At 47.8% G+C, this 1020508-nt stretch overlaps 70 protein-coding genes, 1 long non-coding RNA gene, 4 other non-coding genes and 6 pseudogenes across 89 annotated transcripts; 33 read left to right on the top strand and 48 right to left on the bottom strand.

The window, feature by feature from the left end:
• Nucleotides 1–8288: 8288 nt before the first annotated feature.
• Nucleotides 8289–18158, bottom strand: CNGA4 (cyclic nucleotide gated channel subunit alpha 4). The gene is given in 5 exon segments (XM_088669018.1): nt 8289–8683; nt 10395–11390; nt 13842–13948; nt 15040–15144; nt 18040–18158. Coding segments are annotated over 5 exon segments (1722 nt in total).
• A 2437-nt stretch (nt 18159–20595) lies between these two features.
• Nucleotides 20596–47171, top strand: FHIP1B (FHF complex subunit HOOK interacting protein 1B). Of its 4 annotated transcripts, none has more exons than XR_015949810.1 (14): nt 20614–20708; nt 21435–21479; nt 33313–33659; nt 34776–35408; nt 36518–36676; nt 37519–37605; nt 37951–38118; nt 38398–38477; nt 39163–39332; nt 39878–40783; nt 44177–44355; nt 44464–44626; nt 45466–45761; nt 46557–47171. XR_015949810.1 is itself a non-coding variant. In XM_060274087.2 (14 exons), the coding sequence occupies exons 3-14, from the start codon at nt 33516–33518 to the stop codon at nt 46557–46559; spliced, it is 2856 nt and encodes a 951-aa protein (XP_060130070.1). In that variant the 5' UTR covers nt 20614–20708; nt 21435–21479; nt 33313–33515; the 3' UTR covers nt 46560–47171. The 4 variants fall into 4 exon arrangements, 3 of the variants coding, with proteins under 3 accessions (XP_060130068.1, XP_060130070.1, XP_060130069.1); XM_060274087.2 differs by having other exon boundaries at nt 45598–45761; XM_060274085.2 differs by lacking the exon at nt 45466–45761 and having other exon boundaries at nt 20596–20708.
• An 843-nt stretch (nt 47172–48014) lies between these two features.
• On the bottom strand, nt 48015–51847 carry C4H11orf42 (chromosome 4 C11orf42 homolog). The gene is made up of 3 exons (XM_035115250.3): nt 51779–51847; nt 49047–49764; nt 48015–48142 (listed from the first exon to the last, which is right to left on the bottom strand). The coding sequence occupies exons 1-3, from the start codon at nt 51845–51847 to the stop codon at nt 48015–48017; spliced, it is 915 nt and encodes a 304-aa protein (XP_034971141.1).
• Nucleotides 51848–55701: 3854 nt separating this feature from the next.
• On the top strand, nt 55702–59349 carry LOC148686109 (uncharacterized). Its single transcript, XM_088669017.1, has 2 exons — nt 55702–55831; nt 57296–59349. Exon 2 carries the CDS (start codon nt 57322–57324, stop codon nt 59347–59349), a length of 2028 nt encoding a protein of 675 aa, XP_088525143.1. The 5' UTR covers nt 55702–55831; nt 57296–57321.
• A 2553-nt stretch (nt 59350–61902) lies between these two features.
• On the bottom strand, nt 61903–72760 carry LOC118085575 (uncharacterized). Its single transcript, XM_035116393.3, is given in 5 exon segments — nt 61903–66077; nt 67159–67224; nt 67227–67393; nt 70253–70752; nt 72628–72760. Coding segments are annotated over 4 exon segments (3591 nt in total). The 5' UTR covers nt 70645–70752; nt 72628–72760; the 3' UTR covers nt 61903–63111.
• Nucleotides 72761–78400: 5640 nt separating this feature from the next.
• Nucleotides 78401–79773, bottom strand: LOC118085601 (hemoglobin subunit beta-1). The gene is made up of 3 exons (XM_035116437.3): nt 79635–79773; nt 79215–79437; nt 78401–78654 (listed from the first exon to the last, which is right to left on the bottom strand). The coding sequence occupies exons 1-3, from the start codon at nt 79724–79726 to the stop codon at nt 78526–78528; spliced, it is 444 nt and encodes a 147-aa protein (XP_034972328.3). The 5' UTR covers nt 79727–79773; the 3' UTR covers nt 78401–78525.
• A 4507-nt stretch (nt 79774–84280) lies between these two features.
• On the bottom strand, nt 84281–87846 carry LOC118085603 (cystatin-A). The gene is made up of 3 exons (XM_035116439.2): nt 87693–87846; nt 86272–86373; nt 84281–84481 (listed from the first exon to the last, which is right to left on the bottom strand). Exons 1-3 carry the CDS (start codon nt 87756–87758, stop codon nt 84353–84355), a joined length of 297 nt encoding a protein of 98 aa, XP_034972330.1. The 5' UTR covers nt 87759–87846; the 3' UTR covers nt 84281–84352.
• A 9721-nt stretch (nt 87847–97567) lies between these two features.
• On the top strand, nt 97568–99846 carry LOC118085002 (olfactory receptor 52E4-like). Its single transcript, XM_035115249.2, has one exon. It carries the CDS (start codon nt 97705–97707, stop codon nt 98665–98667), a length of 963 nt encoding a protein of 320 aa, XP_034971140.1. The 5' UTR covers nt 97568–97704; the 3' UTR covers nt 98668–99846.
• A 7503-nt stretch (nt 99847–107349) lies between these two features.
• Nucleotides 107350–402482, bottom strand: LOC118078417 (uncharacterized). Of its 2 annotated transcripts, none has more exons than XM_088668903.1 (6): nt 402164–402482; nt 395385–395878; nt 395100–395181; nt 394732–394814; nt 154624–154750; nt 107350–109420 (listed from the first exon to the last, which is right to left on the bottom strand). In XM_088668903.1, the coding sequence occupies exons 2-6, from the start codon at nt 395811–395813 to the stop codon at nt 107769–107771; spliced, it is 2373 nt and encodes a 790-aa protein (XP_088525029.1). In that variant the 5' UTR covers nt 395814–395878; nt 402164–402482; the 3' UTR covers nt 107350–107768. The 2 variants fall into 2 exon arrangements, with proteins under 2 accessions (XP_088525029.1, XP_088525030.1); XM_088668904.1 differs by lacking the exons at nt 154624–154750; nt 394732–394814; nt 395100–395181; nt 395385–395878; nt 402164–402482 and adding exons at nt 128907–130492; nt 135970–136096; nt 136194–136276; nt 136999–137097; nt 144139–144279 and having other exon boundaries at nt 107350–109265.
• On the bottom strand, nt 150072–170729 carry LOC148686108 (uncharacterized; annotated as a pseudogene). The gene is made up of 3 exons (XR_015949816.1): nt 169790–170729; nt 166303–167533; nt 150072–151832 (listed from the first exon to the last, which is right to left on the bottom strand). The product of XR_015949816.1 is annotated as an uncharacterized LOC148686108 (transcript).
• Nucleotides 177866–758190, bottom strand: LOC148686099 (uncharacterized). 3 transcript variants are annotated; one of them, XM_088668900.1, is made up of 12 exons: nt 758144–758190; nt 753976–754384; nt 270703–270784; nt 237180–237262; nt 230258–230384; nt 225150–227049; nt 214146–214441; nt 195178–195182; nt 192214–192920; nt 186437–186648; nt 182062–182066; nt 177866–179495 (listed from the first exon to the last, which is right to left on the bottom strand). In XM_088668900.1, exons 1-12 carry the CDS (start codon nt 758149–758151, stop codon nt 178785–178787), a joined length of 4545 nt encoding a protein of 1514 aa, XP_088525026.1. In that variant the 5' UTR covers nt 758152–758190; the 3' UTR covers nt 177866–178784. The 3 variants fall into 3 exon arrangements, with proteins under 3 accessions (XP_088525026.1, XP_088525025.1, XP_088525024.1); XM_088668898.1 differs by lacking the exons at nt 177866–179495; nt 182062–182066; nt 186437–186648; ... (4 more) ...; nt 753976–754384; nt 758144–758190 and adding exons at nt 237551–237632; nt 237839–238331; nt 240117–240609 and having other exon boundaries at nt 221724–227049; XM_088668899.1 differs by lacking the exons at nt 182062–182066; nt 186437–186648; nt 192214–192920; ... (6 more) ...; nt 753976–754384; nt 758144–758190 and adding exons at nt 183565–183691; nt 185030–186281 and having other exon boundaries at nt 177866–180352.
• LOC148686107 (uncharacterized) lies at nt 185804–186268 on the bottom strand. Its single transcript, XM_088668967.1, has one exon. The coding sequence runs from the start codon at nt 186266–186268 to the stop codon at nt 185804–185806; it is 465 nt and encodes a 154-aa protein (XP_088525093.1).
• On the bottom strand, nt 197761–206715 carry LOC132592072 (zinc finger and SCAN domain-containing protein 12-like). The gene is made up of 5 exons (XM_060274159.2): nt 206301–206715; nt 204249–204741; nt 203961–204042; nt 203593–203675; nt 197761–200137 (listed from the first exon to the last, which is right to left on the bottom strand). Exons 2-5 carry the CDS (start codon nt 204648–204650, stop codon nt 200081–200083), a joined length of 624 nt encoding a protein of 207 aa, XP_060130142.1. The 5' UTR covers nt 204651–204741; nt 206301–206715; the 3' UTR covers nt 197761–200080.
• On the bottom strand, nt 244380–253638 carry LOC132592082 (uncharacterized). Its single transcript, XM_088668950.1, has 3 exons — nt 253273–253638; nt 252265–252391; nt 244380–248255 (listed from the first exon to the last, which is right to left on the bottom strand). Exons 2-3 carry the CDS (start codon nt 252296–252298, stop codon nt 247276–247278), a joined length of 1014 nt encoding a protein of 337 aa, XP_088525076.1. The 5' UTR covers nt 252299–252391; nt 253273–253638; the 3' UTR covers nt 244380–247275.
• On the bottom strand, nt 255049–272917 carry LOC132592071 (uncharacterized). Its single transcript, XM_088668930.1, is given in 5 exon segments — nt 255049–260031; nt 263245–263371; nt 270159–270241; nt 270984–271476; nt 272705–272917. Coding segments are annotated over 4 exon segments (1875 nt in total). The 5' UTR covers nt 271063–271476; nt 272705–272917; the 3' UTR covers nt 255049–258445.
• LOC118085591 (olfactory receptor 52L1-like) lies at nt 276265–277209 on the bottom strand. Its single transcript, XM_035116422.1, has one exon. The coding sequence runs from the start codon at nt 277207–277209 to the stop codon at nt 276265–276267; it is 945 nt and encodes a 314-aa protein (XP_034972313.1).
• Nucleotides 283864–288984, top strand: LOC118085008 (olfactory receptor 52P1-like). Its single transcript, XM_035115259.2, has 2 exons — nt 283864–284694; nt 288898–288984. Exons 1-2 carry the CDS (start codon nt 283879–283881, stop codon nt 288982–288984), a joined length of 903 nt encoding a protein of 300 aa, XP_034971150.2. The 5' UTR covers nt 283864–283878.
• On the bottom strand, nt 290957–299368 carry LOC148686106 (tapasin-like). Its single transcript, XM_088668943.1, has 8 exons — nt 299032–299368; nt 298010–298222; nt 295419–295727; nt 294545–294877; nt 293446–293772; nt 292961–293050; nt 292075–292115; nt 290957–291747 (listed from the first exon to the last, which is right to left on the bottom strand). The coding sequence occupies exons 1-8, from the start codon at nt 299096–299098 to the stop codon at nt 291745–291747; spliced, it is 1383 nt and encodes a 460-aa protein (XP_088525069.1). The 5' UTR covers nt 299099–299368; the 3' UTR covers nt 290957–291744.
• LOC118085007 (olfactory receptor 52P1-like) lies at nt 303734–304591 on the bottom strand. Its single transcript, XM_035115258.2, has one exon. The coding sequence runs from the start codon at nt 304589–304591 to the stop codon at nt 303734–303736; it is 858 nt and encodes a 285-aa protein (XP_034971149.2).
• LOC132592069 (uncharacterized) lies at nt 315113–324145 on the top strand. Its single transcript, XM_060274154.2, has 5 exons — nt 315113–315613; nt 315810–315891; nt 315987–316069; nt 317582–317708; nt 321574–324145. The coding sequence occupies exons 1-5, from the start codon at nt 315197–315199 to the stop codon at nt 322995–322997; spliced, it is 2133 nt and encodes a 710-aa protein (XP_060130137.2). The 5' UTR covers nt 315113–315196; the 3' UTR covers nt 322998–324145.
• On the top strand, nt 327394–408383 carry LOC132592076 (uncharacterized). The gene is made up of 10 exons (XM_088668974.1): nt 327394–327472; nt 329642–330124; nt 331673–331754; nt 333213–333295; nt 333390–333516; nt 335686–337325; nt 344985–344987; nt 348839–350851; nt 376817–377566; nt 407328–408383. Exons 2-10 carry the CDS (start codon nt 329723–329725, stop codon nt 408366–408368), a joined length of 6141 nt encoding a protein of 2046 aa, XP_088525100.1. The 5' UTR covers nt 327394–327472; nt 329642–329722; the 3' UTR covers nt 408369–408383.
• LOC118085807 (U6 spliceosomal RNA) lies at nt 360700–360808 on the bottom strand. The gene has a single exon (XR_004692684.1). It is a non-coding gene; the product is annotated as a U6 spliceosomal RNA (small nuclear RNA).
• LOC118085605 (zinc finger and SCAN domain-containing protein 31) lies at nt 363049–406239 on the top strand. 2 transcript variants are annotated; one of them, XM_088668968.1, is made up of 5 exons: nt 363049–363117; nt 364362–365124; nt 365331–365412; nt 365656–365744; nt 406118–406239. In XM_088668968.1, exons 2-4 carry the CDS (start codon nt 364753–364755, stop codon nt 365658–365660), a joined length of 459 nt encoding a protein of 152 aa, XP_088525094.1. In that variant the 5' UTR covers nt 363049–363117; nt 364362–364752; the 3' UTR covers nt 365661–365744; nt 406118–406239. The 2 variants fall into 2 exon arrangements, with proteins under 2 accessions (XP_088525094.1, XP_060130159.1); XM_060274176.2 differs by lacking the exons at nt 365656–365744; nt 406118–406239 and adding exons at nt 366793–366919; nt 374965–375174.
• On the bottom strand, nt 381826–385839 carry LOC148686105 (uncharacterized; the record flags this gene model as incomplete). The annotated part of the gene is made up of 1 exon (XM_088668513.1): nt 381826–385839. A coding segment is annotated over one exon (1089 nt), but the record flags the coding sequence as incomplete, so codon positions are not given.
• Nucleotides 388766–391155, bottom strand: LOC148686104 (uncharacterized; the record flags this gene model as incomplete). The annotated part of the gene is made up of 1 exon (XM_088668512.1): nt 388766–391155. A coding segment is annotated over one exon (861 nt), but the record flags the coding sequence as incomplete, so codon positions are not given.
• CDCA8 (cell division cycle associated 8) lies at nt 418436–431229 on the bottom strand. The gene is made up of 11 exons (XM_035102365.3): nt 430148–431229; nt 428424–428533; nt 426903–427031; nt 426165–426205; nt 425959–426034; nt 425697–425830; nt 423011–423072; nt 422493–422579; nt 420526–420652; nt 419987–420073; nt 418436–418955 (listed from the first exon to the last, which is right to left on the bottom strand). The coding sequence occupies exons 2-11, from the start codon at nt 428515–428517 to the stop codon at nt 418914–418916; spliced, it is 879 nt and encodes a 292-aa protein (XP_034958256.1). The 5' UTR covers nt 428518–428533; nt 430148–431229; the 3' UTR covers nt 418436–418913.
• LOC132592081 (hemoglobin subunit beta-1) lies at nt 435364–437010 on the top strand. Its single transcript, XM_060274177.2, has 3 exons — nt 435364–435502; nt 435608–435830; nt 436757–437010. Exons 1-3 carry the CDS (start codon nt 435411–435413, stop codon nt 436883–436885), a joined length of 444 nt encoding a protein of 147 aa, XP_060130160.1. The 5' UTR covers nt 435364–435410; the 3' UTR covers nt 436886–437010.
• LOC118078484 (hemoglobin subunit beta-2-like) lies at nt 441098–442548 on the bottom strand (annotated as a pseudogene). The gene is made up of 3 exons (XR_015949815.1): nt 442412–442548; nt 442121–442281; nt 441098–441348 (listed from the first exon to the last, which is right to left on the bottom strand). The product of XR_015949815.1 is annotated as a hemoglobin subunit beta-2-like (transcript).
• LOC118078305 (hemoglobin subunit beta-2-like) lies at nt 464901–466358 on the bottom strand (annotated as a pseudogene). Its single transcript, XR_015949814.1, has 3 exons — nt 466221–466358; nt 465942–466102; nt 464901–465153 (listed from the first exon to the last, which is right to left on the bottom strand). The product of XR_015949814.1 is annotated as a hemoglobin subunit beta-2-like (transcript).
• LOC148686103 (uncharacterized) lies at nt 497812–499867 on the top strand. Its single transcript, XR_015949821.1, has 3 exons — nt 497812–498070; nt 498190–498329; nt 499616–499867. It is a non-coding gene; the product is annotated as an uncharacterized LOC148686103 (long non-coding RNA).
• Nucleotides 506922–509438, top strand: LOC118079427 (hemoglobin subunit beta-1). Its single transcript, XM_060274178.2, has 3 exons — nt 506922–507060; nt 507192–507414; nt 509173–509438. The coding sequence occupies exons 1-3, from the start codon at nt 506969–506971 to the stop codon at nt 509299–509301; spliced, it is 444 nt and encodes a 147-aa protein (XP_060130161.1). The 5' UTR covers nt 506922–506968; the 3' UTR covers nt 509302–509438.
• On the top strand, nt 515336–516447 carry LOC118084900 (olfactory receptor 51I1-like). The gene has a single exon (XM_035115003.3). The coding sequence runs from the start codon at nt 515462–515464 to the stop codon at nt 516392–516394; it is 933 nt and encodes a 310-aa protein (XP_034970894.2). The 5' UTR covers nt 515336–515461; the 3' UTR covers nt 516395–516447.
• On the top strand, nt 517043–519147 carry LOC118085045 (olfactory receptor 51I1-like; annotated as a pseudogene).
• Nucleotides 522971–523918, top strand: LOC118085044 (olfactory receptor 51I2-like). The gene has a single exon (XM_035115305.3). The coding sequence runs from the start codon at nt 522971–522973 to the stop codon at nt 523916–523918; it is 948 nt and encodes a 315-aa protein (XP_034971196.3).
• LOC118084899 (olfactory receptor 51I2-like) lies at nt 528993–529940 on the top strand. Its single transcript, XM_035115002.2, has one exon. The coding sequence runs from the start codon at nt 528993–528995 to the stop codon at nt 529938–529940; it is 948 nt and encodes a 315-aa protein (XP_034970893.2).
• LOC118085043 (olfactory receptor 51I2-like) lies at nt 535052–535996 on the top strand. Its single transcript, XM_035115304.2, has one exon. The coding sequence runs from the start codon at nt 535052–535054 to the stop codon at nt 535994–535996; it is 945 nt and encodes a 314-aa protein (XP_034971195.2).
• On the bottom strand, nt 544810–546654 carry LOC118084889 (ubiquilin-1-like). Its single transcript, XM_035114981.2, has one exon. It carries the CDS (start codon nt 546652–546654, stop codon nt 544810–544812), a length of 1845 nt encoding a protein of 614 aa, XP_034970872.1.
• On the bottom strand, nt 553583–554980 carry LOC148686102 (ubiquilin-1-like). Its single transcript, XM_088668942.1, has one exon. The coding sequence runs from the start codon at nt 554978–554980 to the stop codon at nt 553583–553585; it is 1398 nt and encodes a 465-aa protein (XP_088525068.1).
• Nucleotides 557258–558211, bottom strand: LOC118085042 (olfactory receptor 52B2-like). Its single transcript, XM_035115303.2, has one exon. It carries the CDS (start codon nt 558209–558211, stop codon nt 557258–557260), a length of 954 nt encoding a protein of 317 aa, XP_034971194.2.
• LOC118084892 (ubiquilin-1-like) lies at nt 561999–563495 on the bottom strand. The gene has a single exon (XM_035114985.2). The coding sequence runs from the start codon at nt 563493–563495 to the stop codon at nt 561999–562001; it is 1497 nt and encodes a 498-aa protein (XP_034970876.2).
• Nucleotides 566701–568064, bottom strand: LOC118085041 (olfactory receptor 52B2-like). Its single transcript, XM_035115302.3, has one exon. The coding sequence runs from the start codon at nt 568062–568064 to the stop codon at nt 567105–567107; it is 960 nt and encodes a 319-aa protein (XP_034971193.1). The 3' UTR covers nt 566701–567104.
• LOC118085039 (olfactory receptor 52B2-like) lies at nt 572060–573013 on the bottom strand. Its single transcript, XM_035115295.2, has one exon. The coding sequence runs from the start codon at nt 573011–573013 to the stop codon at nt 572060–572062; it is 954 nt and encodes a 317-aa protein (XP_034971186.2).
• On the top strand, nt 576634–582553 carry LOC118084893 (olfactomedin-4-like). Its single transcript, XM_035114986.3, has 6 exons — nt 576634–576739; nt 577522–577596; nt 578052–578207; nt 579022–579234; nt 579533–579674; nt 581612–582553. Exons 1-6 carry the CDS (start codon nt 576644–576646, stop codon nt 582391–582393), a joined length of 1464 nt encoding a protein of 487 aa, XP_034970877.1. The 5' UTR covers nt 576634–576643; the 3' UTR covers nt 582394–582553.
• On the top strand, nt 584801–616134 carry LOC118078482 (uncharacterized). The gene is made up of 8 exons (XM_088668977.1): nt 584801–584900; nt 586633–587100; nt 587307–587388; nt 587641–587723; nt 589416–589542; nt 592035–592667; nt 598716–598732; nt 613363–616134. The coding sequence occupies exons 2-8, from the start codon at nt 586699–586701 to the stop codon at nt 614719–614721; spliced, it is 2703 nt and encodes a 900-aa protein (XP_088525103.1). The 5' UTR covers nt 584801–584900; nt 586633–586698; the 3' UTR covers nt 614722–616134.
• LOC118085038 (olfactory receptor 52D1-like) lies at nt 603302–604267 on the bottom strand. Its single transcript, XM_035115294.2, has one exon. The coding sequence runs from the start codon at nt 604148–604150 to the stop codon at nt 603302–603304; it is 849 nt and encodes a 282-aa protein (XP_034971185.1). The 5' UTR covers nt 604151–604267.
• LOC148686101 (zinc finger protein 202-like) lies at nt 607611–612045 on the top strand. Of its 2 annotated transcripts, none has more exons than XM_060274070.2 (5): nt 607611–607963; nt 609004–609483; nt 610375–610456; nt 610724–610806; nt 611769–612045. In XM_060274070.2, the coding sequence occupies exons 2-5, from the start codon at nt 609082–609084 to the stop codon at nt 612012–612014; spliced, it is 813 nt and encodes a 270-aa protein (XP_060130053.2). In that variant the 5' UTR covers nt 607611–607963; nt 609004–609081; the 3' UTR covers nt 612015–612045. The 2 variants fall into 2 exon arrangements, with proteins under 2 accessions (XP_060130053.2, XP_060130055.2); XM_060274072.2 differs by having other exon boundaries at nt 607678–607963; nt 609019–609483.
• On the top strand, nt 621464–917006 carry LOC132592062 (uncharacterized). The gene is given in 9 exon segments (XM_088668975.1): nt 621464–621722; nt 622821–623314; nt 898598–898689; nt 898939–899021; nt 899140–899266; nt 900652–901949; nt 901951–902039; nt 915248–916251; nt 916254–917006. Coding segments are annotated over 9 exon segments (3483 nt in total). The 5' UTR covers nt 621464–621590; the 3' UTR covers nt 916418–917006.
• Nucleotides 635410–647106, top strand: LOC132592059 (uncharacterized). Of its 3 annotated transcripts, none has more exons than XM_088668924.1 (7): nt 635414–635485; nt 637288–637743; nt 639723–640189; nt 640397–640472; nt 640756–640838; nt 644717–644843; nt 645610–647106. In XM_088668924.1, exons 2-7 carry the CDS (start codon nt 637497–637499, stop codon nt 646581–646583), a joined length of 1974 nt encoding a protein of 657 aa, XP_088525050.1. In that variant the 5' UTR covers nt 635414–635485; nt 637288–637496; the 3' UTR covers nt 646584–647106. The 3 variants fall into 3 exon arrangements, with proteins under 3 accessions (XP_060130113.1, XP_088525050.1, XP_088525049.1); XM_088668923.1 differs by having other exon boundaries at nt 640391–640472; XM_060274130.2 differs by lacking the exon at nt 637288–637743 and having other exon boundaries at nt 635410–635485; nt 640391–640472.
• Nucleotides 653164–654129, bottom strand: LOC118085035 (olfactory receptor 52P1-like). Its single transcript, XM_060274164.2, has one exon. It carries the CDS (start codon nt 654127–654129, stop codon nt 653164–653166), a length of 966 nt encoding a protein of 321 aa, XP_060130147.2.
• Nucleotides 662189–663286, top strand: LOC118085036 (olfactory receptor 51G2-like). Its single transcript, XM_060274163.2, has one exon. The coding sequence runs from the start codon at nt 662189–662191 to the stop codon at nt 663215–663217; it is 1029 nt and encodes a 342-aa protein (XP_060130146.2). The 3' UTR covers nt 663218–663286.
• LOC118085034 (olfactory receptor 52P1-like) lies at nt 670355–671418 on the top strand. Its single transcript, XM_035115291.3, has one exon. It carries the CDS (start codon nt 670386–670388, stop codon nt 671337–671339), a length of 954 nt encoding a protein of 317 aa, XP_034971182.3. The 5' UTR covers nt 670355–670385; the 3' UTR covers nt 671340–671418.
• Nucleotides 697676–715061, top strand: LOC132592055 (uncharacterized). The gene is made up of 5 exons (XM_060274103.2): nt 697676–698272; nt 698472–698553; nt 698837–698919; nt 707700–707826; nt 712178–715061. The coding sequence occupies exons 1-5, from the start codon at nt 697871–697873 to the stop codon at nt 713767–713769; spliced, it is 2286 nt and encodes a 761-aa protein (XP_060130086.1). The 5' UTR covers nt 697676–697870; the 3' UTR covers nt 713770–715061.
• Nucleotides 727672–739279, top strand: LOC148686100 (uncharacterized). Its single transcript, XM_060274131.2, has 5 exons — nt 727672–727731; nt 730824–730905; nt 731192–731274; nt 733716–733842; nt 735368–739279. Exons 2-5 carry the CDS (start codon nt 730845–730847, stop codon nt 736708–736710), a joined length of 1614 nt encoding a protein of 537 aa, XP_060130114.1. The 5' UTR covers nt 727672–727731; nt 730824–730844; the 3' UTR covers nt 736711–739279.
• Nucleotides 761388–772947, bottom strand: LOC148686098 (uncharacterized). Its single transcript, XM_088668510.1, has 2 exons — nt 772869–772947; nt 761388–764488 (listed from the first exon to the last, which is right to left on the bottom strand). Exons 1-2 carry the CDS (start codon nt 772945–772947, stop codon nt 763650–763652), a joined length of 918 nt encoding a protein of 305 aa, XP_088524636.1. The 3' UTR covers nt 761388–763649.
• Nucleotides 773076–774793, bottom strand: LOC148686097 (zinc finger and SCAN domain-containing protein 31-like; annotated as a pseudogene). Its single transcript, XR_015949813.1, has 2 exons — nt 774587–774793; nt 773076–773629 (listed from the first exon to the last, which is right to left on the bottom strand). The product of XR_015949813.1 is annotated as a zinc finger and SCAN domain-containing protein 31-like (transcript).
• On the top strand, nt 780980–781930 carry LOC118085596 (olfactory receptor 52P1-like). Its single transcript, XM_035116428.3, has one exon. The coding sequence runs from the start codon at nt 780980–780982 to the stop codon at nt 781928–781930; it is 951 nt and encodes a 316-aa protein (XP_034972319.3).
• On the top strand, nt 786896–787855 carry LOC118079023 (olfactory receptor 52P1-like). Its single transcript, XM_035115261.3, has one exon. It carries the CDS (start codon nt 786896–786898, stop codon nt 787853–787855), a length of 960 nt encoding a protein of 319 aa, XP_034971152.3.
• Nucleotides 794149–806392, bottom strand: LOC118085583 (uncharacterized). Its single transcript, XM_088668907.1, has 6 exons — nt 806261–806392; nt 804631–805123; nt 804346–804427; nt 803980–804062; nt 801370–801496; nt 794149–797388 (listed from the first exon to the last, which is right to left on the bottom strand). The coding sequence occupies exons 2-6, from the start codon at nt 805030–805032 to the stop codon at nt 795878–795880; spliced, it is 2205 nt and encodes a 734-aa protein (XP_088525033.1). The 5' UTR covers nt 805033–805123; nt 806261–806392; the 3' UTR covers nt 794149–795877.
• On the bottom strand, nt 810194–815224 carry RPS11 (ribosomal protein S11). The gene is made up of 5 exons (XM_035116434.3): nt 815189–815224; nt 813702–813833; nt 812732–812807; nt 811003–811132; nt 810194–810370 (listed from the first exon to the last, which is right to left on the bottom strand). Exons 1-5 carry the CDS (start codon nt 815201–815203, stop codon nt 810247–810249), a joined length of 477 nt encoding a protein of 158 aa, XP_034972325.1. The 5' UTR covers nt 815204–815224; the 3' UTR covers nt 810194–810246.
• LOC118085815 (small nucleolar RNA SNORD35) lies at nt 810646–810742 on the bottom strand. The gene has a single exon (XR_004692691.1). It is a non-coding gene; the product is annotated as a small nucleolar RNA SNORD35 (small nucleolar RNA).
• Nucleotides 811342–811434, bottom strand: LOC118085816 (small nucleolar RNA SNORD35). The gene has a single exon (XR_004692692.3). It is a non-coding gene; the product is annotated as a small nucleolar RNA SNORD35 (small nucleolar RNA).
• On the bottom strand, nt 813399–813489 carry LOC118085817 (small nucleolar RNA SNORD35). The gene has a single exon (XR_004692693.1). It is a non-coding gene; the product is annotated as a small nucleolar RNA SNORD35 (small nucleolar RNA).
• Nucleotides 820381–821340, bottom strand: LOC118085009 (olfactory receptor 52P1-like). Its single transcript, XM_035115260.3, has one exon. The coding sequence runs from the start codon at nt 821338–821340 to the stop codon at nt 820381–820383; it is 960 nt and encodes a 319-aa protein (XP_034971151.3).
• LOC148686096 (olfactory receptor 52P1-like) lies at nt 824499–825452 on the bottom strand. Its single transcript, XM_088668954.1, has one exon. The coding sequence runs from the start codon at nt 825450–825452 to the stop codon at nt 824499–824501; it is 954 nt and encodes a 317-aa protein (XP_088525080.1).
• Nucleotides 830864–831841, bottom strand: LOC118085011 (olfactory receptor 52R1-like). Its single transcript, XM_060274022.2, has one exon. The coding sequence runs from the start codon at nt 831839–831841 to the stop codon at nt 830864–830866; it is 978 nt and encodes a 325-aa protein (XP_060130005.2).
• Nucleotides 834640–835581, bottom strand: LOC118085592 (olfactory receptor 51G2-like). The gene has a single exon (XM_035116423.1). The coding sequence runs from the start codon at nt 835579–835581 to the stop codon at nt 834640–834642; it is 942 nt and encodes a 313-aa protein (XP_034972314.1).
• LOC118085594 (olfactory receptor 51G2-like) lies at nt 842807–843742 on the bottom strand. Its single transcript, XM_035116425.2, has one exon. It carries the CDS (start codon nt 843740–843742, stop codon nt 842807–842809), a length of 936 nt encoding a protein of 311 aa, XP_034972316.2.
• Nucleotides 847552–848511, bottom strand: LOC118085012 (olfactory receptor 51A4-like). Its single transcript, XM_035115264.1, has one exon. The coding sequence runs from the start codon at nt 848509–848511 to the stop codon at nt 847552–847554; it is 960 nt and encodes a 319-aa protein (XP_034971155.1).
• On the bottom strand, nt 855117–856073 carry LOC118085013 (olfactory receptor 51L1-like). The gene has a single exon (XM_035115265.2). It carries the CDS (start codon nt 856071–856073, stop codon nt 855117–855119), a length of 957 nt encoding a protein of 318 aa, XP_034971156.1.
• On the top strand, nt 865671–867001 carry LOC118085014 (olfactory receptor 51G2-like). The gene has a single exon (XM_035115266.3). It carries the CDS (start codon nt 865671–865673, stop codon nt 866667–866669), a length of 999 nt encoding a protein of 332 aa, XP_034971157.2. The 3' UTR covers nt 866670–867001.
• LOC118085015 (olfactory receptor 51G2-like) lies at nt 869921–871179 on the top strand. The gene has a single exon (XM_035115267.3). It carries the CDS (start codon nt 869921–869923, stop codon nt 870854–870856), a length of 936 nt encoding a protein of 311 aa, XP_034971158.2. The 3' UTR covers nt 870857–871179.
• On the top strand, nt 877295–882167 carry LOC132592047 (olfactory receptor 51A7-like). Its single transcript, XM_060274021.1, has 3 exons — nt 877295–877837; nt 880362–881326; nt 882101–882167. The coding sequence occupies exons 1-3, from the start codon at nt 877295–877297 to the stop codon at nt 882165–882167; spliced, it is 1575 nt and encodes a 524-aa protein (XP_060130004.1).
• On the top strand, nt 883916–884979 carry LOC118085018 (olfactory receptor 51G2-like). Its single transcript, XM_035115273.3, has one exon. The coding sequence runs from the start codon at nt 883963–883965 to the stop codon at nt 884977–884979; it is 1017 nt and encodes a 338-aa protein (XP_034971164.3). The 5' UTR covers nt 883916–883962.
• Nucleotides 888271–889211, bottom strand: LOC118085019 (olfactory receptor 52K2-like; annotated as a pseudogene).
• Nucleotides 917007–923678: 6672 nt separating the features above from the next.
• LOC118085569 (uncharacterized) lies at nt 923679–972850 on the top strand. The gene is made up of 14 exons (XM_088669016.1): nt 923679–924210; nt 924329–924455; nt 926696–927923; nt 940813–941037; nt 942553–942598; nt 944423–944524; nt 949016–949142; nt 954127–955451; nt 960982–961101; nt 962216–962707; nt 962869–962956; nt 963146–963228; nt 965138–965264; nt 970226–972850. Exons 1-14 carry the CDS (start codon nt 924124–924126, stop codon nt 971395–971397), a joined length of 5349 nt encoding a protein of 1782 aa, XP_088525142.1. The 5' UTR covers nt 923679–924123; the 3' UTR covers nt 971398–972850.
• On the top strand, nt 938869–939646 carry LOC148686095 (zinc finger and SCAN domain-containing protein 31-like). The gene is made up of 2 exons (XM_088668969.1): nt 938869–939361; nt 939565–939646. The coding sequence occupies exons 1-2, from the start codon at nt 938960–938962 to the stop codon at nt 939592–939594; spliced, it is 432 nt and encodes a 143-aa protein (XP_088525095.1). The 5' UTR covers nt 938869–938959; the 3' UTR covers nt 939595–939646.
• Nucleotides 972851–974198: 1348 nt separating the features above from the next.
• Nucleotides 974199–976382, bottom strand: LOC118085022 (olfactory receptor 51H1-like). The gene has a single exon (XM_035115277.3). The coding sequence runs from the start codon at nt 975484–975486 to the stop codon at nt 974527–974529; it is 960 nt and encodes a 319-aa protein (XP_034971168.3). The 5' UTR covers nt 975487–976382; the 3' UTR covers nt 974199–974526.
• Nucleotides 976383–988603: 12221 nt separating this feature from the next.
• Nucleotides 988604–997902, bottom strand: LOC148686094 (uncharacterized). Its single transcript, XM_088668934.1, has 6 exons — nt 997780–997902; nt 996083–996563; nt 995794–995875; nt 995496–995578; nt 992086–992212; nt 988604–990110 (listed from the first exon to the last, which is right to left on the bottom strand). Exons 1-6 carry the CDS (start codon nt 997785–997787, stop codon nt 989272–989274), a joined length of 1620 nt encoding a protein of 539 aa, XP_088525060.1. The 5' UTR covers nt 997788–997902; the 3' UTR covers nt 988604–989271.
• A 1372-nt stretch (nt 997903–999274) lies between these two features.
• LOC132592088 (uncharacterized) lies at nt 999275–1005803 on the bottom strand. The gene is made up of 6 exons (XM_088668935.1): nt 1005665–1005803; nt 1004046–1004538; nt 1003774–1003837; nt 1003215–1003297; nt 1002972–1003098; nt 999275–1001955 (listed from the first exon to the last, which is right to left on the bottom strand). The coding sequence occupies exons 2-6, from the start codon at nt 1004445–1004447 to the stop codon at nt 1001111–1001113; spliced, it is 1521 nt and encodes a 506-aa protein (XP_088525061.1). The 5' UTR covers nt 1004448–1004538; nt 1005665–1005803; the 3' UTR covers nt 999275–1001110.
• A 3577-nt stretch (nt 1005804–1009380) lies between these two features.
• On the bottom strand, nt 1009381–1010412 carry LOC118085023 (olfactory receptor 52E4-like). The gene has a single exon (XM_060274020.2). The coding sequence runs from the start codon at nt 1010410–1010412 to the stop codon at nt 1009381–1009383; it is 1032 nt and encodes a 343-aa protein (XP_060130003.2).
• Nucleotides 1010413–1017378: 6966 nt separating this feature from the next.
• Nucleotides 1017379–1018338, top strand: LOC118085024 (olfactory receptor 51G1-like). Its single transcript, XM_035115280.2, has one exon. It carries the CDS (start codon nt 1017379–1017381, stop codon nt 1018336–1018338), a length of 960 nt encoding a protein of 319 aa, XP_034971171.2.
• Nucleotides 1018339–1020508: the final 2170 nt, after the last annotated feature.

The following is a 1020508-nucleotide window of genomic DNA, read 5'->3' as shown; positions in this document are numbered from 1 at the left end:
ATAATTTATCATTTATACCCCGCCCATCTGGCTGGGTTTCCCCAGCCACTCTGGGCGGCTCCCAACAGAACACTAAAAACAGAATAAAACATAAAAAAACTTCCCTAAACTGGGCTGCCTTCAGATGTCTTCTGAAAGTCAGATAGTTGTTTCTTCCCTTGACATCTGATGGGAGGGCGTTCCACAGGGCGGGAGCCACTACCGAGAAGGCCCTCTGCCTGGTTCCCTGTAACCTCACTTCGCACAGTGAGGGATCTGCCATAATGCCCTCGGAGCTGGACCTCAGTGTCTGGGCAGAACAATGGGGGTGGAGACGCTCCTTCAGGGTATTCTGGGCTGAAGCTCTTTAGGGCTTTCAAGGTCAGTACCAATATTTTGAATTGTGCTCGGAAATGTGCTGGGAGTCAATGTTGGTCTTTCAGGACCGGTGTCATGTGGTCCTGGTGGACCATATAAGAGCGTGTTGCAGTAGTCCAAGCGGGAGATAACCAGAGCATGCACCACTCTGGCGAGACAGTCCGCAGGCAGGTAGGGGCTCATCCTAAATACCAGATGGAGCTGGTAGGCAGCTGCCCTGGACATAGAATTGACCTGCGCCTCCATGGACAGCTGTGAGTCCAAAATGACTCCCAGGCTGCACACCTGGTCCTTCAGGGGCACAGTTACCCCATTCAGGATCAGGGAGTCCCCCACACCTGTCTGTCCCGACAAAACAGGACGTCTGTCTTGTCAGGATTCAGCCTCAATCTGTCAGCCGCCATCCATAGCTCTTGATGATGGCATCATGGCCCTGGCAGTTTTCTGGTCAATTCCTTTGCTAAGAACCCCTAGCGTGGCATTTGCCTCTTTTGCAGCCGCCACATGCCAGCTCTTGACATCCTGATGCAGACAGGCAAGAGGCTGGCAGAGGCCCTTCTGGCACTCAGAGGTTCCTAAAGTGTTTCTGACATGGGCACCAGCGACCCTCAGAGGCCTCTGGAGGGTCAGCCCCACAGCTCATGGGCAAGGCGCCTGCTGAGCCGGCTCTGTCAGGGCCTCCAGGGGCAAAGGACATTCAGCCCAGGAGTGAGACACTGATGTGACAGGCCAGATCTCCTCTGACAGAGGCATTCCGGGCATCTGTATTTTAGAATTTCTGTTTTGTTGGAAGCCGCCCAGAGTGGCTGGGGGAACCCGGCCAGATGGGCGGGGTATAAATAATAAATTATTATTATTATTATTATTATTATTATTATTATTATTATTATATCTGCAGTTGGCACAAACAGGGAGCGAGTCATTCCCCCCCCGCCCCCCCCAGACAACAGCAGGAGCCAAGCTGGGGGTGGGGAGGGGCTGTCCCTGGTTCTGCTCACGCCCGCCCACTTTGTCCCCCTTTCGATGGCTTCATTGCTCCTGCTCCGGTGGGTCCCCTGTCCACGCATTGTCATCTTACAATGTCAATTTTCATGGCAACATAAATGAGTAATCGGCTTATGCCTAGTGCTTCAGGAAAGGAAGTGGAAGAACTCAGTCCTCTTATTTACAGGCAACTCTTTGAGGGCCTTGATCACAAAGTGTTTGGAGAGGGCTCCGATCCGCAGTCCCGGTTTGCCCCCATATTTAGAGCTGGAGGGAGAAAAGTTTCTCAGTCCTGATAAGGAAAAATTCCGGGGTGAGAGACAGACAACTTAACAGCCCAGCTTGCTGGGGTCCAAGCACAGTCAGTAAAAGAAGGAAGCTCCAGCCAAGTAATTTGGAGCAAAACAGTGTTCAGTAGACCAGGGTCTTTATTCTAGATACAGGTAGGCAGCCATGTTGGTCTGCCGTAGTTGAAACAATTTGTTTTAAAAAAATCCTTCCAGTAGCACCTTAAAGGTAAAGGGACCCCTGACCATTAGGTCCAGTCATGACCGACTCTGGGGTTGCGCGCTCATCTCACATTATTGGCCGAGGGAGCCAGCGTATAGCTTCCAGGTCATGTGGCCAGCATGACAAAGCTGCTTCTGGCAAACCAGAGCAGCACATGGAAACACCGTTTACCTTCCCGCTGTAGTGGTTCCTATTTATCTACCGTACTTGCATTTTGACGTGCTTTCGAACTGCTAGGTTGGCAGGAGCTGGGACCAAGCAACGGGAGCTCACCCCGTCACAGGGATTCGAACCGCCGACCTTCTGATCAGCAAGCCCTAGGCTCAGTGGTTTAACCACAGCGCCACCTGGGTCCTTTAGAGATGAACTAAGTTTGTCATTGGTATGAGCTTCCATGTGCATGCACACTTCTTCAGATACACTGAAACAGTGAAGAAGAAGTGTGCATGCACACGAAAGCTCATACCAATGACAAACTTAGTTGGTCTCTAAGGTGCTACTGGAAGGAATTTTTTATTTTGTTTCGATGATCTTTATTGATCTTTAAGAGCTGTTCGGCAGTGGAATTTGCTACCAAGGAGTGTGGTGGAGTCTCCTTCTTTGGAGGTCTTTAAGCAGAGGCTTGACAGGCATATGTCAGGAATGCTTTGATGGTGTTTCCCGCTTGGCAGGGGGTTGGACTGGATGGCCCTTGGGGTCTCTTCCAACTCTATGATTCTATGATTCTATTGTTGCGCAACAGCCGCCCCCCCCCCCCGAGTAATAACCCTGAACATAGGTGACATGCTCTTTTAAGACCTCCCCCTCGCCCATAATACCTTTTAAGAAGCATCACTGATACATCATCATGTCATAAAGAGGGAGGGGGATCTTGAGGTTTCCCAACCAGTGGTGAAGCTGCATGCTCTGCTACCAGGGGGGGGGGGGCAGAGAGCAGGAGGGGTATGATGTGTGTGCCCTGGAGGCATGGTACGCCACCCACAGGGTGTGGGGAGCGTTCTGGTGATGTGATGCGCTGCCTGTGGGGGGGTGCCGCCCGGTGCGCGGGGGTGCGCAGCGCATGTCGGGGGCCCCATCGCGATGGCACCCTACTGGAATAGTGGTGCCGGGGGTGGTCTGCTCCCTCCACACCCCCGTTCCTCCGCCAGTGTTCCCAAGTTCATCAACTGTTCAACAGAGGAACTTGCTGCCAAGGAGTGTGGTGGAGTCTCCTTCTTTGGAGGTCTTTAAGCAGAGGCTTGACAGCCATCTGTCAGGAATGCTTTGATGGTGTTTCCTGCTTGGCAGGGGGTTGGACTGGATGGCCCTCGTGCTCTCTTCCAACTCTATGAGTCTAGGATTCTAACTTGCTCTGCTTATCAGATTTAGTCCCAGGCACCTTAAGCACCCGCCACCCAAAGAACAATAAAACTACAGTGGTGCCTCGCTAGAGGAATTTAATTCGTTCCAGGACTCAATTCGCCCTATGAAAAATTCGTCTAGCGAGTCCCGGTTTCCCATAGGAATGCATTGAAACTTAATCAATGCCTTCCTATGGGCTCCGGGGGACTGGCGGTGGGGAAGGCAGGCAGGCAGGCAGGCAGGCAGGCAGGCAGGCGCTTGCTCTCTTGCCTGCCTGCCTGCCTTCCCCACCGCCTGTCACACGATGATCGATGGGCGCTGCTTGCCAGGGCTTGTCAACCCCGGCAAGCAGCGCCCGCTGATCTTCGGCTCTGGGAACACCCGCCCTCAGCAAACCCATCAGATGTCCATTGTTTCCCACAAGGGAGGGGTGCTGTGTATGGGATTGTATGCCTCAAGGATTATGGAGGCAGGGGGAGCTTGGGTTCCCCTCTTCCAGAGGAGTCATTAGCCCTTGGAACCAAGGAAATGGGTCAAACCATTGAATTATGGTGATTATTTGATTCTATATTGGATAGAGGAAACAGCACGATTCATTTTATCCACTTCTTGCTACAATTTCATAGACTGATTTTCTGAGCTTCCTTGCAGTTGTGGATGTCTGGTGCCTGAGTCAACGCTCATTGCCCTGGCCTTAGTTGGAGGCTGTGGTGGGGACTTGGGATTTGGGGGGAGTCGTTTAACTGCCCCCCCTTCCTGGTTTTAACAGTCCAGAGTGGTGTTTGGGGGGGGGGAAGAACAGCAAGAAGCCCCAGCCCCACATTTAGTGTGATTTATCCTTCATGCATGGCTTAGATCATGGGTAGGCAACCTAAGGATCCAGCCCAATTGTCTTCTCAATCCGGCCTGTGGATGGTCCGGGAATCAGAGTATTTTTACATGAGTAGACAGGGCCGTCTTTTCAGTTTGGCTGAGTGTTGCCCTTGCCAGGGCGCCCAGCAGCTGGAGTCCGGGAATAGCTACGCTGCTCGTGTTCGGGGTGGTGAGTAAAGCGCTGTCGAGCTTGCAGGGGGCGTGTCCTGGGCCCACATCATGCCACCCCGCCAGCCAAAAGGTCAACAACTCTGGGAAACGGGGCCGCCAGAGGGATCTTTGCACCATGGCGCAGGATATACTTAAGACAGCCCTGTGAGTAGAATGTGTCCTTTTATTTACAACTAGCTGGCCCGGCCACGTGTTGCTGTGGCTCATCCTGGTGACTCCCACCACCCTGTCCCGACCCATGACCTATCCCGGCCCCTCGGCCCAGTCTACAAAGCCGAGCTGAGATGCTGTGGAGAGGGAGGGTTTCCTAGCTGCAGTACCAGTGTAGCTGTCGCTAGAGGGTGCTGTTTTGCAACCTCTTCTGTGCTCCCAGTATCCCTGGCTGTCTGAGTTTTGTGTTCGGGAACAGTGGGTTTTACCTGCTTTACCTGCCATAGGTATGACATCTACCGGTATCTACGCAAGCTGTATATGGTCACTCGCATATTCGCTTGGGACATTGTGTCCAAATTTGGATGCAATCGGTCAAGCGGTTTTTGGTGAGAGGTGGAGACCAACACTCATGCCCCCTTTACATTGTTATATATATATATAGATGCATCTCTGGGTTATTTGTGGGGCCTGCCTGGTGTTTTTACAAGAGTAGAAAGTGTACTTTTATTTAAAATGCATCTCTGGGTTATTTGTGGGGCAACAACTTAGCTAGGCAACAACTTAAAGGAAATGACTAAAAGGGGGGAAAACAGGAAAAAAGCATTAAGCAACTAAGAAAAGCTCAGCTGACCACCCCAGGGCTAGCAGACAGGAAAGGTTTTCTCCCTCTCTCATAACACTAGAAGCCTCAGGAAGCTGAATGGGGGGAGATTCAGGATGAATAAAAGGTTCACGCAGCCCAGAGTTCCTGGAACTCCCTCCCAATGACAGCCACTTGGATGGCTTTAGAAGAGGATGAGTAGATGGAGTACTGGTGTCCAGTTCTGGGCACCACAATTCAAGAAGGATACTGACAAGCTGGAACGTGTCCAGAAGAGGGCAACCAAAATGGTCAAAGGCCTGGAAACGATGCCTTATGAGGAACGGCTTAGGGAGCTGGGTATGTTTAGCCTGGAGAAGAGAAGGTTAAGGGGTGATATGATAACCATGTTCAAATATATAAAAGGATGTCATATAGAGGAGGGAGAAAGGTTGTTTTCTGCTGCTCCAGAGAAGCGGACACGGAGCAATGGATTCAAGCTACAAGAAAGAAGATTTCACCTAAAGATTAGAAAGAACTTCCTGACAGCAAGAGCTGTTCGGCAGTGGAATTTGCTCCCAAGGAGTGTGGTGGAGTCTCCTTCTATGGAGGTCTTTAAGCAGAGGCTTGACAGCCATCTGTCAGGAATGCTTTGATGGTGTTTCCTGCTTGGCAGGGGGTTGGACTAGATGGCCCTTGTGGTCTCTTCCAACTCTACGATTCTATGAACTTCATGATGATGGAGGAGGAGGAGGAAGAGGAGGCTATCAAGGGCAGCCATGCTTCTGAATCCCAGTTGATGGAAACCGCAGGAGGGGGGAGGGATCTTGTGCTCAGATCCTGCTTGCATTGGGATCCATGGGGGCATCTGGTTGTCCACTGTGGGAGCAGGACCCTGGATTAGACGGGCCCCAGGCCTGACCCCGTAGCCTCTGCTTAATAGCAGGAGAAATACTAAGATCTGAGAATGACTCTACTTTCCGTTTCCCCCAAAGGACAGGGTGCACCATTAAAAGACTTATTGCATTTAAAAAAATGAATAGCAGTGATATTGACCCTAGCCAGGTGGTGGAAGAAGTTGAGAGGCAAGCAAATTAATGAATGGGAGCAACAAATTCAGACATGGAAAAATTAACCCAGCAGACGAAGGAAAATCTTTGCAAAATTCCAGGCAACTGAGTTCTGCTTTGCTCCATCTATAAGTACAGCCCAAAAGAACCTGTGTCCATTAATTGGATTCTGATGGGAAAATGTGCTATAGAGTCACTTGGAAAAAGGAAAAATAAAATTGATATCGGTGAAACATTGCAAACAAAACCATGACAAATCCCTAATAATGGAAGGTGATTAGTGCTCTTAATTTCCTTTTATAATAAGCTGTCAAGTGTTTTGGGAAAAATGGTTTTAGACATTAAGTACCAGCGGAGAGAGTCAGAGGGGTCAGATAGAATCACAGGATTGCAGAGTCGGGAGGGACCCCAGGGGTCATCTAGTCCAACCCCCTGTGAGGCAGGAACCACAGCAAGAGATTCCCTGGTGGATAGATGGCTCTAGGTGCCCCCATGGGACCTGATAGAGGAGCAGCATGTTCCGGGGTGCCTGGGGGGGGCATTTTGCCGTGCCCCTTCATCTGTGCTGCAACAGTAAATGAAAACACAGTGCCCCTAAAGACTTCAGCCTGGGTCAAGGCTGCAGCAAGAGCAGTTCTGGGTCTCCTAATATTTTGGAGCCCAGGGCCTCCACCGACACACCCCAGCCCAAATCTCAGCAAGGCTCTCGATTTGCACAGATATTCAACAGTTCGGCCGGGCAAGGGAAGAGTCAGGCTTGCAAGGCCCCCCAGGGACACATGTTTAGCCTGGAGAAGAGAAGGTTAAGGGGTGATAAGATAGCCATGTTCAAATATATGAAATGATGTCATATAGAGGAGGGAGAAAGGTTGTTTTCTGCTGCTCCAGAGAAGCGGACATGGAGCAATGGATTCAAACTACAAGAAAGAAGATTCCACCTCAACATTAGGAAGAACTTCCTGACAGTAAGAGCTGTTTGGCAGTGGAATTTGCTGCCAAGGAGTGTGGTGGAGTCTCCTTCTTTGGAGGTCTTTAAGCAGAGGCTTGACAGCCATATGTCAAGAATGCTTTGATGGTGTTTCCTGCTTGGCAGGGGGTTGGACTGGATGGCCCTTGTGCTCTCTTCCAACTCTATGATTCTATGGTTCTACATCCCCACTGCCCCCCAAGCCCACAGCAGACCTGTCAGGTCCCCGAGGGACCCCCACCAACCATCAGCAGAGCAGACAGAGAGGCAGGACAGGAAGATTGTGAAATTCAATTCCTGCCGGGGGTTGGACTAGATGGCCCTTTGGGTCCCTTCCAACTCTACAAGCCCATGGTTCTGTCCTGCTCAAGGAAGCTTGAAATCTGGCTCCCTCTGGGCTGCCTTCACCTGAAAAGCGCTTGCCCCCGCCTGGGCAAGGGGGAGCACAAAGAGAGCCAGTCTACTGCTCAAAGCTTTGCGTCATCTCCACACCCCAAAGCTGACAGGTCCCGATCCTGGGCTGGCAGAAACACCTGCATTTGCAACAGTCCTCAAGGGTGAATGGCAAGGGGTGGGGTAGGGAGCTGCAGGCAAGCTCTGGGTGAAACAGAGCTTGGGGTGGGGGACTTTCAGTCTGGACCACAGGGCCAGAGCTCGCCAATCATTGGCTGAGTGGGAGGAGGTTGCCTAGCAACGCCCATCACTGGTGCTTAGGAAGCAAAGGGGGAAAGAGCCCGTAACCCCCTCTTTGCCCTCCACCTGCCAGGAGGGAGGAATCAGCAGCTGCCTCTCAGTCTCCACTCAATGGGGGGGGGCTCTCCCCCTCCCCCTCTTCCTCCCCCTCTCCGCACCTCAAATGGCAGCATGCCAGGGATAAGTTGTGGCTAGACCTCTCCTTCCTGGCATCTGCCACGTGGGCAGAGATGGCTCTTAGGAGTGCATTAGTGAGTGGAGGCACACAGAATGATGGAACCGTCAGGTTGGAAGGGACTCCCCAAGGGTCATTCCTCCAGAATCCCTGATGGATGGCTGTCCAGCCTCGACCCTGAAGCAAATCCCAGAATTGTAGAGCTGGAAGGGACCCCCAAGGCTCATCTAGCCTGCAATGCAGGAATCCCACCCCCCATGCCAGCCCCCAGGCTGCACCAGAGGCCATGTGCAGGCTGGCCAGCCCCCCTGCACCTGATCGGAGGCCAGGGGACTCAGCCTGGCAGCTGTAACTGTGGGGTGGGCAACCTCCTGAGTGGCTCAGGTGGGGTGTGTGGGGTGTGTGTGTACATGGCTAAGGCTCGACCCCCTCCCTCTCCTCCTCCTCCTCCTCGGCCCCCCACTCCCGCATCTGCCACTCCAGGCGCTCCAGGCGCAGAGCCACCTTAAAGGCACTGGATTCGAGTCCCGCCAGGATTCTCGCCAGCTTGGTCTGCAGGGCGTCCAGACCCTCTTCCAGGGCGACCGTCCGGCGCTCCTCCTCCTGCAGCTGGGCGATCTCGGCCGCCTCGGCGTTGACGTCCAGCTTGTCCATCTTGAGCAGGATCTCCCGGCCCTTGGCCTCCAGCATGGCCTTGGCACTGGGGAACTCGGCCAGGACCTCCGTCAGGTCCTCCTTCGAGAGGCAGAAGAGGTCCGAGAAGCCGATGCTCTTGATGTTGGCAGTGCGGCGGTTCCCGGACTTGTTCCCTGGAGGGGGGGGAGAAGGGGGGCACTGGGGTCAGCGGGGGCACTGAGAGTGCTGCTTTGAGAACATAAGTGGGGCATGCAGGATCAGGCCCCTGGGGTGGGGGGAAAGAGGCCAAGAGGCAGAGAGGAGTCTGGATGGTGAAGAAGGCAGGGGGTCTCCCCCTCCTGAGACAAGCTCCCCTCCCCTCTTGTCTCCAGAAGAGGCATTAAAAGGGCAGAGGAGAGGTTGGGGGGACACAGGTGCCGTCTGGGATTCATTGGGAGAAACCTCGGAGAGGGGGCTGAGGCAGTGGGGGGGGGGAGACCTTCCGTCTCAGCAACTGTGTCACAGGGGCAAGACCCACTGGAGACGAGATGCTTGACTGGTGACTGGGAGCGGCTGCTGAGACGATATAACTCTGGTCCTGAAAGACCTACGTTGGCTCCCAGGATGTTTCTGAGCACAATTCTGAGTGTTGGTGCTGACCTTGAAAGGCCTAAACGGCCTCGGTCCGGTATACCTGAAGGAGCGTCTCCACCCCCATCGTTCAGCCTGGACACTCAGCTCTAAGGGCCTTCTGGCGGCTCCCTCCCTGCGAGAAGTGAGGTTACAGGGAACCAGGCAGAGGGCCTTCTCGGTGGTGGCACCATAGCTGCCAAGTTTTCCCTTTTCTCACGAGGAAGCCTATTCAGCATAAGGGAAAATCCCTGTAAAAAGGGATAACTTGGCAGCTATGGGTGGCACCCTCCCTGTGGAATGCCCTCCCATCAGATGTCAAGGAAATAAACAACTATCTGACTTTCAGAAGACATCTGAAGGCAGCCCTGTTTAGGAAAGTTTTTTATGTTTGATGTTTTATCATATTTAATATTCTGTTGGGAACTGCCTAGAGTGGTTGGGGAAACCCAGCCAGATGGGCAGGGTATAAATAATAATTATTATTTCTATTGTGGGGTCTCAGGAAAAGCCAGAAGCCTGTTCTTGTCCTGCTTTTTGATTTGCCTAACTGATGCCATTTTGCTTCTGTAAAAAACAACTGCCTGCTTTAGCATTTAGGAGGGTGAGCCACACTCATGTGAAGGAAGACCAGATACTGTGGCTAGGCGATTTTCAGGAAAACCTCCCTGTGCCAGGCAACTCTCCCCTTCAAGGTCTCCAGGCAGGGGGTCCTGTTTTGATCAGCGCAAGGAACCTTGAAGGGGAGATGCCTATAAAAAGTATGAACAAAGGCTATTTGGCGCTGAATAAATGAGTGATTATGGGAATCTCCTCTGTCTATGGCAGACATTCCCAAACTCGGCCCTCCAGACGTTTTGGGACTACAATTCCCATCATCCCTGACCACTGGTCCTGTTAGCTAAGGATGATGGGAGTTGTAATACAGAAATTTAAAACCGTTTAGCCATGGGAGGGGGGAGGGGAGAGACCCACTTCACTTTGTCGGCGCTGCAGCAGCAGCAGCCGGTTCCGGGCGCCAACCCGGCAGGCTGCCTACTCTTCCTCCTGCCGCAGCCGGCGTTGCTGCTGTGCCTATCACTATGTCTTATTTTCGGGGTATGGCTTATATTCCTTGAATGCTTAAAAATCCTGCTACGTCTTATTTTATGGCTACGTCTTATTTTCGGAGAAATATAATTGCCTCTGGTCTATTTTTGGGGAACTCTGCAATGTGTTTGAGTTTTTCCTCCACACACGACACCCCCATCTCCACTTCTCCCCCCCCCGGCTCACCTTTGATGTTGATGATGCTGATCTCCCCAAAGTAGAGCCCCTCTCCCAGCACGGCATACTGGGTGACCCCGTCGTCGGCCACCACGGCCAGCTTCCCCTCCCGGATGAAGTACATCTCCCGGCCCACGTCGCCCTTCTTGCAGACGTACTCCCCGGGGCTGTAGACCTGGGGCTTGAGCTTGAGGACCAGCTCCTCCAGCAGGCTCTGCTCGCAGCTCTGGAAGATCTGCACCTTGCGGAGCGTGGGCAGGTGGACGCTGACGGCCACCTCAGCCCGCAGGCGCTCGGGGAGGTGCTGGAGGATCTGCAGTTCGTTGGTCATCTTCTTCTCCATCTGGAGGTGCTGGTACCACTCCACCACGCGGTTCTGGAGGCGGCGGCTGGGGCAGTGGGTGCGCAGGTAGCCCTTGACCAGGTCCGAGTTGGGGACGAAGGCGTCGTCGGCCTGGTTCATGTTGGAGATGACCGAGGTCATGCTGCCCATGATGGTGGCAAAGCCCATGACGGCCAGCAGGAAGTCGGCCGCCATGAAGAGGAACTCCTCCTCGCGGTGGGGCATGGGCGTGTCGCCCACTGTGGTGAGGATGAGGGTGGAGAAGTAGAAGCTGTACAGGTATTGGCGCAGCAGGCGCTCGAAGCCGGGGATGCTGGTGTTGGGGTAGACCCACTCGTCCGCCCCATAGCCCACGTAGCCCGAGAGGGCGAAGTAGACACAGGCGTTCCAGTGAATGGTGATGAAGACGTAGAGCATCAGCTTGGAGATGCGGAAGGAGTTGGGGTGCGCTGTGCGCGTCTCGATGCGGTCAAAGGCCTCAAAGAGGCGGGGGCTGCGCAGGAAGCGGTTGGCCCGGACGGAAGGGGTGGCCAGGCCCAGGCGCAGGTAGAGGAGGTCGGTGGGCAGCACCGAGAGGAGGTCCAGCAGGAAGGCGGAGGAGCAGGTGTAGTGGCGCGAGATCTTGGAACGATCCTGGATCAGGATGCCTTGCTCCAGGAAGCCTGGTGTGGGGAGGGAGGGAGGGAGGAGCTGGGTCAGGGCCGCGGAGAGGAGGCCCTTGGCCCCCGGCAGGCATCTCCACTCCTCTCCCACAAACGGAACAACCGAAGAAGGGCCTGCTGGATCAGGCCAGAGGGTCCCATCTAGTCCCCTCACCCTTCAAAGGTGGGAAATGTAGGGATCAGAGAGACCCTCTTGATCAGGGATCAGCAAACTTTTTCAGCAGGGCCACATCCATCCTAAATCCAGCCCTGAACAGATCTTATGGTCAGAATCATGGAATCCTAGAGTTGGAAGAGACCACAAGGGCCACCCAGTCCAACCCCCTGCCAAGCAGGAAACACCATCAAAGCATTCTTGACATATGCCTGTCAAGCCTCTGCTTAAAGACCTCCAAAGAAGGAGACTCCACCACATTCCTTGGTAGCAAATTCCACTGCCGAACAGCTCTTACTGTCAGGAAGTTCTTCCTGATGTTTAGGTGGAATCTTCCTGATGTTTAGGTGGAAGTTTTCTAGTGTTTTTGTTCCCACATTATATATTTCTCTAATACTCTGTTCCAATTATTATCATGGAAGAAGGGTGGGAGGTCAACTTTTAAATGTGTACAGTCGTACCTTGGAAGTCTAACAGAATTCATTCCGGAAGCCCGTTCAACTTCCAAAACATTCGGAAACCAATCCACAGATTCTGATTGGCCGCAGGAAGCTCCCGACGGACGTTCGGCTTCCAAAAATAGTTTGCAAATCGGAACTGTCAATTCCGGATTTGTGGCATTTGGGAGCCGAAACGTCCGAGAACTAAGCTGTTGGAAAATCAAGGTACGAATGTATTAAATTTGATGTTAACTTGTTAAAAATGGGTGAAACTCCATAAAATTAAATTGAGAAATTAAAATGGAAACTCCAGGAGTGTTGGTGGTTTTTTTGGGAAAGTTAAACAGTCAGCAGGGGCGTAGCCAGGATCAAAATTAGGGGGGGCAAGAGACGGGGCCAAGGCACGGGGGAGGGGCCACAGTGGGGCAAGGAAAGCCATGGTCCTTTAGGGGCGAGGGGGCGCCAGGATCAGTCCGAAATCGGGCTGCTCCGATCCCCTCCTCCCCCTCCGCGATCGCCGGGGCAGGTGGAGGGAAAGCTGGCTTTCCCTCCACCCGCCCTACAGCCAGCCAGGGAGAAGGGAGACGGCACCGGGCGGCGGCGGGCAGCGGGGCAGGCTGGCCAGCGGCCCTGCTTCTGGGGGGGCAACTGCCCCCCTGCCTACGCCCATGACAGTCAGACTTTGTGGTTGGTGAGTTTCTGGCGGTGCCTTTGAGGGAGCGACAGAGTGACCACAGGACCCGCCGAAACCTGTTTTGGGAGGAACGAAGCCCCTCGTATCTCAGTGCCAGGCTGAGGTCTAGAAGTGGCAGACTAGATTCCCACCAAGATGTCTTTTAAGGGAAAATTTTGATGTTTGCGGTTTTATCCTGTTTCTAATATTCTGTTGGAAGCCACCCAGAGTGGCTGGGGAAACCCAGCCAGATGGGTGGGGTTTAAGTAACATTATTATTGTTGTTGTTGTTACTATATTATTATTATTATTATTATTATTATTATTATTATTATTATTATTACAAGAACCCCAGAATCCATCTTCTTGAGCCATCTTCTCTGGCCAGCCTTATCAGGGCCCAAAGCCGGGCAGCTCCTGCCCCCCAGTGTAATAACTCAAAACTGAAGGGCACAGAAGAGTCAGATTTGGGAGCCTGTGGGTCCACTCAGATCAGTATTGTCTGCACTGGCTGGCAGCAGCAAGAATCTCTCCCTGGAAGTGGCATAGCCGGGGGGGGGCAGGGGGTTCCAGGCACAGAATGTTGGGGGAGGGACCACACAGACTAGCCCCCCGCCCCCTGCAGAGATCCCCACAGAGACTCTTAGCATGCATATGGGCCCCCAGTGGGGGCTGAAACTGCCAGCAGAGGATGGACACATCCCAGCGGAAGAGCCCAGCCTAAGAGGCTACGGAGAGCCTGCAGGATCAGGCCAGGGGCCCATCTAGGCCAGCCTCAACTGTGGCCAACCAGATGCCCATTATGGGAAGCCTGCAAGCAGGATTCGCACGCAAGAGCCGCTCTCTTCCCTTCCTGCAGTTTCTAGCAACTCGGATCCAGAAGCTTTGCTGCCTCCCTCTGACTGTGGAGGCAGAAGAAAGACACCCTGGCCAGGAGCCCTTGAGATCTCTCCCTTTCTCCATGAATTGGTCTAATCTTCTCTAAAGCCATCTCTCCAGTGGGAGAGAGTTCCACAGTTGAACTGTGCATTGTGGGATGAAGGACTTTCTTCTCTCTATCCTGAATCTCCCAATGTTCAGCTTCATTGGATGAAGGGGGAGAAGCATTCGCCAGGTGGGGTGCGCAGGGGGGGGCACAAGGGGAGGGGTGAGGAGACAGGTCCCGAGGCGGAGAAGCCACTGACCCGTGTAGAAGTGGACCCCGATGTCCAGCAGGTACAGCAGGTCGCAGAGGTAGTCCAGGGCCAGCCAGAGGAAGAGGTATTTGCGCTGCAGGTCAGGGAAGCAGGACCTGCGCAGAAGGGAAGGGGGGAGAGAGAGAGAGAGAGAGGTGGGTGGCAGCATCTGAACCCACAACCTGCTCACTGCAGCGGCTGCCCCAAAGGCCAGGCAGCCCCCTCCTTGTTGCTCCTTGCTCCTTCCACCAGCAGCCCCCCCCATTCAGCTCTCTCCTTTCCCCAGGAATCTCCCCAAAATGTTCATGGGGCCCCCAGTTCGCTCTGAAACTCCCTCCCTCCCTCCCTCCCCAAAAGGACCCCCCCCAAAGAACTGCTTTCTTGTTTTGCCAGTAAGTGACCCTTCAGGACTTGAACCCATGGATTCAAGTGACAAGGAAGGGAATTCCAAGTAAACTTTAGGAAGAAGTTTCTGGCCCCAAGAGCCCTTTGCCAGTGGGGCAGAAGACCTTCAAAGGTGACATTGGAGGTTTGATGGCCACCTGTCAAGTACTCTTTACCTGGGATTCCTGAATTGGAGGGGGGGCGGGACTTGGAGTACAGAAGGGGTCCTTGGAGTAGGTTGGAATAGGGAAGTTTTTTATGTCTGCCACTTTATTATTGTTAATATTTTTCTGGTAGCCACCCAGAGTGGTTGGGGAAACCCAGCCAGACGGACGGGGTATAAATAATCAAATTATTGTTTTTATTATCCGATGACCCTCGGGGGTCCCTTCCACCCCTATGGTTCTGTTTCCATGGCTTCACCCAAATGTCTTCTTGCTGCATGTTTGCCCCCCCTGCCCCCCCATGGCTGGATTGTTGCTTCCCAGGCCTCTTGCTATTTACTATTTTTCTTTCTTTGGTCATCCCCTGGGCTTTCTCTCCTCTGCGTGGAAGGAGGAGACTGGCAGATGCAGAAGTGAAGCAAAGAAGGAAGGAAGGAAGGAAGGAAGGAAGGAAGGAAGGAAGGAAGGAAGGAAGGAAGGAAGGAAGGAAGGAAGGAAGGTGGGTGTTGGAATCCCAAAGGGGTTTCTGTCGCTTTCCTTCCCTCCCTCCTCCTTGGGCAACAGTCGTGCTTCTGATGCTGCCCCCAACCGGAGAGCCTTCCCTGGGCTCCCAGCCCCCTCCCCAGGGACGGATCCAGCCCAGGCCCCCCTTCGCCCACCTGCAGATGAGGATGATCCAGTTGTACATGATGGGGAAAACCATGGTGACCAGCCACCAGTAATAAGAGTCCCCCGATGGGTCCAGGATCCGTTTCCTCTCCTGGCTGAGGGCAAAGCAGAGCAGAGGATGGGTGGGAATGTACCTTGGCAAAGGCTTTCTGGGAAATGATACATAGCGAACTAAAGAAAATGTTTTAAAACACATTTGTTAAAAAACCAGAAGCCTTTTCGTTAGATATAACAGGTGAAGTGTTACCAAGAGAGGATAAAAGAATTTTTATGTATGCGACGAGTACGGCAGTGAGAATGCTACTACCCCAGAGATGGAAGGAAGGAGAAGCACCAACAGAAGAATGGCAGGCGAAACTGATGGAGTGTACAGAGATGGCGAGACTGGCGGGGAAGATCAGAAACCAGGAATATCAAGTATTTCTAAAAGAATCATAGAATCGTAGAGTTGGAAGAGACCACAAGGGCCATCCAGTCCACCCCCCTGCCAAGCAAGAAACACCATCAAAGCATTCCTGACATATGCCTGTCAAGCCTCTGCTTAAAGACCTCCAAAGAAGGAGACTCCACCACACTCCTTGGCAGCAAATTCCACTGCCGAACAGCTCTTACTGTCAGGAAGTTCCTCCTAATGTTTAGGTGGAATCTTCTTTCTTGTAGTTTGAATCCATTGCTCCGTGGAAGTAAAAGACTGGAGTAAATTTGTAGCTTATTTAAAAGACCACTGTAAATAGTTAAAATCACTCAGGGATGTAATGACACTTGTCATGTGGAATTATCTGTGGTAATTATGGATGTTTAACAGATGGATAAGGGTATAAGATGCAGCAAACTTAATCTGAAACATGGAACCCATGGAGGGAGGGAGGGAAGGAGGTCCAAAGGTTCAAAAGAACATTGTGCTTTAATGTTTGAAATGGCTATGTTAAAATGTATAAAATTGTGAATAAACCAATAATATATATATAGAGAGAGTGCGCACAGAGGAAGCCGGCTGGGTCAGAGAACATCGCAAGGAGCTGCAGGACTGAAGGAAGTCTCTCCCTCCTCGCCAGCCCCTAAGAACCTCCTAAAAGAAGAGCCTGCCAGACCAGGCCAGGCCGGGGGGGGGGGGGCCATCGAGTCCGGCATCCTCTTCTCACGGGGGCCAGCCAGATTAAAAACCCCTGCAAGCAGGATCCGAGTTCCAGAGCCCTCTCTGCTCCTGCAGCAACTGGGATTCAGGCATGGCTGCCTCCGAGGGTGGAGGGCAGGGCACGCCCGTTGGGGCCAGGAGCCTGTGGAAGGAGCCCTCTCCACCTCCACGGGATTTGTCTTATCCTCCGCTGAATCAGTGGCCATCCCTGTGGCAGGGAATTCCCTAGCTTTGGGCCTGCAAGACAGCTGTGTTTTGTGTGTGTGTGTGTGTGTGTGTGTGTGTGTGTGTGTGTGTGTGTGTGATGGGAGAACCTGGAAGCCCCAGGTGGGCAAAGCCTGGTTTAAGGCGTGTCCCCAAGACCGTGTGAGAGAGGGGCTGCAGGTCACACACATACAGCAGTCGGGGCCTCTGTCCAGTGGGGGTTCAGGGCATCCCCATTGAAGACGGATGTGGACAAGCTGGAACAGGGGCAGAGGAGGATGACCCAAGTGATCAAGGGTCTGGAAACAAAGCTTTATTTCTGAGGAACAGTTGAGGGAGTTGGGTTTGTTTAGCCTGGAAAAAGAGGAGACTCAGAGGAGATATGAGAGCCATCTTCCGATATCTCAAGGGCTACCACACAGGAGAGAGAGCAAACAAGCTTGTTTTCTGGGGGTCCAGATAGCAGGACCTGAGGCAAAACTGGAAAAACCCGAAACCAGCAAACTCAAGAATTCCAAAAGGACTGGAGTAAATTTATACGATATCTGAAAGATGATTGCAAGCAATTAACATCACCAGCAGGGTTGACTGAAGACTTGTCATGAGAAATTTTCTACCTTTCTATACTGTATTTATTTAAATTCTGAGTTCTTTTGTAGTGAGTGTAATTAGAATTGGAAAAGGTACAAAATGTGATGATATAAAGGTTAATTTTGAAAGCCACAAGGCAGGAGGGAAGGAAGTTGATAGGCCCTAAGGGGGGAAAAACCCCAAGATCATGGCCACTGGTCCCATCACCTCCTGGCAAATAGAAGGGGAAGAAATGGAGGCAGTGAGAGATTTTACTTTCATGGGCTCCTTGATCACTGCAGATGGTGACAGCAGTCACGAAATTAAAAGACGCCTGCTTCTTGGGAGAAAAGCAATGACAAACCTAGACAGCATCTTAAAAAGCAGAGACATCACCTTGCCGACAAAGGTCCGTATAGTTAAAGCTATGGTTTTCCCAGTAGTGATGTATGGAAGTAAGAGCTGGACCATCAAGAAGGCTGATCGCCAAAGAATTGATGCTTTTGAATTATGGTGCTGGAGGAGACTCTTGAGAGTCCCATGGACTGCAAGAAGATCAAACCTCTCCATTCTGAAGGAAATCAGCCCTGAGTGCTCCCTGGAAGGACAGATCGTGAAGCTGAGGCTCCAATACTTTGGCCACCTCATGAGAAGAGAAGAATCCTTGGAAAAGACCCTGATGTTGGGAAAGATGGAGGGCACTAGGAGAAGGGGACGACAGAGGACAAGATGGTTGGACAGTGTTCTCGAAGCTACGAACATGAGTTTGACCAAACTACGGGAGGCAGTGCAAGACAGGAGTGCCTGGCGTGCTATGGTCCATGGGGTCACGAAGAGTCGGACACGACTAAACGACTAAACAACAACAACAATGATGTGAATGTATATTATTAAACGGAAAATAAATAAAAAATTACACACACACACACAGACACACACATGTATAAGTATACCTCTCTTAGACGGTCAGCCCCACACCACCCCTTTGCCCAAGCTGTGCCCTGTGCAGTGCCTGCCATACCTGCTGCCATGGGGCCTCCCCTCCCTCCTCCCCCCCAATACTTGCCTGTACTCTCCCCACCCAGCGGCCCCCACTCACCGTGGTTTGGGGGCTGCTCCAGGGGTGCTCTCCTCCGTCTTGATGAGCTTGGCCTCCCCCTCCCTGTCCTTGGCTCGGAAGACCCTGGCCAGCCGATTCATCTTGGCACGTGCTGGCAGCTGCGGGCTCCTTCCTGGTCCAAGCGAGGCCACAGCCCCCTCTCTCTCTGCCCCACGGCAGAGCCTCTCTCCACTTCTCTGGCTGGCTCTCTGCATCCAGGCGCATGAGAGCCTAGCAACGCAGCAGGGCTCCCCCCTCCCGCCTGCTCCCTGGGGGGGCTCAGCCACACACCTGAGCCAGCAGGTGCAACCCTAAAGAGCCCAATCAGGGAGGGAGCAGCGCTGATGAGGACCCTGGGGAGACCAGGCGGGGCAGGGGGGCAGGGCGGCTGCCAGGCCAGGGCGAGGCAAGCAGGCCGGGGGGTGGGGGCCCCTGTGCGCCCATCTGCTCTAGGGCAGCCCAGACCCAGACCCTCCCACATTTATCCAGTGAAAATAGGGACATTCTCCTCCACATCGGGAAGCTTCTCCCGTGTTCAATCTCATGCACACACAGATATCACAGGCAGAGTCAGGGGGCCCTGCCGCCCCCCCCCCGGGCCAGCACCCTCTTTCCCCCAGGGGTCAGCCTGGTCCCCCAAACGGAACCAGCGAGAGAGAACCGAGGAAGAGGAAGAGGAAATTCTTTTTATACTCTCTGCCACTAGCCTTTATCACCCTGTAGATTAACCCGAATATATAGGCTTGGATCTGACCAGTGTGGGATTTATGTATAAGCTAGACAAGCTATAGCTTAGGGTCCCACTCTCTTGGGAGCCCCCCAAAAATTAAAGGGAAAAAACCTGGGTGTTCATTTCCAAAATATAAGATAAAAAACAAATACAGCAACAGTGTTCTGTGTTGTGTAGGCTCCTATGATGTAAGGAATGGGGACCCAAACATTTTAAGTTAGAGCTTAATAATTATTTCACTACTAATATACTTCTTCTTAATTGTATTTCAGTTCGTCAATTAATTTGATAAAATACATATTTTGTTATGTGCAAATGGCTGTTGTTTGCTGTTGTTGTTGTTTAGTCGTTTAGTCGTGTCCGACTCTTCGTGACCCCATGGACCAGAGCACGCCAGGCACTCCTGTCTTGCACTGCCTCCCGCAGTTTGGTCAGACTCATGTTGGTAGCTTCGAGAACACTGTCCAACCATCTTGTCCTCTGACGTCCCCTTCTCCTAGTGCCCTCAATCTTTCCCAACATCAAGGTCTTTTCCAAGGATTCTTCTCTTCTCATGAGGTGGCCAAAGTATTGGAGCCTCAGCTTCAGGATCTGTCCTTCCAGGGAGCACTCAGGGCTGATTTCCTTAAGAATGGATAGGTTTGATCTTCTTGCAGTCCATGGGACTCTCAAGAGTCTCCACCAGCACCATAATTCAAAAGCATCAATTCTTCGGCGATCAGCCTTCTTTATGGTCCAGCTCTCACTTCCATACATCACTACTGGGAAAACCATAGCTTAACTATACAGACCTTTGTCGGCAAGGTGATGTCTCTGCTTTTTAAGATGCTGTCTAGGTTTGTCATTGCTTTTCTCCCAAGAAGCAGGCGTCTTTTAATTTCGGGACTGCTGTCACCATCTGCAGTGATCAAGGAGCCCAAGAAAGTAAAATCTCTCACTGCCTCTATTTCTTCCCCAATAGGTCCATAAATAACCACATAGCATATATTTCAACACAAAAAGCAGTGACAATTTGTTGTTGACAAAGGACAGCTGGACATAGAAAGGGCCCCATTCCCTTCAGGAGCTGAGGGCAGCATCAAACCAAAATCTGGCCCTGGATCTGACCAAGGTGGACAGGCGGCTCCATTGAAGCAGGCGTCGTTTCTCTGGACTTGTCCCCAAGCCCAAATATTTTGGGAATCTGCAGAGACTGACATCTCAGGTATGTCAGAGTGAAGCAAACCTTTGGGACATAATGTAGTTTGACTCCAAGATGTTGTGCTGGAAAACCCTTGAGAAGCAGGGCCAAACTCGCAACCCCCCACAATATTATTATTATTATTATTGGCTTTTTTCTGGGGGTACACAGGGGTACGCATACCCCCAAAATATTTTGTGAATCTTTGCACTTTTGTCCATTTATTGTATTTATTTCCCCTGATTGGAACTACAAAATTGTGATTTTCTTGAGTCAAAATGAGAGTATCCCTAAACATTTTTAAGGGGGAAAAAACTGATTATTATTAATTATTGTTACAGTACTGTATTATTAATTAAATTTGTATATGGCCAGAGGTCTCACTGTGGTTGACAGCATCCCAGTAAGGAAGGCTAAGAATCAGGAGGAGGGAACGAAGAGCTCCTGCTGGATTTGAACCAACGGAACTACCCTGCTCTGCTCCTCGGCGCCCTCTGCCCATGCCTAGAGGCGCCCTGCCCTACTGGCCTCCCGGTGTCTCCCCGCGCATGCGCAGAGAGGCACCTCCGGCCGCACCTGGGAGGTGCCGGGGAGGCGGGGCTTGCAGGTGGGACGCGAGGAGGGGGCGGAGACTGCGGCGGGAGGGGACCCGCCCCGTGGGCGTGGCCTGGCCGGGCGGCGGCGGTGGCGGAGGAAGGAAAATGGCGGCTCGGCGGCGGCAGCGGAGGCGGCGACACTCAGGTGCCCGGCGGGGGGGGGGGGCGAGAGAAGAGAGAGAGGGTGGGGGGCATCTCCCGGGGAAGGGGGAGAAGGAGGGGGATCGGGCCGGAGCGAGGCAGGATCGGGGCCCCCGGGGGGAGGGGGGCTCCCTCTCCTGCCCCTCCTTGCAAGAGGAGGGGGGGCAGAGTCTGGTGCGTCTCTCTCTCTGTCCGTGGGGTCGGACCCCCCTCTCCCCCCTCCTGCCATGAGGCCCCACTGTGGGGAGCAGAGCCCCCTCCCCTCCCCCGGGTGTCCAGGGTCGCGCCTTGCCGGGGGGGGGTTGTCTATTTGTGGATCGCAGCCCCCTCCCCACCCCCCAGATGCGCAGGCGGAGGGAGAAGGATGCCTTCCATTTACCCCCCCCCCTCCCACAGGAGGGTCCAGGGGCAAAGCCCTCTCGCAGGTGGAGGGGATGCCCGACCTGCAGGGGGACACGCGGTGTGTGTGTGTGGGGGGGGTCCTTTCTAACCCCTCCCCCCACGCCTCCCTGGAAGGAAAGAGCAGGCTGGGCTGGCAGCCCCCCCCTCTGCAATCGGGGGGGCATCTCCATGCTGGCCTACCTGTGTTTGTGCAACTGGGTGCTGGGTGGGACCCCCCAGGGCAGAAGGGGGCTTCGGGTGGGGGAGCATCGCTGGAAGAGGATGGGGGGGTGGCGACAAGGGGGATGCCACCCTGACCCCCACCCGCCTGCCTGCCTTTCCCCCGCAGCTGCTGTGTGGATGGGACCCGAACCCTAGGAGCCTGCACTGCAAGGTGAGCGTCAGAGGGCTTTTCGGGGGGCGCATTTGTGGGTGGGGGTCACCGCAGAGGCCTCTTGGATTGTGAGGGGGAGCGGCCCTGCTTGGCGGCCCCCTGAAAATAAAGAAGGGGGTCAGGACCAGGAGGCCACCCCCCAGAAGACAGCTAAGGTGAGTTTTGTGGGGCCTGGTGATGTGGCAATTGGGGGGGGGCGAAGGGGGATGCAAACTGGATTAAGGGTGGGGTGGGGGTTTCAGGGCAGCTCATGACAGCGTGCCATAGTGGTTAGAGCATCACACTACTACGATCTGGGAGGGACCAGGGCTCCACACACCCCCACTTCCAACTCAGCCCTGAAGCTCATTGGAAGCCAGGCACGGGTTGTTGTTGCGGCGATTAAATGAGGACTAGCATCTTGTAGAGTAAGGTCCAAATCCCCACTTGGCCACGAAGCTCATTGGGTGGCTCTTTTGTCATATGCGAAAGAGGCTTTTCCTGGCAAAGGACTTGTGGAGTTTCTTGGCGGGGGGGGGGGCGGGGGGGCTGAAGATCCCCTGCGTTCTCCCTCTTCTGTTTGGGCTGGCGGGAGTGGGTGGGGTGGGCAGACCTCGATGGAGCCCATAAGTGTGGGGCTGTGAATCCTTGTGGGCTCATGGAACCTCTTTTCTGCGCCCCCCCCCGGGTGAGGGAGCCCTGTTTTCTTGCAGGTGCCCCGTGGGTGGGGGGAGCCTGGCTGCTCTGGGTTACCCAAAGAAGCCGATCAGGAGGAGAAGGTCCTCCTTCTCAAAGAAAGTCCTCCTCCTTGCAGCACAGATTAATCTGCGGAACTCCCTGCCACAGGAGGCAGAGATGGCCTGGAAAGAGGATTGGGCAGGTTCGTGGAGGGGGGGGGAGGAGGAGAGGGCTGGACGTGGCTCCTAGTTGGAGCCAAATACCAGTTGCATTCTGGGAGGGGAAGGGCCTCTGGGGCTCAGATCCTGCTCCTTGGCTCTGGGGCGCTGGGTGGGGAGTCCCTCCCTTTTCCCTGTCTCCTGTCAGCTATCTTGTGGGGAGGGGAAGGGGCCACTCCTGCCCTCCTCCTCCTCCTCCTTCTTCTTCTTCTCCTCCGCCTCCATCATTTTTTCCGAGGTTCCCTGGCAAGTGAGCTGAGCTGCCGGGGTCACCTTGGGACACGGCTGCCTCCACAACATGCCCAGACCGGGGGGGGGGATTCTTTGGGGAGGGGTCCGTCCTCTGAGGGGGCGCCTGCCTGAATGGGCATTTGTGCACACCTAGGCCAGCCCTGCCCTCTGAATTCCCAGCCATTGCCTTCTGAATATCTGTGGGCAGAACGGGCACCTGGCCATGTGCAGAGTGTTTTTCTCTCTCCCCCCCCCCGCATGGCAGCTTTCTGCCTTCCTAGGTCTCAGGGACAGAGCACTTGCTTGGAATGTAGAAGATTCAATTCCCAGGCTGGGTGGGAGAGAGACCCCTGTCTGAAACCCTGGACAGCTGCTGCCAGTTTGTGTGGGCAGGATGGAGCTCCTTCCCTCGGTGCTCCCTCTGGGGTGGCGCTTTCCTGCCCTGGCCCGCCCTGCCAGGCTGTTGTGATTCCTGCCTTGAGCTGGGTGACCCTCTGATTCTAGAGCTGTTCTCAAGGACATCCCTCCCCAAAGAGCCTCTTCCAAGCTAAATTTAGCCGCGAGGAGGAGAAGCAGGGCGAGAGGCAGCCTCCTGGAAGGCGGCCTGGCCTGGCACCGCCCGACTCCCTTGGCAGCTCCCTCCCTGGGCATGAGGCAGATGCCCACTGGGCAGGTTTAAGCAGGGCTTTGATCCCAAGGCCTCTTGGCTGCCCCTCCAAGTCACCCGGCGTGGGAGGCCCGCTTTGCCCTGCCAGGCACCCTCCTGCCGCCTTGCCCGCCTGGCTGGGGGCTGCTCTGGGACAGGCTCTTTCCTGCAGAGGTGCCCAGCACCAGAGCCCCTTCCCCACTTATCACGCAGGAGCCTTTTCCTCCTCCGTGAATTTGTGCAACCTTCTCTGAAAGGGCTGCCTGGATTGGTGGCTGTCACTGCCTCTTGTGGCAGGGAGTTCCCCAGTCCAGCTCTGCCTGAAGAAGCCCTTTCTTTTTCTCTGCCCTGAAACCTTCCAGCCCTGAGATTCATTGATTTATTTTGTAAGGTTTACACGCCACTTGATTGATAGAAATCAAAACCTCAAGGCTACCCAGACAGATGGGCAGGGTATGAAAATATTATTTGTTATGATTAAGTGGTTTACGAAAAGATAAGAAAATCCAGAAAGAATGGCAACCTTGCTTTCAAGCATGGAATGCTACCAAAAAGGATTAGAATTCCCTCCACTTCCTAAGCATCTATATGGGATTATGTAAACAGGAATGTTTTCAGGGGGCAACTGGTGCCCTTTGTGGGATGCCTCTGAGTTTGAGAGGTTCTCTGGCCTCCTCGGGGGGGGCAGGGAGGGGGGGTGTTCCTGGCAGAGACCCCCTGACCCTGCTCCCCTACTGGGCCCTGTTGGCCTGCCCCCAAAGGACTGGGCTCTCCCCCAAAGCGCTGTGCCCACACCAGGCTGGCAAATGCTGGGGGCAGGAGACCCCCAAAATTCCTTGCCTGCTGTGCCTCCCCCCACCCCACCCCGATGCCTTTAGGGGGGTGATGGACGGATCGATTGATCGCTGTGTTTACTAATCCTTCCCCACGGGGAGCTGTGCCCAAAGCGACTCACAGCAGACGCTCGAAACCTCGATCGCGCCCGGAAATTCAAAATGGGAAAAAAAACCCCACTTTTTGGCCAGCGTGGAATAAAGTCAATATTGCAAAAGAAGGGTGGTGGTCCTGGGCCAGGCTGAGCCCCCTCCCTCTTCCCTTCCCAGCATGCTTCTCCTCCTGCTGCAAACGGTTATTTCTGGCTGGCCTGACTCATGGCTGGGGGGGGGGAGTCGGGTGGCGCCTCTGAGATCCAAATACAGCATGATTTTTTTTGGGGGGGGGGAGATTCCTGCTGTTTCTCACTGGCCTCTGCTTAGCTCTGCCTCTGCCCACCCTGTGGCAGAAGGTTCGGGGGGGGGCGTCCTCTCAGGAAAGCCACCCTCTTCATCGTCCTCCCCCCTTGCTGTGTCTTCCTTCTGACCCCAAGGAAGGGTCCAGTTTGGACTAGATTTAGCGCCCCCCCCGCAGTGGGTGGCAGCCTTTTTAGGCTGCCTGCTGGGCCGGAGGACGGGGGAAGAAGTGCTGAGAAGGATATTTTTGGGGCGGGGGCTGCCTAAAGATGACGGAAGACTTGGCCGGTCTGCCCTGGTCCCTGAAGATGCCCCCCATAAGTAATTGACACCCCCAATTCTCAAGAAGCTGCCAGGGAGGAGGGGGTGCCTCTGCACGTGGGCAGAGTGCCCTCAGCTCTCCCCTGAGCCACTCCCCGCCTGTCTGGGCCAGAGGGCATGGCCCTCCCTCCCTCCCTCCCTCCCTCTCTATCTTCTCAAGGTTCCAGCCTGCCTCCCCACCCTCCCGCCACAGCCTCCTTGGCCCCCAGCCCAGCCCAGCCCAGCGCCCTGTGGAATGTGCCGGAATTCCTGTGGGCTGGGCAGGCTCAGCCTGTGTCAGAGTTCACCCTCGCCTCTTCTTGCGACTGAGGGGGGAGGGCTGCTTTGCTGGGACCCAGGAGTCCTGGCTTGCAATGCTCATGTCCCCCCCCCGCCCCCCGCTCTCCCAAGTGAAATCAGGACAAGGCGCCCCTGCCTGGAGTCGTTCCTAGACGTGTCGAGGGGGAAGCGTCTCCCAAGGGTCTCAGGGGCTCCGACTCCACCGCCCGAGGCAGCCCTGCTTCTGAAGAGCCACAGGAGGGGAGGGGGGGAGTCTTCCCCTTGGGTTCAATCCCTCTTGCAGGTTCCCTTCAGGCATCTGCCCAGGAGACTGGACTAGCTGGGCCCCTGGCCTCATCCAGCAGGCTCTTCGAGAAGGTTAAGGGGTGATAAGGGGTGATACGATAGCCATGTTCAAATATATGAAAGGATGTCATATGGAGGAGGGAGAAAGATTGTTTTCTGCTGCTCCAGAGAAGCGGACACGGAGCAATGGATTCAAACTACAAGAAAGAAGAGTCCACCTAAACATTAGGAAGAACTTCCTGACAGTAAGAGCTGTTCGGCAGTGGAATTTGCTACCAAGGAGTGTGGTGGAGTCTCCTTCTTTGGAGGTCTTTAAGCAGAGGCTTGACAGGCATATGTCAAGAATGCTTTGATGGTGTTTCCTGCTTGGCAGGGGGTTGGACTGGATGGCCCTTGGGGTCTCTTCCAACTCTAGGATTCTAGGATTCTATGATTCTGATGGAGCCTCCTGGCCCAGAGCCAGTCTATCTGGATTCCTGGCTTGATAGGGGCATTCGGCTGCTGTGAGAGCAGGAGGCTCGGCCTGATCCAGCAGCTCCTTCTGCTGTCCTCGTGAGTCTGGTGGAGGCCGGGGGGGGTGTTGTGTGGCTTGGAGAAGGTCACTGCCCCCCCTGCTTCTGTGCCTGTGGGGAGTCTTCTTGTCTGACACTTGGACCAGGAGCCTAGGAGAGGGGCCATGGGTCCTGCCCCCACAACATCCGATGGCTCCTTCCTGGGAGATGTTTCAGCAGAGGTGGGGTGGCCACCTGCCCTGGGGGTGGGCGAGATGACCCTGGGGGGCCCCTTCCGTCTCTACTGCCCCCCTGGGAGCCAGCGGTCGTGGGCACCCCGTCCGGTTTTAGAACCAGGTCCTGAAGGAGAGGAGGGGTCATTGGATCTCCTGCAGGAGGTTTCAGAGTTCAGAGCAGCTTGGGGGGGGGATGGAGGAACGGAAACCCGAGGAGCAGTGCTATGGGGTGGGTGTCTTCCCCCCCCTCTTCCTGATCTAGACCCTCCCAGTCCTAGAACTCTTGCTGCAAAGGGGGAAGCAGCCTGCCCTGCAAACCCGGTGGGACTGCTGATCCTGAGGGATCCGGTGCCTGGAGTAGATCTTAGCAACCTCTCTCCCCTCCCCTTGCAAAACACACTTGGCTTCTGGCAGAGTTAACTGGGGGGGGGAGAGATTCGGGTCCCCTGAGCCTCCCTTTGTGCCTCTCAAAGCCCAGCTTGCTCCTAATCAATATCCCCCAAAGAGGAGATGGAGGGCAGAGTTTGAAAAGGTTCGGAAACTGAGCCGGGGATGGAGCGACTGGGGAGAAAAGGCAAGGAAGAGGCGACACGGCAGAAGCGGATAAGATGATTTCTGGAAGATTCAGGGCAGGTAAAAGGAAGGGCTCGTCCTTCCCTCAGCAGACAGGTGAGCTCTTCCCACCTGCGGCCTCTGCTCCTGGGCAAGGTGCCTAGGCTTTCGCTGTTGCCTCGGCTCCTGTTCTTCCTGGAGGAAAGGCAGCAACACGATCCTCTTGGGTCTGGCTCCAGGCTGGCGGACGGGACGGGAACAGCCCTTCCTTCCTTCCACCTGCCCTGGATCCTCCAACCTTCAGCTTTGCTGGGTCTCCACGAGTTCTGGATTTAGGAGAGAGGGAGAGAAACTGTGGAGCCTGGCTAGTCGCCCTCGATGGCCCTCTCCTCCTCCCTGAGTTGGTTGGATGCTCTTTTAGAGCCATCTAGGCGGGGGGGGGGCTTCCTGTGGGAGGGAGTTCCACAGTTCGGCTTCCTTTGGTCCTGAGCCTCCCCACATTCAGCTGGAGGCCTGCGAGTTAGGAGAGAAGGAGGACAACTTTTCCCTATCCCCTTTCTCCTTGCCGTGAATAATTCCACAAGTGCCCCCCCTCTTGCCTCTCCTTTTCTCCAAGCTAAAGACTCCCAAAGGCCACACTCTTTCCTCGCTTTGATCACCTCGATTGCTATTTTCTGAACTGTTTCTGCTCTGCAATCTCCTTTTTGAACTGAGTCAGCGCAGTCGCCCCATAGATCCCTGGCTGTCTCCACGGCTGTGGGGTGTCTGGATGAGGCTGCCTCCTCCTGGCTTTGCCCTGCCCTGCCCTAAGAAGGGGCAGAGTCCACGCAGGGAGGGGGGGAGCGGCTGGACTGCTCTTCCGCCTTTGCTGCCTGCCTGCCTGCCTCCCTCCCTCCGTCTCTTGGGGCGCAGCCGGTGAGTCATGTCTCTGGGGAAGGGGCAGCTCTGCATTGGGGCTGGGGAGGGGGCTCCTCTTTCTCTGTGTGCCAGGTGTGTGCCATGGGGCTCTGAGCTGTGGGGAGCAGGCACGGAGGGCTGAGGTTCACCTGCCAAGCAGGGACTGTGACCTACCTGGGAATGCAGCCAGCCAGGAGATGGAGGAGCGGGCTGACAGGTAGCTGCTCTGCCTACCTCCCCTTCACCTGGGGCAGGATCCAGCTTGGTTGATGCTACAGGTCTTCTTCTGGGGGACTGACCCACCCGAGGCGGCAAAGTTGGAAACCCAGTACCTGTTCTTTGTGGAATTGCAAACCCCACTCTATAAAACACCAAAGCTTCTGAAAATAGCAGCAGTAAAATACAAGCCACGAGCAGAAACTGAGTTTTAAATAGCAGTTAACTCCGAAAGCAGCCAAAGTATTAAGGAACAGCTGTTTTGAACAGAAATGGCCTCTGGAGCCCTTGTGGGAAGGCGTGCTTGGAAAGAGGGTGGCAAGGATGTGGAGCCGCCCCCCAAAAGGTCCTGCCTCTGGCCCTCACCAGTTTAATGGGGCTGCCCTTTAAAGGAGGAATGTGTGGAGGGGCTCCTTCCAGGAACTTGCTCACAAAGCCGCCTTAAAGACAGGGACTGTCCAAGGAGACTCTTGGACCCTTGGATGACAGGGAAGACCAAGAAGGGCTAAAGGAGGAGAAGCAAATTGCAGAGAAGCCAAAGCAGTTCTGTGCATCTGTCCGAGAAACTGAGGCAGGCAGGGCGGAGGAGCGAGGAATTCGTGGCTGGTAGAGAAAGACTGAAAATTGTCCAGGTGGCATTCCTGCAAGATCTCAAAGAAACGGGAAATTGCTGATCGAACAAAAATAAGTGACTTTCCCCTTGGATCAGCCTCCATACCTGAGGCCTGGAAAGTAGCCAACGTAACACCAGTTTTTAAAAAGGGATCCTAGGAATTGCAGGCTGCTTAGCTTAATTTATGTCCTGGGAAAAGTGGTGGAAAGTATTGTTAAGGCTAAAATAAGCAAGCATATAGAAGAACAAGCCTTGCTGAAGCGGAGCCAGCATGGCTTCGGCAGGGACAAGTCACGTCTCACAAAGTTTATGGAGTTCTGTGAGAGTGTCAAGAACTATACGAATGCTTTCACTGAGATTCCTGCTTTGCAGGGGGTGGACTAGATGCCCCCAGGGGAGGCCAAAAGAGATTGCAAGGAGTTCCAGAAGGACCTCTCTCCAAATGCAGTGAGTGGGTCATAAAATAGCAAATGCCATTCCATTTGAGCAGATTCCATGCTAGGGATCATTCGGAAAGGAACGCTGCCAACTTTGTGGTGCTGTTGTACAAATCTATGTTGCGGCCACATTTGGAATACTGTGCTCAGTTCTGGTCGCCTCACCTCAAGAAGGATGTTGTAGGATTGGAAAAGGTTCAGAAAAGATCAGGGGGGTGCAGTGATTGCCCAAGGGCTTATAGCTCAGCAAAAGGCCGGGGAAGAGGGGGCAGGCTAGAAGCTTATAAAATGATGCCTGGGCTGGAGAAAGTAGCTAGAGGAGAATCCCGCCCCCCCTTCCCTTCCAATGCTAGAACTTTTGGGCATTCAATGCAGCCGGATGTCAGAAGATTTGGGTCAGAGAAAAGAAGATCCTTCTTTATGCAGAGTTGGAACTGTGGAACTCCCTGCCACAGGAGGCCATGAGGGCCACCGACTTGGATGACTTTAAAAGAGGAGCAGGCTAGCTCATGGAGGAGGAAAGGGCTATCCATGGCAAATAACAGGGCTGGGCGGTCTCTTGATATATCTTCCAAATCCATAATTTTGGACCTGGCAATATATCGTGAATAATGATGTGCGTTTGTGTGCTATGGAAAAATCACCATGCAGGGAAATTCGTGGAGCCAGCCGGTGCCTCTTCAGAGCTCCATCCTTATTTCAGACATTGTGATGAGATACTGGTATATTGCGATGTTTAGCTGGTGATCAATCACAATATTGGAAACGAGGTCTTCACACACACACGGTTTTTCTCTGCCTCCACGATGGGCACCTGCAATCCTTTGGAGCGCCAGTTGCTGAGCAGGGCAGGAGGGGGCTGGGCTGCTGCCTTGCCCATGTCCTTTTGGGGACACCCCAGGGGCACATCTGGCTGGCCCCTGTGAGAACAGGGGGCTGGGCTTGGGGGACCCCCTTGGCCTGATCCAGTCAGCTCTTCGTAGACCCTGCTACCTATGCCAGACCCGCCAGGCAGGAGCAGCCAGGATCTGTGCCTAGCTTGTTGCAACCCAGAGACGGGCCTGGCAGGGATCTCCGCCGCTGCCTCTCTTGCTCCCGCAGAAGGAGCAGCGGACTTTAGACTTTCCCTGGCCTGGAGGCGGAAGGAATTCCCCCCAGTTTCTTTCATCTGGGGAGGAAGGACGTGTTTGGGATACGTGGAAACGCCTTTCCTGAGCCTTGTAACTTGTGCCAAAGAGCCCCACCCTTGACAGCAGCGGGAGGGAGGGCTTGTGGGCGAGGGCAGGGCCTGATCCCGCTGCTGCCAAGGGCGGCAGCTGCTGCGGCTGCTTCTCCTCCTCGGTTGCCAAGAGGAACCCCCCCCGGGGGGGGGGGATGAACCAGGCTCCTCCGGCTTGTTTGTAAGGTGAGAACTTGGCTCAGCAGCCGGGAGAGGGCAGAGCGGTGGGTCGGCTGGCATTCTGCCTCACCCCCCCCCCCGCTCAGCCTCCCCTTGGCGGGGGAAGGAGATGCCAAGCAGAGGGACATGCGTTCAGATCCTGCTTGTCTGCATGTGGGGAAGCTTCCCTAGAAAGACACCCAGCACAGTAAGGAGAAATGCAATTAAAAGCAGCCCCTTGTTCCTCTTCTGGGACTGAAATAAACCACCAGAAGCAGAAGTGGCTTTAAAAAAAAAATGTGGGGGAAATTAAGTGTCTCCTGCGCTAAATCCTTGATCTCTAGGTGAAGGGGCTCAGAGAGAAGGCCAGGGGGAGGGCTGTGTCCCCCCAAAGACCCTTCCCCCTTGGGCTCAGCTGCTGGGTCTACATGATGCACGGCTTTGCATAATGCAACCATTTCCCTGGAAGACGCCAATGTTTCGCAATGGCCGTTGGCCGAGGGGCCTTCAGAGCAGAGCTAGCAAAATTCAGCATTCGTCCCCAACTTGGCCCCTGAACCCTTTCCCAAGAGGACCAGCAGGAAAAGAGGCTGAACACGAGGAGAACTCCCGGGAAGATTCAGGGGGGATAAAAGAAAGTCCTTTTTCATGTAACGGAGAGTTAAACTGTGGGACTCCCTGCTGCAGGAGGCGGGGATGGCCACCAACTCGAATGGCCTTGGAAGAGGAGGAGATGAATTCATGGAGGAAGATCTGTGGCTCCCACGTGTTACGTTTTTATCATTGATGATCTGTAACACATTTCTAATTGTTGTTGGATCTGATGTTTGATCTTTGGATAAAGGGAGGGGTATCAATAACGATAAATACTAGCTACAAAGGCTGATGATGATGATAATAATAATAATAATAATAATAATAATTATTATTATTATTATTATTATTTATACCTTGAGAGTCCCTGCTTCTGTGGTTGGAGGGAACAGTGATTCCGAAAGCCTGTTGTGGGCAACTGCTTGTCTTTGGGTCCAACTTTTGGGCTTCCTACAAGGAAGTTGGTCCCTGCGAGAAGCAGGTGCTGGGCCAGACGGGACCTGATCCTGCAGACTCTTCATGCTCTCCAGCGCCGGGGGGGGGGGGAACCACGAAGGCCGGGGGCAGCGCCTGTCTCCCTCCAGGCGGGCATCGCGGCCTACTGTGCTGCCAGGGGAGGCTAGGAAGCCTTGATTCCGCCTGCTGGTTGTGGTTGGCGCCACGAGGGATGGCATCGCCGCCTGCCTGCAGTTTCAAGGACCATAAGCGCAGCTTCTGGTGACACATAGAATCATAGAATAATAGAATCCTAGAGACCACAAGGGCCATCCAGTCCAACCCCCTGCCAAGCAGGAAACACCATCAAAGCATTATTGACAGATGGCTGTCAAGCCTCTGCTTAAAGACCTCCAAAGAAGGAGACTCCACCGCACTCCTTGGCAGCACATTCCACTGCCGAACAGCTCTTACTGTCAGGAAGTTCTTCCTAATGTTTAGGTGGAATTTTCTTTCTTGTAGTTTGAATCCATTGCTCCGTGTCCGCTTCTCTGGAGCAGCAGAAAACAATCTTTCTCCCTCCTCCATATGACATCCTTTCATATATTTGAACATGGCTATCATATCACCCCTTAACCTTCTCTTCTCCACGTGGCTTCAGGGACCTCGCTGCCATTTGCAAGGGGAGCCGTAAGCTTCAGCGACACCAGCAGCACCAAATGCAGTCGCAGAGGAAGATGAGCGTCAGAGGAACTGGCTGGATGAGGCCAAAGGGAGCCTGTCTAGCCCAGCCTCCTGGCGAACCCCCAGGCAGGATCCAAGCTCAAGAGCAGCCCTGCCCCCCCCCCGGTCTTCGTATTCGTCTTCGCCCCTGATTCTGGGCAAAGGGCAGCGGAAGCCGCTTCCGTCCAGCCACCCTCAACGTCTCTCAGCCCAGCAGCCAAGCCAGGAGAAAAGAGGCCCAGTGGAACTCCCTGCTGCAGGAGGCTGGGATGGCTTTAGGACTGGACAAGTTCCTGGAGGAAGAGAGGGCTCTCTGGGGCTCGGCTCTGCCCTCCGCAGTCAGAGGCAGCCTGCTGCTGAATCCCAGTTGCTGGAAAACTGCAGGAGCGGAGAGGGCTTTGGTACACAAATCCGCCATAAAGAATTATTTCTTTTATTGCATTTCTATCCCACCTCGCATGGTCCTCTCATTGAATCCCCACGACAACCACCTTGCAAAGTGGGCCAGGCTCTTGAGAGACCGGCCAGCTCACCCAAGGGAGTTTCATGGGTGCCGAGGGGGGATTTTAACCCTGGTTTCTCGCAGGTCCCTAGTCTGCCTCTCTAACCACTGGGCCATACAGTCTCATCTAAGTGGCGTTTAGGATCTTGGAATGGTGCCAGCCAGGAGGGATTTGCCCTGAATGTCTGAGAAACGGCTTCTGAAAAGGCGTCTTCAGTTGGATCTAGAGATTGGGGGTGGGGGTGGGGGGAGATGGTGACCTATCTCTGGGGCAGGCGCCTCAGACCTTTGTTGGTGGGGAGAGAAGGAAGGAGTGAGGTTTTCGTAGGAGATTGTATCTTGGCTTCGCACTCTCCAAAGAGCCAATTGCTTAATTTTACTTCCGCAGAGCCTTTCAGGGCAAGGAGGGAGCTATCGCTGGGCTGAGCAGGAGGTCAGATAATTGTAGGAGTCACAGCGAAAGAATCCCAGGCAGGCGGCCTTGCAACTCAGCTGGCTTGAAACAGCGGCAATGTCTGCCTGACTTTCTGTCCCAAGCAGAACTTCCTTCGCAGGCGCAGTCTACCAGTGGGAAAGGCTGGATAATGGGGTGCTTCAGAGCTAGCCTTTGCTGGAGGTGGCCCTGCCCATCATGTCTGGGGGGGTGGCAGTGGAGGGGGGGAACTGTTTCTTTTGTTTGAAATGTTGCATTGGAGGGGGGTGGACTGGATGACCCTTGGGGTCCCTTCCAGCTATATGATTCTATTATTCCTTAAGCAGAGTTTGGATGGCCGCCTGTCGGGGATTCCTTAGCGGGGCTTCCTGCATTGCCAGAGGTTGGGCTAGATGACTCATGGGGTCCCCAGTTCGAGGTCACAGCTCCCGCTCACTCTTCCCACATTCTGTTTCCGCAGGCCGGGGCTTCCTCTGGAGCAGCATGGCGCCCCCGCTGGCCAGAAGGACCTCCCACCCCCCCTCCTTGCCCGCCCCGCAGCTGTGCCCCACAGCTGCCCTCCCAGGAGTCAGTCCAGCGCAGAGCCGCCTGTGACCTCTGACTGCCCGCCACAGCCTCTCCCCCTTCCCACGACCCCCACCCCACGCAGCGCTGCCCTTCCCGATGGAGAGGATGAGCTGGCTGAGCAAGCTGAACCCCCGGGCGGGGGCCGGGGGGCACCGGGGAAGCCGTGGCGCCAGCCTGCAGAGCCCCATGGCAGCCGACCCTGAAACCTGCCTCATGGTCTTCAAGAATCACTGGGTTCAGGTGAGTGGGGGGGGGAGTAGGGGTGCTTGGCCCAGGAAGGGGGTGGGGGGAGAAGGGACGTTCCCCCCAAGAGAGGCTTCGGGGTGGGAAAATGAAGAATGGGGTGAGAGGGGACGTGCGCGCATGGACAGCTGTGGAACTCGCTGCCACTGGAGCCTGTGATGGCCGCTTTAAGAGGATCAGACGAATTCATGGAGGAGGAAAGGGCTATCGAGGGTTAGTAGCCGCAGTGGGTCTGCTCTGCCCCCCAAAGTCAGGGGCAGCAACGTTCTGCATCCCGGTAGCTGGGAACCACAGGAAGGGGAATGGTTTATTGTGTGTGTGTTTTTGTGCGTGTGTGTTTTCTCTACATATAATATCGAAAATATTTAAATTATACAGAATAGAGAGGGGGAAATACAACAAAAAGGGGGGGGAGAAAGAAAAAAACAAACACGAATTCTAAACATACGTGTCTAAGATAAAGGTATATAAATGAAATTGTGATTCCAATACTTAATACATTTCTTTACAACCTGCTGCAGAGCTTTCCCAGCTTTTCCAGTCGCTGACACACTTTTTAGACATGCATCATTTTGTGACACAGTAATTCCGTTTTACTGGTAAACCAAATGTTAAACTAACCCCTTTCCAGCCCTGGGAGGAGCGCAGAGAGTGTTTGTGCGACGCTCCTGCACATTGCAGCCGGCACATGAATGTGTCAAGACACACGGTTTGGAAAGCTCTGCCCTACGATGTACAGTGGTACCTCGGTTTTTAAACATCTTCGTTGAAGAACATTTCGGTTATCGAACACTGGTAAACCCGGAAGTCAATGCTTCGGTTTTCGAACATGCCATGCAGCTTCTGCTGAGTAAAAGATCTAGCTGTCGGCTATTGAGTTTTCGGTTTTCAAATGTTTCAGAAATCGAAGGGTCTTCTGGAACGGATTACATTTGAAAACCGAGGTACCACTGTATTTTAGAACAGACTCCCCAATGTCGCCCTATTTGTGCCCCTTGAGATGGACAGGAGGGGCGTCTGTGAGAGCAGAGGCTCCTCTTGCAGAGCCTCCAGCCCCAGAGGCAGTCTACATCGGTTTCTGTCTGACTCTTCCCCCCCACTCCCCCCCCACAGGTGCTGCGCATCCTGGAGAAGAGCCCGGCCTCGCGGGGGGCGCAGGGGGGCGCGGCGGACGACCTGAGCGCCGTGCGCAACCACACGCTACAATTGCTGACGCTGCTGGCGGAGGAGCGCCCTCGGGCAGAGGGCTCCCCGGGGCCCATCCTGGAGCTGGCGCTGGCCGAGAATGTCCTGGGCCGCCTGCTGGCCTGGCACCTTCGGCGGGGGGAGCTCCCTGAGGAGCGCAAGGCCGAGCTGCTCAAGCTCTACGAGATGCTCCTGGGCCAAGCGCACCAGCCCCTCCTGTGCCACCGGCCCGTGCTGGGCCCCCTCCTGCGCCTGCTGGGCCTGTGTGCTGGGCCGGCCTCCGCGGCCCTGGAGGGCAGCCTGGTCCTCCTGGTGCACCAGCTCTGTGTCTCGGCGGCCAGGGAGCCCCCCCTGCTGGAGCTCTTTTTCCACAGCCCCCCTGCGGCGGGCGAGCCGGGGCCCCCCACCAACCTGCTGGTCTTCTCCCTGCTGGTGCCCTTCATCCACCGCGAGGGGCTGGTGGGGCAGCAGGCCAGAGACGCCCTCCTCCTCCTCATGGCCCTGTCGGCCGGGAGCCACACGGTCGCCCGATACATCACCGACAACTCCTTCTTCTGCCCGGTAAGGAAGGGGGCAGGCAGCAAGGGGGAGCTTGGAGGTGGGGAGAGGTGGGGGGCAGAAGCCACCTGAAGGAGCGTCTCCACCCCCATCGTTCTTCCCGGACACTGAGGTCCAGCGCTGAGGGCCTTCTGGTGGTTCCCTCGCTGCGAGAAGCTAAGTTACAGGGAACCAGGCAGAGGGCCTTCTCGGTAGTGGCACCCGCCCTGTGGAACACCCTTCCACCAGATGTCAAAGAGAAAAACAACTACCAGACTTTTAAAAAGACATCTGAAGGCAACCCTCTTTAGGGAAGCTTTTAATGTTTAATAGATTATTGCATTTTGATATTCTGTTGGAAGCCGCCCAGAGTGGCTGGGGAAACCCAACCAGATGGGCGGGGTATAAATAAATTATTATTATTATTATTGCCCCGAATCAGCTGCGGTTCCTGCCTGGCAGGGGTTGGACTAGATGAGGCCCGGGGTTCCCCTCCCACTCTGTGAATGCCTGAGGCAGGAGCGCTCCGTGTGCCCCATCTGCTTTGCTCGTGGAGGGCGCTCTGGGCCCCGTGGGTGCCTTGGCCTGAGAAGTTATTCCAGGGCGCCACCCTGAGGACGAGGCACACGGAGCGACAATATGCAGGCGGCAAAAGATTTTGAAAACCCTGCAATCTGGAATCCTGCGTACCAGTTGTCCTGTTCCAGCCTCCCCTGATTCGGCCGTGCCCCAGATACCATCCTCTGTGGGTGCAGGAATGCAGAGTCCCCGACCCCCAGGCCTCTTCAAAGGATCAGAAGGGGACCCCCAACGGTCATTCAGCCCACCCCCCTGCAAAGCAGGAATCTCCACTCGGCCATGATGGACGACCCTCCAACCTCTGCTTAAAAGCCTCCTGGGAAGGAGAGTCCCACCTCCCACCCCACGTTCTTGATGGACGTCCCATGCTCTTTGCATAGCCCCTCATCCGGGGGGGGGGGAGGCTTCTCCTTCTCCCAGGAGGCCAGAGTTTATTTTCTGCTTCGGAAAGCCCCACGCCCTTTGAGAAGAGCCAGGCAGTTTTGGGCCTGATAAATCTCGAACCCCCTTTTACCCCAAACCCCTTCTTTCTCCCCGCCCGCCCCCCCCCCCAGGTGCTGGCTACTGGCCTGAGCGCCCTGTACTCCTCGCTGCCCCGCAAGCTGGAGGTCCGGGGGGACGACTGGCACTTCCTGCGGCGAGAGGACTGGGTGGGCGTTCCCTCGCTGGTCCTCTTCATGAACTCGCTGGAGTTCTGCAATGCCGTCATCCAGGTGGGTCCGCCTTCGGGGGGGAGGGGCGAAGGGGAAGGGGAGGGGAAAGGGGCTGGCCGGCCTCCCCCACCCGCAAGCCCAGCTCTTGCCCTGGGCCCTCTTGCCCTGCAGGCTGTCAGGTGTGGCGTTCCAGGTTTCAAAAATCCCAAGGTTGGGTGGGTGGGCTTTGGGGTCTCTTGGCAGCCCTTGGGCTTGTGGAGGCAGCACAGAGTTAACCGGTGGAACTCCCTCCTGCAGGACCAAGGGCAGCCCCCAACAAAGGATGGTTTTAAAAGAGAATTGGGCCAATCCCTGAAGGAGGAGAGGGCTGGCCATGTTCTGCCCGGACACTGAGATCCAGCACCGAGGGCCTTCTGGCGGTTCCCTCGTTGCGAGAAGCCAAGTTGCAGGGAACTAGGCAGAGGGCCTTCTCGGTGGTGGCGCCTGCCCTGTGGAACGCCCTCCCAACAGATGTCAAAGAGGAAAACAGCTACCAGACTTTTAGAAGACATCTGAAGGCAGCCCTGTTCAGGGATTATTGTGTTTTACTCTTCTGTTGGAAGCCGCCCAGAGTGGCTGGGGAGACCCGGCCAGATGGGCGGGGTATAAATAATAAATTATTATTACTTGTTAGCCAGTCAGAGGTGGCAATTTAACGACGATGACCCTGCGATGTCGGATAGGCTGGTAGAAGGCAGGCCCAGGAAGCCAGCAGAGGGGAGGGGAGCTCTCGCACTCAGGTCCCACTTGTGAGTTTCCCCGTGGGGCCTCTGAGAGCCCCTCTGAGAGCAGGATGCTGGCTTGGCTGGGCCCCTGCCCTGATCCTGGGGGCGCTTCTCACCTTCTCTCCCCCCCCCCACCAGGTGGCTCACCCGCTGGTCCAGAAGCAGCTGGTGGATTACATCCACAACGGGTTCTTGGTGCCGGTTCTGGGTCCCGCCTTGCACAAGGTCAGCTCACACCTGGGCTTTGGGGGTGTGTGTGGCCTGGCCAGGGAGGACCCCCCTACCCCAGCTTCCCGGAGCTGCCTTTGGTGCAGGTGGATAGCAAGCCTCCTCCCGCCGGATCAGTCCTGCCGCTGGAGCATGCCTGGCTCAGAACTGGCTTTGCCAGTGGGGAGCGAGGGCAGGGAGGGGCGAGCTCATGTGTGGGCCTGAAGCAGGGAAGAGGTGTGAGCCCCACCAGGACGGGTCTGGCTTCTGCACTGCAGCTCCTGGGGCTACCACCGAGCTTGGCAATTCTGGGGTGTGTGTGCAGCTCCTCTGATTCTCCCTGCCTGGCCCCCCCACCCCCAGACCTCCATTGAAGAGATGATTGCCAGCACAGCCTACCTGGACCTCTTCCTGCGCAGCATCAGCGAGGCTGCCCTCCTGAAGACCTTTCTGCGCTTCCTCCTCCTCCATCGCCACGACAACAGCACCATCCTTGACACGCTGGTCTCCCGCATCGCCAGCAACTCCCGGGTGTGTCTTGGGGGGGGGATGCGCACGTGCAGCCGGGTTGGAATCAGCCGTGTCCTACCTTGCAGGGCTGTTGTGGCTCCCAAAGGCCGCTCCTTGGGCTTTGAGGCCCTGTCCCACGCAAAGGGGTCCAGGGAGATCGGGCTGGGTGGACTCGTCCCTATCCCTATTCTGGGTGGGAGACCTTCAGCTTGGGGAGGGTTGCTGGTGGGGGATGGAGTGGGGGGAGCCTTCTGCCCCACTGCCCCCTTCATTCCTCTCTCTCTCTCCCCCCCCCCCCAGCTCTGCATGGTCTCGCTCAGCCTCTTCCGGACTCTGCTCAACCTGCACTGTGAAGACGTCTTGCTGCAGCTGGTGCTCAGGTAGCCCTCCCGGCCCCTTGGATCTCTGGCTCAGGGGATCGTCAGAAGGGACCCCCAGGGTCATCTAGTCCAGCCCCCTGCGAGGCAGGAACATGCCGCCCTCGGGGATTGAACCTGCAACCTTGGGTTCCTCCCATACTTGCCAACAGAGCCATGGGCTCCCTCTGTTGGGCGCAGCTGGGCAGGGCAGCCTGGTCCTGCTCCCAGAGACATCCCTAATGCAGGGGCTCCCCCTGGTGGCGCTATTGAAGAAGAAGAGTTTGGATTTGATATCCTGCTTTATCACTCCTCTTCAGGAGTCTCAAAGCGGCTAACAATCTCCTTTCCCCTCCTCCCCCGCAACAAACACTCTGTGAGGTGAGTGGGGCTGAGAGACTTCAGAGAAGTGGGACTGACTAGCCTAAGGTCACCCAGCAGCTGCATGTGGAGGAGCGAGGAAGTGAACCAGGTTCCCCAGATTACGAGTCTACCGCTCTTAACCACTACACCACACTGGCTTCACCCTCAGCCTCCTCTTTTGGGTTACCTCCCCACCCTTTTCGGGGCTTGGAGTAGATGACCCCGGGGTTCCTCCCAATGCTACGATTCTGTGATCGCCGTGGTTCTTCGGCTACGATTCCTGCCCTGCCGGGGTGGGCTGGATGGCCTTTGGGTTCCCCTCCACAGCTCTGTTTTCCCGCGGCAGGTACCTGATCCCCTGCAGCCACGTCATGCTGAGCCAGAAGAGGGCGGTGAAGGAGCTGGACCTCTACGGCAAGGCGGCCAGCAAGTTCCTCTCGCTCGTCCCCCAGTGCTGCCGCCCAGAGAGCCCGCCGCCCCCCGAGCGAGAGGAGGAGCATGCCACCTGGTCCAAGGGTGAGCCTCTCGCGGCCAGCGGGGGGGGGCACATGGAATGGGCAAGAGAGGCCTTGGCACTGGCGAGGGCTCCCTGCTGCATCTCTGGGGCTCCTCTCTGCCTCCTCCCAGTTTGCAGGCTGGGGGGGGGGCATTGCAATATCCTCGCTGGGGGTCTGGGGCAGTGGAGCCTGGAGGGCTTTGGCAGGGGGTGCTAGACCCACCCCTCTTTGGGAGCTGCTCCTCTGCCTGGGGTTGCAAAACCACCCTGTACAGAATGCGCATGTGTGAACCACAGAACTGCAGATTTTGACGGGATCCCCCAAAGTCATCTAGTCCACCCCCACAGATGGGATGGGTCTCTCTTGCAGGCCAGGCAAAGAGGGCAGGAAAAGGGCGGGTCTTCCAGGAACCCTGGCAGGTGGCACCAGGAATCATCTCAGGGATGTGGGTTCGAGTCCCACATTGGGGAAAAGATTCCCGCCTTGCAGAGGTTTGGACTAGATGACCCTTGGGGTCCCTTCCAACTCTACGAATCAGTGACCCCCCCGTCTCCCCTCCCACAGGTCACGGCAGCCCCAGTGTGGACTCCTCCTCGGTGGTGACGGTACCCAAGCCCTCCACGCCCTCTCGCCTCTCCTTCTTCATGCGCCAGCCCAGCTTTGGCCCCGATCCCGCTGGCCCCGCCTCCCCCCGCTCCCCGGGGACCCCTGTCGGCAGCCCCTCCCACCGGACCCCCCCTCGCTGGGAGGAGGCCTGCGAGTTGGAGAGCAACTACCTGGAGTACCTGCGTGATGCCCGCCTGAACGTCGACCGCTGCGTCTGGGCCTGCCGTGTTTGGTCGGCCCCCTACGATGGAGACCGGCCCCCTCCCGCTAGCCTGGACCCCTCCCTGCCCCGCCAGGCCGACCCCCTCGCCTACACCTCCTTCCAGCCTGGCGGGCACCCGGGGCCTGCCTCCCCCCGGACTAAGAAGCGGGGCCCTCCGCCTGAGGAGGGGGCCGCCCCCAAGGGGACCCCGGACCCTGGCACCTCGCCTCCTGCTGTCTCCCCCGGCTGTGAGGACCCGGGGCCCCTGCTGAACGGGGCGCACTCGGACCCTGCTGTCATCAAGAAGGTCCGGCGGTGCCCACAGGAGGGGGCCGTGGTGGAGAACGGGGGCCTTCCCGAGACCCCCGGCTCAGACGACTCACTGGCTCTGGCCGAGAACGGGGGCACCCATCCCGTGGAGAGGTTTGCGGCCGAGCTGCGGCGCCTGGAGGACGAGATGGCGAACGGGGGCCGGGAGGAGGAGGAGGAGGAAGAGCCCTCCCAGGCGGACCCCCTCAGCCCCGAGGAAGAGGAGGCCTATCGTAGCTTCGCCACTCCCCTCGAGGGCAGCTTGGGGCCGACCCGGCTGGCCGACCCACTGGCGCAGGTTGTCGGCAGCCCCCCACCCACCCCGGGGGCCCTCCCCAGCCAGCCTTTCACAGGTGAGCCGTTTGGGGCACCCCCCCCAATCCCCTCTCCCTTGGGGGTCTCTCTGCCCCTGCTGCTCCTGGAGGCCCCCCACCCTCCAGGGACCCTTGCCCCCCAAGGCTAAGTCTGCTGCGCATGGTGGGAGTTTCCCAAGAGGAACTTCTGGCTGGGATCAGAAGGGTCAGTCTTTGGCAGGAGATGGTTGAGGCCCAGTGGATGTGTGTGTGTGGGGGGGTACTTTCTCTGCTTCCGTTTTGGTCCGTCTCCTCCTCTGCTCCCCCCCTTTTGGTCCATTCCCCTCTTATTTATTCCTTTCCTTCTCCCTCTCCTTCCTTCCTTTCATCTTTCCTCCCCTCCCTCCTCCCTCCCTCCTGTTTTTAAGAACCCCCCCCCAACTGGGGATCCCCTGCCTGCTGCTCCTTTCCTGCGCCTGCCTTTCCTGTGCCTGCTGCCCCCTGCCCTTGTCCCCTACCGTCTCTGGCCTGGGTGAGGTGGGGCTCCCACCCCCAGGAGCCAGAGCCTGCCAAGGGGCAGCCCAGGTGTCGCCCGGGGACCTCTCCCCCTTTGGAGCGACCCTGTCCAAGAGGGGAGCCTTTCCCCTGCAGAGCAACACGGCTGATGTTGCCCCATCCCATCTCCGCCCATTGGGGCACCCAGCCCCCCCCCCAGTGTCCCTTGAGAGAGACGCCCTTCTTTCCCCATCACCAGCTGCCAACTCTGGTCCTTTTCTTGTGGGCTCACAGAATCACAGAACCTGCTTAAAAACCTGCAATGAAGGAGGAAATGTTTTAAAGTACTCCCCCCCCCAAAAAAAATAATAATCCCAGAGTCCTTTCTGTTAGGGGTAATTCAGACTGAAATTCCCAGGTTCTTTACGTTTGCCAATACTGCGGCACGTGTTCTGTTAGCCCATAAACGGAAAACGAGCGAGATGCCAACTTAAGGGGACGGAATATGCGCAGCTTGCAGACTTAACATAGAATAAGAACGAGAAGAACACACGGTTTTTTTTGGGGGGGGGGTTGTGTACAGCTGGAAATGCGGGCAGCATTAAGATCAATTCAACAGTGTAGACAAGTTTTGATGGATGCAATAAGGGAATATTGCCCGATTTACGTATAAGCTAAACAAGCTATAGCTTAGGGCCCCACTCTCTTAGGGCCCCCCCAAAATTTTTTTAAGGATGTACCTTTCCAAATTATAAGATAAACTACTTCTTAATTGTATTTCAGTTCAACGATTCCTTTGATAAAATACATCTTTTGTGATGTGCAAATGGCTTGAGATACCTCTTAGCTCCATCAATTACCATCTAGCATCTATTCAACACAAAAACCAGCGGCTATTTGTTGTTGACAAAGACAGCTGGACATAGAAAGGGCCCCATTCCCTTCAGGAGCTGAGGGCCGCATCAAACCGAAATCCGGCCCTGACTGAATGGTATCGTTTTTGTAAGAGATGCAGGGATTTGTGATTTTGTGCAAAATGAACCACGGAAAGAGAAGGAGGGAAGGCATTGCTATGCTAAGGCTGTATAAATTGGGATACTAGAAAACCTCTTGCAACACGTTGGCGAAAAATATTCACACAGTTATTACCAAAATGCTATACATTGTTTATCGATCTTATGGGACAAAGACAAAACCTAGCACAATGCCACAGAAACTCACAAACTGCACCAACTAAAATGAAGGCAGGGTGCCAGCAAATCAGTCTTTCAAGCTTAAGCCAAGAAATTGTATCCTCAGTGTTATAGACTATCAATAGACAGTGGTGCCTCGCTAGACGAATTTAATTCATTCCACGGGTCTTTTCTTATAATGAAAAATTCGTCTAGCGAATCCCATAGGAATGCGTTGAATTTTTTTTTGAAATTTTTTTTTTTGCCCATAGGAACGCATTAATTGAATTTCAATGCATTCCTATGGGAAACCGCGATTCGCTAGACAAATTTTTCATAAAACAAATTCGTCTAGCGAGGCAACCTCCGCTTGAAAAATCCTTTCGTTAAGCGGAAATTTTGTTAAGCAGGGCATTCGTTAAGCGAGGCACCACTGTACGTATCAAGCCATCAAGAATAGATCACTGAAGAAGTCCGAAACTACCAAGGGAGTGTGCTACTGTCTTTCCCCTTTTTTAAGACACCGTCTTACAACTTTTTTCCTCAAAATAACGCAGGGTGGCTTACTTTCGGTGGGATGTCTTTTTTTATTTATTACCGGTACGGTTTTTACAGCTCAGGGCGCTGCTGGGCTCTCTTGAGTGCTTGGCGCTGCAGCAGCCACCGGTTCCGGGGGGGGGCGGGCGCGGGGTGGCAGGCATCCTTGGCCGGGCCAGGCGGAGGCCGCTGGCTCAGGCGCTCCGCCCGCCACTGCAGGGCGCTCCAAGCTCCTTGGCCGGGCCAGGCAAGGAAGAAGCAGTCAGCCCAGCGGTGGCGGCAAGCACGGAAGCCAGCAAGGTGGGAGCGCGATCAGCTGTTAAGCGGAGCTCTTGGAGCGCTGCTTCACAGCTGATCGCGCTCCTGCAGTGCCAGCCGCATGGAGTGACTCTGTGAGTGGAGGGGCCTGTGGGGGTTGGTTTCCGCGGCGCGGAAGTCTGGCTTATTTTCGGGGTATGTCTTATATTTCTCAAATGCTTCAAAACCCTGCCATGGCTTACTTTATGACTACGTATTTAAAAGCCCCAGTAAAATGGTCCCCATCGCGGTCTCGTAATAACTTGGACTGCCAGGGCAAAACAGGGGCAGAATGCCGGCACCATAGCATCCCTCAGTCATTGTGAACAACGTCAAACTTACCTTCAATTGGAATCCTCATGAACTTACCTAAAGGTATGAAGAAAACAAAAAGCTGAGCCAAGCACTTGGGGAAACATAGTGAAACCAGATTTGATAGGTTCATTTGAGTTTAGGCGGTTCATAAGTTTCTGTGGCATTGTGTTAGGTTTTGTCTTTGTCTCATAAGATCAATAAACAATGTACAGTGGTGCCTCGCTTAAGGAATGCCCTGCTTAACGAAATTTCCGCTTAACGAAAGGATTTTTCGAGCAGAGGTTGCCTCGCTAGATGAATTCGTTTTATGAAAAATTCGTCTAGCGAATTGCGGTTTCCCATAGGAATGCATTGGAATTCAATTAATGCGGTCCTATGGGCAAAAAAAATATTCAAAAAAAGTCAATGCATTCCGATGGGATTCGCTAGACAAATTTTTCGTTATAAGAAAAGACCCGTGGAACGAAAAAAAATTCGTCTAGCAAGGCACCACTGTATATCCTTTTGGTATTGGGAAGCAGAAAATGGAATAAGAAATATTTTAGAGAGAAAGGAAACCGGATTCCCTTGGACGTGGCTCCGCTGGGGGAGGGACCTTCCTTCCCTGGGCTGACCCCCCCCCTGTCCTCCCTTGCAGGGCCCTTTGTGGCGGTGCTGCTGTCCAAGCTGGAGAACATGCTGCAGAACTCTCTCTACGTCAACTTCCTCCTGACGGGGCTCATTGCCCAGCTGGCCGCCCACCCTCAGCCGCTCCTGCGCTCTTTCCTCCTCAACACCAACATGGTCTTCCAGCCCAGCGTCAAGTCCCTCATCCAGGTAGACCCTCGCAGGAGGCCGGGGGGGGCAGGGGAGAGACCCTCCTGGGGGGAGCGGACCCCTTTCCTGCCAGCGCCCCTGACCCTCCGCCCTCCCCCTCCCTGGCAGGTCCTGGGCTCGGTCAAGAACAAGATTGAGAGCTTTGCCGCCTCCCAGGAGGACTTTCCCTCCCTCCTCTCCAAAGCCAAGAAGTACCTGGTGGCCCGAGGGAAGCTGGACTGGTCAGATGCCCAGAATGCTGCGCCTGCCCTGCGCCGCTCGGAGACTCTGGGTGAGGAGGACGGGCAGGGCGGGGGCTCCGGGAGGGGCCAGTCTGGGGGCTCGGGGTGGCTCAGGGTCAGAGAGAGGAGCCCATGCCCCCTGGGGTCCCCTGGGCACAAGAGTCTGTGGAAGCCTCGAATAATAATAATAATAATAATAATAATAATAATAATAATAATAATAATAATAATACAGTGGTTCCTTGGTTCTCAAACTTAATCCGTTCCAGAAGTCCGTTCCAAAACCAAGACATGGGAGCTGGGTATGTTTAGCCTGGAGAAGAGAAGGTTAAGGGGTGATATGATAGCCATGTTCAAATATATGAAAGGATGTCATATAGAAGAGGGTGAAAGATTGTTTTCTGCTGCTCCAGAGAAGTGGACACGGAGCAGTGGATTCAAACTACAAGAAAGAAGATTCCACCTAAACATTAGGAAGAACTTCCTGACAGTAAGAGCTGTTCGGCAGTGGAATTTGCTGCCAAGGAGTGTGGTGGAGTCTCCTTCTTTGAAGGTCTTTAAGCAGAGGCTTGACAGGCATATGTCAGGAATGCTTTGATGGTGTTTCCTGCTTGGCAGGGGGTTGGACTGGATGGCCCTTGTGGTCTCTTCCAACTCTATGATTCTATGATTCTACACTTTCCCCTAGAAAGTCATTCAAAACAGATTAACCCGTTCCAGACTTTTAAAAACAACCCCTAAAACAGCAATTCAACATGAATTTTTCTAACGGGACCATTGATCCATAAAATGAAAGCACTAATCAATGTATTGTAGATGATGAAAATTTCAATTATTATTATTTTCTTACCTGCACTGAGGAGAGTCCTGCTTTGATCCATTTCCGCAGTCACACAGTCAATCCATCAGTAGCTGAACTGGGTCCCACGTAGTCAGGAAAAGAAATGAACCCAAAAGGCCTCAGAAACAAAAACACAAAATAAATAGCAGAAACAAAAGCGCCAAACTTAATCCGTTCCAGAAGTCCGTTTGACCTCCGAAATGTTCGGAAACCAAGGCACGGCTTCTGATTGGTGCAGGCGCCACAGAAACAATAGCCGACAGCCGCGTCGGACGTTCAAGCTTCCGAAAAATGTTCAAGAACTGGAACACACACTTCCGGGATTTCAGCGTTTGAGAACTAAGGTACCACTGTAATAATAATAATAATAATAATAATAATAATAATAATAATAATAATAATATGCCACCCATCTGATTGGGTTCCCCCAGCCACTCTGGGCAGCTGATTATTGTGGTTCAGAGTGGGAAAGGAGACCGCAGGATCAAGCCCAGGGGGCCCCATCCAGCCCAGCATCCAGCTCTCATTGCAGTGGCCAAATGGCCCCAGCAGCCTAGGACTCCAGGTAGGCTGCTTCTGGGCCTGGAGGTTCCACAGGAAAATCCAAAGAGGTTGTTGGGTCAGGGGCCAAAGGGGGACCACCCAGCCCAGCCTCCTGTTCTCACAGCGGCTAACCAGATGCCCCAAGGGAAAACCCGCAAGCAGGATTTGAACACGGGACCCCTCGCCTCTCCCCCCCCCCCCGCCCCGGGTACCCAGAAGCATCTCTGCCTCTAACTATGGAGGGTGGAGCAGAACCTTCTCTCCCCCTCCATGAATTGCCCTGGTCTCCTTTGAGAGCCAACCAGGCCCCCACTGCCTCCTGTGGCAGGGAGTTCCGCAGTTTAACAAGGCACCCTGTGAGGAAGCCCTTCCTTGGATCTGCCTTGTTAATGTTGCCTTTTCCGTATTTTGGGAGTTTTGCAGCTGCCGTTTCGGGGCTTCTATTTCTTGAAATGCGTGAAGTGGAAAATCCGCTTTTGTGTTGTCACAAGGCGCAAAGCGGCCATGGCGGGGGGCGGGATTTTGCCAGGGGGCTCTCTTACTCCCCCAAACACTGCCTGGCGCTGACTCCCCCCCTTTGCTTCCCCCCCCCACAGTGAAGAGCCGCAAGCCGTCCATCGGGGAGCTGATCATGCGCCACACCAACAGCCCCACGCGGGCGCGGCAGGCAGCCCAGCTGGCGCTGCAGCACATGCGCGAGGGGCCGGTGATGCATGCGCTGGCGGGGGGCTCCCTCTTCCGCACCTCGGCCGAGAAGCAGAGCGAGGCGCTGCGGGTCAAGAACGCCGTCTACTGCGCCGTCATCTTCGCCGAGTTCCTCAAGGAGCTGGCGGCCATCGCCCAGGCGCACGCCGTCACCTCGCCCTTCCTGCTGGAGCCCCCCGAGGAGAAGGCCGAAGTGGGGGGGCAGGAGTGAGCGCGGCCGGCACCCACCTCCACTGCCCACCTGCGCCCCCCCACCAAACTCCACTCCACACACCCCGTCCGGGGCTCTTAACTGGAAACTCCCGACTCTCCCTCACCCCCCGGCTCAGCCCTGGCTGGGTCTGCACTAATCGGGGAGCCTGTGGGGGGCACCCCGTGGGGCGGGTGGGGGGCACCTTTTTAAAGAAAACTCCGTACCAGGACAAGGACCTTTTTAATTTATTGGGAATGAATGTTTTTTTTCTGGAGAATTCGTTGCAATATGTATAAAAGAAGCTCTCTCTCTCGCTGGATGTGTCATGGGTGATTTTGCATTGGGGGGGCGGAGAGGGCAGGGGGCGCCCGTCACTTGCCCTTTCTGCCTGCTGTGGAATTGCAGGGTTGGAAGGGACCTCCAGAGGTCCTCCAGCCCAGCCCTTTGCAAGGCAGGAATTGCAGCTGAAGTGTCCCTGGCAGTCGGGCACTCAACCCCAAAGCTCCCCTCTCTGCCTGTTTCCATTTTCCTTCCACCCCCAACCAAGGGCAGAGACTTGGTGGAGGTGAGAGGAGCCCAGCTGGATTAAGGGGGCCCCTCTGGTCCAGCTGCTTCTTCTCACAAGCAGGCCCCGAGTGCAAGAGCTGCTCTCCCTTCCTGCCGTTTCCAGGGACTGGCATTTGGACGCCCCAAACAGCCTAGTCGCCTTTGACAGCCCTCTCCTCCTCTTTGAGTTTGTCCAATCCCCTTTTAAAGCCATCCAAGTTGGTGACCGCCACTTCCTCCTGTGGCAGGGAGTTCCAGTGGTCGGCTCTGTGCTGTGCAAAGGGCTTTTATCTGTCCCGAATCCTTTAACGTTCAGCTTTTTGCTCCGTATGGGGCTTCACACAGACACAGCCCACCAGGCTCCCAGCTGCTCCAACCAATGGGTGGTGGTGGAAGGCGCCTCAGCCAAGTGTGTTCCTACTAGATGGCCTCTGGGTGCCCCCCCAGAGCATGAGGCGGCTCCTCCGGGACTTGCCCCCCCCCCCGCTGCAGGCTCTCTCCCTTGGCTTGCTGCCCCCCCCCCGCTTCCTGCGCCCGCCCTCCCCCTCCAATTGGGTCCACACGCCTGGCTCTGGGTGCAAAGGGCTCTTTATTGGCAGCGCCTCTTGGCTCACTCGGTGTCGCTCTCGGCCGTGGCGCTCTGCAGGAGGGGGAGCGACATGGAGTGCCTCTCGGCGTCAGCCAGGCTGGCGGTGGACGGGCCGGACTTGGGGCGGTGGCGCCGGAAGGGCCATTTCCCTGCGGGGGGCAGAAGAATCGCAGCGTAAGAGAGTGGGGAGGGGCTCCCCAAGGGCCGTCCAGTCCAGTCCCCTGTGAGGCAGGAGCCCCTGGCGGGTGGCTTCCTAGACCTTCCCAGAAGGTGCCGTGCTGCCTGCTGGGCAGCCCCAAACCACCACCTCTCCCCACATTTCAGGGGGAGAAGCCCAGCAGAGGCCTCTGTAGGGGCTAATGGGGGGGGCCTCTTGCCAGTGGGGGCCTGAACGGGAAGAGCCAAGCAATGGCACCCCACCCACAATTTGGGACCATCTAGTCGAATTCCCTGCAATGCAGGGAGCCAAGGGGCTGAAAGGGGGTGCCAGGCAGAATGCCGGCAGTGGGGTGGTGCCCTTGAGAAATGACAGCCGGGGGGGGGGGGGTCCAAGATGCCAGCAAATTGAGATGGAGGCATTTAGCTGCTAGGCGGCCGTGGAAATTTTAGATTCTTCTTCCCATGTGCTCTCTGAAACCATATTTTTACCCCACTTGAAGGTGCAGCTACGAACAGAAGAGGTTTCCATCTGGGTCAGAGGGGGCCACCTAGGCCAGCCTCCTGCTCATGATCGGAAATCCACAAGCAGGATTCGAACACAGGAGCAGCTCTCCTCTCCTGCTACTTCCAGCCCCTGGGACTCAGAAGCACGGCTTCCTCTAGCTGGGGGTGGGGTGGGGGAGAGCCACTCCTGGCAGCTTCCCAAAATGAAAGCACCAAACATTGAGCACTTCCTCCAGCTGTAGAGGCAGAGCCCAGCCTGAATCAGAATCGTGGAGTCGGAAGGGACCCCCCGGGGTCATCCAGTCCCACCCCTCAGCTCAAGCATCCCTGACCGCTGACCAGCCAAGTTGGCGGTCATCACGGTCTCCCGTGAAGAGCGAAATGCCTCACCTGCCAGGGTCCTCGTGGGCCTGCTAAGGGGTCTCCAGCGCTTGCGGGAAGCCTTGCCCTCCTCCTTGGGCAGGGGGCTCTCCAGGGGCGGCTTGGGGGCTGGGGTCCTGGGGGGCTCCAGTACTGCCATCCGGACCCAGGCGGCCCTGGCAGGCAAGTTGTGGCCCGTGGGTTTCTGGGAGCCCAGCACCCCTTTGGGGCCGAGGGCAAACTTGAGGCAGGAGAAGGCCACGGGCAGCGGCTGGTCGCGGTGGAAGAAGCTGTGCTCGGCGCCCTGCGTGACGGCCATCGTCAGGCTGGCGCAGTAGAAGACCTCGTAGACCACGTAGACGCTGCTCTGCGAGCGCAGCCAGGGCAGGTCCGGGCGCAGGGAGACGGTTCCGGGGCGCAGGACCAGGAAGGCCACCTTCTTGTGGACGCCCGACATGGTGAGGCGCACGTGGCGCAGGGCGCCCGCCACCAGCCGCGTCTCCTCGTAGCGCGACTCGCCCCGCACCCGGGCGTTGTACTCGCGCGTGCAGTGGGTCAGCTCCCTGGCAGGGGTGCCCTCCTGAAGCAGGTTTTCCAGGGGCCCCACGGGCACCAGGCAGCGCTGGCGGCGGAGGAGACCCTGCCCCAGGGGGGGCTTCTTGATCAGCACCGTCAGCAGGTCGTAGGAGGCGGCATCTTCCAGGAAGGGCACGGGAACCACCGTGGGGCCAAAGCGCTCCTCCACCACCTGCCCAGAGAGAGGGGGGGAGGTCAGGATGTCAGGGTGTGGGGAGGCACACCCAAGGGTCATCTAGGGCAACCCCCGAAATCACAGTTGGAGAGAGACTGAAGACAGAATCTGAATTCAAAATGACCTCATCAGATTGGAGAACCGGGTGCTAGCTAACTGTCGGGGTGTGTTGTGACTACTCTTGAGTAACGGCCTTCCACATGCTTGTCTTTCAGACGTTTTTATTGGTGCACATTATTTACAGTGTAACGGATTGCTCATTTCATGTCTACCCGCTCGAGTCAGATTCCTGCACTACCCCCTTCCGCGTTCGGGACCAGCATAAAAGCCTCGGAACTGAGAAGCGCCTCCCTTTCCTCCTCCTCCTCAATTCCGGCGTCAAGGGAACGGGTCTTCTGTCTGACCTATTCCTGTCCACTCTTTCCGCCTCCCTCTCTTCCTGCCTATGGAGCAGGGGCTCTTTGATGTTGCCAGAGCCCTGGCCCTCCCTCTCCGTTTCCTGACTCACCCCTTCAGACCCCTCGCTCTCATGACTGCTTGGAGACGGGCTGCTTCTGATGAGGGGGGAGGGTTCTCTATAATCCCTCCCCCTTACACTAACAAAATGAATTTCAGTAGGGACAAAAGTACGGTTGAACACTTAGGCAGGAAGAACCAGATGCACAAATATAAGATGGGGGACACCTGACTTACTAGCATGCTCTAGTTATCTCCCGCTTGGACTACTGCAATGCGCTCTATGTGGGGCTACCTTTGAAGGTGACCCGGAAACTACAACTAATCCAGAATGCGGCAGCTAGACTGGTGACTGGGAGCGGCCGCCGAGACCACATAACACCGGTCCTGAAAGACCTACATTGGCTCCCAGTACGTTTCCGAGCACAATCGAAAGTGTTGGTGTTGACCTTTAAAGCCCTAAATGGCCTCGGTCCGGTATACCTGAAGGAGCGTCTCCACCCCCATCGTTCTGCCCGGACACTGAGGTCCAGCTCCGAGGGCCTTCTGGCGGTTCCCTCACTACGAGAAGCCAAGTTACAGGGAACCAGGCAGAGGGCCTTCTTGGTAGTGGCACCCGCCCTGTGGAACGCCCTCCCACCAGATGTCAAAGAAAACAACTACTACCAGACTTTTAGAAGACATCTGAAGGCAGCCCTGTTTAGGGAATCTTTTAATGTTTAATAGATCATTGTATTTTAATATTCTGTTGGAAGCTGCCTAGAGTGGCCGGGGAAACCCAGCCAGAAGCCCACCGTGTGATGCAGCAGCAAAAAAGGCTAATGCTCTTCTAGGCTGCATCCACAGAAGTGTAGTGTCCAGATCAAGGGAAGTCAGAGTCCCTTGATAACCACCACAATTTAAGGAGGATGTTTGACAAGCTGGAAGCCAGTGTGGTGTAGTGGTTAAGAGCGGTAGACTCGTAATCTGGGGAACCGGGTTCGCGTCTCCGCTCCTCCACATGCAGCTGCTGGGTGACCTTGGGCTAGTCAAACTTCTCTGAAGTCTCTCAGCCCCACTCTCTTCACAGAGTGTTTGTTGTGGGGGAGGAGGGGAAAGGAGAATGTTAGCCGCTTTGAGACTCCTTCGGGTAGTGATAAAGCGGGATATCAAATCCAAACTCTTCTTCTTCTCCTCCTTAAACTGAGGACCCTTACAAGCCACGTCCCAAGGTGTCCCATGAGAGACCCCCCAGGTCAGGTTAGCTCTGCTGCCCCTCTCCAGGGAAGCACCTGCAGGATCAGGCCCATCTCCTGCTCTCACAGGGGCCAAACAGATGCCCCAATGGGAAACTCGAAAGCAGGACCTGAGCACCAGAGCCCCCCCCCCTTCCTGGCATCGAGAAGCATTGCTGCCTCCACTTGCGGAGCTGGAGCAGAGCCCCCTGATACCCAGCTGGGGGTCTTGGTGTGAGGGGCACCCAGGAAGCCCATGCTGCAGACTAGTCCCTCCTTCCCAGGGCCCCCCTCGCCAGGCCAGCTCCTCTCCTCCTCCTCCTCTTCTTCCTCCTCCTCACCTTGTCCCTGATCAGCTCCCAGTTGGCATCCGCCTCCCCAATCTGCAGGGTTTGGACCCCGCCGTCCATCTTGCAAGCAGCTGGACAAGGCCTAGAGGGGTCCAGGAGGGTGGCAAGAGAGCGTGGGCATGGGTCTGGGCAAGGCCAAGGGCATGGGGCTGGGCATGGAGGAGCTGTTCAGCGTCTGGGAAGATGTGCCCCCCCTCCCTGCAGGCTTGGAGCTGGGAGCAGCAGAAGGCAGGGCTGGCCTGTGAGGTCACAAAGGGCCCCCTGCCGCCATCACCCCAGGGGGCTGCCTCTGAGCACCACAGAGGGAGGGGGAGAGAGCCCTTCGAAGGCGGGCGGGTGGGCTTTGGTGCCGCCCTTGCAGGCGAGAAAGGAGGGTGAGTAGAGGAAAGATTTAAGCTGAATGTTGGAAGGTTCCGGACAGATAAGAGCAAGTCCTCCTTCACGCACCGCATAGTTAAACTCCAGAACTCCCTGCCACATGAGACAGCGATGGCCACCAGCTTGGGTGGCTTAAAAAGAGGATTAGACAAATTCATGGAGGAGGAGAGGGCTGTCGATGGCAGCAAGGCTTCCGGAGACCAATTTCTGGAAGCCGCAGGAGGGGAGAGTGGGGCTCTTTTGCTGGAATCATGCTTGGGGGGGGGGGTCCCATGTGGGCCTCTGGTTGGCCGCTGTGAGAACAGGGGGCTGGACTGGATGGTCACTCTTTGGCCTGACCCAGCACCTTCTTCTGATGCTCTTATGGCCAGCCTGGCTGCAAAAGCTGTTTCTTGGGCAACATATATTTGAGAAGGATCTAGAAAAGCACCGTACTGGGAGGCCCAAGACAACAACGACCCCCCCCCACCCGCCTGCTCTCATCAGGAAGTGGAGCAGCTGAGGAGGCCTGAGGTGAGTGGGGGGAGCAGCGGGCTGCAGCCCCCCACTTATCTAGTGGAATCTCAATTCAAAATAGCCCAAGAAATGGATGGGCAGAAGATGCAGACGCTAAGGGGGCAGGGCTGTCCCAGGACATGTCCCTGCCTGTTGGGGTGGGGACAAGATTTTGCCCCACACACCCAGGAGCCAATGGGCCTGGCATTAGAAAGAACTTGCTGACAGTAAGAGCTGTTTGGCAGTGGAATTTGCTGCCAAGGAGTGTGGTGGAGTCTCCTTCTTTGGAGGTCTTTAAGCAGAGGCTTGACAGGCATATGTCAAGAATGCTTTGATGGTGTTTCCTGCTTGGCAGGGGGTTGGACTGGATGGCCCTTGGGGTCTTCCAACTCTAGGATTCTATGGCCCTCCACCCCCATCTTCTGCCAGTTTAGGGGCTGCCACAGGGCCAGGAGGCCTGCCGCTCTCAGCTTTGGCCTCCAGGGGCAGCAGGAAGGAACTGCCAGGGGCTACTGCTGCCCTCCGTCCTGAGTCTCTCCTCCCCACCTATCCAAGGTCACTCTGCCAAGTAACAGAGCTGCCCCTCTAGGAGTTGGTACTTCGCCAAAAAAAGAAGACAAAATGCTTCATGGCAGTGGTTTTCAACCCATGTGCCATGGCACCCTGGGGTGCCTTGGATGATGCTCTGGGGTGCTGCAGACAACCCTGGCCTCGGTCCCTCTTTCTTTCCCTTCCTCCTCTGATGCCCTCTCACATCTCTCCCTCCCCAAGGCTTGCGTGGCTGTTTGTTGCAGCAGACCTGGCTATAAGCTCCCCAGATAAATTGTGCATCTGAGGTTGACCGGGGTGCTTGCCAGGCCCCTGTTTTCCCCAGACATGTCCTCTTTTTTTAGGGCAAAAAGCCCCCCATTCAGGTGGATTTTAAAATTTTGGCTAAATGTCTGGGTTCTTCATGAGAGCAAGAATTGTTACCAGGGCCTGTCTGGAGAGCGGAACCTTGAAACGCAGCTCTGGTTTCTAGCTGGCATAGGGGATGGACACAGCCAAGGCAGGGCAGGGGGACGGAGGAGGCTGGGGGCGGGTTCCCTTCTGCGATGTCCACTGGGACCTGCACCCAGTGCTACAGCTGGACAATGACTCCTTCCACCTGCTCCTGACTTGGGCCTGCCAGGCTGCCAAGGTGCCCGGTGAGCCACTGCTCACCAGGCACCTTGCAATGGAAGCGGACACGGAGCAATGGATTCAAACTTCAAGAAAGAAGATTCCACCTAAACATTAGGAAGAACTTCCTGACAGTAAGAGCTGTTTGACAGTGGAATCTGCTGCCAAGGAGTGTGGTGGAGTCTCCTTCTTTGGAGGTCTTTAAGCAGAGGCTTGACAGGCATATGTCAAGAATGCTTTGATGGTGTTTCCAACTCTATGATTCTATGATTCTGCTCCTTGGTGGTGCCTATTTATCTACTTGCACTGGTATGTTTTTGAACTGCTAGGCTGGCAGGAGCTGGGACAGAGCAGCGGGAGCTCACCCCGTCGTGTGGATTAGAACCACTGACCTTCCAATCAGCAAGCCCAAAAGGACCAGTGGTTTAGACCACAGCGCCACCCACCTAGATAAATAGGTACTGCTGCAGCGGGAAGGTAAATGGCGTTTCTGTGCACTCTGGTTTCCTTCACGGTGTCCCATTGCACGAGAAGCAGTTTAGTCCTGCTGGCCACATGACCCGGAAAGCTGTGGACAAACGCTTGCTCCCTCGGCCTGAAAGCGAGATGAGAGCCAGCCGCAACCCCAGAGTCGCCTTGGACTACTCAACCATTCAGGGCTCCTTTACCTTTACCTTTTTTGCCTTGGTGGCGCGCAGCCGCGGTCTCAGAGAGAGCTGAGGGGTGGGCAGGTTTCTGCAAAGGAAGGATCCGTGCCTTTTGTGCATGTAATACTCGGTGTTTAGGTCCGATTAATCAGCCCAGCAGAAGCCAGCCTGCTTCCCTCCAGATGCCTGTGACTGCCAGCCTCTGCAGAGCTGGAAGGGACCCCAAGGGTCATTTAGTCCAGCCCCTGCCAATGCAAGAATCTCAGCTAAACAAAGGTTCTTTTCTGCTGCTCCAGAGAAGCAGGCATGGAGCAATGGATTCAAACTACAAGAAAGAAGATTCCACCTAAACATTAGGAAGAACTTCCTGACAGTAAGAGCTGTTCGGCAGTGGAATTTGCTACCAAGGAGTGTGGTGGAGTCTCCTTCTTTGGAGGTCTTTAAGCAGAGGCTTGACAGGCATATGTCAAGAATGCTTTGATGGTGTTTCCTGCTTGGCAGGGGGTTGGACTGGATGCCCCTTGTGGTCTCTTCCAACTCTAGGATTCTATGATCCCTGAGGGGTGCCAACTTGAATAGAATATGGGAGGGGGGTCATGCAAGCCCCACCCCACATAATTGACGACATGTCACACAAGTGTGTTCTCTTTTTTGCTCTTCAGAATATGGCAACCCTCTTTATGGAATTTGAAGCTGCATCTCCATAAGGACATAGGAGAATTCCAACTGGATCCGGCCAAAGGCGGCCCACCTAGTCCAGCCTCCTTTCCTCACAGGGGTCAACCGGCTGCCCCAAACTGAAACCCACAAGCAGGATTCGAGCCCCAGAGCATTTCTCCCCTCCTGCATTTTCCAGCAACTGGCCTTCAGAATCACAGCTGCCTCCCGTCCTCTTGTAAAACCATCTAGGTGGGTGGCCACCCCTGCTTCTTGTGGGAGGGAGTTCCATAGTCACTTCACTGCGTGACTTTCTTTTTATACGTCCTGAATCTTCCCACATTCAGCTTGATCTCGCCACATTCTCCTGGGTGTAATCTTATCAGCTTCTATCCTGTCGCCTCTTCCCACCTTTTCTCTAAGCTAAAGTGTCCAGCCCAGGTACCTTTTTGAAGAGGATGGGGGGGCAGCCCATGCCCCCACCTGTCCCCACCCACCCCCTCCTGCTCTGAGCTTCCCTGCGGAGGCTGCCGACCCAGCCTGCCCCCAGCCGGAGCCTCCAGGATCACGTGACGCCTCTCTCTCTCCCCACCTGCCTCCACCTGCCTGCCACTTCCTCCCTCCTCTCAGTCTCCCTCTCACCTGGGCTGGGCTGAAGCCCCCTCACCCTCCCGGGACATCTTCCTGCTGCTGCTTCAGCGAGAAGGTGAGTTCCTCGTGGGGCCCTGGGGACCCGCAGGAGAGGGAGGGGAGGTCCCAGCCACCCCTTGGCACTTGGGGTCCTTTACCCTCACCCCAATAATTCTGTCTCCTGCATAGCTCCCCTACAATCTCTTTGCCAATTCCTTTCAGGCACCCACCCACCCCCTGTGGATCTGCCTGCCCCACAGAAATTGAGTGTCTAGCAGGCTGGCCTGGGAATGGGGCAGCCATGGGGAAAGAGACAGAGAGAGAGTCTGCCAGGGCCTCATGAGATATTCATGGCGCCACCTGAGACAGCAGCTGCCATGCTAGCCTCTCTCCCCCCCCCCCAAGATCCTGGCGGCCAGAGATGCAGTGGATGGACCACCTTAATTCCGTCCTTTGGAGTCTTTTCCAACTATTTTTAGTGCTTTGCAATATTGTACTTGCAGAAAAAGTTGGGTTTTAGTTGCTGCCACCTGCCCTGGGACCCCCAAGTAGTGGGCCAGTCTCACTGTAAATAGTGAAGTTGGAAGGGGTCCCAGCGGCCAACAACTCCAGCCCCCCCCCCAACAATGCAGGAATCCCCTCAAAAGCATCCCTGGCAGGTGGCCATAAAGTGCGATAAAGCAGTAATCAGAATAATGAAAGCAATCAGGATAATGTTCCCTGCCTCGCCAGTCTCTGAGAGGTGAGAGGTGCCAGGAGTTTCAGATCCATCTTTGGTTTCCTTGGGGAAAAGGTCAGCGGAGACAATGGTGTCTTTGGGCTATAGGATTTTATTTACACATATATACAACCTGAGTGAAGGAGGGAGGGGCTCCCAGCAGCAAGATCCCAGGAGATCTCGCGGCTGCAGGAGTCGCAGCTTTGTCTCCAGCGCAGAGAGAGAGCTGGTCTCTGGGTCTCCTGTCTCCTGGCTCAGCTCCCAGCCCAAAACTCTGCCTCTCGCTCTCCTACCTGGTGAGGTGAGGTGAGGTGGGGAAGACCCGTCTTGTGTGTCCTAGAGCACAAAGCAACTTCTTTGGAGATGCAAATTGCGACGTTTAACTGGCTAAGTCCAGCGCCCTGTTCTCACAGAGGCCAAATACTCCCAAGAACTCAGCAGTGCAGATAGACTGCATCTGCAGCTGGAGGTTCCACAAGGACATCCAAAGAGGCTCCAAATCAGGCCGGAGGGGGGACCATCCCGTCCAGCCTCCTGTCCTCACAGTTGACCAACCAAAAGCCTGTGGGAAACCCGCAAGCAGGATCTGAGCCCTTCTCTCTTCTGTGGTTTCCGGCAACTGGCATTTGGCAGCATCGCCACCTCTGACCGCGGAGGCAGGGCAGAGCCAAGCTGGTGGCCATCCATGCCTCCTGTGGGAGGGAGTTCCACAGCTGAACTGTGCCTTTGCTTCTCCCCACCAGGGAGCCTGTTTGCTGGTGAGGCTGATGCCACCCGTGACCACCTCTCCCTCCCTCCCTCCCTCCCTCTCTCTCTTCCCAGGTCTCAAGGCCCCCCACCCTAAGGAGATGGCGCAGGGCCCTGTGGACCACAAGGCCCTGGTGCTGGCGCTGAGTGGGGCCCAGGACTGGCTGAAGTCCCTGCAGCAGCGCCAGCTGGTGGGCCTGGCGGGGGCCCAGCGCTCCCTGGAGGAGGCCCTGGCAGCAGGGCTGCAGGAAGAGGAGCAGCTGTGGGCACGTGCCCGGGCAGAGCGCCTGCGGCTGCAAGGAGAGCTGGCCACCCTTCAGGACGCCAACGAGGAGGCGGCACGCGTGGGCGCGGCCAGGATCCAGGCCCTGCGGCAGCAGCTCAGCCACCTCCATACCTGCCTCCTGGCCACCCCAGAGGCAGCCCCCTCCGCCCAGAGGGCCCAGGAGGCCAGGGAGCTGCTTGCCCATGCCAGCGCTCTCTCCCTCCAGCTCACCTGGGCCCACTTCATGCCATCTCCACAGGGACGGCCGAGCTATGTCCTGGGGCAGCTCCAGCGGGAGGAGAGGGTCCTCAGCCTGGCCCCAAGCAAGATCCTGCCCAGGGGCAATGGAGAAGGGCACAGAGGAGACCCCGCCGTGCCCACGGAAGGGAGCAGCCAGGAGTGTAGCGACAAGGGGCAGGCAAGCGAGTGCTGCCCCTCGGAGCTGCCAGGGAGGGCCCCGTCTGCTGAGGCTGGGCTGGCATCCCGGGGGGAGATGTGCAGCTGGGCAGAGGGGATGGAGATGGGGGCTGTGGCAGAGGTTGCTGTGAGGGAGGCAGAGGGCAGCGAAGAAGCCCTGCCGGCAGTGGCGATGCCCACGGTCTCTGCAGGGGTGCCCCGGAGGTGCTTGCCAGGGGCTGAGGGAGTGGGTGGCACAGCAAGGCCAGGCCTGTCCCTTCCAGAAGGGTCCCTTGGCATGCCCCTGCCTTTGGAGCCTGCCACCCTCTTCCATGCCAGGGCGGTCTGGGTGCAAGAAGATGCCTCTGACAGCAGCAGCAGCGGGGAGACGGGGGGGTCAGGATCCTTCCGGGAGGTGGCCGTGCTGGGCAGCCGGGCGCCCTCAGCCAGGGGGCCCCTGCCCCGGTGGGCCTCAGCCGAGTCCCTGGGGCGGCTGTACAGAGCCAGGCGGGGAGCTGGGGGGCAGCTGGGGGGCAGTTGCCTGGAGCTGGCGGGGGCCGGAGCGGAGCGGGTCACCTTCCTCAAGGGGACCCGACTGGGGTGGGGTGAGCCCCCGAGCCCCCATTTAAAGTGCATCCCAGTCGTGCCCCACCACCTGGGACCCCCCAGCCCTCCCTGCAACCGGCTGGTGGGGCAGTGGGGGGCGTGGGGCAGCCAAGAGGGGCAGCTGTGCCTCCCGCATGGGCTGTGTGCCGCCCCCGCCGGCTCCCTCTTGGTGGTGGACTTCGGGAACCGCCGGCTGCAGGAAGTGGGGAGGGCTGGGGGGCGGGCCATGCCCTTGCCCGGGAAGGCCTACTTTGACGTGGCCCAGGGCAGGGGGGGCTGTGTGGCACTGACCAGCCCCTCTTGGCGCCGGGTGGAGCTGTATAGCTCCCGAGGCCGCCTCCTGCAAGCCCTGGCTGAGGGCTTCCAGAGCCCCCGGGGCATCGCCCTTGCCCCCCGGGGGGAGTTCCTGGTGGCTGACACGCGCCTGGGGGCGCTGCATGTCCTGGGGGTGTCCAGGGGCCGGCTGGTGCGGAGGGAGGCTGTGGGGGGCTTCGTCAAGCCCTACCTGGTGGCTACCAACAGCCGGGGGGAGGTGGCCGTCTCTGAGCGGGGGCTGGATGGGGGCTGTTGCGTTAAGGTGCTGGCCCCCACCTGGCACCTCCTGAGGGTGCTGGGTGGGCAGGGCCACCCCCCACTGCTCACCAACCCCTGGGGGGTCTCCCTGGACGAGGCCGGGCGGGTGGTGGTGGCCGACTGGGGGCGCCTCTCCCACGCCATCTTCTGCTACCCTCCACGAGGGCGGGGCTGGGCCGTGGCCACCGAGGGGTTAAGCAGCCCCCGGGGGGTTGCCCTTCTCGGCGAGCACCACCTAGTGGTGGCAGACAGCATGCACCACTGCCTGAAAACCTTCCAGTACTGTTAAAGGAGGGCTGGGGGGGGCAAGACGGGTTCCCCCACCCCACTCACTGTGGGGAGCAAGACCCCTTACTCCTGCTCCCCAAAACTGAGTAGGATGTTGTGCGGGTGCCCCACAATGTCTTATTACAGCAGGGAGAGAGAGCTGGGACCTCCCAGGACCGAGACACCTTTCTGCCTCCCCCCCCCACGGGACCCTTAAAAAGAGGCCCTAAGGAGTGGGTGCAGAGCTTGATTTCCTCTTGCTTGAGACTCTGGTGGCCTCAGTGGCCCAGGGGGGCTTCCATCAGCTTCAGCGGGTGGCCCAGCTATGCTTGTGTCTGGCCAGGGGGAACCTCTCTACTCTGGTAACCTCTACACTAGATTGCTGTTCTACGTGGGGCTGCCTTTGCAGATGGTTTGGGAAATTCAGTCGGTGCAAAATTCAGCAGTCAGCTTGCTCACTAAACTAGGGTCAGACAGGTTGAGCCTATAATGCCAATCCTGGCCCCATTGCCCTGGCCGCCCATTAGTTTCTGGGCCCAATTCAAAGTGCTGGTTTTGACCCATAAAGCCTCAGGGCCGCCTCTCTTCAAATGAACCGACCCGGAGTTCATCTTCCAAGGCCGTTTTTCATGTGCCTCCTCCTTGAGAGGTCTGGAGGGTGGCAACACAAAAACGGGGCCTTCTGTGCAGTGGCTCCCCGTCTGTGGGGTGCTCTCCCCAGGGAAGTTTGCCTGGCGCCTTCATTCTACACCTTTCCCCAGGTGACAGCGTTCCTCTTCTCCCAGGCCTTTGGCCAATTCGTATTCTGCAGCCCTTTAAATGTGTTTGTGTGAACTGTTATGATCATATTATTATTATGTCCTGCGTTATCATATACTGTATAAAGTACGTTCTAAATATTGTACCTTTGGATAAAGGGTGGTATATAAATTGAATGAATAAATAAATCCTTATTCTTGCTCTGTTTTTTGCATGTGGAACAATAGAATCATAGAATCATAGAGTTGGAAGAGACCACAAGGGCCATCCAGTCCAACCCCCTGCCAAGCAGGAAACACCATCAAAGCATTCTTGACATATGGCTGTCAAGCCTCTGCTTAAAGACCTCCAAAGAAGGAGACTCCACCACACTCCTTGCTAGCAAATTCCACTGCCGAACAGCTCTTACTGTCAGGAAGTTCTTCCTAATGTTTAAGTGGAATCTTCTTTCTTGTAGCTTGAATCCATTGCTTCGTGTCCGCTGCCTTTGAAAATGTCAGATTTGGCTTGATTTCTGTTGCATAGGATGAATTCTAACGCAGCCAGAATAGGAATAGACAAATCCGGGGGGGGGGGGGCGGTGGCGCTCTCAGTGGCTTCTGGCCCCGGCAGCTCAGCTCAGCTCTGCCTCCATGGTGGGAAGCAGCAACATGCCTCTGCACTTGGGATCCTGCTTCGGGGCTTCCTGTTGAGGCCTCTGGTTGGCCACTGAGCATTGCAATAGATCCGCGGCTAAACATCACAATACGTTAGATAGATCATGCTCGGGAGCGGCTGCCGAGACCACATAACACCGGTCTTGAAAGATCTACATTGGCTCCCAGTACGTTTCCGAGCACAATCCAAAGTGTTGGTGCTGACCTTTAAAGCCCTAAATGGCCTCGGTCCTGTATACCTGAAGGAGCGTCTCCACCTCCATCATTCTGCCCGGACACCGAGGTCCAGCACCGAGGGTCTTCTGGCGGTTCCCTCACTGCGAGAAGCCAAGTTGCAGGGAACTAGGAAGAGGGCCTTCTCAGTGGTGGCGCCTGCCCTGTGGAACGCCCTCCCAACAGATGTCAGAGGAAAACAACTACCAGACATTTAGAAGACATCTGAAGGCAGCCCTGTTCAGGGAGGCTTTTAATGTTTAATAGATTACTGTGTTTTATTCTTCTGTTGGAAGCCGCCCAGAGTGGCTGGGGAGACCCGGCCAGATGGGCAGGGTATAAATAATAAATTATTATTATTATTATTATTATTATTATTATTATTATTATTATTATTATTACTGACTCTGCTCCCCACCTTAGGGGAGGAAGAAGCAAGCAGCCGAGTTACATTGCCCGACCCGACAAAGCCTTGGCACGGCTCTGGCTAGTGTGAGAAGGGCACCAGGGCTTCATTCGACTGCTCGGCTGGGGGTCAGGAAGCCTCCTGCCCCCCAGCTGAGAAAGCCCAGATACCTCTCCAGGACACGTCAGCCGGAGGGGCGGGGCGGGGCAGGGGGGGGGGCTTCCTCAAAGGTTCAGGCAGGCAGGTGGAGCTTTTGAGGGTACTTGCCCAGGACCTTCTCAGGCTCTGTCCATCGGCCTGTGCCTTTGCCCTCCCCCAAAAGCCGGCAATTTGGAAGAGGTCTGGAACAGGTATTCTGACCCGAGTGCCACACCGGTTCCAGAGCATTGGTCACTATATCGCCCCCGGTTCTACCAAGGACAGTTGCTTTGCCCCGGGCCCTGGCAACCCTTGCTAGGCCACTCACTGCACGCGAGGACGTTCCCCCCCCCTTTGTGTCCTCCCCACACACCCCCTTCCAACAGATGCCAGGGCAAGAATGTTTCCAGAGTTGGACCTTTATTGATGGTGGGAGTTCTGCAAATCAAGGTGAGCCACAGGGATCCCTGGAGAAGCATCGAAGCACCGGGATCAGCATCTCAGCATCGGTGGCCCCAGCAAGGAGGAGATGCCCCCCCCCGTAGAATGGCTGGCTGGCTCCCAGAGGCAGGGAGGGGGTTTGGGGCAGGGAGGGGGCTATCCTGCAAGGGAAAGAGGGAGGGACCTCTCCCTCCCACCAGCCATTTTTGGTATCCAGTGGTTCCAAAGTCACTTGTGGCAAGTCATTCAAGAAATGGTCAAGAGACGAATGAAGGCAGCGCACGGTCACAGCACCAGGGGTGGGGGAGGGGCTGGCCCCCGTCAGGCACCCAAGGGCCACGGGGTCCAAAGGCAGGGCTTGAGCCAGGGACCCACGGAGAGGTGGGCTAGGTGTGTTTCTTGGGGTGGGCTTGCAGAGAAGTCCCCTGTGCTTTTTCTCCAAGGGCCACCAATAGCCCGCCTTGGCCTTGCATGGGGTTGGGCTAGATGACCCCCGTGGTCCCTCTCAACTCTACAAGTTCTGAAACACAACCATTGGGGCCCAGAAGGGAAAGAAGGCGAGAGCCTGCAATAGCCAGCCCCGCTCTGGAGAGCCAGAGGCCGCCTCCACTTCTGGTTGGGCCTAGAGGCAGCGGGGGGGGGGGGGTCCTACTGTTGCACAGGTGGAGCGCGACCCCTCTGGGGTGGCCTCCCACTGATATGGCCCCCTCAACTGCACCCCAGGGCGAAGCAAGCGCCACCTCCCAGTAAGGTGGTTAAGGCAAGCCTGGCATTGGACCTCAAGCCAGTAAAAGACACTCTGTACATGCCCAGCCTTCCTCTAGCCACAGAATTTGGCTCTTCTCCAACCCCAAACACAATTTCCGCAGCCCCAGAGTTCAAGTTCAGGAGCTGGTAACTCTCTTCATGTGTGTGCTCCTATTCTGTCCACCTTCCCAAACTGACAGCCATGGGAGAAGTGTCTCCTATCTTTGTGCTATGCAGCTGGCCTGGATTTCTGCCTTCCGGTCTCTGCCCCCAGACCACCAGCCTAACCCGCACCCCACAACCCGTTTCCTCACTAGTGCCATCCTGGGAGAGGCACCCCCAATTGGTGGCAGTGCCCGTCACCAAGGCCTTTGCGCATTAGCAGACCCGCTCATGAAAATGCCCCTGCCCCCCTCAGCGCCTGTCAGAGGGGCGTCTCCTGCTTGTAGTCGTAGCCGCAGGTGGGGCCCTCGAACTGCAGCTTGATGGCCGCCTTGAGGTGCAGGTGGGGGTCCAGGGTGTCGATAGAGAGGAGCAAGGGGCTCCCCACGGCCTCCCCGTTGTGCTTGTCCTGAGCCACTGTGGGTCGGGGCAGGGCGGCGAGGGCTACCTGGCGCCGGCGAGGCAGTGAGTGCTGTTGGATCTGCTGGGCGAAGCTGAGGGTGTCCACGGGGACCGTCTGCGCGGTGGCCAGCGAGTGGAAAGTGGAGGATGTGGCGGCGCCCGAGGAACAGAGGGAGGCCTGCGACTTGGGGTGCTCGCCTGCCGCTGAGTCCAGCGAGGCCGAGGGGGAGCTGCCCACGGAGCCCGGGGAGCCGGGCACAGCCCCATGCCCCTCCAGCAGCCGCAGGACTTCCCGGTGGCCCCGCTTGGCCGCCACACGCAGCGGGGTCCGGCCGGCTCTGTCAAGGACGCCAGGGCTGGCGCCATGCTCCAGCAGAACTTTTGCCACCGCTGCCTGCCCCTCCTGGGCGGCGATGCCCAGAGCCGTGGCCCCCTGGTTGCAGGCATGGTCAGGATGAGCCCCACCCTCCAGCAGCAGCCGGGCGATCTGGGCGTGGCCCCTCCAGGCGGCCAGGTGCAGGGCAGAACGCCGCTCCGTGTCCAAGGCGTCGATGTCGGCCCCGTAGCTCAGCAGCAGTTGGGCCGCCTCGGCGTGGCCCTGCCAGCAGGCCACGTGCAGGGCTGAGCGCCCCTGGGCATCCTTCCCCTCCAGCCCGGCCCCATTCTCCAGCAGCAGCTCCGCCATCTCCAGGCGCCCCTCGAGCACCAGCAGGTACAGCATGGGGCGCCCCTCGGCGTCCGAGAGGTTGACGTCGGCCCCCTTGCGCAGGAGCAGCTCGGCTGTGGCTCGGTGGCCCCCCAGCATGGCCAGCAAGAGGGCGGAGAGCCCGTCGTAGCCCTGGTGGTCGATGGGGGAGCCGCGGTCCAGCAGGAGCTGCACGGTGTCCGTGTGGCCCTCCTGGGCAGCCAGCATCAGGGGCACCCTCCCGTCCCGGTTCGTTTCTGCCACACGGGCCCCGGCCTCCAGGAGCGCGGCGCATGTCCTGGCATGGCCCTGCCAGGCAGCTAGGTGCAGCGGGGTCCAGCCCAGGGCGTCCCGGTGGTTCTCGTCCAGGCCTCTCTCCAGCAGCGCCCGAACCACCGCCTCGCTGCCCTGACCAGCGGCCACACCCAGCGCCGTGCGGCCCTCACCGTCCAGCCCGTCGACGGCCGCCCCCCAGAGCAGCAAGGTGTCCACCACGGCCCGGTGGCCCATGGAGGCGGCTGCCAGTAGAGGGGCACAGCCAGCCCCGTCGGCCTCGTCCACGTCCACCCCAGCCTCCAGCAGCAGCTCCACCACGTCGGCGTGGCCCTCGTAGGCGGCCACAAGCAAGGGGGTCATGCCATCCCGGTCCTTGTGCCCTGGGAACGCCCCGTAGTCCAGGAGGAGCTCCACCACCTTGGCGTAGCCGCGGCTGGCAGGCACACACAGGGCCGCCACTGACAGGGCCGTGCGCCCATCTACGTCGGCGTGGTCCACGTGGGCTCCGTGCGCCAGCAGCAGCCCCACAATCTCCCGGTGCCCCATGTAGGCCGCCGCAATGAGTGCCGTGCGCCCCTCGGTATCTGCCCGGTTGAGGTCAGCTCCGTGCTCCAGCAGGGTGGCCACAATCTCCTCGTGGCCTCCCCAGGCTGCCGCCCTCAGCGCCGTCCTGCCTTCTGCATCGGCACAGTCCACGTTGGCGCCGGCTCGTAGCAGGACCCCCACGGCTTCACTGTGGCCCCCCCAGGCGGCTGCCCGCAGCGCTGTCCAGCCCTCCCGGTCAGGGCGGTCCACTTGGGCGCCGTGCGCCAGCAAACAGAGCAGGACTTTGGTGTGGCCCTGGCGGGCGGCCAGGGTCATGGGCGTCTGCCCGTGCCGATCTGGGACCTCGGCCTGCGCCCCACGTGCCAGGAGGAGACCCGCCACCTCGTGGTTGCCGCTGTGAGCGGCGCTGGCCAGCAGGGTGCGCCCTGTGACGTCCCGCTGGTTGACGCTGGCGCCGTTTTCCAGGAGCAGTCGCACTGAGTCCTCCCTCTCGAGGGCTTGCTGAAGGGATGGTCCAGGCCCCTGCGAGCCCATTCGTGCCCCTGCCAGCACCAGAAGCTCCAGCACCATGGGGGCCAGGGGCAGAAGCAGTGCCTCCTCCGGCTCCAGGCAGCGCTCGACGGGCGCCCCGCACCACACCAACCACAGCGCCAGCTGCCAGGCCTCCATGCCCAGTTCGGCGTGCAGCAGGTGGTGCGCCAGCTCATGCACTTGCTCGGGCAGCAGCGCAGGCGCACGACACGAGGTGCTCATGGCGAGGGAGGCGTGCCCGCGGGCCGGGCAGCAGAGGTACCTCTGGGTGCAGTGCTTGACGTCGCAGAGCCACTCGGCGAAGCTGGCATGGAAGAGGATGCAGGTGCCACCGGGTCCCTGGTGGAGCAGCGGCGCTAGGGATGCCAGCCAGCCCTCAAATTCCTCCCGGGGCACCGGGCGGCGAGTCCACACCGCGGCGTACAGCTCCGTGGGGCGCAAGGGGCGCGGTGCGGCCAGGAGGGCCTCCAGCAGGGGGCGGACAAGGGCAAAGTCCTGGCCTGGGAAGAGACGCTGGCACAGCCAGAGGTAGAGGCCGTAGAGGGTGCCGGGGATGTGGCGCACCTCGCGCAGGGTGACCAGCTCTCCCGCCACGCCGTCCAGCACCCGCTCCAGGTACAGAAGGCACCCGTTGCTCTTGATGTGCAGCTGGCTCAGGGCCTCGGCCGTGTCGCGGGTCAGGTGGCGCCGCAGGGGCTCCTCCCGGTCCAGCCGCGCCAGGATGTACTGCTGGACGTCGCAGACCACCGGCTCCCGGCGAAGGTCGTCCAGGCAAAGGCGCCGGAACCCTGCGGGGTGGGGAGGGGAGAGGCGAGGGGTGAGAAGGGGCTGGGCCACCCCTGAAAGCCCCCCACAAAAATGTGAGCCCCCCCCCAAAAGTGGGGGTAGCATGCCAACAGTTGGCTGCACTTGGCACCCACTGGGGAACCCTGGAAGGTGCCACGAAATAGTAACAATATTCTTTATATGCCATCTTTTCCTCAGGGCTCACCAATTACTGTGCCAAAAGCTTTAAAAATACGAAATATTACGGTTACATTGTGGTTTTATTTTGTATTTTTATGCTGTGAACTGTCTCGGGATCATTATAGATCAGTGCTTCCGAAACTTGGGTCTCCAGCTGCTTTTTATAATTTTTATTAAACTTTCTGTTTTACAATTTAAAATACTCATTTTACATCCTTAAGATACCAGTGACTTCCCTTCTTCTCTTTCCATGGTTCATTTTACATATCACACATCCCTGCATATTTTACAAAAACTACTCCATTATTGCATCCACCAAAACTTCTTTACCCTGTTGAATTTATCTTAATCCTGCCAGCATTTCCAGCCGTACGCAATTATCTCCCATATATTCAACAGAAGTTTTCCAATTGGAGATTGGTTCTCCAGCTGTTTTTGGACGACAACTCCCATCATTCCAATCTATCAGGATGAGTGGTTAGGGAGGATGGGAACTGTAGTCCGGAAATAGCTGGAGACACAAGTTTGGGAAACACTGCTCTACATTATCATATTGTAAAACTGGAAGGTACCTTGAGGGTCATCCAGTCCAACCCCCTGCAATGCAAAATAATAATAATAATAATAATAATAATTATTATTATTATTATTTATTTATACCCCACATGCTCTACCAACTGAGCTATCCCAGATGAAGGGTGATAAGCAACTTTAATGGAGATTAATGTTAAAGAGAAATTAGCTGCAAATCAGGCATTTAAGGGGGTTGGACTAGAGGACCACTGGGGGTCCCTTCCTCTCTACAATTCTCTGAAGCCATTTCTGAAGAGCTGTCACGGTTTCAGAGGCCCAGGCGGAAACAAGTCCACATCCCCCTCCCCTCCAGCCGGGTCTCCCCCTCACCGTTGAAGAGGCGCAGCACCCCCTTGCTGTGGGAGCGAGCAGTGCAGACCAGGAGCAGCCAGGGGGCAGAAGCTGTAAGTGGCTCCCCAGGAGCTGGGCGATGGTCCGGCTGGGCCCCGGAGGGGGGGCTCGCTCCTCTTCACAGCACTCAGCCTGGCCGGCGTCCAGAGCGTCCACCACCAGCAGGAGGGGCTTTGTGGGGGGCGGCAGGTCCAGCAGAGGGAGGAGGATGGCCCTGTGGATTGAGGAAGGAAGGAAGGAAGGAAGGAAGGAAGGAAGGAAGGAAGGAAGGAAGGAAGGAAGGAAGGAAGGGAAAGAGGGGGGGCACACAATGTGAATATTGCAAATGGGGTACACCCAGAGACATTATTTCCTATGTGGTAGACTTGTAAAGGTTATGTGTGGTAGACTAGCAAAGTGATGCTTAAAATTCTACAAGGCAGGCTTAAGCAGTATGTGGACCGAGAACTCCCAGAAGTGCAAGCTGGATTTCGAAGGGGCAGAGGAACCAGAGACCAAATAGCAAACATGCGCTGGATTATGGAGAAAGCTAGAGAGTTCCAGAAAAACGTCTACTTCTGCTTCATTGACTATGCAAAAGCCTTTGACTGTGTCGACCACAGCAAACTATGGCAAGTTCTTAAAGAAATGGGAGTACCTGATCACCTCATCTGTCTCCTGAGAAAACTCTATGTGGGACAAGAAGCTACAGTTAGAACTGGATATGGAACAATTGATTGGGAAAGGAGTACTCCTTGGGAAAGGAGTACGACAAGGCTGTATATCAGGCAACCCCCAAACTTCGGCCCTCCAGATGTTTTGGACTACAATTCCCATCATCCCTGACCACTGGTCCTCTTAGCTAGGGATCATGGGAGTTGTAGGCCAATACATCTGGAGGACCGCAGTTTGGGGATGCCTGCTGTATATTGTCTCCCTGCTTATTTAACGTATATGCAGAATTCATCATGCGAAAGCTGGACTGGATTAATCCCAAAATGGAATTAAGATTGCCGGAAGAAATATCAACAACCTCAGATATGCAGATGACACAACCTTGATGGCAGAAAGTGAGGAGGAATTAAAGAACCTTTTAATGAGGGTGAAAGAGGAGAGCACAAAATATGGTCTGAAGCTCAACATCAAAAAACCAAGATCATGGCCACTGGTCCCATCACCTCCTGGCAAATAGAAGGGGAAGAAATGGAGGCAGTGAGAGATTTTCCTTTCTTGGGCTCCTTGATCACTGCAGATGGTGACAGCAGTCCCGAAATTAAAAGACGCCTGCTTCTTGGGAGAAAAGCAATGACAAACCTAGACAGCATCTTAAAAAGCAGAGACATCACCTTGCCGACAAAGGTCCGTATAGTTAAAGCTATGGTTTTCCCAGTAGTGATGTATGGAAGTGAGAGCTGGACCATAAAGAAGGCTGATCGCCGAAGAATTGATGCTTTTGAATTATGGTGCTGGAGGAGACTCTTGAGAGTCCCATGGACTGCAAGAAGATCAAACCTATCCATTCTTAAGGAAATCAGCCCTGAGTGCTCACTGGAAGGACAGATCCTGAAGCTGAGGCTCCAATACTTTGGCCACCTCATGAGAAGAGAAGAATCCTTGGAAAAGACCCTGATGTTGGGAAAGATTGAGGGCACTAGGAGAAGGGGATGACAGAGGACAAGATGGTTGGACAGTGTTCTCGAAGCTACGAACATGAGTTTGACCAAACTGCGGGAGGCAGTGCAAGACAGGAGTGCCTGGCGTGCTCTGGTCCATGGGGTCACGAAGAGTCGGACACGACTAAACAACTAGACAACAACAACAAATAATAATAATAATAATATTTTATTTATACCCCGCCCTCCCCAGCCAAGGCCAGGCTCAGGGCAACTACCACTAGATATAAAACAACTGATTAAAATACAACTTAAGAACAACATTAAATACATTAAAATTAAAATGCAGCCTCATATGGAAGGAAAAAGAAAAGGGGGAAATAATTTACAATGGAAATATAATGAATTGGAAAAAAATGTTTAAAAGTACTTTTCAAAAAAAATCCCAGAGTCCTTTCTTTTGGGGATAATTCAGACTGAAATTCCCAGGTTCTTTATGTTTGCCAATCCTGCGGCACGTGTTCTGTTAGCCCATAAACGGAAAACGAGCGAGATGCCAACTTAAGGGGACGGAATATGCGCAGCTTGCAGACTTAACATAGAACAAGGAGAACACACGTTTAGAGAAGAGTGGGAAATGTTTGTTGAAGATATGGGGGGGGGTTGTGTACAGCTAAAAATGTGGGCAGCATTAAGATCAATTCAACAGGGGTGTGTGGCGTGTTCGGGGCTTTTTAGTTTGGAGAAAAGGTGAGTTAAGTGGTGCCAGGATGGAGAGGGAGCCCTTGGGCTCAGAATGGGTATCTGCTTGGCCCCCGTGCAGAGTGGATTTGATTTAAACCTTCTTTTTTTTACAGAAAGACTCGTTCTTGCTGGTCTAAGCTCAATATTTACAATGAGATGAAGGTTTCATTTTTGGAATAATAAATTTCCAGAGTAGTTTTTACACTCATATCAAAAATTACTGATGTGGTTATACTATCAGAAATACATACACAGACAGATAATTATGAAATTACCCATTTCCTTAATAACAATTTATTTAACAAAAACAATAATGTTATAGCAAATGTATCCATGTTGGTTAACTGATGTGGTTAAACAAACAAACAAAAAACTGAGTCTTAGGACACATGAAAAACAAATCCTTATTTCCTAATGAAAAGCCTTTGGACTACAATGTAACTTAAATAGAAAACTATCTTTAGAATGATTTTTCCTCCAAAAGCATTCTATTTTAAAAATACAATTTAAATTTTTAAAAATCCATTTTTTTAAAATGATTGATTTTTATCCCCCCTGCCCCCTTGAGAGCCAGCCCTCTTCTGAGGCTTTTATGGAGCCTCCAGGTCTAGAGGCAGTCTACCTCAATTTCCCGGTATTCTGAGGCGAGAACCAGGCTTGATGGGCCTGATCCAGGAGGAGGGGATCCTGCCCTCTGGACAGTGGGGCAGGGTGGGGGGAGGCTCTCTCTCTCTCACCTGCGAAAGGCTTCGTCCGGGTCCTTCTTGCACTGCGCGTTCTCCAGGGTGCTCTGGGCATCCGCCCGGCTGAGACGCTCGCCGTACCCGGGCAGCAGTGGGCATTGCTGGATCTGCGCCACCAGCCGGAGAAGGAAGCCTCGGGGGGAGCAGGTGGTGCCATCATGGGGCTGGCAGAAGTGCCAGGCCAAGGCGCTCTCGCCCAGCCCCACCCGGCGCCCCACCTCGGAGGTGGGCCACAGCGCCTCAGTGCACAGGGCCGTCTTGCCGCTGCCAGGGCCCCCCGTCACCAGAACCCCCCCGCCCCCCTCCAGGCTGAGCGCCAGCCGGCCCAGCGCCCACTCCCGGCAGTAGAAGGGCTTGCCCTGAAGCAGGCTCCCAGAGGGCTCCATGCCAGGCCGGGGGCATGGCGGGGTCCGGGCGGTAGTGACACCGAGGGAGGGGTCAGGGTCGGTTCCACGGGCGAGATGGGGGGCTGGAAAGTAGGGTGGGGGAGAAGCCTAGGAGAGAAAGAGAGTGGGGGGGAGTTAGGCCAGGTGACTGTGGGGAAGGGCCACAAGGTCAGAACACCCGCTTGGCATGCAGAATGTCAATCCAGGCAGGGAGAAAGACCCCTGCGTCTGAAACCCCACTGCTGCCAGTCAGAGTAAGCAATGCTGAGTTTCCCCCAGGGCCTGACTCAGCAGGCAGCTTCCTCTGTTCTGTTACCAAGCAGCTTTTCCTAAAGAACTAGAAGGACTAACAGGAATGGGGGACTTGGAAGGGACCCCGAGGGTCATCTAGCCCAACCCGCTGCAATTCAGGGCCCTTTTGCCCAACCCGCGGCTTGAAGCCACCACCCTGAGGATCTCGCGCTCTGCTGAGCTTCATCTCAGAGGCAAGGGCTGGTAGCTGAGTGGGAAAGCAGAAGGTCCCCGGTACAACCCCCAATGGGCGGCATCGTTGGGAAGGCCGGGGAGGGGCTCCCTGCCCCAAATCCCAGAGAGAAGCTGCTGCACCGGATGGGCTGGGTGCCTAACTCAGCCTAGGGGAGCTTTCTGTGGCCCCAGGGCTGAAAGGAAAGGCTTTCCCTCAGGGGCAAAACACCTGCTTGGAATGCAGAAGGAGCTCTGGAGAGCAACTGGTGCCGGTCAGAGCAGGCTCCACGGAGCTCAATGGAGTCCAGGGTCTGAGTCTGACAGTCCCACCCATGGCACCCCTCCTCCCCCCCCGCCTCCAGGCCCCCTCCCCCCCTCCGGCTGACCTTTGCTGCCAGACTCTCCCCCTCCTGCTGCTGCCGGCCTCTTCCTTCTGCGGGCACCCAAGGGCCCCGGCCAGGCAGGGTGCTCAGGGCGGCTGCCTCAGCAGGAGCAGCGGATGCTGATTCATCCCCCCACCCCACCCCACCCCACCCCGAGCAGCCGGGCCAGTAACCCCCTCCTGCCCAAGGTGCTCTTGCTGTAGACGCCCGGCTTGGGGGGGGGGGCACCCAGCCAGCCAGGGAGGCGAGCAGGATGCCGACTCCCTCCCTCCCCCCTATCAGAGAGGAGATTCCCCCCCAAGCGAGGGAACCAGGATGTGCTTCCGCACCCCCAGCCCTGGAGCTTAACCCCCCCCCAAGTGTTCAGGAAGGAAAGGGGTGTTACATGCAGGGCGGGGGGGGGCGCACCATCCAGGCCGGGCCAGTCCCTCCCTCCCTCCGCTGCAGTCAGACATGCCCAGCCGCACCTTGTGCAATGGGGAGGCACTCCCTCTGCCCCCCCCCCACCGCGGTATTTACCGGTATAGGAAAGGAGGAGCAGGAAAGGGAGGGGGGGAGGCTGCCCAGGGCGAGTCTTGCATGGTCTTGCCCTGCACGGAGCAGGAAGCCCGGGGGGGGGGGGAGAGCGGGCTCCGCAAGCCGAGGAATGCAGGATCCTTCCGGGGAGGGGGGAGAGCAAGACGGCCTCGACTTTCCCTCGGAAGCTTTGAAATGGGGCCATTTCGCGGAACGGGGCCGGAGGGCTTGTAGGGTGGGTGAGTGGGTGGGGGTGCGGAAGGGGACACCCGGTGGGGTGGGGGTGGGGGGTGGGGGCTGGCAAGGCGAGACGAGGTGAGGACCGGCCAGCCCTGCAGGGAGGCGGAGCTCAGCAGAGGAATGGGGGGGGCTGAAGGGGGCAGGAAATAAAGACCCCCCATTCGCACTAGGGAGGGAGCAAAGAGCTCAAGGGAGGGGGAGAAGTGGACGCCTGTCTGTCGGGGGGGGCTGCAGAATGGGCAGCTTTTACGGGGGGGGCTCCTTTGCTGGGGGAGGGGCGCTGCAAGGTGGGCGCAGGGAGGGGTAGGGGCCAGATTTTATCTTTCTACCCCCCCCCCCCGGCAACGTGTCCTTCTCTCCCCGCCCCAATCCGGCTTACCTGCTCCTCCTCCTCCTCCTCCTTCTTCCTCGGCTGGCTGGGCAGCCGCCAAACTTCCGCTCGCTCCGGCCGGGAGACAGGAAGGGGGAGGCGGCCCCGCGGGGATCCCCCCTCCCCCCTCCCTCCATCTGTGCACGAGCGCAGGCGGACACGGCGGGGGCGAGGGCACCTCTGAGCGCGTGCGGAGCGCCGCGCCTCCTCACGCCGCCCAGAAGGAGGCTTCTGCAAAGGCCGGCGCGTTTCCTTGGGAGTAAATCCCCTGCCGGCCATGGGGCGCCCCAATGGCAACAGGACAGGACAGGACAGGACGGCGATGGTGGAGGTGCTGGTCTGGCAAGGGATTGGGACCTGGCTCTGCAAAGGGGTCCCCGGGTGGGGGGTGACAATGCCTGGATTGGCCCGAAATGGCTCTGGACTGCGCGCGGAGGTCAGGGTGGGGGGCTGCAAGATCACTAAATAAAAGTCAAAAAAGCCCCATCCTTTCCTCTCTCTTTTTATGATGATATATTCTTAAAATGTAAAGAATTATAATCTCGTTCCATTATTTACTTATTCCCTAAAATTTGCACACCGCTTGATTGTAAAAAAACAACAACCTCAAAGCGCTTTCCAAAAAAACATTTTAAAAACGCAATGAAATTACTGTATCCATTAGAAGAATGAGGAGCAAGAATGTAAGACTTTTGGAAAGCTGAAACAACAACAGGCTGGAAAAAACAGCTCCAGGCTGGCATTGACTTCGCAAGCGTGGGGGGGGGGGTCTTGTCTGCAGTAGAAGATGCTGGAAGAGTCCTGCAAAAGCGCCCTCTGGTGTCATGTGGCAGGGAGTTCCAAAGTGCAAGGATTGCCCACTGAAAAATGGAGTGCTTACAAAAGCACAAGGGGCATCATTCTGCCAGTCAAAGGGGTCGTGAGTAGCTGGCACGAGGTCACCCACTGAGCTTCAGGGCCAGGGGTGGGGTGGGGGTGGGATTTGAACCCTGGTCTCCCAAGTCCTGGTCCCACACTCTGATTGCTGCAACACACTAGCTAACCCCCCAGACTGGCATTTCAATGGTTACCAGGAGACCCAACCCAGAATCGCCTTTGCCACTTATTCCAGACCCTGAATGTGAGAATGAAACCAAGCTTTACCCAAGGAAATGAAATTCTAGAAAACACACTGGCTTCTGAACCTGCTTGTATTCCTGGCCATTTCCCCTTGAATCCAGTGGCAGTGAGTTCCACAGCTCTTGCGGCTTTTGTGGACCCTCCGCTCCTTTGCTTCTGTCTTCCTGCCTTTCTGCAGGGGCCTTGCAAGATCCTGTTTGTCCTGGTCAAGATGACGGCAGGCCCGGACTCTGGCTTTGGGCCAAAGTGGGTGGGACAACCCATCTGCTCAGTGATCCTGTCTGAAACCGGGATGCAGACGCTTTGTCCCGAGTCTCCGGGAAGGAAGCGGAGGCACAAAACAACCGGATATCCTCTGGAGAAGGGCCAGGGGGGCAGGAGAAGCAGGTCTCTGGGGGGGAAAGAGGCCCAGAGGGTGGGATTGGGGTGCTTTGAGGACACACCTCTCCCCGCTGCCGAATGTCGGGGGAAAGGGCTGTAGAGAATTGTAGAGCTGGAAGGGACCCAAGGGGTCATCTAGTCCAACCCTCTGCAACACTCACACGCAGGTGTCCAGGCTGGACCATTGGCACACAGGGAGGCCTGGGACCGCTTGTCACTTATCTCTCCCTAGCATCCTTTCACAGAGCACATTGTTAAACTGTGGAACTCCCTTCTGCAGGAGGCAGGGATGGTCAGCAACCCAGATGGCTTTAAAGTGGCCTGGGCAAGTTCATGGAGGAGGAGAGGGCTCCGTATTTTTATTCCCACCTTATACTTGCTGTTATGGAAAATTCCAGGTGCAAGGCTGCTCAGCCACCTTGCTTGCGGGCAGAGCCCACGGGTCCCTGCAGAACAAAGAAGGGAGTCCAGCCACCAACCAGAGCAAATTGCGTAGACCAGGCACCCCCAAACTCAGCCCTCCAGATGTTTTGGGACTACAATTACCATCTTCCCCGACCACTGGTCCTGCTAGCTAGGGATCATGGGAGTTGCAGGCCCAAAACATCTGGAGGGCCGCAGTTTGGGGGTGCCTGGCGTAGGCCAAAGTTTATTGCGCAACAGGTTCAAAGAGGAATTGAACCCAGAGCAAGGAGCGACATTGACTTTTAAAACTTCCCACCACATCCCAGGATACAGTTCACACAGCATCATTGATACATCATCTTTACATCACTGACGTGTCACCAAAGGGGAGGGGTAGACAGGGGCTACACTAGCAAACCTGTCCAGACAAGTCCTTGGTTCAAGATTAGCATAAGCCGACATGTCAGGGCCAGACCCAGGTAAAAGATTAGCATAGGCAAACACCTCTGAAGCAGCCATCCCCAAACTTCGGCCCTCCAGGTGTGTTGGACTACAATTCCCATCTTCCCTGACCACTGGTCCTGTTAGCTAGGGATCATGGAAGTTGTAGGCCAAAACATCTGGAGGGCCGCAGTTTGGGGGTGCCTGCTCTGAAGTTTCACCCCCTCCCCAAAAGACAATAGAATTTCCTTTGCATGTCTGGACCCCTTGGCAAGTCTGGTGATTGGCCAACAATCAGCTCAGCAATTGTCACCTCTGGGCACTTCCTGGAATCCCCTTTTCAAGGGCAAAATAGCATTGGAATGGAGGAAACTGGCAAAGGAGTTGATTTTATATGATTTTTAAAGCTAGGTAACTTCCCTCAGCTGTCAAGTCGAAAGGATACATTGATGCATAATATTTGTAACATTTAACAAATGTAAAGATGTGCCCCCCCTCTGATTTCTGTAACACTTCCTGTTTTATATGCCATACTTTAATACAATAAGCCTCTATTTCACTTATCATTGTTTTCATTCTGCTGCTCATAATTCGAACCCTGCCCATGTTTTCATTTGACCATAACAGTTCTTCAAATAGTCCCCAACGGATCTCTCCACTCTTCCAAGAACACTTTGTCTCTTTTGTTTCTTGTTTTTGCTCTCCATTTCCGCAAAGTCCATCAACTTTTGAATCCATTCCTCTTTAGTTGGGGCTTCGCCGCCTTCCTGTTTCTGTGCAAAGGGCCAGTTCAGTGCAAAGGGCCAGGGGGAGGACTTCCAGCGCACAAGGAGTTAACTGCTGGCAAGCTGCTCCTTCCCTGCCAAAGGAGGAGTCACTCTCTGCATGTCCAGGCAGCAGCTCCAGGCCCACCTGCCTGTGCATGTCTCCTCAGAAGTAAGCAAGCCCTGATGGACTTACTTCTACAGTAGACTGGTGACTGGGAGCGGCCGCCGAGACCACATAACACCAGTCTTGAAGGACTTACATTGGCTCCCAGTACGTTTCCCAGCACAGTTCAAAGTGTTGGTGCTGACCTTGAAAGCCCTAAATGGCCTCGGTCCAGTATACCTGAAGGAGCGTCTCCTCCCCCATCGTTCTGCCCGGACACCGAGGTCCAGCACCGAGGGCCTTCTGGCGGTTCCCTCGTTGCGAGAAGCCAAGTTGCAGGGAACTAGGCAGAGGGCCTTCTCAGTGGTGGCACCCGCCCCGTGGAACGCCCTCCCATCAGATGTCAAAGAGAAAAACAACTAGAAGACATCTGAAGGCAGCCCTGTTTAGGGAGGCTTTTAATGTTTAATAGATTATTGTATTTTAATATTCTGTTGGAAGCCGCCCAGAGTGGCCGAGGAAACCCAGTAATAAATGATAATGATAATAATAATAATAATAATAATAATAATAATAATAATAATTCAATCATTATTATATTCCAAATCTGTGACTATGAGAAATGCAGTTCCTTCCTCTGGAGAGAAACCAGTCAGTCTCTGCTGGGTCCTAAATGCCACTGGAACTGAGAAGATGGATACAACAAAGTGATGTCTTGTGAATTTCTAGAGTTTTCCCATTGAGCCTGTACATAGATACAGTTAACAGGGAATTGCTAGATTTGGTTCTGACCCTTCCCCTGTTTTCCTTTGTTGGAGACCTGGGGCTTAGAGGGGAGTCAGGGGCTCCTCCTGCAAACTGAGCTGAGCTTCCCTTGCAGATGCCTTTGCAGATAAAGGTCAAGGGACCCCTGACCATTAGGTCCAGTTGTGACCAACTCTGGGGTTGCGCGCTCATCTTGTGTTATTGGCCGAGGGAGCCACTGTACAGCTTCCAGGTCATGTGGCCAGCATGACAAAGCCGTTTCTGGCAAACCAGAGCAGCGCATGGAAACACCGTTTACCTTCCAGCTTGAAGCGGTATCTATTTATCTACTTGCACTTTGACGTGCTTTCGAACTGCTAGGTTGGCAGGAGCTGGGACCGAGCAATGGGAGCTCACTCCTCACGGGGATTCGAACCACTGACCTTCTGATCAGCAAGCCCTAGGCTCTGTGGTTTAACCCACAGCACCACCTTTGCAGAGGTTGCTGCTAATTTTCTGGACATTTGGGGCTGCTGTCAGGGATCTGGAGTTTCTGATAAAACAGGCACTTTGTGAATGGAGTCTTGAACCTGAACGAAGGAGGTTTGGGTGATGTGCAGCGTGGTGAGGCAAGACCCGGTGTGTGTGTGTGTGTGTGTGTGTGTGTGTGTGTGTCAGCCTCTCCCGTCTAATTTCCCTGTAACACCCTTTATTACCATTGGAACGGGATAAAAACTTGCATTTGGTTATTTCTGTTGAATTTCTGTGTCTTTCCCATTCACTGGAGGCTCAATCCAGCTCCTTTGCAGCCCAGCCTGCGATTTGTAAGGTTCAATGGGCCCTGACTGGCCAGCTGTCAAGCAGATGCCGGTGTCCAGTCCTTGCAGCGTAGCTGTCCAGCTCAGAAGGCCCTCGCTCCCGAGGGGTAGGGTGGGTGCCGCCTTGTGGGCGCACTTTGTGTCGAGTCCCTGGTGCGCTGGTTGGGTGCCCCCAGCAGGAGGGGGCTGAAGCCAGAGCAGGCAGCCACGCTACCCCCACCCCCACCCCGGTCTCCCCAGAAGGAGGAAGGCAACGGCCACTGGACCTCGGAGCATTGGAGGGAGCCTGCCAGGAGTGTCAAGGGGAAAGTGTCACAGTGCCCTGAAACCCCACCCCCACCGGAGAGCCCCCCACTTTCCCAGACTCCCACCAGCTAACAGGAGGCGTCCCCTCCCCCTCACACCCTCCCCTCCCGCCTGGTCTCTCTGTTGAGGCTTGTTTGCTCTGCAATACAGAAGCCACACCAAAGGGGGCAGACTTGGGTCAGCCTCCACATCTTGGTGGGCTAGGAGCAGCGGGCAGAGAGGAGAGAGAGAGACAGAGAGGGGGGGGGGACACCAGGGCAGGTGGCAGAGGGTGTCATTCATCAAGGGTGTGACTGGCAGAGCTGCCATCTCCCACTGAGTCTCTCAAGTCTCCCCAGGAGGTAAAAGAAGGAGGACAACTGGCCAGGAAAGGTGGGAAGGGGAACATGCCCTGCAGGGGTGGACTAGATGATTTCTTGGGGTCCCTCCTGACTCTGCAAGTGCCACAGCACCCTGAACCCCCCTGGTGTTCAATGGTTCCTCTTGAGTGACAGAGGAGAGAGAAGCCCCCCACTTTCCTAGCCCCCCACCAGCACCCTGAACCCCCCCCACTGGTGCTCAATGGTTCCTCTTGAGTGACAGTGGATAAAGAAGCCCCCCACTTTCCCAGCCCCCCTGCCAGCCAGCTTATCAAAGGCATCCCCCCCCCCCAGCCCTTCCCCTCCCTCCATCCCAAAGAAAGAGACACAGGAAACCAGTCAGATTGCAGAGGGAGAATTTATTAGAGGGTCAAGCGTCACATGGGGGCAGGAAGGGGTGGCCCCCACCCCACCCGGTGGGTGGCGAGACCAGCAGGAGGCTGCCGCTTCTCCCTGGGGGGGTCTCAGTGGTACCGGCGGGCCATTGCGTGAGCCACCACCCTGACCAGCTTGTGGAAGGCATGGTGGTAAGCAGGGGTGAATTCCTTCCCAAAGTGGGCGGCCAGGAGGGTGATGAGGACCTCGCCCAGCATCTGGAAGAGAAAACAAAAAGAGGGGGTGACTCCTTCTGCCAGGGGGGCTGTGTGCCTTCTCCCCACAACCCCCACCCCACACAGCCACAGCTGGCAGCTGTAGAGTCAAGCCCAAAGGCCATCTGGGTTGAATGAAGGGGTTTGGGGTCCCCTGGAAAGAGGCCGCTCCAGGAGGCAACAGGCAGAACCCAGTTGGCATTGCCATGCCAGGAGAGGTTTGGTGCCAAGAAGGAACCTGGCCCCTGCCAGGGACCTCCTGGGCTTGGCCTCTGCTAGGCGGACAGATCCTTGCTTGACCAGGGACAAGTCAGGAGGAGGAAGGGCAAAGGCCCACAAGCTGCATTTGAAAGGCCAGAAGGCAAGAGAGTCCGTCGAGGTAAAAAGGGTTGGCTTGCTCAGGGCGTGGCTGAAGGTGCCCACGGATGAGGGGCACCCACTCTGACTCGCCAGGAGATGAGACCACAAGGATTTTGAAAGATAGCCAGGACCTCTCCCCACCTGGAATCCATCCCCCCCCGGCCCTCCCCCCAGCAGCCCTTTGAGGTGGGGAGCAGCCTCACCAGGAAGTTGATGGGATCCACGTGGAGCTTGTCGCAGTGCAGTTCGCTCAGCTTGGCAAAGGTGTCCTTGACCTTGTCGGGGTTCTTGACGGCTTCTGAGAAGGTGGCCAGGACCTTGTGGCCGTGCGCCTTGACTTTGGCGTTGGCAGTGATGGCAGAAGGGCTGGAGACGTCCCCAAAGTGAGTGAATAACCTCCGGGTCCAGGGGAAGACGATCAACATGCTGCAGGGAGGGAAGGAAGGAAGGAAGGAAGGAAGGAAGGAAGGAAGGAAGGAAGGAAGGAAGGAAGGAAGGAAGGAAGGAAGGAAGGAAGGAAGGAAGGAAGGAAGGAGAAAGGGAGAGGCAGGGGTGGTTATTATCCCGGTGGAAAGAGGAGCCCCTGCCCCCCTGCCCAGAGAGGCGACCACCCCTGGCCTTACGTGGCAAGGGCCTCCGCCCCCATGGCGGCCACGTCCACTTTGCCCCAGGCAGTGGTGATGAGCTGCTTCTCTTCGGCGGTCCAGTGCACCATGATGGCTGGCTGTGGGCTGGGAGCTTCTCTGGGCTGCTGGAGAAAACCTTCTGGGCTGAACTGGAGCTCCTTCCAGGGCTGGAGCCTTTTATACCTTGGGCCAAATCTCCTCCTCCTCCTCTGGGGGCCCAGCTTGGTGGGGCTGGGGAGCAGGAGGGGGGAAGAGGCTGGCTATGGGGTGTGGCGCCCTGGGGCGAGCAGGAGGCCCCGATAGCTGCTTCTCTCGAGGAGGCATCAGGCCCCAGCTGCTCTCTTTATCAGCAGGACCAGGTCTGAGCACACAGCCCAGGAGACTCCCTGGAAGCTCACCATTTTGCAGGGGCAAAACACACCCCACAGACCTCATGTGGCATTTAGACCCATTGCACAGATGAAGGCGCAATGGGAGCCACAAGGGACATGTCCTGGATGACTCAAACCCAGAGCTTCCCTCAATGAGCCCCCAAGAGGGGATGTCTACGATTGGCAGGACGCTGGGGGGAGAGGGGCTGGAGTCTGGCTTGAAAGAGGGGGGCAGTGATTTGTGGGGAACTGGACCAGCCAGGAGTCAAGAGTCGGAGGCAGGGGAAGCTTCAGAGCTGGAGGAAGAGGAGGAAGAGGCAGGCCAGGCAAGGGAAGGGCCAGGGGTTTCCTCACCTTCTTCTGCCCCTCTGTCTCCCAGAACCAGGAGCGGACTGAAGAGGGAAGGGCAGAGGCAGCTTCCATGCAGGCTCAGTCTCTGGCTGTGAGGTGCATAAACGGAGGGAGGGAGAACTGCCCCTGTTGTTGCAGCGTCTCCATAGAGCGCAGACCTGGGAATAGCTGCATCCTAGCAAGGGTTATATTTGGCAAGAAAGAGCTAGCTCTCTGCCATGTGCCTTCCTTGGGCTGGGAAGCGCCCTTGATGCCCGCCATGCCAGCTCCATGGAAAGAAACAGAGCTGGGAGTGGATGGCTTCCAAGCACCTAGAGACTAGGCTCCAGAGCTGGAGAAGAACGCCTGTGAATGTTCACAGTTAGCTGTCTGCTGTGTGACTGTGAAGTGCCCTTGGAGCTTCATGGAGAGGCTAATAATAATAATATATTTATTATTATTATTTATACCCTGCCCATCTGGCTGGGTTTCCCCAGCCGCTCTGGGCGGCTTCCAACAAAATATTAAAATGCAATAGTCTGTCAAACATTAGAAGCTTCCCTAAACAGGGCTGCCTTCAGATGTCTTCTAAAAGATGCAGGGAGAGGATTTATTTATGACCCACCCTTCCCCGCAAGGTCCCAGGAGGGGCTGCGAGCTCAAAGCGCCTTCTCGGTGGTGGCTCCTGCCCTGTGGAATGCCCTCCCATCAGATGTCAAGGAAAGAAACAACTATCTGACTTTTAGAAGACATCTGAAGGGAGCCCTGTTCAGGGGCGTTTTTAATGTTTGATGTTTTATCGCTTTATTATTATTAATATTTTGTTGGAAGCCACCCAGAGTGGCTGGGGAAACCCAGCCAGATGGGCGGGATATAAATAAATAAATAAATAAATAAATAAATAAATAAATAATAATAATAATACAAAAGAAGAGTTTAAAGTAACTTGCGACTTCGTCTCTGTGGCCACGCGAAGCCTCCAGCTGCAGAGGCACTCCACCTGCCTTCTTCCCTGGGGAACCTGAGTGGGGAGAGGGCTGCAGAAGAGGCGCCTGGTTGGCCACTGCAGGGAAGAGGATGAGGCCCTTCTGGGGCCAGAATTCTCCCAAGGGAAAGCAGCAAGCAGGACCTGAGCCCAGGAAGGCTCCCCCCCCCTCCTGCACTTTCCAGCAACTGGGACCCAGAAGCGGAGCCACAGCGGAGCCCTCCCTCTCTTCCTCCAAGAATTTGTCCAATCTTCTTTTAGAGCCATCCAAGGTGGTGGCCACCACTGCCTCCTGTGGGAGGGAGTTCCACAGATCAACTCTGTGCTGCATGAAGAAGGACTTTGTAATCAGTCCTGAATCTCTTCCTGGCATGTCAGCAGTTCTAGTGTTAGGAGAGAGGGAGGAAAGCGTCTCTCTTCCACTCTTTCCAGGCCAGGCATCTGCCTGCCTTTTACTCTCCCCTTTTCTCTAAACTATAAAGGCCCCCAAACGGCAGCCTTTCCTCACAGGGGAGTCACTCCCTCCCTGGATCATTTTGGGGTGCCCTCCTCCCCCCTTTTCTGCCAGGAGGGCTCAGGAGAGTCTCCCCTTCCCTGGGCCACCCAGAGACTTCTGGGCCCCTGAGCATCCAGCTGGTCCTCTCTGACTGCCGCCTGGCCAGGCCCCACGGAGGCCCCACTGGGCCCCCCAGCACGGAGGAGCCCCTGGGCAGAGCCCTCTGCTGCATCTCCCCACAGACGCCAGCCTTCCTCCTCCTTGGCGCCCAAGATCTCTGAGGTCTGCTGGGGGCAAGTGGCATGCAGATGCTTGCCTCTGGTCCTCTAGAACAGGGGTCAGCAACCTTTTTCAGCCGTGGGCCGGTCCACCATCCCTCAGACCATGTGGTGGGCCGGACTACCGTATATTTGGGGGGGGGGAATATGAATGAATTCCTATGCCCCACAAATAACCCAGAGATGCATTTTAAATAAAAGCACACATTCTACTCATATAAAAACATGCCGATTCCCGGACCGTCCGTGGGCCAGATTGAGAAGGCGATTGGGCCGCATCCAGCCCACGGGCCTTAGGTTGCCTACCCCTGCTTTAGAAAAAGGATGCTTGTTGAGACAGAAGTTTCCCAGACTTGTGCAGCACCTCGACTGGACTTGGGGGTGTGTCCCAAGGTGGGGGAGCCCTGATGCTGATCCCAGGGCCGGGGGGGGGCATCTCTGGCCATGTTCCCAGAAGCCACCAGGGCTCTGCTCTGCTTCCACAGTCAGAGGCAGCGATGCTTCCGGACGCCAGTTGCTGGAAACCGAAGGAGGGGAGACTTGCTCTGGGGCTCGGATCCTGCTCTGGGGCTTCCCCTTGGGGCACCTGGTCAGCCACTGGGAGAACAGGAGGCTGGACTCAATGGGCCCCCTGTGGCCTGATCCAGCCTGCTCTTCTTATGTTGAAGAATCTGAAGAAGTGTGCATGCACACGAAAGCTCATACCAAAATATAAACTTAGTTGGTCTTTAAGGTGCTACTGAAGGAATTTTTTTATTTTTCTTATGTTGAGAAAGAGAGAGAAGTTGTTTGTTTGTCTGGACTCTTGTCTGGCTTGAGGAGTGCATGAGCCCCCCTTCCCCCCCCCTGCAGTTCTCCAGACTGTTTGGGGCCAGCCCTGTGGGGCAGGTCCAGGTGGGGCTCAGGCAAGAGGGGGGTGGAGGCCACGCTTCCCAACTCCTGGCAACCGGCTGACGGGCCCCTGGAGGACCTGGATGAGAACTTTGCCTGGGCTGCGGGTGCAGCAGGAGGGTGTGTGAGTGGAGCACCCATGGGTGCCTCTGAGGAGACCTGTTTGTGGGAGATTTGGGGGGTGTCGGGCAGGAGGCGCCTCCTGGCAGGCAGCTGATAAGGGCGGCCCCTCCCTCCCTCCCTCCCTCCCTCCTGATAGCTCCAGCCCAGGCTCCCTGGAGAGACCTCAGCCTCTGGCACCAGGAGCTTCGGGGGGGGGGGTGACACTCGCTGCCTAAGCAAAGGGAACGGGTGGCACCAGCCGCCTCCCTAGATGGCTTCCTGCTACTACTATTTTCAAAGAGCTTTTGTGTTTATGTTTTCAGCCATGTCTTCCTCCGAGTCTTTTTTAGCATCCTTTTCTGTCTGCTTGGACTTTTTTTACGGCCAAATTCTGCGTTCCAGTTAGCTTTTCATATTACATTGATGCTTTTGAATTATGGTGCTGGAGGAGACTCTTGAGAGTCCCATGGATTGCAAGAAGATCAAAACTATCCATTCTGAAGGAAATCAGCCCTGAGTGCTCACTGGAAGGACAGATCCTGAAGCTGAGGCTCCAATACTTTGGCCACCTCATGAGAAGAGAAGAATCCTTGGAAAAGACCCTGATGTTGGGAAAGATGGAGAGCACTAGGAGAAGGGGACGACAGAGGACAAGATGGTTGGACAGTGTTCTCGAAGCTACCAACATGAGTTTGACCAAACTGTGGGAGGCAGTGCAAGACAGGAGTGCCTGGCGTGCTATGGTCCATGGGGTCACGAAGAGTCGGACACGACTAAATGACTAAACAACAACAACAACAATTACATTTTTAAGAGTTTCAGAGTGATTTGCCCCTCTTGGTTTTGACTTTCCAACTTCCTTCTTACCAACTTTCCTCTTTGGAAATCAAATGCGCCCCTGATAACACTCTAAGACCAAACGCCCCACATCGCCCCTCTTGCCCCACCCAAAGGGAGAGCCTCTCTCACGGCTGCCCTCCCCAGGCGGGCATTTGCGGAAGGGGGGGCAGGGAAGGCGGCCTCCCAGCTGTTCCTTGCTGCACTTGCTCCCTCCCCCTCAATGCCGCCTTTGTCTCTCCCCCTTCCCCTTCCAGGGGCTGCTGGGGGGCTTCCTCTCCCCCCCACAGCTCATTCCCTCTCCCTCCCCTTGCAGCTTCTTCCCTCCCTGCATAACTTCTCAAAGGCAGCGACTCTTTCCAAGACCTCCTTTTTATTGAGGGAGTTTTATTGAATTCCTAAGGCTTCTGAGCTCTGCACTGCTGCTAGAAGGAAGTGATGGGGTCCGTCCTGGTGTGGTTCAGCTGGTAACCATGGAGCGTGAGGTTGCCCCCATCGTTTGAAAGGCTCTGGAACACGCGGAGGTGGGCATACTTGTCCTCTGCATACTGGACCTGGGAGGAGGAAGAGGAGGAGGAAGGAAGAACACAGAAAGGGTGTCACCAGCAGAAACCAACTGGCTTCTCTCCAGAGGAAGGAACTGTATTTCTCATAGAGTCACAGAGTTGGAATATAATAATAATAATAATAATAATAATAATAATAATAATAATAGCAATTTATTATTTATACCCCAGCCACTCTGGGAGGCTCCCAACAGAACATTAAAAACACGATAAAAAATAAAAATAAAAACATTAAAAAACTTCCCTAAACAGGGCTGCCTTCAGATGTCTTCTAAAAGTCAGATAGTTGTTTATTTCTTTAACATCTGATGGGAGGGTGCCACCACCAAGAAGGCCGTCTGCCTGGCTGCCTGTAACCTCCCTTCTCGCAGTGAGGGAACCGCCAGAAGGCCCTCAGCGCTGGACCTCAGTGTCTGAGCTGAACAATGAGGGAGGAGACTCTCCTTCAGAGTATACTGGGCCAAGGCCGTTGAGGGCGTTAAAGGTCAGCACCAACCAACACTTTGAATTGTGCTTGAAAATTTACTGGGAGCCAATGTAGGTCTTTTAAGACCAGTGTTATATGGCCACTCTCAGTCACCAGTCTAGCCACCGCATTCTGGATTAGTTGTAGTTTCTGGGTCACCTTCAAAGGTAGACCCACACAGAGTGCATTGCAGTAGTCTAAGTGGGAGATAACCAGAGCATGCACCACTCTGGCGAGGCAGTCCGTGGGCAGGGAGGGTCTCATCCTGCATACCAGATGGAGCTGGTAGACAGATGCCCTGGACACAGAATTGACCTGTGCCTCCATGGACAGCTGTGAGTCCAAAATGACTCCCAGGCTGCACGCCTGGTCTTTCTGGGGCACAGTTACCCCGTTCAGGAGTCCCCCACACCTGCCCGCCCTCTGTCCCCCCAAAACAGTGCTTCTGTCTTTGCCAGGATTCAGTCAGGATTCTATCCAACTGAACTGCCTGCCATGCACAAATCACAGCTCAAGGATCCCTGGCAGATGGTTCCTCTATTTATGTACACGACAACAGCAGCTAGAACTTTGTATGTACAGAAGTGGAAAGAGAAAGGGCAGCCAATGAAGGAGAAGTGGCTTGCGAAACAGATGGAATATGCTGAAATGGTGAGACTTTGTTCTGTGAAGCGCCCTGAGACCTCTGGGTATGGGGCAGGATATAAATCCAAGAAATAAAAATAATAAAATGACAAAGGGTTTAAGGAGGAATGGGAACCGCTGGTGGATTACCTATCAAATTATCACCCATTTATGAAGTCATGGGCAGGATTTGAAATATGAGCAGTGGATGAATAAAAGATTGAACGGCAGGGGGATTTAGATGGCAAAAATGTTTGTTATAAAACAGCTAATAAAAATGAGTAAAAAACAAACATCAGGCAAGGAGGGTTGGGAAGTCAACAAGAAACATTGTATATGATGATAAATGCTTTGAAATATTGTTGGAGACTTAATAAAATGTGTTGTGTTGTGTTGTGTTGTGTTGTGTTGTGTTGTGTATCCATCTGACATCTGTTTAAAAAACCTCCAGGGAAGGTGAGGCCATCACCTTTCATGGGAGCCTATTACTGTCAGACGTCTCCTCTTGCCCTCAGAAATTTCTTCTTAAGATTTACCACTCAGATTCTCGTTGGAGAATGTCTCGAAATGGCCTGGTGTCTCTAAGGAGGAGGATGAGAGGCATGCCTGCCACCTTGAGGTCCTTGGAGGAAAAGCTGATATAGAAATGCAATAAATAAACCAAACCAACCAGGAAAGGGCCCCTGACCTTGATGAAGTAGTTGGTGCCAGCTACCACCTGAGTCCTGAACTCAATAGCCTTAAAGAGGTTGAATGCCTGGTTCACTTTTGCTTCCAGCTGACATTTCACCTGCGAAAAGAAGGCAAAGGCTACTGGTTATGGCAGCAGGAAGCTGAAAGAGCCCTGAGGGTGGAAGGAGGCAGGCTTAGCTCACTCCTGGGGGCCAGAAGAGGCTGCTGGAGGTTCCCTGGGACAGGCGAGGGGAGAAAGCTTTGGGCAGCAGCCCCTCCCCATTGGGTGCCCTCCTGACAGTAAGAGCTGTTCGACAGTTGAATTTGCTGCCAAGGAGTGTGGTGGAGTCTCCTTCTTTGGAGGTCTTTAAGCAGAGGCTTGAAAGCCATCTGTCAGGAATGCTTTGATGGCGTTTCCTGCTTGGCAGGGGGTTGGACTGGTCGGTCCTTGTGGTCTCTTCCAACTCTAGGATTCTATGATTCTAGTGCTTTGGCCATCCTGGCTGGGGGCTGGTTGGAGTTGCACCCTTGGAGAGCACAAGGCCCTCAAATCATCGACTTGTAGAGTTGGAAAGGGGCCCCCTAGGGGCAGCTAGTCCAACCCCCTGCAATGCAGGGATCTCAGCTCAAGCATCCAGGACAGATGGCCATCCAACCTCTGCTTAAAGACCTCCAAGGAAGGAGAGTCCACCACCTCCCGAGGGAGACTGGTCCACCATCAAACGTCTCTTACTGTCAGAAAGTTTGTATTGGTGTTCAGTCACAATCTCCTTTCTGGTAGCTTGAAGCCATGGGTTCGAGTCCTAACTCCTAGAGCAGGAGAAAACAAGCATGCTCCCTCTTCTCTGTTACAGGCCTTAAGATATTGAAAAGATGGCTCTCCTATCTCCTCTCAGTCTCCTCTTTTCCAGGCTAAACATACTCTGCTCCATCAACTGCTCCTTGTAAGGCTTGGTTCCCAGACCCTTGATCATCTTGGTCACCCTCCTCTGCAGACCTTCCGGCTTCTCAACATCCTTCTTGAATTGGACACAATATTCTAGGTGTGGTCTGACCCAGGCAGAAGAGAGAGAGACTGTGACTTCCCTTGATCTGGACACTAGACTTCTGTGGACGCAGCCTAGAATAGCATTAGCCTTTTTTGCTGCTGCATCACACGGTGGGCTCAGGTTGAGCTTGTGGTCCACTAAGACCCCAAGATATTTTTCATTTGTACACCTAGCTTTGACATTGGAAACATTTGGACTTTAGAAACAGGGCTCAACATGGCAATCATTTCCCATGAGTTAAGAAAAGCCTCTTAGCGCAACGAGGCTGGAAGCCAGCTGCCGCCCCCCCGCCTCGCCCCATCTCCAGAAGAAGTAGAGCCCCAGAGCCTCTCTCTCCATGGTGGTAGGGGAGGGGGAGAGGAATCTGTGGGGAGAGGGGGCAGCTCACCTGGTCAGTGATTGCCTGAATCTCAGGAGTGGCCAATTTGACGGGGGATAACCCTCCAGGAGTCATGGTGGCTCTGAAGGAAGAGATGCAGCAGGTCTGGAGCAAGAGAGCGGAGGGAGAGATGGAGTCAGGGAGGGAGTCGGGGGACACACCTTTTTATTCTCTGGCAGCCACCATCTCTTCTTGGGCAACATCAGGTGCAGGGGTGGCTGACGTCTGTGGGAAGGAGCATTGCTCATCAAACTCTGGCATGAGGAGACACATCCCATCTCTGACAGAGGAGGGGGCTGCTGCTGGCAAGGAGCAGGGGGCTGCCTGGGTGCCTTCTCCCAAATTCCATCGCAACCCCTTGGGAAGCCATAGCAGACCTCAACGGTCGCATTCCCTGGGTGAAAAGGCGAAGAGGAGGGACTGGGAGTGGCTGCCGGGACCACATAACACCGGTCCTGAGAGATCTAGAATCAGAGAATCATAGAGTTGGAAGAGACCACAAGGGCCATCCAGTCCAACCCCCTGCCGAGCAGGAAACACCATCAAAGCATTATTGACATATGCCAGTCAAGCCTCTGCTTAAAGACCTCCAAAGAAGGAGACTCCACCACACTCCTTGGCAGCAAATTCCACTGCCGAACAGCTCTTACTGTCAGGAAGTTCTTCCTAATGTTTAGGTGGAATCTTCTTTCTTGTAGCTTGAATCCATTGCTCCGTGTCCGCTTCTCTGGAGCAGCAGAAAACAACCTTTCTCTCTCCTCTATATGGCATCCTTTTATATATTTGAACATGGCTATCATATCACCCCTTAACCTTCTCTTCTCCAGGCTAAACATACCCAGCTCCCTAAGCCGTTCCTCATAAGGCATTGTTTCCAGGCCTTTGACCATTTTGGTTGCCCTCTTCTGGACACGTTCCAGCTTGTCTGTATCCTTCTTGAACTGTGGTGCCCAGAACTGGACACAGTACTCCAGGTGAGGTCTGACCAGAGCAGAATACAGTGGTACTATTACTTCCCTAGATCTAGATGCTATACTCCTATTGATGCAGCCCAGAATTGCATTGGCTTTTTTAGCTGCTGCATCACAATGCTGACTCATGTCAAGTTTGTGGTCTACCAAGACTCCTAGGTCCTTTTCACATGTACTGCTCTCAAGCCAGGTGTCTCCCATCCTGTATTTGTGCCTTTCATTTTTTTTGCCCAAGTGTAGTACTTTACATTTCTCCTTGTTAAAATTCGTCTTGTTTGCTTTGGCCCAGTTGTCTAATCTGTTAAGGTCATTTTGAAGTGTGATCCTGTCCTCTGGGGTATTAGCCACCCCTCCCAATTTGGTGTCATCTGCAAACTTGCTCAGGATGCCATCTACACTGGCTCCCAGTACGTTTCCGAGCGCAATTCAAAGTGTTGGTACTTACCTTTAAAGCCCTAAATGGCCCCGGTCCAGTATACCTGAAGGAGCATCTCCACCTCCATCGTTCTGCCCGGACACTGAGGTCCAGCACCAAGGGCCTTCTGGCGGTTCCCTCATTGCGAGAAGTGAGGTTACAGGGAACCAGGCAGAGGGCCTTCTCAGTAGCAGTACCTGCCCTGTGGAACGCCCTCCCATCAGATGTCAAGGAAATAAGAAGTTATCCTATTTTTAAAAGACATCTGAAGGCAGCCCTGTTTAGGGAAGTTTTTAATATTTAATGCTGTATTGTTTTAATATTCGATTGGGAGCCGCCCAGAGTGGCTGGGGAGACTCAGCCAGATGGGCAGGGTATAAATATATTATTATTATTATTATTATTATTATTATAGAAGAGACAAAGGCACTCCTGAGATGCGCAAGGAAGGAAGAACCTGGGGAAATGCCCAGTTCCCCAAGGCTAAAGCCTGTCAGTCTCTGCCACCCGCCCCTGGCACACAGCCAGACTCACACACACCCTTTTCCAGGAACTCCCTTTTGAGGGAGGGAAAACCTTTGACTCAGCTCTGCTGCTCAACATTCCGGTTCTGCTCAGCCCAACTAGAAGGGGCATTAATTTAATGATGTGCATGTGATTTTTGTGCCCATTGTTGAGCATGCAAATTGTGTGGTACATGTGCATGCTCTGCTAAATGTTTGTGGGGGGCAGGAGGCGGGCAGGTGTGGAGGACTCCCTGGTCCTGAATGGGGTAACTGTGCCCCTGAAGGGCCAGGTGCGCAGCCTGGGAGCCATTTTGGAGGTGCAGGTCAATTTTGTGTCCAGGGCAGCTGTCTATCAGCTCCATCTGGTACGCAGGCTGAGACCCTACCTGCCCGCGGACTGCCTCGCCAGAGTGGTGCATGCTCTGGTTATCTCTCGCTTGGACTACTGCAATGCGCTCTATGTGGGGCTACCTTTGAAGGTGACCCAGAAACTACAACTAATCCAGAATGCGGCAGGCCACCTCCTCCTCCTGCCGACTCCCGGAGGCCCAGGGCGCTCCGCGCAGCGCTGCTGGGCACTTTGTCGGCGCTTCAGCAGCAGGGTCCCACTGGCTCGGGTCACTCGGCAGACTCGCTCCATGCGGCGCCGACCTGGCAAGCACCCTCCTCTTCCTGCCACAGCTCAGTGCCCGGAACTGGCTGCTGCTGAAGCGCCGACAAAGCACCTGAGCCCCGAGCCAGCGGGAGCCAGCAGCGCCCCCCGCTGAAGCGCCGACAAAGCGCCCAGCAGCGCCACGCCGAGCACCCCGAGCCACAGGAGGAGGAGGAGGATTCAAAGTGCTACAGAGCACTGCTGGGTCCCGTTGGCTCGGGGCGCTCTGCGTGGCGCTGCTGGGCGCTTTCTTGGCGCTTCAGCGGGGGGCGCTGCTGGGTCCCGTTGGCTCGGAGCTCCACGTGGTGCACACTGCTGGGTGTTTTGGCGGGGCTGCAGCAGTGGCAGCATCCGGTTCTGGGCCCCAACCCGACAGGCCTCTTCCTCTTCCTTGACGCCCTCCAGAACTGCACCTAGCCCTACGGCTTATTTTCGGGGTATGTCTTATATTTTTTCAACGCATGAAAATCCTGCCATGGCTTATTTTATAGGTACGTCTTATTTCATGAGAAACCGGGTACATGCAGCCACTGGGATAGATCATCAGGGGATTTGGGCTGGGTGTTCATCAGTATGCGGATGATACCCAGCTCTACTTCTCTTTCAAATCAGAACCAGTGAAGGCGGTGAAGGTCCTGTGTGAGTGCCTGGAGGCGGTTGGAGGATGGATGGCGGCTAACAGATGGAGGTTGAATCCTGACAAGACAGAAATACCCAAGTGAGAGCCCAGGGGTCTGAACACTCATTCCCCCACAGGAAGAACATCTGGGCCAGGCAGGCCTTCAGGCTGGTCTCCCTGGTGCCGAGCCAGAAGATGCCCAGCCACTAGGGCATGATGGAGGTGGAGAGGCTCAGGTGGGTCAGGGCCAGGATGGCAAAGAAGAGGAACATGGGCTGGTGGAGGCTGGGGAGACCCTCAAGGACCAGCAGGAGGGAGGTGTTCCCCAGCAAGGCTGTGAGGTTCACGCAGCCGTAAGGGATGGAGACTCAGACCTTAAGGGACTCCAGCCCTGGGATCCCGACCAGGAGGAAAGAGAAAGGCAGGTAAAGCTGGACAGGGAGGGAAAGGCGGACCACTGCCCAGGGTGGGGTGTAGCATCACTGAAAGAGTCAAATACAACATTTCCTGTTTTCCCAGAGTGGACACACAGGGGAATGTTGCTCCAGCCAGGAAGACTTCCTGTCACACCTGGTCTGGAGCATTCCCCCCCCTGCATGTGACCAGGTAGATGGGTGTGACATTAAATTGATGTTAATGATGGGGGGGGAGTAGTAGGAACACAGCTGAAGTTTTAGTTTATAACTATGGAAGAAAGGACAAACACAGGGTTTTTTTAGCAGGAAACTAGTCGATAGATTCGTTAGAGCCATATAAATTGAGCAGTCCAGTCTGGCTTGTCCAGATTGGATTGTTCCTGGTAAATTCCCCTTCTTAAAAACAACAATGACCCAACAGTCTTCTTTTAAAAGTAATGATAAGCTTTCCTTACATTCACTTCACAGTATGGTCCTGAAGGCAGGCCTGAGCTTTTTAGTTACAGTTCCAGAGAAAGGTGTGGCTTCATCCTCTTGGAGGAATGAGCCCATGTTTCCTTGGAAGGGGAAAGGCGGTGAATAATTGCAGCCTTGAGGGACAGGGCTCTGCCTGGGCCTCAGATTTCTGCCTGGCACCACACCTCTTTTCTGACATGATTCTGACATTTCCTATTATGCTTCTTGCAATGTAGTATGGAAAATCATGGGAACATTTGAAAGCAGGTGTAACCTTTTGTTCTGGGTTCTTCTGCTTTGCTTTGCTTTGCTTGGGAGTGGAAAATTAGTTGCAACAAATAAACCATCAGGCTTAATAGCCGCTGCTTGGCCTCTTTAACTGGGCTGTGGTCTCTTGCTTGAACCTGACCAATTTTGGACCCCAAGTTTTGATACTTCTTAGCACTCTTGGCCCTCAAGACCCCTCTCCTCCTCCCTGAATTTGTCCAATCCTCTTTCAAAGCCACCCAAGTTGGAGGCCATCCCTGCTTCCTGCAAGAAGGAGTCATGGGGAGCTCAAACGGCTGGTGACTTTTTGGATGGTTCTAATAAAAGGTGCTCTATTTCTTTGCATCCAAAATTGGTCAGGTTCAAGCAAGAGACCACAGAAAGTAAAATCTCTCACTGCCTCCATTTCTTCCCCTTCTATTTGCCAGGAGGTGATGGGACTAGTGGCCGTGATCGTGGTTTTTTTGAAGCTCAACATCAAAAAAACCAAGATCATGGCCACTGGTCCCATCACCTCCTGGCAAATAGAAGGGGAAGAAATGGAGGCAGTGAGAGATTTTACTTTCTTGGGCTCCTTGTTCACTGCAGATGGTGACAGCAGTCACGAAATTAAAAGACGCCTGCTTCTTGGGAGAAAAGCAATGACAAACCTAGACAGCATCTTAAAAAGCAGAGACATCACCTTGCCTACAAAGGTCCGTATAGTTAAAGCTATGGTTTTCCCAGTAGTGATGTATGGAAGTGAGAGCTGGACCATAAAGAAGGCTGATTGCCGAAGAATTGATGCTTTTGAATTATGGTGCTGGAGCAGACTCTTGAGAGTCCCATGGACTGCAAGAAGATCAAACCTATCCATTCTGAAGGAAATCAGCCCTGAGTGCTCATTGGAAGGACAGATCGTGAAGCTGAGGCTCCAGTACTTTGGCTACCTCATGAGAAGAGAAGACTCCCTGGAAAAGACCCTGATGTTGGGAAACATTGAGGGCACTAGGAGAAGGGGACGACAGAGGACAAGATGGTTGGACAGTGTTCTCGAAGCTACGAACATGAGTTTGACCAAACTTCGGGAGGCAGTGGAAGACAGGAGTGCCTGGCGTGCTATGGTCCATGGGGTCACAAAGAGTCGGACACGACTAAACGACTAAACAACAACATTTCTTTGCATTGCTCATTTAAGAAGACCCTCTTGTCTCTCCTTGCTATTTTTTTTGAAAATCTGCATTTAGTTTCCTGTATCTTTCACTATCTCCCTCACATTTTGCTTGCCTCCTCTCCCCCGCTATTTGTAAGGCCTCGTTGGACAGCCATTTTGCTTTCTTGCATTTCCTTTTCCTTGGGATGGTTTTCGTTGCTGCCTCCTGTATAATGTTACGAGCCTCCATCCATAGTTCTTCAGGCACTCTGTCCACCAAATCTAAATCCTTAAACCTGTTCCTCACTTCCACTGTGTATTCACAAGGGATTTGATTTAGATTGTATCTTACTGACCCAGTGGTTTTTCCTACTTTCTTCAGGTGCTACTCAGCTGAGGACTTCAGATTTCTTAAATTACTGGCTACTTCTTCTTTTTTCAAGTTTTTAACTTTATTAGTAATCTTACAAAGCATTACACATTTATAACACATCTCTCAAGGCAAAAAAAAACTCCAGCCATTTACACCGAAAACACTAAGACAAATAATGCAAAGATGTTTAAAAAAAAACCTGTGTTTGTCCTTTCTTGCATAGTTATAAACTAAAACTTCAGCTGTGTTCATACTGCTTTTTCCCTTATCATTAACATCAATTTATATTATAAAGAAAGAAAAAATTATTAACAGATATTGTCATACAGACTTCCTCTCAGTTCCCATTGTATAAATGAATTCTTGCATTGAATGTACCTAACCTCATTCCTCGATTCTCTGTATTTTCTCTAAAGCCTTTGCCCTGCTTCATTTTGAACTCCAAGGCCAAACTTGCCAAGAGAACAAGCTGGTCATCACAAACACTCTTTTCCAACAACACAAGAGATGACTCTACACATGGATATCACCAAATGGGCAACATCGAAATCAGATTGATTATATTCTCTGCAGCCAAAGATGGAGAAGCTCTATACAGTCAGCAAAAACAAGACCTGGAGCTGACTGTAACTCAGATCATCAGCTTCTTATAGCAAAATTCCAGCTTAAAATGAAGAAAGTAGGAAAAACCACTGGGCCAGTAAGATACAATCTGAATCAAATCCCTTATGAATACACAGTGGAAGTGAGGAACAGGTTTAAGGATTTAGATTTGGTGGACAGAGTGCCTGAAGAACTATGGATGGAGGCTCGTAACATTATACAGGAAGCATCCTTTTTCTTAAAATACAACATCTGCAGTGATCAAGGAGCCCAAGAAAGTAATATCTCTCACTGCCTCCATTTCTTCCCCTTCTATTTGCCAGGAGGTGATGGGACCAGTGGCCATGATCTTGGTTTTTTTGATGTTGAGCTTCAGACCATATCTTGCCCTCTCCTCTTTCACCCTCATTAAAAGGTTCTTTAATTCCTCCTCACTTTCTGCCTTCAAGGTTGTGTCATCAGCATATCTGAGGTTGTTGATATTTCTTCCGGCAATCTTATTTCTGGCTTGGGATTCATCTAGTCCAGCCTTTCGCTTGATGAATTCTGCATATAAATTAAATAAGCAGGGAGACAATATACCATAATAAAGTTTACCATAATAAAGGACAAAAGTGGAAAGGACCTAACAGAAGCAGAAGACATCAAGAAGAGGTGGCAAGAATACACAGAGGAATTATACCAGAAAGATATGGAGGTCTCATACTCCCCAGGTAGTGTGGTTGCTGACCTTGAGCCAGACATCCTGGAGAGTGAAGTCAAATGGGCCTTAGAAAGCACTGCTAATAACAAGGCCAGTGGAAGTGATGATATTCCAGCTGAACTATTTAAAATTTTAAAAGATGATGCTGTTAAGGTGCTACACCCAATATGCCAGCAAGTTTGGAAAACTCAGCAGTGGCCAGAGGATTGGAGAAGATCAGTCTACATCCCAATTCCAAAGAAGGGCAGTGCCAAAGAATGCTCCAACTACCACACAACTGCATTCATTTCATATGCTAGCAAGGTTGGAGAGCCCGAGGTTTCCCTCGCCGATTTCCAATGGTGCCAGACCGGAAATCCTGTTTGTTTGTTTGTTTGTTTGTTTGTATAAAACATACACTTCTCATTGCCCTCAAAGAAATGGGGGGGGGTGTTCCAGCCTCCCTGACCTAAAATTATATTACAAAGCATCCTGTTTCTCTTGGATAAAAGATTGGTGCCTCCTCAGCAATACAAATGTATTAGACATCAAAGGGCATGACAACCATTTCGGGTGGCATGCATATTTGCATTATGGAAAGACCAAAGTTCACAGAGGTTTCACTAATCATATAATAAATGCTTTATATATAGTGTGGGCAAAATATAGTATATTGATGGAACCTAATACCCCGCGATGGATCTCGCCAATAGAGGCAAAGACTGTTAAACGGAAAAATATGAAAGGAATATGGCTTACATATAACTCAATATTGATAGAAGATGAAGGCCAAATTAAACTTAGAAAACCAGCTTTCAAGCTGGCTGGAATACCACCAAATATATGAAACATTTAAACAAGACCAAGTGATCAGATTTGATAATGAGCCCTTGAAATTTGAAAAAGAACTATTAATGAATTAGAATCATAGAATCCTAGAATCATAGAGTTGGAAGAGACCACAAGGGTCATCCAGTCCAACCCCCTGCCGAGCAGGAAACACCATCAAAGCATTCTTGACATATGCCTGTCAAGCCTCTGCTTAAAGACCTCCAAAGGAGGAGACTCCACCACACTCCTTGGTAGCAAATTCCACTGCCGAACTACTCTTACTGTCAGGAAGTTCTTCCTAATGTTGAGGTGGAATCTTCTTTCTTGTAGTTTGAATCCATTGCTCCGTGTCCGCTTGTCTGGAGCAGCAGAAAACAATCTTTCTCCCTCCTCCATATGACATCCTTTCATATATTTGAACATGGCTATCATATCACCCCTTAACCTTCTCTTCTCCAGGCTAAACATACCCAGCTCCCTAAGCCGTTCCTCATAAGGCATTGTTTCCAAGCCTTTGACCATTTTGGTTGCCCTCCTCTGGACATGATCCATATATTGGGACTTCCCTCAGTCCCAAACAGCACAGCTCGTGGTCAAAGATGATGGGAGGTGGGTTGCATGGATACCTGGAGGGCCACAGATTCCCCAGCCCTGCGGTCATCAAATCCTGGGGGCAGCCCTGTGCTAGAGGGACTCAAGGATGAATGCTGCCCATCGTCCCCCGAGCCGGTGGCCTTGGAGAGATGCCCCACAGCTGGGCAGACCTTGGTGCAATGGACCTGTTTGGCATGGGAAATGTCTCCAAACAGCCCCTTGAGATGCCCCCTCCCTGGTTCTCCACAGAGACGCCATAAATGCTGCTTTCTGCTCAGCCAGGTGGCCTCAGAGCCGAGTGCTGCTCTGTGCAGGATGCAGCTGCCTGCAAAACTCCACCAGGAAGCTGAGGAGCAGAAGAAGCTGCCTTAGGCTGAGCTGAACGAGTCGACACCTTGACCTAGAGATGGAGCCCAGTGGCTGTGGTGGCTTTTCAGGGTTTCATGCAGGGAGTCTCTCCAGGAGTTGCTGAGGACCAGACCTGGGATCTTCTGCATGTGAAGCAGATGCCCTGATGGTGATTGACAGAGCTCCCCTTCAGCTCCCTTTGGCTCTGCAGGTGAGAGGGCTCGCTCTCGCCAGAATGGCTCTGCCCTGCCTCCACATTGAGAGGCTGCGGCACACCTGAATGCCAGTTGCTTGCGATGTAAAAACTTTGATATCTGATTAGATACTACTTTCCTGATACAGACATTGTTCTAACTCAGGCAACCCCAAACTTTGGCCCTCCAGATGTTTTGGACTACAATTCCCATCATCCCTGACCACTGGTCCTCTTAGCTAGGGATCATGGGAGTTGTAGGCCAAAACATAAGGAGGGCCGCAGTTTGGGGATGCCTGTTCTAACTGTTCCCATGCAAAGTGCATTTAATCTTCTTTTTTTAAAAAAGAGAGAATGTACCAATGAACGTTTTGATTCCTGGTTCCTGCGTGCCTGCCTTCTGCAGCTCTCGTGCCTTCCTCCTGCACTGCATGCCAGCCTTATCTGACCCTAGAAGGACTCAGGGTGTTTTGCTAGGATGTTTTGACAAGCCAGGGAGAAAGATGTGGGAAGGGATGCCAATAGTCCCTCACGGAATACTGCTTGCCAAAGCAACTGGTGGTTCTGTGCAAAAGCTGAGACCCGGACATTTTACACTCCTGGACCTGTAACCCTTTTCATGTACGCAATAATCATAGAATCAGAATTGTAGAGTTGGATGGTACCCCAGGGGTCATCTAGTCCAACCCCCTGCAATGGGGGTTAGAACTGTAGTGTTGGCTCTAGCTTCCTCCTCGTCCCTCTTGACTCCTACCCCCTTTCTACAGTTGCCCAACTTTCCCCATTTGCCTCCATGCTCCTCTTGACTCCTGAATGTGAGGCGGGTACCTTGGCTGCCATCATAGGGCGTCATGACCATCCTCAGGCATCTCTACTCGGCTCCAAATGGTTCTACCTGCTAGCCTGTTTCTTCTTTCTTGGCAGGGATGAAGTGACCCACACCTGGCCAGATCCAGGAGGAGAATGCCACCGTCTAATGCCACCCACTTTCATTCCCCCACGTGCGTCTTGCTGGGCGTCCCGGGGCTGGAAGCTCTCCACTCCTGGATCTCCATCCCCTTCTGCCTCGGCTATGTCGTCGCTCTCCTGGGCAACTGCACCATCCTCTTCATCATCAAAACGGAAGCCAGCCTCCACCAGCCCATGTTCTACTTCCTCTCTTTCCTCTCGACCATTGACCTGGGCCTCTCCACCTCCACCCTGCCCAAGATGCTGGCCATCTTCTGGTTTGGCCTCGGGGAGATGAGCTTCGGCTCCTGCCTCGCCCAGATGTTCTTCATCCACACCTTCACGGGGATGGAGTCTGTGGTGCTGCTAGCCATGGCCTTTGACAGGTACGTGGCCATCTGTGACCCCTTGAGGTACACCACCATCCTGACCAAGCCACGGATCGCCTGGATGTGTGCTGGCGTGGCTCTGAGACCCTCCATGCTGGTGCTGCCCATTGCCCTGTTGACTCTCCGCCTGCCCTTTTGCAGCGATCACATCATCGTTGCCCACACCTACTGCGAGCACATGGGCATTGCCAAGCTGGCCTGTGCCGACATCCGGGTCAATGCCATCTACGGCCTGTTCACCATTGCCTTCCTAATGCTAGATTTGGTCCTCATAATTCTGTCCTATGTGCTGATCTTGCAGTCTGTTTTCCGGCTCCCCTCCAAAGAGGCCCGGCTCAAATCCCTGGGCACTTGCGGTTCCCATGTGGCCGTGATTTGTGTCTTCTACACTCCTGCCTTCTTCTCCTTCCTCACCCATCGCTTTGGACGCAACATCCCCCATTATGCGCATATCCTCATTGCCAACCTCTACGTCATTTTGCCCCCGGTGCTCAACCCCGTCATTTACGGCATCCGGACCCGGGAGCTGCGCAGCAGGATCCTGAAGTTCTCGTTCTCCAAAAGGGGGCCTTTGTCCAATGTCTCCTGATTATCCTGCCTTGCAGGGGGTTGCATTAGTTGACCCCCAGGGTCCCTCCCCACTCGACGATTCTATTTTGCATTCCTACAATCTGCTGAATGGGAATTCAGATACGTAATCTGAGTGTTTTGTTCTGATCCTAAGAGATCCAATGTGGCAAAGGGACAGAGCTCAGCGGAAGGTCCTGCCTTCAGTCCCCACTGGCAGCCCCAGCTAAGGCTGGGAAGAAGAAGAAGAAGAAGAAGAAGAAGAAGAAGAAGAAGAAGAAGAAGAAGAAGAAGAAGAAGAAGAAGAAGAAGAAGAAGAAGGAGGAGGAGGAGAAGGAGAAGGAGAGTAGTAGTTTGGATTTGATATCCCGCTTTATCACTACCCGAAGGAGTCTCAAAGCGGCTAACATTCTCCTTTCCCTTCCTCCCCCACAACAAACCCTCTGTGAGGTGAGTGGGGCTGAGAGACTTCAGATAAGTGTGACTAGCCCAGGGTCACCCAGCAGCTGCATGTGGAGGAGCCTAGACGCGAACCTGGTTCCCCAGATTAGAGTCTACCGCTCTTAACCACTACACCACACTGGAAATCCCAGAGAGCTGTTGCTGCCAGTCAGTGTGGGATGCCCTGAGGTAGATGGACCGATGGTCTGATTCATAACTCTGTCATTCTGTGATAATTTTTTGACAATGTGCACCAGAATTGTTGTTGTTGTGGTGGTGGTTGTTGTTGTTGTTGTTGATGATGATGATATCCTGCCTTTCTCCCTGACAGAGACTCAAGGTGGCTTACACTTCAGATAGAAACAGCTAAACACATAGAAAAAGAGTAATAATTTAAGAAACAATTACATATTAATGGAATTAATAGAAATATTTGGTATATTGAAAGCATTTCGAACATTACCATAGAAGCAGCATGTCACCAGTGCTTTCATGCAAAGCCGTCACTTCCACAAAGCCTCTTGGGACAAGAAAGTCTTGACCTGCTGGACGAAAGATCCCAAGGAGGGAGCCGGGCTCATTTCTCCCAAAAGGGAAGTTCCAAAGAATGTTCATGTTAAACTGCAGTTGTTGTTCATAAAGCAAATATTCAAGGCTGTATGCAAATTGGGCCAATGTCATCTTCATGTCTGTTTCATCTTAATTTTGGGAAAGACACATCATTATACAGAGAAACTTGAGAATGCAATAAAAATGTAGAATAAATAGGATAGAATATTTTTGATTTTCCCTCTATATTTGTGTAATATTTTTAATGCACATTATAGTAATGCTTTTAATGAAGCAATAAATGGGAAGGAAAAAAACTTATCTTTTCAGACTGATTCATTGCAATGCTTTGGCTTTCTGCAATGTGTTCCCCTCTGGACGACAAATCCTATCAGCCACGTCCGTTCCCCCTGTCCCTGTCCAAAGATGATGCTGGGGCTGATGAGACCTGGAGGGCACCAGGTTGCAGAATGCTGTGATTAGGGCCAGGTGTTCATCTGGGGCAGATATGGGGGGGGGTGGGCAGGCAAGGAAATAAGCTTGGTGCCTGTGGCTGGTGCAGGGCAAAACAGGCAGAGCCCCTCTGCAGAAAATGGGATCTAGCCCTGCAGAAGATGGGATTCGGGATCTGCAGGATTCGCAGGGGAGCTGCGCTAGAGCCACGGGCAGACTCAAGGCACTTCTCTCTCACACACATCCCCACTCACTGCTGATGCAGCGACGAGGCTCCACGAGCGCAGCAAGTCTCTTCCTTCCCCGGCTGGTCCCCTCAACTCCTCACTGTTCTGTGAGGATTTTTTTGGGGGGGGGGTTGCCTAACCCTGGTAAACACGCCCACACCCAGAAAGCCCTGCAGCGATCATCTCTTACTCAGAACGATCTGCTCCTCGCCGCCATTTCCCTTTGCAAGCAAACCGGAAGTCCCTAATTTTTTTAGTGTTGTCCCTCTCCGATAGTCTTCTGAGAAATACTTACTGTATTTGCGTGTATATTCTTCCAGTAAAGTCCTGTGGGGATGGGGAACTGAGTTCATATTGGGAAAGACTTGACCAACTACTCGAAAGTATAGACTCTTTGTCGCCCAACCCTTGGTTTGTCGGGGGGGGGGACTTCAGTCCCCGGATTGGCCTTGTCTCCCCACAAAATACAATATTATCTGGACTAAGCTTGGAGGACGAACCCAAAATCTGCCAGAGGGCAGCAATGGACACCATCTCTAACCGCACTGGGAAATACCTCTGTGAACTTATAATTAAGTCTTTTGTTATGTAATGGGCACAGACAAGGGGACCAGGAGGGGTATTTTACTTTTATTTCCCCCAGTGGATTTACTAGCACCATAGATTATATCCTAGCAGCAAAAAATGTGCCAGTTAATCGAGACACCTTTAGGATAATCCCCAGAGCTGAAAGTGACCACTTTCCGCTTGTGTTATCTCTTGCACCATTTGTTTCTCCCGCTTCCCCTAAAATATTGGATGAAATGGAATATCTGATATTTGGAAATAGAAGGTTAAAATGGAATGCACAGGTCCAGGGAAAAAAATGATCCAGATCCTGGATTCTCACGAGTTTGCTTTATTAAAGGGGGAAATGTTGTTAGAAACAGGAAATGTAATCGGACTCTATGAGAATATAATTAACTGAATGCGCCCACTGATGACCGCACCTAGTGTGATAAAAAAAAAAAGTTCAAAAAACAGACATGGTTCGATAAGGAATGTCAGAATAGTAAAAAAAAAGAGTCTATCTAGGGAACTTAGAAAATTGAAGTTAAAACACAATCTTGCTCTATAAGCTGAGGTAGCTCAATTACGATACAATTATAAACTACTAGTGCCATTCAGCCCGTTTAATAAACGGGCGCTAGAATATTCGGCCTTTTTCGGTGGCAGCGGCGCGTGGGGGGCTTTTATTCCTTGTCTAATTTATTGTTCCCCCCTCCCTTTGATCCTTAATTTATCCCTAAATTTATCCCCCCCCCCGTTCCCAAACCCCAAGCCAAAGTCCCCCCCTTTTTTTACCTTTACAGCCCGGGCTCGGCTGGGGGTGCGGGGGGTATTTCTTCCTTTACCCCCTCCGAAGCTTGTGTTTGGAGTGCGGATCCCTCCCCACCCTGTTTTCGCGCACTTTTTGCGCCTGCCGTTTGGTTCCTAATTTTCCCCCGTCAATAGCGCTGCTGCTGCCAGGGCCCAGTAGCCGAATTCTGGCTCCTGGACAACCCAGGCGGCTGCTCCGGGGTGTACGCCCAGTTTTTCGGGGGGTGGGGGTGGCTCCCGCTACTTTTCTTGGCCTCCGCGGCTGTTTTTCAGTCACCTGCTGCGTCCGGGAGGGAGCTTTGCCGTCCGGGGGGCTTGCGCCCACCCCGGCGCTTTCTGAGGGTCCCGCGGTTGGCGCTGAGCATTCGGTGGCCTTCCCGTGCCTTTCCTGGCCGTTCTGGCCCAGCGGGGGTCTCCTGGTTGCTTGCGCTGTTTGGGCCTCAATTTTGGGCCTGTTAGTGAGAAGCCGGGGCCTCGATTTTTTGGTCGTCCCGGCTTCCTGCTCAGGCCCTTGGGCACGTTGAGAGAGGGCCTGCCCTGCTTAGGAGCCTTGCTGCCTGCTCCTGCCTTCCATCTGGTGTCCTCCGTTTTAACTGCTTATTGAGCCAGTGCAGGGCAGAGGGGTGGGGGTGGGGAGTGTGTGTGTGTGTGTGTGCAGTCTCTGCGTCCAATCCCTGTGTCCCTGGGGCACATGCTCAGTAGCGCGGAAAACGGGACACAGGGAATCTGGACGCAGGGACAACATGGACATTATTATATAGGATTACTTAAATGTAAGCAGAAGAAGAAGAGTTTGGATTTGATTTATCCTGCTTTATCACTACCCGAAGGAGTCTCAAAGCGGCTAACATTCTCCTTTCCCTTCCTCTCCCACAACAAGCACTCTGTGAGGTGGGTGGGGCTGAGAGACTTCAGAGAAGTGTGACTAGCCCAAGGTCACCCAGCAGCTGCATGTGGAGGAGCAGGGATGCAAACCCGGTTCCCCAGATTAGGAGTCTACCGCTCTTAACAACTACACCACACTGGTACAAATATATTACGAACAACAGTAGAAAGCACTGGGAGATGCAGCACTTCAAAAGGACTCGTGGAAATTTTGGCTAAAATGACGGGAAGAATCCGAAAACAGCGGGACCAGAAGTTCATCAAACAGTGGACTAAATTCGTAAATTATTTGAAAGACAATTGTAGTCAACTAAATACGTTGGTAGGACTGCAGGAAGCTTTGTAAGTAAAGATATAAAAATCATTGTAGAGATGAAATTTTAATGATATACCTTGGATGTTATAGTTTGAAAGCAATGGTTAAGTAGTGAAAATGCAGAAATTTGAAATGAAAAATAGAAAATCATAAGGAAGGTTTGAAGGAAGTCATGGCCTTAAAAAGCCAAAATGTATAATATAAGAGGAGAAATTCTAATGAAAAGTATTATGGTAAAATGAATAAAAATGATTTGGCAAAAAAAAAGGACTCACAGAAATTTTGGCATCTGGTTGCCCTAGGTACAAACGGGCTGGGCTACTAATTAGAAGCAACTGTTCAAGGAAAGGATTGGGTGACGTATTTTACAGGAATATATGCCCCTCGTTCTGACTCACCCTCACAAGTTTACCATACTCAGTTATTAGAACTGCCAGAATGGCCAGATGTCCTGCCCAATCAGATTAAGAGGCTAATCGCAAGTCAACTAGCCAATAAAGCTCCAGGAGAAGATATGATCCCAATGGAGAGTTATAAGAGGAGACCAAATTTCTGGTTACAGGTAGGTAGCCGTGTTGGTCTGGTATAGTTGAAACAAAATTTTAAAAAATCCTTCCGGTAGCACCTTAGAGACCAACTAAGTTTGTCATTGGTATGAGCTTTCGTGTGCATGCACACTTCTTCAGATACACTGAAACAGAAGTCACCAGATCCCCACTTATAGTGAGAGGGTGGGGAGGGCCTGGACTGTTTATTGCTGCATTTGGTCTTACAGGAAGAATTTACGACTGTTTACAATAAATTCTTCCTGTAAGACCAAATGCAGCAATAAACAAACCTTGGGTTACATAAATATACACTGGTACCTTGGTTTAAGTACACAATTGGTTAAGTCTGTACTTAACCTGAAGTGAACTGTCCCATGGAAAGTGGATTAATCCGTTCCAACTCTATGATTCTATGATCTCTCACCATCAAAGGAACGCAAGTGAACAGCAGAGAACCTACACAAGAGACGTTGACAAAAAAACCCCACACATTAAACAAAATAGAAATACCGACACCGACAATGGTATGATTTGTCAGCAATGTTGTTGTTGTTTAGTCGTTTAGTCGTGTCCAACTCTTCGTGACCCCCTGGACCAGAGCACGCCAGGCACTCCTGTCTTGCACTGCCTCCCGCAGTTTGGTCAAACTCATGTTCGTAGCTTCGAGAACACTGTCCAACCATCTTGTCCTCTGTCGTCCCCTTCTCCTAGTGCCCTCAATTGTCCTCTGTCGTCCCCTTCTCCTAGTGCCCTCAATAAATCAGCAATAAATCAGCAATAAATCAGCAATAAATCAGCGTTTCTCAACCGCTGTTCCGCAGCACACTAGTGTGCCGCGAGATGCTGGCTGGTGTGCCGCGACGTGCCGCTGCGAGAAGGGCGATTTGCTGCCTTGTCACGTGCCTAGTCACGTGCCGCGACGAGAAGGCTGCCGCCATTAGGGGGCGCTGGGCGCTGACCCGCCGTAAAGGAAGCCGGCCGGGGGACTTCCGGGTTGTCGCGGACCGCTCCAGACGCTCCCTGACGAAGCTCTGGGGAGCACTACTCTTTGTGGGGTGAAAACAGGTGGTTTTGAGGCTTAAAACCCCCGTGTGAGGAACAGGGGGGACTCCCTGCCTAAAGAGGGGTTCCCGCAACGGACTGCGAGGTCCAGAAGGGGATCACAGACGCTGGCTGCAGCTCTCTCCCTCCCGCACTGAAAAAGCCTGGCTGCTGAAGCGCACAAGCGGCAAAACCTCTGAAATAGGAAAGAACCGCGACCTGCATAAAAGGTTGGTGCAACTCTACCCTACTGCAACTCTTCAGAATTAAAGAGGCTATGTATCTGTAGAAGTGCAAAGAGATAAAAAAAGAGAGATACTTGAAAGGCATTCAGAAAGATACTTTTAAGAGGCGCTTAAAAGAAACATTCCAAACAGACTGAGAGAGGGCAGAAGGGAGCCTTGCTTGCCTTGGAAAGAGATTGCAAACAGCGGAGGAGTTTTAAGAAATAAAAATAAAGAGGGGGTCAACTCTGATGTATTTAGATAACTGCAATATAGGCACAGAGTTAATTTTTTAAAACTTTTTTAATGGTGGTGTGCCTCGTGATTTTTTTCATGGAACAAGTGTGCCTTTGCCCAAAAAAGGTTGAAAAACACTGCAATAAATGACAGATTCTGGGGCCTGCTAGGGAAGGATGTGAGGTTCAGGGAGCTGCCAAGATTAATGGAGGCTTTACTCTGCATTCCCCACAGCAATGCTAGTTCAGAAAGGGTCTTTAGTATGGTGAGAAAGAGAATAGGGTGTCATTAGACAACAGCACTGTTTCTGCTTTGCTTGCCTGTAAAATCAACCACTCTGGCCCAGCCTACAAATACACTCCTTCCAAAAGGGTTAAAGGCTGCAAAGCCTGTAACACATTTGTATAATAAGTCATTAATGGATGCCGGAGAAGAGCCAAAAGACTGAACCTAATCAATCGCCAAAGAATTGATGCTTTTGAATCAATTCGCCGAAGAATTCATGCTTTTGAATTATGGTGCTGGAGGAGACTCTTGAGACTCTTGTTATGTCTTGGGGGAACAATCTGAACCAGACTTTAGAAATTCCTATTAGAAGCTAGCTCTCTCTTATATGCCTGTTGTCTTTGGACCATAAAGAAGGCTGATCGCTGAAGAATTGATGCTTTTGAATTATGGTGCTGGAGGAGACTCTTGAGAGTCCCATGGACTGCAAGAAGATCAAACCTATCTATTCTGAAGGAAATCAGCCCTGAGTGCTCCCTGGAAGGACAGATCGTGAAGCTGAGGCTCCAATACTTTGGCCACCTCATGAGAAGAGAAGACTCCCTGGAAAAGACCCTGATGTTGGGAAAGATTGAGGGCACTAGGAGAAGGGGACGATAGAGGACAAGATGGTTGGACAGTGTTCTCGAGGCTACGAACATGAGTTTGACCAAACTGCGGGAGGCAGTGGAAGGCAGAATTACTGCGGCGTGGACTGTCCCTGAGAATTGTAGACTGCCCCCAGGACAGGTGAGGGTGCTGATCCTTTATTTTCAAATCCGAAACTTGACGGCTATGACAGAAAACCATAGATAATGTGAAACTACTGGAAGTTAACCATCTCCAAATAACACTCAACACATGCAAATGGACTAATGGCAGAGTACACATGATTTCCACGTCTCTCTTTTTTTTTAAAAAAAAACAATATTGCTTTTATTTTTATTTTAATGGTACAAAATATAATTTTAAAGAAAACAATGGTTACAACAGTAAACAACAAAGAGCTTGTCCTCATGTAATTGCAGTCACCTGTCAAGAATGCTTTGATGGTGTTTCCTGCTTGGCAGGGGGTTGGACTGGATGGCCCTTGTGGTCTCTTCCAACTCTAGGATTCTATGACATCCTGCCATGTGTTAAAGTTTGATTTAATTATTCTAAAAGATCACGCCACATTTTCCCATGAGTGCTGGATGGATTCCTGCAACACTCTTTAAAATTTATGTTGTTGTTGTTGTTTAGTCGTTTAGTCGTGTCCGACTCTTTGTGACCCCATGGACCATAGCACGCCAGGCACTCCTGTCTTGCACTGCCTCCCGCAATTTGGTCAAACTCATGTTCGTAGCTTCGAGAACACTGTCCAACCATCTTGTCCTCTGTCGTCCCCTTCTCCTAGTGCCCTCAATCTTTCCCAACATCAGGGTCTTTTCCAAGGATTCTTCTCTTCTCATGAGGTGGCCAAAGTATTGGAGCCTCAGCTTCACAAATATTGACCACGTGTCATAACAGGAATATGCATTATGTTCCCCCACCTTCGTGGTTTCCCCTGGCAAACAAAATTTAAGATACTTAAATTGTGGTGTCCAGAACTGAAAACAGTATTCTAGGTGGGGCCTGACCAAGGCATAATAAAATGATACTATTCCTGCCCTTGATCTGATTCTGCCTTCTGCCACATTGGTCTCCGCTCCCCGTTTGGTGTCATCTGCAAATGTGATGAGCATCCCCTCAATTCCGTCATCCAAGTCATTTATAAAGACGTTGAACAACAACGGGCCCAGGACAGAACCCTGCAGAACCCCTCTTGTCACTTTCCCCCAGGATGGTGAGGACCCATGAAGGAGTCCTCTTTGGGTTCGGTCAGTCTAATCCACCTGACAGTTACCTCATTCAGCCCACATTTTACCAGCTTCCTCACATAATTATTGCAGGGACTTTGTCAACAGCCTTACTGAAATCAAGATGCACTATTTCCACAGCAATCCCCTGATCAACAAACTTTGTAACTGCATCCAAAAAAGGGGAGGAGAGATTTCTCTGACTTTACTTGTTTTTGAGAAAGTCATGCTTTCATCCTGTGTGTATATGTTGTGATATCTTCAGATGAAGGGCACATAAATTTTAAAAAATGATAATAAATAAGGATATTGACAAGTTGGAACATGTGCAAAGGAAGGTGATTTATGTATTTATTTAATTTGTATACCACCTGACCCAATGGTGCCGACTTGAATAAAATATTGATGGGGGGCCAGGTAAGGCCCGCCTTGCACAATCAATCACATGATGCATGCACGCCATTGGAATGGAAATGCCTATCAACTGGGGGGTGTCCCCCTCAAATATTTTATGGGGGGGGCAAAGACCCCTCAGCCTCTAAGAGTTGGGTCCAATTCCCTAAATCCACAGGAATCAGGACAGTTACAACATAAAAACACAATATAAAAACACAAAATACACATCTGTAATTCCACTCCCAACATTTTAAAAGGTCATTAATGTCAATCAGCCAAAGGCCTGGTTTAAAAGGTGCGCATTTGCCTGGCTCCTAAAGCTATTTAATGAAAGGTGTTTTCGAACTATGTATGAATTCTCTGATGCCTAGTGAGATGGGAGCTCTGACTGAAGCTCTTTCCACATTCCCTGCACTGATAGGGTTTCTCCCCTGTATGAATTCTTTGATGGGAAGTGAGGCTGGCTTTTTGACTGAAGCTCTTTCCACATTCCACACACTGATAGGGTTTCTCCCCTTTATGAATTCTTTGATGGGAAGTGAGATGGGAGCTCTTTCTGAAGCTCTTTCCACATTCCACACACTGATAGGGTTTCTCCCCTGTATGAATTCTTTGATGGGAAGTGAGATGGGAGCTCTGACTGAAGCTCTTTCCACATTCCCTGCACTGATATGGTCTCTCCCCTGTATGAATTCTTTGATGGGAAGTTAGGGAGGAGTTCATACTGAAGCCCTTTCCACATGCCACACACTGATAGGGTTTCTCCCTTGTATGAATTCTGTGATGCTTAGTGAGACTGCGGCTATCGCTGAAGCTCTTTCCACATTCCCTGCACTGATAGGGTTTCTCCCCTGTATGAATTCTTTGATGGGTAATGAGAGAGTCACTCTGAATGAAGCTCTTTCCACATTCCACACACTGATAGGGTTTCTCCCCTGTATGAATTCTTTGATGGGAAGTGAGGTTGGCCTTTTGATTGAAGCTCTTTCCACATTCCACACATTGATAGGGTTTCTCCCCTGTATGAATTCTATGATGGAAAATGAGAGAGCCGCTCTGACTGAAGCTCTTTCCACATTCCATGCACTGATATGGTTTCTCCCCTGTATGAATTCTTTGATGGGAAGTGAGATCACCATTGTTACTGAAGCTCTTTCCACATTCCACACACTGATAGGGTTTCTCCCTTGTATGAAATCTGTGATGCTTAGTGAGACTGTGGCTATCGCTGAAGCTCTTTACACATTCCACGCACTGATAGGGTTTCTCACCCAAATGATTCCTTTGATGGAAAGTGAGAGAGGAGCTGTTACTGAAGCTCTTGCCACATTCCACACACCGATAGGGTTTCTCTCCTGTATGAATTCTTCGGTGGGAAGTGAGATGGGAGTTTTCAGTGAAGCTCTTTCCACATTCCACACACTGATAAGGTTTCTCCCCTGTGTGAATTCTTCGATGGGAAGTGAGGTTGGCCTTTTGAATGAACCTCTTTCCACATTCCTTGCACTGATAGGGTTTCTCCCCTGTATGAATTCTTTGATGGGAAGTGAGATCGGAACTATTAGTGAAGCTCTTTCCACATTCCATGCACTGATAGGGTTTCTCCCCTGTATGAATTAGTTGATGGGAAGTGAGATGGCCACTCTGACTGAAGCTCTTTCCACATTCCGCACACTGATAGGGTTTCTCCCCTGTATGAATTCTTTGATGGGAAGTGAGATGGGTGCTCCAACTGAAGCTCTTTCCACATTCCACACACTGATAGGGTTTCTCCCCTGTATGAATTCTTTGATGGGAAGTGAGGCTGGCTTTTTGACTGAAGCTCTTTCCACATTCCACGCACTGATAGGGTTTCTTTCCAATGAGAATTCTTTCCTGGGAAGTTGAATGGGAGCTCTGACTGCTGGTGTTTCCACACTCCAAATTTTTATGAGGCTTCTTCTCTCTGGGGATTTTGTCATGTTCACCCTTGTTCCTGATTTCCAATTCATCAATATCTGCAATGGAGACAAAAAAAATGATTAGAGAGCCTCAGGAACAAATGAAGACAAACTGAAGGGAGTTGCGTCTGTGTTCATTACCTTTGTGGTTTGTCATTAACCAACGTATTTTTTGTTAGATTCTGATGGGTTGTTGAATGTTGCTTTGTTTGATATACAGTAGTGGCCAAAAATGTGGACGACTTGCGGGGGGGGGGGGGAGAGTGTATTTCACAGGTTTTCTACTTCTTTTGGAGTAATATAATAAAATTATATACCAATGGAATTTAATCAATAATGTAAAGTAACAAAGTTTGTTCAGTTATCTGTATTCTATCAAATGTTATAGCATAACCAGAAAAAGGAAGCACAACTTGGTTAGGTTGACTTTTGTCCGTGTGTTATGTGACTTCTATCAAGTTGGTTGATGTTTTTTGTGTTCTTTCATTAGAGACTGTCTACGTGACAGAAGAAAATCACCTGGGTGTATACAAGATGACATGGTGACATGTAATGTGAAGTTGAGTGCAAGGACTGGTCTAAATGTTAGAATTTTAAGGGAAAGGGCATTGTTATCTCTCAAGCAAAGGTTGAAAAGATTAAACTGGGCTAAAACACATGTTAATGGGACAGCGGAACAATGGGACAGTGCTATTTGGAGTGATGAGACCCAAATCTCCTTGCTTGGTAGTAGTGATGGCATTAAATACACGAGGAGAAGAATCAGAGAAGATTTACATCCTACTTGCATTACACCGACCCTGAAACAGCCAGATACAGTAGTGTGATGATCTGGGGTTCTATGGCAGCAAAAGGTGTGGGCAGAATTTGTGTCATTAATGGGAATGCAAATGCCCCAAAATACATAAATGAAATACTTGAGCCCAAACTGAAGCATTCCGCAGATGATCTTTCCCCAGATACTAAAGCATTTATATATATTCTTATAAATATTTATTTATTTAATTATTTTATATTATAACAGGATTCAGCTCCATGTCATGTTGCTGCTGTGTGTAAAAAGTGGTTTCAAGATAATCCTATTCTACTGCTGGAATGGCGTGGGAACAGAGGAAATAATTCAATCTTGGTCTCACATTATTACAGCTGCAGAACTAAAAAACATGGTTACCAAACTAAGTATTAATTGACATGGTGAGAATTTCTGCATCTCTTTTCTATGTGTTTCACGTTTCTTCGTTATGACTGATGTTCTAATAAATACCCCTCCATAAACGTTATTGCATTACATTCTTCATTAAATTATCTTTCTATTGCTATATAATTTTATGGCATTACAGTGGTGCCTCGCTAGACGAAATTAATTCGTTCCAGGACTCAATTCGTCCTAAGAAAATTTCGTGTAGCGAGGCACCGTTTCCCACAGGAACGCATTAAAAGTCAATCAATGCGTTCCTATGGGCTCCGGGGTCTGGCGGCGACAGCGCTACTTGCTCTCTTGGCTCGGGGAAGGCAGGCAGGCGCTTGTTCTCTTGCCTGCCTGCCTTCCCCGAGCCAAGAGAGGTGTGTGCCACCGCCTCCCCCGACAGAGCCGGCATTTGACAGGGCTTCCGAACCCCCATCAGATGCGGGCTCTGTTGGGCGGGGGGGGGGGGAGGAACGAAGGAAGAGAAAGCAGCCCTTTCTCTTCCTTCCTTCCTCTCCCCCTGCCGCTGACAGCTTTCCCTCCACCCCGCCCGACACAGCGTGGATTGGAGAAGCTTCTCCTTCGATCCGCGCTGTGTCAGGCGGGGTGAAGGGAAAGCGGGGCTTTTCGCCGGCTGCCTTCCCCAAGCCAAGGGAAAGGCAGCCGGCGAAAGCAGCCGGCGAAATACTACCGGCGAAATACAATGAGCCTGATTCTTCTCTGGTAATGCATTTTGTTTGGCCCAGTCATGACATCACCTCCATCTCCAATGTCAGTTATCTCTTTGGTCAGCCCAAAACAAAACAGCAGCAAAAACAAAAACAGAAAACCTAACAGAAGCTACTTCTCTTTCCTAACAACTCTGAAGCTGACATTTAAGATGCCTGGGCAGTTCAGACAAGCCAAATCATGGTATAAAAAGGCAGAACTGGAGGAAGATTCTTCACAGAAGAAACTGTAATTTACTGTTTATTGTGGGGGGTGTTAGGTTCCCAGGTGTTGTAGGGGGCGCAGTTGAGCTCTGTGAAAATATATGAGGTTTATCACATAGAGGTATTTTGTTGAATTTCCAGGCAGATATTATGATCCCACAGGGAGCCTTACCAAGAGAGGCCACGATCCCACGATTCTCCTCCATGATGTCCTTATGCAGAGCTCTCTGGTCAGGATCCAGCAACGCCCACTCCTCGTCCGTGAAATGAACAGCGACATCTTCAAAGCACACTGGACCCTAAAAGAAAAAGGGAAATGTCCTCCTCTGAGAGAGCAGAAATATGATCTCCTACACAATGCTCTGTTGTTTTCTTCCTGTAAATTGTGGTGTTGTTTCAACAGAATTGCTTTGCTGCACATTTTATTTATGGATGCTTATTTTATTCTGTGTTTTAATTATGGTATTCCTCTGTGCAAATACGTGGTACTTCACCTTGTGGGTTTCAAGTCATTCTGCCTACGCAAGCATTCCAGTTTGCCTGATGGAAGGATCCACTTTCTCCTCTCCTCGTGAGCTGTTCTGGGGAGTTCCCTCCCAATGCCCTAGAGTCAAATTCAAGGGGTTCATGGGGGCATGGAGAGGGGAAGGAGTGGGGGGCAGGCCCCATTTTGCAGCGGACGGGGCTGGTTAGGTGAATCCTGGACACTATTTGTAATCGTCTGTCCACTGCTTAGAAGCCTATTTTAGGATTCAATGATCAATACTGTATAGTAATCAAAGAAGCCTAGTTTGGCTGGCCATCTGTCTTGGATGATCTACCTGAGATTCCTGCAATGCAGGGGGTTGGACTTGAAGACCCTTGGGGTCCCTTTCAACTCTAGGATTCCATGAAAACTGCAACTACAGATGAATCCTACTGGCGGCATTCAGGAGGCTGGTGTCACAGAGTTATATGAGCAGAAAATCCCACAGTTCACAGCTGGAGTTTACTCTTTCTTAGCAGGAACACAATATTCAGAGACTTGGCTGAGTTTCAGGCCTAATAAGAACAGCAGCTCATTCCCTGAGAGTCTGTCAGTTTGCACTGTCAATCAATTAATGGACTAGTTGTCTAGGTGGAAGTTTCTTTAGTGTGGAAATATATGTAAAGTGAAATTATGTAGTTTGTTTAAATGGTCTGGTACAGAGGTCCTCTGTTGAGTATTCTGTTAAAGAGGTTTGCTATGATGTTTTCAGGTCTTGGTTTATATATTTGAGTGGAGTTGATAAGATAAGGTAATGTTTATAGGATAGCTGTTTTGATGAGTGAGTTGTGTTTTGTCCTTAACTGTGTCAGCTATCATAGGTAGAGTTTTGTTTTATAATGTGAGGGACTACATTTAGTTTGAGAAAGTTGAGTTGGTTTTTTCTAGGAGTCAGGATGTTGTTCTGCTGCTCACAGAAGCATCTTGTCAGACTGAACTGCAGGTCTGCCAACCAAAGGCTAGGATTTATTCTTGTCGAAGGAAAGTGTACATGCAATGTTTTTCTATAGGTGTTTTACATGTTGTGAGGGACAGAAGCTACAGACAGCCTCCTCCCATCTTAAGCACAAGCTCTTCTCCCAGCGCCAATGGGTGCGGGGAGGGGGACGTCTCCAGCGGGGAATCAGGAAGTAGAGGGCATGGCTCAGGCAGAGTAGCAGAGCCACTGCTCCGCTTAGGAAAGGAAGGGGGAAGCAGGGAAAGCGCGGCAAAAAGACCGCTCCCGCCGGTCCCGGAATTGCGCAAGAAGCAACGGGGCGGAGATTCAGTATTCCCAGACTACTTTGCTGGAAAAAGACGCGCGAATCTCCATTCGGAGGTTCTGACCTAGACTGACAACATGTACATAGTACTGACTCTGCACTGTAAATAGTGTGCACTTAATAAAAGCATGAAAAGGCAACGTTGTGAGGAGTCGTTACTCTAGAGTAGCCGCTCCCGCTCCTGTGACACATATCAATACTTCCTGCACCTAATAAATGGGGGGATTGTCAGTTTGCATTTCTTAGTACAGAAAGTATTGATCTGATATTGATCTTTTCTATTATAATTAGTTCAAGATGGTTCCAAAAGCTTCTCTGCATCAAAGAAACAAGCAAACCCCACATATATCAAGTAAAACAAAAACATCATCACCCAATCCCACCCCCACCCACCTCATTCCCTGCTTTCTTTCCAATGTCTCAACAAATGAAACTGATTTTAAAAAATGATACATGTAAAAATATAAGAGAGAAACTGTTGGTATTAAAGGGTTAAGTTATACTAGTCGCTCTAAACACTGAGCAGCTGAACCTAATTAAACATCCGGGAATGTTTGACAGCCTGTATAAATAGTCAGTTCCTTGCAAGCGTTTTTTCTCTTAGGAGCGTTTTTTCTCTCAGTAGTGTTATCTCTTAGTTTTGGTTGCTGTGTGTAGGAGTGATGCCTGAAGTTTGTACACTGAGGCACAGTTTTGTTTAAGTTTTTTACTTGGCCAGAGATGAAGAATGTCTGCCTTATCTCCTGGCTACGTTTTGTAAATAAAGCCTTTTGAGTTTGCAACATGCTCCAGAGTTCCTGAATTAACTCTTGCTGACTCACCTTACTCTTTGCCGCTGTGCTACAAAGCTCTGCTGAAAGGGAAGATTTACGTCTGGAAGCGTGACTGGACCGGTAAATTTCTTTACTTAAACACAAGCTAATTAAAGCTTATGGACAGGTTATGGTCAGTGCGTGAAAAGAGTTAAGGATTGAAGTCCAGAGTGATTTATGAAAGGACTGGAGCAAAGCCAAGAAGAGGCTGCCAGCAAAGGGGAAAGCAGAAAAAAGCAGCCAAAAGAAAGCAGCTTGAGTCCTGCAATGTGCTGAAAGTTTTAAAGAGGCACTGTGCAGTTTTGAACTCGCTGGAAGACGCCTGCAGGAGCCACCTCATTAGCTGGGAAGCAAGCAAGCAGTCTACAAGTGTGTGAGTATTTTTTCCTAAACCCCAGGGAGGATGGCACAGCCCCAGGAAAGTTTTATAGTCCCCTTTGCAAGGCTGAATGGGAAAAATTGGCAGGACTGGAAGGCCAGGGTGAGGGTCTGGCTGCAAGCTAAAGAGTTATGGGACTGTACACAGGCATCTCCTGTGGAGGCTGCAGAAGACGCTTCAGCAGCAGACAGGGCGATAGCTGCAGCTGCAAAGAGACGTGATCGTAAAGCTCAAGGTCTTTTAACGTTAGCAGTGGGCGAGGAACAAATGCCTTATGTAGCTGAGTTACAATCTACGCATGAGGTCTGGACGACCCTGGAGCGGTTAAATTCCAGAAACACTGCTGGGGCCAAGATCCATGCCACGAGGACTCTGTTTGAGTTACGTCTGCAGCCGGGAGCATGTGTGAAAGAGCACATTGCCAAGGTGGTCTCTGTCTTTAACCAATTAAGACAGCTGAACATTCCTTTTACACAGGAGCAGCAGTCATATATTTTGTTGTCCTCTCTTGATAAAAGTTACCAGACTCTTGCTCTGACTCTGGAATGCATGAAAGCCAGTGACTTAACGCTGGACTATATTTCATCTAGACTTGCAGATGAACAGATGACAAGACAAAGGTCACATGGTGTTTTCCAATTAAGACAAAAGGGGATGCTGCTGAAACAGTTAAAAATTGGGTTCAAGCAGTAGAACTTGAATTTGGTACTAGAGTCCTTGCTTTTCAGTCGGACCGCGGTACGGAATTCACCGGGTCTGTGCTGCAAAATTTCTTTAAGAAAAAGGGAATTAAGCATCGTCTGTCCACCCCTTACTCACCCCAAGAAGGGGGCGTAGCCGAACGCAAAAACAGAGTTTTGCAGGAGTTGGCAAACTCTATGCTGTACGATGCGCAGCTACCTCAGAGTTATTGGGCGGAAGCTTGGACGACGGCCACTCATGTTTTGAACCGCGTTTATAATTCTGTTATAGACACCACGCCATATTTTGCTTTATATGGCAAGAAACCCAAAGTGAATTACTTTAGGGTGTTTGGATCTCCAGCCTATGTTCTCATTCCAAAAGCGTTAAGGAGAAAGGGAGGTCCAAGAGCAAAGAAACTCATTTTCTGTGGGTACGAACCGTGCTCTAAAGCTTGGAGGTTCGTGAATCCAGATGGGGATACTACCAAAGTGGTCATCAGCAGGAGCGCTGAATTTTGTGAGCAGTCCGGTTGGACTCGCTTGCATGGTAACCCCGATATTTTGAGGGATGATTTAGGAACTCACACTGGAGAGGAAAATCCAGAGGTTGGTGAACCAGAACAAGATGATGGTGCACAGGGTTCAGATGTAGACTCTGACCATGCACAAGGAACATCTCCTAAGGCAGAGAAGCCTGAGTCTAGGAGTGCTCCGACATCGCCCACAGGTAGACCTAGCAGGCAGAAAAAGCGCAGCAGGTCGCCAACAACGCCAAGCCCAAGGGAATTATCTAAACGAAGGTCTTTATCCCTAGAGGCGCATCCAGATTTAAAGTCTGAGAAAGGTTCTGACAGCCAACATTCAGAGGGGGAACAAGAGGTGGAATTGCGTAGGTCCAAACGCACCACAAAGGGCAAACCACCAGAGAGGTTTAAAGTGACAAGTGTATATGTAAATTTAGCCCAATGTGAGCCAGAAAGCTACACAGAGGTACAACAGCTTTCAAGCTCAGAAGCTGCAAAGTGGCAGGAAGCGATGGAGAAAGAGATGGCTTCTATGAAGTCTCTCGGTGTGTTTACATCCACTGAACTTCCTAAAGGCCAACAAGCAGTGGGATGTCGATGGGTATATCGTATAAAGCCCACAACCACTGGTGAGCTGCAATACAAAGCCCGACTAGTTGCCAAAGGGTTTTCGCAGCGCAAAGGCATACACTATTCCCAAATCTATGCCCCTACTGCGAGGTCAGAGACATTAAGAATGCTTTTAACTTCTTCAGCTAAGAAGGGAAACAAGCTATTTCATTTTGATGTCAATGTGGCTTATTTGAATGCAGATTTACAGGAGGAAGTGTATATGATGCCACCGCCAGGTTTTGAGGGAGACAAGCCAAACCAGGTCTGGCGTCTACACAAATCCATCTATGGGCTGAAACAATCTGCCCGCAACTGGAATGTCTGTTTATCTGATGCTCTAGAGAGCATGGGGTTCAAGAAGAGCATGGCAGATGCATGTCTGTACTTAAAAAGTGCTGGTTGTAAGCAAGAAGTGGTTCTGATATTTGTTGATGATCTATTGTACTGTGGAAAGGATGATAAATGTGCACAAAAGTTTGCCACAACACTTGGGAAAAGGTTTAAGCTAAAATCTCTAGGCACTGTATCCGTGTATCTAGGAGTTAAAATACAGCAAGATGAAAAAGGAAGTTATTGGCTCAGCCAAGAGGCTAAAATCCAACAATTACTAGAAAGATTTAAAATGGATAAATGTGCTGGTGTAAAAACCCCAATGGAACTAAGTTATGTAAAAGATGCTCAAGCCGAGCAACAAGCAGAGTTCAGTAACCCCGAGGTTTACCAGTCAGCAATAGGCAGTCTACTCCACATTGCACAGTGGACTCGGCCTGACATTACGTACGCTGTGAATATGTTATGTAGACAAGCTGAAAAACCATCCACTCATGCTTGGCAAGGAGTAAAAAGAGTGTTGCGATATCTCCAAACTACCAAAAGTCTTTGCCTAAAACTGTCAGCAGAGGGCAGCACAGAACTTGAATGCTGGGCTGATAGTAGTTGGGCAGATGCTGGACAAGATAGAAAATCAGTTTCAGGAATGGCTATAAAATTTGGAGATGCATTAATTGGTTGGAGATCGCGAAAGCAATCACTCTTAGCTTTAAGTTCCACTGAATCGGAATTCACTGCAGTGTCTGATGTTTGCAGAGAACTTGAGTTCTATAAACAACTGGTTCAGGAATTGTTTGGGAAATGTCCTCTACCCATCAGAATATGGGAAGATAATCAACCTTGCATTAGATTAGCTGAATCAGGACAATTCAAGGCACATACGAAACATCTTGACATCCGTTATCAAAACGTTTATCAAAGTGTAAAACAAGGTTTGGTAAAGCTACAGTACTGCCCGAGTAAAGATAATCTCGCAGATGGTTTTACAAAAGCATTAAGTTTGCAATCACATCAAGATTTCTGTTCAGGTCTGAATTTGAATTAAGTTTGTTACAGCTCAGTGTCACGAGCGAGAGGGGGTGTTGGTATTAAAGGGTTAAGTTATACTAGTCGCTCTAAACACTGAGCAGCTGAACCTAATTAAACATCCGGGAATGTTTGACAGCCTGTATAAATAGTCAGTTCCTTGCAAGCGTTTTTTCTCTTAGGAGCGTTTTTTCTCTCAGTAGTGTTATCTCTTAGTTTTGGTTGCTGTGTGTAGGAGTGATGCCTGAAGTTTGTACACTGAGGCACAGTTTTGTTTAAGTTTTTTACTTGGCCAGAGATGAAGAATGTCTGCCTTATCTCCTGGCTACGTTTTGTAAATAAAGCCTTTTGAGTTTGCAACATGCTCCAGAGTTCCTGAATTAACTCTTGCTGACTCACCTTACTCTTTGCCGCTGTGCTACAAAGCTCTGCTGAAAGGGAAGATTTACGTCTGGAAGCGTGACTGGACCGGTAAATTTCTTTACTTAAACACAAGCTAATTAAAGCTTATGGACAGAAACAATGCATATATTGTTAAAAGGTAAAGGGACCCCTGACCATTAGGTCCAGTCGTGACCGACTCTGGGGTTGCGCGCTCATCTCGCATTATTGGCCGAGGGAGCCGGCGTATAGCTTCCAGGTCATGTGGCCGGCATGACTAAGCCGCTTCTGGTGAACCAGAGCAGCGCATGGAAACGCCGTTCACCTTCCCGCTGTAGCAGTCCCTATTTATCTACTTGCACTTTGACGTGCTTTCGAACTGCTAGGTTGGCAGGAGCTGGGACCGAGCAACGGGAGCTCACCCCGTCACAGGGATTCGAACCGCTGACCTTCTGATCAGCAAGCCCTAGGCTCAGTGGTTTAACCCACAGCGGTTTTTGCAAAATGCATTCATGCAAAAAAGTCAGCTCTCCACTTCAAACAATTAACTCTCAGCAGAAAGCCAATGGCTGCTCTCTCTCTGCATGGTAACAAGAGCCTTGGTAACTGCTTTGTGATTGGGTAAGAAGTTCCTAAAAGATAAGCTGGCTTTTGTAACAGGTAGTTGTGAAAGAGAGAGAGAGACAGAGAGGAAAGGATTTGCTTTTATTTCTTTTGTGTTATGAAGTTTGTACATAGTAACTTCTGGATTCTGTTTGTCCAATAAATACTGTATACAGTTATTCTGTGTCCAGATGTCTACTCATTACACTACAGCCAGAAGCTTCCGGAAAACCTGCGCGAACTCTGCTGTGCCCAGGTTTACGTTATACCTGGCACTCTAAAACACCTTTGTAAATCAAGGTCATGCTAACTCTAAGAAGAGGCCAGAAGGAGCCTGGGCGTCACTTTCTCTTTCTATCTCTCTTCCTTCTGGGGTTCTGTATATAGTATGCTTAGTGTTAAGGTTTAGACTTATTATAAGTTTAAGTTAGGTCTCCTGCAACTGGACTTCCTATGGACAGGGCCAATCCTGAACGTTTTTGATTTGTGACATTCTGCTCATTTGTCTTCAGTAGCAGTAAAGCTCTGCTGGATAAAATACAATGGCCTCTGGTCTATTTTGGGGGGATCCTATAATGTGCTTAGGTTTTAATCTACTAACTATATATTGGAGTTCTGCTCTGGATCAATATTGAGCAGAATTCCATGTCAGGGTCTTCATTCACGAACTCAGCTGCTTAGAGTGAAGGCCCACAGCTCCCCACAGCTTTCTAAATCCCATCTTCTCTGGGTTTCCTAGCATACGATTGAACAGTGCGCCAGAGTGCAGCCTGCCTTTGCTCCTCCATTGTCAGACGTCTCCTGGCTCTGAGAAACGAGCAGGGAGAGTGGCTTCTGGCAGAAGGAGAGGGAGCCACCGGTGGATCCTCCTTCTCCTGACTCACCTCTACCTCTCCACCTCCCTCCTCCCACTCACCTCCTTCCTCTTCTGCCTCTGATTCTGGACTGCATTCTGCCAGAGTCTCCCAGATCACTAAGCCCTGTTACCCCTTCAGCTTCTGACACCTTCCCTTCTGACCTCTCATCCTTCTTCCACCTCCACTCCTTGGGCTCTAAGATGTCTTCCCTTCCTGGTTCCCCGGCTGTTTCCTTCCACCATTCCTCTGTGCCCAACCATTCCATGACATTGCTCCATCCCTCAGCCTCTGTCCCCACAAGGCAGCTTCCCCTGACCTGATCTGGTTCCACAGCCGCTGTTTCCCTTCTGCCCCCATGAAAAGGTGGATCAGGTAATCTAGTCGGCATCATTCTGTCACCTGCAAAAGACAAAAGGTAAGGGAGAAGCCCAGAGTGCCTGCTTCTGTCACAGGTGAAACTGGGCGTCTCTAACCACCGATGGACCTTTGAGAAAGCCTGACCTGCTGAGAGCATTTGGAGGTTTGTGCCCATTTCATCTGTTAGTTGTGCAGAAATACATCTCCCCTCCTCTGGACCCTTGTTCCCAACAGTCCCCCCCAAAAAAAAACAATATGAAAAGAACCCAGAGATGAGTTGGAAAAGCAACAGAATGAGACCAAACGGAGAATAGCCACCTTCCTCCTTACCCAGTAGCCTCTCTCTGGTGTCCGACGGAGGCCTCTCTGCCTCACAGGAATCCAGGTCCATTTCTGCAAAATGATCCTTTTTCTGAAAAAGAAACAAGTATTAAAAATAGAGATATGTGAGAAATATTAGAAAGAGAATGACAAAGACAGAAGCCTTAAGGATGTTAGATCTCACCCCCATGGATGCCTTCCCAGGAAAAGCAAGGGCCATCAGGGGAGCATTATGGGATGTTATCTGTCCTGTTTGGATCCCCTTGGGAGTATCCAGAGGAACGTCTCTCTCACCTGCTTTCTCTCCTCTGCCTGACTCAGGAGGAAACCTTCGGCCAGGGCCACCGCCTGGGAACTGGTCTCCGCTCCGCATTCCCTCACCCAGCTCTCCATCTCCGGGGGAAGGACAGCCAGGAACTGCTCCAAGATCACCAGGTCCAGCATCTCAGCTTTCGTGTGCCTTTCTGGCTTCAGCCACTGGTGGCAAAGGTGGTAGAGTCGGCTGCAAACCTCTCGGGGCCCTTTGGCCTCCTGGCAGCAGAACTGCCTCAACTTCTGGCTCTGCACCTCAGAGCGGAGGGTGTCCTCCTCACCCAGGATCTTCTGCACAGAGTTTTCCCAGAATCCCCCACTGCTCCCACTTTGGATGGCAGGGCCAGCTGAGTCTCGGTCATCCATGTGTGGTCTCAGGAAATCTCTGAGAGATCGGAAGACACCCTTTGGTCTTCTGCCAAGTTCTGTCCGTCTTAATGAGAAGCTCTAGCAAATCCTACAAAGCAAATACATTTTTCTGTTACAAAAGAAGAAGAAGGAACAGAATCCTGAGCAAGCATGGACAATTTTCGTCAGGAACCAGGGCTGGATGGCACCACAGCCCAAAACATGAGATAACTTTTTGAAAATAAAGAGAAGGAGGAAGAGGAGAAGAAGAAGTAAGTCTCTAGCCCTCTAGCAATGCAAAATGTGGAGGCAACGGAAGGGATTTCTGTGAGATGAACCAGCCTGGTTTCTCCTTCCTTCCAGTCAATGCAACTGACTGACAAGGGAGTCATTTCTATCTTGTGAAAAATGGATGCTTGGCTCTAGTGGGGGACCTCCCTTTAATCTCAGGTGGGTAATTTATTATTAATATTCTATTAGTTAGTGTTAGGGCAAAATTCTGGGTGCGAGAATGCTCAGCCACCCAGCTCATCAGGCAAGGGCCTGTGGTCGTTGCGGAGTATAAAAGGAAGGAGTCCAGCCATGATCCGGAGCAAACAGCAAGGTTTATTACTGCGCAGCAGGTTCAATGCCAGACTGAACACCGTGAACAGGGCTGCAAGAACTTTTAAAACTTCCCACCACCATCCCATAATGCACATCGAAAGCATCATACATACATCACTTGTGACAGGGTAAAACATCAGAAAAGGGGAAGGTGCAAGGGGCATTAGCATACAGGTAAACAGGAGGTAAGCAGGATTAGCATAAGGATGTCCCAGGACATTGTTAAGCAAGTACCAGTAAGTATCTGGGAAGGGATCCTTGAGTACCTGGTGGGGGAAAACAATGGGTCCAGTTGTGTGTATTGCCTCTGGCTTCGGAGGGTTGGGAATGGCAGGAGATGGTACCTGAATGGATTATGGATATGCAGAGGAGCACCACCCTGGCTACCTGACCTCTTGCTTAAGGGATTATGGCTGTTCCCTGCATCCCTGAGAGCCCTTGGCCAGAGTCGCAAAAAGGAGGTTTCATTTAGAAATAAAGATACACTGTATTCATTCATAAAGAAATATGGTTACATAGAGTCTCAGGCAACAGAGAAAGGGTAGGAAAGGGAGCCTTTATTACTCAGGGCTTGATCTTGAGGGGTTCGTGTTGGTGCGATACTAGAGTGGTGTTGTAGGATCAAATGGGGTCCCCTTGAGGGCATTAGTGCCAATCTTGATTCCCAAATGAAGCCTCGTTTGGGTGCCCCCCCCTATAAAATTCCCTAACAGTTAGCTTAACACACCCAGCCATGGATGCCAAGGTCCCTGGAGGCTCAGTGAGTAGCAGTGCCATTTTTCCAGCAACCATCCCTTTGGGACAGAGAGGATGTGGTCCTGGGATGCCATGCTCTGGGTGCGAGGGGATTGCTGCAGTGGCCTCCGTGTGGAGCTGCCCTTGGAGACGACGGGGAAACTGGTCCGCAATGCAGCAGCCAGACTATGGGCTGGGATCCCTCTCTTTCTTCCTGGCCTTTCTCTCCCACCCTTCCTCCCTCCCTCCTCCACGTGGGTCTTTTAATGGGGGGGGGGTTCCTAGTCCTCCTCCTCGTCCAGCCTTGGAAAACCATTTGCACATGTTCCCTCTGTTGTGCAATGACGCTGAGCGACGTCACACAGAGTTAAAGTCCTAGGGACTCCTTTGTTTGAAGAAGGGAGATTTCGGGGGAGTTTGGGATCCTCTGATCCCCAGGAAGGAGAGCCTTGCAGAGCTCGCCCCCCTCCTTGTCAGGACCCTCTCCTCCCTGACTTGGCTTGGTCCCCCCCCTCCCCTGCTGCAGCCCTGCGACCCCCACCGTACCCTCTGGGGGGGAGAGGGGGGGAGGAGACTCACCCGACCATCCCAGGAGTGAAGGGACAGCGATGCAGCCCTTGCAGGAGAGACACCAAAGCAGGAAAGGAGGACTGGGGAGGGAGGGAGGGAGGGGCCTTGGCTCTGGAGGACCTGCCCACGCCACCCTTGCTTCCTGTCCTCTCTAGGAAGGCAGCTCGCTTCTCTTTAACCCTTGCAAAGCCGAGTCCACCCAGCTCAGCCCTCTCTCCCTTTGCAGAACCTCAGCTTTTTATTTTCAGTGGATCTAGCGGGGCAGCTTCCTTCCCCCCTGACTATGCCTATGGAAAGGGATGCTTTTGGGGGGGGCGGGGCGGAATTTTGTCTCTTGGTTGGGCTGTGAGCATCTCCCTCCCTTGGCCAGAAAGTGGAGGAGAGAGAGATCCGTCCTTGGAGAGCTTTTCTTTCTGGGTCAGGATGGGGGGGGGAGGAGAGGGGAGGAGAGGGAGGGTCGCGTTGGGTCTTCCTGGGAAGCAGCAGGTGAAGCGCTCTCTCTCTCTCTCTCTTCCTGGCTGGCAGGCAGGAGGCTGGTGGGTGGGAAGCCAGGTGGCAAGGCATGGCATGGCGGGGGGGGGGGGGCATGGCTGGCTCTCTTCCATCCTGAAGTCTCTTGGCTCCATCCTGGGTCTCCATCGGACAGCAGGTCCGGAGGGCCACCCTCTGGCAGCCTGGAGACATACAAGTTCTGACTTCACTTTGTGGTTGCATCATTCCTTTCATAGGGCCTTTCTTTCTTCCAGAGACATTTGTGTAGGACAGTCTCATCTTTTACACCATTATTTCAGCTTCGAGGTCCTACATCACGGGTGTCAAACACAAGGCCCGGGGGCCAAATCCGGCCCGCCAGACCTCGTCATGTGGCCCGCCGAGCGCCCCAGCCAGCGGGACCCATCAGCGGGACCTTGCTGCTGAAGCGCCACGCCGACAAACAGCTGGGGCCTGGGGGGGGGGGTAGAAAGGCGGCTGGAGCAGCGCTGCGTGGAGCACCCCAAGCCACAGCAGCAGGAGGAGGCAGCTTGCCAGGTCAGCGCCCAGCAGCGCCGCACGGAGAGTCCCTTGCCTCAGCGACGCAGCAGTGCTCTGTAGCACTTTGAATCCTCTTCCTCCTCCTGCCACGGCTCGGCGCCTGGAAACGGCTGCTGCTGCTGAAGCACAGACACAGCACCCAGCAGCGCCACATGGAGGAGCAGGAGGATTCAAAGTGCAGCCAGCAGCAGCAATGCTCCCAGAGACTCGGGGCGCTCTGCGCACGCTGCTGGTTGCCGACCCAAGCCTCTGGGAGCCGGCAGGAGGAGGAGGAGGCTTGCCAGGTTGTCACCCAGCAGCGCGCGTGGAGCGCCCCGAGTCCCTGGAAGCGTTGCTGCTGCTGGCTGCCGGAGGCTATGGGCGCTCTGCGCGCGCTGCTGGGTGACGACCCAGCAAGCCTCCTCCTCCTCCTGCCGGCTTCCAGAGGCTTCGGGGCGCTCTGTGTACGCTGCTGGGTGACGACCCGGCAAGCCTCCTCCTCCTCCTGCCGGCTCCCAGGGGCTTGGGTCGACACCCAGCAGCGCATGCAGAGCACCCCGAGCCTCATTCAAACCAACTTTAAAGGAGAACACATTTTTTTAAAAAAAAAATCAGCAGTAACATGGTCATAAAACCACATCTAAACAGTCTGGGGTAATACAACGTTTTCACCTGGTACCAAAAAGAAGAAAAAAAGACTCAGGTCCAGATGAACCTCTGCGCGTGCTGCTGGAACCACTTACAGTAATAATAATAATAAGACACCCACCGAAAATAAGCCACCCTGTGTTTTTTTGAGGAAAAAAAGTTATAAGACGGTGTCTTAAAAAAGGGAAAACACGGTAGGATGCTGCTTTATACTTCTGGCCCTTAAACCCTGGAACCAGGAGAACAGCTCCAGTGAGTCAACCTCAGCCAGTCCCTTTGGTGAAGGGTGGTGGCTCACTGGCAGAACATCTGTCCTGCATGCAGAAGGACCCCAGCATCTCCAGGTACCAGTAGCTCTGCAAAGCTCCTGCATGAAACCCTAGCGAGCCTCCACCACCCAGTGCAGTTACCAAAAATCATTTTTCAATAAATTGTACAATAATTGTACATTTGAATATCTACTTGCCATTATTCTGACTATGTTAGTTATTACTTACATTATTACAAAAAACAGTAATAATTGAATGCAGTGACAATAATTTATGATAATAAAGAGTGGACACATAGTCCTACAGATACTACCGGCCCTTTGAGGGTGACCAAACTGCTGATGCGGCCCCCAATGAATTTGAGTTTGACACCCCTGTCCTACATGATTCCCTTAGTCTTCCGGCACACAATTTCTGTTATGTACTGAGCTGAATCCTAGAACAATGGGATCCAGAATGCAGCCGTCTGATTGGTCCGCAGGAGCCACCCAATCCAGCTCCAGGTGGAAGTGAATCAGCAACCTGATTGGCCTCCAGGTGCAACCCTGAAGTAGCCAATCACGCAAGGCCCATTGTGTAAATAATGTATATAAGCAGACATTTTGGGGGAAAGAGCCATTCTTCTCTTCTTCTCCTTTTGCTACTACAAGCTCAATAAAGAGTATGAAATTCACTCTCGACTCCGAGTACATTTCACTGGTGACGAAGGTGGGATCCTGCTGAGCTGACTGCCACCATGCACTGCAGCGGGTCCTGAGTTCTAGCCCTGCTGAAATAACCACACTAGCTACCAAGGAGGAACCAAGCAAAGTTCAAAATAAATAAATCATATTCTCAGCATAAATGAGGAATTCTTTCTGGTGCATGCTTTTATATGCTAATACACTGTATACCAAAGTATATAATTTCCGCTTACAGAAATGCTGAATTGCTAATTCAAGAGACACTGAAATCCCTGCAGAGATAACAGGACAGCTTTCCAGATTATTTAGCTGGGAGTGAGACAGTGGGCAGAGTGGCGTTGGGCTCGCTAAGATGCCAACTACTACAGGAATTGCTTTCTTGGGCCTTTTTGCACTGCAATACCATTGCAAGGGACCCAGGTGGCGCTGTGGTTAAACCACTGAGCCTAGGGCTTGCTGATCAGAAGGTCGGCGGTTCGAATCCCTGTGACGGGGTGAGCTCCCGTTGCTGGGTCCCAGCTCCTGCCAACCTAGCAGTTCGAAAGCACGTCAAAATGCAAGTAGATAAATAGGAACCGCTACAGCGGGAAGGTAAACGGCGTTTCCATGTGCTGCTCTGGTTCGCCAGAAGCGGCTTTGTCATGCTGGCCACATGACCTGGAAGCTATACGCCGGCTCCCTCGGCCAATAATGCAAGATGAGCGCGCAACCCCAGAGTCGGTCACGACTGGACCTAATGGTCAGGGGTCCCTTACCATTTTTAATTTTTCTTTTTTAAAAAATATTGATTTTTCAGTCATGGCAGTGTGTGAGCAAATACTCCAAGCTTTCAGGAGCAGGACTAAGGGCTGAAATGAAGCCCCTCAGATCCCCAAAGGTTGAGGGAAAGGGTCTATCTCTCTTCTTCCTTTTCATTATCAGTTATTCCCACCTAAGAAATGGGAAGAAAGCAGCTGCTCATGTTAAGCGCAGGGTTTGTTGGGGTGGAGATTGTCAGGAATGATATGTCAGGAATAAATATTATTTGTTCTTATCTGTAGGTGAAGTCACATTTGAAACAATACAGAAGCAGTCAAGGGGAATTTCCTAGTGTTTTATTCAGTCTCAACTGCAACCATGTGTGCTGAACACACAGAAACCCATAGATAATGTGAAATTACTGGGAGTTACGGTCTCCACATAACACTCAACACATGCAAGCATATTAAGAAAGAGTACACATGATTTCCCCCTCTTTTTTATTGCTTTATTTTCATGGTACAAAATATAATTTTAAAGAAAGCAATGGCTACAACAGTAAACAACAAATAACTTGTCCTTATGGAATTGCAGACTTTCATCCTGCTATGTGTTAAAGTTTGATTTGATTATTATAAAAAGGATGACACCAACTTTTCCCATGAGTGCTGGGTGGATTCCTGTAACAGTCTTAACAATTTATGTATTGAAATAAGGAGCTTGTAGATGAGGATTGAGTTATTATTGTATATTAAGATTTAGTTAAGTGTGTTATTGTATTGAGTATCAAGAATTAATTAGTTGTATTTTAAGATAGTAATAAGATTTATTATGTTACCTAGTTAATTAGAGTTCTAATATGTTCAGATAATTATTAAAAAGATTGGAATTAAAATATGGAAGTACTAACGAACTAATATAATGAAACACAACAGGGAAGGGATTGGAGGAAGTCAACAATGATAGATTTTATGAAAGAAGATTGCTTTGATATTCTTTATTGCAGTGTATGTAATTTGTTTGTGATCATGTTTTTTGTGTTTTCTTTGTTGTTTTTGGTTTGTCTTATTTTATTTTATATATACATACCGTGTGTGTGTGTGTGTGTATATATATATATATATATATATATATATATATATATATATATATATATACACACACATACAATTTATGTATTGAATAAACATTGGCCACATGTTATAAAAGGAATATGGATTGTGTTCCCCCATCTTCTTCATTTCCCCTAGCAAACAAGATTTAAGATACTGAATTTGTGGTGCCTAGAATTGAAAACAGTATTCTAGGTGGGGCCTGACTAAGGCAGAATGCAGTGGTACTATTCCTGCCCTTGATCTGACTCTGCCTTCTGCCACATTGGCCTCCACTCCCCGTTTAGTGTCATCTGCAAATGTGATGAGCATCCCCTCAGTTCCTTCATCCAAGTCATTTATAAAGACGTTGAACAACAACGGGCCCAGGACAGAACTCTGCAGCATCCCTCTTGTCACTTTCCCCCAGGATGATGAGGAACCACGAAGGAGTCCTCTTTGGGTTCGGTCAGTCAAGTCCACCTGACAGTTACCTCATTCAGCCCACATTTGACCAGCTTCCTCACATAAATGTCGCAGGGACTTTGTCAAAAGCTTTACTGAATTCAAGATGCAACATTAACACAGCAGTCCCGATGAACAAAGTTTGTAACTCCATCCAAAAAAGAGGAGGAGAAATTTATCTGGCTTTACTTGTTTTTGAGAAAGTCATGCTTCCAACCTGTATGTTTATGTTGTGAAATCTTCAGATGAAGGGCACATAAATTTTAAAATGATAACAACTAAGGCTATTGACAAACTGGAACATGCGCAAAGGAAGGCAATTCATGTATTTATTTAAATCAAGCGTCGGCAAAGTTTTCCAGCCGGGGGCCGGATCATTCCCACAGACGACCGTCCATAGGCCAGACATGCACTAGGCATGCGTAGAAGCGATTTCTGGAGCTGTGGACATTTTGGAAATGGGCAGCGCAGGAGCCGAAAATCACTTCTGTGCATGTCCAGAAGCTGAAAATCGCATCTGGACATGCGCAGAAACGATTTCCAGTGCCGTGCTGCCCATGTCCAAAATGTCCACAGCGCCAGAAATTGGTTTAGCACAGCGCGCGGCGGACTTGCCGAGCGAGCGGCTCGGTTCACGAGCAGTCCGTGGGCCTATGGGCAGGACGTTGCCGACCTATGATTTAAATTGTAACCAGCCCGACCCAATTCTGCCGAATTGAATAAAATACTGGTGGGGGGCCAGGTAAGACCTGCCTTGCACAATCAATCACATGATGCATGCACACCTTTGGAATGGCAATGCCTATCAACTGGGGGGTGCCCCACTCAAATATTTTATTGGGGGGCTCAAATTCCCTACACCAGGGGTAGGCAACCTTCACAAGCCTGGACTGGTTCATTCCCCAGAGATCTCTCCGCAGGCTGGATTGCTTGTGTGTGCATGCGCACATGCTATTTCCGGTGCGGAGGAGGCGTCCGCTCCCTCCTATTGGCTGTGGGCCCCAGGCTGTAGTTTGCCAAACGCTGCCCTACACCCACAGGTCTCAGGATGGTTACAACATAAAAGCAAGATATAAAAACACAAAATACACATCTGTAACTCCACTCCCCACCACATTTTAAAAGGGCATTAGATGTCAATCACCCAAAGGCCTGGTAAAAAAGGTGCGTATTTGACAGGCTCCTAAAGCTGTATAATGGTTTCTCCGACCATTGTATGGATTCTTTGGTGGGAAATGAAATGGGAGCCCTGACTGAAGTTCATTCCACACTCCACACGCTGATAGGGTTTCTCCCCTGTATGAATCTTTTGATGGGAATTGAGAGAGTTGCACCGAGTGAAGCTCTTTCCACATTGCATGCACTGATAGGGTTTCTCCCCTGTATGAATTCTATAATGGGAAGTGAGATCACCGCTCTGACTGAAGCTCTTTCCACATTCCATGCACTGATAGGGTTTCTCCCCTGTATGAATTCTCTGATGGGAAGTGAGATGGGAGTTACGAGTGAACCGCTTTCCACATTCCACACACTGATACGGCTTCTCCCCCGTATGAATTCTCTGATGGGAATTGAGATTGGAGCTATTAATGAAGCTCTTTCCACATTCCACACACTGATAGGGTTTCTCCTCTATATGAATTCTCTGGTGGGAAGTGAGATGGGAGCTCATACTGAAGCTGTTTCCACATACCATGCACTGATAGGGTTTCTCCCCTGTATGAATTCTCCGATGGGAAGTGAGATCACGACTCTGACTGAAGCTCTTTCCACATTCCACGCACCGATAGGGTTTCTCTCCTGTATGAATTCTTTGATGGGAAGTGAGATCACCACTCTTACTGAAGCTCTTTCCACATTCCACACACTGAAAGGGTTTCTCCCCTGTATGAATTCTCTGATGGGAAGTGAGATTGGAGCTATTAGTGAAGCTCTTTCCACATTCCACACACTGATAGGGTTTCTCCCCGGTATGAATTCTCTGATGGGAAGTGAGATTGGAGCTATTAGTGAAGCTCTTTCCACATTCCACACACTGGTAGGGTTTCTCCCCTGTATGAATTCTAAGATGGGAAGTGAGATGGGAGCTATTAGTGAAGCTCTTTCCACATTCCACACACTGATAGGGTTTCTCCTCTTTATGAATTCTCTGGTGGGAAGTGAGATGGGAGCTCATACTGAAGCTCTTTCCACATTCCATGCACTGATAGGGTTTCTCCCCTGTATGACTTCTCCGATGGGAAGTGAGATCACGACTCTGACTGAATCTTTTTCCACATTCCACGCACTGATAGGGTTTCTCCCCTGTATGAATTCTCCGATGGGAAGTGAGATCACCACTGTTACTGAAGCTCTTTCCACATTCCACACACTGGTAGGGTTTCTCCCCTGTATGAATTCTATAATGGGAAGTGAGATTGGAGCTATTAGTGAAGCTCTTTCCACATTCCACACACTGATAGGGTTTCTCCCCTGTATGAATTCTCCGATGGGAAGTTAGATTGGAGCTATTAGTGAAGCTCTTTCCACATTCCACACACTGATAGGGTTTCTCCCCTGTATGAATTCTCTGATGGGAAGTGAGATTCGAGCTATTAGTGAAGCCCTTTCCACATTCCACACACTGATAAGGTTTCTCCTCTTTATGAATTTTCTGATGGGAAGTGAGATTGGAGCTATTAGTGAAGCTCTTTCCACATTCCACACACTGATGGGGTTTCTCCCCTGTATGAATCATTTGATGGGAAGTGAGATTGGAGCTCTTTCTGAAGCTCTCTCCACACTCCAAATTTTTACGTGGATTCTCCTCTCTGGGGATTTTGCCATGGTCACTCTTGTTCTCAATTTCCAATTCCTCACAATCTGCAATGGCGACAAGAAGGGATTAGAGACTGTGGAACACATGGAGAAGAACTGAAGGGAGTTGGGTGTGTGTTTATTACCTTTGTTGTTTGTCATTAAGCAACATATTTATAATTAAGATTCTGATGGGTTGTTGAATGTTTCTTTGTTTGATATACAGTAGTGGCCAAAAAATGTGGAAGCCTTTTTGGGGGAAATGTATTTAACAGATTTGATGGCTCATAACACCACCTCTTTTGGAGTAATACCATAAAATTATATATCATTGGAAAGGTTATTTAATCAATAATTTAAAGCAACAAAGTTCGTTCAGTTATCTGTATTCTATCAAAACCTATAGCCAAATACAGTGGTACCTCTACTTACGAATGTTTCTACTTATGAACGGAGCTCCGCCCGCCATCTTGGATGCGGTTTAGATAGGATTTTTTCTACTTACGAATTTTTAGATAGGGTTGTTTTGACTTACGAATTTTTTCTCCCAATGCATTCCTGTGGGATTTGACTTACAATTTTTTTCGACTTTCCAATGTGCATTCGGAACACATTAAATTCGTAAGTAGAGGTACCAGCATAACTAGAAAAAGGAAGCACAACTTACTTAGGTGGACTTTTGTCAGTGTGTTATGTGATTGCTATCAAGTTGGTTTGTTTTTCATGTTCTTTCATTTAGTGAGTTTGTAAAAGATAACAAGTGGAACGCAGGTGGTGCTCTAGGGCTTGCCGATAAGAAGGTTGGTGGTTCGAATCCCTGTGATGGGGTGAGCTCCCATTGCTCAGTCCCAGCTCCTGCCAACCTAGCAGTTCGAAAGCACGTCAAAGTGCAAGTAGATAAATAGGTACCGCGTTCGTAAACAGAGGTACAACTGTACTCAAATTGAGAAAATTGGATGAAAATGCAATATAGGTATTATCTAACTCCTGCAAAATAGGCCAAATCAACAAAAACCATAATAATAAATGTTGAAAATGTAAACTACAGGTGGGAACCTTCTTTCATATGTGGTAAAGGTAAAGATAAAGGGACCCCTGACCATTAGGTCCAGTCGTCACCGACTCTGGGGTTGCGGCGCTCATCGTGCGTTATTGGCCAAGGGAGCCGGCGTACAGCTTTCAGGTCATGTGGCCAGCATGACAAAGCCGCTTCTGGCGACCTTCTGATCGGCAAGCCCTAGGCTCTGTGGTTTAACCCACAGCTCCACCCGCATCCCTTTCATATGTGGTGGTCATGCCCCAAAATAAAAAAATTATGGGACACGATCTACGCGAGGAAACGAAAAAATTACTAAAAATTACATTTCACAAAAAACAAATAAAAACCCAGAATCATTCCTTCTTGGGATTCTAACTGACAATATCCCAAAAGAAAGACTAAAATTATTTTTCTATGCAGTGACGGCGGCCAGGGTATTAACAGCTAAGCACTGCAAGGGAAGTCAAATAAAATAGCCCAGAAGGAATGGGAATGCCTAAATACCTACCTATCGAGTCAAGGTTCTACAACCAAGATTTGGTTGTTTTTAGAATAAATCCGTAAGTGGGAAAATGTCTCCTTATACCAAGATGAGGAATATATTGAAATACAGAGAAATTGTTCTGCCGTGTTTCTCCGAAAATAAGCCATACCCCGAAAATAAGCCGTAGTGATAGCAGTTTAACCTTGTAGGTTAAACTGTACTATACTTAATAAAAAAATAAGACATCCCCTGAAAATAAGCCACCGTGTGTTTTTTTGAGGAAAAATAAATATAAGACGGTGTCTTATTTTTGGAGAAACACAGTAGTTATAGGAAATGAACCACCGTGGTCAACAGAAGTCAAAAAAACCAAAAGTATAATAAAAAGAGATCTACCCCAGAAAGGTCAGCATCTCGGTAGAGAAATGACATTATGGGATGTCTATTATAGTTACCGTGGATCTCTGTATTTTAGAATTTCTGTTTTGTTGGAAGCCGCCCAGAGTGGCTGGGGGAACCCGGCCAGATGGGCGGGGTATAAATAATAAATTATTATTATTATTATGTATTATACTTATGTGTTTATACTTTTTGTGTTTGCTCTGTTTTCTTTTTCTTTGTCTTTTTCTGTTTCTTTACTCTTTTTTTCTTATTTTGTATTTGGTTGAAATGTTTGTTTTGTTGGTATTTGCATAATAATTCAATTTTTATATATAAAATTTGTGTCATTAATGGGAATGCAAATGCCCCAAAATACATAAATGAAATACTTGAGTCTAAACTGAACCATTCCGCATGTTATCTTTTCCCAGATACTGAAGCATTTAGATATATATATAAACACACACAAACACACACACACACAAATTATTCAAACAGGATTCAGCTCCATGTCATGTTTTGGCTGTGTGCAAAAGGTGGTTTGAAGATAATCTTATTCCACTGCTGGAATGGCCTGGGAATATCCCAGACCTTAACCCAATTGGAAATCTATGGAGCTGACTAAAGAAACTTGTTAGTCAGAAGCAACCCAGCAATTAATAGAGGGAATAATTCAATCTTGGTTTCACATGATTACAGCTGCAGAACTAAAAAACTTGGTTCATTCCATTGGAAGGTGTTGGAAGGCCGTAATTAAAGCTAAAGGGACGGAAACTGCCTTGGTCGCACTGGACGATGATCTCTGGCAGGCTAGGGACAAAGGGGAGAGCTGTTTCCTAGTCCTGCTGGATCTCTCAGCGGCTTTTGACACCATCGACCATAACATCCTTCTGGACCGTCTAGAGGGCTTGGGAGCTGGGGGCACTGTCATACAGTAATAATAATAATAATTTATTATTTATACCCCGCCCATCTGGCCGGGTTCCCCCAGCCACTCTGGGCGGCTTCCAACAAAACAGAAATTCTAAAATACAGAAATCCATCAAACATTAAAATACAGAAATCCATCAAACATTAAAAGCTTCCCTAAACAGGGCTGCCTTGAGATGCCTTCTAAAGGTCTGGTAATTGTTGTTCTCTTTGACCTCTAGTGGGAGGGCATTCCACAGGGTGGGTGCCACTACCGAGAAGGCCCTCTGCCTGGTTCCCTGTAACTTGGCTTCTCGTAGTGAGGGAACCGCCAGAAGGCCCTCGGAGCTGGACCTCAGTGTCCGGGCAGAACGATGGGGGTGGAGACGCTCCTTCAGGTATACCGGACCGAGGCCGTTTAGGGCTTTAAAGGTCAACACCAACACTTTGAATTGTGCTCGGAAACGTACTGGGAGCCAATGTAGGTCTTTCAGGACCGGTGTTATGTGGTCTCGGCGGCCGCTCCCAGTCACCAGTCTAGCTGCCGCATTCTGGATTAGTTGTAGTTTCCGGGTCACCTTCAAAGGTAGCCCCACGTAGAGCGCATTGCAGTAGTCCAAGCGAGAGATAACCAGAGCATGCACTACTCTGGTGAGACAGTCAGTGGATAGGTAGGGACTCAGCCTGCGTACCAGATGGAGTTGATAAACAGCTGCCTTGGACACAGAGTTGACCTGTGCCTCCATGGACAGCTGTGAGTCTAAAATGACTGCTCCTTCCTCCTGGGCCGTGTTCAGAAAGTGGTGGTGGGGGATGAGTGTTCAGACCCCTGGGCTCTCACTTGTGGGGTGCCTCAGGGTTCCATCCTCTCCCCTATGCTTTTTAACATCTACATGCAGCCGCTGGGAGAGATCATCAGGGGGTTTGGGCTGGGTGTTCATCAGTATGCGGATGATACCCAGCTCTACCTCTCTTTCAAATCAGAACCAGTGAAGGCGGTGAAGGTCCTGTGTGAGTGTCTGGAGGCGGTAGGAGGATGGATGGCGGCTAACAGATTGAGGTTGGATCCTGACAAGACAGAAGTACTGTTTGTGGGGGGCAGGAGGCGGGCAGGTGTGGAGGACTCCCTGGTCCTGAATGGGGTAACTGTGCCCCTGAAGGACCAGGTGCGCAGCCTGGGAGTCATTTTGGACCCACAGCTGTCCATGAAGACACAGGTTAATTCTGTGTCCAGGGCGGCTGTCTACCAGCTCCATCTGCGACGCAAACTGAGGCCCTACCTGCCCACAGACTGTCTCGCCAGAGTGGTGCATGCTCTAGTTCAGGGGTCCCCAGACTTACCGTGCGGCGGGCTGGAGGGCAGGGGAGTGCGCGCGCAGCGGGCCGGAGGGCGGGGGAGTGCGCGCCCGTGCGCATGCGCACACGCACACGGGCGGGGGGGGAAATAGCCAAAAATCGCTTGTGCGCATGCGTATGGGCCTCCCCCGACCCGGAAGTGCACCAGAAATGACCTCTTCCGGGTCGGGAGAGGCCCATACGCATGCGCACAAAGGATTTTTGGCGATTTTTTGGCGATTTTTTAGATCGTCGCTGCGCCGCGCGCCGTGAGAGCGGGCGGCGGCAGCGGGCGGTGGGGGTCGTCGCGGGCCGGATTGGAAGGCCGATTGGGCCGCATCCGGCCCGGGGGCCGTAGTTTGGGGACCCCTGCTCTAGTTATCTCCTGCTTGGACTACTGCAATGCGCTCTATGTTGGGCTCCCTTTGAAGGTGACCCGGAAACTGCAACTAAACCAGAATGTGGCAGCTAGACTGGTGACTGGGAGCGGCCGCCGACACCACATAACACCGGTCTTGAAAGATCTACATCCGAGCACAATTCAAAGTGTTGGTGCTGACCTTTAAAGCCCTAAATGGCCTCGGTCCAGTATACCTGAAGGAGCGTCTCCACCCCCATTGTTCTGCCCGGACACTGAGGTCCAGCTTTGAAGGCCTTCTGGTGGTTCCCTCACTTCGAGAAGCCAAGTTACAGGGAACCAGGCAGAGGGCCTTCTCGGTAGTGGCACCCGTCCTGTGGAACGCCCTCCCACCAGATGTCAAAGAGAAAAACAAATACCAGACTTATAGAAGACATTTGAAGGCAGCCCTATTTAGGGAAACTTTTAATGTTTAATATATTATTGTATTTTAATATGCTGTTGGAAGCTGCCCAAAGTGGCTGGGGAAACCCAGCCAGATGGGCAGGGTAATAATAATAATAATAATAATAATAATAATAATAATAATAATAATAATAATGGTTACCAAACAAAGTACCGGTATTAATTGACGGTGAGAATTTCTTTATATTTCATTTTTTTCTATGTGTTTCAGGTTTTTTCTTTATGACTGTTCTTCTAATAAATACGTCTTCATAAAAGATATTGCATTACATTCTTATTAAATTAAATTAAATATTTTTTTGGTACTAATCCCCAAGAAAGTGGTGTTTTGAGCCATCAAAACTCGGAAATACATTTGAGCAGTTCAGACCAGCCCAATCATGGTATAAAAACAGAACTGGAGGAAGACTTTCCACAGAAAAAAATGTACTTTACTGCTTATTGTGGGGGTGTTAGGTTCCCATGTGTTGTAGGGGGCGCTGTTGAGCTCTGTGGAAATATAGGAGGTTTGTCACATAGAGGTATTTTGTTGAATTTCCAGGCCGATAGGACAATCCCACAGGGAGCCTTACCAAGAGAGACCACGATCTCACAATCCTCCTCCATGACATCCTTATGCAGAGCTCTCTGGTCAGGATCCAGGAACACCCACTCTTCGTCTGTGAAAGGAACAGCGACATCTTCAAAGGACACTGGACCCTAAAAGAAAAAGGGAAATGTCCTCCTCTGTGCCCAACCAGTCCATGACATTGCTCCATCCCTCAGCCTCTGTCCCCACAAGGCAGCTTCCCCTGACCTGATCTGGTTCCACAGCCGCTGCTTCCCTTCTGCCCCCATGAAAAGACGGATCAGGAGGTCTTGCCAGCATCATTCTGTCACCTGCAAGAGAAATAAAAGGTAAGCAGGATGCCAGGAGTGTCTGCTTCTCTCACAGGTGAAAAAGGGCATCTCTAACTACAGATGGGCCTTTGAGAAAGCCTGACCTGCTGAGAGCATTTGGAGGTTTGTGCCCATTTCACATTTTTGTTGTGCAGAAATAATAATAATAATAATAATAATAATAATTTATTATTTATACCCCGCCCATCTGGCCGGGTTCCCCCAGCCACTCTGGGCGGCTTCCAAAAGAACAGAAATTCTAAAATACAGAAATCCATCAAACATTAAAAGCTTCCCTAAACAGGGCTGCCTTGAGATGCCTTCTAAAGGTCTGGTAATTGTTGTTCTCTTTGACATCTGGTGGGAGGGCATTCCACAGGGTGGGTGCCACTACCGAGAAGGCCCTCTGCCTGGTTCCCTGTAACTTGGCTTCTCGTAGTGAGGGAACCGCCAGAAGGCCCTCGGAGCTGGACCTCAGTGTCCGGGCAGAACGATGGGGGTGGAGACGCTCCTTCAGGTATACCGGACCGAGGCCGTTTAGGGCTTTAAAGGTCAACACCAACACTTTGAATTGTGCCCCGAAACGTACTGGGATACATCTCCCCTCCTCTGGACCCTTGGTCCCAAATATCCCCCCCAAAAAAACACACACAAAAAAACCAAAATGAAAACAACCCAGAGATTAGGTGGAAAAGCAACAGAACGAAACTCAGAAAAACCACCTTCCTCCTTACCCAGTGGCCTCTCTCTGGTGTCCAACGGAGGCCTCTCTGCCTCACAGGAATCCAAGTCCATTTCTGAAAATAGATCCTTCTCTTCTCCTGAAAAAGAAACAAGGATTCAAAATAGAGATATGTGAGAAATATTAGAAAGAGAATGACAAAGAGAAAAACTTTGAGGGTGTGAGATCTCATTCCATGGATGCTGCGACGATCGGCCTCTGCCTTTCGCCTCTCAAATCAAAAGAAGTACTAAGAGGGGTTTCTGAGGTAAAATAAAGAAAGCTCCCCCGCTTCCCTTTAGCCTTACAAAACACCCCTAGAACTCTTGGGCTTTGGGAATGATTGGAGAGCAGGATTTCCAGCCCGTACCTGGCCAGGTACCTTCATAATAATAATAATAATAATAATAAATTTTTATTCATACCCCGTCCTCCCCAGTCAAAAACCAGGCTCAGGGCGGCTCACACCAACAAAACCACAATAAAACATAAAAACAATTAATTAAAAGACAGTATTAAAATTTAAAAGGCAGCCTCATTTCAAGTAGTCCATAAATCCAGGCCATGAGGGAGGAAAACACAGGCGTCAGGCGAACCCAGGGCTAGAAGGGAGGCAGAACTAGAAAGTCCCCTCCTGGGAAGCTCTCCTCCTTCCTGAGGGAACTTGGCCCCAACCCAGAACCGGCCTCCTTCTAGTCCTGGAGGCTGTTTGGTCTTTTCCAAAGAGTCTTCCCACCAAATGAGTTTCAGGGGAAAATATCACAGACACTTCAACTGTGCCCATTTATTGTATTCTTTCTTGATGGTTCCTTTCAGGTTTTATTAGTACAAAGTGTGAGTTTCATTGGTATAGCTCCTAAGAAGCAAATATCAGAGAACCTCACAAATGCCACATCTACTCTCATCTCCCAAATCCCTCTCCCACTGACATATCGCGTTTCCCCTTTTTAAAGACACTGTCCTTTTTTATTTGATTTTTATTGCTTTTGTTAGACAAATATTCTAATACATGAATAAAGTTATTTCATGCAAAGAACATACAAAGAAGAAAAAAAGTGCTGTGAGCATTTCTTAAATAAAAATATTTACAAATAAGTGTTCCATCTCATACCTTATTGACCTTTCTTTCCTATATATTTTCCTTCTAGACTTGCTCTTCCGAACTTGACTTCCTCTTTCCTCTCACTTGGTTTTATTTTTCCAATTTTCAGGTTTCGGCGCTCTATTCTTTCTTGCCTGTCCTAATCCTACATCATTTTCACATATATCTTTATGACAACGGCTATATATATGTCCTTGTTGTATTTTCAAATAAGCCTACTGGTGGTTTCAAATTTTACAGTAATCTTTTAAATATTCTACAAATTTATTCCATTCTTTTTGGTACCTTTGCTCTTTTGGGTCTCTTATTCTTCCTGTCAGTCTTGCCAACTCTAAATATTCTGTCACTTTCTCCCTCCAATCCTCTATACTGTTGGGATTTCTGGTGTCTTCCACCTTTGGGCCAGTATAACTCTTGCCGCCGTGGTGGCGTACATAAAGAGTTTTTGGTCTTCCTTTTTAATTTCTCTACCCAATAACATTGCTTCCGCTTTTTTTGGGAAGCTATAGCGCAACAACCTCTTTAGTTCATTATATACTGATTCCCAGAAGACCTTTACCCTCTCGCACTGCCACCACATGTGGTAGAAATCCCCATCTTTCTGATTACACTTCCAACATTTTTTACTGTTTGTCTTATATATTTTTGCAAGTTTGACGGGCGTTAGATGCCACCTATGCATCATTTTCACGATGTTTTCTTTCAATATTGTGCATGCAGTGAATTTGATTTGATGGTTCCACAGATTATGCCATTGTTCAATGACAATATTATGGCCCAAATCCACTGCCCACTTTATCCTGCACTCTTTTGTCGCTCGTCTTTTGGGTTCCAATCTAGCAGTAGGTCATACATTTTAGTCATCAATTTTTCCTTGCCCTCCACTAGTTCTATTTGGAATTTAGATTTTTTATTTTCAAAGCCATGATTCTTTTTATCATGTTTGAACAGGTCCCTGATCTGATGGTACTGCAACCATCCTATTCCCTTTTCCCTTAATTGCTCATATGATTTGATTTTCCAACCTTCTTCTGATTCTATAAGAATGTCCTCATATAGCAACCAGTTCGACTCCTTTTTTTTTCTCTTGATAGTTAAAGCCTCTGTAGGCAACAGCCACCTTGGGGTTTTTCTTTCTAATAAATTTTTGTTTCTAGCTCAAACTTCATACAGCGGTTTTCTAAGACACTGTCTTATAACTTTTCCCCCTCAAAAAACTCACACGGTGTCTTATTTTCAGGGGATGTCTTATTTTTTTATTATGTTTTTATGGTACAGTGGTGCCTCGCTAGACGAATTTAATTCGTTCAACGGGTCTTTTCTGATAACGAAAAATTCGTCTAGCGAATCCCATAGGAATGCATTGAATTTTTTTTGAATTTTTTTTTTGCCCATAGGAACGCATTAATTGAATTGAATTAATGGGAAACCGTGATTCGCTAGACGAATTTTTCATAAAACGAATTCGTCTAGCGAGGCAACCTCTGCTCGAAAAATCCTTTCGTTAAGCGGAAATTTCGTTAAGCAGGGCATTCGTTAAGCGAGGCACCACTGTACCTTAAGGCCTCCTCGGCCGGGCCAAGAAGGGGATGAAAGGTAACCGAACCAAAGGGCAGATCCCCAAACCAAAGCGCAGTCGGATCAAACGCCTGCGCCTCCTTTTGCGCATCGCTTCCTCCCTCCGGCCCCGCAAGAGGGTTAAAGGCAATGGGGCAGCCCGATCCGATGCGGAGTGAACGTCCACCTGCCCGCGCTTCAGCGTGCGGCACCCGGGAGACGCTTCAGCTAGGAGACGAGGCGGCGGTGGCAAAGGGGAAGGAGGATGAAATCAGCTCAATACATAACAGAGGAGGTGGAGGTGGCTCCGGTTTTGCCTCCTTTCCTCCCTCGCAAGGCTCCTCAGCAGCCCTGGCGGAAGGCAGAACCTCAGGCCCAGGAGCCGCCGGCTGGCACTCACTGAAGGGAAAGGACCCAGCGTGCCGGCGACGTGTCTGGCGTGTCTGTCAGCTGCGGGGCTACTGCCCCCGTCACCTGGATTCACACCGCCTCCGCCTCTGCCATTTTCCTGGGGCACCGCACATGCCTGGCAGCAGCACTGGGGGCTTCCCTCTGCCTTCGCGTCCTCCTCTAACAGCCCCCTGGCAAGGGGACGGAGGGCATGGGCAGCGGCTCACCCACCGCCTCCGCCGCTACCACCATGCTGCGGACCCGGCTCGGAGGTTTCGGAAGAGGGAGCAGGGGGGAGGGCCCACTTCGGTGGAGATAAAAACTCTCCGAATGGGGCAGGCGCGCAAAAACTAAACTAACTAAAATAACAACAGGGGGACGAAGAGCGCACGGGGTAGCATCAGTAGCGGAGGTGGCGATAGCGAGGCTGGCCACCCTCAGGAGCTCTATCCAGGGCCGTCTTAAGGGAGGCTAGCCTCCACTCTTCCTTGGCGCCCTCCAAAACTGTGCCTATCAGTATGGCTTATTTTCCGGGTGTGGCTTATATTTCTCAAATGCTTGAAAATCCTGCTACGTCTTATATTATGGCTACGTATTAAAATAGGCGTGCTATGGTCCATGGGGTCATGAAGAGTCAGACACAACTAAACGACTAAACAACAACAACATTAAAATAGGAGAAACACGGTAACGGTTCTCCTTTCCATTTAAACCCCAGGCAGGACACGCCTCCCATGGAATGTTGCTGTCAGTTAACCAGGAGTCTGGGTTAACCCTTCGATAGGTCGGTTGCGAGAGAAAAATATAACAGAACAGTTTCAAATTAATCACGGATGCCTTCCCAGAAAACGGATGGGTTATCAGTAGAGCATTATGAGATGTTCTCCATCCTGTTTGGAGCCCCTTGGGAGTATCCAGAGGGAAGTCTCTATAACCTGCTGATCTGCCTGCTTTCTCTCCTCTGCCTGACTCAGGAGGAAGAGACTCCCTCCTCTATATGACATCCTTTTCTATATTTGAACATAAATAAAAAAATTCCTTCAGTAGCACCTTAAAGACCAACTAAGTTTTTATTTTGGTATGAGCTTTCGTGTGCATGCACACTTCTGAAGAAGTGTGCATGCACACGAAAGCTCATACCAAAATAAAAACTTAGTTGGTCTTTAAGGTGCTACTGAAGGAATTTTTTTATTTTACTTCGATCCAGACCAACACGGCTACCTACCTGTAACCTATATTTGAACATGGCTATCATATCACCCCTTAACCTTCTCTTCTCCAGGCTAAACATACCCCGTTCCCTAAGCCGTTCCTCATAAGGCATCGTTTCCAGGCCTTTGACCATTTTGGTTGCCCTCCTCTGGACACGTTCCAGCTTGTCAGTATCCTCCTTGAACTGTGGTGCCCAGAACTGGACACAGTATTCCAGGTGAAGTCTGACCAGAGCAGAATACAGTGGTACTATTACTTCCCTTGATCTAGCTGCTATACTCCTATTGATGCAGCCCAGAATTGCATTGGCTTTTTGAGCTGCTGCATCACATTGTTGACTCATGTCAAGTTTGTGGTCTACCAAGACTCCTAGATCCTTTTCACATGTACTGCTCTCAAGCCAGGTGTCTCCCACCCTGTATTTGTGTCTTTCCTTTTTTTTGCCCAAGTGTAATGCTTTACATTTCTCCTTGTTAAAATTCATCTTGTTTGCTTTGGCCCAGTTGTCTAATCTGTTAAGGTCATTTTGAAGTGTGATCCTGTCCTCTGGGGTATTAGCCACCCCTCCCAATTTGGTGTCATCAGCTGAATCTTGCTCATCCATCTGTACTCTCAGGAAGCCTCTCAGCAATCGGAAGAAACCCTTTGGCAGTGCCAAAAAATGCTCCAACTACCGCACAATTGCGCTCATTTCCCACGCTAGCAAGGTTATGCTTAGAATTCTACAAGGCAGGCTTAAGCAGTATGTGGACCGAGAACTCCCAGAAGTGCAAGCTGGATTTCAAAGAGGCAGAGGAACCAGAGACCAAATTGCAAACATGCGCTGGATTATGGAGAAAGCTAGAGAGTTCCAGAAAAATGTCTACTTCTGCTTCATTGACTATGCAAAAGCCTTTGACTGTGTCGACCACAGCAAACTATGGCAAGTTCTTAAAGAAATGGGAGTGCCTGATCACCTCATCTGTCTCCTGAGAAATCTCTATGTGGGACAAGAAGCTACAGTTAGAACTGGATATGGAACAACTGAGTGGTTCAAAATTGGGAAAGGAGTACGACAAGGTTGTATATTGTCTCCCTGCTTATTTAACTTATATGCAGAATTCATCATGCGAAAGGCTGGACTAGATGAATCCCAAGCCGGAATTAAGATTGCTGGAAGAAATATCAACAACCTCAGATATGCAGATGACACAACCTTGATGGCAGAAAGCGAGGAGGCATTAAAGAACCTTTTAATGAGGGTGAAAGAGGAGAGCGCAAAATATGGTCTGAAGCTCAACATCAAAAAAACCAAGATCATGGCCACTGGTCCCATCACCTCCTGGCAAATAGAAGGGGAAGAAATGGAGGCAGTGAGAGATTTCACCTTCTTGGGCTCCTTGATCACTGCAGATGGTGACAGCAGTCACGAAATTAAAAGACGCCTGCTTCTTGGGAGAAAAGCAATGACAAACCTAGACAGCATCTTAAAAAGCAGAGACATCACCTTGCCGACAAAGGTCCATATAGTTAAAGCTATGGTTTTCCTAGTAGTGATGTATGGAAGTGAGAGCTGGACCATCAAGAAGGCTGATCGCCGAAGAATTGATGCTTTTGAATTATGGTGCTGGAGGAGACTCTTGAGAGTCCCATGGACTGCAAGAAGATCAAACCTATCCATTCTTAAGGAAATCAGCCCTGAGTGCTCCCTGGAAGGACAGATCGTGAAGCTGAGGCTCCAATACTTTGGCCACCTCATGAAAAGAGAAGAATCCTTGGAAAAGACCCTGATGTTGGGAAAGATTGAGGGCGCTAGGAGAAGGGGACGACAGAGGACGAGATGGTTGGACAGTGTTCTCGAAGCTACGAACATGAGTTTGACCAAACTGTGGGAGGCAGTGCAAGACAGGAGTGCCTGACGTCCATGGGGTCGTGAAGAGTCAGACACGACTAAACGACTAAACAACAACAAATTATTATTGGATTCCTCATCCAGGAGTCCTCAGGAGTTGTTCTCATCCCACCCCCGCTTCAGGGAACATTTCTCCCCTGCTTCTGTCTCATTTTCTTGCAATTGGACTCTCTGTTGCTCTCAAGGCAGACTCCTGGGGTGGGGTCCCTTTTTCTTTGCTCTGAGGACCAGGAATGTATCTGACCAACCCCCTGAGGGCCAAGTGGGTGAGTCCAAAGACATCTCCCTTGAAATTTAGGCCGCCAATTTATTATTATTATTATTATTATTATTATTATTATTATTATTATTAACAACAACACAGCCATTGATGCCAAGGTCCCTGGAGGCTCAGTGAGTAGCAGCGCCCATTTCCAGCTGGTTTTCCAGCAACAATCCCTTTGGGACAGAGAGGATGTGGTCCTGGGATGCCATGCTCTGGGTGCGAGGGGATTGCTGCAGTGGCCTCCATGTGGAGCTGCCCTTGGAGACGGCTGGGAAACTGGTTTGCAATGCAGCAGCCAGACTATGGGCTGGGATCCCCCTCTTTATTCCTGGCCTTTCTCTCCCACCTTTCCTCCCTCCCTCCTCCTAGTGGGTCTTTTAATGGGGGGGGGTAGTCCTCCTCCTCGTCCAGCTTTGGAAAACCATTTGCACATGTTTCCTCTGTTGTGCAATGACGCTGAGCGACGTCACACAGAGTTAAACTCCCAGGGACTCCTTTGTTTGAAGAAGGGAGATTTCGGGGGAGTTTGGGATCCTCTGATCTCCAGGAAGGAGAGCCTTGCAGATCTCGCCCCCCCTCCCTGGCAGGACTCTCTCTTCCCTGACTTGGGGTCCCCCCCCCTGCATGAGCAGATCAGGCCCCCCCAGGCATCCTCCCCTGCTGCAGCCCTGGGACCCCCCCCCCGTCTCCCCACTGCACCCTCTGGGGGGGGGAGGAGACTCACCCGATCATCCCAGGAGGGAGGGGACAGCGATGCAGCCCTTGCAGGAGAGACAGGAAAGGAGGACTGGGGAGGGAGGGAGGGAGGGGCCTTGGCTCTGGAGGACCCGGACCCCCCCCCGATTCCTGTCCGCTCTAGGGAGGCAGCTCGCTTCCCTTTAACCCTCGCAAAGCCGCGTCCACCCAGTTCAACCCTCTCTCCCTTTGCAGAACCTGACCTGATCCCGGCTAGCGAGGGGTCTCCCTAATCGGCCTCCGTTGCTGAACTGCAGAAAGTGGGGGGAAGTGACCGAAGAGGGGAGCAACTCGGGAGGAGTGGGGCGCATGCGCAACCGCCTCCCGCCTCCCTCCTGGTTGGGCTGCCCGGGGGGGGGAGGGGGGCTTGTGCTCGGCCAGAGCAGCTCCTCTTCGGGGCCACGCCCCCTCTCCACACATTTGTTGTTGTTTAGTCGTTTAGTCGTGTCCGACTCTTCGTGACCCCATGGACCAGAGCATGCCAGGCACTCCTGTCTTCCACTGCCTCCCGCAGTTTGGTCAGACTCATGTTCGTAGCTCATGACATATTTATGGACATGTTTCAAAGCCCATATGCTCCTGGCGGGGGCCTTCCTCGCCACCCGCTAGATCCAGCCCTGATCCTGGGGTCATCTAGTCCCACCCCCTGCAATGCAGGAATCTCAGCTAAATCTTGGGTTACTTAAAAATATACTAGTTACAGGTAGGTAGCCTTGTTGGTCTGACTTAGTCGAAACAAAATAAAAAAATTCCTTCCAGTCTTTAAGGTGCTGCTGGAAGGAATTTTTTTTATTTTGTAAAAATATACTATACTAGCTGGCCCTGCCACGTGTTGCTGTGGCTTTTTGTGTTAAATGGACCTTTTCCTGTTAAATGGACCTTCAGAGTCCCCTCATCTTCAGAGTCCCCTGCCGCGCCAATAGGCTATCTACCTGGAGTCCCTGTAGGTCCTAAATGGGCCCCCAGAGTCCCCCATAGACCACCCCCATAAACATCATACCTACATCACAAAAAAGATGGTCTACAACAGAAATCGGAGTGCGTTGTTTATCTCCTGTCCGGCAAGTTACCTGATTGCATTCTCTGGGTTTTGGCCACTCTTTTCTTATTATAACTACTGAATTCCTGAATCTACATCACAGGTCACAGGCTCACACCCTGTTCATGTCTTGAATGTGCCCTTAAGACAGGATTTGTGAGGAAAGAGACAATGGGGAGAAATATTTGAGGTCTATTTGTTCAGGACCTTTTCTATCGGGCTTCAGACATGTGGTTTATATATACAGTTATGAATCTATATATATAAATATAAACTGGGCATGTTCCTTCCTCTCGAATGTTCAACAAAACCGCTTGACCGATAGCGTTAAAATTTTGACACAACATCACATGCGAATGCCCAAAGGACCTAAGAAACGTACCTAAGACAGATATCACACCTGGGCCACGTAAATCCCCCCAAACCCCCATGTTTCAGAACACACAGATCACATAAAAGTGCATGCTGGGAAATATAACAGAGAGTCTGTGTCTCCATTGGCTGCAGACAATCGGCGACATCACTAAATTCCACAGCAACAGACTGAAAACAGGCCTTGTGCCGGGAAAACTGAGTAGGCCGCAACAGAGCCCAGCTGACTAGGCCACAGGCAAGAATCAACTTTTATATATACTTTTATATATATATTGTTCATAAACATGTACATGAACTGACTGACACCATTTTGACTCTCTCTGACCAGAATCACACACACACACATTTCCACATGACTATCAACTTGGGAGCCAGAATCCTGTCAGCTGGAGGCTCTGCCAACTGGACATTTCCCCCTCAATGGGGCCAGACTGCTAGTCATCTCATTCACAATGGAAGACTCCTCTAAAGGAAAGATAGTGATCAACTTTTAGGAAACTGTTGATTTCTCTTTCTGTTTAGGAATTCACACCTGGGAGGGGTGAGAGGAGGACTAGGAGAGGTGTCAAAGGTGCTCAGATTTCTACCTTGAACCCTCCCTTTTTGTGAGGTATTGATTACCTAGCTGTGATGTAGGAATGATGTATTTTGGGGGTGTTTCTTGGTGATGGGAAAACTGATAAAAGTGGAGGTTCTTTTTTCTTCTAGGTTCCTTCCTTGATCTCCTGCGTGAGGGGAAGGACCCTGTTGCAACAGCAAATAAAGGCTTTACTTCTCAAAATTCTCTGGTTGGCCTCTGTTATATTCTCCGACCGATGGAGAACCCCATAAGGGAATAAGAGCAGATTTTTGCTTATAGCACAGTATATACTAGCTGACGCTGCCACGCTTTGCTGTGGCTTTTTGTGTTAAATGGACCTTTTCCTGTTAAATGGACCTTCAGAGTCTCCCTTCAGAGTCCCCTCATCTTCAGAGTCCCCTGCTGCACCAATAGGCTATCTACTGGAGCCTAGAAGCTCCGTTTAGAAGTCATGGAATCCTAGAATCATAGAGTTGGAAGAGACCACAAGGCCCATCCAGTCCAACCCCCTGCCAAGCAGGAAACACCATCAAAGCATTCCTTTGACAGGCAAATATGCCTGTCAAGTCTCTGCTTAAAGACCCCAAAGAAGGAGACTCCACCACACTCCTTGGCAGGAAATTCCACTGCTGAACAGCTCTTACTGTCAGGAAGTTCTTCCTAATGTTTAGGTGGAATCTTCTTTCTTGTAGTTTGAATTCATTGCTCCATGTCCGCTTCTCTGGAGCAGCAGAAAACAACCTTTCTCCCTCCACTATTTGACATCCTTTTATATATTTGAACATGGCTATCATATCACCCCTTAACCTTCTCTTCTCCAGGCTAAACATACCCAGCTCCCTAAGCCGTTCCTCATAAGGCATCGTTTCCAGGCCTTTGACCATTTTGGTTGCCCTCCTCTGGACACGTTCCAGCTTGTCAATATCCTTCTTGAACTGTGGTACCCAGAACTGGACACAGTATTCCAGGTGAAGTCTGACCAGAGCAGAATACAGTGGTACTATTACTTCCCTAGATCTAGATGCTATACTCCGATTGCAGCCCAGAATTGCATTGGCTTTTTTAGCTGCTGCATCACACTGTTGACTCATGTCAAGTTTGTGGTCTACCAAGACTCCTAGATCCTTTTCACATATACTGCTCTCAAGCCAGGTGTCTCCCACCCTGTATTTGTGCCTTTCATTTTTTTTGCCCAAGTGTAGTACTTTACATTTCTCCTTGTTAAAATTCATCTTGTTTGCTTTGGCTCAGTTGTCTAATCTGTTAAGGTCATTTTGAAGTGTGATCCTGTCCTCTGGGGTATTAGCCACCCCTCCCAATTTGGTGTCATCTGCAAACTTGCTCAGGATGCCCTCAAGCCCATCATCCAAGTCATTGATAAAGATGTTGAATAAGACTGGGCCCAAGACAGAACCCTGTGGCACCCCACTAGTCACTACTCTCCAGGATGAGGAGGAGCCATTGATGAGCACCCTTTGGCTTCGGTCAGTCAGCCAGTTACAAATCCACAGAATGGTAGCATTGTCTAGCCCGCATTTTACCAGCTTCTTTACAAGAATATCATGGGGCACCTTGTCAAAGGCCTTGCTGAAATCAAGATAGGCTACATCCACAGCGTTCCCTTCATTTACCAGGCTTGTAATTCTGTCAAAAAATGAGATCAGATTAGTCTGACATGACTTAATTTTTCAGAAACCCATGCTGACTTTTACCTTCTTTCTAGGTGCTCACAGACCGTTTGCTTAATGATCTGCTCTAGAATCTTTCCTGGTATTGATGTCAGGCTTACTGGGCGGTAATTGTTTGGGTCCTCTCTTTTCCCCTTTTTGAAAATAGGGACAACATTTGCCCTCCTCCAGTCTGCTGGAACTTCGCCTGTTCTCCAGGAATTATCAAAGATTATTGCCAGTGGTTCTGAAATCACCTCTGCCAGTTCTTTTAATACTCTTGGATGTAGTTCATCTGGCCCTGGAGACTTGAATACATCTAAACTAGCCAAGTGTTCTTGTACTACCTCCTTACTTATTCTGGGCTGTGTTTCCCCTGCTGAATCATCTGCTCCATATTCTTCAGGTCGGGCGTTTTCTTATTTGGAGAAGACTGAGGCAAAGAAGGCATTGAGGAGTTCTGCCCTTTCTCTGTCCCCTGTTTGCATTTCACCATCTTCTCCTCTAAGTGACCCCACTGTTTCCTTGTTCTTCCTTTTGCTACGGATATGCCCATAAAAGCCCTTTTTGTTGCTTTTAACCTCTCTAGCAAGCCTGAGTTCATTCTGTGCTTTAGCTTTTCTGACTCTACACGTGCTGGCTATATGTTTGAATTCCTCTCCGGTGGTTTCCCCCTTTTCCCATTTTTTGTGCATATCCCTTTTAAATCTTAACTCAGTTAAAAGTTCTTTAGATAGCCACCCTGGCTTCTTTAGGCACCTTCCATGTTTCCGTCTCATTGGTATTGCCTGAAGTTGTGCTTTTAATATCTCCCTTTTAACAAACTCCCTTCCCTTTTAGTATTTCTGTCCATGGGATTTCACCCAGCGTTTCCCTAAGTTTTCTGAAGTTGGCTTTCTTAAAGTCTAGGATTTGAGTCTTAGCATGCTTGGTTCCTCCTTTGGGTTCGGTCAGTCAAATCCACCTGAGAGTCACCTCATTCAGCCAACATTTTACCAGCTTCCTCACATAATTATTGCAGGGACTTTGTCAAAAGCCTTACTGAAATCAAGATGCACTATTTCCACAGCAGTCCCCTGATCAACAAAGTTTGTAACTCCATCCAAAAAAAGGGGAGGAGAGATTTCTCTAGCTTTACTTGTTTTTGAGAAAGTCATGTTTTCATCCTGTGTGTTTATGTCGTGAAATCTTCAGATGAAGGTCACATAAATTTTAAAAATGATAATGAATAAGGATATTGACAAATTGGAACATGTGCAAAGGAAGACGATTTATGTATTTAATACATAATGTATGAATGTATACCACCCGACCCAGTGGTGCTGACTTGAATAAAATATTGGTGGGGGGCCAAGTAAGGCCCACCTTGCAGAATCAATCACATGATGCATACACTGTGAGGAGTATCAGAGAAGCTAAAGGGTTAAGCTGTTAACAGGGAACTGCTGATTTATTGCTGTGTAAATAAAGGACAATTAGCTTAGAAGAAGCTGTTTCTGTGATTTATTTTTGTGTTGCCCTCTGTGGTCACACACAGCTTGCCACTGTGCAAGGGAAGCTCTGCAATTTTGCTGGAAGCATTGGACGCAGCACTCCAGGAAAGAAAGCATGCTGGACTTTCGGCAATATTTATGAGGCTTTATACCTTTATACCTCATAAAACTCCACATCCACACCATTGGAATGGCAATGCCTATCAACTGGGGGGTGGGTGGTCCCCTCAAACATTTTATTGGGGAGGCAAAGACCCCTTTGCCTCTAAGAGTTGGCTCCTATTCCCCACACCCACAGGTCTCAGGACGATTACAACATGAAAAGGCAATATAAAAACACAAAATACACATTTGTAACCCCCCTCCCCACCACATTTTAAAAGGGCATTTGATGTCAATCAGCCAAAGGCCTGGTTAAGAAGGTGGGTGTTTTCCTGGCTTGTAAAAGTATTTAATGAAAGGTTGTTCTGACCTTTGTATGAATTATTTGATGGGAAGTGAGATCGGAGCCGTGACTGAATCTCTTTCCGCATTCCCCGTACTGTTAGGATTTTTCTCCTCTCTCTCTGTGTGTGCGCACACACAATATTCTTGTTAAATTTCCATTTTAACAATCCAATAAAAACCACAACAAAACATTCTAAATTATAATACAATCAAAAGAACCAATTCTTCAATGCCAAATTATATATCCTTTGGGTGTCTTCCCATGCTCTGAAGTTTTGATCTAATGTCATACTGCATTTCTTAATTATTCCAAAGAAATCATTTCCGATGTTAATCCTTCATTTATTTTTTGTTTATTTTACCAGCCACTTTACCAGAACTTTCACTCGTATTCAAATAATCTTTCCATTAATTAGTAGTCCTTTATAATTCTGTATGAAATATTTTTAATTTTCTTCTCCCCCCCCCCCCCGTTGTTTTCCAAAGTCCTCAGCAATGTCACTTTTGGGTTCTGCACACAAGGGCAAATCTCAGTGTGTCACATCCAAGACAAAGGGAAGTTTAGCCTTCTGCCATTAGTCCTGGGCAGATATCCAAAATTCCCTTCTGTCATCTCATTACAGCTACTAACACAATAACTCCAGTCAAGAATTCTTTTTATCATTCCATTGAGGATCATTGCCAGAATCATAGTCAAAATTTCAAACAGATTAATTTAAAGTTAAACCATAACAATAAAAAAATACTGTTTAAATTCCGCTAACATATTTCAAACACTTAACCTTTTGGGGGAGATTTGATGAGTAAAACAACAAATGCAAAATATATCAAAATATATCAAGATCAAAAACTTGGCTAATTCAATTAGGACATAATTTTATCTTCCCTAGTTCAAAGCAGGTCGGTTAACTAAGTCCAAATTTGATATTTAAAAAAGGTGTCCTCTGCTCATGGTGACAACTTTGGAGTGTTGACTCCCCTGTATGAATTCTGTGGTGCTCAGTGAGATGGGAGCTCTTCCTGAAGCTCTTTCCACATTACACGCACTGATAGGGTTTCTCCCCTGTATGAATTCTCCGATGGGAAGTGAGAGAGGCGCTCGTACTGAAGCTCTTTCCACATTACACACACTGATAGGGTTTCTCCCCTGTATGAATTCTCCGATGGGAAGTGAGAGACGAGCTCTTCCTGAAGCTCTTTCCACATTCCACGCATGGATAGGGTTTCTCCCCTGTATGAATTCTCTGATGGGAAGTGAGATCGGAGCTCTTCCTGAAGCTTTTTCCACATTCCATGCACGGATAGGGTTTCTCCCCTGTATGAATTACTTGATGCTTAGTGAGATCGGAACTCGTACTGAACCTCTTTCCACATTCTACGCATGGATAGGGTTTCTCCCCTGTATGAATTCTCTGATGTGAAATGAGAGAGGAAATCTGACTGAAGCTCTTTCCACATTCCATGCACGGATAGGGTTTCTCCCCTGTATGAATTCTTTGATGCTTAGTGAGATCGGAGCTCGTACTGAAGCTCTTTCCACATTCCACACACTGATAGGGTTTATCCCCTGTATGAATTCTTTGATGCTTAGTGAGATCGGAGCTTGTACTGAAGCTCTTTCCACATTCCACACACTGATAGCGTTTCTCCCCTGTACGAATTTTCTGATGCTTAGTGAGATCGGAGCTCGTACTGAAGCTCTTTCCACATTCCATGCACTGATAGGGTTTCTCTCCTGTATGAATTCTTTGATGGGAAGTGAGATGTGAGCCCTGACTGAAGCTCTTTCCACATTCCACGCACAGATAGGGTTTCTCTCCTGTATGAATTCTCTGATGCTTAGTGAGATCAGAGCTCTTCCTGAAGCTTTTTCCACATTCCACGCACTGATAGGGTTTCTCTCCTGTATGAATTCTTTGGTGGAAAGTGAGACTGTGGCTGTGAATGAAGCTCTTTCCACATTCCACACACTGATACGGTTTCTCCCCTGTATGAATTCTTTGATGGGAAGTGAGAGAGGAGCTCTGACTGAAGCTCTTCCCACATTCCACGCACTGATAGGGTTTCTTTCCAACGAGAATTCTTTGTTGGGAAGTGGAATGGGATCTCTGACTGCCGCTCTCTTCAAACTCCAAATTTTTGCGTGGCCTCTCCTCTCTGGGGATTTTGTCATTTTCACCCTTGTTCTCGATTTCCAATTCATCAAAATCTGCAGTGGAGACAAAAAGGGATTAGAGCCTCAGGAACAAATGCAGAAGAACTGAAGGAAGTTGGGTGTGTGTTCATTAGAAGGCATCTTAAGGCAGCCCTGTTTAGGGAAGCTTTTAATGTTTGATGGATTTCTGTATTTTAGTATTTTGTTGGAAGCCACCCAGAGTGGCTGGGGGAACCCGGCCAGATGGGCGGGGTATAAATAATAAATTATTATTATTATTATTCATTAGCTTGTGGTTTGTCATTAACCAACATATTTATTATTAGATTCTGGTGGGTTGTTGAATGTTGCTTACTTTGATATACAGTAGTGGTCAAAATTGTGGAAGCATTTGGAAAAACAGTATATTTCAGAGGTTTGATGCCTCATAACACTACTTTTGGAGTAATATAAAATTATGTATCAATGGGAAAATAATTTAATCCAGAATGTAATTGGCTGTATTCTATGAAACATTATAGCCAAATAACTAGAAAAAGGAAGGACAACTTGCTTAGGTTTACTTTTGTCAGATTGTTATGTGATTGCTATCAAGTTGTTTGTTTGTTTGTTGGTCTTCTTTTGTTTCGTAAGGAGTTTGCTAACACAGCTGTTGCAGATTTTGCTGTGGTTAGTGGCTCGACACAGGTCTTGAAACCCGGAGTCTAGAGAAGGGTACAGGGTTTGTCCATGAGGGACGGAAAACCAAGCCCAAAGGCTGTAAGGGTAGACACTGTTCCCTTGTAGAAGGAAGCTGGACCAAGTCCAGAGGCCGTGTGGGCCAACACTGACTCAGACAGGAACGTGGCTAGGGTTTGAGTCCCAACAAAGCCAAGTGTGAGTTTTCCTGATAGTTGGAAGGGCTATGACGCCAAGACTAGTCAGAAGTGCAAGATGGCAAGGCCCAAGGCTAATCCAGTTGCAGGTAGTTCCAAGGGTGGAACAGGTGATACAGAGGTATACTGTGCGTATGACATTTGCATGGTTGTTGCAGTTACATTGAATGACTGCAGCACAGTTCATGAATCGGGAGAGGGTGTTGGGAGATTCATTCCCCGTGTGCAGTCATAGGTTTGTTGTCTGTCATATGACTGTATGTGTTTTCATTCCACAGAGTGGGAAGTGATGTAGACAGGATGTCTGTCTTACTGTGTTCCTGAAGTGGAACTGTTGTTCTTTGTTCTTTCTCTTTGCTGTCTGATGCTAGAGAGAGAGAGAGGAAGCCATGTTGAAGAGCTCCCTGTGTTTACATGTAAATAAACTAGCTTAGCTAAAATGCTGAGATGCTGTGGTCTGTTACGCAACTGTGCAAACCTCTGCGGATGCTAAGAGTGTGTTGATGTACTCTCACATCAATCACTATGATGTCCGGGGGCTGAGGAAGGCTAAAAAGCTCCTGAACAATCGTCCAGAAAACAGGGATCATGCCAGTCAGGCATGTGTCTCTGCCAGGGTCCTACTCGTAAGTAGGCCGTTTCCTGACAGGCGTTGTAAGGCCGTAATTAAAGCTAAAGGTTACCAAACTAAGTATTAATTGACATGGTGAGAATTTCTGTATATCTCATTTTTCCTATGTATTTGATATTTCTTCTTCATGATTACTGTTCTAATAAATACTACTTCATAAAAGTTATTGCATTACATTCTTCATTAAATTATCTTTCCATTGATATATACTTTTTTGGTATTACTCCCCCCCCCAAATGGTGCTATGAGCCATCAAACTTCAGAAATACACTTTCCCCAAAAGATTTCCACAATTGGGGCCACTACTGTATGTTGTTCATTTTAAAGTTAATGTACTTTTTACACGGGATCAGATTATTATTATTAATGTTTCATGTGTTGGCTGGCTGCAACCCAGCCAGATGAGCAGGGTATGAATAAAAATTATTACTATTACTACAGTATTATTATCACTGCTACTACTACCTAATATGGGACGCAGGTGGTGCTGTGGGTTAAACCACAGAGCCCAGGGCTTGCTGATCAGAAGGTCGGCGGTTCGAATCCCTACGACGGGGTGAGCTCCCATTGCTTGGTCCCAGCTCCTGCCAACATAGCAGTTTGAAAGCACGTCAAAGTGCAAGTAGATAAATAGGTACCGCTCCAAGCGGGAAGGTAAACGGCGTTTCCATGTGCTGCTCTGGTTCGCCAGAAATGGCTTTGTCATGCTGGCCACATGACCTGGAAGCTGTATGCTGGCAACCCCAGAGTCGGTCACTACTGGACCTAATGGTAAGGGGTCCCTTTACCTTTACCTTTACTACCTAATATTCAATAAGCCTGGCTCTTCTCTCGGATGGATTTTGTTTGGCCCAGTCATGGCATCCCCTAAATCTCCAATGTCAGGAATCTCTTTGGTCGACCCAAGACTGACAGCAGCAAAAACAAAAACAGAAAACCTGACAGAAGCTACTTCTCTTTCCTAACAACTCTGAAGCTGACATTTAAGATGCCTGGGCAGTTCAGACAAGCCAAATCATGGTATAAAAAGGCAGAACTGGAGGAAGATTCTTCACAGAAGAAACTGTAATTTACTGTTTATTGTGGGGGGTGTTAGGTTCCCAGGTGTTGTAGGGGGCGCTGTTGAGCTCTGTGGAAATATATGAGGTTTATCACATAGAGGTATTTTGTTGAATTTCCAGGCAGATATTATGATCCCACAGGGAGCCTTACCAAGAGAGGCCACGATCCCACGATTCTCCTCCATGACGTCCTTATGCAGAGCTCTCTGGTCAGGATCCAGCAACGCCCACTCCTCGTCTGTGAAACAAACAGCGACATCTTCAAAGGACACTGGACCCTAAAATAAAAAGGGAAATGTCCTCCTCTGAGACAGCAGAAATATGATCTGCTACACAATGCTCTGTTGTTTCCTTCCTCTTAATTGCTGTGTTATTTCAATAGGATTCCTTTGCTGCACATTTTAATTATGGGTGCTTATTTTAACGCTATAATGAAATTCTTTTATTCTGCGTTTTCATTATGGATGTTCGTCTTTGTGCAAATAGGTAGTACTCCACCTTGTGGTTTTCAAGTCATTCTATATACACAAAGTTCCAGAAAGACATCTACTTCTGCTTCATCGACTATGCAAAAGCCTTTGACTGTGTGGACCACAGCAAACTATGGCAAGTTCTTAAAGAAATGGGAGTGCCTGATCTCCTCATCTGTCTCCTGAGAAATCTCTATGTGGGACAAGAAGCTACAGTTAGAACTGGATATGGAACAACTGACTGGTTCAAAATTGGGAGAGGAGCATGACAAGGCTGTATATTGTCTCCCTGCTTATTTAACTTATATGCAGAATTCATCATGCGAAAGGCTGGACTAGATGAAACCCAAGCCATAATTAAGATTGCTGGAAGAAATATCAACAACCTCATATATGCTGATGACACAACATTGATGGCAGAAAGTGAGGAGGAATTAAAGAACCCATTAATGAGGGTGAAAGAGGAGAGCAAAAATGTGGTCTGAAGCTCAACATAAAAAAAACCAAGATCATGGCCACTGGTCCCATCACCTCCTGGCAAAGAGAAGGGGAAGAAATGGAGGCAGTGAGAGATTTTACTTTCTTGGGCTCCTTGATCACTGCAGATGGTGACAGCAGTCACGAAATTAAAAGACGCCTGCTTCTTGGGAGAAAAGCAATGACAAACCTAGACAGCATCTTAAAAAGCAGAGACATCACCTTGCCAACAAAGGTCAGTATAGTTAAAAGCTATGGTTTTCCCAGTAGTGATGTATGGAAGTGAGAGCTGGACCATAAAGAAGGCTGATCGCCGAAGAATTGATGCTTTTGAATTATGGTGCTGGAGGAGACTCTTGAGAGTCCCATGGACTGCAAGAAGATCAAACCTATCAATTCTGAAGGAAATCAGCCCTGAGTGCTCACTGGAAGGACAGATCATGAAGCTGAGGCTCCAAGACTTTGGCCACCTCATGAGAAGAGAAGACTCCCTGGAAAAGACCCTGATGTTGGGAAAGATTGAGGGCACTAGGAGAAGGGGACGACAGAGGACGAGATGGTTGGACAATGTTCTCGAAGCTACGAACATGAGTTTGACCAAACTGCGGGAGGCAGTGGAAGACAGGAGTGCCTGGCGTGCTCTGGTCCATGGGGTCACAAAGAGTCGGACACGACCAAACGACTAAACAACAACAACATATACACCAAGTATCAAATGTGGTAACAACAATAATAATAGGACTACAAAACAAAACAACAACACCACAAACTGGCTAGTAAATATAAAACCATATTTACTGGAGTAATAGCTAGAATAGAGATACGCTAGTAACCATTCAAACCATAAACATACTAAGGTGCCATGTGCAAGTCAAGACCTGGAAATACTGTAAACATGGAATGGATAAAAGTACAACTATATCTAAACAAATTACATGCACAATAAATGTTATACAGACTGGAACAATGAACCGTCCAACAAGTAGCGTGAGTCCAAACATGGAATGGCAACCCCGTGCTGCTACAAGGGAGCACATAGGAGAATGTAAAAAAATGTTCAAAGCCCTTATCAAGGCTGAACTAGATGAAATGTTATTCAATGGGTCTTGAGCTGGAGACACAAAATCGAGTAGTGGTACCTATGGTTAAGAACTTAATTTGTTCCGGGGGTCTGTTCTTAACCTGAAGCACCACTTTAGCTAATGCGGCCTCCCGCTGCTGCCGGAGCACGATTTCTGTTCTCATCCTGAAGCAAAGTTCTTAACCTGAGGTACTATTTTCTGGGTTAGCAGAGTTTGTAACCTGAAGCGTTTGTAACCCGAGGTGGCACTCTACATGGATCAATCATGGGAAGGCAAATCAAAGCCACCACATGAGAATAATGCAGTCGGGCAAAAGAAAGAAGACCTGTTTTCCAGATATACTACAGGTTTCGTTACACTCTTCTTCAGTCCAAAGAGCTGCATGGTACAAGTAACACTCCAATTACAATGTGTGGCAAGTCAAAGAAATTATGAAACATCTCTCTCATGCTACACCTTACCCAATCATACAGAAGACTTAACTCAGGATAAAGAAGATATTCACAGGCACAGCTAGTCTTCAAACTCCTATCAAGCAGTTAAATACAATGCAGGTGTATGGAATCAATCACCACATGGTTACCTGGTTAAAGGTACAGCATCACTTTTCTGTTACCACTAAACAATAGTATACCTACATATTGAACTAAAACATAGCATCCCAAAGCAAACCCGTTGGATACAAGGTTCCTAGTTGAAATATTAATTTATACTCCTTTTGTAACAAAACTCTTCGTATATCTACGGTTCTAAAAGGTTGTTTTTTTAAGAGTCCACAAAATGAAGAAACTCAGAGCATTCTCTGTATGGGCTGCTTGCTGGAAATGTTAGACTAGAGGGGCGTCTAAACATATATTACGTATTTCGGTCCTATGTTCAGAAATTCTGGTCCTAATTGCACGGGTGGTACCAGGGCCGTCTTATGCATATCTGGCGCCCTGGTGCGAAGATCCCTCCGTCCGTCCCCCCCGTTTCCCTGGCGGGGCGCGGCTGTGCGGGCTCAGCAGTGCGGCGCCCCCCCCAGGCGGCCCGGCGCCCTGCACCACCCAACCTTGCCGTAGGGCCTGCCCTGGGTGGTAATTGCCTACATATAATAGCCCACAAGCACAGCGGATACAATTTACACTATTTTTAGTAGAGCAATTTGTGAATTGTTGCAAGACAATCTTTTTTCCATTCATTGTATTAGAGAATGATTTTACTGGTAACGCAAATCTGCAACATGTGCAATGACCACATCTATAATGCCCTTTGACCGATGTATGAGGGTCCTCATGATGATATTCTAATGAATCAGTGTGTGTAAGAACGTCCCTGAATGATCAAGTCCGTCTTTTACCTAAAATTGGCAAATTTTCACAACCTGGAATGTGTGATGATATGCCAATGTTGTTTAATAACTCTATCAATAGAGGAGGATAAAAAATTATATTCTATGGAACAAAAAATCCTGTGTTGTTCATTCTTGGGTTTTGATACTAACAAACTCTGTCTAGAAGTTCTTTTAGCCCTGTCAAGGGCTGTCTGAATCATAATCTGTGGGTACCCTCTATACCTTAATGAAGAAGAAAGAGATGCTCACCTCTGCCTCTCGACCTCCCTCCTCCCACTCGCCTCCTTCCTCTTCTGCCTCTGATTCTAGACTGCATTCTGCCACAGAGTCTCCCAGCTCACTAAGCCCTGTTACGCCTTCAGCTTCTGACACCTCCTCTTCTGAGCCTTCTCCCTCTTACCGCTCATCCTTCTTCCACCTCCACTCCTTGGGCTCTAAGATTCCCCCGGCTGCCTCCTCCCACCATTCCTCTGTGCCCAACCAGTCCATGACATTGCTCCATCCCTCTGCCTCTGTCCCCACAAGGCAGCTTCCCCTGACCTGATCTGGTTCCACAGCCGCTGCTTCCCTTCTGCCCCCATGAAAAGACGGATCAGGAGGTCTTGCCAGCATCATTCTGTCACCTGCAAGAGAAATAAAAGGTAAGCAGGATGTCAGGAGTCCCTGCTTCTCTCACAGGTGAAACAGGGCATCTCTAACTACAGATGGGCCTTTGAGAAAGCCTTACCTGCTGAGAGCATTTGGAGGTTTGTGCCCATTTCATATGTTAGTTGTGTAAAAATACATCTCCCCTCCTCTGGACCCTTGTTCCCAACAGTCCCCCCCCCAAACAATATGAAAAGAACCCTCAGATGAGTTGGAAAAGCAACAGAATGAGACCAAACGGAGAAAAACAACCTTCCTCCTTACCCAGCTGCCTCTGTCTTGTGTCCAACGGAGACCTCTCTGCCTCACAGGAATCCAAGTCCATTTCTGCAAAATGATCATTTTCCTGAAAGAGCAGCAAGGATTAAAAAGAGAGAATGAATGGCGAGAAATATTAGAAAGAGAATTACAAATACAAAAAGTTTAAGGGTGTTAGATCTCATTCCATGGATGACTTCCCAGAAAAAGGATGGGTCATAAGTAGAGCATTATGGGATGTTCTCTGTCCTTTTTGGAGCCCCTTGGGAGTATCCAGAGGAAAGTCTCTCTCACCTGCTTTCTCTCCTCTGCCTGACTCAGGAGGAAACCTTCGGCCAGGGCCACCGCCTGAGAACTGGTCTCCGCTCCGCATTCCCTCACCCAGCTCTCCATCTCCGGGGGAAGGACAGCCAGGAACTGCTCCAAGATCACCAGGTCCAGCATCTCAGCTTTCGTGTGCCTTTCCGGCTTCAGCCATTGACGGTCAAGGTGGTAGATTTGGTTGCAAACCTCTCGCGGTCCTTTGGCCTCCAGGCAGCAGAACTGCCTCAACTGCTGGCTCTGCCCCTCTGAGCGGAGGGTGTCCTCCTCACCCAGCATCTTCTGCACAGAGTTTTCCCAGAATCCCCCACTGCTCCCAGTTTGGATGGCATGGCCTCTTCCTGCTCCAGGGCCAGCTGAGTCTCGGTCATCCATCTGTGGTCTCAGGAAGCCTCTGCGAGACTGGAAGGAAGCCTTTTGTCTTCTGCCAATTTCTGCCTGTGCTGATGAGAGGTGCTAGGAAACCCTATAAAGCAAATACATTGTTCTGTTACAGGATTTGTAGGTCAGGAGAAGAAAATGGTTCTCTGAAGAAGAATGGATGAATCTTGCTAGGAACCAGGGCTAGACTGGATCACAGCCCAAACCATGAAATATCTTCTTTAAGGAGGAGGAGGAGGAGGAGGAGGAGGAGGAGGAGGAGGAGGAGGAGAAGAAGAAGAAGAAGAAGAAGAAGAAGAAGAAGAAGAAGAAGAAGAAGAAGAAGAAGAAGAAGAAGAAGAAGAAGAAGAAGAAGAAAGCAGCCTCTAGCCCTCCTAGAAGGACCATTGCAACTGAAGGGATTTCTGTGAGGTGAATCAGCCTGGTTTCTCCCGCATTCCTGTCAATGCATGAAGTCAGAACTGACTGACAAGGGAGTCATTTGTATCTTGTGAAAAATGGATGCTTGGCTCTAGTGGGGGTCCTCACCCGGGGGTCCTTGGGAGTTGTTCTCCTCCCACCCCCACTTCAGGGCACATTTCTCCCCTGCTTCTGTCTCCTTCTCTTGCACTTGGACTCTCTGCTGCTCTCAAGACAGACTCCTAGGGTGGGGTCCCTTTTTCTTTGCTCTGAGGGCCAGGTATGTATCTGGCTAACCCTCTGAGGGCCAAGTGGGCAGAGCCAAACCCTTGAAATATAGGCAGGCAATTTATTGTTATTATTCTATTAGACTCTAGTGGGGGTCCTCACTTGGGGGTCCTCAGGAGGTGCTCCCCACCCCCACCCCACCCTCCTGCTTCTGTCTCCTTTTCTTGCACTTGGACTCTCTGCTGCTCTCAAGACAGACTCCTGGGGTGGGGTCCCTGTTTCTTAGGTCTGAGGGCCATTATGCATCTAGTCAACCCCCTGAGGGCCAAGTGGACGGGGCCAAAGACATCTCTCTTGAAATTTAGGCGGGTAACCATAGAATCATAGAGTTGGAAGAGACCATTATTATTCTATTAGATAGCTTAACACCCACCCACCCATGGATGCCAAGGTCCCTGGAGTCTCAGTGAGTAGCAGCGCCTATTTCCTGCTCGGCTGGTTTCCCAGCAAGAATCCCTTTGGGAGAGAGAGGATGTGGTCCTGGGATGCCATGCTCTGGGTGCGAGGGGATTGCTGCAGTGGCCTCCGTGTGGAGCTGCCCTTGGAGACGGCTGGGAAACTGGTTTGCAATGCAGCAGCCAGACTATGGGCTGGCATCCCTCTCCTTATTCCTGGCCTTTCTTTCCCACCTTTCCTCCCTCCCTCCTCCTAGTGGGTCTTTTAATGGGGGGGGGGGTTTCCTAGTCCCCCTCCTCGTCCAGTTTTGGAAAACCATTTGCACATGTTCCCTCTGTTGTGCAATGACGCTGAGCGACGTCACACAGAGTTAAAGTCCCAGGGACTCCTTTGTTTGAAGAAGGGAGATTTCGGGGGAGTTTGGGATCCTCTGATCTCCAGGAAGGAGAGCCTTGCAGACCTCGCCCCCCCTCCCTGGCAGGACCCTCTCCTCCCTGAATTGGCTTTGTCTCCCCCCCCCCCCAGACACCCCCTGCTGCAGCCCCCCTGGGACCCCTCCCGTCTCCCCACTGCAACCTCTGGGGAGAGAGGGGGGGGAGAGACTCACCCGACCATCCCAGGAGTGAAGGGACAGCGATGCAGCCCTTGCAGGAGAGACACCAAAGCAGGAAAGGAGGACTGGGGAGGGAGGGGCTTTGGCTTTGGAGGACCTGGGAATCCCCCTTGCTTCCTGTCCTCTCTAGGAAGGCAGCTCGCTTCCCTTTAACCCTTGCAAAGCCGAGTCCACCCAGCTCAGCCCTCTCTCGCTTGGCTGAAGCTCAGATTTTTATTATTTTTTATGGATTTTATGCCCAGATATCCTTTTGAGGGTGAGGCTCTTGGTTGGACTCTGAACATCTCTCTCCTTTGGCCAGAAACTGGAGGAACAGCTTGCAGGGGAAAGGGCTTTGCAGGAGGCAAGGAACCCCCTCCTCGAATTCAGGAGTGGAGAGATAGGAGGGGATCATCCCGGGGTCATCTAGAGGAGGAGGAGGAGGCCAGAGGGAAGCTTTGTATAACCTTCTGAGGGTGAGAGCGATTCAATAGTGGAGTGCCCTCCCCTGGGGGGGGGGTGGCGGCATCTCCTTCGCCTGAGGTTTTTAAGCAGGGGTTGGAAGGCCGTCTGTTGGGGAGTCTGCAGCTGCAATTTCTGCATGGCAGGGGGTTGGACTAGATGGTCCCTGGAGGCCCCTTCCAACTGTACAATTCTGTGGTTCTGCCTACACACAAACACACACAGTCTAGGGAAAAGGCAGGATAGAAGTAAGTTAAGCAGAAGCTCTCCAGGGTTGCCTCCGATGGGCTGACCCAAGCGGTTCTCCTGCAGCTGATCCTGATGGAGTTTGTTTTATTCTTTCGGCTGCCCTCTGCATCTTCTGGAGCTTTCCATTGATTTGTTTTCTTTTGCATTTCTTGTCCTTTTGCCAGTCCTGGAGCAAATTGCTGAGGCCATCAAGGTAGCAGCAAAACAATATTGTTCTCATGCAAAGCCCTGTTCCCCTCCAGGATTCAATCCCGCTCCAAAATCTCAGCCCCCCCATCCCTCCCCCTTGCCCTAAATTTGCTGGCCACAATGACATGTGTTGAAACGGTTCCTCCTTTTAGCTACTCCGCACAGGAGCCAGGTTTAATTAGTAAACCAGGCCTGAGAGGTCAGCCCTGGGCAGAATGTTGATGGGCCCATCAATAAGACTCTATGTGACGTCTCTTGACTTGCTCTCTCTTGGGTTCTGTCTTGGGCCCAGTCTTATTCAACATCTTTATAAACGACTTGGATGATGGGCTTGAGGGCATCCTGAGCAAGTTTGCAGATGACACCAAATTGGGAGGGGTGGCTAATACCCGAGAGGACAGGATCACACTTCAAAATGACCTTAACAGATTAGACAACTGGGCCAAAGCAAACAAGATGAATTTTAACAAGGAGAAATGTAAAGTACTACACTTGGGCAAAAAAAATGAAAGGCACAAATACAGGATGGGAGACACCTGGCTTGAGAGCAGTACATGTGAAAAGGATCTAGGAGTCCTGGTAGACCACAAACTTGACATGAGTCAACAGTGTGATGCAGCAGCTCAAAAAGCCAATGCAATTCTGGGCTGCATCAATAGGAGTATAGCATCTAGATCAAGGGAAGTAATAGTACCACTGTATTCTGCTCTGGTCAGACCTCACCTGGAGTACTGTGTCCAGTTCTGGGCACCACAGTTCAAGAAGGATACAGACAAGCTGGAACGTTTCCAGAGGAGGGCAACCAAAATGGTCAAAGGCCTGGAAACAATGCCTTATGAGGAATGGCTTAGGGAGCTGGGTATGTTTAGCCTGGAGAAGAGAAGGTTAAGGGGTGATAGGATAGCCATGTTCAAATATATCAAAGGATGTCATATAGAGGAGGGAGAAAGGTTGTTTTCTGCTGCTCCAGAGAAGCGGACACGAAGCAGTGGATTCAATCTACAAGGAAGAAGATTCCACCTGAACATTAGGAAGAACTTCCTGACTGTAAGAGCTGTTTGACAGTGGAATTTGCTGCCAAGGAGTGTGGTGGAGTCTCCTTTTTTGGAGGTCTTTAAGCAGAGTCTTGACAACCATCTGTCAGGAATGCTTTGATGGTGTTTCCTGCTTGGCAGGGGGTTGGACTGGATGGCCCTTGTGGTCTCTTCCAACTCTATGATTCTATGATGGTGTTTCCTGCTTGGCAGGGGGTTGGACTGGATGGCCCTTGTGGTCTCTTCCAACTCTATGTTTCTAGGACTCTAGCACTCGCCCGCCCCGCCCCTGTTTGTACGCCTGTTCAGCCCATGTCTTAAGCGCGCTAGGCGACTGGAGCACCTTCACCGACCTTCCGATCGCAGGAACAGAGACACAGCATTCCCAGAGAAGAGGTCCTGGTGCAGTGGACTCACATCTGCTCATTGTGAGCACCAAAACTCAGCAGAGTAAAACAGAAGCAAAGCTGTGGAGGTTTTGAAGCACACCTAATTTATTTCTAATCACTACAGACATGCATGAGAGGAGCAGCTCTCATACAGCCATCTTATCTGTACGGGGGAGGGCTTATAGGGAACAGCCCCCCCCCTCATGTCGAGTTCCTCTCAGAGCAGCAAGTCCAGTAGCAGATCAGATTACAGGAGTCAGGAAGCAGGGGAGGGGGGAGAGGCTCTGACAGCATGCGAGAGCTTCAACATCGAGTAGAGAAGGAAGCAGCTGGGAGGAAATGACGGGATTGGCCACGGGAGAGCAGTCAGTCCTTCCCCCCCCCCCAACGCCTGAATTGAGGCGCACGGCACCCTGTAGGGTGAGAGGGAGGTGCTTTGGGGTTCCCAAGCTGTTATGTTGGACGCAAAACAGAAAGAAGCCATTGCAAGGTTCTGACTCGGACTAAGCAGACATGTTTTCCAGACTCTTTGCACTGTAAATAGAATGCACAATAAAAATAAGACAAGCAGGTGTGGAGCGTCATTACTCAAGAGTAGCCGCAAGAACCTCTGACAATATCTCTACACAGATGAAAGCGAAAACCTTTTAGTACCAGAGATGGAAGAACCTACGAGCAGCTTCTGCCCCCTCCTTTCTCATAAGATGAAAGTTAAACAAAATATCAGGAGATTCTTGCAATAGGAGGGGTGAAAATGCCAACAGGCCCTCCTCCCAGGGGAAAGAGGAGTCTAGATTTTTCCGAAACAGAGCAACTTTATCTGCAAAAACTTTGCAAAATCACTGCAGGAGATCATGTGGCCCGTACCAGGCCCTGATGGAGCCGGTGGTTCCGTTAAATTGCGAACCACCTGAAAGAGTCTCCTGCTGCTGTTTTCTGGAGATGCAATAGAGGTGGTGAAGGTCTTCTTTGCCATCGCTATCGCCACTTGGTAGGCTCGATGTCATGGGATAAAACCACTCCTACCACTCTCTGGAAACCATTTGGATCCATTAAGTGGCAGGGGCAGACCATCCGAATCGGTCCCACCACCACCCTGCAGAGGGGAAGAGTCGCAATGAAGTCCAGTTGCACCAGGAAGTGATCTGACCATGGCACTGCGTTAGTTTGGCTTTTACTTAAGAGTCAGATCACCAACATCCATAGAAGTGAACATGAGGTCTGAGGCATGTCCGTGACTATGAGTTGGGCCAAACTTATTCAGGGACAGCCCCATGGAGGCCATGTTTCCACAAAGTACCAAGCGGCCCCTTGTAAAGTCGTATCGGAGTGGATGTTACAATCCTCCATGACAACAAAACTAGGTGCCTCCAGGAGAACATAAGCCACGACCTGAAGCAGCTCAGGCAGGGAATCCTTGGTGCAGCGGGGAGGTCGGTACACCAAAAGGAATCCTGTACTGCCCCTATTGCCCAACTTCCAGAACATGCACTCAGAGAACCGGGTCTTCCCAATAGGACGCCTGGTGCAAGCGAATGACTTCCTAAAAATCACTGCAACCCCCCTGCCTCCTCACATCACCCGAGTTGCTGTGTGCTAGAGAAACCTGGTGGACAAGCAGTGGCAAGGACAGGCCCATCTGCTTCATCCAACTGAGTCTCCGTTACACATGCCAGGTCAAGTCCTCCATCCACAATCAAGTTGTGGATGACAGCTGTCTTGTGAGTCATTGACCTGGCATTGTACTGCAGCACCTTCAGGTCATGTGGGTCTCCCTTGCTGATTCCAGTATCCATCCAGTCAAGACCAGACCCGGAGGCAGGGATAGTCCTCAAACAATGACTAAACCTGCCTCCTCGGGAATTACATGGTCTGGTCTTAGTGTAACTCCTCCTCCTACTCGTGATCAGATGTCCCAGTGCATCCCTCCCTGTGGAACCTGCCCCAGCCATTCTGTTGGATGGGACCCACTCCCAGGCAGCCCTGACCCCTCCCCTTAATCAGCTGCCCTTAAGAGGCCTGTCAGGTCCCTTCCTGGACCAGATGGAGAGAGGCAGGGATGGGACCTGCAAGCGATCACAGCAGGGGTTGCCTGCAAATGGGGTGAGCAGTTCCTTCATCCAAGTCATTTATAAAGACGTTGAACAGCAACGGGCTCAGGACAGAACTCTGCAGCATCCCTATTGTCACTTTCCCCCAGGATGATGAGGACCCATGAAGGAGTCCTCTTTGGGTTCGGTCAGTCTAATCCACCTAACAGTTACCTCATTCAGCCCACATTTTACCAGCTTACACACATAAATATTGCGGGGACAAGAGTATTTCTCTGGCTTGACTTGTGTTTGAGAAAGTCATGCTTTCATCCTGTGTGTTTATGTTGTAAAATCTTCGGATGAAGGGCACATAAATTTTAAAAATGATAAGAAGGATATTGATAAGCTGGATCATGTGCAATGGAAGGACATTTATGTATTTAATTTGCATACCACCCGACCCAGTGGTGCCGACTTGAATAAAATACTGTTGGGGGGCCAGGTAAGGACCACCTTGCACAATCAATCACATGATGCATGCCCCCCATTGGAATGACAATGCCTATCAACTGGGGGGGGGGCCCATCAAATATTTTGTTGGGGGGGGCAAAGACCCCTCAGCCTCTTACAGTTGGCTCCTATTCCCCACACCCACAGGTCTCCGGACGATTACAACATAAAACGGCTATATAAAAACACAAAATATACATCTGTAACCCCCCCCTCCCCACCACATTTTAAAAGGGCATTAGATGTCAATCAGCCAAAGGCCTGGTTAAAATGGTGCATATTGGCATGACGTCTAAAGCTATACTGAAGGGTTTTTCTGAACTATGTATGGATTCTCTGATGCCGAGTGAGATGGGAGCTCTGGCTGAAGCTCTTTCCACATTCCACACACTGATAGGGTTTCTCCCCTCTATGAATTATTTTATGCCTAGTGAGATGGGAGCTCGTACTGAAGCTCTTTCCACATTCTACACACTGATAGGGTTTCTCCCCTCTATGAATTATTTTATGCCTAGTGAGATGGGAGCTCGTACTGAAGCTCTTTCCACATTCCACACACTGATAGGGTTTCTCCCCTCTATGAATTATTTTATGCCTAGTGAGATGGGAGCTCGTACTGAAGCTCTTTCCACATTCCACACACTGATAGGGTTTCTCCCCTGTATGAATTATTTGATGGTTAGTGAGATGGGAGCTCATACTGAAGCTCTTTTCACATTCCATACACTGATAGGGTTTCTCCCCTGTATGAATTCTTTGATGGGAAGTTAGGGAGGAGCTCGTACTGAAGCTCTTTCCACATTCCATGCACTAATAGGGTTTCTCCCCTGTATGAATTCTTTGATGCTTAGTGAGATTGGAGCTCTTTCTGAAGCTCTTTCCAAATTCCACACACTGATAGGGTTTCTCCCCTGTATGAATTCTCTGATGCTTATTGAGATCGGACCTCGTACTGAAGCTCTTTCCACATTCCACACACTGATATAGTTTCTCGCCTCTGTGACCGCTTTGATGAGAAGTTAGGGAGGAGCTCGTACTGAAGCTCTTTCCACATTCCACACACTGATAGGGTTTCTCCCCTGTATGAATTCTCTGATGCTTAGTGAGATCGGACCTCGTACTGAAGCTCTTTCCACATTCCACACACTGATAGGGTTTCTCCCCTGTATGAATTCTTTGATGGGAAGTGAGAGAGGAGTTGTGACTGAAGCTCTTTCCACATTCCACACACTGATAGGGCTTCTCCCCTGTATGACTTATTTGATGGAAAATGAGAGAGTTGCTCTGACTGAAGCTCTTTCCACATTCCACACACTGATAGGGTTTCTCCCCAGTATGAATTATTTGATGCTTAGTGAGATTGGTGCTCGTACTGAAGCTCTTTCCACATTCCACACACTTATAGTGTTTCTTTCCAATGAGATTTCTTTTTGGGGATGTTGAATGGGAGTTCTGACTGCAGCTCTCTCCACACTCCAATTTTTTGTGTGGCTTCTCCTCTCTGGGGATTTGGTCATATTCACCCTTGTTCTCAATTTCCAATTCATCAGAATCTGCAATGGAGACAAAAAGGGATTAGAGTCTCAGGGACAAATGCAGAAGAACTGAAGGAAGTTGGGTGTGTGTTAATTACCTTTGTGATTTGTCATTAACCAACATATTTATTATTAGATTCTGATGGGTTGTTGTTGAATGTTGCTTAGTTTGTGCAAGGGGGTGGGCTTACAGGGAACAGCCACCCCTCATCAAATCCAGCTCTTCAAACGGCGGAGGGACAGGAGACAGGAAGGAGGAAGTGAGCGGAGTGGGCCAGGGCTCAGGTAGCATCCAAGAGTACCACCTGCAGCCTGTGATACCAGCGAGGAAGGAGGGGCCAGCGGAGAGGTCTAGCGGGGAAGCAACAGAGCGGCGTCCTTTCGAATTCACCCCGGAACGGAGGCGATCAGTGGCTCACAAATGCAGGGGGTGGAGATTTGGGGTCCCCAAACTACTCTGCTGGGGGAGGAGCCGAAAAGCGCCATTGGGAGAATCTGATAGCACTGAGTAGCCATGTTTTCATGAAGCTCTTGCACTGTAAATAACTTTCACAATAAAAGTATTAAAGACAAGATGGTTTGGAGTGTCATTGCTCGAGGGTAGCCAGCAACCTCCCTGACAGCTTGATATACAGTAGTGGCCAAAATTGTGGAAGCCTTTTGGAAACGTGTGTATTTCAGAAGTTTGTTGTCTCAAAATACCACTTCTTTTGGAGTAATACCATAAAATTATATACCAATGTAAAGGTAATTTAATCAATGATGTAAAGCAACATAGTTTGTTCAGTTATCTGTATTCTATCAAAACATATAGCCAAATAACCAGAAAAAAGGAAGCACAACTTGCTTAGGTGGACTTTTGTCAGTGTGTTATGTGATTGCTATCAAGTTGGTTGGTTTTTTTTGCGTTCTTTCATTTAGTGAGTTTGTAAAAGATAATAAAATTAAAGAAATGGCACAAAGAGTTGATTGGTCACCCAGAGAGCGATGTAAAATAGTACTATTAAGTGAACAAGGCTACAGTTATGAAGAAATTAGATGAAAGATTGGGAAAAACTAAACTGAAGTTGGCATTTCTATGTTTTTGAAGAGGTATAAGGAGACTCAGTCTCCACAAAATCAGACTGGTAAAGGCAGGAAAAGGTGCACAAAGGCAAGTGACAATTGAAGAATGGAGAGACTGTCCCTACATGACCAAAGAATATCATCTGGGTGTCTACAAGATGACATGGCACAATGTAATGTGAAGTTGAGTGCAAGGACTGGTCTAAATGCTAGAATTCTAAGGAAAAGCCATTGTTATCTCTCCAGCAAAGCTTTAAAAGCTTGAATCCATGTTAAGTGGACAGTGGAACAATGGGACAGTGTTATTTGGAGCAATGAGACCCAAATCTCCTTGCTTGGTAGTGATGGCATGAAATACGCGAGGAGAAGAATCGGATAAGATTTACATCCTACTTGCATTACACCGACCGTGAAACACCCAGATAGTGTGAAGATTTGGGGTTGTATGACAGCAAAAGGTGTGGGCAGAATTTGCATCATTAATGGGAATGTAAATGCCCCAAAATACATAAATGAAATACTTGAGCAAAAATTGAAGTGTTCTGCATGTGGTCTTTTCCCAGATACCAAAGCGTTTATATATAAAATTATAAATATTTGTGTCAGGGTGACTCCCTACAGGGAACCAGCCCCCATCATCCTGACGTCCACCTCGCCAAGCACAGGGAGCAGTGGCGGCTCTGAAGCAGCCAGAGGGGGAGGAAGAGACTTGGAGGGAGAGAGAAATCAGAGTGAGGAACAATGGGAAAGCTCGGGGGGGGGGCGAGAGATGCAGACGGGGGCTCAGGGATGTTGCAGAGCCAGGGCACCTACAGATCAGGGAGGAAACTGAGAGGGCATCGCTCCTTCCGGCGCAAGAAGTAAGGAGAGCGCCGTGATGCAGGTCAAGGGGGAGGCGTTTTGGGGTGCCCCGACTACATTGCTGGCGTAGGAACAGACGTACGCCATTGCTGGATTCTGATTCGGGATGAGAGGTCATGTTTTTAGCTGTCTCTACACTGTAAATAATTAGCACAATAAACATCTTTGAAGACAAACTGGTCTCTAGCGGAGTTACTCCGGAGTAGCCACGATGACCCTCTGACAACAATCCGGCAATCATTGTTTGTAGGGGGTGCTGTTGAGCTCTGTGAAAATATATGAGGTTTGTCACATAGAGGTATTTTTTGAATTTCCAGGCAGATATTATGATCCCACAGGGAGCCTTACCAAGAGAGGCCACGATCCCACAATTCTCTTCCATGACATCCTTATGCAGAGCTCTCTGGTCAGGATCCAGCAATGCCCACTCCTCCTCCGTGAAACAAACAGCGACATCTTCAAAGCACACTGGACCCTTTAAAAAAAAGGGAAATGTTCTCCTAAGACAGGATCAATATTAGCTGCTACACAATGCTCTGTTCTTTCCTTCCTGTTAATTGCTGTCTTGTTTCAATAGGATTCCTTTGCTGCATGTTTTAATTATGGATGCCTATTTTAATGTTTTAATGGAATTCTTTTATTCTGCGTTTTAATTATGGGTGTTCGTCTTTGTGCAAATAGGTGATACTCCTCCTTGTGTTTTTCAAGTCATTCTCCCTACGCAAGCATTCCAGTTTCCCCGATGGAAGGATCCACTTTCTCCTCTCCTCATGAACTGTTCTGGGGAGGTTCCCTCCCAAGCCCTAGAGCCAAATTCCAGGGGTTCATGAGGGCATGGAGAGGAGTGGGGGGAGGAAGGCCCCATTTTGCAAGTGGATGGGGCTGGTTAGGTGAATTCTGGCCACTATTTGATCTCGTTTGTCCACTGCTTAGAAGCCAATTTTAGCATTCAGTGATCAATCTAGAAATAGAAGAAGCCTAGTTTGGATGGCCATCTGTCTTGGATGATCTAGCTGAGATTCCTGCAATGCAGGGGGTTGGACTTGATGACCCTTGGGGTCCCTTTCAACTCTAGGATTCCATGAAAACTGCCACTACAAATGAATCCTACTGGCGACATTCAGAACAAAACTTAAGCCTAAATTGTTTATACAACAAGGAGTAGCTATGGGCTTCCAAATCCGCTCCAAGTGTGGCAAACGTTTTCATGAGAAGCTTTGATTGGAATCACATTCTAAATAATAACCCTTTTAAAGATTACATTTTGTTTTATGGACGTTATATAGACTCTCTCCTGCTGTGAGTGCCCACAGGCCCTGTCCCTACCTCTCTCCACCTGGTTTAGGGCGGGGCCTGGAAGGCCTCATAAAGGACTGCTGCCGCTGCTCTGCTGCTGGTGCTGCCCAGGGGAACTTGAAACAGCACAGAGTTCTTTTTAAAATGCTTTTCAAAGAATTTTTTATGTTTTTATCTTCTTTGGGGTGGTAGGTGGGAGGGATTTTTAGTTGGGTGTGGGAATCTGTTAAATTTTAGTGTATTTGTAATTTTTATTTTTTATTTTATTGTTTTATTGTGTTTGGGGTGGTAGGTGGGAGGGATTTTTAGTTGGGTGTGGGAATCTGTTAAATTTTAGTGTATTTGTAATTTTTATTGTTTTCGGTTTTATTGTTTTATTGTCTTTTTTGTGTTCTTCTTTTGTTGAGTTCTTTGCTGTTTTTTACAGAGCTTTTATTTTGTTTTTAAGGGGAGGGGTCAGGGCTGCCCGGGAGGGGGTCCCAGCAAGCAAAATGGCTGGGGCAGATTCCACAGGGGGGTGTGCACTGGAACAACCGATCTCAGTGGTCACGGGTAGGAGGAGGAGTTACGCTAAGACCAGACCATGTCATTACCGAGGAGGCAGACTTAGTCGTTGTCTGAGGACTATCCCTGCCTCCAGGTCTGGTCCTGACCGGACGGATATTGGAATAGGCAAGGGATACCCACATGACCTGAAGGTGCTGCTGTGCAATGCCAGGTCGATGATGAATAAGACCACCGCCATTCACGACCTGATTGTGGATGGAGGATTTGACCTGGCATGTGTGACAGAGACCTGGTTGGAGGAAGCCGATGGGCCCGTTCTTGGCCCTGCTTGCCCACCAGGTTTCTCTTATGCACAGCAACCCAGGCCATCTGGGCGGGGAGGGGGGGTTGCAGTGATTTTTAGGAAGTCATTAGTTTGCACCAGGCGTCCTATTGGGAAGACCCAGTTCTCTGAGTGCATGTTCTGGAAGTTGGGCAATAGAGGCAGTACAGGATTCCTTTTGGTGTACCGACCTCCCCGCTGCACCAAGGATTCCCTGCCCGAGCTGCTTCAGGTCGTGTCGGATGTGCTCCTGGAGACACCTAGCTTGGTTGTCTTAGGGGATTTTAACATCCATGCCGACACGACCTTACAAGGAGCCGCTCGGGACTTCGTGGAAAGCATGGCCACCATGGGGCTGTCCCTGAATAAGTCTGGCCCAACTCATAGCCGCGGACATGCCTTGGACTTGGTGTTTACCTCTATGGATGTTGGTGATCTGACATTAAGTAAAAGCGAAACAAAAGAAGTGCCATGGTCAGATCACTTTCTGGTGCAACTGGACTTCTCCGCAACCCTTCCCCTCTGCAGGGAGGTGGGACCGATTCGGATGGTCCGCCCCCGCTACTTAATGGATCCAATTGGCTTCCAAAGAGTGGTAGGGGATGTTTTATCCCATGTCGATGGCCTTTCAGCTGATTCCCTGGTGGCCCGCTGGAATGCGGAGTTAACCAGCGCTATTGACTGTCTGGCTCCGAAGCGCCCTCTCAGATTGCATGGAGCCCGGACAGCCCCGTGGTTTTCCCCGGCGCTGAGGGCAATGAAACAGTCGTTGAGACGGCTAGAGCGCCAGTGGCGGAAAACTCATTTTGAATCAGACCGGACACGGGCTAGAGCTCAACTTCGAGCCTACCAAGTGGCAATGGCGACGGCGAAGAGGACCTTCTTCACCATCTCCATCGCATCTGCAGAAAACAGCAGCAGGAGACTCTTCCAGGTGGTTCGCAATTTAGCGGAACCACCTGCTCCATCCGGGCCCAGTACGGGCCACATGATCTCCTGCAATGATTTTGCAAAGTTTTTTGCAGATAAAGTCGCTCAGATTCAGGAAGAGGTAGACTCCACCGTGGGAGCAGGGCCGGGGCGGAGGAGTGCTAGAGTCCTGTCTAGTCAAGTTTTGTGGGATCAATTTCAATCTGTTACCTCCGAGGATGTGGACAGGCTGCTTAGACGAATGAAACCAACCACCTGTCTCCTTGATCCTTGCCCATCCTGGCTTATAAAAGCTAGCCAGGAAGGGCTGGGCGATGGGCTTCGCGGGTTGGTAAATGCTTCTCTCCATGAGGGAGCCTTCCCAGACCCGCTGAAAGAGGCGGTTATTAAACCGCTTCTCAAAAAACCATCTTTAGATCCGGCCAATATGGCCAACTATCGCCCAGTCTCAAATCTTCCATTCTTGGGCAAGGTGATTGAGCGAGTGGTTGCGGAACAACTCCAGGCACGCCTGGAAGAAGCGGACCATTTGGATCCCTTCCAGTCAGGATTCAGGCCTCATCATGGGACTGAAACTGCCTTGGTCGCACTGGTCAATGATCTCCGGCGGGCTAGGGACAAAGGTAAGAGCTGTTTCCTTGTTCTGCTGGATCTCTCAGCGGCTTTTGACACCATCGACCATAACATCCTTCTGGACCGTCTAGAGGGCTTGGGAGCTGGGGGCACTGTCATGCAGTGGTTCCGCTCCTTCCTCCTGGGCCGTGTTCAGAAAGTGGTGGTGGGGGATGAGTGTTCAGACCCCTGGGCTCTCACTTGTGGGGTGCCTCAGGGTTCTGTCCTCTCCCCCATGCTTTTTAACATCTATATGCAGCCGCTGGGAGAGATCATCAGGGGGTTTGGGCTGGGTGTCCATCAGTATGCTGATGATACCCAGCTCTACCTCTCTTTTAAATCAGAACCAGTGAAGGCGGTGAAGGTCCTGTGTGAGTGCTTGGAGGCGGTTGGAGGATGGATGGCGGCTAACAGATTGAGATTGAATCCTGACAAGACAGAAGTACTGTTTGTGGGGGACAGGAGGCGGGCGGGTGTGGAGGACTCCCTGGTCCTGAATGGGGTAACTGTGCCCCTGAAAGACCAGGTGCGCAGCCTGGGAGTCATTTTAGACTCACAGCTGTCCATGGAGGCACAGGTCAACTCCGTGTCCAGGGCAGCTGTTTATCAACTCCATCTGGTACGCAGGCTGAGTCCCTACCTGCCCACTGACTGTCTCTCCAGAGTGGTGCATGCTCTAGTTATCTCTCGCTTGGACTACTGCAATGCGCTCTACGTGGGGCTACCTTTGAAGGTGACCCGGAAACTACAACTAATCCAGAATGCGGCAGCTAGACTGGTGACTGGGAGCGGCCGCCGAGACCACATAACACCGGTCCTAAAAGACCTACATTGGCTCCCAGTACGTTTCCGAGCACAATTCAAAGTGTTGGTGTTGACCTTTAAAGCCCTAAACGGCCTCGGTCCGGTATACCTGAAGGAGCGTATCCACCCCCATCGTTCTGCCCGGACACTGAGGTCCAGCTCCGAGGGCCTTCTGGCGGTTCCCTCATTACGAGAAGCCAAATTACAGGGAACCAGGCAGAGGGCCTTCTCGGTAGTGGCACCCACCCTGTGGAATGCCCTCCCACTAGAGGTCAAAGAGAACAATTACCAGACCTTTAGAAGGCATCTCAAGGCAGCCCTGTTTAGGGAAGCTTTTAATGTTTGATGGATTTCTGTATTTTAGAATTTCTGTTTTTTTGGAAGCCGCCCAGAGTGGCTGGGGGAACCCGGCCAGATGGGCGGGGTATAAATAATAAATTATTATTATTATTATTATTATTATTATTTTATTTTTTCCGAGAATATCTACGGTAGGTTTGATCAGTGGATTAATAATGTGAGTCCATACTTAACTTTCGAAGGGGCTTGTATTTCTCAGGAGACAGATGAGGTGATCAGGCACTCCCATTTCTTTAAGAACTTGCCATAGTTTGTTGTGGTCGACACAGTCAAAGGCTTTTGCATAGTCAATGAAGCAGAAGTAGACGTTTTTCTGGAACTCTCTAGCTTTCTCCATAATCCAGCGCATGAATCAAATCCCTTATGAATACACAGTGGAAGTGAGGAACAGGTTTAAGGATTTAGATTTGGTGGACAGAGTGCCTGAAGAACTATGGATGGAGGCTCGTAACATTATACAGGAGGCAGTAACGAAAACCATCCCAAGGAAAAGGAAATGCAAGAAAGCAAAATGGCTGTCCAACGAGGCCTTACAAATAGCAGAGGAGAGGAGGCAAACAAAATGCAAGGGAGATAGGGAAAGATACAGGAAACTGAATGCAGATTTCCAAAAAACAGCAAGGAGAGACAAGAGGGTCTTCTTAAATGAGCAATGCAAATAGCGGAAAACAATAGAATGGGGAAAACCAGAGATCTGTTCAAGAAAATTGGAAATATGAAAGGAACATTTCATACAAAGATTACCATAATAAAGGACAAAAGTGGTAAGGACCTAGCAGAAGCAGAAGACATCAAGAAGAGGTGGCAAGAATACACAGAGGAATTATACCAGAAAGATATGGAGGTCTCGTATACCCCAGGTAGTGTGGTTGCTGACCTTGAGCCAGACATCTTGGAGAGTGAAGTCAAATGGGCCTTAGAAAGCACTGCTAATAACAAGGCCAGTGGAAGTGATGATATTCCAGCTGAACTATTTAAAATTTTAAAAGATGATGCTGTTAAGGTGCTACACCCAATATGCCAGCAAGTTTGGAAAACTCAGCAATGGCCAGAGGATTGGAGAAGATCAGTCTACATCCCAATTCCAAAGAAGGGCAGTGCCAAAGAATGCTCCAACTACCGCACAATTGCGCTCATTTCACACGCTAGCAAGGTTATGCTTAAAATTCTACAAGGCAGGCTTAGGCAGTATGTGGACCGAGAACTCCCAGAAGTGCAAGCTGGATTTCGAAAGGGCAGAGGAACCAGAGACCAAATAGCAAACATGCGCTGGATTATGGAGAAAGCTAGAGAGTTCCAGAAAACTCTCCAGCCGCCAGCAAACGATTTCCATTCTCATTCTGGGGCAAAATTCTCAACTCGAGGTAACTCTTCCAGGTTAGCAGAGTTTGTAACCTGAAATGTTTGTAACCTGAGGCCTGAAAGGAATATGGATTGTGTTCCCCCAACTTCTTCGTTTTCCCTGGCAAACAAAATTTAAGATACTTAAATCGTGGTGCCCAGAATTGAACATAGTATTCTAGGTGGGGCCTGACCAAGGCAGAATAAAGTGGTCTGATTCTGCCTTCTGCCACACTGGTCTCTGCTCCCGTTTGGTGTTAATAATAATAATAATAATAATAATATATTATTTATACCCTGTCATCTCACTGGGTTCCCCCAGCCACTCGGGGCGGCTTCCAACAAAATATTAATACACAATAGTCCATCAAATATCAAAAGCTTCCCTAAACAGGGCTGCCTTCAGATGTCTTCTAGAAGTCTGATAGTTGTTTTTTTCTTTGACATCTGGTGGGAGGGCATTCCACAGGGCGGGCACCACCACCAAGAAGGCCCTCTGCCTGGTTCCCTGTAACCTCACTTCTTGCAGCGAGGGAATTGCCACAAGGCCCTTGGTGCTGGACCTCAGTGTCCAGGCAGAACGATGGGGGTGGAGATGCTCCTTCAGGTATACTGGACCAATGCTGTTTAGGGCTTTAAAGGTCAGCACCAACACTTTGAATTGTTCTCAGAAATGTCCTGGGAGCCAATGTAGGTCTTTCAAGACTGGTGTTATATGATCTCGGCGGCTGCTCCCAGTCACCAGTCTAGCTGCCGCATTCTGGATTAGTTGTAGTTTCCAGGTCACCTTCAAAGGTAGCCCCACATAGAGCACATTGCAGTAGTTCAAGCGGAAAATAACTAGAGCATGCACCACTCTGACGAGACAGTCCATCTTGGCTGATAAAAGCGAGCCGGGAAGGGCCGTCTTGTGAGTCATTGACCTGGCATTGTACTGCAGCACCTTCAGGTCATGTGGGTCTCCCTTGCTGATTCCAGTATCCATCCGGTCAAGACCAGACCCGGAGGCAGGGATAGTCCTCAAACAATGACTAAACCTGCCTCCTCGGGAATTACATGGTCTGGTCTTAGTGTAACTCCTCCTCCTACTCGTGATCAGATGTCCCAGTGCATCCCTCCCTGTGGAACCTGCCCCAGCCATTCTGTTGGATGGGACCCACTCCCAGGCAGCCCTGACCCCTCCCCTTAAAAACAAAATAAAAACTATACAAATAAACCCAATAAAACAACAGAAACCAAAAACAATAAAAGTTACAAACATACCAATATTAAACAAATTCCCAACCCCAACTAAATAGCCATCCTGCCCCCTACGCCAAAAAGAATTTTAAAAGATAAAAGAGCAATTTTAAATACATTTTAAGAAAGAAGTCTTTGCACTGTTCTGGGTTCTCCTGGGCAGCAACAGCAGCAGCGACAGATGTCCTCAAGAGGCCTGTCAGGTCCCATCCTGGACCAGATGGAGAGAGGCAGGGACGGGATCTGCAGGCACTCACAGCAGGGGTTGCCTGCAAATGGGGTGAGCAGTTCCTTCATCCAAGTCATTTATAAAGACGTTGAACAACAACGGGCCCAGGACAGAACTCTGCAGCATCCCTCTTGTCACTTTCCCCCAGGATGCGGAGGAACCATGAAGGAGTCCTCTTTGGGTTCGGTCAGTCAAGTCCACCTGACAGTTATCTCATTCAGCCCACATTTTACCAGCTTCCTCACATAAAACTTTGTCAAAAGCCTTCCTGAAATCAAGATGCACTATTTCCACAGCAGTCCCCTGATCAACGAAGTTTTAAACTCCATCCAAAAAAGGGGAGGAGAGATTTCTCTAGCTTCACTTGTTTTTCACAAAGTCATGCTTTCATCCTGTATGTTTATGTTTTGAAATCTTCAGACTAAGGGCACATAAATTTTAAAAATGATAATAAATAAGGATATTGATAAGCTGGAACATGTGCAATGGAAGGAGATTTAGGTATTTAATTTGTATACCACCTGACCCAGTGGTGCCGACTTGAAAAAAATATTGGTGGGGGGCCAGGTAAAACCCACCTTGCACCATCAATCGCATGATGCATGCACCCTATTGGAATGGCAATGCCTATCAATTGGGGGGGGGTTGAACCCTCTAATATTTTATTGGGGCAGCAAAGACCCCTCGGCCCCTAAGAGTTCTATTCCCTACACCCACAGGTCTCAGGATGGTTACAACATGAAAAGGCAATATAAAAACACAAAATACACATCTGTAACCCCTTCCCCACCACATTTTTATTTTTTATTTTTTAAATAATTTTTATTAAATTTTACAATAATTCGTATACATAAATCTATCCACAATTATCCCATCATAATTCTCTTAGCAACACAAAAAAGAAAAAAGATATTAAAAATAAAAATAAAGACAAACATTATAATAAAAAAGAAAAATACAGTAATTCATCACATTTTAAAAGAGGACTTCCTCGAGTCCCTCTTCTAGCGGCTCACTGCAAATCATTTTTGGCAAATTCTAAATCTTAATTTCCTTAACCTAATTACGTCTTCTATTTCTTAATCTATATCTCATTATATCATTCCACACCTAATTCAAAATAAATTTCACTTATTTTTCAAACCTGCAACTTCACAATTACTTATAATTCTCTTCCTACTTCAATTCTACAATGCTTTTTAAAACAAATTCTAAACTTCTTCCATTCCTCTTCCACCGTCTCTTCTCCCTGGTCACGTAGTCTCCCGGTCAGCTCGGCAAGCTCCATATAGTCCAACATCTTCATTTGCCATTCTTCAACCGTTGGTATCTTCTGTGTTTTCCAGTTCTTTGCTATCAATATTCTAGCTGCAGCTGTGGCATACAAAAATAGATTGACATATTTCTTAGGAATTTCTTTACCTATTATGCCCTGTAGAAAGGATTCTGGTTTCTTAATAAAAGTGTTCTTCAACCCTTTTTTCAACTCATTATAAATCTTTTCCCAGAATTCCTTAACTAATGGGCAGGTCCACCACATATGATAAAATGTCCCTTCCTCCTTCTTACATTTCCAGCATTTGTTGTCTTGGTTATCCCCACCACATTTTTAAAAGGGCATCAGATTTCAATGCGCCAAAGACCTGGTTAAAAAGATCCGTATTTGCGTGACGTCTAAACCTATACTAAAGGGTTTTTCCGAACTACGTATGAATTCTCTGATGCCTAGTGAGATGGGAGCTCTGACTGAAGCTCTTTCCACATTCCACACACTGATAGGGTTTTTCCCCTGTATGAATTCTTTGATGGGAAGTGAGAAGGGAGCTCGTATTGAAGCTCTTTCCACAGTCCGCACACTGATAGGGTTTCTCGCCAGTATGAATTCTTTCATGGGATGTGAGATGGCCACTCTGACTAAATCTCCTTCCACATCCCCTGCACTGATATGGTTTCTCCCCTGTATGAATTCTCTGATGGGAAGTGAGAGAGGAGCTGTTACTGAAGCTCTTTCCACATTCCACACACTGATAGGGTTTCTCCCCTGTGTGAATTCTTTGATGGGAAGTGAGATGGGAGCTCGTACTAAAGCTCTTCCCACATTCCATGCACTGATAGGGTTTCTCCCCTGTATGAATTCTATTATGCTTAGTGAGATGGGAGCTTGTACTGAAGCTCTTTCCACATTCCACACACTGATAAGGTTTCTCTCCTGTATGAATTCTCTGATGCTTAGTAAGATCGGAGCTCGTATTGAAGTTCTTTCCACATTCCACACATTGATACGGTTTCTCTCCTGTATGAATTCTTTGATGGGAAGTGAGATGGGAGCTGTGACTGAAGCTCTTTCCACATTCCACACACTGATATGGTTTCTCTCCTGTATGAATTCTTTGATGGGAAGTGAGATCAGAACTCTGACTGAAGCTCTTTCCACATTCCACACACTGATATGGTTTCTCCCCTGTATGAATTCTTTTATGGGACGTGAGAGAGGAGCTCGTACTGAAGCTCTTTCCACATTCCACACAATGATAGGGTTTCTCCCCTGTATGAATTCTTTGATGGAAAATGAGAGAGTTGCTCTGACTGAAGCTCTTTCCACATTCCATGCACTGATAGGGTTTCTTTCCAATGAGCATTCTTTGTTGGGAAATGGAATGGGAGCTCTGACTGCAGCTCTCTCCACATTCCCCGCTCTCATAAGGTTTGTCTCCTGTATGAATTCCTTGATGGGAAGTGAGATGGGAGCTCTGGCTGAAGCTCTTTCCACATTCAAAGCACTGAAAGGGTTTCACCCCTGTATGAATTCTCTGATGCTTAGTGAGAATGTCGCTGTGACTGAATCTCTTTCCACATTCCACACACTGATAGGGTTTCTCCCCTGTATGAATTCTTTTATGCTTAGTGAGATTGGAGCTCGTACTGAAGCTCTTTCCACATTCCACACACTGATATGGTTTCTCCCCTGTATGAATTCTCTGGTGCTCAGTGAGATGGGAGCTCTGACTGAAGTTCTTTCCACATTCAACACACTGATAGGGTTTCTCCCCTGTATGAATTCTCTGATGGGAATTGAGATCGCAGCTCTTCCTGAAGCTCTTTCCACATTCCACACACTGATAGGGTTTCTTTCCAATGAGAATTCTTTGTTGGGAAGTGGAATGTGAGCTCTGACTGCAGCTCTCTCCACACTCCAAATTTTTACGTGGCTTCTCCTCTCTGGGGATTTTGCCATGGTCACCCTTGTTCTCGATTTCCATTTCATCAAAATCTGCAACGGAGACAAAGAGGGATTTGAGCCTCAGGGACAAATGCAGAAGAACTGAAGGGAGTTGGGTGTGTGTTCATTACCTTTTTTGTTTGTCATTAACCAACATATTTATTATTACATTCTTATGGGTTGTTGAATGTTGCTTAGTTTGATATACGGTAGTGGTCTAAATTGTGCAAGGCTTTTGGGGAAAAAGTATATTTCAGAGGTTTGATGGCTCATAGCACCACTTCTTTTGGAGTAATATCGTATTATTATGTATCAATGGAAAGATAATTTAATCAAGAATGTAATTACCTGTATTCTATCAAAAGCTGTAGCCAAATAACTAGAAAAAGGAAGCACAACTTGCTTAGGTTGACTTTTGTCAGATTGTTATGTGATTGCTATCAAGTTGGTTGGTTGGTTTTTTTGTCTTCTTTTGTTTCATGAGTTTGAAAAACATAAAAAAATGACAGAAAAAGATGTGAGGAGAAGAATCAAAGAAGATTTACACCCTACTTGCATTACACCTACCGTGAAACACCCAGATAGTGTGATGATCTGGGGTTGTATGACAGCAAAAGGTGTGGGTAGCAAAGTTGGCACCTGGGTTTATTGCAGGCTCTGGTACCAGTGTCCATGTTAAGTCTGGTGGTGGCATTATTGTGGGTGAGGAGTTGTTTAAGATTGGGTGGCTGTCTGTAGGCAATGAAAGGTCTTTATGCTGCCACATACACCCGGACAACACCATCACTGGCCCCAACAACATCCAACATACCATTTCAGGACTATTTAATTGCTCATCTTCTAACATTGTGTATGCCATCAAATGCCGGCAATGCCCTTCAGCTCTCTATATTGGACAAACAGGCCAAACCCTACGCCAAAGGATAAATGGACATCAATCTGACATCAGGAATCACAAGACAGAGAAACCAGGAGGAGAACACTTTGATCTCCCAGGACATTCTATACAAGATCTCAAAGCAGCTGTTTTATTACAGAAAAATTTCAGGAACAGACTGGAAAGAGAAGTTGCTGAATTGCAACTCATTACCAAGCTTAAAACCATGGAGAGACCTGGTCTGAATAAGGACACTGGATTCTTATCTCATTATACATGATCAAGCTTTCTTTAGCGCCTCAGCTTTGTCCTGCAAGACCAATTGCAGTCATTAACAGTCATCAACAGGTTTACCACTCCTATCAGCCAATCACCCATTCCCACCCCCCTTCTGAGTAATACCCCTTCCCACCCTCTGACTATACATAGGGTCTGGTAACTTCTGTTTCAGTGTATCTGAAGAAATGTGCATGCACACGAAAGCTCATACCTATGACAAACTTAGTTGGTCTCTAAGGTGCTACTGGAAGGAATTTTTTATTTTGTTTTGACTGCGTCAGACCAACATGGCTACCTACCTGTAACGAGAAATAAACTCTTTCTCTAGACTCAACCCTCGGTGTCGTTTTAGACTTTTTTTCTCCCTGCCCGGGCGCAAAGCAAAGAACCCAGCTGAAGCCAATAAGGCAACAATAATATAACTCAAGAGTCGTTAGATATGCAAGCAGAAACGGTGCTGCTTTTTATTTTTATTTTTCGCTCCTCCTCCTGGTCTATTTGTGTGGCAACCCTCCGTTTAATGCTCTTCCCACTAAGAAAGGAGCAGAGTCTCCATTTAAATGCCACCCACACGCCCTACAAAATCTGCAAATGCCGACGCCACCCTGCCTTCTTTTCCCACACATCTGTCACTCCGCACATGGCTGCAGCTCCGTTGAGAACCGGAGATGTCGCGAGCAGCCTCACTTGCTCAGGACTGCCTGTGACCTCACCATCTGTCTCAACCAATAGCAGGTGGGGCCGTTGCATTTGAATGGAGAGATTAGGAGGCGCCACAGGAGGACGGGCTGTTGGTCGATCTCCTGAGGACAGGCGAGTCCCTGGACAGGGATCCTTCCTCCCCACCCTCCGCTCAGCTGTCTATTCCGCTATTCCATCACTGCAGCATCAAGGACCCCCTTCTCTGCTTCTGGGTGTTGCTGCCGCAGCCGGCACTAAGCAAGAGAAGGCCGTGCCAAGCAGGCAAAAGATGTCACTGTCGCTCCCTGGCTCCAACACATCTGCTTCTGCTGGGCTGAGCGAGGGAAGGCCGTGCCGACAAAACAGAAGTGCACCCCCGAATGGAGTACGTTCGCTTTCCAAAAAAATTACGCAAACCAGAACACTCATTCCAGTTTTGAAGTGTACGTAACCCCAAAAGATCGTTAACTAGGCTGTTCGGAACCCCAGGTACCACTGTAAAGCTCAATTAATAGAGGCAATAATTGCATCTTGGTATCACATTATTACAGCTGCAGAACTAAAAAGAAAAAAAATGGTTCACTCCATGAGAAGGCGTTGTAAGGCCGTAATTAAAGCTAAAGGTTACCAAACTAAGTATTAATTGACATGGTGAGAATTTCTGTATATCTCCTTTTTTCTATGTGTTTCACATTTTTTCTTCATGACCTCTGTTCTAATAAATACTCCTTCATTAAAGTTATTGCATTACATTCTTCATTAAATTTTCATTCCATTGCTATATAATTTCTTGATATTATTCCCCCCAACAAATGGTGCTATGAGCCATCATACCTCAGAAATACACTTTCCTGAAAAGGTTTCCACAATTTTGGCCACTACTGTATGTTGTTCATTTTAAAGTTAATGTACTTATCATACGGGATCAGATTTTTATTATTAATGTTTCATGTTTATATATGGGCAGGGAATGAATAAAAATTATTACGATTACTATTCTTATCACTGCTACCACTACCTAAGATTCAATAAGCCTGGCTCTTCTCTGGGATGGATGTTGTTTGGCCCAGTCATGGCCTCCCCTCCATCTCCAAGGTCAGGCATCTATTTGGTCAACCCAAGATTGACAGCAGCAAAAACAAAAACAGAAAACCTGACAGAAGCTACTTCTCTTTCCTAACAACTCTGAGGCTGACATTTAAGATGCCTGGGCAGTTCAGAACAGCCCAACCGTGGTATGAAGAGGAAGTACTGGAGGAAGATGGTTCACAGAAAAGACTGTAATTTACTTTTTATTGTGGGGGTGTTAGGTTCCCAGGTGTTATAGGGGGCGCTGTTGAGCTCTGTGAAAATATATGAGGTTTGTCACATAGAGGTATTTTTTTGAATTTCCAGGCAGATAAGACAATCCCACAGGGAGCCTTACCAAGAGAGGCCACGATCCCACAATTCTCCTCCATGACGTCCTTATGCAGAGCTCTCTGGTCAGGATCCAGCAACGCCCACTCCTCGTCCGTGAAACAAACAGCGACATCTTCAAAGCACACTGGACCCTGAAAGAAAAAGGGAAATGTCCTCCTCTGAGACAGCAGAAATATGATCTGCTACACAATGCTCTGTTCTTTCCTTCCTCTTAATTGCTGTCTTGTTTCAATAGGATTGCTTTGCTGCACATTTTTATTATGAATGCCTATTTTGATGTTTTTTTAAAAAATAATTTTTTATTGATTTCTTAAAATAACACAGAGAAAAAAGAAAGGAAAACAAAAGAAAAAGAAAACAGAGACATATCATACATATCCATCCACCTTCCCTCCCCCCCAAAGGTCCCCTTCTGCCACAAGAGAGTCCCCTGGACGGTGAGAGTCGAAGGCGGTCCATTTTATAGATGGGTTTGTCCTCGCCTCCCCCCCTTGCCCCTAAAGCCTCCCCCTGCCACCAAGAGGCCCCAGTATAACAAGGCGGGATAGGGGTTGGCAACCCCCCATCTATTTATTTATAATCCCATTGAATAAAATTTTAAAAAAATGAAAAAAGAACAAACAAAAATAAAAAAACAAAGAAAAAGAAAAACCTAGAAAAAGAATAAAAATTAAAATATCCATTTCCAAATTCTTAATTCATCAAACCTAATTCTGGTGGCTTCCTCAGATCCCTTCTTCCCAGTTTTCATGATTTCCTAGTAACAATTATAACGGATTTCTTACTCATAAATTCCATTCTTATTCTAAAGAAAATAACCCAACATTCCTCCTTCTTCATACCCCCTCCCCACAGGCCCCCTCCTGCCACTAGGTAGACCTATGAGAGGTGACAATCCAAAGGAGTTCTTTTTTACAGTTGAGTTTCCCTCCGCTCCGCTCACTCTCCCCTCCCCCAGAGCCCCCCCCCTGCCACCAGCGGCTCCAGGCTAATAGGGAGAGAAATAGGCAGATACCCACCCAACTGCCTATCTAAACATACTGTTTCAATTTACACTAATCAAAAAAAAATTCCCCCAGCCCTTTCCTACCTCCCCCCCAAGAAATATCAGATAATTATTCACATTTCTAACCTCTTCACCCCGGATTCTTTCCCCTAATCGGATCAGCATTTCCATTATCAAGCCAAGATTTCGCAACCATTTTTCGACTATCCTAAAAATAATTTTACCAATTTTTTCAACCCACGCCATATCTATCCCATTTTACAATCCCAGTCTTTGTCTTCCCCTCCCTCTGCTTTCCCAACATCCCAATACCCTCTCCTTGCTCAGTTGCATTTTCCCAAGCCTCCCCATTCCCTTCAAAAGTCATTGCCCATAATTGGTGATGCTGTCCCACTGTCATTAATTTCTCCATTATTTTTTTAGAGTTCTTATCTTCATATTGGACCTTTTCTTCTTCCTTTACCTTAATTTGTCGTGCATCGTTCACTATGATTAATTTCTCAATTATTTTTTTTAGAATTCTTCTCTTCATGTTGGACCTTTTCTTCTTCCTTTATCTTGATTTGTTGTGCATCCACCAAGTCTTGGTTTCTAAGATCCCTTTCATTTGCCAAAATATCATTTAAGTCCTGTCCATGTTCCACAAAGCTGGTTAACAGAGAGCTAAATTGTTGCTGTCCCTTTAAGAGATCTTGCAGTATTTCCAAATAACCCAACACAGTCTGTTGGAAGGCAGATGCTCCGGATGTTGACATTTTTTCACAGTCACAAGCAGAATGGAGATTAGAAGACAAAGACAATGGAATTTCCGTCTTCGCAAACAGTAGCATCCATCTTGGCAATCCCTTTTCATAGTCCAAACAATTCAATTTTTCAGATTTCCCACTAATATCACTCTCCAATTTTTCACCACATTTATTTTTGACAGCTGTCAAACTTCTTTCACGTTATTTCTTTGCTGGGCCTCGTGGGGTGCCGGCCCCAGGGCTGATAAGAGGTTTCCCCCAGAAATTTATTTAGGGTTTCCAGACACAGTCAGTTACTTATCGGCTTTGGAGCATTTTACCACTTCTTAGCTCCACCGTAGGAAGAGATCGACTCCCGTTTTTTTGAACCTCTTCCTATGTTTCCGATTCTAAATCTTAATCCCAATTGGAGATTTCACTTACTTAGTCTGAATTTTTCTTTTGGTAAGGAAAATCCGCCGCTTGCTGGTTGAAGACTCGGGGCTTCGCTTCTAGGAGGTGACGATGTTGCCCAAAATGGCTCCCGCGACTCCACTCCGCTGGCTCTCGGTCGCTCTACTGAACTGATAGGGTTTCTCCCCTGTATGAATTCTTTGATGGTTAGTGAGATGGGAGCTCGTACTGAAGCTCTTTTCACATTCCATACACTGATAGGGTTTCTCCCCTGTATGAATTCTTTGATGGGAAGTTAGGGAGGAGCTCGTACTGAAGCTCTTTCCACATTCCATGCACTGATAGGGTTTCTCCCCTGTATGAATTATTTGATGCTTAGTGAGATTGGAGCTCTTACTGAAGCTCTTTCCACATTCCACACACTGATAGGGTTTCTCCCCTCTATGAATTATTTTATGCCTAGTGAGATGGGAGCTCGTACTGAAGCTCTTTCCACATTCCACACACTGATAGGGTTTCTCCCCTGTATGAATTCTTTGATGTTTAGTGAGATGGGAGCTCATACTGAAGCTCTTTCCACATTCCAGACACTGATAGGGTTTCTCCCGTATGAATTCTTTGATGGTTAGTGAGATGGGAGCTCGTACTGAATCTCTTTTCACATTCCATACACTGATAGGGTTTCTCCCCTGTATGAATTCTTTGATGGTTAGTGAGATGGGAGCTCGTACTGAAGCTCTTTCCACATTCCATGCACTGATAGGGTTTCTCCCCTGTATGAATTCTTTGATGCTTAGTGAGATTGGAGCTCTTACTGAAGCTCTTTCCACATTCCACACACTGATAGGGTTTCTCCCCTGTATGAATTCTCTGATGCTTATTGAGATCGGACCTCGTACTGAAGCTATTTCCACATTCCAAGCACTGATATGGTTTCTCCCCTCTGTGACCTCTTTGATGGGAAGTTAGGGAGGAGCTCGTACTGAAGCTCTTTCCACATTCCACACACTGATAGGGTTTCTCCCGTATGAATTCTTTGATGGGAAGTGAGAGAGTTGCTCTGACTGAAGCTCTTTCCACATTCCACACACTGATAGGGTTTCTCCCCAGTATGAATTATTTGATGCTTAGTGAGATTGGTGCTCGTACTGAAGCTCTTTCCACATTCCACACACTTATAGTGTTTCTTTCCAATGAGATTTCTTTTTGGGGATGTTGAATGGGAGTTCTGACTGCAGCTCTCTCCACACTCCAATTTTTTGTGTGGCTTCTCCTCTCTGGGGATTCTGTCATATTCACCCTTGTTCTCAATTTCCAATTCATCAGAATCTGCAATGGAGACAAAAAGGGATTAGAGTCTCAGGGACAAATGCAGAAGAACTGAAGGAAGTTGGGTGTGTGTCAATTACCTTTGTGATTTGTCATTAACCAACATATTTATTATTAGATTCTGATGGGTTGTTGTTGAATGTTGCTTAGTTTGTGCAAGGGGGTGGGCTTACAGGGAACAGCCACCCCTCATCAAATCCAGCTCTTCAAACGGCGGAGGGACAGGAGACAGGAAGGAGGAAGTGAGCGGAGTGGGCCAGGGCTCAGGTAGCATCCAAGAGTACCACCTGCAGCCTGTGATACCAGCGAGGAAGGAGGGGCCAGCGGAGAGGTCTAGCGGGGAAGCAACAGAGCGGCGTCCTTTCGAATTCACCCCGGAACGGAGGCGATCAGTGGCTCACAAATGCAGGGGGTGGAGATTTGGGGTCCCCAAACTACTCTGCTGGGGGAGGAGCCGAAAAGCGCCATTGGGAGAATCTGATAGCACTGAGTAGCCATGTTTTCATGAAGCTCTTGCACTGTAAATAACTTTCACAATAAAAGTATTAAAGACAAGATGGTTTGGAGTGTCATTGCTCGAGGGTAGCCAGCAACCTCCCTGACAGCTTGATATACAGTAGTGGCCAAAATTGTGGAAGCCTTTTGGAAACGAGTGTATTTCAGAAGTTTTTTATCTCAAAATACCACTTCTTTTGGAGTAATACCATAAAATTATATACCAATGTAAAGGTAATTTAATCAATTATGTAAAGCAACATAGTTTGTTCAGTTATCTGTATTCTATCAAAACATATAGCCAAATAACCAGAAAAAGGAAGCACAACTTGCTTAGGTGGACTTTTGTCAGTGTGTTATGTGATTGCTATCAAGTTGGTTGGGTTTTTTTGCGTTCTTTCATTTAGTGAGTTTGTAAAAGATAATAAAATTAAAGAAATGGCACAAAGAGTTGATTGGTCACTCAGAGAGCGATGTAAAATAGTACTATTAAGTGAACAAGGCTACAGTTATGAAGAAATTAGATGAAAGATTGGGAAAAACTAAACTGAAGTTGGCATTTCTATGTTTTTGAAGAGGTATAAGGAGACTCAGCCACTACAAAATCAGACTGGTAAAGGCAGGAAAAGGTGCAGAAAGGCAAGTGATGATCGAAGAATGGAGAAACTGTCCCTACATGACCAAAGAATATCATCTGGGTGTCTACAAGATGACATGGCACAATGTAATGTGAAGTTGAGTGCAAGGACTGGTCTAAATGCTAGAATTCTAAGGAAAACCCATTGTTATCTCTCCATCAAAGCTTTAAAAGCTTGAATCCATGTTAAGTGGACAGTGGAACAATGGGACAGTGTTATTTGGAGCAATGAGACCCAAATCTCCTTGCTTGGTAGTGATGGCATGAAATACGCGAGGAGAAGAATCGGATAAGATTTACATCCTACTTGCATTACACCGACCGTGAAACACCCAGATAGTGTGAAGATTTGGGGTTGGAGCAGGACTAAGGGCTAAAATGAACCCCCCCCCCAGATCCCCAAAGGTTGAGGGAAAGGCTCTATCTCCCTTCCTCCTTTTCATTATCAGTTATTTCCACCTAAGAAATGGGAAGAAAGCAGTTGCTCATGTTCAGCGCAGGGTTTGTTGGGGTGGAGATTAATGAGCTGACGATGGTATGATTTGTCAGGAATGAATATTATTTGTTCTTATCTGTAAGTGAAGTCACATTTGAAACAATACAGAAGCAGTCAAAGGGAATGTCCTAGGAAGTGTTTTATTCAGTCTCACCCGCAATCATGTGTGCTGAACACACAGAAACACATAGAAAATGTGAAATTACTGGGAGTTACAGTCTCCAAATAACACTCAACAGATGCAAGCAGATTTATGGAATGATTTCCCCACCTCCTTTTAAAAAATTACTTCATGGTACAAAAGATAATTTCAAAGAAAGCAATGGTTACAAGAGTAAACAACAAATAGCTTGTCTTGATGGAATTGCAGACTTTCATCCTGCCATGTGTTAAAGTTTCATTTGATTACTCTAAAAGATTACGACACATTTTCCCATGAGTGCTGGGTGGATTCCTGAAAGGAATATGGATTGTGTTCCCCCAACTTCTTCGTTTTCCCTGGCAAACAAAATTTAAGATACTTAAATCGTGGTGCACAGAATTGAACATAGTATTCTAGGTGGGGCCTGACCAAGGCAGAATAAAGTGGTCTGATTCTGCCTTCTGCCACACTGGTCTCTGCTCCCGTTTGGTGTTAATAATAATAATAATAATATATTATTTATACCCTGTCATCTCATTGGGTTCCCCCAGCCACTCGGGGCGGCTTCCAACAAAATATTAAAACACAATAGTCCATCAAATATAAAAAGCTTCCCTAAACAGGGCTGCCTTCAGATGTCTTCTAGAAGTCTGATAGTTGTTTTTTTCTTTGACATCTGGTGGGAGGGCATTCCACAGGGCGGGCACCACCACCAAGAAGGCCCTCTGCCTGGTTCCCTGTAACCTCACTTCTTGCAGCGAGGGAATTGCCACAAGGCCCTTGGTGCTGGACCTCAGTGTCCAGGCAGAACAATGGGGGTGGAGATGCTGCTTCAGGTATACTGGACCAATGCTTTTTAGGGCTTTAAAGGTCAGCACCAACACTTTGAATTGTTCTCAGAAATGTCCTGGGAGCCAATGTAGGTCTTTCAAGACTGGTGTTATATGATCTCGGCGGCTGCTCCCAGTCACCAGTCTAGCTGCCGCATTCTGGATTAGTTGTAGTTTCCAGGTCACCTTCAAAGGTAGCCCCACATAGAGCACATTGCAGTAGTTCAAGCGGAAAATAACTAGAGCATGCACCACTCTGGCGAGACAGTCCATCTTGGCTGATAAAAGCGAGCCGGGAAGGGCCGTCTTGTGAGTCATTGACCTGGCATTGTACTGCAGCACCTTCAGGTCATGTGGGTCTCCCTTGCTGATTCCAGTATCCATCCGGTCAAGACCAGACCCGGAGGCAGGGATAGTCCTCAAACAATGACTAAACCTGCCTCCTCGGGAATTACATGGTCTGGTCTTAGTGTAACTCCTCCTCCTACTCGTGATCAGATGTCCCAGTGCATCCCTCCCTGTGGAATCTGCCCCAGCCATTCTGTTGGATGGGACCCACTCCCAGGCAGCCCTGACCCCTCCCCTTAAAAACAAAATACAAACTATACAAATAAACCCAATAAAACAACAGAAACCAAAAACAATAAAAGTTACAAACATACCAATATTAAACAAATTCCCAACCCCAACTAAATAGCCATCCTGCCCCCTACGCCAAAAAGAATTTTAAAAGATAAAAGAGCAATTTTAAATACATTTTAAGAAAGAAGTCTTTGCACTGTTCTGGGTTCTCCTGAGCAGCAACAGCAGCAGCGACAGATGTCCTCAAGAGGCCTGTCAGGTCCCATCCTGGACCAGATGGAGAGAGGCAGGGACGGGACCTGCAGGCACTCACAGCAGGGGTTGCCTGCAAATGGGGTGAGCAGTTCCTTCATCCAAGTCATTTATAAAGACGTTGAACAACAACGGGCCCAGGACAGAACTCTGCAGCATCCCTCTTGTCACTTTCCCCCAGGATGCGGAGGAACCATGAAGGAGTCCTCTTTGGGTTCGGTCAGTCAAGTCCACCTGACAGTTATCTCATTCAGCCCACATTTTACCAGCTTCCTCACATAAAACTTTGTCAAAAGCCTTCCTAAAATCAAGATGCACTATTTCCACAGCAGTCCCCTGATCAACGAAGTTTTAAACTCCATCCAAAAAAGGGGAGGAGAGATTTCTCTAGCTTCACTTGTTTTTCACAAAGTCATGCTTTCATCCTGTATGTTTATGTTTTGAAATCTTCAGACTAAGGGCACATAAATTTTAAAAATGATAATAAATAAGGATATTGATAAGCTGGAACATGTGCAATGGAAGGAGATTTAGGTATTTAATTTGTATACCACCTGACCCAGTGGTGCCGACTTGAAAAAAATATTGGTGGGGGGCCAGGTAAAACCCACCTTGCACCATCAATCGCATGATGCATGCACCCTATTGGAATGGCAATGCCTATCAACTGGGGGGGGGGGGTTGAACCCTCTAATATTTTATTGGGGCAGCAAAGACCCCTCGGCCCCTAAGAGTTCTATTCCCTACACCCTCAGGTCTCAGTGATGGTTACAACATGAAAAGGCAATATAAAAACACAAAATACACATCTGTAACCCCTTCCCCACCACATTTTTATTTTTTATTTTTTAAATAATTTTTATTAAATTTTACAATAATTCGTATACATAAATCTATCCACAATTATCCCATCATAATTCTCTTAGCAACACAAAAAAGAAAAAAGATATTAAAAATAAAAATAAAGACAAACATTATAATAAAAAAAGAAAAATACAGTAATTCATCACATTTTAAAAGAGGACTTCCTCGAGTCCCTCTTCTAGCGGCTCACTGCAAATCATTTTTGGCAAATTCTAAATCTTAATTTCCTTAACCTAATTACGTCTTCTATTTCTTAATCTATATCTCATTATATCATTCCACACCTAATTCAAAATAAATTTCACTTATTTTTCAAACCTGCAACTTCACAATTACTTATAATTCTCTTCCTACTTCAATTCTACAATGCTTTTTAAAACAAATTCTAAACTTCTTCCATTCCTCTTCCACCGTCTCTTCTCCCTGGTCACGTAGTCTCCTGGTCAGCTCGGCAAGCTCCATATAGTCCAACATCTTCATTTGCCATTCTTCCACCGTTGGTATCTTCTGTGTTTTCCAGTTCTTTGCTATCAATATTCTAGCTGCAGCTGTGGCATACAAAAATAGATTGACATATTTCTTAGGAATTTCTTTACCTATTATGCCCTGTAGAAAGGATTCTGGTTTCTTAATAAAAGTGTTCTTCAACACTTTTTTCAACTCATTATAAATCTTTTCCCAGAATTCCTTAACTAATGGGCAGGTCCACCACATATGATAAAATGTCCCTTCCTCCTTCTTACATTTCCAGCATTTGCTGTCTTGGTTATCCCCACCACATTTTTAAAAGGGCATCAGATTTCAATGCGCCAAAGACCTGGTTAAAAAGATCCGTATTTGCGTGACGTCTAAACCTATACTAAAGGGTTTTTCCGAACTACGTATGAATTCTCTGATGCCTAGTGAGATGGGAGCTCTGACTGAAGCTCTTTCCACATTCCACACACTGATAGGGTTTTTCCCCTGTATGAATTCTTTGATGGGAAGTGAGAAGGGAGCTCGTATTGAAGCTCTTTCCACAGTCCGCACACTGATAGGGTTTCTCGCCAGTATGAATTCTTTCATGGGATGTGAGATGGCCACTCTGACTAAATCTCCTTCCACATTCCCTGCACTGATATGGTTTCTCCCCTGTATGAATTCTCTGATGGGAAGTGAGAGAGGAGCTGTTACTGAAGCTCTTTCCACATTCCACACACTGATAGGGTTTCTCCCCTGTGTGAATTTTTTGATGGGAAGTGAGATGGGAGCTCGTACTAAAGCTCTTCCCACATTCCATGCACTGATAGGGTTTCTCCCCTGTATGAATTCTATTATGCTTAGTGAGATGGGAGCTTGTACTGAAGCTCTTTCCACATTCCACACACTGATAAGGTTTCTCTCCTGTATGAATTCTCTGATGCTTAGTAAGATCGGAGCTCGTATTGAAGTTCTTTCCACATTCCACACATTGATACGGTTTCTCTCCTGTATGAATTCTTTGATGGGAAGTGAGATGGGAGCTGTGACTGAAGCTCTTTCCACATTCCACACACTGATAGGGTTTCTCCCCTGTATGAATTCTCTGATGGGAATTGAGATCGCAGCTCTTCCTGAAGCTCTTTCCACATTCCACACACTGATAGGGTTTCTTTCCAATGAGAATTCTTTGTTGGGAAGTGGAATGTGAGCTCTGACTGCAGCTTTCTCCACACTGCAAATTTTTACGTGGCTTCTCCTCTCTGGGGATTTTGCCATGGTCACCCTTGTTCTCGATTTCCATTTCATCAAAATCTGCAACGGAGACAAAGAGGGATTTGAGCCTCAGGGACAAATGCAGAAGAACTGAAGGGAGTTGGGTGTGTGTTCATTACCTTTTTTGTTTGTCATTAACCAACATATTTATTATTACATTCTTATGGGTTGTTGAATGTTGCTTAGTTTGATATACGGTAGTGGTCTAAATTGTGCAAGGCTTTTGGGGAAAAAGTATATTTCAGAGGTTTGATGGCTCATAGCACCACTTCTTTTGGAGTAAAGGTAAAGGGACCCCTGACCATTAGGTCCAGTCGTGACCGACTCTGGGGTTGCGCGCTCATCTCGCATTATTGGCCGAGGGAGCCGGCGTATAGCTTCCAGGTCATGTGGCCAGCATGACAAAGCCGCTTCTGGCAAACCAGAGCAGCATATGGAAACGCCGTTTACCTTCCCGCTGTAGCGGTTCCTATTTATCTACTTGCACTTTGACGTGCTTTCGAACTGCTAGGTTGGCAGGAGCTGGGACCAAGCAACGGGAGCTCACCCCGTCACAGGGATTCGAACCGCCAACCTTCTGATCAGCAAGCCCTAGGCTCAGTGGTTTAACCACAGCGCCACCTGGGTCCCTTTCTTTTGGAGTAATATCGTATTATTATGTATCAATGGAAAGATAATTTAATCAAGAATGTAATTACCTGTATTCTATCAAAAGCTGTAGCCAAATAACTAGAAAAAGGAAGCACAACTTGCTTAGGTTGACTTTTGTCAGATTGTTATGTGATTGCTATCAAGTTGGTTGGTTGGTTTTTTTTGTCTTCTTTTGTTTCATGAGTTTGAAAAAAATAAAAAAATGACAGAAAAAGATGTGAGGAGAAGAATCGAAGAAGATTTACACCCTACTTGCATTACACCTACCGTGAAACACCCAGATAGTGTGATGATCTGGGGTTGTATGACAGCAAAAGGTGTGGGTAGCAAAGTTGGCACCTGGGTTTATTGCAGGCTCTGGTACCAGTGTCCATGTTAAGTCTGGTGGTGGCATTATTGTGGGTGAGGAGTTGTTTAAGATTGGGTGGCTGTCTGTAGGCAATGAAAGGTCTTTATGCTGCCACATACACCCGGACAACACCATCACTGGCCCCAACAACATCCAACATACCATTTCAGGACTATTTAATTGCTCATCTTCTAACATTGTGTATGCCATCAAATGCCAACAGTGCCCTTCAGCTCTCTATATTGGACAAACAGGCCAAACCCTACGCCAAAGGATAAATGGACATCAATCTGACATCAGGAATCACAAGACAGAGAAACCAGGAGGAGAACACTTTGATCTCCCAGGACATTCTATACAAGATCTCAAAGCAGCTGTTTTATTACAGAAAAATTTCAGGAACAGACTGGAAAGAGAAGTTGCTGAATTGCAACTCATTACCAAGCTTAAAACCATGGAGAGACCTGGTCTGAATAAGGACACTGGATTCTTATCTCATTATACATGATCAAGCTTTCTTTAGCGCCTCAGCTTTGTCCTGCAAGACCAATTGCAGTCATTAACAGTCATCAACAGGTTTACCACTCCTATCAGCCAATCACCCATTCCCACCCCCCTTCTGAGTAATACCCCTTCCCACCCTCTGACTATACATAGGGTCTGGTAACTTCTGTTTCAGTGTATCTGAAGAAATGTGCATGCACACGAAAGCTCATACCTATGACAAACTTAGTTGGTCTCTAAGGTGCTACTGGAAGGAATTTTTTATTTTGTTTTGACTGCGTCAGACCAACATGGCTACCTACCTGTAACGAGAAATAAACTCTTTCTCTAGACTCAACCCTCGGTGTCGTTTTAGACTTTTTTTCTCCCTGCCCGGGCGCAAAGCAAAGAACCCAGCTGAAGCCAATAAGGCAACAATAATATAACTCAAGAGTCGTTAGATATGCAAGCAGAAACGGTGCTGCTTTTTATTTTTATTTTTCGCTCCTCCTCCTGGTCTATTTGTGTGGCAACCCTCCGTTTAATGCTCTTCCCACTAAGAAAGGAGCAGAGTCTCCATTTAAATGCCACCCACACGCCCTACAAAATCTGCAAATGCCGACGCCACCCTGCCTTCTTTTCCCACACATCTGTCACTCCGCACATGGCTGCAGCTCCGTTGAGAACCGGAGATGTCGCGAGCAGCCTCACTTGCTCAGGACTGCCTGTGACCTCACCATCTGTCTCAACCAATAGCAGGTGGGGCCGTTGCATTTGAATGGAGAGATTAGGAGGCGCCACAGGAGGACGGGCTGTTGGTCGATCTCCTGAGGACAGGCGAGTCCCTGGACAGGGATCCTTCCTCCCCACCCTCCGCTCAGCTGTCTATTCCGCTATTCCATCACTGCAGCATCAAGGACCCCCTTCTCTGCTTCTGGGTGTTGCTGCCGCAGCCGGCACTAAGCAAGAGAAGGCCGTGCCAAGCAGGCAAAAGATGTCACTGTCGCTCCCTGGCTCCAACACATCTGCTTCTGCTGGGCTGAGCGAGGGAAGGCCGTGCCGACAAAACAGAAGTGCACCCCCGAATGGAGTACGTTCGCTTTCCAAAAAAATTACGCAAACCAGAACACTCATTCCAGTTTTGAAGTGTACGTAACCCCAAAAGATCGTTAACTAGGCTGTTCGGAACCCCAGGTACCACTGTAAAGCTCAATTAATAGAGGCAATAATTGCATCTTGGTATCACATTATTACAGCTGCAGAACTAAAAAGAAAAAAAATGGTTCACTCCATGAGAAGGCGTTGTAAGGCCGTAATTAAAGCTAAAGGTTACCAAACTAAGTATTAATTGACATGGTGAGAATTTCTGTATATCTCCTTTTTTCTATGTGTTTCACATTTTTTCTTCATGACCTCTGTTCTAATAAATACTCCTTCATTAAAGTTATTGCATTACATTCTTCATTAAATTTTCATTCCATTGCTATATAATTTCTTGATATTATTCCCCCCAACAAATGGTGCTATGAGCCATCATACCTCAGAAATACACTTTCCTGAAAAGGTTTCCACAATTTTGGCCACTACTGTATGTTGTTCATTTTAAAGTTAATGTACTTATCATACGGGAGCAGATTTTTATTATTAATGTTTCATGTTTATATATGGGCAGGGAATGAATAAAAATTATTACGATTACTATTCTTATCACTGCTACCACTACCTAAGATTCAATAAGCCTGGCTCTTCTCTGGGATGGATGTTGTTTGGCCCAGTCATGGCCTCCCCTCCATCTCCAAGGTCAGGCATCTATTTGGTCAACCCAAGATTGACAGCAGCAAAAACAAAAACAGAAAACCTGACAGAAGCTACTTCTCTTTCCTAACAACTCTGAGGCTGACATTTAAGATGCCTGGGCAGTTCAGAACAGCCCAACCGTGGTATGAAGAGGAAGTACTGGAGGAAGATGGTTCACAGAAAAGACTGTAATTTACTTTTTATTGTGGGGGTGTTAGGTTCCCAGGTGTTATAGGGGGCGCTGTTGAGCTCTGTGAAAATATATGAGGTTTGTCACATAGAGGTATTTTTTTGAATTTCCAGGCAGATAAGACAATCCCACAGGGAGCCTTACCAAGAGAGGCCACGATCCCACAATTCTCCTCCATGACGTCCTTATGCAGAGCTCTCTGGTCAGGATCCAGCAACGCCCACTCCTCGTCCGTGAAACAAACAGCGACATCTTCAAAGCACACTGGACCCTGAAAGAAAAAGGGAAATGTCCTCCTCTGAGACAGCAGAAATATGATCTGCTACACAATGCTCTGTTCTTTCCTTCCTCTTAATTGCTGTCTTGTTTCAATAGGATTGCTTTGCTGCACATTTTTATTATGAATGCCTATTTTGATGTTTTTTTAAAAAATAATTTTTTATTGATTTCTTAAAATAACACAGAGAAAAAAGAAAGGAAAACAAAAGAAAAAGAAAACAGAGACATATCATACATATCCATCCACCTTCCCTCCCCCCCAAAGGTCCCCTTCTGCCACAAGAGAGTCCCCTGGACGGTGAGAGTCGAAGGCGGTCCATTTTATAGATGGGTTTGTCCTCGCCTCCCCCCCTTGCCCCTAAAGCCTCCCCCTGCCACCAAGAGGCCCCAGTATAACAAGGCGGGATAGGGGTTGGCAACCCCCCATCTATTTATTTATAATCCCATTGAATAAAATTTTAAAAAATGAAAAAAGAAGAACAAACAAAAAGAAAAAAACAAAGAAAAAGAAAAACCTAGAAAAAGAATAAAAATTAAAATATCCATTTCCAAATTCTTAATTCATCAAACCTAATTCTGGTGGCTTCCTCAGATCCCTTCTTCCCAGTTTTCATGATTTCCTAGTAACAATTATAACGGATTTCTTACTCATAAATTCCATTCTTATTCTAAAGAAAATAACCCAACATTCCTCCTTCTTCATACCCCCTCCCCACAGGCCCCCTCCTGCCACTAGGTAGACCTATGAGAGGTGACAATCCAAAGGAGTTCTTTTTTACAGTTGAGTTTCCCTCCGCTCCGCTCACTCTCCCCTCCCCCAGAGCCCCCCCCCTGCCACCAGCGGCTCCAGGCTAATAGGGAGAGAAATAGGCAGATACCCACCCAACTGCCTATCTAAACACACTGTTTCAATTTACACTAATCAAAAAAAAATTCCCCCAGCCCTTTCCTACCTCCCCCCCAAGAAATATCAGATAATTATTCACATTTCTAACCTCTTCACCCCTGGATTCTTTCCCCTAATCGGATCAGCATTTCCATTATCAAGCCAAGATTTCACAACCATTTTTCGACTATCCTAAAAATAATTTTACCAATTTTTTCAACCCACGCCAGATCTATCCCATTTTACAATCCCAGTCTTTGTCTTCCCCTCCCTCTGCTTTCCCAACATCCCAATACCCTCTCCTTGCTCAGTTGCATTTTCCCAAGCCTCCCCATTCCCTTCAAAAGTCATTGCCCATAATTGGTGATGCTGTCCCACTGTCATTAATTTCTCCATTATTTTTTTAGAGTTCTTATCTTCATATTGGACCTTTTCTTCTTCCTTTACCTTAATTTGTCATGCATCGTTCACTATGATTAATTTCTCAATTATTTTTTTTAGAATTCTTCTCTTCATGTTGGACCTTTTCTTCTTCCTTTATCTTGATTTGTTGTGCATCCACCAAGTCTTGGTTTCTAAGATCCCTTTCATTTGCCAAAATATCATTTAAGTCCTGTCCATGTTCCACAAAGCTGGTTAACAGAGAGCTAAATTGTTGCTGTCCCTTTAAGAGATCTTGCAGTATTTCCAAATAACCCAACACAGTCTGTTGGAAGGCAGATGCTCCGGATGTTGACATTTTTTCACAGTCACAAGCAGAATGGAGATTAGAAGACAAAGACAATGGAATTTCCGTCTTCGCAAACAGTAGCATCCATCTTGGCAATCCCTTTTCATAGTCCAAACAATTCAATTTTTCAGATTTCCCACTAATATCACTCGCCAATTTTTCACCACATTTATTTTTTGACAGCTGTCAAACTTCTTTCACGTTATTTCTTTGCTGGGCCTCGTGGGGTGCCGGCCCCAGGGCTGATAAGAGGTTTCCCCCAGAAATTTATTTAGGGTTTCCAGACACAGTCAGTTACTTATCGGCTTTGGAGCATTTTACCACTTCTTAGCTCCACCGTAGGAAGAGATCGACTCCCGTTTTTTTGAACCTCTTCCTATGTTTCCGATTCTAAATCTTAATCCCAATTGGAGATTTCACTTACTTAGTCTGAATTTTTCTTTGGTAAGGAAAATCCGCCGCTTGCTGGTTGAAGACTCGGGGCTTCGCTTCTAGGAGGTGACGATGTTGCCCAAAATGGCTCCCGCGACTCCACTCCGCTGGCTCTCGGTCGCTCTACTGAGCTCCCGGGCAGCGGAGGAATCGCATCCGGAGCTCCGCCGGGCTGCTAAGCCACCGGAACGCTCTTTCCGGTGTTCTTATGGGGAGTCCGCGCGCCCCACGGACTTCCCCCCCCCTCCGCAATGGTTCTCTGCGTCCTCTTGCCAGCGCGGCAAACCGGAAGCCTCGCCTATTTTGATGTTTTAATTGAATTATTTTAATCAGCTTTAAATTATGGTTGTTTCTTTTGTGCAAATAGGTGGTACTCCTCCTTGTGGTTTTCAAGTCATTCTCCCTACGCAAGCATTCCAGTTTCCTTGATGTAAGGATCCACTTTCTCCTCTCCTCGTGAGCTGTTCTGGGGAGTTCCCTCCCAGTGCCCTAGAGCCAAATTCAAGGGGTTCATGGGGGCATGGAGAGGGGAAGGAATGGGGGGCAGGCCCCATTTTGCAGCAGACGGGGCTGGTTAGGTGAATCCTGGACACTATTTGTAATCGTCTGTCCACTGCTTAGCCTATTTTAGCATTCAATGATGAATATAGATAGTAAATAAGCCTAGTTTGAATGGCCACCTGCCTTGGATGATCTAGCTGAGATTCCCACAATGCAGGGGGTTCAACTTGATGACCCTTGGGGTCCCTTTCAAATCTAGGATTCCATGAAAACTGCAACTACAGATGAATCCTACTGGTGACATTCAGAAGGCTGGTGTCACAGAGTCATCTGGGCAGGAAATCCCACAGTTCACTGCTGGAGTTTACTCTTTCTTAGCAAGAAGACAATATTCACAGACTTGGCTGTGTTTAAGGCCTCATGACCCCTTCATGGATCAATGCCTTGTCGTGGCGAAGGGGCTTGAATAACTCAGAGAAGCTATGAGCTATGCCATGCAGGGCCACCCAAGATGGACAGGTCATAGTGGAGAGTTTTGACTAAACATGATCCACCTGGAGAAGGAACTGGCAAGCCACTCCAGTATCCCTGCCAAGAAAACTCCATGGACAAAGACAACAGGCATATAAAAGTTATGACGCTGGAAGATGAGCCCCTCAGGTCGTAAGGCGTCCAACATGCTACTGAGGAAGAGCGGAGGACAAGTACAAGTAGATTCAGAGCTGATGAAGCGGCTGGGCCAAAGCTGAAAGGACGCTCAGTTGCGGATATGCCTGCAAGCGAAAGGAAAGTCCGATGCTGTAAAGAAAAATATTGCATAGGAACCTGGAATGTAAGAACCATGAATGGAGGTAAGCTGGATGTGGTGAAAAATGAGATGACAAGAATAAATATCGACATCCTGGGCATCAGTGAACTAAAATGGAAGGGAATGGGCGAATTCAGTTCGGGTGACTATCATATCTACTACTGTGGGCAAGAATCCCGTAGTAGAAATGGAGTGGCCCTCATAGTCAACAAAAGAGTGGCAAAAGCTGTAATGGGATGCAATCTCAAAAATGACAGAATGATCTCGATACGAATCCAAGGCAGACCTTTTAACATCACAGTAATCCAAGTTTATGCACCAACTACCGGAGCTGAAGAAAGTGAAATTGACCAATTCTATGAAGACCTACAACACCTTCTAGAAATGACACCAAAGAAGGATGTTCTTCTCATTACAGGGGATTGGAATGCTAAAGTAGGGAATCAAGAGATAAAAGGAACAACTGGCAAGTTTGGCCTGGGAGTTCAAAATGAAGCAGGGCAAAGGCTAATAGAGTTCTGTCAAGAGAACAAGCTGGTCATCACAAACACTCTCTTCCAACAACACAAGAGACGACTCTACACATGGATATCACCAAATGGGCAGCATCGAAATCAGATTGATTATATTCTCTGCAGCCAAAGATGGAGAAGCTCTATACAGTCAGCAAAAACAAGACCTGGAGCTGACTGTAACTCAGATCATCAGCTTCTTATAGCAAAATTCCAGCTTAAACTGAAGAAAGTAGGAAAAACCACTGGGCCAGTAAGATACAATCTAAATCAAATCCCTTATGAATACACAGTGGAAGTGAGGAACAGGTTTAAGGATTTAGATTTGGTGGACAGAGTGCCTGAAGAACTATGGATGGAGGCTCGTAACATTATACAGGAGGCAGCAATGAAAACCATCCCAAGGAAAAGGAAATGCAAGAAAGCAAAATGGCTGTCCAACGAGGCCTTACAAATAGCGGAGGAGAGGAGGCAAGCAAAATGCAAGGGAGAAAGGGAAAGATACAGGAAACTGAATGCAGATTTCCAAAAAACAGCAAGGAGAGACAAGAGGGTCTTCTTAAATGAGCAATGCAAAGAAATAGAGGAAAACAATAGAATGGGGAAAACCAGAGATCTGTTCAAGAAAATTGGAGACATGAAAGGAACATTTCGTACAAAGATTACCATAATCAAGGACAAAAGTGGTAAGGACCTAACAGAAGCAGAAGACATCAAGAAGAGGTGGCAAGAATACACAGAGGAATTATACCAGAAAGATATGGAGGTCTCGTACACCCCAGGTAGTGTGGTTGCTGACCTTGAGCCAGACATCTTGGAGAGTGAAGTCAAATGGGCCTTAGAAAGCACTGCTAATAACAAGGCCAGTGGAAGTGATGATATTCCAGCTGAACTATTTAAAATTTTAAAAGATGATGCTGTTAAGGTGCTACACCCAATATGCCAGCAAGTTTGGAAAACTCAGCAATGGCCAGAGGATTGGAGAAGATCAGTCTACATCCCAATTCCAAAGAAGGGCAGTGCCAAAGAATGCTCCAACTACCGCACAATTGCGCTCATTTCACACGCTAGCAAGGTTATGCTTAAAATTCTACAAGGCAGGCTTAGGCAGTATGTGGACCGAGAACTCCCAGAAGTGCAAGCTGGATTTCGAAAGGGCAGAGGAACCAGAGACCAAATAGCAAACATGCGCTGGATTATGGAGAAAGCTAGAGAGTTCCAGAAAAACGTCTACTTCTGCTTCATTGACTAGGCAAAAGCCTTTGACTGTGTCGACCACAGCAAACTATGGCAAGTTCTTAAAGAAATGGGAGTGCCTGATCACCTCATCTGTCTCCTGAGAAATCTCTATGTGGGACAAGAAGCTACAGTTAGAACTGGATATGGAACAACTGAGTGGTTCAAAATTGGGAAAGGAGTACGACAAGGTTGTATATTGTCTCCCTGCTTATTTAACTTATATGCAGAATTCATCATGCGAAAGGCTGGACTAGATGAATCCCAAGCCGGAATTAAGATTGCCGGAAGAAATATCAACAACCTCAGGTATGCAGATGACACAACCTTGATGGCAGAAAGCGAGGAGGAATTAAAGAACCTTTTAATGAGGGTGAAAGAGGAGAGCGCAAAATATGGTCTGAAGCTCAACATCAAAAAAACCAAGATCATGGCCACTGGTCCCATCACCTCCTGGCAAATAGAAGGGGAAGAAATGGAGGCAGTGAGAGATATTACTTTCTTGGGCTCCTTGATCACTGCAGATGGTGACAATAGTCACGAAATTAAAAGACGCCTGCTTCTTGGGAGAAAAGCAATGACAAACCTAGACAGCATCTTAAAAAGCAGAGACATCACCTTGCCGACAAAGGTCCGTATAGTTAAAGCTATGGTTATCCCAGTAGTGATGTATGGAAGTGAGAGCTGGACTATAAAGAAGGCTGATCGCCGAAGAATTGATGCTTTTGAATTATGGTGCTGGAGGAGACTCTTGAGAGTCCCATGGACTGCAAGAAGATCAAACCTATCCATTCTTAAGGAAATCAGCCCTGAGTGCTCCCTGGAAGGACAGATCCTGAAGCTGAGGCTCCAATACTTTGGCCACCTCATGAGAAGAGAAGAATCCTTGGAAAAGACCTTGATGTTGGGAAAGATTGAGGGCACTAGGAGAAGGTGACGTCAGAGGACAAGATGGTTGGACAGTGTTCTCGAAGCTACGAACATGAGTTTGACCAAACTGCGGGAGGCAGTGCAAGACAGGAGTGCCTGGCGTGCTCTGGTCCATGGGGTCATGAAGAGTCGGACACGACTAAACGACTAAACAACAACAACAACAACAACATGGCCTCATGAGAACAGCATCTCATTCCCTGAGGGTCTGTCAGTTTGCATTGTCAATCAATTAATGGACTATGGTAGTTGTCTAGGTGGAAGTTTCTTTAGTGTGGAGGGATATGAAAAGTGAGATTATATAGTGCAAAGTTTGTTGAGAGTGAAGGTCTCTGGCTCCCCACAGCTTTCCAAGTCCCCTCCTCTCTGGGGTTTCTGGCAAGGGATCGAATAGTGCAGCCTGCCTTTGCTCCTCCATTGTCAGGCGTCTCCTGGCTCTGAGAGACAAGCAGGGAGGGTGGCTTCTGGCAGAAGAAGAAGGAGCCTCTGATTCTGGGCTGCATTCTGCCACACAGTCTCCCAGCTCACTAAGCCCTGTTACCCCTTCAGCTTCTGACACCTCCTCTTCCCAGGCTTCTCCCTCTTCTCGCTCATCCTTCTTCCACCTCCACTCCTTGGGCTCTGAGCCATCTTCCCTTCCCGGTTCCCCGGCTGCTTCCACCCACCATTCCTCTGTGCCCAACCAGTCCATGACATTCCTCCATCCCTCGGCCTCTGTCCCCACAAGGCAGCTTCCCCTGACCTGATCTGGTTCCACAGCCACTGATTCCCTTCTGCTCCCATGAAAAGGTGAATAAGGAGGTCTTGCCAGCATCATTCTGTCACCTGCAAGAGAAATAAAAGGTAAGCAGGATGCCAGGAGTGCCTGCTTCTCTCACAGGTGAATCAGGGCATCTCTAACCACAGATGGGCCTTTGAGAAAGCCTGACCTGCTGAGTGCAGTTGGAGGTTTGTGCCCATTTCATGTTTGTTATGCAGAAATACATCTCCCCTCCTCTGGACCCTTGTTCCCAACAGTCCCCCCCCCAAAACAATATGAAAAGAACCCTCAGATGAGTTGGAAAAGCAACAGAATGAGACCAAACGGAGAAAAACCACCTTCCTCCTTACCCAGCTGCCTCTGTCTTGTGTCCAACGGAGGCCTCTCTGCCTCACAGGAATCCAGGTCCATTTCTGCAAAATGATCATTTTCCTGAAAGAGCAGCAAGGATTAAAAAGAGAGAATGAATGGCGAGAAATATTAGAAAGAGAATTACAAATACAAAAAGTTTAAGGGTGTTAGATCTCATTCCATGGATGACTTCCCAGAAAAAGGATGGGTCATAAGTAGAGCATTATGGGATGTTCTCTGTCCTTTTTGGAGCCCCTTGGGAGTATCCAGAGGAAAGTCTCTCTCACCTGCTTTCTCTCCTCTGCCTGACTCAGGAGGAAACCTTCGGCCAGGGCCACCGCCTGAGAACTGGTCTCCGCTCCGCATTCCCTCACCCAGCTCTCCATCTCCGGGGGAAGGACAGCCAGGAACTGCTCCAAGATCACCAGGTCCAGCATCTCAGCTTTCGTGTGCCTTTCTGGCTTCAGCCATTGACGACAGAGGTGGTAGAGTCGGCTGCAAACCTCTCGGGGTCCTTTGGCCTCCTGGCAGCAGAACTGCCTCAACTTCTGGCTCTGCCCCTCTGAGCGGAGGGTGTCCTCCTCACCCAGCATCTTCTGCACAGAGTTTTCCCAGAATCCCCCACTGCTCCCAGTTTGGATGCCATGGCCTCTTCCTGCTCCAGGGCCAGCTGAGTCTCGGTCATCCATCTGTGGTCTCAGGAAGCCTCTGCGAGACTGGAAGGAAGCCTTTTGTCTTCTGCCAATTTCTGCCTGTGCTGATGAGAGGTGCTAGGAAACCCTATAAAGCAAATACATTGTTCTGTTACAGGATTTGTAGGTCAGGAGAAGAAAATGGTTCTCTGAAGAAGAATGGATGAGTCTTGCTAGGAACCAGGGCTAGACTGGACCACAGCCCAAACCATGAAATATCTTCTAGAAGAAGAAGAAGAAGAAGAAGAAGAAGAAGAAGAAGAAGAAGAAGAAGAAGAAGAAGAAGAAGAAGAAGAAGAAGAAGAAGAAGAAGAAAGCTGCCTCTAGCCCTCCTAGAAGGACCATTGCAACTGAAGGGATTTCTGTGAGGTGAATCAGCCTGGTTTCTCCCGCATTCCTGTCAATGCATGAAGTCAGAACTGACTGACAAGGGAGTCATTTGTATCTTGTGAAAAATGGATGCTTGGCTCTAGTGGGGGTCCTCACCCAGGGGTCCTCAGGAGTTGTTCTCATCCCACCCCCACTTCAGGGCACATTTCTCCCCCGTTTCTGTCTCCATTTTTGCACTTGGTCTCTCCTCCACTCTGAAGACAGACTCCTGGGGTAGGGTCCCTTTTTCTTTGCTCTGAGGGCCAGGTATGTATCTGGCTAACCCTCTGAGGGCCAAGTGGGCAGAGCCAAACCCTTGAAATATAGGCAGGCAATTTATTGTTATTATTCTATTAGACTCTAGTGGGGGTCCTCACTTGGGGGTCCTCAGGAGGTGCTCCCCACCCCCACCCCCACCCTCCTGCTTTTGTCTCCTTTTCTTGCACTTGGACTCTCTGCTGCTCTCAAGACAGACTCCTGGGGTGGGGTCCCTGTTTCTTAGGTCTGAGGGCCATTATGCATCTAGTCAACCCCCTGAGGGCCAAGTGCATGGGGCCAAAGACATCTCTCTTGAAATTTAGGCGGGTAACCATAGAATCATAGAGTTGGAAGAGACCATTATTATTCTATTAGATAGCCCAACACACACACAGCCGCCATTGATGCCAAGGTTCCTGGAGGCTCAGTGAGTAGCAGCGCCCGTTTCCTGCTCTGCTGGTTTTCCAGCAAGAATCCCTTTGGGACAGAGAGGATGTGGTCCTGGGATGCCATGCTCTGGGTGCGAGGGGATTGCTGCAGTGGCCTCCGTGTGGAGCTGCCCTTGGAGACGACTGGGAAACTGGTCTGCAATGCAGCAGCCAGACTATGGGCTGGGATCCCTCTCCTTATTCCTGGCCTTTCTCTTTCCCACCTTTCCTCCCTCCCTCCTCCTAGTGGGTCTTTTAATGGGGGGGGGTTCCTAGTCCCCCTCCTCGTCCAGTTTTGGAAAACCATTTGCACATGTTCCCTCTGTTGTGCAATGACGCTGAGCGACGTCACACAGAGTTAAAGTCCCAGGGACTCCTTTGTTTGAAGAAGGGAGATTTCGGGGGAGTTTGGGATCCTCTGATCTCCAGGAAGGAGAGCCTTGCAGACCTCGCCCCCCCCCCGGCAGGACCCTCTCCTCCCTGACTTGGCTTTGTCTCCCCCCCCCCCAGACACCCCCTGCTGCAGCCCCCCTGGGACCCCTCCCGTCTCCCCACTGCAACCTCTGGGGAGAGAGGGGGGGGGGAGACTCACCCGACCATCCCAGGAGTGAAGGGACAGCGATGCAGCCCTTGCAGGAGAGACACCAAAGCAGGAAAGGAGGACTGGGGAGGGAGGGGCTTTGGCTTTGGAGGACCTGGGAATCCCCCTTGCTTCCTGTCCTCTCTAGGAAGGCAGCTCGCTTCCCTTTAACCCTTGCAAAGCCGAGTCCACCCAGCTCAGCCCTCTCTCGCTTGGCTGAAGCTCAGATTTTTATTATTTTTTATGGATTTAATGCCCATATATCCTTTTGAGGGTGAGGCTCTTGGTTGGACTCTGAACATCTCTCTCCTTTGGCCAGAAACTGGAGGAACAGCTTGCAGGGGAAAGGGCTTTGCAGGAGGCAAGGAACCCCCTCCTCGAATTCAGGAGTGGAGAGATAGGAGGGGATCATCCCGGGGTCATCTAGAGGAGGAGGAGGAGGCCAGAGGGAAGCTTTGTATAACCTTCTGAGGGTGAGAGCGATTCAATAGTGGAGTGCCCTCCCCTGGGGGGGGGGTGGCGGCATCTCCTTCGCCTGAGGTTTTTAAGCAGGGGTTGGAAGGCCGTCTGTTGGGGAGTCTGCAGCTGCAATTTCTGCATGGCAGGGGGTTGGACTAGATGGTCCCTGGAGGCCCCTTCCAACTGTACAATTCTGTGGTTCTGCCTACACACAAACACACACAGTCTAGGGAAAAGGCAGGATAGAAGTAAGTTAAGCAGAAGCTCTCCAGGGTTGCCTCCGATGGGCTGACCCAAGCGGTTCTCCTGCAGCTGATCCTGATGGAGTTTGTTTTATTCTTTCGGCTGCCCTCTGCATCTTCTGGAGCTTTCCATTGATTTGTTTTCTTTTGCATTTCTTGTCCTTTTGCCAGTCCTGGAGCAAATTGCTGAGGCCATCAAGGTAGCAGCAAAACAATATTGTTCTCATGCAAAGCCCTGTTCCCCTCCAGGATTCAATCCCGCTCCAAAATCTCAGCCCCCCCATCCCTCCCCCTTGCCCTAAATTTGCTGGCCACAATGACATGTGTTGAAACGGTTCCTCCTTTTAGCTACTCCGCACAGGAGCCAAGTTTAATTAGTAAACCAGGCCTGAGAGGTCAGCCCTGGGCAGAATGTTGATGGGCCCATCAATCAGACTCTATGTGACGTCTCTTGACTTGCTGGCTCTCTCTTGGGTTCTGTCTTGGGCCCAGTCTTATTCAACATCTTTATCAATGACTTGGATGATGGGCTTGAGGGCATCCTGAGCAAGTTTGCAGACGACACCAAATTGGGAGGGGTGGCTAATACCCGAGAGGACTGGATCACACTTCAAAATGACCTTAACAGATTAGACAACTGGGCCAAAGCAAAGAAGATGAATTTTAACAAGGAGAAATGTAAAGTACTACACTTGGGCAAAAAAAAATGAAAGGCACAAATACAGGATGGGAGACACCTGGCTTGAGAGCAGTACATGTGAAAAGGATCTAGGAGTCTTGGTAGACCACAAACTTGACATGAGTCAACAGTGTGATGCAGCAGCTCAAAAAGCCAATGCAATTCTGGGCTGCATCAATAGGAGTATAGCATCTAGATCAAGGGAAGTAATAGTACCACTGTATTCTGCTCTGGTCAGACCTCACCTGGAGTACTGTGTCCAGTTCTGGGCACCACAGTTCAAGAAGGATACAGACAAGCTGGAACGTGTCCAGAGGAGGGCAACCAAAATGGTCAAAGGCCTGGAAACAATGCCTTATGAGGAATGGCTTAGGGAGCTGGGTATGTTTAGCCTGGAGAAGAGAAGGTTAAGGGGTGATAGGATTTGTTGTTGTTGTTTAGTCGTTTAGTCGTGTCCGACTCTTCGTGACCCCATGGACCATAGCACGCCAGGCACTCCTGTCTTGCACTGCCTCCCGCAGTTTGGTCAAACTCATGTTCGTAGCTTCGAGAACACTGTCCAACCATCTCATCCTCTGTCGTCCCCTTCTCCTAGTGGCCTCAATCTTTCCCAACATCAGGGTCTTTTCCAAGGATTCTTCTCTTCTCATGAGGTGGCCAAAGTATTGGAGCCTCAGCTTCACGATCTGTCCTTCCAGGGAGCACTCAGGGCTGATTTCCTTAAGAATGGATAGGTTTGATCTTCTTGCAGTCCATGGGACTCTCAAGAGTCTCCTCCAGCACCATAATTCAAAAGCATCAATTCTTCGGCGATCAGCCTTCTTTATGGTCCAGCTCTCACTTCCATACATCACTACTGGGAAAACCATAGCTTTAACTATACGGACCTTTGTCGGCAAGGTGATGTCTCTGCTTTTTAAGATGCTGTCTAGGTTTGTCATTGCTTTTCTCCCAAGAAGCAGGCGTCTTTTAATTTCGTGACTGCTGTCACCATCTGCAGTGATCAAGGAGCCCAAGAAAGTAAAATCTCTCACTGCCTCCATTTCTTCCCCTTCTATTTGCCAGGAGGTGATGGGACCAGTGGCCATGATCTTGGTTTTTTTGATGTTGAGCTTCAGACCATATTTTGCGCTCTCCTCTTTCACCCTCTTTAAAAGGTTCTTTAATTCCTCCTCGCTTTCTGCCATCAAGGTTGTGTCATCTGCATATCTGAGCTTGTTGATATTTCTTCCGGCAATCTTAATTCCGTCTTGGGATTCATCTAGTCCAGCCTTTCGCATGATGAATTCTGCATATAAGTTAAATAAGCAGGGAGACAATATACAACCTTGTCGTACTCCTTTCCCAATTTTGAACCAATCAGTTGTTCCATATCCAGTTCTAACTGTAGCTTCTTGTCCCACATAGAGATTTCTCAGGAGACAGATGAGGTGATCAGGCACTCCCATTTCTTTAAGAACTTGCCATAGTTTGCTGTGGTCGACACAGTCAAAGGCTTTTGCATAGTCAATGAAGCAGAAGTAGATGTTTTTCTGGAACTCTCTAGCTTTCTCCATAATCCAGCGCATGTTTGCTATTTGGTCTCTGGTTCCTCTGCCCTTTCGAAATCCAGCTTGCACTTCTGGGAGTTCTCGGTCCACATACTGCCTAAGCCTGCCTTGTAGAATTTTAAGCATAACCTTGCTAGCGTGTGAAATGAGCGCAATTGTGCGGTAGTTGGAGCATTCTTTGGCACTGCCCTTCTTTGGAATTGGGATGTAGACTGATCTTCTCCAATCCTCTGGCCATTGCTGAGTTTTCCAAACTTGCTGGCATATTGGGTGTAGCACCTTAACAGCATCATCTTTTAAAATTTTAAATAGTTCGGCTGGAATATCATCACTTCCACTGGCCTTGTTATTAGCAGTGCTTTCTAAGGCCCATTTGACTTCACTCTCCAAGATGTCTGGCTCAAGGTCAGCAACCACACTACCTGGGGTGTACGAGACCTCCATATCTTTCTGGTATAATTCCTCTGTGTATTCTTGCCACCTCTTCTTGATGTCTTCTGCTTCTGTTAGGTCCTTACCACTTTTGTCCTTGATTATGGTAATCTCTGTACGAAATGTTCCTTTCATATCTCCAATTTTCTTGAACAGATCTCTGGTTTTCCCCATTCTGTTGTTTTCCTCTATTTCTTTGCATTGCTCATTTAAGAAGACCCTCTTGTCTCTCCTTGCTGTTTTTTGGAAATCTGCATTCAGTTTCCTGTATCTTTCCCTATCTCCCTTGCATTTTGCTTGCCTCCTCTCCTCCGCTATTTGTAGGGCCTCGTTGGACAGCCATTTTGCTTTCTTGCATTTCCTTTTCCTTGGGATGGTTTTCGTTGCTGCCTCCTGTATAATGTTACGATGATGATAGGATAGCCATGTTCAAATATATAAAAGGATGTCATATAGAGGAGGGAGAAAGGTTGTTTTCTGCTGCTCCAGAGAAGCGGACACGAAGCAGTGGATTCAATCTACAAGGAAGAAGATTCCACCTGAACATTAGGAAGAACTTCCTGACAGTAAGAGCTGTTTGACAGTGGAATTTGCTGCCAAGGAGTGTGGTGGAGTCTCCTTTTTTGGAGGTCTTTAAGCAGAGTCTTGACAACCATCTGTCAGGAATGCTTTGATGGTGTTTCCTGCTTGGCAGGGGGTTGGACTGGATGGCCCTTGTGGTCTCTTCCAACTCTATGATTCTATGATGGTGTTTCCTGCTTGGCAGGGGGTTGGACTGGATGGCCCTTGTGGTCTCTTCCAACTCTATGTTTCTAGGACTCTAGCACTCGCCCGCCCCGCCCCTGTTTGTACGCCTGTTCAGCCCATGTCTTAAGCGCGCTAGGCGACTGGAGCACCTTCACCGACCTTCCGATCGCAGGAACAGAGACACAGCATTCCCGGAGAAGAGGTCCTGGTGCAGTGGACTCCCATCTGCTCATTGTGAGCACCAAAACTCAGCAGAGTAAAACAGAAGCAAAGCTGTGGAGGTTTTGAAGCACACCTAATTTATTTCTAATCACTACAGACATGCATGAGAGGAGCAGCTCTCATACAGCCATCTTATCTGTACGGGGGAGGGCTTATAGGGAACAGCCCCCCCCCTCATGTCGAGTTCCTCTCAGAGCAGCAAGTCCAGTAGCAGATCAGATTACAGGAGTCAGGAAGCAGGGGAGGGGGGAGAGGCTCTGACAGCATGCGAGAGCTTCAACATCGAGTAGAGAAGGAAGCAGCTGGGAGGAAATGACGGGATTGGCCACGGGAGAGCAGTCAGTCCTCCCCCCCCCAACGCCTGAATTGAGGCGCACGGCACCCTGTAGGGCGAGAGGGAGGTGCTTTGGGGTTCCCAAGCTGTTATGTTGGACGCAAAACAGAAAGAAGCCATTGCAAGGTTCTGACTCGGACTAAGCAGACATGTTTTCCAGACTCTTTGCACTGTAAATAGAATGCACAATAAAAATAAGACAAGCAGGTGTGGAGCGTCATTACTCAAGAGTAGCCGCAAGAACCTCTGACAATATCTCTACACAGATGAAAGCGAAAACCTTTTAGTACCAGAGATGGAAGAACCTACGAGCAGCTTCTGCCCCCTCCTTTCTCATAAGATGAAAGTTAAACAAAATATCAGGAGATTCTTGCAATAGGAGGGGTGAAAATGCCAACAGGCCCTCCTCCCAGGGGAAAGAGGAGTCTAGATTTTTCCGAAACAGAGCAACTTTATCTGCAAAAACTTTGCAAAATCACTGCAGGAGATCATGTGGCCCGTACCAGGCCCTGATGGAGCCGGTGGTTCCGTTAAATTGCGAACCACCTGAAAGAGTCTCCTGCTGCTGTTTTCTGGAGATGCAATAGAGGTGGTGAAGGTCTTCTTTGCCATCGCTATCGCCACTTGGTAGGCTCGATGTCATGGGATAAAACCACTCCTACCACTCTCTGGAAACCATTTGGATCCATTAAGTGGCAGGGGCAGACCATCCGAATCGGTCCCACCACCACCCTGCAGAGGGGAAGAGTCGCAATGAAGTCCAGTTGCACCAGGAAGTGATCTGACCATGGCACTGCGTTAGTTTGGCTTTTACTTAAGAGTCAGATCACCAACATCCATAGAAGTGAACATGAGGTCTGAGGCATGTCCGTGACTATGAGTTGGGCCAAACTTATTCAGGGACAGCCCCATGGAGGCCATGTTTCCACAAAGTACCAAGCGGCCCCTTGTAAAGTCGTATCGGAGTGGATGTTACAATCCTCCATGACAACAAACTAGGTGCCTCCAGGAGAACATCTGCCACGACCTGAAGCAGCTCAGGCAGGGAATCCTTGGTGCAGCGGGGAGGTCGGTACACCAAAAGGAATCCTGTACTGCCCCTATTGCCCAACTTCCAGAACATGCACTCAGAGAACCGTGTCTTCCCAATAGGACGCCTGGTGCAAGCGAATGACTTCCTAAAAATCACTGCAACCCCCCTGCCTCCTCACATCACCCGAGTTGCTGTGTGCTAGAGAAACCTGGTGGACAAGCAGTGGCAAGGACAGGCCCATCTGCTTCATCCAACTGAGTCTCCGTTACACATGCCAGGTCAAGTCCTCCATCCACGATCAAGTTGTAGATGACAGCCGTCTTGTGAGTCATTGACCTGGCATTGTACTGCAGCACCTTCAGGCCATGTGGGTCTCCCTTGCTGATTCCAGTATCCATCCGGTCAAGACCAGACCCGGAGGCAGGGATAGTCCTCAAACAATGACTAAACCTGCCTCCTCGGGAATTACATGGTCTGGTCTTAGTGTAACTCCTCCTCCTACTCGTGATCAGATGTCCCAGTGCATCCCTCCCTGTGGAACCTGCCCCAGCCATTCTGTTGGATGGGACCCACTCCCAGGCAGCCCTGACCCCTCCCCTTAATCAGCTGCCCTTAAGAGGCCTGTCAGGTCCCTTCCTGGACCAGATGGAGAGAGGCAGGGATGGGACTTACAAGCGATCACAGCAGGGGTTGCCTGCAAATGGGGTGAGCAGTTCCTTCATCCAAGTCATTTATAAAGACGTTGAACAACAACGGGCTCAGGACAGAACTCTGCAGCATCCCTATTGTCACTTTCCCCCAGGATGATGAGGACCCATGAAGGAGTCCTCTTTGGGTTCGGTCAGTCTAATCCACCTAACAGTTACCTCATTCAGCCCACATTTTACCAGCTTACGCACATAAATATTGCGGGGACAAGATGCACTATTTCCACAGCAGTCCCCTGAACAACAAAGTTTGTAACTCCATCCAAAAAAAGGGGAGTATTTCTCTGGCTTGACTTGTGTTTGAGAAAGTCATGCTTTCATCCTGTGTGTTTATGTTGTAAAATCTTCGGATGAAGGGCACATAAATTTTAAAAATGATAAGAAGGATATTGATAAGCTGGAACATGTCCAATGGAAGGACATTTATGTATTTAATTTGCATAACACACGACCCAGTGGTGCCGACTTGAATAAAATACTGTTGGGGGGCCAGGTAAGGACCACCTTGCACAATCAATCACATGATGCATGCCCCCCATTGGAATGATAATGCCTATCAACTGGGGGGTGGCCCCATCAAATATTTTGTTGGGGGGGGCAAAGACCCCTCGGCCTCTTACAGTTGGCTCCTATTCCCCACACCCACAGGTCTCAGGACGATTACAACATGAAAAGGCTATATAAAAACACAAAATATACATCTGTAACCCCCCCCTCCCCACCACATTTTAAAAGGGCATTAGATGTCAATCAACCAAAGGCCTGGTTAAAATGGTGCATATTGGCATGACGTCTAAAGCTATACTGAAGGGTTTTTCTGAACTATGTATGGATTCTCTGATGCCGAGTGAGATGGGAGCTCTGGCTGAAGCTCTTTCCACATTCCACGCACTGATAGGGTTTCTCTCCTGTATGAATTCTCCGATGGGAAGTGAGATAGGAGCTGGTACTGAAGCTCTTTCCACATTCCACAAACTGATAGGGTTTCTCCCCTGTATGAATTCTTTGATGTTTAGTGAGATGGGAGCTTATACTGCAGCTCTTTCCACATTCCAGACACTGATAGGGTTTCTCCCCTGTATGAATTCTTTGATGTTTAGTGAGATGGGAGCTTGTACTGCAGCTCTTTCCACATTCCAGACACTGATAGGGTTTCTCCCCTGTATGAATTCTTTGATGGTTAGTGAGATGGGAGCTCTGACTGAAGCTCTTTTCACATTCCATACACTGATAGGGTTTCTCCCCTGTATGAATTCTTTGATGGGAAGTTAGGGAGGAGCTCGTACTGAAGCTCTTTCCACATTCCATGGACTGATAGGGTTTCTCCCCTGTATGAATTCTTTGATGCTTAGTGAGATTGGAGCTCTTACTGAAGCTCTTTCCACATTCCACACACTGATAGGGTTTCTCCCCTCTGAATTATTTTATGCCTAGTGAGATGGGAGCTCGTACTGAAGCTCTTTCCACATTCCACACACTGATAGGGTTTCTCCCCTGTATGAATTCTTTGATGTTTAGTGAGATGGGAGCTCATACTGAAGCTCTTTCCACATTCCAGACACTGATAGGGTTTCTCCCCTGTATGAATTCTTTGATGGTTAGTGAGATGGGAGCTCGTACTGAAGCTCTTTCCACATTCCACACACTGATAGGGTTTCTCCCCTGTATGAATTCTCTGATGCTTATTGAGATCGGACCTCGTACTGAAGCTCTTTCCACATTCCAAGCACTGATATGGTTTCTCCCCTCTGTGACCTCTTTGATGGGAAGTTAGGGAGGAGCTCGTACTGAAGCTCTTTCCACATTCCACACACTGATAGGGTTTCTCCCCTGTATGAATTCTCTGATGCTTAGTGAGAGAGTTGCTCTGACTGAAGCTCTTTTCACATTCCACACACTTATAGGGTTTCTCCCCTGTATGAATTATTTGATGGGAAGTGAGAGAGTTGCTCTGACTGAAGCTCTTTCCACATTCCACACACTGATAGGGTTTCTCCCCAGTATGAATTATTTGATGCTTAGTGAGATTGGTGCTCGTACTGAAGCTCTTTCCACATTCCACACACTTATAGTGTTTCTTTCCAATGAGATTTCTTTTTGGGGATGTTGAATGGGAGTTCTGACTGCAGCTCTCTCCACACTCCAATTTTTTGTGTGGCTTCTCCTCTCTGGGGATTTTGTCATATTCACCCTTGTTCTCAATTTCCAATTCATCAGAATCTGCAATGGAGACAAAAAGGGATTAGAGTCTCAGGGACAAATGCAGAAGAACTGAAGGAAGTTGGGTGTGTGTTAATTACCTTTGTGATTTGTCATTAACCAACATATTTATTATTAGATTCTGATGCAGGGGTGTCAAACTCAAATTCATCGGGGGCGACATCAGCAGTTTGGTCACCCTCAAAGGGCTGGCTGTATTTGTAGGACTATGTGTCCACTCTTTATTATCATAAATTATTGTCACTGCATTCAATTATTACTGTTTTTTGTAATAATGTAAGTAATAACTAGCTCTGAAAGCAGAAACATAGTCAGAATAATGGCAAGTAGATATTCAAATGTACAATTATTGTACAATTTATGTATTTATGTATTGAAAAGATCTATTAGAAATACAGATAATAGCAACAATAAAAATACCACAGCGCTAGCCCTTTCCTCAAAACACAGTCAGTTCCCATCTGCCAGCAGGGAGGGAGCCCATCTAGCTTCCCTAGGCAGGGAGTTCCAAAGTTCTCTGGGAGGACTAGAGACCTTTTTTAAAAAATGAAAGCTCAGCGTCTGGGGTTGGGGAAGAGGTTGGGTTGGGGTAGCCATGGAAGGAGGCTCCTCTTCACGGGGGTCTGTCTGTGGCTGCTCAAGAGGGAGGCTTGGAGAGAGGGGATGTATTTGGACAGCAGGTTTCAGAGCTCCAGCAGGTGCCCCCAGCAAAAGGGTTGCCCTTTGGCTTGATGGGGGAGGGCTTTGTCTTGCAGGGGATGAAAGACCCACAAGGTGCACACACACACACACACACACACACACACACACACACACACACACACCTGCATCGGTCATCTAACCCAACACCCTGCAATGCAGGAATCCTGGCAGCTTTTCCCTGGCAGCAACTCCAGGCAGGGCTGAAAGCTGGAGAGCTGTTGCTGCCAACCAGTGTTGGCTGCACTGAGGGAGATGGACTGTCCCAGGATCTGGCAGGCTCCTCTGTGCCTCATCTTTGGGAACAGACATGGCATGTCCTCTCTGGCCAGCTGACACCTAGAGCCTGCCTGTGGCGCTCTGGATCGCCTCCCTGGGCTCTCAGCCAGGTAGGGGCTGAAGGGCTCCTTGGGGGGCTGAAGAGCTGAAGCAGGAGCCTTGGGGGTCCTGTTAGGGGCTGGGGTGGTGGGGCAAGTGTTTCCTTGCAAAGGTGGCCCTTCAAAGGTGCAGGGGAGAGGAGGGGCTGAGAGGGAAATAGAGAGAGGGGGGAGGGGGAAATAGCGAGCGAGAGGGAGGGAGGGAGGGAACTGTTAGCCAGCGGGGAAAGCAAACGGCAGGCACGCCCGATCAACTGCACAGGCACTTCACAGAAATTACTAGGAAGTCGCCCTCCTCCTGCACATGCTTGCTTGTCCTGAGGACATGGGGCTTCCTGAGTGTTGTCCCTGCACAAGTTGGCAGCGCCGAGCTCTGCCGCGGGACAAATAAAGGGGGTGAGAGGCTGTGCCTTCTCTGTCCTGAGCCCCAAAGCCAACCGCGAGGACCTCGCCCGCCCTTTGCCGCTTCCTGCTTGAGGCTAACAGTTCCAGTTCCTCTCTCTGCCCTTCCCTTAGTGCCGCCGCCGCCCCGCACTCCGAGCGGCTTACTCATGGCACTCACCTCCCGCTGCCTCAGAGCAAGGCTCAGAGCCGGCTCAGAGCCGGGCGTGCTTGCTAACGGCAGATTAGCAGCGCCACTAGCCAATGGGGCCTCAGATTCAACTTTGTGTCCCGCCCTTTCCTCCGGAAGCGGCGCCCAGGCCGCCCATGTGACCGCGCGGGCGAGCGGCCGCCCAACGGCGAGCGGCGGGCCACAGCACGAGGTCTGGCGGGCCGGATTAGGCCCCCGGGCCTTGTCTCTGACACCCGTTTTCTGATGGGTTGTTGTTGAATGTTGCTTAGTTTGTGCAAGGGGGTGGGCTTACAGGGAACAGCCACCCCTCATCAAATCCAGCTCTTCAAACGGCGGAGGGACAGGAGACAGGAAGGAGGAAGTGAGCGGAGTGGGCCAGGGCTCAGGTAGCATCCAAGAGTACCACCTGCAGCCTGTGATACCAGCGAGGAAGGAGGGGCCAGCGGAGAGGTCTAGCGGGGAAGCAACAGAGCGGCGTCCTTTCGAATTCACCCCGGAACGGAGGCGATCAGTGGCTCACAAATGCAGGGGGTGGAGATTTGGGGTCCCCAAACTACTCTGCTGGGGGAGGAGCCGAAAAGCGCCATTGGGAGAATCTGATAGCACTGAGTAGCCATGTTTTCATGAAGCTCTTGCACTGTAAATAACTTTCACAATAAAAGTATTAAAGACAAGATGGTTTGGAGTGTCATTGCTCGAGGGTAGCCAGCAACCTCCCTGACAGCTTGATATACAGTAGTGGCCAAAATTGTGGAAGCCTTTTGGAAACGAGTGTATTTCAGAAGTTTGTTGTCTCAAAATACCACTTCTTTTGGAGTAATACCATTAAATTATATACCAATGTAAAGGTAATTTAATCAATTATGTAAAGCAACATAGTTTGTTCAGTTATCTGTATTCTATCAAAACATATAGCCAAATAACCAGAAAAAGGAAGCACAACTTGCTTAGGTGGACTTTTGTCAGTGTGTTATGTGATTGCTATCAAGTTGGTTGGGTTTTTTTGCGTTCTTTCATTTAGTGAGTTTGTAAAAGATAATAAAATTAAAGAAATGGCACAAAGAGTTGATTGGTCACCCAGAGAGCGATGTAAAATAGTACTATTAAGTGAACAAGGCTACAGTTATGAAGAAATTAGATGAAAGATTGGGAAAAACTAAACTGAAGTTGGCATTTCTATGTTTTTGAAGAGGTATAAGGAGACTCAGCCACTACAAAATCAGACTGGTAAAGGCAGGAAAAGGTGCAGAAAGGCAAGTGATGATCGAAGAATGGAGAAACTGTCCCTACATGACCAAAGAATATCATCTGGGTGTCTACAAGATGACATGGCACAATGTAATGTGAAGTTGAGTGCAAGGACTGGTCTAAATGCTAGAATTCTAAGGAAAACCCATTGTTATCTCTCCATCAAAGCTTTAAAAGCTTGAATCCATGTTAAGTGGACAGTGGAACAATGGGACAGTGTTATTTGGAGCAATGAGACCCAAATCTCCTTGCTTGGTAGTGATGGCATGAAATACGCGAGGAGAAGAATCGGATAAGATTTACATCCTACTTGCATTACACCGACCGTGAAACACCCAGATAGTGTGAAGATTTGGGGTTGTATGACAGCAAAAGGTGTGGGCAGAATTTGCATCATTAATGGGAATGTAAATGTCCCAAAATACATAAATGAAATACTTGAGCAAAAATTGAAGTGTTCTGCATGTGGTCTTTTCCCAGATACCAAAGCGTTTATATATAAAATTATGAATATTTGTGTCAGGGGACTCCCTACAGGGAACCAGCCCCCATCATCCTGACGTCCACCTCGCCAAGCACAGGGAGCAGTGGCGGCTCTGAAGCAGCCAGAGGGGGAGGAAGAGACTTGGAGGGAGAGAGAAATCAGAGTGAGGAACAATGGGAAAGCTCGGGGGGGCGGGGCGGAGAGATGCAGACAGGGGCTCAGGGATGTTGCAGAGCCAGGGCACCTACAGATCAGGGAGGAAACTGAGAGGGCATCGCTCCTTCCGGCGCAAGAAGTAAGGAGAGCGCCGTGATGCAGGTCAAGGGGGAGGCGTTTTGGGGTGCCCCGACTACTTTGCTGGCGTAGGAACAGACGTACGCCATTGCTGGATTCTGATTCGGGATGAGAGGTCATGTTTTTAGCTGTCTCTACACTGTAAATAATTAGCACAATAAACATCTTTGAAGACAAACTGGTCTCTAGCGGAGTTACTCCGGAGTAGCCACGATGACCCTCTGACAACAATCCGGCAATCATTGTTTGTAGGGGGTGCTGTTGAGCTCTGTGAAAATATATGAGGTTTGTCACATAGAGGTATTTTTTGAATTTCCAGGCAGATATTATGATCCCACAGGGAGCCTTACCAAGAGAGGCCACGATCCCACAATTCTCTTCCATGACATCCTTATGCAGAGCTCTCTGGTCAGGATCCAGCAATGCCCACTCCTCCTCCGTGAAACAAACAGCGACATCTTCAAAGCACACTGGACCCTTTAAAAAAAAGGGAAATGTTCTCCTAAGACAGGATCAATATTAGCTGCTACACAATGCTCTGTTCTTTCTTTCCTGTTAATTGCTGTCTTGTTTCAATAGGATTCCTTTGCTGCATGTTTTAATTATGGATGCCTATTTTAATGTTTTAATGGAATTCTTTTATTCTGCGTTTTAATTATGGGTGTTTGTCTTTGTGCAAATAGGTGATACTCCTCCTTGTGTTTTTCAAGTCATTCTCCCTACGCAAGCATTCCAGTTTCCCCGATGGAAGGATCCACTTTCTCCTCTCCTCATGAACTGTTCTGGGGAGGTTCCCTCCCAAGCCCTAGAGCCAAATTCCAGGGGTTCATGGGGGCATGGAGGGGGAGGGGGGACAGGCCCCATTTTGCAGCAGACGGGGCTGGTTAGGTGAATTCTGGCCACTATTTGATCTCGTTTGTCCACTGCTTAGAAGCCAATTTTAGCATTCAGTGATCAATCTAGAAATAGAAGAAGCCTAGTTTGGATGGCCATCTGTCTTGGATGATCTAGCTGAGATTCCTGCAATGCAGGGGGTTGGACTTGATGACCCTTGGGGTCCCTTTCAACTCTAGGATTCCATGAAAACTGCCACTACAAATGAATCCTACTGGCGACATTCAGAACAAAACTTAAGCCTAAATTGTTTATACAACAAGGAGTAGCAATGGGCTTCCAAATCCACTCCAAGTGTGGCAAACGTTTTCATGAGAAGCTTTGATTGGAATCACATTCTAAATAATAACCCTTTTAAAGATTACATTTTGTTTTATGGACGTTATATAGACAATCTGGTTTTTATTTTTTCCGAGAATATCTACAGTAGGTTTGATCAGTGGATGAATAATGTGAGTCCATACTTAACTTTCGAAGGGGCTTGTATTTCTCAGGAGACAGATGAGGTGATCAGGCACTCCCATTTCTTTAAGAACTTGCCATAGTTTGTTGTGGTCGACACAGTCAAAGGCTTTTGCATAGTCAATGAAGCAGAAGTAGACGTTTTTCTGGAACTCTCTAGCTTTCTCCATAATCCAGCGCATGAATCAAATCCCTTATGAATACACAGTGGAAGTGAGGAACAGGTTTAAGGATTTAGATTTGGTGGACAGAGTGCCTGAAGAACTATGGATGGAGGCTCGTAACATTATACAGGAGGCAGCAATGAAAACCATCCCAAGGAAAAGGAAATGCAAGAAAGCAAAATGGCTGTCCAACGAGGCCTTACAAATAGCGGAGGAGAGGAGGCAAGCAAAATGCAAGGGAGAAAGGGAAAGATACAGGAAACTGAATGCAGATTTCCAAAAAACAGCAAGGAGAGACAAGAGGGTCTTCTTAAATGAGCAATGCAAAGAAACAGAGGAAAACAATAGAATGGGGAAAACCAGAGATCTGTTCAAGAAAATTGGAGATATGAAAGGAACATTTCGTACAAAGATTACCATAATCAAGGACAAAAGTGGTAAGGACCTAACAGAAGCAGAAGACATCAAGAAGAGGTGGCAAGAATACACAGAGGAATTATACCAGAAACATATGTAGGTCTCGTACACCCCAGGTAGTGTGGTTGCTGACCTTGAGCCAGACATATTGGAGAGTGAAGTCAAATGGGCCTTAGAAAGCACTGCTAATAACAAGGCCAGTGGAAGTGATGATATTCCAGCTGAACTATTTAAAATTTTAAAAGATGATGCTGTTAAGGTGCTACACCCAATATGCCAGCAAGTTTGGAAAACTCAGCAATGGCCAGAGGATTAGAGAAGCTCAGTCTACATCCCAATTCCAAAGAAGGGCAGTGCCAAAGAATGCTCCAACTACCGCACAATTGCGCTCATTTCACACGCTAGCAAGGTTATGCTTAAAATTCTACAAGGCAGGCTTAGGCAGTATGTGGACCGAGAACTCCCAGAAGTGCAAGCTGGATTTCGAAGGGGCAGAGGAACCAGAGACCAAATAGCAAACATGCGCTGGATTATGGAGAAAGCTAGAGAGTTCCAGAAAAACTCTCCAGCCGCCAGCAAACGATTTCTATTCTCATTCTGGGGCAAAATTCTCAACTCGAGGTAACTCTTCCAGGTTAGCGGAGTTTGTAACCTGAAATGTTTGTAACCTGAGGCCGTTCGTAAGTAGAGGTTCTACTGTATACAAAAGTATATCATTTCCTCTTCCAGAAATGCTTAATTGCTAATTCAAGGGACACTGAAGTCCTTGCAGAGATAACAGGGCGGCTTTCCAGATTAGTTACCTGGGAGGAAGACAGTGGGCAGAGTGGCATTGGGCTCGCAAAGATGCCAGCTACTACAGGAATTGCTTTCTTGAGCCTTTTTAGTACTGCGATACTATTTTTAATTTTTTTTAAAGAATGATTTTAAAGTCATGGCAGTGTGTGAGCAAATACTCCTCATCTGCCAAACTTTCAGGAGCAGGACTAAGGGCTAAAATGAACCCCCCCCCCCCAGATCCCCAAAGGTTGATTTCCACCTAAGAAATGGGAAGAAAGCAGTTGCTCATGTTCAGCGCAGGGTTTGTTGGGGTGGAGATTAATGAGCTGACGATGGTATGATTTGTCAGGAATGAATATTATTTGTTCTTATCTGTAAGTGAAGTCACATTTGAAACAATACAGAAGCAGTCAAAGGGAATGTCCTAGGAAGTGTTTTATTCAGTCTCACCCGCAATCATGTGTGCTGAACACACAGAAACACATAGAAAATGTGAAATTACTGGGAGTTACAGTCTCCAAATAACACTCAACAGATGCAAGCAGATTTATGGAATGATTTCCCCACCTCCTTTTAAAAAATTACTTCATGGTACAAAAGATAATTTCAAAGAAAGCAATGGTTACAAGAGTAAACAACAAATAGCTTTTCTTGATGGAATTGCAGACTTTCATCCTGCCATGTGTTAAAGTTTCATTTGATTACTCTAAAAGATTACGACACATTTTCCCATGAGTGCTGGGTGGATTCCTGAAAGGAATATGGATTGTGTTCCCCCAACTTCTTCGTTTTCCCTGGCAAACAAAATTTAAGATACTTAAATCGTGGTGCCCAGAATTGAACATAGTATTCTAGGTGGGGCCTGACCAAGGCAGAATAAAGTGGTCTGATTCTGCTTTCTGCCACACTGGTCTCTGCTCCCGTTTGGTGTTAATAATAATAATAATAATATATTATTTATACCCTGTCATCTCACTGGGTTCCCCCAGCCACTCGGGGCGGCTTCCAACAAAATATTAAAACACAATAGTCCATCAAATATCAAAAGCTTCCCTAAACAGGGCTGCCTTCAGATGTCTTCTAGAAGTCTGATAGTTGTTTTTTTCTTTGACATCTGGTGGGAGGGCATTCCACAGGGCGGGCACCACCACCAAGAAGGCCCTCTGCCTGGTTCCCTGTAACCTCACTTCTTGCAGCGAGGGAATTGCCACAAGGCCCTTGGTGCTGGACCTCAGTGTCCAGGCAGAACGATGGGGGTGGAGATGCTCCTTCAGGTATACTGGACCAATGCTGTTTAGGGCTTTAAAGGTCAGCACCAACACTTTGAATTGTTCTCAGAAATGTCCTGGGAGCCAATGTAGGTCTTTCAAGACTGGTGTTATATGATCTCGGCGGCTGCTCCCAGTCACCAGTCTAGCTGCCGCATTCTGGATTAGTTGTAGTTTCCAGGTCACCTTCAAAGGTAGCCCCACATAGAGCACATTGCAGTAGTTCAAGCGGAAAATAACTAGAGCATGCACCACTCTGGCGAAACAGTCCATCTTGGCTGATAAAAGCGAGCCGGGAAGGGCCGTCTTGTGAGTCATTGACCTGGCATTGTACTGCAGCACCTTCAGGTCATGTGGGTCTCCCTTGCTGATTCCAGTATCCATCCGGTCAAGACCAGACCCGGAGGCAGGGATAGTCCTCAAACAATGACTAAACCTGCCTCCTCGGGAATTACATGGTCTGGTCTTAGTGTAACTCCTCCTCCTACTCGTGATCAGATGTCCCAGTGCATCCCTCCCTGTGGAACCTGCCCCAGCCATTCTGTTGGATGGGACCCACTCCCAGGCAGCCCTGACCCCACCCTTAAAAACAAAATACAAACTATACAAATAAACCCAATAAAACAATAGAAACCAAAAACAATAAAAGTTACAAACATACCAAGATTAAACAAATTCCCAACCCCAACTAAATAGCCATCCTGCCCCCTACGCCAAAAAGAATTTTAAAAGATAAAAGAGCAATTTTAAATACATTTTAAGAAAGAAGTCTTTGTGCTGTTCTGGGTTCTCCTGGGCAGCAACAGCAGCAGCGACAGATGTCCTCAAGAGGCCTGTCAGGTCCCATCCTGGACCAGATGGAGAGAGGCAGGGACGGGATCTGCAGGCACTCACAGCAGGGGTTGCCTGCAAATGGGGTGAGCAGTTCCTTCATCCAAGTCATTTATAAAGACGTTGAACAACAACGGGCCCAGGACAGAACTCTGCAGCATCCCTCTTGTCACTTTCCCCCAGGATGCGGAGGAACCATGAAGGAGTCCTCTTTGGGTTCGGTCAGTCAAGTCCACCTGACAGTTATCTCATTCAGCCCACATTTTACCAGCTTCCTCACATAAAACTTTGTCAAAAGCCTTCCTGAAATCAAGATGCACTATTTCCACAGCAGTCCCCTGATCAACGAAGTTTTAAACTCCATCCAAAAAAGGGGAGGAGAGATTTCTCTAGCTTCACTTGTTTTTCACAAAGTCATGCTTTCATCCTGTATGTTTATGTTTTGAAATCTTCAGACTAAGGGCACATAAATTTTAAAAATGATAATAAATAAGGATATTGATAAGCTGGAACATGTGCAATGGAAGGAGATTTAGGTATTTAATTTGTATACCACCTGACCCAGTGGTGCCGACTTGAAAAAAATATTGGTGGGGGACCAGGTAAAACCCACCTTGCACCATCAATCACATGATGCATGCACCCTATTGGAATGGCAATGCCTATCAACTGGGGGGGGGTTGAACCCTCTAATATTTTATTGGGGCAGCAAAGACCCCTCGGCCCCTAAGAGTTCTATTCCCTACACCCTCAGGTCTCAGTGATGGTTACAACATGAAAAGGCAATATAAAAACACAAAATACACATCTGTAACCCCTTCCCCACCACATTTTTATTTTTTATTTTTTAAATAATTTTTATTAAATTTTACAATAATTCGCATACATAAATCTATCCACAATTATCCCATCATAATTCTCTTAGCAACACAAAAAAGAAAAAAGATATTAAAAATAAAAATAAAGACAAACATTATAATAAAAAAAGAAAAATACAGTAATTCATCACATTTTAAAAGAGGACTTCCTTGAGTCCCTCTTCTAGCGGCTCACTGCAAATCATTTTTGGCAAATTCTAAATCTTAATTTCCTTAACCTAATTACGTCTTCTATTTCTTAATCTATATCTCATTATATCATTCCACACCTAATTCAAAATAAATTTCACTTATTTTTCAAACCTGCAACTTCACAATTACTTATAATTCTCTTCCTACTTCAATTCTACAATGCTTTTTAAAACAAATTCTAAACTTCTTCCATTCCTCTTCCACCGTCTCTTCTCCCTGGTCACGTAGTCTCCCGGTCAGCTCGGCAAGCTCCATATAGTCCAACATCTTCATTTGCCATTCTTCCACCGTTGGTATCTTCTGTGTTTTCCAGTTCTTTGCCATCAATATTCTAGCTGCAGCTGTGGCATACAAAAATAGATTGACATATTTCTTAGGAATTTCTTTACCTATTATGCCCTGTAGAAAGGATTCTGGTTTCTTAATAAAAGTGTTCTTCAACACTTTTTTCAACTCATTATAAATCTTTTCCCAGAATTCCTTAACTAATGGCCAGGTCCACCACATATGATAAAATGTCCCTTCCTCCTTCTTACATTTCCAGCATTTGCTGTCTTGGTTATCCCCACCACATTTTTAAAAGGGCATCAGATTTCAATGCGCCAAAGACCTGGTTTAAAAGATGTGTATTTGCGTGACGTCTAAACCTATACTAAAGGGTTTTTCCGAACTACGTATGAATTCTCTGATGCCTACTGAGATGGGAGCTCTGACTGAAGCTCTTTCCACATTCCACGCACTGATAGGGTTTCTCTCCTGTATGAATTCTCCGATGGGAAGTGAGATAGGAGCTGGTACTGAAGCTCTTTCCACATTCCACACACTGATAGGGTTTCTCCCCTGTGTGAATTCTTTGATGGGAAGTGAGATTGCCCTCCTGAATGAAGCTCTTTCCACATTCCAGGCACTTATAGGGTTTCTCCCCTGTGTGAAATCTTTGATGGGAAGTGAGATGGGAGCTCGTACTAAAGCTCTTCCCACATTCCATGCACTGATAGGGTTTCTCCCCTGTATGAATTCTATTATGCTTAGTGAGATGGGAGCTTGTACTGAAGCTCTTTCCACATTCCACACACTGATAAGGTTTCTCTCCTGTATGAATTCTCTGATGCTTAGTAAGATCGGAGCTCGTATTGAAGTTCTTTCCACATTCCACACATTGATACGGTTTCTCTCCTGTATGAATTCTTTGATGGGAAGTGAGATGGGAGCTGTGACTGAAGCTCTTTCCACATTCCACACACTGATATGGTTTCTCTCCTGTATGAATTCTTTGATGGGAAGTGAGATCAGAACTCTGACTGAAGCTCTTTCCACATTCCTCACACGGATATGGTTTCTCCCCTGTATGAATTCTTTGATGGGAAGTGAGATGAGAGCACTTCCTGAAGCTCTTTCCACATTCCATGCACTCATAGGGTTTCTCCCCTGTATGAATTCTTTTATGGGACGTGAGAGAGGAGCTCGTACTGAAGCTCTTTCCACATTCCACACAATGATAGGGTTTCTCCCCTGTATGAATTCTTTGATGGAAAATGAGAGAGTTGCTCTGACTGAAGCTCTTTCCACATTCCATGCACTCATAGGGTTTCTCCCCTGCATGAATTCTTTGATGCTTAGTGAGATTGGAGCTAGTACTGAAGCTCTTTCCACATTCCACACACTGATAGGGTTTCTCTCCTGTATGAATTCTCCGGTGCTTAGTGAGATGGGAGCTCTGACTGAAGCTCTTTCCACATTCCATGCACTGATACGGTTTCTCCCCTGTATGAATTCTTTGATGGGAAGTGAGAGAGAAGCTGTTACTGAAGCTCTTTCTACATTCAAAGCACTGATAGGGTTTCTCCCCTGTATGAATTTTCTGATGAGAAGTGAGATGATAGCTCTGACTGAAGCTCTTTCCACATTCCATGCACTGATAGGGTTTCTTTCCAACGAGCATTCTTTGTTGGGAAATGGAATGGGAGCTCTGACTGCAGCTCTCTCCACATTCCCCGCTCTCATAGGGTTTGTCTCCTGTATGAATTCCTTGATGGGAAGTGAGATGGGAGCTCTGGCTGAAGCTCTTTCCACATTCAAAGCACTGAAAGGGTTTCACCCCTGTATGAATTCTCTGATGCTTAGTGAGAATGTCGCTGTGACTGAATCTCTTTCCACATTCCACACACTGATAGGGTTTCTCCCCTGTATGAATTCTTTTATGCTTAGTGAGATTGGAGCTCGTACTGAAGCTCTTTCCACATTCCACACACTGATATGGTTTCTCCCCTGTATGAATTCTCTGGTGCTCAGTGAGATGGGAGCTCTGACTGAAGTTCTTTCCACATTCAACACACTGATAGGGTTTCTCCCCTGCATGAATTCTCTGATGGGAATTGAGATCGCAGCTCTTCCTGAAGCTCTTTCCACATTCCACACACTGATAGGGTTTCTTTCCAATGAGAATTCTTTGTTGGGAAGTGGAACGTGAGCTCTGACTGCAGCTCTCTCCACACTCCAAATTTTCACGTGGCTTCTCCTCTCTGGGGATTTTGCCATGGTCACCCTTGTTCTCGATTTCCATTTCATCAAAATCTGCAACGGAGACAAAGAGGGATTTGAGCCTCAGGGACAAATGCAGAAGAACTGAAGGGAGTTGGGTGTGTGTTCATTACCTTTTTTGTTTGTCATTAACCAACATATTTATTATTACATTCTTATGGGTTGTTGAATGTTGCTTAGTTTGATATACGGTAGTGGTCTAAATTGTGCAAGGCTTTTGGGGAAAAAGTATATTTCAGAGGTTTGATGGCTAATAGCACCACTTCTTTTGGAGTAATATCGTATTATTATGTATCAATTGAAAGATAATTTAATCAAGAATGTAATTACCTGTATTCTATCAAAAGCTGTAGCCAAATAACTAGAAAAAGGAAGCACAACTTGCTTAGGTTGACTTTTGTCAGATTGTTATGTGATTGCTATCAAGTTGGTTGGTTGGTTTTTTTTGTCTTCTTTTGTTTCATGAGTTTGAAAAAAATAAAAAAATGACAGAAAAAGATGTGAGGAGAAGAATCGAAGAAGATTTACACCCTACTTGCATTACACTTGAAACACCCAGTTAGTGTGATGATCTGGGGTTGTATGACAGCAAAAGGTGTGGGTAGCAAAGTTGGCACCTGGGTTTATTGCAGGCTCTGGTACCAGTGTCCATGTTAAGTCTGGTGGTGGCATTATTGTGGGTGAGGAGTTGTTTAAGATTGGGTGGCTGTCTGTAGGCAATGAAAGGTCTTTATGCTGCCACATACACCCGGACAACACCATCACTGGCCCCAACAACATCCAACATACCATCTCAGGACTATTTAATTGCTCATCTTCTAACATTGTGTATGCCATCAAATGCCAACAGTGCCCTTCAGCTCTCTATATTGGACAAACAGGCCAAACCCTACGCCAAAGGATAAATGGACATCAATCTGACATCAGGAATCACAAGACAGAGAAACCAGGAGGAGAACACTTCGATCTCCCAGGACATTCTATACAAGATCTCAAAGCAGCTGTTTTATTACAGAAAAATTTCAGGAACAGACTGGAAAGAGAAGTTGCTGAATTGCAACTCATTACCAAGCTTAAAACCATGGAGAGACCTGGTCTGAATAAGGACACTGGATTCTTATCTCATTATACATGATCAAGCTTTCTTTAGCACCTCAGCTTTTTCCTGCAAGACCAATTGCAGTCATTAACAGTCATCAACAGGTTTACCACTCCTATCAGCCAATCACCCATTCCCACCCCCCTTCTGAGTAATACCCCATCCCACCCTCTGACTATACATAGGGTCTGGTAACTTCTGTTTCAGTGTATCTGAAGAAATGTGCATGCACACGAAAGCTCATACCTATGACAAACTTAGTTGGTCTCTAAGGTGCTACTGGAAGGATTTTTTTATTTTGTTTTGACTGCGTCAGACCAACACAGCTACCTACCTGTAACGAGAAATAAACTCTTTCTCTAGACTCAACCCTCGGTGTCGTTTTAGACTTTTTTTCTCCCTGCCCGGGCGCAAAGCAAAGAACCCAGCTGAAGCCAATAAGGCAACAATAATATAACTCAAGAGTCGTTAGATATGCAAGCAGAAACGGTGCTGCTTTTTATTTTTATTTTTCGCTCCTCCTCCTGGTCTATTTGTGTGGCAACCCTCCGTTTAATGCTCTTCCCACTAAGAAAGGAGCAGAGTCTCCATTTAAATGCCACCCACACACCCTACAAAATCTGCAAATGCCGACGCCACCCTGCCTTCTTCTCCCACACATCTGTCACTCCGCACATGGCTGCAGCTCCGTTGAGAACCGGAGATGTCGCGAGCAGCCTCACTTGCTCAGGACTGCCTGTGACCTCACCATCTGTCTCAACCAATAGCAGGTGGGGCCGTTGCATTTGAATGGAGAGATTAGGAGGCGCCACAGGAGGACGGGCTGTTGGTCGATCTCCTGAGGACAGGCGAGTCCCTGGACAGGGATCCTTCCTCCCCACCCTCCGCTCAGCTGTCTATTCCGCTATTCCATCACTGCAGCATCAAGGACCCCCTTCTCTGCTTCTGGGTGTTGCTGCCGCAGCCGGCACTAAGCAAGAGAAGGCCGTGCCAAGCAGGCAAAAGATGTCACTGTCGCTCCCTGGCTCCAACACATCTGCTTCTGCTGGGCTGAGCGAGGGAAGGCCGTGTCGACAAAACAGAAGTGCACCCCCGAATGGAGTACGTTCGCTTTCCAAAAAAATTACGCAAACCAGAACACTCATTCCAGTTTTGAAGTGTACGTAACCCCAAAAGATCGTTAACTAGGCTGTTCGGAACCCCAGGTACCACTGTAAAGCTCAATTAATAGAGGCAATAATTGCATCTTGGTATCACATTATTACAGCTGCAGAACTAAAAAGAAAAAAAATGGTTCACTCCATGAGAAGGCGTTGTAAGGCCGTAATTAAAGCTAAAGGTTACCAAACTAAGTATTAATTGACATGGTGAGAATTTCTGTATATCTCCTTTTTTCTATGTGTTTCACATTTTTTCTTCATGACCTCTGTTCTAATAAATACTCCTTCATTAAAGTTATTGCATTACATTCTTCATTAAATTTTCATTCCATTGCTATATAATTTCTTGATATTATTCCCCCCAACAAATGGTGCTATGAGCCATCATACCTCAGAAATACACTTTCCTGAAAAGGTTTCCACAATTTTGGCCACTACTGTATGTTGTTCATTTTAAAGTTAATGTACTTATCATACGGGATCAGATTTTTATTATTAATGTTTCATGTTTATATATGGGCAGGGAATGAATAAAAATTATTACGATTACTATTCTTATCACTGCTACCACTACCTAAGATTCAATAAGCCTGGCTCTTCTCTGGGATGGATGTTGTTTGGCCCAGTCATGGCCTCCCCTCCATCTCCAAGGTCAGGCATCTATTTGGTCAACCCAAGATTGACAGCAGCAAAAACAAAAACAGAAAACCTGACAGAAGCTACTTCTCTTTCCTAACAACTCTGAGGCTGACATTTAAGATGCCTGGGCAGTTCAGAACAGCCCAACCGTGGTATGAAGAGGAAGTACTGGAGGAAGATGGTTCACAGAAAAGACTGTAATTTACTTTTTATTGTGGGGGTGTTAGGTTCCCAGGTGTTATAGGGGGCGCTGTTGAGCTCTGTGAAAATATATGAGGTTTGTCACATAGAGGTATTTTTTTGAATTTCCAGGCAGATAAGACAATCCCACAGGGAGCCTTACCAAGAGAGGCCACGATCCCACAATTCTCCTCCATGACGTCCTTATGCAGAGCTCTCTGGTCAGGATCCAGCAACGCCCACTCCTCGTCCGTGAAACAAACAGCGACATCTTCAAAGCACACTGGACCCTGAAAGAAAAAGGGAAATGTCCTCCTCTGAGACAGCAGAAATATGATCTGCTACACAATGCTCTGTTCTTTCCTTCCTCTTAATTGCTGTCTTGTTTCAATAGCATTGCTTTGCTGCACATTTTTATTATGAATGCCTATTTTGATGTTTTTTTAAAAAATAATTTTTTATTGATTTCTTAAAATAACACAGAGAAAAAAGAAAGGAAAACAAAAGAAAAAGAAAACAGAGACATATCATACATATCCATCCACCTTCCCTCCCCCCCAAAGGTCCCCTTCTGCCACAAGAGAGTCCCCTGGACGGTGAGAGTCGAAGGCGGTCCATTTTATAGATGGGTTTGTCCTCGCCTCCCCCCCTTGCCCCTAAAGCCTCCCCCTGCCACCAAGAGGCCCCAGTATAACAAGGCGGGATAGGGGTTGGCAACCCCCCATCTATTTATTTATAATCCCATTGAATAAAATTTTAAAAAAATGAAAAAAGAAGAACAAACAAAAATAAAAAAACAAAGAAAAAGAAAAACCTAGAAAAAGAATAAAAATTAAAATATCCATTTCCAAATTCTTAATTCATCAAACCTAATTCTGGTGGCTTCCTCAGATCCCTTCTTCTCAGTTTTCATGATTTCCTAGTAACAATTATAACGGATTTCTTACTCATAAATTCCATTCTTATTCTAAAGAAAATAACCCAACATTCCTCCTTCTTCATACCCCCTCCCCAAAGGCCCCCTCCTGCCACTAGGTAGACCTATGAGAGGTGACAATCCAAAGGAGTTCTTTTTTACAGTTGAGTTTCCCTCCGCTCCGCTCACTCTCCCCTCCCCCAGAGCCCCCCCCCCTGCCACCAGCGGCTCCAGGCTAATAGGGAGAGAAATAGGCAGATACCCACCCAACTGCCTATCTAAACATACTGTTTCAATTTACACTAATCAAAAAAAAATTCCCCCAGCCCTTTCCTACCTCCCCCCCAAGAAATATCAGATAATTATTCACATTTCTAACCTCTTCACCCCGGATTCTTTCCCCTAATCGGATCAGCATTTCCATTATCAAGCCAAGATTTCGCAACCATTTTTCGACTATCCTAAAAACAATTTTACCAATTTTTGCAACCCACGCCATATCTATCCCATTTTACAATCCCAGTCTTTGTCTTCCCCTCCCTCTGCTTTCCCAACATCCCAATACCCTCTCCTTGCTCAGTTGCATTTTCCCAAGCCTCCCCATTCCCTTCAAAAGTCATTGCCCATAATTGGTGATGCTGTCCCACTGTCATTAATTTCTCCATTATTTTTTTAGAGTTCTTATCTTCATATTGGACCTTTTCTTCTTCCTTTACCTTAATTTGTTGTGCATCGTTCACTATGATTAATTTCTCAATTATTTTTTTTAGAATTCTTCTCTTCATGTTGGACCTTTTCTTCTTCCTTTATCTTGATTTGTTGTGCATCCACCAAGTCTTGGTTTCTAAGATCCCTTTCATTTGCCAAAATATCATTTAAGTCCTGTCCATGTTCCACAAAGCTGGTTAACAGAGAGCTAAATTGTTGCTGTCCCTTTAAGAGATCTTGCAGTATTTCCAAATAACCCAACACAGTCTGTTGGAAGGCAGATGCTCCGGATGTTGACATTTTTTCACAGTCACAAGCAGAATGGAGATTAGAAGACAAAGACAATAGAATTTCCGTCTTCGCAAACAGTAGCATCCATCTTGGCAATCCCTTTTCATAGTCCAAACAATTCAATTTTTCAGATTTCCCACTAATATCACTCTCCAATTTTTCACCACATTTATTTTTTGACAGCTGTCAAACTTCTTTCACGTTATTTCTTTGCTGGGCCTCGTGGGGTGCCGGCCCCAGGGCTGATAAGAGGTTTCCCCCAGAAATTTATTTAGGGTTTCCAGACACAGTCAGTTACTTATCGGCTTTGGAGCATTTTACCACTTCTTAGCTCCACCGTAGGAAGAGATCGACTCCCGTTTTTTTGAACCTCTTCCTATGTTTCCGATTCTAAATCTTAATCCCAATTGGAGATTTCACTTACTTAGTCTGAATTTTTCTTTTGGTAAGGAAAATCCGCCGCTTGCTGGTTGAAGACTCGGGGCTTCGCTTCTAGGAGGTGACGATGTTGCCCAAAATGGCTCCCGCGACTCCACTCCGCTGGCTCTCGGTCGCTCTACTGAGCTCCCGGGCAGCGGAGGAATCGCGTCCGGAGCTCCGCCGGGCTGCTAAGCCACCGGAACGCTCTTTCCGGTGTTCTTATGGGGAGTCCGCGCGCCCCACGGACTTCCCCCCCTCCGCGATGGGTCTCTGCGTCTCTGCGTCCTCTTGCCAACGCGGCAAACCGGAAGCCTCGCCTATTTTGATGTTTTAATTGAATTATTTTAATCAGCTTTAAATTATGGTTGTTTCTTTTGTGCAAATAGGTGGTACTCCTCCTTGTGGTTTTCAAGTCATTCTCCCTACGCAAGCATTCCAGTTTCCTTGATGTAAGGATCCACTTTCTCCTCTCCTCGTGAGCTGTTCTGGGGAGTTCCCTCCCAGTGCCCTAGAGCCAAATTCAAGGGGTTCATGGGGGCATGGAGAGGGGAAGGAATGGGGGGCAGGCCCCATTTTGCAGCAGACGGGGCTGGTTAGGTGAATCCTGGACACTATTTGTAATCGTCTGTCCACTGCTTAGCCTATTTTAGCATTCAATGATGAATATAGATAGTAAATAAGCCTAGTTTGAATGGCCACCTGCCTTGGATGATCTAGCTGAGATTCCCACAATGCAGGGGGTTCAACTTGATGACCCTTGGGGTCCCTTTCAAATCTAGGATTCCATGAAAACTGCAACTACAGATGAATCCTACTGGTGACATTCAGAAGGCTGGTGTCACAGAGTCATCTGGGCAGGAAATCCCACAGTTCACTGCTGGAGTTTACTCTTAGCAAGAAGACAATATTCACAGACTTGGCTGTGTTTAAGGCCTCATGACCCCTTCATGGATCAATGCCTTGTCGTGGCGAAGGGGCTTGAATAACTCAGAGAAGCTATGAGCTATGCCATGCAGGGCCACCCAAGATGGACAGGTCATAGTGGAGAGTTTTGACTAAACATGATCCACCTGGAGAAGGAACTGGCAAGCCACTCCAGTATCCCTGCCAAGAAAACTCCATGGACAAAGACAACAGGCATATAAAAGTTATGACGCTGGAAGATGAGCCCCTCAGGTCGTAAGGCGTCCAACATGCTACTGAGGAAGAGCGGAGGACAAGTACAAGTAGATTCAGAGCTGATGAAGCGGCTGGGCCAAAGCTGAAAGGACGCTCAGTTGCGGATATGCCTGCAAGCGAAAGGAAAGTCCGATGCTGTAAAGAAAAATATTGCATAGGAACCTGGAATGTAAGAACCATGAATGGAGGTAAGCTGGATGTGGTGAAAAATGAGATGACAAGAATAAATATCGACATCCTGGGCATCAGTGAACTAAAGTGGAAGGGAATGGGCGAATTCAGTTCGGGTGACTATCATATCTACTACTGTGGGCAAGAATCCCGTAGTAGAAATGGAGTGGCCCTCATAGTCAACAAAAGAGTGGCAAAAGCTGTAATGGGATGCAATCTCAAAAATGACAGAATGATCTCGATACGAATCCAAGGCAGACCTTTTAACATCACAGTAATCCAAGTTTATGCACCAACTACCGGAGCTGAAGAAAGTGAAATTGACCAATTCTATGAAGACCTACAACACCTTCTAGAAATGACACCAGAGAAGGACATTCTTCTCATTACAGGGGATTGGAATGCTAAAGTAGGGAATCAAGAGATAAAAGGAACAACTGGCAAGTTTGGCCTGGGAGTTCAAAATGAAGCAGGGCAAAGGCTAATAGAGTTCTGTCAAGAGAACAAGCTGGTCATCACAAACACTCTCTTCCAACAACACAAGAGACGACTCTACACATGGATATCACCAAATGGGCAGCATCGAAATCAGATTGATTATATTCTCTGCAGCCAAAGATGGAGAAGCTCTATACAGTCAGCAAAAACAAGACCTGGAGCTGACTGTAACTCAGATCATCAGCTTCTTATAGCAAAATTCCAGCTTAAACTGAAGAAAGTAGAAAAAACCACTGGGCCAGTAAGATACAATCTAAATCAAATCCCTTATGAATACACAGTGGAAGTGAGGAACAGGTTTAAGGATTTAGATTTGGTGGACAGAGTGCCTGAAGAACTATGGATGGAGGCTCGTAACATTATACAGGAGGCAGCAATGAAAACCATCCCAAGGAAAAGGAAATGCAAGAAAGCAAAATGGCTGTCCAACGAGGCCTTACAAATAGCGGAGGAGAGGAGGCAAGCAAAATGCAAGGGAGAAAGGGAAAGATACAGGAAACTGAATGCAGATTTCCAAAAAACAGCAAGGAGAGACAAGAGGGTCTTCTTAAATGAGCAATGCAAAGAAACAGAGGAAAACAATAGAATGGGGAAAACCAGAGATCTGTTCAAGAAAATTGGAGACATGAAAGGAACATTTCGTACAAAGATTACCATAATCAAGGACAAAAGTGGTAAGGACCTAACAGAAGCAGAAGACATCAAGAAGAGGTGGCAAGAATACACAGAGGAATTATACCAGAAAGATATGGAGGTCTCGTACACCCCAGGTAGTGTGGTTGCTGACCTTGAGCCAGACATCTTGGAGAGTGAAGTCAAATGGGCCTTAGAAAGCACTGCTAATAACAAGGCCAGTGGAAGTGATGATATTCCAGCTGAACTATTTAAAATTTTAAAAGATGATGCTGTTAAGGTGCTACACCCAATATGCCAGCAAGTTTGGAAAACTCAGCAATGGCCAGAGGATTGGAGAAGATCAGTCTACATCCCAATTCCAAAGAAGGGCAGTGCCAAAGAATGCTCCAACTACCGCACAATTGCGCTCATTTCACACGCTAGCAAGGTTATGCTTAAAATTCTACAAGGCAGGCTTAGGCAGTATGTGGACCGAGAACTCCCAGAAGTGCAAGCTGGATTTCGAAAGGGCAGAGGAACCAGAGACCAAATAGCAAACATGCGCTGGATTATGGAGAAAGCTAGAGAGTTCCAGAAAAACGTCTACTTCTGCTTCATTGACTAGGCAAAAGCCTTTGACTGTGTCGACCACAGCAAACTATGGCAAGTTCTTAAAGAAATGGGAGTGCCTGATCACCTCATCTGTCTCCTGAGAAATCTCTATGTGGGACAAGAAGCTACAGTTAGAACTGGATATGGAACAACTGAGTGGTTCAAAATTGGGAAAGGAGTACGACAAGGTTGTATATTGTCTCCCTGCTTATTTAACTTATATGCAGAATTCATCATGCGAAAGGCTGGACTAGATGAATCCCAAGCCGGAATTAAGATTGCCGGAAGAAATATCAACAACCTCAGATATGCAGATGACACAACCTTGATGGCAGAAAGCGAGGAGGAATTAAAGAACCTTTTAATGAGGGTGAAAGAGGAGAGCGCAAAATATGGTCTGAAGCTCAACATCAAAAAAACCAAGATCATGGCCACTGGTCCCATCACCTCCTGGCAAATAGAAGGGGAAGAAATGGAGGCAGTGAGAGATATTACTTTCTTGGGCTCCTTGATCACTGCAGATGGTGACAATAGTCACGAAATTAAAAGACGCCTGCTTCTTGGGAGAAAAGCAATGACAAACCTAGACAGCATCTTAAAAAGCAGAGACATCACCTTGCCGACAAAGGTCCGTATAGTTAAAGCTATGGTTTTCCCAGTAGTGATGTATGGAAGTGAGAGCTGGACCATAAAGAAGGCTGATCGCCGAAGAATTGATGCTTTTGAATTATGGTGCTGGAGGGGACTCTTGAGAGTCCCATGGACTGCAAGAAGATCAAACCTATCCATTCTTAAGGAAATCAGCCCTGAGTGCTCCCTGGAAGGACAGATCCTGAAGCTGAGGCTCCAATACTTTGGCCACCTCATGAGAAGAGAAGAATCCTTGGAAAAGACCTTGATGTTGGGAAAGATTGAGGGCACTAGGAGAAGGGGACGTCAGAGGACAAGATGGTTGGACAGTGTTCTCGAAGCTACGAACATGAGTTTGACCAAACTGCGGGAGGCAGTGCAAGACAGGAGTGCCTGGCGTGCTCTGGTCCATGGGGTCACGAAGAGTCGGACACGACTAAACGACTAAACAACAACAACAACAACATGGCCTCATGAGAACAGCATCTCATTCCCTGAGGGTCTGTCAGTTTGCATTGTCAATCAATTAATGGACTACGGTAGTTGTCTAGGTGGAAGTTTCTTTAGTGTGGAGGGATATGAAAAGTGAGATTATATAGTGCAAAGTTTGTTGAGAGTGAAGGTCTCTGGCTCCCCACAGCTTTCCAAGTCCCCTCCTCTCTGGGGTTTCTGGCAAGGGATCGAATAGTGCAGCCTGCCTTTGCTCCTCCATTGTCAGGCGTCTCCTGGCTCTGAGAGACAAGCAGGGAGGGTGGCTTCTGGCAGAAGGAGAAGGAGCCTCTGATTCTGGGCTGCATTCTGCCACACAGTCTCCCAGCTCACTAAGCCCTGTTACCCCTTCAGCTTCTGACACCTCCTCTTCCCAGGCTTCTCCCTCTTCTCCCTCTTCTCGCTCATCCTTCTTCCACCTCCACTCCTTGGGCTCTGAGCCATCTTCCCTTCCCGGTTCCCCGGCTGCTTCCACCCACCATTCCTCTGTGCCCAACCAGTCCATGACATTCCTCCATCCCTCGGCCTCTGTCCCCACAAGGCAGCTTCCCCTGACCTGATCTGGTTCCACAGCCACTGATTCCCTTCTGCTCCCATGAAAAGGTGAATAAGGAGGTCTTGCCAGCATCATTCTGTCACCTGCAAGAGAAATAAAAGGTAAGCAGGATGCCAGGAGTGCCTGCTTCTCTCACAGGTGAATCAGGGCATCTCTAACCACAGATGGGCCTTTGAGAAAGCCTGACCTGCTGAGAGCATTTGGAGGTTTGTGCCCATTTCATATGTTAGTTTGCAGAAATACATCTCCCCTCCTCTGGACCCTTGTTCCCAACAGTCCCCCCCAAAAAAAACAATATGAAAAGAACCCTCAGATGAGTTGGAAAAGCAACAGAATGAGACCAAACGGAGAAAAACAACCTTCCTCCTTACCCAGCTGCCTCTGTCTTGTGTCCAACGGAGGCCTCTCTGCCTCACAGGAATCCAGGTCCATTTCTGCAAAATGATCATTTTCCTGAAAGAGCAGCAAGGATTAAAAAGAGAGAATGAATGGCGAGAAATATTAGAAAGAGAATTACAAATACAAAAAGTTTAAGGGTGTTAGATCTCATTCCATGGATGACTTCCCAGAAAAAGGATGGGTCATAAGTAGAGCATTATGGGATGTTCACTGTCCTGTTTGGAGCCCCTTGGGAGTATCCAGAGGAAAGTCTCTCTCACCTGCTTTCTCTCCTCTGCCTGACTCAGGAGGAAACCTTCGGCCAGGGCCACCGCCTGGGAACTGGTCTCCGCTCCGCATTCCCTCACCCAGCTCTCCATCTCCGGGGGAAGGACAGCCAGGAACTGCTCCAAGATCACCAGGTCCAGCATCTCAGCTTTCGTGTGCCTTTCTGGCTTCAGCCATTGACGACAGAGGTGGTAGAGTCGGCTGCAAACCTCTCGGGGTCCTTTGGCCTCCTGGCAGCAGAACCGCCTCAACTGCTGGCTCTGCACCTCTGAGCGGAGGGTGTCCTCCTCACCCAGGATCTTCTGCACTGGGTTTTCCCATAACCCCCCACTGGTTCCAGTTTGGATGCCATGGCCTCTTCCTGCTCCAGGGCCAGCTGAGTCTCGGTCATCCATCTGTGGTCTCAGGAAGCCTCTGCGAGATCAGAAGGAACCCTTTGGTCTTCTGCCAAGTTTTGTCTGTCTTAATGAGAAGCTCTAGCAAATCCTAGGAAGCAAATACATTGTTTTGTTAGAAAATTTGTAGGTCAGGAGAGGAAAAAGGTTCCCTTAGCAAGCATGGATGAGTCTTGCTACAAACCAGGACTGGACGGCACAACAGCCCAAACCATGAGATCTTCTGAAGGAGAAGGGGGGGGGGAGCAGGAGAGGAAGAGGAAAGCAGCCTCTAGCCCTCTGAGAAGGAAGATTGCAATGCAAAATGTGGAGGCAACGGAAGGGATTTATTTGAGGTGAATCAGCCTAGTTTCTCCTCCTTTCCAGTCAATGCATGAAGTCAGAACTGACTGATAAGGGAGTCATTTGTATCTTGTGAAAGGATGCTTGGCTCTAGTGGGGGTCATCACCCGGGGGTCCTCAGGTGTTGCTCTCCCCCACCCCCACATCAGGGCACATTTCTCCCCTGCTTCTGTCTCCTTTTCTTGCACTTGGACTCTCTGCCACTCTCAAGACAGACTCCTGGGGTAGGGTCCCTTTTTCTTTGCTCTGAGGGCCAGGTATGTATCTGGCTAACCCTCTGAGGGCCACGTGGGCAGAGCCAAACCCTTGAAATATAGGCAGGCAATTTATTGTTATTATTCTGTTCCAGATGGGTCCACGGAGTACTTAAACTGAAAGTACTCAAACCAAAGTGTACTTAAACCGAGGCATGACTGTACTTGCATTGCAATTCTTCCACCATATCTTAACCTATATTTTTAGTAAACATTTTCATCTTGGCCTTATTAAGTTTAAGACCGGCTAGTTGCCCAAATTCTGATTTCTATTCTTGCACTTGGACTCTCTGCTGCTCTCAAGACTGACTCCTTGGGTGGGCTCCTTATTTCTTTGCTCTGAGGGCCAGGTATGTATCTGGCTAACCCCCTGAGGGCCAAGTGGGCAGAGCCAAACCCTTGAAATATAGGCAGGAAATTTATTGTTATTATTCTATTAGATTCTAGTGGGGGGCCTCACCCAGGGGTCCTCAGGAGGTACTCCCCACCCCCACCCCACTCCTGCTTCTGTCTCCTTTTCTTGCACTTGGACTCCTGGGGTGGGGTTCCTGTTTCTTAGGTCTGAGGGCCAGGTATGTATCTGACCAACCCCCTGAGGGCCAAGTGGACGGGGCCAAAGACATCTCCCTTGGAATTTAGGCAGGTAATTTAATATTATTATTCTGTTAGACAGCTTAACACACACACACAGCCATTGATGCCAAGGTCCCTGGAGGCTCAGTGAGTAGCAGTGCCCATTTCCAGCTGGTTTTCCAGCAATAATCCCTTTGGGACAGAGAGGATGTGGTCCTGGGATGCCATGCTCTGGGTGCGAGGGGATTGCTGCAGTGGCCTCCGTGTGGAGCTGCCCTTGGAGACGAATGGGAAACTGGTCCGCAATGTAGCAGCCAGACTATGGGCTGGGATCCCTCTCTTTATTCCTGGCCTTTCTCTCCCACCTTTTTTTTGGGGGGGGGGCTAGGCTAGTCCCCCTCCTCCTCCAGCTTTGGAAAACCATTTGCACATGTTCCCTCTGTTGTGCAATGACGCTGAGCGACGTCACACAGAGTTAAAGTCCTAGGGACTCCTTTGTTTGAAGAAGGGAGATTTCGGGGGAGTTTGGGATCCTCTGATCTCCAGGAAGGAGAGCCTTGCAGACCTCGCCCCCCCCCCGGCAGGACCCTCTCCTCCCTGACTTGGCTTTGTCTCCCCCCCCCCAGACACCCCCTGCTGCAGCCCCCCTGGGACCCCTCCCGTCTCCCCACTGCAACCTCTGGGGAGAGAGGGGGGGGGAGACTCACCCGACCATCCCAGGAGTGAAGGGACAGCGATGCAGCCCTTGCAGGAGAGACACCAAAGCAGGAAAGGAGGACTGGGGAGGGAGGGGCTTTGGCTTTGGAGGACCTGGGAATCCCCCTTGCTTCCTGTCCTCTCTAGGAAGGCAGCTCGCTTCCCTTTAACCCTTGCAAAGCCGAGTCCACCCAGCTCAGCCCTCTCTCGCTTGGCTGAAGCTCAGATTTTTATTATTTTTTATGGATTTAATGCCCATATATCCTTTTGAGGGTGAGGCTCTTGGTTGGACTCTGAACATCTCTCTCCTTTGGCCAGAAACTGGAGGAACAGCTTGCAGGGGAAAGGGCTTTGCAGGAGGCAAGGAACCCCCTCCTCGAATTCAGGAGTGGAGAGATAGGAGGGGATCATCCCGGGGTCATCTAGAGGAGGAGGAGGAGGCCAGAGGGAGGCTTTGTATAACCTTCCGAGGGTGAGAGCGATTCAATAGTGGAGTGCCCTCCCCTGGGGGGGGGGTGGCGGCATCTCCTTCGCCTGAGGTTTTTAAGCAGGGGTTGGAAGGCCGTCTGTTGGGGAGTCTGCAGCTGCAATTTCTGCATGGCATGGGGTTGGACTAGATGGTCCCTGGAGGCCCCTTCCAACTGTACAATTCTGTGGTTCTGCCTACACACAAACACACACAAGGCAGGATAGAAGTAAGTTAAGCAGAAGCTCTCCAGGGTTGCCTCCGATGGGCTGACCCAAGCGGTTCTCCTGCAGCTGATCCTGATGGAGTTTGTTTTATTCTTTCGGCTGCCCTCTGCATCTTCTGGAGCTTTCCATTGATTTGTTTTCTTTTGCATTTCTTGTCCTTTTGCCAGTCCTGGAGCAAATTGCTGAGGCCATCAAGGTAGCAGCAAAACAATATTGTTCTCATGCAAAGCCCTGTTCCCCTCCAGGATTCATTGCTGGCCACAATGACATGTGTTGAAACGGTTCCTCCTTTTAGCTACTCCGCACAGGAGCCAAGTTTAATTAGTAAACCAGGCCTGAGAGGTCAGCCCTGGGCAGAATGTTGATGGGCCCATCAATCAGACTCTATGTGACGTCTCTTGACTTGCTGGCTCTCTCTTGGGTTCTGTCTTGGGCCCAGTCTTATTCAACATCTTTATCAATGACTTGGATGATGGGCTTGAGGGCATCCTGAGCAAGTTTGCAGACGACACCAAATTGGGAGGGGTGGCTAATACCCGAGAGGACTGGATCACACTTCAAAATGACCTTAACAGATTAGACAACTGGGCCAAAGCAAAGAAGATGAATTTTAACAAGGAGAAATGTAAAGTACTACACTTGGGCAAAAAAAAATGAAAGGCACAAATACAGGATGGGAGACACCTGGCTTGAGAGCAGTACATGTGAAAAGGATCTAGGAGTCCTGGTAGACCACAAACTTGACATGAGTCAACAGTGTGATGCAGCAGCTCAAAAAGCCAATGCAATTCTGGGCTGCATCAAGAGGAGTATAGCATCTAGATCAAGGGAAGTAATAGTACCACTGTATTCTGCTCTGGTCAGACCTCACCTGGAGTACTGTGTCCAGTTCTGGGCACCACAGTTCAAGAAGGATACAGACAAGCTGGAACGTGTCCAGAGGAGGGCAACCAAAATGGTCAAAGGCCTGGAAACAATGCCTTATGAGGAATGGCTTAGGGAGCTGGGTATGTTTAGCCTGGAGAAGAGAAGGTTAAGGGGTGATAGGATTTGTTGTTGTTGTTTAGTCGTTTAGTCGTGTCCGACTCTTCGTGACCCCATGGTCCATAGCACGCCAGGCACTCCTGTCTTGCACTGCCTCCCGCAGTTTGGTCAAACTCATGTTCGTAGCTTCGAGAACACTGTCCAACCATCTCATCCTCTGTCGTCCCCTTCTCCTAGTGGCCTCAATCTTTCCCAACATCAGGGTCTTTTCCAAGGATTCTTCTCTTCTCATGAGGTGGCCAAAGTATTGGAGCCTCAGCTTCAGGATCTGTCCTTCCAGTGAGCACTCAGGGCTGATTTCCTTAAGAATGGATAGGTTTGATCTTCTTGCAGTCCATGGGACTCTCAAGAGTCTCCTCCAGCACCATAATTCAAAAGCATCAATTCTTCGGCGATCAGCCTTCTTTATGGTCCAGCTCTCACTTCCATACATCACTACTGGGAAAACCATAGCTTTAACTATACGGACCTTTGTCGGCAAGGTGATGTCTCTGCTTTTTAAGATGCTGTCTAGGTTTGTCATTGCTTTTCTCCCAAGAAGCAGGCGTCTTTTAATTTCGTGACTGCTGTCCCCATCTGCAGTGATCAAGGAGCCCAAGAAAGTAAAATCTCTCACTGCCTCCATTTCTTCCCCTTCTATTTGCCAGGAGGTGATGGGACCAGTGGCTATGATCTTGGTTTTTTTCATGTTGAGCTTCAGACCATATTTTGCGCTCTCCTCTTTCACCCTCTTTAAAAGGTTCTTTAATTCCTCCTCGCTTTCTGCCATCAAGGTTGTGTCATCTGCATATCTGAGCTTGTTGATATTTCTTCCGGCAATCTTAATTCCGTTTTGGGATTCATCTAGTCCAGCCTTTCGCATGATGAATTCTGCATATAAGTTAAATAAGCAGGGAGACAATATACAACCTTGTCGTACTCCTTTCCCAATTTTGAACCAATCAGTTGTTCCATATCCAGTTCTAACTGTAGCTTCTTGTCCCACATAGAGATTTCTCAGGAGACAGATGAGGTGATCAGGCACTCCCATTTCTTTAAGAACTTGCCATAGTTTGCTGTGGTCGACACAGTCAAAGGCTTTTGCATAGTCAATGAAGCAGAAGTAGATGTTTTTCTGGAACTCTCTAGCTTTCTCCATAATCCAGCGCATGTTTGCTATTTGGTCTCTGGTTCCTCTGCCCTTTCGAAATCCAGCTTGCACTTCTGGGAGTTCTCGGTCCACATACTGCCTAAGCCTGCCTTGTAGAATTTTAAGCATAACCTTGCTAGCGTGTGAAATGAGCGCAATTGTGCGGTAGTTGGAGCATTCTTTGGCACTGCCCTTCTTTGGAATTGGGATGTAGACTGATCTTCTCCAATCCTCTGGCCATTGCTGAGTTTTCCAAACTTGCTGGCATATTGGGTGTAGCACCTTAACAGCATCATCTTTTAAAATTTTAAATAGTTCGGCTGGAATATCATCACTTCCACTGGCCTTGTTATTAGCAGTGCTTTCTAAGGCCCATTTGACTTCACTCTCCAAGATGTCTGGCTCAAGGTCAGCAACCACACTACCTGGGGTGTACGAGACCTCCATATCTTTCTGGTATAATTCCTCTGTGTATTCTTGCCACCTCTTCTTGATGTCTTCTGCTTCTGTTAGGTCCTTACCACTTTTGTCCTTGATTATGGTAATCTCTGTACGAAATGTTCCTTTCATATCTCCAATTTTATTGAACAGATCTCTGGTTTTCCCCATTCTGTTGTTTTCCTCTATTTCTTTGCATTGCTCATTTAAGAAGACCCTCTTGTCTCTCCTTGCTGTTTTTTGGAAATCTGCATTCAGTTTCCTGTATCTTTCCCTTTCTCCCTTGCATTTTGCTTGCCTCCTCTCCTCCGCTATTTGTAGGGCCTCGTTGGACAGCCATTTTGCTTTCTTGCATTTCCTTTTCCTTGGGATGGTTTTCGTTGCTGCCTCCTGTATAATGTTACGATGATGATAGGATAGCCATGTTCAAATATATAAAAGGATGTCATATAGAGGAGGGAGAAAGGTTGTTTTCTGCTGCTCCAGAGAAGCGGACACGAAGCAGTGGATTCAATCTACAAGGAAGAAGATTCCACCTGAACATTAGGAAGAACTTCCTGACAGTAAGAGCTGTTTGACAGTGGAATTTGCTGCCAAGGAGTGTGGTGGAGTCTCCTTTTTTGGAGGTCTTTAAGCAGAGTCTTGACAACCATCTGTCAGGAATGCTTTGATGGTATTTCCTGCTTGGCAGGGGGTTGGACTGGATGGCCCTTGTGGTCTCTTCCAACTCTATGATTCTATGATGGTGTTTCCTGCTTGGCAGGGGGTTGGACTGGATGGCCCTTGTGGTCTCTTCCAACTCTATGTTTCTAGGACTCTAGCACTCGCCCGCCCCGCCCCTGTTTGTACGCCTGTTCAGCCCATGTCTTAAGCGCGCTAGGCGACTGGAGCACCTTCACCGACCTTCCGATCGCAGGAACAGAGACACAGCATTCCCGGAGAAGAGGTCCTGGTGCAGTGGACTCACATCTGCTCATTGTGAGCACCAAAACTCAGCAGAGTAAAACAGAAGCAAAGCTGTGGAGGTTTTGAAGCACACCTAATTTATTTCTAATCACTACAGACATGCATGAGAGGAGCAGCTCTCATACAGCCATCTTATCTGTACGGGGGAGGGCTTATAGGGAACAGCCCCCCCCCTCATGTCGAGTTCCTCTCAGAGCAGCAAGTCCAGTAGCAGATCAGATTACAGGAGTCAGGAAGCAGGGGAGGGGGGAGAGGCTCTGACAGCATGCGAGAGCTTCAACATCGAGTAGAGAAGGAAGCAGCTGGGAGGAAATGACGGGATTGGCCACGGGAGAGCAGTCAGTCCTTCCCCCCCCCCCAACGCCTGAATTGAGGCGCACGGCACCCTGTAGGGCGAGAGGGAGGTGCTTTGGGGTTCCCAAGCTGTTATGTTGGACGCAAAACAGAAAGAAGCCATTGCAAGGTTCTGACTCGGACTAAGCAGACATGTTTTCCAGACTCTTTGCACTGTAAATAGAATGCACAATAAAAATAAGACAAGCAGGTGTGGAGCGTCATTACTCAAGAGGAGCCGCAAGAACCTCTGACAATATCTCTACACAGATGAAAGCGAAAACCTTTTAGTACCAGAGATGGAAGAACCTACGAGCAGCTTCTGCCCCCTCCTTTCTCATAAGATGAAAGTTAAACAAAATATCAGGAGATTCTTGCAATAGGAGGGGTGAAAATGCCAACAGGCCCTCCTCCCAGGGGAAAGAGGAGTCTAGATTTTTCCGAAACAGAGCAACTTTATCTGCAAAAACTTTGCAAAATCACTGCAGGAGATCATGTGGCCCGTACCAGGCCCTGATGGAGCCGGTGGTTCCGTTAAATTGCGAACCACCTGAAAGAGTCTCCTGCTGCTGTTTTCTGGAGATGCAATAGAGGTGGTGAAGGTCTTCTTTGCCATCGCTATCGCCACTTGGTAGGCTCGATGTCATGGGATAAAACCACTCCTACCACTCTCTGGAAACCATTTGGATCCATTAAGTGGCAGGGGCAGACCATCCGAATCGGTCCCACCACCACCCTGCAGAGGGGAAGAGTCGCAATGAAGTCCAGTTGCACCAGGAAGTGATCTGACCATGGCACTGCGTTAGTTTGGCTTTTACTTAAGAGTCAGATCACCAACATCCATAGAAGTGAACATGAGGTCTGAGGCATGTCCGTGACTATGAGTTGGGCCAAACTTATTCAGGGACAGCCCCATGGAGGCCATGTTTCCACAAAGTACCAAGCGGCCCCTTGTAAAGTCGTATCGGAGTGGATGTTACAATCCTCCATGACAACAAACTAGGTGCCTCCAGGAGAACATCTGCCACGACCTGAAGCAGCTCAGGCAGGGAATCCTTGGTGCAGCGGGGAGGTCGGTACACCAAAAGGAATCCTGTACTGCCCCTATTGCCCACCTTCCAGAACATGCACTCAGAGAACCGTGTCTTCCCAATAGGACGCCTGGTGCAAGCGAATGACTTCCTAAAAATCACTGCAACCCCCCTGCCTCCTCACATCACCCGAGTTGCTGTGTGCTAGAGAAACCTGGTGGACAAGCAGTGGCAAGGACAGGCCCATCTGCTTCATCCAACTGAGTCTCCGTTACACATGCCAGGTCAAGTCCTCCATCCACGATCAAGTTGTAGATGACAGCCGTCTTGTGAGTCATTGACCTGGCATTGTACTGCAGCACCTTCAGGCCATGTGGGTCTCCCTTGCTGATTCCAGTATCCATCCGGTCAAGACCAGACCCGGAGGCAGGGATAGTCCTCAAACAATGACTAAACCTGCCTCCTCGGGAATTACATGGTCTGGTCTTAGTGTAACTCCTCCTCCTACTCGTGATCAGATGTCCCAGTGCATCCCTCCCTGTGGAACCTGCCCCAGCCATTCTGTTGGATGGGACCCACTCCCAGGCAGCCCTGACCCCTCCCCTTAATCAGCTGCCCTTAAGAGGCCTGTCAGGTCCCTTCCTGGACCAGATGGAGAGAGGCAGGGATGGGACTTACAAGCGATCACAGCAGGGGTTGCCTGCAAATGGGGTGAGCAGTTCCTTCATCCAAGTCATTTATAAAGACGTTGAACAACAACGGGCTCAGGACAGAACTCTGCAGCATCCCTATTGTCACTTTCCCCCAGGATGATGAGGACCCATGAAGGAGTCCTCTTTGGGTTCGGTCAGTCTAATCCACCTAACAGTTACCTCATTCAGCCCACATTTTACCAGCTTACGCACATAAATATTGCGGGGACAAGATGCACTATTTCCACAGCAGTCCCCTGAACAACAAAGTTTGTAACTCCATCCAAAAAAAAGGGGAGTATTTCTCTGGCTTGACTTGTGTTTGAGAAAGTCATGCTTTCATCCTGTGTGTTTATGTTGTAAAATCTTCGGATGAAGGGCACATAAATTTTAAAAATGATAAGAAGGATATTGATAAGCTGGAACATGTCCAATGGAAGGACATTTATGTATTTAATTTGCATAACACACGACCCAGTGGTGCCGACTTGAATAAAATACTGTTGGGGGGCCAGGTAAGGACCACCTTGCACAATCAATCACATGATGCATGCCCCCCATTGGAATGATAATGCCTATCAACTGGGGGGTGGCCCCATCAAATATTTTGTTGGGGGGGGGCAAAGACCCCTCGGCCTCTTACAGTTGGCTCCTATTCCCCACACCCACAGGTCTCAGGACGATTACAACATGAAAAGGCTATATAAAAACACAAAATATACATCTGTAACCCCCCCTCCCCACCACATTTTAAAAGGGCATTAGATGTCAATCAACCAAAGGCCTGGTTAAAATGGTGCATATTGGCATGACGTCTAAAGCTATACTGAAGGGTTTTTCTGAACTATGTATGGATTCTCTGATGCCGAGTGAGATGGGAGCTCTGGCTGAAGCTCTTTCCACATTCCACGCACTGATAGGGTTTCTCTCCTGTATGAATTCTCCGATGGGAAGTGAGATAGGAGCTGGTACTGAAGCTCTTTCCACATTCCACAAACTGATAGGGTTTCTCCCCTGTATGAATTCTTTGATGTTTAGTGAGATGGGAGCTTATACTGCAGCTCTTTCCACATTCCAGACACTGATAGGGTTTCTCCCCTGTATGAATTCTTTGATGGTTAGTGAGATGGGAGCTCTGACTGAAGCTCTTTTCACATTCCATACACTGATAGGGTTTCTCCCCTGTATGAATTCTCTGATGCTTATTGAGATCGGACCTCGTACTGAAGCTCTTTCCACATTCCATGCACTGATAGGGTTTCTCCCCTCTGTGACCTCTTTGATGGGAAGTTAGGGAGGAGCTCGTACTGAAGCTCTTTCCACATTCCACACACTGATAGGGTTTCTCCCCTGTATGAATTCTCTGATGCTTAGTGAGAGAGTTGCTCTGACTGAAGCTCTTTTCACATTCCACACACTGATAGGGTTTCTCCCCTGTATGAATTCTCTGATGCTTAGTGAGATCGGACCTCGTACTGAAGCTCTTTCCACATTCCACACACTGATAGGGTTTCTCCCCTGTATGAATTCTTTGATGGGAAGTGAGAGAGTTGCTCTGACTGAAGCTCTTTCCACATTCCACACACTGATAGGGTTTCTCCCCAGTATGAATTATTTGATGCTTAGTGAGATTGGTGCTCGTACTGAAGCTCTTTCCACATTCCACACACTTATAGTGTTTCTTTCCAATGAGATTTCTTTTTGGGGATGTTGAATGGGAGTTCTGACTGCAGCTCTCTCCACACTCCAATTTTTTGTGTGGCTTCTCCTCTCTGGGGATTTTGTCATATTCACCCTTGTTCTCAATTTCCAATTCATCAGAATCTGCAATGGAGACAAAAAGGGATTAGAGTCTCAGGGACAAATGCAGAAGAACTGAAGGAAGTTGGGTGTGTGTTAATTACCTTTGTGATTTGTCATTAACCAACATATTTATTATTAGATTCTGATGCAGGGGTGTCAAACTCAAATTCATCGGGGGCCGCATCAGCAGTTTGGTCGCCCTCAAAGGGCCGGCTGTATTTGTAGGACTATGTGTCCACTCTTTATTATCATAAATTATTGTCACTGCATTCAATTATTACTGTTTTTTGTAATAATGTAAGTAATAACTAGCTCTGAAAGCAGAAACATAGTCAGAATAATGGCAAGTAGATATTCAAATGTACAATTATTGTACAATTTATGTATTTATGTATTGAAAAGATCTATTAGAAATACAGATAATAGCAACAATCAAAATACCACAGCGCTAGCCCTTTCCTCAAAACACAGTCAGTTCCCATCTGCCAGCAGGGAGGGAGCCCATCTAGCTTCCCTAGGCAGGGAGTTCCAAAGTTCTCTGGGAGGACTAGAGACCTTTTTTAAAAAATGAAAGCTCAGCGTCTGGGGTTGGGGAAGAGGTTGGGTTGGGGCAGCCATGGAAGGAGGCTCCTCTTCACGGGGGTCTGTCTGTGGCTGCTCAAGAGGGAGGCTTGGAGAGAGGGGATGTATTTGGACAGCAGGTTTCAGAGCTCCAGCAGGTGCCCCCAGCAAAAGGGTTGCCCTTTGGCTTGATGGGGGAGGGCTTTGTCTTGCAGGGGATGAAAGACCCACAAGGTGCACACACACACACACACACACACACACACACACCTGCATCGGTCATCTAACCCAACACCCTGCAATGCAGGAATCCTGGCAGCTTTTCCCTGGCAGCAACTCCAGGCAGGGCTGAAAGCTGGAGAGCTGTTGCTGCCAACCAGTGTTGGCTGCACTGAGGGAGATGGACTGTCCCAGGATCTGGCAGGCTCCTCTGTGCCTCATCTTTGGGAACAGACATGGCATGTCCTCTCTGGCCAGCTGACACCTAGAGCCTGCCTGTGGCGCTCTGGATCGCCTCCCTGGGCTCTCAGCCAGGTAGGGGCTGAAGGGCTCCTTGGGGGGCTGAAGAGCTGAAGCAGGAGCCTTGGGGGTCCTGTTAGGGGCTGGGGTGGTGGGGCAAGTGTTTCCTTGCAAAGGTGGCCCTTCAAAGGTGCAGGGGAGAGGAGGGGCTGAGAGGGAAATAGAGAGAGGGGGGAGGGGGAAATAGCGAGCGAGAGGGAGGGAGGGAGGGAACTGTTAGCCAGCGGGGAAAGCAAACGGCAGGCACGCCCGATCAACTGCACAGGCACTTCACAGAAATTACTCGGAAGTCGCCCTCCTCCTGCACATGCTTGCTTGTCCTGAGGACATGGGGCTTCCTGAGTGTTGTCCCTGCACAAGTTGGCAGCGCCGAGCTCTGCCGCGGGACAAATAAAGGGGGTGAGAGGCTGTGCCTTCTCTGTCCTGAGCCCCAAAGCCAACCGCGAGGACCTCGCCCGCCCTTTGCCGCTTCCTTCTTGAGGCTAACAGTTCCAGTTCCTCTCTCTGCCCTTCCCTTAGTGCCGCCGCCGCCCCGCACTCCGAGCGGCTTACTCATGGCACTCACCTCCCGCAGCCTCAGAGCAAGGCTCAGAGCCGGCTCAGAGCCGGGCGTGCTTGCTAACGGCAGATTAGCAGCGCCACTAGCCAATGGGGCCTCAGATTCAACTTTGTGTCCCGCCCTTTCCTCCGGAAGCGGCGCCCAGGCCGCCCATGTGACCGCGCGGGCGAGCGGCCGCCCAACGGCGAGCGGCGGGCCACAGCACGAGGTCTGGCGGGCCGGATTAGGCCCCCGGGCCTTGTCTCTGACACCCATTTTCTGATGGGTTGTTGTTGAATGTTGCTTAGTTTGTGCAAGGGGGTGGGCTTACAGGGAACAGCCACCCCTCATCAAATCCAGCTCTTCAAACGGCGGAGGGACAGGAGACAGGAAGGAGGAAGTGAGCGGAGTGGGCCAGGGCTCAGGTAGCATCCAAGAGTACCACCTGCAGCCTGTGATACCAGCGAGGAAGGAGGGGCCAGCGGAGAGGTCTAGCGGGGAAGCAACAGAGCGGCGTCCTTTCGAATTCACCCCGGAACGGAGGCGATCAGTGGCTCACAAATGCAGGGGGTGGAGATTTGGGGTCCCCAAACTACTCTGCTGGGGGAGGAGCCGAAAAGCGCCATTGGGAGAATCTGATAGCACTGAGTAGACATGTTTTCATGAAGCTCTTGCACTGTAAATAACTTTCACAATAAAAGTATTAAAGACAAGATGGTTTGGAGTGTCATTGCTCGAGGGTAGCCAGCAACCTCCCTGACAGCTTGATATACAGTAGTGGCCAAAATTGTGGAAGCCTTTTGGAAACGAGTGTATTTCAGAAGTTTGTTGTCTCAAAATACCACTTCTTTTGGAGTAATACCATAAAATTATATACCAATGTAAAGGTAATTTAATCAATGATGTAAAGCAACATAGTTTGTTCAGTTATCTGTATTCTATCAAAACATATAGCCAAATAACCAGAAAAAAGGAAGCACAACTTGCTTAGGTGGACTTTTGTCAGTGTGTTATGTGATTGCTATCAAGTTGGTTGGGTTTTTTTGCGTTCTTTCATTTAGTGAGTTTGTAAAAGATAATAAAATTAAAGAAATGGCACAAAGAGTTGATTGGTCACCCAGAGAGCGATGTAAAATAGTACTATTAAGTGAACAAGGCTACAGTTATGAAGAAATTAGATGAAAGATTGGGAAAAACTAAACTGAAGTTGGCATTTCTATGTTTTTGAAGAGGTATAAGGAGACTCAGCCACTACAAAATCAGACTGGTAAAGGCAGGAAAAGGTGCAGAAAGGCAAGTGATGATCGAAGAATGGAGAAACTGTCCCTACATGACCAAAGAATATCATCTGGGTGTCTACAAGATGACATGGCACAATGTAATGTGAAGTTGAGTGCAAGGACTGGTCTAAATGCTAGAATTCTAAGGAAAACCCATTGTTATCTCTCCATCAAAGCTTTAAAAGCTTGAATCCATGTTAAGTGGACAGTGGAACAATGGGACAGTGTTATTTGCAGCAATGAAACCCAAATCTCCTTGCTTGGTAGTGATGGCATGAAATACGCGAGGAGAAGAATCGGATAAGATTTACATCCTACTTACATTACACCGACCGTGAAACACCCAGATAGTGTGAAGATTTGGGGTTGTATGACAGCAAAAGGTGTGGGCAGAATTTGCATCATTAATGGGAATGTAAATGTCCCAAAATACATAAATGAAATACTTGAGCAAAAATTGAAGTGTTCTGCATGTGGTCTTTTCCCAGATACCAAAGCGTTTATATATAAAATTATAAATATTTGTGTCAGGGGACTCCCTACAGGGAACCAGCCCCCATCATCCTGACGTCCACCTCGCCAAGCACAGGGAGCAGTGGCGGCTCTGAAGCAGCCAGAGGGGGAGGAAGAGACTTGGAGGGAGAGAGAAATCAGAGTGAGGAACAATGGGAAAGCTCGGGGGGGGGCGAGAGATGCAGACAGGGGCTCAGGGATGTTGCAGAGCCAGGGCACCTACAGATCAGGGAGGAAACTGAGAGGGCATCGCTCCTTCCGGCGCAAGAAGTAAGGAGAGCGCCGTGATGCAGGTCAAGGGGGAGGCGTTTTGGGGTGCCCCGACTACTTTGCTGGCGTAGGAACAGACGTACGCCATTGCTGGATTCTGATTCGGGATGAGAGGTCATGTTTTTAGCTGTCTCTACACTGTAAATAATTAGCACAATAAACATCTTTGAAGACAAACTGGTCTCTAGCGGAGTTACTCCGGAGTAGCCACGATGACCCTCTGACAACAATCCGGCAATCATTGTTTGTAGGGGGTGCTGTTGAGCTCTGTGAAAATATATGAGGTTTGTCACATAGAGGTATTTTTTGAATTTCCAGGCAGATATTATGATCCCACAGGGAGCCTTACCAAGAGAGGCCACGATCCCACAATTCTCTTCCATGACATCCTTATGCAGAGCTCTCTGGTCAGGATCCAGCAATGCCCACTCCTCCTCCGTGAAACAAACAGCGACATCTTCAAAGCACACTGGACCCTTTAAAAAAAAGGGAAATGTTCTCCTAAGACAGGATCAATATTAGCTGCTACACAATGCTCTGTTCTTTCTTTCCTGTTAATTGCTGTCTTGTTTCAATAGGATTCCTTTGCTGCATGTTTTAATTATGGATGCCTATTTTAATGTTTTAATGGAATTCTTTTATTCTGCGTTTTAATTATGGGTGTTTGTCTTTGTGCAAATAGGTGATACTCCTCCTTGTGTTTTTCAAGTCATTCTCCCTACGCAAGCATTCCAGTTTCCCCGATGGAAGGATCCACTTTCTCCTCTCCTCATGAACTGTTCTGGGGAGGTTCCCTCCCAAGCCCTAGAGCCAAATTCCAGGGGTTCATGGGGGCATGGAGAGGGAGGGGGGACAGGCCCCATTTTGCAGCAGACGGGGCTGGTTAGGTGAATTCTGGCCACTATTTGATCTCGTTTGTCCACTGCTTAGAAGCCAATTTTAGCATTCAGTGATCAATCTAGAAATAGAAGAAGCCTAGTTTGGATGGTCATCTGTCTTGGATGATCTAGCTGAGATTCCTGCAATGCAGGGGGTTGGACTTGATGACCCTTGGGGTCCCTTTCAACTCTAGGATTCCATGAAAACTGCCACTACAAATGAATCCTACTGGCGACATTCAGAACAAAACTTAAGCCTAAATTGTTTATACAACAAGGAGTAGCAATGGGCTTCCAAATCCGCTCCAAGTGTGGCAAACGTTTTCATGAGAAGCTTTGATTGGAATCACATTCTAAATAATAACCCTTTTAAAGATTACATTTTCTTTTATGGACGTTATATAGACAATCTGGTTTTTATTTTTTCCGAGAATATCTACGGTAGGTTTGATCAGTGGATTAATAATGTGAGTCCATACTTAACTTTCGAAGGGGCTTGTATTTCTCAGGAGACAGATGAGGTGATCAGGCACTCCCATTTCTTTAAGAACTTGCCATAGTTTGCTGTGGTCGACACAGTCAAAGGCTTTTGCATAGTCAATGAAGCAGAAGTAGACGTTTTTCTGGAACTCTCTAGCTTTCTCCATAATCCAGCGCATGAATCAAATCCCTTATGAATACACAGTGGAAGTGAGGAACAGGTTTAAGGATTTAGATTTGGTGGACAGAGTGCCTGAAGAACTATGGATGGAGGCTCGTAACATTATACAGGAGGCAGTAACGAAAACCATCCCAAGGAAAAGGAAATGCAAGAAAGCAAAATTGCTGTCCAACGAGGCCTTACAAATAGCAGAGGAGAGGAGGCAAACAAAATGCAAGGGAGAAAGGGAAAGATACAGGAAACTGAATGCAGATTTCCAAAAAACAGCAAGGAGAGACAAGAGGGTCTTCTTAAATGAGCAATGCAAAGAAATAGAGGAAAACAATAGAATGGGGAAAACCAGAGATCTGTTCAAGAAAATTGGAGATATGAAAGGAACATTTCGTACAAAGATTACCATAATCAAGGACAAAAGTGGTAAGGACCTAACAGAAGCAGAAGACATCAAGAAGAGGTGGCAAGAATACACAGAGGAATTATACCAGAAACATATGTAGGTCTCGTACACCCCAGGTAGTGTGGTTGCTGACCTTGAGCCAGACATATTGGAGAGTGAAGTCAAATGGGCCTTAGAAAGCACTGCTAATAACAAGGCCAGTGGAAGTGATGATATTCCAGCTGAACTATTTAAAATTTCAAAATATGATGCTGTTAAGGTGCTACACCCAATATGCCAGCAAGTTTGGAAAACTCAGCAATGGCCAGAGGATTGGAGAAGATCCGTCTACATCCCAATTCCAAAGAAGGGCAGTGCCAAAGAATGCTCCAACTACCGCACAATTGCGCTCATTTCACACGCTAGCAAGGTTATGCTTAAAATTCTACAAGGCAGGCTTAGGCAGTATGTGGACCGAGAACTCCCAGAAGTGCAAGCTGGATTTCGAAGGGGCAGAGGAACCAGAGACCAAATAGCAAACATGCGCTGGATTATGGAGAAAGCTAGAGAGTTCCAGAAAAACTCTCCAGCCGCCAGCAAACGATTTCCATTCTCATTCTGGGGCAAAATTCTCAACTCGAGGTAACTCTTCCAGGTTAGCGGAGTTTGTAACCTGAAATGTTTGTAACCTGAGGCCGTTCGTAAGTAGAGGTTCTACTGTATACAAAAGTATATCATTTCCTCTTCCAGAAATGCTTAATTGCTAATTCAAGGGACACTGAAGTCCTTGCAGAGATAACAGGGCGGCTTTCCAGATTAGTTACCTGGGAGGGAGACAGTGGGCAGAGTGGCATTGGGCTCGCAAAGATGCCAGCTACTACAGGAATTGCTTTCTTGAGCCTTTTTAGTACTGCGATACCATTTTTAATTTTTTTTAAAGAATGATTTTAAAGTCATGGCAGTGTGTGAGCAAATACTCCTCATCTGCCAAACTTTCAGGAGCAGGACTAAGGGCTAAAATGACCCCCCCCCCAGATCCCCAAAGGTTGATTTCCACCTAAGAAATGGGAAGAAAGCAGTTGCTCATGTTCAGCGCAGGGTTTGTTGGGGTGGAGATTAATGAGCTGACGATGGTATGATTTGTCAGGAATGAATATTATTTGTTCTTATCTGTCAGTGAAGTCACATTTGAAACAATACAGAAGCAGTCAAAGGGAATGTCCTAGGAAGTGTTTTATTCAGTCTCACCCGCAATCATGTGTGCTGAACACACAGAAACACATAGAAAATGTGAAATTACTGGGAGTTACAGTCTCCAAATAACACTCAACAGATGCAAGCAGATTTATGGAATGATTTCCCCACCTCCTTTTAAAAAATTACTTAATGGTACAAAAGATAATTTCAAAGAAAGCAATGGTTACAAGAGTAAACAACAAATAGCTTGTCTTGATGGAATTGCAGACTTTCATCCTGCCATGTGTTAAAGTTTCATTTGATTACTCTAAAAGATTACGACACATTTTCCCATGAGTGCTGGGTGGATTCCTGAAAGGAATATGGATTGTGTTCCCCCAACTTCTTCGTTTTCCCTGGCAAACAAAATTTAAGATACTTAAATCGTGGTGCCCAGAATTGAACATAGTATTCTAGGTGGGGCCTGACCAAGGCAGAATAAAGTGGTCTGATTCTGCTTTCTGCCACACTGGTCTCTGCTCCCGTTTGGTGTTAATAATAATAATAATAAATTATTATTTATACCCTGTCATCTCACTGGGTTCCCCCAGCCACTCGGGGCGGCTTCCAACAAAATATTAAAACACAATAGTCCATCAAATATAAAAAGCTTCCCTAAACAGGGCTGCCTTCAGATGTCTTCTAGAAGTCTGATAGTTGTTTTTTTCTTTGACATCTGGTGGGAGGGCATTCCACAGGGCGGGCACCACCACCAAGAAGGCCCTCTGCCTGGTTCCCTGTAACCTCACTTCTTGCAGCGAGGGAATTGCCACAAGGCCCTTGGTGCTGGACCTCAGTGTCCAGGCAGAACGATGGGGGTGGAGATGCTCCTTCAGGTATACTGGACCAATGCTGTTTAGGGCTTTAAAGGTCAGCACCAACACTTTGAATTGTTCTCAGAAATGTCCTGGGAGCCAATGTAGGTCTTTCAAGACTGGTGTTATATGATCTCGGCGGCTGCTCCCAGTCACCAGTCTAGCTGCCGCATTCTGGATTAGTTGTAGTTTCCAGGTCACCTTCAAAGGTAGCCCCACATAGAGCACATTGCAGTAGTTCAAGCGGAAAATAACTAGAGCATGCACCACTCTGGCGAGACAGTCCATCTTGGCTGATAAAAGCGAGCCAGGAAGGGCCGTCTTGTGAGTCATTGACCTGGCATTGTACTGCAGCACCTTCAGGTCATGTGGGTCTCCCTTGCTGATTCCAGTATCCATCCGGTCAAGACCAGACCCGGAGGCAGGGATAGTCCTCAAACAATGACTAAACCTGCCTCCTCGGGAATTACATGGTCTGGTCTTAGTGTAACTCCTCCTCCTACTCGTGATCAGATGTCCCAGTGCATCCCTCCCTGTGGAACCTGCCCCAGCCATTCTGTTGGATGGGACCCACTCCCAGGCAGCCCTGACCCCTCCCCTTAAAAACAAAATACAAACTATACAAATAAACCCAATAAAACAATAGAAACCAAAAACAATAAAAGTTACAAACATACCAATATTAAACAAATTCCCAACCCCAACTAAATAGCCATCCTGCCCCCTACGCCAAAAAGAATTTTAAAAGATAAAAGAGCAATTTTAAATACATTTTAAGAAAGAAGTCTTTGTGCTGTTCTGGGTTCTCCTGGGCAGCAATAGCAGCAGCGACAGATGTCCTCAAGAGGCCTGTCAGGTCCCATCCTGGACCAGATGGAGAGAGGCAGGGACGGGATCTGCAGGCACTCACAGCAGGGGTTGCCTGCAAATGGGGTGAGCAGTTCCTTCATCCAAGTCATTTATAAAGACGTTGAACAACAACGGGCCCAGGACAGAACTCTGCAGCATCCCTCTTGTCACTTTCCCCCAGGATGCGGAGGAACCATGAAGGAGTCCTCTTTGGGTTCGGTCAGTCAAGTCCACCTGACAGTTATCTCATTCAGCCCACATTTTACCAGCTTCCTCACATAAAACTTTGTCAAAAGCCTTCCTAAAATCAAGATGCACTATTTCCACAGCAGTCCCCTGATCAACGAAGTTTTAAACTCCATCCAAAAAAGGGGAGGAGAGATTTCTCTAGCTTCACTTGTTTTTCACAAAGTCATGCTTTCATCCTGTATGTTTATGTTTTGAAATCTTCAGACTAAGGGCACATAAATTTTAAAAATGATAATAAATAAGGATATTGATAAGCTGGAACATGTGCAATGGAAGGAGATTTAGGTATTTAATTTGTATACCACCTGACCCAGTGGTGCCGACTTGAAAAAAATATTGGTGGGGGGCCAGGTAAAACCCACCTTGCACCATCAATCACATGATGCATGCACCCTATTGGAATGGCAATGCCTATCAACTGGGGGGGGGTTGAACCCTCTAATATTTTATTGGGGCAGCAAAGACCCCTCGGCCCCTAAGAGTTCTATTCCCTACACCCTCAGGTCTCAGTGATGGTTACAACATGAAAAGGCAATATAAAAACACAAAATACACATCTGTAACCCCTTCCCCACCACATTTTTATTTTTTATTTTTTAAATAATTTTTATTAAATTTTACAATAATTCGTATACATAAATCTATCCACAATTATCCCATCATAATTCTCTTAGCAACACAAAAAAGAAAAAAGATATTAAAAATAAAAATAAAGACAAACATTATAATAAAAAAAGAAAAATACAGTAATTCATCACATTTTAAAAGAGGACTTCCTCGAGTCCCTCTTCTAGCGGCTCACTGCAAATCATTTTTGGCAAATTCTAAATCTTAATTTCCTTAACCTAATTACGTCTTCTATTTCTTAATCTATATCTCATTATATCATTCCACACCTAATTCAAAATAAATTTCACTTATTTTTCAAACCTGCAACTTCACAATTACTTATAATTCTCTTCCTACTTCAATTCTACAATGCTTTTTAAAACAAATTCTAAACTTCTTCCATTCCTCTTCCACCGTCTCTTCTCCCTGGTCACGTAGTCTCCTGGTCAGCTCGGCAAGCTCCATATAGTCCAACATCTTCATTTGCCATTCTTCCACCGTTGGTATCTTCTGTGTTTTCCAGTTCTTTGCTATCAATATTCTAGCTGCAGCTGTGGCATACAAAAATAGATTGACATATTTCTTAGGAATTTCTTTACCTATTATGCCCTGTAGAAAGGATTCTGGTTTCTTAATAAAAGTGTTCTTCAACACTTTTTTCAACTCATTATAAATCTTTTCCCAGAATTCCTTAACTAATGGTCCACCACATATGATAAAATGTCCCTTCCTCCTTCTTACATTTCCAGCATTTGCTGTCTTGGTTATCCCCACCACATTTTTAAAAGGGCATCAGATTTCAATGCGCCAAAGACCTGGTTTAAAAGATGTGTATTTGCGTGACGTCTAAACCTATACTAAAGGGTTTTTCCGAACTACGTATGAATTCTCTGATGCCTACTGAGATGGGAGCTCTGACTGAAGCTCTTTCCACATTCCACGCACTGATAGGGTTTCTCTCCTGTATGAATTCTCCGATGGGAAGTGAGATATGAGCTCTGACTGAAGCTCTTTCCACATTCCACGCACTGATAGGGTTTCTCTCCTGTATGAATTCTCCGATGGGAAGTGAGATATGAGCTCTGACTGAAGCTCTTTCCACATTCCACACACTGATAGGGTTTCTCCCCTGTGTGAATTCTTTGATGGGAAGTGAGATTGCCCTCCTGAATGAAGCTCTTTCCACATTCCATGCACTCATAGGGTTTCTCCCCTGTATGAATTCTTTGATGCTTGGTGAGATTGGAGCTAGTACTGAAGCTCTTTCCACATTCCACACACTGATAGGGTTTCTCTCCTGTATGAATTATTTGATGCTTAGTGAGATTGGAGCTAGTACTGAAGCTCTTTCCACATTCCACACAATGATAGGGTTTCTCCCCTGTATGAATTCTTTGATGGAAAATGAGAGAGTTGCTCTGACTGAAGCTCTTTCCACATTCCATGCACTCATAGGGTTTCTCCCCTGCATGAATTCTTTGATGCTTGGTGAGATTGGAGCTAGTACTGAAGCTCGTTCCACATTCCACACACTGATAGGGTTTCTCTCCTGTATGAATTATTTGATGCTTAGTGAGATTGGAGCTAGTACTGAAGCTCTTTCCACATTCCACACACTGATAGGGTTTCTCTCCTGTATGAATTCTCCGGTGCTTAGTGAGATGGGAGCTCTGACTGAAGCTCTTTCCACATTCCATGCACTGATACGGTTTCTCCCCTGTATGAATTCTTTGATGGGAAGTGAGAGAGAAGCTGTTACTGAAGCTCTTTCTACATTCAAAGCACTGATAGGGTTTCTCCCCTGTATGAATTTTCTGATGGGAAGTGAGATGGTAGCTCTGACTGAAGCTCTTTCCACATTCCATGCACTGATAGGGTTTCTTTCCAACGAGCATTCTTTGTTGGGAAATGGAATGGGAGCTCTGACTGCAGCTCTCTCCACATTCCCCGCTCTCATAGGGTTTGTCTCCTGTATGAATTCCGTGATGGGAAGTGAGATGGGAGCTCTGGCTGAAGCTCTTTCCACATTCAAAGCACTGAAAGGGTTTCACCCCTGTATGAATTCTCTGATGCTTAGTGAGAATGTCGCTGTGACTGAATCTCTTTCCACATTCCACACACTGATATGGTTTCTCCCCTGTATGAATTCTCTGGTGCTCAGTGAGATGGGAGCTCTGACTGAAGTTCTTTCCACATTCAACACACTGATAGGGTTTCTCCCCTGCATGAATTCTCTGATGGGAATTGAGATCGCAGCTCTTCCTGAAGCTCTTTCCACAATCCACACACTGATAGGGTTTCTTTCCAATGAGAATTCTTTGTTGGGAAGTGGAATGTGAGCTCTGACTGCAGCTTTCTCCACACTGCAAATTTTCACGTGGCTTCTCCTCTCTGGGGATTTTGCCATGGTCACCCTTGTTCTCGATTTCCATTTCATCAAAATCTGCAACGGAGACAAAGAGGGATTTGAGCCTCAGGGACAAATGCAGAAGAACTGAAGGGAGTTGGGTGTGTGTTCGTTACCTTTTTTGTTTGTCATTAACCAACATATTTATTATTACATTCTTATGGGTTGTTGAATGTTGCTTAGTTTGATATACGGTAGTGGTCTAAATTGTGCAAGGCTTTTGGGGAAAAAGTATATTTCAGAGGTTTGATGGCTCATAGCACCACTTCTTTTGGAGTAATATCGTATTATTATGTATCAATGGAAAGATAATTTAATCAAGAATGTAATTACCTGTATTCTATCAAAAGCTGTAGCCAAATAACTAGAAAAAGGAAGCACAACTTGCTTAGGTTGACTTTTGTCAGATTGTTATGTGATTGCTATCAAGTTGGTTGGTTGGTTTTTTTGTCTTCTTTTGTTTCATGAGTTTGAAAAACATAAAAAAATGACAGAAAAAGATGTGAGGAGAAGAATCGAAGAAGATTTACACCCTACTTGCATTACACCTACCGTGAAACACCCAGATAGTGTGATGATCTGGGGTTGTATGACAGCAAAAGGTGTGGGTAGCAAAGTTGGCACCTGGGTTTATTGCAGGCTCTGGTACCAGTGTCCATGTTAAGTCTGGTGGTGGCATTATTGTGGGTGAGGAGTTGTTTAAGATTGGGTGGCTGTCTGTAGGCAATGAAAGGTCTTTATGCTGCCACATACACCCGGACAACACCATCACTGGCCCCAACAACATCCAACATACCATTTCAGGACTATTTAATTGCTCATCTTCTAACATGGTGTATGCCATCAAATGCCAACAGTGCCCTTCAGCTCTCTATATTGGACAAACAGGCCAAACCCTACGCCAAAGGATAAATGGACATCAATCTGACATCAGGAATCACAAGACAGAGAAACCAGGAGGAGAACACTTCGATCTCCCAGGACATTCTATACAAGATCTCAAAGCAGCTGTTTTATTACAGAAAAATTTCAGGAACAGACTGGAAAGAGAAGTTGCTGAATTGCAACTCATTACCAAGCTTAAAACCATGGAGAGACCTGGTCTGAATAAGGACACTGGATTCTTATCTCATTATACATGATCAAGCTTTCTTTAGCACCTCAGCTTTTTCCTGCAAGACCAATTGCAGTCATTAACAGTCATCAACAGGTTTACCACTCCTATCAGCCAATCACCCATTCCCACCCCCCTTCTGAGTAATACCCCTTCCCACCCTCTGACTATACATAGGGTCTGGTAACTTCTGTTTCAGTGTATCTGAAGAAATGTGCATGCACACGAAAGCTCATACCTATGACAAACTTAGTTGGTCTCTAAGGTGCTACTGGAAGGATTTTTTTTATTTTGTTTTGACTGCGTCAGACCAACATGGCTACCTACCTGTAACGAGAAATAAACTCTTTCTCTAGACTCAACCCTCGGTGTCGTTTTAGACTTTTTTTCTCCCTGCCCGGGCGCAAAGCAAAGAACCCAGCTGAAGCCAATAAGGCAACAATAATATAACTCAAGAGTCATTAGATATGCAAGCAGAAACGGTGCTGCTTTTTATTTTTATTTTTCACTCCTCCTCCTGGTCTATTTGTGTGGCAACCCTCCGTTTAATGCTCTTCCCACTAAGAAAGGAGCGGAGTCTCCATTTAAATGCCACCCACACGCCCTGCAAAATCTGCAAATGCCGACGCCACCCTGCCTTCTTCTCCCACACATCTGTCACTCCGCACATGGCTGCAGCTCCGTTGAGAACCGGAGATGTCGCGAGCAGCCTCACTTGCTCAGGACTGCCTGTGACCTCACCATCTGTCTCAACCAATAGCAGGTGGGGCCGTTGCATTTGAATGGAGAGATTAGGAGGCGCCACAGGAGGACGGGCTGTTGGTCGATCTCCTGAGGACAGGCGAGTCCCTGGACAGGGATCCTTCCTCCCCACCCTCCGCTCAGCTGTCTATTCCGCTATTCCATCACTGCAGCATCAAGGACCCCCTTCTCTGCTTCTGGGTGTTGCTGCCGCAGCCGGCACTAAGCAAGAGAAGGCCGTGCCAAGCAGGCAAAAGATGTCACTGTCGCTCCCTGGCTCCAACACATCTGCTTCTGCTGGGCTGAGCGAGGGAAGGCCGTGTCGACAAAACAGAAGTGCACCCCCGAATGGAGTACGTTCGCTTTCCAAAAAAATTACGCAAACCAGAACACTCATTCCAGTTTTGAAGTGTACGTAACCCCAAAAGATCGTTAACTAGGCTGTTCGGAACCCCAGGTACCACTGTAAAGCTCAATTAATAGAGGCAATAATTGCATCTTGGTATCACATTATTACAGCTGCAGAACTAAAAAGAAAAAAAATGGTTCACTCCATGAGAAGGCGTTGTAAGGCCGTAATTAAAGCTAAAGGTTACCAAACTAAGTATTAATTGACATGGTGAGAATTTCTGTATATCTCCTTTTTTCTATGTGTTTCACATTTTTTCTTCATGACCTCTGTTCTAATAAATACTCCTTCATTAAAGTTATTGCATTACATTCTTCATTAAATTATCCTTCCATTGCTATATAATTTCTTGATATTATTCCCCCCAACAAATGGTGCTATGAGCCATAATACCTCAGAAATACACTTTCCCCAAAAGGTTTCCACAATTTTGGCCACTACTGTATGTTGTTCATTTTAAAGTTAATGTACTTATCATACGGGATCAGATTTTTATTATTAATGTTTCATGTTTATATATGGGCAGGGAATGAATAAAAATTATTACGATTACTATTCTTATCACTGCTACCACTACCTAAGATTCAATAAGCCTGGCTCTTCTCTGGGATGGATGTTGTTTGGCCCAGTCATGGCCTCCCCTCCATCTCCAAGGTCAGGCATCTATTTGGTCAACCCAAGATTGACAGCAGCAAAAACAAAAACAGAAAACCTGACAGAAGCTACTTCTCTTTCCTAACAACTCTGAGGCTGTCATTTAAGATGCCTGGGCAGTTCAGAACAGCCCAACCGTGGTATGAAGAGGAAGTACTGGAGGAAGATGGTTCACAGAAAAGACTGTAATTTACTTTTTATTGTGGGGGTGTTAGGTTCCCAGGTGTTATAGGGGGCGCTGTTGAGCTCTGTGAAAATATATGAGGTTTGTCACATAGAGGTATTTTTTTGAATTTCCAGGCAGATAGGACAATCCCACAGGGAGCCTTACCAAGAGAGGCCACGATCCCACGATTCTCCTCCATGACGTCCTTATGCAGAGCTCTCTGGTCAGGATCCAGCAACGCCCACTCCTCGTCCGTGAAACAAACAGCGACATCTTCAAAGCACACTGGACCCTGAAAGAAAAAGGGAAATGTCCTCCTCTGAGACAGCAGAAATATGATCTGCTACACAATGCTCTGTTCTTTCCTTCCTCTTAATTGCTGTCTTGTTTCAATAGGATTGCTTTGCTGCACATTTTTATTATGAATGCCTATTTTGATGTTTTTTTAAAAAATAATTTTTTATTGATTTCTTAAAATAACACAGAGAAAAAAGAAAGGAAAACAAAAGAAAAAGAAAACAGAGACATATCATACATATCCATCCACCTTCCCTCCCCCCCAAAGGTCCCCTTCTGCCACAAGAGAGTCCCCTGGACGGTGAGAGTCGAAGGCGGTCCATTTTATAGATGGGTTTGTCCTCGCCTCCCCCCCTTGCCCCTAAAGCCTCCCCCTGCCACCAAGAGGCCCCAGTATAACAAGGCGGGATAGGGGTTGGCAACCCCCCATCTATTTATTTATAATCCCATTGAATAAAATTTTAAAAAATGAAAAAAGAAGAACAAACAAAAATAAAAAAACAAAGAAAAAGAAAAACCTAGAAAAAGAATAAAAATTAAAATATCCATTTCCAAATTCTTAATTCATCAAACCTAATTCTGGTGGCTTCCTCAGATCCCTTCTTCCCAGTTTTCATGATTTCCTAGTAACAATTATAACGGATTTCTTACTCATAAATTCCATTCTTATTCTAAAGAAAATAACCCAACATTCCTCCTTCTTCATACCCCCTCCCCACAGGCCCCCTCCTGCCACTAGGTAGACCTATGAGAGGTGACAATCCAAAGGAGTTCTTTTTTACAGTTGAGTTTCCCTCCGCTCCGCTCACTCTCCCCTCCCCCAGAGCCCCCCCCCTGCCACCAGCGGCTCCAGGCTAATAAGGAGAGAAATAGGCAGATACCCACCCAACTGCCTATCTAAACACACTGTTTCAATTTACACTAATAAAAAAAAAATTCCCCCAGCCCTTTCCTACCTCCCCCCCCCAAGAAATATCAGATAATTATTCACATTTCTAACCTCTTCACCCCTGGATTCTTTCCCCTAATCGGATCAGCATTTCCATTATCAAGCCAAGATTTCACAACCATTTTTCGACTATCCTAAAAATAATTTTACCAATTTTTTCAACCCACGCCAGATCTATCCCATTTTACAATCCCAGTCTTTGTCTTCCCCTCCCTCTGCTTTCCCAACATCCCAATACCCTCTCCTTGCTCAGTTGCATTTTCCCAAGCCTCCCCATTCCCTTCAAAAGTCATTGCCCATAATTGGTGATGCTGTCCCACTGTCATTAATTTCTCCATTATTTTTTTAGAGTTCTTATCTTCATATTGGACCTTTTCTTCTTCCTTTACCTTAATTTGTCGTGCATCGTTCACTATGATTAATTTCTCAATTATTTTTTTTAGAATTCTTCTCTTCATGTTGGACCTTTTCTTCTTCCTTTATCTTGATTTGTTGTGCATCCACCAAGTCTTGGTTTCTAAGATCCCTTTCATTTGCCAAAATATCATTTAAGTCCTGTCCATGTTCCACAAAGCTGGTTAACAGAGAGCTAAATTGTTGCTGTCCCTTTAAGAGATCTTGCAGTATTTCCAAATAACCCAACACAGTCTGTTGGAAGGCACATGCTCCGGATGTTGACATTTTTTCACAGTCACAAGCAGAATGGAGATTAGAAGACAAAGACAATGGAATTTCCGTCTTCGCAAACAGTAGCATCCATCTTGGCAATCCCTTTTCATAGTCCAAACAATTCAATTTTTCAGATTTCCCACTAATATCACTCGCCAATTTTTCACCACACTTATTTTTTGACAGCTGTCAAACTTCATTCACGTTATTTCTTTGCTGGGCCTCGTGGGGTGCCGGCCCCAGGGCTGATAAGAGGTTTCCCCCAGAAATTTATTTAGGGTTTCCAGACACAGTCAGTTACTTATCGGCTTTGGAGCATTTTACCACTTCTTAGCTCCACCGTAGGAAGAGATCGACTCCCGTTTTTTTGAACCTCTTCCTATGTTTCCGATTCTAAATCTTAATCCCAATTGGAGATTTCACTTACTTAGTCTGAATTTTTCTTTTGGTAAGGAAAATCCGCCGCTTGCTGGTTGAAGACTCGGGGCTTCGCTTCTAGGAGGCGACGATGTTGCCCAAAATGGCTCCCGCGACTCCACTCCGCTGGCTCTCGGTCGCTCTACTGAGCTCCCGGGCAGCGGAGGAATCGCGTCCGGAGCTCCGCCGGGCTGCTAAGCCACCGGAACGCTCTTTCCGGTGTTCTTATGGGGAGTCCGCGCGCCCCACGGACTTCCCCCCCCCTCCGCGATGGGTCTCTGCGTCCTCTTGCCAACGCGGCAAACCGGAAGCCTCGCCTATTTTGATGTTTTAATTGAATTATTTTAATCAGCTTTAAATTATGGTTGTTTCTTTTGTGCAAATAGGTGGTACTCCTCCTTGTGGTTTTCAAGTCATTCTCCCTACGCAAGCATTCCAGTTTCCTTGATGTAAAGATCCACTTTCTCCTCTCCTCGTGAGCTGTTCTGGGGAGTTCCCTCCCAGTGCCCTAGAGCCAAATTCAAGGGGTTCATGGGGGCATGGAGAGGGGAAGGAATGGGGGGCAGGCCCCATTTTGCAGCAGACGGGGCTGGTTAGGTGAATCCTGGACACTATTTGTAATCGTCTGTCCACTGCTTAGCCTATTTTAGCATTCAATGATGAATATAGATAGTAAATAAGCCTAGTTTGAATGGCCACCTGCCTTGGATGATCTAGCTGAGATTCCCACAATGCAGGGGGTTCAACTTGATGACCCTTGGGGTCCCTTTCAAATCTAGGATTCCATGAAAACTGCAACTACAGATGAATCCTACTGGTGACATTCAGAAGGCTGGTGTCACAGAGTCATCTGGGCAGGAAATCCCACAGTTCACAGCTGGAGTTTACTCTTTCTTAGCAAGAAGACAATATTCACAGACTTGGCTGTGTTTAAGGCCTCATGACCCCTTCATGGATCAATGCCTTGTCGTGGCGAAGGGGCTTGAATAACTCAGAGAAGCTATGAGCTATGCCATGCAGGGCCACCCAAGATGGACAGGTCATAGTGGAGAGTTTTGACTAAACATGATCCACCTGGAGAAGGAACTGGCAAGCCACTCCAGTATCCCTGCCAAGAAAACTCCATGGACAAAGACAACAGGCATATAAAAGTTATGATGCTGGAAGATGAGCCCCTCAGGTCGTAAGGCGTCCAACATGCTACTGAGGAAGAGCGGAGGACAAGTACAAGTAGATTCAGAGCTGATGAAGCGGCTGGGCCAAAGCTGAAAGGACGCTCAGTTGCGGATATGCCTGCAAGCGAAAGGAAAGTCCGATGCTGTAAAGAAAAATATTGCATAGGAACCTGGACTGTAAGAACCATGAATGGAGGTAAGCTGGATGTGGTGAAAAATGAGATGACAAGAATAAATATCGACATCCTGGGCATCAGTGAACTAAAATGGAAGGGAATGGGCGAATTCAGTTCGGGTGACTATCATATCTACTACTGTGGGCAAGAATCCCGTAGTAGAAATGGAGTGGCCCTCATAGTCAACAAAAGAGTGGCAAAAGCTGTAATGGGATGCAATCTCAAAAATGACAGAATGATCTCGATACGAATCCAAGGCAGACCTTTTAACATCACAGTAATCCAAGTTTATGCACCAACTACCGGAGCTGAAGAAAGTGAAATTGACCAATTCTATGAAGACCTACAACACCTTCTAGAAATGACACCAAAGAAGGATGTTCTTCTCATTACAGGGGACTGGAATGCTAAAGTAGGGAATCAAGAGATAAAAGGAACAACTGGCAAGTTTGGCCTTGGAGTTCAAAATGAAGCAGGGCAAAGGCTAATAGAGTTCTGTCAAGAGAACAAGCTGGTCATCACAAACACTCTCTTCCAACAACACAAGAGACGACTCTACACATGGATATCACCAAATGGGCAGCATCGAAATCAGATTGATTATATTCTCTGCAGCCAAAGATGGAGAAGCTCTATACAGTCAGCAAAAACAAGACCTGGAGCTGACTGTAACTCAGATCATCAGCTTCTTATAGCAAAATTCCAGCTTAAACTGAAGAAAGTAGGAAAAACCACTGGGCCAGTAAGATACAATCTAAATCAAATCCCTTATGAATACACAGTGGAAGTGAGGAACAGGTTTAAGGATTTAGATTTGGTGGACAGAGTGCCTGAAGAACTATGGATGGAGGCTCGTAACATTATACAGGAGGCAGCAATGAAAACCATCCCAAGGAAAAGGAAATGCAAGAAAGCAAAATGGCTGTCCAACGAGGCCTTACAAATAGCGGAGGAGAGGAGGCAAGCAAAATGCAAGGGAGAAAGGGAAAGATACAGGAAACTGAATGCAGATTTCCAAAAAACAGCAAGGAGAGACAAGAGGGTCTTCTTAAATGAGCAATGCAAAGAAATAGAGGAAAACAATAGAATGGGGAAAACCAGAGATCTGTTCAAGAAAATTGGAGACATGAAAGGAACATTTCGTACAAAGATTACCATAATCAAGGACAAAAGTGGTAAGGACCTAACAGAAGCAGAAGACATCAAGAAGAGGTGGCAAGAATACACAGAGGAATTATACCAGAAAGATATGGAGGTCTCGTACACCCCAGGTAGTGTGGTTGCTGACCTTGAGCCAGACATCTTGGAGAGTGAAGTCAAATGGGCCTTAGAAAGCACTGCTAATAACAAGGCCAGTGGAAGTGATGATATTCCAGCTGAACTATTTAAAATTTTAAAAGATGATGCTGTTAAGGTGCTACACCCAATATGCCAGCAAGTTTGGAAAACTCAGCAATGGCCAGAGGATTGGAGAAGATCAGTCTACATCCCAATTCCAAAGAAGGGCAGTGCCAAAGAATGCTCCAACTACCGCACAATTGCGCTCATTTCACACGCTAGCAAGGTTATGCTTAAAATTCTACAAGGCAGGCTTAGGCAGTATGTGGACCGAGAACTCCCAGAAGTGCAAGCTGGATTTCGAAGGGGCAGAGGAACCAGAGACCAAATAGCAAACATGCGCTGGATTATGGAGAAAGCTAGAGAGTTCCAGAAAAATGTCTACTTCTGCTTCATTGACTATGCAAAAGCCTTTGACTGTGTCGACCACAGCAAACTATGGCAAGTTCTTAAAGAAATGGGAGTACCTGATCACCTCATCTGTCTCCTGAGAAATCTCTATGTGGGACAAGAAGCTACAGTTAGAACTGGATATGGAACAAATGATTGGTTCAAAATTGGGAAAGGAGTACGACAAGGTTGTATATTGTCTCCCTGCTTATTTAACTTATATGCAGAATTCATCATGCGAAAGGCTGGACTAGATGAATCCCAAGCAGGAATTAAGATTGCCGGAAGAAATATCAACAACCTCAGATATGCAGATGACACAACCTTGATGGCAGAAAGCGAGGAGGAATTAAAGAACCTTTTAATAAGGGTGAAAGAGGAGAGCGCAAAATATGGTCTGAAGCTCAACATCAAAAAAACCAAGATCATGGCCACTGGTCCCATCACCTCCTGGCAAATAGAAGGGGAAGAAATGGAGGCAGTGAGAGATTTCACCTTCTTGGGCTCCTTGATCACTGCAGATGGTGACAGCAGTCACGAAATTAAAAGACGCCTGCTTCTTGGGAGAAAAGCAATGACAAACCTAGACAGCATCTTAAAAAGCAGAGACATCACCTTGCCGACAAAGGTCCGTATAGTTAAAGCTATGGTTTTCCCAGTAGTGATGTATGGAAGTGAGAGCTGGACCATAAAGAAGGCTGATCGCCGAAGAATTGATGCTTTTGAATTGTGGTGCTGGAGGAGACTCTTGAGAGTCCCATGGACTGCAAGAAGATCAAACCTATCCATTCTGAAGGAAATCAGCCCTGAGTGCTCACTGTAAGGACAGATCCTGAAGCTGAGGCTCCAATACTTTGGCCACCTCATGAGAAGAGAAGAATCCTTGGAAAAGACCTTGATGTTGGGAAAGATTGAGGGCACTAGGAGAAGGGGACGTCAGAGGACAAGATGGTTGGACAGTGTTCTCGAAGCTACGAACATGAGTTTGACCAAACTGTGGGAGGCAGTGCAAGACAGGAGTGCCTGGCGTGCTATGGTCCATGGGGTCACGAAGAGTCGGACACGACTAAACAACAACAACAACAACAACAACAAGGCCTCATGAGAACAGCATCTCATTCCCTGAGGGTCTGTCAGTTTGCATTGTCAATCAATTAATGGACTAGTTGTCTAGGTGGAAGTTTCTTTAGTGTGGAGGGATATGAAAAGTGAGATTATATAGTGCAAAGTTTGTTGAGAGTGAAGGTCTCTGGCTCCCCATAGCTTTCCAAGTCCCCTCCTCTCTGGGGTTTCTGGCAAGGGATCGAACAGTGCAGCCTGCCTTTGCTCCTCCATTGTCAGGCGTCTCCTGGCTCTGAGAGACAAGCAGGGAGGGTGGCTTCTGGCAGAAGGAGAAGGAGCCTCTGATTCTGGGCTGCATTCTGCCACACAGTCTCCCAGCTCACTAAGCCCTGTTACCCCTTCAGCTTCTGACACCTCCTCTTCCCAGGCTTCTCCCTCTTCTCCCTCTTCTCGCTCATCCTTCTTCCACCTCCACTCCTTGGGCTCTGAGCCATCTTCCCTTCCCGGTTCCCCGGCTGCTTCCTTCCACCATTCCTCTGTGCCCAACCAGTCCATGACATTCCTCCATCCCTCGGCCTCTGTCCCCACAAGGCAGCTTCCCCTGACCTGATCTGGTTCCACAGCCACTGATTCCCTTCTGCTCCCATGAAAAGGTGAATAAGGAGGTCTTGCTGGCTTTGTTCTGTCACCTGCAAGAGAAAAAAGGTAAGCAGGATGCCAGGAGTGCCTGCTTCTCTCACAGGTGAAACTGGGCATCTCTAACCACAGATGGGCCTTTGAGAAAGCCTGACCTGCTGAGAGCATTTGGACGTTTGTGCCCATTTCACATGTTAGTTGTGCAGAAATAATAATAATAATAATAATAATAATAATAATAATAATAATAATAATTTATTATTTATACCCCGCCCATCTGGCCGGGTTCCCCCAGCCACTCTGGGCGGCTTCCAACAAAACAGAAATTCTAAAATACAGAAATCCATCAAACATTAAAATACAGAAATCCATCAAACATTAAAATACATCTCCCCTCCTCTGGACCCTTGTTCCCAACAGTCCCCCCCCCCCAAACAATATGAAAAGAACCCACAGATGAGTTGGAAAACCAACAGATTGAGTCCAAACTGAGAATAGCCACCACCCTCCTTACCCAGTGGCCTCTCTCTGGTGTCAAACGGAGGCCTCTCTGCCTCAAAGGTATCCAAGTCCATTTCTGCAAAGAGAATCTTTCCCTAAAAAAGAAACAAGGATTCAAAAAAGATAATGAATTACAAAAAATATTAGAAAGAGAATGAGAAAGCCTTAAGGATGTTAGATCTCACTCCATGGAAGCTTTCCCAGAAAAAGGATGGGCCATCAGGAGAGTATTTTTGGATGTTCTCTGTCCTGTTTGGAGCCCCTTGGGAGTATCCAGAGGAAAGTCTCTCTCACCTGCCTTTTCTCCTCTGCCTGACTCAGGAGGAAACCTTCGGCCAGGGCCACCGCCTGGGAACTGGTCTCCGCTCCGCATTCCCTCACCCAGCTCTCCATCTCTGGGGGAAGGACAGCCAGGAACTGCTCCAAGATCACCAGGTCCAGCATCTCAGCTTTCGTGTGCCTTTCTGGCTTCAGCCACTGGTGGCAAAAGTGGTAGAGTCGGCTGCAAACCTCTCGGGGCCCTTTGGCCTCCTGGCAGCAGAACTGCCTCAACTGCTGGCTCTGCCCCTCTGAGCGGAGGGTGTCCTCCTCACCCAGCATCTTCTGCACAGAGTTTTCCCAGAATCCCCCACTGTTCCCAGTTTGGATGGCATTGCCTCTTCCTGCTCCTGGGCCAGCTGAATCTCGCTTATCCATCTGTGCTCTCAGGAAGCCTCTGCAAGATTGGAAGGAACCCCTTGGTCTTCTGCCAAGTTCTGCCTGTGCTAATGAGAGGTGCTAGGAAATCCTACAAAGCAAATACAATGTTCTGTTACATATTTTGTAGTTCAGGAGAAGAAAATGGTTCTCTGAACAAGCATGGATGAGTCTTGCTAGGAACCAGGGCTAGACTGGACCACAGCCCAAACCATGAAATATTTTCTTAAGAAGAGGAGGAGGAGGAGATGAAGAAGAAGAAGAAGGAGAAGGAGGAGGAGGAGGAGGAGGAGGAGGTGGTAAGGAGGCAGCCTCTAGCCCTCCAGCAAGGAAGATTGCAATGCAAAATGTGGAGGCAGCGGAAGGGATTAATTTGAGGTGAATCAGCCTAGTTGCTCCTGCTTTCCTGTCAATGCATGAAGTCAGAACTGACTAACAAGAGAGTCATTTGTATCTTGTGAAAAATGGATGCTTGGCTCTAGTGGGGGTCCTCAACCGGGGGTCCTCAGGAGTTGCTCCCCACCCCCATGCTAACTCCCCATCTTCTGTCTCCTTTTCTTGCACTTGGACTCTCTGCTGCTGTCCAGACAGACTCCTAGGGTGGGGTCCCCTTTTCTTTATTCTGAGGGCCAGATATGTATCTGGGCAACCCGCTAAGGGCCAAGTGGGCAGGGCCAAAGACATCTCCCTTGAAATAATAATAATAATAATAATAATAATAGATAGCTTAACACACACAGAGCTATTGATGCCAAGGTCCCTGAAGTCTCAGTGAGTAGCAGTGCCCAATTCCGTCTCGGCTGGTTTTCCAGCAAGAATCCCTTTGGGACAGAGAGGATGTGGTCCTGGGATGCCATGCTCTGGGTGCGAGGGGATTGCTGCAGTGGCCTCCGTGTGGAGCTGCCCTTGGAGACGGCTGGGAAACTGGTTTGCAATGCAGCAGCCAGACTATGGGCTGGGATCCCTCTCTTTATTCCTGGCCTTTCTCTCCCACCTTTCCTCCCTCCCTCCCCCTAATGGGTATTTTAATTGGGGGGGGGAATAGCCCACCTCCTCGTCCAGCTTTGGAAACCCATTTGCAGATGTTTCCTCTGTTGTGCAATGACGCTGAGCGACGTCACACAGAGTTAAAGTCCCAGGGACTCCTTTGTTTGAAGAAGGGAGATTTCGGGTGAGTTTGGGATCCTCTGATTTCCAGGAAGGAGAGCCTTGCAGACCTCGCCCCCCCTCCCTGGCAGGACCCTCTCCTCCCTGCGGCCCTGGGACCCCCCCGTGTCTCCCCACTGCAACCTCTTGGGAGAGGGGGGGGGAAGACTCACCCGACCATCCCAGGAGTGAAGGGACAGCGATGCAGCCCTTGCAGGAGAGACACCAAAGCAGGAAAGGAGGACTGGGGAGGGAGGGAGGGGCCTTGGCTCTGGAGGACCTGGACCCCCCCTTGCTTCCTGTCCTCTCTAGGAAGGCAGCTCGCTTCCCTTTAACCCTTGCAAAGCCGAGTCCACCCAGCTCAGCCCTCTCTCTCTCTTGGCAGAACCTCAGATTTTTATTACGACTTTTATTTTTATTTTTTTGGCCTTACCATCTGCTTTTTATTCAATACTAGCTGGCCAGGCCACGCGTTGCTGTGGCTAATCCCTGCAATTGCCCCCACCCTGTCCCGATCCATTATCTATTCTGTTTGCCCCCTCCCCCCCCCTCGGCTTATTCCTGCGAATCACCCAGCTGGTAGGTGATCTCCTGGGCGGGCTTGGTTCCCTGGGGAGCGGCTTGCTCTCTGTTGGAGGCGTGGTCTCCAGGGAGTTAGGATTGTGGGAGTATGTTTGTCCCTTATTCATTGAGTGTCCACTGGAGGGCGCAATTTTTGGGACCACAAATCCAGGTTTATACCTGTCTTAGGTGTGCCAGATGGTCTGTATAAGTGCATGATGACCTGCTCACATGTGACCCCGAGGTTGTGGCCAAATTTCAGGACGATCGGGTAAGTGCTTGTGGGAGAAAAGTGGGGAATAACACGCATGCACCTTCTCCATTTATATATATATATATATAGATTTACCGATTTAGTTTGTGGGGTCACGAAGAGTCGGACACGACTAAACAACAACAAAAGATTTACAGAGAGAGGCTTGGAACACAGTCTCTTCGAATAATGGTGTTGTCCCGAATGACTCTCCAATGCCTTTTTTTCTTTTTTCCTTTTAAAAATAATTCTTTATTATTTCAAATAACGTTTTAACAAACATAAACATACATACACAAAAATAAACAATTGCAATGTGAATAAACCATAGTGAATACAAAGTTCTCCTATTATTTTAGCTATGCTTAATCTTCTGTCTTGAATACTTCCCCTCCTTCTTATTATACAATATTTTTCTTCTTTAGCTCCACAGGTTTGTATGTTATGTTACCTTTCCTTTCTTCCTATTTTAAAATCTTATCCTACTTATCTTTTGCAAACATTCAATTTCTGCTAGCAAAGAGTTACTTGGACAATATAGTTTTAAATATTCTTTGTGCATACCCCCTTCTCTTGATACCGTTTGTGTTGAGAAACCTCTTACTGAATCAGTCAATTTTGCCAGTTGCAAATACTCTAGCATTAATATTTGCCAATCTAATATTACTGGTGGATTACTGCAAAGTGCTCTACATGGGGCTACCTTTGAAGGTGACTCGGAAAGTACAATTAATCCAGAATGCGGCAGATAGACTGGTGACTGGGAGCGGCCACTGAGACCACATAACACCGGTCCTGAAAGACCTTCATTGGCTCCTAGTATGTTTCTGAGCACAGTTCAAAGTGTTGGTGCTTACCTTTAAATCCCTAAACGGCCCTGTATACCTGAAGGAGCATCTCCACCCCCATCATTCTGCCCGGACACTGAGGTCCAGCGCCGAGGGCCTTCTGGCGGTTCCCTCCCTGAGAGAAGTGAGATTACAGGGAATTAGGCAGAGGGCTTCTTGGTAGTGGAACACGCCCTGTGGAAATAAACATAGAATCATAGAGTTGGAAGAGAACACAAGGGCCATCCAGTCCAACCCCCTGCCAAGCAGGAAACACCATCAAAGCATTCCAGACAGATGGCTGTCAAGCCTCCGCTTAAAGACCTCCAAAACAAGGAGACTCCACCATACTCTTTGGCAGCAAATCCCACTGTCGAACAGCTCTTACTGTTGCCCTCTTATGGACACGTTCCAACTTGTCAGTATCCTTCTTGAACTGTGGTGCCCAGAACTGGACACAGTACTCCAGGTGAGGTCTGACCAGAGCGGAATACAGTGGTACTTCCCTTGATCTAGATGCTATACTCCTATTGATGCAGCCCAGAATTGCATTGGCTTTTTTAGCTGCTGCATCACACTGTTGACTCATGTCAAGTTTGTGGTCTACCAGGACTCCTAGATCCTTTTCACATGTACTGCTCTCAAGCAACTTCCTGAGTTTTATAAAACATCTGAAGGAGGCCACCCAGAGTGGAAGGCAGTGGCACCTTCTTCTGAGTTCCTGCACAAGAAGAAGAGTTTGGATTTGATATCCCTCTTTATCACTACCCTAAGGAGTCTCAAAGCGGCTAACATTCTCCTTTCCCTTCCTCCCCCACAACAAACACCCTGTGAGGTGAGTGGGGCTGAGAGACTTCAGAGAAGTGTGACTAGCCCAAGGTCACCCAGCAGCTGCAGGTGGAGGAGCGGAGACGCGAACCCGGTTCACCACATTACGAGTCCACTGCTCTTAACCACTACACCACACTTGGCTTGCCCATTCAGGCTGCAGCCCCTCTCCTGTTCTCCACACACACAAAGAGACACAGCAAGGAGTATTCAGAGGTACAACCCCCCCCCAAATATGGAATATCTCCATTTTATTTTTTAATTTATATTTTTTAATTTATTACCGTATATTGATATACCACCTTGATCTTCCAAGGATCTCAAGGTGGCTTACATGGTTTTCCTTCTCCCCATTTCCTCCTCACAACGACCCTGCGAGGGAGGTGAGGCTGACTCCAAGGGCACCCAGTGAGCTTCATGGCTGAGTGGGAATTCAAACCCAGGTCCTAGTCCAGCCATTGCACTGGCTCCTCCTCCTTGAATTGATCTCAAACCCTTTTGAGACCAGAGAGACCTTTGTCTAGTCCAAGAAGGATACTGAGCAGCTGGAAGGTGAGCAGAGGAGGGCGACCAGGAGGATCAAGGGTCTGGAGACCAAGCCTGATGATGAACGGTTGAGGCAGTTGGGTTTGTTTGGCCTGGAGAAGAGGAGGTTGGATGGCCACCTGCAAGGGATTATTCACCCATGACTCCTGCGTTGCAGGGGTTGGACTAGATGACCCTCGGGTCCCTTTCCAGCTCTACAATTCTAGGACTCTAGGAATCCATGCCTGGAAGTGCAACCTGGATCAGAAGGGACATCCTCCTCAGGCCGCATCCTGCTCTGACCCAGGCAAGGCAAAGGGCTCAGTCTGGAGAGCAAAGCTCTGGTGTTGCGTAGGCCTTTCAAAATCCTTATTTAATGGGAAATGAACAAGTCTTGCAAAGGTTTGTGGAAGTTCCAGGAGGTGGTCCTCCTTTGCCCAGCTGGAACAGTATCCCCCTTTCCCCCCCATTTTTGGAGGAATGACTGACCTCCTCTGAACTCTTTCCTCCTCTGCATTGCAGGTCACACAGTCCTTGTGTCAGATGCTCTCCAAGGACCAAAGCATCCTGACCAAGAAACTCTAACTTTTCCCGGGACACTAAGACTGAGAAAGTGCCTCTACCTGCCCTTTTCTGGAGGCTGTGGGGTCTTCTGAGCTAGTGTGGTTCAGGGGCAGCCTCCTTATGCTGTAAAGACTGTTTGGGGCAGGCCACCCTCCCGGATTGTTCCCCCCAGACCTCAAGCCCCCCTCCCGTAGAAGACCCTGGCCACCCTGCTTCGGATTGGCTTCGTTTTCACTCCGTACACGATGGGGTTGAGCATGGGCGGCACCAAGAGGTACAGGGTGGCCAGGAGGATGTGGACCTGGTGGGGGACCCTGTGGCCAAAGCGGTGGGTGAGGAAGGAGAAGAGCCCCGGGACGTAGAAGATGAGGATCACGCAGCTGTGGGAAGCGCAGGTGCTGAGGGCCTTCAGCCGCTCCTGAGTGGAGGGCAGGCGGAAGACGGCTCGCAGGATCAGGGCATAGGAGAGAGCGATGGAGAGGACATCCAGGCCCACCACAAAGAGGGCCACAAAGAGGCCATACATCCTGTTCACGGTGGTGTCTGCGCAGGCCAGCTTGACCACCGCCATGTGCTCGCAGTAGGCGTGGAGGATGACCCTGTGGCCGCAGAAAGGCAGCCTGCGGAGGAGCAGGCCAAAGGGAGCAACAAGGATCAGGCCCCGGAGGAAGATCAGCAGCACCGCCTTGGCCACGGTGGACGCCCGCAAGATGGCTGAGTGCCTCAGGGGAAGGCAGATGGCCACGTAGCGGTCCAGGGCCATGGCCACCAGGATGCCCGACTCCACCGAGGAGAAGGCATGGATGAGGAACATCTGGGCCAGGCAGGCATGGAAGCTGATGGTGCAGGGCCCCAGCCACAGGATGGCCAGCATCTGGGGAAGGGTGGTAGTGGAGAGGACCAGGTCAGTGACGGCCAAGGCAGCTAGGAAGAGGTACATGGGCTCGTGGAGGCTGGGCTCCAGCTTGATGACCCCCAGGAGCAAGGAGTTCCCCAGCAGAGCCAGGACATACATGGAGCAGAGAGGGATGGAGAGCCAGTGCTGGGAGGCCTCCAGCCCAGGGATGCCGGTCAGGAGGAAGGTGAGGGGCCGGAGGCTGATGTTGCCCACGGTCGTCATGGCAGCTCCAGACACCTGGGAGAAGCAAATGGGAGAATGGATGGTGAGAGAAGCTGGGAGAGGCTGCCAGATCAGGCCAAAGGGGACCCACTAGTCCACCATTGGATCCAAGCACAAGAACAACTCTCTCCTTCTGTGGCTTCCTGCTTGGAGTCATAGAAGAGCCATCATCCTGGCTAGCAGCTATCAAGAGTCCTGATTTGGGGGGTGGGCGGGCATGGGATTGAGATTCATGGCCATTGCCAGGGGGCAGGGGTGGCAGCTGCTCCCCCCTAAATCAAGTACAAAGGAGAAATTGTAGAAAGGTTTTGACAGGATTCTCTGAGCACTTGGGGCAAAAAGAAATCCATTTAAAACAACTGTTGTTGAGACATTTCCTTCTGAATCTGCTAGATGCAGCCAGACCGAGGATGATGGCAGGTGGGGGTCCTCTCCCCCTAACCTCCGTCCTGGCTACGCCCATGTTGAGATCTTGACGGTTTCAAGGGGGGTATCTTATTGTGCTTCCACCCTGCCCTGAGCTTGATTTCGTTGAAGGCTGAGGGCTCAGAAGTGTTTAGGTATTTTACTCCACCTGGAGTTCTGTGTCCAGTTTAAGGAAGATATTGAGCAACTACTGGAAGGTTTGTGGGAAGGGTGGTCAGGGGCCTGGAAACCAATCCTTGTGACGAAGGGAGGAGGGAGTTGGGGATGCCCAGAGAAGAGAAGATGAGGTGACCCGAGAGCCGTCTTCAGGTGTCTGAAGAGCCCTGGAAGGTGGAGCAAGCTTGTCTTCGGCTGCTCCAGAGGGGAGGACTCAAACTGATGGCTTCCGTCTACCAGAAAGGAGATTCTGGCTGAACATTACGCATCACTTTCTGAAGATAGGAACTGTTGGGTGGTGGAACAGACTCTCTCGGAAGGGGGTGGGCTTGGAGGCATTTAAGGGGAAGATGGGTGGTCACCAGCCAGGGAGCGTTTAGCTGCGATCGCTGCATGGCAGGGGCTGGTCTAGATGACCCTGGGGGTAGAAGGGAAGGAATGGGAAAGGGAACGGGTGGGGGGGAAATTGGATCGGAAGGCAAAAAAAGGACGATAGAGCAAAAGAGGGAAAGGCTAAGAGAGGCTAGAAATCAAAGCCGGGGGGGGGGGGACTTTGACTGCTCAGGACAGGCTAGCAGTTAAAGCCTGAAAGGATTAAGATCGGATATAAAGATAAGGAGTGAATAAGAGCGTGGGGGGGGGGAGAAGGAAGGAGGAGTGTGTGCCTTGTTGCAGGGGGGAAATATTAGCCTCCTTGTTTCATCACTTTATAACCATTTTATTTAAAAAATTGCTTCTAGGGGGGCAGCTGCCCCCCCTGCCCCTCACTGGGTACACCCATGCTGGGGGATCCCCTCCAGTTCTCCCATTCTGTGATTCTGTTCTTCTTTGGCCTCTTTCTCTGAGACGTGAGCCTGCCCCCCCAGGCCTTCCAGCCTCCCTCCTAGGCTTACCTGTTGCCCATAAGCCGCCACCACATCCCAGCCAGCTCTGAGGCTCCCGCTCAGTCTCTCCACCTTGGTCAGGCTGCCCGACTCTGCTGCTGGTGGTGGTGGTGATGCTGGGGTGACTTTAAGTGCCCGTGTGCCCTCTGCACTGGCATCTCCAAGGACGCCCTCCTCCCCTCTGCCAGCTGCTCTCCGCTGGAACTCCCTTGCGTGAGAGAGTTGTGTGAGGGATCAGGGATCACTCAGGGGATCGATGTCACTGGCCTGGGGGAAGGAGTCGCCTCAGAACAAAGCTGCAGAAGCTGGCAGATTTCGGAGGTGCAGGGGGGTCCGGGCCCCAGGAGAGATCCACCATCCAGGAGAGAGCACCACCATTCCTGAAGGCCTGAGCAGGAGGAGTCCCTCCTCCACAGAAACAGAGGATGGTAGAGTTGGAAGGGACCCCAAGGCTCATCTGGTGCAAAGCCCGGAGTTGAGGGGGAAGATCTATGGAGCCAGAGGAAGGAGCCTCACAGCTTAGTGAGGGAGACCATGTTGAGGGTCTGGAGAGAGTATTCAGATGGAAGTGAAACTGGAGGGAGAAGCTGTGGGAAGACGCTCTTCTCCTTCTGGGGTCTCCAAAATATTAAGCCGCAAAGGAAGCTGTGCAGTTTCAGCAGGAAACCTGATTTTAAGAAATTGTATTAATTTTATTTGGTTTGATTGTAATAATTTGGAAAATTAATAAAAATAATTTGGGGGGAAGGTGGGCAACCAAGGAAAAGGGTCCCCTCGCTCACGGACCAAAGTATGGAGCTGTGAAGGAAGCTGGGCTGTGTCAACAGTATTTCACTGTGATAACTAAGGAACGAGAGTGAAGTGACGGAAATGGAGCGAAGCTGTTTACCACCTATTCTAGAAACCTGAAGTGTAACATCTGACTTTTAGCAACTGAAGTTGAAGAGAAGCTGTGCCTGGATCTGCCATATTTAATTGAGGCCATTAGCAGGGAGAGTCCTTTCCTTGTGAATGGGTGGTTTGTGGTGGGATCTGCCCCAGGGATCTTTGCCTTGGCTGGAAGTGAGAAGGACCAAGACCAGAGCCGAGAGAGAGGCTCTGTGTCACTTTGTCCCTGGGGCTCAGCACCGTCCTCTACGCATCCGGACCCGGAACCTGCGCAGGTGGATCCCTATAGGTCTTGTTCTCCAAATGGGTGTTTCTGCGCAGCACCTTTTGATTCTCATTCCAAAAAGCAGCGCCAGAAATCCCTGTCACATTTTGAGGCTCACCTCTTTTATTGTTCGTAAAAGGTGCTGCATTGCACCCCTTTCCTCTCTTGGGCTCAATATTTTATGTAGCGGCAGGAAAAGAGACAGGTTTTGAAATAGTGCTTTTAAGATCCTGCCAAATCCGTTGGTGCCTGAGTGGAAAGGCAGGCATGAATTCCTGAAATGGAGCATTGTTGGGAGGTGGGCGTATGACCCCAAGAGGTTTAGGAACTTCTGCTGGAGTTAAACAGGCACACATGATGAAGAGGTGCTTATCCTGTACCTTTTGCGCCATACATTAAGTTACACGCACCAGGAATTAAAGGAAGGTTGGTTTATTACTTGAAACGAAAGCAGCAGAGTACAGGGAGGCTGTTTTCAGACAGCCAAGTTACAATGAAAGGGAGCAGCGAATCAGACAAGACAAACACGCCTTGATCTGATGGTGTAAAAAGTATCCTGGAGTGATCACAGTGCCGGATTTATGGATAGGCTAAGTAGGCTGAAGCCTAGGGCCTCTAAATCTAGGGGGGCTCTCAGCCCGCCTGCTCCCCAACAGGCAGTCTCCCCTCTCCCAAAATTGCAAACCCAAGTTGCAGGACATTTCATGATAATATAGCAAAACATTGTACCAATTTCACACATAGGAAAACAACAGTGAATATAACAATACACAACAAACCATGTTTCAATACTGTAAATATAACAAGAGCCAGTGCTTTTTCCTGGGGGGACGCAGGGGGGCGCATAGCCCTAAACATTTTGTGAATCTCTGCACTTTTGTCCATTTACTGTATTTCTTCTCCCCGATTTGAGCTAAACAATGGTGATTTTCTTGAGTCAAAATGAGAGTACCCCTACACATTTTTTTAAAGAAAAAAAGCACCGTCAAGAGTAGTTAAACAACATGCATGCCCAGTCCTGCCCCCTGGGGAAGAAAGGAAGCTGTGAGCTCTTTTGCTCCCCCCCCCTGTAGCGAATCCCACGAGGCCACGGCCGGGCTGTGGACCTGTAGGATCAGGTGGAGGGGGTAAGGAGGATGGGATATAAACGACATGCCTCTGGACCCTGCACACTTTTGCAAGAGGCAAAGAGCACCTGCAATGGGGAAGCTGTCCTCCTGCCTCCCCGGCTCCAACCCTGGGTAAGTCTGGGGGGCAGCACTGGTCACATCTTGCTATTGTGAGGAGGGGTCAAGAGCCTGGCAGGGACAGTGGCTGCAGAAATAACCTTGCGGGTTTGGAGGATGACCCAAGTCCCTGCTAATTCTTGGGGGTTCTGTAACCAGGGAGGGTCGGAATTGATCAGAGGATCCGCATGGCTGGACTGCTCAGACAAGTTTCTCGGTGAGACAAGGACCTTCTCTGGCCACTTGAGTGTCCTCCCCAGCACCCCCCAAGAATGAGCTGGGTTGCAAGAGCTGCAGCTAAGGGAAGGGGCAACCCAGGCTCTAGGGGGGTTGTCCCCCCCTCCCACCTCACCTGGCTGCTAGGTAGGAGAGCAAGAGCCCGAGAGAGAGTTGTGCATTAGCTGAGCTGGAAGCTGGAGACACAAGAGACTGGCTTCCTCTGTGCTGGAGCCAAAGCAGTGGGGTAGGAAGGCTGGAAATAAATATTGTCTGGCAACCAATATGCTCCTTTGGTTTCAGATACTAAATGGGTAGATGAGTCTAAAAAGCCCCAGGCACAAATTTCCAAGGCCGTCTAGCCACTATGGGGGCTCATTTTCCAGTTGTTATGTATTTAGCGTTAACTCTAGAAGAGTATACTCCATTCTGGCCAAACGAAGTCTCCTGATGGATGTTGTGTTCTGCGGGTGCTTATGTGGGTAGTGTTAAAATCAGAAAGGAGGGGGCAGTTAAACGACTCCCCCAAAATCCCAAGACCCCACCACAGCCTCCAACTAAGGCCAGGACAATGAGCGTTGACACAGGCACCAGTCACATACACAAGAGCAAAGAGGCTCAGAAAAGCAGCCTATAAAATTGTAGCAAGAAGGGGATTCCATGTATCTTGCTGACCATCCAATATAGAATCAAATAATCGCTAATGACTCCTCTGGAAGAGGGGAATCCTGGGCTCCCCCTGCCTCCATCATCCCTTCAGCATAAGGTCTCATACTCCTTGCCCCTCCACAAGGTGTGAACTTAGCCTCACAATAGGAGGCAGGAGGCGATCAAGGGCAGCACATACCCCAGGCAGAAACCCATCAGGATGGGGGATTGGATCCTGATCTTTTCAAAGGAGAAACACAGGGAAGCCCTGAAGCTAGGGCATGGGTAGGTAAGCTAAGGCTCAGGGGCCGGATCCGGCCCAATCGCCTTCTAAATCCGGCCCACGGACGGTACAGGAATCAGCATGTTTTTACATGAGTAGGATGTGTTCTTTTATTTAAAATGCATCTCTAGGTTATTTGTGGGGCATAAGAATTTCTTCACCCCCCAAAAAAAAACATATACTCTGGCCCCCCACAAGGTCTGAGGGACAGTGGACCAGCCCACGGCTGAAAAGGTTTGCTGACCGCTGAGCTAAGGGGATGTATAAATACTATCATTGGTCTTTGGGGAAGAGGGTAGTTAAAAGATGTCAGGAACTGGGGTTATAGAGAGGGGTGGGTGATGGGCTGATATTTCTGCTTGCCAAACACTCCTACTTTGTGACATACCAGTATTTGTGATGTATTGATGATGCTGTTGGAAGTGTATTATGATGGGGGGGGGGGAGTCTTAAAAGTTGACACAACCCCATGCTCGGGGTTCCTACTCTTTGTGTGTTTGAACCTTGTTGCAACAAATAAAGGTCAGGTCTACTGACTGCTGTTTGCTTCTTTAACTTGGCTGGGCACTCCTTCTTTTGCTGGCCAGGAGAGACCCGCAGGGCATGGCACCCCAACGAGCAAACCCTCACCCCAGGATTTTTCCTTACCAGTAGACAGCTGGGCTAGCTAAAGCCATTTTCTTGCAAAGAGACAGGTGGGAGCCATTCCTTAGGTTCCTTCTACTCGATTCTAAGCGCAGAGATACAAAGTCACAAACTTGGAAGGGACCCTCAGAGATCTTCCAGACCAGCCTCCCAATCCTCTAGCCGTATACTGTAATGGCATTAGGATATCAGACATTGTATTTCCCGTGACTTTCCTAAGGATTCCCAGAATGGAATTTGTCTTTTCCACATTTCCACCGAGCTCTCCCTATGACCCCAGGATCTTGCTCCTGGTCAGCCACTAGCGGTCCAGACCCTGCAAATCAGCTGCTGGGAATCATTTTGAATATGACTCTTTTCTTGCAGGATGGCAATTATTAACAAGCCGTCGTAGTATTTATGCATATCAAGTCCAATGCAATGCCTTTCTCTCCCTTGAGCCCAAGAGAGGGTCTTCTCGCTTCTTGCTTTCAAAACTCCTTTGCAGCAGCGCATAAGTTATCGGTTTGTCTGTCCTCACAAACTCCTCCAAGCAGTGTGTTCTTGGAGTCTCCACCCTCAGCAAAGCAACAGTGAAACAACCTCCAACTCCCCCCCCCCAAAAAAACCCCACTACTTAAGACACAGACATGCTCAATTTTAAAGGGAGCTAACAAGTCCACAAGGCAATGATTCAGTGTTTCTGTAACCTCAGTTGGAGTCACGAGATTTGCAAATGTTACATTACATTACATAGGTTTTCTTCCCCACCCACCCACTAAAATTTATTTTTTGTACAGTACATAGCCTAACAAATACGGTACAAATACTAGCAACACTCTCTAACCAGAGGCTGTCCTGTGCTTTGTTTCTCCGCAGAGTCTCCTCCTTGGCCGACCCAGCCGTGCCGCCCAAAGATGCCCCTGGCCCTGATCCATGATGCTGCCTGGCACTTCTCGCAATGCCACCGCCAGCGCTCCAGGCCCCTTTACCCTCCTGGGCATCCCAGGGCTGGAGTCCCGACAAGCCTGGCTCTCCATCCCCTTCTGCTCCATGTACCTCATGGCCTTGCTGGGGAACTTGTCCCTCCTCTTGATGGTCAAGAGGGAGCCCAGCCTGCATGAGCCCATGTACCTCTTCCTCTGCATGCTGTCCCTCACTGACCTGGTCCTCTCCTCCTCCGCCCTGCCCAAGCTGCTGGCCATCTTCTGGTTTGGCAGGCAGCCCATCAGCTTCAGCGCCTGCCTGGCCCAGATGTTCTTCATCCACTCCTTCACGGCCATGGAGTCTGGCTTCTTCCTGGCCATGGCCTATGACCGCTACGTAGCCATCTGCAACCCTCTGCGCCATGCCACCGTCCTCACCAATGCCGTGGTCGCCAAGATCGGGCTGGCTGTCGTGGTCCGGGGGGTGGTCCTCTTCTTCCCGCACCCCTTCCTGGTGGGCCGCCTGCCTTTCTGCAAGTCCAAGGTCATTGCCCACAGCTACTGCGAGTTCATGGCCCTGGTCAAGCTGGCTTGCATGGACACAGCGGCCAGCAGGGGCTACAGCCTGAGCCTGGCCTTCCTCATTGGGGGCTTTGACGTGTGCTTCATCAGCCTGTCCTACGCCCTGATCCTGCGCACAGTCTGCCGCCTGCCCTCCAAGGAGGCCGGTCTCAAGGCGCTGGGCACCTGCGGCTCCCACATCTGCGTCATCCTTGTCTTCTATACCACGGCCGTCTTCTCCTTCCTCACCCACCGCTTCGGCCACAATGTCCCTCACGCCGTGCACATCTTCATCGCCAACGTCTACCTGGTGGTGCCACCCACCCTGAACCCCATCATCTATGGGGTGCGGACGAAGAGGATCCGGGACCAGGTGCTGCAGGCTGTCCTGTGCAGGAGGAGGTGAGGATGGCGCCCAAGCAGCTCACAACTTAGTTGCGGTTCCTGCATTGCAGATGGTTGGACTAGTTGTCCCTTGGGGACCCCTTTGAATCCTACAATTCTATGAAGTCGCAGAGCAACTCTTGCAGGGGAAGAACAATACCAGGAAGGCATTGCTTTCCCATTTTCTACTGGGAGTGTCTTTGAAGGCTACTATGTTTTGTTTTGTTTTTTGTTTTTTAAAATAATTTTTATTAATTTTACACATTAAAAAACAAAACATACATAACATATTCTCCACCTTCTTCCAACCCCCCCTCCACAGGCCCCCTCCTGCCACGAGAGAGTCCCATGCAAGTAGACAGTTGAAGGTGGTCCATTTTATAGTTGGATTTGTCCCCTCCCCCCTCTCCTGCCACCAGAGAGCTCCAGAGTAACAAGGCAGAAAGAAGGAGAGTGTCCACCCAACTATTTATCCAAATACATTTTTTAACTTTATACTAAAAAAGGGAAAAAGAAAAGAAGAAAAAACGACAAAAAGAGAAACCCACCCAACCCCCCCCCCTAAAAAAGAAAAAAAAGGAAAAAAAGAAAAACTATTATGGTCATTCATTTTAAATAAACATTGTAAGGGCTTCCCCAACCTCCCCCCCTACCCTGATTTTCATTTCCAATTCTCATTTAACAGATTTCTTATCATTATTCCCATTCTATTTGTCAAATTTTTTAACCTTATTTTATATAAACTATCCCTTTTTAAATCCTCCTTCTCACATTATAAATTTAATTACAGGTAGGTAGCCGTGTTGGTCTGAGTCGAAGCAAAATAAAAAATTCCTTCAGTAGCACCTTAAAGACCAACTAAGTTTATATTTTGGTATGAGCTTTCGTGTGCATGCACACAAGGTATCTGAAGAAGTGTGCATGCACACGAAAGCTCATACCAAAATATAAACTTAGTTGGTCTTTAAGGTGCTACTGAAGGAATTTTTTTATTTTGCTATAAATTTAATGTTCTTATTTCCAAATCCTATCCTAATTCCATCTAATCATTCTTTTCTTCCCTTACCTAATTTTTCTCCTCCAAAGACCTCTGTTCCTTTTAGACCATTTGACCATTCCAAATTTTAATTTACTATATATCTATTTAATAATATACCTACTCCTCCCCTGGCCCCAGCCCACCCCCTTCAGTCCAGCAAGTTCCATAGTCATCAGTCCAGTTTTCAATCCTTTTAATCGATCCTAATAATAAATTGTCCATTCTTCCTTCATCCCACCCCCTTTTACAATCCAATCTTCCTTATGGTCCCCCTGAATTTTCCCACATCTTTGCACATCCATTTCCTTGCGCGTCTTCTGTAGTCCAAAAAGTTCCATCACTTTGGTCAGTCTGAGAATTTCCTGTCCTTCCCCCAGTATAGGAGGAATAAATTCCAAATCTTCTTGTTGAGCATGTTCTTCATTTCCTTCCTCTTTCCCTTCCTGTTGAACTTCATCTTGTTTTTCAATATCACTGTCATTTGATACATTGTATATACTGTCTTCCTCTGCTGTTACACTGTTCATGTCCTCCGACTGTAAAGATTGTCTCCATTCTTGCAATTGTAATTCCTCATGATACATTCCGATTCTCAGTTCCCACAAGCATCTCAAAACATTTTGCTGGAACGCAGATGGATATACTTTTGTTGACATTCTCAGGCGCTTTCAAGGTCACTTGTCTTGAGTGTCAGAAAATAGTTACTCCTTATTTCACCAACCACATTTTACAAAACTGGCTGCCATATTTGTCACAGTTCTATTGTCTTAAATTCTGTAAAAATGTTTAAGATATGAAACCCAAAAATCCATGCACTCTTTTCCTTCTTTTTCTTTTTAATAATACTGTCAGCTCGCTGGTCTGTCCGGGCTGCTGGCTCCAGGAAAAGAACAGACCTTTCCCAATTTAAATCTATCTCCTCGCAGGGAATTTTAATCACCACTGTCCGTCTCCCCTCTTACCCTGCTTCAAGGGGAGAATCTTTTTACCACAGTCTTTAGAGTTATCTTTATAAAAATATACTTCTTCTCCAGGTTTCAGGTTCTTTAATTTAACTGTTTCTTACATCAATCAGTGGGAGGAGATGGCTTCCGTATTTTCTCTCTCCCGTTTCCTAATTGTAATCCAATAAATTAATTTTGGAGTCCTACTCACTGTCCTTTTCCGAATTGTTCTTTGGAAGTATCCAGCGCTCTCCGCCTCCGGTTTCGGAGCTTCTCTCCACGAGGTAGCGATGTCGCTCAAAGATGGCCCCCGCGACTTCTACCCTTCTCACTCCGGCGCTCTTGCTGAGACAACCGGAGAGTTGGGGGAGTCAAATGGGGGACTGCTGAGCTATCTTCATCCCTGGGACGCTCGACCCGGGGCTCTAAGGGGTGCAGCGTCGCTCTCGCTGCCTTCCCCCCCCTCACGAAGACGGGCTGCCTCAGAGCTCAAGGCAAACCTCGCCGGACGGCGCTGGCGCTGGACCGGAAGGCTACTACATTTTGGGTGACATTTTGAAATCCTGAACACAGACTAGAACCCCACAAACTGATGATGATGCCGCCCAGGAGCTCACTGCCATCTTCAGATGGCACCAACGTGGTCTCTGTATCCATGCAGTGAGACTTGCTGGGCCTGGGGTGGGAGTGGGGGTAATTCAGCAACAATCTTCTGCCAGTGCCCTCCCCCCGCCCCACCCTTTGAGCCAGGATGAAACCCAAATTTTTGGTGGCCTTGACCCAGTCTGTCATGGATTGGCTGGATGCAGAGGAGGGCGGGCACCAGCTGGGGAGCCCCCAAGGGGAGAAGGCTCAATGCCCGGGGATCGGTGGTGGGACAATGATGAGTGGTCAAAGGGAGAAGGGGGAGGAGGCTGGGAGGAGGAGGAGGTGTGGGAAGCAGAAGAGGCAACAGGGTTTAGTGAGCAGAGAGAGGCTGCGGCAGAGAGCAGTCCAGAATCAGAGGCAGAAGCAGAGGCTGGAGAGGAGGAGGAGCCAAGAGGCAGAGATCAGCCAGGCTGGCAAGGAGAGGGATGAAGCAGGAGAAGCAAAGATGGACAATGCGGAGGAACCTGAGATTGCTTAGGAAGGGGGACTTAGGGAACTGTGGGAAGGTGGAGACCTCCAGTCCCCACAGCTGCCTCATGGGGCGAGAGCTACAGGGGTGAGTTGCTGTGCCCACTAGGCCTGTTCTCTTGAGCTGTCTTGTTCCTTTGAAGAAGTAGTTAACTCCACGGATGCCTTGTGAGTTATCGCTGCCCTGATCCTGACACAACCCCTGCCCTACAAGTCCATTTCTAAATTCCTGGTGGGATATTGGTGAGGTCCAGATGGAGAAGAAACTTAGAATCATAGAATCATAGAGTTGGAAGAGACCACAAGGGCCATCCAGTCCAACCCCCTGCCAAGCAGGAAACACCATCAAAGCATTCCTGACATATGCCTTGGAGAGGCTCTCTTACTGATGGAGAAATTGCCATGAGAATCCGTCCATTAAACTAAATTAATTTCAATTAAATAGACATCTGGTCATTCTGCTGGGGTGAGGGGGACTGGTGAATATTTACTATTGCTTCTTGAATAGGTAAGTGAAATCAACCTGAGGGAAATGATTACTGAGGAAAAAATGTGCTTTAAAACGACACTTTGATCCCTTCCTGATTTATTCCTTCACCCGTTCTCCGTCCATGAGACCAACCCACCCCCTGTGTTACAACTCTTGTTCACTGAAATATGGGGGTTTGCTCTTCCCCAGAACTCTCCCCTGACAGTCTTACATTTTCCATCTGTTGTGATGTGCTAAAACAAAATATTGCTTATCCTTAAACATGGTAGCTTTCAGAAAACCTGTTTACTGAGCATTCATGAAGGGTTGACATAAAATTTGCAGTGAGTCTGGACAACTTCAGCTGTATTTCTGTTGGTTTCCCTTGAGGTTATATGGTGTGGCCTCTACAAGTATTTCTCTCCCTTCTCCCCATTACTTTTCTTATCCCAAAGGTCTTATTCCTGGGGGGGGGGGGGCAGCAGCGAGGAGGCAGATTTGCAGCTCTGGAGCACCAAGCCATGTTCAGTGGCGCAACATGAACTTGCAGGTCTCAGACGGAGGGCTCATCTGCACACACCCCTTTGTCACATGATTTCTAGGGTCGGGTGAGAGGTGTTTTTTTTCTGATAGATGTTTCTTCCCGGAAGAAGTGACAGGACAAAAAGACAAAGAAAAAAAGGCGAATCTCCCCCAAATGACAAATGGAGGAAATCTTAGACCCCAAAGGAGTGCAGGTGAGCCCTGGCTGGTAGTCAAGGCTCTCCAGGTTTCAGACAGTGGGTCTCTCGCAGGCCTCCCTGGAGGGGTTGAACCAGGGCTGTCTTTAGCAGATGCGGCGCCAGGGTGCAAATATCCATCCAGCGCCCCCAAATTACCACGGATAGTGGGGGTGGGGGCGAAGCTGTGCACTGCCAGCCATCGGGGGGTGGGGTGGGGTGGCACAACTCTCCCCCATGCCGCTGCGGGAGAGCAATCCCCGCAGAGGCTTGGGAGGGAAGCTGTGCGCCCGGCAGCCGTATAGTAAGTGAAGTCACATTTGAAACAATACAGAAGCAGTCAAAGGGAATTTCCTAGGAAGTGTTTTATTCAGCCTCAACTGCAACCATGTGTGCTGAACACACAGAAACACATAGATAATGATAATGTGAAATTACTGGGAGTTACAGTCTCCAAATAACACTCAACACATGCAAGCAGATTAATGGAATAGGACACTGTTAGGAGTCATTCTGCAAAGAAACAGAAAAAGATGACTGTAACTTTAAGAACTGTTTCTGTGAGTTCTGGGTGTGAGTTCTAGGCGGATTAGGTACAGCTGGTGATGAGTACAAAATAAGGAGAAGTTGCAGTTTGAATTTGCCTGCAAAAGAGAACACCCATATGCTTTGTGTTTGTAAGGTTGTAAATAAAACTCTTGCTGGAGTATTTCACACCTGTCTTGTGGTTCTGGCATCTGCTGCCAGGAAGATACAGTTCCAACAGGTTATGTGCCCAGTCCTGAGTGGGCAGACTGAGCGTGGAAGAAAACCCAGGGGCTGGAACAGACTCAGCGTTTCTCAAAGAGCTGGCAGGAAGGAGTCGGCAGGGAGTGTCTGCTTGAGACCAGGAGCCGAACAATCTTTCAAGCCAGGTGTGAGCAAAGAAGGTGACCCGGAAACTACAACTAATCCAGAATGCGGCAGCTAGACTGGTGACTAGGAGCAGCCGCCGAGACCACATAACACCGGTCTTGAAAGACCTACATTGGCTCCCAGTACGTTTCCAAGCACAATTCAAAGTGTTGGTGCTGACCTTTAAAGCCCTAAACAGCCTCAGTCCTGTATACCTGAAGGAGCATCTCCTCCCGGCATCCTTCTGCCCAGACACTGAGGTCCAGCACCGAGGGCCTTCTGGCGGTTCCCTCATTGTGAGATGTAAGATTACAGGGAACCAGAGGGGTTTCTCAGTAGCGGCACCCGCCCTGTGGAACACCCTCCCAGCAGATGTCAAGGCAATAAGTAACTATTCTACTTTCAGAAGACAACTGAAGGCGGCCCTCTTAAGGGAGGTTTTTAATATTTAATGCTGTATTGTTTTAATATTTGATTGGGAGCCACCCAGAGTGGCTGGGGAGACTCAGCCAGATGGGTGGGGTATAAATAATAAATTTATTATTATTATTATTATTGAGTTCCGTTACACAACTGTGAAAACTCTGCGGATCCGTAAGTGTGCTGATGTCAGTTGGCATCAGTCACTGTGATGTTCAGGCTGGAGAAAGCTTTTGAAGCTCCCAAACGATCTACCAGGAGGGAGAGAACATGCTAGTCGGGCATGTGTCTCTGCCAGGGTCCTTCTTGCGAGTAAGACATCCTAACACCCTGCTCCCCTCCAATCGCTGCACGAGGGGGACTATCCCCGAAGTGAAGCGGCCCAGGAGGTGGTCCAAGAAGCTCCTCGTTCCACAACAACCCTGCCAGGTTGGCCACTTGCATTTCACCCCCTTCCCAGCAAGCAAAGCTACAGTGGCCACTCAGTTCCTGACTGTTGACCACCGAGGAACCTGAAAGGAGCCTTGAGGTTGGCAGAGAGGGGCCTCTCACCCCTTCCCAGACTTTTCCTCCAACCATTTATTACTACTGTTTATTCAACTTGGCCACCCTCACCTCTCCTTCAGCCCTGGAAGGAAAAAACAGACACACGGCATGCATTTCTTTTCAAAACATGTTTATTCTCCAAGTTGGCTCTGCCCCACGGGGCTTACAGTCTACAGCAGAATTGGCACAGGATGGGGAGGGGATGACTTTTGGGCTCTGGGGGAGGAAGGGGGGCAGGTCCTTGTTCATATCAAGAGAGAGGGCCGGGGGGGCCAAAAGCTGTTCTGCATGGCCGTCTCTGCAGGGATGTTGTGGGGAAACGGGCTCCTTTTGCACCCAGGTCTCTAAGAGGGGATAAACGGGTCTGGACTATACCACTTCAGATCCACTGGAGGGGGAGGTAAAGGGACACCCAATCACCCACATTCTGTAAGTGGAGGATCCCTGATTTATTTATTTTTTGGGGGGGAGGGATATGCCAATTTTGCTCAAGTCTGTCTCCCCTACTCCAACTATCCCAAAGACAAGGGTTGCTTTTGATGTGATTCCTGCCTTGCGGGGGGCTGGACTAGGGGTCCCTCCCAATTCTACACTTCTATCATTTCACAGCACGCAAGTGAGGAGGGGCAGGGACTGTCAGAAAGGGGGGCTTTTGCTATGCACAGCTCTGGCCCCCTCCTTAAAATCACAGTCGTGAATCTGCAGGATGTGAAGCCAAGCAGACCCTTGATCCCAAAAAGGCAGGGCAAGGGGGCTTTCCTTCCCACAAGGGACTGGTGGGACAAGACCAGTGAAAGAGGAGGGACCCAGGAGTCCGAGGGCCTATGATCCACTTCGCCCTGTCCACGGGATCCAGAGACAGGCAACAAACATAGTTGGGAGCTCAGTTGCCCAAAGTCCGTTACTGCAGAAAAAAGAGAAATCCGTGAGATTCCTACCCGATTCAGAGAGAAAACATTAGCTGGCTGGGGGTTGCAATTGCAGGAATTGCTGCACAACAACCCTGCGAAGTAGGCAGACTGGATCCCCCCCCTAGACCACCTTGCAAGCTTCATCATGGCCAGGGACTGGGGATTCGAACCCAGATCTTTCTGCCAGGGCCTAGTCTGGCACTCTCACCACTGCACCGCACTGCCTCTCAGTTAGTGGCATAGAGATATATATTTTAAAAGAATAAAAAACTAAGGAATCGAGAGAACTTGGTGGTCTTGGGAGCTTCTTGGCCACTGACCTCCGATTTGGGCTTCTCCAATTTGGGTTTTTCTTCAGAAGCTGAAAAGGAGGGAAATGAAGCAGGGAAAGGTTAATGACAAGAAAAGCCAGAAATCCCAGGGAAATGGACAATAGTACATGAAAGCATGCAGAAAGCTAAAACGGAGGTCAACATTTCTGAGCCTCTGGACAGGGATGTTTTTAGCAGGCGACCAAAGAGTCTGGCAAAGGCTCTTGCTTGGTATCAATAGGCAGGGAGTTCCAAAGGGTCTTGGAGCCAGAAGGGACCCCCAACGGCCATCTAGTCCAACCCCCCCACAAGGCAGGCAGCTTTTCCCCAAGGTGGGGCTTGAACCCACAACCCTGAAATCAAGAGTCTCAGGCTCTACCAGCTGAGCTTCTTGTACTGGCAAATGTGGGAAAGGGGAGTCAATTGGCCAGTGCCAGTTCCGACAATCAAATATGTCAAGTGGGGGGGGGTGATCAACTGCTTTTATTATCAATATTTGCATAGTCTTAATAGATTCTGAATTGTCTCCACCAGCGAAATAGGGTGGGATATAAATAAATATATTATTTCTATTTTTCATTATAATAATTATACTTGAGGGAGGCTGGGTTATTGGTTTGCTTTGGTTCTCGTTTTTATCATGTATGCTGCATTTTCATCCTGCATTTTTATGCCGCAAGCTGCCCTGAGATCCACGAAATGAGGGTGCTGTGCACGTTTATAGAATCCTAGAATTGTAGAATGGGAAGGGACCCAGAGGGTCATCTAGCCCAACCCCCTGCAAGGCAGGAACCTCAACTAAAGTATCCCCAAAAAACATTGACCTAATGATAAAATTTGACTATATTCATAACAAAAATAACAGTACAGAGGGGGGGGGTGAGGACAGCCTTACCCCATCTGAAGAGGGACCGCAAGACCCCCAGGAGCACAATGGCAACCAGGAACAAGCCGATGGCATCCTCCAGGGAGGGGCCCAAGGACCCTGGGTGGGGGGGAGAAGGGGCAGAGAAAAAAGGGGGGCATCAGTGAGGGAGAAGGGGGCGACATCAGACCCCAACCCCCACCCTGCCTTGGCCACCCATTGCAGGTCCCCAAGCTGCACCTTCGCCCCCCCATGTCCTCCACCCTACTTGATCAGTGCCAATTCACTGAGGGCACCCCAGCGGTCCTCTAGCCCAACCCCCTGCAAGGGAGGAATCCCAGCTAAATCACGCAGGACGGACGACCCCCCCCCTCCAACCTCCGCCTAAAAGCCTCCAGCAAAGGAGAGACAGGAAGCGCACCCAAAACCAGTCTTCTGGGCCTAGCTGCCCACCCCCCCCCGTGGACCCCGGCACAGACCCCCAAGTGCAGACTTGCACACGGATGCCCCCCCACCTGCCACATGGAGCACGGCCGCCTTCTTGACCCCCGCCTCGCCCAGCCCGGCGTGGCCCACGTGGCAGACGTAGGAGACCCCGTGGTCCTCGGTCGGGACGGGCAGCAGGCGGGCGAAGCTGGTGAAGCTGAAGGTGCCGTCGAGGGCCTGGCGGTGCCCAGAGTCCCCGATGTCCAGGAAGGCGTCCTGGGGGGCGGCGGACCCCCTCCGCTTCCAGCTGACTGAGGCCCCCAGGGGGTAGAAGCCGGAAACTTCGCAGGCCAACTCTGGGCGGGCGCCGGGGGGCACCGAGAGTGTCATTGGGCGCAGCGTCACCTGGGGGGGCTCTGCAGGGGGAGACGGGGAGAGGGCGTGAGCACAGCGCCCCCTGGTGACACCCAGGAGCGCTGCAGGTAGCAAAGGCTTCCAGCTCCCAGGAGAGGGTGGGTTTTGGATTCGAATCCTGACTGTGGGGGAGGGCATCTGATCACCCACTGGGGGACAGGAAGACAGGGCTTGGTCTAGTGGCCAGACTCTTCTTAAGGAGCCTCCCAGTCTCTGGATCACTTGGTTCTTAGAATCCTAGAACGAGAAAGGTGGAAGGGATCCCCAAGGGTCATCCAGCCAACCCCCCTGCAAGGCAGGTACAGTGGTGCCTCGCTAGACGAATTTAATTCGTTCCACGGGTCTTTTCTTATAACGAAAAATTCATCTAGCGAATCCCATAGGAATGCATTGAATTTTTTTTTTTGCCCATAGGAACGCATTAATTGAATTTCAATGCATTCCTATGGGAAACCGCGATTCGCTAGACGAATTTTTCGTAAAACTAATTCGTCTAGCGAGGCAACCTCCACTAGAAAAAACCTTTCGTTAAGCGGAAATTTCGTTAAGCAGGGCATTTGTTAAGTGAGGCACCACTGTATCTCAAGGCAATTTGGCCACTGCGAGGTTTAAGTACTCTCCCTATGTCCTTTTGGAGCCTCCAGGCTCAGGAGCAGTCTATCTGGATCCCTAGGTCCTTGACGGCATCTGGACCGTGAGAATACAAGATGCTGGCTCCATGGGGGTCCCCCTTTGGGCAGAGGACCCCCCTTTCCCCCCCCGTTGCTCACTCACCCACCACCTTGAACTCAAGAGCCTGCTGGGCATGGAGGTGGGGCAGGTAGACGGTGCAGATGTAGGTTCCCTCGTGGCGGACGGCCACGCTCCGCAGGCGCAGGGAGGCGCCTCCGCCCTCGGCGTCCAGCAGCAGCTCGGCCCCCTCCTCGGCCACCGACACCCCTTGCGAGGCTCCGTCATAGGCCAGCACCACCTTCCCGGCCCCCCGGAACTGATGGCGCCACTCCACCGAGAAGGCCGAGGCCGGCGCAGAGAAGCCGCAGTGCAGGACCGCTGGGCGCCCCAGGCGGGACTCCAGGCGCGGCGTCCGCGTGAAGACCGACAGCACCACTGCGCAAGGAGGGAGAGGTGAGCGGGAGAGGTCCCTAGCGGTCATCTAGACCAACCCCCTGGGCAAGGGAGGAATCCCAGAAGGGAACAACGCAAACTCAGCCTGCAAAAACAACAAACCCACAACCTCTTTGATTTAGTCATTCATTTTATTTGCAGGACCCTGTAAGATGAAAGCAAGATTTGCCAAATGACTCAAAATCCACTTAAAACTACTCCAAGGAGTTCAACTCAGCAGCTGCATTTTATCCAGGGATTCCCACTTTCCGTTTGCCCCACGGTGCCCCCTACCCCCTAAGAGGGTGGAACCGATGGCATGGGACACCCCTCTTTTAAATCATGGCCTTTCTGCCCCGCCTTCTCCTTCCAGGGGCTCAAGGCGGCCTCCCTCCCCTTCCTCTGCCATTCCCCCGCACCGACCCTGCCAGGTAGGCCAGGCTGAGAAGCAGCGGCTGGCCCTCATTCCCTCTCCCCCAGGCTGCTGGCGCAGGGCCCTAACCGCTAGGCCATGCTGCTCCCCTTCCGCCCGCCAGGGGGGTACCTTCGGTGTTGGTGATGCTGCTGACCCCATCCTGCTGCTTCCAAGGCCCCGGGGTCTCCTCGGTGTGCAGGATGCTGCTGACCCCGAACTTTGCGTCGGGGGCTTGGATGCTGGCTATGAGCCACTTGCCCCTCTCCAGGGCGCGGGGGCAGCTCCCTCCGCCCGCCAGCCCCTCCGCCCAGGGGACGTGGGACTCTTGCGGTGCGTAAGCGTTGATCTCGCAGGAGGATTCAGCCTCGCTGGCATCCGGACTCAGCCACGGCGGGGGGGTGGCCGAGGCATGCCCGCCCCACAGGGCCCCAGAGGGGTCTGCCGGGAGGATAAAATGGGGGGGAGGTGAACAAGTGTCTGGGGGGGGGATGACAAGCTTTGTCTCTCCACTGTTGCACCCCCCAAACCTGCATCGCAGGGGTTGGACTGGATGATCTTTGGGTTCCCCACTGTTTCAGAAAACTCTGAGGGTGTCAGCCAGTTAAGTTCAACTCATAGAATCACAGAATTGGAAGGTACCTCCAAGGGTCATCTAGTCCACCCCCGAGATGCCAGAATCTCAGCAAAAACACGTGGTGGTAAAACAAGATGCCCTCTAAGGAGTATTTATTTTGTCCCTTTAATGAGATTTAAATACCAGTTAATAAACCAAACCAACCAAGCAGTTTTGTACCTCTGAATAGTGTAAACGCTGAGGTTGGAAACCAATTTGAAGTAGATCCGAAATAAGCATAACTAGATTAAATTAATACAAAACAGCAGGACTCCTGAGTTCTGGAGATGACTTCTTTTGTCCAATTTGAGTTATAAAATGGTGATTTTCTTGAGGCAAAATGACAGTAACCCTAAACAATTTTTAGAAAAAAAAGCACTGTACCTATATACCAGACAAGCATGTATGGAACTGAAGTTATTTGCATTTAAAGTGATATATTGTAATATTGTAACCTTTTCCCCTTTTCATTTCTTTGTTCTTTATTCACTTTTTATTTCCTTTTTTATTATTCAAATATTCTCAATTTAAAGTGTGTGTGTGTGTGTGTGTGTGTTTGAGCCACAAAATAATTGTGTTGGCCCTCAAAATAACTTTACTTTTTCCTATCCGTGGGTCTCTCTCCCAGTAAAAGTCCGCTGGGGGCTCCCCTAGGCCTTGGGGGGCTCTGGCACCCGGCACAGTTATTTCAAATGACCTTAAACCCTAAGAGTTTAAAATAGAAAGGTTACCGAGAGACGTAGATGGTATATATATATAGATATTGAGAAGCTGCCAAATGCTGTTTGGGCCTGTGATGGACAGCAGAGCCAGGCCAGTCAGTGGATTTAGTCCCCCAGAAATAGAGTTGTAGAGTTGGAAGGCATTTATACCAAATAGAGTAGGTTGAGAATCAACATATATGTTTTTGGATAATAATATCACCTAGACCAGGGGTCAGCAAGGTTTTCCGACCGTGGGCTGGATCATTCCCACGGACGATTGTCCATGGGCAGGACATGCGCAGCGCGATACTGGAAATCGCGACTGCACATGCCCAGAAGCCGAAAATCGCGCCTGCGCATGCTCGGAAGCCGAAAATCGCACCTGCGCATGCCCAGAAGCCGAAAATCGCGCCTGCACATGCCCAGAAGCCGAAAATCGCGCCTGCACATGCTCGGAAGCCAAAAATCGCGTCTGCGCAGAAGCAATTTTTGGCATCTGGGCATGTGCAGATGCAGTTTCTGGTATCTGCGCATGCGCAGATGCCATTTCTGGCACCACTTGGCGGGTCCCCGCGCTACGCCGGTTTAGCGCAGCACACGGGAGACATGCCAAACAGGCGGCTTGGCAAGTGGGTGGCTCGTGGGCCGGTTAAACGGGCTACGTGGGCCGGATCTGGCCCATGGGCGGGAGGTTTCCGATGCCTGACCTAGACCAGGCACCCCCAGACTACTGGATACGGCCTGGATGACGCAGTTATCCGGCCCGCGACAACCCCCACAGCCCGCTCTTACCGGCACGGCATGGCACAGCTGCCCATTTCCAGCTCAAAGGAGCACTGGAAATAGCTTGCATGCATGCGCAAGCATAATTTCCAGCACACGTCCTGGTCGGAGGAGGCCCGTGCGCATGTGCACAAGCTATTTCCGGTGCTTCTGCGACCCGGACGTGTGCCAGAAATAGGTGTGTGCACGTGTATGGGCGCGCACTCTCCGCACAATCGGCGCTGCAGGCACCAGCCCGAAGCATGGTAAGTTTGGAGACCCCTGACCTAGACATTAGGTAAGTATATATGGAATTGTAGTTATTAACTCTTATAATGATATAGCGTATTATTATTATTATTATTATTATTAGGTGTTGTTCAATTACACTGATCTTTTAAAATGAAAAAATAGTTTAAAAATAATAGTTTAAAAAAATAGTTTAAAAAGGGGTGAAGTTTCCCAGCCTCAGTTGTTGCGCCTGTGAAATGGGTATATCACAGGGAGGCTGAAGTTAGAGTTGCTTCGAGTCCATCCAGGTGAATGAGAAGCAGGGCTGGGAAGGGGCCATGCTGGGCTTTGCAAAGGGTCTGGTTCTTATTTCAAGGGTGGGGGGGGTGTTATATCGGGGGTCTCCATACCCAGGACCTGGAAGGCCAGGCCGGCCTCCACCTCCGGGGGCAACTCAGACTCCAGGGCAGATTCTTCCAGGCGTCTCCCGGGTGGGGGCAGGAACAAAATGGCGGAGCGCTGCTTGAGGGCGCCGGGCATGACTGAGCCTCCGCCCCCAGCCTCCTCCATGAACCAGCAGCTCAGCTTGGCCGCCGGAGGCGAGGATCGGCCAAATGACACTCCTGCGAGGAGAAGAAGAAGAAGAAGAAGGGGGTGGACTAGATGGCCCCTGGGGGACCTCTAGGAGCGGAAGGACCTCAGGAGAGCCCCAAAACAGCAGCAGCAGAATCTGGGTCCAGACCAAGGGGACCCCTCCCACCTAGCCCAGCTGCCTGTCCTCACAGCAGCCGACCAGCCCCCCCCCCAAAATGGAAGAAGCCCCCCCCCGGCAAGCAGGAGTTGAAGAGCATTCCACTCTCTCCCGTCCCAAGGTAGACTGGCTCTGTCCAGGGAGGCTCCATTTGGACGCAGCAGCGAACAAAGCAGAGCCCAAGGGGACGCCCACCAGGTTCCCCCCCCCAAACGAAGATGCCCCCAACTTGGGGGGGGGGGGCGCAGAGGGCAGAAGCAGCGGTGCAATGGGCCTGATTCGGGACTCCCTCTTCCAGGAAACGGAAAGCGAAAGCGGAGGGACTTTCCCGGGCCAAATCCCCCCCCCTCTCCGGGCACCCGGCAGATCCTTCGTACCAACACCCCCCCACCCACCGGAGCAGTTTCCCCCCGCCAGCCCCTTCCTCTCCTTGCAAGGGAAGAAGCTGCACCGGCTGAGTTTCTGCCTCCCCCCCCCAGCCTCGCAAGGGGAGGGAATCCGACCAAGGGGGCGATCTCCCCCGACCCCCCCCCATCTCCTCTTGGACGCCACCTCCGCGCCGCGGTTCCTGCTCGACCCCCCCCCCTCGGAGGGGAGGGGAGGGGACCCAGGCGTCCGGGCCAGAGCTCTCCTCCTCCCGCGCCCCGCTGCGAGGGACCCAGGCGTCCTGCCTCCACCTACCCAGCAGCAGCGGGAGCAACAGCAGCGGGAGCCCCCTGGCGCGGAGCGGGTCGGATTCTGCAGCCATGAGGCTCCGCAGGGAGAGAGCCAGGCGAGAAGGCGAGCGGCAATGGCGGAGGCTCCGTCCGTCCTCCCGCGGTTCCCCTTTCGGTTTCGGAAGGAGGGCGGGGCAGAAGGGGGGGCCAGTTCCTCCAAAGGGACGGGCGTCTCTCTCTCTCAAATACCTTTCAGTCCGCTAGGGAGGGAGCAGGTGAAGAATCATCATCATCATCATCATCATCATCATCATCATCAACATAATGGCACGAGGCTGCTTTCTTGATGGCCTCTGAGCCGAGAATCACTCTGCACATGCCCTGGTGCAGGCATCCCCAACCTGCGGACCTCCAGATGTTTTGGACTACAATTCCCATCTTCCCCGACCACTGGTCCTGTTAGCTAGGGATCATGGGAGTTGTAGGCCAAAACATCTGGAGGGCTGCAGGTTGGGGGTGCCTGCGGGCCTGGACCATCCGGATTCTGGGAGGGAGGGAGGGAGAGCGGCCAGCTGGCTCTGCTCAGCTTAAAGGGAAAGGGAAAAGGGACCCCTGACCATTAGGTCCAGTTGTGACCGACTCTGGGGTTGCGCGCTCATCTCGCGTTATTGGTCGAGGGAGCTGGCGTACAGCTTCCAGGTCATGTGGCCAGCATGACAAAGCCGCTTCTGGCGAACCAGAGCAGCGCACGGAAACGCTGTTTACCTTCCCGCTGTAGCGGTTCCTATTTATCTACTTGCATTTTGAGGTGCTTTCGAACTGCTAGGTTGGCAGGAGCTGGGACTGAGGAACGGGAGCTCACCCCGTCGCGGGGATTCGAACCACCGACCTTCTGATTGGCAAGCCCTAGTCTCCCTTGCCGTTAGTCCGGATCAGATGTGGGCTCCTTGGGGCAGAGTCCTTGGCACAGATGGAGGAGGGGGGAGGGACGGAGGGCAGCCCCTAAGCCAGTGATGGACAACCTTTTGAGCTTGGTGTGTCAAAATTCGCCAAAAAAACCGAGCATAACTTGGGTGGTGTGTCACTTCAAGAACAAAACCATAATTTCATGATATTTATATCTTAAATAACAAAAATGTATAATTGTAATATATAACTGTATTTAATTACCAAAAACTAATTATTTAACCAAACCAAACCAAAAACCCCTTATTTATCACAAAGTGCCAGAGTTGTTGAGCTTTTTTTGGGGAGCTGCTGACCAAAGTTTGGGAGGTTTTTTGGGGGGGGGGGTTGCAAAAGTTGCTTTGCTTTTGGGGGGGGGGATGCCCCAAAGCTGCTGCGCTTTTTGTGGGGGAAAGAGAACAGAAATAAATGACGAATAATACCTTTGCTGGAACTAACACGCAGCACCGACATAGTCTGCCAAAGCACCAAAAAAACCCAGCACAGAACAGGTTAAAAAACGAACGCTGTTACACCCATAGTCTGCCAAAGTGCCAGGAAAAAAAACAGCACAGAAAGAGTTAAAAAAAACCAATCTCTGGCTACCAGCAACAACAACAACAACAACAAAGGATCCGGGTTTTAACAGCGGAGACAAGCTGTAGGAGGAGCGGGAGAACAAATTGGGGGTTGGGACACAACAACAACAGCGTGAATGGGCCGATGGGGCGTGTGCCAGCAGTGAGGGCTCTGCATGTCACGTCTGACACGCGTGTCATAGGTTCGCCATCACTGCCCTAAGCGCAGGTGCAGAAGCAGGGAAACTGCAGGAAGGGAGAGGAAGGGGGTGTCCTCGGCTTGCCAAGGGTTAAAAGGAGCAGACCTGGATTCCTAGAGAGGACAGGAAGTGTAGGGGAGGGGGGCAAGGTCCTCCATGGCAACCCCCCCCCCCGCCCTCCCCCATCCCTTCCTGCAGGCAGAGAGGAGGCTGCTTTCTTCTCTCTCCTTTGCAAAAGCAAAAGCTTCCTGGGTGAGTCTCTCTCTCCCCCCTGAGGGTGCAATGGGGAGAAAGAAGGGGGTCTCAGAGGTGCATGGGGGTCCCTGTTCAGATCATGCACGGTGGCGGAACTGCATTTGGATTATTCCAGTTACAGGTAGGTAGCCGTGTTGGTCTGAGTCGAAACAAAATAAAAAAATTCATTCAGTAGCACCTTAAAGACCAACTAAGTTTTTATTTTGGTATGAGCTTTCGTGTGCTTTTCTGACGAAGTGTGCATGCACACGAAAGCTCATACCAAAATAAAAACTTAGTTGGTCTTTAAGGTGCTACTGAAGGAATTTTTTTATTTGGATTATTCCGTTTTCTTTTAAGCCTACCGGTAGGGTCTAGCTCACCTGAAAAGGCCTGTGCCTGCCTGCCTACCTTTGAGGGTACAGGAGCTGCTTTTAGGGACTATGTAGCAAATGTCTGAAAAGAATAAAGAGGGAATTATATGCAGGAAAAGAGAATCATCCAAGCATGGCAATTGGGATTCATCTTGAATTGCATTTAGTGAATAGATATATTAGCCAAAGTCTTAAGAAAGAAAGACACTGAAAAGAGGTAGATGTCAAATGATTTTGGTTGGTTCAGGATGAAGACCTTGGGTTGCAGCATTGCTGCGATCCTTTGATTATGAATAGGAGTGAGGTGTAATTTGGAAGTGTGTTTTAAAAAGCATTTGGGGGATGTGGTTCTTTGCATGCTCATTTGTATTCCAATAAAGACCTATCTTTCCACTTGGAGGCTTCATCCTTTTCATTTGGGTTTCTATGGGTAACCTCCAGTTGAGAAACCTCTTTTTGTATGTCTGCTACGTATACATGACAGGGTTTTAAAAATAAATATAATTGAAACCGATTTATAATGAGACTGAAGCACTAAATATACCACTTCTATCAGTTTTAACAATCCATCTTTTGAGAATGTTTAGGCTGAGAGACAGTCTGTAGACATAAAGAGGAATGCCAGGACCAGCCAGTAGTAAACTTTCTGTTTCCTCCTGGGCTGGGACAAACTTCCTCTGCATGTGACTAGAGGTGGGCGGGACCTTACCTGCCCAGGTACAAAGGGGCAAGGCAGGTACTGTAAGGGTTTTCTGAAGAACTCCTTCGCCTTCCTTACATCTCCGCCAAAGAATAAGCTTCACCATCAATAAGGGGCCCCTGATCACTGATCATCTCTGCTCATCCTTTTCAGGAGGAATACTTGCCACTTCGAAGCCATTCCAGTCCTTGCTAGACGGTCACTAGACCAGTCACCGGTTTTCTATATTCCTGCCTTGCAATAGTTTAAATACAAGTCCGTTTCCTCCTTGAATGCAAATAAAATTGGTTTAAGAAGCACTAAAACTGGACCATGGAATTTGCAGCCTGCCAGCCCTGCCCTGTAGGAACCTCCAGCTTAAAACATGGATGTTTTGGTGTGGCAGCAAGTGTACTTTGGAACTCCCTGCCACTTGTCATCAGGCAGGAGGCTTCACAGCCCACTTTGAAGCATTCAACCTTGTTACCGCTGCTGAATTTGTGATAGCTACACATTGAGGAGAGAGAAGCCAATCTACTACGTATATCTGAATAAATTGAGAAAATCTGGTTTTCAGTAACAATGATTAACCTAACATTCCAAAAGAATGCATGTAAACCAGCCTAGCGGACTCATGGGGAAATGGGCATTTTGGGGGATGTTTTGAAACAGCAAGTTTTGTGATTATTTATTTATTTATTTCATGAAATTTATACATTGCTTGATTGCAAGGCAGTTTACAAAAAGATACATTGAAATCATGAAAAATGTACAGCAGTACTTTAAAATATGCAAAAAGTTAAAATGCTAATATTCACCTCAACTTCCTAAGCACCTGCACAGGCAGGTTTTTAACAGGTGCCCAGAAAGGGGGGAGGGGGGAGCCTGCTTGATCTCAAGAGGCAGGGAGTTCCAAAGGGTCTGTGCTGCCATATTAAACTATCGAGGTCTTGCGATTGTGGAACAGGTATTACGTGGCCCCTGTAGTTGAAGCGGTCGAGTGTCTGCCTGTGGGGTAAGGAGGGAATCTCACGGGGAATCTGGTCCCAAGCGGTGAAGGGCATTCTGTGTTAATGGAAATGCCTTGAACTGGTCCCGGTAGCCAATGGGCAACCAGTGAAGCCCTCTGAGGCAAAGAGTCATATGCCAAGAAGGCCCCGCTCCCGAGAGCAATTGTGCTGCAGCATTCTGCACCAGCTGCAGGTTCCGGATCAAGCGCAAGGAATGCCCCACATGGAGGGCACTGTGGTCATGCAGCCTTGAAGAAACGAAGGCGTGAGCTGCTGTGGCCAGGCTCTCCCGGTCCAGGAATTTCGAACCATCTGCAGTTGCTCAAAGGCACTTCCAGCAAGTCAGTCTGCCTGAATCTTGGCTGGATCCGGAAGCAGCCCAAAGCCCCACAAGGTTCACCTTTGTTGTTGTTGTTTAGTCGTTTAGTCGTGTCCGACTCTTCATGACCCCATGGACCATAGCACGCCAGGCACTCCTGTCTTGCACTGCCTCCCGCAGTTTGGTCAAACTCATGTTCGTAGCTTCAAGGTTCACCTTGGCTTACCTTATTTACTAATAAAAATAACTGGAAACAGACATGAGATAAATAAAATGAAAGCAAACATTTGTGGCCCCCTCTTGTGGTTTCTGCCAAAATGCCAGCATTGTGGGAGAGGCACCATGCCTGGCAGGGCCCGGCTTGGCACCCAGGAGGGTAAGGAGATGTCTAGTGGTTTGCAGGCCCCTTTCGCCCTTGGCCCAAAAGGCCAAGCACCCTCTGGCGGATCTGCTGGGTCTTCACCCCATAGACGAGGGGGTTCACCATGGGCGGCAGGAGGAGGTAGAGGCAGGCCAGCAGGATGTGGATATAGGGAGGCACATGGCGGCCAATCCGGTGGGTCAGGAAGGTGAAGAGGGCGGGCACATAGGAGACCAAGATGGTGCAGGTGTGGGCTGCACAGGTCCCTAGGGCCTTGGCGCGAGCATCCCTTGACGAGAGCCGGAAGACGGCCCGGAGGATCATGGTGTAGGAGGCGGCAATGAGCCCCAGGTCTAGCACCACCACCGAGAGGGCCACGCAGATCCCATAGACCCGGTTGACGGTCGTGTCGCTGCAGGCCTGCTTGACCACCGCCATGTGCTCGCAGTAGGTGTGCTGGATGACCGTTCGGAAGCCACCAGGCAGCCTCTGGAGGAGGAGGAGGGGGCAGGGCAGGACCAGGATCACGCCCCGGACAAACGCCGCCAGCCCCATCCTGGCCACCGCTGTGTTGCTGAGGATGGCCGCGTAGTGGAGAGGGTGGCAGATAGCGACGTAGCGATCAAAGGCCATGGCCAGCAAGATGGCCGACTCCACGATGGAGAAGGTGTGGATGAAGTACATCTGCGTCAGGCAGGCATGGAAGCCGATCTCCCTGGCGCCCGACCACATGATGGCCAGCATCTTGGGCAAGGTGGAGGTGCTGATGACCAGGTCGTTGGCAGCCAGCATGGAGAGGAAGAGGTACATGGGCTGGTGGAGGCTGGGCTCCGTCTTGATGACAACGAGGATGGTGACGTTCCCCAGCACAGTCAGGACGTACATGAGGAAGAGCGGGGTCCCAATCCAGGGGTGGAAGGCTTCCAGACCAGGGATGCCCACCAAGATGAAGGAGAAGTGGCCCAGGACGCCGGCCGTGCTGTTGAGGGCCTCCAGCGTTGCAGAAAGGAGCCGCGAGAGACCCACCCTGGCAGAGCTGCTCAGACCTGGAGAAAGTCACACGGCTGGCAGAGGGAGAGAGAAGGGTGGGCCCTGGAAGAAGGGCTGGGCTCACCTGGCTCCCTCCTGCACCCTTTCAGTAGCCCAGGAAGGATTATTATTGCCCCGCTGCTGCTAAAACCAAGGGCCCATCTAGCCCGGCCTCCTGTTCTCACAGTGGCTGATCAGGTGCGCAACAGGAAACCCACAAGCAGGATCCGAGCACAAGAGCCCTCTTCCCTCCCTCCCGCGGTTTCCAGCAACTGCTTTTCAGAAGCATGGCTGCCAATCCCTGTGGAGGCAGAGCAGAGTCCTCTCAATCCGCTCTCTACATGCCGTGCAGAAATTCATAAACACCTGTCATAGCATTCTCCCGCCGGACATTGGCAGGATTTCAAAGGTGGAATTGTCCAACAACTTTTGGGGTGTCCTGGTTTTTACTTTTTGAAATATGGCAGCCCTAGGGACTCAAGCTAACATGAGCCTTAAATTACTTTCTGGTCCATGAAGAACAACCACACCAATTTTCTGCAGTTCTTAATGATCTTCGGTGTGTGTGTGTACACAAATACACACACACCAACACACCTATCCACCCTCTAATTTCCCCCCTCTCTGGTCTTCTGTGGTCTCGCCTTGGCTCCCTCACCACTGCCCAACCCCTGAGGCCAAAATCATTCCTGTTCTCCCTGGATTGAATTCTGCCTCAGGGCAGCGACCTCTTCCTTTAACACTTTGCAAAATGCCAGCCATGCCAATGGTACAATGTAAAATAGCAGGAACGGTGGCTTTTACAATTCTCTTTTGTTTGTGTGCATAGCCGGGGGGGGGTGTTCAGGGGGCAGCTTCCCCCCTAAATCAAGTAAATAGATAGAAAACATTTAACTAACTGACTAATTGCATCGCAGTTCTGCCCCCCCACCCAACATAAAGTCTGCACCCCCCCCCAAAAAAATAAATAAATCCTGGCGATGTCCATGGTCCTGTGCCTGTTCTATTCCAAAACACTGACTTTTTGGGACTGTGCTGCAATTATTGCTCACCTTTTCCAGCCACCCGTCACATCACTGCCTTGGCTCCATCATGTTCCCATCAGACCCTCGCGATGCTGTGGCTTCCCTTGACCATGTCACTAAAGGGAGGAGGAGGAGGAGGAGAAAGAACTGTACAGCTGGAAAGGACCCCTGAGGGTCATTTGGCCCCTGGAGTGCAGGATGCACAGCTAGAGAATCCCTGACAGGTGCCTAAAGACCTCCAGCTGTTGTTGATGATAGAATTATAGAATGGGAAGGGGCCCCAAAGAGTCACCTAGCCCAACCCCTGCAATGCGTGAATCCCAGCTCCCTCCTCTCCTCTTGGGAGCCTATATTTCCCAGTCAGGACCGGGGCTGGAAGAGAAACTTCCAAGGCAGGCTGGGTGGGGCAGGAGAGGAGAGAGAATGTGTGAGGCTGCTGTTCAAATGCAGTTTCTTTGTGTTTTTGCTTACCTACAAAGACAACTCATTGCTTCAAGAACCTCAGCAGGAAGATTTTTTTATTCTGTGTACTGCACCACTGACAGGAAAAGGAAGCATTTTAACCCTCGCTTCATCCCCGGAAAGGTTCCAGAGCTGCCCGCAAAGAGCAGGAATAAGCCAGGACAGCCAGAACGTGGGTCCCCTTCATAGAATCACAGGATTGAGGACTTGGAGGGGACCCACAGAACCATCTAGCCCAACCCTCTAGAGTGCAGAGATCACTGACAAGGAATCTCCCTTGCAAATGCACAAGGCTCACTGGGGAGGTGGGAGAGGAGAGCCTTGGTTGGAGGAGGTGAGGAAGTGTGGGGCCAGGAGGATAGAAAGAAGTGGGGCAAGGCAGAGATGGAGGAGAAGGTTGGAAAGGAGGAAAAGGGAAGGGTGGAGAGGGAAGTCAGAGTCGTGAGAAGATACAAAGGAAGGATGGGCCAGAGGGAGCAAGGAAGGGACTGGAGCTCCGAAAGGGGAAAGGGAGGGGGCAGTGGAGGCAGATGGAGGAGGACTGGTGGGTGGGTGGAAAGAGGGATTAGCTGCCATCCTTGCACTGCAGCGACTTGGACTAGATGATCCTTGGGGGTCCCTTCCAACTCTATGATTCTATGACAGGCAGGAGGAGACGGAGGCTGTGCTCTGGCAGCCCCAGAAATGGCTCCCCTCCAACCTGCTGCTGCTGCTGGGCCTGGAATAAAGATCACTCTTGCCAGCGTTGTTCAGGCAACAAGGAGGGCAATTAGATCGTGGGTGTTTCCACAGGGAGGAACTCCGCTGCTGCCCCATTTTTCGTCCTCCACCCAACCCAACCAAAATTTCTCGGCTCCCTGCAGGGCCAAAATCCTCCAACACTTCTCTGATGAAAATAGGGATGTCTCAGGGAATACTGGGACATTCCAGGATAAAATCAGAATCCGGGACGGCTCCTGCAAATCCAGGAGTGTCCTTGGAAAAGAGGGTCTGCAAGAGCTGATCCAGTACACAAGCACGTGGAAGAGAAGCCTGCAGGTTCCAGGCAGGAGGAAAAAGAGAGAGAAGGGGGGGGGGTCCCCCAGGGTCACTTACTGGCATTGTGGCCTGGAGTGTCTGCCTGCCATACAGGTCCTTGCCATCGGCTGCTTGGAGCTCTTGGGGTCCCTCTGGCACCCCTTATATACTGGCCCAGATCCTCCCCAGGGGGTCTGTGCCGCTGGCGACGCCTCCTCCTCCCTTTTGTGCGTAATTGCAGTTTAAGTGTGTGGCTTCCTCAGGGAGGGGAGCAGCCTCTGGACCCACGAGCAGGTGCTGGATCCATCCTGCGACAAAGCTGGACATTGGCAGACTCTGGAGGGACAAATGAAAGCCCTTCTCCACACACCACAGAGCTAAACTGCCGAGCAATCTCCCCCCCCCCACCCGGCCCCGGCAGTGAATGGCTTCCAAAGAGGATCAGGCAGGTTCATGGAGGAGGAGATAAGGCAGGGGACCCCAAACTACGGCCCCCAGGCCGGATGCGGCCCAATTGGCCTCCCAATCCGGCCCGCGACGACCCCCGCTGCCCGCTGCCGCCGCCCACTCTTACGGCGTGCAGCGCGGCGGCGATCTTCAAAATCGGCAAAAAATCGCAGAAAATCCTTTGTGCGCATGCGTATGGGCCTCTCCCGACCCAGAAGAGGTCATTTCCGATGCACTTCCGGGTCGGGGGAGGCCCATATGCATGCGCACAAGCGATTTCGGCGATTTTTCCCCCGACCGTGTGCGTGTGCGCATGCGCACGGGCACGCACTCCCCCGCCCTCCGGCCCGCTGCGCGCGTACTCCCCTACCCTCCGGCCCGCTGCGCGGTAAGTCTGGGGACCCCTGAGATAAGGGCTCCCAAGGGCTCCCAGGCTTGGCTGCATTCCCAAACCTAGCTAGAATCATAGGAGCTTAGAGTTGGAAGGGACCCCAAGTGTCATCTAGTCCAACCGCCTGCAGTGCAGGAAACTCAACTCTGTGGCAGATGGCCAATAACCTCAGCTTAAGAACCTCCAAGGAAGGAGAGTCCACCACCTCTTGTGGGAGTCTGTCCCACTGTCACATGGCTCTTGCTGTCAGAAAGTTATTCCCAATGTTTAGAATCATAGAATCCTAGAGTTGGAAGAGACCCCAAGGGCCATCCAGTCCAACCCCCTGCCAAGCAGGAAACACCATCAAAGCATTCTTGACATATGCCTGTCAAGCCTCTGCTTAAAGACCTCCAAAGAAGGAGACTCCACCACACTCCTTGGCAGCAAATTCCACTGCCGAACAGCTCTTACTGTCAGGAAGTTCTTCCTAATGTTTAGGTGGAATCTTCTTTCTTGTAGTTTGAATCCATTGCTCCGTGTCCGCTTCTCTGGAGCAGCAGAAAACAACCTTTCTCGCTCCTCTATATGACATCCTTTGATATATTTGAACATGGCTATCATATCACCCCTTAACCTTCTCTTCTCCAGGCTAAACATACCCAGCTTCCTAAGCCGTTCCTCATAAGGCATCATTTCCAGGCCTTTGACCATTTTGGTTGCCCTCTTCTGGACATGTTCCAGCTTGTCAGTATCCTTCTTGAACTGTGGTGCCCAGAACTGGACACAGTACTCCAGGTGAGGTCTGACCAGAGCAGAATACAGTGGTACTATTACTTCCCTTGATCTAGATGCTATACTCCTATTGATGCAGCCCAGAATTGCATTGGCTTTTTTAGCTGCTGCATCACACTGCTGACTCATGTCAAGTTTGTGGTCTACCAAGACTCCTAGATCCTTTTCACATGTACTGCTCTCAAGCCAGGTGTCTCCCATCCTGTATTTGTGCCTTTCTTTCTTTCTTTTTGCCCAAGTGTAGTACTTTACATTTCTCCCTGTTAAAATTCATCTTGTTTGCTTTGGCCCAGTTGTCTAATCTGTTAAGGTCATTTTGAAGTGTGATCCTGTCCTCTGGGGTATTAGCCACCCCTCCCAATTTGGTGTCATCTGCAAACTTGCTCAGGATGCCCTCAAGCCCATCATCCAAGTAATTGATAAAGATGTTTAACCCTGTGGCACCCCACTAGTCACTTCTCTCCAGGATGAGGAGGAGTAATTGATGTGTTCGGTCAGTCAGCCAGTTACAAATCCACTGAATGGTAGCATTGTCTAGCCCACATTTTACCAGCTTCTTTACAAGAATATCATGGGGCACCTTGTCAAAGGCCTTGTTGAAATCAAGATAGGCTATATCCACAGCGTTCCCTTCATCTACCAGGCTTGTAATTCTGTCAAAAAATGAGATCAGATTAGTCTGACATGACTTATTTTTCGGAAACCCATGCTGACTTTTAGTGATCACAGCGTTCCTTTCTAGGTGCTCACAGACCGTTTGTTTAGTTGGAATCTCCTTTCCTATAACTTGAAGCCATTGGTACGAGTCCTACCCTCCAGAGCAGGGGGAAACAAGCTTGTTCCCTCTTCCACGTGATGGCGCTTGGGATATGTAAAGACGGATCTCTTTTCCCCAGGGTCCTTTTCCCCAGGCTAAACATACCCAGCTCCTTCAACCGTTCCTCATCAGGCTTGGTTTCCAGACCCTTGGTCCTCTTGGTCGCCTTCCTCTGCTCACCTTCCAGCTTGTCAACATCCTTCTTCAATTTTGGTGCCCAGAAGTGGATTCCAGATGGGATCTGACTAAGGCAAAATAGAGCGGGACTATGACTTCCCTTGATCTGGCTGAATAAAGTTATCTGCATTTGCCTGGGACCTTCAGGGGAGGAAGCCTCAAGCCCTTCGAATGGAGGAGGGCGCCTTTGGAGCTGAGGCCAATTAAAAAAAAATTAAAGAATTTTTTTATTCGTTTTATAATAACACAAAACAAACATAACACTACAATACAAATCCAACAAAAACACATAAAAATACATAAATTCTCATTTTCAAATATAATTTCCTAAATATTTTAGGGTCACTTCCTCAAATCCCCCCTATCTGAGTTTCATTATACCTCATCTTTAGCAGTTTTCTAAATCCTTATTTTAACCATATTATATATTTTATCCTTACCATAATTTTCTCTCATTAATTGCTTAATTCCATTACCATAAATTTCTTTAAATGCTAATCTCTACTTCTACACCTACAGCCTATAACAACAAATGCATTTCAAAATTTCAAATATTACAGTATTTTTTAAAATATATTTTAAATTTCTTCCAATCTTCTTCCACCGACTCTTCTCTCTGGTCACGCAGTCTCCCCGTCAGTTCAGCAAGTTCCATAAAGTCCATCATCTTCATTTGCCAGTCTTCCACTGTTGGTAATTCTTGTGTCTTCCAATTCTTCACTATCAGAATACAGAATACTTAAATAAAAATATAGAACCTGCTTTGGAAAACAAGGTTTATATAGTGCATAACAGATGTTGATTGGCACTTGAGCATTTGATTACGTTTGATGGATTTATTTGCTTCAGCACACAATGAATTTAATGGAGGGAAAGAGTAGCCTGGACAAGGCAGAGAAAAAGGAACGGCGTCATTTGCCTGCTTTTTATACATTCTATGTTTTAAACGTCCCTGAGATCTCTTGATGAAGGGCGGAAAATCAAGTTAATAAATATTAACAGCAACCACCATCCATTGTTAGTCCCTTGAATTAGCAATTCAGGATTTCTGGAAGGGGAAATGGCATACTTTTGTGTATAAGCATAAAAAGCATGCATTAAAAAGTATTGCTCATTCATGTTGAAAATATGAGCCATTTATTTTGAACTTTGCTTGGTTCCTCCTTGGTAGCCAGTGTGATTGTTTCAGCAGGGCTAGAACTCAGGACCCGCTGCCTTGAGGGGCATCTAAGAGCAGTTTGGCAGGAGAAAGGTCTCCCTTGGGAGGTGGTGGACTCTCCTTCCTTGGAGGTTTCTAAGCAGAGACCGCACGGCCATCTGCCATGGATGCTTGAGCTGAGATTCCTGCATTGCAGGGGGTTGGACTAGATGACCCTAGGAGCCCCTCTTATCCCTCCCACTCCTGAGGGTCCTTAATTCCTGCAAAGCCCTTTTCCCTGCAAGCTGCTCCTCTGGTTTCCGGCCAATAGAGGGAGATGCTCAGAGTCCAACCAAGAGCCTCACCCCCAAAAGGATATATGGGCATAAAATGCATAAAATGCATAAAATAATAATAATAATCTGAGCTTCAGCCAAGCGAGAGAGGGCTGAGCTGGGTATACTCGGCTTTGCAAGGGTTAAAGGGAACCGAGCTGCCTTCCTAGAGAGGACAGGAATCAAGGGGGGGGGTCCAGGTCCTCCAGAGCCAAGGCCCCTCCCTCCCTCCCTCCCTCCCCAGTCCTCCTTCCCTGCTTTGGTGTCTCTCCTGCAAGGGCTGCATCGCTGTCCCTTCACTCCTGGGATGGTCGGGTGAGTCTCCTCTCTCTCTCTCTCTCTCTCTCTCTCTCTCTCTCTCTCTCTCTCTCTCTCTCTCTCTCTCTCTCTCTCTCTCTCTCTCTCTCTCTCTCTCTCTCTCTCTCTCTCTCTCCAAAAGAGGGTGCAGTGGGGAGACGGGGGGGGTCCCAGGTGCCTGGGGGGGACAAGCCCAAGTCAGGGAGGAGAGGGTCCTGCGGGGGGGGGGTGCAGGTCTGCAAGGCTCTCCTTCCTGGAGATCAGAGGATCCCAAACTCCCCCCAAATCTCCCTTCTTCAAACAAAGGAGTCCCTAGGACTTTAACTCTGTGTGACGTCTCTCCGCGTCATTGCACAACAGAGGGAACATGTGCAAATGGTTTTCCAAAGCTGGACAAGGAGGGGGACTAGGACCCCCCCCATTAAAAGACCCACTAGGAGGAGGGAGGGAGGAAAGGTGGGAGAGAAAGGCCAGGAATGAAGAGAGGGATCCCAGCCCATAGTCTGGCTGCTGCATTGCAAACCAGTTTCCCCGTCGTCTCCAAGGGCAGCTCCACACGGAGGCCACTGCAGCAATCCCCTCGCACCCAGAGCATGGAATCCCAGACCACATCCTCTCTCTCCCAAAGGGATTCTTGCTGGGAAACCAGCCGAGCAGGAAATGGGCGCTGCTACTCACTGAGACTCCAGGGACCTTGGCATCAATGGCTGTGTGTGTGTTAAGCTATCTAATAGAATACAGTGGTGCCTCGCAAGACGAATTTAATTTGTTCCGCGAGTCAATTCGTTTTGCAAAAAATTCGTCTTGCAAATTGCGGTTTCCCATAGGAATGCATTGAAATTTCTTTTTTTGCCAATAGAAACGCATTAATGAAATTTCAATGCATTCCTATGGGAAACCGCGATTCTCAAGACGAATTTTTTGCAAAACGAATTCATCAGATCGCAAGACGCATTCGTCTTGCAAAAAATTCATCTTGCAGGGTATTCGTCTTGCGAGGTACCACTGTAATTATAATAAATTACCTGCCTAAATTTCAAGGGAGGTGTCTTTGGCCCCATCCACTCGGCCCTCAGGGGGTTGGCCAGATACATACCTGGCCCTCAGAGCAAAGAAAAAGGGACCCCACCCCAGGAGTCTGTCTGGGGAATGGCAGAGAGTCCAAGTGCTAGAAAATGAGACAGAAGCAGGGGAGTGGGGGTGGGTGGGGAGCAACTCCTGAGGTCCCCCGGGTGAGGACCCCCACTAGAGCCAAGCATCCCTCTTTCACAAGATACAAATGACTCCCTTGTCAGTTAGTACTGACTTCATGCATTGACTGGGAAGCAGGAGAAACCAGGCTGGTTCACCTCCCAGAAATCCTTTCAGTTGCCTCCACATTTTGCATTGCAATCTTCCTTCTAGGAGGGCTAGAGGCTGCTTTCTTCTTCTTCTTCTTCTTCTTCTTCTTCTTCTTCTTCTTCTTCTTCTTCTTCTTCTTCTTCTTCTTCTTCTTCTTCTTCTTCCCCTCCACCTCCTCCAGAAAGCTTATGGTTTGGGCTGTGCTTCAGTCTAGCCCTGGTTCTAATAATGATAACAACAACAACAACAATTTATTTATACCCTGCCCCTGTCTTGTAAAAGTCATGTAGCTCTTTATTTCCTTGACAACTGAAGAGGAGGGTGTTCCACAGGGTGAGCGCTACTACTGAGAAGGCCCTCTGCTTGGTTCCCTGTAACCTCATTTCTCGCAGTGAAGAAACTGCCAGAAGGCCCTCGGAGCTGGTCCATGCAGAACAATGGAAGTGGAGACAATTCTTCAGGTATACTGGGCCAAGGCTGTTGAGGGTTATCAAGGCCAACACAAACACTTTGAATTCTCCTTGGAATCGTACTGGGAGCTGCCTTCTTTCTTCTTTGGCAATCCCTCATAGCCGAGTAAGATTGTCTTCCACAAACACGGTTTTAACAATGAGTCCGTAAGTGACTGTGGAGGCCAATTCTGGATCCACACGTCCTTCTGCAGTGGGGACATTGGTTTCTGGGCGGGACTTGATCACGGTGTGGATTTGCCAAGCGTGCCTTCCTCCTCTTAGCACGTTTCTCCCTTGCGTCCTGAGATCGAGTGTCTTCAAAGCCCTGGACACCTTTGTGTCTCACTGCTGGGGGTGGGACTGAGCTGGTGAGTGAGGGGTGGTGATGCTGAAGAAACGGCCTCCTTTGCAAGTGTGGGCTGGTGCTTCCAGGTGTGGTGATCCCTGCCCAGGCCTGCAAGGCTGAACGGGGGTGGGGTGGGGTGGGGGTTGAAAGCCTCCGGCTGCTTCCTCAGTCTCCTTGCAAAGACCTTGCAGGATGAGGGGAGAGGGGAGAGAAGGAGCAGCCCTAGGACCAAAGGGAAGGAAGAATGGGGCGTGTGACCCACGCTCTCTCCGCAGCGAGGCATCTCTGTGGCGCAGAACCTTGCAGCCGGAAGCTCCTCCTGGGGCGGAAAATGGGACACAAAAGAAAGGACGGGAAACAAAGTTCAATAAAAGGTCATACATACATCACATCTGTGTCACAAACTGGGAGGGCCCTGTCCCTCCATTGACTTCCATCTTACACCCATTAAGTAAAACAAAGGAAAATATATACATGTTGCTGTTTGCCAGCCAAGTTGAGAAGCCCCTGTTGTCCTGGCCAAGTCCCCAGTCCTTGGAGGTTGGATCCACTCTTGTTCTTGAGATGGTGACCTGTCTGGCCCTCAGAGACCAGCAGTGATTATCACCCAGGCAGAAGGGTTGCTGTGTACGGGGTCTCCTGCTTCAGGGATTATGGCTAGCCATATCCCAAGTTCCTCCTCTGGTAACCAACTTCCTTCTGAGCAGAACAGCATTGGAACGGTGTCAATCCAATGTTGGATTGCTTTTTCATGAATATTTGAAGGTTTAACCACTGCAGGAGTAGGCAAGTGCTACGACCAAATTTCTTCTTTTTCTTCTTCTTCTTCTTCTTCTTCTTCTTCTTCTTCTTCTTCTTCTTCTTCTTCTTCCTCTTCCTCTTCCTCTTCCTCTTCCTCTTCCTCTTCCTCTTCCTCTTCTTCTTCTATCGCTCGTTGCCAAGTAAGATTGCCTTCCATGAACAGGGAGTTTTAACAGTGAGTCCATAAGTGACTGTGGAGGACAATTCTGGGCCCACATGTCCGTCCACAGTGGGGACATTGGTTTCCAGGCGGGAGTTGATCACAGTGTGGATTTGCCAAGCGTGCCTTCCTCTTAGCACATTTCTTCAAAGCCCAGGACACCTTTGGTCAAGGCTGTTCTCCAACTGGAGCACTCGCAGACCAGTTTCCCAGTTGTCAGTGTTTACCTCTTTTGTTGACTACCAGCATTACGCTTTCCATTTTAAGTTCGGAGCAGAATAGTTGCTTTGGAAGACGGTCCTCAAGCATCCGCACAACATGACCAGACAAACAAAACAAAAACAAGATACTAATAATAAAAACAATTCTGTAACAATGTATTCGCTTTCTAGGATTTGCTAGAGCTTCTCATTAAGACAGAGAACTTGGCAGAAGACAAAAGGATTCCTTCCAGTCTCGCAGAGGCTTCCTGAGACCACAGATGGATGACCGAGACTCAGCTGGCCCTGAAGCGGGAAGAGGCCATGCCATCCAAAGTGGGAACAGTGGGGGATTCTGGGAAAACTCTGTGCAGAAGATGCTGGGTGAGGAGGACACCCTCCGCTCAGAGGTGCAGAGCCAGCAGTTGAGGCAGTTCTGCTGCCTGGAGGCCAAAGGACCCCGAGAGGTTTGCAGCCGACTCTACCACTTTTGCCACCAGTGGCTGAAGCCAGAAAGGCACACAAAAGCTGAGATGCTGGACCGGGTGATCTTGGAGCAGTTCCTGGCTGTCCTTCCCCCAGAGATGGAGAGCTGGGTGAGGGAATGCGGAGCGGAGACCAGTTCCCAGGCGGTGGCCCTGGCCGAAGGTTTCCTCCTGAGTCAGGCAGAGGAGAGAAAGCAGAAACAGAGAAAGCAGGTGAGAGAGACTTTCCTCTGGATACTCCCAAGGGGCTCCAAAGAGGACAGAGAACATCCCACAATGCTCTCCTAATGGCCCATCCATTTTCTGGGAAAGCAGCCGTGGAATGAGAACTCACACCCTTCAAGTCTTTGACATTCTCTTTAAAATATTTCTCCCCATTCTCTGTTTTGAATCCTTGTTTCTTTTTCAGGAAAAGGATCTCTTTGCAGAAATGGACCTGGATTCCTGTGAGGCAGAGAGGCCTCCGTTGGACACCAGAGAGAGGCTACTGGGTAAGGAAGAAGGTGGTTTTTCTCCGTATTGTCTCATTCTGTTGCTTTTCCAACTCATCTGAGGGTTTTGTTCATCTTATTTTTTTCTCTTACAGGTGACAGAATGAAGCCAGCAAGACCTCCTTATTCACCTTTTCATGGGGGCAGAAGGGAAGCAGTGGCTGTGGAACCAGATCAGGTCAGGGGAAGCTGCCTTGTGGGGACAGAGGCTGAGGGATGGAGGAATGTCATGGACTGGTTGGGCACAGAGGAATGGTGGGAGGAGGCAGCCGGGGAACCAGGAAGGGAAGATGGCTCAGAGCCCAAGGAGTGGAGGTGGAAGAAGGATGAGCGGTCAGAGGGAGAAGAGGGAGAAGCCTGGGAAGAGGAGGTGTCAGAAGCTGAAGGCGTAACAGGGCTTAGTGAGCTGGGAGACTCTGTGGCAGAATGCAGCCCAGAATCAGAGGCAGAAGAGGAAGGAGGCAAGTGGGAGGAGGGAGGTTGAGAGGCAGAGGTGAGTCAGGAGAAGGAGGAGCCACCGGTGGCTCCCTCTCCTTCTGCCAGAAGCCACCCTCCCTGCTTGTCTCTCAGAGCCAGGAGGCGTCTGACAATGGAGGAGCAAAGGCAGGCTGCACTCTGGCGCACTGTTCAATCGCTTTCAAGAAACCCCAGAGAGGAGGGGACTTGGAAAGGTGTGGGGAGCTGGGGGCCTTCACTCTCAACAAACTGTACTATATAATCTCACTTTTCATATATTTCCACACTAAAGAAACTTCCACCTAGACAACTAGTCCATTGATTGATTGACAGTGCAAACTGACAGACCCTCCGGGAATGAGCTGCTGTTCTTATTAGGCCTGAAACTCAGACAAGTCTGTCCGTATTGTGTTCTTGCTAAGAAAGAAACAAAATAAAAAGCTTAGTTGGTCTTTAAGGTGCTGCTGGAAGGATTTTTTTTTTATTTTGTTTCGACTACGTCAGACCAACACGGCTACCTACCTGTTGCTAAGAAAGAGTTTACTCCAGCTGTGAACTGTGGGATTTTCTGAATCCCACAAGCCTTCTGAATGTCACCTGTAGGATTCATCTGTAGTTGCAGTTTTCATGGAATCCTAGAGTTGAAAGGGACCCCAAGGGTCATCAAGTCCAACCCCCTGCATTGCAGGAGTCTTAGCTAGATCAGCCAAGACAGATGGCCATCCAGACTAGGCTTATTTACTATCTTTATTAATCACTGAATACAAAAATTGGCTTCTAAGCTTTGGAGATACCATTACCAACAGTGTCCAGGATTCACCTAGCCAGCCCCATCTGCTGCAAAATGGGGCCTTCTCCCCACTCCTTCCCCTCTCCATGCCCCCATGAACCCCTGGAATTTGGCTCTAGGGCACTGGGAAGGATCCTCTTCAGAACAGGACCCAAGGAGAGGAGAAAGTGGATCCTTCCATCTGGGAAAGTGGAATGCTTACGTAGGGAGAATGACTTGAAAACCACAAGGAGGAGTACCACCTATTTGCATAAAGATGAATACCCATAATTAGAAGCTGAATAAAAGAATTAAAGCGTTGAAATAGGTACCCATAATTAAAATGTGCAGCAATGCAATCCTCTTGAAACAAGACAGCAATTTACAGGAAGGAAAAAGCAGAGCATTGTGTAGCAGATTATATTTCTGCTGTCTCAGAGAAGGACATTTCCCTTTTTCTTTTAGGGTCCAGTGTGCTTTGAAGATGTCGCTGTTTGTTTCACGGACGAGGAGTGGGCGTTGCTGGATCCTGACCAGAGAGCTCTGCATAAGGACGTCATGGAGGAGAATCGTGGGATCGTGGCCTCTCTTGGTAAGGCTCCCTGTGGGATCGTCCTATCTGGCTGGAAATTCAACAAATACCTCTGTGTGACAAACCTCATGTCAGGATCCTGCACTCCCTGCCCCTCGCCCCTTGTCCCTCCCTATCCAGACAGGAACTGTGCGAGAGGGGTTGGAATTCAGACACGTGTACGAAATACAGAAATCACGAAGGTAGTTCTGCCACCGCTTCTTCATGCCATAAGCGACCCTCGGGCGGGAGCCAAGGAGGTCCAATCCCACCTTTACCAGGTGCACTTAGCATTGCGTACTTTATCGTACCACAGAAATTCAACCGATAAGGTTTTTCAATTGCAAAACTCTGGCTCACTTTACTGTGGCACAGGCAGAAGTTCAATCAATAGGGTAGGTGACTAAGCAGCTGAGGAACTGTAATTAGCTTCCCCTCAGCAAAGTACCAAAGACTCAAAAAACAGAAGTCCTTTCCAAGATTTATTGCAAAAACGAGACAGCTTAAAACAGTGCACATTTCTTCTTCCAAAATGACAAAAAGAACGGCTTTTCCACAGAACTCTCGAGACTTGAAAAAGATTTGATTGAAACAAAAAATAAACCACTCTCTAAAATGTACAGGCTTCTCCTTGACTGGGAGGTCAAGGAGGAAGTAAAATCAGTAATGGTACAATGGGCCAGGGATTTTGGTTATAACATCCAAATGGAATCATGGGAGAGGCTATGGAGGCAGCATTTGAAATTCACTGCATGTTACGATTTAAAAGAGAATTGCACAAAAATGGTCTACAGGTGGTACTTAACAGCTGTAAAACTGGCCCAAATGTATAAATCTAGGTCAAACATTTGTTGGAAATGTAGGAATGCGCAGGGCACCATGATCCACATGTGGTGGAACTGCAAAAATATCAGGGAATTTTGGGAAACAATATACAACGAACTTTTTTTAAAAAAGTTTAAATGTTTCTTTTCTAAGAAGATGCGGTATATGTCAAGAATGCTTTGATGGTGTTTCCTGCTCGGCAGGGGGTTGGACTGGATGGCCCTTGTGGTCTCTTCTATTATTCTGATTCTATGAATACGCAGAATTAGCGAGATTATCAGCAAGATCCCGAGATGACACTGACCAAATATTTAATAGAGAATGGGACATATATAGAGTCTATCTAAAAGAACGTTGTAAAAATATAAATCCATTGGCAGGCCTGGATTGCCTTTCTGCATGAAATTAGAGAATTTTATTACATTAATATAACTGAAACAATTTAGGAAATACAAAGTTAAGTGTGTAGTTAATAAATGTTAACTTAGGAACCACATGGGGGTGGGCTGAAAGTCATGTGCAAATTAATTACAATTTTGTTAACTGTAACAAGAATCAATTTTGTTTTGTTTGTTTTTTAAAAATCATTTTATGAATACACACATAAAACAAATATAACAATCAGAAAATGGAAAAAGAAAAAAATATAGAAATAAAAATACTAAGAAAAACACAAAATATACCACATAACAACAAATTTAAAAACATACAAATACATAATGCTTATCATCTTCTTTGCTAGTCATTATCTTGTGGACTTCCCCGACCGATCCCTTACTGATTTTCAATTTAAAATATTCTTTAGCAGTTTTCATATCTCATATTTTTTACCATTTTTCAATAACCTAAACTCTATTTTAAATTCCTCATAAAATAAAATTCTATTTTAATTGCTCATATGTCTATGCTGTCCTCTTTCTTGTTATTTTTCCTTTAATTTTACTTCTCACCCCTCCCATCTCACCCATCCCTGGGCCTCCCCCTGCCACCAGGAGTCCCCAGGGTGAATACAGACAGATGGAAGTGGCCCTTTTTCCAGCTGGGCCTCTCCCCACCCATCCCACCTCTCCTATCCCAACCCCACCACCACCACCGAGAGGTTCCAAGACGGAAGAGACTAACAGAGGCGAAAGATCACCCAACTATCCAAAAATAACTGTACAGTGGTACCTTGCTAGACAAATGCCTCACAAGACGAAAAACTCACAAAACGAAAGCGTTTTGCAATTTCAATGGAGACTTGCAAGACAAAGTTTCCTATGGTGTGCTTCGCAAGATGATTTTTTTTTGTCCCATAGGGTGCCTCGCAAGACGAATTTCCCCCCGTCTTGCAAGGCACCCTATGGTAAACCGCACTTCAATGCGTTCCTATGGGAGCCGCTTCGCAAAACGAATTTTTTGCTATACGAAGCGACTCGCGGAACGAATTAAATTTGTCTAGCAAGGCACCACTGTACATCTTCCTTCTATAGCTATATCTAGTTTCACATAGAATACATTTGTCTTATACTAATCAAATATCTTATTTCAATCGAATTAATCTTATATTTCCTTCCCTAGCCAAAATTCACTTCCAAGAATCGCCACAGGCCTAAACATTTCATTTATTTTCCCCAAATAACTTTGATACTTTTAATTAACTATACTACGTCTTCTTCCCCCTGGTTTCGGGGTCTCCCATTTGGTTCAGCGAGTTCCATAATAACAGCCCAATTTCAAACAAAATTTATCCATACCATAAAAAAACAACACTTTACACCACTCCCAATCTGACATTTTAAAACCCAAAATTCCTTCTTTCCACCCTGCTGCCCCCCTAACTCCATCAAGTCTCTAGCTTGCCAATCTCTGATAATTGCCCCATCGCATCTTCTTTGTAGTCTCTGTTCTTTGCGGGGATCCTGTTCCATGAATAAGTCTTGTTCTCCCATCTCTGGGGGAACAATGTTCCATAGCAAGTAAGTCTTGGTAAAATTCATTTTCATTTTCTTCATGATAAACTTTCGCCTTATCCTTAATAACAAAGTCATCAGATTTCCACCTTTTTATTCCCTTTCCAAGGTTTCCTCACATATTTCCTTTCCCTGAAAAGTTTGTTTTATCCTTTCAATCTGTAAATTATTCTTTTTCATCCCACTTTCAAGTTCCCACAAAAGTTTTTAAACAGTCTCTTGAAAACCAGGTGCAAATTCTTCTGTTGGCATTTTTGCGCCTTCAAGGACACAGCAGAATGGAAAACAGGAAATGGTGCAACTTGTATCTCCAATCTCGTCTAGGCATTAATGTTGTATCCAGACTGGCTGCAAAATATCATCTTAAAGTCCTTTAGTTACTTTAAGTTCTTGTAACTTTTCATAAAGAGAACTGTTAAAGTTCCTAATGGTTAACTGTCAAACTTGTTTCAGATCTCCTTTCTGCAAAGCAGCTGAAAGCCTCTGGGAGGTAAACACATTCCTTTCAATTATGATGTCACAATAGTCTCACTGATCCGTCTGGGATGCCAATTCCAGCATCAAGAGAGGCATTTCCCAGTCTGATGTGCCGCGGCTCCTACCCCCTCGCTCTTGGGGGCTCAAAACAGCCTTGCCAGGGAGGGGGGAGCCTGCTTCTGGCGCCTGCCAGACAGCTTGCCCCCAAAATGCTCAATTTGGGGTTCTTCAAGGGGGTCCACTGTGCTGGAGCGGTTTTCCCCACCTTTGAAGCACCGAGGTCCGCCGACCTCCGACTGTGATGCTGTCACTATCAACTGGAAGTCCACAAGTATCAATTTTGGATTGATTTTTCTTTTCTTTTCTCTGTTGATTGCTTTGTGTTGTTATGTTTTTTAAAATCAATAAAGCAATATAATAATAATAATAGCAATCTGATCCAATATGAAAAGTACAATAACTTTAAAATAAACAACTTATATCAAACAAAGCAACATTCAAAAACCCATCAGAATCTAATAATAAATATGCTGGTTAATGGCAAAAAAGGGGGTAATGAACACACACCCAACTCTTTTCAGTTCTTCTCCATTTGTTCCTGAGGCTCTCATCCCTATTTGTCTCCATTTCAGATTCTGAAGAATTGGAAAACGAAAACAAGGGTGACCACGACAAAATCTGCAGAGTGGAGAAGTCATGTAAAAATTTGGTGTGTGGAGAGAGCAGCAGTCAGAGCTCCCATTCCACTTCCCAGCAAAGAATTCTCATTGGAAAGAAATCCTTTCAGTGTATGGAATGTGGAAAGAGCTTCACGGACAGCTACCACCTGACTTCCCATCAGAGAATTCACACAGGGGAAAAACCCTATCATTGTGTGGAATGTGGAAAGCGCTTCAGGGACAGCTCCAAACTCACTTCCCATCAGAGAATTCATACAGGGGAGAAACCATATCAGTGCAAGGAATGTGGAAAGAGCTTCAGTCAGAGCTTCTGTCTCACTTCCCATCAACGAATTCATACGGGAGAAAAACCCTATCAGTGCGTGGAATGTGGAAAGAGCTTCAGTCGCAGATTCTCTCTCACTTCTCATCAAAGATTTCATACAGGGGAGAAACCCTATCAGTGTGTGGAATGTGGAAAGAGCTTCACTACCAGCTCTTATCTCACATCCCATCAGAAAATTCATACAGGAGAGAAACCCTATCAGTGTGTGGAATGTGGAAAGAGCTTCCGTGACAAGAGGACTCTCTCTTCTCATCAACGAATTCATGCAAGGGAGAAAACTTATCAGTGTGTGGAATGTGGAAAGAGCTTTAGTACAAGCTCCCATCTCACAGACCATCGAAGAATTCATACAGGAGAGAAACCCTATGAGTGCATGGAATGTGGAAAGAGCTTCAGTAGGAGCTCCCATCTCACTTCCCATCAGAGAATTCATACAGGGGAGAAACCTTATCAGTGCATGGAATGTGGAAGGAGCTTCAGTATGAGCTCCTCTCTCACTTCCCATCACAGAATTCATACAGGGGAGAAACCCTATCAGTGCATGGAGTGTGGAAAGAGCTTCAGTACAATCTCCCATCTCAATACCCATCAAAGAATTCATACAGGGGAGAAACCCTATCAGTGCGTGGAATGTGGAAAGAGCTTCCGTCGGAGCACCGATCTCATTTTCCATCAAAGAATTCATACAGGGGAGAAATCATATCATTGCTTTGAATGTGGAAAGAGCTTCAGTAAAAGCTCCCATCTCAATACTCATCAAAGAATTCACAGAGGGGATAAACCATATCAGTGTGTGGAATGTGGAAAGAACTTCAGTCAGAGTGCCCATCTCACTTCCCATCAAAGAATTCATACAGGGGAGAAACCATATCAGTGCGTGAAATGTGGAAAGAGCTTCAGTAAGAGCTTCCATCTCAATACCCATCAACGAATTCATACAGGGGAGAAACCATATCAGTGCATGGATTGTGGGAAAAGCTTCTGTCAGAAGTCAAAGCTCACTTTTCATCAAAAAATTCACAGAATCGTGAATCACGGAATCACAGAATAATCGAATTGTGGAGTTGGAAGTGATCCCTGGTGTAATCTAGTCCACCCCATGCAAAGCAGGAATCACAACTAAAGCATCCATGATAGATGGCCATCCAACTTCTCTCGTAAAACCTCAAAGAATGGAGATTCCAGCACCTTCCAAGGGATTTCATTCCATTAACAGCTCTTGCTGTCAAAAACTTCTTCTTGATGTGTAGTATGAATCTCATTTCTGTTCACTTGAAGCCATTGGTTCGTGTCCTACCATTTGGAGTAGGAAAAAACAAGCTTGCTCCATCTCCTATTATTTTTGTTTTTATTATTATTTTGGGTATATATTATATTTATTTACTTTTCTGACAACATTCCACATCAACAAAGCATAAACAAAAACAATACAACAAAAAAAAATCTTTCCTTTCAAACATTTTAAATGACTGACAAAAAATCAGAAATCTCTTTTCCTGGTTCCTTTTAACTCTGATTTGTTCATTCTGATGCTCTGGAATCCCTCTCAGATGAAGCATTGTGTCATTTTGTTTTAATTCCAGAAGTGCAATATTATTTACTGTATCCTCCAGAATTTCTCTTACAGTGGCTATCTTTGTTTCCATTTTTTCTTGATCCCTTTTAATCTTTCGGTTCTCTTCTTTCTTTCTCTTAACTGCCTCCTCCAAAGCTTGGACTGTTTTTTCCAAATACTTTGGCCACCTCATGAGAAGAGAAGATTGATGTTGGGAAAGATGGAGGGCACAAGGAGAAGGGTACGACAGAGGACGAGATGGTTGGACAGTGATCTCGAAACTACGAACATGAGTTTGACCAAACTGCGGGAGGCAGTGGGAGACAGGAGTGCCTGGCGTGCTCTGGTCCATGGGGTCACGAAGACTCGGACACGACTAAACGACTAAACAACAACAAGTTTTCCTGGATAGTGTTTTGATTTCTATTTATTTCTCCTGTAGTAACCTATATTATCCATTATTTGAGAACAACTATATTGTTCTCCCTTTGCTATTTTTTCCTCTTTATCACAGTTTTGAACTCATACTTTGAAGGAGCAAGGTTTTAATTCCATGAAGTGAGGTAGCCCATCCTCTATTAACATACAGTCTTTTCATGTTTTTCCCCTATCTGTAAATTAAAGATTCACAGAGTCCTCTGTAACTGCTTGCTTTCTCTCCTCCTGGCAATTTTGCATCCTCTCAACTGGATATATAGTTCAGGGTAGGTATTTATCTCTAATTTTTTAATTGTAACAATTGTAACGATTTTGTTCTCCCTCCTCCGTGTTTTCTCCTCAATGTCTTCGCAAGATGTTATGCTTTACTTTGGCTTTTTCTGCCAGATTTTTTGCACATGCTTCTTTTCCCAGTTCTGGAGAGGACTTCCCTTTTTCTCTCCAGAACTTAGCCGAATTGGTTCTTCAATCTTTTCTTCCATTCTATCTTTTCTTTGGCTTTTCTCCTTTTTTGGAAAGCTTGCCACTCCAGCGAGGGTTACAAGGCTTTTTGCCGTTGAGGCAATATGACCCATTGCTGTGGCTCAACCTTCCGGTGCAGAGCTGCGAGTTGGGGGGCTAGAATGGCGTTCATTTCAGTTGGTCCTCTCTAGTCTCCCTGGCTTCCTCCAGGAGATTTGGGGACACAAAGCATCCACTGAGTGTCGGCATGCAGAGGGTTGAAATGCAGAGGGTTGAAAGGCCAGCTGGATAGCCCCCAGCTGGGTCGTCTCCTTCCAGCCGTCCCGCTGCATAGATACATCGGCCTCTGCTCCGACATGAATCAGTGACCCAGGTCTCCCAGACACTGGGCACACTTTATCAGCAGAGCAAACTGTGCAAACAGAATAGCCGCGAGGTTTGTGGAAGCATACTAACACTATGGATTTATTAATCATAAATCAGGACAAAGAAACATGTCGTCTCTCTCTTTGTCTTCTCAGCGAGAGAGTCTCAAAAACAAAAACAAAAGCTATACACAACAGAATTTCCCAGTAGACTGTGCTGGAATGTAAACAGACATGAGATGTAACAGTTCCATGTCTGCAACTAAAGGTGGAATGAAAATTTTCAAAATGGAGCCCCTCCAGTCTCTAAACACGGCAACAGCACTCCCTGAAGAAAGTCACCAGCTCCTTCTTCCCCTTCCTGGCAAACTGGAAGTCTGTATATTGTTTTTATATTGTGCTTGTATGTTGTGACCGCCCTGAAACTTGTGATTATGTAGCCTTATCAGCTACTAAGGGTCCTTTAAGTTGCGCCCAGGCAGGACAAAGATAGTCAATAATGACACCGGGGTTGAATTCAGAGAAAGAATTTAATTCTTATTAATAAGAGACTCAAGGTGATCAGCTCACGACAAGAGTAAAGAAACACAAATTGCAAAGCTTCTTATACACTTCTTTGGGCTCCTTTCCCCCTCCTTTCTAAATGTGCGTACGCAAGGGGGGGGTCACAAGTTCGTATAAGGATCTTCCTGTGTTCGGTCCTGTGCATAAAACACATGCTGACTCAACAAAGCCTTCAGCCTTCATGTTACAGGTAGGTAGCCGTGTTGGTCTGAGTCGAAGCAAAATAAAAAAATTCCTTCAGTAGCACCTTAAAGACCAACTAAGTTTATATTTTGGTATGAGCTTTCGTGTGCATGCACACTTCTTCAGATACACTAGAAACAGAAGTGTCAGACCCTATATATATATACAGAGGGTGGTGGGGGTGGGTGGGAATGGGTGGTGGGCTGATGAGAGTGGTAAACCTGGAGATGGCTGTTAATGGCTGCTGATGGCTGCAATTAGTCCTGGGCTGAGGTGCTAAAGAGAGCTTGATCATGCATAATGAGATAAGAATCCGATGTCTCTATTCATCCCAGGTGCTTCCATGGTTTTAAGCTTGGTAATGATTTCCAATTCAGCAACTTCTCTTTCCAGTCTGTTCCTGAAATTTCTCTGTAATAAAACAGCTGCTTTGAGATCTTGTATAGAAAGTCCTGGGAGATTGAAGTGTTCTCCTACTGGTTTTTCAGTCTTATGGTTCCTGATGTCAGATTTATTCCCACCCACCCCGACCACCCTCTGTATATATATAGGGTCTGACACTTCTGTTTCTAGTGTATCTGAAGAAGTGTGCATGCACACGAAAGCTCATACCAAAATATAAACTTAGTTGGTCTTTAAGGTGCTACTGAAGGAATTTTTTTATTTTCCTTCAGCCTTCAGTAAGCCTTCAGTTTACGCGTCAAGCTAGCAACTTCCAGCAGCCTTGAGTAAGACTATGCGTCAGGCATAGCAGCTGATAAGCCCTTCTGTGTTCCAGACAGGGCCAGCTCATCCGGCCTTGATTGCACTTTGACACACAGAGGCATAGAGGCAAAGAGGAAAGCATTTTAAGCAAGACATCCCAGGGCTTCAAAATGTGCCCTTCCCTGCATTTTGCAACACAGTTCCCCAGCTCAGCAATGTGTTCTGGGGTCAAGCAGCCATCATCAACATTGTCTATTACTTTAGTTCATAACATTCATACACTGCTTGATTTTAAAAGCAGCAACCACCCCAAAAAAGATCTAAACCAGAAGAGAGAACTGACGGGAGGTTGGCTGGCACATGGTGCATCTGGAGAAAGGCGGGGAAAACCCTTGCTCAAGTGCGAATCTTTCCATTAGCATAATTGAGTTGAATTACCACCCACTACTGTTTTATGGCATGGGACGTGGGGGGGGGCGGCGCTGTGGGTTAAACCACAGAGCCTAGAGCTTGCCGATCAGAAGGTCGGCATGACAGGGTGAGCTCCCATTGTTCAGTCCCAGCTCCTGCCCACCTATCAGTTCGAAAGCACATCAAAGTGCAAGTAGATAAATAGGTACCGCTCCAGCGGGAAGGTAAACGGCGTTTCCATGTGCTGCTCTGGTTTGCCAGAAGCGGCTTTGTCATGCTGGCCACATGACCCGGAAGCTGTACGCCGGCTCCCTCGGCCAATAATGCGAGATGAGCGCACAACCCCAGAGTCGGTCACGACTGGACCTAATGGTCAGGGGTCCCTTTACCTTTACCTGTGTGACAGAGACCTGGTTGGATGAAGCAGATGGGCCCATCCTTGCCACGGCTTGTCCACTAGGTTTCTCTTACGCACAGCAACCCAGGCCATCTGGGCGGGGAGGGGGGTTTGCAGCGATTTTTAGGAAGTCATTAGTTTGCACCAGGCATCCTATCGGGAAGACCCTCCAGTTTCTGGCCAAGGGAGGGAGCGGATCAGAGACCAACCAAGAGGGTCCCCTCCCTCCAAGAAAAGCATCTCTAGGATTGTGGAATGCACGAGAGAAAACGCAGAGAGGCCTGAGCAGGGGGGGGGACTCGGCTTTGCAAGGGTTAAAGGGAGCTGAGCTGCATTCCTAGAGAGGACAGGAAGTAAAAGGGGGGCCAGGTCCTCCAGAGGAAAAGCGGGGGGGGGGTGCTTTCCTCTCCTGCAAATGCGGCATTGCACTCCTGCACGGGGATCCGGTGAGTCTCTTCTTCCTGGGGGGTCCCAGGGCTGCAGCAGGGGAGGGGGGCTTATGCAGGGGAGGTGAGACCCCCCCCCCCGGAGCAGGGGGTCCTGCCAGTGAGGGGCGAGGTTGCTGAGGTTTGCAACTACAGTACTGTATAGTCTGCATTTGTATAAATGTGCTGCTTGCCCCTTTGGAGAGGCGTCTGTGGGTCAGGGAAAAAGGGGCACGCAAATAAACCCCCTTCAGATTTAGGAACCAGCCACGTCTCTTAGCACAGGCTGCAGCCAGACAGAAATGCTTGGCATAGACCAGGCACCCCCAAACTTTGGCCCTCCAGATGTTTTGGACTGCAGTTCCCATCTTCCCCGACCACTGGTCCTGTTAGCTAGGGATCATGGGAGTTGTAGGCCAAAACATCTGGAGAGCCGCAGTTTGGGGATGCAAGAAATGGAAAACAACAACAAGCCCGACCTCTGCAAGATAGATAGCCTTTTGGTAGAAGGAGATGCCGAGTTGAACTGTGGAACCCCCTCCTGCAGGAGGCAGGGATGGCCACCAAGCCGGGTGGCTTGAAAGAGGATGGGGCCAGTTCATGGAGGAGGAGGAGGAGGAGGAGGAGGAGGAGGAGGAGGAGGAGGAGGAGGAGAGGGCGATGGGTGGCTCCTGGCCAGGGTGGCTCTGCTCTCCCTCCGAGGCAGCCATGCTCCTGAATCCCTGTTGCTCGAAAATCCCAGGAGGAGAGCTTGGCTCTTGTGCTCCAGTCCTGCAGGTGCGCTGGGCAGGAGAGGCACCAGGTTTAGCCCTGTGGTAAGAGGAGGCTGGACACAAGAGGGTTCCTCTGGCCTGATCCTAGCTGGCACACTTGCGCCCATTCAGACATGCAAGCCCCCAGAGCATGTTTGGAGGCGGGAAGGAATGTCCTGTTGAGAAGCAGGGAAGGTCTCATCTTCATAGGACCCACTGGGAAAGAAGCAAACCTGAGCTGGGGTTGAAAGAGGCAGCCCCCCCCCCAGTGCTGAGAGTGGTTGGGAGACCCTCTCCCTCCACGCCCCCCCCCCCACTGAGCTCCCCTTCCTAGGGATCCCAGGGGGGGTGTCTCCTAGCAGCTCTCAGCATCCTTAGCAAAGGACAGCCTCAGGTGTTTGGGAGGAAGCCAGGACTCTTGGCAGTGGTCTGATCCTGCTGTGAAGATGCAGTGCCGGTTGGGGCCTGGGTGTGTTTTTGTTATCTTTCTATTCTCTTTCTGGAATAACTTTCTCCTGGGGTTTTGTATATCACAAAAATAGTGCAACAAATTTGCAGCAAGATCTGCAAGAAATGTTTCACTGCTAGTGGGCGGTGTATTGCTTCTTAGTTCGTGAGTTAGTTTAAACCAAAACAGAAAAAAATCAGAAAAGGGGGGAATATAAAAAAAATAAATAAACAAAAATTCCAGTAGCACCTTAGAGACCAACTAAGTTTGTTCTTGGTACAGGCTTTCTTGTGCATCCACACTTCTTCAGATACAGACCTGTGTGTATCTGAAGAAGTGCGCATGCACACGAAAGCTTGTACCAAGAACAAACTTAGTTGGTCTCTAAGGTGCTACTGGACATTTGTTTAAATTTTTTTTAATGTATTTAGACTGTGTCAGACCAATACGACTACCTACCTGAATCTAGAAAAGGGGGAAACAGAACATTCAGCATCCCACAGCCAAACGTCTACTCAAGAGCCCTTGTGGATGTGCTTGGGTTAAATTGGAGGAAGTCATTTTTCCTCTTAGGTGGCGAATGAAACTCGCTCATCTGTTGAGGAACTTGGGAGACGGGTTCAAATAGAATGAAATGATTTTTGTCTGAATTCGAATTTAGATCAACCAGATTGCATCAAATGATAATGGAGTGTGTGTGTGTGTATTTTATTGGGCCTTTCTTCTCCCCCCACGTGAGTCTTCAGGAAACATGTTGGATCCAGGAGTACCCCAAGATTACCAAGAAAAAGGGACCCCACCCCAGTAACCCCCCTCTCCCACCTCCAGTTGTCTGCAGAATTGGCATGGTACTTTCCTGGGCAGAGTCTGGGCTGTGGTACAATCCTACGCTGGTTGCTAGCAAGTCTCATGCACACTTGCTCAGGGAACCATTTTCCTTCTCCTTATGGTGTATCAGCATTATAACAGAACAATGTATTTGCTTTGTAGGATTTCCTAGCACCTCTCATTAGCACAGGCAGAACTTGGAAGAAGACCAAAGGGTTCCTTCCAATCTCTTAGAGGCCACAGATGGATGATCAAGACTCAGCTGGCCCTGAAGCAGGAGGAGGCCATGCCATCCAATCTGGGAGCAGTGGGCAATTCTGGGAAAACCCAGTGCCAAAGATCCTGGGTGAGGAGGACACCCTCCGCTCAGAGGTGCAGAGCCAGCAGTTGAGGCAGTTCTGCTGCCCGGAGGCTGAAGGACCCCGAGAGGTTTGCAGCCGACTCTACCACTTTGACCGTCAGTGGCTGAAGCCAGAGAGGCACACGAAAGCTGAGATGCTGGACCTGGTGATCTTGGAGCAGTTCCTGGCTGTCCTTCCCCCGGAGATGGAGAGCTGGGTGCGGGAATGTGGAGCGGAGACCAGTTCCCAGGCAGTGGCCCTGGCTGAAGGTTTCCTCCTGAGTCAGGCAGAGGAGAGAAAGCAGGTGAGAGAGACTTTCCTCTGGATACTCCCAAGGGGCTCCAAACAGGATGGAGAACATCCAAAAATGCTCTAGAATCATAGAATCATAGAGTTGGAAGAGACCACAAGGGCCATCCAGTCCAACCCCCTGCCAAGCAGGAAACACCATCAAAGCATTCTTGACATATGCCTGTCAAGCCTCTGCTTAAAGACCTCCAAAGAAGGAGACTCCACCACACTCCTTGGTAGCAAATTCCACTGTCCAACAGCTCTTACTGTCAGGAAGTTCTTCCTAATGTTTAGGTGGAATCTTCTTTCTTGAAGTTTGAATCCATTGCTCCGTGTCCACTTCTCTGGAGCAGCAGAAAACAATCTTTCTCCCTCCTCCATATGACATCCTTTCATATATTTGAACATGGTTATCATATCACCCCTTAGCCTTCTCTTCTCCAGGCTAAACATACCCAGCTCCCTAAGCCGTTCCTCATAAGGCATCGTTTCCAGGCCTTTGACCATTTTGGTTGCCCTCTTCTGGACACGTTCCAGTTTGTCAGTATCCTTCTTGAACTGCGGTGCCCAGAACTGGACACAGTACTCCAGGTGAGGTCTGACCAGAGCAGAATACAGTGGTACTATTACTTCCCTTGATCTAGATGCTATACTCCTATTGATGCAGCCCAGAATTGCATTGGCTTTTTTAGCTGCTACATCACACTGCTGACTCATGTTAAGTTTGTGGTCTACCAAGACTCCTAGATCCTTTTCACATGTACTGCTCTCAAGCCAGGTGTCACCCATCCTGTATTTGTGCCTTTCATTTTTTTTGCCCAAGTGTAGTACCTTACATTTCTCCTTGTTAAAATTCATCTTATTTGCTTTGGCCCAGTTGTCTAATCTGTTAAGGTCATTTTGAAGTGTGATCCTGTACTCTGGGGTATTAGCCACCGCTCCCAATTTGGGGTCATCTGCAAACTTGCTCAGGATGCCCTCAAGCCCATCATCCAAGTCATTGATAAAGATGTTGAATAAGACTGGGCCCAAGACAGAACCCTGTGGCACCCCACTAGTCACTACTCTCCAGGATGAAGAGGAGCCATTGATGAGCACCCTTTGGGTTCGGTCAGTCAGCCAGTTACAAATCCACTGAATGGTAGCATTGTCTAGCCCGCATTTTACCAGCTTCTTTACAAGAATATCATGGGGCACCTTGTCAAAGGCCTTGCTGAAATCAAGATAGGCTACATCCACAGCGTTCCCTTCATCTACCAGGCTTGTAATTCTGTCAAAAAATGAGATCAGATTAGTCTGACATGACTTATTTTTCAGAAACCCATGCTGACTTTTAGTGATCACAGAGTTTCTTTCTAGGTGCTCACAGACTGTTTGCTTAATGATCTGCTCTAGAATCTTTCCTGTTTGCTTAATGATCTGCTCTAGAATCTTTCCTGGTATTGATGTCTACTAATGGCCCATCCTTTTTCTGGGAAGGCACCCATGGAATTAGATCTAACACTCATAAACTTTTTGTATTTTTCATTCTCTCTCTTTTGAATCCTTGTTACTTTTTCAGGAAAATGATCATTTTGCAAAAATGGACCTGGATTCCTGTAAGGCGACGAGGCCTCCGTTGGACACCAGAGAGAGGCCACTAGGTGAGGAGGAAGGTGGTTTTTCTCCATTTGTTCGCATTCTGTTGGTTTTCCAACTAATCTGTGAGTTCTTCTCATCTTTTTTGTGGGCTGGCTGTTGGGGCCAGGGCTCCAGAGGAGGGGAGATGTATTTTTATGCAACTAACATATGAAATGGGCACAAACCTCCAAATGCTCTCAGCAGGTCAGGCTTTCTCCAAAGCCCATCTGTAGTTAGAGATGCCCTGTTTCACCTGTGAGAGAAGCAGGCACTCCTGGCATCCTACTTAATAATAATAATAATAATAATAATAATAATAATAATAATAATTTATTTATACCCAGCTCCCAATTGATTATTAAAACAATAATACAGCATTAAATAGTAAAAGCTGGGTATCATCTGCATACTGATGAACACCCAGCCCAAACCTCCTGATTATCTCTCCCAGCAGCTGCATGTAGATGTTAAAAAGCATGGGGGAGAGGACAGAACCCTGAGGCACCCCACAAGTGAGAGCCCAGGGGTCTGAACACTCATCCCCCCCCCACCACTTTCTGAACACGGCCCAGGAGGAAGGAGCGGAAGCACTGTATGACAGTGCCCCCAGCTCCCAACCCCTCTAGACGGTCCAGAAGGATGTTATGGTCGATGGTGTCAAAAGCCGCTGAGAAATCCAGCAGGACTAGGAAACAGCTCTCACCTTTGTCCCTAGCCTGCCGGAGATCATTGACCAGTGCGACCAAGGCAGTTTCAGTCCCATGATGAGGCCTGAATCCCGACTGGAAGGGATCCAAATGGTCCGCTTCTTCCAGGCATGTCTGGAGTTATTCAGCAACCACCCGCTCAATCATCTTGCCCAAGAATGGTAGATTTGAGACTGGGCGATAGTTGGCCATATTGTTTAATGACCGCCTCTTTCAACGGGTCTGGGAAGGCTCCCTCATAGAGGGAAACATTCACCACCCTGCAGAGCCCATCGCCCAGCCCTTCACGGCTCGCTTTTACTAGCCAGGATGGGCAAGGATCAACGGGACAGGTGGTCGGTTTCACTCGTCCAAGCAGCCTGTCCACATCCTCGGAGGTCACAGATTGAGATTGATTCCATGCAACTCGATCAGACAGAGCCCAAGCACTCTCCCGCCCCGGCCCTGCTCCCACGGTGGTGTCTACCCCTTCCGAATCTGAGCGACTTTATCTGCAAAAAACTTTGCAAAATCGTTGCAGGAGAGCTTGGGGTCTTTACAAGGCCCCGATGGTGAAGTGGTTCTGTTAAATTGTGAACCATCTGAAAGGGTCTCCTGCTACTATTTTCTGCAGATGCAATAGAGGCGATGAAGAAAGTCTTCTTTGCCGTCGCCATCGCCACTTGGTTGGCTCGACGTTGAGCTCTAGCCCGTGTCCGGTCTGATTCAGAGTGAGTTTTCCGCCACCAGCGCTCTAGCCGTCTCAGTGAGTCTTGCTTTTTTTCTCCCTTGCAGGTGGCATAATGATACTGGCTAGACCTCTTCATTCATCTTTTCATGGGGGCAGAAGGGAAGCAGCGGCTGTGGAACCAGATCAGGTCAGGGGAAACGGTTTTGTGGGGACAGAGGCCGAGGGGTGGAACTACAACAACACTTTTGTCTCAGAGGAGGACATTTCCCTTTTTCTTTTAGGGTCCAGTGTCCTTTGAAGATGTCGCTGTTTGTTTCACGGATGAGGAGTGGGCGTTGCTGGATCCTGACCAGAGAGCTCTACATAAAGAAGTCATGGAGGAGAATCGTGGGATCGTGGCCTCTCTTGGTAAGGCTGCTTGTGGGATCATAATATCTGTTTTAAAATTCAATACTGCTCTCTGTGACAAACCTCATATATTTTCCCCCTTAAAACACCTGGGATTACAATATTCCAACAATAAAACTTGAACAGTAATTTACCGGTGCTGTTTTTTTCCGTGAATGTTCTTTCTCCAGTTGCAGCTTCTTAAACAATTATCAGACTGGTCTGAATTGCCAGCCGATTTTAAATGTAAACCTCTGAGTTGTTAGGGAAGTTGAAGTAGCTCCTGTGGGGTTTTCTGTTTTTGTTTTGCTCCTGTCAGTCTTTGGTTGACCAAAGAGAAGACTGATATTGGAAATGGAGGGGATTCCATGATGGAGCCAAACAACATCCATTCACGAGAAGAGCCAGGCTTATTGAATCACAGGTTCATATAAGGATGTCAGTTGAGACTTCCAGTTTGCCGTAAAAATGGCAATGGGGTGTGAGCTCAGTTCTTAGGAATGGACTCTGCTCACCCCGAGTGGTCGGGGAAAAGCGAGAAGGTGACCCCCCAAAAGCTCAAGTGGGTTTCTTGAGCCTCCAAAGGGTCCAGCAGCACATTTCTAAGAGCTTTCCTGTCTGCCCACTGCTCTGAAAGGCATGGTGGGGGGTGAGATCCCCCAGAAGAAACCCCGAATTGAGCGTTTCGGGGATGTGGATCCTCGGACGCCAGAAGCGAGCTCCCCCCTCCCTTGGCTAGCCTATTTTTGGGCAGCGAGAGAGCAGGGGGTTTTGAGCTAACGCGACGCATCGGCGTATAGCTATCTCGGAGGCAAGAAGCTGCGATCCTGGCAGGCAACAGCAATCAGTTCTTCCTAAAAACTGAACAAAATTAAAGACATTGGATACCGTGAGTAAAAGGAGAAATTTAAGAATTTTTTCAGTAATTGGAATGAATTGGCCACGGGAGGAGATTCAAACAGGAAGTCGATCTCCCCCATTGAGAGGACTGTAATGCAGTTAACTTGCCTATAGCCGGAAAAGTGAAAGGAACCTTTTAATTATCAAGGATTTTTGTTTTGCTTTTTGTGATTCTGTATTAGGAAAAAGAATAAAAAATATTTGAAAAGAAAAGAAAAGGAAATGTTCAATAATTTATAGTTTTATGATCAACTTTGATTGATGAGGTGGTGAAACCTCAATAACGTGACCGGGAGACTAATTAGGCAATAATGGCCGCCCAGCACACTTCTGAAGTGTCCTGCTTTTCGTCTCCCTTCAGCAGAGAGCACAACAGTAGCACAGCGGCTGGTCTCAAGTAGGAATAAAACAGGACAGCATTGAGCTCCTTATCTTTGAGCTATATTTATTTACATTCCTAGGGATTGAGCTGACATGCTCTCCATAGAACAGAACACAAAGCAATTAGGAAGAACAGGAAGAGAACTCCCCTTTTCATACAGAGATAGTTATACAAGCTCATACATTCCCAGCATTCCCAGTGACAGAACGCAATATCCTGTGTACAATTTAACTCCTTCATACCAACAGGAAATGCAAGAAAGCAAAGTGGCTGTCCAATGAAGCCTTACAAATAGCGGGGGAAAGATGGCATGCAAAATGGGAGGGAGATAGTGAAAGATACAGGAAATTGAAATCAGATGTCCAAAAAATAGCAAGGAGAGACAAGAGGGCCTTCTTAAACGAGCAATACAGAGAAATAGAGGGAAGCAATAGAATGGGAAAAACCAGAGATCTGTTGAATAAAATTGGAGATATGAAAGAAATATTTTGTACAAAGATTGAAATCTTTACCAGGACTTAAATAACACTTGTAATGTAAAAAAGACTTGAGATACTATGGAAAAATGAAATAATAGAGAAAGATAAAATATGCAAAAGAAAAGGATACCGGTATATATGGAACCCAGGGAGGGGTGGTGGGAAGTCCAAGGGTTCAAGAGAATCCTATATTTCTTATTATTTATATTTGATTGTCTATGTAAACATTTAAATGAAAATCCAATAAAAAAATTAATTATATAACTGATGTCAGTTGATCTTCGTTAATATATGCATCCAACCCTGAAACCACCCATCTAGCCCACATGTTATTCCTCTACAGGTATTACCAGTGTTAACAAGTATTCTTCATGAATTGTGGGCTCTTCTTCTCCAATAGGCACTAATCCATTTCTCTCTTCATTGCAGACAGTGATGAACTGGAAATCAATAACAAGGGTGACCAGAACAAAATCCCCACAATGGAAAAACCTTATAAATATATTGAAAGTGGAAAAAGTTCCCATTCCACTTCCTGTCAAAGAAATCCCACTGGGAAGAAACCTTATCAGTGCATAGAATGTGGAAAGACCTTCAGTCATAGCTCCCATCTCACTTCCCATCAAATAATTCATACAGGGGAGAAACCCTATCAGTGCATGGAATGTGGAAAGAACTTCAGTGCGAGCTCCTCTCTGAGTTCCCATCAGAGAATTCATACAGGAGAGAAACCCTATAAATGTGTGGACTGTGGAAAGAGGTTTCGTAAGAGCCACCATCTCACGTCCCATCAAAGAATTCATACAGGGGAGAAACCCTATCAGTGCTTGGAATGCGGAAAGAGCTTCAGTATGAGCTCGAATCTCACTTCCCATCAAATAATTCATACAGGGGAGAAACCATATCAGTGTGTGGAATGTGGGAAGAGTTTCAGTCACAACTCCTCTTTCACTTCCCATCAAAGAATTCATACAGGGGAGAAACCTTATCAGTGTGCAGAATGTGGAAAGAGCTTCAGAAGGAGCTCCCACCTCACTGACCATCAAAGAATTCATACAGGGGAGAAACCCTTTCAGTGCATGGAATGTGGAAAGAGTTTCTGTCGGAGCACCGATCTTAGTTCCCATCAAAGAATCCATACAGGGGATAAAGCATACAATTGCCTGGAATGTGGAAAGAGCTTCTGTCACAACTCCTCTCTCACTTCCCATCAAAGAATTCATTTGGGGAAGAAACCCTATCAGTGCATGGAATGTGGAAGGAGATTCTGTCGGAGCACCGATCTCACTTCCCATCAAAGAATTCATACAGGGGAGAAACCCTATCAATGCGTGGAATGTGGAAAGAGATTCTCTCGGAGCACCGATCTCACTTTCCATCAAAGAATTCATACAGGGGAGAAACCATATAATTGCTTGGAATGTGGAAAAAACTTCAGTACCAGCTCTAATCTCACTTCTCATCAAAGAATTCATACAGGGGAGAAACCCTATAAGTGTGTGGAATGTGGAAAGAGCTTCAGTACGAGCTCTGATCTAACCAAGCATCAGAGAATTCATACAGGGCAGAAACCATATCAGTGTGTGGAATGTGGAAAGAGCTTCAGTCACAACTCCTCTCTCACTTCCCATCAAAGAATTCATACAGGGGAGAAACCCTATAAGTGTGTGGAATGTGGAAAGAGCTTCAGTAAGAGCTCCAACCTCATGACCCATCAAAGAATTCACAGAGGGGAGAAACCCTATCAGTGTTTGAAATGTGGAAAGAGCTTCATTACCAGCTTCTCTCTCACTTCCCATCAAAGAATTCATACAGGGGAGAAACCCTATCAGTGCTTGGAATGTGGAAAGAGCTTCAGCTGTAGCTCCGCTCTCAGTTGCCATCAAAGAATTCATACAGGGGAGAAACCATATCAGTGTGTGGAATGTGGAAAGAGCTTCAGGAAGAGCTCTGACCTCACTTCCCATCAAAGAATTCATACGGGGGAGAAACCGTATCAGTGCATGGAATGTGGAAAGAGCTTCAGTACAAGCTCCTATCTCGCTAAGCACCAGAGAATTCACAGAGGGGTGAAATCCTAGCAGGGCATGGAATGTTGAAAGTGCTTCAGTCACAGGCACAGTCTCATTTTCCATCAAAGAATTCATATGGAAGAAACCATATAATTGCTTCTGCTTTATCTCCTCTCCCAGTTCTCATCAAAGAATTCATATAAAGGGTGAAAAAACCCTTCATTATACAGCTTTAGGCTTCAGGGAAAAATACACCTCTTTACCCAACCCTTTGGCTGATTGATATCAAATGGCCTTTTAAAATGTGGTGAGTTGGGGTGTGGTTAAATTTTTTAAATTTTCTGTCTGGGATGGGTGAGGAGTTGTTTAACCCAATCTTAAACAACTCCTCACCCACAATAATACAACCATCAGACTTAACATGGACACGGGTACCAGAACCTGCCTGTTGTCTTTGTCCATGGAGTTTTCTTGGCAGGGATACTGGAGTGGCTTGCCAGTTCCTTCTCCAGGTGGATCACGTTTAGTCAAAACTCTCCACTATGACCTGTCCATCTTGGGTGGCCCTGCATGGCATAGCTCATAGCTTCTCTGAGTTATTCAAGCCCCTTCGCCACGACAAGGCATTGATCTAAGCGCAAAATATGGTCTGAAGCTCAACATCAAAAAACATCAAAAAACCCAAGATCATGGCCACTGGTCCCATCACCTCCTGGCAAATAGAAGGGGAAGAAATGGAGGCAGTGAGAGATTTTACTTTCTTGGGCTCCTTGATCACTGCAGATGGTGACAGCACTCACGAAATTAAAAGACGCCTGCTTCTTGGGAGAAAAGCAATGACAAACCTAGACAGCATCTTAAAAAGCAGAGACATCACCTTGCTGACAAAGGTCCGTATAGTTAAAGCTATGGTTTTCCCAGTAGTGGTGTATGGAAGTGAGAGCTGGACCATAAAGAAGGCTGATCGCCGAAGAATTGATGCTTTTGAATTATGGTGCTGGAGGAGACTCTTGAGAGTCCCATGGACTGCAAGAAGATCAAACCTATCCATTCTTAAGGAAATCAGCCCTGAGTGCTCCCTGGAAGGACAGATCGTGAAGCTGAGGCTCCAATACTTTGGCCACCTCATGAGAAGAGAAGAATCCTTGGAAAAGACCCTGATGTTGGGAAAGATTGAGGGCACAAGGAGAAGGGGACGACAGAGGACAAGATGGTTGGACAGTGTTCTCGAAGCTACGAATATGAGTTTGACCAAACTGCGGGAGGCAGTGCAAGACAGGAGTGCCTGGCGTGCTATGGTCCATGGGGTCACGAAGAGTCGGACACGACTAAACGACTAAACAACAACAACCAGAGCCTGCAATAAACCCAGATGCCAAATTGCTGCCACATACACCCGGACAACACCATTACTGGCCACAACGACATCCAACATACCATCTCAGGACTATTTAATTGCTCATCTTCTAACATTGTGTATGCCATCAAATGCCAACAGTGCCCTTCAGCTCTCTATATTGGACAAAAAGGCCAAACCCTACGCCAAAGGATAAATGGACATAAATCTGACATCAGGAACCATAAGACAGAGAAACCAGTAGGAGAACACGTCAGTCTCCCAGGACATTCTACACAAGATCTCAAAGCAGCTGTTTTATTACAGTAAAATTTCAGAAGCAGACTGGAAAGAGAAGTTCCTGAATTGGAACTCATTACCAAGCTTAAAACCATGGAGCCACCTGGGATGAACAAAGACATAGGATTCTTATCTCATTATGCATGATCAAGCTTTCTTTAGCGCCTCTGCCCTTGCTTCCCCCCCCTGCAGGTCCAATTGCAGTCATCAGCAGTTGTTAACAGCCATCAACAGGTTTACCACTCCTATCAGCCCATCACCCATTCCCACCCACCCACCACCCACCCTCTGAATATACATAAGGGTCTGGTTGCTTCTGTTTCAGTGTATCTGAAGAAGTGTGCATGCACACAAAAGCTCATACCAAAATAAAAACTTAGTTGGTTTTTAAGGTGCTACTGAATGAATTTTTTAATTTTCCTTCAATTAGCAATTCAGCATTTCTGGAAGGGGAAATGATATACCTTTGTATATTACCATAGAAAAAAACCATGCATGAAAAAGTATTACTCATTTATGATGAGAAAATGATTTTGTGTGAAGTTGGGGAAATCTTTGTGTGTGTTAAAAACTTTGGTTCAGAACGTGAGGCATTGTGGGACAAGGCAAACTACAGCATCCTGGGAATGTGCTTTTGTCTCCCCTTAAGATGAATTTCTCTCTGTCAGTTTATTCCTGTCTGTAAAGGCAGGAATAAATCCTTCTCTGATTTACATGCTCAAGAGAAACCTGCTGCCCTGGTGTGAAATTTGAGTGTGTGTATTTGAGCCAGGAGGTTATCAGCCTGAGTTGCTTACAGACTCCAGATTTGTCAGAAGAGCTTGAGAACTGCAAGGGAGTTTCCCCGTCCCAAGCCTTGAAGTTTCATAAGGGCCAGCTGCTCTGATCCTTGACAACTGGAAGATGAATGCTTATCACCTTGCCATTGGTCAATCCACATGTAATTGGATCTAATTGTAATCTAATTGGATAATGTCAATTGCTCTATGCCATTCTTCTTGGGGGAGAGGGATTGGGACTCTGTCTGTTTGTTTTTCCAGTTTGCTTATGTGAGTAGAAGAGTTTCAGCTTTGTAATGTCTTTGTTTTATTATCTGTAACTTTTATTGAGAACTGTGTAACCTTTTATATTAGTTGTTCCTTCCTCTAATAAATACGGAAAGGCCAGTTTATCTGTTTTGTGTCTCTAACTGCAAAGCTGAGCCAGTGTGACTGTTTGACTCTACCTCTTGAGTGGAAAAGTGGCCCAGGACCGCGCAATCTGGGCACAGCGGGGGTTTTTTTTGCTCCTTTATCCCCCCCCCCCCCGTCTCAGGGTTGCCAGTGGATAAAAGGAGTCGTGGCAGCGTTTTGCCTTACTTTTCTCACCCTGATCTGGCCACAGTGATCCATGCGACGGTCACCTCCAGGCTTGATTATTGTAACTCACTCTACGCGGGGCTGCCCTTGAAGCTGACCCAGAGACTCCAGAGGGTGCAGAATGCTGCGGCAAAGGCTCCTTACGGGGTCCCGGCCGCGGGACCACATTCATCCAGTGCTTTACCAGCTGCACTGGCTCCCGGAGGAGTACAGGATCAGGTTTAAGGTGCTGGTTTTGACCTTGCAAGCCCTATGCGGCTTGGGACCCTTATACCTATGGGACTGCAGGTGGAACAGACACATCCCAATGTCTCGACCTGATCCATGAACTGATCACAGTATGAACTGATCCACTGGGTCTTCTGCTTGTTTCCTTGAATTTCATGACTCATTTCTGTTGAAGTTTATATGATACAGTAATAGTATACTTTATTTTGCAAGAGTGCAGCCGGTTACACGTCTCGTGTGTTGATATAGTCTATTTTTACGTAACCCAAGGTTTGATGTTGTTCTGTTAGCGGAGATTCCTGCATTGCAGGGGGTGGGAGTAGATGACCCCAGGATCAGGGCTGGATCTAGCGGGTGGCGAGGAAGACCCCCCGCCAGGAGCATATTGGCTTTGAAACATGTCCAGAAATAATCAATCAATCAATCAATCTTGTATGTGTGGAGAGGGGGCGTGGCCCCGAAGGGAAGCTGCTCTGGCCGAGCACAAGCCCCCCTCCCCCCCTCTGGGCAGCCCAACGAGGAGGGAGGGGGAAGGAGGTTGCGCATGCGCCCCACTCCTCCCGAGTTGCTCCCCTCTTCGGTCACTTCCCCCCACTTTCTGCAGTTCAGCAACGGAGGCCGATTAGGGAGACCCCTCGCTGGCCGGGATCAGGTCAGGTTCTGCAAAGGGAGAGGGCTGAGCTGGGTGGACTCGGCTTTGCAAGGGTTAAAGGGAAGCGAGCTGCCTTCCTAGAGAGGACAGGAAGCAAGGGGGGTCCAGGTCCTCCAGAGCCAAGGCCCCTCCCTCCCTCCCCAGTCCTCCTTTCCTGCTTTGGTGTCTCTCCTGCAAGGGCTGCATCGCTGTCCCTTCACTCCGGGGATGATCGGGTGAGTCTCCTCTCTCTCCCCCCCCCCCAAAGAGGGTGCAGTTGGGAGACGGGGGGGGTCCCAGGGGGCTGCAGCAGGGGAGGGTGCCTGGGGGGGCAGGACCCTAAGTCAGGGAGGAGAGGGTCCTGCGGGGGGGGCAGGTCTGCAAGGCTCTCCTTCCTGGAGATCAGAGGATCCAAAACTCCCCCGAAATCTCCCTTCTTCAAGCAAAGGAGTCCCTAGGACTTTAACTCTGTGTGACGTCGCTCAGCGTCATTGCACAACAGAGGGACATGTGCAAATGGTTTTCCAAAGATGGACGAGGAGGTGGACTAGGAACCCCCCCCCCATTAAAAGACCCACTAGGAGGAGGGAGGGAGGAAAGGTGGGAAAGAGAAAGGCCAGGAGTAAAGAGAGGGATCCCAACCCATAGTCTGGCTGCTGCATTGCAAACCAGTTTCCCAGCCGTCTCCAAGGGCAGCTCCACACGGAGGCCACTGCAGCAATCCCCTCGCACCCAGAGCATGGCATCTCAGGACCACATCCTCTCTCTCCCAAAGGGATTCTTGCTGGAAAACCAGCCGAGCCGAAAATGGGCGCTGCTACTCACTGAGCCTCCAGGGACCTTGGCATCAATGGCTGTGTGAGTGTTAAGCTGTCTAACAGAATAATAATACTAAATTAGCTGCCTAAATTCCAAGGGAGATGTCTTTGATTGTGCCCACTTGGCCCTCAGGGGGTTGGCCAGATGCATACCTGGCCCTTAATGCAAAGGGGACCCCACCCCAGGAGTCTGCCTTGAGAGCAGCAGAGAGTCCAATTGCAAGAAAAGGAGATAGAAGAAGGGGAGTGGGGGTGGGGTGGGGAGCAATTCCTGAGGACCCCCGGGTGAGGACCCCCACTAGAGCCAAGCATCCATATTTCACAAGATACCAATGACTGACTTGCCAGTCAGTTTTTACTTCATGCATTGACTGGAAGGCAGGAGCAACTAGGCTGATTCACCTCCAATAAATCCCTTCCATTGCCTCCACATTTTGCATTGCAATCTTCCTTGCTGGAGGGCTAGAGGCTGCTTTCTTCTTCTTCTTCTTCTTCTTCTTCTTCTTCTTCTTCTTCTTCTTCTTCTTCCTCTTCCTCTTCCTCTTCCTCTTCCTCTTCCTCTTCTCCCCCTCTTCTTGAGAAGATATTTCATGGTTTGGGCTGTGCTGTCATCCAGTCCTGCCTCCTAGCAAGACTCATCCATGCTTGTTCAGAGAACCATTTTCCTCTCCTGAACTACAAATCCTGTAACAGAACAATGTATTTGCTTTGTAGGATTTGCTAGAGCTTCTCATTAGCACAGGCAGAACTTGGCAGAAGACAAAAGGCTTCCTTCCGGTCTCGCAGAGGCTTCCTGAGACCACAGATGGATGACCGAGACTCAGCTGGCCCTGGAGCAGGAAGAGGCCATGCCATCCAAACTGGGAGCAGTGGGGGATTCTGGGAAAACCCAGTGCAGAAGATCCTGGGTGAGGAGGACACCCTCCGCTCAGAGGTGCAGAGCCAGCAGTTGAGGCGGTTCTGCTGCCAGGAGGCCAAAGGACCCCGAGAGGTTTGCAGCCGACTCTACCACTTTTGCCACCAGTGGCTGAAGCCAGAAAGGCACACGAAAGCTGAGATGCTGGACCTGGTGATCTTGGAGCAGTTCCTGGCTGTCCTTCCCCCAGAGATGGAGAGCTGGGTGAGGGAATGCGGAGCGGAGACCAGTTCCCAGGCGGTGGCCCTGGCCGAAGGTTTCCTCCTGAGTCAGGCAGAGGAGAGAAAGCAGGTGAGAGAGACTTTCCTCTGGATATTCCCAAGGGGCTCCAAAAAGGATGGAGAGCATCCCATAATGCTCTACTGATGACCCATCCTTTTTCTGGGAAGTCATCCATGGAATGAGATCTAACACCCTTAAACTTTTTGTATTTGTAATTCTCTTTCTAATATTTCTCACCATTCATTCTCTCTTTTTAATCCTTGCTGCTCTTTCAGGAAAATGATCATTTTGCAGAAATGGACCTGGATTCCTGTGAGGCAGAGAGGCCTCCGTTGGACACAAGACAGAGGCAGCTGGGTAAGGAGGAAGGTTGTTTTTCTCCGTTTGGTCTCATTCTGTTGCCTTTCCAACTCATCTGAGGGTTATTTTCATATATTTTTTGGGGGGGGACGACTGTTGGGAACAAGGGTCCAGAGGAGGGGAGATGTATTTCTGCACAACTAACATATGAAATGGGCACAAACCTCCAACTGCTCTCAGCAGGTCAGGCTTTCTCAAAGGCCCATCTGTGTTTAGAGATGCCCTGATTCACCTGTGAGAGAAGCAGGCACTCCTGGCATCCTGCTTACCTTTTTTTCTCTTACAGGTGACAGAATGAAGACAGCAAGACCTCCTTATTCACATTTTCACGGGGGCAGAAAGGAAACAGCAGCTGTGGAACCAGATCAGGTCAGGGGAAGCTGCCTTGTGGGGACAGAGGCCAAGGGATGGAACTGTTGTTGTTTAGTCGTTTAGTCGTGTCCGAAGGGGTGGAACTACAACAACACTTTTGTCTCAGAGGAGGACATTTCCCTTTTTCTTTTAGGGTCCAGTGTCCTTTGAAGACGTCGCTGTTTGTTTCACGGATGAGGAGTGGGCGTTGCTGGATCCTGACCAGAGAGCCCTGCATAAAGAAGTCATGGAGGAGAATCGTGGGATCGTGGCCTCTCTTGGTAAGGCTCCGTGTGGGATCATATATCTGTTTTAAAATTCAATACTGCTCTCTGTGACGAACCTCATACTCCCTTTACCTTTTAATTATACTATCTTATATTTCTTGCTGCTTTTGAAACCTTTTACTAAGCTGTTCTGGCGAACCAGAGCAGCGCATGGAAACGCCATTCATCTTACCGCCGGAACAGTACCTATTTATCTACTTGCAGTTGACATGCATTCGAACTGCTAGGTTGGCAGGAGCAGGGACTGAGCAACTGGAACTCACCCCATTGCGGGGATTCGAAGTGCCAACCTTCTGGTCGGCAAGCAAAAGGTATAGCAGGCTAAAAATTTCATATTCCCTCTCCAAAGGTTCCCCCAATCACTCATCTGAATAGGGTGGCCAAAATCCTAGGCCCATTTAATCATTACCAACTTAACCTCCTCCTCCTTGACTTCCCAGTCAAGGAGGAAGAGGTACATTCTAGAACAGGGGTCTTCAAACTAAGGCCCGGGGGCCGGATGCGGCCCAATCACCTTCTAAATCCGGCCCGCGGACGGTTCGGGAATCAGCATGTTTTTACATGAGTAGAATGTGTCCTTTTATTTAAAATGCATCTCTGGATTATTTGTGGGGCATAGGAATTCGTTCATTTTTTTTTCAAAATGTAGTCCGGCCCCCCACAAGGTCTGAGGGACAGTGGACCTGCCCCCTGCTGAAAAAGTTTGCTGATCCCTGTTCTAGAACGTAGTTTAGTTTTGGTGTCTAACAAATTTTCCAGTTCTGAGGGTTCTGTGCCAAAACCTTTTTTTTAAAAAAAATCTTGCCTGAATGTCTCATTAAGTTGATGGTATTGGAGCTATCCTGCAAGGTATTACTTAATCTATATATCTCTATCTATCTATCTATAAATGTTCCCACTGTTCCCAAGGATGTAACACCCTTCCTCCGTAACGGCTGAACCGAAATGCCACAAATTAGGACAAAGCGTACCTTGCCCATCAGGTAGGGATCTGGCATAATTTTTTATTCCCCCCCCCCCATAAAAGCACACCTTTCATACCTAAAGTAATGATTAAACACAAAAAGTGGTGCGGAAATTAGACATCACCAGCAGAAGCTCTGAAGACTCCAATAGCATCCAATAGAAAGGCAGATCGTGTGCTGTCACCAGCAAAAGCTCTGAAGGGTGGCGCCAAATAATGATGTCATCAACCGGGCAACTGAAACCACCAAGGCAGCCATTACCAGACAACCCACAATGTCAGGCCGGGGCCAAGGAATCGAGATACAGGGCGGAGGCCTCGGCTCGCATTTAAATACTAGCCCAAGCCAAGCTGACAGAAGGCCTCACCTCTACTTTAAAGCCTAGAAACTAGGCCTCAGCTCTACTTTACAGCCCACAGACTAGGCCTCGCCTCTACTTTACAGCCTACAGACTAGGCCTCAGCTCCACTTTACAGACTAGGCCTCAGCTCTACAGCCCTTTAAATACTATCCCGAGTGGAGCCCTGGGTGGGGGGGGAGGGGCCCAAATAGGTCATGGGCTGACGTACAGGGATGAGACACAACCACGGGGGGGGGGGACACATAGTCCAGGGGGAAATGGACACACCCTCCCCCTTTCCTGAGAAACAAGGACCCTGAGTCAGGCACAGCAACGCGTCATGGATCGTCACAGGGTGGGGGCAGCCACAGGGATAACCCACAGCAACGCGTGGGAGGGTCAACTAGTGTCATAATAATTTTTAAGCTTTAGTTGATTCTCTTCCTCTTTCAACAACGATTTATATGTTAACCAGCCTCCACTCATGTTTTTTCTCTTAACCGCCTTTGCTTCGAAAGGTGAGTTCAACCAAGGTGCTTCAGGGTCAATTAGATCTTTATATTTACTCCACACCAAATACAACACTTTTCTTACAATGTGATTGAGGTAGCTTTGTGTACCTTGGTCTTATCATAATTGAGGTAGGCACGCCAACCGAATCGGTTGTCATGCCCCTCCAAATCCAACAAGTTCGTATTCAGGAGCAGGCACCACTCCCTGATCCACGTGAAACAGGCTGGTGCATAATAAAGTTTTAGATCAGGTAGACCAAATCCCCCCTTTGATGTTAATTAACAAGGTATGTTTTATTTGAGGTCTTCGTCCTTCCCAGATAAATTTGGATATGTCCTTTTGCCAATTTTTGGCAGTACAGTGGTGCCTCGCTTAACGAATGCCCTGCTTAACGAAATTTTCGCTTAACGAAAGGTTTTTTCTAGCGGAGGTTGCCTCGCTAGACGAATTCGTTTTTGTCTAGCGAATCGCGGTTTCCCATAGGATTGCATTGAAATTCAATTAATGCGTTCCTATGGGCAAAAAAAATTCAAAAAAATTCAGTGCATTCCTATGGGATTCGCTAGACGAAATTTTTCGTTATAAGAAAAAACCCATGGAACGAATTAAATTCGTCTAGCGAGGCACCACTGTATATTCATTTTAACTGTAGAGATCCATCCCCAAAAAGATAACTTCAATCTATCCCATATCTCCATGTTTCTCTTAATGTCCAACCTGGTCTTAATGTAATTGTCTTGGTGTTATCCAGATACCAAGATATTTCACCTTTGGGGAGGTTTTCAGGTTGGTTAATATTTCTAGTTGTTCTTTTTCTTGAACTGTAGGATTTTTACCCAAACGTTTTGTTTTGGTAAAAAAATACCTTCAGTAGCACCTTAAAGACCAACTAAGTTTTTATTTTGGTATGAGCTTTCGTGTGCATGCACACTTCGTTTTGGAGTTATTTAATTTAAAACCCGCTACTTTACCGTTATTTAGGATTATTTCCAATGATTTAATTAAACTTTCTTCTGGATTTTCAGATGTAATAATTAGATCATCTGCAAAAGCCTTGAGTTTATGTTTTGTCTCCCAGTGTTATACCTTTAATTTTTTTCCCTCTCTTATTTTCTTGTTTAGGACTTCCATCCATAACAAGTATAAATATTAAGGGAGACTGTTATTTCACAATGCTCTGTTTCATATACTGTATTTATAATTATTTTTGCCCTTTGGTTTGCATTGTTGTTGTTGTTTAGTCATTTAGTCGTGTCCAACTCTTCGTGACCCCATGGACCAGAGCACGCCAGGCACTCCTATCTTCCACTGCCTCCCGCAGTTTGGTCAAACTCATGTTCGTAGCTTCGAGAACACTGTCCAACCATCTCGTCCTCTGTCGTCCCCTTCTCCTAGTGCCCTCAATCTTTCCCAACATCAGGGTCTTTTCCAAGGATTCTTCTCTTCTCAGGAGGTGGCCAAGGTATTGGAGCCTCAGCTTCAGGATCTGTCCTTCCAGTGAGCACTCAGGGCTGATTTCCTTAAGAATGGATAGGTTTGATCTTCTTGCAGTCCATGGGACTCTCAAGAGTCTCCTCCAGCACCATAATTCAAAAGCATCAATCCTTCGGCGATCAGCCTTCTTTATGGTCCAGCTCTCACTTCCATACATCACTACTGGGAAAACCATAGCTTTAACTATACGGACCTTTGTCGGCAAGGTGATGTCTCTGCTTTTTAAGATGCTGTCTAGGTTTGTCATTGCTTTTCTCCCAAGAAGCAGGCGTCTTTTAATTTCGTGAGTGCTGTCACCATCTGCAGTGATCAAGGAGCCCAAGGAAGTAAAATCTCTCACTGCCTCCATTTCTTCCCCTTCTATTTGCCAGGAGGTGATGGGACCAGTGGCCATGATCTTGGTTTTTTTGATGTTGAGCTTCAGACCATATTTTGCGCTCTCTTTCACCCTCATTAAAAGGTTCTTTAATTCCTCCTCACTTTCTGCCATCAATTCCTAGGGATTGAGCTGACATGCTCTCCATAGAACAGAACACAAAGCAATTAGGAAGAACAGGAAGAGAACTCCCCTTTTCATACAGAGATATTTATACAAGCTCATGCATTCCCAGCATTCTCAGTGACAGAACACAATATCCTGTGTACAATTTAACTCCTTCATACTAACAGGAAATGCAAGAAAGCAAAGTGGCTGTCCAATGAAGCCTTACAAATAGCGGGGGGAAGAGGGCAAGCAAAATGGGAGGAAGATAGTGAAATATACAGCAAATTGAAAGGAGATTTCCAAAAAATAGCAAGGAGAGACAAGAGGGCCTTCTTAAACGAGCAATACAGAGAAATAGAGGGAAACAATAGAATGGGGAAAACTAGAGATCTGTTGAATAAAATTGGAGATATGAAAGAAATATTTTGTACAAAGATTCAAATCTTTACGAGGACTTAAATAACACTTGTAATGTAACAAGGACGTGAGATACTATGGGAAAATGAAATAACAGAGAAAGATAAAATATGCAAAAGAAAAGGATACCGGTAAATATGGAACCCAGGGAGGGATAGTGGGAAGTCCAAGGTTTCAAGAGAATCCTATATTTCTTATTATTTATATTTGATTGTCTATGTAAACATTTAAATGAAAATCCAATAAGAAAATTAATTATATAAATGATGTCAGTTGATCTTCGTTAATATATGCATCCAACTCTGAAACCACCCATCTAGCCCACATGTTATTCCTCTACAGGTATTACCAGTGTTAACAAGTATTCTTCATGAATTGTGGGCTCTTCTTCTCCAATAGGCACTAATCCATTTCTCTCTTCATTGCAGAACTGGAAATCAATAACAAGGGTGACCAGAACAAATTCCCCACAATGGAAAAGCCTTATAAATATATTGAAAGTGGAAAAAGTTCCCATTCCACTTCCCATCAAAGAAATCCCAATGGGAAGAAACCTTATCAGTGCATAGAATGTGGAAAGAGCTTCAGTCAAAAGGCCAGCCTCACTTCCCATCAAATAATTCATACAGGGGAGAAACCCTATCAGTGCATGGAATGTGGAAAGAGCTTCAGTCACAGCCATGGTCTCATTTCTCATCAAAGAATTCATACAGGGGAGAAACCCTATCAGTGTGTGGACTGTGGAAAGAGCTTCAGTAAGAGCGCCCATCTCACTCGGCATCAGAGAATTCATACAGGGGAGAAACCCTATCAGTGTGTGGAATGTGGAAAGAGCTTCAATCAGGGCCAAAGTCTCACTTCCCATCAAAGGATTCATACAGGGGACAAACCCCATCAGTGTGTGGAATGTGGAAAGAGCTTCAGTAGGAGCTTCTCTCTCACTTCTCATCAAAGAATTCATACAGGAGAGAAACCCTATCAGTGCAAGGAATGTGGAAAGAGCTTCACTAATAGGTCCGATCTCACTTCCCATCAAAGAATTCATACAGGGGAGAAACCCTACCAATGCGTGGAATGTGGAAAGAGATACTGCCGGAGCACGGATCTCACTTTCCATCAAAGAATTCATACAGGGGAGAAACCATATAATTGCTTGGAATGTGGAAAAAGCTTCAGTACCAGCTCTAATCTCACTTCCCATCAAAGAATTCATACAGGGGAGAAACCCTATCAGTGTGTGGAATGTGGAAAGAGCTTCAGTACGAGCTCTGATCTAACCAAGCATCAGAGAATTCATACAGGGCAGAAACCCTATCAGTGTGTGGAATGTGGAAAGAGCTTCAGTCACAACTCCTCTCTCACTTCCCATCAAAGAATTCATACAGGGGAGAAACCCTATAAGTGTGTGGAATGTGGAAAGAGCTTCAGTAAGAGCTCCAACCTCATGACCCATCAAAGAATTCACAGAGGGGAGAAACCCTATCAGTGTTTGAAATGTGGAAAGAGCTTCATTACCAGCTTCTCTCTCACTTCCCATCAAAGAATTCATACAGGAGATAAACCCTATCAATGCGTGGAATGTGGAAAGAGATTCTGCCGGAGTACGGATCTCACTTTCCATCAAAGAATTCATACAGGGGAGAAACCATATAATTGCTTGGAATGTGGAAAGAGCTTCAGGACGAGCTTCGAACTCACTTCCCATCAAAGAATTCATACAGGGGAGAAACCCTATAAGTGTGTGGAATGTGGAAAGAGCTTCAGTCACAACTCCTCTCTCACTTCCCATCAAAGAATTCATACAGGGGAGAAACCCTATCAATGTGTGGAATGTGGAAAGAGCTTCAGTAAGAGCTCCAACCTCATGACCCATCAAAGAATTCACAGAGGGGAGAAACCCTATCAGTGTTTGAAATGTGGAAAGAGCTTCATTACCAGCTTCTCTCTCACTTCCCATCAAATAATTCATACAGGGGATAAACCCTATCCGTGTGTGGAATGTGGAAAGAGCTTCAGCTGTAGTTCTGCTCTCAGTTGCCATCAAAGAATTCATACAGGGGAGAAACCATATCAGTGTGTGGAATGTGGAAAGAGCTTCAGGACGAGCTTCGAACTCACTTCCCATCAAAGAATTCATACAGGGGAGAAACCCTATCAGTGTGTGGAATGTGGAAAGAGCTTCAGTCACAACTCCTCTCTCACTTCCCATCAAAGAATTCATACAGGGGAGAAACCCTATCAGTGTGTGGAATGTGGAAAGAGCTTCATTAAGAGCTCCAACCTCATGACCCATCAGAGAATGCACAGAGGGGAGAAACCCTATCAGTGTGTGGAATGTGGAAAGAGCTTCAGTACGAGCTCCTATCTCACTGAGCACCAGAGAATTCATACAGGGGACAAACCCTATAAGTGTGTGGAATGTGGAAAGAGCTTCAGTAAGAGCTCCAACCTCATGACCCATCAGAGAATGCACAGAGGGGAGAAACCTTATCAGTGCGTGGAATGTGGAAAGAGCTTCAGTACGAGCTCCTATCTCGCTAAGCACCAGAGAATTCACAGAGGGGTGAAATCCTAGCAGTGCATGGAATGTGGAAAGTGCTTCAGTCACAGGCACAGTCTCATTTCCCATCAAAGAATTCATATGGAAGAAACCATATAATTGCTTTCGCTATATCTCCTCCCCCTGTTCTCATCAAATAATTCGTACAAAGGGCGAAAAAACCCTTCATTATACAGCTTTAGGCTTCAGGGAAAAACACACCTCTTTACCCAACCCTTTGGCTGATTGATATCAAATGGCCTTTTAAAATGTGGTGACTTGGGGGGTTTACAGTTTTTTAATTTTCTTTTTTATTTCTTGTACAGTGGTGCCTCGCTAGACGAATTTAATTCGTTCTGCGAGTCGCTTCGTATAGCGAAAAGTTTGTTTTGGGAAGCGGCTCCCATAGGAACGCATTGAAGTGCTGTTTCCCATAGGGTGCCTCGCAAGTCAGGAAAAAAATTTGTATTGCGAGGCACCGTATGGGACGAAAAAAATTGTCTTGCAAAGCGCACCATAGGAAACTTCGTCTTGCGAGTCTCCATTGAAATCACAAAATGAGTTTTTCGTATTGTGAGGCATTTGTCTAGTGAGGTACCACTGTATTGTGATTTAATGTTGAAACTGGCCATAGGGTATAGGAGGCAAGTCTTAGAAATGGAAAGATCTTTGCTCCCCCTAAAAAAATTGAGGGGCCACCCCCCCGGTTGATAGGCATTGCCATTCTAATGCCAGGCATGCAGCAGATCGTGTGGTTGATCACACAAGGCAGGGTGTCCCTGCCCCCCCCCCCCAGGTTGGCACCCCTGGTATAGGGCGGTATAGAAATTAAATAAATGCATAAACTAAGACAATCTTGGAACAGACTGGAAAGAGAAGTTGCTGAATTGGAACTCATTACCAAGCTTAAAACCATGGATCCACCTGGGATGAATAGAGACATCGGATTCTTATCTCATTATGCATGATCAAGCTTTCTTTAGCGCCTCAGCCCTTGCTCCCCCCCCCCAGGACTAATTGCAGCCATCAGCAGCCGTTAACAGCCATCCAGAGTTTTACCACTCCCATCAGACCATCACCCATTCCCACCCACCCCCACCACCCTCTGTATATACATAAGGGTCTGGCTTTTCTGTTTCAAGTGTATCTGAAGAGGTGTGCATGCACACGAAAGCTCATACCAAAATAAAAACTTAGTTGGTCTTTAAGGTGCTACTGAAGGATTTTTTTTATTTTGCTTCGACTCAGACCAACACGGATACCTACCTGTAACTAAGACAATCTTGGTTGTCTTCATTTGCATATGTTCCAGCTTGTCAATATCCTTTTTATTTATTACCATTTTTAAAATTCATGTGCCTTATATTTCACAATATAAACATAAAGGATGAAAGCATGATGTCAAGGGGTTCTTGCAACTACTCCAGAGTAACGACACTCCACATGCTTATCTTTCAACAGTGTTTTATTGGTGCACTCTATTTACAGTGAGCTAGGTGTAGAAAACGTGTCTCCTCATTCCGATGCAGAATCCGGCACTGCCCCTCCCGGTGATTTCCTCCAACATAAGAGTCTTGGAACAGTAAATCTCCTTCCCCTTTTTCTCCTGCGTAATTCTGGACCCGGAGGAAAGGGTCTACGCTCCATGCTTTCCTTCTCCCCCCCTTTCCCCCTCCGTCTCCCCCCTCCTGTGTAGCCGGGGCTCTGCCATGCTGCCAGAGCCCCGGCACTCTCCCTCCACTTCCTGACAGGTTTCCTCAGCGCCTTTGCTTCCATCACTGCTTGGGGAGGAGCTACTTCTGATGCAAGGGGGAGGTTCTCTATACTGTCTCCCATGGGCGTATCCAGGATCAAAACTAGGGGGGGGCAAGCCATGTTCAGTTCCCCGTTGGCCCGATGCAGTGGTGAACTTTCCACCTGGGTGGCAGCGGAGCCCCCTTCTTGCAGCACCCTCCCCACATTGGCACCCAGGACCATCTTAAGCATATCCGACGATCCCTCCGGTGCCTGCCGTTTCCCAGAGTTGTTGACCTTTTTTAAGGGGGGAACCCCAAGGTTGTTGACCTTTTTTATGAAAGGTTCCCCAGATTTGCTGACCTTTTTTAAGGGAGCTGACACCACCACGCTTACACTCTTAATCTCAGGGTTGCGGTTCCAAGCCCCATGTTGGGCAAAAGATTCCTGCATTGAAGGGAGTTGGACTAGATGATCCTGGTGGTTCCCTTCCAACTCTGCAAATGGTTCTGTTATTCTGTTGTATCTGAAGGCCTGTTCACAGGGAAGATGCAGCAAACTTGTTTTGTGAGAGATGCTTGTGGTGTGATTCCTGCACTGGAGGGGGTTGGTCTAGAGGACCCTTGGGGGTCCCAACCATCCAGTTCTGTGATACTATGATTAAAATACTCAGCAAAGGTGTGCAGAAGAGAGACAAATACATATTTCCATCTGAAAAGTTGGTATTGAGGCAAATGTGAAGAATAACCAACAGAAACAAAACCATGGTGTGTGCATTTTTATAACAAAATAAATCTACATTAGAGTTGTTGTTTTAGTTGCAGGATACACCCCCCCTTTTGTGGTTTTGAGTGATCTATATCCATACCTTTGAATTGATAAACATGTCTTTGCTTCAGAAAATTAAGTATTCACAGCTCCCCAAACCCATTTGGGAAACTTCTTAATACTGATGTTTATGTAGTCACAAGGTGCAGTTTAGATACATTGTGGGGGAGGGGGATTTGTTATCCAATTTCTCTATCTTCTTACTTCAGTGTCCCAGGGCTTTGTTTATTTATTCTTAAACAACAACCCTTTTTTGCTGTACAAATTTGATGAAAAGATGATCTACATGCAGCACTCTTCTCTGGTGCTCAGTGATGGAGGGGAGAAACACATGTTAACAAAGGGGGGGGAACACTTCTCAGTTAGCTCATAATGTCCCCTGCTGTTCAGTTGGGATCGTAAAGGGTATGCCTTAATGAAGGCAGGTGAGGTGGAAAAAAAACCTAATGAGCGTGTTCCTTCTGCATTGAAAAATCACTTAGGAGCTGCAAGAACTTTTGTGTTAGCAGAATGCACAAATTGGGTCTGAAATCATCACATGCACACCAAGATCACAAAGGCCTGACTCTTGGTGCAGCAATAACCAATTTTGCACCTTGTGTCTTTCCCCCCCCCCTTTTTCCTCAAGGTTTGAATTTATGGTGATCTAGTGAAAAGGGACCTAATTTTATTGTCCTTTTTTTGTTTTCTTAGTGCATAAGGAATGTGGGAGAGAAAGTGTTCTCTACTGCATGCTGTTTAAAGGAGTAGCTTTGACTAGCCAGTAGCCTGTGCAGTTTTTAAACTCCTGGAACAGTCCCCAGGGTGAGTCACACCATTTAAGATAGAACTTGTTGTTGTTTAGTCGTTTAGTCATGTCCGACTCTTCGTGACCCCCTGGACCAGAGCACACCAGGCACTCCTGTCTTGCACTGCCTCCCGCAGTTTGGTCAGACTCATGTTCGTAGCTTCGAGAACACTGTCCAACCATCTCATCCTCTGTCATGCACCCCATCTTTCCCAACATCAGGGTTTTTTCCAGGGAGTCTTCTCATGAGGTGGCCAAAGTATTGGAGCCTCAGCTTCACGATCTGTCCTTCCAGGGAGCACTCAGGGCTGATTTCCTTAAGAATGGATAGGTTTGATCTTCTTGCAGTCCATGGGACTCTCAAGAGTCTCCTCCAGCACCACAATTCAAAAGCATCAATTCTTCGGTGATCAGCCTTCTTTATGGTCCAGTTCTCACTTCCATACATCACTACTGGGAAAACCATAGCTTTAACTATACGGACCTTTGTAGGCAAGGTGATGTCTCTGCTTTTTAAGATGCTGTCTAGGTTTGTCATTGCTTTTCTCCCAAGAAGCAGGCGTCTCTTAATTTCGTGACTGCTGTCGCCATCTGCAGTGATCAAGGAGCCCAAGAAGGTGAAATCTCTCACTGCCTCCATTTCTTCCCCTTCTATTTGCCAGGAGGTGATGGGACCAGTGGCCATGATCTTGGTTTTTTTGATGTTGAGCTTCAGACCATATTTTGCGCTCTCCTCTTTCACCCTCATTAAAAGGTTCTTTAATTCCTCCTCGCTTTCTGCCATCAAGGTTGTGTCATCTGCATATCTGAGGTTGTTGATATTTCTTCCGGCAATCTTAATTCCGGCTTGGGATTCATCTAGTCCAGCATTTCGCATGATGAATTCTGCATATAAGTTAAATAAGCAGGGAGACAATATACAACCTTGTCGTACTCCTTTCCCAATTTTGAACCAATCAGTTGTTCCATATCCAGTTCTAACTGTAGCTTCTTGTCCCACATAGAGATTTCTCAGGAGACAGATGAGGTGATCAGGCACTCCCATTTCTTTAAGAACTTGCCATAGTTTGCTGTGGTCAACACAGTCAAAGGCTTTTGCATAGTCAATGAAGCAGAAGTAGATGTTTTTCTGGAACTCTCTAGCTTTCTCCATAATCCAGCGCATGTTTGCTATTTGGTCTCTGGTTCCTCTGCCCTTTCGAAATCCAGCTTGCACTTCTGGGAGTTCTCGGTCCACATACTGCTTAAGCCTGCCTTGTAGAATTTTAAGCATAACCTTGCTAGCGTGTGAAATGAGCGCAATTGTGCGGTAGTTGGAGCATTCTTTGGCACTGCCCTTCTTTGGAATTGGGATGTAGACTGATCTTCTCCAATCCTCTGGCCATTGCTGAGTTTTCCAAACTTGCTGGCATATTGGGTGTAGCACCTTAACAGCATCATCTTTTAAAATTTTAAATAGTTCAGCTGGAATATCATCACTTCCACTGGCCTTGTTATTAGCAGTGCTTTCTAAGGCCCATTTGACTTCACTCTCCAAGATGTCTGGCTCAAGGTCAGCAACCACACTACCTGGGGTGTACGAAACCTCCATGTCTTTCTGGTATAATTCCTCTGTGTATTCTTGCCACCTCTTCTTGATGTCTTCTGCTTCTGTTAGGTCCTTACCACTTTTGTCCTTGATTATGGTAATCTTTGTACGAAATGTTCCTTTCATGTCTCCAATTTTCTTGAACAGATCTCTGGTTTTCCCCATTCTATTGTTTTCCTCTATTTCTTTGCATTGCTCATTTAAGAAGACCCTCTTGTCTCTCCTTGCTGTTTTTTGGAAATCTGCATTCAGTTTCCTGGGTCTTTCCCTTTCTCCCTTGCATTTTGCTTGCCTCCTCTCCTCCGCTATTTGTAAGGCCTCGTTGGACAGCCATTTTGCTTTCTTGCATTTCCTTTTCCTTGGGATGGTTTTCGTTGCTGCCTCCTGTATAATGTTACGAGCCTCCATCCATAGTTCTTCAGGCACTCTGTCCACCAAATCTAAATCCTTAAACCTGTTCCTCACTTCCACTGTGTATTCATAAGGGATTTGATTCAGATTGTATCTTACTGGCCCAGTGGTTTTTTCCTACTTTCTTCAGTTTAAGCTGGAATTTTGCTATAAGAAGCTGATGATCTGAGTTACAGTCAGCTCCAGGTCTTGTTTTTGCTGACTATATATAGCTTCTCCATCTTTGGCTGCAGAGAATATAATCAATCTGATTTCGATGCTGCCCATTTGGTGATATCCATGTGTAGAGTCGTCTCTTGTGTTGTTGGAAGAGAGTGTTTGTGATGACCAGCTCTCTTGACAGAACTCTATTAGCCTTTGCCCTGCTTCATTTTGAACTCCAAGGCCAAACTTGCCAGTTGTTCCTTTTATCTCTTGATTCCCTACTTTAGCATTCCAATCCCCTGTAATGAGAAGAACATCCTTCTTTGGTGTCATTTCTAGAAGGTGTTGTAGGTCTTCATAGAATTGGTCTATTTCACTTTCTTCAGCTCCGGTAGTTGGTGCATAAACTTGGATTACTGTGATGTTAAAAGGTCTGCCTTGGATTCGTATCGAGATCATTCTGTCATTTTTGAGATTGCATCCCATTACAGCTTTTGCCACTCTTTTATTGGTATGAGGGCCACTCCATTTCTACTACGGGATTTTTGCCCACAGTAGTAGATATGATAGTCACCCGAACTGAATTCGCCCATTCCCTTCCATTTTAGTTCACTGATGCCCAGGATGTCGATATTTATTCTTTTCATCTCATTTTTTACCACATCCAGCTTACCTCCATTCATGGTTCTTACATTCCAGGTTCCTATGCAATATTTTTCTTTACAGCATCGGACTTTCCTTTCGCTTCCAGGCATATCCGCAACTGAGCGTCCTTTCGGCTTTGGCCCAGCCGCTTCATCAGCTCTGAATCTACTTGTACTTGTCCTCCGCTCTTCCTCAGTAGCATGTTGGATGCCTTCCGACCTGAGGGGCTCATCTTCCAGCGTCATAACTTTTATATGCCTGTTGTCTTTGTCCATGGAGTTTTCTTGGCAGGGATACTGGAGTGGCTTGCCAGTTCCTTCTCCAGGTGGATCACGTTTAGTCAAAACTCTCCACTATGACCTGTCCATCTTGGGTGGCCCTGCATGGCATAGCTCATAGCAGGCAAGATAAAGTTACAATAAAGCTAACTACTTGCCCCAACGAGCTAGGCTGACCTTCACTGGCCGAAGATGGGGGGGGGGAAGCCACACTCCCACAAAGACAAATAAAATAAAATAAAATAAAACAGCCGTGCAGCCGGGACATGCTTCCCTCAGCCACACACACGCCCCACAAAGATATGTTATTGTCACAGATGGGTGTTGGCTACTCCCAAGTAAGCACTCCACACATCCTCTGGATTTTCAGAGTTTTATTGTGCATGCTATATACAGTGGTGAGATGTCTCAAATCATGTCTGCTCTGCATGGGGCAGAAGCCCACAATGGCGTCTTGTGGGCTCTGACCCCTCTTTTAAGACTGGGCATCCAAACGCCCCTCCTCCTTGCTCTACGGGTCCTCCGTGGTCCCAAACCAGTCTCCTGAGGGGCCCTTCTACTTACTCCCTCCTTTCCAGCCCCTGCTGAAGCTAGCTCCTCCCCAGCTTCCCTTCTCCCAGCCTGGAGCTGAGCCTCCAGGACTCTGCAGAGCCCTGGACCCTTCTTAACCCTTCCTGTTCCTGGTTTTCCCTCCCAGACTTGCTGCTGCTCTCCCATCTGATGGAAGTAAGCAGAGTGGGCTGCTCTCTGCAAGCCCTCTCTCTTACAGTTATTAATCCCAACAGAGGCAAAGACGGGGAGTGAGGAGTAAGGGGGGAGGAGCCAAGCAGCAGCAGGAAGGGGAAAAACGCTCCCAGATGCAGGAAGGGAAAAACGCTCAGCCACACTCCCAGATGCCCCCCTCCCCACCAAAAGCCTTTGCTAAACTGTAAAGCAGTTAAAAGGCAGAACATTCCCAATTAAGAAGTAATCAGCAAAGAAAAAAGCCTCCGAAACAAGATCCCCCCCCCGCAGGTACAAGCCCTGATCCCCGAACGTTACCACTCCCAGGGAAAAGGAACCTATTCCGCTTCTGTGGACAAGCCAGGAAAAGCCGAAAGGGGCGAGCGGCGAGGTGCTGCCTGCTCAAAGCCCAAGGTAATCAGCTGAGCGAAGGAGGACTGGAGGCAATAAGGAAGGATGGCTCAGGGCTGCCGTCGGCTGTTTGAATGCAACTAAACCCCGCCCCCGAGCCAGCCCTATTGGCTGGGTGCAGTAGGCAGGGCGTGGCAGCTGGGACGGCTAAGGCAAGGAGCCGATAGCCCCCTTGCCAACACAGGGAACCGGCTCCCGCTCCCAACTCCTCCCCTTTGAGAGGCTTTGCCAGAGAGACAGCCAGGGAGGGAGCGGGGAGGAGGTCGGGGAGCCGCTTTTGCCACGCTTATTTTTAAGCTTATTTTTTGCTTCTAGAGGGGGGCAACGCCTCCCTGCCCCCCTGGCTATGCCCCTGAGGGAGGGGGAGGGGAGCCGCTTTTCAGGGAGCTGGCGGGAGTCGCCAGTAACCCAAAGGGAAGGACGGCTCTGGTCGGCGAGCTGCCGTGTCGGGTGTTTAATTTATTTTATTTTATTGCTTCTAGAGGGGGGCAGTGTCCCCCTGCCCCGTGCTGGGTACGCCCCTGCTGTCTCCCTCTTACACATGACTTTCTCAAAAAACAAGTCAAGCCAGATAAATCTCTCCTCACATTTTTTGGATTTCAGTAAGGCTTTTTATAAGGTCCCTGTGATATTTACGTGAGGAAGCTGGTAAAATGTGAGCTGTCAGATGGATTTGACTGACCAAAGCCAAAGGTTCCTCCTCATCCTGGGGGAAAGTGACAAGAGGGGTGCTGCAGGGTTCTCTCCTGGGCTCGTTCTTGTTCAACGTCTTTATAAATGACTTGGATGAAGGAACTGAGGGGATGCTCATCACATTTGCAGACGACACCAAACGGGGAGTGGAGGCCAATATCTCAGAAGGCAGAATCAGATCAAGGGAAGGAATAGTACCACTTTATTCTGCCTTGGTCAGAACCCACCTAGAATACTATGTTCAATTATGGGCACCACGATTTAAGTATCTTAAATTTTGTTTGCCAGGGAAAACGAAGAAGGTGGGGGAACACAATCCATATTCCTTTTATAACATGTGGCCAATGTTTATTGAATACATAAATTGTTAAGAATGCACCTAGCATAGACTTCCTCTTTCCGGCGATGGGAAATGGCTTCAGACCCCGGCCGTGCCAGGAATTCAGGGCTGATATGGGGGTAATTAGCCCTGGCAGACTCCCCAGGATGGGGGAAGACTGTCTCGAAGACCCGCAGATGCATTGTGCAAGCGGCAGGACACTGGGTCAAGAGCATAGCACTCTCTGAAGCCACTCCCACAGTCGGGAATATCTGCTTTCATAAAATAATCAGATTTGGACAATTAGCAGACATAGTCTGGATCGAAGGAAATGGGAAAAAACGCAGATTTTTACAGCCCCTGGCTTGGACTTCACAGCTCAATTTAAAGGAGACTCTCATCATGATATTCGGATCTACACAGTATGTGCTCTTGTTTTTATAATACTACAAAGGGCTTTTCCAAGCCAAGCCCCATTAAGAAACTTAATTTACTTTGAAGGGTACAGATGGACTTTCATTTATAATTGGATATTTAATTGCACAGCTTTATTCAACTCGAGAGACTTGATAAGGAAAAGGTTGGCCTCTAATAAATCAATTCCTGTGTATTCTAAAATGGCGCTGATGCAGCACAGTGTTTCTGGCTGATTTTGTATCTGAGCTGAGTTAATACGTTGGACAACATGCAGTGCAGCTCTGTTTGCAGGATTTATTCATTGGGTGCCAGAGAGAAGCTATCGGATGGCTAGCAGCCCCCGGAGATTGATTTGCCATGACTGAAAAATCATTCTTTTATAAAAAATGAAAAAATGGTATTGCAGTTCTAAAAAGGCTCAAGAAAGCAATTCCTGTAGTAGTTGGCATCTTAGCGAGCCCAATGCCACTCTGCCCACTGTCTCCCTCCCAGCTAACTAATCTGGAAAGCCGTCCTGTTATCTCTGCAAGGACTTCAGTGTCCCTTCAATTAGCAAAATAAAAAAAATCCTTCAGTAGCACCTTAAAGACCAACTAAGTTTTTATTTTGGTATGAGCTTTCGTGTGCATGCACACTTCATACCAAAATAAAAGCTCATACCAAAATAAAAACTTAGTTGGTCTTTAAGGTGCTACTGAAGGAATTTTTTTATTTTGCTTCGACTCAGACCAACACGGCTACCTACCCTTCAATTAGCAATTCAGCATTTCTGGAAGAGGAAATGATATACCTTTGTATATTAGCATAAAAAAATATGTATTACTCATTTTTTTTAATTTTTTGGAGCCCAAGATGCAATTTATTGCAAAATCCTTTTACAGATACCGGTGGGATAAAAATATGGAACGCTTCACGAATTTGCGTGTCATCCTTGCGCAGGGGCCATGCTAATCTTCTCTGTATCGTTCCAATTTTTTAGTATATGTGCTGCCGAAGCGAGCACTGTATTACTCATTTATGATGAGAATATGATTTTGTGTGAAGTTGGGGAAATCTTTGTGTGTGTTAAAAACTTTGGCATTCTGGGACAAGGCAAACTACAGCCTCCTGGGAATGTGCTTTTGTCTCCCCTTAAGATTAATGTCTCTCTGTCAGTTTATTCCTGTCTGTAAAGGCAGGAAGGAATCCTTCTCTGATTTACATGCCATAGCTGCCAAGTTATCCCTTTTTTAAAGGGATTTTCCCTTATGCTGAATAGGCTTCCTCGCGAGAAAAGGGAAAACTTGGCAGCTATGTTTACATGCTCAAGAGAAACCTGCTGCCCTGGTGGGAAAGGATGTGTATTTGAGCCAGGAGGTTATCAGCCTGAGTTGCTTATAGACTCCAGATGTGTCAGAAGAAGAAGAGGAGTTTGGATTTGATGTCCCGCTTTATCACTACCCGAAGGAGTCTCAAAGCGGCTAACAATCTCCTTTCCCTTCCTCCCCCCAAGCACTCTGTGAGGTGAGTGGGGCTGAGAGACTTCAGAGAAGTGTGACTAGCCCAAGGTCACCCACCAGCTGCATGTGGAGGAGCGGAGACGCGAACCCGGTTCCCCATATTACAAGGCTCCCGCTCTTAATCACTACACCACACTGGCTCCCAGTTCTCAAGAAAAGCTTGAGACCTGCAAGGGAGTTTCCCCCTCTCCCAAGCCTTGAAGTTTCATAAGGGCCAGCTGCTCTGATCCTTGACAACTGGAAGATGAATGCTTATCACCTTGCCATTGGTCAATCCACATGTAATTGGATTCTAATTGTAATCTAATTGGATAATGGGAGATTTTTGGATAAAGACCTGGGGATTCGAAATGTTAATTGCTCTATGCTATTCTTCTTGGGGGAGAGGGATCGGGACTCTGTTTGTTTTTCCAGTTTCCTTATGTGAGTAGAAGAGTTTCAGCTTTGTAATGTCTTTGTTTTATTATCTGTAACTTTTATTGAGAACTGTGTAACCTTTTATATTAGTTGTTCTTTCCTCTAATAAATACGGAAAGGACAGTTTGTCTGCTGGCTCTGAAGCTGAGCCAGTGTCTGACTGCTTGACTCTACCACTTGAGTTTCTGCCTGCGCCAGGGTAAAGTGGCTCAGGACTGCGCAATCTGGTCACAGGGGGGGGGGTTGCTCCTTTACCCCCATCTCAGGGTTGCCGGGGGATAAAAGGAGTGGTGGCAGCGTTTTGCCTTACCTTTCTCACCCTGATCTGGCCACAGTGATCCATGCGACGGTCACCTCCAGGCTTGATTATTGTAACTCACTCTACGCGGGGCTGCCCTTGAAGCTGACCCAGAGACTCCAGAGGGTGCAGAATGCTGCGGCAAAGGCTCCTTACGGGGTCCCGGCCGCGGGACCACATTCATCCAGTGCTTTACCAGCTGCACTGGCTCCCGGAGGAGTACAGGATCAGGTTTAAGGTGCTGGTTTTGACCTTGCAAGCCCTATGCGGCTTAGGACCCTTATACCTATGGGACTGCAGGTGGAACAGACACATCCCAATGTCTCGACCTGATCCATGAACTGATCACAGTATGAACTGATCCACTGGGTCTTCTGCTTGTTTCCTTGAATTTCATGACTCATTTCTGTTGAAGTTTATATGATACAGTAATAGTATACTTTATTTTGCAAGAGTGCAGCCGGTTACACGTCTCGTGTGTTGATATAGTCTATTTTTACGTAACCCAAGGTTTGATGTTGTTCTGTTAGCGGAGCATATTGGCTTTGAAACATGTCCAGAAATAATCAATCAATCGTGTATGTGTGGAGAGGGGGCGTGGCCCCGAAGAGAAGCTGCTCTGGCCGAGCACAAGCCCCCCTCCCCCCCTCTGGGCTGCCCAACCAGGAGGGAGGCGGGAGGCGGTTGCGCATGCGCACCACTCCTCCCGAGTTACTCCCCTCTTTGGTCACTTCCCCCCACTTTCTGCAGTTCAGCAACGGAGGCCGATTAGGGAGACCCCTCGCTGGCCGGGATCAGGTCAGGTTCTGTCATAGCTGCCAAGTTTTCCCTTTTCTTGCGAGGAAGCCTATTCAGCATAAGGGAAAATCCCTTAAAATAAGGGATAACTTGGCAGCTATGGGTTCTGCAAAGGGAGAGGGCTGAGCTGGGTGGACTCGGCTTTGCAAGGGTTAAAGGGAAGCGAGCTGCCTTCCTAGAGAGGACAGGAATGGGGGGGAGGTCCTCCAGAGCCAAGGCCCCTCCTTCCCTGTACTTTCCTGCTTTGGTGTCTCTCCTGCAAGGGCTGCATCGCTGTCCCTTCACTCCTGGGATGATCGGGTGAGTCTCCTCTCTCTCCCCCCCCCCAAAAAAGAGGGTGCAGTGGGGAGACGGTGGGGGTCCCAGGGGGGCTGCAGCAGGGGAGGGTGCCTGGGGGGGGGCAGGACCCTAAGTCAGGGAGGAGAGGGTCCTGCGAGGGAGGGGGGCGAGGTCTGCAAGGCTCTCCTTCCTGGAGATCAGAGGATCCCAAACTCCCACCAAAATCTCCCTTCTTCAAACAAAGGAGTCCCTGGGACTTTAACTCTGTGTGACGTCGCTCAGCGTCATTGCACAACAGAGGAAACAAGTGCAAATGGTTTTCCAAAGATGGACGAGGAGGTGGACTAGCCCCCCCATATAAAAACCCCACTGGGAGGAAGGAAGTTAAGGTGGGAGAGAAAGGCCAGGAATAAAGAGAGGGATCCCACCCCATAGTCTGGCTGCTGCATTGCGGACCAGTTTCCCGTCGTCTCCAAGGGCAGCTCCACACGGAGGCCACTGCAGCAATCCCCTCGCACCCAGAGCATGGCATCCCAGGACCACATCCTCTCTCTCCCAAAGGGATTGAGCCTCCAGGGACCCTGCCATCCATGGCTGTGTGTGTTAAGATATCTAATAATAATAATAATAATAATAATAATAATAATAATAATAATAATAAATTATCCACCTACATATCAAGGGAGATGTCTTTGGCCCCATCCACTTGGCCAGATAAATACCTGGATATCAGAGCAAAGAAAAAGGGAGTCTGTCTTGAGAGCGGCCTATTTTGAGGGGAGAAATATGCCCTGAAGTGGGGGTGGGGGGAGAGCAACTCCTGAGGACCCCCAGGTGAGGACCACCCACTAGAGCCAAGCATCCCTTTTTCACAAGATACAAATGACTCCCTTGTCAGTCAGTTCTGACTTCATGCATTGACTGGGAAGCAGGAGAAACCAGGCTGATTCATCTCAGAGAAATCCCTTCAGTTGCCTCCACATTTTGCATTTCAATGGTCCTTCTAGGAGGGCTAGAGGCTGCTTTCTTCTTCTTCTTCTTCTTCTTCTTCTTCTTCTTCTTCTTCTTCTTCTTCTTCTTCTTCTTCTTCTTCTTCTTCCTCTCCTCCTCCTCCTCCTCCTCCTTTTTAAAGAAGATATTTCATGGTTTGTGCTGTGGTCCAGTCTAGTCCTGGTTCCTAGCAAGATTCATCCATGCTTGTTCAGAGAACCATTTTCTTCTCCTGAACTGCAAATTCTGTAATAGAACAATGTATTGCTTTGTAGGATTTGCTAGACCTTCTCAATAAGACAGACAGACCTTGAAAAAGACCAAAGGGTACCTTCCAATCTCTCAGAGGCTTCCTGAGAGCACAGATGGATGAGCAAGACCAGGAGTCAGCAACCTTTTTCATCTGTGGGCCGGTCCACCATCCCTCAGACCATGTGGTTGGCCGAACTATATTTTGAAAAGAAAAAAGTACGAATTCCTATGCCCCACAAATAACCCAGAGATGCATTTTAAATAAAAGCACACATTCTACTCATGTAAAAACATGCTGATTCCCGGACCGTCCGCGGGCCGGATTGAGAAGGCGATTGGGCCGCATCCGGTCCACGGGCCTTAGGTTGCCTACCCCTGAGCACTACTCATCTGACCCTGAAGCAGGAAGAGGCCATGTCATCCAAACTGGGACCAGTGGGGGATTCTGGGAAAACTGTGCAGAAGATCCTGGGTGAGGAGGACACCCTCCGCTCAGAGGTGCAGAGTCAGCAGTTGAGGCAGTTCTGCTGCCAGGAGGCCAAAGGACCCCGAGAGGTTTGCAGCCGACTCTACCACCTTTGCCACCAGTGGCTGAAGCCAGAAAGGCACACGAAAGCTGAGATGCTGGACCTGGTGATCTTGGAGCAGTTCCTGGCTGTCCTTCCCCCGGAGATGGAGAGCTGGGTGAGGGAATGTGGAGCAGAGACCAGTTCCCAGGCGGTGGCCCTGGCCGAAGGTTTCCTCCTGAGTCAGGCAGAGGAGAGAAAGCAGGAAGAGAGAAAGCAGGTGAGAGAGACTTTCCTCTGGATACTCCCAAGGGGCTCCAAACAGGACAGAGAACATCCAAAAATGCTCTCCTGATGGCCCATCCTTTTTCTGGGAAAGCTTCCATGGAATGAGATCTAACATCCTTAAGGCTTCTGTCTTTCTCATTCTCTTTCTAATATTTTTTGTAATTCATTCTCTGTTTTGAATCCTTGTTTCTTTTTCAGGAAAAGGATCATTTAGCAGAAATGGACCTGGATTCCTGTGAGGCAGAGAGGCCTCCGTCGGACACCAGAGAGAGGCCACTGGGTAAGGAGGAAGGTGGTTTTTCTCTGTTTGATCTCATTCTGTTGCTTTTCCAACTCATCTGAGGGTTCTTTTCATATTGGTTTTTTTTTGGGGGGGGCTGTTGGGAACAAGGGTCCAGAGGAGGGGAGATGTATTTTTGGACAATTAACATAAACTGGGCACAAACCTCCAAATGCTCTCAGCAGGTAAGGCTTTCTCAAAGGCCCACCTGTAGTTAGAGATGCCCTGTTTCACCTGTGACAGAATGAAGTGACAGAATGAAGCCAGCAAGACCTCCTGATCCACCTTTTCATGGGGGCAGAAGGGAAACAGCAGCTGTGGAACCAGATCAGGTCAGGGGAAGCTGCCTTGTGGGGACAGAAGCCGAGGGATGGAGCAATGTCATGGACGGGTTGGGCACAGAGGAATGGTGGGAGGAAGCAGCCGGGGAACCAAGAAGGGAAGACATCTTAGAGGCCAAGGCATGGAGGTTGAGGTCAGAGGGAGAAGAGGAGAAGCCTGGGGAGAGGAGGTCTCAGAAGCTGAAAGGCTAACAGGGCTTAGTGAGCTGGGAGACTCTGTGGCAGAATGCAGTCCAGAATCAGAGGCAGAAGAGTAAGGAGGTGAGAGGGAGGAGGGAGGTGGAGAGGCAGAGGTGAGTCAGGAGAAGGAGGAACCACCGGTGGCTCCCTCTCCTTCTGCCATAAGCCACCCTCCTTGCTTGTCTCTCAGAGCCATGAGACATCTGACAACGGAGGAGCAAAGGCAGGCTGCACTGTTCGATCGCTTGCCAGAAACCCCAGAGCGGAGGGGACTTGGAAAGGTGTGGGGAGCTGGGGGCCTTCACTCTTGGCTACTGATTTCGTGGAGGAACACGCTCAGGGAATGAGCTGCTGTTCTTATTATGTCTGAAACTCAGCCAAGTCTGAGAATATCGTGTTCTTGCTAAGAAAGAGTAAACTCCAGCTGTGAACTATGAGATTTCCTGCCCATGTAACTGTCATGCCAGACTTCTGAATGTTTCCAGTAGGATTCATTTGTAGTTACTGCTTTATTTCTACATTGGCCATGGACTGCTAAAATAGGTTTCTACGCTTTGGAGAAACCATAACTTAACAGTTGCCAGGATTCACCTAACCAGCCCCATCAGCTGCACAAAGGGAACTGCCCCCCCTCCCCTTGAAGTTCCCTCCCCAGAACAGCGCATGGGGAGAGTAGGGGGGGGAATTGAATGCCTAATAAAATAATTCCTTCGTCAAAAGAAACTTCCATAATTAAAGGGGGAAGGAAAAGAATCACATTAAAACAACACAGCAATTAAGAGGAAGGAAAGAACAGAGCATTGTGTAGCAGATCATATTTCTGCTGTCTCAGAGGAGGACATTTCCCTTTTTCTTTTAGGGTCCAGTGTGCTTTGAAGATGTTGCTGTTCATTTCACGGAGCAGGAGTGGGCGTTGCTGGATCCTGACCAGAGAACTCTGCATAAGGACGTCATGGAGGAGAATTGTGGGATCGTGGCCTCTCTTGGTAAGGCTCCCTGTGGGATCGTCCTATCTGCCTGGAAATTCAAAAAATACCTCTATGTGACAAACCTCATATATTTTCACAGAGCTCAACAGCGCCCCCTATAACACCTGGGAACCTAACACCCCCACAATAAACCTTGAACAGCAAATTACAGTTTTTTCTGTGAACCATCATCCTCCAGTTCTGCCTTTTAATACCACGGTTGGGCTGGTCTGAAATGCCCAGGCATCTTCAATGTCAGCTTCAGAGTTGTTAGGAAAGAGAAGTAGCTTCTGTCAGGTTTTCTTGGGTTGACCAAAGAGACACCTGACCTTGGAGATGGAGGGGAGGCCATGACTGGGCCAAACAAAATCCATCCCAGAGAAGAGCCAGGCTAATTGAATCTCAGGTAGTAGTAGCAGTGATAATATTAGTGCAGTGGTATCTCTGGTTGCGAACGAGATCCATTCCGGAGGCCCTTTTTGCAACATTAAAAGGCCGCATCCTGAAGCGCTGCATCTGCACATGTGCATGATGCTATTCTGCGCATGCGCCCACGCCGAACCTGGAAGTAACCTGTTCCGGGACTTCTGGGTTCAGCGTGTCCGTAACCTGAAAAGATGTAACCCACAGCGAACATAACATGAGGTATGACTGTAATAGTAATAGTAATAGTAATGATTTTTATTCATACCCTGCCCATCTGGCTGGGTTGCACCCAGGCAACACATATACAGTGGTGCCTCGACTTACGAAGGCTATCCGTTCCGACGGCACCTTCATAAGTCGGAAAATTCGTAAGTCGAAGAAACCGCATCTAAAAATTCGTAAGTCGAGGAAAACCCATCTAAAGCCGTCCGCGGTTTCCCTTCGGATGTCGAAGAATTCGTTAGCGCGCAGCCATTTCTTTCCTTCAGATGTCGAAAATTTTGTAAGTCAAGTCATTCGTAAGTCGAGGTACCACTGTATAAACATGGGTTGCACCCATCCAACACATATATAAACATGAAACATTAATAAAAAATCTGATCCTGTACATTAACTTTAAAATGAACAACTTACAGTAGTGGCCAAAATTATGGAAACCTCTTGGGAAAACTATCTTTCCGAGGTTTGATGGCTCGAAACACCACTTTTTGGGGAGTAATGCCATAAAATTATATAGCAATGGGAAGATAATTTAATGAAGAATGTAATGCAATAACGTTTATGAAGGAGTATTTATTAGAACATCAGTCATAAAGAAGAAATGTGAAACACATAGAAAAAAGGAGATATGCAGAAATTCTCACCTTGTCAATTAATACTTAGCTTGGTAACCAAGTTTTTTAGTTCTGCAGCTGTAAGAATGTAAAACCAAGATTGAATTATTTCCTCTATTCCCACGCCATTCCAGCAGTAGAATAGGATTAGCTTGAAACCACATTTTACACACAGCAGCAACATGACATGGAGCTGAATCCTGTTATAATATAAAATATTTTTTTTTAAAAAAAATTTTTTATTAAATAATAGCTCACAAGAATTACAGGGGGGAAATACATTAAGATTTAAAAAGCAAAAGCGTTGCATCTTCCATTTCATTATTTGTTACAGATACATCAATTCTAGTCCAAATGCACACAAATAAATTAGATTTTTAAATTAGACTGTTGTAAGATACCGTAGTATAAAATTCTGCCCACACCTTTTGCTGCCATACAACCCCAGATCATCACACTACCTGGGTGTTTCACGGTAAGTGTAATGCAAGTAGGATGTAAATCTTCTCCGATTCTTCTCCTGATGTATTTCATGCCATCACTACCAAGCAAGGAGATTTGGGTCTCATCGCTCTAAATAACACTGTCCCATTATTCCGCTATCCTGTTGTTGTTGTTTAGTGGTTTAGTCGTGTCCGACTCTTCGTGACCCCATGGACCATAGCACGCCAGGCACTCCTGTCTTGCACTGCCTCCCGCAGTTTGGTCAAACTCATGTTCGTAGCTTCGAGAACACTGTCCAACCATCTTGTCCTCTGACGTCCCCTTCTCCTAGTGCCCTCAATCTTTCCCAACATCAAGGTCTTTTCCAAGGATTCTTCTCTTCTCATGAGGTGGCCAAAGTATTGGAGCCTCAGCTTCACGATCTGTCCTTCCAGGGAGCACTCAGGGCTGATTTCCTTCAGAATGGAGAGGTTTGATCTTCTTGCAGTCCATGGGACTCTCAAGAGTCTCCTCCAGCACCATAATTCAAAAGCATCAATTCTTCGGCGATCAGCCTTCTTTATGGTCCAGCTCTCACTTCCATACATCACTACTGGGAAAACCATAGCTTTAACTATACGGACCTTTGTCGGCAAGGTGATGTCTCTGCTTTTTAAGATGCTGTCTAGGTTTGTCATTGCTTTTCTCCCAAGAAGCAGGCGTCTTTTAATTTCGTGACTTCTGTCACCATCTGCAGTGATCAAGGAGCCCAAGAAGGTAAAATCTCTCACTGCCTCCATTTCTTCCCCTTCTATTTGCCAGGAGGTGATGGGACCAGTGGCCATGATCTTGGTTTTTTTGATGTTGAGCTTCAGACCATATTTTGCGCTCTCCTCTTTCACCCTCATTAAAAGGTTCTTTAATTCCTCCTCGCTTTCTGCCATCAAGGTTGTGTCATCTGCATATCTGAGGTTGTTGATATTTCTTCCGGCAATCTTAATTCCGGCTTGGGATTCATCTAGTCCAGCCTTTCGCATGATGAATTCTGCATATAAGTTAAATAAGCAGGAAGACAATATACAACCTTGTCGTACTCCTTTCCCAATTTTGAACCACTCAGTTGTTCCATATCCAGTTCTAACTGTAGCTTCTTGTCCCACATAGATTTCTCAGGAGACAGATGAGGTGATCAGGCACTCCCATTTCTTTAAGAACTTGCTATAGTTTGCTGTGGTCAACACAGTCAAAGGCTTTTGCATAGTCAATGAAGCAGAAGTAGACGTTTTTCTGGAACTCTCTAGCTTTCTCCATAATCCAGCGCATGTTTGCTATTTGGTCTCTGGTTCCTCTGCCCTTTCGAAATCCAGCTTGCACTTCTGGGAGTTCTCGGTCCACATACTGCCTAAGCCTGCCTTGTAGAATTTTAAGCATAACCTTGCTAGCGTGTGAAATGAGCGCAATTGTGCGGTAGTTGGAGCATTCTTTGGCACTGCCCTTCTTTGGAATTGGGATGTAGACTGATCTTCTCCAATCCTCTGGCCATTGCTGAGTTTTCCAAACTTGCTGGTATATTGGGTGTAGCACCTTAACAGCATCATCTTTTAAAATTTTAAATAGTTCAGCTGGAATATCATCACTTCCACTGGCCTTGTTATTAGCAGTGCTTTCTAAGGCCCATTTGACTTCACTCTCCAAGATGTCTGGCTCAAGGTCAGCAACCACACTACCTGGGGTGTACGAGACCTCCATATCTTTCTGGTATAATTCCTCTGTGTATTCTTGCCACCTCTTCTTGATGTCTTCTGCTTCTGTTAGGTCCTTACCACTTTTGTCCTTGATTATGGTAATCTTTGTACGAAATGTTCCTTTCATGTCTCCAATTTTCTTGAACAGATCTCTGGTTTTCCCCATTCTATTGTTTTCCTCTATTTCTTTGCATTGCTCATTTAAGAAGACCCTCTTGTCTCTCCTTGCTGTTTTTTGGAAATCTGCATTCAGTTTCCTGTATCTTTCCCTATCTCCCTTGCATTTTGCTTGCCTCCTCTCCTCCGCTATTTGTAAGGCCTCGTTGGACAGCCATTTTGCTTTCTTGCATTTCCTTTTCCTTGGGATGGTTTTCGTTGCTGCCTCCTGTATAATGTTACGAGCCTCCATCCATAGTTCTTCAGGCACTCTGTCCACTAAATCTAAATCCTTAAACCTGTTCCTCACTTCCACTGTGTATTCATAAGGGATTTGATTCAGATTGTATCTTACTGGCCCAGTGGTTTTTCCTACTTTCTTCAGTTTAAGCTGGAATTTTGCTATAAGAAGCTGATGATCTGAGTTACAGTCAGCTCCAGGTCTTGTTTTTGCTGATTGTATAGAGCTTCTCCATCTTTGGCTGCAGAGAATATAATCAATCTGATTTCGATGCTGCCCATTTGGTGATATCCATGTGTAGAGTCGTCTCTTGTGTTGTTGGAAGAGAGTGTTTGTGATGACCAGCTTGTTCTCTTGACAGAACTCTATTAGCCTTTGCCCTGCTTCATTTTGAACTCCAAGGCCAAACTTGCCAGTTGTTCCTTTTATCTCTTGATTCCCTACTTTAGCATTCCAATCCCCTGTAATGAGAAGAACATCCTTCTTTGGTGTCATTTCTAGAAGGTGTTGTAGGTCTTCATAGAATTGGTCTATTTCACTTTCTTCAGCTCCGGTAGTTGGTGCATAAACTTGGATTACTGTGATGTTAAAAGGTCTGCCTTGGATTCGTATCGAGATCATTCTGTCATTTTTGAGATTGCATCCCATTACAGCTTTTGCCACTCTTTTGTTGACTATGAGGGCCACTCCATTTCTACTACAGGATTCTTGCCCATAGTAGATATGATAGTCACCCGAACTGAATTCGCCCATTCCCTTCCATTTTAGTTCACTGATGCCCAGGATGTCGATATTTATTCTTGTCATCTCATTTTTGACCACATCCAGCTTACCTCCATTCATGGTTCTTACATTCCAGGTTCCTATGCAATATTTTTCTTTACAGCATCGGACTTTCCTTTCGCTTCCTGTTAACATGGGTTTAATCTTTTCAACCTTTGCTTGAGAGATAACTATGGCTTTTTCTTTGGAATTCTAGCATTTAGACCAGTCCTTGCACTCAACTTCACATTACACTGCGCCATGTCACCTTGTATACACCCAGGTGATTTTCTTCTGTCGTGTAGGGAGAGTCTCTCCATCCTTCGATCATCACTTGCCCTTGTGCACCTTTTCCTGCCTTGACCAGTCTGATTTTGTAGTGACTGAGTTTACTTATACCTCTTCAAAAATATAGAAAGGCCAGCTTTGGTTAAGTTTCCCCCAAATCTTTCTTCTAATTTCTTCATAACTGTAGCCTTGTTCACTTAATACTACAATTTTACATCGCTTCCTGGGTGACCAGTCAACTCTTTGTGCCACTTCTATAATTTTATTATGTTCTCAAACAGACTAAATGAAAGAACACAAAAACAACCAACCAACTTGATGCAATCACATAACACACTGACAAAAGTCAACCTAAGCAAGTTGTGCTTCCTTTTGCTGGTTATTTGGCTATAAGTTTTGATAGAATACAGATAACTCAACAAACTTTGTTACTTGATGTCAGGGGGCATCCACAGGGTCCGTGGGAGGAGGGAGGCAGCAGATCGGGTTACGCTGGGGTAGAAACCTTAAAGGGGCACTCCCAGATTCTGCTAGTGACTAAGGCAGTCATTAAACTGTTTGCTCTTCGCTGTACATAGTATGCACAATAAACCTGTAAATAACCAGGTTTGGAGTCCTGCGTGGTTACTCGTGAGCAACCACCCCACGATCCTTACACTTTACATTATTGATTAAATTACCTTTCCATTAGTATCAGGGGGCCTTCCTACAGGAGCCTCCTCCCTTCTTGCTGACCAGCACTACACCCAGTGAGAGCAGCAGTATTGGGTCAGGTGAGGGGAATCAGGAAGTGAGTGGGATGGAGGTCTCAAGGCTCAGCGATGTTGGAGAGCCCCTGCGCCGCCAGGACCAAAAGGTCAAGGGGGGCGGACTTCCGGTCTATCGCCAGCGCCAACCGGTAGGGTTTGCCTCGAGCTCTGAGGCAACCTGGCTCCTCAAGGGGGGGGGAGATCGCGAAAGTGTCGCGTCGCCCCGTTAGAGCCCCAGATAGTGCGTTCTGGGGACGAAGCAGCTCAGCGGTGTCCCGTTGCGCGATTTCCCGACTCGCCGGTAAGCTCTAATAAGAGTGCTGGAGGAGAAGGGTGGTAGTCGCAGGGGCCATTTTGAGCACCAGCGTTACCCTGGAGGAGCGAAGCTTCAAGCCGGAGGCGGAGAGCGATAGATTCTCCCAAAGTTAAAATTGGTGAAAATCTCGTCAGATTGTGAGTAATTGGATTTATTGATCTCTATTTGGTCAATTCAGACCACGGGAAGAGGTTTCAAAAACGGGAGTCGATCTCTTCCTACTGTCGGCTTAGGAAGCAGTAAAATGTCCTAAAGCCGAAAGAAAGTTGCGTAATATTAAAACCCCAAAGACCTTTATTCTACCCCTACAAGCAGGGTGTAGACTTCTCTATTAAAAAAAGGGAAAAGCCCTGCAAAAGAAGGAGATTTGAGGGGGGAAACCCCTTCTCAACCCTGGAGCCAGCACCCTATGAGGAGCAGTAAGGAAAAACCGAGAAGAAATTTTGACAGCTGTCAATAAAAGTTTGAAACTGAGGCTAAATGACATGTGAAAAAACTGAATTGGTTTAAGGATTATGGAAATGGTTTTAGCCAAGATGGATTCTACTGTTTTTGAGGATTGAAACTCCATTGTTCTTTGTCCTCTAATCTCCACTCTGCCCTTGAGTTGGAAAGAATGTCAACATCCGGAACATCTGCTTTCCAACAGACTGTGTTGAAATTACTGGGAGATCTCTTAAAGGGGCAGCAACAGATCAGTAGACTGTTTGCAAGTATTTCGGACCAAGTACAGGAATCAAATGACACTTTTTAAAATGAAAGTGAACCTGAAAAACAAGCTTCAGACGATGTCCAACAAAACAAAGAAAAAGAAGAAGAAAGACCTCAACATGAAGAGAAGAATTATCAAGAAACATTTGTGAAACTGATTATTGCAGAAATGGATCATCAAGAACGGGAACTGATTTTAGAGGGAAATTGGAAAGATTGGGAAAATGCAACTGGGCAAGGGAGTGAGATGGAGGGGTGGGAGAGACAGAAGCATAGCTGCCAAGTTATCCCTTTTTTTAAGGGATTTTCCATTATGCTGAATAGGCTTCCTCGCGAGAAAAGGGAAAACTTGGCAGCTATGGGCAAAAGGAGGGGAGGATAAAGACTTGGACTTTAAAACGGGAAAGAATGGGGGTGGGATGAGACAAATTCTAAAATTGTATTAAAAGCAGGTTGGAAAACGGTTTTGAAATCTTGGCCGGATAATGGAATTGCTGTACCGAATGGGGGAAAGAATCCAGGGGAGAGGAGGAGGTATTTAGAAAAAATAAGGTGAAGATATTTGAGTTTAGAGAGTTGAATAAGTATTTGATATTTCTTGTTGGGGAGGGGGGAAAATGGCTTGGGAATAGAAAACATGATTATTTTGTGGAATTAGACTTATGAAGTGTAAAAATGGTTTTTAGGTTAATAAAATAGAAATTGTATGTTTAGATAGGTGGTTGGGTGGACAACCACATCCACCTCTCCTTGTTATCCTGGAGCCTCCTGTGGCTGGGGGGGAGGGGGGGAGAAACTCAAAATGGACCACTTCTGGCTGCCCACCTCTCATGGGACTCTCTCATGGCAGGAGGAGGCCTGTGGAGGGTGGACAGGAGGAAAGTGGGAAATATGTAAAGACAGGAAAGAGATAAGTTTAGGCATTAGGCATAGATATTGGAATGTGTGCTTTAAGAATAAGAATTGAAATTGGAATGAAGAAATCTGCTATGATTAGTAAATAGAAATCACGAAAACCAGGAAGAGGGGATATGAGGAAGTCACTAAGATAATACTAAGGGATCTAAAATAAGAGCTATTTGTTTGCTTGTTTCTTTGCTTTTTTTCTTCTTTTTGCTTCTTTTCTTTTCTTTTCCTTTTTTTTCCTTTTTAGATTTTAATGTAATTATGGAAAACTAGCTGGGTGGACATCCGCCTTTACCTTTCCTTACCATCCTGGAGCCTCTGGTGGCAGGGGGGGAGGAGTGAGGTGGGGAGGAACTCAACTACAAAATGGACTACCTTCGACTGCTCACTTTTCATGAGACTCTCTTGTGGCAGAAGGAGGCTCGTGGAGGGAGGGAGAGAAGAAGGGAGAATATGTTCTGTATGTCTTTATTATGTAAAATTAATAAAAATTATTTTTTAAAAAAGGTAGAGGGGAGCAGGCAGCCCCTTCCGGCACCCGAATTAAGGCGCACCACCAAATGTAAGGTCGGGAGGAGGTGTTTCGGGGTGCCGAAACTCTTATGCTGGTCCCATAGCCGGAAACGTCCACTCCCGGATTCTGCGAGTGACTGAGAGGTCATGTTTTCTGCTATCTCTGCACTGTAAATACTATGCACAATAAAACTCTTAAAGACAGAGCAGACTTGGGCGTCTTTACTCAAGAGCAGCCTCAACAACACCCTTACAATTAGTATATAATTTTATGGTATTACTCCAAAAGATGTGGTAATTTGAGACAGCAAACCTGTGAAATACACTTTTTTCAAAAGACTTCCACAATTTTGGCCACTACTGTATATCAATAATAATAATTTATTATTTATACCCTGCCCATCTGGCCGGGTTCCCCCAGCCACTCTGGGTGGCTTCCAACAAAACACTAAAATACAGAAATCCATCAAACATTAAAGGCTTCCCTAAACAGGGCTGCCTTGAGATGCCTTCTAAAGGTCTGGTAATTGTTGTTCTCTTTGACCTCTAGTGGGACGGCATTCCACAGGGTGGGTGCCACTATCAAACAAAGCAGCATTCAACCATCCATCAGAATCTAATAATATGTTGTGGTTACAGGTAGGTAGCCGTGTTGGTCTGGATCGAAGTAAAATAAAAAAATTCCTTCAGTAGCACCTTAAAGACCAACTAAGTTTTTATTTTGGTATGAGCTTTCGTGTGCATGCACACTTCTTCAGATACAGTGAAATGGAAGTTTCCAGGCACTTATGTAGAGAAGGGGTGGGGAGGGGTGGGGATGGGGAGGGGGGATCACTCAGAAGGGTGGTGGAAATGGGTGATTGACTGACTGATAGCTGTTGATGACCGCAAACGACTGCAAATGGTTTTGCATGAAAAAGCAACATTGTGTATGCCATCAAATGCCAACAGTGCCCTTCAGCTCTCTATATTGGACAAACAGGCCAAACCCTACGCCAAAGGATAAATGGACATAAATCTGACATCAGGAACCAGAAGACAGAAAAACCAGTAGGAGAACACTTCAATCTCCCAGGACATTCTATACAAGATCTCAAAGTAGCTGTCTTACTACAAAAGAATTTCAGAAATAGACTGGAAAGAGAAGTTGCTGAATTGCAACTTATCACCAAGCTCAAAACCATGGAGGGACCTGGTTTGAACAGAGATATCGGGTTCTTATCTCATTATACATGATAAGCGATCTTCAGCCATCTCAACCCTTGCTTTTTCATGCAAAACCATTTGCAGTCGTTTGCGGTCATCAACAGCTATCAGTCAGTCAATCACCCATTTCCACCACCCTTCTGAGTGATCCCCCCTCCCCATCCCCACCCCTCCCCACCCCTTCTCTACATAAGTGCCTGGAAACTTCCATTTCACTGTATCTGAAGAAGTGTGCATGCACACGAAAGCTCATACCAAAATAAAAACTTAGTTGGTCTTTAAGGTGCTACTGAAGGAATTTTTTTATAATAATATGTTGGTTAATGACAAACAACAATGGTAATTAACACACGCCCAATTCCCTTCAGTTCCTCTGCATTTGTTCTTGAGGCTCTAATCCCTTTTTGTCTCCATTGCAGACTGCGATGAATTGGATATCGAGAACAAGGGTGAACATGACAAAATCCCCAGAGAGAAGCCACGCAAAAATTTGGAGAGTGGCGAGAGCAACAGTCAGGGCTCCCATTCCACTTCCCAACAAAGAATTCTCATTGGAAAGAAACCCTATCTGTGTGTGGAATGTGGAAAGAGCTTCCGTCAGATCTCCTCTCTCACTTCCCATCAAAGAATTCATACAGAGGAGAAACCTTATCAGTGCATGGAATGTGGAAAGAGCTTCAGTGACAGCCGAAATCTTACTTCCCATCAAAGAATTCATACAGGGGAGAAACCCTATCAGTGCATGGAATGTGGAAAGAGCTTCAGTCAGAGCCATGGTCTCATTTCTCATCAAAGAATTCATACAGGGGAGAAACCCTATCAGTGCGTGGAATGTGGAAAGAGCTTCAGTCAGAGCGCCAGTCTCACTTCCCATCAAAGAATTCATACAGGGGAGAAACCCTATCAGTGTGTGGAATGTGGAAAGAGCTTCAATCAGGGCCAAAGTCTCGCTTCCCATAAAAGAATTCATACAGGGGAGAAACCCCATCAGTGTGTGGAATGTGGAAAGAGCTTCACTAGGAGCTCCTCTCTCACTTCTCATCAAAGAATTCATACAGGAGAGAAACCCTATCAGTGCAAGGAATGTGGAAAGAGCTTCACTAATAGGTCCGATCTCACTGCCCATCAAAGAATTCATACAGGAGAGAAACCCTATCAGTGTGTGGAATGTGGAAAGAGCTTCACTAATAGCTCCCATCTCACTTCCCATCGAAGAATTCATACAGGAGAGAAACCCTATCAGTGTGTCGAATGTGGAAAGAGCTTCACTGAATACTCCAATCTCACTTCCCATCAAAGAATTCATACAGGAGAGAAACCCTATCAGTGTATGGAATGTGGAAAGAGCTTCGGTACGAGCCACAATCTCACTTCCCATCAAAGAATCCATATAGAGGTTGGAACAACCATTATACAGCTTTAGGAGCCAGGCAAATACCCACCTTTTTAACCAGGCGTTTGGCTGATTAACATCTAATGCCCTTTTAAAATGTGGTGAGGAGGTGGGTTACAAATGTGTATTTTGTGTTTTTATATTGAAACAGTTGTGAGACCTGTGGGTGTAGGGAATAGGAGCCAACTCTTAGAGGCTGAGGGATCTTTGTCCCCCCCAATAAAATATTTGAGGGAACCACCCCCTGTTGATAGGTATCGCCTTTTCAATGGCGTGCATGCATCATGTGATTGATTGTGCATGGTGGGAATTACCTGGCCCCCACCAATATTTTATTCAAGTCGGCACCACTGGCTCAGGTGGTAAACAAATTAAATAAATACATAAATTGCCTTCCTTTGCCCATGTTCCAGCTTGTCAATATCCTTATTTATTATCATTTTTTTAAATTTATGTGCCCTTCATCTGAAGATATCACAACATACAGGATGAAAGCATGGCTTTCTCAAAAACAAGCCAAGCCAGATAAATCTCCCCCCCCCTTTTTAATGGAGTTACAACCTTTGTTGATCGGGGACTGCTGTGGAAATAGTACATCTTGATTTCAGTAAGGCTTTTGACAAAGTCCCCCATAATATTTATGTGAGTAATCTGGTAAAATGTGGGCTGAATGAGGTAACTGTTAGGTGGATTTGACTGACCAAAGCCAAAGGTTCCTCCTCATCCTGGGGGAAAGTGACAAGAGGGGTGCTGCAGGGTTCTCTCCTGGGCTCGTTCTTGTTCAACGTCTTTATAAATGACTTGGATGAAGGAACTGAGGGGATGCTCATCACATTTGCAGATGACACTAAATGGGGAGCGGAGGCCAATGTGGCAGAAGGCAGGGTCAGATCAAGGGCAGGAATAGTACCACTTTATTCTGCCTTGGTCAGACCCCACCTAGAATACTTTGTTCAATTCTGGGCACCACAATTTAAGTATCTTAAATATTGTTTGCCTGGGGAAATCAAGAAGGTGGGGGAACACAATCCATATTCCTTTAATAACACGTGACCAATGTTTATTGAATACATAAATTGTTAAGACTGTTGCAGGAATCCACCCAGCACCCATGGGAAAAGGTGGCGTGATTTTTTTTCAGAATAATCAAATGAAACTATAACACATGGCAGGATGAAAGTCTGCAATTCCATTCAGCCTAGTCTGTAAAGGCTTCGGCCTAGGAGGAGGAGGAGGAAGAGGAGTGGGCGGGATTATGGCAATATTTTCCGTCTGTTCCTTTGATGTCCACTGGAGGGCGGTATACTTTGCCTTTTTTAAAGAGAAAATCACGTTTTAAGGTGTGTTGGGGGTGGGATCTTAACAATCTAAGGTTCTGCAAACAGTCTCGTATTGGCAAGGAATGCTGTATCCAAATTTGAGCAGAATCGGTCAAGCGGTTTGCAAGAAAAGTGGACTATAACAAACATGGCCCTTCTACATTTTTATATATATAGACTAGAGAGAGAGAGAGACCTTAAAATTCTTATAACACTTATGCATGCTTTTTATGAAATAATCGCACTGGCCATCAAGGAAGAACCAAGCAAGTGGTTTATATATACAGAGGAACCTCGGTTTACGAATGACTGTAACCCAGAAGTAAGTAACCCGAGGTGTCTGAGGCCTACGGAGGCCTCCGCAAAGGCCTGAAGACTGGGTCGCAGCTGCAGAGGCGCTCCCATGGCTCCATGAAGGCCCGGCCTCCACAGAGGCATCAGAGCGAAGGTCTGGCCTCTGTGAAGGCATCAGACCGTCTGTGACTGGGCCGCAGTTGCGGAAGCGCTCCCATGGCTCCGCGAAGGCCTGGGGCGAAGGCCCGGCCTCTGTGGAGCCATGGGAGCGCTTCTGCAACTGCGACCTAGTCGCGGACGCTCCAATGCCTCTGTGAAGGCCCAGGTCGAAGGCCTGGCCTCCGCGGAGGCATTGGAGCACTTTCATGGCTGCAGCCAAGTCGCGGACACTCTGATGCCTCCGTAAAGGCCTGTGGCGAAGGCCCAGCCTCCGCTGAGGCATCGGAGCGCTTCCGTGGCTGCGGCCCAGTCGCGGACGCTCCAATGCCTTCCGGGAGGCTGGGCCTTCGTGGAGGCATTGGAGCGTCCGCAACAGGGCTGCAGCCATGAAAGTGCTCCCATGGCTTTGTAAGCGCCCGGAGCAAAGGCCCGGCCTCTGGGAGGCATCGGAGCGAAGGCCTGGCCTCCTGGAAGGCATCGGAGCGTCCGCGACTGGGCCGCAGTCACGGAAGCGCTCCGATGTGGAAGAGGACCCTGAGCCCCCAGCCAAACCATAACTATCATCAGCCCAGGTGAGAAAAAAAAATCACATTTTCATTTTGTACTGTTTTATTGATTTCATTTTATGGATCAATGGCCTCATTAGACAGTAAATTTAATGTTAAATTGCTGTTTTAACTACAAATTTGAAAATGCAGTCTCTTTTTAAAGCCACTGGACAAAATTCAACACAACAATTCTTCCGTTAGTGGCAAAGATGTTGCTGCAGCAATAAAACTTCCCTTCTCTCCCCAATTCTGTTTCTAAGGACCGGGGGAACCAGCATTGTGGTGAGTCCTTCTATTGACAGCATTGCTTAGAACTGCACCGAGTACAACCCACTTCCTCCTCTCCCTGTGGCTCTTTCTGTTCCCCATCTCCACCATTCAGCTGCACTGCTCTTTCCAGGCTGCTTACCTATGTGCTCCCCTGGCTGCTGGATAAGACTGAAGGACTGTGCACACAGAAGTGGTTTGCAGGCAGAGTTCCTCCTCTGGCAAGAGATATTCCTACTAGCATGTGGCAATTCTCCCTTGCCCTCAAACCTATCAAAGCTGGACAGAAACATTTCTCACTCAGCACTCCTTTACTGAGAAATTGACTTTTGGTCCACCGGACCAAGACATTTGGGGGCTGTGAGCAAATCCATCTCTCTGAGCCTCAGCTTTCCTAAGGTCACAGACTGTGCCATATAAATATTTGCCTCACGGGAGTGTTTACCATAAAGACACTGGGTAAAATTGCAAAACATTTATTGGAGTGTATCATAAAAAATGTCTCTTCTAAAAAAAGGTATATCACAAATCATGGAAAAAGACAGAATTTAGCATGCATATCCATTATAAAGGGGGGAGATTGAAATGCAAAGGTTTATATCAGTTTCCTCCCAAAGGTGGGTGATGCCAACACCGTCTGCCACATTCGCTTCGAGCCTTTCCTGGTGCCCCACAGAGCAGTTGCAACCCTTGCCCTTGGCACGTGGGCTGGGAAGACAGAACCAAGAAAATCTACCTCTCTTATGCCTCCCCAGGCCACAGAAACAGACTGTTCACTCAGGGGGTACAAAGCAGGCCATTCTTCCTCTTACCTGGGAACTCCTGGACCTGCAGGTAAGGCAGCCCAGTAGCCCAGTGGCATTCCAAGGGAGGAAGCACACTGTAAAAAAGATGGTGGCAGTTCTGACTGAATCAAGCTCTCTCTTTAGAAAGTGTACTAAGGAACCAACACCATTAGAAAAAGAAAGGAAAATGAAAGGAGGAATAATTTGCAATCTATAAAAATAGTTTTGTCCTGGCCTTTTGAGTGTGAGCAGAAGGTGCCCTCCTTGCTGGAGCTCAGCACGTCTGGGTCTCATCAGGGCCTGGTGGGCGATTGGGAGCCAAGGACCCTTCCAGGCCAGAGCACAAGAATAGCCCCGCAGGATCAGACCGGTCACCTCCTTGCAAACTTGGTGCAAACAAATTCGGATGAAAGCTCTATTATTATTTAAAATATTTTTTATTAATTTCCCATTTAAACATATATAATCACATCATTATTATCCACTTTGCTTCTTTGGCTCTTGAGAGCCTGTCAACTTCCTTCCCTCCCACCTCTTGGCTTTCAAAACTAACCTTTATATCATAGCATTTTTATATATTTTCCAATTGTAATATAACTCATTACTAAGTACATCAAAATTTTAATATATATAGAAAGGTAAAAAAATTTTCTCATTACAAGTCTTCAGATAACCCTACTAGTGTTGTTATTTTCTTACAATGATCTTTCAAATATTGTATAAATTTACTTCAGTATTTTTGGATGTACTTGATCATGCTGGTTTCGGATTTATCCCATCAGCTTCACCAGTTCCACAAAGTTCATCATTTTCATATGCCCCTCTTCTTTCGTTAGTACTTCTTGTTATTTCCCATTTTTGGGCTAAGAGGATTCTTGCTGCTGCTATTGCATACATGAAGAGTCTTTTATCCTTTTTCGTATCTCTTCACCTACTATACCCAGTAAAAAGGCTTCTGGTTTTTTAACAACAGTGTTTTTAAACATTTTCTTTAATTCGTTATATATCATTTCCCAAAAAGCCTTTACCTCTTTACAAGTCCACCACATATGGTAAAAGATACCTTCCTTTTCTTTGCATTTCCAACACTTGTTAGACCTTGTCTTATACATTTTATCAAGTTTTGATGATGTTAAATACCATCTATACATCATTTTCATCACATTTTCTTTAAGTGCACTGCATGCAGTAAATACCTTCATTCCACAGCCCTCCCCAAGATTCTAACTTATTATATCCAAAATCAGATAAAAGCTCAATTTGCAGGTCATTGACCTGTTCTACCTCCATGGTCCGTTTTGGAAAGGATTTCCCATTTTTCTTTCTTTGTTCTTCCTGGTTCCTCTGTCCCTCCCACTCTGCTGCTCCACCTGCTGTTTTCCCCCCACTTTCTCCAAGAATCTCTCCTTTTCCTCCCCACATAATCCGTTTTCTTGGCTTTTCAGGCCTCCCAGCAGGGGCAGGGGGAGGCACAGTTCCTCCCTCCTTGACCTCTGCCTGTTCAGACAGGGAGGAAAGGGGAGCTTTAGCCCAGAAGGGGAGGAAGGGGAAGGTTGTAAACACTGTCCATCTCCCTGAGCAGCCCAACAGGCTGAAGATTGGACTGGATTGGAATGGATTGATTGTATTTCTATACTGCTTTTCATTCAAAGAAATCCCAAAGTGGCTTACAAACAATAGAACATAACATCACAAATGCAGCATAAGTCATATGAAATAATTAACAAGTCATCAATAAAATAAGCTGGATCCTCTGCAGCACCATGGCCTTGCCTACCCTAATCCACCCTTGTTTTAGTCAGCATGGGTTTCTGAAAAATAGGTCATGTCAGACTAATATGATCTCATTTTTTGACAGAGTCACAAGCCTGGTAGATGAAGGGAACGCTGTGGATGTAGCCTATCTTGATTTCAGCAAGGCCTTTGACAAGGTGCCCCATGATATTCTTGTAAAGAAGCTGGTAAAATGCGGGCTAGACAATGCTACCATTCAGTGGATTTGTAACTGGCTGACTGAACGAACCCAAAAGGTGCTCATCAATGGCTCCTCCTCATCCTGGAGAGTATTGACTAGTGGGGTGCCACAGGGTTCTGTATTGGGCCCAGTCTTATTCAACATCTTTATCAATGACTTGGATGATGGGCTTGAGGGCAGCCTGAGCAAGTTTGCAGACGACACCAAATTGGGGGGGGGGGTGGCTAATACCCCAGAGGACAGGATCACACTTCAAAATGACCTTAACAGATTGGAAAACTGGGCCAAAGCAAACAAGATGAATTTTAACAAAGAGAAATGTAAGGTACTACACTTGGGCAAAAAAAATGAAAGGCACAAATACAGGATGGGTGACACCTGGCTTGAGAGCAGTACATGTGAAAAGGACCTAGGAGTCTTGGTAGACCACAGACTTGACATGAGTCAGCAGTGTGATGCAGCAGCTAAAAAAGCCAATGCAATTCTGGGCTGCATCAATAGGAGTATAGCATCTAGATCTAGGGAAGTAATAGTACCACTGTATTCTGCTCTGGTCAGACCTCACCTGGAGTACTGTGTCCAATTCTGGGCACCACAATTCAAGAAGGATACTGACAAGCTGGAACGTGTCCAGAAGAGGGCAACCAAAATGGTCAAAGGCCTGGAAACGATGCCTTATGAGGAACGGCTTAGGGAGCTGGGTATGTTTAGCCTGGAGAAGAGAAGGTTAAGGGGTGATATGATAGCCATGTTCAAATATATCAAAGGATGTCATATAGAGGAGGGAGAAAGGTTGTTTTCTGCTGCTCCAGAGAAGCGGACACGGAGCAATGGATTCAAGCTACAAGAAAGAAGATTTCACCTAAACATTAGGAAGAACTTCCTGACAGTAAGAGAACCTCCCTTTACTCCAGCTGGCCAATGAGGGCATAGGTAGCAAATACTCAGGTCAAGAGCCCACGGATAAGCATAGCATCAAAGCCAATTTGCATATACATAGGTGAATTCATTACTTAAACAACAACCAAAACAACTACCACTATGGCATTTGCAGGCCTTCCAGAATTATCTCACCTTTGGTTCCACACTGGTTCCCATCCAATTCTACAATTCTGTGAATCTATGATTCTTCTATGAAAGAGGAGTGCAAAATATGATCTGAAGCTCAACATAAAAAAAAAACAAGATCATGGCCACTGGTCCCATCACCTCCTTGCAAATAGAAGGGGAAGAAATGGAGGCAGTGAGAGATTTTACTTTCTTGGGCTCCTTGATCACTGCAGATGGTGACAGCAGTCATAAAATTAAGACGCCTGCTTCTTTGGAGAAAAGCAATGACAAACCTAGACAGCATCTTAAAAAGCAGAGACATCACCTTGCCAACAAAGGTCCATATAGTTAAAGCTATGGTTTTCCTAGTAGTGATGTATGGAAGTGAGAGCTGGACCATCAAGAAGGCTGATTGCCGAAGAATTGATGCTTTTGAATTGTGGTGCTGGAGGAGACTCTTGAGAGTCCCATGGACTGCAAGAAGATCAAACCTATCCATTCTGAAGGAAATCAGCCCTGAGTGCTCACTGGAAGGACAGATCCTGAAGCTGAGGCTCCAATACTTTGGCCACCTCATGAGAAGAGAAGACTCCCTGGAAAAGACCCTGATGTTGGGAAAGATTGAGGGCACTAGGAGAAGGGGACGACAGAGGATGAGATGGTTGGACCGTGTTCTCGAAGCTACAAACATGAGTTTGACCAAACTGCGGGAGGCAGTGAAAGACAGGAGTGCCTGGCGTGCTCTGGTCCATGGGGTCACGAAGAGTCGGACACGACTAAACGACTAAACAACAACAACATGATTCTCCTCACTGTGAGTTCTTTGATGGGAAGTGAGATGGGAGTTCCGACTGAAGCTCTTTCCACATTCTGAGCACTGATATGGTTTCTCCCCTGTATGAATTTTTTGATGGGCCGTAAGATTGGCCCTTTTACTGAAGCTCTTTCCACATTCTGAGCACTGATATGGTTTCTCCCCTGTATGAATTCTTTGATGGGCTGTGAGATTGGCCCTCTGGTTGAAGCTCTTTCCACATTCCAAGCACGGATAGGGTTTCTCCCCTGTATGAATTATTTGATGAGAATTGAGACTTTCCTTATGGGTGAAGCTCCTTCCACATTCAAAGCACTGATATGGTTTCTCCCCTGTATGAATTCTTTGATGGGAAGTGAGATTTTCCTTTCGTCTAAAACTTTTTCCACACTCTTCACACTGAAATGGTTTCTCCCCACAGTGAATACTTTGATGTTGATGAAAGGTTTTGCTTGTATTAAAGCTCTTTCCACATTCCAAGCACTGATACGGTTTATTCCCTGTATGAATTCTTTGATGGGAAATGAAACTTTCCTTCCAGGTGAAGCTCTTTCCACATTCTAAGCACTGATATGGTTCCTCCCCACTGTGAATTCTCCGATGGGAAGTGAGGTGAGTGTTCTGACTGAATCTCTTTCCACATTCCAGGCACGTGTAGGGTTTCTCCCCACGGTGAATATTTTGATGTCTGTGGAAGCTTGTGCTTGTATTAAAGCTCTTCCCACATTCCAAGCACTGATATGGTTTCTCCCCAGTATGAATTCTTTGATGGGAAGCGAGATTTTCTTTCTGACTGAAGCTCTTTCCACATTCCAAGCACTGATATGGTTTCTCCCCAGTATGAATTCTCTGATGGGAAGTGAGATGGGAGTTGCGACTGAAGCTCTTTCCACATTCCAAGCACTGGAAAGGTTTCTTCCCAATAGGATTTCCATGATTGGAAATGGAATGAGAGCTCTGACTAAAACTCTCTCCACCCTCTGAATATTTTGATTGTCTCTCCACTGTGTCTCCCTTGTTCTTAATTTCCAAATCATCACCACCTGCAACAAACAGCAAAAGAGATTAAAGCCTCAGGAAGAAATGGAGCCTCAGAGTATTGAACAATGCTAATTAATGCGTGTGATAGAGGAAGACCTGGAGGGAGTTCACATCGGAGGTCTTACTACAACAGGCCATTGTTGATGGGCATTAACGGACGTATTTATGAGAATCTGAGATTTGAAAAACCTAGCTCATTCCTGGGATGGGTTTTATTTGGCCCATTCATGGAATCTGCTCCATCTCCAAAGGCAGCTGTCTCATTGTTCAACCAAAAATAGACAGAAGCTACTCCACAGTCCACATTTATCACTTCAGACCAGGGTGATCATGATTTTAAAAGGCCTAACTGGAGGAAGAATATTCGCAGACCAAACAGTAGACAGCCCTTCATTCAAGGCTGTGGAAGGGTTACAATCCCAGATGCTGTAGGTGGTGCTGTTGAGCTCCTTTAAGATATTGGAGGTTCATCACTTGGGGATATGTATTGAATTTCAAAACACATGCGATCCAACAGAGAGCCTTACCAAGCGAGTCCATGATCCCACAAACAGCTACTTCTTCAAAGGACAAGGGACCCTAAAAAACAAAGAAAAATGTCATTCTCTTAGCATAAACATTATCTCCAATACATTGCCTGTTGTTTGCTATGCTGATAGAATCATAGAATAACAGAGTTGGAAGAGACCACAAGGGCCATCCAGTCCAACCACCTGCTAAGCAGGAAACACAATCAAAGCATTCTTGACATATGCCTGTCAAGCCTCTGCTTAAAGACCTCCAAAGAAGGAGACCACCACACTCTTTGGGAGCAAATTCCACTGCCAAACAGCTCTTACTGTCAGGAAGTTCTTCCTAATGTTTAGGTGGAATCTTCTTTCTTGTACTGTAGTTTGAATCCATTGCTCCGTGTCCGCTTCTCTGGAGCAGCAGAAAACAACCTTTCTCCCTCCTCCATATGACATCCTTTCATATATTTGAACATGGCTATCATATCACCCCTTAACCTTCTCTTCTCCAGGCTAAACATATCCAGCTCCCTAAGCCGTTCCTCATAAGGCATTGTTTCCAGGCCTTGACCATTTTGGTTGCCCTCCTCTGGACACGTTCCAGCTTGTCAGTATCCTTCTTGAACTGTGGTGCCCAGAACTGGACACAGTACTCCAGGTGAGGTCTGACCAGAGCAGAATACAGTGGTACTATTACTTCCCTTGATCTAGATGCTATACTCCTATTAATGCAGCCCAGAATTGCATTGGCTGTTTTTAGTTGCTACATCACACCGTTGACTCATGTCAAGTTTGTGGTCTACCATGACTCCTAGATCCTTTTCACATGTACTGCTCTCAAGCCAGGTGTCTCCCATCCTGTATTTGTGCCTTTCATTTTTTTTTGCCCAAGTGTAGTACTTTACATTTCTCCTTGTTAAAATTCATCTTGTTTACTTTGGCCCAGTTGTCTAATCTGTTAAGGTCATTTTGAAGTGTGATCCTGTCCTCTGGGGTATTAGCCACCCCCCCCCCCAATTTGGTGTCATCTGCAAACTTGCTCAGGATGCCCTCAAGCCCATCATCCAAGTCATTGATAAAGATGTTGAATAAGACTGGGCCCAAGACAGAACCCTGTGGCACCCCACTAGTCAATACTCTCCAGGATGAGGAGGAACCATTGATGAGCACCCTTTGGGTTCGGTCAGTAAGCCAGTTACAAATCCACTGAATGGTAGCATTGCCTAGCCCACATTTTACCAGCTTCTTTACTAGAATATCATGGGGCACCTTGTCATAGGCCTTGCTGAAATCAAGATAGGCTACATCCACAGCATTCCCTTTATCTACCAGGCTTGTAATTCTGTCAAAAAATGAGATCAGATTAGTCTGACATGACTTATTTTTCAGAAACCCATGCTGGAAATGGACTCTGCAGATAACGTGTCCAGACTCTGAGAGCCTGGATCGTGTTACAGTTGGCTACCGGAGGGAGAAGACACCCTGCAGATGCTTACCGGGGGGGGGGGGCTTGGTGGCCCAGGTCTTCTGCGTGTATGCTAACAGTCCCTTCATCTGGACCATAGCTGCCAAGTTATCCCTTTTTTTAAGGGAAATTCCCTCATGCTGAATAGGCTTCCTCGCGAGAAAAGGGAAAATTTGGCAGCTATGATCTGGACATGATGGGCTTCTGTGGATGCAGCTGAGAAGAACATTTGCCTTTTTTGCTGCTGCATCACATGGTGGACTCATGTGGAGCTCGTGGTCCACCAAGACCCTGAAATCCTTTTCACGTGTCCTGCTAGTCAGTCCGGTGTCCCCTAGGCAGCAGAGTTTCCCTGATAACTGTACCAAATTAAATATAGGCGACCCACCTCAGGGTACACCAACTGAACATATGCCTGCGATTTACCACAGGCTACTTCGTGGGGCGTCTTTTGTGAGGGGAACTTCGATCCAAGGAGTCTCAGGCAGGAGATAAACAGACAAGGAAAGTTTTATTTACACAAGAGAGGATGGTGAAAGAATGTTGGGTCAGGAGATGTGTCATTTCAGGTAGAAGTTAACTTATTACTTATTGCTCTCAAATCACAGCCAGTTGTCCCTCCCTCCAACTCTCTCCTCATCCCCATCTTCTCTCAACCTTCCCTCTCTCCAATCTCAAATCCAGCCCTTTCTAAAAATCCCCTCAGAAACGGCTCCATTTATTCTCCCCCCAGAAGTGCTGGCTCCCCCCTTCTCTGGGTAGCCAATCAGAGAGAGGCCCCCGCCCTCTGGTGGAATTGTGAGGCACTGCACCCCCCCCAGCTCTGCTGTCCATCAAACCACCGTCTTATATTGGTGCAACTGGTTCTTCCTAAGTGCAAAACTTTACTTTTCTTCCTATTGAGATTCATTTTGTAAGCTTGGGCCCAGTTCTCCAATCCATTAAGGTCATTTTGAATCCCAATTCTGTCTTTTGTGGCATTAGCTGCCCCTCCCAGTTTGCATTCTGAAAATTTGATCAGCACTCCCTGAATCCCTTCATCCAATTCTTTTATAAAGAAGTAGAACAACAATGGGCCCAGGACAGAACCCTGCAGCTCCCAGTTGTCGCTTTGCCCCAGGATGATGAAGAACCATTACTGATATCTTTGGATGAAGGGCAGGACAATTTTTTAAATAAATAATAAGGATATTGACAAGCTGGAACATGTGACGAGGAATGCAACCTAGAATTTACTGAAGAGGAAGGCAACCTAGAATTTACTGATTTATTAACTGGTTGAATTTGTATTCCGCCCTATACCCACCGGTCTCAGGGCGGTCACAACATACAAACACACTATAAAAACACAAAATATGGACTTCCGGTTTCACGCAAAGGGGAAGAGGGAGCTGGTGACTTTCTTCAGGGAGTCTCTTTGCAGTGTTTGCAGTCAGGGGGGCTCCATGGATGCTTCGTGTTCCCCAACATCCTCGGAGGGAAGCCAGAGAGACCTGAGAGGAACCACTGTGCCTGAAGTGAGCTCCCCTTGGGTGCAAAAAGGCCCCCAAAGTGGCAGCTCTGCTCCGGGAGGTAAAGCATTGAGTCATATTGCCTCAAAGGCAGAAAGCCTCATAACCCTCGCTGGAGTGGGAAGCTTTCCCAAAAAAGGAGAAAAGCCAATAGAAAGGGGGAAACTGGGGGTGGGGTGGCCATGCTAAAATTTTATTTGGGGGGCCAAAGACCTCTCAGCCTAAGAGTTGTCTCCTATGCCTTATACCCTGAGGGCAGTTTCAACATAAAAATCACAACATTAAAAAAAAGTCGTAGGCGTCAGATCCGGCCCAATCTCCTTCTAAATGTGGCCTGCGGACGGTCCGGGGATGTGTGTTTTTACATGAGTAGAATGTGTCCTTTTATTTAAAATGCATCTCTGGGTTATTTGTGGGGTATAGTAATTCGTTCATCCCCCCCCCCCCAAAATACAGTGGTACCTCTACTTACGAATTTAATGCGTTCCGAACGCGCATTTGTAAGTCGAAAAAAGTAAGTCGAATCCCATAGGAATGCATTGGGAGAAAAAAATCGTAAGTAGAAGCAACCCTATCTAAAAATTCGTAAGTAGAAAAAATCCTATCTAAACCACATCGAAGATGGCGGACGGAGCTCCATTCGTAAGTAGAGTTATTCGTAAGTAGAGGTACCACTGTAGTCTGGCTCCCCACAAGGTCTGAGGGAAAGTGGACCGACCTTCTGCTGAAAAAGTTTGCTGACCCCAGGGCACATTCAACATGAAATCACAATATAGAGAAACCAAATAAACAATGAAAAAACAGTAACGCCCCCCCCCCCAATTTATAAGGGCATTAGATGTCAATCAGACAAAGGCCTGGTTAAAAAGGTGTGTTTTTCCCTGGAACCTAAAGCTGAATAATGGAGGGGTTTTCCGCCCTGCGTATGAATTCTTTGATGGGAACCAAGAGAGGAGCTCTTCCTGAAGCTTTATCCACATCCAATAAATTAAATGGCTTCTCCCGTATGAATTCTTCGATGGGAAGTGAGATGGTGATTCTTATGGAAGCTCTTTCCATATTCCACACACTGATAGGGTTTCTCCCCTGTATGAATTCTCCGATGGGAAGTGAGATTTTGGCTGTGACTGAAGCTCTTTCCACATTCCACACACTGATAGGGTTTCTCCCCTGTATGAATTCTCCGATGGGAAGTGAGATTGGAGCTCGTACTGAAGCTCTTTCCACATTCCACACACTGATAGGGTTTCTCCCCGCTATGAATTCTTTGATGGGAAGTGAGAAGGGAGCTCGTACTGAAGCTCTTTCCACATTCCACACACTGATAGGGTTTCTCGCCTGTATGAATTAGTTGATGGGAGGTGAGATGGGGTCTCTGACTGAAGCTCTTTCCACATTCCACACACTGATAGGGTTTCTCCCCGCTATGAATTCTTTGATGGGAAGTGAGAAGGGAGCTCGTACTGAAGCTCTTTCCACATCCCACACACTGATAGGGTTTCTCGCCTGTATGAATTAGTTGATGGGAGGTGAGATGGGGTCTCTGACTGAAGCTCTTTCCACATTCCACACACTGATAGGGTTTCTCCCCTGTATGAATTAGTTGATGGGAGGTGATGGGGTCTCTGACTGAAGCTCTTTCCACATTCCACACACTGATAGGGTTTCTCCCCTGTATGAATTCTCTGATGGGAAGTGAGATCACAGCTCTTCCTGAAGCTCTTTCCACATTCCAAACACTGATAGGGTTTCTCCCCTGTATGAATTCTCTGATGGGAAGTGAGAAGGGAGCTCGTACTGAAGCTCTTTCCACATTCCACACACTGATAGGGTTTCTTGCCTGTATGAATTAGTTGGTGGGACGTGAGATGGCCTCTCATCCTGAAGCTCTTTCCACATTCCACACACTGATAGGGTTTCTCCCCTGTATGAATTTTCTGATGGGAAGTGAGAAGGGAGCTCGTACTGAAGCTCTTTCCACATTCCACACACTGATAGGGTTTCTCTCCTGTATGAATTAGTTGGTGGGACGTGAGATGGCCTCTCATCCTAAAGGTCTTTCCACATTCCACACACTGATAGGGTTTCTCCCCTGTATGAACTCTTTGATGGGAAGTGAGATTGTTGCTGTGACTGAAGCTCTTTCCACATTCAACACACTGATAGGGTTTCTCCCCTGTATGAATTCTCTGATGGGAAGTGATATTGGAGCTCGTACTGAAGCTCTTTCCACATTCCACACACTGATAGGGTTTCTTTCCAATGATAATTCTTTGCTGGGAAGTGGAATGGGAGCTCTGACTGAATCTCTCTCCACTCACCAAATGTTTATGTGGCTTCTCCTCCCTGGGGATTTTGTTGTGCTCCCCCTTGTTCTTGATTTCCAATTCTTCAGAATCTGCAATGGAGACAAAAAGGGAGTAGAGCTAGGAACAAATGGAGCCCCCAATTAATGGAATAATGCTAGTTAAATGTATTTTTAAATCGGGCTGCAATAGTGGGGTATGTCTGGGAGGAGAGAAGCAGGGGGAGCCCCAATTACAGTAGTTCTGGGTAGGGGGAGGTATGGCTTGGGAGGAGGGACAGGCCAGGAAAGGGGCACACGGCCCAGGCAGTTAGTGACTCTGGTGTGAGCCAGCCCCTCCTCCAACCTAGGGAATTGGGGTTGTCGTATCAGCCAGCCCTCAGGTCTGCAACTGCTGCTGTTGAACACCAGGTCCGCCCAGAATATAATCACCCTCATCCACGATTTGATTGTGGATGAGGAGGCTGATCTGTCTTGCATCACTGAGACCTGGGTGGGTGAACATCGTGGAGTTGGTCTCACCCAGTTATGCTCATAATAATAATTTATTATTTATACCCCGCCCATCTGGCTGGGTATCCCCAGCCACTCTGGGCAGCTTCCAACAGAAATATTAAAATACAATAATTTATTAAACATTAAAAGCTTCCCTAAACAGGGCTGCCTTCAGATGTCCTCTAAAAGTCTGGTAGTTGTTTTTCTCTTTAACATCTAGTGCAGGCATCCCCAAACTGCGGCCCTCCAGATGTTTTGGCCTACAACTCCCATGATCCCTAGTTAACAGGACCAGTGGTCAGGGATGATGGGAATTGTAGTCCAAAACATCTGGAGGGCTGAAGTTTGGGGATGCCTGATCTAGTGGGAGGGTGTTCCACAGGGTGGGTGCCACTACCGAGAAGGCCCTCTGCCTGGTTCCCTGTAACTAGGCTTCTCATAGCGAGCGAACCGCCAGAAGGCCCTCGGCACTGGACCTCAGTGTCCGGGCAGAATGATGGCGGTGAAGACGCTCCTTCAGATGGATCAGAAACTTCAGCTGTTGCAGAATTCAGTGGCCAGGTTGCTCACTGGAGGAAGGTTTCAGCATATGACACCAATCCTGGTGACCCGGAAACTACAACTAATCCAGAATGCGGCAGCTAGACTGGTGACTGGGAGCGGCCGCCGAGACCACATAAGACCGGTCCTGAAAGACCTACATTGGCTCCCAGTACGTTTCCGAGCACAATTCAAAGTGTTGGTGTTGACCTTTAAAGCCCTAAACGGCCTCGGTCCGGTATACCTGAAGGAGCGTCTCCACCCCCATCGTTCTGCCCAGACACTGAGGTCCAGCTCCGAGGGCCTTCTGGCGGTTCCCTCGCTGCGAGAAGCCAAGTTACAGGGAACCAGGCAGAGGGCCTTCTCGGTAGTGGCACCCACCCTGTGGAATGCCCTCCCACTAGAGGTCAAAGAGAACAACAATTACCAGACCTTTAGAAGGCATCTCAAGGCAGCCCTGTTTAGGGAAGCTTTTAATGTTTGATGGATTTCTGTATTTTAGTGTCTTGTTGGAAGCCGCCCAGAGTGGCTGGGGGAACCCGGCCAGATGGGAGGGGTATAAATAATAAATTATTATTATTATTATTATTATTACTACTACTACTACTACTACTACTACTACTGCACTAGCTACCAAATAGTTTCTGGGCCCAAGTCAAAGTGCTGGTTTTGACCTATAAAGCCTTAAACGGCTCAGGACCACAATGCCTCAAGGACTGCCTCTTTCCATATGAACCTCCCCAGACCCTAAAATCATCTTCTGAAGCCCTTCTTCGTGTGCCTCGAGTTTGGTTCCCAGGTGTTGGTAGGGGGTGCTGTTGAGCTGTATGAAAATATATGCAGTTCGTCACAGAGGTATTTTTTGAATTTCCAGCCAGATAGGACGATCCCACAGGGAGCCTTACCAAGAGAGGCCACGATCCCACAATTCTCCTCCATGACATCCTTATGCAGAGCTCTCTGGTCAGGATCCAGCAACGCCCACTCCTCGTCCGTGAAACGAACAGCGACATCTTCAAAGCACACTGGACCCTAAAAGAAAAAGGGAAATGTCCTCCTCTGAGACAGCAGAAATATGATCTGCTACGCAATGCTCTGTTGTTTCCTTCCTCTTAATGGCTGTGTTGTTTTAATGTGATTCTTTTCCTTCCCACTTTAATTATGGAAGTTTCTTTTGACGAAGGAATTCTTTTATTAGGCATTCAATTCCCCCCCCCCCACTCTCCCCATGCGCTGTTCTGGGGAGGGAACTTCAAGGGGAGGAGTGGGGGGGCAGTTCCCTTTGTGCAGCTGATGGGGCTGGTTAGGTGAATCCCGGCCACTGTTAGTTATGTTTTCTCCAAAGCTTAGAAAGCCTATTTTAGCAGTCCATGGCCAATGTAGAAATAAAGCAGTAACTACAAATGAATCCTACTGGAAACATTCAGAAGTCTGGCATGACAGTTACATGGGCAGGAAATCCCACAGTTCACAGCTGGAGTTAACTCTTTCTTAGCAAGAACATGATATTCTCAGACTTGGCTGAGTTTCAGACCTAAAAAGAACAGCAGCTCATTCCCTGAGTGTCTTCCTCCACAAAATCGGCTGACAAGAGTGAAGGCCCCCAGCTCCCCAGAGCTTTCCAAGTCCCCTCCTCTCTGGGGTTTCTTGAAAGTGATCCAACAGTGCGCCAGAGTGCAGCCTGCCTTTGCTCCTCCATTGTCAGACATCTCCTGGCTCTGAGAGACAAACAAGGAGGGTGGCTTCTGGCAGAAGGAGAGGGAGCCACCGGTGGCTCCTCCTTCTCCTGACTCACCTCTGCCTCTCCACCTCCCTCCTCCCTCTCACCTCCTTCCTCTTCTGCCTCTGATTCTGGGCGGCATTCTGCCACAGAGTCTCCCAGCTCACTAAGCCCTGTTACCCCACACCTTCTCCCTCTTCTCCCTCTGACCACTCATCCTTGTTCCACCTCCACTCCCTGGGCTCTGAGCCATCTTCCCTTCCCGGTTCCCCGGCTGCTTCCTCCCACCATTCCTCTGTGCCCAACCAGTCCATGACATTGCTCCATCCCTCGGCCTCTGTCCCCACAAGGCAGCTTCCCCTGACCTGATCTGGTTCCACAGCCGCTGTTTCCCTTCTGCCCCCATGAAAAGGTGAATAAGGAGGTCTTGCTGGCTTCATTCTGTCACCTGCAAAAGAAAAAAGGTAAGCAGGATGCCAGGAGTGCCTGCTTCTCTCACAGTAAGACTGGGCATCTCTAACCACCGATGGGCCTTTGAGAAAGCCTTAAGTGCTGAGAGCATTTGGACGTTTGTGCCCATTTCACATGTTAGTTGTGCAGAAATACATCTCCCCTCCTCTGTATCCTTGTTCCCAACAGTCCTCCCCAAAAAAAGAAGATGAAAAGAACCCAGAGATGCGTTGGAACACCAACAGAATGTGACCAAATGGAGAAAAACCACCTTCCTCCTTACCCAGCTGCCTCCCTCTGGTGTCCAACGGAGGCCTCTCTGCCTCACAGGAATCCAGGTCCATTGCTGCAAAGAGATCCTTTCCCTGAAAAAGAAACAAGGATTGAAAACAGAGAACGGGGAGAAATATTAGAAAGAGAATGAGGAATACAAAAAGTTTAGGAGTGGTAGATCTCATTCCATGGATGCCTTCCAGGAAAAAAATGGGCCATCGGGGGGGGAGCATTTTTGGATGTTCTCTGTCCTGTTTGGAGGCCTTGTGAGTATCCAGGGGAAAGTCTCTCTCACCTGCTTTCTCTCTGCCTTCTTTCTCTCCTCTGCCTGACTCAGGAGGAAACCTTCAGCCAGGGCCACCGCCTGGGAACTGGTCTCCGCTCCGCATTCCTTCACCCAGCTCTCCATCTCCGGGGGAAGGACAGCCAGGAACTGCTCCAAGATCACCAGGTCCAGCATCTCAGCTTTCGTGTGCCTTTCTGGCTTCAGCCACTGGTGGCAAAAGTGGTAGAGTCGGCTGCAAACCTCTCGGGGTCCTTTGGCCTCCTGGCAGCAGAACTGCCTCAACTGCTGTCTCTGCCCCTCTGAGCGGAGGGCGTCCTCCTCACCCAGGATCTTCTGCACAGAGTTTTCCCAGAATGCCCCACTGCTCCCAGTTTGGATGTCATGGCCTCTTCCTGCTTCAGGGCCAGCTGAGTGTTGATCATCCATCTGTGGTCTCATGAAGCCTCTGAGAGATCGGAAGGAAGCCTTTTGTCTTCTGTCTTAATTAGAAGCTCTAGCAAATCCTAGAAAGCAAATACATTGTTTTTGTTGTGTATTGAGTCAAAGGATTTTATATCTGTATTATTATTGTCTGTATTTGCATTAGGATAAAGTAACTGCCTTTTGGTCCCAGAGGGTACAGCTACTATTGGTTCATTTAAGCTGCTGTATTTGGATCCTCTGTCTTATTGGTTTCCTCCAAAAGGCAGCACTGTGATTGCGTGATATTGTTCCCTCCAAAATGTATCCCTTCCTAGCTAGTCCCCTGTCCCTATAAATGTAGCTTTCCTCTCCTCAGTCTTCAGTCTTGTTCACTTTAATAAAGAGCTGTTACTAGAGAACTGTCTCCAGCATGTTTTGTCAAGAGAGCTGAAATCACAAACCCCACGTCACAACAACTGGCGACGAGGATGGGATCCGGAATGCTGAGGAGCGGTTAAACACAACCCTGCCTCAGAGTCCGGATTGCAGCTGAGAACAAGACTCACTGGCCAGCTGAGAAGACGACCCTGCCCGCTAGGACAATGGAGAGTCCAAGGGTATTGGAGCCCTTCCAGCCATCAGAGCCCCACACCTGGGAAGACTACGTCGAACGCTTCGAGTTCTTCGCAGTGGCTCAAGGGATCACCGATGCCAGCAAAAGAAGGGCCACATTCCTGAGCTACTGTGGGCCCGAGACCTTCAAGCTAGCCAAGGCATTACTTGCTCCAGCTAAGCTGAGTGAGACATCTCTCCAAGATATTCTTGCCTGCCTAACAAGCCACTTGGCGCCTACTGAGACCAAGATGGCCCGGCGGATGGAGTTCCATAAGAGGCAGCAGCGTGCTGGGGAGTCTGTATCCACATTTCTGGCTGAACTCCGGAAGCTCGCTCAGCACTGCGGCTTCCAAAATCTGGAAGAGACTCTCCTGGATCGGTTTATTGGGGGTCTGAGCAGCAAGAAAGCCAGAAGACGCATCGTGGCTAAAGAAGAGGTTACCCTTGCTTCAGCCTTGAAGGAGGCCACCGCCACGGAGAATTATGAAAGAGAGGAGCTTGATGCCAGTCGCAAGGCCACTAAGCCACAGATAGAAGTTGCGCATGCCATGGACGAGCTAGAGGCTACTCCAAGCCAGAGCCCAGTCCGTGGGGTTGAGTCGGTGCGTCAGGCCTGCACAGTGCACAGAGATCGCCGAGGCAGTTGCCCAGGTTGTGGCGGAAACCATGAAAGGAAGAGTTGTCGTTTCAGGGATGCTATCTGTCGGACGTGCGGAAAGACGGGTCACATCGCCAGGGTCTGTAGATCAGCGGCGTCGGGAGCGACAGGAGCACCTAGACTGGAGCATCGCAGACCGCCCACAGCAACTCGTTTTCTAAAGGACTGCCACTACGTAACGGAGATCAATGGGAGGGCCGTGCAGTTTCCAGCGCAAGGCAAGGCACACGTCAAGGTGAAGATTGAGGGTCAGCAGTGCGACATGGAGGTGGACTCCGGATCTGCATTCACCATCGTGTCAGACCAGACCGCGAAGACATTCTTCCCCAGGGGTAAGTTGCCCCCTCTGGAGCCCTTTCCGGCAACCTTGCAGTCGTACTCAGCAGGCCGCATCCATGTTATGGGAATGTGTGCCGTGAGAGTACAGTTCCGGGACAAACAGGCTGTACTCAAACTGGTGATTGCGAAGGGCAGTCGCCCCAGTCTCCTGGGCACTGACTGGTTCCCTGCCCTGGGACTGAGTATCTCAGGGCTTAATTCAATCCAAACCTGCCCTGAGATGAGCGAGGTATTATGCAAGGAATTTGCTGGTCTCTTTAATGGAAAACTGGGTTGTTATAAAGGGCCCCCAGTTGACTTCGAGTTGGACCCCGGGGTGGCTCCAATCCGACTCAAACCAAGGCGAGTGCCATTTGCACTGCAACCCAAGATCGAGGCAGAGCTGGATAAATTGGTCAAGCAGGGAGTTCTCTCACCCGTGGACTCTGCTAAGTGGGAGACTCCAATCGTCACGCCCCTTAAAGCAAATGGGGAAGTCAGGATATGTGCAGATTACAAATGTACTATCAATAAGGCACTCAGGGGAAACTCATACCCCATTCCAGTCGTATCACATCTGTTGGCTAAACTGGCTGGGGGCAAGGTGTTCGCCAAAATTGACCTGGCACAAGCTTACCAACAGCTGCCAGTAACCCCACAATCAGCGGAAGCACAGACTATTGTCACACATAAAGGGGCGTTCAGAGTTAACAGATTACAGTTCGGAGTTTGTGTGGCCCCAGGGATTTTTCAAGGGCTCATGGAACGCCTGTTAAGAGGTCTGCCGGGGGTCTTGCCATTTTTTGATGACGTTTTGATTGCTGGAAAAGACCCACAGGAACTGGTTGCGCGTGTCCGTGCAGTGTTGCTCAAGTTCAAGGAGGTGGGGTTGCAACTGAAAAAGGAAAAATGCAGTTTTGGGGTGCCAACGGTGGATTTCTTGGGGTTTAAAATTGATGCATCAGGCATCCACCCCACAGATGCTAAGATTAAGGCCATCATCGAGGCACCACGACCACAGAACAAGACGGAGTTGCAGTCATTCCTGGGACTTATTAACTTTTATCATTCGTTCTTACCCCAGAAAGCTTCGGTAGCTGAACCATTACATAGACTATTGCAGTTAAAGAATGTGTGGCGATGGGGGCGGGAGCAGCAGAAGGCTTTTGACTCCTTGCGAGGAATGCTGAGTAGCAGGAGCGTCCTTGCTCATTATGATGAGTCAAAGCCGCTGGTCCTGGCATGTGATGCCTCTCAATACAGTCTGGGGGCTGTGCTGAGTCATAGGGAACCGGATGGGTCGGAAAAGCCCATCTCTTTCTATTCCCGTACGTTGTCGCCCACGGAGCGCAACTATGCTCAAATTGATAAAGAGGCACTGGCTATTGTGTCCGGAATCAAAAGGTTCTATGATTATTTGTACGGTCGCCAATTCTCCATTGAAACGGACCACAAACCACTGTTAGGGTTGTTCAACCCAAACAAACAAACGCCACAAATTCTCTCCCCCAGAATGTTGCGTTGGTCAATATTCCTGAATGGGTTCCAGTACACCTTGACCCATGTGCCGGGGAAACAATTGTGCCATGCTGATGCGCTGAGTCGCTTGCCCCTTCCTGGCGGGAGCAATGAGGATCCTGCTCCGGCGGAGCACATTATGATGCTAGAAACACTTCCGGGGGCTCCTGTAACAGCTACGGATATAGCTGAGAAAACGAGGAAAGATGCTGTTCTCTCCCGTGTGCTCACTTGGGTGGGGAGGGGGTGGCCAGGTGGTCCGCATGAAGAAAAATTCAGGCCTTATGCGACAAGGCAGCACGAATTGTCCATGCATAAGGGTTGTCTCCTATGGGGAGATAGGGTGATCATCCCAGCACCACTGAGAAACAGGGTTCTTGAGACGCTTCACATGGGACACCCGGGAATGGTCAGGATGAAGTCGCTAGCCCGATGTTATGTGTGGTGGCCTGGAATGGACCAGAACATAGAACAATGGGTACGAACATGCAAGGCATGCCAAGAGGTGCGGCCAGAAGTGGCCAGAGCACCAGTCCACTGGTGGGAGCAGTCCAGGACTCCCTGGAGCCGGCTGCACATAGATTTTGCGGGGCCATTCCAAGGGAAGGTCTTTTTGGTTATCGTTGATGCATATTCCACATGGTTAGAAGTGGCGATGGTCCCTAGCATGGCATCAGCTGCCGTAATCAAGGTGTTGAGGCAGCTGTTTGCTACCCACGGGTTACCTGAGACCATTGTATCAGATAATGGGGCAGCTTTTGTATCCCAAGAATTCAGGGCATTCTTGGCTGATAACTTCATAAGAGGGGTCACATCCGCGCCCTTTCACCCATCCTCCAATGGGCAGGCTGAGCGCATGGTAAGAACAGCCAAAGAATCCATTGCGCGCTTAATGGAGGGTAACTGGTCGGCTCGCATTGCGCGAATGTTATTTTTGCAGCATGCGACGCCGTGTACTGCGACGGGCAAGTCGCCAGCCGAGCTGCTCTTAGGTAGAAGACTGGTAACGGTGCTGGATTATGTCCACCCAGATAAAATGCCAAACCGTAATTCAAGAGCAACCCCCCAGGCTGAGACTGACACAACAAGGTATCTCGCCCCTGAAGATCTGGTCTGGGTGAGGAACTATTCACGAGGTCCGCGGTGGGTGGCTGGTGTGATCACCCGGGCTAGTGGACCTGTGTCCTATTATGTGACCTTGGAAAATGGGCAAGTTTGGAAGAGACATATAGATCAGCTGAGGCGCCGGGCGCTCAGCAGGGAGGAGTCAGATAATTCATCCCTGGCTAATGACGCACAGCTGCGAGACCAGAGTGAAAATGGTCCAGAGGTGCAGTCACCAGGGGCTTCAGCAAATGAACCAGGGTCTGCTAGTCCTCATGATGACGAGGTACAGGTCGGGGACCCTGAGATGTCTGGGACTCCATCTGTTCCTGATGAAACCCCTATAGCAGCCCCTCCACCACAGGTAACACCCAATCCAGAACCTGCAACACCTGTTGTCAGGAGATCAGGTAGAAGTTGTAGGACCCCACAGTACCTGAGGGATTACGTCTGCTGTGCTCACTAGGGGGGGAGGGGTGTTGTGTATTGAGTCAAAGGATTTTATATCTGTATTATTATTGTCTGTATTTGCATTAGGATAAAGTAACTGCCTTTTGGTCCCAGAGGGTACAGCTACTATTGGTTCATTTAAGCTGCTGTATTTGGATCCTCTGTCTTATTGGTTTCCTCCAAAAGGCAGCACTGTGATTGCGTGATATTGTTCCCTCCAAAATGTATCCCTTCCTAGCTAGTCCCCTGTCCCTATTAATGTAGCTTTCCTCTCCTCAGTCTTCAGTCTTGTTCACTTTAATAAAGAGCTGTTACTAGAGAACTGTCTCCAGCATGTTTTGTCAAGAGAGCTGAAATCACAAACCCCACGTCACAACAGTTTTGTTAGAGAATTTGTAGGTCAGGAGAGGAAAAAGGTTCCGTTAGCAAGCATGGATGAGTCTTGCTACAAACCAGGACTGGATGGCACAACAGCCCACACCATGAGATCTTCTGAAGGAGAAGGGGGGGGGAGGAGGAGGAGGAGGAGGAGACGAAGAAGAAGAAGAAGAAGAAGAAGAAGAAGAAGAAGAAGAAGAAGAAGAAGAAGAAGAAGAAGAAGAAGAAGAAGAAGAAGAAGAAAGCAGCCTCTAGCCCTCCTAGAAGGAAGATTGCAATACAAGATGTGGAGGCAACAGAATTTATTTCTGTAAGATGAATCAGCCTGGTCTCTCCAGCCTTCCAGTCAGTGCATGAAGTCAGAACTGACTGACAAGGGAGTCATTTGTATATTGTGAAAAATGGCTCTAGTGGGGGTCCTCACTTGGGGGTCCTCAGGAGTTGCTCTCCCCCACCCCCACTTCAGAGCACATTTCTCCCCTGTTTCTGTCTCCTTTTCTTGCACTTGGACTCTCAGCTGCTCTCAAGGCAGACTCCTCGGGTGGGGTCCCTTTTTCTTTGGTCAGAAGGCCAAGTGGGCGGGGCCAAAGACATAAAATCATAGAGTTGGAAGAGACCACAAGGGCCATCCACTCAAGCCCCCTGCCAAGCAGGAAATTATGACATCTGCCTTGAAATTTAGGCGAGTAAGTTATTATTATTATTATTACACACAGCCATACCAAGGTCCCTGGAGGATCGGTGAGTAGCAGCGCCCATTTCCAGCTTGGTTGGTTTCCCAGCAAGAATCCCTTTGGGACAGAGAGGATGTGGTCCTGGGATGCCATGCTCTGGGTGCGAGGGGATTGCTGCAGTGGCCTCCGTGTGGAGCTGCCCTTGGAGACGACGGGGAAACTGGTCCGCAATGCAGCAGCCAGACTATGGGCTGGGACCCCTCTCTTCATTCCTGGCCTTTCTCTCCCACATTTCCTCCCTCCCTCCTCCTAGTGGGTATTTTAATTGGGGGGGGGCTAGTCCTCCTCCTGTCCAGCCTTGGAAAACCATTTGCACATGTTCCCTCTGTTGTGCAATGACGCTGAGCGATGTCACACAGAGTTAAAGTCCTAGGGACTCCTTTGTTTGAAGAAGGGAGATTTGGGGGGAGTTTGGGATCCTCTGATCTCCAGGAAGGAGAGCCTTGCAGACCTCGCCCCCCCTCCTTGGCAGGACCCTCTCCTCCCTGACTTGCCCCCCCCCACTGCATGAGCAAATCAGGCCCCCTAGGCATCCTCCCCTGCCTCAGCCCTGGGACACCCCCCCCGTCTCCCCACTGCACCCTCTGGGGGGGGGGGGAGAGGAGACTCACCCGACCATCCCAGGAGTGAAGGGACAGCGATGCAGCCCTTGCAGGAGAGACACCAAAGCAGGAAAGGAGGACTGGGGAGGGAGGGGGGAGGGAGGGGGGAGGGGGAGGGAGGGGCCTTGGCTCTGGAGGACCCGGACCCCCCCCCGATTCCTGTCCGCTCTAGGAAGGCAGCTCGCTTCCCTTTAACCCTTGCAAAGCCGAGTCCACCCGGCTCAGCCCTCTCCTCTCCCTTTGCAGAACCTGACCTGATCCCGGCCAGCGAGGGGTCTCCCTAATCGGCCTCCGTTGCTGAACTGCAGAAAGTGGGGGGAAGTGACCAAACAGGGGAGCAACTCGGGAGGAGTGTGGCGCATGCGCAACCGCCTCCCTCCTCGTTGGGCATCCCAGAGGGGGGGGGCTTGTGCTCGGCCAGAGCAGCTTCTCTTCGGGGCCACGCCCCCTCTCCACACATACACGATTGATTGATTGATTGAGTTAATGGACATGTTTCAAAGTCAATAAGCTCCTGGCGGGGGCCTTCCTCGCCACCCGCTAGCTCCAGCCCTGATCCTGGGGTCATCTAGTCCAACCCCCTGCAATGCAGGAATCTCAGCTAAAGCATCCATGGCAGATGGCCGTGCGGTCTGTGCTTAGAAACCTCCAAGGAAGGAGAGTCCACCACCTCCCAAGGGAGACCTTTCTCCTGCGGGTCCTGAGTTCTAGCCCTGCTGAAATAATCACACTGGCTACCAAGGAGGTACCAAGCGAAGTTCAAAATAAGTAAATTAATAATAATAAAAATAATAATATATACCCCACCTATCTGGCTGGGTTTCCCCAGGCACTCTGGGCGGCTTATAACCAAACATAAAAAATACATTAAAACATCAGTCTTTAAAAACTTCCCTATACTGGACCGAGGCCGTTTAGGGCTTTAAAGGTCAGCACCAACACTTTGAATTGTGCTCGGAAACGTACTGGGAGCCAATGTAGGTCTTTCAGGACCGGTGTTATGTGGTCTCAGTGGCTGCTCCCAGTCACCAGTCTAGCTGCCGCATTCTGGATTACTGTCATTGCAGTTTCCGGGTCACCTTCAAAGGTAGCCCCACGTAAAGCGCATGGCAGTAGTCCAAGTGGGAGATAACCAGAGCATGCACCACTGTGGTGAGACAGTCCGTGGGCAGGGAAGGTCTCATCCTGCGTACCAGATGGAGCTGGTAGACAGCTGCCCTGGACACAGAATTGACCTGCGCCTCCATGGACAGCTGTGAGTCCAAAATGACTCCCAGGCTGCGCACCTGGTCCTTCAGGGGCACAGTTACCCCATTCAGGACCAGGGAGTCCCCCACACCTACCTGCCCTCTGTCCCCCACAAACAGTACTTCAACTTCAATCCGTTAGCCGCCATCCATCCTCCAACCGCCTCCAGACATTCACACAGGACCTTCACCGCCTTCACTGGTTCTGATTTAAAAGAGAGGTAGAGCTGGGTATCACCCGCATACTGATGAACACCCAGCCCAAACTCCCAGCGGCTGCATGTAGATGTTAAAAAGCATGGGGGAGAGGACAGAGCCCTGAGGCACCCCACAAGTGAGAGCCCAGGGGTCTGAACACTCATCCCCCACCACCACTTTCTGAACACGGCCCAGGAGGAAGGAGCGGAACCACTGTATGACAGTGCCCCCAGCTCCCAACCCCTCTAGACGGTCCAGAAGGATGTTATGGTCGATGGTGTCAAAAGCCGCTGAGAGATCCAGCAGGACTAGGAAGCAGCTCTCACCTTCGTCCCTAGCCTGCCAGAGATCATCAACCAGTGCGACCAAGGCAGTTTCAGTCCCATGATGAGGCCTGAACCCCGACTGGAAGGGATCCAAATGGTCCGCTTCTTCCAGGCGTGCCTGGAGTTGTTCAGCAACCACCCGCTCAATCACCTTGCCCAAAAATGGAAGATTTGAGACTGGGCGATAGTTGGCCATATTGGCTGCATGTAAAGATGGTTTTTAAAAAAGCAGTTTAATAACCGCCTCTTTCAGTGGGTCAAACCTTCTTTTGGCCACGCTGAAGAGACCCACCAAGTGCCCCCTCACACACCCCAACCATGAGCGAAGTAGCACCCGCACGCTCTCTCTCCCACTCGTGTCTTCTCCTGAGTGGTTCCCCCCTCCAGCACTACCCACCAATGGGGGGGGGAGAGAGGGAGAAGGGCTGCCTTTCATCCGCTCCCTCCTGGATCTGGCAGGGGTGGGGGGGTGGGAGAAAAAGCCAACTCAATGGGTCCATGGTGACGGAAGTCACATACCCCACTGCCCTGCACTGTACACCTGCCAGTGCCCTAAGGCCTGAAGGTGCGGAAAACTCTCTGCTTGGGACATTTCCCCTAATTTTCCCTAACCCTAATCCCTAATCCTACCTCTAAACCACAAACCCAATCCTTAACCCTTAACCCTTTCCCTAAAACTAATCTCTAACCATGCAACCCTTACAACCCAAACCCAAACTCTAACTGTAACCTTCCTAGGAGCCTGGGTCCCTTAAGCCCACTCCCCCCACAAGTTGAGGGGAATTCCAATTCAAATGGGGGGTGGGCCATGTCATGTGACTGATTTTGTGGGGCACGGCTTATGTGCTTCCCCATATTTTATTCGAATTGGCACCCCTGCCAAACCAGTTTTATTTAGAGATGTGTGGAGTGGGGGTGAACTTTCAAAAGACACCCTACCACTTTCTGAATTGGAGGCACTCAAGGGTTAACGCAGACATGCCCAGCATGGTAGCACTGTCATCAAGTCATAGAATCAGAGAGTTGGAAGAGACCACAAGGGCCATCCAGTCCAACCCCCTGCCAAGCAGGAAACACCACCAAAGCATTCCTGACATATGCCTATCAAGCCTCTGCTTAAAGACCTCCAAAGAAGGAGACTCCACCACAAACCTTGGCAGCAAATTCCACTGCCGAACAGCTCTTACTGTCAGGAAGTTCTTCCTAATGTTTAGGTGGAATCTTCTTTCTTGTAGTTTGAATCCATTGCGCCGTGTCCGCTTTTCTGGAGCAGCAGAAAACAACCTTTCTCCCTCCTCTATATGACATCATTTTATATATTTGAACATGGCTATCATATCACCCCTTAACCTTCTCTTCTCCAGGCTAAACATACCCAGCTCCCTAAGCCGTTCCTCATAAGGCATTGTTTCCAGGCCTTTGACCATTTTGGTTGCCCTCTTCTGGACACGTTCCAGCTTGTCAATATCCTTCTTGAACTGTGGAACTTCCTTCCCTGGGAGGAAGACCTTTCATTGCCTACAGACAGCCACCCCAATCTTAAACAACTCCTCACCCACAATAATACAACCACCAGACTTAACATGGACACTGGTACCAGAGCCTGCAATAAACCCAGATGCCAACTTTGCTGCCACATACACCCGGGCAACACCATCACTGGCCCCAACAACATCCAACATACCATCTCAGGACTATTTAATTGCTCATTCTCTAACATTGTGTATGCCATCAAATGCCAATGGTGCCCTTCAGCTCTCTATATTGGACAAACAGGCCAACCCTGACGCCAAAGGATTGTTGTTGTTTAGTCGTTTAGTCGTGTCCGACTCTTCGTGACCCCATGGACCATAGCACGCCAGGCACTCCTGTCTTGCACTGCCTCCCGTAGTTTGGTCAGAGGAGGCCAAAGGATAAATGGACATAAATCTGACATCAGGAATCACAAGACAGAGATTCTCTCCTCCCCTTGAAGTTCCCTCCCCAGAACAGCGCATGGGGAGAGTGGGGGGGGGGAATTGAATGCCTAATAAAAGAATTCCTTCATAAAAAGGAACTTCCATAATTAAAGTGGGAAGGAAAAGAATCACATTAAAACAACACAGCAATTAAGAGGAAGGAAACAATAGAGCATTGTGTAGCAGATCATATTTCTGCTGTCTCAGAGGAGGACCTTTCCCTTTTTCTTTCAGGGTCCAGTGTGCTTTGAAGATGTCGCTGTTCATTTCACGGAGCAGGAGTGGGCGTTGCTGGATCCTGACCAGAGAGCTCTGCATAAGGACGTCATGGAGGAGAATCGTGGGATCGTGGCCTCTCTTGGTAAGGCTCCCTGTGGGATTGTCCTATCTGCCTGGAAATTCAAAACGGATCTCTATGTACTTCCCAGATTGTGATGGAACTTCCAAGACCCCCACAGCTCACCTTGAATGGAGGACTGTCAACTTTCTTCTCCCTGAATGATCTTCCTACAGTTATGCTTTTTCAAACAATTATCAGGCTGGTCTGAAGTGCCCTGGCCATTTTAAATGTCAGCTTTGGAGTTGTTAGGGAAGTTGAAGTAGCTTTTGTCAGTATTTCTGTTTTTATTTTTGCTCCTCTCAGTCTTGGGTTGACCAAAGAGACGACTGACACTGGAAATAAAGGGGATTCTATGATGGGGCCAAACAAAATCCATCCCAAGGAAGAGCTAGGCTTTTCGAATCTCAGGTTCCCATAAATCTGTCAATGTCTGTCAATAAAGGCAATGAACTCACATCTAATTTCCTTCAGTTCTTCTGCTACCGCATGCATTAATTAGCATTATTCAATAATTGGTGGCTGTATTTTTCCTGACGTTCCAGTCCTTTTCTCTCTTCATTGCAGATAGTGATGATTTGGAAGTCAAGAACATGGATGACCACGACAAAATTCCTGCCGTGGAGAAGCCACATATATATTTGGAGCGTGGAAAGAGCTTCAGTCAAAGCTCCCGTTCCAATTCCTCTCAAATAAATCCCATTTTGAAGAAATACTATCGGTGCTTGGAATGTGGGAAGAACTTCTGTCAGAAGGAAAATCTCACTTCCAAACAGAAATGTCACAGTGGGGAGAAGCCAAAATTGTGAGAAGAGATTCACACAGAAGGAAAATCTCAGCTCCCATCAAATAATTCATACAGGGGAGAAACCATATCACTGCTTAGAATGTGGGAAGAGCTTTACTACAAAGAAAGAATTCTGTCGGCATCAGAGAATTCACAGTGCGGAAAAACCATTTAAATGCCACGATTGTGGAGAACGTTTCAGTAAGAGAGCTCATCTCACTTGTCATCAAAGAATTCATGCAGAGAAACCGTATCAGTGTGTGGAATGTGGGGAAAGCTTCAGGATGAGTTCAGATCTCATTTTGCATCAAATAATTCACACAGGGGAGAAACTGTATCAGTGTGTGGAATGTGGAAAGAGTTTCAGTACAAGCTCCAATCTCACTACCCATCAAAGGATTCATACAGGGGAGAAACCCTATCAGTGTGTGGAATGTGGAAAGAGCTTCAGAACAGGCTCCCATCTCGATACCCATCAAAGAATTCACAAAGGGGAGAAACCCTTTCAGTGTGTGGAATGTGGAAAGAGCTTCAGTGACAGCCGGAATCTCACTTCCCATCAAATAATTCATACAGGGGAGAAACCCTATCAGTGTATGGAATGTGGAAAGAGCTTCATTCGAAAGGCCAACCTCACTTCCCATGAAAGAATTCACACAGGGGAGAAACCCTATCATTGTGTGGAATGTGGAAAGAGCTTCAGTCAGAGCGACACTCTCACTTCTCATCAAAGAATTCATACAAGGGAGAAACCCTATCAGTGTGTGGAATGTGGAAAGAGCTTCAGTAGGAGCTCCTCCCTAAATTCCCACCAAAGAATTCATACAGGGGAGAAACCCTATCAGTGCGTGGAATGTGGAAAGAGCTTCAGTACGAGCTCCCATCTCACTAAGCATCAGAGAATTCACACAGGGGATAAACACTATCAGTGCATGGAATGTGGAAGGAGCTTCAGTCAGAGCCACAGTCTCACTTCCCATGAAAGAATTCACACAGGGGAGAAACCCTATCAGTGTTTGGAATGTGGAAAGAGCTTCAGTCAGAGCGCCACTCTCACTTCTCATCAAAGATTTCATACAAAGGAGAAACCCTATCAGTGTGTGGAATGTGGAAAGAGCTTCAGTAGGAGCTCCTCCCTAAATTCCCATCAAAGAATTCATACAGGAGAGAAACCCTATCAGTGCGTGGAATGTGGAAAGAGCTTCACTGATAGCTCCAATCTCACTTCCCATCAAAGAATTCATACAGGGGAGAAACCCTATCAGTGCGTGGAATGTGGAAAGTGTTTCACCTCAAAGCAAAGTCTCACTTGCCATCAAAGAACTCATATTGGGGAGAATCATTTGATTGTGGTGTTGTAAGTGACTTCTAGTGTCATCTAGTCCAACCCCCTGCAATTTAGGAATCACAACTAAAGCCTTCCAACCTCTGCTGTAAAACCTCCATGGAAGGAGAGTCCACCACCTTCCAAAGGAGTCCATTCCACTGTATAACTGCTCCTATGGTCAAAACGTAAGGCGTTTAAACAGAGATTGGATGGCCATCTGTCATGGATGCTTTATGGATGCTCTATGGTTGTCTTCTTCTTTAGCGATCACTCGTAGCCGAGTAATTCTTGCGTGTACCAATCAATGAGCACTTTTGCCCATTTTGTGAACTCTATAGTGAAGAACGTTCGTGACTCATTTTACCCCTATTATCAAAATTCACACCCCTGCAATATTATCTGGAATTTCCCCCTGAAACATTACGTAAATTCATTTTGGAAGATTCTTTGAGCTCAGTATCCTACCTTAGCTATTAAAAAACATAAATCTCTTTTATTGAATAACATATTATAACAATTTGTCCTGCCCTCAGATGATGATATTGCTGATCTTTTGTTTGGAGTTGTGTTTCATACCTAAAATAATGATTAAACACAAAAAGTGGTGCGCAAAATAGACATCACCAGCAGAAGCTCTGAAGACTCCAGCAGCATCCAATAGAAAGGCAGATCTCCAAGGGCGGGGCCAAATTGTTACATCATCAACCACTGCCGCCAAAACGGCCCTTCTACCTCCAAAGCCCAAGCCCAAAGCCTCTCCCGGCGGCTGCATTAATAAACGCCTGGCAGCATTACGCAGTCGTTCATCATTTCCCCTAACACGCACTTGGAGGCACAGCGAGGGGTTTTTGCTTTTTAAATGGCAAAATTAACTGCGATAATAAGGAACCAATCTATTCAAAAGTTGAAAGAGGAGTGGAAATGCTTTGAGGAATACATGTTAAACACTGCTCAGGGAAAAAATACGCTGATATGTCTAGATTAAAATGTGTAGTATTATACAAAGTGAATAGATAGAGTTAAAATTGAAATCCAAATGGAAGTGAAGAAATAGAGAGTATAGAATGCAAAGAATAAAGAATATATAGACAAATAAAAGGAAATCTATTTTTTTAAATAATATATTTATTAGGATTTTAAAGACATTTGAAAAATAGAAAACAGAAAAAGAAAATACAAATCACAAAAAATACAACAGTACAAAAAGTACAAAAAAGAAAAATATAAAGACAAAAAATTCTAACTTATAACCCTCATTGCGAATCTATTGACTACTTCCTCATTCCTCTCCTTCTGCAATTCTTTACATATCCTCTGTAGTAAACTCTAAGTCTTATATACTTTCTAGTTATTACTTTACTATTATCTTATTTCTATCTCTTTTACATCTTAAACTATTATATTCTATCCAAATCTTTCATCTTTATTAATTTATCATCAATTTCTAACGTTATTTATTTTACACCATTGTCTTATCTACAACCTCTATTTTATCTCCCTCACTTCCACTAATTTCTACTTTAAATAAATTTTAAATTTCTTCCAGTCTTCTTCCACTTCTTCTTCACTTCGATCTCGGAGTCTCCCAGTCAACTCAGACAGTTCCATGTAGTCTATCAATTTCTTCTTCCATTCGTCCACTGTTGGTATTTCTTCATTCTTCCAGTTCTTTGCAAGTAGAATTCTTGCCGCTGTTGTGGCATACAAAAAGAAAGTAACATCCTTCCTAGGTATATCCTCTCCCGTTATCCCAAGTAAGAAGGCCTCTGGTTTTTTAGCAAAGGTGTTTTCAACACTTTTTTCAGTTCATTATAAATCTTTTCCCAGAAGTCTCTCACTTGTGGAAGTCCACCACATGTGGAAGAAAGTTCTTTCTTGCTTTTTACATTTCCAACATTTATTATCATGTTTATGGTAAATCTTTGCTAACTTTTCCGGAGTCAGATACCATCTATACATCATTTTCATTAAATTTTCTTTTAACACTGTACATGCGGTAAATTTCATATTCTGTTTCCATAACCTTTCCCAGTCTTCCACCATGATGTTGTGTCCTACATCATTAGCCCATTTTAACATCACACACTTTGTTTGCTCGTCTTTCGTATGCCATTCCAACAATAAATTATACATTTTTGATAAATTCTTACTCTTTGAATCTAACAAATCTGTTTCCAATTTAGACTTTTTCATTTGAAAACCAACTTTTTTGTCCGTTTTATACATTTCATTAATTTGGTGGTATTGAAACCAATCATTTATCTTACTCTTCAACACCTTGTACGGTTTTAACTTAATCTGATCTCCTTCTTCCACCAAAATATCACTGTATTTCAACCATTTTGTTGACATATTCAATCTTTTCTGCATCTTAGCTTCTGCCGGTGAGATCCACCTGGGTGTTTTCGGCTCTAATAAGTCTTTATATCTATTCCATACATTATACAACGATTTTCTTATAATATGATTTTTAAAACCTTTATGGACCTTAACTTTGTCATACCATAAATATGCATGCCATCCAAACACATTGTCGTGTCCTTCCAAATCTAATACATCATCATTATCTAATGCAAACCACTCCCTTAACCAGCAAAAGGCTGCTGCTTCAAAATACAACTTCAAGTCTGGCAGGGAAAAGCCTCCTCTTTCTTTGGCATCTGTTAAGAGTTTATATTTAATTCTTGGCTTTTTTCCTTGCCATATGAACCTTGATAATACCTTTTGCCATTCTTTAAAACAATTAACATTGTCTACAATAGGTAATGCTTGAAATAAAAATAACATCTTTGGCAATACATTAATTTTTATAACAGAAATGCGGCCCATAATAGACAATTTCAGATTTGACCAACCTTCTAAATCATATTTTATCTCTTTCCATAATTTATCATAATTGTTTTTAAATAAATTAATATTCTTTGCAGTCATATTCACTCCCAGGTACCTCACCTTCTTCACAAATGTCAACCCTGTATTATTCTGGAGTTTATTGATTTCCTCTCCCGACAAATTTTTACTTAAGACTTTAGCCTTTATTTTATTTAACTTTAATCCTGCTAGCTGGCCGAACTCCTGAATCACTTCCAAAGCTTTAATTACACTTGTCTCTGGTTCTTGAAGAGTCAGTACTAGGTCATCAGTGAAACTAGGTCATCGGCGAACTAGGTCATCGGCGAATCTAGCAGGGGTGGAGTGAAGGGTGGTGGTAAGGGTGGAGGGGGGGATGGAGGACAAACTCAGCTTTAAAATGGACCGCCTTTGACTCTCAACGCCTACGGGTCTCACTGGTGCCAGAAGTGGACTTGTGGGGGGAGGGAGGGCAGAAGGACGGAATATATATTGTGTGTTTTTGTTTTGTTTTGTTTATACTAAAATCAATAATTTTTTTTTTAAAAAAAGCTGCTTCTGGCAAACCAGAGCAGCACATGGAAACAATGTTTACCTTCCCGCTGTAGCGGTTCCTATTTATCTACTTGCACTTTGACGTGCTTTCGAACTGCTAGGTTGACAGGACCTGGCACTGAGCAACAGGAGCTCACCCCGTCGCAGGGATTCGAACCACCAACCTTCTGATTGGCAAGCCCTAGGCTCAGTGGTTTAACCCACAGCACCACCTGCATCCTTAGAGACCAACTAAGTTTGTCCTTGGTATTGTTAAGTCTCGACCTCCAGACGCCCACACGTTTCAACGTTGAAGAGAAGTTTTATTTACCGTAACAAAATACAACAAGCTACAGTCTCAAGCCACGGCTCTCACTGACTTACGACTAGTCTGAAGACTCATCTGAGTCCTCAGCGTTGTTCCACCTCCCTTTATCCCTCTGTGGGAACCACACCTTCTTCCTTCTATTAAGTGACGTCAGCCTCCCCCTTTATTGTAATCCAGCCCTCCGTCTCTGCTTCACGCCGAGTGGATTATTAAGAGCTTCGGGAGAGCTGTTTCCTGATATCTCTCTAAACTGTTCACTCTGCTCCCCCTCTGCATTCCCCAATTCTGGGCCACCGTCCAAATCAGTCAGCTCTGAGTGTTCACTTGTTGACCCTATGCTGACAGGTATGAGCTTTCGTGTGCATGCACACTTCTTCAGATACACTGAAACAGAAGTCACCAGACCCTTATATATAGTGAGGGTGGGGAGGGGTATTACTCAGAAAGGTGGTGGGAATGGGTGATAGACTGATAGGTGTGGTAAACCTGTTGACGACTGTTAACGACTGCAATTGGTATTACAGGAAAAAGCAAGGGGTGAGATGGCCAAAGATAGCTATCTTTAGCCATCTGTTTTTTTTATTTATTTCATTTTTATTGTATTTGTCATTCAATTAAACTCGTTACAAATAAAAATATTTCACATAAATTACAGAGTATCATTTTTTATTTACATCTCTTAACTTTTATCCTCCTCTTATCAATTCCAAACATATGTACTTGTTCTTCCGAACCTGACTTCCTCGTTCTTCTCTCTTGGTTTTCTATTTTCTTTCCTCTCATTTTCTGCGCTTTAACCTTTCTTACACACGTGGCTTGAACCTTTCTTACACACGTGGCTTGAACCTTTCTTACACACGTGGCTTGAACCTTTCTTACACACGTGGCTTGAACCCCTTCATGGATCAATGCCTTGTCGTGGCGAAGGGGCTTGAATAACTCAGAGAAGCTATGAGCTATGCCATGCAGGGCCACCCAAGATGGACAGGTCATAGTGGAGAGTTTTGACTAAACGTGATCCACCTGGAGAAGGAACTGGCAAGCCACTCCAGTATCCCTGCCAAGAAAACTCCATGGACAAAGACAACAGGCATATAAAAGTTATGACGCTGGAAGATGAGCCCCTCAGGTCGGAAGGCGTCCAACATGCTACTGAGGAAGAGCGGAGGACAAGTACAAGTAGATTCAGAGCTGATGAAGCGGCTGGGCCAAAGCCGAAAGGACGCTCAGTTGCGGATATGCCTGGAAGCGAAAGGAAAGTCCGATGCTGTAAAGAAAAATATTGCATAGGAACCTGGAATGTAAGAACCATGAATAGAGGTAAGCTGGATGTGGTCAAAAATGAGATGACAAGAATAAATATCGACATCCTGGGCATCAGTGAACTAAAATGGAAGGGAATGGGCGAATTCAGTTCGGATGACTATCATATCTACTACTGTGGGCAAGAATCCTGTAGCAGAAATGGAGTGGCCCTCATAGTCAACAAAAGAGTGGCAAAAGCTGTAATGGGATGCAATCTCAAAAATGACAGAATGATCTCGATACGAATCCAAGGCAGACCTTTTAACATCACAGTAATCCAAGTTTATGCACCAACTACCGGTGCTGAAGAAAGTGAAATTGACCAATTCTATGAAGACCTACAACACCTTCTAGAAATGACACCAAAGAAGGATGTTCTTCTCATTACAGGGGACTGGAATGCTAAAGTAGGGAATCAAGAGATAAAAGGAACAACTGGCAAGTTTGGCCTTGGAGTTCAAAATGAAGCAGGGCAAAGGCTAATAGAGTTCTGTCAAGAGAACAAGCTGGTCATCACAAACACTCTATTCCAACAACACAAGAGACGACTCTACACATGGATATCACCAAATGGACAGCATCAAAATCAGATTGATTATATTCTCTGCAGCCAAAGATGGAGAAGCTCTATACAGTCAGCAAAAACAAGACCTGGAGCTGACTGTAACTCAGATCATCAGCTTCTTATAGCAAAATTCCAGCTTAAACTGAAGAAAGTAGGAAAAACCACTGGGCCAGTAAGATACAATCTGAATCAAATCCCTTATGAATACACAGTGGAAGTGAGGAACAGGTTTAAGGATTTAGATTTGGTGGACAGAGTGCCTGAAGAACTATGGATGGAGGCTCGTAACATTATACAGGAGGCAGCAATGAAAACCATCCCAAGGAAAAGGAAATGCAAGAAAGCAAAATGGCTGTCCAACGAGGCCTTACAAATAGCGGAGGAGAGGAGGCAAGCAAAATGCAAGGGAGATAGGGAAAGATACAGGAAACTGAATGCAGATTTCCAAAAAACAGCAAGGAGAGACAAGAGGGTCTTCTTAAATGAGCAATGCAAAGAAATAGAGGAAAACAATAGAATGGGGAAAACCAGAGATCTGTTCAAGAAAATTGGAGATATGAAAGGAACATTTCGTACAAAGATTACCATAATCAAGGACAAAAGTGGTAAGGACCTAACAGAAGCAGAAGACATCAAGAAGAGGTGGCAAGAATACACAGAGGAATTATACCAGAAAGATATGGAGATCTCGTACACCTCAGGTAGTGTGGTTGCTGACCTTGAGCCAGACATCTTGGAGAGTGAAGTCAAATGGGCCTTAGAAAGCATTGCTAATAACAAGGCCAGTGGAAGTGATGATATTCCAGCTGAACTGTTTAAAATTTTAAAAGATGATGCTGTTAAGGTGCTACACCCAATATGCCAGCAAGTTTGGAAAACTCAGCAATGGCCAGAGGATTGGAGAAGATCAGTCTACATCCCAATTCCAAAGAAGGGCAGTGCCAAAGAATGCTGCAACTACCGCACAATTGCGCTCATTTCACACGCTAGCAAGGTTATGCTTAAAATTCTACAAGGCAGGCTTAGGCAGTATGTGGACCGAGAACTCCCAGAAGTGCAAGCTGGATTTCGAAAGGGCAGAGGAACCAGAGACCAAATAGCAAACATGCGCTGGATTATGGAGAAAGCTAGAGAGTTCCAGAAAAACGTCTACTTTTGCTTCATTGACTATGCAAAAGCCTTTGACTGTGTCGACCACAGCAAACTATGGCAAGTTCTTAAAGAAATGGGAGTGCCTGATCACCTCATCTGTCTCCTGAGAAATCTCTATGTGGGACAAGAAGCTACAGTTAGAACTGGATATGGAACAACTGATTGGTTCAAAATTGGGAAAGGAGTACGACAAGGTTGTATATTGTCTCCCTGCTTATTTAACTTATATGCAGAATTCATCATGCGAAAGGCTGGACTAGATGAATCCCAAGCCGGAATTAAGATTGCCGGAAGAAATATCAACAACCTCAGATATGCAGATGACACAACCTTGATGGCAGAAAGCGAGGAGGAATTAAAGAACCTTTTAATGAGGGTGAAAGAGGAGAGCGCAAAATATGGTCTGAAGCTCAACATCAAAAAAACCAAGATCATGGCCACTGGTCCCATCACCTCCTGGCAAATAGAAGGGGAAGAAATGGAGGCAGTGAGAGATTTTACTTTCTTGGGCTCCTTGATCACTGCAGATGGTGACAGCAGTCACGAAATTAAAAGACGCCTGCTTCTTGGGAGAAAAGCAATGACAAACCTAGACAGCATCTTAAAAAGCAGAGACATCACCTTGCCGACAAAGGTCCGTATAGTTAAAGCTATGGTTTTCCCAGTAGTGATGTATGGAAGTGAGAGTTGGACCATAAAGAAGGCTGATCGCCGAAGAATTGATGCTTTTGAATTATGGTGCTGGAGGAGACTCTTGAGAGTCCCATGGACTGCAAGAAGATCAAACCTATCCATTCTTAAGGAAATCAGCCCTGAGTGCTCCCTGGAAGGACAGATCGTGAAGCTGAGGCTCCAATACTTTGGCCACCTCATGAGAAGAGAAGAATCCTTGGAAAAGACCCTGATGTTGGGAAAGATTGAGGGCACTAGGAGAAGGGGACGACAGAGGACAAGATGGTTGGACAGTGTTCTCGAAGCTACCAACATGAGTTTGACCAAACTGCGGGAGGCAGTGCAAGACAGGAGTGCCTGGCGTGCTCTGGTCCATGGGGTCACGAAGAGTCGGACACGACTAAACGACTAAACAACAACAACACACGTGGCAACAGAGTGGGGGTGCAATGTCAGAGTAGCAGCAGGAAGAGGAGGGCACCTGTGGCAGTGAGGGGCAGGAGACTGGGGAGGCCAATTCTGGATCCATATGTCCTTCCACAGGGGGGGCATTGGTTTCCGGGTGGGAGTTGATCATGGTAAGGGTTTGCCAAGCGTGCCTTCCTCTTAGCACATTTCTCCCTTGCGTCCTGAGTTCGAGTGTCTTCAAAGCCCATGACACCTTTGGTAAATGCTGTTCTCCAACTGGAGCGTTCACAGGCCGGTGTTTTCCAGTTGTCAGTGTTTATACTACATTTTTAAAGATTTGCCTTGAGACAGTCTTTAAACCTCTTTTGTTGACCAACAGCATTACGCTTTCCATTTTTAAGTTCAGAATAGAGTACAGTGGTGCCTCCCTAGGCGAATGCCCTCTTAGACGAATTGTTCGCTTAACAAAGAGATTTTGCAATCGGAGGTTGCCTCGCAAGACGACGAGGTTTTCTATGGCCGCCGCTTCATCTTGCAAAGTGTGGCCATAAAAACCTCCAATCACAAAACCTACAGGGCATTCCTCTAGCGAAAGGGGAACCAGCTGTAGCGTGGAAAGAAGGCAAAGGAAGATGAGCTGCCAGCGCCTCTCAGCTGATCTTCCTTTGCCTTCTTTCCGCGCTGCAGCTGGTTCACCTTTGTGTTCTGCTGGTCTCTGCCGGTTGCCGTGAGCAGTGAGGGGCAACCGGCAGAGACCAGCGGAACACTAGCGCGGGAAGACCCTCATCCAATCCCGGCTCTGTCGGGCAGGGTAGGGGAAAGGCAGAGGAACGGATCGTTCCTCCACCTTTCCCCCACCCCACCCGTCACACGAAGATCGGCAGGCGTTGCTTGCGGGGCTTGTCAACCCCCTGCTTGCGGGGCAAGCAGCTCCCGCCGATCTTTGGCTCTGTCCCCTGGAACTGAAGATCGACGGGAGCTGCTTGCCGGGCTTGACAAGCCCCGGCAAGCAGCTCCCGCCGATCTTCGTGTGACAGGCGGTGGGGAAGGCAGGCAGGCAAGAGAGCGCCTGCCTGCCTGCCTTCCCCACCGCCAGTCCCCCGGAGCCCATAGGAATGCATTGATTAAGTTTCAATGCATTCCTATGGGAAACCGGGACTCGCTAGATGAATTTTTCTTAGGACAAATTGAGTCCTGGAACGAATTAAATTCGTCTAGCGAGGCACCACTGTACAGTAGTTGCTTTGGAAGATGATCATCAGGCATCCGCACAACATAACCAGTCCAACGAAATTGATGTTAAAGAATCATTGCTTCAACACTGGTGATCTTTGCTTCTTCCAGTACACTGATATTAGTTCGCCTGTCTTCCTGTGATGTGTCAAATTTTTCGGAGACACTGTTGATGGAATCTTTTGAGGAGTTGGAGATGGCGTTTATAAGTGGTCCATGTTTCACAAGCATATAGCAAGGTTTGTAAACAAGCATTTTGGTTTCCCTGCAAATGTCCCGGTCCTTTTGTTTTGTTTTTTAAATTTTATGGTATTACTCCCAAAAAGTGGTGTTATGAGCCATCATTGCCAAAACAACATGGCACCTTTTTGGCTCTCTAAACACTCTCTTTTCCTAACAGAATACAGATAATTGAACAAACTTTGTTGCATTACATTCATTAAATTATCTTTCCACTGGTATATAATTTTACGGTATTACTCCCAAAAAGTGGTGTTAGGAGCCATCAAACCTTGGAAATACGCTTCCCCAAAAAGGTTTCCACAATTTTGGCCACTAGTGTACACACACGTGCATACTTGGAGAAAGTGGCGAACGGGACCAGAGGGGCACAGGACATGTGGCAAGGAAGTGCCACGAGGGATAAAATCGAACCCACATGGAAGGCCCCACAGGCCTGCAGAACCATGCCCACTCAGAACCACTGCTAAGCTGTGCTGCCCACACCTGATCACATTCAAAACAGCAGCTTAGTTGCCCATTCATTCACAAACCAATTGAGTGTAATCCAGTGATTCCAGTTTTGCTTTTATGTTAGCCACTCTGAGCCCGACCTCGGCTGGGGAGGGTGGGATACAAATAAATTTATTATTATTATTATTATTATTATTATTATTATTATTATTATTATTATTATTATCCAAAGCCTGGTTACCACTGCTGTCTCCAGAGCCCCCTCGATGATCCTCCTGCCCTCCCAGGGGGGGTAGGGGCTCCCACCCCAGGCCTAGAGGGTTGGGGTTCGGTTCGCTCAATAAAAACAACCTGGACAATATGAACAAAAACAGGATAACTTTATTCAGCCAATAAACACCAGACACGTCTTTTAAATTAACATAGTAGCTAAGACCTGGTAAAAAAACCCCATACAAGTCAAATGTTTCTATACATCAAAACAGAAAGGTCAAAGGGGAGGGGGGGCATTGTTCAGAGGGATTTTGCCGGAGCCTGCAAAAGGACAGAAATGTTCCCAAAAGTGCTTTTCCTTGAGTTCCAAACAATAAAACCGTGTAGAAAGACGGAATGAGAATCCTGTTCTTTATCCCGGGAGGCTCCTGCCCAGCAGCCTCCACCCAAGCTTCACTTGGGGGGAAGAGTTAAAATGCTGAGAAAACTTGGGCTGAGATGGGGACTTTGGGCTGGATTTGAACGCCCCCCTTTAAATAGGAAGCGACAGAAGATTCGGTTTCTCGGTGTCTTCTAGAGCGGCGTCACCAGCCAGCCCTGAGCTTCAGCTTCCCAGTCGTCAGACGCTACTTCTTCTGCACGCTGCTGCAGAGCTGCGCAAGCTGAGTCTGAAAGGAGGAAGAAGCAGAGGAAAGTTAAGTGGTACAAAGTCCCTCCCCTCCCCAGGCAGGAACCATGGAGTCGCGAGAAGGGGCCCCCAGGGGTCATCTAGTCCAGCCCCCTCCAACGCAAGAAGAAAGTGGGCCCTGGATGAGATGCATGGGAGGGCTAGCCCCCCCCCGGCAAAAGGGGAAGGCTCCATGCCCACTGGGAGGCCAATGGCCCATTGAGTCCAGCAAATGTCCTTGTCAACCTAGGGACCCAGATAGACTGCCCCTGGACCTGGAGGTTCCATAAGGGGAATCAGAAGAGGAGTTTGCTGGATCAGGCCAGTGGCTCATCCAGCTCAACAGTGGCCAGCCAGATGCCCATCATGGGAAAGCTGCAAGCTGGAGCTAAGTGTAAGGGCACCTCTCCCGGGACTCATGTTCCCATGGGGTGGGGGTGCATATAGGTACAATTATTTTGGCAAGGGGTCCAGAGGAAGCATTATTATCAATTGATGATGGGGTGGAAGGTCTTGCTCACAAATTCATTGACAGCTGCACGAGTTCTTACAGCTAGAAAGTAGGAAAATGGTCCAAAGAGGGGTGGGATAGAGCTCTCCAGGATAAATTAACAGGTGCCATTAAGGTAGGATGGGGAATATGCAGGAGAAATGATTTCGAGGAGATATGGAAGGGGTTTCCAGAATTTGCACTGCCCTCTCCTCCTCCACGAATCCGTCTTATCCTCTTTCAAAGCCATTTAGCTTGGCAGCCGCAACTGCCTCCTGCAGGAGGGAGTTCCACAGTTTAACTCTGCGCTGCGCGAATAAGTCCTTCCTCTCCTCCGCCCTAAATCCCAACCCTTCCAGGGGAGAATCTGCAAACTGCTTCCCCCCAGCAGGAATGGGCTGGGAGGAAGCCGAGGGCAGGATCCCACCCCCCGCCAGCCCTTGCGCTCTTCCAGCTCAAGGAGACCCCCTTGCTCCTACTCCAGAGAAGGCAGGAAGGATCCTGGGAAAGGGGGTTGGGGGCTGGTGGAGGCAGAGACTTACCGATAGTTTCTTCACCTTCCCCAGCATCTCCGAGTCAAAGCACCGCAGGTCCACCCTGGAGACCTCGCTGGCCAGGATACAGACGCTCTGGAGAGGGCAAGAGGAGAAGGGAGTCACTCCATGGGGCATGTGCCAAAGCGCATGAACCCAAGAAGAGCCTCTTGGCTGCTGGATCAGGCCCAAGGGGGCGGGGTCCATCAGGCCCAATGGCACTGGAGGTTCCAGGATGTCGAAGGTTAAGCCTGCTGGGGGCTAATCCAGTCCAGAACCCTCTTCCCACAGAGGCCAGTCAGATGCCCATTCTGGGATCTGAGCGCAAGAGCAACGCTCCCCTCCTGCGGTTTCCCAGGAACTGCCTGCCACCGCAGAGTCAGAGCAGAGCCCCTCTGGCCATCAACAGCCCTCTTTGCCAGCCGAAGCAGCTGTCGCAGCCCGCTAGGGACCACGATGAGCGCCCGGCCCCTGTGCCCGCCCCCTGGCACTTCCACCGCCCCTGGTCCTGGGCTTTCTCCGCTGCTGGGCGTGGATTCGGGCCTTACCTCCCCTCGGGCAGAGGGAAGCGTGAGGAGAATGTCCCGGCTGTCGGCAAGGGGGCTCCCGTTGGCGGACACTGTGAAGACGCGCTCGTGCGCTGCTGGGGTCCGCAGGCCGGGCGTCTTGAAGAGGCTGCAGAGGAATGGATATACGGACGGTTGAGTGAGAAGCTCCCCTGGCGCACCCATTGCCAGGAAAGGCAAAACTAAGGCAGCCTCTCTCATCTCCGCTTGGTGGAGAATATTCTCATACATTCAGATCATTTTCAACTTCTACACTTCTGGGATTACTTAAAATCTCCCCCCGTTTCCAATCTCCCCCTATTTTTATTGCACCTAATTACGTTTTTTCTAATCCATTTTATCTCCTTTTTCTCCTTAAAACATATTACATTATAAGCATGATAACAATCCTGCTAACGATTTTAAGCATCTACAGTGGTCCTTAAGATATTCTATAATTTCTCCCCACTCTTGACTAAATTTCTTCTCATCTTGGTGTCTGATCTTCACAGTCCTTTGCCATCTTGGCGTCGTCCATCACCTTGGCTATCCACTCTTCTTTGGACTGAGATTGGCATTAGCGACTGGGCCTTTCCATTAGCATAGAAATCCCTTAACTTCTTGGAACCAAAATAATAAAAAATTCCTTCCAGTAGCACCTTAGAGACCAACTAAGTTTGTTATTGGTATGAGCTTTCGTGTGCATGCACACTTCTTCAGATACACTGAAACAGAAGTCTCCAGATCCCCACATATAGTGAGAGGGTGGGGAGGGGCACCACTCAAAAGGGTGATGGGAAACCGGACTGTTTATGGCTGCATTTGGTCTTACAGGAAGAATTTACGACTGCAAATTGGTCCCACAGGAAAAGCAATGGGTGAGATGGCTAATGATAGCTTTATCATGTATAATGAGATAAGAATCCAATGTCTTTATTCAGGCCAGGTCTCTCTGTGGTTTTAAGTTTGGTGACAAATTGCAGTTCAGCAACTTCTCTTTCCAGTCTATTTCCAAAATTCTTTTGTAATAAGGCAGCTACTTTGAGATCTTGTATGGAGTGTCCTGGGAGATTGAAGTGTTCTCCTACTGGTTTCTCTGTCTTGTGATTCCTGATGTCAGATTTATGTCCATTTATCCTTTGGCGTCAGGGTTGGCCTGTTTGTCCAATATAGAGAGCTGAAGGGCAGCGTTGGCATTTGATGGCATACACAATGTTAGAAGATGAGCAATTGAATAGTCCTGAGATGGTATGTTGGATGTTGTTGGGGCCAGTGATGGTGTTGCCCGGGTGTATGTGGCAGCAAAGTTGGCATCTGGGTTTATTGCAGGCTCTGGTACCAGTGTCCATGTTAAGTCTGGTGGTTGTATTATTGTGGGTGAGGAGTTGTTTAAGATTGGGTGGCTGTCTGTAGGCAATGAAAGGTCTTCCTCCCAGAGCTTGAGAAAGGGAGCTGTCATTGTCTAGGAGAGGTTGTAGATCTCTGCGCTGTACTGTTTTTAACTTGGGAGCTGTATGTGATTCCTAGTGGTGTTCTGTTATTTTCTTTTTGGGGTCTGTCTTGCAGCAAGTTCTCTCTGGGACCAGTTTACTTGCGAGATCCCCCTTACCCCACAGGCGCCCCCACAACCCCTTCAGTCGGTGGAATGGGCCTGACTCCAGGTGCCACGTAATACCTGCTCTGAATTTGCAAGAACTCAATCGTTTAGTATGGCAGCACAGAGCCTTTGCAACTCCCTGCCTCTTGAGATCAAGCAGGCGCCTCCCCCCTACCTTTTCTGGCACCCGCTAAAAACATCCCTGTAAATTTCATGAAATAAATGTTAAACAGAGCCATCACCCTGAAAGCAGGAAGAGGAGTTTTGCCCACAAATGCCAGGCAGCCAAGAAGGGGCAGCAAGGGGTGGGTGGGTGCCCCCCACCTGGAGCGCAGCAGCTCTAAGTTCCCAGGTGGGCAGGGAGGGGGCTCACCTGGGGTCGAACTTAGGAGTGGGCGCCACAGTCACGGCCTGTTGCGTTGTCTCTCCAACCGGGGTGGCAAACTTCACTCTGCTTCCCCTGTTAAAAAGAAGAAGAGAGCCATGGGGGTGCAAAATGGCAAGAGGAGCCCAACCGCTGCGCTGGGGCAAAGGCACACTGCCCAATTTTTTCAGACCCTAAAACAGGACGGACGTCTTCTGGTGCCGTGTGAGATCATCACCCTGAAAGAGTGCTTTTTTTTAGCACCCAAACTGGCCGCCATGATCTCACGCGAGGAAACGTAGCGCCCCCTTTTCCTGGGGTGCTTGGAAGGTATGCAAGAGAAACACTCTCTGCTCCCACAGTTCCCAGACAATGACATCCAGAAGAATTGCTGCCTCCAGCCGGGGAGCCGCTGTGGCTAATGGCCTTCGAGAGCCCTCTCCGGACGCATCCAGGCCGGCGGTCCGGAAAGCGACCCCACAGGGCCCAACCCAAGACGTACCTGCCGAACCCCGTCCTGCCCTTACCTTTTGCTGAAGCGAGTAGACCTGGCTGAGGGAGGCCTGGGCTTTCGGGCCGACGCCTTTGCCTGAAATGAGAATTATATGAAAATATTGTACAGGTGGTATCTAACCCCGGTTAGACTAGCAAAAATGTGTAGAAGAGGATCTAAGAAGTGTTGGAAATGCAAAGAAATATGAGGGTATATTTCAGGACGGATAAAAATCAATGGTTTTTTAAAAATACAAAATAAAAAAATCAGATTTTTATAATAATTTAAATTGGATTTTGAAAATAAAATGCTTTTGGAGGAAAATCTAAAGATAGTTTTCTATTTAAGTTACATTATAGTACAAAGGCTATTCATCAGGAAATAAGGATTTGTTTTTAGTTTTTCATGTGTGCTAAAACTCAGTCTAAGGTGTGTGTGGTTTTATTTAAAAAATCATTTAACCGCAGTTAGCAAACATGGATACATATATTATAATGTTATTGTTTTAGTTAAAAAAATTGTTTAAATTGTTATTAAGGAAATTATTTTTCTCCTTCCAATAAAGTACAGCAGAAAACAGTCAGCTTATTAAACATCACAATCATTTCATAATTATCTGTCTATGTATTTCTAATAGTATAACCACATCAGTAATTTTTGATATAACTGTAAAAACTACTCTGAAAATTTATTATTCCAAAAATGAAACCTTTATCTGGTTGTAAATATTAAGATTATAACAGCAATAATGAGTCTTTCCTTAAAAATTTTTTTTAAATAAAGTCTTACTGACTAGTGATTTAAATCACGATTTAGTGATTTAAATCAATTTGATTTAAATCAAATCCACCCTGGTACGTTTTATCATGTGTGGTGGAAATGTAAGATGGTAGAAATTTCTGGGGAATGATTTATAATGAAATGAAAGAAATGTTTAGAGTAACCTTTGTTAAAAAACCAGAAGCCTTTTTATTAGGCATTGTAGGAGCAGAGATTTCAAATGACCAGGAAAAAAAATGGTTTTGTATGCCATGAGGGCTGCCAGGATATTGTTAGCCCAAAGATGGAAAGAGGAAGCCGTCGCGACCAAAGAAGATGAGCAAACCAAGTTAATGGACTACTAGGCTGAAACGGAAAGCTCAGAAATGACTCAGATGACAAGAAACTTAAAAAAGAATGGGAAATGTTTACTATGTATTTGCTAAAGTATTGTAAACAGGTTAATACATTGGCAGGATTTTAAGGAAACTTGTGATTTTAGAGATAGTATGGGAAATTTGAGATAAAAAATAATTTGGAGTAGAAATGATCTGCAGTTGAAAGGGAATATTTAAGGAACCGACGGGCTGGGGGAGGGTCACAGGATTCGGAGAAGCCCATTTCATGGAATTGATATTGTTTTTGTGTATGCTTGTTTGTTGTTGCATTCATTATTGTTTGCTTTTTATTTTTTAATCTTTGTTAAACACAGCCACCTTCCCACGGGCGACAGGCCACTCATGGCTGCAGTCAGAGGGTGCCCCCCCCCACTATTGCCAGGTGCAATGGGCCCTGGACCCCATGTATGTCGCAGCCCCCCCCCAGCAGGAGGGCCTGGCAGAGGCCGCGAGTGGCACATGCTAAAAGCACGGAGCTGTGGGGCTGGAAGGGACACCCAAGGGTCATCTAGTCCAGATCCCTGCAATGCAGGAATCCCGAGCAGCAGCCCCCACCGCCACATGCCTCTTGCCGCCGCCTAGAATAGGAGAATCAAAAGGGAATCCCGAGGGTCATTTTGACGCTTGTTCTTCAAAATATAAAGCAGCATTGAAAGAAGAGTAATGGCAACAGCCAGAACCAATGTTTGAAATCCCTCGGGTGCTACGGGCGCAGGCCCAAGTGCAACTCTGTGGAGATTTCGAGGCTGGCAGCCACAGTTTACAAACCTCTGCCGTAAGCCCCCTCGTTAATGCCGTTTCCATTTCCCCGCTTTGGGCTTCTCCTCCTCCTTGGGAATCGTTGTGAGAGGAAGCCACAGTCAAGCAATGTAGCAGAGACTGTAAAATCGTGGCTTGGGAGGGAACCCCGAGCGCTATGTATCCCAACCCCTCATAGCTGCAAAGTACCCTGTTTTCCCCGGGAAACCCCCCGTTTTTACTTACCTTTTCCCGGTGGTCCCCCGTATCAATTTGTCTCCCGTTTTACTCTGTTATTTTCTCCTGCCGGCGGCCATCCCCCCCCCCTGATTTGCCCTTCTATGGGCACAAAAAATAGCTGCCGCCGACTTCAAAAGTCGCAACTACACATGTCCGGAAGTGCATAACGCGACTTCCGGTGTCGGCCATTTTTTGTGCCCATAGATGGGCAGAGCGACACCGGAAGTTGCGTCGACGCACTTCCTGACATGCGTAGCAGCGACTTTCGAAGCCGGTGGTGGCCATTTTTGGTGCCCATAGAAGGGCAAAGCGACACCGGAAGTTACGTCGACGCAACTTCTGGTGTCACACGGCTGCCGGTCCCGGATTCTGCAGTCCGGGACTTGGAAGGTAAGCAACCCCTTGATGAATACAACCTCGATTTAAGGTGCCATTTGGCTCCTAGCTTATAGATCTCCGTTTCTGGTGCTGCCCTTGGGATCCCTTCCAACCCCACAATTCTATGGAGGGGAGTTTTCAAAGAAGCAACGTCTCGCAGGTGCCAGCAGGAGTGTTGCTGTGCCCCCCCCCCCGCCTGAGCCTCACCTTCCCTGCTTTCTGCTGCTGGGGTGGCGCAGGATCCTCGCTCAGCTGTTTGGACCTCTTCCCCGCAGGCAGAGGAGAGGACTGCCCCTCCGACTCCTCGACGATGGTCTCCGCGGCCTGGCGAGCTCTCTTGGCTGGGAGACATTCAAAACACAAGAGGCACACGGAGGGTGAGCCGCCATTCGCCAGCACCGTGGAGGACGGGGAAACTCACGAGGAGACTGCTCTGGCCCTCCAGCCCCCAAGGCGGCCCTTCACTGACCTTTCCTGTCGGTTTTGAGAGGCGTCTGGATAGCTTCAGAGGCCAGCTTGTTGATCTCCAGCACGTCCAAGTCCACCTGAGAAGTTAAGACAGAAGACTTGTGTAGCACACTGGAAAGAAGGGAGGGATGATTTGTGGAGGAAGCAGTCAGGGGAAAAACATTGCACGTTCCACCTGGAATTTGGTGATGGGGGGGGGGCACCTACCGAGACGGCTTTCTCCAGGACTTGCTCACATCCTCCGACACCTAGACAGAAAGCAAGTGCCGCGATCAGAACACAACCGGCAACATTTATAACCCGCCTTTTTATCCAAGGAGCTCCAGCGTTTGATCCTCACAACGACCCTGCGAGGCAAGTTCAGCTGAGTGAAAGGCCCCAGGTGGGGATTTGAACTCTGCTCCCACCCAGGTCCTAGACACTAACCACTGTGAAACACCGCCTCTCCCGCACAGGAACATTCTCCCAGCAGAGATTCGGCAGAGGCCCCTTTGCTACCGACTTCCAAGCGCCCCCTTTTTTGAGCCAGCAGGTCTTTGCGGCTGTTCTGTGCGCTTGTCTGCATTTATTTGCTTTATGTTAAACGTTGCTTTCTAGCCCCAAAGGCCTGGATGTAGGTTGTGATGCGGCAGTGCAGAAACACTTTTCTAAATAAATCAGGGCAAGTTGCTTTTCATTGGCATCGGTCGGCCTCGGGGGAGACAATGGAACAGTGCGCCTTGCGGGGGCGAAATTAGTGTGCCAACTTTACTTTAGAGACATTCAAAGAGGGCTAGAAAGATATTTCTCCTCCTCCGCCTCCCCAAGGCTTCCTTCCCTGTTCGCTTTGCTCTTGACAGCCCAGATCTTCTGCGAAAGCTTCTGATGTACAGGACCCCTGGAAGCACCTGTACCCCACAAGGCCCCAGAAAGTCACCCCCCCCCAATTCACATGGGGCAAAATACCATAGAAGGTGAGCCAGTTCATTTCCCTCAGGGCCACAGGATGGCGGAGGATTTCCATGTCGTACATGTTGTCAACTTCTTTCAGGAGCATCTCTTCTTCCACCCGGATGCGTTCAATGCGCAACTTGACTAGGAAGGAAGCAGAGAAGAGGCATGAGGAAGAGAGGGGCTCCAGATCCGTAAGGGGAACCTGCCCGTCTAAGTCCAGCCTCCTCCTCTCCCAGTGGCCAGCCAGCTGCCCTTAATAGGAAACCAGCAAGCAGGATCTGATCACACGCCCACACCGCCCCAGTTTCCACCAACTGGCTTTCAGGAGCAGAGCCCTCAATAGCCCTCTCTCCTCCAAGGTTTTCTTTCAAAGCCATCTAAGTTGATGGCCAGCACTGCCTCCTGTGGGAGAGAGTTCCACAGTTTAACTCTCTGTCCTGAATCTCCCAACATGGCAGCTCCATTGGATGCCATGTAGAATTTTTATAAACTTTAACAACAACAACAGCAACAATTTATTATGCTCTGGGCGGCTCCCAACAGAATAATAATAATAATGCAAAAAAAAAACTTCCCTGCCTTCAGATGTCTTCTAAACGTCAGATAGCTGTTTATTTCCTTGACATCGGAAGGGACGGCGTTCCACAGGGAGCGCTGCCACCGAGAAGGCCCTCCGCCTGGTTCCCTGTAACTTTGTTTCTCACAGTGAGGGAATCACCAGAAGGCCCTCAGTGTCCAGGCTGAACAATGAGGGTGGAGACGCTCCTTCAGGTATACTGAGTCGAGGCCGTTTAGGGCTTTAAAGGTCAGCACCAACACTTTGAATTGTGCTTGGAAACGTCCTGGGAGCCAATGTACACGACTGGTGTTATATGGTCTCAGCAGCCGCTCCCTGTCACCAGTTGAGCTGCCACATTCAAGATTAATTGCAGTTTCCAAGTCACCTTCAAAGGTAGCCCCATGTAGAGTGCATGGCAGTAGTCCAAGGGGAGATAACCAGAGCATGCACCACTCTGAGACAGTGTGGGGAGGTAGGGTCTCAGCCTGCGGACCAGATGGAGCTGGTAGACAGCTGCCCTGGACACAGAATTGACCTGCACCTCCATGGACAGCTGTGAGTCCAAAATGACTCCCAGGCTGCGCACCTGGTCCTTCAGGGGCACAGTTACCCCATTCAGGACCAGGGAGTCCCCCACACCCGCCCGCCCCCTGTTCCCCCAAAACAGTGCTTCTGTCTTGTTAGGATTCAACCTCAATCTGTTAGCCGCCAGCCGTCCATCCTCCAATCACATCACCTCTTCCTCTAATCTACAAAGTCCCAAACTCAGGAACTTTTCTTCATAGCGCAGGGTGTGGGTGTGTGGCTGCCTCCCACATCATCATTTTGGGTGCCCCTTTCTAACTCTACATTATCCCTTTTGAGGTGAGGCGACCAGAAGTGCCCCCAGTGCCCCAGAGATGCGTATGATGGCATCACAAAAGCCACAGTTTCATTTGGCATGAAGAAGTCCGGCAAGCAGATGAGCAGTTTACCTTCCCGGTCAAAATCCTTGAGAAACGCATCCACCTTTTTCTTTTTGATTGAAGTCTTGTTGGCGACCCTCGAGTTTTTCTTCTTCGGAGGCATGGCAAGGAGATGAGTTCTAGGGGGAAAGACCGGGACATTGTCATAGAAGGGGCCGAGCTGGGCTAAATCAGCCCCCAGCTCAAGAGGGCAAAACCACACAGGCTAATAATACACTTGTACTTTTAGAAATAGTACAGCCAATTTGAGGTAAAAATAATAATTTGGAGTAGAAATGAGATGCAGTTGAAAAGAAAATTCAAGGAACCCGGGAGCGGGAGGGGAGTAACGGGATTCAGAGAACCCCATTTTATTGATTCAATATTGTTTTTGTGTAAGCTCCCTACCTTTCATCATTGAGGGCAGCAGGAAGGGAAACTGCTCTGGTGGCTGGGGAACGGGGCTACCCTGGAAAGTGGTAGACTCTCTTTCCTTGGAGGGGGAGGCCACCTGCCAGTGATTATTTAGCCCTGGTTCCCGCATGGCAAGGGGGCTTGGACTAGACGACCCTTGGGGGCCCCTCCAACTGGGATTCCAAATGCAGCCCTTTCACTAGCAACCTGGGTGCAAAAGCCCAGTCTGTCCCCATCCTTTCCCTTGGAAGAGGAACATGCAATCAGCAGCAATGGTAATATTGAGAAGGACAAAATCTTGGTGGGTGGGGTGGGTACTTCTCTAGGGTCTCCCCTGAGGGTTCAGGGTCAAACAAGAGACCGTAGCCAAGCAGCGGCTAGGAGAACTGGATAGTTTATTGCTATGGCAAATTAGGAAACCAGGAGGAACAAAGGGAAGGTGGCCTCTTCCCCCAATTTCCCAGAGCATGATCCAGCCCTCACAGAAAAGGTGTGTGAGATCCAGACACACCCCTGTCCACCCTGCATGGCTTCCGCTTCACACAGGCCCATTTTGACGTATCCCTTGGCCCTTCCTGGGTCTCACTTCCCTGACCCCCCCCCCCATGTCTGCTCCCTTGCCAGGGCGGGATGCTGAGGACCCACCAGGAGGGTTTCAGAGTCCCTGTTCCATCCAGGCCATGAGTCAGTTCTAGAGATGTGAAGGCTGGGGGGCCTTTTTTGTTTCCCCCCCAAAAAAAAATTGGGGGAAAAATTAAATACTGTGGAGAGGAAATATGAATACTTGTTACTTCTGGATTTTAAAAAAATTGTTTTGTAGAGTTTTTTTTTGTTCCACATAAACTAGTAAACAGTTCAGGAGGCTGTTGCTCCATTTGTTACAAATACAAATAAATATTATTTTAAACGTCAATTCTGTTTGTAATAATTGTTTGGATACACTATATTTTTAATATGCTAGTTATGATCATTTTATGCCTGTTAAAATTGTCCATAGTTATATCTTATGTTTCTAAAGTAACAGAATGACTTTCAAGCCGGAAAAGAAAATATAAGTGCTAATGTAGCTTTTTCTCTCTCAGTTTTTCCGAAAATTTTCGTTTTTTTCCGAAAACCCCCGAAAAAAACCGGGTTTTCCCGCCCGAGCTTTAAAATTTCCGGAATTTTTACATCTCTTGCCTGGCCCCCTCCCCTCCATCCTGCAACCACAGGATATTATTATTATTAGCCCCGGAATCTTTTTAAATAAACTTTTTATGAGCGGCATACCTCCCCCCCCCACTTTGGGAATATATACGGGGGCTCAGATGGGGGGCTCCCCTCCCCTCCGCGTCTCTTACCTGCTTCCTTCTCCTCTGCTGGTTCATCCGCGAGCTGCGCTCCAACGCCTCCCCTCCCGGTTCAAATTTGGGCGCCTCCCACGCCGCAGCCAATCAGTGCAGCCCGAACGCCGGCTCGGCCAATGGGGAGGCGCGGCGGAAGAGCGGCCGCGCCGACTGCGGGCAGGAAGACTACGTTTCCCGGCATGCCTCCGCGACGAGGGCGGCGGCGCGCTTAGAGCGCCTCTGGCGGCCAGGTCGGGAGTCGCTGCTGCTGCTGCTGCTGCTGGACAGCTAGGGAAGCGAGGCGAAGGCGGGCGCCTCGGGGCAGAGACCTCCGCGGGATCGTCGCCGGCTCCTGTTGGGTTGGTGGGGGGGAAGGAAGAGGGGAATTATTTCTCCCTCTCTCTCTCTCCAGACGCCCCGAAGGCCTCCCGCAGAAGCGGCGGAGGCGGAGTCCCTCCGTTTAAACGGGGACTCCGGAGCGACTGCGAAGGGGAAGCGGAGCCGCGGGGGGGGGCGATCGGGGGCCGGGAGGGGGCTCAGGCTGTTGGGCTTCCTTGGCTTCGATGGGTCTCTATCTTTTTTATTTTGGTTTTATTTATTTACTGTATTAGTTTTCTGTTACATTACAATACATTGCCACATATTACATTTACAAATCTGTCAATTTCACCACCATTTTCCCTCTTTCTATTATCCGTCACTCTTATTTGTCCTTTTCTCTGTCCTCTATCTTCCCTCCGCCCTCACTTGATTTCCTTCCAAAACATATATTACATTATTCTTTGCAGTCTGTAATCTTCTCCATTTTTTTGTCCCCCCCCCCTTACCAAATTCTCTTCCATCTTATACTTCACATTTTAGTCAAGGCATATTAGCATATCTTTTTCCGAGCAGTGCTTCACCCTGTATTCCTCATAACATCCCCCTTCGTTTTTTTTAGTTTTTGATTTGACTGATTTCTTATTACAGCCGTTAATTTCGCCAAGATTAGGTATTCGTTAAGTTGACAAATCCATTCTTCCTTTGTAGGTTTATTCTGTGATTTCCATTTTGTGGGTATCATTCCTCTAGCGGCTGTGCTTGCATATAGAAAGATTCTTTTCTTTCCCTGCGGTATTTCCTCATCTGATATTCCAAGGAGATGTGCCTTTGGCTTTTTCGTTAGAGATATTTGCAACATCTTCATTTCTCCATGTCCTGTTGCTTCGATGGGTCTCTATCTGCAGGTCTAACTCAGCTGAACTCCACAGTGCCAAGTTGGAAGAAGCTAGAGCACGGAGGGCTGGCTGCTTTAAAAAGGCCTCTTTTGTTTTGTTTTGAAGTCACAAACTAAGGTGGATGTGTGGAGAACTCAACTCAAGAAGGCAGAAATGAGAAAGGGAGAAGACCCCTCTTGCATCGCAGGCAACTGCTTGGCCCTGTGAGAACAGGAAAATGGACTCGGGGGCCTGATCCAGCCACTCTTCTTTCGTCCTTCTAGAACAGGCATCCCCAAACTGCGGCCCTCCAGATGTTTTGGCTTACAACTCCCATGATCCCTAGCTAACAGGACCAGTGGTCAGGGATGATGGGAATTGTAGTCCAAAACATCTGGAGGGCCGAAGTCTGGGGTGCCTATTCTAGAACCTCCAGATCCAGAGGCAGTCTGTCTGGGTTCCTTGGTTCACAGGGGTCACTGACCACTGTAAGGAGAGGAAGCCAGAAAGGGCGGGCCATTAAGTGATGTGGCTGGGAAAGGGTGCTGCATGGGGGGGGGGGGCGGCAGTGGGGCTGGCTTGGGGGGTCATAGAATGGCAGAGTTGGCAGGGGTCCCCCAAGGGCCATCGAGTCCAACCCCCTGCTGCAGTGTAGGAATCCCAGCTCAGAACTGAAATGGACCCAGAGGGCCTGTGGGGTGTGGGGGGGGCAAATGACGTGAATGTGATCCTTGTGGATGACCAGCAAGGCAGCAATGTGAAGTAAAGGAGCGGCTCTCCTTCCATACTTGGCACGGGGTGGGGGTGGGGGTGGGGTGGGGTCTTCTTCCAGGGCTGCTGGAACCTCTCCAAAGTTTGCCACTTACAGGACCTAGCCTTTGCCCTGAGGATTTCGCAGTGGGGTGCAGAGGCAACCGGTGTTTCTGCCCAAAGGCCTGCCCCACCCTTCGCTTGCCACTGGGCACTGCTGCTGCTGCTGTGGGTCTCTCATGCCGCAGGCTGATGCCCCCCAACCCACACAGAGGCCCCTCCTCTCCTGGCTGGTGCCACCCGTTCCCTTTGCTTCGGCAGCGAGTGTCACCCCCCCCCCCTGAAGCTCCTGGTGCCAGAGAGTGAGGTCTCCTCCAGGGAGCCTGGGCTGGAGCTATCAGGAGGGAGGGAGGGAGGGGCCGCCCTTATCAGCTGCCTGCCAGGAGGCGCCTCCTGCCCGACACCCCCCAAATCTCCCGCAAACAGGTCTCCTCAGAGGCATCCATGGGTGCTCCACTCACACACCCTCCTGCTGCACCCGCAGCCCAGGCAAAGTTCTCCTCCAGGTCCTCCAGGGGCCCGTCAGCCGGTTGCCACCCCCCTCTTGCCTGAGCCCCACCTGGACCTGCCCCACAGGGCTGGCCCCAAACAGTCTGGAGAGCTGCAGGGGGGGGAAGGGGGGCTCATGCACTCCTCAAGCCAGACAAGAGTCCAGACAAACAAACAACATCTCTCTCTTTCTCAACATAAGGAGAGCAGGCTGGATCAGGCCTCAGGGGACCTATTGAGTCCAGCCTCCTGTTCTCCCAGTGGCCGACCAGGTGCCCCAAGGGGAAGCCCCAGAGCAGGATCCGAGCCCCAGAGCAAGTCCCTCCTCCTGCGGTTTCCAGCAACTGGCGTCTGGAAGCATCGCTGCTTCTGACTGTGGAAGCAGAGCAGAGCCCTGGTGGCTTCTGGGAACATGGCCAGAGATGCCCCCCCCAGGCCCTCCACCTTGGGACACCTCCCCCCCAAGTCCAGTCGAGGTGCTGCACAAGTCTGGGAAACTTCTGTCTCAACAAGCATCCTTTTTCTAAAGCAGGGGTAGGCAACCTAAGGCCCGTGGGCTGGATGCGGCCCAATCGCCTTCTCAATCTGGCCCACGGACGGTCCGGGAATCGGCGTGTTTTTACATGAGTGGAATGTGTGCTTTTATTTAAAATGCATCTCTGGGTTATTTGTGGGGCATAGGAATTCGTTCATATTCCCCCCCCCAAAAAATATACGGTAGTCCGGCCCACCACATGGTCTGAGGGATGGTGGACCGGCCCACGGCTGAAAAAGGTTGCTGACCCCTGTTCTAGAGGACCAGAGGCAAGCATCTGCATGCCACTTGCCCCCAGCAGACCTCAGAGATCTTGGGCGCCAAGGAGGAGGAAGGCTGGCGTCTGTGGGGAGATGCAGCAGAGGGCTCTGCCCAGGGGCTCCTCCGTGCTGGGGGGCCCAGTGGGGCCTCCGTGGGGCCTGGCCAGGCGGCAGTCAGAGAGGACCAGCTGGATGCTCAGGGGCCCAGAAGTCTCTGGGTGGCCCAGGGAAGGGGAGACTCTCCTGAGCCCTCCTGGCAGAAAAGGGGGGAGGAGGGCACCCCAAAATGATCCAGGGAGGGAGTGACTCCCCTGTGAGGAAAGGCTGCCGTTTTGGGGCCTTTATAGTTTAGAGAAAAGGGGAGAGTAAAAGGCAGGCAGATGCCTGGCCTGGAAAGAGTGGAAGAGAGACGCTTTCCTCCCTCTCTCCTAACACTAGAACTGCTGACATGCCAGGAAGAGATTCAGGACTGATTACAAAGTCCTTCTTCATGCAGCACAGAGTTGATCTGTGGAACTCCCTCCCACAGGAGGCAGTGGTGGCCACCACCTTGGATGGCTCTAAAAGAAGATTGGACAAATTCTTGGAGGAAGAGAGGGAGGGCTCCGCTGTGGCTCCGCTTCTGGGTCCCAGTTGCTGGAAAGTGCAGGAGGGGGGGGGGAGCCTTCCTGGGCTCAGGTCCTGCTTGCTGCTTTCCCTTGGGAGAATTCTGGCCCCAGAAGGGCCTCATCCTCTTCCCTGCAGTGGCCAACCAGGCGCCTCTTCTGCAGCCCTCTCCCCACCCAGGTTCCCCAGGGAAGAAGGCAGGTGGAGTGCCTCTGCAGCTGGAGGCTTCGCGTGGCCACAGAGACGAAGTCGCAAGTTACTTTAAACTCTTCTTTTGTATTATTATTATTATTATTATTATTATTATTATTATTATTAGCCTCTCCATGAAGCTCCAAGGGCACTTCACAGTCACACAGCAGGCAGCTAACTGTGAACATTCACAGGCGTTCTTCTCCAGCTCTGGAGCCTAGTCTCTAGGTGCTTGGAAGCCATCCACTCCCAGCTCTGTTTCTTTCCATGGAGCTGGCATGGCGGGCATCAAGGGCGCTTCCCAGCCCAAGGAAGGCACATGGCAGAGAGCTAGCTCTTTCTTGCCAAATATAACCCTTGCTAGGATGCAGCTATCCCCAGGTCTGCGCTCTATGGAGCAGCTGCAAGAACAGGGGCAGCTCTCCCTCCCTCCGTTTATGCACCTCACAGCCAGAGACTGAGCCTGCATGGAAGCTGCCTCTGCCCTTCCCTCTTCAGTCCGCTCCTGGTTCTGGGAGACAGAGGGGCAGAAGAAAGTGAGGAAACCCCTGGCCCTTCCCTTGCCTGGCCTGCCTCTTCCTCCTCTTCCTCCAGCTCTGAAGCTTCCCCTGCCTCCGACTCTTGCCTCCTGGCTGGTCCAGTTCCCCACAAATCACTGCCCCCCTCTTTCAAGCCAGACTCCATTCCCTCTCCCCCCAGCGTCCTGCCAATCATAGACACCCCCTTTTGGGGTCTCATTGAGGGAAGCTCTGGGTTTGAGTCATCCAGGACATGTCCCTTGTGGCTCCCATTGCGCCTTCATCTGCGCAATGGGTCTAAATGCCACATGAGGTCTGTGGGGTGTGTTTTGCCCCTGCAAAATGGTGAGCTTCCAGGGAGTCTCCTGGGCTGTGTGCTCAGACCTGGTCCTGCTGATAAAGAGAGCAGCTGGGGCCTGATGCCTCCTCGAGAGAAGCAGCTATCGGGGCCTCCTGCTCGGCCCAGGGCGCCACACCCCATAGCCAGCCTCTTCCCCCCTCCTGCTCCCCAGCCCCACCAAGCTGGGCCCCCAGAGGAGGAGGAGGAGGAGGAGGAGGAGGAGGAGATTTGGCCCAAGGTATAAAAGGCTCCAGCCCTGGAAGGAGCTCCAGTTCAGCCCAGAAGGTTTTCTCCAGCAGCCCAGAGAAGCTCCCAGCCCACAGCCAGCCATCATGGTGCACTGGACCGCCGAAGAGAAGCAGCTCATCACCACTGCCTGGGGCAAAGTGGACGTGGCCGCCATGGGGGCGGAGGCCCTTGCCACGTAAGGCCAGGGGTGGTCGCCTCTCTGGGCAGGGGGGCAGGGGCTCCTCTTTCCACCGGGATAATAACCATCCCTGCCTCTCCCTTTCTCCTTCCTTCTCTCCAGCATGTTGATCGTCTTCCCCTGGACCCGGAGGTTATTCACTCACTTTGGGGACGTCTCCAGCCCTTCTGCCATCACTGCCAACGCCAAAGTCAAGGCGCACGGCCACAAGGTCCTGGCCTCCTTCTCAGAAGCCGTCAAGAACCCCGACAAGGTCAAGGACACCTTTGCCAAGCTGAGCGAACTGCACTGCGAGAAGCTCCACGTGGATCCCGTCAACTTCCTGGTGAGGCTGCTCCCCACCTCAAAGGGCTGCTGGGGGGAGGGCTGGGGGGGGATGGGTGGGGGCCCCACATGAATCATAGAATCATAGGAATGTTCTGTTGTAAGGGACCCCAAGGGACATCTAGTCCAACCCCCTGCAGGAATCCTCACCTTCCAAGGGAGTCTCTTCCACTCTCAAGCAGCTCTTAACTTCAGAAAGTTCCTCTTAATATCTAATGGGAATCTCCTTTCTTGTTATTTAAATCCATCGGTTCGGGTCCTGCCCTCTTGTGCACTAGAAAACAAGTTCCAGCTTTCTCTTTTCTCATGCTTTGAACTTGTTTTGAACTTTATGTGATTTTACCATATATTTTTATGTGATGCATTTTTTATGAAGCAGCGGTGTAGAGATATAAATCTATTAATTTTAACTATATCAACATACCCAAGTCGGGGAGAGGTCCTGGCTATCTTTCAAAATCCTTGTGGTCTCATCTCCTGGCGAGTCAGAGTGGGCGCCCCTCATCCATGGGCACCTTCAGCCACGCCCTGAGCAAGCCAACCCTTTTTACCTTGACGGACTCTCTTGCCTTCTGGCCCTTCAAATGCAGCTTGTGGGCCTTTGCCCTTCCTCCTCCTGACTTGTCCCTGGTCAAGCAAGGATCTGTCCGGCTAGCAGAGGCCAAGCCCAGGAGGTCCCTGGCAGGGGCCAGGTTCCTTCTTGGCACCAAACCTCTCCTGGCATGGCAATGCCAACTGGGTTCTGCCTGTTGCCTCCTGGAGCGACGTCCTTCCAGGGGACCCCAAACCCCTTCATTCAACCCAGATGGCCTTTGGGCTTGACTCTACAGCTGCCAGCTGTGACTGTGTGGGGTGGGGGTTGTGGGGAGAAGGCACACAGCCCCCCTGGCAGAAGGAGTCACCCCCTCTTTTTGCTTTCTCTTCCAGATCCTGGGCGAGGTCCTCATCACCCTCCTGGCCGCCCACTTTGGGAAGGAATTCACCCCTGCTTACCACCATGCCTTCCACAAGCTGGTCAGGGTGGTGGCTCACGCAATGGCCCGCCGGTACCACTGAGACCCCCCCAGGGAGAAGCGGCAGCCTCCTGCTGGTCTCGCCACCCACCGGGTGGGGTGGGGGCCACCCCTTCCTGCCCCCATGTGACGCTTGACCCTCTAATAAATCCTCCCTCTGCAATCTGACTGGTTTCCTGTGTCTCTTTCTCTGGGACGGAGGGGGGGAAACAGGCCTGGGGGGGGAGACACCTCCTGTTAACTGGCTGGTGGGGGGGGCTAGGAAATTGGGGGGGCTTCTCTCTCCTCTGTCACTCAAGAGGAACCATTGAGCACCAGTGGGGGGGGGTTCAGGGTGCTGGTGGGGGGGGCTAGGAAAGTTGGGGGGGGCTTCTCTCTCCTCTGTCACTCAAGAGGAACCATTGAGCACCAGTGGGGGTTGGTTCAGAGCAATCTTCCCTCTTTTTCTTCTTTTTTCTTCTTTTTTTTGGTAATAACTTTTATTTATTTATTTCCAGTGATTCAAGTTCCTTCCCTTAACAACCTTGCAGCTGGTTCTGTTTTGCAGTTTATGATCTCATCTTTTCTAGCGCCATGCGCCTGTAAAAAAGGTAAAGGTAAAGGACCCCTGACAGTTAAGTCCAGTCGTGAACGACTCTGGGGTTGCGGCGCTCATCTCGCTTTACTGGCCAAGGGAGCCAACGTTTGTCTGCAGGCAGTTTTTCCGGGTCATGTGGCCTGCATGACTCAGCCGCTTCTGGCAAACCAGAGCAGCGCACGGAAACGCCGTTTACCTTCCCGCCGGAGTGGTACCTCTTGATCCACTTGCACTTTGTTAGTCCAATTAAACTCTAATTAGCAGGAGAACCTCTGCTTCGTAATGGTGGCATGGGAGGTTCCTGGGCAGGCAAAGGGCTTTTGCACTCAGCGCCTCCATGCCAGAACGAGAGCCAGGTATTGAGAGAAACAGCGAGGGAAGCCCTTTCCCTCCTGTTTCTGGGTGAAAATTGCCAGGATAATTACCCCCCGTGATCCTTGTTCTGCTCTTCCCTCATCTGGGAGACCGAGGGGCAGGAGGAGGTGAGGAAGCCCCTGGCCCTTCCCTTGCCTGGCCTGCCTCTTCCTCCTCTTCCTCCAGCTCTGAAGCTTCCCCTGCCTCCAACTCTTGCCTCCTGGCTGGTCCAGTTCCCCACAAATCACTGCCCCCCTCTTTCAAGCCAGACTCCAGCCCCTCTCCCCCCAGCGTCCTGCCAATCGTAGACACCCCCTTTTGGGGTCTCATTGAGGGAAGCTCTGGGTTTGAGTCATCCAGGACATGTCCCTTGTGGCTCCCATTGCGCCTTCATCTGCGCAATGGGTCTAAATGCCACATGAGGTGTGTGGGGTGTGTTTTGCCCCTGCAAAATGGTGAGCTTCCAGGGAGTCTCCTGGGCTGTGTGCTCAGACCTGGTCCTGCTGATAAAGAGAGCAGCTGGGGCCTGATGCCTCCTCGAGAGAAGCAGCTATCGGGGCCTCCTGCTCGGCCCAGGGCGCCACACCCCATAGCCAGCCTCTTCCCCCCTCCTGCTCCCCAGCCCCACCAAGCTGGGCCCCCAGAGGAGGAGGAGGAGGGTCTTTGGCCCAAGGTATAAAAGGCTCCAGCCCTGGAAGGAGGTCCTGCTCATTGCTAAAGGAGGTCAATAAAACCCGTGGAGTCGTGCACCGCTTGGAGACGGGTGGCATGTAGCAATATTCTAGTTCCCGTTTCATTACATTGCTTTGAACACACACTTTAGATTTTATTTTGCCTTGAACATGGCTGTCTGACCTCTGACAGCAGGAACCAACAACTCAGCCTCACTAGTGCAGACTGCAGAGGGTGAAGATGAAACGAATAGGTTTTTTTTGTACAAATATATAATATACTCCCCCCCCCCCCCGCTAACACTGCCAATCTCCCAGCGTCACCCACCCTTCACATTTCTCCAAATCTAACCCTCAATTTTACCTACAATAATAAATAAATAAAATATAATTAATAATCTAATATAATTCATAAATATGCACAATCCATTTCTCTTCTTTTCGTTTTGAAAGTCTCAGAAACCGTCAAGATGCTCTACAGGGCATAGCTGCCAAGTCTCCCGTATTCCCTGGGAAACCCCCGTTTTTCTGGCTGTTCCCAGCCGAAAAAACGGATTTTTTTTGTTTTTCCCCAGTTTATTCTGGCGCGACGGCCATTTTGGAATGGGCGGAGCATGCTCAGACGTGACTTTTGATGCTGCTTTGCCCAGTTCCAAAATGGCGGCAGCACTACTTCCGGTCTGCTACTTCCGGTCCAGTCCCTTATTTCTCAGGCCAGAACTTGGCAGCTATGTCTACAGGGGTGCCCAAACTTTTTTCAAAAATGGCCAGATTTGATGAAGTGAACATGCATGAGGGCCAACCACAGTTGTTGAGCTTTTTAAAGGATAGAAGTTGATAAGCTTTCTTGGGGATTTCATCCCAGAAAATAAACGGCTGCAGGGGCCAGATTAAACCAACCCTTTCACTGTTCTTATTTCCAACTTCAGGCTGATGTAATCTCAACAAAGTCCTTGTCTCCTCTCCATCCCCCACCCCCCCAAACTCATAAATCTTCCTGCTTAAAGGACAGTCCATCCAGTTGTCACCCATCTTTTCTTCTTTACTGCTTTTATTTCTCAGTAGGAAGTCCCAAGGGGTCGTCAAAATCCCTCAAAAGTCCCTCAAGGTTGTCACTCTCCACCTTCTTTCAGGCAAAGTCCTTACTTATAAAATCAATCCATCCCAAAGAGGCAAATTTAAAGTCCACTCTTCCCAAAAACATTGCATTCCATTTCTTTAGGGTAGGGTACATAACCCAGATCCTGATCTTTTCGACGGGGGCGTGTGCTCTCCGCTTGCCAATTCTGTCCCATTTCAAAGCTGTTTGCCGGGGCTGTTCTTGGATGGAGCCATGGAGCCCAGCGCCCTCGTCTTTTCTTCGTCTGGGAGACAGGCCGGATCACAAACCCCAATGAGAAATTAAATTGCCCTTTCGGTACCCTCAGAAGATATGGGGAGCCATGCCCCTTACCCCCCATTGATCTCCACCTGGGACCCCTCAGAGGGAGACTTGCTGGGTTCGCTGCCCCAATGGCGTTTTATTTTGGATCATTTTGTTTGATATTTCAGTGAGGTGGTGAACTCCTTTGAGGTCATGGGTGTGAAATATGTTGGCAGGGGTGTTTATTGGGTTGTTTTTGTTTTGATTATGTATTTTGTGTTTTTATATCGTAATTTTATCCTGTAAACCACCAGATTTAGCAAATGAATGAATGAAACAAAATGAATGCCCTGCTCTCCCTGCCGATTAAGAGCGAGCTACGTCCCCGACACCCACCTGGAAAGAGGCAGGGAGGGAGGGGCATTGCGGGGGGAGAGTGGCCCTTGGGGGTCTCCCTGGGTTGCCCTTGTTGGTACCCCCACTCCTTATTCAGAGGGGTGAAATCCAGAGCAGGGGGAGGGTCTGCATCCCCCTCTGAGTCTCTTACACAAACTCCAATTTTGTGGGATGTGAAACACAAAGAGCAGACAAGTACAACATCCCTAGAGTGGACATAGATGGAGATGTCGGAACTTCCTGTTTCTCCTGGGCTGGGACAGACTTCCTCTGCAGGTGACCAGAGGTGGGCGTGGCCTCACCTGTGCAGGTAAGAAAAGCATAGGACTGACCACCACCTACCTACCCCTCTCTCTCTCTCTCTCTCTCTCTCTCTCTCTCTCTCTCTCTCTCTCTCTCTCTCTCTCTCTCTCTCTCTCTCTCTCTCTCTCTCTCCCTCTCTCTCTCTCTCTCTCTCTCTCTCTCTCTCTCTCTCTCTCAGAGCCCTGAACCCCCCCCCCCACTGGCGCTCAATGGTTCCTCTTGAGCGACAGAGGAGCCAGTGTGGTGTAGTGGTTAAGAGCGGTAGACTTGTAATCTGGGGAACAAGGTTCGGGTCTCCGCTCCTCCACATGCAGCTGCTGGGCGACCTTGGGGTAGTCACACTTCTCTGAAGTCTCTCAGCCTCACTCACCCCACAGAGTGCTTGTTGTGGCGGAGGAAGGGAAAGGAGAATGTTAGCCGCTTTGAGACTCCTTCGGGTAGTGATAAAGCGGGATATCAAATCCAAACTCTTCTTCTTCTTCTTCTCCCACTTTCCCAGCCCCCCCCAACTAACATGAGACATTTCTACACCCCCCAGCTTGTCCCTTCCCTCGGGCCCAGAGAGAAAGAGACACAGGAAACCAGGTCAGATGCAGAGGGAGGATTTATTAGAGGGTCAAGCGTCACATGGGGGCAGGAAGGGGTGGCCCCCACCCCACCCGGTGGGTGGCGAGACCAGCAGGAGGCTGCCGCTTCTCCCTGGGGGGGGGGGGTCTCAGTGGTACCGGTGGGCCATTGCGTGAGCCACCACCTTGACCAGCTTGTGGAAGGCATGGTGGTAAGCAGGGGTGAATTCCTGTCCAAAGGGGGGTCAGGAGGGTGATGAGGACCTCGCCCAGGAGCTGGAAGAGAAAACAAAAAGAGGGGGTGACTCCTTCTGCCAGGGAGCCCATGTGTGGGTCGCCCTCTCCCCACAACACATCGCACAGTAGATTCAACAGATTAGACTCACAGCTGTCCATGGAGGCGCAGGTCAATTCTGTGTCTAGGGCAGCTGTCTACCAGCTCCATCTGGTACGCAGGCTGAGACCCTCCCTGCCCACGGACTGCCTCGCCAGAGTGGTGCATGCTCTGGTTATCTCCCGCTTGGACTACTGCTATGCGCTCTATGTGGGGCTACCTTTGAAGGTGACCTGGAAACTGCAACTCATCCAGAATGTGGCAGCTAGACTGGTGACTGGGAGCGGCTGCCAAAACTTCTGAACACAATTCAAAGTGTTGGTGTTGACCTTGAAAGCCCCAAAAGGCCTCAGCCCTGTATACTCGAAGGAGCGTCTCCACCCCCATCATTCTGCCCAGACACTGAGGTCCAGTTTCGAGGGCCTTCTGGCGGTTCCCTCACTGCAAGAAGTGAGGTTGCAGGGAACCAGGCACAGGGCCTTCTCGGTTGTGGCACCTACCCTGTGGAACGCCCTCCCACCAAATGTCAAGGAAATAAACAACTAACTAAAAACTGAAGGCAACCCTGTATCGGAAACTTTTTAATGCCTAATGTTTTCCCATTTTTTAATGTGCTGTAAGCTGCCCAGAGTGACACACACACACACAAACAAACACACACACGGCACCCACCAGCCCCCCCGGCAGCCCTTTTGGGGCGGGGAGCAGCCTCACCCTGAAGTTGACGGGGTCCACGTGGAGCTTGTTGCAGTGCAGTTCACGCAGCTCGGGAAAAGCCTCCTTGACCTTGTTGAAGTCCAATCATGGCGGAAGGGCTGGAGAGGTTCCCATAGTGAGCGAATAATCTCTGGGTCCAGGGGTAGACCACCAACAGGCTGGAGAGAAGGAAGGAAGGAAGGAAGGAAGGAAGGAAGAAGAAAGGGAGAGCCAGAAGTGGTTATTCTTCAGGTGGAAAGCGGAGCGCCTGCCCAGCCTGCCTAGAGAGGTGCCCACCCCTGGCCTTACCCAGGAAGGGAGTCTGCACCAATGACGGCCATGTCCACTGTCATCCTGATAGTGGTTGTGAGCTGCATCTCTCCGGCCGGCAAGTTTGCCATGATGGTTGACTCTGGGCTGGGAGCTTTTCTTGGCTGCTGGAGAAAACCTTCTGAGCTGAGCTGGAGCTCCTTCCAGGTCTGGGGCCTTTTATACCCTGGACCAAAGCTCCTCCTCCCAGATTTACAGAAGCCGTCCTGGTTTCTGATTTGATCTAAGAATGATCTGCTTTTCCTTAGGACATCCCTATTGTCCTCAGAGAAATCCTGGAGGGTATGGAGGAATGCCACCATTGAACCGAGGAGATAAGCAAGGATACAGGATTTAGAAGGCATCTGAAAGCAGCCCTAGATGGGGAAGCCCCGAAGGAGCGTCTCCACCTCCCATCGTTCAGCCGAAACACTGAGGTCCTTCCTCCTCCGAGGGTCTTCTGGTGGTTCAGCTACAGGGTACCAGGCAGAGGGCCTTCTTGGCAGTGGCTCCCTCCCTGTGGAATGACCTCCCATCAGATGTCAACTTGGGTGGCCTGAAAGACGGACTAGACAGATTCATGGAAGAGAAGCTCTCAATGGCTCCTAGCCAGGCTGGCTCTGCTCTCCCTCCGCGCTCAGAGGCAGCGATGCTTCTGAATCCCACTTGCAGGAAACTCCAATCCTGCTTGCCCATTGGGGTACCCGGTTGGCCATTGTGAGAAGAGGATCCTGGACTCAATGGGTCCCCTTTGGCTGAGCCAGAAAGCTCTGACTTTTGTCATTCCCAATCTTAAGGAACCTTGGGAAACGGAGTTCTGTGAAGGAGCACTAGGAATTTGTGTGTGTGTCGCTGTAATTGTAATGGCATTCAATTTCGTTGTACTACATACAATGACAATAAAGTATCTATTCTATTCTATTCTATTCTATTCTATTCTATTCTATTCTAATTTCCAACAGAACTTTCAGCAGACATTATAGATCTTCAAGTCCCAAGAATTCTGCAGTAGTTTGTTCAACTATTCTCAAGCCAATGTCACTTGGTTGTCTATATTTGCCCAGACTCATTCAGGTGGCATTTCAAGGGGTGCAGAATTATCTGATAAATGCCTGCCTAGGACCTTAACTTTTCTGGCTGTACCACTTTGGGTCACTTTAGAAGTCTTCAAATCGACAGTAAGAGCTGTTTGGCAGTGGAACTTGCTACCAAGGGGTGTGGTGGAGTCTCCTTCTTTGGAGGTCTTTAAGCAGAGGCTTGACAGGCATGTGTCAAGAATGCTTTGATGGTGTTTCCTGCTTGTCAGGGGGTCGGACTGGATGGCCCTTGTGGTCTCTTCCAACTCTATGATCCTATGATTCTATGATTCTATGACCTTTGCTCCTGTCCCCTTTTGTACACCTGTACAGTTGAGCCTCCTGTTTTGCTTCAAAGCCCATATTTCGAACGAAGCTCTTGCTCGGGGAACCTGAGGTCTTCTGGATGTGGTCTGACTCTGCTTCCCATCCCCACTGACCATTGGCTGGCCGTGGGCTCCCAATCCCTGCCCTTGTTTAACCTCCCTGTCTCCCTATCCCTGCCACTTCCAACTCTCCCTCTGCTGTTCTCTGCCCATGCTGTCAAACCTGAATGTAAGCTCCCTGGGGCAGAGTCCTCTCCTATATTCCAAGGGCCCTTGATTGTTAAACGACAAAATAATAATTATAATAAAAATCTGAAAGTACACTTAATCATCTTTAATTGACTCAGTTATCCTCAAGAGACAAGCGATTGAAACTCTGTTGGCAATGCTTTCTTAGGCCCTGCTTCCTCCCAGACAACATTCGAACCTTCCTCTCCAACCTGACCTTGAACATGGCTGGCTGTCTGACCTCCGTCCCCCATAACCGGCAACTCAATCTCTCTGATGTGGACTGCAGAGGAGAACATGAAACATGAAAGGGTTTTTTTGTATAAATATACTCCCCCCCCTCCCGCTAACACTTCCAATCTCCCAGCGTCACCCACCCTTCACATTTCGCCAAATTTAATCCTCAATTTTACATACAATAATAAATAAATAAAATATAATTAATAATATAATATGATTAATAAATATGCACAACCCATTTCTCTTCTTTTCTGTCTGAAAGTCTCAGAAGCCGTCAAGATGCTCTACAGGGGTGCTCAAACTTTTTTCAAAGAGGGCCAGATTTGAGGAAGTGAACATGCGTGAGGGCCAACCACAGTTGTTGAGCTTTTTGAAGGATAGAAGTTGATAAGCTTCCTTGGGGATTTCATCCCAGAAAATAAACTGCTGCACTGGCCAGATTAAACCAACCCTTTCACTGTTCTTATTTCCAACTTCAGGCTGATGTAATCTCAACAAAATCCTTGTCTCCTCTCCATCCTTTCCCCTAAACTCACAAATCTTCCTGCTTAAGAGACAGTGGATCCAGTTGTCCCCCATCTTTTCTTCTTTATGTTGAATGGTTTAAGTTTTAAGGTTCATTTTTGTTTCACAAGATGTGTATCTCTTTAAAAGCCAGAAGTAAAGGTCAGGACCTAGTTTTGCAGCTGTGGGGCAGTATAGAAGGTGATGTTAAGTTTGTGTTATTTAAGCTGTGTCACCAATTGGATAGAGTATATAAGGAGCATTGTGTACCTTTCTCAGTACCCTGGTGGGTGGCTGGGTCATGTTTTGTTATTTTCTATAATTAAAACCAAGCTGAAGATTTATTTTGCATTCTCTTAATTATGCACAGAACATGTTTTCTCCTCAGCATGCTTTCTGCAGGGCAGTTAATCACTTTAAATTTCATAACACTTTGCTACTTTTATTTCTCAGTAGGAAGTCCCAAGGGGTCGGCAAAATCCCTCAAAAGTCCCTCAAGGTTGTCACTCTCCATCTTCTTTCAGGCAAAGTCCATCCTTCGCAAAGAGGCAAATTTTAAGTCCACTCTTCCCGAAAAGTTTGCATTCCATTGCTTTAGGGTAGGGTAGATAACCCAGATCCCCCAAAATGTATGACTTAAAATATTCCCTCCCCTCCCTCCACCGTTCAAGCAAAGCAGAAACCAGTGTCCTTCATTCTTTCCAAACAGATGCTTTTCTCCTGCAGCATAAATCAGGATCTTTTCGAAGGGGGCGTGTGCCTCTCCGCTTGCCAATTCTGTCCCAATTCAATGCTGTCCCGTCCCCCGTCTCCCCACAGGAGTTTGCCGGGGCTGTTCTTGGATGGAGCAATGGAGCCCAGCGCCCTCGCCTTATTTTTGTCTGAAGACATTATTGAACTTCAAGCCATGAGAATTCTGCAATAGTTTGTTCAACTATTCTCAAGCCAATGACACTTGGTTGTCTATATTTGCCCAGACTGATTCAGGTGGCATTTCAAGGGGCGCAGAATGACTGTATCTGACCACAGTTCAAGAAGGATACTGCCAAGCTGGAATATGTCCAGAAGAGGGCAACCAAAATGGTCAAACGCCTATAAACGATGCCTTATGAAGAACGGCTTAGGGAGCTGGGTATGTTTCGCCTGGAGAAGAGAAGGTTAAGGGGTGATATGATAGCCATGTTCAAATATAGAAAAGGATGTCATATGGAGGAGGGAGAAAGATTGTTTTCTGCTGCTCCAGAGAAGCGGACATGGAGCAATGGATTCAAGCTACAAGAAAGAAGATTCCACTTAAACTTTAGGAAGAACTTCCTGACAGTAAGAGCTGTTCGACAGTGTAATTTGCTGCCAAGGAGTGTGGTGGAGTCTCCTTCTTTGGAGGTCTTTAAGCAGAGGCTTGACAGGCATATGTCAAGAATGCGTTGATGGTGTTTCCTGCTTGGCAGGGGGTTGGACTGGATGGCCCTTGGGGTCTCTTCCAACTCTAGGATTCTATGATTTTATGATTCTATGATAAACGCCTACCTGTGACCTCAGCTTTTATGGCTGTACAACTTTGGGTCACTTTAGAAGACTTAATATCCTTCTTCACTCCTGCCCCCTTTTGTACACCCGCTGCGCCACTCTGGTTTTGCCAGAAGGGGCTCAGTCATGCTGGCCACATGACCCAGAAAAACTGTCTGCAGACTAACGCTGGCTCCCTGGGCCAGTAAAGCAAGATGAGTGCTGCAACCACAGAGTCGTTCGCGACTGGACTTAACTGTTAGGGGTCTTTTAACATTTATATGTATATAGTTGAGCCTCCTGCTCTGCTTCAAAGCCCATATTTCAAATGAAGGTCTTTCTCGGGGATGGGGAACCTGAGGTCTTCTGGATGTGGTCTGACTCTGCTTCCCATCCCCACTGACCGTTGGCTGGCCGTGGGCTCCCAATCCCTGCCCTTGTTTAACCTCCCTGTCTCCCTATCCCTGCCACTTCCAACTCTCCCTCTGCTGTTCTCTCCCCATCCTGTCAAACCTGAATGTAAGCTCCCTGGGGCAGAGTCCTCTCCTACATTCCAAGGGCCCTTGATTGATAAACAGCAAAATAACAATAATAATCTGAAAGTACACTTAATCATCTTTAATTGACTCAGTTATCCTCAAGAGACAAGCGATTGCCACTCTATTTACAATGCTTCCTTAGGCCCTGCTTCCTCCCAGACAACATTTGCACCTTCCTCTCCAACCTGGCCTTGAACATGGCTGGCTGTCTGACCTCCGTCCCCCATAACCGGCAACTCAATCTCTCTGATGTGGACTGCAGAGGGTGAACATGAAACATGAAAGGGTTTTTTTGTATAAATATACTCCCCCCCCTCCCGCTAACACTGCCAATCTCCCAGCGTCACCCACCCTTCACATTTTGCCAAATTTAATCCTCAATTTTACATACAATAATAAATATAATATAATTATTAATATAATATGATTAATAAATATGCACAATCCATTTCTCTTCTTTTCTGTCTGAAAGTCTCAGAAGCCGTCAAGATGCTCTACAGGGGTGCCCAAACTTTTTTCAAAGAGGGCCAGATTTGATGAAGTGAACATGTGTGAGGGCCAACCACAGTTGTTGAGCTTTTTTAAGGATAGAAGCTGATAAGCTTCCTTGGGGATTTCATCCCAGAAAATAAACTCCTGCAGGGGCCAGATTAAACCGTCCCTTTCACTGTTCTAATTTCCAACTTCAGGCTGATGTCATCTCAACAAAATCCTTGTCTCCTCTCCATCCTTCCCCCTAAACTCATGAATCTTCCTGCTTAAGAGACAGTGGATCCAGTTGTCCCCCATCTTTTCTTCTTTATGTTGAATGGTTTAAGTTTTAAGGTTCATTATTGTTTCACAAGATGGGTATCTCTTTAAAAGCCAGAAGTAAAGGTCAGGACCTAGTTTTGCAGCTGTGGGGCAGTATAGAAGGTGATGTTAAGTTTGTGTTATTTAAGCTGTGTCACCAATTGGATAGAGTATATAAGGAGCATTGTGTACCTTTCTCAGTACCCTGGTGGGTGGGTGGGTCATGTTTTGTTATTTTCTATAATTAAAACCAAGCTGGAGATTTATTTTGCATTCTCTTAATTATGCACAGAACATGATTTCTCCTAAGCATGCTTTCTGCAGGGCAGTTAATCACTTTAAATTTCATAACACTTTGCTACTTTTTTTTCTCAGTAGGAAGTCCCAAGGGGTCGTCAAAATCCCTCAAAAGTCCCTCAAGGTTTTCACTCTCCATCTTCTTTCAGGCAAAGTCCTTACTTATAAAATTAATCCATCGCAAAGAGGCAAATTTAAAGTCCACTCTTCCCAAAAACATTGCATTCCATTTTTTTAGGGTAGGGTAGATAACCCAGATCCCGAAAAATGTATGACTTAAAATATTCCCTCCCCTCCTTCCACCATTGAAGCAAAGCAAAAACCAGTGTCTTTCATTCTTTCCAAACAGATGCTTTTCTCCTGCAGCATTAATCAGGATCTTTTCGAAGGGGGCCTGTGCCTCTCCGCTTGCCAATTCTGTCCCAATTCAATGCTGTCCCGTCCCCCCGCAGGAGTTTGCCGGGGCTGTTCTTGGATGGAGCCATGGAGCCCAGCGCCCTCACCTTATTTTCGTCTGAAGAAATTATTGAACTTCAAGTCCTGAGAATTCTGCCACAGTTTGTTCAACTATTCTCAAGCCAATAACACTTGGTCCTGAATCCAGGCCTTTGACAAGGTGCCCAATGATATTCTTGTAAAGAAGCTGGTAAAATGCAGGCTAGACAATGCTACCATTCAGTGGATTTGTAACTGGCTGACTGACCGAACCCAAAAGGTGCTCATCAATGGCTCCTCCTCATCCTGGAGAGTAGTGACTAGTGGGGTGCCACAGGGTTCTGTCTTGGGCCCAGTCTTATTCAACATCTTTATCAATGACTTGGATGATGGGCTTGAGGGCATCCTGAGCAAGTTTGCAGATGACACCAAATTGGGAGGGGTGGCTAATACCCCAGAGGACTGGATCACACTTCAAAATGACCTTAACAGATTAGACAACTGGGCCAAAGCAAACAAGATGAATTTTAACAAGGAGAAATGTAAGGTACTACACTTGGGCAAAAAAAATGAAAGGCACAAATACAGGATGGGAGACACCTGACTTGAGAGCAGTACATGTGAAAAGGATCTAGGAGTCTTGGTAGACCACAAACTTGACATGAGTCAGCAGTGTGATGCAGCAGCTAAAAAAGCCAATGCAATTCTGGGCTGCATCAATAGGAGTATAGCATCTAGATCAAGGGAAGTAATAGTACCACTGTATTCTGCTCTGCTCAGACCTCACCTGGAGTACTGTGTCCAGTTCTGGGCACCACAGTTCAAGAAGGATACTGATAAGCTGGAACGTGTCCAGAAGAGGGCAACCAAAATGGTCAAAGGCCTGGAAACGATGCCTTATGAGGAACGGCTTAGGGAGCTGGGTATGTTTAGCCTGGAGAAGAAAAGGTTAAGGGGTGATATGATAGCCATGTTCAAATATATAAAAGGATGTCATATAGAGGAGGGAGAAAGGTTGTTTTCTGCTGCTCCAGAGAAGCGGACACGGAGCAATGGATTCAAACTACAAGAAAGAAGATTCCACTTAAACTTTAGGAAGAACTTCCTGACAGTAAGAGCTGTTCGACAGTGTAATTTGCTGCCAAGGAGTGTGGTGGAGTCTCCTTCTTTGGAGGTCTTTAAGCAGTGGCTTGACAGGCATATGTCAAGAATGCGTTGATGGTGTTTCCTGCTTGGCAGGGGGTTGGACTGGATGGCCCTTGTGGTCTCTTCCAACTCTAGGATTCTATGATTCTATGATAAACGCCTACCTGTGACCTCAGCTTTTATGGCTGTACAACTTTGGGTAACTTTAGATGTCTTAATATCCTTCTTCGCTCCTGACCCCTTTTGTACACCCGCTGCGCCACTCTGGTTTTGCCAGAAGGGGCTCAGTCATGCTGGCCACATGACCCAGAAAAACTGTCTGCAGACTATTTTTTTTTAAACATTTTATTGATTTTATAGTATACAAAAACAAAAAACAGATATGGAAAAGAAAAAAGAAAATACATAGCATATTTACCACTGACTTCCGTCCACCCTCCCAGAGCCCTCTCCTCCCACCAGAGGGACCCCCGAAAGGTAGGCAGCCGGCAGTGTTTCATTTTATGGTTGAATTTCTCCCCACCCCTCCCTCCCCTCCCCGGGGCCTCCCCCTGCCACCGAGAGGCTCCAAGAGAGGGAACGAAGGGGGGGGCATCCGTCCAACCAATTTCCAAACAAAAAAGAAAAAAGAAGGAAACAAAAGAAAAAAGGAAAAAAGGAGGGGGGGCGTAAAGAAAAAAAAAACCCTAAAAAGAAGAAGCAAAAAGAAAAGGAAAAAAAGAAAAAAGAAATAAAAGAAAAAAGGACCTCCCCAACCTCCCCCCTATCCCGATTTCCATTTTCAATTCTTATTTAGCAGTATTCTTATTCTTATTCCCATTCTATTACCACAAAAGAAAATTAACCTTATATTATAAAAACTATCCCAATTTTTAAATCCTCTTTAGTCAAACTAAATTAATATTTCCGAATCTTTTCATAATCAAATCTACCCATTACTTTTTTTTTGACCTGCCTATTTTTCCCTCCAAAGAGCCTCTTTATTATTCTTACTTTCACAAATTTTTAAATATCGTAATTTTCCCCTCCCCACCCCAGTCACGGCTTTTCCCTTCCAGTCCAGCAAGTTCCAAAGTCGTCAGTCCAGTTATCAGTCCCTTTTGTCTGTCCTAAATAGTTAAGTATTCAATCTTCCTTCAACCCACCCCCTTCCTAACCTGTTTCAAAATCCAAACCCCTCTATCTCCCCCTCCCCAGTCTTCTTGTCTTCTTTGCTGTCCATTTTTCTCATGGGTGTTCTGTCTCTCCTGTGACTCTTGCGCTGTTAACTCCTGCGATCCAACTTTATTCTTTTGGTTATCTTTTTTCCCATCGCTCAGTTCATACGACCGTTCCTCATCCTGTACCCTTTTTTCAGTTAAAACCTTTTCCTGTAGTTCTTGTGTTCTTTCTTTATACAAATCCTCTTGTTGCAAATCTTGCTCCTTTTCATTTGGTAAGTCCCGTTCTCTGAGCTCCTGTAGATCTTGGTTTATTTCCAACAGTTGTTGCTGAGTCTTATATGTCTCTATTCTGAATTCCCATAAGAGTCTTATCACTTTGTCCTTGAACGCAGATGTGTGTTCTTTTGTTGCCATTTTTCCAACTTGCTGAGGATGGAGCGAGGCTTGAAAACCAGGAGATGGTTACAAAAGACATATATTATCCCAAGTCCAAACTGGAAACTGTATATAATCCGTAATATGTAACTTCAACTTAAAAAGTATTTCAGACAATCAGTCAAAAAATTTTTAGATATCAAATCCTTGTTAACATTCATCTTCGCAAGCTGCCGATTTCGGGGTAGAGAGAAGCACTCCCTTTCTTCAGATGCAGGGAATATCAACCTTGAAATAAATCTCACCCCTTTACCCTGCCTCCGGAGGTAATTCTTTAAAAGAATCTCTGAAGGAGTTCAAATAGTATACTGCTTTTCACCGGCACTAGTCTCCTTTTTTATTACACTGCTTCATAAGTCAATCAGTGGGAGAAGGTGGCTTCCGTTTTTCCCCCCTTGCTCCCGTTTATCAAATTGTAATCCAGTATCATAATATTTTCAAGCTTTACTCACGGGTTCCAATTTTCCGAATCAGCAAATTTGGAAGAATCTGCCGCTCACCACCACCGGACTCGAAGCTTCACTTTGCTGAGGTAACGCTGGTCTCCAAAATGGCCCCCGCGACTGCGCCCCTTTCTCTCCGGGGCTCTTATTAGAGCTCACCAGAGGATCGGGGAATCGCAAAAAAATTGGGGCACCGCTGGAGCTTTGTTTCCAGAACTCTCTATCTGGAACTCTTTTGGGGCGCTGCGGCGCTTTCGCAGCCTTCCCCCCCCTCAGCAAAGCCGGGCTGTCTCGGCACTCGAGACAAACCCCGCCGGCCAGATCGGGCGACAAACCGGAAGTCCAGAAAAACTGTCTGCAGACTAACGCTGGCTCCCTGGGCCAGTAAAGCAAGAGGAGTGCTGCAACCACAGAGTCGTTCGCGACTGGACTTAACTGTTAGGGGTCTTTTAACATTTATATGTATATAGTTGAGCCTCCTGTTCTGCTTCAAAGCCCATATTTCGAACGAAGCTCTTGCTCGGGGAACCTGAGGTCTTCTGGATGTGGTCTGACTCTGCTTCCCATCCCCACTGACCGTTGGCTGGCCGTGGGCTCCCAATCCCTGCCCTTGTTTAACCTCCCTGTCTCCCTATCCCTGCCACTTCCAACTCTCCCTCTGCTGTTCTCTCCCCATCCTGTCAAACCTGAATGTAAGCTCCCTGGGGCAGAGTCCTCTCCTACATTCCAAGGGCCCTTGATTGATAAACAGCAAAATAACAATAATAATCTGAAAGTACACTTAATCATCTTTAATTGACTCAGTTATCCTCAAGAGACAAGCGGTTGAAACTATTTTGGCAATGCTTCCTTAGGCCCTGCTTCCTCCCAGACAACATTTGCACCTTCCTCTCCAACCTGGCCTTGAACATGGCTGGCTGTCTGACCTCCGTCTCCCATAACCGGCAACCTAATCTCTCTGATGTGGACTGCAGAGGGTGAACATGAAACATAAAAGGGGTTTTTTGTATAAATATACTCCCCCCCTCCGCTAACACTGCCAATCTCCCAGCGTCACCCACCCTTCACATTTCGCCAAATTTAATCCTCAATTTTACATACAATAATAAATAAATATAATATAATTAATAATATAATATGATTATTAAATATGCACAATCCATTTCTCTTCTTTTCTGCCTGAAAATCTCAGAAGCCGTCAAGATGCTCTACAGGGGTGCCCAAACTTTTTTCAAAGAGGGCCAGATTTGATGAAGTGAACATGCGTGAGGGCCAACCACAGTTGTTGAGCTTTTTGAAGGATAGAAGTTGATAAGCTTTCTTGGGGATTTCATCCCAGAAAATAAATGGCTGCAGGTGCCAGATTAAACCGTCCCTTTCACTGTTCTTATTTCCAACTTCAGGCTGATGTCATCTCAACAAAATCCTTGTCTCCTCTCCATTCTTTCCCCTAAACTCATGAATCTTCCTGCTTAAGAGACTGTGGATCCAGTTGTCCCCCATCTTTTCTTCTTTATGTTGAATGGTTTAAGTTTTAAGGTTCATTATTGTTTCACAAGATGGGTATCTCTTTAAAAGCCAGAAGTAAAGGTCAGGACCTAGTTTTGCAGCTGTGGGGCAGTATAGAAGGTGATGTTAAGTTTGTGTTATTTAAGCTGTGTCACCAATTGGATAAAGTATATAAGGAGCATTGTGTACCTTTCTCAGTACCCTGGTGGGTGGCTGGGTCATGTTTTGTTATTTTCTATAATTAAAACCAAGCTGGAGATTTATTTTGCATTCTCTTAATTATGCACAGAACATGTTTTCTCCTCAGCATGCTTTCTGCAGGGCAGTTAATCACTTTAAATTTCATAACACTTTGCTACTTTTATTTCTCAGTAGGAAGTCCCAAGGGGTTCTCAAAATCCCTCAAACGTCCCTCAAGGTTTTCACTCCCCATCTTTCCCAACATCAGGGTCTTTTCCAGGGAGTCTTCTCTTCTCATGAGGTGGCCAAAGTCTTGGAGCCTCAGCTTCAGGATCTGTCCTTCCAGTGAGCACTCAGGGCTGATTTCCTTCAGAATGGATAGGTTTGATCTTCTTGCAGTCCATGGGACTCTCAAGAGTCTCCTCCAGCACCATAATTCAAAAGAATCAATTCTTCGGCGATCAGCCTTCTTTATTGAGCTTTGTTGAGCTTTGTTGAGCCTAGAACTCATCAATCATGACCAATATAAATGGGATTTTAGGGGAACGAGTAACAGCGCAGTTCTCGGCGTGTCTAGCTAGAAGGCTGTCCTCTTGAATTTGATGTGTTTTTACTCACAGGCAGCTCCCATCCAAGAGGAAGAGATACTTCTAGCAGGGCTTTAAGGCAAGTTCCTGGGGAATTTAAGACTTCCCCATCAGGTTGGACCAAGATCCATTTAGCCCAGTGCTCTGTCACTGATGGTGGTCAGCCAGGGCATGAGGGTGATGGGCTGTGTCCCCACGGAATAGGGAGACAGGGAGGAGGTTAAACAGGATGGAGAAACCCGAATCTTCTAAAGCTCTGTACTCAACGTACAGTGAAAGCACATGATTCCCCCCCAAAGACTGCTGGGAACTGTAGTTTACCCCCTCCAAGAGCCACAAGACTTAAGAAACTGCAGCTGCCCTGATTCAGCTGGAAGCTGAATCTTTTTCTAGAGTGCTGGAGATGGCGCAAGCTAGCTTGGGGGTGGCAGGCTGTGTTGCACACGCAGGCAACTTTGTCCTACGATGCCTCACCACTGTGTCCTCCAGCCCAGCTCCTGAAGCAGCCACCTCACTCCCAATGACAGGGGTGGCCCTGTGCAATCCTGCCCACATGACCTGATCAGTACCAGGGCCCAAGAAAGCATTGCAAACAGAGTTGCAATCGCTAGTCGCTTGAGGATAATTGAGTCAATTAAGCATTATTAAGTGCACTTTAAAATTTATTATTATTTTACCATTTATCAATCAAGGGCCCTTGGAATGTATGAGAGGACTCTGCCCCAGGGAGCTTACATGCAGGTTTGCCAGCATAGGGAGAGAACAGCAGAGTTGGAAGTGGCAGGGATAGGGAGACAGGGAGGTTAAACAAGGGCAGGGATTGGAAGCCCACGGCCAGCCAACGGTCAGTGGGGATGGGAAGCAGAGTCAGACCACATCCAGAAGACCTCAGGTTCCCCATCCCCGAGAAAGAGCTTCATTTGAAATATGGCCTTTGAAGCAGAACAGGTGTACAGAAGGGGGGCAAGAGTGAAGACAGAATTGAAGACTTCTAAAGTGACACAAATTCGTACAACCAGAAAAGTTAAGGTCCTAGGCAGGCATTTATCAGATAGTTCTGCACCCCTTGAAATGCCACCTGAATCAGTCTGGGCAAATATACACAACCAAGTGTCATTGGCTTGAGAATAGTTGGACAAACTACTGCAGAATTCTATAATGTCTGCTGGAAGTTCTGTTGGAAATAATAGAATAGAAAGGAATAGAATAGAATAGAATAGATACTTTATTGTCATTGTATGTAGTACAACGAAATTGAATGCCATCCCATAAAAACTGAATTAAAACACAATTACAGGGACACACACAATAAACACACAAATTCCTAGTGCTCATTCACAGAACTCCATTTCCCAAGGTTCCTTAAGATTGGGAATGACAAAAGTCAGAGCTTTCTGGCTCAGCCAAAGGGGACCCATTGAGTCCAGGATCCTCTTCTCACAATGGCCAACCAGGTACCCCAATGGGCAAGCAGGATTGGAGTTTCCTGCAAGTGGGATTCAGACTCTGGAGGGAGAGCAGAGCCAGCCTGGCTAGGAGCCATTGAGAGCTTCTCCTCCATGAATCTGTCTAGTCCATCTTTCAGGCCACCCAAGTTGACATCTGATGGGAGGTCATTCCACAGGGAGGGAGCCACTGCCAAGAAGGCCCTCTGCCTGGTACCCTGTAACTGAACATCCAGAAGACCCTTGGAGGAGGAAGGACCTCAGTGTCTGGGCTGAGTGATGGGGGTGGAGACGCTCCTTCGGGGCTTCCCCATCTAGGGCTGCCTTCAGATGCCTCCTAAAGCCTGTATCCTTGCTTATCTCCTCGGTTCAATGGTGGCATTCCTCCATACCCTCCAGGATTTCTCTGAGGACTATAGGGATGTCCTGAGGAAAAGCAGGACATTCTTAGATCAAATCAGAAACCAGGACGGCTTCTGTAAATCTGGGAGGAGGAGCTTTGGTCCAGGGTATAAAAGGCCCCAGCCCTGGAAGGAGCTCCAGCTCAGCTCAGAAGGTTCTCTCCAGCAGCCAAGAGAAGATCCCAGCCCAGAGTCAACCATCATGGCAAACTTGCCGGCCGGAGAGATGCAGCTCACAACCACTATTTGGATGACAGTGGACGTGGCCGCCATGGGTGCAGAGGCCCTTGCCACGTAAGGCCAGGGGTGGGCACCTCTCTAGGTAGTCTGGGCAGGCGCTCCTCTTTCCACCTGGATAATAACCATCCCTGCCTCTCCCTTTCTCCTCCCTCCCTCCCTTCTCTCCAGCATGTTGATCGTCTTCCCCTGGACCCGGAGGTTATTCAATAACTTTGGGGACATCTCCAGCCCTTCCGCCATGATTGGACTTCAACAAGGTCAAGGAGGCTTTTTCCGAGCTGCGTGAACTGCACTGCAACAAGCTCCACGTGGACCCCGTCAACTTCAGAGTGAGGCTGCTCCCCCCCCAAAGGGCTGCCGGGGGGGGCTGGTGGGTGCCGTGTGTGTGTTTGTTTGTGTGTGTGTGTGTCACTCTGAGCAGCTTTGTTGTTGTTGTTTAGTCGTTTAGTCGTGTCCGACTCTTCGTGACCCCATGGACCATAGCACGCCAGGCACTCCTGTCTTGCACTGCCTCCCGCAGTTTGGTCAAACTCATGTTCGTAGCTTCGAGAACACTGTCCAACCATCTTGTCCTCTGTCGTCCCCTTCTCCTAGTGCCCTCAATCTTTCCCAACATCAGGGTCTTTTCCAAGGATTCTTCTCTTCTCATGAGGTGGCCAAAGTATTGGAGCCTCAGCTTCACGATCTGTCCTTCCAGGGAGCACTCAGGGCTGATTTCCTTAAGAATGGATAGGTTTGATCACCATAATTCAAAAGCATCAATTCTTCGATGATCAGCCTTCTTTATGGTCCAGCTCTCACTTCCATACATCACTACTGGGAAAACCATAGCTTTAACTATACGGACCTTTGTCGGCAAAGTGATGTCTCTGCTTTTTAAGATGCTGTCTAGGTTTGTCATTGCTTTTCTCCCAAGAAGCAGGCGTCTTTTAATTTCGTGACTGCTGTCACCATCTGCAGTGATCAAGGAGCCCAAGAAAGTAAAATCTCTCACTGCCTCCATTTCTTCCCCTTCTATTTGCCAGGAGGTGATGGGACCAGTGGCCATGATCTTGGTTTTTTTGATGTTGAGCTTCAGACCATATTTTGCGCTCTCCTCTTTCACCCTCATTAAAAGGTTCTTTAATTCCTCCTCGCTTTCTGCCATCAAGGTTGTGTCATCTGCATATCTGAGGTTGTTGATATTTCTTCCGGCAATCTTAATTCCGGCTTGGGATTCATCTAGTCCAGCCTTTCGCATGATGAATTCTGCATATAAGTTAAATAAGCAGGGAGACAATATACAACCTTGTCGTACTCCTTTCCCAATTTTGAACCAATCAGTTGTTCCATATCCAGTTCTAACTGTAGCTTCTTGTCCCACATAGAGATTTCTCAGGAGACAGATGAGGTGATCAGGCACTCCCATTTCTTTAAGAACTTGCCATAGTTTGCTGTGGTCGACACAGTCGAAGGCTTTTGCATAGTCAATGAAGCAGAAGTAGACGTTTTTCTGGAACTCTCTAGCTTTCTCCATAATCCAGCGCATGTTTGCTATTTGGTCTCTGGTTCCTCTGCCCTTTCGAAATCCAGCTTGCACTTCTGGGAGTTCTCGGTCCACATACTGCCTAAGCCTGCCTTGTAGAATTTTAAGCATAACCTTGCTAGCGTGTGAAATGAGCGCAATTGTGCGGTAGTTGGAGCATTCTTTGGCACTGCCCTTCTTTGGAATTGGGATGTAGACTGATCTTCTCCAATCCTCTGGCCATTGCTGAGTTTTCCAAACTTGCTGGCATATTGGGTGTAGCACCTTAACAGCATCATCTTTTAAAATTTTAAATAGTTCAGCTGGAATATCATCACTTCCACTGGCCTTGTTATTAGCAGTGCTTTCTAAGGCCCATTTGACTTCACTCTCCAAGATGTCTGGCTCAAGGTCAGCAACCACACTACCTGGGGTGTATGAGACCTCCATATCTTTCTGGTATAATTCCTCTGTGTATTCTTGCCACCTCTTCTTGATGTCTTCTGCTTCTGTTAGGTCCTTACCACTTTTGTCCTTGATTATGGTAATCTTTGTACGAAATGTTCCTTTCATATCTCCAATTTTCTTGAACAGATCTCTGGTTTTCCCCATTCTATTGTTTTCCTCTATTTCTTTGCATTGCTCATTTAAGAAGACCCTCTTGTCTCTCCTTGCTGTTTTTTGGAAATCTGCATTCAGTTTCCTGTATCTTTCCCTATCTCCCTTGCATTTTGCTTGCCTCCTCTCCTCCGCTATTTGTAAGGCCTCGTTGGATAGCCATTTTGCTTTCTTGCATTTCCTTTTCCTTGGGATGGTTTTCGTTGCTGCCTCCTGTATAATGTTACGAGCCTCCATCCATAGTTCTTCAGGCACTCTGTCCACCAAATCTAGATCCTTAAACCTGTTCCTCACTTCCACTGTGTATTCATAAGGGATTTGATTCAGATTGTATCTTACTGGCCCAGTGGTTTTTCCTACTTTCTTCAGTTTAAGCTGGAATTTTGCTATAAGAAGCTGATGATCTGAGTTACAGTCAGCTCCAGGTCTTGTTTTTGCTGACTGTATAGAGCTTCTCCATCTTTGGCTGCAGAGAATATAATCAATCTGATTTCGATGCTGCCCATTTGGTGATATCCATGTGTAGAGTCGTCTCTTGTGTTGTTGGAAGAGAGTGTTTGTGATGACCAGCTTGTTCTCTTGACAGAACTCTATTAGCCTTTGCCCTGCTTCATTTTGAACTCCAAGGCCAAACTTGCCAGTTGTTCCTTTTATCTCTTGATTCCCTACTTTAGCATTCCAATCCCCTGTAATGAGAAGAACATCCTTCGTTGGTGTCATTTCTAGAAGTTGTTGTAGGTCTTCATAGAATTGGTCAATTTCACTTTCTTCAGCACCGGTAGTTGGTGCATATACTTGGATTACTGTGATGTTAAAAGGTCTGCCTTGGATTCGTATCGAGATCATTCTGTCATTTTTGAGATTGCATCCCATTACAGCTTTTGCCACTCTTTTGTTGACTATGAGGGCCACTCCATTTCTGCTACAGGATTCTTGCCCACAGTAGTAGATATGATAGTCACCCGAACTGAATTCGCCCATTCCCTTCCATTTTAGTTCACTGATGCCCAGGATGTCGATATTTATTCTTGTCATCTCATTTTTGACCACATCCAGCTTACCTCCACTCATGGTTCTTACATTCCAGGTTCCTATGCAATATTTTTCTTTACAGCATCGGACTTTCCTTTCGCTTCCAGGCATATCCGCAACTGAGCGTCCTTTCGGCTTTGGCCCAGCCGCTTCATCAGCTCTGAATCTACTTGTACTTGTCCTCCGCTCTTCCTCAGTAGCATGTTGGACGCCTTCCGACCTGAGGGGCTCATCTTCCAGCGTCATAACTTTTATATGCCTGTTGTCTTTGTCCATGGAGTTTTCTTGGCAGGGATACTGGAGTGGCTTGCCAGTTCCTTCTCCAGGTGGATCACATTTAGTCAAAACTCTCCACTATGACCTGTCCATCTTGGGTGGCCCTGCATGGCATAGCTCATAGCTTCTCTGAGTTATTCAAGCCCCTTCGCCACGACAAGGCATTGATCCATGAAGGGGTCTGAGCAGCTTACAGCACATAAAAAATGGTAAAACATTAGGCATTAGATTTCAGTTGTTTCTTTCCTTGACATTTGGTGGGAGGGCGTTCCACAGGGTGGGTGCCACAACCGAGAAGGCCCTGTGCCTGTTTACCTGTAACCTCACTTCTCGCAGTGAGGGAACTGCCAGAAGGCCCTGGGAGCTGCACTTCAGTGTCTGGGCAGAATGATGGGGGTGGAGACGCTCCTTCGAGTATACAGGGCTGAGGCCTTTTAGGGCTTTCAAGGTCAACACCAACACTTTGAATTGTGTTCAGCAGTTTGGGCAGCCGCTCCCAGTCACCAGTCTAGCTGCCACATTCTGGATGAGTTGCAGTTTCCAGGTCACCTTCAAAGGTAGCCCCACATAGAGCGCATAGCAGTAGTCCAAGCGGGAGATAACCAGAGCATGCACCACTCTGGCGAGGCAGTCCGTGGGCAGGGAGGGTCTCAGCCTGCGGACCAGATGGAGCTGGTAGACAGCTGCCTTGGACACAGAATTGACCTGCGCCTCCATGGACAGCTGTGAGTCGAATCTGTTGAATCTACTGTGCGATCTGTTGTGGGGAGAGGGCGACCCACACATGGGCCCCCTGGCAGAAGGAGTCACCCCCTCTTTTTGTTTTCTCTTCCAGCTCCTGGGCGAGGTCCTCATCACCCTCCTGGCCGCCCACTTTGGACAGGAATTCACCCCTGCTTACCACCATGCCTTCCACAAGCTGGTCAAGGTGGTGGCTCACGCAATGGCCCGCCGGTACCGCTGAGACCCCCCCAGGGAGAAGCGGCAGCCTCCTGCTGGTCTCGCCACCCACTGGGTGGGGCGGGGGCCACACCTTCCTGCCCCCATGTGATGCTTGAACCTAACCCTAATAAATCCTCCCTCTGCATCTGACCTGGTTTCCTGTGTCTCTTTCTCTCTGGGACCGAGGGAGGGGACAAGCTGGGGGGTGTCAAAATGCCTCCTGTTAGTTGGGGGTGCTGGAAAAGTGGTAGGCTCCTTTGTCGCTCAAGAGGAACCATTGAGCGCCAGTGGGGGGGGGTTCAGGGCTCTGTGGCACTTTGTCCTGCCACCCCCTATAATAATATTGTCCTGGTATTTTCCCCTTATTTCCTCTTAGTCTTCTATAAAAGTATAAAAAGAGTTTACTTACATTGCACATCTGTTCACAATAGGATCCCAGAAAGCAGACTTTCCACCTTAGAAAAGTAATATACCTGGAAACTATCCCATAAGGAATAAGTTCCTTTGTCCTTTCTTGGCTGGAAGCCAAGAGAGCATCTTTGGCTAAGCAGATGTTGCTTGCTTGCAGAACGAAGTCAGAGAGAGAGAGATGGTGGTCAGTCCCATGCTTTTGTTACCTGCACAGGTGAGGCCACGCCCACCTCTGGTCACATGCAGAGGAAGTCTGTCCCGGCTCAGGAGAAACAGGATGTTCCAACTGGCTGGTCCAGACATCCCCTTCTATGTCCACTCTAGGGGTGTTGTACTTGACTGCTCTTGTGTTTAACATCCCACAAAATTGGAGTTTGTGTGAGAGACTCAGAGGTTCTGGATCCCCTGCTCTGGATTTCACCCCTCTGAGTAAGGAGTGGGGCTACCAACATGGGCAACCCAGGGAGACCCCCAAGGGCCACTCCCTCCCGCAATGCCCCTCCCTCCCTGCCTCTTTCCAGTGGGTGTCGGCGACGTAGCTCGCTCTTAATCGGCAGGGAGAGCAGGGCATTCATTTTGTTTCCTTCATTCATTTGCTAAATCTGGTGGTTTACAGGATAAAATTACGATATAAAAACACAAAATACATAATCAAAACAAAAACAACCCAATAAACACCCCTGCCAACATATTTCACACCCATGAGCTCAAAGGAGTTCACCACCTTCACTGAAACATCAAACAAAATGATCCAAAATAAAACGCCATTGGGGCAGCGAACCCAGCAAGTCTCCCTCTGAGGGGTCCCAGGCGGAGATCAATGGGGGGTAAGGGGCATGGCTCCCCATATCTTCTGAGGGTATCGGAAGGGCAATTTAATTTCTCATTGGGGTTTGTGATCCGGCCTGTCTCCCAGACAAAGAAAAGACGAGGACGCTGGGCTCCATGGCTCCATCCCAGAACAGCCCCGGCAAACAGCTTTGAATTGGGACAGAATTGGCAAGCGGAGAGGCACACGCCCCCGTCGAAAAGATCAGGATCTGAGTTATCTACCCTACCCGAAAGAAATGGAATGCAATGTTTTTGGGAAGAGTGGACTTTAAATTTGCCTCTTTGGGATGGATTAATTTTATAAGTAAGGACTTTGCCTGAAAGAAGATGGAGAGTGACAACCTTGAGGGACTTTTGAGGGATTTTGACGACCCCTTGGGACTTCCTACTGAGAAATAAAAGCAGTAAAGAAGGAAAGATGGGTGACAACTGGATGGACTGTCCTTTAAGCAGGAAGATTTATGAGTTTCGGGGGGGGGATGGAGAGGAGACAAGGATTTTGTTGAGATTACATCAGTGCCCTCTCCGTTTGCATGGAGCCCGGACAGCCCTGTGGTTTTCCCCGGAGCTGAGGGCGATGAAACAGTCGTTGAGACGGCTAGAGTGCCGGTGGCGGAAAACTCATTCTGAATCTGACCGAACACGGGCTAGAGCTCAACTTCGAGCCTACCAAGTGGCAATGGCGACGGCAAAGAAGACTTTCTTCACCGTTTCTATAGCGTCTGCGGAAAACAGCAGCAGGAGACTGTTCCAGGTGGTTCGCAATCTATCCGAACCACCTTCGTCATCGGGGCCTGGTACGGACCCCAATATCTCCTGTAATGCTTTTGCAAAGTTTTTTGCAGATAAAGTCGCTCAGATTCGGGAAGAGGTAGACTCCACCGTGGGAGCAGGGCTGGGGCGGGGGAGTGCTAGAGTCCTGTCTAGTCAAGTTGTGTGGGATCAATTCCAATCTGTTACCTCCGAGGATGTGGACAGGCTGCTTGGACGAGTGAAACCAACCACCCGTCTCCTTGATCCTTGCCCATCCTGGCTTATAAAAGCTAGCCGGGAAGGGCTGGGCGATGGGCTCCGCGGGTTGGTGAATGCTTCTCTCTGTGAGGGAGCCTTCCCAGACCCGCTGAAAGAGGCAGTTATTAAACTGCTTCTTAAAAAACCGTCTTTAGATGCAGCCAATATGGCCAACTATCACCCAGTCTCAAATCTTCCATCCTTGGGCAAGGTGATTGAGCGAGTGGTTGCTGAACAACTCCAAGCACGCCTGGAAGAAGCGGACCATTAGGATCCCTTCCAGTCGGGGTTCAGGCCTCATCATGGGACTGAAACTGCCTTGGTTGCACTGGTCGATGATCTCCGGCGGGCTAGGGACAAAGGTGAGAGCTGTTTCCTGGTCCTGCTGGATCTCTCAGCAGCTTTTGACACCATCGACCATAACATCCTTCTGGACCGTCTAAAGCAGGGGTGCCCAAACTTTTTTCAAAGAGGGCCAGATTTGATGAAGTGAACATGTGTGAGGGCCAACCATAGTTGTTGAGCTTTTTTAAGGATAGAAGTTGATAAGTTTTCTTGGGGACTTTATCCCAGAAAATAAACTGCTGCAGGAGCCAGATTAAACCAGCCCTTTCACTGTTCTTATTTCCAACTTCAGGCTGATGTATTCTCAACAAAATCCTTGTCTCCTCTCCATTCTTTCCTCTAAACTCATGAATCTTCCTGCTTAAGAGACTGTGGATCCAGTTGTCCCCCATCTTTTCTTCTTTATGTTGAATGGTTTAAGTTTTAAGGTTCATTATTGTTTCACAAAATGTGTATCTCTTTAAAAGCCAGAAGTAAAGGTCAGGACTTAGTTTTGCAGCTGTGGGGCAGTATAGAAGGTGATGTTAAGTTTGTGTTAATTAAGCTGTGTCACCAATTGGATAGAGTATATAAGGAGCATTGTGTACCTTTCTCAGGCTAAATAATAATAATAATAATAATAATAATAATAATAATAATAATAATAATAATATATTTATACCCTGCCCATCTGGCCGGGTTCCCCCAGCCACTCTGGGCGGCTTCCAACAAAACATTAAAATACAGAAATCCATCAAACATTAAAAGCTTCCCTAAACAGGGCTGCCTTGAGATGCCTTCTAAAGGTCTGGTAATTGTTGTTCTCTTTGACCTCTAGTGGGAGGGCATTCCACAGGGTGGGTGCCACTACCAATAAGGCCCTCTGCCTGGTTCCCTGTAACTTGGCTTCTCGTAGCGAGGGAACCGCCAGAAGGCTCTCGGCGCTGGATCTCAGTGTCTGGGCAGAACGATGGGGGTGGAGACGCTCCTTCAGGTATACTGGACCGAGGCCGTTTAGGGCTTTAAAGTTCAGCACCAACACTTTGAAATGTGCTCGGAAACGTACTGGGAGCCAATGAAGGTCTTTCAGGACCGGTGTTATGTGGTCTCGGCGGCCACTCCCAGTCACCAGTCTAGCTGACGCATTCTGGATTAATTGCAGTTTCCGGGTCACCTTCAAAGGTAGCCCCACGTAGAGCGCATTACAGTAGTCCAAGCGGGAGATAACCAGAGCATGCACTACTCTGGTGAGACAGTCCGCGGGCAGGTAGGGTCTCAGCCTGCGTACCAGATGGAGCTGATAAACAGCTGCCCTGGACACAGAATTGACCTGCGCCTCCATGGACAGCTGTGAGTCCAAAATGACTCCCAGGCTGCGCACCTGGTCCTTCAGGGGCACAGTTACCCCATTCAGGACCAGGGAGTCCTCCACACCTGCCCGCCTCCTATCCCCCAAGAACAGTACTTCTGTCTTGTCAGGATTCAACCTCAATCTGTTAGCCGCCATCCAACCTCCAACCGCCTCCAAGCACTCACACAGGACTTTCACCGCCTTCACTGGTTCTGATTTGAAAGAGAGGTAGAGCTGGGTATCATCCGCATACTGATGAACACCCAGCCCAAACCCCCTGATGATCTCTCCCAGGAGCTGCATGTAGATGTTAAAAAGCATGGGGGAGAGGACAGAACCCTGAGGCACCCCACAATTGAGAGCCCAGGGGTCTGAGCACTCATCCCCCACCACCACTTTCTGAACACGGCCCAGGAGGAAGGAGCGGAACCACTATATAACAGTGCCCCCAGCTCCCAAACCCTCTAGGAGCATCTGGGGAGGGGGGCATCTTGTCAGGAACTTTGAAGGATGAAGGATTTGGGGACACAACGGGGGGGTCCCTGACTCTGAGAAGCACTGCAGCTCAATGGTTCCTCTTGAGCAACAGAGAGATCCCCCACTTTCCCAGCCACCCCACACTAACCAGAGGCATCTCCCCCCCCCGGCCCTTCCCCTCCCTCCCTCCACCCCAGAGAAAGAGACACAGGAAACCAGGTCAGATGCAGAAGGAGGATTTATTAGAGGGTCAAGCGTCACATGGGGGCAGGAAGGGGTGGCCCCCACCCCACCCGGTGGGTGGCGAGACCAGCAGGAGGCTGCCGCTTCTCCCTGGGGGGGTCTCAGTGGTACCGGCGGGCCATTGCGTGAGCCACCAACCTGACCAGCTTGTGGAAGGCATGGTGGTAAGCAGGGGTGAATTCCTTCCCAAAGTGGGCGGCCAGGATGGTGATGAGGACCTCGCCCAGGATCTGGAAGAGAAAGCAAAAAGAGGGGGTGACTCCTTCTGCCAGGGGGCCCATGTGTGGGTCGCCCTCTCCCCACAACACATCACACAGTAGATTCAACAGATTAGACTCACAGCTGTCCATGGAGGCGCAGGTCAGTTCTGTGTCCAGGGCAGCTGTCTACCAGCTCCATCTGGTTTGCAGGCTGAGACCCTCCCTGCCCACGGACTGCCTCACCAGAGTGGTGCACGCTCTGGTTATCTCCCGCTTGGACTACTGCAATGTGCTCTATGTGGGGCTACCTTTGAAGGTGACCTAGAAACTGCAACTAAGCCAGAATGTAGCTAGGCTGGTGACTGGGCATGGCCGCTAAGACTGCCAAGCACAATTCAAAATTTCGGTGTTGACCTTGAAAGCCGTAAAAGGCCTCAGCCCTGGATACCTGAAGGGGCATCTCCACCCCTATCGTTTAGCCCGGACACTGAGGTCCCATTCCCAGGGCTTCTGGCAGCTTCCTCACTGCGAGATGTGAGGTTACAGGAAAGCAGGCAGAGGGCCTTCTCGGTTGTGGCGCCCACCCTGTGGAACTCCCTCCCACCAGATGTCAAGGAAAGAAACAACTGAAATCTAATGCCTAATGTTTTACCATTTTTTATGTGCTGTAAGCTGCCCAGAGTGACACACACAGAGACACAGACACAGACACAGACACAGACACAGACACAGACACAGACACAGACACACACACACACACACACACGGAAGCCACCAGCCCCCCCCCCCGGCAGCCCTTTGGGGGGGAGCAGCCTCACCCTGAAGTTGACGGGGTCCATGTGGAGCTTGTTGCAGTGCAGTTCACGCAGCTCGGAAAAAGCCTCCTTGACCTTGTTGAAGTCCAATCATGGCGGAAGGGCTGGAGAGGTTCCCATAGTAAGCGAATAATCTCTGGGTCCAGGGGTAGACCACCAACAGGCTGGAGAGAAGGAAGGAAGGAAGGAAGAAGAAAGGGAGAGCCAGAAGTGGTTATTATCCAGGTGGAAAGAGGAGCGCCTGCCCAGTCTGCCTAGAGAGGTGCCCACCCCTGGACTTACCCAGCAAGGGCTTCCCTACCGATGGTGGCCACGTCCTCCATTGCCCAGATAGTGGCTATGAGCTGCACCTCTCCGGCTGTCAAGTTTGCCATGATGGTTGACTCTGGGCTGGGAGCTTCTCTGGGCTGCTGGAGAGAACCTTCTGGGCTGAGCTGGAGCTCCTTCCAGGACTGGAGCCTTTTATACCCTGGACCAAAACTCCTCCTCCCAGATTTACAGAAGCCGTCCTGGTTTCTGATTTCATCAAAGAATGTTGCAATTTTCCTTAGGACATCCCTATTGTCCTCAGAGGAATCCTGGAGGGTATGGAGGAATGCCACCAAGGAGACAAGGAGACAAGGAAATATACAACCTCTAGAAGACCTATGAAGGCAGCCTTGAATAGGGAAGCCCCAAGGGAGCATCTCCACCCCCCATAGTTCAGCCGAAACACTGAGGTCCTTCCTCCTCCGAGGGTCTTCTGGTGGTTCAGCTACAGGGTACCAGGCAGAGGGCCTTCTTGGCAGTGGCTCCCTCCCTGTGGAATGACCTCCCATCAGATGTCAACTTGGGTGGCCTGAAAGACGGACAAGACAGATTCATGGAGGAGAAGCTCTCAATGGCTCCTAGCCAGGCTGGCTCTGCTCTCCCTCCGCGCTCAGAGGCAGCGATGCTTCTGAATCCCACTTGCAGGAAACTCCAATCCTGCTTGCCCATTGGGGTACCCGGTTGGCCATTGTGAGAAGAGGATCCTGGACTCAATGGGTCCCCTTTGGCTGAGCCAGAAAGCTCTGACTTTTGTCATTCCCAATCTTAAGGAACCTTGGGAAATGGAGTTCTGTGAAGGAGCACTAGGAATTTGTGTGTGTGTGTCGCTGTAATTGTGATGGCATTCAATTTCATTGTACTACATACAATGACAATAAAGTATCTATTCTATTCTAATTTCCAACAGAACTTTCAGCAGACATTATAGATCTTCAAGTCCCAAGAATTCTGCGGTAGTTTGTTCAACTATTCTCAAGCCAATGACACTTGGTTGTCTATATTTGCCCAGACTGATTCAGGTGGCATTTCAAGGGGTGCAGAATTTTCTGATAAATGCCTGCCTAGGACCTTAACTTTTCTGGCTGTACCACGTTAGGTCACTTTAGAAGTCTTCAAATGGATCTTTGCTCCTGTCCCCTTTTGTACACTTGTACAGTTGAGCCTCCTGTTTTGCTTCAAAGCCCATATTTCGAATGAAGCTCTTGCTCAGGGAACCTGAGGTCTCCTGGATGTGGTCTGACTCTGCTTCCCATCCCCACTGACCATTGGCTGGCCGTGGGCTCCCAATCCCTGCCCTTGTTTAACCTCCCTGTCTCCCTATCCCTGCCACTTCCAACTCTCCCTCTGCTGTTCTCTGCCCATGCTGGCAAACCTGAATGTAAGTTCCCTGGGGCAGAGTCCTGTCCTACATCCCAAGTGCCCTTGATTGATAAACAGCAAAATAATAATAATAATAATCTGAAAGTACACTTAATTATCCTCAAGGAGATGAGTAACTATATAACCTTTAGAAGACCTCTGAAGGCAGCACTCTATAGAGAAGCTTTTCAGCATGGAATGTTTTCTTATGTTTTCATATACAGCATGTGGGAAGCTGCCCAGAGTGGCGGGGGGGGGGCAACCTAGTCAGATGGGCGTGGTATAAACTTGTTGCTGTTGCTGTTGAATAGGATGCCCCTTATTTCCTCGGATAAATGTGGAAGGGGACGACAGGACCTCATTTGACCGTGGAGGAAGAGCATGGCTGGAAAGTTGCCATCAACAGCCCTCTCCTCCTCCTCCATGAATCTGGCAGGTCTTCTTTCAAAGCCATTCTAGTATGTGGTCCTTTGGGTCTTTCTCTTTTAAAAATGCATTGGATTTTGGACATTCCAAAGATTTTTAAAGAGGAAAAGGTCTGGGACAAGGCTGAGATGTGGAGGGTGTCATGCAGGAAAACCCTCCATTAAACTACTTTCCAGCCACGCTCAGGACGGTGCTGGGAGAAGCCAGGGTCCCTCCAACATTTCTCTGATGAAAAGAGGGACGTCCATCGGCCCAGAGAGGAAGGGAGCTGATTGGCAGGCACCTTTCAGGCCCGAATCCTGCGCAAGACCCTTGGTACTGTTTTCTCATAGAAAAGTGCTTCTGGTTTGGTTTGGTTAAGCAAAATAATAATAATAATAATAAACTGAAAGTACACTTAATCATCTTTAATTGACTCAGTTATCCTCAAGAGACAAGCGATTGAAACTCTGTTGGCAATGCTTTCTTAGGCCCTGCTTCCTCCCAGACAACATTTGCACCTTCCTCTCCAACCTGGCCTTGAACATGGCTGGCTATCTGACCTCCGTCCCCCATAACCGGCAACTCAATCTCTCTGATGTGGACTGCTGAGGGTGAACATGAAACATGAATGGGTTTTTTTGTATAAATATACTCCCCCCCCCCCGCTAACACTGCCAATTTCCCAGCGTAACCCACCCATCATATTTCGCCAAATTTAATCCTCAATTTTACATACAATAATAAATAAATATAATATAATTAATAATATAAATATGCACAATCCATTTCTCTTCTTTTCTGTCTGAAAGTCTCAGAAGCCGTCAAGATGCTTTCAAGGGCGTACCCACCACGGGGCAAGTTAGGGCAGCTGCCCTACTCTAGAAGAAGGGCTGGTGGGCAGAGGCGGAGCACAGCCCGGCGGAGCGCGAGTTCGCCATTCCCGCCGCGCCGCGCCGCACCCTCCCTCCAGCTCCCCGGCGCGCCCTCAGGCAAGGCCAAGCGCGGCGGGGAACCAGGGAGCGCGGCGCGGTGGGCGGGAACGCCGAACTCGCGCTCCGCTGGGCTGGGCTCCGCCTCCGCCCACCAGCCCTGCTTCTAGGGAGGGGCACAGCCCGGCGGAGCGCGAGTTCGCCGTTCCCGCCCGCCGCGCTGCGCCCTCCCTCCAGCTCCCCGTCGCGCCCTCTGGCAAGGCCAGGCGCGGCGGGGAACCAGAGAGCGCGGCGCGGCGGGCGGGAACGCTGAACTCGCGCTCCACTGGGCTGGGCTCCGCCCACCAGCCCTGCTTCTAGGGAGGGGCACAGCCCGGCGGAGCGCGAGTTCGCCGTTCCCGCTCACTTTGTGGCCCCTCCCCTTCCGTGCCTTGGCCCCTCCCCTTGCCCCCCCCTAGTTTTGATCCTGGGTACGCCCATGGATGCTCTACAGGGGTGCCGAAACTTTTTTCAAAGAGGGCCAGATTTGAGGAAGTGAACATACATGAGGGTCAACCACAGTTGTTGAACTTTTTTAAGGATAGAAGTTGATAAGCTTTCTTGGGGATTTCATCCCAGAAAATAAACTCCTGCAGGGGCCAGATTAAACCGTCCCTTTTACTGTTCTTATTTCCAACTTCAGGCTGATGTAATCTCAACAAAATCCTTGTCTCCTCTCCATCCTTTCCCCTAAACTCATGAATCTTCCTGCTTAAGAGACTGTGGATCCAGTTGTCCCCCAACTTTTCTTCTTTATGTTGAATGGTTTGAGTTTTAAGGTTCATTATTGTTTCACAAGATGTGTATCTCTTTAAAAGCCAGAAGTAAAGGTCAGGACCTAGTTTTGCAGCTGTGGGGCAGTATAGAAGGTGATGTTAAGTTTGTGTTAATTAAGCTGTGTCACCAATTGGATAGAGTATATAAGGAGCATTGTGTACCTTTCTCAGTACCCTGGTGGGTGGCTGGGTCATGTTTTGTTATTTTCTATAATTAAAACCAAGCTGAAGATTTATTTTGCATTCTCTTAATTATGCACAGAACATGCTTTCTCCTGAGCATGCTTTCTGCAGGGCAGTTAATCACTTTAAATTTCATAACACTTTGCTACTTTTATTTCTCAGTAGGAAGTCTCAAGAGGTCCTCAAAATCCCTCAAAAGTCCCTCAAGGTTATCACTCTCCATCTTCTTTCAGGCAAAGTCCTTACTTATAAAATTAATCCATCACAAAGAGGCAAATTTAAAGTCCACTCTTCCCGAAAAGTTTGCATTCCATTGCTTTAGGGTGGGGTAGATAACTCAGATCCCCAAAAATGTATGACTTAAAATATTCCCTCCCCTCCTTCCACCATTGAAGCAAAGCAGAAACCTGTGTCTTTCATTCTTTCCAAACAGATGCTTTTCTCCTGCAGCATTAATCAGGATCTTTTCGAAGGGGGCGTGTGCCTCTCCGCTTGCCAATTCTGTCCCAATTCAATGCTATCCCGTCCCCCATCTCCTAGGCAGGAGTATGCCGGGGCTGTTCTTGGATGGAGCCATGGAGCCCAGCGCCCTCGCCTTATTTTTGTCTGAAGACATTATTGACCTTCAAGTCCTGAGAATTCTGCCACAGTTTGTTCAACTATTCGCAAGCCAATAACATTTGGTCCTGAATCCAGGTAACACTGAATCCAGACTGATTCAGGTGGCATTTCAAGGGGCGCAGAATGACTGTATCGAATAAACGCCTGCCTGTGACCTCAACTTTGATGGCTGTCACTTTAGAGGTCTTAATATCCTTCTTCGCTCCTGCCCCCTTTTGTACACCTGCGCCACTCTGGTTTTGCCAGAAGGGGCTCAGTCATGCTGGCCACATGACCCAGAAGAACTGTCTGCAGATTAACGCTGGCTCCCTGGGCCAGTAAAGCAAGATGAGTGCTGCAACCACAGAGTCGTTCGCGACTGGACTTAACTGTTAGGGGTCTTTTAATTATCCCCTTCATGGATCAATGCCTTGTCGTGGCGAAGGGGCTTGAATAACTCAGAGAAGCTATGAGCTATGCCATGCAGGGCCACCCAAGATGGACAGGTCATAGTGGAGAGTTTTGATCCACCTGGAGAAGGAACTGGCAAGCCACTCCAGTATCCCTGCCAAGAAAACTCCATGGACAAAGACAACAGGCATATAAAAGTTATGACGCTGGAAGATGAGCCCCTCAGGTCGGAAGGCGTCCAACATGCTACTGAGGAAGAGCGGAGGACAAGTACAAGTAGATTCAGAGCTGATGAAGCGGCTGGGCCAAAGCCGAAAGGACGCTCAGTTGCGGATATGCCTGGAAGCGAAAGGAAAGTCCGATGCTGTAAAGAAAAATATTGCATAGGAACCTGGAATGTAAGAACCATGAATGGCGGTAAGCTGGATGTGGTCAAAAATGAGATGACAAGAATAAATATCGACATCCTGGGCATCAGTGAACTAAAATGGAAGGGAATGGGCGAATTCAGTTCGGATGACTATCATATCTACTACTGTGGGCAAGAATCCTGTAGCAGAAATGGAGTGGCCCTCATAGTCAACAAAAGAGTGGCAAAAGCTGTAATGGGATGCAATTTCAAAAATGACAGAATGATCTCGATACGAATCCAAGGCAGACCTTTTAACATCACAGTAATCCAAGTTTATGCACCAACTACCGGTGCTGAAGAAAGTGAAATTGACCAATTCTATGAAGACCTACAACACCTTCTAGAAATGACACCAAAGAAGGATGTTCTTCTCATTACAGGGGATTGGAATGCTAAAGTAGGGAATCAAGAGATAAAAGGAACAACTGGCAAGTTTGGCCTTGGAGTTCAAAATGAAGCAGGGCAAAGGCTAATAGAGTTCTGTCAAGAGAACAAGCTGGTCATCACAAACACTCTCTTCCAACAACACAAGAGACGACTCTACACATGGATATCACCAAATGGACAGCATCGAAATCAGATTGATTATATTATCTGCAGCCAAAGATGGAGAAGCTCTATACAGTCAGCAAAAACAAGACCTGGAGCTGACTGTAACTCAGATCATCAGCTTCTTATAGCAAAATTCCAGCTTAAACTGAAGAAAGTAGGAAAAACCACTGGGCCAGTAAGATACAATCTGAATCAAATCCCTTATGAATACACAGTGGAAGTGAGGAACAGGTTTAAGGATTTAGATTTGGTGGACAGAGTGCCTGAAGAACTATGGATGGAGGCTCGTAACATTATACAGGAGGCAGCAACGAAAACCATCCCAAGGAAAAGGAAATGCAAGAAAGCAAAATGGCTGTCCAACGAGGCCTTACAAATAGCGGAGGAGAGGAGGCAAGCAAAATGCAAGGGAGATAGGGAAAGATACAGGAAACTGAATGCAGATTTCCAAAAAACAGCAAGGAGAGACAAGAGGGTCTTCTTAAATGAGCAATGCAAAGAAATAGAGGAAAACAATAGAATGGGGAAAACCAGAGATCTGTTCAAGAAAATTGGAGATATGAAAGGAACATTTCGTACAAAGATTACCATAATCAAGGACAAAAGTGGTAAGGACCTAACAGAAGCAGAAGACATCAAGAAGAGGTGGCAAGAATACACAGAGGAATTATACCAGAAAGATATGGAGGTCTCATACACCCCAGGTAGTGTGGTTGCTGACCTTGAGCCAGACATCTTGGAGAGTGAAGTCAAATGGGCCTTAGAAAGCACTGCTAATAACAAGGCCAGTGGAAGTGATGATATTCCAGCTGAACTATTTAAAATTTTAAAAGATGATGCTGTTAAGGTGCTACACCCAATATGCCAGCAAGTTTGGAAAACTCAGCAATGGCCAGAGGATTGGAGAAGATCAGTCTACATCCCAATTCCAAAGAAGGGCAGTGCCAAAGAATGCTCCAACTACCGCACAATTGCGCTCATTTCACACGCTAGCAAGGTTATGCTTAAAATTCTACAAGGCAGGCTTAGGCAGTATGTGGACCGAGAACTCCCAGAAGTGCAAGCTGGATTTCGAAAGGGCAGAGGAACCAGAGACCAAATAGCAAACATGCGCTGGATTATGGAGAAAGCTAGAGAGTTCCAGAAAAACGTCTACTTCTGCTTCATTGACTATGCAAAAGCCTTTGACTGTGTCGACCACAGCAAACTATGGCAAGTTCTTAAAGAAATGGGAGTGCCTGATCACCTCATCTGTCTCCTGAGAAATCTCTATGTGGGACAAGAAGCTACAGTTAGAACTGGATATGGAACAACTGATTGGTTCAAAATTGGGAAAGGAGTACGACAAGGTTGTATATTGTCTCCCTGCTTATTTAACTTATATGCAGAATTCATCATGCGAAAGGCTGGACTAGATGAATCCCAAGCCGGAATTAAGATTGCTGGAAGAAATATCAACAACCTCAGATATGCAGATGACACAACCTTGATGGCAGAAAGCGAGGAGGAATTAAAGAACCTTTTAATGAGGGTGAAAGAGGAGAGCGCAAAATATGGTCTGAAGCTCAACATCAAAAAAACCAAGATCATGGCCACTGGTCCCATCACCTCCTGGCAAATAGAAGGGGAAGAAATGGAGGCAGTGAGAGATTTTACTTTCTTGGGCTCCTTGATCACTGCAGATGGTGACAGCAGTCATGAAATTAAAAGACGCCTGCTTCTTGGAAGAAAAGCAATGACAAACCTAGACAGCATCTTAAAAAGCAGAGACATCACCTTGCCGACAAAGGTCCGTATAGTTAAAGCTATGGTTTTCCCAGTAGTGATGTATGGAAGTGAGAGCTGGACCATGAAGAAGGCTGATCGCCGAAGAATTGATGCTTTTGAATTATGGTGCTGGAGGAGACTCTTGAGAGTCCCATGGACTGCAAGAAGATCAAACCTATCCATTCTTAAGGAAGTCAGCCCTGAGTGCTCACTGGAAGGACAGATCCTGAAGCTGAGGCTCCAATACTTTGGCCACCTCATGAGAAGAGAAGAATCCTTGGAAAAGACCCTGATGTTGGGAAAGATTGAGGGCACTAGGAGAAGGGGACGACAGAGGACAAGATGGTTGGACAGTGTTCTCGAAGCTACGAACATGAGTTTGACCAAACTGCGGGAGGCAGTGCAAGACAGGAGTGCCTGGCGTGCTATGGTCCATGGGGTCACGAAGAGTCGGACACGACTAAACGACTAAACAACAACAACAAACATTACATTCACAGCAGAAGAAGAAGACCTTTCCATGCACCTTGGGCACAGGGGCTACCTGGCTTCTTTAAGCCAGGACATGGTAACACCCTCAAACGCCACGTGGGGGAAAACCGGGACCCCATCTTCTGGGGCCTCACTCCTGCGTTAATCACATGACCCACACAAGGTCCCTGGCCCCCCAATCTTTCAAGGCAAGATCGCATTCCGATTTTGTATTTCTCTTTTATATATATATATATATATATATATATATATATATATATATATATATACGGTATATATATTGGTTTTACAAGAAAAGACAACCAAAACAAACAGCACAATAAGACATAACAAACACTAAAACATAACAATAAAAAGAAAAACACCAGAATAAAAATACACAATCCTTTTCTTTTAACATTGTATAAAGGGACTTCCTCGAGGTCCCTCCAACTGCGGTTCATTTCTTCTTTATCTTTAGCAATTTCCAATTCATTATTAAAAATTTCATACAATTTGAAATCTCTCATAACATCTATTTACTTCACCTAATTCCCCAATCCACAGTTTCTATACACTTCTAAATCTAATCTCAATATACAATTTTACCATATTTTTTCAAATAGATTTTAAATTCTTTCCATTCTTCTTCTATCGCTTCTTCTCCCAGTCATCTCAGCCAGTTCCATGTACTCCATCATCTTCATTTGCCAATCATCCACTGTTGGTAATTCATGGGTCTTCCAATACTTAGCCAGTAATACTTTCGCAGCCGTTGTGGCATACATAAAGAAATTAACATTTTTATTAGGAATCTCTTTCCCCACTATACCCAATAGAAAGGATTCTGGTTTCTTTGGAAATGTGTTTTTCAACACTCTCTTTAATTCATTATAAATCTTCTCCCAGAAATCCCTTACTAGTGGCATAGCTGCCAAGTTCTCCCTTTTTTTAAGGGAAATTCCCTTATGCTGAATAGGCTTCCTCACGAGAAAAGGGAAAACTTGGCAGCTATGACCAGTGGGCAAGTCCACCACATATGATAAAAAGATCCTTCCTCTTTCTTACATTTCCAACATTTGTTATCCTGATTATGGTAAATCTTAGCTAGTTTTACTGGTGTAAGGTATCATCTATACATCATTTTCATTATATTTTCTCTTAAAAGACTACACGCAGTAAATTTTAAATTCTGCTTCCAATGTTTTTCCAAATCTTCCCTAAAAATGTTATGTCCAACATCCTTTGCCCACAAAATCATAACATTCTTTGTTTGTTCATCTTTCGTATGCCACTCAAGCAATAACTTATACATTCTGGAAAGTATTTTTGTTTTTGGTTCTAACAATTCCGTTTCCAACCTTGACTTCTCTGATTGAAAACCAAGTTTCCTATCCAGTTTAAATACTTCAATACTTGGTATTGGAGCCAATCATCAAGTTTATTCTTCAACTGTTCGTATGTTTTTAACTTAAATTGGTCTTCTTCTATCAACATGTCTCTATATTTTAACCAACTGGTTTCCATATTCAATCTTTTATGTGCTATATCAGTGTTTCCCAACAGGTGGTCCGCTATGCCAGAGGGGTCCGCAACTTGGTGGAGCCAGAATGGAGGGGCGCTGGCCAGCCTGCCCGCCACCCGCCGCCCAGTGCTCCCCGCGGCTTTGTACAAGTGAGGATAGCAGGTTTTTGCCCTGCTTCAGGGCGGCAGCGCCCGTTGGCGAGCTTGGCTTTCACGCGCTTTTTCCTCCCCTCACGAGGCGGAGCAAAGAGAAGCTGAATGAGGCGGAGGCTCTTCCCTCCTTTCCGCCTCCGCCTCATTCAGCTTCTCTTTGCTCCGCCTCGTGAGGTGCTAGTTTGCCTTCAATAGAGACACTTTATACACTTTATACTAGGAAGAGAGCAGAGCGAATTGTTGCAGATCCCTTTCATCCCGGTCATCATCTGTTTGATTTGGTACTTCCATCTGGACGTCGCTACAGGACTCTATACACAAAAACGGCTGGGCACAGGAACAGTTTTTCCCCTTGTGCCATCAAATTGTTCAATTCGTAGTTGTGTAGCGGAAGGGGAGGCCAGTTATGGGTGGGGTTTGCCGTGCTATTGTATTGTAAGTGGAACAGTGTTTGTATAAGGTACATTTACATTGCAATGTAGCTGAAGCAAAATTCCAAGTATGTTGGTACTTAGACAATAAATTATTATTATCATTATTATTATGAAATCGTGTGAGAGCACGGGGCCCAGAATGACTGCCATGCTCATGCAGGGAACAAATGAGATGTCCCATTTGTTCCAGGACAGTTGAGGGGATATGCTCTGAGCCACTGAGTGCCTGTTACTGGAGGGGGGGTGAGAGCAAACCACAGGAAGGAGAGGGGGGCTGGGGGCTTCCTTTGGACATCTGGTTGGCCAGTGGGAGCACCTGGACCCCAGCTCTCCTCATTTGTTTACTTCCTTCCTTCATACTTATTTATAAAAACATTTCATATTTATTTATAAAAATATTTGTACACCACTGTGTCATACAAAAGTATGTCCAAGAGATTTACATCAATAAAGACATAATACCTGTTTAACCTTTTATAAAGTTAACAACAGACATCCACGAATCATTTGCGGAAGGATGCATTCTTCATTGCCCGCAAAGGCCGAGTGGAATAGAAATGATTTCAGCAGGCAACTAAAGCTTTGCATGGAAGGCGCCCCCTGAATCTCCAGTGGCAGAGAGTTCCTGAGGACACGAAAGGTTCAGTCTCGCCAACAACCAGTGATGCTCCTGCAGATTGAGTTATGCTCCTTTTCTCCCAATGCTCGCCTGGCAAAAGTAGATTTTTTGCTGTGTCAGAATTGCTGTTGCTTGGGTGATCTGCAGCAGAGTCATTTTCACCTCCTCCTGAGCAACAGTCGGCCTCTTGCAGCGCAGCGGGAGCTATCAGGGGGAGCCAGGCCTGACTCAGCAGGAGGCTGGGCAGATTTGCAAAGTCATCCTTGCCTATGGAGCATGCAGCAAGCCAGGAGAGAGGGTGGGGGAGAGAAGGGGGCTGCAGGATCAGGACCCCTAAGCAGGGACCATGCACCACAGCCTTCCAGAAAGGGATGCCTGAGCAGCTCCTGTGAAGAAAGCAATGGGAGCTCGGAGTTGAGAGAAAAGGCAGCAGCTACAAGGCAACAGGATAGTAGTGCGCCACCGTTCTACCCGGAGGTCTCAGGCAGTTCTTAGGATAAAAACCACAACATAAAAACACAAAATGGATAATCAAAACCATGGACTTGGGGAGTGTGGAAGGAGCGGCAGCAGTTGGAGGGTGCAGGATAAAGGGACAAGGAGACTTGCGTTCGGACCCCTGCCCAAAAGCTCACCTCTGTTTTGGCCTGGCCTACCTCCCAGGGTCTTTGTGAGGATTAAATGGGACAATAACACCCATATCCCGAACTCCTTCGCAGATTACTAGGACACAACCAGGATCAATAAATGAAAGAAACGCCTAGTTCAAAACATGATATTCAAGGGAGGCCCTCCAAGCGTCCCTATTTTCCAGGGACACAGTCCCAGATTTACAGAAGCCGTCCCCGTTTCTGATTTGAGCCAGGAATGTCCCACTTTCCCGTGGGATACCCCTGTTTTCATCGGAGAAATGATGGAGGGTATGGAGCTATGCCACCCCCGAGCCAAGGAAATAAGTAACTATACGGCCTTTAGAAGACATGTGAAGGCAGCCCTGGATAGGGAAGTTTTTAAATGTTTCATGTTTTATTATGTTTTTGTGTATGTTGGAAACCACCGAGAGTGACTGCGGCTACCCAGTCAGATGGGCAGGGTATAAATTATATTATCTTATGGAATAGGATGTCCCTATTTTCACCAGGTCAGGGCAGCCTTCTCTTTGATGCAATCGCCAGAGGGCATCCATTAATAAGGAACGCTACCCAATCGACTGTTCCAGCCCACTCCCCAGCCTGGCGCCAACGGCATGCAGCCCACAGTGTTTGTGCAACACACAAGTTACGACAGCCGTCCTTGGACTGAGTCCCACGTGCCTAGTTATTAGCAGAGCAGGTTGGGTTTGCAAGAGCCAAGAGAACCAGAAACTTAATCATAGAATCCTAAGAGGTGGAAGGGACTGTGAGAGGTCATCTAGTCTAGCCCCCTGCAATGCAGGAATCTCAGCTAAAGCATCCAGGACAGAGTCCCATCCAACCTCTGTTTAAAAACCTCCAAGGAAGGAGAGTCCACCTCCTCTGGTGGGAGTCTGTTGCACAGAGAGCTTTTCCGAATGATCGGTCAGAATCTCATTTCTTGCAACTTGAAGCCTTTGGTTCAAGTCCTGCCCTCCAGAGCAGAAGAAAACAAGAACCCTTGAGATATTTGGAGATGGCTATCATATCTCCTCTCAGTTGCCTCTTTACCAGGCTAAACATACCCAGCTCCTTCAAGCACTCCTTGAGCCAGTGTGGTGTAGTGGTTAAGAGCGGTAGACTCGTAATCTGGGGAACCGGGTTCGTGTCTCCGCTCCTCCACATGCAGCTGCTGGGTGACCTTGAGCTAGTCACATTTCTCTGAAGTCTCTCAGCCTCACTCACCTCACAGAGTGTCTGTTGTGGGGGAGGAAGGGAAAGGAGATTGTTAGCCGCTTTGAGACTCCTTCAGGTAGTGATAAAGCGGGATATCAAATCCAAACTCCTCCTCTTCTTCTTCTTCTTCTTCTTCTTCTTCTTCTTCTTCTTCTTCTTCTTCTTCTTCCTCTTCCTCTTCCTCTTCCTCTTCCTCTTCCTCTTCCTACGGCTTGCCTTCCAAAGCCTTGATCATCCTGGTCACCCTCCTCTGCGCATCTTCCAGCATGTCCACATCCTTCTTAAATGGTGGTGCCCAGAAGTGGACACAGGACTCCAGGTGTGGTCTGACCAAAGCAGAAGAGAGCAGGTCTCTGACTTCCCTTTATTTGGACACTAGACTTCTGTGGATGCAGCCTAGAATAGCATTTACTGTTTTGCTTGTGGTCCCCCAAGACCCCTAGCTCCTTTTCACAAGTACTGCAAGTAAGCCAGCTCTCCCCCATCCCATATTTGTGCATCTGGTTCTTCCTGCCTAATTGCACAACCTGGCATTTGTCCCTTTTGAGGTTCGTCTGCTTAGCTGGCGCCCTGTTCTCCAATCTGTTAAGGTCATTTTGTTATTTTGTTTTAATATAATTTTTTTATTAAATTTTACACAGATTTTCCAACACAACATAGCAAATCTTTGGCTGTCACAGCCTAGGACTTCCTTCTAATGGTTTTCTTCATTCCTTTCTACCGGTAGTTATGCATTTTATTACTCTGCTTATTGTTGTAAATCCAAGCTTACATCAGCTAATCTTAGTCCTATTCACAATATTTTGATCATTATTATTTGATATTGTTGTAATTGTTATATGACAATAATGAGAAAACTTCTTGCAACCCCTCGGCATATTTGCCCCTCTTCTTTTGTTGGGATCTCTTCTTGCTTCCATCTTTGGGCTAGTAAGATTCTTGCTGCAGCAGTCGAATAGAAAAACTCTTTTTAAAAATCATTCTTATGTACCATACCAAGTAAAACAGCTTCTGGTTTTTTGGAAATGAATATTTCAACATTTTTAAAATTTCATTATAAATCATTTCCCAGAAGTCTTTCACTTTTTTACATTCCCACCACATGTGGTAAAGCGTGCCCTCTTTTTCTTTACATTTCCAACATTTATTATTTGTTTTGTACATTTTGGCTAGTTTTACCAGTGTTATATACCATCTGTACATCATTTTCATTATATTTTCTTTTAATGCACTGCAGGCAGTAAAGTTTATTCCCTCTTTCCATAACCTTCCCCAATAATTTATTGGTATATTATGCCCTATATCTTAGCCCAATGTATCATTACTGATTTAATTTCTTCATCTTTTAAATGCCATTACAATAGTAATTTGTATATTTTAGATAATATTTTAAACTTATTGTTTAACAATTCAAATTCAAATCTCGATTTAGTATATCCAAATCCATTTTTTCTTTCATCTTCTTTAAACATTTCATTGATTTGACGATATCATTCACAAAAAAATTAACCTCTTCATATGGCTTTATTTTCCATTGATTTCCGCCACGGTCCCGGGGTGTGTGGGTGTGTGTTCTTTCCCCATGAGCTCAAGCGTGTGCTGAGTGAATCCTTTAGACACCCCGTTCCATCGCTCCTTCATCTGGCAGCACAAACTAGCTTGGCATTTGTTAATGGCGCTGTAAGTCGCAAAGCTCCTCAGGAGCATAACAGGGCAATATATTAGGCACCTCTGTGGAGCCAAGAAATGTGGCCTGGTGGTTAGCAATGAATAACCCAGCAGCCCATTGGTCTAGGGTGAGGATTGATCTCAAATTGCTGATGTTAGTCTTTTGTACAACACTTTTAACATGCCAAGAGCTGGGCAGTTTCCCCCTGGCATCACTTCACAGCTGCCCTTCAAAGGAGTTCACTAGGTATTATTCCCATTTCACAGATAAGAACATGGGTAGGCAAAAGAAGGCCCAAGGGCTGGATCCGGCCCAATCGCCTTCTAAATCTGGCCCGCGAACGGTCCAGGAATCAGCATGTTTTTACATGAGTAGAATGTGCCATTTTATTTAAAATGCATCTCTGGGTTATTTGTGGGGGCCGCCTGGTGTTTTTTATGAGTAGAATGTGTGTTTTTATTTAAAATGCATCTCTGGGTTATTCGTGGGGCATAGGAATTCGTTCATTTTTTTCTCTCCCCAAAATATAGTCGGGCCCCCCACAAGGTCTGAGGGACAGTGGACCACCCCCCTGCTGAAAAAGTTTGCAGACCCCTGGATAAAAACATACAGTGGAATCCAAACTAAGTTCGTTGAGCTTAGAACGCATCAAAATCAACAGGACAAGTTAATCATGACCAATATAAATGGGATTTAAGGGCAACGAGTAACAGTGGAGTTCTCGGCGTGTCTAGCTAGAAGGCTGTCCTCTTGAATTTGATGTGTTTTTACTCACAGGCAGCTCCCATCCAAGAGGAAGAGATACTTCTAGCAGGGCTTTAAGGCAAGTTCCTGGGGAATTTAAGACTTCCCCATCAGGTTGGACCAAGATCCATTTAGCCCAGTGCTCTGTCACTGATGGTGGTCAGCCAGGGCATGAGGGTGATGGGCTGTGTCCCCACGGAATAGGGAGACAGGGAGGAGGTTAAACAGGATGGAGAAACCCAAATCTTCTAAGGCTCTGTACTCAACGTACAGTGAAAGCACATGATTTCCCCCAAAGACTGCTGGGAACTGTAGTTTACCCCCTCCAAGAGCCACAAGACTTAAGAAACTGCAGCTGCCCTGATTCAGCTGGAAGCTGAATCTTTTTCTAGAGTGCTGGAGATGGCGCAAGCTAGCTTGGGGGTGGCAGGCTGTGTTGCACACGCAGGCAACTTTGTCCTACGATGCCTCACCACTGTGTCCTCCAGCCCAGCTCCTGCCGCCTCAAGCAGCCACCTCACTCCCAATAATAATAATGATAATAATTTATTATTTATACCCCCGCCCATCTGGCTGGGTTTCCCCAGCCACTCTGGGCGGCTTCCAACAGAAAAATAAAACATGCCTTCAGATGTCTTCTAAAAGTCTGGTAGTTGTTTTTCTCTTTGACATCTGATGGGACGGCGTTCCACAGTACTGGCGCCACTACCGAGAAGGCCCTCTGCCTAGTTCCCTGCAACTTGGCTTCTCGCAATCCTGCCCACATGACCTGATCAGTACCAGGGCCCAAGAAAGCATTGCCATCAGAGTTGCAATCGCTTGTCTCTTGGGAATAATTGAGTCAATTAAGCATAATTAAGTACACTTTCAGATTTTTTTATTATTATTATTTTACCATTTATCAATCAATGGCCCTTGGAATGTAGGAGAGGACTCTGCCCCAGGGAGCTTACATTCAGGTTTGACAGGATGGGGAGAGAACAGCAGAGGGAGAGTTGGAAGTGGCAGGGATAGGGAGACAGGGAGGTTAAACAAGGGCAGGGATTGGGAGCCCACGGCCAGCCAACGGTCAGTGGGGATGGGAAGCAGAGTCAGACCACATCCAGAAGACCTCAGGCTCCCCATCCCTGAGCAAGAGCTTCTTTTGAAATATGGGCTTTGAAGCAAAACAGGTGTACAGAAGGGGGGCAAGAGTGAAGAAAGAATTGAAGACTTCTAAAGTGACACAAAGTCGTACAACCAGAAAAGTTAAGGTTACAGGCAGGTGTTTATCAGATAATTCTGCACCCCTTCAAATGCCACCTGAATCAGTCTGGGCAAATATACACAACCAAGTGTTATTGGCTTGAGAATAGTTGGACAAACTGTTGCAGAATTCTGGACACTTGAAGATGTATAATGTCCGCTGAAAGTTCTGTGGGAAGTTCCTAGCGCTCCTGCACAGAACTCCATTTCCCAAGGTTCCTTAAGATTGGGAATGAGAAAAGTCAGAGCCTTCTGGGTCAGGCCAAAGGGGACCCATCGAGTCCAGGATCCTCTTCTCACAATGGCCAAACAGGTTCCCCAATGGGCAAGCAGGATTGGAGTTTCCTGCAAGTGGGATTCAGACTCTGGAGGGAGAGCAGAGCCAGCCTGGCTAGGACCCTTTGAGAGCTTCTCCTCCATGAATCTGTCTTGTCCGTCTTTCAGGCCACCCAAGTTGACATCTGATGGGAGGTCATTCCACAGGGAGGGAGCCCCTGCCATGAAGGCCCTCTGCCTGGTACCCTGTAACTGAACATCCAGAAGACCCCCGGAGGAGGAAGGACCTCAGTGTCCGGGCTGAGTGATGGGGGTGGAGACGCTCCTTCGGGGCTTCCCCATCCAGGGCTGCTTCCAGATGCTTTCTAAAGCTTGTAAAGTTGTTTGTCTCCTTGGCTCAGGGGTGGCATTCCTCCATACCCTCCAGGATTTCTCTGAGGACAATAGGGACGTCCTGAGGAAAAGCAGGACATTCTTAGATCAAATCAGAAACCAGGACGGCTTCTGTAAAACCGGGAGGAGGAGGAGCTTTGTCTCAGGGTTTAATAGGCTCCAGCCCTGGAACCTTTTAAACTCATTAAACCTTTTAAACTCCAGCTCAGCCCAGAAGGTTTTCTCCAGCAGCCCAGAGAAGCTCCCAGCCATCATGGAAAACTTAGTGGTTGTGGGCAACTTCTCTTTGGCCACCATCAGGATGATAGTGGACATGGCCCTTGCTGGGTAAGTCCAGGGGGTGGTTGCCTCTCTAAGCTGGTTGGGCAAGCGCTGCTCTTTCCACCTGAATAATAACCACTTCTGGCTCTCCCTTTCTCCTTCCTTCCTTCCTTCCTTCCTTCCTTCCTTCCTTCCTTCCTTCCTTCCTTCCCTCTCTCCAGCCCGATTCTCCTTCACATTGGGAATCCTTTCCACCCTTAGTGGACCTCGAGAAGTCTAGGAGGCTTTTTTTTGAGCTGCGTCAACTGCACTGCGACAAGCTCCACATGGGCCCCATCATAGAATCATAGAGTTGGAAGAGACCACAAGGGCCATCCAGTCCAACCCTCTGCCAAGCAGGAAACACCAGTACATACAGTGGTACTATTACTTCCCTTGATCTAGATGCTATACTCCTATTGATGCAGCCCAGAATTGCATTGGCTTTTTTAGCTGCTGCATCACACTGCTGACTCATGTCAAGTTTGTGGTCTACCAAGACTCCTAGATCCTTTTCACATGTACTGCTCTCAAGCCAGGTGTCTCCCATCCTGTATTTGTACCTTTCATTTTTTTTTTTGCCCAAGTGTAGTACTTTACATTTCTCCTTGTTAAAATTCATCTTGTTTGCTTTGGCCTAGTTATCTAATCTGTTGAGGTCATTTTGAAGTGTGATCCTGTCATCTGGGGTATTAGCCACTGCTCCCAATTTGGTGTCATCTGCAAAGTTGCTCAGGATGCCCTCAAGCCCATCATCCAAGTCATTGATAAAGATGTTGAATAAGACTGGGCCCAAGACAGAACCCTGTGGCACCCCACTAGTCACTACTCTCCAGGATGAGGAGGAGCCCTTTGGGTTCGGTCAGTCAGCCAGTTACAAATCCACTGAATGGTGGCATTGTCTAGCCCGCATTTTACCAGCTTCTTTACAAGAATATCATGGGGCACCTTGTCAAAGGCCTTGCTGAAATCAAGATAGGCTACATCCACAGCATTCCCTTCATCTACCAGGCTTGTAATTCTGTCAAAAATGAGATCAGATTAATCTGACATGACTTATTTTTCAGAAACCCATGCTGACTTTTAGTGATCACAGCGTTCCTTTCTAGGTGCTCACAGACCGTTTGCTTAATGATCTGCTCTAGAATCTTTCCTGGTATTGATGTCAGGCTGACTGGGCGGTAATTGTTTGGGTCCTCTCTTTCCCCCTTTTTGAAACGTGGAACAACATTTGCCCTCCTCCAATCTGCTGGAAATTCGCCTGTTCTCCAGAAATTCTCATCTTCAGGGTGAGGCTGCTCCCCCACCCCAAAGCCCCACCCCCAAAGGGCCGTCATGGGGGGGGGCTGGTGGGTGCCGTGTGTGTGTGTGTCACTCTGGCTGGCTTACAGCATATGTTGTTTAGTTGTGTCCGACTCTTCATAAAAATGGTGAAACATTAGACATAAAAAATGATACAGGATTTCCTTCAGATTTCAGATAGCTGTTTATTTCCTTGACATCTGGTGGGAGGGCGTTCCACAGGCTGGGCACCACAACCGAAAAGGCCCTCTGCCTCGTTTCCTGTAACCTCACTTCTCACAGTGAGGGAACTGCCGGGTGGCCCAGGGAGTTCCACCTCAGTGTCCGGGCTGAACGATGTGGGTGGAGATGCTCCTTCCGGTATACAGGGATGAGGCCTTCTACAGCTTTCAAGGTCAACACCAAGATTTTGAATTCGGCTTGGCAGTTTAGTGGCCACCCCCAGTCACCAGTCTAGCTACAGTATCCTGGATTAGTTGCAGTTTCCAGGTCATCTACAAAGGTAGCCCCACACAGAGCGCATTGCAATAGTCCAAGCGGGAGATAACTAGAGCATGCACCACTCTGGCAAGACAGTCCACAGGCAGGTAGGGTCTTAGCCTGCGTACCTGATGGAGCTGATAGACAGCCGCCCTGGACACAGAATTGATCTGCACCTCCATGGACAGCTGTGAGTCCAAAATGACTCCCAGGCTGCACACCTGGTCCTTCAGGGGCACAGTGATCCCATTCTGGACCAGGGATTCCCCCACACCTGCCCACCCTGTGTCCCCACAAAACAGTAGTTTTGTCTTGTCAGGATTCAGCCTCAATCTGTTGAATCTGCTGTGGGATCTGCTGTGGGGAGAGGGCGACCCACACATGTGCCCCCTGACAGAAGGAGTCACCCCCTCTTTTTTTCTTTTCCAGCTCCTGGGCGGGGTCATGATCATCATCGTCCTTTGAACAGGAATTCACCCCTGCTTACCACCATGCCTTCCACAAGCTGGTCAGGGTGGTGGCTCACGCAATGGCCCGCCGGTACCACTGAGACACCCCCAGGGAGCAGCGGCAGCCTCCTGCTGGTCTCGCCACCCACCGGGTGGGGTGGGGGCCACCCCTTCCTGCCCCTATGTGACGCTTGACCCTCTAATAAATCCTCCCTCTGCAATCTGACCTCGCTTCCTGTGTCTCTTTCTCTGGGATGGAGGGAGGGGACGGGCCTGGTGGGGGGGAGATGCCTCTGGTTAGTGGGGGGGCTGGGAAAGTGGGGGGCCCTCTCTGTTGCTCAAGAGGAACCATTGAGCTGCAGTGCTTCTCAGAGTCAGGGACCCCCGTTGTGTCCCCAAATCCTTCATCCTCAAAGTTCCTGGCAAGATGTCCCCCTCCCCAGATGCTCCTAGGGCCCCCCTGGTCTCGATGCTCGTCTCCCCACCCATTTCTTGGCATTTGCCCCTGGTCTGTTGCCCTCCCTGCTCTTCCTACTGTGGAGAAATGTTTGGGGGGATGGAGGGACTCAGAGGGGGGTGCGGACCCTCCCCCTGCTCTGGAGACCCCCAAGGGCCACTCACCCCCCGCAATGCCCCTCACTCCCTGCTTCTTTCCAGGTGGGTGTGGGGGATCTAGCTGCCTCCAAATTGGCAGGGAGAAGTGGGCATTCCTTTCATTCATTCATCCCTTTGCTCAATCATGGGGTTTACAGAGCAAAATACTGTACGCTATAAAAATACAAAATACATAATCAAAACAAAAACAACCCAATAAACTGTGGGAATGTCCAGGGATGGGGGAGGATATATTGCTTGGTTATATCCTGTTCCAACTTGTGTTAAGAAGTTCCACAATTTAGCAGAGTAACATTCCCCTTTTAAACTCACAGCGGATGCGTTCGCTAAGGCTCGCTAAAAACCTCTAGAATAACCGTCCTGGTATTTTCCCCTTTTATTCCCCAATAAAAGATAAGCCACGACACAGTATGAAAAGGTTTACTCACCCATTATCCTGTTTGCAATAGGATCCCAGAAGGCAGACTTAGCTTAAAACGTTACATACACTTGGAAACTATCCCATAAGGAGACATTCCCTTTGTCCTCTCTTGGCTGGAAGGGCATTGTGAGGGACAGGGGATATCGCGAAGTCCCTCCCCTCCTGAGTTCAAGCCCGTCCCCGAGCAAAGGGGAAAGCAGGGAGAGTTCCGATTCCAGTGGGGAAGCAGGAAGTCGTGTCCGAGGCTCAGGCAAGGTAGAGGAGCCAGGGTCCCAGGTGGGACAGGAAGGGGCAAGTAAGGGGGGAAGACCCATCCCCCCAACTCCAGAATTACGCAGGAAGAGGAGGGGCAAGAGGATGGGTCTGCCAAAGCTTTTGTGTTGGAGAAAGACGCGCCAAAAGCCATTAGGAGGTTCTGAAACCGACTGACAACATCGCTCCGTGTAAATAGCAATGACTTGAGCACTGTAAATACGCAGCACCAATAAAAGAATAAAATGCAGAGCTGCGTAGCGTCGTTACTCTGAAGTAGTCCACTCCGGCCACTGTGACAGCAACCTCCTAATCATTTTTGGGCTACTTTGGAGTTGCCGGGATGAGCGTGTCAGAGGCGGAGAAGTGGCGGCAGATCGCTGAGCAAGCCCAGCTAGAACTGCAACAGCTGTCGCTGCAGGCGCAGGGAGAATTGAAGGCAGCTAAAGAGGAGACTAAGAAGGTCCAGGACGACCGGCTACAACTTGCGGAACAGGTGAGAGAGCTCCAGGAAAAAGAGCAGCATTTAAGGGCGGTGGCGGTAGACCTCCAAAACAAGCTGGATGCAGAGAAAAACAAGGCGGGAGGGGCACCCCAAGTCCAAGTGCTGCCAGGAAGGAGAGCCGGGACCCTAGTAAGCAAGTTCAATGGAGACCCGAAGGAGTTTCAGGGCTTTGAGACTGAGATTGTGTATGCTCTTGAGCTGCACCACGATGAGTTCCCTGATGATGAGCACAGAGTAGCGTTTATTGTGGAGCACCTTACAGGGGCGGCCAGGGAGTGGCTAAGACCGTTAATTGCAACAAGGAATCCTTGCATGAAGAATGTCAAACTATTTCTAGAAGGTTTGAAAACGATGTATTCGTCCGATAGTCATATGGACCAGACTAAGGAGGAACTTCATAATTTACGCCAAGGAAATATGACAGTTCGCGCGTATTGGGCGAAATTCACCATGCTGGTGCACAGATTGGGGTGGGATCTGGAGTCTGCCCCAATGCAAGCGGCGTTTTACTTGGGGTTGCATGAGGAGGTGAAGGATGAGCTCTCGAGAGGTCCAAAGCCCAGTAATATGGATCAACTGAGCAAAGCGGCTCTGGCGGTGGGGGTGAGGCAGGAATCCAGATGGAGCGACAAGCAAGCAACGCGCGCAAAGCGGGCTTGGTTCCCACGGTCGCAGGAGAAGCCACTCCCTCAACAACCCTTTCAAGCCACGCCTGGGGCCAGTCAGGACCAGGAACCCATGCAGATTGATAGCGCGCGCGCGCGGGCTTTTCAAACCCCAGCGGCGCCAAGACGCAAGGAGGGAAGGGGTGGGAATTGCTTTCTCTGCAACTCCCCCCAGCATCTCGTCAGAGACTGCCCACATCGCAGGGAGTGGCAAGGAAAGGCGGGAACGGTTGTGCCCTCCCCCACTGACGCAGCACCACAGCAGGGAAACGGGAAAGCCTGGCTGCAGGAGACAAGGGGCGGCAGCCAGGCACAGTCAGCAGACAACAGCCCCAGCCCACCCACCCGCACAGAGAGGAGCAGAGCCAGCCCACCCCTCCCAGAGCAGGAGTGGTTCTCGAAGTGACGCTCACGCTCCCAAATGGCTATCCATTGACGGTCCTCGCCCTAATTGACAGTGGTGCCTCAGCCAACTTCTTCTCGAGAAACTTTGCAGAAGAGCACCAGATCCAGCTTCTGCAGCTGGATTTTCCTCTGCACGTGGCAACCATTGACGGCAGAGAGCTGCTGGGAGGGGCCATCACTCATCAAACCCCCCCCATGAGAATGACGGTTGGAAGGCACTCAGAGACACTGGCATTCAACGTCACCACCATCTCAGACCCCCCAATCGTTTTGGGCATGAGCTGGCTGGCGCGCCACGACCCCTCCATAAGTTGGCATCAGAGATGCATCACTTTTGGATCGGACTTTTGCCTGGAACATTGCATGCAGCACCAACCAGGGGAGGGGCCTCCGATAGCCACGGTGGCCACCATGCACGTCAAAGGGGGTGAGGCGATACCCAAACCATACTGGGACCTGCAGGAGGTCTTCAGTGAAGCGGAGTCCGACCACCTGCCCCCACACAGGCCTTTTGACTGCCAGATCAACCTGGTGCCTGGGGCAACTATACCCCCAGCCAAGCTGTACGCCATGTCAGACCAGGAACTGGAGGATCTGCGCGCTTTTATCGACAAGAACCTCAAGCGGGGGTTCATCAGAGAAAGCAAGGCAGCAGGGGGCAGCCCGGTCTTCTGGGTGGACAAGAAAGACACGCAACAGCGCCGTCTTGTGGTGGATTTTAGACGGCTGAATTCGGTGACAGAGCCAGTGGCTTTCCCCATGCCCAGAGTGGATGATCTCCTGACAGCGGCACGCAGAGGCAAGATTTTCACCAAGCTAGACCTGAGGGGGGCGTACAACTTGATCAGGATCCGGGAAGGCGATGAGTGGAAAACCACGATGTTCACGCCTCTGGGCTCTTTTGAATATCTGGTGATGCCCTTCGGGTTGCAAGGGGGCTCAGCATGCTTCCAGGCCTTCATGCACCACGTCCTGGGGTCCCTACTCTTCAGGAAATGCTTGGTCTTTCTGGATGACATCCTTATTTACTCCAACGACCCAGTGCAGCACGTGAAGGACGTCAGGGAGGTGTTACAGCGCCTGAAGGAGAACCACCTGTATGTGAAGCTGGAGAAGTGCAAGTTTCACACCAAGGAGGTGGACTTCCTGGGCTACAAGCTGTCAGACAAGGGGCTGGCAATGGACAAGGACAAGGTGCAGACCATCCTGGACTGGCACAGCCCCAGGACGCGCAAAGATGCCCAACGCCTACTAGGCTTTGCCAACTTCTACAGGAAGTTCATCAAGAACTTCTCTCGAGTTACGGCTCCCATCACTGACTGCCTGAGAGGCAAGCAGAAGTTCAGGTGGACACCAGAGGCGCAAGCAGCGTTCGAAAGCCTCAAGAGGGTGTTCGCCTCAGACCAGAACCTGTTCCACGTGGTTCAGGACGCGCCCCTACGCATTGAAACAGATGCTTCTGATAAGGCTGTGGGCGCCATTTTGTTGCAACTGGACGCCAACAGAGAGTGGAGACCCTGTGCCTTCTTCTCCAGGAAGTTGACCCAGCCCGAGCGAAACTACACAGTTTTTGATCGGGAACTTCTTGCGATCCACGCGGCGTTCCAGCACTGGAGACACTTCCTGGTGGGCGCCAAGCACCCCATCCAGGTGTGCACAGACCACAAGAACCTGGAGTTCTGGAGAACTGCCAGGGTGCTCAACCAGCGGCAGATACGGTGGGCGGAGTTCTTCTCGAACTTCAACTTCTCCATACACTACATCCCAGGAGAGCAGAATGTCAGGGCGGATGCCCTCTCCCGCAAGCCAGAGTACATGGAGGAGGAGGCGCCACCAGCCCCAAGGCACATTTTCCCCCCGTCGGCATGGTCCTGCGGAGCAGCAGTGGTGAGCGAGGCAGAACTCACAGCACTGACGGCAGCGGATGAATTTGCCAACCGCATCTTCAGAGAACTGAGAGGGGGGAGGGAGCAGGCAAAAGACTTTGCAGAACGCAGAGGGCTGCTTTTCTACAAGGGTGCGCTGTACCTACCCACCACCCAGCTTCGACGTACGGTCCTCAAGCAGATGCACGACAACCCTACAGCGGGGCATTTTGGAAGGGACAAGACCACTCACCTAGTCATGAGACACTTCTGGTGGCCAGGGGTGAGGGAAGATGTTCGAGACTATGTAAGGGGCTGTACCACCTGCCAGCGGGCGAAGGTGGTCAGAGCAGCGCCACCAGGGTTGCTGGAGCCCTTAGCCACACCACACAGGCCGTGGGAAGTGGTGTCCATGGACTTCATCACAGATCTGCCTTCGTCCAGGGGTAAGACTGCAGTGTTGGTGGTGGTGGACCTCATGTCCAAAATGTGTCACTTTATACCGTGTGCCAGGGCAGTCTCGGCAGAAGAGACAGCCAAACTGTTTGTTGATCACATTTTCAGACTGCATGGATTACCTTTAAGGGTTATTTCGGATCGTGGCCGCCAATTTGTTTCCAGGTTCTGGCGGCGGCTCATGAACCTCCTGCAGGTGGAGGTCAGCTTGTCGACGGCTAGACACCCGCAGACCAACGGACAAGCGGAGAGGGTCAACGCCATTCTGCAGCAGTACCTGAGATGCTACGTCAGCCAGCGGCAAACGGACTGGGTGGATCGCTTGCCACTAGCAGAATTTGCCTACAACAATGCAGTGCACGTCTCCACAGGGGTGTCGCCCTTTAAGGCCAATTACGGGCGCGACCTCAGATCTTTCCCAGAGAGGGAGAGGGAGGAGGAGGAGGAGGGCCCACAGGCTGAGGATTGGGCAGAGGAACTGGAGACGGTGCACCAGCAGCTCAGAGAACACTTGGAGAGGGCCAAGGAAGCGTACAAAAAGGGGGCAGATCGCCACAGGCGACAAGGGGAGGTCATCAGGGTGGGGGACAAGGTGTGGTTGTCCTCGGAGGGCCTTCCCACCAGAGGGAGGTGCAAAAAGCTGGCACCCAAATGGCTGGGCCCCTTCACGGTCACGCAACAGGTCAACCCGGTGGCATACAGGCTGGCACTGCCAGAGGACATGAGGGTGCATCCAGTGTTTCATAGATCGCTGCTGTCGCCATACAGGGAAAGCAGCAGGCTCAGAGACAGCGAACAAACCCCCGAGGGAGGGGGGGAGAGGGAAAGCAGGGAGCAACTCAATGAGGCCACGGCCATCCTGGATTCAAGGTGGGGGGTGGGGGGCCTGGAGTACCTCATGGCATGGGAGGATGCTCCACCGTCCCAGAATGAATGGGTTCCCGCCACTCAGATACAGGAGGAATTCTTGGTGGAAGAATTTCACGCCCTCTTTCCCCACAGACCCAAGCCCTGGCACATGGAAAGGGAGGGGGAGGAGGAGGAGGCACGGGAGAACAGCTCACCATGGCGCTGGGAAGCGGAGTTTGAGGAACCAGAGGATGAGGTATGGGTGTCGCCAAGATCCACCCAGTCAGAGGAAGGAGCAGATTGGCAAAACATTTTTACCCCCACCAGCTCTGACGCCACGGACTTTTTGGGATTCCCGTCCTCCCAGGCGGAAGGGGGGGGCTCGCAGGACTGGGGGGAGGTGTTCACACCAACGGGCTCAGAGAGCACCGAGTTTTTAGGCTTCCAGTCGTCACCGACACATGGGGGGGGCCTGGGGAGGGGTGAAGGAGAGCTTGGGAGGGGGGTGGATGTGAGGGACAGGGGATATCGCGAAGTCCCTCCCCTCCTGAGTTCAAGCCCGTCCCCGAGCAAAGGGGAAAGCAGGGAGAGTTCCGATTCCAGTGGGGAAGCAGGAAGTCGTGTCCGAGGCTCAGGCAAGGTAGAGGAGCCAGGGTCCCAGGTGGGACAGGAAGGGGCAAGTAAGGGGGGAAGACCCATCCCCCCAACTCCAGAATTACGCAGGAAGAGGAGGGGCAAGAGGATGGGTCTGCCAAAGCTTTTGTGTTGGAGAAAGACGCGCCAAAAGCCATTAGGAGGTTCTGAAACCGACTGACAACATCGCTCCGTGTAAATAGCAATGACTTGAGCACTGTAAATACGCAGCACCAATAAAAGAATAAAATGCAGAGCTGCGTAGCGTCGTTACTCTGAAGTAGTCCACTCCGGCCACTGTGACAGGCATCTTAGGCTAAACAGCTGTTGCTTCCTCCAGAATGTAGTCAGAGAGAGAAAGATGGCGGCCAGTCCTATGTATGCTTTTGTTACCTGCACAGGTGAGGCCACGCCCATCTCAAGTCACCTGCAGAGGAAATCTGCCCCACCCCAGGAGAAACAGGAAGTTCCGACATCCCCTTCTACGTCCACTCTAGGGATGTAGTACTTGACTGCTCTTGTGTTTCACATCCCACATAAACACCCCCACCAACATATTTCACACCCATGATCAAAAAGGAGTTCACCACCTTCATTGAAACATCAAACAAAGTGATCCAAAATAAAACACCATGGGGGCACTGAACCCAGCAAGTCTTCCTCTGAGGGGTCCCAGGCAGAGATCAATGGGGGGTAAGGGGCATGTCTCCCCATATCTTCCGGGGGTATCGAAAGGGCATGACCTGCGGTCATCCGTTATTTTCTTTTGGGGGTTGTGAGCTGGGATGGAAATCCTTATCTCCCATACAAAAAAAGGCGAGGGCGCTGGGCTCCATGGCTCTGTCCAAGAACAATCCCGGCAAACAGCATTGAATTGGGACAGAATTGGCAAGCGGAGAGGCACACGCCCCCTTCGAAAAGATCCTGATTTATGCTGCCGGAGAAAAGCATCTGTTTGGAAAGAATGAAGGACACTAATTTCTGCTTTGCTTGAATGGTGGAAGGAGGGGAGGGAATATTTTATGTAATATTTTTCGGGATCTGGGTTATCTACCCAGGGCCGGCCCCTCGGCCAGGCTGGGTGGCACAGGGCCACGCTCAGAAATGGAGCTGGCGCCAGAGGGATCGTCGCACCACGGCGCCAGGGCTTAAGACGGCCCTGTATCTACCCTACCCTAAAGCAATGGAATGCAAAGTTTTCGGGAAGAGTAGACTTTAAATTTGCCTCTTTGCGATGGATTAATTTTATAAGTAAGGACTTTGCCTGAAAGAAGATGGAGAGTGACAACCTTGAGGGACTTTTGAGGGATTTTGACGACCCCTTGGGACTTCCTACTGAGAAATAAAAGTAGCAAAGTGTTATGAAATTTATTTATTTATTTAAAATGTATTTATTGAAGATTTTCATAAACAAAAAACATACAAAGAATACAAAACACAAAAAGAAAAAAGAAAACAGAAAAAATAAAAAATACAAAGTACAAAAATGCAAAAACAAAAATTCTAACTTATATCTTAGTCATAACACTTTGGACTCCCTCGGACACCCCCCCCCTACCTTGGGTCCCTATTGCAGTATTATTTAAACAGTATTCATTGTTATTTAGCACATCCTAAAACATTACTCTCTCAATCCTTTATTTCTATATTCGACTATAATTCCAAATTCTAATAATATCACCTTAGTCTCATATTACAATCCAAATATCTCTAATTGCCCTTTATTCATTATTTTAAGATATTCCCTTAGCCAATAATTTTTTACTAACAACGATTCTTCATTCTAATATTAACCCTTACATCCCTACATTGTTTCAAACATAATAATATATCTCCCCCCCCCAGCCCCAGATCCGGATTCCCCAGGAGTTTCCAACGAAGTCCATATGTCATACCAGTATTGGGCCTTCCATTATATCCATCCCTACCATCCGTTATATTCTATTAACCCACTCCCACCTTTCCCCAAAATTTCTGCAAAACAATTTTACCCCACTTCTGCTGTTTCCTCCCCCCTCCACCTGTACCTTCCTTTCTAACTTCCCAGAGCGTGCCCTGTCCCCCCTCTCTCACTGGGGGGGCAAAAAACCACCCTGGTTCATCCTTGAGGAGTTCTTGCGTCCAATCCTTCTTCTGTTCCACATCTCCCACTTGTGGAGCATTCTGCCATTCTTCTTCATCCTTCTCTTCAAATTGTACAGCTTCTTCTTGCACCTTGGAAATGTCCAGTGTTGATAATTCCTCTTTGTCATCTGTGTCCAATTTTATAGTCTCCATTCCAGTCCTATTTTCCATGCAGTTTTCTCCATTCACCTCTCTTAATTCTTTATTGTATTCCCACAGCTGCTTGGTATACAAATTCAGTTCCTTTTTAATGTCAAAGAGTTCTAGAAGAATCTTTTGCCAATGCTGGTCCTTTGCAAATGTTGAGTCTAGAGCCATCTTATCTATTCCAGTCTCATGGGAAAACAGCAAGTTGCAACACAGGAAATGGTGGCAGTCTTATTCCAAAACATTGTAGTCCATTTTATTTCCCAGTCTGGGCATCTTTTCCTTTAAATTTCTTTCAATCATACCCCCACTTCTTCTTTTTAGCAATTCCACAACTCAAAGTCCAATCGTTGGTCCTTCCAGGGACCTAGATCTGGCTCCCTGGTGGGGGGGGGGGCTTCTTTTAAGCCAATTGTTAGTAAATTAGATACTTTGTTTCTCCTTCCTGGCAAGGGATCAGGTTACTGCATCACAGTCTCTCAATTGAAAGAGGTTGGCTCCCTTTTTAAGCCTCTTCTGTAGCCAATTTCATCAAATCTTAAACTTTTTAAATCCTTTACTCACGGTTTCCCAATTTTATTTTATTTTCTTGTGGGAGAATCCGCCGCTCTCCGCCGACGAAGCTTTGCAGCCGTGAGGGTGACAGTGACGCTCAAAATGCCCCCTTCGACTACCACCCCAGGGGAGTAAGAATTGGGGCACTGCCGAGCACATTCGTTCACATAAAGCTCAATATGTGGCTCTTACGGGCAGCCGCGTCGCTTTCGCGGTCCCCCCCCCCCCGCGGCACAGGTTGCCTCGGAGCTCGAGGCAATCGCAGCCGGACGGCGCTGGCAGCAGACTGGAAGCCAAGTGTTATGAAATCTAACCCAATTAACTGCCCTGCAGAAAGCATGCTGAGGTGAAAACATGTTCTGTGCATAATTAAGAGAATGCAAAATAAATCTTCAGCTTGGTTTTAATTATAGAAAATAACAAAACATGACACAGCCACCCACCAGGGTACTGAGAAAGGTACACAATGCTCCTTATATACTCTATCCAATTGGTGACACAGCTTAAATAACACAAACTTAACATCACCTTCTATACTGCCCCACAGCTGCAAAACTAGGTCCTGACCTTTACTTCTGGCTTTTAAAGAGATACACATCTTGTGAAACAATAATGAACCTTAAAACTTAAACCATTCAACATGAAGAAGAAAAGATGGGGGACAACTGGATCCACTGTCTCTTAAGCAGGAAGATTCATGAGTTTAGGGGAAAGGATGGAGAGGAGACAAGGATCTTGTTGAGATTACATCAGCCTGAAGTTGGAAATAAGAACAGTGAAAGGGTTGGTTTAATCTGGCCCCTGCAGCCGTTTATCTTGTGGGATGAAATCCCCAAGAAAGCTTATCAACTTCTATCCTTCAAAAAGCTCAACAACTGTGCTTGGCCCTCACGCATGTTCACTTCATCAAATCTGGCCCTCTTTGAAAAAAGTTTGGGCACCCCTGTAGAGCATCTTGACGGCTTCTGAGACTTTCAGACAGAAAAGAAGATAAATGGATTGTGCATATTTATTAATTATATTATTTTATTAATTATGTTATATTTATTTATTATTGTATGTAAAATGGAGGATTAAATTTGGCGAAATGTGAAGGGTGGGTGACGCTGGGAGTTTGGCAGTGTTAGCGGGGGGGGGGGATATATTTATACAAAAAACCCCTTTCATGTTTCATGTTCTCCTCTGCAGTCCACATCAGAGAGATTGAGTTGCCGCTATGGGGGACGGAGGTCAGACAGCCAGCCATGTTCAAGGCCAGGTTGGAGAGGAAGGTGCGAATGTTGTCTGGGAGGAAGCAGGGCCCAAGAAAGCATTGTAAACAGAGTTGCAATTGCTTGTCTATTGAGGATAATTGAGTCAATTAAAGATGATTAAGTGTACTTTCAGATTTTTATTATAATTATTATTTTGCCATTTAACAATCAAGGGCCCTTGGAATGTAGGCAATGACTCTGCCCCAGGGAACTTATATTCAGGTTTGACAGCATGGGCAGAGAACAGCAGAGGGAGAGTTGGAAGTGGCAGGGATAGGGAGACAGGGAGGTTAAACAAGGGCAGGGATTGGGAGTCCACGGCCTGCCAACGGTCAGTGGGGATGGGAAGCAGAGTCAGACCACATCCAGACGACCTCAGGTTCCCCGAGAAAGAGCTTCATTCGAAATATGGGCTTTGAAGCAGAACAGGAGGCTCAACAAAAGGGGACAGGAGCAAAGATCCACTTGAAGACTTCTAAAGTGACCCAAAGTGGTACAGCCAGAAAAGTTAAGGTCCTAGGCAGGCATTTATCAGAAAATTCTGCACCCCTTGAAATGCCACCTGAATCAGTCTGGGCAAATATACACATCCAAGTGTTATTGGCTTGAGAATAGTTGAACAAACAATTGCAGAATTCTGGGGACTTGAAGTTCTATAATGTCTGCTGAAAGTTCTGTTGGAAGTTCCTAGTGCTCTCTCACAGAACAATATTTTCCAATGTTCCTTAAGATTGGAAATGACAAAAGTCAGAGCTTTCTGGGTCAGTCTTAGGGGACCCATTGAGTCCAGGATCCTCTTCTCACAATGGCCAACCAGGTACCCCAATGGGCAAGCAGGATTGGAGTTTTCTGCAAGCAGGATTCAGAAGCATCGCTGCCTCTGAGCGCGGAGGGAGAGCAGAGCCAGCCTGGCTAGGAGCCATTGAGAGCTTCTCCTCCATGAATCTGTCTAGTCCGTCTTTCAGGCCACCCAAGTTGACATCTGATGGGAGGTCACTCCTCAGGGAGGGAGCCACTGCCAAGAAGGCCCTCTGCCTGGTACCCTGTAGCTGAACCACCAGAAGACCCTCGGAGGAGGAAGGACCTCAGTGTCTGGGCTGAGCGATGGGGGTGGAGACGCTCCTTCGGGGCTTCCCCATCCAGGGCTTCTTTCAGATGCCTTCTAAAGCTTGTCAAGTTGTTTGTCTCCTTGGCTCAGGGGTGGCATTCCTCCATACCCTCCAGGATTTCTCTGAGGAAAATAGGGATGCCCTAAGGAAAATCACATTAGGGACGCGGGTGGCGCTGTGGGTTAAACCACAGAGCCTAGGGCTTCCCGATCAGACGCTCGGCGGTTTGAATCCCCACAATGGGGTGAGCTTGGTCCCAGCTCCTGCCAACCTAGCAGTTCAAAAGCATGTCAAAGTGCAAGTAGATAAATAGGTACCTGTGCTGGGCCCAGGGGTTCAGAGCATGGCACCAAGTTTTATTGGCCTGAGAATACTTTAACAAACTATTGCAGAACTATTTACAGGCTTCTGTAAATCCGGGAGGAGCAGCTTGGGTCCAGGGTATAAAAGGTTCCAGCCCTAGAAGGAGCTCCAGCTCAGCCCAGAAGGTTTTCTCCAGCAGCCGAGAGAAGCTCCTAGTCCACAGCCAGCCATCATTGTGCCCTGGACCACAAAAGGGAAGCAGATCGTCCACACTGCCTGCAGCAAAGTCAACATGGCCTCCCTTCGTGATGAAATCATTGTCCGGTAAGGCCAGGGCCTGGTTGCCTCTCTAGGCAGGCTGGGGGAGGCGCTTCTCTTTTCTCCTGGAAAATAACCACCTGTGCCTCTCCCTTCTTCCTCCTTCCTTCCTTCCTTCTCTCCAGCCTGTCGGTGGTGTTCCCTCGCTTTGGGAACCCCTTCAGCCCTTCCGCCATCAATGGACTTCAACAAGGTCAAGGAGTCCTTTTCTGAGCTGCGTGAACTGCACTGCGACAAGCTCCACGTGGACCCCCTCAACTTCAGGGTGAGGCTGCTCCCCCACCCCAAAGGGCTGCCTAGTTGGTGTGTGTGTGTTCCTGCACAATAAGAAATTGTAAAACATGAGACATTAAAAATTTCCTTAAACAGGGCTGCCTTCACATGTCAGATAGTTCTTGATTTCCTTGACATCTGACGGGAGGGCATTCAACAGGGTGGGCGCCACTACTGAGAAGGCCCTCTGCCTGGTTCCCTGGAACCTCACTTCTCACATTGAGTGAACCTCCAGAAGGCCCTTGGAGCTGGACCTCAGTGTCTTGGCTAAACGATGGGGGTGGAGACGCTCCTTCAGGGATACAGGGCTGAGACGGTTTAGGGCTTTCAAGGTCAGCACCAACACTTTGAATTGTGCTCGGAAACGTACTGGGAGCCAATGTAGATCTCTCAGGACCGGTGTTATGTGGTCCCAGCGGCCACTCCCAGTCACTAGTCTAGCTGCCGCATTCTGGATTAATTGCAGTTTCCGGGTCACCTTCAAAGGTAGCCCCACGTAGAGCGCATTGCAGTAGTCCAAGCGGGAGATAACCAGAGCATGCACCACTCTGGCGAGGCAGTCCGCAGGAAGGTAGGGTCTCAGCCTGCGTACCAGATGGAGCTGGTAGGCAGCCGCCCTGGACACAGAATTAACCTGTGCCTCCATGGACAGCTGTGAGTCCAAAATGACTCCTAGGCTGCGCACCTGGTCCCCATTCAAGACCAGAGAGTCCTCCACACCTGCCCGCCTCCTGTCCCCCCAAAATAGTGCTCTGTCTTGTCAGGATTCAACTTCAACACTTTGAATTGTGCCCAGAACGTACTGGGAGCCAATGTAGGTCTTTCAGGACCGGCGTTATGTGGTCTCAGCGGCTGCTCCCAGTCACCAGTCTAGCTGCCGCATTCTGGAGTAGTTGTAGTTTCCGGGTCACCTTCAAAGGTAGCCCCACATAGAGCGCATTGCAGTAGTCCAAGCGAGAGATAACTAGAGCATGCACCACTCTGGTGAGACAGTCCGCGGGCAGGGAGGGACTCAGCCTGCGTACCAGGTGGAGCAGGTAGACAGCTGCCCTGGACACAGAATTGACCTGGTCTTTTAGGGGCACAGTTACCCCGTTCAGGACCCAGGAGTCACCCGTCCCTGCCCACCCCCTGTCGCCCCAAAACAGTACTTCTGTCTTGTCAGGATTCAACCTCAATCTGTTGAATTCATTGTGGGATCTGTTGTGGGGAGAGGGCGACCCACACATGGGCCCCCTGGCAGAAGGAGTCACCCCCTCTTTTTGTTTTCTCTTCCAGCTCCTGGGCGAGGTCCTCATCACCCTCCTGGCCCCCCTTTGGACAGGAATTCACCCCTGCTTACCACCATGCCTTCCACAAGGTGGTCAAGGTGGTGGATCACGCAATGGCCCTCCAGTACCCCTGAGACCCCCCCAGGGAGAAGTGGCAGCCTCCTGCTGGTCTCGCCACCCACCGGGTGGGGTGGGCCCCCCCCCTTCCTGCCCCCATGTGACGCTTGACCCTCTAATAAATCCTCCCTCTGCAATCTGACCTGGCTTCCTGTGTCTCTTTCTCTCTGGGACCGAGGGAGGGGACGGGCTGGGGGGGGGAGATGCCTTTGATAAGCTGGCTGGTGGGGGGGCTGGGAAAGTGGGGGGGGGGGTCTTTATCCACTGTCACTTAAAAGAAACCATTGCACCAAATGGGGTCCAGGGCTTTGTGGCACTTTGATCCCCCTGGAGCTGCAGTACTTTTTGGAGCCAGGGACCCCTGCTGTGTCCCCAAATCCTGGCAGACTCCCTCCGATGCTCCAAGGGCCCCCCTGGTCTCATTGATCATCTCCCCATCCATTTCTTTGTATTATTATTTTACCATTTATCAATCGAGGGCCCTTGGAATGTAGGAGAGGACTGTGCCCCAGGGAGCTTACATTTAGGTTTGACAGCATGGGGAGAGAACAGCAGAGGGAGAGTTGGAAGTGACAGGGATAGGGAGACAGGAAGGTTAAACAAGGGCAGGGATTGGGAGCCCACGGCCAGCCAACGGTCAGTGGGGATGGGAAGCAGAGTCAGACCACATCCAGAAGACCTCAGGCTCCCTGAGCAAGAGCTTCATTTGAAATATGGGCTTTGAAGCAGAACATGTGTACAGAAGGGGGGCAAGAGTGAAGACAGAATTGAAGACTTCTAAAGTGACCCAAGGGACGCAGGTGACACGGTGGGTTAAACCACTGTGCCACTTGGGCTTGCCAATCGAAAGGTCGGTAGTTCGAATCTCCGCGACGGGTTGAGCTCCTGCTGCTTGGTCCCAGCTCCTGGCTTGAGAATAGTTGAACAAACGATTGCAGAATTCTGGGGACTCGAAGTTCTATAATGTCTGCTGAAAGTTCTGTTGGAAGTTCCTAGCGCTCCTTCACGAAACTCCATTTCCCAAGGTTCCTTAAGATTGGGAATGATAAAAGTGAGAGTCTTCTGGCTCAGCCAAAAGGGACCCATCCTGTCCAGGATCCTCTTCTCACAATGGCCATTAGGGGAAACCTTCAAGGAGTATCGGAGCCCCAGATGCAGTTTCCTGCAGGTGGGATTCAGAAGCATCGCTGCCTCTGAGCGTGGAGGGAGAGCAGAGCCAGCCTGGCTAGGAGCCATGAATCTGGCTAATCCTTCTTTCAGGCCACCCAAATTGGTGGCCACCACAGCCTCCTGTAGCAGGGAGTTCCACAGTATAACTAGACACTGTGTCAAGATGGGGTTCCTTTCATCCACCCTGAATCTCCCCATGAGTTCTAGAGAAAAACTGTGCCAAAAAGAAAGAAAAAAGAAAGAAAGAAAGAAAGAAAGAAAGAAAGAAAGAAAGAAAGAAAGAAAGACTTTTCTCCACCCACTGAGCACCACAGTCTAAGAAGGATATTGACGAGCTGGAAGATGTGCAGAGGAGGGATCAAGGTTCTAGAAGCCAAGCCTTATGAGGAAGGGTTGAAGGAGCTGGGTATGCTTAGCCTGGAAAAGAGGAGTCTGAGAGGAGATAGGATCGCCACCTCCAAACATCTGAAGGGCTGTCACAGGGAAGAAGGAGCATGCTTGTTTTCTCCTGCTCTGGAGGGCAGGACACGAACCAATGGCCTTAAGTTACAACGGTTGTGGACTCTCCTACCTTGGAGGTTTCTAAGCAGAGCTTGGGTGGGGATCTGCTACCATAGGTGCCAACTCCTTGGGGCCCTGGGTGCCCAAGCACTCAAAAATCCACCGTGAAAGGGCCAAGCACCCACACATTTCGATGCCAGGGCCAGGCACGCTGCAGGGCACCCACAACCCCAGGCACCGACGGTGGCGGGACCAAGCTGGCACTCCTGAACCCAATGGATGCTCTAGTTGAGATTCCCGCATCCCTTTCTACTCTACAATTCCCTCATTCACTTCCTCCATGCAGGGCGTCATTTTATAAACTTCCATCATCTTCCTCGCCTTTTCCCTAAACAAAACTAAAAAGTCCCAAAGGCTGCAACTATTCTTAAGAGGGGAGTCCCTCCATCTCCTTCGATCGCTTGGGCTGCCCTTTTCGGGACCTTTTCCAACTCTGCAATATCCTCCGGACCACCCCTGGGCTCCCCTTTCTGAAGAGAGACCATAATTTTGGCTCTGGATGCTCTCAGCCCAGCCGCTGCCGCTGCAATACACCACCCTGAGTGCCTTTTCTCCTCCCCCCCCCGTTATCTCTGCCTCCAGGGAGGGTGGAGGGGGTGTCCTATCAGGTCTCCTGGCGCTCTGGGTGTGGGTGGGTGCCTGCCTTCAGCTGCTTCACCCAGATAGTGCCAGCGGCCGGGAGGAGAAGGGCGCACCCAGGAACCTTCGAGAAAGCAGTTGCTCAGCCCAGTCTCCAAGGCCAAGGAAAGGGGAAGCTGCAGGCAGAAGTCCACCCGGTCAGTCCATTGTCAGGAGCAGGGAAGGGAAGAGTCACCAACCAGGATTGAGAGGATTGTGGAGGTCGGCCCTTGCCCCTGACCATTGGTCATGCTGGCTGCAGCATTGTCTGCTGGGCACCAGCCTGGCCTGGCCTGGTCTAGGCTTTAGCATATAGAACTGTAGAACAGCAGTTGGAAGGGACCCCCAAGGGTCATCCAGCCCAGCCCCCTGCAAGGGGAAGTGCCGGAATGTCAGCCTTTGAAGAAGGCACCGTCCCAGCAGCAAAGCAGCCTCCGCACGCCAGGCAGCAGCTCAACAGGTGCAGTGGAGAGGCCTGCTGGGAGGGGGGAGGCACACGGATGAGAGGGCCCACTGAGCCTCCATCCTGACCCAGCCTCACCAGTCCTTTCTTGGTGCCCAGAGGTTGTGGGGGGTGCCTCTGCCCAGCTGGGCAAGCCATTCCTGGTCAGTATATGGTGTGCTGCTGAGAGGCCCTGCAGAACCAATACTCCCATTACCCGGCTCACAGCCTAGGTCACCTACCAAGGTTCTTTCAGCCCCCCACCCAGACCCGAACCCAGATGGAAAAGGACCCAAATACTCCTCTTGGTCTACATACCTCTTGCCCAGCATGATCTTTATTATGAATATTTATTCAGAACCGTGGCATTGTAGAGTTGGACGGGACCCCAAGGGTCATCTATTCCAGTGTTTCTCAACCAGTGTGCCTCCAGATGTTTTGGGACTACAACTCCCACCATCCCTAGCTAGCAAGACCAGTGGTCAGGAATGATGGGAGTTGTAGTCCCAAAACATCTGGAGGCACACTGGTTGAGAAACACTGATCTATTCCAACCCCCTTGCAAGGCAGGAATCACAGGTAAGGAAACCCCAGCAGGCGGCCACCTGACCTCTGCTTTAAGACCTCCGTTTTCTCTTGCTGCATTTATATCCCACCTTTTCCTCCAGGGAGCTCCAGGTGGGGTACACGGGGGTTCTCCCTGCACCTCATTTAACCCCCTCAACAACCCTGCGAGGTAGGCTAAGCTGAGAGGCGGTGGCTGGCCCCCAGCTTCATGGCTGACTGTGGGATTCGAACCCTGGCCCCTCCCAGGTCATAGTCTGACACTGACCACTATAACACGGCGACTCTTGTGACATTTGCTGGTTCCACTCAAGCCCCATCTGAACTGTATGTGTGCAGCACCATCATAGCACTTTGAGCAGTCATCATGCCCCCCCCCCAAAGTATCCAGGGAACTATAGTTTGTACTGGGTGCTGAGAGGAGAGACCCCCCCATTCCCCTCACAGAGCTACAGTGCTCAGAGGGGTTTAACCACCAAGCCCTCTTGACAGGGGGGCTCTGGGAACTGTAGTAGCTCTGGGAGGGGAACTCTCAGCACCCTTAACAAACTGCAGGGCCCAGGAGTTTGGGGTGGTGGCTGGGGAGCCACGGCTGTTGGAAGTGGCATGCTACTGCTTTAAGTGCCAAGTGCCGGTGGGGGTCTCAGAGAGCCATAGCTGAAGCAGCAGCATTTTTAGCAGTGAGCTGCCAGTCCAGGCCCACCCCGGGAGATGGAGACTGGTGCCTCATTCCTAGCGGGAGAGATTGGGGGGCTACCATGAGATTGCAAGAAGAGCCTGCTAGGTTGGGCCAAAGGCAGCTCATCTAGTCCAGCACCCTGTTCTCACAGAGGCCAAATACTCTTCAGAAACTAGGAATCCAGATAGACTGCCTCTAGACTTGGAGGTTCCATAAGAGCAGGGGGCCCCAAACTTACCTCGCCGGGGGCCAGTGCCGCCAGCGCCGATTGCACTGTGGGCCGGAGCACGCGGGAGCATGCGCCCATACATGTGTGTACACACGATTTTCGGTGCATTTCTGGGGCGCCGGAACACCGGAAATAGCTTGTGTGCATGCGCATGGGCCTCCTCTGGCCCGGAAGTGCACCAGAAATGACTCTTGTGCATGCACACAAGCTATTTCCGACGCTCCGGTGACCCAGAAGTGGGCAGCCACGCCGCGCCATTAAGAGCGGGCGGCGGGGTTTGCCAGGGGCCGCATAAAAGAGGGCCTTAATTTGGGGAAGCCTGCATAAGAGCATTGGAAAAGCGTTGCTGGATCAATGGCTCACCTGGTCCATTCCCCTGTTCTCACCATGATGGCGAACCCAAAGCCAAGCCTGAAAGCAGGACCCAAGCCAGGAGCCCTCTCTCCGCTTATCTGAGCCCAAAGGCCCCACAATCTGCAGGGCGCTATCTCCCCTCTCGCACCCTCAGCTTGCAGGAGGGCAGAGCCATTATCTCCCTCGTGCACACAAGGAGGCCCAGAGAGGCCAGATGCCAGGGAGATGGGCTGGGCAGGCAGCAATGGGGAGCTGGGGGTGGCCTGTCCGACTTTGAAAAGCTGGCGCCCCTGGAACAAACTCATCTGTTTTGCTGCATTAATTAAACTGAATAGTTTTCGCTGGGTTTTGAACAAACGTGCATTTAATTGTTACAGTTTTGAACTTCATCGGGTCATTATCTTCCTGAATGGGCTCTGCACTCTGCTTTTCTGAATGATGGTTTTGGTAGGGTGGGGGGCACTGGGGAGGGCTTTATGGAATCAAGAGGATAGTCTTCTCCCCCCTCCCCCCCAAAAAAGATTGGGAGCTGCTGCTGTAAGGGCATCCCTCTTTTTTCCCCAAAAATAGTTTTTATTAAGTTTTGCAGTTTTATGTTCATCACAATGAACATTATCTCAAAGAAGAAAAAGAGCACAATTCCCTAACACACACACCCCGACTTCCCTCAACTTCCTCTTCTGGCCCTGTAGCTGTTTTCTTCCTCTGCTTGTTTTTTCCTACCTTGATATTGCAGTCTTTAAATTAAATATTCTTATATTCTCAACATTTTTGCACCATACTTATTTTCAAATTACCTCTTGTACTTTGTTACTTTCCAGTTATTACATCTTAATTTCTGTGGGTTTTTTTGTGATTTGCAAGCGTTTACTCGAACCCTGCTAGTGAGTCCACTTCTTTACAATGTTTCTGTAAGTGCAACATAAATGGTTCCCAGTCCTTTTTAAAGTCTCTCTTGTCTTTGTCTCTAAGTTTTCCAGTTAACTTTGCTATTTCACCACATTCCATGAGTCGTTCTAGCCATTCTTCTTTCGTGGGTCTCTTGTCGTCTTGAACTATTTTTCTTTTTTCCGTTTCATTATAAATCATTTCCCCAAAACTTTTGGTTATTTTACAGTTCCACCACATATGAAAAAATGTGCCTTCACTTTCAATGTAAGGGCACCCCTCTGTTTCCAGCAGCAGGCCCCACCTCACCCCAACATCTGGGAGTCCCGTGCAGGTGGGTAGATGCAGTGGTAAAAGGTTCAGAAAAGGGCCCCCCAAAAGGATCAAGGGGGTGAAGTGACTCCCCTATGAGGAAGGCTTGCAGTGTTTGGGGTTTTCTAGCTCAGAGGCAAGGCGAGCAAGGAGGTTCTGCAGTTCTGCATGGCCTTGGGAAAGGGGAGAGAGGAAAGCTTTCGCCCATCACTCCCACCGCCAGAACTCAGGGGCCTCCAGTGAAGCTGAGGGTTGGAAGATTCTGGACAGGCGAAAGGAAGGACTCCTTCACAAGGCACAGAGCTAATCTGTGGAACTCCCTCCCACAGGGTGGGTGGCTTCAAAAGAGGATTGGACAAATTCATGGCAGAGGAGAGAGCTGCCCATGGCTGTGATCCGGGGTGGCTGTGCTCTGCCTCCACGGCAGGCATCCCCAAACTGCGGCCCTCCAGATGTTTTGGCCTACAACTCCCATGATCCCTAGCTAACAGGACCAGTGGTCAGGGAAGATGGGAATTGTAGTCCAAAACATCTGGGGGTGCCTGCTCCCACGGGATGAGGTAGCAAGGCTTCCCAAGACCAGCTGCTGGCAGGAGGGGAGAGGGTCGCTCTGGTGCTCAGGTCCCAAGAGAGGCATCTGCTTGGCCACGGTGAGAACAGGATGCTGCTGGACTAGGTGGACCATTGGCCTGATCCAGCAACCTCTTCTGATGTTCTTGTGTTAGATAGATAGAGGTAGATTGTCTCTGATTCAAGAGGCGGAAGGGCCTGTTGCCCCAAGAGCAAGACCCCAATCTCTCCACTGCCGCCGCCCCCCTGCTTTGCCCAGAACAGACGGCTTGGAGAGGTCAAGTTGCATGCAGCCTCTCCAGGTGGGGCCAGCTCTCAGCCCTGACCCTCTGAGACTCCCAAGGGCTGGGATGAACCTCACCCCATGGAGAGGACCAAGGGAGGCCTCCCATCAGAACTAAGAAGAGCTTGCTGGATCAGGCCAGTGGCCCATCTGGTCCGGGACCCTCTTCTCACAGGAGCCAGCTAGATGCCCCTTGTGCAGTCAGCTAGGAGCCATGGGTGGCCTGAATCTTGCCCAGGCCTCTAGTAAGCCATCCAGGCTGGTTGTTGTCACTGCCTCTTGGGGGAGGGAGTTCTGCAGAGGTGGGGGAGGGCGGGCGGCAGCTATCTGGGGCCTCCTGCCTGGCCTATGTAGCCCCACCCCAGCCAGGGCTGGCTGCCACCCTGCTCTGACTTGGCCCCACTTAGCCAGTCCACCCAGCCTCTGGCCGAGGATGGCCCCGCCCACACCTGGAGGAGGAGCCACAGCTTTGGCCCAGGGTATAAAAGCCTCCAGCCATGGAAGGGGCTTCAGCTTAGCCCAGAAGGTTTCGCCCAGCAGCCGAGCAAAGTACCCAACACTCAGCCAGCCATCATGGTGCAGTGGACCGCCGAAGAGAAGGAGCTCATCGCCCAGATCTGGGCCAAAACCGATGTGGCCGTGATCGGGGCAGATTCCCTTGGCGGGTAAACCTGCACCCCCCCCCCACTCTCCCACTTGGGACAGGGCAGGCGGGTGTTCTTCAGCCAAGATGACCGACCATCTCTCTCTCTCTCTCTCTCTTGTTCTCTCTCTCTCTCTCTCTCCTTCTTTCCAGCTTGCTGGTAGTGTACCCCTGGACCCAGAGGCTCTTTGCTCACTTTGGCAACCTCTCCAGCCCAGCCGCCATCTTGGGCAACCCCAGGGTCAAGGCGCACGGCACAAAGGTCCTGACGTCCTTTGGAGAAGCCGTCAAGAACCCCGACAAGGTCAAGGACACCTTTTGCAAGCTGAGCGAGCTGCACTGCGACAAGCTCCACGTGGACCCCGAGAACTTCAAGGTGAGACCCCCATCTCCCCAAAGGGCTGCCCAGAGTGGTGTCTCTGCACAGGGGGGTGGGGGTGGCAGGGAAGAGGGTGCCTGAGTTCCCCTCTGTGGTGACCAGAAGGAAGCAGGAGGCATGTGAGCGAGGAGATAAGGACCCATCCAGACCACAGGGGCCAATAAGCCAGTGGTCCTCAGGCTGCTCCTTAACTCAGCAGAGCAGCGAGGAGAATCATAGAATGGCAGAGTTGGGAGGGACCCCCAAGGGCCATCTAGTCCAACCTCCTGCAAGAGGAAGAAGGGTCTTTGTCAAGAAAACTTTTCTGAACTGTCTTTTTCTTTGCAAACTGGCTGCAAAATGTGGAGCCACAAATCAGAGTGCTTTAGGGGTTGGGTTGGACTTGTGTGAGTGTCTGGAGGCGGTTGGAGGATGGATGGTGGCTGACAGATTGAGGTTGAATCCTGACAAGACAGAAGTACTGTTTGTGGGGGGCAGGAGGCAGGCAGGTGTGGAGGACTCCCTGGTCCTGAATGGGGTAACTGTGCCCCTGAAGGACCAGGTGCGCAGCCTGGGAGTCATTCTGGACTCACAGCTGTCCATGGAGACATAGGTTAATTCTGTGTCCAGGGCAGCTGTCTATCAGCTCCATCTGGTACACAGGCTGAGTCCCTACCTGCCCGCGGACTGTCTCACCAGAGTGGTGCATGCTCTAGTTATCTCTCACTTGGACTTCTGCAATGTGCTCTATGTGGGCTACCTTTGAAGGTGACCCGGAAACTACAACTAATCCAGAATGTGGCAGCTAGACTGGTGACTGGGAGCGGCCGCCGAGATCACATAACACCGGTCCTGAAAGACCTACATTGGCTCCCAGTATGTTTCCGAGCACAATTCAAAGTGTTGGTGCTGACCTTTAAAGCCCTAAACGGCTTTAGTCCAGTATACCTGAAGGAGTGTCTCCTCCCCCATCGTTCTGCCCGGACACTGAGGTCCAGCGCCAAGGGCCTTCTGGCGATTCCCTCATTGCAAGAAGCCAAGTTACAGGGAACCAGGCAGAGGGCCTTCTCGGTAGTGGCACCCACCCTGTGGAATGCCCTCCCACCAGAGGGAGGCAGCCCTGTTTAGGGAAGCTTTTAATGTTTGATGGATTTCTGTATTTTAATGTTTTCTTGGAAGCCGCCCAGAGTGGCTGGGGAAACCCGGCCAGATAGGCGGTGTATAAATAATATATTATTATTATTATTATTATTATTATTATTATTATTATTATTATTATTAGTATTACATGGCTCTTGGCTTCCCTTCCAACTCTGCAACCCAATGGTTCTATCGTTCACAGGAGGTTTTTAAGCAGAGGTTGGAGGGCCATCTGCCAGGGCTTCTTTAGCAGCAATTCCTGCATTGGGGGGTGGACTAGATGACCCTTGGGGGTGACCTCCCAGCCAGCTCTACAATTCTACAGTTCTATGGGTGTCTGGTTGTGACTTGGCCCCGCTCAAGCCTGGAGCCCCCTCCCTGAGCTCGGGCTTCGGAATCCCCGTCTCCCGCGCCCAGCGCCCTTTCCAAACCCCGTTGCAGAACTTGCGTGGCTGGCTGCGCAGGGCGAAATCCACGCGTGGCACCATCGTAGCAGCCTCTGAGGAAAGGTGGGGGAAGAAGGGGGTGCCCCCCTCCCATCCCGGCTGCCTCTGCTGCTGTGCCCCCCGCCTGGCGGCTCCCTTCCCCTTCGCAGCCCCTCCGCCCAGCCAGCGCCTCTCTTCTCTTCTCTTGCAGCTCCTGGGCAACATCCTCCTCATCTGCTTGGCCTCCCACTTCGGGAAGGAGTTCACTCCGGCCGCCCACGCCGCCTTCCAGAAGCTCACCAACGTGGTGGCGCACGCCCTGACCCGCCAGTACCACTGAGCGCCCCCTGAGGAAGAGCAGCTGCCTCGCGGGCGCCCAGTTGCCGACCAGACCAGCGCCTTCCCTCGCGGGGAAACCCTCTGCCAGACCCCCGACACGGGGCCACTAGCTAATAAACCTCACTCCCTGCAAGATGAGCCGGCTCCCGCGTGTCTTTGGGGGGGACCTTGGGGGTGGGGTGGGGTGGGGAGGACGGGAGAGGTGACCCTTGCAGGGCGGAAGATCCTGCCTTTGGACTTGGAGGTTTCAGAAGGGTTGGAGAGGGGGGGGGGGCTTGCCTGATTGACCCCTTGCAAGAATTCCCCCCAATGTGGTTGCACTAGGGAGCTTGAGGGAATATAAGCCAGCCTTCTTGGAAGCCCCCCAAGTTCCCGCACTGCACACTCAACACAATTCTATGGGGCGGTGGTGTTCCTGAATGGCGGCAGGTCCCACCTCCAGGGAGTTGAGGTTTAAGGACGGACCCCCCCATATGTTGGGGAGAGAGCTGTAGCCTGGCCAACTGGAGCTGCCCCATCTCCTTTCCAGCGTCCTTGGGGGAGGGAGGGGGGTGCCCCTCCAGGAAGCCCCAGGACCTCTTTGCTGTGCTGTGAAGCCCAGTCCTGGCACAAAGAGAGTCATTGAGAGGCAGAGGGGTGTAGTGATTAGGGCGTCGGACTAGGAGCTGGGTTCAAATCCCCACTCAACCATGAAGCTCCCTGGATGTGATCTCCGCTGGGGGTGGGGGTGGGGCCGTGGGGGTGGGCACAGCCATTGCCTTTCAGCCTCGTCTACATCACAGGGTTGTTGTTGTTGTTGTGAGGAGGAGAAGCATCTACACCAGCTTGAGCTGCTTGGAGAGAAAGCTGGGATATAAATGTATCAATGGAATTTATATTCATTCAAGAGGACCAGGTCTCCGGGGGTCTCCCAGACATGCACCCCCCTCCTCAGTGACATGATTGCATTCTCTTGCCCCCCACAAATCACCACTGGGCGAGACATTTAAACAGCTGTGGGATATTCTGCGTGTCTGTTGTGCATACCATAATTAATTGCTAGAGTCTCCTATCCAAAGGACTGAGAGCTAGAGTTCCCCTGAGCGTGTGCAGAGTAACTGAGCAGCTGGCTGTGGGTGGAAGGGCTGGGCACCTGTTGCCCTTTTTTTTTTGCAGGACAAAGAGATGGGGGGCTTGCTTTCCTCTCCCATGGCCCCAGAGAAGACCACAAGGAAGAGCAGCAAATGTGGAACATTATTTATTCTTACTTATGAAATTTCTATACTGCCCTTCACCCACTGATCTCAGGGAGGTTCACAACATAAAAACACGAAGTGCACGATAGAAACAAGGAAAACACATGCAAACCAATACTCCCCACCCCCACCCCCCATGTTCCACTTGGGGTGGGGCAGCAGGGAGAGACTCAAGCAGGCCATTTCAGATATAAAGACACCCTTGCGGTCGGATATCTGACAACAGCTGCGATGGCCTTGGCACAAGGCAATGTGCCTCTCGCGCATGTGCAAGCAGCTCCTGGGTGTGCCAAGGGCTCTCTCACAGAACTGTAGAATGGTAGAGTGGTAAGGGACCCAAGGGTCATCTAGTCCAACCCCCTGCAATGCAGGATTCACAGCTAAAGAATACAACCTCTGCTTTAAAAAACCCAGCTTTTTCAACTGCTCCTTCTAAGTCTTAGTTTCCAGACCCTCAATCGTCTTGGTTGCCCTCCTCTGCACACCTTCCAGCTGCTCAACATCCTTCTTAAATTGTGGTGCCCAGAACTGGACAGAGTATTCCAGGTGTGGCCTGACTAAGGCAGAACAGAGTAGTATTATTATGTCCCTTGACCTGGACACTAGACTTTTGTGGATGCAGCCTAGAGTAGCCTTTTTTGCTGCTGCATCACACGGTTGACTCATGTTAAGCTTGTGCTTCACCAAGACCGCTAGATCCTTTCCACACTGCTATATTTGTGCATCTGGTTCTTCCTGCCTAAGTGCAGAACCTGGCATTTGATGGCGAGGACGACAAAGCAGACCAGACTCCTTTGACTGGGTGCACGAACATGGATCTATGTGTGGAAACAGAATGTGAGAATTGCCGTCCCGCATTTCTAAGCTTTGGATCAGGTATCATTTCTCATACACCTGCATCAAAGACAACTCTGCAGCACTGGGGCCCGAGGGTGGTGGTGTTGTTTTAAAAAGAATTCTGCAAGTTTATTCTTAGCACCCTCTAAACTCTGGGCTCCAGGGTGGTCCCATGTGGGGCAGCAGCAGCCCCAGAGCCCCTGGAGCATCGCCAGGTGAGCCTGTGCATAAGAGCTTCCTCCCAGCTGTCCCTTCGGTCTCTCCTGCCGCAGACAAAGAAGGAAGGAAGGGCTCTGGACAGGCAGCAGAGACTCTCCTGGCAAAGGCAGAGTGGGGTGCTCAACCTTCCAGGTAAGGGAGCAGATGCTGAAGGATAGAACCCTAAAACTGTAGAGTTGGAAGGGAGCCCAAGGGTCATCTAGTCCAACCCCCGCAATGAAGGAATGAGGAACCCACCACCACCAGACCTGCAGTTGAACAGAGTTCCTCCTCTGCCACAGTGGGCCTTTGGACTTGTGGGGCAGGCCAGGCCCATGTTGTGGGCAGGGGTCCAAACGATGAGAAAGGAGGATCTGACTAAACACCAGCAAGGACTTTCTGAGGATAAGAACCAGAAGGGGTGGGCTCTTCTTCCTTGGAGATTGGACGGCCATCCCTCAGGGGTGCTTTAGCTGAGATTCCTGCATTGCAGGGGGTTGGACTAGATGACCCTGGGGGTCCCTTCTATGCTGGGAAAAGAAGAGGCATCTGCCCAAATGATCTCTTCTTCCAAAGATGGTTGTTAGCTGTCCAGTCCCTCAGCTCATCCCTGCTCAGCATCTGGGGGGCAGCTGGTGGGTTTCACCCTTGGAAGGGAGCTTCAGTTAAGCTGCTCTTGCAGATTTAGCTGTGCCTTCCCCAAACCAGGTCTCTCACCTCCAAGAGCCAAGAGAGAGCCACCTCCTGCCTCTGCTCTCCCTGAGCTCTGGCCGACCCAAGCTTTGCTGGTTCTCAAGCCGTGGGGTGGGCTCCCCTCCGGGCTGCGGAGGGAAAGTCCTATGTGGTACAATGGGTCAGAGCGCCTGGGTGTTAACCAGAAGGTTGGTGGTTCAAGCCCACCCAGAGACCGCTGTGGGTAGGATTCATGCATTGCAGGGGGTGGGACTAGATGGCCTCTGGAGTGCCCTCCAACTCTACAATTCTATGAGGCTGAGGATTCAGAAACAGGCGGTGCCTTTTCCCCTCCTCCCTCTCAACCAAGGCTCCTGAGCAGATCAGGGTTGAACCCCCCCACCCCAGAAATCAGCTGTGAGTCCTACATTGCAGGGTCTAGATCAGGGGTCAGCAAACTTTTTCAGCAGGGGGCCGGTCCCCTGTCCCTCAGACCTTGTGGGGGGCCAGACTATATTTTGAACAAAATATGAACGAATTCCTATGCCCCACAAAAAACCCAGAGATGCATTTTAAATAAAAGAACACATTCTACTCATGTAAAAACATGCTGATTCCCGGACCGTCTGTGGGCCAGGTTTAGAAGGTGATTGGGCCGCATCCAGCCCCCGGGCCTTAGTTTGGGGGATCCCTGGTCTAGATGACTCTTTGCCTTCCTCCCAACTCTGAAATTCTACCGTTCTAGAATTTTCTTCTCCGGCTGTCAGGAGGGTGGGGGTGTCGCTGGGTTCTACACTTATCATCTTCAAGCAGATGCCTGAAGTCCATTCTCTCTCTCTCTGTCTCTCTCTGTCTCTGTCTCTCTCTGTCTCTGTCTCTCTCTCTCTCTCTCTCTGAACTGGAGGGTTGGAAGGGACACCAAAGGGGCATCTAGCTGGACCCAGTGTGGTGCAGGAATCTCCGCTGAAGCATCCATGCCTGATGGCCGAGCAGCCTCTGCTCTGCTCAAAACCCTCGCCACTGACTGAGCTATAGTGGCGCCACCCCCCCTCTCCCCCACCCGCCTGCCCACCAGCATCCAGACTTTCCTATTCCCTCCCACTATATATAGTCTTTTTGCACCGCTGCCTTCGGGCAAGAGATACAGAACAATTAGAGCAAGAAGAAATAGAGAGCTACTGTATAACCATCTTAAATGCTGTACAGTAACTAAATAATATGATCCCGGGGAGTTGGAATGGGTGTCGATGTGTGTGTGTGTGGGGGGCTGTAATTGTGTTTTTATTTTGTTTTTTATGGGATGGCATTAAATTTCATTCTACTATGTACAATGACAATAAAGTATCTATTCTATTCTAAATAAAGTATCTATTCTATTGTAATTTTATTGGTGTGAGCCGCCCTGAGCCCGGTTTTGACTGGGGAGGGCAGGGTATAAATAAAAATTTATTATTATTATTATTATTATTATTATTATTATTATTATTATTAATCCACTTTTAAGAAAAAGCAGATCTGTTTGGGGGGGGGCTGGTGGCTGGATTTGCCTTCACTGCCTGCCATCTACTGCCACCTCCTGGCTGATGTCAGAAAGACAGAAAAATGCAGGTTTCCAGGTTCACAAGCGCTAGCAGCCGCTTTCAGTTCCACGTCTACCTTTTTGGCGTGATGAGAACCACTGGGAAATGCTCTGGCTGGCAATATGGTTCAGCTTTACGGTCAAGTCCTAAACACCTTATGCTGTGCTTGGCCAGTGACCTGCGGAGGCCAGTCATTTGTTGTGCTACTTTGGCTAACGGGGTCCCCACCCGAGAGAGAGAGAGAGAGAGAGAGAGAGAGAGAGAGAGAGAGAGAGAGAGAGAGAGAGAGAGAGCACACTCTGATAGCAAGAGCCTCTGGACCATGGAATGGACCTCCTAGGAAGGTCAAGGACCAGGGCTAGATTTAGGATTGATGTGGCCCTCAGCTCCTGAAGGGAATGGGGCCCTTTATATGTCCAGCTGTCCTTCGTCAACAACAAATTGTCGCTGTTTTTTGTGTTGAATATATGCTATGTGGAAATTTATGGACCTAATAGGTATCTAAAGCCATTTGCACATGTTGCCTTGCAACCAGTCCATGCAGAATGGAGGCACCCTATATAGAGAAATGAGCAAACCAGGGATATTTTAGGGAGCAGGCGGGGCCCATGACTTACATCACAGGACAACACAACACAAAACACGGTTGTAGGGTTTATTTTATGTAGGGTTTATTTTATTTGCTTTTTATCTTATATTTTGGAAATGTACATCCAGTTGTTGCTTTCTTTATTTTTTTTTGGGGGGGGTCCCCCAAGAGAGTGGGGCCCTGAGCTAGAGCTTGTTTAGCTTATACATAAATCTGGCACTGTCGTGGACTCTCCTTCAGTGGAAGTTGGATAGCCACCCCTCATGAGTGCTTTAGCTGTGATTCCTACATTGCCGTGCGTTGAGTTAGGTGACCCTTGGGAACCTTTCCAACCCTACAATTCTACGATTCTTTGTCCCTAGTTTATGGTTTTCAATACACACTGTCTTTATTATTTTCTGAGTGTGCTGTGAGAGCTTCTGGTCCTTTTCATGCCCCACCTCCAGATTTGGAGCAGAGGCGCATTGGCATAGCAAACCCCACTGGCGCCTGGGGCGGAGAGATCGCCTACAGTTGTTGAGCCGTTGGAGGGGAGATTGCACCTGGGAGGCTTTAGTGCCCTGTATCCCCCCAGTGCCACCCCTGCCACCCACTGCGCCCGCCTTCCTTCCTTCCTTCCTTCCTTCCTTCCTTCCTTCCTTCCTTCCTTCCTTCCTTCCACCCATCCCAGGATTTCCACTCGTGATTTTCTCTTGAGTTCCCTTGTCTTTATATTTTAGACCAGGCATCCCCAAACTTTGGCCCTCCAGATGTTTTGGACTACAATTCTCATCTTCCCCGACCACTGGTCCTGTTAGCTAGGGATCATGGGAGTTGTGGGCCAAAACATCTGGAGAGCCGCGGTTTGGGGATGCCTGTTTTAGACCCTTGCAGCAGTCACTCCAATGTTTCCCACTTGACCCTCTTCTCAGCCGCTCACTGATGGAGTCTCCCCTCTCCTCTCACTCTCCTCTCCTGCCATGTGCTTCCCTCTCCGTTGTCCCATGGCCAGAAGCCTCCTGGTCCTTCTTGTTTCCTTTCCAGGGAAATCCAAAGCCCACGAAGGTGCGCATGGAAGAGCTCAACCTCACCCGCTTCCAGCCTGCCACCTTCCACCTCACCGGCTTCCCAGGCCTGGAGCAGTTCCACTTGTGGATTGCCATCCCCTTCTGCTTGCTGTACGCTGCCTCCATCACTGGCAACTGCACCATCCTCGCCATCGTCAGGAGGGACCGGCGGCTCCACGAGCCCATGTATTTCTTCCTGTGCATGCTGTCCTTCAACGATTTGGGGGTTTCCCTCTCCACCCTCCCAACGGTGCTCGCCATCTTCTGCTTTGGCCTCAGTGATGTCCTCTTTGACGCTTGCCTGGCCCAGATGTTCTTCCTCCACTCCTTCTCCTTCATGGAGTCCGGGATCCTGCTAGCCATGTCCTTCGACCGCTTTGTCGCCATCTGCAACCCTCTCCGGTACTCGTCCACCTTGACCAACCCCCGGATCGCCCGGATCGGCTTGGCCATTGTCCTGAAGAGCACTGTCATGCTCTTCCCCTTCCCGTTCCTCATCAAGCGGCTGCCCATTTGCAAGTCCAACATCCTGTCCCACTCCTACTGCCTCCACCCGGACATGATGCGCCTGGCGTGTGCCGACATCACTGTCAACAACATCTATGGCTTCTTTGCCGTCCTCTTCACCTACGGCCTGGACTCCACCTTCATTGTTCTGTCCTACACCATGATCCTGAAGACCGTCTTGAGCATCGCATCACGGGAGCAGCGGCGCAAGGCCCTCAACACCTGTGTCTCGCACATCTGCGCGGTCCTCTCTTTCTACGTCCCCATCATCGCTGTCTCTGTCCTGCACAGATTTGGGAAGGGCGCCCCTCCCGTGGTCCACATCATGATGTCCAACGTCTACCTCTTCGTCCCCCCGCTGCTCAACCCCATCATCTACAGCGTCAAAACCAAAGAGATCCGGAAGGGGATCGCCAAGATGTTTTCGTGATTGGCAAACGCAAATCGAACCGGTCTTTGCGCGTCTGACTAGGACCTGGGAGGGACCAGGGTTCAAATCCCCCCCCACTCGGCCACGAAGCTCCCCGGGTGCAATCTTTGGGGGCTGGTCACTGCCTCGGCCTCAACCTAACCTACCTTGCAGGGTTGTTGTGGGAATAAAATTGGGAGGATGAGGAGGATCATACACACCACTTTGATCTCCTTGGAGGAAAAGGTAGCACATTAGTGTAATAAAAAAACTGAATGAATGAATGACTGAATGGGTGTTTATCATACTGAGACATAATTGTGAATAATTTTTGGAAGGCTGGATGCTCTCTGGGTGTCTCTGCAGCCCTTCCTCTGGTCTCCAGCTCTGTGGCAGAGCATCTTGGGTTCTTGGGTTCTAATCTTGGCATCTCCAGGCAAAGCTGGAAAGGTGTCGGCTGAAACCTTGGAAAGCTGCTCCAGCACTGTGCGTGATGGGGCAAAGGCTTCTCTTCCTACACCCCTATTCCTACATACACTATTTAGAGGTATGGCTTCTAAACACAGAGACTCCGTTTACCTGCGATACATATTCATTTAGGCAATTTCTATATAGTACTTAATTACAATGGTTTCTTAAGCCAGTCAAGGCCCAGTGTCAGCGGGTGTAATGGCTGGGTCTCCCCCAAAGAAGCGAGGCTACTCCGGCAGCAATGAACTCAGGTTTATTGATCAAAACACACAAACCACTCTGGAGCTCAGTCACTCAGCGCCTGCTTCCAAATTAGCTGTTGCTGAGTCTTCCCACATTTAAAGCCCCCCTTCGCTTCCTTTCCTGTTCATGCCTCTCATTAATTCTTGCAAGCCTACGCATCATGGGATGGGCTATTTCCAGTGGCCCTCCCTTCCCTCTGAATCTGTCAGTCTGTGTCTTCCCCCTTGAACTCCCCCCTTCCTTATCCTTGTTCTCGGAGCTCAGGCTTCTACTGCAACTTGGCTGCTCCTCTCTCATTCCTGCTGCATTCCTGCCTCCCCACGCTCTCCCCCTCTGTCAGCAATGGGGCAGCTTCTCCTCCCTCCCTCTTTCCCTTGCCCATAGAGCAGTACCACCACCAGCAGCAGGGAGCACACCTGTCCAAGAGATCTTCCGTGAACTCTGACACGTCCAGATGGACCAGGGCTGAGACCAGTAGAAGGCAGCACCTCCTCCTCACGTCTGATCCACAGCCTATGAAAAGAGCCTTCCATGGATGGAGGGGCATGTAGCCATCTCCCAAGGGGTGGCCTTGGCTTAAGGGTGGGGTGTTCCTGCCTGCTCTGTCCCACCATCCAGAAAACACTATTTCCAAATCTCTTGCGGACTTGTGTGTGGTGTGGTGTGGTGTGGTGTGTGTGTGTGTGTGTGTGTGTGTGTCAGTCTGGATGGTGCCCTGCGTCCCTCCAAATCCTCAGGGGTCCTGCACCCAGGGAGGGTGAGAATCTAAGAGACCCTGTTGCTGAAGGCAATGGCCTTCGCTGGCCACTCAAGTGCCCTTATATCCACATTCCAAAAATATGAGAGAGGTTGCAAGAGCTACACTGGACACTGGAGACCCAGAGCTGTGACCAATGGAGAAGCAAGATTTGTTTGGGGTGTCGATGCTGTGAGCTCCTCCATCCTCCACTCAGGCTGTATATATAATATAATAATAATAGTAATAGTAATAGCATAGCTGCCAAGTTTTCCCTTTTCTCGCGAGGAAGCCTATTCAGCATAAGGGAAAATCCCTTAAAATAAGGGATAACTTGGCAGCTATGGTAATAGTAATAGTAATAATAATAATAATAATTTATTATTTATACCCCGCCCATCCGGCTGGGTTTCCCCAGCCACTCTGGGCGGCTTCCAACAGCAAAATGAAATAAAAGAATCTATTAAACATTAAAAGCCTCCTTAAACAGGGCTGCCTTCAGATGTCTTCTAAAAGTCTGGTAATTGTTTTTCTTTTTGACACCTGTTGGGAGGGCGTTCCACAGGGCAGGCGCCACCACCAAGAAGGCCCTCTAAGGTGCTACTGGAAGGAATTTTGTTATTTTGTTTTGACTATAGCAGACCAACACGGCTACCTACCTGTAACTAAAAATGAAGTGAGAATGTGAACTTAAGACAGGAAAAAGGAGACTCCAGCATGGAGTCAGGGGTCCTCTGGGCGATGGCCCTGGACCGCTTCATGGCCATTTACAACCCCCTGCAATACACCACCATCCTGACAAACTTTAGGATTATGTGGATAGGATTAGGGATTGCCGTGAGAAGTGGTCTCCTGATGGCCCCACTCCCTGTTCTGCTAAGGAGGCTGCCATTCTGCAGGTCCAATGTGCTCACTCACCCTTACTGCATGCACCCCGATTTAATCCGGCTTCCATGCACAGACATGGAACAGCTAAACTGGCCTGCTTTGCGTCGTTTCCACACTTGGGTTTGATTCCTTGTGTATCCTCTTGTCCGATGTGATGAATCTCAAGACTGTGCTGAACATAACCTCCCAGAAAGGGCACCTGAAAGCCTTGAGCACCTGCGTCTCCCACATCTGTGCCGTCGTGCTCTATTATACTCCCGTGATTGGTTTGGCTATTGCAAACAGATTCAGCAAGCACAATTCTCCAATGCTGCCCTCGGTGATGGCCAACATCTACCTCCTGGTTCCTCCGATTCTGAACCCCATCATCTACAGCATCAAAACCAAAGAGATCCTCAAAGCCCTGGGCAGATTTTTGTGTCTACGGAAGTTCTGATCTGGAATGGCAAAGAGCGCAATGGCATCCCCAATAGGGTTTATGGCTTCTCCAGCTCAGTACATGAATGAACATTTTGTTGTGCACATTTGCAGAATCTATTGGTATTTCTGAAAAACTCAAGCACACACACAGAATATCTTCCTTTATCTATGTTTGTACAGGTTTGTTGTCACAGTGTAGTTCTGCATTTTGTTCCTCAGGGGGCGCTGCCTCTGGGAGATTGGATACAGTGTGATGATAGTCTGTTGAACTTGAGCTTGGGGGTTTGGGCTCCAGCCCCTGCCCCACACAGTGTTTCCCCTCCCTCCCTCCCTCCCTCCTCTTTCCTGGCATTCACCTGCTGGACTGCAAGGTAGGGCATCTGTGTCTCAAGCTGGGCTTCTCTTGGTGCTGCAACCACAACCGAGGGAAAAGTGGTGGAGGAGTTTTCTGGAGGCCACAGCAATGCTTTTGTGGCCCAAGCGTGGCCGGTGGCCTCACGACAGATGGCTCAGAGGGGCAGTGCCACCATTAACTCACAAAGCGCCCACTGGGAGACCATTGCACTGCAGCTGTGGCTGCCCACTCCTTCTGGCTCATGCCACACTGCTGAGGCCGTATCCTGAACCTTGCAGCAATGTGGAAATTGGGGTTGTATGGTATGTACTGACCAGCTTGCTCTGTGACATCACCGGCATTTCACATGTAGACAAGATAATAATAATAATAACAACAACAATAATAATTTTATTATTTGTACCCACCCATCTGGGTTGTTTGCCAATAAACGATAAAGCAATATGCAATGCTTGTTTTAATTGTAACCAAACTCTCAGTTCTCCACAGTTTAAGACCATATAAGGTTTCACTTGTGATGCCTTCCTAGGTAGGTGTCCAAATGTTCACTGCATGGACGTGGGTTCAAGCCCCACAGTGGGCAAAATATACCGATAGCTGCACATGCTGTAGAGGGAAGAGAAGGGCAGGCCGGGTTCATTCACCTGGGAAGGCAGCGCATCTAGGAGAAGGAGAACTCTGATCTTAAACCTCTGCTGCCTTGAGGGACATTTTCAGGAGAGGAAAAGGCTCAAGAGTAAACCCCACACAAATCTGGAGTCCCTAAGACAGTTGGGTGGTGTCTTGTAAGCCTCCTTCCGGCAACTCCTGCAGCCAAGCTGGGGCCAAACGTCTTGCTCTGCTTTCCTTTGGACCACATTAACAAGTCCGAAAAGGTGTTGTTGTCTGGGTAGCCCAGGACCTCCGAACACACTACCCAGGCTTGCACCCTGAAGAGGTCACTCTGGTGCTGCTAATCCAGTGGATTGACTTCACCCCAGAGGTGCACTCCATTGTCTCATTTCAAAAAGAATGGAATAATGTATGGACTATATTGGTAAGATGTGTTGAATGTAGAAAGACCAGTAGAATTGAAACAACATCTCATAACGTGAATACAAATATCTCATTTATTTTTATTGTATTATAACAGGGATAAAGCAGTAGGATTATGATATATTCGGTTTGAACAGGTGAATTTGCAGCTATTGTACAAACAGATAAATTATAGGTGTATATATGCGAGAAGACACCTTATTAAAAAAAATGTGAAAGAAAGAGTCAAGTTTGAACGAACGAAAAAAGACAATGCGAAAATTAAGGACTGACACAAAGAAGACAGAAGACGGAAGAATGGAAGGAGAAATGTAAAAAAGTAAAAAGTAAAATGTAATATAGTATGTATATGAAGGAAAATCAATAAACAATATATTTTTTGTTTTAAAAAAAAGACAGATGGATGCCAGCAAGTGTAGCCTATTTCTGTTAATTAATCACCTCACATTACCTCACATTTTTAATTACAAACAGATTATAAATACCTAGAATCCCAGTGTTTTCCTCTTCTGTTATGTCATTCTCCCCCTCTATCGTTTTCTCCCTTGCCACACACAAACACAAAATTGGTCCACCCCCTTGACTGCTGTTTTTGCTGCTGCAACCTGCTCTGTTGAGGAAGGAGGGAGCTCAGCATCAGTCCTGCCCGCTGTGGAAGAGTCTCCTTTGGGTTGGTGCCCCTTGGGTTCTCTGTAAGCTCCTGCCAAAGAGTCTCATCTCCTCCTTCTCTAGGGATTCCCAAGAAAGCAGCATAAATCTCTCTGCCGCGGAGTCTCTGGCAGAACTGGATCTCCTAACCACCAGCAGAGACCAAGGAGATTCCACCCAGGTGGGTCTTTTTATTTTCCAGTTTGAAACTTGCTCTTCATCAGAGAAGGTTGGCACAAGCTTCCTTCTGGCTTCGGGGATATTGCTCCAGGATCCAATTCCTATAATGGACAGCCTTGTTGGGGTATAGAGTGTGCCATATGAGTCATGAGTCAACAGTGTGATGCAGCAGCTAAAAAAGCCAATGCAATTCTGGGCTGCATCAATAGGAGTATAGCGTCTAGATCAAGGGAAGTAATAGTACCACTGTATTCTGCTCTGGTCAGACCTCACCTGGAGTACTGTGTCCAGTTCTGGGCACCACAGTTCAAGAAGGATACTGACAAGCTGGAACGTGTCCAGAGGAGGGCAACCAAAATGGTCAAAGGCCTGGAAACGATGCCTTATGAGGAACGGCTTAGGGAGCTGGGTATGTTTAGCCTGGAGAAGAGAAGGTTAAGGGGTGATATGATAGCCATGTTCAAATATATGAAAGGATGTCATATGGAGGAGGGAGAAAGGTTGTTTTCTGCTGCTCCAGAGAAGCGGACACGGAGCAATGGATTCAAACTACAAGAAAGAAGATTCCACCAAAACATTAAGAAGAACTTCCTGACAGTAAGAGCTGTTCGGCAGTGGAATTTGCTGCCAAGGAGTGTGGTGGAGTCTCCTTCTCTGGAGGTCTTTAAGCAGAGGCTTGACAGGCATATGTCAAGAATGCTTTGATGGTGTTTCCTGCTTGGCAGGGGGTTGGACTGGATGGCCCTTGTGGTCTCTTCCAACTCTATGATTCTATTATTCTCTCTTTAAGCCTCTTTAAACTTGGGACCAGCTTATCTACGAGTTTGCCTTGGTGGAATTGACACCACTACAGGTGCCTATGATTCTATGATTTTATAATTGTCAAAGGTGGCCATTCTGAAGCATTTGTGATGACCGGTGGAAGATCAAATGTGCCCAAAGTCCTCCATCTCTTAAAAGATATTCTGAAATGTAGAAAATTGGTATGTTGGGGAGAAGGTGTTCTTTTCAACCTCCCATGAAGGAGAGTCCACCACCTCTTGAGGTCATCCATTCCACACTTGAACAGCTCCTACCATCTTCCGAAGTATTAGTTTGAATCTCCTTCCTTGTCATTTGAATTCATTGATTCAGGCCCTCCCTTCTGGAGCAGCAGAAAACAAGCTTGCCCCACCTTCCTTGTGATAGCTCTTTGGTCTATGGTATTCAACCATAGAGGAAAACCCACTCCTTAATCTCAGGAACCATCCTGCAAAGTTTGGTTAAAACATGTTAAGAGGGGTCAAAATGCAGAGCAAACAAACAAGCAACTCCCCCCCCCCAAAAAAAAGTGCTAGATTTATTGAGTTTTTAAAAAGACAGTTCTTTGTGATGCTTCCATATTAATTGCTGTCACTGTATGGCTTCTTTAACTTTTTTCTTTTGGTGGCCAAAAGGTGAGCTACCAGATAAATAAGATCAGAATAAATATAGCTCATGAACGGTAGGGGCACGCCAACAATTCCACATCACAGGGGAATGCAGAACCAAAGCAAGCAAGGCTCCCATGTGGATGGTGGTGTCTTTTTCTTTCCTTATGTCCATCCAGGTGCGGCTAGATGGGAGAACTTGATCCCTCACCATGGAGCTGTTCAGTAACCAAAGCACCTTCCACCCCACATTCCTCCTCACTGGCATCCCAGGACTGCAGGCCAGATCTATCGGGGTCTCCATCCCTGTCTGCTTTGCCTATGCGGTTGCTGTCTTGGGGAATGGCATTGTTCTCCTCGTGATCGTGAAGGATCAGACCTTGCATAAGCCCATGTACCTCTTCCTCTGCATGCTGGCTGTGAGTGAGCTGGGGGTCTCCATCTCTACCCTCCCCACAGTGCTGGGCGTCTTCCTGTTTGATGCCAGGGAGATTGGGCTGGATGCGTGCCTCAGCCAGATGTTCTTCATCCACTCCTTCTCCATCATGGACTCAGGGGTCCTCTGGGCGATGGCCCTGGACCGCTTCATAGCCATTTACAACCCTCTGCAATACACCACCATCCTGACAAACGTTAGGATTATTTTGTTGGGATCTGGGATTGCCATGAGAAGCGTTCTCCTCATGACCCCACTGCCTCTTCTCCTGAGGAGTCTGCCGTTTTGCAGGTCCAATGTGCTTGCTCATCCTTACTGTCTGCACCCCAATTTAATCCAGCTCCCCTGTGCAGACACAACCATCAATAACCAAACTGGTCTGTTTGTTGTGCTCTCCACATTTGGCCTCGATTCCTTGTGCATCGTCTTCTCCTACGTGATGATTCTCAAGACCGTGCTGAGCATGGCCTCCAAGAAAGGCCGTCTCAAGGCCCTGAACACCTGCGTCTCCCACATCTGTGCTGTCGTGCTCTATTACACCCCAATGATCGGTGTTTCCATGGCGCACAGGTTTGGCAGGCATAATTCTCCAATGCTGCACTCTCTGATGGCCAACATCTATCTCCTGGTTCCTCCAATTCTGAACCCCATCATCTACAGTATCAAAACCAAAGAGATCCGCAAGGCCTTTGGAAGGTTTTTGTCTCAACAGAGACTGATCTGAAGTGTTAAAGTGTGTTGTGATATCCTCAAGAGCCTTTATGGCTTCTCAAGCTCAGCAGAAGGAAGTTGAGTGACCATTTGGTTTTCCTCCCATTTAGAAGCCATTGGCATTTTTTAAAGCACATGCACACACAGAGTAGATTCTTTACAAGCTCGTATTTATATTCTTTACTTGTTATGCATCATGCCATTGTGAAATGGTACTAGAAAGGAGTGTTCTGCAGAGGGTCTGCGCATTGGGTCACATGGCCTGACTCTGTGGAAACATCAACTTCCGAGCATCTACGGTACTCAGACCTGCGGGTGTAGGGTGGTATCTAAATTTAATAATAATACTTCCCCCATATCTTTGACAATGTCCCAAAGACCTCTTATGTTGCATCCCTAAAGTCATTCAAAAGGAGTTAAGCCAGGGCTCTCTTGGCCTTCCTCTCTGTAGGTGTTGCAGGTTCTGGTCCCAATAATTGAGATGTGTTGCTAGGCACATCTTCAGAATTTGTTTTTAATTCTAAAAGATTAATCGCTGGGCGAGATGCGATGGTTGTCAATTTCTTCACAGGCTTTGCACTGTCTCTGCATTAAATTAAACTGAGGAATGGGGTAATAATACACTCAGCGCCAGGGATTTTGCACCCCTCTTGCCTGTCCCAAATCTGCCACCCGTCTCAACTCCTCCGGCTTAACTTTCTGATGCTCAGTTCCATTTGGGGCTTCTTCCTGCCTTAGTTCAAACTCTCTGGCTTCTCTTTTTCCCTTTCGTGAGCCACACACACCAACCCCAGTGCTGCTGCTTTTCCTTCCAAGGTGCCCATCTCAGAGTCAGAGCCACTTCCTTCTCCATTCCCACCCCCACCCCCAGATGTCTCACAGTTGATACCAGGCATCCTGCTTCTGCCCTTGTATTGTGAACTCAGACTGTGTAGGCAAAGGCAAAAGAACTGGAGGGGGCTGTTGTTGTCTGTATTGGGTTTTATGAACAAGAATGATGTTATACAGAGAAGTATACAGCACCAAGTTTTCTCATGTCATTTGTATATCACAAAAATAGCATAATAAATGTGAAACTGGAGGTTGTTTTAATTTGTTTTTTAAAATATTGTGTTTCAGTGCTCTCACTTATCCTGGGACCTTAGGAAGAAGGGAGTGTAAACTAATAGTCATAATAATTTTGCGAGCGCCGACAAGAGCCTCTGCGAGGCTTTGCACAGGGGATCTATCAGCAGTGTCTGTCAAGCCTCCTTTTGGCATAGCTGCACCTTTACCTGCCCTGTACCTGATGTCAAACATGGACAGGTGGCTTATTCAGCATCATGGCCCAATAGGGAGCCATGGAGGACCCATTTAGGCCTATGGACTAGAGGGCGGCATGAAGTGTGTGTCCTGCGTGTAACTAAATGTAAAGTATTGCTGTCAGTTAAGCACTTCACATAACCCCTCCTTATAATATGTGTAAGCCAGGCAATAAAAGGCTGGAATCCCACTCTTGTTCACTTCTTTTATGACCTTTCTGCCTGCTTTGCTTTGCTTTCCTCTCCTCCAGTCTTGCCACACACAGAAACACACAGAGCTGGTTCACAGCCTTGGCTACTGCTGGTGAGGCTGCAGCTGCTGGCACCTAGTTTGTTGGGGGAAGGTGGTGCTCAGCACCTGCCCTGCCCACTGCAGCGGAAGAGTCTCCTTTGGGTCTCCTCAGGAGTCCCAGAGAGCTGCAGGAAGAAAGTCTCGTTTCCTCCCTCCCCAGGGATTCCTGGGAAAGCAGCATAAATCTTCCTGCAGCCGAACCTCCGGCAGGATTGAATCTCTCTCCTGGCCACCAGCAGAGACCAAAGTGTTTCCGTCCAGGTGAGTCCTTCTATATTCCATTTCGGAACTTGGTTCTTCATCAGAGAAGCTTGTCACAGGTTCCCTTCTGGCTTTAGGGGTAATGATCCAGGATCCAGTTGCTGTAATGGAGAGTGTTGCTGAGGTATGGCTATGCGAAGCATTTGAGAGGGCAGGTGGAGGATCAAATGAGTCAGAGTCCAGAGTCCTTAAAACAAACAAATCCTGATATGTGGAAATCTAGCAAGTTGTGGAGAAGGTGCCCTTATCCCTGGCATGCTTGCTTTCCATGGGGAGGTGGTTCTGTTCTGTTCTGTTCTGTTCACCTGCACCAGTGGCCTTAGATGCTCACCTGCTGCCACAGAAAGACTTCAGGTGGAACCAGGCAAGAAGAGAGGCGAGACGGAGCCAGGGACTCGCTGGATGAATTGGGAAACATGGGAGCCATTGCAAGGCCTGACCAGGTCACCCCATTGCTTCCTCTCAACACTGCAGGGATATTATTATGATGATAACTTATTTCATATCCACACCGCTTTATACTTTCAGGAAAAAGAAAATCTCAAAGTGCTTTACAACCTAAATTAAAAGATCAAATAAAACAACCCAGGAGGAAGTCAAGAATACATTCAAAGCAGCATATTTAACTGGAAACAAAAGTTTTATCTTAAAAAAATCAAAATGGAATGTCACTAAAGGAAGTCAAACATAAGAGTGCACATTTAAAAGAGCATTATTAGCAAAAGAATGAAATAGGACATGCCTGCTGTTGTTGCTGCCCATCATGCCCAAGGTGGGTCTTGGCTGTGGAAGCTCAGGCTCAAGGACGAGATAGGGAGGAACCAAAATGCATTGTTTGGGCATTTTTCTTCTTCATTTTAGTATCAATTGAAGGTACTCATCTGTGGATGAGCATGCAAAAAATCGATCTGAGTGGCCACCATGCACAGAGTGTACACTCTGGTGTGTACACCGACTCTGTTAGTAATAATTTAATAATAATAATTTATTATTTATACCCCGCCCATCTGGCCGGGTTCCCCCAGCCACTCTGGGCGGCTTCCAACAAAACAGAAATTCTAAAATACAGAGATCCATCAAACATTAAAATACAGAAATCCATCAAACATTAAAAGCTTCCCTAAACAGGGCTGCCTTGAGATGCCTTCTAAAGGTCTGGTAATTGTTGTTCTCTTTGACCTCTAGTGGGAGGGCATTCCACAGGGTGGGTGCCACTATCGAGAAGGCCCTCTGCCTGGTTCCCTGTAACTTGGCTTCTCGTAATGAGGGAACCGCCAGAAGGCCCTCGGAGCTGGACCTCAGTGTCCGGGCAGAACGATGGGGGTGGAGACGCTCCTTCAGGTATACAGGACCGAGGCTGCTTAGGGCTTTAAAGGTCAACACCAACACTTTGAATTGTGCTCGGAAACGTACTGGGAGCCAATGTAGGTCTTTCAGGACCGGTGTTATGTGGTCTCGGCGGCCGCTCCCAGTCACCAGTCTAGCTGCCGCATTCTGGATTAGTTGTAGTTTCCGGGTCACCTTCAAAGGTAGCCCCACGTAGAGCGCATTGCAGTACCGGTAGTCCAAGCGGGAGATAACCAGAGCATGCACCACTCTGGTGAGACAGTCTGCGGGCAGGTAGGGTCTCAGCCTGCGTACCAGATGGAGCTGGAAGACAGCTGCCCTGGATACAGAATTGACCTGCGCCTCCATGGACAGCTGTGAGTCCAAAATGACTCCCAGGCTGCGCACCTGGTCCTTCAGGGGCACAGTTACCCCATTCAGAACCAGGGAGTCCTCCACACCTGCCCGCCTCCTGCCCCCCACAAACAGTACTTCTGTCTTGTCAGGATTCAATCTCAATCTGAGCTGTCCATTTATTTGCTTGCTTCAATATCGTTCTATTTGCATAGAACAGTTTCCCCCGAATCTGGTCCCCCCAAGATGTTTTGCACCATCAGTAGCATCACGGTCAGCAGGGAGATGTCCTTCTATTTGCAGATTCTGTTCCAGATAGCAGCACATGATTCACTGTGGCTGATGGGAGATGTAGTCCAAGGTATCCGGAAGGTGCTGTGGTTTGGAAAGGGTTGCTGGGAATGGTAAGACTGTGAGGGCCCAGAATTCTTGGAGGGGAAGAATGTGCTTGAGAGCTATAGTGTTTGTACACAGTTGGGTGAAGCGTCAGACATTCCCTGTGCAATGCAGACATGGCTGTGTTCACAGACTGTTCTGATGTCCAGAGCAAGTCCAGAAGGGGATATACAGTGGGACCTCGGTTTACACAATTGGTTCCGGAAGTCTGTACTTAACCTGAGGCGTACTTAACCTGAAGTGAACTTTCCCATTGAAAGTAATGGCAAGTGGATTAATCTGTTCCAGATGGGTCCACGGAGTACTTAAACTGAAAGTACTCAAACCGAGGCGTACTCAAACTGAGGTATGACTGTATAACAGAGCAGTGGTTGAATCAGGGCAGTTTTGGAAGCCTTAGTCCACCATCTTGATTTAAAATGGCATCTCCTTGTGACCAAAAGTAGATGAAAAACTGTTCCTTTATCTCAGAAAGCATCCTGCCAAATTTGGTTAGGATAGACAAAGAGCTTTCCAAATGCGTAACAAACAAACAAACAACTTGCCCAAATATATGGCAGTATATATATATATATATATATATATATATATATATATATATACACAGTGGTACCTCTACTTATGAATAACTCCACTTACGAATATTTCTACTTACGAATGGAGTTCCGTCCGCCATCTTGGATGCAGTTTAGATAGGATTTTTTCTACTTACGAATTTTTAGATAGGTTTGCTTCTACTTACGAATTTTTTTCTCCCAATGCATTCCAATGGGATTCGACTTACACATTTTTTCGACTTACGAATGTGCATTCGGAACGCATTAAATTCGTAAGTAGAGGTACCACTATATATATATATATATATATATATATATATATATATATATATATCACATTGTGATGTTTCAGTATTCAAAGGTGTCCCCTTGAGGGATCTTTCACCTTTTTGCTGACCAAAAGATATGTTGCATAATTTAATGAACACAAGCAGATTATAATTATAATTTGATTTTAATTATAGCCCGGGCCACCAATATAGATGGCATTTGGGAATGCAGAACCAAAACAATCAAGGCTCCATGTTGATGACGGTGCCTTTTTCTTTCCTGATTATGTCCATCCAGGTGCTACTGAATGGGGGAGCCCAATCACTCACCATGGGACCACAAAATAACCAAAGCATCTTCCATCCCACATTCGTCCTTACTGGCATCCCAGGACTAGAGAACAGAAATAACTGGGTCTCCTTCTCTTTCTGCTTTGTCTACGTCATTGCTGTCTTGGGGAATGGCATTGTTCTCCTTGTGATCATGAAGGATCAGACCTTACATAATAAGCCCATGTACCTCTTCCTCTGCATGCTGGCTGTGAGTGAGCTGGGGGTCTCCATCTCTACCCTCCCCACAGTGCTGGGAGTCTTCCTGTTTGATGCCAAGGAGATTGGGCTGGATGCGTGCCTCAGCCAGATGTTCTTCATCCATTGCTTCTCCTGTATGGACTCAGGGGTCCTCTGGGCGATGGCCCTGGACCGCTTCATAGCCATTTACAACCCCCTGCAATACACCACCATCCTGACAAACCTTAGGATCATTTTGTTGGGATCTGGGATTGCCTTGAGGAGTGTTCTCCTGATGGTCCCAATGCCTCTCCTCCTAAGGAGGCTGCCATTTTGCAAGTCTACCACCCTTGCTCACCCTTACTGTCTGCACCCCAATTTGATCCATCTCCCTTGTGCGGACACCACTGTCAACAGCTTCTATGGCCTGTTTTTTGTAGTTTCCACATTTGGCCTTGATTCCTTGTGCATCGTCTTGTCCTACATGATGATCCTCAAGACCGTGGTGAGCATGGCCTCGAAGGAAGGCCGCCTCAAGGCCCTGAACACCTGCGTCTCCCACATCTGTGCCGTTGTGCTCTATTACACCCCAATGATCGGTGTGTCCGTGGCACACAGGTTTGGCAAGCACAATTCCCCGATGCTGCCCTCACTGATGGCCAACATCTACCTCCTGGTTCCTCCGATTCTGAACCCCATCATCTACAGCATCCAAACCAAAGAGATCCGCAGAGCCCTGGGCAGGCTTTTTTCTCATAAGAAGTTCTGATCTGAATTGGCAAAGCGTGTACCAACATCTCCCAGAGTGTTTATGCCTTCTCAAGTTCAGAAGAGAGAAATTGGGCGACCATCTGGTTGTACATGTGAACTTTTTAAACACAGAAACAGATGCAGACACAGACAGAGTAGCTTCTTCATTAGCTCTCCGTCCCGTCTTCAATTATGATGCATCAAGTAATGGCAGAATAGTACCATAGAGGAAGATGGTCTGTAGTTTTGGATAAATTTAAAAGGGGTTTCTAGACTGGAGGTCTCTCTCCTAGAAAGTCAGGGGGAAAAGATGCAGGCACCGAGTGAAAATACAAATGCACACACAGAGAGAGAGACAAATATAAGGAGGCTTCAGAGAACCACATGTAAACCAATGTTTCTTGTACATTTCCAGATCAAACACATGGTTTCTATTCACTACTTAAAGGATCACAGCAATCTTAGCAGTTGCACCTCAACGCCATCACCCCAAACCATTCAGAATCATTTAGCAATTCAGATCAGCTCTCATCATAATGATTATATATAATCTTTTTTCATTGTGGTCTTTTTATTAAAACTGACTAATTTTCCTATTCATTCAATGTCTCCCAATATCCTCTTTCATCGATCTACAAAAAAATTCAAGGTGAGTCCCAATCACCATGCCTAGCCGGTTCTCTTTTCATGCATACAAAGGACACCATAGATGCTAAAAGTTTGTTCTTTTCAGTGTTCTGGGAAGAACTTTCACCACATACAGTACCTGAAAGCAACTGGTTCTGTGTTGTAAAAGGTAGCCAGGCACAGACTTGTTCAGTTTAGCTAGACTCAAAAGAAAATGAAATCATCAAAATGATGCAGTTTTATGAATTTCTTCTTCTGATTCTCAGTCCAGTGAGCACAGTGAAGTCCAAGCCCAACTGGTCTTCAGGCCCATTTCCACTGAACACCCTCCTACCTGTGTTCTCACACCTGAATCACGAGGGCTACTGTATGTCCTTCATGCACTGTCAGAGGCCGTATGCTCCTGAATACATGAATTGCAGGTGTGGAGAGGGCAGTTGTGCTCTCTTGGGGGCATCAGCTTGGCCACCATGAGAACAGGATGCAGGACTAGATGGACCACTGGCCTGATGCGATGGAGATGCTCTTCTGTTCTCCTCTTACCAGGCAAACTTACCAAGCATTGGTAGTGCTGTACAAACCCTGCACAGCTTGGGACCAGTATACCTAAAAGATTATATCATCCCATCACAACACTCTGTAGCCGGAGATACCTTTTCTGTTCCATTTAAGATCTGAATCAGGCCTTCTTTGTGGTGGCCCTGCCCACTGGAATGCCTCTCGAGACACACATGACATCGTGTGTGTGTGTGTGTGTGTTTGCACCTGTTGAAGACTTTCTTCTTCCAACAAGCCTTCAAGATAGAGATTTTTCTCCCAATCGGTATCTGCATAAGATTTGAAAATCTTTTGGTATATAGAATTATGTTCATTTTATTTAAATGCATGGGTGTTTTTACAGCTTCTCTATGTATGTGAAATATATCTGTGTGAAATCATTTCAAGATTATTCATAGGAAGCAATTCATAAACAAAACAGACAAATAAATAAAATCCATATTATTATTTCTCTTAGCGCTACCATGAATACATCCCAGAGTGCTGCATCTAACTAGCCACCTCATGTAAACAATGCTTAAAATATACAGTTATACCTCGGTTTACAGATGCTTCAGGTTGCGCATTTTCAGGTTGCGCACTGTGCCGAAGCCGGAAGTACCAGAATGGGTTACTTCCGAGTTTCGGCACTTGCGCATGCGCAGAAGCGCTAAATCGTGCTTTGTGCCTGCGCAGAAGCGCCGAATCTCAACCTGCGAGTTTGCAGACGCGGCACTGCGGGTTGCGAACATGACTCCCGCACGGATCACGTTAGCAACCCAAGCGTCCACTGTATAGATTTGAGAGTGCAACTTTGTAATCTCACTGTTGCAGCTGCTGTGACCTTGTTTGTCCATGGGGGGAGGTGCTCACAAACAGATGCACACCCAGAGACAAGAGTAGCTTCTTCCTGAGTAGCCCACTTCATCTTAAATTATGATGCACAATGTTATGACAGAATAATACTGGAGAGGAGCTCACTCTGTAGCTCACGCTGCTTCCGACCGTGAAGGGAAACATGGCTATCCTGGTTATTAGTCATAGCTAGCTCAGTAGCACCACACATTCATTCCAGTCTATGTTACCAGAGAGAAGAAGGTGGCCTCACTCAGGCTTCTCTTCTGGTTTTCAGTCTAGGAAGCACACTGAAGTCTATGTCCAAGTAGTCTTCAGATTCATCTTCCTCGGAAACCAAACAGTCTGTTCATTCTTGGAATTGTGGAATTGGAAGGGACCCTGAGGGTCATCAGAACTGGTTATGCTGAATCATGATGGCTATGCTACATGGGATGCAGGTGGCGCTGTGGTCTAAAGCCTCTTGGGCTTGTTGATTGGAAGGTCAGCGATTCGAATCCACTCGATGGTGGTGAGCTCCCGTTGCTCTGTCCCAGCTCCTGCCAACCTAGCAGTTCAAAAGCACACCAGTTCAAGTAGATAAATAGGTACCACTGTGGTGGGAAGGTAAATGGCGTTTCCGTGCACTCTGGCTTCCGTCACAGTGTCCCGTTGCACCAGAAGCGGTTTAGTCTTGCTGGTCACATGACCTGGAAAGCTGTCTGTGGACAAACACTGGCTCCCTCGGCCTGAAAGCGAGATGAGTGCTGCAACCCCATAGTCACCTTTGACTGGACTACGAACATGAGTTGACTGGACTACGAACATGAGGAGGCAGTGCAAGACAGGAGTGCCTGGCGTGCTCTGGTCCATGGGGTAACGAAGAGTCGGACATGACTAAACGACTAAACAACAACTGTCCAGGGCTCCTTTACCTTTACCGTTTACCTCCTATTTCCATTGTCAGAGGCGGTGTGCATCTGAACACCAAAGGTTGGACGTCACAGGTGGGGAGAGTGGCTCGTGTTCAGGTCCTGCTTGAGGGTTGCTCATTGGGGCATCTTGGTTGGCTCCTGTGAGAGCAGGATGTTGGTCTAGATGGGCCACTGGCCTGATCCACCAGGGGTTTCCTTATAAACAAAATCAACATTCATATTTCTCTTGGTGCAACCATCAATATACTATTGCAGCTAATTAGTCACTTCACATAGCCAGTGCTTAAAATATACAGGTAAGACTGTGGAACTCAGTAATTGCACCGTTGCAGCTGCTGTGACCTAGTTTGCTGAGGGCGGATGGTGCTCAGCACTAGTTCTGTGCACTGCAGAAATGCCTCCCTTGACTTAGTGCCCCTTGGTGGCCCCGCATCTCTCCTTCCTCTCCAGGGATTCTCAAGGAAGCAGCATAAATCTTTACGCAGCTGAGCCTCTGACATGACTGGATCTTTCTCCTGGCTGCCAGCAGAGACTAAAACGCTTCCATCCAGGTGGGTCTTTTTATGCTCCAGGTGGAACTTGTTCTTCATCAGAGAAGGTTGCCACAAACTGCCTTCTGGTTTCGGGGATATTGATCCAGGATTCAGGGCTCATCCACTCTGACCTGGGCTTTCGAGACACAGGACAAGCAGAAGTGTAGACGAGCCCAGAATTGCCATAATAGAGAACCTGGAGTGTTTCAAGTGGCAGGTAGGGGGTCAAATGGGCCAGGTGTGCCCACTTTCTTAAAAAATAATAATGAATCCTGTGTACCTGCTGCCCCAGCTAGAAATGATTCCCCCCCCCCGGCTTCTCCCAAGATGATGGAGCTCAGGGACAAGGCTCCTCCAAATTCCTGCGGAGCAGAGCAGATCTTCTGCCTCCCCTTCCAGAGCGGCTTCTGGAATGTCTGTTGGTGCCCATTATTTACTGGGATTTTAAAAAGAGGGTGCATTGAGATGCTTCAGGATTAGGGCTTATCCAGATTTTATCCAGGCCCAGGTTTTAAAATTCCATGTCTGAGCAAGGTTTCTTCTCGTGTGTCCTGGCTTCCCCCCCCCCTCCCCCAAGAAAAACTTGTGTTTCACTGCTGAATCAAAGCAAATGGATTGCTGTTTCCTCTGATTCACTGGTAAAGCATGGCTTTTCCCATTGAAAGCACCAGGACAAAAAACAGCCACCCCCACTTAGACATGGAGCTTGGAAGAGCAGAATTGTACCTGGGAAGCTCAGCACAAAAGGGAGCCGGGATGAGGCCTTAATGCATGTCACCTTGTGGGTTCATTACCTTTTCTTGTTGTACAAAAGGTGGGCTATGGAATTTAAGAAAGAAAACAATCAATGCAGTGAATGAATGAATGATATAGACATGCCACAAATCTGGCAGAATAAGGAGCTGCAGAACCTAAGCAACTGAGGCAGTACATGGAAAAAGAATCTAGGCGGTTTAGCAGACCACCAGTGTAAAACGAGTCCACCGTGTGAGGCAGCAGCAAAAAAGCGAATGCTATTTTAGGCTGCATCCACAGAAGTCTAGTGTCCAGGTCAAGGGAAGTCATAGTCCCACTCTATCTCTTCTGCCTGGGTCAGACCACACCTGGAATACTGGGTCCAGTTCTTGGCACCACATTTTAAGAAGGATCTTGACAGGCTGGAAAGTGAGCAGAGGAGGGTGACCAAGGTGTTCAAGGGTCTGGAAACCAAGTCTTAGGAACAATGGTTGAGGGAGCTGGGTATGTTTAACCTGGATAATAAAAGACAGAGAGGTGATATTTATTATTATTATATGAGAGCCATCTTCAAATACCTGAAGGGCTGCCACATGGAAGATGGAGCAAGCTTGGTGTCTGCTGCTCCAGAGAGCACGACCAAAACCAATGGATTCAAATTGCATGGAAGGAGATTCTGAGTAAACAGTGAGAGCTGTTCAACAGTGGAATGGATTCCCTTGGAAGGTGATGGACGTCCTTCATTGGAAAGAGAGTTTGGATGCCCTAGCTCTGATGTCTGCTTGCAGGGGGTTGGACTAGATGGCCCTTGGGATCCCGCAGAACTCTACATTCCCATGATTTTATGAAGCTCCCATGTTGATGATGAGGCCTTTTCCTCCCTTATGTCCATCCAGGTGCTGCTGAACTGGAGAACTTGATCACTCACCATGGAGCTGCTCAGTAACCAAAGCTCCCTCCATTCTACGTTCCTCCTCACGGGCATCCCAGAACTGCAGGCCGGAAATATCGGGGTCTCCATCCCTTTCTGCTTTGCCTACGCGGTTGCTGTCTTGGGGAATAGTGCTGTATTCCTAGTGATTGTGAAGGATCGGAGCCTCCACAAGCCCATGTACCTCTTCCTCTGCATGCTGGCTGTGAGTGAGCTGGGGGTCTCCCTGTCTACCCTCCCCACAGTGCTGAGAGTCCTCCTGTTTGATTCCAGGGAGATTGGGCTGGATGCGTGCCTCAGCCAGATGTTCTTCATCCACTGCTTCTCCATCATGGACTCAGGGGTCCTCTGGGCGATGGCCCTGGACCGCTTCATAGCCATTTACAACCCTCTGCAATACACCACCATCCTGACCAACTTCAGGATTGCCATGATAGGCTCAGGGATTGCCGCAAAGAGCATTATCCTGCTGGCCCCGCTGCCTCTTCTCCTGAGGAGGCTGCCGTTTTGCAGGTCCAATGTGCTTGCTCATCCTTACTGTCTGCACCCCAATTTAATCCGGCTCCCTTGTGCAGACACCACCGTCAACAGCCTCTATGGGCTCTTTGTTTTGCTCTGTACATTCGGCCTCGATTCCCTGTTCATTGTCCTGTCCTACACGATGATCCTCAAGACCGTGCTGAGCATGGCCTCCAAGGAAGGGCGCCTCAAGGCCCTGAACACCTGCGTCTCCCACATCTGTGCCGTCGTGATCTATTACACCCCAATGATCGGCCTGTCTATGGTGTACCGGTTTGGCAGGAATGCTCCCCCTCTGGTTCACTCCCTGATGGCCAACGTCTATCTCCTGGTCCCTCCGCTGCTGAACCCCATCATCTACAGCATCAAGACCAAGGAGATCCTCAAGGCATTTGGAAAGGCTTTCCACCGGAGGAAGTTCTGACATGGAATGGCAGCGACCTGAACCATGAGGCAGTGACAGCCCAGCTTTTTCACCAAGGAGCTCAAGGTGGTAAACAGGCTTCCCCCTTCCCTTCCCTTCCCTTCCCTTCCCTTCCCTTCCCTTCCCTTCCCTTCCCTTCCCTTCCCTTCCCTTCCCTTCCCTTCCCTTCCCTTCCCTTCCCTTCCCTTCCCTTCCCTTCCTTGCTCACCCATCTTGTCATTGACCACAGAAGCATGGAGAGAATCTCGTCATCCACTTTGCACTCACCTTTGCCTGGTGGGACTGATCCATGTGGCAAGTTCGTTCATGTGCTCCAGCCCTAGTTGGGGGTGGAGTAGTTCGAGACCAGAAAGGACAGCCCCAGTTCATAGAGAAAAATCTGTGGGTGTTTAGCGACTGTTTAATGTACCTGAGAGACAGCATTTGGCTATGCTCAGTGCTTTCCCCCTAAAAACATGTTTAGGGGTACTCTCATTTTCCTACTCATGTTGAAATACTGCCCCTTAATAAGGCCAAACTTAGATTCACAAAATGTTTAGGGGTATGCGCCCCCCTGCGTCCCCCCAGAAAAAAAGCACTGGCTATGCTTATTAAGAAATGACCATGGACTCCATTGGACTGTACACCCACTGACATAAGTCATTTTGTTTTGCAAATCAATGCACACATGTATTTTCATTTATTGTTGTAGGGGTGTTTTTTTGGGGGGGGCAGTCTGCATGATGCTCTGAGTCCTGTATTCTTCCACATGGGAACAAATGATCAAGGCTGCTTGTCAAAAGAGAAGGGGGGGAACCCCACATTGCTTTGCATCATCATTAATTATATTTACAATCATTTTATTTATATGCCGCTTATATGCATGATTGCCTACTTGCATTTCTAGTTCCTATCGGTTCCAGTTAGGTGAAGCCTGCCTGCCTTCCTTCGCTGTCATCCTGCTTAGGTCTCCTTTCAACTCCCCTCCCCACTCTCTCCAGGAGCCTCTTGCCAAGGGTTTGGGGTCCAGTGCAGCAGTCAACCTTTCACTCATCCAGGTGTTCTATTCTTTCCTGAACTGCCTAGACCAGTGGTTGCCAACTGGTGGTCCACGTAACCCTCCCAGGAGGGTCTGTGGCACCATTCACATAACAAAAACTAGCACCGAGATGTGAACATTTTCAAAAGTAGGGGGTCCATGGCTTGGCTTTTGAAAAACAGGGGGTCTGCAGTGCTTAGCTAATTGGGAAGTTCATCAGTTTTGTTGATCAACTGGATTTCGAATAAATGTGCAATGAATTGTCACTGTCTTGAATTTCATTGTGCTATTGTCTTCCTTGGTGGGTCTTGCAAACCACTGTTCTGAATGGTGCTTTTTACAGGGCAGGGGGCACTGGGGGTGAGTTTATGGAACCAAGGGGATGGCGGCCTGAAAAAGTTTGGGAACCGCTGGTCCAAGAATTTGATTGGTGGGTGGCCATATAATGACTAACAGCAACAATGAGGTCAAATGAGTACTTCCTTCCCAGGTGATGCTCCTGGGACTAGACTCTCTCCACCTGAGGCAGGTGTGGATGGTGACATTTGAAGTGATGTTTTCTTTTCTTTTTTAATATAATTTTTATTTATTTTCCATTTAATATTATACATTCACATCATCTTTATCCACTATGCCGCCTTGGCTCTTAGAGCCTGTCAAATTCCTTCCCGCCCGCCTCATGGCTTTTCAAAATTAACCTTTTCATCATTGCAATTTAAGCATGTTCCAATTCTAATTACACTCATTACAGAATATCTCAAAAATTTAAATAAATAGAGAAAGATAGAAAATTCTCATTACAAGTCTTCAGACAACCCTGCTAGTGATGTTAATTGCTTACAATGATCTTTCAGATATCGTATGAATTTACTCCAGTCATTACTCTGCCCATACTTGATCATGCTGGTTTCAGATTTTTCCTGTCAGCTTCACCAGTTCTGCAAAGTCCACCGTCTTCATCTGCCCCTCTTCTTTCATTGGTACTACTTGTTGTTTCCATTTTTGGGCCAAAGGGTGCTCATCAATGGCTCCTCCTCATCCTGGAGAGTAGTGACTAGTGGGGTGCCACAGGGTTCTGTCTTGGGCCCAGTCTTATTCAACATCTTTATCAATGACTTGGATGATGGGCTTGAGGGCATCCTGAGCAAGTTTGCAGATGACACCAAATGGGGAAGGGTGGCTAATACCCCAGAGGACAGAATCACACTTCAGAATGACCTAAACAGATTAGACAACTGGGCCAAAGCAAACAAGATGAATTCTAACAAGGAGAAATGTAAAGTACTACACTTGGGCAAAAAAAATACAGGATGGGAGACACCTGGCTTGAGAGCAGTACATGTGAAAAGGATCTAGGAGTCTTGGTAGACCACAGACTTGACATGAGTCAACAGTGTGATGCAGCAGCTAAAAAAGCCAATGCAATTCTGGGCTGCATCAATAGGAGTATAGCATCTAGATCTAGGGAAGTAATAGTACCACTGTATTCTGCTCTGGTCAGACCTCACCTGGAGTACTGTGTCCAGTTCTGGGCACCACAGTTCAAGAAGGATACTGACAAGCTGGAACGTGTCCAGAGGAGGGCAACCAAAATGGTCAAAGGCCTGGAAACAATGCCTTATGAGGAACGGCTTAGGGAGCTGGGTATGTTTAGCCTGGAGAAGAGAAGGTTAAGGGGTGATATGATAGCCATGTTCAAATATATGAAAGGATGTCATATGGAGGAGGGAGAAAGATTGTTTTCTGCTGCTCCAGAGAAGCGGACACGGAGCAATGGATTCAAACTACAAGAAAGAAGATTCCACCTAAACATTAGGAAGAACTTCCTGACAGTAAGAGCTGTTCGGCAGTGGAATTTGCTGCCAAGGAGTGTGGTGGAGTCTCCTTCTTTGGAGGTCTTTAAGCAGAGGCATATGTCAAGAATGCTTTGATGGTGTTTCCTGCTTGGCAGGGGGTTGGACTGGATGGCCCTTGTGGTCTCTTCCAACTCTATGATTCTATTATTCTCTCTTTAAGCCTCTTTAAACTTGGGACCAGCTTATCTACGAGTTTGCCTTGGTGGAATTGACACCACTACAGGTGCCTCACAAAACCTGTTCTGCATTTGTAGGAGCTGAATCCTTCAGTGTGGCAGCGCTTACGCTTTGGAACTCCCTGCCTATTGAGATGAAGCAGGGGCCTTCTCTGTGCTCTTCTCAGTGACTGCTAAAAAATAATTCCAATCCTATATAATAATGTCCATGTTGTCCCTGCGTCCAGATGTCCCGTGTGTCCCTGGGTCACTGCGCATGTGCCCCAGGAATACAGGGATTGGACAGCAGAGACTGCGCGCGCGCACTCTCCCCCCACTCTGCCTCCTCCAACCGCCGCTCCCGCCGGGGTGGAGGCCGGCGAAGGCCTCCTCACAACCCTCCCTGGCCGTGAGGAGCGGCGGTTGGAGGAGGGGGGGGGGGGGAGAGTGCGCGCGTCCTTCCTGTCGGCGGCTGGGGGAGAGGAAGGAAGGAGGAGAAAGCGCCGCTTTCTCCTCCTCCGTTCCTGTCCCCCTGCCGCCGACAGTAAGGACGGGTCCCAGGGTTCGGAGAAGCGCTGCGCAAGCGCTTCTCCGAACCCCGGGATGTCTGCTTCCTGTCGGCGGCTGGGAGAGAGGAACGGAGGAGGAGAAAGCAGCGCTTTCTCCTCCTCCGTTCCTGTCCCCCTGCCGCCGACAGCAAGGACAGGTCCCAGGGTTCGGAGAAGCGCTGCACAAGCGCTTCTCCAAACCCCAGGATGTCTCCTTGCTGTCGGCGGCTGGGAGAGAGGAACGGAGGAGGAGAAAGCAGCGCTTTCTCCTCCTCCGTTCCTGTCCCCCTGCCGCCGACAGTAAGGACAGGTCCCAGGGTTCGGAGAAGCGCTGCGCAAGCGCTTCTCCAAACCCCAGGATGTCTCCTTGCTGTCGGCGGCTGGGAGAGAGGAACGGAGGAGGAGAAAGCAGCGCTTTCTCCTCCTCCGTTCCTGTCCCCCTGCCGCCGACAGCAAGGACAGGTCCCAGGGTTCGGAGAAGCGCTGCGCAAGCGCTTCTCCGAACCCCGGGATGTCTGCTTCCTGTCGGCGGCTGGGAGAGAGGAACGGAGGAGGAGAAAGCAGCGCTTTCTCCTCCTCCGTTCCTGTCCCCCTGCCGCCGACAGTAAGGACAGGTCCCAGGGTTCGGAGAAGCGCTGCGCAAGCGCTTCTCCAAACCCCAGGATGTCTCCTTGCTGTCGGCGGCTGGGAGAGAGGAACGGAGGAGGAGAAAGCAGCGCTTTCTCCTCCTCCGTTCCTGTCCCCCTGCCGCCGACAGCAAGGACAGGTCCCAGGGTTCGGAGAAGCGCTGCACAAGCGCTTCTCCAAACCCCAGGATGTCTCCTTGCTGTCGGCGGCTGGGAGAGAGGAACGGAGGAGGAGAAAGCAGCGCTTTCTCCTCCTCCGTTCCTGTCCCCCTGCCGCCGACAGTAAGGACAGGTCCCAGGGTTCGGAGAAGCGCTGCGCAAGCGCTTCTCCAAACCCCAGGATGTCTCCTTGCTGTCGGCGGCTGGGAGAGAGGAACGGAGGAGGAGAAAGCAGCGCTTTCTCCTCCTCCGTTCCTGTCCCCCTGCCGCCGACAGCAAGGACAGGTCCCAGGGTTCGGAGAAGCGCTGCACAAGCGCTTCTCCAAACCCCAGGATGTCTCCTTGCTGTCGGCGGCTGGGAGAGAGGAACGGAGGAGGAGAAAGCAGCGCTTTCTCCTCCTCCGTTCCTGTCCCCCTGCCGCCGACAGTAAGGACAGGTCCCAGGGTTCGGAGAAGCGCTGCGCAAGCGCTTCTCCAAACCCCAGGATGTTCTAGCGCCCGTTATTGAACGGGCTGAAATACACTAGTTTTAGATAAGCCAACACAGATGTTTAGAAAACTGAGGCGATTCTAATCTCTTTTAGTGTTTTAACTTTTGTATGTTAAGGTTCCCCTTCATGGATCACAGCCTTGCACTCATTTCACACGCTAGCAAGGTTATGCTTAAAATTCTACAAGGCAGGCTTAGGCAGTATGTGGACCGAGAACTCCCAGAAGTGCAAGCTGGATTTCGAAAGGGCAGAGGAACCAGAGACCAAATAGCAAACATGCGCTGGATTATGGAGAAAGCTAGAGAGTTCCAGAAAAACGTCTACTTCTGCTTCATTGACTAGGCAAAAGCCTTTGACTGTGTCGACCACAGCAAACTATGGCAAGTTCTTAAACTGGATATGGAACAACTGATTGGTTCAAAATTGTGAAAGGAGTACGACAAGGCTGTATATTGTCTCCCTGCTTATTTAACTTATATGAGGAATTCATCATGCAAAAGGCTGGACTGAATGAATCCCAAACCGGAATTAAGATTGCCGGAAGAAATATCAACAACCTCAGATATGTTGATGACACAACCTTGATGGCAGAAAGTGAGGAGGAAATAAAGAACCTTTTAATGAAGGTGAAAGGGAAGACCGCAAAATATGGTCTGAAGCTCAACCAAAACAAAAAACAAAAACCAAGATCATGGCCACTGGTCCCATCACCTCCTGGCAAATAGAAGGGGAAGAAATGGAGGCAGTGAGAGATTTTACTTTCTTGGGTTCCATGATCACTGCAGATGGTGACAGCAGTCACGAAATTAAAAGAGGCCTGCTTCTTGGGAGAAAAGCAATGACAAACCTAGACAGCATCTTAAAAGGCAGAGACATCACCTTGCCGACAAAGGTCCGTGTAGTTAAAGCTATGGTTTTCCCAGTAGTGATGTATGGGAGCTGGACCATAAAGAAGGCTGATCACCGAATAATGGATGCTTTTGAATTATGGTGTTGGAGGAGACTCTTGAGAGTCCCATGGACTGCAGGAAGATCAAACCTATCCATTCTGAAGGAAATCAGCCCTGAGTGCTCACTGGAAAGACAGATCCTGAAGCTGAGGCTCCAATACTTTGGCCACCTCATGAGAAGAGAAGACTCCCTGGAAAAGACCCTGATGTTGGGAAAGATGGAGGGCACTAGGACAAGGGGATGACAGAGGACGAGATGGTTGGACAGTGTTCTCGAAGCTACAAACATGAGTCTGACCAAAGTGCCTGGCGTGCTCTGGTCCATGGGGTCATGAAGAATCGGACACGACTAAGCGACTAAACAAACAAACAAAGTGTTAGGGTTGTAATTTTTGCTTGATTTTATTGTTTTATCTTTTGTAAACCAGTTTGGGGTTTGTTTTATTACAATCAAGTGGTGTGTAGATTTTATGAAATGAACAGATCGATACCTCCTATGAAGTTTGGGGTGCATTTGTTTTTTAGGGCAGGGACTGGCCTGTTTGCTCTATGTAGAATGAAGGAGGCTGCTGTTTGCAGGTGCATCCCTGGCCCTGGAATTGCAGGGGGCTGGACTAGATGAACCTTGGGGTCCCTTGCAACTCTGCCGTTCTAAATGCTCTTGTAAAAGCATCGCCTTTGCCTGCCTAAGTGGATATGGCGACCATGTTGGCACCTGGGCTTGTTGCTGGGTCTGTCCCCCCCCCCCATGTTCGTATCTTTGTTATGTAGGCTGCTGTTTCTGGGAAGCAGCTGTTTCAGGGTGGAGGGGCTGTCCGCAGGCAAGCAGGGATAGGACCACCCCACCAGGCATGTGTGTGAGAGCCACCGTTGCCCAGGATGAACTGCAGAGCAATGGTCGTGACGCCAGAGTGGCTGCAGTTGGGAGGCATCAGGGTATAGGCATCAGGGTATCAGACAGCTGCATAACATAGCAAACCTGCACATCCAATAAAGTGGGATGCTGGGAGATTCAGGACAAAAGAAAGTTCTTCTTCATGCTGAACTATGGAACTTGCTGCCGCAGGAGGCAGAGATAATAATAATAATAATAATAATAATAATAATAATAATAATAATAATAATTTATTATTTATACCCCGCCCATCTGGCCGGGTTCCCCCAGCCACTCTGGGCGGCTTCCAAAAAAACAAATTCTAAAATACAGAAATCCATTAAACATTAAAAGCTTCCCTAAACAGGGAAGATGGGCACCAACCTACAGTAGTTGCTTTAAAAGAGGGTTAGTCAAATTCCTGGAGCAGATGGCTGTCAGTGGCTGTGAGTTGGAGGCAACAATGCTTCTGAATGCCAGTTGCTGGAAACCCCAGGCAGGGAGAGGGCTCTCGTGGTCGGCTCCTGCTTGTGGGTTTCTTGCAGGTATCTGGCTGGCCACTGTGAGAACAGGATGCTGGACTAGATGGGCCACTGACCTGATCCATAGGGATATAGGAAGTTACTTTATACTGAGCCAGACCAGTGGGTCCCTCTAGCTCATTATTGTCTACGCCGACTGGCAGCGACTCTCTCCAATTTCATACAGGAGTCTCTCCCAAGCCTACCCAAAGGGGCCGGGCATGGAACGTGGGGCAGATGTTCTACCACTGAGCTACAGAGTTGTGTTGGATCAGGCCAATAACTCATCTGGTCCAGCATCCTTTTCTCACCCACCTGTGGGAAATAAGCACCACCTGACTGCCTGTGACACGCACGCTCTGACCTGTCATGCAACTTGAGGATTGACGCCACATGACTGCCTACAGTCCAAAGCGAAAAAACAGATTAAGAAGCCCAATCTGATACCCAGGAATTGTCCGCTGCAAGAGAAAGCAGTGGCGCTCACAGCAAAGGCCACTCCAGTTTATCAAAAGCCTCCTTCAAGCATATGTTACATGGATCGGCTGGTTCTGCCTTGGATGGAGCATCACAGGAGCCCAGCTGGGGGCCCAGACCCCTTTTTGTGAATCGTTGGGGGCTTTTCTTTCTGTGCAGAGATGCCAACATGAGCGGGACTTGCCCAAAGGATATGCCCACCCCACCCCCCTTTCATGGGAAGATGTTCAAAGCCCAGACCCTGGTTGGCGCTGAGCTCCCCACCCAGTCCTGAGCCCCCGCAGAGGGTCTGCACAAGCAGGGAGTTTTGCAGCGTGGAAAAGGCACCAGCAAACTAAGACAGCTGAGGGAGCTAAGCTGCTCACTGCAGCAGCTTTGTGTGTCCAGCCACACAGCCCCCCAAAGGGATGTGGGCAAGAGGAACTGAAGCCCTTGCCCACTAGGCCCACTGAAACTCTTGGCCCTGGGTAGCTTAGTGCTCTGTTCCAGAAAGAAATAAGCCAAGCAGAAGGAGAGAGAAAGAGGCGGCCAGGGGCAGCTCCAGAGCTCCGGCTGAGACCAGCACCACAGCTTCCCAGTTGGAGTCCCAAAGTGCTGGAGGACATCCTGGGTCAAGCAGAGCCTGTGCCCCAATCCCCTCTAGCACTGTCCACCAAGTTCCAGGAGGCCAGCAGGAGGCCAAGAGGGGCTAAGGCAGGCATCCCCAAACTTCGGCCCTCCAGATGTTTTGGACTACAATCCCCATCATCCCTGACCATTGGTCCTGTTAGCTAGGGATCATGGGAGTTGTAGGCCAAAACATCTGGAGGGCCACAGTTTGGGGATGCCTGGGCTAAGGGCTCTCTGCACAGCTCGGGTGGATCCCCCTAAGGCCGAGGGAGCCAGAAGGGGCCCCGAAGGTGATGATGCAACAGACACCTACTTCCTCGGTGGCTTTCAGGCATCTGCTGCGGATGGTTTTTTAATGTAAGGCATCCCCCGCTGGTTCTTCCTTCCCCGACTCTTAGAAGCAGAGCCCCCTCACCCCTAAGCAAACCCAGCCTGAGTAAAGGAGCACTGAAGCGAGGCCATTGTAATATCCACCATGCTGACTTTAGTGTGTCAGGTGACCCTACAAGAGGCAAAGGTAAATCTGTTGCTAGGATGCACGAGAGTTCGTAAGCTTTTCAACCGCTGCACCAATATCTCCATCTGTGTCAATTAAAGCTTGCAGGTTCAGTTCCTGGTTCTGGAAGCCCATCATTTGGAGCTGCTGCAGCTGCATCTGATAGAGGACCACTGGAGCTTGCTGATCCATTTCTTCGTCTTCATCTTCCTCCTCCTCCTCCTCCTCTCTTCCTCCTCTTCTTCTTCTTCTTCCCCGTCTTCTCTCTTCTGCTTTGGATTCGCTGCTTTCCAACTCCAGGCTTTCATCAGCGGAGATGAGGCTCCCTGCTTCCGAGGACGGGCTCTCTCCCTCATCGGAGTCTTCCATGCTCTCGGGCTCAACGTCCGGGTCCGTCAAGGCTTGGAGGAAGTCAGGCACTTCTCTGGTCAGGGTCAGCAGGCTCATCTGCAGCTGGAGGAGAGCCTGGACCGCTCTGGGGTTGGTCAGCAGGGCAGCCGCCTCTGACCTCTCCAGTTTGGCAGGGAGCTGCTGCACCCACCCTTGAGGCAGAGAAGCATCGTTACTCTCGGGGGAGTTGCAATGGCTGAGGAATAACTGAGTAGGCCCATCGGGCTTCGAGAGGGCATTGGACATGTTCTGCATGAACTCCAGGTTCTCCGTGAGTTGGTGAACCATGTTCTGGATGCTTTCGGACTTGCTCAGCCCAGGCTGGACTCCAGGGCCTAAAGCAAGCAGGATGTAGCCCTGACCAGCATCGTTATTGGTACCATTGAGGTCACCGTTGCAGAAATTGTCGCCGCCACTGTTGTTGGACTGAGGAGCCCAGGGGTTTGGCAGGGGCTCCCTGTTTTCTGTCCGGGCCAGAGGGCTGATCCCCCCAGAAGGGGGCTTGTTCTCTGACGGGGCAAACGTGTTGCCCTGGAACTGGGCTTGGACCGCGTTCAGCATGGGGGCCTCTATGTCATTGTAGAGCTGCTGCAAAGCACTGTACCCACCTGGGATGCTTTCGAGGTTGCTGAGGGCTCGGTCGTGGTTCCTGATGATCTCGTCCATCACCGCCGGGCTGGTGGCCACGTCGATCATCTCCCGCAGGAACTCGGAGTTGTTGAGGATGTGGTTGATCTCGGGGTTCTGCTCGGCCAGCTGCTGCACCTGCGGGACGGACATGATCATCTGCCTGACCTGCTCTGTGTCGCCAAAGAGGTTCTGCACAAAAGGGTGCTGCATCACCTCGCTGATGAGCTCCTGGCGGGTCATGTCCTGTTCATGGGCCTCACCCACAATGTCAGAGACGTCCATGGAGCTCAGGCCCAGAACGTTCATGCCAGTGATGCCAACAAGGAAGCCCAAGAGAAGCGGGTTGTTGTTCAAGGTGGAGGCATCCAGGTTCAGAGTGACCATCTGAAGCAAGAGGTTCTCCATGGTCTGCGCCACCAGCTTGTGGCAGGAAGCCATCAGCTCTTCCGGCTGGTTGTTCCACTCGGACAGCTCAAGGCTATGCTCCGAGGAGGCCTCGCTGGAGAGCAGCATGCTTGCGGGTGGCACGGCCAGGAAGGCAGCGGGGCCGGTGTTTCCCGGGGAGGGCACGGGGTTCCCCGGCAGCCTCCTCTGCGACTTGATGAAGAGGTGCACCTTGGACCCACTGACAATCTTGTGCTGTGCCAGAGTGTCCTGGTCCTTGAGGATCTCGCCAGCAAAGATGAGCGACAGCTGCTCCAGGGGCATCTTGAAGCGCTCAGAGATGAGCTTTTTGAAGTCCTGCACAAGGGTGCTCTCAGCCACCTCAAAGTGCTCCTTGCGCTTGAGGGTCTTGACGGTCACCTTGATGACACGGGTGCCGGCGGCAGCCCCGTGGGGCTTCTTGCTCTCCGACATGGCTGCTGAGGAGCAGAGGTTCAGGAAGAAGGAGCAAAGAGGGGCGTCTTCCTTTCCTTCCGGTGTGGCGGCGATGCTGCTGCTGCTGCTGCTGCCGCCGCTGCTGCCGCCACTTGTTCCCGTAGGGGATGCGAGAGGTGGGAAGGGGCCAGTGGTCTGCTGCTGCCCCCCTTTGTCTCAACACTAGCCAAGGCCAGAGCGCACATAACAGCGAGATGTTGCCTTCTTCTTCCGCTTGCTCACAACCTGGCAGGCACCTTCATTTTCCTCTTCTCCCCTCTGCTGCTGCCAGAGGACCTGGCCTTTCTGTGAAGCTGCCGGGACTGTGAGGTCACCGCTGACCTCACAGAGAACTGGGAGGGGAGGCCCCGGTGGGCAAGGCCTCCATGGGTGCCCCCCTCCCCAATAAAGGGGAGTGCAGTGGTGCACTTAACTGGGGTGATGCAGGGTGGGGTGGGGGAGCGCCTTTAAGTTGCTCAATTCAAAGACATCCAACGACCTGGACGCTGGAAGATTCAGGACAGAGAAAAGAAAGTCCTTCTTCACACAGCACAGATTTAAACTGTGGAACTCCCTGCCACAGGAGGCAGTGACGGCCACCAACATGGATGGCTTGAAAAGAGGATTAGATGAATTTGTGGAGGAGTTGAGGGCTCTCAGTGGTGAGCAGCCAAGATGGCTGTACTCTGTCCTCCACCTTTGAGGGCAGCAATGTTTCTGGATCCCAGTTGCTGGAAGCCACAGGAGAGGAGAGCGTTGCTGCTCCTGTGCTGGAGTTTTGCTTGCAGGTTTTCCACGGGGCTCTGGGTGGTCGCCGTGAGAACAGGACGCTTTGAGAACACTGTGAGAAGAGCAGCGCTCCTCTTCTGTTCTTGGGAATTTGCTTATTAGGCCAGGCAACCTCTGCTAGGCTTGTTGGATTGCTTGATTTTACTTGCATGCCGCTTTCCCATGGTGAGTTGTGCCCAAAGCGGCTGGCAGAAAGCTAACCCCTAACATCCAAGAAGAAGTATCTGAAGAAGTGTGCATGCACACGAAAGCTCATACCAAAATAAAAACTTAGTTGGTCTTTAAGGTGCTACTGAAAGAATTTTTTTATTTTGCCCTAACATCCAAATAGAGAACACTGGGAATACAAACATACGAAATGCAGAACATGCCAGTAAGTTCAAAATAACAAAGTCAACCATTTAGCAAACACAGAATAAATTCAATTTTTTTTATAAAAAAAAACCCAGCCCATTAGGCTTAAGAACACAAATAGAAAGCGAAAATGTAAATTACCCAACAATAAAGTTTCTGGTGCTGGCCTCGCTGCTCTCCATGGAGCCTGGCTTAAATGCAGTTCAGAGGGGAGGACATGCAGCCGGCTCCCATGTCTTTACTCCAGAGGAGGCCGGCAGCTGCAAAAGGTAAATGTCGAGGTGGACAAGGATGGTCTGTGTCCAGGTACCAGGTACCAAGTGGCGCAGGTCTCATTGTACTTCCCTCCTCCCCGTTCTGTTGAGGGGGGGGAGCGCTGGATACCTGCCCCCAAAGTCCCACCCTATTGGCACCAAGTGGCTGGTGATTTAATGCATATGCACACAAGTTTTCGATAAGAACCCTTCCCAAAGAGGTTAGCAACCTAAACACCAGCAACACTCTCTGCAGATCTTGCATTTCAGAGATACCACCATGCCATGTTCAGGGAGGCCCCTTCCTTCTTTGAATTCCAGGAAGGATCATGGCCCAAGCACCACATTCCTCCAGGACTTGGCTCTCCGAAGATGATCTGAGAATCACAGGTAGAAAACATTTTGCAGGAAATGTGGGATTAAGCAGGAATGGCCAGGAATCCCATGGATCTTTCTAGCCTACAACTCCCTCCCGCTCCGGACGACGCCCAGCCTGTGGATTTCCTCTTCCCCGGAGAGGCATTGTGGCTCGTACTCTGACAAATGGGGAGCAGAGAGTCCGGACAGTAGACGTCTATGAAGGAAGAGACTTTGGAGCCCAGGGGAGAGAGAAAATAGCAGCAACGGGAGAAGGTCAGGTGGCCGGCGGGCTTCACCATGCCTGCCAGGGAGGGTGAGTGAGTGCAGGAGAACAAAGCAGTGGCGAAGCAAGGGAAGCGGCTCCCTGCTCCTGGAAACCTCTGGTGATTAAAAGGGGTCCATTAAATGGCTCCCACCAGGAGGATTCTAGTGGGCCTGTGCTGGCTGGGCTTGGGCTTCCCATCGGGGGCATTGGGTTGGCCAGTGTGAAAACAGGACACCAAACTAGATGAACCCTCTTTGGCCTGATCCAGCAAGCCTTGGCCTCTTGCATGATCAACAGCAGTGGGATTTACACCTAGGAAAGGGCAAGACTCCCAATAGTTTGGAAGTCAGTTCTAGTGGAAGTGTCAGGGTTGAGTAGCACCAAGAGCCAACTATCCGCAAGAAGTCCTGGAGAATATAGGCATTTATTTATTTATTTATTTATTTATTTATTTATTTATACATACATACATACATACATACATACATACATACATACATACCACACCCATCTGACTCGGTTTCCCCAGCCACTCTGGGCGGCTTTCAACAGAACATTAAAAACAGAAGAAAACTTCAAACATTTAAAACTTCCCTAAACAGGGCTACCTTCAGATGTCTTCTAAAAGTCAGAGAGTTGTTTATTTCTTTGACATCTGATGGGAGGGCATTCCAGAGAGAGAGAGAGAGAGAGAGAGAGAGAGAGAGAGAGAGAGAGAGAGAGAGAGAGAGAGAGAGAGAGAGATGACAGACAGGCATAGACAGAAGCTTTGGATTAAATAATCCAAATATCTTTTTAAGAAAGGAAAAAGTCAAGCTCAATGACTGTGAGCAGCTGTGTGAGATGGCAGATTGTGGGACCCACGGCACCTCACAAACAGCCACCTCTCTAACCTTTTCCCAACGCCAGGGTCTCTTTGGCAGTGTGACTGAGCAAATGCTGGACCCTTTTAGACCTCGCACTTCTCCGCAGCAGCCTTGCAGAGCAGGGAAACCCACAAGCGATGGGGTGAGGATGAGTGGGTGGTTGGGCTCCAATGTGGACCTGGTTCTAGCATGAAGTTGTCTAGGCAGCGGCCAACTTCGTCTGACGAACAGAGCAGCTGGCTCTTGCAAGATGCCCAGAAAGAAGATGGGAACCATGTCAAAATAAACCTGCCAGGCTGCTTCATTGTGGCATAGCCACCCCTTTGCTTTTTCTGTGGCATCTGCACAGCATCAGGGACAAAACCTCCTCCTCTCAGGTTCCCCCTTTTTGGCTTCCATCCCCCCTAGAGCTCAGAAAGTTCAGTGCAATAGCTATGCAATGTCCCAAAGAGTGGGTGGCCCAAGGCATTGCCTTTTAGCCTGTGAAGACCTATATAGTCATTTCCCAAATTGGTCTCCTTGTTTCCCTCTTGTGGTCCGCCTCTCCTCCATAGGAATTGGCTCTGTCACCCCAGCTCTCCCCTTTCCAAATATCATTGTGACCATATCACTCCCTCCTCCTGTGTTAGAGTGCTGGTCTAGGACCTGGGAGAGCAGGGTTCAAATCCCCCCAATCTGCCATGAAGCCCACCGGGCGACCTTAGGGCTAGCCGCACTGCCTCTCAGCCTAACCTACCTCACAGGGTTGTTGTGGGGATTACAGGAGGAGGAGGAGGAGGAGGAGGAGGAGGAGGAGGAGGAGGAGGAGGAGGAGGAGGAGGAGGAGGAGTTTGGACTTGATATCCCGCCTTTCACTCCCCTTAAGGCAGGGGTGTCAAACTCAAATTCATCGGGGGCCGCATCAGCAGTTTGGTCACCCTCAAAGGGCCGGTTGTATCTGTAGGACTATGTGTCCACTCTTTATTATCATAAATTATTGTCACTGCATTCAATTATTACTGGTTTTTTGTAATAATGTAATAACTAGCTCTGAAAGCAGAAACATAGTCAGAATAATGGCAAGTAGATATTCAAATGTACAATTATTGTACAATTTATTGAAAAATGATTTTCGGTAACTGCACTGGGTGGTGGAGGCTCGCTAGGGTTTCATGCAGGAGCTTTGCAGAGCACCTGGTACCTGGAGATGCTGGGGTCCTTCTGCATGCAGGACAAATGTTCTGCCAGTGAGCCACCACCCTTCACCAAAGGGACTGGCTGAGGTTGACTCACTAGAGCTGCTCTCCTGGTTCCAGGGTTTAAGGGCCAGAAGTATAAAGCAGCATCCTATGTTTCTGAGGAGAGGGAGAGGGAGGAGAGGGGAGGGGAGGAAGGAAGAAAAGAGGGAGTGGGAGGGAGAGAGGAAGGAAGGAAAGAGGCGAGAGAAAGAAGAGTAGGAAATAAGGAAGGGAATAAAGAAGGAAAGAAAAAGAAAGAGGGAGAAAAGATGGAAAGGGAGAAAGAAGGAAGGAAGTAGAGAGGGAAAGAAAGAATAAGAATGAGGGAGAGGAAGAAAGATGGGAAGGAAGGAAGGAAGGAAGGAAGGAAGGAAGGAAGGAAGGAAGGAAGGAAGGAAGAAAGAAAGAAAGAAAGAAAGAAAAGAGGGAGCAGGAGGGAGAGAGGAAGGAAAGAGGGGAGAGAAAGAAGAGTAGGAAAGAAGGAAGGGAATAAAGAAGGAAAGAAAAAGAAACACGGAGAGAAGACAGAGATAAAGAAGGAAGGAAGGAGAGGGAAAGAAAGAATAAGAACGAGAGAGAGGAAGAAAGAAAGGGAAGGGGGGTCACCGCCTTGATTCAGCGCCAGAAAAGAGCGCGAAGGGACCCAGGGGCAAAAAGCATTTCCCGTGCAGCATGAGGCAGCGGGTGTCCGTTTTAGCAGACGTGCGTAAAGCCTCAGAGTTGCACGTTCATGAGGCTGAGCCACGGCAGGAGGAGGAGGAGGTGAGGCAAGAGGAGGAGGAGGCGGCTTGTCGGGTCGGTGCCCGGCAGCACCGTACGGAGAGTGCCGAGCCTCTGGGACGCAGCAGTGCTCTGTAGCACTTTGAATCCTCCTCCTCCTCCACGCGGCGCTGCTGGGTGCTTTGTCTGTGCTTCAGCAGCAGCAGCAGCAGCCGTTTCCAGGCGCCGAGCCGTGGCAGGAGGAGGAGGATTCAAAGTGCTACAGAGCACTGGTGCGTCGCAGAGGCTCGGGACTCTTCGTGCGGTGCTGCTGGGCGCTGACCCAGCAAGCTGCCTCCTCCTTCTCCTGCTGTGGCTTGGGGCGCTCCACGCAGCGCTGCTCCGGCCGCCTTTCTACCCCCCCCAGGCCCCAGCTGTTTGTCGCCGCATTGTCAGCGCGGCGCTTCAGCAGCAAGGTCCCGCTGCTGGGTCCCGCTGGCTGGGGTGCTCGGCGGGCCACATGAAGAGGTCTGGCGGGCCGGATTTGGCCCCCGGGCCTTGAGTTTGACACCCGTGCCTTAAGGAGTCTCAAAGCGGCTCACAATCTCCTTTCCCTTCCTCCCCCACAACAGACACTCTGTGAGGTGAGTGAGGCTGAGAGATTTCAGAGAAGTGTGACGAGCCCAAGGTCACCCAGCAGCTGCATGTGGAGGAGCGGGGAAGCGAACCCGGTTCCCCAGATTACGAGTCTGCCGCTCTTAACTGGGAGAGCCATGTGCGCCACCTTGAATTCCACGGAGAAAAAAGATGGGATGGAAATGCAGCAAATTAATTGATTAATGGTTCCCAATAAAATCCCCCCTCCCCTGACATCTTTCAGTGGTGGATGTTGAGATGTGAACACACACACACACACACACACACACACACACACACACACACACACACAGAAGGTAAGGCCTGAACCAAGGGATTTAACTGACAATAAAGGAGATTCCAAGTGCATAGCAGGAAGCATTTTCTGGCAGGAAGAGCCATTTGTTAGTGGAAGAAGTCCCTTGGAAGAAGGTGGACTCTCCTTCCCTGGAGGTTTTGAAGCAGAGGCTGGATGGCCACCTGCCAGGGATTCTTTAGCTGTGGTTCCTGCATTGCAGGGGGGTTGGTCTAGAGGACCCTTGGGGTCCCCTTGAACTCTTGTTGGCATCTGTCTGTCTCAGGAGACAATGGAGAAATGTGCCCATTGGAGTGCCTGCTGTGGCTTTAGATACGAGTGGCTGGGGCAACCCAGCCAGGTGGGCAGGGTATAAATAATGAAACTCGTTGTTGTTGTTGTTGTTGTTGTTGCTGCTGCTGTTGTTGCTGTTGCTGCTGTAGTTGCTGTTGCTGTTGCTAGTGCTTTTTTCTATTAAAAATTGTTTAGGGGTACTCTCATTTTGTCTCAAGAAAACCACCATTTTATAGCTCAAAATGGGGAAAAATAAATACAGTAAATGGACAAAAGTACAAAGATTCACAAAATGTTGTCTTTTTCTTCTTCTTTTTCTTCTTCTCCTCTGTGTACCCCTGCATCTCCCTCCCCCCAGAAAAAAACACTGTTTATTATACTGGAGAGACATGATTTGTTGCAGCTAGGGCAGGTGAAGGTGTCTAGTTGCTCTGCTGCGGAAGCGCCATACAGAAGCTCCAACTCTACATTTCTTCAATTATATGTCTCAGGGCCCCACCCTCCCCCACCGACACATCTCCTGGTTCCACCAGATATTTTGGGGGCCCAGAGTGACTTTGGCCCTAAAGCCCAGACCTGTAGCAACCCAAAGGGGAGAAAGCCACCACCATTGTTGAGAGAGAGAAGCCGGAGAGCAGCGAGACTGTTGGCTTTTGTTTATAACATTGCGAGGACATTCAAGTCAACCCATTTCAGAAGCCCCAGCCGACCAGAGGAGACCCTTTCATCGCCCTCACAGTCAGAACAGCTTCCTGTGGCCCCCCAAGTGTTCAGCAAGAAGTGGATCCCTTCCCTCCAAGCTCCCTCCTCTTGTCCGTGGGCAAAGGATGCTGTCTGGGCTTATTCCTGGGAGGGAGAAGATCTGAAGCTTGCCCGGGAGTTGGGTGGTCTTGGTGCCCTTATTCAGAAGCAGCCGACCCCGGGCAGGGGTAGCCATTGACCCAGGGGCTCACCCCAGTGGAGTGGCCTCTCAAGCGCAGCATGAACCAGGGAAGCAGCACGGGCGCCTCGGCCATCAGCGCCTGTAGCCCTTGTTCCATCTGCACCCAGGCCTGGATGGCTTTGGGGTTGGACATGGCGGCCACCATCTCCGGGCTCTGCATCTGCTGGGAGAAGTGGAGGACCTGCTGCTGCGCCTGCTCCTGTTGGGCCACCGGAGGCCCTTCTGCGGCCCGCAGGGCGCTCTGCATGAGAGAGAACATCATGCGCTTGGTGTAAGCGTTGCAGAGGTTGACAATCAGCTTGGGGATCTCGCTGGCGTCCGGTGGCGGGAGGCTGCCCAAGCCAAAGCCCCCAGCCCCGGATGTGGGCGACAGGTTGGGCATGGAGGATCTTTGCCCTGGAGGGGGAGTCGGGCTGCTGAAGGCGCCGCTCTCCTCGCTGCAGGTGCTGTGGGTGCTGACGGAGCTGTGGCAGAGGGGCAGAGAGCCCACACGCTCCAGGCTCTCCAGCTGGGACCCCTGGCTCCTCCCCAGGGTGGGGTAGGAGCTGCTGGAGGCAAAGAGCTCCTGGATGGCGTTCAGCCCTGGTTCTGGTAGCTCACTGTTCAGCTGCCTCAGGGGGTTGTCCCCTCCAGGGATGCTGCCGTTGAGGCTGATCAAGGCTTGGTCCGGAGCCTTCAGGTCCTGGAACATCTCGGGGTTCTTTGCCAGGTCCACAATCTCCCTCATCTTGTCCAGGATCACCCTCATGATGTCCATATTGTTGAGTATGTGCCTGATGGCCGGGACTTGCTGGGCCAGCTGCTGGATCTCTGGGTTGGCCAGGATCAACTGCCGGACCTTTTCAACGATCATCTCTGAGGTGGGCACCAGCTGCCACTCGGAGCTGGAGGGGGCTGCCTCAGGGGACCCCCAGGAGCCCCGCATGCTCGGGGAGGGAAGGCTGCCCCCAGACGGTATCTGGGCAGGTGTCATGGTCGCAGGCGCATAGGGAGACTGAGGAGGGTCTTCCAGGTCCCTTTTGAGAGTCCTGATCACCAGGTGTACAGTCATCCCATCCGTGATCCCGCAGTGGCGGAGCGTGTCCTTGTCCTTCAGGATCCTCCCAAAGTAGACCAGCACCAGCTGGCTGGTGTCGCAGGAGAAGTGCTTGGCCAGCTCCTCCTTGAACTGCTGGATGGTGCTGAGCTCCGGGAGCAGGAACTGGGCGCTGCTCTTGGGGGACTTTGCCGTGATGCAGATGAAGTTGGAGTTGGAGGCGAGGATGGGGCAGGCCTTGGGGGGCCCTTCCGGGTCTTTGTCCATGGTTTCCAGGATGCAGGGAGGAGGAAGAGGGGGAGGAAGAGGGGCTTGCATGGGAGAAGCGGGGCAGAGGCGTCTCGCTAGGCAGAGAAGATGCCTGGGGAAGGATGGCACTGAGCTAGGACAGCCACTGTGGTTGTGGTCCTTTGGAGGAGCAGCCGGCTGCCCTATGCACTGGCGCTGCGGTGTGGCAAGCCTGATGGCGCACGGGACAGCCCCCTTCGTGGGCCTTCTTCTCTCCCCTCCCTCCCTCCCTCCCTCCTCCTGAGCCAAGGAGATGCTCTCCACACGGCAGGCACATCAAGGAGTGTGGGAATCACTGTGACATCGCCAGTGATGTCAGCAATGATGTCGCCGCCACCCGCAAAGCTCTTGGTAGCTGGCAAAAGGAGCCTCCAGGAGGGGTGGCAGGGCCCCTCTGGAAGGGACAGGGCTGCTGCTCCGAGGCAAGGCCACCCGAGGCCAGGTCCTAGAGTTACCACTTCATAGAACTGAAGAGTTGGAAGGGATCCCCAAAGGTCTTCTATTCTGACCCCCTGCAATGCAGGAACCACAGCTAAGGAATCTCTGGCCGATGGCCATCCAACCTCTGCTTCTAGACCTCCAATGAAGGAGAGTCTGCCACCTTCATGAGTCTGTTCCACCGCTGAGCGGTTCAAGTTACAAAATACTTAGGCTCTCCTGGTATGTGTGCTGAAATCTTTGAAGGGCCTGGTGGGGAGCTTTTATCCTACTAGGCTTTTCAGAAACTCATTTTTTCATGCATTTCAGCTTAGAAAACAGCAGCCCTCTTTTACTCTCCCCTTTGGATTTTAATGCTTTTTATAGATGCTGCTCTATGATAGCATTATATTGGTCACGCTTGGCATTGATTGTTTTAGGGTTAGAAATTGAATATTGCATTTCTATTGATTTTTTTCCTCAGACAGTGGGTGGCGATAACATTCCAAAGACAGAGGGATAGTGAGCTAGATAAACAGAATACATTTCTCTCCTTTTCCAAACCCTTTCCTGTGCCTGATGAGCCTCTGAAAAGATTCCTGCATTGCAGGGGGTTGGAATAGATGGCCCTTGTGGCCCCTTCCAACTCTACAATTCTACGATTCCATGAGTTCCCTCACCCTAAACAATCCTTACCTTTCCATCCTCTGGACAAGACCTTCCTCACTGCACTGCACCAAACATCATGTTAAGGTAAAGGTAAAGGGGCCCCTGACCATTAGGTCCAGTCGTGACCAACTCTGGGGTTGCAGCACTCATCTCGCATTATTGGCCGAGGGAGCCGGCGTACAGCTTCCAGGTCATGTGGCCAGCATGACAAAGCTGCTTCTGGTGAACCAGAGCAGCCCACGAAAACGCTGTTTACCTTCCTGCTGTAGTGATACCTATTTATCTACTTGCACTTTGACATGCTTTCGAACTGCTAGGTTGGCAGGAGCAGGGACCGAGCAACTGGAGCTCACCCTATCGCGGGGATTCGAACAACCGACCTTCTGATCGGCAAGCCCTAGGCTCTGTGGTTTAACCCACAGCGCCACCTACGTCCCCAACAACATCATGTTACTGGCACAAAATAAATGTTACATCTCTCTCTCTCTCTCTCTCTCTCACACACACACACACACACACTGCAGTGTACCTAGGAGCTCATCCGTACATGCAGAAGACGACTGTAGGGGCAATCTTTTCTGGAAGGTATTTGCATTTCGAGGAGTTGAGTGATCTGACATGGTCGCCTCTCCCTGCCTCTCTTTACTTCCCCTCTCTATCTCTTGTTCTGCTCTTTGATGGCTGAGAACAGCCTTTTAATGCCCTAATTTGTGGAAGGAAGTAACAGTGCTGGGCACCTTCCTTCTTTGAAGTGAGACACTGGGAGAGGTGGCTAGCTAAGGAATCATCTGCGCTAGCTAGACGGGCAAGGCAGGTAGGCTAACAAGTTAGCTATCTATAAATCCAATGGTTTGGGGGCATAGCTCTCAGAAGCTCATGCAGCCTGAGGCCACCTGGGGTCACTTCCCCACTTCTTGAGGGCTTCCCAGTGGCAGATGGAAGTGCTTGCTTGGTAATGTCTATAATGCTTGCTGTTTAGAATAAAATCTTTAATCTTCTCACTCACGTGTGTTTGTATTGCTTCTGAATCTCATTAAAGGAACCCCCTGCATTTGGCAAGACAACGACCTAGCTCAGGGGGCTGCGCTCAGCACTGCTGTGGTTACTCTTGGTATATTGAAAAATGTAGATGAATCCATCAGATGGAAGCCTGGCTCCCTGCTTTCTCTGGATCGCCCTCCATCCCTGCCACTTTCCTTCTCAGTGAATGGGGAGCTGTTTTTAGGTAACTGGCCTGTTGAAACATTGGTGGAACAAGATGGTGACTCTCCTCAAGATCTCCTTGGTCTTCACCCCATAAACAATGGGGTTCAGCATGGGAGGGATGAGGACATATAAGTTGGCCAGTAGGATGTGAATGTAGCCTGGGATATGCCCAAAGCGATGGGCAAAGAAGGAGAAGAAGGCAGGTGTGTAGAACATGAGGATGACACAGAGGTGGGAGCCACAGGTGCTGAGCGCCTTCAGGCGAGCGTCTTTTGAGGAGAGCCGAAACACAGCCCTCAGGATCAGAGCGTACGATGCTGCTATCAGCAAGGCGTCCACACCGATCGCCAAGATGGCCACCATGAAGCCATACCAGATGTTGACCGTGATGTCGGAGCAAGCCAGCCGGGCGATGCCCATGTGCTCACAGTACGTGTGGGGGAGGACATTGCGTTGGCAGAATGTCAAGCGCTTGACGAGGAAGATGACCGGGAAAATCACGCAGAAGCTTCTGAGCATGGCAGCCAGCCCAATTCTCCGGATGACCGAATTAGTCAGCAAGGTGGTGTAGCGCAGCGGGTCGCAAATGGCGATGTAGCGGTCAAAGGCCATGGCCATGAGGATGGCTGACTCGGCGATGAAGATGCTGTGGATGAAGAACATTTGGGCTAGGCATCCTTCGAAGGAGATCTCCCCAGCCTTGAACCAGAAGATGGCCAGCATTTTGGGAGCAGTGGAGGTGGACAGAAGCAAGTCAGTGACGGCCAGCATGGAGAGGAAGAGGTACATGGGCTGGCGGAGGCTGCGCTCGGTGAAGATGATGAACAGCAGAGTGCTGTTCCCCACCAGAGCCACAATGTACATCAGGCAGAAGGGGATGGAGATCCAGATGTGGAAGGCCTCCATCCCTGGGATGCCCTTCAAGATGTAGGTGGGGGGGGGCAAGGAGCTGTGGTTGGCTGGCAGCATCTGGGGCCTCGGAAGGGCTTCTTGGTAGCTGTGGGGGATGGAAGCAGGAATCTGTTTCCTCCCTAGTAGGTGCTAGGGGTGGAAGGCAGTTCACAGGGAATAAAATATACTGGGATCCGGAACAAATCCTGAGCATGTCTTCTGCTGCTCCAAAGGGGAGGACCCAAACTGATGGATTCAAACGATAAGAAAGGAGATTCTGAGTAAGCATAAAAATAACTTTCTGAGGCCAAGAGCTGTTTGACAGCAGAACAGATGCCCTCTTTGAAATGTTGTTTCTTAAGCTGAAATGCATGAAAAAATGAGTTTCTGAAAAGCCTAGTAGGATAAAAGCTCCCCACCAGGCCCCCAAAAGATTCCAGCACACACACCAGGAGAGCATAGGACATCAAGAGGAGATTTTTTCCAGCAAAAGTTGGGTACGCTTTTGTATTGTGCTTCCGGCATTTAAGAAGATAGATGGCAGAATCAACACAGAGCTAAGCCAGAATGTGGGAACCCTGCAGAGGGTCTGGTGGGTCTCCTCTCCTGCCCACCCCTGAAGAAGGAAGCTTTGTGTCTGCTAACAAATAATAAATAAATAATACACATGTTGTCTAGAGAACTCATTCGGCTGTCAAATCTCTCCTTCCTTTCCTCCCTCCGGCATTCGTGTTCTGTTAATCTGACTTTAAGAGGAATGGCACGGCAGGTGCTCAAAGGTGTACGAAAACACTTCTGTATCTCTTTGAAGAGGGTCCACCTGACAGCAATGTGTTTTCTTAAAAAATTCATTTGTAATTTTTCCATAGGTTGCAAGTTTAATGCATGTACCTCTTTAATCCCTCCATAATTTCCATCTGACATTGGACTTCCCTTCTGTGGTTCCACATATTTTCTAATATTGCTGCATATTATAACTTATTCTGCACCCTATTCTCTCCATACTATTCCAAAAGTCGTCATTTGCTGCTGCTCATTATTCAAATCCTACCTGCGTTTTAATATGTTTACAGTAGCTTTTTAAACATTCTGCAAATGGTTTCCTGTCCTCCTTAAAAGCTGTCTTTTCTTGATCTCTAATTTCACTGGGCAGCAATGTCAAGGGCCCTGCCTGCCCCTGATCACACGTTCCTAGTCTAAACTGCCCCCCCCAGCCCTTGGGCTGATCCCTTCAGCACCCCCGTCCAACAGATTTGAACCACACCTGCACCAGATATTTTGCCCAGCTCCTCCTTGGAAGGCAGCAGCAAGAAGCAGCTCAAGTTCTCACCTGCCTTTAGTCCCAGCAAACAGAGAAGCTCAGAGGCTGAGATAGAGGTGGGTCTTGGGTTCCCCAGGCAGCAGCAGCATTTGAAGGAGGCTGGGTGCCAAGGAGCTGAGGAACTTTGGCTGCCCTGTGCCTCCTTGGGAGTCCTGAGGGGGATTTGGAGGCAGGTGGTGGTGGTGGTGGAGGAGAAGAGACCTCCTGGGACCCACTTTTCTCAGGCTCAGGGGGAATTTTTAAAAGGCAAGGACAGCATAACCCTTAGTTTGCTCTTGGAGGCTAAACGGTCTTTTCTTTTGTTGCACGGAGATCTCAGTAAAGTACTTGCATTATAGTCAGGTCCCATTCCCACCTGCGCCTTGGGTTCGAGGGAGTCTGGGATTTCTCCAGACATTCTCAGTGGGCATGTTTTCCTACACCCAAACTCTGTGGCCCAAGAACCCCACCCTGACTCAGTGGGCTTCACAGATAGCCGTAGATTTGAACCAGGGTATTTGCCCGTTTGCAGAGAATCATAGACTCAACTTGTAGAGTTGGAAGGGACCCCTAGAGTCATCAAGTCCAACCCCCTGCAATGCCAGAATCCCAATTAGAGCATCCATGACAGACAGCCATCCAACCTCTGCTTGAAAACCTCCAAGGAAGGAGAGCCCACCACCTCCCAAGGGAGACTGTCCCACTGGCGAACAGCTCTTCCTGTCAAGAAAGTTCTTCCTGATGTATCTTCAGAAGCTCCTTTCTTGTAACTTGAATCCATCGGTTCAAGCTTGCTCCACCCACCATGTGGAAGCCCTTCAGCCTATTTGAAGATGGCTATCACATCAATTCTCTGTCTTTCCTTCTCCATCTCCATCCTTTGTCCCAAAGTGTCCACCTTGATCTCCAGAGCAGCTGTAAGGGGGAGGGCTTATAGGGAACAGCCCCCCCCCCAATCATCAGGAGCAGCCCATCTCCCAGCAGTAATGAAAGCGAAGGGTCGGAAGGGGAAAGTCAGGAGACGGAGAGGGAGTGCCAGAGCTCTGGCAACATCCAAGAGCCACTGCTCCTCATGCAGGAAGAGAGGGAGGGGGAAAGAGAGGATGGGACTCAGACGGACCGAAGACCTCTCCCCCCCCCCCCGACACCGGAATTAAGGAGAAGGAGAAAGGGGAGGAGGTTCGCTGTCCCGCGACTCTTATGTTGGTCCAGGTCGCGAAAGGGCGCAGTGTCGGATTCTGATTTGGACTGATGAGACATGAAACCAGCAGCTCACTTCACTGTAAATAATGTGCACCAATAAAAGTTCCTGAAAGACAAGCATGTGGAGGGTCGTCACTCAAGAGTAGTCGCAAAAACCCTGACAGCAGCCTTGAAGCCATAGGGATTCCCAGCTCCTAGGAGCCGAAGCACTTTGGCCGCTGAGACGAGGCTGCTGGACTAGATGGCCCCCTCTTTGGCCTGGCCCAGCAGGAGCTTTTTAAGTTCTTATAGACTTTGTTTAATGGTTTGTTTCATTTTAAAAAAAAATGTACACCGCTTGATCGTTGTGGTGGTTGTTGTTTTTAAACCCACCCTCAAAACATTTTACAAAAAGATGAAACAAGAAAACCGAGAACAAATTGCATCCATACCATACCCCCAACATTCCTCAGATGAAAATAGGGACTTTTCTCACACACACCCAAATGACCCTCGTTGATATCCCATATATACCCAAGGGAGGAGAGGCCACAGAGAGGCAATGGGATATCTGTATTTTAATATTTTGTTGGAAGCTGCCCAGAGTGGCTGGGGGAACCTGGCCAGATGGGCGCGGTATAAATAATATATTATTATTATTATTATTATTATTATTATTATTATTATTACCCCCCAAGCATTTCCTATCTGAAGGAGGAAGCTTGCAAGCATCCCCCCACCAGCAGCAGGACACAGTACACACACACCCTCTACCGTCGTGAGAAAACCCATTGATCCCCATTTTATTCTTTGGTAGATTTACAAAAAGAAAAACGCACACTGATAAATAAATTTAGATGCGGACACACAAATCATTTCTTTCCTTTCCTTTTTTTTAAATAAAAAAGTCAAGACTCCTTGTGCTCCACTCCCCATTTCTTTATGCCCAGGGCGGCTCTGCCTTCTGCCTGCACCCCAGAGCTGGTGCATCATGCAGGCAGGGCCTTAGCAGTGGTGGCCTCTCTTCATCCTCCCCCGCTCTTCAGCAGCTGCCATGATCTACCCAAGGGAGGAGAGGCCACAGAGAGGCAATGGGCTTGGTGGTGACAGCACCGGCAGGGGCACTAGGGACATTCTGGGATCCAATCAGAAGCTGGGGTGACTTTCCTAATTCCAGGACCGTCCCTGGGAAATTGGGGTGCTTGGAGGGCACACCTCCCTACCCCAAGCCAACAGAGGAGACTTTTTGAAAGATTTAAAGCCTTTTATTCACAAACCATGTAATCCACGCCTTTGCAGAGCTCCCGCATCGGCACAGCAGCTGCAGGAGTCCGCCCAGCCTCCCTTCTGCGGATGGCTCAGCTTCCGTCCTCTCCCTCCGCCTCAGAGCTTGTACGTCCGCTTCTGCTTGGAGGACGGCTGCGCAGACGAGCCCCGCAGGCGGCTGGCAGTCTTCATGCCAGCTAAGAAGTCAGCGCCCACCAGAGTCTCCAAGATCTGCTGGGCGGTGACATCCTGGCGCCCTGCCCTGGAGACGGGGGGCAGGACGTCGCAGAGGGAAGTGATGGAGTGCGCCCTCCGCGCAGGCCGCTCGGATCTGCCTCGCCTCTCCGCTGCCGGCTCGTCTGTGGCGAGGGCCTGCAGCCTCTGCTGGATTTCTACCAGCCCCTGGATCTCCTTGGGGCTCCAGTTGGCCAACAGGATGTCTGTGCTTTGAATCTGCTGGAGGAGGTCTGGGACCTGTGGGGCCGCCTGCCCCCGGGGGCTCCTGGACACGGAGGTGTTCCTGCGGACCATCTTGGCCACCACCTCCGGGTTGGGGCTGCTCCTGGAGGGGCTGCCAGATGCCAGGTTCTGCATGAGGTGCTTTATGATTTGGTGGAGGAGGTTCCTCACAGTAGCCGAGGCGAGTTGTCCTGTCTCTCCTCTGAAGGCGCCGCTTTCCTCGTTGCTCGGATCGTTGCCGTTCTGGGCACCAGGCTTTGGAGGCCAAGGTCTGGGAGAAGGCAGCCTCTCTCGGGCCCGCTCAAGCCTTTCACCGTGGTCAAAGGTGGGTGGGTGGCCCCCCAGGGATCCTGGCAAGGGGCTTGCCCCACAGCGCTTGGGAATGGCCTTCTGCCCTAGTCCCCTTTGTGCCTCAGGGAATGCACCCTGAAGGACACTGTTGTTGTCTCCGCCAGGGACGCTTCCAGGACAAGTGGCAGCCTGGGGAGGTGATTTGATGAACTCCCTCACAACCGCTGGGTTCCTTGCCAGTTCCACCACCAACCTCATTCCTTCTGGGGAGCTGAAGACGTGGCTGATCTCAGGGGCTTTCTGCATCACCTGCCGCACCTGCGGGTTGCTGGTGACCAGCTCCTTCATCAGGTCAGGGCTGGAGAGCTTGCTCTGGATAAAGGGGTTCTCCAGCAGTTGCACCATCATGTCTGGGTTGGACATCAGCTGGCTCTGGAACTCTGAAAAGTTGGCCGTGTTGAGGCCCAGGCTGGCGGTCAGCTCCCGGAGGCCGTCGCTGGCGAAAGCACCTCCCCGAGGAGGCTTCTGATCTGGGGCAGTGCTGGTAGGGCTGGCGGAAGCCTGCCTGGATGGGCGCCCCCGGGGAGACCGGACGACCACGTAGACTGTTGCGTCGTGGTCTAGGTGGACGCCATGCTGGCCAAGGGTCTTGTGGTCTTTCAAGATCCTTCCGACATACACCAGCACAATTTGGTCAGGAGAAGAGGAGAAATGCCTGGCAACATGTTCCTTGAATTCTCGCACCAACATATCCCTGTGGACCAGAAACTCTTCCTTCTGCCACGGAGTCTTCACGATGATCCGAACAACCTGGGGCTCGGCGGCTCTGAGGTCGACCCCCGGGATTCTCTGGCTTTCGACCATAATGCTGCCAAGATTTGAGAGCAAGAAGCAAAGACTCAAGTCAGGCTTGGCTTCTCATCGCACTCCAAAGTGGTCCTTTGCTCTGTCACCACGCAAGCTGTGGGGTCCCTCTTCTTGACACCCCCTCCCTCCCCCAGCCCAGAGGCCCTACACAACCTTCTGGTGTGGAACCCGTGATTTGTGATGTCAGCGCTGAGGTCGCTAGATGCAACTGCCTTAGGCCCAGTGACCCAAGAGGGACTCGGTAGCCCAACCCAGCCCAGAATTCCTCCCCCAACAATGAGAGAAAGATGATAACAGAGAAGGGCAACCAAGATGATTGAGGGTCTGGAGACCAAGCCTTATGAGGGAGCAGGGGACGTTTAGCCTGGAGAAGAGGAGGCTGAGAAGGGATAGGAGAGACATCTTAAAATATCTTAAGGGCTGTCACATGGAGGAGGGAGCAAGTTTGTTTTCTCCTGCTTTAGAGGGTAGGACTGCAACCAACGGATTCAAGTTACAAGAAAGGAGATTCTGACTAAGTTTGAGGAAGACCTTTCTAACAGTTGGAGCTGTGGAAAGGACTCTCTTGGGAGGTTATGGATGTCATATAGAGGAGGGAGAAAGGTTGTTTTCTGCTGCTCCAGAGAAGCGGACACGGAGCAATGGATTCAAACTTCAAGAAAGAAGATTCCACCTCAACATTAGGAAGAACTTCCTGACAGTAAGAGCTGTTCGGCAGTGGAACTTGCTGCCAAGGAGTGTGGTGGAGTCTCCTTCTTTGGAGGTCTTTAAGCAGAGGCTTGACAGACATATGTCAAGAATGCTTTGATGGTGTTTCCTGCTTGGCAGGGGGTTGGACTGGATGGCCCTTGTGGTCTCTTCCAACTCTATGATTCCTTCCTTGGAGGTCATTACTATTGTGATTCTTGCATTGCAGGAGGTTGGGCTAGATGGCATTTGGTGTATCTTCCAACCCTACATTTCTAAGGTTTTATCCAGTGTCAATGCAGATCTGGAGTATGACATGCAGCATAAGTACAGCGGGGTATTTTTGAGGTTGAACAAATATTTATACAGATCTGGAAAAGAAAATACTGCAGTAACTGCCAGCATGCTGAACACAAGGTGGATCAAATAGAAATGTCAACCCGAATTCCCTCGCTTTCTTACCTGGTGTACACCATATGGACAGAGGCGCAAAGGGCTTAGGACCACCTCTCCCCCTATGAACTGACCTGGACCCCGTGATCATCAGCTGAGACTCTTCCTCATCTGCTTCCCCCACAAGAGGTCCAGAGGGCGGCAACACGAGAACGGGGCCTTTTCTGCAATGGCTCCCCACTTGTGGAATGCTCTCCCCAGGGAGGCTCGCCGGGTGCCTTTGTTACATACCTTTAGGTGCCAGGAGAAAGCGTCCCTCTTCAACCAGGCCCTGGGCTCATTAACATTCTATGGTCTTTTACGTGTGTTTGGGGGGGGGGGGTTGCTGGGTTGTGTTTGTTTTATTATGTATTTTGCCTTCTCATTTTCTGTTTTTATGCTGTGATCCATCCTGTGATCTTTGGAGGGAAGGCGGTATACAAATTTAATTACGAAATAAAATAAAATAAAACACAATAAAAACAGATAAAATAAAAGAGCATGGGTGTGTTGCATCTTATTGGTTATATTTTCATGTAGCCCACATTTTAGCATAAGCTGAAAGGCCCATCCATCCATTTGACCCCAGTCCAGAATTCCCCCCTCGCATTCCCCAAAGGTTCCCACCACATCCAAAATGTCAGAGTTGTGAAGAACGTCCTGAAACTAAAACCCAAGCCAACATGCTGTTTTTGAATGTACTGCCAGGGTCCTTTTCAACTCAACTGTTACAACCGGAGCTCTTGAGGTTTCCCTTTTGCAAGGCACCCTTCACAAGCAACGCTTCCCGGGATTATTTGGGGGGAGTCATGTGCTTTCAATGGGTGTTGAATGTGCTTTGAATGTAGAGTGTGGGTCCGCCCAGAAAATCACCCGGCTACCGATTCAACATTAGAAGCTGCCTTCTCTTGAGTCGCCACGCGGGTGGCGCTGTGGGTTAAACCACAGAGCCTAGGGCTTGCCGATCAGAAGGTTGGGGGTTCGAATCCCCGCAACAGGGTGAGCTCCCTTTGCTTGGTCCCTGCTCCTGCCCACCTAGCAGTTCGAAAGCATGAAGTGCAAGTATATTCCTGCGTATAAGACTACTTTTTAACCCAGGAAAACCTTCTCAAAAGTCGGGGGTCATCTTATACGCCGGGTCGTATTTCTTGTACGGCGAGTCTATCCCAAACTATATTTTAACTGGAAAAGTTGGGGGTCGTCTTATACGCCCAGTCGTCTTATACACCGAAATATACGGGTAGGTACTGCTCCGGCAGGAAGGTAAACGGCGTTTCCGCGCGCTGCTGTGGTTCGCCAGAAGCGGCTTTGTCATGCTGGCCACATGACCTGGAAGCTGTACGCTGGCTCCCTCGGCCAGTAAAGCGAGATGAACGCCACAAGCCCAGAGTCATCTGCGAATGGACCTAATGGTCAGGGGTCCCTTTACCTTTACCTTCTCTTGAGTCACACCATTGTGCCACGCAGCTCAGGGTTGTTCCTTCTGCTGCCCCAACTGGAAGTGGCTGTCATGGGTTTCAGCCTGGAAGTGCCCTTGGGAATTGAAACGGGGGCCTTCTTTTATCTATATATATAATATTTTTTATTAAATTTTCAACAAAAATAACAAAAACAAAACAAAAACACACAATAACCAATACAATAACAACCACAAACAAAGAAAATTGTACACAAAAACAATGTCAAAACCATAAAATGGGATTCTCTGAACTCCGTGACACTCCCCCCCCCCCCAGTTCCTTAAGTTTTCTACATTCCAAGCAGGTGCTCTACCACTTAACGACGATGCTTCCCAACGACGGACTTTCAGTATCGCCGGCTTAGGTCTGTGTCATGTTCTGTTCTCACAGTGGCTGACCAGGTATCCTAATGAGAAGCCATAAGCAGGATCCGAGCTCAAGAGCCCTCTCCACACCTGTGGTTTCTAGCAACCAGGATTCAGAGGCATGGGGGCCTCTGATTGTGCAAGCAGAGCAGAGCCATGGATAGCCCTCTCCTCCGTGAATTTGGTTAATCCTCTTATAGGTTGGTGGTCATCACTCCATCTTGTGGGCGTGAGTTCCACGGTTCAACTCTGCGCGAAAAAGTCATTTCTTTTATCTGCCACGAATCTTCCAGCATTCAGCTTTATTAGATCTCCATCGCGTTAGGTGAGAGGGAGAAAAACGTTTCCCTATCCATTTTCTCCATGCCACATATAATTTTATCATGGCACCTCTTACTCTTCTTTTTCGTAAACTAAAAAGTCACAAAAGCTGCTACATTTCCTTGTTGGGGAGTCATTTCACCCCTCGATCATTTCGGTTGCCCTTTTCTGGACTTTTCCCAGCTCTATGAAACTGAGAGCAGAGAGCCAGGTAAGAATTTCACCTTAGCTTCCTGCTCACCCAATTTCTCAGCAGCCCACCTTCCTTCTCTCATGAAGGAGGGTCTTCATATCTCAGGCATATCTCAGGGGGGGGGGGCTGATGCTCCAAGCACTGCCGCCTAGCAGCAGCACCTCCCCCTTCCTGTCCGCGAGAACACATGGGAGACTCGCTCCCGTATCTGCCTCGTTCTCACCCCATAGACGATGGGGTTGAGCATGGGAGGAACAATGACATAGAGGTTGGCCAGCAGGATGTGGATGCAGCTGGGGATGTTGTGGCCAAAGCGGTGGGTGAGGAAGGAGAAGAAGGCGGGCATGTAGAACATCAGGATGATGCAGATGTGGGAGCCGCAGGTGCGGAGAGCCTTGAGGCGGGCCTCCTTGGAGGAGAGCTGGAAGACGGCCTTGAGGATCAAGCCGTACGACAAGGCAATGAGCACCACGTCCACCCCTGAGGACAGGAGGGTGGTCGTGAAGCCGTACCAGATGTTGATGGTGATGTCTCCGCAGGCCAGGCGGGCGATGCCCATGTGTTCGCAGTAGGTGTGCTGCATGGTGCTGTGGCCGCAGTAGGGCAGCCTCTTGAGGAGGAAGATGGGTGGGGACATGATGAACAGCCCCCTGACCACGGCTGCCAGGGCCACCTTCCCAATCACCGAAGGGGTCAGGATGGCCATGTAGCGCAGCGGGTCGCAGATGGCCACGTAGCGGTCAAAGGCCATGGCCAGCAGGATGGTGGACTCCGCGATGAAGCTGAAGTGGGTGAAGAACATCTGGGCAATGCAGGCGTCAAAGGAGATCTTTCTGGAGCCGAACCAGAAGATGGCCAGCATCTCGGGCACGGTGACCGTGGACAGCAGGAGGTCCGCCACAGAGAGCATGGCCAGGAAGAGGCACATGGGCTGGCGAAGGCTGCGGTCCGTGGCAATGAGGAAGAGGAGGAACGAGTTCCCCAGGAGGGCCACCACGTACATGAGGCAGAAGGGGACAGAAATCCACACGTGGGATTCCTCCATGCCAGGGATGCCGGTCAGGACAAATGTGACGGGGTCAAAGCTGCTGTCATTGAGAGCAGCCATGATGACGGGAGGCGACAGGTCTTCTCCGCTGGTGTCTCCTGCTCCTAGGGAGAGAGAAAGAGAGAAATGTTACAAAACCAATAGCCCACAGGACCACATCAAGGAAGTAATAGCACCACTGGAGTGTAAGCAGTAACAGAGGGAAGGAGAAGTAGCATCTTGGAAGGGGTGTGTGTGTGTGTGTAATGCAAATCTTTAAATTTGTGTTAAATTTGAATTAATTTGTTGTGAATTTGTTTACAAAATTGGAAAACTAATAAAAATTATTTGGTTAAAAAAAGGTAATAGCACCCCTGTATTCTGCCTTGGTGAGGCCCCACATTGACTCTGGTGTCCAGTTCTGGGCACCCCAGTTTCAGAAGGATATTTTCAAGTTGTGCAGAGGAGGGCAACCAAGATGATCCGGGGTCTGGAGACCAAGCCTTATGAGGAACAGCTGGGGATGTTTAGCCAAATATCTGAAGGGCTGTCACATGGAAGGCGGAGCAAGCTTGGCTTTTTGCTGTTCTGGAGGGCAGGACCCAAACTAATGGATCCAAATGACAAGAAAGGAGATTCTGGCTAAACATTTGGAAGAACTTTTTGACTGTCAAAGCCTATTGGCAGTGGACTCTCATTCTTTGGTGGCTTTTAAGCAGAGGTTGGATGGTCAACTGCATTGCAGGGGGTTGGGCTAAATGACTCTTGGTGTCCCTTTCAACCCTACAATTCTATGATTCTGTTACTCTCTTTCAGCAAGCCAAATTGGTAGCTCTGTGGAAAGCCAGTGTGAAGAGCTTCCTGATCCTGATTGCTCAGAGCTACAAGCTTTCTTTTGATAGCTGCCAATCTTGGTCTCGCCTTGGACCTTCTCACACCTCTGGGCTCTCTTGGCGCTTGGTATTTCCCCACCTGCTGCTTCTGACCCCAGTGATAGACACACACACACACACACACACACACACACAACCTGTTGTTACATCAGGGAGCAGAGGCAGCCTTTGGGCAAGCCTTTTGGAAGGGAGGGAGGGATGTCCAGAAATTAGAAGCACAAGACGCATTTACGTGTTCAGTTCTCTGCACAGCTTTTAAAAATGATTAACGAAATAATTATTTGGGTGCCCCAGGCTGTTCTAGACGTGTCCTGGAAACAGGGCCAAGGCACAAGTTCTGCACTCCCTGCCCTCTTACCCCACCCCCCACCCCGGTCACTGAGAGGCACAAAGAATAAATCCTAGGAGAATTATAAGCCTCCCTTGGGGCCCCCATGTTGCCATCTTGGCCTGCTTCTCTGTGCAGCGTCTAGTTGGGTCTCTTAGGCCTGTTTCAGCTGCCGGACTCTTCTGAGGTCCTCATGCAAGGAAGGCAAACTCTGCTTTCTCGGTTAATTCAGCCAGGCTTGAGTCCAGCCCTTCACTCCACCCAGCACCAGAAGGTGGCTTTGAATAGGTCTCTCCATAGCTCAGGACTAATCCCATCATTGCACGTGACAAACGATGATGCTTTCATGGTCCTACATTCCATTCCCAGGGCCACACACAGCGCAGCCTCGCAGAAGTTTGTTCCTGCCCTGAGTGTCCTCATCAGTTGGCAGCAGAGCCACAACGGGAAGGATCTCGGTGCCGCTGCACTGTCATTGCTCAGTGGGCGACCTTCACGGCCAAGTGGGGATCTGAACCCTGGTGCCCCAGGTCCCTGTTTCTCAGGGCCAAGAATTGTCTGCTCCCCATCTCGGGCCAGTCATCCTCTCTCCACCAAACATAGGAATGTAGGAAGCTAACGGATAGGGAGCCAGCCTCTTGGTCCATCTAGCTCAGGGGAGTCCAACACGCAGCCCAAGGGTGGCCTTTCTGTGGCCCTCAACAACATTCGGTGCCCTTTCCAAAACCGGTAAGTAAGGCACTGGGCTTTGGGAAGGGAATGTGAGAGCTCTGCCAGTGTCCTGGGACCTCTGCCATGCCTGACAGAAAAACTAAGCCTACCTTGCAGGGTTGCGGTGAGGATAGAACAAGCCCGAGGGGCAGCTGTTTAAGCACCTTGAGTTTTCTGGGCATGAAAGCAAAGGAAGAAGCAGCACTTACTTTCAGGATGTTCTCAGGGACTCTCCTTCGTGGGCGAAGGCCAGCTGGCTCACCTTGAGCAGCAGGAGGTGAGGAAGTGTCTTTGCTAGGAAGAGAACGGGCAGAAATGCTGGTCTCAATGCTTCCGGACTGGGAATTCCAGCATTGGGGCATCCAGGCTCCGAATTAAAGATTAACAGGACCTGGCTGAGCTCTTTCCTTCCTTCCTGCCTGCTGCTTTGGCGTTCACATGCCAAGGGATGGGAGTCCTCCAGATTGCCATGGAAACCCCTGCCCACCCCCCACCCCACCCTTGACTTTCCCTGTCCGTGCCAACACCTTCTCCCTAAGGCTGCCAGCAGAGCCCTTGTGCGATGGAGGGAGAGACGAGCACCAAGGATTGGCGAAAGAGAGTGCCAGGCAAAGGTGGCATCCAGGCAGGATACCTACATAAGAACCTAGGAGGAGCCTGCTGGATCAGGCCAGTGGTTCATCTAGTCCAGTATCCTGTTCTCAAAGTAACTAGGGTTGTTCCCCACCCCCCTCAGCTGGAACTCAGTTCCGGCCCCTCTCGGGTGGGTGCCATGGCCATTATAAGAGAACAAGGGAGAAGTTCGTGGTGAGTTCTGGCAGGTCTTTTTCTGGAAAAAGTGCGCAGGCAGGAACCAACGAGTTGCCCCAATGGGAAGCCCTCAGGCAGGATTCAAGAGCCCTCTCCCTTCCTGTGTTTTCCAGCAACTGGCATTCAGAAGCATCGCTGCCTCCAGACGTGGAGGCAGAGCAGAGCCATCCTGGCTAGGAGTCATCAATAGCCCTTTCCCCCTCCATGAATTTTGAAATGTGGTTGTGGAGAAGAGCAGAGGTCAGAGAGGGAGAGAGCAGGGAGAGTTATTGGCACAGGGTGATGGCAGGGTCATGCGCTGCCTTTGAGGGGTGCTGAGACCCTGCAGGTCCTCAATTTCCCACCTTCAGCAATTGCCCAGGGAGCTTTTCTTTAGTACCGCCTGCTGATGAGAGGCTGCAGAACAGACACCATTCTGAGCGTAGGACTCAGGAGTCAACAAACTTTTTCAGCAGGGGGCCGGTCCACTGTCCCTCAGACCTGGTGGGGGGGCAGACTATATTTTTTTGGGGGGGGATGAACAAATTCCTATGCCCCACAAATAACCCAGAGATGAGTTTTAAATAAAAGCACATGTTCTACTCATGTGAAAACACGCTGATTCCCCGACCATTTGTGAGCAGGATTTAGAAGGTGGTTGGGCCGGATCCGGCCCCCGGGCCTTAGTTTGCCTACCCATGGCGTGGGTAGGATATGCAGTGTGGCGAACGGAACTATTAGAAAAATGCTCTCATAAGACCAAGGGGACAAGGGAATAAAAAGATCACAACCATTGTCATGCTATTGGGCATGATTTTATTGTACAAACGGATAATGAAGCCTATAGATGTGCCTTCAGCATATAATATGGTCTGGCTTGTATGAATGCGTCTTATCAGCATCATAATTTTTGACCCATTACAATCTGACTCTTTCAGAGAAACAATTAGTAATGAAATAGCTGCAATAACAGTAATAAACCAGTGGGTTATAATTTATCCAATTCCAATCTGAAGCGGGTTTCATGTACAGTGTATGCAAAAATTCCTTTATGATGTCTCATTATCCTGCATTTTGTTGATTTTTTTAATGTTGTTTTTAGTCATACCTTTTGCATTTTAAGCTGTCTTTCTATTGACAATTGCACGAAAAAATCAGCAAAAAACCCAGTTGTAATACCGGTAAAAAGGATGTGGTGGTTTGTTGATACTGCAGATTGAGCAACAGCTCCATCCCAATTAAATTTCATTTCATTTATTTTATAAAATTTACACAGTGCTTGATTGTAAACAACAACAACAACAACAACAACAGGCAAAAATAAAATAAAATAATTGAACACGTGCCTGGAATCCTCAGCGCCACTTCCCAGGCCGCCAGAACAGCTGAACCAGGCACTCACGGATCTGCTTGGTTTTCACCCCATAGACAATGGGGTTCAGCATAGGGGGCACAGTGACAAAGACGTTGGCCAGCAGGATGTGAGCGGGGCGAGGGATGCTGTTGGCTGCAAACCTGTACGCAAAGATGGAGAAGAAGGCTGGGACATAAAACATCAGGATGACGCAGACATGGGAGCCGCAGGTGCCCAGGGCTTTGGCCCGAGCGTCTCTGGACGGGAGGCGGAAGACGGCACGGAGGATCAAAGCATACGAAACGGCGATCAAAACCGTGTCGACCCCCGTGGTCAAGAGAGCCACGGTCAGCCCATACCAGATATTGAGCGTGATGTCGGCGCAGGCCAGCCTAACGATGCCCATGTGCTCACAGAAGGTGTGGGAAATGACGTTGCGGCCGCAGAAGGGCAGCCGCAGTAGGAGGAAGGTCAAGGAGGCCATCAGGCAGAAGGCCCTCACCACCGCAGCTGCCAAGATCCTCAGGATCCACGAGGGCGTCAGCACAGTGGCGTAGCGCAGCGGGTCGCAGATGGCAACGTACCGGTCGTACGCCATCGCCAGGAGAATGGCCGACTCGGCTACGAAAAGGAAGTGGATGATGAACATCTGGGTGACGCAGGACCCAAAGGCGATCTCCCGGGCGTGGAACCAGAAGATGCCGAGGGTCTTGGGCATGGTGGTGGTGCACAGAGTCACGTCGGCCACAGCCAGCATGGCCAGGAAGAGGAACATGGGCTCATGAAGGCTGCGCTCCTTGGCGATGACGAGGAGGAGGAGGCCATTGCCCAGAAGAGCCAGGAGGAACATCAAGCAGAAGGGGATGGAGATCCACATCTGAGATTCCTCCAGGCCTTCCACGCCAACCAGGATGCACTTGGCGATGGTGAAGCTGGAGCGATTGACAGCTGCCATGGTGGGGAGATGTTTCTCTCTTGGTGGCCCTGTGAGAAAACAGGAGGAAGTGCAAGCATCAGCCAGGTGAGCAGCCACTGCCTCCCCCTGCCCAGAAGCATCCAGCGCATGCTCTGTGGACACACATTCACACATTCTGCTCCCACCCAGGTCCTCCCACTACTGAGCTGTGAGTCGGCTGAGGTACGTTGGGAGGTCTGAGGCAGAAGAGACTGCAGAATGCCCGCTTGCTCAACCTTCCATTAGCATCCAACATAAGCAGCCAAATACAACATTTCCTGTTTGCCTAGAGTGGACTCCCAGGGGGGGATGTTGCTCCAGCCAGGAGGACTTCCTGTTCCACCTGGTCTGGAGCATCCTTCCTTTGCATGTGACCAGGTAGGTGGGCGTGACCCTTCCAGACCCCACAAAAGGTCCAGTCACGCAGCCACCTTCTCTCTTTTGATGCCATTTCTTCTCTTGGGCGGCATTGCTGGCTCTCAGCCAGCAGCATGTGGGATCAGTTCCCATATGGGACGGACTCAAACCATCTATTCTAACTCTATGCTAAAGCCTACCTTCAGGGATCCAACTGTGAACTGAATGTAAACTTCAGTAAACTTCTTATTAAAATAAGACCGTTGTGTCTTTATTCTTTTAGGAGGGAATCAAAGCAGTCTTACCAGGAATAACAGAAATTATTATTGTAGAATAATAGATTCTTGAAGACAGGAGTGCCTGGCTTGCTATGGTCCATGGGGTCACGAAGAGTTGGACACGACTAAATGACTAAGCGACAATAAATTCTAACAAATCTGCAACTAACTTCCTCCTGTGTAAAAGGGGGAATTTACTCTGCTGTATAAATAAATTCACTCGTGTGAGTTAGGAAGTATAATATTTAAAGAATATATCCTCTCCTGCTACCCACACCAAATGCTGGAGTGCCCCTAAACATCTAGGGCAGCATCTTGTTCTTGCAGCGGCCAACCAGATGCCTGTGAGAAAACTGCAAGCAGGATCCGAGCACAAAAGCCGTCTCCTGTCCTGTGGTTTCCAGCAACTGGGATTCGGAAGCATGGCTGCCTCCAACCATGGAGGCAGAAGACTGTTACCCTGGTTAGTAGCCATGGATAGTCCTCTCCTCCTCCTCCACTAATTTGTCTAGTCCTCTTTTAAAGCCATTCAAGTTAGTGGCCATCACTGCCTCCTGTGGGAGGGAGTTCCGCAGTTTAACTATGTGCACGAAGAAGGGCTTTCTCCACCCCCACCCCCGTCCTGAATATTCCATCATTCAGCTCCATTGGGTGCCTGCGACTTCCAGTGTTAGGAGAGAGAGGGAAGAACCTTCCTCTGTCCACTTTCTCCAGGCCAGGCACAATTTAAGAAACTTCCACCATGTTGCCTCTTCCTCATCTTTGCTCTAAACTAAAAAAGTCCTGAATCCTCCTGCAACCTTTCCAAATATGGGAAGTTGTTGCCGCATCTCCCAGTTCATTTTCTTCACCCCTTTCTGGACCTTTTCCAACTTTGCAACCTCGTTTTCAAGGGGAGGTGGCTGGATCTGTACACCCTATGGCACTGCTAAGTAAATTCATAAAATGGCATTACAAGAGCGTCCCCTTAATTCCCAACCCTTTTCCTTATTAATCCTCGCATGGGCTGCGGGGCTCATGCCTTTGATCCAGCCACTTTGTTTGGATCAGAAACAGATGAGAAGTGCATTTACAGCAAATGCAGGACCCAAAGAAAAACAATATAAACTCTACTTTACCAGTTCCTTGGTACAGATGGCCTACGGAGTTGACCCAGGAAAGCGCTGGGTGGGGCGGGGCATTTCCTGTTCTCCGTAGCTTCTCATAAACCAGGTATGTTTAGCCTGGAGAAGAGGAGGTTAAGGGGTGATATGATAGCCATGTTCAAATATATGAAAGGATGTCATATAGAGGAGGGAGAAAGTTGTTTTCTGCTGCTCCAGAGAAGCGGACACGGAGCAATGGATTCAAACTACAAGAAAGAAGATTCCACCTAAACATTAGGAAGAACTTCCTGACAGTAAGAGCTGTTCGGCAGTGGAATTTGCTACCAAGGAGTGTGGTGGAGTCTCCTTCTTTGGAGGTCTTTAAGCAGAGGCTTGACAGGCATATGTCAAGAATGCTTTGATGGCGTTTCCTGCTTGGCAGGGGGTTGGACTGGATGGCCCTCGTGGTCTCTTCCAACTCCATGATTCTATGATTCTATCATTCCCCTTACCTCAGTCACCGAAAAGGTCATGCAACGTTTTCCTGCTTTTAGCAAGCATAAGGCAATAAAGAGTACAATCCGGGACTTTGCTGCCCTGATGGAAGATGGACCTCAAAGCGGCTCCTCCAGAGCACTTCACAAGAAGGCAACCACTGAAGGTCAGCAAACCAGGGGGATTTATGTTCTTCCTCCTCCTCCTCCCTACCTCAGAGTCCCTGAAGGAGGCCTGCAGACAGCAGAAGTCCAGAGGGAGAGAGTCGGTTCCAGTAAATGAAAGGGGAGGGACATCATTTATCCCGAGAGCTTCAGGGCTGAGCAGGCACTCCTGTGTCCAAAGGCAACAGAGCGTCCCACAAAGAGGTCCCTACTCACACTCCCCAGTTCTGCAAGTGAAATCCAGAGCTACTGTACAGAAATGCTAGGCTTAGTTGTTTTCTTATTGCACACTAACACTTCTCTGCTTTAATGGGAGGGGGGGGGAATGAGCCACGGTTCAGCTCCAGTTTCTGCTGCTTTCAAAACTGAGAGGAATAATAAGTTAAGGGTCAGGATTCAATCACGCATCTCTGCCAAGACCTCACACCCTCCCTCTTGGCCAGGTTTGGGTTTTAGCAATTCCTTCTGGTAGATAGAGCGCCTTGTATACACTAGCCAGATCAGGAATCATAGAATCACAGAGTTGGAAGAGACCGCAAGGGCCATCTGCCGAACAGCTCTTACTGTCAGGAAGTTCTTCCTAATGTTTAGGTGGAATCTTCTTTCTTGGACATTTTATTGCCCCCGCTGGCCAGCTTGGATGGGCCCAGGTTGGTGTGGGGCAACTGAACTTGGGAAAGCCAAGTCTCCCCTGGTGAGGGTGCACAGAATGCCACCTCCCAAGCAAAGGGCAGGACAGAAGGACCTTGCCTGCTCTTCCACAGTCTCCCAGCTTCCAAGGACTTGCATTCTCCTCAATCTGGCACTGCCCACTGCTCTCCTATCTTTTGGAGGTGCCACATTAAAGCTTGCCTTATAGCCCAACAGCTTGCAAATTTGTCACACATTCTGCCACATGTGCACACCTGAGATGTGGCCAAATCTCCTTACCACTTGATAGAATGATGCAGTTGCCCAAACCACAGGAGAGCAGGACGGCGGCCCTTGGGCAGAGTGCTGGAACCAGTTGGATCCTGTCAGATCTGGACGGATGGCATTGGCAGTGCACATAATTCCATGTGTCAATTTATGGCCGTCAATAAAATTTTGGACCCATCTACCACCTGCTAGCTTCGTAACCTGCAGTGTTGACATAAGCACAATCTCAACAAGGAAACACTATTTATTGATTAGGGACAATCCCAGAAATGACTATAAATTAGCGGTTTGGTCTCCAGTTCCACAAGGCAACATCGGCGGACTGCGGAGAAGATGGGTGGCCCAACGTCAAGGTCCCTGCTCTTCCTCCTCATCCATGGCATCTGTTTGGCCAGCATGAGCACCACCGACATTCCTGCAGAAAGTGAGGTAAGGAGAGGGTCCCATGGGACAAGGGGAGAGAAAGGAGACACAATAGACAGAAAACAGGAAGGGGCTGGAGACACAGAGACCGGCTTGCTCTGTGCTGGATCCAAAGCTGTGACTGAGGGGGAAGCAAGATCCGCTGAGGTGTTAAGGCTGAGGTTTCTCCGGTTGTATACATGTTTAAATAAAACCATATTTCCTAAAGACACCACTGTCTCCACTGACCATTCGAAGGAGACCAAATTTAGCTAAGCAACTGGAACCTCCCTGGAATCTTTCACTGCTCAGAGATCGAGGTGCTGTGTAAAAATAAACCAGAAGGTCTTAAAGCATCCAAGATTCTAAAACAAAAGTGCTATGTGAACATGCAAGGTTTAAAAAGGAACCCGCAATCCAGCCAGAAGGTCTTAGGGATCCCTTGCTCACATCCTACTTTGGAACAAGACACTGGGGGGTAGTCAACTAAAGGACCTCCTCCCCTATTCTCTCCCCATGGGTGCCCCACACCATCCCCAGATATGCTCTGGGGTGTTGAAGGAACCCCCAGAACAGATTTAGGGGGTGCAGAGGGGGAGGGAAGCGGGGAAGTCCCATAGTACAGCAGCTGGTGTTCTACTTCTCAATGCCACATTGACTACTTCCCATCACTGCCTTGCCACCCTGATCCACCCTCTGGCAATCTCCTGATTAGACTACTGCAATGTGCTGTGCATGGGCTTCCCTTGGAAGGCTGTTCAGAAACTTGAAATAACTTCCCGTGTGATGTTTGTGTTTTCCTCTGGTAGACAGAAGCCCCATTTCTGAGCGTCTTTCCCCGACTGCCCAGCTGGAGAGCGACACTGCCTCCCACTGCCTCCCAGGTAGGAAACAATCTTGCTGTTCAATGGAGATGTGTCTTACCTGAGGGCACAGAGAGATGGGTTGACGCTGAGGAGGTTCTGCCTTGAACTCTCATGAGAGTCAAGCGCAAACTGAAGCCATGGGCAGATAATTTTGGAAACAGTGAGAGGGGCGGGGGGGTGAGGAGAACAGGTTGAGTAGCATTGCTGACATCAAGAAAAAGCACTCTTGGTACTTCTTTGCAAACCACCCACCTCTGTTTCGCTTTTGGACAGCAAATCAAAAGCCACCGGTTGCTGGGAATCACAGGTGGGGAGAGAGCTCTACTTGTAGGTTTCCTGTTGGGGCACCTGGTTGGCCACTGGGAGAAGAACAGCATGCTGTGCTAAGGGGGCCTCCCTGTATTTGCCCTCATCCAACTGCTGCCGCAGGACTCCTTGGGTGTTCCTACCCCTTGCCCTCCTTGCTCTTGCAGCTGGTCTCACGTGTCAATGGCTCCGTGGACAATCACGGGATATGCCAATGCTCTGTGTTCCTGCCGGAAGAAGACGCTTTCCCTGCCCAGCGGGTGGAGGCCCTCGAAGGGCTGGCACGGTCGCTCTCTGAGAGGTTCAACAAGGAGCTTTCCAAGGTAAATGCGGACTTGATTTTAGGAATGCAGGCCTTGGGCCTTCTTAACGACTAAATGCCAAGAAACTGGTATTCCATTCCCAATGAAATGGAGGAGGTTGTGGTGCAATGTATAAGATCAACCCATTGTGTCTTGAGCCCTGCATTGCAGGGGGTTGGGCTAGATGACCCCTGGGGTCCCTTCCAACTCTACAATTATATGATTCTATGATGAGCCAATAAAGCAAAATCTGCCACTGGGCATGACTTGCAGTTCTTTTCTCATATTCAAATTTCCTGGGTTAATGTATCATTTGTTCATTCCATGCTTATTCCTGCCCCCAGTTCTTCCCCAAACAAGACCATATTCTAGGGGTGAAATAAATTATGCAAGTCAAGTAGTTGGTTATTAAGATTAAGACAGCTTTGCTGGAGAAAGTGCTGCAGTCTGGAGCAGTTGTCACTCAAAACAAGACTGAATAGGCCAACTCTACGATCCCACTAGGACCCCTCTTTCTTTTGGAGAAACTTCTGCCTCTTTTTGGAAGCAGGCCTCTCTCCTCCTCTCCTTCCATAGTTCCTCCGTCCTCACCATGTCCACTCTTCAAATGCTTCCATGATTTTCCAGACTGTCTAGTTTTCCAGTTGTGCTTAGCCTTGAACACCAGAGCAAAAGAAGCTCTCCTCATGTGAAATCTTGAGAAAAGAAGGAGGAGGGAGCTGCTTCAATTTAAGAGTGGGAGGAGAACATGAATGGGCCACTTCAGTAAAGGGGGTGCTCATCAGTTCTTTCCCTTCTCTCCCTGCCTGGCTTCTCTTCCTCCCTCTTCCTGTAGGTGACCGAGTATATGAAGATTGTCGATGTCTATGGCCATAAGCTCTTCAACCTCACCCAACGGGTGGAGGAGATGCACAAGAGCCAAACCTCCTACACGGAGCTGGATTTTGAGGTCCTGAAGCTGGAGATCCAGGAGATGGAGGGCCTAGTGGTCCAGTTGAAGGCCTCCATGGGAGAGAGCAATGTGGTGGTCCAACAGCTCTATGTGGAGGTGAGGCTGGATCAGACAGACAGACAAACAGACAGATGGATTGATAGGTTTTATCTTTTGGGAAATATAAAAAAACCCAAATAGAGCATAGAAATGTTTTAAATAAAATAAAAGGGCACGTCTTAGAAAGGCAGAGGGACATCAGTGTGCCTGTATTAATTCAGGTTGTTCCCGAGTTGAGAAAGGGGGTTGCCAGTGGGGAGGGGCCAGGAGATGAAGACAGGAGTTGCAGCCCAACAATATCTGGAGGGCAGCGTGATCTTCACCAGATCTGTATCCTCCTTCCTTTTCTCTTCAGATTAAGAACATGAGCCTGATGGTGTCTCATCTGGAGAACCTGGACAAGAACAATGTCCTGGCCATCCGACGGGAGATCCTGGCCCTGAAGCAACGGCTGAAGGAATGTGAAGAGCCAAGCTCTGGTCATCTGGTTCCACCAGGTCAGCAGGGCTTCTAAGACAGTCGTGGGGGGGGGGAGACAGTGGAGGCCCTCAACACTGCTTGGGACTTTGGGGTGAGGGAAGCCTGAGGATTGGAGCACCTTCATGGGTGCTGTCAGGGTTGCTGTGACTACGCTTGAGTAACGACCTTCCACATGCTTGTCTTTCAGAATCTTTTATTAGTGCACATTATTTACAGTGTAACGAGCTGCTGGTTTCATGTCTCCTTACTCCAAGTCAGATTCCCGCACTGCCCCCCTCCGCGTTTTAGACCAACATAAAAGCCTCGGAACTGTGAAGCGCCTCCCTTTCCTCCGCCTCCTCAATTCCGGTGTCGGGGGGGGGGGGGAAGGGTCTCCGATCTGACTGATTCCTGTCCTCTCTTTCCCCCTCCCTCCCTCTCTCCCTGCCTATGGAGCAGGGGCTCTTGGATGTTGCCAGAGCCCTGGCGCTCCCTTTCCGTTTCCTGACTCCCCCCATCAGACCCTTCGCTCTCTCGACTGCTGGGAGACGGGCTGCTTCGGATGGGGGGGCTGTTCTCTGTAAGCCCTCCCCCTTACAGGTCTCATATGGCTGGTTTATAGGTAGTTTAAAGATACCCCCCTGGATAGCTCAGTTGGTGGAGCAGGAGGCTATTAACCTCAAGGTCATGGGTTCGAGCCTCACATTGGGCAGATGATTCCTGCATTGCAGGGGGTTGGACTAGATTACCCTTGTGGTCCCTTCCAACTCTACTACTTTATGATTCTATATCTGTTGCTATCTCATCTCCACATAAGCCTTTTGGAGGCTGTGGAGGACGAACGCACCATAAATAGGTTCTACATGGTGGAAGCATAGTGTATGTGTCTGAGGCCTGCAAGGATCTGGGCCTGTCATAGGGTATGATGGGCTTCCCTTGTGGAGTGGAGAGTCAGCATGAAGTGGGTGAAAAGGTGAAGGAAGTATGGGATGTTTGAGGTTTTTCACCAGTAATGCTGCCTTTCCTGTGTTTTTCCTGCAAAGCGAGTTTCTTTTGGTTCCTTATTAAATGAGTTGCAATGACTTTGTCACCCCTATAAAAGCTGCTAACCTCTGAATGGCAGTAGAAACACCCTTTCCATCAGCTTAGAATCCTAGAGTTGGAAGAGACCACAAGGGCCATCCAGTCCAACCCCCTGCCAAGCAGGAAACACCATCACAGCATTCTTGACATATGCCTGCCAAGCCTCCGCTTAAAGACCTCCAAAGAAGGAGACTCCACCACACTCCATGCTTATTTCAGACATTGTGATATATTGGTATATTTAGGGGGTGATATATCTAGATGTTGAAAACCAGGTCTTCCCCAGCCCTAGCAGGGAGTCTCTCCCAACCCTTCTTGGAGAAGCTGGGGGTTGAACCTGGGAACTTCGGCTTGCAAGGCAGATGTTGTGCCATTGAGCTGTGGCCTTTCCCCCAAAGCACCTTGGAAAGTACCTTGGAGGTCACCCAGTCCAACCACATGCAGATTGCAGGATCTGCAGAGCAAGAAGCAAACTCCAGAATCCCTGGCAGATGGCCACCTGGCTTTCACCTTAAGTACTTACTGGGAAGGAATCATAGAATCATACAGTTGGAGGAGACCACAAGGGCCATCCAGTCCAACCCCCTGCCAAGCAGGAAACACCATCAAAGCATTCCTGACATATGGCTGTCAAGCCTCTGCTTAAAGACCTCCAAAGAAGGAGACTCCACCACACTCCTTACAAGAGTGCTTACAAGAGTGCCTAGCTGGTGGGTTTTTCTCCAGCTCAAATGCATTGACTTAATCAGAAGAGTCTTGAAAAGAGACTTCTTAAAGCCTAACAGACTTTTACCCTAAACCACAATGTGAAGGCTTCCTGTTTCTCTCGCCATGTTCATACCTCCCAGTACCGTAGTTTCAAATCCTCTTCTCTTTCTCTGTTTGGTTCTAGGCTTCTGCAACCACAGTGGCCTTGTGAACATCAGCAAGCCACACCTCCACAGCTGGAACTGGAGAGGGTCTACCTACCCGTATGGTGTCTGGGGCAAAGGCTACTCCCCAGGCAGCCCTACAAGTGAAGCCTATTGGGTGGCCCCAATGAGTAATGAAAGGAACATGCAAACAATTGATCTTTACTCATCCTATGAAAACCTATTATTTTATAGAGCATCTAAGAGACTTAGTCTATCTGGGCAAGGAAGTGGAGCAACAGTATACAAGAATTTTCTGTACTTTAATTACTACAACACCAATCAGATGTATAAATTAGAGTTGAACTCTGGCTCTGTGGTTTTGAAAAGCACGATCACAGGCGCTGTCTACAACAACCGCTTTTCTTATGCAGGGACGGCTTGGCAAGATATAGTCTTGGTTGTGGATGAAAGTGGGTTGTGGGCCATTTATTCCACAGAGGCAAACACAGGGAACATCGTGATTAGCAAGATAAACGAGGACACCCTCCAGTTGCAGAAGACCTGGTTCACACGGCAGTACAAGCCATCTGTGACAAGTGCCTTCATCATTTGCGGAGTCCTGTACGTTACTCGGTCTCTGAACACGCAGCAAGAGGAGATCTTCTATACATTTGACACAAACACGGGGAAGGAGGGCCGGGTTAGCGTAGTGCTGGAGAAGCCTTTTGGTACAGTGCGGGGCGTTGACTACCACCCAACAGACCACAAACTGTACCTGTACAATGATGGCTTCTTGGTTTCTTACAATCTGGTGTTCTAGCTAGCCTCTCCATGAAGGAAACACTACAATTCTATGATTCTTAGCTTCCCTTTCTGAAATGTCTTTCTCTTTGCAATCTTCTCTGCTGACCAATCATGTCCATTATTACAATTAAAAAAAAACAAGTGAAATGTGGATGTAAAATTGGATCAAAGTAAATTCTAACTGCAAACATTAATGGTGTGTATGTCCTTCAGGCATTGCAATCATTGGGTCAACGAGTGTCAGTGTTGAGTCAAAAGTAAGACCCGCTGAGTACACTGGGGTTTACAGTATTCCCAGGTATGTGGTTGAGGATGGCAGCCTAGCTACATCTTTCTAGCTTGAGCAGAATCTTAGGTTTCAGAGCATGTACAGAGTTCCATGCAATACAAAGGTACTGAGAGAGACAGCATCTTTGGTTAGGTGTTTCCTGGAAGAAAAGGTCTGTAATTAAAGCCTCACAGGAATATGAGACCAGAGGAATCTGACCTTTTTACCAAGATGGACTGTTGTTTTGTCCAAGGGTGAGACACACCTCATTTCTGATGTAAACTAAGTCTATGCAGGTAGGTAGCCGTGTTGGTCTGGATCGAAGTAAAATAAAAAAATTCCTTCAGTAGCACCTTAAAGACCAACTAAGTTTTTATTTTGGTATGAGCTTTCGTGTGCATGCACACTTCTTCAGGTATCTGAAGAAGTGTGCATGCACACGAAAGCTCATACCAAAATAAAAACTTAGTTGGTCTTTAAGGTGCTACTGAAGGAATTTTTTTATTTTAAGTCTATGCAGCCATGCTTAAAGGCTACCTCTACTTTCCGAACAACACTGCAGTTACGTTGGAAAGGTGGCCAGTTAGCATTTGTGAGCAAAACGTGGGGAAGCATATCTAGAAACAAAACATTGAACAGCTATCTATTCATGGTTTATGCCAGGGCTGTGTAAATCCCTAGGGGGCAGTTGAGCTACATTTGAATGCATGGGTTTGTCCTAGGAACCCTCTACCACCATCAGAACTCCCTACTTTCATGTGTGTGTGGGGGGGGGGGTGTGTGAGTTATGAGACCCAAGAGGAAGGCAATGCCTTATCATGGGAGAGATAAGAAGCCAGCTGGGAGAGGAGGCCGGAGGAATCCAGTGCTAGTGAAGGAGAGAGAGACACCTCAGGGCAAAAATTTGAGAGCTGGCAGAAATGGGGGTGAGAGGTGAGGGCAGAAGAGATGGAGGGTGACTGGGGAGGAAGGGTGGAAAGGGCGAACAGGGACACGGGAGGAGAGAGAAAAGGGGATGGTGGCAGTAAAGGAACTGCAGCCCATAAAGCACCATCTAAGGAGATGGTTTGGCAGGCTCTGTCTCAAAGGCTAAATAGCAAAGCAGGATAGTGACCCTGGATCACAGAATCGTAGAGTTGGAAGGCAGCCCAAGAGTCATGTGGTCCAACCCCCTACAATGCAGGAATCTCAGCTAAAGCATCCATGATAGAATCATAGAATCATAGAGTTGGAAGAGACCACAAGGGCCATCCAGTCGAACCCCCTGCCAAGCAGGAAACACCATCAAAGCATTCCTGACAGATGGCTGTCAAGCCTCTGCTTAAAGACCTCCAAAGAAGGAGACTCCACCACACTCCTTGGCAGCAAATCCCACTGCCGAACAGCTCTTACTGTCAGGAAGTTCTTTCTAATGTTTAGGTGGAATCTTCTTTCTTGTAGTTTGAATCCATTGCTCCGTGTCCGCTTCTCTGGAGCAGCAGAAAACAACCTTTCTCCCTCCTCTATATGACATCCTTTAATATATTTGAACATGGCTATCATATCACCCCTTAACCTTCTCTTCTCCAGGCTAAACATACCCAGCTCCCTAAGCCATTCCTCATAAGGCATCGTTTCCAGGCCTTTGACCATTTTGGTTGCCCTCCTCTGGACACGTTCCAGCTTGTCAGTATCCTTCTTGAACTGTGGTGCCCAGAACTGGACACAGTGCTCCAGGTGAGGTCACCTCTCAAGATCTGGAGGGCTGACCCATGGAAGAGGGAGACAGTTTCTTTTCTCCTGCTCTAGAGGGGAGCACCCAAAATAATGGACCCAGAGGACTCTCCTTCCTTGGAGGTTTTGAGCAGAGGTTGAATGATTTAGCTGAGATTCCTGCCTTGCAGGGGGTTGGAATAGATGACCCTGAGCGTTCCCTTCTATCCCTCCCATGCTAGGAGGAGGTTCCTTGCTTCCTGCAAACCCCTTTTCCCTGCCTGCAACCTCTTCCTCCAGTTTCTGGCCAAGGGAGGGAGCGGATCAGAGACCAACCAAGAGGGTCCCCTCCCTCCAAGAAAAGCATCTCTGGGATTGTGCAAGAGGGCTGAGCAGGGCGGACTCGGCTTTGCAAGGGTTAAAGGGAACTGAGCTGCATTCCTAGAGAGGACAGGAAGTCACGGGGGAGGGGCCAGGTCATCCGGAGGAAAAGCCCCTCCCTCCTCTTCCTGCTTTCCTCTCCTGCAAAAGCTGCTTCGCCCTCTTTCCTCCACGTGGATCTGGTGAGTCTCTTCTTCCCCCAGAGGGTGCAGTGGGGAGAAGGGGGGGGGTCGCAGGGATGCAGGGAGGGAGGGGGGCTCATGTGGGGGGAAAGCCTGGGGGGAGGGGGTCCTGCTAGGGAGGGGCGAGGTCGCAGAAATTGCCTCCTTCCTTGAGATCAGAGCTTCCCAATCTTTTTTTTGGCGGCGGGAGGGGGGGTTATTCAGAGCCCCCTGGGAAATCTAGCAGATAGAAATCTAGCTTCTTTAAATCAGGTTATCAGTAGGACTTTTGCTCTGTGTGACGTGGGCCAGCGTCATTGTACAAGAGAGGAAACATGTAGGAATGGTTGCTCAAAAACCTCTTCCTTTCTCTTCTTTCTGGATGCTTCTACCGCCCCCTTATTGGCAGAGGAGGCCAAGCAAGGAGATCAAGCCAAGCTTTAGGAGGAAGGGTAGGAGGAGCTGCAAATTTTTTATTTGTACCCCACCCATCCGGCTGGGTTTCCCCAGTCACTCTGGGCAGCTTCCAACAAAAATCGAAATACATTAAAATGTCACACATTTAGAACTTCCCTAAACAGGGCTGCCTACAGATGTTTTCTAAATGTCAGGGAGTTGTTTATTTATTTGACCTCTGGTGGGAGGGCGTTCCACAGGGCAGGCGCCACCACCGAGAAGGCCCTCTGCCTGGTTCCCTGTAGCTTTGCTTCTCGCAGTGAGGAAACCACCAGAAGTCCCTCGGTGCTATATCTCAGTGTCCGGGCTGAACAATGAGGGTGGAGACGCTCCTTCAGGTATACAGGACCGAGGCCATTTAGGGCTTTAAAGGTCAGGACCAACACTTTGAATTGTGCTCGGAAACGTACTAGGAGCCAGTGTAGATCTCTCAGGACCGGTGTTATGTGGTCCTGGCGGCCACTCCCAGTCACTAGTCTAGCTGCCGCATTCTGGATTAATTGCAGTTTCCGAGTCACCTTCAAAGATAGCCCTATGTAGAGCGCATTGCAGTAGTCCAAGCGGGAGATAACCAGAGCATACACCACTCTGGCGGGACAGTCTGCAGGCAGGTAGGGTCTCAGCCTGCGTACCAGATGGAGCTGTTAGACAGCTGCCCTGGACACAGAATTGACCTGTGCCTCCATGGACAGCTGTGAGTCCAAAATGGCTCCCAGGCTGCGCACCTGGTCCTTCAGGGGCACAGTTACCCCATTCAAGACCAGGGAGTCCCCAACACCCGCCTGCCCCCTGTCCCCCCAAAACAGTACTTCTTTCTTGTCAGGATTCATCCTCCATCCATTAGCCGCCATCCATCCTCCAACCGCCTCCAGGTGAGCCATGTCCCATGGAAGAGGGAGCAGGCTTGTTTTCTCCTGTTTTGGGGGTAGGATTCAAACCCATGGCTTCAAGCTACAAGAAAGGAGGTTCCGACTCAACAGACCTAGTCCTTTTTCACTAGGCACCAATGACTCCCTTGTCAATCAGTTCTGACTTCATGCATTGACTGGAAGGAAGGAGACACCAGGCTGGTTCATCTCACAGACTTCCCTTCACTTGCCTCCACATTTTGCATTGCTAGAAGGCTAGAGACTTATTTCTTCTCCTCTTCCTCCTCTTTCTTTTTGGAGTCTGGGCTGTGGTGCAGTCCTACACTGGTTCCCAGCAAGACTCATCCATACTTGCTCAGGGAACCTTTTTCTTCTCCTGATATTCTACAACTTTTGTAACAGAATACAGTAATGTATTTGTTTTGTAGGATTTGCTAGAGCTTCTCATTCAGACAGATTCCTTCCGATCTCGCAGAGGCTTCCTGAGAGCACAGATGGATGACCGAGACTCAGCTGGCCCTGAAGCAGGAAGAGGCCATGCCATCCAAACTGGGAGCAGTGGGGGATTCTGGGAAAACTCTGTGCAGAAGATCCTGGGTGAGGAGGACGCCTTCCGCTCAGAGGTGCAGACCCAGCAGTTGAGGCAGTTCTGCTGCCAGGAGGCCAAAGGACCCCGCGAGGTTTGCACCCGACTCTATCACCTTTACCATCAATGGCTGAAGCCAGAAAGGCACACGAAAGCTGAGATGCTGGACCTGGTGATCTTGGAGCAGTTCCTGGCTGTCCTTCCCCCGGAGATGGAGAGCTGGGTGAGGGAATGCGGAGCGGAGACCAGTTCCCAGGCGGTGGCCCTGGCCGAAGGTTTCCTCCTGAGTCAGGCAGAGGAGAGAAAGCAGGTGAGAGAGACTTTCCTCTGGATACTTCCAAGGGGCTCCAAACAGGACAGAGAACATCCCATAATGCTCTCCTGATGGCCCATCCTTTTTCTGAGAAAGCTTCCATGGAATGAGATCTAACATCCTTAAGGCTTCTGTCTTTCTCATTCTCTTTCTAATATTTTTTGTAATTCATTATCTGTTTTGAATCCTTGTTTCTTTTTTAGGGAAAGAATCTCTTTGCAGAAATGGACTTGGATACCTTTGAGGCAGAGAGGCCTCCGTTTGACACCAGAGAGAGGCCACTGGGTAAGGAGGGTGGTGGCTATTCTCAGTTTGGACTCATTCTGTTGGTTTTCCAATTAATCTGTGGGTTCATTTCTTCTAGTCCTTTTTTTGGGGGGGGAGTTGGGAACAAGTGTTCAGAGGAGGGCACAAACCTCCAACTGCACTCAGCAGGTCAGGCTTTCTCAAAGGCCCATCTGTGGTTAGAGATGCCCTGTTTCACCTGTGAGAGAAGCAGGGACTCCTGACTTCCTGCTTACCTTTTCTCTCTTGCAGGTGACGGAATGATGCTGGCAAGACCTCCTTATTTGTCTTTTCATGGGGGCAGAAGGGAAACAGCATCTGTGGAACCAGATCAGGTCAGGGAAAGCGCCTTGTGGGGACAGAGTCTGAGGGATTGAGCAATGTCATGGACTGGTTGGGCACAGAGGAATGGTGGGAGGAAGCAGCCGGGGAACCAGGAAGGGAAGATGGCTCAGAGCCCAAGGAGTGGAAGTGGAATAAGGATGAGCGGTCAGAGGGAGAAGCCTGGGAAGAGGAGGTGTCAGAAGCTGAAGGGGTAACAGGGCTTAGTGAGCTGGGAGACTCTGTGGCAGAATGCAGTCCAGAATCACAGGCAGAAGAGGAAGGAGGCGAGAGGGAGGTGGAGAGGCAGAGGTGAGTCAGGAGAAGGAGGAGCCACCGGTGGCTCCCTCTCCTTCTGCCAGAAGCCACCCTCCCTGCTTGTCTCTCAGATCCAGGAGATGTCTGACAATGGAGGAGCAAAGGCAGGCTGCACCCTGGAGCACTCTTGGATCGCTTTCAAGAAACCCCAGAGAGGAGGGGACTTGGAAAGCTCTGGGGAGCTGGGGGCCTTCACTCTCGGCAGCTGAGTTCGTGAAGGAAGACCCTGACATTGAATTCGACTCAATATTGTACCAGAGCAGAATTCCAATGTATAGTTAGCAGAGGAAAAACCTGAACACGTTACAGGATTCCCAAAAATAGACCAGAGGCCATTGTATTTCATCCGGCAGAGATTAACTGCTATTGAAGGCAAATGATCATAATTGTCACAAATCCAAAACATTCAGGATTGGCCTTGTGCATAAGAAATCCAGTTGCAGCAGACTTCACCTAAACTTACCTAAACCGATTATAAGTCCAAACCTTAACACTTAGCCTTAACCTTAACATATACTATGTACAGAACACCAGAAGAAAGATAGAAAGAGAAAGTGAAATCCAAGTTCCTTCTGGCTTCTTATAGTCAGCATGACCTTGACAGAAGAGATAAGAGCACCCCACTAAACGTCCACCTAGAAACTAGTCCATTAATTGATAGGCAATGCAATTGGACAGAACCACACAGCCAAGTCTCTGAATATTGTCTTCTTGCTAAGAAAGAGTAAACTCCAGCTGTGAACTGTAGGATTTCCTGCCTAGATAACTGTGACACCAGCCTTTTGAATGCCGCCAGTAGGATTCATCTGTAGTTGCAGGTTTCATGGAATCCTAGAGTTGAAAGGGACTCCAAGGGTCATAAAGTCCAACCCCCTGCATTGCAGGATTCTTAGCAAGATCATCCAAGACAGATGGCCATCCAAACTAGGCTTATTTTACTTCTATATTGATCATTGAATGCTAAAAGAGGCCTCTAAGCAGTGGACAGACGATTAAAAATAGTGGCCAAGATTCACCTAACCAGCCCCATGCACTGCAAAATGGGGCCTGCCCCCCACTCCTCCCCCTCTCCATGCCCCCATGAACCCCTTGAATTTGACTCTAAGGCATTGGGAGGGAACCTTCCCAGAGCAGCTCAGGTTGAGAGGAGAAAGTGGATCCTTCCATCGGGGAAACTGGAAGGCTTACATAGGCAGAATGACTTGGAAAACCTACTGTATTTGCACAATGACAAATACCCATAGTTAAAACGCAGAATAATTACAGCGTTAAAATAGGTACCCATAATTAAAATGTGCAGCAAATCAGTCCTATTGAAACAACAGAGCATTGTGTAGCAGATCATATTTCTGCTGTCACAGAGGAGGATATTTCCCTTTTTCTTTTAGGGTCCAGTGTGCTTTGAAGATGTCGCTGTTCGTTTCACGGACGAGGAGTGGGCGTTGCTGGATCCTGACCAGAGAGCTCTGCATAAGGACGTCATGGAGGAGAATTGTTGGATCGTGGCCTCTCTTGGTAAGGCTCCCTGTGGGGTGGTCATATCTGCCTGGAAATTCAAAAAATACCTCTATGTGACCAACCTCATATCTTTTCACAGAGCTCAACAGCGCCTCCTACAACACCTAGGAACCTAACACCCCCACAATGAACAGTAAATTACAGGTTTTTTCTGTGAAGAATCTTCCTCCAGTTCTGCCTCTTTATACCACAGTTGGGCTGTTCTTTAACTTCCCAGGTCATCTTAAATGTCAGCTTCAGAGTTGTTAGGAAAGATAAGTAGATTCTGTCAGAAGAGGCAGGCTAATTGAATCTCAGGTAGTATTAGCAGTGATAAGAATAGTTGTTGTTGTTTTTGTATTATTATTACTACCGTATTCTTTCGCTCCGTAAGACGCACCTGACCATAAGATGCACCTAATTTTTAGAGGAGGAAAGGGGGAAAGCACTAGGGGTTTTTGGGATCAGTTCACAGTTGTGCAGCTTCTTTTGTAAATGGGAAAAACCCCGTTTTGGGGGGGATCAGCTCACAGTTGTGCAGCTTTTTTGCAAAGGGGGAAAGCTCCATTTTTGAGGATCAGCTCAAAGTTGTTGAGCTTACTTTGCAAAGGGAAGAAATCCTGTTTTTATGGTGTTTGTCGTGTTAGAGCACCGGGCACCTTTCGTCTCTCCTTTCCTTTGCACCCCCTAACCTCTCTCCAGAGGTGGACAGGGCACCCGCTCTGAGGATGACTAAGCTGTACCCGGTTACCCTAAGAAGTTCTGATAGGCTGCCACCATCAATTTACTCTACCAAGTAAATTCAGCTTTAACATTTAACGATAATCCGGTAGGAGGCTGAGCAGCTAAGGACTGGACTAGCAATGTAACCAAGAAAGGACAAAACCCACAAAATACCTTTAAACTATTTATTATAAAGGATAGTTAAACAAACAGAATATAACAGTTCTCAAGAAAGGGAATACAAACTTAAAACAAGAAAGCAAGCTAACTTACTAATACATACTTAGAAAAGGTAGGAATCACCGCTGCGTCTCTCCCTCAGGCAAACTGCAGCTCACAGCCTTTAGCATGCTCAGGCTGTTAGAAATAGCGGAACAGACAACAAAATGCACTCCTTCCAAGTCATGTTGCTGAACAAAAACTAACTTTCTCTCTTGGACTTAAATCCCCCATTCGCCTTGAGGCGTAACCTGTGTTCCACGTGGGGATTACAGATAGTTACCCAATCCACGTTGGTTTTCATTCAAATGAACCAATCAAAGGATTAACAGACATTGATCCTGTCCATCAATTAGTGAGGTTCTGCAGATGTTCTTTGTTTACTCATTACTCATCCAAGAGGGCAATTAACTCACTTGGTTCCCAGGCACACCGGAGAGTGCTTTCCTCCCTAGATTGCTTATCACAGGGATGTAAAATTCTACAGCTGCAAGGTTGCGGCTTTTCACACTAAATCAGAGGGTAGAAAGGGGATGAAGGTATCTTCCTTTCCGGGGTTCAAAAGTTAAGATTCCCACCAGAGCCAGAGTCCCATCAGGCCCTGCAGTCTCCCATAATACCTTGCGGGAACCAACAATAGAAATACATGTAGCTTCATGACAGGGGTCAACTCACAGTTCTGCAGCTTCTTTAGGAAAGGAAAGGGAGCCATTTCTACAGTTTCCAGGCAGATAATTTAATCAGTCAGTCACATGTCACTGGGGGAACAAACTGCCTCCATCTGCAGAACATTCAACAATGGAGGCCTGAGCAAGGGGCAGGGCCGGGGAGCTAGTGACCCTTATCTCCCTCCCTGATCTCTTACAATCAGCTGCTGAGCAGCTTCCTTTCAACACCCTCTTTCCCGCCTGTTAGCCTTTAGCTCTTTCTAAAAATAAAAAAGGCACAATCTGCTTTTCGCCCCTGGCCAATTCTGCTCCAGGGACCACAGATTTGCTCCAAAAGACACACAGACATTTCCTCATACTTTTTAGGAGGAAAAAAGTGTCTTATGGACCGAAAAATACGGTATTTATACCCTGACTATCTGGCTGGGTTGCCCCAGCCAATCTGGGAAGCTGTATATGTATACCACATATACAGTGGTACCTCTGGTTGCAAAGGGGATCCGGTCCGGCAGTCCGGCCAGATTCCAAGGTTTTCTCAACACAAGGATCACTGTTCTGTGCATGGCTGCTGCGAAACTCAGTCCTATACCTCTGGCTTTGCCGCTTTCATGAGCTGAAGTTCACATAACTGGAGGTGCTACTGTATAAACATGAAACAGTAATAATAACAATCTAATCCAATGTAAAAAGTACAAAAAATTAAAAATGAATAACTTACATCAAACAAAGCAACGTTCTATAATCCATTAGAATCCAATAATAAATGCATTGGTTTATTACAAATAACAAAGGTAATGAACACACAGCCAACTGCCTTCTTTACAAGAAATTTAATGAGCATTATTCCATAATGGGGTACTCCATTTGTTCCTGACACTCTCATCCCTTTCTCCATTTCAGATTGCGATGAATTGGAAATCAAGAACAAAGGTGACCACAACACATTCTGCAGAGTGGAGAAGCCACATAAAAGCCACAGTCAGAGCTCCAATTCCACTTCCCATCAACGAAATCTCATTGGAAAGAAACCCTATCAGTGCGTGGAATGTGGAAAGAGCTTCAATCAGAGTGGCCATCTCACTTCCCATCAAAGAATTCATACAGGGGAGAAACCCTATCAGTGTGTGGAATGTGGAAAGAGATTCAATCAGAGTGGCCAACTCACTTCCCATCAAAGAATTCATACAGGGGAGAAACCCTATCAGTGTGTGGAATGTGGAAAGAGCTTCCGTGACAGCCACAATCTCACTTCCCATCAAAGAATTCATACAGGGGAGAAACCCTATCAGTGTGTGGAATGTGGAAAGAGCTTCATTACGAGGTCCGATCTCACTAAGCATCAGAGAATTCATACAGGGGAGAAACCCTATCAGTGCGTGGAATGTGGAAAGAGCTTCAGTATGAGCTCCAATCTCACTAAGCATCACAGAATTCATACAGGGGAGAAACCTTATAAGTGTGTAGAATGTGGAAAGAGCTTCAGTATGAGCTCCAATCTCAGAAACCATCAAAGAATTCATACAGGGGAGAATCACGGAATCGAAGATTTGTGGAGCTAGAAGGGATCCCTGATGTCATCTAGTCCACCCCATGTGATGCAGGAATAGCAAGTAAAGCATCCATGACAGGTGGCCATCCAACTTCACTTGAAAACCTCAATAGATGGAAATTCCAGCACTTCCAAGGGAGTCCAATCCACCAAGAGCTCTTGCTGTCAAAAAGTTCTTCCGCATGTTTAGTCAGAGTCTTCTTCTTTTTCAACTAGAAGCCATTAGTTCGTGTCTTACTCTCTGGAGCAGGGGGGGATTGCAATATTATTGACTATATCCTCCTGAGTTTCTCTTACTGTGGCTATCTCTGTTTTCAGTCTTTCTTGATCCCTTTTAATCCTTCAGTTCTCTTCTTAATTTCTCTTAACACCATCCAAAGCTCGGACTGATTTTTCCAAACCATTAGTTTTCCTGGATAGTGTTTTGATTTCTGTTGTCAATTTGCCCATCTATTTGGTGTTATTTTGTAATTTTTTTCCTAATTCCATCAGGATTTCTGCTATATTGGCATCTCCTTAGGTGGACCCCCTTTTAGTTTGGGTGGTTTCTTTTGTCCAGCCATGTTTTTTCTGTTATAATATTTTTCTTTCCAATTAAATAAATTTTACTTGTTATTCCCAATGTCTCCACCGGGTGTCTCTCCCACTGTTGTCTTGGGGAATTTTATTTTATTTTCTTTCTCCTATTGTCCACCTGTTGTTCTCTTGTCCTTTGAGAACCACAATATTTTTCTCCCTTTGCTCTTCTTTCCTTTTTATCACAGTCTTTGAACTCTAATACTTTGGAGGAGAGCATGTTGAGGGTCTGGAGAGAGTATTCAGACAGGAGTGAAGCTGGAGGGAGAAGCTGTGAGAAGACGCTCTTCTCCTCCTGGGGTCTCCTTCCAGTCAGGAGGGGGAAGATCTTCTAGGAAAAGGAGATTCCCGAGTCCGTGGCAAGGGCTGAGAGGATCCCCTGGCTCTGGCATAGAAAGGAAAATCCCAGAAGCAGGACTGATCCACTAATCATAGAAGGAAAAGGGGTCGAGATAATGAAAGAAATCCCAACTCGCATATTGAAGAAAAGGGACAATTATAAATTTATAACGACGGCATTGAGGAATAAGAAAATATTGTTTAAATGGGAATTCCCGGAAGGACTATCGTTTACCTATAAAGACAGGAGACGCTACTTCAAAACAGTAGAAGAGACGAAGAGCTTTTGGAGGAAATATTGGGAAGAACTTGGCGGGGAGAAACTAGTGGAATAAAAAAAACTGACCTCTGCTACAAGCAGATGATCAAAACTGACAACTTAATTCCAGGAGGTGTGGGATCACATCCCCGTTTCTGATATCTTATATCTAACTTTAATCTTTGTTGTGTTTTGTTTTGTTTTGCTTTAACTTTTGATTAACCTGTTTACATTTTTTATTAATATTAGGATTATCACTGCATTCCCTTTATTCTATTTTTTTATTCTTTATTTTTTTTTGCTTTGTGTTTTTTGTTCTTGATTTTGTTATTGTCTCTCTTGACCTGCCTTTTAAAATCTGTAGGTGATACCCGAAGTTGAAGAGTTCTACACAAGACTAAGATTTTAATAGTATAATAAAGGTACTGTATAAGGATGAAATGTGTATCGTGGAATGTGAACGGTCTGAATGGGAAATTTAAAAGAAACAAAATAGAATATCTACTGAGGAGGAAGAAGTGGGATTTAATGTGTTTGCAAGAAACGCATATAAGCAAGAATCATGTAAGAGTGTTAAAAAAACAATAGACTGGGATTAGAATTCGTGTCAGCAGGCAAGGAAAAAAAGAGAGGGGTGGTATTATACATTAATCCAACTCTGAAACCGCTGATGTTATTTAGTGATGAAGAAGGTAGAGTGGTAGGAGCGGAAATTTGTACAAGGGTGGGGAAAGTGATTGTAATAGGGATCTATGCCCCTAATAACAGAAAAGATGAATTTTACAAAAGCCTTGAAGAGATGATGTGGGATTATATGGGAGAGAATATGATATTGATGAACATGAGTTTGACCAAACTGCGGGAGGCAGTGCAAGACAGGAGTGCCTGGCGTGCTATGGTCCATGGGGTCACGAAGAGTCGGACACGACTAAACGACTAAACAACAACAATGATATTGATGGGTGATATGAATGGGGTAATTTCCACGGAACTGGATAGAACACCAAAAGACAGGATTAATAATTCGGGTAAACTGCCTCTTTCCTTCTTTCATTTAGTAGAAAACTTTGAACTGTACGACACCTGGAGATTCAAAAACCCTACAGCAATAGATATCACACATTATTCCGATGCTAAGAAATCAGGGGGAAGAATAGATTCAATATGGCTAACAAAAAGATTAATGTTAAATTTAGAGAAAGCAGAGATACAAAATAGATCCATCTCGGATCATAACCCGGTATCGATTCAATTGAGCTTTGGGCACAAGACAAAAGGCAGGTGGAGATTAAATGACGAGATATGGAGAGATGAACAGAGGGTAAAAAAAGCAAAAGAAGCTCTGAAAGAATTCTTCAAAATAAATGAAAGCCAGGACACAGACAAGAGAACAATATGGGAGGCAAGTAAAGCCTACATGAGAGATTTTAGTATTCAACAAATGAAAAGGGTAAAAAAGAAAGAAAAAAGCATAATGGAAATGAATAAGCAGATAAGGGAGAGAGAAAAAGAACTAACTAAAAACCTAGGAAATGAAGAACTAAGACAGCATATTAAGAGATTGCAAAATCACCTCTCAGAAATAGTAAATACTGAAGTAAAAAACAAGATTATGTGGACAAAACAAAGGAACTTTGAACAGGCCAACAAGCCTGGCAGGATGTTGGCGTGGTTAATTAAAGAAAAACAAAAAGATAGAATAATAAATAAAATAACGGTGGAAGATAAAGAAATAACGGATCCACAACAAATTAAAGAAAGCTTTATAAATTATTATAAGAGGCTTTACAAAGAGGAAGGAAAAGATGAGAAAGAAATTCAGAATTGTTTGACTGAAAACAAATTACCAGAAATTTTATTATATTTTTATTAATTTTCCAATTAAAAACAATTATATCACATCCATTATTTCAAATTATACAAATACATATCAATCAAACCGAATGTTATGCCAAATCATTTAAAATTTTCGGGGTTCCCATGCTTCAAGAAATTGGGGATTCCTCGCAACTGCCCACTGCCGTCTTTTTTCTAAAGTCCAAATCATCACTCAAAGTCTATAATAGTCCCGATCTTTCCCTTACAGTCACATAGATGTTTTCCTCTTTCACTGATTTTTTCCCAGCTGCTGAGATAAATATCAAACAAAATTTTACATATGTTCTTTCTCCTGTGTGAGTTAATCAGTCCAGCCTCCCCATAAATCTTCTTGGTCTGGAGCGTCCCTGTTGCATCAGTCTTTCAACACGAAGCAGCGCCATCTTAGAAAACTCAAATCAGTTTCGTTTTCTTCTCATAACTATGTAGATTAACGATCTTTATGAAATTTACAGCTTTTCCAGGCAGAAGATCCAGCTATCACATTCTGCATAGACTCTTGATAAATTAGTGGCTCTCCTTGCCCTATAGCTGAACTTAGCTTCAGGTCGCTGCTCAAATTCAAAGTGCGTCACATCTCATAAATCCTCCGAACGCTTTCCAGGCACTCCTCCCATCCGGCTAGAGGGGGGCTTCTCTCGTCAGCAACTCCACATCTTCAAAAAATATACTCAGTATCAACAGTTTATAAAGTTCAACTCACACAGATATCTTTTATTTCTCTTTCGTTCCAAACAAGCCAGGACATCACGTCTGGGAAGGTACGAAGTAACTCATATGCAAAAAATAAAAAGACTCACTTCCCTTGCGTTCCGTCCCCATCAATCCTCCTTCCAGATAAAATACAGCCTTTAACTCCTCACCCTCAGCAGCGTAAATTCCTCGGCAGTAAACAGAGCTTCTGCCCCTCCTTCTGAAGTATGTCCATGGATTTAAGCCTAATTATCTTCTTTAATCATGGAAATCCCCGCCATGCAGGCTAGCATCCGGGAGTTCCGACATTCCTCATAAGTGCTTCAGCCCAAGCCCCCCCCCCACTCCTTTAACAGTCGGAGTGGGTTAGGGGGCATCGCGGGCCAGCGGCCCCTCTCCGTAACCCCCGGAGAGGTAAGGGGGTTGCCATTTACTCCAACAAATTACCAGAAATTAACGAAGCAGAATATCAATATCTAAATGCGGAAATCCAAGAGGAAGAAATTTAAAAAATCATAAAGAAAATGGTAGAAGGGAAATCGCCAGGGCCCGATGGAATCTCGGTTAAATATTCTAAAGTAGTAGAAGAATTGATAACCCCGAGATTAAAAGAAATAATGAATGAAATTTTAGAAAAAGGATTAATACCGAAATCATGGCAGGAAGCCCTAATAACTTTAATACCCAAAGGAGGTTCAAACATGGAATTAATTAAGAATTATAGACCGATATCCTTACTTAATATAGATTATAAAATATTTACCGGGGTATTAGCAAATAGATTGAAAAGCGTGCTAAATAGAATAATTGGAAAAGATCAAGCGGGCTTCCTGCCCGGAAGACAAATAAAAGATAACATCAGGGTAATCATAGACTTGATGGAATATTTAGATTCAAAACCGAGCATGGAAACCGCAATGCTATTAGCAGACACGGAAAAGGCTTTTGACTGTGTCTCATGGGATTTCATGATAAGAACCTGTGAAAATCTAAAACTGGGCCAGAGATTTCTAAACGGAATTAAAGCAATTTATAGAGAACAAAGGGTGAAATTGATTGTGAACAATGAAATCACGGAAGAATTCTGTATAGGGAGAGGAACAAGGCAAGGTTGCCCTTTGTCCCCCCTATTATTCATTACGATCTTGGAGACTCTGCTGGTGGCAATTAGGAAAAACAAAATGATCAAGGGAATAAAGTCAGGAGTCTATTGCTTTAAAGCTAAGGCTTTTGCTGATGATTTAATTATTATGACCAAAAACCCGAAGGAAGGAATTGTGGAAGGATTAAAAGAAATGGGGAGGTTTGCTGAGGTGTCGGGATTTAGATTAAACAAGGACAAATCGAAAATGTTAACGAAAAACATGAGAGAAAAAGGTATAGAAGATTTGTTTAAAACAACCGGGATAAAAATAGAAAACAAAGTGAATTACTTAGGTATTCAAATAACAAACAAAAATACAAATTTACTAAAAGATAACTACATCGAGAAGTGGAGGGAAGTAAAGAAAAATTTGACAAAATGGAAACATATGAATTTATCCATTTGGGGAAGGGTATCCATGATCAAAATGGTAATTTTACCAAAAAATTTACTCCTATTTCAAAACATCCCCATCATAATTGGAACAAAATATTTAAAAGAGTGGCAAAAAGATCTGACAGATTTCATCTGGCAGGGGAGAAGGGCAAGGATGAAAATGGAGATATTACCTTTAAAGGTAGCCCCATGTAGAGCGCATTGCAGTAGTCCAAGCGGGAGATAACCAGAGCATGCACCACTCTGGCGAGACAGTCTGCAGGCAGGCAGGGTCTCAGCCTGCGTACCAGATGGAGCTGATAGACAGCTGCCCTGGACACAGAATTGACCTGTGCCTCCATGGACAGCTGTGAGTCCAAAATGGCTCCCAGGCTGCGCACCTGGTCCTTCAAGGGCACAGTTATCCCATTCAGGACCAGGGAGTCCCCCACACCCGCCCGCCCCCTGTCCCCCACAAAAACAGTACTTTTGTCTTGTCAGGATTCAACCTCAATCTGTTAGCCACCATCCATCCTCCAACCGCCTCCAGGCACTCACACAGGACATTCACTGCCTTCACTGGTTCTGATTTGAAAGAGAGGTAGAGCTGGGTATCATCCGCATACTGATGAACACCCAGCCCAAAACCCCTGATGATCTCTCCCAGCGGCTTCATATAGATGTTAAAAAGCATGGGGGAGACGACGGAACCCTGAGGCACCCCACAAGTGAGAGCCCAGGGGTCTGAACCATAGCTGCCAAGTTTTGCCTTTTCTTGCGAGGAAGCCTATTTAGCATAAGGGAAAATCCCTTTAAAAAGGGGATAACTTGGCAGCTATGGTCTGAACACATCCCCCACCACCACTGAACACGGCCCAGGAGGAAGGAGCGGAACCACTGTATGACAGTGTCCCCCCCCCCCCAGCTCCCAACCCCTCTAGACGGTCCAGAAGGATGTTATGGTCAATTGTATCAAAGGCCGCTGAGAGATCCAGCAGAACTAGGAAACCGCTCTCACCTTTGTTCCTGGCCCGCCGGAGATCATCAACCAGCGCGACCAACCAGCGCGACCAAGGCAGTTTCAGTCCCATGATGAGGCCTGAATCCCAACTGGAAGGGATCCAAATGGTCCGCTTCTTCCAGGCGTGCCTGGAGATGTTCAGCAACCACTCACTCAATCACCTTGCCCAAGAAGGTAGATTTGAAACTGGGCAATTGTTGGCCATATTGGCCGGGTCTAAAGATGTTTTTTTAAGAAGCGGTATAATGACTGCCTCTTTCAGTGGGTCTGGGAAGGCTCCCTCACAGAGGGAAGCATTTACCACCCTGCGGAGCCCATCACCCAGCCCTTCCCAGCTTGCTTTTATTAACCAGGATGGGCAAGGGTCAAGGAGACAGGTGGTCGGTTTCACTCGTCCAAGCAGCCTGTCCACATCCTCACAGGTAACAGATTGAAATTGATCCCATAAAACATGACTAGACAGGGCTCTAGCACTCTCCCGCCCCGGTCCTGCTCCCACGGTGGAGTCTACCTCCCTCCGAATCTGAGCGACTTTATCTGCAAAAAACTTTGCAAAAGCATTGCAGGAGATATTGGGGTCCCTACCAGGCCCCGATGACGAAGGTGGTTCGGATAGATTGTGAACCACCTGGAACAGTCTCCTGTTGCTGTTTTCCACAGATGCGATAGAAACGGCGAAGAAGAAGGTCCTCTTCGCCGTCGCCATTGCCACTTGGTAGGCTCGAAGTTGAGTTTTCCGCCACCGGCGCTCTAGCCATCTCAGCAACTGTTTCATCGCCCTCAGCTCCGGGGAAAACCACGGAGCTGACCGGGCTCTATGCAATTGGAGAGGGCGCTTCGGAGCCAGACAGTCAATAGCCCTGGTTAACTCCACATTCCAGCGGGCCACCAGGGAATCGGCTGAGAGGCCATCAACATGGGATAAAGCATCCCCTACCACTCTCTGGAAACCATTTGGATCCATTAAGTGGCGGGGGCGGACCATCCAAATAGGTCCCGCCTCCCTGCAGAGGGTAAGGGTCGTGGAGAAGTCCAGTTGCAGCAGGAAGTGATCTGACTATGGCACTTCTTTTGTTTCACGTTTACTTAATGTCAGATCACCAACATCCATAGAGGTAAACACCAGGCCCCAAGGCATGTCCGTGGCTATGGGTTGGGCCAGACTTATTCAGGGACAGCCCCATGGAGGCCATGCTTTCCACGAAGTCCCGAGCGGCTCCTTGTAAGGTCGTGTCGGCATGGATGTTAAAATCTCCTAAGACAACCAAGCTAGGTGTCTCCAGGAGAACATCCGCCACGACCTGAAGCAGCTCAGACAGGGAATCCTTTGCTCCCTTTGACCTCTAATACTTTGAAGGAGACGATTTGAGGGTCTGGAGAGAGTATTCAGACGGGAGTGAAGCTGGAGGGAGAAGCTGTGGGAAGACGCTCCTCTTCTTCTCCTTCTTTGGTCTCCTTCCAGTCAGGAGGGGGGAGATCTTCTAGGACAGGCACGTCCAACAGGTAGACCGTGATCTACCGGTAGATCACTGGACGCCTGTGGTAGATCACTGGCTCCCCCCAAAGAAGCTCAACAGCTTTGGCTCCTCTAAAAAAAAAACTCAGCAACTTTGACCTGAACCCCTTAAAAACAGGCCTTCCTTCCCCCAAAAAAAGCTCAACAACTTTGACCTGAACCCCTCAAAATGGGGTAGATCACTGCCAGTTTTTAACTTTCTGAGTAGATCACAGTCTCTTGGGAGTTGGCCACCCCTGTTCTAGGAAAAGGAGATTCCCGAGTCCGTGGCAAAGGCTGAGAGGATCCCCTGGGTCTGGCATACAAAGGAAAATCCCTCAGAGAGAGGGGAAGCGAGGAAAAGTGGCCCCTCAGGGCTCACAGAGCAAAGTATGAAGCCCTGAAGGAAGCTGGAAACAAGGGAGTGAGAGACAAGCAGCAGAAAGAGAGTTAAGACTTTCACCACCTATTCTGGAAACCTGAAGTGTAACAAGTGATTTGGAGAGGAGGGAGTTTGAGAGAAGCTGTGCCTGTAGAACCATGTTCAATCCTGTGACATTTACCTTAAGTAATAAGTTAACTTCTACCTGAAAGGACAGATCTCCTGACACTACTTTGTTTCACCACTCTCTCTTTTTTGTAAATAAAACTTTCCTTGTCTGATTAACTCCTGCCTGGGGCTCCCTGAATCACAGTTGCCCTCACACAAGACGCCCCACAAAGTAGCCTGTGGGAAATCGTAGACATTTGTTCAATGGATGGACCCTGAGGTGGGTCCCCTCTATTGAATCGCTTTTTCTTTGCTGTACTACTACTACTAATAATAATAAATTATTTATACCCTGCCCATCTGGCTGGGGAAACCCAGCCACTCTGGGTGATGTCCAACAAACTATTAAAAATACAATAAATCTAGCTGAATTTGCAAGGAAGAATTTGTGTGGGGAGTCCTTGGCCAAAGAAGCAGGGCTTGCCTTAATGTGCCCCATCTCATTGGATCCAGCAGGGAATGACACTGGGGGGCACCCAAGGGAGAGTTGGCCAGAGGGGCCAGGGAGGAGAAGAGTTCGAAACCTCCCGTGGAAGAATGGCAGCCCAGCCACCCTCCCTGCCCTCTGCAGAGACCCCTCTGCTCTGGGCTGCCCTGGCCCACATCTGCACAGAGGTGGAAGGGGGGAGGGTGGAAGGAAGGAAGGAATCTCTCTGCGTCAGCCATCGGCCATAGCAATAAAACCTGGACAAGGGAGAGAGGTGCTTTGGGCCCAACCGAGAGCCCCCCCCCAAAAAAGCATCCCTGGGCATTGGCGTAGCCAGGTCCCCCTAATTCCATAAATAATAAAAATCTATTTTTTTATTTAAAAATATAATAAATATTATTATTGACAAGGGAGAGAGGGCAAAATAGGGGAAGGGAACAACTGGCTTCGCAAATGGTGCAAACAGGAACGGTTTGGATTTTTTTTAAATAGTTTTTATTTATTTCAACAATGATTTATACTGTACATCGTAAAATTACATTTGAAAAATCATACACTATTTACATTACGAATACATACACATAAATGATATATATGTAGATAATATAACTGTGTATGAAGTAGGAAATAGATAATATATACACTTTAAAGAATTGAAATATGAAATAATAAACATAAAGAAAAAGAAAAAGAAAATTAAGATAAACAATAAAGGAAGAGAAACAAAGAAAAAAGAAAAGAAAAGTTTCGCCAACTCTAGGTATTCACATACTTTATTTAACCATTCCCCCTGGAATGGTTTATTTAACCATTCCCCCCTGGGTTTCTGAAGAAGTGTGCATGCACACGAAAGCTCATACCAAAATATAAACTTAGTTGGTCTTTAAGGTGCTACTGAAGGAATTTTTTTTATTTTGCTTCGACTCAGACCAACACGGCTACCTACCTGTAACATTCCCCCTTTGTTGGTGTGGACGTATCTTTCCAGATTTTGGCAATTGTTATCCTAGCGGCCGTTGATGCATATAAAAAGATGTTAACTTTATCCTGTGGAATATCACCGCCTATAATTCCTAAGAGATAAGACTCTGCTTTTTTAACGAATGATATTTTTATCAATTTTTGAGTTTCTGCATGCACCATTTCCCAAAACTTTTGGATTCCTGGGCAAGTCCACCACATGTGGAACCATGTGCCAATTGTGTTCTGGCGCCTCCAGCATTTGTTATTCGAATCTTTATTTATTTTAGCTAACCTGTCTGGGGTCAGGTACCAGCAATAGTGGTTTCATGTAATTCTCTCTTAAACTGTAACAGGCTGTAAAGTTTATATTCTTCTCCCAGAATTCTTTCCAGTCACCTATATCTATTTCATAACCCAGATCTTGTTCCCATTTGCGCATGTACTTATTTTTACTATTCCGTTCTGTTTCAGATTTACCTAGAAGCCTGTACATTTTTGAAAGTATTCTCCCTTCACTGTTAAGTATTTCCTTTTCAAATCTTGTTACCTTGTTTTCAAACCCTTTTGATCTTTTATCTTTCTCAAAGTTTGCCTTTAATTGAAAATATTCAAGCCAAACTCGCTCCATGTTCCATGCAAAAGCCCTTAAGAAAATGGTCATCCTCTCACCTCCAGGCTAAACTTACACAGCTTCTTGAACTGTTCTTCATAAGACTTCCAGACCCTCAATCATCTTGGTTGCCCTCCACTGCACACCTCCCAGCTGGTCAATATCCTTTCTCAACTGAACACAGTGCCCAACACCTCATCTCCCCCTGGTCCACTCCCTGCAATGCTTCCAAGGAATGAATAAAACAAGCAAGCAAAACAGAGCCCCGCCCTTCCAGGGACCCCAAGCTCAGCACCCCTTCCCCGCTTTCCAAAGGGCCTGAGCCAGCCTCTCCCGGATGCATTTGGTCTTGACCGCATAGACCACGGGGTTCAGGACAGGAGGGAGGAGCTGGTAGATGTTGGCCAGGAGAATGAGAAGGTGCTGGGGGATGGTGCCGTGGCTAAAACGGTGGGCAAAGAAAGAGAAGAAGGCAGGGGTGTAGAACAAGATTATGACACACAGGTGGGAGCCACATGTCCCGATGGCTTTGAGACGGGCATCCTTGGATGGGAGGCGGAAAACCGCCCTGAGGATCAGGGTGTAGGAGATGGCAATGAGGACCACATCCAGACCGGGAGACAAAAGGGTGGTCGCCAAGCCATACCAGATGTTGACGCCGATGTCTGCACAGGCCATGCGAGCGACGCCCATGTGCTCGCAGTAAGAGTGAGGCATCTCCCGGTGCCCACAGTATGGCAGCCTCTGAAGGAGGAAGACCGTGGGGAGCATCACGCAGAAGCCCCTGGCGAGAGCGGCCAGCCCGACCCTCACGATGGCGGGGCGGGTGAGGATGGCGGCGTAGCGCAGGGGCCGGCAGATGGCGACGTAGCGGTCAAAGGCCATGGCGAGCAGGATGGTGGACTCTGCGATGAAGCTGACGTGGGTGAAGAACATCTGGGCCAGGCAGGCCTGGAAGGAGATCTCCTTGGAGAGGGAGAGGAGGACGCTCAGGGTTTTGGGCACGGTGGAGGAGGACAAGGCCAGGTCTGCCAGGGACAGCAGGGCCAGGAAGAGGTACATGGGCTGGTGGAGGCTGCGCTCGGTGGCGATGATGTACAGCAAGCAAGAGTTGCCCAAAAGGGCCACGACGTACATCAGGCAGAAGAGGAGGGCAATCCAGCCGTGGTAGGCCTCCAGGCCCGGGATGCCAAGAAGGATGAACGAAGACGGGTGGAAGGCACTGTGGTTGGCAGAGGAGGGTTCAGCAACCTGGAGTGTCTTGGTTGTCTCCATGAGATCACAACCCACCGAGGTGGAGTCTGGAAGAGGGAAGGCAGAATGGAAGGAACTAGACAGGTTGGCGGAATGGAAAGAACGGCCTCAGTCCGTTCCGTCCTCAGCCTGATGGTTCACAAGTTGGATTCCATCGAATTGTAGAGATGGAAAGGATTCCGAAGAGACATTGAGTCCAGCCCCCTGCAATGCAGGAATCACAGCTGCAGAATCCCTGACTTGCGGCCATCCAACCTCCAAGGAAGGAGAGACCACCAGCTTCCGAGGGAGTCTGTTCCACTGTCAAACAGCTCTTGCCCTTCTTAAAGTTTAGTTGGAATCTCCTCTATTGCCATTTTGATCTGTTGATTTGGGTCTTCCCATCTGGAGCAGAAGAAAGCAAGCTTGCTCCATCTTCCATGTGACGGCCCTTCAGATATCTGAAGATGGTTCTCATGCCATCTCTCAGCCTCCTCCAGGCTAAGCAGACCCACCCCCCTCAACTGCCCAATCAGCTTCCATTCATTGGTTCAGTTTTAGTAGTTAATTTTGAGGGCAAAATGAAATTCCTTGTTCTCCAAGCGATAAAGCAGTGAGGAAGGACTGGCTAGCACTGCCTCACCAGGCAGGTCCTCCTTCTCCTGGATGGATGAGCTTCTGCAGGGCCTTGGTGATCCTCTGACGTCTTCAGCTGCAACTGAGCAGAGGACTTCTCCTCTCCTCCACCCCAGCTGGTGAGGAAGCAAGGGAGTCTTCAGCCCCCACTTCTCCAGCTCTTGAAGCTTCCCTTGTGGCTTCATCTGCAGACAGCATCCGGATAATGACTCTCGGCTTCCGCAGCCTCCCCCTTGGCCAGGAGCAGCAGCAGCAGGAGGAGGTCCCTTGCTGGGAGAGGAGGAACCTGGCCACCTGCTCCCATGGGCTCCCCCAGGGAAGAGATGCCCCACCAAAGGGAGGGATGCCCCACAGACAGATTGTTGGCCACAGCTGCCTCCCATCTCCCACCCTGAGCTGCTGCCCTGCTGCCTGGCCTGACTTTTCTGGGATCATGGAATTGTAGAGCTGAAAGGGACACCGAGGGCTATCTAGTCCAACCCCCTGCGATGCAGGAATAAATGCAGGGAGGCTTGTAAAGTTGATCTGCCCGTGGGAGGGGGGGGGGCATTTGCACCATGTCCAGAAACGGGGGAAACGCATCTCCAGTCAAAGAAGTTGAAAGAGGATTTGCACATCTAAATCATGATCATTAACAGCAGGGAGAATACAGTGGCACCTTGGTTCTCAAACACCTTGGAACCCAAACACTGCAAACCCAGAAGGAAGTGTTCTGGTCTGCAAACTTTATTTACGCTTCCAATTTGAGTGCCATACTTCAGTTTGGAGTGTAACGCTGAGGTCTGTCTGGTTTTGCTATTTATTTTGCGTTTTAGTGGCTGTGTGTGTGTGTGTGTGTGTGTGTGTGTGTGTGTGAAACTGTGTGGAACACAGATCAGCCACTGATTGATTGTGGGACCGCAGTACATTGTTTATTGCTTTCATTTTATGGATCAATAGTCTTGTCAGGTATAAAAATTCATGTTAAATTGCTGTTTGGGGGATTGTTATTAAAAGTCTGGAACGGATTAATCCGTTTTGCATTACTTTCTATGGGAAAGCGCGCCTTGGTTTTGGAATGCTTTGGTTTTGGAACGGACTTCTGGAACGGATTAAGTGTGAGAACCAAGGGACCACTTATATTGTGAAACCATCAACCAAACATCAGGAAGGACTTTCTGAGGGTAGGAGCTGCTTGACGGTTGGACTCTCCTTCCGTGGAGGTTTCCGAACAGAGGCTGGATGGGATTCCTGCATTGTGGGGGGTTGGACTAGATGACCCTTGGGGGACCTTCCAACTCCACAATTCTATGATCCTATGACCCTGCTGCTCCCCTTCTCTCCACAGTAGCGGTGCAGGCTCAGTCAGCTTTTTATCTTGCAGGAGAGCTCCAAATTGGCGGGGGAGAGGCTGCTCCCCAGGAGTTTGGAAAAGGCCCAGATGCTCTGCTTCAGGGCAGCTCAGGACTGTTTCAAGAATGGCAGAGTTTTCCCAGGTCTCGGCTCTTCCATCAGGTGTTGCTGAGGAATGCATTGGAGAGAATTGCAAAGAATGGCAAGCTTTGCTTTGATCCGAACCTCCACTTGGAACTTCGAGGTCTGCAAATAGGGTTTTGGGGACCTAATAGGGTTTTGGGGACCTAAATTTCAATAAAGAATGGGGATTTTTAAAAATACCATTTACCTAGGAGATCACTGTAAACAGATTGTTAACGGAAAATCTGAGGGCTCCCTTGAACAAAACAAGACTCTAGCCAAGAATATCAGAGCAAAATAGCAGCCAGTAGGCTTGGCCTGGCCTTTATTAAAGAAAATACTGTCGCGACAGGGCCCCACCTGCAACAAGGTGAAGCAAGAACAAAGGGGGTCTTCCCTTTTTATTAGCATCCCACCACCAAGGTACACCCCTAAAGGTACACCCCTAAAGATACATTACTAATATTTCACTAATATGTCATTGATACATCACAGAAAGGAGGGGTTCAGAGGTAGAAATTTGAGTACCTGGCCAGCTGCTCCTGGCCTCTTCTCACCCCCTCCCTGTTACATTCCACAGGACAAAGAGAAGTTTCACAGTCATTATGAAGGTGATAGCTGTTCTTTGATTTGATCCTGAATTCCCTTGCCAGAGGAGGCTGCATATGTGTTGCGTTGGGTCAACCCTCCAAGATCCCCCCTTTGATAGTGAACCTAGGTATTATAAGAAGAATGAACGGGGGGGGGGGTATTTTTCCTACAACAAGATGAAAACACCAGCAGGATTCTAATAACACTTGTAATGTAATGTAATTTTGGACAAGATGGAAAGATACATTTTGGACAAGATTGTGGAAAAACTCGCAGTTAAGAGGGTATACAATAGGACCCATGGAAGGGAAGGTGGGAAGTCCAGAAATGTGGAGAAATCTCTAAATATGGATATGTAACTTGGATTGTTATAAACTAATATTTGTAAAACCAAATAAAAATTATCACAAAAAAGTACAGATCAGGTTTATTTGTTCTGCTTTTGTTCAGGGCAGCCTCAGCTGTTTGCTAGACATTCAGTGAGCCATTATTTGTATATACGGTATTATACTTTTCCATGTATAAGACGAGATTCCCCCCCCCCAAAAAAATGAATTCATCTCAAAAATTGGGGCTTGTTGTTGATTGGTGTCTGCATCAAGGGCTGCTGTCGATTGGCTGTTGCTGTGGCAAATGGGCAGTCGCTTGGTGAGCGGGCATAGGATTTCTAGGTTCCACGACGCGTGTGTTGATCAGGCCAGGCAGGCGAGCGATTTTTGTTAAACTTTCTGGCCAAGGGAGGGAGATGCTCACAGCCAACCAAGAGACAAAATCCCCCTCCCCAAAAAAGCATCTCTTCCCATAGGCCTAGTCAGGGGGGGAGCTGCCCCCCTATATCCATTGAAAATAATAAGCTGAGGTTCTGCAAAGTGAGAGAGAGTTGAGCTGGACGCCCTCGGCTTTGCAAGGGTTAAAGGGAAGCGAGCTGCCTTCCTAGAGAGGACAGGTCCTCCAGAGCCAAGGCCCCTCCTTTCCTGCTTTGGTGTCTCTCCTGCAAGGGCTGCATCGCTGTCCCCTCCCTCCTGGGATGATCGGGTGAGTCTCTCTTCTCCTCTCTCTCTCTCTCTCTCTCTCTCTCCCTCCTTCCCTCCCTCCCTCCCTCCAGAGGGTATGGTAGGGAGACGGGGGGGGGGGTCCCAGGGCTGCAGCTCAGAGGATCCCAAACTCCCACCAAATCTCCCTTCTTCAAACAAAGGAGTCCCTGGGACTTTAACTCTGTGTGACGTCGCTCAGCGTCATTGCACAACAGAGGAAACATGTGCAAATGGTTTTCCAAAGCTGGACGAGGAGGAGGACTAGCCCACCCCCCCCAAAAAAGGTGGGGGAGAAAGGCCAGGAATGAAGAGAGGGATCCCAGCCCGTAGTCTGGCTGCTGCATTGCAAACCAGTTTCCCAGTTTCTCCAAGGGCAGCTCCAGACGGAGGCCACTGCAGCAATCCCCTCGCACCCAGAGCATGGCATCCCAGGACCACATCCTCTCTGTCCCAAAGGGATTGTTGCTGGAAAACCAGCCGAGGAGCCAGAAATGGGCGCTGCTACTCGCTGAGCCTCCAGGGACCTTGGCATCCATGGCTGTGTTAATAATGATGACGATGATGATGATGATAATAAAATTGCCGGCCTAAATTTCAAGGGAGATGTCTTTGGATCCACCCACTTGGCCCTCAGGGGGTTGGCCAAATGCATACCTGGCCCTCAGAGCAAAGAAAAAGTGACTCCACCCCAGGATTCTGACTTGGGAGCGGCAGAGAGTGCAAGTGCAAGAAAAAGAGACAGAAGAAGGGGAGTGGGGGTGGGGAGCAACTCCTGAGGACCCCCGGGTGAGGACCCCCACTAGAGCCAAGCATCCATTTTTCACAAGATACAAATCACTCCCTTTTCAGTCAGTTCTAATGACCAAAGTCTCCTCCTCCTCCTCCTCCTTTTTAAAGAAAATATTTCATTGTTTGGGCTGTGGTCCAGTCTAGCCCTGGTTCCTAGCAAGACTCATCCATGCTTGTTCAGAAAACCATTTTATTCCCCTGAACTAAAAATTCTGAAACAAAAAAATATATTTGCTTTGTATGATTTCCTAGCACCTCTCATCACAGGCAGAACTTGGCAGTAGACCAAAGGGTACCTTCTGATCTCTCAGAGGCTTCCTGAGACTACAGATGGATGAACAAGACCTAGTTGGCCCTGGAGCAGGAAGAGGCCATGGCATCCAAACTGGGAGCAGTGGGGGATTCTGGGAAAACTCTGTGCAGAAGATCCTAGGTGAGGAGGACACCCTCCGCTCAGAGGTGCAGAGCCAGAAGTTGAGGCGGTTCTGCTGCCAGGAGGCCAAAGGACCCCGAGAGATTTGCAGCCGACTCTACCACCTCTGTCGTCAATGGCTGAAGCCAGAAAGGCACACGAAAGCTGAGATGCTGGACCTGGTGATCTTGGAGCAGTTCCTGGCTGTCCTTCCCCCGGAGATGGAGAGCTGGGTGAGGAAATGCGGAGCGGAGACCAGTTCCCAGGCAGTGGCCCTGGCCGAAGGTTTCCTCCTGAGTCAGGCAGAGGAGAGAAAGCAGGTGAGAGAGACTTTCCTCTGGATACTCCCAAGGGGCTCCAAACAGGACAGAGAACTTCCCATCATGGGCGTACCCAGCGATCGCCTCCCCCCTAGAAGCAAAAAAAAATTAAATGGTTATAAAGTCATGAAACGAAACAAAATTAGCTCCCCTCTTCTCCCGTCCCTTCTACCCCCACCCTCCAAAACAAAACATCTCCTCTGCCGTGAGGCAGCTGGGAAGCCCACAAGGCGAGGGGGAATGAGGGATCTCAAGAGTTGGAGATGCTGCCGGAGCAGCGCACTGCCTCTCAGGGGCTTTTCCCTCAGCTGCTAAAAGGCCGCCTTCGCCCACGTCTCTGGGGAGCCATTCTGGTACTGAAAAGGACCTGCTTGGCCGGGCCCTTCTTAAGCTGCCTGAGAGCGAGCGAGGAGGATGGGCCGACGGCAAACGAGGCTGTGCCGCCGTCCACTTTTGTTTCTTTCCCCCGCGTGCCCAGGAGAGGAGATTAGAATGCTGAGTGGGCGCTGCCTGCCTCCACCCAGGCTGGCGTGTCCCCGCACGCCTTCTCCACTAGCAGCCCCCCCCCCAGTTTTGATCCTGGGAACACCCCTGCATCCCATAATGCTCTACTTATGGCCCATCCTTTTTCTGGGAAGGCATCCATGGAATGAGCTCTAACACCCTTAATATTCTGTTTGCTTTAATTTTATTACAGTCATACCTCGGTTTAAGTATGCTTCGGTTTGATGCAGGATGGAGAGCATCCCATAATGCTTTACTGATGGCCCATCCTATTTCTGGGAAGGCATCCATGGAATTAGATCTAACACCCTTAAAGCTTCTGTCTTTGTCATTCTCTTTCTTATCTTTCTCCCCGTTCTCTGTTTTGAATCCTTGTTTCTTTTTCAGGAAAAGGATCATTTTGCAGAAATGGACCTGGATTCCTGTGAGGCAGAGAGGCTTCCGTTGGACACCAGAGAGAGGCCACTGGGTAGGAGGAAGGTGGTTTTTCTCTGTTTGGTCTCATTCTGTTGCTTTTCCAATTCATTTGAGGGTACATTCCATCTTGTTGGGACCAAGGGTCCATAGGAGGGGAGATGTATTTCTGCACAACTAACATGTGAAATGGGCACAAACATCCAAATGTTCTCAGCAGGTCAGGCTTTCTCAAAGGCCCATCTGTAGTTAGAGATGCCCTGTTTCACCTGCGAGAGAAGCAGGGACTCCTGAAATCCTGCTTACCTTTTTTCTTTTGCAGGTGACAGAATGATGCTGGCAAGACCTCCTGATCCATCTTTTCATGGGAGCAGAAGGGAAGCAGCGGCTGTGGAACGAGATGAGGTCAGGGGAAGCTGCCTTGTGGGGACAGAGGCCGAGGGCTGGAGCAATGTCTTGGACTGGTTGGGCACAGAGGAATGGTGGGAGGAGGCAGCCGGGGAACTGGGAACGGAATACTTCTTAGAGCCCAAGGAGTGGAGGTGGAAGAAAGATGAGCGGTCAGAGGGAGAAGCCTGGGAAGAGGAGGTGTCAGAAGCTGAAGGGCTAACAGGGCTTAGTGATCTGGGAGACTCTGTGGCAGAATGCAGTCCAGAATCAGAGGCAGAAGAGGAAGGAAGTGAGTGGGAGGAGGGAGGTCGAGAGGCAGAGGTGAGTCAGGAGAAGGAGGAGATACCGGTGGCTCCATCTCCTTCTGCCAGAAGCCACCCTCCCTGCTTGTCTCTCAGAGCCAGGAGACCCCCTGCATGGCAGGAATCTCTGCTAGATCATCCAAGACAGATGGCCATCCAAAATAGGCTTATATTATTTCTAGATTGAACACTGAATGCTAAAATTGGTTTCTAAGCAGTGGACAAATGAGAACAAATAGTGGCCTGGATTCACCAAACCAGCCCCATCCACTGCAAAATGGGGCCTGCCCCCCATTCCTCCCCCTCTCCATGCCCCCATGAACCCCTTGAATTTGACTCTAGGGCATTGGGAGGGAACTCCCCAGAACAGGACATGAGGAGAGGAGAAAGTGGATCCTTCCATCAGGCAAACTGGAATGCTTGTGTATTTGCACAATGTGTATTGTGTATTTGCACAATGACAAATACCCATAGTCAAAACACAGAATAATTACAGCGTTAAAATAGGTACCCAAAATTAAAATGCAGAAGAAAAGAATCATCCATAATTAAAATGTGCAGCAAAGCAATCCTATTGAAACAACACAACAATTTACAGGAAGGAAACAACAGAGCATTGTGTAGCAGATCATATTTCTGCTGTCTCAGAGGAGGACATTTCCCTTTTTCTTTCAGGGTCCAGTGTGCTTTGAAGATGTCGCTGTTCATTTCACGGAGGAGGAGTGGGCGTTGCTGGATCCTGACCAGAGAGCTCTGCATAAGGACGTCATGGAGGAGAATTGTGGGATCGTGGCCTCTCTTGGTAAGGCTCCCTGTGGGGTGGTCATATCTGCCTGGAAATTCAAAAAATACCGCTATGTGACGAACCTCAGATATTTTTACAGAGCTCAACAGCGCCCCCTACAACACCTGGGAACCTAACACCCCCACAATAAACAGTAAATTACAGTAATACGAAAGAGTTTTGTGTTGTGGGAGGCATCTCGCAAAACAAAGTTTGATATGGCCGTGCTTCGCAAGACGACCATGCCGTTTGGGGATCCGCTGCCACCCACTGCCGTTGCAGCAAGCAGCAAGCGCGCGGAGGCGGCGGCACTGAGGGGGCCGATCCCGGGCTGCTGATCAGATGAGAAGCGGCCAGGATCAGCCCCCTCAGGGGGTGCTTCAGGGGTTTTTTATGGTTGTCCTGCAGCGCAGGCTAGAACTCGAGAGTGTGTGTGTGGAGGCAACACCAATAGGAACGCAATAATTAACTTTCAATGCATTCCTATGGTAAACCGCGCTTTGCAAGACAAAATGTTCGCAATACAAAATGACTCGTAGAACGAATTAATTTCATCTTGCGAGGTACCACTGTACAGTTTTTTTCTGTCAACAATCTTCCTCCAATTCTGCCTTTTTATACCATGATATGCTTGGTCGTCTGAACTGCCCAGGTCATCTTAAATGTTAGCTTCAGAGTTGTTAGGAAAGATAAGTAGCTTCTGTCAGGTTTTTTGTTTTTGTTTTTGCTCCTGTCAGTCTTGGGTTGACCAAAGAGACGACTGACATTGGAGATGGAGGGGATGCCATGACTGGACCAAACAACATCTGCCCCAGAGAAGAGCCAGGCTTATTGAATCTCAGGTAGTAGTAGAAGTGATAATAATAGTAATAATAATAATTTTTATTTATACCCTGGCCATCTGGCTGGGTTGTCCCAGGCAATCTGGGAAGCTTCCAACACATATACAGTGGTACCTCTGGTTGCGAGCAGGATCTGTTCCAGAGGTCCGGCCAAATCCTGAGGTTTTCTCAACCTAGTTTCTGCGCATGCACACGGCGAAACCTGGTTCGATACGCAGCTAAACTTGGTCCGATACGCAGCAAAACTTGGTCCAATACTTCTGGATTTGCCGCTTTCATAAGATGAAGTTTACATAACCCAAGGTGTTTCTGTATAAACATGAAACCGTAACAATAACAATCTAATCCAACGTAAAAAGTACAAAAAATTTAAAATGAATAACTTACATCAAACAAAGCAACATTCATTAATCCATTAGAATTCAATAATAAATACATTCATTTATTACAAATAACAAAGGTAACGAACACACAGCCAATTGCCTTCAGTTCTACCTCTACAACAAATTTAATGAGCTTTATTCCATAATTGGGGGCTCCATTTGTTCCTGAGCTTCTAATCACTTTTTTCTCCATTGCAGAGAGTGAAGAATTGGAAATCATAAACAAGGATGACCATGACAAAATCTGTAAAAATTTGGAGTGTGGAAAGAGCTGCAGTCAGAGCTCCCATTCCACTTCCCATCAAAGAATTCACATAGGGGAGAAACCCTATCAGTATGTGGAATGTGGAAAGAGCTTCAGTACGAGCTCCTCTCTCACTTCCCATCACAAAATTCATACAGGGGAGAAACCCTATCAGTGTGTGGAATGTGGGAAGAGCTTCGCTGATAGCTCCGATCTCACTAAGCATCAGAGAATTCATACTGGGGAGAAACCCTATCAGTGTGTGGAATGTGGAAAGAGCTTCAGTCATAGCTCCTCTCTCACTTCCCATCACAGAATTCATACAGGGGAGAAACCCTATCAGTGTGTGGAATGTGGAAAGAGCTTCAGGAAGAGCTCCCATCTCACTTCGCACCAAATAATTCATACAGGGGAGAAACCCTATCAGTGTGTGGAATGTGGGAAGAGCTTCGTTGATAGCTCCGATCTCACTTCCCATCAGAGAATTCATACAGGGGAGAAACCCTATCAGTGTGTGGAATGTGGAAAGAGCTTCAGTCATAGCTCCTCTCTCACTTCCCATCAAAGAATTCATACAGGGGATAAACCCTATCAGTGTGTGGAATGTGGAAAGAGCTTCAGGAGGAGCTCCCATCTCACTTCGCACCAAATAATTCATACAGGGGAGAAACCCTATCAGTGTGTGGAATGTGGGAAGAGCTTCGCTGATAGCTCCGATCTCACCAAGCATCAGAGAATTCATACTGGGGAGAAACCCTATCAGTGTGTGGAATGTGGAAAGAGCTTCAGTCATAGCTCCGATCTCACTAAGCATCAGAGAATTCATACTGGGGAGAAACCCTATCAGTGTGTGGAATGTGGAAAGAGCTTCAGTACGAGCTCCGATCTCACTAAGCATCAGAGAATTCATACAGGGGAGAAACCCTATCAGTGTGTGGAATGTGGAAAGAGCTTCAGTTTTAGCTCCGTTCTCACTAAGCACCAGAGAATTCATACAGGGGAGAAACCCTATAAGTGTGTGGAGTGTGGAAAGAGCTTCAGTACGAGCTCCTCTCTCACTTCCCATCACAAAATTCATACAGGGGAGAAACCCTATCAGTGTGTGGAATGTGGAAAGAGCTTCAGTCATAGCTACTCACTCACTTCCCATCACAGAATTCATACAGGGGAGAAACCCTATCAGTGTGTGGAATGTGGGAAAAGCTTCACTATGAGCTCCAATCTCACTAAGCATCAGAGAATTCACACACGGGAGAAACCATATAATTGCTTGGAATGTGGAAAGAGCTTCAAGGAAAAGGCCAATCTCAAAACCCATCAAAGAATTCATACAGGGGAGAATCATGGAATCGAAGATTTGTGGAGCTGGAAGTGATCCCTGATGTCATCTAGTCCACCCCATGTGATGCAGGAATAGCAAGTAAAGCATCCATGACAGATGGCCATCCAACTTCACTTGAAAACCTCAATAGATGGAAGTTCCAGCACTTCCAAGGGAGTCCAATCCACTAAGAGCTCTTGCTGTCAAAAAGTTCTTCTGCATGTTTAGTCAGAGTCTTCTTTTTTAACTTGAAGCCATTGATTTGTGTCCTACCCTCTGGAGCAGGAAAATTTATTTTATTTTATTTCTCCTTTATTGTCCACCTGGTGTCCTCTTATCCTTTGAGAACCACAATACATTTTTCCTTTTGTTCTTCTTTACTTTTTATCACAGTTTTGAACTCTCATACTTTGAAGGAGCAAGGTTTTAATCCCATGAAGTCAGCCAGCTACGGTAATCCTGTAGTAACATTCATAGCTGAGATAGGAAGACCATGTTGAGGGTCTGGAAAGAGTATTCAGACGGCAGTTAATCTGGAGGGAGAAGTTGTGGGAAGATGCTCTTCTCCTTCTGGGGTCTCCTTCCACTCAGGAGGGGGAAGAGCTTATAGGAAAAGGAGATTCCTGAGTCCGTGGCAAGGGCTGAGAGGATCCCCTTGGTCTGGCATACAAAGGAAAATACATCAGAGTGAGAGGAAGTGAGGAAAAGTGGCCCCTCGCTCGCGGAGCAAAGTATGAAGCCGTGAAGGAAGCTGGGCTGTGTCAAAAGTATTTCATGGAAACACCTGTCATAACTAAGGAATGGAGTTTGATTTACGTTTGCAACCGGGTGGCTGTGTGAAACAGCATATATCCCAGATGTTGTCGTTATTCAACCATTTGAGGCAACTACAGATTCCCTTCACAGAGCAGCAGAAAGTTTACATTTTGCTGAGTTCTTTAGACCCCAGCTATGAGACCCTTTCTCTTGCTTTGGAAGCCATGCCTGCAAACCAGATTGATATTGAATATGTACGGGCAGATTACAGGATGAACAGGATGAGAGGTTGAGAGAGAAAGGAAAAGCTGTGAAGGGGGGGCGGTTGCCTTGTGCCCAGGAGGGGGGGTGCAGAAGAAGCTGAAAACACTGTGCATGCCTTTGCAACAAAGCGGTGCTATGTGTGCAATTCTGATCAACACCTGCAGAGAGGTTCAAGAGCCCTAAGCTCTGTGATTAAACCACAGCACCACCCGCGTCTCTCTCCAAACTCCAGTGAGCATGTCCTTTGCTGTGTAAAAATAAAACCTCATTTTTGTGCTCTAAAAACAAGACCTCTTCCTTACACACACACACTTCCCAAGATGGCTTGCTCTATGTAGAATCAATTATTGTTGCAATGCTTGGGTCATATGAATTGAATCAGAATATCTACCCACCCACGTCATGTGTTTATTCAGGTGAGGCTGAATAAAGGACCAAAGAAAAATCCTTCTTGACTGCATCCGCATTGTTTCCAATATTAGTTCACTTTGCTATAAAAGTGTGTCATATTTATTGCTGTGAAATCATACCACACTCAGCTTACGGATCTCACACACAAACCCCCCAAAAAACCTGCACCGACTTGCTGCTTTTCCCCAATTTTCTAGGTAGAAATAACTGATATTGAGAAGCATAGCTGTCAACTTTCCTATTTGAAAATAAGGGATCAGCAGCAGCCTCACCTGCCCCGGGGACAGTCTATGGTATATCTAACAGGATAGCAGCGGGAAACGGCACTGGAATAAGGGAATTTCCAGCCAAAAAGGGGGGGGGTTGACAGCTAATTTGAGAAGGAAGAAGAGAGAGAGAGACCCCCAACCCTCAATCTTTGGGGGTGTGGTAGGCATCATTTCAGCAATGCTGCCCCGCTCCATTTTGCCTCTGTAGGTCCCCATGTCCCTTTCCTGTGGCCCCTGAATGGCTCTCTCCTCATCCGTCCGTCTCTGGAGACAATGGAGGACCGCTCAAGCGGTGGGGAGATGGCGACGCCTGCCGGGGCAGCTGGCTGCTGTGACGGACAGGAGAGGCAGAGCAGAGTCCGGGGTGCAGTGCCTCACATTTCCACCAGAGGGCGGGAGCCTCTCTCTGATTGGCTACCCAGAGGGGGGTGGAGCCAGCACTTTTGGAGGGAGAATAAAGGGAGCTGTTTCTGAGCGGATTTTTTTTACAAAGGGCTGGATTTTGTGATGGGGGAGAGGGAAGGTTGGGAGAAGCAGGGTCGGCTCTAGGGCAAGGCTCGGTGGCGCAATGCACCAGGGCGCCGGACCGCCAGGGGCGCCGGGCCGCGGTACCTGCCCGCCAGCCGCCCGCCCACCAGCCGCAGCCTGGCACCCACCAGATTAAGCATCAGGAGACAGAATAGCCAACACCAGTCCCTCTGGAAGGTTCTGCCGATTGCGTCCAGAAACAGAGGGCAAGTGGATGGGCAACAGCGACTGTGGGAAGAAGGAGGTAGGCCAACTAAGGCCACCTTGTGTGAGCCCCTCCCCTTCAAAGACCAGGAAGTGCCCGAATCTGAACGTGAGCACACAAAAGTTACATTATATACCCAGCCTGGTGCCCTGGCCTGAAACTCCCATCATCCCCTGACAGTGCATTTGTGCCAGCTGAGGCAGCCAGGACTTGCATTCAAAAACATGTGGGCGGCATCCGGTTGGGGAAGAGTGGTCCAATGGCCCAGCTAACTCCAAAGGCAGCAGCTCTCCACAATCTTGGACTGAACTGTTTCCCCACCTCCTGTAATAATAATATTTGTTTTTATTGTCACCCTGTCCATCTGACTGGGCTGCCTTAGCTAGAAAGTGAACTTGAGACTTATGTAGTCAAATTATAAGTTCTGTCACTAAGTTATCACAGGGCGATAGGTAGCTTAGTGATAAAACTTTAGAAAATCCTGTACCAATGGTATTTAACTCCATACAAAGTTTTTTATTTTTATTAACTCCATACAAAGTAAGTTTATTGCAAGATTAATTAGTAATAATAATAATAATAATAATAATAATAATAATAATAATAATAATAATAATTTTATTATTTATACCCCGCCCACCATCTGGCCAGGTTCCCCCAGCCACTCTGGGCGGCTTCCAACAAAATATTAAAATACAAAAATCCATCAAACATCAAAAGCTTCCCTAAACAGGGCTGCCTTGAGATGCCTTCTAAAGGTCTGGTAATTGTTGTTCTCTTTGACATCTGATGGGAGGGCATTCCACAGGGTGGGTGCCACTACCGAGAAGGCCCTCTGCCTGGTTCCCTGTAACTTGGCTTCTTGCAATGAGGGAATCGCCAGAAGGCCCTCGGCGCTGGACCTCAGTGTCCGGGCAGAGCGATGGGGGAGGAGACACTCCTTCAGGTATACTGGACCAAAGCCGTTTAGGGCTTTAAAGGTCAGCACCAACACTTTGAATTGTGCTCGGAAACGTACTGGTAGCCAATGTAGGTCTTTCAGGACCGGTGTTATGTGGTCTCGGCGGCCGCTCCCAGTCACCAGTCTATCTGCCGCATTCTGGATTAGTTGTACTTTCCAAGTCAACTTCAAAGGTAGCCCCACAGCATTGCAGTAGTCCAAGCAAGAGATAGCTAGAGCATGCACCACTCTTGCTAGACAGTCTGCAGGCAGGTAGGGTCTCAGCCTGCGTACCAGATGGAGCTGATAGACAGCTGCCCTGGACACAGAATTGACCTGTGCCTCCATGGACAGCTGTGAGTCCAAAATGACTCCCAGGCTGCGCACCTGATCATTCAGGGGCACAGTTACCCCATTCAGAACCAGGGAGTCCTCCACACCTGCCCGCCTCCTGTCCCCCACAAACAGTACTTCTGTCTTGTCGGGATTCAATCTCAATCTGTTAGCCGCTATCCATCCTCCAACCACCTCCAGGCACTCATATTGCCTGGCACTCACATTGCCATAAAGCTCCAAAATATTACCATGAAATTGTTTAAAAGACAGAGGAAGTCTTGGGAGCACAGTATTATTAAATTTAGTCTCTGCTGCTTAAGCTTGGGGCAAGGAAGACAGCACCTCAAGTTTCAGATAGGTTTTAAAATATCTACGGTAGGTTTTAAAATATTCCTGTGGTTTCCCCCAACTGGTCTTCGGAAGCATTGCCCCTTCCGACTGTGGAGGCAGAGCAGAGCCACGGTTACCACTAGCCACTGAGAAGCCTTACCCTCCACAAATCTGCCCAATGCTCTTCTAAAGCTGTCCGAGTTGGTGGCCGCTTCTGCCTCCAGTGGGAGGGAGTTCCACAGTTTACCTATGTCCTGCCGCCTCCCTTGGGAAGCAGCAGTTGTGGTGTGTCCTGCCCGGGGCCCGAGTGACGTACAAAGGTTCAGCAATTTGTTGCTTTCTCAGTAAACAGTTTATTGGCTTTGCAATTACTGTGGTTAAGCGCCTGCCCGGCGCTGGCAGGCTGCTTTTTCTGGTGTGGCAAGTGAGTTCCCTGCTACAACAAAGGGTGGGTTGCTTTCTGCCCCCCCCCATTCCACTGCCCTCCTACTTTCTCCCAGATCCTGGCATGCCCTCCTGGTGGTTGTGTTATTGTGGGTGAGGAGTTGTTTAAGATTGGGTGGCTGTCAATGAAAGGTCTTCCTCCCAGAGCTTGAGAAAGAGAGCTGTCATTGTCTAGGAGAGGTTGTAGATCTCTGATGATGCGTTGTACTGTTTTAACTTGGGAGCTGTATGTGATTACTAGTGGTGTTCTGTTATTTTCTTTTTTGGGTCTGTCTTGCAGCAGGTTCTCCCTAGGTATCAGTCTGGCTCTGTTGATCTGTTGTTTAACTTCATCAGGTGGATATTTTAGTTCTAAAAATGTTTGCTGTAGATCTCTTAGGTGAGATTCTCTGTCTGTAGAGTTGGAACAGATGCGGTTGTAACGTAAGGCCTGGCTGTATACGATGGATTGTTTGGTATGTTTGGGATGGTAGCTAGAAGCATGTAGATATGTTTGTCGGTCAGTTGGTTTTCTGTATAAGGTGGTGTCTATACGTCCATGCTGTATTTTTATAGTAGTGTCCAAAAATGTATTTCTTGCATAGATTGGTTCATTGTTAGGTTGATGGTGGGGTGAAAGTCATTGAATGTCTGGTGGAAGGTTTCCAGGGTCTGTTGTCCATGTGTCCAGATAATAAAAATATCGTCAATGTATCACAGGTACAAGAGTGGGTAGGAGATTAGGAAACGTTGTTCTAAATCTGCCATGAAGATGTTGGCATACTGTGGGGCCATGCGGGTGCCCATGGCTGTGCCGCTGATCTGGAGGAACAGGTCACCACCAAATTTGAAGTGGTTGTGGGTAAGGACAAAGTGGCAGAGTTTGGTAGCAAAGTCCGCTGTGATTTTATCTGAAATGGTGTTCCTTATGGCTTGTAAACCATGTGTAAATCGCAGGCTTGTATGTGTGGTGTGTGTTTTACTTTGAGGGGTGGTTTGGGGACCTCGGCACACAAAAAAACAGTTTGTTTATGTTTCCTGTTTTCTTTCCCCAAGCAGAGATAATATGAAAGTGTGGTGTCTGCTCCCTAAAAAGGTCAAAAACTCTGGGAAAAGGGGGGGCGCCGGAGGGATCTTCGCACCATGGCGCTGGATATGCTTAAGACGGCCCTGGGGAGAAGATGGGGATGAGGAGAGGGAGGGAGGGAGGTAGAAGGGGCTCTGATCCTCTGTGAGGAGAATATCTCTAGAGCCAGAGGAAGGAGCCTCACAGCTTGAAGGGGGAGACCTTGTTGAGGGTCTGGAGAGAGTATTCAGGCGGGAGTGAAGCTGGAGGGAGAAGCTGTGGGAAGACGCTCTTCTCCTTCTGGGGTCTCCTTCCAGTCAGGAGGGGAGAGATCTCCTAGGAAAAGGAGATTCCCCGAGTCCTTAGCCTCTCTCTGATTGGCTACCGCTGAAGAGAGGGGTGGAGCCCGCACTTTTGGAGGGAGAATAAAGGGAGCCGTTTCTGAGGGGATTTTTAGAAAGGGCTGGATTTTGAGATGGGGGAGAGGGAAGGTTGGGAGAAGAAGATGGGGATGAGGAGAAGTTTGGAGGGAAGGAGAAGTGGCTCTGATCCTCTGTGAGGAGAATATCTCTAGAGCCAGAGGAAGGAGCCTCACAGCTTGGAGGGGGAGACCTTGTTGAGGGTCTGGAGAGAGTATTCAGGCGGGAGTTAATGTGGAAGGAGAAGCTGTGGGAAGACGCTCTTCTCCTTCTCCTTCTGGGGTCTCCTTCCAGTCAGGAGGGAGAGATCTTCTAGGAAAAGGAGATTCCCCAGTCCGTGGCAAAGGCTGAGAGGATCCCCTGGGTCTGGCATACAAAGGAAAATCCCTCAGAGAGAGGGGGGGAAGCGAGGAAAAGTGGCCCCTCAGGGCTCACGGAGCAAAGTATGAAGCCCTGAAGGAAGCTGGGCTGTGTCAAAAGTAAAGGGAGGGAGCCAAGGGAGGGAGCGGATCAGAGACCAACCAAGAGGGTCCCCTCCCTCCAAGAAAAGCATCTCTGGGATTGTGCAAGAGGGCTGAGCAGGGCGGACTCGGCTTTGCAAGGGTTAAAGGGAACTGAGCTGCATTCCTAGAGAAGACAGGAAGTCACGGGGGAGGGGCCAGGTCCTCCAGACGAAAAGCCCCTCCCTCCTCTTCCTGCTTTCCTCTCCTGCAAATGCTGCTTCGCCCTCCTTCCTCCACGGGGATCTGGTGAGTCTCTTCTTCCTCCCCCCCAGAGGGTGCAGTGCGGAGAAGGGGGGGTCGCAGGGATGCAGGGAGGGAGGGGGGCTCGTGGGGGGAGACTGGGGGGAGGGGGTCCTGCCAGGGAGGGGCGAGGGCGGAGGAACTGTCTCCTTCCGTGAGATCAGAGCTTCCCCAAAACAAGCCCCACCCGGCAGGGCCCCCCCCCCACCCTCTCCATTCTCCCCTGAACCCGGATGGAAGGAAAAGCCAAGAGGCCTGCCCCCCCCCTTCTCAGCCTCTTTTCTTGGCCTTCACTCCATTGTGCATTCTCCTTACCTGGCCGGGGGGGGGGGCATGCCGAATCAGGTGGGTGGCAGCTGCCCCAGGTAAGCTTCGCTCGGTGCGGAGGGGGGGGGAGGTTATTCAGAGCCCCCTGGGAAATCTAGCAGATAGAAAACTAGCTTCTTTAAATCAGGTTATCAGTAGGACTTTTGCTCTGTGTGACGTGGTCCAGCGTCATTCTACAAGAGAGGAAACATGTAGGAAAGGTTGCTCAAAAACCTCTTCCTTTCTCTTCTTTCTGGATGCTTCTAAAGGTAAAGGTAAAGGGACCCCTGACCATTAGGACCAGTCGTGACCGACTCTTGGGTTGCGGCGCTCATCTCGCTTTACTGGCCGAGGGAGTCAGCGTACAGCTTCCAGGTCATGTGGCCAGCATGACTAAGCCGCTTCTGGCGAACCAGAGCAGCACATGGAAACACCGTTTACCTTCCCGCTGGGGTGGTGCCTATTTATCTCCCTGCACTTTGATGTGCTTCCGAAGTGTTAGGTTGGCAGGAGCTGGGACCGAGCAACGGGAGCTCACCCCATCGTGGGGATTCCAACCGCCGACCTTCTGATCAGCAAGCCCTAGGCTCTGTGGTTTAACCCACAGCACCACCTGTGTCCCTTGTTGATGCTTCTACCGCCCCCTTATTGGCAGATCAAGCCAAGCTTTAGGAGGAAGGGTGGGAGGAGCTGGAAAAGAGGAGACCCAGAGGAGAGAGGAGAGCCATGTCCCATGGAAGAGGGAGCAGGCTTGTTTTCTCCAGCTTTGGGGGTAGGATTCAAACCCATGGCTTCAAGGTACAAGAAAGGAGATTCCGACTCAACAGACCTAGTCCTTTTTCACTAGGCACCAATGACTCCCTTGTCAATCAGTTCTGACTTCATGCATTGACTGGAAGGAAGGAGACAGCAGGCTGATTCATCTCACAGAATTCCCTTCACTTGCCTCCACATTTCCACAATCTCCCTTCAAGGAGGGCTAGAGGCTTACATCTCCTCCTCCTCCTCCTCCTTTATAGAAAGATAGGTCAGAGTCTGGGCTGTGGTGTAGTCCTACACTGGTTCCCAGCCAGACTCATCCATGCTTGCTCAGGGAACCTTTTTCTTCTCCTGATATTCTACAACTTTTGTAACAGAATACAGTATTTGTTTTGTAGGATTTGCTAAAGCTTCTCATTCAGACAGGCAGAACTTGGCAGAAGAGCAAAGTGTTCCTTCCAATCTCTCAGAGGCTTCCTGAGAGCAAGATGGATGAGCAAGACTCAGCTGGCCCTGGAGCAGGAAGAGGCCATGCCATCCAAACTGGGAGCAGTGGGGGATTCTGGGAAAACTCTGTGCAGAAGATCCTGGGTGAGGAGGACACCCTCCGCTCAGAGGTGCAGAGCCAGCAGTTGAGGCAGTTCTGCTTCCAGGAGGCCAAAGGACCCCGAGAGGTTTGCAGCCGACTCTACCACCTTTACCATCAATGGCTGAAACCAGAAAGGCACACGAAAGCTGAGATGCTGGACCTGGTGATCTTGGAGCAGTTCCTGGCTGTCCTTCCCCTGGAGATGGAGAGCTGGGTGAGGGAATGCGGAGCGGAGACCAGTTCCCAGGCGGTGGCCCTGGCCGAAGGTTTCCTCCTGAGTCAGGCAGAGGAGAGAAAGCAGGAAGAGAGCAAGCAGGTGAGAGAGACTTTCCTCTGGATTCTTCCAAGGGGCTCCAAACAGGACAGAGAACATCCAAAAATGCTCCACTGATGGCCCTTCCTTTTTCTGGGAAAGTATCTGTGGAATGAGATCTAACACCCTCAATGTTTTATCTTTGTCATTCTCTTTCAAATATTTTTTGCCATTCATTCTCTCTTTTTAATCCTTGTTGCTCTTTCAGGAAAAGGATCATTTTGCAGAAATGGACATGGATTCCTGTGAGGCAGAGAGGCCTCCGTTGGACACCAGAAAGAGGCCGCTGGGTAAGGAGGAAGGTGGCTTGTCTCCATTTGGTCTCATTCTGTTGGTTTTCCAACTAATCTGAGGGTTCTTTTCATCTTGGGTTTTTTTGGGGGGGGGCTGTTGGGAACAAGGGTGCAGAGGAGGGGAGATGTATTTCTGCATAACAAACATGAAATGGGCACAAACCTCCAAGGCTTTCTCAAAGGCTTTTTTTTCTCTTACAGGTGACAGAATGATGCTGGCAAGACTTCCTTATTCACATTTTCATGGGGGCAGAAGGGAAACAGCAGCTGTGGAACCAGATCAGGTCAGGGGAAGCTGCCTTGTGGGGACAGAGGCCGAGGGATGGAGCAATGTCATGGACTGGTTGGGCACAGAGGAATGGTGGGAGGAAGCAGCCGGGGAACCAGGAAGGGAAGATGGCTCAGAGCTGAAGGAGTGGAGGTGGAAGAAGGATGAGTGGTCAGAGGGAGAAGAGGGAGAAGGCTCAGAAGAAGAGGTGTCAGAAGCTGACTTACCTAAACGTATTATAAGTCTTAACCTTAACACTAAACCTTAACCTTAACACATACTATGTACAGAACACCCCTTTTCTCTAGGTCCGGGGCCAGAACGTAGTGGTGGGGGATGAGTGTTCAGACCCCTGGGTTCTCACTTGGGTGCCTCAGGGTTCCATTCTCTCCCCCATGCTTTTTAATATATATATATAAAGCCACTGGCTGGGTGTTCATCAGTATGCGGATGATACCCAGAACCAGTGAAGGCGGTGAAGGTCCTGTCTTAGTGTCAGGAGGCAGTTGAAGGATGGATGGCAGCTAATGGATTGAGGCTGAATCCTGACAAGACAGAAGTACTGTTCTTGGGGGACAGGAGGCGGGCAGGTGTGGAGGACTCACTGGTCCTGAATGGGATAACTGCCCTTGAAGGACCAGGTGCGCAGTCTGGGAGTCATTTTGGACTCACAGGTGTCCATGGAGGCGCAGGTCAATTCTGTGTCCAGGGCAGCTGTCTACCGGCTCCATCTGGTACGCAGGCTGAGACCCTCACTGCCCACGGACTGTCTCGCCAGAGGGGTGCATGCTCTAATTATCTCTCACTTGGACTACTGAAATGCGCTCTACGTGGGGCTACCTTTGAAGGTGACCCGGAAACTGCAATTAATCCAGAATGCGGCAGCCACACTGGTGACTGGGAGCAGCCGCCAGGAACACATAACACCAGTCCTGAGAGATCTACACTGGCTCCCAGTACGTTACCGAGCACAATTCAAAGTGTTGGTGTTGACCTTTAAAGCCCTAAACGGCCTCGGTCCTGTATACCTGAAGGAGCGTCTCCACCCCCACCATTCAGCCTGGACACTGAGATCCAGCGCCGAGGGCCTTCTGGCGGTTCCCTCATTGTGAGAAGTTGAGGTTACAGGGAGCCAGACACAGGGCCTTCTTGGTGGAGCACCCTTCAATCAGATGTCAAGGAAATATGCAGGTATCCAATTTTTAAAAGACATCTGAAGGCAGCCCTGTTTAGGGAAGTTTTTAATATTTAATGCTGTATTGATTAATACTCGATTGGGAGCCTCCCAGAGTGGCTGCGGAAACTCAGCCAGATGATCGGGTTATAAATAATAAATTATTATTATTATTATTATTATTATTATTATTATTATTATTATTACCAGAAGGAAGAGAGATAGAAATATAGAAAGATAAAGTGAAACCCAGGCTCCTTCTGGCCTCTTCTTATAGTCAGCATCACCTTGACAGAAGAGATAACAGAACCACCTAAACGTCCACCTAGAAATTAGTCCATTAATTGATAGGCAATGCAAACTGACAGACCCACAGAGCCAAGTCTCTAAATATTGTGTTCTTGCTGATAGAGTAAACTCCAGCTGTGAACTAGAGTTGATAGGGACCCCAAGGGTCATCAAGTCCAACCCCCTGCATTGCAGGAATTTCAGTTAGATCATCCATGACAGATGACATTCCAAACTAGGCTTATTTACTATCTATATTGATCATTGAATGCTAAAATAGGCTTCTAAGCAGTGGACAAATGAGAACACATAGTGGCCCCCCATTCCTCCCTCTCTCCATGCCCCCATGAACCCCTTGAATTTGGCTCTAGGGCATTGGGAGGGAACGTCCCCAGAACAGGACATGAGGAGAGGAGAAAGTGGATCCTTCCATTGTTTAAACTGGAATGCTTGCGTAGACAGAATGACTTGGAAAACCTACCGTATTTGCACAAACATGAATACCCATAGTTAAAATGCAGAAGAAGAGAATTCCATTAAAGCCTTAAAATAGGTACCCATAATTAAAATGTGCAGCAAAGGAATACTATTGAAACAACACAGTCATTAAGAGGAAGGCAAGAACAGAGCATTGTGTAGCAGATCATATTTCTGCTGTCTCAGAGGAGGACATTTCCCTTTTTCTTTCAGGGTCCAGTGTTCTTTGAAGATGTCGCTGTTCGTTTCACGGAGGAGGAGTGGGTGTTGCTGGATCCTGACCAGAGAGCTCTGCATAAGGACGTCATGGAGGAGAATCGTGGGATCGTGGCCTCTCTTGGTAAGGCTCCCTGTGGGATCTTCCTATCTGTCTGGAAATTCAAAAAATACCTCTTTGTGACAAACCTCATATATTTTCACAGAGCTCAACAGCGCCCCCTACATCACCTGGGAACCTAACACCCCGCCCCCCGGCACTCCCCCCCCCCGCGGAGCACGCTACCGGCGATCCCACTGCCCCCAGCCATTCCCCCCACCCTGCCAATTGCGCCGACAACGATCCCGCCACCCCCAGGAACCAGGCCATCTCCACAAGAGGCCTACACCTCTCCACAACCCCCCACCCCACGGATCCCGCCCAGCCGATCCCGTCGGACACCCCCCCCAATATCGCACCGATCCACAATCCCCTCCGCTCCCCACCCCACGGATTACACCGCCACCGATCCCGTCTCCCCCAGTCACTCCCCACTCTACCTCACCGATCCCGCCACCGCCGATCCCGCTCCCCCCCCGGGGACCAGGCCGCCTGCAGAAGAGGCCTATACCTCTCCACAACCCCACCCCATGGATCCCACCCAGCCTATCCTGCCGGACCAACCCCCCCGGAGAACACACCAATCCACACTCCCCCACCCCACCCCATGGATCTCCCCCCCATCGATCCCACACCCACCGATCCTACCAGCTGGATTCCGCCACTAGCATACACCAGTCCGACTCAAGAACAGGCCCACCATTCCACCTTCCCCAATCCACCCCACCCACCCCAACACACACAGAAATCCCACCTCGACACCCCTAACCACCTCCATATTACCCTGACTCTACAACACCGCTCGCCCAGGACCCACAAACCACCTACATACTACCCTCTACAACACCACCCACCAAACCCCACCCCCTCCGTATTACCCTTAATTGGTGTGGGGGGCCAAATAGGGGTCAGGGATAGGGAAACCCCTGGTTGGGGTGGGTTGTGGGGGTCAAAATGGAGGACATGGATAGGTAAGTCCCTCCCTGATTGGGATGGGGGGGTGTCTGTCAATAGGTGACAGGGATAACTAAAACATTCCCTGGGATGGGTCGCTACAGAGTGTGGGGAGACACAGGTATTCCCCTATCTAAACATAACACAGGGGGGACTCTGACGGTCTGGGGAATCTGAAGGGGGACTCTGACCCGCCATTTACCAAACAATGCCACAGCAATGTGTGGCAGGGCCAGCTAGTTACAGATAAAAAGGTAATGAACACACAGCCAATTGCCTTCTCTACAACCAATTTAATGAGCATTATTCCATAATTGGGGACTCCATTTGTTCCTGAGACTCTCATCCCTTTCTCTCTCCATTTCAGATTGGGATGAATTGGAAATCAATAACAAAGGTGACCACAACAAAATCTGTAGAGTGGAGAAGCCACATAAAAATTTGGAGTGTGGAAAGAGCTGCAGTCAGAGCTTCCATTCCACTTCCCATCAACGAAACCTCATTGGAAAGAAACCATATCAGTGTGTGGAATGTGGAAAGAGCTTCTATCAAAAGGCCAATCTGAATACCCATCAAAGAATTCACACAGGGGAGAAACCCTATCAGTGTGTGGAATGTGGAAAGAGCTTCTATCAAAAGTCCAATTTCAATACCCATCAAAGAATTCACACAGGGGAGAAACCCTATCAGTGTGTGGAATGTGGAAAGAGCTTCTATCAAAAGTCCAATTTCAATACCCATCAAAGAGTTCATTCAGGGGAGAAACCCTATCAGTGTATGGAATGTGGAAAGAGCTTCAGTAAGAGCTCCTATCTCTCTTCCCATCAAAGAATTCATACAGGGGAGAAACCATATAAATGCATAGAATGTGGGAAGAGCTTCAATGACAAGGCCAATCTCAATTCCCATCAAAGAATTCACACAGGTGAGAAGCCCTATCAGTGTATGGAATGTGGAAAGAGCTTCAGTACGAGCTCTCATCTCATTTCCCATCAAATAATTCATACAGGGGAGAAACCGTATCAGTGCTTGGAATGTGGAAGGAGCTTCAGGAGGAGTTACGATCTCACTTCCCATCAAAGAATTCATACAGAGGAGAATCACAGAATCGTAGAATTGTGGAGCTGGGTGTGATCCCTTGTGTCATCTAGTCCACCCCATGTGATGCAGGAATAGCAAGTAAAGCATCCATGACAGATGGCCATCCAACTTCACTTGAAAACCTCAAAAGATGGAAATTCCAGGACTTCCTTTTTTAAATTATTTAATTAAGTTTACTACGAGCTTTTAACATAGCGGATATACATACAAACGTACGGTGCATACATGCAAACATACAGTACAAGCATACAATATAAACATACAAAAAAAACCTTAAACAAATACCTACATTCCATTACCATACAATACTAATATTCATATCCTTGAAATTAGTTCTTGATCATTTATAAGTTATTACATCAATAATAGAAAGAAAGAAAAATTTGTATACCGATTTCTTAGTCCTCTGTTCCCAGCAGAGGAAGCTAAGTTAAATAATCCTGGTTCTTAAACTTTTCCATTCTATCTCTCCCTTAAACTCTATCCGAAAATAAACAAAAGCATATTATAAAACAGGACTTAGACTTCTTAAATTCTTTATCATCATGTCGTCCTTTTATACTATATCGTTGTTATCCCTTTTCGTTATAAAACGAGTTATTCTGTTGCAATGGCCGTGTTGGTATCGCATCGTTTTTTAGATACATCAAAAATTCCAGCACTTCCAAGGGAGTCCAATCCACTAACAGCTCTTGCTGTCAAAAAGTTCCTCCACATGTTTAGTCAGAGTCTTCTTTTTTTAACTTGAAGCCATTGGTTCGTGTCCTACCCTCTGGAGCAGTAAAAGATGAGCTAAAAACGATACAACAAAGAAGAAAGTTTCCTTCCACAGAATTTAAATAATTAACAAAAAATCAGAATTCCTTGACTTCCTATCCTCAATTTCCATGTTTCCTTTTAACCCCCATTTGTTCATTCCGTTGCTCTGGAATACCTCTCAAATATAATGTTGTGTTGTGTTGTTTTGCTCCCAGAAGTGCAATATTATTGATTATGTCTTCCTGGGTTTCTCTTACTGTGGCTATCCCTGTTTTCCCATTCTTTCTTGACCCCCTTTAATCCCTCAGTTCTCTTCTTAATTTCTCTTAACACCCTCCTCCAAAGCTTGGACTGATTTTTCCAAACCATTAGTTTTCCTGGATAGTGTTTTGATCTCTGTTGTACATTTGCCCATCTTTTTTGGTGTTATTTTGTAAATCTTTTCCTAATTCCACCAGGATGTCTGCTATATTGGCATCTCCTTAGGTGGACCCCCTTTTAGTTTGGGTCGTTTCTTTTGTCCAGCCAAGTTTTTTTCTGTTAGAATATTTTTCTTTCCAATTAAATATTTTTTATTTGTTATTCCCAATGTCTCTCCCACTGTTGTCTTTATTTTATTTTATTTCTCCTTTATTGACCACCTGTTGTTCTCTTGTCCTTTGAGAACAACAAAATTTTTCTCCCTTTGCTCTTTTTTTTTCCTTTTTATCACAGTTTTGAACTCTCATACTTTGAAGGAGCAAGCTTTTAATTTCATGAAGTGAGCCAGCTAATCCTCTAGTAACAGTCATAGCTGAGATAGGAAGACCATGTTGAGGGTCTGGAAAGAGTATTCAGACGGGAGTGAAGCTGGAGGTCTAAGTAAAAGTTAACTTCTACCTGAAAGGACACATATCCTGACCCAACTTTCTTTCACCATCCTTTTTTTTTTTTGTAAATAAAACTTTCCTTGTTTAAGAATTGGATAGGATCGAGGGGTGAATGTAGGTATGTTGGTTTGTTTTGTTTGATTTCTTTGTTTCTGTTAGAATATTTGGTTGTTTATGATTTGGTTTGATTGGTATGTTTTGATATAATTTTCAATAAAGATGATTTTTTAAAACAACTGATTTTGAGAGGAGGGAGTTTAAGAGAAGCTGTGCCTGTAGAACCGTGTTTAATCCTGTGACATTTAGTTTATTTTTTTCAAATAATCTTTATTCATTTTCTAAAAGGAAAAATACAAAAGATACAAAAAAGAAGACTAAAAAAACTACATAGAAAATAACTATAACAACATTATTTCTTGTCACTTAACATTGTGGACTTCCTCAATTCCCCCTCATTGGGTCCATTTTCAATTCATCCTTAGCAATTTTCATATTATATCTTAAACCCTTTTCTACCGGTAACACTTACACAGTTTTATCTTCCTTTAATTCATAAACAATATCCATTATTCTTAATCTATAATAATCATCCAATATTCATTACCTTTAATTAATTTCTCAATATCCATCTTCATTTTCACCCCAGACATGCGTAGAAGCGACTTCCGGTGCCACGCCGCTGCTGGTCCCACATTCTTCAGCAGGAGACTTGGCAGTTATGCCCTACACAAAGCTCCTCCTTCTCAACACGCTCACCCTAGGATGCCAGAGCTCTGGATGTGGTGCAAGTCAGGATCTTCTAGGCTGCCCTTGATCCCCATGTGAACCAAGTAAACAGCCTGGATTCCTTAGGAGTCTCCCAATACAGTTACAATAGCAGAAAAGCTTCTTTAAGGAGAGCTCATAGTTTTATGTCGCCTTACGGTTCCAAACCTCATTTTTTGGAAGTTGTCGATTCTTAGTTTGTATTAGCAATAATTTAATTTTATATGTTTTACTAGCTGACCTGGCCACGCGTTGCTGTGGTTCTTTCCTGTGATCCCCCCCACCCTGTCCCGATCCATGACATATCCTGCCCCTCCTGCCTCCACCCCAGCTCATCCCTTTGTTTCGGTAGGATACCCTTCCCTCTTTTGTCCCTGGAGAGTGTTGGCCCCTCCCCCCTGTATCTCCATACCTTGGCCCCCACCCTTCGAAAAGAAATTAACAGCTTCTAGGTTCTATTTCCCAGCATGCACTTTTGTCTGAGCCTTCTGTTGTCCCTGGGGAGTGTTGGCCCCTACCCCCGGTATCTTCCTACATTGGCCCCCACCCTTGGAGAAGGAAATGTCAGTTTCTGGGTTCCATTTCCCAGTATTTTCTTTTGTCTGAGCCCTCTGTTGTCCCCTCCCCCCTGTATCTCCATACACTGGCCCCTGCACACGCATGGTGAGCATTTCTATATATTTAGATTAAGGATCGGGGGTGATGATGCGCCCTGGGACGCAGAGAACTACTTTAAAAATCCAGACCGGGGTGGGTGGGTTGTCAAATAACGAAGTCCCACAGCCCCGTAGCAACAGACAGGCCCAGACAGAAGGAGGGGGGTCATATGGGCCACTTGGCGCAGGCCTCCAAATCTAAAGGGGGCCTCGGTCAGCATATTCACAATCAGTAAAATGAAAAAATAACAAAAGGGTTAAAAACAGGGCCACATTATCTACCTGGCCCAGGCCCTGCAAGGGCCTGGCAACAGAAGGTGCATTCTGAAGCACCCAAGTTGTTCAGTTCCATAAAAAAAACCCAGGAAGTGGCAAGGGGAAGGTAGGGGATTGTAAATGGGGTGGGGGGTGGCCACTGCAAATATCTGAGGACTTAAACTGGGGAGAGAAAGTGCATGGTGGTTGTTGTTGTTGTTTTAAAAAAAGACACAGAGGCTTACAATCAGTTGTAGTATATATCTTAAAGCCTAGGTTAAAAGGGGCACGACTGCCCTTACTTAAAATGGCCACCGGAGCCTCGCATGTGACACAATGCCCACTAAATTATAAAGCGAAAACCCCTCGCTGTGCCCCCAAGTGCGTGTTAGGAGAAATGATGAACGACTGCCTAATGCTGCCAGGCGTTTATTAATGCAGACGCCGGGAGAGGCTTTGGGCTTGGGCTTTGGGGGTGGAATGGCTGTTTTGGTGGTTGTTGGACAGTTGCTCCCCCCACCCTACGTCAGCCCATGACCTGTTTGGGCTCCTCCTAGCCCCCACCTCCCACCCAGGGCTCCATTCGGGATAGTATTTAAAGGGCTGTAGAGCTGAGGCCTAGTCTGTAAAATGGAGCTGAGGCCTAGTCTTTAGGCTGTAAAGTAGAGGCAAGGCCTTGGCTTGGGGTAGTATTAAAATGTGACCCGAGGCCTCCGCCCTGTATCTCCATTCCTTGGTCCTGGCCTGACTCTGTGGGTTGTCTGGTAATAGGCCCCCTTCAGATCCCCCTGAGCCTCAGAGTCCCCCTGTTTTACAGGATCTCGTGGCAGAGGTGGGATTTGTGGGTGTGGCGCGTTGTTGTGGCTAATCCCTGTGACTGCCCCCACGTGTCTCGATCCATGATCTATTCTGTTTGCCCCCCCCCCGTGACCGGTGTATCTCATGACGTTTTGAAGAATGGTATTTATTTTTGTCTTGTGGTTATTTGCGGGGGGGATTTGGGGGGGTAGTGGTGCTAAATTGTAAAGTAAAAACCCCTTGCCATGCCCCCAAGTGCATTGCTGTGGGTTATCCCCCCCCGGGGCCTAGTGAGGGCCTGTCAGCAGGGGCCTACATAACACAAAGGCCTAGGGCCACCTTGGTGGTTTCAGTTGCTTGGTTGATGATGTCATTTGGTTTGTGGGTGTGGCTTAGATTTCACATGAAAGGAGGGGTGGAGTAGGGTACAATGCCACTTGAGGGCGCTGTTTGACTTGGTGGAAAACCAGGTTTCTACCTGCCCAGATGCGAAATTTGAGGGGTTTTTGTCCCCAACAACCCCCGGGAAGTGGCCTGGATCATTGTGTCAATATTTCAGGACGATCGGTCAAGCGGTTACGGAGAAAAGTGCGGCCGACACTTTCAAGATTTTTACATTTATATATATATAGATTAAAACATTTTGAAGGTGTGTGTTTACAATCAAGCAGTGTATACATTTTATGAAAATTACAATACATCATAACATAATATAACATAAGCACGATTTATTTTAAAAATATTAATAAAATAGAGCACTGTATTTCAGTTTGTGTCTTCCTGGAGTTCCACAATTTTGCTGGGTGGAGAGGAAATGGTCTCTCCTCCTTCATCTCAGCTCCACAGCAGTTCTCTCAAAAAGGCTTGGCACTCCAGAATGCAGAACTCTGAGCCCTTTATAACATAAAAACATCATCAAACAAGGAACTTACAGTTCTGGAGAAATCATCATCATCATCATCATCATAGTGTTTATTCAATTTATATACCACCCTTCATCAGAAGATCCCAGGGCGGTGTACAACATTAAAATAACATTACAGAACAACAATGATAAAAACATAATAAAAAGTATAATAAAAAGCATACTGCGAGACAGCCTAATAATGCAGCACTCCTTTTAAAACTTGATGGAAGACTCGCTGCTCACCTGTTTTTAAGGCCACGAGGGGGGTGGGGTGATTCATCCAAGGGAGGCTCCTCTGCTGGCCCTCCCAAGGTTTGGACATAGTCCAGATGGTGTTTCCTGCTTGGCAGGGGGTTGGACTGGATGGCCCTTGTGGTCTCTCCCAACTCTATGATTCTATGATTCAGTCCTTCTCCTGTCACCCACAGCCATAGAATTAGAGAGTTGTCCACCCAAGCTCTGCACACCCTCCAACATGTTGCATAGAGAAATTGAGACGCGTGGCTTTTGGGGCCACACTCCTGAATGAGTCACATAACTCACGCGAGAGCAAGGACTCCCCAAAATGGGCGTCTTTTGGGGTCACACTTTCAAGGGAGACAGAAAAGGACATCCTGGGAGCCAATCATAAGCCAGAGTGGCTTTTGTCATTCCAGGATGTCAGGCTCGTAGCAGGACAGTTGACGGGTATGTGAAGACCGCCAAAGATGGAGAGTCCACAACCCATAAATGTGAGCAGGCTGGAAGCAAGGAGGGAGGTTACCATAACTTCTGTCATAGAGCTTCAGTATTCTGATGACAACGTAATGTGCACATGCTCAGATTATGACCTCCAAACCATCCTAAATATCTTTGCAGATGCTTATGAAAAGCTTGGCCTATCACTCAACATCCAAAAAACCAAAGTGCTGCACCAACAAGCACAAAATAACCCTTTTGCAGCGCCACAAATCCAACTCAATGGCACAGGGGGCAAATCGACACCATGATCAACTCCCTCCCAGAAACCAATGTCCCCACTGTGGAAGGACGTGTGGATCCAGAATTAAACTCCACAGTCACCCAGGGACTCATTGTTAAAACCGTGTTTATGGAAGACAATCTTACTATCGCCAAAGAAGAAGAAGTCGTCAATATGACTGCCTCTCCACTGGCTGAGATGCTTCTGCCCATCTCATCCGCGTAGCCAATCAAAATATTCACGGCCAACAGGTCCCACCCCTGCTTCCAGCAACTCTCTCCCATGGGAATGGCTTGGCAAGGAGGAGGCTCCTGTTGTCTCCCCCCTTTTGTCTCTGAAGGGGAAAGAAACCCAGCTAGAAGATTATCACAGGGTGATTTTGTTTGGATGGGGAGGGGCTTGCTAAGAGTCCTGTGTGGCACCTTGAAGGCTCTCCCATTCTGACTCCAGCAGTCCTACCTGGGAGCCCCTTATCAGCCCCTCTGAGGTCCCCCCCATGGCACCTGCTCAGCTGAGAGGAGGGGGTCACAGCACAGGGGGCAAATCAGCTGCTGCTCCATCCCTTGAGGGATTCCCCGCCTCACTTAATGGGCCAAATATTCCAAAACGGCATTCAAAATGTGCCCTTCCCTGCATTTGGCAACCCGGCTCCCCAGCTCAGCAATGTGCAGTCCCAGGAGAGGAAGGAACAGCGCATCTTCCTCTTCCTCCCTCAGCTGAGATCTGGATGGAGGGAGACATGAGAGACCAACTCTCAAGATCTGGAGGGCTGACCCATGGAAGAGGGAGCCAGCTTCTTTTATCCTGCTCTAGAGGGGAGCACCCAAAATAATGGACCCAGAGGACTCTCCTTCCTTGGAGGTTTTGAGCAGAGGTTGAATGATTTAGCTGAGATTTCTGCCTTGCAGGGGGTTGGAATAGATGACCCTTAGGGTTCCCTTCTATTCCTCCCATTCTAGGATGAGGTTCCTTGCTTCCTGCAAACTCCTTTTCCCTGCAACCTCTTCCTCCAGTTTCTGGCCAAGGGAGGGAGCAGATCAGAGACCAACCAAGAGGGTCCCCTCCCTCCAAGAAAAGCATCTCTGGGATTGTGCAATGCACGAAAGAAAACGCAGAGAGGGCTGAGCGGGGGGGGGGACGACTCGGCTTTGCAAGGGTTAAGGGGAACTGAGCTGCATTCCTAGAGAGGACAGGAAGTCACGGGGGGGGCAGGTCCTCCGGAGGAAAAGCCCCTCCCTCCACTTCCTGCAAGGGGGGGCAGGGGGGTTGCTTTCCTCTCCTGCAAAAGCTGCTTTGCCCTCCTTCCTCCACGGGGATCTGGTGAGTCTCTTCTTCCTCCCCCCAGAGGGTGCAGTGGGGGGAAGGTGGGGGTCGCAGGGATGCAGGGAGTGGAGGGGGGCTCATGTGGGGGGGAGTCTGGGGGGAGGGGGTCCTGCCAGGGAGGGGCGAGGGCGGAGGAACTGTCTCCTGTGAGATCAGAGCTTCCCAATCTTTTTTTTGGCGGCGGGAGGGGGGAGGTTATTCAGAGCCCCCTGGGAAATCTAGCAGATAGAAATCTAGCTTCTTTAAATCAGGTTATCAGTAGGACTTTTGCTCTGTGTGACATGGGCCAGCGTCATTGTACAAGAGAGGAAACATGTAGGAAAGGTTGCTCAAAAACCTCTTCCTTTCTCTTCTTTCTGGATGCTTCTTGTTGTTTAGTCATTAAGTCGTGTCCGACTCTTCGTGACCCCATGGACCATAGCACGCCAGGCACTCCTGTCTTGCACTGCCTCCCGCAGTTTGGTCAAACTCATGTTCGTAGCTTCGAGAACACTGTCCAACCATCTTGTCCTCTGTCGTCCCCTTCTCCTAGTGCCCTCAATCTTTCCCAACATCAGGGTCTTTTCCAAGGATTCTTCTCTTCTCATGAGGTGGCCAAAGTATTGGAGCCTCAGCTTCACGATCTGTCCTTCCAGTGAGCCCTCAGGGCTGATTTCCTTCAGAATGGATAGGTTTGATCTTCTTGCAGTCCATGGGACTCTCAAGAGTCTCCTCCAGCACCATAATTCAAAAGCATCAATTCTTCGGCGATCAGCCTTCATTGTGGTCCAGCTCTCACTTCCATACATCACTACTGGGAAAACCATAGCTTTAACTATACGGACCTTTGTCGGCAAGGTGATGTCTCTGCTTTTTAAGATGCTGTCTAGGTTTGTCATTGCTTTTCTCCCAAGAAGCAGAAGTCTTTTAATTTCGTGACTGCTGTCACCATCTGCAGTGATCAAGGAGCCCAAGAAAATAAAATCTCTCCCTGCCTCCATTTCTTCCCCTTCTATTTGCCAGGAGGTGATGGGACCAGTGGCCATGATCTTGGTTTTTTTGATGTTGAGCTTCAGACCATATTTTGCGCTCTCCTCTTTCACCCTCATTAAAAGGTTCTTTAATTCCTCCTCACTTTCTGCCATCAAGGTTGTGTCATCTGCATACCTGAGGTTGTTGATATTTCTTCCGGCAATCTTAATTCCGGCTTGGGATTCATCTAGTCCAGCTTTTCGCATGATGAATTCTGCATATAAGTTAAATAAGCAGGGAGACAATATACAACCTTGTCGTACTCCTTTCCCAATTTTGAACCAATCAGTTGTTCCATATCCAGTTCTAACTGTAGCTTCTTGTCCCACATAGAGATTTCTCAGGAGACAGATGAGGTGATCAGGCACTCCCATTTCTTTAAGAACTTGCCATAGTTTGCTGTGGTCGACACAGTCAAAGGCTTTTGCATAGTCAATGAAGCAGAAGTAGACGTTTTTCTGGAACTCTCTAGCTTTCTCCATAATCCAGTGCATGTTTGCTATTTGGTCTCTGGTTCCTCTGCCCCTTCGAAATCCAGCTTGCACTTCTGGGAGTTCTCGGTCCACATACTGCCTAAGCCTGCCTTGTAGAATTTTAAGCATAACCTTGCTAGCGTGTGAAATGAGCGCAATTGTGCGGTAGTTGGAGCATTCTTTGGCACTGCCCTTCTTTGGAATTGGGATGTAGACTGATCTTCTCCAATCCTCTGGCCATTGCTGAGTTTTCCAAACTTGCTGACATATTGGGTGTAGCACCTTAACAGCACCATCTTTTAAAATTTTAAATAGTTCAGCTGGAATATCATCACTTCCACTGGCCCCTTCATGGATCAATGCCTTGTCGTGGCGAAGGGGCTTGAATAACTGAGAGAAGCTATGAGCTATGCCTTGCAGGGCCACCCAAGATGGACAGGTCATAGTGGAGAGTTTTGACTAAACGTGATCCACCTGGAGAAGGAACTGGCAAGCCACTCCAGTATCCCTGCCAAGAAAACTCCATGGACAAAGACAACAGGCATATAAAAGTTATGACGCTGGAAGATGAGCCCCTCAGGTCGGAAGGCGTCCAACATGCTACTGAGGAAGAGAGGAGGACAAGTACAAGTAGATTCAGAGCTGATGAAGCGGCTGGGCCAAAGCCGAAAGGTCGCTCAGTTGCAGATATGCCTGGAAGCGAAAGGAAAGTCCTATGCTGTAAAGAAAAATATTGCTTAGGAACCTGGAATGTAAGAACCATGGATAATGGTAAGCTTGATGCTTCTACCACCCCCTTATTGGCAGAGGAGGCCAAGCAAGGAGATCAAGCCAAGCTTTAGGAGGAAGGGTGGGAGGAGCTGGGAAAGAGGAGACCCAGAGGAGAGAGGAGAGCCATGTCCCATGGAAGAGGGAGCAGGCTTGTTTTCTCCAGCTTTGGGGGTAGGATTCAAACCCATGGCTTCAAGGTACAAGAAAGGAGATTCCGACTCAACAGACCTAGTCCTTTTTCACTAGGCACTAATGACTCCCTTGTCAATCAGTTCTGACTTAGAATAATAGAATCATAGAGTTGGAAGAGACCACAAGGGCCATCCAGTCCAACCCCCTGCCAAGCAGGAAACACCATCAAAGCATTCTTGACATATGCCTGTCAAGCCTCTGCTTAAAGACTTCCAAAGAAGGAGACTCCACCACACTCCTTGGCAGCAAATTCCACTGCCGAACAGCTCTTACTGTCAGGAAGTTCTTCCTAATGTTTAGGTGGAATCTTCTTTCTTGAAGTTTGAATCCATTGCTCCGTGTCCGCTTCTCTGGAGCAGCAGAAAACAACCTTTCTCCCTCCTCCATATGACATCCTTTCATATATTTGAACATGGCTATCATATCATCCCTTAACCTTCTCTTCTCCAGGCTAAACATACCCAGCTCCCTAAGTCGTTCCTCATAAGGCATCGTTTCCAGGCCTTTGACCATTTTGGTTGCCCTCTTCTGGACACGTTCAAGCTTGTCAGTATCCTTCTTGAACTGTGGTGCCCAGAACTGGACACAGTACTCCAGGTGAGGTCTGACCAGAGCAGAATACAGTGGTACTATTACTTCCCTTGATCTAGATGCTATACTCCTATTGATGCAGCCCAGAATTGCATTGGCTTTTTTAGCTGCTGCATCACACTGCTGACTCATGTCAAGTTTGTGGTCTACCAAGACTCCTAGATCCTTTTCACATGTACTGCTCTCAAGTCAGGTGTCACCCATCCTGCATTTTTTTTTGGCCCAAGTGTAGTACCTTACATTTCTCCTTGTTTAAATTCATCTTGTTTGCTTTGGCCCAGTTGTCTAATCTGTTAAGGTCATTTTGAAGTGTGATCCTGTCCTCTGGGGTATTAGCCACCGCTCCCAATTTGGTGTCATCTGCAAACTTGCTCAGGATCCCCTCAAGCCCATAATCCAAGTCATTGATAAAGATGTTGAATAAGACTGGGCCCAAGACAGAACCCTGTGGCACCCCACTAGTCACTACTCTCCAGGATGAGAAGGAGCCATTGATGAGCACCCTTTGGGTTCGGTCAGTCAGCCAGTTACAAATCCACTGAATGGTAGCATTGTCTAGCCCACATTTTACCAGCTTCTTTACAAGAATATCATGGGGCACCTTGTCAAAGGCCTTGCTGAAATCAATATAGGCTACATCCACAGCGTTCCCTTCATCTACCAGGCCTGTAATTCTGTCAAAAAATGAGATCAGATTAGTCTGACATGACTTATTTTTCAGAAACCCATGCTGACTTTTAGTGATCACAGAGTTTCTTTCTAGGTGCTCACAGACTGTTTGCTTAATGATCTGCTCTAGAATCTTTCCTGGTATTGATGTCAGGCTGACTGGGCGGTAATTGTTTGGGTCCTCTCTTTCCCCCTTTTTGAAAATAGGGAATTGCATTGACTTCATGCATTGACTGGAAGGAAGGAGTCACCAGGCTGATTCATCTCACATAATTCCCTTTGCTTGCCTCTAAATTTCCACAATCTCCCTTCTAGGAGGGCTAGAGGCTTACATCTCCTCCTCCTCCTCCTCCTCCTCCTCCTCCTCCTCCTCCTCCTTTTTAGAAAGAGAGCTCAAAGTCCGGGCTATGGTGCAGTCCTACACTGGTTCCCAGCCAGACTCATCCATACTTGCTCAGGGAACCTTTTTCTTCCCCTGATATTCTACAACTTTTGTAACAGAATACAGTAATGTATTTGTTTTGTAGGATTTGCTAGAGCTTCTCATTCAGACAGATTCCTTCCCATCTCTCAGAGGCTTCCTGAGAGCAAGATGGATGAGCAAGACTCATCTGGCCCTGGAGCAGGAAGAGGCCATGCCAACCAAACTGGATGCAGTGGGGGATTCTGGGAAAACTCTGTGCAGAAGATCCTGGGTGAGGAGAACACCCTCCGCTCAGAGGTGCAGAGCCAGCAGTTGAGGCAGTTTTGCTGCCAGGAGGCCAAAGGACCCCGAGAGGTTTGCAGCCGACTCTACCACTTTTGCCACCAGTGGCTGAAGCCAGAAAGGCACACGAAAGCTGAGATGCTGGACCTGGTGATCTTGGAGCAGTTCCTGGCTGTCCTTCCCCCGGAGATGGAGAGCTGGGTGAGGGAATGCGGAGCAGAGACCAGTTCCCAGGCGGTGGCCCTGGCCGAAGGTTTCCTCCTGAGTCAGGCAGAGGAGAGAAAGCAGGTGAGAGAGACTTTCCTCTGGATACTCCCAAGGGGGTCCAAACAGGACAGAGAACTTCCCATAATGCTCTACTGATGACCCATCCTTTTTCTAGGAAGCATCCATGGAATGAGATATAACACCCTTAAAGCTTCTGTCTTTGTCATTCTCTTTCTAATATTTCTCCCCATTCGCTGTTTTGAATCCTTGTTTCTCTTTCAGGGAAAGGATCTCTTTGCAGAAATGGACATGGATTCCTGTGAGGCAGAGAGGCCTCCGTTGGAGACCAGAGAGAGGCTACTGGGTAAGGAAGAAGGTGGTTTTTCTCCATATTGTCTCATTCTGTTGGTTTTCCAACTCATCTGTGGGTTCCTTTCATAATTTGTGGGGGGGGGATGTTGGTAACAAGGGTTCAGAGGAGGGGAGATGTATTTTTTCACAACTAACATATGAAATGGGCACAAACCTCCAACTGCACCCAGCAGGTAAGGCTTTCTCAAAGGCCCACCTGTACTTAGAGGTGTCCTGTTTCACCTGTGAGAGAAGCAGGCACTCCTGACATCCTGCTTACCTTTTCTCTCTTACAGGTGACAGAATGATGCCGGCAAGACCTCCTGATCCGTCTTTTCATGGGGGCAGAAGGGAAACAGCGGCTGTGGAACCAGATCAGGTATGGGGAAGCTGCCTTGTGGGGACAGAGGCTGAGGGCTGGAGCAATGTCATGGACTGGTTGGGCACAGAGGAATGGTGGGAGGAGGCCACCGGGGAACCAGGAAGGGAACCAGGAAAGGAAGATGGCCCAGAGCACAAGAAGTGAAGGGAGAAGAAGGATAGGCAGTCAGAGGGTGAAGTGGGAGAAGCCTGGGAAGAGGAGGTGTCAGAAGGTGAAGGCGTAACGGCTTAGTGAGCTGGGAGACTCTGTGGCAGAATGCAGTCCAGAATCAGAGGCAGAAGAGGAAGGAGGAAAGTGGGAGGAGGGAGGTCGAGAGGCAGAGGTGAGTCAGGAGAAGGAGGAGCCACCGGTGGCTCCCTCTCTTTCTGCCAGAAGCCACCCTCCCTGCTTGTCTCTCAGAGCCAGGAGACGTCTGACAAAGGAGGAGCAAAGGCAGGCTGCACTCTGGAACACTGTTTGATTGTATGCTAGGAACCTCCGAGAGGAGGGTACTTAGAATGCTGTGGGGAGCTGGGGGCCTTCACTCTCAGCAGCTGAGTTCTTGAAGGAAGACCCTGACATGGAATTCGACTCAATATTGATCCAGAGCAGAATTTCAATGTATAGTTAGCAGAGTAACAACCTAAACATGTTACAGGATCCCCAAAAATAGACCAGAGGCCATTGTATTTCATCCGGCAGAGATTTACTGCTATTGAAGGCAAATGATCATAATGGTCACAAATCCAAAACATTCAGGATTGACACTGTCCATAAGAAATCCAGTTGCAGCAGACTTCACCTAAACTTACCTAAACCGATTATAAGTCCAAACCTTAACACTTAACCTTAAGCTTAATCTTAACACATACTATGTACAGAACACCAGAAGGAAGAGAGGTAGATATATAGAGAGAAAAAGTGAAACCAAGGCTCCTTCTGGCTGCTTCTTATAGTCAGCATGACATTGACAGAAGAGATAACAGAACCACCTAAACTTCCACCTAGACAACTAGTCCATTGATTGATAGGCAATGCAATTGGACAGAACCACACAGCCAATTCTCTGAATATTGTCTTCTTGCTAAGAAAGAGTAAACTCCAGCTGTGAACTGTGGGATTTCCTGCCTAGATAACTCTGACACCAGCCTTCTCAATATCGCCAGTAGGATTCATCTGTAGTTGCAGTTTTCATGGAATCCTAGAGTTGAAAGGGACCCCAAGGGTCATCAAGTCCAACCCCCTGCATTGCAGGAATCTCAGATCATCCAAGACAGATGGCGTTCCAAACTATGTTTATTTAACATCTATATTGATCATTGAATGCTAAAATTGGCTTCTAAGCAGTGGACAAACGAGATCAAATAGTGGCCAGGATTCACCTAACCAGCCCCATCCACTTGCAAAATGGGGCCTGCCCCCCACTCCTCCCCCTCTCCATGCCCCCATGAACCCCTTGAGTTTGGCTCTAGGGCATTGGGAGGGTATTGGGAATTCAGTTCCACTTTAAGGTACAGACATGTAGCTGTTGTATGTCACATGTCTGTGCACTTCCGTTTTTGTATAGCTTTTTCATTTTCTTCTGCGCTGATCACGAAGGAGAGGAGACATGTTTCTCTCTCTCCTGAGATATGCTTAATAAAGCCTGTAAATAGTGCCATCACGATCGTCCCTCGCCTGTCATTTTTGCTGCCAAGTGGAATCTGCTACAACAGTGTGCCTAAGCTTTTGAAGTCCAGGTCGTTATCTCACGCTGCACCGGAGGGTGGAGATGCCCGGCAGCCGGCTGGGAGGGCACGCAGCCCTGGTGTCTCCCATGGTGTATGCGAACAGAGGGAACCTCCCCAGGACAGCAGACGAGGAGAGGAGAAAGTGGATCCTTCCATCGGGGCAACTGGAATGCTTGCGTAGGCAGAATGACTTGGAAAACCTATTTGCACAAAGACGAATACCCATAGTTAAAATGCAGAATAAGAGAATTCCATTAAAGCGTTAAGATTGTTGTTGTTGTTTAGTCGTTTAGTCGTGTCCGACTCTTCGTGACCCCATGGACCATAGCACGCCAGGCACTCCTGTCTTGCACTGCCTCCCGCAGTTTGGTCAAACTCATGTTCGTAGCTTCGAGAACACTGTCCAACCATCTTGTCCTCTGTCGTCCCCTTCTCCTAGTGCCCTCAATCTTTCCCAACATCAGGGTCTTTTCCAAGGATTCTTCTCTTCTCATGAGGTGGCCAAAGTATTGGAGCCTCAGCTTCACGATCTGTCCTTCCAGGGAGCACTCGGGGCTGATTTCCTTAAGAATGGATAGGTTTGATCTTCTTGCAGTCCATGGGACTCTCAAGAGTCTCCTCCAGCACCATAATTCAAAAGCATCAATTCTTCGGCGATCAGCCTTCTTTATGGTCCAACTCTCACTTCCATACATCACTACTGGGAAAACCATAGCTTTAACTATACGGACCTTTGTCGGCAAGGTGATGTCTCTGCTTTTTAAGATGCTGTCTAGGTTTGTCATTGCTTTTCTCCCAAGAAGCAGGCGTCTTTTAATTTCGTGACTGCTGTCACCATCTGCAGTGATCAAGGAACCCAAGAAAGTAAAATCTCTCCCTGCCTCCATTTCTTCCCCTTCTATTTGCCAGGAGGTGATGGGACCAGTGGCCATGATCTTGGTTTTTTTGATGTTGAGCTTCAGACCATATTTTGCGCTCTCCTCTTTCACCCTCATTAAAAGGTTCTTTAATTCCTCCTCGCTTTCTGCCATCAAGGTTGTGTCATCTGCATATCTGAGGTTGTTGATATTTCTTCCAGCAATCTTAATTCCGGCTTGGGATTCATCTAGTCCAGCCTTTCGCATGATGAATTCTGCATATAAGTTAAATAAGCAGGGAGACAATATACAACCTTGTCGTACTCCTTTCCCAATTTTGAACCAATCAGTTGTTCCATATCCAGTTCTAACTGTAGCTTCTTGTCCCACATAGAGATTTCTCAGGAGACAGATGAGGTGATCAGGCACTCCCATTTCTTTAAGAACTTGCCATAGTTTGCTGTGGTCGACACAGTCAAAGGCTTTTGCATAGTCAATGAAGCAGAAGTAGACGTTTTTCTGGAACTCTCTAGCTTTCTCCATAATCCAGCGCATGTTTGCTATTTGGTCTCTGGTTCCTCTGCCCTTTCGAAATCCAGCTTGCACTTCTGGGAGTTCTCGGTCCACATACTGCCTAAGCCTGCCTTGTAGAATTTTAAGCATAACCTTGCTAGCGTGTGAAATGAGCGCAATTGTGCGGTAGTTGCAGCATTCTTTGGCACTGCCCTTCTTTGGAATTGGGATGTAGACTGATCTTCTCCAATCCTCTGGCCATTGCTGAGTTTTCCAAACTTGCTGGCATATTGGGTGTAGCACCTTAACAGCATCATCTTTTAAAATTTTAAACAGTTCAGCTGGAATATCATCACTTCCACTGGCCTTGTTATTAGCAATGCTTTCTAAGGCCCATTTGACTTCACTCTCCAAGATGTCTGGCTCAAGGTCAGCAACCACACTACCTGAGGTGTACGAGACCTCCATATCTTTCTGGTATAATTCCTCTGTGTATTCTTGCCACCTCTTCTTGATGTCTTCTGCTTCTGTTAGGTCCTTACCACTTTTGTCCTTGATTATGGTAATCTTTGTACGAAATGTTCCTTTCATATCTCCAATTTTCTTGAACAGATCTCTGGGCAATGCAAAGAAATAGAGGAAAGCGTTAAGATAGGTACCCATAATTAAAATGTGCAGCAAAGCAGTCCTATTGAAACAACAGAGCAATAAACAGGAAGGAAACAACAGAGCATTGTGTAGCAGATCATACGGTATTTCTGCTGTCTCAGAGGAGGACATTTCTTTTTTCTTTTAGGGTCCAGTGTGCTTTGAAGATGTCGTTGTTCGTTTCACAGACGAGGAGTGGGCGTTGCTGGATCCTGACCAGAGAGCTCTGCATATGGACGTCATGGAGGAGAATCATGGGATCGTGGGCTCTCTGGGTAAGGCTCCCTGTGGGATCGCCATATCTGCCTGGAAATTTTTAAAAAATACGTCTATGTGACAAGCCTCATATATTTTCACAGAGCTCAACAGCGCCCTCTACAACACCTAGGAACCTAACACCCCCACTATAAACAGTAAATTACAGTTTTGTCTGTGAACAATATTCCTCCAGTAATGCCTCTTTATACCACAGTTGGGCTGGTCTGAACTGCCCAGGTCATCTTAAAGGTCAGCTTCAGAGTTGTTAGGAAAAAGAAGTAGCTTCTATCTGGTTTTCTTGGGTTGACCAAAGAGACGCCTGACCTTGGAGATGGAGGGGATGCCATGACTGGGCCAAACAAAATCCATCCCAGAGAAGAGCCAGGGTTATTGAATCTCAGGTAGTGGTAGTAGTAGAAATAGTAATAATAATAATTTATAATAATTTATTATTTATACCCCTGTCCATCTGGCTGGGTTGCCCCAGCCACTCTGGGTGGCTTCCAACATATACATAAACATGAAACATTAATAATAACAATCTGATCCAATGTAAAAAGTACAAAAACTTTAAAATGAAAACTTATATCAAACAAAGCAACATTCAATAATCCAATGGAATCCAATAATAAATGCATTGGTTAATTACAAAAAAACAAAGGTACTGAACACACAGCCAATTGCCTTCAGTTCCACCTCTACAACTCATTTAATGAACTTTATTCCATAATTGGGGGCTCCATTTGTTCCTGAGGTTCTAATCCCTTTTTTTCTCAATTGCAGATAGTGAAGATTTGGACATCATAATCAAGGGTGACCAAGAAAAAATCTGCAGAGTGGAGAAGCCACATAAAAATTTGGAGTGTGGAGAGAGCTGCAGTCAGAGCTCCCATTCCACTTCCCAACAAAGAATTCTCATTGGAAAGAAACTCTATCAGTGTCTGGAATGTAAGAGCTCCTATGTCTCTTCCCATCAAAGACTTCATACAGGGGAGAAGCCACATAAGTGCATGGAATGTGGAAAGAGCTTCAGTCACAGCCACACTCTCGCTTCCCATCAAAGAATTCATACAGGGGAGAGACCATATCAGTGCATGGAATGTGGAAAGAGCTTCAGTGACAAGTCCAATCTCACTTCCCATCAAAGAATTCATACAGGGGGAAAACCCTATCAGTGTGTGGAATGTGGAAAGAGCTTCAATAAGAAGTTCAATCTCACTTCCCATCAAAGAATTCATACAGGGGAGAAACCCTATCAGTGTGTGGAATGTGGAAAGAGCTTCACTCATAGCTCCTATCTCACTTCCCATCAGAGAATTCATACAGGGGAGAAACCCTATCAGTGTGTGGAATGTGGAAAGAGCTTCAGCACGAGCTCCCATCGCACTTCCCATCAAAGAGTTCATTCAGGGGAGAAACCCTATCAGTGTGTGGAATGTGGAAAGAGCTTCACTCAGAGCTCCTCTCTCACTTCCCATCAAAGAATTCATTCAGGGGAGAAACCCTATCAGTGTGTGGAATGTGGAAAGAGCTTCACTCATAGCTTCTATCTCACTTCCCATCAGAGAATTCATTCAGGGGAGAAACCCTACAAGTGTGTGGAATGTGGAAAGAGCTTCATTCAAAAGGCCAATCTCAATACCCATCAAATAATTCATACAGATCATTATTTGAGTTTTAGTGCCAGGAATAACATACACCTGGACACAGCAGAGTTTGCGCAGGTTTTCCGGAAGCTTCTGGCTGTAGTACAATGATTAGACGTCTGGACGCAGGATAACTATATACAGGATTTATTGAACAGACTGTATCCAGAAATTGCTATGTACAAAACTTCATAAAGTAAATGAAATAAAACAAATCCTTTCCTCTCTGTCCCTCTCTCACACAACCACCTGTTACAGTTTTTTCTCCACACTGTACTCACTCATTCACATAACACCACACAGAGCTTATCTTTTAGGAACTCCTTATCCAATCACAGAGTTGTTACTAAGGCTCTTGTAACGATGCACAGAGAGAGCAGATATTGGCTTTCTGCCCAAAGTTAATTGTCTGAAGTGGATGTGAGCTGAGAGGGTTAATAGCTCAGCAGTCGTCCTGTATCACGAGGGGCTCTGTGATACGTCATGTAAACAGGAAACAGGAAGTAGTACCTGTTGCTGTTGTGTTCTGTAACATGACACCGTATGTTTTAATTGTGTGTGTCGCAGTTTTCAGCCGGGATGCAGCAAAATACTCCGGGCTGTTTGCCTTAATAAATCTTCTTTGTTTTAATGAGCAAGGGAGTGGAAAGTGATTTATTTCAAAGGTGTTGAAAGCTGAATAAGACTTCCGCTGCCACAGGCTGCTGCAGACTGTTATCTAAACTTCAGAAGGAAAAGTTTATAGACTTTTAAACAGAGGCACGCAGCGGAGCGCGCCGGACATTTCTCTGCTACGCAGCTGGAATTGTGCGCAGGCAGATAAATTGCCTGACAAGGCTGCGTTTATAGTTGTTTAACAATTGGACAACAACATTCCACAGTGGAGAGCTGCCTTTTTGCACGTATGCACTTTGAGATCTCTAATACCCCCTCACAGTTTCCACTGATGCAATTAACCCATGTGTATAGAGAACTCCTTTTAACTCACATTGTCAAGCAGACCCAAACTTTTACACATCTGTTTATTCTTAATCTTTGTCAAAGGCTTTGTTAACACATCAGCAATATTTTGATCACTAGGTACGTAGGTACATGTAATCATATTGTTCTGTACATTGCACCGTACATTTTGATATTTCACTGCAACATGTTTTGAACGTGATTTGAAACCTTCAGTATTACTTAACGTAATGCATGCTTGATTATCAATGTAAACTTGTATTGGTTGTTCACAATTTACATTTAGATCTGTTAACAAATGCTTGAAATATGTCACCTTATTACATAATTCACTTAACGCAGCATATTCAGATTCTGTAGAACATACACTCTCTATGATTTGTTTTCTTGAATGCAAGCTAATTAAAGCTCCTCCAAACATAATGACCAAACCTGTGACAGATTTCCGATCTGGCAAAATTCCCCACTCACTATCACAATAACAATACAGCTCTTCATCTGCTGCAGAACTTAGTTGCAAAACATAGCCAACTGTTTGTTTAAGGTATCTCAGCACTTGTTTTATCGCTTTCCAGGCATTAAGTGTCAGTTTTGAAACCTGTCTGCTTAGAGGTTCCGGTTTCCACCTGCAGGAATGGCTGACCTGTTTTCCATCCCTCCGACCTTCATAAGGAATTTGGCGGTTGCTAGGGGAGTAAATGGCAACCCCCTTACCTCTCCCGGGGTTACGGAGAGGGGCCGCTGGCCCGCGATGCCCCCTAACCCACTCTGATTGTTAAAGGAGTGGGGGGGGGCTTGGGCTGAAGCACTTATGAGGAATGCCGGAACTCCCGGACGCTAACCTGCATGGTGGGGATTTCCATGATTAAAGAAGATAATTAGGCTTAAATCCATGGACATACTTCAGAAGGAGGGGCAGAAGCTCTGTTTACTGCTGAGGAATTTACGCTGCTGAGGGTGAGGAGTCAAAGGCTGTATTTTATCTGAAAGGATTGATGGGGACGGAACGACAAGGGAAGTGAGTCCTTTTTTTTATTTTTTGCATATGAGTTACTTCGTACCTTCCCAGACGTGATGTCCTGGCTTGTTTGGAACGAAAAAGAAATAAAAGGGATCTGTGTGAGTTGAATTTTATGAACTGTTGATACTGAGTATATTTTTTGAAGATGTGGAGTTGCTGGCGAGAGAAGCCCCCCTCTAGCTGGAGGGAAGGAGTGCCTGGAATGCGTTCGAAGGATTTATGAGATGTGACGCACTTTGAATTTGAACAGCGACCTGAAGCTAAGTTCAGCTATAGGGCAAGGAGAGCCACTAATTTATCAAGAATCTATGCATAATGTGATGACTGGATCTTCTGCCTGGAAAAGCTGTAAATTTCATAAAGATCGTTAATCTACATAGTTATGAGAAGAAAATGAAACTGATTTGAGTTTTCTAAGATGGCGCTGCTTCGTGTTGAAAGATCGGCGCAACAGGGACGCTCCAGACCTAGAAGATTTATGGGGAAGCTGGACTGATTAACTCACACAGGAGAAAGAACATATGTGAAATCTTGTTTGATATTTATCTCAGCAGCTGGGAAAAAATCGGATGACAGAGGAAAACATCTATGTGATTGTAAGGGAAAGATCGGGACTATTATAGACTTTGAGTGATGATTTGGACTTTAGAAAAAAGACGGCAGTGAGCAGTTGCGAGGAATCCCCAATTTCTTGAAGCATGGGAACCCCGAAAATTTTAGATGATTTGGCACAACATTCGGTTTGATTGATATGTATTTGTATAATTTGAAATAATGGATGTGATATAAATGTTTTTAATTGGAAAATTAATAAAAAATATATTATATTTAAAAAAAGAAACCTGTCTGCTTAGTATGCCAACCGCATAAGTAATATCACACCTAGACCATTGGGTCAAATACAGTAAACTTCCAATGACCGATTGGAATAATTCCGGATGCTCAAATGCTGGACTCTCATCCGTATGAAGGGACTTGATAAATCCCGGCTCCATAGGCACTGCTGCTCCTTTGCAGTCCTGCATTCTATAGGTAGTTAGAAGCTGTTTGATTTTACTCTGCTGACTGATTAAATCATAGAATCATAGAGTTGGAAGAGACCACAAGGGCCATCCAGTCCAACCCCCTGCCAAGCAGGAAACACCATCAAAGCATTCTTGACATATGCCTGTCAAGCCTCTTACTGTCAGGAAGTTCTTCTTAATGTTTTGGTGGAATCTTCTTTCTTGTAGTTTGAATCCATTGCTCCGTGTCCGCTTCTCTGGAGCAGCAGAAAACAATCTCCCTCCTCCATATGACATTCTTTTATATATTTGAACATGGCTATCATATCACCCCTTAACCTTCTCTTCTCCAGGCTAAACATACCCAGCTCCCTAAGCCGTTCCTCATAAGGCATCGTTTCCAGGCCTTTGACCATTTTGGTTGCCCTCTTCTGGACACGTTCCAGCTTGTCAGTATCCTTCTTGAACTGTGGTGCCCAGAACTGGACACAGTACTCCAGGTGAGGTCTGACCAGAGCAGAATACAGTGGTACTATTACTTCCCTAGATCTAGATGCTATACTCCTATTGATGCAGCATTGCATTGGCTTTTTTAGCTGCTGCATCACACTGCTGACTCATGTCAAGTCTGTGGTCTACCAAGACTCCTAGGTCCTTTTCACATGTTTGAAAACCAAAGCATTTACTTCTGGGTTTATGCCATTCGAAAACCGAAATGTTAATCAATGCAGACATTCAAAAGTTGATGTACCACTGTACGATATTCCTATACATTGTTGGTTACATTGGTATAGTGTTATTGTCCTAGTGTTTATGTAAATGCTAATAGCCTACTTTTTTTGATGCTTTTGAATTATGGTGCTGGAGGAGACTCTTGAGAGTCCCATGGACTGCAAGAAGATCAAACCTATCCATTCTTAAGTAAATCAGCCCTGAGTGCTCACTGGAAGGACAGATCGTGAAGCTGAGGCTCCAATACTTTGGCCACCTCATGAGAAGAGAAGAATCCTTGGAAAAGAGCCTGATGTTGGGAAAGATTGAGGGCACTAGGAGAAGGGGACGACAGGGGACGAGATGGTTGGACAGTGTTCTCGAAGCTACAAACATGAGTTTGACCAAACTGCGGGAGGCAGTGCAAGACAGGAGTGCCTGGCGTGCTATGGTCCATGGGGTCACGAAGAGTCTCTCTCTCTCTTGCTTGTTTCTTCTCTCTTGCTCTTGGTGCTTGTAGTTCTTATCTTTGTTTTGAGTTACTCATGCCTGTGTGCTGAGTCGGTTTCGTTTTTGCCCAGAGACAAAGCATGTCTGCTAAGTCTCCAGGGCCAATGTAAATAAAACCTCACAGTTTATAGAGCTCTCCAGCAGTCCTGATTTATGACTCTGCTGATCTACTGTTACTTCTCAGCCGCTGCGCAATTCTGCTACAGGGGACCAAAAGGCTTATTGTGTTGGAAGTGCACCGGGCAGCCTTTCATCCAAGTCCCCTTTACGATTACAACATAAACTAATTAAAGTTTATGAACAGTTTTGTTGAAATGCTTCATGCAAATCCAACAATATTTTATTGCATAATTATCCCAATATGCACATTTTTGCAAAGCAATCTTCCCTAATATGAAGCATTTTATCGCCTGGTTGTGAGTTGTGAAGGCTGCTCCCTGCAAGGCCCTTTTCCACCTGGCCCTGACTCACCAGCCCTACTAAAGAGGCTCCTGGTGAGACTGGAGGGACATTGCTATGCCTGGCAAGAAACCCTAATTAATTAATTAATTAACTAACTAAACTAAACTAAACAAGTTCCCTTGGAGGAAATGAAACACAGGAAAATATGAGATTGTTATAAGAATTTTGAGGTCATATATATATATATATATATATATATATATATATATATATATATAATATTGAGGTTATATATATATATATATATATATGTGTGTGTGTGTGTGTGTGTGTGTGTATTTATATATAATTGTTCATAAAACATGTACATGAATGTACAGTACAGGCACATGTCTGAAGCAGCACAGGAAGGCAGGCCTGACTGACACCATTTTGACTCTCTCTCTGACCAGGTGTTCCTCTGCAAGGAAGAAGGGGGGTGGGGGGAACCTTCTCATTGTCTCAGGAATTAAAGTGATAATCCCTGGCATCCTGATACCTGAGTGCCAGACAAAAGGGTGTGATTAACTTGGCTGGGAAACAGGGAAATGTAAATATCTCTATTTTTTACTTGATTAGGTTTTGGGGGCAGGGGGCAGGGTCCAGACTGCTCAGATTACTGCCACCAGACCTCCCCTTTCATGATGTACCTATGATGAATCTAGGGAGGGCGGTCTTGGGCTATGGGTGATGCTTCTGGGGGGTGGGCTGAAACCAATTTCAAATTTCTATTTAAGGGCAGGACACCTTTGTTTGGGGTTCCTTCCTTGTTCTCCTGTGTGAGGGGAAGGACCCTGTTGCAACAGCAAAAATAAAGGCTTTGCTTCTCAAACTTCTCTGGTTGGCCTCTGTTATATTCTCCAACCGATGGAGAACCCAATAAGGGAATAAGGGCAGATTTTTGCCTATATCAAGATCATTGGGGGCACACTATGGAATTAAACTCTGAATAAAGCATTATTTCCATATGGGAAGACTGAACTTTTGAGTGGAATGAGTGGGGCCTTCCTTACATTGACTTCCTCAGAGGTTCTTCATTGAGATCATTCGGAGGATCCTGCTGTAGATCTGTTGTTTTTAAAAGTCAGCACCAACAATTTGACTTGTGCTCAGAAATGTATGTGGTCTCGACGTCCGCTCCCAGTCACCAGTCTAGCTGCTGCATTCTGGATTAGTTAAAACACACACACACCTTGCACTGAGAGAACAGGTGATGGGCTTGTGGGACCATTCAGGCTAATTTCTTCTTCCCCCTTGCCATTTTGTGTTTGTCATACATCAGAAGGCGCTCTAGTTGCATCCTAACCTATCCACTCATGGGTTTCCCAGTGTGGGGAGCTTTTACTGGAGCCAGAATCCACCATTGTGTAAAGGACCCACATGCTCAGACTTTGCATGCACAAATTCTGACACATTTACTGGTTTAATTTATACACCACATTTCCTCCCTAAGGAGCCCAGGGCAGCAAACAACAAAGACACCTTGAAAACAATTCCAATGCAGATGTAGACTGGGATTGAGCTAAGAAGACAAGGAGACCACTTTGGGGTCAGGTCAGTGGGCCCTCAAGTCCGGCATCCTGTTCTCACAGTTATGGGAAACCCACAAGCAGGACCTGGCCACAAGAGCAGCCCTCTCACCTCCTCAGGTCTCCAGGCAACAGGGATTCAGAGTCATCACTTCCTCTCACCAAGACAGTGCATAGCTATCACGGCTAGCAGCCACCAATAATCCTTTCTTCCTTGCATTCTGAGCTGCAGAAGAACTTATTTGGGGCATGGCCCCTGATTCGTGGTACAGGAAAGGTGGATGACATCGTCCCAATCCAACCAGCTACAAATGTTTGCAAAATAGCTTATCCACCTCCAGCCATCTCCCGAAAGCCTAGATGAGGCCCTCCCTCTGCCAAAGCTTTTTGAATTTCCCCCAGAGCTGAAGAGCCAGGTGTGCAGATCTTAACCCACCTGACTCCAGCTCAGTTTCCAGGGCCCTTCCACCCAGGTAGGGTTGGCTTTTTTTGCGGGGGGAGGAAGGAATTCAGTCTCAATTCACCCTGAGTTTCACCATGACCCTGCCTGGGAGGAAAAGCCTGATGACCCGTTCCCGGATCTCCTTGGTCCTCACTCCATACACAATGGGGTTCAGCATGGGAGGGAAGAGGAGGTAGAGGTTGGCCAGCAGGATGTGGATATGGGGGGCCACGGCGTGGCCAAAGCGGTGGGTGAAGAAGGAGAAGAGGGCAGGGCTGTAGGAGATCAAGATGACACAGAGGTGGGAGCCACAAGTGCCAAAAGCCTTGTGCCTCGCCTCACGGGAAGAGAGACGGAGCACCGCACGGACGATGAAGAAGTAGGAGAGCCCGATGCAGAGAAGGTCTCCTCCGATGACGATCAAGGCCACACTCAGCCCATAGGTGCGGTTGATGCTGGTGTCCCCACAGGCCAGCTTGACCACTGCCATGTGCTCACAGTACGTGTGGCGAATGACGTTGGTCCGGCAGTAGGACAGCCTCCGGATCAGGAAAGGGCAAGGTGCCATCAGAAGCATTCCCCTGGCCATGCCGGCCACAGCCATCTTGGCCACCAGTGAGCTGGAGAAGAGAGAGCTGTACCTGAGCGGGAAGCAGATGGCCACATAGCGGTCCAGCGCCATCCCCAGCAGCACCGCTGACTCCATCATGCACAAGGCATGGATGAAGAACATCTGGGCCAGGCAGGCAATGGCCTGGATCTCCCCTCCCTGGAACCAGAAGATGCAGAGCATCTTGGGCAGGGCGGAGGTGGAGGCTGCCAGGTCAATAGCTGCCAGCATGCAGAGGAAGTAGCACATGGGCCTGTGGAGAGCTGGCTCCGTGGCCACCACCAGGAGGACGGTGCAGTTCCCGGCAATGATCACCATGTAGATGCAGAACACTGGCACAGAGAGCCACATGTGGTAGGCTTCCAGCCCTGGGATGCCTTGCAGGAAGAACGTGGGAGGCCAGGAGTGGCTCAGGTTGGCCAGGGCCATGAGGAAACAGCTTCATCGCCACCACTGCTGCTTAGCGTCGCTCACAGGCCTCCTGAAAACCAGAGGAGAAAAACAGACACACACAAAGATGACATGAGTAGATCGTAGAAGTGCAGAGTTGGAAGGGACCCCCAGAGTCATCTAGCCCAGCCCCCTGCAATAAAGGAATCCCAGTTAAATAACCCCATCAGGTGGCCACTCAATATCTGTTTTAAAAACCTCCAGCTTCTGAGGTCATAGAATAAGAGAACCCTAGACCCAAGGGTCATCTGTTTCCATCTCCATCAAAGCAGGAATCCCGGCTGAAGAATTCCTGACCGGTGGCCTTCCAAGCTCCCTTCTGAGGGAGTCTGTTCCACTGTCATACAGCTCTTACACTCAGAAAGTTCTTCCTAACGTTGAGTCGGAACCTCCTTTCCTGCAATTTGAATCCGTTGGTTCAGGTCCTCCCCTTTGGAGCTTGCTCCATTTTCTAATATTTGAAGGTGACTATCCTATCAGCTCTCAGTCTCCCCTTCTCCATACCCAACTCCCTCAACCGTCCCTTAGAAGGCTTGATTTCCAGGCTCTTGGTCATCAGATATGGGGGTGGGGTGTGTGTGATAATTCTCCCTGTGACTCTGCACAGAGAGCTTTTGCTTCAGCTGCCCTGGCGCTATGCATGGAACTCCAGCAACGAGAGAAGAAATACATGCTGGGGGGACATGTGGACTGTGCAAGGTCCAGCCCCACATACGGAGGGACAAATCTGTCCATTTTGGATTGGCTCAGTTCCTCGTTTTTCCAATCTTCACCAGTTCTTCACATTTGCACGTAAAAAATGTAAGAAGAGCCTGCTGGATCAGGCCCATGGGGGCTCATCATCCTGGTCTCACAGTGGCCAACCAGATGCCCAATATGAGAAATCCGCAAGCAGGATGCAAGCACAAGAGCCCCCTCCCCTCCGACAGTTTCAACAATTGAGATTCCGAATCATTGCTGCTTCCAACTTCGTTTGCATTTTTAAAAATAATATTAAAGAAGTCCTTATGAATATTTATCAGGATTTTTGGCAGCATTGTGACAACAATTGTAATGTAACAAGAACTATGGTGTGAGCTGAATTTTAATGAAAAACGAAAAACATTGTATGATGCAGGTGGGAAAAGATTAACAATGGAATCCGTGGAGGGGTAGAGAGAAGTCCAAGGATTCAGGGAATCCTACATTACTATTATTATTATTTGTGAATGAGTGTAAATGTTAAATGTAAAACTGAATTATTTTTAAGAAAAAGAATATTCAGCAGGATTTTAGTGCATGTTTCTCCTAACAGACCCATTTATACAAAATGTTGTCCAATATGCACATTTTTCACATTTTTTGAAAACCCTTTTTCTTATTACAATGCATTTTTGAATATTATTTTCAATAATATGTGTGTTGTTGCTGCTGCGGCTATTTCAGTTTATTACCCACTCGTCATAGAGGAAGTTAAGTTAATTTAAAAGTCAATATTAAAAACAGTTAAAACAATCACTATACATATTCCTTGGCCATGGAGCTGGACTGCAAAACTCAGAGAATTTCAAAGGACAGCTCTATTTCAGCAGAGTGCAAATTAAGGAAGTTCATCTTTAGACAAAGGGTGGATGGAATTCCTTCCCCTCCCTTGTCCCACAGGGATCAGGAAGAAAAGCAGTTACACAAGGCACAACCTTATGAATGAACAGAGACAGGTATCCTTCATGGAGGAGAAGACAACCTATGGCTCCTAGCCAGGATGACTCTGCTCTGTGAATCCACAGCTGGAGGCAGCCATGCTTCTGAGAACCAGCTGCTGTAAATCGCAGTAGGGGAGAGGGCTCTGGTGCTCAAATGCTGCTTGTGGGTTTCCCATAATGGGCAACTGTTCAGCCACTGTGAGAACAGGATACTGGACCAGATGAGCCATTGGCCTGATCCAGCAGAGTCTTTTTATGTGGTGGAGGCTGCGCTGGTGGCCACCGGAGGAAGCTTGAAGTGCTGACTTGTTTTGTATTAGAAAAACTCACCAAGCAGGCAGTGGAGAGGCAGAGTCCTTGTGGGGTCATGGTGATACCAATACTACAAGGGGGCACCTGTGAAGGGCAGGCAACAGCCTTTATAGGCTTCCTTTGCCAACCTCTCAGCAAAGATCCCCAGAAGCTGAGGTCCTGGTGCTTAAGGGCGGCTGTGCAACGCTGGTGGGAGCCCCTGGGCTTCCTCCTCTCACCTGCTAAATAGCCTCTCAGGTGTTTCAAGTTTCCCTTCCTGGGAGATTTGGCTGGCTGAATGAATGTGTGGGGCTCATGAGGCCACCTTGAATGGAGCAGATGGGGAGGCTTCTGAGACAGGAGGTTCTGCAGGTATAATGCTGAACAGCAATGCCAACATCTCTGCAGCATTGCTGGCCTCGTGGAGCAAAGAGCACAGCACCACTCCTCTCAGTAAAAACAGTCAGTCCCCAAAAGACTGTTGGAAAACAGGGAGGTCTTCATCTGCTGTCGGAATGACGAGGAGGAGGGAGCCTGGTCTAACTTCTCTAGGCATGCAGTTCCAAAATTGCCTGGTCTTTCAGATAGCTGGGACCTGGGTAATTTTTAATTTTCTAGTACATGATGTTTACTGTTCCAAATAAAAGATTGCTGTCCAGATGATACAAACTGTCAATGAGTTTAGACTGGTGAGTCTTCACTTTAGAGACATAATCAGCTCAATTATTAAACAAAATAATATGATTCCAGCCCCTTTAACTAACCAGAAAGGACTTAAATGCACCATAAAGTGAGAGGGGTGCAATTCGGGTTTATTCTGAGATGCTCGCATGTCCCTTTTATGGGTACAACAAGGTCATACTTTATTATGCTTAAATTGGTTTTATTGATTCCACACACACACACACACACACACACACACACACACACACACACTTCACATTGTATATCAATTTGAAATAAAATAAAATAAATCCTTCCAGTAGCAGCTTAGAGACCAACTAAGTTTGTTATTGGTATGTGCTTTCGTGTGCATGCGCACTTCTTCAGATACACTTCTTCTTTGTGCATGCAAAGAATTTTTTATTTATTTTGTTTCGAATACGGCAGACCAACACGGCTACCTACCTGTAATTTGAAATAAAAATAAAACAAACCAACATTTGAGGTCAGCTGCAAGCCTGATGACTCCCTTCCTGGGCACTAAAAGAGGCCATTGTGAGGCCTCACAAAATGGGTGGAGGTGTTGAAAGATGCTTCTCTTCATGAAGGGAGGGCAGCCTTAGCTTACCAGTCCAGGAGCCCCTTGTTACCGGAATTCATAGGAAGGAAAGGGGGGTGGGCAGCCCTCCAATAACCAGGACCACTCACTCTACCTCAAATGCCCCATTCACACCCCCTGTTAATGCCTCCTTTCCCCCTTTCTACCGGTATCCAAAGCACACCTGTAGATCTGGGCAGACCACTCACCACACTAAACGCCAACCTTTCCATTCACAAGGCGCTTGGCCAATCCGCAGCCACCATTTAAATAGCTGTAAAACTAGCAACCAATCAAAACCCGTAATCTTAACAGCTACTGAAATCCCAGCCTATTGGAGAAGAGTATGCCTAGAGAGTTATGAAACAGCACCCCCTACTAAGGGCTACACTGGCACGGCAGCCATCAAACTAGCCTTGGCTCTACCTTTAGAACAGGCATAGGCAACTTTGGCCCTCCAGATGTTTTGGGACTACAACTCCCATGATCCCTAGCTAACAGGACCAGTGCTCAGGAATGATGGGAGTTGAAGTCCCAAAACATCTGGAGGGCCGAGGTTGCCTATGTCTGCTTAAGAAGGTTCCTCTGTCGTGAAAACTTTTAGAAATTAATATAAAATGATTCCTGTGATGGATTTACACTTCTACTCAGAAGGAAAATGGCTATCAGGGGAGGAGCTTGGGACATGAGATGGGGCAGCTATAATCCCTGCAGCTGAGACCACATGTACTCAGCTGGCAACACCGTCTGGGTGATAATCACTGGCATCCTGACACCAGAGTGACAGACAGGTAGTCATTCCAAGAACAATTTGGATGACACCAAATTGGGAGGGCTGGCTAATACCCCAGAGGACAGGATCACACTTCAGAATGACCTTAACAGATTAGAGAACTCGGCCAAAGCAAACAAGATAAATTTTAACAAGGAGAAATGTAAAGTACTACACTTGGGGGGGGGAATGAAAGGCACAAATACAGGATGGGTGACACCTGGCTTGAGAGCAATACATGTGAAAAGGATCTAGGAGTCTTGGTAGACCACAAACTTGACATGAGTCAGCAGTGTGATGCAGCAGCTAAAAAAGCCAATGCAATTCTGGGCTGCATCAATAGGAGTATAGCATCTAGATCTAGGGAAGTAATAGTACCACTGTATTCTGCTCTGGTCAGACCTCACCTGGAGTACTGTGTCCAGTTCTGGGCACCACAGTTCAAGAAGGATACTGACAAGCTGAAACGTGTCCAGAGGAGGACAACCAAAATGGTCAAGGCCTGGAAACGATGCCTTATGAGGAACGGCTTAGGGAGCTGGGTATGTTTAGCCTGGAGAAGAGAAGGTTAAGGGGTGATATGATAGCCATGATCAAATATATAAAAGGATGTCATATAGAGGAGGGAGAATGGTTATTTTCTGCTGCTCCAGAGAAGCGGACACGGAGCAATGGATTCAAACTACAAGAAAGAAGATTCCACCAAAACATTAGGAAGAATTTGCTGACAGTAAGAGCTGTTTGGCAGTGGAATTTGCTGCCAAGGAGTGTGGTGGAGTCTCCTTCTTTGGAGGTCTTTAAGCGGAGGCTTGACAGCCATATGTCAGGAATGCTTTGATGGTGTTTCCTGCTTGGCAGGGGGTTGGACCGGGTGGCCCTTCTGGTCTCTTCCAACTCTATGATTCTTTGATTCTATGATTCATTTCTGTTATGTACTGAGCTGAATCCTAGAGCAATAGGATCCAGAATGCAGCAGTTTGATTGGTCCGCAGGAGCCACCCAATCCAGCTCCAGGTGGAAGTGAATCAGCAACCTGATTGGCCTACAGGTGCAGCCCTGAAGTAGCCAATCACGCAAGGCCCATTCTGTAAATAATGTATATAAGCAGACGTTTGGGGAAAGAGCCATTGTACTCTTCTTCCTATATTGCTACAACAAGCCGAATAAAGAGCATGAAATTCACTCTCGACTCAATTTCTATGACCAGATGCAACGCCCCCCCCCACACAATAAAAAAAGCTCATGTGGACACCATGGGTAGAGGAAGAGGAGAAATGGTGATGGGCTTCATTCCACACAACTGGGTGAGGGTTGCCTGACAGTGGTGGACCTTCTCAAGATTTGGTGAGGGTTTCTTTCAGGGCCTGCACTCCTGGGAGCTGCTCAGAGTGGCTGGGGAAACCCAGCCATATGGGCAGGGTATAAATAACAAATTATTATTAATATGGTCATTTAGTCACACTGTTGCTTATGGGTCAGGCGGGTGTTGTGTGGATCTCTCAGCTCCCCAAATGCTCACTTTCCAACTTAAGCAGCTGCAGGAAACTGTCCTATGGATAGGAGGTTTCTGGTACAAGAGTGATGCAAGCCTTTTGGGCTTGCCAATTGGAAGGGCGGCAGTTCAAATCCCTGTGACGGAATGACCTCCCATTGCTCTGTTCCAGCTCCTGTCAACCTAGCAGTTCAGAAGCACACCAGCACGAGTAGATAAATGTGTGGGAAGGTAAATGGCATTTCCATGCACTCTGGTTTCCGTCACAGTGTCCCATTGCTCCAGAAGCGGTTCACTCATTCTGGCCACATGACCCAGAAAGCCATCTGTGAACAAACACCCTCTCCGTCGGCTTGAAGCAAGATGAATGCCACAATCCCATAGTCACCTTTGACTGGACTTAACCGTCCAGGGGTCATTTACCTTTTACCTTCCCTTCCCTTCCCTATCTGTTTGTTTGGGGGCATTTTGTAGCTGGGACTACACAGTGAATCAGGCAAAGCCAGTGCTTGTTTTTTGCCCAGGGGGTACTCATGGGTACTCAAGGGCACACAGTACCGGCACACCTTTTTCTGGTTGTCAAAAAGTGTGGCAACTTCATGGTGAGTTCCGGCACCTATTTTTATAGGAAAAAAGCACTGGGCAAAGCTACTCCATCTTGGAGTTCATCTACCTGCTTGTATAAAACAAGAGAAAATAAGTGTTGGAAATGTAAAGAAACAAAAGGTATCTTTTATCATATGTGGTGGCAATGTAAGGTTATTAAAAAATTCTTGGAAATGATATATAATGAACTGAGAAAAATGTTCAGAATAACCTTTGTTAAAAAAAACCAGAAGCCTTTTTATTGGGTATTACAGGAATAGGTAAAGGTAAAGGGACCCCTGACCATTAGGTCCAGTCGTGACCGACTCTGGGGTTGCGCGCTCATCTCGCATTATTGGCCGAGGGAGCCGGCGTATAGCTTCCAGGTCATGTGGCCAGCATGACAGAGCCGCTTCTGGCAAACCAGAGCAGCACAGGAATGGATCTACCTAAAAAACATAAGAATCTGTTTATCTCTGCGACAACAGCAGCCCGGATACTGCTAGCCCCCACCAAAGAAGACTGGCAAATTAAGTTAATGAATATGCTGCAATTGCTAAATTAATCAGGAAACTTAGAAATCAAGATGACATCAAATTTTAAAAAGAATGGGAATTGTTTATTGCATATTTACAAAAGCAATGTACACAAGTTTATACATTAGCAGGATTTTAAAAGACACTTGTAATACTACAAACCATGTACAAAATCAGAAGTAAATAGAGATAAAGATTTTATTGACATGCACAAATGAAAATAATATAAAGGAACTGGGGCGGGGGAGTCAGGGGATTCAAGTAATCCCATTCTGTGGATTCAATATTGATTGTATATATATTTGTTTAAAATGTTTTATTTTTAGTCTTTTAAGCTAATGTTTTTGCTATTATGAAAATTAATAAAATTCCTTCAGTAGCACCTTAAAGACCAACTAAGTTTTTATTTTGGTATGAGCTTTCGTGTGCATGCACACAGTGTGCATGCACACGAAAGCTCATACCAAAATAAAAACTTAGTTGGTCTTTAAGGTGCTACTGAAGGAATTTTTTTATTTTACTTCGATCCAGACCAACACGGCTACCTACCTGTAACCAGAACTATGGAAGGCACCACATTGAGCCGCATGAAATGGAAAAAAAGGTATCTGAAGAAGTGTGCATGCACACGAAAGCTCATACCAAAATAAAAACTTAGTTGGTCTTTAAGGTGCTACTGAAGGAATTTTTTTATTTTACTTCGATCCAGACCAACACGGCTACCTACCTGTAACCATGAAAATTAATGTAAAAATTGTGGGTGGGTGGGTGTGGAGAGAGAGAGAGGGAGAGTGTTCATCTACATGCTGAGGGTATATGGGGGGAGAGAAAAGTTATTAAAAGGAAAGGCTAGTTTAAAGTAATTTTTAGCTATCTCACTGCAAGTGTGGGAAGTTTGAGCAGAGGGACTCTGGTGCTCACAGTCATTGCGAAGCCTCTGTGGGGTTGAAGCACTTTATTAATAGAGCCACCAGGAGGCTCTTCCACAGCATCTTAGCAGCATCCAAGAGAAGAGGCTTCCTGGACCCAGCAAATATCACCCGCAGGCCCCTCTTCTAGCCCCTGAAACTCTAAGCAGGGAGACTTGGGTCAAGGAGATCAGGATATCTTCATCCCCTCCACTGCAAGGTATCCTTTTATTCTTGAAGAAGTGTCAGTATTAGAGTGTCACCTTTGCAAGCAGGAAGTCTCAAGTCTCCAGCATTTCCAGGTATAGATGTGAATGCCCCCTATCTCAAAATCCTGGAGATCTGCTGCAAGTCAGTGTAGCCAACGCTGAGCTACATGGACCAATGGTCCAACTCAGTGCATTAGAGCTTCCTATGTTCCAATACTTTCCACTCCTGAATGACAGACACCTTCTGCTTAGGACATAGCTGTGTTGCTACAGGGATTCTTCCTTGCCTTCCATCCTCAACGATGACAACTGGTCATTTCCTCCCAATGCTCCATTTCTGTGTGAGAGAAGCTGGAAGTGAGAGACAGCAGCCAGGGTGTTCATCATGGGGCAGGCAGGCTACTTTTGCCAACCTGAGCACTGCAGTGCTTGCCTTGAGGGGCTTCCCTGGGCTGGAGGCGGTCCATGGCTGGATTGGGATCCCCATCTTTTCCATCTACCTGGCAGCCATCCTAGGAAACGGCACCATCCTCTATGTCATATGGACGGAGCCCAGCCTGCACCAGCCCATGTACTACTTCCTGGCCATGCTGGCCACCACTGACCTGGGTCTCTGCCTCGCCACGGCACCCACAGTGCTGGGCGTCCTCTGGTTCCAGCTGAAGAGGATCAGCAAGGAAGCCTGTGTAGCTCAGCTCTTCATCATCCACTCCTTCTCCTTCATGGAGTCAGCTGTGCTCTTTGCCATGGCCCTGGACCGGTTCCTGGCCATCTGCTCTCCTCTGAGGTACACAGCACTGCTGAACTCCAGTAGGGTGGCCAGAATCGGGCTGGTCCTCCTGCTAAGGAGCACCTTGTTCCTACTGCCTCCTGTGCCTTTCCTCTTGACATTCCCCTACTGCCCTAATGCTGTCCTTTCCCACTCCTACTGCCTTCACCAGGACACCATTCGTGTGGCATGTGCCGATACAACCTTCAACAGCTTCTATGCCCTCATCCTCATCCTCCTGACCATGGGTTCTGACCTGCTCTTCATCCTCATCTCCTACAGCCTGATCCTAAGGACTGTCCTGGGCATGGCCTCTGACAACCAGGGCCACCCCAAGGCCCTGAGCACCTGTGTCTCCCACATCTGTGCCGTTCTGGTCTTCTACATCCCGGTGCTTGGGCTCTCCATCGTACACCGGTTTGGACAGCATGCACCTGCCCTCCTCCACGTCATCATGGGCAATGTCTACATCCTCCTGCCACCCTTGATGAACCCCATCATCTACAGCATCAAAACAAAGCAGGTCTACAGCAGGATCCTCAGAGTGGTCAGGAAATGCTGAAGGATTGGTCAGTTGACGGATTGTTCGCTTCATTATATTCTCCTATGTTTGTATCCTGCTTTCCCCCCCATCATGGAACCCAATGTGGAATTCATGATGTTCCCATCCTGCCACGGACCAGTCACTGTTTCGACTATTCTTCGTCAGCAAAGATTCACAGGTCAAAGTGTACCAAGTATGTTTGCCTTGGTACACTTGGTATGGTACACATACTTGGTACACTTTGACCTGTGAATCTTTGCTGACGAAGAATAGTCGAAACAGGGCCTTGTCCTGATTTTTACTGGAATTTATCTTTATTTGCCTTCAACATTGGGATTGATTCCTATTTAAACTCCGCATCACATCAATAAAACCTTGTGAAGGTTTTTTTGAAATCCATCTTCTTTTGGCCTGAGTTCTTTCAATTTATCGTTTATTTCTGGACTTTCCCAAGAACTCCAATTTCCACTAACCAGTCCCTGACATGCTTTGCTCCAGCAAGGCGGTGGCCTCATGATCCTTCAGGCAAGACCCTGGGACTATTCACCCAAGGGAATTCCAAGAGAGAGTCAGTCACTCCACTCACGGTGACCAATATCGATTCATCATTATTGTGCCAGGCACTGTAGAAAAACAGCATTTCCCTCTCTGACTCAGAGTTGTACCAATTAGGATGCTATTTTTGTTGGGTTGTTTCCCTCCATGTTTAATGTTATCGTATCTCTTCTGCCTTTTCTAAATAAATACAAGATTAAACAGCCTGGATAGTTCAGTTGGTTAGAGCGTGGTGCTGATATTCCTGTTTTGCAGGGAGTTGGACCAGATGACCCTCTGGGTCCCTTCCAACTCTGCAATTCTATGGTTCTAACATTTTATCCTGGGATCTTTTGTTGCTGTGGCTGATTTGCTACTAAAAGTACTTGAATGACACCCACCCACAGCGAAGTGAAGCTCATGTGGACACAATGGGTAGAGGAAGAGGAGAAATGGTGATGGGCTCCATTCCACACAACTGGGTGAGGGTTGCCTGACAGTGGTGGACCTTCTCAGTATTTGGTGAGGGTTTCCTTCGAGGCCTGGACTCCTGGTCATTTAGTCACACAGCAGCACTTATGGGTCAGGTGGGTGTTGTGTGAAACTCTCAATTCCCTCAAATGTTCACTTTCCAAGCTTCAGCAGGTGTAGGAAACTGTCCCCTCTTCGGCTTGCAAATCATAAGGTCAACAGTTCTAGTCCACACAATGGGTTGAGCTCCCGTTGCCCAGTCCCAGCTCCTGTCAACCTAGCAGTTCAGAACCACACAAGCACGAGTAGACAAATAGGTACCACTGTGGTGGGAAGGTAAATGGCATTTCCATGCGTTCTGGTTTCTGTCATGGTGTCCTGTTACACCAGAAGCGGTTTAGTCATTCTGGCCACATGACCCTGAAAGCCACCTGTGAACAAACACCCTCTCCCTCGGCCTGAAAGCGGAGACGAGCACCATAGTCACTTTTGACTGGACTTAACCGTCCAGGGGTCCTATACCTTTTACCTTACTTTACATGGGTAGTGCTGTGGGTTAAACCACAGAGCCTAGGGCTTGCCGATCAGAAAGTCGGCGGTTCGAATCCCCGTGACGGGGTGAGCTCCCGTTGCTCAGTCCCAGCTCCTGCCAACCTAGCAGTTTGTTGTTGTTTTTTAATAATCTTTATTCATTTTGCACATAAGAAAAAAATAACACAAAATACAAATTCAAAAAGGAGCACACAAAAAACAAAAAGAAAAAAAGAACCCCCCTACCCCCCCAAAAAAAGAAGGAAAAAAAAAAGAAGGAAAAATATAAAAAAGGGGGAAAAATAGATCTAATCATCTTATATCATTTCCATAACAATGAGACTTCCCCAGTTCCCCCCTCGTTGATTTCCCAATTTATTTCCTCATCAAGCAGTTTTCACCTATATTCCAAATAATTTTAATTACTTAACCTTTCCTCATTAATTATCACCATTTAATTATCTCTATACACTCAATTTTTAAATACTTATATTCTAATATATCTCCCCAACTTAACTTTTTTTACCAACAATGAAACTATATTTTAGTACTTCGTTCCCCCCCCTTCCCCTGGACCCAGATTCCCTAGATACCTCAGCAAATTCCAAATTTTGTACCAGTGTCGGACTTTTCCAATCAAGCCAGCCTAAAACCACATGATTAAAGCCTTTTATCCCACTCCCACCCTTTCCAAGAACTTCCAGCAATATTTTTTAAAACCACTCTGCTGTTTCCACACTTTCCTTGCTGTTTCCCAACACCCCCCTTCTTCCTTCCCCTCAACCCAGAGCCTTCCCTGCACACCCTCTCTCACTGGGTGTGCAGAGACCCCCCCTGGTTCTCCGTTGGAGAGTTCTTTTTTTAAGTCCAAAACTTGTCCCACATCTCCCACTTGTGGGGCATTTTGACAATCTTCTTCCCTCTCTTCTTTGCAATTTTGAAGTTCTTCTAAATTATCATTAATGTCTATCGTTTTTTTTTCTTCCTCCGTATCGTCTGTGCAGGTCATTTCTCTTCCACAGTCCTTGTCCATATCTCCCTTCGTATCCTCAAGTCTATTGTTGATTTGTCGCACTTTTTCATTGTTCTTGACCAGCTGTCCCTTGATGTGTAAAAGTTCCAAATAAATCTTTTGGTACTGTAAGTCCTGTACTGATGTTGAGACTGCCATCGTCCTTGCTCTCAAATCCCGTGGGAAAGCAGCAGATAATAAAACCGGATGTGACAGGTGTCAAATTCCCAGATGGAGTCCATTTTAAGTCCAGTCCCGGCTAATCCATAAATCCAAGTATCAATTGTCAAGTCTTTTTCTTAATAACAGCAAAATATCAATCCATTCACTGATCTCTCCAGGGACCTAGTTCCAGTCTCCTGGAGGGTTTTGAAAGTCTGATTCTTGGTAAATTGGTTACTTCCTCTCTCTTCCCCTGCTGGGGATCAAATTACTGCTTCACAAAACAATCAAAGTGGGAGACCGACTTCCGTTTTTGTAGTCACCCACCGTGTCCAAATTTTAAAGGGATATTGCCAATCAAACTTTTTTACTCACGTTGAGTTGTTGTTGTTGTTTTTCTGATCGTTGCTTTTTTGCGGAAGGAATCCACCGCTCTCTGAGTGAAGGCTCGGGACGTCGCTTCTGGAGGTAAAGCTGGTGCCCAAAATGGCTCCCGCGACTGCGACTCTGCTGACTCTGCTGACTCTCGGGGGCTCTGCCGAGCTCCCGGGCAGCGGAGGAGTCACGTCTGGAGCTCTGCCGGGCAAATTTTGCCCCCGGGAAGCTCAACCCGGGGTTCTATGGGGAACCGCGTGCCCCCGCGGTATTCCCCCCCCTCCGCGAATGCCAGAAGCCTCGGAACTCGAGGCTTTTGCGACCTCACTCCAGCGCGGTAGACCGGAAGTGGCCAACCTAGCAGTTTGAAAGCACCTCAAAGTGGAAGTAGATAATAGGTACCGCTCCAGCGGGAAGGTAAATGCCATATTCGTGTGATGCTCTGGTTGACCAGAAGCGGCTTTGTCATGCTGGCCACATGACCTGGAAGCTGTACGCCGGCTCCTTCGGCCAATAATGTGAGATGAGTGCCACAACCCCAGAGTTGGTCACGACTGGACCTAATGGTCAGGGGTCCCTTTACCTTTACCTTTACTTTACCTTACCTACACAGTGAATCAGGCAAAGCTGGTGCATGTTTTCCCAGGGGGTACTCAATGGTATTCAAGGACACACAGTATCGGTACCTCTTTTTCTGGTTGTCAAAAAGTGTGGCACTTACTGTAGCAACTTCACAGTGAGTACCAGCACCTATTTTTCAAGGAAAACAGCAGGGGGCAAAGCTGCTCCATCTTGGAGTCCTTCTACATGCTGAGGGTGTAAGGGGCGGGGGAGAGAAAAGCTCTTAAAAGGAAAGGCTTTAGAGTAATTTTTAGCTCTCTCGCTGCAAGTGTGGGAAGTTTGAGCAGAGGGAATTTGGTCTCAAGGTTGAAGCCTCTGTGGGGTTGGAGCACTTTCTTAATAGAGCCACAAGCATGGCCTTGGGCATAGCCAAGGGGCAGCAGCTGCTCCCATCCCCAATCAAGTAAGTAAATAAAAACACTTAACTAAAGGTAGAAATTGTAGAAAGATGTTGACAGGTTTTTCTGAGAATATTGGGTCAAAGGAAAGCAAGAAAGAACCTGATAGAGGATGGGGACAGGTGGGTGTCCTGCCCCCCCCCCCAACATAAATCCTGGCTACACCCATTGCCATGAGTGGCAGAAGAGACTTCTCTTTCTTCTCCAAGTCCATCCATTCCCCTTGGAGAGGCACCATGGAGGGGTCAGAAAGCTCCCAACCAATTAATGATCCCTGAAGATCACACTGCAGCCCATAAATATCTCCCGGCTTTCCTTCAGGTTCTGGCAAATTCAGGTTTGCTACAGTTGTGACATTGGGGTGCCAAGGGCTTGTCTGAGCGGGGCTTTGGCTGAAGGTGGAGTCCAGAACATCCGGCCAGAAACTGCGGTAAGGAACCAGAGGGGGGTGGAGGTCAGGATTAGCAACCAGTGGCCCCAGTCCTAACAGCAAGAGCCTATCTGGGTGTTTGTCTTGGAGAAACCAATTCTGGCTGCATATTAAAAAGACAGAGCAGATTTCAAACAAACAAACAAAAACAACCCCAGATAATAGAAAGCCCTTCTTCCTGCAGTACGTACTTAAACTATGGAACACCCTTCCACAAGAGGCAATGATGGCCTCTACCATGTTTCTCCGAAAAGACACCGTCTTATATTTATTTTTCCTCAAAAAAGCACGCTATGGCTTATTTTCAGGGGATGTCTTATTTTTCCCCCTCCTCCTCCTGCCACGGCCGGCATTGCTGCTGCACCTATCACTATGTCTTATTTTCGGGGTATGGGTTATATTCCTTGAACGCTTAAAAATCCTGCTACGGCTTATTTTATGGCTACGGCTTATTTTCGGAGAAACAGGGGTAATTTGGATGGCTTTAAAAGAGGATTAGACAGGTCCGTGGAGGAGGAGAGGGCTATCCATGGATACTAGACAGGATGGCTCTGCTCTGCTTCCACAGTTGGATTCTGGAGCCCAGATGCTGGAAACCACAGGAGGGGGGAGAGCTCTTGTGTTCGAATCCTGCTTGCAGGTTTCCCATACTCAGCATCTGGTTGGCCAATGTGAGAGCAGGATCCTGGACAAGATTGGCCCCCCACAGGCCTGACCTGGCAAGATCTTCTTAGGTTCTCGGCCCATACTCTCTGCTTAGCAAAACCAGGCAATATGCAAGCAAAATGGCCTTTGCTGACTCCCAGGTCTCCTCCAGACAACCTGGTTGTTGAACGTTCCTCCTGCTCTGCTGGTTTGCTGAACATTCATCCTGATTAGCCTGCGGGGCCTTCCTGTTAATCATTCATTCATTCTAAGGGCATTTCCTGGCCACTTTCCTTATAAAAAGCCATTAAAAGATGAAGGATTTGTTGTACTAAGGCAACTAAGAGCTTTGAGCCACTTTAATTGTGCAGATTTGCCTTTCTGCTCTCTGCTGAGATCCCTTTGCAAAAGAGCTAGTGGCAGCCTAGAAACAACACTGATTTAAATTTGAGTATGATGGGAAGCTAACATTGGCACTCACCCTTTCAAAACTGGAGAAATAAAGCTCCTGTTTTATGGTTGCATGTCCTGCAGCAAAATCAGCACCCTTGGTGGATGAATCACAGAACTGTAGGGTTGGAAGGGACCCCGAGGGTCATCTAGTCCTGCCCCCTGCAATGCAAGGATCCCAGCTAAAGCATCCATGGCAGATGCCCACCCAACCTCTGCTTACAAACCTCCAAGGAAGGAGAGTCCACCCCCTTCCAAGGGACTGTGTTCCACTGCCAAGCACCTTTGCTGTTCCTTTAGTCTGTTGGGGTGCTCAGACACTGGACCCCGCTTGTCTTCCTCACCCATCTGCTTTTCTTTCTTATATATAAATTTATTTATTTGGTTTTTCAGATTAAAATTTTACAGTCACATATACAACATACAACATAGAAAAAAGATTCCAGAGAATCTCCTGGACTCCCCTCCTCCCCTTGGTTTGTCCTATTGTTAATCTTATTTCCTCCTGCATCTTTTACAAAAATCCAAATCTTTTACCTCTCCACTGTCTCCAAAGTTCACCATTAAACTACAAGTGATATTCCAACCCTACTAATGATTTTAACTGTTTACAATGGTTTTTAAGATAAGTTATGAATTTCCCCCATTCCTTATTAAAATGTTGGTCTTTCTGATTTCTGATTCTTCTGCTCATTTTAGACAGCTCTACAATTCTATAATTCTATAACTTAAGGCCCTTCCCCCCCCCAAGCAGTTTTGTTCCCTCCTGCACAAAAGCTGGTGTAGCTTTTAAGGCTCAAATTGTTGCTTTGAGTTCCACAGTTCTGTTTCCCCATGCAAGTTCTGATGGCCGGTGTCACAGCTCAGTGGCTGCAAAAGGTCCTGGGTTCAATCTCTGGCATCATCTCCACGAAAAGACCCATCTCTGAAGCCCTGGAGAGCCAAAGGCAGGTCAGTGTGGTAGATAATCCTGACCTAGAGAAATAAAGGGTCTCACCCTAGAATTCGTGAACATCCAATGATGCAGAATACAGTGGAACCTCGGTTTACGAACCCCTCGGTTTATGAATTTTTGGTTTACGAACGCCGTAGACCCATCTGGAACGGATTAATTCACTTTCCATTACTTTCAATGGGAAAGTTCGCTTCAGTTTATGAACGCTTCAGTTTATGAACAGACTTCCGGAACCAATTGTGTTCATAAACCGAGGTACCACTGTACTGGGAAAGTCCAGACGGATAAGAGAAAGTCCTTCTCCACACATAGCAGAGTTAAACGATGGAGCTCATGCCTGCAAAAGCCAGTAGCGGCCCCCAACTTGGATGGCTTTAAATGAGGATTAGACAAGTTCACCATCTGGCTGTCCGCTGTGAGAAGATGGTGCTGGACTAGATGGGTCATTGTTCTGATCCAGCAGGCTCCTCTTGGGATCCTTTGACTTGGTGGGAGGCAGTTTCACTGCTCCTACAATGTTCCTCACAGAAGTTCTCTCTCCTTCCTTCTCCTCCAGGAAGCATGCTCAGTGATGATGACCTGATCTCTCCAACAAGAGCATCATGTGCGCTTGCAACTGCAGTTCCCAGGCCAACCCCTCCTCGTTCATCCTGCTGGGAATCCCAGGGCTGGAAAGTGTTCAACACTGGCTCTCCATCCCGCTCTCTTCCATGTACCTCATCACCATCTTGGGCAACAGCACGATCTTAGTGGTCATCAAGATGGAGCCCAGCCTCCACAAGCCCATGTACATCTTCCTCTCCATGCTGGCTGCCCTCGACCTGGCTGTCTCGACCGCAACCCTGCCCAAGATGCTCTGGACCTTCCTGTTCAATGCCGGCGAGATCAGCTTTGGTGGGTGTCTGGCTCAGATGTTCTTCACCCACTCTTTCTCCGTGATGGAGGCCACCGTCCTGGTGGCCATGGCCTTTGACCGCTACGTGGCCATATGCTCCCCGCTGCGCTATGAGGCCATTTTGACCAAGCCTGTCCTCCTCAAGATTGGGGTGGTGGTGGTGGCCCGAGCAGTTGTTCTCATCACCCCGTTCCCGGTCCTTGCAAGGCGGCTGCCTTTCTGCAGAAGCCACCTGGTGCCCCATACCTATTGCCAGCACATGGCTGTAGTGAAGCTGGCCTGCACTGACGTCACGGTCAACAGCCTGTACGGGCTGAGCGTGGCCCTCCACGTGGGCATAACCGACGTCCTGCTCATCGGCCTCTCTTATGGCATGATTCTCCGTGCCGTCCTCCGCCTGCCCTCCAAGGAGGCTCGCCTCAAGGCCTTCAACACCTGCGGCTCCCACATCTGCGTCATATTGATTGCCTTCGTCCCAGGACTCTTCTCCATCCTGACGCACCGCTTTGGCCACAAGGTGGCTCCACATGCCCGCGTCCTCCTGGCTAACCTCTACCTGCTGCTGCCGGCTACCCTCAACCCCATCATCTACGGGGTCAAGACCAAGGAGATCCGCAACAGAGTGTTCGGCAAGTTTTGGAAGAGGAAAGGCTTGTACTGAAGGCACTGCAGGCATCGGAGGGGCGTCCTTGCCCACGTGGGGAGCAAAAAGACATTGGAGAAATCAGGGAACCCCATGAACGCAATGTTGTGACGTGGGGTTTGTGATTTCAGCTCTCTTGACAAAACATGCTGGAGACAGTTCTCTAGTAACAGCTCTTTATTAAAGTGAACAAGACTGACTGTGAGGGCAGGAAGGCTACATTTATAGGGACAGGGGACTGGCTAGGAAGGGATACATTTTGGAGGGAACAATATCAGGCAATCACAGTGCTGCCTTTTGGAGGGAACCAATAAGACAGAGGATCCAAATACAGCAGCTTAAATGAACCAATAGTAGCTGTACCCTCTGGAACCAAAAGGCAGTTACTTTATCCTAATGCAAATACAGACAATAATAATACAGATATAAAATCCTTTGACTCAATACACAACACCCCTCCCCCCCTAGTGAGCACAGCAGACGTAATCCCTCAGGTACTGTGGGGTCCTACAACTTCTACCTGATCTCCTGACAACAGGTGTTGCAGGTTCTGGATTGGGTGTTACCTGTGGTGGAGGGGCTGCTATAGGGGTTTCGTCAGGAACAGATGGAGTCCCAGACATCTCAGGGTCCCCTACCTGTACCTCGTCATCCTGAGAACTAGCAGACCCTGGTTCATTTGCTGAAGCCCCTGGTGACTGCACCTCTGGGCCATCTTCACTCTGGTCTTGCAGCTGTGCGTCATTAGCCAGGGATGAATTATCTGACTCCTCCCTGCTGAGCGCCCGGCGCCTCAGCTGATCTATATGTCTCTTCCAAACTTGCCCATTTTCCAAGGTCACATAATAGGACACAGGTCCACTAGCCCGGGTGATCACACCGGCCACCCACCGCGGACCTCGTGAATAGTTCCTCACCCAGACCAGATCTTCAGGGGCGAGATACCTTGTTGTGTCAGTCTCATCCTGGGGGGTTGCTCTTGAATTACGGTTTGGCATTTTATCTGGGTGGACATAATCCAGCACCGTTACCAGTCTTCTACCTAAGAGCAGCTCGGCTGGCGACTTGCCCGTTGCAGTACACGGCGTCGCATGCTGCAAAAATAACATTCGTGCAATGCGAGCCGACCAGTTACCCTCCATTAAGCGCGCAATGGATTCTTTGGCTGTTCGTACCATGCGCTCAGCCTGCCCATTGGAGGATGGGTGAAAGGGCGCGGATGTGACCCCTCTTATGAAGTTATCAGCCAAGAATGCCCTGAATTCTTGGGATACAAAAGCTGCCCCATTATCTGATATAATGGTCTCAGGTAACCCGTGGGTTGCAAACAGCTGCCTCAACACCTTGATTACGGCAGCTGATGCCATGCTAGGGACCATCGCCACTTCTAACCATTTGGAATATGCATCAACGATAACCAAAAAGACCTTCCCTTGGAATGGCCCAGCAAAATCTATGTGCAGCCGGCTCCAGGGAGTCCTGGACTGCTCCCACCAGTGGACTGGTGCTCTGGCCACTTCTGGCCGCACCTCTTGGCATGCCTTGCATGTTCGTACCCATTGTTCTATGTTCTGGTCCATTCCAGGCCACCACACATAACATCGGGCTAGCGACTTCATCCTGACCATTCCTGGGTGTCCCATGTGAAGCGTCTCAAGAACCCTGTTTCTCAGTGGTGCTGGGATGATCACCCTATCTCCCCATAGGAGACAACCCTTATGCATGGACAATTCGTGCTGCCTTGTCGCATAAGGCCTGAATTTTTCTTCATGCGGACCACCTGGCCACCCCCTCCCCACCCAAGTGAGCACACGGGAGAGAACAGCATCTTTCCTCGTTTTCTCAGCTATATCAGTAGCTGTTACAGGAGCCCCCGGAAGTGTTTCTAGCATCATAATGTGCTCCGCCGGAGCAGGATCCTCATTGCTCCCGCCAGGAAGGGGCAATCGACTCAGCGCATCAGCGTGGCACAACTGTTTCCCCGGCACATGGGTCAAGGTGTACTGGAACCCATTCAGGAATATTGACCAACGCAACATTCTGGGGGAGAGAATTTGTGGCGTTTGTTTGTTTGGGTTGAACAACCCTAACAGTGGTTTGTGGTCCGTTTCAATGGAGAAATGGCGACCGTACAAATAATCATAGAACTTTTTGATTCCTGACACAATTGCTAGTGCCTCTTTATCAATTTGAGCATAGTTGCGCTCCGTGGGTGACAACGTACGGGAATAGAAAGAGATGGGCTTTTCCGACCCATCCGGTTCCCTATGACTCAGCACAGCCCCCAGGCCGTATTGAGAGGCATCACATGCCAGGACCAGCGGCTTCGACTCATCATAATGAGCAAGGACGCTCCTGCTACTCAGCATTTCTCGCAAGGAGTCAAAAGCCTTCTGCTGCTCCCGCCCCCATCGCCACACAGTCTTTTTCTGCAAAAGTCTATGTAATGGTTCAGCTACCGAAGCTTTCTGGGGTAAGAATGAATGATAAAAGTTAATAAGTCCCAGGAATGACTGCAACTCCGTCTTGTTCTGTGGCCGTGGTGCCTCGATGATGGCCTTAATCTTAGCATCTGTGGGGTGGATGCCTGATGCATCAATTTTAAACCCCAAGAAATCCACAGTTGGCACCCCAAAACTGCATTTTTCTTTTTTCAGTTGCAACCCCACCTCCTTGAACTTGAGCAACACTGCACGGACACGCGCAACCAGTTCCTGTGGGTCTTTTCCAGCAATCAAAACGTCATCAAAAAATGGCAAGACCCCCGGCAGACCCCTTAACAGGCGTTCCATGAGCCCTTGAAAAATCCCTGGGGCCACACAAACTCCGAACTGTAATCTGTTAACTCTGAACGCCCCTTTATGTGTGACAATAGTCTGTGCTTCCGCTGATTGTGGGGTTACTGGCAGCTGTTGGTAAGCTTGTGCCAGGTCAATTTTGGCGAACACCTTGCCCCCAGCCAGTTTAGCCAACAGATGTGATACGACTGGAATGGGGTATGAGTTTCCCCTGAGTGCCTTATTGATAGTACATTTGTAATCTGCACATATCCTGACTTCCCCATTTGCTTTAAGGGGCGTGACGATTGGAGTCTCCCACTTAGCAGAGTCCACGGGTGAGAGAACTCCCTGCTTGACCAATTTATCCAGCTCTGCCTCGATCTTGGGTTGCAGTGCAAATGGCACTCGCCTTGGTTTGAGTCTGATTGGGGCCACCCCGGGGTCCAACTCAAAGTCAACTGGGGGCCCTTTATAACAACCCAGTTTTCCATTAAAGAGACCAGCAAATTCCTTGCATAATGCCTCGCTCATCTCAGGGCAGGTTTGGATTGAATTAAGCCCTGAGATACTCAGTCCCAGGGCGGGGAACCAGTCAGTGCCCAGGAGACTGGGGCGACTGCCCTTCGCAATCACCAGTTTGAGTACAGCCTGTTTGTCCCGGAACTGTACTCTCACGGCACACATTCCCATAACATGGATGCGGCCTGCTGAGTACGACTGCAAGGTTGCCGGGAAGGGCTCCAGAGGGGGCAACTTACCCCTGGGGAAGAATGTCTTCGCAGTCTGGTCCGACACAATGGTGAATGCAGATCCGGAGTCCACCTCCATGTCGCACTGCTGACCCTCAATCTTCACCTTGACGTGTGCCTTGCCTTGCGCTGGAAACTGCACGGCCCTCCCGTTGATCTCCGTTACGTAGTGGCAGTCCTTTAGAAAACAAGGTGCTGTGGGCGGTCTGCGATGCTCCAGTCTAGGTGCTCCTGTCGCTCCCGACGCCGCTGATCTACAGACCCTGGCGATGTGACCCGTCTTTCCGCACGTCCGGCACATAGCATCCCTGAAACGACAACTCTTCCGCTCATGGTTTCCGCCACAACCTGGGCAACTGCCTCGGCGATCTTTGTGCACTGTGCAGGCCTGACGCACCAACTCAACCCCACGGACTGGGCTCTGGCTCGGAGTAGCCTCTAGCTCGTCCATGGCATGCGCAACTTCTATCTGTGGCTTAGTGGCCTTGCGACTGGCATCAAGCTCCTCTCTTTCATAATTCTCCGTGGCGGTGGCCTCCTTCAAGGCTGAAGCAAGGGTAACCTCTTCTTTAGCCACGATGCGTCTTCTGGCTTTCTTGCTGCTCAGACCACCAATAAACCGATCCAGGAGAGTCTCTTCCAGATTTTGGAAGCCGCAGTGCTGAGCGAGCTTCCGGAGTTCAGCCAGAAATGCGGATACAGACTCCCCAGCATGCTGCTGCCTCTTATGGAACTCCATCCGCCGGGCCATCTTGGTCTCAGTAGGCGCCAAGTGGCTTGTTAGGCAGGCAAGAATATCTTGGAGAGATGTCTCACTCAGCTTCGCTGGAGCAAGTAATGCCTTGGCCAGCTTGAAGGTCTCGGGCCCACAGTAGCTCAGGAATGTGGCCCTTCTTTTGCTGGCATCGGTGATCCCTTGAGCCACTGCAAAGAACTCGAAGCGTTCGACGTAGTCTTCCCAGGTGTGGGGCTCTGATGGCTGGAAGGGCTCCAATACCCTTGGACTCTCCATTGTCCTAGCGGGCAGGGTCGTCTTCTCAGCTGGCCAGTGAGTCTTGTTCTCAGCTGCAATCCGGACTCTGAGGCAGGGTTGTGTTTAACCGCTCCTCAGCATTCCGGATCCCACCTTCGTCGCCAGTTGTTGTGACGTGGGGTTTGTGATTTCAGCTCTCTTGACAAAACATGCTGGAGACAGTTCTCTAGTAACAGCTCTTTATTAAAGTGAACAAGACTGACTGTGAGGGCAGGAAGGCTACATTTATAGGGACAGGGGACTGGCTAGGAAGGGATACATTTTGGAGGGAACAATATCAGGCAATCACAGTGCTGCCTTTTGGAGGGAACCAATAAGACAGAGGATCCAAATACAGCAGCTTAAATGAACCAATAGTAGCTGTACCCTCTGGAACCAAAAGGCAGTTACTTTATCCTAATGCAAATACAGACAATAATAATACAGATATAAAATCCTTTGACTCAATACACAACACGCAACATAACTGGAGACATTGGGGCAGAATGCTGCAACATGAATGCTGGCCACAGTGAGGCCTTGTCGGCCTATAACACCTTTGCTCTGGAATCCGCAATGGCTGCCAATTTGCTGCCAGGCCAAGTTCAAGGTTTTGATTCCTGCATTGCAGGGGGTTGGGCTAGATGACCCCGGGTACCCCTCCAACTCTACAATTCTATGGAGGGGAGACCAGTTTGCCTTACCATCTCTGTACCCAGTCAACTGCTACATGAAAGCTGTTCCTCATTTGTAAGAACTCAGTCATTTAGTGTGGCAGCGTCTGAACTTCGGAACTCCCTGCCTCTTGACATCAGGCAAGCAGGTGCTTTCCCTGTACTTTTTTGGCACCTGCTAAGCACATTTATTGTTAGGTTAGAGCCAATAAGTGATGAGGCTCAGCTGTCGGACTTGGCTGATAGCGCGGAACTGGAAGGGAGGCTTGTTTTGAGGAACTGGCTGAGAGGGGTGAGCAGATGGCAGAAATACATCAAACCTCAGAAGAGAGTTTGTCCGAGTCTGTTCCTAGGTCTTTAAGGTTACAGGAACGCAGGAGGGGAGGGTTACAGGATAAGAGGAAATGGCAATTACAGAGAGAGAGGCAGAGGGCGTTGTTCGAGCATAGGGTTAAAAGGAGACGAAATCACGCTAGAGAGCTAGATGAGTCATAATCTGATTAACTAGTGACCTTGAGCATGAAGCTGCAGTCTTTCTTGTGGTTGCTTGCCTTTGTTTTCTATTTGGAATAAATCGCACTATTCACAAACAGACCGTGTGCCTGTCATTGCTGTTGCTTACATTTATATTTATTATTTTTTTATTTTCCATTATTATTATTTTTAGGTAAATATTAAATTTATTAGTTTTCATAAAACATACAACCCGTCCCCCAACTCAAGAACAAGAAATTTCTGTTAACATAAATTTGGTACCTGTGAGGGACAGGGGATATCGCGAAGTCCCTCCCCTCCTGAGTTCAAGCCCATCACCGACCACAGGGGAAAGCAGAGGGAGCTCCGATTCCAGTGGGGAAGCAGGAAGTCGGGTCCGAGGCTCAGGCAAGGTAGCGGAGCCAGGGTCCCAGGTGGGACAGGAAGGGGGAAGTAAGGGGGGGAGACCCATCCCCCCAACTCCAGAATTACGCCGGAAGAGGAGGGGAAAGAGGATGGGGCTTCCAAGACTTTTGTGCTGGGGAAAGACGCGCCAAAAGTCACTTGGAGGTTCTGATACCGACTGACCACATCACTCCGTGTAAATAGCAATGACTTCAGCACTGTAAATACGCAGCACCAATAAAAGAATAAAATGCAGAGCTGCGTAGCGTCGTTACTCTGAAGTAGTCCACTCAGGCCACTGTGACAGCAACCTCCAAGTCATTTTTGGGGCTACTTTGGAGTTGCCGGGATGAGCGTGTCGGAGGCGGAGAGATGGCGGCAGATCGCGGAGCAAGCCCAGGAAGAACTGCAGCAGCTGACGCTGCAGGCTCAGGGGGAATTACAGGCAGCTAAAGAAGAGACCAAGAAGGTGCAGGACGACCGGGTACAACTTGCGGAACAGGTGAGAGCGCTGCAGGAAAGGGAGCAGCAATTAAGGGCGGTGGCGGTAGACCTCCAAAGCAAGCTGGATGCAGAGAAAGCCAAGGCGGGAGGGACCCCCCCAATCCAAGTGCTGCCAGGAAGGAGAGCCGGGACCCTAGTAAGCAAGTTCAATGGAGACCCGAGGGAATATCATGGCTTTGAGACTGAAATCGTGTATGCTCTTGAGCTGCACCATAATGAGTTCCCTGATGATGAGCACAGGGTAGCGTTTATTGTGGAGCACCTTACCGGGGCAGCCAGGGAGTGGCTAAGACCGTTAATAGCAACCAAGAATCCTTGCATGAAGAATGTCAAACAATTTCTAGAAGGTTTGAAAACGATGTATTCCTCCGATAGTCATATGGACCAGACCAAGGAGGAACTTCATAATTTACGCCAAGGAAATATGACAGTTCGCGCATATTGGGCGAAATTCACCATGCTGGTGCACAGACTGGGGTGGCAACTAGAGTCGCCTCCTATGCAAGCGGCGTTCTACTTGGGTTTGCACGAGGAGGTGAAAGATGAGCTCTCGAGAGGTCCAAAGCCCAGTACTATGGATCAGCTGAGCAAAGCGGCTCTGGCAGTGGGGGTGAGACAGGAATCCCGGTGGAGCGACAAGCAAGCAACGCGCGCAAAGAGGGCTTGGTTCCCACGGTCGCAGGAAAAGCCACCCCCCCAACAACCCTGGCAAGCCACGCCTGGGGCCAGCCAGGACCAGGAACCCATGCAGATTGATAGCGCGCGCGCGGGGGCTTTTCAAACCCCAGCGGCGCCAAGACGCAAGGAGGGAAAGGGCGGGAATTGCTTTCTCTGCAACTCCCCCCAGCATCTCGTCAGAGACTGCCCACATCGCAGGAAGTGGCAAGGAAAGGCGGGAACGGTGGTGCCCTCCCCCACTGACGCAGCACCACAGCAGGGAAACGGGAAAGCCTGGCTGCAGGAGACAAGGGGCAGCAGCCAGGCACAGTCAGCAGACAACAGCCCCAGCCCGCCCACCCGCACAGAGAGGAGCAGAGCCAGCCCACCCCTCCCAGAGCAGGAGTGGTTCTAGAAGTGACGCTCACGCTCCCAAATGGCTATCCCCTGACGGTACTTGCCCTAATTGACAGTGGGGCGTCAGCGAACTTCTTCTCGAGAAACTTTGCAGAACAGCACCAGATCCAGCTTCTGCAGCTGGATTTTCCTCTGCACGTGGCAACCATTGACGGCAGAGAGCTGCTGGGAGGGGCCATCACTCATCAAACCCCCCCCATGAGAATGACGGTGGGAAGGCACTCAGAGACACTGGCATTCAACGTCACCACCATCTCAGACCCCCCCATCGTCTTGGGCATGAGCTGGCTGGCGCGCCACGACCCCTCCATCAGTTGGCACCAGAGATGCATCACGTTTGGATCGGACTTTTGTCTGGAACATTGCATGCAGCACCAACCAGGGGAGGGGCCTCCGATAGCCACGGTGGCCACCATGCACGTCAAAGGGGGTGAGGCGATACCCAAGCCGTACTGGGACCTGCAGGAGGTCTTCAGCGAAGCGGAGTCCGACCACCTACCCCCACACAGGCCTTTTGACTGCCAAATCAACCTGGTGCCCGGGGCAACTATACCCCCAGCCAAGCTGTACGCCATGTCAGACCAGGAACTGGAGGATCTGCGCGCTTTCATCGACAAGAACCTCAAGCGGGGGTTCATCAGAGAAAGCAAGGCAGCAGGGGGCAGCCCGGTCTTCTGGGTGGACAAGAAAGACACACAACAGCGCCGCCTGGTGGTGGATTTCAGACGGCTGAACAGCATGACGGAACCGGTGGCTTTCCCTATGCCCAGAGTGGATGATCTGCTGACAGCAGCACGCAGGGGCAAGATCTTCACCAAGCTCGACCTGAGGGGGGCGTACAACTTGATCAGGATCCGGGAAGGCGATGAATGGAAAACCACGATGTTCACGCCTCTGGGCTCTTTTGAATATCTGGTGATGCCCTTCGGGTTGCAAGGGGGCTCAGCATGCTTCCAGGCCTTCATGCACCACGTCCTGGGGTCCCTACTCTTCAAGAACTGCTTGGTCTTCCTAGATGACATCCTTATCTATTCCAATGACCCAGTGCAGCATGTGAAGGATGTCAGGGAGGTGTTGCAGCGCCTGAAGGAGAACCACCTGTATGTGAAGCTGGAGAAGTGCAAGTTTCACACCAAGGAGGTGGACTTCCTGGGCTACAAGCTGTCAGACAAGGGGCTGGCGATGGACAAGGACAAGGTGCAGGCCATCCTGGACTGGCACAGCCCCAGGACGCGCAAGGATGCCCAACGCCTACTAGGCTTCGCCAACTTCTACAGGAAGTTCATCAAGAACTTCTCTCGCGTTACGGCTCCCATCACTGACTGCCTGAGAGGCAAGCAGAAGTTCAGGTGGACACCAGAGGCGCAAGCAGCGTTCGAAAGCCTCAAGAGGGTGTTCGCCTCGGACCAGAACCTGTTCCACGTGGTCCAGGACGCGCCCCTACGCATTGAGACAGATGCTTCTGATAAAGCTGTGGGCGCCATTTTGTTGCAACTGGACGCCAACAGAGAGTGGAGACCCTGTGCCTTCTTCTCCAGGAAGTTGACACAGCCCGAGCGCAACTACACGGTGTTTGACAAAGAACTTCTTGCGATCCACGCGGCGTTCAAGCATTGGAGACACTTCCTGGTGGGCGCCAAGCACCCCATCCAGGTGTGCACAGACCACAAGAACCTGGAGTTCTGGAGAACGGCCAGGGTGCTCAACCAGCGGCAGATACGGTGGGCAGAGTTCTTCTCGAACTTCAACTTCTCCATACACTACATCCCGGTGGAGCAGAATGTCAGGGCGGATGCCCTCTCCCGCAAGCCAGAGTACATGGAGGAGGAGGCGCCACCAGCACCGAGGCACATTTTCCCCCCGTCAGCATGGTCCTGCGGAGCAGCAGTGGTGAGCGAGGCAGAACTCACAGCACTGACGGCAGCGGATGAATTTGCCAACCGCATCTTCAGAGAACTGAGAGGGGGGAGGGAGCAGGCAAAGGACTTTGCAGAACGCAGGGGGCTGCTTTTCTACAAGGGTGCACTGTACCTGCCCACCACCCAGCTTAGACGTACGGTCCTCAAGCAGATGCACGACAACCCAACGGCGGGTCATTTTGGAAGGGACAAAACCGCTCACCTAGTCATGAGACACTTCTGGTGGCCAGGGGTGAGGGAAGATGTTCGAGACTATGTACGGGGCTGTGACACCTGCCAGCGGGCAAAGGTGGTCAGAGCAGCGCCAGCAGGATTGCTGGAGCCCTTAGCCACACCACACAGGCCGTGGGAAGTGGTGTCCATGGACTTCATCACAGATCTGCCTTCTTCCAGGGGCAAGACCGCAGTGTTGGTGGTGGTGGACCTCATGTCCAAAATGTGCCACTTTATACCGTGTGCCAGGGCGGTCTCTGCAGAAGAGACAGCCAAACTGTTTGTTGATCACGTATTCAGACTGCATGGATTGCCTTTAAGGGTTATTTCGGATCGTGGCCGCCAATTTGTTTCCAGGTTCTGGCGGCGGCTCATGAACCTCCTGCAGGTGGAGGTCAGCTTGTCGACGGCTAGACACCCGCAGACCAATGGACAGGCGGAGAGGGTCAACGCCATTCTGCAGCAGTACCTGAGATGCTACGTCAGCCAGCGGCAAACGGACTGGGTGGATCGCCTGCCACTGGCAGAATTTGCCTACAACAATGCAGTGCACGTCTCCACAGGGGTGTCGCCCTTTAAGGCCAATTACGGGCGCGACCTCAGATCTTTCCCAGAGAGGGAGGGGGAGGAGGAGGAGGAGGGCCCACAGGCTGAGGATTGGGCAGAGGAACTGGAGACGGTGCACCAGCAGCTCAGAGAACACTTGGAGAGGGCCAAGGAAGCGTACAAAAAGGGGGCGGATCGCCACAGGCGACAAGGGGAGGTCATCAGGGTGGGAGACAAGGTTTGGTTGTCCTCGGAGGGCCTTCCCACCAGAGGGAGGTGCAAAAAGCTGGCACCCAGACGGCTGGGCCCCTTCACGGTCACGCAACAGGTCAACCCGGTGGCATACAGGCTGGCACTGCCAGAGGATATGAGGGTGCATCCAGTGTTTCATAGATCGCTGCTGTCGCCGTACAGGGAAAGCAGCAGGCTCCGAGACAGCGAACAAACCCCCGAGGGAGGGGGGGAGAGGGGAGGCAGGGAGCAACTCAATGAGGCCACGGCCATCCTTGATTCACGGAGAGGGGTGGGGGGCCTGGAGTACCTCATGGCATGGGAGGATGCTCCACCGTCACAGAATGAATGGGTCCCAGCCACTCAGATACAGGAGGAATTCTTGGTGGAAGAATTTCACGCCCTCTTTCCCCACAGACCCAAGCCCTGGCACATGGAAAGGGAGGGGGAGGAGGAGGAGGCACGGGAGAGCAGCTCACCATGGCGCTGGGAAGCGGAGTTTGAGGAATCGGGAGACGAGATATGGGTGTCACCGAGATCCACACAGTCAGAGGCAGAAGCAGATTGGCAGCACATTTTTACCCCCACCAGCTCGGACGCCACGGAATTTTTGGGATTCCAGCCCTCCCAGGCGGAAGGGGGAGCCTCGCAGGACTGGGCGGAGGTGTTCACACCAACGGGCTCGGAAAGCACTGAGTTCTTGGGCTTCCAGTCGTCACCGACACCTGGGGGGGACCTGGGGAGGGGAGAAGGGGAGCTTGGGAGGGGGGTGGATGTGAGGGACAGGGGATATCGCGAAGTCCCTCCCCTCCTGAGTTCAAGCCCATCACCGACCACAGGGGAAAGCAGAGGGAGCTCCGATTCCAGTGGGGAAGCAGGAAGTCGGGTCCGAGGCTCAGGCAAGGTAGCGGAGCCAGGGTCCCAGGTGGGACAGGAAGGGGGAAGTAAGGGGGGGAGACCCATCCCCCCAACTCCAGAATTACGCCGGAAGAGGAGGGGAAATAGGATGGGGCTTCCAAGACTTTTGTGCTGGGGAAAGACGCGCCAAAAGTCACTTGGAGGTTCTGATACCGACTGACCACATCACTCCGTGTAAATAGCAATGACTTCAGCACTGTAAATACGCAGCACCAATAAAAGAATAAAATGCAGAGCTGCGTAGCGTCGTTACTCTGAAGTAGTCCACTCAGGCCACTGTGACAGTACCTTTCCCACCCCCCTGTGCTTTCCCACCCCCCTACCTTTGACCCTCTCCCCCACCACACCTCAACTTCCTTATCCTTATCCTTTATATTCTATACTTTCATTGCAATCTTTTTAACACAGTTATGTTTAGACAAGCCTACCCAGACATGTAGAATGGTAGTAGTAATAATAATAGTAATAATAATAATAATTTATTATTTGTACCCCGCCCATCTGGCTGGGTTTCCGTGTAGAATGTTGTCCAATTATGCAATTGGTAAACAACAGTAAACACAGCCTTGTGAGACAGAAGGATAGCAGATCTGCCTACGACAACTTTGGCTGTGTTGTAGAAGCGTTGCAAAAAACTCCTTGCCCAGTACACTTCCGTCCAAATATCAAGCCTCGTTTCTAAACGGTCCAGGAATTTTCCTTCCCAGTTTAGATAACAGTCCGTAGCAGTCCGTGGCAGTGGAAGCTTTTATCCAGCTTTCTATGCCTGTGAAAATAAATCACTTTCACTCCCTTGTTCATTAAAACAGAGAAGATTTATTAAGGCAACTCCAGCCAGGAGAAGTCAGGTCCATCTCGGCTGGAAACTGCGACGAACAACAGAACAAAAACAGACAATGTCATATATTACAGATACACAATAGCAACAGGTACTACTTCCTATTTCCTGTTTACATGACACGTCATAGGGCCCCTCGTGATACAGGACGACTGCTGAGCTATTAACCCTCTCAGCTCACATTCCGCAGCCACTCTGGGCAGCTTCCAACAAAGATTAAAAATACATTAAATAAATACATACAAGAATACTGATATTTGTTTTGCATCTGCTTTTCATTTATTGCTGATTTTATATTTGCAACGTTTTTGAGAGTTGTGTTTTTACCGACGAATTAATTTCATTGACTTTGCAAATCGCTTTGATATTTATTTGTTTGTTTGTTTTTACATTCAAGCAGTGTATAAATTTTGTGAAGTGAATGAATGAATGAACGAATAGAAAATTGCTGCTAAACGCTAAGAGTGGCTTAGCTGTGAGCTACGTGTCACTTGACTATAACTTTAATAAATAATAAAACAGCAGTGCACATATAATAAAGAACAATCATCCTAGAGTTTAAAATTCATTTTGCACACCATCCAACCGTTTGACTTCACTCCCAAAGGTGCACTCCTCTGTTGTCTCCTGAGACAGACGGATGCCAGCCAACATGTCTTGGTTGTGTCAAAGCTGGCCAGCCAAACAGAGCTCCCAGCAAAGCAGGATTTTACCAGAGTTCCTAAATCAAGCTGGTAAATCCTAAATCCATCACTCAGACACCACACCTGCCACATTCACACCTTGGTGCTTGATGGAAGCAGAGCCAAGGGGGCTTGGGCACCCATCTGGCCCCATCATATTCAGGGGGGCTGAGAGGCCATCCAGCTGAAAGGCCATCTTGTAGTTTGAATCCAATGCTCCGTGTCCGCTTCTCTGGAGCAGCAGAAAACAACCTTTCTCCCTCCTCTATATGACATCCTTTTATATATTTGAACATGGCTATCATATCACCCCTTAACCTTCTCTTCTCCAGGCTAAACATACCCAGCTCCCTAAGCCGTTCCTCATAAAGCATCGTTTCCAGGCCTTTGACCATTTTGGTTGCCCTCCTCTGGACACGTTCCAGCTTGTCAGTATCCTTCTTGAACTGTGGTGCCCATAGAGCCGAGCAACCAAACAAAACTCTTGAGATCGGGATGGAAAATGCTGCTTTTCTTTTTTGTGTGTATAATTTTTATTAAGTTTTCTATTTTACATTTTAAAATATTCGTTAAACAACCTTAAAATGTCAGTGACTTCTCTTCTTCTCTTTCCATGGTTCATTTTGCATACTGTAAATCCCTGCATATTTTACATAAACTAAACCATTCAATATTCCATTAATACATCCTTCAAGAGTTGTTTACACTGCTGAATTTATCTTAATGCTGCCAACGTTTTCAAGTATACACCAATTCCCCCCATAAATTCAACAAACATTTTCCAATCTTCTGTAAACATGTGTTCATAGAATCATAGAATCATAGAATCATAGAGTTGGAAGAGACCACGAGGGCCATCCAGTCCAACCCCCTGCCAAGCAGGAAACACCATCAAAGCATTCCTGACAGATGGCTGTCAAGCCTCTGCTTAAAGACCTCCAAAGAAGGAGACTCCACCACACTCCTTGGTAGCAAATTCCACTGCCGAACAGCTCTTACTGTCAGGAAGTTCTTCCTAATGTTTAGGTGGAATCTTCTTTCTTGAAGTTTGAATCCATTGCTCCGTGTCCGCTTCTCTGGAGCAGCAGAAAACAACCTTTCTCCCTCCTCCATATGACATCATTTCATATATTTGAACATGGCTATCATATCACCCCTTAACCTTCTCTTCTCCAGGCTAAACATACCCAGCTCCCTAAGCCGTTCCTCATAAGGCATCGTTTCCAGGCCTTTGACCATTTTGGTTGCCCTCCTCTGGACACGTTCCAGCTTGTCAGTATCCTTCTTGAACTGTGGTGCCCAGAACTGGACACAGTACTCCAGGTGAGGTCTGACCAGAGCAGAATACAGTGGTACTATTACTTCCCTTGATCTAGATGCTATACTCCTATTGATGCAGCCCAGAATTGCATTGGCTTTTTTAGCTGCTGCATCACACTGCTGACTCATGTCAAGTCTGTGGTCTACCAAGACTCCTAGATCCTTTTCACATGTACTGCTCTCAAGCCAGGTGTCACCCATCCTGTATTTGTGCTTTTCATTTTTTTTGCCCAAGTGTAGTACCTTACATTTCTCCTTGTTAAAATTTATCTTGTTTGCTTTGGCCGAGTTCTCTAATCTGTTAAGGTCATTTTGAAATGTGATCCTGTCCTCTGGGACAGGTGTTGTTCTTGTTCTCTTATTCTATACAGTATGTTAGATCCGCAAGCTGCACATATTCCATCAGTTTAAGTTGCCATTCTTCTTTAGTTGGGACCTTGCTCGTTTTCCATTTTGGGGCTAACATAACACAGGCCGCAGTAAAGGTAAAGGTAGAGGGACCCCTGACTGTTAAATCCAGTCGCGAACGACTCTGGGGTTGCGGCACTCATCTCGCTTTACTGGCTGAGAGAGCCGACGTTTGTCCTCAGACAGCTGGTCATGTGGCCAGCATGACTAAGCCACTCTGGCGAACCAGAGCAGCACACGGAAACACCGTTTACCTTCCTGCTGTAGCCGTACCTATTTATCTACTTGCACTTTGACGTGCTTTCGAACTGCTAAGTCGGCAGGAGCAGGGACTGAGCAACGGGAGCTCACCCCATCGCAGGGATTCGAACCGCCAACCTTCTGATCGGCAAGCCCTAGGCTCTGTGGTTTAACCCACAGCTCCACCCGGGTCCCCAGGCCGCAGTAGTGGCCTACATAAATAGCCTTCTTTGACACCTGGTGCCCAAGGTTACCAGAGGCCATGCCAGGGACAGTCCTCAGGATGAGGGCATAGGAGATGAGGATGAAGAGCAGGTCAGAACTCTCCGTACACCCAAGTTCAGCCCACGTCTTCAGCGCCTCAATCATTCTGCCCGGACACTGAGGTCCAGCACCGAGGGCCTTCTGGCGGTTCCCTCGTTGCGAGATGCCAAGTTGCAGGGAACTAGGCAGAGGGCCTTCTTGGTGGTGGCGCTTGCCCTGTGGAACGCCCTCCCAACAGATGTCAAAGAGGAAAACAACTACCAGATTTTTAGAAGACATCTGAAGGCAGCCCTGTTCAGGGGGCTTTTAATGTTTAATAGATTATTGTGTTTTATTTTTCTGTTGGAAGCCGCCCAGAGTGGCTGGGGAAACCCAGCCAGATGGGCAGGGTATAAATAATAAATTATTATTATTATTATTATAAATTATTATTACAAAGTGCTAACAGAGGGGGGCCATGCTGACGCCGCCACTGCGATGTGCTACAGTGATGGTTCCAGGAGGAGGGCCAGACAGAGAGGTCCCAAGGGGACAGTTGGGTGGTGAGGCCCATAGAGCAGGAGGAGTGTACAGGGGAAGCAGAACCAGTATGCACAGAGATAACCACCGAAGCCGAGTGGCCACAGGAATCAGAGTTGCGACTGAGCGGGCCGGCTGCACCAGACCAAATGGCCCTGTCGCATCCAGTAGCCCTGGAACACGAGTCAAAACCAGAACTCCTGACCGAGAAACACTCCAGGCAGCAACGCCTACGTAGGCGGCCAGCGTACATCGAGGACTATGAATGCAAACCTCCTGGGCACAACTGGAACTTATAGGGGAGGGGCGTTATGTACTGGGCTTGGATCTAGGAACAATATGCAGGTAGGATCCAGAAGGCCTGTAGGAGCAGCCCAATCAGCCTCTTGGGCGGGGACTTGAATCAGCCAATCACGCAGGACCCATTGTATAAATAATGTATATCTAGCCAGAGGTTTGGGGGTGGGGGAATTGATTCACTGTATACTATGAGCTGAAATAAAGAGCATGAAATCAATACTCTACTCTGAGTATATTTCAGTTTTGGGGGGTGAGCTCAAGCAGTGGGGAGATTGCAAGGCCTGCTGGGGCAGTTGGTTGCTGTGATGGACAGCAAAGCCAGAGCAGAGTCCGGGGTGCAGTGCCTCACAATTCCACCAGAGGGCTGGGGCCTCTCTCTGATTGGCTACCGCAGAAGAGAGGGGTGGAGCCAGCACTTTTGGAGGGAGAATAAAGGGAGCCGTTTCTGAGGGGATTTTTAGAAAGGGCTGGATTTTGAGATGGGGGAGAGGGAAGGTTGGGAGAAGATGGGGATGAGGAGGTTGGAGGGAGGGAGAAGGGGCTCTGATCCTCTGTGAGGAGAATATCGATGGATCCAGAGGAAGGAGCCTCACAGCTTGGAAGGGGAGACCATGTTGAGGGTCTGGAGAGAGTATTCAGGCGGGAGTGAAGCATAGCTGCCAAGTTTTCCCTTTTCTCGCGAGGAAGCCTATTCAGCATAAGGGAATTTCCCTTAAAAAAAGGGAGAACATGGCAGCTATGGAGTGAAGCTGGAGGGAGAAGCTGGGGTCTCCTTCCAGTCAGGAGGGAGAGATCTTCTTGGAAAAGGAGATTCCCCAGTCCGTTGCAAAGGCTGAGAGGATCCCCTGGGTCTGGCATAGAAAGGAAAATCCCTCAGGACGGAGTGGGATTGCTAAGAGTAAGAGAGAGGGAAGCGAGGAAAAGTGTCCCCTCAGGGCTCACGGAGCAAAGTATGAAGACCTGAAGGAAGCTGGAAAGAAGGGAAGGAGAGAGAAGCAGCAGAAAGAGAGTCCAGCCTTTTAGTATTTATTTATTTTGGATTATACCTGAAGTGTAACAACAACCGATTTGGAGAGGAGCTGTGCCTGTAGAACCGGGTTCAATCCTGAGACCTTGAGTCCCACCCTAGACCCCCCCCCCCCCCGTGAAGAAGGACCTTTTGGGCGGGAAGGAAGGAAGGTCGGCTGTCTCTTGGGGAGAGAGAGGCAGCTTGGGCCCCCAAAGAGCCCCACAAATGGGGCCTGAGGAAGACGAACTGCTCTTCCTCCTCCTCCTCCTCTGCCACCCAAGCTGAGCAGGGGAAGCCCTTCAAGGGACAGGCCGGCCAGAAGATGGGGCTGCAAGCTGTTCCTCCGGTTTCTGGCCCAGGGAGGGAGGGAGGGAGATGCTCAGAGCCAAGCCAAGAGGCGGAGCCAAGCTGGCCCTCGACAGCCATCAAAAATAAAAACAATGAATAGAAATCTGAGGTCCTGCTGCCCTGAGCTAGGTGGACTCGGCTTTGCAAGGGTTAAAGGGAAGCGAGCTGCCTTCCTAGAGAGGACAGGAAGCAAGGGGGGCAGGTGCTCCAGAGCCAAGGCCCCTCCCTCCCCAGTCCTCCTTTCCTGCTTTGGTGTCTCTCCTGCAAGGGCTGCATCTCTGTCCCCTCCCTCCTGGGATGATCGGGTGAGTCTCCCCCCCCTCTCCCCCCCCAGAGGGTGCAGTAGGAAGACGGTGGGGGTCCCAGGGATGCAGCAGGGGAGGATGCCTGGGGGGCCCTAAGTCGGGGAGGGGAAGGTCCTGCGGGGGGGGGGCGAGGTCTGCAACGCTCTCCTTCCTGGAGATCAGAGGATCCCAAACTCCCACGAAATCTCCCTTCTTCAAACAAAGGAGTCCCTGGGGCTTTAACTCTGTGTGACGTCGCTCAGCGTCATTGCACAACAGAGGGAAAATGTGCAAATGGTTTTCCAAAGCTGGACGAGGAGGAGGACTACACCCTCCCCCAATTAAAATACCCACTAGGAGGAGGGAGGGAGGAAAGGTGGGAGAGAAAGGCCAGGAATAAAGAGAGGGGTCCCAGCCCATAGTCTGGCTGCTTCATTGCAAACCAGTTTCCCAGCCGTCTCTAAGGGCAGCTCCACACGGAGGCCACTGCAGCAATCCCCTCGCACCCAGAGCATGGCATCCCAGGACCACATCCTCTCTGTCCCAAAAGGATTGTTCCTTGTAAATCTCCTGCTTCGACTACTGCAATCAATGCGCTCTATGTGGGGCTACCTTTGAACGTGACCCACAAACTACAACCAATCCAGAATGCACCAGCTAGACTGGTGACTGGGACAGCCACTGAGACCATATAACGAATGAATGAATTTATTAATACGGTCACAGACCAGCTTCAGCACACGCAATATCACGAATCATAAAACATCAAAAATACACAGGACAGTAAGAATATAACAAGGATTTGAGTATAAAAATTAAAATTGTTAGCGTACCCCCTGTAGTTAGCATTTGTAACGTTTGTATCAAAAATACAAAGGACAGTATGAATACAACAAGGATTCGAACATAAAAATTAAAATTAAATTAAAATTAATTGTTAGTGTACCCCCTGTAGTTAGCACTTAGGGGTTTGATCACCATGGGACACCACTTGCTTCCTGCGATTGATTGCAGACACACAAAATTTGGCTACATTTAATGTAGTCTTGGGGTTCTTGTCCTCCAGCAGCAGTTTTACACTATGGTATTCAGATTCTTTCTTGGCCTTTTGCAAGACAGGTGTAATAAACGTCAAGCGTATATCATCATAGAAACGACAACGTAGCAGTACATGCGAAGCAGTTTCCACTTCCATTGAGCCACAAGGGCAGACCCGTGCTGTATATGGTCTACCCTCAAATCTGCCCTGCAGTAAGGCAGAAGGGAGAGCATTGAATCTGATGAGGGTAAAAGACCGTCTGTATTTGGGAATCTGAAGTCCAGACAGGTAGTTAGCTGGAGAGAAACCTCTCCCATGGTCCCTTATTTCTGAGTGTTTGGTCATTTCGCTCATGTGGCATTGCAATTCTACGTCCCAGATACGCTGGCGAATCATAGTCCTAGCTTTCTCAAAGCCTGCCGCTATCAGGGTCTGCTGTGGGGTCCCCAAGCCTTTGAGCTTTTCCAGCAGTGTAGCTTTCCATTTAGATTGGTAGGTGTCTAATAAGGTCAAGGGTGCCAGCCCAACCGGGAAGAAAATAAGCTTTAACCAATAATGGATCTTCAATATCCATATCCGGGCACTGACAGGAATTTGACCAACCTCCAAACGGACCGCTATGTTAGATACACAAGAGGGGATCCCCAGCAGGCAACGGAAAAACTTAGTTTGGAATGCCTCTAGGGGAGTAAGGTTTATAAAGCTGCAGATCTGAGAACCATATAACAATTGTGATAGTATTTTTGCAGCAAAGACCTGGGAGGCTGCCGGTATGTGTTGGCCCCCTTTCCCGTATAAGAATCTTATTAACGCTTTGGTAGATCTTTCTGTATTTGCAATAGTGTTTTTAATCTTAAAGCGCCAGGAGCCCCTTTCCTGGAAGGTTATACCCAGGTATTTAAAGGATTCTACCTGTTCTATTGAGCGATTGTCTATTCTCCATTTGTGTCTCCTCCTTTTTTTAGAGAACACCATGACTTTGGATTTGTTATAGTTAATTGTTATTTGTTCGATACTGCAGTATTTGGAAAGAGATCGCAGAAGTTTTCTTAATCCAACACAAGAAAAAGAAATTAAAGCTGCGTCATCCGCATATAAAAGGACCGGGAGGGGCGTACCGGCCAATTTGGGGGGATGGGCATTTTCTTTCTCCATAATTCCTACTAAAGAGTTGATATAGAAGTTAAATAAAGTAGGCGCAAGGACACACCCTTGTCTGACCCCCTGGTGGATTTGGATTTCCTTGGATAGATGGCCCTGTCGATCACACCTTACCCGGATCCGTGTATTTTCATATAGACTGCGGATGAGATACAGTAAGCGTCTGTTTATATTTGAAGCGCTTAGCTTCCCCCAAAGTCTATCCCTCGGTATTAAGTCAAAAGCAGATTTGAAATCTATGAAGGCTACGTACAGGGAACCTCCTTTTCTTGATGAATATTTCTCCGCAAGGTGTTGGAGAACAAGTCCCTGGTCTATGGTTGACCGATTTGCCCTAAAACCAGCCTGTGCTTCTGAAAGGATGTGATGTCGTTCCATCCAGTCCACTAGTTTGTTGCATAGGTGGGCAGCGTACAATTTGCTAATAATGCTTAGGAGGCTGATTGGCCTGTAATTAGCCAGATCTGATCTGCTCCCTTTCTTGAATAATGGGACGATGATTGCTAATCCCCAGTCCTCAGGGATAGTGGCTGATTGATCTATGCTGGTAAACAGGGCAGCTAACACAGGGGCCCACCATTCAACATTAGCCTTGAGAAGTTCCGGTGTAATGTTGTCTACGCCGGGGGCTTTTCCAGGTTTAAGAGATTGGATAAGCCTATAGATTTCTTCAATTGTTACTGGGGGCCATTCTGCGCCAATATCACTCGAAGCTGGGGGCAGGGCCTGCAGATGTTGGTTTGATGCATATAAAGATAGAAAATGAGCCTCCCAGATCCCAACTGATATACTATAGTCAATTTCAATTGGGGCGTCTTGCCAACTTTTCGCGACTATTTTCCAAAAAGTGGCTGAGTCTTTCCTTCGAGAGGCCTCTAATAAACACTGCCACTCCCCCTTTTGGGCCTGCAGCTTTTTCTTTTTAATCAGATCTTTATATTTGCGTTTGGCTTCAAACCATTCCGCAGGGAGCAAGGGTAAATTCGCTGATTTGTAATTCCTGTATTTCTCCAGCAAGGAATGCTTCATAGCAATGCATTCCTGATCAAACCAGGATTTAGATTTGGTGGGGAATAAGGGTTGGCGCGATGTCTTTTTTTGAGTCAGGGAGGGTTGTAAGAGTGAGATCAAATCCCGGAACAAGATTATTCTAGATTCAGGACATGGTGAGTTTAGGAGATTATCTCTTCTAGTAAGGAATATGTCCGAGTATAGCCTTTCAGATATTTCAACATTCAGTTTTTCAGACCATCTAATACGTGAGAATCTCAACTCCATGTTGGAGGACCTGGGGGCTTCAAGTTTATCATCACAAAATAAGTCTTTTCTTACATCCAGGCGGAGGCAGAGCGGTAAATGTTCGCTGTCAACCCTCTCCTCCACTTTGCACTCAAGGGCTCTATTCAGGAGATTGAATGACACCATAACATAATAGTGGAAGCTCCTGCATTTGATATAAAAGTAAATTCCCCGCAAGTCTCCCCATTAGTGCGCCCATTTAGTATGACCAGGTCCAGCTTGTTAGAAAGACGCAATAGGCACAGACCTGCATAATTACATCCCTTATCTTTTGAGAGCCTGGTGGGTATAAGATGGTTTTCTTCCACGATGGGTGGCGAATTGTGGAAGTATGCATATAATGCTTCGTCCGACTGGCCAGTTCTGGCGTTTAGATCACCAGCCACTAGCACTGAAGCTGCAGGGGTTTGAATCATCAAACCATCAATGTATGTTTCCAGCCCATGCCAGGTGTTTTTAATCAGCTGCTTGCCTCTTTGGGGGGGAAGATATACGTTAATCAGTAGCAAGGTGAAGGATCTACTTTTTACTAGTAAGGCCATAGCCAGATGTTTCAGTGGCTCCAACTTTACTAAGGACACCCTCAACCTTGTGGATATTAAAATGCCTAGGCCACCCTTGACTCTCCCCCCTTTAGTGCTTGGAGATCCTGGAAGGGACATTGAGGAAAAACCGTTGATTTCTAGGTCCCCTATAAACCATGTCTCCTGTAAGAATACTATATCGTAGCCTTGGATAAATTTAACAAAGGATGGATCAGCTACCTTTTTTTGCCATCCTGCGATATTCCATGATAAGAAACTAAGGTTGGCTTTACCAAAATCCACTCCTTGTCAGTTATCCTCCAAGGTACTGTTGGAGTTTACCATTTTGTGTGGCAACCAGCCATCATCCTTACATGGGAAGCTCCCCAGGTGTTCTATGGTGTCAGATGGTGAATGTAGAGTGCTCACATTGGTAGTCACCGGGCCTTTGCTATACGAGGTCTCCTCCTGGGGGTATTCTACCTGGTTATAGCCTAATTCCGCTTCATCTAAATATCTCATTTTGGTCCAGAAGCCTGGTGAGGTTTCCTTAGGGATGTTTTTCCTTATAGAGGGTGATACATTGTTCTCCTTTGTGAGTTGTGCTTTCTTAATTGGAGGTAGATTAATCTCTGCCTTTATCTGAAGGCTACATAATCGATGGGCCGCTGAATCTTGTTCTTGTGTGGTGATCATTTTAGGAGGGATCTGACCCTTTCTTTGGTCATCCTCCTTAGTTTCATTATATAAGTCTTTCCCGGCCAACTTATTTCTTAAGGTTTCTAATCTTTCTAAAATTTCAGCTTGTATTACAGGTGGAAATGTCCAGAATTGACTAATTAGGGTATTTTCTTCAATAGAGAAGTTGTCCTCACCCTCACTCACAGGGCATTGCAAATCTTGCAGATGTGCATCTTTCCTTTTTAATTTTAGGAGCTCTTGATTCTGATGATGATGATCAGGCCAGACCTTTGAAGGTTGTTTCTCCTTCCTAGGATTTTCATGCTTAACTTCAAGGAGAGGACTCAATGGTGACTTATTTTCAAAGAATCTGAGTACTATTATCCGCATCTTTAAGAATATATAACTTGACCTGTAAATAAACTTGGCCAGATTTTGATCTCTAAAGGTGATCATTGCTCTCACCGAATAGCCATCGTAATGTAAATACTCTACGGAAATAATATCATTTGGTTTTACTGCTCCTGGCAACATATCATTCAGAATGTCCAGGGAATTCATTATTCGTTCTTTCCCTGTAAGAAAACCCTTCGGTTTCGGGTAGTTTGCAAATACAAGTGTTTGGGGTTTTAAAATCAGGTTCCAGCCTTTTACCTTGGATGAGACTTGCCAATCTTGGGGGGTATCGCCTTCATAATTGAGGGCCGCACCCTCTCCAATATCTAATTTACTGGTTGTCTTACTGCCGGGACTCTGAGATGTTGCTTCCTCTGTTCCGTTCATTTCTAGGCTCTGCTTCGGGGATTCCTCCTTAAGCGTTAACTGGGGAGTTACCTTCTTTGCTCTCTTTTTACCTTTCCTTTTGTTACCCCGTAGATCTGTTTTGTTTGGGCCAGGTGGAAGTAGATTGAATAGTTTCTGCCATTGTTTTTTTCCAGGTACGGCGGCTTATCTTTGCTTTCCTTGCTGTTTTAATATTTTTGCTTTTCTTTTCCTTTACTTTTGATTTGTGTCTTTGCAATTTCTCATTTGTTACTGATTGACTCATCTCGGCCGGCTTGTCTGAATTGTGCACTTGGGTCACATCATTTGGCTCTTTTAATTGGAGTGTGAAGTTTTCCACTAAAGTCAAAAGTAACCCATTTGTTATTGATAAAAAGTTTTTTATATTGGAGAGATCAGTGCATATGGCATGAAGGTGATCCTGAAAGTAGCCATCACTCACTTCTGTTTGAGTACACTTGGGAATAGTCTGCTGGTCTTGCTGGTTTGGGCAACTTATTTCAGGTTCTGCTGAAGGCAACTGATTCTTTGTATTAGATGTATTAACCTCAAAGGGTTTCTCGGCTAAGGCCAGTTCTTGGGCCAAGGTTCTTGGGAAGTTAATATTTCCGGAGTTTTGTTGAAGCCCTTTAGAAAGAATTTGCCAGTCTAGGACAAAATGAGGAGGAGGAATGACTTCATCAAGGATTAGCTCGTTTGGCTCACTCTCACACTCCTTCCTCTTAGGAAAGTAATTTGTAATTTTGCTTTGTCTCTTTCTGAGTTCCGGTGAGCTAACTTGCTTATCTAGCGAGATACCCAGATCTTTACAGGTCTTTCTTGTGAGTACCATAATAGATGTTTGTCGTTAGTTTGCAAAAATCAATTCTCCCCGCACTTGTCTGCCTAGAATTTACGCGGCCAAAGACAATATCAATCTACAGGAAGGGACGTTTCAAAAGCTTTCTGCCGCTGCCTCCAGGGCTCTTCTTGTTAATTTCTCTTCCCCTGCTTCCAACTCAGCAATTCATGATCCTGCCTTGGGCCTCTTCTCTCAATCACCACACTCCGATTGAGGCAGTGAAGTCCTCCCCTCTCTGGCAACCTTAATCAGCTGGCTGATAAGGGGGACAGGGAGCAGACTGGAGCAGAGCCAAAGCAATTATTATAGCAAGCAGCAGGCAACAGGCAGCAGATACAGAAGTGCTTCAAAGTCTTTAAGAACTTTTCCGGTCAATAAAATTGGCATCCAGAGGGTCAATTAGGTTAAAAAATTTAAAAAGAGCAAAAGAAATCCGAGGAGCACCGATGGCGTGTCTTACCTCGGCGCCATCTTTCATCCAACCATATAACACCAGTCCTGAAAGACCTACATTGGCTCCCAGTACATTTCCGAGCACAATTCAAAGTGTTGGTGTTGACCTTTAAAGCCCTAAACGGCCTCAGCCCAGTATACCTGCAGGAGTGTCTCTGTTATGTATTAAGTTAACTGCAGTACTCCTTCTGGCCAACGTGGCTGCAGTTCTTACCCTGCTCACTGTGGCTGCAGTTCCCACTCAGGTCCACAACATGCAAATGAAGGATTGAGAGTGCTGTTCACGGATTGGGTAGCTAGGGGAAGTTTGTTACTGTTGCAAGTTACTGAGTGCTATATAAGCCACTTGGCTAAACTACTGTTCAGTCTGGATTCAGAGCTAGAATAAAGAGCTGGTTGTTTTGAGAGCTGTGTCTTCATCCTTCTTACCCACTATTTTACAATCTCCACCCCCATTGTTCTGCCCAGACACTGAAGTCCAGCGCAGAGGACCTTCTGGCAGTTCCCTCACTGCGAGAAGTGAAGTTACAGGGAACCAGGCAGAGGGCCTTCTTTGTAGTGGCACCTGCCCTTTGGAACGCCCTCCCACCAGATGTCAAAGAGAACAACAACTACCGTACCAAACTTTTAGAAGACATTTTAGAAGACATCTGAAGGCAGCCCTGTTTAGGGAAGCTTTTACTGTTTGATGGACTACTGTATTTTAATATTTTGTTGGAAGCCGCCCAGAGTGGCTGGGGAAACCCAGCCACATGGGTGGGGTATAAATCCAGCGCTGGCTGAAGGCCTTCTGGTGGTTCCCTCACTGCGAGAAGCAAAGCTACAGGGAACCAGGCAGAAGGCCTTCTTGGTAGTGGCACCCACCCATCAGATGTCAAAAAGATAATAACTACCTGACATTTAGAAGACATCTGAAGGCAGCCCTGTTTAGGGAAGTTTTAAAGGTGTGACATTTTAATGTGTTTTTAATATTGGTTGGAAGCCGCCCAGAGTGGCTGGGGAAATCCAGCCAGATGGGCGGGGTACAAATAATAAGTTGTTGTTCTTGTAAATCAGCCAAGCCGGAAATGGACGCTGCTACTCACTGAGCCTCCAGGGACCTTGGCATCAAAGGCTGTGTGTGTGTTAAGCTATCTAATATAAGTTTAATAATAAATTGCCCGCCTAAATTTCAAGGGAGATGTCTTTGGCCCAGTCCACTTGGCCCTCAGGGGGTTGTCCAGATACATACCTGTCTCTCAGAGCAAAAAAGGGGGGGCACCCAAGGAGTCAGTCTTGAGAGCAACAGAGAGTCCAAGTGCAAAAATGGAGACAGAAGCAGGGGAGAAATGTTCCCAGAAGTGTGGATGGGATGAGAACAACTTCTGAGGACCCCTCTGGGTGAGGACCCCAACAAGAGCCAAGCATCCATTTTTTCACAAGATACAAATGACTCCCTTGTCAGTCAGTTCTGGCTTCATGCATTCACTGGAAGGCAGGTGCAACCAGTCTGATTCATCTCTCAGAAATCCCTTGAGTTGTCTCCACATTTTGCATTGCTAGAGGGCTAGAGACTTACTTCTTCTCCCATTCCTCCTTCTCTTTCTCTTCAAAAAGTTATCTCATGGTTTGGGCTGTGGTGCCATCCAGCCCTGGTTCCTAGCAAGACTCAACCATGCTTGCTAAGGGAAACTTTTTCCTCTCCTGATCGACAAATTCTGTAACAAAACAATGTTTTTGCTTTGTAGACTTTGCTTGAGCTTCTCATTAAGAAGGACAGAACATGGCAGAAGACCAAAGGGTTCCTTCCGATCTCTTAGAGCAGGCATGTCCAACAGGTAGATTGTGATCTACTTGTAGATCACTGGACATCTGTGGTAGATCACTGGTAGATCATTGGCTAGATCACTGGCTCCCCCCAAAGAAGCTGAACAACTGTGGCTCCCCTAAAAAAACCCTCAACATTTTACCTTCTCCTTTAAAAAACTCAACAACTTTTACCTGAACCCCTCTGTGAGTAGATCGCAGTCTCTTGGGAGTTGGCCACCCCTGTCTTAGAGGCTTCCTTAAAGCACAGATGGATGAGCAAGACTCATCTGGCCCTGAAGCAGGAAGAGGCCATGCCATCCAAACTGGGAGCAGTGGGGAATTCTGGGAAAGGTCTGTGCAGAAGATTCTGGTTGAGGAGGACACCCTCCGCTCAGAGGTGCAGAGCCAGCAGTTGAGGCAGTTCTGCTGCCAGGAGGCTAAAGGACCCCGAGAGGTTTGCAGCCGACTCTACCACCTTGACCGTCAGTGGCTGAAGCCAGAAAGGCACACGAAAGCTGAGATGCTGGACCTGGTGATCTTGGAGCAGTTCCTGGCTGTCCTTCCCCCGGAGATGGAGAGCTGGGTGAGGGACTGTGGAGCAGAGACCAGTTCCCAGGCGGTGGCCCTGGCCGAAGGTTTCCTCCTGAGTCAGGCAGAGGAGAGAAAGCAGGTGAGAGAGACTTTCCTCTGGATACTCCCAAGGGACTCCAACAGGACAGAGAACATCTCATATTGCTCTATTGATGACCCATCCTTTTTTTGGGAAGACATCCATGGAGTGAGATCTAACACCCTTAAAGTCTTTGTCATTCTCTTTCTAACATTTCTCACCATTCATTCTCTGTTTTGAATTCTTGTTGCTCTTTCAGGAAATGGATCCATTTGCAGAAATGGACCAGGATTCCTGTGAGGCAGAGAGGCCTCCGTTGAAAACGAGAGAGAAGCCACTGGGTAAGGAGAAAATTGTTTTTCTCAGTTTGGTCTCATTCTGTTGGTTTTCCAAATAATCTGTGGGTTATTTTCATCTTTCTTGAGGGGAGGGGACTGTTGGGACCAAGGGTTCAGAGGAGGGGAGATGTATTTCTGCACAGTAAACATTAAATGGGCACAAACGTCCAAATGCTCTCAGCAGGTAAGGCTTTCTCAAAGGCCCATCTGTGGTTAGAGATGCCCTGTTTCACCTGTAAGAGAAGCAGGCATTCCTGGCATCCTGCTTACCTTTTCTCTCTTGCAGGTGACAGAATGATGCTGGCAAGACCTCCTGATCCGTCTTTTCATGGGGGCAGAAGGGAAACAGCGGCTGTGGAACCAGATCAGGTCAGGGGAAACTGTCTTGTGGGGACGGGGTGGAGCAATGTCATGGACTGGTTGGGCACAGAGGAATGGTGGGAGGAAGTAGCCAGGAAACCAGGAAGGGAAGATGGCTCAGAGCCCAAGGAGTGGAGGTGGAACAAGGATGAGCGATCAGAGGGAGAAGGCTCAGAAGAGGAGGTGTCGGAAGCTGAAGGGGTAACAGGGCTTAGTGAGCTGGGAGATTCTGTGGCAGAATGCAGTGCAGAATCAGAGGCAGAAGAGGAGGAAAGAGGTGAGTGGGAGGAGGGAGGTCGAGAGGCAGAGGTGAGTCAGGAGAAGGAGGAGCCACCGGTGGCTCCCTCTCCTTCTGCCAGAAGCCACCCTCCCTGCTTGTCTCTCAGAGCCAGGAGATGTGACAATGGAGGAGCAAAGGCAGGCTGCACTCTGGCGCACTGTTTGATCCCTTGCCAGAAAACCCGGGGGGGAGGGGACTTAGAAAGCTGTGGGGAGTCGGGAGCCTGTCCTTGCATAGTTTGGCCAATTTTGCCGGGGTATGGTGCCATCTGTACTGCATTTTCACAACATTTTCTCTGAGATCGTAACACACAGTAAATCTAATGTGCTCCTTCATAATCTCTCCCACTGCTTCATGTAGATCAGGGGTGGCCAACTTCCAAGAGACTGCAATCTACTCACAGAATTAAAATCTGGCAGTGATCTACCCACGTTTTGGGCGGGGTTCAGGTAGACGTTGTTGAGCTTTTTTAGGGGGAGCCTAAGCTTCTACTGGGGGGTAGGGAGATCTACCAGAGATCTGCCGCAGATCTACCTGTTGGACATGCCTGATGTAGATGTTATGTCCAAGGTCTTGGGCCCAATGTATCTTTGCTCCTTTCACCTCTTCCTTTTTTACCTCCCAATTGAGGAGGAGGCTAGACATCATAGAATCATAGAATCATAGAATCATAGAATCATAGAGTTGGAAGAGACCACAAGGGCCATCCAGTCCAACCCCCTGCCAAGCAGGAAACACCATCAAAGCATTCCTGACAGATGGCTGTCAAGCCTCTGCTTAAAGACCTCCAAAGAAGGAGACTCCACCACACTCCTTGGCAGCAAATTCCACTGCCGAACAGCTCTTACTGTCAGGAAGTTCTTCCTAATGTTTAGGTGGAATTTTCTTTCTTGTAGTTTGAATCCGTTGCTCCGTGTCCGCTTCTCTGGAGCAGCAGAAAACAACCTTTCTCCCTCCTTTATATGACATCCTTTTATATATTTGAACATGGTTATCATATCACCCCTTAACCTTCTCTTCTCCAGGCTAAACATACCCAGCTCCCTAAGCCGTTCCTCATAAGGCATCGTTTCCAGGCCTTTGACCATTTTGGTTGCCCTCTTCTGGACACGTTCCAGCTTATCAGTATCCTTCTTGAACTGTGGTGCCCAGAACTGGACACAATACTCCAGGTGAGGTCTGACCAGAGCAGAATACAGTGGTACTATTACTTCCCTTGATCTAGATGCTATACTCCTATTGATGCAGCCCAGAATTGCATTGGCTTTTTTAGCTGCTGCATCACACTGCTGACTCATGTCAAGTTTGTGGTCAACCAAAACTCCTAGATCCTTTTCACATGTACTGCTCTCAAGCCAGGTGTCTCCCATCCTGTATCTGTGCCTTTCATTTTTTTTGCCCAAGTGTAGCACTTTACATTTCTCCTTGTTAAAATTCATCTTGTTTGCTTTGGCCCAGTTGTCTAATCTGTTAAGGTCATTCTGAAGTGTGATCCTGTCCTCTGGGGTGTTAGCCACCCCTCCCAACTTGGTGTCATCTGCAAACTTGCTCAGGATTCCCTCAAGCCCATCATCCAAGTCATTGATAAAGATGTTGAACAAGACTGGGCCCAAGACAGAACCCTGTGGCACCCCACTAGTCACTACTCTCCAGGATGAGGAGGAGCCATTGATGAGCACCCTTTGGGTTCGGTCAGTAATCCAGCTACAAATCCACTGAATGGTAGCATTGTCTAGCCCACATTTTACCAGCTTCTTTACAAGAATATCATGGGGCACCTTGTCAAAGGCCTTGCTGAAATCAAGATAGGCTACATCCACAGCGTTCCCTTCATCTACCAGGCTTGTAATTCTGTCAAAAAATGAGATCAGATTAGTCTGACATGACTTATTTTTCAGGAACCCATGCTGACTTTTAGTGATCACAGAGTTTCTTTCTAGGTGCTCACAGACTGTTTGCTTAATGATCTGCTCTAGAATCTTTCCTGGTATTGATGTCAGGCTGACTGGGCGGTAATTGTTTGGGTCCTCTCTTTTCCCCTTTTTGAAAATAGGGACAACATTTGCCCTCCTCCAGTCTGCTGGAACTTCGCCTGTTCTCCAGGAATTTTCAAAGATTATTGCCAGTGGTTCTGAAATCACCTCTGCCAGTTCTTTTAATACTCTTGGATGTAGTTCATCTGGCCCTGGAGACTTGAATACATCTAAACTAGCCAAGTATTCTTGTACTACCTCCTTACTTATTCTGGGCTGTGTTTCCCCTGCTGAATCATCTGCTCCATATTCTTCAGGTCGGGCGTTGTTTTCTTTCTTGGAGAAGACTGAGGCAAAGAAGGCATTGAGGAGTTCTGCCCTTTCTCTGTCCCCTGTTTGCATTTCACCATCTTCTCCTCTGAGTGACCCCACTGTTTCCTTGTTTTTCCTTTTGCTACGGACATACCCATAAAAGCCCTTTTTGTTGCTTTTAACCTCTCTGGCGAGCCTGAGTTCATTCTGTGCTTTAGCTTTTCTGACTTTGTCTCTACACGTGCTGGCTATATGTTTGAATTCCTCTCTGGAGATTTCCCCCCTTTTCCATTTTTTGTACATATCCCTTTTAAATCTTAACTCAGTCAAAAGTTCTTTAGATAGCCAGCCTGGCTTCTTTAGGCACCTTCCATGTTTCCGTCTCATTGGTATTGCCTGAAGTTGTGCTTTTAATATCTCCCTTTTAACAAACTCCCAACCATCATGAACTCCCTTCCCTTTTAGTATTACTGTCCATGGGATTTCACCCAGCGTTTCCCTAAGTTTTCTGAAGTCGGCTTTCTTAAAGTCTAGAATTTGGACCTTAGTATGCTTGGTTGCTCCTTTCCGCTGGATAATAAACTCCAGAAGAGCATGGTCACTCCCACCTAATGATCCTGCCACTTCTACCCCACTAACCAAGTCATCACTATTGGTTAGGACCAGATCTAAAATGGCTGATCCTCTTGTTGCTTCTCCCACTTTCTGGACAATGAAGTTGTCTGCAAGGCCAGTGAGGAATCTGTTCGACCTTATGCTCTTGGCTGAGTTTGACATCCAACAAATATCAGGATAGTTGAAATCCCCCATTACTACTATCTCACTTCCTTTGGAATGCTTGGCCATCTGTTCCAGGAAGGCATCATCTGTGTCCTCAGTTTGGCTTGGGGATCTATAGTAAACTCCCACAATGAGATCACTGTTGTTTTTCTCTCCCTTAATTTTGACCCAGATACTCTCAATTTGGCTTTGAAGTTTTAAATCCTGGATCTCTTCACAGGTATACATATCCCTAACATATAAAGCTACTCCTCCTCCTTTCCTGTTTGGTCTATTTCTCTTAAATAGATTGTATCCCTCTATTACTACATTCCAGTCATGAGACTCATCCCACCAGGTTTCAGTGATGCCTATTATGTCATATTTAGTTTGCTGTACCAAGAGCTCAAGTTCATCTTGTTTATTTCCCATGCTCTGTGCATTAGTATACAGACATTGAAGACCGTTGATCATTCCCCCATGTCTCTTATTTAAGGATATTTTCGTCCCACCACTAGGTCTGCATGCTGCTTGCTCCATTTGGTCCTTGACATTTGGATGATCATCTTCAGCATTTGATAGACTCCTACCTTCAGGACCACTGTCTCCCTCCCCCACATAAGTCAGTTTAAAGCCCTCCTGATGAGGTTTTTGAGTTTTGTGGCAAAAACATTCCTCCCAACTTTTGTGAGGTGCAGTCCATCACTTGCCAGAAGTCCATCATCAAGAAACTGCAGACCGTGATCTAGGAATCCAAACCGTTCCTGTTTGCACCATTTGCGAAGCCAGTTGTTCACTTCCCCTATTTTTCCCTCTCTCCCTGGGCCATGTCGTTCAACTGGGAGGACAGAAGAGATGACAATTTGTGCATCTAATTGCTTCAACTTCCTGCCCAGAGCCTCATAATCATTTTTGATCTTCTGTAAGCTATGGCTTGCAGTGTCATTGGTTCCCACATGCACCAAAAGGAAGGGGTATTTGTCGGTGGGTTTTATTATTCCTTGCAGCCGTTCTGTTACATCTTTGATCTTGGCCCCAGGTAGACAGCACACCTCTCGAGACATCTTGTCAGGCCCACAGATCACTGCTTCTGTACCCCTCAGTAGGGAATCCCCAATCACCACTACACGCCTCTTCAGAGGCTTGGTTGGGATTCTTCTATGTGCTGTCCCTTCCAAGGTTACCTGCATATTTCCAGAGGACTGACTTGGTTGCTCGTCTTCATATTCCTCATCAACTGTGATGAGGGAGAGATCCTCAGGTGGAGTCTGTTCCTCGTCTTCCATGAGCACTTCAAAACGGTTGTTTAATTCTAAGCACTCAGAGCGATCCCTGGGCCTTCTACTTCTATGAGTCACGTTCCTCCATACATCTGGCTGCTGTGTTGGGGAACTGACCTCCTCCTCAGGGAGATCCCCTGTCTCCTCCTTGGTGCAGACAGTGTGCTCTGCTGCATCCAAGAAAAGCTCCAGCTCTTTAATTCTCTGGAGCGTAGATACACGCCCCTGAAGCTGCTGCACCTTCTCTTCCAGAAGGGCAACCTTGTTTTCTAGTAGGGCAACCAACTTGCAATTGTTGCAAGTGTAGCTACCCACATCCTTTGGCAAGAAAACAAACATTGCACAGGAATTGCAGGTGACAATGGTTGTTCCCTCCACCTCCATCTTGAAAACCTTGAGGTCAAGGGGGAAAGAGGAAGAGGCCTAGGTCCCCCCTAACAAACGTATGAGACTTGCTGCCCTAGGTCAAAAAGATGGGTAAAACTGCGCGCGCCGATAGGCGCGCGCCGCTGCACTCCAAGCTCTGACTAGCTCCGCCCACAGCTAATCACCTGAACTTCCTGACTCACACTTCTAGGTGAAAGGTCACAGCCAGAAACAAACAAGGTCACAGCCAGAAACAAACACCCACACAAGCCTGGACAGTCACCCAAATCCAAGAGGCAGCAGCCCTAGAAAACCAGCACAAGCACACAAACAAGTAAGAAAACAAATAAGCACACAAACTTACTCACACACAGCCCCAAAAGACAAAACCACAAAACCTACAGAGTGTCTCCCAAGCTCAGCTCACCTTCTGCTCCTTCCTCAGTCACTGCACTCCAAGCTCTGACTAGCTCCGCCCACAGCTAATCACCTGAACTTCCTGACTCACACTTCTAGGTGAAAGGTCACAGCCAGAAACAAACAAGGTCACAGCCAGAAACAAACACCCACACAAGCCTGGACAGTCACCCAAATCCAAGAGGCAGCAGCCCTTCTGCTCCTTCCTCAGTCACTGCACTCCAAGCTCTGACTAGCTCCGCCCACAGCTAATCACCTGAACTTCCTGACTCACACTTCTAGGTGAAAGGTCACAGCCAGAAACAAACAAGGTCACAGCCAGAAACAAACACCCACACAAGCCTGGACAGTCACCCAAATCCAAGAGGCAGCAGCCCTAGAAAACCAGCACAAGCACACAAACAAGTAAGAAAACAAATAAGCACACAAACTTACTCACACACAGCCCCAAAAGACAAAACCACAAAACCTACAGAGTGTCTCCCAAGCTCAGCTCACCTTCTGCTCCTTCCTCAGTCACTGCACTCCAAGCTCTGACTAGCTCCGCCCACAGCTAATCACCTGAACTTCCTGACTCACACTTCTAGGTGAAAGGTCACAGCCAGAAACAAACAAGGTCACAGCCAGAAACAAACACCCACACAAGCCTGGACAGTCACCCAAATCCAAGAGGCAGCAGCCCTTCTGCTCCTTCCTCAGTCACTGCACTCCAAGCTCTGACTAGCTCCGCCCACAGCTAATCACCTGAACTTCCTGACTCACACTTCTAGGTGAAAGGTCACAGCCAGAAACAAACAAGGTCACAGCCAGAAACAAACACCCACACAAGCCTGGACAGTCACCCAAATCCAAGAGGCAGCAGCCCTAGAAAACCAGCACAAGCACACAAACAAGTAAGAAAACAAATAAGCACACAAACTTACTCACACACAGCCCCAAAAGACAAAACCACAAAACCTACAGAGTGTCTCCCAAGCTCAGCTCACCTTCTGCTCCTTCCTCAGTCACTGCACTCCAAGCTCTGACTAGCTCCGCCCACAGCTAATCACCTGAACTTCCTGACTCACACTTCTAGGTGAAAGGTCACAGCCAGAAACAAACAAGGTCACAGCCAGAAACAAACACCCACACAAGCCTGGACAGTCACCCAAATCCAAGAGGCAGCAGCCCTAGAAAACCAGCACAAGCACACAAACAAGTAAGAAAACAAATAAGCACACAAACTTACTCACACACAGCCCCAAAAGACAAAACCACAAAACCTACAGAGTGTCTCCCAAGCTCAGCTCACCTTCTGCTCCTTCCTCAGTCACTGCACCTTTGAAATGTATTCTGTTAAAGATGTTTGCTATAAAGTGAGGCTTTCAGGCCTTGGTTTATGTATTTGGGTGGAGTTTATATACTATTACGGTAGTAAGAGAAGGTTTATAAGATAGCTGTATTGATGAGTGAGTTGTGTTTTTTCCTTAACTGTGTTTTTTCTGTGTCAGGTTTCATAACTGGTTTCTTAACTGTGTCAGGTTTCATAAGTAGTGTTTTGTTTTATAATGTGAGGAACTACATTTAGTTTGAGAAAGTTGAGTTGTTTTTTTCTAGGAGTCAGGATGGGGTTCTGCTAGTCACAGATTTGCTGGGCTTAGAGGGTTTTGATAACCGCTATTGCGGGCCTGTATATTTAGTATATGACAAGGTGAAGGTGCACAGGGGGTTTCTAAACCATATAATAAGGAAATCTCTTTATGAAAATTGGGATAAATATAAAGAACTATTAGAACCCCAAACCCCTGGTGGACCTCACTGACTGAAGCCATGGCTGTGAAAGAGAAAAAGAGAGGGGCTGTGAAAGAGGGGGGATTGGGCATCGTACAGAATGCTATTAGAAGGAAACAAATCTGAAGAAATTTGAAGAAATCAGGACATATTTGAAGAATTGGTTACAATATTTTCAAATAAACAAGAGATTAAGTATAGATAAACTGACAGACCCTCCAGGAATGAGCTGCTGTTCTCATTAAGCCTGAAACTCAGACAAGTTTGAGAATATTGTGTTCTTGCTAAGAAAGAGTAAACTCCAGCTGTGAACTGTGGGATTTCCTGCCCATACAACTCTGTGACGCCAGCCTTCTGAATGTCACCAGTAGGATTCATCTGTCATTGCAGTTTTCATGGAATCCTAGAGTTGAAAGGGACCCCAAGGGTCATCAAGTCCAACCCCCTGCATTGCAGGAATCTCGGCTAGATCATCCAAGGCAGGTGGCCATCCAAACTAGGCTTCTTCTATTTCTAGATTGCTCTGTTGTTGTTGTTGTTTAGTCGTGTCCGACTCTTCGTGACCCCATGGACCATAGCACGCCAGGCACTCCTGTCTTGCACTGCCTCCCGCAGTTTGGTCAAACTCATTTTCGTAGCTTCGAGAACACTGTCCAACCATCTTGTCCTCTGTCGTCCCCTTCTCCTAGTTCCCTCAATCTTTCCCAACATCAGGGTCTTTTCCAGGGAGTCTTCTCTTCTCATGAGGTGGCCAAAGTATTGGAGCCTCAGCTTCACGATCTGTCCTTCCAGTGAGCACTCAGGGCTGATTTCCTTAAGAATGGATAGGTTTGATCTTCTTGCAGTCCATGGGACTCTCAACAGTCTCCTCCAGCACCATAATTCAAAAGCATCAATTCTTCGGCGATCAGCCTTCTTGATGGTCCAGCTCTCACTTCCATACATCACTACTGGGAAAACCATAGCTTTAACTATACAGACCTTTGTCGGCAAGGTGATGTCTCTGCTTTTTAAGATGCTGTCTAGGTTTGTCATTGCTTTTCTCCCAAGAAGCAGGCGTCTTTTAATTTCGTGACTGCTGTCACCATCTGCAGTGATCAAGGAGCCCAAGAAAGTAAAATCTCTCACTGCCTCCATTTCTTCCCCTTCTATTCGCCAGGAGGTGATGGGACCAGTGGCCATCTAGACAGAGGATTACAAATAGTGGCCAGGATTCACCTAACCAGCCCCATCTGCTGCAAAATGGGGCCTGCCCTCCCACTCCTTCCCCTCTCCATGCCCCCATGGACCCCTTGAATTTGGCTCTAGAGCACTGGGAGGGAACTCCCCAGAACAGCTCACGAGGAGAGGAGAAAGTGGATCCTTCCATCAGGCAAACTGGAATGCTTGCGTAGGCAGAATGATTTCAAAACCACAAGGTGGAGTACCACGTATTTTTACAAAGACACATAATTAAAATGCAGAATTAAAAAATTCAATTAAAGTGTTAAAATAAGCATCCATATTTAAAATGTGCAGCAAAGGAATACTATTGAAACAACACAGCTATTAAGAGGAAAGAAGGAACAGAGCATTGTGTAACAAATCACATTTCTGCTGTCTCAGAGGAGGACATTTCCCTTTTTCTTTTAGGGTCCAGTGTGCTTTGAAGATGTCGCTGTTCGTTTCACGAAGGAGGAGTGGGCGTTGCTGGATCCTGACCAGAAAGCTCTACATAAGGACGTCATGGAGGAGAATCGTGGGATCGTGGCCTCTCTTGGTAAGGCTCCCTGTGGGATCGTAATATCTGCCTGGAAATCCAACAAATACCTCTATGTGACAAACAGCGCCCCCTACAACACCTGGGAACCTAACAGCCCACAATAAAAAGTAAATAACAGTTTTTTTCTGTGAACCATCTTCCTCCAGTACTTCCTCTTTATACAACAGTTGGGCTGGTCTGAACTGCCCAGGCATCTTAAAGGTCAGCTTCAGAGTTGTTAGGAAAGAGAAGTAGCTTCTGTCAGGTTTTCTGTTTTTGTTTCTGCTCCTGTCAGTCTTGGGTTGACCAAAGAGACGCCTGACATTGGAGAGGGAGGGGATGCCATGACTGGGCCAAACAAAATCCATCCCAGAGAAAAGCCAGGCTTATTGACTCTCAGGTAGTAGTAGCAGTAATAATAATAGTAATAGTAATAATTTTTATTTATAGCCTGCCTATCTTCCAACACACACACATATATATACATGAAACATTAATAATAACATTCTGGTCTGATATAAAAAGTACATTAACTTTAAAACGAACAACTTACACAAGTGGCTAAAATTGTGGAAACGTTTTGGAAAAGTGTATTTCTGAGGTTTGAGGGCTCATAACACCACTTTTTTGGGGAACAATACCATAAAATTATAAATCAATGGAAATATAATTTAATGAAGAATGTAATGCAATAACTTTTATGAAGTATTATTTATTAGAACAGCAATCATAAAGAAGAAAAGTGAAATACATAGAAAAAATGAGATATACAGAAATTCTAACCATGTCAAATAATACTTCGTTTGGTAACCTTTAGCTTTAATTACAGCCTTACAATGCCTTCCCATGGAGTGAACCAAGTTTTTTAGTTCTGCAGCTGTAATAATGCAAAACCAAGATTGAATTATTGCCTCTATCAGTTGGGCTTTATTGCTAGGTTGCTTCTGACTAGAAAGTTCCTTTAGTCGGCTCCATAGATTTCTGATTGGGTTAAGGTCTGGGCTATTCCCAGGCCATTCCAATAGTGGAATCTGAGCAGGCTGAAAGCAAAGAGTAAGGTTACCGTAACCTCCGTCATAGATCTTCAGTATGCTGATGACAACATAGTGTGTGCAAACCATCCTAAATATCTTTGCAGAAGCTTACGAAAAGCTTGGCCTATCACTCAACATCCAAAAAACCAAAGCGCTCTACCAAGAAGTACAAAATAATCCCCCTGCAGCGCCACGATTCCAAATCAATAGTGTAACGTTGGAAAATGTTGATCGCTTCTCCTACCTAGGCAGTTATCTTTCCACAAGGGAGAGCATTGATGCCGAAATCCAGCATCGCCTGAGCTCTGTGAGTGCGGCTTTCTCCCAATTGAAGTGCAGAGTGTTTGAGGACTGGGACATTCGCAGGGAAACCAAAATGCTTGTTTACAAAGCTATTGTACTACCAACCTTACTATAAGATTGTGAAACATAGACCACTTATAATCACCATCTCCAACTCCTCGAAGGATTCCATCAATGGTGTCTCTGAAAATTTTTACATAACACTTGGGAAGACAGTCAAGTTGTGCATGGATGCCTGATGATCGTCTTCCAAAGCAACTACTCTATTCCAAACTTAAAAATGGAAAGCGTAATGCTGGTGGTCAACAAAAGAGGTTTAAAGACTGTCTCAAGGCGAATCTTAAAAAATGTAGTATAAACACTGACAACTGGGAAACACTGGCCTGCGAGCGCTCCAGTTGGAGAACAGCCTTTACCAAAGGTGTCATGGGCTTTGAAGACACTTGAACTCAGGGCGAAACGTGCTAAGAGGAAGGCACGCTTGGCAAATCCACACCATGATCAACTCCCACCCAGAAACCAATGTCCCCACTGTGGAAGGATGTGTGGATCCAGAATTGGCCTCCACAGTCACCTACAGACTCATAGTTAAAACCATGTTCATGAAAGACAATATTACTTGGCTACAAGGGATCGCAGCACCAGAAGAAGAAGAAAAGAAGGAATATGATTATCTTGAAACCACCTTTTGCACACAGCAGCATGGAGTTGAACCCTTTTGAAGTATCAAATAAATAAATATAGAAATATATATAAACGCTTCAGTAATCTGGTGAACCGGGTTCATGTCTCCGGTCCTCCACATGCAGCTGCTGGGTGACCTTGGGCTAGTGACACTTCTCTGAAGTCTCTCAGCCTCACTCACCTCACAGAGTGTTTGTTGTGGGGGAGGAAGGGAAAGGATATTACTTTTGGAATGGAATGTTAAACATGAAGATGTTAAGTCATCTATGATACATTGGGCTCAAAATATGGGTCATAATATAGAGTTAGAAGATTGGGGGAAATCATGGAAAGATGGAATGAATTTTACAGCCTGCAGTTCACTTAAAGAAAGCATAATGAAAATGATGTATAGATGGTATATAACAGGGGTGGCCAACTTTCAGGAGACTGCGATCTACTCACAGAGTTATAAACTGGAGGTGATCTACCCCCATTTTAGTGGGGTTCAGGTCAAAGTTGTTGAGCTTTTTTTAGATGTGAAGGCCTTCTTACTAGGCATTGTAGGTAATGAAATACATTAGCAAGATAACAGATTATTCTTATGTAACAACTGCAGCAGGAATATTATTAGCCCAACGATGGTATCAACAAGAGACGGGAAATGATTTATAATGAAATTAAAAATTCATCAGAATGATAAAAAATTGCAACCACTGCAGTAGGAATATTCTTAGCCCAACAATGGAAGCAAGAGGAAATATCAACAAAAGAAGAGTGGCAGGTGAAATTAATGGACTAGGCCGAGTTGGTGAAACTAACAGGGAAAATTTGGAACCAGCCAAGACCAGACTTTCCTCAACGACTGGAATAAATTTACAGAATACTTGAAAGACAATTATAAACAACTAACTTTGTGAGTAGGGATACAAGAAATTTTGTAAGGTAGATTTTATCAATTATTGCAAAGTATAATTTACAAATCATTGGTTTATGATTAGGATTTAATAGTAATAATTCTTCCGTCCTCACTACACTGCCGTGTGGCCTATGTGCAGCTTGACGTGCAGGTAAACCCCCCCGTTCTTCATTAAGCAGACTATTTTAGAAATCTTGACTTTATTGAAGAAACAAGGATGAGGTAAAACTAGAAGGCAATAGAAATACATACAATAAGTACATCTATAATGAACAATGATCTAAACATCATTGCATTACTACATGATAACTGCAGGCAAGACAAGAGCTTACCAACGATGCAATCACACCAGGCAGAAACTCCAAACATGTAGCAGAGAAGTCCTGACTCATGGGATCCTCCTCTTTCTTTGAGCTCTCTAAAAATGGAGGCCTCCCTTCCCACCATGCACTACTCTTTCCTGTTCACAAGGCGACCATGTGTTGCTGTATTCTTCCTCGCCCAGTAGGTGGAGCTGAATCAATTGCATAACAATACAGTGGTACCTCTACTTACGAATTTAATGCGTTCCGAACGCACATTCGTAATTCGGAAAAATTTGTAAGTCAAATCCCATAGGAACGCATTGGGAGAAAAAATTCGTAAGTCGAAGCAACCCTATCTAAAAATTCGAAAGTAGAAAAAATCCTATCTAAACCACATCCAAGATGGCGGACGGAGCTCCATTCGTAAGTAGAAACATTCGTAAGTAGAGTTATTCGTAAGTAGAGGTACCACTGTAACAACATACAATTTATATACATCTTTATATGTGCTGAAGGCATGACAATAATTATAATCCCAAAATGCAATATAGGATGATAAGTGGGAAAAGCATTAGTCAAGGAGGAAGGTAGTCTCAGGCTGTTGTAGCCAAATGCTTTCTATATCATATATAAGTTGAAAGTTATGTTTAAAATATTTGCAAAAACAAACAAAAATTATTCTTTGGCTATAATTGTTGATAGAATACAGCTAAGTGAACAAACTTTGTTGCATTACGTTCTTGATTAAATTATATTTCCATTGATATATAATTTTATGAAATAACTTCCAAAAAAGTGGTGTTTTGAGCCAACAAACTTCTGAAATACACTTTTTCCCAAAAGTCTTCCATAATTTTGGCCACTACTGTATATCAAACAAAGCAACATTCAACAATCCATCAGAATCTAATTATAAATATAAAAAATTCCTTCAGTAGCACCTTAAAGACCAACTAAGTTTTTATTTTGGTATGAGCTTTCGTGTGCATGCACACTTCTTCAGATTCTTCTTCTTCAGATTCTTCTTCAGATTATAAATATGTTTGTTAATGACAAACAACAAAGATAATGAGCACACACCCAACACCCTTCATTTCTTCTTCATTTGTTCCTACGGCTCTAATCCCTTTTTGTCTCCATTGCAGATTGTGATGAATTGGAAATCGATAACAAGGGAGACAACAAAATCCCCAGAGAGGAGAAGCGATGTAAAAATTTGGAGTATGCAGAGAGCTGCAGTCAGAGCTCCCATTCCACTTCTCAACAAAGAAATCTCATTGGAAAGAAACCCTATCAGTGCGTGGAATGTGGAAAGAGCTTCCGTCGGAGCACCGATCTCACTTCCCATCAAAGAATTCATACAGGGGAGAAACCCTATCAGTGTGTGGAATGTGGAAAAAGCTTCCGTTGGAGCACCAATCTCACTATCCATCAAAGAATTCATACAGGGGAGAAACCCTATCAGTGCGTGGAATGTGGAAAGAGCTTCCGTCGGAGTGCTGATCTCACTATCCATCAAACAATTCATACCATGGAGAAACCCTATCAGTGTGTGGAATGTGGGAAAAGCTTCCGTCGGTGCGCCGATCTCACTATCCATCAAAGAATTCATACAGGGGAGAAACCCTATCAGTGTGTGGAATGTGGTAAGAGCTTCAGTATGAGCTCCCATCTCACTTCCCATCAGAGAATTCATACAGGGGAGAAACCCTATCAGTGTGTGGACTGTGGAAAGAGCTTCACTCATAGCTCCCATCACACTTTCCATCAGAGAATTCATACAGGGGAGAAACCCTATGTGTGCTTAGAATGTGGAAAGAGCTTCCGTCGGAGCACCGATCTCACTTACCATCAAAGAATTCATACAGGGGAGAAGCCATATCAGTGCATGGACTGTGGAAAGAGCTTCAGTACGAGCTCCAATCTCACTAAGCATTCTAGTATTCATAGAGGGGAGAAACCCTATCAATGCAGGGAATGTGGAAAGAGCTTTAATCAGAGTGGCAATCTCACTTCCCATCAAAGAATTCATACAGGGGAGAAACCCTATCAGTGTGTGGAATGTGGAAAGAGTTTCATTAAGAGCACCAATCTCACTTCCCATCAAAGAATTCATACAGGGGAGAAAGCCTATCGGTGTGTGGAATATGGAAAGAGCTTCATTGGGAGCACCGATCTCACTCCCCATCAGATAACTCATACAGGAGAGAAACCCTATCAGTGCATGGAATGTGGAAAGAGCTTCAGTCATAGATCCTCTCTCATTTCCCATCAGAGAATTCATACAGGGGAGAAACCCTATCAGTGTATGGAATGTGGAAAGAGCTGCAGTACGAGGTCCGATCTCACTAAGCACCACAGAATTCATACAGGGGAGAAACCCTATAAGTGTGTGGAATGTGGGAAGAGTTTTAGTCAGAGCCACAGTCTCACTTCTCATCAACGAATTCATACAAAGGAGAAACCCTATCAGTGTGGGGAATGTGGAAAGAGCTTTAGTCAGAGTGGCCATCTCACTTTCCATCAAAGAATTCATACAGGGGAGAAACCCTATCAGTGTGTGGAATGTGGAAAGGGCTTCATTGAGAAGTCCAAACTCACTTCCCATCAAAGAATTCATACAGGGGAGAAACCCTATCAGTGTGTGCAATGTGGAAAGAGCTTCAGTAAGAACTCCTCTCTCACTTCCCATCAAAGAATTCATTCAAAGGTCGAAAATACCATTATGCAGCTTTAGGAGCTAAGCAAATACGGACCTGTTTAACCAGGCCTTTGGCTGATCTAATGCCCTTTTAAAATGTGGTGGGGACGGGAGTTACAGATGTGTATTTTGTATTTTTATATTGTGTTTTTACGTTGTAACCGTCCTGAGACCTGTGGGTGTAGGGAATTGGACCCAACTCTTAGAGGCCGAGGGGTCTTTGCCTCCATAAAATAATTGAGGGGGCAACCCCCCAGTTGATAGGTATTGCCATTCCAGTGATATGCATGTATCATGTGATTGATTGTGGAAGGTGGGCCTTAGCTGCCCCCCCCACAATATTTTATTCAAGTTGGCACCACTGGGTCAGGTGGTATACAAGTTAAATAAATACATAAATCCCCTTCCTTTGCACATGTTCTAACTTGTCAATGTCCTTATTTATTATCATTTTTAAAAATGATGTGCCCTTCATCTGAAGATATCACAACAGAAACATACAGGATGAAAGCATGACTTTCTCAAAAACAAGTGAAGCTAGAGAAATCTCTCCTTCACCAACAACCCCCTCCTCTTCCCAGGGTGGGTTTATATAGTCCTCCTAACTCTGCCCCCTAGGGTTCTAACTGGATTATCCCTTTAACTCCTTCTATGCTGTCCCTAAATTTGGGGTGATCGTCACAGGAGGTGACAACAGTTGGTGCAATAATTAGCAAATGGAAGAAACACAAAATAACTGTCCATTTCCCTCGGTCTGGGGCTCCATGCAAGATCTCATCTCATGGAGTTGCAATGATCAGGAGAACGGTGATGAAGCAGCCCAGAACTTGTGGGGGGACCATAGTGACCATGAAAACAGTTGGTAACACACTACACCGTGAAGGACTGAGATCTTGCAGAGCCCACAAGGTCCCCTTGCTGAAGACAGCACATGTACAGGCCCGTCTGCAGTTTGCCAATGCACATCTGAATGACCCAGAGGAGAACTGGGTGAAAGTGTTGTGTTCAGATGAGACCAAAATCGAGCTCTTTGGCATCAACTCAGCTCACTTTTGTTGTGTAGAGGAGATGCTTTTATGTTCCAGGCTATTCTGGGAGAAATTAGATGCTAATACAGAAATTTGGTTTCAATCTTCCCAAGGACTCAGTGACAGTAAAAAAGAGCCTGAGAGTGGAGAGTCTGAGAATGAGGGGGAGAAAAGTACAGATAAGATATCCTCACAGCGAGAGACTAGTCAGACTGTATACAGGATTTATTGGATGAATGATATCCAGAATTACTATGTACAAACTTTAGAACACAAAAGAAATAAAACAAAATCATTTCCTCTCTGTCTCTCTCTCTCACACACACAACCACCTGTTACAAATGCCACAGTCTTTCTACTTTTTCCTCTTTTCATAACAGCACACAGTCCTTATCTTTTAGGAACTGCTCACCCAATCAGAGCGGTTGCTAAAGCTCCTGTTACCATGCAGGTGGAGAGAGCAGATATTGGCTTTCTGCCCAGAGTTAATTGTCTGAAGAAAGAAGCTGATCCTTTTTGCACGTACGCATTTTGCAAAACCTGAACAGTTTGGAGGAGGAGGAATGCTGCCTACGACCCCAAGAATACCATCCCCACCGTCAAACATGGGGTGAGACATATTATGCTTTCGGGGTGTTTAGCTGCTAAGGGGACAGGACACCTTCACTGGGTGAGCACCTCCTTCCCTCAGCCAGGGGTCGAGGATGGGTATTCCAGCATGACAATGACGCAAAACACATGGCCAAGGCAACAAAGGAGTGGCTCAGGAAGAAGCCATTAAGGTCCTAGAGTGGCCCAGCCAGTCTCCAGACCTTAATCCCATTGAAAATCTCTGGAGGGAGCTGAAGGTTCAAGTAGCTAGACATCAGCCTCGAAATCTTACTGACTTGGAGAGGATCTGCAAAGAGGAGTGGGACAAAATACCTCCTGGTGTGTGCAAACCAGGTGGCCACCTAAAAGAAACGTCTGACCTTTGTAATTGCCAACAAGGGTTTTGCTACCAAGTACTGAGTCATTTTTTGCAAAGGGATCAAATACTTATTTCACTCATTATGTTGTTGTTGTTTAGTCATTTAGTCGTGTCCGACTCTTCGTGACCCCATGGACCATAGCACGCCAGGCACTCCTGTCTTCCACTGCCTCCCGCAGTTTGGTCAAACTCATGTTCGTAGCTTCAAGGACACTGTCCAACCATCTCGTCCTCTGTCGTCCACTTCTCCTAGTGCCCTCAATCTTTCCCAACATCAGGGTCTTTTCCAGGGAGTCTTCTCTTCTCATGAGGTGGCCAAAGTATTGGAGCCTCAGCTTCACGATCTGTCCTTCCAGTGTGCACTCCTGGCTGATTTCCTTAAGAATGGATAGGTTTGATCTTCTTGCAGTCCATGGGACTCTCAAGAGTCTCCTCCAGCACCATAATTCAAAAGCATCAATTCTTCGGTGATCAGCCTTCTTGATGGTCCAGCTCTCACTTCCATACATCACTACTGGGAAAACCATAGCTTTAACTATACGGACCTTTGTAGGCAAGGTGATGTCTCTGCTTTTTAAGATGCTGTCTAGGTTTGTCATTGCTTTTCTCCCAAGAAGCAGGTGTCTTTAAATTTCGTGACTATTGTCACCATCTGCAGTGATCAAGGAGCCCAAGAAAGTAAAATCTCTCACTGCCTCCATTTCTTCCCCTTCTATTTGCCAGGAGGTGATGGGACCAGTGGCCATGATCTTGGTTTTTTTGATGTTGAGCTTCAGACCATATTTTGCGCTCTCCTCTTTCACCCTCATTAAAAGGTTCTTTAATTCCTCCTCACTTTCTCCCATCAAGGTTGTGTCATCTGTCGTACTCCTTTCCCAATTTTGAACCAGTTGTTCCATATCCAGTTCTAACTGTAGCTTCTTGTCCCACATAGAGATTTCTCAGGAGACAGATGAGGTGATCAGGCACTCCCATTTCTTTAAGAACTTGCCATAGTTTGCTGTGGTCGACACAGTCAAAGGCTTTTGCATATTCAATGAAGCAGAAGCAGACGTTTTTCTGGAACTCTCTAGCTTTCTCCATAATCCAGCGCATGTTTGCTATTTGGTCTCTGGTTCCTCTGCCCCTTCGAAATCCAGCTTGCACTTCTGGGAGTTCTTGGTCCACATAATGCCTAAGCCTGCCTTGTAGAATTTTAAGCATAACCTTGCTAGCATGTGAAATGAGCGCAATTGTGCACATCATTATAATGCACATCAATCTCTGACTTTTGTCTTCTGGGTTTCTGGGGTTTTTCCTGTTGTTATTCTGTCTCTCACAGCTACAATAAACCCACCATTAAAATTATGGACTGGACATTTCTTCGCCAGAGGGCCTCCTTATTTATTTCTTATGAACTGTTTTCTTTATGAATAATAATTAAGATTTTTCTAATTATACCTTAAATATCCACAAAGTCTCCTGCAGACATTAATCGAAACAACTCCAGGTATGTATTTTGGGGCACTGTTTTGTGAAGTATTCTCTGCATTTTCCCCATGGTTTGTGAAACTCTTGTCTAGGGTGATCTCTAATTGCCTCTGTTAATCTAGCCAGTTCAATATACTCTAACATTTTATCTTGCCATTCTTTTTTGTTGGCCATTTCTTTTTTCCAGTTTTGGGCAATTAGGATCCTTGCCACTCCTGTGGCATAGAGGAATATTTTCTGATCTTCTCTTGCTTTACCTGTGTCCGTTATCCCTAGTAGAAAAGCTTCTGCATTTTTCATAAAGTTATACTTTTAACATTTTGTAAGCTTGTCATACACTGTGTTCCAAAAGCTTTTGAATTTTTCACAGTCCACCAAACATGTATAAGTGTCCCCTTTGTTTTACCACACCTCCAGTACAGATTTGTTTTTGTCTTATACATTTTAGCTATTTTGGTAGGTGTTAAGTACTCCCCCGCTCAGCGCTTGAGGGCCCCAGTCCTGCGACTCACCGCCTGGCCGGGGTGGGGCCTGAGGGGCGTCTATAAAGGACTGGTGCTCCCGCTGCTGCTGGAGGGCTCCGTTTTGTTTTGTTTTTTCCTGTTTAAATTCCTGTTGTTGTTTTTTACTTATGTCATTTTAAACTGTATTAATGCTGTTTTCTTAGTTTTAGATTTTGATCTATGTGGAAATTGTTTTCCATTTGGTTGTGTATTTTTTGATGTGGTTTATGTATTGGTTGTGACTTTTGTAATTGTGTTAATGCTGTATTGTTTTAATATTTGATTGGGAGCTGCCCAGAGTGGCTGGGGGGACTTGGCCAGATGGGCAGGGTACAAATAAATTATTATTATTATCTTGATTAGGTATCCCCTCAATACTTCACAGGCTGTATATTTCCAGTTCTTTCTCCATAGTTCTTCCCATGCTGTCAAGTTAATGGTTTTCCCAATATCTAAATAAAAAAATTCCTTCAGTAGCACCTTAAAGACCAACTAAGTTTTTATATTGGTATGAGCTTTCGTGTGCATGCACACTTCTTCAGATACAGTGAAATGGAAGTTTCCAGGCACTATGTTTCCATTTCACTGTATCTGAAGAAGTGTGCATGCACACGAAAGCTCATACCAATATAAAAACTTAGTTGGTCTTTAAGGTGCTACTGAAGGAATTTTTTTATTTTACTTCGATCCAGACCAACACGGCTACCTACCTGTAACCAATATCTAAAGCCCACTTGTCACAGTGGCCGGAGTGGGCTACTTCAGAGTAACGACGCTACGCAGCTCTGCATTTTATTCTTTTATTGGTGCTGCGTATTTACAGTGCTGAAGTCATTGCTATTTACACGGAGTGGTGTGGTCAGTCGGTTTCAGAACCTCCGAATGGCTTTTGGCGCGTCTTTCTCCAACACAAAAGCTTTGGCAGACCCATCCTCTTTCCCCTCCTCTTTCTGCGTAATTCCGGAGTTGGGGGGATGGGTCTCCCCCCCTTATTCGCCCCTTCCTGTCCCACCTGGGACCCTGGCTCCTCTACCTTGCCTGAGCCTCGGACACGACTTCCTGCTTCCCCACTGGCATCGGAACTCTCTCTGCTTTCCCCTGTGCTCGGGGATGGGCTTGAACTCAGGAGGGGAGGGACTTCGCGATATCCCCTGTCCCTCACATCCACCCCCCTCCCAAGCTCTCCTTCACCCCTCCCCAGGTCCCCCCCAGGTGTCGGTGACGACTGGAAGCCTAAGAACTCAGTGCTTTCCGAGCCCGTTGGTGTGAACACCTCCCCCCAGTCCTGCGAGCCCCCCCCTTCCGCCTGGGAGGACGGGAATCCCAAAAAGTCCGTGGCGTCAGAGCTGGTAGGGGTAAAAATGTTCTGCCAATCTGCTCCTTCCTCTGACTGGGTGGATCTCGGTGACACCCATACCTCATCCTCTGGTTCCTCAAACTCCGCTTCCCAGCGCCATGGTGAACTGCTCTCCCGTGCTTCCTCCCCCTCCCCCTCCCTTTCCATGTGCCAGGGCTTCGGTCTATGGGGAAAGAGGGCGTGAAATTCTTCTACCAGGAATTCCTCCTGTATCTGAGTGGCTGGGACCCATTCATTCTGGGACGGTGGAGCATCCTCCCATGCCATGAGGTACTCCAGGCCCCCCACCCCCCACCTTGAGTCCAGGATGGCCGTGGCCTCATTGAGTTGCTCCCTTCCTTCCCTCTCCCCCCCTCCCTCAGGGGTTTGTTCGCTGCCTTGGAGCCTGCTGCTTTCCCTGTACGGCGACAGCAGCGATCTATGAAACACTGGGTGCACCCTCATGTCCTCTGGCAGTGCCAGCCTGTATGCCACCGGGTTGACCTGTTGCGTGACCGTGAAGGGGCCCAACCTTCTGGGCGCCAGCTTTTTGCACCTCCCTCTGATGGGAAGGCCCTCCGAGGACAACCAAACTTTGTCCCCCACCCTAATGACCTCCCCCGGTCGCCTGTGGCGATCTGCCCCCTTCTTGTACGCTTCCTTGGCTCTCTCCAAGTGTTCTCTGAGCTGCTGGTGCACCGTCTCCAGTTCCTCTGCCCAATCCTCAGCCTGTGGGCCCTCCTCCTCCTCCTCCCCCTCCCTCTCTGGGAAAGATCTGAGGTCGCGCCCGTAATTGGCCTTAAAGGGCGACACCCCTGTGGAGACGTGCACCGCATTGTTGTAGGCAAATTCTGCCAGTGGCAGGCGATCCACCCAGTCCGTTTGCCGCTGGCTGACGTAGCATCTCAGGTACTGCTGCAGAATGGCGTTGACCCTCTCCGCCTGTCCATTGGTCTGCGGGTGTCTAGCCGTCGACAAGCTGACCTCCACCTGCAGGAGGTTCATGAGCCGCCGCCAGAACCTGGAAACAAATTGGCGGCCACGATCCGAAATAACCCTTAAAGGTAATCCATGCAGTCTGAATACGTGATCCACAAACAGTTTGGCTGTCTCTTCTGCAGAGACCGCCCTGGCACACGGTATAAAGTGGCACATTTTGGACATGAGGTCCACCACCACCAACACTGCGGTCTTGCCCCTGGAAGAAGGCAGATCTGTGATGAAGTCCATGGACACCACTTCCCACGGCCTGTGTGGCGTGGCTAAGGGCTCCAGCAATCCCGGTGGCGCTGCTCTGACCACCTTTGCCCGCTGGCAGGTGTCACAGCCCCGTACATAGTCTCGAACATCTTCCCGCACCCCTGGCCACCAGAAGTGTCTCATGACTAGGTGAGCGGTTTTGTCCCTCCCAAAATGACCCGCCGTTGGGTTGTCGTGCATCTGCTTGAGGACCGTACGTCTAAGCTGGGTGGTGGGCAGGTACAGTGCACCCTTGTAGAAAAGCAGCCCCCTGCGTTCTGCAAAGTCTTTTGCGTGCTCCCCCCCTCTCAGTTCTCTGAAGATGCGGTTGGCAAATTCATCCGCTGCCGTCAGTGCTGTGAGTTCTGCCTCGCTCACCACTGCTGCTCCGCAGGACCATGCTGACGGGGGGAAAATGTGCCTGGGTGCTGGTGGCGCCTCCTCCTCCATGTACTCTGGCTTGCGGGAGAGGGCATCCGCCCTGACATTCTGCTCTCCCGGGATGTAGTGTATGGAGAAGTTGAAGTTCGAGAAGAACTCTGCCCACCGTATCTGCCGCTGGTTGAGCACCCTGGCAGTTCTCCAGAACTCCAGGTTCTTGTGGTCAGTGCACACCTGGATGGGGTGCTTGGCGCCCACCAGGAAGTGTCTCCAGTGCTGGAACGCAGCGTGGATCGCAAGAAGTTCCCGATCAAACACCGTGTAGTTTCGCTCTGGCTGGGTCAACTTCCTGGAGAAGAAGGCACAGGGTCTCCACTCTCTGTTGGCGTCCAGTTGCAACAGAATGGCGCCCACAGCTTTATCAGAAGCATCTGTCTCCACGCGTAGGGGCGCGTCCTGAACCACGTGGAACAGGTTCTGGTCTGAGGCGAACACCCTCTTGAGGCTTTCGAACGCTGCTTGCGCCTCTGGTGTCCACCTGAACTTCTGCTTGCCTCTCAGGCAGTCAGTGATGGGAGCCGTAACGCGAGAGAAGTTCTTGATGAACTTCCTGTAGAAGTTGGCGAAGCCTAGTAGGCGTTGGGCATCTTTGTGCGTCCTGGGGCTGTGCCAGTCCAGGATGGCCTGCACCTTGTCCTTGTCCATCGCCAGCCCCTTGTCTGACAGCTTGTAGCCCAGGAAGTCCACCTCCTTGGTGTGAAACTTGCACTTCTCCAGCTTCACATACAGGTGGTTCTCCTTCAGGCGCTGCAACACCTCCCTGACATCTTTCACATGCTGCACTGGGTCATCGGAATAGATAAGGATGTCATCCAGGAAGACCAAGCATTTCCTGAAGAGGAGGGACCCCAGGACGTGGTGCATGAAGGCCTGGAAGCATGCTGAGCCCCCTTGCAACCCGAAGGGCATCACCAGATATTCAAAAGAGCCCAGAGGCGTGAACATCGTGGTTTTCCATTCATTGCCTTCCCGGATCCTGATCAAGTTGTACGCCCCCCTCAGGTCTAGCTTGGTGAAAATCTTGCCCCTGCGTGCCGCTGTCAGGAGATCATCCACTCTGGGCATGGGGAAAGCCACTGGCTCTGTCACTGAATTCAGCCGTCTAAAATCCACCACAAGACGGCGCTGTTGCGTGTCTTTCTTGTCCACCCAGAAGACCGGGCTGCCCCCTGCTGCCTTGCTTTCTCTGATGAACCCCCGCTTGAGGTTCTTGTCGATGAAAGCGCGCAGATCCTCCAGTTCCTGGTCTGACATGGCGTACAGCTTGGCTGGGGGTATAGTTGCCCCTGGCACCAGGTTGATCTGGCAGTCAAAAGGCCTGTGTGGGGGTAGGTGGTCGGACTCCGCTTCGCTGAAGACCTCCTGCAGGTCCCAGTACGGCTTGGGTATCGCCTCACCCCCTTTGATGTGCATGGTGGCCACCGTGGCTATCGGAGGCCCCTCCCCTGGTTGGTGCTGCATGCAATGTTCCAGGCAAAAGTCCGATCCAAAAGTGATGCATCTCTGGTGCCAACTGATGGAGGGGTCGTGGCGCGCCAGCCAGCTCATGCCCAAGACGATGGGGGGGTCTGAGATGGTGGTGACGTTGAATGCCAGTGTCTCTGAGTGCCTTCCCACCGTCATTCTCATGGGGGGGGGGGTTTGATGGGTGATGGCCCCTCCCAGCAACTCTCTGCCGTCAATGGTTGCCACGTGCAGAGGAAAATCCAGCTGCAGAAGCTGGATCTGGTGCTGTTCTGCAAAGTTCCTCGAGAAGAAGTTCGCTGACGCCCCACTGTCAATTAGGGCGAGGACCGTCAGGGGATAGCCATTTGGGAGCGTGAGCGTCACTTCTAGAACCACTCCTGCTCTGGTAGGGGTGGGCTGGCTCTGCTCCTCTCTGTGCGGGTGGGTGGGCTGGGGCTGTTGTCTGCTGACTGTGCCTGGCTGCTGCCCCTTGTCTCCTGCAGCCAGGCTTTCCCGTTTCCCTGCTGTGCTGCGTCAGTGGGGGAGGGCACAACCGTTCCCGCCTTTCCTTGCCACTCCCTGCGATGTGGGCAGTCTCTGACGAGATGCTGGGGGGAGTTGCAGAGAAAGCAATTCCCACCCCTTCCCTCCTTGCGTCTTGGCGCCGCTGGGGTTTGAAAAGCCCCCGCGCGCGCGCTATCAATCTGCATGGGTTCCTGGTCCTGGCTGGCCCCAGGCGTGGCTTGAAAGGGTTGTTGGGGGAGTGGCTTCTCCTGCGACCGTGGGAACCAAGCCCGCTTTGCGCGCGTTGCTTGCTTGTCGCTCCACCGGGATTCCTGTCTCACCCCCACCGCCAGAGCCGCTTTGCTCAGCTGATCCATATTACTGGGCTTTGGACCTCTCGAAAGCTCATCCTTCACCTCCTCATGCAACCCCAAGTAGAACGCCGCTTGCATTGGGGGTGACTCTAGTTCCCACCCCAATCTGTGCACCAGCATGGTGAATTTCGCCCAATACGCGCGAACTGTCATATTTCCTTGGCGTAAATTATGAAGTTCCTCCTTAGTCTGGTCCATATGACTATCGGACGAATACATCGTTTTCAAACCTTCTAGAAATAGTTTGACATTCTTCATGCAAGGATTCTTTGTTGCGATTAACGGTCTTAGCCACTCCCTGGCTGCCCCGGTAAGGTGCTCCACAATAAACGCTACCCTGTGCTCATCATCAGGGAACTCATCGTGGTGCAGCTCAAGAGCATACACAATCTCAGTCTCAAAGCCCTGATATTCCCTCGGGTCTCCATTGAACTTGCTTACTAGGGTCCCGGCTCTCCTTCCTGGCAGCACTTGGACTTGGGGTGCCCCTCCCGCCTTGTTTTTCTCTGCATCCAGCTTGTTTTGGAGGTCTACCGCCACCGCCCTTAATTCCTGCTCTCTTTCCTGTAGCGCTCTCACCTGTTCCGCAAGTTGTAGCCGGTCGTCCTGGACCTTCTTAGTCTCTTCTTTAGCTGCCTTCAATTCCCCCTGCGCCTGCAGCGACAGCTGCTGCAGTTCTTGCTGGGCTTGCTCCGCGATCTGCCGCCATCTCTCCGCCTCTGACACGCTCATCCCTGCAACTCCAAAGTAGCCCAAAAAAGGATTCGGAGGTTGCTGTCACAGTGGCCGGAGTGGGCTACTTCAGAGTAACGACGCTACGCAGCTCTGCATTTTATTCTTTTATTGGTGCTGCGTATTTACAGTGCTGAAGTCATTGCTATTTACACGGAGTGGTGTGGTCAGTCGGTTTCAGAACCTCCGAATGGCTTTTGGCGCGTCTTTCTCCAACACAAAAGCTTTGGCAGACCCATCCTCTTTCCCCTCCTCTTTCTGCGTAATTCCGGAGTTGGGGGGATGGGTCTCCCCCCCTTATTCGCCCCTTCCTGTCCCACCTGGGACCCTGGCTCCTCTACCTTGCCTGAGCCTCGGACACGACTTCCTGCTTCCCCACTGGCATCGGAACTCTCTCTGCTTTCCCCTGTGCTCGGGGATGGGCTTGAACTCAGGAGGGGAGGGACTTCGCGATATCCCCTGTCCCTCACACCACTTGATCATTACTTTCCTTGACCTGTTCGTCTTTGACCTCCCACTCCAATAATGTATCATACATTTTTTTATATTACCTTGGTTTGGTTTTGTAATAACACTTTTTCTAATAATGAAGGTTTGTTTGAGAAACCTTTTTTTCTTATTTGTCCTGAACACTTCATGCAATTGATGGTATTGGATCCAACCCATAAGGTGTTGTTTAATTTCCTCATAATCTTTGATTACCAATTTATTGTCTTTTCCCCTAATCAGATCTTTATATGTGGCCCATTCTAATTCCATATTTTCTTTTTTATTGTAATTGCTTCTAGAGGTGATGCTACCATGGTGTTTTCGAATCTAGGTTATATTTTGTCCATATTTTATATAATGATTTCCTTATGACATGATTCGTAAATCCCCTGTGCACTTTCCCTGCTAAATACGCATGCCAACCATGTTGTTTAGTCGTTTAGTCGTGTCTGACTCTTTGTGACCCCATGGACCAGAGTATGCCAGGAACTCCTGTCTTCCACTGCCTCCCACAGTTTGGTCAGACTCATGTTATTAAACCCTTCTATATCTAACAAATCACCATCTTTTAATACAAGCCACTATTTTAGCCAATTTAAACAGATAGCATCGTAATATAAATTTAGGTCAGATAGCGCCAGTCCACCTCTATGTTTTTAAATGTTATTAAACCCTTCTAGATCTAACAAATATCCACCACGTCCACTTGCCACCGTTCCACCAAAAGCAAAGCAGAGCACATTGTGCAGACCACCAAGGACACCCTCCGCTGCATGACACCATGGGACTTCGAGTACTGCCTCACCACATTCCTTCTAGCGCAGCCCAGCAACCCCAGCACAACGACCGGCCAGAGCCCAGCAGAACAACTCATGGGCCGGTGCCTCACAACAAGACTGGACCACCTTAACCCAGCAGAGCTCAGGATGAGGCAGTGGGGGAGAAGCATGGACCCCCAAACCCAGTGTACACAAAGAATTTCAGGGCATGGGTAACTGCCACAGTCACCAGGGCGACTTGCCCCATATATTACGAGGTGCTAACAGAGGGGGGCCATGCTGACGCCGCCACTGCGATGCGCTACAGTGATGGTTCCAGGAGGAGGGCCGGACAGAGAGGTCCCAAGGGGACAGTTGGGTGGTGAGGCCCATAGAGCAGGAGGAGTGGACAGGGGAAGCAGAACCAGTATGCACAGAGATAACCACCGAGGCTGAGTGGCCACAGGAACCAGAGTTGCGACTGAGTGGGCCGGCTGCACCAGACCAAATGGCCCTGTCGCATCCAGTAGCCCTGGAACATGAGTCAAAACCAGAACTCCTGACCGAGAAACACTCCAGGCAGCAACGCCTACGTAGGCGGCCAGCGTACATCGAGGACTATGAATGCAAACCTCCCAGCCACAACTGGAACTTATAGGGGAGGGGCAATATGTACTGGGCTTGGATCTAGGAACAATATGCAGGTAGGATCCAGAAGGCGTGTAGGAGCAGCCCAATCAGCCTCTTGGGCGGGGACTTGAATCAGCCAATCACGCAGGACCCATTGTATAAATAATGTATATACATAGCTGCCAAGTATCCCGTATCCGCCGGGAAAACTCCTTTTTTCTTACTGTTTCCCGGCGGTCTCCCGTTTAGCGGAAAATCCCGGTATTGTCCCTTAAATCGGGACACTTGGCAGCTATGAATGGAGGAGAATTACCCGGCCATTTTTCTGGTGCCGCTTGCCCTTCTATGGGCACCAGAAAATGGCGGCGCCGGCGCCGGAAGTCACTTCCGGCGCATGACCGGAAGTTGCGTGACGCGACTTCCGGTGGCGCTTTGCCCTTCTATGGGCATCAGAAAATGTCGGCGTCGGAAGTCGCTTTTACGTGTTTCCGGTCATGCGCGGAAGCGACTTCCGGCGCTGGCGCCGCCATTTTCTGGTGCCCATAGAAGGGCGAAGCGCCACCGGAAGTTGCGTCACGCAACTTCCGGTTATGCGCGCGCTGCTGATCCCGGATCTTTACGATCCGGACTTGGCAGCTATGTATATATAGCCAGAGGGTTTTTTGGGGGGGGATTCATTCACTGTATACTATGAGCTGAAATAAAGAGCATGAAATCAATACTCTACTCTGAGTATATTTTGGTTTTGGGGGGTGAGCTCAAGCAGTGGGGAGATTGCAAGGCCTGCTGGGGCAGTTGGTTGCTGTGACGGACAACAAAGCCAGAGCAGAGTCTGGGTGCAGTGCCTCACAATTCCACCAGAGGGCTGGGGCCTCTCTCTGATTGGCTACCGCAGAAGAGAGGGGTGGAGCCCGCAATTTGGAGGGAGAATAAAGGAAGCCGTTTCTGAGGGAATTTTTAGAAAGGGCTGGATTTTGAGATGGGGGGAAAGGGAAAGTTGGGAGAAGATGGGGATGAGGAGAGGGAGGGAGGGAGAAGGGGCTCTGATCTTCTGTGAGGAGAATATCGATGGATCCAGAGGAAGGAGCCTCACAGCTTGGAAGGGGAGACCATGCTGAGGGTCTGGAGAGAGTATTCAGGCGGGAGTGAAGCTGGAGGGAGAAGCTGTGGGAAGACGCTCTTCTCCTTCTCTTTCTGGGGTCTCCTTCCAGTCAGGAGGGAGAGATCTTCTAGGAAAAGGAGATTCCCCAGTCCGTGGCAAAGGCTGAGAGGATCCCCTGGGTCTGGCATAGAAAGGAAAATCCCTCAGAGAGAGGGGGGGAAGCGAGGAAAAGTGGCCCCTCAGGGCTCACGGAGCAAAGTATGAAGACCTGAAGGAAGCTGGAAAGAAGGGAAGGAGAGAGAAGCAGCAGAAAGAAAGAGAGTCCAGCCTTTGAGTATTTATTCTGGATTATACCTGAAGTGTCACAACACCTGATTTGGAGAGGAGCTGTGCCTGTAGAACCGGGTTCAATCCTAAACCCTAGACTCCCCCCCCCCCCCCGTGAAGAAGGACCTTTTGGGGCTCCCAGGAAGGAGTCTGTGGGGAGGGAAGGAAGGTCGGCTGTCTCTTGGGGAGGGAGAGAGAGGCAGCTTGGGCCCCCAAAGAGCCCCACAAATGGGGCCTGAGGAAGACGAACTGCTCCTCCTCCTCCTCCGCCACCCAAGCTGAGCAGGGGAAGCCCTTCAAGGGACAGGCCGGCCAGAAGATGGGGCTGCAAGCTGTTCCTCCGGTTTCTGGCCCAGGGAGGGAGGGAGGGAGATGCTCAGAGCCAAGCCAAGAGGCGGAGCCAAGCTGGCCCTCGACAGCCATCAAAAATAAAAACAATGAATAGCAATCTGAGGTCCTGCTGCCCTGTGCTAGGTGGACTCGGCTTTGCAAGGGTTAAAGGGAAGCGAGCTGCCTTCCTAGAGATGACAGGAAACAACGGGGGGCAGGTGCTCCAGAGCCAAGGCCCCTCCCTCCCTCCCCAGTCCTTTCCTGCTTTAGTGTCTCTCCTGCAAGGGCTGCATCGCTGTCCCCTCCCTCCTGGGATCTGGTGAGTCTCTCTCTCTCTCTCTCCCGCCCCCCAGGGCTGCAGCAGGGGAGGGTGCGGGGGGGGGGACGACAAACCCAAGTCAGGGAGGAGAGGGTCCTGCCAGGGACGGGGGGAGCAAGGTTTGCAAGGCTCTCCTTCCTGGAGATCAGAGGATCCCAAACTCCCACGAAATCTCCCTTCTTCAAACAAAGGAGTCCCTAGGACTTTAACTCTGTGTGACGTCGCTCAGCATCATTGCACAACAGAGGAAAGGTGCAAATGGTCCCCCCCCCCCAAAAAAAATACCCCACAGTGAGTAATGGAGGAAAGGTGGGAGAGAAAGGCCAGGAATGAAGAGAGGGATCCCAGCCCATAGTCTGGCTGCTGCATTGCAAACCAGTTTCCCAGTCGTCTCCAAGGGCAGCTCCACACGGAGGCCACTGCAGCAATCCCCTCGCACCCAGAGCATGGCATCCCAGGACTAGCACCCCCCCTCCCCCAAAAAAAACCGTCTAGGAAGGAAGGAAAAGTGGGAAAGAAAGGCCAGTAATAAAGAAAGAGATCCCAGCCCATAGTCTGCCAGCTGCATTGTGGACCAGTTCCCCAGTTGTCTCCAAGGGCAGCTCCACACAGAGGCCTCTGTGCAATCCCCTCACAGCTGTCCATGCGGACTGCCTAGCAAGAGTGCTGCATGCTCTAGTTATCTCCCGCTTGGACTACTGCAATGCGCTCTACGTGGGGCTACCCTTGAAGGTGACCCAGAAACTACAACCAATCCAGAATGCACCAGCTAGACTGGTGACCGGGAGCAGCCACCGAGACCATATAACACCAGTCCTGAAAGACCTACATTGGCTCCCAGTACATTTCCGAGCACAATTCAAAGTGTTGGTGTTGACCTTTAAAGCCCTAAACTGCCTCGCCCAGTATACCTGCAGGAGCGTCTCCACCCCCATCGTTCTGCCCAGACACTGAAGTCCAGCGCAGAGGACCTTCTGGTGGTTCCCTCACTGCGAGAAGTGAAGTTACAGTGAACCAGGCAGAGGGCCTTCTTTGTAGTGGCACCTGCCCTTTGGAACGCCCTCCCACCAGATGTCAAAGAGAACAACAACTACCGTACCAAACTTTTAGAAGACATTTTAGAAGACATCTGAAGGCAGCCCTGTTTAGGGAAGCTTTTAATGTTTGATGGACTACTGTATTTTAATATTTTGTTGGAAGCCGCCCAGAGTGGCTGGGGAAACCCAGCCAGATGGGCGAGGTATAAATCCAGCGCTGATTGAAGGCCTTCTGGTGGTTCCCTCACTGCGAGAAGCAAAGCTACAGGGAACCAGGCAGAGGGCCTTCTTGGTAGTGGCACCCACCCTGTGGAACGCCCTCCCATGAGATGTCAAAAAGATAAATAACTACCTGACATTTAGAAGACATCTGAAGGCAGCCCTGTTTAGGCAAGTTTTTAAGGTGTGACATTTTAATGTGTTTTTTATATTTGTTGGAAGCCGCCCAGAGTGGCTGGGGAAATCCAGCCAGATGGGCGGGGTACAAATAATAAGTTGTTGTTGTTGTTGTAAATCAGCCAAGCCGGAAATGGACGCTGCTACTCACTGAGCCTCCAGGGACCTTGGCATCAAAGGCTGTGTGTGTGTTAAGCTATCTAATAGAAGTTTAATAATAAATTGCCCGCCTAAATTTCAAGGGAGATGTCTTTGGCCCAGTCCATTTGGCCCTCAGGGGGTTGTCCTGATACATACCTGTCTCTCAGAGCAAAAAGGGGGGGGGCCAAGGAGTCAGTCTTGAGAGCAACATAGAGTCCAAGTACAAGAAAATGAGTCAGAAGCAGGGGGGAGCAACTCCTGAGGACCCCCAAGTGACTGACTCCCTTGTCAGTCAGTTCTGGCTTCATGCATTCACTGGAAGGCAGGTGCAACCAGTCTGATTCATCTCTCAGAAATCCCTTGAGTTGCCTCCACATTTTGCATTGCTAGAGGGCTAGAGACTTACTTCTTCTCCCATTCCTAGTTCTCTTTCTTTTCAAAATGTTATCTCATGGTTTGGGCTGTGGTGCCGTCCAGCCCTGGTTCCTAGCAAGACTCAACCATGCTTGCTAATGGAAACTTTTTCCTCTCCTGATCGACAAATTCTGTAACAAAACAATGTTTTTGCTTTGTAGACTTTGCTTGAGCTTCTCATTAAGAAGGACAGAACATGGCAGAAGACCAAAGGGTTCCTTCCGATCTCTTAGAGCATGCATGTCCAACAGGTAGATCGTGATCTACTGGTAGATCACTGGACATCTGTGGTAGATCACTGGTAGATCATTGGCTAGATCACTGGCTCCCCCCAAAGAAGCTGAACAACTGTGGCTCCCCTAAAAAAAAACCTCAACATTTTACCTTCTCCTTTAAAAAACTCAACAACTTTTTACCTGAACCCCTCTGTGAGTAGATCGCACTCTCTTGGGAGTTGGCCAGCCCTGTCTTAGAGGCTTCCTGAGAGCACAGATGGATGAGCAAGACTCAGCTGGCTCTGAAGCAGGAAGAGGGCATGCCATCCAAACTGGGAGGACGCCCTCCACTCAGAGGTGCAGAGCCAGCAGTTGAGGCAGTTCTGCTGCCAGGAAGCCAAAGGACCCCGAGAGGTTTGAGGCCTACTCTACCACCTTGACCGTCAGTGGCTGAAGCCAGAGAGGCACTAAAAAGCTGAAATGCCGGACCTGGTGATCTTGGAGCAGTTCCTGGCTGTCCTTCCACCGGAGATGGAGAGCTGGGTTGGGACAGTGGAGTGGAGACCAGTTCCCAGGCAGTGGCCCTGGCTGAAGGTTTCCTCCTGAGTCAGGCAGAGAACAGAAAGCAGGCAGAGCAACAGGTGAGAGAGACTTTCCTCTGGATACTCCCAAGGGACTCCAAAAAGGATGGAGAACATCACATAATGCCCCACTGATGGCCTATCCTTTTACCTGGAAGACATCCATGGAATGAGATCTAACACCCTTAAACTTTTCGTAATTGTCATTTTCTTTCTCATATTTCTTGCCATTCATTCTCTGTTTCTTGCCATTCATTCTCTGTTTTGAATCATTATTTTCTCTTTTGAATCGTTATTTTCTTTTTCAGGGAAAGGATCTCTTTGCAGAAATGGACTTGGATTCCTGTGAGGCAGAGAGGCCTCCGTTGGACACCAGAGAGAAGCCGCTGGGTAAGGAGGAAGGTGTTTTTTCTCTGTTTGGTCTCATTCTGCTGGTTTTCCAGCTAATCTGTGGGTTGTTTTTTTTTCTTGTTTTGGGGAAACAGAGATGGGAACAAGGGTCCAGAGGAGGGGAGATGTATTTTTTCACAACTAACCTATGAAATGGGCACAAATGTCCAAATGCACTCAACAGGTAAGGCTTTCTCAAAGGCCCATCTGTGGTTAGAGATGCCCAGTCTCACCTGTGAGAGAAGCAGGCACTCCTAGCATCCTGCTTACCTTTTTTCTCTTCCAGGTGATAGAATGATGCTGGCAAGACCTCCCTTTTCACCTTTTCATAGGAGCAGAAGGGAAGCAGTGGCTGTGGAACCAGATCAGGTATGGGGAAGCTGCCTTGTGGGACAGAGGCCGAGGGCTGGAGCAATGTCATGGACTGGTTGGGCACAGAGGAATGGTGGGAGGATGCAGCCGGGGAACCAGAAAGGGAAGATGGCTGAGAGCCCAAGAAGTGGAGGTAGAAGAAGGATGGGCGGTCAGAGGGAGAAGAGGAGAAGCCTGGGGAGAGGAGGTCTCAGAAGCTGGAAGGCTAACAGGGCTTAGTGAGCTGGGAGACTCTGTGGCAGAATGCAGTCCAGAATCAGAGGCAGAAGAGGAAGGAGGCGAGTGGGAGGAGGGAGGCCGAGAGGCAGAGGTGAGTCAGGAGAAGGAGGAGCCACCGGTGGCTCCCTCTCCTTGTGTCAGAAGCCACCCTCCCTGCTACAGGGAACCAGGCAGAGGGCCTTCTCGGTAGTGGCGCCCGCCCTGTGGAATGCCCTCCCATAAGATGTCAAAGAGAACAACTACTACCAGACTTTTAGAAGACATCTGAAGGCAGCCCTGTTTAGGGAAGCTTTTAATGTTTGACACACAATAGTATTTTAATATTTTGTTCGAAGCCGCCCAGAGTGGCTGGGGAAACCCAGCCAAGTGGGCAGGATATTAATAATAATAATAATAATAATAATAATAATAATAATAATAATAATAATATATTATCATTATTATTATTATTATCATTATTATTATTATTAACTCTCTAACAGAATACTCAACAGAGCACCTCTTTACCAGAGCACTTAAACAAACTTTGCACTATATAATCTCACTTTTCATATACCTCCACACTAAAGAAACTTCCACCTAGACAACTAGTCCATTAATTGATTGACAATGCAAACTGACAGACGCTCAGGGAATGAGCTCCTGTTCTCATGAGGCCTGAAACTCAGCCCAGTTTGTGAATATCGTGTTCTTGCTAAGAAAGAGTAAACTGCAGCTGTGAACTGTGGGGTTTCCTGCCCAGATAACTCTGTGACACCAGCCTTCTGAATTTCACCAGTAGGATTCATCTGTCATTGCAGTTTTCATGGAATCCTAGAGTTGAAAGGGACTCCAAGGGTCATCAAGTCCAACCCCCTGCATTGCAGGAATCTCGGCTAGATCATCCAAGACAGATGGCCATGCATACTAGGTGTCAGTGAAGCTCCGGTGCTGACAAGTGAAGAAGAGGCAGGAATAGAGAGAGAACAGTAAAAAATGGAAGGCAGAGAGGAGGGGGAGAGCAGTTGTAATTTGAGCTCTGAATACAGGGGAGACAAAAGACAGGGCCAGAGTGACAGGCTGCTGTGTGAGATCTCAAATAGTGAGTCAGACATAGGAATGAAGGAAGTAAAAGGTAAAGGGACCCCCCGACCATTAGGTCCAGTCGTGACAGACTCTGGGGTTGCGGCGCTCATCTCACGTTATTGGCCGACAGAGCCGGCATACAGCTTCCAGGTCATGTGGCCAGCATGTCAAAGCCGCTTCTGGCGAACCAGAGCAGCGCATGGAAACGCCGTTTACCTTCCCGCTGTAGCAGTACCTATTTATCTACTTGCACTTTGACGTGCTTTCGAACTGCTAGGTGGGCAGGAGCAGGGACCGAGCAATGGGAGCTCACCCCGTCGCGGGGATTCGAACCGCCGACCTTCTGATCGGCAAGCCCTAGGTTCAGTGGTTTCACCCATAGTGCCACCCTCGTCGCACTGCAGGAAGTATTCTCTCCCAAATCTCGTAAGATCTCAAAAGTGGCCGAGACACGCGAAAGATACCGGAAAAGAAGGTGGGGGCTTTCGTGTTGGGGAAGGGGGAAGAGCTCAGTCTGGGCAACTCCATGTTCTGTGGAGGACCATGAGTGGAGGAGCTCCGCCCTAGTTTGTTCTTTTAGCAATAAATCTGAAATAATTAACAGCCAGAGTCGTCTCGCGTTTGTGGGAGAGACCAACTCATAATACTAGGCTTATTTTATTTCTATATTTATCATTGAATGCTAGAATAGGCTTCTAAGCTGTGGACAGACGATAGCAAATAGCGGCGAGGATTCACCTAACCAGCCCCATCCATTGCAAAATGGGGCCTGCCCCCCATTCCTCCTCCTCTCCATGCCCCGATGAACCCCTTGAATTTGGCTCTAGGGTATTGGGAGGGAACTCCGCAGAACAGCTCACGAGAGGAGAAAGTGGATCCTTCCATCAGGCAAACTGGAATGCTTGCGTAGGCAGAATGACTTGAAAAATACAAGGTGGAGTACCACCTATTTGCACAAAGACAAATACCCATAGTTAAAACACAGAATGAAATAATTCCATTAATGCGTATAAATAAGCATCCATAATTAAAATGTGCAGCAAAGTAATCCTATTGAAACAACACAGCCATTAACAGGAAGGAAACAACAGAGCATTGTGTAGCAGATCATATTTGTGCTGACTCAGAGAAGGACATTTCCCTTTTTCTTTTAGGGTCCAGTGTGCTTTCAAGATGTTCCTGTTCGTTTCACAGACAAGGATTGGGCGTTGCTGGATCCTGACCAGAGAGCTCTGCATAAGGACGTCATGGAGGAGAATTGTGGGATCGTGGCCTCTCTTGGTAAGGCTCCCTATGGGATCGTCCTATCTGCCTGAAAATTCAAAAAATACCTCTCTGACAAACCACATATATTTTCACAGAGCTCAATAGCGCCCCCTACAACACCTGGGAACGTAACACCCCCACAATAAAAAGTAAATAACAGTTTTTTTCTGTGAACCATCTTCCTCCAGTACTTCCTCTTTATACAACAGTTGGGCTGGTCTGAACTGCCCAGGCATCTTAAAGGTCAGCTTTAGAGTTGTTAGGAAAGAGAAGTAGCTTCTGTCAGGTTTTCTGTTTTTGTTTTTGCTGCTGTCAGTCTTGGGTTGACCAAAGAGACGCCTGACATTGGACATGGAGATGGAGATGGAGGGGATGCCATGACTGGGCCAAACAAAATCCATCCCAGAGAAAAACCAGGCTTATTGACTCTCAGGTAGTAGTAGTAGCAGTAATAATAATAGTAATAGTAATAATTTTTATTTATAGCCTGCCTATCTTCCAACACACACATATATATACATGAAACATTAATAATAACATTCTGGTCTGATAGAAAATGTAATTTAACTTTAAAACGAACAACTTACACAAGTGGCTAAAATTGTGGAAACGTTTTGGAAAAGTGTATTTCTGAGGTTTGAGGGCTCATAACACCACTTTTTTGGAGAACAAAGCATAAAATTATACATCAATGAAATATAATTTAATGAAGAATGTAATGCAATAAGTTTTATGAAGTATTATTTATTAGAACAGCAGTCATAAAGAAGAAAAGTGAAATACATAGAAAAAATGAGATATACAGAAATTCTCACCGTGTCAAATAATACTTAGTTTGGTAACCTTTAGCTTTAATTACAGCCTTACAATGCCTTCCCATGGAGTGAACCAAGTTTTTTTAGTTCTGCAGATGTAATAATGCAAAACCAAGATTGAATTTTTGCCTCTATCAGTTGGGCTTTATTGCTAGGTTGCTTCTGACTAGAAAGTTCCTTTAGTCGGCTCCATAGATTTCCGATTGGGTTAAGGTCTGGGCTATTCCCAGGCCATTCCAGTAGTGGAATCTGAGCAGGCTGAAAGCAAAGAGTAAGGTTACCGTAACTTCCGTCATAGATCTTCAGTATGCTGATGACAACATAGTGTGTGTACACTCAGAGGATGACTTCCAAACCATCCTAAATATCTTTGCAGAAGCTTACAAAAAGCTTGGCCTATCACTCAACATCCAAAAAACCAAAGTGCTCCACCGACAAGTACAAAATAACCCCTCTGCAGCGCCACAAATCCAAATCAATAGTGTAACGTTGGAAAATGTCGACCACTTCTCCTACCTAGGCAGTTATCTTTCCACAAGGGCCAGCATTGATGCCGAAATCCAGCATCGCCCGAGCTCTGTGAGTGCGGCTTTCACCCAATTGAAGTGCAGTCCATCAGAATCTAAAAATAAATATGTTGGTTAATGACAAACAACAAATATAATGAACACATACGCAACTCCATTTGTTCCTAAGGCTCTAATCCCTTTTTGTCTCCATTGCAGATTGTGATGAATTGGAAATTGATAACAAGGGAGACCACAACAAAATCCCCAGAGAGGAGAAGCGAAATAAAAATTTGGAGTGTGCACAGAGCTGCAGTCAGAGCTCCCATTCCACTTCCCAACAAAGAAATCTCATTGGAAAGAAACCCTATCAGTGTGTGGAATGTGGAAAGAGCTTCAGTCAGATCTCCTCTCTCACTTCCCATCGAAGAATTCATACAGGGGAGAAACCCTATCAGTGTGTGGAATGTGGAAAAAGCTTCCGTCGGAGCACCGATCTCACTATCCATCAAAGAATTCATACAGGGGAGAAACCCTATCAGTGTGTGGAATGTGGTAAGAGCTTCAGTATTAGCTCCCATCTCACTTCCCATCAGAGAATTCATACAGGAGAGAAACCCTATCAGTGTGTGGACTGTGGAAAGAGCTTCACTCATAGCTCCCATCGCACTTCCCATCAGAGAATTCATACAGGGGAGAAACCCTATGTGTGCTTAGAATGTGGAAAGAGCTTCCGTCGGAGCACCGATCTCACTTACCATCAAAGAATTCATACAGGGGAGAAGCCATATCAGTGTGTTGAATGTGGAAAGAGCTTCAGTACAAGCTCTCTTCTCATTTCCCATCAAAGAATTCATACAGGCGATAAACCTTATCACTGTATGGAATGTGGAAAGAGTTTCAGTCAGAGCTGCAATCTCACTTTCCATCAAAGAATTCATACAGGGGAGAAACCCTATCAGTGTGTGGAATGTGGAAAGAGTTTCATTAAGAGCACCAATCTCACTTCCCATCAGAAAATTCATACAGGGGAGAAACCCTATCAGTGTGTGGAATGTGGAAAGAGCTTCATTAGGAGCACCGATCTCACTTCCCATCAGATAACTCATACTGGGGAGAAACCCTATCAGTGCATGGAATGTGGAAAGAGCTTCATTCACAGCTACAGTCTCATTTTCCATCAGAGAATTCATACAGGGGAGAAACCCTATCAGTGTATGGAATGTGGAAAGAGCTTCAGTAGGAGTACCGATCTCACTTCCCATCAGAGAATACATACAGGGAATAAACCCTATCAGTGCATGGAATGTGGAAAGAGCTTCAGTCAAGGAGCTCATCTCACTTCCCATCAGAGAATTCATACAGGGGAGAAACCCTATCAGTGTGGGGAATGTGGAAAGAGCTTTAGTCAGAGTGGCCATCTCACTTCCCATCAAAGAATTCATACAGGGGAGAAACCCTATCAGTGTGTGCAATGTGGAAAGAGCTTCAGTCAAGGCTCCCAACTCACTTCCCATCAAAGAATTCATACGAAGGTCAGAAAAAAACCCCTTATTAAATAGCTTTAGGAGCCAAGCAAATACGGACCTGTTTAACCAGGCCTTTGGCTGGTTAACATCTAATGCCCTTGTAAATTGTGGTGGGGAGGGGAGTTACAGGTGTGTATTTTGTATTTTTATATTGTGTTTTTACGTTGTAACCGTCCTGAGACCTGTGGGTGTTGGGAATTGGTCCCAACCTTTAGAGGCCGAGGGGTCTTTGCCTCCATAAAATATTTGAGGGGGCAACCCCCCAGTTGATAGGTATTGCCATTCCAGTGGTATGTATGCATCATGTGATTGATTGTGGAAGGTGGGCCTTAGCTGCCCCCCCCCCACAATATCTTATTCATGTCGGAACTACTGGTTCAGGTGGTATACAAGTTAAATAAGTACATAAATCCCCTTCCTTTGCACATGTTCTAAATTGTCAATATCCTTATTTATTATCATTTTAAAAAATTATGTGCCCTTCATCTGAAGATATCACAACAGAAACATACAGAATGAAAGCAAGACTTTCTCAAAAACAAGTGAAGCTAGAGAAATCTCTCCGCCCCTTTTTTGGGATGGGGTTCATTGATGAGGGGATTGCTGTGGAAATAGTGCATATTGATTTCAGTAAGGCTTTTGACATAGTCCTCGCAATATTTATGTGAGGAAGCTGGTAAAATGTGGGCTGAATGAGGTAACTGTTAGGTGGATTTGACAGACCGAACCCAAAGAGGACTCCTTTGTGGTTCCTCCTCATCCTGGGGAAAAGTGACAAGAGGGGTGCTGCAGGGTTCTGTCCTGGGCCTATTGTTGAACGTCTTTATAAATGACTTGGATGAAGGAAGTGAGGGGATTCCCATCACATTTGCAGACAACACCAAACGGGGAGTGGAGGTTAGGGTTAGGGTTAGGGTTAGCGAAGGAGGTGTGGCGATTCACTCCACCTGCACAGAACCCCCAGACGTTTGATGGTCCGTTGGTACCTGCACCAACCACTGATCTATTACCTGCTGCCACCAACTAGTATATGCCTGATAATCTCTTCATTCACTCCAGTCAGGGATAATGTTGGAACAAACTGTGTTTATTGAAGTTCAGTACATAAGCATGTGGTTTCCAAATGAATAGTTCTTATTATCTTTAATAACAAGTCTTACACTGGCGTATACCTACAGTTGTTAATCAATCACAGTTACAGACTATCTCTCCCTTCTTCTTACCTCACTACCTCTCTCTCCCCTCAGACTCTCTCCCCCTGCCCCTCTCAGAACTCCCCGCCATCCTTCCTCAAACCTCCAAAAAACCAACAACCCCCTCCTCTTCCCAGGGTGGGTTTATATAGTCCTAACTCCGCCCCCTAGAGTTCTAACTGGCTAATCCTTTTAACTCCTTCTATGCTGTCCCTAAATTTGGGGTGATCGTCACAGGAGGTGACAACAGTTGGTGCAATAATTAGCAAATGGAAGAAAAACAAAATAACTGTCCATTTCCCTCGGTCTGGGGCTCCATGCAAGATCTCATCTCATGGAGTTGCAATGATCAGGAGAACGGTGATGAAGCAGCCCAGAACTTGTGGGGGGACCATAGTGACCATGAAAACAGTTGGTAACACACTACACCGTGAAGGACTGAGATCTTGTAAAGCCCGCAAGGACCCTTGCTCAAGACAGCACATGTACAGGCCCGTCTGCAGTTTGCCAATGCACATCTGAATGACCCAGAGGAGAACTAGGTGAAAGTGTTGTGTTCAGATGAGACCAAAATCGAGCTCTTTGGCATCAACTCAGCTCGCCATGTTTGGAGGAGGAGGAGGAATGCTGCCTACGACCCCAAGAACAACCTTCCCCACCGTCAAACATGGGGTGAGACATATTATGGTTTCGGGGTGTTTAGCTGCTAAGGGGACAGGACACCTTCACTGGGTGAGCACCTCCTTCCCTCAGCCAGGGGTCGAGGATGGGTATTCCAGCATGACAATGACGCAAAACACATGGCCAAGGCAACAAAGGAGTGGCTCAGGAAGAAAGCATTAAGGTCCTAGAGTGGCCCAGCCAGTCTCCAGACCTTAATCCCATTGAAAATCTCTGGGGGGAGCTGAAGGTTCAAGTAGCTACACATCAGCCTCGAAATCTTACTAACTTGGAGAGGATCTGTAAAGAGGAGTGGGACAAATACCTCCTGGTGTGTGCAAACCCGGTGGCCACCTACAAGAAACGTCTGACGTTTGTAATTCCCAACAAGGGTTTTGCCACCAAGTACTAAGTCATCTTTTGCAAAGGGATCAAATACTTATTTCACTCATTATAATGCACATCAATCTCTGACTTTTGTCTTCTGGGTTTCTGGGGTTTTTCCTGTTGTTATTCTGTCTCTCACAGATTAAAATTATGGACTGGACATTTCTTCGTCAGAGGGCAAACAGGCAATTTTAGCAGGGGATCAAATACTTCCCCCCACCACCACCCTATATCAATTTTATTGGAATTTTATTTACAACACAACCCCCACCCCCACCCCCCAAGACACAAATCCACCCTCATTAAACATGAACACAACATACAATACAAACAACCAAATAAAAGACTTCCTTTATCCTTTATCTGGCCTCCTTATTTATTTCTTATGAACTGTTTTCTTTATGAATAATAATTAAGATTTTTCTAATTATACCTTAAATATCCACAAAGTCTCCTGCAGACATTAATCGAAACAACTCCAGGTATGTATTTTGGGGCACTGTTTTGTGAAGTATTCTCTGCATTTTCCCCATGGTTTGTGAAACTCTTGTCTAGGGTGATCTCTAATTGCCTCTGTTAATCTAGCCAGTTCAATATACTCTAACATTTTATCTTGTCATTCTTTTTTGTTGGCAGTTTCTTTTTTCCAGTTTTGGGCAATTAGGATCCTTGCCACTCCTGCGGCATAGAGGAATATTTTCTGATATTCTCTTGCTTTACCTGTGTCCGTTATCCCTAGCAGAAAAGCTTCTGCATTTTTCATAAAGTTATACTTTTAACATTTTGTAAGCTTGTCATACACTGTGTTCCAAAAGCTTTTGAATTTTTCACAGTCCACCAAACATGTATAAGTGTCCCCTTTGTTTTACCACACCTCCAGTACAGATTTGTTTTTGTCTTATACATTTTAGCTATTTTGGTAGGTGTTAAGTACTCCCCCGCTCAGCGCTTGAGGGCCCCAGTCCTGCCACTCGCCACCTGGCCGGGGTGGGGCCTGAGGGGCGTCTATAGAGGACTGCTGCTGCTGGAGGGCTCCATTTTGTTTTGTTTTTTCCTGTTTAAATTCCTGTTATTTTTTACTTATGTCATTTTAAACTGTATTAACGCTGTATTCTTAGTTTTAGATTTTGATCTATGTGGAAATTGTTTTCCATTTGGTTGTGTATTTTTTGATGTGGTTTATGTATTGTTTGTGACTTTTGTAATTGTGTTAATGCTGTATTGTTTTAATATTTGATTGGGAGCTGCCCAGAGTGGCTGGGGGGACTTGGCCAGATGGGCGGGGTACAAATAAAAAACTATTATTATTATTTTGATTAGGTATCCCCTCAATACTTCACAGGCTGTAAATTTCCAGTTCTTTCTCCATAGTTCTTCCCATGCTGTTAAGTTAATGGTTTTCCCAATATCTAAAGCCCACTTGATCATTACTTTCCTTGACCTGTTCGTCTTTGACCTCCCACTCCAATAATGTATCATACATTCTTTATATTACCTTGGTTTGGTTTTGTAATAACACTTTTTCTAATAATGAAGGTTTGTTTGAGAAACCTTTTTTTCTTATTTGTCCTGAACACTTCATGCAATTGATGGTATTGGATCCAACCCATAAGGTGTTGTTTAATTTCCTCATAATCTTTGATTACCAATTTATTGTCTTTTCCCCTAATCAGATCTTTATATGTGGCCCATTCTAATTCCATATTTTCTTTTTTATTGTAATTGCTTCTAGAGGTGATGCCACCATGGTGTTTTCGAATCTAGGTTATATTTTGTCCATGTTTTATATAATGATTTCCTTATGACATGATTCGTAAATCCCCTGTGCACTTTCCCTGCTAAATACGCATACCAACCATGTTGTTTAGTCTTTTAGTCGTGTCTGACTCTTTGTGACCCCATGGACCAGAGCATGACAGGCACTCCTGTCTTCCACTGCCTCTCACACTTTGGTCAGACTCATGTTATTAAACCCTTCTATATCTAACAAATCACCATCTTTTAATACAAGCCACTATTTTAGCCAATTTAAACAGATAGCATCGTAATATAAATTTAGGTCAGATAGCGCCAGTCCACCTCTATGTTTTTATCTATTATTAATAATAATAATAAAATAAAATTTTATTTATACCCCGTCCTTCCCGGTTCAGAAACCTGGGCTCAGGGCAGCTAACAACAAATTTAAAACACTTAATTGTAATACAACATAAAAGCAGCATAAAATACCATATAAAGGCATGAACAACAATAAAATCCAGAGTTCAAAAAACAATTGGGGAAATCCATCCAATAAACATTAGATAGTCACCAGGGCTAGCTGGCTAAATTAGTCCTACTTGGGCCAGCGAAGAGGCCAGGGGAGAGAAATACCTGTGGGGTCCCAGAATGGGTAATCTTCATAAAAAGGGGAGGGGGGAAGAGAAGGGAAATAAAAGATCAGGCTGAGTTCAAATTAAAAGCCAGGCAGAATAGCTCTGTCTTACAGGCCTGGCGGAAGGAGGTTAAGTCCTGTAGGTTCCTAGTCTCATGGGACAGAGCATTCCACCAGGTCGGAGCGATTACTGAAAAGGCCCTGGCCCTGGTGGAGGATAGTCTGACTTCCTTAGGGCCCGGGACCTCTAAACTATGGTTATTCATGGACCTTAAGGTCCTCTGCGGGGCGTATCAGGAGAGGTGGTCCCATAAATACGAAGGACCTAGGGCACAAAGGGCTTTAAAGGTCAAAACCAGCACCTTGAACCTGATCCTATACTCCACCTCTCCTGTGCAGCTGGTAAAGCAATGAGGAGCCTCACTGCAGCATTCTGCACCCACTGGAGTTTCTGGGACAGTTTCAAGGGCAGCCCTGCATAGAGCGAATTACAGTAGTCAAGCCTGGAGGTGACCGTCGCATGGATCACTGTGGCCAGATTGGGGCGGGAGAGGTAAGGGACCAACTGCTTAATGCGGTGAAGATGGAAAAATGTCGCCTTAGCTGTTGCTGTAATCTGCGCCTCCATGGAAAGGGAGATCATACCCAAACTCTTCATGGAAGGCATTGGCTCTAATTGGGCCCCCGCAAGAGAAGGGAGTTGGTCCCTCATCCCCAGGCCACCCCAAACCAGCCAGAGGACCTCTGTCTTCGAAGGATTTAGTTTCAGTCGGCTCCCACAAAACCATCCAGCCACAGCCTCCAAACATCTGGTCAGTGTGTCCGAGGCCGAGTAGGGGTGGCCGTCCACCAGCAGATAGAGCCGAGTGTCATCAGCATATTGGTGACAACCCAGCCCAAAGCTCCGGACAATCCGGGCAAGGGGGCGCATAAAGATGTTAAAAAGCATCGGGGAAAGGATTGTGCCCTGCGGCACTCCACACACCAAGGAGTGGCGCGACGACATCTCCCTCCCTAGCGCCACCCTCTGTCCCTGACCAGAGATAAAAGAGCCCAGCCATTGTCGGGCTATGCCCTGTATCCCCACGTCGGCGAGGCGGTGGTCCAGAAAATCCTGATCAACCATATCAAAGGCTGCTGACAAATCTAAGAGAATCAGCAGTCCCGACCCGCCTCAATCCAGTTGTCTATTAGAAGTTTGTGTTTAATTCTTGGTTTTTTTATACTGCCATATGAATTTGGATATTTCTTTTTGCCATAATCTAAGATTTCCCATTCGTCCAATTATCGGAATCATTTGGAATATATACATCATTTTAGGCAACACGTTCATTTTAACCACCGATATACTGCCAACAAGTGATAATCTTAACTTATTCCAGATGCTGCCTCTCCTACTGGGTCCTGGGAGGTCATGTTCTTGACACTCTCCCGTCTTCCTTTTAATTATCAGTCATTTCCACCTACAAAATAGGGAGAAAGCAGCTGCCCATGTTCAGCGCAGGGTTTGTTGGGGTTGAGATTCATGAGCCGACGATGGTATGTTTTGTCAGCAATGAATTTGATCTGTTCTTATCTGGAAGTGAAGTCACATTTGCAACAATACAGAAGCAGTCAAAGGGAATTTCCTAGGAAGTGTTTTATTCGGTCTCACCTGCAATCATGTGCTGAACACACAGAAACACATAGATACTGGGAGTTACAGTAACTGGGAGTTACAGTCTCCAAATAACACTCGACATATGCACCCAAATTAATGGAAGAGTACACCTGATTTCCCCACCTCTTTTTTATATAATATTGCCTTTATTTATTTTCATGGCACAAAAGATAATTTTAAAGAAAGCAATGGTTACAAGAGTAAACAACAAATAGCTTGTCCTCATGGAATTGCAGACTTTCATCCTGCCATGTGTTAAAGTTTGATTTGATTAATCCTTCTTTGGAGGTCTTTAAGCAGAGGCTTGACAGGCATATGTCAAGAATGCTTTGGTGGCGTTTCCTGGTTGGCAGGGGGTTGGACTGGATGGCCCTTGTGGTCTCTTCTAACTCTATGATTCTATGATTCTATGATTAAAAGATCAAGTCCAGCTCCTGCCCAACTAGCAGTTTGAAAGCAAGTCGAAATGCGAGTAGATAAATAGGTACCGCTCCAGCGGGAAGGTAAACGGCGTCTCCATACGCTGCTCTTACGTCATGCTGGCCACACGACCCGGAAGCTGTCTGCGGACAAAGCTGGCTCCTTTGGCCTATAGAGCGAAATGACGCAACCCCAGCGTCGTCCGCGACTGGACTTAACTGTCAGGGATACCTTTTGCCTTTACCTTTTATTCCTGCCCTTGATCTGATTCTGCCTTCTGCCACATTGGCCTCCGCTCCCCGTTTGGTGATGTCTGTAAATGTGATGAGCATCCCCTCAGTTCCTTCATCCAAGTCATTTATAAAGATGTTGAACAACAACGGGCCCAGGACAGAACCCTGCAGAACCCCTCTTGTCACTTTCCCAGGATGAGGAGGAACCAAGAAGGAGTCATCTTTGGGTTCGGTCAGTCAAATTCACCTAACAGTTACCTCATTCAGCCCACATTTTACCAGCTTCCTCACATCAATATTGCAGGGAAATTTGTCAAAAGCCTTAATGAAAGAAAGATGCACAATTTCCACAGCAGTCCCCTGATCAACAACAGTTGTAACTCCATCCAAAAAAAGAAAAAAATTGAGAGATTTCTCTGGCTTGACTTTTTTTTGAGAAAGCCATGCTTTCAACCTGTATATGTTGTGAAACACTGTGAAATCTTCAGATGAAGGGTACATACATTTTAAAAATGATAATTAATCAGAAGGATATTGGCAAGCTGGAACATGTGCAAATGAAGGCGACCAAGATGATCTTATTTTATTTAGGCATTTAATAAATTTCTATACCGCCCTATACTAGGGGTGCCAACTTGAAGAAAATATAAAAGGGGTTTAGTAAGCCCCTCCTCACATAATCAATCACGTGATGTGGTGCATGCATGCCATTTGAATGGGAGTGCCTATCAACCTGGGGGGTGACCCCCCAAATATTTTGTTGGGGGGCAAAGACGCCTAAGCCTTTAAGAGTTGGATTAACTGTCACAGGACGGTTTAAACAGAAAAACACAACAGAAAAACACAAAATACACATCTGAAAACCCCCTCCGCACCACATTTTAAAAGGGCATTAGATGTCAATCAGCCAAAGGCCTGGTTAAAATGGTGCCTATTTGACAGGCTCCTAAAGCTGTATAATGGTATTTCCGACCTTTGAATGAATTCTTTGATGGGAAGTGAGAGAGGAGCTCTTACTGAAACTCTTTCCACATTCCAAACACCGATAGGGTTTCTCCCCTGTATGAATTCTTTGATGGGAAGTGAGATTGTTGCTGTGACTGAAGCTCTTTCCACATTCAACACACTGATAGGGTTTCTCCCCTGTATGAATTCTCTGATGGGAAGTGAGATTGCAGCTCTTACTGAAGCTCTTTCCACATTCCATGCACTGATAGGGTTTCTCCCCTGTATGAATTCTCTGATGGGAAGTGAGATCAGAGCTCTTCCTGAAACTTTTTGCACATTCCACACACTGATATGGTTTGTCCCCTGTATGAATTCTTTTATGGAAAGTGAGAGTGGAGCTCTTCCCGAAGCTCTTTCCACATTCCGCACACTGATAGAGTTTTTGCCCTGTATGAAGTCTTTCATGGGAAGTGAGATCGGTGATCCTACTGAAGCTCTTTCCACATTCCGCACACTGATAGAGTTTCTCGCCTGTATGAATTCTTTGATGGGAAGTGAGATCGGTGATCCTAATGAAGCTTTTTCCACATTCCACACACTGATAGGGTTTCTCCCCTGTATGAATTCTCTGATGGGAAGTGAGATGGGAACCCTGACTGAAACTCGTTCCACATTCCACACACTGATAGGGTTTCTCCCCTGTATGAGTTCTCTGATGGGAAGTGAGATTTTGGCTGTGACTGAAGCTCTTTCCACATTCCACACACTGATAGGGCTTCTCCCCTGTATGAACTCTTTGATGGGAAGTGAGATTGCAGCTCTTACTGAAGCTCTTTCCACATTCCACACAGTGATAGGGTTTCTCCCCTCTATGAATTTTTTGATGGGAAGTGAGATTGCGGCTGTCGCTGAAGCTCTTTCCACATTCCGCACACTGAAAGGGCTTCTCCCCTGTATGAATTCTTTGATGGAAAATGAGATCGGTACTCCAACTGAAGCTCTTTCCACATTCCATACACTGGTAGGGTTTCTCCCCTGTATGAATTTTGTGATGGGAAGTGAGATTAAAGCTGTCCCTGAAGCATTTTTCACATTCCACACACTGATATGGTTTCTCCCCTGTATGAATTCTTTGATGGGAAGTGAGATGGGCTCTCTGACTGAAGCTCTTTCCACATTCCACACACTGATAGGGTTTCTTTCCAATCAGAATTCTTTGTTGGGAAGTGGAATGGGAGCTCCAACTGCAGATTTCTCCACACTCCAAATTTTTACATGGCTTCTCCTCTCTGGGGATTTTGTCGTGGTCACCCTTGTTCTTGATTTCTAATTCATTACAATCTGCAATGGAGACAAAAAGGGATTAGAGCCTCAGGAACAAATGGAAAAGAACTGAAGGGAGTTGGGTGTGTGTTCATTATCTTTGTTGTTTGTCATTAACCAACATACAGAAGTATAAGAAGACTCAGTCAGTACAAAATCATACTGGTAATGGTAGGAAAAGGTGCACAATAGCAAGTGACGTTCAAAGAATGGAGAAACTGTGCCTACGTGACAGAAGAAGATCATCTGGGTGTCCACAAGATGACATGGCGCAATGTAATGTGAAGTTGAGTGCAAGGGGTGGTCTAAATGTTAGAATTCAAGAGCTGCCCCCCCAAAATGGACATTATTTATGTATGCTACATGAGATTAAGCCACTATAAGGAGGATTAGGAGATCTTAATTAAAAGTAATGTGGAATTGATATATTGTTTTAACGAACACACATTTTACCTAGCTGAGTTCATAATGTATACATTTTGTTTATAATGTACTAGCTGGCCTGGCCATGCATTGCTGTGGTTCTTTCCTGTGATTCCCCCCACTCTGTCCAGACACATGACTTATCCTGCCCCCTCCTCCCCCCACCCCCTGGTTCATCCCTGTGGTTACCCCCACCCTGTCCTGACTCATGAGTTATCGAGCCCCCTCCTCCCCTACCCCCCGTCTGAGCCCTCTGTTGTCTCCGGGGAGTGTTGGCCCCTCCCCATTTCTCCATACCTTGGCCACCACCCTTGGAGAAGGAACTGTCAGCTTCTGGGTTCTGTTTCCCAGGATGCACTTTTGTCTGAGCCCTCTGTTGTCCCTGGGGAGTGTTGGCCCCTCCCCCGGTATCTTGCTACATTGGCCCCCACCCTTGGAGAAGGAACTGTCAGTTTCTGGGTTCTATTTCCCAGTATTTACTTTTGTCTGAGCCCTCTGTTGTCCCCTCCCCCCTGTATCTCCATACATTGGCTACCGCGCACACAGCGTGAACATTTATATATATATAGATTAAATTTTTTTGAAATAAGAAGCAGAAGTTACTATTGTTTAATTTTATTTTGGGGGTTGTCATTTATTTTTGTGGGTATTGTATGATTTGGGCATTGTTGTGCGTTTTGTGGTTTGTTTGTTTGTTTGTTTGTTTGTTTTGGTTATTTGGATTTTCTAATTTTGGAGTACCGTGTTTGTCCAAAAATAAGACACCTCAAAAAAACACATGGTGGCTTATTTTCAGGGGATGTCTTTTTTTTTTAATTAAGTATGGTACAGTTTAACCTACAAGGTTAAACTGCCTATCACTATGGCTTATTTTCGGGGTATGGCTTATTTTTGGAGAAACACGGTAGGTGTTTTGAATGTAGGATGTGGTGTTGGTTTGAGGACTTAAACTGGGGAGAGAAAGTGCACGGTTGTTGTTTTTAAAGACGCAGAGGCTGGCAATCAGTCACAGTATAAAGCCTAAGTTAAAAGGGGCATGACTGCCCTTACTTAAAATGGCCGCCGTAGCCTCGCAGGTGACACAACGGCCACTAAATAAAAAACAAAAAACCCTCGCCGTGCCCCCAAGTGCGTGTTAGGGGAAATGATGAACGACTGCCTAATGCTGCCAGGCATTTATTAATGCAGTCGCTGGGAGAGGCTTTGGGCTTGGGCTTTGGAGGTGGAATGGTCGTTTTGGCGGTCGGCCTACTCAGTTTTCCCTGTCCCAACCCGCCCACCCCTGCTTTGGCTGAGTTAGGGTCCCCCCCCCATGGCTATGTGTTCCCCCTCCCTTTATTGTGCCTCATCCCTGTGCCCCCCCCCCATTGTGAAAGGCCCTATTCTGTTTTTGTCTGTGGCTTACTGAATGGTGCAGCCTACTCAGTTTTCACTGCTTGGCAATGCTGCGACCTATTGAAAAAGCTGGGCCTTGTTGCTGCAAAAGGACTGTTTTCAGTTGGTTGCTGTGGAATTTTGTGATGTAATCTGGCAGCGCAGCCGCTGGAGTCTTCAGAGCTTCTGGTGGTGATGTCTAATTTGGGTGCCACTTTTTTGGGTTTAATCATTATTTTAGGTGTGAAAGGTGTGGGGTTTTTTTTGGGGGGGGGAATTATGCCAGATCCCTCCCTGATGGGCATGGAACGTTGTGGCCAAATTTGTTACATTACGGTTCAGCAGTTACGGAGAAAGGCTGTTTCATCCGTGTGCGCAATGCCTATATATATATGTTGTTGTTGTTTAGTCGTTTAGTCGTGTCCGACTCTTCGTGACCCCATGGACCATAGCACGCCAGGCACTCCTGTCTTGCACTGCCTCCCGCAGTTTGGTCAAACTCATGTTCGTAGCTTCGAGAACACTGTCCAACCATCTCGTCCTCTGTCGTCCCCTTCTCCTAGTGCCCTCAATCTTCCCCAACATCAGGGTCTTTTCCAAGGATTCTTCTCTTCTCATGAGGTGGCCAAAGTATTGGAGCCTCAGCTTCACGATCTGTCCTTCCAGGGAGCACTCAGGGCTGATTTCCTTAAGAATGGATAGGTTTGATCTTCTTGCAGTCCACGGGACTCTCAAGAGTCTCCTCCAGCACCATAATTCAAAAGCATAATTCAAAAGCATATATATATATATGTAAAAAAGGTCAAATTGTGGGCTCCACTTTTCTCCGAAACCCCTTCGCCAATTGTGCTGGAATTTGGACACAACGGTCCATGGCACTACCCGAGTGTTTGGAGAACCTCGGATTGCTCACATCTCATACCTGCACAGGTAAAAACCTGTTTTTACACAAACTAAAACAGCGCCCTGCAGTGGCATTATTCCCACAGCTCCTCCTCCTCCACCCTCCCCATGGAGATTTACCCACACCCCACAGACCGTGCCTCCGCCACAAGATACGCCAATCACAAAGATCCATCTGAACCCTCTGGGTAGGCCAGGACCACACCATCCCAGAGGTGTGGAAGATGTTAGCAGACTCACCTCCTCACCAACAACACCGTTCACACTCAGCCACCTCCTCGCGAGCAAGCCCTCTCCCTCAGACCCTACCACACTGCCCCACAACCTCAAACCCCGACACCAGCCCGTCTCCCTCCTCCACACCACTGCAGCTTCCTCTCACGCTCACTAAACACCCGACAGTCCCCGACACCACCACGTTCGCCTCCTTGCAAGCAAGCCCCCTCCCTCAGACCCTACCATACCGCCCCACAACCCCCAACCCCGATGCCAGCCCATCCCCCTCCTCGACACCAAGGCAGTTTCCTCTCATGGTTACTCAACACCCGATAGGCCCCGACAGCACCATGGTCCCCTCCTCGCGAGCAAGCCCTCTCCTTCAGACCCTAACACAAACACCCGTTCACGGTAGCCTCCTCGCGAGCAACCCCTCTCCCTCAGACCCTAACACATGCCCCCGTTCACGGTAGCCTCCTTGTGAGCAAGCCCTCTCCCTCAGACCCTACCATACCGCCCCACAACCCCGACGCCAGCCCATCCCCCTCCTCGACACCAAGGCCGCTTCCTCTCACGCTCACTTAATACCCGACCGTCCCCGACACCACCACGGTCCCCTCCTCCCAAGCAAGCCCTCTCCCTCAGACCCAACCACACCATCCCCATTCATGGTCGCCTCCTCGTGAACAAGCCCTCTCCCTCAGACCCTAACACACACACCCGTTCACGGTAGCCTCCTCGTTAACAAACCCTCTCCCTCACACCCTACCTCACCACACCACACCACCAAGACCAACACCAACCCGTCCTCTGACAGTGTCCCAACACCCCCCAGACCCCCACTCCACCGTCAAAAACCTCCTCCTGTTCAACAAATGCTTCCCCCCCCGACCGGACCTCCACACCCCAAAAAACCTGCAGTCGTCCCCAAGGGAGCCACCCAGTCCAGGAAACATTTCGACCTTCCCGAGACCCAGGCCGACCCGGGAGACACTACCATCGACACAACTACAAGTCTTCCACTCCACACAGGACTGTAAGAGATGACATCTCTACCCCCCCCCACACATAACTTTCTAACTTTTGAAAATAACCACTACTCCCCCACACCCCTTAATAAACTCACCTAGACACACTTGACTACCTGCATTTCACACACACCCTCTAATAATTTACTCCATCCCACATCTCCCCACCACTCCAACATCTACAACGAACCCTATAAATACATAAAGACATCACAAACTTTAACATATCAAAAATCTTACTCCTTCCTTCCTAATTTCAAGCACAACACCACAGCAACACTTGGCAGGGCCAGACAGGTTTTTACCTGTGCAGGTATGAGATGTGAACAATCTGAGGTTATACAAACACTCGGGTAGTGCCATGGACTCTTGTGTCAAAATTCCAGCACAATCAGTGAAGCGGTTTCGGAGAAAAGTGGAGCCCACAATTTGACCTTTTTTACATTTATATATATATCTATAGAGATTATTCCCCAAAAAATGGTGTTATGAGCCCTCAAACACTTTTTTCCAAAAGGCTTCCACAATTTTGGCCACTAGTGTAAGTTGTTCATTTTTAAGTTAATATACTTTTTATAAGGGTTAGGGTTAGATTGTTATTATTAAGGGTTCATGTTTATATATGTGTTGGCCCTGTCATGGCATCCCCTCCATCGCCAAGGTCAGTTGTCTCTTTGGTCAACCCAAGACTGACAGCAGCAAAAACAAAAACAGAAAACCCAACAGAAGCTACTTATATTTCTTAACAACTCTGAGGCTGACATTTAAGAGGAAGTGGGCAGTTCAGACCAGGCTTATCATGGTATAAAAAGGCAGACCTGGAGGAAGATGGTTCACAGAAAAAAAAAAGTGATGTGCTGCTTATTGTGGGGGGTGTTAGGTTCCCAGATGTTGTAGGGGGCGCTGTTGAGCTCTGTGAAAATATATGAGGTTTGGCACATAGAGGTATTTTGTTGAATTTCCAGGCAGATAGGACAATCCCACAGGGAGCCTTACGAAGAGAGGCCACGATCCCACGATTCTCCTCCATGACATCCTTATGCAGAGCTCTCTGGTCAGGATCCAGCAACGCCCACTCCTCGTCCGTGAAACAAACAGCGACATCTTCAAAGCACACTGGACGCTAAAAGAAAAAGGGAAATGTCCTCCTCTGAGACAGCAGAAATATGATCTGATATGCAATGCTCTGTTCTTTCCTTCCTCTTAATTGCTGTGTTGTTTCAATAGGATTGCTTTGCTCCACATTTTAATTATGGGTGCTTATTTTAACATTTTAATGGAATTCTTTTATTCTGTGTTTTAACTGGGTATTCGTCTTTGTGCAAATAGGTTTTTCAAGTCATTCTGCCTACACAAGCATTCCAGTTTCCCCGATGGAAGGATCCACTTTCTCCTCTCCTCATGAACTGTTCTGGGGAGGTTCCCTCCCAATGCCCTAGACTAGAGCCAAATTCAAGGGGTTAATGGGGGCATGGAGAGGGGGAGGAGTGGGGGACGGGCCCCATTTTGCAAGTGGATGGGGCTGGTTAGGTGAATCCTGACCACTATTTGATCTTGTTTGTCCACTGCTTAGAAGCCAATTTTAGCATTCAATGATCAATATAGAAGTAAAATAAGCCTAGTTTGGATGGCCATCTGTCTTGGATGATCTTGCTAAGACTCCTGCAATGCAGGGGGTTGGACTTGATGATCCTTGGAGTCCCTTTCAACTCTAGGACTCCATGAAAACTGCAACTACAGATGAATGGGACATTCAGAAGGCTGGTGTATCAGAGTTATCTGGGCAGGAAATCCCACATTTCACAGCTGGGGTTAACTCTTTCTTAGCAAGAACACGATATTCACAGACTGGGCTGAGTTTCAGGAGCTCATTCCCTGAGCGTTTGTCAGTTTGCATTTCTTAGTACAGAAAGTATTCATCTGGTGTGTAGTGCTCTTTCATATTCTAATTAATTCAAGAGGGCTCTGGAAGCTTCCCTGCATAAAAGAAACAAGCAGAAGGTTCCTGATATTTGGGTTATTCCTTCAGAGAAGCTGAGTACAGCTGGTTTAAAGTGGTTCTGTTATCTCTTCGGTCAAGGTCATGGTGACCATGAGAAGAGGCCAGAAGGAGCCTGGGTTTCACATTCTCTTTCTATTTGAGAGCCAGTGTGGTATAGTGGTTAAGAGCGGTGGACTCGTAATCTGGGGAACTGGGTTTCTGTCTCCGCTCCTCCACATGCAGCTGCTGGGTGACCTTGGGCTAGTCACACTTCCCTGAAGTCTTTCAGCCCCACCCACCTCACAGGGTGTCTGTTGTGGGGGAGGAGGGGAAAGGAGATTGTTAGCCGCTTTGAGACTCCTTCGGGTAGTGATAAAGCGGGATATCAAATACAAACTCTTCTTCATCTTCTTCTTCCTGATGTTTGGGTTATTCCTTCATGAGGAGCTGAGTACAGCTAGTTTAATGTGGTTCTGTTATATCTTCTGTCAAGGTCATGCTGACTATAAGAAGAAGCCAGAAGGAGCCTTGGTTTCACTTTTTCTTTCTATTTATCTACCTCTCTTCCTTCTGGTGTTCTGTACATAGTACTGTATATTCCTGCGTATAAGACTATTTTTTAACCCAGGAAAATCTTCTCAAAAGTTGGGGGTCGTCTTATATGCCCAGTCGTCTTGTATGCCGGAATATACGGTATGTGTTAAGATTAAGGTTAAGTTTAAGTGTTAAGGTTTAGACTTATAATAGGTTTAGGTAAGTTTAGGATAAGTCTGCTGCAACTGGATTTCTTATGGACATTGTCAATCCTGAATGTTTTGGATTTGTGACCATTATGATCATTTGCCTTCAACAGCAGTAAAGCTCTGCTGGATGAAATACAATGGCCTCTGGCCTACCTTTGGGAATCCTGCAATGTGTTTTGGTTTTTACTCTGCTAACTACGCATTGGAATTCTGCTCTGGATCAATATTGAGTCGAATTCCATGTCAGGGTCTTCCTCCATGAAATCATTTGCTGAGAGTCAAGGCCCATGGCTCCCCACGGCATTCTAAGTACCCTCCTCTCTGAGGTTCCTAGCATACGATCGAACAGTGCGCCAGAGTACAGCCTGCCTTTGCTCCTCCATTGTCAGACATCTCTTGGCTCTGAGAGACAAGCAGGGAAGATGGCTTCTGGCAGAAGGAGAGGGAGCCACCGGTGGCTCCTCCTCCTGACTCACCTCTGCCTCTCCACCTCCCTCCTCCCACTTGCCTCCTTCCTCTTCTGCCTCTGATTCTGGACTGCATTCTGCCACAGAGTCTCCCAGCTCACTAAGCCCTGTTACCCCTTCAGCTTCTGACACCTCTTCTTCCCAGGCTTCTCCCTCTTCCCTCACTGACCGCTCATCCTTCTTCCACCTCCACTCCTTCAACTCTGAGCCATCGTCCCTTCCTGGTTCCCCGGCTGCTTCCTCCCACCATTCCTCTGTGCCCAACCAGTCCATGACATTGCTCCATCCCTCAGCCTCTGTCCCCACAAGGCAGCTTCCCCTGACCTGATCTGGTTCCACAGCTGCTGTTTCCCTTCTGCCCCCATGAAAAGACGGATCAGGAGCTCTTGCCGGCATCATTCTGTCACCTGCAAGAGAGAAAAGGTAATCAGGATGCCAGGAGTGGCTGCTTCTCTCACAGGTGGAACAGGGCATCTGTAACTACAGAAGGGCTTTTGAGAAAGCCTGACCTGCTGAGAGCATTTGGATGTTTGTGCCCATTTCACATGTTTGTTGTGCAGAAATACATCTCCCCGCCTCTGAACCTTGGTCCCAACAGTCCCCCCACCAAAGGATGAAAAGAACCCACAGATGAGTTGGAAAACCAACAGAATGTGAACAAATGGAGAAAAACCACCTTCCTCCTTACCCAGTGGCTTCTCTCTGGTGTCCAACGGAGATCTCTCTGCCTCAATGGAATCCAAGTCCATTTCTGCAAAGAGATCCTTTCCCTGAAAAAGGATTCAAAACAGATAATGGGGAGAAGGATTAGAAAGGGAATGACAAACACAAAAATTTTAAGGGTGTTAGATCTCATTCCATGGATGTCTTCCCAGAAAAAGGATGGCCAATTAGGAGAGCATTATGGGATGTTCTCCATCCTGTTTGGAGCCCCTTGGGAGTATCCAGAGGAAAGTCTCTCTCACCTGCTTTCTCTCCTCTGCCTGACTCAGGAGGAAACCTTCAGCCAGGGCCACCGCCTGGGAACTGGTCTCCGCTCCGCATTCCCTCACCCAGCTCTCCATCTCCGGGGGAAGGACAGCCAGGAACTGCTCCAAGATCACCAGGTCCAGCATCTCAGCTTTCGTGTGCCTTTCTGGCTTCAGCCACTGATGGTCAAGGTGGTAGAGTCGGCTGCAAACCTCTCGGGGTCCTTTGGCCTCCTGGCAGCAGAACTGCCTCAACTGCTGGCTCTGCCCCTCTGAGCGGAGGGTGTCCTCCTCACCCAGGATCTTCTGCACTGGGTTTTCCCAGAATCCCCCACTGTTCCCAGTTTGGATGGCATGGCCTCTTCCTGCTCCTGGGCCAGATGAGTCTCGCTCATCCATCTGTGGTCTAAGAGATTGGAAGAAACCCTTTGGTCTTCAGGCAAGTTCTGTCTGTCTTAATGAGAAGTTCTAGCAAATCCTACAAAGCAAATACGTTGTTTTGTTACAGAATTTGTAGGTCAGAAGAAGCAACAGGATCCCTGTGCAATCGGGCTTCCGGTCCAGCGCCAGCGCCGATCGGCGGGGTTTTGTCTCGCGTCCGAGACAGCCCGCCTTCGCTAGGGGGGGGAGGCAGAGAGAGCGACTCTGCGCCCCTTTGAACCCAGGGTCGAGCGTCCCTGGGCCGAATTTACTCAGCGGAGCCCCAATTTCGGACTCCCCAACTCTCCGGTAAGCTCTAGTAAGAGCCCCGGAGCGAGGAGGGTGGAAGTCGCGGGGGCCATTTTGAGTGTCAGCGTTACCCTGGCGGAGGGAAGCTCCGAGCCGGAGGCGGAGAGCGCTGGATTCTTCCAAAGAAGAAATTTAAAATAAGGACTGTAAGTAAGAATTCGAAAATATATTATTTGATTTTATTTCGGCATTGGGAGGAAGGGAAAAAAGAAACGGAAGCCACCTCCTCCCACCGGTATCTATATGACCCAGTTAAAAAGGGACCCAAGCCTTGATCAGAAGATTTATCTATAAAGATTTCTTCAAAGACTTTAAGAAAAAGGAGAGTTCTCCCCTGAAAGCAGGGCAAAGGGGGAGAAACAGTGCGTGGACTAAAATTCCCTGCAAAATGAGGAAATAAAGCGGAGAAAACCTATCCCTCCCTCGGAGCCAGCAGCCTGACAGATCAGCAAGTATGTTAAGTATTTAAAGGAAAAGAAAGAAAGAAAAGAAATTATTATGAACTTTTTGGAACTTACATTTAAAACATTTGTTTGACTTTGAGAAATTATATTGCAGCCAGTTTGTTAAAATGGGGTTGGGAAAATGAGCAGCGACCATTTCCCGCCCCCCTAAAATGGACTCTGACCTTGGAAGGACTGAAAAAATGTCAACAAAAGAGTACTCAGCTGGGTTCCAACAAAATGTTTTGAGAATCTTGTGGGAAATGACTACTGGAAGGCATTATGAAGAAATACAATCGCAGGAGACAATGCAGCAACCGCAGATGGTGGACAGAAATAGCGACTTTCCTGTCGGAGACAATATGGAAATTGAACTGAAGGACATTGATAGCGATCGTGACAGGGACGGCACAAATGAAAAGGAAGTCCAACACGAAGGAAAAGAGAACTTTGTATTGGAAGACGGTTGGAGGAATACCCCTCTTTTGTGGGGGGAAAGACAGGATATGGTGGAATTACAGAATAACCACAAGGAAAAGAACAGTCAAAGAAGAGGAAAAACCCAGGGGGGGCACAAGGATGATTGGACTGTAAAACACTGGAAAAAGGGGGTGGGTTGAAGGAAAATTGGACATTTGATTAATAGGACTGATTAACAGGACTGAAAATCGGATTGAAGACTACGAAGCTTGCTGTGATGGAGGGGGTAGCTGGGAAAAGAGGAAGGGAAGGTGTATTGAGGATAGTTAACTATGGAATTGAAAGTTAGTAGGAAAATTGCTTTAAAATTTATGGAGGTTCTTGGAGGGGAAAATTAGGCTAGGGTGGAAATTAGATTTAGAATAGGTGCAATTAAGATGTTATGAAATGATTAGTAAGAATGGGAGTTTGGAGAGGAATAAAAAAAAGATTAATATAGTAAAACATTAGAAAACTGGTAAAGGAGAATCAATATGAAAACCGGGGTAGGGGGGAGGTAGGGGAAGCCAGAAAAACAATGATTATGGATATAGATTCGATAATGCATTTTTTCCCCCTTTTTTTTCTTTTTTTCCTTTTTCTTTCTTTTTCCTTTTTCCTTTTTCCTTTTTTTATATAGCACAGGTATGAAAATAGTTGGGTGGACACCCTCCCTTATTCTCTTCAGGCTCTTGGGGCTCTCTGGTGGCAGGGGGGGGCTCTGAGGGGTGGAGAGGGGGGTGGGGATAAACCCAACCATAAAATGGACTGCCTCCGTCGATTCGCCGCGCATGGGTGGCTCTAGTGGCAGGAGAGGGCCTGTGGGGGGTGGTGGAGGGAGGGAGTGAATTTGTTATATATGTTGTCCTTGTGTGTAAAATCAATAAAATATATATTTTTTTAAAAAAAGGATCCCTGTGCAATCATGGATAAGTCTTCCTAGGAACCAGGGCTGGACGATTACAATGCAAAATGTGGAGGCAACTGAAGGGATTTCTGGGAAATGAACCAGCCTGGTTTCTCCTGCCTTCCAGTCAATGCATAAAGTCAGAACTGACTGACAAGGGAGTCATTTCTATCTTGTGAAAAAGGGATGCTTGGCTCTAGTGGGGGTCCTCACTTAGGGGTCCTCAGGAATTGCTTTCCCCCCAACTCCCCTGCTTCTGACTCATTTTCTAGCACTTGGAATCTCTGCCATTCCCCAGACAGACTCCTGGGGTGGGGTCCCTTTTTCTATGCTCTGAGGGCCAGGTATGTATCTGACCAACCCCCTGAGGCCAAAGACAGCTCTCTTGAAATTTAGGAGGGTTATTAATTATTATTATTCTATTAGATAGCTTAACACACACACACACAGCCAGATTTTAAATTTTTGTTAGAAACCGCCCAGAGTGGATGGGGAAACCCAGCCAGATGGGCAAGGTACAAATATATTATTATTATTATTATTATTATTATTATTATTATTATTATTATTGGTGCCAAGGTCCCTGGAGTCTCAGTGAGTAGCAGCGCCCATTTCTGGCTTGGCTCCTGTCTTCCACTACCTCCCGCAGTTTGGTCAAACTCATGTTCGTAGCTTCGAGAACACTGTCCAACCATCTTGTCCTCTGACGTCCCCTTCTCCTAGTGCCCTCCATCTTTCCCAACATCAAGGTCTTTTCCAAGGATTCTTCTCTTCTCATGAGGTGGCCAAAGTATTGGAGCCTCAGCCTCAGGAGTTGCTGCCTCCCACCCACCCCAACTCCCCTGCTTCTGTCTCCTTTTTTATACTTGGACTCTTTGCCGCTCTCAAGACAGACTCCTGGGGTGGGGTCCCTTTTTCTTTGCTCTGAGGGCCAGGTATGTATCTCACCAACCCCCTGAGGGCCAAGTGGATGGGGACAAAGACATCACCCTTGAAATTTAGGCAGCTAATTTAGTATTATTATTCTGTTAGACAGCTTAACACACACACAGCCATTGATGCCAAGGTCCCTGGAGTCTCAGTGAGTAGCAGCGCCCATTTCCGGCTCGGCTGGTTTTCCAGCAAGAATCCCTTTGGGACAGAGAGGATGTGGTCCTGGGATGCCATGCTCTGGGTGCGAGGGGATTGCTGCAGTGGCCTCCGTGTGGAGCTGCCCTGGGAGACGAATGGGAAACTGGTCTGCAATGCAGCAGCCAGACTATGGGCTGGGATCCCCCTCTTTATTCCTGGCCTTTCTCCCCCACCTTTCCTCCATTACTCACTGTGGGGTATTTTTTTTGGGGGGGGACCATTTGCACATGTTCCCTCTGTTGTGCAATGACGCTGAGCGACGTCACACAGAGTTAAAGTCCCAGGGACTCCTTTGTTTGAAGAAGGGAGATTTCGGGGGAGTTTGGGATCCTCTGATCTCCAGGAAGGAGAGCCTTGCAGACCTCGCCCCCCCTCCCTGGCAGGACCCTCTCCTCCCTGACTTGGGTTTGCCCCCCCCCCGGCACCCTCCCCTGCTGCAGCCTGGCCCCTCCCCCGGTCTCCCGAGAGAGGGGGGGGGGAGAGAGAGGAGACTCACCCGATCATCCCAGGAGTGAAGGGACAGCGATGCAGCCCTTGCAGGAAAGGACTGGGGGGGAGGGGCCTTGGCTCTGGAGCACCTGCCCCCTTGCTTCCTGTCCTCTCTAGGAAGGCAGCTCGGTTCCCTTTAACCCTTGCAAAGCCGAGTCCACCCAGCTCAGCCCTCTCTCGCTTGGCTGCAGCTCAGATTTTTATTGCTTTTTATGGATTTTATGCCCAGATATCCTTTTGGGGGTGAGGTGTCCCGTTACACCAGAAGCGGTTTAGTCATTCTGGCCACATGACCCTGAAAGCCATCTGTGAACAAACACCCTCTCCCTCGGCCTGAAAGCGGAGACGAGCACCATAGTCACTTTTGACTGGACTTAACCGTCCAGGGGTCCTTTACCTTTTACCTTACTTTACGTGGATGACGCTGTGGGTTAAACCACAGAGCCTAGGGCTTGCCAATCGGGAGGTTGGTGGTTCGAATCCCCGCACGGGGTGAGCTCACGTTGTTCGGTCCCAGCTCCTGCCAACCTAGCAGTTCGGAAGCACCTCAAAGTGCAAGTAGATAAATAGGAACCGCTACAGCGGGAAGGTAAACGGCGTTTCCATGTGCTGCTCTGGTTTGCCAGAAGCGGCTTTGTCATGCTGGCCACATGACCTGGAAGCTGTACGCCGGCTCCCTCGGCCAATAATGCGAGATGAGCGCGCAACCCCAGAGTCAGTCACGACTGGACCTAATGGTCAGGGGCCCCTTTACCTTTGCCTTACCTATCTGTTTCTTTGGGCCATTTTGTAGCTGCGAGTACACAGTGAATTAGGCAAAGCTGGTGAAAGTTTTCCCAGGGACACACAGAACCCCCACAGGCCTGACCTGGCAAGATCTTCTTAGGTTCTCGGCCCATACTCTCTACTGAGCAAAACCAGGCAATATGCAAGCAAAATGGCCTTTGCTGACTCCCAGGTCTCCTCCAGACAACCTGGTTGTTGAACGTTCCTCCTGCTCTGCTGGTTTGCTGAAGATTCATCCTGATTAGCCTGCGGGGCCTTCCTGTTAATCATTCATTCATTCTAAGGGCATTTCCTCACCACTTTCCTTATAAAAAACCATTAAAAGATGCCTGGAAACAATGCCTTATGAGGAACGGCTTAGGGAGCTGGGTATGTTTAGCCTGGAGAAGAGAAGGTTAAGGGGTGATATGATAGGCATGTTCAAATATATGAAAGGATGTCATATAGAGGAGGGAGAAAGGTTGTTTTCTGCTGCTCCAGAGAAGCGGGCACGGAGCAATGGATTCAAACTTCAAGAAAGAAGATTCCACCTAAACATTAGGAAGAACTTGCTGACAGTAAGAGCTGTTCGGCAGTGGAATTTGCTGCCAAGGAGTGTGGTGGAGTCTCCTTCTTTGGAGGTCTTTAAGCAGAGGCTTGACAGCCATCTGTCAGGAATGCTTTGATGGTGTTTCCTGCTTGGCAGGGGGGTGGACTGGATGGCCCTTGTGGTCTCTTCCAACTCTATGATTCTATGATTCTAGGCTGCCACTAGCTCTTTTGCAAAGGGATCTCAGCAGAGAGCAGAAATGCAAATCTGCACAATTAAAGTGGCTCAAAGCTCTTAGTTGCCTTAGTACAACAAATCCTTCATCTTTTAATGGCTTTTTATAAGGAAAGTGGCGAGGAAATGCCCTTAGAATGAATGAATGATTAACAGGAAGGCCCCGCAGGCTAATCAGGATGAATCTTCTGCAAACCAGCGGAGCAGGAGGAATGTTCACTAGAAACAACACTGATTTAAATTTCACCTTTTCAAAACTGGAGAAATAAAGCTCCTGTTTTATGGTTGCATGTCCTGCAGCAAAATCAGCACCCTTGGTGGATAAATCACAGAATCACAGAACTGTAGGGTTGGAAGGGACCCCGAGGGTCATCTAGTCCTGCCCCCTGCAATGCAAGGATCCCAGCTAAAGCATCCATGGCAGATGCCCACCCAACCTCTGCTTACAAACCTCCAAGGAAGGAGAGTCCACCCCCTTCCAAGGGACTGTGTTCCACTGCCAAGCACCTTTGCTGTTCCTTTAGCATGTTGGGGGGCTCAGACACTGGACCCTGCTTGTCTTCTTCACCCATCTGCTTTTCTTTTTTTATATAAATTTATTTATTTTTGTTTTTATTAGGTTCAGTCGTGGACGACTCTGGGGTTGCAGCGCTCATCTCGCTCTATAGGTTGCAGCGCTCATCTCGCTCTATGTGGCCAGCATGACTAAGCCGCTTCTGGCGAACCAGAGCAGCGCACGGATACGCCGTTTACCTTCCCTCCGGAGCGGTACCTATTTATCTACTTGCACTTTGACGTGCTTTCGAACTGCTAGGTTGGCAGGAGCAGGGACCAAGTGACGGGAGCTCACCCCGTTGCGGGGATTTGAACCGTCGACCTAGGCATTGTGGTTTAGACCGCAGCGCCACCTGTGTCCCTGCGTTAGATGTCCCTCAAGGTAGCAGGTTCTGAGGTCTCTGACTGCTGAAACAATTGCACTGGCTACCAAGGAGGAACCAAGCAAAGTTCAGAATAAATAAATCATATTCTCATCATAAGTGAGTAATAATTTCTTTTGCATGCTTTTTATGCTAATATACAAAGGTATATCATTTCCCCTTCCAGAAATTCTTAATTGCTCATTCAAGGGACACTTAAGTCCTTGCAGAGATAACAGGACAGCTTTCCAGATTAGTTATCTGGGAGTGAGACAGTGGGCAGAGTGGCATTGGGCTTGCTAAAATGCCAACTACCATAGGAATTGCTTTCTTGAGCCTTTTTAGCACTGTAATACCATTTTAAAATGTTTGGGGTTTTTTGTTTTCATGGGACGGCATCTAATTTCGTTGTACTATGTAGAATAACAATAAAGTTATATCTATCTATCTATCTAATTTTTTTTAAAGATTGATTTTAAAGTCATGGCGGTGTGTGAGCAAATACTCCACATCTGCCAAGCTTTCAGAAGCAGGACTAAGGGCTGAAATGAAGCCCCCCAGATCCCCAAAGGTTGAGGGAAAAGGCTCTATCTCCCTTCCTCCTTTTCAGTATCAGTTATTTCCACCTAAGAAATGGGAAGAAAGCAGCTGCGCATGTTAAGCGCAGGGTTTAGTTGGGGTGTAGATTTATGAGATGACGATGGTATGATTTGTCAGCAATAAATATGAATTGTTCTTATCTGTAAGTGAAGTCACATTTGAAAGAATACAGAAGCAGTCAAAGGGAATTTCCTAGGAAGTGTTTTATTCAGTCTCACCTACAATCATGTGTGCTGAACACACAGAAACACAATAGATAATGTGAAATTACTGGGAGTTACAGTCTCCAAATAACACTCAACACATACAAGAAGATTAATGAAATAGTACACATGATTTCCCCACCTCCTTTAAAAAATTTTTACTTTGATTTTTCTTCATGGTACAAAAGATAATTTTAAAGAAACAATGGTTACAAGAGTAAACAACAATTACTGTCATTTGTCATTATGGAATTGCAGACTTTCATCCTGGCATATATTAAAGTTTCAATTGATTAGTCTAAAAGATCACAAAACAATTCCCCATAGTGCTGGGTGGATTCTTGCAACATTGGTCACGTGTTATAAAAGGAATATGGATTGTGTTCTCCCACCTTCTTGATTTCCCCAGGCAAACAAAATATAAGATACTTAAAGTGTGGTGCCCAGAATTGAAGACAGTATTCTAGGTGGGGTTCAAATCCCCGCGATGGGGTGACCTCCCGTGGTTCAGTCTCAGCTCCTGCCCAACTAGCAGTTTGAAAGCAAGTCAAAGTGCAAGTAGATAAATAGGTACTGCTCCAAGCGGGAAGGTAAACGGCGTTTCTGAGCACTGCTCTGGTTCGCCAGAAGCGGCTTAAGTCATGCTGGCCACATGCCCCGGACGCTGTCTGCGGACAAACGCTGGCTCCCTTGGCCTATAGGGTGAAATGAGCTCTGCAACCCCAGCGTCGTCCGCGACTGGACTTAACTGTCAGGGGTACCTTTTGCCTTTACTTTTTATTCCTGCCCTTGATCTGATTCTGCCTTCTGCCACATTGGCCTCCGCTCCCCGTTTGGTGATGTCTGCAAATGTGATTAGCATCCCCTCAGTTCCTTCATCCAAGTCATTTATAAAGATGTTGAACAACAACGGGCCCAGGACAGACCCTGCAGCACCCCTCTTGTCACTTTCCAAGGATGAGGAGGAACCATGAAGGAGTCCTCTTTGGCTTCGGTCAGTCAAATCCACCTAACAGTTACCTCATTCAGCCCACATTTTACCAGCTTCCTTACATAAATGTCACAGGCGACTTTGTCAAAAGCCTTACTGAAATCGAGATGCACTATTTCCACAGCAGTCCGCTGATCAACAAAGGTTGTAACTCCATTCAAAAGAAAAGAAAAGAAAAAGAGAGATTTCTCTGGCTTGACTTGTTTTTGAGAAAGCCAGGCTTTCAACCTGCATGTTTATGTGGTGAAGCACTGAAATCTTCAGATGAAGGGCACATAATTTTTTTAAAATGATAATTAATAAGAATATTGGCAAACATGTGCAAATGAAGGTGACAAAGATGGTCTTATTTTATTTATGCATTTAATTAATTTCTATACCAACTTATACCAGGGGTTCCACTTGAATAAAATATAGAAGGGGTTTAGGAAGCCCCTCCTCGCATAATCAATCATGTGCTGTGGTGCATGCATGCCATTTGAATGGGAGTGCCTACCAACTTGGAGGGTGGCCCCCTCAAATATATTATTGGGGGGGGGCAAAGACCCCCTAGGCCTTTAACTACAACTAATCCAGAATGTGGCAGCTAGACTGGTGACTGGGAGCGGCTGCCAAGACCACATAACACCGGTCTTGAAAGATCTACATTGGCTCCCAGTACGTTTCCGAGCACAATTCAAAGTGTTGGTGCTGACCTTTAAAGCCCTAAGTGGCTTCGGTCCAGTATACCTGAAGGAGCGTCTCCACCTCCATAGTTTTCCCCAACACTGAGGTCCAGCACCGAGGGCCTTCTGGTGGTTCCCTCATTGCGAGAAGCCAAGTTGCAGGGAACTAGGCAGAGGACCTTCTTGGTAGTGGCGGCGCCCTGTGGAACGCCCTCCAATCAGATGTCAAAGAGAAAAACAACTACCAGACTTTTAGAAGACATCTGAAGGCAGCCCTGTTTAGGGAGTCGTTTAATGTTTAATAGATTACTGTGTTTTATTTTTCTGTTGGAAGCCGCTCAAAGTGGCTGGGGAAACCCAGCCAGATGGGCGGGGTATAAATAATAAATTATTATTATTATTATTATTATTATTATTATTATTATTATTATGAGTTGGCTTAACCGTCTCAGGACTGTTAGAACATAAAAACACAACATAAAAACACGAAATAAACATCTGTAAACCCCCTCCGCACCGCATTTTAAAAGGGCATTAGATGTCAATCAGCCAAAGGTCTGGTTAAAAAGGTGCCTATTTGACAGGCTCCTAAAGCTGTATAATGGTTTTTCCGACCTTTGAATGAATTATTTGATGGGAAGTGAGAGAGGAGCTCTTACTGAAGCTCTTTCCACATTGCACACACTGATAGGGTTTCTCCCCTGTATGAATTCTTTGATGGGAAGTGAGATTGTGGTTTTTACTGAAGCTCTTTCCACATTCCGGACATTGATAGGGTTTCTCCCCTGTATGAATTCTTCGATGGGAACTGAGAGAGGAGCTCTTCCTGAAGCTTTTTGCACATTCCACACACTGATAGGGTTTCTCCCCTGTATGAATTCTCCGATGGGAAGTCAGATGGAAGCTCTTCCTGAAGCTCTTCCCACATTCCACACACTGATAGGGTTTCTCCCCTGTATGAATTCTTTGATGGGAAGTGAGATGGGAGCTCTTACTGAAGCTCTTTCCACATTCCGCACATTGATAGGGTTTCTCCCTTGTATGAATTCTTTGATGGGAAGTGAGATGGGTGCTCCAACTGAAGCTCTTTCCACATTCAACGCACTGATAAGGTTTCTCCCCTGTATGAATTCTTTGATGGGAAGTGAGATGGGCACTCTTACTGAAGCTCTTTCCACATTCCACACACTGATAGGGTTTCTCCCCTGTATGAAGTCTTTGATGGATAGTGAGATCGGTGCTCCGACGGAAGCTTTTTCCACATTCCACAGACTGATAGAGTTTCTTTCCAATGATAATTCTTTGTTGGGAAGTGGAATGGGAGCTCTGACTGCAGCTCTCTCCACACTCCAAATTTTTACATGGCTTCTCCTCTCTGGGGATTTTGTCATGTTCACCCTTGTTCTCAATTTCTAATTCATCACAATCTGCAATGGAGACAATAACACCTCAGGAACACCTCAGGAACAAATGGAGAAGAAATGAAGGGAGTTGGGTGTGTGTTCATTACCTTTGTTGTTTGTCATTAACCAAAATATTCATTGTGAGATTCACATGGGTTGTTGAATGTTGCTTTGTTTGATATAGAGTAGTGGTCAAATTGTGGAAGCCTTTTGGGAAAAAGTGTATTTCAGAGGTTTGGTGGCTCATAACACCACTTCTTTTGGAGTAATATCATAAACATTATATATCAATGGAAAGATAATTTAGTCAAGAATGCAATCCAACAAAGTTTGTTAAATTACCCATATTCTATCAAACGTTATAGCCAAATAACAAGAAAAAGGAAGCTTGCTGAGGTTGACTTTCGTCAGTGTGTTATGTGATTGCTATCAAGTTGGTTGTTTTTTGTGTTCTTTCATTCAGTCTGTTTGTAGAACATAATAAATTTATAGGAATGGTACAAAGAGTTGACTGGTCACCCAGAAAGCCATGTAAAATAGTACTGGTAGTATTAACTGAACAAGGCTACAGTTATGAAGAAATTAGAAGAAAGATCGGGGAATATTTTTGGACCATAACACGCACCTAAATTTTAGAGCAGGAAAAAAAGAAAAAAATATTCTGAGCGCAGGGGAACAGCGAACAGCCTGCCCACCGCTCCCAAACCTTCCCCGGGCTTAATGGGAAAGGGGAGGATGCCGGCAGAGCGGTGAGGAGGCTGGCAGAGTGTGGGATTTAGTGCTGGATTTAGTCTAGTCTTTCATATCCTTGAAGGGGCAGAAGGGCTAATGGTAATTAATGTGAACATCTTTTAATTATGGTATTCTCAGTGTTTTCACCACCGGAGCAGAAGATCAGAAAGTGGCAAGTTTGATTTTCTTACTGAACCCTTAGGGAAATTTTACCTATAAAAATAATAGAGTAAAAAGTGTTTTTCATTCACATTTAAGGTGAAAGCAGATCACAGCTTTGCACAGTTCCCCACTTAAAAGCGGCTAAAGGCTGTTTGGAATCAATTTCCTGTGCACACTAACATCAATTGTGCACAGGTGGGTTTTCTGCATTTCAAAGCATGCAACAATCAGACCAGGAAAGGATTGTTTGAAGTCTTGGAGCTGTAGCATAGAGGTATTTTGTTGAATTTCCAGGCAGATATTACAATCCCACAGGGAGCCTTACCAAGAGAGGCCACGATCCCACGATTCTCCTCCATGACGTCCTTATGCAGAGCTCTCTGGTCAGGATCCAGCAATGCCCATTCCTCGTCCGTGAAAGGAACAGCGACATCTTCAAAGCACACTGGACCCTAAAAGAAAAAGGGAAATGTCCTCCTCTGAGACAGCAGAAATATGATCTGCTACACAATGCTCTGTTGTTTCCTTCCTCTTAATTGCTGTGTTGTTTCAATTGGATTGCTTTGCTGCACATTTTTATTATGGATGTTTATTTTAACGCTTTAATGGAATTCTTTTATTCTGCATTTTAATTATGGGTGTTTGTCTTTGTGCAAATAGGTGGTACTCCTCCTTGTGTTTTCCAAGTCATTCTGCCTACGCAAGCAATCCACTTCCCCAAATGGAAGGATCCACTTTCTCCTCATGTCCTGTTCTGGGGAATTCCCTCTCAGTGCCCTAGAGCCAAATTCAAGGGGGTCATGGGGTCATGGAGAGGGGGAGGAATGGGGGGCAGGCCCCATTTTGCAGCAGACGGGGCTGGTTAGGTGAATCGAGGCCACAGTTGGTTGTGGAATGTCCAAAGTTTAGAAGCCTATTTTAGCATTCAGTGATGAATATAGAAATAAAAGAAGCCTAGTTTGGATGGCCATCTGTCTTGGATGATCTAGCTGAGATTCCTGCAATGCAGGGGGTTGGACTTGATGACCCTTGGGGTCCCTTTCAACTCTAGGATTCCATGAAAACTGCAACTACAGATGAATCCTACTGGCGATATTCAGAAGGCTGGTGTCACAGAGTTATCTGGGCAGGAAATCCCACAGTTCACAGCTGGACTTTCTTAGCAAGAACATGATATTCTCGGACTTGGCTGAGTTTCCTGGACAAGGTGATCAAGCGAGTGGTTGCTGAACAACTCCAGGCACGCCTGGAAGAAGCGGACCATTTGGATCCCTTCCAGTTGGGATTCAGGCCTCATCATGGGACTGAAACTGCCCTGGTCGCACTGGTCGATGATCTCTGGCGGGTTAGGGACGAAGGTGAGAGCTGTTTCCTGGTCCTGCTGGATCTCTCAGCGGCTTTTGACACCATCGACCATAACATCCTTCTGGACCGTCTAGAGGGGTTGGAAGCTGGGGGCACTGTCATACAATGGTTCCGCTCCTTCCTCCTGGGCCGTGTTCAGAAAGTGGTGGTGGGCGATGAGTGTTCAAACCCCTGGCCTCTCACTTGTAGGGTGCCTCAGGGTTCTGTCCTCTAGCCATGCTTTTTAACATCTACATGCAGCCGCTGGGAGAGATTATCAGCGGGTTTGGGCTGGGTGTTCATCAGTATGCGGATGATACCCAGCTCTATCTTTTAAATCAGAACCAGTGAAGGTCCTGTGTGAGTGCCTAGAGGCGGTTGGAGGATGGATGGCAGCTAACAGATTGAGGTTGAATCCTGACAAGACAGAAGTACTGTTCTTGGGGGATAGGAGGCGGGCAGGTGTGGCGGACTCCCTGGTCCTGAATGGGGTAACTCTGCCCCTGAAGGACCAGTGAAGGTCCTGTGTGAGTGCCTGGAGGCGGTTGGAGGATGGATGGCGGCTAACAGATTGAGGTTGAATCCTGACAAGACAGAAGTACTGTTCTTGGGGGATAGGAGGCGGGCGGGTGTGGAGGACTCCCTGGTCCTGAATGGGGTAACTGTGCCCCTGAAGGACCAGGTGCGCAGCCTGGGAGTCATTTTGGACTCACAGCTGTCCATGGAGGTGCAAGTCAATTCTGTGTCCAGGGCAGCTGTTTATCAGCTCCATCTGGTACGCAGGCTGAGATCCTACCTGCCTGCGGACTGTCTCGCCAGAGTGGTGCATGCTCTGGTTATCTCTCGCTTGGACTACTGCAATGCGCTCTACATGGGGCTACCTTTGAAGGTGACCTGGAAACTACAACTAACCCAGAATGCGGCAGCTAGACTGGTGATTGGGAGCGGCCGCCGAGACCACATAACACCGGTCCTGAAAGACCTACATTGGCTCCCAGTACGTTTCCGAGCACAGTTCAAAGTGTTGGTGCTGACCTTTAAAGCCCTAAACGGTCTCGGTCCAGTATACCAGGAGCGTCTCCTCCCCCATCATTCTGCCCGGACAGTGAGGTCCAGCGCCAAGGGTCTTCTGGCGGTTCCCTCACTATGAGAAGCCAAGTTGCAGGGAACCAGTCAGAGGGCCTTCTCGGTAGTGGCACCCACCCTGTGGAATGCCCTCCCACCAGTGGTCAAAGAGAATAACAATTACCAGACCTTTAGAAGGCATCTCAAGGCAGCCCTGTTTAGGGAAGCTTTTAATGTTTGATGGATTTCTGTATTTTAAGATTTTGTTGGAAGCCGCCCAGAGTGGCTGGGGGAACCCAGCCAGATGGGCAGGGTATAAATAATACCCTCTCACCTCTGCCTCTCCACCACCCTCCTTCCACTCACCTCCTTCCTCTTCTGCCTCTGATTCTGCACTGCATTCTGCCACAGAGTCTCCCAGCTCACTAAGCCCTGTTAGCCCTGTTAGCCCTTCAGCTTCTGACACCTCTTCTTCCCAGGCTTCTCCCTCTTCCTCTGACTGCTCATCCTTCCTCCACCTCCACTCCTTGGGCTCTGAGCCATCTTCCTTTCCTGGTTCCCCGGCTGCTTCCTCCCACCATTCCTCTGTGCCCAACCCATCCATGACATTGCTTCACCCCTCAGCCTCTGTCCCCACAAGGCAGCTTCCCCTGACCTGATCTGGTTCCACAGCCGCTGCTTCCCTCCTGCCCCCATGAAAAGACGGATCAGGAGGTCTTGCCAGCATCATTCTGTCGCCTGCAAGAGAGAAAAGGTAAGTAGGCTGATCGCTGAAGAATTGATGCTTTTGAATTCTGGTGCTGGAGGAGACTCTTGAGAGTCCCATGGACTGCAAGAAGATCAAACCTATCCATTCTTCAGGAAATCAGCCCTGAGTGCTTACTGGAAGGACAGATCCTGAAGCTGAGGCTCCAATACTTTGGCCACCTCATGAGAAGAGAAGAATCCTTGGAAAAGACCCTGATGTTGGGAAAGATGGAGGGCACTAGGAGAAGGGGACGACAGAGGATGAGATGGTTGGACAGTGTTCTCGAAGCTACAAACATGAGTCTGACCAAACTGTGGGAGGCAGTGGAAGACAGGAGTGCCTGGCGTGCTATGGTCCATGGGGTCACGAAGAGTCGGACACGACTAAACAACAGGATGCCAGAAGCCAGCGTGGTGCAGTTCAAAATAAATAAATCATATTTTCATAATGAATGAGTAATACTTTCTTATGCATGCTTTTAATGCTAATATACAATAGTGTTATAAGGGGGGGACTGCTCTTTTCCCTTTATGGGGTATCCAAGAGCCCATATTGTTCTTCTTGTTGTTTAGTCGTGTCCGACTCTTCGTGACCCCATGGACCAGAGCACGCTATGTAGAGCCCATATAGAGTCCTCTTTTTAGGTTCTCTATTGGTAGGAGAAAATAACAGAGGCCAACCTGAGAATATTGAGAAGCAAAGCAGCTAGTAAGCCTGATTTTTTTTTAAGCTGTTGCAACAGGGTGCTCCCCCCAAACACACAGGATAGGGGAGGGACATCGAGCACAGGCGCGCAAGCCCTTATATAGACATTTGAAATTGCCCGCCCCCAGAAGCATCATAAATACATCACAGAATGCATCACAGAAGGGCTGTAGCCCAGACCACCCCCTTAATACATCAGAGAAGGAGCAGAAATATGGGTGTGTTGTTTCCTCCTGTCTGGCAGGTTAGCTGATTGGATTAATTGGCATCCTGGCCACTCGTTTGTTATTATAACTAATTCCTGGATCTACATCACAGGTCACAGGCTCACAACCTGTTCATATCTTGAATGTGCCCTTAAGACAGGATTTGTGAGGAAAGAGACAATGGGGAGGTTTCCCACTTTTCCCAATAGACTAAAAATGTATGGCGGTTGTTATTATTATTTATAAAGTTGTTATACGGGGCTTCCGGTTCAGCGCCAGCGCAGTCCGGCGGGGTCCGTCTCGAGCTTTGAGGCGACCCGACTCTGCAAGGGGGGGAAGCAGCGGGAGTGCCGCTGCACCCCAAAGAACCCCAGATTGAGTGTTCTGGGGGCAGAATTAGCCCAGCAGCGCCCCAATCCCGACTCCCCAACTCTCCGGTAGGCTCTAATAAGAGCTCCAGAGCGAGAAGGGTCGCAGTTGCGGGGGCCATGTTGGAGCGCCATCGCTACCCTTGCAGAGAGAAGCTCCGTGCCGGAGGTGGAGAGCGCTGGATATTTCCAAAGAAGGATTTGGCAAATCGAGAGACCGTGAGTAAAAAAGATTTAAAGACTTAAAATTGGACTCAAAATTTGGAATGGGGGTGAGATTAAAAAAACGGAAGCCGATCTCCCCCCTACTGATTTAAAGAGGAAGCAGCTTAAGGAGGAATCCCGGTGCCGGGGCAAAGAACTTTACTGTTTGAGCATTTCCAAGAACTGACCTAAGATTCTCCCCCAGAGGCAGGGTAAAGGGGGAGAACGGTTTCAGACTGTAAGAACCCTGCAAGCATATGCAATTGAAGAAGAGACCCTCTCCATACCCTGAAAATTGGCACCCCGAACAGAACAGCGAGTGGAATATAATGGGGTGAGAGAAAGGAAGGAATTGACTTTTAAAGACTCTTGGTTTGATATTTGAGGGCTGAACGCAGCCTGTTGGAAATAATTAAAAAGCTGAGGTTATAATACATGGAATATAATGCATCTAGTTTGGACTATGTGGAGTAATTATAACTTGTAACCACTTCCTGTTTCCCAAGTTTTGCTCTGACCTTGAAAAGCTAGAAAAATGTCAACAAAAGATTACACACCTGGCTTCCAGGAGAAAGTTTTCAGACTCTTGTGGGAAATAAAAATTAGTATGCATAAGACTCAACAACAACTGGAAGGAATAAATCAAGATTTACAGAAAGACGAAATACTTCAAGAAATGGTGCAAGAGGATAAAAAGACTGATGAACCGAATTGCTATATAATTGAAGAAAATGAGGATGGAACACAGGATTTGCAAAAGAACAAAGATTCAGCCGAGATTTGGAATACCCCTTCTTCCACTGCAAGAATTTCTGAAGAGACAGAAAACCCACAAGAAAAGCATCATGCAAAGAAGAAGGGACTTCTGGTGGGGGGGGGGGGGACAGAGAAGCCTGGACTGAAAAAATTGTCAGGAAGGGGGTGGGATGAAGGAGGAATGTATTTTGTTCAAGAGGATGGATAAAAAAGGGCTGAAAACTGGATCATGGACTTTGGTACTTGCTGGACTGGAAGGGGAAGGCCGAGATCATGGGATGGGGAGGAAAGAATTGGGGATAAGGAGAAAATTTAGAATTGGGAATGTAAAAAGGTTTTAAGAATATGGGAGTTTTGGGGGGGAAATTGGGGCATGGGAAGAAAAAGAATGTTGATAAGACAGAAATAAGATTTAGGAGTTATTTAGAAGTATTACAAAAGAGATTGATGAATAATTCAGGGGACGATTGGGGGTTCCCGTCCTCCTGTCGGCCCTCTGCGCGCAGGGAGCTCTTGGTGGCAGGGGGGGCTCCTGGGGCGGGGAGGGCGGGGAGGGAAGGAAGACGCAATTGGAAAAAGAACCATTGCCTCTCCCCTTCTTTCCCCTAGAAACTCTCTGTGGCAGGGGGAGTGCTGGGGGGGAGGGGGGAAGGAATGGGAAATGATGTTAGAATAAAATTTAATAGAAAATAAGGATGTTATTGATGTAAGATTGGAGAATTTGGAAAATAGAATGGGGAATATGACTAGAAAACTGCTTAAATGGTGTTAAAAATGAAAATCAGAAAAGGGGGAGGTAGGGGAAGCCCATAATACAATGTTTTTGAAAAAAGAAAAGAAAGGAATATTAATTGTTGTTTTTTGTGTTTTGTTTTTCTTCTTATCTATTTTTATATTTTAATTTTTTCTGTTTCTTTTTCTTTTTCTTGTGTTCTTTCTTATTTTTGTGTGTGTGATTTTTGGTAAAGTTTAAATAGTTGGGTGGACACTCACCTGTTCTCTTCTTATTACCCTAGGACCCCTCGGTGGCAGGGGGGGGTTGCCGGGGTGAGGAGGGAGGGGTGGGGATAAGCCCAATTATAAAATGCACCACCTTCGACTGCGTGCTGTTCATGGGAATACCTTGTGGCAGGAGGGATCTCGTGGAAGGTGGGTTAGAAGAAGGGGGAAAATATGTTACCTAATTGTATATGTGTTTTTGTTTTGTTAATATGCAAAATGAATAAAAAATATTATATAAAAAAAGTTGTTATACTACCCTTCGTCAAGAGACGGCAAGAACGAGCCGTCTCAGGAACAGTTTCTTCTCTAGAGCGATTTTGGCCTTAAATGGAAAGCCTGGACTTTGAAGTCATCTTATTTTACTTGTTATTTGTATTATATTTACTGTTTTTAATTAGGTTTTGAAATTTTGGATTATGCGGAATGCTTTATCTGAGTGGATGTAGCAACCGAGTAATTTCGTTGTTCCCGCAAGGGGACAATGACAATAAAGATATCTTATCTTATCTTAGATCTCAGGGACATTTAAAACACAGAACACATGAGAAGCAGACCAGTGATCCATCACCTCAAATCCTTTCAAATCTCCACGGTTGCTGCTCCTGAGTGCTGGAAGGAAGACTGAGAGACAGTGTGGTGTAGTGGTTAAGAGCAGTGGCCTCCTAATCTGGTGAACTGGGTTCGCTTCCCTGCTCCTCCACATGCAGCTGCTGGGTGACCTTGGGCTAGTCATACTTCTCTGAAGTCTCTCAGCCTCACTCACCTCACAGAGTGTTTGTTGTGAGGGAGGGAGGGAAAGGAGAATGTTAGCCGCCTTGAGACTCCTTAAAGGGAGTGAAAGGCGGGATATCAAGTCCAAACTCTTCTTCTTCTTCTCTCACAGGTGAAACAGGGCATCTCTAACCACAGATGGGCCTTTGAGAAAGCCTGACCTGCTGAGAGCATTTGGATGTTTGTGCCCATTTCACATGTTAGTTGTGCAGAAATACCCCTCCCCTCCTCTGAACCCTTGGTCCCAACAGTCCCGGCCAAAACAAGACGAAAACCCCCCAGAGATGAGTTGGAAAACCAACAGAATGAGACCAAACTGAGAAAAACAATTTTCTCCTTACCCAGTGGCTTCTCTCTCATTTTCAACAGAGACCTCTCTACCTCACAGGAATCCTGGTCCATTTCTGCAAATGGATCCATTTCCTGAAAGAGCAACAAGAATTCAAAACAGAGAATGAATGGTGAGAAATGTTAGAAAGAGAATGACAGCGACTTTAAGGGTGTTAGATCTCACTCCATGGATGTCTTCCCAGAAAAAGGATGGGCCATCAATAGAGCATTATGGGATGTTCTCCCCCTTGGGAGTATCCAGAGGAAAGTCTCTCTCACCTGCTTTCTCTCATCTGCCTGACTCAGGAGGAAACCTTCGGCCAGGGCCACCGCCTGGGAACTGGTCTCTGCTCCGCATTCCCTCACCCAGCTCTCCATCTCTGGGGGAAGGACAGCCAGGAACTGCTCCAAGATCACCAGGTCCAGCATCTCAGCTTTCGTGTGCCTTTCTGGCTTCAGCCACTGGTGGCAAAAGTGGTAGAGTCGGCTGCAAACCTCTCGGAGTCCTTTGGCCTCCTGGCAGCAGAACTGCCTCAACTGCTGGCTCTGCACCTCTGAGCGGAGGGCGTCCTCCTTATACAGGATCTTCTGCACTGGGTTTTCCCATAATCCCCCACTTCTACCAGTTTGGATGGCACGGCCCCTTCCTGCTTCTGGGCCAGATGAGTCTTGCTCATCCATCTGTGCTCTCAGGAAGCCTCTGAGAGATCAGAAGGAATCCTTTGCTCTTCTGCCAAGTTCTGTCCGTCTTAATGAGAAGCTCTCGCAAATCCTACAAAGCAAATACATTGTTCTGTTACAGAATCCTGGGGTGGGGTCCCTTTTTCTTTGCTCTGAGGACCAGGAATGTATCAGACCAACCCCCTGAGGGCCAAGTGGGTGAGTCCAAAGACATCTCCCTTGAAATTTAGGCCAGCAATTTATTATTATTATTATTATTATTATTATTATTATTATTATTATTAACAACACAGCCATGGATGCCAAGGTCCCTGGAGGCTCAGTGAATAGCAGTGCCCATTTCCGGAGAGGATGTGGTTGTGGGATGCCATGCTCTGGGTGCGAGGGGATTGCTGCAGTGGCCTCCGTGTGGAGCTGCCCTTGGAGACGGCTGGGAAACTGGTCTGCAATGCAGCAGCCAGACTATGGGGTGGGATCCCTCCCTTCATTCCTGGCCTTTCTCTCCCACCAAACCCCCCAAGCATCCTCCCCGCTGCAGCCCTGGGACCCCCCCCCAAAAAAAATCTCCCCACTGCACTAGGCTGTCACTAGCTCTTTTGCAAAGGGATCTCAGCAGAGAGCAGAAATGCAAATCTGCACAATTAAAGTGGCTCAAAGCTCTTAGTTGCCTTAGTACAACAAATCCTTCATCTTTTAATGACTTTTTATAAGGAAAGTGGCGAGGAAATGCCCTTAGAATGAATGAATGATTAACAGGAAGGCCCCGCAGGCTAATCAGGATGAATCTTCAGCAAAGAGCAAGCATCAGCTAACCAGCAGAGCAGGAGGAACGTTCACTAGAAACAACACTGATTTAAATTTCACCCTTTCAAAACTGGAGAAATAAAGCTCCTGTTTTATGGTTGCATGTCCCGCAGAAAAATCAGCACCCTGCCCCCCCCATCTCCCCACTGCACCCTCTTGGGGAGGGGAGAGAGAGAGAGAGAGAGAGAGAGAGAGAGAGAGAGAGAGAGAGAGAGAGAGAGAGAGAGAGAGAGAGGAGACTCACCTGATCATCCCAGGAGTGAAGGGACAGCGATGCAGCCCTTGCAGGAGAGACACCAAAGCAGGAAAGGAGGACTGGGGAGGGAGGGAGGGGCCTTGGCTCTGGAGGACCTGCCCCCCCATTCCTGTCCTCTCTAGTTCCCTTTAACCCTTGCAAAGCTGAGTCCACCCAGCTCTGCCCTCTCTCGCTTGGCAGAACTTCAGATTTGTTTGTTTGTTTGTTCTTATTGTCATCAAATTCATATTATACATAGAGTTTCAGCATTATAAATAGAATATGATGTATCTAGTTACAAATTCCCCACATCTGTACCTATATGATGCCAATACCTGAGATGATGGGGCGTCCTGGATTTCCTGGTTTGTGTATTTTAGGTAGAAGATAGAAAGTTCCTGGTCGAGGTTCTGCTGGTGTGCTTGTGAGGATCTGTTCTTGGATGTGTAGGGGTAGCTCCTTAACAATCTTGTTCAGTTCTTTTTTGTGTGCTTGTGTGGGGTCTGAGTCCAATTTCATGTAAAAGGCGGTATTGGAAAGTTGTCTGTGAGCCTCCTGGATGTAATCAGTTTTGTTCATGATGACGACCAGAAGGATACGTTCCAGAAGGATACTGAAAAGCTGGAACGTGTCCAGAAGAGGGCAACCAAAATGGTCAAAGGCCTGGAAACGATGCCTTAGGAGGAACGGCTTAGGGAGCTGGGTATGTTTAGCCTGGAGAAGAGAAGGTTGAGGGGTGATATGATAGCCATGTTCAAATATATGAAAGGGTGCCATATAGAGGAGGGAGAAAGGTTGTTTTCTGCTGCTCCAGAGAAGCGGACACGGAGCAATGGATTCAAACTTCAAAGAAGATTCCACCTAAACATTAGGAAGAACTTCCTGCTTCCGGTCCAGCGCCAGCGCCGATCGGCGGGGTCTCGTCTCGTGTCCGAGGCGACCCGTCTCCTCTAGGAGTGGGGAGGGCAGTGAGAGCGACGCTGCGCCCCTTAGAACCCCGGGAAGAGCGCCCTGGGGGCGAATTTGTTCAGCGGAGCCCCAATCCGGACTCCCCAACTCTCCGGCAAGCTCTAAGAAGAGCCCCGGAGCGAGGAGGGTTGAAGTCGCGGGGGCCATTTTGAACAACAGCGTTACCCTAGCGGAGAGAAGCTCCGAGCCGGAGGCGGCGAGCACTAGATTCTTCCGAAAGAACGAATTGGAAATTAAGACTGTAAGTAAGCCTCTAAATACTGGATTAGAAATTAATTTGGATTTGGGAGAGAGGGAAATAAAATGGAAGCCACCCCCTCCCACCGGCAATTTAAGAAACAGTAAATAAATACCCGAAGCCGTGAACAGAAGATTTTGGTTTAAAAGGTATCCTCAAAGACGTTAAAAAAGTTCTCCCCTGGATGCAGGGTAAAAGGGGAGAAGGACAGTGGTTACAAAGTCCCTGCAGAAAAAGGAAAAAGAATTAGAAAAACCTTTCCTCTCCCTGGGAGCCGGCAGCCCAGACAGCCCAGCGAGTTGATTAGGATTTATAAACGAATTTATTTATTTTTGTGGACTTTCTAGAATTTTTGTGTATATGTTTCTGAAATACTAGTCTGGATTTTTATGTATTAAGAATTGGAAAATGCAGCCAGTTCGCTAAAATGAGGCTGAGAAAACAAGCAGCGACCATTTCCCACCCCATATGATAAGTATTGACCTTGACAGGACTGAACTATGTCAACCATTACAGTGGGTGTTTCAGTATTGGCACCATTACAGTGGGTGTTTCCGGCTATATGGACTCTGTTCTGAAACCATATGCTATCAGTGCTCCCAGCTACGTACGTGACACCACAGATTTTCTGAGGAAAATACAGTATTTGTACAATCTTCCTAACAATACTATACTAGCCACTATGGATGTGGAATCTCTATACACCAACATCCCACACAATGATGGTTTACAAGCCATAAGGAACACCATTTCAGATAAAACCACAGCGGACTTTGCTACCAAACTCTGCCACTTTGTCCTTACCCACAACCACTTCAAATTTGGTGATGACCTGTTCCTCCAGATCAGCGGCACAGCCATGGGCACCCGCATGGCCCCACAGTATGCCAGCATCTTCATGGCAGATTTAGAACGTTTCCTAAACTCCTACCCACTCAAACCTCTCTTGTACCTGTGATACATTGACGATATTTTGTATTATCTGGGCACATGGACAACAGACCCTGGAAACCTTCCACCAGACATTCAATGACTTTCACCCCACCATCAACCTAACAATGAACCAATATATGCAAGAAATACTTTTTTTTTTGACACTAGTATAAAAATACAGGATGGACGTATAGACACCACCTTATACCGAAAACCAACTGACCGACAAACATATCTACATGCTTCTAGCTACCATCCCAAACATACCAAACAATCCATCGTATACAGCCAGGCCCTTGTTACAACCGCATCTGTTCCAACTCTACAGACAGAGAATCTCACCTAAGAGATCTACAGCAAACCTTTTTAGAACTAAAATATCCACCTGATGAAGTTAAACAACAGATCAACAGAGCCAGACTGATACCTAGAGAGAACCTGCTGCAAGACAGACCCAAAAAAGAAAATAACAGAACACCACTAGTTATTACATACAGCTCCCAATGCATCATCAGAGATCTACAACCTCTCCTGGACAATGACAGCTCTCTTTCTCAAGCTCTGCATAGCTGCCAAGTTATCCCTTTTTTAAGGGAAATTCCCTTATGCTGAATAGGCTTCCTCGTGAGAAAAGGGAAAACTTGGCAGCTATGAGCTCTGGGAGGAAGACCTTTCATTGCCTACAGACAACCACCCAATCTTAAACAACTCCTCACCCACAATAATACAACCACCAGACTTAACATGGACACTGGTACCAGAGCCTGCAATAAACCCAGATGCCAACTTTGCTGCCACATACACCCGGACAACACCATTAATGGCCCCAACAACATCCAACATACCATCTCAGGACTATTTAATTGCTCATCTTCTAACATTGTATATGCCATCAAATGCCAACAGTGCCCTTCAGCTCTCTATATTGGACAAACAGGCCAAACCCTACGCCAAAGGATAAATGGACATAAATCTGACATCAGGAATCACAAGACAGAGAAACCAGTAGGAGAACACTTCAATCTCCCATGACATTCTATACAAGATCTCAAAGCAGCTGTTTTATTACAGAAAATTTTCAGAAACAGACTGGAAAGAGAAGTTGCTGAATTGCAACTCATTAGCAAGCTTAAAACCATGGAGCCACCTGGAATGAACAAAGACATAGGATTCTTATCTCATGATACATGATCAAGCTTTCCTTAGCACCTCAGCCCTTGCTTCCCCCCCCCCCGCAAGACCAATTGCAGTCATTAACAGTCGTTAACAGTCATCAACAGGTTTACCACTCCTATCAGCCCATCACCCATTCCCATCACCCTACACCCCACCCTCTGAATATACATAAGGGTCTGGTTGCTTCTGTTTCAGTGTATCTGAAGAAGTGTGCATGCACACAAAAGCTCATACCAAAATAAAAACTTACTTGGTCTTTAAGGCGCTACTGAAGGAATTTTTTTATTTTGTAAACACTATCTGAGTAAGTGAAAGAAAATCTAAAGTACAAATCAAGGCCAGTGACCCTATTAGTTTAATGCAATAACAATACAGAAACCAGCCAGGAGGATGTGCGTTGGTTTTTTTTAAAGCACTGGAGGATATTGGACACACACTCAATGTTTTACTTTCTCTGTACTTTCTGTAAGCTGGTTTTTAGTAAATAACGATTTCAGAAAATGACAAAAAAAAATTTTAATTACATTATCAAAAATTGTATGCCCATTGACTCAGTGTATATGTGTGTGTGTGCATAAGAAAGTAAGTAAATAAAATATGCCTTTTAAAAATACCATATACCAGCAGCATGTGCAGGAAGTTCTAGGAGAGGTTGATTTTAGAATAAAGATAATGCACTCGTTGAACCAATTTACTGGAGTACTGACCATGATGGCCAGAAAATACTGCTCCCCCCCCCCAAAAAAGAGAACCCAACAAACAGCATCTGAGAGAACAATGTCATTCTGTTAGGATATTTCCGGAATTAGGTGCAAGGAAACATATACATATATAAAGTTCTAGTAGGTAATGCAAGAACATCCTGTTTTCACAGTGGCCAAACAGATGCCTGTGGGAAACCCATAAGCAGGACTCAGACACAAGAGCCCTCTCCCCTCCTGCAGTTTCTGGCAACCGGCATTCAGAAGCGCTGCTGCCTCCAACTGCAGTGATAAAATGTTTTATTCTATGTCTTTGCCGCAGGATCACATTCACCCAGTGCTATACCAGCTGCACTGGCTCCCAGTGGAGTATAGGGTCAGGTTTAAGGTGCTGGTTTTAACCTTTAAAGCCTTATACAGCCTAGGACCCTTGTACCTACAGGACCGCCTCTCCTGGTATGTCCCATGGAGGACCTTACAGTCTGCAAATAACAAAATAAAAAAATTCCTTCAGTAGCACCTTAAAGACCAACTAAGTTTTTATTTTGGTATGAGCTTTCGTGTGCATGCACACTTCGTCAGATACTCTGCTCAGATGAAGGGTGGTATATAAATGTAATTAAAACAAAAAGAGTATCTGACGAAGTGTGCATGCACACGAAAGCTCCTACCAAAATAAAAACTTAGCTGGTCTTTAAGGTGCTACTGAAGGAATTTTTTTATTTTGCTTCGACTCAGACCAACACGGCTACCTACCTGTATCTGCAAATAACAACACCCTGAAGATTCCGGGTCCCAGGGAGATTAGACTGGCCTTGTCCAGAGTCAGGGCCTTTTCAGACGTGGCCCTGGCCTGGCGAAACGCTCTCTCACAAGAGACCAGGGCCCTGCAAGATTTGACATACTTCCGCAGGGCCTGCAAGACGGAGCTGTTCCACCAAGCCTTTGGTCAGGGTTCAGTCTGACTCATTTTCTCTTTGTATAAGAACAAGCATGAAGGAGGTTTCCCAGCTTGCTCACAGGTCCTTATAATATCAGTGGAAACAGTTGGTCCTGGCAAGTATTAACTGCTTTCAATTTTATCCTGAGGATTGTTATTTGTCCAGTTTAAACTTTAACTTTAATTTATTAGTATTAATTTTGGGATGCATTTTAATCAACTGATTGCTTGTTTTTATGCACATTGTATTACTGGGTATTTATATGATGTTAGCCACTCTGAGCCTGGCTCCAGCCGGGGAGGGTGGGGTACAAATAAATAAATACATGACAAGGGTTGGGGGTTGTTGAGGTGGGAAGAAAATGTCAATAATAGAGAAGTGGCTCAGCAGCATCTAACAATGTTTATTTATCTCCCCGCTTTCTTCCATGCAACTCAAGGCTGTGTCTGTAGGAATACCCACTCCACTCGATATGAGAATAGGGGAGACACTTGCCCAGCACACATAGCTGCCCTTCACTGCACCAAATGTCAATTGTGATAGATGTGCTTCAGCCCCACTGGAACCAATGTGGAAAGTTTAGCACATGACTTAAGTCCAATTTGTTTTCAGTGGCAGCTAAACACAATTCACCGGGTGTAACCCACACTATCGAGATTTCTCTAAGAGAGCAATTTTTTCCATGCATTATTTTCAAGTAAGCACAACTGTTTACCATATTATGTATTTTTGTGTTTTTATATTGTAAACTGCCCTGTGATCCTCAGATGAAGGGTGGTATATAAATGTAATTAAAACAAAAATAAAAATGGAATTCAATAGGGTTTACTGCCACATAAAAAAGCAGGGGCTTGGCCTGCTAGAATGAAATTTAGAATGATAGAATTGCAGGGTTGGGCGGTAACCCAAGGGTCATCTAGTCCACCCCCTTGCAAAGCAGAATCAAAGGCCAAAATATCCCTGACAGATGGCCATTCAATCTCTCTTTAAAAACACCCAGTACAGGAGGGTCCACCACCTTCCAAAAGAGTCCATTCCACTGCTGAACAGCTCTTTCAAAAAGCTCTTCGTAATGTCCTATCCACCAGAGCAGCAGAAAACCAGCTTGGTCCATCATCCATGAGATGGCCTTTTAGATATTTGAAGGTGACCATCATATCACCTCTCAGTCTTGTCTTCTTCAGGCTAAGCATCCCCAACTCCCTCAACTGTTCCTCATAAGGCTTGGTTTCTAGACCCTTGTAATGCCTAGCTTTCCCGAAGTCTACACCTAAGGGAATCCCTAATATATGCTATTCATGCTGACACCTTTAAAGTTATTTAGTAGGGGAATGCCTTTGTTGTTGAAGAGGCACAAAGTACACATGCTGTCTCAATTTGTGGCTCTTCCCTCCACTGCAGCCAGCAAGACTACAGTATCCATGTGCCATGCCTACCATGAGTGATGTATGTGTTTAACGGGAGCCATGCCACCCCCTACTCTTTTATCCTGCTGGGTATCCCTGGTCTGGAAGCGTCCTACTACTGGCTCTCCATCCCTCTTTCTTCAATGTATGTCATCACATTGCTAGGAAACTGCACCATACTGTATACAATCAAAACAGAGCAGAGCCTCCACAAGCCCATGTACATCTTCCTCTGCATGCTCGCCGGCATAGACCTGGTGCTCTCCACCTCCACCCTGCCCAAGATGCTCTGCATTGTCTGGTTCCGAGCTGGGGAAATAGACTTTGGAGCCTGCATGGCCCAGATGTTCTTCATCCACTCCTTCTCCATCATGGAGTCGACAGTGCTTGTAGCAATGGCCTTTGACCGTTACGTAGCTATTTGCAATCCTTTGAGATATGACTCCATCCTAACCAACCCACTGCTGGCCAAGATTGGAGCAGGGGTCATCCTGAGAGGCACAGTCTTCATCATCCCAATCATCATCTTGGCAGCCCGTCTTCCATACTGCAAGACCAACGTCATCCCCCACACATACTGTGAGCACATGGCTGTGGTGAAGCTGGCCTGCTCAAGCATCCTTGCCAATGTTGTCTATGGGCTTCTGGTGGCTCTCCTTGTGGTGGGGGTGGATTTGCTGTTCATCACTTTGTCCTACTGCATGATTGCCAGGGCTGTCATGGCTCTGCCATCAAAAGACGCCCGCTATAAGGCTTTCAGCACCTGCGCAGCTCACGTGGTAGTGATCCTGGTCTCCTACACCCCAGCTCTTTTCACCATCTTAACACACAGGTTTGGCCATCATGTGCAGCCTCATGTTCACATCCTTCTGGCCAACTTCTACCTCCTTTTCCCACCCATGCTGAACCCCATTGTGTATGGTGTGAAGACCAAGGAGATCCGTGAACGAGTGACCCACATGGTTCTCAGGAGGAAGCGACCTACATAACACTCTCTCAATAAGGGCTTGCAGTGTTGAATGCAACATCTAGAAGGCCGGAGGCAATAAAGAAATATTAAAAAGTAGTAAGACTGTAAGCAGTTAAAAAAAAACCCCAGGTTTTTTCATCTTAACGGGTGGCAGTCAACTGACTCTTATTCAGAATAGACCCATCAAAATTAATGAATATGACTAAGTTAGGCCCATTAATTTCAATAGGTCTACTCTGAATAAAACTTAGCCAAATACCACCCAGAGCCTTTTTGTGCTTTATTGATGTTATATCTGGTGTTCAAAATATCTGTGAAATTGTTTATGCTTCTGTAAGTATATACGGCTTTATCCAATGTTAGTCCTACTCAGAGCAGACCCATTGGAATTTAATGGTCATGAGTAACTTAGGGTTAATGGGTCAACTCTGAGCAGGACTGGGATTGGCTAAAGCCCATAATATACAAAATATGCTTAATTTGTTTTATCCTCTCTGCAGCTGTTTTTTTTTGTCAAATTTAGATTCATCATTTTAAAATGTGTTTGCAATTGTTTTACATGAATTGTAAGCCCCTTATATGGTTTTGTTATACTACAAGTTTTCTGTAACTTTTTTGTGATACAGTAAATAAATATATACAGTAATTCCCTTTCATGGTCACAAGGATCTCCAGAGCACAAGACTCTTAAAATGAGAGGGAGCCTGAGACAGGCGGATGCCAAAAACAACACTAATAGAGTTGAAAGGTTAAAGGTAGGTAGCCGTGTTGGTCTGGGTCGAAGTAAAATAAAAAAATTTCCTTCAGTAGCACCTTAAAGACCAACTAAGTTTTTATTTTGGTATGAGCTTTCGTGTGCATGCACACTTCTTCAGATACCAACTTCTTCAGAGTTGAAAGGGATCCTGAGGGTAATCTACAACAGTGTTTCTCATCCTTTTTTGGGCCATGGCACACTTGTTCCATGAAAAAAATCACGAGGCACACCACCATAAAAAAAGTTAAAAAATTTAACTCTGTGCCGCCCTATATTGACTATATAATTATGACTGTAAGAAACACTTGCCAATTGCTGTGTTGGTTGCAATCTCCTGTAATAAGGCTTCACAAGCCGCTGATTTCTCTGCCAGCACAATCCTTTGCTCAGCAAGTTTCAGGTTGAGCTCATCCAGCCAGCTTCTTTAAGTTTGTCTAAAACCACCCTCCAGTCGTTTGCACTGAGCTTTGCAGGTTTAACTCATGTTAAACCTGTGCTCCACTAAGACCCCTAGATCCTGTTCACATGTACTACTGGCAAGCCAGATGTTCCACATATTATATTTGTGCAGCTGTTTATTAAAATAAATAAATAAATCCCAACAGTGCCATAAAAGGAAGAACTACCTCAGGTTAGAAGAGATTTTAAGTAGGAAAATAGATGGGAGAGCTTCCCCACTCACAAAGGTACTTAGATCATTATGTTGATCTGGAAAGTGAAGAGTGTGTCTGTGTGTATGCTGGAAAAAATACTCTTGTTCCCAAGAGCACCTGTTGGCTATCCAGGGGAGAGGGAGGCATCCATGCCCATAGAGGTCTTTGAAAGCAACTGGCGGAGGCTGGAGGGAATTAGAAGCCTCCTCTTGGGTGCTGACCAGACTGACCTATAAATAAGACCTGGCAGCAGTTCCCTCCACCGGATCCTAGAGAGGCTGGCAGGAGCACTGGGCACAGCATGGCCACTTCTTCAAAGAGAGATTCTGCAATCTGCTAAGGTGAGTGACTATATTTAGCCTCAGGCAGGTTACATTACCCAGGTACTGTTCTCCTATAAGAGCTGGTGATGACTCCCTCAGGTGGATGCAGAAGCAGCATGGAAGGCAGAGGTGACCGTCTCCATAGCCTGTGTCTTCACCCAGCCAGTGGGATTAGGCTTTTGAGGGCTAGAATTACAGTCAATTGCATGAAAGAATACATTCTCCCTTGAAGACCTGCTGAGACTTTGGACCCAGCTTGGAAAGTAAGCTGGGCTGGCTTTTAAAGACAGGGAAGTGTAGGCTGAGAGGCAAAGGCTGCTGTTAAAACATCAATTTAATCTTTTAGCTGAAAGCCCCCTTGCTAGGTCTGGGGCGATGGATGCAGCAATGCTTTTGAATTCCAGGTGCTGGAAACCACAGGAGGTGAGAGAGGTGGTCCTCAGGTCTTTCTTGCAGCTTTCCCACAGGCATTTGACTGGCCACTCACTGTAAGAATATGATGCTGGACTAGTTGGGACCCCACTGGCCTGATCCAGAAGGGCTCATCTTAAATTCTTATGCATACTCTCTAAGGGAAAGCAAGAGTGAGCTTTCAACACATAACTGATATGCCCAACAGAGACATGTCATGTCATAATGTATTAGGAAAACAGATTCTGTAGAAGCTGGCAATATGAATTTGACATCAAGTCCACAGATTACCTGTGCAAATTCCACAAAGGATTTACTTGTTGTTTAACGTTCTCCACATGCACACACCCCTGGATAATTCCCTAGGGAAGAGCATCACATCAGAAATGAGCCAGGAATAGACAGGCTGTCACAGTGGCCGGAGTGGACTACTTCAGAGTAACGACGCTACGCAGCTCTGCATTTTTATTCTTTTATTGGTGCTGCGTATTTACAGTGCTGAAGTCATTGCTATTTACACGGAGTGATGTGGTCAGTCGGTTTCAGAACCTCCGAATGACTTTTGGCGTGTCTTTCTCCAACACAAAAGCTTTGGCAGACCCATCCTCTTGCCCCTCCTCTTTCTGCGTAGTTCTGGCGTTGGGGGGATGGGTCTCCCCCCCTTCTTTGCCCCTTCCTGTCCCACCTGGGACCCTGGCTCCTCTACCTTGCCTGAGCCTCGGACACGACTTCCTGCTTCCCCACTGGAATCGGAACTCTCCCTGCTTTCCCCTTTGCTCGGGGATGGGCTTGAACTCAGGAGGGGAGGGACTTCGCGATATCCCCTGTCCCTCACATCCACCCCCCTCCCAAGCTCTCCTTCACCCCTCCCCAGGCCCCCCCCATGTGTCGGTGACGACTGGAAGCCTAAGAACTCAGTGCTTTCCGAGCCCGTTGGTGTGAACACCTCCCCCCAGTCCTGCGAGCCCCCCCCCCTTCCGCCTGGGAGGACGGGAATCCCAAAAAGTCCGTGGCGTCAGAGCTGGTGGGGGTAAAAATGTTCTGCCAATCTGCTCCTTCCTCTGACTCGCTCATCCCGGCAACTCCAAAGTAGCCCAAAAAATGATTCGGAGGTTGCTGTCACAGTGGCCGGAGTGGACTACTTCAGAGTAACGACGCTACACAGCTCTGCATTTTTATTCTTTTATTGGTGCTGCGTATTTACAGTGCTGAAGTCATTGCTATTTACACGGAGTGATGTGGTCAGTCGGTTTCAGAACCTCCGAATGACTTTTGGCGCGTCTTTCTCCAACACAAAAGCTTTGGCAGACCCATCCTCTTGCCCCTCCTCTTTCTGCGTAGTTCTGGCGTTGGGGGGATGGGTCTCCCCCCCTTCTTTGCCCCTTCCTGTCCCACCTGGGACCCTGGCTCCTCTACCTTGCCTGAGCCTCGGACACGACTTCCTGCTTCCCCACTGGAATCGGAACTCTCCCTGCTTTCCCCTTTGCTCGGGGATGGGCTTGAACTCAGGAGGGGAGGGACTTCGCGATATCCCCTGTCCCTCACACAGGCAAACAGATGAAGCAAGGCGGGTGAGACTTCTGTTTTTGATGTTTTCCAAGCTCATCCCTCAGGAAGCTTGAAGCATCTACTAAGTTAAAACAATAAAATCACACGGCTGGGTCTTAAACTGTTAATCATGTTAAGTACTGTATATGTCTCTGTAAAATAGATGGGCTTATTTTGAGAAAAAGTAGAGTTGGCACCTTTTTTTCTGCTGTATCTCATGTCAGAATCTCCTGTCTCTCCTGTCTCTTGCTACCTTATGCCTTTGACTGGAGATGCCGCTAGGAATTGAGCCTGGGACCTCCTGCATATTTATTTATTTATTTATTAAATTTATATACCTTACCACCTTTTATTTCAAGGAGCTCATGGTGGTGTACCTGGTTCTCATCTCCCCATTTCACCCTCACATCAACCCTGTGAGGTAGGTGAGGCTGAGAGACAGTGACTTGTCCGAGATTGCCCAGTATGTTTCATGGCCAGGTGGGGATTTGAACTCCTGGGCCCTGCAACTGGACTATGGGTCCTCACTATTTACATATCCAGTTGGGGAAAGCTGCATCTGTGAACTTTTGCCAGGTATCCAGCTTTTAAAAGGCCTCAGGAGCCTTATCGCCAGCTGCTACTCTTATACCAGCAAAGTAAGAAGGGGCAGATTTTTCAAAAATCAAATTTGCACAATAGCTGCTTAGGTCAAAGCAAATCTTTCCCCTGGAGCAGAAGAGGCAGGCTGAAGAGTGTCACAGAATCATAGAGTTGGAAGGTATCCCAAGGGTCATCTAGTCCAACCCTCTGCAATGCCAGAACAGCTAGTGAGGAACAACTAGGCAGGAGACAGCAGAAGCAGCTGGGGGGGGGGGGTTGGCTGAGATAACTATACACATTTTGCAACTTGACTAAATGAAGAAAATATCACTGAATGCTCAATTAACGTTAGCATCCTTTAAATGTAGGCAGCCAGGCACACTAGAGGATAAACAGCTCTGAGTGAGCACTGGTATCTATCACATTCCTGAGTGCTGTTACCCCACACTTAAATTTTCAACTGCTGTATCCCTGCCAACCTTCACCATCAGGCCCTGCTGAAAGCTTGTATTTCTTCCTGCCAGCAGGAATGGGGTTGAGGCTAATTTATACCTGCTGGTGGAAACAAGACCTCAAAATGGTGATGTGAAATTTTGCTGGATGCAGAACATGCCCGTTAACTGTTGCCTGCCTCCCCTACCTCCAGATTAACAAGAAGCTTCTCCTTTGCACAGGCCATAGGAGGAGTACCAAGGCCCCTCCAGTCTAATATGTCTGCCTCTGGCAGCACCTACAATGGCACCCTACACCCTTCAATCTTCCTCCTGCTGGGGATCCCAGGGCTGGAGGCGGCCCACGTCTGGCTGGCCATCCCCCTCTGCTTCATCTACGTGGTGACCGTGTTGGGGAACTGCACCATCATGTTCATCATCTGGGTGGAAGAGATCTTGCATGAGCCCATGTACTTATTCCTCTGCATGCTGGCTGTCGTTGACCTGGCTGCATCTACCACTGTTGTGCCCAAAATGCTTTGCCTCTTCTGGTTTGGCTCACGAGAGATTCGCTTCGAAGCCTGCTTGACGCAGATGTTCTGCATCCATGCGCTGTCCATCATCGAGTCAGCCGTTTTGTTGGCCATGGCCTTTGACCGCTACATGGCCATCTGCCAGCCACTGCGCTATGCGGCCATCCTCACAAATCCTGCCATCGTGAAGATTGGCTGCTTGGCAGTTGCCAGGGGAGCCATTCTGACTGCCCCATTCCCCATCCTTGCCAGCAGGCTGCCCTACTGCCGAACCAATGTCGTCCCCCACACCTACTGTGAGCACATGGGCATCGTCAGGCTGGCCTGCGCTGGCACTGTGATCAGTAACATGTACGGCTTGACCGTGGCCTTGCTGGTGGTGGGTCTGGATTTAATGTTCATCGGTGTGTCCTATGCAAAGATCATTGTGACCGTGCTGAGGCTGCCATCTCGGGAGGCCCAGGCCAAGGCCTTCAACACCTGTGGCTCCCACATCTGTGTGATTGTCTTGGCCTACACACCTGCCCTCTTCTCCTTCCTCACACACCGCTTTGGCCACAACGTGGCCCCCTACATTCATATCCTCATCGGCAACTTCTATATTCTGGTGCCTCCCTTCTGCAATCCTATTGTCTATGGTGTGAAGACCAAGCTGATCCGTGAAAAGGTGGTCAGCTTACTCCTGAGAAGAAAAGATGTCTCCTAAAAAAAAAAGGTGGCTAGTGATGCATCTGGACACTTACTGGTGGGGCTGTGAATGCCAAAAAGAAAAAAGAAAGGACACAAATCCAGTCGCTCTTGATCTTGGACCAGAATCATATCTCTTATGAAGCATATAAACATTTACAATATACCCATAATTAAAATATGCACTAAAACAACACAGTACTTAAAGCAGGAGAGACAGGCTGAGAGATCAAGGGAAGGCAGATGCAGATAGGTGCCAATACACAAGCGGTTTCTTGTATTTCAACAGGGAGTGCATTCGATTACACCAGGGCCACAAGTGTCCCCTAAAAACAAATAATGATTAGGCCAAGACAAGACTAGCCAAATTCTATTTGTTGATCTTAATCCCCTTTAGCAGGTACTGGAGGGGAATACAATCTTCCAGATAATTCAAGGTGTTGGTCCTAACCATAGCTGCCAAGTTTTCCCTTTTCTCACGAGGAAGCCTATTCAGCATAAGGGAAAATCCCTTTAAAAAAGGGATAACTTGGCAGCTATGGTCCTAACACACAAGTCCTTATGCAGCTCAGGACCAAGTTACTTGAGAGTTATTTCTTATCCACACGGTAGATCACTGTAGTCTGCAAGAGAGTTTCTTTTGCAAGTTTCAAAGATCTCAAAAGCCTCCTCCGCAGTGACTCAGAGCAAGGCTTTTAGAATGGCTGCCCTTGGTCTGTGGAATAGGGTACTTCTCAAGGTAACAACAGGTGCCTGCTACCTGCACATTCTGGAAATGACTGAATACATTTTTGTTCCCACAGACTTTCTCAGCTGGATAAATGGATCTTTACCACAAAACTTCATTGTTTTAAATGAATTTGTATTGTGTTTTTGCCTGTTTTTAATTATATTGTGTGTAAATTGAGATAGTGGTTTAGAAGATAATAAATAATAACAACTACTTGTACAGAGTTGTTTATCTTAGTGGTTTTAAGTGTCAGGTGTAACTTCAGGCTGAACACAGCAGAGTTTGCGCAGGTTTTTCCAGAAGCTTCTGGCCGTAACTTAAATGACTAGACGTCTGGACGCAGAGTAAAACTATATACAGGATTTATTAAAATAAAGAAAATCCAGAGTTTCTATGTACAGCTTTAGAACTCAAAAACACAAAGTAAAATAAATCATTTCCTCTCTGTCTCTCTCTCAACCGATACAGCACCTCTCCTCCTACACTGACCACACTCACCACACCACGTACTGTGCTAGCTTTCTCTGATAACAGGTCTCAGTGCTGATATCAACCAATGAGAGGCAGTTACTAAGGCAGAAGTAGACCTTGGCTTTCTGCCCAGTGTTAATTGCTTGTCCTAGAGTTGATTGTGTGAAGAAGCAATCTGATGGTTTCTCACACTACTAATTTAGCAAAACCCGAACGTTGAGGGTATCCTGAGCAATTTTGCAGACGACACCAAATTGGGAGGGGTGTCTAATACCCCAAAGGACAGAATCACACTTCAAAATGACCTTAACAGATTAGACAACTGAATTTTAACATGTTGTTGTTGTTGTTGTTTAGTCGTTTAGTCGTGTCCGACTCTTCGTGACCCCATGGACCATAGCATGCCAGGCACTCCTGTCTTGCACTGCCTCCCGCAGTTTGGTCAAACTCATGTTCGTAGCTTCGAGAACACTGTCCAACCATCTTGTCCTCTGTCGTCCCCTTCTCCTAGTGCCCTCAATCTTTCCCAACATCAGGGTCTTTTCCAAGGATTCTTCTCTTCTCATGAGGTGGCCCAAGTATTGGAGCCTCAGCTTCAGGATCTGTCCTTCCAGTGAGCACTCAGGGCTGATTTCCTTAAGAATGGATAGGTTTGATCTTCTTGCAGTCCATGGGACTCTCAAGAGTCTCCTCCAGCACCATAATTCAAAAGCATCAATTCTTCGGCGATCAGCCTTCTTCATGGTCCAGCTCTCACTTCCATACATCACTACTGGGAAAACCATAGCTTTAACTATACGGACCTTTGTCGGGAAGGTGATGTCTCTGCTTTTTAAGATGCTGTCTAGGTTTGTCATTGCTTTTCTCCCAAGAAGCAGGCGTCTTTTAATTTCGTGACTGCTGTTACCATCTGCAGTGATCAAGGAGCCCAAGAAAGTAAAATCTCTCACTGCCTCCATTTCTTCCCCTTCTATTTCCCAGGAGGTGATGGGACCAGTGGCCATGATCTTGGTTTTTTTGATGTTGAGCTTCAGACCATATTTTGCGCTCTCCTCTTTCACCCTCATTAAAAGGTTCTTTAATTCCTCCTCGCTTTCTGCCATCAAGGTTGTGTCATCTGCATATCTGAGGTTGTTGATATTTCTTCCGGCAATCTTAATTCTGGCTTGGGATTCATCTAGTCCAGCCTTTCGCATGATGAATTCTGCATATAAGTTAAATAAGCAGGGAGACAATATACAACCTTGTCGTACTCCTTTCCCAATTTTGAACCAATCAGTTGTTCCATATCCAGTTCTAACTGTAGCTTCTTGTCCCACATAGAGATTTCTCAGGAGACAGATAAGGTGATCAGGCACTCCCATTTCTTTAAGAACTTGCCAAAGTTTGCTGTGGTCGACACAGTCAAAGGCTTTTGCATAGTCAATGAAGCAGAAGTAGACATTTTTCTGGAACTCTCTAGCTTTCTCCATAATCCAGCGCATGTTTGCTATTTGGTCTCTGGTTCCTCTGCCCTTTCGAAATCCAGCTTGCACTTCTGGGAGTTCTCGGTCCACATACTGCCTAAGCCTGCCTTGTAGAATTTTAAGCATAACCTTGCTAGCGTGTGAAATGAGCGCAATTGTGCGGTAGTTGGAGCATTCTTTGGCACTGCCCTTCTTTGGAATTGGGATGTAGACTGATCTTCTCCAATCCTCTGGCCATTGCTGAGTTTTCCAAACTTGCTGGCATATTGGGTGTAGCACCTTAACAGCATCATCTTTTAAAATTTTAAATAGTTCAGCTGGAATATCATCACTTCCACTGGCCTTGTTATTAGCAGTGCTTTCTAAGGCCCATTTGACTTCACTCTCCAAGATGTCTGGCTCAAGGTCAGCAACCACACTACCTGGGGTGTATGAGACCTCCATATCTTTCTGGTATAATTCCTCTGTATATTCCTGCCACCTCTTCTTGATGTCTTCTGCTTCTGTTAGGTCCTTACCACTTTTGTCCTTGATTATGGTAATCTTTGTACGAAATGTTCCTTTCATATCTCCAATTTTCTTGAACAGATCTCTGGTTTTCCCCATTCTATTGTTTTCCTCTATTTCTTTGCATTGCTCATTTAAGAAGACCCCCTTGTCTCTCCTTGCTGTTTTTTGGAAATCTGCATTCAGTTTCCTGTATCTTTCCCTATCTCCCTTGCATTTTGCTTGCCTCCTCTCCTCCGCTATTTGTAAGGCCTCGTTGGACAGCCATTTTGCTTTCTTGCATTTCCTTTTCCTTGGGATGGTTTTCGTTGCTGCCTCCTGTATAATGTTACGAGCCTCCATCCATAGTTCTTCAGGCACTCTGTCCACCAAATCTAAATCCTTAAACCTGTTCCTCACTTCCACTGTGTATTCATAAGGGATTTGATTCAGATTGTATCTTACTGGCCCAGTGGTTTTTCCTACTTTCTTCAGTTTAAGCTGGAATTTTGCTATAAGAAGCTGATGATCTGAGTTACAGTCAGCTCCAGGTCTTGTTTTTGCTGACTGTATAGAGCTTCTCCATCTTTGGCTGCAGAGAATATAATCAATCTGATTTTGATGCTGCCCATTTGGTGATATCCATGTGTAGAGTCGTCTCTTGTGTTGTTGGAAGAGAGTGTTGTTGGAAGAGAGTGTTGTTGGAAGAGAGTGTTGTTGGCTTGCCAGTTCCTGGAGAAGCCACTCCAGTATCCCTGCCAAGAAAACTCCATGGACAAAGACAACAGGCATATAAAAGTTATGACGCTGGAAGATGAGCCCCTCAGGTCGGAAGGCGTCCAACATGCTACTGAGGAAGAGCGGAGGACAAGTACAAGTAGATTCAGAGCTGATGAAGCAGCCGGGCCAAAGCCGAATGGATGCTCAGTTGCGGATATGCCTGGAAGCGAAAGGAAAGTCCGATGCTGTAAAGAAAAATATTGCATAGGAACCTGGAATGTAAGAACCATGAATGAATTTTAACATGGAGAAATGTAAAGTACTACACTTGGGCAAAAAAAGGAAAGGCACAAATACAGGATGGGAGACACCTGGCATGAGAGCAGTACATGTGAAAAGGATCTAGGAGTCCTGGTAGACACAAACTTGACATGAGTCAACAGTGTGATGCAGCAGCTAAAAAAGCCAATGCAATTCTGGGCTGCTTCAATAGGACTATAGCATCTAGATCAAAGGAAGTAATAGTACCATTGTATTCTGCTCTGGCCAGACCTCACCTGGAGTACTGTGTCCAGTTCTGGGCACCCCAGTTCAAGAAGTTCAAGAAGGATACTGACAAGCTGGAACGTGTCCAGTGGAGGGCAACCAAAATGGTCAACGGCCTGGAAACGATGCCTTATGAGGAACGGCTTAGGGAGTTGGGCATGTTTAGCCTGGAGAAGAGAAGGTTAAGGGGCGATATGATAGCCATGTTCAAATATATAAAATGATGTCATATAGAGGAAGGTGAAAGGTTGTTTTCTGCTGCTCCAGAGAAGCGGACACGGAGCAATGGATTCAAACTACAAGAAAGAAGATTCCACCTAAACATTAGGAAAAACTTCCTGACAGTAAGAGCTGTTCGACAGTGGAATTTGCTACCAAGGAGTGTGGTGGATTCTCCTTCTTTGGAGGTCTTTAAGCAGAGGCTTGACAGCCATATGTCAAGAATGCTTTGATGGTGTTTCCTGCTTGCCAGGGGGTTGGACTGGATGGCCCTTGTAGTCTCTTCCAACTCTACAATTCTACGATTCTATGATTCTAAGTGATGGTATTCCAGCTGAACTATTTAAAATCTTAAAAGATGATGCTGTTAAGGTGCTACACTCAATATGCCAGCAGGTTTGGGAAACTCAGCAGTGGCCAGAGGATTGGAGAAGATCAGTCTACATCCCAATCCCAAAAAAGGGCAGTGCCAAAGAATGCTCCAACTACCGCACAATTGCGCTCATTTCACACGCTAGCAAGGTTATGCTTAAAATTCTACAAGGCAGGCTTAGGCAGTATGTGGACCGAGAACTCCCAGAAGTGCAAGCTGGATTTCGAAGGGTCAGAGGAACCAGAGACCAAATAGCAAACATGCGCTGGATTATGGAGAAAGCTAGAGAGTTCCAGAAAAACGTCTACTTCTGCTTCATTGACTATGCAAAAGCCTTTGACTGTGTTGACCACAGCAAACTATGGCAAGTTCTTCTTGGGAGAAAAGCAATGACAAACCTAGACAGCATCTTAAAAAACAGAGACATCACCTTGCCAACAAAGGTCCGTAGAGTTAAAGCTATGGGTTTCCCAGTAGTGATGTATGAAAGTGAGAGTTGGACCACAAAGAAGGTTGACCGCCGAAGAATTGATGCTTTTGAATTATGGTGCTGGGGGAGACTCTTGAGAGTCCCATGAACTGCAAGAAGATCAAACCTAGCCATACTTAAGAAAATCAGCCCCGAGTGCTCACTGGAAGGACAGATTCTGAAGCTGAGGCTCCAATACTTTGGCCACCCCTTGAGCAGAGAAGACTCCCTGGAAAAGACCCTGATGTTGGGAAAGATGGAGGGCACAAGGAGAAGGGGACGACAGAGGACAGGAGTGCCTGGCGTGCTCTGGTCCATGGGGTCACGAAGAGTCGGACATGACTAAACAACAACATTTTCACTTTTAAAACAAATTTTAGGCCAGCATTCTCCCCTGTCCTAGTGATCTCTTCCACAGTAAGATTTTTACCTAATACTTTGGTTTGACTCTTATTCAATTTAAAATCTGCAAGTTGTCCGAAATCTTGTATCAATACCAGTGTTTTATTTGCACGGGATTCTGGCTTCTGTAATGTCAGCACTAGATCATCAGAATATTCCACATCTGCCAAGCTTTAGGAGGAGGACTAAGGGCTGAAATGAAGCCCCCCCAGATCCCCAAACGTTGAGGGGAAAGGGTCTATCTCCCATCTTCCTTTTCATTATCAGTCATTTCCACCTAAGAAATGAGAAGAAAGCAGCTGCCCATGTTCAGCGCAGGGTTTGTTGGGGTGGAGATTAATAAGCTGACAAGGGTATGATTTGTCAGCAGTAAATATTATTTGTTCTCATCTGTCAGTGAAGTCACATTTGAAACAACACAGAAGCCGTCAAAGGGAATTTCCTAGGAAGTGTTTTATTCAGTCTCACCCGCAATCATGTGTGAGGAACACACAGAAACAGGATAATGTGAAATTACTGGGAGTTACAGTCCCCAAATAACACTCCACACATGCAAGCAGATTAATGGAATAGGACACATGATTTCCCCACCTCCTTTTAAAAAAATTACTTTGATTTATCTTCATGGTACAAAAGATAATTTCAAAGAAAGCAATGCTTACAAGAGTAAACAACAAATAACTTGTCTTGATGGAATTGCAGACTTTCATCCTGCCATGTGTTAAACTTTCATTTGATTATTCTAAAAGATCACTCCACCTTTTCCCATGAGTGCTGGGTGGATTCCTGCAACAGTCTTAACAATTTATGTATTCAATAAATATTGGTCACGTGTTATAAAAAGAATATGGATTGTGTTCCCCCACCTTCTTGATTTCCCCAGGCAAACAAAATATAAGATACTTAAATCGTGGTGCCCAGAATGGAAGACAGTATTCTAGGTGGGGTTCGAATCCCCGCGATGGGGTGACCTCCCGTGGTTTAGTCTCAGCTCCTGCCTACCTAGCATTTTGAAAGCAAGTCAAAGTGCAAGTAGATAAATAGGTACCGCTCCAAGCGGGAAGGTAAACGGCGTTTCTGTGCTCTGCTCTCGTTCGCCAGAAGCGGCTTAGTCATGCTGGCCACATGACCTGGAAGCTGTCTGCGGACAAATGCTGGCTCCCTTGGCCTATAGAGTGAAATGAGCTCTGCAACCCCAGAGTCAACTGCCTTTACCTTTTATTCCTTCCCTTGAACTGATTCTGCCTTCTGCCACATTGGCCTACGCTCCCCGTTTGGTGTCGTCTGCAAATGTGATGAGCATCCCCTCACTTCCTTCATCCAAGTCATTTATAAAGACGTTGAACAACAACGGGCCCAGGACAGAACCCTACAGCACCCCTCTTGTCACTTTCCCCCAGGATGAGGAGGAACCATGAGGGAGTCCTCTTTGGGTTCGGTCAGTCAAATCCACCTAACAGTTACCTCATTCAGCCCACATTTTACCAGCTTCCTCACATAAATGTCAGAGGCGACTTTGTCAAAAGCCGTACTGAAATCAATATGCACTATTTCCACAGCAATCCCCTGATCGACAAAGGTTGAAACTCCATCCAATAAAAGAAAAGAAAAAGAGAGATTTCTATGGCTTGACTTGTTTTTGAGAAAGCCAGGCTTTCAACCTGCATGTTTATGTTGTGAAATACCGTGAAATTTTCAGATGAAGGGCACATAAATTTTTAAATTTGATAATAAGAAGGATATTGGCAAGCTGGAACATGCGCATATGAAGGCGACCAAGATGGTCTTATTTTATTTATGCATTTAATTAATTTCTATACCAACTTATACCAGGGGTTCCAACTTGAATAAAATATAAAAGGGGTTTAGTAAGCCCCTCCTCGCAGCATCAATCATGTGATGTGGTGCATGCATGCCATTTGAATGGGAATGCCTACCAATTTGGAGGGTGGCCCCCTCAAATATTTTATTGGGGGTGGGGCAAAGACCCCTAGGCCTTTCGGAGTTAGCTTAACCATTGCAGGATGGTTAGAACATAAAAACACAACATAAAAAAACAAAATACACATCTGTAAACCCCCTCTCCACCACATTTTAAAAGGTCATTAGATGTTAAGCAGCCAAACGTCTGGTTAAAAAGGTGCCTATTTGACAGGTTCCTAAAGCTGTATAATGGTTCTTCCGACCTTTGAATGAATTCTTTGATGGGAAGTGAGAAAGGAGCTCTTTCTGAACCTCTTTCCACATTCCACACACTGATAGGGTTTCTCTCCTGTATGAATTATTTGATGGGACCTGAGATCGGAGCTCTTCCTGAAGCTCTTCCCACACTCTACGCACTTATAGGGTTTCTCCCCTGTATGAATTTTTTGATGGGAAGTGAGATTGTGGCTGTGACTGAAGCTCTTTCCACAATCCACACACTGATAGGGTTTCTCCCCTGTATGAATTCTTCGATGGGAAGTGAGATTGCAGCTCCTACTGAAGCTCTTTCCACACTCCGCACATTGATAGGGTTTCTCCCCTGTATGAATTCTCTGATGGGAAGTGAGATCGGAGCTCTTCCTGAAGCTTTTTGCACATTCCACACACTGATAGGGTTTCTCCCTTGTATGAATTTTTTGATGGGAAGTGAGATTGTGGCTGTTACTGTAGCTCTTTCCACATTTCTCACACTGATAGAGTTTCTCCAATGTATGAATTATTTGATGGGAAGTGAGATTGTGGCTGTGGCTGAAGCTCTTTCCACACTCCGCACATTGATAGGGTTTCTCCCCTGTATGAATTCTTTGATGGGAAGTGAGATTGGAGCTTGTACTGAAGCTCTTTCCACATTCCACACACTGATAGGGTTTCTCCCCTGTATGAATTCTTTGATGGGAAGTGAGATTGGAGCTCGTACTGAAGCTCTTTCCACATTCCACACACTGATAGGGTTTCTCCCCTGTATGAATTCTTTGATGGAGAATGAGATCAGTGCTCCAACTGAAGCTCTTTCCACATTCCGCACACTGATAGGGTTTCTCCCCTGTATGAATTCTCTGATGCTTAGTGAGATCAGTGCTCCAAATGAAGCTCTTTCCACAGTCCAAGCATTGATAGGGTTTCTCCCCTGTATGAATTCTCTGATGTTTTGTGAGATTGGAGTTCTTACTGAAGCTCTTTCCACATTCCAAACAAGTATATGGTTTATCCCCTGTATGAATTCTTTGATGGCAACTCAAAGAGAAGCTGTTCCTGAAGTTCTTTCCACATTCCACACACTGATAGGGTTTCTCCTCTGTATGAATTCTCTGATGCTTAGTGAGATCGGTGCTCCAAATGAAGCTCTTTCCACAGTCCAAACAATTATATGGTTTCTCCCCTGTATGAATTCTCTGATGTTTGGTGAGATTGGAGTTCTTACTGAAGCTCTTCCCACATTCCAAACAAGTATATGGTTTATCCCCTGTATGAATTCTCTGATGGGAAGTGAGAGAGGAGCTGTGACTGAAGTTCTTTCCACATTCCATGCACTGATAGGGTTTCTTTCCAATGAGATTTTGCTGATGGGAAATGGAATGGGAGCTCTGACTGCAGCTTTCTCCACACTCCAAATTTTTATGTAGCTTCTCCTCTCTGGGGATTTTGTCGTGGTCACCCTTGTTCTTGATTTCCAATTCATCACAATCTGCAATGGAGACAAAAAAGGATTAGAGCCTCAGGAACAAATGGAAAAGAACTGAAGGGAGTTGGGGGGTGTTCATTACCTGTGTTTTTTTGTCACTAACCAACATATTTATTATTAGATTCTAATGAGTTGTTGAATGTTTCTTTGTTTGATATAAAGTAGTGGTCAAAATTGTGGGTTGTGTATTTCAGAGGTTTGATGGCTCATAACACCACTTCTTTTGGAGTAATATCATAAAAACATATATCAATTGAAAGATAATTTAATCAAGAATGTAATGCAACAAAGTTTGTTCAATTATCTGCGAAATAACCAGAAAAAGGAAGCACAAATTGGTTAGGTTGACTTTTGTCAGTGGTATGTGATTGCGATCAAGTTGATTGGTTTTTTGTGTTCTTTCATTTAGTGAGGTTGGAAGACATAATAAATTTATAGAAATGGCACAAAGAGTTGACTAGCCACCCAGAAAGCCATGTAAAATAGTACTATTAAGTGAACAAGGCTACAGTTATGAAGAAATTAGAAGATTTGGGAATACTTAACCAAAGCTGGCATTTCTATATTTTTGAAGAGGTATAAGGAGACTCAGTCACTACAAAATCAGACTGGTAAAGGCAGGAAAAGGTGCAGAAAGGCAAGTGATGATCGAAGAATGGAGAGACTGTCCCTACATGACAGAAGAAAATCACCTGGGTGTATACAAGATGACATGGCGCAAAGTAATGTGAAGTTGAGTGCGAGGACGGGTCTAAATGTTAGAATTGAAAGGAAAAAGCCATTGTTATCTCTCAAGCAAAGGTTGAAAAGATCAAACCCATGTTAAGTGGACAGCGGAACAATGGGAAAGTGTTATTTAGAGCGATGAAACCCAAATCTCCTTGCTTGGTAGTGATGGCATTAAATACGCAAGGAGAAGAATCAGAGAAGATTTACATCCTACTTGCATTACGCCGACTATGAAACACCCAGATAGTGTGATGATCTGGGGTTGTATGGCAGCAAAAGGTGTGGGCAGAATTTGTGTCATTAATGGGAATGTAAATGCCCCCAAATGCATGAATGAAGTCCTTGAGCCCAAACTGAAGCGTTCCGCAGGTGATCTTTTCCCAGATATTGAAGCTTGCTTATTTCTTTCTTTATTCATTCATTCTCCATTTCAACAGGATTCAGCTCCATGTTATGTTGCTGCTGTGTGCAAAAGGTGCTTTCAAGATAATCATATTCCACTGCTGGAATGCCCTGGGAATATCCCAAACTTTAACCCAATTGGAAATCTATGGAGCCGACTAAATAAAGTTGTTTGTCAGAAGCAACCCAGCAATAAAGTCCAATTAACAGAGACAATAATTCAATCTTTGTTTCACATTATTACAGCTGCAGGGGGAAAAAACACTTTGGTTCACTCCATGGGAAGGCGTTGTAATGCCGTAATTAAAGCTGAAGTTACCAAAGTAAGTACTAATTGACATGGTGAGAATTTCTGTATATCTAATTTTTCTATGTGTTTCACATTTCTTTTTTATGACTGGTGTTCTAATAAATACTCCTCCATAAAAGTTATTGCATTACATTCTTCATTAAATTATCTTTCCTATGGTATCACTCCCCAAAAAGTGCTGTTATGAGCCATCAAACCTCGGAAACAGACCGATAAAGGCAGGAAAAGGTGCACAATAGCAAGTGACAATTGAAGAATCGAGCATCTGGGTGTATACAAGATGACATAGTGCAATGTAATGTGAAGTTGAGCGCAAGGACTGGGTTCAGCTCAAAGTTGTTGAGCCTTTTTAGGGAGGGAAAATGCCCCGTTTTTGGGGGGTCAGATCAAAATTGTTGAGCTTTTTTTAGGGAGCAGAGAAACACACTATTGGGGGAAGGAACAGATGCAGCCACTAACCTTCCAATCGCTAACTGGTCTAAATGTTAGATTTCTAAGGAAAAAGGCCATTGTTGTCTCTCAAGCAAAGATTGAAAAGATTAAACTGGGCTAAAACCCATGTTAACTGGACAGCGGAACAATGGGACAGTGTTATTTGGAGCGATGAGACCCAAATCTCCTTGCTTAGTAGTGATGGCATGAAATACGCGAGGAGAAGAATCGGAGAAGATTTACATCCTACAGTGGAACATCGGGTTACATACCATCCTACTTACAAACGCTTCGGGTAACGAGCTCCGCTAACCTGGAAGTAGGTGCTCCTGGTAGCAAACGTTGTCCCAGGATGCGAGTGAAAACGGTTTCAGGTTAAGAATGGACCTCCGGAAGGAATTAAGTTCTTAACCCGAGGTACTACTGTATTGCTAAATAAACCTCAACTAGTAAAATTGCCAACGTTCCGTGTCTTGTGAGAGAAGTGCTAAACCTGACAACATAATGGCGGACCTGGAAGACCTACATTGCCTCCCAGGACATTTCCGAGCACAATTCAAAGTGTTGGTGCTGACCTTTAAAGCCCTAAACTGCCTCGGTCCAGTATACCTGAAGGAGCGTCTTCACCCCTATCATTCAGCCCGGACACTGAGATCCAGTACTGAGGGCCTTCTGGCAGTTCCCTCCCTGCAAGAAGCGAAGCGAAGGCACCCGCCATGTGGAACGCTCTCCCATCAGATGTCAAAAAGATAAACAACTTTCTGACTTTTAGAAGACATCTGAAGGCAGCCCTGTTTAGGGAAGCTTTTAATGTTTTATGGGTTGTTGTATTTTAGTATCTTTTGTTGGAAGCAGCCCAGAGTGACTGGGGAAACCGAGCCAGATGGGCTGCGTATAAATAAATAAATAAATCATCACCATCATCATCATCATCTTAACCAGAGGTACCACTGTACATGTATTACACCTACCGTGAAACACCTAGTTAGTGTGATGATCTGGGGTTGTATGACAGCAAAAGGTGTGGGCAGAATTTGTGTCATTAATAGGAATGTAAATGCCCCAAAATACATAAATGAAATACTTGAGGCCAAACTGAAGCGTTCTGCATGAGATCTTTTCCCAGATACTGAAGCATTTAGATATATTTATATTTATATATTTATTCTCTAATTCCACAGGATTCAGCTCCATGTCATGTTGCTGCTGTGTGCAAAAGGTGCTTTTAAGATAATCCTATTCCACTGCTGGAATGGCCTGCAAAAAGTCCAGACCTTAACCCAACCAAAAGTCTATGGAGCCGACTGAAGAAACTTGTTAGTCAGAAGCAACCCAGCAATAAAGCCCAATTAATAGAGGCAATAATTCAATATTATAGCTGCAGGAAAAAAAACTTGGTTCACTCCATGGGAAGACGTTGCAAGGCAGTAATTAAAGTTACCAAACCAAGTATTAATTGACATGGTGAGAATTTCTGCATATCTCCTTTTTTCTATGTGTTTCACATTTCTTCTTTATGACTGATGTTTTAATAAATACTCCTTCATAAACGTTATTGCATTACATTCTTCATTAAATAATCTTTCCATTGATATATAATATTATGGTATTATTCCCAAAAAAGTGGTATTATGAGCCATCAAACCTCAGAAATACACTTTTTTCCAAAAGGCTTCCACAATTTTGGCCACTAGTGTAAGTTGTTCATTTTAAAGTTAATATACTTTTTATAAGGGATCAGATTGTTATTATTAAGGGTTCATGTTTATATGTGTGTTGGCCCAGTCATGGCATCCCCTCCCTCTCCAATGTCAGTTGTCTCTTTGGTCAACCCAAGAATGACAGCAGCAAAAACAAAGGCAGAAAACCTGACAGAAGCTACTTATCTTTTCTAGCAACTCTGAAGCTGACATTTAAGATGAAGTGGGCAGTTCAGACCAGGCTTATGGTTTACAGAAAAAAATACGATTTGCTGCTTATTGTGGGGGGTGTTAGGTTCCCAGGTGTTGTAGGGGGCGCTGTTGAGCTGTGTGAAAATATATGAGATTCGTCACATAGAGGTATTTTGTTGAATTTCCAGGCAAATATGACGATCCCACAGGGAGCCTTACCAAGAGAGGCCACGATCCCACAATTCTCCTCCATGACGTCCTTATGCAGAGCTCTCTGGTCAGGATTCAGCAACGCCCACTCCTCCTCCGTGAAACGAACAGCGACATCTTCAAAGCACACTGGACCCTAAAAGAAAAAGGGAAATGTCCTCCTCTGAGACAGCAGAAATATGATCTGCTACACAATGCTCTGTTCTTTCCTTCCTCTTAATTGCTGTGTTGTTTCAATAGGATTCCTTTGCTGCACATTTTAATTATGAATGCCTATTTTAACGCTTTAATGGAATTCTTATACAGTATTCTGCATTTTAATTATGGGTGTTCACCTTTGTGCAAATAGGTATTACTCCACCTTGTGGTTTTCAAGTCATTCTGTCTATGCAAGCATTCCAGTTTGTCTGATGGAAGGATCTAGATTCCCCTTTCCTCATGAGCTGTTCTGGGTAGGTTCCCTCCCAATGCCCTAGAGCTAAATTCAAGGGGTTCATGGGGGCATGGAAAAGGTGAGGAATGGGGGGCAGGCCCCATTTTGTAGCAGACGGAGTTGGTTAGGTGAATCCTGGCCACTATTTGTAATCCTCTGTCCACTGCTTAGAGGCCTATTTTAGCATTCAGTGATGAATATGGGCTGAGTTTCAGGCCTCATGAGAACAGGAGCTCATTCCCTGAGGGTCTGTCAGTTTGCATTTCTTAGTACAGAAAGTATTGATCTGATGTGTAGTGATCTTTCATATTCTAATTAATTGAAGAGGGCTCTGGAAGCTTCCCGGCATAAAAGAAACAAGCAGAAGGTTCCTGATGTTTGGGATCTTCCTTCATGAGAAGCTGAGTACAGCTGGGTTAAAGTGGTTCTCTTATCTCTTCTGCCAAGGTCATGGTGACCATGAGAAGAAGCCAGAAGGAGCCTGGGTTTCACTTTCTCTTTCTATATTTCCATCTCTCTTCCTTCTGGTGTTCTGTACATAGTACCGTATATTCCAGCGTATAAGACGACTGGACGTATAAGACGACCCCCCAACTTTTCCAGTTAAAATATAGAGTTTGGTGTACATTCGCCGTGTAAGACTACCCCTCTTCCACCGCACCTCATGCCAAATAAAAATTAAAGAAACATCAGATTTGATTTCAATATGGTAATTTTAATTTGACAGTTTCTCTTTAAAAGCCTTCAAAATCCTCCTGTTCTGATGTCATAAGTATACCAATGACTTATTGTGGTCTATAAGGCAACTTCCTATGCTCCTGTGGGGAGAACTGGGTTTCATTGAAACTCGATGGCCTTTCCTCCACATCCTTTCCTGGGAGAGCTGCCCTTTCGCCACCGCTTCTTGCCCCCCCCTGTTTTGGGGCTCCCTCCACCCACCCAGAAGGCAGCACTTGCAGAGGAGAGAGACAACAGCCTTCTCCTTGCAGGAAAGCCTTCCATTTTGTTCCTGCACCCGGTGCAGCTTCGGGTGGCTGGGCTAAGTGGGCTATCCTCTCTAGGACTCCTCAGTTCCTTTTAACCCCTAGCAAGCCGAGCACACCCAGCTCAGCTCCCTCTCCCTCTCTAAAACAGGAGCAGACAGTGCAATAAAGCCTTCCCTTTTGCCCCCCCCCGTTTGTCAGGCTAATACAGGTCGCGAAGCCACGAGGGAGCCGTTCGCCCCTGTGGAGAGCAGCCCTCTTCCGAGCGCGCGCTTCTTCAGGGACTCCCAGATTCTAGTACCCGGTTTATAAGACGCCCCCCAACTTTTGAGATGATTTTCATGGGTTAGAAAGTCGTCTTAGACACCAGAATACACGGTATGGGTTAAGGTTAAGGATAAGGATAAGTGTTAACGTTTGGACTTATAATAGGTTTAGGTAAGTTTCGGTTAAGGCTGCTGCAACTGGATTTCTTATGGACAAGGCCAATCCTGAACGTTTTGGATTTGTGACCATTATGATCATTTGCCTTCAATAGCAGTAAATCTCTGCTGGATGAAATACCATTGCCTCTGGTCTACTTTTGGGGATCCTGTAAAATGTTTAGTTTTTCCTCTGCTAATTATACATTGGAGTTCTGCTCTGGGTCAATATTGAGTAGAATTCCATGTCAGGGTCTTCCTTCACAAACTCAGCAGCTGAAGGCCCTCGGCTCTCCACACCTTTCCAAGTCCCCTCCTCTCTGCGGTTTCTGGCAAGCGATTGAACAGTGCAGCCTGCCTTTGCTCCTCCATTGTCAGACGTCTCCTGGCTCTGAGAGACAAGCAGGGAGGGTGGCTTCTGGCAGAAGGAGAGGGAGCCACCGGTGGCTCCTCCTTCTCCTGACTCACCTCTGCCTCTCCACCTCCCTCCTCCCTCTCACCTCCTTCCTCTTCTGCCTCTGATTCTGGGCTGCATTCTGCCACAGAGTCTCCCAACTCACTAAGCCGTTACGCCTTCACCTTCTGACACCTCCTCTTCTGAGCCTTCTCCCTCTTCTCCCTCTGATCGCCCATCCTTCTTCTACCTTCACTCCTTGGGCTCTGAGCCATCTTCCCTTCCTGGTTCCCCGGCTGCCTCCTCCCACCATTCCTCTGTGCCCAACCAGTCCATGACATTGCTCCATCCCTTGGCCTCTGTCCCCACAAGGCAGCTTCCCCTGACCTGATCTGGTTCCACAGCCACTGCTTCCCTTCTGCCCCCATGAAAAGACGGATCAGGAGGTCTTGCTGGCTTCATTCTGTCACCTGCAAGAGAGAACAGGTAATTAGGACGCTAGGAGTGCCTGCTTCTCTCACAGGTGAAAAAGGGCATCTCTAACCACAGATGGGCCTTTGAGAAAGCCTGACCTGCTGAGAGCATTTGGATGTTTGTGCCCATTTCACATGTTAGTTGTGCAAAAATACCCCTCCCCTCCTCTGAACCCTTGGTCCCAACAGTCCCGGCCAAAACAAGACGAGAACCCCCCAGAGATTAGTTGGAAAAGCAAAAGAATGAGACCAAACAGAGAAAAACCACTTTCCTCCTTACCCAGTGGCCTCTTTCTGGTGTCCAACGGAGGCCTCTCTGCCTCACAGGAATCCATGTCCATTTCTGCAAAATGATCCTTTTCCTGAGCAACAAGGATTCAAAACAGAGAATGAATTGCAAAAAATATTAGAGAGAGAATGATAAAGATACAAACATTGAGGGTGTTGGATCTCATTCCATAGATACTTTCCTGGAAAAAAGGATAGGCCATCAGGAGAGCATTCGGGGATGTTCTCCGTCCTGTTTGGAGCCCCTTGGGAGTATCCAGAGGAAAGTCTCTCTCACCTGCTTTCTCTCCTCTGCCTGACTCAGGAGGAAACCTTCGGCCAGGGCCACCGCCTGGGAACTGGTCTCCGCTCCGCATTCCCTCACCCAGCTCTCCATCTCCGGGGGAAGGACAGCCAGGAACTGCTCCAAGATCACCAGGTCCAGCATCTCAGCTTTCGTGTGCCTTTCTGGCTTCAGCCACTGACGGTCAAGGTGGTAGAGTTGGCTGCAAACCTCTCGGGGTCCTTTGGCCTCCTGGCAGCAGAACTGCCTCAATTGCTGGCTCTGCACCTCTGAGCGGAGGGTGTCCTCCTCACCCAGGATCTTCTGCACTGGGTTCTCCCAGAATCCCCCACTGGTCCCAGTTTGGATGGCATGGCCTCTTCCTGCTCCAGGGCCAACTGAGTCTTGTTCATCCATCTGTGGTCTCAGGAAGCCTCTGAGAGATCGGAAGGAACCCTTTGGACTTCTGCCAAGTTCTGTCCGTCTTAATGAGAAGCTCTAGCAAATCCTACCAAACAAATACATTTTTCCCTTACAAAATATGTACGTCAGAAGAAGGAACAGGATCCTGAGCAAGCATGGACGAGTTTTGCAAGGAACCAGGACTGGATGGCACCACAGCCCAAACCATGATATATCTTCTTTTAAAAGAGGAGGAGGAGGAGGAGAAAGCAGCCACTAGCCCTCCTAGAAGGAAGGATGCAATGCAAAATGTGGAGGCAACGGAAGGGATTTCTGGGAGATGAACCAGCCTGGTTTCTTCTGCTTTCCACTCAATGCATGAAGTCAGAACTGACTGACAAGGGGAGTCATTGGTATCTTGCGAAAAATGAATGCTTGGCTCTAGTGGGGGTCCTCACTTGGGGGTCCTCAGGAGTTGCTTCCCCCCCCCCACTCCCCTGCTTCTGACTCATTTTCTAGCACTTGGACTCTCTGCCATTCCCCATACAGACTCCTGGGGTGGGGTCCCTGTTTCTTTGCTCTGAGAGCCAGATATGCATGTGGCCAACCCCCAGGGGCCAAGTGGATGGGGCCAAAGACGCCTCCCTTGAAATTTAGGTAGGCAATTTATTATTAACATTCTTAGATAGCTTAACACACACACAGCATTGATGCCAAGGTCCCTGGAGGCTCAGTGAGTAGCAGCGCCCATTTCTGGCTCCTCGGCTGGTTTTCCAGCAAGAATCCCTTTGGGACAGAGAGGATGTGGTCCTGGGATGCCATGCTCTGGGTGCGAGAGGATTGCTGCAGTGGCCTCCGTGTGGAGCTGCCCTTGGAGACGGCTGGGAAACTGGTTTGCAATGCAGCAGCCAGACTATGGGCTGGGATCCCTCTCTTTATTCCTGGCCTTTCTCTCCCACCTTAACGTCCTTCCTCCATGTGGGTTTCTTTTTTTGGGGGGTCTAGTCCCCCTCCTCGTCCAGCTTTGGAAAACCATTTGCACATGCCTTGCAGAACTCGCTCCCCCTCCCTGGAAGGACCCTCTCCTCCCTGACTTGGGATCTATCCCCCCCCCCCCCCCGCATGAGCAGATCAGGCATCCTCAGGCATCCTTCCCTGCTGCATCCCTGGGACCCCCACCGTCTCCCCACTGCACCCTCTGGGGGGAGAGAGACAGAGAGACAGAGACAGAGAAGAGACTGACCAGATCATCCCAGGAGTGAAGGGACAGTGATGCAGCCCTTGCAGGAGAGACACCAAAGCAGGAGAGGAGGACTGGGGAGGGAGGGAGGGGCCTTGGCTCTGGAGGACCTGGACCCCCCCCTGCTTCCTGTCCTCTCTAGGAAGGCAGCTCAGTTCCCTTTAACCCTTGCAAAGCCGAGTTCGCCAAGCTCAGCCCTCTCTCGCTTGGCAGAACCTCAGATTTTTATTATAGAATCATAGAGTTGGAAGAGACCACAAGGGCCATCCAGTCGAACCCCCTGCCAAGCAGGAAACACCACCAAAACATTCTTGACATATGCCTGTCAAGCCTCTGCTTAAAGACCTCCAAAGGAGGAGACTCCACCACACTCCTTGGTAGCAAATTCCACTGTCTAACAGCTCTTACTGTCAGGAAGTTCTTCCTAATGTTTAGGTGGAATCTTCTTTCTTGTAGTTTGAATCCATTGCTCCGTGTCCGCTTCTCTGGAGCAGCAGAAAACAACCTTTCACCCTCCTCTATATGACATCATTTTATATATTTGAACATGGCTATCATATCACCCCTTAACCTTCTCTTCTCCAGGCTAAACATACCCAGCTCCCTAAGCCGTTCCTCATAAGGCATCGTTTCCAGGCCTTTGACCATTTTGGTTGCCCTCTTCTGGACACGTTCAAGCTTGTCAGTATCCTTCTTGAACTGTGGTGCCCAGAACTGGACACAGTACTCCAGGTGAGGTCTGACCAGAGCAGAATACAGTGGTACTATTGCTTCCCTTGATCTAGATGCTATACTCCTATTGATGCAGCCCAGAATTGCATTGGCTTTTTTAGCTGCTGCATCACACTGTTGACTCATGTCAAGTTTGTGGTCCACCAGGACTCCTAGATCCTTTGCACATGTACTGCTCTCAAGCCAGGTGTCTCCCATCCTGTATTTGCGCCTTTCATTTTTTTGGCCCAAGTGTAGTACTTTACATTTCTCCTTGTTAAAATTCATCTTGTTTGCTTTGGCCCAGTTGTCTAATCTGTTAAGGTCATTTTGAAGTGTGATCCTGTCCTCTGGGGTATTAGCCACCCCTCCCGATTTGGTGTCGTCTGCAAACCTATCATCCAAATCATTGATAAAGATGTTGAATAAGACTGGGCCCAAGACAGAACCATTATTTTTAATGGATTCATGGCTATGCCAATGGCCAGAGATTCTTTTTGGGGGCGAGGCTCTTGGTTGGGCTCTGAGCATCTCCCTCCCTTGGCCAGAAACCAGAGGAGCAGCTTGCAGGGAAAAGGGCTTTGCAGGAAGCAAGGAACCCCCTCCTCGAATTCAGGAGTGGAGAGATAGGAGAGGATCCTAGGGTCATCTAGTCAAACCCCCAGCAATGCAGGAATCTCAGCTAAAGCATCCATGGGAGATGGCCGTCCAATCTCTGCTTACCGTAGAAACCTCCAAGGAAGGAGAGTCCATCACCTCCCAAGGGAGACATTTCCCCTGCCAAACTGCTCTTAGATGCCCCTCAAGGCAGCAGGTCCCGAGTTCTAACCCTGCTGAAATAATCACACTGGCTACCAAGGAGGAACCAAGCGAAGTTCAAAATAAGTAAATCATATTCTCCTCATGAATAACCAATACTTGCTATGCAAACATACAAAAGTATCTGACGAAGTGTGCATGCACACGAAAGCTCATACCAAAATAAAAACTTAGTTGCTACTGAAGGAATTTTTTTATTTTGCTTCGACTCAGACCAACACGGCTACCTACCTGTATACAAAAGTATGCCATTTACCCTTCCAGAAATGCTGAATTGCTGATTTAATGGACTAAAAATGCATGGCGGTTGTTATGGTTATTTATTAAGTTGATATACTGCCCTTCATCAAGAGATCTCAGGGACATGAGAAGAATGTGTCCTTTTATTTAAAATGCATCTCTGGGTTATTTGTGGGGCGTGCCTGGTGTTTTTTACATGAATAGAATGTGTGCTTTTATTTAAAATCCACCTCTGGGTTATTTGTGGGGTATAGGAATTCATTCATCCCCCCCCCCCCAAAAAAATATAGTCCGGCCCACCGCATGGTCCGAGGGACGGTGCCCACGGCTGAAAAAGGTTGCTGACCCTTGCCTTGGAGATTTCTTTTGACCCACTTTTGACTGCTGAATCAGAGCAAACAGCAATCCACAGAAAACCCGAAATACGGTACCATTTGTTCTGACTCTGTTAAAGAGCAGGTTTTCCAGGCAAAGTTCTGGGTCAAAGAAGTTTTGGGGGGACGCACTCGGACATGGAACTTTAAAGGTTGAGCCTGTGCCTAAAGAGCATGGTGCAAAGGTGAGTGTGGATGAGCTTTAAAAGGGGCAAAGTAGCCCCCACTGTGTGGAAGTGAATTGCTGGAATTGCTGAGACCAAGCAAAGTTCCTTCTTTGCACATTAGTCTCCTTGTTGCCCCATTTTAAAAGCTTGTATCGAGACATGTTGTTACTGCTTTCCATGTGATGGGGCTCCGACGCACATCATGCTCAAACCTGTTACAAGGTGGAAGGCCAAGGCACACTTGCAGTTCGAAAGCACGTCAAAGTGCAAGTAGATAAATAGGTACCACTCTAAGCGGGAAGGTAAACGGTGTTTCCATGTGCTGCTCTGGTTCGCCAGAAGCGGCTTTGTCATGCTGGCCACATGACCTGAAAGCTGCACGCTGGCTCCCTCGGCCAATAACGCGAGATGAGCGCCGCAACCAGAGTCGGTCACGACTGGACCTAATGGTCAGGGGTTCCTTTACCTTTTATCCCACCCCACAACTTTTAGATGAAAGGTGGACTATGAAACTTAGAATAACAAACTTCTGCTTCCCAAGTTTTCATGATTCTGTTTGCCTGCCACTGCTTCCAATTGGCGGCAGGAGTGTCCTGCAGCCAACTTGAAGCCACGGAAGTTCGGCTTCTGAAAATGGTTCAAAAACTGGAACACTCACTTCTGGGTTTCGATCATTCAGAAGCAGACTTGTTTGGGAGGCAAGGCATTTGCGATCCAAGGTACAACTCTACTATGTGGCTAGTCACCAGGTGAGAAGGAATGCTGGTTGCTTGTTGTGGCTCTCCTGAAATCATGTGTGCTCTTGAACCAGTTTTTAGCTGTTTTATGTCTAACATGGAATGACACATATATGGTCAATGAACATTTATTTGTTGAGTGGCATCTCACTGTGCTACAATCCTTAGGAAGCCCCAGCATGATCCCTGTCCCTTTCCAAACTCTGGTTACTTAATCTGCAGCAGCTGAGACCTCTTTATTAAATTAGCTTCGCAATGCTTGTCCCCCCCCCCCAAGCATTAGTGCTGTAGTTAAGGAAACACTATTCTAAGCCATTTTACCCAGGCAAGAAGAACAGTCTCCAGAGGTTCTATAAGAAACACAATTGGCATTTTTAAAATGTTTCTTAAAAACCCAATCAACTCCCCTGCTGGTGGGTTAGATATGACAAGCAAACCCCTTTTTGCCCTTCAAAACATAACCACCAGGCAGCCTTACTTTCAAGTAATGCAGATGAAACACAGGGGCATTTATCCAGGCCAAAGCAACAGATGAGCACGGTTCCTTTAACTCTGAAACTCTATCCTAAAAAAGAAAATAGCTAGGTCACCAGCACAATCATCTACACAGATTTCTTGCAAGGCAGCAAAGCTGCAGATTATTTTCAGCGTCACTAGAAATGAAAGATGCTGCCTGCCTAACAATTGAAGAACTTGTTCTTCTTTAGAATTAACTTCCCACCAAGATGATTTCCTACTTTTGGCACCATGCTTAATTGCTATCCCTGTTGGCACTTGATTTACCAATGGCACCCTTATTTGTTTCTAGGCATGCCTTACTGAGTTCTCTTTTCTTGGAACAAATTCTGGCAGCAGCAGATGATACAAGCAGATGTAACAAAATCAAAGGTCTTTACAAAAGGTTTATTTGAGCATCCCAAGGAGAGCCATGAGGAGCCACTTTAGAACTTCTGGAACTGCTTCTTGGTGCCAGCAGCCTTGGTCACCTTGAGGACGTTGAACCGGACCGTCTTGCTGAGAGGACGGCACTCGCCCACTGTCACAATATCCCCAATCTGCACATCCCTGGAAACATGAGAAAGTAACAACAACTTTAGGGAGGGGGTGTAGGAAAGAGTGTACGAATTGAGGGAAAGAAGGGCTTGTTAATTTTTTTTGACAGAATGAAAACTAAGCCTGAAGGAACATGAAAAGACCAACCAACCAACCAATCAATCAATCAATCAATCAATCGTGGCAGATGTGTCGATGAACAGCTTATATGATCCCTAAAACAAAAATAAATAAAACGCCAACGCAGGTAACAAAAAAACAACAACCCCACCTTCCAACTGAGCAAGCTTTATGGTTCAGCGACTGCCAGACTGGCATTTTCAGCAGCCTCTCATTCAACAGAGAGGGCTAGGAAGACCATCGTGAGTTTGTACATCATCACCAATATGCTTGCTAGACCAACCACAAATGCTGTTACATAAAGTTCTGTTTTTACTCTAAAAGAAGGCTACAAATGTACAGGGGCAAAAATAACTGGTGCTGTTCTTTGTGTGTTGTAATTCTTTTATCTGTCAGCTTATACACCACAAAGCAGGAACTGAGCTGCAAACCTTATGCAATTTTCTATAAAGACCTGAAGGAACCAGATAAAACAGTATCTGCGCCAGGTCGGGGATGGCAGCTAGAGACCCGCCCCCTCTCACCTGAAGCAAGGGGACAGGTGCACAGACATGTTCTTGTGCCGTTTCTCAAAGCGGTTGTACTTGCGGATGTAGTGCAAGTAGTCCCTGCGGATCACAATGGTGCGCTGCATCTTCATCTTGGTGACCACGCCTGAGGGATGGAGGGAGAATGGAAGACAAATGAGACACCCGCTCTGCCTGTCCCCCACCCCCTCACTTCTCATGCGCTCCCCCAGGGATGCCTGCATGTGAGTGGTGGGATGGCAGAGGCACAAAATACCAATAAAGCGCATTTAGGAGGCTCAGTTCAGATGCATCAGACCTAAAGATAAGAAAAACACATCTGCTCCTCAGTCCATTCAAGCACCATCAGTTAAGCCCAAAGGCAGTTTCATCAGAACCCTGTTCACCACGGGGGCTCAGCAGACCATCGTGAGAAAAACATCACTTGAAGCTTGAGAACTGTTGGGAACAGATGTGCAGCACCTCTGGGCTATTGGCAGCAAAATATGGCCCTGCCACACAGCTCTATGGGGAAACGCTCCAAATAATCATTCAAGTGATCTGTTACAAGCCCACCACTTCTCACATGGAATCAAACCAGACGAGGAGCTTTGGGGACCTTTCGGATGTTGCTGGACTCCCAACACCAAACAGCCTCAGCCAGCATGGCCCACGGCAAGGGATCATGGGAACTGTGATCCAATAGTATCTGGAGGGCCAAAGGCTCCTCACCTCTGCTTTAAGAGAGTTACAATAAGGTAGTCAAAAGTAACAAACTTGACCAGTAAACCCCAATAAAGTCCCAATTGCTTCATTTCCCAAAATGCGTATAGATGTCAAAAGAACACTGGAATAATGGCCACCCCAAAATCTCTGATTACAGGATGCTGGGATCTGTTTCTGCACAGGGAGGCTGCCCTACTGTGGATCAAACACATTTCCTATCCAATATCAACCTATTTTGACCAAACGTCCCTGCAAAACATTTCCTTAACCCAAGAATGAGCAAACACTCATTGCACCAGGCAGTTGTGAGCTGTATGGATTTTACTGTTTTATTGTTCGTTTAGGCGGTTGTATAGCTTTTAAACTCTATCCATTTTAATGCAGTGTTAAGTTGCATGCTACTTAGGGTGCTTTCCTGTAGAAATTTGGTTTATAAATCCTGAAAACAAAAGGAAAGGGGTTACATCCAAGGCATAACAACTTTCACTTGCCCTGCATGAACTCCCTGCTCTGCCCTGGGAGTCTGGAAGAAGTTGCTGCCTTGAAGACAGCACTACCATATGGCAGTAAAGTGGCACCTGTCATCATTGCTGATCAGATGCCATGTCCCTTGCTGGGGCTGATGGTCCATCCACCTCTGGAACCCAAGGTTTCCTTTTCCATATGGCTTTGAAATGTGCACTTGATTTACCTTCCCTGCAATATGAGTGTGTACTTCACACTGTTTCAAAACTCACCTTCTGTATTGTTTTTAACTGCATTTCTTGTACAAATAATGTAGAAACTGTTTTTATTGAACAAATGCACCTCTACAAAGCACACAAAGGCTTATTGGTGCGCTGGAAAAATTCAGCGCACAGATCACTGTTAAACTTCTCGATGGCTCACAAATGGAGCCATAGATGCATGCAGGAAACAAAAGGATTTCCAGGAAGCAAATCCACCGCGGGGCTCAAGAAAAACAAGAGGTAAGTGTCCACACATCTTGTACTCTGTAGCTTTAAACAGAACCTCTTCCTACCTGATAAAATACGGCCCCGAATCGACACATTGCCAGTGAAAGGACATTTTTTGTCAATGTATGTGCCTTCGATGGCCTGGATGCAAAGAGAGAGTTATCAGAACACAACCAAGGAAGGAGACAACACAAGCACAATGAAGGGCCCCCTTTCTCCTCATACAATTATAGCAACAGTCCTCCCTGTTAAGGCCTCTCCCCATTTCGTTCCCAGCCAGAGACAATCTGAAAGGAGGGCTGCTTCTCAGCTTGCCTCCTAATGTTCTCCTGTTCTCAGCTTGACTTCAGTTGATGATGGGAATGAAATAAAAGTTCTCACCGAAGGGGTAAAATCTACATCTAGGCTGCTACTTCAGCCAGGAAGTATGTGTGTGTATCTACACTGATCTTACATCACAGAAACGTCCTGCAAAACCCGCCCTCACAAATCCTTGCTTAGAGAAAAGGATTATGGCTGAAAAGGCCAAGCAAGAACCTTTTTCCCGGATACATTACTGTTAGGTGCAGGAAATGCATCTCTTGGAAGGAGGCACATCCCATTATGTGGATGCCGCCGATAGCGGTCCAGCCCAGAGACAGAAAGGTTTGCCACCTTGATGATAAAATCATATCCTAGATGCAAGAGGCTGCTGTATGAAAAATCAGCCAGGCCTCTTGCTTTTATGCACATGAGCTGACTTCAGTAAGGTCCTCTTGGACACTCTCGTCAAAGCCCACCATTGGGGCTTGGAAGACCATCGTGAGAATGTACATCATTCGTCAGCAAAGGGAAACTATCCTACTGTTTAAACATTTAGCCTGATGACTCCACCACATATAGTAATTATTTTGAGTGTACAGATTTGTACTCAAGTTTCCACAAGGGAAAGTATAAAAGCGGAAATGTAGTCTACCTTTGTGTATAATTTTACAAACTTCACAGGGCTTAACAAGCACCCTCCCATTGGCCCAAACTGCCTTCTAAGCTTGATACCTCTTTGGGGGTCTTGAAGCCCAGACCAATGTTCTTGTAATAGCGGGGGAGTTTCTCTTTGGCAGTCTCTCCCAAGAGCACACGTTTTTTGTTCTGGAAGATTGTGGGCTGCTTCTGATACGCCCTCTCAGTCTGCATGTGAGAAAAAAGAAACAAAAAATGGGTTTAGGAAGGAAGAACATAGATTAGATTGTCATCTGTAAGAGTCATTAGCAGATAGATGAGCTGCTTCTGTGCAGAGTCCACAGCTCCTTTGGCTCTTCTGTCTAGTAGGATATGCTCGAACATGGACTGGGTGCCGAACTCACCACAACAAACTCTCTTATAACATTGTATGCTAAATGGACTAGTTGGCTGCTTTGGGAAGCAGTCTTGGCTAAAAAGTAAGCTGTGTAGAAGCTGTAACTCCCTTTAACAGAAAAATTGTGCCATCAGGCCTATAGGAGCTAAAAGGATGGTTGTTTGGCATGTTGAAAAGTATATTTGGGGTGGGTGCTTGCAAGATGGAATGGAGCACCCTAGAAATGGGCCATGGTTCCTCAGACACATCCTGCTCCATGTGAATATTAGAAGGAGTGTGACCCCAAGTTTGAGCATCTTAGGAAACTGTTGCCAGAAGCAAGAGGGACAAGGTGCCAATAGGAAGGCAGCACATACAAGCTGGGCCCCAACTACCTTAGGAAGGCATAGCAATTAACTTGGTGTTGCAGAGAATAGTCCCCAGCAAGCTAGTCCGATGGAAAGGAGCTGCTGAGCCTAACAAAGCACAGGTACTTTTCCCCTATGGCCCTGGAAAGGCCTCCCGACCCCACTTTGCCAGCTGCTTTGAATGGGTGAGGGCAAATTCATGGAGGAGAGGGGCATCGGGTGCCATTTGCAGTTTGAGGCAGAGCTGCCCTTGTGCTCCTGCTCGCTGCCTTCCCCTAAGGGGCATCTCGTCAGCCAGTGAGAACAGGACGCTGGACCAGGTGATCCCTTTCCGGCCTGATCCAGAACCCTCTTCTCACCCTCTTACAGGAAGCACAGGAGGGAAGAGCCCGATTGTGCCCGATTTCCCGCTCCCCATAATGGGCTGCAACTCTGCCCCCCCACCGGGCCTGATCCTGCAGCAGGACCCACCTTCGTCGTGGTCTCAGGAAGGGGGTCAAGGACCGTTTCCTAAGCCCGGATTTTAGGGGCGGGGTCTCGACTTGCGGGCCACGAGGCGAGCAGAGCCGTCTGAGCGGGGAAGGGGGAGGGAGGCGAGGGCCGGTGGCGAGGCAGCCTCCTAGACCCTCCTGCTGCTGCTGCTGAGGGAGGAGGGAAGCCGGCCTTGGAGGCCTCAGGGAGGGAGAAAGCAGGAGCCCCCCTCCCCACTCACTCAGCTCTCCACCAATTAACACCCCCCTTAAAAGAGACGGGAAACGCCCCCCCCAGCCGCCCTCTCCCCCACTGCTAGGGGACCCGCAGTCTCTCCCCCCCCCCCCGGCCCCGGGAGCTGCTCCAACCTGCGTGTCCGCCATCTTGGCCGCGCGAGGCGAAAGGAGGAAGCGCGGGGGATGACGGGAAACTTATCGCCGTGGAGGGGGGGGAAGAGCCGCGGGGAGTGACGTCAGCTGAGCTCCTCCGTGCCGACCATACAGAGCGGCGGGGAGAAAGAGGCGGGCAGACTAGTAGGCGGGGCGAGCGGGGAGAAGCGCGTGTTCGCCCTGTCGTCATCGCGTAGAGCGAAGGCGGGTAGGCGAAGCGCTCAGTTTTCCCCTCTGAGGTTCCGCCCCCTTCTTCCCTTAGAGACGTCGCGGGAAGCTGCCGCGGCCATGGTTGTGTGGGGCGTCGGCGCGCGCAGCGCGGTCGCGAGACGCGGGAAGGCGGGGGAGGGGGGAGGGGCAGAAGAACCTGAGGAGAAAAATATTTTTTTAAAGAAAAACCCCTTCAATGCTGTTGAAGAGAAAAACGTCCCACATTTCCTTTCTCCTCGTAAAAGGAATCATAGCAGCCACTCATTCATTTTTTTTAGTTATGTATTTTTAGGCGATGCCTTCCCGCCGCTTTGTGTGAGAGGAAAGTGAGGCGTTTCCCGTGACCTTCCTGAGGGAAATTAACGTGTGTTATTTATATAATAAATAATAATGGGGACGGGGGGACGGGGACGGGACTCATGGCAGCTTTGGGCGAACGGAAACGCCACACAGTTTGGTCTAATTTGGCATTGATTTGAAAAACTAAGAAATATTACCTGGCGAAAGAAAATAATGAAAACAGCGCAGGTGAAATGCAGCTGTGCTAAAACGCAGAGAAGGTGGCGGTTAAAAAGCAAGTGAAGCCTGACAAAATTAAAATGGTGGGTTGGGGGGGGGGAATGCAGGTCCTAAAATTAAGACAGAACAAAACTCTCCCTTTGCCAGCGTGAGGCTCTGGCTGATGCCCAGTCAACACTTTAAAAAACCTCAATGCTACATGCTTATTTTATTTAGCTCATGACATTTATGCATTTCTCGATTGGGAAAAAAATTGTTAACACCTCAAAGCAGTTTACAAAACAAAAATCCTCATGAATTAATTAGCAAAAAGAAAACATTTTTTTCAAAATGTTGGCCGGGGTTTAAATGTTTGTTTTATCTTATTTATTTTATAAATTTTATATACCACTTGATTGAAACAAGCAAACCTCAAAGCAGTTTCCAAAAACACCCCGTAAGAATATTGGTAAAAAGCATGAAGACTTTTAAAAAAAGAAATGTAAATTGAAAATGGCTGAAGTGGGTTTATTGTTTTTGGAGGGAGCCAGGATGCAACTTTGGCTCCCAGGTGCCCATAATCTCAGAGGTCAGGATGTCCCAGCTACCTTTGTCCAGCTGCCAGCACATCTGTAGGTTCTGGTGAAGGAGACTTTTTTTTTGTAAAAAAAATAATTTTTATTATATTTTCCAAATAAACAAAACAAATTACATTTCATCTTAAATTCACCCTTCTCAATCCTTTTGCTCTGCCGAGCTTGTGACTTCCCTCCCTCCCACCATTCGGTTTTATTGCTCCTCTCATCTCACAGTTCCTTTGTGTAGAAATTAACAAGTTCACATCGTAGGATTTATTTCAGTCACGCAGTTAAAAGTTCTGTAGAACTTTTAACTGCGTTAAGATTTAAAAGGGATGTAAAAAAATGAAAAATGGGGAAGTCACCAGAGAGGAATTCAAACCAATAGCCAGCACGTGTAGAGACAAAGTCAGAAAAGCTAAAGCACAGAATGAACTCAGGCTTGCTAGAGAGGTTAAAAGCAACAAAAAGGGCTTTTATGGGTATGTCCGTAGCAAAGGGGACGACAAAGGACGAGATGGTTGGACAGTGTTCTCGAAGCTACGAACATGAGTTTGACCAAACTGCGGGAGGCAGTGGAAGACAGGAGTGCCTGGCGTGCTCTGGTCCATGGGGTCACGAAGAGTCGGACACGACTAAACGACTAAACAACAACAACCAAAATGGTCAAAGGCCTGGAAACGATGCCTTATGAGGAACAGCTTAAGGAGCTGGGTATGTTTAGCCTGGAGAAGAGAAGGTTAAGGGGTGATATGACAGCCATGTTCAAATATACAGTGGAACCTCGGTTTATGAACACCTCGGTTTATGAATTTTCGGTTTATGAACGCCGCGGACACATCTGGAACGGATTAATTCACTTTCCATTACTTTCAATGGGAAAGTTCGCTTCAGTTTATGAACAGACTTCCGGAACCAATTACACCCATGCTTCGGGTTAAGTACGCTTCAGGTTGAGCACTCCGCGGACCCGTCTGGAACGGATTAATCTACTTTCCATTACTTTCAATGGGAAAGTTCGCTTCAGTTTATGAACGCTTCAGTTTAAGTACTCTGTGGACCATCTGGAACGGATTAATTCACTTTCCATTACTTTCAATGGGAAAGTTTGCTTCAGTTTATGAACAGACTTCTGAAACCAATTGTGTTTATAAACCGAGGTACCACTGTATACCAGTAAAAGGATGTCATATAAAGGAGGGAGAAAGGTTGTTTTCTGCTGCTCCAGAGAAGCGGACACAGAGCAATGGATTCAAACTACAAGAAAGAAGATTCCACCTAAACATTAGGAAGAACTTCCTGACAGTAAGAGCTGTTCGGTGGTGGAATTTGCTGCCAAGGAGTGTGGTGGAGTCTCCTTCTTTGGAGGTCTTTAAGCGGAGGCTTGACAGCCATCTGTCAGGAATGCTTTGATGGCATTTCCTGCTTGGCAGGGGGTTCGACTGGATGGCCCTTGTGGTCGCTTCCAACTCTATGATTCTAAGTGTCTTGAAACTTCTACACTTCTTCTCTATATAGTCAATAAATTTACTCCATTCCCTCTGGAACTTTGTCTCTCCCTGGTTTCGGATCCCGTAGATCAACTTTGCCAGTTCAGCATAGTCCATCATCTTCATTTGCCACTCCTCAATCGTTGTTATCTCCTGTGATTTCCACTTTTGGGCTAGTAAAGTCCTCGCTGCAGTTGTAGCATACATTAACAGTCTCTGATCTCCATTTGCAATTTCTTCTCCCATTAAACCTAATAAAAATGCTTCGGGGTTTTTGGGAAAGGTATACTTAAACATTTTTTTCAACTCATTATATATCATTTCCCAATATCCTTTTACTTTCTCGCATGTCCACCACATATGATAAAATTTACCATCTTTATCTTTACATTTCCAACATGTTCTGTTACTCATCCTATACATTTTAGCTAATTTCACCGGTGTTAAATACCATCTATACTACATTTTCATTACATTTTCCTTCAAGGCGGTACATGCAGTAAATTTCATTGTTTCATTCCATAATTTCAACCACGTCATATTCAATATTATACCCAAATTCCTTTGCCCATTTTATCATCACTTATTTTGTCAATTCATCTTTTTGTAAACCATTCTAACAAGAAATTACACATTTTCAATAACAATTTCTCTCTGCCTTCCAACAAAGGAGACTTTTAAGTATTTTACGGTCTTTTTGGAAATGCGTCCCCATGGAACTTACCTGCCACGTAAGCATTTTAAAATAAAACTTTTGAAAAGATAACAATAGACCAGAAGCAAAACATTTAAACTTGCACCAACTTTCTAAACATCTGGACAGGCTTGTACAGACAAAAATGTTTTTAGCAGAGGGTCGAAAAGAATACAGCATGGTTGTCCTGAAACTTCTGTGACAATACTAGAGAGGGAGATCACGCTTTCTCCTTGGAAGCATGTAGGCCAGCAACCCCAGGAGCATGTGGCCATTCATTTGTTTGGAAATCTAACTACAAAAGCTTTTTCCAGGTCTTGCAACCTCCTCAAAAGCTTTTGAACACACAATGTTTGATATGTGGTGATGGTGGGAATCCCCTGTATGAATTAGAACCATATGCAGTTTCACATAACACATATATACACACATATTTTGCTAAGTGTATTTCCCCTGATGTATCTTTGTTTGTTATTTTCAGTGATGTATGCATTTGCTCACACACTTTCCCCAGTACATGCATTCTTATACCCATAACTTGGTTGGAGAACTGCATTGCAAAATCTGGAGAAGTGTGAATTTTGAAGGGTGCCTGCTTTTCAGCTCTTTTTTTGTGAACTGCAAGTTAGTTAGGTTAGCCTTTAGATGCAAACTGAATCAAATTTATTCTTTATCCCTAGGCCATTGTGACATATGCCCTGGTATATGCGCCTGGAGCCTGGAGTTGGTGCAAAACGCTGAGTTCATGGTGGTGAGTAGGGCCCTTTACCAATCACATATATCCATGCTAAAGGATCTACTCACTGTCTGCCTGTTAGTCAGCAAGCCAATATTAAGGCCTGATGTGTGTGTAAGCTCTAAACAGCTCTGTACAAGTTGTTGTTGTTATTTAATATCTTCTAAACCACTGTCTCAATTTACACACAATGTAATTAAAAACAGGCAAAAACACAATACAAATTCATTTAAAACAATGAAGTTTTGTGGTAAAAATCCATTTATCCAGCTGAGAAAGTCTGTGGGAACAAAAATGTATTCAGTCATTTCCAGAATGTGCAGGTAGCAGGCACCTGTTGTTACCTTGAGAAGTACCCTATTCCACAGACCAAGGGCAGCCATTCTAAAAGCCTTGCTCTGAGTCACTGCGGAGGAGGCTTTTGAGATCTTTGAAACTTGCAAAAGAAACTCTCTTGCAGACTAGAGTGATCTACCGTGTGGATAAGAAATAACTCTCAAGTAACTTGGTCCTGAGCTGCATAAGGACTTGTGTGTTAGGACCAACACCTTGAATTATCTGGAAGATTGTATTCCCCTCCGGTACCTGCTAAAGGGGATTAAGATCAACAAATAGAATTTGGCTAGTCTTGTCTTGGCCTAATCATTATTTGTTTTTAGGGGACACTTGTGGCCCTGGTGTAATTGAATGCACTCCCTGTTGAAATACAAGAAACCGCTTGTGTATTGGCACCTATCTGCATCTGCCTTCCCTTGATCTCTCAGCCTGTCTCTCCTGCTTTAAGTACTGTGTTGTTTTAGTGCATATTTTAATTATGGGTATATTGTAAATGTTTATACACTTCATAAGAGATATGATTCTGGTCCAAGATCAAGAGCGACTGGATTTGTGTCCTTTCTTTTTTCTTTTTGGCATTCACAGCCCCACCAGTAAGTGTCTGGATGCATCACTAGCCACCTTTTTTTTTAGGAGACATCTTTTCTCCTCAGGAGTAAGCTGACCACCTTTTCACGGATCAGCTTGGTCTTCACACCATAGACAATAGGATTGCAGAAGGGAGGCACCAGAATATAGAAGTTGCCGATGAGGATATGAATGTAGGGGGCCACGTTGTGGCCAAAGCGGTGTGTGAGGAAGGAGAAGAGGGCAGGTGTGTAGGCCAAGACAATCACACAGATGTGGGAGCCACAGGTGTTGAAGGCCTTGGCCTGGGCCTCCCGAGATGGCAGCCTCAGCACGGTCACAATGATCTTTGCATAGGACACACCGATGAACATTAAATCCAGACCCACCACCAGCAAGGCCACGGTCAAGCCGTACATGTTACTGATCACAGTGCCAGAGCAGGCCAGCCTGACGATGCCCATGTGCTCACAGTAGGTGTGGGGGACGACATTGGTTCGGCAGTAGGGCAGCCTGCTGGCAAGGATGGGGAATGGGGCAGTCAGAATGGCTCCCCTGGCAACTGCCAAGCAGCCAATCTTCACGATGGCAGGATTTGTGAGGATGGCCGCATAGCGCAGTGGCTGGCAGATGGCCATGTAGCGGTCAAAGGCCATGGCCAACAAAACGGCTGACTCGATGATGGACAGCGCATGGATGCAGAACATCTGCGTCAAGCAGGCTTCGAAGCGAATCTCTCGTGAGCCAAACCAGAAGAGGCAAAGCATTTTGGGCACAACAGTGGTAGATGCAGCCAGGTCAACGACAGCCAGCATGCAGAGGAATAAGTACATGGGCTCATGCAAGATCTCTTCCACCCAGATGATGAACATGATGGTGCAGTTCCCCAACACAGTCACCACGTAGATGAAGCAGAGGGGGATGGCCAGCCAGACGTGGGCCGCCTCCAGCCCTGGGATCCCCAGCAGGAGGAAGATTGAAGGGTGTAGGGTGCCATTGTAGGTGCTGCCAGAGGCAGACATATTAGACTGGAGGGGCCTTGGGACTCCTCCTATGGCCTGTGCAAAGGAGAAGCTTCTTGTTAATCTGGAGGTAGGGGAGGCAGGCAACAGTTAACGGGCATGTTCTGCATCCAGCAAAATTTCACATCACCATTTTGAGGTCTTGTTTCCACCAGCAGGTATAAATTAGCCTCAACCCCATTCCTGCTGGCAGGAAGAAATACAAGCTTTCAGCAGGGCCTGATGGTGAAGGTTGGCAGGGATACAACAGTTGAAAATTTAAGTGTGGGGTAACAGCACTCAGGAATGTGATAGATACCAGTGCTCACTCAGAGCTGTTTATCCTCTAGTGTGCCTGGCTGCCTACATTTAAAGGATGCTAACGTTAATTGAGCATTCAGTGATATTTTCTTCATTTAGTCAAGTTGCAAAATGTGTATAGTTATCTCAGCCAACCCCCCCCCCCAGCTGCTTCTGCTGTCTCCTGCCTTGTTGTTCCTCACTAGCTGTTCTGGCATTGCAGAGGGTTGGACTAGATGACCCTTGGGATACCTTCCAACTCTATGATTCTGTGACACTCTTCAGCCTGCCTCTTCTGCTCCAGGGGAAAGATTTGCTTTGACCTAAGCAGCTATTGTGCAAATTTGATTTTTGAAAAATCTGCCCCTTCTTACTTTGCTGGTATAAGAGTAGCAGCTGGCGATAAGGCTCCTGAGGCCTTTTAACAGCTGGATACCTGGCAAAAGTTCACAGATGCAGCTTTCCCCAACTGGATATGTAAATAGTGAGGACCCATAGTCCAGTTGCAGGGCCCAGGAGTTCAAATCCCCACCTGGCCATGAAACATACTGGGCAATCTCGGACAAGTCACTGTCTCTCAGCCTCACCTACCTCACAGGGTTGATGTGAGGGTGAAATGGGGAGATGAGAACCAGGTACACCACCATGAGCTCCTTGAAATAAAAGGTGGTAAGGTATATAAATTTAAGAAATAAATAAATAAATATGCAGGAGGTCCCAGGCTCAATTCCTAGCGGCATCTCCAGTCAAAGGCATAAGGTAGCAAGAGACAGGAGATTCTGACATGAGATACAGCAGAAAAAAGGTGCCAACTCTACTTTTTCTCAAAATAAGCCCATCTATTTTACAGAGACATATACAGTACTTAACATGATTAACAGTTTAAGACCCAGCCGTGTGATTTTATTGTTTTAACTTAGTAGATGCTTCAAGCTTCCTGAGGGAGGAGCTTGGAAAACATCAAAAACAGAAGTCTCACCCGCCTTGCTTCATCTGCTTTGCCTGTCTATTCCTGGCTCATTTCTGATGTGATGCTCTTCCCTAGGGAATTATCCAGGGGTGTGTGCATGTGGAGAACGTTAAACAACAAGTAAATCCTTTGTGGAATTTGCACAGGTAATCTGTGGACTAGATGTCAAATTCATATTGCCAGCTTCTACAGAATCTGTTTTCCTAATACATTATGACATGACATGTCTCTGTTGGGCATATCAGTTATGTGTTGAAAGCTCACTCTTGCTTTCCCTTAGAGAGTATGCATAAGAATATAAGATGAGCCCTTCTGGATCAGGCCAGTGGGGTCCCAACTAGTCCAGCATCATATTCTTACAGTGAATGGCCAGTCAAATGCCTGTGGGAAAGCTGCAAGAAGGACCTGAGGACCACCTCTCTCACCTCCTGTGGTTTCCAGCACCTGTAATTCAAAAGCATTGCTGCATCCATCGCCCCAGACCTAGCAAGGGGGCTTTCAGCTAAAAGATTAAATTGATGTTTTAACAGCAGCCTTTGCCTCTCAGCCTATACTTCCCTGTCTTTAAAAGCCAGCCCAGCTTACTTTCCAAGCTGGGTCCAAAGTCTCAGCAGGTCTTCAAGGGAGAATGTATTCTTTCATGCAATTGACTGTAATTCTAGCCCTAAAAAGCCCAATCCCACTGGCTGGGTGAAGACACAGGCTATGGAGACGGTCACCTCTGCCTTCCATGCTGCTTCTGCATCCACCTGAGGGAGTCATCACCAGCTCTTATAGGAGAACAGTACCTGGGTAATATAACCTGCCTGAGGCTAACTATAGTCACTCACCTTAGCAGATTGCAGAATCTCTCTTTGAAGAAGTGGCCATGCTGTGCCCAGTGCTCCTGCCAGCCTCTCTAGGATCCGGTGGAGGGAACTGCTGCCAGGTCTTATTTATAGGTCAGTCTGGTCAGCACCCAAGAGGAGGCTTCTAATTCCCTTCAGCCTCCGCCAGTTGCTTTCAAAGACCTCTATGGGCATGGATGCCTCCCTCTCCCCTGGATAGCCAACAGGTGCTCTTGGGAACAAGAGTATTTTTTCCAGCATACACACAGACACACTCTTCACTTTCCAGATCAACATAATGATCTAAGTACCTTTGTGAGTGGGGAAGCTCTCCCATCTATTTTCCTACTTAAAATCTCTTCTAACCTGAGGTAGTTCTTCCTTTTATGGCACTGTTGGGATTTATTTATTTATTTTAAAAAACAGCTGCACAAATATAATATGTGGAACATCTGGCTTGCCAGTAGTACATGTGAAAAGGATCTAGGGGTCTTAGTGGACCACAGGTTTAACATGAGTCAGCAATGTGATGCAGCAGCAAAGAAAGGCCAATGCTGTTCTAGGCTTCATCAGCAGAATTATAGTGGTCCAATCACAGAAAGTAATTGTACTGCTCTATTCTGCCTTGGTCTACATCCAGTTGTAGATTACCCTCAGGATCCCTTTCAACTCTATTAGTGTTGTTTTTGGCATCCGCCTGTCTCAGGCTCCCTCTCATTTTAAGAGTCTTGTGCTCTGGAGATCCTTGTGACCATGAAAGGGAATTATGTCAGGTACAATAGGGTTCCGGGTACAGGGATTTCTGTGCTGTCTACATACAACAAATATTTATTTACTGTATCACAAAAAAGTTACAGAAAACTTGTAATATAACAAAACCATATAAGGGGCTTACAATTCATGTAAAACAATTGCAAACACATTTTTAAAAGATGAAAAGATGACTGCCACCCATTAAGATGAAAAAACCTGGGATTTTTTTTTAAGTGCTTACAGCCTTACTACTTTTTAATATTTCTTTATTGCCTCCGGCCTTCTAGATGTTGCATTCAACACTGCAAGCCCTTATTGAGAGAGTGTTGTTATGTAGGTCGCTTCCTCCTGAGAACTATGTGGGTCACTCGCTCACGGATCTCCTTGGTCTTCACACCATACACAATGGGGTTCAGCATGGGTGGGAAAAGGAGGTAGAAGTTGGCCAGAAGGATGTGAACATGAGGCTGCACATGATGGCCAAACCTGTGTGTTAAGATGGTGAAAAGAGCTGGGGTGTAGGAGACCAGGATCACTACCACGTGAGCTGCGCAGGTGCTGAAAGCCTTATAGCGGGCGTCTTTTGATGGCAGAGCCATGACAGCCCTGGCAATCATGCAGTAGGACAAAGTGATGAACAGCAAATCCACCCCCACCACAAGGAGAGCCACCAGAAGCCCATAGACAACATTGGCAAGGATGCTTGAGCAGGCCAGCTTCACCACAGCCATGTGCTCACAGTATGTGTGGGGGATGACGTTGGTCTTGCAGTATGGAAGACGGGCTGCCAAGATGATGATTGGGATGATAAAGACTGTGCCTCTCAGGATGACCCCTGCTCCAATCTTGGCCAGCAATGGGTTGGTTAGGATGGAGTCATATCTCAAAGGATTGCAAATAGCTACGTAACGGTCAAAGGCCATTGCTACAAGCACTGTCGACTCCATGATGGAGAAGGAGTGGATGAAGAACATCTGGACCATGCAGGCACCAAAGTCTATTTCCCCAGCTCGGAACCAGACAATGCAGAGCATCTTGGGCAGGGTGGAGGTGGAGAGCACCAGGTCTATGCCGGCGAGCATGCAGAGGAAGATGTACATGGGCTTGTGGAGGCTCTGCTCTGTTTTGATTGTATACAGTATGGTGCAGTTTCCTAGCAATGTGATGACATACATTGAAGAAAGAGGGATGGAGAGCCAGTAGTAGGACGCTTCCAGACCAGGGATACCCAGCAGGATAAAAGAGTAGGGGGTGGCATGACTCCCGTTAAACACATACATCATTCATGGGAGGCATGGCACATGGATACTGTAGTCTTGCTGGCTGCAGTGGAGGGAAGAGCCACAAATTGAGACAGCATGTGTACTTTGTGCCTCTTCAACAACAAAGGCATCCCCCTGCTAATTAACTTTAAAGGTGTCAGCATGAATAGCATATATTAGGGATTCCCTTAGGTGTAGACTTTGGGAAAGCTAGGCATTACAAGGGTCTAGAAACCAAGCCTTATAAGGAACAGTTGAGGGAGTTGGGGATGCTTAGCCTGAAGAAGACAAGACTGAGAGGTGATATGATGATCATCTTCAAATATCTAAAAGGCCATCTCATGGATGATGGACCAAGCTGGTTTTCTGCTGCTCTGGTGGATAGGACATTACAAAGAGCTTTTTGAAAGAGCTGTTCAGCAGTGGAATGGACTCTTTTGGAAGGTGGTGGACTCTCCTGTACTGGGTGTTTTTAAAGAGAGATTGGATGGCCATCTGTCAGGGATATTTTGGCCTTTGATTCTGCTTTGCAAGGGGGTGGACTAGATGACCCTTGGGTTACCACCCAACCCTGCAATTCTATCATTCTATATTTCATTCTAGCAGGCCAAGCCCCTGCTTTTTTATGTGGCAGTAAACCCTATTGAATTCCATTTTTATTTTTGTTTTAATTACATTTATATACCACCCTTCATCTGAGGATCACAGGGCAGTTTACAATATAAAAACACAAAAATACATAATATGGTAAACAGTTGTGCTTACTTGAAAATAATGCATGGAAAAAATTGCTCTCTTAGAGAAATCTCGATAGTGTGGGTTACACCCGGTGAATTGTGTTTAGCTGCCACTGAAATCAAATTGGACTTAAGTCATGTGCTAAACTTTCCACATTGGTTCCAGTGGGGCTGAAGCACATCTATCATAATTGACATTTGGTGCAGTGAAGGGCAGCGATGTGTGCTGGGCAAGTGTCTCCCCTATTCTCATATCGAGTGGAGTGGGTATTCCTACAGACACAGCCTTGAGTTGCATGGAAGAAAGCGGGGAGATAAACATTGTTAGATGCTGCTGAGCCACTTCTCTATTATCGACATTTTCTTCCCACCTCAACAACCCCCAACCCTTGTCATGTATTTATTTATTTGTACCCCACCCTCCCCGGCTGGAGCTGGGCTCAGAGTGGCTAACATCATATAAATACCCAGTAATACAATGTGCATAAAAACAAGCAATCAGTTGATTAAAATGCATCCCAAAATTAATACTAATAAATTAAAGTTAAAGTTAAAACTGGACAAATAACAATCCTCAGGATAAAATTGAAAGCAGTTAATACTTGCCAGGACCAACTGTTTCCACTGATATTATAAGGACCTGTGAGCGAGCTGGGAAACCTCCTTCATGCTTGTTCTTATACAAAGAGAAAATGAGTCCGACTGAACCCTGACCAAAGGCTTGGTGGAACAGCTCCGTCTTGCAGGCCCTGCGGAAGGATGCCAAATCTTGCAGGGCCCTGGTCTCTTGTGAGAGAGCGTTCTGCCAGGCCAGGGCCACGTCTGAAAAGGCCCTGACTCTGGACGAGGCCAGTCTAATCTCCCTGGGGCCTGGAATCTTCAGGGTGTTGTTATTTGCAGATACAGGTAGGTAGCCGTGTTGGTCTGAGTCGAAGCAAAATAAAAAAATTCCTTCAGTAGCACCTTAAAGACCAGCTAAGTTTTTATTTTGGTATGAGCTTTCGTGTGCATGCACACTTCGTCAGATACTCTTTTTGTTTTAATTACATTTATATACCACCCTTCATCTGAGCAGAGTATCTGACGAAAGCTCATACCAAAATAAAAACTTAGTTGGTCTTTAAGGTGCTACTGAAGGAATTTTTTTATTTTGTTATTTGCAGACTGTAAGGTCCTCCATGGGACATACCAGGAGAGGCGGTCCTGTAGGTACAAGGGTCCTAGGCCGTATAAGGCTTTAAAGGTTAAAACCAGCACCTTAAACCTGACCCTATACTCCACTGGGAGCCAGTGCAGCTGGTATAGCACTGGGTGAATGTGATCCCGCGGCAAAGACATAGAATAAAACATTGTATCACTGCAGTTGGAGGCAGCAGCGCTTCTGAATGCCGGTTGCTAGAAACTGCAGGAGGGGAGAGGGCTCTTGTGTCTGAGTCCTGCTTATGGGTTTCCCACAGGCATCTGTTTGGCCACTGTGAAAACAGGATGTTCTTGCATTACCTACTAGAACTTTATATATGTATATGTTTCCTTGCACCTAATTCCGGAAATATCCTAACAGAATGACATTGTTCTCTCAGATGCTGTTTGTTGGGTTCTCTTTTTTTGGGGGGGAGCAGTATTTTCTGGCCATCATGGTCAGTACTCCAGTAAATTGGTTCAACGAGTGCATTATCTTTATTCTAAAATCAACCTCTCCTAGAACTTCCTGCACATGCTGCTGGTATATGGTATTTTTAAAAGGCATATTTTATTTACTTACTTTCTTATGCACGCACACACATATACACTGAGTCAATGGGCATACAATTTTTGATAATGTAATTAAAAAAAACATTTGTCATTTTCTGAAACTGTTATTTACTAAAAACCAGCTTACAGAAAGTACAGAGAAAGTAAAACATTGAGTGTGTGTCCAATATCCTCCAGTGCTTTTAAAAAAACCAACGCACATCCTCCTGGCTGGGGTCTGTATTGTTATTGCATTAAACTAATAGGGTCACTGGCATTGCTTTGTACTTTAGATTTTCTTTCACTTACTCAGATAGTGTTTGTAAGCCACTTTCCACTTAGCAATGTAATAGGGAGTCCTTGGAACACCCCACAATTGCCTAATCTTGACTCCCTTAGGTCCAACTCGTAGTGGTGGTGCTGGAGGTCTCTCACCCACCCCTTCCAATTTCCTGGTAATAATAAAAAAGTACCCAAATGATCTTTTTACCCTCTAGAAAGAAAGACCTCAGACCATCAAGATCTGGCGTTCTTTTAGCCCTGCACTAAGCCACAGCCTAACAAAATCCAGTACAGAACCAAATTATGGGGCTCTGTGCAGTGCTCAAAAGCAAGTGAAGGTCCTAGGTGTCAGCCAGAGTAACCTAGTGGTGATACTCACTTCTGGTGCTGAGTAACAGGCGCTTGAAACAAACATGGTAACTTCATGGGGGCAACAGCAGGAGGAGGAACCATCGGCCTTTGTGTGTCCAACCCCTTAGCTGTTCCCTGTGGGAAGCAGGATGCTAGACATTGTCTGACACAGCAGACTCTTCTTATGTCCTTCTATACTCTAAGAGTAGAGAGGAGCATTTATGCAGCTTCCTTCAGTGCCGCACTGTGTGCAGATGGCCCCAGTGGTTCTGAAAGCACAAGATTTCCCTCTGGATCAGTAGTTTAGGCTGTTTTCTCTCTTTATGGCTTCCTCTCAGGGTTTCATCATACACTCACAGCTCTGCTGGTTCTCACCTTCGGATGAAAGACTCAGGCTCTCAACTCAGGAAATCCCAAAGATTTATTAATGGAATGAGCAGGTGGTCTCGGCATCATCTCAAAGTACAGGCTACACAGTTGGAAGGGTGCACCAGCAGCAACTAGGATACATGGTTAAAGGTAAAGGGACCCCTGACATTTAAGTCCAGTCACGAACGACTCTGGGCTTGTGGTGCTCATCTCGCTTTACAGGCTGAGGGAGCCGGCGTTTGTCCGCTTCTGCAGACAGTTTTTCTGAGTCATTTGGCCAGCATGACTAAGCCGCTTCTGGCGAAGCCACAGCAGCACACGGAAACGCCATTTCCTTCCCGCTGGAGCCGTACCTATTTATCCACTTGCACTGCGTGCTTTCGAACTGCTAGGTTGGCAGGAGCTGGGACCGAACAACGGGAGCTCACCCCCGTTGCGGGGCCTCAAACCGCCGACCTTCCGATTGGCAAACCCAAGTGGCACAGTGGTTTAGACCACAGTGCCACCCACATCCCTAGGATACATGGTTAGGAATAAGCAAAGACATCCCAACACACCCCTTTTGCTGTCCCTTTAAAGGAGAGGAGCGGGGCCCTTCACTTGGGCTACTCTTGTCACAGGTGGGAAGGTTGAAATTGAAAGCATACACCTACCTGGGGCAGGGATTCGAACCGCTGACCTTCCGATCGGCAAGCCCTAGGCTCTGTGGTTTAGACCACAGTGCCACCTGCGCCCCCCTCTTAATAGCACATGTTAGTTTATTATGGATAGCTATATCCCACACCTCTTTGTCATAGCTGTCAACTTTTGGATTTGATAATAAGGGATCAGCAGCTTCACCTGTCCACTTTCGGATCTGAAAATCAGGGATAAGCAGCAGCCTCACCTGTCCCGGGGACAGTCTACAGTATAACAATCCAGGATAGCAGTGGGAAACGGCGATGGAACAAGGGAATTTCCAGCAAAAAAAGGGAAGGTTGACAGTTATGCTCTTTGTATCATTCTTCCATTTTATATTCACCTTGCCCCTTCCACTTCCTTGCTATAATAACTCCTGTAGCTGTCAATAAATTTGTGAGCAAGACCTTCATAACCTTCAAACCTTCCACCCCATCATAAATTGATAATAATGCTACCTCTGGGCTTTCAGCCAGCTTTAACCCAGTGATTTCTGTTATCTCCTTAAACACCCTTTGCCAAAAATTGTACATATTTACATGCCCACCACATGTGAACATATAGCAAATCTCTCTGCACTACTTCCATATCTTTATTTTCCATTCTCTCCTTTTTACCTTTAGCCAAATGGGCAGGGTATAATTATTATTATTATTATTATTATTATTATTATGCATAACTGCTTTTATCTTTACCATTAATATATTGATTTTCCAGTCTCCTAATTTCTTCCTCTAATGCTTTCATCTCTTGTACCCCCCAATTTACTGGATTCCCTAATACTAATTCCCCTCATCACTGCTTTCATTGTATCCCATATTATTGCTTGAGTACTTTGCACCTTCTCATTAATCTTCCATATGTCTAATAATTCTTTCCCTATCTTATTTACTGTTTGACTATTATGGAAGATCCTCGTATCTAACCTCAGTCTTCTGGCTTCCTTATAATCTTTATCTTTAACACCATATTAACCAATGCGTCTTCGGTTACCTTTATGCTAGTAGCCTTTGACTGCCCTCTCCTCCATGAATTCTCTTTTAAGGCTATCAAAGTTGGTGGCCGTCACAGCCTCCTGATGGAGGGAGTTCCATAATTTGACTGCACTGCATGAAGAAGCCCTTTTTATCTCTCCTGAATCTTCCAACATTCAGCTTCATTGGATGTTCCAAAGGACCAGACAAATATAATTCCTAGTCCTTATACCAGAGATGGTTTTAACTGGAGATGCTTGGGATTGAACTTAAGGTGTTCTCCACCCAAACCCTGTGAGCCACCATTGAGCTATGTACCCTCCCCGAAAGTTGTCCTTTGCCTGCCTGAAATAAGGAATATAGTGAGAATCCTCTCCCTGATCATCTTGGTTTTCACCCCATATATAACAGGATTCAAAGCGGGGGGCACCAGAAGGTAGAGTATAGCCACTATAATGTGGATGTGGTGGGGGACATTGTGGCCAAACCGGTGAGTGAGGAAAGTGAAGAGAGCTGGAATATAGAAAGAAAGAATAACACAGATATGGGATGCACAGGTCCCAAAGGCTTTCAGACAAGCCTCATGGGATGGGAGTCTCAATACGGTCTTGAGGATCATGACATAGGACATAGCAATGATGAAGATATCGAATCCAACTACCACAAAAGCCACAAAGAGGCCATAAACAACGTTGGCCTGGATATTCCCACAAGCCAGCTTCACCACAGCCATGTGCTCACAGTAGGAGTGGGAAATGAATTGGTGGCCACAGTAGGGAAGCCTGTGAGCCAGGAAGGCAAAGGGGCTGATGAGGAGAACTGCACGCAGAAGAACGAGGCTGCCCAGGGTTCCTATGGCTTGCAAGGAGAGGATGGCCGAATGCTGGAGCGGGTAGCAAATGGCCACATAGCGGTCGAGAGCCATGGCCATGAGCACTCCCGACTCGACAGACGAGAAGGCATGGATGAAAAACATCTGGGCCAGGCAGGCATGGAAGTCAATGGCCCCAGCACTGAGCCAGAAAACAGCCAGCATTTGGGGCACAGTGGAGGTGGAAAGAACCAGGTCGGTGATGGCCAGCATGGCCAGGAAAAGGTACATAGGCTCCTGCAGTCTGGGCTCAGTCTTGATCACGTAGAGAATGATGCTGTTTCCCAGGACTGCAATGACATACATGATGCACAAAGGGATGGCAATCCAAGCCTGCGCCCACTCCAAGCCTGGTATGCCCACCAGGAGGAAGAATGCAGGATGCTGCTGGGCACCACTGCCATTGACCGGCAACATGGCACACAGTGGACTCTTTGTTTCTGCCTCCAGCCTCTGGCATCAGAGCATCTCTGTTCAACTTTGCCATATTCCTGCTGATCCAGTTGTCAAGTTTATTAGGCTTCTGCTACTCTGCGAGTTTTTAATGAAATGAAGATTGGTCATATTTTGTCCTTGGATATCGTGTGACTTTCACTGTAAGAGGGAGCAGCTTGATGGAGCCTGGCAGAGCAATAGATTTTATTTTATTTATTTATTTCCTACAATTTCTATCTCACACGATTGTAGGAAAAAACTCGAAACCATTTACAAAAAAGATAAAACCATAAAATTAACAGCAGCAGCTCTCAGTTTGAGCCCTGTCCCATTTTCCCCCATGCCAGTTGGAACAAGAGAGAGAGGGATTAATGCACCAAGGTTGCATCTTTTGCTAAAGAAAAGCATTTGGGCTTGGAGAACATGGTCACCATACACCACATATGCTTTTTACTAGGTTCTGCTCTTCCTCTGTTGGCAACCATTTGTCTTTCTTGCACTGGAGTCCTATTAAAACTCCATTCTGTTAGGACTGGGATATAGAAGGAAAATGTAGCCGAAAACAAGAACGTGCTCTCCAGCAGGATCTGTGATGCCTGTGCTGTTTGCACACCCTTGTTCTCTGTCATTCAGGGCTCTTTTTTTTAAGAAGGAGAGCTTTGCTAGAGAAGACCAAAGCAAGCCCACTTAGTCCAGAACCCTCTTTCCCACAAAGTCCACAAAGGAAAGTCCACAAGCAGGCATGAAAGCAACAACCGCTGCCCCAACCCCCACTTCCTCAAATCATAGAACTGCATAGTCCAGCACCATGCGAGGTTTGAATCACAGCTTTCCCTGAGCTACAAGTTGAATAAAGAAATGGGTACCCTAAGCAAGGAAAAATAACAGCCCATTCAGTTGAAAACAGCTAGAATCAGAATATTTTTGGGAGGAGGGAATGAATTTTCCATGAAGGAAGCTAAATGAAAATTAGCAAAACTTACCCCTATGAAAGTCTTAAGAGGTTTGTTCGGCTGTGTACAATGAAAATACCGGTCTTGTTTGCACAATGTCATTGTGTTTGCTGAGATAACCAGAGAAGGTTTAAGTGGATGCTTGCGAATCTCTTTTGGGAGACCTGCTCCCTCTCCTGGGAACTGGTGCTGATTATGGGCACATTCTGGGTGATTACTGCCATCTTCACTGGTGGGAAGCTCAAGTACAAAAGAGAGAGAAAATGCAGCCAGGTGCCCATCTCCCATATGGGTTGTGCATCTAGTTGGGGTGCCAACTCCCAAGGGGGTTCAGGTCTAAGTTGTTGAGCTTTTATAGGAAGGCCTAAGTTGTTGAGCTTCTTTGTGGGGAACCACTGATCTACCACAGACGATCTGCCTGCTGGACGTGCCTGTCGTACACTAACACACTGGCTCAAGGCAGCTTGTGTGACATTAGGCAGGCACCATCACTGTACTCTGAGATGCCTGCTTAAAATGTTTTTCTTTCAGTAGGTATATCCAGACACTTTGGGTAGGATAAAACTAATGAATCCTCCCATCTAGTCCAGTATCCTCTTCTCACAGTGCCCAGCCAGGTGCCTCAAGGGGAAGCCCACAAGCAGTGCCTTTGTGCAAGAACCCTCTCCCCTCTTGTGGTCTCCAGGAACTGGTATTTGGAAGCATTCCTGCCTCCAGCTGTGGAGGCAGAGCATAGCCATTGTGGCTTCCACACCTGCACACCTCCTGTGACCCCTGAAGTTGGCTCTGGGGGCCCAGCAAAAGCACCAGAATAGCATGTGTGGGAAGGAGAGGCGGGTTGCTCTGTTAGTCAAGGTGAAATGTTTGCACTGGTAGAACATTCAACGTTGAATTCCTCACATGATTTGGTGACACCTGCTCTTAGATTGTTTTAGATATTGTGTTCTGATGTTTTTAACAGTTTTTTTAAATGCTTTAAATTTTATTTATTTTCAGTTGTATTTTGATGAATAGAATCAAGACTGAAGCTTTATGTAACTAAACAATATTTTTATTAATGCATTACAGACTTCTGTGTGATTATTTTGTTTAGAAGGAAAAAGCATCCTAGATAATTAATAACGTAATAAGGATAAGCAACCTTGTCTCAGAAGTTTCCACATTTCATGCTGCAAAGTGATGCTAACTAGATGTTAAACTAACACAAGTGAGTAAGAGGAAGAATAAATAATAAATATTTATTATTATTATTATTATTAATTTCATTTCTATACCACTTTCTATACCACTTCATTTCTATACCACTTTATACAACTCTGGGGTTGCATGCTCATCTCGCTCTATAGGCCGAGGGAGCTGGTATTTGTCTGCAGACAGCTTCCAGGTCATGTGGCTAGCATGACTAAGTGGCTTCTGGTGAACAAGAGCAGCGCATGGAAACACAGTTCACCTATTTATCTACTTGCACTTTGATGTGCTTTCAAACTGCTAGATGGGCAGGAGCTGGGACCGAACAATTGGAGCTCACCCCATTGTGGGGATTTGAACCGCTGACTTTCTGGTCAGCAAGCCCTAGTCTCTGTGGTTTAGACCACAGCGCCACCCGCGTCCTCACATATTTCATAGACTGCAATAAATTTAATGGGTTTTTTGCTGATTAATTTTATATACGTTCTTAAAACTGATTTCACCCTTCGGTCATAATCAGGCCACAAGCCTCTCACTTCACCAGGGCAAATTAAGGACATCAGTTTCAAAATCCAGACTTGGGAACAACACAGCCTCCTACACATAAATGTGTTGAATGTTTTTTCTAAGATACTTCAGTTAACTTTTGCCCTTCTGAAACAGTTTAACTATCCTTGTTCGAATTTGTTTGGTTTTTACACTGTACACAGTGGGATTCATCAGTGGCGGCACCAGAAGGTACACATTGGCCATGAGGATGTGAACAATGGGTGGGGCATTTTTCCCATAGCGATGGATCATAGAGAGGCCAATCATTGGGATATAGAAAGTGAGGACAGCACAGATGTGAGAGATGCAAGTGTTCAAGGCCCGAAAGCGCTCTTGCTTGGAGGCAATGCTTAGCACAGTTTTGAGGATCATGATATAGGAAAAAACCAGCAACACAGAGTCAAGAACCATGGAGGAGATCACCACCATCAAGCCATAGATGCTGCTGACTTTCCTGTCGGAACGTACCACCTTCAGAATATCCTGGTGCAAGCAGAATGAATAAGAGAGCACATTTTCTTTTCCATACTGCAGCCTCTTCAGGAGGAAGGAGGCTGGGAACACAAGAAGGGTGGCCCGAAGGGCAACCCCCACCCCTATCTTGATGATGTTTCTGTTGGTCAAGATAGATGTATATCTCAGAGGGTTCCGGATGGCCACCAGACGATCAAAGGCCATGGAGATTAGAATGCCTGACTCAAGAATAGAGAAAGTATGGATGAAGTACATCTGGACCAGGCAGGTGTTGAAACCAATTGTGCGGTGGTTGAACCACAGGACTCTCAGCATGGTGGGCAGAGTGACACAGGATAGTCCCAGGTCTGTCATGGCCAGCATTGAGAGGAAATAGTACATGGGCTCATGGAGGGTTTGGTCCGTCTTGATGATGAAGAGGATGGTGCAGTTTCCTGCGATGGCTGTGAGGTACATGGAGCAGATGGGGATGGAAATCCAGGTGTGGTGTTTCTCTAGCCCAGGAAAGCCCGTGAGGAGGAAAGCAGGAGTACTGACTGTCTCGTTGATGTAGAACATGATCTTGTCAAAGACTGTACTGTGCCCTTTGCTGCTCCCTGAATTAGAAAAATGGAAGCCTTCTGATTATTCCGACATCCCATTCCTTTCCACCAGCTGCAACTGATCCTTTCCCTCCTACAGTAGCCATCACAGCCTGAACACAAAATAAAGATAATAGTATTTTACAATTTGATTTTGACTACAAAATCTACCCCACATTCTTCAATTCAAAACCATCTGTTCCAAAGCACCCAAGAGCAATATCATGTTCAATAATTAATTTATCCCTGTAGACCTTTGATACACCTCGGTCTTGTCTGTGGTAAAAGTGCCACAATTCATCTGGTAAGCATGCCGGGCAACTAGAAAGGGACCACCCAGCGGCTGGCTTCCCCCTCGAACAAACTGCAAATGGCTTAATCAGTTGGAAAGTCAGACACGCATACGCTCACACCTAGCTCAAACTCTCCACGGGTTCCTCAGAACTTAGCAGGGAACAAGACTCAGGTCTGCACTAACGGTGCATGGCAAGGGTAGCATGGGGTGCTGCTTGTATGCCATTCATGGCAGCCTTCAACTGCATTAACTGACCTCATATATTCTGGTTTTCTCAGTAAAGGTTTTGAATAGCTTGGTCTGTGTCAAGGACCAGCACCTTGGGAGCCTGGCTGATGGCTTTCAGCACACACCCCACTTCCGATATGTGTGCATTGATTCTCCCCGAATGGATAATTCTGTCTTTGTCTCCGTTGAATCAGCCCAGGTTCCCATTCTATCAAAAGAGAGTCGTGAAATCCTGCCTAATACTTCTCTGAGTTCATTAACATCGGGTTTCTTCAGGGTGCACACTTGATTAGGCTCACCTTTGGATTCATGTAAGATCCTGAATTCCAGCATTACATTTTCACTTTTCCTCCCTGCTGTTTTGCGTATGATGCTGCTAAGTGGCAAGGAAACAGTCCCTGAGGGGATATCAGCCCCACTTCTATAATTCTAGCAGACTTGCTGTTCAAAATTCCTTGTGTTCATTTGTTCTTTGAGGTAGCACCGCAAATATTTTCTCTTCTTCCCTTCAAGAGAGAGGTTGGAAATGCCGTATATTCACATGTTTGCCCAGATTTATCTCAGTGAAGGGATGGTCAGAGCCTGAGAAAGAATGTTAAAATACTTAATGCCTGAGGATGCTTTCCAGGTGGGGCAACTAGAATTATCCTGGAGTGGAGGGCTGTCAGGGGAGTGCTCTGCAGCGCGGGGTGTTAGAGAGAGAGGGAGTTTTGAACTGCCAGAGAGAAGAGAGTGAGAGTGTGCTAGGAGTGTCTAGCTGGAGTGAACTCGACTTAGGATATGTATGGCACTGAGCAGTGAAGCCTTTGATTTCTGGGAGTGTGATGTGCACTGTCTGCTACAGGAAGCTTTTGGTTTCTGTGTGGTATGTTCTGTTTGTATATTTGTAGTAAAGCAAATATTGAAGATGCCCCAAGTCCACAGTGCCCTCAGTTCTGGCAGCACACAGGTGGGTGCCATTGGCATTATAAGAGAACAAGGGAGGTGTTTGTGGTGAGTTCTGGCACCTCTTTTTCTAGAAAAATAGCACTGGACAGATCTGAAGTTGCCTGCTATCTCAGGATTCCCTTCCTTCCTTCCTTCCTTCCTTCCTTCCTTCCTTCCTTCCTTCCTTCCTTCCTTCCTTCCTTCCTTCCTTCCTTCTCTTCCTTCTCTTCCTTCTCTTCCTTCTCTTCCTTCCCTGCTCCATTCTCACCTAAGTTGAACCTACTGCACTGACAACCCCCTAAGACTTGTTAAGGTGAGCCTATCATGATGACAAGGAAATGCAACTCACCAAACCGCCTCTTGTTAGACTTTTCCTGCGTCTCTGATGCTACAGCAAGAGACAGCCAGCATCGCGTCTACTTATGGACACATGTCTGTGATGCCGGCAGTGCAAGGGAGCCATTATGTGTCCCCATGTTCCCCTGTGGGAAGTGCTTGCATCAGTTGCCCTTGGGTTGCACCATTCTGACTAAATGAACGTGCAAGCAATGCTGCAGTCCCCATGTTCATGCTTAGAGGAGCCCCTTTAAGAAGGCGATTGTTTTCTTCATTTAGGAGACCCAAGATCAACAAACCTACATTTGTTCAGCCTCATGAATTGTAATGGAAATAAGAAAGTCAGGGTAATATTGGAACTGAATTGGATGTCACATACCTGAGGACTCTTCTTTCTTTCTTTCTTTCTTTCTTTCTTTCTTTCTTTCTTTCTTTCTTTCTTTCTTTCTTTCTTTCTTTCTTTCTTTCTTTCTGAAAATAGCCTTGGAGGCTCAATCTTAAACAGAAGAGCAAATGAGAGTAGAGACAAACTCTTCCCCTTCCTTCTCACTCCATTGAAAGGGATGGCCAAGACTCTGAAGGAGAAGGTCTGAATCCACACTAAACCCACTTTCACTTGTTATGTACTGCTGTGCCGTTGTTTGTTTCTTTTTTTTACAAAGCAAATTGCAGGGGAGAGGGGACACTGTACTGAACACTTGGCCATTTCTCTCTTGATTACAATGCTATTCCCTGCTGCATGACACTTCAAAGTGCAATAAAAAGTTGGAGGTTCTTAACACGTATCCTGGTATCATCTCTCTCACACAACTCTGCACTATACATCAATGTAATTGTGTGGATATAACAGAATCATAGAATTGCAGAGAATCGTAGAATCAAGGAGTGTGGCGGAGTCTCCTTCTTTGGAGGTGTTTAAGCAGAGGCTTGACAGCCATCTGTCAGGAATGCTTTGATGGTGTTTCCTGCTTGGCAGGGGGTTGGACTGGATGGCCCTTGTGGTCTCTTCCAACTCTATGATTCTATGATTCATTGGAAGGGACCCTGAGGATCATCTACAGGTAGTCTAGCCCCCTGCAGTGCATGTATAGGCAGTTGTCCCATGGATTGAACCTGCAACCTTGGCATTATCAGCACCCCACTCTGGCCAACTGAGCTATCCATGTTCTCAAAAGGTGGTCTAGTCCAGCCTTCTGCCATGCAAGGAAGTGAGTGGTGTTCGAAAAGTACTTCATTTTTCCTTGTGGCAAATGCACATGCACAATATATTTACAGGTGATTTGTGTCAAGCTGAAGGAACTGTGCCTCACCCCCTATCACAATGGACTTCTCTGCACTCCACCTCCCATGTATCATTAGCAGACTTTGATTTTTTTTTTTTTTGCATTTTTGCCCTCACCTTGGTTTTTGTTGTTTAGTCGTTTAGTCGTGTCCGACTCTTTGTGACCCCATGGACCATAGCACGCCAGGCACTCCTGTCTTGCACTGCCTCTCGCAGTTTGGTCAAACTCATGTTCGTAGCTTCGAGAACACTGTCCAACCATCTTGTCCTCTGTCGTCCCCTTCTCCTAGTGCCCTCAATCTTTCCCAACATCAGGGTCTTTTCCAAGGATTCTTCTCTTCTCATGAGGTGGCCAAAGTATTGGAGCCTCAGCTTCACGATCTGTCCTTCCAGGGAGCACTCAGGGCTGATTTCCTTCAGAATGGATAGGTTTGATCTTCTTGCAGCCCATGGGACTCTCAAGAGTCTCCTCCAGCACCATAATTCAAAAGCATCAATTCTTCGGCGATCAGCCTTCTTTATGGTCCAGCTCTCACTTTCATACATCACTACTGGGAAAACCATAGCTTTAACTATACGGACCTTTGTCGGCAAGGTGATGTCTCTGCTTTTTAAGATGCTGTCTAGGTTTGTCATTGCTTTTCTCCCAAGAAGCAGGCGTCTTTTAATTTCGTGACTGCTGTCACCATCTGCAGTGATCAAGGAGCCCAAGAAAGTAAAATATCTCACTGCCTCCATTTCTTCCCTTCTATTTGCCAGGAGGTGATGGGACCAGTGGCCATGATCTTGGTTTTTTTGATGTTGAGCTTCAGACCATATTTTGCGCTCTCCTCTTTCACCCTCATTAAAAGGTTCTTTAATTCCTCCTCGCTTTCTGTCATCAAGGTTGTGTCATCTGCATATCTGAGGTTGTTGATATTTCTTCCGGCAATCTTAATTCCGGCTTGGGATTCATCTAGTCCAGCCTTTCGCATGATGAATTCTGCATATAAGTTAAATAAGCAGGGAGACAATATACAACCTTGTCGTACTCCTTTCCCAATTTTGAACCAATCAGTTGTTCCATATCCAGTTCTAACTGTAGCTTCTTGTCCCAGATAGAGATTTCTCAGGAGACAGATGAGGTGATCAGGCACTCCCATTTCTTTAAGAACTTGCCAAAGTTTGCTGTGGTCGACACAGTCAAAGGCTTTTGCATAGTCAATGAAGCAGAAGTAGACGTTTTTCTGGAACTCTCTAGCTTTCTCCATAATCCAGCGCATGTTTGCTATTTGGTCTCTGGTTCCTCTGCCCTTTCGAAATCCAGCTTGCACTTCTGGGAGTTCTCGGTCCACATACTGCCTAAGCCTGCCTTGTAGAATTTTAAGCATAACCTTGCTAGCGTGTGAAATGAGCGCAATTGTGCGGTGGTTGGAGCATTCTTTGGCACTGCCCTTCTTTGGAATTGGGATGTAGACTGATCTTCTCCAATCCTCTGGCCATTGCTGAGTTTTCCAAACTTGCTGGCATATTGAGTGTAGCACCTTAACAGCATCATCTTTTAAAATTTTAAATAGTTCAGCTGGAATATCATCACTTCCACTGGCCTTGTTATTAGCAGTGCCCATTTGACTTCACTCTCCAAGATGTCTGGCTCAAGGTCAGCAACCACACTACCTGGGGTGTACGAGACCTCCATATGTTTCTGGTATAATTCCTCTGTGTATTCTTGCCACCTCTTCTTGATGTCTTCTGCTTCTGTTAGGTCCTTACCACTTTTGTCCTTGATTATGGTAATCTTTGTACGAAATGTTCCTTTCATATCTCCAATTTTCTTGAACAGATCTCTGGTTTCCCCCATTCTATTGTTTTCCTCTATTTCTTTGCATTGCTCATTTAAGAAGACCCTCTTGTCTCTCCTTGCTGTTTTTTGGAAATCTGCATTCAGTTTCCTGTATCTTTCCCTATCCCCCTTGCATTTTGCTTGCCTCCTCTCCTCCGCTATTTGTAAGGCCTCGTTGGACAGCCATTTTGCTTTCTTGCATTTCCTTTCCCTTGGGATGGTTTTCGTTGCTGCCTCCTGTATAATGTTACGAGCCTCCATCCATAGTTCTTCAGGCACTCTGTCCACCAAATCTAAATCCTTAAACCTGTTCCTCACTTCCACTGTGTATTCATAAGGGATTTGATTCAGATTGTATTTTACTGGCCCAGTGGTTTTTCCTACTTTCTTCAGTTTAAGCTGGAATTTTGCTATAAGAAGCTGATGATCTGAGTTACAGCCAGCTCCAGGTCTTGTTTTTGCTGACTGTATAAACCTGCCCTTCATCCTATATTGAACCTAGACCTACAAATCACATGGGTGACTGTTTCCTTTAATATGACAATGCAGTTTGTGTTCCACTTAGCCACAGGAAACTAGTTAGTTTTTGTTGTTGTTGTTTAGTCATTTAGTCATGTTCGACTCTTCGTGACCCCATGGACCAGAGCACGCCAGACACTCCTGTCTTCCACTGCCTCCCGCAGTTGTCCTTCCAGTGAGCACTCAGGGCTGATTTCCCAAGGTGCTAAATTGGCTTCCGGTTCCGCTCTGCATTAATGGAGGCAGACCCCACAACAGTGGGAGATCGTTGGTGAAGGAAAAACAAGTATGATTGAGAGCAAATATCCTTGCAAATTCCCCCCAGGGACAGAAGGGAATGGGCTTCACTCGCAGTACCTGGCTCTCCCTCTGGCATGGAATGCAGGAGACAGGGAGGCTCTGAGTGCAAAAACACTTCGCCTGCCGAAAACCCTCCAGTGCCTACTGTTAATAGGAGCTTAATTGGACTAAAGTACAGGCACATGCTGGAACAGATGAGATCACAAACTGTGGAACAAAACCAACTGCAAGGATTTTTAGGTTTGAACTTTAGATAAAACTTCATTCAGTGCAAAAGACAGGGGGTTGAGGGGAGCCTACAGTTTCTTTATTTAAAGTTTTCTTCTCCACATTTGTGATTCGGCAACCATTCTCTGAATGTTAGTTCAAATTATATTTGTACAAGCGAGGGTTATAGATATGGAATATAACATTAAACAGAACTGTGTGAGTTTTAAAAGGGGGGAAGGGAGGGAAGCTCTGTTTTGCAAAAGGTTTACGGTGGAAACTTAGAGCTGACTCTTCCCCATCCTTTATTATTTACAGAGTGAATAATAAAAGACTTGCAATTTAATTTAATTGGAAGTATAACTGCTCATTTATAGTCAGTCAGATGGAATGATGAAAGGAGTTTGTGAACTGCCAAGGAACTGATAAGGTTCATTATTGAGTCATCTGCAGTTTGACAGACCACTCTTCTTCCAGGCTGAGAGGGAAAATGGTGAAAACAGGTTATTCATTGGGACGGAATGACTTTTGCAGCTGTTGTTAAAGTTGCAAAACAATGAATTATGGAGCGATTGTCCCTCTTTAGATGTATTTCTCTAGTCAGAAGTGGATCCCTGGCAGGTTGGTTGGCTCTTGTATTTGTTTGATTATTTGTTGCATTTAGTTATAAGCCACATAGCATGATGACAGACTGAATTTCTTGCATTTGTGTCCTCACTTTGGGAAAAACAAACAAATCCCCCCCCCCTCTCCCTATATGCAGTTTAGAGCTATGTACTCACCTAGGTGGCCACATTATAAAAATACCAGTTTGGACTGCATTCCACTTAGCCACAGTAAATTAGTTAAACTTCAAGGTGTTCCAACAATGCACTGTTCTTTTCAATGCTAAATTTGCAATTGTACAGTTGGAGGAAGGGACTGATGTCCTGCACCCCTAACTTGAAGGGGATACATAATCACTCCAATTGGAGCGCTCCAGCCTTTACCAAAGGTGTCATGGACTTTGAAGAAGCATGAACTCTGAGCGAAAAGGAGAAATGAGCTAAAAGGAAGGCACGTTTGGCAAACCCTCACTGTGATCAACTCCTGCCTGGAAACCTATGTCCCCACTGTGGAAAGACATGTGGATCCAGAATTGGCCTCCACAATCACTTATGGACTCCCGGCTAAGACCATTTTCATGGAAGGCAATCTTATTTGGCTACAAGTGATCACCAAAGAAAGAAGAAGATAATCCCTCCTATAACTTGCTTGCTCTGGTTGCTCCTGCTAAGAGTTTTCTGTTAACTCTTCCAAAATTGTCTGATTATCCTTGTTCGGATTTGTTTGGTTTTCACACTGTACACAGCGGGATTCATCAATGGTGGCACCAGGAGGTACACATTGGCCATGAGGATGTGGACAATGGGTGGGGCATTTTTCCCATAGCGATGGATCATAGAGAGGCCAATCATTGGGATATAGAAAGTGAGGACAGCACAGATGTGAGAGATGCAAGTATTCAAGGCCCGAAGGCGCTCTTGCTTGGAGGCAATGCTCAACACAGTTTTGAGGATCATGATATAGGAAAAAACCAGCAACACAGAATCAAGAGCCATGGAGGAAATCACCACCATCAAGCCATAGATGCTGCTAATTTTCCTGTCGGAACACACAACATTCAAAATATCTTGGTGCAAGCAGAACGAATAAGAAAGTACATTGACTCTTCCATACCGCTGCCTCTTCAGGAGAATGGCAGTTGGAAAGACAAGAAGGGCGGCCCGAAGGGCAACGCCCAACCCTATCTTGATGATGTTTCTGTTGGTCAAGATAGATGTATATCTCAGAGGGTTCCGGATGGCCACCAGACGGTCAAAGGCCATGGCCAACAGAATACCTGACTCAACGATGGAGAAAGTATGGATGAAGTACATCTGAATCAGGCATATGTTGAAATGGATAATGCGGTGGTTGAACCACAGGACGCTCAGCATGGTGGGCAAAGTGGCGATTGATAAACCCAGGTCAGAGAGGGCCAGCATGGAGAGGAAATAGTACATGGGCTTGTGGAGGGTTTTGTCCGTCCTGATGATGAAGAGGATGGTGCAGTTTCCTGCGATGGCTATGAGGGACGCGGAGCAGATGGGGATGGAGAGCCAAATATGTTTTTCCTCCAACCCAGGGAAGCCTGTGAGGAAGTAAGCAGCAGCACTAGCTGTTTCGTTAGAGATGGACATGATGTTGTCTGAAGACCATTGTCCCTTGTTGGTCCCTATTTAAGAGAAAAAGAAGTCATCTGGCTATTCAGACATTCAAATCCTCCCCACCAATGGCAACACAGCTTCTCTTCCAAGTCGACATCAGAGCCTGAATGTGAAACAGAGATTTCCTTATGCTGATTTACATTTTGATTTTAACTGAATAATCTGTCGCATATTCTTTGATTCAAAACCACCCAATTTTTTCTTCATTAGAATTGTGGGTGTGAGTGTGCCTTTTTGCAGCTCCTCCTTGAGGATCTCCCACACACCTTGGGTTGCTTTTTGCACCAGTATATAGAGCCATGAGATCCTACCTAGCATTCCTCTGAGTTCATTAAAAAAATATTTCCTCAAGTTTCAGGCACAAACTTGGCAATGCTCACCTTTGGATTTCCAAAAGCTCCCAACTTCTTGCATTGTGTGGTCACTTTCCCCCAAGGCCCTCACTCCTTGTTATTTGTGTTGTGAAGTAGCAATGGGGCAGAGGCGCATCCACCAAGGAGAGGAGACACCAGACCTACTCCTACAATTCTAGCAAACTCACCTTTTGAGAAGCCTTGTATTCCTTTGTTCTTTGAGATAACAGCACAGATAAATTCTCTTTTCTTCCCTTTAACAGAGAGGCTGGCTGGCTGATGGGACAAACGGGAACTGTATATTTGTGTGTTTCCCCAGATTTATCACTGTGGAAGATTGGTTAGAACCCAAGAATAAACTTTGACATGCTTAATGCCTGCAACTGCTCTCCACATGGAACCACTTGAATTATCCAGGAGAGGAGAGGTTTGAGTTCTCTGCAGCTGTTTTAAGACAGTGAGTTTTGAATTGCAAGAGATAAGGGTGTGAGGGAATGCTAAGGGTGTCCATCCGGAGTTAGCTGGACTTGGGATATGCATGGCACTGAAGGGCAGAGGCTACACACATTGATCTCTGGGAACATATTGTGCACTGCCTGCTATAGTAAGCTTTTGGTCTCTGCAGTATCTTCTGCTTGCAAGAAAGCCAACACTGAAGATGCCCAAGTCCTCAGTGCCCTCCCACACACCAGAAGGAAACTAAACCAGGGACCTCTGCTCCCCAACAATGTCTCAGCATTTGAGTTTTAGGGGGTCCTCAGAAAGACCACAGGCAGGGAAAGAGATGGCTATGCAGACCAAAGGAAATGCAGGGCACAAGGTGCTCTACAATGCGTATCTTTTTTCTTCTCTTGACACCTGCATCTGGAAGTAATGTTTGCTACAGTAAAATTCATGTGGTGTTGGTGTTTTGTGGTGGGGTTCTACTCTCATCTGAGTAGAACCTTCTGCACCGGCAAACCCCCATGGCCTGTTAAAATGAGTCTATAAAGATGTCAAGTAAAGGAAATGCAACTCACCCAAATCACATCTCATTAGAGGACTTAAAGCTAGTCAATTCAAGTGGGCTTTTGGTTCCTCGCTTCAGCAATTTTGTGTGTCTTGCATTCTACAGCAAAGAGACATTCAGCATCATCTTTGCACATGAACAAGTGCTTACAATTCCAGCAACGCAAGGAGCCTTTATGTGTTCTTGTGTTCCCCTCTTGGGAGATTCTTACATCACTGGAAGCTGCCCTTGGGCTGAAAAGTTCATTATCCACCAAGCCCAAAATGAATTCCTGGGGACTTGGGTTATTTTTGTAGGATTTTGTGTGTCATGCTTATGGATGCTTGACAAAGTTGCTCTTGTGAATTTTAATATGAACTGAAATTATCCCTATTTCTTGCACTATGAGGACAGGAACGTAGTTTCCTTCAGATTTAACAATCCACAAAATTTGCTGTGGCCGATGTTTGGTTTAAAGATGTACCAAGATGTATTTTAAAATGTATGTTTTAGGATAAGGATTGGAGAAGTGTAGTTTGTGAGAAGATTTACAAAAATATATTGAAATGCAATTTTTCATGCAGGGGTGTTTTGCGTTTGGTATTTTTTAAAGTAGATTAATGCATAAAAAGTGAGGGGCAATTGGTGCTCATTCACCTGGGAAGGTAACCCATCTAGGAGAAGGAAAACTCTGAACTTAAGTCTCTGCTTCCCTGCAGGATATTTTTGGAATAATAATAGTAATAATAATAATAATAATAATAATAATAATAATAATAATAATTTATTTATACCCCGCCCATCTGCCCAGGTCTCCCCAGCCATTCAGAAAAAAAGGCTCAAGGGTAAACCCTATAAAGATCCAGAGTGGAGTTCCTATCATAGCTGCCAAGTTATCCCTTTTTTAAAGGGAAATTCCCTTATGCTGAATAGGCTTCCTCGTGAGAAAAGGGAAAACTTGGCAGCTATGGTTCCTATGATGGTTGGGTGGCTCCTTGTACATCTCCTTCCAGCAACTCCTGCACCCAGGCTGGTGCCAAATGTCTTGCTCTGCTTTCCTTTGTCCAAAAAGGTGATGTTGTTTGGGTAGCCCATAACCTCCAGAAATACTGCCCAGACTTGCACCCTGAGGAAGTCACTTTGGTGTTGCTAATACATTGGTTTGACTTCTCCCCCCAGAGGCACACTCCATTGTCTCTTGAGACAGATGGATGACAACAAATGCAGAAACAGGTTGGAATGGATTCGTGAATGAGCAGATTTGAAAGAGTTATTGGGGAAGATTCACCTAACCAACCCCGTAAGCAGAAGCCTTGGGCAAAGACTTCCGCTTATGAAGTGTGTCTTTCCCATGTCTCTTCCCCCTGCACCCCCACACCCTCTGAAAAAGGCCTGGGGGGGGCTCAGTAGAACCCCCTGAACAGCACACAGAGGGAGGAGACGGGCATCTTTCCATCTGGCAAAGAGCAATGCCGCACAGACAGAACAATAGGAAAAGGGTAATGTTGAATTCCATCTATCGCCAGGCAAGTGTGGGAGGAGAGCTCAGAAGGCAGGGGTGGGAAAGGGGAGAAACTTACCCTTAAATCTCTCTGCTTGCTGTGCAAATTTAACAAGTCTACATAGCCTCCAACATTCCTCAAATAATAGAATGTCACGATTTTCATCTGAGGAGTGTTGGAGGGTATGAGATAAGACAGAGGCACTGTTGGTGGGTGGTTTTGTAGATGGGAAGGTGGGAGACTGCCTGCTCTTCATGAGGTTACACTCCCTGTAAAGGAGCAGAAGCATAGCTTGGAGTTTCTTCTGAACCCATTGCTGTCGCTTGAGACTCAGGTGATCTTGGTGGCATGGAGTGCCTTCTGTCAGCTTCGACTGGTGGCCCAACTACACCCCTATATGAACAGGGATAGCCTAACTTCTGTGGCCTAAGCCCTGGTAATCTCTAGGTTAGATTACTGTAATTTGTTATACATGAAGCTGCCTCTAAAGATGGTCCAGAAACTTCAGCTAGTGCAAATTTTGATGGTCAGGTTGCCCACCAGGGCAAGACAATTCTGGCTCAGCTGCACTGTCTACTAAGTAGTTCTGGGCCCAATTCAGAGTGCTAGAGCTCACCTAAAATGTCTTACATGGCTCGGGACCTCAATACCTTAAGGACCATCTCTCCCCATACAAGCTGACTCAGATGCTGTGCTTGTCTTCCAAGGCCCTTCTCTGTGTTTCCACTCCTTGAGAGGTTCAGAGGGTAACAACCTGAGAATGGACCTTTTCTGTAGTGGCTCCCTATCTGTGGAATTCTCTTGCCAGAGAGGCTCACCATCATTACATGTCTTTAGGTGCCAGGTGAAAACTTTTCTTTTTACCTAGGTCTTTGGCCATAAAACAACCAGAATGAATAAATAAAATAAATGAATGAATATGTAGCGTCGGGAAACCTGTCACTTTGAGGCTTTTAGTGCCTTTTCCTTCTTCCGGAGCTTCAAGATTATCCGTGTGCGGATCTGCTTGGTTTTCACACTGTACACAATAGGGTTCATCAGAGGCGGCACCAAGAGATAGACATTAGCGATGAGGATGAAAATGATGGGTGGAGCATGCTTCCCATAGCGGTGGATCATAGTCAAGCCAAGCATGGGGATGTAGAAACTTAGGACAGCGCAGATGTGGGAGACACAAGTACTCAGCGCCTTGAAACGCTCCTCCTTGGAGGCAACTCCCAACACAGTTCTGAGAATCATGAAGTAGGACAGGACGAGCAACAGGGAATCCACAGCAGTGGAAAAGAGCATCACCAGCAAACCAAAGATGCTGTTGGTTCTCTTGTCTGAATGCACCACTTTCAGAACATCCTGGTGCAAGCAAAATGAATAGGAAAGCACACTTACTTTTCCATACTGCAGCCTTCTCAGCAGGAGGGATCCAGGGAGGACGAGGAAGGCAGCCCGAAAGGCAACCCCCACCCCAATCTTGATTATAGTTTTGTTGGTCAAGATCGTTGTGTACCTCAAGGGGTTCCGGATGGCCACCAAGCGATCGAAGGCCATGGCCAACAAAATTCCTGACTCAGCAATGGACAAGGTGTGGATGAAGTACATCTGGGCCAGGCAGGCGTTGAAGCTGATCACACGGTGACTGAACCACAGAACGCTCAACATGGTGGGCAGAGTGGTAATGGACAAGCCCAGGTCTGTCATGGCCAGCATGGAGAGGAAATAGTACATGGGCTCATGGAGGGCTTGATCCATCTTGATGATGATGAGGATGGTACTGTTCCCTGCAATGGCTACCAGGTACATGGAGAAGATGGGGATGGAGATCCAGGCATGGTGTTTTTCTAGCCCTGGGAAGCCTGTCAGGAGGAACACAGGAGGACTGAAGGCTGAGTGGTTGGAGGACATGATAGTCTTCCAATAACTTTCTCCCGTAGTCTTTGCTGTTCTCTATTAAAAGAAACACAGTTATTTCTTTCATAAAATTTATACACCACTTGATTGTAAGAAGAAGAAAAGCCCTCAAAGCGGTTTTCAAAATGTTATTTTCTTGAGTGGTGTGCATTTCTTTCCCCTTCCAGGCTAAGTGTGAATCACAAATTGCTTTTCCATTGTCACATGGACATTGACCATCGCAGGGAAGCCTGTGCAGATGAGGGAAACCAAGATGATCAAGGGACCCGAATCTCTGGATTCAAGTAACAAGAAAGGACGTTCCGACTAAACATCAGGAAGAACCTTCTGACAGTAAGAGCTGTTGGATAGCGGGACAGACTCCCTCACACTCCCTCACAAGGTGGTGGACTCTCCTTCCTTGGAGGTTTTTAAGCAGAGGTTGGATAGCCATGGATGCTTTAGTTGAGATTCTTGCATTGGAGGGGGCTGGAGTATATGACCTTGAGGTCCCTTCCAACTCTGTTGTTGTTGTTTAGTCGTTTAGTCGTGTCCGACTCTTCGTGACCCCATGGACCATAGCACGCCAGAGCCTTCCAACTCTACTTTCTATGATTCAAGGCTGATGACAGTTACATTGATTAATCTGTGGTGGTCAGTCACTTCAATGGGAACTTTAGTGAAGACTTTGTTGCTGGCATTTATAAAGGAAGCCTGACATATGAATATGTCACCATTCTAAATGGAAGTGACATATGGCCCCCTATACAACTTTGCTGGAGAGCAGATGGCTGTCTGTTTTGGGTACGCTGTGTCTGCCACTAATATCAACAACTAATACCCCAATGATCTACTGATGGGTGCCTTTTGGAAAAAACAGGCAATGTTTGTGTGCGGAAGGTGGGCAGGGTCTACATTTTCCTACAAAAACTGAACAGCAGTTGCATCAGCATTACTGGTCATCAGGAATTTGGCCACTTGGGCACCTCAATGATGGTGGCAAGGAGCCACAAGGCATTGTCTACATGTGTCATAGCTGCCATGGCAGACTGCACCCAAGCCTTTTCAGGTGTTGCAGGGCCACTGCCCAGCAGACCAGACCCCTGGAAAAAAATATCCTCATATAAATCAATCAGCATTTTAGTGCAAACTCTTCCTAATACAGTACACACATTTTTGTATGCAGTTCTAGCACACACATTTTTGCAAGCAATTTCCCTAATTTAGTGCATGTGTGCATGTTATTTTCACTAATACATGCATTTTCTTGCACATTACTCCCAATATATACATTTTCTGTACATATTTTTTGTTAGAGAACTGCATCACAAAATTCAAAGAAATGTGAATTTCAGAGGATAGCTCTGTTTCTGTCATGCTGCCTCTTTGTGAGTAGCATTTAAGAATGGATAAGGTTGAGGTAATGGCACCTTCATTCTCCACCCAACCACCCAAGGCCTCTCCCTATTTGTGTTTCTACTTCTGCTTCATTGACTATGCAAAAGTATTTGACTGTGTTGACCACAGCAAACTATGGCAAGCTCTTAAAGAAATGGGAGTGCCTGATCACCTCATCTGTCTCCTGAGAAATCTCTATGTGGGACAAGAAGCTACAGTTAGAACTGGATATGGAACAACTGATTGGTTCAAAATTGGGAAAGGAGTACAACAAGGCTGTATATTGTTTCCCTGCTTATTTAACTTATATGCAGAATTCATCATGTGAAAGGCTGGACTGGATGAATCCCAAGCCGGAATTAAGATTGTCGGAAGAAATATCAACAACCTCAGATATGCTGATGACACAACCTTGATGGCAGAAAGTGACATCACCTTGCTGACAAAGGTCCATATAGTTAAAGCTATGGTTTTCCCAGTAGTGATGTAAGGAAGTGAGAGCTGGACCATAAAGAAGGCTGATCGCCGAAGAATTGATGCTTTTGAATTATGGTGCTGGAGGAGACTCTTGAGTCCCATGGACTGCAAGAAGATCAAACCTATCCATTCTGAAGGAAATCAGCCCTGAGTGTTCACTGGAAGGACAGATCCTGGAGCTGAGGCTCCAATACTTTGACCACCTCATGAGAAGAGAAGACTCCCTGGAAAAGACCCTGATGCTGGGAAAGATGGAGGGCACAAGGAGAAGGGGACGACAGAGGACGAGATGATGGGACAGTGTTCTCAAAGCTACGAACATGAGTCTGACTAAACTGCGGGAGGCTGTGGAAGACAGGAGTGCCTGGCATGCTCTGGTCCATGGGGTCACGAAGAGTCGGACACGACTAAACGACAACAACGACAACAACAACAATGTGCTTTATCAAGAAGGCTGCCAACTGCAAACCTCAGCATCTTATTTCTTTATACAGGAATGAAGCATCTCTGCATAACATCTAAGCCTTCCCTTCTAAAAAATTTTTTTTAACAAACCAGCTTTTGAAAATTTCTGTGCTGCCAAAATTTTGGACCACAACTTCTATCAACCTGAATCAGCACAGCTTTTTGATGTTGTAGTCTGAAATATCTGGAGGGCACCAAGTTGGCAATGGCTGCTACAATCACATTGCAGAGGCCCTTTAGGCCCCTTTTAACACTACAGTTGTATGATTCTTTGAACTTGTTAGGGACTTGAGCAGGTCTTTTCGCTCTCTCTCTTCCTCTCTCCCTGCCTAACTGCCTTCCATTTACTTATCTATCATGACACAGAATAAACGAAACACAACTCACCGAAATGAGCTTCAGTTAGAGGATTCAAAGCAGGTTGGTTCGGATGGGCTTTGGGTGCCTTCTTCCAGCTTTCTGAAGCTCTGTCATAAGAAGACAACCATTCCCTAGCCTAGGGACATGGGCACATCCCTGGAACGCTTTCACAACTGAGGAGCCTTCTTTATATGTCCCTTTGCACCTCTCCTGGGAAGTGCTTGCATTCAGCAGAAGCCGCCCCTGGGAACTGCTAAGTAGCGAAGCTCATTCACTGTGAAGCCTGGGACAAATTCCTGGGAGCCAGGTAAATTTTGCAAGACCTCCATCTGTAGACAAGTGGCTGCGGATCAGCTGAGTTGTTGCCATTGTAGCTACCAGTACATTTATAATATTTGTGCCACATAGTCTGAATGTGTTTTCTTTATTTTCCAGTGCAATCCTATAGCTAGCCACTCAGCAGTAAGTCCCTGGATTTAAGGTAACCGACTCCCAGTTGGGCATGTCAGAGGAATCTCTTGAAAATGACAATCAAGTGGATGTGCTTCCATCTGTCAATTTGATCTCCATTGTGGCAGGATTCAAGCACAGTTTATTGGCCCTCATCCAGTCCACCGCTGCATTCAGACGCCAGTTCAGAGCTTTCACAGTCGCTCCTGGTTCAGATGTAGTGGTGAAGTAGGGCTGTGTGTCATCTGGGAAGATGGCAGCTCTTTGTGTGGGTGGTTGCCATGTTCATGTGACAGGCAATTTACCCCATCTGTGTTGGGTGGGGGTACACTCCCTCTGAAGGAGCAAGTGTGTACTCCTGGGTACAGCTTTGTCCCTTGAGGCCCAAGTGTCCTCTGTGACCAGGAGTATCTTTTTCCAGCTTTGTCTAATGTGCCAACTAAGGCTATACCTAGACAGACAGTCGAATATGAGTTGGCAAACTCAAGGCAATACAGTATGCTGTATATGAAGCTGCTCTTGGGTTTCTTTCATATCCTCCAACACAATGTGGCAATAATAATAATAATAATAATAATAATAATAATAATAATATATTATAAATTATCATCTTATGGGTCCGAATTCCTGTGTGAGTCATGTAACCGATGTGAGATCATGGACCTGGAAAAATTCCTTTCAGGGGCACAGTGTCCAAAAACATGCATTTTGGGGGACTGCCCAAAATCGCAGGCCTCCCCAAATTCTTTTTTTGGGGGGGGCAAGATCTCAGCCCAAAATTGTGTGAGAACAAGGCGCCCAAAATGTCCAAATGGTGCAGAATGCAGCAACCAGACTGTGGATGGGGACATGTGGTAGTGAATACCTGACACTATCGTTAAAACAACTGCATTGGCTGCCCGTCTGCTACTGAGCCAGGTTCAAGATCCTCGTCAAAGCACTGAACCACTTAAGTCCAGTGCGCCTCAGAGATAATCTGAACACTTGTATCCCAGCTAAGTCACTGAGTTCATAGGATAGCAAGCATAGGGAGCTGCCTTATGCTGACTCAGACCACTGATCCATCTACCATTGTCTTGTCTACATCGACTGGCTGTGACTGTCCAGAGTTTGAGGCAGGAGCCTCTCTCAGTCGTATCTGGGGATTGAACCTGGGACCTTCCTCAGGCAAGGCAGATGCTGTTCCACTGTGCTGCATCCCTTCCCCATCATCTGCAGGAGAACTGTTGGTTGGCAAGGCTCATTTGACCATGAGAAACTGAGATTTTGGTGCCATCAACCAGTATTGTGCAATACTCTGCTAATAGTGATTCTATTTTAACTTCCAAAGTCTGCTGAAAACATTTCTGTTCCATCAGACTTGTGAAGGCAATTAAGAATACTGATTTCTGATTTTAACACTTTTATATGGTTATTATTGTATGGTTTTATGTAGAATTATTGTAAACTGATCTGATATTTTTTTATGAATAGCAGTATGTAAATATTTTTTTATAAATGCATTAAAAAATGTTTTGCAATAAATATTTACATATTCAGTGATGTATACAGGTGCCTGTTCTTGTTTCAATTTGTTGCCAAAGGCAGTTGATGTGCACTATAAGTGCAATCCTAGCCATGCAGATTTTCAAAAAATAGCAAGGAGAGACAAGAGGGCCTTCTTAAACGAGCAATGCAAAGAAATAGAGGAAAACAATAGAATGGGGGAAACCAGAGATCTGTTCAAGAAAATTGGAGATATGAAAGGAACATTTCGTACAAAGATTACCATAATCAAGGACAAAAGTGGTAAGGACCTAACAGAAGCAGAAGACATCAAGAAGAGGTGGCAAGAATACACAGAGGAATTATACCAGAAAGATATGGAGGTCTCGTACACCCCAGGTAGTGTGGTTGATGACCTTGAGCCAGACATCTTGGAGAGAAAGGTGCTACACTCAATATGCCAGCAAGTTTGGAAAACTCAGCAATGGCCAGAGGATTGGAGAAGATCAGTTTACATCCCAATCCCAAAGAAGGGCAGCGCCAAAGAATGCTCCAACTACCTCACAATTGCATTCATTTCACACGCTAGCAAGGTTATGCTTAAAATTCTACAAGGCAGGCTTAGGCAGTATGTTGACCGAGAACTCCCAGAAGTACAAGCTGGATTTCGAAGGGGCAGATGAACCAGAGACCAAATAGCAAACATGCGCTGGATTATGGAGAAAGCTAGAGAGTTCCAGAAAAACATCTACTTCTGCTTCATCAACTATGCAAAAGCCTTTGACTGTGTCGACCACAGCAAACTATGGCAAGCTCTTAAAGAAATGGGAGTGGCTGATCACCTCATCTGTCTCCTGAGAAATCTCTATGTGGGACAAGAAGCTACAGTTAGAACTGGATATGGAACAACTGACTGGTTCAAAATTGGGAAAGGAGTACGACAAGGTTGTATATTGTCTCCCTGCTTATTTAACTTATATGCAGAATTCATCATGTGAAAGGCTGGACTAGATGAATCCCAACCGGAATTAAGATTGCCGGAAGAAATATCAGCAACCTCAGATATGCAGATGACACAACCTTGATGGCAGAAAGTGAGGAGGAATTAAAGAACCCTTTAATGAGGGTGAAAGAGGAGAGTGCAAAATATGGTCTGAAGCTCAAGGACAGAGGACGAGATAGCTGGACAGTGTTCTCGAAGCTACCAACATGAGTTTGACCAAACTGCGGGAGGCAGTGGAAGACAGGAGTGCCTGGCGTGCTATGGTCCATGGGGTCATGAAGAGTCGGACACGACTAAACGACTAAACAACAACAACAACAACAACAGCCATGTCTATTCAGAAGTAAATCCCATTAAATTCAGTGAGAGTTCTTTACAACAATAGCAAATCAGTGAGGCTTTCCCTCAAATTTCACTTTTAATCTACTATTGTGACTTTTGAAAACCTATGGAATGCCTCATTGTTTTCATATGGAAATGTATTTATTTCATAAAATTTGTACACTGCCTGGTTGTAAAAAAATCCTCAAAGGCACTTACAAGTTACAGAGTACATTGGGCAGGATTTCTCTGTCAATTTCATAAATAAGTACAATTTTATATGCTAAATTATGAACTATGTATTTTATGTTGTTAAAGCAGTAAAATAAGACTTGATGAGAAAGCAAGTAGTGTACCCTTTAATTTTCTCCAAAATTTCAATCCCCTCTCACAAGAGCGCCTCCCAAAGCTGGATTTTTCCATGCTTCAGAATTTCCAAGGCTTTTAATATCTAATCCAGCAGCAAAGCAAAACATCTCTATTTCCTTCCCAAAACATCCAGTGCATGCATTTTTAAACTGTTGTTTGTATTTTGGGCTGTACAGCACTTTAGGGATAGGAGCCAGAAAATTCAGAACCAAAACAATGAACAAGTAAATGAACCATAAAGCAACATAGTTGAAGAATTCCCAGTGGAAACCTGGAGTGTCCAAAGCCATTCCTAGCGGATGGTCCTTTTTTTACCAAATGCCATCAAGATGCCCTTCTGGATGGGCTGAGTTTTCACGCTGTACACGATGGGATTGAGGACTGGTGGGATGAGGAGGTAGACATTGGCCATGAGGATATGAGCAACGGGGGAAATGTGCCTCCCAAATCGGTGTATCATTGACACCCCAATCACAGGAATGAAGAAGATCAAGACAACACAGATGTGGGAGACACATGTGTCGAAAGCCTTGAGCCGCTGCTCCCTGGAGGCGATGACTGTGATGGTCTTAATGATCTTCACATATGACAACAGGATGAGCAGAGAGTCAATCACCAAAGTGCAAAGGACAACACACAAACCATAGACACTGCTTACTCTTGAGTCAGAGCAAGAGAGCTTCAGCACATCTTGGTGTAAGCAAAATGAGTGGGAGAGCAGCAGGGTGCCCCTGGGGTACTTGTACCTCCTGAGTAGCCACGGTGTTGGCAGCACAATGCCTGAACTCCTTGCGGCAATGGCCAGGCCAATCTTGACCAACACTGAGTTTGTCAAGATGCTGCTGTATCTCAGTGGGTTGCAGATAGCAATGTAGCGGTCAAAGGCCATGGCCAACAGCACTGAGGACTCCATGAAAGAGAAGGTATGAATAAAGAAGAGTTGTGTGGCACAGGCGTTAAAGTCAATCTCCCTCACATTGAACCAAAAGAGCCCCAGCACCGTCGGTAAGGTGGAGATGGACAAGCCCAAGTCGGTGATGGCCAACATGGAAAGGAGAACATACATGGGCTGGTGAAGGCTTGAGTTGGTCTTGATGACAAAGAGGATGGTGCTGTTGCCTAAAAGGGCCATGAGGTAGATAGAGCAGAATGGGACAGAGATCCAGCGGTGATACATCTCCAGCCCAGGGAATCCCATCAGCATGAAGGTTGGCGGACTGAAGTCACTGCTGTTGCTCAGAATGGGCATTATCTGGGATCTGGAAGGGATCTAGTTACAGACTGGAGATTTTATTTTATGCTAGAAAAAAGCAGCAATTATAAATCCATTGCAGTACATAATCTAGCAGCAGACCATCAATCCATGAAGAACATAATGGTATTAAAGACATTGAGAACTGAGCTCAGTTGTTTAGAGTGTGGTGCTGATAATGTGATAATGTGGGTTTAATCCCCCTATGGGCCACCTACATATTCCTGTATTGCAGGGGATTGGACTAGATGACCCTAGTCATCCCTTACAACTCTACAATTCTATGATTCTGTGGTGTAGCCATCTTAAATATCTCAAAGGCTTTCATATGGAAGATGGAGCAAGCTTGTTTTCTGCTGCTTCAGAAAGTAGGATCTGAATCAATGGATTCAAATGACAAGAAAGAAGATTCCAACTAAAAATTAGGAAGAACTTTCTCATAGTAAGAGCCGTTCAACAGTGGAATGGACTCCCGCAGAAGGTTATGGACTCTCCTCCCTTGGAGGCTTTTAAGTAGAGGTTGGATGACCACTTGCCATGGATTCTTTAGCTGCCATTCCTGCCTTGCAGGGAGTTGAATTAGATGACCTTGGGGTTACTCCCAACTCTACAGTTCTCTCTTTCAATTATTCATTGATTCTAAAAAGAGAGGAGCCCTACTGCAGACCAAAGGATGATGCACCCCAGCATCCTTGCCCCCAAAGTGAGCAAGGATGCATGAGCAAAAAACATATTGAAATTCATTGATTGTCATAATCTTGACTCTTCAGTCCATCTTGCCCATCTGGTGCTAGATTTTCCCCAGCATTGCAGTCCTGATCTGAATCAGGCCTTTTACAACTGGACCCAGGTGACGCTGTGGGTTAAATCACAGAGTCTAGGGCTTGATGATCAGAAGGTCGGCGGTTCGAATCCCTGCAATGGGGTGAGTTCCCGTTGCTCGGTCCCAGCTCCTGCCCACCTAGCAGTTCGAAAGCACATCAAAGTGCAAGTAGATAAATAGGGACCGCTCCGGTGGGAAGGTAAATGGCGTTTCCGTGCGCTGCTCTGGTTCGCCAGAAGCAGCTTTGTCGTGCTGGCCACATGACCCAGAAGCTGTCTGGGGACAAACACCGGCTCCCTCGGCCTATAGAGCGGGATGAGCGCCGCAACCCCAGAGTCGGACACGACTGGACCTGATGGTCAGGGGCCCCTTTAATAACAGTTTTAAAACCTGCAAGAGATGGATCTTGCATCTAATGTAACATTGAGCCAAGGAACATAAGGAGAGCTTGCTGGATCAGGCCAGTGGCCCGTCTAGTCCAGCATCCTCACAGCTGCCAACCAGATGCCTTAGTGGGAAACTCCCAAGCAGAATTTGAACACAAGAGCCCTCCACCCTCTTCAGGTTTCCAGCAACTGCTATTTGGAAGCATTGCTACCTCCGACTTTGAGGCAGAGCAGAGCCATCCTGGCTAGTAGCCATCAATAGCCCTCTCCTTCTCCGTGATTTTAGCAAATCCTCCTTTAAAGCCATCCAAGTTGGTGGCTCTCTCCTGTGGGAGCGAGTTCCATAGTTTGGCTCTGTGCTGCATGAAAAAGTCCTTTCTTTTATCTGTCCTGAATATTCCAGCAGGTGTCTGGCTTAAGAAACTCTGGCACTCCCCCTACCCCACTCCCTCCTTAACTGCCTTTTGGGATGTAAGTCGAAAAGTTTCTCCAGACACCACCACTGTGCACTTTGCTAACCTTTACAAGCAGAAGAGTAGTCAGCCTTCAAGCTGAGAGAGCCGACAGGCATGTCGGGAAATTTGCCATGTACCATGCAGAGTCTCTCAGTCCTGTAAGGAATATTCCAGCTATCATTCTGATCACTCTGGGGCTCTGGCAGTGTGTGAATCTCCTTCCTGTTCTGTAGCGGTCTGTCACTGCCATCATGCAAGCTTTGTTCTAGGCAGCTTTTGAAGTAGTGAGGTTTTATTGGATCTGGGGAATTCCTTAAGGAAAATTCCCAGAGCGGGTGCAAGTCTAGCTTGTGGCTGGCGTCGTGCCAAGGAGTGGCCTTGAGGAATGAACAGCAGAGCCATTTGGATCTGAAGAACATTCTGGTGGGCATTCAGATCAATAACTGAGGTTTGAAACCAACTGAATTTTTAAAAAAAGTATTTCCAAAGAGAGAACCTCCGCTGCTTCTCGGTCCCTCAGGACACCACTCTGCAGCTTGTGATTTTCTTCACAAGGCAGAGTTCAGCTTAATTTGTCTGCAATTATTTTTTCCATTCTCAGTCTTAGAATAAGACTTACCACTAAGTTTCCCACATTTTCTGTCTCTCTCTCTCTTGGCAGGCAGTAAGACAAAGAGCTCTGTGTAAATCAAAAGCCCCACACACTATAGTGAAACTTAGTTTTTCCTAATAAAGTAAAGGCATTCTCTTAAAGTTTCTGATTGACTCTTATTCTACTTAACTCTTTTTTAAAAAAATCTGCTGTCTGTGACATGGATGCTCTCCAAATGTTGCTGAACTCAAGTCCCATTAGTGTAAGAATATGATGTAAGAAGATGACGTGCTAACCCCACATCCTTTTCTTGCAGAGGCCATCCAGATGCCTAGGGGGAGGTTTGCAAGCTGGACCTGAGTGCAGCAGCCCCAATAGCCAGCATGGCCAATGGTCACAGGTGATGGGAGTTGTAGTCCAGCACCGCCTTGAGGATCCTTACGGGTCTATGGTGTTTCTCATCAATGGTTCCACCCTTAGTCCATGTGATATTTAGCTGATATTCCTGAATTGCAGGGGGTTGGACTAGATGCCCCTCGGGGTCACTTCCAACTCTGTGATTCTGTGACCTGTTTCTGGCCCCATCCGTCAATGAATCTGCGACATTGGAGCATTCTCCTGCCCCCTGTTAGGTGGGTGCTCTGGGTCAGGTTGTTTGTGGACCAGATGAGTCACCAAAGGAACTTGGACCCCTATTGATTGCAAGGCAGCCAAGCTCCAAATGGTTAGTGTTTTCTTGGTGTTAGGCTGGAGCCCTCCTTATCTTCCAGCCGAGCTACTGGATGTCACTGGAAGTGACAGATGGCAGGAAACAAAGAGGCGGGCTCTGTCTAGTCATGGATGAATAAAAGGGACTTCTCCCACTGCCATGCCATCCCCCCCCCCCCGGAGTCTGTAGCAAGGCACAGGTGAGAAGGGCTTCTTTGAGCAATGGAGGTTCCCTTGTAAATTTAACCACAGGTGAGGGAGGGGATGGGCAGCTGCCTAGAATGGGTTGAGCCCAGAACTGAAGGTTCCCATGTCTTGCCACATATAAGGCATCTTGGGTAGATGCAGGGCCCTGGGAATCTCAGGTTGCAGCTGATCCTCCTGCCATTGTTTCTAAACAGTGAAATGTATATGGCTAGACTGGGAGAAGAAGCTGTTCACCTACAAAGGAACCACAGCAAAAGGAAAAATGGAGCACAGGAAGAACTGACTCAGACCACCGAGCTCAATGTTTTCTACAGTGACTGGCAGCCAACCTCCGCGTTTCAGGCAAGGGATATTCCCAACCAGCCATCAGGAATTGAACCTTCTGCATGCAAATTGGGTGCTCTTATCACTGAGCTACAGGCATCTTTCCTGTCTACAAAGCCTCCCTCTTCTTAATCTTTCCTATCTGTGGGGACATTGCACTAGGGTGCTGGTCAGAGACTGTCTCAGACAGTGAATGGAAAAGGTAAGTTTGAGGGGGTGGAGAAGATTCAGAGGGAAGCCCTGGCTGGGAGTGGAGGGGGAGACTCTCAAATTCATAATATTGTTACATGCCACCCCATCTCCACAAGAGTGTGAGATTCCAGACATTGCATGCCTGCCTACTAGGGTCTGTGTTCCCTTTTGGGACTATGAGGCACAGTGGAGAATGTGGTGTCTTTATGATACATGGTTTTATTTACACATACAGTATATGCAACCTGCACCTAGATGGAGAGATTGCAGAGCCATCCCATGAGGGTCTGGTTTCCCCCATAAGGGTAGCATTGGATTCAAAGGACAGCAAAAAGCCACTCTTTGTGTCTTTTGGTTTCAACTTGTCATTCTCAGCTCACTTAAAGTTCTGCCCCTCCTTCTTCTCTACTGAGCTACCTTGCTACTAATTGACTCCAAAGACCTCCCCCAGGTTACATCATCCAAAGGTGAAACCCCAAACCTGGCCTTTGCCTCTGCCCAGTAGCACCCAGCAGAGAAGGGGTCCCACTCCCCCTTGCCTGGCAGTCTTGCCCTCCAATGGTTTTCTTGATGGGCCATCACTGGCCTTTGTCCCCTGCTAATGGCTGGCAGTTCGAATCCCCGCGACGAGGTGAGCTCCCATTGCTCAGTCCCTGCTCCTGCCAACCTAGCAGTTCGAAAGCACCTCAAAGTGCAAGTACTGTAGATAAATAGGTACCACTCTGGTGGGAAGGTAAACGGCGTTTCCGTGTGCTGCTCTGGTTCGCCAGAAGCGGCTTTGTCATGCTGGCCACATGACCCGGAAGTTGTACGCCAGCTCCCTCGGCCAATAGAGCGCTGCAACCCCAGAGTCGGTCATGACTGGACCTAATGGTCAGGGGTCCCTTTACCTTTTAATGGCCCATCCAGCTAGCTCTGCGGAGCTGGTTTGCCTTGTTAGCATAACTAAATCCAGGGGGTTTCTGTGTTTGGCAAAGTTTAATCAATCCTTGATTGGCGGGCAATAAAGTGAGGTGAGTGCCACAACCACAGAGTCATCCGTGACTGGACCTAACGGTCAGGGGTCCCTTTACCTTTACCTAGCCCCCCCACAAACTCATAACAATATTCTGCTGGAGATGTTTTGCTTGAGCCTCGCATTACAGAATCAAAAGATTTGCATGATTTTTATTGTGGGCATCACCTGGAATGAACAGATCCATGTTCCCTGAACCCCCGATGAATGCATTTTGGAAAACTGCCATGCTCTGAATGTTCTTTATTTGCTCAAAATTCAGGGAAGCAGGTTTCGCTCCTTTGTTGTCAGTTTGCATCATGATTAGCAATAGGTGATCAAGCTCTAAAACTCTAGGGGTTATTTCCCAGGATTCTGGTGGTGCTTCTTATGTTCTGATCTGGCAGTGTTTGCCACCTTCATTCAGAGGAGGGCTGGAAGCACCAGAAGGAAGGTGCCAGGTGGGTGGACCCAACTGGTTCACACAAAGGAGCGCCTGATATAATTGGAGTGACAGGGACTTTGCTCAAAGGGAGCCATTGAGATTAGGGTTGGGTTTCTCCTGCCTGCATGAGGGAGCGGTAATCTTCATAAAATGTGTCACCTAAAAACAATGAGGATTTGGGGCCCTGGCTTTCAAAGTCCTGAGGGCAACTCCCGGCCCTGGTGTCTGCACTGCAGTTGGATGTGACCTGCAGGTTCCTTGGAACCCTCAGCATCTCGCAGAATTAATCCGGTTAGTTATTCTGCTTCCATGCATCTTTTCCTGCAATCTCCCATTGGCTCTTCATTGGCTAATGTGAGACTCTCCTCCTGTTTCCCTCTGATATCTGACCTGAAAACACAGGAGGCTGGTTTGCTTCTCAGGGGAAAGGATTCCTGAGGAGGAGGAGGTGTCTTGTCCCATTCTGAACATGCTCCCTTAGGATGGAGTCGTTCCCAAGGAGTTCAGGGGAACTTATTTCCTGGTGAGCATGTTTTGGGTGCTGCTGGTCTTAATCTTGCCCAACAAAATAGCAGCAGGATGAACAGAGAAGTTCACAGCAGCAATCAAGCAGCTTCTCTTCTCTACCTCTATTTCTAAGTATCTGGAGGCTGCAGTTAGCACAGAATTGCTGGCAGGTGGGAAGCCTTGTCAGAGGCAGGTGACTTCAATGTACTCTTTGGTGCCTACTGAAAACATTCTTGTTTAGACAAGCCTGTCCAGAAATGTAGAATGTTGATGTCTGCTTTATTCTGTTTTTAGGTTATTGTTAGTTTTATTGATTAGGTTATAGTTTCATTTGGTCCCAGTCGGTAGTGCTTAAATTTTATGCAATGCCTAAATAATAAACAAATCCATTCTATGATTCTACTTGCCCAGCCCTGGGAAGGAAGAAGTGGCATCAGCTGCTTTTCCTTGGTGCCATTTGGGTTTGTATGTAACAACCTTCCCCAACCTGCCCACTCCTGCCAGCTTGGTGTTTTGGACTACAACTCCGTTGGGGCTCCAGGGTGGGGAAAGCGGGTGCAAATTCCTTCCTTGCTACCCAGCCCACAGCCTGGCATTATTTACAGCTACAGCACAGCTCTGGCATGTATTATTTGGTCAATAAAATATATTTATTTTACATCTGAGAAGCCTTTTGCCATCATCACTTGTTATGGAGAGGGAGCAGGCAGAGTTGCATCAGCAAATCTCTTCTTGCACAGCCGGATTGCTGGCAACCTCCCTTAAAGAATGTAAGAACCTTCATTTGAGAAAGCTGGGTATGTTTAGCCTGGAAAAGAGACTGAGAGGTGTTATGATAATCATAATATCTATCCCTGGGATAGCTCAGTCGGTAGAGCACGAGACTCTTAATCACAGGGCTGTGGGTTTGAGTCCCATGTTTGGGGGAAAGATTCCTGTATTGCAGGGGGTTGGATTAGATGACTCTTGGGGTCCCTTCCAACTCTACAATTCTAGGAATCTGGGAAAGTGCAGCTCAGCAGTAGGAGCAAATGGCAGCAAACAGCAGTTGCCCAAGAAGAGAGAGAGTGGCATGGCATGGCTGAGCGTTCCGCTGGGTGAATGTTCCCTGAATAAATAGCAATGGGGAGGGCACAAAATGCAAGAGTGAGCTGTTAGTTAAAAAGCTTTCCCACCTCCCCCTCTTTTCCCCAGGAATGAGGCACTGGTATTATTCCAGGGAACGGAAGGCAGAACAGTTCCTTCTTCCCACTGTAGGGCATGAAATGAAAAGGAACTGCAAACTGAGAAGCAGCCGAAGTGAAGAGCAAGGCAGGTGCCGTGTGAGACAAAGGGAAATTATTTAGAGTTTTGAAACAATGCTTCCCTTCCCTTCTGTATAATGCTTGTCAGGTGATTCAAATGCAAAGCAAAAGATGGAATACAGAGCCCCGTCTACATCACATGCTCCTGATGCTTCTCTTCTTCAAAAAGAACCCAAGGCAGAGGTTGTCTTAGATTTGTGTGACCAGTGTGGCTGTACTGGGCACTGCTGCAGAGGGTGCCACAACAATGCTGTAGAATGGAGTGCAAAAGGCAGGAGCAGTGGGGAATTTTTTTAGTGTTGCACAGGTTGCCAATGAAATCTGAGAGGCCAAAGTCTGCCACTGTCCAAGGCATCAAAATACCACAAAAAGAGGCAACACGTCGACCGATTCCAACGGGTGAAATACATATCTATTTTTATCTTTATACACTATAACGACATGCGATGACAGTTATCCAAGGTAATCATACTGTTTTGGTTTGATCTTCTTCAGTTTTTTAACTACAAAAAATAAATCAAATAATTATATATCATTAATTATGTCATACATTATATTAAGGCCAATGGCCAGCATGAACACGAGTCTATGCAGTCCGTAATATCTTAACATTGAAAAAATACAGACAAATACAAAAATAAAACATACCTTAGTGTTTGTATACAATCTGTGGAACAGGGGTCATAAACACATAGGTAACCCCTGCTGCCTGAAGCAGGAAATGGAAAGCGGAATATACAGTTCCACCACAGGTAACACCCTAGTACTAATCAAGGCTATTGAAATTTTTAACCGAAACAGTACGATTACCTTGGATCACTGTCATCGCATGTCGTTATAGTGTATAAAGAGAAAAAATAGATATATATTTCGCCTGTTGGAATCGGTCGACGTGTTGCCTCTTTTTGTGGAATTTTGACTCTAGTCTGCAACACAGGGGGTGTTTCATTAGCACTGTCCAAGGCGTGGCTGCAAAGATTCTTCCTTGCTGGCCCAGCTCGGATTCAATCTGCAGCTGCAAAAGAAGAATCTGTGTGCACTCTAAATACCCACTCAGCTTGAACTTGGCACTTTTTGAATTTGTGCAACAACAATAAAAAGTGTACTTAACCAGGCGCTTAACAATGTGTATTGATTTTTAGACAGGGTTTACTCTCTCTTCTGTTATTGCTTTATTCTGCATTAGGCAGGAGGAGTTATTCTGGGTAAGAGAAGGTTGGATAGTGATCTGTTAAGAAATGGTGTGGTTAGTTTTGGCTAGGCAAATGACAACAGTTGTGGCCACAATAAACCACAGCCTTTGAGAAACGTTTGCATTTTAGTCTCACTCTTAGGTGCATGCTTGCAGAGAATGGTGATGATCAGGGATCCTAGGGAGAAGACGTGCACTCCATGGAAACCACCTGATTTATTATTACTATTTTAAGATTTTGCAATTTAGCAACACCCATAAACTATTGATTATGGTCTACCAACTATTAAAGAAAGTACGAAATCAAATCCTGAATGCTATAATACCATCTCTGTTTAGTGAAGATAAAATTTAATTCCGTGCAAAATAATTGAGAATGAATGTCCACATCATCTTCATGATCGATTTACATAATCTAGAAACAAAACAAAAAAACCAAAACTGGACAGCAAATGTGAGTTTATATTACCTATCATTAAGTGCTTAATTTTGTCATGCACTTCATCCTCTTGAGCATGCAATGTATTGACCTAGTCACTTAGATGATTTTTTTGTAGTGAGTGACTAATAAATCAAATAAAAAATAACAATGAGAATTTTTGAATGAAAAAAGAGATTTACATAATTCTGAATCCCACTTGCTGGGCGGGAGTTGCTCTTGTGCCTGGATCCTGCTTGTGCTTTTCTCACTGAGACATCTGGTCAGCCACTGGCCCATAGCTGCCAAGTTATCCCTTTTTTAAAGGGATTTTCCCTTATGCTGAATAGGCTTCCTCGCGAGAAAAGGGAAAACTTGGCAGCTATGCACTGGCCTGATCCTGCAGGCTCTTCTCATGTTCTTATTTGCAGTCTTCGTTTCATTCCTTCTGTACAGCTTTGGGTCACCTGTTAACCAAACCACTCAGTCACCTGTTAACATTAAATTGTCGTTTGTTATAACCAGCATTGCCCAGCTGACACAAAGCGTAGTTCACTGACTCCTGAGAAACCTTAGAAATGTTATTTGAGCGGTGAGGTGGTGGCGATGCTGCTGCTGCAGAGGCAGTGTGTTACTGCTTTTGCAATGCATATATTGTGCACAGACATTGTACTTTTGTGGTTTAAATTCTCCATGTAAGAACAAAAGTGATTACTCGTGTGATGACTTTAAGAATAATCATTCAAATGCACAATTGAAACAAAATAAAAAATTCATTCCAGTAGCACCTTAGAGACCAACTAGGTTTGTCATACGTATGAGCTTTCGTGTGCATGCACACTTATTCAGATACCACATGCACACAAAATGTGCATGTGCATGCACACGAAAGCTCATACCAATAACAAACTTAGTTGGTCTCTAAGGTGCTACTGGAAGGATTTTTTATTTATTTTGTTTCAACTACTGCAGACCAACCCGGCTACCTACCTGTAACTAAAATGCACAATTGTTTCACTTCTTGTTTCTCGCATCCTTTTCTAGAGAATGGAGCTGCAAGACCCTCCATCAACAATGAGTAATCACACCATTCTTCACCACCCTAATAATACTGCCCTCCCTGGGCTTCTCTTTCTCCTGATGGGTTTCCCTGGGCTGGAATCCACCCCATATTGGCTGGCTTTCCCCATGGGCACAGCCTACCTGCTGTCCTTTCTTGGGAATGGGGCCGTCCTCTTTGTCATAATCACGGAAACAGCCCTCCATTCCCCCATGTACATCTTCCTTGCCCTGCTAGCTGCCTGTGACTTGGGCTTGGCCACAGCCCTCCTGCCCACAATGCTCCGTGTCTTCCTCCTTGGATCAAGGGAGATCAGTGTGGACGCTTGCCTCTCCCAGCTCTTCTTCATCCACACGTTCTCCATCATGGAGTCCTCTGTGCTCTTGGCCATGGCCTTTGACCGCTTTGTGGCCATCTGCTACCCTTTGAGGTACACCTCCATCTTGACCAGCTCCAGACTGGTCCACATTGGCTTGGCCATTGGCCTCCGGGGTGTGGCCCTGCATGTGCCAATCCCCTTTCTTCTCAAGAGGCTGACTTACTGCCACCATATTAATGCCCTTTCTCACTCATACTGCCTGCACCCAGATGTGATGAAGCTGGCCTGCCACAAGTCCAGCAGGGATGGCATCTACGGGCTTTTAGTAGTCTTCTCCACTATGGGGCTGGACCCACTGCTCATCGTCTTGTCTTACATCTGGATCTTGAAGACCGTTGTGGCCATCACCTCGCTGGACGAGCGCCACAAAGCTCTCAACACCTGTGCCTGCCACATCTCTGTGGTCCTGCTGTTCTACACCCCCATGTTGGCCTTGTCCTTGATCAGCCGCCTCAAGCTCCACACCCCGCCCTTCCTCCACATTCTGTTGTCCTACATCCACTTCCTGGCCCCACCTTTGCTCAACCCCATGCTCTACTGTGTCAAAATGAAAGAGGTGCGCCAAAGGATATCTGCAAAGCTCTTCTTGACCCTAAGGGTCCATTGACTCTTGTCCACCTGCTCTGCTGCATAATCAGAAGGGAGGCCAGCTCCATGAGGGATCCATTGCCCTTCCCAATAGTTCAAATCTCCCAGCTCAACTTACTCCCCTCTTTGTATCTGCCTAAAACAATGCACATTCCATGTGGCCATGACTTCAACACACAATAGCAAAACAGCATCCTTGAGAGCAAGTTCCATCTTCAGCCAGGTGAAATCTCTATGTAAAATGAACACAGGCTTGCAAATTTGTGCCATAGAATTTGCCTTTTCTTTACACAGAAGCAATCCATGTCTAGAAAGGAAATGGAAGGTCTTGTTTCAGTGCTAATAAAGTTTTTAACCAATTTTCTACTGTTTGTTTGTGGAATTCCTGCATTCACACAAAGCTGCATTGCTCCATATAGCAAGTCCAACCAATTTAACATGGGATAAAAATTTCATTGACCAGAGTCCACTTCAAATGCATTGTATGCGGTGGACTTTAGTCCACAAAAGTTTCTGCCATGATAAGTTAGTTAGTCTTGAAGGTGCTGCAAAACTCTGTTCTGCTGTCCCATCCTCTAAACCAAACTTTTGAGCACTGGGGAGCATTACTTTAAATGGTGCCTCTGGCACTAAGTGCAGATCCATCTCCCAGCGGAGTCAGCAGAGGGAGGCAATTACAAGCAGGTACCTGCTGGGAGGCTCAAAGCTGGCAGTTTCCTCCTTCCCGCAGGGACAAAAGGCCTCAGAGGTGTCACCCTGGGAAGGCCATAAAGGCCATTTGATTGCTCTGTGAACTGCAGGCTCTGCAACACAATCACTCACTCATGATTCCTAGGGTTCTGAAGCCCCCAGGACCTTTCTTATAGATAAATTAGGGTGTGCTGGACCACCTAGTTTGCAGGGTATGAATGCATGCTTCTATGTGGGAAGAGGTCTGTTTGGGCGGCAAACCAGCAAATAAGCTATTGGTTCTTCCAAGCCTACCAGCCATTCTCTCCATAATGGTACCACATTCAGGACAGATACAAGAAACAATTTCTTCTTGCAGCACATAGTTAAACACAGGAGGCAGTGATGGCCACCAAGGTGGATGGCTTTAAAAGAAGATTGAACAAATTCATAGAGGAGGAGAGGACGACCGAGGGTTACTAGCCAGGATGGCTCTGCCTTGCCTGCAGTCATAGACAGTAATGATTCTGGAAACTACAGGTGGGGAGAAAATGCTCTTGTGTTTGAATCCTGCTTGTGGGTTTCCCCTTGTGGCATCTAGTTGCCCACTGTGAAAAGGAGATGCTGGGCCAGATGGCCCATTGGCCTGATCCAGCAGGTGCTTTTTACGTTCTAGTATGATTTGACACTGATACCTACAGCACTAGGTATCCAGAGAGTGATCTGGTTCCTGCACAGAGACTTTGGTCTGCATCAGATGCAGGTAGTTGGGGGAGAAGCCAGAGTTGAACAAGTAAAGAGTGGTCTGGAGAAAGGAAGGTGAGGTGAAGCGAGGAGGGCTAAGGTGGTCCAGGAGAAAGGTGTGTAGAGGAGCTAGGTCTTGAAAGAGGAAAGCGATGGAGCCATCAGCAGAGAGAGGGAAGCTGGTCCAAGCAGAGAAGAGGCTGCCCTATACAGAGTCAGGCACCAGTGGTGGTCTCAGGCACAGGTTTCTGCTGCAGCTACTCCTGGGGATCTTTTACACCTACCGCTGGGCTACAGCCATGGCATTGCCAATAGAGCAAATCAAGAGCAGCTATAGATTCGGGACAGACTACATTCTTCTTCGCACAATGTAAAATCAATGCCACAGGAGGCAGCGATGGCCCCCATCCTGGATGACTTTAAAAGGGAAATTAGACAAATTCACAGAGGGTAGTTAGGATATCAATGGCTATGTTACAATCCTAGAACTGTAGAGTTGGTACCCTTGCTATCGTAAGGCTTTTTCCAGATCTTGAATGTTTTCTGCCCACCTTGCGTATTCAGCTACAACATCTCACAACTTTAAATGCCTACCCAGATGATTAGAAAGTTGAGGTATTTTTTAATCTGTTTTGATTTTTACCATTTGTGTGTTTTAATGTAGGGCTGTGTTTTCTCTCTCTTGCTTTTACTGTTCTGTTTTTGCTTTGAGGTCTTGTCTCGTTTTGTCTTACAAATGGATAAATTTGTGAAATAAATAGAATAAAAGAAATAATTTATTTGGTTGCACAACTATACAGCCTCCACCTTTGGAAAGGGAGGCAGGCGGCAAGCAAGAAGAGAGAGGGCGAGAGATGGCATTTCTGGGTGCTAAGCATGGAGAGAGCTTTGGGGAAAGATAAGATCTCTAGAGGGGATTCACTTAGGGTGCTGAGGAACTCATACCTCCTCTTTGCCGCCCCTCAAAAGTCACTTGCACAACTCTTTCGTCTACAATGAGCCCAAATCTAGCTTTTACATAAAATCACTTCCAGACAGTTGAATTGGATTTTGTACTGGCATTTGGAAGTAGACAGTACTCTTTTCTACCCACAACAAAATCGGAATATGCCCTGCAAAAGGGAACTCACACTGTAGTCTCATTATTTGAACCGTAGAACAATAGAGTACAGTTTTAATGGTCATCTAGCCCAACCTCCTGCAATGCAGGAATCACAGCTAAAGAATCTCTGACAGATGGCCATCTAGCCTCACCCTGCCTTCTTTCATACAACCAGCCTATGAGATTCCTCTGGCTGCTGGCTTCCTCTGCCTTAGCCTCCCTGTTGCCCCTTGTTCAACAGGGAGGATGAAGAAGATGGGGACAAAAGTAGAATGAGTTGGCTCTGCCTGTTGTTGGCTCTGGCAACACCTACTTCCCTAAGCCCTACCAGCCCTCACAGTCTTCAGGCAGCTGTGCTATCAATTTACTACCATTTGTCTGTCTTTTTCCTCTCAGGGGTACTATCTATTAAGAAGAACTTCCTGACAGCTGTTCGGCAGTGGAATTTGCTACCAAGGAGTGTGGTGGAGTCTCCTTCTTTGGAGGTCTTTAAGCAGAGGCTTGACAGGCATATGTCAAGAATGCTTTGATGGTGTTTCCTGCTTGGCAGGGGGTTGGACTGGATAACCCTTGTGGTCTTTTCCAACTCTATGATTCTATGATTCTATCTCTAGAAGACAGGAAAGGACAAAAAGCTGTAAGGAACTCCTTGGATATTCTTCATGCCCTAACCAATTTTGGTTGGTAGTAAGACACCTTTTCCTTACTTGCAGTCAGGAGGTTGATGCTCCTGGAGGGACCCACCAGACCACATCATGGATCTCCAAAACGGCACCAAGCCCAAGCCACCAGTGGTCTGGCTTACTGGGTTCCCTGGCATGGAGTCCAGCCACATCTGGATTTCCATCCCATTCTGCTCCATGTACATCATTTCCATCCTGGGAAATGCCATTATTCTGTTCATTATCAAAACAGACCAAAGCCTCCATGAGCCCATGTACATTTTCCTCTCCATGCTGGCCATGGCAGACCTAGGCATATCCCTCACCACCATGCCTACCATCCTGGGCATCTTTTGGTTCAACGCCAGAAGAGTCAGTCTGGATGCCTGTTTCACTCAGCTGTTCTTCATCCACACACTGTCCTTCATAGAATCCTCCATTCTCTTGGCCATGGCTTTTGACCGCCTTGTGGCCATCCGGAACCCTCTGAGATATGCTTCCATCTTAACTGTGCCAAGGATAAGCAAGATGGGGCTGGCCTTTGTGTTCAGAGGTGTGGCCCTGATTTTCCCACTGCCCTTCCTTCTCAGGAGGCATCGGTACTGCCGGTCCAATGTCCTCTTCCACTCTTTCTGTCTGCACCAAGAGGTGATGAAGCTGGCCTGCTCAGACATCACGGTCAACAGCATCTATGGGATGTTCGTCATTGTCTCCACGGTGGGCGTGGACTCGCTCCTTATCCTGCTGTCTTACATCATGATCCTCAAGACGGTCCTGAGCATCGCCTCACGGGTGGAGCGGCTCAAGGCCCTCAACACTTGCGTCTCCCACATCTGCGCCGTTTTGATCTTCTACATGCCCATGATTGGCCTGTCTGTGATTCACAGGTTTGGGAAGGATTCTCCTCTCCACATCCGCATTTTCATGGGGTATATTTACCTGCTGGTGCCACCCCTAATGAACCCTGTTGTGTACAGTGTGAAAACAAAGCAGATTCGGGCCAGGATAATCCAAATGTTCTCCAAGTGAAGGACCAGCTCCTCATTCTTAGAACCTGTTATGCTTTTCTGACATTTGCTGGCAAAGGGGTGGTGGTGGTGGGGAGCCACTCTGCAACAGTTTCAGTGGTGATGGTTGGGAACTCTGGGTCAGATGAGGACAGCTGTGGCCCAGCAAGGCTCAGCTTATGTTCCTGGTGAGGTCTTGATCCATGTCCTGGGTGGATGGAGAGAGCAGCAGGTGTCTGAAATGCAGGTGTCTAAGATGTAAAAAGACCTCCCAGAGTGTCTTGCAAAGACCACTAATAAGGCAGTCCCTGTCCTAAGGCTTTAGAATCTTAAATAACCATTTATTTCTTGGGAGTGGTGTTTTTGGTTTGGTTTGGTTTGGTTTTATTATTATATTTTGTGTTCTCATTTTGTATTTTAATGTGAAGTGCTCTGTGATCTTTGGATGAAGGGTGGTGTACAAATTAAATAAATAAATAAATAAATTTCTACCCAATTCCTTATTATGTTTGTTGCATCTGCAGCAGCACAACCAGACACTGTTGTCATTTTCACCCCTCCCATTGCGAGAATCTGGTGGTCTGATGTTTTGAGAAAGGAGGGGGAGGAACTGCTCTTCTCTTCTTCCGTCCCTGACTCAGTGTGGGTTTCGATTTTATCTTGTAGAGATAAGGTGGCTAAATGAAGAATGTAACACTCATGCAAGCCAGTAGTATTCTATAGTATGTAGTAGTCTGTATGATGATTTAATGAGGTTTAATTGCCTCATTAAGGCTTTGCCGAATCATTCCAAAATCCAGCCCGCTTCCTGATCTGTGCAGCTCTGTGTTGGCAAAGCAATGCAGCCTCTCTCTTTCGCAGCGTGAAGCTGTGTAGACACGCAGGAGCAAGCACACTGATAAATCAGAACAAGACAGCTTCTTCTTCTAAGCTAAAGTCTTTATTTACAAGCAATCCATGGCTGCAGCATTCCATGGCTGCCCCGGTTGAAAAACGAAACCAACAACAGCATACAGAAAACAAAGACAGATCTCCTTATGTACTCCTCCCAGCTCCTCCTCTCCCAGTGTCCAGACGTCACAGCAGATTGCTTAATTAACCCTTTAGAAGCTCTGATGCTCCTCACAGTCTGCTTGATAATAAAATGAGGTATGCTTCACACCTCCACAGCAAGCTTCCGTGTTATTCTCTGCTGCTGCTGAATTGGTGCTCACAATTGCAGTTGTGAGACCAGGCTATTGGGTTACACTGAAGGTGCTCCAGTCGCCTACCCTATCCTCAGGGGCTTGAGACGTGGGGCAGAACCGAAGGACTTCCGGGGATACCACAACCGGGACGGATGCGCTCCGTGGAGGCTCCAAGAGGGAGCGATTGTTGGAGAGGCTTTAGGGGTGAACGTGATGGCTACGCGACCCCCAAAAAGTCCCAGGGGGTGACCCTGAGACGAGGTATCCAGTGGCATTGGACGGGAACCTAGGCATTCTGCGTCTCACGATGAAAGAGCTGTGGATCCCAGACGCGAGAAGCCCCGCAAACCGAAACGGTGAGCAGTAGTAAAGTTTCCAACCAGCCCACCCCAAATTACTGTTTTCTGAACGTTTGGTGAGCATTTGAGGAAAAGACCTTAAATAGACACCCTGCCAAACAGAGGGAAAAGGAGAACATAAAAGGGGACAGAAAAGAACTAAAGAGGAAATTACGCTTGCTGTAAACAACCTAGCACAGAGAAAACTACAAGGTTTCAGGGAGAAAGAGAAGGAGGACTCTTTGAAACACTGTTGTCAATAGTCTGCCTCGCCCCCCCCCCCAAATCCCTGACTGGAAATAACAGCAGATAATATAGACAGGAAATCAATTCTTAAGGAAATCAGCCCTGAGTGCTCCCTGGAAGGACAGATCCTGAAGTTGAGGCTCCAATACTTTGGCCACCTCATGAGAAGAGAAGAATCCTTGGAAAAGACCCTGATGTTGGGAAAGATTGAGGGCACTAGGAGAAGGGGACGACAGAGGACAAGATGGTTGGACAGTGTTCTCGAAGCTACGAACATGAGTTTGACCAAACTGCGGGAGGCAGTGCAAGACAGGAGTGCCTGGCGTGCTATGGTCCATGGGGTCACGAAGAGTCGGACACGACTAAACGACTAAACAACAACAACAATATAGACAGAGTGAAACAGGGAGACAAAGTAGTAGCTGGACTAAGATATTGATGCAAGGAAGGGGAGAGTGGAAAGGGCAGACTTAAAATAAAAGGAACTTGACGCAAAAGATAAATAAGACATTATACAGAATGATGTATTGAATGTTGGATTTTAAAAGAAGGAGGTTCATCATAGAGTGATACAAAGGAAGTTAAAACAACGCTAATTCAGAATTGATATAAAAAGACTCAGACCTTGTTGGAGACAAAATCGTGCGGCGTGGAGAGTAGGGAGGGGTCCAAGGAGAGTGGAAAGGAAAAGGAAAAGGCTGAGGAAAAAGGACTGGAAAACAAGAGGGAACCCAAGACAAAGGGAACGGCAGGAAAAGAGAACAGCGGCACCTAGTGGCAAGAAGATAAAGAGAAGAAGAGAAAAGTGGGGAGAAGGGGGATTGGAATAAAGGGAGTTAAAGAGACTGGACAGAGGATCGATTAGAAGGAACTGTGGGACTTTGAGGGACTTTGAGTTTTTTTTAAAAGAGGATATTGGTTAAGTTTAATGTACTATGTCTGGGAATAAAAAAGTACAATCAAAGTGTGATTTATAATCAACAGAGAAGAAGAAATTCAGGCCAAGAAATGGAAGTGGAGGTTAAAGAATTGATCCTAAGCCTGAAGGGAGACATAGGTAATATGAGGAAAGAATTTGGAGAGTTGAAAACAGAACTTAATGGTAAAATGAAAGGAATAGAGGAAAAATTAGATAAAATGAATGGAAGAATTGAGTCAATAACAGAACTTAAAGCAGAAATAACTTCACTTGTGGAGGAGAATAATGAATTAAAAGAAACAGCACAAGAATGTAAAAATTAAACACAACAATTGGAAGATAATTTTAAAAAATTATCAGAGGAATTAAAAGATCAAAAAAAGGAAGGAGAAAAGGCCAAAAAAGAAAGAGAAGAGTTTAAAATAACACAAGAGGCAACATGGGACGCGATTGCTATACTACAGATGCAAATTAAGGATAGAAGTCTTAGATTGAGGGGTGTCCCTGAGCTTCCGGAGGGGAATTTACAGAGTACAATTATTAAAGAACTGGCCGCTTGGCTAAAGCTTAAGGAGGAGGACATATAAGAAGATATGTTGTTGTTGTTGTTTAGTCGTTTAGTCGTGTCCGACTCTTCGTGACCCCATGGACCATAGCACGCCAGGCACTCCTGTCTTGCACTGCCTCCCGCAGTTTGGTCAAACTCATGTTCGTAGCTTCGAGAACACTGTCCAACCATCTTGTCCTCTGTCGTCCCCTTCTCCTAGTCCCCTCAATCTTTCCCAACATCAGGGTCTTTTCCAAGGATTCTTCTCTTCTCATGAGGTGGCCAAAGTATTGGAGCCTCAGCTTCACGATCTGTCCTTCCAGGGAGCACTCAGGGCTGATTTCCTTACGAATGGATAGGTTTGATCTTCTAGCAGTCCATGGGACTCTCAAGAGTCTCCTCCAGCACCATAATTCAAAAGCATCAATTCTTCGGCGATCAGCCTTCTTTATGGTCCAGCTCTCACTTCCATACATCACTACTGGGAAAACCATAGCTTTAACTATACGGACCTTTGTCGGCAAGGTGATGTCTCTGCATTTTAAGATGCTGTCTAGGTTTGCCATTGCTTTTCTCCCAAGAAGCAGGCGTCTTTTAATTTCGTGACTGCTGTCACCATCTGCAGTGATCAAGGAGCCCAAGAAAGTAAAATCTCTCACTGGCTCCATTTCTTCCCCTTCTATTTGCCAGGAGGTGATGGGACCAGTGGCCATGATCTTGGGTTTTTTGATGTTGAGCTTCAGACCATATTTTGCGCTCTCCTCTTTCACCCTCATTAAAAGGTTCTTTAATTCCTCCTCGCTTTCTGCCATCAAGGTTGTGTCATCTGCATATCTGAGGTTGTTGATATTTCTTCCAGCAATCTTAATTCCGGCTTGGGATTCATCTAGTCCAGCCTTTCGCATGATGAATTCTGCATATAAGTTAAATAAGCAGGGAGACAATATACAACCTTGTCGTACTCCTTTCCCAATTTTGAACCAATCAGTTGTTCCATATCCAGTTCTAACTGTAGCTTCTTGTCCCACATAGAGATTTCTCAGGAGACAGATGAGGTGATCAGGCACTCCCATTTCTTTAAGAACTTGCCATAGTTTGCTGTGGTCGACACAGTCAAAGGCTTTTGCATAGTCAATGAAGCAGAAGTAGACGTTTTTCTGGAACTCTCTAGCTTTCTCCATAATCCAGCGCATGTTTGCTATTTGGTCTCTGGTTCCTCTGCCCTTTCGAAATCCAGCTTGCACTTCTGGGAGTTCTCGATCCACATACTGCCTAAGCCTGCCTTGTAGAATTTTAAGCATAACCTTGCTAGCGTGTGAAATGAGCGCAATTGTGCGGTAGTTGGAGCATTCTTTGGCACTGCCCTTCTTTGGAATTGGGATGTAGACTGATCTTCTCCAATCCTCTGGCCATTGCTGAGTTTTCCAAACTTGCTGAGAAGATATAGAGACATTGTTTGGGGTAAATTCTAAAAAAGCGAAGGAAAACAACTGGCCAGGTTTGATCACCTTTACATCAACTAGAATAAAAAGTAAGATCCTCAAAAATATAAGGAGAAAGAAACTTAAAATTGAAGGAGAAGAGATCATTGTGCTGAAAGAGGTTCCACCACATATTTTGAGAAAGAGACAAAAGTACCAGTTCCTAACCAAAGCCTTGGTAGCCAAATCTATATTATTTAAGTGGGAGTACCCTGAAGGATTATCCTTCAACTTCAAAGGAAGAAGAAGGAGATTTGAGACACCAGAAGACGCAGACATTTTTTATAGAAAGTACAGGTCAGAATTAGGAGGAGAGAAGCAACCAATAGACAGAGACCCAAACCAGAAAAAGTCACACCACGAGCAGGAATCAGAAAGTGAATAAGACCTTTTCCAAAAAAAGAGAAAGCAACAAGAGTCAGAGTATGAGTAAGAATTTTTAAACGGTGACAACACAACAAATAAAGACAAATAAAATTTCTGAAGTAAAATGAATCTTAAAATACTTTCATGGAATGTGAATGGATTAAATAATAAAAGGAAAAGGAATAAAGTGCAACATATATTATTGAAACGTAGGCTAGATATTGCATGCCTCCAAGAAACACACGCGAAAAAACATCACCAGAAAGTACTGATATACCCGAAATTAGGGACAGAATTCATTGCTGCAGATGTGGTTAAAAAGGGGGGGGGAGTTGTGATTTATGTAAAACCATGCCTAGAGCCGCAATTAATATATACAGACCAAGAAGGGAGAGTGGTAACACTTAAAATAAAAAATGCAGGGGAAATAATCTATATAATGGGGGGGGGAGCTGCTGGAATATGTAGAAGGGAAAATGATAATTATGGGAGACTTAAATGGCGTAATCGATCCTCAATTAGATAGACCGGGAAAAGGAGAAGGGGAAAAACAAGGCTTTTTTAAGATGGTGGGAAGTCTGGAATTAAAGGATGCTTGGAGATTTAAAAATGAATTAGAGAAAGATTATACTTATTTTTCAGAAGCAAAAAAAACAGCCAGTACAATAGATGCAATTTGGATAACATCAGAATTAGTGAAAAGGATAAAGGAAATACAAATAACACCCAGGACAATATCAGACCACAATTCAATACTGCTGCAATTAAATTCAGAATGGAAAGCAGGTATGAGGAGATGGAAATTAAATGATTCCTTATTATATGATGAAAAAGTATTAGAAGGCGCAAGAAAAACATTAGAAGAATTCTTCAGATTAAACAACAAAAAAGATACAGATGAGAGGATAATATGGGACACCAGCAAGGCAGTCATTAGAGGGTATTTTATAAAACAAAGTGCCATTCAGAAAAAGGAAAGGGAGAAAGAAAAAAATAAGTTAATAGAAGAATTAAAAAGAAAAGAAAAATAATTGATTAAGATTAAAATAATCTAAAAAATGAGGTCAAGCTATTAAAATCAGAATATAAGATAAAAATTGAACAGGAAATGGAATGGAAATTAAGAATTTGGAAAAGGAATAATTTTGAATTTGCAATTAAAGAAAAAAATAATGCAAAAATTATAAACAGAATAAAAATAGGAGAAAGAGTTATAGATAATCCCCAAACAATAATGGAAAAAATTGTAAATTATTATGAAGAGTTATATAAGAAAATAAATATTGGGCAATATTTGGAAAACCATCAATTGGCAGTTAATATAAGAGAAAAAGTTAAAGAATTAGACACTCCCATAACAGTACAAGAAATTAAGAATGTACAGTGGAACCTCTACTTACGAATTTAATCCGTTCCGTTCTGCCGGCCTCACAGGATCGGGCCCTCGCTGCTGGGGTGATGGGAGTTGCAGTCCTGGCGACGTCGGAGGCCAAGCCAGGGCACCTGCGGTCGGCCGTGTGGGACTTGGCTCGCGCGGACACGGTGCAGGCGGCGGCGATGCGGAGCCTCTCCCGACGGGGCCAGAAGTACTGGGCGGGCGCCTAGGCTGGAGCGACGGCGAGGGGCGGAGGGCGCTCCGAGCGGAAAAGCCGAGGACAGGAGAGGCGGCCCTGCAGCAGCGGTGGCGGCGGCGAGCCCCCGATCCTGCGAGGCCCGCAGAAGGCCAGCCTCGCTGCAGCAGCAGCAGTGGCGAGGCCCCAGTCCCGCGAGGCCGGCAGAAGGCCGGCCTCGCAGCGGCAGCGGCAAGAGCCCGATCCCACGAGGCCAGCAGAAGGCCAGCCTCGCAGCGGCAGCAGTGGCAAGGGCTCGATCCGGCGGCGAGCACAGGGCAGCGAGGCTGTTCGGATGTCGAAAATTTCGTAAGCGCGCCACCATTTTTTAACTATTTTTTTCTCTTCATAAGTAGAAAAATTTGTAAGTAGAGTCATTCGTAAGTAGAGGTACCACTGTAATGAGAAAAACAAAACCCGGGAAATCTCCCGGACCAGACGGACTGCCTCTGGAATACTATAAGAAATTTGAGGAGGAATTGGTGAGTCATCTGCAGGAAATAATGAATAAAATATTGCAAAAAGGAAATATTACGGATTCCTGGAAAGAGGCGTATATTACACTGTTGCCGAAAGAGGATGTAGATTTAGAACAAATGACTAATTATAAGCCAATATCCCTTTTAAATGCTGATTATAAAATCTTTGCGGGAGTGATATTGAATAGAATGAAACAGATATTAAGAGAGACAATTCATCCCAATCAAGCTGGTTTCTTACCAGGAAGGCAAATATTGAACAATACAAGGAATATAATTGACATAATAGAACATCTAGAATTTAAATCTGATATAAAGGAGCCCTTTTGTTGTTGGACGCAGAAAAGGCCTTCGACAACGTGTCGTGGCTCTTCATGAAAACTCAAATAGAGAAAATGGGAATAGGAGGAAGACTAGGAAAAGCAATAGAAGCTATCTATGAACAGTAAAGGGCGAGGCTAATAATAAACGGGAACTTGACAGAAAGCTTCCAAATAACAAAAGGGACAAGGCAGGGATGCCCGCTCTCACCCCTACTTTTCATTATGGTATTGGAAATCTTATTAGAAAACATCAGAAAAGATTCTAAATTAAAAGGAATAACAATTGGGAAAAGATCTTATAAAGTAAGGGCGTTTGCAGACGACCTAATAATAACCACACAGGATCCGAAAGAAAATATACCAGTGGCGCCGGAAACAATCCAAAAATATGGTAAAGTGGCAGGGCTGAAAATAAACTACAAAAAAACACATTAATAACAAAAAATCTAAATGCAGAGGGGGGGAAAGAATTTCAAGAGCTAATGGGTATTCAGGTTAAAAATAAGGCAAAATATCTAGGTTGTGGATTACCAATAAGAGTATCAACTTATATGAAGACAATTATGTTAAAACATGGAGGGAAATTAAAAAAATAAATGGAGATATGGAATAAATTGTACCTCTCTTTCTGGGGAAGAATCTCGGTGGTCAAGATGAATATTCTCCCGAAAATGATGTATTTATTTCAAACCATTCCGGGTTAGGGTTAGGGGGAATGAAATGTTTTAAGGAATGGAAGAAAGACCTAGCCAAATTTATATGGAATGGGAAAGACCGAGAATTAAACAACAATTTTTAACAGACAGGAAAGAAAGAGGAGGTTTCGGTCTACCTGATCTAGAACTTTACCATTCTGCTGCAGGGTTGCTATGGATAAAAGAGTGGATAACATTAAAAAACCCAGATGTATTAGACCTGGAGCGTTATGAGAATTGGCATGGGTGGCATTCCTATTTAATTTATGGGAAAGTTAAAGCCCACAAAGGGTTTTTAAATCATTTAGTAAGAAAATCATTATATAATATCTGGTCAAAATTTAAGGGAATACTGGAACCAAAGATCCCATTATGGACATCACTGGCCGAAGCAACGGCAGTTAAAAAATTAAATATAGAAAGGAATTGGGTCACATACAAAACAATTGTGGAAGGGAGAAAAGAGGGAATTAAAATTGAAAAAATATGAAGAAATTAAAGAGTATGTATCAGACTGGTTCCAGTATTTCCAAATAAGGCAAAGATTTATTGAGGAGGAAAAAAATAGGAATAGCAGAGGAAACATCAAAATTTGAAAAAGTATTAACTCAAAATAAAGGGAAATACATCTCACACTTGTATGATATATTACAATTTGTTACAATTTGAAAGAGAATATCTTTAAAATGATGTACAGCTGGCATGTAACATCTGAAAAAATGGACAAAATGTATAAAAACAGATCACCCACATGCTGGAGGTGTGAGAAAGAAAATGGTTCTTATATGCACATGTGGTGGCCATGTGAAGAGGTCAGCGCTTTCTGGAACAATGTATACGAAGAGTTGAAGAAATTATTGCAGTGTAGCTTCAAAAAAAAGTCAGAGGTATTTTTATTGAGTCTATTGCTAAGGAAATAGTAAAATCAAAAAGAGTATTGCTTATGTATGGATTAGTGGCGGGAAGAATAATAACAGCAAGAAGAGATTGCAGAGCCATCCTATGAGGGTCTGGTTTCCCCCATAAGGGTAGCATTGGATTGGCTCTTCGTGTCTTTTGGTTTCAGCTTGTCATTCCCAGCTCACTTAAAGTTCTGCCCCTCCTTCTTCTCTACTGAGCTACCTCGCTCACTTCTTCTTCACTGTTTCAGTGTATCTGAAGAAGTGTGCATGCACACGAAAGCTCATACCAATAACAAACTTAGTTGGTCTCTAAGGTGCTCCTGGAAGGATTTTTGTTTGTTTGTTTGTTTCAACTACTGCAGACCAACCCGGCTACCTACCTGTAACTAAAATGCACAATTGTTTCACTTCTTGTTTCTCGCATCCTTTTCTAGAGAATGGAGCTGCAAGACCCTCCATCAACAATGAGTAATCACACCATTCTTCACCACCCTAATAATACTGCCCTCCCTGGGCTTCTCTTTCTCCTGATGGGTTTCCCTGGACTGGAATCCACCCCATATTGGCTGGCTTTCCCCATGGGCACAGCCTACCTGCTGTCCTTTCTTGGGAATGGGGCCGTCCTCTTTGTCATAATCACGGAAACAGCCCTCCATTCCCCCATGTACATCTTCCTTGCCCTGCTAGCTGCCTGTGACTTGGGCTTGGCCACAGCCCTCCTGCCCACAATGCTCCGTGTCTTCCTCCTTGGATCAAGGGAGATCAGTGTGGACGCTTGCCTCTCCCAGCTCTTCTTCATCCACACGTTCTCCATCATGGAGTCCTCTGTGCTCTTGGCCATGGCCTTTGACCGCTTTGTGGCCATCTGCTACCCTTTGAGGTACACCTCCATCTTGACCAGCTCCAGACTGGTCCACATTGGCTTGGCCATTGGCCTCCGGGGTGTGGCCTTGCATGTGCCAATCCCCTTTCTTCTCAAGAGGCTGACTTACTGCCACCATATTAATGCCCTTTCTCACTCATACTGCCTGCACCCAGATGTGATGAAGCTGGCCTGCCACAAGTCCAGCAGGGATGGCATCTACGGGCTTTTAGTAGTCTTCTCCACTATGGGTCTGGACCCACTGCTCATCATCTTGTCTTACATCTGGATCTTGAAGACCGTTGTGGCCATCACCTCGCTGGACGAGCGCCACAAAGCTCTCAACACCTGTGCCTGCCACATCTCTGTGGTCCTGTTGTTCTACACCCCCATGTTGGCATTGTCCTTGATCAGCCGCCTCAAGCTCCACACCCCGCCCTTCCTCCACATTCTGTTGTCCTACATCCACTTCCTGGCCCCACCTTTGCTCAACCCCATGCTCTACTGTGTCAAAATGAAAGAGGTGCGCCAAAGGATATCTGCAAAGCTCTTCTTGACCCAAAGGGTCCATTGACTCTTGTCCACCTGCTCTGCTGCATAATCAGAAGGGAGGCCAGCTCCATGAGGGATCCATTGCCCTTCCCAATAGTTCAGATCTCCCAGCTCAACTTACTCCCCTCTTTGTATCTGCTCCCAGCCTAAAACAATGCACATTCCTTGTGGCCATGACTTCAACATACAATAGCAAAACAGCATCCTTGAGAGCAAGTTCCATCTTCAGCCAGGTGAAATCTCTATGTAAAATGAACACAGGCTTGCAAATTTGGGCCATAGAATTTGCCTTTTCTTTACACAGAAGCAATCCATGTCTAGAAAGGAAATGGAAGGTCTTGTTTCAGTGCTAATAACGTTTTTAACCAATTTTCTACTGTTTGTTTGTGGAATTCCTGCATTCACACAAAGCTGCATAGCTCCATATAGCAAGTCCAACAAATTTAACACGGGATAAAAATTTCATTGACCAGAGTCCACTTCAAATGCATTGTATGCGGTGGACTTTAGTCCACAAAAGTTTCTGCCATGATCAGTCTTGAAGGTGCCGCAAAACTCTGTTCTGCTGTCCCACCCTCTAAACCAAACTTTGGAGCACTGGGGAGCATTACTTTAAATGGTACCTCTGGCACTAAGTGCAGATCCATCTCCCAGCGGAGTCAGCAGAGGGAGGCAATTACAAGCAGGTACCTGCTGGGAGGCTCAAAGCTGGCAGAGTTTCCTCCTTCCCGCAGGGACAAAAGGCCTCAGAGGTGTCACCCTGGGAAGAACCATAAAGGTCTGTGGACTACGCAACACAATCACTCTCTCACTCTCTCAGTCATAGACAGTAATGCTTCTGGAAACTACCGTGGAGGTGGGGAGAAAGTGCTCTTGTGTTTGAATCCTGCTTGTGGGTTTCTCCTTGTGGCCCACTGTGAAAAGGAGATGCTGGGCCAGATGGCCCATTGGCCTGATCCAGCAGGTGCTTTTTACGTTCTAGTATGATCTGGCACTGATACCTACAGCACTAGGTATCCAGAGAGTGATCTGGTTCCTGCACAGAGACTTTGGTCTGCATCAGATGCAGGTAGTTGGGGGAGAAGCCAGAGTTGAACAAGTAAAGAGTGGTCTGGAGAAAGGAAGGTGAGGTGAAGCGAGGAGGGCTAAGGTGGTCCAGGAGAAAGGTGTGTAGAGGAGCTAGGTCTTGAAAGAGGAAAGCGATGGAGCCATCAGCAGAGAGAGGGAAGCTGGTCCAAGCAGAGAAGAGGCTGCCCTATACAGAGTCAGGCACCAGTGGTGGTCTCAGGCACAGGTTTCTGCTGCAGCTACTCCTGGGGATCTTTTACACCTACCGCTGGGCTACAGCCATGGCATTGCCAATAGAGCAAATCAAGAGCAGCTATAGATTCGGGACAGACTACATTCTTCTTCGCACAATGTAAAATCAATGCCACAGGAGGCAGCGATGGCCCCCATCCTGGATGACTTTAAAAGGGAAATTAGACAAATTCACAGAGGGTAGTTAGGATATCAATGGCTATGTTACAATCCTAGAACTGTAGAGTTGGTACCCTTGCTATCGTAAGGCTTTTTCCAGATCTTGAATGTTTTCTGCCCACCTTGCGTATTCAGCTACAACATCTCACAACTTTAAATGCCTACCCAGATGATTAGAAAGTTGAGGTATTTTTTAATCTGTTTTGATTTATACCTTTTGTGTGTTTTAATGTAGGGCTATGTTTTCTCTCTCTTGCTTTTACTGTTCTGTTTTCGTTTGAGGTTTTGTCTCGTTTTGTTTTACAAATGGATAAATTTGTGAAATAAGTAGAATAAAACAAATAAATTATTTGGTTGCACAACTATACAGCCTCCACCTTTGGGAAGGGAGGCAGGCAGCAAGCAAGCAAGAAGAGAGAGGGCGAGAGAGGGCATTTCTGGGTGCAAAACGTGGAGAGAGCTTTGGGGAAAGATAAGATCTCTAGAGGGGATTCACTTAGGGTGCTGAGGAACTCATACCTCCTCTTTGCCGCTCCTCAAAAGTCACTTGCACAACTCTTTCTTCTACAATGAGCCCAATTCTAGCTTTTACATAAGCTCACTTCCAGACAGTTGAATTGGATTTTGTACTGGCATTTGGAAGTAGACAGTACTCTTTTCTACCCACAACAAAATCGGAATATTCCCTGCAAAAGGGAACTCACAGTCTCATTATTTGAACCGTAGAACAATAGAGTACAGTTTTAATGGTCATCTAGCCCAACCTCCTGCAATGCAGGAATCACAGCTAAAGAATCTCTGACAGATGGCCATCTAGCCTCACCCTGCCTTCTTTCATACAACCAGCCTATGAGATTCCTCTGGCTGCTGGCTTCCTCTGCCTTAGCCTCCCTGTTGCCCCTTGTTCAACAGGGAGGATGAAGAAGATTTGGACAAAAATAGAATGAGTTGGCTCTGCCTGTTGTTGGCTCTGGCAATACCTACTTCCCTAAGCCCTACCAGCCTCCACAGCTTTCAGGCAGTTGTGCTATCAAGTTACTACCATTTGTCTGCCTTTTTCCTCTCAGGGGTCCCATCTCCAGAAGACAGGAAAGGACAAAAAGCTGTAAGGAACTCCTTGGATATTCTTCATGCCCTAACCAATGTTGGTTGGTAGTAGGACACCTTTTCCTTACTTGCAGTCAAGAGGCCGATGCTCCTTGAGGGACCCACCAGACCACATCATGGATCTCCAAAACAGCACCAAGCCCAAGCCACCAGTGGTCTGGCTTACTGGGTTCCCTGGCATGGAGTCCAACCACATCTGGATTTCCATCCCATTCTGCTCCATGTACATCATTTCCATCTTGGGAAATGCCATTATTCTGTTCATTATCAAAACAGACCAAAGCCTCCATGAGCCCATGTACATTTTCCTCTCCATGCTGGCCATGGCAGACCTAGGCATATCCCTCACCACCATGCCTACCATCCTGGGCATCTTTTGGTTCAACGCCAGAAGAGTCAGTCTGGATGCCTGTTTCACTCAGCTGTTCTTCATCCACACACTGTCCTTCATAGAATCCTCCATTCTCTTGGCCATGGCTTTTGACCGCCTTGTGGCCATCCGGAACCCTCTGAGATATGCTTCCATCTTAACTGTGCCAAGGATAAGCAAGATGGGGCTGGCCTTTGTGTTCAGAGGTGTGGCCCTGATTTTCCCACTGCCCTTCCTTCTCAGGAGGCATCGGTACTGCCGGTCCAATGTCCTCTTCCACTCTTTCTGTGTGCACCCAGAGGTGATGAAGCTGGCCTGCTCAGACATCACGGTCAACAGCATCTACGGGATGTTCGTCATCGTCGCCACGGTGGGTGTGGACTCGCTCCTGATCCTGCTGTCTTACATCATGATCCTCAAGACGGTCCTGAGCATCGCCTCACAGGAGGAGCGGCTCAAGGCCCTCAACACTTGCGTCTCCCACATTTGCGCCGTTTTGATCTTCTACATGCCCATGATTGCCGTTTCTGTCATTCACAGGTTTGGGGAGGATTCTCCTCTCCTCATCCGCATTTTCATGGGGTATATTTACCTGCTGGTGCCACCCCTAATGAACCCTGTTGTGTACAGTGTGAAAACAAAGCAGATTCGGGCCAGGATAATCCAGATGTTCTCCAAGTGAAGGACCAGCTCCTCATTCTTAGAACCTGTTATGCTTTTCTGACATTTGCTGGCAAAGGGGTGGTGGTGGTGGGGAGCCACTCTGCAACAGTTTCAGTGGTCATGGTTGGGAACTCTGGGTCAGATGAGGACAGCTGTGGCCCAGCAAGGCTTAGCTTATGTTCCTGGTGAGGTCTTGATCCATGTCCTGGGTGGATGGAGAGAGCAGCAGGTGTCTGAAATGCAGGTGTCTAAGATTGAAAAGGTGTCTAAGATTGACAGGAGACAGGAGTGCCTGGCATGCTATGGTCCATGGGGTCACGAAGAGTCGGACACGACTAAACGACTAAACAACAACAACAAAGATTGAAAAAGACCTCCCAGAATGTCTTACAAAGACCACTAATAAGGCAGTCCCTGTCCTAAGGCTTTAGAATCTTAAATAACCATTTATTTCTTGGGAGTGGGGTTATTGGTTTGGTTTGGTTTGGTTTGGTTTTATTATAATATTTTGTGTTCTCATTTTGTATTTTAATGGGAAATGCTCTGTGATCTTTGGATGAAGGGTGATGTACAAATTAAATAAATAAAAAATAAATTTCTACCCAATTCCTTATTATTTTTGTTGCATCTGCAGCAGCACAACCATACACTGCTGACATTTTCACCCCTCCTATTACGAGAATCTGGTGATCTGATGTTTTGAGAAAGGAGGGGGGGGACTGCTCTTCTCTTCTTCCGTCCCTGACTCAGTGTGGGTTTCGATGTTATCTTGTAGAGATAAGGTGGCTGAATGAAGAATGTAACACTCATGCAAGCCAGTAGTATTCTATAGTATGTAGTAGTCTGTTTGATAATAAAATGAGGTATGTTTCAAACCTCCACAGCAAGCTTCCGTGTTATTCTCTGCTGTGCTGAATTGGTGCTCACGATTGCACTTGTGAGTCCAGGCTATTGGATTATGCTGAAGGTGCTCCAGTCGCCTAGCCTGTGCTCAAGGGCTTGAGACGTGGGCAGAACCTGGCCTATACCAACACTGCCCCACCTGCAACAAAACATGTATCTCCTGAATCAGTCTCTGTAGCCACAGCAGGTGCTGCAATCTTCCAACACTTTGACTTCACCTTCAAAGGCGCACTCCTCCATTGTTTTCTGGGACAGACGGATGCCAATCATTTTATTCACCATGTATTGGCTTTTTACCTTGTTCCTTATTGGCTACATCCACTTCGTAATTGCATTTGCATTACATGCTTTGCCTCAGTAAACAATGGAAATTGTTTCAGATATGATCTTGTGTTTTGTGGCCCTTCCTACTTCTTCAACCTTATCCCCTGGGGTGCAATACTGAGCCAAGGTGCACTTTCCTTTGAGGAAAGGTTGCAGCATTTAAGCAAGAGACAACATAATCTTAGTTTATAAATTTATGCATGGCACAGAGGAAAGTTTTTCTCCCTCTCTTCTAACACCTAGCAATTGTGGAAATCCAATGAAGCTAAATGTTGGAAGATTCAGGACAGATAAATGAAAAGAGCTCCCTCCCACAGGAGGCAGGAATGGCCACCAACCTAGATGGCTTTAAAAGAGAATTAGACACATTCCTAGTAGATGGCTATTAGCCCTGATGACTAAACTTGGCCTCCGCAGTTGAATGCTTCTGAGTCCCAGTTGCTGGAAACACAGGAGGGGAGAGTTGCTCTTATGCTTGAATCCTGCTTACAAGTTACCCATAAGGAGCGTCTGGTTGGCCATTGTGTGAACAGGAGGCTGGAGTAGATGGGCCACTGGCCCGATCCAGCACAGGCTCTTCCAGCTGCTGCCACTGGACATTTGCCTCCTTGTGTCAGGTGTGCAGAGTCCTCCCCTTCCTTCGGTAACTTCACAGATAAGAATTAACAAGCAGTTGATAGATTTATAGTCTTTTTATTACAGCGTCATGTTGCAAGCAGAAATGCACAGCTCTCCACGAGGAGGGCAGTTGGCTAGTCTAATCCTCCTTCTGGCTTCTGTGAGGGATCCCCCAGTTTCCCGCCCCTCACTGCTTTAACAACAGAGGCTCTCCCTGTGCTTCTCCACAAACAGGAGAAAAACCTCCAGTGTCCAAATTGGACTTGTCTCCAGAGTACCTCAGGCACTGCGTTCGAAACCTATTGCCACCAGTGGGGTCTCCCTCCCATGGATCCCTACTGCTACAATGTGCCTCTCCCTTAGGCAACTATGTGGCTCCTTTGGCTTCGCTAACCAGCCCTTTGTATGACAGGAGAAAAAGCAAACAGTTTCCTCTTCCCCAGGAAAGCTTTGTTCTCCCCTCTTTATCACACCTCTGAAGGTACTGAGACACTGCCGAGTCAGTGAACGTTTAAGCACATTTAACTTTATTATTTAACTTATGAACATCAATTTCTTTGGTTCTTAAAAGCACATACCGTCTTTTTATATAACACAGACTTGGTAATACAGCTCCTGCATCTCTCTCTGACACTCTACTCCCCACTGCCCACTCCCAACTGCCAACTGCCAACCCCCAACTGCCATTTAGAATGCCCTCTAGCTCCGCCTCCCAGGGGACACCTGCCTATCATGGGAGTGACAGATTAACTCATGATGAACTGGAATCATCATCAGGCCCTATTCCGCCACAGCTTCCACAGCATTTTGAACGCCAGCGGGAAGCTCCTCCCTCCCTCGGACTGAAATACGCACAAACTGAAATACGCACACTCATATAAGCGTCATAAATTACAAAGTTAAAAATATTGAGCAACTAAACCATTATTACCATCGCAAGGCTGTCTATTCCCATTCCACTCTTGATCTACAAAAATGCCAGGAAAAGCAAATATGCCTTTACATGGTGCTGAAATGACCTAAGAGTTGGTGCCAAAACTGCCTCTATTTTTTTGGGGGGGGGGCACTCCAAAATCTAGAATTCAACTTTAAAGAGCAGGTTTTTGCAGGGCGGAGAAAACATGTTCAGACACGGAGCGTTAAAGCTCTGCCTGGAAAGAGAGGGCCCAAAACTGAGTGTGGATAAGCCATTGCACTCCTGTTCTTTTGGAAAGAGGTCTTTGGAGGCTGACTGGTGTTGTGTGATATGCTGCTTTATTCACACCTCTATACAAGTTGAGAATCTAAGGAGAGACTCCTGGATTATGCCAATGGCCAATCCAGTTCTCAGCCTATTCTCGCAGTGGCCACAGCCAGATGCCTGTGGGAAACTAGGAAGCAGAGAATGAAGAGCCTTCTCTTCTCCTGTGGTTTCCAGCAACTAGATGCAGCTGAACTCAGAGAGATGCTCCAAGTTCCTGGCCTTTTATCTGGTTTTCACACAGAAGATCTTGAAGAGGCCCTGCTGGATTCTCTTGGTCCTTACTCCATAAATAATGGGGTTCATCATGGGTGGAAGGAGCAGGTATATATTTGCCACCAGAATGTGGACATGGGCAGCCACGTGACCAAACCGGTGGTTAAGAAGGAGAAAAATGCTGGAGTGTAGAAGACCAAGATGACACAGGCGTGTGAGCTGCAGGTGCCAAGAGATTTGACCCGTGCTTCCTTGGAAGGGAGCTGGAAGACAGCCTGGAAAATGAGGATGTAAGACAGGATGATCAACACCAAGTCCAGCCCCCCAGTTAGAAAAGCAACCAGGAGACTGTAGGCCCTCTCTGCCCCCATGTCCACACAGGTCAGTTTCATCAGAGCCATGAACTCACAGTATGTGTGCAAGATGACGTTGCCTCTGCAATAGGGGAGCCATTTAAGGAGGAAAGGGTGAGGGCTCAGGAGGATGGCCCCCCGTAACACAATGGTCAGTCCCATCTTGGCAACCACATCATTGGTCAGGACTGCCGCATGTCTCAAAGGCTTGCAAATGGCCATGTAGCGGTCAAAGGCCATGGCCAAGATGAACCCCGATTCCATGGTTGAGAAGGAGTGGAGCAAGAAGATTTGGGCCAGGCAGCCATTTATATGGATGCTTCCATGGCCAAACCAGAAAATACTCAAGATTGTGGTCACAATTGTGGTGGTGACCACCAGGTCAGCACCTGCCAGCATGCAGAGGAATAAGTACATGGGCTCATGGAGGCTTGGCTCTCTCTTGACAACTACTAGGAGGAGACAATTCCCAAGGAGGGTGAGGATGTAGAGACAGCAGAAGGGAATGGAGATCCAGATCTGAACATCCTGTAGGCCTGGAATGCCCACCAGCATGAAGGTGGAAGGGTGGAGCAGGGTCCAGTTGGAAGCCAACATTGTATGCTGAGCTCCTGGGAAAGGCTTCACTGAACAGCAGCCATGGTATGTCTTTGAGCCTGCAAAGAAAGATCCCAGACAATATTGTGAGTTTGAAGAGGAGTCAGTTTGTAGGATGTCACAAGTCCCTTCCAGTTCTTGGGGGTCCTGTACCCAGTGAGGTTAGAATCTGACAAGAGGAGTTTGCTGAACTGGTCAGACAGATTTCTTGGTAAGATAATGTTCTTAGCTGGCCATTTAAGTGTCAGCATCTCAAAAGAATGAGCTCGGTTGCAAGAGCTACAACTAAAAGATGATGCAATCCAGGCTAATGGGTGAGCCTCCCCACAAAGCTGCCAGGTGGAGAGAACAATAGGAGTGCATTGTCTGTGAACTGCTGGAAGTAGGCTAGAAGCTGGAGACACAGAGACCAGCTTGCTCTGTGCTGGATCCAAACCTGTGACTAATGGAGAGCAAAATCTGTTAGGGCAGGGGTGTCAAACTCAAATTCATCAGGGGCCGCATCAGCAGTTTGGTCACCCTCAAAGGGCCGGTTGTATCTGTAGGACTATGTGTCCACTCTTTATTATCATAAATTATTGTCACTGCATTCAATTATTACTGTTTTTTGTAATAATGTAAGTAATAACTAGCCCTGAAAGCAGAAACATAGTCAGAATAATGGCAAGTAGATATTCAAATGTACAATAGAAAACTGCAAGGGGGCACTGAAGTCAGGGCTCTGCTAACAACCAAAGGAGAAAATTGGAGGCTGGTAAACACTTCCAATTAGTTTTGCCAGACTGGAGAGGGTGTGCGTGGACGTGGAGTGTGTTCAAGATAAAGATTGAGGACCGGCTGAGGTGCACCGTTGCCGCCATTTCTCATCCTTATCCTCCCCCCCCCCTGTGAATGAACCCCCTTGAACCCGAAGAAACGGGGCCTGACACACACACACACACACACACACACACACACACACACACACCAGCAGCTTCGGGGAAGGGGGAAGAAAAAAAAGGGGCTTCCCTTTTTTACCTTGCATGGGTGGTGAAGGCAGTCTCCATGCCGCTGCCGCTTCCTTCCCGCTCTTGGCCACTCAGTGGGAAGGAAGGGGCGGCGCCCAGAGGAGCCCGCAGCTTCTGATTGGCTGCAGGAAATTTCTGTAGCCAATCAGAAGCTGTGCTGGAATCTCCTGCAGCCAATCAGAAGCTGCAGGCGCCTCTGGGCGCCGCCCCTTCCTTCCCGCTGAGCGGCGGCGGCCTCAGAGGAGGATTGCCTCCCGCATCGTCCTCCTTCCCCACGGGCCACATGACGAGGTCTGGCGGGCCGGATTTGGCCCGCAGACCTTGTGTTTGACACCTGTGTGTTAGGGTATTAATGCAGTGAGCTCCTCCATGCTTATGGGGTGTGTGCTCACAACCATGTATCGTAAAGACACCACACTCCCTGATGGCCTTCATTCCAAGAAAACTGAACTCCAAGTAAGTGCCTAGAACCCATGGGAGAAACATGAGTGTCTCCCTACTAATCCTACTATCTCCATCCATTTCTCTGATTCAGCTGAATTCAATTTTCTTACCAAAAGGAAGTCCAAAGCAGCGGTTAACACCATGTGAAAACCAATGCAATGATGTCAAAAGATAAACAATTGGAGGAATTATCTAATTGGGGAGCAGGAGGATGCCCTCTGTTTGAGAATGATGTCAAATTGATGGAGATGCTGCACGAAAAGTAAATAGTAAGAGGCAGAAAAGTAAAATATAAGCAGCCCTCACTTCTTGTAGAGGACTTTCCCCGGTCCCTCCAAATTTCCTAGAGTGACGGTGGGGTGGGCTCCCTTCCTTTCTGGGAGGCTCTTTGAGCAGTGAATGAGCAACCAGCTCTTATGATATCCCAGCTCTGAATTTCCTGCAGTGAGCAGAAATGACTGGACTAAATGGCATTCGGGGATCCCTTCCAATGCTATCATTATAAGGTTCTGCTGACTCACTCTAGACTCCCCCCTCCCCAATAAAACAAGTCAGTTCCCTCAACTTCTGATGCCAAGGTCTCAAATATTCTGATGCAATTACAGTAACTCTTTGTTCACTCAGCTCTTAGCTACAGTTTCCACAGTTTCTGTTGTTGTTGTTTAGTCGTTTAGTCGTGTCCGACTCTTCGTGACCCCATGGACCAGAGCACGCCAGGCACTCCTGTCTTGCACTGCCTCCCACAGTTTGGTCAAACTCATGTTCGTAGCTTCGAGAACACTGTCCACTGTTTCTAGGACTGCAGTTTCTAGGACTGCCTATCACATACCAAGCCCAGAGTTTGCTGAAACGTTTGCATGGCACCCCTCCAATCGATTGCCCTCTGAATTTGGACCAAGAGTCTCATGTTGACTCCTCCTGGCGAGCTGGTTTCTCTTGGGCTACTCAGAGTCCTCCTACCTCACTTTCTCTGGCACCAGCAGTGAGGAAAACTGAGCCAAACATTCCCAAATCCCTTTTCCTTCAAGGTCACGATGCCAGGCCCATCAGAGATGCCTCAGTCCTGGAGTGTGCTGAGGCCAGCATCTGAAGGTAGGTCCGTTAGCATTCTTGGCTGTCATACCCATCCAAAACACGATTTTTGTTTGTTTGTTCAAAATGTAAATCCCTCAGTACATTTTGAAGAAAAGGCCATTAGGGTCCGTACGATGCTTATATTTCACAAAGAATATGCTAGATGCCTCATTTTACCTGAGTTTAAAATATTTCTGTGACTAAATTTCCTGGATTTTTTTTGGGGGGGGGAGGGAAGCTGTGTGACCATACAGGTGAAACTCAGAAAATTAGAATACCATTGAAAAGTGCATTTATTTCAGTAATGCAACTTAAAAGGTGAAACCAATATATGAGTTAGATGCATGACATGCAAAGCAAGATATGTCAAGCCTTTATTTGTTGTAATTGTAATTATTTGTTGTTAGGCGGGTCAATTATAAATGGAATGTAATTAATGAAATGTCCCACATAGAGATTTCTCAGGAGAAATAGCGATGTTTATTTTGTATTATTGTAACTATTTGTTTTATTACTGGGGAATTTCCAAAAGAAAGCATTTGTAAAAATTAAAAGAAAAATTAAAAATAGTAAGTTGCATTACTGAAATAAATGCACTTTTTGACGATATTCTAATTTTCCGAGTTTCACCTGTAATGTAAATGTTTATGCAGGGGCAACATTAAGGTTGCTTAAGCTAATCTTTGCCTTTGCTCCTTGGCTGGATCCTTTGAGACTTGCAAAATGGCCAAGGGTCCAAAGGGGTCTTTCCAGGCAAAAGGACCTGGTGCCGGCTGAAGACCTTGGGTCCCCCGGTCAGCCGCCCGGGAGAACCACAAAGTCCCGGGTTTCGGCACCAAATGTTACGGAAAATCTGGGTGCGAGGCTGCTCTGCCACCCAGCTCGTCGGGCAAGGGCCCGCAGTCCACTGCGGAATGAATGGAAGGAGTCCAGCCACCAGCAAGGTTTATTACTGCGCAGCAGGTTCAAGCCAAGACTGAACAACGGGAGCAGGGTTGCAAGAACTTTTAAAACTTCCCACCACCATCCCACAATGCATTTCAAAAGTGCCATACCTACATTATTATTACATAGCTAAACGTCAGAAAAGGGGAGGTACAGAAAACATTTACATACAGGTAAACAGGATTAACATAAGGTAATGACTCACAAACGACTCTTGGTATAGATAAGCATTATGGTAAGTACAGATAAGTATGGTGGCAAGTATCAGGAGGGGACCCTTGAGCACCCACAAGGGGGAAACAATAAAATCCAGGTGTGCACAGCTTATCACCTGGGCGAGAGCGGAGGGATGTGAATGACAGAAGATTTTACCTAAATGGTCCAGCGATTATCTGCTGAAACACCACCCTTAAGGGATTATGGCTGGGCCTGGGGAGTCTGGGAGTCCTTGACCGGAATGGGAGTCCTTCACGGAATGGCATTGGAACTGAGGAGATCCATAAAAGCAATGATTTCCTATGATTTCTCAAAACCGCTGGGGTTTTTTCTAATGCAGATCACTGTGTTCTGAAACAGCTCTGGTGGTCCGGATACATTGTATCTAGTTATAATTGGAGCGAAGGCACAGGATCGGACAGGCTCCCTTGAGGGCATTGGTTCCACTCTCACCGGGCATAAACATAACCCTGTTTATGTGCCCCCCTCCTGTCTCTATCACTGGGAATTGGCGTAGCCAGGCCCCCCAAAATCCAATAATAATAATAATAATCTTTCTTTTTTTATAAAGATTTTATTATTTTTATTATTATTGACATCATGCACGTGGGTGAAGGAACTCACATGGGTATTTGGGTATAGGTGTGGGGAATTTGGAACTAGATACATCATATGCTATGTATAATGCTGAAACTATGGTAATCAACATGTAATATGAATTTGATGACCATAAAAATGAACAAATACACAACAACAACAACAACAACAACAGAGGTTCTGCCAAGCGAGAGAGGGCTGAGATGGACGCCCTCGGCTTTGCAAGGGTTAAAGGGAAACGAGCTGCCTTCCTAGAGAGGACAGGAAGCAAGGGGGATTCCCAGGTCCTCCAAAGCCAAGGCCCCTCCCTCCCTCCCCAGTCCTCCTTTCCTGCTTTGGTGTCTCTCCTGCAAGGGCTGCATCGCTGTCCCTTCACTCCTGGGATGGTCGGGTGAGTCTCCTCTCTCCCCCCCCCAGAGGGTGCAGTGGGGAGACGGGGGGGGTCCCCAGGTGCCTGGGGGGGACAAACCCAAGTCAGGGAGGAGAGGGTCCTGCCAGGGAGGGGGGGCGAGGTCTGCAACGCTCTCCTTCCTGGAGATCAGAGGATCCCAAACTGACTCCCCCGAAATCTCCCTTCTTCAAACAAAGGAGTCCCTGGGACTTTAACTCTGTGGGACGTCGCTCAGCGTCATTGCACAACAGAGGAAACATGTGCAAATGGTTTTCCAAAGCTGGACGGGGAGGAGGACTAGCCCCCCCCCCCAATTAAAATACCCACTAGGAGGAGGGAGGGTTAGGGTTAGGACTAGGAAACACCCCCCCCATTAAAAGACCCACTAGGAGGTGGGAGGGAGGAAAGGTGGGAGAGAAAGGCCAGGAATGAAGAGGGGGATCCCAGCCCAAAGTCTGGCTGCTGCATTGCAAACCAGTTTCCCATTCGTCTCCAAGGGCAGCTCCACACGGAGGCCACTGCAGCAATCCCCTCGCACCCAGAGCATGGCATCCCAGGACCACATCCTCTCTGTCCCAAAGGGATTGTTGCCGGAAAACCAGCTGAGCCGGAAATGGGCGCTGCTACTCACTGAGCCTCCAGGGACCTTGGCATCAATGACTGTGTGTGTTAAGCTGTCTAACAGCATAATAATAATAATAATAATAATAATAATAATAATAATAATAATAATAATAATAAATTTCCCTCCTGAATTTCAAGGGATATGTCTTGCCCCCCACCCACTTGGCCCTCAGGGGGTTGGCCAGATACATACCTGGCCCTCAGAGCAAAGAAAAAGTGACTCCACCCCAGGATTCTGACTTGGGAGCGGCAGAGAGTCCAAGTGCAAGAAAGGAGACAGAAGAAGGGGTGGGTGGGTGGGTGGGTGGGGAGCACCTCCTAAGGACCCCCAGGTGATGACCCCAATGAGAGCCAAGCATCCATTTTTCACAAGATACAAATGACTCCCCTGGCAGTCAGCTTTTGTGTCTCTCTTGTAAGGGCTGCATGGCTGCCCCTTCTGGGATCTGGTGAGTCTCCTCTCCTTCCACTCATTTGGCCTTCTGCTCCCCTTTGCGGGGGGGGGGGGGGATGACACAAAGGCAGGACAAAGCAGGAATGTGACGTCCCCTGATCTCAACTCTAGAGTTCTGTGGATGCTGCAAAGAATAGCACTAGCTTTTTTCTTTTTCTTTTGCTGCTGTATCACATTCATCGCTGGTAGTGACAAGCAAGTGATTCTGGCTCTTTTCACCAGATTTAGCTGGCTCCCCTCCCCCCCCATCTTGCATTCTGCTTTACTCAGTGGGAGAATCTGCAAGAAATTCAGAACTCTGCAGAGGTATGAACCAGCAGCTGCAGACTCTGCTTGGAGACACTGCCTAGCTTGTCTTTAAAACTCCAAAATTCCTCTATGATGGCAATGCTTCTGTTATTTTGCTCAGTTCTTCTTCTTCATAGTTGCTTGTAGACTAAATTCCCTTTCTCCTGTGGGGAAGGAATGGGGTCTGTGATGCAGACCCCCCCCCCCAAGTGTCCCTATTTCACAGGGACAGTCCTGGATTTTGCAACACATCAAAGCATTAAATAAAACAATCTGGAAATGGGTTTCACATGTAAGTCAGACCAAGCTCAGAGAATAAAACATCATCCATAAGCAGAGAACATGGACTCAACACATCTGGGTCTTAAAGGAGCCTGAGAATTTTATTCACTGTCTGACTCCTCTTAGATTTCACCCACTTCCTTCCATATCACAAAAATGGCACATTTGCACATGTACATTTCAAAGGCAGATTATTAATTTAAACTCACTGTTTCTTTTCTTTATGCCTTTCACAAAACTCGTGTCCTTGGCCCAGGCAAATTCCTGGCAGTCAGGGCATACCATAACATCAGAAAACATCTCCAGCCATGGATGTTCTTACTGCAACTTTTAAATTAAATTAAATATCTTTATTACGGTCATAGACCAGCAAAAAAAGAAAAAGAAAACCAATAATACATAAAATAGATAGTTCTTAAGTATCATCTTTGAACAATTTTGTTTCATAATCCTATTTTAAATTAAAATTAGGTTAAAATTTAATAATAATAATAATAAATTTTTATTTATACCCCGCCCCCCCCAGTCAAAAACCGGGCTCAGGGCGGCTGACACCAACAGAACCACAATAAAACATAAAAACAATTAGTTAAAATACAGATTAAAATACAGTATTAAAATTTAAAGTGCAGCCTCATTTCAAGTAGGCCATAAATCCAAGCCATGAGGGAGAAAAACACAGGGGTCAGGCTGAGTCTAACCCAAAGGCCAGGCGGAACAGCTCTGTCTTGCAGGCCCTGCGGAAAGATGACAAATCCCGCAGGGCCCTGGTCTCCTGGGAAAGAGCGTTCCACCAGGTTGGGGCCAGTACTGAAAAGGCCCTGGCTCTAGTAGAGGCCAATGAGCGATAATGAGCGATAGTTCCCTTTAACTATTATCCGCTGAGAATTAATAGGCGGCTTTATCACTGTTATTGATTGATGTCACGGTGTGTCTTAGTCTTGACACGTAATAACAAAATTTAGCTACATTCTTAGTGCACTCTGGGTCAAAATCCGCTAGCAGGTATCTAGTAAGGGTTTCTGTTGAGCGGCCTGGTAAGTTTTTAAACAAGGGATCGATTAACTCCTTCCTCATGTCTCGATACAATGTGCAATGGAGGAGTACATGGCTTATAGATTCAATCTCCTTGTTATCACAGGGACATAGTCTCTGTTCTACCGGAATCTGGAGATATCTACCGGTTAACAGCGCCGAGGGTAGACCATTGAAGTGAGCCCTAGTGAAGGCCCACCGATATCTCGGGTTTTCTAACGTTTTAAAATAATTATCTAGACAATTTAATCGATGCTCGTACAGTTGTCTATGTATTAAGGAAAGTCGGGTTAAGTTGTTTTGTCGATCAATATCCTTAATTAGCTTTTTCGCCCTTTCCCATCCCATGGACAGAGTGGACCCCACCGGCAGTCCATACGAGACTCATTTCTTTTGGATGGTCTGCTCCCATGTAGATCGGAATCTATCAGTGAAGATTAGGGGGAGAAGGCCGTTTGGAGTCTTATTCACTTTTAGCCAGTACAATAGAGCTGATTGCCATACTTTGGACTCTACTTCCTGTAGTCCAGCTTCCAATCGTAAGGCTGCATTAGGAACGCATTTGGGCGTGAGGAATATAGATCTTAAGAATCCCGATTGGATTTTCTCATACGCATCCAATTTAGAGGTTATCATAAATGGGGCGCCATACAGTAGTTGGGCTAGTGGTTTGGCCGCAAATAACTTGAGGGCTGCTGGGATATAATTCCCCCCTGTTGAGCGATGGTATCTTACAATCGCAGCAGCACTCCTTTGTGCTATCAAGGATGCATGTTTAATATGCGCCGTGTTCCTCCTGGAGGATTGGAAGACTACTCCCAAATACTTAAAACAGGTCACCTGCTCGATAGGTTGGTTATCTATTTGCCAGCTAAATGTTTTCCTTTTATTGGAAAATATCATTATTTTAGTTTTTTGAAAGTTCACTAAAAGCTGTTCCACCTTGCAGTATTGTGCCAGTTTGTTTAATGCTCTTTTTAGGCCAACTCGGGTCTGTGACAGAATGACCGCATTATCTGCATAGAGTAAGATGGGGGTCCTTTGGTTCGTCAGTTTGGGGGGATGCGAGTCTGCCTATCTGGATGATAAGAGAGTTAATATGAATATTAAACAGGTGAGGGGCCAGAATACATCCCTGTTTAACCTCTTTTGTTGTTTTGAGGTTTGAACAATTTTGGCATTGCTGCCCCAAAAAAAATCTAAAATGTTTTTTTCTCCATAGTATATTTATTGACAAAGGGATTTTGTAGGATTCTTGGGTACTCAGCGGAGAGAGAGAAAGAAGAGAGTGTATAAACTTTATAGCAGAACAATGTATTTGCTTTGTAGGATTTGCTAGTGCCTCTCATCAGCACAGGCAGAACTTGGCAGAAGACCAAAGGGTTCCTTCCGATATCTTAGAGGCTTCCTGAGAGCACAGATGGATGAGCAAGACTCATCTGGCCCTGAAGCAGGAAGAGGCCGTGACATCCAAACTGGGACCAGTGGGGGATTCTGGGAAAACTCTGTGCAGAAGATCCTGGGTGAGGAGGACACCCTCCGCTCAGAGGTGCAGAGCCAGAAGTTGAGGCGGTTCTGCTGCCAGGAGGCCAAAGGACCCCGAGAGGTTTGCAGCCGACTCTACCACTTTTGCCACCAGTGGCTGAAGCCAGAAAGGCACACGAAAGCTGAGATGCTGGACCTGGTGATCTTGGAGCAGTTCCTGGCTGTCCTTCCCCCGGAGATGGAGATCTGGGTGAGGGAATGCGGAGCGGAGACCAGTTCCCAGGCGGTGGCCCTGGCCGAAGGTTTCCTCCTGAGTCAGGCAGAGGAGAGAAAGCAGGTGAGAGAGACTTTCCTCTGGATACTCAAAAGGGGCTCCAAACAGGACAGAGAACGTCCCATAATGGTCTGCTGATGGCCCATCCTTTTTAAGGGAAGGCATCCATGGAATGAGATCTAACACCCTTATTGTTTGTGTCTTTGATATTCTCTATCTAATATTTCTCACATTCATTCACTGTTTTGAATCCTTGTTGCTCTTTCAGGAGAAGGATCTCTTTGCAGAAATGGACCTGGATTCCTGTGAGACAGAGATGCCTCCGTTGGACACCAGAGAGAGGCCACTGCGTAGGGAGGAAGGTGGTTTTTCTCTGTTTGGCCCCATTCTGTTGGTTTTCTAAATAATCTGCAGGGTGTTTTCACCTTTTGTTTGGGGGGGGGAGAGATAGTTGGGACCAAGAGCCCAGAGGAGATTTATTTTTTTTCTCACAACTAACATATGAAATGTGCCCAAACATCCGAATGCACTCAGGAGAGACCTTCTCAAAGTCCCATCTGTTGTTCCAGATGCACGGCACTCTGGGCCTCCAACTTTTTTTTCTCTTGCAGGTGACACAGTGATGCTGGCTAGACCTCTTCATCCATCTTTGAATGGGGACAGAAGGGAAGCAGCGGCTGTGGAACCAGATCAGGTCAGGGGAACCTGCCTTGTTGGGACAGAGGACAAGAAGTGGAACGATGTCATAGCTCAAGGAGTGGTTGTGAACAACAGTGTGGTCTCAGAGGAGGACATTTCCCTTTTTATTTTAGGGTCCAGTGTGCTTTGAAGATGTCGCTGTTTGTTTCAAGGAGGAGGAGTGGGCGTTGCTGGATCCTGACCAAAGAGCTCTGCATAAGGACGTCATGGAGGAGAATTGTGGGATTGTGGCCTCTCTTGGTAAGGCTCCCTGTGGGATCGTCATATCGGCCTGGAAATTCAACAAAATACCTCTATGTGACGAATCTCATATATTTTCACACAGCTCAACAGCGCCCCCTACAACACCTGGGAACCTAACACCCCCACAATAAGCAGCAAATCGTATTTTTTTCTGTAAACCATAAGCCTGGTCAAAAAATACCTTCTTGTGATGAACCTCATATATTTTCATAGAGTTCAACAGCGCCCCCCTTAAAACACCTGGGATTACAATATTCCCACAACAAACCTTGAACAGCAAATACTGTTTTTTCTGTGAATGTTATGTTAAAGACTGAACCTGGCATAAATGCCAACTAAACCAGTTGGACTTCAGCAGAGAAGGGCAGGCACAGCGGAAACTTCTTGGTCGCAGATGAAGGCAAGTAGCATAGACACAGGAACTCACTGCCACTAGTACTGAGTAACTATATACAGCATTAGTTACAAGAAAACAACAAACAGTACATAGATCAATACTTCTCTCTCTATCTCTATAAACTCCAACACACTCCACCATCTTCAGACTCTACCCAAAACAACGAACACATGTTGGCCTCAGTCTTTATGTGTCTCTAAGCCAATCAGCTAGCTGTTCCTAGGCTTCTATCACCAGGCAGAATTCAGCTCTTTGTGAGAAGCTGAGTCATTCTTGCTGGCCTCTGACCAGCTGTGCGGAAAGCTGCACGTCCTCTCAGAGATACCGTGTTTCTCCAAAAATAAGACACAGTCTTATATTTATTTTTCCTCAAAAACAAACAAACACTATGGCTTATTTTCAGGGGATGTCTTATTTTTTTCCCCTCCTCCTGCCGTGGCCAGCATTGCTGCTGTGCCTATCACTATGGCTTATTTTCGGGGTATGGCTTATATTCCTTGAATGCTTAAAAATCCTGCTATGGCTTATTTTATGGCTACGTCTTATTTTCGGACAAACAGGGTAATATTCTGAACATGTTCTTCCTCCAGTTGCAGCTTATTAAACAAGGATCAGCCTGGTCTGAACTCTCCAGGCCATTTAACTGCAAACTTCAGAGTTGTTAGGGAAATTGAAGTAGCTTCTGTCAGGTTTTCAGTTTTGAATTTTCCTCCCGTCAGTCTTTGGTTGTCCAAAGAGAACACTGACATTGGAAATGGAGGGGATTCCATGATGGAGCCAAACAAAATCCATTTGAGAGAAGAGCCAGGCTTATCGAATCACAGGTTCCCCTAAGGCTGTCAGTTGATCCGGGTTAATAAATGTACCCAACCCTTCAGTAAAACTATCCATCTAAGCCACTTGTGATATTCCTCTATTATCAGTGTTAACAAGTATTCTTCATTAATTTCTGCCTGAGGCTCTAATCCATTTCTCTTCATTGTAGATAGTGAGGGACTGGAAATCAAGAACAAGGATGGCCATGATAAAATCCCCACAATGGAGAAGCCGTATCAATATCTTGAATGTGGAAATAGTTCAAATTCCACTTTACATCAAAGAAATCCCATTGGGAAGAAAGCATATCAGTGTGTGAAATGTGGAAAGAGCTTCAGTACGAACTCCTCTCTGAGTTCCCATCAGAGAATTCATACAGGAGAGAAACACTATCAGTGCTTGCAATGTGGAAAAAGCTTCAGTATGAGCTCCTATCTCTCTTCCCATCAAAGAATTCATACAGGGGAGAAACCCTATCAATGCGGGGAATGTGGAAAGAGCTTTAGTCAGAGCTCCTCTCTCACTTCCCATCAAAGAATTCATACAGGGGAGAAACCCTATCAGTGCTTGGAATGTGGAAAGAGCTTCAGTACGAGCTCCTATCTCTCTTCCCATCAAAGAATTCATACAGGGGAGAAACCCTATCAGTGTGTGGAATGTGGAAAGAGCTTCAGTAAGAACTGCAATCTCACCAAACATCAAAGAATTCATACAGGGGAGAAACCTTATCAGTGTGCGGAATGTGGGAAGAGCTTTAGTCAGAGTCGCCATCTCACTATCCATCAAAGAATTCATACAGGGGAGAAACCCTATCAGTGTGTGGAATGTGGAAAGAGCTTCCGTCACAGGAACCATCTCACTTCCCATCAAAGAATTCATACAGGGGAGAAACCCTATCAGTGCGGAGAATGTGGAAAAAGCTTTAGTCAGAGTGGCCATCTCACTTCCCATCAAATAATTCATAAAACAGAGAAACCCTATCAGTGCATTGAATGTGGAAAGAGTTTCAGTCACAAATCCAATCTCACTTCCCATCAAAGAATTCATACAGGAGAGAAACCCTATCAATGCGGGGAATGTGGAAAGAGCTTTAGTCAGAGCTCCTCTCTCACTTCCCATCAAAGAATTCATACAGGGGAGAAACCCTATCAGTGCTTGGAATGTGGAAAGAGCTTCAGTACGAGCTCCTATCTCTCTTCCCATGAAATAATTCATACAGGGGAGAAACCCTATCAATGCAGGGAATGTGGAAAGAGCTTCAGGCACAACCACAGTCTCACTTCCCATCAAAGAATTCATACAGGGGAGAAACCCTATCAGTGCTTGGAATGTGGAAAGAGCTTCAGTACAAGCTCCTATCTCTCTTCCCATCAAAGAATTCATACAGGGGAGAAACCCTATCAATGTGGGGAATGTGGAAAGAGCTTCAGGAACAGCTCTGATCTTACTTCCCATCAAAGAATTCATAAAAAGGGAGAAACCCTATCAGTGTGTGGAATGTGGAAAGAGCTTCAGAATAAAGGCCTCTCTCAGTTACCATGAAAGAATCCATTGAAAGTGTGGATAAACCCTTCATTGTACAGCTTTAAGGGCCAGGGGAGAACACACCTCTTTAGCCAGGCCTTTGACTGACTGACATCTAATGTTGTTTTAAAATGTGGTTGGGAGGTGGGTTAAAGATGTGTATTTTGTTTTTTATGTTGTACCTGTCCTGAGACCTGTGGCTGTAGGGAATAAGAGCCAACTCTTTGAGGCTGAGGGGTCTTTGCCCCCACATAAAATATTGGATGGGGCCACGCCCCAGTTGATAGGCATTGCCATTCCAATCACGTGCATGCATTATGTGATTAAGGGCAGGAATAGTACCACTTTATTCTGCCTTGGTCAGGCCCCAGCTAGAATATTGTGCTCAGTTCTGGGCACCATGATTTAAGTATCTTAAATTTTCTTTGCAAAGTTTTTATCGGTGGTCACAAGAACTAATGTTTCCTACTCCGAATTTGAGTAAGATGTCTGAGTGGTTTGAGGGCGGGGTGTCCTAGCTGTGTATCGCTTGGTAATGAATTGTTGGGTCTATGGACCGTAATAAAGATTGTTGTTGTTAAATTTTCTTTGCCAGGGAAAATCAAGAAGGTGGGCGAACACAATCCATATTCCTTTTATAACACACAGCCAATGTTTATTGAATACAATATTTATTGATGATGACTTACTGTTCCCAACCCTAACCCTGCGGAAAGTCATTAATTAGAGTTTAATTTGATTCTGACCTGATTTTAGAAAGTAATTTGATTATTGTTTGATTTTATGTTATATATTTGATTTTAGCCGCCCTGAGCCTGGCTTTGGCCGGGGATGGCGGGATAGAAATAAAAGTTTGTTGTTGTTGTTGTTGTTGAGAAATAAAAGTTTGTTGTTCTTGTTGTTGAGAAATAAAAGTTTGTTGTTGTTGTTAAATTGTTTAAAGTGTTGCAGGATCCACCCAGCACTCATGGGAAAATGTATTGTGGTCTTTTAGAATACAGTGGTACCTCGGGTTACAGACACCTCAGGTTCCGGACACTTCAAGTTACAGACTCCACTAACCCGGAAGTAATACCTTGGTTTAAGAACCTTACCTCAGGATGAGAACAGAACTCGTTCGCCGGCGGCGCAGAAGCAGCGAGAGGCCCCGTTAGCTAAAGTGGTACCTCAGGTTAAGAACAGTGTAGGGATTCGACGGCCAGCGTGAGGCACACCTCCGCTCCCAGGCAAGCCGCAGTAGCCGTCTGCACCTCACACCCTCACTCTCCCCATTGGCTTTCTCATGTCCTGTCTGTGACCTTTGCCTCCCTTTGGAAAGGCATGGCTCACTTCCCACTTGGTAGGAACATGACGTGGTGGAGCAAGTTCTGCAAAATACCAGGGGAAAGCTATGTGCCAGCTCATGATGTAAAGGACCTAAAGGTCAGACTGCTCCTACACGGGTGCATTTGTGCTAATAAAAAGGGCTCTGCTGAGCTTGCCAATCGTCTTGCTACGGGCACAGCTCACTCGCATCAACCCTCTGACTCGTGTGTTCACTTCACCTGGCACCCAAACAGGGACCTTGAAAGGGCCTCAGAAGGTTCTAACAAGGTCGGGGGCCAGTTTACTTACTTCGCTCGGCAAGAGCTACAGACGGGTCCTCGCATCCACTACGGATCCCGGTAAGTATAGGAAGGAAGGCCGAGGGTATGGGGGGGGGTTTCCCTGTCTGTCCAGCAATTGAAACATCATCAGGATCTCCAGAGCCTGCTTTTAAAAGCAAGGCATCCCTGTTCTCTCAAGGCACTTACTGCTCTATTGAGAGAAAATGATGCACAATGTCCCTGGTACCCTCAGAGCGGGTCTTTGCAGGTAAGGGACTGGGAGAAAATAGGACAGACACGTCACGCAGTGCCTAGAGCTGCTGTGCAGGTTCTCCAGGCAGGGCATTTCTGCAGAGACTCGGCTCCACGTTTCACCCCTGCAGAAGTTCAGCCTGTACTTTCACTTGTTAACCCTCTTATCTGCTCCACCTGCCCTGCCAGGTTTCTCGGTGATACCGCTGATGGAACTGGCTGCTGAGAAACCAGTGTTTGAGAGGCCAGCTGCAGAGGCTTCTCAGGGTTCTCCGCAACCTCTTCCTTGCCCCAAATCAACCTTTTCTGTAATACCTCTTTCAAAGCTTCAGGTCAGCCTGCTTTGGTAGACACAGAAGCTCCTCCGGAGTCTGTTCAGCCTCAGAAGGTGACCCTCTCGACCATTCAGCAAATGGTTAAGGAGGCAGAAGTTTCTTCTCACCTAAGTGGAGAAGATCTTGCACACCTGGCTATAGGTGGTCCGGTCACACTCACACCAGATGGCCAGAGAAGTGAAATTAGCCGTTGTGACCCTCTACCTTTTTCTGTTGTCAGAGAGAAAATAAAAAATATTATTCAGTAGCACCTTAAAGACCAACTAAGTTTTTATTTTGGTATGAGCTTTCGTGTGCATGCACATTTCATCAGATACACACTGTTGTCAGAGAGGTAAAGGAAGCTGCGAATGAATTTGGCTTGTCCAGCACTCATGTGGACGGCTTTAAAAAGTCCCTGAATCTGAAAACATCCATCAAAAACTCTGCCACTATCAGACAAAGCGCCTCTTAGTGCTTTCTTGATTTTACTAAATCTTTGCAAGTAGTGGTAACATGGCTAATTGTTATCCCTGATGCTAGAAATGAAATCTTTTCTGGTGAATGCCAATGACAGCTGTAAGCAAATTTTGCCAATGGCACACTCCTCTAAGACCTTCAACCGTTTACATGTGTTGTGTGCTTATCAGGACATAGGCTCCCGACTTTGTTAAGCAAATGTTCTGGCAGCTGCCTTGTGGCAGCCAGATAAGGCTAGTCAATGCCGGAGACTCCTCCATGGGGGCCCCTCTAGCCTCAAAGGAGGAGGTTTCCTGTGCAAGCAGTCTCCTAAGAGCAGTTTGGCAGGGGAAAGGTCTCCCTTGGGAGGTGGTGGACTCTCCTTCCTTGGAGGTTTCTAAGCAGAGATCGGACGGCCATCTGCCATGGATGCTTGAGCTGAGATTCCTGCATTGCAGGGGGTTGGACTAGATGACCCTGGGATCCCCTTTATCTCTCCACTCCTGAATTCAAGGAGGAGGTTCCTTGCCTCCTGCTGCAAAGCCCGTTTCCCTGCAAGCTGTTCCTCTGGTTTCTGCCCAAGGGAGGGAGATGCTCAGAGTCCAACCAAGAGTCTCACCCCCAAAAGGATATCTGGGCATTGGCGTAGCCCCCCTAAATCCATTTAAAAAAATGCCGAGGTTCTGCCAAGCGAGAGATGGTTGAGCTGGATGGACTCTGCTTCGCAAGGCTTCCCTCCCTCCCTCCCCAGTCGTCCTTTCCTGCTTTGGTGTCTCTCCTGCAAGGGCTGCATCGCTGTCCCTTCACTCCTGGGATGATCGGGTGAGTCTCCTCTCTCTATCCCCCCCCCCCCGCCGAGGGTGCAGTGGGGAGACGGTGGGGGTCCCAGGGCTGCAGCAGGGAAGGGTGCCTGGGGGGGGGGGGACAAAGCCAAGTCAGGGAGGAGAGGGTCCTGCCAGGGAGGGGGGGCGAGGTCTGCAAGGCTCTCCTTCCTGGAGATCAGAGGATCCCAAACTGACTCCCCCCAAATCTCCCTTCTTCAAACAAAGGAGTCCCTAGGACTTTAATTCTGTGTGACGTGTGCAAAGGGTTTTCCAAAGCTGGACGAGGAAGGGGACTAGCGCCCCCCCTCCATTAAAATACCCACTAGAAGGAGGAAGGACGTTAAGGTGGGGGAGAAAGGCCAGGAATAAGGAGAGGGATCCCAACCCATAGTCTGGCTGCTGCATTGCAAACCAGTTTCCCAGCCGTCTCCAAGGGCAGCTCCACACGGAGGCCACTGCAGCAATCCCCTCGCACCCAGAGCATGGCATCCCAGGACCACATCCTCTCTGTCCCAAAGGGATTGTTGCTGGGAAACCAGCTGAGCCGGAAATGGGCGCTGCTACTCACTGAGCCTCCAGGGACCTTGGCATCCATGGCTGTGTGTGTGTTAAGATATCTAACAGAATAATAATACTAAAATACCCACCTAAATTTCAAGGGAGATTTCTTTGTCCCCATCCACTTGGCCCTTAGGGAGTTGGCCGGATATATACCTGGCCCTCAGAGCAAAGAAACAGGGACCCCACCCCAGGAGTCTGTCTTGAGAGCGGCAGAGACTCTAAGTGCAAGAAAAGGAGACAGAAGCAGGGTGGGGTGGGGAGCATCTCCTGAGGACCCCCGGGTGAGGACCCCCACTAGAGCCAAGCATCCCTTTTTCACAAGATAGAAATGATTCCCTTATCATTCGGTTCTGACTTCATGCATTGATTGGAAGGCAGCAGAAACCACGTTGATTAATCTCACAGAAATCCCTTCAGTTGCCTCTGTAGCAGGGGCCCATGTAGCAGGGCCCCAAAGGGCCCCAATTAAGGTGATAATGTAAATCCCTATAAATCCTGGGATATGCTTATATTAGTGAACTAGTATATAGAAGCCCGTTAAAATAATGGGTGCTAGAGCGCGTGTCTCGGCAGAAGCCGGAGCTGCGGCGGCGCCTCCTCAGCCAGGCCTGGCCTGGCCTGGCCTACGGGGAGGAGGCTCGCCGGCCCCGGGATCCACCCACCGTCACCTCCTTTCCGCCCCTTGGTTGCCTGCCACCATGGGTGCCGCTGGGAGAAGGAGAGGTGTCGGGGCTCAGGCAACCAAGGGGCGGAAAGGTGGAGGTGGTGGGTGGATCCCGGGGCCGGTGAGCCTACTCCCCATAGGGGAGGCGGCTGAGGAGGCAGCGGGCTGAGGAGGCCGGCCCGGGCCAAGGCGGCGGGCATCGAGCCAAGGGGGCCACCAGGGAGGTCAGTGGAGAGGAGCGGGGCATCGCCATAGCCTCCGGCACGTGAGGGCGAGGCGTGCCCGTGAGGATCCATGAGGGGTGGCCGGAGCTGCCGGGAGGTGGGAGGAGGGGGTCCCGCCATTGTCCCGGCCAGAGGTGTCGCGCTCCTGCTGCTTCTGCTGCTGCTGCTGCTGCTGCTGCTGCTGCAGAAGGAGGAGGAGGGAGCCCGGAGCTCAAGGCAGCCGCTATGGTTGTGAGGGGATTGAAGGGGAGTGGCCGGCCGGAGGGGGGCGGTACTCGTGCCCGCCTCGCCGCCTCAGACTGGCTCGTCTCCCTGCCAGGCCGAGCGGGCGCCAAGCTCCCCTCTCCGAAGTGTCTCTGTGTCCAATCCCTGTGTCCGTGGGGCACATGCGCAGTAGCGCGGACACAGGGACTGGACACAGAGACACTCGCATATTATTATATAGGATTATGGTAACCTGTTGCTTTAAAGAAACTGATGATTCAGCAAGAAGCCGTTCCTACTGGGATAGAAGGTCAGCTAATAGGTCAATCACAAAGAAGCAATTCATAAACTAGAACATAAATTGTTACATCCACACGTAACACAGGTTCCCATACATGCAAACTAACAATATGTAACAGATCACGGTAAGAATCAAAGTTTAGTTAGCAGTGCTTATTGCGCATGCGTATTAAATATGAAATGAGGTAATGATGAATATTAAATATAAAATGATGTAATGATTTATGTGATTGGTTAAATTGAAATCCTTTTTCTGAAATGTTATAAATACCCCTCTGCCCGACCTTTGGGCGGGGTTGCAGTTTTGCGAAAAGATTCGACTGTAACCTTAATGACTTTGCAATAAACTTAATGGACTCCTAACTCCTCTTCTCTCTGAGTTTTATTGGCTAACTCAGAAGATAAGCCATTTTGCATTGCTAGAAGGCTAGAGACTTATTTCTTCTGCTCTTCCTCCTCTGTCTTTTCAGAAAGATAGCTCCTGGTCTGGGATGTGCTGCAGTCCAGCCCAGGTTCCCAACAAGACTCATCCATGCTTGCTCAGGGAACCACCACCACTCCTCCTACAAATTCTGTAACAGAACAATGTATTTGCTTTGTAGGATTTGCTAGAGCTTCTCGTTAAGACGGACAGAACTTGGCAGAAGACCAAAGGGTTCCTTCCGATCTCTTAGAGGCTTCCTGAGAGCACAGATGGATGAGCAAGACTCAACTGGCCCTGGAGCAGGAAGAGGCCATGCCATCCAAACTGGGAGCAGTGGGGGATTCTGGGAAAACCCAGTGCAGAAGATCCTGGGTGAGGAGGACACCCTCCGCTCAGAGGTGCAGAGCCAGCAGTTAAGGCAGTTCTGCTGCCAGGAGGCCAAAGGACCCCGAGAGGTTTGCAGCCGACTCTACCACCTTTGCCACCAGTGGCTGAAGCCAGAAAGGCACACGAAAGCTGAGATGCTGGACCTGGTGATCTTGGAGCAGTTCCTGGCTGTCCTTCCCCCGGAGATGGAGAGCTGGGTGAGGGAATGCGGAGCGGAGACCAGTTCCCAGGCGGTGGCCCTGGCCGAAGGTTTCCTCCTGAGTCAGGCAGAGGAGAGAAAGGAGGTGAGAGAGACTTTCCTCGGGATACTCCCAAGGGGCTCCAAACAGGATGGAGAACATCCCATAATGGTCTACTGAAGGCCCATTTGCTTTCTGGGAAGGCATCCATGGAATGAGCTCTAACACCCTTAATGTTTTTTGTCTTTGTCATTCTCTTTCTAACATTTCTCACCATTCCTTCTCTGTTTTGAATCCTTGTTGTTTTTTTTCAGGAAATGGATCATTTTGCAGAAATAGACCTGGATTCCTGTGAGGCAGAGAGGCCTCCGTTGGACACCATAGAGAGGCCACTGGGTAAGGAGGAAGGTGGTTTCCCTCCGGGGCAGGGGGAGTTGGGAACAAGGGTTCAGAGGAGGGGAGATGCATTTTTGAACAACTAACATGAAATGGGCACAAACCTCCAACTGCACTCAGCAGGTAAGTCTTTCTCAAAGGCCCATTTGTAGTTAGAGATGCCCTCTTTCACCTGTGAGAGAAGCAGGGACTCCTGGCATCCTGCTTTCCTTTTCTCTCTTCCAGGTGACAGAGTGATGCCGGCAAGACCTCCTGATCCGTCTTTTCATGGGGGCAGAAGGGAAGCAGCGGCTGTGGAACCAGATCAGGTCAGGGGAAGCTGCCTTGTGGAGACAGCGGCTGAGGGGTGGAGCAATGTCATGGACTGGTTGGGCACAGAGGAATGGTGGGAGGATGCAGCTGGGGAACCAGGAAGGGAAGATGGCTCAGAGCCCAAGAAGTGGAGGTAGAAGAAGGATGGGCGGTCAGAGGGGGAAGAGGGGGAAGCCAGGGAAGAGGAGGTGTCAGAATCTGAAGGCGTAACAGGGCTTAGTGAGCTGGGAGACTCTGTGGCAGAATGCAGTCCAGAATCAGAGGCAGAAGAGGAAGGAGGTGAGAGGGAGGAGGGAGGTGGAGAGGCAGAGGTGAGTCAGGAGAAGGAGGAGCCACCGATGGCTCCCTCTCCTTCTGCCAGAAGCCACCCTCCCTGTTTGTCTCTCAGAGTCAGAAGATCATCCAAGACAGATGGTCATCCAAAATAGGCTTGTTTTATTTCTAGATTGAGCACTGAATGTTAAAATTGCTTTCTAAGCAGTGGACAAATGAGAACAAATAGTCCCCTGGATTCACCTAACCAGCCCCATCTGCTGCAAAATGGGGTCTGCCCCCCATTCAGGGGTGTATCCAGGATCAAAACTAGGCCAATGGCCAGCATGAACACGAGTCTATACAGTCCATAATATCTTACCATTAAAAAAATACAGAAAAATACAAAAATAAAACATACCTTAGTGTTTGTGCTGGCCATTAGCCTTAATAAAATGTATGACATAATTAATGATATTTATTTATTTATTTATTTGATTTATTTTTTGTAGTTAAAAAGCTGAAGAAGACCAAACCGAAACAGTATGATTACCTTGGATCACAGTCTCACATGTCGTTATGGTTTATAAAGATAAAAACAGATATATATTTCACCAGTTGGAATTGGTCGACGTGTTGCCGGTCCACTGTCCCTCAGACCTTGTGGGGTGCCGGACTATATTTTGGGGGGGGAAATATGAATGAATTCCTATGTCCCACAAATAACCCAGAGATGCATTTAAAATAAAAGGACACATTCTACTCATGTAAAAACATGCTGATTCCCAGACCGTCTGTGGGCCGGATTTAGAAGGTGATTGGGCCGCATCTGGCCCCCAGGCCTTAGTTTGGGGATCCCTGCTCTACAGCATTGGGAGGGAACTCCCCAGAACAGGAAACGAGGAGAGGAAAAAAGGATCCTTCCATCAGGGAAACCGGAATGCTTGTGTAGGCAGAATGAATTAAAAACCACAAGGAGGAGTACCAACTATTTGCACAAAGACGAACACCCATAATTAAAACGCAGAATAAAATAATTCCATTAAAGCATTTAAATAAGCATCCATAAGCAATCCTATTGAAACAAAACAACAATTTACAGGAAGGAAACAACAGAGCATTGTGTAGCAGATCATATTTCTGCTGTTTCAGAGGAGGACATTTCCCTTTTTCTTTTAGGGTCCAATGTGCTTTGAAGACGTCGCTGTTCATTTCACGAACGAGGAGTGGGCGTTGCTGGATCCTGACCAGAGAGCTCTGCATAAGGACGTCATGGAGGAGAATCGTGGGATCGTGGCCTCTCTTGGTAAGGCTCCCTGTGGGATCATAATATCTGCCTGGAAATTCAAAAAATACCTCTATGTGACAAGCCTCATATATTTTCACAGAGCTCAACAGCGACCCCTACAGCTCTTGGGAACCTAACACCCCCACAATAAACAGCAAATTAGTTTTTTATTTGAACAATCTTCCTCAAATTGTTCCTTTTTCTGCCACGATTGGGCTGCTCTGAACTGCCCAGGCCAGCTTCAATGTCAGCTTCAGAATTGTTAGGAAAGACAAGATGTGTAACTTCAGGTTTTCTGTTTTTGCTCCTGTCAGTCTTGGGTTGACCAAAGAGATGAGTGACATTGGAGATGGAGGGGATGCCATGACTGGGCCAAACAAAATTCATCCCAGGGAAGAGCTAGGCTTATTGAATCTCAGGTAGTAGTAGCAGTGATGATGATGATGATGATGATGATGATAGTAATACAGTGGTACCTCGGTTTACCAACTTAATCTTTTCCGGAACAGGACTGTTCTTAAATCGAGGTACCACTGTAGTAATTATAATAATTTTTATTTATACCCTGCCCATCTGGCTGGGTTGCCCCAGCCACTCTGGGTGGCTTCCAACACATATACTGTGGTACCTCGACTTACGAATTTAATGCGTTCCGAACGTACATTCATAAGTCGACAATATTCGGAAGTCAAAACCCATAGGAATGCATTGGGGGAAAAAATCCATGTCGAAAAAAATCCTATCTAAAAATTCGTAAGTCGAAAAAATCCTATCTAGACCCAATCCAAAATGGCGGATGGAGCTCCGTTCGTAAGTTGAAACATTCGTAAGTTGCGTCATTCGTAAGTCGAGGTACTACTGTATAAACATGAAACATAATAATAATCTGATCCCCATATAAAAAGAACATTAACTTTAAAATGAACAACTTATCCTAGTGGACAAAATTGTGGAAACCTTTTGTGAAAAGTGTATTTCTGAGGTTTGATGGCTCATAACAGCACTTTTGTATGGAGTAATACCATAAAATTATGTATCAATGGAAAGATAATTTAATGAAGAATGTAATGCAATAACTTTCATGAAGGAGTATTTATTAGAACAGCATTCATAAAGAAGAAACGTGAAACCTTTGGGAACCATTGGTGACCTTTAGCTTTAATTACGGCCTTACAACGCCTTCCCGTGAAGTGAACCAAGTTTTTAGTTCTTCAGCTGTAATAATGTGAAACCACGATTGAATTATTGCCTCTGTTAATTGGGCTTTATTGCTGGGTTGCTTCTGACTAACAAGTTTCTTTAGTCGGCTCCATAGATTTCTGATTGGGTTAAAGTTTGGGCTATTCTGAGGCCATTCCAGCAGTGGAATATGATTATCTTGAAAGCACCTTTTGCACACAGCAGCAACATGACATGGAGCTGAATCCTGTTGAATCCACACACTCACACACACTCTAGTTGGCCCGGCCACGCATTGCTGTGGGTCATCCCTGTGATTCCCCCCACCCTGTCCTGATACATGACGTATCCTGCCCCTCCTCCATCCACCCCCTCAGCTCATCCCTGTTTCGGTAGAATACCCTTCCCTCTGTTGTCCCTCCCCTACATTGGCCCCCACCCTTGGAGAAGGAACTGTCAGTTTCTGGGTTCTATTTCCCAGTATTTACTTTTGTCTGAGCCCTCTGTTGTCCCCGGGGAATGTTGTCCCCTCCCTCTGTATCTCCATACATTGGCCCCTGCACACGCATCATGAACATTTATATGTATATAGATTATTATTTTTTTGAAATAAGAACATGAGAAGCAGAAGTTATTATTGTTTAATTTTATTTTTGGGCTTGTCTTTTATTTTGGTGGGTATTGTATGATTTGGGTGTTGTGTGTTTTGCGGTTTTTGTGTTTGATTTTGGTCATTTGGATTTTCTAATTTTGGAGTAGGTGTTTTGAATGTAGGATGTGGTGTTGGTTTTTTTTTATTGTCCTGTTTGCGATGGTTTGTTTCTCTAGTTGGGGTTGTCATTTATTTTGGTGTGTAGTGTATGATTTTGGTGTGGGTGGTTGTTTTTGGGTTTTTTATTTTTAGTGTAATTTTTTGGAATGTAGGATGGGATGTATGTTGTATTTTTAATGTGTTTTTTGTAACATTTTTTATTTTTATGGTTTTTATTGTGGGTATAATTGAGGAGTATTTGGTGTTGAGGAAGCTGGGAAGAGGTCTGTTTGGGCAAAGAAAAGGATCAGGGGTGATGATGCGCCCTGGGACCCAGAGAACTACTTTAAAAATCCTGACCCGGGGGGGGGTCAAATAGCAAAGCCCCACAGCCCCGTAGCAACAACAGAAGGCGCGTCCCGAAGCGCCTGAGTTGTTCGGTTCCATAAAAAACCCAGGAAGTGGCATGGGGAAGGTAGGGGATTGTAAATCCGGGGGAGAGGGATTGGCCACTGCAAATATCCGAGGACTTAAACTGGGGAGAGAAAGTGCATAGTTTTTTTATAGAAAAAAAAAAGACGCAGAGGCTTGCATTCAGTCATAGTATGAAGCCTAGGTTAAAAGGGGCATGACTGCCGTTAATTAAAATGGCAACCGGAGCCCCGCATGTGACACAACGCCCGCTAATTTAAAAAGCAAAAACCTCTCGCCGTGCCCCCAAGTGCGTGTTTGGGGAAATGATGAACGACTGCCTAATGCTGCCAGGCATTTATTAATGCAGCCGCCAGGAGGCAAGGCCTAGTCTGTCGGCCTTGGGTTGGGTTAGTATTTTAATGTGACCTGAGGCCTCCGCCCTGTATCTCCATTCCTTGGCCCCAGCCTGACTCTGTGGGTTGTCTGGTAATGGTTTCAGTTGCTTGGTTGATGACATCATTATCTGGCGCTGCCCTTCAGAAATTCTGCTCGTGATAGTGTGCAATCTGCCTTTCTATTGGATGCTGCTGGAGTTTTTCTGGTCATGACGTCTAATTTGGGCGCCACTTTTTTGTGTTTAATCATTATTTTTTTAGGTGTGAAAGGTGTGGTTTTTTTGAAATAATTTTTACACCAGATCTCTCCCTGATGGGCAAGGTACATTGTGCCCAAATTTATTAAAATTCGGTTCAGCGTTTATGGTGAAAGGCTGTCTCATCTGTGCACGCAATGCCTACAGATAGATAGATAGATAGATAGATAGATAGATAGATAGATACATGCTTCAGTATCTGGGAAAAGATCACCTGCAGAACACTTCAGTTTGGGCTGAAGTATTTCATTTATGTATTTTGGGGCATTTACATTCTCACTAATGACACAATTTCTGCCCACACCTTTTGCTGCCATACAACCCCAGATCATCACACTCTCTGGGTGTTTCACAGTCGGTGTAATGTAAGTAGGATGTAAATCTTATCCGATTCTTCTCCTCGCGTATTTCATGCCATGACTACGAAGCAAGGAGATTTGGGTCTCATCGCTCTAAATAACACTGTCCCATTGTTCCGCTGTCCAGTTAACATGGGTTTAATCTTTTCAACCTTTGCTTGAGAGGTAACAATGGGTTTTTCCTTAGAATTCTAACATTTAAACCAGTCCTTGCACTCAACTTCACATTACATTTCATTATGTCATCTTGTCTACACCCAGATGGTTTTCTTTTGTCATCTAGGCACAGTCTCTCCATCCTTCGATCGTCACTTACCTTTGTGCACCTTTTCCTGCCTTTACCAGTCTGATTTTGTAGTGACTGAGTCTCCTAATACCTCTTCAAAAATACAGAAATGTCAGCTTTGGTTAAGTTTCCCCCAATCTTTTACCTAATTTCTTCATAACTGTAGCCTTGTTCTCTTAATAGTACAATTTTACATCACTTTCTGGGTTACCAGTCAACTCTTTGTGCCATTTCTATAATTTTATTATGCTTTACAACCACACTGTATGAAATAACACAAAAAACAACCAAAGTGATAGCAATCACATAACACACTGACAAAAGTCAACCTACGTATATTGTGCTTCTTTTTTCTGGTTATTTGGCTATAACATTTGATAGAATACGGTAAATTGAACAAACTTTGTTGAATTTCATTGATTAAATTATCTTTCCATTGATATATAATTTTATGATATTACTCCAAAAGAAGTGGTGTTATGAGCCACCAAACCTCTGAAATACACTTTTTCCCAAAAGGCTTCCACAATTTTGACCACTACTGTATATCAAACAAAGCAACATTCAACAACTCTATAATAATAATAATAATAATAATAATAATAATAATAATAATAATAATAATATTTATACCTTGCCCTTCTGGCTGGGTTTCCCCAGCCACTCTGGGTGGCTTCCAGCAAAACATTAAGATAAAAACATCTATTAAACATTAAACACTTCCCTGAACAGGGTTGCCTTCAGATGTCTCCTAAAAGTCTGGTAGTTATTATTAGATTCATCAGAATCTAATAATATATATGTTGGCTAATGGCAAAAAAACCAAAAAAACAACCACCACAAGTAATGAACACAACCCCAACTCCCTTCAGTTCTTCTCCATTTGTTCCTGAGGCCCCAATCACTTTTTTCTCTATTGCAGATTGTGATGAATTAGAAATCAAGAACAAAGGTGACCACGATAAAATCCGCAGAAAGGAGAAGCCACATAAAAATTTGGAGAGTGGAGAAAGCTGTAGTCAGAGCTCCCATTCCACTTCCCATCAGCAAAATCTCATTGGAAAGAAACTTTATCAGTGCATGGAATGTGGAAAGAGCTTCAATCACAGCCACCATCTCACTTCCCATCAGAGAATTCATACAGGGGAGAAACCCTATCAGTGTGTGGAATGTGAAAAGAGCTTCAGTCACAGCCACAGTCTCACTTGCCATCAAAGAATTCATACAGGGGAGAAACCCTATCAGTGCGTGGAATGTGGAAAGAGCTTCAGTCACAGCCACAGTCTCACTTCCCATCAAAGAATTCATACAGGGGAGAAACCCTATCAGTGCATGGAATGCGGAAAGAGCTTCACTTATAGCTCCGCTCTCACTTCCCATCAGAGAATACATACAGGGGAGAAACCCTACCAGTGTGTGGAATGTGGAAAGAGCTTCAGTCAGAGCTCCTCTCTCACTAAGCATAAGAGAATTCATACAGGAAAGAAACCATATCAGTGCTTTGAATGTGGAAGGAGCTTCAGTCAGAGCCACAGTCTCACTTCCCATCAAAGAATTCATACAGGGGAGAAACCCTATCAGTGTTTGGAATGTGGAAAGAGCTTCATTAAGAGCTCCCATCTCACTTCCCATCAAAGAATTCATACAGGGGAGAAACCCTATCAGTGCGTGGAATGTGGAAAGAGCTTCAGTACAAGGTCCGATCTCACTAAGCACCAGAGAATTCATACAGGGGAGAAACCCTATCAGTGTGTGGAATGTGGAAAGAGCTTCAGTAACAGCCAAAATCTCACTTCCCATCAAAGAATTCATACAGGGGAGAAACCCTATCAGTGCATGGAATGTGGAAAGAGCTTCAGTACAAGCTCCTATCTCTCTTCCCATAAAAGAATTCATACAGGGGAGAAACCCTATCAGTGTGTGGAATGTGGAAAGAGCTTCAGAAACAGCTCTGATCTTACTTCCCATCAAAGAATTCATAAAAGGAGAAACCCTATCAGTGTGTGAAATGTGGAAAGAGCCTCAGAATAAATGCCTCTCTCAGTTGCCATGAAAGATTCCATTCAAAGGGTGGAAAAACCCTTCGTTGTACAGCTTTAAGTGCCAGGGGGAGAACGCACCTCTTTACCCAGGCCTTTGACTGACTGACATCTAATGTTGTTTTAAAATGTGGTTGGGAGGTGGGTTACAGATGTGTATTTTGTGTTTTTATGTTGTACCTGTCTTGAGACCTGTGGCTGTAGGGAATAGGGAGCCAACTCTTAGTGGCTGAGGGGTCTTTGCCCCCACATAAAATATTTGATGGGGCCACCTACCCAGTTGATAGGCATTGCAATTCCAACCACGTGCATGCATTATGTGATTAAGGGCAGGAATAGTACCACTTTATTCTGCCTCGGTCAGGCCCCAGCTAGAATATTGTGTTCAGTTCTGGGCACCATGATTTAAGTATCTAAAATTTTCTTTACCAGGGAAAATCAAGAAGGTGGGCGAACACAATCCATATTCCTTTAATAACACATGGCCAATGTTTATTGCATACAATATTTATTGATGATGACTTACTGTTCCCAACCCTAACCCTGCGGAAAGCCATCTAATTAGACTTTCATTTGATTCTGACCTGTTTTTAGGAGGTAATTTAATTTTTGTTTTATTTTATGTTATATATTTGATGTTAGGTGCCCTGAGCCTGGCTTCAGCTGGGGATGGTGGGATAGAAATAAAAGGTGGTGGTGGTTGTTGTTGTTAAATTGTTTAGAGTGTTGCAGGAATTCACCCAGCACTCATGGGAAAATGTATTGTGGTCTTTTAGAATGCAGTGGTACCTCGGGTTCTAGACACTTCAGTTTACAGACTCCACTAACCGGGAAGTAATCTAATAAGTCTGTATTTCCCAATGTTATCCATTCTTTTAACCAACAGAGACAGGACGCCTCATAATATATCCTCAAGTCCGGCATGGAGAATCCACCTCTTTCCTTTCTATCCACTAGAATTTTATATTTTATTCTTGGTTTCTTCCCCTGCCAGACAAATCTCTGCAAAACGTTTTGCCGTTCTCTGAATTGTCCTGTTCTCATGGGAAACTGTATTGTGGTCTTTTAGAATACAGTGGTACCTCGGGCTCCAGACACTTCAGGTTACAGACTCCACTAACCCGGAAGTAATACCTTGGTTTAAGAACTTTTCCTCAGGATGAGAACAGAACTCCTTCGCCGGCGTCGCAGCAGCAGCAAGAGGCCCCGTTAGCTAAAGTGTTACCTCAGGTTAAGAACAGTGTAGGGATTCGACGGCCAGCGTGAGGCACACCTCCGCCCCCAGGCAAGCCGCAGTAGCCGTCTGCACCTCACACCCTCACTCTCCCCTTTGGCTTTCTCATGCCCTGTCTGTGACCTTTGCCTCCTTTTGAAAGGCATGGCTCACTTCCCACTTGGTAGGAACATGACGTGGTGGAGCAAGTTCCGCAAAATACCAGGGGAAACATATGTGTCAGCTCATGATGTAAAGGACCTAAAGGTCAGACTGCTCCTACACTGGTGCATTTGTGCTAATAAAAAGGGCTCTGCTGAGCTTGCCAATCGTCTTGCTACGGGCACAGCTCACTCGCATCAACCCTCTGACTCGTGTGTTCACTTCACCTGGCGCCCAAACAGGGACCTTGAAAGGGCCTCAGAAGGTTCTAACAAGGTCGGGGGCCAGTTTACTTACTTCGCTCGGCAAGAGCTACAGACGGGTCCTCGCATCCACTACAGATCCCAGTAAGTATAGGAAGGAAGGCCGAGGGTATGGGGGGGGGGGTTCTCTGTCTGTCCAGCAATTGAAACATCATCAGGATCTCCAGAGCCTGCTTTTAAAAGCAAGGCATCCCTGTTCTCTCAAGGCACTTACTGCACTATTGAGATAAATTGATGTGCAATGTCCCTGGTACCCTCAGAGCGGGTCTTTGCAGGTAAGGGACTGGGAGAAAATAGGATGAGAACAGAACTCGTTCGCCGGCGGCGCAGAAGCAGCGAGAGGCCCCGTTAGCTAAAGTGGTACCTCAGGTTAAGAACAGTGTAGGGATTCGACGGCCAGCGTGAGGCACACCTCCGCTCCCAGGCAAGCCGCAGTAGCCGTCTGCACCTCACGCCCTCACTCTCCCCATTGGCTTTCTCATGTCCTGTCTGTGACCTTTGCCTCCCTTTGGAAAGGCATGGCTCACTTCCCACTTGGTAGGAACATGACGTGGTGGAGCAAGTTCCGCAAAATACCAGGGGAAACCTATGTGCCAGCTCATGATGTAAAGGACCTAAAGGTCAGACTGCTCCTACACGGGTGCATTTGTGCTAATAAAAAGGGCTCTGCTGAGCTTGCCAATCGTCTTGCTACGGGCACAGCTCACTCGCATCAACCCTCTGACTCGTGTGTTCACTTCACCTGGCGCCCAAACAGGGACCTTGAAAGGGCCTCAGAAGGTTCTAACAAGGTCGGGGGCCAGTTTACTTACTTCGCTCGGCAAGAGCTACAGACGGGTCCTCGCATCCACTACGGATCCCGGTAAGTATAGGAAGGAAGGCCGAGGGTATTGGGGGGGTTTCCCTGTCTGTCCAGCAATTGAAACATCATCAGGATCTCCAGAGCCTGCTTTTAAAAGCAAGGCATCCCTGTTCTCTCAAGGCACTTACTGCACTATTGAGAGAAATTGATGTACAATGTCCCTGGTACCCTCAGAGCGGGTCTTTGCAGGTAAGGGACTGGGAGAAAATAGGACACACACGTCACGCAGTGCCTAGAGCTGCTGTGCAGGTTCTCCAGGCAGGGCATTTCTGCAGAGACTCGGCTCCACGTTTCGCCCCTGCAGAAGTTCAGCCTGTACTTTCACTTGTTAACCCTCTTATCTGCTCCACCTGCCCTGCCAGGTTTCTCGGTGAAACCGCTGATGGAACTGGCTGCTGAGAAACCAGTGTTAGACAGGCCAGCTGCAGAGGCTTCTCAGGGTTCTCCGCAACCTCTTTCCTTACCCCAAGCCAACCTTTTCTGTAATACCCCTTTCAAAGCTTCAGGTCAGCCTGCTTTGGCATACACAAAAGCTCCTCCGGAGTCTGTTCAGCCTCAGAAGGTGACCCTCTCGACCATTCAGCAAATGGTTAAGGAGGCAGAAGTTTCTTCTCACCTAAGTGGAGAAGATCTTGCACACCTGGCTATAGGTGGTCCGGTCACACTCACACCAGATGGCCAGAGAAATGAAATTTGCCGTTGTGACCCTCTACCTTTTTCTGTTGTCAGAGAGGTAAAGGAAGCTGCGAATGAATTTGGCTTGTCCAGCACTCGTTTGGAAGGGCTTTAAAAAGTGCCTGAATCTGAAAAAAAAAAATCCATCAAAAACTCTGCCACTATCAGACAAAGTGCCTCTGAGTGCTTTCTTGATTTTACTAAATCTTTGCAAGTAGCGGTAACAGGGCTAATTGTTATCCCTGATGCTAGAAATGAAATCATTTCTGGTGAATGCCAATGACAGCTGTAAGCAAATTTTGCCAATGGCAGACTCCTCTAAGACCTTCAACCATTTACATGTGCTGTGTGCTTATCAGGACATAGGCTCCCAGCTTTATAAAGCAAATGTTCTGGCAGCCAGATCAAGCTAGTCAATGCCAGAGACTCCTCCTCGGGGGGCCCCCCCCTCTAGCCCAGGGTCAAAGGAGGAGTTTTCCTGCGCAAGCAGTCTCGGCACCAACAACAGGCAGCAGCAGCAGCAGCAGCAGCCAGAAATGCCTTCAAAAGCTGCAGTCCAAGGCAGTGCAGAGCTGGATTTAGCTATGCTCTTAGGAACCACCTCCCATCTGCCAAGCAAGGTTCAGATCATTCCCACTCCAGCCCAAGGACCTCTTCCTACTGGAACAGAGGGTTCGTTTTCCCCTGGGTCCCGCACCAGTCAAAAAGGGTTCTTGGCAGTGTCTGTAAAGGCATTTTTAAAGTGCCCATTTTCTGGACTCAGCCTCCGCAACAGAGGCAGTTCAGAGCACTGCTGAGCTGACTTTTTTTTTTTGTTCTTGCCGCACTGTGGAGGGGGGGGGGAGGTTGGATTCTTCTCATGCTGTCAAAAAACGGCCTGTGGTGTGGCTAGTAACTTCCTGTAACTATGCCACCTGCAGCAAACATTTGCTGCCTTGAGGGAGAGCTTAATTCTACCCTCCCTGATCTCTCCATTACCTGCAATCACATTTCCCACCACAAAGGAAAAACAGCAGTTACTATTGCCCCTGTTTAGTCTTGTTTTTGCTGCTGCAAGTACCGGTATCATTACAATATGCCAACTGGTGCAGCCCTTCACTAGCCAACAATTGTTTACAGCCCTTGGTTTTAGTTGCAATGGGGCAGAAGCCCCTCTGGTCTCCGTTCCATAATGGACAAACATCACATGTGTTTTGCTAGTCTATATATCCCATTAGTCCAGCAAGTTCTGAGTTGCCCTCTGGCGGACCTGCCTGCTGGGTCTTCACCCCATAGACAAGAAGGTTCACCCTGGGGGGCAGGAGAAGGTCGAGGCAGGCCAGCAGAATATAGGGAGGCAGGTGGCGGCCAATATAGGGAGGCAGGTGGCGGCCAATCCGTCAGGAAGGTGAAGAGGGCGGGCACATAGGAGACCAAGATGGTGCAAGTGTGGATTTGTTGACTTCCACACACAATGATTTTAATGGAGGGAAAGAGTGGCCTGGACAAGGCAGAGGAAAAGAAGCCTCATCATTTGCCTGCTTTTTATATGTTCTATGTTTTAAACATCCCTGAGATCTCTTGATGAAGGGCGGTATATCAATTTAATAATTATTGACAATAATAACCATCCCTTGTTAGTCCCTTGAATTAGCAATTAAGCATTTCTGGAAGGGGAAATGATACACTTTTGTATATTAGCAGAAAAAGCATGCATAAGAATTATTAGACATAAAAAAGCATGTATAATAAATAACTTATTACTCATTTATGATGAGAATAGGATATATTTATTTTTTAGATCTTCGCTTGCTTCCTCCTTGGTATCCAGTGCGATTATTTGAGCAGGGCTAGAACTCAGGACCCGCTGCCTTGAGGGGCATCTAAGAGCAGTTTGGCAGAAGAAATTTCTCCCTTGGGAGGTGGTGGACTCTCCTTCCTTGGAGGTTTCTAAGCAGAGACCGGAGGGCCATCTGCCATGGATGCTTGAGCTGAGATTCCTGCATTGCAGGGGGTGGGACTAGATGATCCTGGGATCCCCTCTTATCCCTCCCACTCCTGAGGGTCCTTAATTCCTGCAAAGCCCTTTTCCCTGCAAGCTGCTCCTCTGGTTTCCGGCCAATAGAGGGAGATGCGCAGAGTCCAACCAAGAGCCTCACTCCAAAAGGATATCTGGGCATTGGCGTAGCCCCCCTAAATCCATAAAAAATAATAATCTGAAGTTCTGCCAAGCGAGAGAGGGCAGAGCTGGGTGTACTCGGCTTTGCAAGGGTTAAAGGGAAGCGAGCGGCCTTCCTAGAGAGCGAGCGGCCTTCTCTCTCTCTCTCTCTCTCTCTCTCTCTCTCTCTCTCTCTCTCTCTCTCTCTCTCTCTCTCTCTCTCTCTCTCTCTCTCTCTCTCTCTCTCTCTCTCTCTCTCTCCCCCCAGAGGGTGCATTGGGGAGACGGGGGGGGGGGGTCCCAGGGCTGCAGCAGGGGAGGGTGCCTGGTGGGGGGGGGACGACAAACCCAAGTCAGGGAGGAGAGGGTCCTGCCAGGGAGGGGGGGCGAGGTCTGCAGGGCTCTCCTTCCTGGAGATCAGAGGATCCCAAACTGACTCCCCCCAAATCTCCCTTCTTCAAACAAAGGAGTCCCTGGGACTTTAACTCTGTGTGACGTCGCTCAGCGTCTAACAGAATAATAATACTAAATTACTTGCCTAAATTCAAGGGTGATGTCTTTGTCCCCATCCACTTGGCCCTCAGGAGGGGTTGGTGAGATACATACCTGGCCCTCAGAGCAAAGAAAAAGGGCCCCCACCAGTCTGCCTTGAGAGCGGCAGAGAGTCCAAGTGCAAGAAAAGGAGACAGAAGCAGGGGGGTGGGGGTGGGGGGTGAGCACCTCCTGAGGACCCCCGGGTGATGACCCCAATGAGAGCCAAGCATCCATTTTTCGCAAGATACAAATGACTCCCTTGTCAGTCAGCTTTTGTGTCTCTCTTGCAAGGGCTGCATCGCTGCCCCTTCTGGGATCTGGTGAGTCTCCTCTCCTTCCACTCATTTCCCCCCCCCCCCACCATCTTGCATTCTGCTTTACTCAGTGGGAGAATCTGCAAGAAGTTCAGAACTCTGCAGAGGTATGAACCAGCAGCTGCAGACTCTGCTTGGAGACACTGCCCAGCTTGTCTTTAAAACTCCGAATTTCCTCTATGATGGCAATGCTTCTGTTATTTCGCTCAGTTCTTCTTCTTCATAGTTGCTTGTAGACTAAATTCCCTTTCTCCTGTGGGGAAGGAATGGGGTCTGTGATGCAGACCCCCCCCCAAGTGTCCCTATTTCAGAGGGACAGTCCTGGATTTTGCAACACATCAAAGCATTAATTAAAACAATCTGGAAATGGGTTTCACATGTAAGTCAGACCAAGCTCAGAGAATAAAACATCATCCATAAGCAGAGAACATGGACTCAGCGCATCTGGGTCTTAAAGGAGCCTGAGAATTTTATTCACTGTCTGACTCCTCTTAGATTTCACCCACTTCCTTCCACATCACAAAAGTGGCATGTCTAACAAATCCACAAATTTTCAATATAAATTTAAATATAAATTTAAACTCCCTGTTTCTTTTATGCTGCTCTGCCCTTCACAAAACTCGTGTCCTCGGCCCAGGCAAATTCCTGGCAGTCAGGGCATAGCATAACATCGGAAAACATCTCCAGCCATGGATGTTCTCACTGCAACTTTGAGAAAGTTGGTGGGTTATCATTTTCCCTCTGATGTTTTACAGTGGTGCCTCGCAAGATGAATTAAATTCATTCCAGGAGTCAATTCGTCCTACGAAAAATTTGTCTTGCGAGTCGCGGTTTCCCGTAAGAATGCATTGAAACTTAATCAATGCGTTCCTATGGGCTCCGGGGGACTGGCGGCGGCGGCGGCGGCACTTGCTCGCTTGGCTCGGGGAAGATAGGCAGGCGGCGGCAGCCCCGGAGCCGAAGCGCAGCCTGCCTGCCTTCCCCGAGCCAAGAGAGCAAGCACCACTGCTGCCGCCAATCCCCCAAGCCAAGCACCCACTGCACTTTTGCTCGGGGGATTGGCGGCGGTGGCAGCGCTTGCTCTGGGAAGGGCCCTTGGCTCGGGGAAGGCAGGCAGGCGCTTGCTCTCTTGCCTGCCTTCCTTCCCCGAGCCAAGAGAGCAAGCGCTGCTGCCGCCGTCAATCCCCCGAGCCGAAGCGCAGTGGGTGCTTGGCTCGGGGAAGGGCGCTTCGGCTCGGGGGACTGGCGGGGAAGGCAGGCATGCAGGCAACAAGCTGCACCTGGAGGCGAAGCGCAGTGGGCGCTAACACCCTCAAAGTTTTTATCTTTGTCATTCTCTTTCTAATATTTTTTGCCATTCATTCTCTGTTTTGAATCCTTGTTTATTTTTCAGAAAAAGGATCATTTTGCAGAAATGGACATGGATTCCTGTGAGGCAGAGAGGCCTCCGTTGGACACCAGAGAGACACCCTTTTGGGGGGGGGATAGTTGGGACCAAGAGCCCAGAGGAGATACATTTTTTCTCACAACTAACATCTGAAATGCGCCCAAACATCCAAATGCACTCAGGAGAGACCTCAAAGTCCCATCTATAGTTCCAGATGCACGGCACTCTGGGCCTCCAACTTTTTTCTCTCTTGCAGGTGGCAGAATGATGCTGGCTAGACCTCCGCATCCATCTTTTAATGGGGACAGAATGGAAGCATCGGCTGTGGAACCAGATCAGGTCAGGGGTCAGGTCAGGGGAATCTGCCTTGTGAGGACAGAGGACAAGGGCTGGAAAGATGTCATAGCTCAAGGAGTGGTGGTGAAAAACAGTGTTGTCACAGAGGAGGACATTTCCCTTTTTCTTTCAGGGTCCATTGTGCTTTGAGGATGTCGCTGTTCATTTCACAAATGAGGAGTGGGAGTTGCTGGATCCTGACCAGAGAGCTCTGCATAATGATGTCATGGAGGAGATTCGTGGAATTGTGGCCTCTCTTGGTAAGACTCCCGGTGGAATCATAATATCTCTTTTTAAATTCAAAACAGCTCTCTGTGATGAACCTCATATATTTTCACAGATCTCAACAGCGCCCCCTTAAAACACCTGGGATTTCAATATTCCCACAATAAACCTTGAACAGTAAATTACTGTTTTTTCTGTGAATGTTCTTCCTCGAGTTGCAGCCTATTAAACAAAGATCAGCCTGGTCTGAACTCCCCAGGCCATTTAAATGTAAGCTTCAGAGTTGTTAGGGAAGTTGAAGTAGCTTCTGATGCTTTTCTGTTTTTGCTCCTGTCAGCCTTTGGTTGGCCAAAGAGAAGACTGACATTGGAAATGGAGGGAATGCCATGATAATAATAATAATAATAATAATAATAATAATAATAATAATAATAATAATTTTTATTTATACCCCCCCCTTCCCAGTCAAGACCGGGCTCAGGGCGGCTAACAACAAATAATATCAACACAAATATAAAAGAAACAATTCAGTTAAAACAACAGAATAATACAATGTTAAAATTCAATTTTAAAATTAAAAATCTACGAATAAGATAAAACCATTATAAATAAAACCTTAGGGGAGGGTAACCGTGGGGTCAGACTGCGTCAGTCCGAAGGCCAAACGAAACAGCTCTGTCTTGCAGGCCCTACGAAAAGATGACAAATCCCGCAGGGCCCTAGTCTCCTGAGACAGAGCATTCCACCAGGTCGGGGCCAGTACTGAGAAGGCCCTGGTCCTGGTCGAGGCCAGCCTAGCCACCTTGTGACTCGGGATCTCCAATATGTTATTATTTGTGGACCATAATGTCCTCTGTGGGTCATACCGGGAGAGGCGGTCCCGTAGGTACGAGGGTCCTAAGCCGCATAAGGCTTTAAAGGTCAAAACCAGCACCTTGAACCTGATCCTGTACTCCACCGGGAGCCAGTGCAGTTGGTAAAGCACTGGATGAATATGATCCCGCGGCCAGGACCCTGTAAGGAGCCTCGCTGCGGCATTCTGCACCCGCTGGAGTTTCTGGGTCAGTTTCAAGGGCAGCCCCGCGTAGAGCGAGTTACAATAATCAAGCCTAGAGGTGACCATCGCATGGATCACTGTGGCTAGATCAGGTTGAGAGAGATAGGGGACCAACTGCTTAATGCGGCGGAGATGGAAAAATGCCACCTTGGCTGTGGTTGCAACCTGTGCCTCCATGGAAAGGGAGGCATCCAAGGTTACCCCCAAGCTCTTGACAGAAGGGGCTGACACTAATTGGGCCCCAGCGAAAGATGGAAGTTGGCCCCCCCGCCCCATGTCATCCCGACCCAGCCAGAGGACCTCTGTCTTCGAAGGATTTAGCTTCAGCCGACTCCCACGTAGCCATCCAGCAACAGCTTCCAGGCACTTGGTCAATGTGTCCGGGGCCGAGGCAGGACGGCCATCCATCAACAGATAAATCTGGGTGTCATCAGCATATTGATGACAACCCAGCCCAAAACTCCGGACAATCTGGGCAAGGGGGCGCATGAAGATATTAAAAAGCATTGGGGAAAGGATTGCACCTTGCGGGACTCCACACACCAAGGAGTGCCGCGGTGACAACCCCCTCCCTAGCGCCACCCTCTGTCCCCGACCTGAGATGAAGGAACGCAGCCATTGTTGGACTGTGCCCTGAATCCCCACGTCGGCAAGGCGGTGGTCTAAAAGCTCATAATCGACCATGTCGAAGGCGGCTGACAGATCTAGAAGAATCAGCAGCCCCGACCCGCCTTGATCCAGCTGTTTACGGAGGTCATCTGTTAGGGCGACCAGTGCTGTCTCGGTCCCGTGGCCGGGACGAAAGCCGGACTGGAATGGATCTAAAGCCGATGTTTCATCCAGAAACCTACCGAGCTGTTCGGCAACCACTCTTTCAATTATCTTACCCAAGTATGGAAGATTTGAAACAGGGTGATAATTGGATAGATCTAGCGGATCTGACGATGCTTTCTTTAAGAGCGGACGCACCACTGCTTCCTTCAACTCCTCTGGGAAAGTCCCTGATGGAGGCAAACAAAATCCATCCGAGAGAAGAGCCAGGCTTATCGAATCACAGGTTCCCCTAAGGATGTCAGTTGATTTCTGTTAATTAATGCACCCAACACTTCAGTAAAACCATCCTTCTTACCCACTTGTGTTATGCCTCTATTACCAGTGTTAACAAGTATTCTTCATTAATTTCTCCCTGAGGCTCTAATCCATTTCTCTTCATTGCAGATAGTGAGGGACTGGAAATCAAGAACAAGGATGGCCATGACAAAATCCCCACAATGGAGAAGCCGTATCAATATCTTGAATGTGGAAATAGTACGCATTCCTCTTCCCATCAAAGAAATCTCATTGGGAAGAAAGCATATCAGTGTGTGAAATGTGGAAAGAGCTTTAGTCAGAGTGGACATCTCACTTCCCATCAAAGAATTCATACAGGGGAGAAACCCTATCAGTGCTTGGAATGTGGAAAAAGCTTCAGGAAGAGCTCCGATCTCACTTCCCATCAAAGAATTCATACAGGGGAGAAACCCTATCACTGCTTGGAATGTGGAAAGAGCTTCAGTACGAGCTCCTATCTCAGTTCCCATCAAAGAATTCATAGAGGGGAGAAACCCTATAAGTGTCTGGAATGCGGAAAGAGCTTCAGTATGAGCTCCCATCTCACTTCCCATCAAAGAATTCATACAGGGGAGAAACCCTATCAGTGCTTGGAATGTGGAAAAAGCTTCAGGAAGAGCTCCGATCTCACTTCCCATCAAAGAATTCATACAGGGGAGAAACCCTATCACTGCTTGGAATGTGGAAAGAGCTTCAGTACGAGCTCCTATCTCAGTTCCCATCAAAGAATTCATAGAGGGGAGAAACCTTATCACTGCGTGGAATGTGGAAAGAGCTTCAATACGATCTCCTATCTCAGTTCCCATCAAAGATTTCATAGAGGGGAGAAACCCTATAAGTGTCTGGAATGCGGAAAGAGCTTCAGTATGAGCTCCCATCTCACTTCCCATCAAAGAATTCATACAGGGGAGAAACCCTATCAATGCAGGGAATGTGGAAAGAACTTTAGTCAGAGTGGCCATCTCACTTCCCATCAAAGAATTCATACAACAGAGAAACCCTATCAGTGCATTGAATGTGGAAAGAGTTTCAGTCAGAACTCCAATCTCACTTCTCATCAACGAATTCATACAGGGGAGAAACCCTATCAATGCAGGGAATGTGGAAAGAGCTTCAGTCAGAGTGGCCATCTCACTTCCCATCAAATAATTCATACAACAGAGAAACCGTATCAGTGCTTGGAATGTGGAAAGAGCTTCAGTCAGAGTTCCAGTCTCACTTCCCATCGGAGAATTCATACAGGGGAGAAACCCTATCAGTGTGTGGAATGTGGAAAGAGCTTCAGTCAGAGCTCCCATCTCACTAGGCATCATAGAATTCATACATACAGTAGTTCGTAAAAACCCTTCAGCTTTAGACGTCACGCAAATACCCATCTTTTTAACCAGGCCTTTGGCTGATTGACATCTAATGCCCTTTTAAAGTGTTGTGGGGAGGGGGTTACAGATGTGTATTTTGTGTTTTTGTATTGTGTTTTTATTTTGTAACCATCCTGAGACCTGTGGGTGTAGGTAATAGGAGCCAGCTCTTAGAGCCAAGGGGTGGTTGCCACCCAATAAAATATCTGAAGCTTTGTAAAATGTGAATAAGCTGGTAAAATGTTGGCTGAATGAGGTAACTGTTAGGTGAATTTGACTGACCAAACTCAAAGAGGAATCATAGAATCATAGAGTTGGAAGAGACCACAAGGGCCATGCAGTCCATCAAAGCATTCTTGACCTATGCCTGTCAAGCCTCTGCTTAAAGACCTCCAAAGGACTCCTTCATGGTTCCTCCTCATCCTGGGGGAAAGTGACAAGAGGGGTGCTGCAGGATTCTGTCCTGGGCCTGTTGCTGTTCAGCATCTTTATAAATGACTTGGATGAAGGAACTGAGGGGATGCTCATCACATTAGCAGACGACACCAAACGGGGAGCGGAGGCCAATGTGGCAGAAGGCAGAATTAGATCAAGTGTCAGGGTTGAGCCGGATGAGGAGAAGTGGTGGCAAGCCCTCTCCCCAGGTAGAATGCCCCCCCCCACAGGAGAATCTGGGGAAATGGAGGACTTCATACCTGGAGAAGACTGGCGGCGGCACTCCTCAAAAGAGGAAGAAGCAGATAGGGAAGAGGGAAGGCCAGAGCAGGAGGGGGAAGGAGTTGAGGCAGAATCAGGCCCTTGTGAGGAGAGGAGCCGACAGGCCCCCTCCCTTCTCAGCTGTAGAGCTTAGAGCTGAGAAACTGAGGGCACAATTGGAGGCAGCTGCAGCTGTAAGAGGCATGGTGAGGAACCGGCTACTTAAGGAAGGCCGGCACGTGGTTGTCCTCACTCATCCTGTTCCTGGTTCCAGTGTTCCTGACTCCAGCTCCTGACGTTGGCTTCTCCTGACCCCCAGTACTGATACCTGACTCGGACTGCTCCTGACTTCAGCTTCTCCTGTCCCAGACTGTGGACCTAGGCTCCCTCTTCATCCGACTGCTGCCTTCAGCATGCCAACCTGTTGGCGCCCTAACATCAAGGGCAGGAATAGTACCACTTCATTCTGCCTTGGTCAGGTCCCACCTAGATCACTGTGTTCACTTCTGGGCACCACGATTTAAGTATCTTAAATTTTGTTTGCCAGGGGAAACCACGAAGGTGGGGGAACATAATCCGTATTCCTGTTATGACACGTGTCCAATGTTTATTGAATATATAAATTGTTAAGACTGTTGCAGGAATCCACCCAGCACTCATGGGAAAAGGTGGCATCATCTTTAGAGCAATCAAATGAAATTTGTAACACATGGCAGGATGAAAGTCTGCAATTCCATCAGGACAAGTTATTTGTTGTTTACTGTTGCAACAATTGCTTTCTTTAAAATTATCTTTTGTACCATGAAGATAAAGTAAAAATTTTTGAAGGAGGTGGGGAAATCGTCCATAATTCGGCCGTCCCGGGACTGGTCCCACAGGCCAAATGTGCGATTGCTCTCACAAACGTGATGAACAACACACAAGTCAGTAAATAAGGCTAAACTGCTTTATTTACATATAAACAAACTGGGATCTCTACATCATGGCATCACAGCCAGTAAAGAGAAAGAAGAAATAGACATCAGTCCCACGTAGTACAGCAAGATAAACATCCTGTCTACGTCACTTCCACTCTGTGGGAATGAAAACTCATACAGTCATATGATACACAATAACCCTATGACTGCAAAATAAAAAAAAATCCTTCAGTAGCACCTTAAAGACCAACTAAGTTTTTATTTTGGTATGAGCTTTCGTGTGCATACTTCGTCAGATACACTGAAACAGAATCAACCAGACCCTTCTGTATATTCAGAGGGTGGGTGGGGGGTGATGGGAATGGGTGATGGGCTGTAGGAGTGGTAAACCTGTTGATGGCTGTTAACGACTGCTGATGACTGCAATTGGTCCTGCGGGGGAAAAGCAAGGGCTGAGGCGCAAAAGAAAGCTTGATCATGCATAATGAGATAAGAATCCTATGTCTTTGTTCATCCCAGGTGGCTCCGTGGTTTTAAGCTTGGTAATGAGTTCCAATTCAGCAACTTCTCTTTCCAGTCTGTTTCTGAAATTTTTCTGTAATAAAACAGCAGCTTTGAGATCTTGTATAGAATGTCTTGGGAGATTGAAGTGTTCTCCTACTGGTTTCTCTGTCTTGTAATTCCTGATGTCAGATTGATGTCCATTTATCCTTTGGCGTAGGGTTTGGCCTGTTTGTCCAATATAGAGAGCTGAAGGGCACTGTTGGCATTTGGTGGCATACACAATGTTAGAAGATGAGCAATTTAATAGTCCTGAGATGGTATGTTGGATGTTGTTGGGGCCAGTGATGGTGTTGTCCGGGTGTATGTGCTGCCACATGAATCTCCTAACAATCGTGTACTATTTCATTAATCTTCTTTCATGTGTGGAGTGTTATTTGGAGACTGTAACTCCCAGTAATTTCACATTACAGTATCTATGTGTTTCTGTGTGTTCAGCACATGATTACAGGTGAGACTGAATAAAAGACTTCTTAGGAAATTCCCTTTCACTGCTTCTGTGTTGTTTTAAATGTGACTTCACTTACAGATAAGAACAAATAATATTCATTCCTGACAATCATACCATCGTCAGCTCATTAATCTCCACCCCAACAAACCCTGCGCTGAACATGAGCAGCTGCTTTCTTCCCATTTCTTAGGTGGAAATAACTGATAAGGAAAATGAAGAAAGGAGATAGAGCCTTTCCCTCAACCTTTGGGGATCTGGGGGGCTTCATTTTCAGCCCTTAGTCCTGCTCCTGAAAGCTTGGCAGATGTGGAGTATTTGCTCACACACTGCCATGACTGAAAAATCAATCTTTTTAAATAAAAATAAAAATGGTATTGCAGTTCTAAAAAGGCTCAAGAAAGCAATTAGTTGGCATCTTAGAGAGCCCAATGCCATTCTGCCCACTGTCTCACTCCCAGCTAACTAATCTGGAAAGCCACCCTGTTATCTCTGCAAGGACTTCAGTGTCCCTTGAATTTGCAATTAAGCATTTCTGGAAGGGGAAATGATTTACTTTTGTATACAGTGTATTAGCATAAAAGCATGCATCATAAAGTATTGCTCATTTATGATGAGAATATGATTTATTTATTTTAAACTTTGCTTGGTTCCTCCTTGGTAGCCAATGTGATTATTGTCACGGCTAAAAATTGGCCGCTGTTTCTTTAATGCTGGGGAGCTGGGTCAGCATGAGTCAGCAGCCTGCAGTGACTCATGCAACCTTTCACCTAATTGTATTGTACCTGTATATATGTTAGTGGTGTTTGCTGGATGTTGGTTGTTACTTGGTTGGTTGGTTGGAGAAAGCTGGTGGTGTTGATGTCTGTCGTTCTGCAGTTAAAGGTTTTTAAGAATAAAAGCAGAATATACTCTGCAAGGACACTCTTCGTGGAGTCTTTTGTGCCAGGCAAAGCAGGTCAGAAGCTTTGCCATATTTTTTCAAAACACTGACAGGTTATGGGCCCAGTGTTTCTGAGCATGTGCAGAGTGCAAAACGACTAACAGCATCTCAGCAGGGAGCTGGTGAGCCCTGGTGGTGCATTGAGCCAGTGGCTGTGTGTTGGAGCAGTTGGTGACAAGCTGTAACTGTCTGCAGCGACGCTGGAGCGGCAAGAAGGCACCCAGCATTGGCTACTGGAGCAGCTTGACTTGCTACAGGACCGCAGCAGGCAACTCACAGAGCGGCTACATTGGTTGCAGAGCCAGGTGGAACCTGAGGGTCAACAGAGGCAGCAGCTAGAAGCCGGTGAGTGCCAGCCAGGATCATCCAGTCGGACTCTAAAGAGAGAGTCTGGAGAGATTGCTGGAGGCCCTTCTGAAGGGGCTCAGCAAGCACCAGCAGAGATGGCAGGTTTCCAGTCTTCCCAAGTTGTAAATATTGGGGGAGGCATTCTTTTTGAACTTCTCTCAGAAAGCAACTGGCTGAGTTGGTCAATAAGAATGGAGTTGTTGCTAAGGAGAGATGGACTATGGGACTGTGTTGAGACTGAGGTTTCAAGATGGGACTCTGCTGATAAAAAACGACTGGATGAAAGGGCTCGTACCCAAATTATGCTGTGTTTGAGCAACTCCCAGTTACTGCATGTTGCGAATGCCAGCACAGCGTTTGAGTGCTGGAATTTATTAAAGGCAGTGCATGTCAGAGAAACTGCTGGAACCATCATTTCTCTGACCAGAAGGCTGTTCAGGACTGTTATGAAAGAAGGTGAGAGTTTGACAACTCATCTTCAAACGCTGAAATCTCTGTTTCTACAACTACAGCAGAGAGGTAAGCGTTATGATGAAACTGATCAAACATACATTATTCTTTCAAGTTTGCCTGATAGCTGGATGCCCGTGATTAACAGCATGGAGAGTATGCGTCCCCGAGATCTGACCCTTGAGTATGTGGTTGGAAGATTGACCGAGGAAGCAGAAAGAAGGTCAGATAGACAGGCTGAACTCCAAGAGAGGAGGAGTTACAGCCGAGGGGGCCAGCAGCAGAATCTGCCAAAGGAGCAAAGTCAAGATTTGGACTTGGCCATGGCAGTGAGGAGGTGCTTTAGATGCAACCAACCAGGGCATCTCCAGCGTCAATGCAGGGCAAGACTTCCAGGAGACGACGTGGAGCAGAGACAGCAATCGACACAGAAACGTAAGCAGAAGGGGCTCTCTTCAGGGAAGAGGGACACGCGTTCTGCTCAGTTTGTTTCTGCATTTTCTCGAGAGGAGAGGAAGATACCTCGAGGAACGTGGTTGCTGGACTCTGGCAGCAGCAGCATAATCTGCAACAAACGGAAGGACTTTAAGACCCTGGGGAAGCCAGTCGATGGAAAAGACTCTATCTATCTTGCTGATGGTCATAAAAGCAAGATTAATGGCCAGGGAACATGTTTCCTGCAGTGTTTGAACACTACTCTGCCAGAGACTCTGTTTGTAAGCAGTTTGGACTATTGTTTACTGTCTGTAAGTTGTTTGATTAAAGCAGGGTATAGTGTTGAGTTCACGCAGGATGGTTGTCTGATAAAGAAAGGAACTCAGGTATGTGGCCATGCAAAGATAGAAAATGGGCTGTATGTAATGCAAGACAAGCCTGTTAAAGCAGCCCAGGTGGTTCAAGAGAATTTGCCAGTTCATAAGGGGTGTATACATGAACTACATAGGAAACTGGGTCATGCAAATTTTCATGTGCTTTCAGAGATGCAAAAGGTGTGCAAGAACCTAAAAGTAAAAAGCTGTAACTGTTTCTTAGACTGCAATGTATGCAAAATGGCCAAATCTAAGAGGAAGCCTGTGGCTTCTAAAAGTGACAGAGTATCTAAAGAGGTTTTAGAACTTGTCCATTGTGATGTGATAGGCCCTTTTCCACAGAAGACTGAAGGGGGCGCCAGATACGCTTTTCTGGTGATAGATGATAAATCACGTTTTAGTTGGCTGTTTTTGCTAAAACAGAAGTCAGAGTGTTTCCCCACATTCAGAGAATGGGTTGCCCAAGCTGAAAGGCTCTTCAATCGCCCTGTTGTGCAGTTGCAAACAGATAGGGGCGGGGAATTTTTGAATAAACAGTTTGGGGCATGGTTGAGACGTAAGGGGATCACTCATCGTTTAACTAACCCTTATAGTTCTGCAGAAAATGGTCTGTGTGAAAGACGTGGGGCTGTAATACAATCAGTAAAGGACTGTCTGCTAGTGGATGCAGGATTAGGTCACAACCATAGGCTGTGGGGTGAAGCTTTTCTCACAGCGAACTTCCTGATAAATAGAACCTGGTCTAGCTCTATAAAGGATATTCCTTATCGTGTGTTGTTTGGGAAAGAACCAGAGTGGACGATGCTCCATAATTGGGGTTCTTGGGCACATGTAAATATCCCCAAAGCTCAGCGCCAAAAAGGGGGTGCTAGAGCACAGAGACTGCGTTTTGTGGGATATCAGTCCTATGGCAAAGGGTGGCGTTTCAATTTACGCCCAGGACGCGTGGTTTTGTCACGAAGTGCAGACTTCGCTGACCAGGACAGGTGGACCATGATCCACGCGAACCCAGATTGCCTACTGCCCCTGCAAGTAAGAGAGGAGGTTTCTTCTCAGCCATTGGCAACACAGGAGCAGGATGAGGAGGAGGCACAGATTTCCCCAAAAGATGTGGCAATAGATGATACTTCTTCTCCAGAGGTAGAGGAAGAAGAGCCAGAGATAAGTGAGCAGGAAGAAGTAATTTTGCCTAGACGTTCTCAGCGTTCAAACAAGGGTGTACCTCCTCAGCGTTTGACCCTAGGAGTGAGAGCATGTAATATGAATTGTATAGAGCCACAAAGTTATGATGAAGTCTTAAACTTACCCCCTGGGGAACGTGCTTTGTGGCAACAAGCTATGAAAGAAGAAATGGACTCTTTTAAACGAAACAAAGTGTTTGAGGTCATAGTGCCGCCACCTGGTGGCCAGAGTGGTGTCATGCAAGTGGGTCTACAAAAGAAAAACCCTTGCATCTGGAGAGCCACGTTTCAGAGCCAGATTAGTAGCCAGAGGGTTCACTCAGATTAAAGGGGAGAGCTATGATGAAGTGTTTTCTCCCACTTTAAGGAGTGAAACTTTTCGTTTAATGCTTTCCATTGCTGCTGTAAGAAAACTAGCAGTCCACCATTTTGATGTTGATGCTGCATATTTGCATGCAAATTTAGATCATGAAGTGTTAATGAAACAACCCCCAGGTTTTGAAGAGAGAAATGGTGTAGTGTGGCGTTTGAAAAAGGCTGTTTATGGACTCAAACAAAGTGGAAGATGTTGGAACCAATGTTTAAATCAAGCCCTTGTAAAACTAGGTTTTAAAAAGAGTGTGGCTGATCCATGCCTGTACACCAAGGGGACAGGCGACAAATATCTAATGCTCTTAGTCTTTGTAGATGATTTGCTTGTAGCAGGGAGTTCCACAGATGAAATCCAGAAGCTCACAAGTCAGCTGGAAAAGAGGTTTAAGCTTAAAGCCTTGGGGCCTGTAAGCAATTACTTGGGAGTAGAAGTAAGGCGAGAAGCTGATGGAAGTTTTCTATTGAGCCAGAAAGAGAAAATTAATCATCTGATAGAGCAGTTTGATATGGAAAACTGCAAACCAGTTCAAACTCCCATGATACCAGATTTCACAAAGATAGTGTGTGATGATGAATTTGATCAGCCTGAGTTGTATCGCTCAAAAATAGGATCATTGCTGTATTTAAGCCAGTGGTCAAGGCCAGACATTGCATGTGCTACAAATGTTCTGAGCCAACGTGTATCTAAACCCAGTACTGTTGATTGGTGTGGTTTGAAAAGGCTTATCCGATATCTAAAGGGGACAGCAAGTGTATGTTTAAAGATATCTAGTACACAAGATGAGAGACTAGAAGTATTTGTTGATGCAGACTGGGGGAGCTGCGTAACTACTAGAAAATCTACAAGTGGAATGGTTGTGATGTTTGCCAATTCCATAATTGGATGGCGTTCGAAGAAACAAGGATTTGTAGCAACTTCATCCTGTGACGCAGAATATGGGAGCCTGTCGCTAGCATGCAATGAAATTGTGTGGTTTATACAGATTCTAAAAGATCTAGATTGTAAAGTAGATTTGCCTATCCAAGTGTATGAAGATAGTCAATCATGCATTGCATTAGCGGGCTCAGAAATAATGAAATCCGCATCAAAACATATTGCCATCCGTTATGCAAATGTTAGAGATTGTGTACAGAATGGGTTAATCAAACTGGAGTATTGTCAATCACAAGATAATATTGCTGATTTGTTTACCAAGCCTTTGCCAGCAACATGTCATAGGGAATTGATGACAAAACTGGGTTTATGTATATAGTATATGTATGTTTTGTTTTCTGTTGGAGTTTTTGCATTTAAAGAAACAGAAGGGGTGTCACGGCTAAAAATTGGCCGCTGTTTCTTTAATGCTGGGGAGCTGGGTCAGCATGAGTCAGCAGCCTGCAGTGACTCATGCAACCTTTCACCTAATTGTATTGTACCTGTATATATGTTAGTGGTGTTTGCTGGATGTTGGTTGTTACTTGGTTGGTTGGTTGGAGAAAGCTGGTGGTGTTGATGTCTGTCGTTCTGCAGTTAAAGGTTTTTAAGAATAAAAGCAGAATATACTCTGCAAGGACACTCTTCGTGGAGTCTTTTGTGCCAGGCAAAGCAGGTCAGAAGCTTTGCCATATTTTTTCAAAACACTGACAATTATTTCAGCAGTGCTAGAACTCAGGACCCGCTGCCTTGAGGGACATCTTAAGAGCAGTTTGGCAGGGGAAAGGTCTCCCTTGGGAGGTGGTGGACTCTCCTACCTTGGAGGTTTCTACCGTAAGCAGAGATCAGACGGCCATCTGCCATGGATGCTTGAGCTGAGATTCTAGATGACCCTAGGAGCCCCTTCTATCCCTCCCACTCCTGAATTCTAGGAGGAGGTTCCTTGCTTCCTGCTGATGTAAACAGACCCGGTGTGTGTGTGTCCGTGTCCTGTCGCAGTCCTGTTACCTCCTGTTAATAAAGTGTGTGCCGAAAGACTAAGGGAATCATGTACGACCTCGAAGCTGACATAATGGTGTAAAATATGAGTCTGTCCTCCACAAATGTCTCTGAAAGAAAGAAAGGCCCTCTGGAATGATGCAACCACCAAGTAATGTCCCTGAAGTCAGAACTTGTGTGTATCCATGCTGCCAGATGGTTAGAATCATAGAATCATAGAGTTGGAAGAGACCACAAGGGCCATCCAGTCCAACCCCCTGCCAAGCAGGAAACACCATCAAAGCATTCTTGACATATGCCTGTCAAGCCTCTGCTTAAAGACCTACAAAGAAGGAGACTCCACCACACTCCTTGGCAGCAAGTTCCACTGTCGAACAGCTCTTACTGTTGCCCTCCGGACCTGTCCGATGGAGACCCAGGATTGGAACCAAGAGCCTTCAGGAAGAGAGTCATTCCCCCTCCCCCCGTGACCCTGCCATGCCACCTGGCTGCTTCCCACCAGGAAGCTGCTCCTCCACTTTCTGGCCAAGGGAGGAAGAAGTCGAAATTCCGCCCCCAAAAGCATCTCTTCCCATATAGGCGTAGCCGGGGTGGGGGGGAGCCAAGCGAGAGAGGGCTGAGCTGGGTGGACTCGGCCTTGCAAGGGTTAAAGGGAACCAAGCTGCCTTCCTAGAGCGGACAGGAACCAGGGGGGGGTCAGGTCCTCCAGAGCCAAGGCCCCTCCCTCCCTCCCCAGTCCTCCTTTCCTGCTTTGGTGTCTTTCCTGCAAGGGCTGCATCGCTGTCTCCTCCCTCCTGGGATGATCGGGTGAGTCTCCTCTCTCCCCCCCCCCAAGAGGGTGCAGTGGGGAGACGGGGGGGGGTCCCAGGGCTGCAGCAGGGGAGGGTGCTTGGGGGGGGGCAGGACCCTAAGTCAGGGAGGAGAGGGTCCTGCGGGGGGGGGGGGCAGGTCTGCAAGGCTCTCCTTCCTGGAGATCAGAGGATCCCAAACTCCCACGAAATCTCCCTTCTTCAAACAAAGGAGTCCCTGGGACTTTAACTCTGTGTGACGTTGCTCAGCGTCATTGCACAACAGAGGAAACATGTGCAAATGGATGGACATGTGCCAAAGCTGGACGAGGAGGTGAACTAGAACTCCCCCCCCAGAAGAAACCCACGAGGAGGAAGAACATTAAGGTGGGGGAGAAAGGCCAGGAATAAAGAGAGGGATCCCAGCCCATAGTCTGGCTGCTGCATTGCGGACCATTTTCCCAGTCGTCTCCAAGGGCAGCTCCACACGAGGCCACTGCAGCAATCCCCTCGCACCCAGAGCATGGCATCCCAGGACCACATCCTCTCTGTCCCAAAGGGATTCTTGCTGGAAAACCAGCCGAGCCGGAAATGGGCGCTGCTACTCACTGACCCAGGTGGCGCTGTGGTTAAATCACTGAGCCTAGGGCTTGCTGATCAGAAGGTCGGCGGTTCGAATCCCTGCAACGGGGTGAGCTCCCATTGCTCAGTCCCAGCTCCTGCCAACCTAGCAGTTTGAAAGCACGTCAAAATGCAAGTAGATAAATAGGAACCGCTACAGCGGGAAGGTAAACGGCGTTTCCATGTGCTGCTCTGGTTTGCCAGAAGCGGCTTTGTCATGCTGGCCACATGACCTGGAAGCTATACGCCGGCTCCCTCGGCCAATAATGCGAGATGAGCGCGCAACCCCAGAGTTGGTCACGACTGGACCTAATGGTCAGGGGTCCCTTTACCTTTACCTTACTCACTGAGCCTCCAGGGACCTTGGCATCAATGGCTATCTAACAGAATAATAATAATAAATTACCCACCTAAATTTCAAGGGAGATGTCTTTGGCCCCATCCACATGGCCCTCAGGGGGTTGACCAGATGCATACCTGGCCCTCAGAGCAAAGAAAAAGGGACCCCACCCCAGGAGTCTGTCTGGAAAGCGGCAGAGAATCCAAGTGCAAGAAAAGGAGACAGAAACGGGAGAAATGTGCCCTGAAGTGGGGGTGGTGGAGAGCAACTCCTGAGGACCCCCACTAGAACCAAGCAGCCATTTTTCACAAGATACAAATGACTCCCTTGTCAGTCAGTTCTGACTTTATGCATTGACTGGAAGGCAGGAGAAACCAGGCTGATTAATCTCCCAGAAATCCCTTCAGTTGCCTCCACATTTTGTATTGCAATCGTCCAGCCCTGGTTCCTAGGAAGACTCATCCATGCTTGTTCAGGGAACATTTCTCTTCTTCTGACCTACAAATTCTGTAACAGAACAATGTATTTGCTTTGTAGGATTTGCTAGAGCTTCTCGTTAAGACGGACAGAACTTGGCAGAAGAGCAAAGGGTTCCTTCCGGTCTCTTGGAGGCTTCCTGAGAGCACAGATGGATGATCAACACTCAGCTGGCCCTGAAGCAGGAAGAGGCCATGCCATCCAAACTGGGAGCAGTGGGGGATTCTGGGAAAACCCAGTGCAGAAGATCCTGGGTGAGGAGGACACCCTCCGCTCAGAGGTGCAGAGCCAGCAGTTGAGGCGGTTCTGCTGCCAGGAGGCCAAAGGACCCCGAGAGGTTTGCAGCCGACTCTACCACTTTTGCCACCAGTGGCTGAAGCCAGAAAGGCACACGAAAGCTGAGATGCTGGACCTGGTGATCTTGGAGCAGTTCCTGGCTGTCCTTCCCCCGGAGATGGAGAGCTGGGTGAGGGAATGCGGAGCGGAGACCAGTTCCCAGGCGGTGGCCCTGGCCGAAGGTTTCCTCCTGAGTCAGGCAGAGGAGAGAAAGCAGGTGAGAGAGACTTTCCTCTGGATGCTCCCAAGGGGCTCCAAACAGGACAGAGAACATCCCATAATGGTCTACTGATGGCTCTTTTTTCCCCTGGGAAGGCATCCATTAAGTGAGATCTAACACCCTTAAAGCTGTTGGCCCTGACATTAATTTTATAATCCTTCTCCCGATTCTCTGTTTTGAATCCTTGTTTCTTTTTTCAGGGAAAGGATCTCTTTGCAGAAATTGGCTAGATTTCTCCTGAGGCAGAGAGACCTCTGTTGGAAACCAGAGAGAGGCCACTGGGTAAGGAGGAAGGTGGTTTTTCTCAGTTTTGTCTCATTCTTTTCTTTTCTTTTGCCATTTAGTTTTTCAACATACAATAATAACGTCCATCACATTATTTTCCGTATTTTAACATTTTGGCTTTTTAAGGCCGTGACTTCCTTCAAACTTTCCTTATGATATTCTACTATTCATTACTATTATTTATACTTCACAGATCAATCACTGCCTTAAATTATTACATTTATTCTTATCACTAAAATTATGTACTGCTATGACTTTTCTTTTTTCACCTTACAAAGCTTCTCACAATCCTACCAACATATTCAATTGAGTGCAATTTTCTTTCAAATAATCTGCAAATTTAGTCCAATCTTTGATGAACTTCTGTTTTTCCAAATAATTTTTATTCATTTTCCAGTATTACAAAATCACTAAAAAACATTATAAAAAAAATATCAATTCTTGCATTTTTTACTTAACATTGTTGACTTCCTCCATTCCCCCCTCATTGGGTCCATTTTAAAATTCCAATTAAGCAATTTCCATTTTATATCTTAAATCATTCTAACGCATTCTAAATCATTCTATCATTATCACTCAAATATTTTATTCTATAGTCCTGAGATGGTATGTTGGATGTTGTTGGGGCCAACAACATCCAACATACCATCTCAGGACTATTTAATTGCTTATCCTCTAACATTGTGTATGCCATCAAATGCCAACAGTGCCTGTCACAGGTGCCGGGGTGGCTACTTTAGAGTAATGACTCCTCACAGCTCTGCATTTTATCCTTTTATTGGTGCAATCTATTTACAGTGCTGAAACAGTGCTATATACAGTCTGTCAGTACATGTTCTCAGTCTGGCACAGAACCTCCGAATGGGGATTCCCGCGTTTTCCTCCAGCAAAGTAGCCTGGGAATACTAAATCTCCTCCCCCGGCGCTTCTTACGCAATTCCGGTGTCGCCGGGATCGGTCTCTTTCCCACGGTTTCCCTGCTTCCCCTCTCCGTTCCCAGGCGGTGCCTGGGCTCCGCTAGCCTACTAGATCCCATGCTTCTACTTCCTGAATCCCCGCTCGAAGTATCCCCCTCCCCGCTCCCACTTCCGCTAGGCGAGGAGCTCGTGTTCAAGATGGGAGGGGGCTGCCTGTAGCTCCTGTCCCTCACATCCACCCCCCAGGCCCCCCTCCCCCCTCCCTCGAGGGCTCCGAGAGCGCTGGGGACGACTGGAAACCCAAAAGTCTGTGGCGTCTGAACTGGTAGGGGTGAAAATCTGTTCCCAGTTAGGCTCCGGCGGCGCCGCTTCAGGCGACAACTGGAACCCCAATAAGTCCGTGGCGTCCGAGTCCGTGGAGGAGAAGACCTGCCCCCAGTCCTCTACTGGTTCAGGGGCACTGGTCACCGGGTAGAACCACTCCTCCTCTTCCTCCTCCTCAAAACCCGCCTCCCATTTCCATGGTGAACTGCTCGTGACTTCCCCTTCTGAGGCTTCCTCCCCCTCCACCTGTGGGGCTGTCCCCTCTCCCCTTTCCATGTGCCAAGGCTTGGGCTTGTGGGGAAAAAGGGCATGAAACTCTTCCACTAAGAATTCCTCCTGCACCTCCCTAGCTGGCACCCATTCATTTTGGGACGGTGGGGTGTCCTCCCATGCCATGAGGTACTCCAGGCCCCCCTCCCCTCTTCGGGAGTCAAGAATTTCCGTGGCCACATTGAGCTGCCCCATGCCTCCCCTCTCCCCCCCTCCCTCGGGGGGCTGGTCGCTGTCTCGGAACCTGCTGCTTTCCCTGTAAGGCGACAGCAACGACCTGTGGAACACCGGGTGCACCCTCATGGCTTCCGGCAGTTCCAGCCTGAAGGCTACAGGATTGACCTGCTGCGTGACCGTGAATGGTCCTAACCTTCTGGGTGCTAACTTCTTGCACCTCCCCCTGGTCGGAAGGCCCTCAGAGGACAGCCAAACCCTGTCTCCCACCCTGATGACCTCCCCCGGTCGCCTGTGGCGATCTGCCCCCTTCTTGCACGCTTCCTTGGCCCTCTCCAAGTGTTCTCTGAGCTGCTGGTGCACCGTCTCCAGTTCCTCCGCCCAATCTTCTGCCGCGGGGCCCTCCTCCTCCTCCTCCCACTCCCTCTCTGGGAATGATCTGAGGTCGCGCCCGTAGTTGGCCTTAAAGGGCAATACCCCTGTGGAGACGTGCACTGCATTGTTATAGGCAAACTCTGCCAGTGGCAGCCGATCCACCCAGTCCGTTTGCCTCTGGCTGACGTAGCATCTCAGGTACTGTTGCAGAATAGCGTTGACCCGCTCCGCCTGTCCATTGGTCTGCGGGTGCCGGGCCGTAGACAAGCTGACCTCCACCTGCAGGAGGTTCATGAGCCTCCGCCAGAACCTGGAAACAAATTGGCGGCCTCTGTCCGATATAACCCTTAAGGGTAAGCCATGCAGTCTGAATATGTGGTCCACGAAAAGTTTGGCCGTCTCTTCTGCAGAGACCGCCCTGGCACATGGTATAAAATGGCACATCTTGGACATGAGGTCCACCACCACCAACACTGCGGTCTTGCCCCTGGAGGAAGACAGATCGGTGATGAAGTCCATGGACACTACTTCCCATGGCCTGTGCGGTGTGGACAACGGCTCCAGCAACCCTGCTGGCGCTGCTCTGACCACCTTGGCTCGCTGGCAGGTGTCACAGCCCCTTACATAGTCCCGAACATCCTCCCGCACCCCTGGCCACCAGAAGTGTCTCATGACTAAGTGTGTGGTTTTGTCCCTTCCAAAATGCCCAGCCGTCGGGTTGTCGTGCATCTGCTTGAGTACCTTACCTCTGAGCTGGGTGGTGGGCAGGTACAGGGCTCCCCTGTAAAAAAGCAACCCCCTCCTTTCCTCAAAGTCTTTGGCTTGCTCCCTCCCCCCTTGAAGGTCTCGGAAGATTCGTGTGGCGAACTCATCTCCTGCCGTCAGTGCTGTGAGTTCTGCCTCACTCACCACTGCTGCTGAATTGCAACTTATCACCAAGCTTAAAACCATGGAGAGACCTGGTTTGAACAGAGATGTTGGATTCTTATCTCATTATTCATGACTAGTGTATTTCAGCCCGTTCAATAACGGGCGCTAGAACATCTTGGGGTTCGGAGAAGCGCTTGCGCAGCGCTTCTCCGAACCCTGGGACCTGTCCTTGTTGTCGGCGGCAGGGGGACAGGAACGGAGGAGAAGAAAGCGCTGCTTTCTCCTCCTCCGTTCCTCTCCCCAAGCCGCGGACAGGAAGGAGGCATCCCGGGGTTCGGAGAAGCGCTTGCGCAGCGCTTCTCCAAACCCCGGGACCTGTCCTTGCTGTCGGTGGCAGGGGGACAGGAACGGAGGAGATTTGCAGTCGTTTACAGTCGTCAACAGCTATCAGTCAGTCAATCACCCATTTCCACCACCCTTCTGAGTGATACCCCCTCCCCACCCTTTCTCTACATATAAACGTCTGGGGACTTCAATTTCAGTGTATCTGAAGAAGTGTGCATGCACATGAAAGCTCATACCAAAATAAAAACTTAGTTGGTCTTTAAGGTGCTGTTGGAAGGAATTTTTATTTTGTTATCAGGGACCAAGTTTATATCTGAACTGGTTATACTCTCATTTTTAATTCTTCATTTCTTAAAAATCTTGTGACCATTTGTGAAAAGAGCATTTATCAAACTTCTTATACCCAGCTTTATATTTTGCGCTCTCTTCAAAATACAGTTCTCAACTTCAAAGAGGTAAGCAAATTCCTTTCTATTGTGATATCATAATGGCAGTTCACTGATCCCTCCAGGGACCCGACTCCAGCTTCCAGGGGAACTTTCCCCAGTCCAAATTAAAAAAATTACAGGGATTTTAGTGGATTCAGCCCTTCTCCCCTTTATCCTGCTTCAGGGGGAAGGTATTGAGCCCAATCCTTGGTAATAGATAAGTTCCTTTCAGTCTTTCCGGCTACAGACAAATTAACTGCATCACAGCACAGTTCTCTCAATGGGGGAGATTGACTTCCTGTTTAAATCTCCTCCCGTGGCCAATTCTTTGTGTTACTCACGGTGTCCAATGTCTTCAAATCCTTTAAAAAAAATAATAATCCACCGCTTCGCTCTGTGAGGGTAGTGATAGATTTGAAAATGGCGCCTGCAACTCTCACTCCGCTCGCTCTCGGAGCTCTTTAAAAGAGCTTACTGGGGGACAGAGGAGTCACTTTGGAGTGCAGCTGAGCTCTCACGCCCCCAGAAAGCTCAATCTGGGGTTCTTCTGGGGTGCCGCATTGGTCTCGCGGCTCCCTCCCTCCCTCACAGAGCCAGGAACCTCGGAGCTCGAGGATTCCTTGCTGATCAGTGCAGGTGGTAGACCGGAAGTCTCTTTGATGAACTTCTGGTCCCGCTGTTCTCGGATTCCTCCTGTCATTTTGTCCAATCCATTTGGTCTCATTCTGTTGGTTTTCCAACTAATCTGTGGGTTCTTTTCATCTTTCTTTGGGGGGGGGGGCAGGGACTTTTGAGACCAAGGGCCCAGGGGGGGGAAGATGTATTTCAGCACAACCAACATATGAAATGGGCACAAACATCCAACTGCACTCAACAGGTGACTTTCTCAAGGACTCATCTGTAGTTAGAGACGCCCTGTTTCACCTTACAGGTAGGTAGCCGTATTGGTCTGGGTCGAAGTAAAATAAAAAAATTCCTTCAGTAGCACCTTAAAGACCAACTAAGTTTTTATTTTGGTATGAGCTTTCGTGTGCATGCACCCTAGAAGCAGGCACTCCTGGCATCCTGATTACCTTTTCTCTCTTGCAGGTGACAGAATGATTCCGGCAAGACCTCCTGATCCGTCTTTTCATGGGGGCAGAAAGGAAGCAGCAGCTGTGGAACCAGATCAGGTCAGGGGAAGCTGCCTTGTGGGGACAGAGGCCGAGGGATGGAGCAATGTCATGGACTGGTTGGGCACAGAGGAATGGTGGGAGGAAGCAGCCGGGGAACCAGGAAGGGAAGATGGCTCAGAGCCCAAGGAGTGGAGGTGGAAGAAGGATGGGCGGTCAGAGGGGGAAGAGAGAGAAGCCTGGGGAGAGGAGGTGTCAGAAGCTGAAGGGGTAACAGGGCTTAGTGAGCTGGGAGACTCTGTGACAGAATGTAGTCCAGAATCAGAGGTAGAAGAGGAAGGAGGTGAGTGGGAGGAGGGAGGTCAAGAGGCAGAGGTGAGTCAGGAGAAGGAGGAGCCACCGGTGGCTCCCTCTCCTTCTGCCAGAAGCCACCCTCCCTTCTTGTCTCTCAGAGCTGGGAGACGTCTGACAATGGAGGGGCAAAGGCAGGCTGCACTGTTCGATCGCTTGCCAGAAACTCCAGAGCAGAGGGGACTTGAAACGCTGTGGGGAGCCAAGGGCCTTCACTCTAAGCAGCTAAGGAAGACCCTGACATGGAATTCGACTCAATATTGATCCAGAGCAGAATTCCAATGTATAGTTAGCAGAGGAAAAACCTAAACACGTTACAGGATCCCCAAAAGTAAGCCAGAGGCCATTGTATTTCATCCAGCAGAGATTTACTGCTACTGAAGACAAATGATCATAATTGTCACAAATCCAAAACGTTCAGGGTTGGCCTTGTCCATAAGAAATCCAGTTGCAGGGAATTAGCTGCTGTTCTCTTTTATATATATATATATATATTCTCTTATATATATATATATATATATATATATATATATATATATATTTGCTTGATCTTTCGTTTATTTGAAAATATTGTAACCAATTCTTCAAATATGTCCTGATTTCTTCAAATTTCTTCGGATTTAATTTGTTTCCTTCTTTTTTTAATAATAATTTTTATTAGTTTTTTATAGAAACAAAGCAGAAAAAACATACAATACATGTTCTGTCCCTCCAATTTCCCTCCCCCCGCGAGTCCACTTCTGCCACCAGTAGTACCCGTGGGCGTTGAGAATCAGAGGGGTCCATTGTAAGGCTGGGTTTGACCTCCCCCCCCTCATCCCCCCCCTGCCACTGAAAGGACAGGGAAGGAGGGGTTCTGGGGATTGGTTTCCCCTCAGCTGCTCCTTTAACACAAACCTTAAAGAAAACAAAAACACAATACCTATAAAAAAGAAAAACTACAACTACAAAGAAAAAAAACAGATAAAAATTTAAAAATTCCCAATTCTTAATTTTCACATTGTAATTGTGACTTCCTCAAATCTCTTCTTCCTGGTTTTCCTAACTTCTCTAATTAATTGTGGCGGATTTTCTACTCCAATTCCAAATCTTATCCTTATAATATTAACTTATTCCTCCTCCTTCTTCATGCTGCCTCCCCACAAGTCCCCCTATGCCACAAGAGGAGCCTGCTATGCGCAGCACTTCAAAGGTTCCGTTTTTGTGTCTGGGCTTCCTTCCCCCCCTCCTCTCCCCCCCAGAGCACCCTCTGCCACCAGGTGCTTCTGAGCAAAGAGAGGGGGGAAGGCGGCCCTCCATCCAGACACTTATCTGAACACAAACATGTTGCTACAAATCCAAAAATTGTTTCCCAAGCCATTCTTCTACTCCCCTCCAGAAAAATAAATTTTTATATCCATTCACTCTCCTTTCTCCTCCCGGTGTCTTTTCCCCTCCTTAGATCAGCAGTCCTTTAACAAGCCAAGATTTCAGAAACCGTTAATCAATCACCAAAATACTTTTTAAACTAAAATTTTTCACCCCACACCCATTCTTTCCCACTTCCAAATCCAGGCCTCTGCCCCCCTCCCTCTGCCTTTCCTTTTCCTCAATTTGCCATGCCCAATTTTTAGTCTCTCCAGGAGCCTTCTTTTCTTGAATCTGTAATCCATTTTGTTGTTCTTGACAGCTGTCATTTTCCTTTTCAAGTCCTTGTTGTTCTTCCTCCAAGTCACATTTTTTATAGTCCACCTCAGTTTTTGTAAAATCCACTTCTTGTTCTTTGCTCTCAGATAGGCTTTCCACATTGTCCTCTAAGTCCTGATCTTGAACCAAAGTCTCTGAACATGTTAGACTGGAGTGTTGCAGTGTCCTGTGAATGTCCTTCAGAATCTCTAAATAGTTCAAAACTGTCTCTTGGAAGCTTGGTGAATACATTGTTTTCATTCCTTCTAACCACAGACTGGCAGGAGATTAGGAGGCAGAGTACACTGGAAATTTCCATTCACTCACGCTTTCCTCCATCTTGTCTGTTCTTTCCATTGTCTTTAATTTTCCAACACTTAAACATCTCTTAAATTCCAAATACCTCTCTTTTAATATAATCTTGCAGCCGATTGAACTTTCAACAAGTTTTTATGAATTTTCCTTATCTTTTAACAATTTTGACAGCTTTGACAGCTGTCAAATAAATTTTCCCCTTTGTGCACACACTGTTCCTCAGGAGGTATCGGCACGGGGGTTTGTGAAGGAGTGCAAAATTTCTGTTTCTTTCGGGTGCCAGAAACAAAGTCTCTTTTTCGGCTTTGGAATATTTAATGCGCCTCTTAATTGCCCATTAGGAAGAGATCGACTCCCGTTTTTGAATCTCTCCTGATTTTCCTGATTGTTAATTTTAAAGTCCAAAAGGTCCCAATGAAGATTTCACTTACTTTATAAAAGTCTTTTGTTTTCTTGGGAGAATCTGCCGCTGCCCGGTGGAAGACTCGGGGCTTCGCTTCTCCGGAGGTAACGATGTCGACCAAAATGGCTCCCGCGACTCCAACTCCGCTGGCTCTCGGAGACTCTACTGTGTCTCCGGGCAGCAGAGGAATCGCAAAAAAAACCTGGAGCCCGCTGGTCTCTGAGCCCTCGGGACGCTCTACCCGAGGTTCTTGTGGAGCTCGCAGTCCCTGCGTCTTCTCTAGCCGGCGCGGCAGACCGGAAGTAATTTGTTTCCTTCTAATAGCATTCTGTACGATGCCCAACCCCCTCTCGTATTTTTCTCTTTCACAGCCATGGCTTCAGTCGGTGAGGTCCACCAGGGGGTTGGGGTTCTAATAGTTCTTTATATTTATCCCAATTTTCATAAAGAGATTTCCTTATTATATGGTTTAGAAACCCCCTGTGCACCTTCACCTTGTCATATACTAAATATGCAGGCCAGCATTAGTGGTTATCAAAACCCTTTAAGCCCAGCAAATCTGTGACTAGCAGAACCCCATCCTGACTCCTAGAAAAAAACAACTCAACTTTCTCAAACTAAATGTAGTTCCTCACATTATAAAACAAAACACTACTTATGAAACCTGACACAGTTAAGGAAAAAACACAACTCACTCATCAATACAGCTATCTTATAAACCTTCTCTTATCTTACTAATAGTATATAAACTTCACCCAAATACATAAACCAAGGTTGGAAAGCCTCACTTTATAGCCACCGCCTAACGGAATACTCAACAGAGCACCTCTTTACCTGGGCACTTCAACAAACTTTGCAATATATAATCGGAGTTTATAAGAAACAAAGATCATTATACCTTAGATAAAACCAAATGATTGCCTTGGTTTCTTCCATCTGTTTGTTTGGTCGTTTTAACTGTATCCTGTTTTGAAACTGTTTTGAAATTGTTTTGTGGGTCCTTGGACTGCAATAAAGTTGTAATATAATCTTACTTTTCATATCCCTCCACACTAAAGAAACTTCCACCTAGACAACTAGTCCATTAATTGATTGACAGTGCAAACTGACAGACCCTCAGGGAATGAGATGCTGTTCTCATTAAGCCTGAAACTCAGCCAAGTCTGTGAATATTGTCTTCTTGCTAAGAAAGAGTAAACTCCAGCTGTGAACTGTGGGATTTCCTGACCATAAAACTCTGACACCAGCCTTCTCAATGTCCCAAGTAGCATTCATCTGTAGTTGCAGGTTTCATGTAATCCTAGAGATGAAAGGGACTCCAAGGGTCATCAAGTCCAACCCCCTGCATTGCAGGAATCTCAGCTAGATCATCCAAGGCAGGTGGCCATCCAAACTAGGCTTCTTTTATTTCTATATTCATCACTGGATGCTAAAATAGGCTTCTAAGCAGTGGCCCACACTCCTCCCCCTCTCCATGCCCCCATGAACCCCTTGAATTTGACTCTAGGGCATTGGGGGGGGGAACTCCCCAGAACAGCTCATGAGGAGAGGAGAAAGTGGATCCTTCCATCGGGGAAACTGGAATGCTTGCGTAGGCAGAATGACTTGAAAAACACAAGGTGAAGTACCACCTATTTGCACAAAGATGAACACACGTAATTAAAACGCAGAATAAAACAAGCATCCATAAATAAAATGTGCAGCAAAGCAATCCTATTGAAACAAGACAGCAATTTACAGGAAGGAAAGAACAGAGCATTGTGTAGCAGATCATATTTCTGCTGTTTCAGAGGAGGACATTTCACTTTTTCTTTCAGGGTCCAGTGTGCTTTGAAGATGTCGCTGTTTGTTTCATGGAGGAGGAGTGGGCGTTACTGGATCCTGACCAGAGAGCTCTGCATAAGGATGTCATGGAGGAGAATCGTGGGATCGTGGCCTCTCTTGGTAAGGCTCCCTGTGGGGTGGTCATATCTGCCTGGAAATTCAACAAAATACCTCTATGCCAAACCTCATATATTTTCACAGAGCTCAACAGCGCCCCCTACAACACCTGGGAACCTAACACCCCCCACAATAAGCAGCACATCACTTTTTTTTCTGTGAACCATCTTCCTCCAGTTCTGCCTTTATATGCCATGATAAGCCTGGTCTGAACTGCCCACTTCATCTTAAATGTCAGCCTCAGAGTTGTTAAGAAATATAAGTAGCTTCTGTCAGGTTTTTTGTTTTAGTTTTTGCTCCTGTCAGTCTTGGGTTGACCAAAGAGACGCCTGACATTGGAGATGGAGGGGAGGCCGCGACTGGGCCAAACAAAATCCATCCCAGAGAAGAACATAGCTGTCAAGTTTTCCCTTTACTCGCGAGGAATCCTATTCAGCATAATAGAATTTCCCTTTAAAAAAGGGAGAACTTGACAGCTATGGAAGAACCAGGCTTATTGAATCTCAGATAGTAGTAGCAGTGATAATAACAATAATAAGAATAAGAACAGTAATATTAATAGTAATAATTTTTATTTATACCCTGCCCGTCTGACTCGGTTGCCCCAGCCATTCTGGGCAGCTTCCAACACATATATAAACATGAAACATTAATAACAATCTGATCCCATATAAAAAGTATATTAACTTTAAAACGAGGAAGTCAACAATGTTAAGTAAATAATACAAGAATTGAGATATTTTTCTTTTTTATGTGTGTATTTTTTGGAGTTTTTGTTTTTGTTTTTTGGTGATTTTGTATTTGGAAAATGAATAAAAATTATCTTAAAAAATAAAATAAATAAAATGAACAACTTACAATAGTGGCCAAAATTGTGGAAGCCTTTTGGGAAAAGTGTATTTCTGTGGTTTGATGGCTCATAACACCACTTTTGGGGGGAACAATACCATAAAATTATATATCAATGGAAATATTATTTAATAAAGAATGTAATGCAATAACAAAGGAGTGTTTATTAGAACATCAGTCATAAAGAAGGAACGTGAAAGAAAGAGGAAAAAGGAGATATGCAGAAATTGGGTTAAGGTCTGGACTTTTTGCAGGCCATTCCAGCAGTGGAATAGGATTATCTTGAAAGCACCTTTTGCACACAGCAGCAACATGACCTGGAGCTGAATCCTGTTGAAATGGAGAATGAATGAATGAATAAATATTAATATAAATATATCTAAATGCTTCAGTATCTGGGAAAAGATCACCTGTGGAATGTTTCAGTTTGGCCTCAAGTATTTCATTTATGTATTTTGGGGCATTTACATTCCTATTAATGACACAAATTCTGCCCACACCTTTTGCTGTCATACAACCCCAGATCACCACACTAACTAGTGTTTCATGGAAACACTATGGAAGCACCTGGGATGAATAGAGATATCGGATTCTTATCTCATTATGCATGATCAAGCTTTCTTTAGCACCTCAGCCCAGGACTAATTGCAGCCATCAGCAGCCATTAACACCCATCTACAGGTTTACCACTCCCATCAGCCCATCTCCCATTCCCACCCACCCCCACCACCCTCTGTATATATATAGGGTCTGACACTTCTGTTTCTAGTGTATCTGAAGAAGTGTGCATGCACACGAAAGCTCATACCAAAATATAAACTTAGTTGGTCTTTAAGGTGCTACTGAAGGAATTTTTTTATAGTGTTTCATGGTAGGTGTAATACATGTACAGTGGTACCTCTGGTTAAGATGATAATGATGGTGATGATTTATTTATTTATTTATACACAGCCCATCTGGCTGGGTTTCCCCAGCCACTCTGGGCTGCTTCCAACAAAAGATACTAAAATACAACAACCCATAAAACATTAAAAGCTTCCCTAAACAGGGCTGCCCTCACATGTCTTCTAAAAGTCAGAAAGTTGTTTATCTCTCTGACATCTGATGGGAGAGCGTTCCACAGGGCGGGCGCCACCACTGAGAAGGCCCTCTGCCTGGTTCCCTGTAACTTGGCTTCTCGCAACGAGGGAACCGCCAGAAGGCCCTCAACACTGGACCTCAGTGTCCAGGCAGAACGATGGGGGTGGAGATGCTCCTTCAGGTATACTGGACCAAGGCTGTTTAGGGCTTTAAAGGTCAACACCAACACTTTGAATTGTGCTCGGAAATGTCTTGGGAGCCAATGTAGGTCTTTCAGGACCGCCGTTATGTTGTCAGGTTTAGCACTTCTCTCACACAAGGCACAGAACGCTGGCAATTTTACTAGTTGAGGTTTATTTAGCAATACAGTGGTACCTCGAGTTAAGAACTCAATTCATTCCAGAGGTCCATTCTTAACCCAAAACCGTTTTCACTCGCATCCTGGGGCAAAGTTTGCCACCAGGAGCATCTACTTCCAAGTTAGCGGAGCTCGTTACCCGAAGCATTTGTAAGGAAGACTGTATGTAACCCAAGGTTCCACAGTAGGATATAAATCAGGCATCCCCAAACTGCGGCCCTCCAGATGTTTTGGCCTACAACTCCCATGATCCCAAGCTAACAGGGCCAGTGGTCAGGGATGATGGGAATTGTAGTCCAAAACATCTGGAGGGCCGAAGTTTGGGGATGCCTGATATAAATCATCTTCGATTCTTCTCCTCGCGTATTTCATGCCATCACTACTAAGCAAGGAGATTTGGGTCTCATCGCTCCAAATAACACTTTCCCATTGTTCCGCTGTCCAGTTAACATGGGTTTTAGCCCAGTTTAATATTTTCAACCTTTGTTTGAGAGATAACAATGCCTTTTTCTTTGGAATTCTAACATTTAGACCAGTCCTTGCACTCAACTTCACATTACATTGCGCCATGTCATCTTGTAGACACCCAGATGATTTTCTTCTGTCATGTAGGGACAGTCTCTCCATTCTTCTATCGTCACTTGCCCTTGTGCACCTTTTCCTGCCTTGACCAGTCTGATTTTGTAGTGACTGAGTCTCCTTATACCTCTACAAAAATATAGAAACGCCACCTTTGGTTAAGTATTCCCCAATCTCTCTTCTAATTTCTTTATAAACTGTAGCCTTGTTCACTTAATAGGACTATTTTACATCGCTTTCTGGGTGACCAGTCAACTCTTTGTACCATTTCTATAATTTTATTATGTTTTACATCCTCACTAAATGAAAGAACACAAAAAAACAATAGCAATCACATAACACACTGACAAAAATCAACCTAAGCAAGTTGTGCTTCCTTTTTCTGGTTATTTGGCTATAAAGTTTGATAGAATACGGGTAATTGAACAAACTTTGTGGAATTGCAGTCTTAAAAAAATTATCTTTCCATTGATATATATATATATTTATAATATTACTGCAAAAGAAGTGGTGTTATGAGTCATCAAACCTCTGAAATACACTTTTTTTACAAAAGGCTTCCACAATTTTGACCACATTCAACAACCCATCAGAGTCTAACAATAAATATGTTGGTTAATCACATGGGGTCCATGGGGTCACGAAGAGTCGGACACGACTAAACAACAACAACAATCACAAACAACAAAGGTAATTGTTAAATGAGTTTAAAAGGGTCCTTCTCCGGGAGGGTGTCCGGACCTCGGCAGAGCACAATTGAAAGCCCTTACTGGCCAGTAAAATGACAGAGACCAGATCAGAATTCTAGTGAAAAGCAAGGCAGCTAGTTAAGCCTGATCTTTATTAAAAGCTGTTGCAACAGGTTGTGTCCGCCCCGTCCCCCCCGCACACACAGGAAGGTGGGGGAGAGACCCAGAACCAAGGTGTGCAAGCTCTTATATAGACATTGTAAATTGCCCACCCTGGAGCCCAAGACTGCCTCCAGAAACATCATAGATACATCACAGAAGGGGTGAAGTCCAAGACCACCCCCCAGACACATCACACCTAAATCACAGAGAAGGCGGTCTACAACAGAAATCCAAGTGCATTGCTTTTATTCTGCCTGGCAAGTTACCTGTTAATGGTCATTTGACTGGATTACCTGGGGAGCCTGGCCAGTCTTTTGTAATGATAAATAATTAGATAAAATAAGATAAGATATATTTATTGTCATTGTCCCCTTGCGGGAACAACGAAATTACTCGGTTGCTACATCCACTCCGATAAAGCATTCCGCATAATCCAAAATTACAAAAACCCAATTAAAAACAGTAAATATAATACAAAATAACAAGTAAAATAAGATGACTTCAAAGTCCAGGCTTTCCATTTAAGGCCAAAATCGCTCTAGAGAAGAAACTGTTCCTGAGACGGCTCATTCTTGCCTGCATTGTTCTATATCTCCGTCCCAATGGCAGGAGCTGAAAGAAATGGTGACCAGGGTGCGTTGGATCTCTTGATATGTCTAGTGCTTTTCTGTGGCACCTGGTGGTGTAGATTTGTTCTAAGGTGGTGAGTGAGCAGCCAATAATGCTCTCTGCTGTTTTAATAATTCTGCACAGCCCTGCTCTGTCCCGGGAAGTACAGCTTCCATACCACACACATAAACCGTACGTGAGCACGCTCTGTATGGCACAGTGATAGAAGGCAAGTAGCAGCTTTTGTGGAAGATGGTTTTTCCTTAAAATTCTCAAAAAATACAGTCTCTGCTGCGCCTCTGCTGGCTCAAATAATTAGTATTTAAGCCAGGTCACAGGGTCACACCCTATTCATATCTTAAGTGTGCCCCTAAGACAGGATTTGTGAGGAAGGAGACAATGGGGAGGTTTCCCAATTTGACCTTTCAGAGAAATATTTAAGGTCAATTTGTTCAGGACTTTTTTCTGTGAAGTTTCAGACATGTGGTTTATATATACAGTTATGAACATTTGTCATATATATATATATATATATATATATATATATATATATATATATACGATCTTACAATTCTTATAACATAATGAACACACACCCAACTCCCTTCTATTCTTTTCCATTTGTTCCTGAGGCTCTAGCCCATTTTTGTCTCCATTGCAGGTTGTAATGAACTGGAAATCAAGAACAAGGGTGAGCACGACGAAATCCCCAGAGAGGAGAAGCCATGTAAGAATCTGGAGTGCGGAAAGAGCTTCAGGAGGAGCTCCCATCTCACTTCCCATCAAAAAATTCATACAGGGGAGAAACCCTATCAGTGTGTGGAATGTGGAAAGAGCTTCAGTCAAAGCTCCAGTCTCAGTTCCCATCAAAGAATTCATACAAGGGAGAAACAGTGTATGGAATGTGGAAAGAGCTTCAATAAGGGCAGCCACCTCACTTCCCATCAAAGAATTCATACAGGGGAGAAACCCTATCAGTGCCTGGAATGTGAAAAGAGTTTCAGTCACAGCAACAGTCTCACTTACCACCAAAGAATTCATACAGGGGAGAAACCCTATCAGTGCATGAAATGTCGAAAGAGCTTCAGTCGGAGCGACACTTTCACTTCCCATCAAAGAATTCATACAGGAGACAAATCACATAAGTGCATAGAATGTGGAAAGAGCTTCAATCAAAAGGCCCATCTCAATACCCATGAAAGAATTCATACAGGGGAGAAACTCTATCAGTGTGTGGAATGTGGAAAGAGCTTCAGAATAAAGTCCTCTCTCACTTCCCATCAAAGAATTCATACAGGGGAGAAACCCTATCAGTGCATGGAATGTGGAAAGAGCTTCAGTCGGAGCGACACTCTCACTTCCCATGAAAGAATTCATACAACAGAGAAACCCTATCAGTGTGTGGAATGTGGAAAGAACTTCAGTAAGAGCTCCTCTCTCACTTCCCATCAAAGAATTCATACAGGGGAGAAACCCTATCATTGTGTTGATTGTGGAAAGAGCTTTAATCACAGCTCCTCTCTCACTTCCCATGAAAGAATTCATACAGGGGAGAAACCGTATCAGTGTTTGGAATGTGGAAAGAGCTTCAGAATAAAGTCCTCTCTCACTTCCCATCAAAGAATTCATACAGGGGAGAAACCCTATCAGTGCATGGAATGTGGAAAGAGCTTCAGTCGGAGCGACACTCTCACTTCCCATGAAAGAATTCATACAACAGAGAAACCCTATCAGTGTGTGGAATGTGGAAAGAACTTCAGTAAGAGCTCCTCTCTCACTTCCCATCAAAGAATTCATACAGGGGAGAAACCCTATCATTGTGTTGATTGTGGAAAGAGCTTTAATCACAGCTCCTATCTCACTTCCCATGAAAGAATTCATACAGGGGAGAAACCGTATCAGTGTTTGGAATGTGGAAAGAGCTTCAGGGTGAGCTTCCATCTCACTTCTCATCAAAGAATTCATTCAAAGGTCGGAAAAACCTTTCATTAAATAGCCAGGCAAATACACACCTCTGTAACCAGGCCTTTGGCTGTTTGACATCTAATGCCCTTTCAAAATGTGGTGGGGAGGGGGGTTAGAAATGTCTATTTTGTGTTTTTATATTGTGTTTTAATGTTGTAACCATCCTGAGGCCTGTGGGTGTATGTAATAGGAGCCAGCTCTTAGAGGCTGAGGGGTCTTTGCCCCCCCTAAAATATTTGAGGGGGTCACCCCCCGTTGATGGGCATTGCCATTCAAATTGCGCACATGCACCCTATGATTGATTGTGCAAGGTGGGCCTTTCCTGGCCCCCACCAATATTTTATTCAAGTTGGCACCACTAGTTTCGAGTGGTATACAAATTAAATAAATACATAAATCACAATCCTTTGCACATGTTCCAGCTTGTCAATATCCTTATTTATTATCATTTTTAAAATGTATGTGCCCTTAGTCTGAAGATATCACAACATAAACATACAGGATGAAAGCATGACTTTCTCAAACACAAGTCAAGCCCGATAAATCTTTTTCTTTTCTTTTTTCTTTTTGGATGGAGTTACAACCTTTGTTGATCAGGGCACTGCTGTGGAAATAGTGCATCTCGATTTCAGTAAGGCTTTTGACAAAGTCCCCCATAATATTTATCTGAGTAATCTGGTAAAATGTGGGCTGAATGAGGTAACTGGTAGGCGGATTTGACTGACCGAACCCAAAGAGGATTCCGTCATGGTTCCTCATCATCCTGGGGAAAAGTGACAAGAGGGGTTCTGCAGGGTCAGAAGTTGTTCAACTGTAGCCTTATTAGCTTACTAATGGTTCTTTAAGTTGCGCCCAGGCAGGGACAGAGACAGTCAATAACGACACCGAGGGTTGAATCCAGAGAAAGAGTTTAATCTCTATAGAGAGACTCCTGGTGACAAGAGTAAAGAAAGACAAATTTTCAAAGATTCTTATACACTTCTTGGGCTCCTTCTCTCTCCTCTGTAAGTGCGTGCAAGGGGGTCATAGGTTACAGATACATATAAGGAAGATCCGTATCCTGTCCTTCTCATAAACACACGCTGACTCAACAATGCTACCCCGGTGCCAGCCTCAAGCAGCCTTGAGTGTGCCTGATATCTGCGTCATCTGGTATAGACCTTGAGCATCTCCTGATGCTCCTTGTGCTTTCTGGCAAGGCCATCCTGTCTAGCTATTGCATGTTTTCATTACACTTTAACACAGAAGCACTAAAAGCATTTTAAGGAGAAAAGCATCCCAGGAATATGGGGGCTAAGCCACACAGTCAGAATTATACAATGCAGACTATAGGATCAAATTTATCCCTATAATACAATAAGCAAATCTCTCTCCTCCATTCCCACCTCTTGTCTTCGGACCGACGGAGCCTTCTGTCGCGTCCCATGATGGTACTGGTTGATATTCCCGTACCAGGGCTATAAGGTCAGGGAACCAGCTATAAGTTGAGGCCTTACCATTCGAGATACCATCTTATGCATCATATTTTGCAAACATTGCAAGAAGCAGGGGATACATAAGCAAATGAGCAATAAGATTAGCAGAGAACCATCCTAAATTGGGGAACCAGTCAAGCAGTCCAGACTTATCCCATACGTTCCAGATTTTAACCTGCATATGGGCGACTATCTGCTCTGGAGACCACTGATCTTTTCCCCACTGCTGAGAGCTTTCCCCCTGCAACTGCCGCTATGTCAGCTGATCAATTTCCTCTCACGGGGTGTGGTGGCAAGCGACTCATAAACCCATATAGGGGGAATTAGCCAGGTAGGACATGGTAGGCTTTAGTACCGCAGGCTCAATATGCCTTTATGTCTTCATGCTGTAATACTGGTGGTGCTATGCACTCTCCCCTCTTCCGCTTCCCAAATCAGGGAGTTAAGGCTGTGGGTGATGCCCTGTTTATGGGTTGGGTCTGAGCTTTCCCCCAAGGATGGTGGTGGCATTGTACAGCCCCCCAGCCCTTTGGTGTCCACACTTGCTCACCTATCACCATGGGCTCCTCCCGGACTTGCAGCGGGGCCACCCTGTTCCTCCGCCAGCAGCTGAACAAGGCCCTGAACCACATGAACCTAAAAGAGAGGAGCAGAGGAGAGAGAGCGACTCAGGAGCCCCAATGGGTGGGGTGTGTTTGTGTCTGTGCGGGGGGCTGAGAGAGGAAGGTGGCGGAGTCTTCCTTAGAGCCAGAGAGACCCCCAGGAAGGGGGAGAAGGCCGATGGCATTAGGGAGCTGGAGAGATGCAAAATGGAGCCAGGCAGAGGTGTAGTGGTTGGAGGTCTAGACTAGGAGGAGCTGGGAGAGCAGGGTTCAAATCCCCACTCAATCATGAAGCTCCCTGGTGGACCTTGGGCCAGCCTAGCCCATAGCTGCCAAGTTATCCCTTTTTTTAAGGGATTTTCCCTTATGCTGAATAGGCTTCCTCGCGAGAAAAGGGAAAACTTGGCAGCTATGGCCTAGCCTACTTTGCAGGGCTGGTGTGAAGAGAAAAATTGGTGGCAGGGAGAGCCATGAAGGCCACTTTGAACTCCTGGGAGGAAAGTGGCCCAGGAATGTCCTAATAAAAGTGGATGATGAGAGGGGAGAGAAAAGGGGAAGGCAGGGAAAGAGTGTGGAGGAGCTGAGCTCTCTGGAAAAGACTGGCCGGGTCAATTTCCAGAGACCCCAGGACTCACACACACACCCCAGGAGACCAAGAGAAAGGGAAGGAACTCTACTTACAGCCTGCACATATTATTCAGTAAAAATCCCCACCCTCCTCTCTAAACTAGCTAACTATCTAAAATGCCCACCCAAGCCTAACTCTGACCCACCCCACCCCCACCCCCACCTCCAGCCCTAACCCTACACCTAACCCTAACTACCCCTCTATGTACTCTACAAAACAAATATATACAAAATGTGCACAAAATAAAAATGAAAAATTAAAAGAATAAAATAAAATTAAAGTGTTAAAATTAAAATCTCAGCACAGGCATCCATGGCAGATGACTTTATCTCGAATCTGAGCGACTTTATTTGCAAAAAAAAACCTTAGCAAAATCATTGCAGGAGATTTTGGGGTCTTTACAAGGCCCCGATGCTGAAGGTGGTTCCGTTAGATTGCGAACCACCTGAAGGAGTCTCCTGCTGCTGTTTTCTGCAGATGCAATAGAGGCGGTGAAGAAGGTCCTCTTCGCTGTTGTCATCGCCACCGGGCGACAAATGCTAACAGGCTTGATGTTGAACTTTAACCCGTGTCCAGTCAGCTTCAGAATGAGTTATCCGCCACCGGCACTCTAGCCGTCTCAGCGATTGTTTCATTGCCCTCAGATCCATGGGAAACCACAGAGCTGTCCGGGCTCCATGCAATCAGAGAGGGCACTTCGGAGCTAGACAGTCAATGGCCCTGGCTAACTCTGGATTCCAGTGGGCCACCAGGGAATCAGCTGAAAGGCCATTAACATGGGATAAAACATCCCCTACCACTCTCTGGAAACCATTGGATCCACTAAGTGTTGGAGGCAGGCCATCCAAATCGGTCCCACCTCCCTGCAGAGGGGAAGGGTCGCGGAGAAGTCCAGTTGCACCAGGAAGTGATCTGACCATGGCACTTCTTTAGTTTCGCTTTTACTTCGTGTCAGATCACCCACGTCACTAGAGGTGAACACCAGGTCTAAGGCATGTCCATGGCTATGAGTTAGGCCAGACTTATTCAGGGACAGCCCCATGGTGGCCATGCTTTCCACGAAGTCCCAAGCAGCCCCTTGTAAGGTCGTGTTGGCATGAATGTTAAAATCCCCTGGGACAACCAAACTAGGTGTCTCCAGGAGAACATCTGCCACAATCTGAAGCAGCTCGGGCAGGGAATCCTTGGTGCAGCGGGGAGGTCGGTACACCAAAAGGAATCCTGTACTGCCCCTATTGCCCAACTTCCAGAACATGCACTCAGAGAACTGGGTCTTCCCAATAGGACGCCTGGTGCAAACTAAGGACTTCCTAAAAATCACTGCAACCCCCCCCCCCGCCCACCCACAAGGTAGCGTAAGAGAAACCTGGTGGACAAGCAGCAGCTAGGACAGGCCCATCTGCTTCATCCAACCAAGTCTCTGTTACACATGCCAGGTCAAGTCCTCCATCCACGATCAAGTCATGGATGGCAGTTATCTTGTGAATCATTGACCTGGCATTGCACAGCAGCACCTTCAGAACGTGTGAAATCCAACAAAGAATTGGGGGGGGGGTAGCTCTATGGGGGGGTGGTAGCTCCATGTGACATAACCACAGTTCAGCGCCTGCCTATCGCCTGGTGACAATCAAGGCCAGCTGGTGATCGTGGCCTCATCTTGGGTGCCTCCGGGACACACTATGTGGGGTTTTATTTAAAAGAAATATTTTTCGATTGTCTTATTTTACATCATCAAAATATATTTTTATACAATAAATTTGATATACCCAATACTGATATCGACCTGCCTCCTCCCCTTTCTGCAGTTGATTATATTATATCCTTTGTTTTGCATATCTATGTTAAACCCAATTGTGTTTTGTCCAATGCAATCCTATTTAAAAATATTTCACTGCACGTTTTTCTGTTCATCCTACTAATGATTTAAGTCGTTTACAATACTTCTTAAAATATTCAATAAATGATCTCCATGCAACATGGAAAGGGGATGCTCTCTGTGTTGCCTTGGTAGGGAACCATTGAGGATCATTTTAAAGGTAAAGGGACCCCTGACCATTAGGTCCCGTCGTGACCGACTTTGGGGTTGCGGCGCTCATATCGCGTTATTGGCCGAGGGAGCAGGTCGGCAGGAGCTGGGACCATTGCGTGGATTCGAACCGCCGACCTTCTGATCGGCAAGTCCTAGGCTCAATGGTTTAACCCACAGCGCCACCTGCGTCCCATGAGGATCATTTTAGAGAAGTTCTAAAGACTCCTTGGAAGAGACTGTTCTTCCTGCTCATTCCTTGAGGGGGGGGTGATATGGACACAAAGGGGGGCACTTTATCGAACCACGGAGCCCCAGGAAAACATCTATTCCTGATCTTTCCCGATTACAAACCCCACCAGAGAGGAAGTCCTACCCCCGTGACAGAGCCAGACCCCGCGGGGGACCTCCATTTCTCAATGGGAAGCCAATAGGGATCATCGGCATTGGACAGCTGGCCAATCAGCGATTGCAAAACAGCGCCCCCCAACGCCGGTGTTGAGGGAGCGCCATGAAATTGCAATTGCGAAGGAGCTCAGCTCCGTTTGCAGAACAAGCGGGGGACCCCCTACGGAGAGAACAGCGAAAGTGTCGATTCCAAGCGGATACAATGTATCTGGTCTTCGCCCAATGTTAGCCTATGGGGAAACTCCAGAAGGGGAGGGGAGGGAAGCAGGAGGCGTCCCCCAAAAAGCATCTCTAGAAGTGTGCAATGCGCGCCAGAGATAAAAACTGCGGAGGGGACAGCTGAGCACGCTGGGCTTTGCAAGAGTTAAAGGGAAGCGAGCCTTCCTAGAGAGGACAGGAAAGCAAGGGGGGTGTCAGGTCCTCCAGAGCCAAGGCCCCTCCCTCCCTCCCTCCCTCCCCAGTCCTCCTTCCCTGCTTTGGTGTCTCTCCTGCGAGGGCTGCATCTCTGTCCCCTCCCTCCTGGGATGATCGGGTGAGTCTCTCTCTCTCTCCCCCAGGGGGTGCAGTGGGGAGACGGTGGGGGTCCCAGGGCTGCAGCAGGGGAGGGGGCTTGGGGGGCCTGATCTGCTCATGTGGGCGGGGGAATAGATCCCAAGTCAGGGAGGAGAGGGGCGAGGGAGGGGGGGGGCGAGGTCTGCAACGCTCTCCTTCCTGGAGATCAGAAATCTCCCCACGAAATCTCCTTTCTTCAAACAAAGGAGTCCCTTGGACAACAGAGTCATTGCACAACAGAGGAAATATGTGCAAATGGTTTTCCAAAGCTGGACGAGGAGGTGGACTACCCCCCCCCCAAGAAAAAAACCCCACGTGGAGGAAGGAAGGAAAGGTGGGAGAGAAAAGCCAGGAATAAAGAGAGGGATCCCAGCCCATAGTCTGGCTGCTGCATTGCAGACCAGTTTCCCATTCGTCTCCAAGGGCAGCTCCAGACAGAGGCCACTGCAGCAATCCCCTCGCACCCAGAGCATGGCATCCCAGGACCACATCCTCTCTGTCCCAAAGGGATTGTTGCTGGAAAACCAGCAGAGCCGGAAATGGGCGCTGCTACTCACTGAGCCTCCAGGGACCTTGGCATCAAAGGCTGTGTGTGTGTTAAGGTCTTCTAATAGAATAATAATACTAAATTTCCTGCCTAAATTTCAAGGGAGATGTCTTTGGACCCACCCACTTGGCCCTCAGAGGGTTGGTCAGATACATACCTGGCCCTCAGACCTAAGAAAAGGGGACCCCACCCAAGCAGTCAGTCTTGAGAGCAGCAGAGAGTCCAAGTGCAAAAAGGAGACAGAAGCAGGGGGGTGGGGTGGGGAGCAACTCCTGAGGACCCCCAAATGAGGACCCCCACTAGAGCCAAACATCCATTTTTCACAATATACAAATGACTCCCTTGTCAGTCAGTTCTGACTTCATGCATTGACTGGAAGGCAGCAGAAACCAGGCTGATTCATCTCCCAGAAATCTCTTCAGTTGCCTCGACATTTTGCATTGCAATCGTCCAGCCCTGGTTCCTAGGAAGAGGCATCCATGCTTGTTCAGGGAACATTTCTTCTGACATACAAATTCTGTAACAGAACAATGTATTTGCTTTGTAGGATTTGCTAGAACTTCTCATTAAGACTGACAGAACTTGGCAGAAGACCAAAGGGTTTCTTCCGATCTCTTACAGGCTTTCTGAGAGCAAGATGGGTGAGCGAGACTCATCTGGCCCAGGAGCAGGAAGAGGCCATGCCATCCAATCTGGGAGCAGTGGGGGATTCTGGGAAAACTATGTACGGAAGATCCTGGGTGAGGAGGACGCCCTCCGCTCAGAGGTGCAGAGCCAGCTGTTGAGGCAGTTCTGCTGCCAGGAGGCCAAAGGACCCCGAAAGGTTTGCAGCCGACTCTACCACTTTTGCCAACAGTGGCTGAAGCCAGAAAGGCACACGAAAGCTGAGATGCTGGACCTGGTGATCTTGGAGCAGTTCCTGGCTGTCCTTCCCCCGGAGATGGAGAGCTGGGTGAGGGAATGCGGAGCGGAGACCAGTTCCCAGGCGGTGGCCCTGGCCGAAGGTTTCCTCCTGAGTCAGGCAGAGGAAAGAAAGCAGGTGAGAGAGACTTTCCTCTGGATACTCCCAAGGGGGAGAACATCCCATAATGCTCTCCTAATGAAAGGGTGAGATCTGACACCCTTAAAGCTGTTGGACCTGACATTAATTTTTTAATCCTTCTCCCCATTCTCTGTTTTGAATCCTTGTTTCTTTTTCAGGGATTCTTTGCTGAAATGGGCCAGATTTCCTTTGACACAGATAGGCCTCCGTTGGACACCAGAGAGAGGCCGCTGGGTAATGAGGAAGGTGGGTTTCTTGTCCTTTTTGGGGGGGGGAGTTGGGAACAAGGGTTCAGAGGAGGGCACAAACCTCCAACTTCACTCAGCTCAGCAGGTCAGGCTTTCTCAAAGGTCCACCTGTAGTTAGAGATGCCCTGTTTCACCTGTGAGAGAAGCAGGCACTCCTGGCATCCTGCTTACCTTTTCTCTCTTGCAGGTGACAGAATGATGCCGGCAAGAGCTCCTGATCTGTCTTTTCATGGGGGCAGAAGGGAAGCAGCGGCTGTGGAACCAGATCAGGTCAGGGGAAGCTGCCTTGTGGAGACAGCGGCTGAGGGGTGGAGCAATGTCATGGACTGGTTGGGCACAGAGGAATGGTGGGAGGAGACAGCTTCTTAGGAAGGGAAGATGTCTTGGAGACCAAGGAGTGGAGGTGGAAGAAGGATGAGCAGTCAGAGGGACAAGAGGGAGAAGCCTGGGAAGAGGAGGTGTCAGAAGCTGAAGATGTAACAGGGCTTAGTGAGCTGGGAGACTGTGTGGCAGAATGCAGTCCAGAATCAGAGGCAGAAGAGGAAGGAGGTGAGAGGGAGGAGGGAGGTCGAGAGGCAGAGGTGAGTCAGGAGAAGGAGGAGCCACCGGTGGCTCCCTCTCCTTCTGCTAGAAGCCACCCTCCCTGCTTGTCTCTCAGAGCCAGGAGATGTCTGACAATGGAGGAGCAAAGGCAGGTTGCACTCTGGCGTACTGTTGGATCACTTTCAAGAAACCCCAGAGAGGAGGGGACTTAGAATGTTGTGGGGAGTCAAGGGCCTTCACTCTCAGCAGCTGAGTTCATGAAGGAAGACCCTGGCATGGAATTCGACACAATACCGGTATTGATCCAGAGCAGAGTTCCAGTGTATAGTTAGCAGAGTAACAACCTAAACATGTTACAGGATTCCCCAGAATAGACCAGAGGCCATTGTATTTCATCCGGCAGAGATTTACTGCTATTGAAGGCAAATGATCATAATGGTCACAAATCCAAAACATTCAGGATTGACACTGTCCATAAGAAATCCAGTTGCAGCAGACTTCACCTAAACTTATCTAAACCGATTATAAGTCCAAACCTTAACACTTAACCTTAAGCTTAATCTTAACCCATACTATGTATAGAACACCAGAAGGAAGAGAGGTAGAAATATAGAAAGAGAAAGTGAAACCCACGTTCCTTCTGGCCTCTTCTCATGGTCACCATGACCTTGGCAGAAGAGATAAGAGAACCACTTTAACCCAGCTCTACTCAGCTTCTCCAAAGGAAGATCCCAAACATCAGGAACCTTCTGCTTGTTTCTTTTATGCAGAGAAGCTTCCAGAACCCTCTTGAATTAATTAGAATATGAAAGATCACTACACATCAGATCAATACTTTCTGTACTAAGAAATGCAAACTGACAGACGCTCAGGGAATGAGCTCCTGTTCTCATGAGGCCTGAAACTCAGCTCAGTCTGTGAATATCATGTTCTTGCTAAGAAAGAGTTAACCCCAGCTGTGAACTGTGGGATTTCCTGACCATATATCTCTGTGACACCAGCCTTGTGAATATCGCCAGTAGGATTCATCTGTAGTTGCAGGTTTCATGGAATCCTAGAGTTGAAAGTGACCCCAAGGGTCATCAAGTCCAACCCCCTGCATTGCAGGAATCTCAGCTAGATCATCCAAGACAGATGGCCATCCAAACTAGGCTTCTTTTATTTCTATATTCATCATTGAATGCTAAAATAGGCTTCTAAGCAGTGGACAAATGAGAGCAAATAATGGCCAGGATTCACCTAACCAGCCTGCTCCCCGTTACTCCCCTCTCTATGCCCCCATGAACCCCTTGAATTTGGCTCTAGGGCATTGCAAGGGAACCTCCCCAGAACAGTTCATGAGGAGAGGAGAAAGTGGATCCTTCCATCGGGGAAACTGGAATGCTTGCGTAGGCAGAATGAATTAAAAACCACAAGGAGGAGTACCACCTATTTGCACAAAGGTGAATACCCATAATTAAAACGTAGAATAAAAGAATTCCATTAAAGCGTTAAAATAAGCACCCATAATTAAAACAGGCAGCAAAGCAATCCTATTGAAACAACGCAGCCATTAACTGAAAGGAAACAACAGAGCATTGTGTAGGAGATCATATTTCTGCTCTCTCAGAGGAGGACATTTCCCTTTTTCTTTCAGGGTCCAGTGTGCTTTGAAGATGTCGCTGTTCGTTTCATGGACGAGGAGTGGGCATTGCTGGATCCTGACCAGAGAGCTCTGCATAAGGACGTCATGGAGGAGAATCGTGGGATCGTGGCCTCTCTTGGTAAGGCTCCCTGTGGGATCGTCCTATCTGCCTGGAAATTCAAAAAATACCTCTATGTGACAAACCTCATATATTTCCACAGAGCTCAACAGCGCCCCCTACAACACATGGGAACCTAACACCCCCACAATAAACAGCAAATTACAGTTTTTTCTGTGAACAATCTTCGTCCAGTTCTGCCATTTTATACTATGATAATCCTGAACTGCCCAGGCATCTTAAATGTCAGCTTCAGAGTTGTTAGGAAAGATAAGTAGATTCTGTCAGGTTTTCTGACATTGGAGATGGGGCGATGCCATGACTGGGCCAAACAACATCTGCCCCAGAGAAGAGCCAGGCTTATTGAATATTAGGTAGTAGTAGCAGTGATAATAACAATCATAATAAGAATAGTAAATATTAATAGTAATAATTTTTATTTATACCCTGCCCGTCTGACTCGGTTGCCCCAGCCACTCTGGGCAGCTTCCAACACATATATAAACATGAAACGTTAATATTAACAATCGGATCCCATATAAAAAGTACATTAACTTTAAAATGAACAACTTACACTAGTGGCCAAAATTGTGGAAGCCTTTTGGGAAAAGTGTATTTCTGAGGTTTGATGGCTCATAACACCACCTTTTGGGGGAATAATACCATAAAATTACACATCAATGGAAAGATCATTTAATGAAGAATGTAATGCAATAACATTAAAACAGTACAACACATCATCAGAGATCTACAACCTCTCCTGGACAATGACAGCTCAAGCTCTGGGAGAAAGACCTTTCATTGCCTACAGACAACCACCCAATCTTAAACAACTCCTCACCCACAATAATACAACCACCAGACTTAACATGGACACTGGTACCAGAGCCTGCAATAAACCCAGATGCCAACTTTGCTGCCACATACACCCGGACAACACAATTACTGGCCCCAACAACATCCAACATACCATCTCAGGACTATTTAATTGCTCATCTTCTAACATTGTGTATGCCATCAAATGCCAGCAATGCCCTTCAGCTCTCTATATTGGACAAACGGGCCAAACCCTACGCCAAAGGATAAATGGACACAAATCTGACATCAGGAACCAGAAGACAGAAAAACCAGTAGGAGAACACTTCAATCTCCCAGATACAAGAAAGAGAAGTTGCTGAATTGCAACTCATTAGCAAGCTTAAAACCATGGAGCCACCTGGAATGAACAAAGACATAGGATTCTTATCTCATTATACATGATCAAGCTTTCCTTACCACCTCAGCCCTTGCTTTTCCCCCGCAAGACCAATTGCAGTCATTATCAGTCGTTAACAGTCATCAACAGGTTTACCACTCCCATCAGCCCATCACCCATTCCCATCACCCCCACCCCCACCCTCTGAATATACATAAGGGTCTCGTGGATTCTGTTTCAGTGTATCTGATGAAGTGTGCATGCACACGAAAGCTCATACCAAAATAAAAACTTAGTTGGTCTTTAAGGTGCTACTGAAGGAATTTCTTTTATTTTGTTTCGACTCAGACCAACACGGCTACCTACCTGTAACTATTTATAAAGGAGTGTTCATTAGAACATCAGTCATAAAGAAGAAACGTGACACACATAGAAAAAAGGATACATGCAGAAATTATCACCATGTCAATGAATACTTCGTTTGGTAACCTTTGGCTTTAATTACGCACTCCCAACACCTTCCCATGGAGTGAACCAAGTTTTTCAGTTCTGCAGCTGTAATACAGAAATGTGAAACCAAGATTGAATTATTTCCTCTATTCCCACAACATTCCAGCAGTGGAATAGGATTATCTTGAAACCACCTTTTGCATACAGCAGCAACATGACATGGAGCTGAAACCTGTTATAATATAAAATATTAAAATAAACAAATATTTATAAAATATATATGTAGAAATGCTTCAGTATCTGGGAAAAGATCTCATGCGGAACACTTCAGTTTGGCCTCAAGTATTTCATTTATGTATTTGGGGGCATTTACATTCCCATTAATGACACAAATTCTGCCCACACCTTTTGCTGTCATACAACCCCAGATCATCACACTATCTGGGTGTTTCATGGTCGGTGTAATGCAAGTAGGATATAAATCTTCTCTGGTTCTTTTTTATGTACTGTATTTATTGAAGATTTTCAAACACAAAAAACATACAGAAATACAAAACACAAAAAGAAAAAACAAAGCACAAAAATACAAAAAACAAAAACCAAAAATTCTAACTTATATCTTGATGATAACACTTTGGACTCCCTCGACACCCCCCACCTTGGGTCCCTGTTACAATATTATTTAGACAGTATTCATTGTTATTTAAACATCTTAAACATTGCTCTCGCAATCCTTTATTTATATATTCAACTATAATTCCCAATTCTATTTATAATACATTTAATCTAATATTTCAAACCAAATATTTCTATTTTCCCTTTATTCATTCTATTAAAATTTTCCCCTTCTGCCTATAGTTTTTACTAACAACGATTCATCATTCTAATATTAACTCTTATATCATAATTTTGTTTCAAACATAATAATATATCTCACCCCCTTCCCCCAGATCTAGATTCTCCAAGAGTTTTCAGCGAAATCCATATGTCATGCCAGTATTGGGCCTTCCATTTCATCCATCCTAATCAACATTTATATTCTTTTAACCCACTCCCACCCTTTCCCATAACTTCCACAGGACATTTTTACCCCACTTTTGCTGTTTCCTCCCACATCCACCTGTACCTTCCTTTCTAACTTCCCAGAGCGTGCCCTGTCCTTCCTCTCTCACTAGGAGGGCAAAAGCCCACCATGGTTCGTCCTTGAGGTGTTCTTGCGTCAAGTCCTTTTTCTGTTCCACATTTCCCACTTGTGGAGCATTCCGCCATTCTTCTTCCTCCTCCTCTTCAAATTGTACAGCTTCTTCATACACCATGGAAATGTCCGATGTTGGTGATTCCTTTTTGGCCTCAGCATCCAATTTTACAGCTTCATTTCCAGTTCTATTTTCCGTGCAGCTTTCTCCATTCGCCTCTCTTAGTTGTTTATTATATTAACGCAGCTGCTTAGTATACGAATTCAGTCCCTTTCTAATGTCAAAAAGTTCTAAAAGAATCTTTTGCCAAAGCTGGTCTTTTGCGAATGTTGGGTCTAGAGCAGGGGTTCCCAAACTAAGGCCCGGGGGCCGGATGCGGCCCAATGGCCTTCTAAATCCGGCCCGTGGACGGTCCAGGAATCAGCATGTTTTTACATGAGTAGAATGTGTCCTTTTATTTAAAATGCATCTCTGGGTTATTTGTGGGGCTTAGGAATTTGTTCATATTTTTTTTAAAAAAATATAGTCCGGCCCCCCACAAGGTCTGAGGGACAGTGGACCGGCCCCTGGCTGAAAAAGTTTGCTGACCCCTGGTCTAGAGCCATATTATCTATTCCAGTCCCATGGGAAAACAGCAAGTTGCACAACAGGAAATAGTGTGAGGCTTATTCCAAAACATTGTACTCCATTTTGTTACCCAATCTGGGTATCTTCTCCTTTTAATTTCTTTCAATCACACCCCCACTTCTTCTTTTTAGCAGTTCCAATCACAGAGTCCAATCGCTGATCCCTCCAGGGACCCAGATCTGGCTTCCTGGGGGGCTTCTTTTAAGTCCAATTGTTAATAAATTAGATACTTCCTTTCACCTTCCCGGCAAGGGATCAGGTTACTGTATCACAGTCTCTCAATTAGAAGAGGTCGACTCCCTTTTTAAACCTCTTCCGTGGCCAATTCTGTCAAATCTTAGACTTTTAAAGTTCTTTTACTTACGGTTTCCGAATTTTAATTTCTTTTGCTATGGAAGAATCCACTGCTCTCCGCCGCCAGCACGAAGCTTCGCTACTGCGAGGGTGACAATGACACTCAAAATGGTCCCCGAGACTACCACCCCACTCTAACCAGGGCTCTTGACCGAGCTTACCGGAGAGTAGAGGAGTCAGAATTAGGACGCAGCTGAGCTCTTTGTCCCCATAAAGCACAATATGGGGCTCTTTCGGGTAGCCGCGCCGCTTTCGCAGCCCCCCTCTCGTGGAGCCCGGTTGCCTCGGAGCTTGAGGTGGACCCCGCCGGACGGCGCTAGCAGTAGACCGGAAGTCCAAATCTTCTCTGATTCTTCTCCTCGCGTATTCAAGGAGATTTGGGACTCATCGCTCCAAATAACACTGTCCCATTGTTCCGCTGTCCAGTTAACATGGTTTTTTTTAGCAATCACATAACACACTGACAAAAGTCAAATTGTGTTTCTTTTTTCTTTTTGTTATTTGGCTATAACATTTGATAGAATACAGCTAATTGAACATAACGTTCTTGATTAAATTATCTTTCCATTGATATGTAATTTTATGATATTACTCCAAAAGAAGTGGTGTTTTCAAACCTCTGAAATACACTTTTTCCCAAAAGGCTTCCACTTTTTCCCAAAAGGCTTCCACAATTTTGGCCACTATTGTATATCGAACAAAGCAACATTCAATAACCCATCAGAATCTAATAGTAAATATATTGATTAATGACAAACAACAAAGTAATGAACACACGCCCAACTCCCTTCAGTTCTTCTACATATGTTCCTGAGGCTCTAATACAGGGGTGCCCAAACTTTTTTAAAAGAGGGCCAGATTAGATGAAGTGAGTTTAGAGATTAGATGAAGTGAGTGAAGTTTTTGAGCTTTTTTTAAGGACTGAAGTTGTTGAGCTTTTTAAAGGATTTAACTGAAAGTTATTGAACTTTTTTTTACTGTTTTACCCCAAAGTTGATGAGCTTTCTTTAGGATTGAAGTTGCTAGGCTTTTTTTAAAGTATTTTACCCCAGGACATATACTGCCACGGCGGCTGGATTAAATCGACCAGCGGATCAGATTAGGCCTCGGAAACATACTTTGGACATGCCTGCTCAAATCCCTTTTTGTCTCCATTGCAGATTGTGATGCGTTGGAAATCGAGAACAAGGGTGACCACAACAAAATCCCCAGTGAGGAGAAGCCATGTAAAAATTTGGAGTGTGGAGAGAGCTGCAATCAGAGCTCCCATTCCACTTCCCATCAACAAAATATAATTGGAAAGAAACCCTATCAGTGCTTGGAATGTGGAAAGAGCTTCAGTCAGAGCTCCTCTCTCACTTCCCATCAGAGAATTCATACAGGGGAGAAACCCTATCAGTGCGTGGAATGTGGAAAGAGCTTTAGTCACAGCCACAATCTCACTTCCCATCAAAGAATTCATACAGGTGAGAAACCTTATCAGTGCATGGAATGTGGAAAGAGCTTCAGTCAGAGCTCCTCTCTCACTTTTCATCAAAGAATCCATACAGGGGAGAAACCCTATCAGTGCGTGGAATGTGGAAAGAGCTTCCGTCACAGCCACAATCTCACTTCCCATCAAAGAATTCATACAGGTGAGAAACCTTATCAGTGCATGGAATGTGGAAAGCGCTTCAGTCAGAGCTCCTCTCTCACTTTTCATCAAAGAATCCATACAGGGGAAAAACCCTATCAGTGTGTGGAATGTGGGAAAAGCTTCCGTCGGAGCACCGATCTCACGTTCCATCAAAGACTTCATACAGGGGAGAAACTCTATGTGTGCTTAGAATGTGGAAAGCATTTCAGTACGAGCTCCCATCTCACTTATCATCAAAAAAGTCATACAGGGGAGAAGCCCTATCAGTGTATGGAATGTAGAAAGAGCTTCAGTACAAGCTCTCTTCTCACTTCCCATCAAAGTATTCATACAGGGGAGAAACCCTATCAGTGCGGGGAATGTGGAAAGGGCTTCAGTAAGAGCTGCAATCTCACTTCCCATCAAAGAATTCATACAGGGGAGAAACACTATCAGTGCGGGGAATGTGGGAAGAGTTTCACTCAGAGCCACAGTCTCACTTCTCATCAACGAATTCATACAGCGGAGAAGCCCTATCAGTGTGTGGAATGTGGAAAGAGCTTCAGTCAGAGCGCCCATCTCACTTCCCATCAAAGAATTCATACAGGGGAGAAGCCCTATCAGTGTGTGGAATGTGGAAAGAGCTTCAGTACCAGCTCCAATCTCACTTTCCATAAAATAATTCATACAAAGTTCAAAGAACCCTTAATTTTATAGTTTTAGGAGGCAGGCAAATATACACCTTTTTAACCAGGTCTTTGGCTGATTGACCTCTGATGCTCTTTTATTTTGCTTTTATGTTGTAACCATCCTGAGATGTGTGGGTGTATGGAATAGGAGCCAACTTTTAGAGGCTGAGGGGTCTTTGCCACCGCAATAAAATATTTGAGGGGTCACCCCCAAGTTGATAGGCATTGCCATTCAAATTGCACACATGCATTCTATGAGTGATTGTGGAAGGCGGGCCTTACCTGGCCCCCCACCAATATTTTATTCAAGTTGGCACCACTGGGTTGGGTGGTTTACAAACTAAATAAATACAGTACATGAATGGCTTTCCTTTGCACATATTCCAGCGTGTCAATATCCTTATTTATTATCATTTTCAAAATGTATGTGCCCTTCATCTGAAGATTTCACAACATGTACACACAGGATATTGCATGGCCTTTTCAAAAAACAAGTAAAGCCAGAGAAATCTCTCCTTCCCTTTTTTGGATGGAGTTACAAACTTTGTTGATCAGGGGACTGCTGTGGAAATAGTGCATCTTGATTTCAGGAAGGCTGTTGACAAAGTCCCTGCAATATTTATGCGAGGAAGCTGGTAAAATGTTGGCTGAACAAGGTAACTGTTAGGTGGATTTGACTGACCGAACCCAAAGAGGTCTCCTTCATGGTTCCTCCTCATCCTGGGAAAGTGGCAAGAGGGGTGCTGCAAGGTTCTGTCCTGGGCCCATTCTTGTTCAACGTCTTTATAAATAAAAAAAATTCCTTCAGTAGCACCTTAATTTTTTTTTGAATTTTTGAATTTTTTTTTATTATTATTTTACTTCGATCCAGACCAACACGGCTACCTACCTGTAACCGTCTTTATAAATGACTTGGATGAAGGAACTGAGGGGATGCTCATCACATTTGCAGACAACATCAAACGGGGAGCTGAGGCCAATGTGGCAGAAGGCAGAGTCAGATCAAGGGCAGGAATTGTCGTTTAGTCGTGTCCGACTCTTCGTGACCCCATGGACCAGAGCACGCCAGGCACTCCTGTCTTGCACTGCCTCCCGCAGTTTGGTCAGACTCATGTTTGTAGTACCACTTTATTCTGCCTTGGTCAGACCCCACCTAGAATACTGTGTTCAATTCTGGGCACCACAATTTAAGTATCTTAAATGTTGTTGGCCTGGGGAAATCAAGAAGGTGGGGGAACACAATCCATATTCCTTTTATAACACGTCCGTATTTACTGAATACATGAATTGTTGAGACTATTGCAATATTTTTATTTTAAAAAGAAGTGGGGAAATCATGTGTCCTATTCCATTAACCTGCTTGCATGTGTTAAGCGTTATTTGGAGACTGGAACTCTCAGCAATTTCACATTATGTTTGTGTTTCTGTGTGTTCAGCACACATGATTGCAGGTGAGACTGAATAAAACACTTCCTAGGAAATTCCCTTTGACTGCTTCTGTGTTGTTTCAAATGTGACTTCACTCACAGATAAGAACAAATAATATTTATTGCTGACAAATCACACCACAGTCAGCTCATTAATCTGAAGCCCAACAAACCCTGCGCTTAACATGAGCAGCTGCTTTCTTCCCATTTCTTAGGTGGAAATAACTGATACTGAAAAGGAAGAAGGGAGATAGAGCCTTTCCCTCAACCTTTGGGGATCTGGGGGGCTTCATTTCAGCCCTTAGTCCTGCTCCTGAAAGCTTGGAGTATTTGCTCACACACTGCCATGACTGAAAAATCAATCTTTTTAAAAAAATTAAAAATGGTATTACAGTGCTAAAAAGGCTCAAAAAAGCAATTCCTGTAGTAGCTGCTACTCTGCCCAATGCTACTCTGCCCACTGTCTCACTCCCAGCTAACTAATCTGGAAAGCTGTGCTGTTATCTCTGCAAGGACTTCAGTGTCTCTTGAATTTGCAATTAAGCATTTCTGGAAGGGGAAATGATTTACTTTTGTATATTAGCATAAAAAGCATGCGTAAGAAAGTATTACTCAGGCATGATGAGAATATGATTTACTTATTTAGAACATCGCTTGCTACCTCCTTGGTAGCCAGTGCAATGGTTTCATCAGTGCTAGAACTCAGGACCCGCTGCCTTGAGGGACATCTTAAGAGCAGTTTGGCAGGGGAAAGGTCTCCCTTGGGAGGGGGTGGACTCTCCTTCCTTGGAGGTTTCTAAGCAGAGACCGGACGGCCATCTGCCATGGATGCTTGAGCTGAGATTTTAATTTTAACGCTTTTTAAAAAAATTATTTTGGGGCACATTTGTGCACATTTTTTATATATGTTGCATATATTTATTTTGAACATAGAGGGGTAGTTAGGGTTAGGTGTAGGGTTAGGGCTGGAGGTGGGGGTGGGTCAAGGTTAGGCTTGGGTGGGCATTTTAGGTAGTTGGCTAGTTTAGAGAGGAGGGTGGGAATTTTTCCTGAACAAAATGTGCAGGCTTGTTCGGCAGTGGAATTTGCTGCCAAGGAGTGTGGCGGAGTCTCCTTCTCTGGAGGTCTTTAAGCAGAGGCTTGACAGGCATATGTCAAGAATGCTTTGATGGTGTTTCCTGCTTGGCAGGGACTTGGACTGGATGGCCCTCGTGGTCTCTTCCAACTCTATGATTATATGAAAAGAGACTCAAAATTAAACAGATTCAGAAATAACCTGGGATGCTTTTCTACATTTTACATCTGTAAAAAATCCAGAAGCTTTCCTTTTTGGAATTATTGGTGTAGAACTACACAAACTGTATAGAAACTTGTTTATCTATGCGACTACAGCAGCAAAAATGTTACTTGCCCCAAAATGGAAAGAAGCAGAGGTCCCAGAAAAGGAAGAATTAATACAAAAACATGGAATATGCTGAAATGGTGAAATTTACTGGAAGAATAAGAAATCAAGATAACAAACTTTTTTATAAAAGGATGGAAATGGTTTATGGGATATTTAAAAATAAAGTGTAAACAGATAAGAACATTGGCAGGATTATTGTAATGACCTGCAGTTTTATAACAGTAAATATTTAAAGTGGATGAATAAATGAACAAGTTAAGTTAATTTGGAATATGCAGGAAACTTTATCCTCCTTTCATCAGAGAATTTAATTTCGGTAGAAATATCAAACCCAACTTTTTTTAAAGTGCAGTATATTCCATACCCTTTGCCAAATTTGCTGGGTCTTTACACAGTACACAAGAGGATTAAGAAGTGGTGGGACCATAACAAATGTGTTGGCCATCAGCATGGGGACAATGGGGGAGAGGTGCTTCCCGTATCGATGCACCACAGCAATGCCAATCATTGGGATATAGAAAATCAGGATGGCAGAAATGTGGGCCACACAGGTGTTCAGAGCCTTGAAGCATTCTTCATGAGAGGCAATGCTCAAAACAGTCTTCAGGATCATGACATATGAAGCAAGAATTATAACAATATCCGTCCCTAAAGTGCAAACAGCTACTATCACACCATACAAAATGTTGACCTTTATGTCTGCACAGGCTAACTTCATGGCATCTTGGTGGAGACAGTAGGAGTGAGAAAGGACATTGGATCTGCAGAAAGGGAGCCGTTTAATGAGAAAAGGGAATGGGGAACAAAAACAGAAACTTCTGGATATGATGCCTATACCTATTTGTACAATGACTGTATTTGGAAGAAGTGATTTGTATCTCAGCGGATCACGGATGGCAATCAAGCGGTCAAAAGCCATTGCCACAAGAATGCCGGACTCAATCCCTTGCAATGCATGGATAAAGAACATCTGGCTGATACAAGCATTGAACGGGATTTCCCCAGAGTCAAACCAATATACACTCAGAATAGTTGGCATGGTGGAGATGCAGAGGCCCAGGTCCGAGCAGGCGAGCATGGAAAGGAAGAAGTACATGGGCTCATGGAGGCTTCGGTTGGTCTTGATGACATAGAGGATCATGATGTTCCCAAGGAGAGTCAGGGCGTAGAGCACAAACAGTGGGAAGGCCATCCAAGAGTTCTTCTCCTGCATCCCAGGGATGCCAATCAGGACAAAGGTTTGGTGGCTCACGAGGGTCTCATTGGAGCTCATGATGGAGGACATTGTTCCCCTGGTGCTTTTGGTGGAAAGATATTAAGGAATAATAAAATTTAATTGTTGAACCTGGCGAAGGAGAACATGCACCCCCACAAGAGCTTTTGGTGGATGGATTCTAAAGAGTCATAAAATTATTATTGTGACATGATGTAAGAGATTTTGTAACGTATGGATAAATCTCCCAGTTTAGTCCAAGAGGAAAAGTTGTCTTAGAGCCTCTATTCAAAGAAAGAACAGCAGTCTTGAATGCTGCTTCATCTCACCTTCTGCCCCGGCCATAGAACACCCCAGCCCCATCTTCAAAATCAATCCCCAAAAGTCTCCCAACTCTGACCAGTGGAGTGGAGGTCACAAGAGTGTGGCTTTCAAAGATTCAGTCCCCCAACCTCTCGTCTGAAAAACTGAAATAACCATCACAGTGCAATACTTAAATTAGAAATGGTAGATATAAATCACTAGATGTATAGTATTGTTTGGGAAGGACAGGACTGGTTTCACCCCATGTCCTCCTCTTCTGAGAAGACACCTTGAAACTGAAGTCCTTCATTTTGCAGTCCTATCTAGTTGAGAGGATTGTGATCATAGAATCATAGAAATGTAGAGCGCAAAGGACCATAGGGGACATTTTCTCCCTACTCCAGACAGATGTTGCAGCAAAAACTGCAGCCCACCACAATTTTCCATTCTTCCTCACTGAGTGGTCCTGCAGTCCTTCTGCTCTGTAGTCCTTCTCCTCCTCCCTCCTCCTGGAAAGCAGACCCCACCCCACCCCCCACCACAAGATAGAGCAGAGCAGTACAACCTCCAGATTATTGACTCCTGGTCCAGGCAACCAGATGTTTTCTTGACCAGCCCCAACCCTCCCCTCCCCAATATGAAGTTCCAAATTAAACCCCGTTTCTTTCTGGCTCCCAGTATTAACGGCAGCATATTTACATAACTGAGGAAACTCCCTCTGAAGTCAATCGGAGGAAAACTCATCTGCTTGATAGCTCCTGCCGCCCTTTGCACTTACCTGACTTCATGGCACAGCCTGTGATGCTAACATGCTTTCTCCCAGGCTATACGCTGATCCTGCCTGTGCTGCTGCAAGAGGGATTCTGCCTGTGATATTTATGCTGTGTAAAGAGTTATTGAAAAGCTCTTTTCCCTCAGGGAGACAAGTTGCCCTCAAACCGGGAGATGATTGCAGAATCCTGTGGGAGGAGATCTCGCAAATCCCAGTGGCAAGTATTAGGGTAATCTCTGTGGATCCTGCACAAGGACCCGGAGTTCTTGTCTCAGAGGCGTTCCAGGGATCACTCTGTGGTCCTCTCCTTGGTATAACCAGAGAAATGGGAGATGTACAGAATATCTTAGCTGCCAAGTTATCCCTTTTTTAAAGGGAAATTCCCTTATGCTGAATAGGCTTCCTCGCGAGAAAAGGGAAAACTTGGCAGCTATGGGATGGGGTCTCATCCTCCCTGCCAGAGGAACCAACTCCTAGGGGCAAAAAAGGTTTTTGGCACCCCAATAAAATATTTGATGGGGCTGACCTTCTTTTTTTTTCTTTCTTTTTTTTAAATAAAGTTTATTAATAATTTGTGCATATACAACAATTAAAAAAGAACGAAAACCAACAAGGCAAAAACAAGACACAACAACAAAATACCGATTACAATACAAAGCCCCCTCCCCCTCCCCCCACCCCTGAACCTACCCCTACCCCTGTTCCTTCACAACCTAAATTAGACTTATCCATATTATAGTTGTTTTCAATCGCACACACTGTTTTATACAGTTTTATACAATTTTATACCGTAGGTACTTGCTTCTTCTTCTTCTTCTTCTTCTTCTTCTTCTTCTTCTTCTTCTTCTTCTTCTTCTTCTTCTTCTTCTTCTTCTTCTTCTTCTTCTTATAACTTTCACTTAACAAAAATAATATTGATAATAATAATAATAATGATGTTACAGTATCAATGATATCTATATATATATATATGTCTATATAATACTATATTTGTATAGTTAATTTACTTTCTTCATATTCCTAGAGCTCTGTTGCATCAGAGAGGAGAGACGGTTTGTCTACATATATACTGAAATAAACGGTAAGTGATTCCCATTTCCTTACATTGTCCTCCAAATTTGTTTCTTTCAATATTTCGTGTTTTCTTGCTACATTATAGTAGGATATTAATTTTTGTAGCCAATCCTCCTTTTTTGGGATTTCTTGGGATTTCCATGCTCTTGCCACTAAGAGTCTTGCTGAGGTCACCGCGTAACTCACTACACATCTGTCTATAGGTTTTATGTCCTCTCCTAACATTCCTAGCAGGAAGATTTCTGGTTGTTTTTTAAAAGAGTATTTCAAAATTTTCTTTAATTCTTTATAAATTAACTCCCAGAATTCCTTGATAAGATCACAACTCCACCATACATGCACATATGTCCCTATTTCTTTACGGCATCTCCAACAGATATTATTTACACTTGGGTACATTTTAGCTAGTTTGGCCGGCGTTAAATGCCATTGATTTTGCATTTTATATAAATTCTCTATCAAATCGTAATTAGGAGTAAATCTCGAATCTCTTTTCCATAATTGTTCCCATTTTTGAATGCTGATTGTCTTCCCCAGGTCCTGGCTCCATTTAATCATATAATTTTTTGTTAGTTCCTCTTCTGTTTCCCATTTTAATAATATCTGGTATAGTTTTGATATATAATTTCCTTTGTTTTCAATTAAAATTTCTTCCAAATTTGACTTACTTTTTTCGAATCCCACTTTCTTATCCATTTTTAACCTCTGATTAATTTGAAAATAATCCAGCCACGTATTTAAATAATGCTTTACTTCTATATATTCTTTTAATTTCACTGCTCCTTCTTTTTCCTCCAGGAGCATACGGTATGTAGGCCAGGTACCGTCCATGTTGCGTCTCCTTACTGCCAATAACTCAGCCGGGGAAAGCCACCAGGGCGTTTTTGGTTCGAAAAATCTCCTATATTTTATCCAAACTTTCAATAGTGACTTTCTAATAATATGGAACATAAAAATGTTCCTCTTATCTATTCTATCTTTCATCATATAATAATGCCAGCCGTGTCCTAGCCCGTCACCTTCTAAATCTAATACATCAAAATTCTTTAACTCTACCCATTCTTTGATCCAAGCTAATGCCGCTGAGTTATGATAAATTTCCAAATCCGGGAGGCCATATCCCCCTCTATCCTTATGATCTATTAAAATTTTATATTTTATCCGGGGGGTTTTCCCGTTCCAGATGAATTCCGCGATGTCTCTTTTCCAATCCCTAAAGTACTTCTCAGTTCCCAGCAAAGGTAGGTTTTGGAAGAGGAAATTCATTTTGGGTACTACGCACATCTTAATAACTGAAATTCTGCCCATAAATGATAGTTTTAATTTCCTCCATACGTCAAATTTCTTTCTAATTTGTTTCCAAGTTTCCTTGTAATTATCCTGTATCAGATCAATTGCTTTAATTGACATCTCAATTCCTAAATATCTCATTTTTTTGCTAATTTCAAGTTTTGTAATCTCTTGTAACAATTTCTCTTCTTTTTCCTCCAAGTTTTTAACTAACAATTTTGTCTTGTTGTAATTTATTTTCAAGCCCGCCAATTCCCCGTATTCTTCTATCAATTGAATGGCGCTAGGGATGCTAATAATTGGGTCCTCTGAAGTTATTATAATATCGTCGGCAAAGGCCTTTACTTTATATCTTTTATTTCCCACCACAATTCCTTTTATATCCTCCTTTTTCCTAATTGTGTTTAAATAGTATTTCCAGTGTAATAATAAATAAAATGGGTGACAGGGGGCAACCTTTTCTTGTCCCCCTCTTAATGTTGATTTTATTAGTAAATTTTCCATTTATAATTAATCTAGCGTTTTGAGATTTATAAATAGCCTTTATTGCCTTCTCTAATCTTTCCCCCAGTTTTAGATCTTCTATCAATTTTAGCATGAAATCCCAGGCTACCCTGTCAAAGGCCTTTTCCGCGTCCACGGACAAGATTGCAGCTTGTTTATCTCTTCTATTTTCTAAATGTTCGATGATGTTAATGATATTCCTTATATTATCTTTGGCAAATCTGCCTTTCACAAAACCAACCTGATCTTTTTGGATTATATCTTCTAATATGGAAGATAATCTGCTCGCTAACACTTTTGCGAATATCTTGTAATCACTATTCAGAAGCGAGATTGGTCTAAAATCATTTGGTGTTGGAACTTCTACCTTGGATTTTGGAATTAATATGATTTGCGCTTCTTCCCATGATTGCGGAATAATGCCCTTTTCCAGTATTGTATTAAATAAATCTTTCAAGGGTACTAACATTATATCTTCCAGAGTCTTATATAATTCCGTTGGGAGGCCATCTGGGCCTGGGGCCTTACCATTTTTCATCATTTTCAGGGATTCCTTTATCTCTTCTACTGTTATTTCTTTATTTAATGCTGTTAACTTACCCGGTGGTATTGGTGGCATTTTGTGTTTTTTAATAAATTCTTCTATTCTCTGCGGATTCGTGTCTTCTTTCTGGTAGACTGATTCGTAATGGTTTTGAAAGGCTTTCAGAATCTCACTTGATTTCTCGAGGATTCTATCTTTAAATTCAATCTTGTTAATAATTTTCTCTTTTTGTCTCTTCTTTAGTTGCCATGTTAATAATTTGCTTGGTTTGTTTGCCCAATTAAAATTTTTATACTTCCAAAATTGTAAATTTTGTTCCAATTCATGGTCAATCAATTTCTCATATTCCAATTTTAAGATTTTTAATTCATATTTTGTGGCTTCATTTCCCTTTTTAATTAATTTTCTTTCTTTCTTTCTAATTTCTTGCAACAAATTATCCTTTTTCTCCTCTCTGATTCTCCTCAACTTTGCATTTTGTTGGATGAAAGCCCCACGCAATACCGCTTTCCCTGCATCCCAAACTGTGGTGGGGTCCACTTCTCCCCCACTGTTTATATCTATGTAATCTTTATACTGTTTTGACACTTCTTGTATTGCTTTTGAATTCTTTAACAAAAACACATTTAGCCTCCATCTTCTATCCTTTACCTCTGGAGCTAGCGTTAATGTTACCGGGTTGTGGTCCGATAACGTACGTGGGCTTATCTCGACTTGTGCAGTTCTCAACGCGATTTCCCTGGGAATCCAAATGGCGTCTATTCTCGACGCTACTTGGTGCCTGTACGAGAAATAAGTGAAGTCTTTTTGGGCGGGATGTTTATGTCTCCATGCATCCACCATGTTTAAGTTTTCCATCAGCTCATCAAAATTTTTTGGCAATTTATTTTGTTTTTTTCCTTTGAAAAGGGCCTGATTTATCTAAAATTGGATTATTAATACCATTCAAATCTCCTAATAATATAATTTTATCTCCGTAATAATTCATCAATTGGTTTTCTAATTCTTTAAAAAAAGCCACTTTACTATCATTCGGGGCGTATACTCCCACCCAGATCCAATTTTCTCCTTCAATCCGTGTTTTTACTATGACAATCCTGCCCTTGTCGTCTTTCCATAACAATTCTGGGTTCCATTTGTTTTTTATATATATCACTACTCCTCTTTTCTTTTTCATATCTGATGTTACGAAATCTACGCCCAATTTTTCATTTTTTAAGACCCTTTCATGTTTTTTGTTTACGTGTGTCTCCTGGAGACATATCACATCCCACTTTCCTTTGTTCAATACATGACTTGACCTATTCCTCTTCTTTTTATTATTTAATCCATTAATGTTCCAAGAAATTACTTTAATACTCATATTTATTCAATGTGTCAAATTAGAAATTAAGAAAAAGGAAGGATGGAGGAAAAAATAAAAGGAAAGGAAAATAAAGGGACGAAAGAAGTAAGAGGGGAGAAGCAAAAAACAGAATGTCTATAATCTGTAGAGGTGTCTTTGTTGTTCAAGTCCAACCAAAGACTATGTTAAAGACTTATTCTTCAGCCGCTCCTCCTTCACCATCTAGGTCGCTTGCCCCCGTTTCCCCTTCTTCATATTCCGCTTCGCCATCAATTTCTTCCTCTCTCAGTCCCTGTTTCTCCTTGATCTCTCTGTTCCTGTCTCCCCCTAATTGCTGTGAATAAGTCCTGTAAAATTTGTCAGCAGTGTCCGGCGACTCAAATTTTCTCCATCTTCCCTTGTAAAACAGGGAAAGACCCTCTGGGTATTCCCATTTAAAGAAAATCTTTTTTGCTTGCAGATGTTTGGTCAGAAATTGGTATTTTTTCCTTTTCTGCAGCAGATGTGGTGGAATCTCCTTCATGACCACTATCTCGGCACCGTCCATCATTAGTTTCCTTTTCCCTTTAGTCCGTAAAATTTTGTTTCTGAGCCATAAGGTCGTGAATGTCACCAAACAGTCTCCTGGCCAGTTGTTCATTCTTGCTTTCCTGGAGTTGATCCTAAAGGCCTCTTCAATTCTTGATTCTATCTCCGGTTCTTCTATCTGGAGCCAGTTCGCCAAGGCTGTAATCACTCTGTTCTCGATGTTTTCTTGTGGTAGTTCTGGAATATTTCGAAATCTCAGAGTTTTCTCCCTTAATTTCATTTGCATAAGGGCTAGGGCATCTTGTTGGGCTTCAAATGCCGCCTTTTGCTTATCAAGGTCTTTTCTTATATCTTCCATTTCTCTCTTTCCACCTCTTTTTTCCTTAGAGATCTTTTCCACTATATTTTCTATAGCCTGGTTTTTAGATTGCAGCTCTTGAATAGTCTCTGCCGATTTATTTGCAGTCTCTTCCAATTTTCCCAGGTGGTTTTTAGTTTCCTGGGTGTCCTTTACAATAGTTTCATATTTCTCCTCGATCTTTTCCACCTTATCCTCCAGGGTTCTCACTCTTTCATTCATCTCAGTCTTAATTTCTGCCAGGTCATGTTTTATTTCACTTATGTCACTCCTTAAGCTCAAAATCAGCTCTTTAAGTTCCATTTCTTGCTCATTTAGTGATATTCTTCTTTGTGATGCAGTCTCAGCATTCAATTTCTTCACTTTCTCTAGTTTCTTATTTTCCTGTGGCATGACTCTGCTTAGCCACACGGTGCCACACGATGTCGTGTTTGCTTACTGACAAGGGGAACTCGCTGATAAAGTTGGATATGTTTAAGCAGCTGGCTGTATATGTTGTCTCTCTGTAATTGTTTTGCGCCCCTTTAAATTGTATTGTGCCCCTTTAAATATCCGATGCATTTGGCGGTACACGCCTCGTCACTTCCCGGTTCTCTAAGACTTTGTCTGCTTAGTCATACAATTTGTAACTTTGTCGCCATTTTGTCTCAAAAGTATCCCCTCCTCCCTTTTTTTGCCACTTTGTTTCGTGACTCAAGGCTTATGTGTGCGCGCTTCTGTCAGTTCAAAGTCCACCAGGTTCCTACACATTGATCCATATATACTCCCCTCTGAATAAACGTTAAGTTACCCCCCGATAGCGTCTCTTTAAAAGATAGACTTTCCGCTTGTTCCTTCCCTTCTCCCCCGCCTCACTTTGTTGTATCGTTTTATCTCACCGTCTCCGACGCGCGGGGGGGGGACGCTCTCAGCGCTTTTGTTGCCCCTTCTTGCCACAATCAGTTTACGCTCGGGGGTATATTGGTGGGGTTAAAATATAAGGAATTTTGCCGGCGTGATCGCTCGGGCGCGGTTCGGCTTCTTTGCTGGTCCCGATGTTCAGCGTCGCAGCGCCCTGGTCTCTCCTCTCCTCCGCCGTGCTTGCGCGAAGCTGAGAGTACGTTCAGGCGCGACCGACCATTCGGTCGAGGATCGCCTCCCCGACCTTTCCTGGGGTCCGCTAGCCACGCGGAACACCCCCTTTGCCCAGCAAAGTTTGGAGGTGCTACAGCGCTCCTTTTCCTGCCCGCTAAACGATCCGCGGCAAAACCGGAAGTCCGCGATGGGGCTGACCTTCTAAGTTGACGGGCATTGCCATTCAAATGGTGTGTGTGCACTGCGTCATGTGATCAATTATGCGAGTGGGCACCCCTGCTCCCTGCAGAATGAGGACCCCTCAAATGTGGGTCTGAGTAAAAGAATCCAGGACTTGCCCTGAAGGTTCAAAAGAGTATCGGTTAGTAAACAGATCATGGTGCAAGGTGATGTATAAGCCCTTTGTGGTGCACAACTCATAACTGCTTTCAGGTCCTTTTCATTGCATTTGTCTTTAGAATGTTTTTGCTTTGTTTTTAAATTGGAGATCTGCTGATTGATTCTAGTTTTATAGAACCATAGATTCGTAGTGTTGGAAGGGATCCAAAGGGCCATCTAGTCAAACACTCTGGAGCAGAAGAAAACAAGCTTGTTCCAGGTCCAGTATACCTGAAGGAGCGTCTCCACCCCCATCATTCAGCTCGGACACTGAGATCCAGCGGCAAGGGCCTTCTGGCGGTTCCCTCCTTGCAAGAAGCGAACTTACAGGGAACCCGGTAGAGGGCCTTCTTGGTGGTGGCGCCCGCCCTGTGGAATGCCCTCCTATCAGATGTCATGGAAATAAACAACTATTTTACTTTTAAAAGACAACTGTTTAATAATAATAATAATAATAATTTATTATTTATACCCCGCCCATCTGGCCGGGTTCCCCCAGCCACTCTGGGCGGCTTCCAAAAAAAAACAGAAATTCTAAAATACAGAAATCCATCAAACATTAAAAGCTTCCCTAAACAGGGCTGCCTTGAGATGCCCTGTTTAGGGAAGTTTTTAATGTCTGATGCTTTATTGTTTTTAATATTCGGTTGGAAGCCATTCAGAGGGGCTGGGGAAACCCAGTCAGATGGGCGGGGTATTAATAATAATAATAATAATAATAATAATAATAATAATAATAATATATTTATACCCCGCCCATCTGGCTGGGTTTCCCCAGCCACTCTGGGCGGCTTCCAACAGAAAAATAAAACACAGCAATCTATTAAACATTAAAAGCCTTCAGATGTCTTCTAAAAGTCTGGTAGTTGTTTTCCTCTTTGACATCTGTTGGGAGGGCGTTCCACAGGGCAGGCGCCACCACCGAGAAGGCCCTCTGCCTAGTTCCCTGCAACTTGGCTTCTTGCAAGGAGGGAACCGCCAGAAGGCCCTCGGTGTTGGATCTCAGTGTCTGGGCAGAATGATGGAGGTGGAGACACTCCTTCAGGTATACTAGACTGAGGCCATTTAGGGCTTTAAAGGTCAGCACCAACACTTTGAATTGTGCTCGGAAACGTATTCCATGTGACAGCCCTTTAGATCTATCTCCTCTCTGTTCCAGGTGGCTATCTCCTCTCTGTTCCAGGCTAAACATACCCAACTGCTTCAACCATTCATCACAAACAAGGCTTGGTTTCCAGACCCTTGATAATCTTGGTCATTTGCAATTTCTATGAGCATCTCCTCAAAGCCTTCATCCAAGTCATTTATAAAGACGTTGAACAACAACGAGCCCAGAACAGAAACCTGTGGCACCCCACATGTCACTTTTCCCCAGGATGATGTCAGGGGCTGGGCAGAGGAGGAATGGTGGAGACGCCCCCCCCCCCCCCGCAGCATCGATTGACAATAGGGGCTCGAGGTAGGTTGCAGCTCAGAGGCAGATGAGAGGGAAAGTTGGGAGATCATGGGAGAGCCAGTGCAACACCTGACTGAGACATCATTAGAAAGCATTCCAGACCCTCCATCTCCCAGAACCCAGTGAGCCCTGAAAGTAAGAGAGCAAAGAGCTCAAAGGCAGAGGGCATGTAGCAGCACCCGTAGAAGTGACTAATGGGCAAGTGGGAGAGACGGGGGGGTGCGGAGAGATTCACCCAGGACAACGCCATTATCTAAGAGGCTGGGTTGTATAACCTCTTTCTGTAAATGCTGAATAAAAAAAAAGGATGGTAAGAAATCTTCCCTTGTCTTTATACTTTCCTGGGCAACAGCCGGGTGTTGCTGATAGCATCCTGATGGATTGTCCCAAGTCAACGTTAATTGCTGGCTAAGTCATAAATCATGAGAGTAGGTGCAGGAGCAGCCTGCCAGTACTGATAACCGGGGAGAATTATTTCAATGGCTATAACAACAAAAATTATTGTTAAGAGGACACGTAAAACAATTAACTAGCGCAATAAATAATCAAAATACAGAACTTGGAGGACTGGGGGCAGAAGCTCAGAGGTGTTCAGTGAGGAAACCCCCCCCCCATTCCCCCATATGGCCGGATCGGGTCCTCACAGCCGCCGCCGGCCTCCCGCCGGGCTTTAAAGTGCCCTTTTTTTAGGCCCCGGAATGAATTAATCCATTCCAAATGCATTCCTATGGGAAACATCGTTTCGACTTACGAGTGTTATACTTACGAATGTGCATTCGGAATGGATTAAATTCGTAAGTAGAGCTTCCACTGTACAGTATGTGGATTTAGCAGCCTCATTTCCCAATGATGCAGCTTTATCAAGGCTCAGAAATAGTAAGTGCGCAGATCGATTCTGGTTTAAAAACAGGAGTTGGGGGGGAGGCAAGCGGGAAGGAAATGGGGTTTTGAGGATGGGGAGATTTGCCACTGGATGGGGGGAGTTCGGATCCATTGTGCCTCGTGCACAATCCTTTGGGCACCGGATTAAATCCGCGCACATCATACATACTGCACCCAAAGCTGCCCTCTGTGTTTCCCCATTTTTATCAACTTTAAAAGGCATGTTGTTACGGTGCTGGGGGGAGGGGACGACACCTAGGCAATGACGCCGTTGAATCCTTGCCTGCCACGAATCCCAATCAGCTTGTCTATGCCTGCTGCATTTCCTGCCAGGAACTGGCACGCGCTCTCCACTGCCCCTCCATTGATTCCCAGGGAAGGGCTGGTGGAGTCGGGGTGGGGGGAGCCCGCTGGCTCCGAATGCAATACATAGTCCCCTACTCAGCCCCTTCTTCCCATGGTTGGTGACGCCTGTAGTAGAGGGAAAAGGGTGGGGAGTTTGTATCCTAAAGATCAGAAAGGGGTGATGTAGGACATTGGAATGCTGCTGGTCCTGCCCCCGCCTCTCTATGGTGCAGGCACAAGAGCCTCCGTTGGGAGCGTCCCCCAACCACGGCTCCTCTGCCTGCTCTCGCTTCCACGCACAGTGGGTAAACAGCTCTTGGTGCGCTGGCTTTACAGCGAGCCGAGAGGAGGGCTCCCTTCTCCTGGCTCGCTGTAAAGCCAGCGGACCGAGAGCTGCTTAAAGCAGGGGTCAGCAACCTTTTTTAGTCGTGGGCCGGTCCACCGTTCCTCAGGCCATGTGGTGGGCCAGACTATTTTTTTTGGGGGGGGAATGAATTCCTATACCCCAAAAATAACCCAGAGATGAGTTTTAAGTAAAAGGACACATTCTTATCATGTGAAAACACGCTGATTCCCAGACCGTCCGTGGGCCACATTGAGAAGGCGACTGGGCCGCATCCGTTGCCTACCCCTGGCTTAAACGCTGCACGCAAAATGAGAGCCGTGCACAGACTTCGCTCCATAAGACACACAGACTTTTCCCCTTGCTTTTTAAGAGAGAAAAGTGTGTCTTATGGAGTGAAAAATACGGTATCTCTTCCGCTCTGCTGTGCTTTTGCACAGTTGTCTCCCTGTCTGTTGCTGAAGACGAGAGAAAACACCATTATGATCCGTTTGGTGTCGTCTGCAAATGGGATGAGCATCCCCTCAGTTCCTTCATCCAAGTCATTTATAAAGACGTTGAACAACAATGGGCCCAGGACAGAACCCTGCAGCACCCCTCTTGTCACTTTCCCCCCAGGATGATGAGGAACCACGAAGGAGTCCTCTTTGGGTTCTGTCAGTCAAATCCACCTGACAGTTACCTCATTCAGCCCACATTTTACCAGCTTCCTCACATAAATATCGCAGGGACCTTGTAAAAAGCTTTACTGAAATCAAGATGCACTATTTCCACAGCAGTCCCGTGATCAACTCCATCCCCCCCCCCAAAAAAAAGAGAGGAGAGATTTCTCTGGTTTTACTTGTTTTTGAGAAAGCCAGGTTTTCAATCTAAATGTTTATGTTGCGATATCTTCAGATGAAGGGCATAAAAATGATAATAAATAAGGATATTGGCAAGCCAGAACATGTGTAAAGGAAGGCGATTAATTAATTTATTTAATTTGTAAACCACCCAACCTAGTGGTGCCAACTTGAATAAAATATTGGTGGGGGCCCAGGTAAGACCCGCCTTGCACAATCAATCACATGATCCATGCACACCATTTGAATGGCAATGCCTATAATGGCAGCAACTTTTTAAAAAGTAATATTTTGAGCCCGAAGTTCATTTTACCAGCAGCTCCCCTTGCCCCTGAGAACACTTCTAGCATTTCATCTCCTCTACTTTTTGCATTGTTCAGCAGTGGGAAAAGTTACCTCTTCACACCGGATGTCCATTTGGTATGGCCCTTTCCAGGTTTTTTCCTGCCCATTGTGTTTGTCTTTCATTTGTTCTCCCATGTGTGTTGTCAGTAGAAGCCACAATTCCATGGGTACTCTAGGTGGTGCAGAAAGTACCTAGAAGCTCCCAAGAGGTTGAAGTGCCGATCAAACTTCAATTTTGCGATCTATAAATTCCAATTAGCAGTACTGGGGGTGGTTCAGATTGTGTGGCAATGCTTTTGGCCAGCAGAGGGTATTAGAGGGCCCGCGTACTTTCCCTTTAAAGCAAACTTGGGTCTCCAGCTGTTTTTGGACTACAACTCCCATCATCCCTAGATAGCAGGACTGATGGGGATGGATGATGGGAACTGTAGTCTGGGAACTGCTGGGAACCCAAGTTTGGGAAACCCTGCTTTAAAGGAACTTTTGTGTTTTGCCCGCAAACACAGGACCTGTCCATGTTTGTATTTTCCTATATTTTGTTCTCCTCATGACCTTTGTGCGTTTATTTATTTTATTTTTTAAGAGGGCAAATTGAAAGAGAAATGGTACAGCAAGTTGCAGAAGAATAAAAGGTTGCGTTGGGGGGGGGAAACAACCCAAAAAACTGGGGGATGGCCTCCTCAAATATTTCATGGGGGGGGGGGCAAAGACCCCTAGGCCTTTAAGAGTTGGCACCTATTCCCTAAACCCACAGGTCTCAGGATGGTTACAAATAAAAACAAAACATAAAAGCACAAAACACCACATTTTAAAAGGGCATTAGATGTTGTTGGTATTAAAGGGTTAAGTAAAGATAATCTCGCAGATGGTTTTACAAAAGCTTTAAGTTTGCAATCACATCAAGATTTCTGTTCAGGTCTGAATTTGTTACAGCTCAGTGTCACGAGCGAGAGGGGGTGTTGGTATTAAAGGGTTAAGTTACACTAATCGCCCTGAACACTGAGCAGCTGAGCTTAATTAAACATCCGGGAATGTAAGACAGCCTGTATAAATAGTCAGTTCCTTGCATGTGCTCTTTCTCTTAGGAGCGTTATTTCTCTCAGTAGTGTTATCTCTTAGTTTTGATTGCTGTGTGTAGGAGTCATGCCTCAAGTTTGTGCATTGAGGCACAGTTTTGTTTAAGTTTTTACTTGGCCAGAGATGAAGGATGTCTGCCTTATCTCCTGGCTACGTTTTTCTAAATAAAGCTTTTTGAGTTTGCAACCTGCTCCAGAGTTCCTGCATTTACAACTCTTGCTGACTAATCCTTACTCTTTGCCGTTGTGCTAAAAAGCTCTGCTGAAATGGAAGATTTACGTCCGGAAGCGCGACTGGACCAGTAACTTTGTTTACTTAAACACAAGCTAATTAAAGCTTATGGACAGATGTCAATCAGCCAAAGGCCTGGTTAAGAAGGTGCAGATTTGCCTGGCTCCTAAAGCTGTATAATGGTTTTTCCGACCTTTGTATGGCTTCTTTGATGGGAAGTAAGCTTGGTGCTATCAATGAAGCTCTTTCCACATTCCACACAGTGATATGGTTTTCCCCCTGTATGAATTCTTTGATGGGAAGTGAGATGGGAGCCATTACTGAAGCTCTTTCCACATTGCACACACTGATAGGGTTTCTCCCCTGTATGAATTCTCTGATGGGAAGTGAGATGCTGTTTGTGACTGAAGCTCTTTCCACATTCCATACACTGATAGGGTTTCTCCCCTGTATGAATTTTGTGATGGGAAGTGAGATGGGGTCTCTGACTGAAGCTCTTTCCACATTCCACACACTGATAGGGTTTCTCCCCTGTATGAATTCTCTGATGGGAAGTGAGATCACAGCTCTTCCTGAAGCTCTTTCCACATTCCAAACACTGATAGGGTTTCTCCCCTGTATGAATTCTCTGATGGGAAGTGAGATCGGAGCGCTGTCTGAAGCTCTTTCCACATTCCACACACTGATAGGGTTTCTCCCCTGTATGAATTCTTTGATGGAAAGTGAGAGAGGAGCTGTGACTGAAGCTCTTCCCACATTCCACACACTGATAGGGTTTCTCCCCTGTATGAATTCTTTGATGGGAAGTGAGATCGCAGCTCTGACCGAAGCTCTTTCCACATTCCATGCACAGATAAATTTTAATTCCAATAAGATTTTGTTGATGGGAAGTGGAATGGGAGCTCTGACTGTAGCTTTCTCTACACTCCAAGTTTTTACGTGGCTTCTCCTCTCTGGGGATTTCGTCGTGGTCACCTTTGTTCTCGATTTCCGATTCATCACAATCTGCAATGGAGACAAAAAGGGATTAGAGCCTCAGGGACAAATGCAGAAGAACTGAAGGGAGTTGGGTGTGTGTTCATTACCTTTGTGATTTGTCATTAACCAGCATATTATCATTAGATTCTGATGGATTGTTGAATGTTGCTTAGTTTGATATATAGTAGTGGCCAAAATGGCGGAAGCCTTTTGGAAACAAGTGTATTTCAGAGGTTTGTTGTCTCAAAATACCACTTCTTTTGGAATAATACCATAAAATTATATACCAATGTAAAGGTAATTTAATCATTAATGTAAAGCAACAAAGTTTGTTCAATTATCTGTATTCTATCAAAACGTATAGCCAAATAACCAGAAAAAAGAAGCACAACTTGCTTAGGTGGACTTTTGTCAGTGTGTTATGTGATTGCTATCAAGTTGGTGGGTTTTTTGTGTTCTTTAATTTAGTGAGTTTGTGTTGTTGTTGTTGTTGTTGTTGTTGTTGTTTAGTCGTGTCCGACTCTTCGTGACCCCATGGACCATAGCACGCCAGGCACTCCTGTCTTGCACTGCCTCCCGCAGTTTGGTCAAACTCATGTTTGTAGCTTCGAGAACTGTCCAACCATCTTGTCCTCTGTCGTCCCCTTCTCCTAGTGCCCTCCATCTTTCCCAACATCAGGGTCTTTTCCAGGGAGTCTTCTCTTCTCATGAGGTGGCCAAAGTATTGGAGCCTCAGCTTCACGATCTGTCCTTCCAGGGAGCACTCAGGGCTGATTTCCTTCAGAATGGATAGGTTTGATCTTCTTGCAGTCCATGGGACTCTCAAGAGTCTCCTCCAGTCAACTCCAGTGAGTTTGTAGAACATAATAAAATTATAGAAATGGCACAAAGAGTTGACTGGTCACCCAGAAAGCGATGTAAAATAGTAGTATTAAGTGAACAAGCCTACAGTTATGAAGAAATTAGAAAAAAGATTGGGGAAAACAACCAAAGCTGGCCTTTCTATATTTTTGAAGAGGTATAAGGAGACTAAGTCACTACAAAATCAGACTGGTAAAGGCAGGAAAAGGTGCAGAAAGGCAAGTGACAATCGAAGGATGGAGAGACTTTCCCTACATAACATCATATGGGTGTATACAAGATGACATGGTGAAATATAATGTGAAGTTCAGTGCAAGGACTGGTCAAAACAAAATAAAAAAATTCCTTCCATTAAAGACCAACTAAGTTTTTTATTTTGGTATGAGCTTTCGTGTGAGCCATCAAACCTCAGAAATACACTTTTCAGAAAAGGTTTCCACAATTTTGGCACTACCGGTAGTATAAGTTACTCATTTTAAAGTTAATGTTCTTTTTATATGGGATCAGAATATTATTTATCTTTCATGTTTATATATGTGTTGGAAGCCGCCCAGAATGGCTGGGGCAACCCTGCCAGATGGGCAGGGTATAAATGAACATTATTATTATTACTACAGTGGTACCTCAATTTAAGAACATTCCTGTTCTGGAAAAGATCAAGTTGGTAAACCGAGTTAGCACTGTATTACTATCATCATCATCATCATCATCATCATCACTGCTACTACTACCTGAGATACAATAAGCCTAGCTCTTCTCTGGGATGGATTTTGTTTGGCCCAGTCATGGCATCCCCTCCATCTCCATCTCCAATGTCAGGCGTCTCTTTGGTCAACCCAAGACTGACAGGAGCAAAAACAAAAACAGAAAACCTGAAGCTACTTATCTTTCCTAACAATTATGAAGCTGACATTTAACATGGCCTGAGCAGTTCAGAGCAGCCCAATCGTGGCAGAAAAAGGAATAATTTGAGGAAGGTTGTTCAAATAAAAAACTGTAATTTGCTGTTTATTGTGGGGGTGTTAGGTTCCCAAGAGCTCTAGGGGCCGCTGTTGAACTCTGTGAAAATATATGAGGCTTGTCAAATAGAGGTATTTTTTGAATTTCCAGGCAGATATGGCGATCCCACAGGGAGCCTTACCAAGAGATGCCATGATCCCACGATTCTCCTCCATGACGTCCTTATGCAGAGCTCTCTGGTCAGGATCCAGCAACGCCCACTCCTCGTCTGTGAAATGAACAGTGACGTCTTCAAAGCACACTGGACCCTAAAAGAAAAAGGGAAATGTCCTCCTCTGAGACAGCAGAAATATGATCTGCTACACAATGCTCTGTTCTTTCCTTCCTGTTATTTGCTGTGTTGTTTCAATAGGATTGCTTTGCTGCCCATTTTAATTATGGATGTTTATTTTATTCTGCCTTTGAATTATGAGTATTCGTCTTTGTACAAATAGGTGGTACTCCCCACCTTGTGTTTTTCAAGTCATTCTGCCTACGCAAGCATTCCAGTTTGCCTGATGGAAAGATCCACTTTCTCCTCTCTTGGTGAGCTGTTCTGGGGAGTTTCCTCCCAATGCCCCAGAGCCAAATTCAAGGGGTTCATGGGGGCATGGAGAGGGGGAGGAGTGGGGGGCAGGCCCCATTTTGCAGCGGGTAGGGCTGGTTAGGTGAATCCTGGCCACTATTTGTAATTGTCTGCCCACTGCTTAGAAGCCTATTTTAGCATTCAGTGCTCAATCTAGAAATAAAATAAGCCTATTTTGGATAGCCATCTGTCTTGGATGATCTAGCAGAGATTCCTGCCATGCAGGGGGTCTCCTGGCTCTGAGAGACAAGCAGGGAGGGTGGCTTCTGGCAGAAGGAGAGGGAGACACCTGTGGCTCCTCCTTCTCCTGACTCACCTCTTCCTCTCCACCTCCCTCCTCCCTCTTGCCTCCTCCCTCTTCTGCCTCTGATTCTGGACTGCATTCTGCCACAGACTCTCCCAGCTCACTAAGTTATAATAATAATAATAATAATAATAATAATAATAATAATAATAATAATTTATTCCCCGTCCATCCGGCTGGTTTTCCCCAGGCACTCTAGACGGCTTCCAACAGAGATTAAAATACATTAAAATGTCACACATTATAAACTTCCCTAAACAGGGCTGTCTAGAAAATGTTTTCTGAATGTCAGGTAGTTGTTTATCTCTTTAACATCTGATGGGAGGGCATTCCACAGGGTGGGTGCCACTACCGAGAAGGCCCTCTGCCTGGTTCCCTGTAACTTTGCTTCTTGCAGTGAGGGAACCGTCAGAAGGCCCTCGGTGCTGGATCTCAGTGTCCGGGCAGAACATTAAAAGCCTCCCTAAATAGGGCTGCCTTCAGACGTCTTCTAAAAATCTGGTAGCTGTTTTTTTCTTTGACATCTGATGGGAGGGCGTTCCACAGGGCGGGCGCCACCACCGAGAAGGCCCTCTGCCTGGTTCCCTGCAACTTGGCTTCTCGCAACGAATGAACCGTCAGAAGGCCCTCGGTGCTGGATCTCAGTGTCCGGGCAGAACGATGGGGGTGGAGACGCTCCTTCAGGTATACAGGACTGAGGCCATTTAGGGCTTTAAAGGTCAGGACCAACACTTTGAATTGTGCTCGGAAACGTACTGGAAGCCAATGTAGATCTTTCAAGACCGGTGTTATGTGTTCCCGGTGGCTGCTCCCAGTCACCAGTCTGGCTGCCGCATTCTGGATTAATTGCAGTTTCCGGGTCACCTTCAAAGGTAGCCCCACGTAGAGCGCATTGCAGTAGTCCAAGCAGGAGATAATTAGAGCATGCACCACTCTGGCGAGACAGTCCGTGGGCAGTGATGGTCTCAGCCTGCATACCAGATGGAGCCGGTAGACAACCGCCCTGGACACAGAATTGACCTGCGCCTCCATGGACAGCTGTGAGTCCAAAATGACTCCCAGGCTGCGCACCTGGTCCCTCAGGGGCACACTTATCCCATTCAGGACCAGGGAGTCCCCCACACCCGCCCGCCCCCCCAAAACAGTACTTCTCTCTTGTCAGGATTCAACCTCAATCCGTTAGCCACCATCCATCCTCTAACCGCCTCTAGGCACTCACCCAGGACCTTCACTGGTTCTGATTTGAGAGGTAGAGCTGGGTATCATCCGCATACTGATGAACACCCAGCCCAAACCCCCTGATGATCTCTCCCAGCAGCTTCATATAGATATTAAAAAGCATGGGGGAGACGACGGAACCCTGAGGCACCCCACAAGTGAGAGCCCAGGGGTCTGAACACTCATCCCCCAACACCACATTCTGAACACGGCCCAGAAGGAAGGAGTGGAACCACTGTATAACAGTGCCCCTAGCTCCTAACCCCTCTAGACCAGTGGTCCTCAACCTTGGGCCTCCAGATATTTTGAGACTACAATTCCCATCATCCCTGACCACTGGTCCTGCTAGCTAGGGACCATGGGAGTTGTAGGCCAAAAACATCTGGAGGCCCAAGGTTGAGGACCACTGCTCTGGACGGTCCAGAAGGATGTTATGGTCAATGGTGTCAAAGGCCGCTGAGACATCCAGCAGAACTAGGAAACAGCTCTCACCTTTGTCCCTAGCTCGCCGGAGATCATCCACCAGTGCGACCAAGGCAGTCCCATGATGATCCCTTCCCGACTGGAAGGGATCCAGGTGATCCGCTTCTTCCAGGTGTGCTTGGAGTTGTTCAGCAACCACCCGCTCAATCACCTTGCCCAAGAATGGTAGATTTGAGATTGGGCGATAATTAGCCATATTTGCCAGGTCTAAATATGTTTTTTTAAGAGGCGGTTTAATGACCGCCTTTCAGCGGGTCTGGGAAGGCTCCCTCACAGAGAGAAACATTCACCACCCTGTGGAGCCCATCACCCAGCCCTTCCCAGCTTGCTTTTATTAACCAGGATGGGCAAGGGTCAAGGAGACAGGTGGTCGGTTTCACTCATCCAAGCAGCCTGTCCACATCCTCACAGGTAACATCCCATGAAACATGACTAGACAGGGCTCTCCCGCCCCGGCCCTGCTCCCACGGTGGAGTCCACCTCCTTCCGAATCTGAGCGACTTTATCTGCAAAAAACTTTGCAAAAGCATTGCAGGAGATCTTGGGGTCTTTACTAGGCCCCAATGACGAAGGTGGTTCTGATAGATTATGAACCACCTGGAAGAGTCTCCTGCTGCTGTTTTCTGCAGATGCAATGGAAACGGTGAAGAAGGTCCTCTTCGCCGTCACCATTGCCACTTGGTAGGTTCGAAGTTGAGCTCTAGCTCTAGCTCCATAGCCCTTGTTCGGTCTGATTCAGAACGGGTTTTCCACCACCAGCGCTCTAGCCGTCTCAGCAACTGTTTCATCCCTCTTCCTATTCTGACCGCCCATCCTTCTTCTACCTCCACTTCTTGGGCTCTCAGCTATCTTTCCTTCCTGGTTCCCCGGCTGCCTCCTCCCACCATTCCTCTGTGCCCAACCAGTCCATGACATTGCTCCATCCCTCTGCCTCTGTCCCCACAAGGCAGCTTCCCCTGACCTGATCTGGTTCAACAGCCGCTGCTTCCCTTCTGCCCCCATGAAAAGGTGAATAAGGAGGTCTTGCTGGCTTCATTCTGTCACCTGCAAAAGAAAAAAGGTAAGCAGGATGCCAGGAGTGCCTGCTTCTCTCACAGTTGAAACAGGGCCTTTGAGAAAGCCTGACCTGCTGAGATATGTCAAGAATGCTTTGATGGTGTTTCCTGCTTGGCAGGGGGTTGGACTGGATGGCCCTTGTGGTCTCTTCCAACTCTATGATTCTATGACCCCAAACGGAGAGAAGCCACCTTCCTCCTTACCCAGTGGCCTCTCTCTGGTGTCCAACGGAGGCCTCTCTGCCTCACAGGAATCCAGGTCCATTTCTGCAAAATGATCCATTTCCTGAAAAAAAAAACAAGGATTCAAAACAGAGAAGGAATGTTGAGAAATGTTAGAAGGAAAATGACAAAGACAAAATAATTAAGGGTGTTAGAGCTCATTCCATGGATGCCTTCCCAGAAAAAGGATGGTCCATTAGTAGAGCATTATGGGATGTTCTCCATCCTGTTTGGAGTCCCTTGAGAGTATCCAGAGGAAAGTCTCTCTCACCTGCTTTTTCTCCTCTGCCTGACTCAGGAGGAAACCTTCGGCCAGGGCCACCGCCTGGGAACTGGTCTCCGCTCCGCATTCCCTCACCCAGCTCTCCATCTCCGGGGGAAGGACAGCCAGGAACTGCTCCAAGATCACCAGGTCCAGCATCTCAGCTTTCGTGTGCCTTTCTGGCTTCAGCCACTGGTGGCAAAAGTGGTAGAGTCGGCTGCAAACCTCTCGGGGTCCTTTGGCCTCCTGGCAGCAGAACTGCCTCAACTGCTGGCTCTGCACCTCTGAGCGGAGGGTGTCCTCCTCACCCAGGATCTTCTGCACAGAGTTTTCCCAGAATCCCCCACTGCTCCCAGTTTGGATGCCATGGCCTCTTCCTGCTCCAGGGCCAGCTGAGTCTCGCTCACCCATCTGTGGTCTCACGAAGCCTCTAAGAGACCGGAAGAAACCCTTTTGTCTTCTGCCAAGTTCTGTCTGTTGTAATGAGAAGCTGTAGCAAATCCCACAAAGCAAATACATTGTTCTGTTACAAAAATTGTATAATATCAGGAGAAGAAAATGGTTCCCTGAGCAAGCATGGATGAGTCTTGCTGGGAACCAGTGTAGGACTGCACCACAGCCCAAACCGTGAGCTATCTTTCTGAAAAGAAAGAGGATGAGGAAGAGGAGGAGAAGAAGAAGAAAGTCTCTAGCCCTCTAGCAATACAAAAATGTGGAGGCAACTGAAGGGATTTATGGGAGATGAATCAGCCTGGTTTCTCCTGCCTTCCAGTCAATGCATGAAATCAGAACTGACTGACAAGGGAATCATTTCTATCTTGTGAAAAATGGATGCTTGGCTCTAGTGGGGGTCCTCATCCGGGGGTCCTCAGGAGTTGCCCCAAACCCCAACCCCACCCCTCTGCTTCTGTCTCCTTTTCTTGCACTTGGCCTCTCATCCACTCTCAAGACAGACTCCTAGGGTGGGGTCCCTTTTTCTTTGCTCTGAAGGCCAGGTATGTATCTGGCCAACCCACTGAGGGCCAGGTGGGTGGGGCCCAATACATCTCCCTTGAAATTTAGGCAGGTAATTTAGTATTATTATTCTATTAGATACGGTAGCTTGACACACACACAGCCATTAATGCCAAGGTCCCTGGAGTCTCAGTGAGTAGCAGCGCCCATTTCCGGCTCGACTGGTTTTCCAGCAAGAATCCCTTTGGGACAGAGAGGATGTGGTCCTGGGATGCCATGCTCTGGGTGCGAGGGGATTGCTGCAGTGGCCTCCGTGTGGAGCTGCCCTTGGAGACGACTGGGAAACTGGTTTGCAATGCAGCAGCCAGACTATGGGCTGGGATCCCTCTCTTTATTCCTGGTCTCTCTTTCCCACCTTTTGTCCCTCCCTGTGGGTTTCTTGGGGGTGGGGCTTCCTAGTCCACCTCCCCTTCCAGCTTTGGAAAACCATTTGCACATGTTTCCTCTGTTGTGCAATGACACTGAGCGACGTCACACAGAGTTAAAGTCCCAGGGACTCCTTTGTTTGAAGAAGGGAGATTTCGCGGGAGTTTGGGATCCTCTGATCTCCAGGAAGGAGAGCCTTGCAGACCTCGCCCCTCCTCCCTGGCAGAACCCTCTCCTCCCTGACTTGGGTTTGTCCCCCCAGGCACCTGGGGACCCCCCCCCGTCTCCCCATTGCACCCTCGGGGGGGGGGAGAGAGGAGACTCACCCGACCATCCCAGGAGTGAAGGGACAGCGATGCAGCCTTTGAAGGAGAGACACCAAAGCAGGAAAGGAGGACTGGGGAGGGAGGGAGGGGTCTTGGCTCTGGAGGACCTGGGAATCCCCCTTGCTTCCTGTCCTCTCTAGGAAGGCAGCTCGCTTCCCTTTAACCCTTGCAAAGCCGAGTACACCCAGCTCTGCCCTCTCTCGCTTGCCAGAACCTGACCTGATCCCGGCCTCTCTAATCAGCTTCTAATCGGCTTCCGTTGCTGAAGCGCAGATAGTTGGGGGGGGGCGCTGTTTTGCAATCGCTGATTGGCAGCTGTCCAATGCCGATGATCCCAACTGGCTTCCCATTGAGAAATGGAGGTCCCTCGCGGGGTCTGGCTCTATCGCGGAGCTAGGACTTCATCTCATAAGCAACAGCAGAAAGTGGGGGAGGCGGGTCTATATCAATATTGGGCGTATCAAATTTATTGTATAAAAAGCAGATTAATGGAAGAGTACACATGATTTGCCCACCTCCTTTAAAAAATGTTTTTATTTATTTTCTTGATACAGAATATAAATTCTCAGAAAGCAATGGTTACAAGAGGCAGGCAAGTAGGGTCTCACCCTGCGTACCAGATGGAGCTGATAGACAGCCCTGGACAGAATTGACCTGCATCTCCATGGACAGCTGTGAGTCCAAGATGACTCCCAGGCAGCGCACCTGGTCCTTCAGAGGCACAGTTACCCCATTCAGGACCAGGGAGTCCTCCACATCTGCCCGCCTCCTGTCCCCCACAAACAGTACTTCTGTCTTGTCAGGATTCAACCTCAATCTGTTAACCACCATCCATCTTCCAACCGCCTCCAGGCACTCACACAGGACCTTCAAACAGATACTTAAATTGTGGTGCCTAAAATTGAACACAGTATTCTAGGTGGGATCTGACCAAGGCAGAATAAAGTGGTACTATTACTGCCTTTGATCTTTGACCCGTTTGGTGTCGTCTGCAAATGTGATGAGCATCCCCTCAGTTCCTTCATCCAAGTCATTTATAAAGACGTTGAACAACAACAGGCCCAGGACAGAACCCTGCAGCACCCCTCTTGTCACTTTCCCCCAGGATGAGGAGGAACCATGAAGGAGTCCTCTTTGGGTTCGGTCAGTCAAATCCGCCTAAAAGTTACCTCATTCAGTCCTCCTTTTACCAGCTTCCTCACATAAATGTCACAGGGGACTTTGTCAAAAGTCTTACTGAAATCAACATGCACTATTTCCACAGCAGTCCCCTGATCAACAAAGTTTGTAATTCCATCCAAAAGAAAAAAGAAAAGAAAAGAAGGAGAGATTTCTCTGCCTTGACTTGTTTTTGAGAAATACATTCTTTCAACCTGTCTGTTTATGTTGTGAACCACCGTGAAATCTTCAGATAAAGGGCACATAAATTTTTCAAATGATAATAAGGAGGATATGGACAAGCTGGAACATGTGCTAATAAAGGCGACCAAGACAGTTTTATTTTATATAAGCATTTATTTAATTTCTATACCGCCCTATACCAGGGATGCCAAATTGAATAAAATATAGAAGGGGTTTAGTAAGCCCCTCCTCGCATAATCTATCACATGCTGTGGTGCATGCATGCCATTTTAATGGGAATGCCTATCAACTGGGGGGTGGCACCCTCAAATATTTTTTGGGGGCAAAGACCCCTCACCCTCTAAGAGTTGGCTCCGATTCCCTACACCCACAGTTCTCAGGAAGGTTAAAACATAAAATCACAATATGAAAACACAAAACAAACAGCCCAAAACCTGTAAAAAAAACTTTGCAAAATCATTGCAGGAGATCATGTGACCCATACTGTGCTCTTATGGAGCACGTGATTCCGCTAAATTGCGAACCAACTGAAAAAGTCTCCTGCTGCTGTTTTCAGCAGATGCAATAGAGGCGGTGAAGAAAGTCTTCTTAGCCGTCGCTATCGCCACTTGGTAGGCTTGACATTGAGCTCTAACCCGTGCCTGGTCAGATTCAGAATGAGTTATCCACCACCGGCGCTCTAGCTGTCTCAGCGATTGTTTAATTGCCCTCAGATCCGGGGAAAACCACGGGGCTGTCCAGGCTCCATGCAATTGGAGAGGGCGCTTCGGAGCCAAACAGTCAATAGCCCTGGTTAACTCCACATTCCAGCGGGCCACCAGGGAATCAGCTGAAAGGCCATCAACATGGGATAAAGTATCCCCTACCACTCTCTGGAAGCCAATTGGATCCATTAGGTGGCGGGGGCGGACCATCCGAATCGGTCCCACCTCCCTGCAGAGGGGAAGGGTCGTGGAGAAGTCCAGTTGCACCAGGTAGTGATCTGACCATGGCACTTCTTTAGTTTCGCTTTTACTTAGTGTCAGATCACCAATATCCATAGAGGTAAACACCAGGTCCAAGGCATGTCCGTGGCTATGGGTTGGGCCAGACTTATTCAGGGACAGCCCCATGGAGGCCATGCTTTCCACGAAGTCCCAAGCAGCCCCTTGTAAGGTTGTGTCGGCATGGATGTTAAAATCCCCTAGGACAACCAAACTAGGTGTCTCCAGGAGAACATCTGCCACAATCTGAAGCAGCTCGGGCAGGGAATCCTTGGTGCAGCGGGGAGGTCGGTACACCAAAAGGAATCCTGTACTGCCCCTATTGCCCAACTTCCAGAACATGCACTCAGAGAACTGGGTCTTCCCAATAGGACGCCTGGTGCAAACTAAGGACTTCCTAAAAATCACTGCAACCCCCCCCCTGCCCACCCACAAGGTAGCGTAAGAGAAACCTGGTGGACAAGCAGCAGCAAGGACAGGCCCATCTGCTTCATCCAACCAAGTCTCTGTTACACATGCCAGGTCAAGTCCTCCATCCACAATCAAGTCATGGATGGCAGTGGTCTTATGAATCATTGACCTTGCATTGCACAGCAGTACCTTCAGGTCGTGTGGGTAACCCTTGCCGATTCTAGTATCCATCCGGTCAAGACCAGACCCTGAGGCAGGGATAGTCCTCAGGCAACGACTAAATCTGTCTCCTCGGTAATGACATGGTCTGGTCTTAGCGTAACTCCTCCTCCTACCCGTGATCACTGGGATTGGTTGTCCCAGTGCCAACCCCCCCCCCCCCCCCCGTGGAACCTGCCCCAGCCATTTTGTTGGCTGGGGCCCACTCCCAGGCAGCCCTGACCCCTCCCCTTAAAATCAAATTAAAACCAATACAAGAAACAACCAAAACAATAAAAAAATAAAAAGCAAAAACACAGACACATCAAAATTACAAGCAAAGCAGCAGCGGCACTGTTCCAGGTTTCCTAGGAGCCTCAAAAGCTGTAGGGGAGTATGGGTCCTGCCCCCGGGCCCAAGGTGGAAAGTAGGCTTTCGGGGGAGCAGTCCTCCCAAACACTCTCAGGCAGAGCAGCATAAAGTTGTATACTAAAGTTATTTCCACCCTTCATATGAATTCTTTGATGGGAAGTGAGATGGGAGCTCGTACTGAAGCTCTTTCCGCATTCCACACACTGATAGGGTTTCTCCCCTGTATGAATTCTGTGGTGGGAAGTGAGAGAGAAGCTCCGACTGAAGCTCTTTCCACATTCCATGCACTGATAGGGTTTCTCCCCTGTATGAATTCTTTGATGGGATATGAGATCGGTGCTCCGACTGAAGCTCTTTCCACATTCCACACAATGATGTGGTTTCTCCCCTGTATGAATCATTTGATGGGAAGTGAGATTGGAGCTCGTACTGAAGTTCTTTCCGCATTCCACACACTGATAGGGTTTCTCCCCTGTATGAATTCTTTGATGGGAAGTGAGACTGGAGCTCGTACTGAAGCTCTTTCCACATTGCACACACCGATATGGTTTCTCCCCTGTATGAATTCTTTGATGGGAAGTGAGAGAGAAGCTCCGACTGAAGCTCTTTCCACATTCCATGCAGTGATACGGTTTCTCCCCTGTATGAATTCTTTGATGGGAAATGAGATTGGAGCTCTTCCTGAAGCTCTTTCCACATTCCATGCACTGATATGCTTTCTTCCCAGTGGGATTTCTTTGATGGTAAGTGAAATGGGAACTTTTTCCACTTTCAAGATATTTATACAGCTTTTCCATTGTGGGGATTTTGTCATGGTCACCCTTGTTCTTAATTTCCAGTCCATCATTATCTACAATGAAGAGAAATGGATTAGAGCCTCAGGAAGAAATTAATGAAGAATACTTGTTAACACTGGTAATAGAGGAATAACACAAGTGGGTTAGATGGAAGGTTTTACTGAAGTGTTGGGTACATTTATTAACCCGGATCAACTGACATCCTTACGGGAACCTGTGATTCGATAAGCCTGGCTCTTCTCTCAAATGGATTTTGTTTGGCTCCATCATGGCTTCTCCTCCATTTCCAATGTCAGTCTTCTCTTTGGACAGCCAAAGACTGACGGGAGGAAAAACAAAAACTGAAAGCCTGACAGAAGCTACTTCAACTTCCCTAACAACTCTGAAGTTTACAGTTAAAATGGCCTGGGCAGTTGAGACCAGCCTGATTCTTGTTTAATATGCTGCAACTCAAGGAAGAACATTCGCAGAAAAAAACAGTAATTTACTGTTCAAGGTTTATTGTGGGAATATTGTTTAGGGACCCAGGTGTCGCTGTGGTTAAACCACTGAGCCTAGGGCTTGCTGACCAGAAGGTTGGCGGTTCGAATCCCTGTGACGGGGTGAGCTCCCGTTGCTTGGTCCCAGCTCCTGCCAACCTAGCAGTTCGAAAGCACATCAAAATGCAAGTAGATAAATAGGAACCGCTACAGCGGGAAGGTAAACGGCGTTTCCATGTGCTGCTCTGGTTCGCCAGAAGCAGCTTTGTCATGCTGGCCACATGACCTGGAAGCTATACGCCGGCTCCCTCGGCGAATAATGTGAGATGAGCGCGCAACCCCAGAGTCGGTCACGACTGGACCTAATGGTCAGGGGTCCCTTTACCTTTACTATTGTTTAGGGAAGCTTTTAATGTTTAATAGATTATTGTATTTTAATGGTTGTTGGAAGCCGCCCATTATTATTATTATTGAAATCCCAGGTGTTTTAAGGGGGCGCTGTTGATCTCTGTGAAAATATAGGAGGTTCATCACAAGAAGGTATTTTTTAAATTTCCAGGCAGATATGACCACCCCACAGGGAGCCTTACCAAGAGAGGCCACGATCCCACAATTCTCCTCCATGACGTCATTATGCAGAGCTCTCTGGTCAGAATCCAGCAACGCCCACTCCTCGTCTGTGAAATGAACAGCAACATCTTCAAAGCACACTGGACCCTAAAAGAAAAGGGAAATGTCCTCCTCTGAGACAACACTGTTGTTCTCCACCACTCCTTGACCTAAGACATATTTCCAGCCCTTGGCCTCTGTCCCCACAAGGCAGTTTCCCTGACCTGATCTGGTTCCACAGCCGCTGCTTCTCCTCTGTCGCCATGTAAAGATGGATGAAGAGGTCTAGCCAGTATCACTGTGTCACCTGCAAGAGGAAAAAGGTAAGGGGGAGGCCCAGAGTGCCTGCTTCTCTCACAGGTGAATCAGTGACTCTCAAACTACAGAGGGGCCTTTGAGAAAGTCTCTCCTGCTGAGAGTATTTGGATGTTGGGGCGCATTTCAGATGTTAGTTGTGAAAAAAAATATCTCCCCTCCTCTGGGCCCCAACTATCTCCCCAACAAAATACAGTGGTACCTTGACTTACGAAGACGATCCGTTCCGCGGCCGTCTTCGTAAGTCAAGGTTTTTGGTTCTCAAAGTGCCGCTACGGCGCCTGCGCCGACCGTGCGTGCTGCTCTGCGGGCGAAAGGACTTCTGGGGGTTATCGACTTCGGAAGTCGAAACCTTCGGAAGTCTAAGTGTTCGGATGTCAAGGTATGACTGTATGAAAAGAACCCACATATGAGTTGGAAAACCAACAGAATGAGACTAAACGGAGAAAAAAACTTCTCCCTCCTTACCCAGCTGCCTCTGTCTAGTGTCCAACGGAGAAATCTGGCCCATTTCTGCAAAGAGATCCTTTCCCTGAAAAAAGAAACAAGGATTCAAAACAGAGAATAGGGAGAAGGATTATAAAATTAATGTCAGGGCCAACAGCTTTAAGGCTGTTAGATCTCACTTAATGGATGCCTTCCCAGGGGGGGGGGGGGGAGAGCCACCAGTAGACCATCATGGGATGTTCTCTGTCCTGTTTGGAGCCCCTTGGGAGTATCCAGAGGAAAGTCTCTCTCACCTGCTTTTTCTCCTCTGCCTGACTCAGGAGGAAACCTTCGGCCAGGGCCACCGCCTGGGAACTGGTCTCCGCTCCGCATTCCCTCACCCAGCTCTCCATCTCCGGGGGAAGGACAGCCAGGAACTGCTCCAAGATCACCAGGTCCAGCATCTCAGCTTTCGTGTGCCTTTCTGGCTTCAGCCACTGGTGGCAAAAGTGGTAGAGTCGGCTGCAAACCTCTCGGGGTCCTTTGGCCTCCTGGCAGCAGAACCGCCTCAACTGCTGGCTCTGCACCTCCGAGCGGAGGGTGTCCTCCTCATCCTGGATCTTCTGCACTGGGTTTTCCCAGAATCCCCCACTGCTCCCAGTTTGGATGGCATGGCCTCTTCCTGCTCCTGGGCCTGATGAGTCTCGCTCATCCATCTCTGCTCTCAGGAAGCCTCTAAGAGATCAGAAGGAACCCTTTGCTCTTCTGCCAAGTTCTGTCTGTCTTAATGAGAAGCTCTAGCAAATCCTACAAAGCAAATACATTGTTCTGTTACAGAATTTGTAGGTCAGAAGAAGCAACAGGATCCCTGCGCAATCATGGATAAGTCTTCCTAGGAACCAGGGCTGGACGATTACAACGCAAAATGTGGAAGCAACTGAAGGGATTTCTGGGAAATGAACCAGCCTGGTTTCTCCTGCCTTCCAGTCAATGCATAAAGTCAGAACTGACTGACAAGGGAGTCATTTGTATCTTGTGAAAAAGGGATGCTTGGCTCTAGTGGGGGTCCTCACCTGGGGGTCCTCAGGAGTTGCTTCCCCCCCCCACTCCCCTGCTTCTGACTCATTTTCTAGCACTTGGACTCTCTGCCATTCCCCATACAGACTCCTGGGGTGGGGTCCCTTTTTCTTTGCTCTGAGGGCCAGGTATGTATCTGGCCAACCGCCTGAGGCCAAAGACAGCTCTCTTTAAATTTAGGAGGGCTATTAATTATTATTATTCTATTAGATAGCTTAACACACACACACACAGCCAGATTTTAAATTTTTGTTAGAAACCGCCCAGAGTGGCTGGGGAAACCCAGACAGATGGGCAAGGTACAAATAATAAATTATTATTATTATTATTATTATTACTATTATTATTATTGCCAAGGTCCCTGGAGGCTCAGTGAGTAGCAGTGCCCATTTCCGGAGAGGATGTGGTCGTGGGATGCCATGCTCTGGATGCGAGGGGATTGCTGCAGTGGCCTCCGTGTGGAGCTGCCCTTGGAGACGACTGGGAAACTGGTTTGCAATGCAGCAGCCAGACTATGGGCTGGGACCCCTCTCTTTATTCCTGGCCTTTCTCTCCCACCTTTTCTTCCTTCCTTCTAAAATAAAAAAATTCCTTCAGTAGCACCTTAAAGACCAACTAAGTTTTTATTTTGGTATGAGCTTTCGTGTGCATGCACACTTCTTCAGATACAGTGAAATGGGAGTCCCCAGGCACTTATGTAGAGAAGGGGTGGGGAGGGGTGGGGAGGGGGAGGGGGGATCACTCCCCTGCTGCAGAGAGAGAGAGAGAGAGAGAGAGAGAGAGAGAGAGAGAGAGAGAGAGAGAGAGAGAGAGAGAGAGAGAGAGAGAGAGAGAGAGAGAGGAAGAGGAGACTCACCCGATCATCCCAGGAGTGAAGGGACAGCGATTGCAGCCCTTGCAGGAGAGACACCAAAGCAGGAAAGGAGGACTGGGGAGGGAGGGAGGGGCCTTGGCTCGGGAGGACCTGGGAATCCCCCTTGCTTCCTGTCCTCTCTAGGAAGACAGCTCGTTTCCCTTTAACCCTTGCAAAGCCGAGTCCACCCAGCTCAGCCCTCTCTCGCTTGGCAGAACCTCGGCTTTTTATTATTTTTTTAATGGATTTAGGGGGGCAACTGCCCCTTTGCCTACGCCAATGCCCAGATATCCTTTTGGGGGTGAGGCTCTTGGTTGGACTCTGAGCTTCTTATATTATTAAGCTTTCCCCATATGCTTTGTTTAGGATTGCCAGACTCAATAGAGGACAGGACTTCTGTGCCTTTAATTGCCCTGCTCTCTTTTGAGTCTGGAAACCTGAAAGAAACCAGCAGGCCCTTTGTTTAATTTCCAAGCAAAGGGTCTGCTGGTTTCTCTTTAGGGTTTCCAGACTCAAAAGAGAGCAGGGCAATTAAAGGCACAGAAGTCCTGTCCTCTATTGAGTCTGGCAACCCTAGCCGTAAACCAGAGGAACAGCTTGCAGGGAAAAAGACTTTGCAGGAGAACTTCCTCCTCGAATTCAGGAGTGGAGAGATAAGAGGGGATCCCAGGGTCATCTAGTCCAACCCCCAGCAATGCAGGAATCTCAGCTTGTTGCAGGAATTTATGTATGGGGGGGGGCTGCCCCTCCAGCAGATCTCATGCACATGCAGCCCACCACCAAAATCAGCACAATCACTTTTGTCATTTGTCCCCACAAAACACTTCATCCCAGTTTCTTCCTATCTATTCAAAGGGACTCTGCTCCACAATTCCAAATGTCACAATTCACTGATCACTGTATCTATGGACTGGCTCACTGGGGAAACTTCAGAGATTCATAGAGACAGGTGAGCTCAGCTACTCAGCAGCCCTTATGCCTGAGTCATAATCCCTGGCCTCCTGTTACCTGAGTGCCAGACAGGTAGCCATTCCAGAAAGAACAAACCCAGATGAAGGCAAAAGGCTGTGATTAACTTGGCTGGGAAACAGGGAAATGTAAATCTCTCTTTATCCCCCCCCCAATAATTTTTATTCAATTTTCCATATAAACAACACATAAACAACAACAAAAAGAAAATACAAATTCTCTTATCTCCTCCTCTCAATTCAATTCGCTCTGCCGAGCTGTGACTACCCTCCCTCCCGCCATTCGGCTTTATTGCTTAACCTTATCTCACAGTTCCTTTTAGTCCATCTAGTTAAAACCAGTTCGTAGGATTTATTTCAGTCCTCCACGTGTCTTTAAACTTCTACAGTTCTTCTCCATAGAGTCAATGAATTTACTCCGTTCCCTTTGGTACTTTGTATCTCCCTGGACACGGATCCCGCAGGTCAACTTTGCTAATTCTGCATAGTCTATCATCTTCGTCTGCCACTCCTCAATCATCGGTATCTCTTGTGATTTCCATTTTTGGGCTAATAAAATGATTTCCATTTTTGGGCTAATAAAGTCCTAGCCGCAGTTGTGGCATACATTAATAGTCTCTTATCTCTTTTTGCTATTTCCTCTCCTAACAGTCCCAATAGAAAAGCTTCAGGTTTGTTGGGAAAAGTATACCTAAAAATTTTTTCAGTTCATTATATATCATTTCCCAAAATCTTTTTACTTTTTCGCATGTCCACCACATATGGTAAAATTCACCATCTTTATCTTTACATTTCCAGCAAACTTTGCTACTCATTCTATACATTTTAGCTAGTTTAACTGGCGTTAAGTACTATCTATACATCATTTTCATTACATTTTCTTTCAAAGCGGTACATGCTGTAAATTTCAATGTTTCATTCCACAGTTTCAACCACGCATCACATCCAATATTGTACCCAAAGTCTTTTGCCCATTTTATCATCACATCTTTTGTCAACTCATCTGTCATGTGCCATTCTAACAAGAAATTATACATCTTTGACAACAATTTCACTCTGCCTTCCAACAATTCTGTTTGAAATTTGGACCTTTTATCCCCCAAACCTAATTTCATGTCATTTAACAATACATCATTCACCTGGTGGTATTGCAACCATCCTGTCAATACCACTTTTATTTCTTCATATGGTTTTAATTTCCGCCCTCTATCTGATTTCATCAGAATTTCCTCGTATGTGGCCCTCCTCCCCTCCAGTTTAACTTTTTAACAGTTAATACTTGTACATGTGTCAGGGGACCCAGGTGGCGCTGTGGGTTAAACCGCAGAGTCTAGGGCTTGCTGATCAGAAGGTTGGCGGTTCGAATCCCTGCAACGGGGTGAGCTCCTGCCCACCTAGCAGTTCAAAAGCATGTCAAAGTGCAAGTAGATAAATAGGGACCGCTCCGGCGGGAAGGTAAACGGCGTTTCCGTGTGCTGCTCTGGTTCGCCAGAAGCAGCTTAGTCATGCTGGCCACATGACCTGGAAGCTGTCTGCGGACAAACGCTGGCTCCCTCGGCCTATAGAGTGAGATGAGTGCCGCAACCCCAGAGTCGGACACGACTGGACCTGATGGTCAGGGGCCCCTTTACCTTTACTTCTACAGGTGATATCCACCATGGGGTCTTTGACTCTAACAGCATTTTATTTCTTTCCCAAACCTCATATATAAATGTAAATATCTCTTTACAAGTTTCTTGGCAAGACAAGGGCCTTCACTGGCCACTTGAGTTTTCTCCTCAGCATCACCAAAGAATGAGTTGGGTTGCAAGAGCTGCAGCAAAGGGAAGGGGCAACCCAGGCTAAAGGGGCTATCCTCCCCCCCCCTCTCACCAGGCTGCTAGGTAGGAGAACAAGAGCCAGAGAGAGTTGTGGGAAACCCAGAGACCGGCTTGCTCTGTGCTGGAACCAAAGCTATGACAGATGCAGAAGCCAGATCTGTTTGGGTGTTGATGCTGCGAGATCCTCCATCCTCCATCCTCCATCCTACACTCTGGTTGAATATGTGAGTAAATAAAAAAATATGGACTGGGACCCCTGGAGTCTCACTGCCCAAGGACTGGGGTAGTTTGCAAATACACACACACACACACACACACACACACACACACACAAACACTAATAATAATAATAATAATAATAATAATAATAATAATAATAATAATTCATGCCTGTATTCCTAATACTGTACATAACTAAGTGTGAAGGGCATGTTATGTGCTTTAGCAACAGCCCTCCTGCAAATAAGGAAATGCAAAACAATCTTCTTTGGTGTCCCATGAGGTCTGTGGGGCAATTCAAGAAAGAGGAGCCATTTCTGTGCCCTGTCATAGAGAAAGGCAGGATGACGACGACGACGACGACAACAACAACAACAACTCTGGTGCACATTGTTGAAAAATTCTTGCCCCTCCTGATCCAATGCCCCAAATTGCGCTGCAGTGAATTGGGCCAGAGTCCAGCTTGCCAGGAGCAAAGAACTGCAGAGCTCTGAATCAGACTGTGGATCCATCTACCTCAGGATGGCCTACACTGACTGGCAGCAACACCTTTCTCAGGTTTCTCTCTCAGCCTTACAAAACATTCTGATTACGTAGAGCATGTTATATGTTATAATTCCCATTCAGCAGATTGTAGGAATGCAAAATAGAATCATCGAGTGGGGAGGGACCCTGGGGGTCAACTAATGCAACCCCCTGCAAGGCAGGATAATCAGGAGACATTGGACAAAGGCCCCCTTTTGGAGAACAAGAACTTCAGGATCCTGCTGCGCAGCTCCCGAGTCCGGATGCCGTAAATGACGGGGTTGAGCACCGGGGGCAAAATGACATAGAGGTTGGCAATGAGGATATGCGCATAATGGGGGATGTTGCGCCCAAAGCGGTGGGTGAGGAAGGAGAAGAAGGCAGGAGTGTAGAAGACACAAATCACGGCCACATGGGAACCGCAAGTGCCCAGGGATTTGAGCCGGGCCTCTTTGGAGGGGAGCCGGAAAACAGACTGCAAGATCAGCACGTAGGACAAAAGAATGAAGACCACATCAAGCATGAGGAAGGTAATAGTGAACAAGCCATAGATCATATTGATCCGGATGTCGGCACAGGCCAGCTTGGCAATGCCCATGTGCTCGCAGTAGGTGTGGGCAACGATGATGTGATCGCTGCAAAAGGGCAGGCGGAGAGTCAACAGGGCAATGGGCAGCACAAGTAGGAATGTCCTCAGCACAACAGAAGCACACATCCAGGCTACCCTGGCCTTGGTCAAGATAGTGGTGTATCTCAGAGGGTCACAGATGGCCACGTACCTGTCAAAGGCCATGGCTAGCAGCACGACAGACTCCATCCCCGTGAAGCTGTGGATGAAGAACATCTGAGCCAGGCAGGCCCCATGGCTGATCTCCCCAAGGCCAAACCAGAAGATGGCCAGCATCTTGGGCAGAGTGGAGGTGGAGAGGCCCAGGTCGATGGCCGAAAGGACGGAGAGGAAGTAGAACATGGGCTGGTGGAGGGTTGGCTCTGTCTTCACGATGAAGAGGATGGTGCAGTTGCCCGTGAGAGCAACGAGGTAGCCGAGACAGAAGGGGATGGAGATCCAGGAGTGGAGCGCCTCCAGCCCCGGGACCCCCAGCAGGATGAAAGTAGGGGAATAAAAGTGGGTGGCATTCGGAAGAGGCATTCTCCTCCTGGACCTGGCCAGAGTGCAAGTCACTGCGACCCTGCCAAGAAGAAGAAAACAGGCTAGCATTTTTCTCCATGGTTCCTCACGGACATATAGACCCTTGCCTAGCAATCCTGTTACATGTTAAGAAAACAATTGTGTGTTTGTGTGGAGGGGATTTGGCCAGAGTGTAGGTCCCTGCATCCGAACAAAGAAAATGAAAAAAGCAGTCTGCACGCTGCCGGATGAGGAACTTCCCTGTCTGCTCCTCTCCTGCCACCCATCAATTCATTGGGCCAATTTAGTCTGACAAAACTGGTGGGGGTGGCGGCTCTCCACTTTCCTCATCCTGTACATGGTCCTATATTCTTCTGTTGTGTCCCACCCCCCTCCACATTTCCCACTAATGTATCCTTCATCAAAACCAGCCTTTCTCTGCGGGGAACCTGATTCCTCCACCACCACCCACCCAAAGCTTCCTTGGAAGGAGAGGTGACTTGCTCTCCTCCCCCTTCAAAAAATGCTCCCAGCAACCGCCCCTCCCTCCCCATCTCAGCCTCTTCATCTCAGGGTCAGGCCCCATGTTGGGCAAAAAAAGTCCCTCATTGTGGGGAATTGGACTAGAAGCACTTTGTGCTCTCTTCCAACTCTACAATTCTATGATTCTATGACTCCCCCTCCTTTCCACTCACCTTGATAGGACCTTTTGTTCTGACAGATTAACACAGCAAGGTGTGCTCTGCTGAGCCACAGAGTCAAAGGTCTACTGGCAGCTGCATCGTGGATGGAGGAGCATCTCTCAGCTCTGACTCCACTTGGCTGACCAGAAAGCAGCATTTATAGTGTTTCTGTGGAGACACTAGGGTGGACATCTCAGGGGGTTGTTTCACTGTAGAAAGAGCCTTGTTCCACCCCAATTCCCATGGCATCCAAACTGCCCAGACCTGAAGCATCTCTTCCAAGGTTACAGAGTCAGGGGAGCTGTGGAGAGGTGACCCAAATCCCACCTCCAGGCTGAGGATTCTTTATCATTCTACATATCCAGCAAACTCTAGAATAGTGGAACAGAAGGTAGCTTGAAAGAGACAACAGCTTCACAGTTAGAGGGAAATCACAGAGAATCCTGTAATGGGCAGGGCAGGAATACCAGATAGGTGGGTTGGCAGCCAGAGAATAAAACAATGTGATACCTGTATGAATGGATGCATATAAAATGTCAGATTTTTATTTTTTGTAGAATGGGGAGCTGAGGTAGGGCAACTGTTAGGTCCAGTGCTATTTTGCTAGAAAAGGGAGTTTCAGAACACCTCCCTCGTTTTCTTAGGATGGCAATGGCACCAACCCAAGAGGGGCCAGAACTGAGTTCCAGCAAGTTTTGACTGAAGAAAAGACCCTGGTTAGGCTCATTATTAAGTGAGGTCAGGGTAACATACACAAGAATGGAAACTGACCACAAGACTAGTAAAAACCAGTTAAAGGGGAAATTAATGGCTGATTGTTAAAGAGAAAACAACTCCAGATAAGGTACAAGGAGGGTTCTGACACATACAGTATACTAAAATCAAATGGGTTGGGTTTTTCACGAACTATGGATTTTTGAGAGATGGTGAAGTGCAGAGGTAGCAGAAAGTGGTTGGGTAAAGGATGGACAGCTAAGATTATGCATATTTTGCCTATGCTGTATACTTTGTGTCCTAATAGAAATGGTCTCACAGACTCTTTGGGCTCTGTCCAGTAATGCATAACTGAATTAAGTCCTACTGATTGGGGATTTGGTGTGAAGCTCCACAAGGAGAATCCCTCCCCCCGAACCTCATACCTGAAAACTGAATACAGTGGTACCTCTGGTTACGAACTTAATTCATTCTGGAGGTCTGTTCTTAAGCTGTAACCATTCTTATGCTCAGGCGCGCTTTCGCTAACGGGGCCTCCCACTGCGCACGTGCCTCCGGTGCACAATTTCCGCTCACATTCTGGGGCAAAGTTCACAACCAGAAGCAGCTACTTCTGGGTTAGCGGAGTTCGTAACCTGAAGCATTCGTAACCAAAGGTACCACTGTACAGGCCTCCTGGCAGCTCTGTCTTGCCCTCAGGACCCTGCCCAGGCCACATCCCTCGTTGGCCCCATTCTGCACTCTCCCCAAGTGATTTTATCCAGCTGCCACCTGTCTTGGAACTATGGTAATTGTTCTTGGCTGCCTGGGTGAAGAGGGGCACATGTCTGACCACACCCATTTTGCCACACTGACCTCTGGGATGTGGCTCCCAGAAAGCTTTTGATAAGAAAACGTGGTCCTGAGGCTGAAAAAGGGTCACCACCTCTGAATAAATCCCTGCTTCTTCAGGACTGGAAACCCAGAGTAACATGGCATCAAAAGTTCCAGATTTTATTAGGCCATAGATATGATAAAATCAGTGATTAAATTTAGGAAAGAAACTTGACCATCATTTGTTAAAGCAGTCTATTACAGTATTACATACAGAACAATATAAATATGTCATTTCTGTGTGCAACCTTAGAAACATGGAAGAGATGGAGGAATACTGTAGGTCCTCAGAAATCGCCACTAATTCCATTTCTGGGTTTTCGTGATCAAAACAAATACCTCCAGTACAAGGGGTGGACATCCATGGGGTTGTTCTTTGTTCTGGACCTTATTGAGTGATGCTGACCCATCTAATAACCTTTGTGAATCCAGTTGAGGGGTCCTCAGTATAACTGACTCCAGATAGCTCAGGTATGATCATGTATAGGCAATCTTTTATGGAAGCAGGAGGGACTTCATGATCAGAAAGTGTATGAATCTTTTTTGTCTAACTCTGGAATGTATATACCAGGAGAGCAACAAAGATGACCAAGGAACTGGAAATCAAGCCTTATAAGGAATGGTTGAGGCAATTTGGTAAATTTAACCTGGAAAAGAGGATATGATAGCCATCTTCAACTATCTGAACGGCTGTCACATGGAAGATGGAGCAAGTTTATTTCCTGCTGCTCCAGAGGGTTGGATTCAAATGGCATGAAAGAAGATTCCAACTAGACATCTGGAAGAACTTTCTGACAGTAAGAGCAGTTTGATGGGGGAACAGACTCCTTCAGAAGGTAGTGGAATCTTCTTCGTTAGAGGTTTTAAAACAGAGATTGGAGGACCATCCTTCAGGGATTGTTCAGCGGCGATTCCAACAATTCAGGAGGTTGGGCTGGGTGACCCTTGGGGTCTCCTTCCAACTCTATGATTCTATGATTCCATTAAGCATTTGGAACTTCAGGGTGGACCAACAACTGCAGGCTGGATTGATCAAAGATGGCATATAAACCTGTATGGACATTTGACACAACACAACAGAGTTGTTATGGGGGTAATGAAACAACCCCAGCCAGCGTGGTGTACATAGTGGTTAAGAGTGGTGGACTCGTAATCTGGTGAACCGGGTTCACTTCCCCACTCCTCCACATGCAGCTGCTGGGTGACCTTGGGCTAGTCACACTTCTCTGAAGTCTCTCAGCCTCACTCACCTCACAGAGTGTTTGTTGTGGGCGAGGAAGGGAAAGGAGATTGTTAGCCGCTTTGAGACTCCTTAGGGTAGTGATAAAGCGGGATATCAAATCTAAACTCCTCCTCCTCCTCCTCCTCCTCCTCCTCCTCCTCCTCCTCCTCCTCCTCCTCCTCCTTTGGACAGGCAGTTTCCCCACCCCACCCCCTTCCCACTGCATCAATATGGAGATAGTGTTTCCCTTTGGTTTAAGCACTAGATCAGGCATCCCCAAACTGCGGCCCTCCAGATGTTTTGGCCTACAACTCCCATGATCCCTAGCTAACAGGACCAGTGGTTGGGGAAGATGGGAATTGTAGTCCAAAACATCTGGAGGGCCAAAGTTTGGGGATGCCTGCACTAGATGCTGGGAATAAACATTTATTCATTCCACTGGTCACCCATCTTGGTTCCTACTCAAACAGTACATGGACACTTCTACATAACTGTTGTTATTGTATTCGTGATGTGCGTGGTTCATTCTGTCAAGAATGCTTTAGCTGAGTTTCTTGCATTGCAGGGGTTGGACTAGATGTCCCTTGGGGTCCCTTTCAACTCTATGATTCTATGATTCATTCAAAACCAATAAAATGTTTGTAAAAGAAAAAAGATGATGGTTAGATCCAGTGCTTTTTTCTGGGGGGTACGCAGGGGTACGCATACCCCTAAACATTTTGTGAATCTTTGTACTTTTGTCCATTTACTGTTTTTATTTTTCCTGATTTAAACTATAAAATGGTGATTTTCTTGTGTCAAAATGAGAGTACCCCTAAACTTTTTTAAAAAATTAGAAAAAAGCACTAGTTAGATCTGCCCAAGGCCACATGCTGAATCCCTGACAGAGGGACTTGAACCCAGGTCTCAGTGGGGTTTGTTTGGGAACAGAACACAGTTGTGTTTTCCTTTCGATACTTGCAACACCTACTGTGCTTTTTGTTCTGGAAACTTAAGCAACAATATTCCCTAAGTCCTTGTACATCGGCACCAGGAGCCTTGCCCTTCCTCAAGTCCAGCTGTGTTGTCTCAAAGGGATTCCTTGCAGGTTCTACAAAGGAGGCTTCTACACAAAGGAGACCCACAACCTCACTCTCACTCCCAGCGCTCTGTCCAGGAGAGAATCTGTGCCAGCTTCTCCCTTTATCACCAGACCTTGGTAAGCTGCATCTGATTGTAAGGAAGGTGGAATGCTTTGCTGTCTTCTGTGATTTATTGCTGATTTTAGTCATTATACTTTGGGTGGTCGAAATAATAAATAAATAAATAAATAAAATAGCCCAGTGGCACCTTAGAGACCAACTAAGTTTGTTCTTAGTTGGAGGAATTAAAGAACCTTTTAATGAGGGTGAAAGAGGAGAGCGCAAAACCAAGATCATGGCCACTGGTCCCATCACCTCCTGGCAAATAGAAGGGGAAGAAATGGAGGCAGTGAGAGATTTTACTTTCTTGGGCTCCTTGATCACTGCAGATGGTGACAGCAGTCACGAAATTAAAAGACGCCTGCTTCTTGGGAGAAAAGCAATGACAAACCTAGACAGCTTCTTAAAAAGCAGAGACATCACCTTGCCGACAAAGGTCCGTATAGTTAAAGCTATGGTTTTCCCAGTAGTGATGTATGGAAGTGAGAGCTGGACCATAAAGAATGCTGATCGCCGAAGAATTGATGCTTTTGAATTATGGTGCTGGAGGAGACTCTTGAGAGTCCCATGGACTGCAAGAAGATCAAACCTATCCATTCTGAAGGAAATCAGCCCTGAGTGCTCACTGGAAGGACAGATCGTGAAGCTGAGGCTCCAATACTTTGGCCACCTCATGAGAAGAGAAGACTCCCTGGATGTTGGGAAAGATTGAGGGCACAAGGAGAAGGGGACGAGAGAGGACGAGATGGTTGGACAGTGTTCTCGAAGCTACAAACATGAGTTTGACCAAACTGCGGGAGGCAGTGCAAGACAGGAGTGCCTGGCGTGCTCTGGTCCATGGGGTCACGAAGAGTCGGACACGACTAAACGACTAAACAACAACAACAAGTTTGTTCTTGGTATGAGCTTTGGTGTGCAGGCACACTTCTTCAGATACTTCAGATACACTTCTGAAGAAGTGAGCATGCACACGAAAGCTTATACCAAGAACAAACTGAGTTGGTCTCTAAGGTGCCACTGGGCTATTTATTTTATTTATTCATTTTTATTTCGACTACGTCAGACCAACACGGCTACCTACCTGAATACTTTGGGTGGTGTTCAGTTAAGGTTTACTCAGTGTATGCCCATCAAAATGAATGGGTCTAGCCTAGTCATGTTCTTTGATTTCAAGTAGTCTACTATTAATACCACAGGGTGGTGCTGTGGGTTAAACCACAGAGCCTAGGGCTTGCCGATCAGAAGGTCAGTGGTTCGAATCCCTGCGATGGGGTGGGCTCCCGTTGCTTGGTCCCTGCTCCTGCCAACCTAGCAGTTCGAAAGCACGTCAAAGTGCAAGTAGAAAAATAGGTACCGCTACAGCCGGAAGGTAAACGGCGTTTCCGTGCGCTGCTCTGGTTCGCCAGAAGCGGCTTTGTCATGCTGGCCATATGACCCAGAAGCTGTACGCCGGCTCCCTCGGCCAATAACGTGAGATGAGCGGCGCAACCCCAGAGTCGGTCACGACAGGACCTCATGGTCAGGGGTCCCTTTACCTTTACTATGAATACCACCCATTATATTTCACCTGTGTTTTGTTGCGAGCCCCCCAGGGAAAAGTTATTGGTGGGTGGCCCTGTAAATGAAATGAATAGATAAATATACAATTCCACTGAGAAAAATAGTTGATGCCACCTTGGGCTGTGTTAATAGCAAGATAAGTTCCAGATTATCAGAAGAAGACACCCCCCACCCACCCCAAGGCTCCCTGGCTCTCTTCTTCCATATGCCACCACCTCCAATCTCACAGGCCTGCACAAGGTGGGAGCTGAACTTCTGCTCTGCTCACCTAGATTCCCTGAAATGATCAAGCACCCTAGAAGTAAAGATGAGGGAGAAACTTGACTCTGGGTTGCATTTAAAGGCAAACCTACTGAATCCACACTTTCTGACATTATATGTCTTTGTTGTTGTTAAAGATTTTCCTCGCTTACAAAAGAACATGTATTGTCTCTTTCTTCAGGTTGTGTTTTCCACAGATCAGTTACATTTGTTGTGACAAAAAGTGATTAAAAAAGAAGAAGAAAGAAGTAAAGTACAATTATATGTGAACTGAAACACAGATATCTTTCAGTACAATTTTCCGCCAAGTAATATGTATGAAAATGAATATGCTGGGGTAAAGTGCCCACAAAAATGCCATAATTTCATGTAAAGAAGCAAAGAGCAATCTAAAAACATAAAACATCTCCAAGTGAATTTGTATGCCAGTGATTTATTTGTTTTGCAAATATCTACCACCTCTAGCAAGATCTTTCCACCTCTACTATTCTACAATAAAAACTACTTTGCCTCCTAGGCACTGACTTTAAAGCACCGAGGTGAAACAGGTCGCTCTTGTGAAATGAACATCTCCCATTTGGGGAACAAAACCTCCAACCCCACCACATTCCTCTTGACGGGCTTCCCTGGGCTGGAGTACGCCCATCGCTGGATCTCCCTCCCCTTCTGCTTCATCTACATGACGGTGATCTTGGGGAACTGCACAATCCTCCATGTGATCCGAACAGACTCAAGCTTGCACCAGCCAATGTATTATTTCCTCGCCATGCTGGCCCTGACCGACCTGGGCTTGTGCCTCACTACGTTGCCCACAGTGCTGGGCATATTTTGGTTCGATGCTCGCGAGATCCCTTTCAGCGCCTGCTTCACCCAGCTCTTCTTCATTCACTCTCTCTCCCTCGTTGAATCTTCCGTGCTCTTGTCCATGGCCTTTGACCACTTTGTGGCCATCTGCAACCCGCTGAGATATGGCTCCATCTTGACCACCCAGAGGATCGTGACAATGACGCTGGCCTTTGCATTCCGCAGCTTTTCCCTGATTGTGCCTCTGCCCCTGCTTCTCCGCCGCTTCCATTACTGCAGGACCAACGTCCTCTCTCACTCCTACTGCTTGCATCTGGAAATCATGAAGCTGGCCTGCTCGGACATCATCGTCAACCACATCTATGGGCTGACCGTTGTGGCCTTCACAGTGGGAATCGACTCCCTCCTGATCTTCCTCTCTTACGTCTTCATCCTGAAAACAGTCCTGAGCATTGCCTCCAGAGAAGAGCGCCTCAAGGCCTTCAACACTTGCGTCTCCCACATCTGTGCTGTCCTGCTCTTCTATGTGCCCATGATAGGCCTGTCGTTGATCCACCGCTTTGGGGAACATGCCCCTCACATCGTCCACATACTCATGTCCTACGTCTATTTGCTGGCACCTCCTCTGATGAACCCAGTTGTGTACAGTATCAAGACGAAGCAGATCCGCCAACGTATCCTTAAGAAACTCTGTGCTGTGAAGCTCATCCAGTCATAAGGACAATAACAAGCTTAAGTGCTACACTTACGGTTGTTGTTGTTTAGTCGTTTAGTCGTGTCCGACTCTTCGTGACCCCATGGACCATAGCACGCCAGGCACTCCTGTCTTGCACTGCCTCCCGCAGTTTGGTCAAACTCATGTTCGTAGCTTCGAGAACACTGTCCAACCATCTTGTCCTCTGTCGTCCCCTTCTCCTAGTGCCCTCAATCTTTCCCAACATCAGGGTCTTTTCCAAGGATTCTTCTCTTCTCATGAGGTGGCCAAAGTATCGGAGCAATATATAATACCAATGAATAATGTTGTGTGAGTCAGGTGGGTACATACCATCTATTTTGCTTCTTCTCAGGTCTATTCAGGACCTCAAAGTGCAGACACCAACTAAAGACAACATGCCCTGCAACGATTGTATGGTCTGCTGCTTCCATTCCACTGCTGTTCGTCTTCCACCAACCAAACCATGTTATTTGTCCCAGTGTACACTATGGTGGAATTATGTGCTTTATGTAATTTACATAATATATAAAAATTCTGTTGTCATTGTGTTATTCGGCTCCCATCCATTCTAATGCAAAGGAAACACAAAGCAGATGGAGTGAAGTAATCAATCGCATAATCAGGGCTCCCCCCCCCCAGCTGGAACGCAATGGAACTCAGTTCCAGCACCTCTCAAGTGGGCACCGTTGCCATTATAAGAGTTCTAGAAAAGGAGCCGGCCACATCATGTTTGCAAACTGAAAGCAACAGCATGATCACTAACTGTACTTTCTGGATTGAAAAATAAATGAGCACCAGCCATTTCTGCTCTCATTCTTTTTCCTTGCAAGAATTCTCTGGTGCCCCTTGCACCGGGGTTACTGAATGCTTGGTCTCTCAGAAGACTTTATGATCCACAGGGCTGTGTGGGATGGGATGGTGCTGAGCAACTAAGCTAGCGAAACATTAAAAATGAAAAGTTGTTGGGGGGGACACATAAATAAGCTTGAAGGAATTTTACGTTTACTGGAAAGCTTTTAAAATGCTCTTACTGATGGAAAGGGATGGCGCTGCTGTGTATGCAGGCAGGCAGGCAGGCAAGCAGGCAGAATTATATTGTTATGTTCTCCCCACTTCCCCAAAGGGTGTAAATTTCTGAGGGTCTAGTACAGGGTTCCCCAAACTAAGGCCTGGGGGCCAGATGCGGCCCAATCGCCTTCTAAACCTGGCCCACGGACGGTCCGGGAATCAGCATGTTTTTACATGAGTAGAATGTGTCCTTTTATTTAAAATGCATCTCTGGGTTATTTGTGGGGCCTGCCTGGTGTTTTTACATGAGTAGAATGTGTCACTTCATTTAAAATGTATCTCTGGGTTATTTGTGGGGCATAGGAATTCGTTCATATTTTTTTTCAAAATATAGTCCAGCCCCCCACAAGGTCTGAGGGACAGTGGACCGGCCCACTGCTAAAAAAGTTTGCTGACCCCTGGTCTAGAACTTGCCCAGCTTTCTTTTCGTTTGGAACGGGGCTCGGAAGTGTCAGGCTCAAGACCCTGGAAAATGCAAGTGAAAATTGGATGGTTTCAAAAGAGGATTGGGCAAATTCATGGAAGAGAAGCCTACCAATGGCTACTGGCCTTGAAGGTCTATGCTCTGCTTCCATGGTCAGGGACAGGATGCTTCTGAATAAAAGTTGTTGGAAACTTCAGGAGGGGAGAACAGTGACATAGCGTGGATTGCCAGTTCCCGGGGCTGCGCGGGGGTGGGGTCGGTTGGAGGGAAATGGACAGAGTACGCATGCACATTCAACTGCCTAACAGCATCTGTGTCACCCAGGAGATCACAGCCTCAGAGATCAGGGGGGGAAAGAGTCATTCTGTTGCCGGGAGAGGTCACTTCCTGGTTAGCATGGAGAAGCTGCTCTCAACGGAGCCCAGCGACAGAAGCACACAGCTGTATTGAGGCAGCACTGGATACTGAAATTTTGCACCCCTAGCAATTTTGTCCCTGGGGCAACCACCCCGTGCTATGGCCCTAGAAGTCAGAAAGTTATTCCTGATGTTTAGTCGGAATCTCCCTTCTTGTAACTTGAAGCCATTAGTAGGGTCCTACCTTCCAGAACGGACGCGGGTGGCACTGTGGGTTAAACCACTGAGCCTAGGGCTTGCTGATCAGAAGGTCAGCGGTTCAAAT

The sequence above is a fragment of the Zootoca vivipara genome, chromosome 4 (assembly GCF_965207765.1).
Source record: "Zootoca vivipara chromosome 4, rZooViv2.hap1.1, whole genome shotgun sequence".
NCBI classification, from domain to species: Eukaryota; Metazoa; Chordata; class Lepidosauria; order Squamata; family Lacertidae; genus Zootoca; species Zootoca vivipara.
This window is presented reverse-complemented; position numbering and strand designations above follow the sequence as displayed.

Coding starts and splice junctions, on each gene's coding strand:
- FHIP1B (XM_060274085.2), top strand. CDS start 33,516: ATGGAGAGGATGAGCTGGCTGAGCAAGCTGAACCCCCGGGCGGGGGCC. Junction 38,478..39,162: donor TTGCTGCAGCTGGTGCTCAG/GTAGCCCTCCCG, acceptor TTCCCGCGGCAG/GTACCTGATCCCCTGCAGCC. Junction 44,356..44,463: donor GCGTCAAGTCCCTCATCCAG/GTAGACCCTCGC, acceptor CCTCCCTGGCAG/GTCCTGGGCTCGGTCAAGAA.
- C4H11orf42 (XM_035115250.3), bottom strand. CDS start 51,847: ATGGACGGCGGGGTCCAAACCCTGCAGATTGGGGAGGCGGATGCCAAC. Junction 49,765..51,778: donor GGGAGCTGATCAGGGACAAG/GTGAGGAGGAGG, acceptor CTCTCTGGGCAG/GTGGTGGAGGAGCGCTTTGG. Junction 48,143..49,046: donor GCCCACGAGGACCCTGGCAG/GTGAGGCATTTC, acceptor TGCCCCCCGCAG/GGAAATGGCCCTTCCGGCGC.
- LOC148686109 (XM_088669017.1), top strand. CDS start 57,322: ATGGCGCAGGGCCCTGTGGACCACAAGGCCCTGGTGCTGGCGCTGAGT.
- LOC118085601 (XM_035116437.3), bottom strand. CDS start 79,726: ATGGTGCACTGGACCGCCGAAGAGAAGCAGCTCATCACCACTGCCTGG. Junction 79,438..79,634: donor GGGGCGGAGGCCCTTGCCAC/GTAAGGCCAGGG, acceptor CCCTCCCTGCAG/CATGTTGATCGTCTTCCCCT. Junction 78,655..79,214: donor TGGATCCCATCAACTTCCTG/GTGAGGCTGCTC, acceptor TTTCTCTTCCAG/ATGCTGGGCGAGGTCCTCAT.
- LOC118085603 (XM_035116439.2), bottom strand. CDS start 87,758: ATGACTCCTGGAGGGTTATCCCCCGTCAAATTGGCCACTCCTGAGATT. Junction 86,374..87,692: donor TTCAGGCAATCACTGACCAG/GTGAGCTGCCCC, acceptor TTCTTTTCGCAG/GTGAAATGTCAGCTGGAAGC. Junction 84,482..86,271: donor GCACCAACTACTTCATCAAG/GTCAGGGGCCCT, acceptor TCCTCCTCCCAG/GTCCAGTATGCAGAGGACAA.
- LOC118085002 (XM_035115249.2), top strand. CDS start 97,705: ATGCCACCGTCTAATGCCACCCACTTTCATTCCCCCACGTGCGTCTTG.
- LOC118078417 (XM_088668904.1), bottom strand. CDS start 137,071: ATGGACTTGGATTCCTGTGAGGCAGAGAGGCCTCCGTTGGACACCAGA. Junction 136,277..136,998: donor GCCACTGGGTAAGGAGGAAG/GTGGTTTTTCTG, acceptor TTTCTCTTGCAG/GTGACAGAATGATGCTGGCA. Junction 130,493..135,969: donor TGAGATCGTGGTCTCTCTTG/GTAAGGCTCCCT, acceptor TCGCCATTGCAG/ATTGTGAGGAATTGGAAATT.
- LOC148686107 (XM_088668967.1), bottom strand. CDS start 186,268: ATGAGCTCCCATCTCACTAAACATCAAAGAATTCATACAGGGGAGAAA.
- LOC132592072 (XM_060274159.2), bottom strand. CDS start 204,650: ATGGATGACCGAGACTCAGCTGGCCCTGGAGCAGGAAGAGGCCATGGC. Junction 203,676..203,960: donor CACAAGACAGAGGCAGCTGG/GTAAGGAGGAAG, acceptor TTTCTCTTGCAG/GTGACAGAATGATGCTGGCA. Junction 200,138..203,592: donor TGGCTGTGGAACCAGATCAG/GTCAGGGGAAGC, acceptor TTTCGCTTGCAG/GCATATCCGCAACTGAGCGT.
- LOC132592082 (XM_088668950.1), bottom strand. CDS start 252,298: ATGGAAGAGAATTGTGGGATCGTGGCCTCTCTTG. Junction 248,256..252,264: donor TGGGATCGTGGCCTCTCTTG/GTAAGGCTCCCT, acceptor TCTCCATTGCAG/ATTCTGATGAATTGGAAATT.
- LOC118085591 (XM_035116422.1), bottom strand. CDS start 277,209: ATGACGACCGTGGGCAACATCAGCCTCCGGCCCCTCACCTTCCTCCTG.
- LOC118085008 (XM_035115259.2), top strand. CDS start 283,879: ATGTACCTCATGGCCTTGCTGGGGAACTTGTCCCTCCTCTTGATGGTC. Junction 284,695..288,897: donor TCCGGGACCAGGTGCTGCAG/GCTGTCCTGTGC, acceptor TTTTTCTGATAG/ATGTTTCTTCCCGGAAGAAG.
- LOC148686106 (XM_088668943.1), bottom strand. CDS start 299,098: ATGGCTGCAGAATCCGACCCGCTCCGCGCCAGGGGGCTCCCGCTGCTG. Junction 295,728..298,009: donor CCTGGCCTTCCAGGTCCTGG/GTATGGAGACCC, acceptor TCCTCCCGGCAG/ACCCCTCTGGGGCCCTGTGG. Junction 293,773..294,544: donor TCTTGAGTTCAAGGTGGTGG/GTGAGTGAGCAA, acceptor CTCCCCCTGCAG/AGCCCCCCCAGGTGACGCTG.
- LOC118085007 (XM_035115258.2), bottom strand. CDS start 304,591: ATGTACGTCCTGACTGTGCTGGGGAACGTCACCATCCTCGTTGTCATC.
- LOC132592069 (XM_060274154.2), top strand. CDS start 315,197: ATGGATGACCGAGACTCAGCTGGCCCTGAAGCGGGAAGAGGCCATGCC. Junction 316,070..317,581: donor TGGCTGTGGAACCAGATCAG/GTCAGGGGAAGC, acceptor TTTTTCTTTTAG/GGTCCAGTGTGCTTTGAAGA. Junction 317,709..321,573: donor TGGGATCGTGGCCTCTCTTG/GTAAGGCTCCCT, acceptor TCTCCATTTCAG/ATTCTGAAGAATTGGAAAAC.
- LOC132592076 (XM_088668974.1), top strand. CDS start 329,723: ATGGATGATCAAGACTCAGCTGGCCCTGAAGCAGGAGGAGGCCATGCC. Junction 330,125..331,672: donor AGGCAGAGGAGAGAAAGCAG/GTGAGAGAGACT, acceptor TTACTTTTTCAG/GAAAATGATCATTTTGCAAA. Junction 350,852..376,816: donor ACCAGAGAATTCACAGAGGG/GTGAAATCCTAG, acceptor ATTCATACAGAG/GAGAAACCTTATCAGTGCAT.
- LOC118085605 (XM_060274176.2), top strand. CDS start 364,753: ATGTCATCCAAACTGGGACCAGTGGGGGATTCTGGGAAAACTGTGCAG. Junction 365,125..365,330: donor AGCAGGAAGAGAGAAAGCAG/GTGAGAGAGACT, acceptor TTTCTTTTTCAG/GAAAAGGATCATTTAGCAGA.
- CDCA8 (XM_035102365.3), bottom strand. CDS start 428,517: ATGCCTCCGAAGAAGAAAAACTCGAGGGTCGCCAACAAGACTTCAATC. Junction 425,831..425,958: donor TCTCAAAACCGACAGGAAAG/GTCAGTGAAGGG, acceptor AATGTCTCCCAG/CCAAGAGAGCTCGCCAGGCC. Junction 420,074..420,525: donor TTCCCTCTGCCCGAGGGGAG/GTAAGGCCCGAA, acceptor TGCCCTCTCCAG/AGCGTCTGTATCCTGGCCAG.
- LOC132592081 (XM_060274177.2), top strand. CDS start 435,411: ATGGTGCACTGGACCGCCGAAGAGAAGCAGCTCATCACCACTGCCTGG. Junction 435,503..435,607: donor GGGGCGGAGGCCCTTGCCAC/GTAAGGCCAGGG, acceptor CCTTCTCTCCAG/CATGTTGATCGTCTTCCCCT. Junction 435,831..436,756: donor TGGATCCCGTCAACTTCCTG/GTGAGGCTGCTC, acceptor TTTCTCTTCCAG/ATCCTGGGCGAGGTCCTCAT.
- LOC118079427 (XM_060274178.2), top strand. CDS start 506,969: ATGGTGCAGTGGACCGCCGAAGAGAAGGAGCTCATCGCCCAGATCTGG. Junction 507,061..507,191: donor GGGGCAGATTCCCTTGGCGG/GTAAACCTGCAC, acceptor CCTTCTTTCCAG/CTTGCTGGTAGTGTACCCCT. Junction 507,415..509,172: donor TGGACCCCGAGAACTTCAAG/GTGAGACCCCCA, acceptor CTTCTCTTGCAG/CTCCTGGGCAACATCCTCCT.
- LOC118084900 (XM_035115003.3), top strand. CDS start 515,462: ATGGAAGAGCTCAACCTCACCCGCTTCCAGCCTGCCACCTTCCACCTC.
- LOC118085044 (XM_035115305.3), top strand. CDS start 522,971: ATGGAGCTGTTCAGTAACCAAAGCACCTTCCACCCCACATTCCTCCTC.
- LOC118084899 (XM_035115002.2), top strand. CDS start 528,993: ATGGGACCACAAAATAACCAAAGCATCTTCCATCCCACATTCGTCCTT.
- LOC118085043 (XM_035115304.2), top strand. CDS start 535,052: ATGGAGCTGCTCAGTAACCAAAGCTCCCTCCATTCTACGTTCCTCCTC.
- LOC118084889 (XM_035114981.2), bottom strand. CDS start 546,654: ATGTCGGAGAGCAAGAAGCCCCACGGGGCTGCCGCCGGCACCCGTGTC.
- LOC148686102 (XM_088668942.1), bottom strand. CDS start 554,980: ATGCAAGCCCCTCTTCCTCCCCCTCTTCCTCCTCCCTGCATCCTGGAA.
- LOC118085042 (XM_035115303.2), bottom strand. CDS start 558,211: ATGCTGCCAGCCAACCACAGCTCCTTGCCCCCCCCCACCTACATCTTG.
- LOC118084892 (XM_035114985.2), bottom strand. CDS start 563,495: ATGGTCGAAAGCCAGAGAATCCCGGGGGTCGACCTCAGAGCCGCCGAG.
- LOC118085041 (XM_035115302.3), bottom strand. CDS start 568,064: ATGGCTGCTCTCAATGACAGCAGCTTTGACCCCGTCACATTTGTCCTG.
- LOC118085039 (XM_035115295.2), bottom strand. CDS start 573,013: ATGGCAGCTGTCAATCGCTCCAGCTTCACCATCGCCAAGTGCATCCTG.
- LOC118084893 (XM_035114986.3), top strand. CDS start 576,644: ATGGGTGGCCCAACGTCAAGGTCCCTGCTCTTCCTCCTCATCCATGGC. Junction 576,740..577,521: donor ACATTCCTGCAGAAAGTGAG/GTAAGGAGAGGG, acceptor TTCCTCTGGTAG/ACAGAAGCCCCATTTCTGAG. Junction 579,235..579,532: donor TCCAACAGCTCTATGTGGAG/GTGAGGCTGGAT, acceptor TTTTCTCTTCAG/ATTAAGAACATGAGCCTGAT.
- LOC118078482 (XM_088668977.1), top strand. CDS start 586,699: ATGGATGACCGAGACTCAGCTGGCCCTGAAGCAGGAAGAGGCCATGCC. Junction 587,389..587,640: donor CACCAGAGAGAGGCCACTGG/GTAAGGAGGGTG, acceptor TCTCTCTTGCAG/GTGACGGAATGATGCTGGCA. Junction 587,724..589,415: donor CATCTGTGGAACCAGATCAG/GTCAGGGAAAGC, acceptor TTTTTCTTTTAG/GGTCCAGTGTGCTTTGAAGA.
- LOC118085038 (XM_035115294.2), bottom strand. CDS start 604,150: ATGTACGTCGTGGCCCTTTTGGGCAACTCTTGCTTGCTGTACATCATC.
- LOC148686101 (XM_060274070.2), top strand. CDS start 609,082: ATGGATGAACAAGACCTAGTTGGCCCTGGAGCAGGAAGAGGCCATGGC. Junction 610,457..610,723: donor CACCAGAGAGAGGCCACTGG/GTAGGAGGAAGG, acceptor TTTCTTTTGCAG/GTGACAGAATGATGCTGGCA. Junction 610,807..611,768: donor CGGCTGTGGAACGAGATGAG/GTCAGGGGAAGC, acceptor TTTTTCTTTCAG/GGTCCAGTGTGCTTTGAAGA.
- LOC132592059 (XM_088668923.1), top strand. CDS start 637,497: ATGGACAAAGACAACAGGCATATAAAAGTTATGACGCTGGAAGATGAG. Junction 637,744..639,722: donor TGTAAGAACCATGGATAATG/GTAAGCTTGATG, acceptor TTTGTTTTGTAG/GATTTGCTAGAGCTTCTCAT. Junction 644,844..645,609: donor TGGGATCGTGGGCTCTCTGG/GTAAGGCTCCCT, acceptor TCTCAATTGCAG/ATAGTGAAGATTTGGACATC.
- LOC118085035 (XM_060274164.2), bottom strand. CDS start 654,129: ATGGCCCTGGCCAACCTGAGCCACTCCTGGCCTCCCACGTTCTTCCTG.
- LOC118085036 (XM_060274163.2), top strand. CDS start 662,189: ATGACAACTGGTCATTTCCTCCCAATGCTCCATTTCTGTGTGAGAGAA.
- LOC118085034 (XM_035115291.3), top strand. CDS start 670,386: ATGTGCGCTTGCAACTGCAGTTCCCAGGCCAACCCCTCCTCGTTCATC.
- LOC132592055 (XM_060274103.2), top strand. CDS start 697,871: ATGGATGAGCAAGACTCATCTGGCCCTGAAGCAGGAAGAGGCCATGCC. Junction 698,273..698,471: donor AGGCAGAGGAGAGAAAGCAG/GTGAGAGAGACT, acceptor TTGCTCTTTCAG/GAAATGGATCCATTTGCAGA. Junction 707,827..712,177: donor TGGGATCGTGGCCTCTCTTG/GTAAGGCTCCCT, acceptor TCTCCATTGCAG/ATTGTGATGAATTGGAAATC.
- LOC148686100 (XM_060274131.2), top strand. CDS start 730,845: ATGGACTTGGATTCCTGTGAGGCAGAGAGGCCTCCGTTGGACACCAGA. Junction 730,906..731,191: donor CACCAGAGAGAAGCCGCTGG/GTAAGGAGGAAG, acceptor TTTCTCTTCCAG/GTGATAGAATGATGCTGGCA. Junction 733,843..735,367: donor TGGGATCGTGGCCTCTCTTG/GTAAGGCTCCCT, acceptor TCTCCATTGCAG/ATTGTGATGAATTGGAAATT.
- LOC148686099 (XM_088668900.1), bottom strand. Junction 270,785..753,975: donor AGGCAGAGGAGAGAAAGCAG/GTGAGAGAGACT, acceptor TTTCTTTTTTAG/GGAAAGATTCTCTTTGCAGA. Junction 227,050..230,257: donor TGGGATCGTGGCCTCTCTTG/GTAAGGCTCCCT, acceptor TCTCCGTTGCAG/ATTTTGATGAAATGGAAATC.
- LOC148686098 (XM_088668510.1), bottom strand. CDS start 772,947: ATGGATCCATTTGCAGAAATGGACCAGGATTCCTGTGAGGTAGAGAGG. Junction 764,489..772,868: donor AATGAGAGAGAAGCCACTGG/GTAAGGAGAAAA, acceptor TCTCCATTGCAG/ATTGTGATGAATTAGAAATT.
- LOC118085596 (XM_035116428.3), top strand. CDS start 780,980: ATGTATGTGTTTAACGGGAGCCATGCCACCCCCTACTCTTTTATCCTG.
- LOC118079023 (XM_035115261.3), top strand. CDS start 786,896: ATGTCTGCCTCTGGCAGCACCTACAATGGCACCCTACACCCTTCAATC.
- LOC118085583 (XM_088668907.1), bottom strand. CDS start 805,032: ATGGATGAACAAGACTCAGTTGGCCCTGGAGCAGGAAGAGGCCATGCC. Junction 804,063..804,345: donor CACCAGAAAGAGGCCACTGG/GTAAGGAGGAAA, acceptor TCTCTCTTGCAG/GTGACAGAATGAAGCCAGCA. Junction 797,389..801,369: donor TGGGATCGTGGCCTCTCTTG/GTAAGGCTCCCT, acceptor TCTCCATTGCAG/ATTGTGATGAATTGGAAATC.
- RPS11 (XM_035116434.3), bottom strand. Junction 811,133..812,731: donor TCGGGGCCGTATTTTATCAG/GTAGGAAGAGGT, acceptor TCCATCCCTCAG/GCGTGGTCACCAAGATGAAG. Junction 810,371..811,002: donor CACCTGTCCCCTTGCTTCAG/GTGAGAGGGGGC, acceptor TCATGTTTCCAG/GGATGTGCAGATTGGGGATA.
- LOC118085009 (XM_035115260.3), bottom strand. CDS start 821,340: ATGTCTGCCTCTGGCAGCACCTACAATGGCACCCTACACCCTTCAATC.
- LOC148686096 (XM_088668954.1), bottom strand. CDS start 825,452: ATGATGTATGTGTTTAACGGGAGTCATGCCACCCCCTACTCTTTTATC.
- LOC118085011 (XM_060274022.2), bottom strand. CDS start 831,841: ATGTTGCCGGTCAATGGCAGTGGTGCCCAGCAGCATCCTGCATTCTTC.
- LOC118085592 (XM_035116423.1), bottom strand. CDS start 835,581: ATGTTCTACATCAACGAGACAGTCAGTACTCCTGCTTTCCTCCTCACG.
- LOC118085594 (XM_035116425.2), bottom strand. CDS start 843,742: ATGTCCATCTCTAACGAAACAGCTAGTGCTGCTGCTTACTTCCTCACA.
- LOC118085012 (XM_035115264.1), bottom strand. CDS start 848,511: ATGTCCTCCAACCACTCAGCCTTCAGTCCTCCTGTGTTCCTCCTGACA.
- LOC118085013 (XM_035115265.2), bottom strand. CDS start 856,073: ATGCCCATTCTGAGCAACAGCAGTGACTTCAGTCCGCCAACCTTCATG.
- LOC118085014 (XM_035115266.3), top strand. CDS start 865,671: ATGGAGCTGCAAGACCCTCCATCAACAATGAGTAATCACACCATTCTT.
- LOC118085015 (XM_035115267.3), top strand. CDS start 869,921: ATGGATCTCCAAAACGGCACCAAGCCCAAGCCACCAGTGGTCTGGCTT.
- LOC132592047 (XM_060274021.1), top strand. CDS start 877,295: ATGTACAGTGGAACCTCTACTTACGAATTTAATCCGTTCCGTTCTGCC. Junction 877,838..880,361: donor GTTCGGATGTCGAAAATTTC/GTAAGCGCGCCA, acceptor ATCCTTTTCTAG/AGAATGGAGCTGCAAGACCC. Junction 881,327..882,100: donor AAAGAGGTGCGCCAAAGGAT/ATCTGCAAAGCT, acceptor CAGAGGTGTCAC/CCTGGGAAGAACCATAAAGG.
- LOC118085018 (XM_035115273.3), top strand. CDS start 883,963: ATGTTGGTTGGTAGTAGGACACCTTTTCCTTACTTGCAGTCAAGAGGC.
- LOC118085569 (XM_088669016.1), top strand. CDS start 924,124: ATGATGCTGGCTAGACCTCCGCATCCATCTTTTAATGGGGACAGAATG. Junction 941,038..942,552: donor TCAGGGGCACTGGTCACCGG/GTAGAACCACTC, acceptor CCCCCCTTGAAG/GTCTCGGAAGATTCGTGTGG. Junction 942,599..944,422: donor CATCTCCTGCCGTCAGTGCT/GTGAGTTCTGCC, acceptor TGGCATCCTGAT/TACCTTTTCTCTCTTGCAGG.
- LOC148686095 (XM_088668969.1), top strand. CDS start 938,960: ATGGATGATCAACACTCAGCTGGCCCTGAAGCAGGAAGAGGCCATGCC. Junction 939,362..939,564: donor AGGCAGAGGAGAGAAAGCAG/GTGAGAGAGACT, acceptor TTCTTTTTTCAG/GGAAAGGATCTCTTTGCAGA.
- LOC118085022 (XM_035115277.3), bottom strand. CDS start 975,486: ATGTCCTCCATCATGAGCTCCAATGAGACCCTCGTGAGCCACCAAACC.
- LOC148686094 (XM_088668934.1), bottom strand. Junction 992,213..995,495: donor CGGCTGTTGAACCAGATCAG/GTCAGGGGAAGC, acceptor TTTTTCTTTTAG/GGTCCAGTGTGCTTTGAAGA. Junction 990,111..992,085: donor TGGGATCATGGCATCTCTTG/GTAAGGCTCCCT, acceptor TCTCCATTGCAG/ATTGTGATGAATCGGAAATC.
- LOC132592088 (XM_088668935.1), bottom strand. CDS start 1,004,447: ATGGATGAGCGAGACTCATCAGGCCCAGGAGCAGGAAGAGGCCATGCC. Junction 1,003,298..1,003,773: donor CACTAGACAGAGGCAGCTGG/GTAAGGAGGGAG, acceptor TTCCTCTTGCAG/GTGACACAGTGATACTGGCT. Junction 1,003,099..1,003,214: donor CGGCTGTGGAACCAGATCAG/GTCAGGGAAACT, acceptor CTTTTCTTTTAG/GGTCCAGTGTGCTTTGAAGA.
- LOC118085023 (XM_060274020.2), bottom strand. CDS start 1,010,412: ATGCTAGCCTGTTTTCTTCTTCTTGGCAGGGTCGCAGTGACTTGCACT.
- LOC118085024 (XM_035115280.2), top strand. CDS start 1,017,379: ATGAACATCTCCCATTTGGGGAACAAAACCTCCAACCCCACCACATTC.